The sequence below is a fragment of the Lepidochelys kempii genome, chromosome 3 (genome assembly GCF_965140285.1).
Source record: "Lepidochelys kempii isolate rLepKem1 chromosome 3, rLepKem1.hap1, whole genome shotgun sequence".
NCBI classification, from domain to species: domain Eukaryota; kingdom Metazoa; phylum Chordata; order Testudines; family Cheloniidae; genus Lepidochelys; species Lepidochelys kempii.
Genome location: NC_136382.1, coordinates 114,601,084 through 115,749,790, shown reverse-complemented (window position 1 = coordinate 115,749,790; position 1,148,707 = coordinate 114,601,084). Strand labels below are relative to the sequence as shown.

The 1,148,707-nt window shown below is 41.8% G+C and overlaps 7 protein-coding genes and 2 long non-coding RNA genes across 34 annotated transcripts; 3 read left to right on the top strand and 6 right to left on the bottom strand.

Annotated features, from left to right (window-relative positions):
- Positions 1-4,903: 4,903 nt before the first annotated feature.
- On the bottom strand, positions 4,904-141,704 carry AKAP12 (A-kinase anchoring protein 12). The gene is made up of 4 exons (XM_073337656.2): positions 141,229-141,704; positions 64,441-64,558; positions 14,550-20,925; positions 4,904-8,757 (listed from the first exon to the last, which is right to left on the bottom strand). The coding sequence occupies exons 1-3, from the start codon at positions 141,595-141,597 to the stop codon at positions 14,558-14,560; spliced, it is 6,855 nt and encodes a 2,284-aa protein (XP_073193757.2). The 5' UTR covers positions 141,598-141,704; the 3' UTR covers positions 4,904-8,757; positions 14,550-14,557.
- On the top strand, positions 140,560-142,061 carry LOC140909120 (uncharacterized). Its single transcript, XR_012158089.1, has 2 exons — positions 140,560-140,824; positions 141,922-142,061. It is a non-coding gene; the product is annotated as an uncharacterized LOC140909120 (long non-coding RNA).
- A 94,327-nt stretch (positions 142,062-236,388) lies between these two features.
- MTHFD1L (methylenetetrahydrofolate dehydrogenase (NADP+ dependent) 1 like) lies at positions 236,389-484,284 on the bottom strand. 13 transcript variants are annotated; one of them, XM_073337644.2, is made up of 28 exons: positions 483,974-484,278; positions 482,216-482,300; positions 480,828-480,878; positions 480,690-480,743; positions 474,686-474,810; positions 473,562-473,662; positions 472,076-472,215; positions 459,125-459,236; positions 451,989-452,077; positions 448,727-448,824; positions 439,887-440,060; positions 413,023-413,159; positions 412,236-412,282; positions 409,816-409,923; positions 408,939-409,013; positions 406,077-406,179; positions 397,323-397,399; positions 389,220-389,360; positions 383,685-383,753; positions 366,318-366,429; positions 327,747-327,886; positions 323,662-323,703; positions 318,956-319,056; positions 318,067-318,244; positions 300,962-301,069; positions 298,373-298,525; positions 243,795-243,903; positions 236,389-238,145 (listed from the first exon to the last, which is right to left on the bottom strand). In XM_073337644.2, the coding sequence occupies exons 1-27, from the start codon at positions 484,159-484,161 to the stop codon at positions 243,814-243,816; spliced, it is 2,898 nt and encodes a 965-aa protein (XP_073193745.1). In that variant the 5' UTR covers positions 484,162-484,278; the 3' UTR covers positions 236,389-238,145; positions 243,795-243,813. The 13 variants fall into 13 exon arrangements, 11 of the variants coding, with proteins under 11 accessions (XP_073193745.1, XP_073193746.1, XP_073193747.1 ...); XM_073337645.2 differs by having other exon boundaries at positions 472,076-472,212; XM_073337646.2 differs by lacking the exon at positions 483,974-484,278 and having other exon boundaries at positions 479,381-480,878; positions 482,216-482,263.
- A 5,664-nt stretch (positions 484,285-489,948) lies between these two features.
- Positions 489,949-705,314, bottom strand: PLEKHG1 (pleckstrin homology and RhoGEF domain containing G1). 6 transcript variants are annotated; one of them, XM_078852205.1, is made up of 21 exons: positions 704,621-704,919; positions 664,398-664,502; positions 644,443-644,517; positions 574,273-574,808; positions 547,166-547,266; positions 540,258-540,327; positions 520,049-520,095; positions 519,472-519,622; positions 517,315-517,446; positions 514,122-514,304; positions 513,930-514,025; positions 513,613-513,699; positions 509,438-509,471; positions 508,114-508,209; positions 505,602-505,640; positions 504,389-504,411; positions 503,283-503,501; positions 501,638-501,754; positions 498,695-500,381; positions 496,228-496,339; positions 489,949-495,834 (listed from the first exon to the last, which is right to left on the bottom strand). In XM_078852205.1, exons 2-21 carry the CDS (start codon positions 664,423-664,425, stop codon positions 495,237-495,239), a joined length of 4,431 nt encoding a protein of 1,476 aa, XP_078708331.1. In that variant the 5' UTR covers positions 664,426-664,502; positions 704,621-704,919; the 3' UTR covers positions 489,949-495,236. The 6 variants fall into 6 exon arrangements, with proteins under 6 accessions (XP_078708331.1, XP_073193736.1, XP_073193735.1 ...); XM_073337635.2 differs by lacking the exon at positions 704,621-704,919 and adding an exon at positions 705,066-705,314 and having other exon boundaries at positions 489,949-496,339; XM_073337634.2 differs by having other exon boundaries at positions 489,949-496,339; positions 704,621-704,917.
- A 96,500-nt stretch (positions 705,315-801,814) lies between these two features.
- On the bottom strand, positions 801,815-830,180 carry IYD (iodotyrosine deiodinase). 4 transcript variants are annotated; one of them, XR_012158086.2, is made up of 6 exons: positions 829,910-830,180; positions 816,890-817,084; positions 813,991-814,150; positions 812,360-812,516; positions 810,387-811,182; positions 804,360-804,446 (listed from the first exon to the last, which is right to left on the bottom strand). XR_012158086.2 is itself a non-coding variant. In XM_073337632.2 (5 exons), the coding sequence occupies exons 1-5, from the start codon at positions 830,094-830,096 to the stop codon at positions 804,264-804,266; spliced, it is 882 nt and encodes a 293-aa protein (XP_073193733.1). In that variant the 5' UTR covers positions 830,097-830,179; the 3' UTR covers positions 801,815-804,263. The 4 variants fall into 4 exon arrangements, 1 of the variants encoding a protein (XP_073193733.1); XR_012158084.2 differs by lacking the exon at positions 804,360-804,446 and adding an exon at positions 808,744-809,590; XR_012158085.2 differs by lacking the exon at positions 804,360-804,446 and adding an exon at positions 808,744-809,134.
- Positions 830,181-927,575: 97,395 nt separating this feature from the next.
- PPP1R14C (protein phosphatase 1 regulatory inhibitor subunit 14C) lies at positions 927,576-1,001,482 on the bottom strand. Of its 3 annotated transcripts, none has more exons than XM_073335223.2 (4): positions 1,001,016-1,001,482; positions 942,258-942,341; positions 940,909-940,941; positions 927,576-928,915 (listed from the first exon to the last, which is right to left on the bottom strand). In XM_073335223.2, exons 1-4 carry the CDS (start codon positions 1,001,283-1,001,285, stop codon positions 928,841-928,843), a joined length of 462 nt encoding a protein of 153 aa, XP_073191324.1. In that variant the 5' UTR covers positions 1,001,286-1,001,482; the 3' UTR covers positions 927,576-928,840. The 3 variants fall into 3 exon arrangements, with proteins under 3 accessions (XP_073191324.1, XP_073191325.1, XP_073191323.1); XM_073335222.1 differs by lacking the exon at positions 927,576-928,915 and adding an exon at positions 932,844-932,948; XM_073335224.2 differs by lacking the exon at positions 940,909-940,941.
- Positions 1,001,483-1,049,364: 47,882 nt separating this feature from the next.
- LRP11 (LDL receptor related protein 11) lies at positions 1,049,365-1,084,800 on the top strand. 2 transcript variants are annotated; one of them, XM_073337629.2, is made up of 9 exons: positions 1,049,366-1,050,151; positions 1,055,525-1,055,682; positions 1,068,158-1,068,299; positions 1,070,698-1,070,823; positions 1,073,377-1,073,583; positions 1,074,688-1,074,858; positions 1,076,777-1,076,833; positions 1,082,709-1,082,807; positions 1,083,141-1,084,800. In XM_073337629.2, the coding sequence occupies exons 1-9, from the start codon at positions 1,049,620-1,049,622 to the stop codon at positions 1,083,293-1,083,295; spliced, it is 1,647 nt and encodes a 548-aa protein (XP_073193730.1). In that variant the 5' UTR covers positions 1,049,366-1,049,619; the 3' UTR covers positions 1,083,296-1,084,800. The 2 variants fall into 2 exon arrangements, with proteins under 2 accessions (XP_073193731.1, XP_073193730.1); XM_073337630.2 differs by lacking the exon at positions 1,076,777-1,076,833 and having other exon boundaries at positions 1,049,365-1,050,151.
- A 3,927-nt stretch (positions 1,084,801-1,088,727) lies between these two features.
- On the bottom strand, positions 1,088,728-1,139,061 carry PCMT1 (protein-L-isoaspartate (D-aspartate) O-methyltransferase). Of its 3 annotated transcripts, XR_012158081.1 has the most exons (9): positions 1,138,806-1,138,996; positions 1,120,479-1,120,583; positions 1,119,199-1,119,230; positions 1,109,414-1,109,518; positions 1,100,422-1,100,542; positions 1,097,041-1,097,126; positions 1,094,737-1,094,906; positions 1,089,933-1,090,033; positions 1,088,728-1,089,632 (listed from the first exon to the last, which is right to left on the bottom strand). XR_012158081.1 is itself a non-coding variant. In XM_073337628.1 (8 exons), exons 1-7 carry the CDS (start codon positions 1,139,032-1,139,034, stop codon positions 1,094,727-1,094,729), a joined length of 858 nt encoding a protein of 285 aa, XP_073193729.1. In that variant the 5' UTR covers positions 1,139,035-1,139,061; the 3' UTR covers positions 1,088,728-1,089,632; positions 1,094,684-1,094,726. The 3 variants fall into 3 exon arrangements, 2 of the variants coding, with proteins under 2 accessions (XP_073193729.1, XP_073193728.1); XM_073337628.1 differs by lacking the exon at positions 1,089,933-1,090,033 and having other exon boundaries at positions 1,094,684-1,094,906; positions 1,138,806-1,139,061; XM_073337627.1 differs by lacking the exon at positions 1,089,933-1,090,033 and having other exon boundaries at positions 1,138,806-1,138,995.
- Positions 1,104,611-1,127,618, top strand: LOC140909113 (uncharacterized). Its single transcript, XR_012158082.2, has 4 exons — positions 1,104,611-1,105,128; positions 1,106,756-1,106,811; positions 1,122,366-1,122,471; positions 1,127,338-1,127,618. It is a non-coding gene; the product is annotated as an uncharacterized LOC140909113 (long non-coding RNA).
- Positions 1,139,062-1,148,707: the final 9,646 nt, after the last annotated feature.

The window sequence follows — 1,148,707 nt, the reverse complement described above, 5'->3', positions numbered from 1 at the left end:
GCACGACTTAAACCCTGTGTCGCGGGGCATGCCCTGGCCTGGGCTCACTGAGTAACTAAACAGCTAACTAACTACAGGTACTAACGCTGAACAAATGAACAGTTCTGGGGATAAGCTACAGCAAAGCTGAAGCAGAGCAGTTCTGACGCACCTTCACTGGCGGCAAGAAGGAACTGAAGGTGGGGGGAGCGCACAGCTCCTCTTATACCGCGCCAGACAGGCTCCACTCCAGGGGTTGCGGGGGGTGCTCCCCCCCCCCTACAGGTACTGCTAGGGGAAAAACTTCTGGCACCGGTGCACATGGCGAGTACGCACACCTAGTGTGGAATACACATGAGCAATCACTTGAAGAACAGCTAATCGTCAAGTGATCTATCCCGTCACCCAATTCCCAGCTTCTGCCAAACAGGCTAGGGCCACCATCCCTGCCCATCCTGGCTAATAGCCATAGATGAACCTATCCTCCATGAACTTATCCAGTTCTTTTTTGAACCCTCTTATAGTCTTGGCCTTCACAACATCGGCTGGCAGAGTTCCACAGGTGACTGTGCATTGTGAGAAGAAATACTTCCTTCTGTTTGTTTTAAACCTGCTGTCTATTAATTTCATTTGGTGACCCCTAGTTCATGTGTTATGAGAAGGAATAAATAACACTTCCTTATTTACTTTCTCCACACCCGTCATGATTTTATAGTCCTCTGAGTAGTCTCTTTTCCAAGATGAAAAGCCTTAGTCTTATTAATGTCGCCTCATATGGAAGCCATTCCATACCCCTAATCATTTTTGTTGCCCTTTTCTGAACCTTTTCCAATTCCAATGTCTTTTTTGAGATGGGGTGACCACATCTGAACGCAGTATTCAAGGTGTGGGAGTACCATGGATTTATTTAGAGGCAATATATTTTCTGTCTTATTATATATCCCTTTCTTAATGCTTCCCAACATTTTGTTCGCTTTTTTAACTCCCGCTGCACATTGAGTGGATGTTTTCAGAGAACTATCCACAATGACTCCAAGATCTCTTTCTTGAGTGGTAACAGCTAATTTAGACCCATCATTTTATACGTATAGTTAGGATTATGTTTTCCAATGTGCATTACTTTGCATTTATCAACATTGAATTTCATCTGCCATTTTGTTGCCCAGTCACCCAGTTTTGAGAGATCCTTTCGTAGCTCTTCGCAGCCTGGGACTTAACTATCTTGAGTAGTTTTGTATCATCTGCAAGTTTTGCCACTTCACTGTTTACCCCTTTTTCCAGATCATTTATGAATACGTTGAATAGGACTGGGCCCAGTACAGACCTTTGGGGGACACCACTATTTACCTCTCTCCATTCTGAGAACTGAAAATTTATTCCTACTCTTTGTTTCTTATCTTTTAACCAATTACCAATCCATGAAAGGACCTTCCCTCTTATTCCATGACAGCTTACTTTGCTTAAGAGCCTTTGGTGAGGGACCTTGTCCAAGGCTTTCTGAAAATCTAAGTATACTATATCCCCCCCGCCACGAAATAATTCTAATGGATTGGTGAGGCATGATTTCCCTTTACAAAAACCATGTTAACTCTTCCCCAGCAAATTATGTTAATTGATGTGTCTGACAATTTTGTTCTTTACTATAGTTTCAACCAGTTTGCCTGGCACTGAAGTCTGGCTTCCTGGCCTGTTGTTGCTGGGATCACCTCTGGAGCCCTTTTTAAAAATTGATGTCACATTAGCTATCCTTCAGTCATTTGGTACAGAAGCTGATCCACTTAAAGACTAAATACTATGCTGGTGGAGCGAGGGATTCAAACAACAAATAAATATTATACTCTGTACTCTGTGTCTTTCTGCATAATGGCACCGACTCTAATAAACTGGTTCAGAGCTGTTATTTTGCTAATTTCTACCGTGCCTGTAACCATGGACAGTAATAACTTTAATTCCAGGGATTAAAATACAAACAAAAAATTAATGAAATGCTAAACGTACGTTTATCTTGTCCTGCAGATCACTAGATTCTTGCTCTCCTGGACTGAAAAGTAGTGAAGTCTAAAGCCCAACTCAGCTAAAAGCAACCTTTCAGACTTTGGGAGGAGGTGGGGAGTGGGCTATACTCCACTGCCTTGACTTGGGGAATAGGGGTAAGAAATACTATCATACAGATCTGCTCATGTTTTGTATTCACTTTGCACAGATGGGACTAACTCTGCAAGGTGCAGGTGCAAGTGTGGGATGGCGAATCAGGTCCAGCACACTCCAACAATACCAACAGCAGAAGCCTCCTTGCCAGTATCAGCTGGGGCTTTGCGATCTTCAGCTGAAAGCTGCTATAAATGTTATAGGTCATAAAGGTAGCGAGGCCTATAGTTAAGTTGCTCACCACTTACTATCATAGACTTGGGCCTGTCAATCTGACCTGGAGGGAAATTCCTTCCCATGCCCACATTAAAGAATCAATTAGACCCTGAGCATGTGAGCAAGAACCAGAGAGCTACACACCTCAGAGAGAATGTTTGGTGCCACCTCAAATCCCTGGTCTACTCCAGTATCCCATCTACAGCCATAGCCATCTCTGATGCTTCAGAAGACGGAGACAAAAAATAATTCCAGAATACATGGTTGGGTGGGGGGGGAATTCCTTCCTGACCCCTACAAGCCTGGTTGAAGCTCTGAAGCATGAGCTTTTAGGAATATAAAGCATAAACTGGAAGTGAGCCCCAGTACTGGTGAGCCCTGCACCCCCTCCATTAAAAGCAACCGATCATACACTTTCACTTATAAATTTGTCCTGTTCTTTCTTAAAACGAGGTTGTTCATCCCCACAACGCCTATGTAGAGGCTACTGTAGACCCTCACTCTGATGGTTAGAGACCTTCTTTTCAGGCATGGCCAGTTTATATCCATTTGTTCGTGTGTCAACATTGGCCTTTAGGTTAATACCTCTCCCCCTCCCCCCACCCATTTACTATTCTGATGTATTTATAGCGAGAAATCATATCTCCTCAGCCTTTTTTGCTACCCAAACAAGACAAGCTATTCCATTTTCTTAAGACAGGCCCTCCATTCCCTTGATCATCCCAGCAGCTCTTCTCTGTACCTATTCCTACTGCAATTCATCTTTTCTTAACACAAGTGACCAGAATTGTATATAGTATTCCAAATCAGAATTTGGCACCACCAGTGCCTTGTACAATGGCATTATACTTCTCTAGCTCTGCAGGAAATGCCTCACCTGATAAAGCCGAGAAGCACATTTGCCTTTTTGCAGCTGCATCACACTGGTGGCTTGGCATCCTGTGATTGACCAACAGACCAAGGTCTTTCTCTCCTCCTCCACTGCTTCCAACTGACACACCCCCGGAGCTCAAAGAAACTATTATTGGACTCTAAGTGCATGACCGTGTGCTTTGTACTATTGAATTCCATCCCATTTCTGTCACTCCAAAGTCCTGCTCCCACCCTATGAGGTGTCACCGTGGTGGTTCTGTTCCCAAAGGAGTCTTCAGAGCCACAGGAGCAGGATTTTCCTTATGTTCAGGTTATATTTAAATCCAGCTTTGCCTTTTTGCTTAGTACATCTTTAATCTATATAGTCTATTTTATACATTAGTTCATATGGGCAGTAGGAATTGATGTTTTATAGTATATATATCAGCTAAGGTAAAGACAGCATTAGCTCAAATTCTCAGCTGGTGTGAAGTGATGTAGCTCCACTCACCATCATCAAAGAGCAACATCTTATTAAGGTAACATGGTGTCTGTTCACGGCCTATTATGCTAGAAACTGGCAACATTGGCCTTTGAGAAAAATTGATGCAAGGAGCCAGTCTAATAGCATCCCATTTATTGAGCACTTCCGTTTAATAATTAGGATGCTTGCTATTGATAAGGTAATAACTGTTTCCTGGCCAGGGGCTCAGACACTGTGGTAATGAGGGCCACAAAAGGACATGTACAACCAGCAGAAATAGCAGGGCCAAAGGCAGAGTTTATTAACCAAGTAACCACCACATCCTGGCCAACACTGATTTTTTTAAAATTAAATGATCTCAGTTTAAAAGAAAAACACACAAACCAATCTGTAAAACTCCACAATAGCAATGTTGTTTTACTCTGGGTTTCAAAACTGAATTGAGAGGGAGAGGCTACAAACTAATGTCAACGTAAGACTTACTGGGAGGACGCAAACCTTGCTGTGCTATAAAAAGGGAGGCCCTTGCAATGTAGGGCCCAATTCTGCCTTCCCTACAGATGTAATTATAATTTCCTTTTGAAATCAGTGCTGCTAGGATAGGCTGAAGGAGAGACAGGAGTCAAAGTATTTTTCCCCCAACAAGTTTTCTTCTATAATTTGATAGCCCCAATTTTTAATGTTTGGGTTTAAATCTTTTATGTAATTTTTATTTTATTTATATTTTATTTGTATCCTCTGAAGGAAGAAGTTGAGTTACTCCTTTGCTATTGGAAAGGGTTTGAAAATTCTGAGCAGAGGGCCAGTGCAGAGAGCTTTGCATATTTGCTGTGGCAATTCAATGTCAGTATTATGCTGGAATTTTAGTCACATTGATGCCTTACTTTTGCCTGAATTCAGTAGCTACACAAGGAAAGTGTACAATTCATTCCATAGCCTTTCCTGATCACTGAATACAGTCACCGATCCCGAATTCAATCTGGAAATTGTTCTTGAAAATCCTCTCAAATAACTTAATACATACAATCACACAATTGAAGCTTCAGTGTAATCATGTAATTACTTTTTTTTAATTCAGATCTAAAGCTGAATGAGAAGATGTCAATCAACACTGGCAGTTGTCAAGAAGCAAAACTCATTCTCTTGTCTGGAGATTTATCAATAAACAGGGAAACCATTTGCAAGAAGTAAGTTGAAACTACAAAACATGTACACACACTAGAATGAACTTGTGGTTGTACTTTATTTAGTCAGTGAAAATCTACCTTAAAAACAGAAAATAGAAAATCAACATTTTTTTTAACCCATTACATTGGATTAGAGGAAGCTGCAAGCTTGGAGTTTAAGCACAAGCTACAGGTTGCAGCCTGAGTATTTCAGGGGCCAAAGCAATACGCTGGAACAAAGTAGTATCTGGATGTAGAGATATGTTCCTTGCATCATTAGGAAGGTCTTAATGGTGCCATATTTTATAGATGTCTGTTACAAGAAGAAACATTGGTTATACAGTTAACATTTGTTGCATTGCTTAGCTAGACCCAGGATTAATATAAAAAACAAGCAAGATTTAAGCACTTGCTTCTCAGCTTCTACCAACAGACAATTTACATTTTGATAAAAGCTAGCTTTCTTTAAATGATGTTTAGACAAGAAATAACTTTACATATTATTAACAGCTTTGGAACTACAAATGTTAGACTCAGGATTACACAGGTCATGCTATTGTTATTGTTTTACCTGTTGCAGTTATTGCAATATGGCTTAACATACATAGGTATATAATTTTGTACAAACTTAACCGATTTCACATTTGCATGGTGTTATAAAAAGCACAAATAAAGCAAGCAACATAACCTCTGGGAACTGACAGCTATTGTCAGAATTACTTTTGTAATTCATGCCCAAAGACAAGGGGGAAAGCTGCCACTGAGGAAAGAGACTGGATTGTTTGATATCACATTTCTCAACTTTAAACTTTTATATATTTTTCTGTGAGTTAAGAAAAATCTTTATATTCTGCACTCATGGGAGTACTCTGGCAAGTTGCACTGGTGACAATGCAGATTGGCGTCATTTATAATTGGGGCAAAAATAAGGCCCTTCCTGCCATGTTCTTTGTAGGAGAATATTGACTTTTTTTAGACAGCTAAAAGACACTGCTTTTTTCTGTGCATCCCCAGAGTCACATCTGTTAATTATTCCAGCCTCTCCTTTCACTGTTAAACATACACAGTGTGTGTGCACGCATGTGCATTATGTCAGGTAAAGAGTGAAGATCCTAATTCATTTTAAGTTCAGTATCAAAGTGTCTTGGAGAAACATTTATATGAAGCCTCGAGTCTCACATGTATGACTAACTTCTGTTAAAATATGAGTGAGCTGAAAGAAGGGATTCAAAGGTTCTGAGCATTAGGTTGTTCTTTAGGGTTAAGGTGTCCTAGGTTAAATTTTTTTACTGCAGCATCATCTGCCTGTAGTACAAGTTACTAAAGACCTGCTCTTAACTCAGAATAGTTTCCCAATTTTGGGATTGAAGTGATATTCAACTACAGTTAAAACCTTCAAGGGGAAAAAGAAAAAAAAAAAAAAAAGACAGACTTTCAGAGAAATTTTAGCAGATAATTAAATGTGTGTTGTTTTTTTTTTTGTTTTGAACAGAGTTCTGGGCTAAGCACTTTTGAGTGCTGTTACAGAGAGTAGCAAGGGGGTGAGGGGAAAGATGGTAAAAATGAAGAAAAGTAAAACTAATCTTTTAAACAAAAATCCATTCAACCCTCCATTTTCTCATGTACCCTAAAATGTCCAGAAGATAGCTATAAACATTTCACATAACTAGATATTTCTGCAGAAATTACTTTCTGTGTTACTAACTCCTGATGACCAATAGCTCCCTGCTCCAATACGTTGTCATGAAATCCTTTGAGCATAGTCCCACTGTACTTGGCATAAACCAACCACCTGATATTTGGAATTCTCATTTAGCAATTACAGCACAAGGATCTGGTCACTTTTCAGCTCAAGACTAAGGCCATGTCTACCCTGGCACTTACGTCGGCAAAACTTTTGACGCTCAGGGGTGTGAAAAAAACCCAGACCTCTGAGCAACAGAAGTTTTGCCAGCATAAATGCTCGGGTACACAGCACTATGTCCCGCCAACATAGCTACTGCCACTCGTTGAGCTGGTTTTAGATCAACGGGAGAGCTCTCCCTCATAGGCCCAATGCGGCTACACGAGCAATCTTATAGCAGCACAGCTGTATTGGTACAGCTGTGCCATTGTAAGCTTGCAAGTGTAGACATGGCCATATTTTGTTAGTAGATGCTGTGCAAGATGTGTTGTTTTATACACATTTCAGGAGAAACCCATATCTGCTTGCCAGAGGTGAATTAGTCGACTAACATACTTTTTCTGAGTAACAAGCTGCAAGTTGCAGAAAACCACCACCAGATGGTGCAATCACAACAGTGTAATCCATCACATTTCTTTGCTTGCACACTGTGCAGCCCCAGACAGTGGGAGGCACCTGCTGTATCAAGAACATTTGGTACACTAATAGAAACAGTTCATTTTAAAATAAATTACTATACAGATAGGATAATGAAGTTATTGGTCAACATCTTGCTCAACCAGAATGGTGTGAAGTTCACAAAGTGCAACGTATAACATTTATTTTAGAAACCAGATCTAAAACTACTGACGACCCACCATGCTTGTTCTGTGCCTAGAAGGTCGATTACAGAATACTTTAGACATTTAATAATTGTTCAGTTACCAGTTATTTAATATTTCAAGCCTGCCCAGTTTTACGAATGCACTGATCTATACTTGTAACTTTATACCTGACAAAATTGGGAAATATTTTGTTCCAGGTTTGCCAAGTCTTAATTAAAACCAACAGAGCTAAGTATAAGCAAAGATTTTATTTAAATCATTTTCAGAAATCACAATCTGCCAAATGTACATGAGCATAATGAAACACACTGTTCTGAAAGAAGTGGGCATAAATATGGAGCGGACATAATCCAGTATCTATCAAAATATTTTTTTAAAAAGAACATGTCTCATTTCATGGCACTTGTGTGGTCCAGGAGACAAGGGGTAACATTAGAATGCAAAAATAAGAACAGTTAATCCTTTTCTTCATAAAGCTGAAATACTTTGTCTCAGAGATTTAAGCACAATAATTTCTTGAAATCGCCATTTCAAGGTTGCTCAACAATTTGAAATGGATAAATGTGTAACTCTTAAGGACTTCCAGCTTCCACCAGGTGCTGTCAGAAAAATCAAACTGCAATAAAGTGAACTTTAAATGTTTTCAATAAAATTATAGTGCACTTCCTATAGAGGAAGTGATGCAAAATTAACTTCTGCCTAATAATTTCCATCAGTAGGTTTCCAAATAGTAATTGTACCTTTCGATCATGAATGTTCTTTTATGGAAGCAGTAACAACAACTAGAATAATGCCTTAAATATCAGTTCTTACACCCTTCCACTGCGTGGAAAACCTGCCTAAATTTCATGAAGATCATTTGTGGCCAGCTGTAGCTCACACACAGTGCTTCACCATGGTCACATGCACTTAGTCTCATACACTTAGTCTCATATAGTGATGCAAATGTATATCATTTTGTATTTTTAACGTAAGATAGAGAAAATATACATTAAAATCAGAACTGGGTTTATGATATACATATAAATACACCAAGAATTACACTCCAGTTTTGGAAGCATGTTAGAAGGGGGAAATCTGGAACAATAGAAACTGGGCATTGCCAATAGGTTATGGAAATCATTTAAATCAAAGACATCACTTTTTTTCAATCATTTCATCAAACAAAAATACAGAAGTCTTGAAAAGAGGAAGTGTTAACATCCAAGAGTAGAGGGTGGCTAAAGCTCCTGATATTGCCTCAGGATTGTCAGCTGCTCTCAAGGAATGACATCAGCTATTGATGGTCTAATCTCACAATTCAGAAACATTGGTCTACAGACCAATCAGCAGGTTCCACTTTCTGCTCTTTCCTTCTTCACATTCTGGTCTCTCCAAATGTAACACACACATTTAACAGAATGGCTGAAATAAAAAAACAAATATATTAACAAAGCCTTATCAATCACAAATTTCTCTTTCAAGTAATTTCTACTCTCCCTCAGAATTTCCTTAAGTGGTGAGGCTGTTTTTCAGGAGTGGTATTGAAGAGAGACCTCATCAACCCAGTTAACATCCTCCAGTTTAAAAAGAAAATGCTGAGCTAAACACAACTGACGGTAAGGGTGACCTGTGACCATTACCTCCCCTTAAAGAGAATTCACTCGAAAATCCGAACACCTAGAAAAATTTCACCTCCTCACATGAGGGGTTGTGAGCTGTCAGCCTCCATCCCCAAATCCCGCTTCGCCTCCAGCATTTATAATAGTGTTAAATATTTTTAAAAAGTGTTTTAAATGTATGGGGGGGGAGGGGAATCGCACTGAGAGGCTTGGTGTGTGAAAGGGGTCACCAGTCCAAAAGTTTGAGAACAACTGCCCTAAATCATTATCTTGGAATAATGATAATTGTTATACCAGGCAATTGTTTAAGTGGGATTCCACTGAATCAAAAGTCAGACCTTTCTGCTGGAACAAGGCTGTACTGAGCAACATCTTAGGATGTGCTGGAACGGGGAGCCAGATGGAGAAAGCAAAAGGATTATAGGGCAACACAGCATGGGAGTTTTCCCTTTGCCCTTCCTGTGCATCTCCCAAAGCCCAAAATGAAGGGTGCCCGGACTCCTGGGGGGCCTTAGGAAGTACACAGGAGTTGGGCTCCCTTAACCATTTTAAAGAGACAAGGTGGGTGAGGCAATATCTTTTATTGGACCAACTTCTGTTGATGAGAGAGAGACAAGCTTTCGAACTTACAAAGAGCTCATCTTCAGGTCTGTGAAAGGTACTGAGCAACAGAGCCAAATGCAAGGTGGAACAGATTGTTTAGCATAAGTAGTTAGCACATAGTGTAAGAGACCATTCAAGGTAGAGTGGCCCATTAACCTCTGCAGTCATAGGACAAAAAGAGGAGGTTAGTGGGTTACAGATAGGTAAAAAGCCATAAATCCAGTGTCTCTCTTCAGTACATGATTTTTACCCACTAACAGAGTTAGGAATTTAAGCTCCCAGGCTCACCTTTTAAAAGCCCTGAGAGCCTTTAGATTGAGGGGGAGATATAGGAATACAGTGACAAGCCTCGTAGACCCCCATTCTACCCTTGTTGCATGCCCCCCCATTCTGCTGCCTCCACAAAACCTTCTTCACTATTCTCTCAGTTGCCCCATTTTCTCCAGTGAACACTCCCCACACCCCACTGACCACATTTGTACCATCTTCTTCACAGCCCTCCTTTAGCTCCACACCCTGGTCAGCCCACTCACAACACAACACAACACCCTCATTACATGCACACTCACACACCCCTCCTGCAGAACTCCTAAGATTCATAGAAATGGTGCACCTAAGGAAATCCAGGGGGAGGGTAGCAGGAGACATGAGGGAGCAGCAGAACATGGAGGCACACCCTAAACAGATGTTCTAAATCTAAAATCTGGAAAAAAAAAAGTGTTAGAAGAATTTTCAAGGGTGATGATCACTACATTTTCATTTCATTTTCATTGTTTTCAACAGCGTGTGTCTGATTAACCTCAGTACTGGTAAACATTCTCTTTTCTACATTCAAGTTACCCTAGTGATTGGATTATAAGTGACCTTAGACTCCTGCGGTCATTTGACAGCCTATTGTAACCTCTTCTGGATTGAGGTATCATTCTGACATTACTAATTTAAATCTGAAGACTTAAAATTGGAATGTAGCCACCAAAACTTTGTCTTGTACTCTACATCAGAAATAGGAGACCTGAAAAATCAGTTAAACTATCTCTCTCTCTTCTGTTCCATGGTTTTTTATGAAAATGGCAAAAAGTGATTAACACAATTTAAGATACCATAATTCAGTAACTCTTTGTCCAACTAACTTCATATTTGGGGAAGACAGATAAATGGGCCCTCTTCCAAATTACCCTGGAAACTCAAATGCTTCACCATGAGCTAACCCATTGTAGAATCCATGCAAATTTTCTGGGCATAAACAGCTCAACTTGAACTTTCACCTTCTCCAGTTTGTTTCAGTTCTTAGAATCATAGAATATCAGGGTTGGAAGGGACCTCAGGAGGTCATCTAGTCCAACCCCCTGCTCAAAGCAGCACCAATCCCAATTTTTGCCCCAGATCCCTACATGGCCCCCTCAAGAATTGAGCTCACAACCCTGGGTTTAGCAGGCCAATGCTCAAACCACTGAGCTATCAAAGGCAAGTCAACACACAAGTCTGTATAGCTGGATTATTCTAGTTAAAGATACTGTTTAAATTCTGAAAGCTATTTTGACATGTTAATTATTTTTAACACTCACATCGCAGAAGCTTAAATGACATGGCTGCACTGATTTGTTATTATCAGGTGGCTCATAATTATCCAGCACTGACTGGAGTTTTATATAAGAGGTGGCTGTATTTCCCTACTGTGTTTGTAGAGCTTTTAGAGTTTTTCTACACTGAAGGGATTCTTTTTCAGTACTTCATCCCTTGTTTTCATTTCCTAGAAGAATCCCCACCTCACTCGGAGTTCTTGCTCTGTTCTTGCTCTGAAGAGAATACTTTTCTCACTTCCACAGAACTCTAATACAACAGAAAGGTGGTGGCATCACAGCCTCATTATCCCAGTTTGCTTCACAGTTTGTACTGGCTTTTGCACCGCTGCTTTCCAGCCAAACAGGACGGCTGGGTACCAGTAGCAAGGTAAGCAGGGTCACATTAGGAACATAAGCTGAGAAGGAGGAAACTCCCAGCAAAGGATGAGTAGGTGTGAGTTTTTCCTTTCAAGAGTCCTGAAAGCAGACCCATCTTCCAGTGGCTAGAAACCGGCCCTCCTCCCAGGTGTCCAACACTCAAGTGGCTACCTCTTAAGCTTGGAAATTAGCCAGTTCCCTGGTTACATTTTTCTGGAAATCTCAGTTCACATCCTAACATAAATTAGGACAGCTTAACACTGATTTACACCAGTTGATGATTTGGCCTCTAATTTTCAGAGGCAAAATGACAATGGCAATAGAAACGCTTAGAACTTCTGTTTTCTGTCTCATTCCATATCAACAGTTTAGTCCTGAGCCAGAGGAAAGACAGCCACTACTGAATTATCAGCATTGTCTGCAGCAACTGGGTTTTCCTTGGAAGTCTCCCATCCAAGTACTGACTAGATACGGATCAACTTGCTTAGCTTGTAAGGTGACAGTAATATAGCTGCATGTCCCATATTACCTCCAGGATTATTACTGGAATTCCCCCCTATTCACTGATGAGCGAAGACTGAAACAAGAAGTGGAGCAAACTCTCACTGTACTACCCAAGTAGGAGAGCACGGCTCCCCCAAGGCAGAAAGAGGAGGAATAGCTCTCTCACTGTGTTTAGAAGAGAAACAGTGCTGTGCTGCACCTGAATAAAAGCGTTCTGATTTTCCAAGGTGTTGAGTGTGCACAGCTTCAGTTGGCACTGATGGGGGACAGCAGGTGAAGGATAATACAGTAGGCAAGTGGAGAATAATTACCCAGGAAGTTGACTAGTACAGCTGTTCAAGACCTCTGCTTTACATCTCATCCAAAAAGATTTGTTGCTTCTGCTGAATAAAAGTGGCCTCATTTTCAGAGGTGCAGGTTCTCTTGTTGACAGTGGAACCCATGATTACTCAACAACCTTGAAAAATAAGGCTCCTTATTTACATTTCTAGATAGGAACATAATGGCCATACTGTGTCAGACCGATGCTCCAGCTGGCCCAGTTGCCTGTCTTCTGACCATGGCTAATGCCAGGTTCCCCAGAGGGAATGAAAGAACAGGCAAGCAATGAGTAATCCATCCCCTGTTGTTCACGCCCAGCTTCTGGCAATCCGAGACAAGGGACACCCAGACCATGTGGTTGCCCCGACCATCTTGGCTAATAGCCATTGATGGACCTATCCTCCATGAACTAATCTACTTCTTTTTGGAACCCCATTATAGTTTTGCCCTTCACAACATCACCTGGAAATGAGTTCCACAGGTTGACTGTCCATTGTGTGAAGAAGTACTTCCTTTTGTTTTAAACCTGCTGCCTATTAATTTCATTGGGTGACCCTGGTTGGTTTTTTTAATTATTATTAAGGAGTAAATACTGCTTCCTTATTCACGTCCACATCATTCACGATTGTATAGACCTCTATTATATCCCCCTTAGTCATCTCTTTTCCAAACTGAAAAGACCCAGTCTTTTTAATCTCTCTGTATACAGAAGCTGTTCCATACCTTTCATCATTTTTGTTGCCCTTCTCTATACCTTTTAAAATTCTAATAAACTTTTTTGAGATGTGGTGACCAGAACTATCCACAGTATTCAAGGTGTGGGCGTACCATGGAAATATATAATGACACAATGATATTGTGTGTCTTTATTAGCTATCCCTTTCCTAATGGTTCCTAAGATTCGGTTAGCTTTTTTCACTGCCACTGCCCCACTGAGTGGATGTTTTCAGAGAACTATCCACAATGACTCCAAGATCTCTTTCTTGAGTACTAACAGCTGATTTAGATCCCATCATTTTGTAGGTATAGTTGGGATTGTTTTCCAATATGCATTACTTTGCATTTATCAACATTAAATTTCATCTGCCAATTGGTTGTCCAGTTTTGTGAGATCCCTTTGTAACTCTTTACAGTCTGCTTTGGATTTAACTATCTTGAGTAATTTTGTACCTTCTGCAAATTTTGCCACCTCATTGTTCATCCCTTTTCCCAGATCATTTATATGTTGAACAGCACTGGATCCAGTTTAGATCCCTCCATTCTGAAAACTGACCATTTATTTCTACCCTTTGTTTTCTTTTAACCGGTTACTGATCCATGAGATCCTTCCCTCTTATCCCATGACTGCTTACTCTGCTTAAGAGCCTTTGGTGAGAGACCGTGTATTGCAGGGCAGTGGTATAAAACCTTTGGATGCCCTGCTAAAGAGCCAGCTTCCCCCTGCTTCCCTGTAGGGTGGCCGGGTACGTGGGCCAAGTCCCTTAGCCGGGAGCCCAGCTGCAGGCCCTAATGAGGGCGGGCTCAGTGTAATCTGCTGAGACAAGTGGAACCCGCTGGGCTGCTGACTGGGAAGAAATATAAACCCAGGGAAGAGCTCAAGGGGGTAGGCTAGCCAGGCAGGATAGGAGGGTTGAGGCTCTGTCTCTGCTGGCTGACACAAGCCTCAAAGGCCAAGGGACCCAGTGAGGGGTCGGAGCGGGGACCGGTGTTGGGAGAAATTGGGACTGTACAGCCCCTGTAAATAAAAACACGGGTGAAGCACCTGCAAGAGGTGTCCGAGACCCTTTCTTTTGCCAGCCCAAGCACAGAGCGCAGGGACAAGGGGAAGAAAACTTGTGCCGCCCTGTGACACCGTGTCAAAGGCTTTCTGAGAGTCCAAGTACACTGTATCCACTGGATCACCCTTGTCCAAAGAATTCTAATAAAGATTGATGAGACATGATTTCCCTTTACAAAAGGGGTGTTGACTCTTCCCCAACAGATTGTGGTCATCTGTGTGTCTGGTAATTCTGTTCTTTACTATAGTTTCAACCAATATGGGTCTAGGTGTCTCAAGTTAGGCAAAATAATCTGAAAATCTGGTCCCTGGTTTGCAATCCTGAGGAGGTCTTCGACGTTTGCAAAAGGCACTACACAAGGCACTACACAGTATCAAATCAGTAACTATGAAAAAATGAAAAGATTCTGAATAATTCTACCAAAAATAAGTAATGAAAATGCTACTTACATTGGGCCTCAAGATTTGGTGAGCTCTGACTTTGATTGTGGACTCCCACAAGATGCATATTCTTGATTATTTACATCTTCCTCTGTGTGTCTCTTCATGTCTTCCACTGGTTGGCTATGTTTGTCTTCCTTCCTTTCTATATGTGTTTGCTGAATCATATATTTCTCTTGGGTGGCCACAGTCTGCCCAGCTTCATTTTCCTTTAGCTTTGGTTGGTCTGTTCTTGTCTCTTTGGATAAGTCTTCTGAAACACTCATATCTATCGCTGATTTTTGAGCCCCTAAACTTTCACTTGAAACACCTTCAGGGACAGCTATAATCTTTCCTGAATCCTGAATTTCTCCTTCTTTTGACAAATCAGAAATTAATGGCACATCTTCAGTTTGTTCTAGAGTAGCTTGTTTCTCTGCAGACTGTGTTAAAATAGTATGTTTGACTGTACTTGGTTGCTGGAACTCTTGTTCTTTACCCTCTATTGTCTTTTCACCTTTTACAAGAAGCTGCTGATGAGCCTGTACACTTTCCTGAACTTCAGATATATTTATACCTTTTTGACTTCCATCTGCTGATTCAATCTGCTGCTGTGATTCAGATGCCATGCACACAGCAGCTGGCTCTTCTGTTCTCTCAAGTTTGTCAACAGCAGTCTGAATGATCTTTAATACAATTTTTGTACTCTGAGATTCTACAGTGACAGACTGAACAATATCTTTTTCGAATTCTACGTGGGTTAGAGATGGGCTTTTTTTATCTTGAGAAACTATTTTTTTCTCAGCTTCTTCCCTACACTCTGACTGTGTTGCATCATCCACGTAATCTTTTTTGACCAAATCAGGTTGTGTACAGCTTGTTGCTGCCTCAGTTATTCCATTCACGATTGCAGCGGTCATCTCTGATACTGACATTGTTGCAGTTTCTTCACTCCTACCGCCCGCAGCCTCAAATCCTGAATGAGCAATGGTAACATCTTGGACTAGATCAGAAAACAGTTTTTCAGGCACTGCTGCTAAAGGCTTCAAAGTTTCAGCTGAGCTTTCCATAGATGTTACAGTTTCTGCAATGATTTGTTCTTCAATTGCTGCAGCTGTTACAGGCACAGATGCTTTCTGAGCCTCCGAGCTTTCAACACTAGGAATGGGTGAGCCAGTATCTTCCAGCTGCACAGCTAAAATCTCTTGCTGCACTGGAGTCAAATAAAGTTTATCCCCACTTGCAAGTTCCAATTTTCCAGATTCAAACGAATCTTTTTCAATTTCCATCATTAGCTCAAACTTGGTTTCCTCTCGCTGATTGTCATTTGAACTTGTAGCAGGCAGCAGAAGTATTTGTTTTGCTTCCATGGGCTCCTCTTTATCTCCCATTTCATATACAGGCAGTTCTTTAGGACTCTGTAGAGGGGCCCCATTTACAACTGCCCCCGGGTATTCTGATTCTAATTTAGATGGGGCATCTTCTACATCATTCTGCATGGGAGCCTCAGCTGCAACTGCTTCAGTGTGTTCTGATTCTAAGGTAAGCGCAGCATCTTCTACCTCTCTCTTCACAGGTGCCTCAGTTACCCCACTCTGCACGGCAGCCCCAGTTACAATTGCGTCTGTGCATTTTGATTCTAAGGAAAGCAGGGCATCTTCCATCTCACTCTGCATAGGAATCTCAGTTCCCTCGCTCTTCATGGTGGTCTCTAGAGCAGTGATTTCTGTGCATTTTGATTCTAAGGTAAGCATGGAATCGTGCACCTCGTTCTGCACTGTGGCCGCAGGGGCAATTTCTTCCACCTCATTCTGCACTGTGGCCTCCTCAGTTACCTCACTCTGCACAGTGGCCTCAGCAGCAATTGTTTCTGTGCATTCTGATTCCAAGAGAAGCACGGCATCTTGCACCTCACTTGCCAGTGCTTCTGTGCATTCTTTTTCTACAATATGCGCGGCATCTTCCACCCCACTCTGCACAGCGGCCTCAGTCACATCCCTCTGCATTGGAGCCTCAGATGAAACTGTTTCAGTGCATTCTGATTCTAAGATAAGCACAGCATCTTCCATCTCTTTCTTCACAGGAGCCTCAGTTACCTCACTCTGCATCACCCCCTCAGTAGCAATTCCTTCCACCTCACTCTGCATGGTGGCCTCAGTCACCTCCCTCTGTACAGTGGCCTCAGTGCCCTTTGATTCCAAGCTAAGCATAGCATCTTGCCCCTCACTTTGCACAGAAGCCTCAGTCACATCACTCTGCACTGGAGCTTCAGCTGCAACTGCTTCAGTGCATTCTGATTCTAAGATAAGCACAGCATCTTGCACCTCTTTCTTCACAGGAGCCTCAGTTACCCCACTCTGCACAGGGGCCTCATCTACAAGTGCTTCTGTGCTTCTTGGTTCTAAGGCCTCCCTGGCATGTTCCCTTTCACTCTGCACTGGGATGTCAGTCCCCACACTTGGTATGGGGGACTGAGCTGCAGTTGCTTCTGAATGTTTTGATTCCAAAGTGAGCATGGCATCTTCTGCCTCACTCTGCAAAGGGGCTTCTGTTACAGTTACTTTCATGCATTTTGATTCTAAGTTAGGCACCATGTCCACCACTTGTTTAAATTCCTGGGACAGCTCAAGCTTTGCTTCATGTGTTTCACTTTCAGATCCATCCACTTCCGGAGCATCTTCATCTGTGATTTCACCTGGAATTATTTCTATTAAATTCACTTTGGCCCCTTCAGTTGAAATTTCTTGTTGTTTTACTACTGTAACATACTCAGCTTTCACTTCATGTTCTGCATTGGTAGTTATTGTGACACCACTGTAAAATTCCTCCTCTTTCAATTTACATTTCTCTAGAATCCTTTCTACTTCAGACGTTTCTTCATGTCTTTCTATAAATGCTTGTTCAGTTTCTTGCCACTGACTTTCATCTGCCAATCTATCCAGACTTTTAGCTTCTTCTGTGTGTTCCTTCATCACTGCACACTTTTCACTCATCTCTGACACTTCCTGTAGAACACTTTCGTCAGCTTCATTTCTACCTTGAACACTTCCTGCACTTTCCATATGTTGAATGTCAGCCTCTTTAGGTTCTTCTTTCTTTAAGGACTGTTCAACCAACACAGTTTCTTTGCATATGACTGTAACTTCATTAGCTTCATCTTTCATTTCAGATCCAATTTTCTGCACTGACTGAATGACTGTTACAGTTCTTTCACTAATCATCTGTACTTCATCTGATAGCTTCACTCTTTCTACAACTTCCTCTAGAATGTCCTGTGTTTGTTTATTTAATTCTTCTAAATTTTGCTCAGTCCCTTCTAGCTCTTGCACAGGTGTAACTTCTTCTGTAGTATCTGGGGATTCAGTTAACTGTGACACAGCAGAAACCATTTCAGTCGTCTCCTCTGCAAGGGATACTTCTGTGGCTTCTTCACCACAGGAAACTTCTGTTGCCTCTTCCAGTGCTGTCAATGCTTCTGAGGTTAACTCCAGCTCACTTACTATAGTATCATCACTAATATCCTTTCTCAACTCTGGCAAAGTTTTAGTAACCACCACTGTCTTTTCTACAACAACTTCAGTTTCAAATATCTGCTCAGTTTGTTCTTCATCATCTTTTTCCTGTTCAATGGACTCTGTCACAGTAGCAGATATCCAAGATGGTGACCTTTCTTCAATACTGGTAACTGCTCTCTCTCCCTCTACAACAGTCACAGTAACTGCATGAACCAGTCCTTCATTAGATTGTTCAATAATTAAGGTATCTTCTAATTTTTCAGCTCTCTTTTCATCTAAACTTTCTACCCTTATTGCCTCAGCTTGTGTTGCTTGTTGGGCCTCAATTTTCTCTTGTTCAGCTGCTTCGTACTCAGATAAAGGAACAACAGCTGGAACATCAGAGTCTTCTTCATTGGTTTCTGTCATCTCTTCTCCAGCTTCCTCAACACAAGCTTGTTCTGGCTTCCCATCTGACTTTTTCTTCCGACGACCAGGTATTAATTTTTTTAATGAAACCCATGTTTCTTCTTTTCCAGGTTCACCATCTGAAGTAGAATGTTCTATGCTGGAAACTAACACAGATTCTTCAGTTCTTTCTTCCATTTTGGTTTTGGATTTTCTTCTTGGAGTGACTAGCCTTTTAAATGATTCCCAGGTTGAAACACCCTCTCCTTCAGATGGACTCCCAGCTTGTTCTGGTGAGGAACTTCCTTGTCCTTGATCACTTTCTTGGGAACTAGTTAGGATCATGTCTGGTGCAGTTTCTTTGCTTTGGCCAACTTCATCTATTTTTTGGCCTTCTTGAGCAAGCCTCTGTCCTACTTCCTCATCAGAAGAGGACGATTTCCTAGCTCTTTTCTTAGAGGAGCCTACACAAATTAAGGCTTCCCATGATACAGAAGTATCAACCTTTCGTTTTGGCTCTTCTATGCTTTTTTCTAGCTTCTGCTCCTCACCATTTACTTTAGTTTCTTCCTGATTTTCAGAGACTGCACTTTCAGTAGAAGACAAGGTAGCACTCTTTGCCTTATCAATTTCTTCTTCTTTGTCACTTTCAGAAGGCCTTCTGACACGTTTCTTGGGAGTCACCATCTTTTTAAATGATGCCCAAGGAGTTACACACTCTCTTTTCCTCTCTACATCTGAAATTACTCCTTCAGTTTCAGTGACCCGCGTTGCATCTGTGGCTTTCTCCACAGAAGGAGGCTCTGTTGATTCTTCAGGTGAAGAGGCAGAGCTCTCTGCCTTTTGTTCTTCTGGACTTTCTGGGGAATCAGCTAAATGTTGAATTTGTTCTGCTTGTTCCCCTGGCTTAGTTTCTTCTCTCTTTCCTTTATGTTTCTTTCCAGAAAGCTTCTTTAAGCCAGTTCCTGTAAAAAGTTTCTTTAAGGGGCTGCCTTGCACTTTGGCTCTTTCTTGTGATGACAACAGTTCAACCTCAGTTGTGATGCCGTCTAGAGGCTTACATGCAGCTGCATCTTCAGTGCTTGGTTCTGTTTGCTTGATGTGGTCGTCTACTACTATGCATACTGTTTCTTTGGCTTGTATTTGTTCCTCAGTGGGTTGAATTTTTTGTAGCTCACCATCTCCTTCAACTGATTGTTCAGAAGCTGAGGAGGGCATCTGTTCTATCTTTACCTCTTTCTCTTCTGTAGTGCTAACATGAACGTCTTCCTCTGTCTCTAACTTTTCATCAAAGATTTCAGTTGCCAGTGGAGCTTTTGGTTCAGATTTCTCAATTTTTTCACCAAATACTTCTGCTGTCTTTGGAGCTACAGGTTCATATTCTTCTTTAGATCTGCCTTTAGATTTTTCTAATTTTTCACCAAATATTTCCATGGTCATGGGAGCTGGTAGTTCAGATTTCTCTTCAAAGTGTATTTCAACTTTTTCTTCTAAGGATATTTTACATTCTTTCACTGGTTTTGGTTTTTCTTCAGGAGATAGGTCTACTTTTTCTTCAAAGGACAGTTCAGATTCCTTGTTTACACTTTCAGTGGTCTCTTGTGGAAGTGACTGTTCAGAAGGAATAACAACTTCCTCCTTCAAACTTGCTTCTACTGGGATCTCTGCCACTTCCCTTTCTTGCTCTTCCTTTTCTTTCTCAGTTTTCTCCTTCTCACTTGCTTCTACTGGGATCTCTGCCACTTCCCTTTCTTGCTCTTCCTTTTCTTTCTCAGTTTTCTCCTTCTCACTTGCTTCTGCTGTGATCTCTGCCACTTCCCTTTCTTGCTCTTCCTTTTCTTTCTCAGGAGCCTGCTGCTCATCCTCTTTAGGTTTCCTAAAACTTGTCTTTTTCCTAAACCCAGCCCAACCCTGAGTAAAGAATTTTCTTAGTGGTGATGCGGTTTCATTAACTAATCCATTTGTTGGAGACTCTGATGACTTGCTAGGTTCTTTTTTTCCTTCTGCCTCTTTGTTTCCTTCAGCTTCCTCACTTGGGCTTTCTGCTACCTTTTCAGGAAGAGATTCATCTTTCCTTTCCTCACTTTTTGGTTCTTCAATTTTTTCTGCAGGGTGCGTCACTTCACTTTCTGTTGCTTCCTCCACTGTTTCTATCTTGACTTCTTTATGATCTCCAGCTCCATTTGCTGCCACTTCTTCTTCCTCTTTTTTTACAGTCAGTAGCTGAACAGGTTCAGACTTTTCAGTCTTATCTTTTTTAACAGTAAACTTGAAACCAACAAATTTAAAGACTTTTTTAAATCCGACATCATTAGACTGAGATTCACTGGGCTGTTCTAGCTCTTCTACTTTTTCTTCCTCTGGTGGCAACTGTTCATTAGCTTCTTGAACATCTTTCTGTCCATCTTCCACACCATCCTTATCAGTTGATTCTGGTGGCATGGCTTCCATGTTTTCAGCTAGCTCTTCTTTTACAATCACATTCGCAGGTTCTCTTTGTCCAACTGTATATATATAAAAAAAGGAAAAATCAGATAGAAACAAATTAGATTTACGATAATCTTAATTCACTTAATTATGTATTAAAATCGCTCAAAAGATAATACATACTTCAACTTTTAATACAGAGATGAATTTACATTTTAATGTGATCTTGTAAAATATATATTCCAGTATTATGGTGGCACCTCTTAGGTCTGCTAATTAAGGATTTATCAGTAGTTCTTATTATAAACCTAGTTTCCCCTCTCATTGGTAAGTGAAGAAAATCATGTCTGGATTGGTCTTGTTGCTTGACAGAGGCTCATTCAGAACATTCTAGGCTCACTCTCATTCTTTCTGGGCAAGTGAAGTAAGTTCAGTACTCAGGTTTTGTGTGGATATCAGCTGTTCACTTCAGAAATGCCTCTACTCAGAAGATACACAGGACATTAGTAATTTTTTCTGAAGCAGATGCTCAACCTCTTTCCCAGTATGGAGAAGAACATAGCATCAAGAATGAAAGCACCAATCCTGCAAAGAATGACGCACCAATCCTGCAAACTCACTCTGAGATCTTAAAATCAAATTGGGTTCTTTCCTTTTCCACACATCGCCAGTATTGAAATGTTCTGACGGCTAGATCTTATCTACTCACCAGTGCAACAGCTTATAAAATCAGTGAGGTTGCAGCGGTGTAAAAAGAGTATAGTTTGGCTTGCAGAATCAAAGCTGGTGATGATGCACGAGAAGGCAAAAACCCAGTTTTAATCTCAGATCCTAGCAGCTTTATCTCTGCTTAGCTGCACCCTGGGCGCTGCTCTGGTGGCTTTTTGCCTGCATTAGACAGAGCAGTGCCCCAGTGAAGGCAGAGGACATCTGCTTTAAAAAAATACAGTAGTCTGGGGAGGGAAGGAAAAAGAGAACAAGTACACTCCATCTGGTCTATATTATGCACTTGATGCAATGCATGTCCTCTGGTGCAGCAGTGCTGGTTACAGTATTGGGTGGAGGATAGCCCAGGAACTTCCTGTTCCCTACCACTCTCAGGTCCATGTGCAGAGGGGTGGGCAGAAGAGTACAAGCCCCAAGGAAGCTACTCACTCCATCTCCCTCCTTGTGCAGGTATGGTAGAGTGCACACTGAATGTGGTGCCTTCCACCCTCTTACTCCCCTGCACTGCCACACAAACCAATCACAATTTAGCCCTAAAAAAAAATACAGAATAAAGATATTTATTTTTTTCCCCTTCACAAGAGATTTTCTAGAGCCTTACTTTTTTTATATAAATTATAAGATTTTTATCTATCATTTTAGGTTAGTTTCTGCTTACAATGCACCTTTCTGCACCACATGCTGACACCTGCTTCTGTGCATGTCAGTCTCTGACCCCCCTTCCTGCTTTCCTACGGATCGTCAAAAGGGGCAAATCTCATTAAAGCTTTCCTGCTAAGAGCATTTGGCCTCTAGGTGGAGACAGTTTAGTTTATGCCTTACATAGTGTACAATCAGAATTCTAATAGCCGCTGCAGTCTTTCTGAGTGGAGTGCCAGGGTTCTTGATTTATATAGTACATTATAGTTGTTTAGGCAAAATGTGCCATCGATTGTGTCCTTATTAGTATATTTCCAGTAGGTTAGCAACAACCCAAGAGATACAGCAAATGTGGACTTAAATGCAGTGTATGCACTCTAACGTTTAGACCACAAGATTATAATGCTACCTAATGGGCAAATGCACTTAGCAGGAAAACTAAAATGAAACTTTTGGGGGGTGGGGGGTCGGAGAGAAGAGAGAATGTAAGTAACAGGAAAAGCTCAGTGTCTCCAAAACGCACACAGAAGAAATGAATGCAGGAATGCATTGTCTTCCACTCACAATTACTGATTTATGACAGTTACAGTTATTAAATTCCATATAATCCCATAAGACCTTGTGCTGACCTGGCTGTTGCCTAATGCGGACAATACCAACTTGCAGCTATTTTGCTTTGAAGAAACGCAATCACACAGGACAATCCTGGAGGGTTGGCAACCCTAGACTACAGGGGGAAAAAACATCCAAAACCTGGTATATTATCTCTGCAGTTTAGTGTATTACAGTAATTATAGCACTAGGCTAAAGAGAAAAATAAAAACCACCATATGAACCCATAATCCTAGAAGAACATACTAATTAAGTCAAATATGTAAGTGTTAAATCATGGTTAATCTGGTGGCTCAAATATAATGCTCTACTATTAGGGAGACCCAAACTGAAGCCAGTTTGGCATGGGATTAGGGAAAGTGTCAGGACACGAACAAAATTTTTTACCTTTAGAGAAGATTTACAGGTAAATTATAATAATAAATCCTCACTCCTAGGTCATTGCTTCTAGCATTTGACTACTGGGAATTTTTCCAGCTGGAATTCTAAAACTGTTAACTGCCTAGAAGTGTAGTTATACAGATGACATTCTTTTTCTTCATAAAAAGAAAAGGAGTACTTGTGGCACCTTAGAGACTAACCAATTTATTTGAGCATGAGCTTTCGTGAGCTACAGCTCACTTCATCAGATGTTTACCGTGGAAACTGCAGCAGACTTTATATACACACAGAAATCATGAAACAATACCTCCTCCCACCCCACTGTCCTGCTGGTAATAGCTTATCTAAAGTGATCAACAGGTGGGCCATTTCCAGCACAAATCCAGGTTTTCTCACCCTCCACCCCCCCACACAAATTCACTCTCCTGCTGGTGCTAGCCCATCCAAAGTGACAACTCTTTACATAATCAAGTCGGGCTATTTCCTGCATAGATCAAGGTTTTCTCACATCCCCCCCACCCCCATACACACACAAACTCACTCTCCTGCTGGTAATAGCTCATCTAAACTGACCATTCTCCAGGTTTAAATCCAAGTTAAACCAGAACATCTGGGGGGGGGGGGTAGGAAAAAACAAGAGGAAACAGGCTACCTTGCATAATGACTTAGCCACTCCCAGTCTCTATTTAAGCCTAAATTAATAGTATCCAATTTGCAAATGAATTCCAATTCAGCAGTTTCTCGCTGGAGTCTGGATTTGAAGTTTTTTTGTTTTAAGATAGCGACCTTCATGTCTGTGATTGCGTGACCAGAGAGATTGAAGTGTTCTCCGACTGGTTTATGAATGTTATAATTCTTGACATCTGATTTGTGTCCATTTATTCTTTTACGTAGAGACTGTCCAGTTTGACCAATGTACATGGCAGAGGGGCATTGCTGGCACATGATGGCATAGATCACATTGGTGGATGTGCAGGTGAACGAGCCTCTGATAGTGTGGCTGATGTTATTAGGCCCTGTGATGGTGTCCCCTGAATAGATATGTGGGCACAATTGGCAACGGGCTTTGTTGCAAGGATAAGTTCCTGGGTTAGTGGTTCTGTTGTGTGGTATGTGGTTGTTGGTGAGTATTTGCTTCAGGTTGCGGGGCTGTCTGTAGGCAAGGACTGGCCTGTCTCCCAAGACTTGTGAGAGTGTTGGGTCATCCTTTAGGATAGGTTGTAGATCCTTAATAATGCGTTGGAGGGGTTTTAGTTGGGGGCTGAAGGTGACGGCTAGTGGCGTTCTGTTATTTTCTTTGTTAGGCCTGTCCTGTAGTAGGTAACTTCTGGGAACTCTTCTGGCTCTATCAATCTGTTTCTTTACTTCTGCAGGTGGGTATTGTAGTTGTAAGAAAGCTTGACAGAGATCTTGTAGGTGTTTGTCTCTGTCTGAGGGGTTGGAGCAAATGCGGTTGTATCGCAGAGCTTGGCTGTAGACGATGGATCGTGTGGTGTGGTCAGGGTGAAAGCTGGAGGCATGCAGGTAGGAATAGCGGTCAGTAGGTTTACGGTATAGGGTGGTGTTTATGTGGCCATTGTTTATTAGCACTGTAGTGTCCAGGAAGTGGATCTCTTGTGTGGACTGGACCAGGCTGAGGTTGGTGGTGGGATGGAAATTGTTGAAATCATGGTGGAATTCCTCAAGGGCTTCTTTTCCATGGGTCCAGATGATGAAGATGTCATCAATATAGCGCAAGTAGAGTAGGGGCTTTAGGGGACGAGAGCTGAGGAAGCGTTGTTCTAAATCAGCCATAAAAATGTTGGCATACTGTGGGGCCATGCGGGTACCCATAGCAGTGCCGCTGATCTGAACGTATACATTGTCCCCAAATGTGAAATAGTTATGGGTAAGGACAAAGTCACAAAGTTCAGCCACCAGGTTAGCCGTGACATTATCGGGGATAGTGTTCTTGACGGCTTGTAGTCCATCTTTGTGTGGAATGTTGGTGTAGAGGGCTTCTACATCCATAGTAGCCAGGATGGTGTTATCAGGAAGATCACCGATGGATTGAAGTTTCCTCAGGAAGTCAGTGGTGTCTCGAAGGTAGCTGGGAGTGCTGGTAGCGTAGGGCCTGAGGAGGGAGTCTACATAGCCAGACAATCCTGCTGTCAGGGTGCCAAAGGGCCAAAGGGCACCCTGACAGCAGGATTGTCTGGCTATGTAGACTCCCTCCTCAGGCCCTACGCTACCAGCACTCCCAGCTACCTTCGAGACACCACTGACTTCCTGAGGAAACTTCAATCCATCGGTGATCTTCCTGATAACACCATCCTGGCTACTATGGATGTAGAAGCCCTCTACACCAACATTCCACACAAAGATGGACTACAAGCCGTCAAGAACACTATCCCCGATAATGTCACGGCTAACCTGGTGGCTGAACTTTGTGACTTTGTCCTTACCCATAACTATTTCACATTTGGGGACAATGTATACGTTCAGATCAGCGGCACTGCTATGGGTACCCGCATGGCCCCACAGTATGCCAACATTTTTATGGCTGATTTAGAACAACGCTTCCTCAGCTCTCGTCCCCTAAAGCCCCTACTCTACTTGCGCTATATTGATGACATCTTCATCATCTGGACCCATGGAAAAGAAGCCCTTGAGGAATTCCACCATGATTTCAACAATTTCCATCCCACCACCAACCTCAGCCTGGTCCAGTCCACACAAGAGATCCACTTCCTGGACACTACAGTGCTAATAAACAATGGCCACATAAACACCACCCTATACCGTAAACCTACTGACCGCTATTCCTACCTGCATGCCTCCAGCTTTCACCCTGACCACACCACACGATCCATCGTCTACAGCCAAGCTCTGCGATACAACCGCATTTGCTCCAACCCCTCAGACAGAGACAAACACCTACAAGATCTCTGTCAAGCTTTCTTACAACTACAATACCCACCTGCAGAAGTAAAGAAACAGATTGATAGAGCCAGAAGAGTTCCCAGAAGTTACCTACTACAGGACAGGCCTAACAAAGAAAATAACAGAACGCCACTAGCCGTCACCTTCAGCCCCCAACTAAAACCCCTCCAACGCATTATTAAGGATCTACAACCTATCCTAAAGGATGACCCAACACTCTCACAAGTCTTGGGAGACAGGCCAGTCCTTGCCTACAGACAGCCCCGCAACCTGAAGCAAATACTCACCAACAACCACATACCACACAACAGAACCACTAACCCAGGAACTTATCCTTGCAACAAAGCCCGTTGCCAATTGTGCCCACATATCTATTCAGGGGACACCATCACAGGGCCTAATAACATCAGCCACACTATCAGAGGCTCGTTCACCTGCACATCCACCAATGTGATCTATGCCATCATGTGCCAGCAATGCCCCTCTGCCATGTACATTGGTCAAACTGGACAGTCTCTACGTAAAAGAATAAATGGACACAAATCAGATGTCAAGAATTATAACATTCATAAACCAGTCGGAGAACACTTCAATCTCTCTGGTCACGCAATCACAGACATGAAGGTCGCTATCTTAAAACAAAAAAACTTCAAATCCAGACTCCAGCGAGAAACTGCTGAATTGGAATTCATTTGCAAATTGGATACTATTAATTTAGGCTTAAATAGAGACTGGGAGTGGCTAAGTCATTATGCAAGGTAGCCTGTTTCCTCTTGTTTTTTCCTACCCCCCCCCCCCAGATGTTCTGGTTTAACTTGGATTTAAACCTGGAGAATGGTCAGTTTAGATGAGCTATTACCAGCAGGAGAGTGAGTTTGTGTGTGTATGGGGGTGGGGGGGATGTGAGAAAACCTTGATCTATGCAGGAAATAGCCCGACTTGATTATGTAAAGAGTTGTCACTTTGGATGGGCTAGCACCAGCAGGAGAGTGAATTTGTGTGGGGGGGTGGAGGGTGAGAAAACCTGGATTTGTGCTGGAAATGGCCCACCTGTTGATCACTTTAGATAAGCTATTACCAGCAGGACAGTGGGGTGGGAGGAGGTATTGTTTCATGATTTCTGTGTGTATATAAAGTCTGCTGCAGTTTCCACGGTAAACATCTGATGAAGTGAGCTGTAGCTCACGAAAGCTCATGCTCAAATAAATTGGTTAGTCTCTAAGGTGCCACAAGTACTCCTTTTCTTTTTGCGAATACAGACTAACACGGCTGTTCCTCTGAAACCTTTTTCTTCATAGTATGTTGAGAGGGAGGTTTTATCTGCTTGTAGTCTTCCATTGTTTCCACACCCATATTCATTAATTTCTTAAAATAAATGTGAAAGAAATAAAATGAAAAAAGATATATAAATGCTAAATGACAAAATCTGACCCTGGAGAAGGTGAGCTGAGTTATCACATCACAACTAACAACTGCAACTGAGAAAATTACTTATCTATAATTCTTGTTCTCTGAAGGTAAGTTTATGTGAATAGATTCCTGACCCCTGGAAACTCAAAACTTCCAGAAGTTATTTTGTGGAGATTAACTAGAAAAAATGGGCCTTGTGTAGTCATTTATACTAGTGTAAAGTGGGTATAAAACAGAACCATGGTGTTTGAGTAAGCATTTTGCCCGGGGGTAAATGATTACTCAAGGTGTTGGACACAAGTGTACATTGTACACAAAATGATGCTAGCTTCAAAATTTTGGCATAAATTGCAAAAATTCCACCCCGACCCGCAAAATCCATCAAAATCACCAGACAGAATAAATTAGAGCACTCCCAACTTTACTTAGAAGGGTCAAACTTGGTTTCTTGCTAGGAGAATAAGTTCAAGCAATAATGCTTCAGAAAAGAATGCAGAGAAATCAGCCTAGTGGGGTAAGGCAGATATCCTACGTAGGAAGCAGGCATTTCTCTTACTCAGAGTGACTTAATATGACCTTGAAGCTGTAAGCATGCCAAGGAGCAAAATGAGAGATGCAATTAGACCAGTGCTTCAACCGGAGACAGGGAAGGTAGTAGTGACTCCGCTTTCCTTCCCACCCACTGGGACTGTAAGTAACTCAAAAGTTTCTCTTTTCCTACCCTCAATCTCCCCTTCAGAGCTGTAATCACCCTCCCCCTCATTTTGCTTTTATTTTCCAACTTTTAAAACATTATCTTTTCCAATCACCTCCTCAACTTTAAAAACTAAATTAAACTCAAATTCGGAAGATAGCTTAATTTCTCCACCTTTACAGCAAATTTCAGTTTGTTGGACTTGGTAGGAAGGGTAGTTCTGGCTCTTGTCACTACTGTCAGAGTCAAGAGGAAAACTGGTAAGTCTCATGGTTGTCCCATATATCACTCAAGCTTGGAGATATAGCAGAAGAGCTCGGACTGCCTTGAAACCCTGGATGCATGGTCAGTACCACGTACCTCTTCCAGCTCCTCCCAGATATCATCCCAATGCCTACTCCCTCTCCCCTCTTCTATATCATCAGCTCCAAAATCCTGCTGCAGCAGGGGAAAAAAAAAAAAAAGTTGTTGATAGGCAAGTTATTAGAAGTTTGCCATTGCTGACCAAAAAAAAAAAAAAAAAAAATCAATCCCCAAGTCAAAGTAATTTTTGAGGTTAGCATGATGCTGCACTGGTGTCAAATGGAACAAAAATTGGTTAGATCACTCCTGATCCAGAGGCTGCATGCTGAAGAGCTGTTAGGGTTTGAAAAATTTACCAGACACCTACTATTCTGAGAACTCTCTCCATTAATGAGAGGTAGATGATAAATTCAACTACAATGGAAGGGAGAAGTTTCACCGCATCAGATACGAGGCAGTCAGCACACTGCTATTGGGAAGTGAAAGGGGCTGGTATTTCTATTAGACTATTGTCTCTGATCCCTGCCAGACCGTTATCATATTTCAGATCTGCATTTGGCTAAAAAAGATCTTGTAAAATTTGAAAATCCACTTTTGCCTAGCTCCTGGGAAAATTTTTCTGTCCCTTCCCCTCTCTACTATCCTGGCTTGTATGAAAGTGACCAGAAGGTGCAGGAGGAGGAAGCGCGTCATTACTCTATCGCTCCCTTCCCTGGTATGATGATATGGCTAAGTGAGGGGCATACAGGAGTCACAGTGGAGTTGCCATGCTCATTTCACAACTAAACTTTCATTTAAAAAAACAAAAACACACCCCTCTCCCCACCATGAAGGCCTCCTTACTCACACCCTCAGCTTCCAAGAGGTTAATGGCTTTTTCAAGCCTTTTGTCTAAATGGGAAGGGGAGGAGGTTGTTTGGACTGTTTTATGGTGTTGTTTCTTCTAGTCTAAGTAGTAGTATTCTAAGGGCAGGTCTACACTGACAACGGTGCAGCTGCGCCACTGTAGTGCTTCAGTGAAGATACTCCTATTTTCCCATCTGCAGAGTTAATCCACCTCTGCAAGAGGCGGTAGCTGTCTACAGTGGGGGTTAGGTCTGTATAACTGCATTGCTCAAGGATGTGGATTTTTCACACCCCTGAGCAACGTAGTTATGATGCACATTTATCGTGTAGAACTGGCCTAAGTAGATGAAGATTTTATCTGATGGAAGTTGGACCACAACAGTAATGGATTTTCACTAGACCATTACCACACCTGCTCCTTCTTACTATCTTAAAGAACAGATCTAGTGTCCTCCAACCAGAAACCAGATTATCCTTAAATTACCCATTTTAAATTTCTACTGTACTAAATTCACAGATAAATGTTGTGGTTGTAACATTCAACCAATCAGATATCAATTTACTGTATGCAATCTCATTAATTTCTACAGATCCACCATATATATATATATATATGGATCTGTAAAAATTATATAGATATAGATATAGAGGTCCTAAATATTACTAAAATATTGCCCCTATCTCTGCCAGGTTGCACTATTAAATATATTGTCCTAGTCGGGGAACACTATTGCTAATCTCAGACTAACAAATTTAAATGTCAGCTAGGCTGGAAGTAGAATATCTGCAAATATATTGGTTTTATTGGGGAAGAAAGAAAGTATACTCTAACTTGTTTTTATTTTGAAAAAAATTAAAGCCACAATATAAAAAACCCTCTCTTCATAATCTAGAATCTAACAACTGTATCATCCACAACTGTGTCAGCAGTTTTGTTTTGCATTACATTAAACTCATTTCCTGAGCAGAAAAACCTGTAGTAAAGTGATAATCAATGGCTACCAGTCCCTCAATGCACATGTCTTTAATCTCCAGCCAGCCCCAGAATAAACTATTTGATATATACACAGACTTCAGAAACTACTTAATTTACACTCTCATCTGAAATGCAGCACCTTACCTTGCCAGCTAGCTTGGTGATTTCAAAGTTGTACGGCTTCCAATATATTAACTTTGGGAGTAAAGTGACTTGCAATAGAAATGACTTAATATCCTTTATTAAGATCATGCAATTCTACCAGATTTGTCAGAATGTTGTTCAGTTAATATTAGGTATCTTATGTATTTAGATGAATACTTTTGGATTATATAACAAATCTGACATTGAGAGCAGAGGAGACATTTTCTCCCCAACATCTTGTTTTGGGAATTCAGTGCTGATGTCAGGTGATGACTGGACATCCCTGAAAGTCCTTTATTTATTCACAGGTCAGGCACAATAAGCATGACCAATAACAATGCAAACTAGCCTTGTTACTGTGCTATAACCCACACATGCAGGAACCACTTCTCACAGTGAGAGGTTTGTTTAGCATTTCCATCCATTAAATCCTTTGTCTTTGATGTTGCCAACCAAGGAGCCAAATAGCTCCAAATGTTACAGTGATTGTGATCATACGGAAGTCAATTCTCTAGAAGTAAGACTGAGATTGCCACACCCATTTCACATAGGCTATCAAACAGCAGCAGCATTTGGTCACCACCAAACTGGGCTAGATATGAAAGCCAATAAATTTTATTCTGAGATGATGCTTTCTATGATCAATGGAAGTAATTTTCTTAAAGGTTTATTATGCCATCAGTGGAGGAGGGGATTACACTTGTGTTCTCATTAGCACTTACAAGAATTGCATACCTGCATGAACTCTCATGCACTGACAAAGGAAGAGAGAATCCTATACTTATATGCAAGTTTTGCAATACTCACTAAAACGAAAGGGTCACCCCAGTGCTTAATTTGTAATGAAAGAGGTGCCAGGCTCAAGCAATTACGTACTGGGGCTATGACCTGCCAAGCCTAGAGGTGCCAAGGCTCAGCCCTAGCAATTCCCGGCACAAAAATAAGCACCCAATGAAATTAATAGGCATCAGCTTGAAAACTAACATAAAAAAGTACTTCTTCACATAACATACAGTCAACCTGTGGAACTCATTGCCAGAGGATGCTGTAAAGGCCAAAAGTATAACAGGGTTTAAATAAGAATCAGGTAAGTTCATGGAAGATAGATCCATCAATGGCTATTAGCCAAGATGGTCAGGGATGCAACACCATGCTCTGGGTGTCCCTAAACCTCTGACAGCTAGAAGCTGGGACTGGATGACAAGGGATGGATCACTCAATAAATTGCCCTGTTCTGTTCACTCCCCCTGAAGCATCTGGCACTGGCCATTGTCAGAAGACAGACTACTGGGACAGATGGTCCATTGGTCTGACCCAGTATGGCCATTCTTAGTTCTTATGTTAAATCAATGCAAGTTCTAGTTTTCTTAAAAAACTAGACAAAAAAACAACACCCCCCCCAAACACATACTTAAAAGAGTTTAGACAGTCTGCTTTCTTATGATCACTGCACTACCTATTTGCATCTCTCTCCTTCACCTTGCTCCCCAACACACAAATTTGAGCTAACAGGGATAGACAGGACCATAGGCCAAGAACCTACACTACAAGCAGAGGCCACAACAGATATGCCTCCCTAGAGCTGAGCCTAACCCTCTGTTAGACCAAAACCACCTAAACCCACTTTCCCTCCCAGTAAAGGCAGACTCCCATCTCCATTCCTCCATTTCCCTCCCTCCACCTTGAATGATGACAACTAGGCGGTGCTAGTCCTGGTTTGGATGCAGCTAGAGAATTGCTATGATGTTGTTTTGAGGATGGAGCCAGTTTCCTTTGCTGTTGTCTCTTGAGGGCACAAAAAAGCTGAGTGCCACCTACACAGACTGGTCGATTATTTGCACTTCTTGCCTAGCTTGGCCTAGCAACAAATTAAACTGAGTCATCAAAAATACAGGTGTTTACCAGACATGATAGATGTTTACCTGACAGGTAATACATTCAGCATCCCAAGAACCCTGGACTAAACTCCTCACTGAAAACAATCCCCTCCAGTGGAAGCTGTGGACCAAATCTCTAAGACATTCAATCCATAGTGAAGACATTCACTGGGACTCTGAAAACAGTGTCGTGGAAAGGAAGAGCTGATCGCTGTGCACCTTGGGATTCTCTCCGAGTTCTCCCACAGCACCCTGAGCTGCAGCGAGCAGCATCCTGAGTAGCTCTGTGAACTCTCTGTGCGGAGGAATGTCAAAGCAGCACAGCAGTCTGTCCCCCTCCCCCTGCAGCAGCTGCTGTGTTCCTCTTTTAGGGCAGACAGGAGCATTCCAATGATTTGCTCTTTGTTCCCCAAACGCATGCCTGCAGGGCAGCAGAGATCAAAACACTGAGCAGAGCAATCACGGCAGGCATTGTGGGATACTGTCAGCAGTGTCCACACTTGCTCTTCATCAACAATAAAGGGAGAGGGAAAAGACAAAAGTCTCTTGTAGTGGTGGGGTGGAAGTTTTTTGTCGCCGAAACTGGGAGTTTTTCATGACAAAAGTCCCAGTGTAGTGCGTACGCAGTTTTTGGCGACAAAACTTGCCAGTGTAGACAAGCCCTCAGTATCCGAGTACTGATTGTAGCTCTCAGAGCCTGAGGAGGCCTGCATTGATCAATCTAGGATGAATTTTCATATATGCTTCCCTCTCTCTATGTAGAGAAAGAAAGACAGATGGAACACTGCCCCAGGATATCTCCAAGACAAAGCAAGCACCAGGTATGCCCATCATTAATGGGCATCAAAGCATCACATGAAGGACAGGTATTAAATCCCAGTGAAACCCTGTAAGCGAGGGGTGGGGGAGCAGAATCTAGAACAACAGAAATTACATATAAAAACAGATACAAAGAGAAAGCTACACTCAATATTATATACTAGGTTAAGAAAAACGTAAAGTGTGCAAAGTAAGTGGACATTGCAAGAATTCTGTCTTGTCATTACAGTGGTAAGGAACTGACAGACAGTTGGGTCAACTCTGCCATTTATGCATGTGTGTAATGGGGTACAGGAGGATACCTAGGGCATAGGTGTGTCCAATGGACACTGTTGGCCAAAAGAAATTGACCTCCCAAATCCGTGTGTACAATTACTCCTTCCTCATTATTCTGGGACTTTGTCCAATATTTATAGTCTGGATTGGACTTGGATATTTCTCCTTCATGGTTTTTATTTCTTTCTGAAATTGATACATCACTGAGCCCTGGTCTACAAACTTATGGTGGTAAAACTAAAATCCACAGTCCTCAGTGATGTAGCTATTTATACCCACCTAACCCCTGGTGTAGACAGTGCCATGTGTCGATGGGCGTCGACATAGCTACTGCATCTCTGGAAGGTGGAGTACCTACGCTGATGGGAGAACTCCATGGGTGTGGTAGCTGTGCCACTGTAGCGCTGCAAGTGTAGACAAGCCCTGAGTATCTGAAGCACAAGGTCTTGAAGGAATGGTCAGTGTGACACTGCAGACCAGGCGCCAGCTCATGCCAGAACCCCAAGCCAATTCACTTGTGTATTAGTATACAGTAGAAACTCAAGAGTTACGAACACCAGAGTTACGAACTGACTAGTCAACCACACACCTCATTTGGAACCTGAAGTGCACAATCAGGCAGCAGCAGGGACAAAATAAAATAAATACATAAATACATACATACAAATGTAGTACAGTACTGTTAAACATAAACTACTAAAAAAATAAAGGGAAAGCAGCATTTTTCTTCGTTATAGTAAAGTGTCAAAGCTGTATTAAGTCAATGTTCAGTTGTAAACTTTGGAAAGAACCACCATAACGTTTCGTTCAGAGTTACGAACAACCTCCATTCCCGAGGTGTTCATAACTCTGAGGCTCTACTGTAGATCAAAATGATTGTTAAATGTAATTGTTTTCACTTATCTGTATCCTGTTATAATGTAGTAAACATTTATATTGTGGATACCCCTGTAACTAAATAACCCATCAAATAAGAAAAGCCTTGTGGAATGCAAATGAGGAATTTTAAGGAAAAGAGCTAATTTCAAAGCAAGTGGTCACTGTGCATGTGATGATCAGAGGTCAAAGACTCAAAATGCATTCCTCACTCTCCGTCATCAAAAGAAAAGCCCACGGAAAAGCCCACAGGTGGTGACACTGTCAGCTTGTTTTCTGTAAGAAGCAGAAGTTAGAGTACCACCTGATCTGGGGTAAGGGACTGGTCTCTCGGGACTGTGAGCAACCCAGAATGATCCAGGAGTTCACATTTGTTACTGGCTTGGTGAAGTCTAATTATAGAACATTAGACCAGCTTAGGGTGTCTGCCCTGTTTTCTGACAGTCAGCCCTGAGGTAGACACTCACAGTTGTCAGCCAACTCCAGACAGCGTGACAGTTAGTATCCATCAAACCTGAGATTATATTTGCCCAGTTTGATTATTCATGACATTTTAAAGGAAAATGGCTGGAATTCTCTGCAGCTATGGAAAAGATGCCAAATATTTGGAAGTATCTGCTCTTCCATCTGTGAGTGGAAGGCAACTCTGCAGGAAATCAAGAACATTTATTTAATTTATTTATTTATTTATTGAGAAAAAGTGTCTTCAACAGGAATGACACTGACTGCTGGTAATTTTTCAGCAGCTACTTCCTACCTTAACATTTGAGCTCTTCCCTGCCAAAGCAGGTGCAAAGTAATTATGTGTGCATACAAAAAATGCCACACTGTTTAAAGTAGCTAAGTATCAAAATACATATTTCCACATTAAAAACGTTGCCAGCATGCTTCATGACTGGTAGGTCATTTCCCTCAGACTGCAAAATTGAAACAACAGACAATTACCACATTACTGAAAAGAACAGCAGATGGCAGTACAGCAACATTTTTACAGATATCACTATAGTTTATCAGGCACACAGGTCTGCCTCTCTTGAAGTTCATGGTATATAAAAATTTTGAAGTGTCATTAATGGTTTGTCAAATTACATTAGACTTAAGTTAATATACTTAGGCTTGTTTGTTGCTAATACACTGGTTTGTTTCTTTGGGGTGCGGGGAAGATCCTTGAGCAATGAATCTGAAATGACAGATAATGATATTGTATACAAGCAGACATTAAGGGTGAAATCCTGGCCCCATTTAAATCAATGAGACTTGAAATCAATTATTCTACCAGACCCCTGATATTGTGCAAGAGGTAAAACTGAGAAAGGATGAGAATGTACATTCCTTTGCTCTGTAGATCTGACTGGAATGCTATGAGTACACAAAGAAAAATAGATCAAAGTCAAATGGCAACAACTTCGGGACAAGTATTGCTCTTCACCAGACATTTAGATAAATGCAGTAATTCTCCCACAGGGCACAAAGGGTAAAATTTTCAAAACTGCCTCCTAAGTCACACTTTCTAAAGTGACTTAAGCTTTTAAGTCCCTCTGGAAGAGGCTACATATCTTTGTGCCTAGAAAGTGCACTGTGGATATGATTGGAACACAAACAAACCAACCTAAAAATACATCTACGAGATCCCTAGTATTCACATCCACATTTACTAGCCCAATGACAACTGCTTATTCAACAACTGGCATCTCTAATGGTAATTGTATTTATCTGACAAGTAAAAATCTTCCTTGTTAACACAGGACTGAACAACTAAAATTGTTAACACAGGACTGAACAACCTCATCTAACTCAGAGTCTAACATCCAGTAACACCCTTGCCCCCATGGCATTTTAAGTCATTAAAAGTTCAAACTGTGTAATTTGCAAGGGCAGGAATTGGGATAAAACACTTCTAAAATAATCTGGGATTACTCTCCCTTTGAGAATGTATGCCTTTTGTAGACTTCAGTGCATTCCACAAGCAAAAATATTTATCTGACAATCCCAGGTAGGAAGGGCTTAGCAATGCCTGAGTGCAACTAACTTTACCAGACACAGGTATACCTCTCTCTAACCTCCCATGGAAAATGAATATCATGAATAAGTGATTTATTGATTTTTTTCTGGCTTTTTAAATCTTAAAAATTAAAGCCATACGATTCACATGTGGAGAGGAAACAAGAAAGAAACCCAATCTATGAAACTCCTTTCATTCATTCTTTGCCCTAGAAAGAATACTACAATTAAGTCATTTCCACAAAACTATACAGTTTAATAGGAAGCTTGTTACAAAGTATGAGTGGAATTTCCCAAAGGGAAAAGGGTTGGGTTTTTCAAATATGAGGCATGTACCAGATATTTGAAAAATGATTAGTAAATGAGGGGAAACCAACCTGTGACAACAGAAATCATTATAAGTTCTAACGTGTTTCCATTATAAAACCTCACTTTCAGGAGGCAAGCTGCAAAATTGTGGGGGGCGGAGTCAGAGAGAGCCAGTCTTTCCCCTCCTTTCCACAGGAGCCCCTCCTGCTCTTCCTCCTTCTTCCTAATAAGACCTTTCAGCCTCCATAGCTTAGCTGTCTCCTCCAATCACCTACAAAAGCGCCTCCTTACCCTCCAAGGCCGTGCCTACATTACAAAATGTTACCAGGACAGAACAACATGGTTGTGAAGACTTAAGTTAGCTGACCACTAAGTTATATGCAGCATTGCGTTAGCTCACTTAAGTCTTCACAGCCATGTTCTTCTATCCTGGTAACATTTTGTAGTGTAGACAGGGCCCAAAGTGTGTGTCTACACAGGGATAAAAAACCCACAGCTGGCCCTAGGGGTTCCCAACTTTATAATTGCACAAAACCGAACACCCTTGCCCTGACCCTTCTCTAAGGCCCCCCCTCCTTCCATCGCTTGCTCTCCCGCACCTTACTCACTTTAACTGGGCTGGGGTAGGGGGTTAGGGTGCGGGAGGGGGGTGAGGGTTCTGGCTGGGGGTTCTGGGCTCGGGCCAGGGACAAAGAGTTTGGAGTGTAAGAGGGGACTCCGGGCTGGGACCGAAGGGTTCAGGGTACATGAGAGGGGGCTCGGGGTGGGGCCAAGGTGTTTGGAGTGTGGGAGGAGGTGAGGGCTCTGGCTGGGGGTGCAGGGTTTGGGGTGCAGGAGGGGGCTCCGGGCTGGGGCTAAGGGGTCTGGAGTGGGCTCAGGGGGTTGGGGTGCGGGAAGCGGTGCAGACTCTGGGTGGAAGTTAGGGTGCGGCAGGGGGGTTCAGACCTAGGGCAGAGGGTTGGGGTGCGGGTTCTGGATGAACGGCACTTACCTCAGGTGGCTCCCGGTCACTGGTGAAGTGGGGGTAAGGCAGGCTCCCCAACTGCCCTTGTTCCACCCTGCTCCCGGAGGCGGCCAGCATGTCCAGCACCTAGGCGGAGGCACGGCCAGGCGGCTCTGTGTGGTGTGTACTGCCCACACCTGCAGGCACCGCTCCTGCAGCTCCCATTGGCCGCTGTTTCCAGCCAATGGGAGCTGCAGAGCTGGCGCTTGGGGTGGGGGCAGCACAGGGAGCTTCCCTAATTGCCACTGTGCCTAGGGGCCGCAGGGACATGCCCACCGCTTCCAGGAAGCTGCGCAGAGTCAGGGCAGGCAGGGAGCCTGCCTTAGCCCCGCTGCGCCGCCAACCAGACTTTTAATGGCCCAGCCAGCAGCGCTGACTGGAGCTGCCAGGGTCCCTTTTCGACCAGGTGTTCTGGTCAAAAACCAGACCTCTGGCAAACCTAGCTGGCCCTTAGTCAACTGACTAATAAATTCATGGAGCTCAGGTTGTGGGGTTGGGGGGAGAAGGTGGGGAAATTTGCTCGGTAGATGTATACTGCCTTGGGCTGGCATCTGAGCTCTGGGACCCTCCAAGGCTAGAGCCTGAGCCCAAACATCTATACAGCAGCTTTTAGCCTAGAAGCCTGATTCCTGTACGCCTAACTCAGCTGACCTGGGCCAACCACGGCTGTGCTACGGGTCTTTTATTCCTGTGTAGATGTACCCAAAGAGGTCAGAAAGCCTCATGCTCTCTTCATCAACCTTCTCGATCTGCAATGCTTGAAGCAACATGCTTGTTCTTTCTCAGACTGAAACCCTGCCTCTCCTTCATGATTTGCAGATCGAAGGATGAATCAGTAAAGGACTGAGGGCAGGTTGGGAATGCACATTGGTACTGGAGGTGCTAGAGGCAGGAAGGGCAGCAGGGACAGAGATAATAAGTACAGTGATGACTCATTCTAGGCAAGAATCTTGACTTAGACCAACCTCCTAAGCAGCTAGAAATTGTCCCTCAAGGCACAAGGCCTCCTAATGGCTCTCCTTAACCCTTGCTAACTGTTGAATCCCTAAGAATTAACCATTGTCTCAAAGGGTTAAATTGGTTCTTTAGTTTTCAAAAACTAGAGGTGTAGAAAATATATACAAGTTTACCAGTTTGGGTTCCTTTTTAGTATTCTTAAAACCCAAATAGACCCCCAGGAGGGTGGTGGTGGTGGGGGGAGAATTTGCTCGTGCCCCACCCCCCCCCAGCCCTGCCCCAACTCTACCCCTTCCCCGCCCCCATTCCAACCCCCTTCCCTAAAGTCCCTGCCTCAACTCCATCCCCTCCCTGTCCCATTGACCCCTTCCCCAAATCTCTGCCCTGGCCCCGCCTCCTCCCCCCCCGAGTGCACGCGTTCCTCCTCCTCCCCCCTCCCTCCCTGCCATGTGAAACAGCTGTTTTGCAGCGTAAGTGCTGGGAGCCAGGGAGAAAAAGCAGGCACTTTCTTTCTTGAATGATCAACTCTTCTTTGGGGAAAAATAATAATGGCAAAATCCTGGACGCTTTTAGATATTTAAAAATTCCTCCCGGACTCCGACTTAAGAACCAAAAAGCCGGACATGTCTGGGAAAATACGGACATATGGTAACCCTAGTTTAATTTCAATCAGTTTAACAAGAAACTGGACCAGAATGTGAACTAATCAGTTACTTTTTCTGTTTTAAAGATCAAGAGCTGAGTCTGACAGATGCAGGACTGCTGTTCCGAAAGGCATTGCTTTATATCGGGGGTGGCCAACCTGTGGCTCCGGAGCCACATGCGGCTCTTCAGAAGTTAATATGCGGCTCCTTGTCTAGGCACCAACTCTGGGGCTGGAGCTACAGGTGCCAATTTTCCAATGTGCGGTGGCTGCTCATTGCTCAACCCCTGGCTCTTCCACAGGCCCTGCCCCCACTCCACCCCTTCCCGCCCCTCCCCTAAGTCTGCCATGCCCTCGCTCCTTCCCTCCCTAGCCTCCTGCATGCCTTTGATCCAGAAGTGTGGGGAGGGAGAGGGAGGTGCTGATAGGCGGGGCTGCTGGTGGACAGGAGCGGGGGGGAGGGGCGGCTGCTGCGGGGCTGCTGACATATTACTGTGGCTCTTTGGCAATGTACATTGGTAAATTCTGGCGCCTTCTCAGGCTCAGGTTGGCCACCCCTGCTTTATATGCATGGCAATCACTTACAAAGTGTTTTTACGTCTCATCTTTTAGTATTATCGTTCATACCATGCTAAGACAAAGAATCCATTAATTAGTTAACGTCTGTAAAATGCTTTGAAGATAAAAATAGAGCTGTATACTTATTATGAAAGCTACAGACATTCAGAAATATTAATTCTTACTATATGTAGTTTGTGGGCTGTGTAGTAAGCTTTTTAAAAGTGCTAAAGTAATTTTATAATAGAGCTTTCAAGGCCATTTGGATTACATACCTACCCCTCATTTCAATACTTCATTAAATAAAAGTTAGAAGGAAATGATGAGTACAAAAAGTGTATGTTCAAATAACTTGATTTAAAAAAAAAAAAAATCTTTAGGATGAGGGCTGAAACTGTCTTTACCTCAAACACCCCACAGGCCACACATGTACAATGTGCTGCTGGAGTGACAAGAACATGGGTAATCTCACACAATGGATCAGCTCAGTACTTTCCCAAAATGGTTCCGCTTGTAAGTGTTTTTAATTGAATGGTATAGTCTGTAGTCTAATAAAACTGCAAGTATTTTATATAGTCTGTAGTCTAATAAAACTGTAGTATTTTATGTGGGCTTTAAGGACAAGAATGCTTGATTTTACAAACATTTATGGTAGCTAGGAGTCCGGAGGATAAGAATTTATTTTCAGTTATATTTTGCTGCTAAAGTATTGATACAATATTAAGATTTTCATACATATTTCAGTCATTTCCTATCTCATTAAAATCCAATGAACAACATAGAGAATTAATAACCTTTTTTGCATTTATCTTCTATTAAGTTGGCAGATACTGTTGGCAGCTTTTCTTAACTCCTCCTACCATCTCCCTTCCCTTTAGGAGTGAGAATGTATTCCATTTATAGTATTTGGAAGAGAGAAAAAAAAATCTCAGGCTGCAACAGTTAAATCTGCTGCATTTCATGTTCTCGCAGTCAACCATGTCAACATCTGGAGCTGGTTGAGTTTTCTCCCTCTAGATTTGTAGCACAGCCCTGGATTTTTTCCATAAATTCCCTACATTCTAAATCCATCAGATATATGTCATACACACCCAACACCCCTGTTCCAAACTCCACTAGTCATTGAAAGACTCCAAACAGCGGGTTTTGGTCTTAAGTTTATTAAATGTTTAAATATTAAGGGCCAAATTCTGCTCTTGGTCATATATTGTGATTACTTGAGTATAAATGAAAGTCTCTGGCTTAAACCCAAGGCATAAAATATATTAACAGTATTTTGCCTCCATTGTGTCTAGAGTTGCAACACATTTGACATGTAAAAAGCACCCACTGTTCTGATACTCACACAACAGCCAGACACAACAGGGCAATTTTAAGAATGAATTTGGATGGACAGATTTCCTTGCTTCTGATAGTTTAATGCCTTTTATTATTTACGTGTATTTGTTGGACTTGTTTGGCTTTTATTATTAATAGAAAGCATGAAAAGAAAATTATGAAAGGAGTCCAAAGTTTATAAGAGTTGGTAAAAGCAATAACTCTTGATGGTCTATCGTGTCAAAAATATTCTTTAAAAAGATGTTTACCTTGCAAATATTTATTTATGATAGATAGCTATTTGGAGATATTAGTCAATTTGACTTTTTCTAGCAAGCAAAAGATAAGCTGTGGATTTCAATTTTCATTATGGAAAATTAGAATTAGACATTATTTTATAACATCAGGTGTGAGGGTTGTTGGTTTTTTTGGACCTCAGATTTGAGGGCATAACGCTTTTAATAATAAATCAGATGGTCAGTTAGCCTCACTGATAAAATAACTTAAAGGAAACATTTTAGACATGACTTTTTCAAGAGTTATATTAAATTTTAAACTGAAGAGCTTATATGTACTGCAGTCTGGAGCACTGCCGATTCTTGACAAAAAGAAATGGAGTACCTGTGGCACCTTAAAGACTAACCAATTTATTTGAGCATAAGCTTTTGTGAGCTACAGCTCACTTCATCGGATGCATCCGATGAAGTGAGCTAGAAAGCTTATGCTCAAATAAATTGGTTTTAGTCTCTAAGGTGCCACAAGTACTCCTTTTCTTTTTGCGAATACAGACTAACAGGGCTGTTACTCTGATTCTTGACAAGGTATTTTGCAAGTCTTTTCTCTCCTTCATGACTTTCTAATGGCTATATTTACATCTACACCTCAAATTACAAATACCTCCTTTTAAAGTCTATACTACATCCTTCACCATTTTACTATTCTATACACTCACCTATTTTTCAGCACAGATTTACTGTGCCCAATTGTGGGGAGGGGTTTCTTTGTAGATAGCAGTATTTAGCATTTAAAGGAGATTTACACACTGGATTTCACAATGAATACTTGTAATCCATGACCTTTCCAGTGATTTATTTCAGAGATTTAAATATAAATTCACAGTTGACTCCACCTTGGATGCTCCTAGTAGTGTTTAGCAAATTGGTAGTCAAGCAATTGAAGTTGTAATCCCACACTTTTTTATTTATATAAAGGAAATAAAGGTGGGGAGGGTCATAAGTCAATTACCATTTTTTATGCATTTTGTTTCTCTGTGGAAAAAAACAAGCATGGTCCTGATGAAGGTAATTAAATTTATTTTAACTTATATGTACCTAACTTAAAAGAGAGCACAAGCATTACTAATGTTATGCTATTGCCTTCCATCATAAACACCTTATTTTCAGACATTTATGATATAGCTGTAAAAGTTTTCTCCAGATTGAGGTCTGATTTATGAAATTCCTGCCATGGGGTACAGTACTTTGATTTAAAAATGTTAAATTGTTAAACATATTTGTATTTTTATCTAAATATTTCTAAAACATGTATTTAAGTTGTTCTGATGCTCTTTAAGCACAGTAAGTAACTGAAAAATTGTTAGTGAATTTAGAGATTCTTCGCTAAATGAATTTCTTACAACCATTCTGCTTTCAAGTCAGCCCAGCTACTATGCATGTTAACCAAACCAACATGCTACAAATAATTATGACATCTGGGTTTTAAGCTTGGCTATTCTCGTCATGTTCAGAGGTTTTTTTTGTTTTGTTTTTAAAACATTCTTAGTTTCCCCAATATGACATTTAGTTGTAACACTTCTACTCGGATATTTGAAAAAACAAACAAACCTGATGCATTGAGGACAAACAAGAGTTAAAGTTATATATCATAGTATTTACTTAGAGTGTTGTTATAAATGTAAATCAGGATGTTTCTGAAATGTAACAATGAATAATGACAATTCACAATGAGAACCAGATTGAAAGTTCTCCTTCTCAGGACATCTTAATGAAGGATAAATTTTAGCATTACTTGCAAACTGCACAAGAGATTCACACGGGTCTACATTAATTTACACAAATGTTAGCTCATATTCCTGCTTATAAAAAAAAAAAGTGTAGACCTCTACATTCAGATGGTAACTGGGCCTATGAGCAAGTTCAAATGCTTGCAAAATGTAGTTCAAATACAATCATTCTACAATTTACCCAAGTCAGTTTGGTAGTTCATTATCTTTTTCTTTCTTTCATCATTCTTGTGACCCTATAAAAAGGTTTCCTCAAAAATAAATATATAAATTAGCCTTTAATTACTATCAATAAAAGAAAAGAGCCCTTGAGGATAGACTCAGCATGCAATAAGCTCATTAAGCACCTAGTTTAATGAAAACCCCATTGTAAACAACAACGTCAAGTAAAGGTTGGGCCACAGAACCCCCCTTCTTTCCTCCAACCCCCGCCAGCTGTTACAGACCACATACCATCCTCCCCCAGGCTCAAATTCTCCCACAGCTAGACTTTTGGAGGTTTTATCCTCAGTAGAAATGCTGTACCATTGATAAAAATTCAAACATGAAAAGCCAGGACTCAGGTATTTGTCATGTCCATTTACTAGCTCAAGTAAATGCCATGAGGGTGAATGAATAATTGTTCCAACAGTTAAAATAGGAAAAATGAAGCTGAACAGATTACTAAAGAAATGTTTATCATCAACTGAAGGTAAAATCCATAGAGACAGCAAACAAGTAAGTCTACAGGAAGTAATAAGATTTTGTTTTGTTCATACTCTGGCTAAACTTCTCATCACTTTAATTTTCACAGGAAGATGGGACTATCTGCACAAACAACTCTGTGAAGAGGTGTTTTCAAAATCCCCAGAGTTTTTAAACTGTAGTACCTTTCATTAAAGTCAAAACAATTTGTAGTATTTTCCTGACACACCCACAAAAATGTTGATCTCCTAGTTTAAAATACAAATTGTTTAAGGGATAGGGAGTAACAGTTCCATTCTTCACACTATTTTTAGTCAAACACTTCATTTCACAAAGACAAACAATTGAACAAGGAATGTACTTTGTTAATTAACAAAGTGAAATGCATGGTGATCATTTGATCTCCAGAAGTTAAAAAAAAATGAAATTATGGAGTTTTTAAAAGAGTTTATTTTTTAAAAGTCTTTATACTGCACTTAACTGTATGAATGTGGAACAAATACTAGACTGCATAAAACATATAAAATCTAAACATCCATGTTTTCTGGAAAACAAATGCCTGAGGGAACACATCAAACACAACAGACTTTTTCAAAACTGTGTAATCTACATGATGTATGGAAAAACAGCTGATATAACAAAACTGGTCATTCATAATAAAATTCAATGTAAAACAAAGTTTTAACAAGTTCATTAAATCCTTAAGAGTTCAAGGTTGCAAGAAGTACATTAGAATGCCCTTCTAAGAAACCCTTAATGTTACTATGAAGTACTAAGCTACATACACACGGAAAACCTCTAGTGATTGAACTCAAATTTATAGTTTTCACAGTAACAGCCGTGTTAGTCCGTATTCGCAAAAAGAAAAGGAGGACTTGTGGCACCTTAGAGACTAACCAATTTATTTGAGCATAAACTTTCGTGAGCGACAGCGTCCGATGAAGTACTCATACAGACTAACAGGGCTGCTACTCTGAAACCTGTCATTATGCAAGGCACTGAATTTAGCTGTATGGAGTGGAAATCTATCAACTTCCTGAAAAAACTCGTACAGGAATGCATTCGATGAAGTGAGCTGTAGCTCACGAAAGCTCATGCTCAAATAAATTGGTTAGTCTTTAAGGTGCCACAAGTCCTCCTTTTCTTTTTGCAAATTTATAGTGAAATTAATGTATGTTTCTTTTTTGTAAGCTACTCTCAAACACCAATTTTTATTTTACTTTTTTAAATTAAACACTATCAAGCAACAAAGATGCATTAATGTTTTTGTAGGGTCTACATTACATCCCCTTCCATACATCTGTTTCAATTCCATTTAACTAATTTGAGTCTGAAGGATAATAATTTTGTATTACATTATCTCTTGATTCATAGTTTTTCTTTTGCACTTACTTATCCCTTAATTCAGCAGCTGGTTTATTTTCTGCTACTCCAGCATAATAAAAAGTCATTATTTCTCTGAAACCCAGGAGCTTATTAATTGTTCTTGTATTACAAATTCTGTATCACATGTCCTATTAAAAGTGACAAGAAATTCCAACATACATACTCTAAACTTGGCAACGGTTCTTATTCGGATCAAATGTTTAAGCCAACTTCTTTAAAGTGAGTCCCCCTTCTGCACCCCCTCCCCCAGGAAAGTTTGAAGAAATAAAACAATGTTTGTGAAAGTTAAAGGAGCACTCCTGTGTGCACAGGACACTCTCTGCCACATCCTAGTCTCTGAGTCATCCCTGTAGGCAGTAAAACAAATCTGCAGCATAAAATGACCTGGATGCCACAAACACAAAGAAAGCCAACCACCAATATAGTCAACACGTACAGTTTAGCAACACCACTTCTTCCTACCTGTAATCGTTATGGTCCCCAGCATTTTTAAAACAACTCTGATGACAATAAATTTTCTCCTCAGAGTATGATGCTCCCTTATTTCTGTCCTGTGAAGCGTCAGTATAATAATCAAGAGTGACACAGCAAAACAGTCTCTTGTGGCTAACAAGAGCGCACTGAATCCTTCCTCCCCTGCCTGTGAGGAAAAGCAAACTGAAGTGGCGTTGTGGCAGCAGTCCCTCTTACTTGACAGACAGCCCTTTGTGGTCCTTTTGGTTCTCAGCTGCTCGCTTTAGGACTAGAAGCAACTGACTCGGGTGGGCAGACCATGTGGTTCATTTTAAGGAAAACCCCTCCCCTTGCCCACTCCAGTTCCTGTTGTTGGCAAGCAGCCCGGCCCCTCATGTGGAGACCTGGGAATTGTTTAAATAAAGGCTGCTGAGATACACCTTAACTATTTTGTTCCCATATTTTACTACTTTTAAATCTTTATGTCAGAGAACCCTTTTTTAAAAAAAGTGTGAGGGAGTTCCAGAAGTCTGCTACACATTGTGTTTCCTCTAGTCCTCTCTCTCCAGCCCAAATATCAAGGCAGCAGTTAAAATGTGGACACTATTTTGAATTGGGTTATTTAAGAATAACTTCTCAATTTAAAGAAAAATGGTGCAAAGGGAAAAAATAACCCCAAAACACTCCCTTCACTTTCAGGCTGGTTTCCTCACTACAACCTGCCTTCCTAGGTATCTGGGAAAAAGACTGCTAGACAGGACATATCTACTACAGATTTGCTATAAAGTCTGTTACCCATTTTCTCAGCAGAAGAAATATATTTTAGAAAACCTTTCTCAAGTATCTTGAACACAAAAACAGTCAGACCCCTGATCTTTCCCCCTGTCCACCCAAGTCCTCTTTAAAAGCCAAGTGTATCTTACTGTTAAGTATATTAGAAAAATAGTTTTGTATATCTAGTATCTATGAAGCTGTTTTCTCCCCTCTCATGTGGTTAAAAGGCACAGAGGAGACTTTTTACTTGGAAATCTCTACACAAAATGTAAAATTTACCCCAAATTGTCCTGTCAAGAAGGGTAGATGGGCATTGCCCTTACTCCCCTTCCCACCTGCAGAAATCTTTGCACCCCCAAACCTGATGATTTTCCTGGGATCTATATGGATCCTGGTGATCCATGAGAAGCCAGGGTCATCCATGCAGAGGCCTTCTGTTGCCACGGTAGCTCTAACCTCCAGCACCAAACACCCTCTACCCTTAACTGCACCCTACCCTCTATGTCCTCCCTTCCAGAAACTCTCAGCTGGCCATGGAAAACCCTGAAGATACATGGGGCAATAAGAAAAATTAATACAGCCTGGAGCCCAAACCTCTCAAGATGCCATGACCTAAATGTAAACTCCCTGTGCAAAAAAGGTCCAAAAATAAAGGACAGGAAAAAATAATCCAGCAGGAACCTTGTAACACCCGTGGGATTCATTCATTTACTCGAAAGAACTTTCCTACCTATAACCTCCGTTTCATGGTTCTTTATTTCTCATTTTAAATAATTTGCAACAATAAAAGCAAGGGGACATCAAATTTGTGTGGAATGTAGGGAACTTTAAGAAAATGAGTGATGTTCTTCACATTGAGGGACATTTGAAAGTATTGCTAGGGCCCTGCCTCCACCCCTTCTGTTTACATATGCCTCAGGTCACATAGAGAACCCTCTACATAGTGGAGAGAGGGCAGGCATGCTATGCTGATGATCAACATTTCAGAAATGTAGTTTTTTACTTGCAAAACTGGCTTCCTAATAGTTGGCTATGCAGCTGTTTTTAAGATGCTGCCATTAGTAGCAATAGTTTTCACTTTGTGTAGGGTTTTTTTATTTCCTCTCAGTACCTTTCATAACCCCACTCCTCTTCCTCCCTTCCAAAGAGCAATTCTCTGGACATTTTTGGATTATGTTTGTTTCCCCTGTAATACAAATTTTATTACCAAGTAGGCCCAATCCTATTTCTGTTGACTTCAGTAAGAGCCTAATTAGGTCCAAATAATGGAACACCACTAGCACAAGCAGAAGAGTAGAAATTATACGGGAATTTGCAGGATTTATAAGCCAAACTGCTCAAATACAATTTTCATGCTGCCAGTTTCCAGCAAGGAAAAGGCTGACCAATTTGGTCTCCTATAGCTATTTTGGTTCTGAGAGGAAGTTCCAGTCTGTTGTTCATCATGCATTCTAGTGTCATAAATTTCATATCTTTTAAATGCCTGGTTTTCAGAGTTTCTGTGCATCCACAACTCCAAATGAAATAAATGCAAGTTGCTAGTGCTTAGTATCTACAAAAAAAAACAGGCCTTTAGAAATGTTTTGCTTCTAGAACCATGAGCTCTAGTGCCTGAACAGTTATATGATCTCTGATTTCATTACATCTTACTTCAGTTTTAATTTTTATAAAAAGAAAAAGAGTACTTGTGGCACCTTAGAGACTAACCAATTTATTTGAGCATGAGCTTTCGTGAGCTACAGCTCACTTCATCGGATGCTGCATCCGATGAAGTGAGCTGTAGCTCACGAAAGCTCATGCTCAAATAAATTGGTTAGTCTCTAAGGTGCCACAAGTACTCCTTTTCTTTTTGCGAATACAGACTAACACAGCTGTTACTCTGAAACCTTTAATTTTTATGACATACTTTAAAGTTTAAGGTAATTTTTCCCTCCATCACGTGAGGTGTAGAGATTACCCAACCTCAGGATGAACCTATCCATTTAAAGTAAACTCTAACAAAAAACATACAGTTCTTACCGTCTATGGCAGATAGTTATAAAATGAAAGAGCCAAATACAATATAGATCCATGTGAAATGGACAGTTGCTGTATTTGGGAGCAAAATATTAATCTCCCCAAATACTTAGTGCTTCATCATGGAGCTAGGCAAACTCACACAACTTTGCATTCTTTACAATCCATTTAATAATTAAAGGAATGCAAGGCAGTTGATGGGATTTGCTGATAATTACTCTTTTATAAAGGAGGAAGAGGTAGAGTAAAGAGGATAGAACATGTACTAGTAGTCAGACAATGGAAAAAAACATAGTTGTAAAGTAGCCCTTATGAAAATGGTTAAAAGCTTGTTTAATTTGTTTTTATGTTTGTAAAGCCATGGGAAACAGAACATGGCTGACTGTCAAAGAACTCAATTTAGAGATAGTCTACTTTGATCTATTCTCTCAAAAGTAATCAGGGACAAGCTGTGGAGTTCATCTGATTAGTTACTGTGTCTGGGTTTACAATGAAGAGACTCTATCAATCAAGATAAAAAAACCCCAAAAGATCCAGAATAAAAACAAAGCATCAGCATACAATACAGATGACCCCCTATTACATTAATTGAACAAGATTTGTGGTAAATCATTGCCTTTAGAGGATTTTAAAACCATAAACACAAACAGCATTGAGGCCTTCCTGAGTACAATTTTTAAAATATTTTTAAATCAAGGAATGTTTAAGTAGAACAGTCGTTCTCAACCAGGGGTAGATGTACTCCTGGGGGTATGCAGAGGTCTTCCAGGAGATATATCAAGCCATCTAGATATTTGCTTAGTTTTACAACAGGTTACATAAAAAGCACTAGTGAAGTCAATACAAACTAAAATTTCATACAATGACTTGTTTATAATACTATTTTTCTATAGTAAATAGTAAGTACAATATAGTGAAATGTAAGTGTAATATTTATATTCCAATTGATTTATTTTATAATCATATGGTAAAAATGAAAACATAAGCAATTTTTAGTAATAGTGTACTGTGACACTTTTGTATTTTTATATTTGATTTTATAAGCAAGTAGTTTTTAAGTCAGGTGAAATCTGGGGGCAAATCAGGCTCCTAAAAGGGGTAGAGTAGTCTGGAAAGCCACTGGAATACAATGTGTGAAAAATGTTTCCCAAGGACTTGTCTCTACACGCAAACTGTCACCAAAATTACTAAATCAGTTTTATTTTACAATTTTGTTGTTTTGGTGAAAATCTATTACATTTATTTTGGATTAAGGCCTGATCTATACACAGTTTTTGTATTGATATAATTATATTGGTTAGGTCATGTGATTTTTTTTCCCTGATAGTTATATCTAGACAACCTCTAGTTTGGGAATAAATGATCCTGTGGCCTCGCCTACACTAGGTAATTTACATCGGTACAACTACATCTCTCACGGGTGAGAAAAATCCATACCTCTGGAAATGTAGCTATACCGACCTAACCCCCCAGTGTAGATAGCAGCAGGTCAACAGCAGAATTCTTCCATCAACCTACCACTGCCTCTCAGGGATGTGGATTACTTACATTGACAGGAGAATCCATCTTGTCAGTGTAGGTAATGGCTTCACTGAATCACCGAGTTTTTGCCATCTACGGACGATGACATGACGATGATTATAAAATGAGGGAGCCAAATACAACACAGATCCACGTGAAACAGACAATCGCAGTAAACACATGTGGAAACATAGATATGCCTTTAGGAAAACTTCAGACATTTTAGGACAACTTCAGAAAATTAGTTATGGACATTCAGCCAAGAGTCTTGTCTAGACACAAAATTGTACTGATTTAACTAAAAGTGTGATTTTTAAACCATTTAGTTAAATCTTTTCAGTTGTGTGGCTTGATACTTATATCAGTTTAAACTTGATTTACATTGGTTTAACTTGTACAGGTAAATTTGCAGGAATGATCTAAATGATATAATTAGTTTTAAACCAATTTAAGAATTAAATAAAATTGTTTTTTAAAGTCCTTAATTACTTCAGTAGCAGTTTATTGTAAACAAGTCTTAATGGGTGTATTTTATTTCTCTTTCCTTGGTGAATTTATGGACATTCCTTCTGGCTTTCACGTTTAGTCTCTTTTCTTCAACGTAACATGTTCATACAACTTGTATTGTTGAGGAGACCCCATTGCTGGAAATACAAGAAAGTGAACCCTATATTTTAAGATTAATTTATAGTTTATGTAAACGTATGGTAAGTGTTTTGATCATAAAAGGCTTAATGTACATAGTGCCTTGTTTCCTCTAAAAATATTGTGTTAGGAGTTTACTTTAACAAGTTTTGTTGTTTAAAATCTGATGGATAATTTTACTGATAGATGAAAATTATTGCATGGTATTGTAAAAATATGAGCTGAACCAATACGTCACCTTCCAGAACCATTCAGATACAGGGAACCCATGGAAATATTCCATTCATTGTACAGATTCTTCACACATACTAAAAATATCCATATGTAGCCAAGTTGCCCAATACAAACTCCACTGACTCGAACTATGAAGAATGAGATAAATATACACACAAGAGAAGTTTAGCCAACCGAGAGGCTGAAAAATGGAAGAGATGCTTCATTTTTTTTCCCTTCATAATCCAGAATAGACAAGCACATGGCACACAGATTTGCCTTTAGAACAACTTCAGAAAATAAGTTATGGACATTTAGCCAGTAGTGAATAAAGTTAAAAAAATTAAAAATACATTTTCCCTAAACATAATTTTGATAGAATAGCAAGCAAATATGGTGCTCTCTCTATATATATTCCAACAGAACAACAAGGAAAGACAAGCACCAGACCACACAGAAGCAGAAAATTTGACCCTTAAAAGTAAAGGCACTTAAAATTTAGGGATAATTATTTTACAGGGCTATCAATGATACCGTTTATGATAGAAATGCGTGCACATGTTATGTTGGTGACAGCTGACAAAATGAAAACCAGACTGAAATTTTCATACATTCACTACAAGAAAGGACAGAAACACAGCACTTAAATCTCTCATAATTAGTTTACGGAAGATACGGTAATTTTAAACCCTACCTTTAAGAATTCTAAGTATCTTTTTTTTTGTAACAAGATCTCAAAAAGATATTGTTTTTCTTAATGTACTAGCATTAATCTATAAAGAGAACACTGTCCTTTTAAAACCCCTTTTTTATCCAATATTATCTTTTTTATTAAAATATAAAGAGCAATTTGCTCCATGGATATACGGGATTATAAACATTCTGTCCAACTAAAATTAATGCTTATCTATATATGTAAAAATTTAAATTTAAATTAGTAAGGTATGTAGGCATCATATACAGCAAATAAAATGCATTGGGCGAAATCTCGGACCCAACGGGAGTTTTGCCATTGACTTCAGTGAGGTCAGGATTTCACTCTGTATATCTTTCTTCAGAGCTCTGCTATACAGGATAAATTTAAAACATATGGAAATACGGACAAGTCCTACTTTACATTTGACACTACAATTTTGTCTGAGTTTGTTATTACACTGTTTAATTGAGAAAAGCAAATGGTGTCAAGCAAAACCCTGTGCTTTATATGATCAGTACAATGTATTACATGTGAGCAGTTTAACTGGAGACCATTTTTTCCTCCAGGTATTATTTTTGCATCTCTTCACTATAATTTTCTTATTTAGATGCCTTAAGATTTGTTTGTCCTTCCCTTATTGTTCTATAAATATCTGCTATCCAAGGCCCTGATTTTGCAAGCTGCCCTGCTGCAGGGTCTCTGTGTTAGTGGAGAAATCTGCCTGCATGGACTTGCAGGGATAGAGACCAAATTAGTATTCACGGACCTGGACAGAAGAGTGATAGGCCTGGGGATAGATACCAGCACAGTTTGGCCAAGCAATGTGAGTAGGAGCCAGTTGTGTTAGAACAACTGTGGTGGCCTAGTCTAGGATCTTGGCTAAAGTAAGCTTGTGATGACCCAGTCTGTCCTCCCACCAACACTGGCTAGACAAATCAGGCTTGGAGTGCTGTTTGCCTACAAATATGCTTAGACCATTTTTAAGAACAGTTCTTAAATTCTGTTGAAAGGGCCATATAGAGCAAGCCATAATCTATCTATATTTTACCATTAAAGTTGTGGTTCTACCACACCTCAGCTTTTGACAACTCCCATGAAGTGCTTTTCATAAAGCTTTTAGTGCTTTTTATAAAGCCCCAGCTTTTTAAGTCATGTTGACTATCTGAGAATCTCAGCTTTCATTTAAAAATAAAAAGTATGTTTTTAGCCCTTGTGGCTGTAGAGATAAGCTTGAAAATATGGCTCAAATGTAACCTAAAGGCTCCAAACCCAGAAGGCAAATAAAAAGAACACCCAAACTGATTATTAAAAATCTTGCGATTTTTAAACTAATGTCAAGACTTTTGGGGCCTAGATCCGGGCTCCGGAGCCACATGCGGCTCTTCAGAAGTTAATATGCGGCTCCTTGTCTAGGCACCGACTCCGAGGCTGGAGCTACAGGCGCCAGCTTTCCAATGTGCCGGCAGGTGCTCACTGCTCAACCCCTGGCTCTGCCACAGGCCCTGCCCCCACTCCACCCCTTCCCGCCCCCTCCCCAAGCCTGCTGTGCCCTCACTCCTCCCCCTCCGAGCCTCCTGCATGCCACAAAACAGCGGGAGGTGCGGGGAGGCTGCAGGTGGGCAGGAGGCACTGGGAGCGGGGGGTGGGGGTGGGGGTGTGAGCTGATTGGGGGCTGCCGACGTATTACTGTGGCTCTTTGGCAAGGTACATTGGTAAATTCTGGCTCCTTCTCAGGCTCAGATTGGCCACCCCGGGCCTAGATCATTAATTTTGAATGCTTGGAGTTGGCAATACTGCAACCTCCTTTCAATGGCCTGTAAAGAGACATAGATCCAGAAAGTTTGCTTGCTATAGACACAGATTGCAGTTGTTGTTAGTGGAACATCAATGGGGGTGGGGGTGGGGAGATGGATAAAGAAGTAAACTAGGCTGAACACCCCCACACAAATATCCCTCCTTGGAGGCAGAGCCTGAACACACAGAGACTGACTCCAGTTGCTGCTAAAGATGCCAGTCACTGGGGAACAGGATAGGCTCCACTCCCACCTCTGCTAGTTCTGCATACCAGAGGGAGATATTGCACAGATACTGGGACTGTACTAACGGAGCTACAAAGGTTTTTCATTTTCATTCCTTTGTTTTCCTCTGCATTCCTTTGCACAGGAAGGGAACAGAAAGGCCTTAGCTTTCAAACGAAAACACAGCATGTTTGCTAGCCTTCCTCACCCATCAACTTTGTAAATTATTCTTTGGTTACAAGCTCTTTTAAAAGAACATTAAAAACAAGTCCTGGCTCTGTGCCAAATTATGCTTAAAGGTGGGTATAGTTTTAGCTTCATAGAATAAATTGTGCAGATTATCCTTGTCCAAAATACCATAACCTCTCCCTATACATTCCCACTCCGAAATACATTAAAGTATTGTAGCTTGGGGAAGGAAAACTATTTAAAAAACAAAAGTTTTACAGGTCCAGAGTATTAAATATGTTGTACTTTTTAAAAAAGAAAAAATAATCTCACTATTTCTGGGAAAGTAAAATATATAGCCAAATGAAGCCATCTCTGAAGGGCTCCTAGAGTCCACAGATGTGCCTGCCATAAGGTTGTGTACATTGGATTTCTTGCAGTTTGTGGTTACTACTGTCTTGTACCAAACTCTGAAGTTTAACTTATTCCTATTAAATATTTGGAATAAGCCTTCTTCCACAGCATGATACATATTCCAAAGAAAATCAATTACTGATATTAAATACATGCCATTGTGCTGCATGTTTGTTTGTTTTTTAAAAAACATGGGGTTAACTATGAATTTGTCATGACTGAGCATCCATGAACAAAATCTTGTCAGGTCAATTAAAAGGTTTATCTTAAAACTAAAACTTTTTTTTTTTTTTTTGCAGTGGTGATACAGTTTTTCCCAGACTAAACACCACTTGGAGACTTCTGCATTCAGAGTCAGAACACTGTGCAAGTGTTGCCAAAATATATAACAAAAAAAGGACAGAACCTCAGGTAGCTGTCACAGGCCTCGTCTTTGCTGCTAAAAAATATGTATTTTTTATCTTGGGGCAACTAATGCATGAGAGCTATCCTGAGGTAAAAACATAGCGAAGACAAGGCTGTGAGGTAAACTAGGCAAGTTCAGCACTGTGCCCTCACACCTGGGGTTGACCTCAATCCTTGGAAAAACTAAAGTGTCTGGTCTTCATTGGGATAACTCACATGGGTTAATTACCCCCAAGGTTAAAAAATACACTCTTTTTTATTTGAGCTTATGCTCAAATAAATTGGTTAGTCTCTAAGGTGCCACAAGTACTCCTACTCTTTTTTAACAGTGAAGAGGCCACAGATGCAGACCCACAATAGAAATTCATCCCTGCCCTATAACCCTTTGTGTTTGTGCCAACTTTTCCCTTTCTTTGCTGTACAAAGCCTTGTTTGTTTGTATGTTGGCAGATCTTTTTTCTTGTTTTTCACTTTAAAAATATAAAGAAATTCCAGTTTTGTCTTTCATGATTTTGCTGCAGGGCTACCTAATGGATTCAGAGAACTTTAATTCAAGGGTCAGGGTACAGAATCTTTAACAAAAAAATCTTTTCTTCCAGTTGTGTGGTGTGTGTTAGCAAAAAACAAAAAGAGACACGGTAGTGGAAATTGCAATGCCAGATATTTATTGTACTGAGCAACACCAGCATCAGACCGCAGCTTGTAAATTATGGTGGGGGAGGGGGGAGCGGGAGGAAGAAAGACAGAAATGGCAATTAGATGCCTAACTCCTATCAAGCTTTCCATAGGAGTTAGGCATCAAACTGCTATTTCTGTCTTTTAATTTGTCCACCCACTACTGCTGGACACTCAGACTAAAGCACTTATTTAGCAGGCATAAAAACTGTCATACTGCATTCTATTGCACATATGAAAGTGAGTGATATTTATTGTGATGGCTCACTTGACAGTTAGAGGGGGGAAAGCTTGGATCTGTCCATAGCACCTACTGCAAGTCAACACATTCAGGGCTGGAAATCTGCCATTGATAATAATCTGAGCCCTAATATTCCCCCAGATTTCAAAAGTCAACTCCCACTATCTCTTTATCAGCCAGCCTTAATTTTACAATTAAATTAAAGGTGTAATACTGCTTTTCCCTCACCTCCATTTAAGCTCCCTGCACCTATCCAAACAAGGTTCTCCTGGGTCATCATCCAGGAGAAATCAGCATGTACCACCATTTAAATTGTTGGAGCCTTCCCTTCCCTCACTGAAACCCTTGGTGTACGTCTACACTGCACGCTCCTTTCAGTGGTATGTAGCATACATACATGGCTAGGCTCCCTTAGCACAGGTATAAATAGCAGTTTAGACAGTGAGGCACTGCTTAGGGGAGTAAAGACACTCTTGAACCCTGAGGGTATGCACTCTCTACATGCCCAAGCAGTGCCTCCCTGCCCTATGTTGGTATTTTTATCAGTTTAGTGGTCCACTGCCTCCCAGGTGCTGGAGAATTTCCCTGCCACTTGAAGCTTTCAGAGTCTTTCTCCACTGCAGGGAAAGACTCTTGCAACAGAGACCTGCCAGAACCAGCAACTTCCGACTGCAGGAGTCCTTCCCTATGGCAAGGAAAGGCTCCAGAAGCTCCCTGTTGCAGGAGTCTTTACCTTCTTCCTCCCACCTACCAGAGCCTTTCACTGATGCGTACAGAGGCAGATTTACAATGAAACACACATTGCCCTGGCACAGAGCCCCCCAACTACAGGCGGCCCCAGGGCTGGGCAGCCCAGCACCCCGGGCTCCTGCTGGCTGCCAGGACCCCTGCTGGCCAGACCCTGCACCCCAACCCCCAACCCACTCCTGCACCCTAACGTCCTCCCAGACCCCAACCCTGAGTCTCCTCCCGCATCCTAACTCCTGGCCAGACCCCACACCCCAATGTTTTTTTAACGTTTTTTTTATAAAGCGCTCTTATCCAAAGCACTTTACAATTCTTAGCTAATGGTGCAAACAATGTTTGGAAAGATCATTAAGAGACCCTTAGCAATATTCAAGTGGTCTGTGAAAAAAAAGTTAGACTACAGAAACAATCAAGGTGCTTCACTTTATTTTCATTTACTTCCTATTACTTATAATATAGGAGGAGCATGAAGAGAAAAAAGAATGAAAAGCAGGGATGGGGAAAGAAGAATGTTCTTTTTCTTGACCCCAGGGGGGGCCCCAAAAATGAAGTTGAGCACAGGGCCCCACTAACTCTAAATCCGCCACTGGATGCGTAGCTACACACAACAGTGAGGATGCAGCCTACTTTTCAATAAGGCATGTAGCTACACATACCCTACACAACGCCACAAGAGGTGTGCAGCATAGACACAGCTTTAGAAGAAACATTTTTCAGATGGCCTCTATTGGGTGTTTATGTGGGTCTTGATACCTTCAAGAAGTAAGCTTATCACAGACTATTTGCACTGACCCACAGCCCATTCTAAACTTCTAAAATAAAACAGGAGGACTTGTGGGACCTTAGAGACTAACAAATTTATTTGAGCACAAGCTTTCGTGGGCTACAGCCCACTTCATCGGATGCATTGAATGGAACATATAGTGAGAAGATATATACATACATACAGAGAACATGAAAAAGTGGAGTAAGAGGCTAATTAATTAAGATGAGGGAAAAAAAACTTTTTCTCCTGCTGATAATAGCTCATCTTAATTAATTAGCCTCTTACTCCACTTTTTCATGTTCTCTGTATGTATATATCTATCTTCTTACTATATGTTCCATTCTATGCATCCAATGAAGTGGGCTGTAGCCCACAAAGCTAATGCTCAAATAAATGTGTTAGTCTCCAAGGTGCCACAAGTCCTCCTGTTCTTTTTGCAGATACAGACTAACATGGCTGCTACTCTGCAACCTAAAATAAAACAAAAAACATTGGTTAAGAGACAGCATTTTGATATTGCTGCTTCATTTTTCAAAAAAGGGGCTGTATAGAGTATCCTCAGAGACTGAGAATTGCAACCGTTAAGACTCCTTTGGAAGGAAAAAGAAGTATACTGCTGAAAAAGCAATGCAACACGCATTAATATTTCTTTCAATCTTTTGCTTTCTTTTTCCTTTTCAGACCCCACCAGTACTAGGAGAAGGAACCCAGAAATGTTGGTCCATCACAGGCCAGATAAGTGAGCAGCAGTCCAGTATCTAAAGGGGAAGAGCACTTGGCAAAATAAGGGTGAACCAGCACAGAAACTTGGATGACATCTCAGTGGAATTGCAAAAGGAAATGAGAACACTGATCAGCATATTAAATGGAGCTGAAGAGACAAATTCAAAGAGGATAATGCTGCTTATAAGCCTTCAGGGCTGATACAGAGATAAGATCTCCGAGCCATAAGGGGAACAGATCTCTGAGCCATAAGGGGAATCATGACAGAGAGATGAGGCAATAGATATTTGTAGGGAGACCATGAGATTACAGGAGCTCTGTGAGATAACTCATGCAGACGATGTACCATCCTCAAGTACCTCAGTATGGTGCTCCTCATACACACAGGCAGATTCACTTACAGTGGCACATCACAGAACAGCCTCAACATTGTCTCATTTTTTCCTCCCCATTCTACAGTTAGACTATACCTAGGTCTAGGAGAACAGAAACCAAAATACAGCGCATTTCCTCTCTTCACAGTGCCTGACAGTAGATTGACTGTTTTTTTGTTTACATTTGTTTTGATCCAGTGCTGCCAGACATAGTTATTGCAGCCAGGCTGCCTGTTTGTTGTTAAATAAAGTTGCTTTTCTATCTCTTTGTCATGATGTTATGTGACAAACTGATGTTACATGACATTAAGAACAGTGATAGTCATAATCATACTGGCAATGATACGGAAACAAAATGAATTTATTAACCTTCAAATCAAATTCATTAAGCAGAAAATGAAAGCCTAGCATTCCCTGGCCTACAGGATACTATATCCTAATTATTGTCACCTTCAGAATCTATTGTATTTACACATAAGCATTTGAGAAACATTGCTCATAAATGAATGTATATTATCCGTCAAAATACATTGAGACATACAGTAACTAGCAACTCATGAAACCATCCACAAACACCATGCAAAAGCAAATTTGCAATGCAAACAGTATGTTAAGCATGGTTCAAACCTCACCATTCTCCTGGACAACAACTACTACATGACATACTCCCTTCATTTCCAAAATAAGTATGTAGATTACCTTTAATAAGGGTAACATGCCCGGTACTGAGAATGGCATAACAGACCTTTGGTGCATGTCTGGTTACATATAATCAGCACCAAGGTTTGAGACCTCTTCAATCTACAAACTGTTAAACAATTCATCCTTGCTTTCATAAATTTTATGTAGAACGGAGGAAATGGTTACTTACGAACAATGACTATTTGTCTCCAAATGTATTGCCTTAATACACATCCTTCTTTCTATATGCAGACAGAAGGAGAAAGACAGTACCTCCTATAAACCCAGAACTGAATAAGCCTCCAGGGTTGTGCCTAGACACACAAACTTTCCAATTTTAGCCTCTAACGTAAAGACACCCTGTGAACAACAGCTAAAGGCTAAGTGGTGAGAGAGTTTAGAACTTTTGTCCCAGAACATGTAACAGAACACATATATATGGGCCCAGACTCATGCTCAGAGACTGAAAGCAAGTATTAGCTCTTTGTAAAAGCACAAGGCAGAGACAATGAAGCTATTTATGATTCGAGATTACTAACTTTACTAATCCCACTTCAGAATGAGAGCCATGATAAGACCTTCAGTTGTGGTCCCACTGATTATTACTAGGGCTGTCAAGCGTTTAAAAAAATTAATCACAATTAAAAAAATCAATTATGAATAATCACACTGTTAAACAGTAATAGAATACCATTTATTTAAATATTTTGGGTGTTTTCTCCAATTTCAAATATATTGATTTCAATTACAACACAGAATACAAAGTGTACAGTACTCACTTTATATTTATTTTTGATTACAAATATTTGTGCTGTAAAAAACAAAAGCAATAGTATTTTTGAATTCACCTCATACAAGTACTGCAATCTCTGTATCATGAAAGTTGAATTTACAAATGTAGAATTATGTACAAAAAATAACTGCATTAAATAAACAATGTAAAACTTTAGAACCTACAAGTCCACTCAGTCCTACTTCCTGTTCAGCAGTCACTAGGACAAACAATTTTATTTACATTTGCAGGAGATAATGCTGCCCTCTTCTTGTTTACAATGTCACCTGAAAGTAAGAACAGATATTCTCATGGCACTCTTGTAACCGGTGTTGTAAGATATTTATGTGCCAGATGTGCTAAAGATTCATATGTGGCTTCATCTTCAACCACCATTCTGGAGGACATGCATCCACGCTGATGACAGGTCCTGCTCGATGACTATCCAAAGCTGTGCAGACTGACACATGTTCACTTTCATCATCTGAGTCAGATGCCACCAGCAGCAGAAGGTTGATTTTCTTTTTCAATAGTTCGGGTTCTGTAGTTTCTGCATCGGATGTTGCTCTTTTAAGACTTCTGAAAACATGCTCCATGCCTCGTCTCGCTCAGATTTTGGAAGGCACTTCAGATTCTTAAATCTTGGGTCAACTGCTGTAGCTATCTTTAGAAATCTCAAATTGGTACCTTCTTTGCATTTTGTCAAATCTGCAGTGAAAGTGTTCTTAAAACGAACAACAGGTGCTGGGTCATCATCCGAGATTGCTATAATATGAAATACATGGCAGAATGCTGGTAAAACAGAGCAGGAGACATACCATTCTCCCCCAAGGAGCTCAGTCAAAATTTAACTATGCATTATTTTTTTAACTAGCATCATCCGCATGGAAGCATGTCCTCTGGAATGGCAGCCGAAGCATGAAGGGGTGTACGACTGTTTAGCATATCTGACACGTAAATACCTTGCAATGCCTGCTACAAAAGTTCTGTGTGAATGCCTGTTCTTACTTTCAGGTGACATTGTAAATAAGAAGCTGGCACTATTATCTCCCCTAAATGTAAACAAACTTGTTTGTCTTAGTGATTGGCTGAATAAGAAGTAGGACTGAGTGCACTTGTAGGCTCTAAAGTTTACATCAGTGGTGGGCAAATTATGGCCTGTGGCTGCATGTAGATTGACCAGGAATGGCAAACTGCAGCCACTGGGAGTTGTGGGTGGCCGTGCCTGCAGACGGTTAATGTAAACAAACTGTCTCGTGGCCCACCAGCAGATTACCCTGATGGGCCGCGTGCTGGCCGCTGGTTGCCTACCACTGTTTTACATTCTTTTGTTTTTGAGTGCAGTTATGTAATAAAAAAAATCTACATTTGTAAGTTGCACTTTCACGACAAAAAGATATTGCATTATGGTATTTGTATGAGGTGAATTGAAAAATACTGTTTCTTTTGTTTATTATTTTTACAGTGCAAATATTTGTAATTAAAATTATAATATAAATTGAGCACTGTACACTTTGTATTGTGTTGTAATTTAAATTAATATATTTGAAAATGTAGAAAAACTTCCAAAAATAATTAATAAATTTCAGTTAGTATTCTATTTTTTACCAGTGTAATTAAAACTGCGATTAATCACCATTAATTTTTTTAATCACAATTAATTCTTTAGAGTTAATCACATGAGTTAATTGCGATTAATCAATAGCCTTAATTATAACAGTAAAGAAAGTCATTTGTTATCTCCTTATGATGTTGGTGTATCAGAGGCACGAGTGCCCTGAAAGTTGGTGTCCAGGGACAGCAACAAGGTAGAGTTCCTAAAAGTTTAGTATACTTCAGAGTGTAATCTTCGGGAGCTTCTGTGATTGACATGACAACCTGCTGAAGAGACAGAAATTTGAAAACGGCTAGCCAGATCAAGTGGATGACCCCTTTGGAGAGAATTCAACTGAGTATCAACTCGCTCACTTTGGGTGTCAAAGTCACTACCAGCAGGGTTAGTCTTCATGTGTGCACATGTTAAGCAAACAAAGCAAAATGTTAAGCAAACAAAGGCCTTTTTTTGTTTGGTTGTTTGTTTTAAAGATTACATTGAGACTGGCCCAGGTAAATGTTAGGGTATGCCTTCACTAGGAACATTAAAGCGCTGCTGTGGAGTCAGCACCAGTGCTGGGAGAGAGTTCTCCCACCCCCACGAGGGGAATAGCCACCAGCTACATGGGAGCACGGCTCCCAGCGCTGGTGAACTGTCTCCACTGGCACTTTACAGCGCTGAAACTTGCAGCGCTCAGGGCTGTGTTTTTTCACACGCCTGAGCCAGAAAGTTGCAGAGCTGTATGTAAAGTGCCAGGGGTAGACAAGCCCCTTGTCAAGCAAAAGTGGGAGGAGACAGTGGCGGATTAATGATTTTGCTGCCCCTAGGCCCTGAAATAATTGCTGCCCCCATATGAACTTGTTTTTAGTTTTTTTACAAATTTGCGCTGTCATTGGTGGTTTCATTACATGCTATGATTGGTAGAATCATGGCGTCCATAGACGCCGACTCCATGGGTGCTCCGGAGCTGGAGCATCCACGGAGAAAAATTGGTGGGCGCAGAGCACCCACCGGCAGCTCCCCGCCCCACCCGCCCCAGCTCACCTCTGCTCCAAATCCGCCTCCTCCCCTGAGCGTGCTGCCAGGTCCTGCTTCTCCCTGCTCCCTGCCAGTGCTTGTGCGTAAAACAGCTTCACGTGGCTGGGAGGGAGGGGGGAAGAGGGGAGTCGCCACGTGCTCAGGGGAGGAGGTGGGGCTGGGGTGGGGATTTGAGGAAGGGGACCAATTGGGGCAGGGAGGGGGCAGAGTTGGGGCGGGGGCGGGGTGGCAGGGAGGCGCGCGAGCACCCACCGGTGCCTGGGGAAGTTGGCGCCTCTGGCTGCTATTATAAATTTGTTGGCCTAGGTGATAATACATCGCTGGGAGGAGTGTATTGGGGATGAGAAGAATATTGTAAAAAGTACTCTTCCTCCTCTCTGCAGTCCTGGCAAGTGGTCTCTGCTCTGCTGGTCCAGGACCGCAGCCTTCCCCACACCTTGCACCTTGGTGTCTCAGGCCCCTTGGCTGTGCAAGAAGCTGTCTCCAGCCCTCTTCTCAGTGCTGCCCTAGCCCTAATCCCAACCTTATCCCGCCTTAATTTCCAGCAACGGTAAAAATAAAGTTTAAAAATGAAACAAACATTAAAAATAAAAATTGTTAAACAATGTGAAAAATCTTAACAATGAAAGTTGATATTTATCATCAAAATTAGAAAAAATAAAAATAAAATTCTGCCAAGCCTAGATATGGTTAAAGGAATATACATGGCCTTGAGTATACCATACCATAAAGTCTTTCCCCTTATGGCTGAAATACCCAAAGCAGACTTCCTCCAAGATGCAAGCAGACACAAGTCAGATACTGTATACTGAAATCTTGCCTCTAGAGCTTACACTCCTCAGTAACCAGGTGTTCAGAAGGAAGTGCAACAGGACAGATTGGGATGAGGTGCCCTAACTGAGAGAGAGCTCCTTTGTGGCTACATCATTAATCTGATGAGTGTCCACTATTACCTGCAGCCTGAAGAATATTCCTAGAGTCAAAAGGGGTCTAACAGACTGTCACACTCTTGCCTCTCCTCACTTTGGAAAAGCCTCTTGCTATTAATGGAACTGATGGGTAAGCATGCAGGAGTTTCCCTCCCATGAAAGGAGCATGTATGCCCAGGCAGCAAAAACTTCTAGCTTCAAGAGAAGCAAACTGACAGTGCTTCTTCCAGTTGAGTGGAAAAAATCTGATCTACTATGCCCTGATATGAGGACTTCTTTAGAGCTACTAAGGGCTTGTTTACATGATGCCTGTGTTAACACAAACTGGATACCATTTAGTTTGCCCCAGCGCATCCACACGGGGCAGTTAGCACCCAGCACTTTGGTGCGCCCTGGAATTCACACCGCTGTAGTCCACACTGCAGTGCAGTGTAGACATAGCCCAAGATATTTTGGCACTGCATCCTTCTTTCTAACCAGGTGGCAACTGACAGAAATCCTGTGAGAAAAAGCCCAGTCCTACATGTACAGGCTTTCAGACACAGTTGTATCAGGCCTCAATGTAATGCAGTCATGTGCAAATCAACATTGCAACTTTAATAAAATGCAGTAAATGCAGTAACTCAGGGCACTTGGAAACACAGCCGTGTCCTATGAGCCTCTTTGGGTTATTAAATAATACCATGTTGGAAATTAGAACCTGCACTCTCTCAGGCCTGTCTTGACAGGCAAAAAGTGTGTTTTTTCAATTGTGCTGGCTGAACAAGACTGAAAAGCCCCCTTAAGAATCATAGGAACACATATGATATATATGTTGTAGCTCCCCCCTCGACTACAACTTAGCCAGCTAATGAACATAATAAGCAAACATGCTTTCAGATGTGCTAGCTTGCATTTTACCAGATTGTCCGATCTGTGAGAGTAGGTTGTAGAAATGGCTGTGATTCTTACCAGGTTATGAAAGTTGAACCCCTTAATCTCCCAGAATATTTTGCTCCATTTACCTCAATCCACTGAGTCAAGAACTGTTCCGGGTACTGTGGGACAGGCAGTCAGAGGCAGTGCAACTGCAAGGATTGATTAGAATGCTCTTTGTGGAAGTGGAGAAAAAACACTCTTGAAACATGATGCTTGGAAAATTTGCACGGATTCCATTTGTAATGGGATTTGTTATCAGGTGAAGGCAAAGCTCTCATGACAGTGTGCCCTAAAAATACTGGTGATACAAAACCAGAACGCAGTGCTCCATAGGAAATGGCCAGTAGATTCTTATTTCAACTTCCCAGTCCGTCAAGCTATCCTCAATGCTCTGTAACCTAGTCCATTCACTGTAGACTTTTACTTACCATCTGTTACAACTGCTTCTCTCTGCTGTCCATTTAGCTCCCCTGGCTGGAGGTTCAGCTCCACTTGCTCTTCCACTATACCATTAATGTTGGATATCTGTCCATTCTTCTGTAAAAGCTGTATTGGCAAGGGGTGGGGTGGAGGGGAAAAAAGAGAAGGATAAGGATGAAATGTATTATAATTTTCAAGCTCATAGTATCATTCCTTCTCTTCTTTCACATAATAAAAAAATATTCACCTCTTCTAGAAATAGTTTCACATTCAAATTCCTTTTTATATACATATGGATTTGGGGAAATATAAGTACTAGACACTTACATAGCACTGTTCTTTTTTAAAAGATATTAATATTAACTTTAATAAATCATTCCATCACCAAAGCACCTTTGTGAGAGAAGCAGGTATCTGGGATCATATATTTTGTTAGTCTGCTGCATAGGATTTACTGAAGAACCGACAGTCTTGCCACAAAATTGTGCAGGAGAATCTAACTTTGCATTTAAGAAATAATTTAAGATTCTAGCACTTATGATTGAGAAGAAAAACTTCTGAATGTGAACTGAATCTGACTGATGCAGTGGTATCTTCCTGGGTCTACAGACAGCCTGAAACAGGAGCTCAGAGATTGATTTTTAGCATTAGTTCAGGGAAGGTAGGGGGTTAGCTCTGAAGATCAATGATAATTTAAAATGTCAACAATGTTATTGCCATGTCAGCTGTTGGGGAAGGGACTTTTGGGAGGTGATCTAGGAGTTCAAGCCCTTCCCTCAAGATTTTGTCACATATGACCCTCATTAGCAGAAGGGAGGTGGTGCATTCCTCGCCAGTGCAAAAAGCCCTCTCAAAAAACCCTACACCCCAACCAATCCCTATGTACCCAAAATGAAAACCACTCTCACACCTTCCACGATCAAAAGAGCACCAACTGATCCTTGCCAACATGCCAAAACTAGCTGTTCTCCATCTCCAAGACAACATCAAAAAGGCTGTGAGTCTGTCACAGATTCCATGACTTTCTGGGACTTCTGCAGCGGCTGGTATGGCTGGCCGAAGGGCTGCCTGACCAGCTCGGGTGGCCCCTCCAGCCAGTCGCACTGACCACCTCTCTCGTCCCACTCCCCCCTAGCATCCACAGGAGTTTGGATGTGGGAGGGGGCTCAGGGCATGGGCTCTGGGAAGCGCTTACCTCAGGGGGACTCCCCAGAAGCGGTGACATGGCCCTCCCTCAGCTCCTAGCTCTATGCGCTGCCTCCACCCACAGGCACCGCCTCCTCAGATCCCATTGGCCGCAGTTCCTGGCCAATGGGATCTGCGGAGCTGGCACTTGGGGTACGGCCAGAATGTGTAGCCCCTTGGCCGCGCTTCCACCGAGGAGCCAAGGGATGTGTCATTGCTTCCATGGAGGTGCAGAGCTGGGTAGGAAACCTGCCAGCCCCACCAACCCCCACCCAGCAGCAACGGGGGTCCTGGACTGTGCGCTGCTGCCCGCCCCTCTTCCCCAGCACCAGACCTGTCTCCTTGCATGAGTGCCATGGGTCCTCCCCACAAAGTGCCCATAGCACCCCCGGCCTCCTGCCCCAGAGTACCCGCAGTGCCCCTGGGCCCCCTCCCTGCCCCAGAACACCCATGTTTTAATTAGGGGTACATAGTACAAGTCATGGACAGGTCATGGGCCATGAATTTTTGTTTACTGCCCATGACTTGTCCGTGGCTTTTACTAAAAATACCCATGACTAAAATGTAGCCTTAAACATCAACAATGGAGATTTGACTAGTCAATTCAAATACATGAGGTATATTGACCATTGAAATTTTGGGGCAGAGTAAAATAAAATAAAATAACATACAATATACTTGTATTATTCAGTTTCATATTTAAATCAGTCAGCTAAACCTTCCATCTTTTAAATTTCCTGAAGCTGTTGCAGAAATTTCAACTAGTAGTAGAATTTAGCACTGAAGTACCAGAGAAACAAAAGTGCTTGACTACAGAATTTAGACCCAGCTTGCTGCACAATGCATGGGTACGTGATTATCATCCCCATTTTGCAGTTGAGTAAACGAGGAAAACTAACCCAAGGCAAGATGTCAATGGAGTCTACAATGCGCTTTTTGGGAAATCTCAGCCACTACCCTGCAACTCGGGCAGGCAGCTCCACTGCTGGCAGAGTATTCATTGCACATATGTTCATCTCATCACACTCAGAGAAAGTCTAGATGACGCCGTGGTAGTAAGAATACCCATGCCTACACAACAACTTTCACTGTTGCTACACGTTTAAGGTACTTAACTTTACTACTGTAACCAGTCCACTGAAATCAGTGAGACTACTCATAGTCAAATTAGGCAAGTGCTTACGTATTTGCAAGATTGGGGCACAATTTCCTACTGTACGGAAGTCCCACGAGGGACTTTGTGTCAAATCCAGGATTAGAACAGAAGAGCTTGGTTCCCAGTCATGTATATAGACTATACTGCTCTGAAAAAAATATTTATGTTGCTTCAAGGAATTTATTGATTTAGAGCGTGCATAGTCGTCTAGCCAAGCGATGGCATCTTTGGTGGCATGATGCAGTTCTTCTAGGCCACCGCTGAGCCTAGTCAGCCGGCATTCATCAACAATGTGTGCCATCGACTGTGTTGCGCCGCAGCTGCACAAAGTGCTGTCACGAAGGACCCAGCGATACTGGTTGGCTGCACAGAGACCTTGCCTGGTCCAGAACCTCTTCAACAGGGACCAGGACCGACAGGGCAGGTCAAAACCAGGCGAGCAAATTGTGGGGTCAGCGACGAGGGACTGGTTGGGGATTATAACAGATGTCCTATTCCTCTCGCCAAAGTGTTTCCGCCCTAACGTCCTGGCGTGGCGGCTGAGACCATAATGGGCGATGTGATGGCAAACGTGCAGCTAGTAGTTTAAAAAGGTCATTGTGCAGCGGCAGGCTTAAGTTGGCGCACACTTTCTCCAGCAACTTGCCAGTAACATATCTCGTCTGATATGAGGAGGAGAAAGGTTGGTCAGAACTGGGAGTCATGGGAGTGGAGTTGGACGCAGGGTGCCACAGATGATATGCATAATAGCGGCATGTAACTGCATATCCACCAGTTCAAGGAATAGAGTACTGTATGACCAAAGCTGTATATTCTTTCTAACTACATTTACAGCTTGATTTTTAATTAAGCATAAGACAATTAACATATGTTACCTTTGTCGAGGAACAAATTACAAGTGAATGAATATAAAAGTAAAAGGGTCACTCAGTCATATTTCTACATGAAATGTTTTCCCCAATATTGTTTGTTATAAATAGCACCTAAAATTACTATAATGGCACCAAGAAAAAAAATCTCCATATTTCAGCTTCTTTAATTTTTACAGTATTTTGTATATAGGCATTTTAACCTGTTTTTGTGGGTCTTCCACAGTAAGAGAGGTTTTTTTACAAAATATTAAATGAATGTATTAAAAGCACAAAAATTGGCAGAGGGATTTAGGACAGTACCTGAAACTTTTAACACATTTTTAGAAATTGACTAAATATCCAGCTGATTGTGTCTCTTGAAGAGCTCTGTGTAAGCTCAAAGAGAGCCCCTCTGCCAAGCAAGGAGTGTGTTTTGGTAGCTCCCACAATCGGGGAGGGCACAAAAACAGGATGGGCCAGGTCCTGTGGGATTTCTAGCCTCCATAGGACTTCTGGGGTAGGCTTGATATCTTGCAGGATTCAGCACAGGATTTGGAACCATAAGATCTCAAGGGATTTGGCACAAGATTTGGAGCCATGATCAGAGCCATGTACTCAGAAACACTTCCTGTTTGCTGGTTTCCCTACCCTCCCTCCTGTGCCCATCCAGATGGGGATTCAGTGTGGCAACCTCCCTAGACCCTCTGCCTTCTGCTACTGCAGGTGGGCCAGCAGGTATGCAGGTATCACTTTACCTCAGAGTGATTCACTTTTGTGGTGCCGCATGCGAAGCTGCTATGGGGCCAGGTCTGGGGGCAAGATAAAGGATGCCTCCCCTCCCCTGTGGGCTCCCAGCTCTCGGGGAGGCTGGGGGGTTAGGAATTTCTAGGGACAGCAGGGCTAAGTCCCATGACCTGGGCAGATCCCAGGTGGAGATTCCTGGCTCCCTTGGGCTATAGGCCATGCCCATGAGGGGCTGCGGGACTTGAGTTGGTGGCAGCAGCTGTTGGATGTGTGAGTGAGCCCAGTCTGCCCCCTACCTGTGGGGTGGATTTTACCTGGTAACTCTGTCTTACTGTGCTAATCTAGTTGGTTCTTACCATGGGCTCATAACTGCTCCAGCAGGGAAGTGTGGTGGCTGGTGATCATCCTGATCAGGGACTGGGACTGATCTGGGATTGTCCTGATCTGGGTCTGATGCTCCCTGGCTTGGTTTTTGCTCCTGGTACAGATCCCCTTTCTATTTGTGCATTTCTCTGTGCTTGTGGTCTCTCCCTAATCTCCTGTGAGACACTAGTCATGCTTGTAGCCTATACATAAGTACAACACAGAAACTTTGGATGTGAAAATGGAAACCTTCCATCATGGGCCATAAGTAGTATGTCTGGTGTTGATGCTGCTGGTGATGAGATGTGGGCAACAAGACTTTTAATCAGACACTTATTCAGAAGTGTCCATTTTCACTCCAATTATAGACTCAAGGTCCTTTCCTACAGCAGTTTAATGGATTAAAGCCCTGCTTCAGACTTGCACATTTACATAATTACTGTAGGGCAAACTTCCTTATTGTAGTTAGGACCTTAGACTGTGAAGACTGTATCATGTGTCTCACTCCAAAGATGGGACATTTCCACTCCTAAACATACTCATTATCTCTGCTCCTTCCCGAGAAGTGCAAGAATCTTTGTTCAGGAGAATGCAGTCTTTTAAATTCTAATGTACAAGCCTGAGGAGGACAATCATTTGCAATTGAAAGGCAAATGACTACTCCCTCACCTTTCTGAGCCCCACCCTGTCCAATGGGAACCAAGACAATAGAGGTATGAATAGATTATCTAGTGAAAAATGTTTTAAAAGCCCTGTGATAATCATCCATTGAGCAAACAGTGGCCGGAAGGAGCTTGTATGTGAGACTCTGCAGAACTGATCTGATTGTTAGCTTAGCTGGGTAGTGTCTCAGCAGAGACATCCCCCTCCAATGAACCCTTGCTTATAGAGCCAAAGTGACTCTGCTTGTCAAGTTAGGAGCTGCCTCTACATTAGAATCTCTGCCATTCTGTGAATATGGATAAATGTGGTAGCCCCTGATGTACCTCTGTCCCTCAGTGCTCATGAGACTCAGCGTGTCACCAAAGCATGATGCAGCCTTCAGCTTTGCTGGCCTGCAGTCTGGTCTGTTAAATGGGAGAATTTGAACCCCATGTTCTAACTGTAGCCTCAAGGAAAGGCATTAGTGTAGGTGGAAGCTTAACCCCTCTTCTGTAGCCAATGTCTGGATTATTAGACTATGCCTTAACTGGCTTTCAGTATATCTATCTGTCCTTGCATACGATTCCTGCTCAAGCACATCAGTCAGTGCCAGTGAAGAATTCTTCCAGCCAGATGGGTGTTTCATGGACCTGACTACAGTGTGAGTGCACCAGTCATTTGCTAGATGAACTGAACACTCATTACCAGATACCTAAATGGCAGAAATGGCTCAACTTTGGAATTTTTTCCTACTCTCTCCTTGTGTGCCCTCAAATGAGCATGGGGAGTGCAGACCAGGTGCTGAATGAGCAGAAGCACCTGAGGATGGAGTCCTACTTCCTCCAAATGGTCAATGCTTGTCAAATGTGCACATTGTGGTCTCAACAGAGGCTTGTCTCAGCCTGTCTCCTCTGTACTCCCTGACAGCAGCTGGAATGCATATAACACCACTCTTGCTGGATTTAAGGACAGGACTCCAGGGCTTATTTTCTCCCATGTCTTCCCCACCACCTGTGAAAGTGTGAGATTTGCCTTCCTAGCATGGGGCACAGCAGCTCTTCATAGGGAGGGGTAGTAGTGACTCCACCTGCAAGGAATCCTTAATGTGACTAAGGCTCTCAAAGCACTCTCTCTTTTGTCAGGTTTCAGAGTAGCAGCCTTGTCAGTCTGTATTCCCAAAAAGAAAAGGAGTACTTTAGCTCACGAAAGCTTATGCTCAAATAAATTTGTTAGTCTCTAAGGTGCCACAAGTACTCCTTTCCTTTTCTCTCTTCTGTGTAGAGATGTTTAGCAATTAACACCACCAAACAGAAACATTCATACAATATTCATTTCACTGCCAAGCATGTGCCTGGGCTTAACAATGGCATAGCCTGGGCTTGTCTACATTGGCAAATTTCTGTGCAGTAAAGCAGCTTTTTGCACTCAAACTGCAGACGTGTACACACTGCCAAGCCACTTTGTGCGCAGAAACTCCTCAGCTGCAGCGCTGCAGAAAAACACCTCAACGAGAGTCATGAGGCTATTTGCACAGAGGCTCCAGCGCTGTAATTGGCCTCTGGAGCCGTCCCATAATGCCTCAAGTGACCGCTCTGCTCATTGTTTTGAACTTGGCTGTCTTGGAGACATGTGCCCCTCCCCTTTCAAAGCAACATTTCTGACAGCCTTTGCATGGTGTTCTGATCTGCTCTGGGACACAAAGCAAACCATTAATGTGGAATGCCCCTGCTGTTGAACACAGAGGGGGTGTGTGTGCGCACGCGCGCGTGTGTGTGTGTGTGTGTCTGTGCGAGAGAGAGAGATTGCTGTACACATTGTCTCTTCCCCCCCTCCATACACACACACACACACTCCCTATCACACACTCTCTCCGCTTCCGCCCTCCACTTCAGTTGAAAAGCAGCTGGCAATGTAGCAGGATGCCCATGGAACAATGGGATTAGGAAACCTGCATCACGTGATGCTGTGCCTGCCCCATGAGACACTGCAAACCCTCCCCAAAGCACCCTGCGGCCAGTTGCACAGTGGGATAGCGACCATGATGCACTGCTGTCTTTGCCATTTCAAGAGCTGCTACTGTGGATGCACTGCAGCATCACAAGGAGCACCGTGTGGACATGCAACAGCGGTTTACTTCCAACGTTTTAATAAAAGTGGTATAACTTGTGGCACAGAAACTTGCCAGTGCAGACATACCCTTAGTTGCAGGTCAACAGATTCAGAGCACGAGCACAGGAAGCCAAGGCAGTGCTAGAACAGATGCCTATGGAATCTTGGTTACTGGAATCAATATTCACTGCCAAGAGCCCACTTGCACCGCACACCTTTTTACTGTACATAACGACACAAAGAGTTTTGGGGGGGCTGAGGATCTACCCATGGCCTGGCCTACATCAGAACCCAAAATTTGGCAGTTCATAGTCTTGCTATAGCTAACTGGTTGTCCAGGGTGCTCTTTTATTGCAGATTTGCCGGTTGTCTGGATCCCTATTGTGGATTGATGGTCCCGAGGATATGGAAGGGTTGGGCTGGGCTCCTGGGATGCGGAGCAATGTCAGGAAGCCAGTGTCCTTGCATGTCCCTAGGCAATTAGTTGAGGTTCTTCCTTAGGTCTATCATTTGGAGAGTGAGGCTATTCTCTTCAAGGCAGCCTTCTGTTGGTTTTTTTCAGGGCCTTCCTTGTCTGTGAGTTGTTCCCTTCAGCCAAGGGAGATTCTTTGGGGTGAGGGGAAGGGAAGAGCTTCTTCATAAAAATCTTGTAGCTGTGAAGGGCAGTTTTGAGGAGCCTGGGAATACCACCAGGTGGAATCAATTTATGTTGCTCAGGGGTGTGAAAAAACACAACATATGTTTTGCTGGCATAAGCAGTAGTGTGCACAGTGCTATGTCGCTCTCCGTCCTGTCAGCACAGAGTGGCTTCAAGAGTGATCTTATAGTGGCGCAGCTGCATTGGTACAGCTTTGCCACTGTAAGGTCTCTAGAGTAGACATAATCTAAGTGTCCTTGCCATCTTCCGTATGGTGAGCACACCAAAGAGGTCTCTCTCACCAACAGGAGTTGGCCCAAAATAAATAAAATAAAGCCACCTCAACAAGAGGCATAAACCTTTCTGCTGCAAAATTAAAGTGACAAAGGGTCAGTGTAGACCAGGGATTGGCAACCTTTGGCATGCAGCCCGTCAGGGAAAGCCCCTGGAGGGCTGGGCCAGTTTGTTTACTTGCAGCGTCTGCAGGTTCGGCAGATCGCAGCTCCCATTGGCCATGGCTCGCTGTCCCAGGCAAATGGGGGCTGCGGGAAGATGTGGCCTGACCCACAGCACTTCCTGCAGCCCAGCCCCAATTGGCCTGGCTTGGCAAACTGCGGCAAGAGGGAGCTGCAATCGCCCGAACCTGCAGACCCTGCAGGTAAAGAAACTGGCCCAGCCAGGCCCGCCAGGGGCTTTCCCTGACGGGCCGCTTGTCAAAGGTTGCCGATCCCTGGTGTAGACACTGTGCTTGTTTTCTCGACATAACTGGCCTCTCCCAGTATCCCACAGCTCCTGCCCTGACTGCTCTGCTCACTGTTTTGATCTCTGCTGCCCAGCAGGCATCCGTCCCTCCCCTCTCAAAGATTAAATCATTAACATGGAATGCTCCTGTCGCCCTGCACTAGGAATACAGGGGCAGGCAGACTGGTGCTGCAGGGAGGTGTGTGTGGGGGGGGGCAGAGGAGTACTGCTGTGCTGCTTTGACGTTCCTCAGCATGGGGAGCTCACAGAGCTGCTCAGGATGTGGCTCCCGGCAGCTGAGGAGGCTGTGGGAGAACTCAGAGGGAATCAGAGAACTATAAGCAGGCAGGCAGAGCAGGCTGCTTTGGGAGCATAACTTTTGCCAACAAAACTTTGTAGTGTAGACAAGGCCTTAGAAATGGAGCTTTGAGATGTGGTTAGAGACTGGAAACTGCTCCTGTTTTAAAAGTTGTTTGCAGTGTTGTTGTAGCCGCGTAGATCCCAGGATATTAGAGAGACAAAATGGGTGAGGTAACAGCAGAGTTTTGCTGCCAAAAGTAGCTTTGTAGTGTGTACGCCTCCCCTGTTTTGTCAGTTTGTAGTATAGACAAGACCCAAAGAAGTTTAAAATTCCCCTAGTCACATATTCCCATGTTTCAGAGTAACAGCCGTGTTAGTCTGTATCCGCAGAAAGAACAGGAGGACTTGTGGCACCTTAGAGACTAACACATTTATTTGAGCATGAGCTTTCGTGAGCTACAGCTGTGTGCTGTAGTGCACAGAAGTGAGCTGTAGCTCACGAAAGCTTATGTTCAAATAAATTGGTTAGTCTCTAAGGTGCCACAAGTCCTCCTAGTCACATATAATTTCCTTCAATACCTAGTCACACTCATGAGACATCTACATTGAAGACCTGCTAATTAAATGAAGGGTCCTTTGCTAAATGCCACCTTTCAAACAAAATAAAGAACAAAATAATCTCTGGATGTGTGAAGCACCAAACTGGGTGGAGAAAGGAACAGCACTTTGGATTATAAAAATCCTTCCCAAACCAGTTAAAACAAGCTTTTGAATTGAGAGGTTTATTTCTTTGGATTAACAAATATCCTGTTGCAATGGAATCTCAAATCAGCATACAAAGCACTTGGCAAAGGTGTTAAGTCTGCCTCTTATTTCAATGACCCACTTATTTGCCAAACCTCTGTCTGAGAAAGCTCCACCGTTGTTTGCAGTGTTGTTGTAGCTGTGTTGGTCTGAGGATATGAGAGAGACCAGGTGCGTGAAATTATATCTTTTATTGGATCAACTTCTGCTGGTGAAAGAGACAAGATTCTGAGCTAAGAGCTCTGTGTCGCTCAAAAGCTTGTCTCTTTCACCAACAGAAGTTGGTCCAATAAAAGATATTACTTCACCCACCTTGTCTCTGACAAAACTCCACACTCTCCAGGCTTCCTCACTAAAAAAAAGTGTATTAGGGTTCATGGTAGTCTGTTGAAAAGCCCTTAATTAAATCGAATTGATTCCACCTGGTGGTGTTCCTAGGGTCCTCAAAACTGCCCTTCACAGCTACAAGATTTATGAAATCTGATACCAATGTAGCATAATGGTAATACCACAGATGGAATAATTTGGCTTCACAGTTTTCATTACCTGCTGAGACCAGATATTAAATAGAAGAGGGGAAATGGGCAAGGGTTCAACACTCAGATTATATTCCTACTTCTCACATTTTCTTGTTTGCAAATGTAAAACACAGGGCCCCTTAGAATTAGTAAAAAGAAAAGGAGGACTTGTGGCACCTTAGAGACTAACAAATTTATTTGACCATAAGCTTTCGAAGTGAGCTGTACCTCATGAAAGCTTATGCTCAAATAAATTTGTTAGTCTCTAAGGTGCCACAAGTCCTCCTTTTCTTTCTGCGGATACAGACTAACACGGCTGCTACTCTGAAACCTTAGAATTAGTAAAAAGAAAAGGAGTACTTGTGGCACCTTAGAGGCTAACCAATTTATTTGAGCATAAGCTTTCGTGAGCTACAGCTCACTTCATCGGATGCATACTGTGGAAACTGCAGAAGACATTATATACACAGAGACCATGAAACAATACCTCCTCTGCGATACAACCGCATTTGCTCCAACCCCTCAGACAGAGACAAACACCTACAAGATCTCTATCAAGCATTCTTACAACTACAATATCCACCTGCGGAAGTGAAGAAACAGATTGATAGAGCCAGAAGAGTTCCCAGAAGTCACCTACTACAGGACAGGCCTAACAAAGAAAATAACAGAACGCCACTTTAGCCCTCACCTTCAGCCCCCAACTAAAACCCCTCCAACGCATTATTAAGGATCTACAACCTATCCTGAAGGATGACCCAACACTCTCACAAATCTTGGGAGACAGGCCAGTCCTTGCCTACAGACAGCCCCCCAACCTGAAGCAAATACTCACCAACAACCACATACCACACAACAGAACCACTAACCCAGGAACCTATCCTTGCAACAAAGCCCGTTGCCAACTGTGTCCACATATCTAGTCAGGGGACACCGTCATAGGGCTGAATCACATCAGCCACACTATCAGAGGCTCGTTCACCTGCACATCCACCAACGTGATATATGCCATCATGTGCCACCAATGCCCCTCTGCCATGTACATTGGTCAAACTGGACAGTCTCTACGTAAAAGAATAAATGGACACAAATCAGATGTTAAGAATTATAACATTCATAAACCAGTCAGAGAACACTTCAATCTCTCTGGTCACGCAATTACAGACATGAAGGTCTCTATCTTAAAACAAAAAACTTCAAATCCAGACTCCAGCGAGAAACTGCTGAATTGGAATTCATTTGCAAATTGGATACTATTAATTTAGGCTTAAATAGAGACTGGGAGTGGTTAAGTCATTATGCAAGGTAGCCTATTTCCCCTTGTTTTTTTCCTACCCCCCCCCCCCCCCCGACGTTCTGGTTAAACTTGGATTTATGCTGGAAATGGCCCACCTTGATTATCATACACATTGTAAGGAGAGTGGTCAGTTTGGATGAGCTATTACCAGCAGGAGAGTGAGTTTGTGTGTGGGGGTGGGGGGTGTGAGAAAACCTGGATTTGTGCTGGAAATGGCCCACCTTGATTATCATGCACATTGTAGGGAGAGTGGTCACTTTGGATAAGCTATTACCAGCAGGAGAGTGAGTTTGTGTGTGTGGTTTTTGAAAAAGGGGGGGAGAGGGGGAGAAAACCTGGATTTGTGCTGGAAATGGCCCACCTTGATTATCATACACATTGTAGAGAGCGTGGTCACTTTAGATGGGCTATTACCAGCAGGAGAGTGGGGTGGGAGGAGGTATTGTTTCATGGTCTCTGTGTATATAATGTCTTCTGCAGTTTCCACAGTATGCATCCGATGAAGTGAGCTGTAGCTCACGAAAGCTTATGCTCAAATAAATTGGTTAGTCTCTAAGGTGCCACAAGTACTCCTTTTCTTTTTGCGAATACAGACTAACACGGCTGTTACTCTGAAACTTAGAATTAGTAGTACTCCTGAGTAAGAGGAACTGCAGACTTTGATATGTTCATTTTGCAAATCTACACAGAATTAATTTAAGCTTTTAAATTCCATTGTAACATACTACAGGCAGTAATAAAGATAGAGTATTGACTTAATGTTTGTAAAGTACTTTGAGATTCGCCAGTGAAAATCTACCAAAGGACATTACACACTTTTAAAAGGTGGGTTTTCATAAATTTATCTTTGTACCAAGCTTGCTTGAATAAATTTAAATTTGTTCTGCTAAATATCATTTATACAGATCATTCATTCAGAATTGAAATTAAATAACAAATAAATAAAATTGGTAACCAAGGACCTAATTATCAAACAAATATACATGTTTAACTTTACATAAATGAGTTGACTCATTGGCTACAATAGGACTACTCATGCATAAAGTTACACCCATGCGCACATGCATTTATTTGCAAGCCCTCAGAGTTGAGGTTGCTTAAAGTCAAATTCAATCACCACCATCTCTACATTTCAAGGAAACCACAAGGCAATAATAATTCATGTATTATAACACTTAAATATTGCAGACTCCTCACCTCCACCACAAACTCTGTTTCCTTTTCCACTTATTTTCTCACTCAAACACACAACCTTAACTCCAACCACAGCTAAATTAAGATATATTCTCTATAGACACACATGCACTCAAAATCTACCATTTGTTTATTTGTAGATAAAAATGTATGAGGTTGGAGACATGGCTGTGCATTTGAATGTGATTTAGATGACTTAAAATTATGCATTGTGGTTATACATTGGAAGTGCAAGGGAAAGTATGTTTTTTGTGCTGGAATTAGAAATAACAGGTCCTCACTGACCTCTTTTTCCTGCAGCATTTTGTCTGGAAATGAGATATCGCAGCTAGAGGTTGAAATTTGAGCTGTAGCTGTGTCCTCACATTCCAAGTCCTCCAAAGGCTGGCCAAGGAATGCAAAATTTCAATCCAAGCACTGTTTATAGCAGAATGAACTATAAGCCAGGGTATACGCTGATCAAAAAAATTACAAGAGTTGGCCTTAGTAAGTGTTTATTTTGAACTATTAAATTAAAGAAGAATTTTTTTCAGAAGAGGAGATTTCTTGACACCTACATGAAGGACACCTGTAAAGGTATTATGGAATATTTATTTATTTGCATTCCTACAAATATATACAAAAGCACCTATCATATGTCATAGGTACCTTTGCCACAAATTACATGTAGAACAAAACCAGCAGCTAACCCTTCACCAAAAAACTTGGGCCTCAATACAACTCCTTTCCCTCACAAACTTAAGCCTCATCAAGCACATCTCCACTCAAAAGCTTCCGAGTGTGTGCAGTGTTCTCTGAAGCAAACCTGAGTTACTTCAGACAGAATTCAACCCCATCCACTTCTGCCCTCATTTAAACCAGAAAGTCTGACAGAGTAAGATTTTTAGTTAACTAAATTGAGTTGATCCAGTTCCTGCAGTGGATGTCATTTTACTGTAGCAAACAGCTTACTAATATAAAGACAAAACTCACTGCAAAAGGATTTTCAAAAATCCTGGAAGAGGATAGCGTTATACACTGTTCTACATTCTTCTCAGACAATCACTCATGGCATACTAAAAAAGAAAACATGGCAAAAAAACAAAAGTACAATTTAATTTGCAGTGAAAGTTTAAGGTTCATTTGAATAGTACACTGATTCATCCATTTTTTAAAAAAATAGTGCACTTTCTTAGACTGCTCTTCTGCTGTCCCTACGAAGCTTGCATCATAGCAGGACCAATTCCCAACTAAATCATCCCAGCCAGGGCCTTGTCAACCCTGACCTTAAAAGCCTCTAAGGAAGGAGATTCCACCACCTCCCTAGGTAACCCATTCCAGTGCTTCACCACGCTCCTAGTGAAAAGGTTTTTCCTAATATCCAACCTAAACCTCCCCCACTGCAACTTGAGACCATTACTCCTTGTTCTGTCATCTGCTACTATTGAGAACAGTCTAGATCCATCCTCTTTGGAACCCACTTTCAGGTAGTTGAAAGCAGCTATCAAATCCCCCCTCACTCTTCTCTTCTGCAGACTAAATAATCCCAGTTCCCTCAGCCTCTCCTCATAAATCATGTGCTCCAGCCCCCTAATCATTTTTATTGCCCTCCGCTGGATTCCTTCCAATTTTTCCACATCTTTCTTGTAGTGTGAGGCCCAAAATTGGACACAGTACTCCAGATGAGGCCTCCAATGCCGAATAAAGGAGAATGATCACGTCCCTTGATCTGCTGGCAATGCTCCTACTTACAGAGCCCAAAATACTGTTAGTCTTCTTGGCAACAAGGGCACACTGTTGACTCATATACAGCTTCTCATCCACTGTAACCCCTAGGTCCTTTTCTGCAGAACTGCTGTCTAGCCACTTGGTCCCTTGTCTGTAGCAGTGCGTGGGATTCTTCCGTCCTAAGTGCAAGACTCTGCACTTGTCCTTGTTGCACCTCATCAGATTTCTTTTGGCCCAATCCTCTAATTCGTCTAGGTCCCTTTGTATCCTATCCCTACTCTCAGCGTATCTACCTCTCCTGCCAGTTTAGTGTCATCTGCAAACTACTGTCATCACAAGTAAAGATCTGAGCTGCCAACTTCTAACCCATAGTTTATCAACCCATGCATTGCGACCCAAAATTGGGTTGCCCCAAAGTGTCAAAGTGTTGTGTGGTAGGCCCAGGGAGGGAGGAGGAGATCAGGTCCTACCTGCAGTGGAGTGGGGGGCCTAGTGGTGGAGGGGAGAAAGGGCTGGTGTTGCAGAGCCCGCTCTGCGGCAGCCGCTCCTGCAGGGCTCGCTGGGCTTGGCTCCCTGGGTGTTGCAATCTGATTCCTGGGGTTGCAGCATTGCTCATTGTTTGGCCTAGCTGGTCTCCATGTCATCATGACAGAGGCAGAGTGAAGTGGTGTTGAGACCCCATGCACCAGGTCGCAATGTCACTTACACAGATCAGGTTAGGCTGGCCCCCCCGTTAGGAAAGCCGGGCCACACCGGAGTGATGCTGCAACCCTGTAAGTAACAATGGCTGGATAGGAGCCTCTGCTATAGTACACCCCGTGATAAATGAAGACAGAAGGGGAGTAGCTCCCTTTTATGGACACCCAGCCAGCCAGCTAGCTATAAAATCCCTCTTAGTGGCTGTTCTCTGCTTGCTTTACCTGTAAAGGCTTAACCAAGTCTCCCAGGTAAAGGAAAAGAAGTGGGCATCTGACCAAAAGAGCCAATGGGAGGGCTAGAACTTTTTAAAATTGGGAAAAAACTTCCCTTTGTCTCGGTGTTGTGGTTCTCCGGGAAAGAGCAGAGACACAGAGCAGCAATGCTGTAAGCAGCTTTAAGCCAGATATGATCACAGATCATCAATTCATACCTCAAACCTACTTGTCTGAAGCCTCAGATATGTAAGTAAATTTCTAGAAAGATGCAATTAGGGTTATTTCTTTTGTTTCTTATGGCTTGTGGACGCCTCTGTGCTAACCCGAGATGCTTTTGTTTCGCTTGTAACCTTTAAACTGAACCTCAAGAGAGCTATCTTGATGCTTAATTTTTGTTAATTGTTTCTTTTAAGATCTAGCAAAAAGCCCAAGTTCCAAATGTATTTCCTTTATTTTTTGGGTTTAATAAAATTTAACTTTTTTAAGAATGGGATTGGATTTTTGTGTCCCTAAGAGGTTTGAAGAGGTTTGTGGATATGGTATTTAATTAGCTGGTGGCAACAGCTGATTTCCTTTGTTTTTTTTCCTCAGCTATTTCCAGGAAGGGGGGTGAAAGGGCTTGAGGGTACCCTACAGGAAGGAATTCCCACGTGTTTCTTCCTGGGTTCTCAAAAAGCAGTTGTTGTTTTTTTGCACCTGGGTGGTGGCAGCATCTACCCATCCAAGGTGAGAGAGAAGCTGTGACCTTGGGAGTTTAATACCAGCCTGGAGTGGCCAGTATTAATTTTTTTTAGAATCCTTGCGGGCCCCCATCTTCTGCACTCAAAGTGCCAGAGTAGGGAATCAGCCTTGACATGCCCCGTGTATTTATTATGTTAAAGTCTGTATTATATATTATAGTTAAGAATATTTAGTACGGTAGATGTTTTTTGCATGGAAGCTATTTGCTGGGTTGCAACAGATCAAAGTTAACAAACAGGTCCTGAGCCCAAGAACCACTGCTCTAACCTACGATTACCAATCAGCTGAATGGATCTACTAGCCTGCTCTCTGCGTACAGGCTATCCTCCCATGATTCAGCAAAATAAAATAAAATAAAACATAGCCACGACCACCACAAACCACACACACACCTTTTACAAAGATGTTAATCTAAATCTTGGCATGTCTGTTTTTGTGGAACTAAAGTAATTTTTTTAAAGGTTTTAATTAACACACCAAACAAGGGAAAGCATTTTTCTCTTTACCTGACTCACACAACTAGACTACTATCAGTTAAAGATACACTACATACAACACTCACATTCTGGTTTGTGACTGTTTGGAGAGGGGGCTGGGAAAACAAATTAACACTACTGTCATTTACTAAAGCCAAAATGCTGAAAACTAAGTTATTGGCAGGCACACATTGTTAATACTCCTATAATGTGAAAGGATTACATTACATTCGAATGAGCTATCAACTATGTTCAACTGCCATATATTTAGAAACAGTTCTATTATGAAGAAGATATTTTTCCTTCCATCAACTGAAGTCACACTCAGATATGCTTTTGATAAATATGCTTTTAATTCATCTTGTTTTCCCACTTTAGGAAATACCGAAGAATTTCCCCTTCCCACTTCTCTGATATGTCTGATTACTAGAAGTAATGCAATTATTTCCACAATTCCAAAACCAAAGAGCTTTAATTGAAAACCAAGGTAAGATTGCTAAATGAAAACATTGTTGCCACCTATAGTAATTTACAACACCCAACCCACTTAAGAAAATTATTAGTTAACAGCATAATAAATTTTACACTGCCCATGTAATAAACGAACATACTGTCAGTATGAAGAAATGCATATTTAATTTCAGAGCCTTTGTACCTGAGTTACTCCAGATGAAAAATGTGCATAGCAATAATGCTCTGTACTTACCTAATGACAGGTTTCAGAGTAACAGCCGTGTTACTCTGTATTCGCAAAAAGAAAAGGAGTACTTGTGGCACCTTAGAGACTAACAAATTTATTTGAGCATAAGCTTTCGTGAGCTACAGCTCACTTCATCGGATACAACCGATGAAGTGAGCTGTAGCTTACGAAAGCTTATGCTCAAATAAATTTGTTAGTCTCTAAGGTGCCACAAGTACTCCTTTTCTTTTTGTACTTACCTAGTAATTTTTCATCTGTAGTTCTCAAAACACTTTACAAAGATAGCTAAACATTACTCTCTTCTTTACAGTTGGTCTGGTTCATATCTCTTGCTTAGAGGCAACTTGCCAATGCAATGGATGTACCATTTCAGAGATCTAGGTTCTGCTCCCAGCTCTACCACAAACTTCTTATGTAAATTTTGACAAGTCACTTCTCTGTTACTCATTCTGAAATTTCAGAGGGATACGAAGAAACATTACATCCTTTGTAAACATTTCCAAGAGGAGACACTAAACTTTTAACCTTATTAAGTACTAAAATTATTCAAAGTTGTAAGAAAAGTGTTCCAGCTGTAAAATTCTGTCATATTTAGGCTTTTTTATCATACCTATCACCAGGTTATCTGAATGCCTAGAAAGACTTCATCCTAAAAATTTCAAAGCAGAGACTGGTCATGAAACCACATCAATCCTAATGAAAAACTCATACATGATGCTGCAGCTGGTCTCCTCAGCAACACAAACTAGCAGAGCACATCAAAACTGTCATCCGCTCCCCATACTGGCTTACCACAGAACACCATACCAAATTCAAGGTACCAAGTACTCATCTTCAAGGCACTCAATGGTTTGGGCCCAGGATATCTAAAAGATCACCTCAAACTCCATGACAAGGTCCACAGTCAGCAGCTCTGGCACAATGGAACTCTCCACAGCAAGAGTAAAGCTTGCCTGTGTAGAAAACAGAGCGCTCTTGGGACTCAGTCCAACACCACGGAACAAACTCCCGCAAAAATTAAGAACCACCACAAATCATTTGTAGCAAGTGCAAGGCACACTCCTTTATCTTGCTTTTGCTAATATAAACACATAGCACAGTGTAGATATATTTTCAAAAATAGAAATAAAACCCACATACAATTTCTCCTTGGGGAGAGGAAGAGAGCTGGGCAGGAAATGATTTTCCCATCTCATGAGAATTTTCAAGATTTTAAAAAATACTAATTCTGCCCCAGATGGTGATAAAAAGTCAAAAATGTCAAAAACATTCCAGGGGCTACAGTGTACTTAGATTTTCAGAAAGCCTTTGACAAGGTCCCTCACCAAAGGCTCCTAAGCAAAGTAATCTGTCAGGGGATAAGAGGGAAGGTCCTCTCATGGATTGGTAACTGGTTAAAAGATAGGAAACAAGGGGTAGGAATAAATGGTCAAGTTTTCAGAATGGAGAGACGTAAATGGTGGTGTCCCTCAGGGGTCTGTATTGGGACCACTGTTCCCTCTAAGCTGTGTGCATATGCGCGCGCACACAGACCCTAAACCTCGCACACACGGCAAAACCCCACGCACACAAAAATTTGCACAGAAGCACGACAATTTCCACAAAAGAAATTTTTTGCGCACACGGCCTGTCAAAAATTAGAGGGAACATTGATTGGGAGCAGTTCTATTCAACATATTCATACATGATCTGGGGAAAGGGGTAAACAGTGAGGTGGCAAAAATTGCAGATGATCCAAAACTACTCAAGATAGTTAAGTCCCAAGAAGACTGGGAAAAACTACAAAAGGATCTCCCAAAACTGGGTCACTGGGCAACAAATTGGCAGATGAAATTCAATGTTGATAAATGCAAAGTAATGCATATTGGAAAACATAATCCCAACTATACATATAAAATTATGGGGTCTAAATTAGCTGTTACCACTCAAGAGAGATCTTGGAGTCACTGTGGATAGTTCTCTGAAAACATCCACTCAATGTGCAGCGGCTGTCAAAAAAGCGAACAGAATGTTGGGAATAATTAAGAAAGGGATAGATAATAAGGCAGAAAATACCATATTGTCTCTATATAAATCCATGGTACGCTCACATCTTGAATACTGCGTGCAGATGTGACCGTCCCATCTCAAAAAAGAAAGATTAGAATTGGAAAAGGTTCAGAAAAGGGCAACAAAAATTATTAGGGGTATGGAACAGCTGCCATATTAGGAGAGATTAATAAGACTTGTGGCACCTTAGAGACTAACCAATTTATTTGAGCATAAGCTTTTGTGAGCTACAGCTCACTTCATCGGATCTGATTGCATTCCATCCGATGAAGTGAGCTGTAGCTCACGAAAGCTTATGCTCAAATAAATTGGTTGGTCTCTAAGGTGCCACACGTACTCCTTTTCTTTTTGCGAATACAGACTAACACGACTGTTACTCTGAAACCTGTCATTAAGAAAACTGGGACTTTTCAGCTTGGAAAAGAGATAACTAAGTGGGGGATATGATAGAGATCTATCAAATCAAGACTGGTCCTCGGGAACCCTGGACTGATCAGGGGCAACGGATGTCACAGAAGGAGGGGCACGGTCAACAGAGACCACCAATGCTGCCTTGGAGCCATGCCCTTACCTCTGGTGGTAGGCTGAAGGTGTCCAAAAGGGCGATTGTACCGGTCGAGTGGTCCTCCACCTTATGGTGCCGGTACAGGCTGTGTCAGGACACGTACGACTCCGCCTCTGACTCTGATGAATAATCCGAGCCCGACCAGAGAGGTGCAGATGGCGACGGTGCCGGGGAGTGGTACCGCAGCAATGGGGAATGGTGCCGCATCATGGTGGGCTTGCCCCGGTGCTGGATAGGAGGTGCCGCTATCGGTGCCGCAGACAGTGCCTGAAGTGGTGTAGCAGCCAGTTCTTGTGCCGCCTGCACCTGAGCCAGTGCACGGGAATAGGAGGCCAGGGACTGTGCTGACATCACAATTAAGTCCCGTGCAGCCTCAAAAGTGTCTGGTGTGGAGGGGAGGTCCAAGTTCTCCTCCAACACTTCCCGGATGGAGAGTCCACCGACACTGGACTTGATGGATGCCCCCTTCAAGACTGGAGTCAACGGTGCTGGGACTGACAGACCACGGTGTCCCAACATGGGACGCACCAGCTGGAGTCCTGTTTGCTCTTCTTGGCAGGGGAGCGGCCCCATTCCACCTTCTTCTTCTTATGCGGCACTGGGGATTGTGATCGGTGCTGCACTGACAAGCCGGCCTTCTGCGCAGGGGAACGGCACTGATCCGCCTCATGCGGGCCCTTCCTCAGTGCCAAGATGTCCCGCACCAAGGCCAGTGCGCTGTGCTCTGAGGCTGCCACGTGCCGGCTCTTGAGCCAGTTGGAGCTGGACAGCGGGCTCCATCAAGAGGAACTTGAGGCGATAGTCTCTCTCCCTCTTAGTTCTGGGCTTGAAGCCTCTGCAGATGGTGCACTGGTCTTACAAATGACCCTCTCCCAGACACTTCAGACAAGCAGGGTGCAGATCCCTTCTGGGCATAGGCTTACCACACTATTGCATGGCTTGAACCCCTGGGGCTGCGGCATGCCCCAGGGACAGGGAAAAATATTGGGGGGGACCCCCAACTTAAACGTACTAATGAACTAACTAACTGACTAACTAGGATGAAGGGTAATAGCTATATACAGGAAAAACCACTAGGAAGCACTTGCTAAAGCAAGAGACCAGTTGCTCCAACAACCATCACTGGCGGTAAGAAGGAACTGAGCAGGCAGCAGGGACCTATTTTCACTGCCACAAAGGTGCAATTCCAGGGGACTCCACAGCTGACCCGACAGGTACCACTAGGGTAAAAACTTCCGAGGATCATGCACATGGCGCGCGCAGATACCTATTGGAATGGACATGCACAATCACTCGAAGAAGAACCAATATTACTGTGTGATAACAGGGAAAACTGATGCTGAAAGTGCTGTCTTTTGGATAAAATAAAAAACTGAGGTGACCTCATGTGGTTGTTCATGATCCACAGCAATCTCTGCAAGAGTAATGGTGTTAATTCAATGTTTCAACCAAAATCATATTCTGGTAATTACATTTTACTTCCTGAATTTAAAGTCTGAAGTTTCAAATGGAAATATTTTTCCATTTCCATCCTAAACTGCTGGGTAATGTAACCATACACTAATAAAGAGCTGCAATGGTTCACCCCAAAGATGCTTTTGAATTTTGGCCATTGAATGATCTCGGCATATATCAGTTTAAATCTGTAAAGTACTTTGAGATCCTCCAGTATGAGAAGAACTGAATAAATGAAAGATTATTAGTAACTTTTGCTTGAGGCGAAATTCTCATTCTTAACATCTCCGCTATTCAAAGCCTTTAGAATCAGAGCATCATTCTAGCAACTAGAAATTGACAAGAAATCTCAGTACAGGACGGACTTGGTATTTTTAAAGTTGATTGGATTTTAAATGTACCCCTACTTTTCCTCTCATCTTCAAGTGCAATATTTATCCTCTTACTCTCTCTTTGTCAGATCTCTCTCTCCCCAACCCCTCCTTTTTGACTCAGAGTGTTGTCACATGTATCATTCTTAACTAATTTTCTTGTCTACCAGGAGAGCTGAATTTTAAGATTTTCAAATAAAATGCTTTGCTTAACAAAAGAAAAAAGAAAGAAAAAATTCCTTCTGTAAAAAATAATTAAAACAAAAGCACACACACAAACGGGGGGGGGGGAAGAGTCTTGTGAGAATATAGGTATTTTTCTAATAACTATAGCAAAGACAAAAAGAAGGACATAAAATGACACATGCACTTTGTAAAGCAGATCCTCTTTTCAGGGAAAGTTGCCCAGGGTCTTTTATGAATGTATTCTCTCACAGTCCTTACTTTGTGGGTCAGTGCCATCTGTCCCACTGCATTAGTACTTCAGAGAAACTAATTTCAATTTTCAGTCACATTAACTGCCTCATTTCTCTGAGGGGATCTGAGCTGCAATTTCGTCCAGTTATGTCTAATTTAGTCAGCAGTGTTTCTAATTCCACTGGGAATTGTTATCTAGTTTAGACATAAATGAAGGCAAAGTTTTGGGAGATGAGTGAGAACCTCCCAAACAAAAGTAAGGGTAAGAACAAGGGGACTGGAGGGAATCTCATTAGTTCAGTTCTGCATATATCTGCAGGTACAGAGACAAACACATGCAGTTGTTATTACATCTGTCAGGTTTCTGAGGCACCCATTCATGGCTCTTCTGGGATTACGAAACAGTTCATGAACGTGGTGTCTCACATATATAAGAAACTAAAGAGAACCGGTTATTCAGTTCATTGGTCCTTCAATTTATTCATTCTCAACACAAAGGATTTTCACTGATGTAATGTTTTTGCTTCTACCATGTCACCATAATACACCATGTGCAACAAGGTTTTTTTTAATCCTTTCCTTACACCCCACTACAGAAAGTGAAGTGAAGCACAGATGTCAAGTTAAGAATCTTAAAATGCACACGGGATATCACACAAACCCTTGAAGTTCCTGATGCGGCCAACTACAATCAGCACACTATTTTCTAATATGTGTAATGCAAATCGTTAGACTTTACTACATTTTTTCACAAACCGCACACAGAAATAAAAAATGTATATATGTCACAGTACAGGATTGAATAAAAGGTTCTTTGCCTAGAATTGGGTGACAGAGCAAGCTTAATTATTCTCAGTGGGGAAGCAGGATGCAACCACATCCTTCTCCATTACTAATCACCATCATTCCCAACATTCCTCAGTCCAGACCTAGACCCATTCCAAGGATTCCTCATACCAGACCCAAAAGCACCAGAGTTAATTTTGCCTCATTCTTTTAATCCTTCTACACTGATTCTACATTAGATTGCTAAAATAGCCAGATCCAGCTGTCTGAACAACTGACCAAAGTAACAGGAATGTACTGCGATTTTCACCCCACAATTTGATTTTTAAAGCTCACATGTTGATGAGCTATTCAATTTGCAGTTCTATCATACAATGTCACATTAAAAAAAAACCCTCCTTAAATAGCAACATTTAAAAAAATTAAGTTAGATCATTTCCAAACTTTATGTGCTCTTAGCAGTCGGCCTGGCTTGGCATAAAATAATTCACAAAAGGTGCTCAAGGCAGTAGAGATTCTTGGTGGAGCTAAAATAAGGCAATGATCCTTCAAATAGATATGCAGGTACTTAACTCTATTACCATGAGTAGTCTCATTAATTTCAATGAGCAGTCCTAAGGTGTGTAAGAATTTGCAGTATCAGTGCCTAAAAAAGTAAAAATCCAATCCAGCATCTTGATAGTACTTTTGATGAAGCTTCTGACTCTTTTTAAGTGCACACATAAGGCAGGAGTCTATGTTTCTTCTCCTATCTCCCTCTTCTCCACAATTTATTGCTAGTATTAATATTTCTGCCAACAGAACTCTTGTCTTCCTTTAAAAAAAAATGGTTAAGATTTAGAGTTGGCTGCGTGGGGGAGAAATAAAAAAATTGATAACACTTTTATGTAATTGAAAAAACAAAACTTGAAAATGTGTTTTTATTTAATAAAATAAAAAAATGCTCTGAAAATATTGAAAACTGATTTTTTTCTTGAAATTTTTGAGAAAAGGTCATTTTTTACTAACTTTTTAATAGAAAAAATTCAGCCAGATCTCAAACATTTTTCTGTAATGGTGCGAGCTCTAGTGTTGGCTGGGTGCAGTTACCTTTATAGTACTGCCAACCCCAAATGCTGAAAAATCATGAGTCAGAGGCCCCAAAAATCATGATTGGCTTTAAAATTATGAGATTGTATAAAAATAATAGATTTGCTGTTCTTTTTGTTTCCCTTCTGCTTTTTTGAGCCTGGAGGGATCACTGGGGTCAAATTTTGAAGCTTTGTCCAGAGCCATGAGGGCTAGAAACTTACTTTTTCTTTAAGGATGAAGGCTGAAATCATCACATATCCACTTGACTCCAGGAGCTGAGGCTTTAAGGAAAACAATTATCATAGAACTCATGACCAAATCATGAGAGTTGGCAACACTGCCTTTACCACTATGATTTAGATGTTATGGTGGTAAAAATGCCTCTGTCTGATCTACATTAGATCTTACACTTTAAATGGAAAAAAATATAAATTTCATGATTTCAGCTTTTTAAACCTGAAATTTCACAGTGTTGTAACTGTAGGGGTCCTGACCGAAAAAGGAGTTGCAGAGGGGGTCACAAGGTTATTGAAGGAGGGAGTTGTGGTACTGCTACCATTTACTTTTGTGCAGCTGCTGGTGGCGGTGCTGCCTTCACAGCTGGGCACATAGAAAGCGGCGGCTGCTGGCTGGGAGCCCAGCTCTGAAGGCAGAGCTGCAAGGATGGCATGGTATGCTATCGCTGCCCTTACTTCTGTGCTGCTGCCTGGACTCCCAATTTGAGAAATGCTGGTCTCCTCCGTGAAATCTGTATAGTATAGGTAAAAGCACACACTGGGAGAGACCAGATTTCACGGTCCGTGATGCATTTTTCATGGCCGTGAATTTGGAAGGGCCCTACTAATTAGCCCTCATTTGCCTTTTAAGGGACCACTCATCACTATCTATTCCCAATATCAAAATTTGTAATTTTAAAATACAGCATAAGAATTATAAGATCAAACAAACCCTGGGAGAGATCTTTGTGGCAAAGGAATTTTATCATCTTGAAGCACCCAAAATAGCAGAGTCCCCAAAACATTTTGCCTGGGCAGAGGTGCAGGCCTGTTTCTGCTGTTAGAATGTGGATTACTTAAGAAAAATCACTACACAAGAAGATTCTTAAATTTATCACTTGGCTAAACAGAAGACTCAGTCCTATAAATGAAAGTCAGACAGTCTTGCACTTCTCCCCTTTTAAAGCCTGCTCACACCATTCACACCAAATAGCCTCAAACTTGAGTTGTGTTTAATCTTTTAAGTATTTGGGCCCTTAGAGAGACAGTCTAGGGATTTTCCTCTGGTGCTTGAGTAAGCTTGGTTTTACCATTCAGTAATGGGAGGCATGCTCATTTTTTCAGACTGATTCAGCTTTGTCACCAGAACACAGCTGTTTAAACAGCAGATATAAGTCTGTCACAGCTGTTATTTGTCAAGGCACTCAAATGGTAAGACATTCTGACATCTCAGCTGTAACCTCTTTGGAAAAGACATAGCTCCCAAATATTTACTGTCTAGCAGAGCTGGTCTTAAAGCACAGGTAGGATAATCAAGTTACTACTCAGAAACTGTAATTTTTCAAAGATACAGTTGAAATAGTTCCCCATTCTTTGGTCTGGGCCCCACGAAGCTCAGTGTTTTAAAGCCATTGTTTCCAGTAGTGGGGTATCTTGTGCCTCACCTATATTTCACTACTGCCATTTCCTTCTGGCGGCCACATATAAAAGAGTTTCCCTTTATGTGGCTGTTCCAGCACAGCTCATGGACACCTCTCCAGCACAGCTGCTTGGAATTTTTTTTTTTCCAAAGGAAATTTCAAAACAAAAATTTCTGGCCTGCCCAGGGGCGGGACCTCAGGGGGAAGAGGAGTAGGGGACGGGGCCTCGTGGTGAGGAGAGCTAAGGCCCGCCTCAGCCCCATCCACCGGGAAGAGGCTAGTGCTGCCCCAGAGCCTTGGGCAGGTGCAGAGTGGTGCTGCAGGGAATCCAGGACAAATTATGTCCCAGAGTCATTCAGCCTGGGACTAGGACTTGAAATGTACATTTCAGGGCTGTCACGCCCAATTAGGGACAGGTGGTCACCCTACAATAGACCATTCCTGTGATCTCTGAAGACAGCAGGAAGTATTGGTAGGCCTCACATCTTTCCTCAGATAAGATCATTCCAATGATTCTACTGTTTTTCTGCTAACATCAGGCACTAGAATTACCCTGAGCCTGGAGCACTGAGTGCAACTGAGTTAACTCCTCTGACACTCACTATAGGCATTGTCACAGTGCGTGAGTGCAACTTATTCCATACCCATTGATTATGTGGCATTCATCAAAGTGATTTTTGATAATGCAACCAAGTCAGTCACTCATTCTGAAACTCATTCTATATATTACCACTTAAACAATTTCAATAGTAGCTTAGCAGGCCCAATTGCAAAATAAACCTCCAAAACCAGTTCAGTTTTCTAATGTACACCAGGCTTGTTTGCCAGTTTTATGTTGTTCTTAGTAGTTAGTTTGATGCTCTAAATAAGTTCGAGGCAAGGAAGAAACACCCTGAAGTGTGTTTCTATTATGAAAAATGATCTGGTAAAGTAGCATTGTGGAGTTCCACATTTATTGTGTCTCAGTGACCTGCAGGTCAAATTTACTCAGTTTATAAGGGGAAAATGTGTTTTGTTTTTTTAAACTGTCAACCTTGACAAACTCAGCCTTGGATCTGAAAGTCAAGCTGTGATTTTTCTGGTCACAGTTCATGGTTATCTGCACCTTTGACCCCTCTGAGTGCAACCCCTCCTCTTGGTGACAAGCCCTCTCTGGGGTGGAATCCTGTCATTCTCCCACTCTTTAGACTGGGTCTCCAGGGTGACAGCTCACCTGTGTACCAACTGTGATTCCTCAGCAAACTTGACTGGGTTTGGCTTCCCTGCATGATTTCCCATTTGGGATCTGTGACCAGTGTGAACACAATGACATAGGAAGAAAGAGAAAGGAAGGTCCAGCGGTTAGGGTACTAGCCTAGGGCTTGGGTGTCCTGGTTTCAGGTCCCTGCTTACCACAGACTTCCTGTGTGGCAAGTCACTTAGCCTCTCTGTGCCTCAATTCCCTGTAAATGTAAGGGGGATTCTACTTCACAGGGGATTTGTGAGGATAAATACATTAAGGATGGTGAGGCACTCAGATACTATAGCAATGGGGGCCCTGCCCTATAAGCGCTTAATAGGAACTCCCCACCATGAAATAGCCTTTTCAAAACAAGATATTCAATTGTTTATTCTCAACAGTAGGAATCAAAGCATAACTAAACAAACAGTCTACATGCACATATCTTACCTATGTGGGGTCAGGAAGGAATTTTTCCCCAGGTCAGACAGGCAGTGACCCTGGGGATTTTTCGCCTTCCTCTGCAGTGTGTGGGTGCAGGTAGCTTGCCAGGATTATCTGCTCACTTAATCATTTCCCTGCTATTATGGGGTCATTGGGTATTGGTACACCTCGGTCCCTCTTATTCTCTGCCTGTAGCATATAATAGACTAGTCTCCTGTGGGCTGTAATACTTTTGTCTAATTTTGGTTGTTGGGTTTAGTGTGCAGGTGCTGGTGGAGGCTTGTGATGTACAGGAGATCAGACTAGCTGATCTGATGGTCCCTTCTGGCCTTAAATTCTATGACTAAGAAATCCTCCTCCCATACTGCCAGTTGGCCAGAAGCTGACATCAGCCTTCTGGTAAAGCTGTGGACTGGTATCAGTAAGACCCATCATTTGGGGAAATGTACCAAAATGTTATTTTTATGTGTAGTGGACAAGAAAGAAATAGAGAGACAAGGAAGTCAGTCTGATCACCCCCCTGAGTGCTTTAAAGTGCTAGTGTGGACAGGCTCTGAGTGCTGGGAGCCACACTTCCAGTGCTCGGAACTAAGCCTCTCACGGAGATGGATCACTAAGAGTGTTGGAGAGCTCTCTCCCAGCACTCGCGTGCGATCACACTCACACTTCAAAACACTGCTGTGAGAGTGGTCCCACAGTAGCGCTTTGAAGTTTCTAGTGTAGCCATGTCCTTAGACATCCTGATCTGCTAGCTCACCTGTTCCACTGGTTCCTGCTACTGAATTTCTCAATGTTCGGTCCGGAGACTGGCGCCAGTCCCTGAGATATCCCTGACACAGTTTAGTAAGGCAGCAAGCCGGTCCCTGGTATCAAAGAAGTTGAGAAACATTGTGGTAGGAGACTCTCCAATAAAGGGGGTGATGTGGTATATGAAATATACTTCATAGTGAATCCTTCCTTACAGCAAGGCTTTCTAATGTGGTATGCGGATCTCCACACTATCAATCTCATCACTGTAGTACAGGAGCACCTAAAAGGATCATCACCTCCATGGACCATCCATCTCCCATCTGAACAATTCCAACTTCCCAGTGTTCTTCTTTCCTGGGTACTCTCCTGCCAGGGCTCAAGGACTGTTAATTAGCAATCCTGAGGATAGCTGCAACATCACAGGCATCTGGCTATTCCACTGCCTTTTGGCAGCCCCACTTAGAAGAAAGGGTAATAAAAACTTCTCAGCTGTCAGATCAAAGCAAGTGACCAAATTCCCAAACTTTTTCTAAAGGACAGTGACATTTGTATTAAGGGCAAATTTCATTAGATAATCCTTTGTTTTAAAACACCTTTTAGCATCCTCAGTGATTTCCAATACAGTTTTGTTTGATCTTTCAACTGGGCAAATTATTTCAGCTAGCTGTTTTTGAGGTTACTGAAAACAGATTTCATTTTATGTAGATGAAAACTGACAGTACTCTAAATCAGGTAGGTAGGTCATGACACAAGTTGAATTGAGGCAAAAGGACAACATCAATCTAACAGAGCAGAGAACAAATAGCTGCAAGTGAACCTTACATCCTGAAGATTATTTTAGCACAAACATATAATGTTTATAGAAAGCCATCTACAACTTCTCTCTTACCATTAGTATTTTAACTCTTTTTAAGCACCACGTTTTCAAGTGTCTCATCAAAATAATCTCACTGAACACATTTAAAACAAACCACAAACATCTTCAGTTCCTCCGTGATAAGTGTCAATGCTTGCACAACTTCTTAGTGTTACTAAGGGCTTGTCTACACAGGGACAAAGCCCGGAACAGGTGGCATAGAATAGTTACTGCTGAATAGCTAGATGAGAGAGAGAGATATTAACTGGACCAAGAATCAGTCAGTGGTCATTCTTCAGCTAAGTCTTCTTCCAGACCTTTGGCAGCATTTAGCACTGTTGTCTGATTTTCATGGCAACAGCAGTATACCTTCATTTTCAAAACCTAAAAGTAAGGGAGGAAGGGATGGAAGGAACTTTACCTATTATTGCCTGTTGTCCAATAATAATCACTATGTTTTGTAGAGTATGTGCAGAAAATTGCTTTTCTGATTGATTAAATGCCTCACCGTGGCTTGCACGTTTAACTTCAACTGCTTTGTTGCATATGAAGCAACAGCGAGGATGCCAAGATGATCAGTGAAATAATACTATGCTATTCCAGCCTTGGCACTAAAAAAACAGTCAGTATCAAGAGAAGATGATGTCAGCAAGAGAGATATATAAAGAGATACCAAGCGACTTCAGTATCTCCGACTTATATGAAGAACAAAAATAAAACAGCAGTGTATAATGCTCAAAATGGTGGGATTATTAAAAAAAAATAATTAAAAATTCAACTCCAATAATAGAACCTTGTTAAACTGTTCTTTTATACACCCTATTTACACTTTGTATGCTTGATAGCAGCAATTAATTGATAAAATGATGACTTATATCATAATGCCAAATATCTTATCATTGCTACATGATTGGTAACTCCTCTAATTTTAAAATAGGATGCCCTCATCTGAAAAAAAGATTCACACTTTTGTTTAGACATTTGTTTCCTACTGTTGGTACAATGGGAACTTAAGATTACTATAAATTAAAGTGATTATAACTTATTTCTCTTTTTTCACTGTTTACTTTTTGCATTTGAAAGTATTTTGTGTGCAGTCAGTTTTATTGTTTTATCTTTGCAGTCAGTTCCATCAGTTTGTGTAGGTCTTTAAACAAGCTACAGACACTATTCAATATAAGGCTCATGCATAAAGCTCAAATGTTAATTTTGTCAGTTGTCTCCGGTATTAACAACATCCAAAAGAATGCACAGCAAGGCTATGGTATTTCTAGAATTCAGCAATATTTTATAGCATATTTGGAAACAGATGCAGATTTTTTTTTATTGATGGATTTGTACAAATATTTGTCTTCCAAAAATACAGCCCAATTTGAAGATTTATGAAAATACTTATGTGTAAGTAATGCCTAATGGAATTTGACTGAACATGACACCTAAAGAATAATCCCAGCCTTGGGATGTACATTCAGCTGTATCAGAAAGACCTCCATCTTTATTGACATAGCTCTCATTGTCAAGGAGTGCTTGATAACTGCAGCTATTGTCAAATAAAGCAACTTTCAGAATGGCAATATGAGCTCCGTTATACAAGTGAACAATAACAAAAGCTAATGGTTCCTTCTAGTGATCAGTGGTACGTTCTTAACTTTAATGAAGGAGATGAACAAAATGCTTGAATATGAACACTTATTAGAATCCAGTTAAAGACCAAACACATGTAAGACAAACACCTACAAAATTTGAAATCCTATTTTGATTCTTAAACCCTCTCCTCTTTCCTGTTCTCAATCATCATTGGCAACTCCCTGTCACACAGCTTAGCAACTCTGGCATTATCATTGACTTCTCTTTTCTTTTCTTTACTAACAAATCCAGGCTTTACCATCACACTCTGACATGTCTTCCTTTGTATTTCTAAGCTCTGGTCTACACTAGGAGTTGAGGTCTAATTTAGCAGCGTTAAATCGATTTAACCCTGCACCCATCCACACGATGAAGCCCTTTTTTTTTCGATTTAAAGGGCTCTTAAAATCGATTTCCTTACTCCACCCCTGACAAGGGGATTAGCGCTGAAATCGGCCTTGCTGGGTCAAATTTGGGGTACTGTGGACACAATTAGATGGTATTGGCCTCCGTGAGCTATCCCAGAGTGCTCCATTGTGACTGCTCTGGACAGCACTCTCAACTCAGATGCACTGGCCAGGTAGACAGTAAAAGGCCCATGAACTTTTGAATTTCAATTTCCTGTTTGGCCAGCGTGGCAAGCTGCAGGTGATCATGCAGAGCTCATCAGCACAGGTGACCATGATGGAGTCCCAGAATCGCAAAAGAGCTCCAGCATGGACCGAACGGGAGGTACGGGATCTGATCGCTGTATGGGGAGAGGAATCCGTGCTATCAGAACTACGTTCCGGTTTTTGAAATGCCAAACCATTTGTCAAAATCTCCCAGGGCATGAAGGACAGAGGCCATAACAGGGAGCCAAAGCACTGCCGCGTGAAACTTAAGGAGCTGAGGCAAGCCTACCAGAAAACCAGAGAGGCGAACGGCTGCTCCGGATCAGAGCCCAAAACATGCCGCTTCCATGATGAGCTGCATGCCATTTTAGGGGGTTTAGGCACCACTACCCCAGCCGTGTTGTTTGAATCCTTCAGTGGAGATGGAGGCAACATGGAAGCAGGTTTTGGGGACAAGGAAGATGATGATGATGAGGTTGTAGATAGCTCACAGCAAGCAAGCGGAGAAACCAGTTTTCCCGACAGCCAGGAACTGTTTCTCACCCTGGACCTGGAGCCAGTACCCCCTGAACCCACCCAAGGCTGCTTCCTGGACCCGGCAGGCAGAGAAGGGACCTCCGGTGAGTGTACCTTTTAAAGTACTATACATGGTTTAAAAGCAAGCATGTTTAATGATTAATTTGCCCTGGCATTTGCAGCTATCCTGGATGTACTCCCAAAGCCTTTGCAAAAGGTTTCTGGGGAGGGCAGCCTTATTCCATCCACGATGGTAGGACACTTTACCACTCCAGGCCAGTAGCACGTACTCGGGAATCATTGTAGAAGAAAGCATTGCAGTGTACGTTTGCTGGCGTTCAAACAACATCCGTTCTTTATCTCTCTGTATTATCCTCAGGAGAGTGATATCATTCATGGTCACCTGGTTGAAACAGGGTGCTTTTCTTAAGGGGACATTCAGAGGTGCCCATTCCTGCTGGGCTGTTTGCCTGTGGCTGAACAGAAATGTTCCCTGCTGTTAGCCACCACGGGGAGGGTGGAGGGGCTAGCCACGCGCTGGGGGGAGGCAAAATGCGACCATGGAATGAAAGCATATGTGCTATGTATGTAATGTTAACATCAAGGTTTACCGTGAAAGAGCGTACCATTGTTCTATAAAATGTATCTTTTTAAATACCACTGTCCCTTTTTTTTCTCCACCAGCTGCATGTGTTTCAAGGATCACAGGATCTTCTCCTTCCCAGAGGCGAGCAAAGATTAGAAGGCAAAAAAAACACACTCATGATGAAATTTTCTCTGAGCTCATGCTGTCCTCCCACACTGACAGAGCACAGACGAATGCATGGAGGCAGACAATGTTAGAGTGCAGGAAAGCACAAAATGACCGGGAGGAGAGGTGGCGGGCTGAAGAGAGTAAGTGGCGGGCTGAAGAGAGAGCTGAAGCTGAAAGGTGGCGGCAGCGTGATGAGAGGAGGCAGGATTCAATGCTGAGGCTGCTGGAGGATCAAACTAATATGCTCCAGCGTATGGTTGAGCTACAGGAAAGGCAGCAGGAGCACAGACCACTGCTACAGCCCCTGTGCAACCAACCGCCCTCCTCCGCAAGTTCCATAGCCTCCTCACGCAGATGCCCAAGAATGCGGTGGGGGGGCCTCCGGCCACCCAGCCACTCCACCCCAGAGGCTTGCACAAGCAACAGAACGCTGGCATTCATAGAATCATAGAATATCAGAGTTGGAAGGGACCTCTGGAGGTCATCTAGTCCAACACCCTGCCCAGAGCAGGACCAATCCCAACTAAATCATCCCAGCCAGGGCTTTGTCAAGCCTGACCTTAAAAACTTCTAAGGAAGGGGATTCCACCACCTCCCTAGGTAACGCATTCCAGTGTTTCACCACCCTCCTAGTGAAAAAGTTTTTCCTAATATCCAACCTAAATCTCCCCCACTGCAACTTGAAACCATTACCCCTTGTCCTGTCATCTGCTATCACTGAGAATAGTCTAGATCCATCCTCTTTGGATCTACCTTTCAGGTAGTTAAAAGCAGCTATCAAATCCCCCCTCATTCTTCTCTTCCGTAGACTAAACAATCCCAATTCCCTCAGCCTCTCCTCATAAGTCATGTGTTCCAGACCCCTAATCATTTTTGTTGCCCTTTGCTGGACTCTTTCCAATTTCTCCACATCCTTCTTGTAGTGTGGAGCCCAAAACTGGACACAGTACTCCATAGAATCATATCAGGGTTGGAAGGGACCTCAGGAGATCATCTAGTCCAACCCCCTGCTCAAAGCAGGACCAATCCCCAATTTTTGCCCCAGATCCATAAATGACCCCCTCAAGGATTGAACTCACAACCCTGGGTTTAGCAGGCCAATGCTCAAACCACTGAGCTATCGATGAGGCCTCACCAATGTCGAATAGATGGGAACGATCACGTCCCTCAATCTGCTGGCAATGCCCCTACTTATACACCCCAAAATGCCATTGGCCTTCTTGGCAACAAGGGCACACTGTTGACTCATATCCAGCTTCTCGTCCACTGTCACCCCTAGGTCCTTCTCTGCAGAGCTGCTGCCTAGTCATTCGGTCCCTAGTCTGTAGCGGTGCATTGGATTCTTCTGTCCTAAGTGCAGGACTCTGCACTTGTCCTTGTTGAACCTCATCAGATATCTTTTGCCCAATCCTCCAATTTGTCTAGGTCCCTCTGTATCCTATCCCTACCCTCCAGCATATCTACCACTCCTCCCAGTTTAGTGTCATCCACAAACTTGCTGAGGGTGCAATCCACATCATCCTCCAGATCATTAATGAAGATATTGAACAAAACCGGCCCCAGGACCGACCCTTGGGGCACTCCACTAGATACCGGCTGCCAACTAGACATGGATCCATTGATCACTACCCGTTGAGCCCGACAATTTAGCCAACTTTCTACCCACCTTGTAGTGCATCCATCCAGCCCATACTTCTTTAACTTGCTGACAAGAATACTGTGGGAGACCGTGTCAAAAGCTTTGCTAAAGTCGAGGAATAACACGTCCACTGCTTTCCCTTCATCCACAGAACTAGTTATCTCATCATAGAAGGCAATTAGGTTAGTCAGGCATGACTTTCCCTTGGTGAATCCATGCTGACTCTTCCTGATCACTTCCCTCTCATCTAAGTGCTTCAGAATTGATTCCTTGAGGACCTGCTCCATGATTTTTCCGGGGACTGAGGTGAGGCTGACTGGCCTGTATTTCCCAGGATCCTTCTGCTTCCCTTTTTTAAAGATTGGCACTACATTAGCCTTTTTCCAGTCGTCCGGGACTTCCCCGGATCGCCATGAGTTTTCAAAGATAATGCCAATGGCTCTGCAATCACAGCCGCCAATTCCTTTAGCACTCTCGGATGCAACACATCCGGCCCCATGGACTTGTGCATGTCCAGTTTTTCTAAATAGCCCCGAATCACTTCTTCCTTCACAGAGGGCTGGCCACCTCCTCCCCATGCTGTGTGTCCAGTGCAGTAGTCTGGGAGCTGACCTTGTTCGTGAAGACAGAGGCAAAAAAAGCATTGAGTACATTAGCTTTTTCCACATCCTCTGTCACTAGGTTGCCTCCATCATCCAGTAAGGGGCCCACACTTTCCTTGGCTTTTTTCTTGTTGCCAACATTCCTGAAGAAACCCTTCTTGTTACTCTTAACATCCCTCACTAGCTGCAACTCCAGGTGTGATTTAACCTTCCTGATTTCATTCCTACATGCCCGAGCAATATTTATATACTCATCCCTGGGCATTTGTCCAATCTTCCACTTCTTGGAAGCCTCTTTTTTGTGTTTAGGATCAGCAAGGATTTCACTGTTAAGCCAAGCTGGTCGCCTGCCATATTTGCTATTCTTTCTACACATCGGGATGGTTTGTCCCTGTAACCACAATAAGGATTCTTTAAAATACAACCAGCTCTCCTGGACTCCTTTCCCCCTCATTCAATAAGTTTTAAAGTTTTAAACTTTTAAAGTGCTGTGTGGCCTTGTCCTTCCCTCCTCCACCACCCCTCCTGGGCTACCTTGGTAGTTATCCCCCTATTTGTGTGACGAATTAATAAAGAATGCATGAATGTGAAGCAACAATGACTTTATTGCCTCTGCAAGCAGTGATCAAAGGGAGGAGGAGAGGGTGGTTAGCTTACAGGGAAGTAGAGTGAACCAAGGGGCGGGGGGTTTCATCAAGGAGAAACAAACAGAACTTTCACACCGTAGCCTGGACAGTCATGAAACTGGTTTTCAAAGCTTCTGTGATGCGCACCGTGCCCTCCTGTGCTCTTCTAACCACCCTGGTGTCTGGCTGTGCGTAACCAGCAGCCAGGCGATTTGCCTCAACCTCCCACTCCACCATAAACGTCTCCCCCTTACTCTAACAGATGTTGTGGAGCGCACAGCAAGCAGTTATAATAGTGGGAATATTGGTTTCGCTGAGGTCTAACCGAGTCAGTAAACTGCGCCAGCGCGCTTTTAAACGTCCAAATGCACATTCTACCACCATTCTGCACTTGTTCAGCCTGTAGTTGAACAGCTTCTGACTATTGTCCAGGCTGCCTGTGTATGGCTTCATGAGCCATGGCATTAAGGGATAGGCTGGGTCCCCAAGGATAACTATAGGCATTTCAACATCCCCAACAGTTATTTTCTGGTCTGGGAATAAAGTCCCTTCCTGCAGCTTTTGAAACAGACCAGAGTTCCTGAAGATGCGAGTGTCATGTACCTTTCCTGGCCATCCCACGTTGAAGTTGGTGAAACGTCCCTTGTGATCCACCAGTGCTTGCAGCACTATTGAAAAGTACCCCTTGCGGTTTATATACTTGCCGGCTTGGTACTCCGGTGCCAAGATAGGGATATGGGTTCTGTCTATGGCCCCACCACAGTTAGGGAATCCCATTGCAGCAAAGCCATCCACTATGACCTGCACATTTCCTAGGGTCACTACCCTTGATATCAGCAGATCTTTGATTGCGTTGGCTACTTGCATCACAGCAGCCCCCACAGGAGATTTGCCCACTCCAAATTGATTCCCGACTGGCTGGTAGCTATCTGGCATTGCAAGCTTCCACAGTGCTATTGCCACTTGCTTCTCAACTGTGAGGGCTGCTCTCATCTTGGTATTCTTGTGCCTCAGGGCAGGGGAAAGCAAGTCTTTACAAAGTTCTATGGAAGTGCCCTTACACATGCAAAAGTTTCGCAGCCACTGGGAATCGTCCCAGACCTGCAACACTATGCGGTCCCACCAGTCTGTGCTTGTTTTCCGAGCCCAGAATTGGCGTTCCACCACATGAACCTGCCCCATTAGCACCATGATGCCCACATGGCCAGGGCCCATGCTTTGAGAGAAGTCTGTGTCCATGTCCTCATCACTCTCATCACCGCGCTGACGTCACCTACTCGCCCAGTATCGCTTTGCCAGGTTCTGGTGCTGCATATACTGCTGGATAATGTGTGTGGTGTTTAATGTGCTCCTAATTCCCAAAGTGATCTGAGCGGGCTCCATGCTTACCGTGGTATGGCGTCTGCACAGAAAAAAGGCGCGGAACGATTGTCTGCCATTACCCTGATGGAGGGAGGGGCGACTGACGACATAGCTTACAGGGTTGGCTTACAGGGAATTAAAATCAACAAAGGGGGTGGCTTTGCGAGAAACTGAATGGCCCCCTCAAGGATAGAACTCAAAACTGGGTTTAGCAGGCCGTTGACTTCACGGAGGGAGGGAGGGAGGAGAAAATGAATACAAAACAAATCTGGTCTATTTCCTGTTTTGAGCCACTTCATCTATCTTTATACATCTCGCTGGCAGCAGACTGTGCAGTACGACTGCTAGCCATCGTCATCTCCTGGGTGCTCGGCAGAAGACAGCGCAGTATGACTGCTGGCCATCATCTTCTGCTGGTTGCTGATTAAAAGACAGTGCACTGCTGGTAGGACTCAATCGCTAGGAGACTAAACTTAAAAGGGAAATGACCTGGCTGAGTCACTCCCATGTTTTTCCAGGTGCCCCTGACCTCATTGAGGTCAGTTAAAAGAGCACCCAGGACTACGCTGACGATGGCTACCAGTCATACTGCACTGTCTGCTGCCAAAAGGCAATAAACTGCTGCTGTGTACCTTGTCTGCCAGCACCCAGGAGACATATGGTGACAGTTCATTGAGCGGGCTCCATGCTTGCCGTGGTATGGCGTCTGCACAGGTAACTCAAGAAAAAAGGCACAAAACGATTGTCTGCCCTTGCTTTCACGGAAGGAGGGAGGGAAGGGGGGCCTGATGATATGTACCCAGAACCACCCGCGACAATGTTTTAGCCCGATCACGCACTGGGATTTCTACCCAGAATTCAAATGGGTGGCGGAGACTGCAGGAACTGTGGGATAGCTACCCACTGTATAAAGCTCCGGAAGTCGACGGTTGCCTCGGTACTGTTGACACACTCCACCGACTACATGCACTTAGAGCATTTGTGTGGGGACACACACAATTGACTATATAAAAACACTTTCTACAAAACCGACTTCTATAAATTTGACCTAATTTCGTAGAGTAAACATTCCCTAAGATTGGCTTCCTATCCAGCTTTCACTGCTTGAAGAGAGACAAGGTGGGTGAGGTAATATCTTTTATTGGAACAGCTTCTACTGGTGAGAGAGACAAGCTTTTGAGCTCTTCTGTGCAAGCTCAAAAGCTTGTCTCTTTCACCAACAGAAGTTGTTCCAATAAAAGATAATACCTCACCCACCTTATCTCTATAATATCCTGGAACCAACACGGTTACAATAACACGGCACATTCACTGTCAAAACAGTATTCTGTACTCTCACAGGTATAGCACATGTCAAGAAAATCCATAAAAGTATGTGGATTTTAGCACATTTAGAATGGAAGGACAGAGGGGCGGTGGAGGAAAAGGGCACCTCTGCACATCCATCTGCACCTTAGGTGGCTCTGAAAGGTGTGAAGTGGTCTGTTGAGCTCAATGTGATGTTTCTCAGCTGAATGAGATCACCTCCTGGGAATGAATAAAACCCAGAACAATAGCTCTGAGACATGCGAACAGCTCCATTCACCTCAGTGGGTGTTTCCATCCCCCTCCTATGTGCTTTAGAGCCAGTGCTATGCATGAACTAGGCCTGTTCTCAGCTCTCCACCTAAGGGTGGGACTTCCCCAGATCCTGGTTTGGGGGGAGATAGGGAAGGACCTCAGACCTTCCCAAAAGCGCAAGTCCCTAAACCCAGCTCACATGAAGAAGCCGGGGTAAGGAGGGGGGGGTCTAACCCCTGTAGATTAGGGCCTAACCCCTGTAGGGCACAGGACCCTTAGATCTTGGCACACATACACACACAGAGGACACAGTGAGAGGGGCTCAGATGTCTACAGAGAGGCAAGAGCCTCCCAGATGTGGGCACACACATGGGAAGGCCACTCACTCCTACGTCCCCCTTCCCTTTCTCCAATCCCTCCATTCCTCCAACCCTCACTCCTCTTTTGCCTGCACCCAAACCTTTCTCCCCACCCCTACCATGCATCCCCATTTCCCCGTCTCTCCATAACTCTTGCTGCAGCCCCAGACCCCTCTCCCTATTCCTCTGCCCCTAATACCTTCTGCTCCCAAGAAGCATTCACATGCCTAATCTTATTACCAAAATACTTTGATTACATTCTCCCCAAAATAAAACTGCCACCCATGATTCAAATTATAGCAACCACCAGCCACTAAGGGCTTGTCTACACTTACAGCACTGCAGTGGCGCAGCTGCACCAGTTCAGCTGAGCTGCTGTGGCGGTTAGTGAAAACACTCCACTTCTCCGAGAGGCAGTAGCTAAACCGACAGTAGAAGCCCTCCCATTGACATAGCTCTATCTACACCAGGAGTGTGGTCAGTATAACTGTGTTGCTCAGGTGTGTCATTATACCGACATAAGTTTGTAGTGTAGACCAAGGCTCACTCCAAAACTCCTTTTGTTTTAGGTGGGGTCTTGTGATTAACTTATCCTTAGCTATGTTAATTGAAGAATGAGGTCACAGCCATTAGTCTCAATGATGTGTGGGGTCATCCAATCATTACGGCTACAATTTGGTCACAAAGGTTGCAGAAGTCACGGAATCCGTGACTTACACAGACCTCCATGACTTCAGCTCGCAGCCACTGGGAGCTGCAGGGCACCCCCATCTCCCACGGTGGCTGGGAGCTGTGGGGTATGGCAGGGGAATTCCCTATCAGCTCTCCAGCTGCAGGAGGTGATGGGGAATCCCCCGGCAACTCGACAGCCCCCACTATCAATATCAAAGCAATCCAAGTAACAATGCAGATTTTACAGCATTTACAAGAGTCAGGCTTTAAAACATACAAAGTGGGAGGAGGAAATAGAAACCCTTTAGCCATTTTCCTCTTTTGATGCATGTGACTGTACAAATGTACATTTTAAAAATACCATTCTCAAGCTGGGTCCTCCAAAGATTTAGTGGGTGCCATGCACTACACTGGGTAAAACTCAACAGATTAAGACCATTTTGACCTGCATTACATCAATAGTACGATCCCTAGCTCTGCACAAAAAACAAAGACAAAAAACCCCAAACACTCACCTAGAAACCTTTTGAAAATTAGCTATATTTTTCTGGGCTTTTATCTCTGCACACCTTAGTTCAAATTACCCCAAATTTGGGTCACTAGACCTAAACTGCACCCATCCTGAGGCACACAAAATATCAGAGGAATCCAACTAAGCATGTCAACTTTAGGTGACTTAGATAGCTGGTCTGGGAGGCAGGAGTTGGGGGGGCCCTTTTGGGGTCCCCACAGTCCCAGAGTGGCCCGGAGAATTAGCAGGGGGCTGGGAGCAGCCCGCTCTGCTTCCCTCGCCCCGGCCCCAGCCATGTCGCTCAGGGGAGGGGGCTTGGGGGAAGGGATCCCTCCCTCCCCCTGCACTTACCAGCAGCGGTGGAAGCGGAGCAGCCCGGCCCCAGCCCACTCCACTCCACCAGCTCCCAGCCATGGTGCTCCGCTTCCCACCACAGGTGAGTGCGGGACCTTTCCCCAACCCCACTCCCCCAGCGACATGTCTGGGGCCGGGGCAAGGAAAGCAGAGTGGGCTGGGGCCGTGTCGCTCTGCTTCCTGCCACAGGTGAGTACGGAGGGCGTCCTTTCCCCAACCTTCCCGCACTCACCGGTAGCAGCGGGAAGCAGAGTGCCACGGCTGGGAGGTGGCGGAGTGGAGCAGGCTGGGGCCGCGTTGTTCTACTTCCCGCCGCTACCGCTGAGTGCCTGACAGGGGACGAGGGGTGTGGATAGGGGCCAGAGCAGTCAGGGGACAGGGAGCAGGGGGGTTAAGGCGGGGGGTGGTGTCTTGGGGGTGATTAGGGATGGGGGTCTCTGGAGGGGGCGGTCGGGGAACAAGGAACAGGGGGGGCCAAAGCAAGGTCGATATAACGTGGTCTTACCTATAACGCAGTGAGATTTTTTGACTACCGAGGACCGGGTTATATCTATATCATGGTAGAGGTGTATATATAATTAGGTTAGAGCTGAAAAAGAGAGAGAGAGAGAGAGAGAGAGAGAACGATCTTAAAGTCAGAAACTAGGGGGTTTTCAGCTCTACCTAATTAAGATACTTATTGTCCCTCAGTGACAAACTCCTCAATCCAAACTCTGTCTTTGTCTCTATTCACAGGTTGTAATGTTCCTTTTTTACCTCCAAGTGGTTTTAATTGTTTGCAGTTGTCTTTGATGGTTTTCCCTGGACTGTTCTGTGATTGGGCAATGGTATACAATTGAGCCTTGCATTACATCACAAGTTAAGCAGGGAAGGGTGACAACTCCCTCCAGCATTAATTGGCCATCACTAAGGCTATGTCTACACTGGCAATTGAATGACAAAAATCCACACCCCTCAGCGATGCAGTTATACCGAACCCCGCCACCACCCCCGTGGAGACAGTGCTATTATGTTGACAAGAAGGCTTCTCGTCGACATAGCTACCAGCTACCACCTCTTGCAGAGGTAGATTAACTAGGGCAACGGGAGAAGCTCTCCTGTCAACTTAGTAGTGTCTTCACTTATGCTCAAATAAATTTGTTAGTCTCTAAGGTGCCACAAGTACTCCTTTTCTTTTCACTGAAGTACTAAAGCTACACCGCTTCACCAGTGCAACAGCACTGCAGCTGCAGCGTGATAAGAGCATATTGTACAGGGATTGGTTCCTACAAAATGACCAATCCAATCCCAATATGTGTGATGCAATGTATAGCAAATACCATGTAATATGTAAATGTATATAAGGAAGATGTTTGCTGTATAACTTCGGATGTGTGGTATACCCTGTACCCACCCCCCTATATTTGAGCTTAATCAACTCAAGTGTAGTTAGATTGTATGCCAATAAAGAAACCTCAGCGATGAGTATGGATTTGAACTGATTTCTTGAATTCCAGAGAACTAGCTAAAGTGTTCTCCCAGAACTGGATGAGGTGTTCTGAATAAGCTGAGTGGAAAAGATTTTGGAGAAAACCCCATGACGCTGACCTCCTTGTCGAGAGTAGGATAAGTACACACACACCCCTTTGTGTGAAGAAAACCCCATGATGCTGATCTCCTTGTTGAGAGTAGGGTAAGTACACATCCCTTTGTGGGAGGGTCACTACCTATAAGTAAGAGAAACGGCACTGGAAGGGTTTAAAGATTTATATAAAAGAGAGTTAGTACCATGCTGGAGAAATGGGCATAATCTAAGGGTGGACCCTATGGACTCCCCAGAGAAGTATTAGAGGGAAACTGGGACCAAGTGAAAAATGACCTCCAGAAAGTGGTATTAAATAATAATAATAAAATTTGTGGCTAAGCATGGCAGAGTTCCATTAAATGTCATCAATAAATAAATTATTGGCAGAGCACAGCAAAGGTCTGTTGAGTGCCACTAAAATGCTCAAAATACAGGACCCTCTGGCAGCCCTGGAAAAAAATAGTGTCTAGGTTTTTTTTAATCCTAGGGCAAAGAAAGACCAGATCAAAGCAGTCCTTTTACAAGAATTATTTCTGGTGGCTAAAACTTTACAAACAAAATGTGCCACCTTAAGAAATAAATGCAAAAATCATAAAAAGTAAATCACAAATATAGGAAACAAACACCAAACTAAATTGAAAAAAAATCCTAAAAGGTCAGGAAGAAAACAGGTTGCAGAGTAGCAGCCTGAGCATAAGCTTTTTTTTTTAGCATAAGCTTTCGTGAGCTACAGCTAAATTTATTTGAGCATAAGCTTTTGTGAGCTGCTACTCTGAAATCCATTATAACAGTATAACTCAATGCAGTCATGCCTAGTAAAATCCTTAGTAATCAAATAAATTATGCAAAGAGGAGGTTAGGCTGTAACAACTATCACCACTATGCTTCCCCCCCCCCAAAAAAGCCTTTACAGTCATTCTGAAGGAAATGGGCCATTTCCAATAAATGTGTCTGTAAATAATCAAATGTGCTGGTTGCTGCAGGTACAAAACCAATGTAATTTAAATTAACTATAAACAATTTAGTTAAAATCACTAGAAAAAATAAAAATTTCTATATGGCCTAACTGCTTCCAAATGTACTAGTAAAACTGTAACCTAGACACACACACACACAATTTTGTACTAAATTTAAAAGAGAAATTAAAACAACAGCTAAACCTGTCTGTCAAAAAAAATTTAGTATAACACTAAGCTTACTAAAGTCTCAACCAGCTAAAATACAAATAAATAAAAAAGTAAAAACAGCAGAAAAAGAAAATGTTGATAAAATACAATTATGAGATCCCAGATCAAGAAAATTACCTCACCTATAAAAAATGTTACTCAAAACTTAAATATAAAAATAAAAATTGCAGTTTAATATTGTAAGCAACTTAAATGTGTCATCTGCTCATAACTTACAATTTCCAAAAAAAACCCCAAACAAACCTTCAAAAGTGTCAATTTGGGGGAGGGGGGAGAAGAGTGTAAAGGTTCAGCTGGCAAGGCAAAGCCAAGCAAGTTTAAAATATTTATTAAACTTCTGCAACCAAAAAGACAGGGGTCCCCTAAACAACAGCATCCTGTTCTCAGTTCCTGGTACTCAGCACCACAGTGGTTTATGCAAGGAGTACCAATGACAGAGGCAGTCCTATTCAGCCCCTGCAGCCCCATGGTGGAGCATTCCCAGTATAGATAAAATCATTGGAGTACCAGAGCTTCAGGGGGAGTATACAGAACCAGGCAGTTAAAGAAATCCACCCTGTTTCCCCCTCCCAACTTCTGGCAATCAGAGGTTTAAGGTCACTGCAGGTCTGGAGTTGCATCCCTGTCCATCTTGGATGATAACCATTGATAAACCTATTCTCCTTGAATTTATCTAGTTCTTTTTTGAACCCAGTTACACTTTTGGCTATCACAGCAATGATTTCCATAGGTTAACTGTACAGTGTGTGAAAAAGTACTTCCTTTTGTTTGTATTAGGCCATGTCTACACTACAGAGTTTTATCAACAAAAGTTACACCCACTTTAATTAAACCACTTTAATTAAACCACTGTTGCATGTGTCGGCAGAGCACATCCACACTATTAGCTCTTGCATTGACACACAGCAGTGCACTATGGGTATCTATCCCACTGTGCAACTGGCCGCAGGGTGCTTTGGGGAGGGTTTTCAATGGCTTATGGGGCAGGCACAGCTTCACATGAGGCAGGTTTCTCAATCCCATTGTTCCATGGGCATCCTACTAGACTGCCAGCTGCTTTTCAACTGAAGTGTAAGGGGGAGAGAGGGAGCGTGTGGGGGAGGGGGACAGAGGGAGTGTTGGTGAAGTGTGTGAGTTGTGGGAGAATGTGTTGGCATGCTGTGTAAGTTTGGACAGCAGCCTGAGCAACCAACCCTGGGGGACGGGGACACTCCCCCACTATCAGCCCCTAGCTCTGTACAGCACTCTCTCCCCGTCCCTCGTCCCAACAACAGCCCGCTCTGCCTGCCTGCCAATTTGACATTAGTGTTCTCCCACAGCCTCCTACTGGGAGCGGCATCCTCAGCAGCTCTGTGTAGGGTGACCATACGTCTGTCCTGTTTTGGCCGGGACAGTCCCTTTTTTAAACCCTGTCCCAGCCGTCTTGACTTTTTTGGCAAAAGTGGGCATTTGTTCTGTTTGCTCTTGCTGACTTGATCAGTTGGCAAGAGCAAACAGGACAAATGCCCACTTTTGTCCAAAAAGTGGGGTGCGGTGTGGAGAAATGTTGGGGGGGGGCTGCGGAGATGCCAGCCCTGCACAGGGGGGAGGCAGGGCTGGGGGTGGAGGGAGGGTTCCAGTGAACTACAACAGCCTTCCACGACAGTGCAGGCAGGATTATTCTGACCATCAACAGCCACTCCAGAGGGGCCTGAGCGATTCCTTGCACCAGGACCAGCCCTGGCTGCACTGGCAGCTCAGCCTGGCAGACACAGTCACCTCCCAGAGGGCTGGTGAGTGCGTCTGGGGGGCAGGGCGTGGGGGAGTAGGTCTCTGGGGGTGGGGAGAAGGGTCCTAAGCTGTGAGGGGGCAAGGTAGATCTCTGTATGTTGGGGGACTAAGGAGTGGGGTTCTGTGGGGGGTGCTGGGCAGTTGTGGTGGGGCTGTGGACAGGGGAGTGTTGAACAGGGGTGGTGGTGTGCAGGGCGCTGTGCATTTGTGGCAGGGTGTGGGGGGGACACTGGGCATAGCGGGTCGGGGGGGGCAGTATTCCAGTGTTGGACGGGGGAGAGGGAGATGCGGCATGGCATGGCCTGCCCCCCGAGGGGAAGGGGCATGCTGGAAGCACAGGGCCAGGTAGGCCACTATGTGTCTGGCAACTGCCAGTTGGTAAATAGTGCCCTCTCACTGGGTGGGTGGAGCGGGGCCACCCCTGCCATGCCATGCCCTTGGCCAGCCCCTTGCTCTGGGAACCGACCCTCTCCCCCTCCTCCCCCCGCACCATGCTCCATTGCCCACATGAGGGCCCACAAATATGTTTGGCGCCAGGCCCACAAAAGGTTAATCCGGCCCTGGTCACAGTGGGCATGGTGGGATACTGGGGGAGGCCAATGATGTCAACATAATGACCGGCAGTGTCTACACTGATGCTTTGTCGCTTTAACTTCTCCACAAACTTTATGCCTCTCAGAGTGGTAGTTTTATTTTGTCAGCAAAACAGCAGAGTTTTGCTGCCAAAAGTAACTTTGTAGAGTGTACACTTCACTGTTTTGTTGGCAAAAGCTGTCTTTTGCCAACAAAACTGTATAGTGTAGACAAGGCCTTAAACCTGTTGCCTGTTAATTTCATTGGGTGCCCTCTGGTTTTTGTATTGTGAGAAAGGGTAAATAACACTTCTCTATTCACTTTTTCCATACCAATCATGATTTTATAGATCTCTATCATACCCCGCCCTTAGTAGTTTCTTTTCCAAGTTGAACAGCCATTCCATATCCTCACCAGCTTTGTTGCCCTTCTCTGAATCTTTTTGAGAAGGGACAACCAGGACTGAACACAGTACTAAAGGTGTGAGCGTACCAGGGACTTAAATAGTGGCATTATGCTGTTTTCTGTCTTATTAGCTATCCCTTACCTAATAGTTCCTAATATTCTACCCTGTTAGCTTTTTTGATTGAGCTGAAGTTTTCAGAGAACAATCCACAATGACTCCAAGATCTCTTTCTTGAGTAGTAATGGCTAAGGCTAAGATTTAGTCACGGGTATTTTTAATAAAAGTCATGGACAGGTCAGGGGCAATAAATAAAAGTTCACAGCCTGTGACCTGACCATGATTTTTACTACTACTTCTGGGCCCCTGCTGCTCCAGGAGACCCCTGCTGGGGGTGTGTGATGTTCTGTACCTCGGGGGAACACCCAGCACCCCCATGTTTATCCTTATAATATGGTTGTGTGGTATCTAATGCAAAGTCATGTTGGGAGTCTTTGAAAAGCTCACGATGCACTGAGCATTGTTGTTATAGTGATGTTATAGGTTGTAATTTCATGTATATAGTTATGAGGCTGAAAATGTGTCCTCATGGCTTAAAACAAAACCAGGCAAAAACTCCCCAAGAGTAGAAGGGCAGTTCACGCCTCATCAGGGAATGTATGGGACAAACCCAGCCCAGCCTGACAGAAACAAAGGACACTGACCTAGGCAGCAACAAAAGAATCTGTTGGACTCTCCAGTGAGTCACCCCTCTTCCCTTTGTCAGTTAGTGACTACTATGAGATGGGGGGGCGCAAAGCAAACAGGGAAGAAAGAACATGATAAATGTAGTTAATAAATCTGTTTATTCTACCTAAAGCAGTGTATTTGGTTTGAAGCATGTCAGGGGTTCTTGGGACAAGAAGTCTGGTATATATCAATTTCTTTATTAAATTGACACACTCATATAAGCTTGCAGCGTCTAGCAGGCACAACTGGACACTGCAAGACAGAAGTTCCTAGAGTTGTGTCTGGGACCAGAGATATTGGCTAGTGTCATTTGGTTGCACAATCCAAGGAGCAGTTTACATGCCAGAGGCTGTGCGTGAACAGCCCAGCAGTGGGGGGTTCTCAGAGCACAGCAAGGTAAGGCTGGCTCCCAGAGTCAAGGATTGGAGTGACCTAGCAGATCAACAGTCCGGATAACACCATGGGAACATCACGGGGGGCTTCCTCTAGTGTTGGAGGTTGACTGTCCCTCGGCTACTGTGCCTGGGGACCGCTCTCCAGCTACCCCGGGACCGCTGCTGCTCGGGCGGTCCCCAGGACCACTGCTTGGGCACTCCCCGGAGCCAGCCACACTGGCTGCTATTCCCGTGGTCCCCGGAGCCAGCTATATGGGGCCTCCTGAGCAGCGTCCAGTGCATCTGGCCCCGGGGCAGGCACTGGGACCACTGCTCAGACACTCCCTGGGGCTGCTCCGAGGACCATTGTTTGGGTGGTCCCCAAGATCAGCTGCACCGGTTGCTGCTCACGCGGTCCCTGGAGCCAGCTGCGGAAGTCACGGAAAGTCACAGAATCTGTAACTTCTGCAACCTCCTTGAAAGAACTGCAGTCTTAGTAATAGCTAATTTAGAACCCATCATTACATATGTGTAACTGGGATTATTTTTTCAAATTTGCATTACTTTGCACATATCAGTGTTTCATCTGCTATTTTGTTGTCCAATCACCCACTTTTGTGAGATCCCCCTATAACTCTTAGCAGTCAGCTTTGGACTTAACTATCTTGAATAATTTTGTATAATCTGCAAATTTTGTCACTTCACTGTTCACTCTCTTTTCCAGATCATTAATGAATACATTAATAATTCAGCCCTTTTGTGCATATGCATTATGATACAGAATTTAACTATATGATTAGGTACTATTTTTTCCATAAAACTCCTTCCTCAATCAGTGTATGGGATGGACAGTGCTCACTTAATAAGCAGCTATTCAATATTTTGTTTTATTCTCATTGTTCGTGGTGTGGCCCCAAGCCTTATTTACTGCACTCTATTCAAACCCTCCTTTGATGACAGACGTATTAATTTCCCCATGGCCTTTCCTTTGCTATAGTATCTTATTAAGGTATAATTATAAGCAACTGACAACAGAGTCTTATATGGCAAGTATTGGAAAACTTAATAGCAGGCGGTGCTAGCAGCCCTACCCATAATATATAAAAAACACACATACACATTCTAAAATACACTGCCTACTTATAAACATTTAAACATATAAACATATAAAGCATTTGAAACAGAAAAAGTTAAATCTATTTCCTTTCCAGAAATGTTTTCCCTCTTGTGCGTGTACATTGCTCTGTAACTATAGTTGTCTCATGAAATATGACTGCCAATGTGAGAGAACCCCAGAAGGAGTGGAATAAATTGTGAACTGGCCAGAGGGCCAAGTTATAGGAAGAGAGACTACAGCAACACAGTGACTCTTGCCAGGGGGGTGCCATATGGTGAGAGAGCCAGTATGTCGCACATGGCCATGAGGAGGCATACCCGTGATGGGTGAATTCCTTCACACTCACCCATACTAACTCTGTGGTGGGGAAACACCTATTGAGTTCCTAAATTGGGACGTGCACCCAGGTGAGTAGCTGGGCTAATCCAGGATACCATTCGATCATGGACATGGAGTATATACTCATATTGCTTCACTATTTTGCTTCCCTGTATGTCAGCAGGGGCGAGAGTACTAGAATTTATTAAAATTTACAAGTCTTATGATCACCAGCTAGGATGTACAGACTGTTGTGCCCCTTGTTTTACAATGTGGATAGTTTCCAGGATTTGTTTGTTTTTAGATGGGAATGTGGAGAGAAGAAGTGTAATAAAAAGTTTTGTTGTTGGAGTGGAGGGAAAAAAGGGTGTCAAGTTTTGGTCTCAGTCAGGACCAAATGTCCATTTGACAGTAAGTACCTGCATTTACTATGTGATGAGAATTCAATTTTTACTGCTTCAATTTGTTTTTTCTTATATAGATTTCCATCTAAATGTGAGATTCTGACTTAAATAACACTGTTTGACTGGTCTGCAATTTTGTGGTCCTCACACACACTTCCTTTCTTTCCCACCACAGATCCATTAACTTGGAAATAGCAAGGGGTATGAAAACGAAGTCTATACATCTCCAAAGTAATGTCTATACCATAAAACACAATTTTTTAATATTACAAATAAATATCTACTATGTGGGTTTTCAATTTATAACTTTGAGTCACACATATGAAGATGTGCTTTTACTAAGAGCTGAAGTTTTATATATTTTGGGAATAAGTTTGTTCTTTGAAAATAAAATTGCCATTGCCACTTTAACAATTGCTTACCTGTTATTTAATGGGCCTAAAATCTCAGCCTGCTCCCAAACCGCTTTATTTTGTTCAACCTCTGAACTTCTATAAATGTATTAAACTCATAATACTTTAGGGCAGGAGGGTCCCACAGGCCGGATGTGGCCCTCGGGCCGTAGTTTGCCCACCTCTGATCTAAAGTGTGAAGGTTAGCTCACTAGGGACGTGCATTGCATCAGTGAAAATGGGAGGGGCAAGGAAAGATACAGAAAGTATTGTATAAGCCAGAGAACTTTCTGCCTAAGGACTGCCAAAAAACTATCACAGTACCTAACTGTTTCATCCAAAATGTTTTACTTCCACTTGAAACCTGCAAAGCTGATATCTGTTTAGACCTGAAGAAGAGCCCTGTGTAAATGCAAAAGTTTGTCTCTTTCACCAACAGAAGTTGAGCCAATAAAATATATTACCTCACCCACCTTATAGGTTTAGATAGAAATTCAGAGAGAAATAAGGAGGACTTATTTGTTTTGTTTTAAATAGAGGAATAGGTAAACAATTTTCCAAACAAAAAAATTAATAAAAAAGAGATTTGTGTGGAGTTCTATAGATTTTAACTGAAAACATATCAATGGAGCAATTAAACTAAAGCACAAGCCACAACCACCATAAAAATCAGGGATGCAGCCACATTTCAGATATCACACTGAAAAAAGCACTCACCACAACCACACACCCTTGATTTTTTTATTTGTAACTCACCCATAGCTGCTACTAGACATTTGAAAATGAACGAAGGGGTAAAGATTTCATGCTGGTGTAGCTGACAGCAGATCACATGATAAAATGCAAAATAGGGTGTTGTGAATCATCTGTGCCAGTGTAATTGTAGAAAGCTTTCCACTCAGATTTTGCTGTTTGTAGCAATCTTACCTATCATTTTATACTTCTCCATCAGTGTCATCAGAGATCCCATAAAATATTATTAAACAGGGTACCAGATCTCCTTACTAAAAGTTTTTCCAGATACTTAGCATGAATTTTCCATTTCATCTCATTCGTCCATTTTATATACCCTAAATACCGCTCCACTCTTAATATTTGCTTTTTTTCAGGCATATTTATAGTTACATGCCCCACCTGAAGTTGTTAGAGTAATAATATGCATTTCTATAACGTAGAGCATAAAAGAAAACCCTCTCTCTCTCTCACACACAGAGCATTTATTGCCTTTATGTGAAGAACTGTAGTGTTAATCTTTTTGAACATGGAAAACTGAGGCTAGAGTGTTGCCTGGCTAACTATAGTTTTCTCAAGCAGCAGTAGAGTAAAATTGACAATAAAACAATTTTATTAGTGCTGTTCAGATCCTCCAAGCAGGATCCAGGGAAAGCACCCTACTTGAAAGCCTAGCACATTTCCTTCCTTCCCTCCAGTCCTACAACCTTCCCAATAGCTAGGATGGGGTCAGGAGAGTGGGTTTCCCTCTTCAGACCGTCCCCCTGGACATTACTAGTGATCTTTACCATATTTTTGTATTAGCCTCAGGCAAATTGTTATCTGGTATATTTTTATAGACCTGTTATAGCACCTTTCATCATAGTTCTCACTGTGGTCATTGTGAAGGAATTGGAAGCTGCCTGTAATATTTTATGAGTATTGTCTGTTTGTTATGGTGTTACTTTTTATATGACTTTCAAGGGGAGGATTAATTCAGGTATGAGTTGACCTGCATATAGGACGGAAAGCAGACAAACACCTCTGATGGCTTCCCATTACTAGGGCCCTACCAAATTCAGGGTTCACTTTGGTCAATTCCATGGCCACATGGTCTTAAAATTAGTCAATTTCACGATTTCCATCTGAAATTTCAAGATGTTGTAACCATGGGGGTCCTGATCCCAAAGGGAATGGGTATGTGTGTCCTAAAGCTGTTGTAAAGGGGTGCTGGATTGCCACCCTCACGTCTTCACTTTCTGCAGAGCTGGGTTCTGAAGGCAGGAGCAGTGGAGCTTACTGCAGCTGGGGGAGGTTTCCGGAGTTGGGTCTGACCTCCCGCATGCTGCTGGGAGCACTGGAGGCTCCCAGTGGGTAGGCCAGGCTGGGCTGGGGCGGGATAGGACTTCTTCCCCTGCACAGCCATTCTGGGGGAAGAGATCAGACGCACCTGTGCGTACCTCCCCTGGCTAAGATTCCCAGCCTGCGGAGACATACCTGTGCTAGCTCTGATTAACCTAGAGCACTAAAAATAGAGTATAGCTGCAGCCGTGTGACTGGTGTGAGGGGCTCGCCTTCCAAGTACTGTCCAAGACCATGAGCATGTACTCAGGACACCTGGCCCCTTGCGCCAGTTGCGCTGTCACAGCTACATTCTATTTTTAGTGCTCTAGCTCAATCAGAGCTAGCGCCGCTGTTCCCTCTAAGCTGTGCGCGTGTGCACGTGCCCACAGATCCTAAACCCCGTGTACATGGCAAAACACCATGCGCACAACAATTTGCACAGAAGAAATTTTTTGCGCACACGGCCCGTCAAAAATTAAGAGGGAACATTGGCTAGAACCAGTATGTCTCCTCAAATTGGGAATTACACCGCAGCTCAAAGTGTAGACACACTCTTAATCTCTTCACTTCTATTTAGCATGGATAGCATGAAGCATCAAACTTCAAAATCAATCATTCAAATGGATATATCACCCTGGGGAAGACTGACAGTTGTCAGGGCATTATCTTCAGAGCTGCTGCTGAGCATGAACTTCTCCTTCCCACTCAAAATTTTAATTAAAACAGAACATTCTGATGAATACAAAAATGATAGAATGCTGGCTATCTGGTGAATACTGTACTTGGAATGTACCTGCCATTTTACTAAGTGAAGATAAAAAATTAAGGCCTGATTTGTAAATGTGCATTTTAATATTAAATCAAAATACTATTAACTAAATTTTAATCTGAGCATGTATTGTCCAGGCTCAACTACCACTCCATGTTCTGAATGTAGAGGGTGTTTCTGCAATAAACACGGAATATAAAATGTTGAAGTGCTACCAAAAAGCCTTGCATAGATTTGGTAAAGAAAGGAGGCCCTGTGGAAAATGTAGGGCATTATTTTTAAATTACTGAATGTCACCCACCCACCCACCCGCACACATCTTCATATGTGATTTCAGAAAAAAACTGAATAAACTATGACAGGTTTCAGAGTAGCAGCCGTGTTAGTCTGTATTCGCAAAAAGAAAAGGAGGACTTGTGGCACCTTAGAGACTAACAAATTTATTTGAGCATAAGCTTCTGTGAGCTACAGCTCACTTCATCACATCTGATGAAGTGAGCAGTAGCTCATGAAAGCTTATGCTCAAATAAATTTGTTAGTCTCTAAGGTGCCCGATGAAGTGAGCTGTAGCTCACGAAAGCTTATGCTCAAATAAATTTGTTAGTCTCTAAATTGTCACAAGTACTCCTTTTCTTTTTGTGAATAAAATATGTATTTACAGTCTTGACTGATTTTATTGGGGATACACATTAATTAACAAATCTACTGCATTTCCCTCAAATGGAAATATACAGTCACAGCTCCTGAAGATGTATCGTTGGTAGGGCCCTACCAAATTCACGGTGATGAAAAACATGTCAAACTGTGAAATCTGATCTCGCCCCATGAAAACTGGTCTCTTGTGTGCTTTTACCTTATACTATACAAATTTCACAGGGGAGGCCAGCTTTTCTCAAATTGTGGGTCTTGATCCAAAAGGGAGTTGCAGGGGGGGTCATGAGGTTATTTTAGGGGGCTTGCAGTATTGCTACCCTTACCTGTGAGCTGCCTTCAGAGCTGGGCGGCTGGAGAGCGACGGCTGCTGACTGAGGGCTCAGCTCTGCCGGCAGCAGCACAGAAGTAAGAGGGGCAATACCATACCATGCCATCCTTACTTCTGTGCTGCTGCTGGAAGTGGCTCTGCCTTCAGAGCTGGGCTCCCAGCCAGCAGCTGGGCTCTACAGCTACCCAGCTCTGAAGGCAGTGTCATGGCCAGCTGCAGCGCAGAAATAAGGGCAGCATTACCACAATGCCCCCTACAATAACCATGCAACCCCCCTCACCCCCCCCCACACAAATCCCTTTTGGGTCAGGACCCCTACAATTACACCATGAAATTTCAGATTTAAATAGCTAAAAATCATGAAATTTATTATTTTAAAAATCCTATGACTGAGAAATTGATCAAAATGGACTGTGAATTTGGTAGAGCCCTAATCATTGGCTATTTTAGAAGTGGGGGAAACAGAGGCACAGAGGGGTGAACTGACTCAACCAAGGTCACTTATGCAAACCAGGAAGACTTGAATTCTAATCCTGCCTCTACCAATGGCTGTCAGTTTGGTCTCCTACCCACTGAGTTAAACTTCAGACTTAACTTAAATGGCTTCCCCCACCCACACCTAGAACAATTCTGAAATAAATACCAAGAAAGATATAATTAATACAGAAAACAGAACAAAAACAAACAGGCACCCAAAAGACGTTTCTGCTCCTTTTCCCCACTGCACCCTTTCTCCCATGTGTGTGCTTGTCTGAAAATAAATTTTATTTTACAAGTGCAAGAGGACATTCCATTCTCACTTTTGTATATAAACGTACATGGGAGTTTGATGAATAAGCACTGTCGCCTCTGCATATTGTAATACAGCATGGCAGGAAGGCAGCAGGAGAGTGATATAGGAGAGAGATGTAAGTCCCAGGATGAGGAGAAGCCTTATTCCCTGTAGAGGGAAGAAAGGTTTCTATAGATTAATTAAAAGCACCTGAAGCCAATTAGAGCACCTGAAGCTAGTCACCTGATAAAAAATCCCTGCTTCAATCAGCCAAGAAAATGAGTTGGAGCAGACAGCAGTTTGAAGGAGTTGAAGTAGAGGAGAGTTTGGAGAAGTGCTGTGGCTGGCTAGAAGACCAAGACCCTAGGTAAAGAGACACCCGGCTTGTGTGGAGAGAGAGGGCAGGAAGCCCCACAAGCTGAAGAGCAGGAGAGGGAAGTAGCCCAGGGGAAGGAAGCACTAGTTCAAATGGTTTACCACTATCCCTACAGCCCCTGAGCTGGGACCCAGAGTAGAGGGTGGGCCTGGGTTTCTCCCTCTGCACTACCCTTCTCTGGATTATTAGTGGGACAGTAGATACCCTAGTTCAGGGGCAGGAAACTGCACCCTGAAACCCCCCCCTCCCAAGAAGTGGAAGCGTGGGACCCATCATAATCGTACTGGCAATTTGCCACAATATGCATATAACTGGATACTGACAAATTCCCTGAAGTCACAGATTAATAACCATATTTTACAGCTTAATCTGCAAACAACAGTCCTCGCTGAGTCTCAAATGTTTGGAACCAACTCCCCTTTAAACAGCTGCAGAAGTAGTTGCCACTACAAAAAGGAGGATCCATTTTCTTCTTTATTTTCAGAGTTTGTTACTTTATAGTCTGTGTACAATCAAGGCAAGTTTTTAAAAAAATCTAAGTGGGTGTCACTGAAACTCCCACAGATCCACCCAGTGTCCAGCCCTGTCCTTCCCTCTTTCTAACTTTTCCAAAGGAACAGGCATTAAAAATGACACTATGAATAAAATTTTGTGTTTGGGGGAGGCTGGGAGGAGCAAAGAAAGGATGTCTTCTGCTTTTTAAAAATTCTTAAAATGTTGTTTAAAATAAAAAAAGGAAAATGGTTATGTAATATTTTTACATAAAAATGAGCCTCTGGCACATATATAAAATTTAGGGGGAAAATCTTTATTAGAAAAATTTCTGAGACCCTAACCAAAAAGATAGATAGATATAGATATATTTTTTAAAAAATGGAAAACAAACAACAAATATTCAATTGAAGACTCCTGGACAGTTCATCATATTTTGTAACTGAAAATCAGCCACTCCCAATTTTGTTAAACTATCCTTTTTCTTTGTGTAATGCTGGACAAACTATACACAATAGGGAGTTACACTGAATAACTGCAAGGGTGTGCTGAAGAGGTAGACACAGTGGAACTGCATTGCCTCAGCCTCATCGGAACTGCTTACTAAGACCACTGTAATCATGCACCTTTACTCAGATCAGCTAAAAAATACTACATGATCATCCAAACTATAAAGAGAGAGGCTAGCTAAAGAAATATGCAGCACTGTCACTGCAGGAAAGCTAGGAATGTTTATGTAGAAGTAAATACCATTGCAATTTAAGTTTGATGTAACAATTCAAATTATATGTATTTTTAAAAAGTGGCTGACTCAAGCCCTTAGCCAATGGATTTTAACTTGATTTAGCAAGACAAATATATTCAGGAGTTTCTCCAAAATCCTTGAAGACTCAACTTTGCTAATGCTATCACAATTCTCATCCTGACAAGGGCAACATTACTCATAATGATATTGACAAAATGAAACCTAGACATTTTTACAAAGAAAAACCTTACAGACAAGAGGGTATTATATTTAGTTAGTTTCCATGTGGCCATTCAACAAAAGAGAGAAATTTCAGCTGCTCTTCAAGCCATCGTGCATAAAAATCAGTAACTAAAATACAAAATAAATAAATCCGATTTTTTTTATTTAAATACATTTTCCTTTTTAAAAATAACCCTGTTTAAAATTAAATATGAAATCATGACAACCTATGTTAAAACCTGAGATTATACATAATCTGTTAAAGTAATCTAAATAAATTAAAAATGCTTCTTCCTCAAATTAATGAATTGAAGGGGTGTTGCTTTTTTAATTATATGCAAAATAGGAGGAAGACATTTAACTTCTGAGGTCAACTCAAGGTTTATAAATATGTCACAATGTCATTTACTGTATTAAGTGACTAATTTTCAGTTTCAAATGTAAGTACTTTCAGTTTCCATTGTACAGAAAAGCTTTTGCCTTAATTACTTCAGTTTCAGTTTAGCTAGTAGGTGCAGGAAGAATATTTTCTTTATTTGGACTAGTTCAAAGCTGAGAAATGAACTGGGAGTTGAAAAAGCAGGGAAGCATGTTTTCCTCTTCCTATCTATGACTGAAAATCGACAACCCCCCCCCGTCCTTCAGGTTTTTAGAATTCATGGATCTCATCCTCTCCCATCTTTTTTTTAAAGGTATTTAGGCATCTAAAAATGCAAATAGGCACCTAGTGGGATTTTCAAAAATGGTTAGGCATCTAAATTTGTTTGAAAATCTTGCCCCCATAGTGACCAGAAACCAGGAACCTATTTTTGCTAAGAATCAGTAATCTGAGAGATTTCCTAATTGGACACTATGCATGATTATAGTTTAAAGTCCTGACCTTGCAAACATATATGCTGGCTCTTAACTTTACGCACAGGAGTAGCTCCATAGAGTTCAATGATACTATTTACCTGTGTAAAGTTAAACACGTGTGTATTTTCAGGATTGGTGCCTAAATCATCGACTTTATTGCTAAGAACTCAGGGTGGTGGTTGTTTACCAACCTACGCAGAGCAACAACTGCACACAAAAATACCAAGAAAAAAGTGTCAAATCATACCTCTCTTAAAAACTAATGTATAATATAATATATGTAGTTGACACGATCATATTTAACATCCCATAAGATCAATTTTAATTTAATAAATTTAAATTATTTTTCCAGTCATGACAAGGAAATCCTTCCAACAGTAGCCTTTTCTAGATAAAGGTTAAATCATCTGGAAACATTTATTCAGTCCTCCTATCTTAAATAGTGGTTTCTTCAGGATTGCGTAAATAGTTTTTAATGACAGAAAAATGGGTTAGAAAAAAGAAGAGTAAAACAAAAATATTTTGAAAACTGCCCAATTTGTGTCTGTGTGTGTGTGCGCGTGTGTGTGTGTGTGTGTATGGAGACATCAGTGGAAATTCAGTAGTTAAGATTGCACTGAGCTGTTCACTTAGGGCCTGATCTAACTTACATTTAAGTCAACAGATCTTCCACTGAATTCAGTGGATATTGGATCAGGCTCTTCAAACAGGATCAAAATCCCCTCTGCCACTACATTTAATGATTAAACCAAGGCTTCCTATTTCTCACAATAGGGGCAATTGAGTTTTCTCAGATATTTTCTTGATAAAACATTTCTAGAGCATATGAAACAAATCATCCAGTTTTGAAACTTAGCCTCATTATTGCTATATAAGCAGAGTCCCTACGAGTGCCAAGTACAAATGCTATTACAATAGTCCCACATTTCAAAAGTAAGCCATTTTTGGAATTTAAAAATTATATAGATCAAAAGTTATTCCCCCATTATATCATAATGCCATGTCTTATTGCCATACCAAATTTTACATATGCCAAGAGAAGCTAATGGATGAGACAGAATTTGACATATTTCCATTCTCTGATGCTGTCTCCCTGGCCCTACGGCACAGCATATGCTAACTCTCTCCTTCTAACTCCTCTCTTCACAGTTCCCAGCCAACCCCTGACATTAAGTCAGGCTAGGGCAGCAGGGCTATTCAGGAAGCATGGGAGAAACAGAATTACATGGTGGAGACCTGTTTATTACATATTCCCTGCTCTGTAACTGTTGGGCTGGCTAGATAGTCTACAATCAGGAAGCTCACATAGATCCCAGCCAGCCTGTCCAATGTTCACCAAACCTTTCTCCTCACACTTCCTCCTCTCAATGCAATGCAAAGCTCCCCCATCCAGGCTCCCAGCAGACCCGATCAGTTTTGCACACAGAGAGAACAAGTTCCATGAGTGTGAAATACTCATCCTAATTGAATATCTAATTTGGATGTATGTACTGGTACGGGGAATCACCGTCTCAAAGCCATAAATGAAAGAGGGAGAAATCAGGTGGCTTTGTAATAAAGGCACTTGGATTTCAGGGCTATGACAGTGGTGTGTCAGAGACCTACTGGCTCCCTCTTCATACTCCGTGTCTTGGCCTCTGCGGCCAATATTCCAGAGCTCAGAACCACCAGCTTCGAGTGTCAGGGCTCCAAGAGTGTTGACAGAGCCATCTGTTCCAAAGATGGCACAGTATGGGGAAAAAAGATGGGTTTACGTAGGCAACAGCAGTGTTGCCACAGTCAACTTGCAGTATTGGCTGACTCCAGCTTCAAGAAGTTTACTCTTTGGGCCAGCCTTGCACCAGACTTACGGGAGACTCATTGGAGTATTCTGAGTGGGAAACAGCTGCAAACTTATCTGGGATCTCACAATATTGTGATTTACTCTGAAGCAAATGAGACAACAAACACTGGGCTGTTTATCAACAGGGTTTGAAGTTGGTGAGTGATCTTCCCTGCTTCTGAGGAAGGAATGACAAGGGGAACAGAAAAAAACTAAAAAAAAAAAAAAACCCAGAAGAAAAAACAAAAATAATCAAAACTCCAGACAGTGAGGTGGTGCACTGAACTGAAGTGCTAGAGCACAAAAGACACAGCACCTGAGGCACTTAAAACATAGCACTACCCATGGAGTGCAACATAATATCTAGTATAGTCCTATAACCACAACAAATGCCAAAGTGCTGACATGGATACAAAGCAACAGAACCAAAGCACCAACTCACAGTTGCTATTAAACTGTTGCTGAAGTGCCAAAGTTACTGGCTCTGCAGCAAAGAACAAAATAAGGCACCACAGTACAATGGCAAAACACAAGAGACACAGAATTCACAGTTCTGTAATTCTATAGGGAGAACTACAGCAGCAGCTGGTAAAGACAGGGCTCCGATGCCAACAAGGGACATACTAACAAGTTCCCAGAGCAGCAGTTAAGATAAGCAGGTGGCACATGACCACCAGCAGACCAGACTGCCTGGCTCACAGCTCCACCTTGCTACCATTGCCCTTTGGGGCCAAAATAACTTTAAGGTCCTGATTTAGAGCACACCCAAATAAATGGAAAATCTCCCATTTACTTCAGTGGGCTTTTGGATCAACTTCTAAGTGCTTAATGAGTTCTGTCACTCTCATGCTTGGTAGCAGAGACCCAGGAGTGGTATCTTTAGATAATGAATTTTTCAAAACAGTTTTATAGGGCAAATGAAAGTAACTGTTTAATTAAAATAGAACTCACTCACCAATGGTTTCAAAGCTATTTTGTTTTGGGTTTTTTTTTAAACTGTCAAATTACTTCCCCTTTAGTGAGAAATGAATGTGCTGGGCTTTTTCTATCGTCTTACTGATTTGAATACATTTCTTCTCCTTTTTGGAAATTTTATTTTTCCTTAGCAAACAGAATTGTATGAGGCTATAGCATAATCTGTAACCAATCTTCAAACTTTCCAAAAAGCTGAATACTTGAACACTTCATAATGTATGACTAAGCAAACTTTTCGCAAGCTTGCAGCGTGTGTACTGTTTCATACAGAATATTACATATTCTGTATTTACATGCATTACTTTCAGTTTGTTTTTTACTGCCTGCCTCAACTAAATAGATCACAATACTGACTCATATTATTTTCTGAGGTCATTAGTAGAAAAGGTAAGAGGACAGTTGCATCACAGTTTCAATTTCCATACAGATTGACCAAAAACATTAGGTTGCTTCTCCAATCAGCATTAATAGTTTTCCCATTGGTTATTCAGTACACTATGCATGGTGTTGCATGCATGCCTTTCAGGAGACAATATTTCCCCATGTGTATCAGTTTCTTATTAAGAAAAACCTGAAAGAAAGGGAAGTATTACCATGAACATGATTCAACAACCAAGTGTGTTAGGACAATATGAAACCAAGTGGTGTCATTCCTGAAAGAACTACAATATATTCTTTAACTCTACATTATTTCCACCAGACAATCTAGCAATCATGGAGGATTGGCATTAACTCCATTTTTCACTGACTTCTAAGTGCCATTTAAAATAAAGCAAAACAAAAAAAAAAAAGAGGGTGAGAGCTCAAAGTGCTCTTTAAAAAGAAAAAAAAATCATCTGTATTATAAGGCCCTGTATAAATCACAATTTCATGGACTGTATGGAAATTGTGAAAATAGCCCCAGACCATGATTTTTCCAACAGTGGCATTCCCACTTCTGCCTCCCCACTAAAGGCACAGCTGCTGGTTGGGGGTTAGCAGGCCAGTCTCATCCTACAGTGGGTCAGGGCGGTGGTTGCCAGTCCTTTTCCAGGGAGTACCAGGGGGAAGTGGGTGGCGATGGCAGTATCTCACCACATGGTGCTGGCCAGCGTAGGGCAGGGATCAGGTCACAGCTCACTCTGTGTTCAGCTCCAGCCCAGGCCATTGCTACTCCTTCCTGTCCAGCCAGCAGGGAGAGGGCAGTGCTGACAACATGGTAAATAGAAGCCTTGGCCCAGCTGGCTCAACAGTGGCCCCCTGCAAGCCCAGGGGAGATACCACAGGGGCTGAGACTGGGATCCATCCTTGCACCGCAGCCAGCACAGTAACCGGTGCTGCTGCGTCTTGGATCAGGAGGAGGTGTGTGAGGAGTCGGGAGAGGGGCAGGGGGTGGATCCCATTCTCAGCTCCTCATCAGCTCCCGTTGCAGTGTCTCCCCCTGACCTCCCAGTGGTTGCTGTGGAGTAGGGCAGGCTGGAACAGGGCTCCTAATGGCTGCATTGTCAGTGCTGCCCTTTTCAGGCTCGCAGGAAAAGAAGCTGCAGCAGAGACATGGGCTGGAGCTGAGAGCCGAACAAGCCCCTGTTTTCCTTCCTGGGCTGCACTAGATCAGTGGTCCACCATGTGGTCAGACACACCCCTTCAGAAGTGTTGCCCCTCCCCCTCCGCAAAATAGGACAAGCCACCACCTCCTTGTCCCTTGCCTCTCCAGTATGGGAATGGCCCTCTACCTGCCCCCCACAAGAGCAATTGTGCCCTCAGCAGGGAGATGGAAGCAGGGATGCCTGCTTCTAAAATCTGTGATTTTCTCAGGGCCTTAATTATGAGTCATTTGTGGGTTTAGGAGAAGGATGGGAAGGGAAGAAGAAGATCATTGCAAGACTACAATTCAAGAGTTTTGCCTTTTAATGTAAAAATTCACTGCAGTCTACAGAAAAATTCAAAAACAGTTGATTGTTAGCAGCAGCCTCTGATCAGTAGACTTGATTTTCAGCAGTAGTAATAAATTAATTTCCAAAACCACAGGGTCAGAATAATGTTGCAACTTAATCATCTTTTTCAACAGAAATCTGGTAAGCAGCAAGTATAGTAGTTTGAGCAAGAGATTGGTAGATAGAAACTTGTAAATTCTACTTCCAGATCTGGCAAGGACTTGTTATGGGATTTGCATACTAACAATACTTACTATCTATGCAGCCCTTTTCTTCCATAAATCTCAAAGCACTTTACCAAGATCGGTCAACATTATTATCCTATTTTAGAGATGGGGAAACTGAGGCAGTGATTCATCCACTTGCCTAAGATTACACAGCAAATCAGTGGCAGAACCTAGAACAGAATACTGGTCTTTGATTTCCAATCCACTGTACTGGACAATGCTCTTTTCTGAGTGTCGATTCACCCCACATGTGTAAAATAGGAATAATTTTTATTCACCCATGTTACATGGGTACAGTTAGGATTTAAAGTTATATAATACTCTGATGACCTATAAAAGCACTACATTACACACATTAAAAGAAGGTTAAGGTTGCAAAGCTAAGTAGGGCTAACCACCCATCCCACTGGCGGTAGAGGCCAGCAGCTTGGCCGGGGCGGCGGAGGCTTGGCTCAGCACTGGGGCCAGCCCGGCACTCGGGGGGTTGGCGGCTCGGCTGGGGAGACCATCAGTGGTGGGGGCAGAGGCTTGGCCTGATGCTAGGGCCAGCCCTGTGCTCGGGAGGGGGAGGGGTTAGTGGCTCGGCCTGGGGCCAGCCTGGCACTTGGGGGGCCACTGGTGGGGGGGGGATGGCAACTCACCTGGAGGGGGGGTGGTCAGCAGCTTGGCCTGATGCTAGGGCTAGCCCAGTGCTCGGGGGGCCTGGTGGCTCAGCCTGGCGCTCGGGGGCTGGCGGTTGGTGTGGGGGGGTGGTGCCTTGGCCCATGTGGCTGGAGTGGGCAGGTGGAAGGGCCAGGGCTCCTCTGGTCATGGAGGGAGAGGGGGGCTTCTCCTTTTGGGGGTGGGGTTTCGGGGCTCTGGCATGCAGGGGGCGGGGCCTTGGGTGGAATGGGTGAGGCCAGCGGGCTAGTCTCCACAATGCTGGGGTTCACACACCACTGATAGACTGGGGAAGAGATAAGAAGCTCAACTTGCCCTTGAGCAGTAATACCCTACACGGGGAAAAAACCCAAGCGTGCTTTAGAAACTACTGCAGACTCAGGTTAATTGGAAAAACTAAAAGTTGAGAGGTCATTGCCAATCCCATGAGCCAGAGGCTTTCCTTCTCCCACTCCTCACCGTACCTCTTTTAGTTTAATGCCTGTGTAGACTGAACAATAATTTATCAACTATCCGTTACATTTCCCCTACAAAATAGCTATATTTGTTCATATTGAGAATAAATTAGGACAGTATGTGAAATAGTAGAAGAAAACGCAATTCACTCAGCTCTAAAAATTATCTTTCTATTTCATATATTCAAAAGCAATTAAATACACAGTTGATCATGGGCCTTTATTAAGTGATGATTCACAGAGTTACTATACAGATTAGCTAGAGCACACAAAGTACAACATCAAACTAAAGCATCCGAAAGTACACTTATGTTCTTGGTACCTAGAACCTATTTGCCTGTAACAGATAAAGGATTTCATGACAACAGCTTTATTTCAAAGGGGTTCGGAGAAGTGAAGAGAACATGTTGACCAACTTATGTAACTTTTAGTTCTTAAAAGCAACAAATGTTATTGAGTGCTATATTCAAATTAAACAATTAGTGAACTAGTGTGCAATATCAGTTCCTTGAACTGTAATTAGTCTCAGGAACTATTAACTTGCAAATAGAGATGTGCCTAGTACGGCTTTAATAACCAGATTTGCACAACAGTGTAAAATTCTTTGTCACATATATAATCAGTAGTGGGACAATTTCACTGTTCATGCATATAACAAATTGTATACCAATTAATGTCTTTATTTAGGCAACAAAAAATTAATTAACAGTAGTTGCCAGTAAATTTTTTAAAATGCTTATAAAAGTAAGTCTCGGCTATCAGAACTGTTTTGAAACTAATCCCAACATTAGAACAAATGGGACAGGTGACCTTCATTGGCACTAATCAACAGCACTTTAGTCTGTATTCATTTCCAGCTCTTATGAAAATAGTTCCATCATTTAATCGAAACCTTTATCTGACCGCAGCCATTTAACTGCATACTAAACATAACACCATCTGTGGGAGTCAGACAGTCAGTCTTCAGAAGAGGTGCTGTTAGAAGGATGGTTATTATAAAAGGAATCATAATGGGGAGTAAGAAATACACTAGCCTTGCATCATACTTTTTTAATAGTATGACTGATAATCTGTCGGTGCTAATGTAAGGACAAGGTCACTCAAATTTTTTGTTATGTTTGGCTGGAAAAATCTAAGTCTACTGGCATGATAAATATACCAATTCTTCAGTTTTAATGCAATTAGACAGCTTTTCATAAGTTCTCAAAGTCCAGGCTCTCTTTGGTTTCTAATAACTATGTTTCTAGCTCTTACAATTAAAATATTAGTGATCTAAATATCACCGATTCAATCAGCTTAACAGCCATTGACTTTAAAACTTAGCTGTGAACATTTGAAATGCCAATATACAATTTACCCAGAACTCCCAACTCACAGCTCAGATAATTTAAATTAAATTAGTGGCTTCTGTTGCTTGTGTTAGACTTTGAAACTTTAACATTCTTTTAACATTTTTTTTGCCATAATATGTACATAAATTAGACTAGAATAACATAGACTGTGTATATCTATTAATTTCCTTGAGACACAAAATAACTCATTCCTGGATTCCAAAATATCTTGATTGATCAAGAAACTGACAAGATAAAATATGCATCTGCTAACTAAATTACTTTTTTTTTATAAGTGCACAAGTTTAACCAATAAGAAATTGTCAGCCTGTAAACATGGATGTAATTAATTTATTCTATAAAAGAGCTGCCTGAGAGATTTTCCTGGGACTAGTTGCAAACATTGGGATGAGTGGATTGATTTGCTGCAGACGTGTGTATGAGCCCAAAAGACAATGAGAGAGGCAGCAGAGCATCCCAAAGAGAGAGCAGAGGGACAGAGCTCTTTTGGGGCACATTTGGATTTCTGAGCAAGGAAACTGCCTACTGTTTGTTTCTACTGTAGTTCTGTGATACATGATTTTGTGTACATTCTTTGTAAATAAACAAGATTTGCATCTAATAAATACCTTATTCGTCTCATCCATTTCTCTTCCTAATGGAAACAAAGGATATAAGGCCTTGTTTAGTAATAAGGGTTGTAAGCAGTACAGAATTAACACCTGCCAATGGAAGTAGTAAGTGTAGAATTAATGGTCACCTGGTTCTTACCACAACAGGTTTCCATAGGCCAAAAGTTATTTTGATGAGCAGTAAAAGCATCCATTTTGTCTGTCCTGTCTGGAGTTTGAGCTCTGTGTAAAATGCCGAAACAAGAGACTGGGATGGTATATGTCACTCACTGCAAAGCATATCCACATTTTAGAGTTCTTGTTAGATATTGAATACTCAGGTGGCAGCAGTAGCCAAGAATGATTACATCCTTCCTCAGTCCCCCTCCCCTCCACACACACAAAAAAGAGAGGTTTCAGAGTAACAGCCGTGTTAGTCTGTATTCGCAAAAAGAAAAGGAGTACTTGTGGCACCTTAGAGACTAACCAATTTATTTGAGCATGAGCTTTCGTGAGTTACAGTGAGCTCAAATAAATTGGTTAGTCTCTAAGGTGCCACAAGTACTCCTTTTCTTTTTACAAAAAAGAGAGGAACTCAGGCTCAGCTAAGGGTTTGGCCAGCTGTTATTATTTAGTGGCTCAACTGTTGTTACTCCTTGAGCCAACTCCTGAATATTACTTAAGTAATGAATAACCTCTCTTCTTGTTTGCTCTAGCACTAACTCTTCCAAGAAACAATTGTTTAAGGTGTTGGGAAATTGCTTCTCTAAACTTTGCACCATTATGATATTTGACCAGTTTACATTCAGGTAGTTCAAATCACCTATTATTCTCTAATACCTGATTATGTCTCCTAATTTTCAATATATGTGCATTAAATGCAGAAGTATTGAGAGCAACATTTAATCTCATCTTTTTGCCACCATGGCTTTGGTCATAATGAACATTTGTGTTTAGTCAGAGGCTGACTGGCAAAAAGCAAGGGAACAACTCCTGTAGCTTTACAGGCTGACTCTTCATCAGGGATTGAAAGGAACTGAAACGGACTTGAACAAAGAAAGCAATTGCATTGTAGTTAATCTCTCTATTGGTAATAAAGCTGCTTAAGCCATTCGCCACTGACAAGATGGGAACCTGAATCTCAAGGTGGTTTGATCATTCTGTAGTACCTGTCAAAATTCGAAAACCTTCAAGACCTGATGATCTCTTCCAGCCCCCTTAAAAATGGAAAGAATTTACATACTACAAGCATTAGAAATCCTACAAATGCTTCTGAAAAAGAAAAGCCATTTTCTGGCATTCAAGGAAAGAACTATCTCATTACATACAACATTTACCTTATACCACCAGTTAAATACAGTGCAGAGCAGGTTAATTTAGGCTTAAGATATAGGTTTTCTAAGGGCATGGCTACACTGGAAACTTCAAAGCGCTCCCATGGCAGCACTTTGAAGTGCGAGTGTGGTGAGGGCTGGGAGAGAGCTCTCCCAGCACTCCTGGTAATCCACCTCCACGAGGGGATTAGCACCCAGAGCTGGGAGTATGGCTCCTACTGCTCAGAGCCTGTTTACACTAGCGCTTTAAAGCCCTCAGACTTGCTGCGCTCAGGAGGGTGATTTTCACCCCCCTGAGCTAGCAAGTTAGAGTGCTATAAAATGTAAGTGTAGACAAGCCCTAAGAGTCAAGTTTTATAAAGTTTAACAGTTTACTTTAAAAGAAAACGGGATATCTTCCAAAGTTCTCCATCCTTTCCCCTCCCCAAAGCAACACACACTTTTATTGCCAGATTTTGTTGCACTTTAGTACAACAAAGTGGAATGTTAATTTAAAACCCTACCCCAATGAGCTTGATTACCAGAAAAGATAGTGATTAGAGATTCAGAGACATGGTCGCTTGCATTGATTTAAGGAAGGGAATGTGTCTTCATCACATCCAACCACAAAGCTGCTATGCTTCATGAGCATTACAAAACAAAAACAAAAAGTCCCCAAACAATCCAAACTAATGGATGACATTAATATTTGGTTGAAGAAGAATTTTCAACTCTGATCATGCAAATGCCATTTGACCTGACCCAGCTCTTTATTAGAGTTCAGATACAGTTACAATACAACTAGTATTCACAGCAGAATCTGGAAAGAGTTTGGGGAGTAAAATCAATTTCAGCATTTAACTCCACAGTAGTCCTATTGTCTTTGGCTGCAGTAAATATGGTAAAGATTATAAATAGTGAAAGTCTGAAGGGATATAGTAGGTTTTGCTCAGCAGCTTAGCTCTAAAAATTAAGACTGCAAAGGTGGTGACAAACTGCTTTTATAGATCATTAGATCTTGTTCTTGCATTTCTGATTTCCTGACTTCCTCCATGCCTCCCTTTATCCCCCAGAATAGATAAAAAACACACTGGTTAACTTCCACTGACAAGACATCACTAATTGAAAACATTAAAAGTGAAATATTTTTGGAGTAGCTTTGCTACGCTGTTATAAGCATTACAAACATTTGAGAATGCTTCTGTTGAGTATCTTCTTAAAACTCCTGAAGATCTCCTGAAGAGATCAGACAAAAATAATAAAAAAGTGTTGAAATTAAAAAGTAAATTCGATACTAGTAATTTGTAACCGGGGCCTAATTATTGCTTCTTTCTTCTGGGAAATATAAGATTGTATAGCAATTCCAATGGAGATGACAAACTGATCTTGCATATCCAATGTACTCAGTTTTTTTCAGTCCTGTATTTTCACACACACACACACACACACACACACAGAGTGTGTCTTTTTTCCCCAGTTGAGTACCATTCTATAGAACATGCTAGATTTATTTTTTTGCATAGTAGTAACTTTATTTTTAAAAAGACACCAAAAGAAATTAATCATTTCTATACTGGCTAAGAGTTCTCAATCCTTTTATTTTGTAAATAATAGAAAGAAGTGAATTACCATTCCTCTTAATTTATTATTTAGCAAAAGCAGAATAAAACCAGAGTAACCTATTACAGATTTTCCTGTTTCATGGTAAAAATCCCTAGAGGTTGATAAAGTTTATTCAATCCCCAATTAGATTTATAGTTTAGTCTCATAGATTAGAGATAATAGCAGGCTTCAAGGATCACAAGAACTTTTTGAGGAACTTTTATTCACTAAAGCAAAGCTTTATTAAACCATGACCTACATCCAAGAGCACTTAAGCATTCCTTGCATTCCTCCCCATCATGGAAAGTCTGTTTATCAGGCACAGCTACACAAATGGCTGGGAATCTCTAGCCACACTTTCAGCGCAGATTCAAGAAAATTATCCTGGTCTTTTGTCTAATAACAGTGATTCTCCACATAGAACAGAAGGCTCTTTCGTTCTGATTCAAGAAGTGCATATGTACTAAAGTTTACAATGAGCACCCATCTTCATTTCAGCAAAATACAGCTTACAAGTAACTACACTGTGTCCATTTACTATATGTAAAGACACCACATGGTCCCATATCCTGGCTCCGACGAGAGTTTTTAGATGTAAATTCAGGTGTCATCTTCTCAAAGAAAGATATTCAAAACAAACAGAAAAATCCCTGTCCAAGAAAAATATAGTTTAAACAAGGATCTATTAGGTAAGCCTTGAAAAAACTTCCACTATTGCTAGCATTAGTTCAACCCACCAGTGTTAAGAACATTGGGAGCCCTAGAATAAATCACCAGCATTTTAAGTATCATGTCCATTTGACTTGCTCCAAGTAGTTTTAGATGACACATTGCTGAAAATAATTTTAGCAGCTGCTGGTCCATCCATACTAGGGCTTCCAGTGTTGCTAATAGTAGTGAAGTTGAACCAGTGTTAGGATGGGAAGGAATTTTTTTGCAAAGCTTCCTTAATATAGATATCGCTTTAAAGCCCATCCTTCCAAAGGGGGACACGACATTCTTAGATCCACTGATGGGTGCTGGGCAAGAATTGTAGGTTTGAAGGCCTCAAGAGAGGTAGTGAGAATGAAGGGTAGAAAAAAGATTACTGTATATACTTGTTCATAAGCCGAATATTTTTGGTAAAAAAGTGAAGCATCAAAGAGCGGGGATCAGCTTATAAACGGGTCTACACCAAAATTTGATTATTTTAAACTCTATGGAATTATTGAACAGCAAACCACGTCCACTGGGAGCTGAGGGGCTCCATGCCTGTGAACGCTCCAGGTAAACAAAATGTCCAGACCGCTAGCAGCTTACCCTAATGGGCCAGGAGCCAAAGTTTGCTAACCCCTGAAATATATGAAAGGGTCATACAGGTTTTGCTATTTTAACCTATCCATCTGGGTGGGTCGGCTTACAAACAAGCGGCCTAATGAATGAGTATATATGGTAATTCTCGGTGTATAGGCTTGGTAAAGACAGAGGCCTCTTAACACAGCCTCTGGATTCTTTCACTGGGTGAAGGGGAGTCCTCTGTCAAACACCTTCAGAGGGAGAAGAGCTCTTGTTCAAATTGCTTTGGTTTCACACATCTCTATAAAATACCAGCAGAAACAGTTATTACCTAGCACAGAAGACATAGTGGGGGGAAAAATAGCAATGACACAGTATCATAACTCCACCCACAATTCCAGGTTAGCCAACATAGCCAAGGGGTAGTAAACTAGATTCTGTTTCTTCCCGCACATAAGGAGGACCTATTATTTACATCAATGCAAAGCCAATGAAGGAACTTGGAACTATGAAGGTTATATCTCCCTTTTATGAGTAGACAGAGAGAGAAAGATTATTAGGGACAGGGCAATTTGTGAGGGATTTAGAAAGTGATCTTCAAGCTGAGAACTATCACTCAGAGCAAAGGCTGCTTAGATTATACTTGAGGGTCCCTAAAAGAGGAATTCCTAGAGCAGACACTCTCTTTTCTCTTCCATGTCTTTCCTTGGAGGTGGCTACGGGTGCCCAAATGGGAGGGGGTTTGTGCATGTTATTTTCATAGTTGTAACAGCAATGGCAAATTATTTACTATGTACAAGTCAGTATTCTTTTTGTTCTTTTCTCTATTGGCTGTCACTTTTTCTTGCCTTCATTTTATTTATTTATTTATTTATTTTTGGTAGGGTGGATGAGGAAGTCAACTACTATAATATACCCAGAAAACAAGGGCTCAAAATGAGAAAGCAATATTGTGAAATTAAAAAACACAGCCTTAGGGAGTGACTGCTGGAGATATAAGCCTCCTTACCTATCAAGTGGGTAAGGGCATCTGATGAGGGTACATTACCAATGTGTGCTGATGGAAAGCCCAGCACAAATGCAATGATGCCAAAGGAATGGTGTTGATAGGTAGAGTTTACAGGGCTGGAGGTTACAGAAACAAATCTCTTTCCTTGTTAACTGACTGGTCCTGTTCCAGAATCAGTGATGACTATAAATATGGAACCTATAATACCATTTTTCCTTAATCACTTTTCAGATCAGAACCTTAAAAGACAAACTGAAAAAGAATTTTTTAAAGTTAGATTTGTGCTCCCGCTTGTTTTTGTTTGTTTTGGGGTTGTTTTTTTTTATGATGTAGAGCAAAGACCTAGGGGAGGAGAGGACCTGGCCTTATTTTTGTTACTTAATAATTATTTTCCTTGTTTTTCACCACTAGGAATTTTGCTGGAGGACCTCTCTGGAGCTCAGGAATGTTTACGGGATTTCTTACAACTTAGCTGAAGGGGCAGAGGTCCAGAACCTTGAAGGGTCAGGATGCTGAGCCTTTGACAAGCACATCTTTTCTCCAAAATAGAAAAAATATCACTCCAAAAACCACTCTGTCTACTATGTATAAATATTAAAGAGTCAGTAGCTCAGGCAGTGAGAATGACTCTATAGCCCAGTGATTAAGGCAATGACCTGGGAAATGGGAGACCCAGAATCCAGTTCCCCTGCTCCAATCACTCTTTAATTATTTATCCAAACAGGAAGAGCTTCAACAGGAGAGACTGAAAGAGAAATGCATCAGAATATCACAAAACTCAGTGATTAGAACTCCTGAGAGGTGGGAGACCCCCTTCAAATTCTTTTTCCCCCTTCAGCAGAGGGGGGAATTGAAAGTGGTCCCAGGTGAGTGCTCTAATCACTGAGCTGAAAGTTATAAGGTGGGCACTACCACCAACCCCTGCACCTGCTGTTTTCTGTGGCTAGCGTGCTGGCTTTTGCAAAATTGCATTTTAGGTGCTTCGCTCTCTCCCCTGCATTGGATAGGGAGCCTAAGTGCCTAACTAAGGCTTTGTAGATTCCATTGTTGTTCCAGTGATTTTCTAGAAGACTAAGAGTTATGTGTTGCAATGCTCGGGGAAGAGGCCGAGAAGAAATGTTCACTGTGGAGGAAAATAACTTTCAATTTCTGGCATAAAAATACATCCATTCATAAGTCATAACTCTGTTAGTGACATCACAATAATTTAAATGTCAAACACAGAATCATTATTTCACTGCAAAATCAAGAACAACAAGTTTTGATTAAGGACTTTATCTCACATACAAAACAATTTCACTTCACTTACACCAGTGGCATACAGAGCAATAGTAGACGAGTACAACTTTTTTTCTAAGGCCACTGTAGTGTTAAAATTCCTTTTTTAAAATAATTTAATCTCCGAATCAATGGGGAGTTTTGTGTATCTTCTGGGTAACAGACCCGTATAAGCTATCTCCTCAGATGGTATAAATCAGTGTAGTTCCATTGACTTCAGTGAAACCATAATGATTTACATCTGTTGAGGATCTGGTCCTTTAGGGCTTGCCCTTAGTAGAAAAGTGCACCTGTTTAACTAAATCAATTTTAAAAAAACTAATCTAACACAGACACACTTAAGCTAAATTGATATAAGCAAAGGTTAAAACCATTTAAGTGAGTCTACGTTAGGAGCTTGCATCAGTTTAACTAGATCAGTTTTTAAATCTATTTATAGTTAAACTTGCATACTTTTCCAGTACATACAGCATCTTAAGTTTCCAGTCTTTTCAGTAACTTTATTTTCATACTTTTCAGAAGTGAAGGGAATAGAACACCCCATGAAGTTCACTTAAGTTTTGTCCTTCTTTCTTCTTGAAAGAATCAAAATATACTGTTCATAAAAATAAGATATACTCTGTAGATAGAAAATATACATAGGTATGATTATCTTATCTTCAGATAATATATTCTTAGTTTAAAATTTCCAAAAAGTTCCATTACTACTCAACAGGCTGAAGAATTGTTTACATAATTCTATTCTTACTCTTTTTGGCCTCTCCCACTTGAGTGCCTCACATAAATCAATAGTTTTATAAGTCTATACCACAAAGAATCCTACTTCATCAAAAAAAAATTCTGTAGATGTTTGATAACTAAGAAAATGAAGAGAAACGAAAATACACTTTTCTTTCAAACACAGTTTAATTGCCTTGCAGAGAAATTACTGTGCACTCACATGGAAGATATAAAGAGAGTGTAGCTTGAATTTCAAGAGCAACACAGTGACCCTTTTAGGCCCAAGGAAACTGTTGCAATCCCCATTCTTTACACTCCATATCACCAAGATTAGTTGAGATTACTAGACTAAATTTTAAACAAGACCTATATTTTCACATGCATTCTATCTCTTTACTACATAAATTGTCAGAAAACACAGTTCAAATACAGAAGCCAATATATGTAATAGATTTATAACAGGCTTCACTCAAACCTTCTGATATTATACTGATCTGTTTAATAGGATTCCTAATAACCAAAGATAATCCTATTGGTTTTACTTCATTGGTATTTATACAGCAGTTTGCATGAATGCTACTGTCTGGTTAGCTGATGAAGGTCCTGAAAACCATGTAATTCTCCTAGCCAATGTACATTTGGACTATACAGCCACAGTCAGCCAAATCACTATGACACGTTCATACAGTTGGGTATTTTTAATTAAGCATTTATTTAACAATAGTTACATTTTAAATGGTAAGTTCTAAATTTTAATTTTGAAGTGGTATCAAAACAAATACTATAATGTGTGAAATTTAAAATCTCTTTGAGTGTCTCCCCCTCCCACATCTAACAGATAATTGGATTAAGTAATGCACTCTGCAAGGCACTACATATAAAGACCACTGGTGAAAAGTGAAATGGCTCATTTTGTTAGTGGGATTGACCATACAGAGCACATTACACAAGTACTCTAACAAACATTGCTCTGTACCTCTGCCACAACTGAGGTTTGGTCTAGACTTAAGAGTTAGGTCAACACAGCTACATTGGTCAGGGGTGTAAATAAATCACAGCCCTGAGTGATGCAACTATGCTGACCTAACCTCCAGTATAGATGTAGTATGTCAGTGGAAGAATGCTTCACAGTTTACAGTGTTGGTACCAGAATATGAGAAAGACAAGGTGGGTGAGATACTATCTTTTATTGGACTAACTTCTCTTGGTGCAAGAGACAAGTTTTCACCAACAGAAGGTGGTCCAATAAAAGATATTGTCTCTCCAGCAGCTAACTTCATTTGTGGAGGTGGTGTTCTTACACCAACAACAAAAAAACTTTTGTCAGTGCAGGCTGCATCTACACTAAGCAATTATGCAAGCATAGCTACACCAGTATAGTCTCCATAGTGTAGATGTACCATGAAACTAGCAAAGGTATTCTTGCCAATAGCACCTAGATATGAGTGTTCCAGAGGCTGATCTTTCATGGTGGAAAGTCTTTGACTTTAGAATTCACCTCCCAACTTGGTCCAACAGAGCAAGAGTTTTGTTAAATGTGAGGTGCAAAGGTTCACTTTGACCTTGTCTACACTAGGGGTACATCAATACTTCAACGACAGGTGTGTTCTTAACTCAGTTTAGCTAATCGTTTAAAATAGCAGTGAAGACGTGGCAACTCAGCTTTCAACTCAGATGAGCAGTTTGAGTTCAACCTCAGATTTCCTCTATAGGCTTTTACTTGCACTGCTAACATGAGTTAAAAGCTGAGTTAACAGGTCTTCCCCAATATATTAATGCAAGATGGCTAATGTGAGTTAAGGATACACCTTTAAATATATATATATATCCTTTAGGTGTATCCTTTAAATATACATATTTTAGTGTAGACATATTCTAGGCAATATATGGGTGGGGGAACCAAGGCAATCACAAGATTGTCAGTACCAGTGTGTCATAGGGTAAAATTCTGAACCTATTAAAGTCAATGGCAAAACTAACACAAGACGTTAACTTTGCCTAATTGTGATTTAGTGATCTAAACGAGGCATAAGTCATGGGCACGTGGTTCTGTAAGTGAAATTATAAAACAGAACAATGGATAATAGTTGGACTTCAAAAGAGAACTCACTGTTGATGATCACATTATGCCACTTGGCAGTAGTAGTGGGATTCAAAGAATAAACAGCAAGAAAACATACTACTGCCAAAAAACTAAGATGAGCAATACCACTGGCAGCAGATTCTTTTTAAAAACCCGCTACTGCTAAGGAGGTGGAGGGGAAGGAAAGGAGGAGGGAAAAAGGGAAGGAAGTCTTTGGGAATTTTAAAAACTCTTTCCTCATACACATAGTGTAGCATGTTTATTTGATACATCTACAGGCTAGTATGTAGTCATAGTTGCAAAATTTTGGATGCTACAGACAATAAAAGGTTTTGTTTTTGATTGTCTATGCTGTCAAACATTTTGCAACTATAACTCTATACTATCCTGCAGATGTACTGTATCAAATAAACACAGTAACAATGGAACTATTGACTTTGGCAGATTAATATTTTATAGTTACATTTAAAATACTTCAAAATTGTCCCCATAGATTCCTACATTCATCAACAAATATATGCAAACCATGGATGTGATAAGACACAAAATAAATATCTATTGGCTGATGAATGCATCCACTATCATGTTACTACTTACTTGACGGGACAAAAATCTTACTGAAGACCTGAGTGATTATATTTGCATTAATTATTAATTCTTCAATTATAATTCTAACATTTGAAAACAATATAATGGTTTTGTACTCATGTTCTGGCTGAATTGCACTGCTGAAGATTATTATATTAGCATATTGTGAAAACTGATATCCTGTGGTGCCTGCAACAATACACCCAACCCAGAATATGAATGTGGCACTCTCTAGAAATGAGCAAGATAAATGTTTATCTAGTACAGGACCAGACTAAATTCTGACAAAGTATGACTTAATGTTCTGGGTCATTTTAAGTGTTGGAAGAACTAAAATAAAACCTCTGTCAGATTTTGAAATAATATTGTGCCCTAACCAGGATCTCAGAGTTGACTGTCCAAGTGCTTTGCCCTGTAATTGACCTGCCAAGTCTCACTCAATTTGGATTAGTTTTAAAAGTTTGCAAAACTTCAGTTGATGTGTTTCAATAAAAACACTCAAAAAGATCGTTCCTTTAAAGTTGTCACATTAGCAGCTCTTCAGTAAACAAATTAGCTCTCTAGTAGTTATGAATTTTTAAACAGTAAAAGAGGTTGTAACCAAAAGGAAATACAAGCATAATAGTCTGGTAATTTCCCAGTTTGAAAGGGTTGAATGGAATGAATATGAAAAAAATGCTCTATGCATTTATATACTACTTTGCTGTAGTATTCTGTATATTGTACAAAAGTGTACACTATTATATTGTAACAAGCACAGAACAAGATGTTGTAGGTGAGATTTTTAGTGGAGTGAGGTTACAAAAGGGAACAAAGATAAACCTCATGAAAAAAAATCTTCCATCAGGCTATGGAAAACAAAGCAAGACAAAGCTGTTAAATTATACCCAAATTAAATTTTGAAAAAATAGTATTTTACAGAGATGAAACTATTATCAATAAAACAAAACTATTATTAATAAAAACAGTTAAAAGTATAAAGGAAGATTCCTTTTTCACAGCTTTTTCTAGATGACGACAAGATTAATTCTTTTAATTAGAAAGAATTTTTTCTTAAGGAGAAAAAAGGATAAAAACAATTTTTAAAAATATATGTAAAGTTACTTTTCGGTAGCCCTGGGCCCTCCACAAAAAGGGCATTACCTAGATTACCTAAAATTATTTTATCCCGTCTTTATTCTGATAATTGGATTTATATGATTATGAATTTTATGTCCCTTCTTAGATATTAACATTATCTTGACTGTGAAACATATTTTTCACATAATTTGAAAAGATACTGTCTTGACCTTCTCAGGATTTTTTTCCTCTCCAGAGTAAAGTAATGTTGTCTTCAATCACCTTTGTCAGATATTTCAGAAATATTTAGTGATTTCTGCCATTAATGTCAACCAAAAAGATTCACAACAATCATCTTGCCTGCAAATTTTTGGCTTCTGAATACCAAACTACTGTTGCTAAATACCACAATATCTTACAAACTAACATTGATTTTAAAGCTATTAAAGACTAATGTGCACTAGTGAATCTGTCAAAACATGCAAACAAGATCTCCTGGAGGCCAGGAACTATGGAAAATTGTAGCTGAAAGTTAAAATCAGAATCGCAAGGTCAAGGAAACCAAGCCACAACCAGTTCTCAAGCTTTCACACCCACACATTAGATTAAAAGAATTTTTGAATGCTCATACTTTAAAGACCCCAGTTCTGAAGAACGGGAAAAGTTGGATAACTTCTGCATAAATATGTACTGTTTCCCCTCTGTTATATGGAACAATCTAAAAACTAAGCTAATGTTATGAAAACATCCTTGATGCACATAATTTCCCTCTTGCCCCCAACATCCTTTCAACCAAGAGAGTGTTCCAGCACAGGGAAAATGTAGTCGTTCAAAATTTATTGTAAACAGCAAACACATTAAAATAATTTCTTGCAGTTCTCCAACACATCTATTAAGACACTTAAATTCTCATCTGTGCTGGTTCGCCCTTAGCTAATTACTACATTTTGCCTGTGGGAATACATTAAGGATTATGGAAACTACCCCTAGGGACTAACTACTATGGCCAACTTTGTTTTTCGTTTAAAAATTGTACATGTTGCACACATGTATGACACCATATGAGAATCCCCAACGGGGTGTTTACTCAGCACCGATGCTGTCATAACATAGGGGAGGCAGGGAGGGCTGCTGTCGAGTTTGAGCAACTTGTCAAAGCAGGAGAGCCTGGAAAAGCCATAGATGTACTGGTTTTCTTTCGCCCAGACCAGAGGCGCCTCCCACCTGCATCCTCTGTGGGGAGGAGAGGAGACTGCAGAGAGCAGCAGCACGAGCACGGGGTACCACGTCGAGCTGACTGCAGGAGCGCACCGCCGTCAGGCGGCTCTAGCCCCGGGTACTGGGTGGGGTCTCCCCCCAAGCACACACATACGCAGGGGCTGAAGAAGGGTGGGTCTGTGGTAACCCCTCCCCGCGAGAGGCTGCCCCGCGGGCTGAGCGGAGCCAGCAGATGCAATGGGATGTAGCTAGCGTCCGAAGGTGAGCGAGGCGCTTGCCAGGGGCAGTGCAGGAGAGGGCCCCGCCCGAGTTTACCAGCCGACTCGGGGAGGAGGGGGACTCCCGCCCCTGGCCCCCTTGGCGGCCCGCAGCAGGCGCGGGGCTGTCCGCCGGGGGGCGGGGGAAGTTTAAGGACGGCGGCCGAGGCCACCGCTTGCGCAGTTCCCCGCCCAAGAGCGCTGCGGGCAAAGCGCCGCGCCGCGCACTACACTTGGCCGCCCCGACACGCGGGAGGGGCAGGTGCTGGAGGCAGGTGTTCAGCCGCGGGCGGGAAGTTTGCCCCGGCGGGTGGGTCTAAGGGGGAAATGCCTCCTCCTCCTCTCCCTTCCCCCCCCCCCCCCAGAGGGCTCAGCCCTGCGCCGCCTTGCAGGGGACGAGGCTGGTACCTTGGCGGGGTCCTCGGGCTCTTCAAGCGGCGCCGCCGCCGCCTCCGGACTGGCGGGCTCGGACTCCGCTGCTGCAGTGGGCGCGTCCTGCGGACTCGGCTGCTCCGCCGAGCTGCCCGCGCCCATGTCGGTGCGTGCGGCTGCGGCGCTCCCGGCGCCCCGCTTCTGTCCGCTCGCCCCCGCGGGAGCCCGCTCAGCACCGGTAACAATGGGGATGTCCGCCCGGCCAGTCCCCGGCGGGCTCCGGCCGCTCCTGCTCAGGGTGACTCCAGCCTGCGAATGAAGGAGCCAGCCCAGCTTCCTGCCAACTCCTTTAAAAAAAATCACCTCCTCCCTTGTCCCCCCGCCCGTCTCTCCCGCTGGCTCCATCACATGAGCAGAGCCCCGGACACGCCTTGCAGCATCCACTCTGGCTGATAAGGAGGACAAGACCCAGCCGTGGCCGAGCCCCTGCTCCCCAGCGCCGAGGTTAGCCAGGGCTCCTAGGCCATCTCTTCAGTGAGCGGCGAAGGTGGGGGATGCAAGATCCCCCCCTCCCCCATGGCACTGCGGTACTGGGCCTTAATTCCATCCCCCAGAGCAGAAGGAAAGGGGCTGGGGACTGTGCCTGACCTTCGGCTCTCAGCTAAACAAGCATAGAGCTCCCCCTTCCCGCCCCAGTCTCTGACTAAGCCTTTCTTATCTTCCCTCCAGCAAGGACAAGGCAAAGAAAAGGCGGCTGCTCTCTTGGAGGCATAAGCTAGCGGGGCACTGAATTTATGGTGCAAGAAGATCAGGACCAGCTTGATGCAGTCAAGCCCACTGAGACATTAATAAATTGTGATCCTAGCAGATGATTTGTTTTTTTATGTTTGTGTTGCAATGTACCCATCCAGGAGCAGGGCCCCAGCTGAGCTAGGATGTGTGCAATCACATATGAAGACATGGTTCCTGCCCCAAAGGGCTTACAATCTAAGAGCCCCTTGAACTATGCTGCATCAGGCCTGCTCATTAAATAGCTGAGAGACTACCAAAGAAAATGTAGGTGCTGGAAGATTAATTGCACAGTGGTAGCACTGTTAGCTCAGCAGACACTACTGATATGATGCTGGTAAGGCTGTCTTTCAGATGGGACTTCAAAGGGAGACCTTGTTCACTTGCAGATGTAAAAGATCCCCTGGTACTTTTCATAATGTAGGAACTGACACTTGAGATGTGTTGACTGAATTCCAATTAGAGTAATTATATATATATAGGTTTCAGAGTAACAGCGGTGTTAGTCTGTATTCGCAAAAAGAAAAGGAGTACTTGTGGCACCTTAGAGACTAAACAATTTATTTAAGCATGAGCTTTCGTGAGCTACACACATTTTTCTGAATTTCTGCTGCATTTTCAATTTAAAAAGTACTTCTCCACGTACAATGCTGGAGCATTGTGCTGTTAGCACAGAATGGTTGCTGTGTTCCACCTCATTTCAGCAGTGGGTAAAGTGAAGTGATCTTACTACAATGTTCAGTGACCCATTTTGGTAGCTCTTTGGGGGAAAAAACACCATGTAAGTAAGTGTCAGTTGGAATTTGTAGAGATGACCCTAGCACAATAGGGTCCTGGTCCATGCCTGGGGCTTCTAGGAGTTACAGTAATATAAATTCCAGGTAATTGGAGAGTAAAGTTCAAAGGAGACAAACCTTTCATCGAGGTAGTTTTGGAAAACTTTATTCTCATGGTTTGAAATAAGCTGCAGACATTGAAGGAAGGAAGGAATCCCACATTCATAATGTTTTCAGTAAGACACATAGTCATGATCTTTGCATCTAATTGGCAGTGGATCCCTCTACCATGGGAAAGCTGCTTTTAGTTTGAACCAAGCCCTTCACATTAGAAAAATGAAGGGGTGGGGGAACTGTGGTAGAATAACAGCAATAGAAACCAGTGGCTGCAGTGGGGATTATTCAGTTTCTTATTATCTAAGGAGACAGCGCTATAGCAGTTATTTTTAAAAAGCTACATGCTTGGTCAGGAGTTCCAAACTTCTGCTGATTTTAAAGTGTCAAAGTGAGTTAACAGTTATTGGATAGTAATTAACCTACTCTATACATCCTCATTTGAGAGTTTCAATACATAAACTTAAACATAGGCTATCAAATGGGGGAGTATACAGTAGGTTAACCTCTGATCCTGCATGCTGATCTGCACAGGCCCTTTATAGCCATGTGGAGCCCCACTGAAGCCAGAGGGACTCCCTGTGTTTGCAGAGATCTACCCATGTGGGTCAGCTTGCCGGATCATGCTTTGCGCAGAATAAAGCAGTGTAAATGAAAAGGGACTCCATTTAAAGATAGCCATGATTTGCTTATCTTTTTGAGACCATGGTTTTAAGATTTTTCAGTGAAATAAGACAGTGGTTCTCAAAATGGGGGTCGGGATCTCTCAGGGGGTCGCAAAGTTATTACATGGAGGGTCACAAGCTGTCAGCCTCCACCCCAAACCCTGCTTTGCATCCAGCATTTATAATGGTGTTAAATTTATTAAAAAGTGTTTTTAATTTATAAGAGGGGTCGCACTCAGAGGCTTGCTATGTGAAAGGGGTTGCCAGTACAAAAGTTTGAGAACTACTGAATAAGACAATTTTTTTCTGCTTGCCTCTGCTGAGCTTCTGAAAGGTAAAGCACAGCTTTTTAAAAAAACAGTAAAATTTCTCCTGATATCATGTTGACAAACTGCTGCTTCTTTGAAAGCTAGTAACAAATCCAACAAAGCAAGGTCCCAAACCTTTAGATACAACTTCAGAACAAATATAAACAGATTTTTTTTTTCAGTGCAGAACAGGTTCTCTTGTATTAATTCATGCCAGGTTAAATTGCAGCAGTGAACAAAACAAGGAGCATGGGATTTTCCATCCTGATACTAAACAAACACAACTTTCTTTCCCATGCAACAGCAGCTAGACCAGCATATTAAATACTTAAGCATGCCTTCTTTCAGTATTTTCAAAAAGTATCAATATCAAAGGAGAAAGAATACTTATATTAAAATATACGAGATGGAATCTGCCAAATAGCCTGCTGGATAAACTCACTATTAATGTTATTTATAGAACACAGTAAGTATATGCCCTGTTTTAACATATGAGACAAGGTCCCTCCCCTAAAGAGTTTACAGCCCAACTCACACAAATGATAAACTGAATAAAGTATAAAGTTATTCAGTGTAAAAAGTTAAAAACAATCTTCTTTCAGCTAAATCCTAGCTTAGTCATAAAAACAAGGCATACATTTTTAAAGCTATTTTTATGAGTAAGCTGGTCTCTGAATTAATATGCCCATTAGTCAGTCCTTTTTTTTTAACCACTATGTACAGGATCTCTAATGGCAATTGGAGCAACTGTCACTTTACTGCATCAACACCCATTAGTTAATGATTAAAATCTACATCAGTCTTTTCATTTGAGTTTAATGGAATAAAATAATTGTCTTACATCATCACAAAGGGATCAGCATCTCCTGTTTTCAAACTAAAATCTCTCCACTTCATACCAACATTTATTTCCACATTTGTATATGGTAGCAGGAGTCCATTGTGCTGCTGAGCCGTCAACTGATTCCATTAAGTATTTTTTTTAATTCTCCTTTTTTTTCTGGCCAACAGGAGATTAGTATTGGATCATTTATCATATATAATAGCAACTGTCAAGGGGAAATAACATTGGTGGTGAAATGTGCCATGTAAGAGGACATAAAAATCGGCCACACCTCCTAAAATTTACTTCTAATTTTTTTAACAGCACTTTGTTCCTAATTATTAGCACCACAGTGACTGTGTCACTGTAACAGTGGATTGTCATTTTCCCAAGAATATGAGAGGCTTTTTGGGGAGAGGAGGGCAGGGCACCTATATATTTTTCCTTTTGTTTTAAGTACTTTTCTCAGATTAAATAGCCCATCAGAATGATATGCCCTAGTTTTACAATGCAGGAGGAAGGGGACATTTTATTAAACTAATCTCAACTGTGTTCACAAGTTCTGAAGGGAAAGTAAAAAAAATCTCTTCATCTGATCTGGATTCAACAGAACAGAATTTGGTTTTACAGAGTTGCCTTTCATATTCAAGGTACGTCAAAGTGCTTTACTGCATAATTAAACACTAGCACTGCAGTGACTGTGTAAGGAAACACAGTAGCCACTACATGCCCTTCAATATAACCTTAGACATTAGTACCTGTTTCATCTGAGAGCAATGATTTATTTTACTATTTTCAGGAAGGGTCATGCAAGGAGTCTTTAACTTGTACACAGCAACAAGAAATGGGCAACATGAACCTTGATGTTAAGAGAAACTCAAGTGTAATATATTCTAATTGTTAAATTATTACTTTAAAAATGTCTTAAATATAATGCTAAAGAATAATTAACAAAAAGGAATCTGCTATCTTGACAATTGGATGAGACAAAATGGCTAAAAAGACAGCTTTTTCATTAGAAGTCAGACATACTCAAAATAACTATTAAATATGTAACATTTGATTACTATAATACTGCTCTTAATACTAAATACCATTTTTAAAACATGAGTAACCGGTCTGTTAGTTTTCGTTTATCTATTTACCGTTGATTAAGAATAAAATATGCATGATTAGTAAATAAAAATACTAATTTTTGTTTGCATAAGGATTCAGATGCAATAGCAATAATAATAATACCGTGAAAACTTACAGTGCTTTTACTTTGAAGAGTTCAAAGTACTTTACAAACAGCCTTAACAACTACTCTGTGAGCCAGACAGGTGCTATTTCCATTTCTACTGGTGGTGAAACTGAACTATAAGGAGGCTAATCCCCCTCAAAGTTACACAAGGAGTGAGTGGCAGAGCAGGGACCAGAACTTAGCAATGATCAAGGTCACAACTTTATATTATATAAACACTAATAATTTAGAGAAGAGTGGACAGGATTTGTCTAGCAATAATATCTACATTTTCACTTCACCTGTCTTCCCTGCCTTCCTTTCTCCGTCCGTCTCTTGGTCACTTTTTCTATCGTCTCCTTGGTCTTTCCTCCTCTGAGGATTCTCTTTAACACTTTGCCTTTGTTCTGGTTCCTTTCACTGTAAATTTGCTCCAAGCCTTGCCCCGCCTGCCTGGTTTCCCCTGGGGGAAGGTGGGATCAGGGATCCACAGCCCGCCCCCCGACACACCCTGATCCACCTGCCTCAACTGTACTGGAACCCTCAGCTCTTCAAGAGACGACATTCTGTTGGCCAGTTTTAAAGGGGCCAACATCTGAAAAAGTTTGTCTCCATACAAAACCCTCCAGTGCCAGTCAGAGTGAAAAAGACTGAGAGAGCTACAGTCTGTGATGTGACCATCTTCTAGAGAAGAAACAAGCCCTTACTGTACTATACTATAACTGTGAAGGGTCCACCCTTCTCCCACTAACCCTCCAGAAGTGTCAGCACTGGGGATGATGAGTCCAAGTCTTGGTGTGGGATTTGGATTTAAACTCATATCCCAAAGCATTTCAGAATTAAAATTAATGGGTTTAATGCTCCTATGTGCAAGAAACAAGCCACCTAGCACTCTCGGAGTTTCCTTCAAGGTTTGTTCCCAAGGTAGTTACTGGGAGTCCAGTCCCCAAAACTCACTGAAGTTCCCAAGATGCTGTACTTCCACCTGAACTTTGTGGCAGTCCTTGACAGGATGGCTCCTGTAATCCTGCTCCCAGCACTTCCTTCAGTGTGTGGATGGAGGTGGGGTTCCCCCAGGGTAGAGGGGGAACCTGTGCATGTTAACAGACGGAACAAATGGGAGATGTAACATATACATTCTCAAGCTCTTTATCCTATCCTGTCATCTTTCTGTATTTGAAATACTATACAGAATGGCAGGAGACCAACATTTAGTACAACAAGAATTATTATATATTAAAAAAAACTAGGAGTCCTTGTGGCACCTATTATTTGGGCATAAGCTTTCATGGGATATAAGCCACTTCATCAGATGCATGGAGTGGAAAATACAGTAAGCAGGTATAAATATACAGCACATGAAAACATGGGAGTTACCTTACCAAGTGGGGGGTCAGTGCTAACGAGGCCAATTCAATGTACATGGCAGAGGGGCATTGCTGGCACATGATGGCATATGTCACATTGGTAGATGTGCAGGTGAACGAGCCCTTGATGGTGTGGCTGATGTGGTTGAGTCCTATGAATAGATATGCGGACAGAGTTGGCTACGGGGTTTGTTGCAGTCCTTGCTTACAGACAGCTCCCCAACCTGAAGCAAATATTCACCAGCAACTACACGCCACACAACAGATACACTAACCCAGCAACCAACCTCTGTAACAAACCCCATTGCCAAATCTGTCTGCATATCTATTCAAGGGACACCATTGTGATGGGTTGGATCACAGAAACCTCCTTGGGCTGCCACCTGATGTGTCAAGACTACTTCTGCCCCTGCTTTCCTGCCCTGCCAGCCTGGAACTCCAGCACCTTGTCTTGCTGAGCCAGACACACCAGTCTGCTCCAACACAGACCCAGGGTCTGAACCACTTGCCCCAAAGCTGCAGACTTGACTGAAAGCAGCTTACAGAAGTGTTCCTGTCTTTAACACTCAGATGCCCAACTCCCAATGGGGTCCGAACCCTAAATAAATCAGTTTTACCCTGTATAAAGCATAAACTCATAAATTGTTCACCCTCTATAACACTGATAGAGAGATATGCACAGCTGTTTGCCCCCCTCCCAAGTATTAATACATATTCTAGGTTAATTAATAAGTAAAAAGTGATTTTATTAAATACAGAAAGTATTATTTAAGTTGTTCCAAGTAGTAACAGACAGAACAAAGTGAATTACCAAACAAAATAAAATAAAACCCGCAAGTCTAAGCCTAGTACAGTAATAAAACTGAATACAGATAAAATCCTAACCCAGTAAGCTTCCTTTTACAGACTAGTCTCCTTCTAGTCTGGGTCCAGAAATCACTCACACTCCCTGTAGTTACTGTCCTTTGTTCCGGTTTCTTTCAGGTATCCTTGGGGGTGGAGAGGCTCTCTCTTCAGCCAGCTGAGGACAAAATGGAGGGGTCTCCCAGGGATTTAAATAGACTTTCTCTTGTGGGTGAAGACCCCCTCCTCTCTCCTATGCAAAGTCCAGCTAAAAAATGGAGTTTTGGAGTCACCTGGGCAAGTCACATGTCCATGCATGACTGAGTTCCTTACCAGACAAGCCACATTCCTGGGAAAGCTCAGATGTGGATTGTGTCTCCAAGTTCTTTGTTGGCTTAAGGGCTTCTTGACTGGGCACTTATTGAGAATAGTCTTTTCTCAGGAAGCTGACCAACTGCTTCACTAAAACCTACGTAGAATCAGACAAGTATACAGCCAATATTCATAACTTCGAATACAAAAAATGATACATGCATACAAATAGGATTAATAGATTCAGTAGATCCTAACCTCTACAGAGATATGTTACATGGCCTATGTAGCATAAAACATATTCCAGTTAATTCATATATATACATTCATAAGCATATTTCCATAAAGCCTTATGGGGGGCACAGTCACAATCATCATAGGACTCAACCACATCAGTCACACTGTCATGTGCCAGCAATGCTCCTCTCCCATGTACATTGGCCAAACCAGACAGTCTCTATGCAAAAGAATAAATGGACAAAAATCAGACACTAAGAATTGTAACATTCAAAAACCAGTAGGAGAGTACTTCAATCTCCCTGAAAAAATTAAAGGAGTACTTGTGGCACCTTAGAGACTAACAAATTTATTTGAGCATAAGATGAAGTGAGCTGTAGCTCACGAAAGCTTATGCTCAAATAAATTGGTTAGTCTCTAAGGTGCCACAAGTACTCCTTTTCTTTTTGCGGATACAGACTAACACGGCTGCTACTCTGAAATCAATCTCCCTGGACACTCTATAACAGACTTAAAAGTCATCATTCTTCAACAAAAAGACTTCAAAAACAAACTTCAATGAGAAACTGCAGAACTGGAATTAATTTGCAAACTTGACACCATCAAATTAGGCCTGAATAAAGAATGCAAGTGGCTGGGTCACTACAAAAAATAATTTTCCCTTTGTTGATACTCACACCTTCTTGTCAACTGCTGGGAATGGGCCACATCGACCTTGATTGAATTGGCCTCATTAGCACTACAAAAAGTAATTTTCCCTCTGTTGATGTTCACCCCTTCTTGTCAACCGTTGGGAATGGGCCTCATCCACCCTAACTGAATTGGCCTCATTAGCACTGACCCCCCACTTGGTAAGGCAACTCCCAACTTTTTATGTGCTGTATATTTATACCTGCTTACTGTATTTTCCACTCCATACATCTGATGAAGTGGCTTATATCCCATGAAAGCTTATGCACCAATAAATGTGTTAGTTTCTAAGGTGCCACAAGGACTCCTCGTTGTTTTTACTGATACAGACTAACATGGCTACCTCTCTGAAACCTATTATAATATTGTTATATCTAAGAGAGCCATTTTGTTCTAACTTCCTCTACTCTATCACATATAAACTTTAAAAAAATTACTTTTTCAGCTGTAATTTGTCAGGCGTGTTCTTACTCCAAAGACGAATTTAGAAAATGTGGAGAAAATCCATTCATTTTTTAAAATTATCTGAGCATGAGCAAATGATGGTTTGCATGGTTTAAGAAAATAGCTGTCATATTTTTATGCTTTGATAACTGAAAAAAAGGGCTGCATTTTAAAATTTCAGATTTGACCCCTATGGTTCTGAATGAGAAATGCACACTTTGATGAACGTTTGTTGTGAAATAAAGTGAGCACTGCAGTATCTGCTTTATGAATAAAGGCCCTGATCATGCAATTGGAAGCCCTGCACCCACGGAGAACCTCACTGAAGTTGATAAAGCCCTGCCCGTGTGTCACTGATGGTCTGCCTTTACAGTTCTGATTGCAGAATCCGGGTCTTAAAAGTGTTTTTGAGCCAACATCTCGTTTTCTTCTTTCTCGCCACTTCCCTATTCACAGTCAGCCTTCTTTTATAGCCTTCTTCCAAAATTCATGATTGTATGCCTTGCTGACATACAAATTGCTCTCTCTTTTGATCCTATAACTATTGCCTCAGAAATCATTTGGAGTGAAACCACGGTCTTTTCCCCCCACAACAACAATTATTTGATTCCATGTTTTAATTTACTGTAATCATTTTTCCCCTTCAAACTAACCTCTTCTTCCTGATTTTAGGTGGGTATGCCCTTCAGTCATCCTAACAGTGATGTCAGGGGCCAGAATCACTTCCCATGGTAGATATAGGTGTTGTAATTTAGATGTAGCAGCTTTTGTTGCTGAAACAGTTTGGACTCATACAATCTTTTACCATCAACCTCTCTTCTTCCAAGACTGCAGATCAAGGAAGCTGTTGTGGGAGTTAGAGAGGAGAGGAGAAGAGTGTCAATTCTCTGTCTGATGGGGCAGGCTGATGGCATCAGGTGCACTGCCAATGATAGAGGGAAGTGTGCTGCTGAACTTTAAAGGCCACTTTCCAGTGAAACATGCTGACAGGACAGGAGATGGCTTCCAATGACAAATCAGCAAGGAGAAACAGGAGGGCAGCCCCTTCTAGATGTTTGTCAGCACACATCCAACCCTGGGACTCACAACTCACTCCCCAAATGCACACACAACATGCATCAAAATAAACCACACAGGAACATTAGGCAGGGAGAGGGGTTGGAGAAGGGTGTCTGAACCATTGAATGCTTGAATCCCTGTGACATCATAGGTGCTGACTCCATGGGTGCTCCAGCCCTGGAGCACCCACGGGGAAAAATTGGTGGGCAGCCAAGCTCCCTGCCCCGCCCCAGCTCACCTCACCTCCGCCTCCTCCCCTGAGTGTGCCACATCCCTGCTTCTCCTCCCAGCGCTTGCTGCTGCAAATCAGTTGTTTCATGACATAACAAGCTGTGGGAGGGAGGGGGGAGAAGCAGGAACGGGTGCGCTCAGGGGAGGAGGCAGGGAAGAGGCGGGGCCGGGGCGGAGATTTGGGAAAGGAGTCCAATGGGGCAGGGTGGAGTCGGGGCAGGGCTGGGGGTGAAGGGGGTCAAGAACCGGCGCCAGGAGTTGTTGGTGCCTATGTGTGACATAACTTAGTTCTAATATACTGCAAAGAACCCAGAGCCTTTGATAAGAGAGATGCTGAATCCTTGTTTTAACTGTCAGGCACTAAGATATTCTAAGTAGATACTGCACAACATGATGGATATTAATAGTGTAGACTGGGCCTAATCTGAGTTCTTTAGTGCACAAGTCTGAAACAAAATTCTGAAATAAGTGGCACTGTTCTTGTAGGAAGGTACTAATAAATGTGAGTACGTGGGTGGGGGCAGAATTGGGCCCTTAATTATTATTAACAAAATGCACAGACTACCTTCTTCTGTGATTTAATCACTGTTTTCCAAGGTACTTTTTGCTTCCCCCTCTTACCAGGGAATCTCATTCTCTAAGTTCTCCCTTGCACTATGCCTTGTGCAGCTGTTTACACAAGGTGTAAAGGTGCAAGGTGGGCGTAAAACACCACCATTCTAATCTGGCACTGCCATACATCCAAATTGTGCAGGTGATGACTCCTGTAGGTGCAATGTAATGGAAAATCAGACCTTCCTGTTCAAATTTAGGATCATAGAAGCTAGACGGGGGAGAAAGACCTGTTAGTTCATTAAGTCTAAGAACATATCAATATCCAATTAATACAACACTTACCTACTCCCAAACAGCTGTGACACCAGTGACGGTGGAGCTGGCAGACCTTGTTTCCCTGCCTGCTTCTGTTGGTCACACTCTGTCCTCAAACTCCACTGGGGGTGGAGGAGCTGGAAGACGCTATTCCCCCACCTGCTGCTGCTTTCTCTCCATCCTCTGCTGCTCTTTACAGCTGTCAGAGAGCTCTCCAGCCTGATTGCCACGATGGCCCATCACGATGTCAGCAGGGTCTCCCTCAGTCCATTGGGAGTTCCTGCACCACTGAAGTCAATAACAAAGCTCCCATTCATTTCAGTGATGCAGGATCAGGCCCCAGAGGTCAGCAGCATATTTTAAAGGGAGATGCTTTATATGCATTAACCTGCTACATTCTAATTGGTGGGACATTACACAAGACCTTGTCAGGGAAATTGGAAGTGAAAGAGTTGCTTTCACATTGCATGGGCTATTGTAAATATGGCATTTTCTAACTTTTTAATTCCTGATTTTGCAATCTAAACAACAATTTTTAACATAGATTATTTGTATGCAATTTATTTTGCATTGAAATTAATAACAGTAAATTTTCCCGATTGTTTCTCTTAGTAATGACCTTTTTCCATGGACGATGTTGCGGACGGCTCACATAACAAGCCATGACATAACAGATCCTTCAGTCATCATTCAAGGAAGTAATTCTTACTCATACATGTAAGAGTTTCAGGACTGGGCCATTGTATGGAAGAGGAGTCTCCTTAATGTGGATCAGATTGTGCTCCTTTTCCATAAAACCAGATAACACCACATGATGCTCAAATCCTTATATGTCTCTACCTTTGACCTGCCTTCTCTAAACACTACTGTCTGTCCCCACATTTCAGATGGGACAATTTATCCTAAATGTAATGGACTCTATGTTCTGTCTGCCCTGCCCTAACAAAACAGAAAGTACTATCCCCTTGGCAAGCTCTTCCATGACTCTCTTTACTAAAGGACACTCTGTGAGACAACACTCCAAAGCTTCCATCACCCTGGACAAAAACAATTTTGTGAATAAAAATAAGGCTAAAACCCCAGTCTTTCTGCCTTTCTTATTTCAGCTATAATCCCTTAGTGAGGTCGTTTAAACCAAATAAAATAATTCAAGGTTTACTTACAAATTACCTAATTTATTTCTCACCCCTTGCTACTTGAATATTTAAAATATCTTAAATGGAGCTGAGGATCTTGCCATAAGTAGACATATACGTTTTCCACATTATTTGATTTTCTTAAAGGCCTTGGATCTTTGCATTTTTGTTCCAACATATGGCTTCTCTGTCTTGAATAACGCTAATCTCCTCATATCTGTGTTGATATATATGGCAAAGCAGATTTTAAGTGGAGCAGTCTCACTTTAGGTGCCAACAGAGAGAAATAAACTATACACAACATAATTACTTAATAAAAGTCTTTTAGGTGAGGAAGCAGATGTTCAGTTTTGTGAATAATGAAATTTTTGAGTGATATACAGGAATTGGAGTAGAGGTGTATAATAAATGGTCAAAAAGATAAATAAAGGCAGGGGTATCAAATACTATAATACAGAAGATCAGAGAAATAATAATTAAAGTACAATCCACACTGTAAGCTCTATTATGTTCAAATTACCCATGTGTCAGAAGACTCCCATGGAAGGGTTCACGTAGCTCTGCCACACAACTGAAAACAAATTTTTAGAGCTTATAGTGTAGATATAAACTCTTCTATAGCATGATATTTTTCTTAACCTGGTTTAAAAGTTAGAGTATTGCAGACAGGGACGTATCCACACAAGCTTTTTTTTCCTAAGAGTTTCACCTGTGCAACTCCACCAGTAGTAGCAATGGTGATAGCACTATTGTAAACAAGACAAACCACTGACTGCATTTGAAGCACCAGGTCATCTAGGCTGTTTATGAGCAAGGTTAGGTGACACTGGCCCAGATCCTTAAAGGTATTTAGGCTCTCAACGCCCATTGAAATCAGTGGAAGTGAGAAGCCTAAATACGTTTGAGAATCAGGGTCACTGTGCTTAAAGCTCCTGCAGCTGCCTGAAGCCCTATCTACACTGATGGTATACACAGTGAACCTGCACTGGTGGTATTGACACTGGAATATTTTTGGCAGAAAAGTCTGATGTAGTTATAACATATAAGTGCCCCCTAGAAAGGTGAAGTTGCAATGGAGCAGACCATGGATGTGGATTCAGACTATAGAGATCATCTGCTGTCATAACCAACTATCCGTTAGCTTTGGGTGCATGCAGACATTGCCAGTTGTGGTAAGAAATCACCCAGTGCTGTGAGAAACAAACATGCACCTAGGAAGTTGATAAGGTGTCTGTCAATCGAAGAAAAAATGCTGAGAAGCAGAATTTAAATGCGTAAATGGAAGAAAGTGAAGAAAAATAAAAGATCTGATTGTAGCCAACACTCTCCAAGACCATGTGAAGGATATGATTGGAAAGGAATAAAATTGGAGAACAAGATGTGAGAAAATCATCCATTAGTTCATTGTATCTAACTACCGCAGACAAATTTCAGAGGTTTTAAAAAACAAAATTTAATTCATTTCAGCTTCTGAAGTGTTCAAGAGAAGAGACATATTACTGAATAAATCATTCTGACTATAAGTGTGCAATTTAAAGAGAAGTATTAGCTGAATTTCAGGCCTGAATGGAAGTTTCCTTTGGTAGAGGCTGTACATTTGAATAACTGATGTGCCATCTTGTAAACATCTCTACGCTATGCGAGTTTTCAGATGACATCATTTGGCATCTTGGAACTCCACTTAGAAAGGCTGGATGGTCCTGGACCTAATCTATAAGATAATTTCTTATTGTTCCTGAGGGAAAGACAAATGATCCACTAGTACATTGTTCCAGGGAAACAGTGAATCTAGTTGGGAGGAGTTCTCTATTGTGTTGTTTCCCCCATATAAGCCCTTCACTAGGTGCTCTGTGGGATTCAGGTTCAGCGGTAAACGAGGGCATCCAGCAGGGAAATGCTCTCAACAATGTCATCACCCCACCAGGCCCACAGGACTTTAGCAGGTAAATTAATACTGTCCCTGTCTGAAAATGTGGAATCCCATTGAGGTGGGGTTCTGAGGACTGTGGCTATGGAGAAAGCCTTTGGCAATGCAGACTGTTTGGAACTGTGCTGTCCTGGGGGCTGAGAGCATTGGGGAGCTCTACAGTCCATGCAGAAGCAGTTGGTATCTTCAGGTTTAAGGGTCCAAACTTCCTTTCTGTTCTTGATGTTCTTTTATGATGAGATTACTGGTTCTGTGGATGAAGGGAAAGCAGTGGATGTATTGTTTCTTGACTTTAGCAAAGCTTTTGACACGGTCTCCCACAGTATTCTTGTCAGCAAGTTAAGGAAGTATGGGCTGGATGAATGCACTACAAGGTGGGTAGAAAGCTGGCTAGATTGTCGGGCTCAACGGGTAGTGATCAATGGCTCCATATCTAGTTGGCAGCCGGTATCAAGTGGAGTACCCCAAGGGTCGGTCCTGGGGCCGGTTTTGTTCAATATCTTCATAAATGATCTGGAGGATGGTGTGGATTGCACTCTCAGCAAATTTGCAGATGGTACTAAACTGGGAGGAGTGGTAGATACGCTGGAGGGGAGGGATAGGATACAGAAAGACCTAGACAAATTGGAGGATTGGGCCAAAAGAAGTCTGATGAGGTTCAATAAGGATAAGTGCAGGGTCCTGCACTTAGGACGGAAGAACCCAATGCACAGCTACAGACTAGGGACCGAATGGCTAGGCAGCAGTTCTGCGGAAAAGGACCTAGGGGTGACAGTGGACGAGAAGCTGGATATGAGTCAGCAGTGTGCCCTTGTTGCCAAGAAGGCCAATGGCATTTTGGGATGTATAAGTAGGGGCATAGCGAGCAGATCAAGGGACCTGATCGTTCCCCTCTATTCGACATTGGTGAGGCCTCATCTGGAGTACTGTGTCCAGTTTTGGGCCCCACACTTCAAGAAGGATGTGGATAAATTGGAGAGAGTCCAGCAAAGGGCAACAAAAATGATTAGGGGACTGGAACACATGAGTTATGAGGAGAGGCTGAGGGAGCTGGGATTGTTTAGCCTGCAGAAGAGAAGAATGAGGGGGGATCTGATAGCTGCTTTCAACTACCTGAAAGGGGGTTCCAAAGAGGATGGCTCTAGACTGTTCTCAATGGTAGCAGATGACAGAACGAGGAGTAATGGTCTCAAGTTGCAGTGGGGGAGGTTTAGATTGGATATTAGGAAAAACTTTTTCACTAAGAGGGTGGTGAAACACTGGAATGCGTTACCTAGGGAGGTGGTAGAATCTCCTTCCTTAGAGGTTTTTAAGGTCAGGCTTGACAAAGCCCTGGCTGGGATGATTTAACTGGGAATTGGTCCTGCTTTGAGCAGGGGGTTGGACTAGATGACCTTCTGGGGTCCCTTCCAGCCCTGATATTCTATGATTCTATGATTCTAGTGGAAACTGAGAATCAGACTTGCTGAATTTCCAGTACCTTAAATGGAATAATCTGGGAAGTGGATACAGCGAGCTGTATGTGGGTTAGTGGAGAACAGCAAAACATTTTCTGGAGTGGGGAAAAGACAGAGGGAGTGAGGAAAAAAAATGAAGAGGAAGTAGTTCACATTAGTTTTTGCCAGACTAGCAAAAAGCACAGTCCCACCATTACTGACTGGTAAAGCATTAACAGGCACCCAGTCTTCCCCTGTGCTCTTACAGCCTTTGATCACTTGTCAAAATGTTTATCAGCAGAAGTGAAAAGGGCTGCCTTATTATCATTTTTAAAGAGAAGACGCAACCTCCAGACATTTAAAATTATTATTACTGAAGCAAGTCTGTAATTCAGTGAGTCAAGGTGACAATTAAGTAAATTAAAAATAGATTTCTAGAGCCAATGTAATGTATGTATTAATATGCATGTGCATATGTGTAGATGATACAGGAATTAAACAGAAGAGGGGGCATACGTGGATTATTTCTACAGCCCCAAATTATTTGTCCAAGACATTCCAATAAGAAGGCACCATTTTATTTATTATTATAAAACTACTGGAATGATGAGAATGATCTCCTACTGTCTCATTGTTTCCTAAACTGGTCTTTAACTAGAGAAACAAAAAACCTAGTTCTGTTAACAGAACACAAAGTTGATGGCAAGACTCTAGCACTGGCTCAAACTTCCATGTCCACTTAATAAAAGAAAATGGAACAAACACTGCATACAAGGTTGGAGGAAGTACTAACTGAATACTGTATAAACCTCACTCCCCCTCCCTTGCCTGATGCCATTTCTCTGTCATGTTATGTTTCATCCAGCTAAAGGCTTCAAGCATTACAAACACTAGACATAGTGCTTACTATCGTAAGTAGCCTGATTGACTTCACCATGACAGGCAGTAAATCCCACTGAACTATTCACATTATTAACCACTACAACCAGTCATAAATGTTTGCAGCATCAGGCACTTTGATTATAGACTCCTTAGGGCAGGGGCAATGTCCATTCACTGTTAAAGCATCCTGCACAGCTATGGCTCAGTGTAAATGCTAACTCATCGTAACAATAATAATGTGCAATTCAAGTTCTCAATTTTTAACATGTAAAAAGGTAATTTTTTTACATGTTTGTAAAAATGTACATGGCTTTTAAGAGCAGAAGTACATTCTGGATCAATCCAATAAATGCCCTCCACATTATTTATTCTTGCTTTAAAAAAAAATTAACATAGCTGGTGTTATTTCGACTGCCAGTTGAGCCACCATTGCATTTCAAGCAATCCCTGATAAGAGTTTAAGCAGGAGTGGGTGGGTGGGGGGAGAAAAAAGAAAGATGGGGTAAGATCCTCCTCCCCCTGAAAATTCTTTTGGTTGACCTGTCAGCTTCTATGTTACTACATTTGGACTTGAATTTCTGGGCAAGGTCAAAGCAGATTAGAAGCTGCTTTCATATCTGGCAGAAATATTACTCCCTTGTAAACTGGGGGTGTTCCCTGAACTCCAAGTGGAAAAAAAGTTTCTGTCTCTCTCAACCAGCTATGGAATGGGAGACATCAAGGCCTCTCTGTATTAACTAAGATTCGCCCCGGCAGGTCATCTTCTTTCTATAATCTTTTTTTTTTATCCTCACCACCCTTTCTTGCTTTGATTCAAACTGCAGAGTCTAAAAGCACAACTGAAAACACTATTAATTAAAGGCAGGATTTGGAAAACCATATGATTTTCTCACGATCGTCAGAATTCACTGGTTTTTATGTTAATTAGAAAAAAATGTATTTTTTTTCTTTCTAAATCAGCCTTGAAACTCAGCAGCAACAGCATTACACGAAGCCAGGTGGGTACTTGGCTTTGAGAGTGATCTCAGGATTCTTACCTCTTAATCTAATCCATGTTTGTAGGGAGCCTGCTCACTGGGAAGCATGTTTTCTTTAAATGTCCAATAGCTGCAAAGAAGCGGTGCAGGGAATAGAGCAGAGAAGCAGGGAAAGAATAAAAATAACAACAATTTGCTCTTCTACAGCATCTTAAATCAAGAGGCTCTTGAGGTGGTTTATAAACAAAGCCTGGGAACACTGACTTGATGAAACTGAGACACTGTGGTTAAGAGGCATGCCAAAGGTCACAAAGGAAATCTGTGGTAGAGCCTGGGAATAGAGCCAAATATCCTGACTCTGGCTTTATTTGCATTTTAAAATATTTATAAAAATTTCCCCTTTTTGCTAAGACCAATTCCAACTCCACCAGTGTTGGGAGCCCTAGTGTTGGGAGACCTATGTTTTAAGCACCGATCTTACCAACACAATGCTTAAAACATTGTTGGGCAGTAAGCAGTCCATATATTTTGGGGCTCCCGATGTTACTAACAGCAGTGGAACTGAAGTGCTGGTAGTAGTGGTGGGATATTTTGAACAAAAAACCTCTAATGTAGACAAGGCCGAGAGAGACGAGCATCAGAGGCGGTTGGGGAAAGATGTGCAATAGCACAGAAGGGAAGACAACAATTTTATTTACCAACTGGTGCGAACATCACATGCTACAGCAGATTAACATTAAACAGAGATTCCTATTTGGTTATTGGACTTATGAGTGCAGCTGACCTTTGTTATGAACGTAAAGACACAACCTGGCATCCTTGTAGCAGGTAAACCAACAGGAAGCTTTCCCTGCTTTAACTGGCAGCAGTTGTGTGAAGCCTCACTCAGCTGGAAGTCAATATTTTATATGTCTCCAGTGGAGACGGAGAATTACTGAGGAGAGAGGGAAGAGAAGAGGGGGTGAGGTACAAAGAGAGGCAGAGAAGTATGAGGAAGGGAAGAAATTGGCAGAGAGGGAAATATGAGGAAGGATGGGGGGGTAGGAGGAGAGACATATGGCAGCAGTGGGGGAGGCAGGAAATGGAAGCAGAGAGAAACAGAAAAGTGAGAGAGAGGAAACGGAGGATAAAGAGGAGGGGGGGGTCATTTTCATAGGGTTTTGCAAATACACCATAATTTGCTTTGTAAAATTAATGCAAAGTAAACTGAAGAGGTTTAACCAGTCTTGCTGATTATCTCTTTTGCTGCTGTGCCAGTGTTCACTTTCAGGTTGAATTGCTAATCATTGGTCTGCCTCTGTCCCTGCAATTTGTAATACGATTAGTAGACCGAATTCTCATTGTGTGTGAGTGTGTGTCAAGGCAGGGAGAGGAGAGGAAGCATTGCTGACAGAAATCGATTCTGTTTTATCTGGCTGGCTACAAGCCTAGGTGTATCAATTTTATTAATATTAAAGATGCTAGGGCCACTAAAGGTGCAATTAGCAATTCAAAGCTGCCATTGCAATGATTGGTGAGGCAAATCCAAATACACAGGTTTATCCTGGGCACTGTCACAGTCATTCAAAACATGCACACTTAGATTCAAATGTATGTATATTTCTGGAAGGCTACTTTAGGGGCAATGACTCTAGTTTTCCAGTCTGACCAAAGGACTGCTTGGCAAAAGTCCAGGGTGAGAGGGGCAAAAGTGGCTTTAAGCCATCATCATGATCATGATGGGAGTCTGCTATAGACCACCGGACCAGGGGGATGAGGTGGATGAGGCTTTCTTCCGGCAACTTGCAGAAGCTACTAGATCGCACACCCTGGTTCTCATGGGTGACTTTAATTTTCCTGATATCTGCTGGGAGAGCAATACAGCGGTGCATAGACAATCCAGGAAGTTTTTGGAAAGCGTAGGGGACAATTTCCTGGTGCAAGTGCTAGAGGAGCCAACTAGGGGGGGAGCTTTTCTTGACCTGCTGCTCACAAGCCAGGAAGAATTAGTAGGGGAAGCAAAAGTGGATGGGAATCTGGGAGGCAGTGACCATGAGTTGGTTGAGTTCAGGATCCTGACACAGGGAAGAAAAGTAAGCAGCAGGATACGGACCCTGGACTTCAGGAAAGCAGACTTCGACTCCTCAGGGAACGGATGGGTAGGATCCCCTGGGGGACTAACATGAAGGGGAAAGGAGAGCTGGCTGTAGTTCAAGGAATCCCTGTTGAGGTTACAGGGACAAACCATCCCGATGAGTCGAAAGAATAGTAAATATGGCAGGCGACCAGCTTGGCTTAACGGTGAAATCCTAGCGGATCTTAAACATAAAAAAGAAGCTTAAAAGAAGTGGCAGGTTGGACATATGACCAGGGAAGAGTATAAAAATCCTGCTTGGGCATGTAGGAATGAAATCAGGAGGGCCAAATCGCACCTGGAGCTGCAGCTAGCAAGAGATGTCAAGAGTAACAAGAAGGGTTTCTTCAGGTATGTTGGCAACAAGAAGAAAGCCAAGGAAAGTGTGGGCCCCTTACTGAATGAGGGAGGCAACCTAGTGACAGAGGATGTGGAAAAAGCTAATGTACTCAATGCTTTTTTTGCCTCTGTCTTCACTAACAAGGACAGCTCCCAGACTGCTGCGCTGGGCATCACAGCATGGGGAGTAGATGGCCAGCCCTCTGTGGAGAAAGAGTTGGTTAGGGACTATTTAGAAAAGCTGGACGTGCACAAGTCCATGGGGCCAGACGAGTTGCATCCGAGAGTGCTAAAGGAATTGGCGGCTGTGATTGCAGAGCCATTGGCCATTATCTTTGAAAACTCGTGGCGAACGGGGGAAGTCCCAGATGACTGGAAAAAGGCTAATGTAGTGCCAATCTTTAAAAAAGGGAAGCAGAAGGATCCTGGGAAATACAGGCCAGTCAGCCTCACCTCAGTCCCCGGAAAAATCATGGAGCAGGTCCTCAAGGAATCTATCCTGAAGCACTTAAACGAGAGGAAAGTGATCAGGAACAGTCAGCATGGATTCACCAAGGGAAGGTCATGCCTTCTATGATGAGATTACTGGTTCTGTGGATGAAGGGAAAGCAGTGGATGTATTGTTTCTTGACTTTAGCAAAGCTTTTGACACAGTCTCCCACAGTATTCTTGTCAGCAAGTTAAAGAAGTATGGGCTGGATGAATGTACTATAAGGTGGGTAGAAAGTTGGCTAGATTGTCGGGCTCAACGGGTAGTGATCAATGGCTCCATGTCTAGTTGACAGCCGGTGTCAAGTGGAGTGCCCCAGGGGTCGGTCCTGGGGCCGGTTTTGTTCACTATCTTCATACATGATCTGGAGGATGGTGTGGATTGCACTCTCAGCAAATTTGTGGATGATACTAAAATAGGAGGAGTGGTAGATACACTGGAGGGCAGGGATAGGATACAGAGGGACCTAGACAAATTGGAGGATTGGGCCAAAAGAAATCTGATGAGGTTCAATAAGGATAAGTGCAGGGTCCTGCACTTAGGACGGAAGAACCCAATGCACCGCTACAGACTAGGGACCGAATGGCTAGGCAGCAGTTCTACGGAATAGGACCTAGGGGTGACAGCGGACGAGAAGCTGGATATGAGTCAGCAGTGTGCCCTTGTTGCCAAGAAGGCCAATGGCATTTTGGGATGTATAAGTAGGGGCATAGCGAGCAGATCAAGGGACCTGATCGTTCCCCTCTATTCGACATTGGTGAGGCCTCATCTGGAGTACTCTGTCCAGTTTTGGGCCCCACACTACAACAAGGATGTGGATAAATTGGAGAGAGTCCAGCGAAGGGCAACAAAAATGATTAGGGGTCTGGAACACATGACTTATGAGGAGAGGCTGAGGGAACTGGGACTGTTTAGTCTGCAGAAGAGAAGAATGAGGGGGGATTTGATAGCTGCTTTCAACTACCTGAGAGGTGGTTCCAGAGAGGATGGTTCTAAACTATTCTCAGTGGTAGAAGAGGACAGGACAAGGAGTCATGGTCTCAAGTTGCAGTGGGGGAGGTTTAGGTTGGATATTAGGAAAAACTTTTTCACTAGGAGGGTGGTGAAACACTGGAATGCGTTACCTAGGAAGGTGGTAGAATCTCCTTCCTTAGAAGTTTTTACGGTCAGGCTTGACAAAGCCCTGGCTGGGATGATTTAATTGGGGATTGGTCCTGCTTTGGAGTAGGGAGTTGGACTAGATGACCTCCTGAGGTCCCTTCCAACCCTGATATTCTATAATTCTATGATTCTATGATCCATCCTCCTCCCATGATCCTGTGGCTGTCCATATCAGTGCGCAGCATACAGTAGAGCCCCCATACAGGCTGTTACATAACCAGAAATCAGCTACGTACAGACACATCTCAGCCATGGGGTGGTGGGTAATAGCAGCCTATATAAGAAAAAGCCCCAAATATCGGGACTATCCCTATAAAATCGGGACAACTGGTCACCCTACTGTACTCCCACCTTTGGGAAGTGTGTCCTTATAGCTAACATTCACATTATGCAAAGCTACACTACTAGCAGGATTAGAGGTTATGACAAAGCAATAAACTTCTGCAGAGAAATGTGTGTTCAAAGTACACAAGTAGCCATCTAAGGAAAGATAAACAATTTCTCTCTGGGGTGTGGATGTCACTCTATAATTTTGCAACAGAAAATCTTCAAAAACAGACTCCAAGGAGAAACTGCTGAGCTTGAATTAATATGCAAATTAGATACCATTAACTTGGGTTTGAATAGAGACTGGCAGTGGCTGGGTCATTACACATATTGAATCTATTTCCTTATGTCAAGTATCCTTATACCTTCTTGTCAACTGTCTAAATGGGCCATCTTGATTATCACTACAAAAGTTTTTTTCTCCTGCTGATAATAGCTCATCTTAACTAATTAGCGTTTCACAGTTTGTATGGTAACTTCCAACTTATCTGTATGTGTATATATATATGTTCCATTCTATGCATCTGATGAAGTGGACTGTAGCCCACGAAAGCTTATGCTCTAATAAATTTGTTAGTCTCTAAGGTGCCACAAGTACTCCTGTTCTTTTTACTCTATAATTTACCTCCAGAGAAACAGTGGCTTTGCTTGTCTACAAGTCACTGTTGCATTTGTCAGTGCTTGGAAGAAATTAGAGAGCCATCCTGTCATTGTGAAGTTAAAAAAAAAAAGTCTGTCCAGCACAATGTCACAGCAGTGATAAAGCTATTATCAGTCATTATCCGGAACTGTTCTGCTGAGCATCAGCCAACTCTTCATAAATCAAATACATAATTCAGAAGCACAATAAATCACTTTGGCCAGTTTGATAATTTACAAATGGTTGAGTTGGGAGTAATGGCAATACAAAGTCCACAAGATAGTAAGAAAAATAAAAACTGGGCTTTTGTAAGTGTTTGATTTTCAAACATTTTCACTGGCCTAACTCTATTCACAGTGAAGTCAATGGTAAACCTCCCATTGATTTCAGTGTGGATAGAGGTAGGCCAATGCTGAGTGATTTTGAAAATCACATCCTAAGAGTTTACTTGAGTTGTACAATCGGGAAGTGCCTATGTAAGGCTTTCCAATGCAGGATTTAAAGTGGAAGCCAATGACACATTATTAGAGTCATTACATCAGATGACCAGACTCATTTGCAGCTCACACTCTGAGAGCATGACATGCACTTACCAGTTTCTCAAATTAACCTTTCCATAGGGGTCACTCTCCACCCCACAAATTATTTTGAGGCAGTCCCTGTGCCTGTTTTGTTGGAATCCCTGTTTTTCTTATAATATTCACTTGGGTGGAAGCCATGTTGAAGAGCGGCAAGGATTATGTAAAGACCCTCAAGTTCTCTCTAGTCATTGTTCTTTTCTTCTGAGGCCTTTCTTAGCAGCTTGCTCTGTCTATGACAGACAGCTAGCTGATAGGTGTCTTAAGAATATCTTAGCTAGCTAGCTAAGCTCTAATATATGCCTTCCATGCACTTTCCCTATTGTTTAATCACCTAGTTTTCATTCATAAGAGCTGTCTGTGTCTGCAACCTGCAGTGATTGCCTAATGCCTAGCATGCAGTTCTTAATATGTTAATATTAGTAGATAAGGTCTCATATGATATTGGACAGTCTACTTGAGGTACCATCTATTGCCTTATCTCCTACTTCTACTGAAATTGGGAGGGTTAAAACTGCTGACTCTCTCTCTTGATGTACTCTTGGAAGGACAGCCATCTAACTCTGGAATGCTCTCTCCTTCAGCATGCTCAAGTGTAAATCTTGAGATATCCTTCCATTGGGAGTTCATGACTTTGTGGTTTCCTTTTTAGTTTGCGGTTTCTTGTGAGTGGTAATTTTAGCTTGTGTATGTTGGAGGTTATTTATTTTCTGAGGAAGGCCTTTTTAAAAATCAAGTTATATTTTTCAGTTCTAGCTTGTTAGGCACACCACAAAGAAAAAAATACTATGAATTTGTCTGTTTTGTTGAGATCTTAAAAATACCAATAAAACTAAGGCCCTGAACCCCCAAGTGACTGTGTGGGCTAACGCCTACACTCACACACAGCCCAACTGACTTACATAGGTCACTGTGTGGTACAAAGGCCAGTCTGTGTGGAGGAAATTATAGTTTGGGGCCTAAATTGATAAACTCTCCGTCAATTGATGAATCATAGGTCAGAAATTATGGGAATGGAGGATCTGTCATACTGGATCAGACCCAAAGTCCATTTAGTCTTGTCTCTGACAGCATTCAGTACCCGACATTTCAGAAGAATAAATCAATAGTGGAAGATTATGGAATAACTTTCCCATAGAATAAATTTCTTCCTAAACCTTGTCAGTTAGTGGTTGGTTTATGCCTTGAAGAATAAGGGTTTATATTAGGGCTGAAGATTAATCACAATTAACTCACGCGATTAACTCAAAAAAATTAATCTCACTGTTGAACAATAAAATACCAATTGAAATTTATTAAATATTTTTGGATGTTTTTCTACATTTTCAAATATATTGATATCAATTACAACAACGAATACAAAGTATACAGTGCTCACTTTATATTTATTTTTTATTACAAATATTTGCAGTATCAAAATGATAAAAGAAATAGTATTTTCAATTAACCTCATACAAGTACTGTAGTGCAATCTCCTTGTCGTGAAAGTGCAACTGACAAATGTAGTTTATTTTGTTACATAACTGCTCTCAAAAACAAAACAATGTCAAACTTTAGAGCCTACAAGTCCACTCAGTCCTACTTCTTGTTCAGCCAATTGTCAAGAGAAACAAGTTGGTTTACATTTACGGGAGATAATGCTGCCCACTTCTTAATTACAATGCCATCTGAAAGTGAGAACAGGCGTTCGCATGGCACTGTTGTAGCTGGCATCGCAAGATATTTATGTGCCGGATGCGCTAAAGATTCATATGTCCCTTCATGCTTCAACCACCATTCCAGAGGACATGCTGATAATGCTCGTTAAAAAAATAATGCATTCATTAAATTTGTGACTGAACTCCTTGGGGGAGAATTGTGTCCCCGCTGCTCTGTTTTACCCACATTCTGCCATATATTTCATGTTATAGCAGTCTCAGATGAGGACGCACCACATGTTGTTCATTTTAAGAACACTTTCACTGCAAATTTGACAAAATGCAAAGAAGGTGTACTAATGTGAGATTTGTAAAGATAGATACAGCACTCAACCCAAGATTTAAGAATCTCAAGTGCCTTCCAAATTCTGAGAGGAACACGGTGTGGAGCATGCTTTCAGAAGTCTTAAAAGAGCAACACTCTGATGCGGAAACTACAGAACCCAAACCACCAAAAAAGAAAATCAACTTTCTGCTAGTGGCATCTGATTCAGATGATGAAAATGAACATGTGTTGGTCCGCACTGCTTTGGAATGTTATTGAGCAGAACCTGTCATCAGCACGGATGCATGTCCTCCGGAATTGTGGTTGAAGTATCAAGGGACATATGAATCTTTAGCGCATCTGTAACATAAATATCTTGCGACACTGGCTACAACAGTGCCATGCAAATGACTGTTCTCACTTTCAGGTGACATTGTAAACAAGAAGCAGGCAGCATTATCTTCTGCAAATGTAAACAAACTTGTTTGTCTGAGCAATTGGCTGAACAAGGAGTAGGACTGATTGGACTTGTAGATACTAAAGTTTTATATTGTTTTATTTTTGAGTGCAGGTGGTTGTTGTTTTTAAACATAATTCGACATTTGTATGTTGTGGTTCAAATACAAGACAGCACAAAGCTTTAAGCAAGCAAGCAGGCTGGTCTGCCAACGGGCTGCTCCTGTCAGCTTTCCACCCTCTTCTTTATTCTTTCTCTCCCCCCGCGCATTACATTCTCCAACAGATAAAAGGAATACCCTGGCTTTGTTTAACATTCTTATTTACCAATTTCTATCTACCGCATTCCTTGCTCTCAGGCCTTGAGCCCAGTCCTGGGAGGCTTCCCACGGTTCATGTCATCTGGGCGAGATTCCAAGGTTCATGCCCTTGAGAGGAGCCGTGTGTGCACTGCTCCTACACAACACTCTGGGTGTGCCCTGAATGTTGCCAAGTGCATGAACCTTGTATGAATGCTACATTTGTAAGTTCAACTTTCATGATAAAGAGACTGCACTACAGTACTTGTATTAGGTGAATTGAAAAATACTAATTTTTTTGTTTTTTACAGTGCAAATATTTGTAATAAAAATAAATATAAAGTGAGCACTGTACACTGTATTCTGTGTTGTAATTGAAATCAATATATTTGAAAATGTAGAAAACATCCAAAAATATTTAAATAAATGGTATTCTTTTATTATTTAACAGTGCGATAAATCTCGTGATTAATTTTTTAAATAGCGCAATCAATCACAATTAATTTTTTTAATCGCTTGACAGCCCTAGTTTATATTGCTCATTTATTTATTTTTTATCCTATATAATGTTTATTTTAAACCTCATTTTAGGCCAGTACAAATATATGTGAAGAATAGCCTAACTTTATTTTTGCAATGCCAGAAATAAGTCTGATGGAGAAAAGGTGGTTAAATCTTCCAGGTTTTATTCACCCTGTATTAAAGTTGATGGTTTTATCATTTTAATTTTTATTTCCTTGGCTGCTAAATTGTATTAAGCTTCTTTGCAAATAACTTTTAAGTCCCAGTCTGCCTGCCATTTGCTGTGGACCCTACAGTATTGTGACTACCTGCCGTGCTATAATAATAATAACATGAGCCATGTTGTAACCATATTCCTAAATTATACAATAGCTCTGCAAAAATGCCAAGGCTGGAAGATAGTGAAATAAGTGATTCCTGTCTAGACATCTACACTATAAAAGCAAGCAGACACCCAGCATGCTCCCCTTGCCCCAAGATCCTGTATGAAATGGTGCCCCATACAGCTACAGGGGGGCTACAGGGGTTCAGATTTTCCACATGGCTAACCCTGGCCTCCTGTGGATCCCAGAGGATCAGTCAGGTTTGCGAGTAGCTTTTCCATGGATGGGTGCTGGATGAGAGGCAGAAATTCTGCCACCCTATCAGGATAACGCAGGGGAATCAATTACCACCCCCCAAAAGTCCCCTCCTATGGCCTGAGTTTTAACCACCTCAGGGGTCTACTGAGTTATAATCAGATCCCCCAACACATCATTAATTACAGTGTAGATGGGATCTTAAATAAGGCACCTTCTTATGTTGGCAATTCCTTATGAGGCTTTGAAACTTCTACCCAGCTAGAGGCTTCCAGCTGTGTTATTTGTTTGTAGATTTTCTTTGGGAATCTTTATAGGGGCCTATGACCGTTACAAGAACAACAAGGTATTTTTAGGAGATAAGAGAATTTCAATTATCTGATATCTTCCCTAGATATAGGCTAATGCTGCATGAAAGAGTTAACATGAGACACTGAATGTAGGATGCACGAGGATGAGTGAGTATGAATGTAGTTTACTCGTTTGCTGTTTAGAAGATTTTCTTTGTTTCTGTTTGCATCCTTGAGTTGCACTGGCACACAAACCTGAATGCTATACGAGCAGGCATATTGGAAAAAAATATCATAAAAAGCTCACATTTGTTTAAGAGGAGTACTGGAGCCTGTATGTACCCTGTGAGGTTTGATAATTAAAATGTATAAGATGTTTGTGCTGTTTCAGAAGGTAATTTTATTTTCTGTCTTTTTTGTTTGCTTATGTAACAATATGGGCAACGACTGCTTGAAAGCCTGTTACTTGGGGGCGGGGGGGGTCCTCTTTGCACTTGGAGAGCCCTGCATAGCAGGAAGGTGAAACAGGACCTGTTGCTTTTAATGTGTGAACTTTAACCGTAACTCAAAACTTTCTGGGTAGCGTAGTCCTGTAAGAATCTTTTTTGTATTCTGCTTTTTGCTAGTGAATGGTATTCATATGATGCAGGGTGTTGCATTAATGAGATAATATTGCAATTACCCTGTCTTCACACTTGTAAAGCGTATGTTGCATTTACTTTGGTATAAACAGGGGATGCTTATCCTTCAGTATTATTAGCCCTAATTCAAAAACTATGGGTCAAACTCTAAAAAATCGTGGTGTTGGCCTTAAAAATCATGAGATTTTCAAAAAGAGTAAGATTGGGGTTCTTTGTATTTGCCTTCTGGGTTTACTCTTTCAAGCTTTTCTCTGCAACCTTGAGGACCTTGATAGAGATCAGCCCCAAACAATCTTCATCTGAGCATAAACAATATGGAGACAATACATTCACAAAACATTAAAAGTGAGAGAAGACAGCCTATACAAAGAGCTTGTCTTGTCACTTGCAAAAGTTGCCTTTTAGTACTGGATACAGCTACTGCTTTTGTCAGCACAGTGCATCTCATGTAAAAATTATGGCTCTGTTTCATGGGGGCTGAGAAGTGACAGGAATATAACATTTGCATTTCCATCCCAAAAAAGGAAAGTAACTAGACATTCAGCCTTACCACTATATATGTTATACAAGCCCATTTGTCAGGTAGTCAAAGATCCCAATCACTGTTTCAATCTGGCTAGTCAGTCTTAGACATTACAAAATACTACCTAATTTAGTTTATGCAGACAAGCCCTTACCTTAAGAAAATAGGTAATTGTACTAAAAATAAGAGAACAGTTTACATTTGGTGGTGATTTAATGAACCAGTACTTCAGTGTTTCTTTTAGGATTGACTGAAAAGTGATTTTAAAAGACAAGGATATGTATTATGGGGCAAATGTCATAATTGATTTTCCTCCTTACTACAACAAACAAACATAGGAAACAAATTATGCTGAGCCTCTACTAGTGAAAAAGAATCCCAGTGAATGTGGTCCCAAAATTTAGAGTTAATGGACATCTGGAGCAGCTAGATGGTAAACTCTGAACAAAACATACAAGTGTCATCCATACGTTGTACAGATTATTACTGGTGGAGCTGGTAGCAGTGCCCATCTGGATACACTGATTCTGGAATAAGAGCCCTTTTTTCCATTTCCCCTTGGAGACAAGTCCTTAATGTGATTGTAAAACTATTTGTAACTATATAAATTGTGCATGATGCCAAAGTGAACATGCTATCAAACGTAATGAAAAGCAGTGCTTAAATTAAGGTGAAAAGGTAGGAGGGCCCTGAACATCAGAGGACTCACTTATTTCTCACAACTGAGAAGGCAGAAGTGATATACCCCTAAAAGTAGTAATGGGGCCCTCTCCCCACCCCAAAACCCACTGTAATTAAAGCACTGGTTAAAAATCTTCATTACAGAGACCTGTTAAGTACAAGCAGGCTCCATGGTTACAACTAACATTGCAGTAACATAGTAGGCTTTTTCTTAGCACAGCTACATGTCAGGGCTACATGGGCTAGGCTGAATGCTATCCTACACAACTGTGTTTGTATCAGCTACCATACTGATGGTAAGGGAGAAAAAAGGGCATTTTCTCCATGGACAACAGACTTCAGGATAACCTCACACAGAGAGATCTTTGAGCTCAGAAAGTAGCTATCCTGGATACACAGAGTTGGGCTGTCCTTTCCACACAGCAGAAGTATCATACTATAACTCAGCTACAGTCTGATAATTATGATAAAGCTCTTGTCACAAGCTGGGTTGAAACATTGGCCATCTACAAATTTAGGGACCAAGTGGTAATCATTAGGGCTGTCAAGCAATTAAAAAATTAATTGTGATTAATTGCAATATTAAAAAAATTTATCACGATTAATCTCACTGTTAAAACAATAATAGACTACCATTTATTTAAATATTTTTGGATGTTTCTACATTTTCAAATATATTGATGTCAATTACAACACAGAATACAAAGTATACAGTGCTCACTTTATATTATTTTTATTACAAATATTTGTACTGTAAAAAACAAAAGAAATAGTATTTTTCAATTCACCTAATATAAGTATTGTAGTGCAATCTCTATCATGAAAGCTGAACTTACAAATGTAGAATTATGTACAAAAAATAACTGCATTCAAAAATAAAACAATGTAAAACTTTAGAACCCACAAGTACACTCAGTCCTACTTCAGCCAATCGCTCAGACAAACAAGTCTGGTTACAATTTGCAGGAGATAATGCTGCCCAGTCTTGTTTACAATGTCACCTGAAAGTGAGAACAGGCATTTGCATGGCACTGTTGAAGCTAGCATTGCAAGATACAGGGCCGTCCTTACCCATACGCAAAGCATGCAGCGGCGTAGGGCACCAGCATGCTGTTCCAGACTATGCTCCGGCTCTTCCCCCAGCCCCTTCCCTTCCCCCACCCCCCTGAAGATTGCAGCCAGGCCTGACCCTGCACTTACTGCATAGTAAGTGGAGTGACCTGGCCCCAGCCTGCTCCGGTCCCCTGGCTCCCAGGTGAGCAGGCTGGGGCTGGGTCCCCCTGTCCCGCATGGAGGCCTGGGGCCAACCCCCACCCCCACAGAGGCCCACACAGCCTCCCCGTGGAGGCCTGAGGCCAGCCCCTCCCCCCCCACTCCTCTCTGTGGAGACCTGGGGCCCCACACAGCCCATCTGCGGGGGGCTGCATAGGGCACCAAAATAGCTAGGAATGGCCCTGGCAAGATATTTACGTGCCAGACGTGTTAAAGATTCATGTGTCCCTTCATGCTTCAACCACCATTCTAGAATACATGCATCCATGCTGATGACGGGTTCTATTCGACAACAGTCCAAAGCAGAGTGGATTGATGCATGTCCATTTTCATCATCTGAATCAGATGCCACCAGCAGAAGGTTGATTTTCTTTTTTGGTGGTTTGGGTTCTGTAGGTTCTGCAGGTTCTGCATCAGCGTGTTGCTCTTTTAAAGACATCTGAAAGTATTCTCCACACCTCGTCCCTCTCAGATTTTGGAAGGCACTTCAGATTCTTAAACCTTGAGTCGAATGCTGTATCTATCCTTAGAAATCTCACATTGGTACCTCCTTTGCGTTTTGCCAAATATGCAGTGAAAGTGTTCTTAAAATGAACAACATGTGCTGGGTCATCATCTGAGACTGCTCTAACATGAAATATATGGCAGAATGTGGGTAAAACAGAGCAGCGGACACACAATTCTCCCCCAAGGAGTTCAGTCACAAATTTAATGAATGCATTATTTTTTTAACGAGCATTATCAGCATGTCCTCTGGAATGGTGGTTGAAGCATGAAGGGGCATATGAACGTTTAGCATATCTGACATGTAAATACCTTGCAACGCCGACTACAAAAGTTCCATGCAAATGCCTGTTCACACTGTCAGGTGACATTGTAAACAAACAGTCAACAGTGTCTCCTGTTAATGTAAACAAACTTGTTTGTGTTAGCAATTGGCTGAACAAGAAGTAGGACTGAGTAGACTTGTAGGCTCTAAAGTTTTACATTTTGTTTTGTTTTTGAATGCAGTTATGTAACAAAAAAATCTACATTTTTAAGTTCAACTTTCATGAGAAAGAGATTGCACGACAGTACTTGTATGAGGTGAATTGAAAAAGACTATTTCTTTATTTTTACAGTGCAAATATTTGTAATAAAAATAATATAAAGTGAGCACTGTACACTTTCTATTCTGTGTTGTAATAGAAATCAACATATTTGAAAATGTAGAAAAACATCCAAAGATATTTAATAAATTTCAATTGGTATTCTATTGTTTAACAGTGCGATTAATCATGATTAATTTTTTTATTTGCAGTTAATTTTTTGAGCTAATCACATGAGTTAACTGATTAATCGACAGCCCTAGTAATCATATAAATATTAATAATTATTCCTAAATACTTAATAATTGAAATAATACAACATTTGATGCCTAATAATTAAAAAATCCTAATCATTCCCTCCAATAGATTTTCTACTGCATCTAGGCCACTCTATTTCTGTCCTGTTTGGACTGAAAGCTTATTGGAGCAGGCCCTGTGTGTATCTTGTGTCTGGTACAGAATGGAGTACATTGTCAGCACTTAGGAAGGTGCTAACAATAATACTCAAACTTTGTGCAGAATCAACAATGCTCTGAGCCAGTTAACATTGTGGTAAAAATCTGTAGTGTAAAAGATTCCTTAGAAATCTAGAGATCGTATTTCAGCACTTCAGATTCCTGCGTGAATGGAGGCTTATCCAAACCTTTATTGAAAACAAAACTTGTATAAGCACCTCTACTCATATTGTGAACAGCTAAATATGGAAACAAGAAAGCTCAGGAGGGTGATTTGCAGCTTAAGAGGAGGGGTAAAATTGCCCAAGCAATTCGGGAGACAGTAGGGCAGATTTTCTGCTAGGCCCAGCTTCCATTCCCCTCTAGCATTGACCTCAACTCCTGAACATGTTTTAAAGGTGTTAAACCCTGTCTACCCTAGTGCTTAAAAACATGTTAGTTAAAATACATTAGCTGACATATTTTTAAACAAAACCTGTTTTCCTAATTTGGACATGATCCCGATCCTGCACTCAGATCTGCTTGAGTGGACCCCTGTGGGAGTGCAGATCTCCATTGACTTCAGTGGGACTCTGCATGGTTATAAACAGTCTGCCCACCTAGATCTCACTGCAGGATCAAGGTCGATAAAACTGGCAGAGAATGAAGAATGAACAAGTAAGGTGGCCGAGAGAGAGAAAGAGAGAGAGTGTATATAAAAAACTAAAGTTATTGTCCCTGATTCTTATGTGGGGGATATACAGAGAGGAAAGGCCCCTTATGCCCTCTTCTCCCAAGCACCTGTGCAAAGGAAAGACAATCTAGGACTTACTCTTAACAAAACGGTTACGTCTTAAAATTAAAAAAGGGGAGGGGCCCATGAGTCTACTTCCTGGAGCAGCAGCCTGTATTATTTGCATAACCTAAATCCAAATTGAACTAACTTTGATTTATAAAAACTCTAAGTGTCCAAAACTGCAACTTATTTATTTATTTATTTGAAACACTCTCAGAACTTTAAAAATGGCCAGGCTGATTTAAACCATGTTTGGGGGGCAAGGAGAGGGAAAAAAGTCAAAGTAAAATAAAAGATATCCCCAAACCCTATGATTTTGAATGTGATATTGCATTCCACTCTGCAGCCTGTTTTCAGGGCTGAGCTTTAAATTCTTGGAATTAGTGTTTATACTGGAAATGTTGACAGGCCCATAAATACAGAGTCTCTAGTGAGTGCAACTATGTTCAACGTTTCTTTTTGAATCACACACTAATTTCTTATCCAAACTGAGAGAACATTCTGTTGCTAATGCAGTACATAGGGATATTTTACATTGCAAATATATTTTATTTTCATTTTTGATCATTTTCGTTTCAATGCCACCATGTTCTGGGTCCAGAATTGTTCTACAATGTCTCCATTTCTAGTATTCAGTGTATTCTGAACCAGAGTTATTTGATCATTCATACCCAGAAATAAATTGGTGTAGGGGAGACTTTCAAAGGCATGCAGGTCACTTTGATATCCAGTTCTCACTGAAAGCTAATGGGAATTGGGCACCTAATTTCCATTTTGTGACTTTGAAAATGTCCCTCTTCATCTTTACATACCGCATAACTTGTGTGACCAAAATTAACAAAGAACCTTACCACTAAATATAATCCTATTAAGTTGGTTAATTTTTGTACTGCAAAAAAATTTACTCAGGTGACAGAAGCTAAAGGGTAGGTGTCTGGGAATGCTTGTCTTTTAATATCCTGTCATTGTTACAAGAATAATTCTCAGGGCAGGGTGGATTTGGTAAATATTTACTCAGTTTGTGCCAGCTCTCCTGGTTATGTCTAGACTGAATATGAGAATCGACAGCGCTGCACTTGAAAAAATGAAACCAATAAATAATTCAACAGTGGTTATTGAAATCTGATATAAGGCAGAATCAGACTGAAGAAAGCCTGAATGACCATACATACTGTTTTTTAAGGAGCACCACTGAGTTGTTGCCTAATGTCCCATACAGTGTATCCAAAAATGAATTCACTCAGATAAAAATATGCCTTCAAGCAAAATTCCAGCATATGATCATAGTCTGTGATACAAATGTATAATTTTACACTATGAATAAACTATGATAGCACCTAAAAACTATCTTTCCCCTTAAATTTTCATATACTCATACTTTAATTTCCTGAATTGTAAGTGGTCACATTAATCCACAACATTATTCTCCAAGTCTTTTGGGAGGGGGCGGAGTGGGGGGAGGAGATCTCTCTGTAGATGGCTATGAAACTGATCAAACATGAGATAATATTATTAAAGGTGCAGTTAGTCTTTAATGTGAGCACAGACTTGGCGTTTAGAAGAGCTTTCATTGATTTTATAATAGCACCTGTTCTTCAGGGAAATCCTTTCCTAGGGTCTGATCCTATTGTTGCTGATGTCAGGATTAAAACTCCTGTTAATTCAATGGTGCAGGATGAAGCTTCTAATGCACAAAACACACACTGACCGCATAATTTTCCTTCTGTGAAGGCCAGTTTCTGAGGGTGTTTCATAGTAACAAAGTAATAACCTTCAGCAATCAAGTATGCTTAAAAGGAAGCTGTCCAGTTGATTTAGGGTCATATGTAGGTTTTGTAAAATCCATGGCCAGTGGAAGTGTCTCCATGATTTATTTATTTATTTATTTATAGACCAGTGAAAACAGACATTTTGGTTGGATTTAAACATTTCCTTGCTGTGCTTGCTAAGGCAAAACATTGCAACACTGTGTAAGTGCCTGCCCGCCAGAAGCGTAAGAGACTAGAAACAAACTCAACTACAAACAAAAATAAAACTGGTGTCTATTTATACAGCCCAAGCTAAGTGAAATGCAAAAAATAAACACCAAGCATTAATAAAGAAATAAATTGGACTTTCAAGAGTCATTCACTATTAATAATCTAACAACACAGGTGGTTGTTTTTTTTAAAAAAGACAAGCTGTTTAACCTGACACCATTCCTCTTTCAAAGGAGCCTTCCCTAGCAATTCAGGGGAGCAGAGAAGCATTACATTCTGTCAACTACTTAATCAAAACATGGGAAGTGTTTGAAGATAGCTGAAATATGAATTATGTGTGTTAAGTTTGACCTCCTAGGCAAAGCAAGACCACCTTGTGGAGTTGGGAATGTTAGCTTTTGCATGCTTGACCTGGGAAATTTACTTTTCTGTATGAACTTCAATGTAATCTTATTTAATTGGCTTAAAAAAAAAATCCCTGCACAAGAGATTAACAGAGAATACTTGAAACAGAAATAGAGGCCTGGGAAAGATATTCTTTTAGATTCCCTGCATCATGCCAAGCAGTGTAATGGGGAAGGGATAGAAGTCCCATCTAGAGGAAACTGGCGAGTGGTTCTGTACTAGCTAGGAGTCCGGCGGCACCTTAAAGACTAACAGATTTATTTGGGCATAAGCTTTTGTGGGTAAGAAACCCTTCTTCAGTTTATGCCCAAATAAATCTGTTAGTCTTTAAGGTGCCACCGGATTCCTTGTTGTTTTTGTGGATACAGACTAACACGGCTACCTCCTTATACCTGTACTAGCTAGAACATATATAATTCAAACCATCAGAAGCAAATGACAGTTTTCCAAGGATAGTGTTATTCAAATGTAAAATAGATTCCCAAGGCAATTAAAATGTATATAAATTAAATCCTGATGGATGGTCTTCTTGTGAAGAAATCCTGCAGGGTTCCCTCTCCCAGTATAGCCTCTTTAAGGTGATCAGGCACAGGGTTGCTACCTTAAAAGGAAATTCTGGTACTGTAGGGAGGTAACAGGCCATTGTGCCATACTCTTACAGAAGAAAGATTGCTTGTGGTGGGAGGGGGCGTATACTAGGTGAGGAGACTTTTGTAGCAAGTTTCACAGGGCCTGTTGAGAGGAACAAGGAGAATATTTTGTACATTGTATGTTTTTCCAGATCACAGATATCAAGAAATCCATTAAACTTTACTTACTGAATCAAAGGAATATTAATCACTATAAATGTATGGATGCTGAATAACTTTTAAAAATAAAGTGTCGTTAGAAGTTAGATGCTTTCTTTTTCATCCCCAGAAATAGTTTCATGCCCTTGTCACTTGATGGCTGTAATTGTTTTAGTTTTTTTCTGTTAAATCGGACTAATATTAGGCCTTGTCTACATGAGGATGTTGCACTGATTTAAATAAAGGTGTGATTTTAAACCATTTTATTTAAGATGGTGCAAAATCGGTGCAGGCACTTATTTCTATTTAAACTAGGTTTATTTTGACTTAGCTTCAGTCAGTTAGCAACTGGCTTAAGCTACACTGAAATAAGCCAATCTTAGGCCTAGTCTACACACACTTTTTGTGCTAGTATAATTATTTTTTTATAAATGGTTTTTACCAAAATAATTATACCAGGATAATCCTAGTGCATGGATGCAATTATACCAGTATCAAAGTGGCTTATACTGGTATTGCTTATTCCCCTTCTTGTAAGGAAGTGTAGTTAAGAGTGTACAAACTTGTGTGTGGAGACAAGCCCCTAAACTGAAATAAGGGTATCCACACAGGCATTTGTAGCTGTTTAACTAACTTGATTTAAAAACTGATTTTAGTTAAACTAGTGCAACTATCTCTATAGACAAAGCCTTATAATCAGGCCTGCCTGACAGATCCTCATCTCAAGAATATTGTCAGGAAACTTATCCTTCTCATCAGAGTTAACTGGCTGGTTTTAATTCGTGATTTTAGACCACTTGATCACTGTAATTTTGTTTGTTGGATTCTGCCACATTGATGCGCAGATTTGAGTTTATTCAGAATTCAGCCACTAGATTTTAAACTAGGACTGCATAAACTCAGCATATCGCCCCATTAGAGTAATTACATTGGCTTCGAGCAAGATGTTATGTGGACTTAAACATCTTACTTATGACTTCTAAGAAATGTCCCGGTCTGGTCCTTCATTTATTTTTGATTTGCCTGCTCCCTATTCTCTTTCGAGCTCTCAACCAGTGCTCACAGCAGTCCTCTAAATAAGTGCTCTGAACTGTTCCATCTTTGAATTTGACCCTTTGCAGACTGAATATAGGTATGTTCTTGTAATCTTTTGTCCTTGGCTAACATACTGGAACACCCCACTTCCCAGCTGTTCATTTTGAAGAAGGTATGACTAAAATTAACACACAAACCCAGTCGTTCCAGCTAGGAACAATGTAAACAAGCTAATACAATTAATGCAAAACAATAGTGCATGTTGTTACAATCCCTCCAAGCAAGTTTGTCTGAAATATGGAAAAAGACAGCATTCTAAGGGTTAAATTCTTATGGTGCCAAGAGTTTGGCCTTTGTGAGCCTTATTTATGGCAGTTATCTTCTGATGTCAGGAATTTAGAAACTCACTGGTGTGACAAACTCTGTCCTTGTCTCAGTGGGTCCCACGCTTCCTGGTGGATTTCGCTAGCCTCAGAGGCTCACTGTGACCCTCCATGTAGCCCTTCTCTCTCTAGAGGCAAGGGTCACAGCTTACTAAACCATTTTCATCATAAGCCAGCAAGGGAGGTGAGGAGAAGCAACCTTCCCTCCCACAGTGTCTGTTGTTTCCCAGTCTCAGTGATTCATCGGTGAGGGGAGCCTGGGCCCACCCTCTACTCTGGGCTGTAGCCCAGGGACCCTGATAGTAGCAGCTTTGGTAGCTGACTTTTTGGAAATAGGATGTGTACAATTCTCTGTGCCACTTCCCCACAGCAGCCCTCACTCAATATCTCCCTCACCATTACCTCAGGGCCTCCTTCCTTGCGCTGGATAAGGCTCGGTACTGCTTAGTTCTTCCAACAGCATGGCTTCTTCCTACAGCTTGTGACACACACACCTCACTGACTAACTGGGAGGCTTTTAACCAGTTCCAGCCAGCCCTTGATTGGCTTCAGGTGTCCCAATCAACCGAGCTATCGCTCCTGCTTTCTAGAAGGATCTTAATTGGTCCCAGGTGTCTTGATTAACCTGGAGCAACTGCCATTTGGTTACCATGGTACCAGGGATTTGTTTAGCCTGGGGCTAACATACCTATTTCTCACTACTTTCCTATAAAAAGAAAAGGAGTACTTGTGGCACCTTAGAGACTAACCAATTTATTTGACCATGAGCTTTCGTGAGCTACAGCTCACTTTCCTATAGCCATCTGGCCTTGCCCAGTCACATATCCCGCCCCCCTGCTCAACACCGTAGAGTTGGGCAACTTGGGACGCCAGGCAGTGTGCTCGTGACAGACCATCAGCGTTGCTGTGGTGGCATCCAGCCCTGTGCCGTATGCAGAACTGGAATGGTTGGAGGGATAAGAACCACCTGGTGATCTTTGCATTCTTTTCCTTATTCCACTGCATCCACTGAAGGGGTGCATGGTCTGTCACAAGAGTAAATCACCAGCCTAAGAGGTAATAACGCAGTGTCTCCATGGCCCATTTGACAGCAAGGCATTCTCTCTGGACTACTGCGTACTTCTGTTCTCTTGGGAGCAAGTTTCTGCTTAGGTAGAGGATTGGGTGTTCTTCTTCTCCAACCATTTGCAACAGAACCGCCCCCAACCCCACCTCGTAAGCATCTGTTTGTAAAATAAATTCCTTGTTTAAGTCTAGAGCTAAAAGTATGGAGTCATTACAGAGGGCTGTCCGAAGGTCTGTAAACACCCCCTCTGCTGTGTCGGTCCACTTCACCATGTCTGGACCTGGGACCTTCACCAGGTCCATCGGGGACTTGCCGTAGTGGCAAAGTGGGGAATAAAACGTCGGTAATAGCCTACCACGCCTAGGAACGCATGGACCTGCTTCTTTTGGGTCAGCTGGGGCCAATTTTGAATCGCCTCTAGCTTATTCGTTTGGGGCTTCACTATGCCCCTTCCTACAATATATCCCAGGTACATAGCCTCTGCTAGCCCTATGGCACATTTAGCTGGATTAGCGGTGAGGCCAGCCCACCTTAAGGTGCGTAGTACTGCCTCAACTTTCTACAAGTGGGTTCCCCTGTCTGGCATATGGATGATGACATCATCTAGGTACGCAGCTGCATAACTAGTATTGGGGCACAGCGGTTTATCCATGAGGCGCTGGAATGTGGCTGGGGCCCCATGTAGCCCAAAAGGGAGGACGGTGTATTGGAATAACCTGTCCAGGGTGGAAAACGCAGTCTTTTCTTTAGCTTCTTTGGTCAGGGGAATCTGCCAATACCCTTTTGTCAGATCCAGTATAGTCAAGAATCAGGCACTACCCAGTCGGTCAACCAGTTCGTCGATGCGTGGTATGGGGTATGCATCAAATTGGGATACTTCATTCAGTCGGTGAAAGTCATTACAGAATCTCGTGGAACCGTCAGGTTTAGGCACTAGAACGATTGGACTTGAACACTGACTGTAAGATTCTTCAGCCCCTAATTCTAACATTTTCTTTACCTCAGCCTTGATTTCTTCTCTTTTGGCTACTGGGACTCGATAGGGTCTCAATGTTACCTTGGCAACAGGGATCGTGCGGATATGGTGATAGGTCTCAGTTGTCTGCCTCAGTTTTGTAGAGAACACATCTTGGTTGCAATTAATCATGTTGGCTCTCTTGATTTTTTGGATTGGCATCAATCAAGGGTGATATCCTTAGATGCTTGTGTAAGTTATCCTCCTGGGGAAGGGTCTCCTGGGTGACTAAGCATGCCTCTCGATTGTGCCAAGGTTTTAGAAGATTAATGTGGTAAATCTGCTCCGGTTTCCTGCAGCCTGGCTGACGCACCTTATAGTTCACCTCTCCCATGGCTTTGATCATGTCCCTGCCACTGGGCCAACAGTTTACTTTCTGCTGTGGGCACCAGGACCATCACTCGATCCCCTGGTTGGAACCATCAAAGCTTTGCTTGGTGGTTATAATGGGTTTGTTGGGTCTCCTGTGTTTTCTCCAAGTGTTCCCGTACAATGGGCATAACTTGGGCTATCCGATCCCTCATCTGCAGTACATGCTCGACTATGTTCTTTCCGAGATTTGGCTCCTCTTCCCAGGCTTCTCTGGCTATATCCAATATGCCCCAGAGGTGGCACCCGTATAGTAGTTCGAATGGAGAGAAACCTGTGGAGGCTTGCGGAACCTCCTGGATGGCGAACATGAGGTAAGGCCATAGGGTATCCCAATCTTTCCCATCCCGGTTCACCACTTTCCTGATCATGGCCTTGAGGGTCCTATTGAATCTTTCCACAAGGTCATCTGTTTGTGGGTGGTATACAGAAGTCCGTAGGGCTTGTACATGGAGCAATGAACAAAGATCTTTCATCCATTTGGACAGGAAAGGTGTCCCTTGATCAGTCAATATCTCCTTGGGTAGCCTAACCCGGGCAAAGATCTGTATTAGCTCCTTAGCTATTGTCTTGGAAGCCGTGTTGCATAAGGGAATGGCTTCCGGGTACCAGGTTGCATAGTCCAGTACAACATGCACATGTTGGTGGCCCTGAGCTGTCTTCTCTAGTGGCCCTACCAGATCCATGGCTATGCATTCAAAAGGAACCTCTGTTATTGGAAGAGGTATCAAAGGAGCCCTCAAGTGCGGGCGAGGGCTATGTAACTAACACTCCAGACAAGAGGTGCAGAATTGTTGGACATCTTTGTGTACTCCTGGCCAGAAGAACCTCCGCAGGATCCGTGCCTGAGTTTTCTCTACCCCAGGTGTCCTCCAAACAGGTGACTGTGGACAAGACTCACTATGGCTTTTTGATATTTTCGTGGCACCAGAAGTTGTATCTCTTGCTCCTGCATTTGCACCATGTGGTACAGGAGATCTTTCTTCACTATAAAGTAAGGTCCGGGACCCCGGACCTTCCCATCCACAGGTATCCCATCGATCTCAGCCACCTCTTTCCTGGTGTTATCATATCTGGGGTCCTCCACCTGTTCCCGCCTGAAAGTCTCTCTCCCAGGACTAACCTGTCCGAACTCTCAGGGGCCGGTTTCTGCTTCTTCCAACAGCTCGCTGCCGTCACGGCTGGAGGCGGCCTCTGGCTCACCTTCTGGGGTGGAAGTTTCTCTGTTGGCTGCTCGTGTCCATCTGCCTACTAGAGCAGTCTTGTGGTCCTGGGTCAGGATCCGGGTTCCCAAGACCTTCGCAGCCTTCCTCTCTTTTTTTGTCTTCTGAGTCTTTCAGGGGTCTGAGAACAGATCCTGAGAAATCTCAGCAAACATCAGGGGTTGACATTCCCCCGGTGACGAGTCACTGTCCTCAGGGTCCCCACCTCCCTCCAGCCTCTCCGGGAGGAGTAAGTTATCAAACCCTGGATAGTCCCTCCCAATGACTACAGGATATGGGAGTTTAGGAACTACGCCCACAGTCACTTCAATGGGGTTCCCCTGAACCTCTATCTCCACCTGGATGGTGGGGTAATGGCTCACAGCCCCATGCATGCACATCACTGCTACGCATTTGGCTTGTACCAGCTGACTACTTTTTACCAGCTTACCCGATATAAGGGTGATAGCACTCCCAGAGTCCACAGGTGTTGTAGTCTCTGCTCCATTTATCCTCATTGGCCTGGTGTAATTATGTGGGGCTAATGCGACCCCCGTGAGGTGGATAAGGGAGCACGGCACCTCCCAATCCCTCAAGTTACACTGCATAGGCTCCTCAGTGCTGGGACACTGTGCTGCTATGTTTCCCTTCTCCCCACATGCATAACATATATAATTGCTTCTAATCACTCCCCTATCTCAGAGGTTAGGGGGTTTAGTCCCAGGGTTCCCCCCACTCAGGCCAATCCCTTCCTTCTGGGGTCCCTGCTGGTTTTCATCCCTCTCCTTCTTCCACCTAGGACTCCCTGGGGGTTTGGCTGCCCAGCCTTCCAGGGTTGGGGTCGGATGCTTGCTTCGTAAGGGTCCTTCCTTGGGGAGCTGGATCAATTCCCTGACTGTCATCCGTCTTTCTACCAGTGAGATCATCTCGTTGTAGGTGGGTGGATCATTCTGGCCTACCCATTTATGGAGATCTGGTGGCAGTCCCGTCATGTAATGGTCCATGATCAGGGTCTCCTCCGAGCTGCACACCTCAGGCTGTAACCCCTTTCGTGCGAGGTGTATGAGGTTGAATAGTTGGGACCTAGGGGGGTTGTTCTCCAGATGTTTCCACTCATGGAACCTCTGGGCCCGTACCACTGCCGTCACCCCTAATCGTGCTAGGATCTCTGCCTTCAGCTGGGTATAGTTAATGGTGTCAGTGGCAGGCAAGTCAAAGTAGGTGTCATAAATATAAAGGGAAGGGTAAACCCCTTTAAAATCCCTCCTGGCCAGAGGAAAAATCCTCTTCCCTGTAAAGGGTTAAGAAGCTAAAGGTAACCTCAGTGGCACCTGACCAAAATGACCAATGAAGAGACAAGATACTTTCAAAAGCTGGGAGGAGAGAGAAAAACAAAGGGTCTGTGTCTGTCTCTATGATGCTTTGGCCAGGGACAGAACAGGAATGGAGTCTTAGAACTTAGTAAGAAATCTAGCTAAGTATGTGTTAGATTATGATTTCTTTAAATGGCTGAGAAAATAGCTGTGCTGAATAGAATGAATATTCCTGTCTGTGTGTCTTTTTTATAACTTAAGGTTTTGCCTAGAGGGATTCTCTATGTTTTGAATCTAATTACCCTGTAAAGTATCTACCATCCTGATTTTACAGAGGTGATTCCTTTACTTCTATTAAAAGTCTTCTTGTAAGAAAACTGAATGCTTTTTCATTGTTCTAAAATCCAAGGGTTTGGGTCTGTGGTCACCTATGCAAATTGGTGAGGATTTTTACCAAGCCTTCCCCAGGAAGTGGGGTGCAAGGGTTGGGAGAATTTTGGAGGGAAAGACGTGTCCAAACTACGTTTCCCAGTAAAACCAGATAAAGTTTGGTGGTGGCAGTGGAAATCCAAGGGTAAAATAATTTTGTACCTTGGGGAAGTTTTAACCTAAACTGGTAAAAGTAATCTTAGGAGGTTTTCATGCAGGTCCCCACATCTGTACCCTAGAGTTCAGAGTGGGGAAGGAACCTTGACAGTAGGCCTTCTGGGCCCCTCTGCACAAAAAAGGGGTGAGAATGCTGGTCCACTGCTCCTGGGGCCATGCCTCATGCTGAGCAGTCCTTTCAAATGAGAGGAGATATGCCTCTAAATCATCTCCTGATGTCATCTTTGACAGACAACCAGTGGCCTTCAGGGTTCGTGTCCCATCGGACCCCTGGGCCTGGGTGAGGATCTTCAGCTGGTCCACCACCTCTCTCAAAAGGGCACGATCTTGGGTCGCCTGGCCCATTAATAATGGATTGGTTTCCTACTGTAGCCGCATAGACTCCTGTTGTGCCATTGCCTGAACTCAGGTGGCCTCCTGCTGGGCTGCGGTGGCTTGTACTAGAGCTCTTACCATCTCCTCCATTGTGGTGTCTTGATTAACCTGGAGCAACTGACATTTGGTTACCATGGTACCAGGGATTTGTTTAGCCTGGAGCTAACATACCTGTTCCTCACTACTTTACTATACCCATCTGGCCTTGCCCCGTCACACCGGTTTCTAAATCTCATTTTAATATTTTTCTTTTTAATCTAGTTTTACCCCTAATTTCATTGTAAAACACTGAGACATCTTGGCTGATTGGAAGGATACTCTGCTTACAGATCTCCCCATCCCTCTGTGGAAGAGAGGATCAGCTTCCTCTGCAATACTCTCCCTACCCCTACCAGACCCTATATCTGTGGGTCTAAGGTCAATGCTGGCGGAGGGAGTTGAGAGTCATTGGGAAGAAGTAAACAGGCTGAGTCAAGGACAGGTGGTGGGGAGGGGGAAATGGCCCATTGGAAATTGGGCTGTATGGTCTTTCCATGAAGCCCCTCTTTGGGAGTTTTCCAGGGGGAGTCTCTCTTAGCATGGCTCCGATAGAGTAGTGCTGCCAAGGAGACAGAGACCCACAGGGACCAAAGCAGGTAGAGAGGCCTTTGGTATGGACAGCTCTGGCCTCCTGTAGATCCCTGCTTAGCATAAATACAGTTCAAACTGCAGCAAACAGCAACAAGTGACAGATAGGGTTACCCAAAATAGATTCCCAAGGCAATGAAAATGCATATGACTTTTGAGGACAATCCCTTCACAAATTAAACCCTGGTGGAGGGTCTGCTGGTGAGGAAATCCTGCAAATTACCCTCTCCAGTGCATCCTCGTCAGGGTGATCAGGCAACAGTAGTGAATATTACTGGCTGTTTTCACAGGCAGTGGTGATTTTAGCTAATATCTCACTCCTGAGGGTGACGAAGGAACAGAGAATCCAGTTGCTGGCATCCCGAAGCTGCCCAGGCCTGTACGCCACTAGCAATGGTGCCAGCCGAACTCATGGCAGAGTGGTGTTGGAAAAAGTGTCCTATCATGGTGAAAGAATTACAAGGCTCCCATCCCTATAAATCTTTGGAGAGGATTGCAAAGTATCTCCTTGAATTCATTAAGATCTCTCAGGAGGATAAAAGGGGCAGCCCTATTCAGGGTATGTCTTCACTACCCGCGGGATCAGCACGCAGTGATCGATCCAGTGGGGATCGATTTATTGTGTCTAGTCTAGACACAATAAATCTATCCCCGAGCGCTCTCCCATCGACTCCTGAACTCCACTGCGGTGAGACACGCAGGCGGAGTTGACGGGGGAGTGGCAGCAGTCGACTCACCACAGTGAAGACACCACGGTAAGTTGATCTAAGTATGTCGACTTCAGCTACGTTATTCACGTAGCTGAAGTTGCGTAACTTAGATCGATCTCCCCCCCAGTGTCGACCAGGGCCCAGATAAGCAGAGTACTCTACTGCGTCCCCAACCCCAGCTTCCCCCAACAAGCCAGAGAGTGGATGCTGACTCCACCTCTGTTTGCTCCACAGGACACTGATCTGATGTGGACTGTGTAACTGGCCTGCCCTATAATCCTTTTTAGAACTTGTTCCCTAACTTGTTATTTTCTAACATTATACCAGCAAAGGAATGAAAAGTCAATACTTTTGTCTTAACTTGTGGATGGGCCAGATGCCATTTTTACATGGGTAACCAAGACAGGTGGGAGGGGAAGGTGTGGGGAGGAAGATGAGGTTTGAGGGAAAGGAAAAGCAGAAAAAGGCAAGGAATAACGTATGTACACACTTACTGAGTCCCCTTCTCTTTCATTGGCGGGCTGATCTGCACTTGCCTGGTGGAACTGGCTAAACTCCTGCAGCATTCCTGGCTCACAGCATGGTTTGAGTCCCCTCTTCCATGTTAGCTCCATCCTGAGCTCCTCCAAGATATCCACAGTCATCTGCGGGGTCCTGGTGGGGTCACTGCCCAGTATGGTATACAGTTAGTTATAAAAGCAGCCGGTCCACAGGGCAGTGCAAGATTTCTTCTTGTCCTCCCTTGCTTTGTGGTTCGCCTGGCGTAGTTCCTTCACTTTGATGAGGCACTACTGCTGATCCCTGCTGTGCCCTTTTATCTGCATCCCCCCTGCAATCTGCTCATAGATGTTGATGTTACTATGGCTCATCCAGAGCTATGCTTGCACAGCCTCTTCTCCCCACAGACTGAGGAGATCCAATATTTCTTCCCTGCTCCAGGCAGGAACACATCTATTACCTTTGTGTGCATGGAGCAGGCATGGTTGGTTGGGCAGTTGGATGCAAACAAAGGTGAGAAGCTAGATGTGCTCACCAGGGTAAGCAATCAAGAAAAGGCATTTCAAAAACATGCAGGAGTTCTAAAGGGAGAGAGGGCGGCTTCTGGTCTCTGTGACCCCTGGGTAATGACCAGAGTAGTCACTGTCGCGGGGACAGGGGAATGGTGGGACAGCTGCTGGCAGACTGTTAGGGCTAGCACAACTAATGTGGTGTCTACACTCAGATTCCATTGCCCTAACTTAAGCAGGTTGAGAGTGGATCTGTGTCATTAGGGGAGGTGGTGTTAGGGCATCACTCTACTTTGGCACACTTATGTCCCCAAGAGACAAATTTCTGTGTAGACACATGCTAGGTTGACAAAAGTTGACTTATGTCAAACCTTTTTTAGTATAGACCAACTCTAACAGTATGTGCCAAATGCAGCCCAGTCACCCTACCATTCCGTTGGTTTGGATGGAATCTGGATAGAATGACAGTTACCAGGCCCATCATCGCAAGCTGGGAAAGCTGATGTCCTGACCAGGGCTGAAATCAGGGGCACAAACAAAGGGAAAGAGTGTGCAGAGAAAAGGGGAAAAAGAGGAGAAGACCAAAAACTGGAGAGAGGCAATGAGATTGCAACAAAAACAGGGAGAGAGAAGAAAAGCGGAGGAAGAGAAACAAATGGTGAAAACGATTGGATGAAATAACACCAGGGAGGCCAGGTCAGAGACAAAGTGAGGAGGTAAGTACTGTAAGCAGTTCTTAATTTGTGCCAGCAGGACTTGCCAGGGCTGAGTCCCGGCACCTCTGGGCTTGCTGGATCAGTTATGAAAGTAAAAAAATTGCTTGAGCCTCAGCACCTCTTTCATTACAAATTAAACACTGCCTGTCAGGGAGGCAGTGGGCCTGGGAGATGCTGTGGGGCTGCAAAAATCCTGTCTGCAGCCCTTGCAGCTGCTGCAGAGAACCATGAGTGAATGGATTAGCATCTATCTCCCTTCTTTTTGTTGTGGAGGTGTATGTGTATGTGTTTATGGTGAGGCAGGCATTGGAGTTTCAAGTTCTTCCTTATTTTAGAGATTTAATCTTCATACTCAAATGTTTGACATACGGGTCTGAATTTATTTCCTTCAATGCTCAGTTCCTAGAAAAGCAGCTGACAGGATTGGTAATAATCCTCTGAGGTTGGCAGCTGTTTTACCAGAGCACAGCAGTTGGCTTGTATACAGCGCAATGCCTGAGAGAGATGCAAACAGCAGTGTACAACAACCCTGGCTAAACATTAATATACCTGTATGTTAAATACATTTGGAATGAGGCACACACAGCTAGAGCCCGGCGCGTATCCGTGGATGAGGATGTAAATTGGTGTCTGTAGAAATGCAGGGCTCTCCCGGGAACCACAGCGGCGAAAGGAGCAGAACGTGGGGCTGCCGCTCCCAGGAGCCAGCGCCCCGCACCGGCAGCTCCTCTGGCGCAGCTGTACCGCCTGCAGCCCTGCCCCCATCCCTTCCACGCAGCTGTCTGTGTCTCCTGTCTGGGGGCGTGCGCGCTGAATGAACACAAGAGCTTGACCAAGGACAGCTGCCGGTGAGCCTGGTGCCCGCCCCAGTGGGCAGGACTGGAGGTGGGACAGCTGCGCTGGAGGAGCTGCCGGCATGGGGCGCTGGCTCCTGGGAGCAGCAGCCCCATGTTCTGCTCCTTTCCCAGGAGAGCCAAGCGGTTCCACGGATATCTGCATCCATGGATATAAATATGTATCTGCGCAGGGCTCTACACACAGCCATGGGACACAACTTCTGTTTTAATTCAAAAGCGTGTGGAGGGGATGGTAACTTTACACACACATAGCACTGATGCTATTATACAGTATATTTTTAGGTTTCAGAGTAGCAGCCGTGTTAGTCTGTATTCGCAAAAAGAAAAGGAGGACTTGTGGCACCTTAGAGACTAACCGATTTATTTGAGCATGAGCTTTCGTGAGCTACAGCTCACTTCATCGGATGCATAAAAGTGGAAAATGCAGTGAGGATATTTTTATACACACAGACCATGAAAAAATGGGTGTTTATCACTTCAAAAGGTTTTCTCTCCCCCCACCCCACTCTCCTGCTTGTAATAGCTTATCTAAAGTGATCACTCTCCTTAAAATGTAAGTGATAAACACCCATTTTTTCATGGTCTGTGTGTATAAAAATATCCTCACTGCATTTTCCACTTTTATGCATCCGATGAAGTGAGCTGTAACTCACGAAAGCTCATGCTCAAATAAATCGGTTAGTCTCTAATGTGCCACAAGTACTCCTTTTCTTTTTGAGTATATTTTTAAGGGCCCTTTATTTTATCTAATCTCTGAAACAGCTACAAACAGCTCTAAATCCACATGCCATACATTCTGAACCCATAACATCACCACTATACTTGGAGTACCCTGTTAGTGCCACCTTGATACAAGCCACCCACAAAAGGGGCAGGGAGGGGAAGGCGCTCTTCCTCCCATACCACAGCAGGCAGGCAGGCACGCATGCTGTATGCTTCTAAGGGGTGGCATGAACAGCACACTCTCTTCATGTGCTCAGGGAGGTATTGTGCATCTCTGTCCTTGGTGCATGAGGAACTTCATTCTGCCTCCAGCACAGGGCTGTGAATTAATGGCTCAATCTGGCTCTGTATTTACATATTGGTGTATAGTGAGTAGTTGGAGGAGGGAGCTGTATTTCCCCCTTCATCTTATCCCTCGAAGCATAACATTTTGGCTGCTGGCCTTCTTGGAGAGGAATAGGAGGCATGATTTGTATACTCCCCTTATCTGGTGAGGTTATTACAGATCAGAAGATGAGACAACTCCCTCTCTCAGGGGAGGAGCAGGCCATGTTCACAGGGTCCTGGCCTAGGGGAGGGCAGATTTTTAACAACAAATCTAAGAGGCAGGAGGCTAGGCATGTTTAGGGAGATATCCTCCCAGATCGAGCTGGAATTCTTCAAATGAAGGCCTCGCCCTTTCCCCAGATCTCAGTCATTTGCATCAGTTTCTAATCAGCTACCAGTGAAAGAATGTGTCTGTTTGGCAGCAGAGCATCAGGGTTACTGAAACAGCATTTGAATGACAATATTATCAAAGATCACCATCTGAACAATACCAGACATGAGTCAGAAGGCATTTAAATAGATAAATTATTATATCCTTGGGGAATAGCATTAATAAATCTAATTAGCACTTTGTAAAGAGATTTGCATCTTCAAACAGCTTTACGAATACCAACTAAGCTGGAACTGCTGAAACATATGTAGCTGCTCTAATTTTTCTCAGTTTCTGTTTATTCTGGAGAGGAGATGATTATAAATATGTTGAAGATAAACATTCCTTTTCTCTTCCCCACTTCCTAAGTAATTGTGGTTCTAACAGACTAGATCAGACACGCCTTCTAAAAGCTCTTTTTTTCTGCCTTTAATAAGGAATCTAAATGCACATGAAATGGTTGGGACTGAGCATTTTCAATGGGCACTGACTCATGCTTTCAGATTTGACATTACTTTGTACTTGCTTTTACATGTATTGAAGAAGAATATCAAATGTGTAGAAAGGCATATTTCGTGGAGGTCTGGCTCAGAAGGAATACAGTTTAAATTCAAGGTGTAACCATTCATAGCAATGCTCCAAGTCCTTCTTTGTTTTTGGCAGCAGTTTCTGAGCAATTAAGGTCATTGACACATACCAGCATACTAACTGCTCACTAATGGTTGGTGTAGCCCCAGGAGCTGAGCATCTGGCCCTTGGGTGTGTCTAGGAACTAACACCTTTTTTTCCTAGTGAAGAGAGATCTGTTGTGTAAATCTGTGCAATAGATGTTGGCTTCTGCATTTCTATTGCATTTAAGGATAGCCTGCAGACAGGATTCTGGAGTCAGGGTTAGTGATAGCTTAATGTGAAAGCTACTTAACAGCTTGGAACTAAAAGGTTTACTTTTGTGTCTGTATGTATGAGGATGACTATGTCCTCTGTACGGGAGTCAGCCCTTCAGTTCACCTGTATACAACATTTTTGAATCATGCCTGAATCTTTCTAAGGAAAACAATCATTAGAGAGTGTAAAGATAGGGGTGCACTTAAGCATAATGGTGAAAAATCTGAGGCTGAGGAGAGATGGGGTTAAAGTTTGTTTGCACTCATAGCTTTTAAACCATCTGGATTTGGTTTTTAAAATACATTCCTCAGCATCTGCATTGCAGACCAGAGGATTCCCCCTGTTTTCCTTTCTTTGATTCCCCCATTGTTGAGATCCTGTATCACAGCCAACTCTCTAGATGCAGAGAGGACTGGGTAAGACTGGCCAAGGGGAGCTGCAAATGCTCAGTAATTTTCAGGGGAAGGCCAGTGAGTAACAAGAAACATATGGGCTGATTGTGATCTTATACCAGTGTTACATAATGTAATAAGACTTCAGGGAAGTTATTCCTAGTTTATATGGGTGGAAGATCAGGCCAGAGCCCTATTCTATGGTAACAGGGAATTTCTAGCATATTGGAATTGGTCTCCTCCCTGCCCATCATTTCATACTGAAATAATATCAATGTTTCCATGCAAAAGAAAATGGAAAAATAAATAGTAAGATGAAAGCAGAGCTGTGCAATCGTCTCAAGCTTTTCAAGTGACATTTTGACTTCAGTAGGCCCTGGATCTGGCCCAAAGTGGCTCCTTGTCAATAGGAAACCTAAAGTATGTTTACTTTCAAAGGGCCTGATCCTGTGAGATATTCTGTACAGGTCTTTTGTGTCGAACAGAGAGCCCCCAATGCCTGCATTAAGAGCATTCCTCATCTTGGAGAATCAGGTCCAAAGTTTGCAGTGTGTGGTTTTTAAGATAATAATAATACATAAACCACCGGTTAACAGTCAGCATGTGTGATCCAGATACTGGTCCCCTGTTGTGACCCTGTGGTAATGTTAAAAGATGGATTTTTATCAAAGTCAGACTCTGTGGTCTGTATTGTTTCTAACACACAGTTGAGGTTTGAGATTTCCAAGTTAAATAAAATACAATCCTGAGTCAAGAAAACACTAAACAGCTTTTGTAATTTGTTATATTGCTAGGGCAACATGGAAAATTATCAAAATCTGACAAAGGTATAATAAAATTCTCAGTTATTTGATTTTTTTTAAAGGAATATTCATTTTAAACAATCTACAGATGGAATAACCACATAAAGGGCCATATCTTCAGCTGTAGTCAAGGAGCACTCAGCAAAGCAGATGAGTGGAGGGGTCAAAAGTGACCGCTGCATTCTCCCAACCTTGGGGAGACTCTGTTGTCTTAACCCGTAGATGACTCCCGTGCCTTCTCATGTTGGGGAGGGGCACACAATCTAAAGGGGAGGACATGTGACCGCCCCATGTCTCCCCTGCCCAATGACACCACCCCTCCACCCCGCCCAAAGCTGCCACATTCTCCTTCTCCGCCCACATTACCTGCAGGGGCAGGGCACACTCTGTCCTTCTCTCCCTGAGCCTCCCCCCGGACAGGTTCAGCTGCTCTTCCTGGCAGCCAGGCAGGGAGCAGGATGGAACCACTTCTGCCTGAGAACGCCTGGCTGGGAGGCAGTGGCAGCCTGCCCCTAGCCCTGGCTCAGCTGCTGGGGACAGGAGCCGAGTGTGCCAGGTGGGAGAGGGGCTCCGGCTCACTCAGCCCCTGTTCCCAGCAGCTGAGGCCGGACAGGGAGTGGGCCACCACTACCTCCCAGCAAAGCTCTCTCAGGCAGAAGCGGCTCTGACATGCTCCCCGCCTGACTGCCAGGGAAACCAGTGAACATGCCAGGGGGAGGCACAGGGAGAGAAGGAGACAACCCTTCTCCCTCCCCCGTCAGGCCAATCGGCCAATTGAGGACCCTCCATACCTCTCCACATGCATTGCCTCTGTCTTAACCTGCACTAGGTCAACAGCCCCATAAAGCTATTACAGCACCTAGAGATTACTGGGTAGCAAAGAGCTCCAGCCACATTCTTTTGTCCCCTGCCAGACACCCAATACCAGAGGTTCAATAACCTTCTACTAAGGCAACCGTCACGAGGTGCACTCACCCATCATGGGCGCCTCCTCTTGGCCACTCTGGGAATTAGCAACACTCAAGTCCCATGACCTCTTCTGGCAGACTCTTCACACATTGTTTTCTCTTACTCTGAGGCCCCTCTCACTTCAGGAGCTGCGGCTTCATCTTCATGACTTGGCTCCCCTTCCAGGTCACTCCTTCTGGGGTATCAAAGTCTTTCCTCACTAGCTGTCTTCCCCTTCCCTGCCCCATTGTGGCACTTCCCCAGTTGCTAGTTGGGGAACCCAGGCCTGACCTCTACTCTGGGGTCAGCTCAGAGACCCTCTAGTCAGCAGCCAAGGTCTGTTCCCTGCTGTTCCCCCTGCCTTTCCCTGAGCTTCTTCTATTCCTTATGGCTCTCCCCACTTCTCTGTGTTTGCCAGCCTCACAACTCCCTTCTCCTAGGGAGTAGCTACAGACAGGGCTGGCTCTACAGTTTTTGCCGCCCCAAGCAGTGAAAAAAACTGCCGCCTTGGACGGCAAAAGGTAGGGGAGAAGCTGCCGGCCATTTGCCACAGCAGCGGGCGGAAGAGAGAAGCTGCCACTGGATTGCCACCGCGGCCGGAGTAACTGCTGTCCCTTTCTAACTGCCACCCCAAGCACCTGCTTGGAACGCTGGTGCCTGGAGCTGGAGCTGGCCCTGGCTGTAGACTACTTCCCTATAGCCCCCTGGCTGGTCTCAGCTACTGGGCTTTATACAGGCCTCTCCGGTTCCTGGCCAGTTGAGCCTCATCTAATTAATCCCTGCTCCCTGTCTTCTCCTCTAAGTGCAGGCTGGGCAGTTAATTAGCCTACGTAGCCACCTTAACTCTTTCAAATCTTGTGTGGGGTGGACACAGTGGTGAGCTGGAGCCGGTTCACACTGGTTCGCTAGAATCGGTTGTTAAATTTAGAAGCCCTTTTAGAACCGGTTGTTCTGCGAGGGACAACTGGTTCTAAAAGGGCTTCTAAATTTAACGAGCCCAAAGTGGCACCTTAGGCCCCGACTCCACGGGTGCTCCAGCCCTCGACCACCCAAGGGGAAAATTTGGTGGGTGCAGAGCACCCACCAGCAGCTCCCCGCCCCATCCCTGGCGCCAGCTCACCTCCGCTCCGCCTCCTCCCCTGAATGCACCGCCCCGCTCTGCTTCTCCGCCCCCCCAGGTTTCCCACGAATAAGCTGTTCTGCCGGGAAGCTGGGGAGGGCTGAGAAGCAGGCTGCGGTTTCCCGCTCAGGCCCAGTGAGGTGGAGGTGAGCTGGGGCAGAAGGGTGCGAGGAGGGCTGCCCGCGCCGCAGCAAGTAACCCGGGGGGGGGGGGGCACAGGGGAACCGCTCCTCGCCTCAGCTCACCTCCACCGCCCTCGGCCTGAGTGTGAAGCCACAGCCTGCTTCTCCGCCCCCCAGGCTTCCCGCGAATCAACTGTTCGCGCGGGAAGCTGGGGCAGGCTGAGAAGCGGGCCGCAGCTTCCCGTTCAGGACCAGGGAGGCAGAGGCGAGCTGGGGAGGGGGGGCGCGAGGAGGGCTGCCCTCGCTGCAGCAGGTAACCGGGCGGGGGGGCCGCAGGGGAACCGCTCCCCACCCAAGCTCACCTCCACCACCCTCAGCCTGAGTGTGAAGCCGCCGCCTGCTTCTCCGCCCTCCCAGGCTTCCCGACGAACAGCTGATTCACAGGAAGCCTGGGGGGGCGGAGAAGCAGAACGGGGTGGCGCGTTCAGGGGAGGAGGCGGAGTGGAGGTGGGCTGGGGAGCTGCCAGTGGGAGCTCTGCACCCACCAAATTTTCCCCGTGGATGCTCCAGCCCCGGAGCACCCAGGGAGTTGGCACCTAAGGTGCCACTTTTAATATCATCAGTGGGGGAGCAGCTGCTCCCCCTGCTCCCCACCTAGCTATGCTCCCCCATCCCTAGGAGCCAGAGGGACCTGCCGGATGCTTCCTGGAAGCTGCCCCAGGTAAGCACCTCCGGGACTCCCCACCTCGCCCCCCCAGCAGGTGCCTCTGGATCTTAGGGGACAGGTGAGGGGGATGGATGGGGAAGAGGTCCTGGGGGGGGCGTCAAGGAACGCGGGGCAAGAGTCCTGAAGGGCGGGGGTAGGCAACAACCCTCTCGTGGGGTGAGGAGGGAACCCATTGTTAAGATTTTGGCAGCTCATCATTGGGTGGACACCCCATCGCAGCAACCCACCAACTGCATTTTGTCTTTTTTGGTAACCCATTGTTACATATATGCATCCTCTGCCCCAGCACCACAACCCTAATCCTGACCTTGTGTAGAGGGGAGGCTGCAGTTAGAGAGGGAACCCGTCCTGCACTCACCCTGCAATGATGGCTCCTGTCCCATGGGGCTGGGCCTGGGCTTGGGCGTGGGCTTGGGTCTCTGCTCTGGGTACTGCAACCTGGTGCATAGGGTCACAGCACCACTCAGATTTTCCTAGCTGCCCCTCCTTCATGATGTAGGGATGGTCAGGACTAACCTGAGTGGTGCTGTGAGCCTGTGTGCCAGTTTGCAATGCCATTCACTCAGATTTAAGTGTAGATTTGCTCTGGGCCCTGCGACCCATCTAGAACCTTCCTGGGACCCTTATAAAAGGCTTCTCTTTCCTTTAACTACTCAGACTGGTGCACACAGACATACACTATGATCAGTGTTGGTCAAACCTCTTTAGAAATAAATAAGGTACAGCTTTTTACATGATCAAGAATTCTCTCTTTATCTGTTCCTTGATAGATAAAGATCAAGGAGAAAAGGAGTACTTGTGGCACCTTAGAGACTAACCAATTTATTTGAGCAAATAAATTGGTTAGTCTCTAAGGTGCCACAAGTACTCCTTTTCTTTTTGTGAATACAGACTAACAGGGCTGTTACTCTGAAAAAAGATCAAGGAGAACATGTGATGGTAGCAAATACCCTCTGTCACACCCTATAGTTCAACAAGCATCAAGTACTTAACAGCCCATGAAGCCTAAATTGATCACTAGATAACATAGGGTATATACAAAAAGAAAAGGAGTACTTGTGGCACCTTAGAGACTAACCAATTTATTTGAGCATAAGCTTTCGTGAGCTACAGCTCACTTCATTGGATGCATTCGGGTATATAGTGGCAAAGAGTCCTGTGGCACCTTATAGACTATAGTGTCTTAGTTATAGCTGAGTGTCATTAGGTGGCATTTTATTTAGAGAGTCCTTAATCACTTAAAATGTACAGATAGAGAGCCCAGGAATAAGATTTGACTCAAGTAGGATGGGAGTCTGTTCAGTGTGCAGTTGCACAAGTTGACTGTGTGAAAAAGTTGGTCACCATCCTGGTCACACTGGACAACCCTGGAAACAAAAGCTTTGATCTGAACAAGAACTGTCGGAATTCTGACATGATAAGACATACTCTGAACCTAGTTAGTCCCATGTTTAAAAAAGGCCTTTTTCTGAAGGTTCCATAATTAGAACCTTTCCAATTGTTTTTGCAAAAGGTGTGGATGACACTAAGACTGGTCTCTATTAAATGACATCACATCAAGCCATCAGCATGACAACAGATAATTACTATTAAGAGGTTGCAAGATTGAAAAGTGACATTGTGTCCCACCAAAAACATATTTAGTCGTCTTTTTTCTTGTTTAGTCAATTGTTGGGCCGGGGGAGGGCGGGGGGAGTCAGTACCCCATAGCATTAGGTATTGAATTTCACTTGAGGATGGAACTTGGGATGCAGAATTTCAAAGCCCAGAAGCATTTCCCCTGCCCCCCATACAATCCCAAACTGGCCCCTAAAATATACTGTGGAAACCCCATGCAGTGGTCACTAGAATGCAAATTAATACAGAAGGTTTCAGATGTCTGTCTGGGTTTATGTAGTCTAATAGGTTTTGACATTTTGGTGGAGAGTGGGGAAAGAAAACAATAAGTACACAACACATTTTTAGCCAATTGTGGAACCGGTTCCAAAATGGAGCCCAGCACCCTCTCCCACTACACTCAGGTGTCCTGCTAACAATAATCTGTACAAATGAGGAACAATTTCTAATGCTGAGGTTATGGGCCTATGTACAGAACGATGCAGACCAGGAGGGACATTTTCAAAGGCACAAAGAAAAGATAGGTGATGGGTCCCATTGACTTTCAATGGAAATTGGGCACCTAACTCCCTTTTGTGTCTTCTAAATCTCCCCCTGCATGTCCTGAGCTTTAGGTGCTGCCTTGTAACAGTCCACTGTATCACTGGTCACAAGAAGCCTGAGGATCGGCATCCCCAGTGATGTTTTGTTTGTTTTGATGCGGGAATTAGTGGTGAGCTAGCATTAGGACAGACTGTGTCTTTTCTGCATACAGCTTTTCTGGCATTCTTATAGTTATAATCATCAGCTACAATCTGTCCCCAAAATATTTTACTTTATAAAACAGAATCCTTGCCTATGTGCTGTAATTATTTTCCATATGGACTTTTATTAAGTATTGTTTCTAAAAAATGGTATTTATTTGATTGGGGTTAATGATACCTGAAGTTAGAATGTATTTTAAATATTTGTGTTTAACATTATATATATGCTAATGGGTATCATTGAACCATTGTGGGTATGTCTACACTGCAGTGTAAGTTGAGGGTTCGAACGCAGGCTCAAGCCTAACCCCCACTTCCATGTACTCACAGACTGTGCTAATTCAGGCCTTGGGCCCAGGGTCCCAAGACCCTGTAGGGGTAGAGGGTCTGAGCGTGAGTCAAGCTGGGACACAGGGTTCAAGCTCTATTGCTCTGCAATATAGATGTAGCCCCACTGGGCTTGTGCTCTGGGAATCGGCCAAAAGTATCCCACAATTTTACAGGCCAACTTTCTTTGCCCTCTGGACAGTCAAGTTTGGTAGACAGTTGAGTTTTCCCATGCTGCACCACGAAAAAAGGGCCCCATATTTCGGGAAGGCATTAGGAAGCCTGGGATATGGGTGGTTGGACTCAGGCCCACATAATGCAGTGTAGATGCTGGAGCTCAGGTTGGAACCTAGGAGTCAACAATTCCTAAAATGGGGTTACCAATGAGCATAGCTGCAAGCCCTAAGTTAACAAACCCATGGTCTGCTAACTCAAGTTCTACTAACCCTGAGCTTTGCAGTGGAGACGTACCCTGTGAGTCTATTGGGTAAGGTGACCAGATATCCCGATTTTATAGGGACAGTCCCGATCTTTGGGGCTTTTTCTTACATAGACTCCTATTTCCCCCCACCCCTTGTCCCGATTTTTCACACTTGCTGTCTGGTCACCCTACTATTGGGTAAATAAAATTGGGGGATTTCTTTCCAGTTTAAATAATACTTTAGTACAATACACCAACATATTTGGAGGTCAAGCAGTACAGAAGTATGATGAAAACCTCTCTTAAACAAATCATTTCTCCTTTCATGGTGCAGCTGAGGTAGAATCTGTGGGGAACTTTCTGCTGAGTTAGTGAGTTATTTCAGTTTTATAAAACTGTAATCTTAGAGATTCATTCAAGTATCACATCGGTAACAGTGACAAATAAGGAGTTAGGGGGGTTTATAATACAAATTCCTTTCTGTAGTAGGGAATAGACTAACACCCCTTCATTTTGCTTTGCACTTGTCCTGTCCCGTCCCTTCAGTACTATGAGCAGTGTTTTGTGAGTGGATTTCAAGCAGAAATAAATCAATTCCACTATAATTAGGGAAGCTTTTACCTAATACTCAAACAATTTTTTGTTTTTTGAGACTCAAAACAATACTGGTTCTCTCTCTTACATGTTTGTGTGTCTTCGCCCTTCCAATTTTTGACCTAGACAAGAAGTAGAATTAACAAAATACAATGAGAAAGAGTGTTCATATGATTTTTTCATGTAACCAGAAGCAAAAAGTACTGGAAATCTCATAGGAAGCTCTTTTCTCAGGACAGGTTTGCATAAGTGTCCAAACTTTTGCACGCTTATCTGACTTTTCAAACCATTAGACATTTGTCTACCTCTAGATTTTGGGTCATTATTCTTCCAAAGGGAATTAAATTATGACTCAAAATATCAGTTATTTTCAAAATAAAAATAGTAGATGAGCCTCTCTCACTTTGGGAATATAATTCTGGGAAGCAGTGGCATTAGTAATTTATTTAGTTAGGAATTCATGCATGTCCGCACTCTGTAACGCTGCGGTGCTCTGGTGTTAAATCGTTTTAGGATACATCTGACTCAATGATAGATGTATTGTATTAAAGGTCATTTATTGGAGATGAGGGAAAGGCTAACACTATTGAGTGGAGAGACAGCTGGGCCAATGTAGCCAGTGATTGACAGGAGAGTACTACCTGTACCCACATCTATTATTTGTTCACTTCCCAGAGTTTGGGAGTTCCTGTGCAAACACATGATATCATGTCATTACCTGTACTAATAGTAAGTATCCAAAATGCTTTTTCTCTATCTATAGCATGAGTTCTGTTCCAATATATTATATAAGAAACAGCACAGCACATTCATTTTTGCCAAACAGTTTTGCATGTAATTTGTCAGGTTCTCTTATATCTCTGGCACAGCCTCAGAAGCCTCTAGGTAGTTACAGCTTGCCTGGTTGTCTGTTAAATGAAGTATAATGAAAGATTATCTTTAAATCAAAGCTATTCCTATATGAACCGTAATTTAGGTCCTTGGTAGATTTCATCATATCCTGACTAAACTCTATGCTACACTCTTTCTACACAAAGGGACTCCAGCCTAATGTCTGTACTGTATTATACTGTCTGTATACATACTGTATAATGTCTGTACTGTATTATAAAACACCGACAGTTGAGTGAAGTGAGGCACTACCAGCAATGGGGCTGCCATGTGATCAGGACAGAACAGAAAATTTGAATACAGAGTGGAAGGTCATACGATGAACGAATGAAGAAAATTGACTTCAACTTCTTCTTTATCATCACTAGTGGTTCAACACAATCTTTGTGCTATGTTTCCTGGGATGAAAGAAGTGGGAATTCATCTCTTGCTACCCCTAGTCACAACAGCTATAGTTGAGCATTTTTTCCCCTTATTGAAAAGAATTTTGGTTCTGAAAGAAGTCGCCTTCTATCTGATCATCAGCATATCATGAAGAACTGGAAGTAAAGGACATACAAGAAACCACCAAATACGAATGCACTGCATTCGAGAAGTTCATTAAGAGAGTTGTTCAAAATTACAACAAGAAACCAAGAAGGATGTAGATATAGTGCTTCATAGTAGGCTTGAGTAGCCAACTTTAATTTGTGTGATGATTTTAAAATGTGAGTTAAATCTAGTAAAATGATTGTGAAACATTTTTCAGTTTTTACTATGGTGCCATACAGCCCACCTTCACCCTAACAGTCTCACCTCTCATCAGTCCTCACCCCCCTGTAAATTTGAACACACACCCTCTTGCCCCCAATTTCAATTCCTGGGGAAACACTGGTCTCAGGAGCAACTCTGATGGAGCACTGGAAACACCTCCCATTTCCCCTGCTTTATCCCCTTTTTACCTTTGAAACGGCAGCTGGAAAGGAGTCTGTCTGTCAGAGCTGCTCTCAGGGGTGTTTCTGATGAACCTGGAGATAGGAAGGTGATTTTTTGGAACAGAAATTCTTTTAAAATTATGTAATAGTAATCCATCTATTTTAGGGTTTTATACTGCTGCCCATCACTGCAGTATCTAACTGCCATCCGTGATACATCAATAATGATAATACCTAGCTCTTATATAGCACTTTTTAATCATTGATCTCAAAGCACTTTACAGAGGACATCAATAACCTTATCCCCATTTTACAGATGTGGAAACTAGGTCATGGGAAGGTGACTGACATGTTCAAGATTTCCTAGCAAGACATTAGAAGAGCTGAGAACAGAAAACAGGTCTTCGGAGCCCCAGTATGGTGTCCTGCCCACTGGATCACACAGTCTAACTCCATAGTCCGGTTAGTGGGACATTTACTTTCCATTTCCAAAATACTCATAATTTGTAGGTTTTATATCAAGTCACCCACCTCCATACATCTCACTCCTTGCTACTTATTGCTCAGGCGCTTTTTGTATAGCTCCTGTTACCATCATGGGCCCTGGGTTATATGGGCCTGTGGGGCCTGGGCCCAAGCAATATCCAGAAACTGGATTGGAGTTGGTGCCCCCTAGAGGGGAAATGCCCAACACCAGTGCTTGTGTTGTGCTGGAATGCTCCAGAATGGTGTTCCAGCACTTTTATTGGGAGCTGGAACAGTTTTCTGATACTTCTGAGCTGGCCCCGCACTCCAGAAGGAGTTATGGCAGCTTGGTAACCTGCCCAGGTTCCTGAGCCACCATCTCTACTTCTGGAGAAGGGAGCCAGCTCCCTTAGAGTTCACTCAGGTTATCATGTCACCATCTCTGCTTCCAGAGCTAGGTTTGGAGGGCCCCTGAGGTCTGCCAGGTTACCAAAATGCCATCTCTCCTTCTAGAGCAGGGAGCCCAGTCTGGAAATTATTTTCAAATATTTCTCCTACTTAGGGGGCTTCACACACAACCCCAGCCCCAAATACAGTGGATTCTGTCCCTTACATCCTGCTGGGGGATTTGCCCCCTGACCCCCATTAGAAATTTTACAAACCTGGCACCTATGATTACCATAGTATTTAGAGCAGGTTGAAGGAAAATAGATTTTCTTATTCCTCCATGTTAGTTCTCTTCCTCAAGCCCCTTTTCCTCCCCATTCATTTCCATGTGTCCCCCACCCCCAACATAACCTTTCTAGCCCTCCCTCATTCTCCTGTCCTTTCCTCCACCCTATCCTTTCCCCCACTATTTCACCTCCCTGTTTCCAGTTTGTTTGCTCCATTCTTGCTCAGGCCTCATCAGTCTCTCTGCTACCCACACCCTTCTCTCTACTCCTGGCCACATCTCAGGAACCAGATCTCTGAACTCCTCTCACAGAAACTCCTTCCAGTCTCTGCCACATATCCCATGAACCACCCTTCTGCCTCCACCTTTCTCAATCTCTCCTCCCTCCTGGCCCTCTTCCCGTTGTCCCCCATCTCTGCCTTCCTCTTGCAATCTCCTAAACACTCTCTCCATTTTTAGCTGAATCCCTGTATCACTCCACCTACCTCCCTAACTCCCTCACCCCCAAATCACCCCTTTCCCACCCCCTCCACCTCTGGAAACCACCCCAATTATTTCTGTCCTGCCTCCTTTAGTGTCCTGCTTTTGCCTCCCATTTTCTGTGGGAATGGAGGTGGGAAGACTCAAGGGCAGGCTGAGTTAATCCCAGCACATGTTGCCTCTGCTGGACCCAAGTGTGAATTGTTTGCTGTGCTCCTACTCTGCCTAGCTACCTGGCTCCCTGCTGTCTAGAGGCAGCAATAGCATCACATTTGGAACAGCCAGGTGGTTGAGCTGCAGCCAGCCAGGGAGTAGTTCTGGATGTAGATGCCACCAGAGTTTGTTCCCCTCATTCCCTCCCTCCGCCTTTCAGAGACTACGCATGCTGTCCTGGGGGTCACTTTTCCCTCTATTACCCTGGGAAGTGAGACCCAAGGACGGCAAGTCATATTCAGGTCTCCCACATGACAGTACAGAACTTTATGTATGACAACAAGCCTGGCCTACAGAAACCTTTTATCATTTTCTTTCTCATTTAAAAGCAGGCTTTCAGACTTAAAAAAAATACTTTCAGCTCAGCAGTTAAAGGCAACCGGTTAAAAAAACCCATTCCCAGAACTGGTGGAAAAACAAAATGATGATAGCAATCTTCTCCCTCCTTGTTATTAAAAAAGTAATGATACAAAGTCTGATATATAAAGCTCCATAGATAGTCAAGTATGCATCTGTCAAGAAAAGCTGTCATGTCAAACTTCCTGAGGTGGATGCAAGCAATACTCAAACATGGCTCTTGAGTCCATTTAAACAAGCCTGCAAGTAAAGGCCCTGGATTATAGCTATCTGCTTCTTTAGATTGGTCTGAACAGCTTTTTTGTGGTATGTAACTGAATAAAAACATAAATCCAACTCTTTGTCATGAGGATTAATTTACGATACTTACTGCAAACAAGAATAATCACTAGAATTATTTTCCTTTCTTACTCAATGAATGGAATGCAAACCAGTAGCTTCACTGTACAAACACACTCCCCATTCTATCCATTTGTTTAGAAATCTTTCAAGCTTTTTTCCAAGGTTTTGGACAACTTCATAAGGAAGCTTTAAAAATGTTGGGCCATAAAGGAGCTATGCCAATTTAAATTAGCTGAGAATTTGTCCTGTTGACTTCATATGAAAATTTGTGAGGTTTTAAAATCTGTTAAAATAGTGGCCTTTAATATCAATACCAAGGTTTTCCCTAAGGAATGAACTGTAGCAAATAAAAATGAGAATTCTGCAGACTCAAAGTGCAGAACTTCCACTGATACAAAGTATAATGGCTACAGCTAGAAATTATTAACAGAAGCCAGTGGAAATCCTTACTCTGTCTTCTGCAGGTTTTATTTTAGATTATGAATGAAAATTGAATTGAGTTCATCAAAATTTTTCAGTGGAAATGTTTTCAAATTTCTCAGGCTTATCTGCAAATTGAAATTGTTTTAGTGTTACTAAAAATGTTCATAAGTTACAATTCTAATTTCATTTCTGGGAATTAATTTTTTGCTATTAGAAAACAGGGTGGAATCCTGGCTCCACCATAATCAATGGGAGTTTTATTATTGATTTAAATGGGGACAAGATTTCACCCAATTTTTAGTTTTAAAAAAGGGAGAATGGTTCAGGAGACCTTCTCCATAAAATTTAGCACAAAATACTTCATTTACATCTAAGCAGACTATAAAATGAGCACTGATAAGAAAAGAGAACAGTGTGAGTTCCTACACTGGAGGCTCTGTGGGTTCCTGGAGGCTGTGATACAGACAGATGTTGGATAAGAGCTAAAAGGCATCTAAAGAAAGTGCCAGGTCTGTATCACTGGTTGATGACAGAATCTCATTAGTTCAGAGCAAAATGTTAGCAAACAGAACAGTGTGGCTACCAAGGTAAAATTAATTTAATTTGCCAGCAAGGAAGTGCTATATTATTGTATTGACCCTCATAGGCCCCAATCCTACAACCGCTTGAGCACTTGGCTGCCACTGAAATCCATGGGATTATTCATGCGAATAAAGGTGTAGGTGTGGGTGTAGATGTGGGTGTGCTTGTGTTCCCAGGAAATGGGCGTTGAAGGTAGCCAGGGTTGGATCCAGAGCTGAAGTGCAGCTGAGTCTGAGATGACTTTGGGCATCATTCCTCGCTCTCCTCAAAATAAGGTTGTGACCTGTCTTCTTTTGTCTGAGAAGTTCCCAATCCTTCCATATGTCCTGATCCTCTTTCCAACCAAGGAACATCCATTCCCTTATGCAGCGTCTACTCTAGAGCCACTCATATTTCTTCCTCCTTATTTTTTTCCCAACAAAATTCAAAAGAAAATGAATCAGATTTCAAACCATTTAAATATTTTAACTTTTGACCCCATCTTTGATGGAAAAAAAACAACTAATTTTTTTAACCAAATCCAACATTTACTTTTCATTTGAAAACTTTCATTTTGAGCTCTTGTCCCACCACTCTCTCTTTTACACTTATTTTCTCTCCCTTAAAAAAAAAATTGATTCCTAGGAATGAGTTTGAAAATAAAGAGTTTGAAAAGTGTGAGCAAGTAACGTTTTCTAAACAAGCTTTTTGAGTGAAAAAGTGAGATGAGGAGGTTTTCCCTTAACTTTTTCTCACTTTTGATTTATTTTTTTTTTGAGAAGGGTGGGGAGGGGAGAGTTAAGAAACACAGAAAGTGGGATTTCCCTCACTATTCTGAAACCCAAAAATATTTTAAAAGTGATTATTTTTTCAAAACGTTTCATTTGAAATATTGTATTTTCAAAAAACAAAAAATTAATTGAAAATGACAATTTTCCACAAAAAACATTGGTTTTTGACCAGCCCCCTTTTCTGACACAAAAATTTCAAGTACTCTGCTTGCCTTTGTAAGAGTGAATGAGTCACCCATTCTCCAAGTAGTCAAGACCTTAGTACTAATAATGGCAGAGATAGGTGGAATGAAAGAATAGCCCCTCCCCACCATCTGTCAACAAACATACCTTGTGTTTTATCCTATCCTAAACCCTTAGCTAAATAGGATAACATCCACACATAGCTTTGGTCAGTATATACATTTTTTCAAACCTTAATCACTAACCAAGAAAACAAAAGGGTTTAGAAAGATGAGAGGAGAAGTGTTCCTCACATCATTGCAGCCCTCTCTGACAAAAGTTTACAAAAGGTCTCATTACTACAAAGCTTTCCTTGGAATTTGTTTTAGAACCTCTCCTTTGCAGCCCCACCCTCCCTTTTCTCCTGGTTCCAGTCCTTAATTTGTGCCAGGGCTCATAGACCAGTTGTTCTCAACCTTTCCAGACTACTGTACCCCTTTGAGGAGGTTGATTTGTCTTGCCTATCCCATGTTTCACCTCACTTGAAAAAACTACTTGGTTACAAAATGAGACATAAAAATACAAGTGTCACACCACACTATCACTGAAGCCTGTGCTCCAGGCAGCGGGGCTGAAGTATGTAACTTATCTTTGCGTGGAACCCCCGTGGCATGGAGTCCTGGGCAATTGTTTTGCTTGCACCCCCTCATACCGGCCCTGCATTTGTGGTCCCCCTAAACCTGTCCCATGAACCTTCCTGGGGGCTGCAACCCCTAGGTTAGGAAACACTGATTTAGATGATTTGAGTACCTCCTGGAAGACCTCTGTGTACCCCCAGGGGTACACATAGGGTTGCCAATTTTCCATGTTTTCAAAACTGACCACTACAGGTCCCTGTTGTTTACTTCCCCCTCCCTTGGGACTCAACTGCCGCTTGCAGAGCTGGGATGGGAGGAGCTGATGCAGAGGCTGCCTGCCTGCCCAATCAGGGCACAGGAGGGCAGAGGGAATGTCTGCCCCTGGAAGGAGGTAGAGCTGGAGAGAGCTGGCACCCTGGGAGGCTGAAAAGCAGGATGGGCTGTCATGGGCGGCAAGCCCAGCTGCCGCCCTGCTCCTCAAGCACCTTGCACTGTCAGGATCCCTCCTCCTCCAGTAGCAGCTGCTCTTCATGTCCTCCTGGTGGCAGAGGCTGATGGCAGTTACTGTGGTAACTGGACTTTTGATGTCCAGTCAGCTGTGCTGACATGACACTGCACAGGTCCCCTTTCGATTGGACTTTCCGGTCGAAAACTGGACACTTGGCAACCCTAGGTACACATACCCCTGGTTGAGAACCACTGTCATAGACATCTGGTGCCTCCCCATACAGGGGCCGAAAGGGGAGGACATGTGACTGCCCCACATGTCTCCCCTGCCCAGTGACCCTTCCTGCCCTGTGCCCAGTCCAGGGCTGCAGTGCTCTCCTGGTCCAATATTACCTGCAGGAGAGGGAGAGGCTCTCTTTCCTGCTCTCCCTGCGCCTCCCTTCCCCCGGATATTCTCTCAGGCAGAAATGGGGTGCCAACTTTCCATATTTTCAAAACCAAACACTACAGGACCCTGTTGTTTACTTCTCCTTCCCCCCGCGAGAGCAGCCCGAGCATGCTGGGGAAGAGGCAGAGGGAGAGAAGGACAGAGCCGCTCTCCCTCCCTGCCCCAGCAGGCCAATCTAGGGGGACACTTGACCCCCCCATGCCTCACCTACATGTTGCCTCTGTCAGGGCTTGCCAGGGCTGAGCCCAGGCACCTCTAGCTTGGCATTTCATAAGCACAACACCTCTGGGCTTGTTGCATCAGTTATGAAAGTAAAAAAATTGCTTGAGCCCCAGGACCTAATGGCTTGAGCCCCAGCAACACTTTCATTACAAATTAAGCACTGCCTGGATCCTGTAGGACTTGTCGACCCAAAGTTCATCGGCATCAGTTAAAAGAATCCCATTGATTTCAATGGGCTTTGTACCAGGGCCAATGGCAAAATTCTCATCAACTTCAGTGGGACCATGATTTCATCCTCTGTGATTTGTAACATCACTAGAGCCCTGGATGGATACAAAATTTATAGCCAGATGCGGATATCCATGGATACGAAGTGGACATCCGCGGAGCTGCAGGGCTCTACCAGGAACTGCAGTGGCAAAAGCAGCAGCATGTCGGTCTGCTGCTCGCAGGAACCAACGCCCAGCCCAGGCAGCTCCTCCTACATGGCAACAGCTGAACCTGCTTGTGCTGGTGTGTGCAAACAGTTTGCATGTTCCCAGACAGGAGTCCCTTCCACCCAGCGGGGTGCATCTCCTGTCTGGGGCGGGCCCAGAAAGTCCCATGGATAGAGAGCACTCAGAAGACCAGAGTTCTAGTGATGTGATTCTGTCTCTGACCTTCTGTGTGCCCTTGAAGAAGTCATTTTGCCACTGTTTCCCCTCCCACCCTTTGTTTGATCTTGTTGATTTAGGGCAGGGATACTCAGACCTCAGTGGTTCAGGAGCCAAATTAGTGATCAGTAATACCCAAAAGAGCCACAGTAGTGTGAATTCACTGTTTCATTTGTCTGTGGCAGAGGGAGGATGATTCTTTTCCCCAGCCATCTGGGACGAGAGTGAGCACTGGTCTGCCACTGTGGGCCACCAACAAACCAGCCATCTAAATGGACCTCTGGACCCTCTGAACCCCTTGGAGGGTGACTCTCTAGTAGGGGCAAAGGGCGGTCATAGAGATGGACCAGGGAAGGAGCCACAGGATTTACAAAGGTTATTTGCAGAAAAAGGAGAGACTCTTCTTTTCTCTCATGAAATGTAGCAGTATTAGCTGCACAGTTTGAAAGTAATTCTTCAATTGATTCCATTAACACTGTTTATTGCATTGAAACCCTTATTAGTTAACTTCTATTTTCAGTTGCCTTGATCCTATGAAATGCTGAGTGCCTCAGCATCCCCTGAATTCAATCAGCTCTTCACAGACTTGGGGCTAACTTCTTCCTATTGATTGTACCGTGAGCTGGATTGGACCGTACACAAGGGCAAAACTACACTGAATACTTTTTGTAGGTTAAGTGATGCTTTCAAGTTTTTCTGTTCTCTTCTTAAATTATAACCCATTAAATACATATCGAACCATGAGAAGTAATCCTTGACTTCCTCTAAGTGCCCCATCTTAAACATAAAAAGAAAAGGAGTACTTGTGGCACCTTAGAGACTAACCAATTTATTTGAGCATGAGCTTTCGTGAGCTGCATGCATCTGATGAAGTGAGCTGTAGCTCACGAAAGCTCATGCTCAAATAAATTGGTTAGTCTCTAAGGTGCCACAAGTCCTCCTTTTCTTTTTGTGAATACAGACTAACACGGCTGTTACTCTGAAACCTATCTTAAACATGTGAACTGAAACATTTGTAGAGGTTTTTTACCATTTCTGGACCAAGCACAGCTTCCCCAACCCTCAGCATCTCCTACCATTGGAGACCACTGCAAAATGAAAACCCCTATAGGGATAGAATTGTTCTAGTCTTCAGAGAAATTTTAAAATAGCATTACATTGGGCTTGTCTTCACTACAAAGACAGTTCAAGATATGTCTCAAGTGTTGCCCCTAACTTGAGTTGTGTTCACACAGAAAACCCCTTCACTCAAGTGTGGTGGTGGTGTTTTTAATTCAGTTTAGCTGGGCCTGTCAAGGGGTACAGGATACAGTTTGAGTTAGCACAATTAATCAGCTGCAACACAACCACTCTGTAGTGTGGACACGGGCTAGCTCCACGCAGGTGCCACTGGTCCTATAATGCCTTTCCACAATTTACTGCCATGTGCCCAGAAAGAACAGGCAAGTTCTTCCCCAAGTCACTGGGAAAGAATTGATAGAGCAACTCAACTTACTGCCAGAATGGCCATTCTCATGTTCTGATTGGTCTCAAAATGTAAATGTAAATGGGGAATTGTCATTGAGTGGGTGCAGTTCCAGTGGAGTCCTGCATGGAACAGTTCTTGGCCTGATGCTATTTAACATTTTTTTTTATTAACGACCTGGAAGGAAATATAAAATTATCGTTGATAAAGTTTGCAGATGACACAAAAATTGTGGGAGTGGGCAATAATGAAGAGCTCAGGTCACCGATACAGAACAATCTGGATTGCTTGGTAAACTGGGTGCAAGCAAACAATATGTGTTTTAATATGGCTAAATGTAAATGTATGCATCTAGGAACAAAGAATATAGGCCATACTTGCAGACTGGGGGACTCTAACCTGGGAAGCAGTGACTCTGAAAAAAGATCTGGGGGGGGGGGTTGTGTTGAACATGAACTTCTAATGTGATGTTGTGGCCAAAAGAGCTAATGTGATCATTGGATGAATAAACAGGGGCATCTTGAGTAGGAATAGACAGGCTATTTTTCCTCTGTATTTGGCACTCCTACAAATGCTTGTGGAACACTGTGTCCAGTTCTGGTGCCCACAATTCAAGAAGGATGTTGATAAATTGGAGAGGGTTCAGAGAAGAGCCATGAGACGAATTAAAGGATTAGAAAACATGTTTTACAGTGATAAACTCTAAAAACTCAATCGATATAGCTTAATAAAGAGCAGGCTAAGAAGTCATTTGATGAGTTTATAAGTACCTTATATGAGGAACAAATATTTAATAATGGGCTATTCAATCTGGCAGAGAAAAGTATAACTTGATCCAGGAGCTGGAAGTTGAAGCTAAACAAATTCAGACTGGAAATAAGGCATAAAGTTTTGACAGTTTGGGCAATTAACCATTGGAACAATTTACTAATGGTTTTGGTGGATTCTCCATCACTGATAATTTTTAAATCAAGATTGGATGTTTTTCTAAAGATCTGCTTTAGAAATTATTTTGGGGAAGTTCTATAGCCTGTGTTTTACAGGAGGTCAAACTAGATGATCACAATGGCCCCATCTGGCCTTGGAATCTATGACTCCATCCCCTGAATTTATGGCAGCCTATGCTATTTGTCACACTTTTTTCTTCTGGGGTGCAGTGTTACTAGGGTGACCAGATGTCCTGATTTTATAGGGACAGTCCCCATTTTTGGGTCTTTTTCTTATATAGGCTCCTATTACCCCTTATCCCCTTTCCCAATTTTTCACACTTGCTCTCTGGTCACCCTAAGTATTACCAATCCCAAATGTTTAAAGATCTTGCACCAGGACTCCAAAAAATTGTGAGATTTTAAAGAAAATATTAAATTATGGATTCTTATTTGCCTTCTGAACCCTGAGCCTTTAGGATGTACTCAGGTCATATTTCTAAGCTTTTCCCTGCAAACATTAAGTCTAAAAGCTTCCTTTTTTTAAGAAATGAAAGCCGAGAGACTCCCCAGATCACTTGAATATTTTGCATACAGACATTTAGCCTCCCATTCCAAAATGTCCCTTGGCACTAATTCTGATGTGTTGGCCAAATTCCAGTTGGAATAATTCCCGATTCAACTTGACATGGCATGTCTCTTCACTTCCTCTCCTGAACTGTTGTATAGTATTTATCTGTGGTGTTGTTGCATTGTACCCTAGAAATGGTTACACAGTGGTGGTGGTCAAAGTGACTCCTAGTACTATAAGTTTCAGTGGCTTGGGATCCATCCGGATGAAAGGTACTATAAACAACTCTCTCACACATTGGCAGCCCTTTCCTGTAGTGCCCATCCTATTACTTTCCTCACCCACGCATAATTATTTGCAAGGAGAAGCTGTCCATGCTTCTGACAAAGAATGGTACCTCTCTAAAGAACATTTGGTTACTTGGGGGCGGTATGTATTTGAAACTCGCTGAGGCAACAGAGGTCAGAGAATAAAAATACCTCAGTTACTTTCCCAGACCTCACCTCATCTTGAATAAACAGGGACAAATCCTCTCCCACATAGATTTCATGCCTACTCCAAAGAAAACTCCAGGCAATTATTAATCTTGTTCCCATGGAGAGGACAAAATTTATTTAGCATTTTTGCTCAGATAACATGTTGAGCATATGGTTTACAACCTTGATGTCTCCCCTCCGTATTGTAGCTGTATCGCACTGCTGGGCTGCCCCTAAACCTGTCTTTATCTTCTAAGACAAAAGGTAGTGAATAGCTAGGGTGAAGACTCAACATGCTTCTTCATTTTGAAGTGATTAATAACAAAGCTGTGAATAGCCACATGCTTCTGATAGATTGAGTCAAGACTGTAACAGCTCAAAGTGTTATTCTGAGTTGGTGGCTTCCTGTGGATGCCCTGAGCTGTAGTCTTAGCATGAAGGACATATTTGCAGTCACAGGAGACGGGCCTTTAATTAGCAGTGAAGCTCTGACAAAATGGAGGCTAAGGCTTCAGTCCCTGAACTTGGAGCAGAGAGAAATAATTCTTCTGCTCTACTCTGTGCTGATTAGGCCTCAACTGAAGAATTGTGTCCAGTTCTGGGTGCCAGATTTCAGGAAAGATGTGGACAAACTGGAGAAAGTCTGGAGAAGAGCAACACAAACGAATAAAGGTCTAGAAAACATGACCTATGAGGGGAGATTGAAAAAATTGGGTTTGTTTAGTCTGGAGAAGAGAAGACTGAGAGGGGACGTGATAACAGTTTTCAAATACATAAAAGATTGTTGCAAGAAGGAGGGAGAAAAATTGTTCTCGTTATCCTCTGAGGGTAGGACAAGAAGCAATGGGCTTAAATTGCAGCAAGGGCGGTTTAGGTTGGACATTAGGAAAAACTCCCTAACTGTCAGGGTGACTACGAACTGGAATAAATTGCCTAGGGAGGTTGTGGAATCTCCGCTCTGTCATTGGAGATTTTTAAGAGCAAGTTAGACACCTGTCAGGGATGGTCTAGAAAATACTTAGTCCTGCCATGAGTGCAGGGACTGGACTAGAAGACCTCTTGAGGTCCCTTCCAGTCCTACGATTCTATGAAATAGCAAAATTCCCAGCTTCTGGCTGAGAGACACAGCACTGGCTTCTAACCAATGTATGAAACCTGTGCAGTAATGTTCATGGTACTAACATATCAACTCTGGTTTACAAGCAGAAAGCCATAAAAATATTCCAAATAATTTGAAAGCAAAACAAAATCAACCAACCAAAACCCCCTCTCTGAAACATTCTACAATAGTTTTTCTGTAAAGTGTATGATATGTACAGAAAATATTATAGTGTAGGGTGGTATAAAAGCTTAATTAGTACTTGTTTAGAGATGAGCTGCATAACTTACTGGTGGCTATACCGCTCATGTGTAATGTGGCCATCCCCCAACTCATGTTGTTACACACACACACACAATTTCTTGATATAAATTGTCTATTGAAAATCATCTAATTATAATTACCCAAAAGTCAAAGGTCAAATCAAATTCAAGGTTTATTTTAAATCTAGGAAAAATTACATTTTGAATAATCTATTCCATGACCTTTGACACCTAATTGTCTAGTCAGTAGTAATTATCCATAGCCGATTAAAGTAACAGACTGTTAGGGAGTAATGTTTTGCATCTCTGAAGAAATATAGGGATTAAACAGATTTTCCAAATACCAAGAGACCAGCCAGCACTGTAATGACTCCAGATGCAAAGCATACAATCCCAAGTAAACTGAGCATTCCTTCCATCCCCTTTCCTCCCTTCATGCACTCTCTAGAATTATGAATGCATGTCACATGCCTGTGATTCCTCACAGCTGATTTATCTAATTGGATGCAAATGATGTCTGAATACCAGTACTTGGTCTGTTTGCACACAACACAGTTTTTCAGACATTCTTTATTGTAAACAACCCCGCATTTAGGTCCTCTTATGTGAACATTTTCATACTCTAACCCCACACACCTCCTTACCCCGATGGCAAAAGAGACATTTCATATCAATATGCTATTCCAGTTTATTTTAAATCTTAATGTTGGAAAACCTTGTCTCCTCAAAAATCATGCAGACTTCTTGTTCTAGGAGAAATGCATCTGGTCTAATTCAGACAGTCTATCATGGACAAAGGCGTGAGATGCCACACACATCACCCAGTTCTACAGATTGCCTTCCTCTTCTACATCAATAAGGTAAAGTCACACTGCTCAACTCCTACTTATAATAAGTCATGAAGACATGGCTGAATGTTAAAAATGGAGATGGTCCAGAGTTATGGGGCCAATATGAGTGAGGCAAATGGGATACTGAATTGGTGTAACTGACATTTTTTTAGACTAACCAATTTATTTGAGCATAAGCTTTCGTGAGCTACAGCTCACTGCATCGGATGCATACTGTGGAAAGTGTAGAAGATCTTATTATATACACACAAAACATGAAAAAAATACCTCCTCCCACCCCACTCTCCTGCTGGTAATAGCTTATCTAAAGTGACCTCTCCTTACAATGTGTATGATAATCAAGGTGGGCCATTTCCAACACAAATCCAGGTTTTCTAACCCCCCGCCACACACACACACAAACTCACTCTCCTGCTGGTAACAGCTTATCTGAAGTGACCACTCTTCTTACAATGTGTATGATAATCAAGGTGGGCCATTTCCAGCACAAATCCAGGTTTTCTCACCCCCCCCCCCAACTCACTCTCCTGCTGGTAATAGCTTATCCAAAGTGACCACTCTCCTTACATTGTGTATGATAATCAAGGTGGGCCATTTCCAGCACAAATCCAGGGTTTAACAAGAACGTCAGGGGGGGGGGGGGGGGGAGGAAAAAACAAGGGGAAATAGGCTACCTTGCATAATGACTAAGCCACTCCCAGTCTCTATTCAAGCCTAAGTTAATTGTATCCAATTTGCAAATGAATTCCAATTCAGCAGTTTCTTGCTGGAGTCTGGAGTTGAAATTTTTTTGTTGTAAATTAGCGACTTTCATGTCTGTAATGGCGTAACCAGAGAGATTGAAGTGTTCTCCGACTGGTTTATGAATGTTATAATTCTTGACATCTGATTTGTGTCCATTTACTCTTTTACATAGAGACTGTCCAGTTTGACCAATGTACATGGCAGAGGGGCATTGCTGGCACATGATGGCATATATCACATTGGTGGATGTGCAGGTGAACGAGCCTCTGATAGTGTGGCTGATGTTATTAGGCCCTGTGATGGTGTCCCCTGAATAGATATGTGGGCACAGTTGGCAACGGGCTTTGTTGCAAGGAGAGGTTCCTGGGTTAGTGGTTCTGTTGTGTGGTATGTGGTTGCTGGTGAGTATTTGCTTCAGGTTGGGGGGCTGTCTGTAGGCAAGGACTGGCCTGTCTCTCAAGATTTGTGAGTGTTGGGTCATCCTTCAGGATAGGTTGTAGATCCTTAATAATGCGTTGGAGGGGTTTTAGTTGGGGGCTGAAGGTGACGGCTAGTGGCGTTCTGTTATTTTCTTTGTTAGGCCTGTCCTGTAGTAGGTGACTTCTGAACTCTTCTGGCTCTATCAATCTGTTTCTTCACTTCCGCAGGTGGATATTGTAGTTGTAAGAATGCTTGATAGAGATCTTGTAGGTGTTTGTCTCTGTCTGAGGGGTTGGAGCAAATGCGGTTGTATCACAGAGCTTGGCTGTAGACGATGGATCGTGTGGTGTGGTCAGGGTGAAAGCTGGAGGCATGCAGGTAGGAATAGCGGTCAGTAGGTTTCCGGTATAGGGTGGTGTTTATGTGACCATCGTTTATTAGCACTGTAGTGTCCAGGAAGTGGATCTCTTGTGTGGACTGGACCAGGCTGAGGTTGGTGGTGGGATGGAAATTGTTGAAATCATGGTGGAATTCCTCAAGGGCTTCTTTTCCATGGGTCCAGATGATGAAGATGTCATCAATATAGTGCAAATAGAGTAGGAGCTTTAGGGGACGAGAGCTGAGGAAGCGTTGTTCTAAATCAGCCATAAAAATGTTGGCATACTGTGGGGCCATGCGGGTACCCATAGCAGTGCCGCTGATCTGAAGGTATACATTGTCCCCAAATGTGAAATAGTTATGGGTGAGGACAAAGTCACAAAGTTCAGCCACCCGGTTTGCCGTGACACTATCGGGGATTAGCCGTGACATTATCTTGGCGGCTTGTAGTCCATCGTTGTGTGGAATGTTGGTGTAGGGGGTTTCTCCGTCCACAGTGGCCAGGGTGGTGTTACACCAATAGCTTATCCAAAGTGACAGAGTGGTCACTTCAGATGGGCTATTACCAGCAGGAGAGTGAGTTTGTGTGTGTGTGGGGGGTGTGTGTGAGAAAACCTGGATTTGTGCTGGAAATGGCCCACCTTGATTATCATACACATTGTAAGGAGAGTGGTCACTTCAGATAAGCTATTACCAGCAGGAGAGTGAGTTTGTGTGTGTGTGTGTGTGGGGGGTTAGAAAACCTGGATTTGTGCTGGAAATGGCCCACCTTGATTATCATACACATTGTAAGGAGAGTGATCACTTTAGATAAGCTATTACCAGCAGGAGAGTGGGGTGGAAGGAGGTATTTTTTCATGCTTTGTATGTATATAAAAAGATCTTCTACACTTTCCACAGTATGCATCCGATGAAGTGAGCTGTAGCTGACGAAAGCTTTTGCTCAAATAAATGGGTTAGTCTCTAAGGTGCCACAAGTACTCCTTTTCTTTTTGCGGATACAGACTAACACGGCTGCTCCTCTGAAACCTGACATTTTTTTCTGTGCCCTAAATAATACATATGTCACAACAACTTAACAATGCTTCCATCAGTTGTCCTAGCTACTGCCACCTGTGAGGGGTTACCTACAGCGACAGAAAAACCCATTCTGTAGGACGCATCTACACTCTGGCCGTACAGCGAGCACTTTGCTATCGCGCTATAGTTGTGCTGCTGTAGCACCCATAGTGTAGACGTGGCCCTAGACTTATTTACCCTTGCTTATATTCACACACCCCTTTCCAATGTGTAATGTTCTCTCCCCTTTACACTTTGTCTATGCTGAGGCTTACTCTAAAAAAATAACATCTGTAAAAAACACATCTAGACAAGGGCTATTATAGGCATATGTATGGTTCTTACCAGTAAAATACTCATGTTGCCAGTATAGCTTATTTCATTCAGGGAACTGGCTTAAGTTCTACCAGCTAAAGAACTCTTGGACCAGTATAAGCTACATCTTTACTAAGGGCATGGCTACACTTGCAGATGTAGAGCGCTGGGAGTTAACCCAGCCCTTGGAGAGCACAGTAGGGAAAGTGCTGCAGTGTGTTCACACTGTCAGATTCAAGCTCACTGGTGTGGCCACATTAGCAGCGCTTGCAACACCACAGAGAGCAATGCATTGTGGTAGCTATCCCAGCATGCAAGTGGCTGCAATGTAGATTCATAGATTCATAGATATTTAGGTCAGAAGGGACCATTATGATCATCTAGTCTGACCTCCTGCACAATGCAGGCCACAGAATTTCACCCACCACTCCTAAAAAAGACCTCACACCTATATCTGTGCTATTGAAGTCCTCAAATTGTAGTTTGAAGACCTCAAGGAGCAGAGAATCCTCCAGCAAGTGACCCGTGCCCCATGCTACAGAGGAAGGCGAAAAACCTCCAGGGCCTTCCAATCTGCCCTGGAGGAAAATTCCTTCCCGACCCCAAATATGGCGATCAGCTAAACCCTGAGCATATGGGCAAGATTCATCAGCCAGATACTACAGAAAATTCTTTCCCGGGTAACTTGGATCTTACCCCATCTAAAAACCCATCACAGGCCATTGGGCCTATTTACCATGAATATTTAATTACCAAAACCATGTTATCCCATCATACCATCTCCTCCATAAACTTATCGAGTTTAATCTTAAAGCAAGATAGATCTTTTGCCCCCACTACTTCCCTCGGAAGGCTATTCCAAAACTTCACTCCTCTGATGGTTAGAAACCTTCGTCTAATTTCTAATCTAAATTTCCTAGTGGCCAGTTTATATCCATTTGTTCTTGTGTCCACATTGGTATTGAGTTTAAATAATTCCTCTCCCTCTCTGGTATTTATCCCTCTGATATATTTATAGAGAGCAATCATATCTCCCCTCAACCTTCTTTTAGTTAGGCTAAACAAGCCAAGCTCCCTGAGTCTCCTTTCATAAGACAAGTTTTCCATTCCTCGGATCATCCTAGTAGCCCTTCTCTGTACCTGTTCCAGTTTGAATTCATCCTTCTTAAACATGGGAGACCAGAACTGCACACAGTATTCCAGGTGAGGTCTCACCAGTGCCTTATATAACGGTACTAAAACCTCCTTATCCCTACTGGAAATACCTTTTCAAATGGGGGTGGGGTGGGGTGGATTGTGACAGGGAGTGTGTTGTGTGTATGTGTGGGGAGAGAGAGTGGGTAGGGGGCTGAGAGCATGTCAGCATGCTCTGTTGTAAGTTCAGATAGCAGCAGACCCCCTCCCCCTCCCCCCCGCCTCTCTCTCACACACTCATAGCAGCAACATTCCACACTAATGGTTGCTTTGTCCCAGAGCAGATAAGCAGTCTGCTGTCAGAAACGGAGCTTTCAAAGGGCATTTCCGCATTCCTACAGCCAAGTTCAAAACAATGACAAGAGTGGCCACTTAAGTTAAGGGGATTATAGGATGTTTCTGGAGGCTGATCGCAGTGCAGTAAATGCAGCACCTCATTCACACTGACGCTGGGGTGTTTCAGCCGAGGTGCACCAAGCATTATGCTTCTCGTGGAGGTGGATTACCAGGAGCACTCCAGCTGCAGAGTCCAGGCACTCTACATGCCTTGCCAGTGTGGATTGGTCATGAGTTAGGGTGCCTGGGGCTGCTTTAATGCACTCTAACTTGCAAGTTTAGCCAAGCCCTAAGAGGGTATGCCAGCATAATTGTATCGGCATATGCTTTCTAGTGTAGATGAGGCCTGAGTGTAAAGTGCCAAAAGAGAGGAGGATAGCAAGAAAAATAAGGTATAAGAATGCACTAGTTAAAGCAGTGTGCCACCCGGCACCTGGATTTATAATTTTAGACTCTGTTATTGAACCCTAAATGGTTGTAAGTGTGATTAAAAGGCACTGATTCTCCTTTCACATGAACTGTTTTTACATTTCATTGATTTCCATAGAGCTACTCCTTATTTATAGCGGTGTAAGAGATGGACTCTTTGGACACAATTGTCCAAAATGAATGTAATTATAAGGGAGCCTGAGTTAGTTTTAGGGAGCCTGAGTTACACAACCTTACATAAAAAGAAAAGGAGTACTTGTGGCACCTTAGAGACTAACCAATTTATTTGAGCATAAGCTTTCGTGAGCTACAGCTCACTTCATTCCACAGTATGCATCCGATGAAGTGAGCTGTAGCTCACGAAAGCTTATGCTCAAATAAATTGGTTAGTCTCTAAGGTGCCACAAGTACTCCTTTTCTTTTTGCAAATACAGACTAACACGGCTGTTACTCTACAACCTTACATATCACTTCTAAATTTGGCCCATGGAGTTTAGATGTAGAAGCTGGGAAGTCTTAGGATTTGGTCTGGGCCATCGTTCGTTAAACAAACAAATCTCGGTAAAGAAAAGTTTTCACTGGCAATGTGATACAGCATCATTTGGTATTCGATTCAGCTATAAATCCAGGCAAGCTTAGTTGAATTAATTGACGAGTGATATATGTATAAGAGTGAATTTTGAATAATTTCATACATATTATATGATGATCATGTCACTTAGAGCCATGGCATGCTAATATTAAAATGGTCTGTCTTGTAGAATGTTTGATTATCATGACAGTGTCTGTATTCAAATAAGCCAATCCTTTGTGACTTATTGAGACCCCCTGCATTTATATATTATTATTTGCATTGTGGAAGCACACAGAGGCCACAGTTAGGGATGAAGGCTTGAGTGTGCTTGGCACTCTGCACCCATAAGCTAGATCCTCAGAAGTCAGTGAAGCTATACTGCTTTACACCAGCTGAGGATCCTAGAAGATAGAGACTGTAGTCCCTTGATGAAGTGATGATAAGATATGCAGACTTTATCTGTGGTGGTGGTGGTGAAGATTGTCTGACTGCTAACGATTCTAGACCTCAGTGATCAAATCTCTTCCCACGTTTTTCTTGCAAACAGTGATTCTTCATATTTATGAATAAGTGCTAAAATATTAATGATATTACAGACTGCACAACTTAGTTGCTTTACACTGGTAACTGGACCCAGAACAATATAACATACCTTTTTATTTGGGGGTGGGGGTAGCAGACTGTTCACTGGATCAATGACTAGCTCACTAGACTAACTTTTTGTTTACTAGTAATTAAATACAATTACTAATAGCAGTGTCTGTACTAGATGCCTAGTGAAAAATGTGTGCTATTTTTTTATTCTTTTATTTTTTAAGTAAATATTGTATTAATTCATTAGCATAGCAAATACAAACTCTCTCAACTGCTAACTTTTTTGTTTTAAAATTATTACATATATAGAACTTTTTTTAAAAAATGGAACATTTTAAAACAAACTGCATCCTCAAAGTATTAGAAAATAGATTTTAAACATGGCATAAAGTCTCTGAAAGAGAGGACTGAATGCATAGCTAAGAGTTGCAATGGGCAGCTGTGGTTTTCTTTATCACAAATCCAATGTACTTGAATAGGACTCCTATTTGGCACAAACAGACCAGAAAAATGCTACACTCAATTTTACATAGATTTCAAAGTAGTCTTGGTCTCCTCTGATAGCTTGAATTGGTGTCCAATTTTTTATTAACTGTTATATAATACGTTACATAACTGTGAGAGGACAATGTGTTTTATAGTTGAACACACACTTGCTACTTTCCTTTGTTTAACCCAAAGATATATGAGGAGAGCAACTCCTGTGCGTGTTTCAGAGTAACAGCCGTGTTAGTCTGTATTCGCAAAAAGAAAAGGAGTACCTGTGGCACCTTAGAGACTAACCAATTTATTTGAGCATGAGCTTTCGTGAGCTACAGCTCACTTCATCGGATGCATGCCGCGGAAACTGTAGCAGACTTTATATGTGCGTGTGTGTTTTAAAGGAGTTGCATTTGGCTAGCTAATGATGGTTTTTCATTGTCACCTTTTTAATACACAAGTCTACAGCATATACACAGAACTTGACTTTGTTCGTAATAGCTACCAACCAAGAAGACACTCAACTGCTCCCTGGTGTCTATTTGTGAACAAACAATTTATCATCTTTGTTTATTTCTGATTAATGACAGCTGCAGGTTTCTGGCACCACTTCAAGGTTTGTACATAGACATGTAGAAAAGCCCAAGTGTAAATCTGACAAAATCTAGCGTCTGGTTCAAGAAGAAAAAGAAACGTTTATTTGATACATATCAGCAACCATACTTTTGTAAATCATGGCTCATATACATTTACATAACTGGACTGGAGTTTAAACAAAGTAATGAGAAATTAAATGAGTGTGTTTGAATGTTGGAATTTAGAGTGTAGCTTTATAAACCTCAGAGTCGTTATGAAATCAGATGTACATAAATGCATACATGCAACAAATCCATTCATGTTACCATGCCCATGCCTTGATCCTGCAAGTGACTGGAAAGACCAGAGATTCTTTTGGGGCAGGGACTGTCTTTTTGTTCTGTGTTTGTACAGCACCTAGTACAATGGGGCCCTGAGTCCCCTACATTCCACCACAGTACAAATAAATAAATAAATAAATAAATAGTGAGATAAATTTAGCTGACTCATCTGTAGTACATTTGAGAACACAGCAGAGATAGGCCTATTTTTCCCCCCTTTGACTTATTTTGGTTCATTAACACAGACCATGTTTTTATGAAATCTTTGTCTCTTTTTCAGATGACTGTTCAACGTTGAAAAACTTACCAAATTACTTATGGCTCATACAGGAGCAATATAGTATATGCTGTACTTTGATACTTTTTGGTCACATTTCTTAGGGCTTGACTACATTTGAAATGCTACAGCTGCACTGCAGTAGTGCTTCAGTGTAGACACCACCTATGCCAATGGAAGGGGTTCTCCTGTCGGCATAAGTAATCATAGAATCATAGAATATCAGGGTTGGGAGGGACCTCAGGAGGTCATCTAGTCCAACCCCCTGCTCAAAGCAGGACCAATCCCCAATTAAATCATCCCAGCCAGGGCTTTGTCAAGCCTGACCTTAAAAACTTCTAAGGATGGAGATTCTACTACCTCCCTAGGTAACACATTCCAGTGTTTCACCACCCTCCTAGTGAAAAAGTTTTTCCTAATATTCAACCTAAACCTCCCCCACTGCAACTTGAGACCATTACTCCTTGTCCTGTCCTCTGCTACCACTGAGAATAGTCTAGAACCATCCTCTCTGGAACCACCTCGCAGGTAGTTGAAAGCAGCTATCAAATCCCCCCTCATTCTTCTCTTCTGCAGACTAAACAATCCCAGTTCCCTCAGCCTCTCCTCACAAGTCATGTGTTCCAGACCCCTAATCATTTTTGTTGCCCTTCGCTGGACTCTCTCCAATTTATCCACATCCTTGTTGTAGTGTGGGGCCCAAAACTGGACATAGTACTCCAGATGATCCACCTCCCTGAGAGGTAGTAGCTAGTTCAGTGGCAGAATTCTTCCGTCAACCTACCAGTGTCTATATGGGGACTTAGATTGGCTTATCTCTGTTGCTCAGAGGTGTGGATTTTTCAGAGGAGTGACATAGGGAAGCCGACCAAATTTTCTAGTGTAGACCAGGCCTTAGCAGTAAAAGCAGCTTTTCTTTGAAGCCTTTGAAAAACTCTTGGGAGTTGTTCAGTGATTTGCACCATGGCCTCACTCTTTTTGAACTAAGGCTAAAGAGTTAGACATTGGACTAGAAGATGAGTTTAATTGTTATTAATGGTCATTACTGACGTCAGTAGGAGTACATTTAGGTCAGTGCTGAGCACTTTTGAAAACGACCCACTACGGGTATGTCTATATTGGAATTCAAAACCTGAGGCCAGCCTGTGCCAACTGACTCAGGCTTGCAGGGCTTTGGCTAAGGGGCTGTTTAACTGAAGTGTAGACTTCTGCGCTCTGGCTGCAGCCCGAGCTCTGGGACCCTCCCACCTCGAAGGGTGCTAATGCTTGACCTCCAGCCTGAACCCAGAAGTCTACACTTCAATTAAACAGACCCACAGCACGAGCCCCGTGAGCCTGAGTCAGCTGGCAAGGGCTGCCTGCAGGTCCTTAATGAGAGCGTAGACGTGCCCCAAGAATTTGAATCACGGTTGTTAGATTGTAACATTGTTATAGGTATTGTATGTGTGGCCATCTATGATGCAAATGTCACTATCTTGCATACCAGAGGCACTACAAAATTTATAGGAACTGAACTCCATTTCCTCCAAAAGCACAAGCACTAAGACATGGGAACAGGTATAACAGGCCACGGGAGGCTAAGCCTCCCCAGACAGAATGCAGCGCACCTCCCTTTGGCCGTGCACTGCTGGCCTGCCATCTTTGGAGCACCGCTGCTGAAAGGGCTCCAGGGCTGTGGCCCCACCCATGCTCCGCCCCAAGGCACCGCTCCTGCATCCCGCTCTTCCCCCATGGCTCTGCCCACGCTGCTCTTCTTCCCATCCCCGCTCCGCCCTTTTCCCCCACTGCCGCTCACACTTCTCCACCACTTCCCCTGCCACTTGTGCCTCTTCGCCCCCTCAGAGGCAGAGAGGTGCAGGCGGTGGACGGGGGGCCTCTCAGGAGAGGGGGCAGAGAGAGGCATGGATGGTGGAGCCGCTTGGGGGAGGGGGCAGAGAGAGGTGTGAGCAGAGGGGGGAGGCCCTCAGGGGAGGGAGGTGGGAGCGACCCCTTGGGGGAGAGGACAGAGATGGGGGACCCACAGGGGAGGGGGCAGAGAGGCACAGGTGACATGGGAACCCTCAGGGGAGGGGGGCAGAGAGGCATGGGGGCAGAGAGGCATGGGTCTTCATTCTGCGCTTATTGAGGCTGCTAAACTTCTCCCATGCTAACAGTGCAAGTGTTTTCATAGTGAAGTTTGAGTTAAGAGGAAGACTAAACAAAAAAAGGAAAAAAATTAACAAAATAAGACAAGCATCATAAACAAAATGTGTGATAGTGTGGAGTAGTGCTTCTTTGATGCTTGCTTAGGAAAGGTTTCATCACATGGTATTAACATGGACATCCCATCCTCATTCCAATCCTGACTAGCACTTGGTGGAAAGCAGTTTTCCTACCTCAAATATTTTCAAGTGTTAGAGATTTTTTTCCCCCATCTTGACTTGGGACAAAAATGTGAAATTTCAAAATTTTTCTGAAACCGAAACACCAACATTTTGTTGGTTCAGGTTAATCAAAATGTTTTGTTTCAAAAAAATTTGAACTGTTTTGATTTTGACCTTATTAGCTTTTAATTTTTTTGTGTAATTAGCTTAAATTTCTAAATGAAAGAAGTTGTTTTTAATCAGAACTTTATGTCAAAACAAAGTGTTTGACTATTTCACAAACTTTTTTTTTCCAACTTTTTTGAGTCTGGAGATCCTGCAAACAGTTTCAGTTTTGACAAATTACCATTTTTTCCAGTGGAAAAAAAAATCCGTTCTCTTCACTCCCAGTCTGATGCGCTATTCACTGGACCATACTGCCTCATGCTGGAAGCCATCAGAAGACTATTTAGGCAGTTGAGTGGGTGACAGAAGCCTCCAGATGGTTGCTGAATTCTGTGGCACATCCCATCCCACAGTTTATGATCACTAATATTGATGTTATTGGTATTGATCACTAATATTGATGCTACAATAGCTAATATTTAGGTGAACAAAAAATGACAAAACACGTACCAGTGTTTTGAGTAAGTTACCATAGCTTCAAGATATGAGCAAACTTCATTCAATTTTGCTACAGGGAATGGCTGTAAACATTTTTGTAACTGTTCAAGCTCAAGTCAAGCTGGTTGTAGTAATGAGAAATGCAAGGTCAAAAGGCGAACACACTGCAAAACTTGAGCTTAGTGTTTATGTGTATGAACAAATGCTATTTGGAATGGTTCCATTTTAAGCACACTAAATAAGGTATGGCTGTTACAATGGCAAGTTTTTCTTTCCGTCTGGTACTGTGGTAATTTTCACAGAAATTAAGAGTTGAGAAAGCCCTCATGGGCCATATTTTCAAAGTTGGGCATGTGTAATCACACACATACCTTTTTATGCCCCTAATGTAAATGCTCAGATCTGATCCCACAGGTTCATTTGTCCACCCCCCAGCACAGGAATATTCTCTTACTGTATTTACTTGCCTCTTATTTAAAAGACAAGTAATTGGCTTCCTAATGCTTGTCTTCTGATATTGGTAAAAACTCAAGGATCAGATGGATAATGCAAGGAACATACATGAAATATGCAAGTGCCCTTAATTAGGTATGATCCTGGCATGTTCTTTGCATTAATCCTGGCATTCTTGGAAGGAACCCGTGAGTCTCTTATCTGATTTAAGAAAATCCTTTCTTGAGTAAAGAAAGCAAGGAAAAAAGCAGAAGTGCTACAGGAAACGGTGATGACAATTCAGTAGGAGTGCCAGATCAGTACTGCACTATTACTCCAGACTGGTGATAGGCTGCATGCTGCTGCTGGGAGTACCGTCTTTTGAATGAAATGTAAAACCCAGGTTACCTGTTGTTTTAAGTTTCAGAGTAACAGCCGTGTTAGTCTGTATTTGCAAAAAGAAAAGGAGGACTTGTGGCACCTTAGAGACTAACCAATTTATTAGAGCATAAGCTTTCGTGAGCTACAGCTCACTTCTTCAGATGCATATCGTGGAAACTGCAGCAGGCTTTATATATACACAGAGAATATGAAACAATACCTATTCCCACCCCACTGTCCTGCTGGTAATAGCTTATCAGAGCTCATGGCACTTTCCAAGAGATTAGGGGATGGTGAGCTGGGTATTCTCACCTAATTCCAGTTCAGGTAATTACAGTCTACTTACTGAAATTCCCACTGCAGTTTAAAATCACACACAAGATTCTTTTTCATTTCCTCTTCCATGCTGGTCTGTAGCATTGCTAAGTACGGTTAAACAGTTGCTGTATTTCAGTATGCAGGTGGCTGAATTTCAGTAGAGGAAGTAACCTGAATAATACATTTTGGGAACTGTGGTGATGAGAGAGAATTGCCTGAATATAAGATGTGTCACTCTCTCCTGCCCACTAATAATTTGTTGTACTTTTGTTAATTCCTTTCAGTTTGTCAGTAACTTTCCGGCACTGACCCATTCCAAACTGTCTGCTGTATCCAGGTGTAATCTTGCTAGGACAACACAGAGAAATCTGAGACACTTCTCTATAAATTGTCAAAAATTGTACTGTGGTGAAATCCCATTGCAAGCTCATATCTAATTTGTTGTTCACTGTCAGATAGAACTTTCCAAAGATATTTATCCTGTTGAATTGTGGGATTTAAATCTCATTTTATCAATCCCTGTCCATATTTCTAACCTCTTAATGTATTTTTATACTTCTTTCCTTCTGACAGTCTTCATCACCTCCCAATTTAGCATCATCTGTGAATTTTATTAGCATGATGCTTACTCCTTCTACCTCACCCATTAATAAAAGCAAGCCTAACACCAATCTCTGAAGCTCCCTTCAAGATTTATAATTCCTCAGTTCAACATATGGTCATTGATCAATGCACTTTAATTAAAAGTCATTGATTCAGTAGGTGCTCATATCCACTTGAAGTTTTTCTAATAAGACTTGGTGAGGCACTAAGTCAAATGCTTTTCTGAAATAAAGATGTATCTACTGCATTCTTTTCATCCACTGGAGTTATAATTCAGTCCCCATACGGCTCAGATTTGTCTAGAAAAACTTGTTCTTATAAAGCCATCCTATATTTTTTATTCAGTTTTATTTTTCTCTAAGAACTTTAAATTATGTTAACAAATTTGTTTAGAAAAAAGAAAAGGAGTACTTGTGGCACCTTAGAGACTAACCAATTTATTTGAGCATGAGCTTTCGTGAGCTACAGCTCACTTCATCGGACGATGAAGTGAGCTGTAGTTCACAAAAGCTCATGCTCAAATAAATTGGTTAGTTTCTAAGGTGCCACAAGTACTCCTTTTCTTTTTGCGAATACAGACTAACACGGCTGTTATTCTGAAATTTGTTTAGAGTATCTTCCATTGTTTTACAGGGATTGAATAGTTTCCTGTTTTCAATTTGTTTAGTTTTCATTAACCAGAAATGTAGGTGACAAGCTCCTATTAGACTTAGGAACTGTGGTTGTTTGAACCAAAGTTTAAAGTGGATCAATGTGGGAAGGAGAGTTCACCACTTCTGGTGGCTGCATGTTGTCATGGTTTTTATAAAATTTTAATTACTGTTCCATAAATAATGAGTATCAACTAACTGCATGCCATATACCTGTGGTCCCCAAACTGTGGGGCATGCCCCGTAGGGGGTTTCGGAGGAACATTTGGGGGTGTGTGGTGGGGCCTGGGCCTGCCCCCACAGAAGGCGGTGAGGGAGTGCCACCCAGCCCTGCTCTGCTCCGGCCCCAGTCCCGCTCCCAGCTACAGCCCCAGCCTTGGACCCTAGCTCCTGGCTTGGCCATGGTGCCACTCCCAGCCCCAGCTGCTGGCCCCGACCACAGCCCCACTCTAGCCCCCCTCCCAAGCCTTGGCCCCCAACCACAGCTCCATCCTTGGCCTGGGCTCCAGAGCCTCCTTCAGCTGCAGCCCTGGCCTCAGCCCATGGCTCCCGGCCCAGCCCCAGCTCTTGTCCCAACCTTGGCCCCCTAACCCTGTCTGCACCCTTCTACCGGTGGGAGCCCCGGCACAGTGCCCAGCCCTAGCTCCTGATAGCACCTCAGGGGGAGAGGAGCGGGAGAGACTGGAGTAAGGGGGGAGGTGTGGCATGAAAAATTTGGGAACTATTGCCATATACACATGCCACTGCATACGTAAGAACACTATGGGAATGGACGTTGTTCGTAATTCTGAAATGTTTGTAACTCTGAACAAAACACTATGGTTGTTCTTTCAAAAGTTATCTGAAAATTGACTTAATACAGCTTAGATACTTTACTAGGCATCAGAAAAATGCTGCTTTTAACCATCTTAATTTAAATGAAACAAGCACAGAAAGAGTTTCCTTACCAGGTCAAATCTTGTACTGTAAGCATGGGGCATTGTGGAATGGCTCCTGAAAGCCAGTAACAGTCAATATAAGCAACACTGTCTACACTGACACTGTGTCGACCTAACTACATCAACCAGGACTCTGTGGTGCTCCCACAGGTGGTGTTATTAGAGCAGCATAAAGAGGCACTTAGTCAATGGGAGCCAAATTTAAGTGAAGACACTTCCACAGCTAGGTTGACACAAGGCAGCTTACGTTGATGTAACCGCATAGTGTCAACGAGGTTTAAGTCCCTGCTTGGAAATGGGCTGTTTTGGCATCATACCTTGAGAAATTCCAACATTTTGGTTTAAAGTACATTAAAAAAAATCTATGATATAACTGAACTGTTTCAATAAATCCTATTGGTCTGGAGAAAAACCGTGTATTATGGTAATTTCCAGAGGTCCCACTCTGGAGCCGGGCTCCTTTGTACTAAGTGTCAAGTATCAGGGGGTAGCCGTATTAGTCTGTATCCAAAAAACAACAAGGAGTCCAGTGGCACCTTAAAAAAAGACTGTTAGTCTTTAAGGTGCCACCAGACTCCTTGTTCTTTGTATATTAGGTGTCGTACAAACATGCAATGAACAAATAGTCCCTTCCCTAAAGAGCTTACATTCTGTTGTTGCACTGGCAATCTACCTCCCATGGCAATTACTAATAAATTATCATTTAGTGTTAACAATGTGGTCGGTGCTGCGCTATGGAAAAACAGATGGTGACAATTTGGCATCTTAAATTAATATTTCATTATTATAGACTCATAGGTATGCAGGGATGAAGGGACCTCAAGAGGCCATTTTGTACTTAGACCTGTGCCGAGGCAGGAACAAGTAAGTATACTTAGCCCATCCTTCCCCTCCTATAATTATACACTCACTTCTTGTGAGTGGCGCATAAGGAATGGGTTTTACATGGGCTTTGGATGATTTTTCAAATGTTCTTTCTTCACGAACACTTTGTTTTAGGAACAAAAATATACAATTTCTACATTTCTTTTAAAGTCCATAAGGTTTGCCCCATAAGGTTTTGCACTCTCGTGTTGTTAATTCCTTTTATTTTTCTGGCAGGTCCCGACTGTATTGGTGCTGACCAAAGTGGAACTCTGTCCAAACATTTCTCAAAGCTTGAGAATTAAAAAGTTTACTGGGTGAATAAATATTTGAGTTTTTACATGAAAACCACACACACGCACAAATATGTATCTACTCACACACGGCTGTGTGTGTATAATACATTACACTCAAGTGTATTGGGCAGAGGAACACTATTATGACCACACTTGTAGAAATATTTTAGTTTGACTGATTTGTTACATAAACACTGAGGCCTCAAGCATTGTGTAATCACACTGCTCCATTATAGCAGTCCCAGTCTCAGCCCTAAAGCCAAAGGCGTTTTCAGTGTTTCTAAGATCCCCTCAACTGGGGATTCTAGTTCAGCCCCTAAAATTTAAACCCAGTTGAAATTTCTTTGGTTTAAGGACTGTCTTCCTTTGTGAAAAACTAAAAAGAGAGACAAATTGCCTCCAGACCTAAGAAGTTAAAGGGCCACACAAGGTTGGACTTAAAATCCTTAGAGTTCAGTGAAGTGTTGGTGCTGGGGTAGTGAGGAAAAGAAAGAAATCCAGCCTCCAATTTCAAATCCACTTGCTCTCCTTGATTTTAGGGGTCAATCTTTGAGCCCTCTGCAGAGCTGTGCATGATGCAGGACCTGAGCTGTCCATTACCTGTGCTCTCTGGCAAGTAAGAGGAATTTCCGGGCATCTCTAACTTACGTAATCTGGTAATAGCCCCCAAGGGGACATTATGCCCTCCAAGGAGCGCTGAAGTGCAGCAGTGTTCCAGCTTCACCTCCTCCTCAGCTATGCTCCTGGCATACTCTTGCTGCTGGACAAAATATCGTAGAGCTTTATGCCACTGGTGGAGCTCTCAGCTGCTCTGCATCGGGCACTGACTATGGAAGGCTGTGGGGCATTGGAAGGAGCAGTGGGGTGTGTGTCAAGAGGTTGGTGGTGTTTTAGCAGCTGATGGGTCAGGATCAAATGTGAGGTAGGGTAAGAACTAGAGGATTTGGCAGGTGCGAGAAAGTTTGGATGCATCTGCTCATTGAAGTTTTTGGGAGAGGCAGCAAAAACTGTGGGAAAATTTCACTGTGAGGATGGGGTTGGGGAACTTCGATGTACGGGAAGGGAGGTAAGTTCAGGCGCTTTGCAGAGACCATTACAAAACAGAATCCTACAGCTGACCCCAACAATCCTGATCAGCTACAAGAGACATAAATCAGCCAGACGCAAAGAATTAACTGAGCCGCCTTAGCAAGTAGACAAAGACTTGGCTGTTTTCCCTCCTCCTTCTCCCTTCCAAACTGAAAATGCTGCAGAAGGTGAAGAAACATTTACTATTTGAACAGGCTATTGGAGATCACCCATTACAAAAGACTGTAAAACTCACCTGGCCAGAGATTCCTGAGAGAGAGAGAGCGGGAGCAGGCAGCATGAAATAACATGGACAGTCACACATGTGATGCACTCTCACCATGTACAGCAAAATCTATGTCTGAGAAGGGAATTTTGATGCTAATTCTTTTTTTTCTATGGGATTTCCCCAGTGAGGTCTTGCAAAAATCAGGACAGACTTGTTCCCTCTAAGAGCAGTGCTCAGTTACACATTTAAAACATTTAAAATATTTTTTCCATAAAGTGTCAGATATTGCCCCTGCCAGAGCCATGATATGGATCTGACATGGAAAACCTCTCTTATATAACATTTCATATGCAAGTGGATTTAGGTGGGGAAGTATTTACATACTAATATTCAGAGGCACCAACTTTGTGATTTCCGAGGGGGTGCTTGATCCCTGCTCTGCCCCAGGCCCCGCCCCCATCCCTTGCACCAAACCCCCACTCCACCCCTGCTCCTTCCCAGCCCCTTCTGCCCCACCCTCTGAGCATGCCCCACCCCTGCTCCTCCCTTCCCTCCCCCCTGAGCACCTCCTGCATGTCACCAAACAGCTGATCACTGGTTGGTGGGCAGCGCTGGGGAAGAGCTGTTTGAAGGGCTCTGTCAGCAGGCAGGAGGCACTTGGGGGGAGGTGGAGGAGCTGATTGGCAGTGAAGCTGAGCACCCAATTTTTACCCCCAACATAATGTGGAAAGCAGCCTGTGTTTCTGCCAACTCTGTATCCAGTTACCGTCATTATTTCATTAGGATTTAAATTTAAATCTGAGGTGACCTGAATCAAAGTAAATACTTGTGTGCACCACTCTCTCCAATACAACTTTTCTATTAGAGTGTAGATTGAGAGGGGATTAGTTACTGCTCTGAATATGCAGTATCGAAGGGAGTGTTGTGACAATGGAATGCTTACTGGATTTATGGCCTACGGACTATTATCCCTGAATGTCGAGCAAAGACTAACTATTCACTTAAATTAAGTTATGCTAAGGAAAACCCGGTGCATGCTGGGAACTTTGCTATGAGAACTTTGTATAGATGTTCTGAGATTGTGTTCAAGGCACTTTGTTTATGAATTAATATTGTTTGAATTAAAAAGACTATTAAACTCTGGTAAGGATTGCTCTGGACAGATTGGGTACTTTTCCGGGGACAGAAATGCAGGAAGGAGACTTCATTTTCTCTATTTGTTTTGTCTCTTCCCATTTCTTGGCTTCTCTTTGTTTTTTGCTCCAGTTAAGGGAGTGCAATGCCTACAGTGCCTGGCATTTCTTAGGCTTAAACACCATAGCGTAAATAATCCTGGATTTGAATTTTGTTTACACAACTGATGCTGCCTCATGTGGATGCAACTACCAGAAGGGAGGACGAAACTTATTCCAGGAACTGACTTCTCACCTGTGATATAGCCTTCCAACTTGACTGACGTACTAGTCATAGACACCGACTCCGTGGGTGCTCCAGGGCTGCTTGGGCGGGCACTCACTCACTGCCCTGCTGGGCGCACGCCACACCTCTCCGCCAGCCCTCCTTCTGCCGCTCACCACACCTCTCCGCCAACAACCCTGCTGGCCTCTCACCAAAATGTCTTCAGGGCCCACCATTTAACACAGCTCTCAGTGATTTCAGCTCTTAGTGATGTCAGCTCTTAGTGGGGAGCCTCACTGCTGGGGCACACTGGGCAGTCTCTTGCTTCGGAGACACTATCCCAAAGCAGGTCATACTTAGACCCAGTGGTGAGCTGGAGCTGGTTCGCACCAGTTTGCGCAAACCGGTTGTTAAATTTTGAAGCAGTTTTAGAACCGGTTGTTAACCCGCTTCCCTGCAGGGGGTGCTGAGGCTTTGATGGGCTCCAGCCGGGAAATGATGTAATTCCTCCTCCGGCTGCCAGGGGCACTGCGGGAGCCATGTGGGCTGCTGCCTGGCCCTGGGCACGAGCCCTGTTGCTGCTGCTGCTGCTGCTCCCCTGGCCCTGGGGCTCCCGCTGCTGCCTGGTGGGTCCCCGGCTGCCCTGCTGGGTCTGCTCCGAGCCGCTCTCCCCGTGAACACCCACCACCCTGCCGCAGGCAGCCCCGCACCCCCTGCCTGCAGCCAGCCCCTGCCTCCAGCCCCCCCTCACCCCCTGCCCGTAGCCAGCCCCTGTCTCCAGCCACCCCCTGCCCTGCCTCCAGCCCCTGCTGCACCCCCGCACCCCCTACCTGCAGCCAGCCCCCGTCTCCACCCACCCCCGCGCCCCCTGCCTGCAGCCAGCCCCTGCCGCACCCCCGGCATGCACCAGCCCCTGCCACACACACCCCATGCCCTGCCTGCAGCCAGCCCCTGTCTCCAGCCACCCCCACACCCCTCCACCCGTAGCCAGCCCCTGCCTCCAGCCCCCCCCACGCCCCGTGCCCGCAGCCGGCCCCCATCTCCAGCCACCCCCTGCCCTGCCTCCAGCCACCCCTGCACTCCCTGCCCACAGCCAGACCCTGCTGCTCCCCCTGCCCTGCCCGCACCAGCCCATCTCCAGCCACCCCCGCACCCCCTGCCCGCAGCCAGCCCCTGCCGCACCCCCTGCCCGCAGCCAGCCCCTGCCTCCAGCCCCCCCACGCCCCCTACCCGCAGCCAGCCTCCGTCTCCAGCCACCCCTGCCGCACCCCCTGCCCTGCCTCCAGCCACCCCTGCACCCCCTGCCTGCAGCCAGCCCCTTTCACACCCCCTGCCCTGCCCGCAGCCAGTCCCTGCCTCCAGCCCCCCCCAGCGCCCCCTGCCCTCAGCCAGGCCCTGTCTCCCGCCACCCCCGCACCCGCTGCCTACAGCCAGCCCGTACAGTACCCCCTGCCCTGCCCACAGCCAGCCCTGCTCCCCCTTGCCTCCAGCCAACCCCGCATCCTCCTGTCTCCAGCCAGCTCCGCATCCCCTGCCCTACCCGCAGCCAGCCCCGCACCCCCTTTCCTCCAGCTAGCCCTGCCCCACGCCTGTCTGCAGCTGGCCCCACGTCCACTGGTGCCCTGCAGTTCCCAGGGCAATAACCCTGCACACCTGCTTCAATGAGGGGGTCAGCAAGCAGCTGGGACCCACACATGTGCACACCCTAGGGTGACCAGACAGCAAGTGTGAAAAATCAGGACAGGGGGTGGGGGGTAATAGGAGCCTATATAAGAAAAAGACCCCAAAATTGGGACTGTCCCTATAAAATCGGGACATCTGGTCACCCTAGCACACCCCCAGGGAGTGGCGGGGACCCACACTTGTGAAACGGAGCTCATTTCTAGATCAGGCCCATCTTTTTAAAAAAGAACTTTAGGCAGGGTTAACATACATCTGTATTTTCCCGGACAGGTCAGGCTTTTTGGTTCTTAAATTGCTGTCCGGGAAAATACGGACATATAGTAACCCTGTTGGTACAAAAAATACATACTGGGGCACATCCCTTAAATCAGAACTTTTTATAGGGAACCGGTTAAGATTTTGGCAGCTCATCACTGCTTAGACCTAGGTGTCAGCGATTTCAACTCTGCAGCATGTAACAAGACTTGCAATTGAGTCTAAATTAGCTCTGTTATTACACAGTGGAGAGAGAGAGAAAGGGTCAAACGGTGTTTGGGACCCTTAGGCAGGGCCCACACCACCAGGTACAAGAGAACCTGTCCCCACCCTTTCTCCACTCACTGGGCTTTGGAACCCATGTCACCTGCCTAGTGAGTGCCATTTAGTTGAGGGTGAGTCCCTCATTCGGGAAACGTCAAGTACAGTTATGTTGTCCTTGATTCCCTTTATTACTCCTGCCCCCAAACCAAGGAGACTGGGGATCCCACACCAGCCAAAAGTGACCGTTTAGGCAAGCAATCCCATCATGCTGAGCACCTAGGCAGGGTGGGTGTGCCCATGTAAACGAGATCAGCTAATGAAGTCTTCTTCCACAGCTTGTCACTAGACGTCAGGGAAGAGCTCATTCAGTCTCTGCTTACACCATCATCAAGAAGGGGGGTAAGGAAAGGAAAAGCTGGTTTTGCAACTTGATTGCATCCCTGACCCCTTAGCGAATAGCCACTGAGGAACTTAAGCTCCTGGAGGGTATCTAATTCTTTTTGGAACCCAATTATACTTTTGGTGTTCCCAGCATCCCCTCTGGCAATGAGTTCCACAGGCTGTCAGGGGATAAAAAACACTTCTGCAAATTGTTCATCGGTATCCATAAGAAGGTATATACTTTATTTTTTTTTAATGTACACACCACTGAGTTTTGGATTTTGAAATACAAAAAAAAAAAAAAAACTTTTAAGTAGCTTGAACATATTTCTGTGCAGTCAGGTTTTTACTCCAGTGGTAGCAACTAAGTATTAACTGAGTACAAAAAAAGCAGATCTATGGATATAAATGATAATACAGAAATTGCCATGTGGCTCCTAACATAAAAAATAAGAAGCAAAGAAAAATAGTTCACGTCTTTTCCCATAATTGTGATTATGGAACATGTCCTAAAACTGGTCTGGCGTTACAGCCCAGAGCAGGGAGTCAGGTCACCTGGATTCTATTCCTAGCTCTGCAACTGACTCACTGTGACCAAGCACATAATGTTGCTTCTCTGTGCCGCATATTGCAAACCAGTAACCTAGGAATACTAGGTTTCAGAGTAGCAGCCGTGTTATTCTGTATTCGCAAAAAGAAAAGGAGTACTAGTGGCACCTTAGAGACTAACCAATTTATGTGAGCGTAAGCTTTCGTGAGCTACAGCTCACTGCATCCGATGAAGTGAGCTGTAGCTCACAAAAGCTTATGCTCACATAAATTGGTTAGTCTCTAAGGTGCCACTAGTACTCCCTTTCTTCCTAGGAATACTACTGGCTACCCACTTTTGCAAACTCCTTCGAAATCTTCCAAAAAAGGCTCTATAAAAGTATATCATTGCTTGATTTCCTCTCTTCACCCAGGATATTTTTCAGGATTTATCTCTTGAGACTGCTGCAGTTTTTATGAAGAGCTGCAGCCTTCACAAATATTGCTATATACTACGCAATGTGAAAGGATTCCAAACCTTTTATAGCAATATGTTCATGACCACTCATACCTCAGCATGAAGTGGGTTTTAAAAGCTTCTGACATTCCACAATACTTTGCAATTTGCAGGCATAGTATACAGGTCACTTGTAATATTTCGTAACAATTAGATTCTCTAAAATAAGCAATATTCACTGCCTTCTCTTCTGTAACTTCAATCCTTTCTCTTACATTTCCTCCCCAACCACGATCTGTTAGCATCTGTGCTATCCTCATGTGGTATGAAAAGTCCTCAGGTAAGGGACCTTATCTTCCTATAAGTCCACAAAGCACCAGTAACACCTAACAGCACTATATAAATAATGATACTCACAATACTTTTTTCCACTTTAAAGAATAAATAACCTAGAAGGCATTCTAAATAAAGCAAATGAAAGGAAAAAATAACACACTGAGGGCAGGATTTTCAGAAGAGCTCAGTGATGGCTTAAATCTGCTCCCACTCAATGGTAAAACTGCCATTGATGTCAATGGGACCAGAACGATGGCAGTGCTGAGTGCTTTAGAACATCTCACCCTAAAACTTGAAAGGATAAATAGGTGAAGAAGCTGAAATTGGTTAGTTCAAAAGATTTCTGCAGATATTTGAGTAGGGAAAAGCAAACCTGGGAAATAATGAAAGAGATTGAAATGGCTCAAAGATTTCTTGGTGATGAATACATCAGAACATTGTAGCATTAAAAAAAAAAATCCTCTACCCAGATGACTGTCAAGAAATCACACGCACCTCATTAACTCCTGACTATCTTCACTGACTCTTGTGCGGCAGTAAGAGAAATAAGTACCAGAAATATTGTTCAGGGAGGAAAGACAGTATAGTCTAAATTAAAAATATTTACCTGGAACATATGCTATGGGGACCCATGTGTATATAAAATGGGAGTTTGGAATGGTTTGTTAAATCCTATCACTCTGAGAGCCTCACATTCCTCATGCAGCGTTCACTGGTCAATAGCAGTGGATGCTTCAAAACCAGGAGTGCTTAGAATCCGCACTGCACTGAGGTCAGAACTGAGTTAGTTGTAGTAGAAGCCCTGTGGTAGAACATGGCTGTTGCTAGAAGTTTCTTTAGGCAGTGTGGAACAGACACTTTTTCTGACAACCATTCGAGGAAACCCCCCAAGTGTAGATTTATATTTTTCTCCCAGGTGGTGTTTGAGCCTATCTACATGACAAATACAAATGAGTTGTGGGATTAGACTACAATATAGGTATAAACATAGCGTAGATTGAGCCTAAGGCACAGTTTAATAAAATCTCTTAGACCAAAAATCTCTGCCCACAATTGTCTGGAAAACTGGGCTCAAATCTTGCTAGTAACAGGCTTGTTTATACATCATTGTAGCTGGTATGGTATAATCACAGACGGCCCAGAGTCTAGCCTGGCATAAGCTAAATTTGTGAAGTGAACCTTGTTAACAGAACATGTCAAATGCTTTGGAACCATTAGAGTCCCATCTTTACTGTAACTCCATGCTAGATGTCCGAGTTACAACACAGTAGTCCTCATAGTTAAAATATGTTTCTGGAAGGAGCATTATTTCTACTGTGCCCCCAGTCCGTGCTGCTGTCTCACTAGCGTCCAAGGCTCTGGCACAGTTAAGGTACACAGTTGAAACAAGGTTAAATCCCTGCAAGACTAAACTCTTTAAAAAAACTGGTTAGAGAACCACGTGATGTAATGGAGTCCCCAAACATGGTGGGAGTAGCGATGTAAACAGGACCAAAGAGACATTGTTCAAGCCTATAACATATATAGACATGAGTAAGCTGGGTGGAGCACCACTGGAGGATGTCACTTGGGAAATAAACTATTTCAGGTCATTATTTCACTGTTTTCACTTAAAAGGACAATGATATATTGTCTCTCCAGACCCCATTGTTTTGTTGCTCTTTTATTGAAGGAACCAGTCCATGAGCATTTCCTGAGAAGGAGCACTTCAAAAGCTTGAAAATACAATATTCTGTGTATTTTCAGAAGCCTCTATTTTATTCTGGATTGCTGTCAGAAAAAAGTCCAAAGAAAGAAGAGTCAGTTACTGTGGTGGTCTAAAAGCATACTGCGTGAGATTCTACTCAGCAATCTGCTGAATACTTGTTTAAATGAATATCCAATTCAGCTATGAGGCACACTCAGTTTTATATGTTAAGTATGATGGTTAAAAATGGAAAACATGATCTTGAGAGGCCCAAAATTCTGTGTCATATGAAAGCGCCATGGTTTCAAAAATGCTCTGTTTTTGAGACTACACATATGTATCCTGTTCACCACATACAGGATACACACTATATAGAAAAAACAGCCTAGTAGGAGAAAGCCATAACCAACCGTATGCCTGAAATTACTCAAGGACCCCCAAAAGTGCAACACCCTAGTTTAGCACCCAACCCCATCATTGTAACCACCTCATCACATAGACAGCTTGTTTTTTTCATTGTGTGCCTTTCTTTTCGAAAACCAAGCCGTACCAGCTTGTAGTTCTTGAAAACGAGCTTAGAAAACTGGCGTCATCTCTTTTTTAAATTATAAATTGCATATAATAATCAAAATAGAGAAGTGCTGAGAAAATGAACCAAATCATTAAAAAAAATTGGTTTATTAGGCTTCCTATCAGCCAGATCCTCCATGGCAGAAATGGAGTCCTAGTGCAATGCATTCTTGGGTGACAGAGAGCAGCTGGAGCTTACTAATGTGACTTTCGGAGGTTCAGGACTTTTGTCTGTGCCCAGAAATAACTGGATGGAGTCAACATTTTGCTACTGGAAACCTAAATGAGGCCATATTAAAGTATTAAATATGAGCATTATTTCTGCATAAAATACCAGACATTTTTAGCAGCTGGCCCTTATATCTAGGTTGATAATTATGTGGACTTGGTTGATGGTGTACAATGTATTATCTGAGTAGCATGACATTTTGGGCTGTTCTCCACTTTACTAGGTGGTGTTGTAATAATGTGTTTTCTATGTCCAAAATACTGTGCAAAGGAGTTCACTGAATGAATCAGGTCAAAGGAGCATGTGCACTAGGAGGAAGACCTTTCTTTCAGGCACATATTTGGAAAATAAACAGCAAAAACAAGAAAAGAAATATTCAAAAGTAACCTGTTAAATATGTACTGTGTGAAAGTTTGCCTTACTGTAGCAGTGATTCATTCAATGGGCACTCAAAGAAAGTCAAAAGAACTGCTCAATTTGGATTTTTAACATGCTACAGCACCCAACTGTCCCTACAGAGGGTGGCTGGAGCATGGGAACAGCATACCACAACCCGCAAATAAAGAATGGTTAGTTTTCACTGGCAGTACCACCTGCTGACTGTAAAGCAACACCAGACCCTCAATTTTGCACTGTTAAGAAAAACCCTCCAGAATAATGACAATAACCCACTCCACTGGGAAACAAGGTTAGAGGTTGATATTTTTCAAAAAACTGACAAGACAGACATTCCTTCTGTCTCCTTAGACAGCTGATTTTAAAAAGAAACAAAGCTTGTTGACATTTGGGATTTATGGTCAAGATACTGAACAAAATAGACCAAAAACACTGTAAATCTGGTAACAAGCGCCTTTGACAGATGAAAGTACCTATGACTATTGGACATACTATGTTTTAAGTTTTTCAGAGCCGATTGGCCTCAGAGGAAACAAATTCTGTATTAAAAAACTCTTGCTTGTTATTCTTCAACAGTCCCCTCATTTGAAATTTGGCTCTTCCCCAGCAGTGCCCATAGCAACACTTGCTGATAACTCAGAAATGTGCAGCTAATTTGTGTGTGGTTTCAGCTCCTGAATGCCAGCAGCTGAACTGTACTTTTCAAGAGCAACAGGCTTTATCACGCAGTGTAATCCTGTTTATGTTAATTTTTTAGATGGCCACTGATGAAGGAAATACTTTTGTTAGTAGCTCAAATAAAGAATACAAAATCCTGGAGTGGAAAATTTCACCTTTCTGTTCACACCATATTATCGATAAAACAAACATTCTGAAATGCAAGCAAGAGTAAGCATGGCAAAAGATTTCTCTGCACTAAACCAAGAATAAATTAGTTTGTAACAAACTTTTTTTGTGTGTGTCATAAAAATGGGTAGAAAGAAGTGTAGATTTTCTCTCTTTGGTCTATCTTGATATCTCTCCAGAGACACATAACAGGCATATTTCAAATTCACTCGTCTCCTATTGCAGGAAATAGTGAAGTAGCAGTTTGTATTTTCAGAATTCTGGAAAAGAAGAAAAGTATTGCAGAAATAATTTTCATTGGGTGAAGAAACAGGAATAAAGAAACAAAAGCTAAGGTATGACAAGAGGCTCTGTAATGTTTCAATGGTAGAAGTTTTTGCCCTGAGCATAATTAGATCAAACATTTAACTATACCATGTGCTACAAATAACATATTTCCAGTTAATACAAACCCTTTCTGTATATCCAATGGAAGGAAAACACAAAACACACACACGCTAGCACTATTATGGGCTTCTGAAGAGTTGACATTTTGCAATAGAGAGTTCCATTGACTTAAAACTTGGTGCATAGAATTTAGGAAAGTTTTTGTTAAAGTGATAAAAAAAAAACCCAACAAGATGCATTTTCAACAAGAACTGATCAAGAAACTAAAACAATATAAACACTAATCACCTTTCCAGGAGGAAAACACAAATGATTCACTGGTAGTGAAGGCTAATTAAGAATAACCTCAACCCATTTATATGGAGAGAAAGTTGTCAGCAGACAGATCTGGGGGAAATACTGCATAGAAAAATACAATCCCAACCCCACTATCTAACAACAATTAAGAAAGCAAACAGAAATATGGAGTGTATCAACAGCAGAATAAAGCACAACTCACAGGAGATAATTATGGCAATGTAACAAAGGGGCTGGCAGGATCACAAGTGAAGTATTGTGTTATAATTTTTGATGAGGTAGTGTCTACCACCCCCAATTTGTAACTGGATCCCATTGTGATAGGTACTGTATATGGGGATAAAGACGAAGGGTTTTTGTTAAATCTAACAGGTTGAAGGGGTGTGCACTGCTGTTGACTTGCTTTGTGTCACCTGTTTCTCTATTTAAATATATGTGAGCCCATGGTGAAAGGATAGGTAGGCTTTTTAGAAATTCAAATAAATATATTTGTGGAGTCATATTACAGGGATTCTAGTGAAGAATTAGGAAAGATTCAGAAGGGGCATAATCAAGAGTCACCGTGGTTATCATTATGTGGAAAGGTTATTAAAATGGGCTTAGAGGATGAAGCTCTGGCCCATTGAAGTCAATGGTAGGTCTGCCATGCAGTGGGGCTATGATTTCTTCCAGAGTCATTAAAAATCTGAATAGGACATGACTGAACTTCTGAGGAGTGAAATTTCTAGAGGGTAACAGATACAAAAGAAGGGAACTGGGAATGGAAGTGAGACAATGTGTTGGGAAATTTTGCTACACAGGCTGTAATTAATGCATACAATGCACTAACAAAGGCAGCAGACGACTCTACAATGTATTCTCAAGGAGTTATGTAGGCAATTAAAAGACACAAACATGACAAGTACATGCAGAAGCTGGAAAGGGAGAAAGACCATAATAGACTAAGTACAGTTTAGTTAGTCTCTCTCTCTCTCTCTCTCTCACACATATCCTGCTTTAACAATCTTTCTTCCTCACATGTTCTTGTCCCTAATTCTCCATCTCTCCCCAAGGTAGCAATATAAGAAGAGTGTACAATCAACAAAGGTTAGCAGTACAGTAATATTTGGATGTAAAATCAAGGGACAATTCTAAAAATGTGGATTTGTATACATGGAGATTTTAGATTCTTCTGTTTTCTTAAGGGGGCTTAAAGTATAGGAAAACGCTCTGTCCCCACCCATATACAAAGGCCCATTGTGGGCAAAGGTAAACTGGATAAGTTCCCTCAAGATCCAGGCCTGGTCTACACTGCGGGTGTGGGGGTAGGTGGGCGGGGATCGATCTAAGTTACGCAACTTCAGCTACGTGAATAACATAGCTGAAGTCAACATACTTAGATCTACTTACCATGGTGTCTTCACTGCGGTAAGTAGACGGCTGACACTCTTCTGTCGACTCGGGCTGCGCCTCTTGCCCTGGTGGAGTACTGGAGTCGACAGGAGAGCACTCGGCGGTCGATTTATCACGTCTAGACTAGACGCGATAAATCGACCCCCACTGGATCGAACGCTGCCCGTCGATCCAGTGGGTAATGTAGACAAGCTGCCAGACACATTGTGTATGTATGATGTTGCTAGGTAGTGACATGATGTACTTGCCTCTTCTCTCCCTGTGGCAAAAAGATAGTTTCTTCTACAGACCTCCAAACTCCTGCTGCCTAAAATGCAGGATAGGTATAGACTGGAAGGGGAATAAAGGTAAAGTTGGAAAGAAAGGGGAGGGGGAAGAATGACAAAAGGAGAAAAAAGATTTCAAGAACCTCTTTTCCAGGTGACTAAGTCTGAATGAATACAGGCTAAAACTCCTCTCAAACGGTTTTATATTCTCTGTCATCAGGCAGTTGTAGTCTCCTGTTTTGTACTTCCTTCTGGGTTTGATGCACCTCATAATGCCTTGCATAAGATGACCTACGTTAACAGCTCTTTAGAAAAGCTGCAGGAGTGTCACAGTATCAGTTTTTTATGCTGCAAATCATCCTGCTTCACCTCAGGCCTGGAAGGAAGGGTAAAATGCAAGAACATTTTGCCTGTCACAAGAACTCAAGGACAATGAAAGAATGGAAGTCTGGTAACTGGTAAGAGGAGGGTAGATACAGGAGACACCTACATTATCTAGGTTCAGAAGGCTTGGGTGTTTTTTAATGGTTCATGGTACTTTTTGCAAAGAAAGTGTGAAGTTGTCCTTTGAGCACTGGCTGCATTTGAATGAAAAGTATTTTCAACCTTGACTTTTTTTCAATTAATTTTTTGGTTAGCATATACTCTAAAAATTCATACAAACCCCAAGCTACACTACAGTACACACCATGACTTGTACTATTCTGCAGAATCTTGTGAGAACTATCACCAGCTTTATTAACAGTATTGACAAGTCAGGCAGACTGATGGGAGTCCAAAGCTTAGCTCAGGATTAGCAAGGCATACCAGAGAATTGTTCTAGTAGCACAAACTTTGCCTGTTTGAATATCCTTATAAAGCCTCATGAGGTTAAGCAATGTGCAGAATGGGATACAGAATGCACATTAGCACAACTGTTCTCAGCTAGGCATGTGTGTTTATAATGAAACAGCTGTAGTTCTTGGACTAATCTCTGAATACTTTACAATTGCCACATCTTAGCTGGCAAAATACAATATGCCTGTAATTTACATTATACACTATGACCACAACAAAAGAGTTTCAATCAAGCAGACAGAAAATTACTGTAGCTGTCATCATATGAACACACCCACGCATACCTCCGTGCAGTCCATCTGCCCTTGGGGCAGGCTGCTTCAGTGCCGAGACCTTTCTCATGGGTGAAAAATGAACTCAGAGAATGATTCTCGACTAGGCTAATATAAGTCAGTTTACGATAGCACATATAATTTGTGGTGGGAAAAAAATGAGAAATCAAAATTGGGGGAAGGTTTTTGGTTTTTTTAATTCTGCCATTTCTCTTATTTCCCTGTCTTTAGCTCTACTACTTTTTTTTCCAGGTCCCTAGAAAGCCTAATGAACTTCTTATTCAGACCTCAGCATTTTGGGAGTGAAGGGAAGATGCACAAAAACCACATAGGATCTGACCCCAGGGGTGCTGAATGCTCATTACTGTCATTGGAGTTAATGGGCCCTGCATATCCACAGCACTTCAGAAAATCAGAACACTTATTAGGTGCCTAACTGTAGGTACCTACGTTGGAAAAGCTAGGCCCATATTTTTCAACATATTATCGTCAAAATGTCTTCAGAACTCAAACTCACAGGGTTCTCTCCTCATGTGGTTGATATTATCAGCACATCCCCAATAGATTCATAGCCTTACTGTTATAGGCTGGGATGCACACAACTCTCAAGAACCTGATTAGAGTTTAATTTACTGGCATTTCCTCTTCAACCCCAAAAGATACCCAAGCTGATTAAAAAAACCAAGTTCAACATTTTCACTTTGTATATTACTCCGAAGCAAAGTCCCTTATAGTGGGAGGAGAGTTTCTTATTTGTTTTCCAACTATTGTTCTTGAAGATGTATTTAGCAAAAAGGAAAACTCTTTCTTGCCCTTTGGGTATGATGGCCTTTAACAAGACTAAAAGTAGCAAACATAGTGGTTGAACCACTTCACTGAAGAAAGCACACGTGTCTGTGTATAGGTCTTACCTTAGGATTCTGCTGTCATTTTAGATTGTTCAAAGAGGATCACATACCACTTTCTAAGCAAATATCCATTTAGTTTATAGTGTTGTTAATTCCTCCCAAAACAACAGGGTATGTACCAAGAACTGCTATGCATAGAGTTACACAGCAGTAAATAGCCAACGGCACTTAGTACATAAGATAATTGTCTAAACCTATCATTTAACTTTCAGTCTAACCAGTTTTTGCTGTAATAGAAAGAATACAGGAAAATGTAAGAGTCTGCCCTGACCAGATTGAAGGATACTATCTTACAGCATAGACATATGAACAGTTAATTTTGCTTTTTTGGGGTACTTGGGGCATACTAAAATGAAGTAAACCTATTTATCCTAAATATAGGGCAGACAAAGAATAGCTAGAATGTAGCGTCACTGAGAAGAATCTGAGAGTTACCATCTATGATATACTGAATGAGTAACAGTAACAAAAAAGCCTCATTAGTTGATTTTATACAGGGTTATTATGTGTAAAGAGAGGCAATATTCTACACCACTTGGCATGTTCTAAGCCTCAACTGGAGTTCTGAATTCAGTTTTGGTAACCACTTTGATTTTAAAAGATGGACAAGCTAGAGGAAATTTAGAGTAAAAAGGATGAGGGGCTTGGAAAATGCACCTTCTCAGGAAAGATGAAGAGCCCTGGATTTGAAAAGTGTGCAGAAAAACAAATGGAAGAAAAAAAGTCTTCAAATACATACAATAAACATATTGTTTGCTGTGTTGTAGCCATGCTGGTCCCAGGCTATGAGACAGACAAGGTGGGTGAGGTAATCTCTTTTAGTGGTCCAACATCTGTTGGTGAGAGACAAGCTTTGGAGCTCCTCAGAGCTCTTCTTCAGGTCTGTGAAATGCAATCAGGTAGCTGTGACATGCTAATGATCTTTCCCATACCAGAGGAAGAGCTCTGTGAAGCCTGAAAACTTGTCCCCTCTTTCACCAACAGAAGTTGGTCCAATAAAAGAGATTATGTCACCCACCTTGTCTCTCTCAAACATATTGTCATATGATAGAGAGGATAGGGATCAGTTAGTCTCTGTTTAAGAGGACAGAACAAAGAGTAATAATGGGTTTATGATGTGGCAGAATTTTTTCTGGAAAAACTATTGGGAAAATCTATATAACAACAAAAACAGGCGGTGAAAGGGAATCACCATCAGAGGCAATATGCAAGGTTAGATTAGACATGTCTATTAGGGATGATTTCAGAAAATAAAAGCTCTGTTGATTGGCCCCGTGGAAGGCCAGATGCTCACCTGGTATAGTTTGACATAGCTCCATTAAAGCCAATGGCCAAGCCAATTTATACCAATTGAGGACTTAGTACCAGCTATTACCATATATCCATACAATATGATGCAATAATGAAACAAATATTTCCCAAACCTCAATACTGGTTCCTTGATGCATCAATGACAAAACCTCTACCAATTTCTTACTCTTGGAAATAATTAGTAGTTTTGTAAAGTGAGAAAGAAAACAGCCCATTAAACACTGTTATACATTACCCACCTGAACTTGGACACCTCTCTCAAAACAACCCTTTTACTTGCTCTGTGTCTGGGTCAAGGTCAATGTCATAGAAACAAGGCCTTGTAGGAAGTCCTGGCATGGTGCTCATCTGTGGGGACAATAAAATAAAGTTACATTCCTGCAACTGTAAGCGCATAATCACACTGTGCATATATACCTTTGACGAAGTGAAAGGCTAGATTGTTCTTCATGCACTCAACTACAGCTGCAATTTTTTTTTTAAATGTCAAACCATCTGCTACTTCAATTTATTTTTTAAATCTGAGCCTATGAGAGACAGGAAAGGGGGAAAATAAAAATTGTCACACAGTTTAAGGTTGTAAACTGGGAAGATGCAAGAGTAACCTTCTTCACAAAATGCAGACACACTGGATTTCTTTGTGCCTCTGAGTATTTATCCATTTAAAGTTATGATACCAGGAATTCTGTAGATCAAAGGGCAATACTACGCGAATTCCACTGGTACTACACATGTTAAACTGTGGGTCTTTGGGAATGAAAGCGGCACATGGCAAAGGAATTAGCCTTAACATCTTCATGACTATGAATACTTAATTAACACCAAGCGTGAACTGAGATGATTAAAATAATTATGGGTGATTCCTAATTCATCATTTAGGAGTTCCCAGCTCTTGGGCTCCGTGCATTTTTCCTGAGAGTTCCCAGCACCATGAAGTTATAGAGCTTGTAGTGAGCACTACAATGCACTAAAGCAGTAACAGTTACAGCAGAAGAGCCAATCCCTATATGTTGGCTGAAATATAAAGCCACAAAAGCCTGCTTATTTCTAATTACTGGTAATTAAGGCCCTGCTCCAGGATAGCTCTTCAGCATGCACTTAACTTTAAATAATGTGAGTAGTCTCAAATACTGCCTACTTCTAGCTTCAACTGGATTACTTATGCTACTACTATTTATTATCTGTATTGCAGTAGCACCTTTCAAAAATCACTAAGTGACTTAGGAGCCCCACATGAGAGGTAGGGTTCCTAATTGCCTACGTCTCATTATGCTCCTCAATCGCTTTTGAAAATAGGACTTAAGCTCCTAAATCACTTAAACACTTTTGAGAATTTTAATCCCTGTTATGGACCAAGGCTCTGGACAAACATGCAACAAAGGAATGGCCCTTGCCCCAAGGAGCTTACAATCTAACTAAGGCTACATCTATGCTACAAGCTTGGGGTGTGATTCCCAGCTTGTGCAGACATACTCACTCTAAGCTAGCGCACTAAAAACTGCAGTGTAGCCAAGGTAGCCCAGGCTATCTGCCCTGAGTACAAACCCGCCCACACCCTGAGGGTACATGCTCAGTGTGGCTAGAACATGCTGCTGGCTGTGCTACCCTGTTATTTTTAGTGTGCTAGCTCAGACCAGAGCTAGCACGAGTATATCTGTGGTAGCTGGGAATCACACACTTGGCTTGTAGTGGAGACAGAGCCTATATGTGCTTAAAGTTAAGCATGTGCTCAAGTGTTGAGCCTATTGGCATCAAAATTTTATTAAAAACAAAAAAAGAAGATCTATAGACTTTTGAGGACCAGGATCTCAGCTAGGATAAATCAGCATAGTTCCACTAAAGCCAATGTTCAATCTGGCCCTGAGGGTCTCTCCTTAAAATACTTTTATGTATCTGCTAAGGAACTGACATTTTCTCTGGCCACAGTGAGAGCAGCACCGGGCTGATGGGTCTCAGAAAAGGAAAACATACGCCTGCTATTTTAGCCCCGGAGAGCCAAATTTAATGGCCCCTCTCTGACTAGAGTTGTTTCTATTTCTCTGTAAAAGTCAACCGGTTTTAATGCATGTACAATGATCTAGTTAGTATTACTCAGTGCTTTGCACTGCACCTTTGCTCTGAAATTGAGTTTAGTGTTGCTATTACAATAGTGGAAACGAAATAACAATATCACTTAAGATGTCCTCACAGAAACTTAAATGCCCATGTATATTATATGAAGTAACTCTACTTTCCCTCCTTGCGTTAATCTCCTGGAGAATGGAGTTCAGTTAACATGGATTAGTGATGTGTTCTGTCTTTTTCTAGACCAACTGCTGACGGGAAAAGAAAATTCAGACTCATAACATTTCCTAATAATAAAAAAAAAAAGTAGTTCCAATGTAGTCGTTTGTGGTCTTTTATGACATTACAGGGGTATGAAACTCCGCTAGTTTGCATTAAAGAGAGGTTCTTACTCGAAACGCAGCACTGGGTAATTACATACGTATTGTGTTGCCTTGGCTGCTTGGGGAACGTCGACACTGCAGTCTCAGGTCTGACTGCAGCGCTGGCAGATGTCCTGACGCTAGCTTTACCTGTGCCAGTACAGCTAAAAAGAACAGTGTAGACATAGCAGGACCGGCTTCTGTGCGGGCTAGCAATGCAAGCATGTATCTAGAATCTGTGGGGCGCTGGTACAGCCCTAGCTGCCACATTAACACTGCTATGTTAAGCCATGCTAGAAGGGGTATGTCTACCCAGGCTGCAATCACACCTCAGCCTGCAGTGCAGACATACCCCGGGCTAAAATCTGGGATTAATTTAATATGGTCTTTTCTCTGGGGATCGTATCCTGCAGGGATGCAATTGCAGAGGGTGCACTAATTGGGATAGCAGGTTTCTTCTATTTGTGACTTCTCAAATTTAAGGACTTACCTTGATATGAAACTGCCTTAATAAAATTTACAACATTACATGCATAACACCTCCTCTGAGACTTTGGTTTCTGGCTGTATTGGAGATGGCCTTGCTATAACCCAGCGAAAGTGAGCTCCCAAGTTCCCTATAATTTGTAAAGTAGATCTACAGATATGTACACCCAAACGCATGGACAGTCTTCACTCACTCTATATAAGCACCACATCCTAACAGAAATAACATTCTTAAAATCACCGATTCTAAATTAAAGTCAAACATTTCTTTAATTAGTTAATACAGTGGGCCAGATTCTCTGCTCGTATAAATCACTCAGAGGCCACTAAAGTCAATGGAGTGATGCTGATTTACACCAGTTGAGGATCAGTGTGTGTGCTTCTAATTCCTTGCAGAGTGACACCCAACATAACTTTCATTAATGGATGACAAACATTTGAGTTTTCTGAAGTGTGAATTCCAAACACTTTAATATTAATGGAGGAGCTGTAACTCTTCTGACACTGAGGAATGAAGTCAACACAAGGAAGTGATATCAACTGTATTAAAATCCCTGAGGCATAAAAAAGTATATTTTATCTAAATCACAGTACAGAAAACATCTTTTGCCTCAGTGGATCACAGAGTAAAACTGATATGCCTTGTCAGTTTCACCATTGCCCACAGTTCTGAATAGCAATAGTGAAACAGTAGATTCTCTGCTGTTGTTGCCAGTTGGATGCACAAATACTTTCTGCATGGCTGCATATTCAGAAGCAAAGCTCCCTCCCCTCTCCTGCCTTCTACTTTCTCCCAAAAGAGTACAGCGCGGGATTAATGTTTGAGAGTTTATAGGCTGATCCCAAACCCAGCAGGTAACTCAGGAGCCTGAAACCTCATGTACAGAGGGTCTTGTTAATCTACCACTGGTTGCTACACATGCTGTACCTGCTCAGTGGATAAATAAAAGACTTAAGTCTCCAAGGCGTTTTCATCTTAAATAAGCACTAAATTGACACTAGTATTTTAAAAGTAAAAAATAGAAGCAGATAATGGGCTTTGAAAGAGCAAATTCTCCTGTGAAAACAAGTCACTTTGGTAATTAGCCAATCTTCAGCAGGAAAAATGCACTGAAACAGCAAATAAGAACTTCACACTCCTACAGTGCCTTTCATGCACACCAGATCCCAATGTGTCTCATAGTTTACACATCATATATACTAGACAGGGATCACTTCACCCACCCCTGATATTCAGTCACCTCTAAAATGTAATGTGTCTGCTAAGTAACACTACACAGCAAGGCTACAAAAACAGGTTGGGGTAAGTAGCCATGAATAAGAATGTTATCCAAATGAAATTACAGGTGGAATTTAGGTAGGCAGAATAAAACTACCAAAACTGGAATCTGAGCAAGACTACGCTTATCGTATCTTCTCTTGCCAAAACTGCAGTGGAACTTCAGTAACCACGGGTGGTGTGGACTTCCAGTTTAAACTTTTCATTCAGTATATCTGAATGTTTTCTCCATCCAGGAAATTTCATCTACCAAGAATTCACACAGCTTTTAAACATCTGCTAAGAAATGCAACACGGAAATTGGGGCAAATTTGTAGGAACTCACTTGGACCACTGCATTTCCAATAAGATATTTGCAATTCTCTACAAACCCCTGAAACCTTTCTTGTTACTCTGCACTACAGCAAATAATCCTTTTGAAACATTTTGTGATAGGTGCAACACTTGTGTTGATGGCTACACTATTATGTGCATGTAGTTACAGTACTACATAAACAGTAAGATTCGGAGGAAAAAGCAATATGCTTTAAATATAAGTTATTGTGGGGATTATGTTAATAATTATACTTCTCAGAGACCAACACTGGCAAAAGGAAAGCATGATTTTAGTTGAAAAAGGTCTAATACAACCACTATCTGTCTTACGTATTTATGATGTTGGAGTTTCATACACATACCTAGACAAAAAGGTAGAAGGATATTTATGATTCCTTACAAGAGCAGGGTGTCAATTATTCTGAAGGAAGCTTCATTAAGGCTGTTCTCAGAAATGTTGCTAATATTGAGCTACATGTAATTTTCCTTTTTGGGGAAGGGTGGTGAAAGTTCATTTAGAAAGTTGGGGTAGTAGCACTCTGGTAGTTTCTGCAAATCTCCAGTCTCCTCAATCCCAGTCAACCATATTTTAGGCCTTCGTATTGGACAAAAAATGCTCTGGTTGAGTTTAATGATTAATTCTTAGTGATCACAGAAGATAAAAGGTAGGATTTTCAAAGCCCTCAGCATTAGCCTAACTCTGCTATCACTGAAATCAAGGGGAGTTTTACCATTGAGTCCCAGAGTGTCTTTTGCTGATCATTATGGATGTGACAGCAGCCTTTGATATCATTAACTGCGAGGTATTGCTGAGATGTCTATAATCCCTAGAAGAGTTGGATTAACTCATGCTCCATGGCCTCTGTTCCTTTCTTCATGAGAGGTCTCAGAGAGAAACTTTGGACAATTAATTGTGACACTTCTAGAATTGAATCCCACTGACCGCTAGCAAAAATAACATTTTAAGCTATTTAATTTTTCAGACTAGTTAAGTACGTGTGTTTGTTGGATATGTCCACTACAGATAATTTGTTATTTGTGTAACAGATTTTATTCTTGCAATAATGTCTCATAAAATTTAATCAACACATTAAATTATTGTTTACATACAGATCTCTATAGAGGATACACTAGTTCCTTGCCAAGAACTGGCTGGAGGTTTTTTGTCAGTTTTTAAAAAGGACTTATTCCATAAGAGGAGCTTATTTACCGACTTCCTTCGGTACATATTATTCAATCAACAGAATTGATCTAAATATCTATTGTATATACAGGACTTGGCTGTGAAGCTCAAAGACAGTCAATGACAATATAGAAAAAAAGGATGAGCCATTTCTGATTCTGTTTTCCTCCATATTACTGGTACTTCACTTTTGCCCAGCATTGCTGTCAACATGTGCTATACTATGTGCTAAGTAATACAAATTAAAATCTCAATCTACCTGCATTTTAGGCATTTCTAAAGTGCTTATTGCTACAAGAGGTAGGCACTCTTTGACAAATAAAAGACATAGGTACTCACCTACAGGCAAACTAATCTTCTGAAATCACAGAGAAATGTATTGGAGTTAATGTGACTATGTGGGTGAGTAAATGTTCACCACTTACCCCCTTACCAGCTTGACCCCAGTGCAAAGGGCCAGACAGAAGGCCTGCGCACCATTTAAGTCTCACCTAAAAGCTAATCTGAAGCTTTAGGTGATACATAAGGCCTAGGCACAGCATTGAATTTCACCCCAACGTGAGTAACTGTCGCACAATCAGGCTCTGAGGTTCTGTTAACCAGATTTGTCAAGGTTTCCCAACAGGAACTATTTTGCTTAGCTTCCTTTTTTTATTACACAGCTGCCTATCAGTGCTGGACATAATCTGTCTCTTATTTCCAATATATAAACAAATAATATTAAAAATCCTTAGAGGACACGACAATGCCATACCATATTAGCACAATGGTATGATTTTAAAAACAGATGGTTTGACAACAAGCAATTCATGTTTAGTGTCTTTCAGATACAGTTCAACATCTGTCTGCTTTACAAACCTGCTAAGATCTGTAAATTAGAGGAAAAAACCAGAAGATTATGAATCTCAGACAAAGAGTAGAAACTAAAAGAATACAGGATATGAAAAATCTTTGAAGAACTCAGTCAGGAAATTTCTCCTTGTTGCGGTTTATGGAGTTATGTTGCTCCCACTGTGGAATCTGAGTTATTCACATTATCTAATTGTGTCCTTTTGCTAATTAAACAATGTAAGACAATTCTGAACCCTTTGAAACTTTGAAATTGTACAGAGAGCAGATGATGTTTCTCAAGGGAACACAGTAGACTTATAACTTGGGATAGTTTATCAATAAAATCCTAAAAGGGAGGATTGTATATTCTCTACCCTCTCAACTAAAATCAATACAAGAGAAAAACCCAATTTATGAAGATCACTGCGTGCATGCATTATGTTTAACGTGGTTATATTATTACACATAAAGACACGGGCAGCTCCTAAACCAGTGGTACTCAAACTTTTCCTGTCATGCCCCCCCCACCCTATGGAATCTGTCCATGCCCCCTACCCTCCTCCATTACTGCATAGTTGGCTCATCAGAGGAGCTTGGGCTGCAAGCAGAGCTGGAGGCTAAACTTGGGATGGGGGAGGAGCTGGGCTAGAGGCTAGAGGCAGAGCTGGCCTGGGGGTGGAGAGGAAATGAGGGCAGAGCTGGGCTGCAGGTGGCGCAGAGGGTAGAGCAGAGCTGCGGCTGGGGCCGGAACTGAGCTGGGGTCAGAGTGCGGCTGGGTGGTGCTACCTCCCTGCCTCCCATGGGGGCTAGCCCAAGCCCTGCTGCATGCCCCTGAATGTTCCTCCGTGCCTCCTAGACCACTGGAGACCACTGTCCTAAACTGATGTAAAGGATCTATGGTTATTTACACCTGCTGAGGATCTGGCCAACAATTTTCTTAGCTTGAATTACTCACAATCTTAATGTCTGTGAAGATAAAGAGACCTCATTGACCAGAAGCAATCGTGTAGGTCCTTGATACTGCAAACACTTACACAAATTTTTAACCTTAAGCATGGGAGTAATCTCATTGACATCCATCAGACTTGTACATCAACGCAGGTCAATTTACAGAATTGAGGCCCTAGAAAACTTCAATAATAGCTCACTTTTCCAATAAGAAAGTAAAATAGCATAAAAGTGAAAGCAGAATGCAAGTAATTAAAAGAAGAAAAGCAATATTTAATTAAAAGAAATACAGCTGATATGGCTGGCTTGAAGCAATAGAGGAAATATATACCTGCTAAGGGAATGGTGTAGAGTTATCCCCAAGACAGAATTAGTTCTCTTAAGTGACCTTCAACCTGCCTCTTAAAAAAAAAAAAACAAAAAAACCCCCCTCAGATTGGAAAAACACACGCATAATGCAGGCAAGTTGGATCTTTCTTGGAACAGAACCAAGGGTTTAAAAAAACCCTAATAAATGTAGACTTAGAAATGATATTATTTCTCAAAAAAGCTATTGTACTAACTAAATATTTTAAAAATATAATTTCAGCATATGTTTCAGTGCCTCAAAACAAATACATAGTTTATGAAAGTTGCTCAGCAACAATTTTTGGTCAGTGCTTAAAATAAAAGTTTATTTATAAGGTTTTATGAAGATTTGTCCAAACCTGGTAATATTCAGACAATAAAATGAAGTTCACATTTCTTTTTTGGGGAAAGCTTAATGTAAAAGAGGCTTGTTGCACTCATAAGCCTCAGAACAAGACACTTAAAATGTTAATTCCTCCCCAAAGAACAAAATAATGCTTAGAAAGAAGACCCACAACTTTAATCTCACACTATTGTCTGCAAAGAAGAGCTCTGCTTCACTGGCATGTTGCCTGATTTTAGGTGCTCACTACCGCCTGGTATCAGTTTTTCCATTGATTTTTTTCTCTGACAGCTTCTTAAGCAAGGGGGATGGGCCCCCACGTTTGAGGTGTGCTGGAGTTGCTCTGCCTCGAGGAAGGATTGATAATCGCTGGCAATAAAAGAGACACACATTCTTCATCTGCTTTCGCCATCCATCTGGAGTTTAAGATATTGGTTACATTTCAGAAAGCCCTAAATGGCCTGGGACCAGCCTACTTGAGTGATCACCCGTTTCTCTCAATGTCGTATTGTCACAGTTCCAGTCAGTAGGTTGCTTGAGCTGGATTGCCCTTATAAAAAAGAGGGGATGACTAGCAGGGCTTTAGGACTCTGGAATTTGCTTCCCCTTTGGTCCAAATTAGTCCAGATTTTGGTGACCTTTTGGGAACACCGCAAAAGACATCTTCACCAGGCTTTTGGAGAAGGCTCAGGCTAGAAGATGATGGAAGGGCAGAAAGAAGTTTTTGTAGGTATATGGCTGGCTGAGTTCCTGTTGAATTTTAACACAGTTGAGATTTAAATGTTATTGTCAGTGAGCATATTAGGGAACCTGAAGGCTTGGATGGGCATCTCTTTAGTTATTTCAAGAAAAATAAATAAATAACTAAGCGAAGTGTATGGATAGAACTCAGAGGTGAGTTGGGCGAATCTCCCTCAATAAGTAAAATATATTTATGCATCACATACAAGGCAGCAATTTCTCTAAGTTGAATAACTCTTGCATTTTCATCTTTGAAGATACAAAAGTACATCTGAAGCTGGGGAAAATTCTCCCCCTAATCACAATACAATACCAACCTTTTAGGCTTTACTGGAAAAATAATCACCTACTCCACGATTGCGTGGGTCAAGTGTTCAGATGCAGCTTCCAAATTTGCATGTCTACTTTGGGGACACACAATTCTCAAAGTCACTTGTCCTAATATTATTATTTATCCACAGCAGCCACAATATTCTTGGATGCTTTACAGATAATACAGAAATGTCGCCTGTCCTGAAGAGCTAACAGTTAAGGACAAACATAATGCAACAAGTGAGAGCTACAAACAGTAGGCAGAGAAATACGAGGATGAGAAAACTAGGGTTACACATATGAGGTGACTTGCTCTGAAGTGTTTCACAAAATTTCTCCATCACAACCCACTAAAATCCCCTTTCAGAACAACATACTCCATTACCCAACCTCCACATCCTCCCTCACCATTCAACTACCCTGTCTCCACACAGCAACTCTGGGTAGAGAGCATCTACACCTCCCGTGAATGATCATCCTCTTCCCTCAACTTCACTTCTAAGAGCAGAGCCTCCATGGGCTGTTTCCATTCCTGACAGGTTGATCAGAAAATGCAGATAAATTCTCTCAGGAAGAACTAGTCCATCAGAGGTGGCAGGAAAGAGGGTCCTATCCCACACGGCTTCAGGGAGCATGGGTATCACTGATGCTTGGTGGCCTTGGGGTATTGTCCCTCAATTATCTGAATCATCTGATGACGAGGACCAAACGTCAAGTTACAGGTTCATTGACATCACAGGAATCCAGAGGCTGACAAGAGAGAATTGGATAACAGTTTTCTAGTACATAAAAGGTTGTTACAAGGAGGAAGGAGAAAAAATGTTCTTAACCTCTGAGGATAGGACAAAAAGCAATGGGCTTAAATTGCAGCAAGGGCGATTTAGGTTGGACATTGGGAAAAACTTCCTGTTAGGGTGGTTAAGAACTGGAACAAATTGCCTAGGGAGGTTGTGGAATCTCCATCATTGGGTATTTTTAAGAACAGGCTGGACAAACACTTGTCAGGGATGGTCAGATAATACTTAGTCCTGCCATGAGTGTAGGGGACTGGATTAGATGACCTCTCGAGGTCCCTTCCAGTTCAGTGCAACTCCCCTCTTCCCTGCTGGTATCCAGGTTCCATAGAAGAAGTGTTCTGGGGCGGGACTATACCCTGAGCCCTGCTAGTGTAGCATCTCCAAACTAATTTTCTCTGCATTTATCGAAACCTGTATATTTGACACCCACTATTTTCCCACACCTATCTATAAATCAGGTATCATGGAGGAAAGTCCAAGTCGGCATTCTGCTGCCCTACTATGGCATTTTGGTTAAAAGCCTCTTATTTTCACATGGAATCTCAGCTGATTGCTGCTGACAGATTGACACCTCTGCTGAAAATGTGAAGCCTCTATAAATCTTAGTAGATGAAGGAAAATGGTAGCAGGTACTTGCATAAAGCAGACGCAATGTGTGCTCAGTACTCAGTAAATTTCACTCCTTCCAATTACTGATGCCTTGGGAAAATGGCCAGGTTCACCTGCCCCTAACGGACATCAAATTTCAGCATTGAAAAACCCAAGAATAATGCAAAATTTTACTGAGTAGAAAAATATGTAACTGTTGATAAAGTGACTCCCTCAGGCATAGTTAACTAGATCCACCAGTCTCTGAACTGATGCACAGGTTTCAGAATTCTGAGGGTATACTATAAAAAAATGAACTAGTTCTGTACAATGTCAACTTCTAGGTTACCGAGAGAGGGAATATGGCAGAGGACCAGCTTGCTATTTTTTTTTTTAAACACAGTCGTGTTTCATTTTTAATCCTGACAACGGGTTGATTACATGGTCTCATACTTTAACTTCTAAAAGTACTTAAAAAGAGCTAATGGCCATCTATTAATTACCAAAAGGGTTGTAGTCTTTTGGAAAATATCTGAAGTGAGAGGTCTTCATGAGGAGGGGGAGATAGAGTTGTGTTCATCATGTTAATCTCATTTCAGCAGACATTACTAAGCTTTCAGGACAATGGAATAATAAAATTCAGGATGCAGATTTCACAGAACAGCTCAATTTCTCTGTCTTTGTCATTATTTAGTTCTTATGAATGGTGCCTAATTGAAAGCTCCAGAGACTGAAATGTTTTTTTAAGAACAGGTGCACTGCAGACAGCAACAGCACAAACTTCACCACCACTGCAACATCAGTGTGCCTCAGCCTTGACCAGGGGATCAGCTCTAGACATCAGAGACTAGTTAAGTCTCCACATCCATGTGGTTTAGTGATGTGAACACCTATCCATTAGGAACTGCATTGACACCACCAATTTATTTTACATAAGCCATGAACAGCCACCAGATGGTAACAATTTAAGTCACCAGTTGCCTAGACTAACAGTTTAGAGGTGTTTTTCCTCTTCCTTTCCTCTTAAAATAGTAAAGGAACTGAAATAAGACCCTTGTGACTCTATAAGTGAAATTAATGGAAAATACACACTCATACAAACAGCCACTGATTTTAAATGTGGACAGGGAGATTGCTTATTGAAAAACAACAGTTTTGTTTGCCTCATCTTTGTCGCCCATCCAAACTGTGGGTTATTGCATCACTGATCAGAAACACAGGACTGAAGGGAACTGCTTGGTCTTAGAGTCCGGTTCTCTGCTAGTGCAGACAACCCTGACATATACTACCATTCAGTGTATTTATAGAAGGGAATAATTTTCTCCCTCAGCCTTCATTCTGCTAGACTAAACAAGTCAAACTCTTCCAGTCTCTTCTCATTAGACAGGCCTGTCATTCCCCTGATCATCCTAATAGCTCTTCTTTGCACCTGTTCCAGTCCGAATTCACTTTTCTTGAACATCGGTGACCTGAATTGTACACAGTATTCCATATGAAGTCTCTTACCAGTGTCATGTAAAATGGCATTCATACTTCTTTCTCTCAACTGGAGATGTGTCACCTGATACATCCTAGAATTGCATTTGCCCTTTTTGGTGCCAATGTACCATACCACGCTGCTGGCTCATACTCATCCTGTGATCAACAAACAAATACACCCAGGTCTTTCTTCTCTTCTGTCATCTCCAACTGATGAGCCTTCTACTTTATAGTAGAATTTTTTTTGTTATTAGTCCCTAAGTGCATGACTGTTTGCTTTCTACTATTAAATTTCATCCCACTTCTATTATTCCAGTCCCCATGGTCATCCCATTCTTCCTGGGTAATATTCCTATGATCCTCTGTATTGATGATGCCTTCCAACTTGCGTCACCAGCAAATTTCATTACCACACTCCTACTTTTCATGCCAAGGCTATTGATGAAAATATTAAATAAGATCAGTACCCACAGTGATCACCGAGGAACTCCAACAGTAATCTCCTTCCAGCATAAAGTTCTCCTTTCATCATAAGCCGTTGTCAACTCTTTCTTAGCCACTTCCTTACCCACTTTACAATTCTCGTCCTAATCTGCATCTTCTGCAGCTTAATTTCCTATGTGGTACCATGCCAAATGCTTTATTGAAGTCCCGGACAGACTAAATCTACCACATTTCCTTTGTTGGGAAAAAAATCAGTTTTCTTATCAAATAAACAATGGATCCCATATCTAAAGAAGTGGAAATACTGTCTTCTCACCCCCACTAAAAAACTGAAACTTTTCCATAGCTACAACATATTTCAACTTTATTTTATTTTTAGTCCTGGATCAGTAATAAAGGTATAATACTCTTCGCCATCCAGTGTGGTAGCACATTGCATTCTGTGTCTGTGCTACGTATCATGCCCCAAGCTAAGTGCCTTTTCTAAAGACTAATTTCCTCCATTTTTTCCATGACTTGTAAGCTTTACATCAACTCATTTTTAACTGAGACAATCCAGAAAGGAACCAATTTGTCTGGACATATGAACAGTAAACTGTTGACTTCTCAGACTCAGTGAACTGGATTCCCTAATGGGTATTCTCCTAAGTATATCACAGAACTGATAACTCTGTTGAATGTCAAGTTCTGCCATATCCCTTATACCAGTCCAGATCGTACAGCAATTCCCATTGACAAGTAGGTAGAAATACAGAAACAAACTATAGCTCTGCTGAATGTCAACTTTGCATAGTAACTTTTTCAGTGTTTTGTTTCCATGGGATATCATCCCTGATACCATATGCTCTCGGTGTTTTCTTTCTGCTCTCCCTAAAAATAAAATGAGCGTTTTAAAATCTATATTATTTTTTTCAAAGTAGTCAGACACATTATTTATATTGTAATAGCACTGAAAGGCCCTACTCGGGATGGGGTTCTATTATGCTGAGTGCTGCATGAAGGCATGGTCCCTGTCATGAAGCACTTAGAATCTAATTAAAAACAAGGCACAAGTGACTGTGACAAAATAGGGGAGAAAGAGGACTTAATGGTTCCAAATCAGGTACAATATTTTATTATCATTTTAACAAAAAGATCAGATATTAGTTGGCTGACTTCCTGTAGAACCCATGGCAAAAGTGGGACCAGAAGGAGAGGAGGGGGTAGTTCCATGAGTAAAGGACAACTGGTTGTGGGACAACGAAGGAAGCAATGCTAGAGACTGGCAACTGGTGGAAAGGAGAAAGCAACAAGGACAAATATGTTGAGAGTGTGTGTGGGCAAAGTCATGAAGGGTCCTGAAGTTGAGGACAAGAAGTTTGAAATTGCAGTGGAAAATGGGGGGCCAGTGAAGATATTTGTGGGCTTGCATGTGATATAGTCAGCATGACAAGAAAAGAGGAAGATCTTAGCAGCTGGAGACGGATGACTGGGAGTTAAATCAAGGAGACCGGTGAGGGTGTTACAGAAATAAAGACACAAGATGAGGAGGCCCTAGACAAGAGGTTTAGTTGAGTGAATAGAGGAAAGGTCACTGTTTAGAAAAGTTATAATGGATAAAAGCAGAAGGAATTGGACATGGCCTAGATGAAGGGGGCAAGGGGGGTGGGGGTGGGAGAGAGAAGTCAAAACTGGGCCTGGGTGACAAGGAGAATGGTGGTGTTAACAATAGAGAATATGGAAAGTTTTGGAGAAAGTTGTCCTAGGAGGAGGGGGCCAAGGACAGATGTATAGTGTATTAAAAAAATGGATCCCCTTCTTTTGGAGAGTCTTATGCTTACACCACTGTGGGTACTAAGTGGAGAGACCTGTAACGGAGAAGTTGAAGGAATAGAAGAGAAAGAGAGAGCACGAATATAAGATTCAGAATTAAAGCTTTTTTCTTTTTAAACTCTGGATAAACTCTGACTCATGTTTTTGGCTTTGTTCCTGCATTCTAATTAAGAGTGAGATATCAAGATGTTTAATGACTGCAGTCTGTTGAGTAGGCATATCTATGTGCCTGCTACATTGAATGATGAGTCTTGTCTGATTTCTGATACTTGAGCCTGGAGGTGAAAATGAAACTATGAAAATGAGTAGTGTTTAAGGTAGAAAATTATTCATACTACTATTTTAAAGGTTTTCAAACAAAAAGACCTTTGCAATTTCTATTAGTGGATGACCAGCTTGCTTTTACAGCCATTTTTAAAACAGCTGCGATGAATCTACATCCTGACACTGGCAAAGTATTAATAATGTCCCCACTGCACCTTATAAATGTGGTAAGATTGCAGAAAAACTGCAGGCTGTCTTGTAGCTGGTGCCTATTTATCTACTTAGTACAACACAAATCTGCCCCTTCCTTACCCAATTAAGGAACGACAATCTTCCTTTTCAACATATGGCTGAAATCTAGAGTTTCTACATAGCCTTACTGGGAGTTTGAACTGCCAGATAGGAATCAAGTTAATGGCCCAAAGGGCAGACAGCTAACGCATTAACGGAATCACACTCTCTGAATATTTCCTGAATGGAAAAAATGGATTCAAGAAGAAAAGAAAAAACATTTTAGAAATTCTAAGTGTGATTGAATTCCCTCATCACTACAATATTCATATCAAAACTTACTTTAAAAAGAGAGAGAGACTAAAATAAATACTCTTATTTTCTGAACACATGCACACATGCCATGACTACTGTGGGAAAAACAAAATGCCATTAGATATATTTAATTTTTGGAAAACAGTTTTTTTTTACAGTATTCTTAATACTACAACCATAAATAAATAACACCAGGCATTTATATATAGGCTTGGCAGAATTCGATTAAAAGAAGTTTAAGCTTTATAACCATTAAAAGAAATTGTCAACAGCAGATTTCAAAATATACAAAAGTAAATATCCTTAAATCAAACTGTAATAAGTTCTCAAGTGGATTTTTCTTACTTTGTGTATCTGTCAATTCTGATTATTATTGATGGAAATTTTTTGTGTTGGTTTGTGTGTGTACAGTGATATCAATGTTCATCAACATTTACTGATAAAAATCAAACCCTTCCAAGCCTACAGTTGTTTATTTTTAAAGTACTTTATAAACATGAAATAATTAATCCTCAATACACCTGAAGCACACGTAAATAGAATCCCCATTTTACCAAGGGGGAAAATGAGACAGAAGGATTAACTGACTTGTTAAAGGCGACAAGAGGAGTCAGTTTCATGGCCGAGATTAGAATTTAGAAGGCTTCCTGTCCTGGGTTCATACCATTAAAATTTGCTATCTATTATGTCAGAAAAGTCCCCTTCCCCATGCCTTCTATTATATGATGAAAACAAACAGGATTCAACCTATGAAGTCTTCACATCACAGTTCATCAATAAAGAAACCCTCTCAGAATCCTTGCACCATGAAATGAAGTACAGTGCTTGAACCTCTACTATAAATTACTTTTTAAACCATTGTTCATATTATATAAAATAAGGGGACTATATTTTCCTGTAAATAACCAAGGAATGTTGTTTAAACAGTATTGTAAAATCAACATTTGGAAACCCTAATTTTTGTATTTGTCATGGTGTCAAAAATGAACAGATGCTCTGTAAGGGGTGTCAAGTGTTTTAATCCAAACTACAGAAGAATGATAAGACAACACAGTTACATTCAACACTGGTATGTAAGGGTTTAATGTTAAAAGGAGGAAAACTAGTGTTTTCTTGATATTTATGACCACTTCTGCAAGCTCCAAGTCTCCATCTTGTGAGGACAGGCATTCTTATGTTACATTCATATGTAACAGAACAATAATGCAGTAGGAACTTCTCCATCCTCTCTTTGATGATGACATATTTTGCATACTCTCTTCATGTTTTAAGCCTTGACATGGCTTAAAGTACATCCAGCATAAATCATAAAATGTTATTAGCTTGCAATTAATCTGATAATATGGGAATTAAAATAGGGTTAAAATAAAATATCTACAATGCTAAGCTAAACAAACTAGTAAATAAAACCATAAGCTGTTATTTATTCTTATGTCACAGCCTCTGGCTCCACTTAATCAAAACAAGCAAGTTTCTAATAAACTTTCAGTTTTGGCAAACAAATCGTTTACAACTTCACTGCTTAGCCACAGGCATAACAGAAACACAACAAGCCAGAAACCATCTAAAGTTCAACTTGCCTCTCCTTACTCCCCTTTTTGTGACCTTGGTGAATGAAAGCTTCCCATAATGGCACATTCTCAAATAATACATTACTCAAGGGTTTAAGTAATTTTGCAGCATGTTTAAGCAGAGTGATGCCATCAACTTACTATGTATTTTCCCACAGAAGCCAGCCAAGAAAGTCTACGGCATTTCCAAATACATACTCTCTGTATGTATTAGCGAGTATCCATGTTCATAGCTAGACATCATTCCAAACAATCAGGATTCTTGTGTATTACTCACCTTATATATGTATTTTTAACTGGGGGGGGGGTGGGGTTTTTGTTTTTGTTTTACACTTTATTCTCACTCTATCTACTTCTCTTTCACTGCACATTATTTAAATGTAAAACAAGCACAATTTTTGCAAAAGTTACTGAACTAAGAGTCCTGGAGACTGAGATTTTATATTTACAGAAAAAGTGAATAAAAATATCACTTCACAAATATAGAGAGGTTCTCTACGCTGTTCTACAAATGCATCTCAATCCTTTATCTGAAGAGAATAGCTGTCCAGTGGTAGGGTAGCTAATCTCCACACCTACTCAGGCCTCTGCTTCTTTGTTAAGACTGCTAATAAGGGTGACAATTTTGGTGGTGTTTTTGGTAACAAAGATGGCTATTGACTGGAAACTAGACTGAGATATAATCATCTGAGTTCACACAGGGTCACTAGGCAGACTATGAATTATAACATTCAGTCAATCACTGGCAGCGATCCAATCAATGATATAATTGTAAATGCTTTTTGCTCCCCTTCCTTGCTTTCTAGATGTATGTAACATAAGGGCATTGCATATGGGTAGAAAACTAGAACAATACGGGTTAGCTAAAAAGAACTGTCAATTTTAGATCAGCTAAAACACAAGATAATAGGATTATTGCCAGATAATAGACCAGTATCCAGAGGCTGCAGAGGGAGGGAGCTCTAAGAACCCCAGCAGGAGGGTAGATGTGTGATAATCAGCCCCACATATAGGTTTCATCCTGGTCTTCAATACTTAGCAAATTGGCTGAAGCCTTACAGCATGAGGTTTAATATTTCTTCCACAATTTGTGGTTATTAATTATAACTCTGGATATTCTTGATATCCATATAAATGTCCAATCTCTTTTAAAATCTTGGCCTGAATGACTTCCTGTGCTAACAAGTTCCATAGTTTAATCACACGTTGTGAGAAGTAGTATTTCCTTTATTTAGGGGGGAAGGCAGTGTTTGGTGGAGGAACATGGGCACCTGCTAACCTCCCTTCACAGACTAAAGAAATATTTTAACAAAACAAAACACTAGTTTCCTCAAAGTAAGAAGTAGGAGGCCTAAGGTGGCTCCCAAATGCAATTTCACATATAATAAAGGCCGTGAAGTCCACAGGACAGAAGCTTATCTCCACACAAATACAGTGATGTTTACAAATCCTTGGTCCGCTTAATATTTTCAAATATTACATAAAGACTAATACATCAGGAGCCCTAAGATTGCTGCTGCACTATGGATTGCAATGTGCCAGCCTGTTCTGAGTTATTAGTTCAACTACTTGGCCAATTGATAACTGTGCAGTAGCAGCAGTGATCATGACATTTTTCAGCTAGCAACAGGAGATGCCTCCAGTGTACGTATGGTCCCAGAGAGGGAGATGACCGTGTCTGGAGGAAAGAAAACAAGAAAGGGACATCGGGCTGCTGGGGTAACCTGATAACTCAGCAACAAATATTAATAAATGAATGATTAAAGACAAAATGGTTGAATCACTCAACAATATGAACACATTGCCAAACTGATTTGTTGAGGGTCACAACAGAGTAGAATCTAGCTACCACAAATTAACTCAAAGCGCAGAATTTATCTAACCAGTGAAGCTATGTACAGGAGTATGTACAATACTGTATTTACATTGGTGTTAATAAATAACTGTTACTAAAGTTGATCATAATAGTAAAGAGGGAACCCAAAAGTTAATAAATTATTCCCAACCATTGTCACAGAAACACTTTTACTTTTTAAAAACATAGTATCTGGTCACCTAACTATTGATTCAATTTTCCCAGGAGAGAGCATTTTCTAAAAAACTCAGTTCATTGAGTTATCATTTTATAAACTCCAAGATATAATGTGGCTGTATATGTTTAAAAGGCACATTGTATAAGTCTAAAGAATACTGTACCTTTAACATTTTTTCTTTTGGATAATAGTGCTTTGCTGCTTTAGTTATTAAATAGCTTTTGGATTCCAATAATATAGCTGAAGTGACTCTGATATTATGTATTTAAAGATCTTTGGTTTTGTGTGTGTATCTTCTGGGATTAGTGGAGAAGGGAGATTAGGAGCCTGCCACAGTTTTGAAAAACAGGACAGAGTCAGGAAGTCAGTTTGGAAAGCAGATGGTTTTATAATTGAATCTGCAGATGGACACAGAGCAAAGGGAAGGTGGCATGCGGAAGCTAGCATGTACTTAGATCCATTCATTGTCATTAAAGCTACTATTTTAAAAAGGACTTTTAGACTAGGGAACTCTCACAAATATGGCACTGGGAATCAAGGGATATGGGCTCTGCTGTGTGACATCTCTGTACCTCACTCTTCCTCTCTATAAAAAAAGAATTGTTAATACTTACCCACCTCATACAGATATTGTGAGGCTTAAAGATGCTACTAAGTAGGATTCCCCAGCGAGGGAGAATCCTGCGCTGGCGTGAAGTGGGTGCAGCTATAGCCAACCACCTTTGGAGATCTTCCTACAGAGAAGGGAGTGCATCAGGGCTAGTGGATGATGGGTGGGGTACATTTTTCAAAAGCTCCCAAGTGCCATGGGACTTAAGACTTTTGGATTCTATTTCCACCTCTACCACTAACTCACTGTACAACCATGACCAAGTCACTCAGGGTATGTCTACACTGCAATTAAACACCTGAGGCTGGCCCATGTCAGCTGACTTGGGCTTGTGGGGCTCAGGCTACAGGGCTATTTAATTGCAGTGTAGACATTCAGGCTCAGGCTGGAGCACAGATTCTGGGACCACACTAAGTCCAAGGGCTCAGGCTCCAGTCCGACCCTGAATGTCTTCACTGCAATTAAACAGCCCCATAGCCTGAGTCCCATGAGCCTGAAGCAGCTGAGATGGGCCAGACATAGCTGTCTACTTGCAGTGTAGACATACCCTGTGGGTATATTTTCAAAAGCACTTAAAGTCCCACTGGCTGGAAACCGAAACCCGGAGTCCTGACTTCTTGTCCCTTGTCCTAACTTCTAACCTACAGTTCCTTCAAAGAGTTCATTTGTATTTATATTTAATTCTTGCTGAATTCAGTTAATATAAAAATTGGAGATACAAATGACAAATTATTGTGAAACCTACAATCAAATTATAGTACAAAAAAGAAAACTGAATACCCCACATTCTTGCACGTTAAGATAAAAACAAGCATTAAGTCTCTCACTAAACTCTCATCATGTACGATACTGGAAGTGTACCCAGCTGACAGCTCTTTATTCTTCCTACCCTCCCTTAAAGTTTGGGAATTTAAGAATTCCACTCACTTGAATGTCAAAAAATAGTGGCATAAGACTGCAATTTCTCAAGAGGAAAGACACAAGAAACTATCAACATTATTTCTGCCTACTGTGATGAGTAGGAAGAATATTTAGCCGTAAGACAATCCTATAAAAACTTTCACAGTAAATCTCTTTTCCATCTGGAAGCAGTAATGTTACTGGTCACAACTTATTCAAGGGATAAAATATGAAGCTGAATTTTCTTCTACAGTATTTAGGTCTGGCTCAAGGCCAAGAGAAGACCCATGTTGGCATCAAATCAGGGGCCATTAAATCCTTCAAAAGATCAAAGATTTTATCCACTTTAAGCCTTGAGTCTGTCAATGAATCCCTGGAAACTGGTGTCCTACAGGTAAGCGTGTGGGTACCTAGTATCAGTCTTGTACATACCTTATAAAATACTTTCTGCTTTGTGCCTCTTTTCTACTTTATATGGGAATAATGTTGAAAGCCCTATAGAATAAACACATTTTAGATAGCCATGGCGGTCATATCTGTAGAGAGAATTTGGAATAAGGATGTAATTAAATGGTCTATTTGACACTAACGGTCTGAGGAAAATAGAATCACCACCATTTTCAAAAATGAGGTTGAAGCATATCAAATGTTCTTCAGGGATCCCTAAAGCTGCATGGTACTTAAATTAAAAGGCACTTAAATTATTTGAAACTGTTATTTCCTTTTAAAATGGCTGGCATACCCACCTGCAGGTCAGTACCCAAGAATTTCCTTCAATTTCACAGTTATTTCATTTATAATACTGGCATCTGAGGGCTGGGAATCAAGCTTCTGTAACTTTCTGAGCATGAGGAGGTATACAATTATGGACAAAGTTATGAGACCAAGTATCTCATACAGCTTAGCAGTAGTAATAGACTAGTTGGGTTTTATAAAGTTGTGTCCATTTTGCATCCCTATCAAAACAAAACAGTTTGTGAGCCTGTGTGTACTCTTAGACTTCATTTCTCAATGTTGTGGCATACAGAAAAGGGAAATAAATACTGTACCACAAATGAGTTACCTATTTACTGCTTTTAATAAGAGTTTCTCCTTTTACTCTTGAATGACTTAAGTTTAACTAATAAAACATAGAATTGTGTCCCCTGTGCTTGCCCTTGTTCAGTCTCACCACTGGAATGCTAACCTGTAATTGCCCCATGAGAAACCAGTTGGTATGTTGGAATGGTAAGTTATGTTATGTTGAATCTTTCTCCTGAAATGATGACCAAACAAAGGCATTAGAATTACTTTTTATTTCCTTTTTTGATCACATTTCTGGGAGACTGGAGCTAACCAGCACCCTTTGGATGCACTCGTGTAATCTGATGTCTCTATAGCATATCAGAAAGCTTTTTTCCCCCTGGCTTCAGACCACTTGGGTAAACTTTAATATTGCCCTAAGTATCTTTATCTCTCTTTGACTTATAGACAGATTACATGTCCCATACACTAGCAGGGGAAACTAATAAATCTATTTGGATAGCTGTGCCATGCATTCCTCTTATTCTCTTCCTGTGCTGCATTTGTAATTGTATCTGTCTTGCAAAAATTCAATTAAGGGAAAGTTAATGAAAATTAAGTTAGCTCTTTGACAGCACAGTGCAGTGTCACATGGAAGACATACCATAGGTCTACAACAGGGTAATGAGACAGTAGAAGCAAAATGCTGAGTGAGTCTTCTGGATTTCTCCCCCAGTTCATCAAGACCATTAGAGAAAGCTGCACACAAAGTGCTTCAGAGAAATCTCCCCATTGTTACCACTCAGTCAGCAGAAGGCAAGATGTAACACAAATACTGATTTAAAGAGACCAGAGTGAAACTAACACACAAAAAAGAGAGAGAATAGGTAGGTGCTGATTATGAAGATCCCAGAAACATTTTTCAACCATCTCAAATGTAAAATAGCATCCCAGCACCTAGCCAAGGAACAGAGGGCCAAAGCGAGGAATGGAGGAATGAAATTCTCTCTTTGCAATCCAGGAATGAGTGACACAGGCTCAAAAGAGATTGAGTTTGTCAGGATAAAGACTTATAAGTGGGTTAAAAATATCTGAGTTCACTACATAACAAAGATATTATTTTGAAACTAACCAAACCGGTGATTTTTTTGTTTTTGTCAAGAAAGTGGCAAAAATCTTTAAATACTTTACCCTGAGAAGTAGTGAAACTTTATAAATATGTAACCCTATTCCACCATGTTAAATACATCAAGGACTAAAAATACCACTAGTATCTGTTATGCCCACAAAATATGAAGATGTATTTGTGCATACAAACTGGATTTGTAACTACATTTGCAAATGGCTACTTGTGCATGAAATTATCCCTCTGTGAACACAGTTACTTACTGACACAACATGCGTATCTTCCAGCCACAATTTAGGGGCCAATGTGTGAAAATTTGACCCACAAGACTAGATTAAGCCAGCACAAGCCAGAAAATACATTGTCTTGGCTGGAAATTTCTTTAACTCATCCTGTTGTGAGTAGGTATAATATTCCCCCACTGATCTGAGCACCTGTGGATAGAACACAGCATTCCTCTCTGTTCCGCTTTGACAAAATGCACTGATTTACAAATGCTATGACCATTTTATTTTGAATTGCCTGCCTGTTTATTTCCTGCTGTAAATTTAAAAACTCAGGTTACAATTTAGGTTTATATTGTGCTTTTCCTTATTCCAACTATTCCAAAACACTCCACAAAATAATGAGTTAGAGACTGAGAAGGTAGGGTATTGACTGCATAAGCAAACAGCAGCCACTGGGCTGTTAAAAACACTTCAGGTCCCCTTCCACTTGTGCTCCCAGTTCATCACACACAGTATCTGTCATACTGATCCATGCATTCATGACCTCCAGGCTCATTTATTTCAATTTGTATCTCGGAATGCAGCCAAACAGCCCAAGAAAGCTTCATCTGATACCAAACGCAGCATCCTACCTGGTGAGAAATACAGATTGGTATGAACAAATCATTCAGGTGCTCTGTTCTCTGCACTGGCTCTCCTCTGAATACAAAATCCAGTCCAAGGTTTCTGTGCTCATACCGAAAGTTCTGCATGGGATTGGCCCTAACTAGCTGACCAATCATCTTTCCCTCAGTGATCATGGCCTCCCAAAAAAATTACACTCTGTTGGAACAATGAAACTGTTGCCAACAGAGAGAAGATACGCAGAAGGCAGGACTTTAATGGGAGCTGGGTCTATGCTCTGGAATGCACTCCTGCAAGAAATAAGAATGACCTCACCACTTTTAGAACTAAATGCAAAACTAATTTCTTCAACTTAGTTTTCCTTCAAGCGAGCTCGTCACATAGTCTACATACATGGAGGAAAAAGAAATATGGTAGATAAATAGATATGGAATGTTGGTCAACCCAATTAGATTATCCTCATTTCTTTTCAAAACAAATGCCATTTGATCTTTGTTAGCCACTTGAATAATCAACAGAGATTGGCATGAGGCACATTTGTTTCAGTTTCATCCAAAGGATAGAACCTCTAACAGTGCAGTATCCCCTTAGTACTGTTCTACATAGAATATAAACTCAGGTTGCGGTGTTGAACTTTGACCTCTGACCTACTGTTCTTGAGAGCTATTAACAACAGGAATTACGTGTGCTCACTGATGAAAGAATAGATCTGTTATAATGGAAATGATTAATTATTTAGGGTGCCACCAGCTTTGGATTCATGTCTCCATATCTTTGGCACTGTAATGGAAATAGTAGAATTTTAGCTTTCTTGCAAACCAATGGAAAAAGCATGCTTGTGCAGGATACCGTGACACATTTCAAGGCAATGAGAGTCAGCTGACAAATCTGAATGGGATACATTACAGATATGTTGTAAACATCCAGATAATTCTCTTTCAAGAACCTTATGATCCAAGTACATGTGAAAACAATTTATATTACGAAATATAGCACTTGATATAATAAAAACACTGTCAGCAGTGTGTTCTGTTTTCTCAGAATAGTTCTCCCCTCTCCTATCACTTCTCAACAGGTAAGAGAATGCTGGTTATGGATATTTGGCTATTTTAAACTTAAGAAGATGACAGAAAAAGTATAATTTCTTTTTAGCAGTAATTTACTTGTTTCTCTTTGCATTTGTTTCTCTGACAAGATATGTAGATACGACTAAAAGTTGGAAGAGGAGACTTATGTATTTTCACTTTTTTGTTCACTGTGACTAAACATCAGTGGATGCTCCGCAAGACTTGACCCACCAAGGGGCTGATAAGAACAGCAAGTTAATGATATAGAGCAACATTGCTGATACATTTTTCTGCAGCCTTCAGTAATCCTCTATATTTCACTCAATAGTCATATGAAACTAATAACCCACAACACTGCTGCTTGTTAAGAAAGACCACCGTAAGAGCATTGACATGTCTGGCACACAAGCTGCCTACAGTCTGTCAACTCAGGGCACTGTATAGAAAGCTACTGTAAAGCACTGCCACACACAAAAGGAAAAAAAATGTTAACTACACATCATGGTGTGGAAACAGAAGTATCAAGCAGCCATGGAGCCTGAGCCACATTCTCACTGTCAGAGCTAGTTTCCCCAAGTTCAAAGCTAAGGCACTTTGGAGGGCAGGATGTGAAAACTTGTGCTGCTGCTACCTATGCTGGATGTGTTCTGTGGAGAGTCTTCAAGACTGCAGAAGGGTCAATCTGGCATTTTTGTAAAGCGCTGAAAAAAATCACTTATGAAAGGGGTTAATTTACCAACTAGAAACCTTTAGCTGCATAAGAGTACACGTTTTGGAAGTTGGATATTACTTGTCTCCTCTGAACACTGTCACCCTCTACTACGAATCCCACTACGAACTGCGCTTAACATAGATTGCCTTCATAGTTTCCGAAAGCTGTGACACCGCCTTTCTTCAAGTCAAGCTTTCATTAGTAACAGCCAAACAGTAGTTGTGATTAAACTTTTTATTCCCTAATGGATTGGGACAAATATTATTTCAACTTCAAATCATGAAATCAGTAGTAAATGCGTTATTGAAACTAGTACCATAATGAGGACATAAAAAAAGATTTAACTGTCCAGCAATGTGGATGGCTAATCCAAAATTTAATTCTAACTTCTGAAGTGACAGAAAGCACATCTCTCCTCATCCAGGCCTCCGTGACTATTCCTTTTCCTCATTCCTCCCAATAAAGGTCCATTTGACAACCCACCCGCATTTGCAATCGTTTGGCCTCCTTCCAAGACCAGTATGATATCCCCTTCACCTCTTTAAAGATGTGACACAGAGCCCAGCTCATGAGAGTTGGCTTGCAAATACCAGCTGGAGTATATCAATACCTAGAACTTGCATTTTAATGTGTGATTATTGCTGAAGAAATAAAAGATTAAATGTGGAAATGCTGTCGCCTAGCAAAAACAACCCACTTCCCTCTGATCACCAAAAACTCCAAACAGATCCTGCAATGCAATTTTTAAAAAGGGTTGCTTGGATTTATTTTTTTTTGGAGGACAGGGAAAGGAGAGCAGCTGAGGTTGGACATGACAAACATGATCACCATGAAATAAAGTGGTTTAGAAATTTTTCCTTTAATCAAATTGATCCCCAATTTTTAAAAAAAGTAAATAAAAGCTCTGTTTCAGAGAGAGAGAAATTCAATAAGGATTCAAAGATGCTTATGGGATCTGGATGCCCAGTTACCATTAAAACTAATATGAATTTTGTGCCCAAATCCTCCATGTGGCTTTGAAAAGCTCAGTCTACGTTTCTTATAATATTAGGACCATTTCACCTGTGTCTAATTGAAACAAAACTCAGAAAAACCTGCTTCAAACCATGATAAAATAAGAGATTCTAAAGGATATTTGGTTAACTATTTAAAACGTAAAGGAAATTGCATTAGTATTAAACCCATTATGGAACTCACAAAATCGGTATGTCCCTAGAGATATGCTATAACCGTTCCAGAACTGTTTCTTAACTGTGCCATGTAATTTCTTTGACAATTTCCCCCCACAAAGTGTCCCCTAAAACAACCCCCCCATATCCATCCTGAATAGACTATCTCGTGGCACTTACTAGAGAAAGATCGGTAGAAGTATGCACACAGCTGTATAACATCTGGAATACAGGTGTATGAGATTGCATTTGCTTGCCGTCTGGCCAGTCTCTGCACTTTTTTTGAAGGATAACAAACAGTCCGTCCGCGGAAAGATAGATAGCAGCACTTTGTCCACTGTTCAAAATTACATTTATCTTCAATGCATTAATCTCAGGAGGGTAACGTAGAAAGGTATATGTATATTCATTTTTTAAGAAAGAGTGCTACTATGGAACTGTCTCTGAACTAAGCCTGGTTCTTTGGTTTGATACAAATGGGGTGGCATAGTATTTCATTAAATACACATCACATTAAATAAGTACTCCAATACAGTATAAAATGGAACAGGAGCAAATATTTTCATTTACCAACAAATTTGTAACTTAGTACCAGCAATATTACTGGCCCTAACCCTAAATATAGCACAGAAGACAGACTAAACAAACCATTTCACAAGATGTAGGACATGCACAAATTTGAAGATCTCATTTAAAGGCAGACAGAACATTTACACAAGGCACTGGATGCCGAGTATTCCTTTCAACCAGAGAAAAATCAACAGTACATTAAATCCAGGCCTAAGACCTCGTTCAGCAAATCTCTTAAACATGTGCTTATCTTTAAGCCTGTATTTACATCCATTCCTATTCAGCAAAGCACTTCAGCACTTGTAAGCATTTGCTTAAATGTTTTGCTGCTCAGGAATGGATTTAAACTGATGTGGTTAAAAGGAAATGGTTGGCTGAACTGAGGCCTAAGACAGAGAATGCAGTGCTGTCAGAGGCTACAGGCTTTCCCCAGAAACTCACCATCAGTGCTATCATACTCACTACATAAAAGCATGCTCTTAAACAAAAAAAACCCCAAAAGAATGTATTTCCTGATTTACAATGTGTTAACTGTTATCTGTCCAGCTTGCAAAGCAGCACTGCAGTGAAACTCAATGTGCCTAACAACATAAAAGTACATGTGTTTTTTTCTCTTTCTTCTCTTCTTGCTGCTAAGGAAGAATGCTGCCTTTACAGAATTATAGCACCAATTTGTGAGTGGGGTATGATATAAAGTTGAAATAAAACTGCCCAATACAGTCTAACTACCTCAGCAATACTGAGCACCCCTCCCCCTTTCACTCACTGAAGAAAAGCATAACTGGAAATCTTAACGTTTTCTTTTTACATTTTTTCTTCCATCAAGTGTTTCTCTCCAGACAGCAAGGGAAGTGATTCTTTCTTGTCATGCAACTCCTGGCCCCTCCCCGAAGACTGAGATGAACTGAACATGAGCAAGCATACATGGATAAGCATGAAGAGTCCAAGTAACTAGATGGGTGATTTTTCAAAGGAAGGGGAGTCCTTTGCATAAACACAGAAGCTTGCCAAACTTTCCCAGTGCTGGATTGGATTAGGAGCATGAATTGGCAGGGTGCTTGGCAGTGAGAAAATTGATAATGAGTAATAAAATACGGACAGGATAATAAAACTCTAAGGTTTGATGGCACATGAACTTGTTCAGCCTATTTCTAACCTAAATGGCATGCTCCACCTATTACCAGGAGCTTTAAGGCTGGTCTAACTAGCCCTGAAAACAAAAGAGCACATTTTCCACTACTGATGTGTGAAACGCTTTTTAGTGTACCTAGGTTTCTGCAAATCCGGTTGTTTTGAGTTGGGTTTGGTTTTGCCATTATGTATCCCTCTAGTTTCACTTTAAAAGCAGCGATACCACTGATCTGGCTCAGTTATTTTAAAATAATTCAGCTGTTCCTCATAGTCTTTGCAGTATTCTTCTGTGAGTTGCCTGCTGTGTCATTACCATATGACCAAGATAACCTGCAGACAAGTCACTGGCTGCAGTTTCCTAAAGCAGAGGCAATCCCAGGAAGATTTACGTGGACTGTGGGAAGAGAACTTCTATTCCCCAAAACATTTGGTACCTTGTGTACGAGGGATAAACCATCCCTCCCCCTGATCTCCCTAACTAGAGGAAAGTTGACCAGCAAAGAGAATATTCATATGGGTAGGAGGAATATCCCAAAGGAAAACTCAGTTGGGGCCAACCGCAGGCAGTGAAACTAGCCTTGAGCAGCAGCTGTTGGTAGCTTACCCACGCACACTTAAAGAGTGGGGCCAGTGAGAGGAATGTCTGGCAAAGACCATCTCATATATTTTTTATTTATTTTCAACAATAGGGCAAAGATGAAGTTCAGAAAGAAACTGGTAAGATTCATGAAGCCATTACGCATTTTGTAAGCATTTGCAGGATTTTATAAGGTTAGGGCTGTGTGCATTTTACTCAACCCAGAAGACCAGGATTCATAAGGAAAACAAAGCAAACCACAGAAACTCCATTCCAGAGGCAGCAGAAAGGTTTTCAACAAAACTCAAAACAGAATCTGGCAGCTCTCACCGAAACGTTGCCTGAAACTCGGCTTGTTTCATTTCTAGGTTGCCTGAAACTCGGCTTGTTTCATTTCTAGGTTTGAACCAGTGTCATGTCATTTACATTTCTTTGTGAAAGAACTGCTTGGTTCTATCACCAATTAGTCTCTCTCATCTCATAAAAACAATTCTGAAAAACGCAACATTTATATATTTCCAATTTTGAAATTAGGAAAAAATACTACAGGTACAGTACATACAGGGCCAGAACCTCAATGCAGAAATTAACATGACTGTCATTCCCAATAGGAGGATCAGCCTCTCTCCTGGTCAGTATAGTGTGTGTTGAGGCCAACAAGACAGTGGTAAAGACCAGTAGAACACAACTTTTGAAGTAACAAAGATTGCACTGGCAGCTAACCGGCAACCCAACAGCTACAATTTATTTGCATGTTCACATGAATTGGGTGCCTGAATGCCTAGCACATTTCCACGTGCTTGAAACAGATTCCCACCAACACTGTATTTAGAATAAAAGAAGTGTATAAATGAAAGATATTCTAACCTTAAAGCACTGAGTCTTCTCTTGATTATGTTTTACCCTTTTCCCTATTCTCCACTTCCACCTGCCACTTGTTTCTTTTTTCTTTCCCTTTCAAAATGTTTCCCTCTCTTTCTATTCTATCCTCACCATTTTATTCTTTGCCCTCTCTCCCCATCTTTCGTTCCATTCTTCAACGTTTCTCAGCATTCTCTCACCTCCTCCTAGGGTGACCAGACAGCAAATGTGAAAAATCAGGACAGGGGTGGGATGTAATTGGAGCCTATATAAGAAAAAGACCCAAAAATCGGGACTGTCCCGATAAAACACTACCTCCTCCATCTCTCTCTCTCATTTCTCTACTCCTGAACCATGCTTGGTTTAAGAACAGTGCCTCCTCTCAAAGGCCAAGTTGATCATAGCCTGAAAAGAGAGGCAACAAGGAAGTCAAATTACACTTTGATCCTCTGCTTTGCTTAATCCAGGTTTGAGCTGCACATTGGGGAGATTACCTGGTTTTCACTTTCCACTGTTCAGTGGCTGGCAGGGTTGCGAGGGGAGGGGCACTGCTGCTTGCAAGGGATAGGAGCAGCTGAGGGGAGCCAGCCAGGGGTAGGAGAAATTCTCTTAGAATCTACAAGCTTCAAGTAAAACAACTCTCAAATTGCATGCGTCTTTAAATCAGTAATTTCCATTACCTAAGCATTCAAAATAGCTGCTTTTTAAAGTGCAGATTTGAATGAGACTGTGAAGTACATGGGGTGGTGTTTTAATACTGCACTGTTTTAGGGTATGTCTTTGAATAGTTACACTTCTTCAAATTTGAGTGGAAACCATACTGCAGTTAAAGTCTTAGAACATACTGCTGCTCAAGCCAGGCCAACAGAAGCCTGACTGCTGTTCACAATGGCACCAATGGGCAGTGTTACCTAGTGGATACAGCACTACACTAGAACTCAGGAGGCTCGACTGCTATTCCCAGCTTTACCACTGGCTTGCTGGGTGACTTTGAGCAATTTATTTCACCTCCGCTTTACTTTCCCCATCTGTAAAAAAGGGATAACACCGCACTTCTTACCTCCTTTGTGAAGCTGTGAGATGTATGATGAAAAACACTATATAGAGCTAGGAATTATACTACACCGGCACCTTGGGAAGTAGCAAAACAGACCTCAATGGACAGGTTGTATATCTGTGGCATAATCTGATTTTGAAAAAGGAGACTACAAAAATTGAAATTAATCATCAGATAACTCTGGATAATGCTAAAGATATATGAAAAACATCTAATGCTCAATATTTTGTCATTTTCTGTCCACCTGAGGCAGAAAATTAATGTATTCTTACGGTCCATAAATTAGAAGTATTGGTATTGGAAGTAACTCTTCATATCAGCTATAAAAATAGACTATTTAAAATATAGGGAGTCACAATCCACTCCATTGCTCTAAGCTGTTTATGAGATTTCAAGAATACCTTGAGGCACTAGATAGGCATGCTGAGAATCAACAAGGACTCTGGTAATTAAGTAATCAAATATGTTTGAAAGAACAATTGTAAATTCTCCATAAACAGCCACAGTTTTTAACAATAAGCTAAAGTATTATCCAGAAAAGAATCATATCTAATAAGTGAATGCATGAGGAAGATTGGAATGTGTTTATATATTTCTTCATCATTCAACTAAAAATGGAAAAAAATTTCTGAGCAAAGCATGTGTGTGTGTATATATGTGTATGTATGTTACTATTTGAAGTGCCACAAAATTATCAGTATTTGATTACTGGACACTGAGAAAAGAGTATTTAATAATAGAGTAAGCAAATATAACAAAAAGATGATATAATAATTAAATCGAGTAATTAAAAGTGCACAAAGGTGTCAGGAAGAAGGGTGTTTCAAAAGGCAGAACAGGAAAGATTCTGATTTGTAGTAAATGCAATCCTGGAGTGAGTTAAGCAACAAGAGCTTCTGAGAAACAAGGACTATTCAATTAAAATCCACAGCAACAAAATTAACAAAATAAGAACCAGGTGAGCTTCAGCTCCAAACAAACATTTGAAGATTAAGAGTGTTTGGATACATTACTCTCCTTACCCAGAAGTAAAATAATGTTTGCTTTCTCTCCCTCAAAACCTAGGCAAATTAGCATCTTCAAATCTCAAACACAGTACTGCTTTCACAGGGTAGCAGTTGCACGGTGCATCTGGGACACCTCCGATATAGGAAAACCCCAGTGCATACAAAACCTGTGGAAGCAGCCAGCTAAGACCATACAAATCTGCTAGAGTTCCACCATGGGACTGTATCACTAAATGTAAATTGATTGGCCTATCTGAGGCAGGACTGACACTGGAAAGGAAGGGGTGACAGGAGAAACAGAAAAACGGAGGGAGTAGCAAACAGCACATGTGAGAGTATGAAGCAAGTTAGGAAGATTGACTTGAGATAACTGCACTCTGTGGAAAGGCAGTGACTGGTTCACAGAGAATTAGGAAGAAAGGAAAGGAGGGGACCAGGGGAAGGACTGACTAGGTTAGAAGGTGAGAGGTAGAATGCTGCAGTGCAGAACAAAAGGATTAGGGAGGGACAAGACCTCAAAAGGAGAGTCATCCAAAAGAAGAGCAAAGCATGGAAATAATATGGTGGTAACAATATTACACAAAACTTATCACATCTTAGCTTCCGAAAGCTGAGAAAGTAAATAATTTTAAGTATTATATGTATTTGTAATATGCAAAGGCATAGAGGCCTTCAGACCGGGCATCATTGTGCTGGATTCTCTATGGACAGTACTATCCTGAAGTACTTAAGGAACCATCTCTTACCAATATGCGCGTAGTTAATTCTTAACCAAATTTGAATGGAGCTGGGAATCAAGATATTACCACACCCAAGAACAGACAGTTTCATGGAATGTAAATTCCACTTGCCTGTTTTGGCACAGGATTGCATTAAATTAGTCTTTTAATGCATGGAGATAGCATGTAGCAATGGAAATTGTGGAATGAAAATATCACCTTTCAAGATGGTGTGGAGGCAGAAACATTTAACATTCTATTTTTCTTTTTAAAGGATAATTTTCTTGTACCATTTTTCCAGATTGTTAAAAGACATTTCAACAACTAGTTCCTCTCTCACTCCCAATCTTCCTATTAACTGTTATGGTTTTATCTGGAAGTCTAATTAACAAGCAATATAATTACATGAAGAATATTAGCAATGTCTTAATGCTGCTGAACACAACCGAACTCAAATGGAAACAGATTGCATAAAAAACGGACATTTGCAAAGAGCTAGCTCATAGCTGCTGAAAAATCTTTAGTAAAATTAGTTTCAGATTTAAAAAGACCTAATGTCTGGTTAAAACATAATACAATACATTAATGTAATAAAGACTAGTAGGCCTCATTTTTCAGAAGTGCTAGCCACCCGCAGCTCCCATTTGACTTCAGCTGGAATTGTGGGTGCTCGACATTTCTTAATGGTTAGGCAGCTAGTGTGCTGAGACTACAACCTATCATGCTGATTAATATTATTTCATTATTCCTTTGTGCTTTCCCATCTGTATCCATCTGCTATTTCCTGTTCTATGTTTGTACAGTGCTTAGCACACTGGGCTCTGGGTCCATGAGTGGGGCTGTTAAGGGCTACCACAAACCAAATAAATGAAATAATTTCTGAAAATTAGGCCCAGTGTTTTTTCATTTAAAATTAGGGTTTTGTAATTTTATTACAGAGAGCACCAATTTAGATCTCGGATCCTTTTCTATAAAATTACAACAGCCCCCCTGCATTTCTGTGATTTCTTCTGTATAACTACAATAGCTCCTGTCACAGTGTATCTGTGATTTCTCATATAACATAACCTCTGAGTGCAGCTGCTTTTATTTGCTTAGTGCAAAATTTATGTTCTGAAATTTTTGTCTTGCTGAGCCGCATTAGGACTTTTTTTTACAGGCAAGCAACAAAACTAAAATAAACTATGTGGCAGGGCTTCCTTTGTAGCTTTTGTTGTTGTTGGTTAACACATAACCCCATCTGTTTAGAATGGAAAACCTCCGCACAAAAGTGAAATGAAAACAGCTTTAATTATTTTTCTGTAAATGTTTGATGGTTCATTTTATAATGATGTTATTTTGTGAAGCATTTCAACTTTACTCTGTGGTAATTGTTTCTCCCCGACCTCTGGATCTTTTGTTCTGTGTTTGTACAGTGCCTAGCACAATGGGTTCCTGGTCCATAATTGGGGCTTCTAGATGCTACTGAAACACAAAAACAACAGCAGCTGTCATCACCACCACCCTCCTTTTAGATCACTCAGAGAATGGATGAAACATATTTTACATACTTGTCAGTTTATTTTATCCTTCACAGACTCCTAAGTATTATTACCTAGAGCGACAACAGATGTAAGTGACAAGGTAGCAATACCAAAGCAGGCCTCCTGCAGTCCAGCTCTAAAATGTACACTACCCAAGTTCTTTGAATGACTATTAGCAATCAGTAAGAACCCACCCAGGTTTATGCATGCTCAGAACTCTGTGAAAGCAGTGAGGTCAGTGGACAGAGCACCGGATTCAGCAAACTGGGGTTCTATTCCAGGTTCTACCACTGACCTGCTGCGTGATCTTGGGAAAGGCGTTCACCTCTCTTGGCCTCTGTTTTCCCTCGCAGATTTTCTTGGTCTTGTCTATTTTGGTTGTAAGCTCTTTGGGGGCAGGGAGTCTGTACATTATCTAGAACAATGGGACCCAGATTGCTCTAATATGAATAATAATCATATCATCATGCATGATACATGCAGTTTCAAGAGGGACAGAGCCAAAATGGAGTTACCAGAAGTACTTCTCTAGGTATAGTGTGTAAGAAGCCTTTCTGAGTGGGTGTCCATTCTCTAGAAAACTCCTAAATTGGGAATTCACACAATTGTTATAACCCTATTGTGCTTCTGACAGGTAGGGAAATTAGCTTGAGGGAGACCCCCTGTTCTTCACCGTGTTTGTCCAGAATATCTTCCATCTACTGCATACAGCACCTTTCATCCTGCTTATCAATCATGTTTTAAAAAACCCCCACAACCACCAACTAAACCTCTATAGCCACCTAATAAACTATACATAATATTGTAAACAAAACCCTTAATTTCTGGACTCATCTCACTGTAGCATGGAAAGTCTATAATGTCCTAATTTCCTTCTGGATGTTTTAACACCCAACTATTGCCCCAATCCTGTTCACCCACTATGAAACCACCATGGTTGTGTGTGTGGTTTTTTTGTTTTTTTTTAAAACAAATGCTGCCACTTACGTTAGCCTGTCCTCATGCTCATGAAAGAACAGATTCCTCACTCCTTAGTACAAAACAGGCTTATTGGGAAGGAAAATATTTAGAAACTGAACCATGGGTTCTGACTCATCATATGGGTGAGGGTCAAATAATATTTGCAAATAGTATCCTTAGGCCCAGCCTGTTAGAGCCTAATGCTATAAACTATAAGCTACATATGTATTTCTCTTTGAAGTCAATGGGAGTTGCATACAGAGTAGACAGCAGGATCAGACTCTTCGGTAGTAACTCAAAAATTTTCAATAAGAGGATAGAAGAATTGGGGTTGGAAACTGGGGGAGGAGAGGGAGGGAAAAGGAGTTCAGTGACTTCAGGGAATGGAATCCTGATGTCACAGGTGATTACTGCTCAGGAAAGCAGAGACAGGAGTAATCTTCTGATCAGTACTCCAATGGCTCTGTCCTTCACAGGCATAGCCAGAAGCACTCCAGTCAGCATACTTCTCTTTTGCTCTGTCTGGCAAGTCTTACAATGCTTGGCAGAGCACAGAAAGAATCCTCTTTGAGGCCCTAATGCAAGAGGATATAACATTTAACAGTCATGGACTAAAACATGGTTACAAGGGCTAGAGTGATAAATAAATCTAGAAAGGGGTCACTGGCCCAATCAGAGAAAGAGAGAGAGAGAGACACACTTTTCTTGTGTACATGCTCCACCACCTCTGCATGCAAAAACTGTTAAGTGCATGTATGTGCACTGGAAAGCTGTTAATAGTGGGGGTGCGGAAAGTCAGCCCCCTTATCTCCGTCCACTCCCCTACCAGGGCTGGGGCCGGGAACAGGGCTGTGTCTCCAGAAGGGGGGTACCCGGACAGGGGTAAGGGGGCTGAGGCTGGGACCACAGCTGGAGGCGGGCACAGGGCCAGAAGTGGAATCCCGGGTGCAGGGCTGGCAGCCAGGACCCTGCATACGGGGTCAGGAGCTGAGCCCCAGGTGAAACCTGGGGGTGCTACAGCACCCCCCGCACCACTAGTTCCATCCTATGTGTATGTGTCCATTAAAATGAGCAAGTACTGTAACTGAACTCTGTGCAATCCCTCAGCATACACAGTTTGAATTTTTGACCACAGAGAAGAAACACTTGGTCAGGTTTTGTATGCACATGTCTATAAATCTAAAAGGGTTCCCCATAAGAGCTTGTGTGTGCTTTTTTACACATTTAACTTTCTCCTGGCTAGAAACCTGCAGTTCTAACTTTTACACAACACATTCAGCATACCCCATGATCTCTATTTTTGTTTCCATCTTGTTTCCACCAAATTAATTGCAAAGAAATTTTTGCAATGCCAACAGTATCAGCCAATTCTTTTTTGCTTCACATGAAGCATCTAACACCAAAAAGGTTATTTATATCCTTAAATGAAAATTAAAACTGCTTTGAGGCAACTGAAAGGAGAGCATATTCCCATTTTCATATGAAGGTGATGCATCCCTTTTCCTGCCCTCCTCTATATTTTTCTGTTTCCAAAACTGAACACATTCCATTCCTTATGTCAAACTTATTAAAATTATAATAACTATTTCCAGCTGCCATAACAGCTTCAAGAAAAAAAAATCATTGTTAAAAACTATTGTTTTCATTACACAAAAAAGACCTAAGGTCACTGTGGAATTATTCTCATTCATTGAAACAAAGCACAATAAAATGAAACAAATGGTGCACTGTTTAGTATAGTATACAGTGATTAAATAATAAATATATGCTGTCATCACATTCTATAATCAGAATCAACTGAGGATAGACAATGGAATGACAAAATGGAACTGGGAATACTGCTGACCTGTCACAACTCCAAAACTGACCCGTTATAATTCAATTACGTTGAAATATGGCATGTACACCAGCATGTCACCCAAACTATACACATTCTTTTAGCAACAGATTCATGCTCATGATTTACATCCCTCTGTATTTAAGGTTATTACAAGGGAATTCTTCACACACCAAATGATGACTGATATATTCATTATATCTAATCTCCAATTACAACCATTTTATGTTCATGGTTTGTACTGCTCTGTTGACAAGTGCAGAGGTTAACTCTTTGCCTCTGAGGGTCAGAAGTTTTCAGCAGTAAGTGCTAATGCAAAAATAAATCATTATTGAGTGGCAAGAACTTGGGGCCACTTGTGCCAAGGGGAAACAATAATTTAGTGATATAAACTGTCAAGGTAGTTATTTTTAACCTTTGGTTAAACCTTTTTGCTTTGTAATTTTGTGGGTTAATTTGCTAAATCAAGGGATGAATACCATTGGCTTAAACCAGGCATAATGCAAACAGCATAATGTAAGCTTCCTTACAAAGCTTTGCCAATGCATCTCAATCCTGACCTATGAACTCTGTTGCTATTTCAGGCCTGTACTTCTATTGAACACTTTTAAGGGTATAACTTGACTACAAGGGGGTTGCACAAATGACACCGAGTGCACAATTCATTCCGCAGAATCTTTATGACTGGTAATGATGTGCATGAAGTAAAGAGTCAAGGGTGATCTTCAAACCATGTTTAATTTGGTGTTGACTATGTGGTGTAGACAAATGACAGGTAAGATGTGATCACCACCCAGAAGTGAAGATTCTGCCTCATACTGGGAATGAGGGGCGATCAACAGGTTATCTCAAGTGCTTATATACAAATGCACAAAGCCTTGGAAACAAGCAGGGAGAACTGGAGGTCCTGGTGATGTCAAGGAACTATGACGTGATTGGAATAACAGAGACTTGGTGGGATAACTCACGACTGGAGTACTGTCATGGATGGTTATAAACTGTTCAGGAAGGACAGGCAGGGCAGAAAAGGTGGGGGAGTAGCACTGTATGTAAGGGAGCAGTATGACTGCTCAGAGCACCGGTACGAAACTGTAGAAAAACCTGAGTGTCTCTGGATTAAGTTTAGAAGTGTGTGCAACAAGAGTGATGTAGTGGTGGGAGTCTGCTATAGACCACCGGACCAGGGGGATGAGGTAGATGAGGCTTTCTTCCGGCAGCTCACGGAAGCTACTAGATCGCATGCCCTGATTCTCATGGGTGACTTTAATTTTCCTGATATCTGCTGGGAGAGCAATACAGCGGTGCATAGACAATCCAGGAAGTTTTTGGAAAGCATAGGGGACAATTTCCTGGCGCAAGTGCTAGAGGAGCCAACTGGGGGGGGGGGGGCGCTTTTCTTGACCTGCTGCTCACAAACCGGGTAGAATTAGTGGGGGAAGCAAAAGTGGATGGGAATCTGGGAGGCAGTGACCATGAGTTGGTTGAGTTCAGGATCCTGACGCAGGGAAGAAAGGTAAGCAGCAGGATACGGACCCTGGACTTTAGGAAAGCAGACTTCGACTCCCTCAGGGAACAGATGGCCAGGATCCCCTGGGGGACTAACTTGAAGGGGAAAGGAGTCCAGGAGAGCTGGCTGTATTTCAAGGAATCCCTGTTGAGGTTACAGGGACAAACCATCCCAATGAGTCGAAAGAATAGTAAATATGGCAGGCGACCAGCTTGGCTTAATGGTGAAATCCTAGCGGATCTTAAACATAAAAAAGAAGCTTACAACAAGTGGAAGGTCGGACATATGACCAGGGAAGAGTATAAAAATATTGCTCGGGCATGTAGGAATGATATCAGGAGGGCCAAATCGCACCTGGAGCTGCAGCTAGCAAGAGATGTCAAGAGTAACAAGAAGGGTTTCTTCAGGTATGTTGGCAACAAGAAGAAAGCCAAGGAAAGTGTGGGCCCCTTACTGAATGAGGGAGGCAACCTAGTGACAGAGGATGTGGAAAAAGCTAATGTACTCAATGCTTTTTTTGCCTCTATCTTCTCTAACAAGGTCAGCTCCCAGACTGCTGCGCTGGGCATCACAAAATGGGGAAGAGATGGCCAGCCCTCTGTGGAGATAGAGGTGGTTAGGGACTATTTAGAAAAGCTGGACGTGCACAAGTCCATGGGGCCGGACGAGTTGCATCCGAGAGTGCTGAAGGAATTGGCGGCTGTGATTGCAGAGCCATTGGCCATTATCTTTGAAAACTCGTGGCGAACCGGGGAAGTCCCGTATGACTGGAAAAAGGCTAATGTAGTGCCAATCTTTAAAAAAGGGAAGGAGGAGGATTCTGGGAACTACGGGCCAGTCAGCCTCACCTCAGTCCCTGGAAAAATCATGGAGCAGGTCCTCAAAGAATCAATCCTGATGCACTTGCATGAGAGGAAAGTGATCAGGAACAGCCAGCATGGATTCACCAAGGGAAGGTCATGCCTGACTAATCTAATCGCCTTTTATGATGAGATTACTGGTTCTGTGGATGAAGGGAAAGCAGTGGATGTATTGTTTCTTGACTTTAGCAAAGCTTTTGACACGGTCTCCCACAGTATTCTTGTCAGCAAGTTAAGGAAGTATGGGCTGGATGAATGCACTATAAGGTGGGTAGAAAGCTGGCTAGATTGTCGGGCTCAACGGGTAGTGATCAATGGCTCCATGTCTAGTTGGCAGCTGGTATCAAGTGGAGTGCCCCAAGGGTCGGTCCTGGGGCCGGTTTTGTTCAATATCTTCATAAATGATCTGGAGGATGGTGTGGATTGCACTCTCAGCAAATTTGCGGATGATACTAAACTGGGAGGAGTGGTAGATACGCTGGAGGGGAGGGATAGGATACAGAAGGACCTAGACAAATTGGAGGATTGGGCCAAAAGAAATCTGATGAGGTTCAATAAGGATAAGTGTAGGGTCCTGCACTTAGGATGGAAGAATCCAATGCACCGCTACAGACTAGGGACCGAAGGGCTAGGCAGCAGTTCTGTGGAAAAGGACCTAGGGGTGACAGTGGACGAGAAGCTGGATATGAGTCAGCAGTGTGCCCTTGTTGCCAAGAAGGCCAATAGCATTTTGGGATGTATAAGTAGGGGCATAGCGAGCAGATCGAGGGACGTGATCGTTCCCCTCTATTCAACATTGGTGAGGCCTCATCTGGAGTACTGTGTCCAGTTTTGGGCCCCACACTACAGGAAGGATGTGGATAAATTGGAGAGAGTCCAGCGAAGGGCAACAAAAATGATTAGGGGTCTAGAACACATGACTTATGAGGAGAGGCTGAGGGAGCTGGGATTGTTTAGCCTGCAGAAGAGAAGAATGAGGGGGGATTTGATAGCTGCTTTCAACTACCTGAAAGGGGGTTCCAAAGAGGATGGCTCTAGACTGTTCTCAATGGTAGCAGATGACAGAACGAGGAGTAATGGTCTCAAGTTGCAGTGGGGGAGATTTAGGTTGGATATTAGGAAAAACTTTTTCACTAAGAGGGTGGTGAAACACTGGAATGCGTTACTTAGGGAGGTGGTAGAATCTCCTTCCTTAGAGGTTTTTAAGGTCAGGCTTGACAAAGCCCTGGCTGGGATGATTTAACTGGGAATTGGTCCTGCTTCGAGCGGGGGGTTGGACTAGATGACCTTCAGGGGTCCCTTCCAACCCTGATATTCTATGATTCTATGATTTTAAAAACCCAGGTTTTTAAAGGTGACAGGCTAGTCTAGTCCATTGACCTGTCTCACCTAGACCTTTTTTTAATCTTTTTTAAAATTAAACAAATATCAGCTCAAAATAGAATTACATGGAAATTGTTTGTGACTAATTACACCTTGCAGCAAGTAAAATGACGTTACCTGCATTCTACTGCTATTCCCCAGTATTTTGTCTTTTTTTTATTATGTTCAACACTGAAAGCAAAAGAATCTCAAAGCACATTTAAAATTAACTTTCTTCAGGACCTTTAATTAGTGAATTTATAATTGTGCACTACTACATGATAATAATAATAGGTCTCATTCGTTGCCCTGCTCAACAGACCTGTTCCAAGTGTATTCATACCTGCTGATTTTAAAGAACAAAAATGGGGTCTGAATAGTTTGGTATCTTCACAAAAACGTTGTATTGTTTTTATTCCAGTTAGCAATATAGAGCTGATGCAGCTCTGATAGGTAGATTAAGTTTCTTCTTGTGCATCACTAAAACTTTCCAATAGTCACGGCTCCACGTCATTTTTTCAGAATTACTTTTCAGAGCAGAACCAAACTTTAAAGGTGATCAGAAAAGCATTTTGTGAATGCTTTTCTGCGAGACGACCATAATTTTTTAATTACTATTACATGATCCCCTGCATGTTTGATAGTTACTGTGTTGCTTGCTAAAGGATTACTAAGAGTATGTCTACACTGCAAGTGAAGGTGTGATTGTAGCCCAGGTAGGCATATCTAGGCTAGTTTTAATCTAGCTAGCGTGCATAACATTAATAGTGTAGAGGTGCTGGCATGGGCTTCGGTACCAGCTAGCCACCAGAATACAAGCACACCAGGGACCCTGCATATGTAAACACTGCTAGCCCGTGCCAATATGACAAGACTACTATTGTTACTGATGCTAGCTAGATGAAAGTTAGCACAGGTATACTTACCCAGGCTACAATCACACCTTCACGTAGTGTAGACATACCCCAAGGGTTAAGTCACTCTTAGGTGGCTTTGCACATCTGTAGGTACCAAAGTCAATGGCTTTAGATAGCTGAATCACCAGTGTTAAATTGAGAATATAGATTCAAGGTCTTTGAGATTTTGTCTCTCTGTCCAAGCTGGGCACCATATCTCTTATTCTGTGAGAAGCCTTTCAGGTACTAAATTTAAAACTAAAAACTTTAGAATCGCTAAAGGGGTATCCCTTATAAATAGAGTAGGAAAGACAGGATCTGCAGAGCAGCAGGTTGAAACTCAGTCCCCAGAAGAAGTTGGGTACCTGAGATAAGATGGGCCTTCCTAAATCCTGAGGGAAACGCTAAACTTTTGGTAAGGCAATATGCATGTAAGTCATTTGTTGTTTTAACCCTTTTCTCTCCAACTGTTATGTTCCTATACATAAATAGTCGTATTTTATGTTTTGAAGAAGCAGTCTGGTGTCGCTGCATTTTCCTACTGTTTACAGCTCCCAATGGGAAGTCTTTTGCAGGTACCAAACTTAGTTGGGCCTGCTAAAGAAACACAGCTGGTGAACAAGGATGCTGTGGCCTGGAGACCCAGTCTAAAAGTGGGGTGAATTGCAGAACTCTATTTTGAGAGAAGTGCAAGCTCTCGGTCTGTCACTTGCAGGGGTGCCCACTGAGAGACAGAGAGAGGTAAAAGGTACAGCTAATTCTGAACTGTAACACATTTAAAAAAAAAGACTTAGTGAAGAATGCTAAATTCTTTTAGTAATCTGAAAGGTTTAAGAGGACACTTAAGTGTTTAAGTAATTTCAAGAGAACTGAATTGCTTCTTAAACAGCTCCCAGAGTCCTGACTCTTTGCTGATTGCTAGCGGTTAGTCAATAAAATATCACAGCATGGTTCTTTTATATTGGAATTGGAAAAGATTCAGAAAAGGGCAACAAAAATGATTAGGGGTATAGAATGGCTTCCGTATGAGAAGAGATTAATAAGACTGGGACTTTTCAGCTTGGAAAAGAGGCGACTAATGGGGGAATATGATAGAGGTCTATAAAATCATGAGTGGTATAGAGAAAAAAAATAAGGAAGTCGTCATACAAGAACAAGGGACCACCAAATGAAATTAATAGGTAGCAGGTTTAAAACAAACACAAGGAAGTATTTTTGTTCATGCAATGCACTGTCAACCTCTGGAACTCCTTGCCAGAGGGTATTGTGAAGGCCAATACTATAATGAGGTTCAAAAGGGAGCTAGATAGATTCATGAAAGATTCATCAATGTCTATTAACCAGGATGGGCAGGAATAATGTCCCTCATCTCTGTTTGTCAGAAGTTGGGATTGGATGACAAGGCATGGATCACTTGACGATAACCTGTCTGTTCTTTCCCTTTGGGACACGTGCCATTGGCCACTGTCACAGGACAGGATACTTGGCTTGATGGACCTTTGGTCTGACCCAGTATGGCCATTCTTATGATATACCCTACATGGCACTGGATGCATACAGAGACAATAGTTATTAAGTATTGTAAGGTGCCCATCACATTTGTTAAAGTTACCAAATATCCTTATAGGCTGGGAAGCACATACTCTGCATTAACTAGATCGGTTTCCTTTAAGTGACCTAAGATGGTATCACAGTGCAGTGGATTAAATTTCAATCAAGAAACTGCCATTACTAGAATGCCTAAATAAAGAGATGGACCTTACCACCACTAGCCATGGCAAGGCTAGGGTTCAAACATATTTTTGCTGGGTACTGAATTCCAGAGGTAAGGGGTCAGTACTATTAATACCTTATTTCTCCATCCCCTCAAGATTTTGCCCTAGGGTTTCTAACAAACATTCCCTCTGAGCATAGCTGGCAAAGCGAAGCACAGAAAGGAAGAAGGTATCCAACACAACTTGGACAAAAAGCTTTCATGACAATGCAAATCCTTTATTCGGTGTGTATTTTAATTTTACATCCCAATTCATAAAATATAAAAAACTTATATTTAAATTGTTTAAATTGAATTCAATTTTTAAAAATATCAAGTCTGGGCCCATAGCTTGTGTGTCAAGTTTTATCTGGAAGCAAAATTTAATGATGAAATAATAAAGAAAATAAAACCCAATGTTCCTGAAGGAAAATAATGCATATAGTTCTTTAACTATATGGGTGATAACAAGATGCTATAATACATGCTTCTCCACCACAAATATCACTGTACAAGTTTATTTTCTTTGGCGATACTACTAGCCATGCACCATATGTTAGTGTTGGAGGGCAAAGGTAAGGAGAGATAAAGACAATTTTTTGCCTTATCTACCAATTCCTCTTCTCAGGAACATTCACTGTTTTTTACAGCTGGGTTAGATTCCTCTCTCCTGGGACCACAGAGGCAGCTAGTGCTATTAATTGCAGGGAGGGCCCTGCTTCTTAGGAGCCCAGCACTAGCTTTTATCAGAAAGATTTTTTTTCCAGACTTCTAAGGCTAACCATAACAACATTAAAGAAGCATTTAACCACATTTTAATGTAGTAATGCAGAACAGGCATTTAAACTGGACGAAAGGGTTAATGTTGGCATGTAGATTAACATATCTCTGTCCCAAGAAAAGAAGAGGGTCAGGAGAGGGAATGTGTCAGATTGGCAGATAGGTTTGTCTTGGAGAAGAGTATTTGGGAGCACAAGAATTGCCAATTTGGGTCAGACGACTGGTCCATCTAATCCATTATTCTGCCTCCGTTGGTGGCCCATACCAGAGGCTTCAGTGCAAGATATAAGAAACCCTGTGGTGATAATTTATGGAACAGTCCTCCCATTGGGAAAATTTCTCTCTCATCCTGGGCAGTAAGCAGTTGGCTTATGCCTCAAGAATAAGAATATAATGTTTTATAATTTCTTGAAACTATTTTTAAAGAGGTTTTGCCACTAAGGTTTTTCCTGTTTTGGGGAAGGGATCATCAGCAAGAGTAGACAGGAAAGACAAATTGGAGATAAGACAGAAAAGGACATTCTATACTCTATGACATGTTAAGGAAGTGAGTACCTCAAATGTGTCTGCAGATGCCTTTGGATCAATTTTAGAGTGCTTTGTGAAGTTAATCTGGTGCCATATATTGTTGTTCTTCTGGATTTATATGCCTCTGATGCAGTTTCTGATCTATCTTTATGGAACTTCTCTCCCTTGAAGTAGGTTTGAAATTTAGGTATGAGGCTGATATCCTTAAATGTTTGGTCATTTCAAAGCAATTCTTTTGTACATATCAGATAACTAGGATATAGTGGGCCAGAATTTGTCCTATGATTTTGAGTAAAGATTAAATGAATGGGGGTGGGGGGCAAATTTCTGGGAGGGCAAATTTTTCTAGTGTTCTAAATTCCATTTTATCCTCACGAAATGAAAGACAGGGCACTTCAATGGAGAGGATTCACAAGTTTGGTATTTCAAATTCTTACAACTAAAAGTCTCATACAGGTAGTCTATCAAGTGATTAAAGAATGATTTTGTAGGTCAAGAGACTGGAGTTTTGTTCCTGGCTCTGTCACTGACTTGTAAAAGGCCTTCCTTAAGCTCTGTCTCACTTTCCTAATTTATAAAATGGGGACAACACTTTGCCTCATTTGTGAAATACTAAGATCCTAAACTGAAGTGCACAGGATGTAACTATAAAGGTATTATAGTTATAAAACCAGAGTAGCACGAAAATTACAGGAGATCAGTTTCTGGTGTCTCTATATGCTTTGCACACTTAATAAGACAACATGCTTCATTTTTCAATTAAAAAGATTAAAATAATTTGCCAAATGCACATTCCTTTCCCATAAAACCTCTAATAGAGGCATATGTTTACTATGTACAGCGTAACCTGTTTTTAACCTCACATCTTCTTTCAAAGATTAAGCACAAAATAGTTTTACAACAGGAAATGAGAGTTCATTTCCTGTTTTAACAAGGATAATCCCTTGACCAATAGGCACAAATATTCAGTCCTCTTTATTGTCAATTAGTGCATTATTCATCATATATTACAGAGTTTAATGAAGGAAAGCAAGTTGCTGGGAACATTATTAAGTTCAAAATGCCTTTCACCTTATTTATCTGGACTCAATAAAACAGTTCAGTTACAGACTAGCAGCCTCCACCTAGATTCCTGCTAGAGGCCCTTAAATCACTCAAACTTGAAATGACATATTTCCAAACTCATACATATATACACTACATATTTTCCATATTCATATATAGATAGGATGAATTTGAATAATTTGACACAAACTCCACTCTTAATTTCTGGCTGCCCACAAGGGACATATCAGATATTTCTCTCTCCAAATCATATAACTAACAACCATCTGATAAATGGTTTATAGAAAACAAAGAATGATCAGCAAAATAAAAATCCCAAGAGATGCTCTTCCAATAAACTTGACACACTATTTGTACATTCAATTCTATCTGCCTTCTACAAAGGTAGCACATTCGACATACATAATCACACAGCTTTTAATATTACAATTTCAAGAGAATTTGTAAATTAATTGTTTGAAAATATAGGGCCTAATCTGAAGTGCACTGGAGTCAATGGGAGTCTTTCTAGAGATCTGAATGGGTATCGAATCAGGCCTTTGTTTTCCCCCAAACCATATATGAACTCAAACACACAGAAAGGGTACGCAGTGCCACAGTGGCTGTTGACCAATGGCAGTCTTCTTATAATGTTGAGCAGTATTGGATCAGTCAGCAGATTGCCAGCTATAAAAATGCAGTGGCAGAGCAGCCTCTTCCTGCTCTGCCTTCAGCACCAGTGAACACATGCCATACATACACTGTGGGTAAACTGCTCAAAACCCTAACTTCCCATTGCTGGGTTGCAATTCAGTACATGCAGAGTTTCCCCCTTCATGTTATGTTAGTTGCAAATAAAGCTGAAGCCAAAATCTACTGTTTGTTTCTGTCCCAAATGGCACCCCCCATGTGCAGCTGTGTTATTTTCTTGCAAGTCTTTTAAGATATCTGAAAACAAGCTACTAAGCATGATCTAAAGAGTTCCTACATCCACAGAAGATCCTCATCTCTTTTCTCCTTTTATAACTGCTGAAAAGACAACCTTCTCTCCTGCACCGACGTTATCATCAATACTTCATCAGACAGATAAATTAAATGTTCAGAAAAAGCAGCCAAGATGGTGGACCTCATTACAACATGATTGTCACACATTATGGTTAAAGTATAACTGATTTTGTAGCCAAGATTTTGAAGCACGGACTTTAACTGTCCCCATACTGTACCAAAACCATGGCTGTAATGATAGTATAATGAGTTCCTCTACTACAGCTTTATTTGTAGTACAGTAACTCCTCACTTAAAGTTGTCCCGGTTAACATTGTTTCATTATTAGGTTGGTGATCTATTAGAGAACATACTCCTTTAAAGTTGTGCAATGTTCCATTATAAGGTTACTTGGCTCGCCCTGCTCCGCCCTTCCACCCAGCGATCCTGCTGGGGAGCGGTGTCAGGGGCTTGTCCCACTCCACCTACTCAGCATTCCCGCTGGGGAGTGGGAAAGCCCCCATCCCCGCTCCCTGGCAGGAGCACCGGGCTGGTGGAATGGGGCAAGCCCCCACACCTCGACCCCACTCCTCGGCTGGAAATTTGTGCACAATGGGGCAAGCCCCCACATCCTGATCCCGCTCCCTGACTGGAACGTCCGGCAGGTGGAGTGGGCCAAGCCTCTGTGCCCCAACCCTGCTCAGCCCCTGCCTCAACCAAGCTTCACAATCATCATTGGTGAATACAGTATTAAATTGTTTAAAATTATTTAAAACTTGTACTGTATATGTATATAATGACTTTTGTCTGGAAAAAAAATTTCCTTGGAACCTAATCCCACTATTTACATTAATTCTTATGGAGAAATTGGATTCGCTTAACAGTGTTTTGCTTAAAGTAGCATTTTTCATGAACATAACTACATTACTGTTTAATATAACAGCACTTGACCCGGCCACATTGCCCAGACAAATCACACTAGAATTCAGGTTGTCCGCAATACAATTTTAACCACATTTCAGCACAGTTCACCTCAGCTGAGAACTCTGGATACACAGGAACAAAGTGAAAATGACTATTAATAAAATCAGACTAACTTCATTGTACAACTTGAGCAAAGTGCTAGAAATCCAAAAAAGCCTCCTGCATACATGGTGAAAAATAAACTAGATAGTTAAAATTCTTTCAGTATAAATAATGGTGACTTAGATTAACAACACAATTGCTTATAACTATGTAATTTCATATAATACATGTTTAATCTGGGGTGGAGAAAGGGAGATTTTAAAATTCAGTGTCAGAGGTGGATTAAGTTAAGCGTCCTAGTTATTGACGAAGGTGAAATATAAGACCCTTTCCTATAAACATGTACCTAATTTAAAAAAAATCCATTTAAATGATTTTTTTTAAAGTGACAATTGTAGACACGTTTATTTATTAAAAAGAAAAGGAGTACTAGTGGCACCTTAGAGACTAACCAATTTATTTGAACATAAGCTTTCGTGAGCTGCAGCTCACTTCATTGTATGCAATAAATTGTTTTATTTATTAAAATATTATGTAGATTTAAGAACCTGCATATCATCTTTTAACTTCATGTTAGAGCTGCATATTGAAAATCCTTGAAAAAAAAAGACTTATGAAACCTCACAGAGTACACTTGTGATTTTTCAACGCAAGGTATCCTTTGAAGTGTTTAGAGATATGTATAAATACTGTCATATTACAATAATTCTCTTTAATGGGGGTCGTGCCCATGGAATATATATGGCTAAGGATAGTTCTGCATATACAAAGCAAGAGTAATTCCTTGGTAGAAGCACTTTGAGTGTGACAGCTCTTGGGCACACTGAACTGGGCAAATCCAGGCTCTTTGCTCCAAAGGATTAAATAATCCATCAAGATAAAGGCTTTTTGTTTTTTTGCTATGCTAGGATCTATTGTCTAATTTTACAAATTGAACTATTTCCACCTCCTGCCCAGAAACAGTTCTGCAAAGCAGTGACGCAGGTGACTAATCGATCTGCAGAAGTGATGCCCTGGTCTATGCAAATGTTATTTCTCAACAAGAAATTTCTTAGCCGTTTCAGGTTATAATGCACTCTGCTAAACTCTCAGATGTTGGACCTTGATCAATCTAAAAGCAATTCAGAATGGTGCAGAGGAAATTCAGTATGTTGTAATTTGTTTTATTGGTGTCCTGCAGCTGGGTTTAGGCTTGATTTAGAATAAAGTTCCCAATTTGTCAGCATAAGGTGGTGGGTTAGCAGTACGTCTAGCATTAATATCTTCTAAACATGACTGTCAACAGAAAACTAAATATGTACTATTTATGGAGAATGAAAATACCTTAAGTACGTGTCAAGAAATGGTATGTGCCAGGTGATTTTTCTTCTCCCTGTTTTCCAGGAAGATGTATTTTCTATCGTACTATCTCACTGATTTAAATAAGCATTTGTGCAACGACATAACCAGATATAAATGTGTGTGACAGAGAGACATGATTATCTTGTGCCTTTGCTCTACTCTTCCAATGCTTCAGGCAAACAGCAGTTAATGTTAGACTTCATGAAGAAGTCTGAGTTGGCTGTCCTATTAAATACATGGCCCTCTCTCTTTTATTTAATTGTTAAATGTCTTAGATTCTTGTGAAGTTTCCGAGCAGCTTTCTCTCAAACCAACTTTACCTTTTGTTTTTTCCCATCTATTTCATATGCTCATTCAAAGAATTCCCTAATAATCAGCAGTGCCGTCTCCACTTCACTGAAAGTACTCTAATCAACTGGTCTCATGACCTCTTCATGGCCAAGTCTCAGGGCCTGTACTCCATTCTCATTATTCTTTCTCTCTCTGTTGCCTATGACACTGTTGAACTCGTGTTGGTCCCAGGATATTAGAGAGACAAGGTGGGCGAGGTAATATCTTTTACAAGAGCAACTTCTGTTTTACCTCACCCACATTGTTTCTACGGCATTGTTGGTTATAATTCTTGTCAAACTTAACATGATTTACACTGAGCTTATCTTTCCTTCCAAACCATCCCCGCTCCCATTCTCTGTCGTTGTTGACAATACCCCATCCTCTCTCCAGACTCATAACCTGGTGTTCATTCTTGACTCTTACCTCTCCCTTGCCCCACACATTTAGGCTGAGTCCAAATGCTGCCATTTCTCTCTCTGTAACATATCTAGAGTCTGACCTTTTCTTTCTTTCCAGTCAGCTAAAACTTTCATTCAGATCCTATCATCTCCTGTCTTCTCCTCTCTGTCCTACCCTAAATACACACATCACTCCTTCAATTGATTCAAAATGCAGCTGCTGAGATAGTTATGACCACATAAAAGCCCCTCTTTCAATCCTTATTTTCCTCTGCATCAAACTTTCATTTCAAAGTTGCATTTCAAACTTCTTGTCCTCACCTTTAAGACTCTTCACCACTCGATCTACACTAATCTGCTCATCTTTTATCACATTAACTGCCATAATTTGATCAGCGTTTTCAACCTTCTCCTGTACACATCTATATGCTGTCCCTTATACATGGAATATCCTCCCTGAATTAATCCATATGGCCAGTTCCCTCTCCACCTTCAAATTCCTCCCCAAGACCTATTTCTACTGTGATGTCTACCGGGAAGCAGCCAAACCAATGAGGCTAGCTGGTGTGGTGGTTGGAGACAGCTCATTTCATTAAAACTTTTCAATGTGAAACCATTATGTTATGCAATAGCTAACCTGTGTAACCAGATGATCTTGTCCTCTTCCCCAACTCTCACTTCTATTTATTTATCACATCTCATTTCAAACTAGATTGAAAGCTGTATAAGCAGGGATCATTTCTGCATCCGTGTTTGCGCAGCACAGTGAGGCTTTTTAGTGCTACCACAATACAGACAGCAGCATAATACTTACAGGACAAGATGCACAACTGGCAGATCAAGTGGTGCACTCTTCAGCCCGTTATACTTTAGCCTACAGTCTTCCTGGGCACTGTTTCTTTGTGAGCATGCTAAAGATTGTACTTAAAAGCTCTTAACTTAGATAGTTTGCAAGCTAGCTATAAATCTCACCACCATACACATTTTAAAAGGATAACTCCTCCACACCACAGGATGGCTGGCCGTTTAGGAGGAAATTGGGCCCTGACCCACTTGTGACTAATCAGCTGCCTCCCAGCTGGAGTGGGTGATCGTCAAACTATCACCTGATCCCTGGCCTCACAGCTTCAGCTGGTAGGCAGCTGATTAGTCATAGGTGGGGCTGGGCCCAACTCCCCTTAAAGGGTCAGCCACACTAAACATATTTATGTTATTTGCCACAAAAATAAGATGCCAATAAATTGTAAATGCACTAGTGGTGTGAAAAATTCCTCTTCTCACAGAGCACTCAAACAGTTTAGACCATTAAGAGGCCTACTCTTAATACCATCTAAGGAATTATTTTAGCATGGCAGACATTGTGGGCCACACCTGAAAATTAAAGAGGGCTTTGTAATTCTTATAGCTAGTGTCAAATCAGACAAGGAGATGGGCTGTCCCAAGAATCACTGCTAGCAGAGTGAGAGTGTATCATTTCACAATTCATCACACAGGATCTGGAGGTGTTTTTTGTGTGAGGGGGAGGAATAACATTCTGTGACAGGCTGACCTTTCCTCCAGATAGGTCAGTATGCAGCATCTGTGACACTGTAGGGCTTGTCTGGTGCAGAAGGCTGTGCATATTTTTAGTTGGATCTTGCCTTAAAAATAACATTAACCTGTATTTAAAAATCTTTATTTAAAATGTGACTTGGGGTATAAATATTTCAAGTTCACAGTGATGTTATCAGAGATGAATCACGGCAAAAGTTGGAGTTGTACTATGCCATTAATTGTGAGGTAATTCAAAGTCAAATAAGTTTTCTCTCTCATCCCTTAAAGAAGACACTTTTTTGCATGATTGAAAATACTGTTTCTTAACTGAACCAGACTGCAATAAAAGAAGCTTGCATACTTGTGCAGTATATGGAACAGAGCAACAACAACAAAAGTGGCTTAACTGAAAAGTGAGAAAGTACAAAACTGCAGTGGCTATCTGAGGGTGGGTAGAATCACATTACAAAATCGAGTAATTCTCCACCCAAGCACTACTAGTGAAGGACTTCACTGGTTTCCTAAACATACTCCAACAGCCTTCCTGCCTCCACTTTGTAAAGCCAAGCAATGATGTCAACAGTCCACCTGTGAGAGTGATGCAGCCCCTAGGTCAGGGTCACAGGGAACTGTGATAAAAGCCATGCAATGTTAATTACATACACCTCTTGTTTTACTGCTGATTTCCTCTGATAAGGCTCAGTTCATTTTTCCTGGAAAGACTTCCATGCTGAAAGGGAAACCGAGCCAACCATAACACAAAGCTAACACTGCTTACAGAATGTGAAGACAACATACCATGTTTGTGTTACACAAGAAGCTATATGTCCCATTTCAATGCTAGGTTAAATATGAATTGCATTAATTTACACATTCTAGTAATACAAGATTAAATCACATGTTTGTTATTGCAAATAATTATTGCTGAAAGAGAATTTATTACCTATTTTCTTGAAAATACTCTTTCAGGTTAAGTTTGTTCTTATAAAAGAGAGCTCTGAGCCATGCCAATTAAAGCAGAGTTATAATAAGCTGTTTTCTGTACTAAAGCAATTAACAAAAACAACTGAACAGCTCTTCCATGTTGAAGTGAAGGGAATACCTACAGGTGAAAACCATACTTTAAAACTACAGTGTGATGTCCGACACTTAATTAGTATTCAGAATTATCATTGCAGTTTCAATGAATGTGCTGTGCTATATCATGTACTGTGGAATTAAGAGACTTCTGAACACCTTAAGGGTCTCTGCAAATTAAATATTAGGATTCTTGTCCTTTCCCTAACTGAACCAACAACCAACAAAATAATTTTTAAAACACTGCGTTTCTTCTTCATAATCTAATCCAACCTGATCTTAAAATGGGATGTTTACCCACATGCTATCTATTTTAAGGATAGTACCATAGTATCGGATCACTTGTTACTTTGATGATCAAGGTAAAAACCTCCAGCATTCATCCCCTTCTAATTTTTTTTTGGCTAACCAAATATTTTCAGGTGGCTTCCTTACATATTTAGACTAAGTGGCTATGGAATATTGAGCTGTGCAAGAAAGAGTAATGCCTGCAAATCCTAGGGCTCAATGAAACATGCAAATTTGCTGACAGCATAGCACTTCCAGAGCATGGAACATCTGGACAGGGGTGAAAAAGAAAAATGCACAGAACTATCACTACAGTTTGTTTAATGACAATCATAACCTTTAATTCTGTAATGTGAATGATAACTCTATATGAGTGATCCTTCTAGAAATCTGATTACAGAGCTCCAAAATGCTACTAAAACCAGGAACTTCATAACAGGATCTGTATTTTGAAATATACATTTATTTTCATTTAATTACATTTAGTTTGCATATGACTACAAAAGTTTTAAGGAGCTTATTTAATAGGTTTCCTTTACTTTTTATATAAAGTAGAAATAAATAAATTAAGAGCCACAGAAGAAATCTTATTTGGACTCCTTAGTGGTCAGTGGATTATAATGTCTTGCTTAACAAGTTCACAAGTGTCAACAAATCTTTAAAGAGGGGCTGTTATGATTACCTTATGTAAGCAATATTAGAAAAACTAGTTAAAAGTATAGTCTATCTCAAAACAATCAAACAACAACAAGAAAAGAGAAAATTGAAGAATTAATATGACTCTTGCATATAATCATATGATCATTCTGCTTATATGTTACATCCAGTGTCTGTCTATTTAGATTGTAACTCTTTGGACACTTACTCTATGTGTGTACAATAGGGGTCTTTAGGCCCTGTTAGAATAAAAATACATAATAATTAAAAGTACATACAGACACACTGTAGGTTACACATTAAATTGTCCATTCAGTTCTTGATATGAAAAAGATCTGCATGAGAGCACTACATCTCTCATTAAAGACAGAGTGCCTGGCTCACATGTGCCTTTCAAAGTCTGTCCAGTCGGAAATTACATATGCAAAACCTGCTCCATGACCACCCAAATTTTGGTTCCAGCCTTGAAACTGCCATAACTGCCCCAGATGGGCAAACACTATAAAAGGCACACTTGAGCCCTTATTCTGGCCACCACTGACCCCTGGACAACCCTCCCCATGCACATTACTCCAATTAGGCCTAACAGTAATCTGCACAAAACATAGATTTATGCCAAGTCATGGCTAGTATGCACTAAAACATGCATACCAGGCCTCACTACTAAGCCCAACCCCAGCACTTCCTTCTCTGGCAACCTAAAGAGTAACATTTCCATGAATTTGAAGGAGCACCAGACAGTATCTGACTTTCATTTCCCTGCCTGGCCCTATGTATGTGTGCAATCCAAGCTGAAATTTGGCAGTAAGAAAATAACTTTTAATTATTTCATTCTACTGTCAGTAATTAGAGTTTAGTCTTCTTCATCAAAGTATCAGACATTATGAGTGTCATTTACTAACTGTACATGGAAGGGTCCAACCATACGATTGACAGCACTTTTAGAAAATCCTAGTAGCCACTGTGCCGCACTTGTGGTGAATGCACTTACCCTGGTCATGTACATAGAAAGCATATCCCCACGGCCAATGAGTCCTAATGACCCAGTTCCCTGAACTCCAGGACCTCTCCTTCTCAGGAACGACTTCCTTCCTTGCTTCCAACATTTGAATGTTTCAGAGGGAATTTAAAAAAATAAGTTAGATGCTCTCAGCCATTCCCCAGTGTGCTGCCATGTAAGGAAATCATGCTGCGTTCTGGGAAGATGAGATAACGCCAGGCGAGTGTTCTCCGGAAACGCAGTAGTGCCTGTGTCCCTTCTCTAGCACCATTCCATGATTCAGCTACATGACTAGTAATAGCTCATGCCATGTGATGTCAGAAGCTGTTCACAACAGAATTTATGGGGCTGGCGATAAAGGCAGCAGCTTCTACGAATCACAACAGTACACCAAATGAAGAAGTGGAACATTACATATTATACGCCTTGTACTCTAAGCTGTTACTTTTAAGGGATGGGTAGGAAGAAAATGTTTCTATAATGAACAGAGTTACAAAGTTATTCCTAAAAATGCAATGATGGGTTCTTATTAGTATCTTATACTTTATGCAAACATAGTAGAATAGCTGATACTGGCAGATATATTTAAAAATACACATGCAAAGCCTTCAGTACATCCATCCAAATCCAGCAGGCTGTGGATACAGGCTGAAATTTTCAAGAAACTAAGGAAGTCAGGCTTGTAAATCTCATTTTCTGTGTAATTTGGGTGCCTAATTCCCTTAAACTCACTTAAAATGTCCAAAACACCAACACAAGAGCTACTTTTTCAAATTAAATGTGAAACTCCAGTTGAGGAATTACATTAGCCCATCTTGTCCTACTGGCCTGGAGCCAAAAGACACAGGAGAATAAAATGATTTTTAAAACATGAACTCTCTGGGATCACTTATATAACAAATGAAAACTCACCTAACTACATATAGTCTGTTGCTCTGAATAGCAAAAGAGAATGTGCTTTCATGACAAATTGTGTTATGAAGAGAGAGAAAAGATACATTTCAAGTCTAATATTTGTCACTCACCGTTCCTACTAATGGGTAGATGAACCCAGCTCCGATGCTGGCCCGCACATCACTAATAGGCAGAATGAAGCCAGTTGGAACACCTTTCCTCTCAGGCTGGTGGGAGAGGGACAGGTGAGTTTTTGCCATACAAATTGGAAGATTTCCAAAACCCTGACAGAAGACAAAGAAGGAAGAAATATTATTTGTAAGGTTATTCACAGATTAAAAGAGTCACAGATTGCAAGGCAAGAAGGGACCACTGTGATCATCTAGTCTGCCCTCCTGTCTAACTCAGGCCACAGAACTTCCCCAAAATAATTCCTGTTTGAACCAGATCTATCTTTCCTATCTTTTAGGAAAACATCTAATTCTGATTTTTAAAGTTGCAAATGAAGTCCCTAACCTGCAACATCTTACCTGTTACACATCTTCTTAATCATCTGTTTTAAGATTAAATAAAGGCACACAGTTTTCAAACATGTAGACACACTCACGATATTTAAAAGAGATGCTTGATAGAGAAAAGGCTTCCTTTCACCAGAATGACTAAAAAGCCGTGGTACAAATAGCACCTATGATATGCAATCTAGGAGTAACTGATCCCTTAGCAGGAAAGCGATTGCGATTAACCACACGGAAGAAAGTTTGTACAAATGAAATTTATCTTGAAAAAAACATTATTGATACATGTGCTGTGGCTTATACACCAGCTTGAAAAATCAACAAACAAATGTTGAGTGTATCAGATAAGAAAAAAGTTGAATTTGTTATATTCTGTCAAATATAAAATCAAACCTGTCCAATTTTTGGCCCAATTTTGCACTTTGTGTAGATATTTACACTTGTGCAAAGTGAGTCTTAAGGAAATGTCTACATGGTGACGGCAAAGCATAACAGAGGGCTGTGATTTGTAAAGTATTCTGACATATAGTACCTATCTTTAAAATGGGAAACAAGGAAGACCTGGGGAATTACAGACCAGTACTCTAATTTCAATACGTGAAAAGATACTGGAGCAAATTATTAAAGAATCAATTTGTAAGCATCTGGAGGATAATACGGTTATAAGGAAAAGTTAGCATGGATTTGTCAAGAACAAATCATCCCAAACCAACTTCATCTCCTTCTTTGAAAAGATTACCGACCTAGCGAATAAGGGGAAAGACTAGACCTTGATTTTAGTAAGGATTTTCACACAGTTCCGCAAGACATTCTCATAAGTAAACTAGGGAAATGTGCTCTAGATGAAATTACTATAAGATGGGTGTACAACTGGTTTAAAGACTGTACTAAAAGAGTAGTTAATCAAAGGTTTTCTATCAAACTGGGAGGACATATCTAGTTGGGTCCTATGGGGGTCAGTCCTAGATCCAGTACTATTGAACTATTCAGTACTATTTTCATTAATGACTTGGATAACGGAATAGAGAGTATGCTTATAAAATTTTCAGATGACACCAAGTTGGGAGGGATTGCAAGCACTTTGGAAGACAGGTTTAAAATTCAAAATGACTGTGACAAATTGCAGAATTGGTATGAATTCAAGAGATAAACTTCAATAAAGACAAATGCAAAATACTTCATTTAGGGAAGGGAAAATCTAACGTACAACTACAAAATGGGGAATAACTGTTTAGGCGGTAGTACTGTTGAAAAGGATCTGGGGGAGATAGTGGACCACAAACTGAATGAGAGTCATCAATATGATACAGCTGCAAAAAAGGCTAGTATGATTCCAAGATGTATTAACAGGAATGTTGTATGTAAGATGCAGGAGGTAACTGTCCCACTCTACTCGGCACTGGTGAGGCCCCAGCTGGAGTACTGTGTCCATTCTGGGCATCACAATTTAGGAAGGATGTGGACAAATTGTGAAGAGTCCAGGAGGGCAGCAACAAAAATGGTAAAAGGTTTAAAAAACCTGACCTATTAGGAAAAACAGGAAAATACTTAGTCTTGAGAAAAGAAGACCAAGGGGAAACCTGATAACATTGTTCCAATAATGTAAGGGCTGTTCTAAAGAGGATGGTGATCAATTGTTCTCCATGTCCACTACAGATAGGACAAGAAGTAATGCGCTTAATCTGCAGTATGGGAGATATAGGTTAGATATTAGGGAAAAAAATTCTAACTTTCAGGGTAGTTAAGATCTGGAACATGCTTCCAAGGGAGGTCATGGAGTTCCTATCATAGGAAGCATTTAAAAACGAGTTGACAAACACCTCTTGAGGATGGTCTAGGTTTACTTGATCCTGCCGCAGCGCAGGTCTGGACTTGATGACTTTTGGAGGTCCCTTCCAGCCCCACATTTCTATGATTCTATGTTGTGCTCTATCTTCCCCTTGTAGACCCTGATGGTTCGCAGGTACTTAGTTCATGTTAACACACAGTCCTCTTTGAAACAATTAACGTCAATTACATTAGTGGACTTTACAAATCACAACCCTTTAATGCACTTTGCCATGTAGACAAGCCCTAAAATGGTCCATACTGATGTGATAATATTTTACAATCATTTTGTACTCCATTTGCACAAGTATAAGCTGCAAGGCTGTGGAGAATCAAGTCCAGTGTGTTCCTGATTGTATGCTTTGATGTCACTTTTACCTGTTTGCTGTAACGACTGATTTGAGATTGAGCTTCAGGAGACAATTCTATATCCTCAGCTCCATAAACCTTCTGAGCAATGATTCTTATTTTTTCAATAATAGGAAGCTGTAGAAACAAAGAAGAGCACAAAAATATTAATAGAGGTCATTGAGGGACTAAGATACTCTGTACTGAGGGTTTGTCCAAGTCTCTCAGTCAGATTCAGTCCAGAGGTAGGCAGGTTTCCTCTGGGCCTTTGTTATAGAAAAAGCATTATATTGGAGGAGTACATGGGGTGGAAAATGGTTTTGTGGGGATGGAAGCTATAGATGGTTTGTGCAGCCCCCAAACCAGGCAGTAATAGCCAGGCACAGGGCACAGCCAGAATGGCTGGGGGGATGCACTGATTCCCCTTCCCTCTGGCAGAAATCCAAAAATAGTGGGGATTGCAACATCATCTGCCCTTCCTCAGAAGGCATCTTGGGGTGCAAGGGATTTTCATAAACAAAAAAGTATAAATTTACTTTTCATTTGCAGGCCTACAAGAAAGGAGGACATTCTTGGCTTAGTTTTAAGCAGCAGCAATTGACATAGGACATGAGCCAAAAAGCTGCAGTGGGTAACAGTGATCACTACCAGGGTTGACTCTGTGTGTGTGTGTGTGGGGAAGGAGTGGGAGAGGAAACAATTGCACCAGGGCCCCAAGCTCAGGGGGCCTCCAAAATGTCTGTGTAAAAGTTAAATTGTAGAGGTCAGGGCCCCAGAAAACAATGTACTGAGGCCCTCAAATTTCTCTCAACAGACCTGATCACTACACAGTTGTGTTTGCTATGATGATTAACAAAAACTACAGTTAATGTGACAGGGTATCGAGTGGTAGTGAATGCCTGCTCCTCAGGAGTAAAAGAAACTTTATAGCAGGGTACCATATATGGGTCAATATTGCATTGACCAAAATTCTTCCTCATTCTCTCCTTCCCTGCTCTCCCCCCCGACTCTGTAAGCACCTATATTGTAAAGCACTTTGAGATCTTTGGAGGAAAGATGTTATAGAAGTACAAAGCATTCTAGAGTTATATTTTAAAATCATGTATAACTTGATAAGTTGTCCAATTTTAAAAGTTTTACCATTAGGATTCCAGACCTCTTTTAAAGTAAGTACATTAGGAGATGAAAACAGTACTTCAAAAAACTGTAAAGAAAGACCTGATAATCTCTCATTTCCCCTGAGCTTTTAAAGCAGAAATATTTATTTTGACACTCAGAGTCAAGAAACTGGTTCGTGAATATTACACACAGAGCATGTGTGCACCAACTTTTGTTTATAAGAGTTCCACAGTATCCCTTTAAAGATATCCTTATTACACAGAGCTATATCAACTGAACACAAGTGTTTGTGTCAGCCAGACTCTTTTTGTTGCCCCTATTACTTCTGATTTTATGATTTATTTTTGAAAGAGAAAATTCCAAAGCAGACCGACTGCACATTAATGAGATCTCCAGTACTAGAGGCATAGCAAGAACAAAAAGCTGGCTTGCCACCCATTAGAATAAACTAAATCACAATACAAATAAGGCTTCTAAGTCTTGTCCCAAACCCTTCCTCCACAAAAGTCTGGTAAAATGGGGTCTAATGAAAACTATGCCCCTGGCTATCTTTTGAACATGAGGACTGCATGGCTACTGCCATTTAACTGCATGGGATTATGTAACATTCTTGACTCTAGGCTTTCTAACAGATTCCAACCCATGCAATAAAATCTAATGAAGGTCGGAGATAATGGATCATAAATATCCTGGATGCAATTCCTGGCAACACTAAACTGAGTGGAATACTTCAGCTGGCATAGATAGCCATCATGAGACTAAACCTCTCCCATGACCATTATTATGATACTTTCATGTCAGCTGCAGTTGTAAATACAGAGGAAAAAATGCAAAACATCTCTGTTAACTTGTCTTTTGGGTGCTGCCTGAATGCAGCCAAGTACTCAAAGCCACAGCACAAGAAAACATTCCACTGTCTACTGTCAATAAGCTGACTGGCAGAGAACAGAAAGCCTCCTGTTGCCTCTTTGTCTGGTTTTTAACTTCTTTTTTTTTTTTTAAGAAGCAGAATGTGTTAAAGTCGCAATGAAGTGTTCAAAAGGCAGAGCTGTTCATTTAGAGTCAAACTGTATTTGCTTCACAATACTGCAGACTATTTTTCCAGAAACAGGCCACTCCAAGACAATTCTTGTACTTATTCCTCCGGTGGCCGTATTTATAATTTCCAAACCAAGGGCCCATTCCTGCCAGGTGCTGGCTACCACCAGCTCTGATTACTTGAATCAGGATAGAGGGTGTCCTGCTGCTCCCAGAAGTTGCTCAAAAACTTGCAGGATTGAGTTCAAGCCTATCAATGGAGTTGTATGAGAGTACCAGTATATGGTACTGCTTTACAAGAATTTAGAATACTTCTCAAACTCCTATTTAAACTACATTTGGGTAATGATAATGCCCCAAAATTTTTGAATGTTTGGCCAGGCAGAAACATGACTTTGTAAGAGTATGTGCGAATGCAGTTTTCAAAGGTGGAGGAGGCAGTCACAAGAGTAGGACGCGTACGCACCAATGGGGAGGCTAGTGGCTAAAGCCTTGCATATATGCCTGAGCCTATTTTCAGAATTGCATGGAACTTAGGTCAAACTGGATGTGCACCAGCTAAGTATTGTCTTGGCAGGAGCAAGCCAGGAGCTCTCTAATCCAAGGGTTCTCAACTTCTCTCTTTCTGAGGCCCCCACAACATGCTATAAAAACTCCACAGCCCACCTGTGCCACAATAACTGTCTTTCTGCTTATAAACGCTAGGGCCAGTGTTAAGGGGTAGCAAGCAGGGCAATTGCCTGGGGTCTCAGGCCACCGGGGCTCCCATGAAGCTACATTGCTCAGGGTTTGGCTTCAGTTGCAGGTGGCAGGGCTCTGGGCCTGGGCTTGGGCTTCAACTCTATGCAGCTGGGCTTCGGCTTTCTGCGCTGGGCCTCAGCGAGTCTAATGGTAGCCCTGCTTGGTGGCCCTCCAGACACCTGCTCACGACCCTTCAGGGGGCCTTGGACCCCTGGTTGAGAATCACTGCTCTAATCAGCCCTGAGCTTGCTCTCACACACACTTCGCTTGAGTTTGAGGGGCACTGTACTGTGTGCGGGATTCCCCTGTTTATCTGAAACTAACCTTTTCAAAAGGTATTATATTTTTTAGAGTCCATGGCTATCCCTATTTAATATCAGTTCAGAGTTTGGTACTAAAAGTTTTTCTCCATGACTCAGACTAAGTAAAACATCTAAACAATTCAATGTAATTTCATGAACTATCTTCTAAATAGAAACCACAAGGTACAGTATGTGATGCATACCCTCAATTCAATTAAAAAGAACAAAAAAAGGATTTATCAAGATCGAGGCTCTACTAATTGAAGTCAGTTTTTACCTATTTACCACAGCAGTGAGCAGGATGTCTACATAACATTTATGAACAATTCATGATTCTTCTTGTGTTTGCCTTTTAAGAAAGCTTATTGTCCCTACTTTCTCAATAAAGTTATCAAACGCTTTGCTACCAAAATCCTAATACGGTCATTGAGTAACATCTCCAACTACCAGGTCACTCAAAGAAACAAGAACAGCATAAACATCTTTTTCATAACAAAGGTTTTATGTTATGAATTTTACCAGTTAGAATTAACTAAAACTCCTCAAACAAAAATGTTAAAGTGTCTTGTTTCTATTCCATACTGAAATGATTCCACAAATCCAATGAGATAGAAATTTCTAAGTGGAGAGGACAAGTCAGAAGAATCTGTATTCATACAAATCCCAAGTTGCAAGAACACAAATATTCTAGTAATGTTGAAAAAGTGGCCACCACATCAGAGAAAGGATATTGAATGTGCATTGTTAAGAGAATTCTAAGAGACAAACAGTATCTTAAACAGCAATAATGTGCAATAATAGAGATGCCATGGCAATTCAATAGAAGTTGAGAGCATTAAGCATATTGCAGTATAGGAACCAATAACTTCAATGATGTTAACAACAACAACAACATTCTTAGGGCTAGATCCTGTAACTGATTGGCACAGGGATCCACATTTGCAGATCCAGTTGCAGGATCTGGCCCATACTTTGCACTTCTATGGTTCCCAATTTAGCAAAGCACGCTTAACTTTAAGTCAATGAGACTTAAGCATTTGCTGACTCAGGGCCACAGGGTAAAATTTTGAGAAGTGCCTAAATAACGTAGGCTTCTGAGCCCCATTTGCAAAAGGGATTTAGACCAGATTTTTAAACATATTTAGGTGCTTAAGATAGGTGCCTATTGGGATTCCAAAAGCACCGAGGTGCTTTACCCCATTGAAATTAGTAAGAATCTCACTAGGTGCCTATCTGCATCTTTAGACCTCTAGAAATTTGACAATTAGGAGCCTAAAAGACTTAATCACAATTAGAATTCGACTGCGACTGCTAAGTCACTTACTCTTTTTTTTTTTTTAAATAATGTTATCCGTAGTATCTTACATCGGATGTTGGCAACACATCTCACAAACAGCTTCACAATGCTCCTGCTATCTAGGTAAGTACTGTATTAACTCCATTTTACAAACAATTAAAAATGAAAATTAAAAAACAAAAACATCCCTCCTCCCTCCCCCCGCTTTATATAAGGTTGTGGATGTTTTTACATAAACTGAATAAATTTAAACAGCTGATAAAAAGACATTTCCAGCAACCACCTCATTAATTTTGGTAGTTTTGGTGCGTCTTTAAATGCAGTATAAATTAAAGATATTGGAGAACTAATTTCAGATAAGCTCCTTCTGCAAAATATAGCATGAAACAGTCAATGTATATTTATACTGAACATGACATGAAATGCAGTAGGGTCACATTACATGCATACCTGCTGGTGCCATTCTGGGGAAACAACAGACCCTCACAGCTTTGTTAGAAAGCATATATATTGCCGGAAAGTGACACATTTAGAGACACCTGCGGTACATGCTTCAACCCATAAGAATGCAGAATGTGGAAACAAATTAATTCAAACAGGAAGTCACAAACACCATGAATATGATTAACTCCTTAGCTCCAAGAGCTGGATATTACCTCCATCCTGCAGCACTTAATACAGTACAGCAAAATGCAACAAGTGCGATAGTGACAGTCATAAAAATATTAACTTCATTATTTTAATACAAAATAATTACACCGAGGAATCCACCTGAATAAAACTATATATGCAAGATATACAGTAGAACTGCAGAGTTACGAACACCAGAATTAAAAACTGACCAGTCAACCATTTGGAATCTAAGTATGCAATCAAGCAGCAGCAAAGACAAAAAAAGCAAATACACCATAGTACAGTGTTAAATGTAAACTACTAAAAAAAATACATGGAAAGTTTAAAAAAAGATTTGACAAGGTAAGGAAACTGTTTCTGTACTTGTTTAATTTAAATTAAGACGGTTAAATGCAACATTTTTCTTCTGCACAGTAAAGTTGCAAAGCTGTATTAAATCAATGTTCAGTTGTAAACTTTTGAAAGAACCACCATAACGTTTTGTCCAGAGTTATAAACTTCCATTCCCAAGGTGTTCATAACTCTGAGGTTCTACTGTAGATAATATATAATAATATAGAACATAATGTGTTACATAACAACATCTGAAGACGAGCTCTTTATAAGCTCAAAAGCTTGTCTCTGTCACCAACAGGAGTTGGTCCAATAAAATATATTACCTCACCCACCATGTATATCTAATATCCTGGGACTAACCGGACGATACAATACTGCAAACTATACATGCAAAGACAGTGGCAATAACAACAACAATAATCTAATTAATAAAGATTAGCTCTAAACTAGATTTCTGACTATTCTGACTCCTCAATACTTAGTCCAACTTTAATTATGACTTTGAATCTATCCCAGACATGGAGAGAGTCTATTTGAGATGTACAGTAATGGTAATAAAATATCTAGGGGCAAAATTCACCTATTTCCTGATAAAATCTTTAAGGGAGAGATTTTCAGAAGCTCTCAGAATAGGCCTAACTCTGTTCCCATTGAACTCCGTGGTAAAATTCCTGTGGACTTCAATGTGATCAGAGATAGATCAATGCTGAGCGCTGCTGAAAATCTCATCCATAAAGATCTGAGTTCACACACTGTTCCAATGCTTCCTCCATAGAATTCACTGCTGAACTGTGGGTGATTATTAGTAAGATAAAGTACATTTTGTTTAGGTATGATGATGCTGTTGTCTAAAACCACCTGGAGCTCTGACCTGAAAGATTCATATAAGAATATGTTGTCTGATTCTGAAGTTTTGGAATTTAATTTTTTTTACTTTAATGGATTTGCTTAAACTGTTTTATAAATTGGACATTTATATGCCAATATGCATACTTATGACAGCTAATTCCTGCACTGGTAGATATTTCTAAGACAGATTTCACAGGGAGACCAGTGTTTCTCAAATTGGAGGGCCTGACTCGAAAGGGAGTTGCAGGGGGGTCACAAGGTTATTTTAGGGGGGTAGCAGTACTTCTGCACTGATTTCAGAGCTGGGCAGCTGGAGAGCAGTGGCTGTTGGCTGGGCATCCAGCTCCTAAGACAGTACCCCACCAGCAGCAGCGCAGAAGTAAGGGTGGTAATACCATCCCATGCCCCTGTGCTGTACCCCTGTGCTGCTGCCTTCGGAGCTGGGTGGCCAGACAGTGGCGGCTGCTGACTGAGGACCCAGCTCTGCAGGCAGCAGTGCAGAAGGGTAGCAATACCATACCATGCCACTCTTCTCTCCTGCTGCTGGCGGTGGGTCTGCCTTCAGAGCTGGGTTCAGGCCTGTAGCCACCACTCTCCAGCTGCCCAGCTCTGAAGGCAGACCCACTGCCAGCAGCAGCACAGAAGGGTAGCAGTACCCCAACACCCCCCCACAATAACCTTGTGGCCCCCATCCCCCACAACTCCTTTTTGGGTCAGGCTCCCTACAATTACAATACCATGAAATTTCAGATTTAAATAGCTGAAATAATGAAATTTATGATTTTTAAAATCCTATGACCATAAAGATCACCAAAACTGACCATGAATTTGGTAGGGCCCTACTTATTACTTAATGTACTTAATTCCAACATTGTCAACACACTTTCTATTTAAAAATGTAATTTACAAAGACTCATTTATAATAGACTCTCATATCCCAGCCTTACTCACTGACTTTCCCCTTCCCCATTTGCTTTCTTACAATAGTAGATCACGGGCTATATTTTCCTGAGTTGTCTTCAGTGTGTTTCCTCTTTTCTTTCTCTCTCCATCTACCCCCCTCCCCTTCTGTTCTCTCTTTACATACATTTTTTCTGATTTTCTCTCTTCTTTATTCTTCTCACCAAAATCCCCCTCTCTCACACCTCTCAATAAAGTACTTGTATAATTTATCACATCAGTCTCACTAACCCACCTGCTCACCCAATCACTCCCATCCTCTCACATGTAATGCCTTGTCATTTTACCAGACACCAATAAGCCAGAGATTAAACCTACTATCCAAAGACCAATGTGAAGGAGGTGGGAGCGGGGAATGCGTTCCGGGACAACTCCAAGGTGAGACTCCAATTCCCTACCTTACCAGATGGGAAAGGTAAAGATGGTAAGCTAGGGTGTTGACTCTGCTCAGAATTCCCACTTTTGTATCAGATACTGGCTAATAGATTTGAGGCCCCTTCAACCTTCTCTGGCTGCTAGCAGAAGGAGCATTCTCTCACTTTCCCCATCCAACCCCAGAGAATGCTGCATGAGTGGATGTGGTCTGTTACTTTAGTTTTTAAATCCTCCTTCCCCGTGCCTTTCCCAAATGGCAGCAGAGTCAAATCTAACATTGTTCCGAATGGCTGGAGTGAAAAATTACAAGACTCTATTCTTCACTTTGGTGGAGCCTGGCAAAGCTATGAGCAGCAGCAGAAGCACAGGAGTCACTGGAATGAGATTTAAGAAAACAGCACTGCATGGATTCCTGCTTGCATTACGTTTGAAAGGCTCTCTTCACAATTATAAGGGATAGAGATTTCAGGTTATTTTATCTTTAAGAAAGTTTATATTTTGCAGAAACTGATGGCGTTTACCCATGGAAGCTTTCTAAACACCTGTGTTATGTATGTCCATGCTGCTGTGCCATCATTTCTTCTTTAAAAGTTTTACAATTTACATACTTTAAACATTTGTCTTAGTCCAGTTGTCCATTAGCAATATGTTGGCTGGTTTATTGTTCTTTGATGAGAAGAAACCCCTGGGTTTCTTATTTTATTATATGGCTTGCATTTTAAAAAAATTCTTAAAATAGCATAGAGCTTGGGATTGATGTTTTTTAACTTGTATATACACACTGAAAAGATAATAAATAATAATCTCTCGACTAAATGAAACCGTCTTTATACATCTCTCTCATTTTGCATCAGGAACACTGCCAAGCAAAAACACATGACAACAGTATTGCTGAAGGTGTTGTGGGGTGATAGAGTGCCATGCTAAAATAATAGCTGACTGCATAGCTAAGCTTTCATTTCTTTGAGTTTTCCTCTACACTTTAATAAATATGTTTTTTATTTCATCTGTATATTCTGGTTCCAGAAGTTCTGTGGTTGACCAGATGATTCCCAAGCCCATAGCACACCCTGTCTCTGCAGGCATAGGATAGATTTTTGTTTTTTAATTTGTGGAAAAGCTCATATCTAGTTGAGTTAAACAGTTCATGAAACAACACCTAAGCCTGTGGCCTTAGAGATTTATTTTCATCTCCCCAACATTCAAACCCCAGCTGTGTCTAAAAATTGCTTGACGAAAAGAATGGGAAAAATATTTAATAAAAACAAACATAAAACTGCCATGCTGTCAAGAGCCTACCCCCAAAAAAGCGAGAGAGGGATGGGAACAAAGAATTTCCAACCTCAGAACTTTTGATTCAGTGCAAAACACATCCAGATTCTGCTTGAAGCAAGCTCTCTTGGGGGAGAAAGGGGTTTATACAGCAGTGTGGAAATTGGCTTTTTTTTTATATATATATATATATATATATATATATATATATATATACACACACACACACACTGTGGCTATGCTGATAGATGGTTCTTTGATCAAATGGGTGGAAGAGAAAGCAGGGTGGCCTGAGTTTCAAAGTGAGTGAAAAATGGTCACAAGTCATGGGTTGGGAGGTGTTCCAGCAAAGGGACAAATTGAGTATTATTATTTATTTCTATTGTAGTAGCATCTGAAGACCCCATGCAGGATTTGGTACCTCACTTGATGGTATAAAACACCACCCTAAGGATATTCCCTGCTCCATAGAGCTCATAGTCTAGGATTTAGACAAAAGGCAACAAGAGAACAGACAGACAAATGGGATGACACGGTGACCTTAGAATGTGATGGTTTTGGTAGCGGGGCTGTCACTGAAGATAAGTGCTCATTCCTCTCCCAACTTGCCTCAGCCATCCTCTTCCCTTATCTTTTCGGAATAAAAAAACAGAACTATCTTACACTAAAGGAAAGCATAAGGAGTATTTAATTCTGTGCCCCCTTTACTGTTTATCCCTAGTTCCAGCTCCTTTAATATACTTTCAAACCAGGAGCCCATAAACCTAGCTCCTTTTAATAACAATTGTATTTTCTCCCCTGCTGAAATCTTACTGCTTTTCCTGCCTTCCTCTTTATGCTGTTCTTATTTTTCCAGGTCAGTGGTTTTTAATCTTTTTTCATTTGTGGACCTTTAAAAAATTTCAAATGGCAGTGCAGACTCCTTTGTAAATCTTAGACATACTATGCAGACCCTCAGGAGTTTGTGGACCCCAGGTGGAAAATCACTGTTCTCTGGTAATGATAACCTTTTGTGGAACCCCTTAGACAGTCTGCAGACCCCCAGGGGACCATGGACCACAGTCTGAAAACCACTGTTCTAGGCTTTTGCCCTCCCTTCCATTCCCTCTCCTACCCACTTTCAATTTACAGGCTCTTTTCTCCCCCCTCCTCTGTTGCTCCAACTCATTCTTATTCTCTACCCCTTTTCTGACTATGAGATGTAGACAGAAGATGAGCCAAACAATGCAGAGCTGCTCCTGCCTGCAGTTTTTGCACTGTCTGATGCTTTACTGAGCTCCTGCTTTGTGGCAGCACCAGATCTCTTCCACTTGAAATTGAGATCAGCAGAACTGGTGCCAACGTGTGCGCTGAACGACCACAGGAGCATAAAAGAGCTAGAACATTTTCTATATGGCACTGTCACCCTTAGAGAGAAGAAAGAAAAACACCATTGCTGAAGTTGCTAATGGCTTTGAATACTCACTAAAAATGGTTGCCCCTCTAGTTTGATTTTCCACAAAATGGCCCTGATTGTGATGATGCTGTCCTGTGCCCTGAAAACTGGCTATGCAGGACACTGGAAATGTTCCAAAATATCTTCGAGACTGACTCTACACCATAATGTGGCAACACTGGTGACATCATGATGTCATGCCAACACAGGTTTCAGAGTAACAGCCGTGTTAGTCTGTATTCGCAAAAAGAAAAGGAGGACTTGTGGCACCTTAGAGATTAACCAATTTATTTGAGCATAAGCTTTCGTGAGCTACAGCTCGCGAAGCTTATGCTCAAATAAATTGGTTAGTCGCTAAGGTGCCACAAGTACTCCATGCCAACACAGGAAGTTGACAAATATATTAGAAAAATAGAAGTAATCTGGAAATGCTGAAATGCCAAAGAAACCCTTCCTCTTCCTTCTCCTGTGATTTCTCCCCTCTCCCAATTTAGTTTTCGTTTTTAGCAGAAGTTAGGTGATTTTTGGCTTCCCTATCACAGCTGTCAGTTCACTATGTCCGAATCTATTTAAGAGACACTGGTAAGTCTCTGTGACTGACAGAATGTGCTGATTCTCTGCACCAGTTACCTCTCCCCGAGTCTCATCTCTCTCTTCTCTCTAATTCCAGCTGTGTCAGTCTTGTTTTCCTGCTCATGCACTGGCTCACTGTGCTCAAGCTGCTTTGCTGGACAGAACACCACTTCCAGCAGAGGAGTTAGCGAAGTGCCTTGATTCAAACCAGTGCTTCCTTATCTCTTTGTCTCAGGTATGTTGATGCTAACAGAGAGAGTTCAGTGCACCCGCAGGGAGACTAAACCCTGAATCTTTTCATTTGCCAAAACAATGGGATATGAGAACCCAGATACTTTACTGGGCATGCACTACTGCAGCAAGTTACCTCTACTTCTGTTTTTTTTTGTTTAAGAAAGAGTACTTTAACCATTGAAGCCAGGAAATTTTTCGAATGGGATGCACATGCTTCTATCCCCTGCTCTTCTCCCCCCCTTAACCCTGGTTATCTAAGCTTATGTTAATAGATCAGTCAGTTTATTCTGAGTAATAGCTTTCTGCTGTAATTTAAAGACTCGTACTTCAAGAAAAGTGAACCCAGAAAGGAAGTCTACACTGATAAGAATTGAAATTCTGATATTTTCCATATGTGCCAAATATATTTTCTCCAAAAAAAACACAATGAAGTACAGATTACTTTGTAAAGAGTTCAGAAGGTCTTTGTAGCCAACTTCATTCTCCAACCACCAAAAAAGAAATACTTAACAAGAAAAAACATTCAAATGACAAAATAAGATGGGTTAGTGTATGCACCGGGACCAAACTTTGTCTTTTTTAAACCACATGCTAATAAAATATTTCTTACCATTGCTAATAATATTTTAAACAAAGTTATGGCTCTTCAAAGCCTATCATAAAATCTCCGCCTTACTTCTGACTATTTTTTCCTTTTTTTAAAGTTTCCCATGTGTAATTTCTGATATTACAAGCCCTTTATGTATGCTCCTCCCTACACTTTTAATATGACAGGCCCTTTGGGAAACTTGTTGTAGGCTGTTCCTTGTCCCGGACACCAGACACGCTGATTTTCACATCTCTTTCTTGCATGTTCAGAATCAATATACAGTTATTCTTCACACCACCCTCCAAATATGCTTGAAATTTATTTTGCTCTCATAGTACTTATTTACTTGTTCATACTAGCTCTTGAAAAGTATTTGTTAATATGGTGCTAAATGCCAGCTAAACCTAATGTTTAAAAAAATAACCGTTGAGGGGAAAAATCAAATTTAATGTAGCTTGTTTTATAAGCAAGAATAACTTGGTGGAGTCTGAAAAGAAAGTTATTTTACATGTGCACGTGACTACATTTAGACTGAAATACAACAGAGTAACTGATTCTCAATTCCTACCACTATTTGACTGTATGTGACACTATATCACACCAGTTCATCTTGAAAATATTTCTTTGTTTTTCATATACTATGCAGATTTCAAAACATGTGAAAACAGAATTTTCTTAGAAGACGAAGTTGGAAACATGATGTGAAGCAATACAAAGTTAGACATGCTGCTTAGAAAAAATTCAGAGAAATAAAGTTCAGCTGATTTGAAGTATTCTCCTAATTTGAAACACAAAAACAATATACTACAACCTTTTGTTTTACTACGTAAGTGAGAAAAATAAAAAGGATCCAAGAATCAGATTTAAAGTTTTTTTCACCCGACTCTGGGAAACATTTGGAACACAATGTTAAGATACTGAATGAAAAAGTTCTCCCAAAGTAACTTGACTTGTTGGAAGTGGTTAGGACTTCATGCATATCTGAAATTAATCCACACCAGGGGAAATCAATGAACATCAATGGACTAAATGGATGAAGAGTGAATCTGAAGGAGTAAGAGATGAATAAAGGGCTTTCTGCAATATTCTCACTCCTCCCTTACCACCCTGATCCCTTGGCAACCCCATTGGTGATCTCTTGGAGTTCACGGATGATTGGCTTTCATAAAATGAAAGCCAGTTATCACTGGTGGATCCGCAGATAGCTAATGAGACTGATCTGGGATCCACAGATCTTGTCACAACTCGGGTAGACATTTCCCAATGGAAGGGGCAGATCTGGACTGCTGAGTCAGAGTGCGGCACGTTGTTTCCTCCTTTCCAGTTTCTCTGTTGGATCTCGAAATACTGGGATCCTTGCCACCAGGTCCTTTTCCATTTTGGTCTGTTGAGAGCTTGGGTTTCCCATGAGTTTGTCAATATTCCACTCCTTCATGTTGGCTATAAGGGTGTCTCTGAAGCATTTCCCCACACCACTGCCCCTTGTCTGTTGACCCTCAGCAAAAAATCCCCATAAAAACCAAACCAAACCAAAGAAGACTCATTGAATTTGGCAGTCTCTGGATAGGACTGGAACAGGAATGAAGACTCAACTATCCTCTCATCCGTGTCCCTTTAGGACAAGGTTGAGGCAGAAAGACACTGAAAATACCCCTATATCATCCTGCATACCTACTTCCTGTATATCTAATTCTCTTGATTTTTATACCACATTCATCTCCTTGGGACTGTCACCATGAGGTACCTGGTCTTTTGTTGAGCAGAAGAATTCAGTGCCCAGTATTGTCAGGCTAAAATTACCCACTATGCCCTATGTTCAAATACCCTTTTTTCATTCCACTAAGGTAATTATAAAGCTGCTGATTGGCCCATTTACAGGTGCTTGCCCTCTCTGAGATCTCTGTGGACAAGAGGCGGTGGAGAGAAAAGTAGCGAGATGAGGGTGCCAAAGGAAAGGAGGAGACAGAGGGGGAGTGATAAGGGCCTGGGGGTGAGGAAAACAAACTGAAACAGTAGAGGCAGAGATTCAAGAGAAAGGAGTCACAAAAAAGTCCTCCCCCATCTTCCCCATCAGAAATAGTGCCCACTTGTCAGAAATAGATGAGAAATGAAGCACTAAGGCTTCTTCAAGCAAGATAAATAGAAATGGGGACCTTTTTTTGACATATAGTAAATTTGCTGAAAAATACATCTTTGAGGGCACTGAAACTTGCAAATTTGGATCAATTCACCAAATACTTTCATCCGGATTTTTTTTTTAAATGTCCAAACAAAATATTTTGACACTTTGGAAATGAACCTACTGACCGCTATTCCTACCTACATGCCTCCAGCTTTCACCCTGACCACACCACACGATCCATCGTCTACAGCCAAGCTCTGCGATACAACCGCATTTGCCCCAACCCCTCAGACAAAGACAAACACCTACAAGAGCTCTATCAAGCTTTCTTACAACTACAATACCCACCTGCGGAAGTGAAGAAACAGATTGACAGAGCCAGAAGAGTACCCAGAAGTCACCTACTACAGGACAGGCCTAACAAAGAAAATAACAGAACGCCACTAGCCATCACCTTCAGCCCCCACTAAAACCCCTCCAACGCATTATTAAGGATCTACAACCTATCCTGAAGGATGACTCAACACTCTCACAAACCTTGGGAGACAGGCCAGTCCTTGCCTACAGACAGCCCCCCAGCCTGAAGCAAATACTCACCAGCAACCACATATCACACAACAGAACCACTAACCCAGGAACCTATCCTTGCAACAAAGCCCGTTGCCAACTGTGCCAACATATCTATTTAGGGGACACCATCACAAGGCCTAATAACATCAGCCACACTATCAGAGGCTCGTTCACCTGCACATCCACCAATGTGATATATGCCATCATGTGCCAGCAATGCCCCTCTGCCATGTACATTGGTCAAACTGGACAGTCTCTACGTAAAAGAATAAATGGGCACAAGTCAGATGTCAAGAATTATAACATTCATAAACCAGTCGGAGAACACTTCAATCTCTCTGATCACGCGATTACAGACATGAACGTTGTGATATTACAACAAAAAAACTTCAAATCCAGACTCCAGCAAGAAACTGTTGAATTGGAATTCATTTGCAAATTTGATACAATTAACTTAGGCTTGAATAGAGACTGGGAGTGGCTAAGTCATTATGCAAGGTAACCTATTTCCCCTTGTTTTTTCCTACCCCCCACCCCCAGACGTTCTTGTTAAACTCTGGATTTGTGCTGGAAATGGCCCACGTTGATTATCATACACATTGTAAGGAGAGTGATCACTTTAGATAAGCTATTAGCAGCAGGAGAGTGGGGTGGAAGGAGGTATTTTTTCATGCTTTGTGTGTATATAAAAAGATCTTCTACACTTTCCACAGTATGCATCCGATGAAGTGAGCTGTAGCTCACGAAAGCTTATGCTCAAATAAATTGGTTAGTCTCTAAGGTGCCACAAGTGCTCCTTTTCTCATTTCAAACATGTCGTTTCAAATCAACCTTTTATTTAGAAAATTTCATTCCAGACAGACATTCAAACATTCCCCTAGAGCAGAGGTGGGCAAACTATGGCCTGCAGGACACATCCAGCCTATAGGACCATCCTGCCTGGCCCTTGAACTCCTGGACCACCCCGTGCTGTCCCCCCTCCTCCGCAGTTGCGCCGCTGCGCAGCGAGGCTGCGAGCTCCTGGGGCTCTGAGCGGCCTGGTAAGGGGGCGGGGAGCAGGCGGTTGGATAAGGAGCAAGGGGTACCGGGGGGGGGGGCAGTTAGGGGACAGGATGCAAGGGGTGGTTGGACGGGGGTGCAGTCAGGGGACAGGGGGCGGATGGATAGGCAAGGGAGTCCCGGGGGCCTGTCAGGGGCGGGGATGTGGATGGGGTGGCGGGGGGCAGTCAGGGGACGGGGAGCAGGGGCATTGGATAGGGGGTGGGGTCGGTCAGGGGACAAGGAGCAGGGGGTTTGGATGGGTCAGGAGTTCTGAGGGGGGCAGTCAGGGGGCGGGAAGTGGGATGGGTCGGATAGAGGGCTGGGGCCAGGCTGTTTGGGGAGGCACAGCCTTCCCTACCCTCCATACAGTTTCGTACCCCGATGTGGTCCTCGGCCAAAAACTTTGCCCACCCCTGCCCTAGAGCCAAACAATTTTTTATTTTTTTATTTCAGTGAGGAAAACTGAAAAAAATCAGTTCTGGTTTGAAACAAACCTACTTTCTTCTTTTTCAGATCAGCCACTGAACCGAAGAAATCAATTATTCAGCTCTAAGTATGAACAGACCAAGTCATTACAGACAAGACTGATAGCAACACTTAGAGTTAAGACTGCTTGACACTTTCCATTATGAGACCTTGTTTTTAGTTGCTTATAACTACCAAACTTCAACAATTCCAGATGAAATTTTTCCATGCTGGATGTCTGCCACAGGCTGAAATTTTAAGAAAGTTTCAGCAGAAACAATTCTGTTATTTGCAAGAATTAAATTAGGGAAAATAAACTGGTTTTGCTTATGTTAAAAAAAAAGTCTTACAAGTATTTTTCTTGATAAGCTCTAGCACCTTCATCTATTGAAACAGAGATTGAAACTTGGCAGTGTTGTGGGGGAGGGTGCCACCAAGGAGTTAGACAGTTGCATTTTGCTGTTCCTGTGAAAATCCACCCAGACTTGGCCAAGTTGTAAGCTTCTGAAAACCATTATTTGCACAAGCTCAGTAGAGGCTTGTTAGCAAAATTCTTGGCAATATAATTCTCCAAACATTCTGTCTGCACTGAGTGCGTTCCACCCTGCGGCTGTAGGGGCCAAGAAGGACTTTGTCTGCAATTGCTCCTCCTGGCAACCTGGGGATGCTGTAACACTGGGCACTTTGCAGACAAGTAAACTGAAGAACAGTGAGTGTAAGTGACTTTTTCAATGTCAGAGAGCACATCAATGGTAGAGATGTGCATACAACCTAAGTCTTGAGAAACTATCCTTTGCCTAAAGAAGGAAAGGAACACTTTAGGGAGTCACAGGTGTATGCATTTCAAACAGGATGACATCAAGAAAATGAAATTTCAGCTGAATGCCATGAAAAGCCTCCTAGGACCAGCAGAGGCCTCATCACTGGGGATATTTAAAGCTAAACAAGACAAAGCGCTAGTAAGTATGCTATCATGCAGCGAGCAGTCCTGTACTGCCAGAAGTACTCACTATTTCATCTTCAGTAATAGTTTTATTTTTTAATCTGCAACGCCTGGGATATTATTAAGCCAAGCAAGCACCTTCTTATAGCTGACATCTGAAAGGAACGCTAAATAGATTTGTTGCAACATCCTCTTTGTTCTCCATCTGAAACTATTGCAACATTCTTTTTAATCATCTTACCTCCAAGTTGTACAGATATTTGAAGCTGTTTTCCTGACTGGCAGCTTTTCTCACAGCCTGAGCCAATTCCACAGCTCCTCTACCACCAGCTGACCAGTGATTGCAGGGCACTGCATCAAATGCTCCAGACTGTTTTGCAATCTCACAGACTAAATCAACTTCAGCATGGGAGTCAGTTCTGCCAACCAAACAGTTCTGTCATTATTTTGTTTATTTACTCTTGTACAGCCTTATTTGTGAAGCAATGCTCTGTAGTTGCAGTTGTGAAACAAGTTAGTTATGGAAATCATACAACTATTAAATGTTTATAAAAACCCCAACTGTCTTAGGTACATTGAAGTAGGAATGTTTCATTTAAATAAGTATTACAAATCACATACAATACCATTCTATATTTATGTGATTTGAAAACCTCTAAAAGAGGCAGCTAGAGGTTTTTTTTAAATCTTTATATGCTTCAGGATGTATAAAAAATTTACTCTTTTTTTAAAAGAAATCCTTTCTACAAGTCAAATATAAACTTCTCTCTCTTTCCTTTAAAAGCTTCTCTCTTCATGCCATGATTGGTGGATTGAAAAAACAAACGTAAATAGGAAGGTGCTCTAAATAAAACGCTGAAAATTGCATTACAGTTTTCTGAATTTTAAAATATTTTCAGGACTGAACCAGCATATTTAATTAGGTCACAACACCAGCAGAATCTTTGTAACTCTTTTGAGTGGTATATGAAGTTAATACTAATTTTACTTCCTGGATTTTCACCCAGCTGTGAGTGGTAATATATTTAATATACTATATGAGGTGAGGAAGTAAGTGATTACACCTCATGCAACAACAATGAGCTTGAGCTTTGGGTCCACTAGCATGAGTAAAGGATGGATTGACTTACTTGAAGACATTTAGAGCAACTACAACAGGAACTCCAAAGAGTTGAGCAATCTGAATTTGCTTCTGTAGATTACAACAGCCATCAGCTACCAGCTGGAGATTCTACATTAAACAAACAAAAAAACAAACGGAAAGAAATGGCAAGGTGTCACATCTTTTCTAGCCAAAGAAATTTCCTGAAATTACAACAAACATGGTTAGTTGTAATTATTTTTATATTTATGGGTAACCTTCATAATAGGCTTCAGACAAAATACTTTTATGTATCCTATTAATTCTGACTTCAGTAGCAGGAGCCGCATTTACATAACTGAGCAGGGTCTAGATCTTTTACATTTGAGCATGTTGCCAGATTGCTCCCTTCTGGGACACAAGCAAGACAGAGTTGCTGCCAATTGGCTGCCAATCAATAAACAAGATGTCAGAAAACATCTGTGGGCCAGTTGACATTGGCAGTGGTATGGACTGCTGCCAGTTCCCCCCACTCTAATTCATGGCTCCATCTAAAGGAGTTACACAGTAATACAATTCATTAAGACATTTGCTGCTGAAGCTTTCCATCACAGGACTGACGCTATCTCATCTGGTTCCTCCTAGGATCCTTTTTCACCACATATCCAGGCCCAGGGAAGACAAATGGAAGGAGGAGATGGACTAGCTTTCTCATTCTCCTTCCAAGCTCAAATGCAGGGAGAGTTCACTCAAATCAAAATCCTTTGTGTGATGCCACTTAATTTGTGAGATAACACTAATGCGGGCATTCTATTAAAGGCCCAAATACCAAAAGCTTCCCAGAGAGAATGGTTGACAGGGATGCTACCTGACATGAGGCCCCATCCAACTCCCACTGAAGTGAATGGAAAAACCCACTGACTTCAGTGGGAGGCGGTTCAGATCATAAGCCTCTCAAACTTGGGACATTTAAAATACAAGACAAGACAAGCCCACTCAGACAGCTCTCTCTTTCCCACACACGTGAACATACAAGCATACAGTCCAGGTGATTTACTACTGTTGATTTTCTTAGGTTGTTCCATCCTGTTCCTGACTTAGCCCTGGTCTACACTACGAGTTTAAGTCGAATTTAGCAGCGTTAGATCGATTTAACCCTAAACCCATCCACAGAATGAAGCCATTTGTTTCGACTTAAAGGGCTCTTAAAATCGATTTCTGTACTCCTCCCCGATGAAGGGATTAGCGCTAAAATCTACATCGCCGGCTCGAATTTGGGGTCGCCTCTGGGAGCTGTCCCAGAGTGCATCATTGTGACCACTCTGGACAGCACTTTGAACTCCGATGGACTAGCTAGGTACACAGGAAAAGCCCTGGGAACTTTTGAATTTCATTTCCTGTTTGGTCAGGGTGGCGAACTCAGCAGCACTCAGCAGCACAGGTGACCATGCAGTCCCTCCAGAATCCCCCTATCATCTCCGTCCCTGATGTTATTGCAGATTAGAAGGCGGGAAAAAACGCACTCGCGATGACATGTTTTCCGAGCTCATGCAGTCCTCCCGCACTCACAGGGCACAGCTTAATGCATGGGGGCATTCAGTGGCAGAGGCCAGGAAAGAATTGCTGTGTTTGCTTAACAGCAAAAGTATCATGCCTCACTAGAGATCTTGCCCAAGCCAGGTCGGTGTTTCACATACACTCCACGCTGTGTCAGCCTTGGGAGGGGGCATTACCGCTTTGTGAGCGGGAAGGCCATAGGTATAGACATTGCATTAGGTAGCTTCTGTAGCTAGAGAAAACATTCCTGTGCATTCAACAAAATCTGTGGCAAAAAAAGAGAAGCCCCATTCAAGATGGGTTTCTGTAGTGTAGTGGTTATCACGAAAGGTCCCCGGTTTGAAACCGGGTGGAAACAGGTCACTGTTTCTTTCTCAGACTCCCCTCCTGCATTTTTAGTCTTAGAACAGACCGTGCTGTGAAATTTTACTTTGAATTATATCAATTATGAGTTAAATAATATGGCAGCTCTCTCTAAGTTATAGTCCCAGGTTCCTTACCCTTTCAGCTGCTCTGATAAATTAACATTTTTGTAAGTGGCGGGGGAAAATTTTCATGAAGCCTTTTATAGGGAAGAAATGCTATCTAGGACTCTGAAATAATCTTAATGTGGCCCATGGAGTGCAATCCTTCATTCTGGATTTGTCATTCCACAAATTGAACTGCTCCTTACTATTGTCCAGGCTTCATGAGCCATGGGAACAAGGGGCAGGCTGGGGTAGGTGTGACCACGCTGTGCTGCTGGCTGGGAGAGCAGCCTGAGGCAGAAGCCTCCAGCTCGCATGATATTCCAGGCAGGACTGAATCTCCATGAGACGAAACTTAAAAACGAGAATGACCTGGAGTCACTCCCATTCGGTGCTTTAAAAGGAGGATAGCCATGTCCGTCAAGGCACCCCTGATCAACCTCACCAAGGTCTGCCAGGAGCACCCAGGAGACGTACAACGGCTATCTGTCCTACTGCACCATCTGCTGCAAAGGCAAGGAGCTGCTGCTGTGTAGCAATGCAGAACTGCCAGCAGCACCCAGGAGACGTACGGTGACGGTGAGCTGAGCGGGCTCCGTGCTTGCAGTGGTATGGCAAGCATGGCAGCGAGCTGAGCGGGGCTGGCGGCTGGGACCCTGCCTGGCAGGAGCAAGTGGATGGAGCCCAAGAATGGCAGCGGGCTGAGCTGCTCAGCCCGCTGCCGGTCTGGGGCTCCGTCTGCCAGCCCCGCTCAGCCTCCTGCCTGCCTGGGGTTCCGATCATCCAGGCAGGCAGCGGGCTGAGCGGGGCTGGCAGACGGGACCCCGGAAAAAAGGCGCAAAACGATGGTCTGCCGTTGCTTTCACGGAGGGAGGGGGGGCCCAACGACAGGTACCCAAAACCACTTGTGACAAAGTTTTTGTCCCATCAGGCACTGGGAGCTTAACTCAGAATTCCAATGGGCAGCGGAGACTGCAGGAACTGTGGGATAGCTACCCACAGTGCACCGCTCTGTAAGTCGATGCTAGCCATGATAGTAAGGACACACTCTGCCGACTTAATGCGCTTTGTGTGGACATACGCAATCGACTGTATAAAATCTAATTCTAAAAATCGACTTCTATAAAATCAACCTAATTTTGTAGTGTAGACATACCCTTAGAGGTTTTAGGCTTTGCCAAGACTGTATACTGATTTTCCATGGAAAAGTACATTGGAATAGGAATTTGCCCATCATGTAACGTAAGGACTGATATAAAAAATATTTTATCTTCATTAATCCCTCTATTCCTGAATCCACTGTTTAGAACTACTATAGGAGAACTAGGTATTATTTTTATAAGCCAAACATACCATGGTAATGCCTTACAGATTTATATCTATATAAATATAGATATTTATATCTATGGTATGATATATATGATACCATATTTATATCTATGGTATGGTATCTTATAGATTTATATCTATATCAGAAACACATACTAAACCTAGTAATAACCAGGTTGCAAAACTGTAATTAAAAAAAAGTAGACAGCAGCTAAAGCACAAGTAATAGGCTACACAAAGGCTTTATCCACAAAGATGAAACATAGCCCACATATTTATTCTTTAAACATATATAGCCTATGTTTGAGCTGTGCCATCTTGCTGTCTAACACCAGGCATGAAGAGCAGGATTAATACTAAGCCTTAGAGTCAGCACATTATCCTAACAGCTGAGACTGGATATGACTCTTTATTTTGAATGTGTTAGAGAATCTCTTCCTGTTTCATTTCCTAGGGCCATTTGTTTATGGGGTTTTTTGTATAAGGTGAGGCTTGGAAATAGTGGCTCCCTGTCGTTAGCACGAACAGAGATAATATAACTATTACTTTCTATAGATTTTCATATATACTTTAATTTTACTTACAAATGTCAAGGGAAGGAAGGACAGAAAAAGGGAAAGAAATGCCAACATTTCAGCTCCTAAGTTGTAAAGGGCCTTTACAAAAGGGCCTTTGTAAAGGGTAAATAAAAGACTTGTGAAAAAAAGGTAACTGTACACACGCAATGAATAATCAGGTTCCTTCATATGATAATGACACAAGTAGATTCCTTAATGGGCATTTGGTTAGTCCATGAATTCAGATAATATACCAAGAACAATTTTCATCTCCCGAAACTTGGAACGTTAAAGAAGTTTCCACAACTTTTTTACTACAGTTACCATATTTGTTTGATAATCTGAATTCAAGTGTATTTGTTTTGAGGTAAATAGAAAAACTCAATTTTTAACATGAAACAACATCTTTTGATCAGGGAAAAAAGGAGGCTACACTTTACAGTGGATCTCTCTCATCAGAGTACTGAAGTGAAATAGAGTTCCTTTATAGGAAGTATACTCAGTTGAAGTAACTTCCAAGATCAAAGATATCTAACACTAGGAAATGGCTTCTTAAGTCTGAACACTACCATTGCTATCTTACTATGATATTGCACTCAATCCACACAATGCAGCAAATAGAGAGATTTTCTTCCCTTTGTAGGTATTTTTCATCTTTATTTTTAAATTGTATCATAAAACCTCAATCAAGAAGCGCTTGCTGCATCTACTGCCGGCATCTAAACTCGCCACTCTCCTCTTGTTTTATCGTTTGCAAAGTAACTGGCAACTCTGTTGTTTTAGATCTTTTCAAATCAAAACTTTTTAAAAAGGACAGGATTAAGTTTTACAGTAATTGCTCTTACCTCTTCTGTATATTCTTTCTTAAGAGGGGCACCAGCAGTTACCTGTAATCGTAAGCAAGTAAAATTAACAATCATCTAACAACGTTAGTCAACTACCTGCCTGGTCAGGAGTACAACTTTTTAAAAACGTTTGTACTCCAAAACATCACGCCCATTGCCAATACGAAACAATAAGACCTTCCTTTCCAGCAACAAAAGTTCAGTACAACCACAGACCATGGCCCTAGAGAAAGTTACAGCTGTACAAAGCAAATGGCAAAATGAATCACTTTCCCCCGACCCAAAGATAAGAATTTATGTCTTCTCAGTTTATTACAGCAGTGACTCAGTGTCAGGGTTTTCTTTTCCCCTCCCCAAAAAGCAGTAATGGTCAGAAAATTACTATGAAAAAATGGCAACTGGTTACTCAAGAAATCAGTTCTCGGTGTGCATTTTAAATCCTATCTGCTGATTTTGGTGACACAATGAATTTTTACAACTTTATACAATGTTTGTACTCTAAGGCAAATATAGCTATTGAGACAGATATGGCAATTTCCTTGGTATACCTTCTTGAATTAAGTATCTTTGGGATCCATTATATTGAATGGTTTACGTATATTTGTGGGCTGGGATTGTATGTAACCTTTCAACAGGGGAGACGTGACAGATGTGAGACTGGGGATTCAAAGGACTATGCTGAACAACGTGCCAGACAAGAATGGACTTTTGGATCAAAATGTGTGAAGTTGTTTTCCTGGGGAATATCTAGGAGGAGGTGAATGCAAATTCCTCACCTCCCATTATGCAAAAATCCAGCCTTTTGAAGCTCTGCCCTGAGAAGTGAGCCACTGTCTACTGATCACTATTATATGCAGTCAAGATCAAAGGCCCAAGCCTTATCAGTATAAAGGAAAGACTGATCTGTTCCTGGGGGTTCCAGTTCTGAATCTGAGACAGTTATGAACTTGTAACCATGGGAAAAACCCAGTTGTGGGTTTTGAAGGACTCAAAGGACAGAAGGACAGAGTCTGAGGCTGGAGTTGGGAGGACCTCTGGTAAACATTTTAGCACGTGTGTAGATTCTTTTATTGTTTTGAATAAATTCTCTGGAATGCTTTCACCTTAAGAATAAATGAGCTTGCTTATGTTGTGTGGTAACATATAACTCGGTCAATTATGTTGTTCACAGCCTTTAAAGAGAAAGCAAACCACAGATGTTGGCTTGTTTAGGTAGTCTGGCTTGTTGGGAATATCACATTGTAGGCAGGGAACCGTGAAGCCTGGAAAAACCCTGGTCAGGAGGGAGAGAGACATGGGTTTCAGCCTAAGAGATGTGACACCTGAGAAGCCAGGTGCCTAGAGTGGGTGCCCCTGAGGGACCATGGAGGGGGAATACAGGTGCAATTGCACTGAACTGTGACAACTTTAGGAGAGTGAGCTGGCTTTGCTCCTGGCTTGGGCATCTATAGAACTTTAACTAGGTTCTGACTGTAGAATCCTATTTTTATCAGTGATGATATGAGAGACAGCAAGAATCCTGCTCGGCTTTCAAATTCAAGGCCGAGTTCGTGGGACATGTAAAAGGAGCAAAATGGATATGGAGTCAGTGAGATGCAAACATGAAAAACCGTGGTGCCATTTTAGAATCACTTTTCAGTGTATAATCAGAGTTTAAAAGCTGGTTCCTCACCAAATTTGAGGTGGCTCTACTGCTTAAAAAAAATCACTATTAACATGTATAGAACTCCTACAATTTCATTTAGGATTTCTTCAGAATGGAAATATGAGCACATAAAAAATGGCAATTGAAATCCACATATTAAAATACCCACTTCTTAGAAACTCAGTACATCAGATAACGAGTAGGTATTCTAAGTGATTATTTTTGGTCATAACTCACTTGAGAAGGTAAAACACACCTTTGCAGTATCCTACAGTATAATCCATCTACAACAAAGGTGGTAAATATATCAGGATACAATTAAAATCCTATTTATAGTGAAAGTCTTGCCGTGCGTTTTCAGGTAACAAACCAATGTTAAGAATATACCTATTTCTTGAAATAGAAAACTGGCTTCTGTATACATTTTAGTAAAAGGTTTAGGAAAAGTCACGCTATTGGCTCCAAGTGCACCCCCACATTGGGGAAGAGAGTGAAATTTTTTTAAAAAGATCAAAGAATGAGATGCTCACCCCGACTGCAGTCACTTTACACTGGGCAAAAGTGCTGGAATAGCATAAAGAGGCCCCCCTGCATTGCTGAAGGAGGATTCTCCCATTGCTGAAATTGTGGAAGACTGCCATAATGCTGCCTTCCAAGGACCCCTGGAAAGTTCTGGTGTAAGGAGCACACTGAGAGCAGGGCTGCAGTACACAGGCAGCCCAGGGATGCTGCTATTACTTATACAGCTCTCAGGGGATGTCTAAATTAGATCAGGGACTGTTACCCAACCATAAAAGAAAGAAAATATATACTGTTTACAGGAATTGGAAACACTGCCTTTCCTCCAGCCACATGATTAGTGTACAGATTTAGGTATAAAGTTACTAAATAGTTGATCACAGGTGACACAGACATGGTCATCTTTCATATATATACATATTGCACTCCCCAGCACCATAAAGAAGGTGGAACTCTGTATTAACCAAGTGACTGAGGGGATAGCAATCCAGCACAGAGGGCATAAGCAGTTGACAGCAGGAATGGACACAGCATTCTTGTGGCTGATGGAACCATGCCTTGTGGGCAGCTGCAAATTAGAGCAACACTTAGGCTGCTCTACATGACTCCTTGGGATCAGACTGGCAGCACAAATATCAAGGAGTCACAAAGGTTTGGTTTATAGAGCCACTTTTATAGCTAACCTTCCAGATCTACAATTTGGCCTATATCGTCCTTGTACAGTATATTGTGTGGGGCAACCTACAACATCCATTTGTGAAAGACCAGGGTTAGATAAAATCAATACATAGTTAGAAAGGGCAGGTTTAAATTCCCCTTTTGCTAGACTGAATGAAAATTTTCACCACAACGTACCATCGTGAAATTTATGGAGGAACAACATGTTAAAAGACAAAAGAGCTGTATGTGTTGGGTGAGAATGATACACAGGTACCACTATGACAACAATATTTTGGGTTTTTAATCTTAGAAAATTTGGCACCAAAAGGTATGAATAAGGGAAAATCTCAGCACTGATTCTCTCTGAGATGATTAGATATAAGGAAGGCTCTGTGCATTCCACAATTCTGTGGTTGTAGAAACAGCTCTGGAATTTTCCCCCAATATGAGGCTCCACAGAAAGCTGTTTCCCTGGCAGTATCAGATCCTTTCAGAATGCTGGGGAGAGGAGCTGAAGCATGTTGCTAGGCTTTCAGTCTCTTTGCCTGGTTAGTAGAGTGCCAATCACTCACAGGAATACTCCTGATTCTGCCTGATTGAGTGAAGAGTGCCTCTGTGATTAGCAATCTACAAGACCCTGCTTGGCCCTAGCAGAGGGAGTGATATAATGGGGGTGGGGGAACACCACACATTTGTTGGTATCACGTGGCTTGGAGAAGAAAAGGAGTAACCCCTACAGCGGAGAGAGGGAGGAAGTTCCCTCCACCTCAGTGGCAAAAGCCTTAGGCCTTCCAGTCACAAGACAAGAGACTCAAAACTCCCTGATTCCACTAAGCACACTGCAATCTGAATTCCTCTCTCCCCCTGAGCTGCCAAGCTCTCTGGCTCGTAACAACCATGCACTTAGGTATTAACACCACTGAGATTTACAAATCACTATTTTAAGAGGCAAGGGAGAGAATGTATATAAAGGATTTTAAAAAAAATATAAAGAAACTTCACTCCCTTTTCTAATAATTAGTAATTCTTCATAGCTATCTAATCCTTACTCATTTGGTTTGAGTCCAATAATCTCCTAGGGAAATTCAGGAATGGACATCAGTGTGATGAGGGAGTTTAGGAATGAGAATTTCTAAACAATGGTTTACATTAAGAGCTTTTCCAGCCACTTTTAAAATTCAGAATTTTATACATATTTCAAATGTTAATGACAGTTTTTAAGGTTTATCATTTGTGTTCCAAGAAAGGTGCAGATACTTACATTTGGCCCTCCTCCATGCATTTTCAAAGCCCTCACTGTAGCAACAAGCACAACCACGCTGGGAACTAAGCCAGATGCTCTGCATTTGATGTTGAAGAATTTCTCCATCCCAATGTCAGCACCAAAACCAGCTTCAGTTACTGTTAAGGATAAAGAACTCAGTTAAAGGCAAGGGATGCTTCACTTTATTCTAGTATGCCACATACTTTTGAAAATCCAACTGCATTCGTTTTGCCAGACCTCCAGAGTTCTATTTACATGATTTTGATTATCTTCAACCATTTACTGCTCACAACAAGTTTTCTTTTCCCTGATAACTACAATATGTCACCCAAGCAGACTGCATAAAAAAGTTAACTGAGATCTTTTAGTAGCGTCCAGTCCTGTGTTACAACTATTTTAGCGTAGTTATGTACATTAAAATACTTTAAAAAACCCAAACAAACCTTCCCTCTATTATTCCCTCTCACATACTTTTACTAGATAGGGGTGGACCTGGATCTGAAACCCCTTGAATTTTGGGAATGTTTAATCCAAATCTGAAATGTGTGGCTCATCTCTAGCTTTTACAGAACAGACATGCAGTTTCAAAATTGAAAGACAGGGTTATTCACAATCATCTGTTCTCAGACAATATTTAAACAAATACAATACTAAATACCTATACAATCATATTGATACTGTTCAATTGAACAATGAGAGTAATTAATCATTGGAACAATTTACCAAGGGTCCTGGTGGATTCTCCATCACTGACAATTCTTAAATCAAGATTGGATGTTTCTTCTAAAAGATATGGCCTAAGAATTATTTTGGGGAAGTTCTATGGCCTGTGCTATACAGAAGGTCACATTAGATGATGACAATGGTCCCTTCTGGCCCTGGAATCTATGAAACCATTAATCCATGAGTTAAAAATATCAAAGGGAAAATGTCCATATTAAATGAAATACAACTATTCCTCACTTAAAGTCGTCCGGGTTAACTTTTGTTGTTACGTTGCTGATCAATTAGGGAACATGCTTGTTTAAAGTTGCGCAATGCTCCCTTATAACGTTGTTTGGCAGCTGCCTGCTTTGTCCACTGCTTGCAGGAAGAGCAGTCTGTTGTAGTTAGCTGGTGGGGGCTTGGAGCCAGGGTAGACCGGCAGCCCTGCTATCAGCTCCCTACTCCCCTAAGTTCCCTGTGCGGCAGTTGCCCAGCAGGCTACCAATAGCCCAGCAGTTCAGCTGTCCCTCCCCCTACTGCCATGTGCTGCTTCTGCCCTCTGCCTTGGAGCTGCTCCCGGGAGCCTCCTGCTTGCTGTGTGGTGGGAAGAAGGGTGCTAATGTGAGGGTGCCCCCCTTTCCCTTGTTCCTGCCCCTCCACTTACCCCACCTCCATAGAGCCGGGGGGGGGGGACATGACAGGGATCAGAACGGAGGGAGCTTGCTGGCAGCAGCTGCTGTCTCAACTTGCTGATCTACTTAAAAGGGCAGTGTACTTAGAGTGGAGTCAACGTACTTAAAGGGGCAATGCATGTCTCTCACTCGGTGTATGTCTCTGTCTCTCTCTGCCATGCTGTCTCCCCTCCCTCCATTCCTGCTGCCTTGTAGAGTATGAGGCTATATTAACAACAATGTATTAACCCTTGAGGGCTCAGCCAAGTGCTAGTTCATCATTTAGAAGTAAGGCATTCCCTGGGAAAATCCCACCCTCTTCCACCCTCTGACTTCACCACCTCAACCAAGCTTCAAAATCATCATTGCTGTGTGGAGTATTAAACTGTTTGTTTAAAACTTATACAGTGTATATGTGTGTGTGTGTATTTTATACACACACACACACAGAGCACACGTTTTAAACAAACAGTTATATATATATATATATATATAAAATGTGTGTATACATATATACAGACACACGTATAGTCTTTTGTCTGTCCAAAAAAATTTCCCTGGAACATAACTCCACTCTATTTACATTAATTCTTATGGGGAAATTGGATTAGCTTAACATAATTTTGCTTAAAGGAGCATTTTTCAGGAACAGAACTACAAAGTTAAGTGAGGAGTTACTATAACAATATTGTTGTGTCTCTTGAGCCATTTGTACTAGTTTCTTCCCCACTTGCCATATATTCAATTGCTTCAAAACTGGTGGGGTACTAGGCTCCCTGGGATACCCATATCCCCAGCAGTCCATAGAGACAGCCAAGCTGCCTGGGAGCAAGTTAAGAAGTTCTGTTCCATTCCCTCCTGTTTCGCTACAAATCAGTAATGATTCTGCTCCCTGTCTGCCCTCCCCCTGAACTTCTTCATCATCCAACAGACTCCATTCTTCGGGATTGTCTCTTATCCTTAATAGGGACACAACAGTCCCTATGCAGTCTCCCAGCGAGACATCAAAGCAACATGCATGATTTTCCATGGCTTCCCAGTTAGTTGTGTCCTGTTGCATTAAAAACTGGATGGGAATCCCCAGAATTCAGTAGAGGGGGACACCCTTATTTGTTCAGCTATGCATCTACAACTCTTCATCCTCCTAAGTCCTCTTTCCCTTCAAATGCTTAAATACCTAAACTCAGCATTTTACAAGTGAATTGAACCCTGTACAATGCGAGAAAAGTTAGGTGTGAACAATATAACTACAGACAGAATGGATTTTCTTATTATAAAGGCCAAAGAGGGAGAAACACAAAGTCAGGTACGTCAGAGCTTGACTTCTGTGTGAGGAAGGAAACAGGATGCAGTAGAAAAGCTGCTGGGATGAAGGCTACCAACTGCAAAGGAAATAAAATGCAGAATAATGAGAAGATTAAGTAATGTGCCAAACTCTTGTACTCTGAATCCTGTTTGTGCTCAAATAATCAGTGCAATCACTTTTATATTATTTCCTGCTTTCAAATCAGTGTGCCAATTAAAACATAAACAAATAAAGGCCATAGGGACTTAGGAGGGTTCAAACTGGTTTTAGTTTAATGATTACAAGTTTAAGGAAACAATTTAACCAGCTATTATGAAAAACTATTAACTTAAAAGAACGCAGTTATTGATTTCAGGGTTATAATTTATATTGTGTGTTTTGTCTCAAAAACAAAAGTGCAATCAGCTGTTACACATGAAATGTTAAGGGTTTTCAGCAAGAAATAAATATATAATAAATAACCCCTTGCTAAGCCATGGTCATGAGAAGTAATGGACAAAACTATGATTAACAAACAGAAAAATACCAGAAAGGCAATTATACAGTACGAAGTACAATGTCAAATGGTCAGTCCAAATCTGTTTCTGGAAAGGTGACTTACTTACTGCCTGACTTTTTTACAAGTAGAAATTAAAAAAATCATAAAGAGCTTATTTTTAAAATCTCAGTGAATCTTGCATTAGGATATCCAGTAAAAAAACAGGAAATGGTACTCTTTATGAATGTACTTCTTTTTGAACTAGTTCCAGTCCTCCAAAGGAGGTGAGATGCAGCACAGTAGTATGGTTGTCACTTTTCATTCTCTCAGAGGAAACAGTCTAGGTGGCCGGTTTCACAAGTTTTATTTTTCAAATAAAAATACTCAGGACGGTGGTTTTAAACTAAAAAAAAGCATAGACAATCTCTAAAAATCACCACAATAGATTACTGGGGCCACTAGTACAAAATGGTGCCATGCAGCTCCTCAACAACACAGGCTACCATGCACACATTACACCTGTTTGTTCTCTACACTTGGCTTCCCACAGAATACTGAAACAATTCAAAGTCTCGATCCCTATCTTCAAAGCTCTCCATGGCCTGGGCCCAGGATACCTAAATGACCATCTAAAGCTCCAGGATGAAGAATGTGGTCGACAACTTAGCTCCTCTGGCACAGAGTAAAGCTTGTCTATGTGGGAGACAGAACTTTCTCTGGGGATGGTTCGATGCTGTGGAATGAACTCCGGTAACTAAGGACCATCAGAATCCTCACCACTTTCCACTCCAAGTGCAAGGCACATTTCTTTGACCTTGCCTTGTCTAATATAAGCAAGTAGCAACAGGCATATTTATTTAATAAACCAACCTATCAAAATAAGACATTCCACTCCCCTGCTTCTCCTTCTGGGAAGATGATGAGAGAAAAACAACACATGACTGATTGGTAGTCATGTTGCTTAATGCACTACTGGAAGGTGTTCAGCTACTATGGTGATGAGTGCACTATAAGAACCTATATAGAACAGAACAGAATTATGGTTTTAGTAAAGGAAGCTAAATTAGAATAATCCCAGATTTTTCACTTTTCATTTCTTTCATTTAAAAAAGCCCCTGTTCTTTGTTGTTATTGATTTATTGTAAAGCTCCTACAGTGGGATTTATAACAAATATTTGAAAACAGCTTTTAGGAAAATGCACATTATAAATGTGTGTAACAGAACTGTCTGAAGCAGCTTTGACCTTTGATTAAAAAAAGCTGGTTCGATAAAAAAACATTTAGAATGTCTATTACTCTATTTTTTAATATCTATACCTTTGACCCCATAAACAATGAAGCATCTACATACATTTTTCCTCACACTTCTGACTGCTCATGTGTAAAGATTACTTTTATTTAATAAATAATTAAAAACAAAAACAAACCAACCAAGACGCTCCACTGCACATACTTCTTCCTCTGGGGAGAGAATGAGAGAACCACCACCACATGACAGAAGTTAGTCATGTGGCTTAATGCACTACTGGAAGGCAATCAGATATTACAGTGCATACAGAATACAATAGTATATAGAATTTTGGATTCCTTTTTCAAGAGGACAGAACTTGTCATAAATATAAAGGGAAGGGTAAACCCCTTTGAAATCCCTCCTGGCCAGGGGAAAGCTCCTCTCACCTGTAAAGGGTTAAGAAGCTAAAGGTAACCTCGCTGGCACCTGACCAAAATGACCAATGAGGAGACAAGATACTTTCAAAAGCTGGGAGGAGGGAGAGAAACAAAGGGTCTGTGTGTCTGTCTATATTCTGTCTTCGCCGGGGATAGACCAGGAATGGAGTCTTAGAACTTTTAGTAAGTAATCTAGCTAGGTACATGTTAGATTATGATTTCTTTAAATGGCTGAGAAAGGAACTGTGCTGAATAGAATGACTATTTCTGTCTGTGTATCTTTTTTGTAACTTAAGGTTTTGCCCAGAGGGGTTCTCTATGTTTTGAATCTAATTACCCTGTAAGGTATCTACCATCCTGATTTTACAGGGGGGATTTCTTTATTTCTATTTACTTCTATTTTTATTAAAAGTCTTCTTGTAAGAAAACTGAATGCTTTTTCATTGTTCTCAGATCCAAGGGTTTGGGTCTGTGGTCACCTATGCAAATTGGTGAGGCTTTTTATCCAACATTGCCCAGGAAAGGGGGGGTGCAAGTGTTGGGAGGATTGTTCATTGTTCTTAAGATCCAAGGGTCTGGGTCTGTAGTCACCTAGGCAAATTGGTGAGGCTTTTTACCAAACCTTGTCCAGGAAGTGGGGTGCAAGGTTTTTGGGAAGTATTTTTGGGGGGGAAAGACGTGTCCAAACAGCTCTTCCCCAGTAACCAGTATTAGTTTGGTGGTGGTAGCGGCCAGTCCAAGGACAAAGGGTGGAATATTTTGTACCTTGGGGAAGTTTTGACCTAAGCTGGTAAAGATAAGTTTAGGAGGTTTTTCATGCAGGTCCCCACATCTGTACCCTAGAGTTCAGAGTGGGGGAGGAACCTTGACAGAACTCAACAGATGTTCTAAAAGCTACACTTTTCATTTAGACTTGCTATAATAAGGTTAACTTTAAAAGAACATTAGTTGAAATGGTCTGTAACCATCTTAACTGCAGCTCAACTTCTTTGAGAAGATATAAGGCTGGATTCTTGTTTGCATTAAGATATCTTTAAATTGCTTTGTCAGCGTAAATGGACCTCAACCATAACTTGGGTATAAAAGCAATTTACTCCCATATTAAGGCCTCTTTACACCTGCAGAAATGTGTAAAGGAGCCCTATTGTAAATGAGAATCAATCTATTACTGGAATGCAAACTTTTTCTGTGAATATATTGTTGCTTAAATTCTACTCTAAATTTTGTATTGCACCACCAGTAGTATTTGAGGCCTGTTATTAGAAAAAAAAATATATATACACACAATTTAGTAATATAAAGGGCACTCAGATCCTACAGGGATAATATATACATTCACTCTAAATCAAATAGCAATGCTTTTTCTATTTTGCTTAAGATTCATGTAATAATAATCTAAAAAGCAAGTACATTTTAATATAGTGCAAGTAACTTGGAAGAGGATTCCACTCTAAATTGGGCCAAGCCCAAAATAGTGAATTAGTATGGGACCTTAGACAAGTCACTTAATTTCCTTATACCTTGGTCAATTCAGCTACCAGAACAATTAAAAAGTAAAACATACTTACTTAGGAAAGAGATGCAGTATGTAAACCAAACACCCCAGACGGTTTGGCCAAGGGGAGGGAGAAAATCAGAGAAAGCTCAGAAACATGTGGAGACAGGAAAAAGGATAACAACAAGATAGATATTTGTGGGAGAGGTATAAAAGAAAAAACAAGGGAAAAGATTCTTTTCCAACTTTCTACAAAGTAGGTACTTGTCACTGAAGTCTATAATTCCACTTTAGGGTGAGGATGGGTATGAGCAAACCTCTCTAATGGTTCCCTATCACAGTTATGTCATCACCAGAATATCTTAATGGAATTATTCCCTGGCTGTGCACAGTTGGGGATATTTTATTTCTTGTACAGTATGAAGGATGTCAGAAAAACCAGAACAAACAAACAGAGTTGTGGTTCCTGCACCTGATCAGATTTCATAGTCATGACCACTTTAGAAAAACAGTAAAGTTTCTTCACCTAAAAATATATTTATCATGCTGTATCTAAATATGTAAAACAGTTCCATGTTAAGTGTTTCACACTAGTTTAGATTTATGGACTGCAGGAGACCTTACAAAAAGACCAACATTTTTAATCAGCCAGGCTACAGTGAAATTGTGACATGAAAGCTCATTTATTCCACAAAAGAATTTCTTGTAAACTGAGGCTGATTTTAGATGAAACTAACTTCCCTCCCATCAGCACTTTCTATCAACAAATCAAAACAAAACATTTGTATTGCAAGTACCAAGTCAGAGACATACACATGAGGCTAAGTTTCAGGACACAGAACTGAGAGCCTGAATTCCTGAACAATGCAAAAGGAAATGGAAACTATGAACTGCGAGCTGCCTTTTATTCCTCTGATGTAAACAGATCTGTTCTGGTGCAGCTGTCTGCTGGTAAACTCAGGAACAGAAGAGTTCAAAGTCACAGGAGCACACGAACTTTGAACCTGGAGCTCAAGGCATGTTAGCTGTAATATACTGATAGATTCTTGTTTAAGTCAAAAGTACCAAGGTGCAGAGACGCCAAAATAAACGAGGTTGGATCAGTGATTTATCTAACAGGATACCACATTTTTGTTAGTGCAGCGAGGGATGAATAAACCAGATGTTTGTCCATTTTGACTCTTGCAATTTATCTGACCTGACCCTCTACCCTCATAACTGATTTTGGAATTTAGTAAGCTCAAACTTATTCAAAATTTTAAAAGAATGAGGCTTCTCTGTTCCCTTTACTTCTGATTTGTCCTCAGATTCCAGTCAACTCAGCCAGTACACCCATTGTCTAAAATACTCTGACACACATATTCCTATTTTCATTGTCCATACGTGTCTAATGCACGACGCTGCAACAAAAGTTTGTGAAGCTAGAAGAGCACATATAGCAGATGTTGCAGCTACCAGCAAGTTGAGGGACATACATTGGGGGATACTCTAATGGACATGAGAAACATTTTTCATTCTGTAAAGTAGGTAGTTGAATTTGCTTTAAAAGATTTAAGCTCCAGTTTCACTGCATGGCTGAGAGAGGCAGAGGTGCACACCAAACTGAGTATATAGTATTTTCCCACTCAGTTTGACCGAACACATGGTCATTCAGCTCAGACTCCAAACCATGAGGATGGCTCATCCTTAACTGCAATGATATCAATTGAAAGATGCCCTATGCTATGGCAGGATGGTCCCTACAGAGCTGAAAGCAGGGATTTCCTCAGCATTGACTGCTAATCCAGACTGCTGGTATTACTGAATTAGCAGCAGTATCCGTTATTCATTGTTTTGTCTTGCAAAATGTTTTTGTCTGAAGTTAAATTTCATTCTGGGAAACTAGATTATATGAAAGCTAGATTATATGAAAATGAAATTATTTTACAATATTCTATCAGCAGGGACTGTTTTTTTGTTCTGTGTTTGTACAGTACCTAGCACAATGGGGTGCTAGTCCATGACAGACTCCTACATGCTACGGTAATACAGAACAACAACATGCTACCAAAAACTGAATTTCTTATTCCAAATAGTTCACCTCCAAAGGTAAATCTATAGCATGATATTATAGCATCACATCGATATAGAAACACCTGCTGAAGTGAAGAAACAGATTGACAGAGCCAGAAGAATACCCAGAACTCACCTACTACAGGACAGGCCGAACAAAGAAAGTAACAGAACTCCACTAGCCGTCATCTTCAGCCCCCAACTAAAACCTCTCCAGCGCATCATCGAGGATCTACAACCTATCCTGAAGGACAACCCATCACTCTCACAGATCTTGGGAGACAGGCCAGTCCTCGCTTACCGACAGGCCCCCCAACCTGAAGCAAATACTCACCAGCAACTACACACCACATAACAAAAACACTTACCCAGGTGTTTTTGCAACAAAGCCCATTGCCAACTCTGTCCACTTATCTATTCAAGGGACACCATTATTGGACCTAATCACATCAGCCACACCATCAGAGGCTCATTCACCTGAACATCTACCAATGTGATATATGTCATCATGTGCCAGCCATGCCCCTTTGACATGTGCACTGGCCAAACCAGACAGTCTCTAAGCAAAAGAATAAATGGACACAAATCAGATGTCAAGAATTATAGGATTCAAAAACCAGCCGGAGAACACTTTAACCTCCCTGGTCACTCAATTACAGACCTAAAAGTCACAATTCTTCAACAAAAAAACTTCAAAAACAGTCCCCAACGAGAAACTGCAGAACTGGAATTAATTTGCAAACTGGACACCATCAAATTAGGCTTGAATAAAAACTGGGAGTGGATGGGTCATTACACAAAGTAAAAACTATTTCCCCATGCTAATTTTTCCCCTACTGTTACTCACACCTTCTTGTCAACTGTTTGGAATAAGCCATCCTGATTATCAATACAAAAGTTTTTTTTCTCCTGCTGATAATAGCCCACCTTACTTTATTAGTCTCGTTAGAGTCGGTATGGCAACACCCATTTTTTCATGTTCTCTGTATATATAGATCATCCTACTGTATTTTCCACTGCATGCATCTGATGAAGTGGGCTTTAGCCCACGAAAGCTTATGCCCAAATAAATTTGTTAGTCTCTAAGTACTGCTCATTCTTTTTGTCTTTAAAAAGTTGTCCTTTAATAGGGAAATGACATAAAAGTCTGAAGAAAATATGAAATCTAGAAAGATGCCTTTTAAACCAAACAGCAGATATGTTACTTATACGGCTGGTCAAAAATTTTCTATCAATGCGATTTTTTGATGGAAATGTAGGTTTTTGAACAATTTTTTTTAGCACAAAATGTCTGCTTTTTAAGGAACATTTTGATTTTTTTTTTTTTTTACATAAACCAAAATATTTAAGCTGAAGGCCAAAATATTGTGATTCAGATATTGCGGTGGTATCTCAGGCAGCTGCAGTTTACTCATGTCCCCATTGTCGTCTGTGGGCTGGGTTCCCCAGCCAGACTACATCTCATAGAATCATAGAATATCAGGGTTGGAAGGGACCTCAGGAGGTCATCTAGTCCAACCCCCTGCTCAAAGCAGGACCAATCCCCAATTAAATCATCCCAGCCAGGGCTTTGTCAAGCCAGACCTTAAAAATATCTAAGGAAGGAGATTCCACCACCTCCCTAGGTAACACATTCCAGTGTTTCACCACCCTCCTAGTGAAAAAGTTTTTCCTAATATCCAACCGAAACCCCCCCCACTGCAACTTGAGACCATTACTCCTTGTTCTGTCATCAGCTACCACTGAGAACAGTCTAGATCCATCCTCTTTGGAACTCCCTTTCAGGTAGCTGAAAGCAGCTATCAAATCCCCCCTCATTCTTCTCTTCCGCAGACTAAACAATCCCAGTTCCCTCAGCCTCTCCTCATAATTCAAGTGTTCCAGTCCCCTAATCATTTTTGTTGCTCTCCGCTGTACACTTTCCAATTTTTCCACATCCTTCTTGTAGTGTGGGGCCCAAAACTGGACACAGTACTCCAGGTGAGGCCTCACCAATGTCGAATAGAGGGGAGCGATCACGTCCCTTGATCTGCTGGCAATGCCCCTACTTATACATCCCAAAATGCCATTGGTCTTCTTGGCAACAAGGGCACACTGTTGACTCATATCCAGCTTCTCATCTACTGTAAACCCTAGGTCCTTTTCTGCAGAACTGCTTCCTAGCCATTCGGTCCCTAGTCTGCAGCGGTGCATGGGATTCTTCTGTCCTACGTGCAGGACTCTGCACTTGCCCTTGTTGAACCTCATCAGATTTCTTTTGGCACAATCCTCCAATTTGTCTAGGGCCCTCTGTATTCTATCCCTACCCTCCAGCGTATCTACCTCTCCTCCCGGTTTAGTGTCATCTGCAAACTTGCTGAGGGTGCAATCCACACCATCCTCCAGATCATTTATGAAGATATTGAACAAAACCAGCCTGAGGACCAACCCTTGAGGCACTCCACTTGACACCGGCTGCCAACGAGATATGGAGCCATTGAGCACTACCCGTTGAGCCCGACAATCTAGCCCACCTTATAGTGCATTCATCCAGCCCATACTTCTTTAACTTGCTGGCAAGAATACTGTGGGAGACGGTGTCAAAAGCTTTGCTAAAGTCAAGGAACAACACATCCACCGCTTTCCCCTCATCCACAGAGCCAGTTATCTTGTCATAGTAGGCAATTAGATTCGTCAGGCATGACTTGCCCTTTGTGAATCCATGCTGACTGTTCCTGATCACTTTCCTCTCCTCTAAGTGCTTCAGAATTGATTCCTTGAGGACCTGCTCCATGATTTTTCCAGGGACCGAGGTGAGGCTGACTGGCCTGTAGTTCCCAGGATCCTCCTTCTTCCCTTTTTTAAAGATGGGCACTACATTAGCCTTTTTCCAGTTGTCCGGGACTTCCCCGGATCGCCATGAGTTTTCAAAGATAATGGCCAATGGCTCTGCAATCACATCCACCAACAACTTTATCACTCTCAGATGCAGCGCATCCGGCCCCATGGACTTGTGCTCGTCCAGCTTTTCTAAATAGTCCCGAACCACTTCTTTCTCCACAGAGGGCTGGTCACCTCCTCCCCATGCTGTGCTGCCCAGTGCAGTAGTCTGGGAGCTGACCTTGTTCGTGAAAACAGAGGCAAAAAAAGCATTGAGTACATTAGCTTTTTTCCACATCCTCTGTCACTAGCTTGGCTCCCTCATTCATTAAGGGGCCCCCACTTTCCTTGACTTTCTTCTTGTTGCCAACATACCTGAAGAAACCCTTCTTGTTACTCTTAACATCTCTTCCTAGTTGCAACTCCAGGCGTGATTTGGCCTTCCTGATTTCACTCCTGCATGCCCGAGAAATATTTTTATACTCTTCCCTGGTCATTTGTTCAATCTTCCACTTCTTGTAAGCTTCTTTTCTGTGTTCAAGATCAGCAAGGATTTCACTGTTCAGCCAAACTGGTCTCCCATAATGCCCCATGGCATAGGCACTAATTTTTTCTTTTTCCTGGGGGTGCTCCCCCCTGTTCTGCCCCAAGTCCCCACCCTCGCTCCGCTTCTACTCTACACCCTCCTCGAGGCCCCTGCCCACTCGCTAGTCTCCGCCCTCCCCCAGCCACCAAACAGCTGTTTGGCAGCGCCTCCAGATGAGCACTCACTATCTCTTTCCATGGGTGCTCCAGCCCATGCCCCATGGCCAGAAATCCCAATGGTTCAACTGCTTCTCCTCACTGTGAGATGAGACTGTGGTGCATCACGGGAGATGTAGTCTCAACAGGGAGGCAGGACATCCAGAATAGAATGGGAATGTAATGCACCTACACTACAATTAACACAAGGCACCACAGCAGCATTTCTGAATCAAAGTATTTACATTTTCAGCTGAAATATTTTGTTTTCTGATTTTTACCAGAAAGCAGAACTTTTTCCATTGAAAATTTCACCAGCAACAACGTTTAGAAAAGTTTTTGTTGAAATTTTCAGAGGGTGGGGGGAAGAGTGTCAGTTCATTTTCCAACCACCTCTAGCTAGTTGATTTAAGTGTTTCTCTCTCTTTCCATCTAATGCTTTCATATGCTTCATGTACAATTAATAAATTAATTGTCACAATGACTCTGGTGTAAGTAGGTCAGTATTATTATCCCCATTTTACAAATGGAGAAACTGAGATAAAGAAAACTTGACTTATTTATTCAGGCCAGATAGCAGGATTTAGAACTCTGATCTCCTGATTTCCATACCACTGAGACTATGCTTCCTCTTCATTTGATTTATGAGCCATTTTCCAGAAAGACACATATAATCAAAGTATCAGTTTAATCTAATTCCTTTGTTTTGTAAAATGTGAGGATGTACAAGTAGAAATATTCATGTGTAATATGAATTCTGTATTAGGTACTCCTCATTCGAGAGCATTTCATATTGCTGTATAGATACTGGATTTGAAATTAGTAAAATAAAAAGCAGGACATTACAGATGCTTTGGCCACATTTGTGCAAAAAGCTTCCTTTCTACACCTTGACGGTTCTGATATTTTTTCCCTCTTGAAAATACGTGGAGTCACTGTTGCTGCTCCCACTTCCAGAGGTTGTGCACAGTACCAGCTTACTACGTGCTTAAGTTCCCGTTGGAGCAGGCACGAGATCTCAGATATAGGTCTCTGATGCTTGTGCTGTCCACTACCAATGAGAGGGTCCCCTATTTATATCACTATAAAATTACTAAAGCTTACACAACAGAAATATTAAAAAGATCCATCATCACCACCTTGAAATCTAGTCAAATACACAAATTTCATGTACCACACATGCCCCTGAACCTCTTTTCCAAGTTTTGCGGTTTTACAATCACATTTTCTTATTTTCTCTTCCCTGGTGTGGTGTAACAGACCCACAAAAATAACAAGGGGAATCTTGCTAATAAGGGCAAACAGTAAAAGTGACTATTTACGAAGTGTTGTTGAATTAATGCACTATTGAAAAATAGAAAAAAGTTCTCTCTCTTAGAATTTCAGTTGTAATCATCTTAGGTGTTATTTATAGCAATAGTAGATAGAAGAATTCAGACAGAAGTGTAATTTTTTTCAAGTCAACGGTCCTTTTAATACCTTTGCTAACAGAAAAAACACACACTTACATTTTCCTCTAATCTTCCTTTTGCTAGGACAGATGACCCGGTCTTCAAAAAGAGTGTACTTAATGATGTTACCAAGATAACTACATATTTTCTCATGCATAATAAATCATAACAGTCTTTAGCAAAGAACTATTGTAGTGTTTAAAAAACTAAAATCTCTACTTTGTATGCGTAGTTGCATGGAACAACAATTAACACAATAGCAGCATCAGTAGATCTGACTGAGCAATTTTTGTGGCAAGATCATTGGCCAGTGCTGTTCATAGCCTTTAAAAGAACTCTGCTGGGATGCAGTCTGTAATTTTAGAACGGTATCTTTTTCCCTTTTAACTATTGTGGTAATGTATTGGATGCTTTAAGCTGAAAAGGGTTTTCTTACAACTAAATAGTGTTTAATTCTGGACACCTCGATACCAGAAATATGTAGATATTTACTTCCATTTGTAAACCCACACCTCTCTAAAGCTCTGGACACAAGTACAAATTCATGTGACTAAACTCCTTCTTCCTTCAACCTTCACATCTCGCCCCTGTAAATACCTAAGAAAGAAACCTAGGAAAAGAGAGAGGCTTTGCAACATGCTTTGAAAAGTCAATCAATATTGGTTCTGAAAAATCAAGGAAAAAGGAGGAAGAGAGTTAGGACCGCTGCACTGAAACCCTGTCCTCTCCCAATTCAGCCTGTGGACTGTTAGCTTGAGCACCTCTTCTAGCAATGGCTTTTGCAGTTTTGTCCATCTCATGAAAATGTTGGGGTGGCTGAGTGGGGTGGCATTCTGGGTGAAAGCAGAATAAAACTTGAACGTGCATCTTTGAATAGAATGTATTTTTAGTAGCAGTGGAAATACAAGGAAATGGTAGTGAAGGGAAATGTAGAGTGTGCTGAGTAAGCATGTTTTCTGCAATATCAAGTAGTAACCTTGGAGACTGCCACAAATCACAGAGCAAGAACACTTAATACTTAAAGTATTAAATCAACATACATCAAGAGTTAGGCGGGGTGTGGGGGGGGGGAGGAGAGGGGTTTTCAAATGGGCACAATTATCAGAAGTGGGAGGCAGACAGAATATCTTGCCACTTCCCCTTAACCTGCTTTGGTCCCAAAACAAAAAGTGTTTGCACACAGACAGCGAAGGTTGGTGCCCACAGAGAATATAACAGATGTCACTGCAGAGAGCAGTGTTGAATCAGAATGATCAATGTTTCTATCTTTTGGTCTAATCACTCAGGGCATGCCAAGTACCGAGTCATCAATCACTCCTATGTAAGGCTACATCATAATGTATGTACCATTCTGGATCTGGTTGCTGTTCAGCTAGAATCTCCCTCCCTGTGATGTGGTTTACAGACCCCAAACAAAGGCTAAGGGAGTGAAGGAGCAGTAATAGCCCAAGAGGGTCCCCACACCTCAGCAGCTGCAGAGCATGCTCCAAATGGAGGATCTGCTTAGAAGGGGACTCTGACAGTCAAGCAGGGGAGAGTGAAGGAGAGAGTGTCTGAAGGGAGGAAGCCAGGAAGAAGGGTCTGGATAGTGGATAAGACCCAACTTGGGAAGTCAAGGACCTGACCCTTTTCTGTCCCCTGCTCCCTGCCAAGGGAGAATAACCAGAAACTGAGAAATGGACTGGGGAATACCCATCTGACTGCTGAGAGTGATTGGGAACCCTCTGCTGGGAGTGGGGAGAGTGCAGCTACCAAACTGAAGAGAGAGCCAGGAGGTAGAAAGTGTCTAGGGGAGGCTGGTCTGATGTATCAGGAAGAGGCAACTCTGAGACACTGCTCACTTCCCCCTTGATCCCTGAGCAGTGATCCAGTGGAGAGGAAGGGCTGGGGTCCCCGTACCTTCCTCCTCGCCCCCACCCCCTGCCATCTGGGAGCACCAGGGAACGACAGACTCCAGTGTGGCTACGGGCCCACAAACTGGCGATCCTAGGACTTTGGGGACTGTTCAGTCACAGCCTGCCCACTGTGAAGCCTGCTTCAATCCCCCACATTCTTCACTAAGACAAAAACGTTGAAAGCGATAGTTCCCTCAACCCCACTCTGCCCCATAATGCAGTTAGTGCCAATTCATTATGGGCAGGGACAGTGCTCTTCACCATGATTTAAACAACCTTTTTACTGTACCTGTCTGGTGAAACTACTAAATGGAAAGTAGCTTCTAGTTATTTTCATTCATATTTCATTTTAGCTGGAGGGTATCTTCTCTTTGTGAACTGATTACAGGGAAGTTACCAGGAATGGTATTTTTGACAAAGTTGCTGAGCCGTGTTTTATGAATTTGTGAAAAGGGACATCTCCTAGTTATTACCTGCAGGAGGAACCATATTTCACTGTGTTAGCGACTTGTATCAGTGGGAAAAAAAATGTTGACATGCATGACACTAAGTCTATAAATTACTTTTCAAGATTATGCAGGGAGCCTAGAAAGAGTTTGTTTTGCTGGTGAGAGTCTACAAAGAGGATAATAAATGTTTCAAATTCATGGAGAAGATAATATTAACAAATAGCATGTCCTTCCATAAACTGTTCAAGAAGAAAAAGTACCAGTTCATAGCAGTAGTAGTTAAAGAAAAAAGGAATCTTCTCATGAGGCAGGAATATGCAACATAAGTCAAAGAACAATAATTGGTAACTTACACCCATGACACTGCAAAAATCAGAGTGGGTGGGGTACCTAGAGGCATGAAAAATGCAGAGGAGCCTTGATGGCTGATTCTAGAAGCTTCCAAGACTGCCCATGAACTTTACTAATGGGAATCCCACCTACGTCTTTTATGTCTATGTCTGGCTAGTGGGGTTAGTCCTCTGATTAGAAGTTGTTTGGTAAATTTTTCAAATCCTAGCATTCAGGATTCTGACACAAAACTACTAGGTCTACAGCCTGCATCATAAAATTACTGAAATGACACTAACATACTTTTATTTTTTTGCTTTGTATGCTCGGGAAAGGAAGAAGGATTCAGCTGCTGAAAATCACTGTGAGAAAGTAACTCCAGTGCAATTCTGCAAATGATCATCGAATAGAATCACAACTGATGGGTGAAATGAAACCACTTGGGTCATGCAGTCCCCTATTCCTACAGAGAGCAGGACTGTAACATTTCCCACTAAGATTTTTAGCTAACTCAGCTAGATTACAAGCCAATTTATCTCACTCTCCTCCTGGTTAAGCCATTTGTCTAATAACTAATGTGAATTTCTCCATTTTCCATTTAAGACCATCACACTTCATTTAGCCAACTCAGCAAGAAAAGTCCCTTTGCAACATTCTATTAATAATCACTCAAATATCTATACAGTATTCACATCCTCCCTTATTCACCTTTGCCTAAGGTTACAGTTATATCATATACATTTCTTTCACACACTCTTCATAATTTTATATCCTTTATCATTTTAGGAGCCCTTCTCTGAACTTCAAATTTTTGTGTCCTTTCACTCATACTGTAACGAAGGGTCCCAAATTGCATGCTGGATTCCAAATTGGCTGCAGTAAAAACTGAACCTGCAACCCCTGATTTATGAGACTACTTACTCAACCCTCGGGAGTTCTTCTTGTGATATGGGGTTTGATGCAGGGTCCTCATGCATAAAAAGCATCTGCACTGTTCCTGAGCTACAGTCCCACTCTGAATTTATAATCAGAGCTTAAATTGAAGGTACTTTAGAAGCATCAGCTTATCATGCATCTGCAGGGGAACAAAGGGCATGACTACACTGCCTCACAGTTTGTACTATGGGAGCGTGAATAGCAGTACACACCAACGTGCTGCACTGTAACTCTCCCATGCGGATGCAGCAGTCATGAAGTAAAAGGCTCCTATTTCGCATCAATGTAGACCTGTTTGAAGAGGACTGCATTAATTTAAAGTAGGAACCTTTAAGTTCACACGTGTAGCATCCAAAACAGGCGAGTTACAGCACAGCACTTTGGTTTGCACTGCTATTCACACCCTTGGAGTCTGAAAGCGAGGCAGTGTAGATATTCTAAAAGTTTTGTTTGTCAATTTCAATCAAGTTATCAACATAGCAAATCATGTATTAAATAGAGCCAAAAAGTAAGACATACAATCCAATGAAAGACGACAGATAAGTTCGCCCAACGTTTAAAAGTTGTAGCACACATGTACTCTTAATGTGTTTGAATCTAATCCATCTTTTCGATCACCACCAAGTTAAATCAATGCAAAAGTTATAAAAAAGTATAAAATGAAAAATATATACAAAGAATGAAAAATAAGGCCATTAGAGTAGCAATCTCACCACAATTCACTATTTTAACCATCCTGTAGGATGGACAACTCAGGGCATGTCTACACCTACCTCCGGAGCGATCGATCCAGCGGGGGGAGGGGTGTCGATTTATCGCGTCAAGTGAAGAGGCGATAAATCGACCGCCGAGTGCTCTCCCATCGACTCCAGTACTCTCCCGGAGCGAGAAGTGTAGGTGGAGTCGACGGGGGAGCATCAGCAGTCAACCTACCACAGTGAAGACAATACGGTAAGTAGATCTAAGTATGTCGACTTCAGCTACGCTATTCATGTAGCTGAAGTTGCGTAACTTAGCTCGATCCCTCCCAGTGTAGGCCAGGCCTCAGTTCAATATAATTTTATACACCGGACCCTTGCTAGAACGTGAGGTTTGGGATCCATGTGCAGTACCGCGGGGACAGCGTTATAGCAGGGGCCGCGTTACCATGGATCCCAATTTAAATATTTAAATTTGGGATCCATCACCGCTACCACACTTTATGCAAATCCACGCTATAGCGATGCATGCTCTAGCGAGGGTCCGCTGTATAATGAAAGAACAGTCCTTTGCTAGTCACTTTCAAATGTAAACACCCAGTCTTCAAAACCATATACCAATTTGCTCAATTCTGCTATTCTCCAGGAGTGGTTCAGCCATATTAGCAGAGGTTCCATGGTCTCTTCCATTTTAGGTCTATAAGAGCCACATTCTATCTAGAATTTATCAAGTGTTGATTTGGAATATGCTAGAAATGTTACCCAGTATGGCTTCAGTGAGCCCCCAATGTTTCTACAGAAAAGTACTTTCTATCAGTCTACCTGGACTGAGCAGCAGCATTGCTAGGACAGATGTACTACTGAGCCTAGCTCACTAAATCAACAGAACAGCAACTATGTTTTGTTAGTAGAGTCCAGTTTCGTAGGCATGAGATACATTCTACAGTTATATTCATGTACAGTGTGTGTTTTGCAGTATAACACAGTGCCAATGACCAATTGTTGGCAACTTTCAGCATATGCAACCAAATCTCCAGTTTGAAGTCTGTATATTTATTGGCTGGTCAGTGTTTTGTCTTTTCTCTCAATCACATCCAATCTCAGACCACTGAGATGTGTAGAGCAAAACATAGTAGCTGAAGATACCAATACACAGGGAATTCTTCTAATTCTTGTTTGCTTTTGAGACTCATAAAAGTATCCCCAGAGAATTGCTGTCAAGTCTTGATACTGTTTCACCAAGACACGTATAGCTGGGTGTAGCACAGGACTGATGGGCCTGGAATATTTGAGTTTTAATCCCACAGCAAACACCAATTCCATCTATGAATTTAGACAATTCCCAATCAGTGTGCCTCAAATTGTGCACATCTAATGGAATCCTGAAGTGACATCTATTCAATTGAAAGTCCCATTCTGTTTATGTATGTATGCATGCGTATTCAGTGTCAATAGAAAACTGGGAGATAGTTAGCCTTGTTTGACATAATACAGTGCCCAGGCACAAAGTATGTTTCCCAAACATCTATAGCTCTGCCAATCAATTCCAGTTTCTACCAAGACCAGTGAAAGGCACACCTCTGTCCTTTCCAAATTTCAAGTTTCCACTGACATTTGCTGAGTTGCTGGAACATTTGTTTTTAAAAAGTCAGCATTTTTTCCCTTTGCAAACTGCATTTTTTCACTTCTTCCATGCTTGAAAACCACTCAGTCATTTTTGATGCAACTTTATGGGTGGGGAAGGGGGGAAATCACTCCCTACCTGAGCATATACCTATCACCCATGAATTTCAACTGAAAAGGCAAATGATTGAGAAAGTGCAAAGCAACTAAAACCAGCCCTTTACAATGGAAATATTTAGGCAACCTTAACTGACAAGCAAGTAGCCCATAATTAAGGGCATTCCAGTTCTAACTGTAAAAAATTTGTTATTAAATCAAACAAGTCTACTGAAGGTGTTTAATTCTTGAATGATATTAAAAATAAACTAGCTACTAAAATAAAAAGTCAGCATTAGAGATGGGACTCAACGTAACACATACAATACTCTGTAAATCTGGTGGGTGGACATAGATCAATTTAAAATACTCAGAAGCAGACAGAATGAAGGATTTCCTGCCAAATAATCCTAAACACAAGAAATGCTTTTAGCTCGGGAGCTTGCTCTTTTTTCCATGCCAAGTATTGCATTAAGTGCAGTATTTCCTAGCACACATGATGTTTTATTAGTTGTGTTTGAGTAATATCTTTATTCTGGAATCAACTGTTTTTCTAAAAACAAAAACAATGGAGCTAGAAGGTAATGAAAGGTCTTTATTGGCTTTTCATGGAGGATTGGGGTTTTTCAACTAGGTTGGATTACTAAAATGGGAAGGGAACAGAGAGGACATTGCAATGTCTCAAATTCAACTTACTAGAGTGGCATCTTTTTCAGTAGGATTCAGACAGCAAGTCTGCCTTCTGAATGAGTGACAGGCTTTATTTATTTGGTTTAACTCAAGAGAATGGACCTGTGATCCAGAATAATGGATATTACATGAGCTGTGCTCTGACTTTACATCACTGTTAAAAGAAAGGGTTATGTCCTGAGTGATGAATTCCAGCACTTAAAGGGAGATGTCAAGAGCAAATATACAAAACTATATTAAAATACCATATCAGCTTGTCAGCTTCTTGATGCATTTTCAAATGACAAGAGATGGCTGGCATTAAAAGTAATATGGCCCTATTACTTATATTACAATAATGCTTAGAATGTCCCATGAAATCAGGACCTCATTGTGTTAAGATGCTACACACACACACACACACACACACACACACACACACACACACACACACACAGAGTCCCTACTCCAGAGAGTTTATAACCTAAAGAGACAAGACAGACAGAGTGGGAGGGCAGACAGGCACAAAGAGAACGTAAGAACATAAGAATGGCCATGCTGGGTCAGACCAAAGGTCCATCCAGCCCAGTATCCTGTCTGCCGACAGTGGCCAATGCCAGGTGCCCCAGAGGGAGTGAACCTAACAGGTAATGATCAAGTGATCTCTTTCCTGCCATCCATCTCCACCCTCTGACAAACAGAGGCTAGGGACACCATTCTTTACCCATCCTGGCTAACAGCCATTAATGGACTTAACTTCCATGAATTTACCCAGTTCTCTTTTAAACCTTGTTATAGTCCTAGCCTTCACAACCTCCTCAGGCAAGGAGTTCCACAGGTTGACTGTGTGCTGTGTGAAGAAGAACTTCCTTTTATTTGTTTTAAACCCGTTTCCCATTAATTTCATTTGGTGGCCCCACTTCTTATATTATGGGTACAAGTAAAATAACTTTTCCTTATTCACTTTCTCCACACCACTCATGATTTTATATACCTCTATCATATCCCCCCTTAGTCTCCTCTTTTCCAAGCTGAAAAGTCCTAGCCTCTTTAATCTCTCTTTAATCATATGGGACCCATTCCAAACCCCTAATCATTTTAGTTGCCCTTCTCTGAACCTGCTCTAATGCCAGTATATCTTTTTTGAGATGAGGAGACCACATCTGTATGCAGCATTCAAGATGTGAGCATACCATGGATTTATATAAGGGCAATAAGATATTCTCCATCGTATTATCTATCCCTTTTTCAATGATTCCTAACATCCTGTTCACTTTTTTGACTGCTGCTGTGCACTGCATGGACATCTTCAGAGAACTATCCACGATGACTCCAAGTTCTCTTTCCTGATTAGTTGTAGCTAAATTAGCCCCCATCATATTGTATGTATAGTTGGGGTTATTTTTTTAGTGTGCATTATTTTACATTCATCCACATTAAATTTCATTTGCCATTTTGTTGCCCAATCACTTAGTTTTGTGAGATCTTTTTCAATTTCTTCACAGTCTGCTTTGGTCTTAACTATCTTGAGCAGTTTAATATCATCTGCAAACTTTGCCACCTCACTGTTTACCTCTTTCTCCAGATCATTTATGAATAAGTTGAATAGGATTGGTTCTAGGACTGACCCCCTTGGGGAACACCACTAGTTACCCCTCTCCATTCTGAAAATTTACCATTTATTCCTACCCTTTGTGCCCTGTCTTTTAACCAGTCCTTAATCCATGAAAGGATCTTCTCTCTTATCCCATGACAATTTAATTTACATAAGAGCCTTTGGTTAGGGACCTTGTCAAAGGCTTTCTGGAAAGCTAAATATACGATGTCCACTGCATCCCCCTTGTCCACATGTTTGTTGACCCCTTCAAAGAACTCTAATAGATTAGTAAGACATGATTTCCCTTTACAGAAACCATGTTGACTTTTTCCCCAACAATTTATGTTCTTCTATGTGTCTGACAATTTTATTCTTTACTATTGTTTCAACTAATTTGTCCGGTACTGACGTTAGACTTACTGGTCTGTAATTGCCGGGATCACCTCTAGAACCCTTTTTAAATATCGGTGTTACATTAGCTATCTTCCAGTCATTGGGTACAGAAGCTGATTTAAAGGGCAGGTTACAAACCATAGTTAATAGTTCCGCAATTTCACATTTGAGTTCTTTCAGAACTCTTGGGTGAATGCCATCTGGTCCCAGTGACTTGTTACTGTTAAGTTTCTCAATTAACTCCAAAACCTCCTCTAACAACACTTCAATCTGTGACCATTCCTCAGATATGTCACCTACAAAGGACGGCTCAGGTTTGGGAATCTCCCTAACATCCTCAGCCGTGAAGACTGAAGCGAAGAATTCATTTAGTTTCTCCGCAATGACTTTATCATCTTTAAGTGCTCCTTTGGTATCTCGATCGTCCAGTGACCCCACTGGTGTGTTTAGCAGGCTTTCTGCTTCTGATGTACTTAAAAAACATTTTATTACCTTTTGAGTTTTTGGCTAGCTGTTCTTCAAACTCCTTTTTGGCTTTTCTTATTACATTTTTACACTTAATTTGGCAGTGTTTATGCTCCTTTCTATATACCTGACTAGGATTTGACTTCCAATTTTTAAAAGATGGCTTTTTATCTCTCACTGCTTCTTTTACATGGTTAAGCCAAGCCACAGCAGCTCTTTTTTAGAGATTGATGTAACTGGCTGTGCTAGGAAGGGAACCCAGCTCATCCAATTCCCAGTCCAGTGCCTTAGCCAGTAGGCTATGCTACCTCCTCACCAATTTGCTACATCTTACCCTTAATTTTCAAAAATGCTCCCTCGTCATATCGAAAACTTCCAGATTGCATGAAATATTAGCAGCAGATGAATTCATGCTCCTCCAGATGTGCTGCCTAACTTAAAATATCAGATGAGGTGATTTTCACTACTACAGTCCTGCACTACATCATACTGGCCTAAGAACTGCACATAATGATACCTTCAGATCACGGAGAGGAAAAGTAATTTGAACAGCTATGTTCTAATACCCAGAAGGATGGCAAATTTGGGCATGTAATATTTCACAGTCAGTACTAAGTTCACTAAAAATATAGAATTATTTTAAAGGTTTCCTACCATCTAAATAAACTATAAACTGCAGTTTTGCAACTGGTAATTTTCTGGTTTGAATAATGCAACCTAATGGGACTCCAGGCCTTTCTACCCCACGGATTTAAAAATTTTATTAAAGCGAATGTTAAAAAATGTTATAACATATAGGTTGAGAAAAGAGTGTCTGTACATCTGGGTATAGTGCTTAGATTATCCACAAATACAAAGTTTGTTTTATAAGTCATAAGATACATACAGTGCATAATCAGCAATAATCCAAATTAAGGTGAATAAATTTAACAATACAGTTTAGATATTTTTCAGAGTAGCACCCGTGTTAGTCTGTATCCGCAAAAAGAAAAGGAGTACTTGTGGCACCTTAGAGACTAAGGTGCCACAAGTACTCCCTTTTCTTTTTAGTTTAGATATTAGCATCCAAGTATTTGGGTACATCACTCTTGAAAAGTTATACAGAGAGTTAATTGTGAAAATCAAATATATCAATGAGTGAAGGAGAATTTAGGGTAAGCCCATTTATTACATTGGGATGCTGTCCATTAGCTTCAGTGAGAGTACTCTGATGACAACTGTCATATGACTGGCTTCACAATGGAAGCTACCAAAACCATATGAATATATATTTTTAGATTTAACAAAAAAACCCTCCAATTCTGTAGTGGCTGCATTTTTTCTCCTTTGCTTCTATGCATCATCACAGTGTTAATCCTGGTTACTTACATCCCATCAATCAACAATCCAACTTTGCTGATTATTTGGCTAGAAAACAGATACAGCTGGATAAGAATTCTATTCTAAATACGGTTGGTTTTTATACCAAGTTTGTCACCACAGTATCTGAGCGCAAGAAACAAGTCCACTACGCAAGTCTTCATTTACAGTATCATGTCATTCCAAATGCTATACCTTTATATTTGAAATATTTCTCCCACATGGGACAATTATTCCCAGAGATAAATTTCAATATCTTTTTATTAATTTTTTTGGGGGGAGGTGAGGGGGTGGAAGAAAAGGAATAAAACCAACACTTGTATGGATAAATCCTGTGTTATTTTACTCTCTTATTTACTGGTTGTGGTTCTTTTGACATAATTTATTATTATATTATTTATTCTATAGTCCCTATAGGACCCAACCATAATTGAGACTTGCTTGTGTGAGGCACTGTACGAGCAAATAGTAAGAGACAATCTTTGCCCCAAAGAACTTAAAGGCTAAATAGACATGGCAGAAAAAAGGTAGGAGGGGAAAGAGAGGCACAATGAAATCAAGTGCCTGGTCAGTGAAGTCACAGCAGGTCAGGAACAGAGCTGGGATAGCACATCTATGAGAACCTATTCAAGAGTATTACTAAAAAGCCATTTGGAGTTCTAACACCTATGTGGATTTACCTCCTCTCCACAGGTCAGAATTCAGCAACAAAATCACTGAGGACTTTCAGATAGGAGCAGCTTTGCTTTAAAAAAAAAAGGCCAAATTCCTTCTTTGTGCTGAGCATTTCTTTCATGAATTCTAAATACAGGATATCACTAACCTTGCTCTATTAGCCAGCGGACATAATTCAACTATCCAAAACTAAGTGTCTGAACTCCTCCAACTTTGAAACACATCACAAAATAATGCGTGCTGACTCCATGTCAATACTAAAACACTTCCCAACCCACAAAATTAGTCAAGCCACCACCTCAGAAAATATCTGGTCAGACATAGAAGTTTTGCAAAGTTTTCTGAAGATCAATACATTTCAGGGGGGACGGGAGGGGGAAAGAATGTTCAGAGATAAGGACCTTTGCCAGGACATTAAAAACAGTAGTTTTCAACCAAACATACATAATAATTATTAGCTCAAGTGCGCTTACCAGCAGAATATTCCAGGTGGTCTTCGATTATAGTACCAAGTAGAGTGGATTGTAGTAATCTAATCTGAAGAGGAAAGTTCTAGCCTTCTTGCCAAAAGCAGATGAAAAAAACAACATTTTTTGATTACTGCTGTTGCAGGTACAGGCTCAGTCAGAAATAGATGAAGAGCCCAAAATCTCCCAAATTGCAAACTTGAGTAACAAAAGGCAGACACATTCCCTCAGTGGAAGAGACAGACAGTACTCTCTGCCATTTCCTGCATTTGCTTCTACAATTCTCCATGCTGAGCTTCAGACAGCACTCACTCAAATCCCAGCCACCGTCTTGGGAATACAGTGGGAATGCTAATAGCTTGCACCATTTGGGTCTGATGAAACAGAGATAGAGCTGAGTACCATCAGCAGACCAACACTGCAATCCAAACTGTCTCTCCTCCCTGCCCTCCTTTAATTACACTTTAGATAGTAGGGCTAACAGACTAGGACCCTGAGAAGACTAGATATTGCTAAAAGTGTCTCACTACACCTTCCCCCGACAAAAGAACAAGTGCTCAGACACCAACCGATAACTGAGGATGACGACAGTGTCACAGCACCAGCTTGACCACTCTTAGCTCTAAAAGGTTTATACCATGAACTCTTTCTTCTGGGCTCCAGATGCCTTGAGCTGTTTGGGTCCCTGTCAAGGCTGATTTCCCACTTTGGCACTTTGAATGCAGAAGAATTTGAATGCAGAAGGTGACACAAAGATTTTAAAAATTAATACTGGCCACTCCAGGCTTATATTAAACTCCCAAGGTTACAGTCTTTTTTTTTTTAAAACCTTGGATTGGTAAACGCTGCCACCACCCAAGTGCAAAACCCCTCTGAGAATGGAATGGAACGCTTGGGAATTCCTTCCTGTGGGGTACCCTTTTCACCCCACTCTCTGAGGAAGAGCTGAGAAAGAAAAACAAAGGAAATCAGCTGTTGCCACCAGCTAATTAAACAATATGTGCACAAACCTTTTAGGACACAAACATCTAATCCTGTTCTTAAAAAAGGTAAATTTTATTAAAAACAAAAAAAGAAAATACATCTGGAAACTCAGGCAATTGCTAGCTTTAAGGAAAAAAAACACGTACAAGGATTAAGCATCAAGATTAACATTTTTGAGGTTCAGCTTAAAGGTTACAAACAAAACAAAAACATTTGGGGTTAGGAGAGAGGAGTCCACAAACCATAAAGAAATAAAAGGGATAAACCTAATTGCATCTTTCCTATCTACTTACATATCTGGGGTTTTAAATGAGTAGCTTCTCGGTATGATCCTGATGATTTTTTCATACCTGGCCCCAAGCTTCTTACAGCATAGTTCTGCCCTGTCTCCTCACTCCAGGAGAACAACCACAAACAGCCACAGGGGAAGTCTTGTTTCAATTTTAAAAAGTTCTAGCCTTCCCATTGGTTCTCCTGGCCAGGTGCCCACTCACTTCTTTTAATCCTTTACAGGTAAGGCAAGTAAATAAACAACAGCTACTAAAAGAAATTTTATAGCTAACTGGCTGGCTGGGTCCTTAAAAGGAAGCTACTCCCCCTTTCATTTGTCACAGTCCCCAAGTGTGCTCCTCAGCCCTCTAGCTTGGTGTCAGTTGTGAGAACCAGAAGATCTGGAAAACATACAGGCATACCTGTGCAGATATTGCCTTAGGCTGACCACCATTTTAATGAGCTGAGCACCTGCATCGGGACCTTTACCTGATCCTTCACGTGTTCCAGGAAGTGGGCCCACACCTTTAAGATGAAGTCTTGAAGGCGACTGGGGCGTTACTGTACCCGTGAAGAGATCCCTATGCATGACACTAGATGGACTAGCAGCTGAAGGTCCAATGCTGTGGCAGGCCTCTTGCAGCTACAGAACAACATGAGATGGTCCTGAATCTTCCAGACCTTTTTAGAGATGGGTAGCTCTTTGCTATTGAGGTGTCTATGTCCACTCCTAGGTAAATTATTAAGGTGGACTGAGTCAGGGAACTTTTCTTGACATTGATAACAAAGCTGTGCATTGAGATTCAGCATCAAGGACATGGCTGTGTGTGCTGTTGCTGGAGATGGACCTCTGATGAAGATATTTTCCAAGAAAGCATAATACAGGCGGATACACTGCAATGTGAATCTGGCTATGGTGACCACCATCGTCTTTGTGAAGACCATGGGGGCTGAGAAGAGGCCCAAACAAAGCATCCAGTACCAATAATAATTTCTGCCGTAAGCAAACCTTAGAAATCTGCAGTGGCATATTCAGACAGCAATATGGAGATATGCATCCACTAAAGTCAGAAAAATCCATCTGGGACAGGGACAACACCATAGAGGCCTAGGTCTCCATCCAAAACCTCATTTTCTTCACCCACTCGTTGAGCCTTTTGAGATATACGATACCTTGGAATACCCCTGTGTGCTTCTGTACAATGAAGAAGATGGAGTAGAACCCTGAGAATATTTCTTCTGAGGGAATGCTATTACTCCCACATCTAAAAGATGAGCTATCTCGGTCTGGATCAGATTGTGCCTTATAGGGTTTTTGGAGATAGGGGACTTGATAAAGAATGGATTGGGGTGAAGCCCATAACTGGGCTATCCCTAATTATCTTCCTGAACCACTTGTCCATGGACAATGCAACCCATTCCTCCAGGAAGTGGAAAATTCGGCCCCCTAGCTTCACCTCTGAGTGAGGCCCATGCGGTCTTTGTCATAAAGAGTCTTTGGGAGGGGTGGGGTTCCCTCTAGTTCCCCTTCCTCCCCTCGAACCTCAGTTCCATTGCTTTTCTTTGGAGAATCTGCTGTATCTCTGTGAGGATGAGGCTGAAAAGAGCACCTCTGTCTGAAGTCTGGTCTGTCCTCTCTCCTAAAGGCACTCAGTGGCATCAAGAGAGACTGACTGGATATTGCCTCACTGTCCGCCACTTCTTTGTCTAGCTTCTCCCCGAAAAGGGGAGCACAGAACCTGCTTTGAGTGGGTATCCACCTTGCAGGATTGGAACCATAGGTGGCTCCTGGTTACTGAGCTGGAAGCCCTGGCTCTAGTTGAGAATGTTATTGCATCCATATTGTTACTGAGCTTCAAATGCTGTGGCTAGGAAAACTTTATTTAAAATAGAGTCGAAGTCAGGGTGATCTCTACCCTTAGGGCCCTGAGATCTTCTAGCCAGTAGAGAGATGCCCTTGCAAAGCAGGTAGCTGCTAGAGATGGCCTGAGGGTGGTTGAGTAGGCCTCAAAGTCTTTTTTGAGAGTGGTCACCATCTTTCTATCCATGAGGTCCTTCGGGTAGAACTTCCCTTCTGAATGGATAATCATATCTCTTGCTAGGGGCACTACAGTGGCATCAACCTTCAGTACCTCCTGCAGTAGGGTCCCATGCTCCTGAATCTTACAGAACTTAAGGTCTTTTTGTTTTGTTAATGTGCTTGCCCTTATCGAGCTTGTCCCACTCATCCCCAATCAATTCCTTTTGTGCTTTTTCTTTCTCTTTCCTTTCTTTGATTTCTTAACTTTTTTGCATGCTTTGTAAGCGTATGAGTTGTGTTGTTGCTTTCTTGAGGCCTTTTGCAGCTAATCTTCTTTAAGGCTTGAAGCCTTCTCGAGGGATCTCTCTGAGTCCTCTCCTGCTGGGTCCCATTCCCCCAGGGAGTGGAGAGGGGATATGATGTCACTGCCCTCCTGGTTGAATTGTGAAGGAGGGGACAGTTTATGAGCCCTGCTTCTTTTTCCCTGCTTCATCTTTAGAGGCCCCCTCTGCTCCCCTCAGAGACTCCTGTTGCATTTTCCCCATGTTGGGAGTCAGTGTCACTCTGGTGGGTAGCGGACCGTAAATGTCTGTCCAATTCATAGCCCTGGGACCTAACGGAGTTAGGGACAGAAGGCTTGGCACAACTCACTATCTGCCAAGCCCAGGAAGTCTGTCTCACAGATGGAACACCATTTAAATTTTGTTCTGTGCTTTTAAAATTGTTCTGCCATGCCTGAGGCCTGGTATACACTGGGGGAGGGGCGAGCTAAGTCAGTCTAAGTTACTCAACTTCAGCTACGAAAATAGCGTTGCTGAAGTTGATGCACTTACAGCTACTTACCGCGGTGTCTTCATTGTGGTAGGTCAACTGCTGCCGCTCCCCCGTCAACTTTACCTATGCTTCTCGCTCTGGTGGAGTATCGGAGTCGATGGGAGAGCGCTTGGCGGTTGATTTAGCCTGTCTTCACTAGATGCGATAAATAGACCCCCGGTGGATCCATCGCTATGCTGTAAGTGTAGACATGCCCTGGGAGGTGCAGAGGAGCCAGCATGGAGACAATGGAATGGAGGCTCGAGGTGGGTTAAGTAAACCGACCCAGGGAGGAGGAAAGGATTAGAGAGGGAGAACGATCCTCACCACGGCCCCCAAAATAGCCAAGAACTCATGGAAATGGAGAAATTGGGCAACAGCAACAGAACTACTATACACACACTGCCCTGTAGGCAGAGAATTTGTCAGCAAGCAGGAGCAGAGGGGGCATGGCTAGAGTATGTAGCACTGAGACTTTGATCTGCCTCTGTGAACTGCAGAGAGCGGGGAGCAGCTCAGATGTCCACAACTGTTGGAGACACTGGGCTGCAGAATTAAGGAAAGATGTGCACAGGTGATGTAAACCATGTTTTTAATCACATCTGAAGGACATTCAAGGACCTGTAAAGGGTGTTCTAACTACAGTGATAACTTACTGCACATACGGTATCACTGTGCCACATTATTAGATTAAGAAATCTACCACCCCCCCCCACAAAAGAAGGAATTTTGTTAGCACAGTAGAATGCTGTCAAATACTACATTTTCTCCACTGTGAAAACAAGTAGGATTGAAGAAGTTAGAGATGGAATGCTATAAATCAAGGTAACCAGAAGCTGGGAAAAACCTTAAAAGTTAAAATTCTCCGGAGGGCCACTGCATGGAACCTTTTCAGTGACATCAAGCAACAAAAACAAATAAAAATAAGATCCGTTAACTCAACATGCAAAGTTAATACATCACATGTCCTACCAGAGTCAAAAGAAGTTCAGCCAAAGCATTTAGGCTTTATTTCCTTTTTTAGAAAAATATTACTACTAAAACAATACTTCAAAGTATTTTACAATGTAAAAAAAATCTACTGGAGATTATTAATTTAGTACATTAATCACATACAAACTATTTTTATAAGGTGGTTTGTAAACTTTTGTTACACAGTGTCTGCTTTGAGTGTATATAAAAAGGATACACTTTTGAAATACAACTGCATATGTACTGAATAGATCACTAAGAAGCTAGCATCACTAGTTTGTTTATTCTAACAAGAATTCGAGTGCAATATAAAGAAAGTCAATTATTTAGACAGCTTATAAAACTTTACTGCTGCTACTTAGATTTACACCAGTAAAAATGTCTGCCAAAGTCTTTCCAATTATGCTAAGTGTGTCAGCTAAGAGCAATAACAAAAAAAAAAAAAGAACCTTTTTTGAAGGGGAAAAAACCATAATGGATCACAATAAAGCCTCTCTTCCCCTGCCCAAAGCACCTCTCAAATTACACTGGGAATGACAAAATTGTATTCTATTCATTCTAATGCTGGCGTCATTCTGTATGAAGGAACCAGTTCAGGACAAACTGCTTGGACGAGCAAGTAATTATCGAAACCGTAGCCCAAAGAGTTCAGGATCAATTTATTTTACCTTTTAAAAAACAAACATTCACTTGACTCTCAACTCCCTGATTTACAAAAGACCTCATCCTTAGCTGAAACTCATCCAAGAGTTTCAAGAGATGTGGCAATCTGTTAGGCCACTTACTCTCTAACTTTCTATTCCCCCAGTGGACCACAGGTAATACAACTGATGCAGAAAAGCAGTGGAAAGTCAGGAAAAGAGAAGGATTTGACTGGTTTAGGACAACAGAGGGCAGTAATGGGACGGTAGACCAACAAAACAGAAAAGGGAGACCATGAGAACTTTATCAGTGCAGAATGCAACTGACTGCTTGCTTATGGTTAGGTTGTGTAACATTTGCTCACATTAGTGAGCACTTACATAACTAATCTCACAAGGGACCTGCCAACGTGAGCACCAATCTAGCTGTGAGTGAGTGGCCAGCTGCATTCTACATTGCTGAGGTTCTCAAGGTCTTTTCTTTTTGATGTCTCCTTTCTTGTCCTCAATGGGATTACTGGTGTAAACACTCATAAGTGTATGCAAGGGTTGCAAAATCTAGTCCTTCAGTAGCATTTATTAGGCGGAATCTTTCAATTCATTTCTTGAAATAATTCAATTCAAGAAAAATCTTAACTTGTCTTGTATTCTATTGAGACATTTGAGATCCGTTCATATACTCAAGCTAGCCAAAATGAGATTTCAGCTTATGTGGGTTGAAGGGAGAGTTTTCTCAGTGAGTCTCTGTTGACTTTGAAACCTACTCTCTCCATTGATCTGAGAAGTCCTGAAATTTGAGAATTCAGACTATGTGTACACACACATGATGTATAGACTATGTGTACACACACATTTACATGAAGTGATGGTTTATGGGGCTTCAAGGATTTTTTTAGGGAGGAAATACTTTGAGCCCTATAGTTAACACTGAGGCAATTTAGGATGTTAATTTATTATTTTATTTTTTATTTATATCTATACACATGAAACTACAGATTCTAAAAATATTTTATAAAGCAAGCCATAAAGCTTTAATAACAGACATTTGAGTTCTGCTCAATACCAACCTACTATCATCTGAAGAGAAAAGCTTTGGTATTCAACTTGAGCAAAGAAATATTAAACAAATAATATAACTATGTAGTTTCTAGATTCACTTATCTAAACAATTTTTTAAATTTAAAAACATATAGTTGAACCATCAAGAATTCATTGAATGGGCTTTCTACAACTGCTGTTTGAAGTTCCTCTTCTCCAATTTGGCTTGCCCCACCCCCCAATTAAAATGACTCTCTAATGACTTATTCCTGGCCAAAGTTCAGAACCAGTGCGCGCTCTCCATCTTTCTTGACTACTGGCTGCCTTTGATGCTGTTAGTTCTCTTCCTGATATATTGTTCTGATCTTGTTCTCTCAGGATTCTCCTAGTTCTCCAATTGCTTCTTCAGTGTGTCATTCAGATGATCCTCCCACAGAGCTCTGTCCTCGGTCCCCTTATTTTCTCCCTCTATACCTTTATCTCCGTGTATGCTCATCTGCAAACACTAATTTAACTAAACTATCATACTATACGGATGACTCTCAGACCCGCCTCTTTGCTCCAGACCTATCTGACCATCCAAACTAAAATCTTGGCCTTGGTCTCTGGCATCAAATTGTGGATGTCCACTATCAGCTTAATGTCAGTGTGGCTAAAACTGAGCTCAATTTCTCCGCTCCCTTCCTTCTCAGTCACCAAGACGAAACCAACATCCTCTCCTTCACTCAGTCCCATAACCTGGGGGACACCTTCAAATTAGCCCTCTTTCTAAATCCTCTTATCCAGGCTGTATCTAAATCTTGCAGACTCTTACTGAATAACATCTCTAAGGTATGGCTTTTCAATTCCATCCACACAGTGAAAACTCCAGGCTAGGCGTTCATCTTATGTCTTGGATTATTATAACATCCTATTCTCTGGCCTTCACAAATGCAATCCTGTCCCTCTTCTAGCCAATCAAAACACTGCTGCAAAAGACAGTTTTCTTAGCTTGTCACTTTGACCATGTCAAAGTGCCACTGAGTTGTAAGTTTGTCTACTGCACTGCTCCAGGTCAGATATAGCATCTAAGATTTTATATAAATAATAGTGTTTCTTTACTGTAATGGTTAATGTAACTTTAATGGCTACTGTAGGTAGCAAATGATATAGACAGAAGCCTGTTAAAATACTTATGTTTGCAAATATTCTCCTTTACATATTTGAAAAAAAATACTAAAAGATAATCTTCCAAGTGCCAGTGAGAAATCATGAGGAAGAGAAAGGTATTTTGTACTCTCCGCACAAAAGTTTGACAGCAGATTCAAGATACAGCTTTATTAATTGCCAGTTTTCTAAACTTGCGCGGAAGCACAATTATGAAGAAAAATTATAAATATGGATACAATAAATAAGTACAAAAGATTCTCTAGAACAAGGAAGCTTATCCTCAAGGAGGTCAGAGCCTCAGTTGGTCTATGGATCTATGCCAGTTTACCCCAGCTGAGGACTGGCCCCCATTATAGACTAGCTTTTGTGGATCAGGCCCAAGTATGGAACTACTCCTAGAACACATGCCTGAGAGAACTGGGGAAAAGGGAAATCTGAAAAACACCGTAACCGAATATAAATAAAGACATTATATTTCCTGAACCACAGCATGTGACATACAAACTAGGCTCATAATTTCTTTCCCTGCCACACCAGCTGTCAGCTTTGTTTAACTATAAATTTAAACCACAAGGAAATGATTTAGAATTGAGTTAAGAAACCAATTCAAGCAAGCTTTCATATAAAAGCAAAATGAAGACCAAGGAAGGGACTGCACATTGCTGGCACACAGGATAAAGAGGCATATGACAGGCTGCAAAGGTCTAAAACATAATGTGTAAAGATCAGTACTGAAGACCTGGCAGGAAGCATGAAGTTATGGGAATCGTTAGTTTGGTTAGGTTTCCTTCTACAGTTAAGCTTATTTTGTCTATAAAGTGCAAGATACACACCAGTGCAGTACAGAAATTGGAAACAAACTGACAAGTGGTTGGGTGTGTCTCTCCAGAGTTGTCTTCATTAGAACAACACTAAATTATAAACTCCTGTTGACAGCAACAACAAGAGGAATGTGTAGATAAATGGTGCACAGATCCAGGGATGAAGCAGTGAGAAGCTTTGACAACGCAAACAAATGAAGAACTAGATGCAGATTGTGGTATCAGAGATATAGATGCAAAAGAAAAGCTCTAAAAGAGAGACATTTTAGAAATAGACATTTAGAAAGCACATAAGGTTACACTATACAGAACAATCCTGCCCTGGGGAAGTGACTTAAAACGCCTACTCTATATGTCTCTATGATTGCCCATAAGACTTCAGTTCACTTGAATGACTCACATATTAAACTCCCAAGCAGAGATAGTTCGACAAATACAAGACTTCACAATAAAGAGACCTGACTTCAGCTCTGGTTGTACTTTGATCAAAAAGTCAAAGTTAAAATAATACATATGGACTTAACTTTAAATCAACATTTAAAAAAAAATTCCAAAAGCATAGCACCATGCATTTCCAACTCATCTGTAGAATAAATAACTGGTTATAGAAATGGAAGACAGAATTTACCCTGAACTTCTGAAAAAGCTTCATTTGCAAAACCTTTATCTTTGATTTAAAAAATGGAAGTTCCATCAAAATATATTAATCGATTTTAGAGGTAAAATACAGTAAATATCAACTCCTGCGGATGAAGAGTAATAATAAATGGGGGTGCTGAGGACACTTTTGTTTATCTTTTTACAACAACAGAAATGACAGAATTTTGTGATATTTGGCAAAGGGGATAATAAAACAAAATGGATCCAGACTTCTCTAGACTCAAGTTACAGGACAGCACACACCACCTTTAACACTAAGTACACTGTATTATAATATGTGCCTGTTTTATATAAACTATTACAAACTCAAGATGGAGCCTTTTTCATGCAGATTTTTGCAGTTTTTCAACGTGACAACTCTTTATATAACTTGATCTGACAAAGAAAAGACAACACGAGCTCATGCACAGAAATGAACACTAAGGTAAGGTGGTTTATTGTGCTTGCAGACACAAATACTCTTGGTCGATACAAAAGGATAAAATACTTTCCCCATGAATTGAACAACATTCAGCTCCAAATAAGGGGAATAAACAGTCTGACTGAGTCTCTAGAACAATTAGCTATTCACGATAGCGCTCTCTCTACTTTCATTATTTGTTTATTTATATGATCGTAGCACCTAGAGGATCCAGCTGAGAGCAAGTCTCCATTGTGCCACTAGGTAGGAGACAGCTCCTGCCTTGAAAAGCCAAATTTAATTAGACAAGATAGACAAAGTATTTTTATCCCCATTTTACAGATACTGAGTGGAAGCACCGAGAGAGTAGGTGATTTACCCAAGGTCACACCAAAAGTATGTGGCAGAACCCGAACCTGAATTCAGTTTTCCTCAGTCATAGTCCTATGCACTAAGTCAAGACCATCCTCCTCCTCTCTCTGAGGACAGAAGTATTGATGCCATGGGTCTGCAACTGAACAATCTCCATGTCACAGATCTGAAGACTCAATGACACAAAGCAGGGGTTTTTAGTGAACATTTCACAATGCAGCTTAGTGTAGCTCCTGGTGGTAGCGCTAATAGACAGGGCCCCCGTGGGGGCTGGGGCAGTTTTTACACCATTTGTTTTAGATCTATTCTGCACAGAGTCAGATAACCTGATACTTAAAAAGCTCTCGCTGTTGCTACTGGTATTTACTAGCAACAGTGAGAAATTTCCCCCAAAAATCTCTCCATTATATAAAGCCCCACCTTAGCAAATCACTTAAATACATTATTAATTTAATTTAAAGTATATGCCTAAGTGCTTTGCTGAACAGAGATGGGTATAAATGTGCATAAAGTTAAGCATGTGCTGAAGTGCTTGCTAAATCGAGGCATAAGAGTCTATTAATTCAGAGTTTACAGGAAAGCCTTCTCTTAGTGGACCAAAGACTGCATTAACTTAAAGCTAAAAAGAGCCCAGTTTTATAGAGATTTATTTTCTACATTTCAGGTGCACTCCTGTGGAGTAGCTAAAGAAGAAAATCGAGAATTGACGAAACTATCCTAACTACACTGCCTAACACTCTGGCAGAGGAAGTGGATCCAACAAACAAAAACAAACAAAAGAGAAAAGAATTTTAAACAGACAACTGTATAGCAAATGATATGAAGTACAAATACAGACTGTGAATGCCTGAGAGCAACACTAAGCTGAACTGAACGCAGAAATAATAGTCAGCAACAAAGGTAGTTCTTTCACCTTCTACATCTTGCATACAGATTCAAATGTGTTTGCCACATCCTCCTTCCATTGTGACAATATGAATCAGACCTGCCATGTGGAAAGGTTACTGGATATAGCAATAGAAGTCACTAAAATGAACACATTAAAAATGTTAAACCCTTAAAAAGCTTTTGATTTATTCGAAGAAAGCACATAACAGTGAACAGGGCTTATATCTGCTATACAGCTTAATGCAATATAGATTCCATTATCAGAGAATAACTAATGTATCAAGAGTACAAAGTGTTCCCACCTAGTATGGGCTTTCAAACTATCACGTGGGAACGAACAGATCCTGTCCAGATGTACATCAGTAAAACTAGTGATAAAGAAAATCCATCTCTTACAATATCAGTGCACTTTAAATGGATTACCACCATTGCATTGAACATTTTTAAATGCATACAGTCTACTTGGAAAATCTCATTTTCTATGATGACTACAACTCTACATTTTCATTAATAATTCACCATTTTCTTAATTATTGCTATTCATTTGACAGCCACAATACATCAGGTCAGAGGTCCCACTCAAACATTGAGCAGAACGTTGTTCTTGCAAACAAAATTTAAATTCAAATACCCACAAATCACTGCCTAAGGGTGAGCACAACTCCTCAAAGGGTGCAGACACATACCACTGACATTTATCCGTACACTTGAGATCTGTTAGCCATGGTGTTATGTGGTGACAAAATAGGTTAGATAGTAAGTCATTCAGTTTCCCAACGTAGTCATAGTAAAAATAAACTGCATCTAAGATTGCTAGGGATTCCAAGATGTGAAAAGTTAGAAAAGCAGGGCAGTTTGTTTTCAGTCATCACAAGCATATTTGTAAAAATAACTAAATTGTAAGAAATTCAGTGTTACCTTTGATATCTACAGTGAGGATTAAAAAAAAAAAATCTTCCCTTACACAAGATGTTTATATTTTAGAACTCAGCAGGAACCAGAGAAATAGGCAGCAGTAACTGAAATGTTTTCACAAAATAAAAGCCTCACCTCTCTGTACAATGTACATGTGCATGCTAAAAGGACAAGGCATATGAACTTGTTTTAGGAATGTTTAATCTATTGCTGACCTTGACATCCAGAAATACAAATTCTTACTTACCAAGCTTGCACTGCATAGCCCACCCTTCTTTTGTAGGTTATACATTGTATAACCTACAAAACAGAAAACTTATGGATTGAAAACAGACCAAATGAGCATGTTTATCGTAATGCCATCTTATGAAAACGCTGAATAGAAAAGGACAAAATGGTTCTAAAGAGAAAATGTCTAATATTGATTAGAATATGTTTGGAATGAAGTAAAAATATAGCTGTGTCTGTTTAACAACTTACCATTACATAGCACCTTATTTTACAAAAACATCTTTACATTTGCTTAACCAGAATCATCAATTTATATCCGCATAACTCTGGGAATGATAAAAAGAATCTTTACTTTTAATTTTGAGATTATTAATAAACAAGACTATTGAAAAACTAATTTACGTTTCATTATGTAAGGTCTGCATTTATTTTGCGTTTTACTCAGTTTAAATAGTTAGAAAGAGACTTTCTGGTTCTCCTGCTCTCCAACTGTGCTGTTTTTGTTTGGATTCACAACACAGTGGAGGAGTATTTAAATAGCAATTATACTATTAAAAAGTTACTTGAAACTGTTCCATCAGATTCCATGTTTGACTTTCATATAAAATTTAGTCCGTTTACATGTAAACAATTTTCTATTTCTAAATGTCAGCAGTACAACCTCAACCTGGAATCTAAAACTCAAGCTGAATTCTTTCTGATTCTGATATCTCCACTACTAAAATTTTTTGTAATTTAACTAATCATTCTGCTGAGAGATTTGAGCTATAATAGGATCCAGTCCTCTCCCACATCTGTATTGGTCCTGAACTGCTAATAAGTAGTAAAAATGTATTTTAGGCCCTGGTCCTGCAATAAGAACTGTGCAGGTGGAAATCCACAGAACCTCTTTGGTGTTAATAGGGCTCTGTCCGTTCACGTGACTCTCAGTGCAGGCTAGGGATGTAGTTAGGAATGTGAACAGACCAGAGACAGGGTAAGAAGCTGCCATTTTTACACTATGACTTTTGAAGACGTATTAAACAATATTCTCAACTTCAGTCTGGAACACACTAGCAACATAGTTCGTCACTACAATTTTATCCCTCAATATTAACTTATGGATTGCGGCAGCTATGCAGCTATTGTTTGGCGCCTTGTTGTACAGTCAGAGTTTAAGACCAGAAGGAACCATCCGATCATGTAGTCTATCACAAGCCACCACCACCACCCTCACACTAAACCCAACAACTGACAGGAACTGGTCATGAGAGAGTAATAATAATAATAAAATGGAAAAAAACAAAAAAACAAAAAAACCCCCCAAAAAACCTTACCCACAAATCCTCCTTCTCCAACCAGCTTCAGGGCAATCTTGTCTGCCAAAACTGAAGAGTTCCCATGTGCAATATTAGCAAAGGGTCCAGCATGCACAAATACTGGAGTTCCCTGGAAGATACAAAGAGAGAATTTATATTCCAGGTAATAAAACAGTCGGAGAAGGGAACTGGCTCCACAGGTGTATACTTTTTTGAGGTATATAGTTTTGAGAAAACTGCCTGGGGGCACAGGGACTGGAAGCCATATGATAGTAAGAGATAACACTCACATTGTTAACAGATAATTTTTGGGGGGTTTAGTGAAATCTCAGGGGCATATAGTGCCATTCATGTGAAAGTCTAGATGCTAAGAAGCAACAAACCATCGCCTTTTTTTTTAGGATCTTCATTCATAACAGAACACTAAATGACAGCGGTTAAAACAGCAGAACTACACACACAACATATTATATTAGCATTACCGTAGTGCCTAGGAGCCCACAGTACTGTACAAAACACAGAATAAAAGATGGTCCCAGACCCAGTCTAAGGCCTGGTCTACGCTAAAAAGTTAGGTCGAAGGAAGCTGCCTTAAGTCGACCTGTTAAAGTAGGTGTCTATACTACCGGGTCCGTTATGCCAACCTAAGTCGCCTCTAATGTCGTCTTCTGTACTCCATCTCTCCGAGAGGCATAGTGCTTAATTTGATTTTCATAGGTCGACTGTGAGGTAGTGCAGATGCAGCATTGTGTAATTTGACTTAATTGGCCTCCAGGTGGTGTCTGTGACCACTCTGGTGATCATTCTCAACTCTGCTGCACTGCAGCCAGGTACACAGGAAACAGCCCTTCCCCTGCTAAAGCCCCGGGAATGTTTGATTTCCCATTTCCTAAGCATTGGGAGCATGCCAGCTTGAGCACAGTTGATCACAGAGACTACATGCTCCAAACACGCTCCAGCCTGTTCTGCACAGGAGGTGGTGGATCTCATCGCTGTGTGGGGAGAAGAGTCTGTGCAGGCAGAGCTCCAATCCAGAAGAAGAAACGCTGACATCTATGCAAAGATTACTCGTGGAATGGGGGAGAAGGGTGACAAGCGGGACGCACATCAGTGCTGCGTGAAAATAAAAACTTCGCCAAGCATAACAGAAGGCAACAGATGCAAACAGTCGTTCTCGTGCAGAACCCCACACATGCCAGTTCTACAACGAGCTGCATGTTATTCTCAGGGGTGACCCTACCAGCACCCCCAGAAGCAACGTGGACATCTCACAGGTGTGTGAATCTAGGGACAACAAGGAGGATTCTATGGTGGATGAAGAAGAGGAGGATAATGGGAGACAGGCGAGCGGTGGATCCATTCTCCCCATGAGCCAGGAAATATTTTTAACCCTGGAGCCCTGTGGGTCGCAGGACATCACTGTGGCCGACTGTGATGCCAGGAAAGGCACCTCTGATGAGTATACAGTTACAATCAAAGTTCAGTTAAACTTTAGTGGGCACACACATTCGGTGGTATTGCATGTTTACTGTTAAGAAGCAGCAAGGTGCTCTGGTTCTCTGCTTAAAAGAGGCCGTTCCAGCTACGCAGAGGGTGGCCCCTGGAAAAGACTGTTTATGTGGACTGCGATAGCCCGGGAATCCTCCAGGGATATCTCTAGGAAACTTTCAATGAGGTACTCTGCAATCCTTCGCAGAAGGTTTCTGGGCAGGGCAGTCTTATTTCTTCCACCATGGTAGGATACTTTCCCACGCAACTCCTGAATTAATTCTGCTGGCATCATTGCGGTACACAGCACAGCAGCATAAGGACCGGGTCTACACCCAGACGCTTGCAGCATCTCCTTCCTTTCCGCCTCTGTTACCCTCAGGAGACTGATATAACATAGGGTCGCCGAGGGGAAATGGGGGAAGTTCTCATTAAAAGTGCTCTTACAAGAGAAAAAAAGGGCACGTAGACCTCCCACATTCCAGATGGCCAAACCATGGGGCCACTAATGTGCTTTAGTGTGCTCAACATTGGTTGGCAAGTAGTATAAAGTGGCTGATAGGGGATTGGGGCCCCACATGAGAGATTCTGCAATTTGGGACTGAAAACATTCCCCTCCCTCCCCCGCAGCCCCGTTCGTAAACAACTTCCCATGGTGCTATGGGGAAGGGCCATTGTTCGACTAGCTACCTCCGCTCCCAACATGAGCCTGCCATAAACTTCATGAAAAGTGCGGTCCTACCCCCAGGGGGTCCTACACCATGGCTGGAGCAGCAAAATGGCACAGTGCATGGTTACGGATTCTGATTATGTTATGGCTTGCATCTAGTGTAATAAGAGTTTTGGTTTTTCAAATGAAAATGGCCTTGCTATGGCAACATTTTGTTCATGTACAATAGTTCCTTTATTTTTTCCCCATGACTGACAGCTGGAAATGCGTCCTTTGACATATCAACACCTGAAAACAGACTTTTGCTGATTAGAAGGAGAAAGAGAACATGGGAGGACATGTTCACTGAGACAATGAACGCCTTCGGGGCAGCTGACACAGAGCTGAGAACATGGAGGACTTCACTGTCCGAGAAGTTAGACATGGAGAGCAGGAAAGCTTCCAGTGAGTGAGAGCATGCGTCGCAGGATGAGATGCTTCGGATTATGAGGGACTAAGCAGATATGTTGAGGTGCCTGGTTGAACTGCAGGAACAGAAGCAGGAAGAGTCCCACTGCAGACCCTGGTGGACAGCCAGCCAGCATCACCTGGTGCAGAATCACCCTCCCCCAAGCGTTTCATGAGGCATGAGCAAAAAGTCCATTATCCCTTTCAGTTAACTCGAGGGGGAGGGTACAAGGAACAGAAGGTGCCCATTCACAGACCTTTGATGGTCTGGAATGCAGTGTTATGTTACACAGCTAAAAATGTTTCTCCTGTTCCAACTTTACAAGCCCTTTTCCCCAAGGTTACCTTTTCTTTCTGCTCTCCTTCTTTACTTATATTTGTTAAATAAAGTAAATGGATTCAAGAAATAAATGTTCTTTATTGCGTAGAAGCAGTGGGTTTGGGCAGGGGGTTGGCTTTACAGGAACATGACACAAGCCAGGTGAAGGTTTGGGAAAGCTCAAGGCAGACAAGCAGCTCACATTACTGCAACTCATTACTGAAACAGCTTTTCAAAGCCTTGCGGATATGCAGCGCCCCTTGCTGTGCTCTTCTTATTCCCCTGGTGTCTGGCTGCTCAAAAACAGCTGCCATGCAATCTGTCTCAACTGCCCACCCCGGCAGAAAATTTTTCCCCCTTTTTTCCCCACGGATATTATGGAGCACACAACAGGCAGCTATAATCATGGGGATGTTCTCCTCACTAAGGTCCAACCTTGTTAGTAAACTTCTCCAGTGCCCTTTTAAACGACCAAAGGTACATTCAACCACCATTCTGCACTTGCTGAGCCTATAATTGAACTGTTCCTTACTGCTGTCCGGGCAGCCGGTGCATGGCTTCATGAGCCCTGGGAGCAAGGGGTAGTCTGGGGTAGGATAACTATAGGCAGGATAACTATAGGCATCTCAATGTCGTCATTGTTCATTTTGTGGTCTGGAACGAAAGACCCAGATTGCAGCTTTTTGAACAGACCTGAGTTCCTAAAGATGCGCACGTCATGAATCTTTCCTGACTAGCCTACACTGATGACAGTGAAACACCCTCTGTGATCCATCAGCACTTGCAACACCATTGGAAAGTATCCCTTTTGGTTTATATACTCTTTGGCAAGGTGGTCTGGTGCCAAGATGGGGATATGTGTGCCATCTACTGCCCCACCGCAGTTAGGGAACCCCCTTGCAGCAAAACCATCCACTATCTCCTGCACATTTCTCAGACTCACTACCCTTCGTAGCAGAAGTCATAGAATCATAGAATATCAGGGTTGGAAGGGACCTCAGGAGGTCATCTAGTCCAACCCCCTGCTCAAAGCAGGACCAATCCCCAATTAAATCATCCCAGCCAGGGCTTTGTCAAGCCTGACCTTAAAAACTTCTAAGGAAGGAGATTCTACCACCTCCCTAGGTAATGCATTCCAGTGTTTCACCACCCTCCTAGTGAAGAATTTTTCCTAATATCCAACCTAAACCTCCCCCACTGCAACTTGAGACCATTACTCCTTGTCCTGTCCTCTTCTAGCACTGAGAATAGTCTAGAACCATCCTCTCTGGAACCACCTCTCAGGTAGTTGAAAGCAGCCATCAAATCCCCTCTCATTCTTCTCTTCTGCAGACTAAACAATCCCAGTTCCCTCAGCCTCTCCTCACAAGTCATGTGTTCCAGACCCCTAATCATTTTTGTTGCCCTTCGCTGGACTCTCTCCAATTTATCCACATCCTTCCTGTAGTGTGGGGCCCAAAACTGGACACAGTACTCCAGATGAGGCCTCACCAATGTCGAATAGAGGGGAACGATCAGGTCCCTTGATCTGCTGGCAATGCCCCTACTTATACATCCCAAAATGCAATTGGCCTTTTTGGCAACAAGGGCACACTGCTGACTCATATCCAGCTTCTCGTCCACTGTCACCCCTAGGTCCTTTTCCGCAGAACTGCTGCCTAGCCATTCGGTCCCTAGTCTGTAGCTGTGCATAGGGGTTCTTCCGTCCTAAGTGCAGGACCCTGCATTTATCCTTATTGAATCTCATCAGATTTCTTTTGGCCCAATCCTCCAATTTGTCTAGGTCCCTCTGTATCCTATCCCTGCCCTCCAGCGTATCAACCACTCCTCCCAGTTTAGTATCATCCGCACATTTGCTGAGAGTGCAATCCACACCATCCTCCAGATCATTTATGAAGATATTGAACAAAACCGGCCCCAGGACCGACCCCTGGGGCACTCCACTTGACACCGGCTGCCAACTAGACATGGAGCCATTGATCACTACCCATTGAGCCTGACAATCTAGCCAGCCTTCTATCCACCTTATAGTGCATTCATCCAGCCCATACTTCTTTAACTTGCTGACAAGAATACTGTGGGAGACTATGTCAAAAGCTTTGCTAAAGTCAAGAAACAATACATCCACTGCTTTCCCTTCATCCACAGAACCAGTAATCTCATCATAGAAGGCGATTAGATTAGTCAGGCATGACCTTCCCTTGGTGAATCCATGCTGACTGTTCCTGATCACTTTCCTCTCATGTAAGTGCTTCAGGATTGATTCCTTGAGGACCTACTCCATGATTTTTCCGGGGACTGAGGTGAGGCTGACTGGCCTGTAGTTCCCAGGATCCTCCTTCTTCCCTTTTTAAAAGATTGGCACTACATTAGCCTTTTTCCAGTCATCTAGGACTTCCCCCATTCGCCACGAGTTTTCAAAGATAATGGCCAGTGGCTCTGCAATCACAGCCGCCAATTCCTTTAGTACTCTCGGATGCAACTCGTCCGGCTCCATGGATTTGTGCACGTCCAGCTTTTCTAAATAGTCCCTAACCACCTCTTTCTCCACAGAGGGCTGGCCATCTACTCCCCATGTTGTGATGCCCAGCGCAGCAGTCTGGGAGCTGTCCTTGTTAGTGAAGACAGAGGCAAAAAAAGCATTGAGCACATTAGCTTTTTCCACATCCTCTGTCACTAGGTTGCCTCCCTCATTCAGTAAGGGGCCCACACTTTCCTTGGCTTTCTTCTTGTTGCCAACATACCTGAAGAAACCCTTCTTGTTACTCTTAACATCTCTTGCTAGCTGCAGCTCCAGGTGCGATTTGGCCCTCCTGATTTCATTCCTACATGCCCGAGCAGTATTTTTATACTCTTCCCTGGTCATATGCCCAACCTTCCACTTCTTGTAAGCTTCTTTTTTATGTTTAAGATCCGCTAAGATTTCACCATTAAGCCAAGCTGGTCGCCTGCCATATTTACTATTCTTTCGACTCATCGGGATGGTTTGTCCCTGTAACCTCAACAGGGATTCCTTGAAATACAGCCAGCTCTCCTGGACTCCTTTCCCCTTCATGTTAGTCCCCCAGGGGATCCTACCCATCCGTTCCCTGAGGGAGTCGAAGTCTGCTTTCCTGAAGTCCAGGGTCCGTATCCTGCTGCTTACCTTTCTTCCCTGTGTCAGGATCCTGAACTCAACCAACTCATGGTCACTGCCTCCTAGATTCCCGTCCACTTTTACTTCCCCCACTAATTCTTCCCGGTTTGTGAGCAGCAGGTCAAGAAAAGCTCCCCCCCTAGTTGGCTCCTCTAGCACTTGCACCAGGAAATTGTCCCCTACGCTTTCCAAAAACTTCCTGGATTGTCTATGCACCGCTGTATTGCTCTCCCAGCAGATATCAGGAAGATTAAAGTCACCCATGAGAACCAGGGCGTGCGATCTAGTAGCTTCTGCGAGTTGCCGGAAGAAAGCCTCATCCACCTCATCCCCCTGGTCCGGTGGTCTATAGCAGACTCCCACCACTACATCACTCTTGTTGCTCACACTTCTAAACTTAATCCAGAGACACTCAGGTTTTTCTGCAGTTTCGTACCGTAGCTCTGAGCAGTCATACTGCTCCCTTACATACAGTACTACTCCCCCACCTTTTCTGCTCTGCCTGTCCTTCCTGAACAGTTTAAGTCTGTTAATGGCCCTGCACATATGGAGCATAGCAGCTCCCATCGTTGATTTACCTACTCCAAATTGATTCACCACTGACTGGTAACTGTCTGGTGTTGCAAGTCTCCAAACAGCGATTGCCACTCGCTTCTTCACTGTAGGAACAGCTCTCATTTTTTGTGTTGCTGAACTGCAGGGCAGGGGAAAGCTCTGCACAAAGTTCCTGGAAGGTGGCCTTCCGCATTTGAAAGTTCCGCTGCCACTGCTCGTCATCCCATACCTGCAAAACGATGCGGTCACCCAGTCAGTGCCTGTTTCATGGGACCAGAAACGGTGCTCAATAGAGTGCAGCTGCTCTGTGACTGCCAGCAGCAAATGTGAATTGTTTTTTTTTTTTCAATAGCTTACAGTAGGGCTGCTTGCAGGACATCGCTATGTTCTGTGTGGCGGGCCCTACTTCGGGTCTGGAAATACTGAAGAAGAAGGTGCGAGGTGTTTGAGACGCTCATAGCGAGAGTGCATAACTGAGCAGGCGCCATGCTTCTGGGGTTATGGTGTACGCATGGCAATTTTAAGGCGCGAAAACCACTGGGTTGTTTGCTGTTGATATGAGGGAGAGAGCACAGTGCATCATGGTATGCCGACGCAATGTTCCCATTCTCCCCTATGACAGTGTTTTGGTCCCGTGAGGCATTGCACAAAGTTCCCAAGACATACTACGGCAAGTTGCACTTTGGGACAGCTACTCAAGATGCACTGCTTTGTGTGCCGATGCAGGACTGCTAGTGAGGACGCACCCCACGAGACAACGAGCATGGCGTGGCAACGCACAATCGACTTAATTCGGAGGCTCAAGGTCGAACTAGATCAAGTTGACTAAATTTTGTAGTGTAGACAAGCCCTCAGTATAAGATGAGAGAACAGATGTATACAGATCCCGAGGGAGTACAGTGAACCAATGAGAGAATATTGGTCAGTATAATAGGATGTGGTCTCCATACACCAGCAGTCTAAGCATTGTCAAGATTTTTGTAAGCATCACAGAAAAGGAGCATCCACAAAATAGGATTAGAATTAAACAAAGCATATTATCTAACTGATACTGACAAAAATCTTTTGCATGAATCAGAACATGTGAGACAACTCATTGCCTGGGAATATTTTTAATTTTATGTGTATTGAACTCTTTGAATAGACATGGACTTTAGCACCAATGCTGTAAAGTGAAATACTGTTTTGTATTATGACAGGTTTCAGAGTAGCAGCCATGTTAGTCTGTATTCGCAAAAAACAGTATTTGTGGCACCTGATAATAGCTCATCTTAATTAATTAGCCTCTTACTCCACCTTTTCATGTTCTCTGTATATATATATGTATGTGTGTGTGTGTGTATATATATATATATATATATATATATATATATGTATGTGTGTGTGTGTGTTTGTGTGTGTGTGTATATATATATATATATATATATATATATATATACACACACACACACATATATATCTCATCTTACTATACGTTCCATTCTATGCATCCGATGAAGTGGGCTGTAGCCCACAAAAGCTCATGCTCTGATAAATTTGTTAGTCTCTAAGGTGCCACAAGTAGTCCTATTTTATATTAAATATTTTAATGCTTTACTGGAGACAGGAAGCAAACAGCCTGAGATTATCTAGATAATAAAGCTAGTTGCTTCCTTTTTAAATTTTCACTAAAATATATTTAAAATAATTTATTTGTTATAGGTGAGAATTAACCTCAAATGTCTATATTCTGCAAAGAATATCATCGTAATTGAGTTCAGGTAGTGAAGTAATGAAGTTATTAAAATCTGCTTTACATTATTTAAAATGCTTCAGTCCTGATAAGAGAAAATAGTTCAGAGAATTAACAAACCCAGATTACTCTTAACGAGGGTGGTCAATTAATCGCAGTTAACTCACACAATTAACTCAAAAAAATGAATGGCGATTAATCAGTTTAACAATACTGTAGCGCAATCTCTTTATCATGAAAGTTGAACTTACAAATGTAAAATTATGTATAAAAAATAATTGCATTCAAAAATAAAACAATGTAAAATTTTAGAATTGACAAGTCCACTGAGTCCTACTTCTTGTTCAGCCAATCACTCAAACAAACAAGTTTGTTTACATTTGCAGGAGATAATGCTGACCAGTTCTTGTTTACAGTGTCACTTGGCATTCACATAGTACCGCTGTAGCTGGCCTCCTTCCTATCATCTTAACCAGGGGTCTCAAACTCAAATGACCACGAGGGCCACATGAGGACAAATACATTGGCCCGAGGGCCTCATCACTGACCGCCCCTCAGCTGCCCTGGCCCGACCCCCACTCAACCCCTTCCATGAGGTCCCTCCCCTGCCCCACCTCTTCCCACCCCTTCCCTGCCCCCATTCCAACCCCTTCCCCAAAATCCCCACCCCAACTCTGCCCTCCCCCTGACCCCAGGGGGTGCAGGAGCAGTGTGGAGTGAGGCAGGGGGCTCAGGGCAGGGGGTCAGGGTGCAGGAGGGGTGCGGGATGAGGCAGGGGGCTCAGGGCAGGGGGTCAGGGTGCAGGGTGAAGCAGGGGGCTCATGGCAGGGGGTCGGAGTGCAGGAGGGGTGCAGAGTGCGGCAGGGGGTTCGGCTGTAGGAGGGGTTTGGGGGCTGGGCTCTGGCCCAGAGCGCACCGGGGGGGGGGGGGGCAGGAAGCGACTGGAACCTGGGGGGGGGTCTTTGTGTTGCCCTGGCTGTGCCTCCAGACACCGCCCCCCCGCAACTCCCATTGGCTGGGAACGGCGGCCAATGGGAGCTTCGGGTGAGGTACCTGGAGGCGTGGCCAGGGCAACACATAGATCCCTGTGCACCCCCACCCCCAGGTCCTGGCCGCTTCCTGGAGTGGCACGGGGGCAGGGCAGACAGGCAGGGAGCCTGCCCTGCCCCCGGTGTGCGCTGGGCCAGAGCCGCTCTAGGTAAACGCTGGGAGGGAGGGTGTTGCAGAAAATAACCCGCATGTTTGAGACTCCTGTGCTAAAGATTCGTACATCCCTTCATGCTTCAACAACCATTCCAGAGGACATGTGTCCATGCTGATGATGGGTTCTGCTCAATAACTATCCAAAGCAGTACGGATCAAGGCATGGTCATTTTCATCATCTGAGTCAGATGCCACCAACAGAAGGCTGATTTTCTTTTTTGGTGGTTTGGATTCTATAGTTTCTGCATTGGAGTGTTGCTCTTTTAAGACTTCTGAAAACATGCTCCACAACTCGTCCCTCTCAGATTTTGGAAGGCACTTCAGATTCTTAAACCTTAGGTCAAGTGCTGTAGCTATCTTTAGAAATCTCACATTGGTACCTTCTTTGCATTTTGTCAACTCTGCAGTGAAAGTGTTCTTAAAACAACAACATCCGAGACTGTTATAACATGAAATATATAGCAGAATACAGGTAAAACAGAGCAGGAGACATACAACTCTCCTCCAAGGAGTTCAGCCACAAATTTAATTAACACATTTTTTTTTTAAAATGAGCATTATCAGCATGGTAGTATGTCCTCTGGAATGGTGGCTGAAGCATAAAGGTAGACATGAATCTTTAGCGCATCGGACATGTAAAATCTTGCGATGCCGGCTACAATGGTGCCATGCGAACACCTGTTCTCACTTTCAGGTGACACTGAAAACAAGAAGCAGGCAGCATTATCTTCTGCAAATGTACACAAAATTTGTCTGAGCAATTGGCTGAACAAAAAGTAGGACTCAGTGGACTTGAAGGCTCTAAATTTTTACATTGTTTTATTTTTGAATGCAGTAATTTTTTATACATAATTCTATATTTGTAAGTTCAACTTTCATGATAAAGAGGTTGCACTACAGTACTTGTATTAGGTAAATTGAAAAATACTAAATCTTGTTTTGTACAGTGCAAATGTTTGTAATGAAAAATAAATATAAAGTGAGCACTGCACACTTTGCATTCTGTGTTGTAATTGAAATCAATGTATTTGAAAATGTAGAAAAAATCCAAAAATATTTAATTTCAATTGATATTCTATTAACAGGGAGATTAAAATGGCAATTAATCATGATTAATTTTTTTAATCGCTTGACAAACCTACTTTTAACCCTTAAAATGATTTTTCTGTTTTAATGACACTATTTTTAGTCCTCACCATTACAGAATGCCAACTACAATCATCTAATCTTATATTTTATCTGTGTGTGATTTGCACATACACAAGCACTTTCCTTCAAGCAGACAAAAGAGTACTTTAGACTCCTACGTATAAAATTTCAGGATCCTTCTGTGAGAACACAATTTGTCTTTGTGGGAGAATGCGTGTACACATCTGTGTGAGTGCACATGTGTGTGATGGGGATGTTATTGAAAAGATAGACAATTCCCATGAACCATCTGATGGCTACTCTGCTGTACATGTTTTAAAGATGAAACAGTGGAACAAAACCAGAAAGAAAGAGCAACAAACATCATGTCTTAGAACAAAAAGAATGATATAGCTTATCAACATCACTATACTCCCACTCTTTTGAGTCAGTGTTCCTTTATGTCCTCTAGGGACTATAGAAGTGAAATGCCAGTAGAGTTTTATGCAAAAACTCAGCTTGAACTAGGGAAACCTTCAAATTGCAAGTGAGCTTCTAAACATATGATCCTCCCCTCTATTCAAAGCTTATTATTGTTAGCAGCAGATCCTAGGGGCCCTAATCATGCACTAGGCAAGTTACAAAACACATAGCAAAAAGATGGCCCCCGCTCCAAACAGCTTAAAATCTAAGTAAAACAAACAACAAACCATTTCCTCCTATGCTGTTTTTAATAAGGCTTTTAATAGTTTCTACAAATCTAGCCTGTTTGTTTCTATAATCCACAATTTATCTCACATTAAATGAACTACCTGTATAACTATCACAGCTGTAAAATTAACATATCAAAATCTACTGTGGATTCTAGTCCACTGAATTTATTTTTACCTTGGACTTTATTGTTCAGTAAGTTTTCATACAGCACTGCGAGCGATCTGTTTTAAAACATGACAACTAAAGCTAGCTGAAAAAGAGTTCCACAGTGTCTGCTCTTAAAGCATGTTTTTTAAAGTTATGTGTCCTGAATTGTCTGGTTCAAGTGACCTTCAGCCGCAAAAACCCCAAAGGTACGTTTAATCAGAGACAACTGCATCTGAGGCACCTTAATCTGACACACTTTTAGATACATATAGGGCCTGAGCTTTTAATCTTTTTAAAGAGCTTTTAATCTTCGTTTCACTAGACAAACGAAGACTTCAAAAATAGCTCAATGGAGTTCGAAAATCCAGAAAATAGAAGGGAGTTAGTTAAAAGTTTCATTCTCTCATTAGCTCTTGTAGGCAACAAAACTCCCGGAGCAAAAAAGCACGGGCTGGTTACCCATGAGAATGAACCCCGAACAGACCTTTGGCACCTCAGGCACACTCTTGAACAAATGGATTAAAAATCTTCTCAGAATGACGTTTGTAGCTATAAAAGCAATGCCCCCCCAAAGACCCACATCAGACATCTCCAAAGGCCCCTTAAAAATTTATGGAGAATTTCACAATGCCTCGAAATGTACAGCTGCCACTTATTTTGCGACCCATTCCTAAAAAACTATATATACAAACTATCAACAGCATAGTGTATACATTTAATAAGGGAAATTCTTGGTTATCAAAAAATTGCAGGAAGCAAATCATGCATAAAGCAAAATATGCAAGATTATCAATAGCTGACAAGGTGTTTATGGTATTTATCACCCCTTGCTATGATTTGTACTTTAACTACAACATGAGTTACAGGGCAACCATATTACCACTCCACAGAGTTGTTAGATACTGTTGTTTCTCTGCTACACATTGTATAAATAAATGTCAAATGTTATAGGAGCAGTTCACAAGAGTATCATTCATGACAGACATGGATAAAACACTATGAAAACATTATGTACAGTTAAAACTAGCATAATAGCCACATCAGATGTAAAAGTTCCTGAAGTGCGACATTTATTATATGCAGAGCTGGTACCATTACCTATTGTTAAGGGTGCCCAATACTTCCTATTATTAGCTCCTGTTTTCAGTTGCTTACAGTTTTGCCAAACATTAACAACTCTTCAGGTTGAAATTTCCATGCCAGGTGTCTGCCTTAGGCTGATTTTATTTTATTTTAAAAGTTTCAGCAAAAATGGTTCAGTCATCTCCGAGAATGAAATTAGGAGTAAGGTATTTTGCTCATATTAAAAAAAAATTCTTCCTCTCATTGAAGCTCTAGTGCCTCCATTAAGCTTTGGAGGAGGGTCTTGAAATTTGCTCACAGGAGGTCTTGAATGAAAGCCAGAGTCACACTGGTCATTAATATTGCTGGTGAAACGTACATACAGATACAGGGTAAGGAGTTATATATGTATCCTGAAAATATGTTCTCATATGGAGAAACAGGTTTCCTGTCAGATAAAAACGCTTATTCGCCTGTCTCTCTGTCGGGACGTATATTAAGCACTGCAAACTAACACAGTGGAGACACATTTACATGCAAAGTCAACAAAGGGATATGAAGTCAACAAGGGCGAGAGAGTGGGGAAACCTCGGGTAAAAACTTATCCTTGATTTCACGATAAGCATATCTCAATGTTGTGGCAATAAGCAAGGTGCTGATCCTGAACTGAATCATACCATCTGATGTGTATATTGTCCCTTGAGGACAGCAGACCTGCTATTTCTGTGAGTGTTCAGTGGAGAAGGGGCTGGAGCCCGGACATTAAAGAGGAATGCTTCAAAGGGACTCAAGTGCATTGTTTGTTAACCTGCAAGGCGAAGTCAGGGCTGGCATTGCCCAAAGGAGTGACTGGGTGGCCAACAGGCTAGTGGTATCAGGGAGCTGATACTCTGTTAAGCACAAACAAGTTTCTCTCACTGGATGGCACGCAGTGAGAAGGTGACTCACAGTCCTGGGTACCCTGAAAACCATCACAGGATGTTTCAGCCATAGCATGGAATGAACCAGAACAGACTAGTGCCACATAAAAGGCAGAAATCAGTACTGTGTAGAAGGGTGAATAAACAAATACACAATGAAAAATAACTGAAAAATAAAAGTGTGGCTCTCATGACTAAATGCCCATGAATCAAATAAAACTATTCTAACATTTATAATTTTCTTTTAAAATAACACAGCAAAACAACAGCTCTTTACATGATACCATTTCCGAACAGATACACACAGTGCTAATAGATTTCAGAGTAACAGCCGTGTTAGTCTGTATTCGCAAAAAGAAAAGGAGTACTTGTGGCACCTTAGAGACTAACCAATTTATTAGAGCATAAGCTTTCGTGAGCTATAACAAAGAAAATAACAAAGAAAATATATATATATATATATAATATATATATATATAAAATAAAATATTATATATATATATTATATATATATTATATATATTATATATATTATATATAATATATTATAATATAAAATATTATATATAAAATAACATATAACAAAGAAAATAACAGAACGCCACTAGCCGTCACCTTCAGCCCCAACTAAAACCCCTCCAACGCATTATTATATATATATATTATATAATTATAATATAAAATATTATATATAAAATAACATATAACAAAGAAAATAACAGAACGCCACTAGCCGTCACCTTCAGCCCCCAACTAAAACCCCTCCAACGCATTATTAAGGATCTACAACCTATCCTGAAGGATGACCCAACACTCTCACAAATCTTGGGAGACAGGCCAGTCCTTGCCTACAGACAGCCTCGCAACCTGAAGCAAATACTCACCAACAACCACATACCACACAACAGAACCACTAACCCAGGAACTTATCCTTGCAACAAAGCCCGTTGCCAATTGTGCCCACATATCTATTCAGGGGACACCATCACAGGGCCTAATAACATCAGCCACACTATCAGAGGCTCGTTCACCTGCACATCCACCAATGTGATATATGCCATCATGTGCCAGCAATGCCCCTCTGCCATGTACATTGGTCAAACTGGACAGTCTCTACGTAAAAGAATAAATGGACACAAATCAGATGTCAAGAATTATAACATTCATAAACCAGTCAGAGAACACTTCAATCTCTCTGGTCACGCGATCACAGACATGAAGGTCGCTATCTTAAAACAAAAAAACTTCAAATCCAGACTCCAGCGAGAAACTGCTGAATTGGAATTCATTTGCAAATTGGATACTATTAATTTAGGCTTAAATAGAGACTTGGAGTGGCTAAGTCATTATGCAAGGTAGCCTGTTTCCTCTTGTTTTTTCCTACCCCCCTCCCCCCCCAGATGTTCTGGTTTAACTTGGATTTTAACTTGAAGAGTGGTCAGTTTGGATGAGCTATTACCAGCAGGAGAGTGAGTTTGTGTGTGTATGGGGGTGGGGGGGATGTGAGAAAACCTGGATTTGTGCAGGAAATAGCCCAACTTGATTGTCATGCACATTGTGTAAAGAGTTGTCACTTTGGATGGGCTATCACCAGCAGGAGAGTGAATTTGTGTGGGGGGGTGGAGGGTGAGAAAACCTGGATTTGTGCTGGAAATGGCCCACCTGATGATCACTTTAGATAAGCTATTACCAGCAGGACAGTGGGGTGGGAATAGGTATTGTTTCATATTCTCTGTGTATATATAAAGCCTGCTGCAGTTTCCACGATATGCATCTGAGGAAGTGAGCTGTAGCTCACGAAAGCTTATGCTCTAATAAATTGGTTAGTCTCTAAGGTGCCACAAGTACTCCTTTTCTTTTAGTGCTAATAGAGTGATACAAACCAGACAGCAGAATCAAAGCTACTTCATGACTGATGTACCCCAAAAGGTAGTCTGGATACCAATTTAGTACCCAAATTTATGGAAGCATTTTTCTTGGTTCTGGGTGATCTCTGGTTTCTGTTATTGAATGTCACCAAAACACACATACATTTCTTTCAGAGTAGCAGCCGTGTTAGTCTGTATCCGCAAAAAGAAAAGGAGTACCCGTGGCACCTCAGAGACTAACAAATTTATTAGAGCATAAGCTTTCGTGAGCTACAGCTCACTTCATCGGATGCATACAGTGGAAAATATAGTGGGGAGATCTTATATACACAGAGAACATGAAACAGTGGGTGTTACCATACAGATTGTAACAAGAGTGATCAGGAAAGGTGAGCTATTGCCAACAGGAAGAGGGGGACGACCTTTTGTAGTGATAATCAAGGTGGGCCATTTCCAGCAGTTGACAAGAACAATGGGGGGAGGGGAGGAAAATAAACAAGGGGAAATAGTTTTACTTGGTAATAGCTCACCTTTCCTGATTACTCTTGTTACAGTCTGTATGATAACACCCATTGTTTCATGTTCCTGTGTATATAAGATCTCCCCACTATATCTTCCACTGTAGGCATCTGATGAAGTGAGCTGTAGCTCATGAAAGCTTATGCTCTAATAAATTTGTTAGTCTCTGAGGTGCCTCAAGTACTCCTTTTCTTTTTGCGGATACATTTCTTTATACAGCTGCATGAAAGAAAAACCTTTGCAAGAGAAACCTATTCTGCTCAAAAAAGGAAAACTACAGTGAAATGCACAGCATGACAAACTATTTTAATATAACAACATTCCTTGGATGAAATCAAAAACATGTTGTATCAAATTCCTTCTGTAACCAATAATCCATTAAAAAAACTCAAAACGAAAAAATTGATGATGTTTTGAATTCTTGTGTGCTGAAATTCTTAAAAACTGGGGAATTAATTTCAATATGTTGAGTGGATAGGGAGTTGTATGTATCACGGCATGGACTAAATATTATTACAGTTGAATTTCTCAACAATAAAAATCTATGTACAAAAAGCCAGAGAGCTACTTGCATTTGGCACAAAGTTTTCTAGGATGACACAAACTAAGCTTCTAACACTCCATTATTTATTTTGCTCAATATAAATTCCTGTAATAGAACCAAACGAATAATCCACAACTAATAATTTATTTCAAAGAATTTTGTTGCTATTCCAATTTCCCTAAAATATATGAACTATTCAAAACTATTTTTTAAGAATATTGTTCACTTGTTGTGATTGGTCAGAAGTCACCCTGTATTGTTTCTGGCTGGAGAAGCATAATCCTTGTCAGATTTCTGGTAAAAATACTGACCCGAAGAAAATTTTAAATTCTCTTTCCAAAAGCAACAAAGCTCAATTTCTTCTCTACAAACATTACGTCAATAAAGGGTCAGACTGCAGGCGCAAGCCCAGTCATGCAAGGCAATAAGTGGGTGTAAGGCACCCATGTTTCAGGTCTCCCATGTTCCATAATTCAGAATCAGACAGCAGCGTAGGGGAGAGCAACCTCTGTGAGGCTGTTATTTCCTCTCCACTATTCCCCACCCAAGGAGGAAGGATTTAGTGAGAGCCTTGGTTCCACCCACTCAACGAGCCAACAGCATAACTACCTGATGTATGCATCAGGTAGAAACCTAACCTAGTGCAGGGTACTTCCTTCCTATCACATTAAGGTGGAAATGGAAGGCAGACTGTGATTGGGACAATTCACTACTCCTTGTCTGGAACTCACGTCAAAGCCATAAGTGAGGCCAAAAGGTTCACGGAAAGCAAATACAAGGGAGGAACTAACACAGCTCAAGTTAATTAGTTAAAGCATATAAATTTGCTTTGAGCCCTAAAAAGTTAAGTGAAGGAAGAATGGCTGGAGTAATATGGAATCTTAAAACAAGGACTAACGAGACATCTAAAAAAGGTTCACAAGTTGAACTCACCTCTAAAGTCTGCATTAGTGTTGGCTTAATTGCATCCTTCATCAAAACTGCCAAAGCACCTGTTACTCCCTAAAAAACAAGAGTGCACATTATAAGAATCCCTATTTTATACCCATTCAAACAGTTTAAGTTTAATGAGTTTGAAATATAAAACTTTAGTTCTAAAGGGAAAACTGGTTCACAAAAAAAGGGAAATGTTTTTCACTGTACACATTGTAATACTGTGCAATCATCATTATAAGAGAAATCTATTTAGATTTAGTTACTTTATGGCCTTTATTACAATAGTATCAGAATGCCTCACAAATATCAATGGATTTACCCTCAAAACATCCGCGAGAAATATGGTAGAGAAATATTTTTTCCATTTCACAGAGAGAGAACTGAGACAGAGAGAGAAACAGTGATTAGCCCAAGGTCACTCACAGGAGAGAAAGAACAAAAATGGAGAGGAAAGAGAACCAAAGTGTAGGCCCATCAAGAACATTAAGAAAGGAAAGGACAACAAGCTTGCCAATACTACACAAAGAAATGAAAGACGTACTTCGTTCATGAGAGAATGGACATCAGTAGCATGGGTTTCTAGGTACAAAGGTGGAGAAATGAACTGGTAGTCTCTGCAAGATCTATATAATCATATGGTTGAGAAGAGAATGTAAATAGATACCATGAGATTGCCTCTCATTTTTATTCCCCTGTACTAACTGTACAGAACTCCTCAAACAGCTCTGCCAATTAATCTACATTTGAACCAACAGGCCCAGCAATGTAAACCCTGAAAATAATACATTATGAGGCAATTTTGCAATAATTCCTATTACTACTAATTTGCATCAAATTAATTTTTCACTTGTAACATCAGATTTGAACCCAGGTCTCCAGAAGAGAAAGAAATAATGTATGATACTTTTCCTCTGGTAATAATGAATTAAGGAAACTGAGGCCACACTTTATGATTTCTTTGTTAAATATTGCCATGTTGTAAGTCTCTCTTTTACAAGAGTTTAAATATCCAGTCATCACAAAATGAACTACACTGAAATGGGATGAGACAATGGTAATGAGATAATATATTTGTCCTTTGTCTATGGATTAATACTGAATAGATTTTCAGTTGCACATTACTTTCTTAAAAAAAAATCTTGTTTACATATTGGGGATCAGAAACAAAGAAGCGCAAAATTCCGATGGTTACCAAAATGGATATGGGTCTATCACTTCTTGCATAGAGAGAGAAGGTGCTATTCCATCTCTGACTAACAGTCTAATGATAAACACAGAGACACATGAAATAGACATATTAAAAAAAAATCAGATTGTCACCACGTCTCACTGTTCCTTTTCATACAGCCACAAACCCACCAAAATAACATATTGTAGCTAAGAACAGGTCATTTATTTTAGACAAAAAGAAAAAAATTGAGATGAAATGCCATTGAAAAGTCAGCATCAAGTTAAGTACTCAATCAACTAGTGTACCATATGCTATATTCTGAAAGTTTATAAACCTTCATTTTCACTTCTATACTTTATTTATATATTTTTCCTCTTTATTGCCCCCAAGCTATTCAGTAAAAATGACTGATGATGCCATTGCTTTTGATTCCCTATATTCTGGACATTTAAAAAAAATTGTAAAGCGTAGATTTTAAAGGATATTAGATTTTTCATCTGTTCAACATGACTTTACTTGCTGTACAAGGAAACAACTTGACTCATTTCCAAAACCTGAAGCATTTACCAAACAAAACTTGAAGCACTGAATTCCCCACCCCAAAGCCTAACAATTTAAAATTAAACTAAACATTTCTCATTTTTAGCAATTTCTCCATTAAATCTCAGGTTACTGAATTGTGAGATTAGAAATCAAATACAGAACATGTCAAACATTGCTCTTCCTAGTTAAACAAGCGGACATTTTAAAGTCATGAACATAAAAGCCTGTTGTTTTGCCAATGCTGCACACTATGGCCACTCAGAACACTACAGTAGTAAGTTGGGGTAGAATTCTCATTCTCCTATTCCAAAAGCGCAGTCCCCTACCATTTGAACTAATGTTCGTTGTTAGCCGCATAGGGACTATGACACACAGCGGAGCATTTCAGATTCCACCTCGTGAAAAGCAGTGCAATACATACATGCTAGAAAGTACATTCCAATAGTAAAAACACTGCCAAAAAATGAAGGTAAGGACTTTAATTAACAAAAAGACAAAATTTTGTTCCTATGATGCAATTCTTTATGCTATCACACATTGTTTGCCACTTTCATAGGTAATGGAACCACATTTATTTAACCTGAATCATTACCCCACGCCAAAAGAAACAAGCACACACTGATATTTTCAGAGAACGAATGGAAAAATATTCGTATTGCAATGCTTTGTAGAACTAACCAAGAAGCACCCCTCCCCACATTCCCACTGGCAATATGTTTCAGGGTGGTTCAAAGCCGAGAGTTTGTTTGACTCTTGACTGAGTTTAGATGACTTAACAATGCTACTGAATTAAAAAAAAACCAAAACTAGTTTACACCTCCCAATTTGCTTGTAAATTTCTTCTCTTCCTCCCAGACAAAAACCTGGCCACAGTGATCCATACATTTGTCAACTCTGGACTCTATTTCTGTGTCTGAAGCTCAATGTGATGATAATGTAAAGCCTCTAGCTGGTACATAATGTGTCTGCCCACATTCTCCATGGATTAGACCACCATGAGTACCTCAGATCTGAACGGTTACTTCTCCACCAGCTTCCAGTCCACTTCCAAAGCCAATTCAAAGTCTTGGGCCTAATCTTCAATACCATTCATGGATCAGGTTCCAGCTACATTAGAGGCCATGGAGAAAATTTTACTAAAGCACTTCAGTGACTTAGAATCTTAAGTCCCAGTTTCAAAAATGACTTAGACATCTAGGAGCTTAAGTCTTCAAGTGCCTGTGTCTCTTTTGAAAACAGGAATTAGGTGCTTTTGAAAAATTTACCCCACATTTCCATTTGTGAGACACTGAGGCAGTTGTGCTCCTCCGAGACAATGCCTACTACAAAGTGCATGAGAGCTTTATCCAAAGCACCCTCAGTTGAGAAGATCTGGCTTTAGAGAGGAGGTTGGACTGCATGAAGCGCATTAGGAAATGAGAAAGCTGATTTACAGATTTTAAAGACATTTCAAGAACACTGACCATAGGGCAGAGGAGAACAACAGAGGGTTCCCTAGGAGGAAATTGAGTAACTGTGACTTTTCTTTGTTCCAGTCATAAGAATACCAAGTGTGGGATACATTTTTCTGAAGTTTTAGTACAGTAAACTGTTTATTAAACACAAAAACGTTGACTGTCAATAGCTGTATCTGAGTAGTCCCACTGACTTCAACAAGACCTGTTTGTGCTTAAAGTTAAGCATATGTGTTTTTGACGGACTGGGGCCTAAGTTTGCAGAAAAAAAATATTTGGGCTATAAAGTACTTATAAAATAAAAATGACACTGTAAATCTAATATATTTTAATAATTGTTAAAAAAAACTTGCATAATAACCTGAGAAGCTTCTTTTACTAAACAAATAGCTACATATTTGTTTAATATTATTCACAGCTGCTGAAATACTAAACTAGGGCATACCCATTTAATTTGACATGGAGATATGATACCTGTCCATCAAGCTTCTACTATATTATAGCAGCCAAAAAAGAAATTTAGCCTTCTGAATATTGTACAATGGATCTCACATTTTAGCAAATAATTCTTTACGTTCCATTACAGATGCTAGATATTTAATTCATTACACTTGTGGAAGCCGTCTTCTCAATTCATGAAATATTTAATTTCTCTCTACTTCTTCTCCTGCTCCCCAACCTGCTCTGTATCTGGTTTCCATCTGCCAATGTATATTTTAGGTTTTATTATTGTGTTATCATAAATATGTGGCATAGAAGGATGAAATTAAGAGCAACTGCATTTTTGTACAGAGTATTAAACATTATTCACATCCAGAAACAAATGAAAGAGACAGAGGATTAATGGTTTAGATTAATGTAAATTAAATAATGAACTAGAAACTATTTGTCAAAATATCATTTTAATGTATAAAAATAAATTTTGGGCAACAGAAATTCGTGGAATTTGGTTTATCTATACAAATTCTAGGCGTGGCTGGTAGTGTTGCCTATTATTAAGGTTGCCCATTATAAAAACCCTGCTTTCAGTTGCTTATAGCTTTGGAAAACTTTACCTGTTCAGGCAGAAATTTTCCATCCTGGGTATCTGCCTCAGGCTGAAATGTATTTTATTTTATTTAGTCAAATTTAAGCCAGAACAGTTCAGCCATTTTTGAGAATGAGATTATTGAAAAATATGATGCTTTTTGATGTTAAAAAATTCTGGTGACCGTCTCTTTGAAAAGCTCTAACGTTCCAAGGCTTTGGGGCAGGCACTTGAAATCTGGCAAGGGGATAGACCTGTGTGTCAGGGATGTGCCTTTTGCACTCTGTGAAAAACTGTCCACATCTGGCTAAGTTACAAGCTTTCAAAAAATCAGTTTAAACATGCTCTGCAGAGACTGAGGATTTTAGCAGCTAAATGCTAAACTGAGCAATGGGGAGAAGGGGTGGAGAGGAGCAAGGGGGGAGCGGGGAGGAAGGGAGGGGGAAGGGGGAAGGAGCGGTGCGGGGGCAGTGCCTTGGGAGGAAGGGCCACGGCTTGTGCGCTGATTGCCTGCCCCCTCCCCCCCCCTTTTTAGGAAACTTCCACTGCTCCTGAGGCCAGGATGTACTGTCTACTCATGAAAAACCTGCTAACTGCTATTATCCACTTAGGATCCCACAGGCCAAAGAAGAGAAAAGAAGGAGGATTTGTATAGATGAAGGGATACAAGGCAGACATCATAAATGTACATACAGTGTAGAATGCTGGCTGCTGACAACATTCTGGCTATTTATGGCGTTAGGATTTGGTGCCAAGAAAAATGTTTATATACTTCTTTCACAGCTGAAAGTGGGAAGGGGCAATTTAGCAGACAACCTGGATTGCTGGATGGATGCTTGAATAAGAATAACCAATGTGTGTCCTTAAAAAACAGATCTTGCAGATGTGTAAAGTTAATTCTTCACAAACATTATCACTAACCTCAGTTAAGAACATTTTTTTTAAAAAAGATTACTGCTACAAGTATTCATCAGGCAGCCACCACTGTAATATTTGAGAATACTATAGAAGTACAATAGCAAACATTACCACCTGAAAAGGAGCTCCTTCATTCTCTGTAGCATCTAATTAGCTTGCCTTAGAGATGTGGAAATCTACCCAAGTAGCTTATGTGACAAGTGGTTTCAAAGCAGAGTTACCAGAAGGCTTGGACAAAGGTAAGTTTACATCCTGTTCCAACTGTGGCCAGATTATGGATCAAATGGGCCTAACCCTTAAAGCCCTACAAGCATTGTTAAAAACAAACTAAAAGATAGTGTACATCTGCCATTTTACTGATTCAGCAGCCAAAGCAAAAGAGTCAGGAGTTATTCACAGGGCTTTTCTACCGTACATACCAAATCCTCAGCTGTCACTGGTTGTCCATTTTTGTCATTAGCCACCACCATTTTTCCCAGTCTCTCTTTCATATCTGCCAGGCTGGTGGTCAGTGCTAAGATTGCCATGATTTCACTTGCAACAGCAATGTCAAACTGAGCCTACAAAGATAAAAGTAAGAGCAGTAAACCACACCAGAAGCAGGCAAGAGAATACTTTCAGAGCAAAACTAAAAGAAATACAATATGATTATTACCTTGAGAGTGAAATTTAAAAAGTTCTTAACTGTTATTAACAACACCTAAGATTATTCAAACTGAAATAACTAACAGTGAATAGGAAATTAGATGTTTAAAATGATAAGATTTTGGAGAGTTTTGTGTTTTGGTTTTGGCATTTCACTCATTTGGGGACTCAGCACCTTGCTGGACTGAACCCCTCAACTGCTACTTCCTTTAATGGGAGTTCAAGTTGCTGAACCAGCAGGCCCTTGTGTGGTCAGTGAAACAACACTGGTCAGTTTCACTTTCCACATCACATGCACAAGTGCCTTTATATTTGGGTTTAGAATATTGGTCAGGGATTTGAATATTTAAAAAATCCTCTATTTCATGAAGATATATTCATATTACATTTTGTAATTTTTAATTTACAAAACTCTGAATTTGGGGGGTTAAACTACTGGACAATGTTCCTTTAAAATAGTATTTTCTTGGATTTAGCATATAAAACTTGTGCTTTTTTCTCCTCCTGGATTAACATGTAAGTAACTTTAAAAACACAGGAACTTTGTGCAACACCAGTCCTGTTGCTCTTGTAGAAATAGATCTATAAACTGCAATACTTCTTTAGAAGGATTCAAACTAAACCCCTGACAAGTGAAGTATCTCATTGACGATACTTAGACCAGGGATTCTCACAACAATTTGTTTGGTGGCCTCAGAGTGCGGCCACCAACTCTTGCTGGTGGCCACTCTGACAGTTTTCCTAAAATATTTGATTAACTTTAGGAAAAACAAATACATATGCAAGTCCAAATCGTTGTAATTTATTTATGTAGGATTTTTTTTTCAGACAATAATAAAAATAATGTACAGTTGTCTCTATTCTTTACCGGACCTACACAGAAAGAACGTGCAAAGCACCTTATTTGTGTTCCTGGTCTTTTTTTCTTGTTGTTTCTTTGGTTGCTTTTTTAAAGACTTGCTAGCTACTAAGAAAAGTGATATTAAGAAACATATAAATATCACTTTTCATAGAAGACTAACTCAGCCCCGGCAAGCCTGGGGACAAATTAAGCCTTGGATGGGGAGGTGGGTATGGAGACAGCGGGGGCCAGTGGCAATGGGGCACTGGGAGAGGCAGCAAGGGCCAGGGGTGACGGGGGGCGAGGAGGAAGAGAAGAGATGAGCTCAGGGCCAGAGCCTGCTGCCGGGCAGCCAAGGAATGGATCCTGAAGCCCCTCGGCTGGAGCCTGCCACCCACCACCCCAGGGCTGAAGCTCGACCTCTCCTCCCCCCCCCCCCCCCCCAGCAAGGTGAGGAACTCACCTATTCCTCCAGCTTTTGTCTCCCCAGAGGGGGGCAGGGCTCAATCACTACTGGCAGCCACAGAGAAGGGGCTGTTGCTTTGTGCCCCCCCACCCTCCCCATCACTGCCAAGGAGGCTGTGGCTGCAAGAAAAGCCCAGCCGCATTTGAGAAACGCTGACTTAGACACCAAAGTGACAGGCACTTTGTAAATACATTAGGCCCAAGTTCTGCAAAGACTGCAGGATCAGGACCCACAACAGGCCCTTATTTCATGTACCTCATGCTGGGTACTAACATGAGAGGATTCTAGATTTATTAAAATAAATTGGCTCTTTATTAAAGCATCTGTATACACAGCTGCTCCAGCCGCAACTTAATATTTTATGCATCTGCATAAGCCACAAAGAATGACTGCCTGGTGTTCCTCCCAACTCTTTTCTCTTGTAATCCATGCGCCTCCCTTCAGCTTTCATGCAAGTTGCTACAGTTTTGCTAGAGAAAATCTCTTAGCACTTGATTAAATGTAAGCATGTGAATAATTGTACTGAGGTCAACGTGGCAACTTGTTCATGTAAAGTTGAACAAATGCTTGAATGTTTTTCTGGATCAGAGATATAAATAGGTAAACATACATACACACACAAGTCAATAAAGACTATCTGTACGTGAGTAAAGATTTACAGCATTTGGATCCAAAATGACAACAGTAAAGTTATAAAACAGATATTTTCAAACTTTAATTTGGGCTAGCTCTTTATTAACAGAGAAAAAAGCCGTGTATCCAACAAAACAGCTGGGGGTACATAGTTAGACGTCCCCAGCTATGTTAAAACAGTGTTATGGCCAAGCCTTCCTTGAACTAACGAAAATAAGAAAATCCAGGGTTAAGGATGATGATACTCTAACTTATCCTTGCAGCACTGAGAGACAGTGAATGAATCTGAGATCAAAGAGAGATTTCACACACCACATAAATTGCAACACCATCTAATTTTATCAGGATGGTTTTAAGAACAGAGTTTATGCTTTTATTGTGAATTCCAGAGTTTTCATCACCATCATTAAAATTAAAATGCCTATTTCTCCTTGTGTATATGAGGGTTTTTCCTTTTTTTATATAAATTAAAAAGAAAGGGGAAAGAACCCACCACCGGGAAATGTTTGAGGAATGATATAACATTTTATTAAAAAACCAGCCACAACCCTAACTATTACAATAATACATACTATTTTATACTATCAGTCAATGTTACTTTCTGTGATACAGTCAGGGTCCAGACACCCCAGGGAATCGGAACCCCAAAGAATAAAGCAATTAAATCAACTGACTGTGAGACCAAAAAACAATGGAAGCTCTATTTACATATGAATCAGCAGAAGGATGAGAAGTTCACAGGAAGAGAACAACAGAAAGCCTTCCTAGCTCTTGAAACAAAGACAATGAACTTTGGGGATAATATAAGGAGGGGCAAAAAGACATTTGAGCTATCCATCACTTGAGTGACTGAAGAGGCCAGAGCTCTCGAAATCACAGAACAGTGGGTCCTTCAGCCAAGGAGGTTGAAGTCTATGGAAAATGAATATAGGTGAGAAACCTGCTTAAACCATGAATATAACTTGCTGAAGTTAAATTTAATCAATAGAAAGTGTGTTTTGTTTGTTTTGTCTATAACCCTTCATACCTTTCACTATTACTAGAAATCACTTCACCCTATGTTCTTTGTTAATAAACTTTGTGACACTGCAGCCCATATTCTTCATAGAGCTATTATATATATATATATTGATATATATATGATATGATACGATATGATTATGGCATAACTATGATATTTTATGCAAGATGGGTCATGTGAGATATTGAAAAGGTTATGATTTACTGAATCTAATTATCCTATTTGTATGGATGGATTATTTTTGCACTTGAAGTTAGGAATATTGACTGTGAATCTGTATTACAAGTATGTTTACACCTGGGGAATGCCCACTAGGCAGAATACAATCAGTCTAGATGGCAGTCTGGAAAGGGCCATTAGGGAGAACAATAGGTCTTAGATAATGCTAAGGGAGCCTTCCTGAGGATGCTACAAACAGCCTCCAAGTTACAGCTGCTGTGACCCTACCAAGTCACCTGGTACTGGACTCCATCTTGGAATACCAGTGTTTTTCCACTGACTGGGCATGGGAACCAAGCTTGGAGACAAAGGGTTCCCACCCTATGCAAAAGCTATTTAAGGCAGGAGAGTGACATCATCGTGGTTCTTCACTGACTCCCCGCCCAAGAAGACTGCTGGAAACACCTGAAGAACAAGGACTGGTGTAGGATTCATTCAAGGTTCATGCACTTGGCAACATTCAGGGCACACCCGGAGTGTTGTGTAGGAGCAGTGCACACACAGCTCCTCTCAAGGGCATGAACCTTGGAATCTCGCCCAGATGACATGAACCGTGGGAAGCCTCCCAGGACTGGGCTCAAGGCCCGAGAGCTAGGAATGCGGTAGATAGAAATTGGTAAATAAGAATGTTAAACAAAGCCAGTGTATTCCTTTTATCTGTTGGAGAACGTAATGCGCGGGGGGAGAGAAAGAATAAAGGAGAGGGTGGAAAGCTGACAGGACCAGTCCATTGGCAGACCAGCCTGTTTGCTTGCTTAAAGCTTTGTGCTGTCTTGTATTTGAACCGTAACAGACTGGACTGGGGGAGAAGGACTGAACCCAGGCTAGAGGAATTTCTAGCCTTTGAAAGGAATACCTGGGGTTTTAAGCTGCAAGCAAGTGCAGCCTGCCCTCAAGAATCTCTGCAAACTGCCTAAATCAACAATTATGGTGAGAATTTGCTACTCATATCCTATCTCTTTTGTATATTAAGCTTAGATTTCATTTTCGTTTATTTGTTAGGTAATCTGCTTTGATCTGTTTGCTACCCCTTATAATCACTTAAAAACGATCTTTCGTAGTTAAACTTATTTTTGCTTTGTCTAAAACCAGTGTGTGTGGGAGTCATAACTCGGGGCAGAAAGCTGTGTATATTCCTCTCCACATTGACGGAGGGGACGAATTTCATGAGCTTACACTGTACACTTCCCTGTGTAGTGCAAGATGGTATAATTTTGGATTTACCCTACAAAGGGAGGTGTGCACTTCAGTAACTGGGCAATTCCTTAGCTGAGACTTCCCATGGAGAGCTGATCTCAGCATCTGTGTGTCCCTACCTGCATGTGTGCTGGAGGGGGCTTGACGGCCTGTCAAAGCAATATAGTGTAAAGCAGGGATGGGCAAACTTTTTGGCCTGAGGGCCATATCAGGATGAGAAACTGTATGGAGGGCCGGGTAGAGAAGGCTGTGCCCCCTAAACAGCCTGGCCCCCGCCCCCATTCGCTCCCTCCCACTTCCCATCCCAACTGTCCCCATCAGAACCCCTGCCCCATCCAACCCCCCCTGCTCCTTGTCCCCTGACTGCCCCCTCCCCTCCAAAGGGATCCTACCCTCTATCCAAACCCCCCTGCTCCCTGTCCTGATTGCCCTGACCCCTAACCACACCTCCACCCCCTGACAAACCCCCCCTGCACTCCCACAACCTATCCAACCTCCCCTGTTCCCCGCCCCAGAACTTCCACCCCATCCAACTGCCCTTTGCTCCCTGTCCCCTGACTGTCCCCCGGGACCCCCTACCAAACCTAGTCACCGCCACGCGCACGCCGCTGCCGCCCCCTTACCATGCCACTCAAAGTGGCAGCGAAACTGTGAGGGAGGGGAAACAGCGGAGGAGGGGCCGGGGACTAGCCTCTCGGGCCAGGAGCTCAGGGGCAGGGAAGGATGGTCCTGTGGGCCAGATAGTTTGCTCACCTCTGGTGTAAAGGGAGCCAAGGCTGGTAGGTCAGGCGGGCTCAGTGGTACCCCAGTTTCAGGTGGCATCTCTGGGGGGAACCCATCACAAACTTATTTTTAGTTTGACTATAATCCACCTCAGTGCTACATACTAACAAGATGCCTAAGTCCTCACCTAAAGTAGCAGGTCGGTGCGGTGTCTGTCTCTCTAAAGAAGCAGTGAACTTAATAAGGTTCTGTGAGCACTGCACCAAAAGGACTGGACTATTTTTCTTGCCTGTTGCTTTGACCAGATCACCCCTCTCTCTTTTAATCCCTCCACTAGCTTCCCCTTCTCTATCATATCGGACATAAGCTGTTTATATTCACTTTCAAAGCCCTTCAGAGTCAGTCTCCACCCTACCTATCGTCTTTCATTCACTATCAACCTGTCAATGCTTGGCTGCAATAGCCTCATAGGCTTGAACTCCAGCTGCTAACCAAGTTAAAGCTCAGTCAACAAGTCATCACTGCTATTTTAACCTGAGTTAGCTAACCCAACTTAAAACATACTCCCCTTCCTCCCCTGCAGTATAGACTCTGGCTCTGAACTAATAATTACAATGAATGACTGAACCAAATCTAAGTACACAAAAATGTTCCCTTCCAAGAGCTGAAAGGATCTGTTTCAGTCAGAGCCAATCATCATAGATGAGCATCAGTTAATTTTTAATTTTCTATTTTTGTCATAGAAGGTAGGTGTTGAAAAGAAATTCTCTTCCACATATGTATTAATCCAAAGTGAACATTTATCTGTATCCCTAATCATCTGAATAATTCAATAGGTGAAAAAAAAATCAGTCTGAATATGGGTGCTGAAGTCTTCTTTATAGCACTTCACCTTTTGCATCCTCCTGTCTCATAAACCAGAGCAGCTGTGGAATGGGAAAGAAACTTAAGGATGGGATTTTCAAAAGCACAAAGTGTTGGCAAAACTCAGATCCAACTGAAGTCTTACACTTACACAAACTTTTAAATTTTACGAATTCTATGTTTGTACAGAACCTGGCACAACTGTGCCCTGATTCTAGCTGAGACCTTAATATAAATAATCACAATGAAATGGGCATTTATTTCACACTGCGTATTAGTGCTCACTAATGGATACTTCAGATGCAATGAAGGCACAACTCTCTGCTGCATAAAGCATGCTAAGCATTTCACAGAACAGAAAGTTAGCCAGGTTTCCAGCCCTGAACAGTTTACAATACTAACAGAGAAAACAAATGAGAGATGTTTTGTCGGAAGGAATGCAAATGTGCTAAAAGTAATTAAGATGATGTCATGGTCCAATCAATTTGTAGGTATTCATTTGACTATTCCTGCTTTCCCCTTCCTCCTGTTTTCGTTTGTGCTGGTGCCCTAACCTATAAACATCAAATATAATCTGATGGATTCATTTGGATAAGCCCTCCTGATTGATACTTCCTGGCCCCCAAAAGCCTTGTTCTGAGGTGTACGGATTTTAGTTATTTTTAAAAATTATTTTAATCCTCGATTTGATCCTGTGTTCTCCTCCCACTATTTGCTGATTTATTCACTTCCTTGTTCTAATCCTCATGCCACTCTGTTCAACCAAGGTGTGCATTAAACTGCACTAAGCACAGTATGTCATATCTGACATGCTTTGCTAATGTTAACAATGTCATGCTGTTAATAAATTGTTGGGATCGTACCGAAAAAAATACTTAACACTAACTTTCTTGGAATAATAGTGGGACAAGCTCTACACATGAAGGATGCTTGAAACTAAAGAATTAACTGCTGCCTATGGAATATTTGCAAGGAACATTTTCATCAATTTCCAATTTGATTCATTATTGTGTATACACTTAGTACTCTCAAATGAAGCTAATTTTTAAGTCATTAACTTCCTATTGTGGGTGGGAAGATTATTACCACCACTAAACCCTCTAGAAATGTTTAGTGACTTATGACACATTGGACCAAAAAAATACATTTATATAAATCTGAGCTCAAGAAAACTGGTGCATTTAAAGCCAATGGATGGTAGTTCTAAGTTCATCAGAAAGTTCTGCATTAACTGTTTCCAACTGGATTTCGAGAAATGGTATAGTTATCACTGCAAGGTGCTGAAATTTCAAAGACTCTCACTGTGCTTACATTTTACACACTGAGCAGTTCCATTTACTTCCATTAAAATTAAGCTCATGCTTAAGTCTTAACTGTTTCAGGGCCCAAGTCTGTAATGTATGAGAAAGTAAAAAAAATGATGTTGCGCTGTAAGTTATAACAAGGGCCATCTAAAGTACATGAAGAATCACCCTTTTTCACATTTAAATTAAATCAAAGACATAAATAAATATTAATTAAACAAAACTAAACTGAGGACCTAAGCAGAAGATGATAAAATTTAAGTAGGGCAGAAAATTTTGTAAATTTACAAAATACAAAAAGAAAAGATGTTACATAAATTAGTTAATTGCATTAAATGTATAAAGTTGAGACTCTAAAAGTTACAGATTTCTTAAACTACTTGTGAAACACCATGCCGTACACATTGGTTTCAGTTTCTATGACATGACACTGTCATTAGTGCATCCAATTTCATGGCTAGGGTACTACAAATACATATAACAATTAGACGTTGGCAATTTAGTCCTAAACAATTTATTGAAAGGATTGTAGAACAGCAACTATTTCTCATGCTTGAAAACAAATTCTGCCCAGAAAAACAACAACATCTAGGATATAATAGTACATACCTGTCGGAAAAATCCCTTCTCTGTATTTGCCTGCCCAACTGTTATTTTTCTTAGGAATCGGTCATTTGTATCCAATACTGGAAAGAGGGTGGGAGGAAAGAGAGGAAAGAAGAAAAATGAAACATTTACATTGACAGAGAATCAGCCACCTAGTTACTCTCCACATACGCCTGATATAAGAATACATTATTTTTTGCAGTACTGTATATGCTTTTGCACTCAGTTGAGCATACTTCTACATCTAGATTAACTTTGCAGTAGTGCACATAGGCTCCTCTTTCCTAGCTGAGATGTACTAGCTTTTACACTCTTAAATGTCCAGTCTGAAATGTCTCAACTGTAACTTCTTTGATAGAATAATCTTCTGTTGGGAGCAATAAGATCTTACTGGAATCCCTCTGTTTAGCTACTACAGCAAAATCTTAATCTCCATCTCCTGGTGTAACAGGTGTAACAAAAGCCTGTTTTAGTGGATCAGCACCATTCCAGACCCACCCACTGCACACCTCTTCATGACAAGGTTTTGAAAATACATTTTTAGACTACCAGATGGCCAAATAAGTATTCCCATGTTGTAAATGTACCTTTAGCTTAAGCCCTTCCCCTTCAAAAACAGCATTACATTAGCAAATTAGGTCCCAAGAAATTCCACACCATGTCATTTTTCTGCATCTCAATATGCAGTTACCATCTCCTATTTTACTTCCATGTCTATCTAACGCCATTTGGCAGGAAGTCTTTTCCAATTGACAAGCAAGCAACATCTATCTAACATACTTAACCCTTATTTGAATATCCACTGAGCTCTTAACTGAGAAATATCTTCACAATACTCAAAGTGCAGCCAAATCCATTTCATGGATCCCCTCCCTCATCTTTATTTAAATTTATGCTGAAGCAAACTTAGTTCTTCCAACTACAGAAAAGGGTGCATTTTTGGCAGCATTTAACTTAAAGCGTGCGTTTTTGAGCACCAAAAAGAAGGGCCCACTAATCTGAAAGAGCTCCTGCTGTGAAGAGACCGGCAAGTTAGTGTGAAGGTAGGTGTTCACTGTGGTGGAGTAATGCCTTTGGTATTTAGCCAGGTATGAATGCAGAGTTCCACTAAAAGTGCCTCTGAATTTACTGTTACCATTTGGGTATCCCTGGGAATTAAACTGGGACCTCTACTCAGCATCCTCTTTTTGAGGCATACCACTTTTCTTTTAAATTTATAATATCCTCTGTGCTAGTCTACACTGATTCCAACTTAGCTGCTTCTTTTTAAGCACATGGAATACAACAGATAGGGTTGATTTTTATTCAGTTTGGTTTCTGCCTATCAGAATCCTTACATTCTGAGAACAAAATAATTACATTACATACAACTAATGTAGCAGTATCTGAACTGGCAAATGGCATAAAATACAGCTGGCTCTTGAGTATATCATTATATTTATACTATCCTTTCTGGCTGTCTCGTTAACAAAAAAGAGACATAAAATTAATCTTTCTTGTTTCTGATTTGAAGTCAAAAATGAAGAACCACCCAACTATTTTTCTAATTCCTTACCCACTAAAAAGCCAACCATGCCCAAAACAGATATTATAACTATATGAACCTTGTATCCTTTTTACCTGTTAAGAGATTCAGACTCAGCATCAGTTACATATTCTATAACAAACCACACTCATGATGGCTAATTACCATATACACTGCATCAGGTCTCATAGACTGAATATTCACAAGAACTTTGATATAAAATCTAATATCACTCAAAATCTCAGTTTTATTTTTAGTCTTTGCTAGAAATTCCCAGAAGTCCATCAGTACACTTACGTTAAAGATTCGTTGGGGAAAATATTCTTTGCGTACGATTTGTTATTTATACTCAACTACTGCCTGTGAGTCCTGCTCATAAGCAAAGCCCCCACTGTGCTAGGTGCTGTACAAACAGAACAAAAAGGCAGTGCTTTCCCCAAAGAGTGCACGTGTTATATATAAGACAAGAGGCAGAGGCAGAGACAGACAGATGGGGGAGCACATGGAAACAATGAGGTAATAAAGTTTCTGGCAAAAAAGTTTTAAGGAGAGTTCTGCAGATGCTTATGGGGAGCTTCTCCCAAGCGTGAAGGGCAACATGGGAGAAAGTATGAAAGTGCTTGCTTGAAAATTCAACAAGTGGGGGAAGGAAGCTGACATCACGGACTGATTGGAGGTGAAAGATGACCTTTTGGGATTGGCTTGATCATTTTCTAGGAATCAATCCCACCACAGCATGCATGCTCTGTCCATGTTCAACTTTCCTCTTTACCTCAGGCTTTACGCTCCTGATTTCTCTTGTCCATTATCTTTTTTGTTGTAGTAAATGGTTCCCTGGGTTTTCTCCCTCTCATCTTAGCTAGCTCAGACATTGTCTTTTACCTTACTGACCCATTTACTATCTTAGTAAATAAAACATTCCATTTTCAGTCTGCTGATCTAGTTACCACCCTAATCTTGTCTTCCAAGAAATGAAGCCTTTCCCATTTTAAATTCCTTATGTCAAGTCAGGTAGGGTGGGGATAGGTCATAAAGGGTCTTGAAAATGAAATAGCTTATGTCTGATACAGAAAAGAGGGAGCCAGCAAAAGGGATGCAAAGAGAGGATTGCAATGGTCAAAGCAATGGTAACTCATTTTCGTGAGCTTAAAAGCAAAGCCTTTGCTCTTAGTATCCTGAGAATCAGCACATTGCCAAAATGCTAGAATGCAATGACTTCTCAAGGTCCCTTCCACCCCCACACTTCCATGATTCCACAATGCCTTATTAATATTAAAAGCAATTTTCACATAGATTAAGACAATTCTAATGAAACTAAAGCGATTAGTGGATAAAACTTGCATTTTAAAAGATACTGGATAAAGAGAAAGTCTAGCACAGGGGTCTCAAAGTCCTGGCCCACGGGCCATCTGCAGCCCAACAACCTCCCCACTGCGGCTCACAGAGGAGAGACGCATGCAGCCACCAATGTCTGCTGCAGGCGCTGCACCCGTAGCTCTCATTGGCTGGGGGAGAGGGACAGAGATACCATCACTAGTTGCCGGGCACAGTCAGCCATATAGGCAGCATCATTAGTTGCCGGGCAGCGTCAGCCATGGAGGCATCACTTTTTTCCTCAATGAATATAAACAAGTCAAAATACCAAACACAACTATCTGATGCCCACCTTGCTGCAATCCTAAAGGTTTCAGCTACTCAGTCTCTGAGGCCAAACATCAACAAACTGACAGAACTGAAGCGTTGCCAGGTGTCTGACAAACACTGAAAACTCTCTGGCAGGGGAAGAATTGTATAAAGTTGTATGACAGTTTTATTATTTCTAAGAAATCCAAAATAAAAAATACAATATAAACATTTTATTTTCTGAACACCATCTTCAGTGACATTATTGGCCTGCTGTGAGGATCTGAGGACTGGCAGTGGCCCTCAGGTAAATTGAGTTTGAGACCCCTGGTCTAGCATTTTCTTTGGAAAAAATGGTAAACCACATAAACCAAACCAAGGTTTCTGGTTTGATTACAGTAGCACTACATTTAAGGGTTCATCTGCATTTCTACTGGAGATCCATGTCTACACAGGTGAATGGGCCCACCCACTCACAGCTCACTGCATGAATGGAGCCTTAGTGTTCAAATCGGCATATTTGGTCTCAACCAGGGCCATCTTTTACTAAATCTGTAAACAAAGGTTAATCCTGCTGGTTTGGTGCTAAATAAAAGTAAAAACCCAAATGGGAACCCAGCAGCTCACTGGTGACCTTAAAGAGCCAAAAGCCGCTGAAGAGCACAAGCATTACCAACATGATTCAGAGTGATAGCAAGGGAGATCTCTCTGTGAGGTGAACAGCACCTTTTAAGTATTTTTCTAAATGGATGAGGACAAGGAGAGGAGAGGATATAGAGACAGAATGATTACTACCAGCACCAGAGAGCAAGAGGGAGGAAAGCAAGGATTGGCTGGTGGCAGTGGGAACTTCCTCTAAAAAGAAAGACTGCATATTTAAAAAAAATATCCAATGTATAGCTATTGTCATGACTAAAAGAATTAGGATAGTTGGTTGCCAAACCGCCCTCAACTCCTTGAATGTATTTATTATAGGATGAATCCTGCACGGTGTCAAAAGCCCCCAACTCCCACTGGTCACCTTTTAGCATTAAGTCCAGCAAAAATAACCAGTTTATAAATCTTGATAGCTCACTACAATAAATGAACAAATTTACTTCTCTATCTCTCCATAGTAAATCCATCTTTGTTTTATAAGTTATATTTTATATAAAACATACACTATACATACTTAGGTGCCATGGTGACTGGCATAGTATAAAAATCTAAAAACAGAACATAATAAGTGGAGATAATATCCATGTGCTAAATTGTAGGACCACGTGATAAGTTACAGGGTCATATGCTAAACTTATGTCTTTTGACCAGTTCATCTGCTCTCTGCCCACTAATCCAGCTCCTCCAGGTTTATTTCAATATTTCAATTCCATGAGTTGCCATTTCAAAGAGTTGCCACTTCTAAAAAATCAATCTGCCAAACAAATGTTTCTTCCTTCTTACCCTAAATTTATACTTGCCAGGATGACCAGGTTTAATCCTGAGTCAGTGATGGATTTAAGATCTATTATCTCCTGATCCTCCAAGAGTAAAACTGGGAGCTTTATACCACTATACTACTGGAAAAAAGGAGATTTCCCACTTTCCAATGATGTGCAGCATGTGCTTAGTCTAGCACAGCAATGTAATTGACTTTAAATTTAAACATAAATGTTGTTTTTAAGTCATTTTTAGATAGTTCCCGGTCTCCCTCTTCAGCTCCATCCACAAGAATCTTTGATAACCTAGGCACTTGGCTTACAGGTAGAAGGATTCCAGAAATAATCCCAATAAAACATTTCAAATCTCAAACACTGCCAAAACAGTTTTGCTGTAACATATGTGGCATATGCATTCTATGCAGAGTGGTATAAAGGCTTCACTGGCATTTGTTTTGGACAAACTGAATAACTGACTTCTGAGTAATGCAACTCTGCCAAACAATGCTGATGAAAATGTTATGCCACATCACAGTGCCATATTCTCTCTCTCTCACACACACACACACTTGCATGCATAATAATAAACATAGCATATTGCATAGCCCAATACTATATTAATGAAATAACCTGTATCTTATAAAGTATGCACACAAGGAGACAGAGTAAAAGGGTGGTAAGGAAACTTAATTGCTCAATTTCCTGTCTTTTATAGGTGGTAGTCAGAACCCCATGTTCCATTAATAGGCATTTTTCGTTGAATAATATTTGTTTGAAAAACTTTAAAATTAATGACAGGTTTCAGCCATCTTAGTCTGTATTCGCAAAAAGAAAAGGAGTACTCTAAGGTACTTTAAGGTGCCACAAGTACTCCTTTTTTTTAAAATTAATGCGTACCTGTCATATTCTCTACAACTGATGCAAGGATACATAGTACTTTAACCCACCAATTAAATATGAAGATTGTCATTTGGCACTAAGCCTTCCACAGCCTTTTCTTATACTGACAAGATCCAGAACCTGTGCTCATTGCTGTATTTCTGAATCCTAGCACTAAACTAAGAGCATTGTGACTGAACGTAGAGAGCTGCCAGACTAGAAGGATGACTACTTATACCTGTTTGTTGGTTAACATGCTTGGATTAAACAGTACCGTAACTTTCCCCTCACTTTCATTATGATCAGAGGAAACTACTGTGAAAAGTACAATCGTTCAAACACTCTCTTAAAATCATCATCTCTTATTGCTTCTTTAGTCAGACAAAAGCAATGGAATAGTTCATAGTCTAAACTTCCACGGCAGGCACATGAAATATGAAATAGAGTGTAACAAATAATCTAAACAGCTGTAAGGAACAATAAGGAACAAGGACAGGAGGAAAATTTAGAAAAATTTAAGGGGCTCTCCATTTTACATGGATTTCTAAGAAATATTTCATCTGGGTGACAAGGTATGGTATGGCAACTTACACAGAAAAATCTGTTCTTTAAAAATACACACTAACTTTTAATGAAAATGTAGACTGTTAAGAGAACATTTCCACAGCTTTAAAAGAGCAACACATGATTCTGTTTGTAATTTAAACCTAGTTAATTGTTCAGCATGCTACTTCAAAATTTCTGTTATGTACTCATATTAGTGGTTTGAAAATGGATTGTTCATATAAATCAGTAGACTCAACTCTTTAGGCTAGTTAATTTAGGTCTTAATTCACACAGAATCATAGAAATGTAAGGCTGGAAAGGACTTCGCTTAGAAAGACCATGCTTAGGCAGGATCATGTATATCTAGACCATCCAGGAGCTTTGGCCCCTGACCTGATCTTAGGAGGTCCATACCTGAGAATAAACAGTAATCTATATTTTAGAATAAATTAAGCTTCTTAAGGAAGTGTTGTTAAATAATTAATGCTGTAACACAAGTAGAAGAAAACAAAATGTAAAAGTATTTGAAATAGGCTTTGTAATAAGTTTAAGGATTAATAGGCCTGGATAGTTAGCAAGATTTAGCAATAGTTTTTTGTGATAAATACCGAAACCGCAAAGCAGCAGAAGTGAGCTTAAAATAATAGATTTCTAGGGATTTTTCGATACATATAACCAGGAAGTGAAAGCGCATTTCTGAAATTGAAATCGGGGCAGGTACATTGATGCATACAACTTGAATAAGCAGTCAAAACCCTAATTATGGTCCCTGGAATGACCAACACAGGCAAAAGGGTGAGACCCAAATCAAAGATGGTCCTGGATGTGTGGGGGGATGGAAGGAAGAAAAAGTATAAGACGATGGTCAGACCAATCCTTAATTGGGACATCAGAGATGAAAGAATGGCAGAAGCCTTAGTACCATCAAGCCTTCCTATGGTGCTCTCCACTTAGTTTCCATAAGGTTGTGAGTATGCACAATGTAGGGGATCATTTTGTTGTATTTATTTTGATTTTATTTTTCTATAATTTTAATTATACTTGTCTATATAAAATAAAACTCAAAAAGTCTGGTGCCCACCAATTTTATTTTTAATACAACTTCTTACATAGCCACCTCAGTAAAGAACCTGTTACTAGTGACAAGTGCATTTTGCCCCCCATGTTAATCAAAAGTTTACAGGTGTTTGTCTAGTCTTTTCTTTAAAACCTCCAATGATGGGGATTTCACCACCTCCCTCGGTAACCTATGCCAGGACTTATCTATCCTTACAGTTAGAGACTTTTTCCTAATATGTAAGCCAAATGTCTCTTGCGGACGATGAAGCTGATTACTTCTTGTCCTACCGTCAATGGATATGACGAATAACTGATTACTGTTCTTCTTCATAACAGCCCTGAACATATTTGAAAACCATCATCAGGTCTCCCAGAGTCTTCCTTTTTCAAGACTAAACACACCCAGTTTTTTTTACATTTTTCCACATAGGTCAAGTTTTTATCATTTTTATTATTCTCCTCTTGACTCTCTCCACATCTTTCTTACAATATGGCAGCCAGAACTGGATACAATACACCAGCTGATGCCTCACGAGTGCCGAGTAGAGTGAGAAAATTACCTGTCTCACATTTGACACAATAAGACACCCCAGAATTATATTTTCATTTTTTGCAACTGCATCATATCGTTGACTCAGATTCAATTTGTGATCCACTATAACGCCTCCACATACTTTTCAGCATTATTACTGCCTAGTCAGTTATTCCTCATTTTCCGTTCAGTTTCAGTTATTCCTGTGCATTTGATTTTTCCTTTCTAAATGTAGTACTTTGCACTTGCCTTTATTGAATTTTATCTAGTTGATTTCATACTAGGTCTCCAATTTATCAAGGTCATTTTGAATTCCAATCCTGTCCTCCAAAGTGCTAACAACCTCCCGCTTTCTTTTCCCCGCAGCTTGGTGCCATCCACAATTTGATAAGAACACTCTCCACCCCATTTCCCAAATCGTTAACGAATAAAACAGCACTGGACCCAGAACGGATCCATGCAGATACCCACCCTCCCAGTTCGACAGTGAACCACTGATATCTACTCTGAGTACAGTCTTTCAACCAGTTGTGCACACATTTTATAGTAATTTCATCTAGACTACATATCCCTTTCTTGTTTATTAGAATGTCATATGAGGCACAAAACCTTACTAAAATCAAGATATAGCACATCTACTTCTTCCCCCCATCCACTAGGCCAGCAACCTTGTCAAAGAATGAAATTAGGTTGGTTTAGCATGATTTACTCTTGACCAATCTATGTTGGTTATTATTTATCATCCTATTATCCTTTAGGTACTTACAAATTGATTGTTTAATAACTTATTCCAGTATCTTTCCAGGTATCAAAGTCAGGCTGCTTGGTCTGTAATTCCCTGGGTCCTCTTTGTAAAAAGATATGTATTATGTTTGCCATTCTCCAGTCCTCTGGGACTTCACCCATCCTCCATGACTTCTTGGATATAATTGCAAATGTTTCCAACATTGTTTCAGTTAGTTCCTTAAGTACCCCTGTATAAATTTTGTCAGGCCCCGTTGATTTGAATACATCTATCTAAATAGTCTAATATATTTAAATATGTTAAGCATCTGGCCACAAGTAGCTTTTTTCAGAGAAGACAGAAGAAAAACAGGCATTAAACACCTCAAACTTAAAGACAGGCTTGTGATTAAGTACTGTGCTGAAGTGAGGCCTTATTGACCGTTAATACTTACCTCTTTGCCATGTTATGGTAGATGGGTCAATATCAAGGCGTACAAATTTACTAATCTCATCTGCTGTTAAAGTGCCTGGATCTGTCTTGTTTATCCCCAACCTCTAGACAAAAATGAGAAGAAAAGCAATAAAGCAGACTTCCTGCTTAGAAAGCTATACAAACACATGTACCCACCCTGTTTCTTCCCCCCTCTTATATTTTTACAAACTTTTACATTTTTTTAAAAAGCAGCAGGCTGAAACACTTCAATAAATCACAACGCTCAGGCTCAAATGATAAATTATACAGAAAAGCTCCTATAACAATGGAGAAAAACGTGGAGAGGAAAAAGGAGAAATACTCGAAGGCAGTTACCCAAAAGGTCTCTATATAAACACACCACCACCCCTTTAAGATAAACCAAAGAGAAGAGGCAACAAAGGAGACAGTATGAAAAAGATAATTAATAAATAATTTATGCCTGATAACTCTTTGTCTTGCCAGAGGACACGTCCTTGCAAATATCCATGTGTGGCTTTACATGACTACTCTGTGCAGTGAGTAATAAACTTCTGTCTGCCTAATTGATGTGGTATTTCAACAGCTCCTACACAACATGAAAACCACCCCAAACCCTGTCATTTAGAAAGAGCAGCACAATATATTATTTGCTCCTAATTCAGCAATGTCAAACAAAATTTTAAAAATGAATCTGCACAGAGACGAACCAAGAGAAAATTGTACAATAAAATCCCAATTTTATACAAAATGAATGTGTCCCCCTGGCCCTAGAAAGCATTCTTCAGTAAATTACCAAGCACACTCAGTTTTTAATGTTAACATTTATAAATTTTAGATGTAATGTTTGTTTCAGTCACACAAATACACTCACATATTTGAATGTCAGTTTCACGAAACATTTAAAATTAATATGAAGTACTATACCAAACAAAAACACCTTTGCTCATATGTCCCCAGTTTTACCAGCCCCTATTTCATAAAGGTTGTGGATGTCCCTTTGAGACTGTCATTAAAAATAGAGCCCCACTGTATTTCTTTTTAAATAGCACTCTCTCCCAGCATTTGTGTAGCATTCTTCCAAACAGTAGGTCTAGAACTATTGTGAAAAAGGGGGACTATTGTGAAAAAAGTGTTCACAAACATTTGAATAAAACCACAAATTTGTTCTGACGATATTCACCACTCCTTTATTCACTTTCTGCAAACATATTACCCAATAATATTTGCAGAGAGCAAAAGTGTCATGAATACTCACATGGATGTTTTTGCACTATCAGTAACTTATTCAAACCCTCTGCCTTCTTATAAAATCTTTGTTCATTGAATCAGGAAGCAGAAACACATATTTATATATTACTAAAGTGACCAAACACAAATACTGAATACTCAGATCAATACTGTTCAGCAGCATGCAGGAGGAACTGGAAGGGAGGGGGAGGAATTAATCAGTGGGGCTGTAGGCAGGCAGGAAGCACTGGGGGAAGCTTGGCTGCCGGGGGTGTTAAGCACCTGCTATGTGATCATGTAGTTAAAGATTGTATCATAATGCATATGCAGAGGAGGGCCTAATAAAGGTTGCACAGGTACCCTCACTTCTGGCATTTCCTAACTTGTGAGTGCTTGACTTTGTGGCCTTGATAATATTCTTTTAACATAGTTTTTAGTAACTTTAAAAACAATTTACACCAAAATAATTGAGTTGCAATAGAGATTCTGCTGCACATATTCAGAAGCTTTTAAGTTAATAAGCAGAAATCATTTGCAGCTCTAGTAGAACAGAGAAACCCACCCCACACTGCAGAGCTATTTGATATTTCATGAATAACTGCAATGTCAGCACCTCTTTTTTTCTCCAGGCACCCTAATGTAAACGAAGACAAACCGAAAATATTCTCCACTAGAGTCTCTCAGACAAACTTCTGTGAGAGCCACTTTGCAACAGAGGTAAACAGACACCACACATATCCTGTTTTACTTTCAACAAGACAATTGAGTAGCACAAAAACTAAATACATAATTAAAAGAACCATTTTTAACAATGTGATATTAACCTAAAAAATGTGTAACATGGCTCCATAAGCACTTTGCAAACATTCACTGCCACCCAGTAGCTGTCAAATACACTAGTTAGGACTATGAACTGCTTCCTCAAAAGACTAGAACAGTGATATGGAACTTTCCTGTGCCAAAGCTGGACACAGCAAAATAGCACATATCCTGGGTGTTTGTAGCCAAAATTTCCCCTCTTCCAACATTGGCAGATTGTGCTATAAGCCAGTTGTTTATTTGTCTACCAGTTGCCACCTCATACTGTGTATATAATAGACAGAGAAGCTCAGGGAACATTTAGGATGAAAGTTTATATGCAAACAAAATTTGTGGAGAAATGCATTTTTATCACTCCATGCAGAGAAACGTGAGGACAGCCAGTAGTTCTCAACAAATCTCCAGTAACTTCCTCTTAAAAATGAGAAAATAAAATAAAAATGGAAAAATACTAGAGTAATTCAGCTTTCCCATTTAACTGTGCCGTAATGGAAAGTATCAAAAAACCTAATCTTGACATTTATTCACGGAAGAGTCAGTTTATAAAACATTATGGTCTCACTTTGTGGGAAGAGAGATACTAGTTTATAAAAAAATATTGGAACTAGACTCTGTAACTGCAAAACAGGAAGCTTCTAGAAAGCCTGCTAAATACTTAAGGAAAGCCAAATCCTTGAGGAAAGACTGTACCACATTAAGGCACTTTCAGCTACAAATCTCCTTGTAACTTGTTAAAAATAATTTTAAATAGCATATTTTATAAGATATATTATACTTGCGGGAAAAAAACAGGGAAAATACATTAGCAACTTACTTTTAAGCGGGCAAGCTGAATAGAAGAAAATTCTCTCACACTATTAACTACTGGAACCAGCCTATTATACAAAGCCTAAAAAAACACACACACGAGAGAAAAATGTTACAACTAAAATAGACAAATACAATAAAAGTCTAACTTGATTCAAATCATGTAGATTATAATCTCATAAAATTTTTTGAAACAATGTAAACTGTTAGTGTATACTTACATTTAATCAATTAAAAAGAAATCCTGACTAGTGAGCAAATTTTCAAAAGAACTTAAGTGCCTAAGTTACATTTTCAAAGGTGATTTAGGTCCTTCAGCACCCAAGTCACATTAACTTTCAAAGAGACTTAGGTTCCTAAATGCCAGCATAACTTTTGGAAATGGAACTTAGGTGCTTTTGAAAATTTTAATCAAGGTCTGAAATAACCCATTTTGTAATCAGTATCTGTAAAGAGATTTAAGTGCACTTTTCTGGATTCAGAAGTCTGTCATGTCAACAAAGCAATAACTATCAGCATATTAAGGGGATAAGGCTGTGCTCCCCGGTTACAACAGAAGATCCACAAACGAAGAAGGCTCTCTTTCCCATAACATGGGTTTTCAGAGCAACAGGGTAACAATTAAGCTAAGTTCACAATAAGTTCAGTAGGGGCTAGAGAAAAGGTCTATGGTAGCTTATTTCCCAGTTAAAGCCCTCCAGTGCACACCTTAGGATCAATACCTAACAGTGTCATTTATCTACAATTTCTTGTCTCAAAAACATGATGGGGTGGGTTCCAAAGAGAATTATAAAATGATATAATCAACAAAAAATATTTATGTAGATGTTTACAGGAAACTTCAAAAGAAAGCCACGGATGGAAATCGTACAGGTAAACCTCACCTTATCAGACTGAGTGCTTTCATGCAAGATCCTCGCATCAATAGCGGCAGCCAGCAAATTATTAGCAGCAGTAATAGCATGGATATCTCCAGTCAAATGAAGGTTGAACTACAGATTGAAGATGAAATACAAGAATTTATTTTACACACTTCACTAATTTAGTACAGATTAATGAAAACAATCACTGCTTGTTCCGTTTTGGGACTACAGATCAGATCAGCCATTTAGCAGTGTTGCTAAAATATTATGATTAGACAGACTGAAAATGTAACAAGCCAAATGAATTTACTTGGTCTCAGCTCAGTGTCTGAGAGGCTACAGTCAACAAGACAAAAACAAAACACAGATACAATTTGCCTTCACCCAAATGACGCGAGAATGGAATCTAATGTGCTGACCACAACTCTGACACATGCACTTTTAAGTTCAAAGTCAAATGTAATGGAGTATCAAAACTTGGAATCAGATCATCATCAGCCTTTGACTAGCTGAAAATTTTAAAGTTTCATTTCCTTCCACACTTTGTTTCTCTCAAAATCATTGTTCACTCCAATTATATAGGAAAGTTGAAAGCATGTGGTGGAGGAAAGGGAAGGTATGCTGATTTTATTTATTTACCATGGAGAAAGAAAGATGTTCAAAGGAAATTATAAAAATTATGATTTACTGATATGAAATGAGCTAATGGAACCTTTTCTTTGAATTGTCAGTCTTACACTTCAAAGATGTATCCAAAATCATAGAGTAAAATCTCTGGTGTTTTACAGAATGATTAAGTCATCACCCATCTTCACCCTAAAGGATTCAGAGTTTTTAGTACAATGATGTGCTGCAAATATTTTAACAAGACGCTCCTATAAACTGTTCTCTCTTAATTAATGATAAACTCACATAAAAGGGGTTGCACACATTCAGTAAGAATGGAAGTGACCAAAGAATCTGTTTCACTGCTTTTGTCATTTGAACAATACCTTGTTCATAACAATGAACAAGGAAGATGGAAAAATACTTGGTGAACAAGTGCACTTGTTGGATAAAAGGGAGAGAGATGGACTTTGCTGGAAACATAAATTTAATATTTATATTAAAGTAGTGCCCAGAGGTCCCAATCAGAAACTGGCGTGTACTGTGCTTGATGCGGTACAAACCCATATAAAGACAGATCTTTAGTGCAGAGACCTTAACAGTTTAATAGTGACATGGGATGGGTAGCAATAGAGGGACATGTATATGTATGAGACGATCCTCATCCACCCCCTCAATCTAGCCACTCTGCTTATAAAACATTTATATTTTGCTCCTTAAAAAATACACTAAGTGTATTAATAATACACCACACTGCCCAAGGTGCATTATTTGAGGAAGAGTAAATACCTTAGTGAGACTGGTTGTATCTTCCCCAGTGAAAATATTTTGAAAGTACTCCACACATGGAGCAATCTGGTCTATTTAAAAGGCTAGCATATGTTCTTCAGAAGTATTTGAGGCCCAGGGATAAAGTCATCTTTGGCAAAGATTAATTTGCAGTTGCTAGCTAGATGAACTCAACCAGAGGCAGAAAAAAAAAATCCTTTCATTTTGTGAGGGGGACACTTTAATATGAGACACTCATGCACGATTATTTTGGAATCAAATTAATTTCCCTTTTATTTTCCTGATGTTCATCAAAAGCTCCTAACTTTTGGGATGTTTTCTCAAAACAGTTACAGTAAGGTATCATTAGAGAGTGGCCATCCTAGTTGAACATAATGTAATTTGGCTACCGTTAGTGGAAGGACTTTTGCTCCAAATAAATAAGAAATCTGTATTTAAAATTAAATCATTTCTTGAAACTACTGTGCCTCTCTGTTCCTGCCCTCATCCGCAGAAAAGAAATAGATATTCACACCTTTTGTAACAGAGATATATAGACAAGAAACACTTAGCAACAGCAGGCCAGATACGATTGTTTCTCCTTGTACCTTATTCACAGCTAGACTTTCTTCAGTACACCGGAAATCGGGTAGTGTTTGAATAGCAGCTGGGACTTCATGCAACATGCTTTAACACCCACAGTCTATTGGCATTTTTTCTAGGCTTCATATTTATTGTTCACGTAATTCAGAGTTTATTTTTGACTGGGTCTATAACCACAGCTCTAGAATTGAAGCAGCTGCCAATTGTTACAATTGGAAAATTCTATTCACTCCCTAGTAGAAGACCATGAAAGCCAGCCTTCTCCATAACAGTGATGGAGAGCCTGAACTCTCAGTGATTGGACGAGGAAGGCAATCCCTCTATCCCACTTTACCCTCTGACATGAACATATGCTTTAAGTGCTTTTCTGGATCATGTCCATAGTTGGCTGCCTGCACACATGCCTTACCCTGAGAGCACAGGGGAGCAGCTGGTAATGGTCTTTTTTCCATCTTTTGTCTTACCTCTTCCATTGGAATGACTTGAGCATATCCACCTCCAGCAGCCCCACCTGAGCAATTAAGCACATGGTCATGTCAGATTCATACCAATTCCGAAATAACCCTTAAACACACAAAAAATAAAGTACACAGCTTTGATATTTAAATATAATCAATATTTTAATTTCTATTACAGAAATCACTCAACCACTGGAACAAAAAAAGTGTATTAATAATAAAAGCCATCAGCAGTTAGACAGTGATCTCAGTGATGAATGCTACCTACCTTGTAAAGCAAAATCTGGCAATGAATTTGGGTACGTTTAAGATTCTCCCTCAAGGTTAATTAATTTAATTACTAAACCTGAAGACGACACAGGATGCACCAAAGAAGGAATTAAATCCTGACCTTGAATGCCTATTTTCATCACTTTACTTGACAAACATCTCAGACTACCATCTACGTTTTGCAGCATTGTTGCACTTGTTTACACAGTAATTTAAACAAACTTAGAGCCCTATAAGTTAGAGATGGTAAAAACTCATTAGAACATTCAATCCATCTCCTTGCTAGTTCAATATTGTCTCCTGCATTATGTTTTCTAGCGTTTTGTATGTATCGCTTCTTCCCATTCAAGGCTCTTACAAGAGGCCTGCAAGTATCAGTCATGCTTGTCAGGAAAACCGACACCTTCCAGCCAAACTACACTTCAATAAAACAACTAAGAAGTTGAAAACAAACAAACTAAACCCAAATGCAGTATTTCCTTCTGATATGAAAACGGAAGTAAGTTTTGCAAACACTAAGTACCTTTAACTCCAAAAGTAGGTCCCTGGGAAGGTTGTCTCAGACATGCAAAGGAATTCACATTAAGATGTGCAGTTAGAGCTTGAACAAGACCAATCGTGACAGTGCTTTTCCCCTCTCCAAGAGGTGTAGGTGTTATCCTAACAAAACAAAACAAAGAGAAAAGATTTATCAGGATCTCTACTTATGTCAACTGAAACAAGGATATCAAAACTTATGTCTTTTTATTTGAAGTAAGAGTATTTGTACAATGACTTTCAACAAGATTGCATTATTGCCACAATACCTGTTATCCCTAGCTAAAGTTGGAATGGTGACTTACATGTGTCGTCCATGTGAGTTATTTACTAGGACAGCAGAAAAATAGGGTATTTTGGCAGAAGTTCTGAAGACTATTGAATTTTCTATACATTTCATTTAGACACAGAAGTCTCAGTCTCATGAACAAGTCATGCATCAAACAACTAAGCATGCAATTGAACCTATTGTGTTGTAAATCATGGAATTTTTTTATTTCCTATTGCTCAATGCATAAATAAAATACTATTTAATTTTTCATTAAAACAGCACAGATTTTGTTTGAAAGTCTTTACTTGTTCTTTAACTTCCATGTCCTCTCTCAGCAACAATGTAAGACAGGGAGAATTATTTAAAACAACAACAAAAAACTGGAACCAACTATAGTCACTATGTTCAGTTAAACATGATGTTCTCTCACAGTTTTGCAGATTTAGAGCCCAGAAGGGACCATTATGATCATGTAGTCTGACCTCCTACATAACATAGGTCAAAGATTTCATGCTTAGATTCTTGCATCTAGCCCAAAAACTTGTCCGTGCACTACTACAGCATTTATATTTTAGAAAGAAAAGGAGGACTTGTGGCACCTTAGACACTAACAAATTTATTTGAGCATAAGCTTTTGTGAGCTACAGCTCACTTCATCGGATGCATTCAGTGGAAAATACAGTGGAAAATTATATACACAGAGAACATGAAACAAATGGGTGTTATCATATACACTGTAACGAAAGTGATCAGGTAAGGTGAGCTATTACCAGCAGGAGAGCAAGGTGGAGGGGGAGGGAATAAACATCGGGAAATAGTTTTACTTTGTGTAATGACCCATCCACTCCCAGTCTTTATTCAAGCCTAAGTTAATTGTATCCAGTTTGCAAATTAATTCCAGTTCAGCACTCTCTTGTTGGAGTCTGTTTTTGAAGTTTTTTTGTTGAAGAATTGCCACTTTTAGGTCTGTAATCGAGTGACCAAAGAGATTGAAGTGTTCTCCAACTGGTTTTTGAATGTTCTAATTCTTGACATCTGATTTGTGTCCATGTATTCTTTTACATAGAGACTTTACAAAAACTAGACAAGCCATTTACAACACACACTTTGCTTCTCTACAAAAGGAAAAGGACACTAAACTATCTAAACTACTACATGCCACAAGGGGCCACAACAGTGGTTCCCTTAACCCACCCAGCAATATTGTTAATCTATCCAACTATACTCTTAGCTCAGCAGAAGAATCTGTCCTATCTCGGAGCCTCTCCTTCTGCCCCTCCACCCCCACGAACACACCTCTAAACAACATACTAACCCACAGAGACCTTCCTACCAAGACTACAAAAAGAAGGATTCTGGGTGGACTCCTCCTGAAGGTCGAAACAACAGACTGGACTTCTACATAGAGTGCTTCCGCCGACGTGCACAGGCTGAAATTGTGGAAAAGCAGCATCACTTGCCCCATAACCTCAGCCATGCAGAACACAATGCCATCCACAGCCTCAGAAACAACTCTGACATCATAATCAAAAAGGCTGACAAAGGAGGTGCTGTCATCATCATGAATAGGTCATCATGAACAACAGGCTGCTAGGCAGCTCTCCAACACCATTTTCTACAAGCCATTACCCTCTGATCCCACTGAGGGTTACCAAAAGAAACACCATTTGCTCAAGAAACTCTCTGAAAAAGCACAAGAACAAATCCGCACAGACACACCCCTGGAACCCTGACCAGGGGTATTTTATCTTCTACCCAAGATCCATAACCTAGAAATCCTGGACGCCCCATCATCTCAGGCATTGGCACCCTGACAGCAGGATTGTCTGGCTATGTAGACTCCCCCCTCAGGCCCTACGCTACCAGCACTTCCAGCTATCTTCGAGACACCACTGACTTCCTGAGGAAACTACAATCCATCGGTGATCTTCCTGAAAACACCATCCTGGCCACTATGGATGTAGAAGCCCTCTACACCAACCTTCCACACAAAGATGGACTACAAGCCGTCAGGAACACTAACCCCGATAATGTCATGGCAAACCTGGTGGCTGAACTTTGTGACTTTGTCCTCACCCATAACTATTTCACATTTGGGGACAATGTATACCTTCAAATCAGCAGCACTGCCATGGGTGCCCTCATGGACCCAAGGTATGCCAACATTTTTATGGCTGAATTAGAACAATGCTTCCTCAGCTCTCATCCCCTAATGCCCCTACTCTACTTGCGCTACATTGATGACATCATCATCTGGACCCATGGATCTATCTGGCTTTAAGATTAAACTCGGTAAGTTTATGGAAGAGATGGTATGATGGGATAATATGGTTTTGGTAATTAAATATTCATGGTAAATAGGCCAAATGGCCTGTGATGGGATGTTAGATGGGGTGGGATCTGAGCAACCCAGGAAAGAATTTTCTGTAGTATCTGGCTGGTGAATCTTGCTCATATGCTCAGGGTTTAGCTGATCACCATATTTGGGGTCGGGAAGGAATTTTCCTCCAGTGCAGATTGGAAGAGGCCCTGGAGGTTTTTCGCCTTCCTCTGTAGCAGGGGGCACAGGTCACTTGCTGGAGGATTCTCTGCTCCTTGAAGTCTTTAAACCACGATTTGAGGACTTCAATAGCTCAGACATAGGTGAGAGGTTTTTCGCAGGAGTGGGTGGGTGAAATTCTGTGGCCTGCGTTGTGCAGGAGGTCGGACTAGATGATGATAATGGTCCCTTCTGACCTTAGTATCTATGAATCTATGGAAAAGAAGCCCTTGAGGAATTCCACCATGATTTCAACAATTTCCATCCCACCATCAACCTCAGCCAGTCCACACAAGAGATCCACTTCCTGGACACTATGGTGCTAATAAGCGATGGTCATATAAACACCACCCTATAACGGAAACTTACTGACTGCTATGCCTACCTACATCCCTCCAGCTTTCATCCAGATCACATGATCCATTGTCTACAGCCAAGCTCTACGATACAACAGCATTTGCTCCAACCCCTCAGACAGAGACAAACACCTACAAGATCTCTATCAAGCGTTCTTACAACTACAGTGCCCACCTGCTGAAGTGAAGAAACAGATGGACAGAGCCAGAAGAGTACCCAGAAGTCACCTACTACAGGACAGGCCCAACGAAGAAAACAGCGGAACGCCACTAGCCATCACCTTCAGCCCCCAACTAAAACTTCTCCAACGCATCATCAAGGATCTACAACCTATCTTGAAGGACAACCCATCACTCTCACAGATCTTGGGAGACAGGCCAGTCCTTGCTTACAGACAGCCCCCCAACCTGAAGCAAAGACTCACCAGCAACCACACACCACACAACAGAACCACTAACCCAGGAACCTATCCTTGCAACAAAGCCTGTTGCCAACTGTGTCCACGTATCTATTCAGGAGACACCATCATAGGGCCTAATCGCATCAGCCACACTATCAGAGGCTCGTTCACCTGCACATCTACCAATGTGCTATATGCCATCATGTGCCAGCAATGCCCCTCTGCCATGTACATTGGCCAAACTGGACAGTCTCTACGTAAAAGAATAAATGGACACAAATCAGATGTCAAGAATTACAACATTCAAAAACTAGTTGGAGAACACTTCAATCTCTTTGGTCACTCAATTACAGACCTAAAAGTGGCAATTCTTCAACAAAAAAAACTTCAAAATCAAACTCCAATGAGAGACTGCTGAATTGGAATTAATTTGCAAACTGGATACCGTTAACTTAGGCTTGAATAAAGACTGGGAGTGGATGTGTCATTACACAAAGTAAAACTATTTCCCCCCCTTCCCGCTCCCCCCCCCCACTGTTCCTCAGATGTTCTTGTCAACTACTGGAAACGGCCCACCTTGATTATCACTACAAAAAGTTTCCCCTTCCCCCCGCTCTCCTGCTGGTAATAGCTCACCTCACCTGATCACTCTCATTACAAAAGGAAGGGATCAAAAGGAATACTACAACACTGTGCCTCACATAGTGAAAATCTTTCTTAACCAATCCCTATAGTGTTGTCCCTAAATTTCTGCACAAATCCAAAGACACTCAAAGCTAACTGAAAAGGAGTACTTGTGGCACCTTAGAGACTAACCAATTTATTTGAGCATAAGCAAGTGAGCTGTAGCTCATGAAAGCTTATGCTCAAATAAATTGGTTAGTCTCTAAGGTGCCACAAGTACTCCTTTTCTTTTTGCGAATACAGACTAACATGGCTGTTACTCTGAAACCTGTCAAAGCTAATTGTTTCCGATAAATGTGGCTTTGGGGTGTACTCTTCTCTTGATGCAAGCAGATGGCTTCCATTAGCAACAGTGGAAGTTCTGTGAACATTTTCTGAGAATACTACACTTTTTAGCGATAAAAGATTAAGTGAAATGAAAGATGCCCAGTTTATAGATGTCCCTCCTACCGTCAGTTCAAAACCTTTGGCTATTTCCATCTTACTTTAAAAAAGAAAAGAAAAGGTTACTCATCTTGTGCGGTAACTGTGGTTCTTTGAGATGTCCCCCACTATGGGTCCTCCACTTCAGGTGTGCATGCGCCTTTCGAGTCCTTGACTGGAGATTTTCCACAAGCAGTGCCTGTTCAGGCTGCGCATGTCCTCTATATAACCTCATGCCATGCCCCGAGGGTATTTAGGGGTGCTCTGATGAATCACCCCTCTCAGTTCCTTCTCTATCTGAACGTCCATCAAGATCAGTCTGAAGCAGAAGGGAAGGAGGCTGGGTAGTGGAGTACTCTTTAGGACACTTCTCAAAGAACCCCAGTTACTGCACAGGATGAATAACCTTTTCTTCGAGTAATGTCCCTATGGGTGCTCCACTTCAGGAGACTCCCCAGCATCCTCCTCACAGGGAGGGGGAGCTTTGGAATCAATTACAAGACTGAAGATAGTACAACAAGTGCTGCATCAGATCTGACGGTATGGAGCAAGGCATAGTGTTTAGAAGTGATATGCACTGAATGGCCACGTAGCAGCTCTGCATACCTCAAAAAACAGAACATTTTTGAGCAATGCTGTAGAAGTTGCTTGTGATCTGGTAGAGTGTGCTACAATGCTTTGGAGCAAAGCACCAGCTGCATCATAGCAAACAGTAATACACCCAGGGATCAATCTTGACAGACTCTGTGAAGAGATCTGTGGACCCCTTTGATTTTTCTGCGATGGAGACAAAGAGTCTAGGTGACTTCTGAAATTGCTCGGTCCTATCCAGATAAAAGGCTAATGCTGGTCCTGCATCTAATGTATCAAGGGAAGTCTCCCACTGAGATGTATGTGGTTCAGGACTGGTAAAGGAACAGACTGGTTAAATTGGAAATCTGACTGTACCTTAGATAAGAACTTGAGGTGTGGTTGTAGCAAGACCTTGCCCTGGAAAAATACTGTAAATAGTGGGTCTGCGGGCTGACATGATAGCTACCAGAAAGCTCGTCTACATAAATAAGTGAAGCAGCAAGCCGATTGCCATAGGTTCAAAAGGAAGTCCCATAAGGTATCTAAGTACCAGGATTAGATCCCAAGTGGGATTAGCATTCTTAACCTGGGGGATAAAATTCCCCAGGTCCTTAATAAAACTTCAAGATATAGGGTGCTCAAAAATTAGAAAAAGCAGATATCGTGGCAAGATGAAAAACTTAACAGCTAATTGATGAACCCCATTTTTTAAAGTCTAATAGATAATGCAAGATGGCTGAGAATGGAGAAGATTCAGAAACAAGGTGATGATAGTGGCACCAGTGGTGGAACCTCTTCCATTTCTGAAGGTAAGTAATTTGAGTTGACTCCCTCCTACTGTTTAGTAAAACTTGTACTCCTGTCGAGCAGATGGATTCTAATCCTGCGAATCATCCGAGAGCAATGCTTGGAGATGGAGGACCCCCTATCTTGGAGTAATGCACAGGACCCGCATCTTGGGAGTGGAGATGGAAAATGGTAAGAAGCTTGAGCATCGGGTGGAAAAAGGTGAAGCAGGTAAGGATACCAAGTTTGCCATGGCCAAGTCGGTACTACAAGGATAATCCTGGCCTCATCCTGCCCTATCTTGTTCATCATTCTCAGAATTAGTGGTGGTGAAGGGACTGTATAGAACAGACCCTTTGTTCAAGGAAGGAGAGAGGAGTCTGTGAAGGAGAGATAACCTAGGCCTCCTCTTGAGCAGAAGTAGTAGTATTTCCTGTTACTGGATGTTGCAAATAGGTTCCCCTGTGGAAGTCCCACCTCTGTAATATACCATGAAGGATTTGCGAGTCCAACTCCCATTCATAGTCCTGGGAGAAGCAACTGCTGAGCATATCAGCTGTGATGTTCTAGACTCCAGGAAGGTAAAAGGCTGAGATCTCAATCTGATGGGCTATATAACAGTTCCATAACTTTATAGCTTCGGTGCACAGAGAAGGGAGATCGTGTTCCTCCCTGTTTGTTGACATAGATCACGTGAGCTACTTTATATATCATGATTCTGATTGAGTTGCACATAATGAGGGTTTGGAGCTGAAGGCAGGCATTCCTGACTGCCTTGAGTTCCAACAAGTTGATGTGGAGACCTGAGGAGACCATCTGCCCTGAGCTGTGTGTGCACTGAGGCATGCTCCCCACCCTAACAGTGATGCGTCTATTGTCACAGTTATTGTTGGAGTTGGGCAGATGAAAGGGAAGCCCATCCAGACATTCCACTGATCTTTCCACCAATCCAGGGACATCTTTACAGGAGAGGAACCATAACCTGTTGTCCATACTGTCTCTGGTTGATGAAGAGGACATCCTGAACCAGACCTGAAAGCAGCGGAGGCATAATCTTGCATGCTCAGTCATGAAGGTGCACATTACCCTATGACCCAGAAGATGCAAACAGTTTCTTACTGTAGTACGGGGGCTTCTGTGAATTGTCCCAACCAGACTAGATAAAGTTATGAGACTGTCTGTGTGAAGGAAGGAGCTGGCTGCTAGCAAATCCAAATATGCCCCTATGAACTGTATTCTCTGTACAGGGGGCTAATTTGGACTTTATGCTTAGCTGGAGACCCAACTCCTGGAAAACTAAGAGTGCTGTCTGATTAGTACTGCTTCATAAGATCGGCCCTTCAATAGCCAGTCATCAATATACTGGAAGACTAAAATTGCTTCTTGCCAAAGGTAAACACCTGCTACCACTAAAACCTTCCAGAACACCCCTGGGGCCACTGAAAATGATCCTGACCCATGGTGAAGTGCAGGTATCTCCTGTGTGTGGGATGTATTGCTATATGATGTCCTGTAGGTTGAAGACAGAAAGCCAGTCTTCTGTCTCCAAAGAGGGGTTTATGGCCACCACAGTCACCATACAAAACTTTTTAGACTTTATTCAATCATCTTAGATCTTTTTGGCAAGAGAAAATACTTTGAGTAAAACCCTTTCCCCCTGTCAGGGGATGGGACAGGTTCTAGTGCTCTTAAACAAAGGAAGGAGTGTAGTTCTTGATTCTATATAGTCTCATGAGATGGATCCCTAAAGAGGGAAGGAATGGGGAGGTTGGGAGAGACAGGAAGTGGATGGTGTTGCCCAATGTTATAACCTCCATGACCCACTTGTTGTAATACACTGCCGGGCCTATTGGAAATGGGAAAGACGGTCTCCTCAAGTGGGGTGGTAGGCAAAGGTTTGCAGCTCACAAGAGGTGGGAGAGGAGTTGAGCCCTACACCTATCTATCAAAATTGCTGTTTTGATTATGACTGAGCACTAGCTGAAGGAGGGTGGGAAGCTCTTTTCCTCTGGAATCTCTGTCTTTTTCTAGTGGGTTCAGTGGTTCTGTGAAAACCAAAGAATTGAGCCAGGTACAATCTCTGTGCAGTTTGAGACCTGCTAAATCTTCTCGTTTGTAGGGAGACAAAAATTCTGAGTCCCTGGGGGTAATGTAATATTTCTTATCTGCCCATTTACAAATTGGTGGTATGGTGGCAGGAGTTTGCCACAGTATTTGCTGGATCCAGGAGCACATCATTAATGGGTAGCAGAACCTAGACAGGTATTGCCAAGTGCAAAATATCCTGGAGCTTGTGATGCGAATCTCCTCCTCAAGAGGTATATCCACCGCCTTCTTTGCAAGGTCCTGGAATTGACAAAAACTATCAGCCATTGATGGTGGTGGACGCATGACTACCTCATTCAGAGATAAAGACAAAAAACAGAGGTGAGGGCAGTTGCCCCATTGTCTGTCCTAGTCTCCTATTCCTCAAAGGTCTCCTCATGTTGGGGGTTTGGTGGAGGAGATGGTGAGATCCTAGTTTCCTGGTGCAGTGGAGCAGGAAGTCTAGCAATTTGCTGCCGAGACACCACCCAAGGACCCAGTGTGGCCATTGGGGAGGCTCACATGGGAGTGGGAGTGGTACCCAGGACTGATCTTCCCAGCATCCCTGACATGGACGAGGGTCTTTATCAACATAAGGGTTCCCATAATGTTGTGGAGGGGTACCCTGCACTGATGAGGAGGAAACAACGTTGCCTTCATTCTCCTCAATATCTTCCAATGGGAGGGTGGGGGGAGAGAAGAAATGGATGGAGAATCCTGTGGTGCCTGGAAGCACTGGTAAGCTGGAGACTGGGGTCTTGGTAGCGAGACTCACTCAGGTCACAAGCAGAGGGGACTCCAGCTTGTCTGACACCGACAAGTCCCTGAAGTAACTGAATTCTTGCAGTTCCGAGTGGGTCACTATCAACGCAGGAGTTGACTTAGGCAGTACCGTTGGTTTGGAGCACACAGGTACTGGGCCCAAAGGGGTGAGCTTTTGTCGGTACAGACAGAGCCAAGAGGGAGGACGCCACAGGTAAATCTGAAATAGACGTTGCCAATCTGGAGGTGGATGGTACCAGGGCCCTGCTGGTGCCATATTTCTCTGAAGTGCTCTGGGATCTCCTTTCTCCACCAATACAGTCTTTCATCGGCATGATACTGAGTTGAGAGGTCAAGGCCTCCAACACCATAGACCTAGCAGGAGATCGGCATTTCTTGGGAGCTGGTTCCTTGTGATGGGAGACCATGCTCCTCCTCCTCTTCTTCAGAGCCTTTCCTGAGTCCTCCAAGATCTTCCCCTTCTTCTGTGAGACCTTAGCTGAAGTCGAAGGCGCACTGGACCTGTCCGGACACAGATGTACAGGTATGGGAGGTCTGGTCTGATTCGGCAGGAAGCATCTCAGCAGCAGCTTTAGTTTGGTCTCCCGATTCTTCCAAGCTCTAGATTTCAGAACCAGGCAAAAGTTACACTTTGGGGACACATAGGACTCTCCCAAGCAACAGGTACATTTAAAATGGCTGTCACTGATTGGTATAATCTCCTGACAAAAGACTGGCGGCATTTGAAACTTGACGAGTCAGGCATGCCAAACCAGGCCAAATAAGCTCTCCAGAAAAAAATGGGGGAGGAAAAACAGGGAGAGGAAAAACTGAAACCTCTCACAGCACTAACTAGAACATTGAACTCACTAAACGAGTGCAAAATAGGCAGATACACTAGAGCTCTATCTCAGGCCCAGGCAGTAGAGAAGGAACTGAGGGTGGTTTGTCTGAGCAGCCCTATGTACCCTTGGAGCATGGCATGAGGTTGTACAGAATGCATGTGCAAGCCAAATGGACACTGCTAATGGAAAAATCTCCAATCAAGGGCTCAAGAGGCATATGCACACCTGAAATGGAACACTCACAAGGACACGACTGGAAGAAGAATACTCCCTTATCTAAAATTTAGTATGAACAACATATGGCTCAGAAAATTTTCAGACACACTCAAAATGATTCACTTGAGGTGTTTCTTTCTTTCAGATGCAAGAGAAAAACGAATAAAAACCAAGGGTCCATTTTTGTTCCTGCTGAACTCTCAAGGAAAAGCTTTGCAAAAAAAGTAACACTTCACTGTTTAAATTTGTGGTATCTTTACTGCTTGCAGTGACACGAATAGTTTATTTAACGTATGTGACATTAAGGATTTCATTTTCATTCCCACAGAAATACAAGCATTCATGCATATGCTAGCCAAAAGGGGCAACCTCCTATATTATGACCTCTTCAAGATTCAAGCTAAATATACAATTCTAATTAGAAACATCCCATTTTCCTCCTCTAGAAACTTTGCAAGGTATTGTTGTCCGGTATAAGCTCAATTCATAACCATGAGGCACAAAACAAACTGAAATCCTCTTTTTGCAGACAGTTATGAAATTGTCTGGCTTAGAGAGAAATTCTTAAGCTATTTCTTGACCATAATAAAGATGATGACTCTTAACCCAATAGTTTATAGCTTAATAAAGAAACATAAAACCCACTCAGTTTGTCACATATTTACTTTTTAATCTCTAAATGGAAATAAAAATATCAGGATAATGTGGATTTACATCTCATGACGTATGCAAGGTAAATCAATAGGAACATCTCTTTGGCCCCAATTCAGAAAAACATTTAAAACACATGCAATTCTCCTGTTCAGAGAAATTTAACTTTAAACTTTATTGACTTCATTGGGGCTTAAGGATTTAATAAAGTGCTCCCCTGAATTGAAGCTCAAAAGAAGAACTATCCCATCTATTATTAGTTAACCCTTTGAACTCAGAAGTGACCACTTAAAACTTTTATGATTTAATTTAGGTAGAGATGGTAGACTCATTTTTAGACCTTTATATATCCCCCCTATAAAAGTCTCATGTTTTCCAAGACTGAAAATTCTGAATGACAGACAAGAACTTTCTCCTCCAGACCACAGGATATGACAATTTCTGAAGTAAATGTTCTCTCCTCACTCCACTCCTTATCTCCTAGGGTTCTACTTCCCTGTCTTAAAAATGTAATTTCTTTCTAACTTATCATAAAAAACCCATCCTGTCACATACCAATAGCAAAATACTCAGGTTATAACTCCAGCAAGAACTTCATGTATGCCCACAGGGAGTTCTGCAAAAGTAAAGATTGCAGGTTCAGGCCCTGGGTATGTAAATATTAACAGAAACACACATCCAAAGACAGAAACAATATTTATTATTGAGAAAAGTAGAAAAATCAATTTATCTGCTGCTTTTTAGACTGTTACTTTAAAAAACACTATCTTATTCTATTTTACTATGACGTGCACCAGCCCTTTTCAAGGATGAAATCCTGTGTCACTGAAACCAAAGGGAGTTTTGCCATTAATTTCAGTGGGGCCAAGATATCAGCCCACATCTTTAAATTTACTTGAGTTTAAATATTTTCTTGGGGTGTATGAACATGACCCTAAATCAGTTCAGGATATACTAAAATGATATCATAATTGTGATTGATAAGAAATTGACAGTTTAAGAAAAATTCCTAGAATTCTTACAAAAAAAAGGGTAAAGACAAAATATCCTATAGGTGTCATGTATTTAACTCGGGTTACTGAACATCTTTGATAGGAAAACAAAATTTCAAGTCTGTTTTAAACTCATCCTAAAAGGGAAGATAAAGTGTAGAACTATATGAATATCCAGCCAAATGCAAATTGCTGAATTTAAAAATGTTGTGCAAGTGGGAGTGACAGAAAGTTTCATTAATTTAGACAGTACGCATCTCCAATTTCATTATCTCCACGTTTCTACTGCAAGTGCTGACACTGCATACATTAAAGATCCCTGCAAGATGTGAATGGCTTTTGGTGTTTAATAAGGATTACACACTTCTGCAAAGATTTAACAAGATGACAACATCAAACTGTTTGTTATAAAAACTAAGAAAACTACTTTCTAACTGTTCAATGAGGATTATAGTAAAGAATCTTCAACAAAAGCATCTCAGCTGTACAAACAACAAGATATGGATGTAAATGTATGCATCTAGGAACAAAGAATGTTAGGCAGCTGTCAGGGGCTGCCCATGAAGAACACAGAGGCAGGCCCAGTGGAGGGGTCTGAAGCAGTTGGGTCTTCCAAAGACACCAGGGGATGGTAAATCTTAGGGAGACAGACATGCATATAGACTGTTCTATTGCTTTAAAGTCCTTTTCTTGTATGCTTTCTGGTCACTGTATTAACCACTCGTCACCAGGTCTGAAATGGAAGATTTATAGGTGTCGTGCCCATCTGTCTTGCAGAGAAGTCTCAGTTGACACTGAGGGTACTGTAATCCAGGGCCGACCCTAAGTGTGGGAGAACTGCACGGTTACACCCCAGCACAGATGAAGGCAAGAGGCCTAACTCTTGAGGGGTGCATTCAGAGATGAGAGGGGAGTCAATGGTGTAGCTAGCCCTGTTTCCATAACACCTCCGCATTATGCACCTAGATTATTTGGTTAGTTTTATGTTTAAAATAATCTAAGTTGGCTGCCAATGACTAGCTATAGCTCTGTTGCACATTTTTAGAAAGGTCACATTTGGAATGTAAGCCTGTGCTTTGATCTTAAGCAATACTGGAAGGAATTAATTTTAACCACTCTCATTTTTACTCAGATAGAGCCGACTCATGCTCATGTTTACATTCTTCTTTGAATTTTCCTTTAATAGATTTTGAATGAAAACATAAAAAGCCCATAATCATTATTCTCCTTATAATACTCATTTCCCCTTGTGCCATCGGGTCACCAATTTCCTGGCAAGATATGAAATTTTCCATAACTTTGGAAAGTTTGTTTTTTCAAAATATGATCATAAAGAAGTAGTTTGCACGTATTTATCTTTTGTCTTTATGCACTACATTCAACTTATAGTGGAAATATTTCTGTGGGAAAGCCACATGAGGTCTGACTGAAAAAAACAAAACAAACCCATACAGTGAGATGATATGCTGCACCAGCAGTAACCTCCATATAGTTAAGGGTATTGTTAAGAACCCAGCAAGAAACATACTACACACATTTTAAGATGATACTACAATGCATACTTTTCGCTTAGCTTTCTTGGTATTAACTCCTCAGTACTGGTGGTTCTGGTGATACTGATGTACAGTTGCTGTTGTTCTACAGTGCTCTTGTTCACACAACCCTGAGCTACATGGTCTTGCACTGTTTCCATTCTGAATGGATGGGATGTGGGACTCTCTTAAATGAATGACTTAGCCTCACTTAAATGGTTACAGTGATACTTCTGGCCACCCTTTTAATGTCACTTCAACAGCTGTAGGAGACTTCCTTTTAAGCCCAAACATTGGTTTTATTGCATTACTGGTTTTATAAAATGGCATCACCCTGTCACAATGTCCTGCAGGGGTCATCAGCAAGGACTGAACCGGATGCCAACAGATCTAAAAGCATGAGCCTCTACTGCTTGAGCTTAGAGGACTGTCCACACTAGAGAGACTATATCAGCATACCTATGGCTACACAGCTATGCTGGCATAACCTCATAGTGTAGCCTACATTGACAGAAAGGATTTTTCCATCAGTGTAGGAACACCACCTTCCTGAGTGACAGTAGCTATACTGAAAGCAGCACTCTTCTGTCAACATTGCTTCATCTACACTGGGGGTTAAGTTGGTCAACTACATTAGTGAAAACTATACCCCTGACTGAAGTTGCTATGTGGAGCTAACTTTTAAGTATAGGCCAAGCCTTCAACTCAATGGCAGATTCATAAATCTCTTATTCCAATCCCTAACGGTTGAAGTGCCTCATCATAAGACTGCATTTTTGCTAGTTGTTTCTACTTAATCTTTACTTTCTTCTCTCTCTTTTTTTTCTTTTCTTTTTTTTAAAGTATTCCCTGGGCTGTTCAGCCTGGTTAACACAATCACTTGTCACATATCTGTCCCCACTGTAAGTAAAAATGAATTCTCAATCTGAACTCAGCATCTGTAAACCCTGACCCTCCTGGAGCTAAGACATTAACCAGCAACACATCTTTTACATGGCTGCAGAAGTATTTTATATGTGATGCTTATTGAAACATACTTTTGGCAAATTACATAACATACATCCTAGTTCATCTCAAATAACATCTATGTTAGAAAACTATTAAAACTTCTCATGCTAGTAAACCTAGAAAGCAGTATTTTCAGTGGCACAATATTTTATCACAGCTTTCCATATTCCCACACTTTACTCCTTATATTATTCTGCTTTCTTGTCAGTGAAATCAATTAAATAGTGGACAAATCTAGTGAAAGTGGCGGAAGCCACATAATTTGGGACACTTAAAAACAGACTTATGGTAGCACAAGCAAGCGTAAGAAAATTTATACAGGTTTCATACCATGCCCATTACTGTGGTATCTGTCTTGACAGGAGCTTTCTATACTGGACGGCAAACAAAGTAATAGAAGTTTAAGATGTCTGAATATGCAATCAACTGCAAGAGTAGTAAGGAAACACATCTCATTTTGATAAATACTTTGAAATGATCCTGGTGGCTGCTCAGCTTGTAATTTTCAACATATGGGAAACATATAAGGTACCATTGTTTGGCTGTATTCAGAAAGTGCAAGTAAGAAAGATTTGCCAGCTTGTGGCAACTGATTAAATCCTGCATGCAGCTATCCAAACTAGGTCTGGCACTTAATATTTCTATACATCTGACATTTGGAGAACTTTTCTGTAATTCGGGAGAATGTTCAGTATCTCCAGCACCCAACAACTCCAGAAGACACACCAGTGGACTTTTCTGAGTAGGTCTCTGAAACGTGAGAATTTACATCAGAATCTTTGTCATTTCCACAGGAAGTGAAACAATTATGTTCTGGCATTTTGGGTACAAAGAAGTTCAGAATCATAACCAAGAAATGTATAATGTACAGTAGATTGAAGAAAAGACCTCTCGAAACTGTTCTTCAAGATGTGTTGTTCATGTCCATTCCAATTAGGTATGCGCGTGGCATGCATGGACGTTGGAAACTTTTCCCATTAGCAGCGCCTGTCTGGAAGGCAGGGGAGCCCCTTAGAGTGGCGCCCTTATGGCGCTGTATATAGTACCCTGTCAGCCTGACCCCCCTTCGGTTCCTTCTTGCCATTGACTCCGACAGAGGGGAAGGAGGACAGGTATTGTAATGGACGTGAACAACACATCTCGAAGAACAAGTTATGAGAGGTAAGTAACCGTCTTTTCTTCTTTGAGTGCTTGTTCATGTCCATTCCAATTAAGTGACTTCCAATCTGACCATCAGAGGTGGATAGGAGTCAAGGAATGATTGATTGGAGGACAGCTCTGCCAACCGCCACATCATCTCTGGCCTGTTGGTTGATGGCATAGTGGGCTGTAAATGTATGCACTGAGGACCAGGTAGCTGCTTTGCAGATTTTGTGGATGGGAACCTGCGCCAGAAAGGTAGTCGAAGACGCTTGCACTCTCATCGAATGGACTGTGATTGCTAAGGCTGGGACCTTGGCCAACTCATAGCACGTGCGAATGCAGTCTGTGATCCAGGACAAGATGTGCTGAGAAGATCCTGGAAGGCCCTTCATTCTATCGGCTATGGCCATGAACAGTTGGGTTGATTTGCGAAAAGGCCTCATGCGCTTTATGTAGAAAACTAGGGCTCTTCGAACATCTAGCATGTGCAAGCTTTGGTGCTGCGGGCTCATGTGAGACTTTGGAAAAAACACAGGCAGGCAAATATCCTGTCCGATGCGGAACTGGGAGACCACCTTAGGGAGGAATCTAGGGTGCAGTCTATGTTGCACCTTGTCCTTATGGAACACTGTGTAAAGGGTTCAGAGGTGAGAGCCTTTAACTCAGACACTCTCCTTGCCGATGTAATGGCCACCAAGAATGTTACCTTCCATGTTCAGATTCCAGGTTGGTACTGGTGGTCAAGAGTAAGGGTATACCTTCTCCAATCCCTTGAGGAAATGCACCACCATAGGATTTGTGAACACTGAGCATCCAGAATCCCCTGGATGGAAAGCTGAGATAGCCGCCAGGTGTACTCTGATGGATGAAAGTGATAGGCCTTGTTGCTTCACATCAAGCAGGCAGGCCAGTATGACCAGGATAGATACCTGGAGCGGTAACAAGTGTCTGGGTTCACACCAGCAAGAGAACCTTTTCCACTTGGTCAAGTGAGTTGACCTAGTGGAAGGCTTCCTGCTGCCAACCAGTATCTGTCTCACTGGCTGAGAGCACTGGCGCTCTATCACATTTAGCCATGGAACGTCCAAGCTATGAGATGCAGGGACTGTAGTTTCGGGTGGAGAAGGCGGCTGTGGAACTGAGTGATCAAGTCCGGATACCGGGGTAGGGCTACTGGAGCGTCTACTGATAGTTTGAGGAGCATTGTGTACCAACACTGACGTGGCCAGGACGGGGCAAGCAGGACCACGATTGCTCTGTCTCTGCGTATCTTGAGCAAGACCTGGTGGATTAGCAGGATTGGAGGGAAGGCATACTTCAGGCATTCTCCCCACTGTATTAAGAACACGTTGGAGATGGAGCCCAGGCTGTGATTTTGAAATGAACAGAACTGATGGCATTGCTTGTTATCCTTGGCAAATAGGTCGACTTGGGTATAACCCCACTTTTGGAAAATTGACTGCAGGACAGCTGGTCAGACTGATCACTCATGAGCTTGGTAGGACCTGCTGAGGGGATCTGCTAACTCGTTTCTCAGCCCAGGGAGGTAGGATGCTTCCAGCTGTATGGACTGGGCTACATAGAAGTCCCCGAGGAGAATAGCCTCACGGCAGAGGGGTGAGGAGTGAGCTCTGCCCTGTTTATGTAGAACATGGTAGTGTTGTTGTCTGTCAGGACTGTCATGCTGTGACCTTGTAGAGTGGCATGAAAGGTTTGACAGGCCAGACGAACCACTCTGAGCTCCTTCAGGTTGATATGGAGTGGTATCTTGTCCTGCGTCCACAGACCTTGAGTTCTCAGATCCCCTAGGTGTGCACCCCAACCCAAATCTGACACATCTGTTACTAACGTCAGTGAAGGTTGGGTTATGACGAAGGGGACATCCGCACAGACTACCGGTTGGTCCAGCCACCAGCACAGGGACCCTCAGACTTGCCCAGATACAGTTACTATCATGTCCAGGCTATCTTGTGCTAGCGGTAACATGATGTGAGCCACACTTGTAGGGGTCTGAGCCCCAGTCTGGCATGCTTGACTATGTAAGTGAAGGCTGCCATATGCCCTATTAACTTCAGGCAACCCCTCACAGTCGTGGTTGGGTACTGTAACATCATTCTAGGGCCTGAAACCTGGGTACTGGGAAGCTCGCTTTTGCCCGTACTGAGTCTAGGACTGCCCCTATGAATTCTATCCTTTGGGTTGGTATGAGTGACGACTTGTTTATGTTGAGAAGACACAGTCTGTGAAAGGTGTCCCTGACTAGTGTAACATGGGATGGTACCTGCTCTCTGGAGCGCCCAGTCAGCAGCCAATCATTGAGGTACAGGTACACTCGAACGTGTCTTTTGCGCAAAAAAGCTGCTATCACCGCCATGCACTTGGTGAACATGCGGGGGGGCTGTGGAAAGGCTGAATGGGAGCACAGTGAACTGGTAATGCCCTCAGTTTATCACAAACCATAGGAAGCGTCTGTATGCCAGATGGATGGCAATGTGGAAATAGGTGTCCTTCATGTCGAGGGCAGCGTATGAATCTCCCAGATCCAGTGATGGGATGATAGTGCTTAGGGAGACCATGCGGAACCTGAGCTTGAACATAAATTTGTTGAGTCCACGAAAGTCTAGAATGGGTCTTAGACCCCCCCCTTTTGCCTTGGGGATTAAGAAATAGCAGGATTAGAATCCCTTCCTCCTTAGCTCCTGAGGAACCTCCTCCACTGCCCCTATATCGATGAGCGATTGCACCTCCTACATAAGGAGCTGCTCGCGAGAGGTGTACCTGAAGAGGGAAGGGGAAGGGGGGTGGGAGGAAGGGAAGGAAGAGAACTGGAGAGAGTATCCCACCTGTACCGTGCGTAGGATCCAGCATTCCAATGTTATACAGGACCACACATGGTAGAAGTGGGATAGACTATTCAAAAACTGTGGGGAGGGATCCTGGGGTTGGATTGGTAGGCTGACCTCACACATGCCTTCAAAACTCTTGCTTGGTTCCGGGCTGGGGCTTGTTTGGGCCTTGGTTAGACACGTTGTTCGACGGTCTGCGTCTATTATTCCTGTCTCGTCTGCGGCAGGGGTCTTGGTCTGGGGTGAGGATGGTATGCTCCTGCTGTTGAGGCTGAGGCCTGAAGGGCTTCCTCTGGGTTGCTGGTGTATGCATTCACAGGGATTTCACTGCAGCCCTGGAATCCTTGAGGTTATGCAGCCTTGAGTCTGTTTGCTCTGAAAAGAGGCCAGTACCTTCAAAAGGGAGGTCTTGCAATGTGTTTTGGACCTCGGGAGGGCGGCTTGATGCCTGTAGCTATGCTGAACACCTCAAAACCACTCCTGATGAGATGGTTCTGGCCGCAGAGTCAGTCCAATTGAGAGAGGCTTGCTGGGATGTCCTGGTTTCTGCTTTTCCTTCCTCAATCAGCACAGAAAACTCTGCATGTGAATCCTGCGGCAGGCGTTCCTTGAACTTGGACATAGCATTCCAAGAGTTAAAGTTGTGCCTGTTAAGGATGGCCTGTTGGTTGACTATCCTAAGCTGCAATTGTTTGGCCTCTTTGGACTTTGGTGCCGAGGCCTGCTGATCCTAGCGTTCTTTTTTTGTTAACAGCTGATACGACCAGGAACTAGGGGGGAGGGTGGGAGAAGAAGAATTCATAGTCCTTAGAGGGGACCAAGTATTTTCTCTCTACTCCCCTGGCGGTCAGGATATTAGAAGCTGGGGTTTGCCAGACTATCCAGAGTGATTATAAGACAGTCTTGATCAGTGTCAATGTTACCAGGCATATGCGCCGACTCCATGGGTGCTCCAGGGCTGGAGCACCCATGGGGAAAAATTGGTGGGTGCTCTGCACCCACCTGCAGCTCCCTGCCCTGCCCCAGTTCACCTCCACTGCTGCTCCGCCTCCTCCCCTGAGATTGCTGCCACATCCAGCTTCTCCCCCTGGCTCCCAGCACTTGCGCCATGAAACAGCTGTCTCATGGCGGCAAGTGCTGGGAAGGAGGGGGAAACGCGGTGCGCTCAGGGGGCGGGGATTTGGGGAGGGGTTCAATAGGGGCATGGAGGGGGCAGAGCCCGGGCACCCACCAGCACTGAGATAAGTTGGCGCTTGTGCTTCCAGGGCCAGGATATCAACCATCAGATCCTCTGGCTCAATGGCCTCTTCTGCCTGAAGGTCCATATTAAGGGCAATCTGGTGGAGAAGTTCTTGATGTGCCCTGTGGTCAACAGATGAGGGTTCCAATATTGATGTTCCCGCCGCCACGTCATCTGGTGAGGATGAGGACGTGTGCTGAGACTGAGTGTCATCGTCCTGATCCTCCCGTACCAGGGCCCATTATGGCTGTCACTGCTCGAGAAGCAGACTGTGCCTCCTGAGGTCTTGGGGATGTACCTCTCGGTAGCAGTGTGGGCAATGGATCTGCCTCTGTCGACTGCTCTGGAGGATCTGAGGTCGGTCTAGAAAGTGTGGCCTCTCTTGACCTCAAGGTGTGTTTATTTGGTGACTTGAGTGGCGTCCTGTTGAGTGCACTGACCTGGAGGCTCTAGAAAAAGCACTCTGTTGTTGGTGATAGGCCCAGGGGGTCCAAAAGGGCCACTGCCCTGGAGCCAGCCACTGCGGCTGCCAGGCTGTGTGGAATTCTCTACTGCTCTTGGTCCAGTGCCTGCTATAACTCGAGAGGCCTGAGTCGGCTTCAGAGCCTGAAGGGGAGGACCATGGCGGTACCGATGAACGTTGCACCACCGTGGGGCGCCGAGATGTGCAGGCCAGGGACTGGTGCCAAGAGGATCTTGATGGTGAGCGGTACTGGCTATTCCAAGACCTGGACCATCCTAGCAAATACGGTGCTGGGGAAGTGGTTGGTACCTTGCTTTGGTGCCAAGTAACTGAGGATGTTGTGGAGCAGTGCCGGGTCCTCGGAGGGGGTGTGAGGGCGCTTCATCATCTGGTGTCGTAAGCTTATGTAGGGTTGTCGGTGCTGGGGAGTGACGCTGTGGAGAGCTCGAATGAGAATGGTGCTGTGAGCGGTGCCAGATCTGTGATTTTGAGCGGCGCACCATTGCCCGTTTCCCTCTGGACAGCACCCGTCTAGGCGGTGCCAGAGGTTTCTCCTTGCATGGAAAGGGATTGGGCGCCGACAATTCAATGAGGTCCTTTGCTGCCTCAAATGTGTCAGGCTTGGAGGGGGGTTCCAAGACCTTCTCTAAACACTGGTCCGCGCTGAATTCGCTGGGTGCCAGACTCAATGGTGTCGGGTCCTGATGAGAAACAGAGCCCTGCCTCTGAGTTGTAGGAGCCTCTCTGGGTGTCTTGATCGCTCTTTGAGGGGATCGTCCTTTTCCCCCTTTCTTATGTCACTTGGCCAGTGCCAGGGAGCTTGAGCGGTGCTGGGGCTGGCCGGCTCATCTCGGTGCTGGGGATTTACAGTGCTGGGGATCTCTAGAGCCCTGTGCCAAATTGCGTACCAACACCGGGGCACTTCTCACTGAGGAGCTTGGGCCCGGTACCAAGTGATCTGGGGCCGCTGGTTGTAAAGCAGCCTCCATGAGCAGCTGCTTAAGACGAAAGTCCCTCTCTTTCTTAGTACGGGGCTTAAAGGCCTTGCAAATTTTGCAGCGCTCAGTCTGGTGTGCCTCCCCCAGACACCTAAGGCAGGAGTCGTGGGGGTCACTGGTGGGCATAGATTTGCTGAAGCTTTAAACCCCTAGGCTTGTGGCATGCCCTGCAGCCCAAGGTTGGTGGCGGGAACGAAATCCCAGTCACCTCTAACTAAACTGTACTTAATTAACCTACTAACTATTTAACAACAAACTGTCTAACAGGTAAAAACTAGATTGCTAAGAGATCACTCGCAAGTGAGGGAGCACGTTCCAATACTGCCATGGACGTTAAGAAGGAACTGAAGGGGGGTTGGGCCAGCAGCATACTATATACAGCGCCATAAGGGTGCCACTCTAGGGGACTCCCCTGCCGTCCCGATGGGAGCGGCTAAGAGAAAAAATTTCCAATGTCCGTGCACGCAGCGCGCACACACCTGATTGGAATGGATGTGAACAAGCACTCGAAGAACAGATTATACAGAAAATCTACTTTGGTTATCAAATGCTGAACATTATGCATAATTAACTCCGCCCCATAAACTGGAATAACCCGTAAATGCAGAAACACAAAAATCTCAACAGTTCCCTGTGAAGCCACATGCCTTACTATGCCATTTTAGCACACTTGCTCCAGTGGCCAAAACTACAGCCTTTTAAAGCTGTTTGTATTTTTCTTTGGTTTCGAAGTAAACATAAAAATCCAATATAAAAATTTTATTGTTAATCTTGTTCTGGCAGGGGGACAAACCAGATGGCTGACAAGATCATTTCCATCTCCAGTTTCTCCAATTCTGTACTGTTCTTTCACCACCCTGAAAGGCGTTTTCCCCCAACAGGCATTGTTGCCCATTTTCCTCACATTATTATCAGCCACAGTCAACTGAACAAATAAGAACTGTGGGGAACTTGAACTCTATTCCCACTCTCAATATCGGTAAGACCACACACAAGGAAGTAGTACATTTTAAATATGGAAATAAAATAAATCACATTTCAGAACCTTACTGGCACTGGACAGAAAAAGGAGTCAATATCATACAGCAGCAGTTCTCAAACTGTGGGCTGGGACCCCATTTTAATGGGGTCACCAGGGCTGGAGTTAAACTTGCTGGGATCTGGGACTGAAGCCCGACCCCAATGTTGAGCCTGGGACTGAAGTCCTTGGGCTTTGCCCCCCACCCGCCCCACCCTGGGCAGTGGGGTGTAGGTGGGCTCAGGTTTTGATTCCCCCCGTCCTGGGGTCCTGTAATAATTTTTTGTTGTCAGCAGTGGGTTGCGGTGCAGTGAAGTTTGAGAACTCCTGTTTATTTATATCCCGCACAGATGTCTTTGCCTCCCCACAGAAAAATGACTTGAAGCAAAGGGAAGTCACAAGAGCGGTCATGCAACCCTCCCTAGCAGTGTGTTCTGGTGCACAGACAGCTAGCAAAGAGGTAAATCACTGTGGGGCAGGAGGCGGGACTGACGAAGACCCAGCTGGTGGTTCCTACCCTGCGCCAGGCTCAGCTGCTAGTTCTGGCTGAGCTGGGAGGACGGGACTTCCTCTTCCCCTGCAAGGCACATGGGGCCCGGTCAAACCCACCCCCGGATTTCCTACCTAGCCTCCTCAGCTGCAGGAAGCTCTGCAAACTCCACATTCCTGCTTCCTGTATCCATCGCTCCGCAGCTGTAGGAGAGCCTGTACTCCCCAATGCAATGGTGGAGCCACCACATTTGACAAATAACATTTTCAGAATTTTGCAGAATTTTAAAATATGGTGCACAGAATTTTTTTGGGGGGGGGGGTGGCACAGAATACCCTCAGGAGTAATGTAACAATGGTTGTTACTATAATGTATAGCTATTGGTCGAGTTACAATAGCCTCATACAAATTACTCTAAGTAGGGATCCACTGCATAATTCAATTATGCAGCTATACATAGGGACAATTTATTTATTGCTAAAATATTATATACACCTCTTTGCACCATTTTCCTGAAAGCTCTCAGTTTCATCCCTGGTCTGTTCACTATTTTGCCATCCTTCCTTCACGTCTGGATAGATTAAACTAGCTAGAGATATAAAAGGTAACAAGAAATCATTCTACAAATATGGGGGGTGGGGGAGGGGGTGGGAAGAGACCCACCTACTACTCCAGGTCCCATCCCAGGGACCCTGTAAATAGCAGCATCCTGCTGCACCTCTTTAACCTCTGTCAGTGCTGCTATTTTTCCCTGGACACTTCCCCATGGCCCCAGCACTTCTTTGCCCTCACCTCAGGGCACTCAGTTGCTCATTCTCAGCAATCAGCCACTGCTTTGTCCAAAGTACTTAGTTCTCTCAGCACTCCAGGGATGCAGTCCTTATTCCCTGGGCTCCCAGTAGCAACTGACCCTGCCCTGCCGTTCCTCTTATCTGAGCCTACTGGGCCCAGATAGGCTGCGTGGGGCACAGCCACTCTAGGCCTCTCAGAGGACTCACCTCCACTGCTCCCTGCTGAGGTTACCTGTTTTTACCCTAGTGTGGGGCCAATGCCCCATCACTGGGGGGGTGGGAAGAAGGGGCGGAGAGAGAGAGAGAGAGAGACAAAAACAGAAAATGTGGAAATACCAAAAGTGCTAAATATCTTTTTTGATTCAGTTTTCACCAAAATCTTTAGTAGCTATTGGACAACAAAGAATATAAGTGAAAATGAGGTAGGATCAGAGGCTAAAATAAGGAAAGAACAGGTTAAAAATTACTTAGACAAGTTAGATGTCTTCAAGTCACCAGGGCCTGATGAAATACATCCTAGAGTACTCAAGGAGCTAACTGAGGAGATACCTGAGCCATTAGAGATTATCTTTGAAAAGACATGGAAGATGGGTGAGATTCCAGAGGACTGGAAAAGGGCAAATATAGTACCAATCTATAAAAAGGGAAATAAAGGCAACCCAGAGAATTACAGACCAGTCAGTTTTTAATTTCAGTACCTGGAAAGATAATGGAGCAAGTAATTAAGCAATTAATTTCCAATCACCTAGAAGATAATAAGGTGGTAAGAAACAGCATGGATTTATCAAGAACTAATCTTGCCAAAGCAACCTAATAGCTTTCTTCAACAGGGTAACAAGCCTTGTGCATAGAGGGGAAGTGGCAGATGTGGTATATCTTAATTTTAATAAGGCTTTTGATATTGTCTCGCATGACTGTCTCATAAACAGACTAGGAAAATAAAACCTAGATGGAGCTACTATAAGGTGGTTGCATAACTGACTGGAAAACTGTTCTCAAAGGGTAGTTATCAGTGGTGCACAATCAAGCTGGAAGGGCATACTGAGAGGGGTTCCACAGGGATCATTTCTGGATCCGGTTCTGTTCAGTATCTTCATCACTGATATAGATAATGGCGTAGAGAGTACACTTATAAAGTCTGTGTACAATACCAAGCTGGGAGGAGTTGCAAGTTCTTTAGAGAGGGGGGATTTAGATTTAGTTGGGGATTGGTCCTGCTTTGAGCAGGGGGTTGGACTAGATGACCTCCTGAGATCCCTTCCAACCCTGATATTCTATGATTCTAGAGGATAGGATTAAAATTCAAAATGATCTAGAGAAACTGGAGAAATGGTCTGAAGTAACTAGGATGAAATTCAATAAGAACAAAGCAAAGTACTCCACTTAGGAAGGAACAGTCAGCTGCACATATACAGAACGGGAAATGACTGCCTAGGAAGGAGTACTGCAGAAAGGGATCTGGGGTTCATAGTGGATTACAAACTCAATATAAGTCAAAAATGTAACACTGTTGCAAAAAAAGCAAACATCATTCTGGTAAGTATTAGGAGTGTTGTAAGCAAGTCACGAGAAGTAATTCTTCCGACCTACTCAGGCCTCAACTGGAGTATTGTGTCCAGTTCTGGGTGCCACATTTCAGGAAAGATGTGGACAATTTGGAGAAAGTCCGGAGAAGAGCAACAAAAATGATTAAAGGTCTAGAAAACATGACCTATGAGGGAAGATTAAAAAATTGGGTTTGTTTAGGCTGGAGAACAGAACACTGAGGAGGGACGTGATAACAGTTTTCAAGTACATAAAAGGGTGTTACAAGGACATGGGAGAAAAACTGTTAGGATAGGACAAGAAGAAATGGATTTAAATTGCAGCAAGGGCAGTTTAGGTTGGACATTAGAAAAAATTCTGTCAGGGTAGTTAAGCACTGGAATAAATTGTCTAGGGAAGTTGTGGAATCTCTGTCATTGGAGATTTTTAAGAGCGGATTAGACAAACACTTGTCAGGGGTGATCTAGATAATACTTAGTCCTGCCTTGAGTGCATGGGGCTCGATTAGAAGACCTCTCAAGGTCCCTTCCAGTCCTACAATTCTATAATTTCTCTCTCACTCCCACAAACCAGCATTCAGAGTATGCATTGCACTTTCTCCTAGGTTGCTGCCCTTAAAAGGGCAGATTGGGACGTAAAAAGAGGAAGCGTACAGGAGGCAGTTCCTCACATCCTAAACTCTATCTGAATAGAGTTCGGCATCACATCCATGTTCCCTCCTAAGCTACTTCTAAATCTGTGCTTGTGTGAAGCTCCACTTCTCCGGGGCTTTAGGAACAGCCTTCCCCTGCTGCATAGTGCCTAAATCATGCAGCAACTTAGAACCTGAAAAAGCAGAACAATTTTGCTCATCATCAACCTCATGGCCGAACCGGCTTCTATTTTATTTTTTTCAGTTAAAATTAAAAATGTAGCTCAATAGACATACACAATTGCTTTTGTGTTTCAAAGAAAGGCTCTTGTATTCTTCTCTCAGTGAACCTTCAAAATAAGGACTATTTCTGTAAATTGTAATTCCACAAGATGGCCTTGATGACAACTTCACAAGTTTCTGGGTGACAGATTGATGTGACAGAAATTCACTGAACTGATGCCAGGCATCCAGATTTCCCACTAAGCATATGCAAAAGCTAACTGTGTTTGTGCTAGCATGGAAGATACTAGTTGATCAAGGGATTGGCAAGACAAAGGCAACTAAGAATGGCTCTCTACTCTGGACCATCTGGAAATCTTAACTTCCCAATTTTGTTGCACTACTGCCAAAAACAACAAAAAGAGAATGTCACTAGAGCTGGATTACATTTGGCAATGAAAAAAATTTGCTGTATCTTCCATTCTTCCCCCCATCCTTTATATATACTATGCTCAGTTGCCAGAAAAAAAGGTGCTAAATCGCCTTCAGAGAATTTTATGAAAACAACCTAAAACTTATCAATTCATAAAATAAAAACAACACCAGTGCATTACTACAGGCTTTTGTTGTAAAAAGAAAGCAAAGGACATGCTGCAATCTAATGTTTCATGAAAATGGTTGCACAGAAGTGCAAGTGTGAAGAACTTTCCTTTTCACAAAGCAGGTGAGAGAGAAAATATTTACTTTCTAAGTGGGTGAGAAAAGGAGGCAAAGGAAAGTGGGTGAGAAAAGGAGACAGGCATTTCTAGATGAAGCATAACATTTTAAAATAATCATGGAAACAGAGAGTAGGATAAGCCTGCCTGGAGACGTGTCTACATTTTAGGGGAAAAACATGGATTTTAAATAACTATGCACTTTGCTATTCAATAAAAAAGTATTTACCATTAATACCAATAGATTACCATGTCGTTTCCATTAAAAATTGTTTATACACACCCACAGTGCAGACAAAGAGACTGCACTTCTGAGTCAAATACTTTAAGAGCTGATGAATCAAGAAAAATCAAATAGTTATAGAAGACATTTTAAGAAGCTTAACTCGATCTACCTTCCAAAAAAACATACTTAATTTCTGTAATCACAGCTTGAAGAAGAAAAAAAAAAAAAAGGTTTTTTTTTTTTAAAAAGGGGGAAAAATAAATACTTGCTTTCATAATGCACCAAGTGCTGCAAGTTTATAATGGGTAATTTATTCAGTAAATTAAAAGAAACGAGTCACATGTTTGTGTTCGCAGAGAGAGAGCAGGGAAGGGGGAAGCTTAGTGTATATTCTTACCCAGCAACTAGAACGTATTTTCCATCTGGATGATCCTTTAACCTTTCCAGCAGGGACAAACGTACTTTGGCTTTGGTTTGGCCATAGATTTCAATTTCATCTGCAAGCAATCCTATCTCCTTGGCAAGTACATCAACAGCTTTTGGACTCTGTCCTCGGGAAATCTCAATATCACTTGAAAAGAAAACAAATAGGAGCCAAGAGACTTCTCTCAGCTTAGGTGGTCGATGACAACACAAAATAACAGCAAACGCTGCAACAATGAAGTTATTGTAACCGCTTTATGATCTCTTCTCCCAGATTTTGTTATCTGAACCTAAATACTAGCCAATGCCTAATGTAATATTGGAAAACATGTTTGTGTTATCTCCCCTCTCCTGCCCCCCGCCCCCGGAATGTTTACTAACATTTATTTCATTGTATTATTTTCTTTAATTGGGGTCCAAATATTACACAATGACTTCATATCAGACTAGTCAGTGTCTGCTGGATATTCAAGAATGTCACTTTGGAATGAAATTTTCTGTCAGTTTCTTTTCTTCCTCTATAACAGTACATTTCAGCATTTACATGTACACATTACTGCAACGAATATACATTCCTTATAGTTAGCACTCATATCAACACAGACAAACATACTTACGCGTCAAAGAATGTGAAAACAAACTTTAAGCCTCACTGCTCCCCCATGAGGTAATGTAAGGAGGCAGATAACATACAGGGATCAGTTCACCTACCACTGAAATACAATATATGTGGGATAGCACACAGTGGCTGTTTAACTACACATAACACTACACAACAGGTAAAGATAAGATGGAAAGAAGAACAAGGCAACACACTAAAACTGCAGGGAATTTACTGTGGGTTAGGTGAACATCATAAACCAAATGGGGATTTAACAGCCCTAGCCTTGAAAAAGAAATGCCAGGGGATCTTTAATATCTGCACATTAATAAGGACTAGTGTTAAAACAACTGCAGATGTCACCTCTTAGCACTCATTAACACTAAATTAGGTCATTTATTATTCAATTCTCATTCAGAGACAAATATACCACTTAATCAATCAACAAAATTTCCTGTAGTAGGGAGGTGTCTTTCCAGAGGTCTCCGATCCACATACTGACCCTACCTAAAAGGAAAAGGAGTACTTGTGGCACCTTAGAGACTAACCATTTTATTTGAGCATAGGCTTTCGTGAGCTACAGCTCACTTCATCTGAGGAAGTGAGCTGTAGCTCACGAAAGCCTATGCTCAAATAAAATGATTAGTCTCTAAGGTGCCACAAGTACTCCTTTTCTTTTTGCGAATACAGACTAACATGGCTGCTACTCTGAAACCTGACCCTACCTAGTGAGATATTACAGGATCACAAAACATGACGATTTGGCTGCAGACCATTTCTACTCATTCCCCCCGCATTAAATGCATTCTCCTCCCTTGCATCAATTCTTCTCTCTAAACAAAAGTGCATACCAAAGAGACCTCTTGCATAAAGGATAGTTTCAGTATTTCTATGCTTTTCTGCATCAAACTCTATAAATATATACTTAAAAAAAGCTAAGGAGTACTTGTGGCACCTTAGAGACTAAGAAATTTATTTGAGCATAAGCTTTGAATCTGGTTTATTTAAGGGAGTGAGACATGCAAATTTCAGCAGCTGGGACACCATATGGATGTGCAAGACAACACTGTTGAGCAGCAAAGAGAAACAGAAGCGTGGCTGGCAAAATTTTTTCTTTCAACTCTACTTCATTTTTAAGATATTGAAATTCCTATACAGAATTGTGTATTAAATCATCATTAGTGTCTTTTTGTAACTTGAGAGATAACAGCCTAAAAATGGACTTCCTGAATTGCTTGTAGCGCTCTAAGCTCTCTCTACTTCCTTCACCTCTCCTTACAGAGGTGACTCCCACACAAAATTCTGTAGAATCTCCTTCCTCCATCAGATGATGGGAGAGCAATACAGTGGTGCATAGACAATCCAGGAAGTTTTTGGAAAGCGTAGGGGACAATTTCCTGGCGCAAGTGCTAGAGGAGCCAACTAGGGGGGGCGCTTTTCTTGACCTGCTGCTCACAAACCGGGTAGAATTAGTGGGGGAAGCAAAAGTGGATGGGAATCTGAGAGGCAGTGACCATGAGTTGGTTGAGTTCAGGATCCTGACGCAGGGAAGAAAGGTAAGCAGCAGGATATGGACCCTGGACTTCAGGAAAGCAGACTTCGACTCCCTCAGGGAACGGATGGCCAGGATCCCCTGGGGGACTAACTTGAAGGGGAAAGGAGTCCAGGAGAGCTGGCTGTATTTCAAGGAATCCCTGTTGAGGTTACAGGGACAAACCATCCCGATGAGTCAAAAGAATAGTAAATATGGCAGGCGACCAGCTTGGCTTAATGGTGAAATCCTAGCGGATCTTAAACATAAAAAAGAAGCTTACAAGAAGTGGAAGGTTGGACATATGACCAGGGAAGAGTATAAAAATATTGCTCGGGCATGTAGGAATGTTATCAGGAGGGCCAAATCGCACCTGGAGCTGCAGCTAGCCAGAGATGTCAAGAGTAACAAGAAGGGTTTCTTCAGGTATGTTGGCAACAAGAAGAAAGCCAAGGAAAGTGTGGGCCCCTTACTGAATGAGGGAGGCAACCTAGTGACAGAGGATGTGGAAAAAGCTAATGTACTCAATGCTTTTTTTGCCTCTGTTTTCACTAACAAGGTCAGCTCCCAGACTGCTGCGCTGGGCATCACAAAATGCGGAAGAGATGGCCAGCCCTCTGTGGAGATAGAGGCGGTTAGGGACTATTTAGAAAAGCTGGACGTGCACAAGTCCATGGGGCCGGACGAGTTGCATCCGAGAGTGCTGAAGGAATTGACGGCTGTGATTGCAGAGCCACTGGCCATTATCTTTGAAAACTCGTGGCGAACCGGGGAAGTCCCGGATGACTGGAAAAAGGCTAATGTAGTGCCAATCTTTAAAAAAGGGAAGAAGGAAGATCCTGGGAACTACAGGCCAGTCAGCCTCGCCTCAGTCCCTGGAAAAATCATGGAGCAGGTCCTCAAAGAATCAATCCTGAAGCACTTGCATGAGAGGAAAGTGATCAGGAACAGCCAGCATGGATTCACCAAGGGAAGGTCATGCCTGACTAATCTAATTGCCTTTTATGATGAGATTACTGGTTCTGTGGATGAAGGGAAAGCAGTGGATGTATTGTTTCTTGACTTTAGCAAAGCTTTTGACATGGTCTCCCATAGTATTCTTGTCAGCAAGTTAAGGAAGTATGGGCTGGATGAATGCACTATAAGGTGGGTAGAAAGCTGGCTAGATTGTCGGGCTCAACGGGTAGTGATCAATGGCTCCATGTCTAGTTGGCAGCCGGTATCAAGTGGAGTGCCCCAAGGGTCGGTCCTGGGGCCGGTTTTATTCAATATCTTCATAAATGATCTGGAGGATGGTGTGGATTGCACTCTCAGCAAATTTGCGGATGATACTAAACTGGGAGGAGTGGTAGATACGCTGGAGGGGAGGGATAGGATACAGAAGGACCTAGACCAATTGGAAGATTGGGCCAAAAGGAATCTGATGAGGTTCAATAAGGATAAGTGCAGGGTCCTGCACTTAGGACGGAAGAACCCAATGCACAGCTACAGACTAGGGACCGAATGGCTAGGCAGCAGTTCTGCGGAAAAGGACCTAGGGGTGACAGTGGACGAGAAGCTGGATATGAGTCAGCAGTGTCCCCTTGTTGCCAAGAAGGCCAATGGCATTTTGGGATGTATAAGTAGGGGCACAGCGAGCAGATCGAGGGACGTGATTGTTCCCCTCTATTCGACATTGGTGAGGCCTCATCTGGAGTACTGTGTCCAGTTTTGGGCCCCGCACTTCAAGAAGGATGTGGATAAATTGGAGAGAGTCCAGCGAAGGGCAACAAAAATGATTAGGGGACTGGAACACATGAGTTATGAGGAGAGGCTGAGGGAGCTGGGATTGTTTAGCCTGCAGAAGAGAAGAATGAGGGGGGATTTGATAGCTGCTTTCAACTACCTGAAAGGGGGTTCCAAAGAGGATGGCTCTAGACTGTTCTCAATGGTAGCAGATGACAGAACGAGGAGTAATGGTCTCAAGTTGCAGTGGGGGAGGTTTAGATTGGATATTAGGAAAAACTTTTTCACTAAGAGGGTGGTGAAACACTGGAATGCGTTACCTAGGGAGGTGGTAGAATCTCCTTCCTTAGAGGTTTTTAAGGTCAGGCTTGACAAAGCCCTGGCTGGGATGATTTAACTGGGAATTGGTCCTGCTTTGAGCAGGGGGTTGGACTAGATGACCTTCTGGGGTCCCTTCCAACCCTGATATTCTATGATTCTATGATCTACCTAAGCAAAATAACTGCTATTGTCATTCCTTCGCTGAAAAGCTCTTAAGAACCTTTAGGGGAAACAGCTTTTTAATACAAACAGAAAGCCTTTTACCAAGGAGGTTACATATAAATGGAGACATCCAACAGAATGCAGTTATTTTTTAATACAACAGGATCACTCCTCTATTAACAAGTGTGACAACGCTCTGACCTTGTCTCAGTGGGTCCCGCACTTCCTGGCGAACTACACTAGCCTCAGAGGCTCACTGTGACCCTCCATGTAGCCCTTCTCTCTCTAGAGGCAAGGGTCACAGCCTACTGAGCCATTTTCATCATAACCCAGCAAGGGAGGTGAGGAGAAGCTATCCTCCCTCGCAGTGTCTCTGTTGTCTCTCAACCTCAGTGATTAGTCGGGGAGGACAGGGGAGAGCCCGGGCCTGCCCTCCACTCTGGGACCCAGCCCAGGGACCCTGATAGTAGCAGCTCTTGGTAGCTGACTTTTTGGAAACAGGACGAGTACGATTCCCTGGGCCACTTTCCCACAGCAGCCCCCACTTCCTCAATATCTACATCACCCTTACCTCAGGGCCTCCTTTCTTGTGCCTGATAGGGTTTGTACTGCTCTGTTTCTCCAGCAGCATGGCTTCCTCCTACAGCTCCTGACACCTCCCCGACTAACTGGGAGGCTTTTAACTAGTTTCAGCCAGCCCCTGATTGGCTTCAGGTGTCCCAATCAACCTAGCTGTCTCCACTATTTTCTGGAAGGATCTTAATTGGCCCCAGGTGTCTTGATTAACCTGAAGCAACTGCCATTTGGTTACCATGATAACAGGGATTTCTTTAGGCTGGGGCTCACATATCTGTTTCTCACTACTTTCCTACAGCCATCTGGCCTTGTCCCGTCACACAAGATGGTGCAAGAAAAGACTTTTCAATGATTTGGCATTTATATCTTAACTATAACTGGTGAAAATAAGGCTTTTTAAGTGTTTATGTCTCGCCACTTAATTATTTCTGTCAACAAATATTCTCCAGAATGTTTCTGAAAGCAAATATTACTAGACATCCATCTGTGTCTATGGTGCAGCGAAGACAAGTACTACTACTACAACTTTTTTTTAATGGCTGAGGGAGACTGTTTATAATATTACAGTTTATAATATTTCTAGCACACAGATGATTATAATCAGCATCCAGAAACTAACACATGCTTTCCTAATGGACCTAGGTATATTACGCAATTATAGAAAAAAGTTGCTGCTGAGATCAAAATCAAAGTCTCCTACACCCTCTGTGCTCTGTTGTTCAGTTCTGGAAGCAACTACCTGAGCAGAAATGCATCACCCTTATACCTAAACAGGAAAATGTTTTATTTCTTCATAAGAATGGCCCTACTGGGTCAGACCAAATGTCCATCTAGCCCAGCATCCTGTCTTCCAACAGCGGCCAGTGCCAGAGGGAATGAACAGAACAGGTAATCATCAAGCAATCCACCCCGTCGCTCATTCCCAGCTTCTGGCAAACAGAGGCTATGGACACCATCCCTACCCATCCTGGCTAACAGCCACTGATGGACCTATCCTCCATGAATTTATCTAGTTCTTTTTTGAACCCGGTTATGGTCTTGGCCCTCACAACATTCTCTGGCAAAGAGTTCCACTGGTTGACTATGCGTTCTGTGAAGAAATACTTCCTTTTATTTGTTTTAAACCTGCTGCCTATTAATTTCATTTGGTAACCCCTAGTAACCAACACTTCCTTATCTACTTTCTCTACACCAGTCATGATTTTATAGACCTCAATCATATCTCCCTTTAGCCATCACTTTTCCAAGCTGAAAAGTCCCAGTCTTATTAACCTCTCCTCATACAGAAGCCATATGTTTTAACTGTAGTTTATGAAACAGACAACTTCCTTTTTTATTTTTTATTAATAGAGAGAATCTTTGACTTTTGCGTTCAGGGCTACTTGCAGGTTTTTCCAGACGGCTTAAGCCTCATACTTCAGTTTTCAGTACTAATTGTTCTTGGTTTTTCACATACTTGAAATTCAGCATTAGAAACAGCAATAAGGGACAGGCTGAGTGCCTGAGGCAGGATTCCTCAGTTAAAGGGAATATATACCAAAGGGGCAGAACAACTTCAATCCAATTAGAAACAGTCACACAGAGAGCTGCAGCATTCAGCACAGAGGAAGGGTGAGGAATCGAGACACTGATCCAAAGCACAATGAAGTCATTGGGAACTCTTCCATAGACTTTGATGGGCTTTGGATCTGGCCCTTACAGCCTCACTGAACTCACTGTCTCTGATTCCCTTACAATGTGTCTACCTGGCAAAAGGTTACCCTAATGGCTCCAACGTGTACAATTCCCAATTAAATAGCTCCATCAGCAGTTTGGTCTGACCAGCTACTGTTCTTCTTGGAATTTGTGTATGTGTTTTGTGGTGAAGGAGATAAAAGCAAAAACAATTTCCCCTTCCATGTTTCAATAACTTCCAAGTATATATCATACAACACCATATAAAACATAGCTCTTTAAAGATTTTACTTTATTTTAAAACATTAGAAAGGTCTCCAATTGTACTTTCCTACATGCATTAAAAATTAGTTGCATTCGTGTATGTCTGCACGTTCCTTTGCTAAGTATTACATTTATTAATAAGTTATATATTTTTATTTTCCATTGCATTTATTACATTCAGAATAGTTTAACATATTTATCCTATCTACAGATGTTAGCTTTATTTTAAACAGATTTATTTTGTTACCTAAAAAATGTTTGAGGGTCAATTTTTGTTGTTGTTGCTGAATGTATTGTTTTGATTTCTGGATGAAACAAACATGGGAAATAAAGGATAACTTTTAATCAACATGTTAAGCCTGAAGAAATTTTTGGTAATGTTAGTTGGACTAAAATATATTCATATGTACCAACTTATTCCAACATCTGACATGGATGGCCAGTTTTTAAATAGTTAATTTAAATATTTTCAATATATATAAATTTACATATTTGATACTAAACAAAAAGATTAGAAAATTAGGTTTTCTGTCAGAACAAGACAAGTTAAATATCTGCTGGCAACAGTGTTACACTGTAAATTACACTGGGAATTTACAAAACACAGATTAAAAAAATCTCTACATCTAGTCAGTATGCACACTGAGAATTTATTACGTCTTTGGAAATGAATCTAATTAACGCCCCAGAGCTCCTTGAGAGCAAAAAGCAGACGTTCCCTGTTTTAGTTCCTATGCTTCTTTCTTACTTGTTTTCAATGAAAAATCCATCTGTTCCCATATAAAATTGTGTATTGTTGTAAAAGAATATTTTATACCTTCACCCTAGCAAGCAACTGTATATTTAAAAGGAAAAAAAATACAACCACAAAGTTCCAGTAATTAAACAAATGGAAAACCTATCACTGGTAACATATTTTATATATGGTGGGGGGAGAGGTGGAGGGAAGCTGAGTTTTTTTGTTGAGTAGAAGTTTTATCATCATCAACCCCATGGCATGAAGTATAGTTTGATCTATTGTTTCTTTAGCTATATTTTTAATGGGCAGTTTTCAAGGATGAAAAGGTTGAAATTGTATATATTTGCCCATTAAAAGCCTCAGGATATCAACTTTTTTCTTTCTATCTGCACTCTATAAAATGCTTGTTCTTTTGGCATCTGTTTTAAGTTACAGACTGAATCTGTTTCAATTAAATTGTTAAAACAAGAGACATTTAAAGGTGAAGTGAAATGCATTCTTTAAAAGCATGTACTAATTTTAACCTTAAACGTTAAAAATGCACTACATTCAGCAGCAGACTTATATAAATTATAAATGAATATATTTTCAAAGAGTCTACTGGCCATAACTTGGGTTCAAGCCCTCGAGTTTCTCTCACACGCGAGTGCCCACCCACCCACACCACACACACGCAACTTCATACTAATAGCAAAGCGGAGAGCCACATTCCTCCTGTCAGCAGTTGTTGCAATGTAAACATGGATCCCTGAAGGCCTGAACATAGGCAAGTAAATGAAAGAGGAACTGACCGAAAATAATTTGTTTATACAAAAGAATGTATTTGTAACTCTTCAAGTCTGCAAACCTATTGTTGGGCCCCGATTCAGGAAAACATGGCTAAACAGAAAAGCACTTATGCATGAGCTCAGGTGCCTTTGAAGTCACTGGGAATTACATGCATGCTTAAAGTTAAGCATGTCCTCATGTACTTTCCGGAATTGGGATCCCACTGATTTGGGAACTATTTCAGTTCACCTTTCAGTTTTAGAATTCATAAACTGGTTTCCACTTATAAAAAATAACTAATACTAAATACCAGGATATTTAGTGACACAACAACAGAAGCAGCAAATAAGCAGAATAGCTGCTTTTGTATACTAGACAAACATATTTAAAAAGACATAATTAGATTCAGTTTAATGTTTAAACCACTTGCCCAAAGCTTATTATGCTTATTACCTGGGCACTGGGGAGAGGGGCTGAAGTTTCAAGCAATGGAGGTTCCATTCCCTGTATTGCTGAGACCGGATCCATCTCTCGCTGGTTTTTACCATGTTCTTTCACAGAGAAAAGAAAAACACTGTATGACAGTTGCATTATAAATGTTCAACAGTTTTATTTCAATTAGATAGAGCCTAAACATATGATTTCATAACTGCTAAAATAATCTCAACGCAAAGGATTGTAATAGGCATACCTACAACATAAGGATCTTCCAATTCTGTGTCTTTAGGAATAAAGAAAAACTATTACTGCATTGTTTAACCAAGATTTCAGGGAAGGGCAGTGTCATTCAGCACAAATGGCACTAAAATCTCTGGCTATGCACTTGGAGGTATTCTTCCTCCAGGCCAGCATTTTACTATTCTCTCTCTCCAAAATAAAGGAATTCTCCCAAGTTGTCAACTGTTTAAACAAAAGGAGTACTTGTGGCACCTTAGAGACTAACAAATTTATTTGAGCATAAGCTTTCGTGAGCTACAGCTCACTTCATCGATGCATGCAGTGGAAAATACAGTAGGGAGATTTATATACTTTAGTTTTACTTTGTGTAATGACCCATCCACTTCCAGTCTTTATTCAAGCCTAAGTTAATTGTATTCAGTTTGCAAATTAATTCCAATTCAGCAGTCTCTCGTTGGAGTCTATTTTTGAAGATTTTTTTGTTGAAGGATTGCCACTTTAGGTCTGTAATCGAGTGACCAAAGAGATTGAAGTGTTCTCCGACTGGTTTTTGAATGTTATAATTCTTGACGTCTGATTTGTGTCCATTTATTTTTTTACGTAGAGACAGTGTGTATGATAACACCCATTGTTTCATGCTCTCTGTGTATATAAATCTCCCCACTGTATTTTCCACTGCATGCATCCGATGAAGTGAGCTGTAGCTCACGAAAGCTCATGCTCAAATAAATCGGTTAGTCTCTAAGGTGCCACAAGTACTCCTTTTCTTTTTGCGGATACAGACTAACATGGCTGCTACTCTGAAACCTGTCTGTTCTGCTTTATTTATTCAACTCTTAGCAGCAGCAAAGAGAGGCACTGCATTCAAGCACAGAGAGGCTTTAAATAGCACAACTACATGAAAGGGACTTGGGGCTTGTCTACACTGGCACTTTACAGTGCTGGAAGTTTCTCGCTCAGGGGTGTCAAAAAACACTCCCCTGAGCACTGCAAGTTTCGGCGCTGTAAAATGCCAGTGTAGACAGTGTACATCTCCACTCCCAGCACTGGGAGCTATTCCCCTCATGGAGGTGGGTTTTTTACAGCGCTGGAAGAGCTCTCTCCCAGGGCTGGTGCCGTGAGTACACAGCCACATTAAAGTGCTGCCACGGCAGCGCTTCAACACTGCTAGTGAAGACATGCCCTTGGATTCCATACTCAAAACTGCTTTTATATTGCAGCCTTGTGTGAGAACAAAGCATCTGTGCATTTGAATGTAGTAATGCTCCCTACTCTGTTTTCACCACCACCAACGTGGATGTGGTGGTAATAAAGCAGGGAAAGAACTTTTCCGGACCTCCGCTTTACTTATCATGTTAGGGGATGGCTACACTTGCAGATGTAGGGTGATGGGAGTTAAACCAGCCCTCAGAGACAGCACCAGGGAAAGCACTACCATGCGTTCACACAGTCAGCTGCAAGCACAGTGGCATGGCCACATTAGCAGCGCTTGCAATGCCACGGAGAGCAGGGCATCGGGATAGCTATCCCAGTATGCAAGCGGCTGCAGTGTGCTTTTCAAATCGGGGGGAAGGGGTGTGTGTATGTGGAATGTGACAGGGAGTGTGTTGTGTGTATTTGGGGGGAGAGACTGCGTTATGGGGGGCAGAGATTGTGTCAGCATGCTGTCTTGTAAGTTCAGACAGCAGCAGAGCGAAGGGGGAAACCCTGACATCAGCCCCCACCCCTGCCTCTCTCTCTCTCTCTCGTTCTCACACACACACATGCACAAATGCCTGCCACTGCAGCAGGAGCATTCCACAGTAATGGTTTGCTTTGTCCAGGAGCAGATAAGCATGCGGGCTGTCAGAAATAGAGCTTTGAAAGGGCATATCCGCATGCCTGCAGCCGAGTTCAAAACAATGACAAGAGTTGCCGCTTGTCTTCAAGGGATTATGGGACGTTTCTGGAGGCCAATCATTGCACAGTAACGCAACACATCATCCACACTGACACCCAGGCGTTTCAGCCGGGGCGCAGCAAGATTTATGCTTCTCGTGGAGATGGATTACCAGGAGCGCTCCAGCTGCAGAGTCCAGGCGCTCTACATGCCTTGCCACTGTGGACGGAGTTAGGGTGCCTGGGGCTAATTTAATGCGCTCTAACTTGCAAATGTAACCAAGGCCAAAGTTGTGAGCATGGCAGGGAACCTATATGCAGCAGGCTGGTTAGTAAGCATAGTAGGACCATAAGTACATAAGCATAACTCTGTATTATAACTGCAGGTAACTAGGGTACTCCAATTATTCTGCTACACATAATAAACATTCATTTAATTTCTGAAACAGCTGTGTGCTAACATTATGTAGTGCCAATGTAACCCAACAGCCCTTCTTTCAAGTAAATACAAAACACATACATATTACTACTTCAAGATAAGAAGAAATCCAAAGAAAAGCATTTAAATCATCAACACATTTCAGAGACATTGACAAATTAATCAAAGCAAGCTTTAACCAACACCAAATTATTTTAACATGACTGTGATGACACAAACAAAATCCCAAAATGTCTAAGCTAAAGTGTGTGCTCAGTCTTTAAACTCGCTTGACTGTGAAATAAAACGAGGCAAAAATACTTGATATTCAGATAGATTCGTTTTCCTGGCTTTATATTTACATAGCACTTCACAAACATTAGTAACTCTTCATAAAACTATTGGGTTGCAGGCAGCCATAAGTATAATTCCCTCACCATCACTTTGTGCCTAACTTATTTTTATAGACCAAGCTACAAATCTTTTTATCAAGCTTTGTTACAGTTATCATTGTTATTGTATTTTGATTTTAATTCCTCATTTACCTTAATTTTGATAAATAAAACAGGAATGAATCACACAATGAATTTCCTTGATTATATTATTAAGGGAGTTGCAGGTCATAATTTTCCCTCTTTTAAATTTGCCAGACTTGTCCAATTGCAGCTGTAAGTGCATAGACTGTGAACTCTAGAGCCCAGTAAACACAGTGAGTTTTACACACTTTTGGGTCATACTAACCTGCATCCGCACTGCTATTGCCAGAGGACCTACAGCCTCTACAGCAGACTGGTTACTGTACTTTAAATCTTGACCATAACCATGTTCCCCTGTAAAAGAAAACATTGCACCAATGAGTCATGAGACCTTTGACAGCAGGAATGGGCAGAAACATGTTGGAGAGATATCTTCATCCAAAAAAAAATAAAAATAAAAAAAAATTGTCTGAATGTTTATTCCAAATTTAACAACCTCACTGCTGAACTACCACTGCCTCCTTAATTTTAAGCAGACAGCAGCTGGAAGATTGGTGTGGGAGTGTACACATATTAGATATCCAAAGGAAACCAGTTCCAGTTCACAAAAATGTGCCATTTGTGCAAAAAGCTACAGAATGTGTTAGGATTTGGAAAATTACATATATTTGAAACAATCCATTGGACAAATAGGGAAAAGATTTTTAGTCTGCCTTTCCCTGTGCATATCACTTTGAGAGGGTAATGAAATTAAGAAATATATGCACAAGATCATAAAAAAAAATACTACCATTAGCCAATCAGATTTATAATCTAGACTCAGAATAGACAAAGTTTTCTGGCATTAATGAGTAGCAAGTTTCCTTCACCAATATTACTTTTAATGCAGACTTTCTGCACAGTCAACGCAATGGTTACAACTGGCTTCCAGTAGGACAAGGTCTTTCAGTGGTCATGAATTAGATTAGATGTCAATGTATTATTTTGTCACTGTTCCCATTATCCTTGTTTGTTTGTTTTTTCAACCCACTTGTTGCTTCTTGCCTTATATCTAGCCAGTGATTTCTTCAGGCAAAGATCCATCTTTCAGTCTAAACTTTAGCTAGCACAATGGGACCCTGATCTTGAATGCAGACTCTAGGCATTACAATAATAAAAGTGCATTTGCTGCATTAGTCTTATACCTCAGGGAACCAGAGCTCAAATCCTGACCCAGTCAGGTTGTCTCTTTCTAATTCCCATCTGTGCACATCATAAAAACAACTACACAATTTGGCACAATTCTTACTCTTAAAGAGTCTCAGAACTAGAACATCAGGGACATTGTGGGTCAGAATTAAAGGCATGCTGACATAAGTGTGTAGAGAAATTTGAACACCAACTGCCCACACAATGCTTGACTCTAGCCAGTGCTGTTAGTCATCATGTCCTGCCTACTTAGAACACTGAAGTCACTGAGAGACCAAAAGACCTTGTTTACATACACATTTAGTCTAATTCAATTAATCTTCTAACACTTTCTCAAATGCTACCTCATCAAGCACCTTTACCTCAGTGACAAAGCTAACTAAATAATAGAGATTCTATTCCTAACACTACACACACAATAAAAAATGTTTAAAAGATCGTCCGCTTGTGTTAACACTTCTTGTTTTAAACCAGATCTTATGGTGTTCTACAATTTTAGACTAGAATCCTGTGCAACTTACTGGAAGTTATAACAGTCTGTCAGTCATAAACTGACTACAGTTGCATTGAGACCATTCTGGGATTTTTGCCAGAACAACAAATGAAGTAAGAGGGACAAAGTTAAATTCCCCTCTCTTTCAGGCATCTGTGCTTTACAGAAACATTTCAAGTTTTTATTTGAATTGGCTTAATATGCCTTCTTTATCAATGCAGAGATTAGCATGTGTATAAATACACATTAGACTCAGAGATTTCCCTTCAACAGCGTTCTCTCAGCCTGCATGTACTTACAACACAAAGTCAGACTAATCTGGCTTTTGCAGGGAACTAGATGAAGTTAGAGAGGTAGAATGCATGCACACACTCTAACCAAGGGGGAAACCTGTGGTGTTGCAACGTCTCATTTATGGCAGATATTCCAACTGATGGGCTGGAATAGCTGCCCTAGTCTCTCCACGCCCCCTATGATCAGTATAAGTGTACATCCTGCAGCCCCTCTTCCATCCTGCCCCAAGGTCTCCTCCAGGCCTACCTATTTTTACCCCAGGGTGTAGAGTGATAGAGCTGCTGCCTCATTCAGAGACTCTGCCTGTATCCCCAGGCAGTCCCACTGCAGGGTTTAAGTGGTGCAGAGGGATTTGCTAGTTCCTTTCCATATGGGTGAGTTTCACAACTACATACTTATGTATAGGCTGGGATTTTCAAAGATTAGCAAGATCCCATAGAAGAGGCTATTATTATTATTATTGAAGTAATACCCTAGTTATTAGTACAGATAAGCAGGATGCCATATTAATGGAAATTGCTTTTTAAAAACATTCTAAATGAAGAACATGCCAAACATCAGATTATATAAAATAAAAGCTGCATCCAAGAAAATTCCATCACCGAAAGTGAATGCTTCAGATCCATCTAGTTTATGTCATCAGAACTACACAAGAAAATTATGTCCTCACAATTTCTTGGTACTTATCTTTAATAATATCTTTAAAAATAAAACATGCACGTGTGTGAGGGTGGGTACTCTATTTACATATGTGAGATAAAAATGTAGCCACCACCAGGCAGAAATAATAGTCAATTCATGGCTGTTGTTGCCTTCAGGCCGCATTTCACTGTTGTGACATCTCAAATGTTAAAAATATCCTCTTTTTAAAGTGTGAAAAAAACCAAAACTACTTTTTGAGCACATCTATTAATAAAATTCCAATATGCGTTTAAAGTAAAAAATCAAATATAAGATTGTGACTTCACTGATGTCACAATCACCTAACAACAGGCTTTAAATAATTTGCAGTTCAGCTAAGTGAATTCTTCCTGTCCAACACAAACAAATGTATTTTTTGTATACCTTCTCTATAAATTTCAACAAGCACGGAATAAAAAAATTGGTAAAATGTGTTTCTGCTATTCTTCCAGTGTTTCTCCTGCAAAACATACGCAGGAAGACAGATGGATATTTGTAGATGGTTTAAATAAAACACATTTTCTTCTTAAAATCCTGTGTTGTCTCTCAAAAAATGTCATTGGGATGCATGTATCTAGGGTCCCAGTATTGGAGCCGGATACATGCAGAGACACATATACGCTCATGCAGAGTCTGACTGAAATCAATGCGTTCTACATATCTATTTTAGGTACCTATAAGGACTACATTGCCATATAAGGGCTACATTGCACCTCACAATCTTTTAATGTATTTATCCTCACAATGTTCCTGTGGGATAGGAAAGAACTATTATCCTATTAGGTACCACTGTGGAATTGAAGTATAAAACTAAGGGTAGGGTTGCCAGGCATCCGTTTTTTCTCCGGAACGCCCGGTCAAAAAAGGTCATTGGTGGCTGTAGTCATGGGGGCTCTGCACGCTGCCTCCACTCCAAGCACCAGCTCCGCAGCTCCCATTGGCTGTGCAGAGGCAGTGCCTGCAGGCACAGACAGCGCACAGAGCCCCCTGAGCCCTCCACCTACAAGTCAGACATTCCGGATGCTTCTGGGAGCCACCTGAGGTAAGCACTGCCCAGGCGAAGCACGCACTTCACATTCCCTCCCGCCCCCCAACCCCCTGCCCCAGCCCTAAGCCCCTTCCAACACCCCCTCCTGGAGCCTGCACCCCACACTCCCTCCCGAACCCCAAACCCCTGCCCCAGCCTGAGCCTCCTCCCGCACCCATACTCCCTGCCATAGCCCACACCACAACCCCCTGCCCCAGCCCGGAGCCCCCTACTGCACCCCAAACCTCCAGCTGGAGTCTGCACCCCCTCCCATACCTCCAAACCCCTCGGCCCCAGCCCTGATTCCCCTCCTGTATTCCAAACCCCTCAGCCCCAGCCCAGAGCCTCCTCCTACACCACAAGCCCCTCATCCCCAGTTCCACCCCACCAGACGGAGCCCTCACCCCCTACCCCAATCCGGAGCCTCCTCCCACACTCTGAACCCATTTCTGGACCCATCCTGGAGCCTGTACCCCAACCCCCTGCCCAGTGAAAGTGAGGGTGAGGGAGAGCGAGCAGGCAGGCAGGGCGTCAGGGAAGGGGTAGGAAAGGGGTGTTCAGTTTTGTGCGATTAGAAAGTTGGGAACCCTAACTAAGGGCAAGTCTATATAGCAAGTTAGAGCATGGCAAGTTAAGGTGTAAATCTATAGTGCTCTGGCGTGCCGTACACTAACTGTCCATGTGGACCCTGCAGCTGCACACTAAATGTTCCCTAGTACGCTTTGAACAGGATCTGTTTATTTAAAATTCTGTTTTTTAAAATAGTATTGGGTTATTATATAATATTTTAAAACAGGATTTGCTTACCAAAAATAGCTTACTAGCTTTGCTATGGCTTTCAATAGGATTTAGGGAGGTCTTCCAGCTTTCACTTTCTGTTTAAAAAGCTGAATCAAATATAGATTTCATGCATATAATTTAGCTTTTTTAAATTAAAAAACAAATCAAAGAGTGACCTGGGAGCAATGGTTGGTTTTGTACACATTGGGTAGTGACCACAAATCGTTAGAATTATATGAAATAACACAGAAGGTACGTGGATAAAACTAAAAAGCCAAGTAATTTGTTCTTGGGGAGAGTGCGAGACGACATATTTTATAATAGAAATTATTACATTACTGTGAACTACAGAGATTACTTTAAAAAGTCAATTGCTTTGACATCAGAAAGTGAGATCCATTTATCCCGACATACAAGTTCTAAGTATTATTATGTGACAATTAGAACTTTCTGGGGATGTTATTCAAATAGGTTCAACTATAATCCTGACTCAAAGTCTAAAAATCATGCACTTTTACTCCTATAACAGCTAGCTGTCCAGTAAAATGTCAAATATTTTTGTAGCATACCTTTGCACTAAATTTTTTTATTTTAATGTCTTGAAACTTAGGCTTGTTCAATCCAAGCTCCTATACTAAAAATAAGATGAGCTGCATGGCATAAACAAATTTATTTTCATTGTAATGCTTTGAATTCTGATCTTGGAAACATTTATGCATGTGAATGATTTTACGCATCTGAGTAGTCCCATTGAATTTAATAGGACTACTCACATTTGCACTGTTATTCACATAAGTGTTAGCAGGATAGAGTCTTAGATGACTAATGATACATATTAAAGAGTTTGTATAATCAAACAAATAATCTCTATGGCTTTCTTCCATAAATCATTGAAGAAGAAGAATGGCCAACACTCGCTGGCATCTTTAAAAAAAAAAGCACATCTAGATCATAATCAAATTCTACCACGTCATAGACGATTACATGGTGAAGTTACTACTAAGAAATATGACCTTTTAGAAGAATTAACTAAGTAATTAGATAATTTAGTTTACAGCTGGGTTCAATGAGTTCGATCAGTTTAATGAGCCACTGATTTCAATGGATTACATTGGCAGTAGGTGTAATAGAGTGGCAATACAGGCCAAGTATCTACTCTCGTGTAAACTATCCTAAATAAAAAAAATTACTTGGCATCTACTTTCTCCTTTGTAAATGAAAGTACAATGTGGAACAAATTTCCGTCTGTTCTTGTAGACTTTTTTATGGAGGTGTACTCTTCTGGCTCACACACTAGCTGAGTTTAGAAGTCCCTTCCCACTGAAAAGGCTTTTTCTTCCTTGTACTTCTGTACAAAACTAAACTGGATAAAGCATTAGAAAATAAGTAGGGAACAATCCTGCAGTGGGAGCAGATCTACAGGATGACCGAATTGTTTTTTACCATTCTAATTTGTAGGAATATGTTCTACTCCTGAGGGCATTCTGTGCCAAAAGATTAAAAATTCTAGGCCAAAAAATTGAAAATTCTGCACACAGTATTGTAAAATTCTGCAAATTTTATATGTCAAATAAATGTCGAAGCTCCAGCACGGCATAGGGGAGTACAGGGAACTAGCTTCACAGAGGTGGGAGATCACTGTGCAGCTCCTCCCCGGGACATTGACTCAGCAATGAGGCTGCATCCAACTCTGACACAGTGCAAGGACCGGGCCTGCCCCAGAAACACCTCAGAGCCCTGCTTCTCCATGCCAGGTGTACAAGGTATGGGCAGGCAGGCTCAATAAGGCAGGATCCAAGTGTGGAGGGGCTTAGTGTGGGTAGATCCAGGTGTGGGTTAAGAGGGTTTGGTGTCGGGCAATCTGGGTGCAGGTGGCTCACTGGGGGATCCAGGTGGGAGGGGGTGTTCTGGGTGCAACAGTAATAGGATTCTGCAGGGGGGTCCAGGTGAAGGTGGTTGGGGCTCAGTGGGGAGAGGGTTTGGTTTGGTGGGAATAAAGTTGGCAGGGAGTCTTGGTGTGGGGAGCTCAGTGTGTGGGGGAGTCCAGATGCTGGGGGAGTGGGGCTCAGTGGGGCAGGGATCCAGGTGCAGCTGGTTGGGACGTGGTAGGGTGGGGATCCAGGTGCGGGTGGCTTGTCAGGGCAGTTCAGGTGCAGGGGGCTCATCAGGGGGGTTCTGGGTGCAGAGGGAGGGTGAGGCTTGGCAGGAAGGTCTGGGTATGAGGAGGTCTGGATGCATGGGGGTTGGGTGGATGGAGAAGCAGCTCCCTGTACAGTGATCCCTCCATGTGAAGCTGAAAAGCGATGGGTGCAGGAAGCGTGAGGGAGTTGGGGGAGAGTTTGCAGAACTTCCTATTGCCAGGGGAGAAATCTGACACGACCCCAAATCCCATGCCAGGGAATAGAAAGTCCCGTCCTCCCCAGCCCAGCCAGGACTAGCCGCTGAGCTCGGTGCAGGGTAGGAGCCACCAGCCAGGTCTTCCCCAGTCCCGCCCTCTGCCCCAGAGTGATTTACTTCTCTGCCAACTGCCCTGGGTATCCAAAACATACTGCTGGGAGGGTCTCATGACCACTCTTGTGGCTTCCCTTTGCTTCCCAATCAGAAAGTGATTTTTCTGCGGGGAAGCAAAGAAATCTGCAGGGGACAAATTCTGCACATGCTCAGTGGCACAGAATTCCCCCAGGAATAATGTACATTCTATAATACTGATAATTAAGCTAGTAAGATCATCAACTGTTGCCTGCATAACCCCAAGCTCATAAATATCAGGTACAGGAATGGATGAACTCATATACATGCATACATACACACAATACATATACATTTATTTTTAAATGAGCTATTCTAAACATTGCAGGTCTTTGCTACCATATCTTGTACTTATCCTTGTATCCCTTACACTTCTTTCGAGTGGTATACAATTTTAAACTGATCTTACCTGATAAAAAGTCAGGATAACAACTGACAATGGTTGTTCCAGGCCTTATCCAACTGACTGGAATCTCCTTAGGTTTGGTACTGCCAACCACCACCACATCTGCCTGATGAAGCTAAAAACCAGACAAACAAAAATATTCTAAAATCAGGAATATATCATGCAGTGTAGACTTAACATTCAAGCCCAACTTATACTTAACTTCTCACAGTATCCACAAGTGAATGCAAAAGATCCAGACTACAGGCCTGATTCTTACATTACTGAGGATCAGGAATAACTCCATTGAAATCAATATGTACATTCTAGTGTAAAGTCAGGAAAGTGAGATCACAATCAGGGCCCATAATATTACATGAAAATCATATCTTGAAAAACCCATTGTGCTTGAAAGTGCTGTGCAACTGGACATTTTGGAGGGACTTCTCTTTTGTGGAAGATGTGGGTTGAAAGAATGTGATAACATTTGATTAGAAATGAGGTCAAGAAACTAAACATTCAAAATTACTACAATTTGTTGAACTATCTGAACATCTCAATTGTGGGCAAAACAAGGCACTGCTCAAAGCTGGATTTGTGAAAGTGGTGAAAACAAAAAAAACCCACATACTCAAGTCACATTAGTCGGAAGGCAACATAAGAGCTGATCAGCTGTCCTACATTCATCAGCGCCTTCAAAAAATTCCAATTAAAACCTTTTTCCCTGTTAACTCACGTTTACCAAAAGAAGCCCCTGATTTTATCAGGCTCTGTGGAGTCAAGGACAATACAGAGCATGACATTGCCCTTCTAGTAACAAACAAAGGCATAAACTGTTGTTTCCTCCCTACCTCCAATAGGGCACTGTAAACGATACAAGAATCTACACAAGGTAAGTAATAATATGTATCCTAAATTATAAGCAGACACACAGACATATACAAAGGTACACAAAATGGAAAGACAGGCCTTGCATTGCATCAAGATTGAATGCAGAAATAGTTTCTAGACAGTAGAGGTTTTGGAAATAACTAAAGATGTGTCAATAGATGCTAAGCGTCACAAACTCTGCAAGCCTCACTACAAACTGACTTAAGACTGCCTAGTATCCTTGCCAAATCAGGTGTGATGCAATATTAAAGAAATTCCTGCCAAGAAATAACAATTAAAAATTCCATCAGTTTTGGCACTGTCCAATGGCAAGGAAGGGGGAAGGTGGATCTGGTGGAAATGGGAAGAAATCTAACAGCTCTATCATCTGCACAAAGAACGGGGGCGGGGGGAAAAAAGGATTGAACTTTTTTTTCCTCAGGAACTGGAATAAGGCTGCAAGGCAAGGGAGATGTGAGAGAGTTACTAACAGGACAACTGGAGGATATACCAAGTTGATTCAGACTGAAATCAGATATAGTAACTCCTTGCTTAACATTATAGTTATGTTCATGAAAAACACTACTTTAAGCGAAACGATGTTAAGCGAATCCAATTTCCCTATAAGAATAAATTCGGTGGGGGTGGGGGGTGGGCGGGGGTTGTGTTAGGTTCCAGGGAATTTTTTTTTTGCCAGACAAAAGGCATTATATACAGTATGAGTTTTAAATAATTATAAACAAACAATTTAATATTGTACTCACCAATGATGATTGTGAAGCTTGGTTGAGGCAGGGGCATAGCAAGGTCGGAGGCTTGCCCCACTCCACCTGCCCAGCACTCCCACCGGAGAGAGGGCTTGGGGTGCGGGGGCTTGCCCACTCCTCAGCTGGAATGCCAGGCAGGCAGAATGAGGCAAGCCCCCAGACCCCGTTCCCCAGCAGGAGTGGCAGGCAGGCAGGCAGAGCGAGACAAGCCAAACAACCTTATGACGGAACATTACTCGTTCAATAGGCAGCCTCCTTTCTAGAGTGATCAGTGTCCCCAAGGCTTCCAGCTCAGTTTTGTTCTATCATAGTTAAAATCACATGTACCAGTGTCACTGTAAATTGTATTCCAGCCATAATTTTTTTTTGGTATTACTAATATTACAATTATTTTAAATGGCATTAGGAAATCTCTTACATTTATATATTGTCTCTCACCCTGTAAAATCCTAAAACTCTCAGCAACTTAAATTCATGTGAATCACTTCACCTACCACTAACTACACCCCATTTTCTAAACACAAAACACCGCTAACCAAACGGTAAAGGCAGTAAGTGAAGAATAATACATTTCTCTAATTAAAAGAGCACGGAATTTAAGTATGCAAAATACATTTATTCAAAACAGAATGTGGCCAGGTCAACAGAACCAGTTAACATCCACACTTTTGAGAAATATCTTCTTTGATAAGTACAGGTAGTTTTTATGTCTCATCCTGCATCATGCCTTGGTTAACACACAGCTACTAAATTTAAGACTGGTATACACAGTTAAGGGTTCCATCAAACGGATAAACACTATTTCCTTCACCTCCCTGCATTTTCCCATGGAGGTCTCCCATCTACCTACTGACCTAGCATAATTTCTTTTTGATTGAGACCTGATGAACATTGAGACAGCCATAGGGCATCAGACGTGTGGTTCTTCCAGTCCAGTATCCTGTCTCCGACAGTGGCCAGAAACAGAAGCTCCACAGGAAGATATGAAAAACCTCACAGTAGATGAGGAATAATCTGCCCCAATGATGGTCTCACCCTAGCCCTTGAGAGATAGCTATTGCCTTAAACCCAGAAGTACAATGTTTTACATCCCTTCTAAAATCTTTTAACATTAACTACTGTAACACTGGATAGTCTTGTTATTCATACAAATGCCCAAATCCTTTGAATCCTCCTAAATTAATTGGCTTCGACAACATCCTGTGGCAATTAGTTCCACAGTCTGATCACTGACTGTATGAAAAGTTATTTTGTTTCATTCGGTTTGAATTTGCTGCCTTTCAGTCTCATTGGCTGTCCCCTTGTTCTTGTACTGTGAAACAGGGATAATAGAAACACTCAACCTACTTTCCCTGTATCATTCACTATTTTATATATTTTTATCTTGTCTCTTCTTACTCACCTATTTTCTAGGGTGAACAATTGCTATCTATTCATGTGAGAGTTTTTCTGTCCCTTTAATCATTCTCGTTGCTCTCCTCAGAACCCCCACTAATTCTGCAATATCTTTTTGGAAATGGGTTGATCAGTATTGTAGTCAGTATTCCAGATGATGATGAACCACTGTATTATACAAAGCCATGACGATATTTTCTGTATTATCTTCTATTCTATTCATCCTAACATTTGGTTTGCTTTTTTGACTGCTGCTAAAATCATAGTCCAAAGAGTTATACATGCAGAAAATACCTTATTCTTAACTTTGAACTCTGTATTTAGATTTGGCTTTTATAGTTACCTTAGCTGAATTTAGAATGCACTTCTATTTTTTTTTAAAAAATAGTTTTGATGTATTTTCTTAAGCATGTTAAAAAAAACTTAACTAATGTTTGTTTTGCAGAACTTTTTTGTATAAGCCTATTTATTCAAGACATAAAAGAAAACCAGAAATTAAAAATTATTAAGGGCACCAACACAACGTTATTAGGCTCTCTTGCGTTTTGGTTTTAATTATTCATTCTTGTACGGAACTCTCTTGTGAAGGAAAGGAAATTAATATCTGGTCCCCAATCTTTGTGCGATATTGTTCAACACTGGAAGTCAATCTTGCGAGTTAAATTTCATGCACGCTTTAGAACATGACTGCTTGCTTTGGACGAGAGAGCAAGTTGCTTTCATGAATTTGAATCTTGTGCTCGTCTCAAACACTAATCAACAGCATACCTGACCTTCATTCTAGGATATTAAGATTCATCTAATTAGAGACCCTTGGCTCATACCTGGCTACTGCTAAAATAGATATTGGTCAAATTCAATGTTGATTTAATCTGATCTTATTTCTTGTGCAATGGAGCTGGGTTTTTGCTTTGTTTATATTGTTTGATTTCATTTTCTTAGTATTTCAAACTGCTTCTCAATAATATATGCAGTAAAATTCTGAGAAAAACACCTTCTTCTTCTAAGACTCCTCGTGATCCCTCCCTTATTGGAACAGACAACAGACATATGTGCTCTACGTTGCAAGTGAAAGACAATAAGTATATACTTTTGGGCTATTTAATGTCTTCCTGCTGCTAAAATGTGAGTGTTAGCAATAAGTTAAATATCTACTTCGCTTGGTTTCATAATCTTAGCAACTGTTGAGGTTATTTAGATACATTTTGGTTGATAAGAATTTCAATGAGAAGTTTCAGTTTGCATTGTGTAATATTGTATTCCCATATTAAATCTTGGATCATGCACCTGTAATCATGGATCAGTTAAGGAATGGTACAGGTTTACCAAATTAGGGACTCAATGGTTCAAGAAAACTGAGGTACCATACAGGCCCTTGTATTACTATCTGCTTTTTCCTGGATACTGGTACTTTTTTAATCCCTACAAACTGATCTATACATATCACTATATGCAGATCGGCTCTTTGGACACATACCCATCAAGAGGCTTGTAAAGACTTACAGCTTCACTTACAAAGACTTTTCATTTCACAAGCAGTTTACTAAGTAGAAATATTAGAAGTACTTTAGACTATGATAGTGAGTGCTTACACTCTAAGAAATAATTTATGTTTTGGTGTAGAAAATAGTGTGTCCTGTGAGTTACAGGAACCCAATCTTTTCCACATCAAAATAAAGATTAATACTGTTATAATTCAAGCATAATTCAAATACAGGTATAATTCAGATATGTAGTGTCAACTAGTATATGCCATATAGCAGGGACAAAGACTGTACATTTGTATAGTGCCTAGCACTGTGGCCTGAATTGGTTGAGACCTCTCAACAAATGATAATTCCAAAGAGCCTTTATCCAATACATTTGATCAATTCTGATATATGCAATTATAAGGTTGAAAAACAATTGACCTAACCAACTGTTCTCATCTCCGTGACTACAGATCGTAACACCGCATAACTACCTTAACAAGAGTAACATAATATTTCTATAGCCAATGCAAACAGCAGGTTGGATGGCCAAAATTGTATATATCTGTAAATATATCACAAAAACAGCTGGCCTTTTTTTTTTTTTTTTTTTTTAAAAAGGTTACCTCATATGTAACCAACAACTTTCAAGCAGGTGATTTATAACCTCTGCATAAGCCTCCCCTGCTAATTTCCTTTCCCCCACTTTTAAAAGAAAGAAAATGAAAGAAAAACTACATATTATAAGTTCAATTACACTAAGAGAAAGGACAACAAATACTTTTTTTCCTTGCAAGGGTTTTAAAACAAATTCATAAAAGAAAACCAACAGCTGAAGCGTAAAAAATATTCTATAGCCATAGTCTTTGTCAGCGCTACAACAACAGGGTTTTTTTGTTTGTTTTTTTTAAAAACTCGTTTCCTATAAACTTGGCTGATGGATTGACCAAGGAGAGTTACAGAGGTTTGCACAAACCCCATCAGGCCATTTCAGTTTCATTTCACACAGGATGATTTTTTTTTTTTTGCCTTCACCTATTTTTTTCCACTGCTTATAAATCACTCAAAAAAAGCTCAGAGAGGCATACAGAGGGCTAATCTTCTAAATCAGAAATAAATCAGACTTTCGAGATGGAAAAGATCTATTAAATCATCAAGTCTATCCCCCTGCAAGTGCATTATATAGTCCCCAGACAGAGGATGCATCAGATGCAAAACAGATGCTACACTTCATTTTAGCCAAAAGAACGAGAAGATATGGACAAACGGTAAAATGCAGTCATGGAATAACCAAGTATACATTGTAAAATGGGTAAAATAACATTCTGTTATCAGATCACATTGGAAAGAATGACAAATGTCACATGAAATAATCCATACCACAATAAGCAATATTTTAAGGACGGGCAAAGATTCTCAAGAAGAATCTTGCATTCTCACTGGCAAATCTTTTCAACTGGGAAGACATGTTCAAATAAATAATTTGAAACCCTACCTCATAACAAAACACGACTCTCTCCAATGAGATTTAAGTAGAAGCAGATTAAAGTACCACCACCCATTCCCAAGACAAAAGACTAAAATAACAGTAACAATACAAATAGGGCAAGCCAAACATTTAATGGTAATGATATGGAGTAATTGTATATTCCAGATAATTGAAAACCTATTTTGCCGCAAGGGTTGCATAAATATTTCATTTCCTTGATTTCTACAAAAGCCATTTTTAAACCAGATGATCAAAGACAAAAAATATATATTTTTTTAAACTGAAATGTAAATGGGCATAATGAAGACATGGGTTTTCTAGGCCTGATTTAGGACTATTTCAGTTTTAATAAGTGCAGAGGGGAAGGAGAAGCAGATATGGAATTCCTTGCAGCCACATTCAGTGGAAATAAATATACAAAAACTGATTTAAACAGAAAAAAAAGAGTAATCATTTAAAACCCTGTGGCCATTGCAGGTCTAATGTTTTAAATTGTATCTGGACTTCACTGAGGTAGTAAATTTTCATTTTTTTCACCCAGGCATACTCTCCTTACCTTCTTCCAGTTGCACCTACACAATGAATACAAGTTATTTTTGACAAATGGCATTGTTCTGATGGGGGGGACGGGACAAAAGATATACAAACACATGCTTGCTGGAGGGAGGAAAGGAGTTTTCACTGTTTTCAGAGAACATTAAAAACCAGTGGTCCCCACTTTAACACCACTAGGATTTGTAGCATATGTGTAACAGCTGAACTGACTAATTAAGTGTTCAAACACAACAACAAAATCATTATTTTTCACCAAAAGAAAGGGATAAAAACAAGTCATGATAGGGGACAATGCTGTTATCACGAAGTGTTTAGTTCTTCAAAATACACTTACTGCAGATACAGTGCTTCAGCTCAGTATGTTCTAAGCATTAGTTAGCAGCAGCGATGGCCCCCTCCCCAGCTTTTAAGATATTTTTTGTCAGTGACCCTAAGAAAGTCATCATAATATTCTTCATCTCATCTGAAACAAGCATCAGTTTCTATTATTCTGGTTCCATCCATAATGGCAACATACAGCCTCTAACTGGGGGGGGGGAACAGGATAGTGGCACTGGAAAAGAAAGCAGGCAGAGACCATTTTTCCAGTAATTTCCAACCTCAACTCCCACCACTGACAAGCCCTAGCTCAGATGGCCTGATCTCAGCTCATTCTGGAGCACGTCAGTGTTGCTCAATGGATGGGGGGAGAGGGAGAAAAAAAGGGCAGGGGGAAGACTAATGGGAGGTGCTCCCTATCCCACAGATGCTTACATGTTGTATTTCCAGGTTCTATCAGCGTGTGGAGCAAGGGACTAGAACTCAGATCATTACATTTATCCCTTCTAGCTTCTGCTATCCTTACTCTTTGGCTTTTAGAATGCCTGATTAAATTTAAGATGCAAGAAACAGCAATGACCCTGTAAGAATTGCAATGTCTTGAAAACACATACACAGTAGAACAGTAATCTAACAAAGTATTATCAGTAGAAATTCCCATATAATCTTTTTTTTCTGCTATACTCTAGACAGCTGTTCCATTTATGTCTATGCTCTTTTATGCTTGCCTGGGTCAAACACCATAGAGTCCCACCCAGCCCACAAATCCTGGTTCTTCTGAGATTTGAAAGGACAGTCCACAACAAAGACAGCTAAATAGGCTGAAACTCCAGGATGAGTTTCAGCAAAGATAACAGGCCTGCTTTGAGCCAAAGAGAGGGAAGGAGGCACCCAAATCAAAACTTAAATAAAACCTAGATTTGGTTGAAAATGTGAACTAGAGTTCAGATGGCTTTTATCCATCTTTTATTATGTTGACACATAAGAGTGTTGCAGAGTAACAGCCATGTTAGTCTGTATTCGCAAAAAGAAAAGGAGTACTAGTGGCACCTTAGAGACTAACCAATTTATATGAGCATAAGCTTTCGTGAGCTACAGCTCACTTCATCGGATGCATATTCCACAGTATGCATCCGATGAAGTGAGCTGTAGCTCACGAAAGCTTATGCTCAAATAAATTGGTATGCATCCGATGAAGTGAGCTGTAGCTCACGAAAGCTTATGCTTAAATAAATTGGTTAGTCTCTAAGGTGCCACAAGTACTCCTTTTCTTTTTACATAAGAGTGTGTGTGTGTGTGTGTGTAGGCTTCTTTACAATAAATATGAACACAAGGCAAGGTCTTTTAAAATAGACACAACATGGGTCATATTCAAAAAATAATTGAAGAAATGGTCTTAGTAAATTTTCTCATGAGTGCTAAGTATTATTCATGTTTTGGCAAAATAATTATCTGTGTTTTTCATTAGAAGGTACAATAGTTTTCCACCATCTGGATTACCTAATCTTGGTAGAAAATTAATATATCATACAGCAATTAAGTACATTACATTTTCCCTTTTATCATTTGTGAACAGTGGAACAGATTATTGGCTTTTAAAGTAACAAAATTAGTTGTTTCTTAAAATTATGTCATTAAAACTTCCCCGTGTGCCAAATCCGCTCTGAAGGGTCAGTATCTGCAAGAGCTTTCTATGTAAGTATTAACAGAAGGATAATAGATTATCTTAATTTATCTAAAGGCTTGAATATTTCTTAGTTCATAATAATCCCATTTTACATACAATGTAAATGGAAATAGAATAGTATCTCTTCACAGCAGTTGCACATGATTGTACTAGATTTTTCTGAAACATTGGAATTGTCCATTTATAACTCTTTGAAAATCCAGGGGTATTTAAGAGTCAGGTCATAATGCAGCTGTGACAAGACAATTATTTTTACAATGGCCAAAGTCAAGCTAACAAATTCTGAGGCAGAAATGTAGTTGCCTGTTCACTGCACCAAAATCAAAGGAAATAAAGAGGAGGAAAATAAAAGGCTGAATGGTTTACACAACCTTTAAATTAAAATATAAGAATTGGGAATGTTAAAGCTGTCCTTTTACTTCTGGTATGCTGAGGGGGGCAGGAAAAGATTTAATTTACAAAAAAATTAAAATAAATAAATCTCAAATGCAGCTGGTAAGCCAAGCTTAGGGCCACGCCAGCCTCTAATGTATTCTATTTTAAGAAGCCTATTTAAAAGGCACTGATCATCATGGTATCTAGAACACCAGTTTTCATGTGACACACAATTGTTGGCATGTTTCAAGCACTTTTTGTATCCTGGTTAATTCTTGTAACCAAGCACTTTATTGTCATTTATGAGCATTCTGCTTTCACTGTACAATTAGAAAGTAAACTTTACCAGAGTGCTTATTTTGCAGGGATGCAGGAAACAATTCTAAAGATCAGAAGGACAATATGAAAGTTAGTATGTAGAGGCAGACAATGCAACTGGGAATTAATCAGCTAACTTCCATTTGTTCCTTTAGACATCTCCGGGGTAATGTTTAAGGTAATGAAGGCAACATTTAGGTATTTGTGTAATGTAATTTCTGTAATGTCCCAGTGAATGACAAATGTTCACTCAAATTAATTAACCAGCTTAAAGTACACACCAACTCCCCAATTTCCTTCAAAATGTTCCTGCAAAAGAAACTGTCTGAAATAAAGAGGCAGTACAAAAGCAATGGAGGTACAGGGCCTGATCCAAAGCCCATTAAAATCCAAGGGAATTTTTCAATCCACAATATTGAGCTTTGGATCAGGCCCCAATGACTAAAATATCTATTAGCAAATTAACATGAATGAGGAAAACAGTTATTAGAACCCCTTCCTTTTTAAATAATAAACTAGCAGAGCTCCATCTTGAGTTACATGTCTGATTAATTCCTAGCTAATGCTAAAATTAATGTCAAAAATGGTAAACCTGAGATTCATGCTTCAGTGAAAATGGACATATTAACTTGGTCTGAAAAACTGATGTATAAAATAAACACTTATCACAATTGTCACTAAAATAGTTTAAATTAATTTGCCTTGCCATGATACATACCACAAAGCAAACCTGTTTGGTCTACCCCTGCAAACCTCTGTTAAATGCCCACAATAATATATTCAAATATAGATATATATGTACAGAAGTCAGAAAATTCCAAGTATGATTGCATTATTTAATGTTTTGCTTTTCTCTCTGTTAACTTTAATGAATATTAACTGGAGGGGCAGGGGTAGAACCCTCATCAATAAGCAAAATGCATTTTACCAAATTTTCACAAAACATATGTCAGGCCTTTCAACATGCAAGGGAAAACAGGAACTAACAAGTCCACATCCTCAAATATAACCATAGTTCTTGTAATGTTACACTATAAATATGGGACCATCAATGCTCGATGATGGCAAGCAAGAAACCTTCTGTTTAGCTCCTGATCCCTGGGCTCTCTTGGGACATGACAAAGGTGAAGACCTCTGGATACGCAATAGGTTAGAGTAACAATCTATAAGCCACAAGCTTACACAACAACATGACTAAGTTTATTAGAACTGGGAGGGTTACTGCTCAGGTGCTATGGTAGTCCAGGCTTGCAATTGAGGTAGGCAAAGGCAAGTTTACTCAGAGCTCCACTGATTAGACCTCCAGACAAACTGGAAACTCCTTTGGAGACAAAAGTTAAAATGTACAGGAGAAGACTGGCATGTAAAACCTCAAACCTCATCCTGCCTGGGCCTTGAATTCTGCTTCCTAACAGTGATCTGCTAGGACAGGTAAGTCACAGGAAATGCCAGAAAGCTGAGCATGGTTATGGGCTGACAGCCAGAGCCCCAGACCAAATATTAAATAATAGCAGCTGTGAAATTGACATTCTTGTCAATTTCACAACTAATAGGCTCCCTGTTGTGAAACTGAGCCCCAACCCACTCCAACTGGCAGCCCCAGGGCGGAGGAGCTTCAGCTGTGAGCCCCAAGTGGCTGTCAGTACCCCTTACTCCAGCTGTCAGTGCCTCACAATGCCCCACTTCAACTGGTGCAAGCACTCATTGTAAGGACACACACAACTGGCACAAGGAAGTATTATGGACACCAACAGATGTAATTACTCCGGTGGCTGTAAGTCGAGCTAATTTTGTATGTAGACAAGCCCTTACTATAATTAGCAAGGACCCCTCCACATGAGTAAAACACATCCTTCTCTTCTAGTTACCCTTGCAGTACATGGTCATAAAACACAGAGACAGACAGACATGATTAAAGAATGAAATTAAAAAACTAGATTTAAATTAAAACTATGGAAACGTCTTTTCACAGATGAAAGAAGTGTATGCTTTTTAAAATGTTGTCTATCATTTAAAACCATAAAATTAAGATGGCCCAAATAATGATATAATCAGCTGCAAAAACACTGATTTGCCAAAGAAAAAATTTTTTAAATACCACACCTGTTCAACTTCAATTCAAAGTATATTTCCCTTCTTTCATTCTAGCCTTGAATCCAAAACAAACATTCTACATTAAAATTTTGAATTGGCTGCCACCTTGTGGTATTCTCAATGGAACATCAGATTAGATTTATTCACTGTAAATTGCCCAGTACATGTAAGAACTAGATACAAGGGAGTGGAATAACATACACTTTTCTCTAGCGCTTATTATTATTTGTAATACAGTAGAACCTGGAGACCCTAGGACTGTCCCTTTGCTAACCCTTGTGTAAAAAAATTAAAAACACGTACAAACTTCAAAGGAACGTTTCATAACAAATCCTGCATGCTCAGACTTCAACCAACCTTTTTCCATTGTCCCTTAGTGCTGGAAAGAGTTCTGCTCCTCTCTGTCCTAACAAGGGAAGCACTTGTGAATTTCTTTAGGTCATAAATTATGTAACAGTACCCTCATGCAAGAGGTCCTATTGCTATGGCAGCGAGAAGCAGGTGTCTCTTTCTAGCACTGAGGAAAAGGGTTGATTGAAGAACACAAGTGTATAAAACTTGCTTTAAATTGTGTGAGAGAACATACACTTGTGTGAACACCAGTGTACAGCTTGCAATCTAAAAAAGTTCACAAGTGGTTCTATACATAATATTCTGAAGCAGGGATCTTAATGTCTCACTGAGCTACAGCTTTTGAGCGAGCAGGGGAAGGAAAATTATCTGAGTGCTGAAATGGTCCGGGCAATGGAACAGCGAGCCTTCTCATGAGTTATATAGCTTGAGATTTGTACTGCCACCCAATACTGTAGTACTGAAGCACCTTCCACAAAAAACAGATTGACAGAGAGGTCCCTACTGAACTTCATGGAACATCTGGCTCTTCTCTCTTTTTGGGTTATAAATAGCTCTGCTTGGGACAGTTTTAAGGTATCTCCTCTAGAAGTTTATTGTACAACCAGCTTCCTTCAGCTACTATCTCCTCTGCTTCCACCCCCAATCATCATCATCAGGCCCCTCCTCCAACCCTTCCTTCAATCAGGAAGTAAAGTCAAATTCTGAGAGAAATCTGAGGTCAAAGGATACGCAAACTGATTTTTTCCTCATTATTAATTATCAAAAGGAACTGGAGATTTAAAAATTTGTGGGAGGATGAGAATGAAATGTAAGAGCAACCCTTTAGATACCACATAAAACAGTATACATATGCTTACAACACATTTTTCTTCATCTCATCCAATTACAAGATTGCTTTTTAAAAGAGCTTCACCACTGTCAGTTAAAAAGGGGCAAAAGTCAGTCACACAGTTCTGAAGTTATTCTTGAGTTGTTAGTTCACTAAAGTGTTTTCTGATAGGTTGCTATCACTGTATCAGTGAAATTATGCCATTAAATATCCTCCCTCCCCAAACCTATGCTGAAGCATAAAAATCTCATAAATTGTAACAATTTGCACTAGTTAAAATATTCCCTGCCACTACTAGTGGTAGAGGGTCTCTCAAAGTTTTGAATGAACTCAAGCCTTCTTAAATTATTTACTTCCTTTTGTAAATTGTCAGAATCATCCTACAATGTTAGAAAATGTTAAAAAGACTGGAGAGTTGCTCAGTGGCTTATGATTTGACATAAGTAAATATTTACCTTGCTCTGAAGTTGCTGTGTTTTCCACTGGCAGCTCATAGTCATGGCACCTTTTCTCTGAAGCAGGCACTGCAAAGAGGCTTCCAGAGGCCCACAAGTTCCCACTAGTAACACCTTCTTTCCATCTATGGTTTTAACTGCTTGACAAGAAAAGCCATCAGTCAGTTAAGCTGTCTATTGTAGTAAAAGACATTCACTACTAAACTTAATTGGAGCACAGATGTCCATGTAAGTGGACTTTCTGCCATTTGCCTTACTAAGAGACAAGGTTTTTAATTACAAGAAGCGCTATAAAAGGGCTCCATATGCTAGTAAATTTCTGATCATTGCGATGCTGAAAATGCCATACGCTTGTCTCTGGAAGAACTAACACAAACCCAGATTCCATTTAATTCAGCAATATGTACTGAACATTCACACTAATAAGGGTAAGATTGTCACTTGTCTGGGTTTGTCTGCATATAATCCTTTAATTTATCCAGTTGTAACCAGGTACTTCACCATTTTATTTAAAATTCACCTACTTTTAAAGGACAGTTGCTTCCAAAATTCAGAAGCGCAATGGGATAAGAGACTGCTTTTGAATGATTGATTTAAGCCTTGATAAAAGATGTTAAAAAAAAAAAAATTGGGGGTTTACAGGTAAAGTCATCTGCAATTTCAATGTTACCAAATATACGTCACCCAAAACAAAAGAGCCATTCATTAATAATCTACAGGAAATTTTTGATTTATCCAAATTTTTGTGTTATCCAAAATTCATCTCTGATCTCCTAGGTAAAATCTGTGTTAATTCTGTTTTTATAAAAGTTTCAGGTATTTCTGGAGACCTTATAAAATAGGTTTGCCTATAGAAGCATCCAAGCCAATAAAACGTGAGTCGATAGACAAAGGCCATGGTACTACTCCTAGAAACAGATCTGCAGTTCTGAATTCAGATCTTGCTGAGATTCTCCATCAAAAGAAGGAAGCAATGAGCTGTTATTTCAAATGTAAAATTAAGCAAGAAAAACTGAGGCTGTGTCTGTACATAGTAAAAAAGCAATAAAAAGCAAAACAAAACGAATAAAGTTTTGCTTTACAGTTTATCTCTATGTCTATAAAATGTATGTGTTCCCATAGAGCTGTGAGGGTCACTGGGACCACAGTCTTCATTTTACTTTCATATATTTTATAAAAGAAAACAAAAACCAAATCAAATGGGTGTTTGTAGGCTTTATTTATTTTAACTTGTTACCATGGTTTTTCAGTTGGCAAAACCACTACAGTGGATTTACATTGAGTTTACATGTTTAGTTTGTGCATATCAGAAAAAAGGATGAAGAAATACAGAACAAGACTACTGTATGACAAAAACTGGAAAAAAAAAAAAATTAGGGGAATATTTCACTACCAAGGATCTTATACAGGAATCTCACAAGTCAACCAGAAAACAAAATCTTGTACTTGGCAATATTAGAAATAGAATTGCGCAAGACTGTCTTACCTATTTTTTCAAGAAGCTCCATCACAGCGCTGGCAGTGGGAGAAACTGAACAGTTGTAAGTATCTCCACGCACCAACCGTCCCAGGTTTACATCTGATACTCTATCAAGGAAAAACATGGAAACATATAGAACAGAATGTGTGTGAGAGATGTATTTTAATTAGAGCTTGCCCTATGGGTTACATCCTATGTGTTAAAATTCAGACTGCAAGGCTCATAGAACTAGCAATAGTATATGGTTACTAGATTTTTTTAATCTCTAAACTGCTATATCTAGCACTACTCCCAAGAGTTTAGATTTCAAACAAACATAGAACCATCAAGATAGATAAAAGAAGGGGAACAAGGGCTATCAGAAATAAAATGAGCGCAAGACAATTTGTTACATGTTCAAGTAGAATAAGAGGGAAACAAAGAGGGGAGGAAAAACGGATACAGGAGCATCTGTCAGGGGTGGATGGAAAGTTACATAAAAGCAGTGGAGGGTTTAAAGATGTTTGGAAGTACTCAGGATATCTGATGCATAGGAAGGAATGTTATTCCAGAAGACTGGAGCGTGTGAGAAAAGGCAAGAGTGAGAGGAGGAGACAAAAGGAACAAAATGGTAGGGCCGCCCAGGGTAGTTGCTGTAATTTAGACAGGACCCTAGGACTGTTTAAGTTATGCCAGGGCCTTTCCAGCCCTTGGAGCGGTTCAGGATAGACTGAGAGGGTGAAAACCTGTCTTAAAACTACCTTAGACCCATGCCCCCTTTAGAGGTTCAGCAAAAACTCTCACCTTGGAGCTTTCTTTAAAAATGCTGTCAATTAAATTAATAAAAATGATAACCACGCAGGACTGGACTACCTTAACACTGAATGAAGAGAATAAAACTGAGACATGGTTTTTGTTGCCTTTAAGTACACTACTTCTCAGGCTTACAGTTAGCAAAGATTAAAGCACAATGCCATCAAAATGACTTAAGCAGACACCGTGTGCTTGATTTTATAATCTTTTGTCCACATTTAATGACACAGTTAAACGCAGTGACTGAGTCGTCCATTAGTGAAAAGCAATGGGGAAAACAGATTTTTAGAGCCATAAAACTTGTATCTGCTCTGGCTACCTCTTACTACTTAGCTTACCCATCCACATCCTTCTCTGGTTTTACTGCATTTAATATTTTGGTGCTGTATGCATTTTCAGAGAGGTGAAGGGCAATGCCGTGAACCGTAGGATCTTCATTGAGTCTCAAGATTTCACCAACAATCTAGGAAATTAATAAAATGCTTTAGAAGATAGGATAAAGTCAAAAGTAGAACATTATGAAATAAAAATGGGTTGTAGCTTTAAATAATGCTTATAACACATGGCATTTGTCATCTGGCTATTTCTCTCATGCTTTAGCAGAAAGAGAAGCATGCAGCGAATCTGTGGAGTATACACACAAGGCTTAGTGAGTACTAAGTACATTAACAGTTATCCCCACATATGGAGTTGCAGGGGTATAACTGAGGGAATTTGTCCCCAACATTGCTGAAATGATGGTCAACAGATAAGTGTATGTAAAGAGACCTGTTCCATTATGAAGGAAAAGGGAAGAGAGCTTAATTATGATATTTAAAGGGCAAGGACACAGAATAAGACCCTGCAAAAACAATTTCCATTAGCCATATTAAAACCAAAAACAAAACTAACTACAATTCAGAACCATCAAGATGTTTACATGGCTAAAACTGTTTAACTGTGTGATTTTGTTGTGACCCTTGTCCTACCTTCCGTTTCCCCATAACTCTACCTCCCCATTTGTTTATCACTCTCATTTCCTATAACACATCCAAAATAGAGATTGTAAACTCTGTGACAGGGAACACTCTTATTTGTTCTAAATAGCACCTACTAAACTTTTGGAGGTAGTAAAAATAAAAAATAGCAGTTGTGAAACCATTACCTGATGCAACAAAAATTCACAGGATCATGACCACTTGTCAGGAATTCTAAGAACCTCAAAGGAGACATTCAGCTCAAATCAAGGTACCACTAGCCTCGTAAGTCTGAAAAGCCACAACCCCATGTCCTCTAACTCATTGCTCTCATCCTCTTGCATCCACACAACCATCAAATCCTGTCAGTTCTTGCTCTCTGACACCTCTAAAATCCATTCATTACTCTCTATCACCAAAATCTTTATCCTGCAATCTTCCTAGCTGTCACAACCCACCTGCAATCTCCCATCTTGCTCCCTTCTACACTTAGGTCAAAATGGAGCAGGGAAAATATTCTGTGTACCATTTCATGTTAACTAACTCTTCCCCTACAACAGTCTTCTTCGTAGGCCCACTGATTGTTTTGGGCTTTGCTGCAGATGTCCTAGAATTTATCATTGTGGGATGTTACATTTTTATTCAGATAGCCCCAGTAAATCATGATATTCTTGTCTATGGCATGTTTAAAAAAATATTATAAGTTTTGAAAACTATGTCACGGACAAAAGACCAAGACACACACACCCCTAGGCCCTGTCAATGAAACAAGAGTTTTCATAATAATAACCTAGGCTTTTGCATTCTTGAATGACTATATCAAACCGGTCAGAGAAGTCTGTAGGACCTAGAAATAACAGAGGGTAAGAAATTAGTTTTTATATTGATATCTATCTGCATGATGCAGGCCCATACTATCAGAATTAAGGGGGAATCCAATACACTTCTATGATTGGTTGGTGGCCATCTTTAACCTCCTTCCCCACCTCCCCATGCAATTTATTTTCTATTTTAAATTATAAAAAGGGGAAAGCTTGTTTGCTCTTGCTTAAATCTTCTGTTTTTCCTTTTAACCTAATATATTATGAATTAAACCACTAGGTTTCCTTTGTAGCATTTTATAATGTCAGCATTTTATTTACATTTCACATAACACTCATTGTGGTGCAACGTTCTTCCATGTACTGAAATCCTGAATATTGAGAGGATTTGGTCTCTTACTGTGTAGAATCTTAGCAAAAGCTAGACACTATAACGGTTCCAAAGAACATATTCAGAAGTCAAAGTTTAAACAAACGTGGTTTTGGACAGAAACCATCTAAAGAAGAATATGAAATTTGTTACAATAAAAGAGCACTTAAATGATCACAAGAGGGTTTTGTTTTTAAACTCATGTTTTTCAAAATATCAAGATCCTAATATACTTTAATGAAGTATAGCCTTCAAAACTATTTTTAAAAAACAAATTAGTTTTTGGTAAGACCACCAAAATAAATTTAAACACTTGTTTTTGGAACTCTGTGTTTGTTTTTTAAATATGGGTAGGGTGAAGACATGATAAACTAGGAACAAAAGAAAAAATACGTATTTTAAAAGGGAAACACATTTCCAGAAGAATTAAAATGACTGAATGTAAAGTTTGATTTAACAACCAATTGAACGTTTTTGTGCTCAGCTGGTGCAAATGTTGTTCTTCACCAAACAAAAGATAACCTCTGTATATAGGAATACGTACAATGATATCTAGTGCAGGAGGTGATTTTGATGTAACAAAATGACACTCAGAAAAAAGGTTTTATCTTCCCTTATTACGAAGTGTTTAACTTGATAATCTAAACTGGCCAAATAACAGACAAGTGATACAGCCACATATCCTTAAACAGCACAAGAAGCACAAAGTTGGGCCTCAAACCAAAACTAGAGGCCCAACTACTTCCAGACCTTTTAAGTGTTTATAAAACTTCGATACTGACCTAAATCTGGTTGAAACAATATTTTAGACAAAAACACTCCCAATCCAGATTTGAATTTTGTGTCTGAATCCATCTCTAATAAAAACATCTATATCAAACCTGATCCATTGTGATATATTCCATTTTCCTGTGGCTTCAAAAATTAAAACTTATACTGTAAACAAATTACAGTATTTCAAAATTTCCTTTTGAAAAAAGTTAACTAGCACACACTTCTTCATTACCTGGCTAAGCTGTATGTTTGTGCATCACAGAATCAAAGAAAATTTACTATAAAGTCATGTAATTTTACATTTATTTTAGCTCATATTTATAATGGAAAGTGAGGCTAGCACTAAGTAAGAGCTTGTGAAGACTACCTTGAAAATAAATTTTAAATAGCTTTAAAAAAAACCTGGCTTTTAAAAAATTATGTAAATTGTATGTACATGTAAAAGAAACTCTTGAGTGCACAGAGTCCTCACAGACCTCACCCTCACTCAATCAGGAGATCCACATTTGCTTCCAGACTCTGCAATGAACCTGCTGTGTGATACTAGGCAAGTCATTTAACCTCTCAGAGTCAGTTTCTCCATCTGTGAAATGGAGATAATGATACTGGCTGGTCTTTCTAAAGCAGTTGCAAGTTCTAATGAAGAAAAGCATTATACAAGTGCTAAACTTTTATTAATAATTATTAACACTTGATCATTTTGACATGCTTAATACCATTCCATATGACTATCCTATACTTCTAATCTTTTTACTTGTACTTTGTACTTTTTAAGTATACTTCAAACTCTCAAAGTCCATAATCCGATAAGCCTCTCAGCATTTCTGTGAGTCAAGGCTATATTATCCCCATTTCACAGATGGGAAAATGAGGCAGAGAGACGAAGTGACTTTCTCAAGGTTATCCAGGACATCTACAGCTGACCCAGGAAGAGAAACACACATTTTCCTATTTCTAGTTTGATGGTTCAGTCAGAAGACAATATGAAGTGGAGCATGAAAGTGCTGTGGTACTAGATAAACTTGTGTGAAGGATGTGGGGCTGATCTGTAATAATTTACAAATCCTGTATGTGATGGGGCTAGTGAGACAGTTAGTGGGATAGTATGGCTACACTGGGTTACTGGAATGTTTACTGTTTGCACATGTTGGATTAGTAGAGCTGTTAAGAAACTAGCCAGAAGACAACACAATGGCTCCCAATCAGCAACTTCCCAGTAAATGTGACAGGAATCATTGGGAGACAATGCCTGAGCTTTTAGCTGGGAAGATGCTATTTCCAGGCTCCAGCCATAGTTACAACACCCATGACAGACTGATGCAGAGTCTGCTGGAGGATCTGAAAAAGCAAAACCTGCCTGATCTTCTACCCCAGAGGTAGAGCCCTAGGGTAAGACAGACACGTTGTAGGCCTTCTGTTGTGTAAAATCTTTTTTTCCTTTTATGTTATGCTCTGCTCCTGATATGATTAAACAGTATTTTGGTGTGAGGAAGCTGTTTGGTCACAGTTCTCAAAAGGAAGACTTGTAGGTGCTAAACTTAGTTGGGCCTGCTGAGTAATCATGGTTAGTACATGGGGGGCTGTACTTAGGACTCAGTCCTAGAGTGGGAGAAATGTAGGATTCCACCCCTGGGCAGGTGACGGCAGGAGGCCTATTACCTGAGGGGGCTCTCAGAGAGATCAGAAAAGGGGACAGAGGTACAGTTATCCCTGTAATCATGACAGCCTGTATTATGGTTATGGGGTCCCTATAGTGTTTTAAAAAAACCTTTCACAACGTATAACAGAATTCTCTTCAGTGAGTTGTAATAACAAGCCCACCTGAAAAACAGAACACACACCCTATTTTCTATTAAAATACATAATTCAGAAGATAAATGAAGTTAAGCATTTTTTTTTTCATTTGGGGCTATTGCTAAAATATCAGGCCATATACAAGCAAAACAAAAACATAATAGAGAAGCAAACAGAAAGAGAATACACAAGCGCTAAAGTACCATCTTTAAAAATACACCTGCCCGGAATAAGACAAATCCACATCTAGAGTTTTAAAATAACCTGATTCTGTGCAAATTAACAGCTGAAAGAGAGACAGCGGCTACTGCTATTTACCTCCATGGTTCACAGAATTCCTACTCAAAGCTGTTTACCTCCATGGTTCACAATGGCAGAGGCTATGATTTCATATCCACAAACTTCTACCTGCTTCTGGGTTGTGTTACTCAACAGATGAGGTTCCCATTCATTATGAACACAGCAAACCGTATCTTGATTGTTGTTTGAAAGGTCTGGTTTTCTTAAATGGGTAACAGATTCAATGCATTATTTGTAAAAGCGGCTTACCAGAAATATTAAAGTAAGGATCCATAACAACCACAAGGTCGAGACAGAAAAATCTGTATCAGGAAGGATCCGTGTATGTAAGAGCTAGTTGTTATAGAAAGCACATTTAGAAATTATTTTTGAGACTTTACTAAAGTAAAATATAGTAAAATTCTATTAATAAAATCCATGAAACACAGTATATGAAATCTACGTTTCTGTTGTGCTTTGCAACCCGGTCATTATTTAGAAAGTATGAAGGGTCTGGATGAATGTATTATCGACTGTATACCCTAAACTTCCCAAGCACGATGAGATGAGATGAGGAGAGGAAAGGGTGATAGCCTTAACTCTGAAATCCCTTTTTATTTTTAAATTCATTTGGCCCTTTTACAATGTTAATAAGAGGTTTCTGTATTTAATACATACAGGCCCAAATCCTGACCTCGGTTACATTAGTTCAGTGCCTCTGACATAACTGTGCAACCAAAGTGAGAATTTGGTCACCTCTATGTTACTATTACCAAATGAAGGAATTTATTACTACTATTTTTAACATTACCTCTGGCAGTGATGTAAACAGCCAGTTACAAACATATTTAAAATAATTCTAGAAATAATATATTCAGTTTAGAAGTTTCTCTGGCTAAAACCTGATCTAATACAGTGAAGGAGTATGTGTATTCTGGAGAGCATGGAGGGAAAAGAAACTGCATTAGACAAGATATCAAGTTAGGGTCCCAACTGTGAAAACTCTCTTTATGTAGAATTTCCACTGACTTCAACAGAAGTTCCACACGTGGAGTATTTGCAAGATTATACCCATGATGCACTCTGTTCTTATGGTTAAGGCACTAAACTGAGAACAAGGAGATCCAAGTTCTGTTTTCTGCTCTGACCCTTCCTATATATAGGTAAAAATGGGTATAATATTTGCCTACCTACACAGGAGTGCTAAGAGTATACGTTTATGTAATGTCTGGAAAGTGCTCAGAGGATTCAATGGTGATGAATGCCATAAATATAAATTTTAAACGTTTCCATTTGGTGTTATGATTCAAGTGTAAAGAAAAAGATTCCAACGAAGTGCTACAGTTACCTCATCTTCACTGCTACCCTGAGGGAGGCAAATGTGAATAACGTGCAGACCAATCTGCCAAGAGAAAACAAATATTTTAAGTTACAACAACAGTCAGAGGGCTCACAATTAAAATCAACCACATCTCCTAATCCTCACCTCTTTGGCAAAGTTCTGGTTTATTTCTTGCACCAAATCTTCATCACTTGCCTTAAGGGGACCAAAAAAAAAAAAGGCAGAATGTAAGTAATCTAAGGACAGAATTTGAAACCAAAGAGAATTTTATGATTATATAGGATTATATTTTAAGAAAAATTGTGTGCACTCTGATCCACAGATCTACAGAAAGAAGGTGCAGCGCAAACATTTCTCTCTTTTCAAGATGCTGGAACTAGGTATATTGCTGCACCCCCTGGCTTGAAGCAGTTTCCATCATATACAGGGTTCACAGTTTGGTTCAATGGCTCTCAGCAACCCCACTATAAAAACCCCAGTAGTGAAAGGAGGTTAAAGCTGCCCAGTCTATAGGAATCTGACAGAAGGCCAGCTTGGAATATTTATCTTGGCTTGGTATGTTGAAATACATATCTTAAAGATAAGAGCTGGATGTTTTCCCTACTTTAAGCAAATTTGTTTAGTTTTTAGAAAAGGCACCAGTCCAACAATACTTGAAAGTGAAGTCATTTTTGAATCCCTATAACAGGTAAAGTACAGTCAATGGGCAATAAAAACATTCTCTACACTGCCCCCCAAATATGCCCCAACTCAAGTCTTTTCCACCTCTATTGTATGTGATGTGAGCCACTATCTACTGGGAACTGGACTAAAGTCACCAACTCTTTTCACAGACCCCAACAGAAATTTATCTTATGGCAATTGTTTTTAGCGACTATTGATCTGGGACAGTTTTGAACCAATGACTTAGAAGTAAAAGGACCTGCATCCCATCACTATCCTTCTAGCTGTCTAGTAATTTTTCATTTTAACAACTCAGTAGAATGGATTATTACACATCTTCCCAGTCTGGATGCCTTAGACACCAATTCTGACAATGGAAATTGGTTTCATACAGAACCTAAAGAGAGTTATCCTATGACTTTCTGTGGAAACCAACTATACAGCACTAAGAATGTATATTTCTAAGACAGCAGTTCTTTAAGACTTGGCAATAAAGCCAGCTGTTGATCACTCATTAAATTCTCAAATAGTAGAACTTGTTGCTTCTTTTAAAAGTTGTCAATAATACTTTGTACGTATATAGCATTTATTCGTAGAATCATAGAATATCAGGGTTGGAAGGGACCTCAAGTAGTCATCTAGTCCAACCCCCTGCTCAAAGCAGGACCAATCCCCAACCCAATCTATTATTAGATTTCATTCCACAGCTTATGAGAAGCTAACTAGGAAACACCAATCAGTACAAGTGCCCTTCTATTAAAGTTTTTTCTGCTACTCTACTGATAGTACATAAATAATTTTTTTAAATGTTTCAAAATGAAAATAATAAGAAACAATCCTTTAGTTAAATAAACAAACAAATACTTTACCTGTACAATGGCAAGCGTTGGCATAAATGTAGGGTGTCCTTTCTGCAAAGATGCCAGGACTTTCTTTGAACTCTGAATGATTTCTCTGCAACACAACAGTAACATAGTATCAATGTTTGTTACACATTTCCCTGTTACACCATGACCAGAAAGCTGTTGACATTAATTTTCCATACTATTTTAGTGACAGAATTCAGAACTACTGAATATTTAAACATGTTCAATGGTTTTCATTTTCAAAGCAATATGTATATATTAATAAGTACAGTAACATTTGACAGCTGAGTACAGCAAAACTGAAGTAACAAATCCAGCCACAATAACTTCATTATTTAACTTGCATTTACCATTGCTCTGACATGCCCAGTCCTTTAGATTCTGCACCTATAATTATTCCACAAGGCTTGGAAAATCCACTCATCAGTGAACTGGATACTTTATTAGCTAGAGGGGAGGGGTAACACTGACATATGCATTTTCTGCAGAGTTTGTTTCATTTCTAGTATCCCTAAAATCTAGGGGGTGGGAACGATTTTCAAATGTGATCCAAACAAGTAATCTCTTCCTGAGACTGCAGATAGCTCCAGTAGCTCTAGGGCTATCTAGCTTCCTCAAGGGGCAACAAAGTGAACTTGCTAAGATCAGACTAAGTTTCAGTGCTGCTATTCGCTGCCTGTGAGCAGCACTGAAACAAATGGAGCCTTGTCCAGTTTACTGCTGTATTAATGGGGAAATAAATCAATCACTCACTCAAAAATTAAGGAAATAAAATATATAAGCTTGTAATGAAGAAAATAAAATACATAAACATTACAAACTTTGAAGTCCAGGGGTACAAAAATTACAGTCTTTACAGGTACATTTAAGGAATACAACTTAAAATTGAGCTGGGAAAAACAAGCTCTAAAACCCCCAGAGAGCAGCAGAAATTTCCCACCTCTTTGCAGGGTTTGAAACACAAGCAATGCAACACCAAGAATCTGAAAGTGAAACTGACTATAAACAAAAGCTTCAATGATTCTTATTCTCCAAGCTGAAGGAAATATGAGTAGTAAACAGTAGTAAAGGGCAGAAGTAGAGAAGTACCTTTTAAATTCTTTCACGTTTACTAACCTACAGCATTACTAAAACATAGTAAAGGAATCAATTCACAGCCTCTGGTGTATAATGTTAATGCACGGTGGATTTTTAATACATAATTTTATACATACTGTAATTTAATACACAACTGACTTCACTGAGAGCAACACTTGGTTTTACTCTTTATGTTATTACACAGAACCCATGGAGTACGTGCAACGTGGCAGAGTTAGCTGTACTCGCGGAGCCCTCACTTAGTTTTCCCTTTCCTGATATCAGGGCACGTTGGTTTGTCAGAAGAAAGTTACGCGCCCACGAGTGTTGTGCTTGAGGCGAGGGGAGCAACGGGAGCCCACGGAGCGTGTCATGCCCAGGGGATGCTGCGAAGTGACTCCCCCAGAAGAGGTGGCGCGGGCAGGGAGAGGAAAGCTGAACCTCCCGGAGCCGGGGGATGGCAGCACCCGCCTTGGCCTGGGGGTCCAGAGGGAGCCTCTGTCCCAACTCCGCCAAGCTCTTGCATCAGACGCAGCGGGGCGCAGGCAGGCCCGGAGCCCGGCGACAAGCGGGAAGAGCTGCGCCCTCGCCGCGAGGCTGTCAGCGGGGGGCAGAAAAGACCCCGCGGCACCTCCCCGCCCAGCCGCGGCCCCCGGGGCACGTGGCTGCGCTGGCTCCGCTTACCCGGCCGCCGAGCCCCGCGCGCTGCAGCTCCCGCCGCCGCCAGCCTGTTGCTTCTCCCAGCGGCCCCAAGTGCTGGCCGTGCCCCGGCGGGTCGCGGGCGAGCCGGCTTGCAGCGGCGCGGTCCCCTTCCTGCCCGCTAGCGGGGCGGCGGCTCCCCGGCTTAGTCGGCAGAGCGCGGAGAGCCTCATGCTGCGGCGGCGGCTGGAGCGGGGCGGCGTGAGGGGGCCGAGCCGGCTGAGAGCCAAGGGGGGGGACACAGCGCAGCAGCAGCTCCGGGCTCGGGCGGAGGGTGAAGCCGGAGCCGCTAGGGGCGCTCCGACTCGGCCGTTAGTCCCGCCCCTTCCAGCCTCACAGGAGTCAGCAGTGCGCCGCCGGCAGCCAGGGCCTCGGACCCAGAGGGCGGCTAAGTCTTGGCCCCAAGCCCGGTGTTGTGCAGCACGGCACAGCTCAAGCCCCAGCCCCAGCCGTGAGTCAGAGAGGGGCTGTATAGTGCAGTATGGACAGCAGAGCAATACCCTGGGGCTCAGCAACCCTCAACTCAGGTTTACAATGCAGTGCAGATGTTCCAGGACAGGCTTAGAAACCTGGACTCGTATCAGCCCAGCTTCTTCCCTATAGGTTTACCCCATAGCTTTAAGTGCCATATGCCTCAGTTTTCCCATCTTTACAATGGGTGGCACACTGCAAGCCCTCCCCCCCCCCCAATACACATGACTACAGTTTAAGTTGACATTGTTCCTTTAAGATTAAAAGTTTCATAAAGCAGTTTAGGGCCTGTCTCAATGGAACAACAACCTTACTCAGACTAGTCAAAGTCACATTTACCTCTCTGTAATATAATATTAATAACCTACGTTCACCAAAGGTCACATTTGTAATGAAAACTAAACGTTGCTACCGGCTATAAATAAATGTATAATGTAAACAAACAACCTCCAATGCTCAGGTGCATTCAGACAAAACTAGAAATATTTTATGTTTGTCCACCCACCCACCCCTGCATCATGATGTCTGGCTGTCATGGTATTACCCCACCACTATCTAGTCAAAAGGCCACAGTTTGATAAAGATCAGGCTGACACTTTGTCCTATGGTCTCATTCTTCAGAACAGCCAAGAGGCCATGAACTATCCTGCGGTCTGCTGATCCACTTTAGTTTAAATGGTACACAACCTAGGACTTGTCAGTCAGAGATGTCTTGCAGTATAGCGAATGACACTGATATGAAAACTATGGGGCACAAGAGACCTGAATGCAGAATCAACTTTAGGCTGAGCAGAGATGTGCCAGGCCTTTCATATTGTAATGGGTTGTTCTATTTTCCCATAACCAAGCAGGATAATTAAGAGGAACTTGCTCACTCTGTCAGACAGCAGGAATATTTTAGAGGGAATGAAGTGTCTCTAGGGATCTTAGGTGAGGTTTGGCAATGGTGACCCAACACTCCCTTTAGAGTAGAGCAGCAGGATTTCAGCAGAGATAACAATGTGACCATTGAGCACGGGATGTAATGAAAGAATAGGATTTTAAGGGACGAGCAGGGACTTAAGATAGGCAGGGAGAGCAATGGAAAGTCATTTACTACCTGTAGAACAGGTCTTTGAAAACCTTGCTGAAATACTCTCAGACACCAGACCCTTTTAGTGTTTTCACAGGCTAACAACACTTTCACATTCACGCCTCACTGTTCTCACAGGGTGCTGTATAACATTCATTACTTCTAGATTGCAATAATTTTGTCTCTATAAAGTGGTTTGATACTATGACCATACCTTTTATGAATGTAACAGTATCTTTTAGGCAAGAAAATGGTGAATAATTAATTCTGTCTTTTGTGGGCAGAACTCAGCCTGTAAAACCAAGGTGGCCTAAATGTACAGAGAGTGGGGCATGATAGCACAAACCATCCGCAAACCATGTGCTGCTGGAGAGCCTAAAGCCAGCTGGTGCAGCTGAGACAGCATTCAGGCTTGGGCTGACTGAGAGATGCCCTGAATCAGTGTTTCCGAAGAACCCTAGCTGAAATTTAATGCTGCTTTTCCCTGATGGTTCACCCACATAGTTACTATCATGGTAGCTTTGCCTCCCATACCCTCTGGAAGACTCCAGAGGAGGATCAGCACAGTAATCCTGCACAGCTACTGTAGTCCCATTCTGAAGCCAGCAGGAGTAATTTGAGCCCTTTGTCTGAACATATGAATGCTTTGTATCCTTCTTTCTTCCAAGAACAGGTAATGTGAGTGACTCTAAAACTTCACTATGTAAATCTAGGAATAGAAAGAGGAGGTTACTTACCTGTAACTGGAGGTTCTTCGAGATGTGTGGTCCCTATCTGTGTGCAACTGTGGGTTACGTATGCGCACCATGCGCCCTAAGGTGAAGAATTTGAAAGTAGTGTCTGTTGCTCATGTGCTCTGGCTCATCTTGTGCTTCTGAGGTGATAAAGGGTGGGCGGGCTAACTGCCTCTCTAGTTCATTCTCCACCACGAATCAGAGAATATCTGAAGCAGAGGGGAAGGAGGGTAGGTTGTGGAATAAAGATAGGGACCACTCATCTTGAAGAACCTCCAGTTTCAGGTAATTAACCTCCTCCTCCTCTTCTTCAAGTGATGGTCTCTATTGTATTCCATTGGGGGTGTTTGACAAGTAGTACCTACATAGGTGGAGGGTGTGAGGATGAGAATGGTAGGGTTGAGAAGAGAACTGCCTTCCCAAAGAAGGCATCAGTAGCTGAGTCTTGCACCAGGGTGTAATGTTTTGCAAATGTGTGGACAGAAAAGTGGCCACTTTACAGATGTCTAGAAGGGGTATGTCCTGAAGAGACAGTACAGTTGCAGCTTGGGCTCTCATGGAGTGAGCTCATACCCCTGGAGGGGGAGGAGGAGAGGTTCGAGAGTGGATAGAGTAGAATGCAACCAGATATGTTTGGAAATTCTCTGGGTGGAGATGGTGTATCCTTTTACTCTCTCCGCTATAGAGCAAACAGCCTTGGGAACTTTCTGAATGGTTTTGTTCTCTGCAGGTAAAAGGCCAAGGCTCATCAAACATCTAGGGAGCGAAACCTATGTTCTTCAATAGATGCGTGCAGTTTCAGGAAGAATACAGGTAAGAATGGATTGATACAGGTGAAATTCTGAAACCATATTAGGCATAAATTTGGGGTGTAGGTGTAAAGAAACTATATATTTGTGAAATAGCATATGGAAGGTCTGCCATCATTGCACCAAGTTCACCAACTCTCCTCGACAATGGGATGGCTGCAAGAAAGGCGACCTTCATGGAGAAGAGGCACATGGAGCAAGTCCCCTAAGGGTCCAAAGAGGGGTGGGCATGTCAGAACCGAAAGAATGAGAATGAAGTCTTATTGGAGTGTTATCTTTCAAGGAGGTGGGAAAGTTCTTATCAGGCCTTTCCATAATTGCGTGGTTAGTGGGTGTGCAAAAATAGAGTAGCCCTCCATAGAGGGATGGAATGCACTGATAGCCATCAAATGGACTGACAGGGAACTGAGGGATAGACCCAATGTTTTCAAAGGGGTGGAGGGAGGGAAGAGATGCTGAAGCCAGTTTCATCTGGTGATGATGATGACAGCGTGGTAGTACTCCTACTCCTCTTCTATCGGATTCGAAGGTAAATTGATCGTTCCCTCGAAAGGACCGCAGGTGGTAACTCCCTAGCATATCAGATAGATTCTAAAGTGGGATATTTGTGCCTATGGCCACTACGTGGGGTCTAAAGGTGGTGGTAGTGGTCCCCATGGCATGGGGTACCAATCACTCCAAGCCAGGTGAGGTAGTGGTTGGTCCCAGGGTCGTGTGGGTCTCCTGGGGAATGGTGGTACAGGAGGAGTGGTTCCTCTGATGGTTCCAAATCTCCTGAGGAGGAAAGAGTTAACTCTGGTTCCAATGGCAGTACTGGCAGTACCAATGGAGAGATGTAGATTGTGTATTGGGGGGTTTGGGGGAGAGGTGATAAACTCCATCCCACCAGCAGATCTCTCAGAGGCAATATAAACTCTGGAAATGGAGGGCTCTGATGGGGGTGGAGGGGATTCTGAATTCGAAAGAGCAAAAATGCCCTATGGTGCAGCCATGGTTCTGGACCTCCCTAGTATAAGAGGGTCTCTTTTTGCCCAGGCCATCGGTGCCAGTGATGATGATGCTATCCTGTGGTGGTCAGTCTGGAGAGTCTCAGGTTTTATAAGGAGCGGTGGATGACGGTATCAAAGGTCCCTGGTGTGGAGCTGATGGAACCCTAGGTTTCTGTACCTTCTTGTTTTGCTTATGGGATTTAGGACATAGAACGTCCTCATGGGCCGAGCCAGTGGGTTTGCTCATAGGTATGTTCGATATCTTCAGAACGGATTTAGAGAAAGACTTAATTCCATGCTTATGTGAGTGCTTCCTAATCTCCCAACTAGGGCCCAGCACTGGTGTTGGACTTTCCAGCAGGAGGCACGCACCTTGCTGATTTATGCCAATATATGGGGAGGAACTGGCCAATGGGAGCTGGGGGGTGGTGCCCGCAGGTGAGAGGCCCACAGAGCCACTTGCACGCCTCCATCTAGGAGCTGGACCTGCTGCTGGCCGCTTCAGGGGCGTAGCACAGTCTGCAGTGCCAGGAGAGGCAGGAAGCCTGCCTTAGCACCCTCGCTGCGCCGCTGACCGGGAGCTGCCCAAGGTTAAGCATGCCCCAATCCCCTGCCCCAGCCCTGAACCCCCTCCCCCCCACCCAGAGCCCCTCCCACACCCCAAACTCCTCATCCCCAGCTCCGGTCATGGCCATCAACAATTTTCTTCAACTGTGTCGCCAGAAAAAAGTTTGAAAACCACTGCTCTACACAACATTTACCTGAGTTCTCCAATTGCTGGGATGAGCAAACCTTCACAAATCAGATGGGCCAAGGAGAAGATGTTCAGAACACAATTAGGTTTAAAACAGGGTTTGGGTTCTAGTCTAAAGCCAGACCAGTGTAATACAAGGTTGTCAGCAGCAGAGATAGAGCCCTGGACCTCTGGATCTAAAAGCATGAGACACTACTGCCTGAGGCCTTGCCTACACTGGCGGTGGCATGCATAGCTGCAGTGGCACACTGCAGTGAAAAGCAGGCTGTGTCTATCTTTCCGTGGAAGGCTCCAGAACAGGTGAAGCAGTGGGGAAAGGCTCTAGTAGGGGGGAGCTGCTGGAGTCTTTCCCTGTGGCAGGGAAAGACTCCAACAGCTTCCTGTGTCAAGGAAAAGCTCCAGCAGTGAGGAGCTACTGAAGCCTCTCCTTGCTGCTTTCCCCTGCCAGAACCTCTCTCTGCAGTGGGAAACTACACTGTTAAAAATAGCAGCGTCCACATGAGAGGCACTGCTTGGGCATGTAGAGAAATGTCTACAGTATATACCCGAATATTCTGGCATGTCATTACTCTACTTGCCTAAGCAGTGCCTCACCATCTACAATGCTGTTTATACCCATGGTAGGGCTGTGGGCTGTGTATGTACTCTACACGGTGTTCTAAGTATAGATATACCATGAGGTAAAGGACCCATCTCTCTTTGCCAAAGCTGTAGCAAGTTCATCAACCTCTGTGTGACAGAACACTACATGCAGTACATTTTGGTTTTTTATTCAATTGGTAAAGTCTGATGAACTGTTCTTGCAAGTATTTGGCTGGATTTAAAGTAGAAAAATAGGCCCTTTCTGGTTTTGCATCCAAACTGGAATTAGAACTGAAAGGGAGATTTTAGATCCAGGGATTAAAATTCACCCATACTCCCAACAGCTGATGGTGTTATATTTAAGGTTCTAGTTCTGGCCAATTGCCACAGATTTAGTGATGGAGGTTATATACAGGCAGAGGAGTCAGTGGCTGTACATATACTAAAAAATGGAGTCCTGTTACAAGATAGTATTGTCCTATAAACATTTCATTTAAACACGGCTGTTTTGCAGACACCTTGATTTTTACAAACAAATTTTGCATTTATTGCTTTTTTCTCTCTAAGCAGTACATACTTCCATGTTTTTCTTAGTTTTCGCATGCTTTAAACTCAGCTTTTAAGGAAAAAAATGGTGAAAAGCTTGTTTTAAGAAGTTTCCTACATGTACATATATTTTTACATATTCTTTACAAAACAAGTCATTAAAAAGTGCAATATAAGTTCCATCTCTTATCCACAGAACAAGATATTACATATATATGCAGAAATTAAGAAATATACAGTTAAACTTGGAACAAGTAACTTCATTTTTTAACCCTGTCTGGTAGCATAGTGCAGGAACTACAAACAAATACAGGCTTAAACAATACAGTAACATGAGAGTTTTACCAGCAATATTACAGGATTAAAATAAATTCTCTTTCAAACAAATTTGCTTTAAAAAAAAGATGGGTTTATTGCCAAAGGGAGGAGGAAACCATCTATGGGACAGCAACAACAGAAAGAGACACATGCTACAAAAACATCAGTTTTTACCACCTGTATTACAGAATTGTTGCAATGTTTATTCTATTCACATTTTTGTTGCCCTGAGGCTGCAGATAATTCACATTCTGACAATCTCACATCAACTTTGTTCTGTTTAGAAAATTAACTTTTTAACCTTTCCTGTGGGACAACTTGTTCTTCTTCATTCCTCGCCCCTTTTTCTCCCCCCATCAAAGTAAGCTCGCACCAAGCTAATTGAGTCTGGTGGAGTGAGGTCTAATACAGTCTGAGAAAATATGCAGAAAAATGTTTTTCTGCAGAGATATGTACAGTATCTCCAACTCCATGCAAACAAGTATTATCAAACAAGTATTGAGTTAAATCAATATGGATTTTTACTGGCATTATTTCCATGTCTTCGTAACATGTATTTTGGGTGGGAATCACCATAACAACAATTATACTGCACTTAATCCTAATGGATCAACATTTTTCAGTTGGTATTGACTTTCCTTATTCCTGTTACTGGTCATTTTATTTTATTTATTTGTAAACTGTAACAGGAGCTGCCAACACAACTCAAACTTCCTACCAGTAGAGCCTAGGAAATATTTTTGTATCTTTTCAGATCTCATTTACTCATGGAAGAGCTGAAAGCTGTTAATCTTGTTTTACCGACAAAAATGGTTCCAGTGCTTAGCAACTTTTGTCAGTTTCAGCTGCCTATCTGCCAAGAGCAAGCTAAAATAATTTAAAGTACCCAAAATTAAAAATCATATGAAATTGATCCCTGGAAACAGTTACACATTGTTATAACTCCCTTCCATTTTGTTCCATTGACTACATGAGATTTCATTAACTTCTAAAGTTTAAACAGAATTCCTAGTAGTTTACACAAATCTAGATATGCTCAAGTTAACACACAAATGTTAATTTCTATTCATATTTACATTACTTTACAAGCTATATTAAATAAATATCGGCATTACTAAATTTCAGTATCTTAAATATGTACAACTTTATTCCTCAACTGTGTTTCAGTAGATGCAGGTTCCAAAACTGTTTGAACATCCACTATAACAAAAATGACTTTGTGTACAACAAAACTGGAACTTGTGCTACAATGATCAAATAAACCCCAAAGTACACATTCCTTAGCCAGGCAAAGACTTGTGTAGTAGACAGTTCAACGTAATCAACAAGCACAACTCCTGAAATCTGCATCTCCACAAAACAGAAGCCATTGAATATATACCCTGGCAACTTCACATGTATTTCAGAATAACCTATACAGTAACTGTTGACAGTTCTAAAATAATTAGGTGGGCTACTGTGTTTTGTAATTGAGGGAAGTAATGCATTATTAGTGGAAACAGAACATTAATAAGACCATGCTTACTACAATACATTTAACTTTGTATCAGTTCATCTACTTCTTCTGAAAAATTTAAAGCACCACAAAAACAGATTTAGAAGATATATCCATGGCTGTACAGTACACACATTTAGGCTTTCTTTTAAGTACAATGTTTTCAAGTAGTAGAATCCAAAGCTGTCCAACAAAGAAAATAAAGGGAACTAAACAGAAGCCAGTATAATATGTATCGTTTGCAAAAGAATGGAATGTTTTCTGAATCTAAAAGAAAGCTGTGTTGTTTTTGAACCATTGTTTCTAAACATAATGATCAAGATTCACCTCTTGCTGGTTCAGGAAGTGCGCCAGCAAGGATCACACTTCTTATATAGGAGATTCACCCCATCAGGAAGGGCAGCTTCAGTCAGTCAGAGGCATTAAAGGAGCACCCTACTAGCCAGACCTGCAGTAAGGATGTGTTAGTTAACACATCCCCCAGTTGCTCTAGTCAAACCCCTTTACACTGCCAGCATCACCTATTTTGGGGCTGAGCAAATTTCCTGCAGGCCCCAGCACATGGAGGGTTGTTAGGGTTGCCACCTGGCCAGTTTTTAACAAGCCTTGCCAGTGAAATGATTTAATGGGCTGCTCCCCGACCCTGAGGATAAAGGAGGAGAAAAGACTCAGCAGAGACTTCCCAGGGACCTCTCCCTTTAAGAGCTGGGTCTGCCTTGGAGGACTCAGCTCCCTTCCCCTTCTTCCTGGCATGCTCTGGGTCAATCAGACTCTCTAGCCTCCATCTAGATAGGAGAAAGGGGACAAGTGGGTTTGTTGTTGTGGGGCCACCTTCCCCACCAGCTGCATATGGATTTGACCAGGACCCAGAGCCACCTTCCTTCCCAGTCGGACAGGACGGGGGCAGGCTGCTGGTGCAGTGCAGGGAAGGCACCTGAAAGGTGAAGGGGTGAGAGATCAGGCTGTTGGGGGCAGTGGCCAGTTTTTCTGAATATTGAAGTGGCAACCCTAGAAGTTGTAGATGTTTTGCACACTACCACACCTCCATGGAAGCCTTGTCACTGCTGGGAGCTCTGAGCTAATGGCTATACTAACTTTTCCCTGCGAAGGCCCTGGAGAGAATCTGATGAAGTAACTTAAAAGTAGTTTGTGCTTTCCCATCAGGAGGACCTCAAAACTGTGGGCAGATTTTTAAGTGTTTGAACTTCCACTGGTATTTTTTTCCCCTCTGGGAAGCTCAATTTGATTCCTAATGGCTAAAGCCAGGCTGGTCTCCTTTTCCAGCTAGTGAGGACTAATACTTTTAAAAGTCCCATCTCCAGGGTTTTCAGGTACGCCAACTGAAAAGGAATGGTTCATTAGCATTTTTAGCCTCTTTAAAAATAAAGGCATTGCATGATTTATGTGGTCAGAAAGAGAGGGAAATGGGATAAATCTTGCCAGGAACAGAAGAGAGGAGATTAAGAGAGGGAAAAACCTGTTTTGTGTGAAGGGAGGAGTGATTGTTCTCTGAAATTGTACAAGGTGACATTCATTATCTGTCCTGCTGGCATGGAAGAACAGCTAGGAATGAATAATGAGATTTGGGAAAATCACACACACACACAGCCATTTTGGAATTAGATCAAACATTGAGAATGATGTTTATAAGAGGTAAAGATGCCATCCTCATCCCCTATTTAATCCCAGATATTCCATTTTGGTCTGTATAACAAATGAACATTTTCATCCCCATCACTGTATAAGTCATTTTATTTCTCAAGGTAGTGGAAAACCTGGACCAACAAAAGGTTGTTGGAGAATATTTTTAAGTCAGGTCTCTCTTACTAATTTAAGAGAGAGAGAGAGAGAGAGAGCAAGAGCGCGCTTTCCACATATTCTTCCGTGACAGAGAAACTGATACGTTAGTGAAAAGTTTGAAAAACTCTCTCTTTAGGAAAAAAAATTGACAATGCATCATGCTCTCTCAGTTTCCCTTCCAACTCCTTTTATTTATATGTATGTAACAGGAACTTTGGTCTTACATGACTTATTCTCCTGTTTGTTCACAAATGGCTGCTAACCAAACAGTAACATTGTCTAAAATAGAGGATTATGACTTTAATGAGAGTTGAATTAGCCCTCAAAGTCAATGTCAACCCAACCTTAAGGTATTTCTTGCCTTAAGATGATATGAGCTAACAACTTTTGACAAACACATTTGCTATTGTATTTTGCTTCCTTTTACTTTTCTGATATTCAAGACAGAAATGTTACTACTCTTACAAAGAAAAATACTCTACTTCAGAGGGTCTTTAAATGAAGTCTTCTTAATAGCCAGACACTATTGGTAATAATGAAAGTGTATGAAGATACCACTTCATTTCTAATACAGATAGCACGACCCTTTTTTAAAATCTTTTACATTAAATTAGGTTGACAATGGACATTTTGAGAACTACAGTATGTTCAGAACTAAGAGAGGATCAGATTGCAAGAAGCCCAATCATGAGCATTTGTTATTGAATAACAAGACTGTATTACCTATAAATGTAGCCAAAGGAACCCACCATCTTACAAATACTAGAAAAAACAAGAGCTTTCACCTACAACTTACATTTATCTGCTACTGATGGTCTTATTCTTAAAAGAAAGGTGTCCATGTTACAAACACCACAATCACAATAGGCATTAGCCTATTGGGCATTAGTCTCCACAAGCCCAAACATTGAACTGGCCTAGAAATAGAATTACCCTCTCATTTCCTAAAGCTAATAACCTCCAGAACAGGACTGAGGCACTCTGCCGTTGCCTGTGCTTTAGCTGTTATTATCAAGCTATAGTAAAGGTAATGTCTTCAGACATCAGGGTTATCAATCTGGCACCATTCACAAGCTAGTTTATTTAAAATGTAATAATTCTATTTTCTATAGTAGTAGTACATATCGTGTTTTATGCATCGGTCCCACAGACCTGGAGTCTGATTTTCAAAAGATCATGAAAAAAATATGTACGTGCAACTGTACACCGAGTTTGTTGGTGCATTCCCTCAAGTGTGCTCAGAAATCTGGTATTTGCATACTCAGATGGCTAGATGCTCAACTGAGCACTCATGTGCAATTACAGTAATTGTACATGCATTTTTGGACTCAGCATTGGCTACCTTCCAACAGTCTGAATACTAAGATTTCCACATGGAGAGACAGGAGAAAGAAGGGAGATGTAAAGTATATGCAAAGTTAAATGAGACAGATTAGGAGAAATCAGTCTGCATTATAAAGATACAAGTAGATCTTAATCCCAGACAGTGCACACCTGGCCACTTTAACTTTCTGTACTGTAAAAAAGGTACATTGCACATCTAAGTTTCCTATTATTACTGTGATACAGTGCTCGATGTCTACACATTATTAAAGTACAGGATGCCAGTATTGGTTGTACTAATCTATACTCTGACATGTTAAGGCAGTACAATTAGAAATTATTGAAATGTCAAGTGTCAAGCAAAGCTACTTGAGCTAAGACACTGAAACTTTTCCCTTAAAGACTGGACAATATTCTGCTGATTAGGAGATGGAACTCTCCACAGGTAGTCATTCAGTTTATCTGAATCATTGTATGCAGTCAGGTACGGGGTAAGGGCAAGTTTGCTATTCACTGGTTTTGTAGGAGTACAAGACATGCTTTTGCTACAGAGAGTCTCAGAAGAAGCAGAGTCTACATTGTTTATCTTTGGGTCTGATTTCTTTGTTTGGTTCTGAGAAGTCTCTAAGTCAGACCCCTCATCTTCAGACTTTATTTCAACATAGTCATCATCATCATCCTCTTCTCCTCCTTCAGTATCTTTGAAATTAGAAAAATAGTTCTGCGTAGCTATTTGTGCATTTAGTGGCGAGTTCTTGTTCACTCTCAGAACTTTTTGAGAGTCTTGAAGAATCATCTCTGAACAGTTTTCAGGGAACTGCTTCTTCACATCACATACTGTGAATCCTGAAGCAGCACTTGGCACAGACTCCTGACTGTCAGATATATAGTTTCTATTTGAGTACAGCTGTTTCTTGTCCATTTCATTTAGGTAAGTTATTGGTTCCTCAGACCTGTTGACCACAATTGAGGAAGAAGACTGTGACCTGCTATATGCTTGTGATTTTGTATGATTTGCTTTCCTTCCTAGTGAGTTATAAATGTGATCTTGGTGTAAATTCTCTTTGTTAGGCTGACTAATAATAGCACTCCACCTCTGTGCTGGGACATGCAGATGTGTAGAAATCTGAAGGGAAGGAACTGAGCAAGCTGATGGCAATGGTCTTGGATTGCTTTTTGTACCGCTCTCAACAGGGGAGCTCTTTGACTTCAGATCTTGGACTTCGGGCCAGGGAGAGAAATCAGCTAGTTCTCCATTGCTATACGTAGAATGCAAAAGCCAGTCCTCTGCCCTTAAGCGTTCACTAGCTAACTGAGAATGAGATATTGACACTGGGGATGAATACCTTAAGGCTGATGGTTTCTGAGGAGTGGCCCATGTATCCTTTTGCATTTTGGGTGAAGTCTCTCTAAAAACTATCTGGTCATAAAGCTGGGAATATTCAGCAATTCTGGCACCTGGAGAAGAGAAATATATAAACTAGTCAAAATTAACAACGGTGTAAAACACAAGTTATATGAAAATTAAAGTTTCAAACTAACCCTTTTAAATCTTTGTCCTTGACCATTATAATCAACATTTTTCATCCTTACAGTTGACAAAACAATGCAATTCTAGACTCCAACATTTCAGATCAGTGACATGTACACAGTCATTCATTATACTAAAACATGGAACTGACAAGCATGAAATGTTTTGTGACAAAACCGTGAACAACTATGTACCAGACATTCTGGGAATAAGATGTCAGCATCAATTTGATCTGTAGTTATGAAGAGATAACTTATGTAACTGTTAAAAACATTGCTACTGCTAAATATCAAGTAGTTCGGTTCTCTTTTTTAGTTCACCATTTCAAAGTTGCTGGAGTATTTATTTCTTCTTAAAAGAAAACTATTTCACATATATATTTTCTTCTATCCACTGATTTTGATACTTCAGACATTCTCAGTCTTAAAAAACACACAGTGTGGCAGGGATACCTCTCCTTTCATTTGCAGTCATATAGATCACCTTTCATCCCAGACCTCTGGCAGCAAGTCCATACATGGAAAAGTAACATTAGGCAAGTGATATATTTTTAGCTGTATTTCAACAGTGACTGAGCAGCTGGGGAAAGGAGAGGAAGAGCCAGTACCACGTGCCTAGTCAGCCCTCCGCAGATCACCAGCAAGTGCTCCATGGACCACAGTTTAGAACCTCTAAGAAATAGATTAAATGACTATAACACTAAGGCATACTGGTAACATCCCCATTTGGGGGTGGAACACTCCCAGTTTTTTGCCCTGTCTTAAGTGGCTGATTGGGAAGAATATTTCACTACAGTGCTTTCACCTTTGGTCACTAAAGTCTCCTCCTCCTATTGTATCTGGGCAACAAGAGGCTGAGTCTTCTTCTACAATTGTTCATTGCTCCTGTGCTGGCTGTCATAGGAATGGAGGCAGCCTGCAACCCCTCCAACAAAGAGAGAACAGGTGCCAGGTGTGGAGGGGGATGAGGGGGGAAGACTCCTGCATTTGTGGAAGAGGGAAGAAGAGGAGGAAATGGAATCCATCAAAGGTGGCAGAGAGAGAAAGAGATGGGAGATGCCCCCATGGAAGGGCTGGAAATAGAGGAGAGAGGAACATGCTTCAGAAAGATGCCAGAGGGCGCAGGCCTATAGGTTGCCTTCAGTTCACACCAGCCAGGGTAGCAGGCCACTGGGGCTCCTCCCAGAAGTTACCAAGGGAAGGGATAGCTATGGGGGAATAGGGTCATGCAGTGTGCCGGGAACCTCGGAGATTTGATTAAACATCTGCATCTTGGGATGTTTATCCCAACTCTGAGGCTCTCCCACTGCGAGAGTCATATTGCTATAGTGGCTGCAAGGTCTGCTGTTCTCACGTTTTTCAACATCGTATCGTTCTGATGAATCACCACCACTGACTGATGATGCCATGTCACACAATGCACCATAATGGAGCACAGAATGTACTATATTGTATTTGGTGGATATTTTTTGCTGGTAAAAATCTGATCTTTAAGAGCATCCTGAAAACTGCATCAGATGTGATAAATAAGATATCTGTATTTTTAAAAATTCTATAGATACAATGAGAATGCACACACGCTGGTGACTGGGAGTTTGCTGAATCCAAGTCCCCAACTTATTTTAAAATTGTCCATGGAAAAATTTCTCACAGGAAGCTTCTGTTGTTCCATCCACAGTGCAGGTGCTCTAGAAAGGGGTAAAGACTGAGACTTTTTCTTCCTTGACCCCAACCCCATGCTTGCAAGCAACAAACAGGAAGTTTCTATAAAGGAGCTGAACCTGGCTTCTGTGATGGATGGTATTCTACTGCTCAAGGAAGCACAGAGAAGGAGTGACTATGCCCCCTTCTCAGCTGAAATCTGCAGACCCCCCTAAGCAAGAAAATTTTTATTTAAAAAGAAATAAAAAAAATTGAATGTCCAGGATCACACTTCTACTCCCAGGCTATCCTGAACCGACCTGTCCTGTGAAAGCAAGATGGCGGACATTGGTCCATTCTTTCCTCTTCTCTTCTATGAATGAATGACAAAATTTTGTTCTTAATATAGAATTGCATTTATATCCTTTTTGCACTAAAGTTACATAAAGAACTCAATTTAATCTCAGTGGTAACACATTAAAGGTAATACGGTCATCATCATCCAACTGGTAGATCAAGAGGTGATCAGGGTTATAGCATTTTAAATCAATATGTAAATTTCACCAGAACATTATTAAAGAAATCTATTGGGGGAAGAGGGGGTGGGGAGAGAGATTAAGGAGGACAATATTTTTAACATACCAATGGCAGGACCACCTTGTTTCTTCTCCTCCAAAATGGCTGCAAGATCTTTGTGCCTCAGTTTCTGTTGCTGGCTGGATGGCTGTTCCTGCTCTGGACTTTTTACCTTCAAAAGCTGATTGGCCTTCTTAATTTTTTGACTGTATTGCCTTGCCATCATAAATACTCTGTTTTTTGTTTTATCTACAATATCCATTTCATTGTCAGCGCTCTCTGTATGTGCATTGGATAAAATACTATTGGCAGATTCATAAGGGCTATCTATAAAAGGCAACTCACTGGAGAAGGAAGATCTGTTAAGACTCAGAAATGAATTATCTTTCGATGATGTTGCTTCATCAAATCTGAGACTGGCCTCACTTAATCTGGCTACCCTGTGTTTCAAAGTTTTACGGAAAACAGGCGTTTCTGGCAGTGAGAGTGTGGAAAGTGAATATTCCACATCTTTACTCAGTTCAGGAGTACTTCCAACATGGAGTCTTTCCTGCATGTCATCTTTACAAACAGGAAAGGCTGCCAGGACATGGTCTCTTGTCTTTTCTTCATTCTTCTTGATGTAATTCTCCAGGTCATTCCAGATCTCATCTACTTCTTCAGATAATTTATCAGCTGCAGACTTGTGGGAGAGGGAATCAGAGTTGGAGGAGCTATCTACTAAGCTCAAATAGTCATTATCTAAAGGAACATGATGATATGGACTTTCATCTTCACTGAACTGGAGACTCTCTTCAGAAACAAACTGCCTTAGATTATCACAACATGCAAAGTCTGTTTCCAGGCCCAAAAAACTCCTCCTTTTAGAGCATTTAAGGCGGTTACATTTGAAATTCAACAGTGGTGGTTCTGGAAGCACTATGGTGTCATAGATGTTCTCCTCAACAATCCTGAGCTCATGTGAACTTAAAGTTGGTGCCTCTCTTCTGAGTAGGATTTCATCTTTACTAGCAAGAATGGAGGTCCTATTTTGATTTGCCTGCCTTTTTTCAGAGGCTGCTTCCACCAAGCTGCTTTTGTTTTGGCTTTTGTAGAGAGTGTCTCTAGTAGATCTTTGGGAACTGTGACCAGACTCTTCCCTTCTAGTCAGACCCATCAGTTTTAAATCTTCATAACTTATATTATCATAGACATGCTCTATATCATCAATGGTCAGCTCTTCTGAAGATTCTGGGTAAGGATTGATATTGCCCACATCAGTTCCAGAACTACTTTTCACTTCCCTTTGGGAACCGTGCTGGACAAAGTCATTGACTCTACGTCTTGCATTATTTGGGCAAGAGTTACTTTCACCAGCACTACTTGCCCGTCTAACAATTCTATGACGACTGGAGCCAGAGATCTCATTTTGATTAATTAATCCCACATGCCAACTGCATGGACGACCTGAAGCGCCCCTCTCTTCACACACAATTGAACTTGAATTGGATGTGGATACCGATGGTACAAACATCTGATAATCATCATCATCATCTTCATTCTCCTGAGGCGGCCGTCTACTAGGAAACAAGGCTTGTCTGATCTGATGGTCAGTCCAGATGTTTCTCTCAGTGGTAGTTCCCCCCAGGATATCCATGATTAGTGAGTTGTTCTGCGGTGTGCTAAACTGTCGAGATGGCTGCCTAGCAGAACAGGAAAAGGAAAGGTCTGTATTCAGCTGCGTAGATTCTTCATCTGAAGGATCTTTGGAGCTCTGTGGAGATTTGAAATACGCAGTTTTGTTAGTCTCTCTCTCTGCAGTAATATCCTTGGTACTGAGGACTATAACCTTGACCCTAATGCTGTGCAGTGTGGAGCCTAGCAGAGGAATATAGAACAATCTGGCTCTATTGTTGCAGTCCTATTGTCACCCCTTGCAAACTGAGGTGGATGTGTAAAACTTTGCCACCCCCCACAATCCTTTCCACTATCTAGCAGTGGAATATATAAGTATGATTCTCCCCCCTACATATAGGAGGACTTTAATGGGGCGGCAATAAGCAGGGAAGACTGATCCCCTTAGTCATCTCTTCCCCTAAACAATATGTATCGGGGTTCCTAAGTTCACATCACAGGGCATGGCCTTGGAATTAAAATATAATATAATTAATACAATATAAATTAATCACAGGTCACTACAGAAGGTAAACTTTTTTTCCGTGATAGTTTCATCATTTTATGACTCTTCACTGGATTCTTTCCAAAATATCAATGACTTCATTTTTAAGAGGTGGCTAAAACTTTGCAAAGTATGTCAAGGATGTTCTAAAGCTGCATGGGCTTGATCCTGCATGTTACTTAATACCCTGAGAGATGCTGCACACCCTAAGCTCCCACTGACTTTATGCTTGAAGAATTAAGAATATACTTTAGTGCTTTGCTGAATCAGGCCTTTCATGGGAGTTTGATACTCATTACCTTGCAGGACTGAGTCCTTTAAAAGAAAGTACAGTATTATCTACCAGGTGTTCAGCCTCCCAATATTACATCAAGCTGTTTTGTAATAGCATCAGATTAGTGGGTGTATCTAGTAATCATCATCTTCAGACGGAAGATTCTGCACTAAAATGTTTAGTATTTATTTTTAGACAATAGGATTAAAATTTAAATTAAATAACGTAAAACTGTAGTGCATACAAAATAGCACTTTGGAGTGATAATTTTATTAGTATTCCTTTACATTAAAACTAAGTAAATGTTCATTTTCTTTTAAGATCACATATTGTGAAATACCTGCAGTTTGTTGGAGTCATTATTTTTACAGATTTTACTTCTTACTCTTTTAAAGTGTATTTAAGCTTTAGGGAAAGCATTTCTGAGCAGAAGACATTACTTAGATATGACAATTTTAGTTTTATCTACATCTGTCCATTTAGAAAGATACATATAGATGCCTATGACATAGCTATGATACACAGAGATGTAACAAAATAAGAGAGAATCAGGCCTGACGCATTTAGTTTTAAATACCTGCATTTCACATTTGTTGAGATTAACACTTCTTCGCTTTTCAACATTTTCAGCAGCTTGGCTATTAAGTCTTTTTCTACCTCCTTTTGGTTTTTGCTGTGAATTTTGTTGTGTGCCCTGTGATTAAAAAAATAAAGGGTATATTACGATCTATGGTTCTTTGAAAAGCAGTGTATTTAGTCACAGCCAAATGTGGGAAATGCCAGAGTTCAACATGAAGCAACTAAATCAGAATTTGCAGTGGAAGAGACATTTTCTTGTGCTATCCCTTTTGTGTTGCTAGATATCAGAGACCGCATTCATTACAGAATGTTACTTGCCTCCAGAATTCACAATAAAATTCTCAGAGCAATGCAGTTTACCATGGCCTGGCAGGCAGCAGGCTCAGGGAAGAGTTTTCAGAGTGGGCTCTGTTATAGCACGTTCTTACCAGAGCACCCTCTGCAGCACAACCACCTCTCAGCCTTAGTTTCCCAGCTGCTCTTCCATTGCTCCACCCACCTCCAACACCTTTCTGGGTTGCAGAACTTAGCCCTCCAGCTAGGTCGCTTATAGATCTATACCTGCTGGGCACTCAAAGTCCAAAACAAGTACAAAATAAACTCTTCCCTTTCTTCCGGAAGATCCACAAGTCCTCCCTAGCCCCTGGCCCGAGCCAGCCTTCTCTCTGACAGTGAGAGCCCTACGTCAGCTCTCTCTCTCTGCCTGCTCCTTCCAAGCCTCTCCCTGGAAACCTGCCTCCAGCTCCAGGTGGTTCACTTTAGGCTAACTGGGCCTTCAGCAGCCCATTAACCCCTTCCTTCCATGCCTGGAGGCTTGTGTGCCCCATTGTAAACTTCTTTATGTAATGATGAGTAGCTCAATTTAAAACCATGAGTGCCTAGACATATCTCCAAATAACATATCTGGCCACTCAAATTGGTATTTAAGACTACTGGATGGGTATTTATGTTCCCTAGCATAGATTATAGCAATCAAGTGTGGGATTTGGACACCTTATTAACATGTCCACGTTTAAAAACTGGGGCCTACAGTCATTCAGAACAGCTGCACATGCATGAAGATATCCCGTAGAGTGGAAAGGATACCATCTGTACAATGAACGTAATGGTAGCCAATCACCTTCTTTAACAGTATAAATTAAGTGCATACAGTGACAAGCACCAGAGCAATAAGAAGATAGTTCTGTACAATGAGTAAAAATAGCAGCATTTACATCAAAGGCAATCTGGAGGAGTAGAAAAGACTGAGTAAAAACAAACTTTGTCGGCATAAGTGCCCAGGTCCTCTGCATAGGGGTGAATTTCACCCCCAGAATGTAGTCCAGAAAGAACTCAGTTTCTTTCTCTCTTGGATTGCAACAAAGGATTGATGATGTCTAAATGCAAATGCTCATTTTGGATGTTGCTGTCATTATGGCTACCATGTTCCACATTTGAAACTCCTAAAACTCTACTGCCAAAGCTCAATGAATATTTGGGATACATCCCATGGCTTAAGCAACAATACTTAGAAGCAGCAGCAGTAGTAAGCAATATATCTACACCTTTAAATGGGCATTAGTACAACATTTACTCTGCCACATGATAGTTTTGTGAATAAATTTATGCCCCCCCACCCCACACACACAAAGCAAAGAGATTACCTGTTCACACTCTTCCTCATCATCAGCATCTATCTGTTCTGTAGCACATGGGTGGAGATTTTCATCTTGATCACTGCTGTAGGCTGGTTCAATGGACCCTTGAAATTCATTGACAAGCCCACTGAGATTCAATGAACCTTTTTTCCTAGAACTGAGCAGGGCTTCACTTGATCCCAGTTTGGCAGCCTGAGAAAGTAGGGCTCCTTCAATACTGCTCCGCTAAAAAAAAAAAAAAAAGTAAGTATCCCCTTTATGTTTATATTTTAACATGCCATGATCAACATTTATTTATGCTTCACAATAAAAATCACAAACAAAGCCCCAAAATACAACATAAGTTTTTGCTGCATTCATCTGTACCTAAGGGAAACATAAAAGAAAAGGACTTGAATTGATCACTAAGCTTTCCACCTGTGATATATAGGGATCATATGATATACTCTGTAAAAGGACTGTGAAAAATGGCATAATGGTGTTTGATGCTACTGTGTCTCAATGATGCCAGATAAAATGTGCTCCATTTGCATGTAAAAACATTTTTTCCCCTAAGTGTCAGACCTGCTAACTTAGCCTAAGATCTGAAACTCACGACAAGTCTTTCCTGCTTCAATTAGAATGCCATTAACAATTCTTATTGCAAATGGACAATGGCTTATTGAGCGTACTCCTCCATATTGACTCAGCATGGCTAACAGGAGTAATGTGTATTACAAGCTTATTTTTGGCAGAAATGTAACATGTGACTTGAAATGTATACAAGTAGCAGAACTGCCAAAAAAAGATGCCATCTTTGCATAGCACTTTAGTTATCCTAACTGCATTTTTAAAAGTATATTTACATTATAGATTTATTGCACTGTATCATAAAATCTAGGCACGCAGACATGTATCAATCAAGTTCTATTCATTAGGTATCGCTGAAATAAAATTTGTACTTCTTTATAATGTAATTGGAGAGTCTCTGAAATGTATTTTTCTTGTATCCTATTTAAAACCAATAAAGCACAATACATTCTGAAAGTTTTATAGTTATTAAGTATTCTGGATTCAAACAACCCCATGTACTATTTCAATCTACTGAGATATGGAATACAAAAAGGACTTACCTTGTGCATCTCTGGACTTATTTCTGAAAATATATACAAAAATATGTACAGCATGATAAATAATCACAGAGGTGTCAGTTTGTGCCACTTTATTAATGTTACATTAATATTTCAACTCTGAATCCTGTTTTCTAAGATTTAGAATTAAATTTTTTTAGTGCTAAAGCCTTACTTTCCCCACAAATAGAATTAAATAAATAATAAATACAGTTAAAAATATTAATTTTATTGTTGCCCCTTTTTGACCTGAATGGCTGTCCAAGCCTGGGGTCTTCCAGCTGGAAACAGAAACTGATGGAGTCTGGTATGTCCTTTGATGCTATCTTTATTTGCAAGGAATGTACAAAGTCCTAATTCTCCAAATGCAGGAGGAACCAACAGCAGCTAGACCCCCAAGTATCTTCAGCCAACAGCGAACCCAAAGCGCTCTAGCTTCCCCCCCCCCCGTCATACACCATGCTCAGAGGCTACTGCTTGGCCTTCTTGCTTTTTGCTGTGGCCTCACAGAACAGAGAGAGTATTCTCATTATCTGTGTTCTGCCTCCAACCCCCCCACCTCTAACACAAATCAACACTCAACAAAATTCCTCTGCCCATGCAGTCCAGAAACTCCTGGGCATGTTCACAAACCATTTTGTCTTAGGCTGGGGGTGGGGGTGAGGGGGAGGAGAGGGGGCAGCGCTTGTGATTAATTTATCCTGACAATGATGTTTATTGAAAGGTGTGTTCACACCCTGTCTCCAAGAGGTTTGTGTTACCAGTCTCTCTCGGCATAACATTATGATGAATCCCAATTAAGTTCCTGATCCTGTAAACACATGAATAACTGTATGTATGTGGGACTATTTACTTGCTTCAGTGTTTGCAGGATCAGGCCTAAACATGGAAATTCAAAGATAAGGATAATACACTAACTCATTTTGCTTTCTCTGCATTGCAGTTTTCTCAAGGCTGAGGTTGCATACTATGGACAAGATAGACAGCTGATGTAAATCAGTGCAACTCCATTACCTTTAACTACATCTGTCTACAAAAGCTGAGGGTCCAGCTCTACAAGTGCTGTAAACTAAGCACAATGGGAAGAGTCATGAAGAAGATGATTGTACATCTTTGAATTCCATTATGTTAGTTTACCTAATTTATGGTATATACTGCTTAGTGTGTTGATTTTTTACTGTTAATAGCATATGCTATTGGATACAATATAACTTACCACTTGGCTTCATAACTTTATGGACTCTGGATGAAGGTTCTGAAAGGATACACATAGTTAACCCTACAGTGTTCCAAATAAAGTTACTGGTATCTTGGCCAACATTTTAAAAAATGCATGCCAAAATTTAAGCTCCTGAGTCCATACATAGGGACCTTGGGTTGGATAATGGGACTTGTGCTCCTAAATCACGCAGGTGATTTTGAAAATCCTGTCCCTTAGGAACTAGCATGGTTTGCATCAGTACTGAGCACACAACTGAAGTCAATGTATGAGTTTGAAATCTGTGGGAGTTGCTTAGCATTTCTGAAAATGAAGCCACTTGTTTAGGTGCCTAAATTTGTACTTAGGAGCCTAATTTGAGGCCTCCACTTTTGAAAATCTTGGTCTAAATTGCTGGAGATTTATTGCTCTATTAGAAACATTTGGTGAGATTTGTAGTTTAGTATAGGTTGAAAGTATAAGTATTGAGTGTTCCAAACAGGACCATTCAGTTACTATTTCACATTGTCAATGTAATCTTATACCTTGGAAACATTATATAGAAGATTCTGCTTGAAAAACAACTGAAAATCTTTATTGACTTGATTGTTTCTCAGTGGTAATTGTTGCTTTATGTTAAGTCACTATATCAATATTCCTGCAAACTATACTTAAATGACTTGGTATAAACTGAATATTACATTTCTCAGATCTACTTGATCACTGTCTCTTAATATTTAATTAAGTAGTTGAAGATAGACATAATAAAAAGTTAGGATGCAAAACTGGTCAAACTATGTAAACATTTTAACTGCAGCAAGAAAAACAATAAATAACCAGGAAAGGTTATTAAAGATGAAAAAAGACCAACAGTACCATTTATCAAATCTCTAGCCTTCAGAAGGCTGATAGGATTCTGATTTTAAAACAACAGGCTAAATGTAATTAAGGTAAAAACAGGTTCCAAGGTATTTATTATTCACCTTTTTAAAAAATAAGCATGTCAGCATTACATAAAGTACTTGGCTTTCTGATATATGCATAAATAAATAAATACACACCCACAAACATCCATTGTTTTTTAAAGTGTGCAGTTTGGATTTTATGGTAACGTAATAAAATCAAATGGCACATATACCATAAGACTATCAAAACAACCTGTTAAAAGATACCCATATTTTTTCTCTACCCAATCCATGAGTGTTTTACTATGGCTTTAAAATCTCACTTTGCCATGACACTTGGCAATATACATCCTAGATGTGGAAATATGCAGCTTCATTTGAAACCCACCGTCACCTCACAAAAAAATTTAGCTGTAAGTAATGTATGTGTGTGTGTGTCTCTCTCTCTCTCTCACACACATACACACACCCCCCTCAAGAGAGGCATCTATCACTTTCAAATATACTTGGCACTGAAAAGACTCAAGTTCAGTTGTTTTTTTGAAATTTTAGTTTAGTTTAATTTTTGGCACATTCCTACTTTTCTTCTATGTTCAGTAGATAGAAATAATATTTTGTCTTTCTATAGTACCTTCTAAGAATCTCAAGTTACCCCTCAAACATTAACTAACTTTTACAATACCTGTGTGAAGTGAGCAGTATTAAATCCCACTGTATAAACTGTATGAGATTAAGTGACAAGCTTAAGGTTACTATGGTACAGTCAGGAATGGAACCCAGGTCTTCTGGTTCCCAGTCTTGTGTCTTATAAACCACAGAGCTTTCTCCTCATCATTCTCCAAAAACCTCTTAAACTAGGCTAGTAGCTTGTGAGGAAAGACGAAAAAAACCAAAAATCCACACACACTTTATTATGTGTTTGAGTGTATGTGTTTTGAGTTTGAAGGAGCAAAACTGATAAATAGAACAAACTGGAAATTTTTCAGTGGACCATTTTTCTGCCAGAAAATCCCATTTGTACCAGTGGGAATGTCCAATTACTACAGAAACAAGGCAGGTTTTCCCATGAAAACCTGCCTGCCAACCAGATTTTGAAACCTGCCAGCTTGCCTGCCCAGCTCCACAGGAACCTGGGTTCCCAGCTCCTCAACAGCCAGCCAGCCAGCCTCCTGGTTCCTCCTCAGTAGCCTGCTCTCTGCTGTTGTTAGCCCAGGAACAGCGCTGCTGGACAGGGACCTGGAACAGTATTTTTCCATCACGGAATATTCCCTTTTGCCAGAAATTCTGAGATTTGAGGTTTTGTTCTGATTCAGAATCAAACAAAATCTCCAACACTCAGAATTTCTGATGGGATGGATGGTGCTTTCTGGCCGGCTCTACTGATAATTTTATTTCAATAGGGATAATTATAGATTAGGAGTTACCTACTGATTGCAAACAAACATGACAATCTGTTGGAGGCAATACATTTCAGTTTTAAAACAGCAATCAGTGGAGGGCATTTTCTTTTCACATAATGCCTCTTACAGTAACTCAATCTTTGCCCCCTTCCATGCTATGTATAATTTGAAAACATTTAAATACATTTTCCTTTAGCTTTCTTTGACAGTACACATTTTAATCACCTGACTTCCTTCTCACCCTCCGTGGGGTAAGACCTTCTTTAGAATTATGTGATGCTTTCATTTCTCCCTCTGGAGTATAGTGGAATCCTGGATGATCTATAAAATAATCAGAGGCATCAATAAACGTTAAGTATTATTTGACGTGTCACATCAGCACTTCTGGGAAGGGTTTACCTTCATTTTGTGTCTTACATTGTGGAACATACTTTGTCAGAGCTGCACAAATAACTGATAATGGTAGTTGTAGTGTTACCAATTAGCTACTGAAAAAACATTACATATTTAATACTACTTTACCAATGGATTGCTAACACAACAATATTGTTGCACAATTACCATGTCTAACTTAATCTGGATGTGTGTACTGCAGTCACAGACAGTGCCCTCCTGTCCCATTTCCCACAAAAAAAATATGAGTCTGATCTGCTCCAAGGTTTCCTGGGCATTTAGCTATATTGTGTTTAAATCTATAATTGGAGTGAATTTTACTAACTTACCAGAGATTTCTAATAACATAGGGGACAGGAAGAGCTGGTCAGACCATATCATTAGTAAAAGCAGAAAGCAAGAGAGATAAAAAAAGACAGGGTACAGAGGGGATTGGGTTCATCTTCGAACATTAGCAACATCTTAGGCTAACATTACCTAACTCTGGCATGGGATGGACACACATGCGCACACATCCCTCAAAAATATTCATGGAAGAGAACTCTGGAGGAAAGGGAAACTCTGTCAGGGTCCCATTATGGGGTTTTCTTGAGGTGGTTCTTTGGGTGCAATTGCCTCCTGTTGAATACCCTACAATTCTACCCTCATATCTTTCTAGTCTGCAAGAGAGCAAGGCCATCCATGAGGAAGCCTCATACCTCCCTGGTGGCTCTGTCTGGATTCCAGACTGCTATATTACCAGAGAATCCCTAGTAGCAGCTCCCCCATGATGCCTGCTTTCATAGGTTTGCCAGCGTGCAGAAGAGACAGAAGTATGAAAGCCTCAAATGGCATTTAACTTATTCTCAGCTTTTCCATGGGTCCTGGCCAGGAGGAGATAACATTGCTAAAGCAGCTGACCAACCACACCCTGTCTCTGTTCAGAATAAGAAAGAGCCAGATGGAGTGGTCCATCGGAGGCTGATCTAACCTTCCCGTTTACTATCAGCCACATCCTGTTGGTTGCTGAGTGGCCTCAACTCCCACTAATCTGCACAGAATCAAGCCTTATTTTAAGGAACATACACACAGGTTTCTTGTATTTTAGATGAAATCTAAAGAATATGTAGCTAAAGATGAATGGTTGAAAAAATTATAGTGAAAGAAAAAAACTTACGTATGGCATCCATTTCTAGAATTGCCTGCTTGGCCTGAAAGATATAAATTGTGCAAAACCAGGTCACACAATACAAATATGCTAAGTAATGTCACATGACACATACAGGAGCTCAACAATTAAAATGTATTTCTACTCAATAAACATTATAAGCAATTTTTCTTTGGTCACTTTATATACAGTTTAGATCAGGGATTCTCAAACTAGGGGTCATGACCCCTCAGGGAGTTGCAAGTATTATGTGTGTGTGGGGGGGGGTTGCAAACGGTCAGCCTTCACCCCCCAAACCCCACTTTGCCTCCAGAATTTATAATATAAACATATAACGTTTGTTTATATGTAACATATTTGTTACATATAAACAAATGTGTTTTTAATTTATAAGGGTGGTGGGGGGGTGTCACACTCAGAGGTTTGCTGTGTGAAAGGGGTCACCAATACAAAAGTTTGAGAACCTCTGGTGTGGATGGTTCCACACACTACACATTATACTGGACTAGCATTTTACTCTTCCAAGTTTAGTAAAATAAATTTTCCAGGTAGCAAGTAACAACTGCTGCTGTTCACTGTACAGGTTCCACCACAATTTCCCTTACCACCCACCACTCCAGCACTGCCAAGGGAGCAGTGAATGGCTACACTGTATTAGCTGGGTATCTTTCTAGTGTGAGGAAATACCAGCAGGTGTGAAGCTGGCATACCTGATTACATTAGCCCCTCTAGTGAGTATTTTGAGAACACGTAGCCCTTTGGCTAGATTTGGCTTGGCAGACAGACCCTTATGGGATTGTTGTCAGCTGGTGGAATTTAGAGCAGCCCAAAGGCTGCTCCAACCTCTGCTGGGACCAGCACACAACTGATATCAGAATCAGGGAGCTGTACTAATTCTCTAACAGCTCCTCCCACTACCTACCGCATCTGCTGTGTTCAGAATCTAAAACATAATTTGGGGATTCTAAATATATGTCCATTTGAATGTGAATGCTTTCTGGAATCTTGAGAGTTATAACAAAAAAAAAATCCAAAAAAATTAAATTGGAAAACTACTCATTTGTTAAGAGGAGAAAATTTATTGTGTGCCATGAAAAACAAGTATCAACATTGCTCCCGCTAAGCAATTTCTAACCAGATTTATTTTTTAAATTATTTTTTGGATGTCATCTGCCCTAGAGACAAGTACCACCACCAAAAATTAATATTTTATTACTGTTTAAATAGCAAAGTCAATATCCCAAGACTTTTCCTGTGTTAACATGTTTCTAAAGAAAAAAATATCATTGGACATATAAGCCAAAAAAATAAAAATACATAAATAAATAGCTTAGAGTGTTTGCATTGATAAGGATGCAGTCCAGTTATTTTCCACTAGGTGTCATGAATTGACTACCACTAATATGTGAAAAGATGCGGGGGAGGGAAGGTGGAGGGGAATCAGCAGGTGTGAGTAGACACTAGATATTTATTTTATTTGAAAAAAGAAAAGGAGTACTTGTGGCACCTTAGAGACTAACAAATTTATTTGAGCATAAGCTTTTGTGAGCTACAGCTCACTTCATCAGATGCATTCAGTGGAAAATACAGTGGGGAGATTTATATACACAGAGAACATGAAACAATGGGTGTTACCATACACACTGTAGGGAGAGTAATCAGGTAAGGTGAGCTATTACCAGCAGGAGAGCCGGGGGCGGGGGAACCTTTTGTAGTGATAATCAAGGTGGGCCATTTCCAGCAGTTGACAAGAACATCTGAGGAACAGTGGGGGGAGGGAGGGTAGCGGGAAGGGGGGGGAATAAACATGGGGAAATAGGCTTGAATAGAGACTGGGAGTGGATGGGTCCTTATACAAAGTAAAACTAAGTTAATTGTATCCAGTTTGCAAATTAATTCCAATTCAGCAGTCTCTCATTGGAGTCTGTTTTTGAAGTTTTTTTGTTGAAGAATTGCCACTTTTAGGTCTGTAATCAAGTGACCAAAGAGACTGAAGTGTTCTCCAACTGGTTTTTGAATGTTATAATTCTTGACATCTGATTTGTGTCCATTTATTCTTTTACGTAGAGACTGTCCAGTTTGGCCAATGTACATGGCAGAGGGGCATTGCTGGCACATGATGGCATATAGCACATTGGTAGATGTGCAGGTGAACGAGCCTCTGATAGTGTGGCTGATGCGATTAGGCCCTATGATGGTGTCCCCTGAATAGATATGTGGACACAGTTGGCAACGGGCTTTGTTGCAAGGATAGGTTCCTGGGTTAGTGGTTCTGTTGTGCGGTTGCTGGTGAGTATTTGCTTCAGGTTGGGGGGCTGTCTGTAAGCAAGGACTGGCCTGTCTCCCAAGATCTGTGAGAGTGATGGGTTGTCCTTCAAGATAGGTTTTAGATCCTTGATGATGCGTTGGAGAGGTTTTAGTTGGGGGCTGAAGGTGATGGCTAGTGGCGTTCTGCTATTTTCTTTGTTGGGCCTGTCCTGTAGTAGGTGACTTCTGGGTACTCTTCTGGCTCTGTCCATCTGTTTCTTCACTTCAGCAGGTGGGTACTGTAGTTGTAAGAATGCTTGATAGAGATCTTGTAGGTGTTTGTCTCTGTCTGAGGGGTTGGAGCAAATGCGGTTGTATCGTAGAGCTTGGCTGTAGACAATGGATCGTGTGATCTGGATGAAAGCTGGAGGCATGTAGGTAGGCATAGCAGTCAGTAGGTTTCTGGTATAGAGTGGTGTTTATGTGACCATCGCTTATTAGCACCGTAGTGTCCAGGAAGTGGATCTCTTGTGTGGACTGGTCCAGGCTGAGGTTGATGGTGGAATGGAAATTGTTGAAATCATGGTAGAATTCCTCAAGGCCTTCTTTTCCATGGGTCCAGATGATGAAGATGTCATCAATATAGCGCGAGTAGGGGCATTAGGGGACGAGAGCTGAGGAAGCGTTGTTCTAACTCGGCCATAAAAACGTTGGCATACTGTGGGGCCATGCAGGTACCCATAGCAGTGCCGCTGATTTAAAGGTATACATTGTCCCCAAATGTGAAACAGTTATGGGTGAGGACAAAGTCACAAAGTTCAGCCACCAGGTTTGCCGTGACATTGTCGGGGATACTGTTCCTGATGGCTTGTAGTCTATCTTTGTGTGGAATGTTGGTGTAGAGGGCTTCTACATCCATAGTGGCCAGGATGGTGTTTTCAGGAAGATCACCGATGGATTGTAGTTTCCTCAGGAAGTCAGTGGTGTCCCGAAGATAGCTAGGAGTGCTGGTAGCATAGGGCCTGAGGAGGGAGTCTACATAGCCAGACAATCCATAAGTGTAAATTATTTCTCAGGGCTTCAAAGGGATAACTTTAAGATTACTCTTTGTGATACAAGCAACATGTTGTATTTGGGCAGGAGACTTGGGTAGAAAATGTTTTTAAAAATTCTATTAAGGACTAAATAGAGTCTAAGATTAATAAGTAGCTTGGTATAAATGTATCTTATAGTGTGTGTTCAGTTTTCTATTATAATGTTAATTATATTACAAATATGGGACCATATCCTTCCATCAGTTTTTATGCAAAACTGATATTGACTCCAGTGGGTGTTCTACATACAATGACAAGTTCAAGCCCATAGCTTTTTTCTAAAGCCTTGTCATCAGCTGGGTGTAGGCAATTCCAGAAATACATTGCTTGAGCTATACCAAGGTCACTGCACCAATGCAAACCCCCAGAGCAGAAGTACTACACTAGCATAAAAAGTGACTTACATCAGTCCAGTTTACCCCAGTTTTAAACCAAGCTAAATTACACTGATGCAAGTCACTTTTTACACTGGTGCTATGTATCTACACTACAGGTTTACTCTGGTGCAGCTACCCTGGTATAACTACAGGTGCAAAAGGACAAATCCCAGGGTAGACAAAGAGTATGACAAACCGATGAGATTCTAGGTTTCGTGTGCCAACTCCCGTAGATGTTTTTGCTGGAGCTTTTCCCTTTCAGCTTTATGAATCGTCTGAAGATGTAAAAAAATAAAATAAAAAAAACCAAAAAACATATTAACTGAATTCCATTTCATTCACATAGAGAGGACTTTCGATATCAAAAGCTGCTTCCAAATTGTCTTGTGACTGTCTGCTAATAAAAGTGCCTTAAATAATACAAATATTATTATTAATACAAAGATTAGAGAGTTAGTTTATTTACCTTAGCAGGAATTTTAGCAGGGTGATTTTCTAGAATTAATCTCTTCAAGTGAAGAATCCAAAGGCGTTTATCTTGTTGTGATTTAGCCTGTTGTAAAATCATGAGACAGTCAAATTACTCATTACTGTAGCCACTCAGGGATTGGAGACTATAAATACAGGGGTGTACATGAGTACTTAAGGGCAGAAGTTGGCCCCGTTACCACAAATATTAGGGGAGATGGGCTTTAAATACAGCAAATTGGGTGAATGTTTTATTTGACATCATGTATAACAACATGTAAGGTTATGTTCAGAGCAGGGAGGTTTCTGTCATACCTGCACTGTGTGCTGCATCTTGGGGTTTTTGTAGTGGAAGACACTAAAGCTAAGTGGTTCCTTTGGTATTACTTCAACAAGCATGAGATTGCCACACTGTATAGAGAGAAGAGATAGTGAATCACAGAGGAAAGTATAAAGAAAGCTGGAAATTGGTTCAATCAGCACATTAAAATGTGCTCCATGACATACCAATATATGAGCTTTGTATGTAAACATTTCTTCTCTCTTCTTTGTAATAAGCAGCAGTTTGTCAAAGAGGAACAAAGTGCGCTCATTTTTGGCTCGTTGAATGCGGAATGTTCCTTCTAAAACCAGCTCCCCATAGCTAGTGAGATCTGGCCCTTTCCAGTTAGTGAGTAAACTTTGTATCTCCTGAAACAGAGAAAACAATGCACCTTCTGAACAGTATTTTATTAAATGAGTTTTACATTCAAAGTACGATCTACTGAGGACATTAGGACATGTTCTATTTCAACTATAGCTGAGTGAAATTTTTTGACAAAACACTTTTCTGTGAAAAATGAAAATGTACTGACACTAAAACATTTAGCAAATTCATGTTGACTTTGCTTTATTATTTTGGTAAAAAACCTAAGAAAATTCTGAAACTTTTATTTTCAAAATGAAATAGTTTGAATTTTCAGTTCAAAGCAATTTTTAATTTCAAAATTATCTTTAATTTTAATAAAAAACATTTTAAATTGTCAAAATTGAAATGAAATGGTTCAATTTTAACATAACAATGCATTTTGTTCAATCCAAAACTTACTTTATTTTATTTTTCTGTTCAATGAAAATTCATTTTCAGTTCAATCCAAAACAATTTTTGCCTCAATTTTTCAGAATTACCAGCAAACTGAAAAATCTGTTATTAGTTCAGTTCTATTGACAACCTATGTTTAACAATGTAAAATCCCCACGTGACGGCTGTTTAAGGGCCTATGTGAAAAGAGTTAGGGGTCTTCATGGTGGATGATAGGTGTCCACGTTACAAAAACTACCATCACAATTAGTTGAATGGGCACCCTGGTTGCCATTCACAGCAGAGATGACAAGGACTGAAGTGCACGGAGATTGAATTTTGGCAATGTTGCTACCTTGCAGTACCATTACCTGTCCTGTGAAGAACTATAAAACTTCAGTTGCTAGGACTGTTAATCTAGCACTTCTCACCAGCACTAAAAATCACTAACTCTTTTTAGTTGCCCAATTTTGGTCCAATGTTTCTTAATATTCTTTCTCCATGTGATTCTTGTTATTGGTGATTGGCCTAGCAGGGGTTAGATGTAGGCAACCTGGAGAATAAAAAAATAATTTACAAATATGGACTCCAGCTTGCGCTGCTCCCCAACCCAGTCTGAAATGGTCCAGATTTGGTGATCTTCTGGGAAGGCTGCAAAAGACATCTGTTTGACTGGGTTTGGGGAGAAAGCTGAGGGCATGCTTTCTAGATGATAGAAGGGGAGATGACTGGCTGAGTTTCTATTGAATTGATCATTCAACGTGGCCGAGATGTATTTGTGTTGCTAATGGTACGTTCGGGTGACAACATAGTTATTATTTAAATAAAAATAATTAATACATACAAATAAACATAGGTTAGCACAGTGATAGCCTTAAGAAAATGAAGCTCTACACTATTGCGCTCTTCTTTCCTTGTTTCTTCTAGTTCCTTGTTCTCCAACTCCATTGGCATAACTTCTATAAGCATGACATCTAACATGTCAGGTGCTAGTAACCCAGGATTAGACCCCACCAACACTAAGACATTTTCAAAAAATTTCCAACCAAAGCTAGCACTGCTTTAACTCTGGTGGTGATAGCAATGTGGGGGAAAATGTCCCTATTACAGATATGACCCTATAGAATTATATTTCTAAGATAGCACGATTCTGTGGCCTGCGTTGTGCAGGAGGTCAGACTAGATGATCATAACGGTCCCTTCTGACCTTAATATCTATGTATCTATGAGCTTCTTTCAAATAGCACAGTGATTGCTGTACATCTGACAATACATTGAAGCAACATTTCTGGAATATACACAAGACTGTGATTAAAAAACACAATGAATGGAAAAGTTCCAATTTTATCACTTCTCTTTTGTAACTTGTACATCAGTTAAAGTGTACCCCAGAGATCAATTTATCCACTTTGGAAGAGAATTCATGCAGAAATGCAGCCATAGTAGCTGCAGAATTACAGACACTTCATTACATGATAGTACATAGAAGAGACATCAGTACCCATGTAGAACACAGAAATTACGGTTAGAATGACAAACTGAGACGAAAGGTTTTCTCCACTACACATTTACCAGCTCAGACTGTAAATTATTAAACTAAGTTTTCCACAGCATCTAACCAACTTTATTGCCAAGTATTTCAGATATCAATATCCATATTTATGTCAGTGACTTAGGAAAGGTTACATGGACTCAGGGAAGACATTTTAAAATGAATGATCTTTTCTTCATTTATTTATATTCCCCAATTAACATACAAATATGGGATTTAGTGAGCGCCATCTCTGCTCAGAAATACAAGAAACAAAGAATAACTTATAGATCACTTGAATGGGAGATGTCTCCTTCCCCATACCCCTGCTGGTTTCCTTAATACAATAGAAAGTGTATGCGACCCTTTGTGAGAAGGTCTGGAATTAGTGAAACTTTTAGAGGGAATGATGGTTCTTCAAACAAAGTCTGCACAAGAAAATCTACTATAAACTACGGTGACTACCTAGGGTCACTCCCTTTTCAATAAATGCTTCATTGCAGAGTAGCTGGATTTTTTTTTTTATAAGGCATATTGCTGGCTCTGACCACTTCTCTGTATATTTTACACAGCAACTCATAGGCACATACAGCCACACTTCAATAGCTAAGAGGAAGAGACAAAATAAGCAGTAAGATGAGAAATGTCTCAAACCAAACAAAATTAAAAAGGACAAAAGTCTGAAATAGGGAACTACAGGAGTTCTCAACAAAAATATGCCCTGTGGTTAAATAGTAGTGGTGTACAATGGAAGCGTCAGGACGACAGAAAAGTTATCTGTAATTCTGCAAACAAATATTTCACAGGATGCTGCATGTAAGAGATAGTTCATTCTGAGGTTCTTCTGTAGCACCTATGACCAACATTTCTGAGTTCCAACAGACACACTCACAATATTCAACTGGAGTCTAGATATAGCAAATTAAACAAATTTGGAACAAATTAAAACAGAGTAATAGAAAATGCTGATGGCGTATGTATAGAAATATGTATGTAGAAGTAGGTATGTAATAGAAAATGCTGATGGCGTATGTATCAACAGCAAAAGCAAGTCACATAGACAAGAGAAAAAGTTGCCAATAGCCCATGAAATCTCTTTGTGAACTCACCTGTAGCCTGATAGCATGTTCATGTTTCCTCTTCATGTCATTAATATGCCATGCCACTCTCTGCATTGTATCTATGGCATCTAGCACCACATCATAACCCTCAGTGTCCTTATCCAGGTGGTTTTCTATTTCCTAATGAAGAAGCCAATAAGGAGCCAGTTATTTTCAGCCTGACTTTTCAAATCAGATGTAAGGTTGACAAGGCCTTTATTGTCTTGGCATCAAAATCCCTGAATCCAGTATTGCTTCCTCTGATATTAGTGTGTTATTGTCACCAATTTGGGCTAGGCACAGTTGGCAAGGCAAAGCCTTACAGCCTGTAGTACCACTGCTGATGCAAATGCACACACGAGCAGAATGAGATTTGAGCCACCAACACAGTATGTGTTAATATATACATACGTACACACACACACAAGTGATCATTCACCCCTAATTGGGCAGGACAGTCCCAAAATGTACATTTCAAGTCCCAGTCCTGGGCTGATTGACTCCGGAACAGCATTTGTCCCAGATTCCCTGAGCACTGCTCTGTGCCTGCCCAAGACTCAAGGTGGGAAAGTGTGTGTGTGTGTGTGTGGGGGGGTGGCCACCAGTAGTGTTACCACCTTTGAAATGCAAAAAAAATGCTCCCCACCCACCCACCTGGTAAGCTCACCGCAACTCCAATCCCCAACCATAAGGCAACCCACTTCAACATCCACTTATAGTATCTAGAGAGAGAACACATATAGATAAGACTGATAACATTGTGATGTGCTTCCATAGGGGCGGGCAGACAGCTGCTGTTATTTTCAGCAGTTCTGATCTGCTATCACTTAAACTGTGGAAGTGGGAACTCTGCAGCGTCTTTAGCTGGAATTTAACATTAGATATTCCAGTGTAGTGTGCTAATAACGCAAATCTTTAGACTCACATAAAAAAACCTGGCAGATTAAATTATTTTTCTGGCAACTGGCAAATTCATAAAAAAAAAAACAACCACCCAGGGTGGTCAAATACTGGGCCAGATGGTAACCCTTGGTGCCAACCTCTTCCCGGTGGGGAGGCATGGGGGCAGGGGAAGAAGGGAGCCTCCCCCGTCACCATGGGGCCCTGCCCCCTACTCCTCCTCTTCCTCCCAAGGCCCTGCCCCTAGCTAGGCCAGAAGTCAGAACCAGGCAGTAGTAAGATCTGCCCAGGGAGCCCCAGACCCTCCACCTGCCCCAGGGGAAAGGGGGAAGAAGGAGGACACGGGCTGCTCTTGGACACCCCAGTCCCCCACCCAGGGCAGGTGGAGGGTCTGGGGCTCCCCTACGCGGTTCTTACCATAGCCTGGCTCCATCTCCATCTCCTGGCCTACGCAGGGGCAGGGCCTCAGGGTGAAGAGGAGCAGCAGGAGGCAAAGCCACAAGGAGGGGCAGGACTCCTGCAGGTGTCCCATTTTTGCATTTTGAAAAACCTTACCACCGATCCCCATACTGCCCCTTTCTAGGCCAATGCTCATTTGATTTCTGAAAACAAATGGGTGTATGTACCCTGCCTACAGAAACTTGATTACATACAGCATTAGTCTGGGGTGGGGCAGAAGGGATTCACCAGATACTTTAAAATCTCTCTGTCTTTACTTTTAATTAATTAATATGATCTTGTAACAGAAACATATGTGGAAAATGTTAACCAAGCAGGAATTTCTGAGAATGTTCTGAATTCAGTCCAGTGGCTATAGCAATGATTCCTGCTTCCCCAATCATTACTCCTCACAAAAATACAAATAAATCATGTTTATAAGTATTTATCTTCCCTTCTAACCGCCCCCAGCATTTAGACATGGAGAAAAAGAACTTCTTCATCTGAAAGAAATTTTTGCACAAAATTGCTTACTCCTGACAGCAAGACACTCCCAAGCAAGACTGGAATTACAGACCGGAAAAAATCTAATTATTTGGATGCATTAACCTATTCAGTGTGTCTAAAACAATTACCATACGCTCCTCACTCAAAATGTATTTATGTATTGTCAAGAGATTAGAGACAGAAAATGCTTCCACATGTAAAAAGTTGATCAACAAAAGAATACATATCTTTCAAAAATCTAGAACCTCCCAGTGTAGTAATACTGCAGGGAGGTGGAGGCACAGCAGTGCTAGGTAGAGATGTTTTTGTGTGGGCACTTACATGCAAAAGCAGGTGGTACTTTAAGATTCGTTGGACAGGTTTTAAAAGATATGATCCCAAAGGCAGAGAGTGTTGTAAAGCTTCTTGCCGTTCTCTGAAGAACTTGGCCAGTGTCTTGTTCCTCATGCATTCTGTTAGCACAGCCACCGATCTGAAAACATATAATAAATCTCCTTAAAGATATGCTGTTTCTGTATCTATGTACCCTTCCTTCCCCCTACTAGGAATATAAAACTCCTGCCAATCATGAAATTCCTGTATTAGTTTTGAGCCCAATCCTACTTTCCTTTCATATGCAGAACTCTTTTTGGAATTTACATTGCAGAATAAGGTCCTGATTTTATTAGTAGTAGAGGCTGATGGGGATTTATAAAATAATAATAATAATAATCCCTTAGGATAAGTACTTTTCACTTTTTGTATCATCATGAGTTGAAAGAAAAAAAAGTAAATAACCACCTTTGTGTATATGAAAAAATATTTTTGCTTGTATTTTAAGTGTATTCTTTACTTATACACCTTCCAAAAAGGGACAACACAGGAAGAAAAGGCAAAAAAGGGAACAAAATATTCCTACCTTGGATAATTGGTGCAGTACTGTGTATATATGTGAAAATCTTCACTCTATGTGTAGGGAGGAAAGATTATTGAATAATCAGATTTTATCAAAACTATCTACAAACAGAAGGATCAATGCACATTTTTCATTTGACAATGTAAATTCAACCATATTGTTGCCACTTATTACACTAATATTATCCCCGCCTTACAAAGTGTTTAAGGTTGTTCCTTGGCTACTCCTTTTTGCCCAAATCCTAACTGGATGCCTGTTTTCACATCACTCCACATCCTTGGAACAACCTCCCATGAAACATCTGCCAATCTTCCTTTCCCAGTCTTCCAAAAACTCTAAATTCAGCTATTGTACAAGCCTTGGAGTGAAAAGAAACAAATGACACTCTCTTCTCTGTTTACTGTTCTTTATTTACTGACTTGCATGTTAAGGGTCCTATCCCATGAAGTGCTGAATTCCTTCTGTAGGCATGTGGACTGTCCTCAACTCCCAGTCAAGGCATCTAGCACCTTGCAGGATCAGATTCAAACTCTTTGGGTATAGGGAACCTTATTGGTTTGGCATGTAAATATACCACACACATAACAGTGCTATATAAATAACAGAAGTACTTGTGGCACCTTAGAGACTAACAAATTTATTTGAGCATAAGCTTTTGTGGGCTACAGCCTACTTCATCAGATGCATAGAATGGAACATATAGTAAGAAGATATATATACATACAGAGAACATGATACTGGACTAGATGGACCATTGGTCTGACCCAGAATGGTCATTCTTAGGTTCTTAAGCAATTAACTTCTGAATTTCCTGACTAATGAATCTTTTATCTTGACCTTGACATCTTTGTCACTACCTTAAAATTATTTTGCTGGCTTTATATTTTTTAAATTTATTTATTTTTCTTTACATAAAAATGCATGCATGTGTGCACCTGTAGAGTTAAGGACATGTTGAGTATGCAGTTTTCAGACTGTCGTAAGTAATTTCACATTTGAGCAGAGACTAAGCATGGAAAATATTAGCCACAAAGGTGGGTGTTTCAGAAAATTGTGTGTGTATGAAAACAGGAAGTTACCATTGAAGCTGTTTTCTAACTAACTTTAGTGGGGTTACCTGGCACCCATTGAAAAATGCAATTTCATAATAGCTTTTTGTATCAATTGGGTTCTAGGTGCCAGAACCTGGTTTCCCTTGCATTCCTGCTTGCTCCAAAACTTCCCCCCTACTCATCATCACTTTATTTTGCATGGGACCTTAAAAACAACATTTTTTTTGCATTTTGATGTGATGTATGACTGTCACCCTCTATCCCATGTTATTGGTGTGCAATTTATGCAGTGTTTTGGTATCCTGAGGATGAAAAAAAAAGTGTTGGGTACCTATAAAATATTTTTGAAGCAATCACTCTCCCCATCCTTGTGATTACAGGACTTAACCCTTGAATAGTAAACAAGACACCCAGATTCCACTGCAGATATCTTCATAAGCTGTTCTGACACAATGCAACACAATCACCATGCCCCGGGAGTGGTTCTTTTTGAGCAGTTATAGCTTATTAAAGCAAAAACCAAATATCTGTGCTGAAAGAAAGTCACAATTGTAATATTTGGAGTCCTAAGAACAGCGTCACTTCAGCACAAGGCTCTCAGGGGATAAATGGGTTTTAGAATGGTCATTGGACAGAACGAGCACACTCAGTTGCCTGTCTTCCCAGCCACACTTCCTTCAGTTACTTCTCTCTTCCCCTCTCACCTTTTCCAGTCTCTTCACTAGCGTGTGCCACCTTTACTCCCACTGAGTAGTATGTTACTTCACAAGTAGCCCCAATGAATCCATTGGAGCTATTTGCAAATTTAGGGACTACTCACCACGATAGAAGGGTGGTGCATTTTGGTCCTATATGTGGAGTCAATTTTGGGGACAGCTCAGTAATTATTTCAGCTTTTATCAGTTGATTTTAATGTCTTTTTTAAAAAAATCCTAATTCCAGGCCAAATTTCTCCAGGGGAATATAGTTCTCACAGGACTCATTTGTTCACTAATGTGCTATGATCTGGTATTTCCTTCTAAATACCCCACATCTCCGTTACTGATTTTTGGTTTGGTCTTGACAGAGATATAGTTCAATAATTTATTTTAGTCTTTCATGCTTGGACTAATTTTGCTGTTACTGCTAGTTTTCATGGTGGTTTACATATGCCCTGTATCCACACCCAGAGACAATGAGCTTGTGTCATAACCTATTAACGTACATGCTTGGAATTAACAGCTAAGGGTAAAAACCATCTCAGTTAAAAACTAGGAATCAACCCAACCTCAGCCTGTAGCAGACATTACACTGAATAGTTGCTTAAGAAAATTATAATCAATCTAGCTATCACTCTCATTAAGTCAGGAGTGCTATAAAGATAATAAATATGATGAAATTCAGTATCAATTAAAGACAGACAACTACAATACAAAAAATATCAAATGCAAGTAGGAAAAGGCAAAATATAACAAGAAATCCTACAATATTATAAGTACAGTATATTCCCATGGCCACTTAATCATAACATACAATTTATAAACATCACCACATGACTTATGTACAGCACATAACATTTTCTGGGACCAGTAATTCATAATGCTTCTCTTCTGTTCAACTGAGAAGAAGGGCTTTAAACTAGGACATGAGGGGAAGACGTTTGAGAGAGATTTGTGGAAACTTCATGCCTCCCTTCAATAAACAGGAGCAGGAAAATCAGCTAAATTAAAATATAGTAAGGGATAATGGAACACCACAAGGTAGAAAACTGGGTGAAATCTGAAGGAAATGACTGCAATACTTGTATACGAATGCAAGGAGTCTGGGCAATAAAATGGAGGAACTGGAACTATTGGTGCAGAAGGTCAAACCAGCTATCATAGGGATTACAGGAACATGGTGGAATAGCACACTCATGCGTCCAACACAGATAGTGAAGAGTATGTGCTATTTACTAGACATGAGAATAAAGGTAAAGATGGTGGGATAGTTTTATACATCAATGAAGCAATACATTGTAAAGAAATATGAAGTGATAGAATGGACAAAACAGAATCTGTTTGGGTCAAAAACACTCTGGGGAAGGACTGTAAAAGATGTCCTTTGGGATAGTGTTAGGGGTCTGCTATAGACTCCCAGTGTCAGACTGGTATGGATAGTGATCTCTCTAATATTATTAGAGAGATAAATACTTTTGGGATGTGTGCAATAATGAGAGACTAACTTCCCAGATATAGATTAGAGAATAAATACCACTAACGTTGGTATGGCCCAGTTGTTCCTGGATGTGATAGATGACAGTTTTCTTTTATCAAATCATCACTGAATCAACAAGAGGTGGATGCAATTTTAAACTAGTAAGTAGTGAGAACTTTATGGAAGAGCTGGTTATAAGAAATCTCCTTGGATCGAGTGATCATGAGTTGATTCAGTTTAAATTAAATGGAAGGATAATGAAAACCAGTGTTATGCAGCTGTGAAAAAGGCAAATGCAATCCTAGAATGTATTAGGTGAGGCATTTCCAACAGAGACAGAGGAAGTGTTAATGCTATTATACAAATAATTGGTAGGACCTCATGTGGAAAACTGTGTACAGTTCTGGTTACCCATATTCAAGAAAGATGAATTTAAACTGGAACAGGTGCAGAGAAGGGATACTAGGATGATCAGGGGAATGGAGGGCCTGTCTTATGAGAGGAGGCTGGAAGAGCTTGGCTTGTTTAGTTTAGCAGAAAGAAAAAAAAGCTGAGAGGGGATATGATTGCTTTCTATAAATACATTAGGAAGGTAAATAACAGGGAGATTGAAGGTGGTGGGGGGGGGGGGGGCAGAGCTCAACAGCCCTCAGGCTCGCTTCTAGTTTATAAACTTCCTAAAGCTCATGCTGCAGGGTTTCAGCCAGCCACCAGCAGGGCTCAGGAAGGGATTCCGTTCTCTCTCCCCAGCCAGTGTATTCTGGGAGGGTGGGTTTTTAATCTCCTTCCTTTGAAGCATCAGATATGGCCATAACTGAAAATGGGACACTGGGTGGGGTGGGTCAGGGTTCTGAGGTGGAATTCTCTCTCTCAGAAGCCGAGCTGGCTGGTGCTTGCTCACATGCTGACTGTCTAACTGATCGCCCTGTGTGGGGTTGAGAAGGAATTTTCCCCCAGGTCAGATTGGCAGTGACCTTGGAGTTTTTTCGCCTTCCTCTGCAGTGTGTGGGTCCGGGTCACTTGCCAGGATTATCTGGGTAAATCTGATTTAACCATTTCCCTTCCATTGCCATAGCCTGGAGCAACGGTGCATCTCAACCTCTCCTATTCTCTGCCTGTGGCACATACTAGCTTAGTCTCTTGCGGGGGTCTTATTTAGTTTGATCTCATTTCAGTTGTTGGGTTTATTGTGCAGGTGCTGGGTGGCCTGTGAAATACAGGTGGTCAGACTCTTCTGACCTTAAACTATGTATGACTTCATTTGACTGCCCTGCTTTTCAAACTTCATGAAAAAGGATAGGTTGTAAACTTTTAATAGAAAACATTCATTGTTAAATAAAAAAACTCTATCTAGCTTAGAGTTTTACACTGCTGCCCATCAATGTAATATCTGAGGATCTTTCTTGTAAAATCAGTAGCAACAGAGAAGTCTTCTTCATAGAATCTCTGGCACATCTCCCTTTTCAGGCTAAAATTCTGCTTTGGGCAGATAGGGTTGTCTGTTTTTTAAATAATAATAAATTTTAGTCTCGTTATAAGGAAGGACAAACCTATATATTTAAAATAAAAATAAATTTTAAATAAATTAATGACAAAATAAAAATTATCTGCTTATCTAGCGAGATACCACAGAAAATTCTTACACATTCAACATTTTAAAGTCTTTTTAAAAATAGTGGCATGTACACTGTTGCCCTCTGAATTGGGCCAGACTGTACACTTTATACTCAAGGTACCTTTGGATTCACAAATGCATTTCATCACAACTAGGGCAGTATCATAACTGCATTAGATTTTAATAAGCTAGGTAAGCAGAAAGGCCAGTAGATAGTGAACCATGAACATTTTATCTACAGTATGGTATAATTTAGACTCATTCAAAGCTATAAATCTATCAGTCAACATCATATATTTTCCTAAATCAGTTGCAGAATTCCTTTGATGTTTGCAAGAGCTAAACATATGGATGGAGGTCAGACTATGGGCATAAATCTGCAATTTATAGTATGCAACAATCCCAAATTCTTAGAAACATTAACATCTTGTAGTATTAAAAGCAAAGCAACCATACTATATAAACTTTCCTAGATTTTACTTATCTATTTTTAGACATGAATGTGCCTTTCAACAAGGCTCATAGCACACTACAAAATTTAGTGAAAAATAAAATCTACCTCACTTCAGAGCTAAAGAAAGAGAACATGACCTATGAATAATCAAATCAAATTCCCCTATATTATGACCTGGTACTCATCCTCCCTCTCGCCCCCCATTTCCCCTTGCAAGAAGTCCCTGAGAGATCAGACGGCTTTGCACTGCACTTCTGAAGTCAAAATAATCAAACTCCCTGGACCAGCTTGGGATGAAAATCGCAGAGTTGAATGTTCCTCCACTAAGACTGCTTGGGTACCTGTCTCTCTACATTTACAGTAAAGACCTGTTAGCTCAAATGCCTCAGCTGATATCATCTGCTTTATAACAGATTCTAGGGAGAGGGTTGTACTACCAAGGTATGTCTTCATGACAGAGTTAGTCTGAGTTAGCCTAGCTCAGGTGGAACATTCCCACTGCAAAGTGCTACTCGTACCAGACCCATCTAACTGGGATGTATTTCTAGTGCAGTATCCCATGGTTCTTAGCAGTGCATTAAACTGGGCTGCTCTAGTCATTTGCCAGGTGCTCAGTCTCTCTAACCTAGCAGGGAGCTGCTGTCCATGCCAGTGACACGAGAACAATACTTTATGTAAATAACTTCCAAGGAAAGTTACTCATTACTAAAACAGACTGTTCTGAAGGTGAAAGCAAACAGAATTTGGTAGCAAGAACTTTTAATGAGAATCTCCCTAAGGAATTCAGTCTGCAAACCACAGCGATTCATAGAGCACCTGAGTGACTTTTCTGCCTCTGTTTCTTTTCTGCCCACTAAACAAAAATGTCATTTGGGATACATTTCCCCAAATGATGGGTCTTACTGATAGACAAGGTGAGTGAGGTGATATCTTTTATTATATTAACTTCTGTTGGTGAGAAAGACAAGCTTTTCAACTACCACGGAGCTCTTCTTCAGATCTTACTGGTGTCACGCCACAGCTTTACCAGAAGGGGATGCCAGGTTTTGGCCAAGTGGCAGCATGGCAGAGGGATTTCTTGGACAGTATCTATGTGCAAATGTTGTGAAAGTGAAGCAAAAATGGAGCAGACAAACGTGGGGTTAAAATGCAGTACAAATGAAGGGAGCAGTTAGACAAGAAAATACAGCCCATATAGAACTGTGGGATAGGACTGGAGGACTAACTGCACCCAGGTTTGATTAGCCTGTGTTCTTGCTGCAAAACAAGTAGGTTGCCAGCCCAGGCTGAAGTGAAACCCAAGTTAAATCATGTACCCTGAGCCATGCCTGTTAGCTTGGCTTAAAGCACCCTCAAGGTCGGGTTAGATGTTTTTCTGTGTGGATGGAAGGGAGGCACCCGGGCTACAGCCCAGGCTAACTTTGCAGTGAAGACATAACCACCCCACACACTGCCTCCCCACCACAACCCAGAGCCCAAACCTCAGAAACTAAAGTTAACACTTTGCATTGCACACAGAAATAGTTAGGAAGCCAGCAAAGTGGTGAAATAATGTGTTTCTCTGAATATTTTAAACCAGAGGAATCCCACTACTGGGGAACCTACACAGCGGCTAACTAACTGGACTATATCCCTTACAGAGTTCTGAAACCCAATTGTGTGGAAGCTAAGATGAACACTGGCCTATGCAACAGCAGGAAAAGGTCTGACCAAGCCAAAGTTGTTATATTGACCTCTGCAATCACCAAATTGGATTTAAAGTGTGGCATGACAGGGACAGGCCAGATGGCTACAGAAGAGTGATTTTTTTTCAAGTCAGGTTTGAGGCTTTATTGCCAAACTAAGGCAAGTGACTTTCCAAGACATAAGAACTCATATGCAAGCTTACATAATCTAAGTTTAAAGATACTGTTTAAAGCTACAGCCCATAGAATGTCTTAATTTTAAATACACATTTCCTGCTAAGTATTGTATAGAACACCCGATACATGCGGTATGGGGGGGAGAGGGGGAGAAGCATACAGAAACTTAAACATTGTTTTTTTTCTTTTAAAAACAGAAACCAATTTGCTTACTGAAACATTCCTCTGGATACACAAATATTACATATATATATGCCTCAAAAACAGTCAAAATAATATTTTACTGAAAAGATCTCAATTCCAACAAAACTACATTTTTTTCATTGGCTGCACTCAGGACTGTTAGTAAAGACGCAAGTACGAAATAAAAGTCAGTAGTACCTTGCCACAGTGTCCAGTTCAAACAACAGTTGGCTAACAGACATCTGTTGAGCACCTCCACTGGAGAAGGCAGATATATCAGTCCCAGATTAAGGAGATCCCTTTTCCCTGGATAAGGTGACAGGGACTGTTTTTTTTGTTTTGTTTTTTTAGAAACAGAAAAGAATTTTATTGTGTAACACTTGCAAAGAGTTACCAAGAAAACAAAACAAACTATGCAACAAAACAACGCAAACAGAAGGTATAACACAGCACCTTTCAGGAGGGAGAAGTGTTCAGGCTAGCCTGGGACCAGAGCGGGAGGGCTTCATCGACACTCGTGGTCTTCCACCCCCTCGAGTTACCTAGTGCCGCGCCCAGTGTCACCGATCCTCCCTCTCCTGAGAATGCCCGGTAAGATGGGCACGGCTGCGGGGTGGGTGGTTTGGGGGGGGGTAGACACCCATGTATTAGTGGACCCCTCCTAGATGACAGGAATGATGGTATCCACAGCGGCAACGGCTGGGGCTGGCGTCTCTCGCTCTTCCCCTCAATCAAAGGGTCAGACGGAGGGAACCGGACAGGGTCACCGAGCAGAGAACCCCGGACAGCGCCCACCGCTCCTCGAAAGCGTCAAGGGAGTCGGTGGACGCCGCCCAGAGGAAATCCGCCCGGATACGTGAATGTACTGAGGATCGGAAGAAGGCCCCACAATCGCAGGACGTTTCATGGGCCAACCTCCTCTCTCTGGTTTTATAAATCGCTGTTTTAGCCAAGGCTAGGAGGAGGTTGACCAGAAGATCCCGCGACTTTGTGGGGCCACGGATGGGAAGTGTATAGATAAAAAGGTGAGGGGAGAAATGAAGCCAGAAGCATAATAGAATATTTGTGAGGAGCCGGAAAAGGGGCTGCAATCTGGCACACTCTAAATATACGTGCGCCAGGGTTTCCCTCACATTACAAAAAGGGCAAGTGTCCGGGATGGGGGTAAACCATGTCAGAAACACGCCCGTGCTCACAGCTCCGTGAAGGAGCCGCCAACTGATGTCCCCGACGGGCCTCGGGACCAAGGTGGAATACAGGCTGGCCCACCGAGGTTGCTCACCCTCCAAAGGTGGCAGGAGGTCCCGCCACTTTGTATCGGGGCGGGACACCAGGGTGTGGGCATGAAGGGTGTGAAGCGTGAGTGTATATAAATATTTCCGTGGTGCAATTTGAAAACTAACCGGCTGCAGTTCGTGCAGCCGGCTTGCAGTGAAAGGATGAGGGATTTGTTGAGATCTACGGGGTAGGGGCCCGATGGAAAGGTCTGGTGGGCCTGGAGTGAAGGATGGGCGGGGTGCGCCCTCGCACAAGGCTCGGCTAACATAAGCCTGAGCAGCGGGGGTCAAGGCGGCCTTCACCTCCCGAAGTACGCGCCGGGGGGTACGGGGGCTGGAGAGCCCCATGCGCAGAGCGAGCGTCAGGGGATCCAGCCAGTCTCTCCGGTCGTAGTCCAGGAGGTCTCCGACCCTCGTGACTTCCGCCAGGACCAACCTCTGGCGCTCCGAGCGGGACTCCGCCAACTGCGCACGAAGCTGGGGGTTGTGTAGCAGGGGCTCCGTGAGGAGGTCTGCTCCCACGGTGGCCGCCACGGACCTGGTTGTTAGAAACAGTTTCCAGGTCCAGAGGAGGTCCTGGTAGAAGACCGGCAGCCTGGAGAGGTCTCGCGGAAAACCCCTCGGAGAAAGATAAAAGAGCTGCCGGTCCTATCGAAGCCCTTGGAAGCGGCGCAGGAAGGCGTGCGCCAGTATGCTCCAAGCCAAACTACGTGCACTATAAAAGAGCCTCTGCAGGGCCTGGAGGCGGAAAACGCGGACCTGAGTGTACAGACACTTCAGGCCCTGCCCTCCTTCCTTCAGGGGTAGATGAACTCCAACAGGGGCCCAGTGCATTCCTGACCAGAAGAACTCTAGAATCAATCTCCGGAGGTGGGTCAGGAAACCCGGGGCCGGGGCCAGGGTGTTGAGCCGGTACCAGAGCATGGACAGGACTAGTTGGTTAAGCACCAGTGCTCTCCCTCGGAGGGAGAGACATCGGAGTAGCCTCGTCCATTTCCGTATCCACTCTATCACCCCGCCCTCTAAATTTTGCCAGTTCTCCGGCGGGGAAGGGTGCATGGCGGAAAGGTAAACGCCGAGATAGAGCAGTGGACCCGCACTCCACCGGATGGTCTGAAGTGCGGGTGGGAGGGAGCCCACCTGCCGCCAGCCCCCCACCGCCAAGCCAGAGCTCTTGACCCAGTTGACTCGGGCGGAGGAGGCTGCCGAATAGATGGCCTGGCATGCCTCCACTCGCGCCATGTCGCCCGGGTCCTGGACCACGAGGAGTACGTCATTGGCGTACGCCGACAGGACCAGCCTTAGCTCCGGCTCCCACAGCACCAACCCTGTCATCCTGCGGAGGAGACAGAGGAAAGGCTCGATCGCCAGAGCGTACAACTGGCCCGAGAGGGGGCACCCCTGCCGCACTCCTCGCCCGAAGCTGACCGGTTCAGTCAGGGTCCAGTTGAGCTTAACCAAACACTCTGCGGAGGCATACAATACCTGGAGAAAACTCACAAACTGAGGTCTGAATCCAAACGCCTGCAGAGTGCTCAGGAGGTACCCATGGTCTACTCTATCGAACGCCTTCTCCTGATCAAGAGACAGGAGGGCGAACGACAGACCATCTCTCCGCCCGAGTTCCAAAAGGTCTCGGACTAGAAATAGGTTGTCAAAAATGCTGCGCCCCGGGACAGTATAGGTCTGGTCTGGGTGAATCACGTCCGCCATCACGGACCCTAGCCGCAGGGAGATTGCTTTCGCTACGATTTTGTAATCGGTGCTGAGGAGTGAGACGGGACGCCAGTTTCGTAGATCGCGGAGGTCCCCCTTCTTCAGCAGCAAAGCGAGCACCGCTCGCCTGCACGACAGAGGGAGGACCCCGCTCTGCAAGGACTCAGCCCAGACGGTGACTAGGTCTGGGCCGAGAATGTCCCAGAACGCGCGGTAAAACTCCACGGTCAGCCCGTCCATGCCCGGAGATTTATTGGTGGGCATGCAACGGAGGGCTCCCGAGAACTCGGCCAGGGTGAGAGGCAGTTCTAGTCGGTCTCGGTCGCCCATGCTGACTGTGGGGAGTTCCTCCCAGAGCATCCCGCAAGCACCAGGATCGGTCGGATCTGGGGAGAAAAGGCTTGTGTAGAAGTCACGGGCCCTCCCACACATCCCCTCCGGATCCGTGAGGGGGGTGCCGTCTTCCGCTAGAAGGCAGGTGACATGTTTCTTGGCCCCCTTCGTTTTCTCCAGGGCATAGAAGAAGCGGGAGCCGCAGTGACAGGGACTGTTCCAGAACAAGCAGGAACTTGCTGGAACCAGTTAAGGCAGGCAGGCTAATTAGGACACCTGGAGCCAATTAAGAAGAAGCTACTAGAATCAATTAGTGCAGGCTGGCTAATCAGGGCACCTGTGTTTAAAAAGGACCTCACTTCAGTTAGGGAGAGGTGTGTGAGGAGCTGGGAGTGAGAGGATGTGCTACCGGAGGACTAAGGAGTACAAGTGTTATCAGACACCGGGAGAAAGGTGGTGTTGGGAGGAGGCCATGGGGAAGTAGTCCAGGGAGCTGTAGCAGTTACAGGAGGCACTCTAGACAGCTGCAATCCACAGGGCCCTGGGCTGGAACCTGGAGTAGAGGGTGGGCCCGGGTTCCCCCCAAACCTCCCAACTCCTGATCAGACACAGGAGGAGTTGACCTGGTCTGTGGGTTCCACCAGAGGGGAGGTCTCTGGGCTGTTCCCCGGCCTACATGGTGGATCGGCAGAGACTGTGGGGGTTGTTCTTCTCTTTTTCCCCATGCTGGCCAGTGATGAGGTTATCTATGGCTGTGAATCTCTGAGGCAAGCAAATCTGCAATAAGGGCAGGACCCACCAAGGTAGAGGAGGAACTTTGTCACAACTGGTGTCAGGGGTGGGATTTGGTGTGCACAGCGCAGTGGACGAAGGAGGGTGTTTAAAAAAAAAAAAAAAAGGAGAGGGTTGTTTTGTTTTTTTTTTTAATCCACAATGGAAGACGTAGTGCAGGCACGGATACAAGCCACAGCTGCCCAGGAGGAGGTTACCCGTGTCCAGGCAGCTGCCCAACAGGAGGCAGTACGGCTGTAGCATGAGACCAATCGCTTGTTGATGGACCAGGCCACTCAAGACTGTACTATGTAGCGGGAACTGGTAAACCAAGTGAAGGCCCTTACAGAGATGAACCGTGGCCATGATGGGACGTGGATCAGACGGGCCAGCAATTGCCTGCAGGAAATGACACGGGAGGATGACATAGAGGCATACCTCCTAGCCTTTGAGAGGACAGCCCTACGGGAGGTTTGGCCTCGAGATCAGTGGTCTGGCATCCTCACCCCATTCCTGTGTGGGGAGGCCCAGAAGGCCTACTATGATCTGTTTGAAGAGGCTGCGGCAGACTACCCCCAGCTGAAAGCAGAGATCCTGGCCAGATCTGGGGTAATGACTGCAGTGCAGGCCCACCGGTATCACGAGTGGAGGTATCAGGAAAACAAAACCCCACGGTCCCAATTATATGACCTCATCCATCTTGCACAAAAGTGGTTGTGAACTGAGTCCCGGAGTCTGGAAGAAATGCTAGAGGTTCTGGTCACCAATCGATACATGAGGGGATTACCGCCAGACCTTCGCGCCTGGGTAAGCCAGAACGAACCCTCCACTTACGACAAGGTTGTCGCACTGGTAGAGAGGTGAAGGACGGTGAGGGAGCTGACCCGACCAGTTAAGGAAGAGGCACCCCGGATTAAACTAGCAGCACCAAGCCCTAGAGCTCGAAAGACTGGGCCACCAGGAGGGCCCAGGTGGAAAAAGAGAGGGGCTGAAGGCCCACCAGAGGCCACAAAGAGTCAGAGCACGGAGGGGGAAGAGGATTGTGACGTTAGACTGCCCAAACCAAGAGACTGGGAAATGCCTAGGGCCCCATACAGATATTACGCCTGCGGGGAGTGGGGACACATAGCTGCACAGTGTCCCAATGCCGAGGAGCCTATGCAGTGCAACATGGGGAACTGGGTAGACCCATGCTCCCTGATCCACCTTGTGGAGTCTCACTAACCCCACATATGTACCCCAGACCAGTGAAACTAAATGGGGTAGAGACCACGGCACTGATTGATTCGGGAAGTGCTATCACACTTATCTCTGAGAAGCTCTGTGAATTGTAGTCAGCTGCTGCAGGCTAAACGTACAGGGATAACATGTGTCCATGGGACAGTTAGTTACTACCCCATCATCCCAGTAAAAATCGAGATCCAAGGGAACACTACTGAGGTAGCAGCAGGTGTCGTCCCTAAACTCCCATACCCAGTGCTCATAGGGAGGGACTTCCCAGGATTTGGAGACTTACTCCCAGTAGGGGGATTGGAGAAAGAGGGGAACCCTGAAATTAGTGAGGCATCCACAGTAGATTGTCAACCCCCAGTCTTCTCTGAAATATCCCCGGATTTGTTCTCCACTCCCAGACAGGGTAGAAAGATGAAAAGGGAAAGAAGGGTAGCTAAGGCCTTGAGAATCCGAATACTGACCCAAAGCCAGAGGGTCGTTCTTGTAGGTAGGCAGACCCGAGCAGCTGAAAAGGAGGCCGCCCAGGAGGAAGAAGCACCCAAGTCTGACTCCCACCCTAACACCTCTGAACCAGCAGAGGCAACAGAGACTGGCCCCTTAGATGTTGGGCAGATTAGCCCCAGGAGAGGAAATTTTGGATGGGACCAAGCTGAAGACCCAAGGTACGACAACATTAGGAAGGAGGTGACTAAAATAGATGGGGTCCCCGTGGAATGGAAAACCCAGGGACCAGGACCCTACTTCATAATGAAGAAGGCTCTCTTGTACCGGGTTGCACCAGTACAGGGGCAGAAGGTACAACAGAGTCTAGTACCTCAAAAACACCAGAACACTGTATTAAATCTTGCCCACAGTCATCTTTTTTGGGGGGCATTTGGGGGTAGAGAAGACCCTGGCACGAGTCCTACGATGATTCTTCTGGCCCGGAGTACATGAACAAGTGCAGAGGTACTGTGCGTCCTGCCCACAGTGTCAGCTGCACAGTCTCCGTCCCCACTTGAGGGCACCCTTAGTACCCCTTCCCATCATAGAGCGAATAGCCATGGACCTAGTGGGACCCTTGGAGAAGACGACTCAGGGCCACCAATATATACTGGTTGTTTTGGACTATGCTACTCGCTACCCAGAAGCCGTACTCCTGTGGAACGCAGCCTCTAAAATGATAGCCAAAGAGCTGGTGGGGATCTTTACCCAAGTGGGGCTACCAAAGGAGATATTAACAGACCAAGGAACCCCACTTATGTCAAAGCTAATGAAGGACCTCTGTACGCTGCTCCATATATATACCCTGAGAACTTCAGTCTGTCATCCACAGACCGATGGGCTGGTAGAAAGGTTTAACCGAAACTTCAAGGCTATGATAAGGAAGGTGGTAAGTCGGGACGGGAAGGATTGGGACACCCTACTACCTTACCTTACGTTCGCCATCCGGGAGGTACCTCAGGCCTCAACTGGGTTTTCTCCCTTTGAGTTATTATATGGGCATCATCCCTGTGGCATACTAGATATCACCAAAGAGATCTGGGAAGAAGAACCCAATGAGGGGAGAAATATAATTGAACATGTATTGCAGATGCGAGACTGGATAGCCCAGGTCACCCCTATTGTACGGGAACATTTGGAAAAGGCGCAGGAGGCTCAGCAAACTCATTACAATCGCCAGGCAAAAGTCCGACCGTTCCAACCAGGGGATCGGGTGATGGTGTTGGTACCCATGGCAGAAAGCAAGCTTCTGGCCCAATGGCAGGGACCCATGAGGTGGCTGAACCCGTGGGGGAAGTAACCTACAAGGTGCGGCAGCCAGGGTACTGGAAACAAGAACAGATTTATCACATTAATCTCTTGAAACCTTGGCACTAGCGAGAGGCCAGTGTGGTGGCCCAAGAAGCCCCAATCCAAGGAAATAACCTACATGAGCAGATCAGGATATCCCCTGATCTGACATCGAACAGGAAGAAGCAGGTAACTGAGATGATCAGCCAGTACCAGGATGTGTTTTCAACCAAACCAGGCCGGACCACTGAAGCATATCACCACATTATCACAGACCCTGGGACAAAGGTAACTTTAAGGCCCTACCGGGTCCCAGTGGCAAAAAGGGAGGCGATCAAGGCAGAGGTGAAAAGGGTGTTGGAACTAGGAGTCACTGAAGAATCCCACAGTCAATGGTCGAGCCCGATTGTGTTGGTGCCCAAACCCGATGGCACCACTAGGTTTTGTAATGACTTTCGCCGGCTGAACGAGATATTCAAATTTGATGCATACCCCATATCCTGCATTGATGAGTTAGTTGACTGCCTGGGCAATGCCCAATTTTTGACCACCCTTGATTTAACAAAGGGATACTGGCAGATTCCCCTTGCCCGAGATGCAAAAGAAAAGATGGCAGTCTCTACACCAGAGGGTCTGTTTCAATATACTGTTCTTCCTTTTGGACTGCATGGGGCACCTGCCACCTTCCAGCGTCTTATGGACAAGCTCCTGCGGCCCCATACCAGTTATGCAGCTGCATACATGGATGACATAATTATCCATACCACTGACTGGGAAAGGTGGAAGGAATCCTGGACATCCTAAGACAGGCTGGCCTTACAGCTAATCCAGCCAAGTGTGCTATAGGGCTAGCCAAGGCTAAATGCCTTGGCTACATTGTAGGAAGGGGCATGGTAAGCCCCAACTAAACAAACTGGAGGCTATCCAAAATTGGCCCCGTCCGAATTGGAAAAAGGAAGTCCGGGCATTCCTGGGTGTGGTGGGGTACTACTGATGATTTATTCCCCATTTCGCCACCAGCGCAAGTCCCCTGACAGACCTGATAAAAGCCCATGGTCCAGACATAGTGAAGTGGACAGATGCCGCAGAGAAAGCATGCGTGGATCTACACACAGCCCTCTGCAGTAACCCTGTGCTTATAGCCCCAGATTTCAACAAAATTCATTTTACAGACAGATGCATCTGAAGTAGGATTGGGAGCTGTCCTATCACAGATGGTCGGAGATGAAGAACACCAGATCCTCTACCTCAGCAGGAGACTCCTCCCGAGAGAGCAGAAGTATGCCGTGGTTGAAAGAGTGCCTAGCTGTGAAATGGGCCATGGAAACACTATGTTATTACCATCTGTGACGACAATTTACCCTTGTGACTGACTATGCACCCTCCAGTGGATGCAGCAAAATAAAGAGAAGAACGCAAGGGTGACCAGATGGTTCTTGTCTCTACAACCTTTTCAATTCACCATACAACACCGGGCTGGAAGCCACCATGGCAATGCAGATGGTTTGCCACGGGTACACTGCCTGACGTCCCAAGTTGCCCAACCCCGTGTTGTTGAGCAGAGTGCAGGGCTATGTGACAGGGTCTGGCCAGATGGCTACAGAAGAGTGAAGAAAGGCAGACATATTAGTCCCAGATTAAGGAGATCCCTTTTCCCTGGGTAAGGTGACAGGGGCTGTTCCAGAACAAGCAGGAACTTGCTGGAACCAGATAAGGCAGGCAGGCTAATTAGGACACCTGGAGCCAATTAAGAAGAAGCTGCTAGAATCAATTGGGGCAGGCTGGCTAATCAGGGCACCTGGGTGTAAAAAGGACCTCACTTCAGTTTGGGAGAGGTGCGTGAGGAGCTGGGAGTGAGAGGACGTGCTGCTGGAGGACTGAGGAATACAAGCGTTATCAGACACCAGGAGAAAGATCCTGTGGTAAGGATAAAGGTGGTGTTGGGAGGAGGCCATGGGGAAGTAGCCCAGGAAGTTGTAGCAGTTACAGGAGGCACTAGACAGCTGCAATCCACAGGGCCCTGGGCTGAAACCTGGAGTAGAGGGCGGGCCCGGGTTCCCCAAAACCTCCCAACTCCTGGTCAGACACAGGAGAAGTTGACCTGGTCTGTGGGTTCCACCAGAGGGGGGGTCTCTGGGCTGTTCCCCGACCTACATGGTGGATTGGCAGAGACTGTGGGGGTGGTTCTTCTCTTTTCCCCCATGCTGGCCAGTGATGACGTTATCTGAGTGAACGGCAGATTTGAGCCATGGACGTGGCCATACTGAGGGCTGCCATGAATCTCTGAGGCAAGCTTATCCGCCAATAAGTGCAGGACCCACCAAGGTAGAGGAGGAACTTTGTCACAGTAGTCATCTCTGCTTGGAGTCTGAAATCACCTTGTATGGGCCCACAGTTGCCAGGAAGTGTGTGTGTTCCCTCACCAACCCAAAAAAGCTCCTTACATGGACTATGAAGCCTCCTTAATCAACAAGCCTTGGCTACCTCAGTGCCACCTGTAAGAAAAACCTCAGTCAATTCAGCAAGGATTTCAGATGCAACAGAACAACCTGTACACCTCAACTATACTTTGCTTATACTTAGCTCCACCCAAGAGTAACACACAAGGCGAATACTGTCAAATTTTATTTGGAACAGGATGTCTCCTACACCTGACATCAGGCAAAAGACAACCTCTCCAATCCTCTCTCAACTCTTGCTGCTGTGTGGTTTTATATATATACATAAAAAGCACTTTAATGATCTTGCAAATTAAAAGCAAGTCTCCCCATCCCCATTAAGTTGCTGGTGGTGTTTCAGAAGCGTTCTAAATTTCTGGGTGCTGAGTGAGAAGTGCAGAGTGCCAGAATTAAACACTCCCTGACAACTCCTCACTTAAATGTGTGGAATACTGAAGTCAGTCTTCTAATTACATTGGCATCCTTACAATGAAAATGAGAGAGTGGGAGCTGGCAAGAAAATATATAAACGCACTCCGATGACATGAGCTGTAGCTCACGAAAGCTCATGCTCAAATAAATTGGTTAGTCTCTAAGGTGCCACAAGTACTCCTTTTCTTTTTGCAAATACAGACTAACACGGCTGTTACTCTGAAACCTGTAATTAAGCCATAGTTAAGCTTGCAATGGAAGCCTTTTATCAGCCACTGATTACAGTTATTAGCAAAAGCCAAAATGTTTCAGAAAACTAATGTACTGAAGTTAACATACTTCTCCTTCTAGATATACAAGGAGGAACCACAGTTGGTGTAAGCTGGCATTGTGCCACTAGCTTCAATGGAACTACACCACTTCATACCAGGTGAGGATCTGGCCCACAGTGTAATAAAATATTGTTAGTCTCAATCCTTCAGGATTTTTTAAATTCTATTTATGACCTGTGAACAAATGACCCATTGGCAAACTGTGAGATAGCTAAAAATATATAGAAAATAACCTTTTGTCCCTTGCCAAACCATTGACAGCTTCTAGCAATAAAATACAAGGCGGTATGAACAGGTTTTTATTTAAATATTGTAAGTTATTATTAAATATTTATGTAGTGTCATATCTTTGCACGGTTCTTTTGTCAGTTCGTGATTTTTACATTATCAGCTAGTTTACTATCCAAGGTGTGTTGAGGCCAACAAACCTAAACTGCTGTTTTAGTCTGTATTTATTTACCATGGGCAGCCTGTATTTTGTTTACTAAGATAAAGATTCAAATCCACAATTACTAGTCTTTGCTGAAAATGTGCTAACAAGTTCACAGTTCTCAAAGCAGTTGTATCAAATCATGCATTTGCACTTATTTTTAAAGGCTGAATGTTTTCTAGGTGAAATTCAAATGATCAAGTACTGTGTGACTGTGAGCCTATTTTCCTTTGTATTTATGATTATGCAATGAAAGCAAAATTGTTTTGTGGCAAATTTTATTTGGCACAGGGTCATATGGTGAGTTCAAGTTCAAAGGGACTGAGTATGGTCCAATTTGGACCAAAATTATATTTTGCAAAATGAAGCTTATTAAATGCAGACACACGTCAGCCCTAACACCATACATATTTTCATGAATATAATATTATCAGTCCAATAAACACAGGATTTTTACAACAAATAATCTCCTGCATCCTGTGCCCTCAAATGCTGTAGCATCACATTGCGTTTGAGAGCCTGAAAGTGAAACTGACTTCCTAAAACCAAAACTCAGCTAAACTGAATAGTCTACTTTCATTTCTAAAGCTTAATGAAATACAAAAAGTAAACAAAATATGAAAACAGTGGGAAGTAATTTTTTTAAAAATGTATGGAGCCAGATCCAGAGCTTGTGTAAATCAGCATAGCTCTACTGAAGACAATGACACTTTGCCAATTTATACCACCTAAGGATCCAACCTATGATGTTTAATGCGATAAATGTCCCTTTCCATGTTTATTTCAGATCAAAGTTCTTGCTTTGTAGCACATTTTGATCACCAGAGTCCCAAATGAACCTATCCAGCACATGCAATTCTTTAATGAGGCAGTTTTATCTCCATGATATAGACTTGTAAGATACTAGAGACCCAGAACTGACTACTGGAATCTACTAAGACATAACCAGAGATTACCATACTGAATTCTACCCCTACAAAAACCGAATGGTGGGGTAATTTGGTTTAGAACTATAGAATCGTAGGACTGGAAGGGACCTTGATAGGTCTTCTAGTCCAGTCCTCTGCACTCAAGGCAGGATCAAGCATTATCTGGGCCATCCCTAACAGGTGTCTGTCCAACCTACCCTCACAAATCTCAAATGATGGCGATTCCACAACCTTCCTAGGCAATTTATTCCAGTGCTTAGCTATCCTGACAGTTAAAAGTTTCTCCTAATGTCCAACCTAAACTGCCCTTGCTGTAATTTAAATCCATTGCCTCTTATCCTATCCCCAGAGGTTAACGAGAACAATTTTTCCTCCTGGTAAAAACTTGTGTCCCCCCTCATTCTTTTTTCTCCAAACTGAAAAAATTGGGTTTGTTTAATCTTCCCTCATAGGTCATGTTTTCTAGGCCTTTAATCATTTTTGTTGCTCTTCTCTGGACTTTCTCCAATTTGTCCACATCTTTCCTGAAATGTGGTGCCCAGAACTTGACACAATATCCCAGCTGAGGCCTAATGAGCGTGAAGTAGAGCCAAAGAATTACTTCTTATGTCGTGTCTTACAATGCTCTTGCTAATCCATCCCAGAACGATGTTTGCTTTTTTTTTGGCAACAGTGTTACACTTTTGACTCTCATTTAAGTCTATGTCCCCCAGATCCTTTCCTAGGCAGTCATTTCCCATTTTGTATGTGTGCAACTGATTGTTCCTTCCTAAGTGGAGTACTTTTGCATTTGTCCTTTACTTGTGTTTTTGTTTAGTTCTGTTTTTGCTTGTAATTGTCTGCAATTATCTGGATGAAGTTAGGACTTCCTGGGATTTTGCTTGCTAAGACTTCACATTCCAAAAAGCTTCCAAGCCTGCTTACCCATCTGACCATTACCCAGTTGGTGGCAAATTATACAATCACCCAGCATTTAAAAAAGGGAAAAAAGTATGAACAGTGATCCAAAAATGGTGCCCATGGAACCCAATGGACAGAAAAGTGATTCTTCCCCTCCTATTTTGTTCTGTAAGGATTATCTTGTTGAAATCACCACCAAAAATCAAGTTTAGGTATTCAGAAGTTAATAGGTTCATCTTAATTTTGCATACAGTGGCAAGGTGTTCTGATGAAGATTCTTTTCAGAAGTAAGACTTTCATCACTTACCTTGGAAACAAAACATTCTGCAATAGCCACAGGGTCATTTTCACAGTTTTTCAAATCTTGCAAAAGTTCACTAATAAAACAAATAAATAAAAAGGAAGAAAAATTTAACATATATACAGTATTTTTATACATATACATACATACACACATATATACACACATACACACACACACATATATATGCTGCTTCTTTGTCTTTGTCTTCTTTGTCTCCTCTCACATCATAACAGCCATCACTTTTTAAGCATTAATTATAACCACATCAACATTCATAGCTACACATTTCTTGTTTCCTTCTGCAAAAACACAACTGTAATTTGAGTTTCTTCTGTGCTATTCATGTTATTCCCCTTCATTAGGCAAACAGTCATACACAATCATATGAAAATACTGATTTGTGTGCACACAAATGGGTATCTACTCACATGTCAGCCAATTAGTCATCTGACTGGAGAATTGCATGTGGCCAATTTCAACACATGCATAAAATAGTCACACACAAAGGTATGTCTAGAATTACATGCACCTGATTCAGGGAGTTTCATTTTTGACACTATATTAAATGGTCAAAGAGCAGCACTTCTACTACTACCCAAATGAATTCAGATTTCTCTCCCTCAGGATTTTCTACTAGACCCCATCACCATTGCACTGGAGGGCCTTTCACTTTAAATAGACGGGCAAGACAAAATTGTTAGTGGACTTCATGGGATTCTCTGGTCTTGTCCCTTACCTAATTATGGGAACTCTGGTTACGATAAGTTTGTTTTGGAAATAGGCTCTTGGAAATGACAGTCCAGCATGTATTATTTATAAACCACAAGTCACAACACGATCACGGGATAGTGGTCTTCTAAGAAGAGATGAACAAATTCTGTGACTAGAGCCCCTTCCCACAAACTTGAAATATGCTGGCTGTAGTGCTTCTATTCTATTCACACAAAGGAACTGGTCATCAGTTACATTTGAATACCAATAGTGATGTTCATGTACAGTGAAATGTAAAATGCAGTGAAGCAAATGTCCTATTGTGTAACAATTGTTTCCTGACTTCATATGTTCTAGGAGGCTAGAAATAACTTCTCCTAATCTATCAGGAGAGGTATCTCAGCTACTCGGAGAATCACAGTTGAGAAGCAGGAATGGATTGCATATACAGAAAGAACTGTAATAACTTCAGAGTAAAAAAAACCCTTATCTACCTTTAATAACTGGAGGAAAGAAGCTTTTTCCTTGAAAGAAAGATATAAAGATAAAAATTGGACCACTGGATGTCTGGAAGAAAACGCAGAAGAAAATAAAACCCCTAGAAGTAATACTTCTGACACTTCAAGCATGAATTCTTTTATAGTGTGAGCAAGGCACTGAGGGAGTATGGTCACTGTTGCCCAAGATTCCATTCTTGAGGGCCGAGTCAAGACATGGTTTGATCATTCTGATTTTGTAGTGTAAAACACACAGAAAATGAAGGCAAGAAAATTCAAGCAGAGGAAGAAAACCTCTGAGCTTTCTACAGTCTTCAACTTTGTTGAGCTGCAATGATAGTCACACTTAGACAAAATCAGGAACAATAATCCTAATTGCCTGTCAAACAAATTACTTATAGGACCCAACTGCCCTTAAGGAAATCCTTCCTTAGGTGCCATTTTTGTCCCAGGTGAGAGTTGGCTTCTTCCACTGCAGTTTTGCGTGCTGAGAATTCTAAGCTTGCACCTGGAAGATTTCTTCTTCCAGTGGACATCAATTCCCACTCGATAACAGTAGTAGAAAAGTAGTAACAGAACTAGGAGTTCAGACTTGTATTTTGCCCCTCAAACTTTCAAAAAGATCAGTGTGTCCCGTAGTCGGACTATGAGTCAAAAGAGTTGGGTTTTCTTCCCAGCTTTGTCACCAACTCACTATGTAATTTTGGGCAAGTAATTTAACCTCTGTGCCTCAGCTTCCCCATATTGCATATGGGGATAATGCTACCACTTGCTCATACTACTTGTCTGTAAAGCACTGTGAAATCACAAATGAAAGGTGCTGTAGTAATGCCAAGTTATTATTTTAAAGACTGATTCCTTTTTTGCGATTGAGTTTTGGAAATCATGCCAACTGTCCTGAACAGCCCCAGGAAATTCCTGTTGTCCAATAGCAGAAGCTCTCTTGAGCTATTAGAATATGTAAACACTCATGAGTTGTTACATATTGTTAGCTGATCTGAGGAAGAGCTCTGTGCAGCTCAAAAGCTTTTCCCTTCCACCAACAGAAGCTGATCCAGTAAAAGATATTATCTCACCCACCTCGTTTCTAACACTCATGTTGTCAGTTCTACGGATATTGGCATTCTCTAATGCTATATTATTTCTCTCAGAGGTGCCAGTGTCACTACCTATAAGATTCTACACTGCTTCAGTAGGTTCTAGGAAATGAACATCTAGAACATCAGTATTGGTGAGAAGGGCCTGCTTGTGGGGGAGTAACATAAAATAGAGGAGTACTGCCCAGGGGTTCTAATCTGAATATCTGAGTCCCCTGTAATAATCCTCTTGCCTCCCTTGTTGCCAATCAGCAACTCAAGTTTCCATGTGGCAGTAGAGAGATGCCATCTTGCAAACTGCACCAGAAAGGGAACTAGAAGGTTCACAAACTATAAAAAGGGATACTTCCCAAGTCCTACCTATCACAGTTACAGCTGGGCACTTGATTTGCTGAAGTGACCTGTGGGAGTCCAATGGCATGAGAAGGCAGCAGCTCTTTTAGCCTTGTTTGCCATGTATGTTACGGTTTTCACAGACAACAGAAAAACAACAGTCCTCAGTATTTGTGCCACTCTGATGCTCACTGGCCACAGACTTCATGAGTGTACAGAATGAGTACTTGGAAGCAGCTAATATTGTTCTAGCTAAATTACTGAAAGGAATCAAAATGGTGTGCGCTACTAGTTATAGTCCAGTTTGGTTGACAAACGGGGAAATACAACAAGCGTTGCTATGGGCTGGATGGGCAATCGTAACAACAACAAGTACTAAAATCCAGTGATTGAGAGGGAGGGAGGAACAGAATTCACAGATAGGTTTTCAATACAATATTTTCCTTTTAGCTGGTCAGTTTTTTCACCATAACCCCTTGAGGAGTCTTTGATTAATTGGACTGACTGTTGGTTTCAAGGCAAAATACTGTGAGCGGCCTAGCTTAGGGGAAGATTTTCAAAGACAAAGTGTAGTAAGACACCCAACTCCTACTGGAAAGTCAATGGGATTAAACTCCCATTTGTGTCTTTGAAAATACCTTGCATGCTGCATATCTTTTGATTGTACATGAAGTTAGGCATGCTTTTGTTTTGTTCATCATCTGTAATCAACATACTACAGAAAGAAAGAAGCAAGCTGAAGACAAGGCTTTCCCCCCCTTCCTGATCTGAGACAGAGTGGAACAGAGAGGGGAATGATGAGTGTATGTGGGGGAGCATTTTTAGTCTCCAGCCCAGAACAGTTAAATGGCCATGGAGTACTGCGCATATCTAAAAGAGAGGGGTAATCCAGTTGCAGTGGCATTATTGAAAAATTCTTCATCTTCTCAACAGACAAAGTGCACCATTTGGTGAACAAAAAAGAAAAAACAGCAAGTGCAGGCAAGTAATTAGTACTTTAAAACTGATTTTTCATTTTTTAAGTGTTTTTACAGGTTTATAATGAAAACGTCAGGCTACCGGTAAAAAAGAAAAATCAAGGGAGAAATACAACACCAGCATAACTACATGTAGCCCAATAAAGTTCCTCTGGCCAAAATTACTTAGCGGACACATACTTTTCTTATGTTTCTTCTGTTTTAATATAAAGTTACTTTTCCCCCTAAATGTAGCACCCAGAGTTATTTCTAAAAAATGCTTCTCTTGAAAACAATCCAAATGATGTCAGCATGAAGATAACAGAGCAGGAATCATCTAACATGATATATTTAGAGATACTGCTCCTGCCGCAGTATCTGTATAATTGAATAGGAGGTTAATGGCAAGTCCAGGCCAGCAGAGTGGTAGATACACGATAATGCAGGATCCAGGTCAGCAGTTTTCCCTTATTCCAGCACAGATTCAGCACATGCTGGCCCCCTTCCACTATGCTTAGGAAAGGTTAGCTGCAGTATTCAACAGCACTTCAATGCAGAACTTCATTTCAAGTTTTAAATACAGTACCTGATTGGGTGGGGAGTTTGTCTTAGATTATCTTTTACACTGAAAAGTATTTGTAAGGACTTCTCTGGGAAGGAGGGGCAGAGAAGCAAGACAGCAGAAACTGGTTAGGAGAGAATTTTTCTTCCCTATGTAAGGAGTGAAACAACATAAGCCACATTGGAAAAAGAGAGTGGGGTCTTCCTCCATGATATGAAGCAAGACAGAAGGAATATATTCAGGTGCTCTCTTCTGAGAAATGGCAAGGGGAGCTTTCAAAGTAGAGAGGGCCATGACGCAAGCACTGGAACTAGCATCACAATAGCAACTTTGATAATTGGTGCAGTCTAAAACTCAACAGTGGTTCAGCTACAAGAAGCAACTTGAACTAGATCACAGTCTACCGTGTCTTAGTAAAGACCACAAAATCCCAGTATTACAAACCCTTATGAAATCACCATAGATAAATCCTACCATGTGTGTACAATAACCACGTTTTAAAATTAAGTGACCGATCTTTATTTCTCTGAATACCCATAGGCATCAAAATCCACATTCCAGATGAATGGCCAAAGACAAGTTTGGAAAAACAAACTCACTTTGAAGCTATAAAACCACACGCACGCACTTGAAACTGCTAACTCATAACTGCCAAATGCAACTTTTTTCAAATGTAAAAATAAATAAAGTTAGCAAGCAGACTCTAGAGCGCATTTAAGACCCAGCTGCTACATGCCAAGTTTCAGACACGAGTACATTTTTATAGAGGAGAATTAAATCCCTGAATCTATATTGGGATCTATAATGAAAATGGTCAATCTTCAAAGCTACAGTCCACATAGTCCTTTAAATTGGGGGCCTTGGAAGACATTAAAGATAAACTTCTTCCAAAGTTCTAGTAAAACTAAGTATAAAGCACATGATGATTCTCTAAAATTGTAGCACAACTATTTCTCCTCAAAAGTGATTTGAAAAGTTTGTTTTTTTATTAACTTCTTAAGATCTTTGTTTGCAATTTTGCTATTCCCCTGCTACAGTCGACATACTACTAAGCAGCACATATACTAAACAGTATTTACAGTTTTGCCAGAAAAACTGCATCTACAATAGGGGCTATTGCCAGCACAGTTCTGTTGGTCACAAATCACACCTCATGCTACCCCTGACCTACGTAGCTATGTCAGCAGAAGTTTGTAGTGTACACCTTGCCCCACACAGAGTACAGGGTGATGACTGAATTCTCAACCTGGTGAGAAAGTCAAGCACTAACTGTCTGGAGGTCACGCCAAATAAGTCAAATTTGATGTTAGTAGATTGCAGGACGGAACCTGAACATAGTGTGAGGATTATATTGGTCTCTTAAATTGACAGTATTTGTCTGCTGTTTCTTACTCATATTGGGAAGTTGGGGTTCTTGCTGTTGGAGGATTAGGTGACAGCAATGGTCAAGATTATTTTTCCCTATGTCTAGCCCAGAAGTTATAATCTCAATACCATGAGATTTTATGGCTCCATCATCTTATGTTTAGGCTACTTCCATATGCTTTCCATAAAGTTACACCTTAAATCCATTCAGAAACTGAAGATTGCGCAAGATGCAGCAGCCCACTTAATGTGCAGGGTACCTCACTGTGAGCACACTGCACCAGTTTTCCATGATCTGCATTATCTGCTTCGGGTTTCTGGGAGGAGTTCTAGGCATTGTTTTTTTTCCAATAAAGCCCTAATGGACCTTCGTGAGAATCCACCTCTCTCTCCATCTGATACTGCTCCAGTTATAATCAGCAGAACCATTTTAGTCTGGCAATCCATAGGGATGGGGTCTGTTGACACGGATATTCTTTGTGATGGACTCTCAACTTTAGAATTCATTCCCACATTTTGGTTTGAGAGAGTCTGAATCTGATGACCTGCAGGGCATGAGGAAAAACAACTATTTTGGGCTTTCTGGAGAAATAAGCAATAGGCAAGGGAGTTGAGGGAGTGTAGGACACCAATATGATCAATAAAGTTTGTTCGTTTTGTTTTGGGCGGTTGACCTTGAGTACGTAGGCAAAATTATACTGCTAGATTCAATAGTGTTTTCAAATGTTCGTGAATAATACCCGGAGCATGAGATAGAGGTTTTTAAAACTTTTTTGTTATATACACCATAATTAGCTCGGGGTGGGGGACTTTGCAGATAGTTCTAAGCAATAAAGAAAGAACTAATTCTTAAACATTGATATTTTAAAAATATAAATTTATTTTTATGTATTGTTTTGCCATTTGAAATAAACTTTAGTACGTTGCAAAATGTTATCTTTATAGGGCCAAATTTCTTTCCTTTGTGGGAAGAAACTGCATATGGGACAGGAAATTCAGAAGCAAGTTTCAGTTTGCAGCATTTCCTTCTAAACGGTCTGTCAGAACTGGCAAGATTGTGGTTCTATGCCTGCAGATGTTGCAAGACCTACACAACCTGACAACACCTGTCGAGACTAGAGAAGATTTCCTCCCCTCCAAAGGCAGAAAGGAAAATACACCAAAAAATGAAGGGAAATTTTTACTTATACAATCAGCAGCTAAAATTATCAGGATGGGCATAGATGACCTAATCAGAAACATGAAACAAATCTTGTTGAGATCAAAGAAATATCAATTTCTTATTTTACATTCATTGGCTGTACCAATCCAAGGAAAAGTATTTATTTGTTTTTTTCCCCCGTTAATACAGTATCCTCCCTTGTTTTCACTTTGTCAAATATTAACTTACCTGTTGAAATGGTAGATATCTTGTATGTTTCCAAACAGAGCTGATCGTTCTTCTGTCCCCAGAGAGAGCTTGGATTGGTCAGTGATACAATCAAGGTAGTCCTGTGAAATAAATTAGAAGGAGGCCTTAAACACTCCTGTTCTTTTCTAGATCAGTAAATGGAGCTATCTTTAATTGTGCAAGAGATTAGTCCCTTCCTATCAGTTTCACATTATTATTACAGTAATCCCCTCAGTAGCTCTTCTGTGAGCAGTCATTCTATTACGAAAGATAACAATACTTATCTGTTCACTCAAACCAAGAAAATTACTGAAGACTGAATGCTACACTATATTGCTTACATTGGACAGAGTACAGTTTTTATAGCTACAGACGTACACATTTGACCCATGATAGTTGAATTGTCTCAGTTAGTTACTCAATAAAGTCAATGATGTTCTTCCATATTCATTTTCTTTTTAAATCAGTGGTTTTTAGGATTTTTTTTAAGTGAGTTATATTGGTAAGACACCTGGATTTAATAGTGATTCCATGACTAGAGGCTTGGAAAATGCAATCATTTCAAAGCTATAAAGAGGATTTGTTTTTAATCCTAAAAGGAAGAAAATGCACTCACCACCAGTTTGTACAGGATAGAACTCCTATATTTTTATCCATAAACACACAACTCATCCATGTGGACTGCTAAACTGAATGTTACATTGACATACACTCTAGCAAAGATTTATTTTCATGTCTAGAAATATGGTTTATTTAATGGCATATAAACTAGATTACTTAAAACAGTCAGGACAGTATAATTCTTGCAGGGCAATAGCTGCCAAACTCTTCCTCTGGTTCTGATAAGGGCTCTACTCCCCAACGTGTCACCTTTCATTATTGTGCAGTTACAGTATTAGGGCTCCTCAGATAAGGGCAACCAAATCCACAGAGCTGTTTAGCAGAGCATAAGTCATAAAGCAAGGAACCCAGCACATCACTACAACATTTATAAAGAAACTCTGCAGGAGGAAGGAAAACAATAAAGGAAAAGTGAAAACAGCTGAAAATGTGAAATGAAAATAAATAAAGGTCCCTTACCCTGGGGTTAGACAATGTGGTGTGGCACCGTACCAAAAGCCACACAACATTCCACAGCACTAAAAGGAAGGAACCCTGTGAGATGTCAGCTAGATCATGAAAATCTTTACAGTATAATGGCATTCCAAAGACAAAAGGGGGGAAAAAAAGGAAAAAAAAAGACAACACCACACATACAGGACCAGATTCAGCCTTAGTGTAAATCCCGCCAAGACAAATGATTTACATCAGGCATGAATCTGACCCTTGGCATTTAGATGCCCTCTCAAGAAGGGTTTTGAATTACAGAACCTGAGTCTCCATTCACTGATCCCAGTTTCCCACTAGTGGAGCTGCACTGGCTTCAGCACAATCATAGGTGTAAGAAAAATCAGGACCAGTCATTCCTGTTCCTTTGTGTTCTACCATTGGGTCACCTGCATTCCCTCCTTCACTTACCTCACACGAATTCTAACCCCAATAGTCTCCTCAATTAAAAGGATCGTTCACCAGCACCGTCTAAAAACAGCATCTTATTTCTAACTGGTACCGTTCGAAAACTGTACTACTCAAAGACAGTTTCACAAGTGGTAGGCAGCAAGTAAGCAGCATAGCCTTTATTCTTCAAAAAGGCTCTGCAAGGCACAGCCCTGCCCCACCAGTACCTCTACCAGCCTGTGACCTCATAGTCCCAGTCTGTTCTTGAAGTATGTTTGCATAATAAGTCCTCGGAACAAAGACCCTGGGGTTTTCTAAACCCTATAACTGACCTTTTGTTTTTACTCAGGAGCTGCCTAAGAATAGACAATTTTAGAAGTTTGGTGGGGCAGCTTAGATACAGCACTCTAGGTCAAAGAGCCAGACGCAAATGCAAAATAGAGCTAGAAGGGACACTTCCAGCTATAGTTTTAACTTGTGGTTCTTTTCAACAAAATGTAAAGAATGAATGAATGAATGTAATAAATTAACCTTCCCTGCCCTACCAGTAAAACCAACCATGTAAAAATGAATAATATGGAAATCTCAGGCATAATTCCCATCCTTTAAAAACGTTTAATGTTATTTTTAGCACCGAGGATTGCAACAGAATTCTGATGTTACATGACAGAACATGTTTAAAAAAACACCTACACACACTTTTTACTGAATAAAGGAAAATTTTCTTCTGCACATTAGTGCTATCTTACCTTGGTGTTCCATTTTCCCAAAAGAGGAATATTCCACAAATACTTTCACTTTTTAAATTTTCTTGTAGCCAGTGTACAGAGAATGACCTCAGTTTTGTGACTTTTTTTCACATCTCATCTAGTTATACTCCACATATATCTCACATACCCACACACTCTTGTGTCCATCACTAATTCTTAATAAGGAATAAAAAGACTTTGTACACAAAAAAGAAAAAGAGAAGAAAAAAACCAGCTCCACATGAGTTGGTGCTTTAGCTGCTGACACTGTTTGACTAGCCTATGTTTTGATACAGTGAAACTACAGATTCAAGATTGCTATTCTCTTTTGAGAAATTTCCCTTATAGCTACATTTCATCCTCTCCCTTCCCCCAAATTACTTTAGAGAGAAGTTAGGAACTCATTGTTCTATTTTTGCTTTTTGCAGATTAATGTGAACACAGTGCATCTGTTAAAGCAGATGACGGAGTTAATGAAGGGTATACTACCTCACTTTCAGGGAACTGCTGAGACTTGAGACTGCTTTCAAAATCCTAATGTCTTTTGATGGTAGGCACAAGTCTTTTGACTCACAGGCACAAGTTCTGCAACTATTAAAGTGACGTTCAACAAAGCAGAAGAGGGAAGGGGAGAGAGAAATCCTGTCCAAAATGTGTCTTTATTAGATCATTCAGATTTTTTTTTTAACTAGGGGGATGACATTTATTTTTCCCAATTAAAAAAACAAAAACAAAAAACACTTATTTTCTTTTTTTCCATTTGTCTGAAAGAAACTTGAGAGAAGAAAGGAAAGAAAATTCTCAAACTTTTTTTTTTTTTTAAGCCAGACACGCACATGTTATAGGTCAGAACAGGACATCTGGGGAAAGCTTGTGGGCTATATTAACAGCAGCATTTATATTTCAGTAGTACCCTGGGGCCAACCAAGTCAGTGCTATACAAACATATAGCAGTAGGTAGTCCCTGCCCGAAAGAGCTGTCAGTCTAAACAGGACAAGTTATAACAACAGGTGGATGAAGCAAATAGGCAGGCTGGGGTCAGGGTGGGGGATAAAGGTGAAAGGGCAACAAAAATAGGATGTATGCAGTTCTGAGCCAATCAGGAGCAGTTGTCACAACTCACCACCTGCCTAGCCCTTTTTCTGGCAGCTTTCTTTATGCCTAATGGAAGAGATTAATTTTGAGCAATCTTCACAAAGCGGCTTTGACAAAGGCCGGGCACAAAGTACAGGACAGCACTTGCATTAGTAGACAGAGTGCACCGTAAGGAAATATTATCCCCTTAATTTATATCAGCTTTATAACATCATATGTGCTATCTTTAAGGCTTCATAAACTCATTCAGGAAGTAGACGTGGTATTAGGATGCAAACCTTCAGTGGGTCAATGATGAAAGCAGATCAAAGGTTTACAGTCATGATTTTCCCCCTAATTTTAATGACCTCTTTAGAGTACGATACTTTAACCCCAAGTCAGTTACTGAAATCTACTGCCGCATATTGCGTATTAACAACTGTAATCATGAATGAAAGGTTTGAAGCTCTCAGATGACAGGCCAGGCTGCCAACGTAATGATACAGTGCAGAAACCAACAAACTTTATTAGGACTGAGCACAAGGCTTAATAATTGTATTTGTTTCTTGTCAGCACTCCTGGCCCCCACTGCCTGCGCCGAGGGATTTGTTTATAACCTTTGCCTTTATTGCTGTTTTATTGCCTGCCAGAAGGCCCAGCAAAACACATAACCTCACTTTATGAAAAAAAGAACCCTCCTCAAATTGATGTACGGTGCAAGGATTGCTTTAATGACATCACACAATTTTCTAGTCCTATTTCTTCAAACCTTTCCACACCTGGAAGAGTCATGCCAGATTCCCTCTAAGGATTGCTTGGCCTCCCTTGTTGGGTTTGACATTTTCTCAGTTTATCTTTCATCACCCTTCAAATCTATGGAGGAAAAAAATCTCCTACAAGCTCTTATCTCACCCTTCCATTGGTCTCCTCCATAATCATGTGAGAATGACCCTACAGGGCTATGAAAAGGAGATGGAAACTAACTTCAGGTTATCCAGTAAATGATCCGCAATTAGGAAATGGAATAAACTGTCAATTTGTAAGAAGAGAGTTTTGTGCAGATTCACATGTTGAGTAAACCAAGTTTTTGAAGTCCTAGCCTCAGGGAACTAAGCGCAAATTCACTGGTAGCACTTTTACCAAACTAATCACCTATGAATTTTTTGCATGTGGAGGTATTCCACTTAAAAAGTTAGCCTTAGAATAGATTGCTCAGATTGCAGACTAAAATATGGGAATACCTATGGCAAGGAGTAGTGGTTTTCAATCTGTGGTCTGTGGACACTATGTCAAAGATTTCCATAGGGGTCCGCACCACCATTTGAAATTATTTAGTGTTCCGCAAATGAAAAAAGGTTGAAAACCACTAGCATAGAGGGTAGGAACTACATTACCAAAACACACTGCATAGAAAAGACAAGGTCTTATGCCTTTGTCTTGTAAGATTTATTCAGCTCTGCAAGACATTATATGAATGTTAGAGAAGCTCCCAGTTATCCATTTACAGGATGGGACTGAACATCTTTAAAGAAGAGGATACAAAAGACACAGGTCAATGGGTAAAACTGCTTAAAACAAACTAACAATGTAGACATTCTCCTTTGCGAAAAGGCAAGCACATAAAATATGACACGTGTTGATCAATATCAACATTAAAACGATTCTTACCCACAAAATAAAACCAGATATCAAATTCACAGTCATCCTCTTCAGACAAAGGCCTGAGGTGGGAAAAAGCAGACTGACCCTACATTTTGCCTTCAATGTCTTAGTGTCTTATTCAACAATTGAGGACCCTTCACTGCAAACACTCTCCTCCAGCCCCCAACATGCTCATATCTAGAGATTTAGCAAGAATGCCTCAGCTGACTTCAAGTGTTGTAGCAGCATGTAGGAAGATAGCCAAGACTTAAACCATATGTCAATATCTTGAATTTAGCTGAAAGCAAGTGGAAAGCCAGTGCAGCCTTTGGAGAATTGTTATAACATGCTTCCTGTGACTAATACTGCCAAGCAAGTGGGCAACTGCCATCTGCACCAGCTGCTTCTTTTATGTGTATATTTTATCTACATATTTATCTGGCATCCAATGCCACAGCTTCTGGATACCATACAAAGATTAAAAACAATATTGACAAATATGTTGGTCACATCAAGCAGGCAGAATAAGACAGCTAAATGCTGGATTCATATGAGAGCAGCTCATTACAATTAATATAAAGTACAGTGAAAATGCAGTTGTAAGTAATTCACAGGTTTGCTCCTTGTTAATATATCCTATTTGCTTGACTACAGGAATCAGTCTAAGGGTTAATTTTATAAATTGTTTAAATCAATCCACTCCTTTCAAAAACCAAAACTATTTAGCTAGGACTTCTCGAACAAAGGAAGTCTCTCTGTAATATACTCACTTACACTGGCAGAAGACATGTCACTATTTTAAAACAGCTCTCGCTTATTCTGTAGTTGTTAATGAATACACCTGCTATATAAGAACAGTCATACTGGGTCAGACCAATGGTCCATCTAGCCCAGGGTTCCTGTCTTCCAACAGTGGCCAGTGCAGGTTCTGTTCATTCCCTCTGAAGCACAGGTAACCATCAAGGGATCCATCCCCTGTCACCCATTCCCAGCGTCTGACTAATAGAGGCTGGGATATGTCAGAGCATGGTTTTGCATCCCTGCCCATCCTAAATAATAGTCATTGATGGACCTATTCTCCATGAACTTATCTAGTTCTTTTTTGAACCCTATTATAGTCTTGGCCTTCACAACATCCTCTGGCAAAGAGTTCCATAGGTTGACTGCATTGTGTAACGAAATACTTCCTTTTGTTTGTTTTAAACCCACTGCCTATTAATTTCATTTGGTGACCCCTAGTTCTTGTGTCATGAGAAGGAGTAAATAAAACTTCCTTATTTACTTGCTCCACACTAGTCATGATTTTATAGACCCCTGTCATATCCCATCTTAGAAGTCTGTTTTCCAAGCTGAAAAATCCAAGTCTTATTAGTCTCTCCTTATACGGAAGCTGTTCCATATCCCTAATAATTTTTGTTGCCCTTGTCTATACCTTTTCCAATTCCAGTATATCTTTTTAGATATATCCAGATCTGCATGCAGTATTTGAGATGTGGACGTACCGTGGATTTATATAGAGGCAATATGATATTTTCTGTCCTATTATCTATCCCTTTCCTAATGATTCCCAACATTGATCGCTTTTTTGACTGCTGCTGCATATTGAGTGGATGTTTTCAGAGAACTATCCACAATGATTCCAAGATCTCTCTCTTGAGTGGTAACAGCTAATTTAGACCCCACCATTTTGTATGTATAATTGGGATTATGTTTTCCAATGTGCATTACTTTGCATTTATCAACATGAAACTTCATCTGCCATTTTGTTGCCCCATCATTCAGTTTTGTGAGATCCCCTTTGTAACTCTTCGCAGTCTGCTTTGGGCTTAACGATCTTGAATCGTTTGGCATCATCTGCACATTTTGCCACCTCACTATTCACCGATTTTTCCAGATCATTTATGAATATGTTGAATAGGACTGGGCCCAGTCCAGATCCCTGGGGGACACCACTATTTACTTCTCTCCATTCTGAAAACTGACCATTTATTCCTACCCTTTGTTTCCTATCTTTTAACCAGTTACCAATCCATGAGAGGACCTTCTCTCTTATCCCATGACAGATTATTTTGACAAGGTCCCTCACCAAAGGCTCTTAAGCAAAGGCTTTCTGAAAATCTAAGTACACTTTATCCATTAGATTACCTTTGTCCACATGCTTGTTGAACCCCCTCAAAGAATTCTAGGAGATTGGTGAGGCATGATTTCCCTTTACAAAAACCATGTTGACTTTTCCCCAACAAATCATGTTCATCTAGGTGTCTGATAATTCTGTTCTTTACTATAGTTTCAACCAGTTTGCCTGGTACTGAAGTCAGGCTTATTGGCCTGTAATTGCTGAGATGGCCTCTGGAGTCTTTTTTTTAAAATTGGCGTCACATTAGCTATCCTTCAGTCATTTGGTACAGAAGCAGATTTAAATGATAGGTTACAGACTATAGTTAGTAGTTCTACAATTTTACATTTGTGTTCCTTCAGAACTCTTGGGTGAATATCATCTGGTCCTGGTGGTTTATTACTGTTTAATTTATCAATTTGTTCCAAAACCTCCTGTACCGACACCTCAATCTGGGACAGTTCCTCAGATCTGTCACCTAAAAAGAATGGCTCAGGTTTGGGAAATTCCTGAACAGCCTCAGCTGCGAAGACTGATGCAAAGAATTCATTTAGTTTCTCCACAATGGCCTTATCTTCCTTGAGTGCTCCTTTAGCATCTTGATCGTCTACTGGTTGTTTAGCAGGCTTTCTGCTTCTGATGTACTTAAATTTTTTTTGCTGTTACTTTTTGAGTCCTTTGCTAGCTGTTCTTCAAATTCTTTTTTGGCCTACCTAATTTTATTTTTACACTTCACTTGCCAGAGTTTATGCTCCTTTCTATTTTCCTCAATAAGGTTTAAACTTCCACTTTTTAAATAATGCCTTTTTGCCTCTTAACTGTTGTTTAGCCCCAGTGGCACTTTTCTGGTCCTCTTACTATGTTTTTTATTTGGGATATCCATTTAAATTGCTGGAAAATGTCCTATGACCACACTTAGCAGATTATTCTGATTGCTTCCACCCCTTCCCCAGTGCAAGCATTCACTAGTGACAGCAAAACTATGAATACCATTACAGCCTCACTTTGACTTAGATGATCATTCCTATCACTCCTCCAATGGCACACACTTGCTCAAATTATTTCAAATCTCTCAGCTTTCTGCCACTGCAATTTTAAATCTGCACCAGAAACGCTGACCTGTCCTCACAGGGAAGGCTGCGATCCATAAGTGTCAAGACAATTAGCTACTTTAAACAGCCACATCTAAAAGTCATCTGTGTTAGCAGCCACAGCTGTACTTCAATATATTATTTGAATTGGCTCTTTTGGTATCATATTCACAGGGAAATTTTTTAAATGCTCTGCAGAGAGAGGACATCTTTCAGTCCACGTGAAAATGTTACTATTAGACAGATGGTGAAGGAGTGCTATCTAATAGAAAGTATTTCTAGCTCCACACAATATATATGCTGTAAGTGCAGGTACAACACCCATGACTAAGGCAGCAAGTCAATTTGAAATTAATCAGAAAGTGACTTGAAATGCTGGTTCATTGTATGGTTTTAAGTAGATAAAAAATTAATTGCAATGAATAACAAGATTAAAAAAATTAATTGTGATTAATCAAAAAGATAAAGTTGAAGCATGAAGGGGCATATGAATGCAATGCCAGCTACAACAATGCCATGTGAATGCCTGTTCTCACTTTCAAGTGACATTGTAAATAAGAAGCAGGCAGCATTATCTCCCATAAATGTAAACAAACTCATTTGTCTGAGTGATTGGCTGAACAAAAAGTAGGACTAAGTGGACATGTACACTCTAAAGCAGGGGTGGGCAAACTTTTTGGCCTGAGGGCCACATCTGGATATGGAAATTGTATGGCAAGCCATGAATGCTCATGAAATTGGGGGTAGAGGTGCGGGAGCGGGTGAGGGCTCTGGCTGGGGATGCGGGCTCTGGGGTGGGGCCAGAAACAAGGAGTTCAGGGTGTGGGAGGAGGATCCAGGTTGGGGAGCGGGGGTGTGTGTGTCAGGGCTCTGGGGTGGGGCCAGGGATGAGGGGTTTGGGGTGAAGGAGGGTGCTCCAGGCTGGGACCAATGGGTTCAGAGGGTGGGAGGGGTATCGGGGATGGGCCACGCTGTTGGGGCATGGGGAGGGGAGGAGGCTCTGGGCTTGGATTGAGGGGTTCAGAGGGCAGGAGGGGGATCAGGGCTGTGGCAGGGGATTAGGGTGTGGGGGGTTCTGGGGTGCAAGCTCCGGGCAGCGCTTACCAGAAGCAGCTCCGGAAGCACGTCCCCCGCTCTGGCTCTAAGGTGCGGCCAGGCCATGGGAGCTGAGGGGACGGCACCTGTGGATGGGGCAGCGTGCGGAGCCACCTGGCCACGCCTCTGCGTACTACGTAGGAGCCGGAGGGGGGTCATACCGGCTGCTTCCTGGGAGCTGCACGGAGTGGGACAAGCCCCCGACCCTGCTCTCTGGCTGGAGCACCGGAGCGGGGCAAATCCTCGACCCTGCTCCCTGGTAAATGGTCTGATGGGCTGGATGTGGCCCATGAGCCGTAGTTTGCCCACCCCTGCTCTGAAGGTTTACACTGTTTTGTTTTTGAGTGCAGTTATATACAACAAGTAATTCTACATTGTAACCTGCACTTTCATGATAAAGAGATTGCACTACTTGTATGAGGTGAACTGAAAAATACTATTTATTTTCTTTATCTTTTTTATGGTACAAATATTTGCTTTCAAAAATAATAATATGAAGTGAGCACTGTACACTTTGTATTTTGTGTTGTAACTGAAATCAATATATTTGAAAAGATAGAAAAACATCCAAACATATGTATAATAAATTTAAATTGGTATTCTATTATTGTTTAACAGTGTGATTAAAACTGTGATTGATCGCAATTAATTTTTTTATTCAAGTTAATTTGTTTTTAGTTAATCCCGTGAGTTAACTGCGATTAATTGACAGTCCTACTTTTAAGACCAGCAATTCAATAGACAAGAACATCCAAGTTAATTTCATATATTCTTTATGGACCAAATTTTTCACATCAATAATTATCCCAAAGGAGATATTTCATCCTAATCCTTTACTGCTTCTTTATTGAGACAAAAAGGACTAATGTAATGTAAGTTTCTTCACATAAAATATATGAAATTAAGCTGGAAATTTTTGTTCTACTGAAGGGCTGGAGTCAAAACATACATTTTGTTAAACTTTAAATACATCTTTGTGTTATCTGAATCAAACAATGCACAACTTATAGGCACACACAAAGCACACATGCACAATGTCACATACGCAAGCTATTGAGTTCTTCCAACTCAGTCTCTCATTGTAATGATGACTCCAAGCATTCAGTAAAGATGACAAGGATAAAACCGGCACTACTACACCATCTCAGTTATACACAACCTCTCCAGACACGCAATTTATGGCTGTTTTCTACTAAATTCAGTTACCCAAATAAATACTTATTAGGATAGCTTCTCTGTTATATTAGCATTTTACATTGCTAGTGATGCAGTTGCCGAACTATTGTGATATTGTGATTAACTTTTTTCCTTCAATTTTATAAGAGCTTTACTTCAGATACCCCTCCTCCCACCACCAAAATTTTTTTAAAAAAAATCAGAGCTTTCCATAAAATTTGTTGGCAGTTTTGTTTGCTACGATTTATTTTGATTAAGCAATTTAATCATCTCATATGTTTTTATGAATATTTCACTACCCTACCCAAATGAACTGTGAACTATATATTCTGATAGTATATAGTAAAGTAACAAATATTTAAATGTTTTACCAATATGTAAACGTATGTATATTTACATATGTATAGTCTGATTGCCATAGATGTCTGATCCATAGTTTTCTTCTATTACATACAATGTATGTTAATTTAACATAAGATACTAATAAACCAAATGTCTGAACATTCTTAGTGCTTTTTGCCATCAAAAAAGAAAGATGGTATCTGTATCCACAGGACTGGGGAGAAAAAAGGAATTCAAAGCAAATGATTTTCAGTGACACATGATTTCTCTACAATTAAACAGTGAGTCTAGAAGCATATTTTCCAGGCAATACTAAACAGACTCAGTATAAACCTGTCACTCATTTGCCAGATAATTAAATCCTTAGGTTGCTCATTTCACATAAAACCACAAAAAAAAAAGATTTTATATGACCCCACCCTTTTCTGATGCATTTTTAAAGCAGTAACTCAAAAATCATGTAATTAAATCATTATACTAAAAGAATGGTTAAATGATTTTGATGTGCCCCTGAAACACACAATTTTATAAAAAGGGAAAAGTTCTTGGTCTACAGAACATGCACTTTTTATAAGCCACTTAACTGAAGTGAAATCTTTTCCTCATCCTGTATTTATCCTTGTTCATAAACTCATGTCTTGTTTATCCTGTTTTTCTTCAAGACTATGGACAATTGCAGAACATGTAGGATACCCCAAACAAATAAAACCTGATCGAGAGGGGATGGTGCAACTTTCCCAGTCTTTGCACACAAAGTGACTGTGTAAGGAACCCACTGGGAACCTTCCCTCCAACTCCAGCTAATTTGGAAGGATGGGAATCTAGCCAGGGCATTGTGCTGCTTAGTATGACATGAAGCCAGAAGAGGGTTCCATAATCCCATAGTACATTGGAATAGGAAGCAATATCCTGAGGTCAGAAGGCAGTAGGCTTGAGAGTGCTCCAGAACCAGCATTAGAGCAGGAGCCCCAGCCAGAGGCAACGACATGAGAGCTGGCTGCTGAAAGAAGTCTGGGCAATTTGGGCCCTGGGACAGGAAGGCTGAGAGCCAGGCAGAGTCACATCCTGTTATTGGCAGGGCATCAGCAGTAGCTGCAGCAGGAGGCTAGAGGAGAGCAGCCTGAATGCACATAGGATGGTGAAGAGAAGTTACAATTATGCTGTTAACCGTATACTCCTGTACTGGACTGCCCTTGGGGTCTGCGTTAGGAACTGATCGTCACTGGTACTATAACAAAGCAATTGTGCCCAGGATTTTAGTTTCCAGTGGCCCTCGTACAGGAACAATCCATTACTCAAAACATGAGTGTGTAAGGGAACCTACTGAAGGTGACAGCCAATAGAGCCTCTGTGCTTGGGAACGCCTACAGGCCTTGCCTCCAAGCTCATGGTACACAGATCACACTGTCAGACAGCTAGAAGGACTGCGGTACCACCACACTTTCAGCAATACCCTTCGGTGGGGTCGGCAACAATCTTCCAAATACCTCATATAAACCTTTTCTTTTCACTTCGTTTGTAATCAGCAAGTTTTACCTGTGATTTAGGTGCAGAATACTGCAGTTTTCTGATTCCAAAGGATGTAGCAAAGGATGTGTTCCATAGGTTCCTTTTTTCTTTACTTACTACTGCATCACTTGGGTTTGTGGCAAGAATAAATACCAGTTAACAGGCATTCTCACTTGGTCTATGGCTAATTTCCACAGTTTGTGCTGGACTGATTAGCTTACATATTAAAGATAGATAATTCTTCATAGATAGCTGAGCAATACAAGTGGGCATCATGATACAGTAAAAGGATCCTCTATTTACTTGCTCTATGTAGAAAGGGCAAAGATTGATGGTGAAGGCATTTGATGAGAATATGATAGGAAGAAAGGCTATATATAGAGAAGGATATTTTTTAAGTTCAGCATGTCAGAGTAAGGAGGTCATGACAGATCTCCCCATACGCTGTCCATAATTGCAGAACAAGCTGAATTTTTATCCTTACCTTTCACTTACAACGAAACTGAGAAAGATATCCCCATATCTAACAATGAAAAATTCCTCCATACCCATGGTGACTTCCTCACAACACTCATTTGAGAGAGAACTAATACTGTCCTCATTTTAGAGAGGGAAATAGACAGATGTTAAGGACCAGAAGTGCGGAGATCTGGAAACGGCCATTGACTTCATCTGCACTTATATAAGGCCATAGAGGAATTTGGTATCCTAGCCAAGATTAGCAGTCAGGAATTCCTACCCCCGAGCCCTGTGCTTAGACCACTCAGGGTATGTCTTCACTACACGTCGGATCGGCAGGCAACAATCGATCCAGGGGGGATCGATTTATTGTGTCTAGTCTAGACTAGATAAATCGACCCCCGAGTGCTCTCCCATCGACTCCTGCACTCCAGCGCTGCAAGAGGTGCGGGCAGAGTAGACGGGGGAGCCGCAGCAGTCAACTTACCGCAGTGGAGACACCACGGTAAGTCGATTTAAGTACGTCGACTTCAGCTACGATATTCACTTAGCTGAAGTTGTGTAACGTAGATCAATCCCCCAGTATAGACGGGGCTAAGACATGCCTTTCTTCACATCTTAGATATATGGACAAAATAGTGCCAGTCTTTGAAAGCTGACTTATATGCAGTAAGCAGCTTGTGGTTACTTATTGTTTAGAAATCTTCCATGGCGTACAACGGCAACAGCATGGCTTAATCAGGAGACTTGGTTGTACATTATCAAGTTTTCAGAGTCAAATCTGTCCCAAGAGTTTAAATTTGATCATTTTTTTGGTAAAACCTGTCTATATAGCTCTATGGAAAAAATACTGAGGAACAAAGACTGGACTTTTCAAATATGTTTAAAAGGTGCCAGAAATTAATCAGGATTAACCCTCTCCTTTTATCCATGCCTTTTACTCCAAAATATCTGACTAAAGATATAAGTTCATAGCAACCTTTGAACCTACACATTAAATATATCAATCACTGCAGCCCACTATATTCAAAGGTGGTGCTACTTTTGCCTTTAATGGAACTGCACAACTAAAAACTATTATTTTCAAAAATAATAAAATCTCTTTTTAAAAGATTTTAAGAACATACTAAAAAACAAAGATAGACTTGTCATTGGTCATAAATTGAAGTTTACACTGCCAAGAAAGATAGCTTTAAAATTTGAAGGCCAGACTATTCAGCATAAAGAAGCTCTAGATCACTTCATACAGACAGGTGAATCTGTACTACAAACTTCTATATCGACATTTTTTTCAAATGGCATGAATACCAATGTACTAGTGTCAAACAGGGTCACCAGATAGCAAGTGTGAAAAATCAGGACTTTTTTTTCCAGGGGAAGGGGTATAGTTACATATATAAAACAAAGCCCCTAGGTATCATCGGGACATCTGGTCACCCTAATGTCAAATATCCTAATACTAAATGTGAAAAGTTGCAGTAGTCTCCATTTAAAATCAACTCTTTCAGTGCTTTAAGAAAGTCCCTGTGATATTTAGAGATGCTCATACATGGCTCTATAGATGCAAGCTGTAGTATCTACAGCAATGTTATCAGGACATCAAAATTCTAAAGTATTGCATTAGTAAATGAAAGGTATCTCAGGACTGACAGAATATCATGCAACAGAAACATTTACAAAACTCTGACAATATTGTCCACCCTAGCACAAAATTAAACTACTGAAGTGCTGAACTGGTCATACCATTTGTTCGTCAAAGCTGTGCCAAGCCAATGATGGGCCATCTTAGCAATGACAGGACTAGCCAAATGGACCCTAGACAAAAACCAGTCTAATTCTTGGGACACCTAGTTCATCACTATGATCTTCTCTCTGCCTGTTCCAGGATATTACATGGATCAGCGTTCATGTTGCACTCCTCATCAGTACCGGCACAAGCTGGGGAAGCTAACGATCTAGCCAGCAGACCAAACTCGGTGATTAATTCTGGTCACATGCCGCCTGAAGCATGTTGTACATATGCTAAGAAGATTATCAAGTCATGGCTGCAGCCACAGACTGGTGTTTGGTATCTTTACTCACAGGAGCGTGGGTAGCAGGTAAATTTAGACATTAGGAATGGAAATCTTGGGGAAAAAACCCAGATCTTTAAGCCTTTTACTGACATTCTACTGACGGGCTTTGTGAGGTCACCATCCATCAAACTTTCCAGGGACTCTTAAGAGAAAAGTACACAAGACAAAAGAAGCCATTTGTTCAGTAATTAGGACACTAAATGGAAACATTAAACAGTAAGGCCCAGCAATTAGTGTGTCAAATAGTGTCTGGTCACTGAACAGATATAATAATCTCTCCCGAAGTTCCTAAAGCTAAAGCTGCAACCTACACTGGGTAGTATCAATAGAAACTATCATTATCATCCTATAGCGGGGTGGGCAAACTTTTTGGCCTGAGGGCGACATCGGGTTTCCGAAATTGTACGGAGGACCAGTTCGGGGAGGCTGTGCCTCCCCAAACAGCCAGGCATGGCCTGGCCCCGCCCTGTATCCGACCCCCCCACACTTTTTGCGCCCCCCCCCAGTACCCCTGCCCCATCCAACCACCCCTTCTCCCTGACTGCCCCCGGAACCCCTACCCCTGACTGCCCCCCACTGCCCCATCCAAGCCCCCTCTTGTTCCTCTCCTTTCCTCTCCTTCCTGACTGCTCCCCCAGGACCCGTGTCCCCATTCAACCCCCCATTCCCCGCCCTCTGACTGCCCCAACCCCTATCCACATCCCCACCCTCTGACCACCACCCTGAACTCCCCTGCCCTCTATCCAACCCCTGCCCCCTTACTGCGCTGCCTGGAGCACCGGTGGCTGGTTGCACTACAGCCGTGCTGCTCAAAGCACCAGAGCAGGCAGCCGTGCCGCCCGCCTGGAGCCAGCCATGCCACTGCGCAGCACAGAGTACCGGGTCAGGCCGTGGCTCTGCAGCTGCGCTGCCCGGCAAGAGCTCGCAGCCCCGCCGCCCAGAGCATTGCGCCAGCAGCACAGTGAGCTGAGGCTACGGGGGAGTAGGAACAGCAGGGGAGGGCCAGAGGCTAGCCTCCCAGGCCAGGAGCTGAGGGGCCAGGCAGGAGGGTCCCGCAGGCCGGATGTGGCCCGCGGACCGTAGCTTGCCCACCTCTGTCCCATAGCCTAGAATTTTTTTTAAAAAAACCTATCAGATGCATTTAGAAGTAGAACAACTGGCTTACACATTGCATGATTCTTCAGACAGAACATTGTTTTTAATGATATATTCCATTACACTTTTCTGCATGCAAATAAAGGTATTGCACAGATACTTTGTTTTTATAAAGCACCTTTCATCTAAAAGTCTCAAAGTTGTTGACACATCTTATAGATTAATCATCACAATGGGAATTGGTAGGTAACCTTTTTATAGATGGATAAAGCAAGGCACAGAGAACTTAAGGTATTTGATATAGTCACACAATGAAAAAGTGGCATTGCCAGTCAGAGAACCCCAAAGTCCCAAATCCTAGACCCCTACTCTGTTCAAAGAGCCTTCCTTTTATGACTAATTTATGGCATGACTGAGCACTAAAAATCTTTAAAGGCATTCTAAAACACCTTCTGAATCACTTTACATTAGACATTCTAGAAGAAAAATTACATTTATTTTAAAATACAGATAGGAAGTCTGGTGAGTCTATTTTCCAAGGAAAAACAAAAACGAACTTAAAACCAAGTATAATGAAGACAAACACATATGCTTTCTTCGCTAGCCACATGGCCAAAAATTTAGCAGGGGATTTAATTACTACCATTTCAGGGTGAGTGATAAGTTACAATGCTGAAGCAGGACATGCCAGTGGATGGTTTGTTACTGAAGGAAAAAAAAGTTTCTTTTGTTTGCAAAGGGTTTTCTTGTGAAACCACAAATATGGCAACTCTTCCCACCTCCCCCAAACAAACCCAAAAAATAAACTGCAAGACAGCACTCTCTCGACTCAAAGACATACTTTGCTTTATCACCTATTCAGGTGTAAAGGTCAGAGGTATTCTCTGGCTAACAAAGATAACACAGTTACTGACAGAATTTATATATAATAATAATGCAAGTTTAAAGATCAACAGTCAATTATTTATATATTCCAGAGAACATAGTCATGATAGCTTCCTCATTATAAAAAACAAAAAATTCTGAGAAGCTATGACCTGATTGGGAACTCACTTTGCTTTGCTTTTTAACTGGTTACATAACCAAAATTACCTTTTGCGTGATTTTGTTGGTTTGGGGTTTTTTGTTGTTGGGGTGGAAGAGGGAAAGAACGGAAATTACAATCATTTTACTTGGATCTGTCGTCATGTTCAAAAGCTATTGCAAACCTTAAAATTATCACTGAAAACTTACCTTCCCAGCATTGCTGGGGTTCATAGAAATGTACATAACACCAAAAGTTACCCATCTGCTACCAGGGAGTAAATCAGAGCCAGAGGGCAGGGGTTAGCAGATGTATTATCTATGGCTTTCTAAATGACAAAGAAGTTCTATGCATCTCACTAAATGGTAACACAACCCCACGGTCCAACCTCACTTTAGTTAGAGAGACAACATTTCACCCTCAGAATCTCTTGAGGATGACAAGCACTCCTAAATGGTGCATTCCACATATAACTACACTTTCCCCCCATCCCCTCAAAAGAAAAGAATCAAAGCTTTCCAGAGCAGAGATAGATTAACTCTCACCCTTTTATCTACTTTGATTTGCATTTAGAACAGCATTTACTGGGCTGTAAACAGACAGCATGGTTAAGTGATTTATCCATTGCTGCAAATAAAGTGAACACAATAGCAATAAGTCTTTTCAGCAATTCGATAGTTCATTGGAGCAGCAGTAGCAGCTATCTTGGCCACTTATCTTCCACTGAAAGCTTTACAAAGATTAACAGTGGATTTGTAAAAGCCTTACTTATTACTGTAGCATAGTTTACCATTTCATACTGACCAAAAAACAGTGGGTTTTTAAAGTCAGCTTTAAGTTGTTAATTATTATTATTCATTTGTGTTGTGGTAGTGCATAGGGTCCAAGTCACATTTTGGGTAGACAAAGAGATGGTCCCTGCCCCAACAAATTTACATTCTAAGATGACAGACAATAGGTGGATAAAACAAACAGATAGGGAAAAGCCCAAGGGGATTATTATTTTTTACATCAGAGTTTTCCAGCTACTAGGGACATACCGAGCAAAGGATAGGAACAGCCTTTACTGTGAGAAATGAGATAAGGCAATTATAATATCTATTAGAAATGAAAGTATGAGCCAATCACATTTAGTCAAGGCTTTATCTATTTCGTATGAGGTTAGCCTAGAACCGATCCTAATACGTCCCTTAATTTGCACATAGTATCTCCATTTTAAGCTCCGCTCTGTTGGTTTAGAAAGATATCCTTTGTTTACAATATACTTTATTCATACTGTAATAAACCCCTTCACCGGGCAGAATGACTATATCAAGAAAGGTTTCAGAGTAGCAGCCGTGTTAGTCTGTATCCGCAAAAAGAAAAGGAGTACTCGTGGCACCTTACCATGAGTACTCCTTTTCTTATATCAAGAAAGAACCTTTTGACCATGGTGCAGGCTGTAGGAGTCATAAAAGTATACATACTTATAAGATTTTAATTGTATAGGGTAAATTGGAGTATAGTAAAATCTTAATCTGAAACAATGTAAGACAAACATATAGTAAAGAACAGAATATGCACACCAGCTCACTCACTCTGGCTTTAGGATATTTAATATGGCCTATGTCCAAAAAGCAAAAATACCATGTGCAAAACTGAAAGGGCCCATTAAAGCAATAAGATTTTGCCTCAGGAGGCAAAGGTTTGAGTTACATTAGCTGATTCTTACAGGAAGCAAGAACAACTGTTTACACATGTAACAAGACCAGGTATGTTTCTGAACTAGACATCTCACCCTCCAATAATCTTAAATATGGATTACAATAACATACTTTTAAAACACCAAAAATAGAAATAAACAGAAAACATTGATTATATAAACATTTAAAAGAAACAGCAAGCTCCTTATTGGTTATTTTACAGAAACCATTTTCCATAGCAAGGAACACAAATTAGGTTAATATATCAGAATTCTGTTCTAATTTATATTGGTATAAATCCAAAGAAACTCCATTGACTTCAGGAAGTTACTCTGAATTTACATTGGGGTAACAGAGACAAATTTAACTTCAACTTTCACATATGAATATAATTAGTCAAAATTCTCTCTGCCTTTGCAGCCATTTATCCTCAGGGAAATCAGTGAGACTGCACAGGTATAAATGAAAACAAAATCTGACAATTTTTCCTTCATGTCTGAGTGTGCCAGCAGTGAGAAAGTTCACCAGAATAAAAGACCTGTGTATCTAATACCATCCACAGTTAGAAAAATCTCATCAGTATAAATATTTTTAATAGCCATGAACAAATTGTATTTGAAGGTAATTTAAATTGCTCATCCAAACCTTTTAAAGACCTACAGAGTTATTTCTGGTTAGCAAGAAAGGCGAATGAGCTAATGGAAAACTAATCTGCTTATAACTACTTTTTAAAAAGTCTTACCTTTACTTGGAATTTATCTTACTAAAATGGGAAAGTGTCACTAAGAAGCAAGATATCTCAGTATGAATTTTATTATTCTGCTTTAAATCTAAACTGAATGGCTTCTCTCTCAGTCAGGGGCAGGCAATGTAAAAGTCTTTAACTGGCCTCCCGAAGAGGGAAAAGCCTGTTTCTAAAGTGTCACACTGTTCCAGGAGAAAATTAAAGTGAACTGCTTGAACGCCACACACCTATCACCTGCATTCTCTCTTTTGTGCAGGAGATTTAAAATAAATAAATAAACTCTGTCAGCAATCTTTCTGAGGATTATATTCCCTTGCCAAACAGTAATGCCTATCCCTGAAGCTGTGGTATCGCCCTGCAGCTTTACAGGCATCATTGTGCTCGTGCATACCTAGTCTTTTGGGTTTAATGTGTTCAAGAAAATACAGATTGTGAGATTGGATGTCAGGTTCACAATAGCAGCCCCTCCCATACCAGGTGATCTCAAAACACTAAGAAGAATGTTATCGGTATAATTATTACTATTTGCTGATTACAGCACTGTCACAAAGCGCAATGGATTTATGCCTGTCTTCGGGGGGCCCAGTAAAGACGTTTAGCATCTCAGCTATCTTCTCAGCTATGTTCAAATAACTTTCCACTGAGCAGCCTCTGGAATGTTCTTAGCATTCTTTAGAGAAGGGCATTTGCTATAAGACAACCCATTTCTTTTTTGATGGGTACCAGAGTTTGTATTCTTAAATGGAAAAAACTACCAGTTATTCCCATTTTCAACACAAATTTCCACATATAATTACGCAGGAAACATCAAGCACCAAACTTAGTAGTGAAAATGATAGTTGGAGAGGGAAAGACAATGGGAACAGAAGAAGCCTATGTCTTTAAATTTGCATAAATGTGGCAACACATATTCTATTAAGAGTAATGTAGTTTTCATACTCTAGACGCGCAGAGATTCCATTTATTATAGCCCAGGCTAGTAGCGCAGGTATTGTTAAGGGTACCTCAAACTTCCCATTATGAAACCCCGTTTTCAATTGCTCACAAAATTTTGCCAAAGTTTAATAATTTGGGCTGAAATGTTAAATCCTAGGTATCTGTCTCTGGCTGAATTGTTCTGGAAGTTTTCAGCCAAAGCAGTTTAGCCACCTATGAGAAAAGTTCTAGTGAAAAATACATTGTTTTGGCCACATTAAATTCTGGCAAACTTTTGTTTCAAAAGCTCTAGTTCTCCTGTGCTTTGGAGCAGGGACTTGAAATTTGGCAGGTCCCTATGCGTTGGGGATGCGCATTTTCCCATCCCTGTGAAAATCTGCCCAGATCTGGCCAAGTTAAAAGCCTTTGAAAAATTGCAGTTGCACGTACTCAGTAGAAATGTCTTAGATTTTACCAGCAAAAGGGGAACTGAGTCAGAGAGTCTAGAAGGGTGAGACTAGGACTTGGTAGTACTTGGATGAGAATCCTGAGGAGTGGAGACTGGCTAGGTAAGAAATGTAGGACTGGAAGGGACCTCAATAGGTCATTTAGTCCAGTCCCCTGCACTGAGGCAGGAATAGGTATTATCTAGACAATCCCTGACAGGCGTTTGTCTAACCTGTTCTTCAAAACCTCCAGTGATGGAGATTCCACAACTTCCCTAGGCAATTTGTTCCAGTGCTTATCTTACACTTAGGAAGTTTTTCCTAATGTCTAGCCTAAACCTTCCTTGCTGCAATTTAAAGGCCATTCCTTCTTGTCCTGTCCTCATTGGTTAAAGAGAACAATTTATCATCCTCCTCTTTTGTAATAACCTTTTATATACTTGAAGACTATCATCATGTCCCTCCTCAGTCTTCTCCAGACTAAACAAACCCAGTTTTTTCAATTCTCCATCATAGGTCATGTGTTTTAAACCTTTAATCATTTTTGTTGATCTTCTCTGGACTTTCTCCAGTTGGTCCACATCTTTCCCTGAAATGTGGTACCCAGAACTAAACACAATACTCCAGATGAGGATTTATCAGTGCTGAGTAGAATGGAAGAATTACTTCTTGTGTCTTACAACTCCTGCTAATACATTCCAGAAATACATTTGCTTTTCTTGCAACAATATTACATTATTGACTGATATTTAATTTGTGATCCATAATAACCCAGATACTTTTCTGCAGTACTTCTTCCTAGGTGGTCATTGTACATTTTGTATTTGTGCAATTGATTGTTCCTTCCTAAGTGTAATACTTTGCATTTGTCATTATTCAATTTTATCCTAGTTATTTCAGGCCATTTCTCTGTTTTGTCAAGATAATTTTGAATTCTAATCCTGTCCTCCAAAGCGTTTGCAACCCCGCCCAGCATGGTATCATCCACAAACTTCACAAGTATACTCTCTATGCCATTATCTAAGTCACTGATGAAGACACTGAACAGACCCAGACCCAGAACAAATCCTTGAGGGACCCTACTCGATATACCCTGACAGCTTTATCATGAAACATTGATAACTACTTTGAGTACACTTTTGTAACCAGTTGTGCCCCCACCTCATAGTAGGTTCATGTAGGCTATATTTCTCTAGTTTATTTATAAGAAGGTCATGTGACAATATCAAAAGCCTTACTGAAGTCAAGATGTATCACATCTACCATTTCCTCCCTATCCACAAGGCTTGTTACTAGGGCTGTCAATTAATCGCAGTTAATTCACGCAATTAACTCACAAAAATTTATCAAGATTAAAAGAGTTAATCTGTGAAATTATCACTATCTGTGAAACCCACTGGAAAAGTGTCATGTCCCCCTTTAGAGCTGGTCCACACAGAGGATGGTAACCTACTATTGCTACCAATTACTCTGTTAGCTCCTGGATCTAAAGCTCCAACCCTACTGATGACTCATGCTGATGGCAACATGATGCCACATGATAGAACTTCTGTTTTTTCAGTTTACTAGAAAATTGGCCACAAAAAATGATGTTAAAAGGTTATTAATATTGCAAAATCAGAATCAAATCCTAGGAAATGCCAGAATTAAGGTGGTCTGTGCAACCTTAATTTGACCCTCTTGTGCCTATGCGTTACGATACAGTATTTAATTACATACAGTATATAATACTATTTTTCCCTCCGGACCCTTGTCTTATTCAGGGCACAGAATGGATCTGCTGGGGATTAATTAGGATTGTGTAGTGAAGGAGACAGCTGCATGTAGAATCCTTGCTTCAATTGTTGCAGAAGCTGGAGGAGGTGTAGCAACTACTGTATCATAATGCATATGCATAAGAGTGTCAAATTTAGGCTGCTCAGGCCACTTCAATTCTGCCATCTGCTAACTCTTTAGTGCTTGAGTTTGCAACCTTAATAATGGTCCAAGCATAGTTTTGTGTGCATGTGTGCATAATAATAAAGTCACACTGCACCTAGCACAATGGGGTTCTGTCTTCTAGCTATCATCACAATATAAATGTTTATGAATAAGTCATTAGTAGCAACTTGTAGAACAACAAAACCATCACATTTTTCAGTTTTCCAAATATTTTCAGAGCACTAGTTAATCATGATGAGTGAATTTCTGTTTGTCTTATGTATTTTTTTTTCACTGAACCAAGTTTTGAGAAATTACATTTAAAAATTACATTTTTGCTTTTCTGCTTCCCTGCGTTGTAAGGACTCACTGCAGACCTATGTTGCAGACACTGAAGCCTTGCTGTGGACCAGTGTGCCTGCTCTAAAAGTGAGGCAAGCAGAAAGCCCAGCTAATCTGGTTTGGTATCACTAGTTTCCCAAAGTAGGCTTCAAGCTGTACTACTCAAAATTATAATTACCCCATAAGTGTCACCTGATTAAACATACCCAACAGCAGAAAAAAAGCTTGTTCTAACCCTATTGCTATGTCTGTCCTCTGTATATCCCATGCCTAAGAATCACAAAGTCATTCCTCAAAACAATAATAATTCAACTACATTTCTAGACAACATACAAAACAGTTTCCTTGAGTAGTCTTTGTTTTTAAAAGTGTGCCCTACAGAAAGAGGATCACGTAGTGAAAACCCTGTGCTAACTCCGGTCATTCATTAACTGTCTAAATACTTCTGCATACAAATTTGCAAGAAAGCTGGGGAACCTCAGCAAGCCTCTAATATCAGTTAAAAATCACAACAGCCATTTGCTATGAAAGAACTTTTTGCCTCTGTCCAACAGTTTGGTGCTGTTAGCATCAAGACCACCCTGCTTTTTGAAGACTAAAGTAATGCTACCAAAATTCCATATTTAAATAATTGACACCCCCGCCCCAAAGTGAAATTTTACTTTTCTCACCCACCTATCATCTCTCCAACTTGAGAATGCTAACTGCAACTTTCTTAAATGCTGTAAAAAACAACAGGGGCAGAGAGGGATACTGCCGGAAATATTACACTCGTCAGTCTTATCCCATGTCTAGCCATCCCCGTGTTCTTATGTGGAACTTCAGCCAGCCAGTGTTAACCATTTTCATAGCTCTAAGCTGGTCTTATTTTTCATTTTAGTTTACAGCCCAGAGTCAATCTTTTGAGATGTAACCCACCAATATTTTTATGTATTTCTTTTCAGGAACAGAATCACAGCTACATTAGGGATGGTTACCTATTAGAAAGGTCCTCAGAAACATATTTCACTGGCAAAGCATACATAGTTTCACATGACAGATTCATACAGTGCAGTCACATGCAAGAGAGTCAAACTTTCACAGCTCTGTGTCTGGCACACATATTTCAAAAAGTTTTGGAAACAAAGTTTGGGAAAGAGTTTCCTTTAAGCATATTTCCATCTCATATTAGAGAATACAGAGTTTCAGAATTTGATGAAATCCCCACTATTTCATATATTGACATGAAAGAACAGACTGAATTTGTACTCACACCACTATCTTTGAGCCATCAGTCTCCTATTTTCAAACAGATAAACTGGAAAATGTTTCTGTTTTCTCCCCTCCTCCTCCCACAATTGTATAGCCCTTTAATCTGTCCATATTCTGGTATCTTTTTTTCCTAGGCCACCCAATTCAGTGTACTTTCTACCTGTCCAAATAGGGTCCCCCTCCCACCCTCCTGCTCCTTTTTACTCCCCTTGCTTCCCCATTAACCTGTGCTCCAGTTTCTCCTTTATTTCTTACTCTGCTCCTTCTGTATTTTCTTTCATTTCCTTCTCTGTTTTTTTGTTCTGTGATTTACTCTTATTTCCCTCCAACTTTGCACTGGTTAGTTTGTCCACCTTTCCTAACACCTTCCTCCCTCCAGTTATATCTTCATAACCCAGACTTCACACACTCTGATTGTTGTCCTTTGCCTCTTCCTTAGCTTTTCTTTCCTCCTTCTCTCCCTGTTTCCTGACAAAGGACCAAATCCCGACACGTATTTATGTGGTAGTATGCATTAGCTGTTTCTCCTCAAGTCAACTGGCTCGAAACTTGTATGGGCCACTTATGGAAGGCCACGGCTAAGAGGCTCATTGCTTCACTGTGTGGCTAGGAGCCAATGAACTCAGAGTTTGGAATGCTCATACAAATAAGCAAATCTTCAAGGATTCTGCCCTTTTTTCTCTTTGTGATGCTTGGGCTATTAGGTAAATTCGTATGGCATCACTGAGGTCCTGTGAATGGGGGAAAAAAGGGGATCAGGGACAGGGTCATGTACAGTGGGTTAAAAACCCAAACACTACATACACAGTGAGGGATATGGGGTCCCACTCTTGTCCAATGATCCTTATTACTTGGAAAGAGATTTCTTTGCTACGATGGGACCCTATCCTTTAAAGCTAAACCAAAAATTCCCTTGCCTAGTATTTTGACTTTCAATTAATCTGCCACAAGGCTGTGAAGACTTTTTTTAATAAGATGTTCTAAATGCTTTAACAGTTTCACAAATGCTCTCCTGAAGAGCAAGTTACAGCACTTCCATAATTTCAAGATGATTTGTCTCATTTACTCAGCATTTGATGATACTTAAGCTGTTTCTAGCAGGGATTTATTGGCCATTCTAAATTTAATTGGATAATTTATTTCAAGATTATCTTTATTTTAGATTCCAGTACTTAGTGTTGTATAATTTATTGTATGTGTCTGTATAAACATGTGCAGAGAGGAATAGGGGGGTAAAAGTGAAGAGTAGGCCAGGTTTACTGGATCAATCCTGTATATACTGAATAATGACTGTACACAGAATGACTTGTTTTAACATTGTATTACAATCTTGCTTTAAACCCTTCCAAAAATGAAATCTGAATAACTGATATTAGTGTAATCCCATCAGTCATAGAAAATACTGTAATTCTGCCGGAAAAGACTTGTGTGTGTTTTTTTTTTTAAAGACATGCATTGGTATTATCAAAGCCACAGTAATCATTTTCCCCCTTCACTCTTCTAAATCCTTTTGCTTTTTGTCAGTAACAGACCACCTTTTCTTTTCCAGATTAGTAATGTATTTAACACATATAGCTGCCTAAAGCTACATACTATAAAGTTACCAGACTAGACATTCACCTCCTATGAAATCATCCTGTTGTTGTAGTAAACCTATACACACAGGGCAGGAGGTCAAAGAAACGTAGGAGTCATTTTAATAAGTAGGTAATGTGTGCAGGTACAATAGTGATGGACATGGTATAAGAACCTAGACAGAATTACATACAGAGCCCTAAAAGGCAGGCCACTGTGATCCTTTCCCTATAGCTGAAAAGTGACAGCGGAGCATTTTTTTTTGGCTGGGGACCTGGCGAAATCTTTTTGAAGTTGTTGGGTGTAACAGTCACCTTTAAGCTCCTTTATAGAATAGATAGCTGAAACAATAATTGTTTCTGCCCAAAATATGGGCCACAGGCTGGAGGAGAAGCTGAGCCATACGGGCCAAAGGGTCTGATACAAAAATGCGGGGATGGGAGATTGACTGAACAGTAGCTGCACATTTGTGTGTGCATGCACAAAATAGAAATGCCACAGAAAAGACAGGAAAGGCAGCAAAAAGGCAAGGACAGCCAGAGAAAGATTTGTAATGTGATCCTGAGAAAAAGCTGAGAGCTTTTGTGTAAAGTGTTGTCTGGAAAGAGGCTTGGAACTGTGAACAAAGATACGGCCTCCTGTTGTCTATGATTCTTACTGTGCTCAGGGAAACAGGACTTCATGTACATTCTTTGTAAATCAACAGGATAGCATCAAAGAACTACAGGACTCCACCACCAGTTTTTCTTCCTAATGGAAACAACCCATAAGACCCTGAATATATTGGCTAACCACTTGGGTTACAAGGGGTAAAAATATTAAATACTAAGGGTTTTTTGTTGTTTTTATTACTAATTAATTAAAATGAGCATCAATTTATGTTAACCTACCAAAGAAGCTACGAATGCTAGCAGGAATTATGGTGTTGTATGTGTTCATTTATAAAGAAGAGGAGCTCTGTACAAGCTCAAAAACTTGTCTCTCTCACCAACGGAAGCTGGTCCAATAAAAGATACTACCTTGTCCCCACCCTTCATTCCCTGTTGTCTCTTGAATACCTTGGGACCAACACAGGTACAACAACATTGCATCCATTTATAAAAGCATTGTAGTAAGTTTATATGCAGCTCCTGGCAAGTTGCCAGTGCTGCCTACAGTACTGCAAAGTTTAAGTGCCCCGGTTAGAAGATTACATATTTTATGGGTCCTTTTCTGTGTGCATCTCCCTTGTAGAACTCTCATGTGATACAATTTACCAAATTAGGCAGTTCTAACCAAGCCTCCTACCTTTACAATGCTCTTTAAATCCTGCACGTATGTCCTCTCGGTCTCCAGAATTTCTTGGACAACTCTGTCAACATACAGGAGCTTTGGACTTGTGGGCTCTGTGACCAGGGACATGGCACAGTTTTTGTTTGTTCCCTTAGATTCAGCTTTCCTTGGCATATTTGGCCTTTTTTCAGGGCTTTCCTTGGTGTTCTGTTGCTCTGTGGGGTTATATCTTTGTAACTCGTTGCTGGAAAATCGCCGGGCTGGAATCAGCTCTAGTTTTATGGCCCCTGCTTCCTTATCCTGGTTAAACAAACCCAAATGGCTGTTTGAAACTAAGGTCATTCTGCTGCCAAAGGAACAGTGGCTATCCCTGGAGGAGACAGAGGAGGATGTGGAACTAAAGCTGACAGGGCGGTCGCTGTCTGACAGTTCCATGGTATTTATTCCACAGTAGCGAGGTCTGTTCCCCCTGCACACATCTTCCTTTGTTGATCTGGGGCCAGGACCCTCGGTCACAGCCGGTAAGACATCGAGAGGCAAATGGTAATCATCTGAAAAATAAGGAAGTGTTTCACAGTTACAATATCTCATAATACAAATTAGCCAACAGTCATCTAAAACCACGTACACACAAAACAAACGCAAATCTGTTTTTCCACAGACGGCTGAAACAGAAGGCTTTGGAAGGCTCAGTGGTGGTCACTGTAATACAATCTAATGCCTTTCACCACTAGGTCAATGTGGCTAATCATTATAGTCATCCAACAGTAGTTTGGTGGCCTGCGAGAAAACAATTTGGTGGTCCAATTAGGCAAGAAAATGCAGTTTCCACAAAATCAAAAATTTCCCACAGGAAGAATCTTGATTTTGGTGAAAACTGAATTTTCCATTAGGAAAATTTAAATGAAATATTTCAGTTTGGGTCAGTTCGACTCAAATAGAATATTTAGTTTTGTTGATCTGACCCCAAACTTTTAATTTGTAATCAGTTCAATAAAACATTAAGCTGTTTTTGCCTATCAGTGCATTGGGCCTCCATTCTTTCCTATGGACTGAGTTCTCTGGAGGACATCATCATTGATAATGCAATACAAATTTCCCTCCGGCCTAGCTCTGTGCGGTGCATGATGTGAGAGAGTCAGACTGGCCAGGGAGCCTCGCCCATTGGAGGGAGCCTCGCCCATTGGGTCTCAAACTACGAATTCCCATGAGGAAATGCACTGAGAAGAAAATGCAGTATAACATAAAAGTGGCTCAAAATTAAGTGTTTCATGTCATTTCAACAAATCAAAACAAATTTTTGGAATGTTTAATTTTGGGGGGGAATGTTTAATTGTTTTGATCAAAAATATTGAAACAATTAATTTCTGAATCAATTTTTTTTAGAATTTCCATTTCAGTAAAGTTTTTGAAACTTCACATTTTCATTCCAATTTCGGATGAAAACAAATGCTGAAATGTCCAAATTTCCCATGGGATGGACATGCTGAATTTCACTCTGCCCTAGACTTAATTCAATGGGTAGCTGTCCACAGTTGAGAAACCAAGCTGTCTGTCTCAGTAGAGAAGCCAAGAAATGAATGAGCTTGTGAACTGAAACTTCCTACTCTTGTAACTGGCCCCTCCAGGTCAGAATTGAGGCATATTGGTGGTATGGGAAACTCGCACTGCCATGACTTATGCTACACTTGGTCTGTGGATAGCCAGAACCTCATTCTCCAGAGAATGCAAGACTGACAACTTTTGCAAACAAGCAGCAAACTCTTTTAAAAATACATAAATAAAAGTGGGTTTCTCTGTCTTGTCTATAATATATTCTGCCCTCTGATGCATATGTGTACATCAACATTGATGGGTACTGTCAAGTATGTATCAGAGGACACAATTTGGCCATTAGAGGCTTAAATTGATTGTCCTCATTTACACTGGCTTAACACCATGCCCTGTTTTATGCTTGTAAGGAAGAGAAGGACCAGATCTTAAGACTATGCTACCTTCTACCTTTCCCTTTCTTCTTCTTGCATGTAACATTTTCTTGAATAAGCTCGGATAGCAAGTGCAAACTCCAAAAGGAACAATATAACGGAAATATATTTTTTGCAGCAAAATATTGAAACTGAAGTTTATTTTTCCCCAAGTTGGCAGCAAAAATGTTCACATCCTTATTGATTTTGATAAGAAAAAAAGTATGCATTTTTGTTATCAGTGTGAAATCACCTTACAAGTTAAGTTAGAAATTAGAGGCTAGCAGTGCAGAGTTAGAGGCTCTTGAAAACTGCACAGGATAAATAAGGTAACGGGGATACCCTTACACTAACTTATCATAAAATATATTACTAAAGTACATGACAAAGATCACATAATTAGTTGCATTTGGTTGGAACATAAAAGGTTCCTGTTTCATTCAATTACTTCATACTCCATCTTCCTGTTTCACTGATATGTTGTCTGGTTTTAGATAACATGAAGGTATTACTAAGTAATGTTTGCTCCACAAATATTTGTGTGATCATTAATATAAAAAAAACAATAATTTGGGTCAGTAAAATTGAAGTTCTAAGAAATGTTAATAGAAGTTTTTCAAATAAATATATTTACAGACACAAGGTATAAGTAAAATTTAGCATGGCCTTTTAAACCTTCCATAATGTTCTCCTTGCTTGCTTTACAACAGTTTAATGGCCTATGAAACAACAAGGATTAGTTGCAGTAGTTAAAATGCACTTCCTCTTAAAAGCCTACAGAAGCATGACCTTGGCAAACACAACAGAGTTCAGGGCACCTGTATATAGGACACATTTGACGAAGGATCATCTGTTTTCATAAAAGTCATTAAAGGTAAACATGCAGCACCATGTAAAAGTATGCTACTGAATGGTACACGAAGTACACCAGGCAAACCATTTACCCCCTTAAAGATCTTGTTCTGTTTTATCCTTCTTCCTGCTCCCCTGAAACTAGTTTTTTCCTTAATTAAAATTCTTAGTACTTTTACAGTCATGTGTAACTCTGCAGTTTGGCTTCACAGCAGCTTATGAGAAACTTTTTTTTTTTTTTTAAAGTCAATAGGTAAGTGATCCTACAGATTCACCTCTCAAAACTTCATGCTGAACCCATAAAAAACTCAACGGTTCTGCATGATCTCAATGCAAGAACTACAAGTCACCCCAGGTTGTTTAAAATGGGTTCAGATTCTACAAAAAATTTGTGAATCTCAGCAAAATTGTATGACATGCTTGATTGGAGTTCTGAGCTTAAAACAAAACCAGAAAGCAGATTTGTTTCCAGTGTTTTTGTTTTATATTACAAACATTTTGCACAGCTACAATTGTTTTTAAGTTTTGCTTAATATAAGCCTAGAGACTAGCCCGAATAAAAACTGGATCTGAATGCCACTGAACTTCTGTTCTACCTATAGGTTCTTCTAACAGCCCCCATCACCATCATATCTGACTTTTCCGCAAGTTATCCCCACAAAACCGTTGTGAGGTGGGAAAGTATTATCCCCATTTTACAGATGGGGAAATAAGGAACAGATAGATTAACATATTTGTCCAAGGGCACATGAACAATCTGTTGGAAAAGCCCAAGAACTGAATGCACTCCAGAAGCATAACTACAAGCCCATTCTTCCTCCCTTGGTGAAGTTCAGATTTCTGCTTTCGGTTTTTGAGCCCATCTCCATTGTAAATCTCTCTTCAATAGATTGCCCAAATTGTCTACTGCCTGACTGGCAAAATAATCTCAAAGGTGTTAACAATGGAAAAAATCACCATCCCTAATAAAGATTTGTCTAATATTATGATCCCAATGATTTAACTTCTTTTACTGTGAACGCCTCAAAGAACACTGAAACTTCCCTCAAAATCCTGTTTCCCTCATAAACTTCTCTTCATAATGAGCAAATTCATTTTTCAAACACATTGCGGGGCTGTCTTACAAAGTTGCTGAGCACCCACAGTTGCCAATGACATAATCTGGCCATTGTGTGGGTGTGCCGTACTTCTGGAGCAAAAAAGACTCTAATCTTTTGCTTACATAATGAGAAGTATATACTTACATAAGTGCTGTATTCTTTGATCTACATTTGACCCACAGTATTACCTGTTACGTGTTTTGTTGTTTACTGAAACTTTTGCAACAACAAGTAAAAAACAACAGATCTTTTGGAAGGGTTGAATAATGGTATTTAACTTGTGTTCCGAAAAGCTATCAACCTGAAATTTGCATACTTTAATTAATGAATAACAATAATTACTTGTTAGTTCAGCACAGAGATGAGGATAATTACATGTTTGTCCACACTCACGAGGAAATGTGCTTCCGCACCAAAATCTTTCTTGTTCATGGCTTTCCATTAATCTAGGCCATGTCTACACTGCCACTTTACAGCGCTGCAACTTTCTCGCTCAGGGGTGTGAACCTCTCCCACCCCGAGCGCTGCAAGTTTCAGCGCTGTAAAGGGGCAGTGTAGTAGCCGCGCTCCCAGCACTGGGAGCTATTCCCCTCGTGGGGGTGGTTTTTTCACAGTGCTGGAAGGGCTCTCTCCCAGCGCTGGTGCCACAACTACACAGCCACGTTAAAGTGCCGCCCCAGCAGCACTTTAATGGTGCTAGTGAAGACATACCCTTAGTTAGGCTTCCCAATCAGTCAGTCTGACTCCCAGTGAAACAACATGCAACCCACTTGCACCTCCCCAATAGGAGAATTTTAACTAATAAAAGCAATGACGTGCATATTCTATAGCAGTGCAAGGTGAAAAATACATTCATTCCACACTAACATGCAACTGGGATGCTCATTATAATGCTTAGTAAGACTACAGATAAAGCAAACATCTTAGCATGACTAATGCTTTCAACGTGCATTTATCAAAAATTTCTTGCTCAGATATATCAACTATCACCTGCTGCATTTCTTTAATACATAATCCTCTACATGTTTTAATAGATGTATTCACAATAACCATGATTTTTGTCTATTATTTCAAATACCATAAGCCACATTTTCGTCTGTTCTGAAAACCTCCCACTATATAATATATACAATAGTATGATGCAATTTGAGATAGAAACAAGAAGTAAGCCTTAGAGTATTATTTTTTTCCTCCATGTTTAGTGCATGTAATTTTACAGATATATTACATACACATGACCAGCAACTTAAATTTTACTATTCAGAATTTGCATTACCTTTCTTCACATACGAAAATTAAGTTTAAGTCATAATCTACATGATCACTGTTTGCAGAAATCAGTCTTTACTTCAGATGCTCTGAAAGTTTAGCTGAATAAAAGTAATAACTATAGTATGTCTTTCAATCCTTAGTTATAGTTTTGTTTAAAGCTTTTAATAATAAAAAGGCATTGGTCCATGCTGTATATGCATTTCGTAGAAGTTTTACTAAACCAACCTGCTAAATATATTATATTTGAAATTAAAGGATAGCCTTATCTGAAATTAAATGAGAGAGAGAGAAGTTTCCTGTTTGAAAAAAAATAAAATAAAATAAAAGTTACATTAAAATGCATGCAATGATGCCGCTACGTTACTATTTACATAAATACATTCCTCTGATGAAGGCATTCTCTACTATGAATATTAGTGAAGTGAAGAACAGTCATTTGTGAAAAATAAAATAAAAAGCCACACAACAACTGGCCTTCCTATAAAGTATTCAAGTTTAGAAAACTCAACTTTTAGCTTTTACTTCATTACTGAACCCTTAATATAAATGTACATGAACATAGCATCATCTGCAACTGAACAGTCTCTGTGTACAAAATTGCATTGGAAAGACAGTACTTGCAGCATTAGAGCACATAATTTTGTGGATTCACTCGTAACCCTCATGTACAACAGCTATCCAAGTACTTTAACTGAACTTTGAGCAACAAAAATCCCATTTATTAGAGATCACAAGAAAAGGGGAGGAACAAAATCCATCAACTAGCTTGCCTCCATAAATTAATCTCCCCACTGTTCTATATTTAAAGTAGAATAGCCTTCTGTCATATCAGATCACACTAATGTCCCAGAACAGTGTTGTGAGGGAAAATCCTCTGCGACAGTATCTCACCACTGTGGAATGTATCTTGCTCCTTACACAGTGAATGAACAAGTTCCTCTCTGTATCTCAAATGCTCTGTGAACAACTCACAACCTACCTGTGTAACAGAGAATAAATGCATCTTCTGCCTTCAGCGGCTCCAGAATTACCTCACTGAGCACTTAGGTAAAATGAGAAGCTCTTACTAGTCTGTACAACTCCTTCGGTAGAAACATTGCATGAGTCAGCTTTTTTATATAAAAACCCTATACACAAAGGCTTCACAGAAACCTGATTCACAACTTTCCCACTGCCTTTTTCCCAGTGTACCCACCACAGTCTTCAGCATCGCTAAGAGCCTTAAATGAAACATGACATCATTCAATTCAGGGACAGGACAATAGACACCACTGTGGGTAACTTTAAAATGCACACTTCACTGAGCAACACCCTGGAACTTCTATTCTTTCAGGCACAAGACTGTAAAAATATCAAATACAACCCACACTTCCACAGCATATTTTATGCTTCACCCCTTGATTCACTAGAAGATATTGATGAGCATGCAAAGTAAATAAATCAACTTAATGGTACTGTGAAATCCCTTAATGCTAGAAATTCCATGTGAATTTGTGCTGCTAGTTAAATGGGATCATTTTGGACCTTATGCTGACTCTACAGCAGGTCCGGAAAAACTTTTCAAGTGAGTTTGTAAAATCATTATATTTTTAAAGTTAAAAAATAAGAGATTTTTAGAAAACAATATTAAACCCACACATTGATCAGTCACCACTGGATTGTGATGATGCAGGGCAGGACAGAAAGGAGCCTGGTTAGGGGATCGGGAAACAGACAAGAAAAAAGCATGCGGGGGCGGGGGGAGGGGGGGAGGAAAGAGATGAAAGAAAGTAAGGACCTTTAAAAAAGGTAAAAGAATAGAAAATATAAAAACAAAAGAAAAACACACTTAGGAGGAGGAGAAGCAGAGTTACAAGTGGAGAAGAACAAGGAATAAGATGCGACTCAGAACAAGAAATAAGATGGGAATATTTTTTGGCCATACAAATTAACAGAGGGTACAAAACACAGTGAGCTGGCAGAAGTAGAAAGCATTAGAGGGAGCACTGCTGGATACATCCTATTATCCCTGCTGTTGCCCTTTACTGTGTCATGTCTAGATTTTAATCTGAAATGGGAGCGGGAAGAAGGGGTTGGTGTTGCCTGGCTGAGAAGGAGAAGAGGAAGAATGTGGGCACCACTTTTCTCTTCCTCCAGTGCATAACTTCCTGTGGCTAGAATGGTCTCCTGCCTTAGTTCCACCCTGACATGGGTCCCAGATTTTCCATACTGCAAGTCTGGGTACCCTATTCCTGGCTCTTCACCTTTGCGGGATTTAGTGTTCTCGCTGCAGGGTCATTGGAGGCTTTCACCTGTTCTCAAATTGCCTGTGAGTTCTTCAGTGCCACTCTCTCTAGTTCTGCCTGTACTGGATAACTAGCACTAGAAAGAGCATTTAAACGCTGTAATAATAGATTAGTTTGGTCTTGGCCTAGGAGGGAGAGTGAAGAAAAGCTGCAAAACTGAATAGCCAGGAAGGGGACTTTTTCTCCCATCTCCTATGAGAGGAGATGTTATTTGATGCCACAGTCTTGAGGCTCAGCAGAAATCAGCTGGGTTTTCAGCTGGTGGCACCTAATTCTCAGAACAGGCAACGGAGAATGCATCTACGGTAGCAGGCCCAACTCTGTTCTGCATAGGATGTAGCTTTTACACCATCTTTGAAGCCATTCCTTATGCTCAGAATTCCCTCCCATTCCTTGAGCATCAAATGACCTTGGTCTCCATTTAAATTTGTACTCTAAGGCCATTGATAATTTTCATCTTCACCTACTGCTCTGCCAGGGTGAGGGTCCCTTTTGTCTAATGGGGTAGATCAGCTGCTTCTGAGCCATGAGGATACCAGCCAGGCTCTATCAGTACAAAGATGCGTGAACCCAAATGCTCAAAAATCAGAAGACATATAAAGAGAACCCCACTTTTTAAAAATCTCATTATTTATGTGACAATCTCATGATTTTTTGGATGCTTGGAGCCCACTCCTTTTCCCCATCTTATCTATTTGGGTTGTAAACACTTTGGGGCATGGATTATCTCTTGCTGTGCTTGTATGCTGCTTAGCACAATGAGGCCATCAGTTGGTGCCATTAGGAGCGATGGTCATACAAATTAACGAAATAATATACTCATGAAGTGAAAAGGCTGCTAAGTTCTTTAACTTTTACCTACAAAAACCTTATGGCTTGATTTGTGCACAGTGGGGGTTGACAAGGTGCCAATAGAAGCTCCTTGATTCCCAGTCATTTGGCTCAGGCATAAATTAAATCTGCCTCCTTACAGCTTTAATTTATGCTGCTGGCATAAGGTCCATCAGGTACCCAACACCAGCAAAGAACTGGGTGCAGCAGATCCCAGCAGTGTCATCCCTCTTGTACCTCCTGCACACATCCATTTACCTTGGTGCTCCTGAAACACCCACTGCCTGGCATAAGGGAAAGTAGGGGAGATTCAGCTACATAGGGGATTCTCCAGTAGGAATCTTTGGACACTTTAAATTCACTTTGCACTTCATAAATAAACTTGACCTCCAGAATCTGGCCCAGAGTTCACACCATGTTATTAAAATATTTATGACACTAATAAAGTTCATAAAAGTGGTAGAGAAGAAGGGTAGCTGTGATAATGGGGTAGGAAGTAATTTTTATACTAGTCCATGTTCCATTTCATTTGGTTTTTGGCTGTTGTTTTTCTGAGGGTTACAGGGGTTTTTTCTATGAAGTATTCAGAGGTCTTTGGGTTTGACTGCTATAAAAACTGTTAATAAATCATCAAGTGTAGTAAAAATATTAAATTTTTTCATTTAAAAACAAAGCCTTATCTTTCTAAACTTAATCAGCAAACTGAGTTTAGAGAGGCTGGGGTGATGTCATTCTATCATTCATCGTGATTAGTTAAGAACTTACTGAAAAAAATAGGTTCCCTTCAGCAACATTAAAAAAAACAACCCATAATTCAACAGTAAGAGTGCGCACACAGGCTCCAGTTCTTCTGTAGGACACTCTGACGCCCTCACTGAAAGTGCAGTGTAATGTATTAATAACTCTCTGCAATGCAGTAGCTATTTAATCTGTATACAGCACTGCAGAGATTTCTAACAAAAGACACGTATCATGTGCTGCTGATGCATTGCAACACAAGTAAAATGTACGCAGCTAACCGTCCATTTACAGGACTTTCAAAAATATGGCTCATTCTCATTGTGAATTTATTTTGGAAAAATAAAAACTGTCTCATTATTGTTAGTACCTATGCAGCCTAGTTTAAACTAAACCATTGTCATACAGGTACATACATAGGAGTAAATACACTATTCTCTCTAAATGAGATTACAGTACAGTTAGCAAGCTTTTATATTCCTTTCTTCCCCAAGTGGCATTCAATGCAGAAGGTAAAATGTCTGACAGGATGCTGCTTGAATTCTTAACAAGTATGTACATTTCAAAACTTTTATCCAATTACATTAATGGTAATTCTTCTTTATTCACAGTCTCTTTCCTGTGCCCAGTACTACAGAGGAAAATGCACAGTTGCTATGTTAGAAGACACACCTTCCTAGTCTACATTACATCTTTGTAACCATGACTGGACATAACTTATTTCTTTCATTTGCCCGTCCCTTGTTCAGTCTACTGTTTTAAGCAAATCCCCTACCATGCTGATAAAGCATGGGTTATCTGCATATTCAGCCTCATTTCAACCAGGCTAAAATGTTGCTGAAGTTCACAACCTTTCAAGTTCAACCATAGTAGCATTAGGGCACAGGAATTCTTACTTGTCTCTCCACGCATGAACACAACACACTTGGTTCCTTTATTCTGCCTATTGTTTTCTGAGATTAAATTAATTTTTGGCTATAAACAGGCATTTCAGAACTTTAGATGTCAAATAACAAATGCACTCTAAAAAGGCATCACCTTTTCAATAACTGCACTGTGCAGCTTCAACAAATAATTCTTAAGCAGTATAGTTATATTTAGTAAGATAATCTCAATTATGCCACCAAGAAAATGGCCTCTCTCTAGAACTCATCTCTTACGTTGTAACTTCAAGGAATTCACAACTCAAAACATTTAACATAACAGATATTACTACCATTAAAAAGCATTTTAAAAATGTCAACTTTAAGCTCTTCCGCTAAAAAGACACAACAATCCCTAAACAAATGCATTTTGCAAAAGCCCGTTCTTTGGAATAGCTGCCTTTCTTGAAAGTTAGATTTGGACAGGGGTGAGTTTCAGTGGAATTAAAGTTGGTCTCACCTTCCACTTCCAGCTAAATTATTTAACTAATTTGTTTTGAATTGGAAGCACTTTCTAGAACGGGGTGGGCAAACTTTTTGGCCTGAGGGCCACATCTGGGTATGGAAATTTTATGGCGGGCCATGAATGCTCACGAAATTGGGGGTTGGAGTGTGGGAGGGGGTGAGGGCTCCCGCTGGGGGTGCAGGTTCTGGTGTGGGGCTAGAAATGAGGAGTTCAGGGTGTGGAAGGGGGCTCTGGGCTGGGGAAGGGGGTGGAGCTGGGGATGAGGGGTTGTGGGAGGGGGATCTGGGCTCCCAGTGTTCTGGGCTGGGACTGAGGAGTTTGGAGGGGGATCAGGGCTGGGGCATGGGAGGGAGTCAGGGGTGCAAACTCCAGGCAGTGCTTACCTTAAGCAGCTCCCAGAAGCAGCGGCATGTCCGCCCTCTGGCTCCTATGCGGTTCCCGGCAAACGGGAGCTGCAGGGGCCGTGCTTGGCACAGGGGCAGTGTGTGGAGCGGGGCCCCCTGGCTGCCCCTACGCATAAGAGCCAGAGAGCGGACATGCTGCTGCTTTCGGGAGCCATATGGAGCCACAGCACACACGGAGTGGGGCAAACCCCCGACCCCGCTCCCCAGCCGGAGCAGGAGCTCAAGGGCTGGATTAAATTGTCTGAAGGGGTGGATGTGGCCCCCAGGCTGTAGTTTGCCCCCCCCTGTTCTAGAAGCCTTTGCATCTCAGAACGCTTGGTGATTGAAATAATACTGAAGTAATAAAACTGAGTCACTAGTAACAGTAAAAATTCTTGCCTTTGAACTTCCTGTCTAAGCATTATGACTATGCTACCCGCTGGATCAGCGGGCAGCGATCGATCCAGCAGGGGTTGATTTATCATGTCTAATCTAGACGCGATAAATCGACCCCTGAATGCTCTCTCATCGACTCCTGTACTCCAGCTCCGCAAGAGGCGCAGGCAGAGTCGATGGGGGAGCGACAGCAGTCGACTCACCACAGTGAAGACACTTCAGTGAGTAGATATAAGTACATTGACTTCAGCTAAGTTATTCACGTAGCTGAAGTTGCGCAACTTAGATCGACCCCCCCCCCCCCCGCCACTCCCCCAATGTAGACCAGGCCTTAGTGCAACTTGGACAAGAAAACAAAAACAGCTTGCACTTTTATTTGTTTGGGAGGAAGGATGGCCCTGTTCTTAAGTCACAGGAGTGGGAGTCAGGAAATATGGGCTCCGTTTCCTTCCCTCTCAATCACAGACTGTTACCTTAGGTAAATCACTTATCTTCTCTAGGCCTAATCTACTGAAAGGAGATAATGTATTCTTAGCTTGCCGGGCTTAATTAGGGCCTGTTCCAAAGCCCACTGAAGTCAGATAGAGTTTTTCCAATGACTGATAAATAAGCGAGGCCTTTAGTAAATGTTTCCAAATGAGCATGAGATTTTTAGAATGGAAGGTGATATAAAATTTCAAAGTATTATTATGAATTGTTATAGCAAAGAATAAAAAATTGTCAGGTTTTGCCAATAAGAAATACTGCAAGTAAGATAAAAGTAGAGTTTCCCCAATTAATTGTTATGTGTAATTTTAACTGGAAGAAATGTCTGGGCAAGTATTCTGCAAACCATTTTTAAAAAAGAAAACTTTGCAGGAACAGTTTCTAAGCAACACAGTGGCCCTCTATTCCTCCTCTTCCACAATGTGCATGTGAGTACTTTTACAAACTTTGTCCAAAAGTCTAACAACTGAACTGCAGCAAAGTAGTCGGCCATACCAGAAGGTCAATCTGCTCTCAGTACTAACACACAAGAGAGCTGCAGCTTGTTAATCATCTGTATTTTTCAGTCAGAAGCCAACCCTCACTTCCACTTTGTTGTTGATCCTAGAAAGTCCATCTAACACCCTGACCTTCCCCTTAAAACCTTGGTAGTCTTCCACTGTGTTGTTACTGAGCTTAACACGTCCCCGTTAAATCTGTTTCGTGGAGAAAAAAAATAATAGATCAGCATCACAGAGGTGTGTTCAAAGAGGTAAGAAAGTTTGAGGGAGTTGCTTTGAAAACTTCTATAATGTTTAATACAGCAGGCTTGGTATTATTTTTACCACTATTATTATTTCTTGCAGGCAAATCATTGAAAACAACAATGCTCAGGGCATAAACAATAATTTCGTCACAACTTTGCACTCATCTGTTCTAACTAATAAACAAGAGCAAGAAAGATGATCTTAGAAGATCAGTGCCACAGCATTTATGTGCAGATTACACAAATACTTACAGAAACCCATGCTCCTTTCAATATCTAAGATTAACTACTCCAGAATTCACACTACAAGGTAAAATATTACAGGGCAGCAAGTAAACAGATTCGAATCCTAGATTTCATTAAATTGAGCATTTGATGTAAAACTCAGGAACTACTTAGTTGATTCCTTCTGCCAAGAGTGTTCCTCTGAACTTTCTTCTTACAAAAACAATGAGCTTTCTGGCTAAGATCAAGCAACTCAACTCAATATCAAATACACCTTCTGTGCAGGAACTGCATTTCTCCTTTGCTGACAGCTACATGCAATAATTTTATGGGTCTTAAAAGATTTCATTCTCTAACTTCCATGATCCTATGAAAAAGGGCACACATTTTAATAGAACCTTGTATTAGATGCATACCACACATTTTTTCCTCACTGTGCTATATGGAAACTTAGCAAAGGGGTATCTTAAAGTTCTAGTGGCAATCTGATTTTTTTTAATAATATTTTTCAATCAGAAAAACCAACTGAACAAAAAATCAGAATTTAGAAAGGAACAAGAAAACCCTGAAATTATCTTGTTCATAAAAATGTACTGCCCCAAGTTACGGGACAGTATCAGATATGGGAAAAGCCAGTTAAAATGTTGAGGAAATGTGTCACGTGACAAGTGCATGAAACTGTCTTCTCTCTGCTTCATTTACTCCAATGCTAATTATAGTCTACATCATGCTACTTTTCAGTCACGTTACCCAAACATAATACAAACATGTATTCTAAATTAGAAGGTATACACTGGTCCAGGTAGCCCAAGCATTCAAGTGTATGTGAACAATATTCAAGTTTGTCCATACAGTGTGAATAACTGAATTTATAGCTAAGAGTATTCAGTAAGCAAGCTGTCAAAAAGCATACAAGGATTCAATTTGTTAGCGTGCTGAGCAACTTCAGTTTAAGTTCCTACTGAAATCCCTCTTGTTAACAAGTACCTTAATGTGGATTTATTTTCTGGGATCTCCTCTTTCACATGGGGCATTTTTCTCTGCCTGTTCAAAAAACGAGGTTTAACTCTGGTGTGGGAGGGGGTGGTATGCCGAGGGAGAAAGGGAGGGGTTGTTTGTTTTTCTGTGGTAACGGGGTTTGTAAGTCTCCTAATCTTTAAATATTAGAGATGGGAACCAAACCAAAAGCCCAGATCCAGCAACCCATTCTCCTCCGCCAAGCTCTGGGGAAGTTCAGTTCTGGATGCAAACCTTATAGTACAGGCTAATCTTTGTTAAATATGACAGAGATTTTAAACCTTTACTGTAGTAATTTTAGGAATTGCTAAACTAACTGAAAGTTGGAGGACATCTTTTGTTTCAGGTAAGTTTTTAAATAATTAATTAAAAGTCACCCAACTCTCCATCCTACATAAGTATGAATTCTTAGTAAATTCAATGTCTGGCATGCCATTTAAGAAGCACTCTTGCCACTTACCTGTAGGCATTGTTCCTTAAAAGGAAGGCCAATAAAGCAACATTTTTTTTTCCGAGATCCTGTGATCAAAATAAGAACTTTAAGCTGCAAATCCTCAATGAAGCTTCTCCTGTCTTTTTCATGCCTTTCCTTCATTTCAAATGGAGTTTCCTAACTTATCCTGAGACAAGCTTCCACTTAATATCCCACCATGGAGCTCATGAACTGGAAAGAAAATAAAGAAATCCTTCCACATTCTCTTTCCTTCTGCAATAGGTTAAGGGCTGAGCTGAAAAACTTCCCCAGGGGATACGACCACTGAGAGACTGGTAAGGCAACCTGTCTCAGATGGTATAGCATGAACAGAAAAATCCTCCTCCCTCCCTCCTACTTTCTACCCCACACTTCCTCAAAGCCCAGTTATAATGAGGCTACAAGTTTAAAATCAGTTTCTCTTGCTCTGTCCAGACATACTTATAGCTATCGGACTTTTCATTGCTGAACAATGCTGCACATTCACTATTGAGCTCTGAAGCACAGTGAATCTCTAGGAGGCCACTATATTGGTATTATTTCACAGAGTACAGCCTGTTACCACAGCTATTAGCTGGCATGCTCACTTTTCAAATCCCAATCTCTCTGGAAACCCTGACTACCATTATTTTATTACAAAGAGCCACATGTTAAAAGTAGTGGCTAAGGTTTCCCCTATTCCTCTTCTTTTGCTTTAAAAATATATTCAAGTTCTCCTTAAAAAGGTCCCTTTTTTACAGTAAATGTACAGAATATGCATCCATTTTAAGAAATATATATACTTTAAAAGTCTTAGCAAAAGCTCCAACATTTAAATCAGTAACAAAGGAGAGAGATTATCAACTATGACTATTTTTACCAGATATTTAAATACATTCACTGATTTGGAATTAGCAGTTCTAAATAATCTCTTAATTAAACTCATTACAATTTTTAAAAGTGTTATCCTATTTGATAGAACCTGTTTTTTTAAAATAAAAAAAAATAGTCTAATGGTTTTTTCCCCTAGTTGCCTTTTTTTCTTTCCATTACATTTTACATGAATCAATAGATGTGCCCAATATTTAATAATGGTATTTTTGCAATCAGACTCCATTAATCAGCTAATAAAATAAATTATAGCAATATGGCCATATTTTCTCTTAAATACAAATATTCCTAAGAAAGAATAATTGCTTCATTTTACTTGTGTTTTTGGCCAATATAATCTGATCTTGCATTCATAGTTCCTCTAGTTTCAACTGCGAAGCTCTTTCAGCTGTCTAACTCCCCTCTCCATCCCCCACCCCAAATTTACTAATCCAAAGTACAGGACTCAAGACATTTTAAGTATGAATTGAACATGCCAATTATAAATTAATTGCAGGATATTTTCAAGACTAAAAATGTTTTTGGGTAGCTTTCATTTCCTGTAACTACAGCAGAATTATTTTAAAACATCATCAACAGCAAAGGCTTACAAGCACAAATAGCTTGAACATACAACAAGGAAAGCCAAGTTGACCATGGTCACATTGTTGCTATTACTATGGAAATTGTTGCTCTGCTCTGAAAAAGCCTAAGTGCTGAATGGACAAATTGTAACATTTGTGTTTTACATTAAAGAACAAAATCTGCTACCAGACATAGTAGAGTTATTATTGTAAGACTAACAGCATTATTATAGTGACATTACAAATATTACCAGAGGGGCAAATCCCACCCATAACTCCACAATTGTGGAGGGCTTCTATGGAGCGGGACTGGTGCAACAGGGCAATGGAAAGCTTCGGAAGCTGCACAAGATATCCCTATGCCCTTCACCACCTGGCTCTGATGAAGCTGCCTTACAACAATGCACACGAGCTGTCTCCGAGCAGGACAAGCCACTGATCTATGGATTCTTCTAGGAGAGGGCTGCACTAGGGCCAGGGAGGTCATTTCAACCTCTGCTGAAGGGTTCTGCTGCATTAGTGGGAGGATCCCCATCCCCAAATTTCCTCAACTGAGAAACTGAGATTGGCTGCTGGGACTGGATTTGTCCCTACAAGTATAAAGAATATGTTCTACATTATTGCTCATATTTACCTGAATAACTGCATCAGCCCCACCAGATTAGCGAGATCAGTGGTTCCCAAACTTGTTCCGCTGCTTGTGCAGGGAAAGCCCCTGGTGGGCCAGGCCGGTTTGTTTACCTGCCGCGTCCGCAGGTTCGGCCGATTGCAGCTCCCTTGGCCCGTGCCGCTTCCAGCAGCTCTGATTGGCCTGGAGCAGTGAACCGCGGCCACTGGGAGCCGCGATCAGCCGAACTTGCAGACGTGGCAGGTAAACAAACCTGCCCGGCCCACCAGGGGCTTTCCCTGCACAAGTGGTGGAACAAGTTTGGGAACCATTGAGCTACATAAATACATTTTAGGAGTGAAAGAAGAGTGAGAAAATAAGCTGTGCCCCTGACATATCTGTCTTTCTCACCAAAAACAAGTATATACCCTACTCTAAATTTAATCACTACCATAAATGCATATTGACTTTTTTACTTATCTTGTTTTATTTTAAAACCAGTACTGGTGTCTAGTGAGAACAAAGTATTCAACATTAACAAAACATTAAAGAGAAGTTCTTGACATGAGGGATATTCTGTTGCTAGTGTTTTTCCATTTGCCAACAGTTCAGTTTTGGAAGAACACTGCATGGGTGGAAGTGTGTCAAGTTAAAAGGACTTGAAAGAATTATGGAGGTTAGCAAGTAAACTGGCCTATCAAATCACTACTATGATGTTAGTCTTCAGGATTTTGAGTTCTGATTTTTCTATATGTAGGATTCTTTTAGTAGTCACTTACTAGCATAATAGCCATCCAGGAATTGAAGCAAAATCAGAAACTGATTTGTTAGAACTCTTAATGGAGTGACTATTGGTTATTTATTATCAGGTCTCTGCCTTGAGTAGGGCACTGTGGGACTTTGGATATTCCAGTGCGAACCTTATTTTCCCATGGCAGGATGTATTTTAAAAATAAAGAAGTTCAATATGAAACTTAAACAAACAATCATGATGTATGCCCCAATCCTATTACATTAGAGGCCAGCATTTCCCCCCTCCCCCCAGTCCACTTTAACCACATATATATATAGATATTGATATTTTAAAGAGGTATGAGACTCAGCAACAGTGCATCATGCATCACTAGACCTCATGTCTGAGAGCACTGATAGCCTGATTTGAAACTAATATTCCTCTAAACTACCCATTTAACTAGCCATCCCTTCAGACCCCAGAAGGTGACAGCAGAATCTTCTATTCTCATAATTTTCACTCACTGACAGTATTATGATGATGATCATATCCTATCCCCCCACCTTCCTTTATTATAAAGACAACAATGGGTGAAATAATAATAGTTTTATTCAAAACTAGCAAGTAATAAAAACAATTTACTAGAAAATTTCACACTCCCATATGAGTAGGTTTTGCTTAAAAATGCTTTCAGATTTGCCAAAAATATCCACAGAAATTAGATTAGAAAAATGTCCATAGAACATGACAATGTCTCTAGTATATTTCTACTATGTCTAGTTATCAGACTTTTCCCTGACTAAGCCTAATGAAGTATTTCTAACATATTTAACCATGAACTGGAAATAATTAAAAAAAAGTTTCTCATGGTTACAAATTCAAAAGTATCTTTTGTATTCACTTAGTGGCAAACTCTGCTTTGCTGTTGGGATTCTACAGTATTACTAATGATGTGACCGGGCCTTGGATACCCATCTTTTTAATTATTTAAAACTAGATAAATAAAAATAAAATAAAAACCAAATCCTCTAAGGGAGACTATATTCTACCCTGCCATAAAAATGAACTTGATTTGATTATTTTTTTCCATGTATAACTAGTAAAACTTTGTTCCTTACTATTTCTTTCTTCTCCACTGTAAAACATTTAATTTGATTAAAAATGAGATTTGAGTGATGATTACAACTAATATTTTGGAGTTTATCCCATAAGCAGGATTAGTTGGGAGACTGTAAAAGAAAGACTGAAAGAAAAAATAAACATGATTTTTTTTCCTCCATAAGTTGGCACACAAGATCACAGATGATTCAGGATCAAAATGTAGCTGTGTGTACTGTAGACATGGAAACATATTGACTAGTAGCAGCCACATGGATTTTCTGGTTAAATACCACTTTAAAAGGGAAGCCATTTAATATAAACGATGTTAGGAATAAAACAGGACACTGAAGGTGAAAGTTTAGGTTCAAGATTTCAATTCAGCCTCCTGATTTCTTTTCCCTGCTATAACACGGACTTCCTGTATGACCTTGGTCAAAATATTAGACGCACATTTTCACATTTTGATTTTGGGTGCCAGACTTGGGATACCTGCTAGTCAACAGTGTTGGGCACTCATAACTACAGTTGCAGTCCAGAGGAGCTGAGTTTTCTCAGCACCTCTGAAAAATTAGGCCCTGGGAGCAGATCTTCAGCTAGTACAAATTTTCATAACCTCATAACTATGACAATTTACTCTAAGTATCTCAAGTTGGGCACCTAGAAAGAATCTTTAATCTCTGTGGTGCTACAGCTTCTCTTCCTGCAGCAGTAGGAGTTTATAAATTCTATGGGAGTGTAAGGCTAAAATAATATTGGTAAATACTTTGAAAGAAGTTTCTATATGAGGAGACAGTCGTGTTTTCATGAATACAAGCATGGGGGAAGTAGTAAACTGTTACTATCTTCCAAGATCTTTTTACATGTTTACCCCTGCTGATCCTAAATACTAACACTACAGGTTGTTACAACCTGATGGTATCTTGCTTTGTAGTTAAAGGCTGCTGGATGAAAAATTAATCTGTCATCGTGCCCAGCTGTTACAAAACTGACATTTATAATGGGAGGTGTTGAAAAGGTTAAGTAGTGTTGCTATAATGTTGTACTTTCAAGGTTAAAGGGCTCCAGGTGTGATAAGAGTAGGATGGGTGTTAAATTGCAGACGCCTACAAAAAGATCTAATTGCTTTGATGAATAGAAAACCCTAGGACAGAGAGGACTGATGAAGCTATTTTTTTTATTTTAGCAACAAAGAGAAGTACATGCACCAGTGATCTGGGAATCCGTTTAACAGCTTGGCTTTAAAGGTATAGAGTTTGGGGCAAAAAATACCGTGCCATTAAAATACAAGGGAGTATACAGTTTCAGTAATTGATTCCTTTGTGAATGTCTGAACTTTTGAATTAAACTGCTTATTCAAACGTTCAAGGTGTTTCAGTGTCTCCCTATGGAAGTCAGTTGCTTTGATTTTTCTTGGTGACTATCCCCCTCAAAGCTTCCCACGAAACCAGAAAATAATCTTTAGACAGCTTAGAGTCTTCATTGTAAAATATGGGGGGAAAGTCAATGGTTTAATTGTGATTGATTAATTTATAAGGCATCTCAAGAAATATGTGCAGGATGCCCTTTGTTATTGTGGCAAATCACTGTTCAACTGGATGAGGGAGGGAAGGGTTGTCTCATAAGTAGATTTTTGTAAGTGTACCATATCGTGTTATGCTATGCTAGATTTACACTCCCATCATTCACAGATGATGTTCCTTTCTGTAGTCCTTACCGTGTACTTACATCCGCCATCAGGAACACCAAGGTCAAGAAGAGAAGAGAGAGATTCCCTCCAGTTGTGCAAGAGCAGAAGACATCATCTCAGCTCCCCAGTCCAAAGGGGATAAACACATTGAAAACAAATGGTTTGTGTTGCTTTAAATGAGGGGAGGGGAAGGGAGAATTACAATCAGCCTAAAAATAAACATGGCAATAGTTAAACAAATGGTCTGGGTTTGAGAAAACTGGATGATATCCCTTCAATTTGAAAAGTAAAAGCATCTAAAAATATATACCCACTCAAAGTGTCTCTCTCCTATTATGTATAAAAAGAACATTTTAAATAGTAGTTATTTGACACCAAAATAATAAATACAGTACATTAAAAATAAATCATGGGGCAGAGTTAAGGTTGTTCTGTTATAAAAGTTTTTGTAACATTTATTATGTGGGCAGCCAGATTTATGAGGCCCATAACTGTTCAGTTATTTGTTTCAAGCACTTGTATTTTGGAAATGATGTGACAGTTACATTTGTCAGTTAGCACCTTAACTTTTTCTTCTTTTTAGAGATGAGATGGAGGGTCACCAGGTCATAAAATTAAAAGAACGAGCAGATCTTGCCAAGATAATGACTGGAGAATCAACATCTGTATTCCTCTAGAAGCCTTAAAATTGTTGTTCAAATGCCCTGTCTACAGTGAAATGCATTATCAGAAGCTAATGCATCACGCAAGTATGTTTGTAAGGGTCTTGGACAGCACTTGACTGAATGAGCACACTGTGTACAAGTAACAGATCATCCCTGTATCTTTGCTTTTGTAATTCACAGAATTAATCAACAACAAGGGCGGTCATAGTATACATTCTCCATCGGCTTCTGTTCTTTGTCAGCTTCAAAGGATCCAGCATCACATCTTTAAAAAAAAAAATAGCAAATCCTTAAACATTTTACTATGCCTATCTTTGAAAACTTCCTTTTACATAAGCCAATGGCAACATCTATCTATCTAGAATTATAAAGTGTTCCCCATAGTAGTTGTATATGGATTAAAAAACAGGTATAAGCCTTGTGCTGGATAGTGAGCAAAATATACCTATATATCTTAATTTTGTGGTATAACATAATTTCACTGGACAGGTAGAGGAAATAAAGGTATGACATTTTAGGGAAAAAATTAAAAAGGAGACATTTTAAAGTTGTTTAATCTCAAAACAAGTTTACTCATTTTATTTAAAAAACAAATTACTTTTTACTTAGACTTGCATATAAAAACTTAAAAGAATTAGGGTTTTTTTAAATCTGGAGTTATAAGAAGGATCAATCAACTACACTAACAAACCAGACTTCAGACTAGAGCCCTGGCCTCATAGCTCCAAAATCTCCGGTATCTAACATTATAACTACAGGAACAGCTACCCACCACCAATGGATGCTTATGTTCTTTGTAAACTATTACCAGCTATTAGAAAGATACATGCTCACATATACACATACACACAATCCAGTAAAGCATTTAATTACATGCATAACTAACCAGGAGTACTCCAATTGATTTCACTGGAATAACTGACTTACTTAAAGATATGGATGTGTTTAGTGGTTGCTGACTTAGGGCCAAAGCACATCCGTACATAAGTCAATTGCAAGGAAACTTGTACTGACTTCAGTGGATGTAACTCCCACTGAAATTAATGATAGTAGGACTGTGTCTAAAAGTACCCGCAACAAAAAATCACGAATAACTGTTTAATTACAAGCTATTTTCTCTTAATATATCAAATGCAAAAAAATTTTAGGAGCTATATGGAAGGTTTAAAGTATACAAACAAGCTATTTTTAAGTTAGAGGGAGACAAAGAAATGATAGACAAAAGACATTTTCAGGACACTTGTTTAATGACTTGTAATTCAGAAATGGTTGACTCATTTTCTTAAATCTTTGCAGAAACATTCTCCCTTTACATTGCCAGAAACTTCACCTGCAAAGTAAATTTGGCAACATTCAGGCCAAATGTATTTTCCAAAAGTTATAGGTGGACTAAAATAATACTTTATAACAGATGCTGATTCTGACTAACTATGAAGGGCCTACTACAGTGGTTCTCAAACTTTTGTACTGGTGATCTCTATCACATAGCAAGCCTCTGTGTGCGACACCCCCTCTCCCTCCTTATAAATTAAAAACACTTTTTTACATATTTAATACCATTATAAATGCTGGAAGCAAAGCAGGGCTTGGGGTGGAGACTAACAGCTCACGACCCCCCATGTAATAACTTTGTGACCCCCTGAGGGGTCCTGACACCCAGTTTGAGAACCCCTGGTCTACTACCTATCTGTATCTATCCACTCACGTGCACACACAAAGAACAAAACATTTGTTACACTAATGCAGAAAGATAATAAAAAATGTACTTCACTTCCAGGGCTTCATATGCCATCTGTTTTATTCTGTCAAAATTATAAACACACTTATCTTTTGAGAAAACCTTCAGGTGCAAGTCACTGAACTATTCAGCCTAAAGCAGTACTTGAAGTATTTGAAAATAGTGGTATAACTCTCCCTCTCAGCCATCCCCCTCTCCCTTAATCCCCCTAATTTCTAGAGTAATACCCACCAGTATGCTCATCCCTTCAGTGCAAGCACTGAGGTGCAAAACTGTTTTGTGTAAAGTATGTACACAACTTAGTTAACATAATAATCAACATAACATCACATTTAATATTCTCAACTCAAGTTGTAAATTGAAGAAATCATGACAAATGATTGAGATCTTAGCAGTGTACAGCATAGTCATATAACTGATATCTAAATAAGCATGGTGCAATGAGCTCATTGGAGCATGATAATTCCATATTTTAGAATGCTACAATGCTGATTTTTGGGTAGTAAATACTCCTCTTCAAACTTTTGGCAGCAAAATACAGAATACTGCTTTGGCTGTTTTCTCTTAATATTCAGTTCTGCAATATTTAGAAATTAAAATAAAAGGTATAGTACATTTCCTATTTATTTTTAATGGCTCTGAAGTTTTTTTAATTATTTTTTATATTTATATATTTATGTTTATTAAATGTCATTTCAATTAATGGTGTAAGATATAGAAACCAAAACCACTTAAAATGTAATAAGATTAAGGCTATGTTAATAATAAACTGACATATCAATACATTATACATTTTTAACAAAACGTTTCAAGATGCTCCATTACAGGATTTTATAAAACTGAAACTTAGTAGCATGGTTTATTCTAAGTGTAAGTGGGTAGGAGAGGCAGTCGAAAATAAGACAAGAGAAAGAAAATAAATGCTTACCCTAAAAAGGCTCCTTTCTACTGCAAAAAACACATTCATTTTTCAGTCTGGACTCATAAACCTATAAATTACAATTACTCCAATAAATCAATTATTCATTTTCCAAATGGCAATTGGCTTAAGACTGCTTTCAAGCATTTTACATATAGAAATGCATCACGCTGTTGCCAGAAATACATCTGCAAAGTGAGCTAAATGTGCACAGATCAGAGAGTGCACTCCTGTGATTATTAATTCATTCTCCAAGAAGCAGTATAACTGGTTACTGTCTCAGAGGTGTTTAACACAATATTAACAAGTGACTAAGAGCGATCCTCTGATTCCCATTTTAAAACTGCAGTTTTGATACCATACCTGGCAACTTGCCACCACTGCAGGCTTCAAAGTGGTAAAGAGCTTAAAAAGGGAAGAATTTTCCCAAAAGAATGTCTTTCAAGTCTGCTGCTCCACAGCATCCTCAATATTCTCAAGGTATGCATGTTTATTCCAATGCCTGTTTCACATTCCCCCATGCCAGAAAACTTTAGAAATCTAAAAACACATATTAAATTAAAAAAAAAAAAAAAATTGAAGAATCCTCATGCCTTTCTTTTCATGAGCTTTCTGTCAAGGAACTGCCAATTGTCAAATTATTTGCCTGAGGTATTAACTTGAATTCCCTGTATACACTGCAGAAACGACAGAGGAAGACGACTGCTTAAAATACTGACACAGACATGAACTACAATCTCATTTCTTCAGATATTTTGCATACTGCCATCACTAGTTTATCTTGAAATTAGAAGTGAAGTAAGGCAAAATGGGGGGAGGGAGGAGAGAGAAAAGCTGAAGCAAAATCTTATTTTCTCCCCTCAGGAAATGAAAGAACTAATTAAATATTTTATGACCATATATGTCATATGAGGATTTAAAAACAATAAAGCCAAACTTTCTGAGTGTATTCATGTATCCCCTTTATGTATCCATTTCCTTTTTCCTTTTCTTTTAAGATTAGAAAAATTAAAAATTAAGCAGAATAATGTCAGACTTTGACATTGATTCATATAACATAAGCCACCAAATGCTTATTTTTAGGTCTCTCTCAAGTGCCCGTCATCGCATTCTCTAGGCCACAGCGGGAAAGGATGGCCCCATGGTTAGGAGGTAGCCTGGGACCTGAGACATCAAGATTCAACTCCCTGCTCTACCACAGGCTTCCTGTGGGATCTTGAGCATATAACTTGGGGCTTGTCTACCCGGTCAGTTAGTGCACTGCAAGCCGAGGTGTAAACATAAGCGCATGGCAGGCTACAGCACTGATCTGAGTGTGCAAACCCTGCTATCATGGAGTAAAAGTTCCACAGTGCACTTTTACATGCTGCTGTTCAAGCACTCTACAGAACTTTTAATGGGCAGTAGCAGGGTTTACCAGAGTTGCCAACTCTCATGATTTTTTCCACAAGTGATGGGATTGGAGACGGTGCTGGAGAAGCTCCAGACCTCTCGGAAAGTTTAGTCCTGCTGGAAGCCAGCAGAATCTCTCCCCTGCTGAGAGGAGGAGGAGCAAAGAGCCCAGCAGTTTAGTGCAATCCTGCTCTGTCATCCCCCTCCTGTCAGAAAGAGAGACAGGATAGTACATCTGCTCCTCTCCCTCCCTCCCTCCCATAGCATCTATAGCCTGGGAAGCAGGGGCCGAGGGGAGTTAAGATCCTCTGGAGCTGCCTTCCCAAGCCTAGGAAGAGGGAGAGGGATAGTTTCCCCCACCTGGGAGAGAAGAACCCCCAGAGGAGCAGAGGTGAGCCTGGGAGACAGGATTAATGAAGATCAAGGGACAGGCAGATGCGGGGGGTGAGAGCTTCCACAGCAGGGGCCAAAATCACCTTCTCCAATATATTTGGGAGAGTGGACAACACAAGATGGGTAGGGGAAGTTCAAAAATCAAAGGAGACCAAAAAACACCAATATAATCTTTTTTAAACGTTATGATTATTTGAGCCAATCTTATGATTTGGAGGGCGGAGTCAGACTCATTAGGATGGCAATACTGCACACAGTGACTTGGTGGGCGGCAGGCTAGAATACTGAAGATTTACACGCTGGCTTGCTGCCAAGTCTCCATCTGGACAAGCTGTTAGTCTCTCCATGACTCAGTTCCACAGCGGTGCCCACCAAAATAATAGCACTGCCCTACTTCACAAGGGTGTTGTGAGGATAAATCCATTAAGATTATCAGATGCTTGGATATCCCAGTATTGGGGGCCATATAAAATCACCTAAAATAAAAAAATACCTACAAATAAATAGACTGATAAGTTTTCCCCACCCTAACTAGTTATTACAGCACTTATGGAAATTCCCCCAGGGTCAGATACAGGTATCCTTACTTTTGCTGAGTAGCACCTTACTACATAAGTGCCCCCACTGATTCTGTAGTAGCTCACATCGAAATATACTGAAGAATACCTTGCTATCAGAATCTGTCTAGTTTAGAGTCACTAGGAGTTTAGGGTGCTAGGAACCTCACGCAGGATCAAGCCCTTAATATACACAAAATACACAAGTTTTATAACCAATACACACACACACACACACATATATGTGCATACATTGCAAATGAATTATATATATTTTAATATAACATTTTTGTAAGTGATCCATTTTCAGAATCGAAGAGAAGAAATCCAAAATTTATAAACATAAAAAAGAAAACACACTGCTATAGTACAGCTACACAGACCCAAAGCAACGAGACAGATTGGCTTTTTGTTTTTTAATGAAGAAAGTTTGTACAAAGGTGCTCTTTTGAACTGAAGCTGCCTATGCTGCTGAGCCTCAGGCAGGAACTAAGAGTTATAAACCCCTGAAAAAAAAATGAGGTTTTAAATGGAAATGACCATACTATCTCAGCTAAATTATAGCACAGCCAGCAGATGTTGCTAAAACCTAACTGTTGCTATAATAACATATACTGGTGCCTGGGGGCTAATGTACACATTACAACTAAAGGAAGTGTGAAGATATGGTTAGGGGTTAGCAGCCTAGAAGTGATAGATGTGTATGCAAACATGATTCAGGATTTTGACAAGAAAGATGAGAGGTGAGTGTCTCCATGTGTGGGCACCAAGAGAAGAGCTGGTTTAACGTTTGAGGCAGTCATTTATCTAGCTACAACGTGAGACAACTGTTCATTATACTTTTGGTGGAAGCTGGTAGGGAGGGTTGGGCAGAAAGAAGCTAGACATTCATCAGATTGTTCCACTTAAGAGAGTTTATATTTTCACAGACTTCCAGGGAGCATTGCATCCTGTCCCCGAGAATGACGCACGGTTTAGGATGGAAGACCGGGAGATGGACGGGCTGGTTGAGATGAAACTCGGAGACAACCTTTGGGAGGAACTTAGGGTGAAGGCGCAAGGAGACCTTGTCTTACGGAAAACTGTATATGGCAGGGGTTCTCAACCTTTTTCTTTCTGAAGCCGCCCACATGCTATAAAAACCATTCCCCCCTCCCCCACATGCTATAAAAACTCCACAGCCCACCTTTGCCACAACTGTTTTTCTGCATATAAAAGCCAGGGCCGGCATTAGGTGGCAGCAAGCAGAGGAATTGCTCGGGGCCCTACACCACACAGGGCCCAGTGAAGCTAAGTTGCTCAGATTTTGGCTTCAGCCTCGAGTGGTGCGGCCTCGGGCTCCAGCCTGCATGGCAGGGCTTTGGCTTTCTGCCCCGGGCCCCAGTGAGTCTAATGTTGGCCCTGCTTGGCAGCGCCCCTAAAACCTGCTTGCAGCCCCCCCAGGAGGCCCCGGACCCCTGGTTGAGAACTACTGGCATATGGAGAGGTCAGCCATCATGGCCGCCAATTCTCTGACCCGCTGGGCAGTAGTGATGGCCACCAGAAAGAGGACCTTCATGGATAGGTGGGCAAGGAAGCATGTGGCCAGTGATTTGAATGGAGACCAGGTAAGGGCAGACAGCATGAGGCTGAGGTCCCAGCTGGGGGGGTAGGGTGGAGCGGGAGGAATACCGGTAAGGACCAGTGGGAAGGAGTTAATCAGGCCCCTCAGAAACCAGGTGGTTGTAGGGTAGGTAAACACCGACCATCCATGTGACAGAGGAAGGTGCTGAGTGCCACGAGGTGGACACAGATCAACCTGAGCGTGAGGCCCAAGTTCTTGAGCTCCAGGAGGTAGTCTAGGACAAAGGGCATGGGGACAGCATTGAGGGTTGTGTCCAGGAGGTGAAGGGCTTTCATTTCGTGGTGTAGCATGCCCACTGTGTGTAAGAATACAGTGGACAGGTGATGAATGGGTGTTGTCTATGCATGAGCCCCACCCAAAAACCAGGCCATCACTAGGAGTTAGCCTGTGTTGGGGTACCAAACCCTGCCATTGTTCTCGGTGAGAAGGTCTGGCGGGGTGGGGAGGCTGATCAGTGGGTGGGCTGACAATCTGAACAGATCAGGAAACGAGAACTGTCAGGGCTAGCATGATGACCCTGGCTCAGTCTCAGCGTAACTTGCAGAGGACGTGGGGATGGAAAGAAACAGCACTCTGTTTCTGAAGGTTGTCGCACCATGGAAGAAGGAGGGTGTTATTCTTGGAGTCCTAATCCCTTGCTCCCCGCAGTCATAGAGAGGGAACTTGCAGTTTGCATGGGTGGCAAAAGAGGTCCCAAAGGGAGGTGCCCCAGGCCCAGCAGATAAAATGGAGCATGGGGTTGTGGAGTTGCCACTCGTGGTTGAGGTACCGGGTCCTGCTGAGTGTGTCGATCAGGGAGTTCCGTACCCCCAGGAGGTATGTCACATGGGGCACGATGTTGTGGCAGAGACACCAGTTCCAGAGGCAGATGGTTTTTGTGCAGAGTGACCATAATCTGATGCCACCCTGTCTGTGTATGTACATCATGTTAGTGATATTGTCCAAGAGGATCGGGATATGCTGGTCACAGAGCAGAGGCAGGAACACGTGGCAGGCCCAGCGGACCGCGTGCAACTCCAGTGTGTCCATGTGCATGCACGCCTCCCCGTGACTCCACTTCCCCTGAACAGCACAGCTGACCAAGTGTGCGTCCCACCCCGCCAGGGAGGAGTCTATGGTGAGGGTGGCTGTGGGGACGTCCTCCTTCAGGATGAGAAAATACAGGGAGTAGAAGTTCCTGCTGATGAAGGGGATGGGCACGGGTTCCGTAGCACCCTTCCTGAGTTGTAGGAGGGTGTTGAGAGCAGGGCTCTCCAGATAGAACCGGGGGGTGCCTGGTGAGATGGGAAGGTGAGGAATTCTACTGAGAAGCCGTGTCGTACGATCACCAATACCCAGTGATCCATGGTGATCTCACCCCAGTGGTGTGCGAATAGGGCAAGATGTCCCCCGAAGGTGGCACTGGGGGCCGCAGTCAATGATGCGGGGGGCGGTGGGGCTTCACAGCTCCCAGCCATCACATCAAAATTGGGCATTCTGCGGGTGGCGAGGCGTGGTGGTGGAGGTGTCTGTGGCCGATGGCCATGAGCACTGGGATCGGGGATGCCAAAGGGCAGCTCTCAGTACATGGTGTAGGTGGGTTGGTACAGCAGGTAGGGGCCCAGCCAGAACTCTGGCTTAGGTGGCCAGTGGTGAGGGGCGAGGGTGTAGAACCCAAGGGTTTGGAGGATTGCTCATGAGTCCTTCAGTGAATGCAGGGCTTCATCCATTTTTGTGTAAAACAGCTTGTTCTCATTGAAGAGAAGGTCCTGGATGGTATATTGACTTCCCATTGAAAACCGGACTGGAGCCACATTTCTCATTGCCACCCTCGTGGTCAGGAAGTGGGAGGACGTGCCACCACATCTATCGCAGCCTAGAGGCCGACCTCGGCTGTCAGGCAGCCCACATCCAGCAGGGCCTGGAACTGCTGGCATTTGTCCTGTGGGACATCCTCCAAGAAGTCTGACAACTTGGCATAATTATTAAAATCATACTTCGCCAGCAGAGCTTGATAATTGGAGATGCAGAATTGGAGGGCCAGTGAGGAACAGACTTTGCAGCCCATGAGGTCCGGGCGCTTCACTGCCTTATCAGGGAGGTGAGGGGGGTTGGAGGGTGGAGGTGGAGAGTGCTGGTGTGCCCATCCTCTGGCCGCATGCGACTGGGGTGGGGTGGGGTGGGAGAACAGAAAGTCAGCCCCCCAGCCAGCATGAAGTACCTGCGTTCCGCCCTCTTGAGCGTAGGGGTGCAGGACGCCAGTGTGTGCCACACCACGTGTGTGAGTTGCAGAATGGAGTCGTGAGCAAAAAAGAGTTATACACGTCAGTCCCCGAGGCTGGAGAACGTTCAGCAACTGGACCTCCTCCAGGAGAATGCCCAAGTTGAGGACCACCGTCTGTAGCAGCTCCTGGAATTTGTGATGGATGTCAGGAGGTGAGAAGGTCAGTGGGATGAAGGCCTCATCTGGAGAGGATGCGGCTGCTGTTGGAACCAGCAGTGCAAGTTCAAACTCCAGAACCTCCTCTGGGTCCAAGTCGATCGGTGCTGGCAGAGGGGTTTGGGTGGGCTGGTATGAGGCCACCAACAGTGGGTGCCACAAGGCTGGGTCCTAATGGTACTGTGAGCCCCAAGGATGGGGACCCACCCAGGCAGGCCCGGAGTGTAGTGCATCGGAAAAAGGTGGGCATGCCCGGGAGTCCCCACTGTGCTGGGAGACCAGGGAGAAGCCAAACTCTTCTGCTGAGAAGCCCGCTGAGTCTCAAGAAGCCTCTGGAAGTGGCAGAGCCATCGGTGTGGGTGGTACTGCAACTGTTGGAGGCAGGTCGTGACTGAGGAGGAGCGGCTCATCAGCTGGTGTAGGTACACATGGGGCTGAGAGAAGTCATGAGGATGGGTACAGCAGTTCAAGGTGGGATGTGGGGATCGGTCCGGCATAGTGTCCAGGGCACATCACCATTGTCTGCCAGACCGAGGAGGGGTATGCAGAGCAGAGTCCAAAGAATCCTGCCATGGCTGAGGAGCATGCACCAATGGGCTATTGTGACCCTCGGTCATCATGGGAGCCAGTGGTGCCGGTGGGTCTCGCTTTTGCTTCACCTTGCCCCTGCCTTAGGGGGTGGCCCTGTGGGTCATTGCGCAATGTTTCACCTGACCGAACCTGGCTCAAGCAGGGAATGCAATGCATTGCAGTGGTGCATGATGGAGACCTGCTGCAATGTTTGTGAGAGCGCTTGTGGCTCTCCTCGTGTGCCTTCTCACATCTCAGTGGTGCCAGTGGATCTGGGCATGAAGCCAAGGGCGGAGTGCTCACCACCGGTGAGGGGCGGTGCACCATCAGCACCAATGGTCTGGGATCAGACTCCACACAAGGCTGGAGTGCCTCCACTACGGGCAACTTGCAGAGATGCAGAATTCAAGCGTCACTTGTCCTTGATGGGAAGGACTTGCAGATATCGCAACATGCAACAAGGTACATCTCGCCCAAGCAGTAGAGACAATGCATATGCTTGTCGCTGACGGAGAATGAGCCAGGGCATGAGGCACAATTCATGAACCCCAGGATGCAGGGCAAATCTCCTGAAGGGCTCGGCCCCATACGGGGCTGCTATATACACCAACTAACTTATTTACAGAGGTAAGAAGAAAGAAGCAGATCTACCTACCTACAACTGACTGTTGTTTTCATAGAGGTTATGAGTGTAAAAAGAAAATTCCAACTCTGACCATGTGGTAAGAGAGAACTGAGGGTGCATCGCCCTGCATGGCTGCTTATAACCTTGCATGGAGCATGTGGCGACAAAAGACGACCATGCAGGTCAATAGACACTGTTACTGAAAAACTTACAGTTCCGGCACAAGACACCCATGCGCACCTATGGTTGGAATACATCTAGAGACCCTCACTTGAAGAAGGAATGTTGTAGGAATTATTTTGGGGAAGTTCGCGGGCCTGTGTTATACAGCAGGTCAGACTAGATGATCACAATGGTCCCTTCTGGCCTTGGAATCTTTGAATCTATCATTATAACGAGGCATGATGGTATAGTGGTTAAAACAGGGAACAATATGTCTAGCTTGGGGAATTTTATTCCTGAGCTCTATTCCTGGCTTGTCTATGACTTGCTGTATAACAGTATGAAGGTTACTTAATCTGTATCTCTGTTTCCCCCTGTGTAACATGGATTCAGTAATATTTTCCTACCTCACCGGGATGTTGCGAGGCTTATTTAACAAATATTTGTACAACACTTTTTGATCCTTGTCTCAAAGATGCTATAGAAGTGCCAAGTTCTAACGATAGAGAGGTCTTGGTTCCTGCTCTCAGTTAACAGAAGAAGGGCCATTGTTTCAATGTGAGCAGGAACAAGCTAGCATTCAGAAGTGAAGTCATCATAGCCTTGCAAATGATCAAGCTACAAACACAAATTTTAAATTTCACAGCAATGCAACAATTTTTTTCAGCATAATCTTATTCTGATGAATTTGCTTGATATTTGTCTGAATTTCATTATATGTTAAATGTTGCTATATGACAAGAGCAATGGCAACATTTACTTAATCCTTCATTCAATTTTGCTCAAATCACTTAAAGCACCATTAAACCTGAAAAAAAAATCCATGTAGTTTTTTAAAAATATGTAAATACTCGAACATTTCAAAAACTACAGCATTAGTCTTCAGTTGACTACAAATGGACTCATTTTGGAACTAAATTAATTGCTCCTTTGTCACATACACAGCTTATATTTTTTCAACATTATTTAATATCTACTTTTGCACTGCTTCCCTGCTAACAGATTTCATGCTGAACTTTCTTAAATGGAATCTGTTCCTGCAATTAACCAAGGCTGCTGCATCTTCCTTCCATTTTCTTAAACAAATATGAAACCACTGTCAGATTCCAGAAAAACACCATAGGCTGTAAGGGACACAGATGAAGTCATTTTACTGGCAGCTGCTCTAATAAATTGTAGAGTGTTTTGTTTTGAAATGACATTTTGAAATTAAATGGTTTGTTTCAAAATGAAATGTCAAAACATCTTCAAAATGTCAAAATGAACTATTTCACCTTTTTAAAAAAAATTCCCCTAATTTTTAATACATCTGAAAGTATTTACCAAAATTTTACAAAAATTCATGATAGTTTCAGTCACCCCAAAACTGCATTCCTCGTGAATTTCCTATTCAACTGAAAAATGTTGCCCAGTTCTATCCAAGACAAGAGAGCCTACCTTAGTCAAAACTAAAAATGACCTAACAAAGCTAGGTGAATGGGAGCATGATGGCAGATGATAATCACAGCTGACAAAGAATGATGCATATTGGAATAATTTATCTGAACTACACACACACACACGTACGTTACTGGAGTTCTACATTAACTATACCAAGGAAAGAGATATGGGTGTTATAAGGAACAGCTCAGTGCATAGTGGCAATAAAAAGGAAAAGTTGGGATGTTTAAAGAATGGGATACAAATGATGTCTGAAATGCAATACAAATGTATACATTGATGACACTCCTTCACACTATCTCAAAAAGCTGTAACAAATAGAGGGGGTTCAGGGACAATTAACAAAACTGGATCAAGGCAGGGGAAATATTCTATATGAACAGAGATTGAAAAGATTGCTATTGTTTAATTTAGAGATGAGATGAAAAAAAACAAAGGAATATAACAGAGAATCACACAAAAATGAATGGTGTAAAAAGGAAAATTGGACACTCCTATTTATCTTCTCAATATAAGAGCATGAGGACCTTCAATTAAGCTGAATAATAAATTTATAAACGGATAAAGAGAAATTACATTTTTAGACAATACAATTATCTTTCAGCATGGAGTTCCCCCATTTATCACTGAGACTAAAAGATAGACATTTACTTTCTCCACAGCAGTCATGATTTTATAGACCTCTATCATATCCCCCCTTAATCGTCTCTTTTTCCAAGACGAAAAGTCCCAGTCTTATTAATCTCTCCTCATATAGAAGCCATCCCATACTCCTTATACATTTTGTTGCCCTTTTCTGAACCTTTTCCAATTCCAATACATCTTTTTTGAGATGGGACGACCACATCTGCACACAGTATTCAAGGTGTGGGTGTACCATGGATTTACATAGAGGCAATATGATATTTTCTGTCTTCTTATCTATCCCTTTCTTAATGATTCCCAACATTCTGTTCACTTTTTTGACAGCCGCTGCACATGGAGTGGATTCCAGAGAACTATCCACAATGATTCCAAGATCTCTTTCTTGAGTGGTAACAGCTAATTTAGACCTCATCATTTTATATGTATAACTGGGATTATGTTTTCCAATGTGCATTACTTTGCATTTATCAACATTGAATTTCATCTGCCATTTTGTTGCCCAGTCACCCAGTTTTGAGAGATCCTTTTGTAGCTCTTCTCAGTCTGCCTGGGACATAACTATCTTGAGTAGTTTTGTATCATCTGCACATTTTGCCACCTCACTGTTTAACCATTTTTCCAGATTCCTTATGAATATGTTGAATAGGACTGGGCCCAGTACAGACCCCTGGGGGACATCACTATTTACCTCTCTCCATTCTGAAAACTGATCATTTATTCCTACCCATTGTTTCCTATCTTTTAACCAGTTACCAATCCATGAGAGGACCTTCCCTCTTATCTAATGACAGCTTACCTTGCTTAAGAGCCTTTGGTGAGGGACCTTGTCAAAGGCTTTCTGAAAATCTAAGTACACTATATCCACTGGATCCCTCTTGTCCATGTGCTTGTTGACCCCCTCAAAGAATTCTAGAAGATTGGTGAGGCATGATTTCCCTTTACAAAAGCCATGTTGACTCTTCCCCAACAAATTATGTTCATCTGTGTGTCTATGTGGCACTCTATTGAAAGAAGAGAGAAAGTGGTCAAAGATCCACAAGCTGTTAAAGTTGGGAAAAGAACTGAAAAGGAGCATTGAAAACTAGGAAACAGAACAAGGTTGTAACTTTCTGATCATGGGTCAGAAGTTCCTGGACCACATAGCAAATCAGAGGGAACAGCACAAACTTAACAAGGAAAAAGAGATTAATGAAGAAAAATTCTGCATTTCTAAAGACACCCATAAAAAGGCACTCTGACTCAAGCAATCAAACTCCCCTTAAGACAAAGAAATTAAATGGAGTCACAAATATATACAGCAAAAAGCTGGTTGACGACAAAAGCGGATGAAGAAAAACTCAGTCACCCAGAGAGCAATGGAAAGGCGAATGTGCAAGATATCGCTCTGTGACTATATATCGAAGGAGGAGATCAGAAGCTGTACAGAGGTGACCAATGTAGTGCAGGCAGCGTATGATGCAAAGCGAAGATGGGCAGGTCATGTAGTCCGCAGACAAGACAATGGGTGGGCAACCCACATCAGTGACTGGATCCCCAGAGATCAAAAGCGACCACTGGGCAGATCCCATGACAAAATTCTTTGGCCAGAAATGGAAAGAATGTGCTCACAACAAAATAGAAAGATGTGGTGTCAACTTGCATTCATGGGGGATGGACAAGGACAAGCCGGACAAAGATGACAAAAGTGACAAATGTAACTGTGCTGCGGACAACCAGCTGCATCAGTCTTACCAGCACTTGTATATGTCCTGCAGCTGTTGCCAAAACACACATTCCAGTTTGTAGGACACCATCCAAAAGCACACTGCCAGATTCCCTACAGCGAACTCCATTACAAGAGTGCAAAGAAAATAAGCAAACCAGCAAATCAGCACATCAAACCATCAGTTCAGCTATTTAGACTTCACGGTCCCAAATCTGCTCTCTGCCAGATCATCTGATATTCCTGTGACACAGAAAAAGGAATCTACATTCAACAACTGGATCCTGCTTCTGATTCAGATTTCCAGTTCAGTTCTTTTGGTGGACCGGAGTTCCTGTCTGGCTAGATGTGAACTGTGGCCTAATGTAACAGAGCCTTTGTTTGTACCTTTTCTCTAAAATAGCTGGTGTTAGCTACTACAAGAGATCACTAGTCTAGGTCTTTAGATTACCAGTCTGACGAAGCAGGTTCTAGCCCATGAAAGCTTATGCCCAAATAAATTTGTTAGTCTCTAAGGTGCCACAAGGACTCCTTGTTGTTTTTGGTCTGTTTCAGTATGGCAATTCCTATTTTCCTATCATCTGTTCATGTTTCTTTAATGCTAAGTTCAAGAGAAAGCTACTAGAAAATGCAATGAACTGGCGAGCAATGTCACTTTTAAAATCCAAAATCAACATGTACCACCAAAAATCTCCAAAGGCAGAGAAAGTGCATCATCATGCCCCCCAAACAAAGGAAGTCATCATCAAGCAAAATGAAACATTAAATCTCATGCCTCCATGTACTATCCTAATCATCCTTTAAAAAACAACAACAAACCAACCAACCCTGCAGAAATCCAAAAGAATTCACTATCTGGTGAAAAAACTCAAATTTATCTTTATACATATAATTGATTCTTATTGATTCCTCCTTTAAAAATTATGATCACAGATTGTTTCAAGAAAAATTGGCAATGGCAAAAGACTAATTCGTGTAGCTATTTCGTTTACTGTTCCAAAAATTTAGGAGCTGTAAATTACGAAAGATATAATGAATTTACTCCCCAGAAATACTATTAAAGAAATTAAATAAGCCAGTGCCCCGAGAGAGATAATGGAAGTCACGGCTGTAGATAATCTTTACAAAGCTCCATTTTAAGTTAATAAAAGAGATGACAAATCCTGATGTTTAATTAACATTGGCAGCTTTGGACTGCTGGCAATATTTCCATAAATTCACATACAAAGAAATTATTGAAGGATGTTTTTTAAGTTATTAATTATTATTATTATAGGGAAGGGGTGGGGGAGGAAGGAATAAAGCATGAGGTGAAGAAAAGAAGGCCAGGCTTACTTCCCACTACAAACATGGTAACCATTACCTTCTCATCAATCCTGTATACTACTTGGAACAAAAATGACAAGAAGGCTGACAGTGATACACTTCCAAGCCATAATACAAACAAACAGAAAAATAATTTAGCTATTCTCCTGATGCTGAAAGCAGATGTACTGCACGTAGTACTAAGCAGATGAGCTAACATTTCCCTGAACCTGAATTAGGAAGCAAATACATGGTTTGAATTTTAATATGCCTTTTTGCTATGTAACGATTAGCAGATTCATTCTCATTGCTTTTATTTACATTTAAGGGTGAGGAGTTGTGTTTCAAAGAAAAATGTGAGCACAATTATTTTAGATATGCCACATATTGAAAGATTTTCTAGTGTTTTTGAAAACCTGCATATGAATGTGATGTGTACAAGATATCTATTTAGGTTACCGTGTATTAAAAAGGAAGAGGCAACACTTAATGAATTACATTCTGCCGTGGCACAATTCCACTACGTCAATGGAGTTGTACCCATTTATTGCAGCCCTGAATTGGGCCTAATGCGTTAAAATATCAATGACAATGACCATGGTCCCAATTCTGCAAATGTGTGCGCCTGTGCTTAACTTTATTTGCATGGGGAAAGCATGAGAATGTTTGCAGATCAGGGACTCATGATTTTTTTTTCTTTTTTTTAAACTCAGTTCCTGTGATTTACTGCGACACATACATCACATATATTTGATTAGAAGCTATCTTCCTATTCGTTTAGTACTCTTGGTTTGTTTGTGACACTTTTATTATGCTATTTCTAACAGAAACCACTAGAGCTCAGCAAACTGATATTTTGATTCAGGGGCCAAATTGAAAATCCTCCCAAATATCTGGTTTGGTTTAAACCAAAATATGTTTTCAGGTTTTCTTGCCAAAAATGGGGGGGGGGGAGGAGGAGGAGGGAAGGAAAACAGGAAAAATATTTTGTGATGAAAAAAAGTTTTGTTGGACTCAAATTATTATTTTATTTTTGTTTGATGTTGAACACAATATTTCATTCAACCTGAAACATTTCTCCTCCCCAAGGTAATTTGTGTGTGTGTGTGTGTGTGTGTGTGTGTGTGTGTGGTTTCGCAAAAAGAAAAGGAGTACTTGTGGCACCTTAGGGACTAACCAATTTATTTGAGCATAAGCTTTAAAGCTTATGCTCAAATAAATTGGTTAGTCCCTAAGGTGCCACAAGTACTCCTTTTCTTTTTGCGAATACAGACTAACACGGCTGTTACTCTGAAACCTGTGTGTGGTTTGTTTGGTTTTTGGTTTTTTTTTTAATTATCACAGTGAAACTAAATAAAATGAACCATTTCAACTTTTTCCAAAAATAAATCTCCTGTTTTCCAGATGAAAGTATTTTACTCTGAATACACTAATAAGTTCGGTGACCTCCAAAATGCATTTTTCAGGGATGTCCATTTGCCAAAAATGTCACCCAATTCTAGAAGCTGCCACCATGTTTCTGTAGCCCAAAGACTAGTTACATTTATTTATTTATTGTGGTTGTGTCTAGGGACCCCAGTGAGTGATCAGGGCTCCAATGTGCTTGGTATCATATAAACACAGAATAAAAATATGGTCCCTTTTTACTTTAAATTTAAAATGAGCATGGGATTTTTAGAGATTGAAATTGGAAAGAGAAGCAAAAAAAAGGATCCTCAGAATAAGCTCTGAAAAGAGAGAATGAGTGTTTTCAACACACACATACTCAAATGACGTTCATCTATCATTAAGGTTGCACGGGCATGCACCCAAAAGTAGGAAATACCAAAATTAAGGTCATGTGGCACTCCCTACCATAATTCTACTGCCTTGTGAGATTGCATGATGATACAATTTCATTATATAGTATTTGAGAAACAGTAAGTTATTCAAATACCACACATTTTTTCTTACATCTTTATATACACATCTAGTGTCATGATATTTTTCTTACTTAATTTTATTCTTGTAATAGTCAAGTATATATTTATCAGTTTCAAACTCCATGCATTCATAAATGTTTCCATCTATATTCTTTTTGTGGAACCAATAGCTTTATTTATGTATAATTGTTTTTACCGGAAGTTACATTGAAAGAGTTCTGGGGGGTCTTCATAAAATGGAGGAGGAACTGAGTCCTATTGACATTGAACCAATTGATGATATTGTTTATTATTTCTAAGTATTCTCATGCTCTAACACAATGCTCTTATATGTGTGCTTTATATACCAAAATAAATATATAAGGCAAATAAACTGTTTCAAATGTGAACGTCTCATGTATGGAACATATCCAAATATCAATATTTAGACTGGATGATTTTTTCAAATGCTACAGTGATTTTTATAGCCGCTGCAATCAAAAGCTCTGAGGGCTTTTTTATGTTTTTATTTTACTTATTATACTTAATGGAAACTGCCTCCAACTTACTGTCAAATTATAGGATAAGTTGCCTTTAAAGGCACAAATTTCACACAAAGTTACATGGTACATAGATTTCCTGTCCAGAGTAAGATTATAAATGTAATTTACAAATACATATTAAAATACTTATATCAGATAAACTGTACCATGTGAGGTCATCTAAGTATTTAGTAATTAAGTGATAATAGACAATGATAGAGTGGAAGCCCCAACCCTGCAGATTTACCCACACGCTTATCTTTAAGCAGAGGACTAGACCCAATGGGACTAAAATTAAAATTAAGCATGCACATAAGTCTTTCGAGGTAGACCCCAAAGAGATGTCTTCAGGCTTGATTCTATGTTCCCAAATTTTTAAATTAAGAAATACTTCTGATTACTGAGGTGCAGTGAAATAAAATAATAAAAGGAGCTTATCAATTCTTTCTTCCTCTCCACAGGTTTCCTGTGCCAGAAACGAGGAAAAAAATTGTGGGAGGAGGTTATGACCTGCTTTGTGTTTAAATCCAAAGACTACTGGCTCCACTCTAAAGGGAATTGAAATACCACACTTCCAGGATTTTCCCTGAATACAGTTTCTCTTCCCCCTCCCCTCCACCGCAATTTTTGAGGCCTTAAACAAGAATTGGACCCAAATTCAACACTCTGGCTTCTGCCACCCTAAAAAAGAAAACATTGCGATGTTCAAAATTTGAATGAGTCTTGGATTACACTACAAAGTTACATTAAAGTAATCCACCTTGTGTCAACCTATTTGTGTATGTGATCTGTGGCTCAGGCCCCTCTCTGTTCTAGAGAAATCTTAACATAAATCCTCAGTTATACCACTTCTACTTTTAAGATTAATCACACAATAGAATAATGGTTTCATGAGCTTTTGTTTTAAACAGGCTTAAAAGGGCATTTCTGTTTCACTTAGATACACTATCTGCCAGCTGGGAACTCACATGATCACTTCCAGCCAAACTGCTGCAATTGCAATATCCAATAACGGCCATATATTTTCCACAGATCTGTGAAAATCCTTGAAGACAGTGGGTATTGCACTGGGCTCTAACTTAAGGCCTTTAGAGTGGACTAATATACACGTAAGTCCCTCAATTCCAATATACAGTAGAAGAGAGGTAGGCAACCTGCAGCATGCGAGCTGATTTTCAGTGGCACTCACACTGCCCAGGTCCTGGCCACTGGTCCGGGGGGCTCTGCATTTTAATTTAATTTTAAATGAAGCTTCTTAAACATTTTAAAAACCTTATTTATTTTACATACAACAATAGTTTAGTTATATATTAAAGACTTATAGAAAGAGACCTTCTAAAAATGTTAAAATGTATTACTGGCACGCGAAACCTTAAATTAGAGTGAATAAATGAAGACTCCGCACACCACTTCTGAAAGGTTGCTGACCCCTGCAGTAGAACCTCAGAGTTATGAGCACCTGGGGAATGGAAGTTGAACAAAATGTTATGGTGGTTCTTTCAAAAGTTTACAACTGAACATTGACTTAATACAGCTTTGACACTTCACCATGCAGAGGAAAAATGCTGCTTCCCCCTTTTTTTAGTAGTTTTTGTTTAACACAGTACTGTACTGTACCTACTTTTTTTTTCTTTTTTGGTCTTTGCTGCTGCCTATGTACTTCCAGTTCCAAATGCAGTGTGATTGACTGGTCAGCTCATAACTCTGGTGTTCATAACTCTGAGGTTCTACTGTGTTCTAGAGTACAATGTGGTAATTGCAAGTAAATAAAACATTATTTCATTTGTTAAAGTAACATACTTAAAATATATTACAATATAGATATATTTGACTCCAGCTGCCTCTGCCGCCCCGGTCCTTTAAATAGCTGCTGGACCCCCACCGCTTCCCCAGGGCTCCGGTGGCTAATTAAAGGACCGGGACAGTAGAAGCAGGGGGGCCCGGGCCCTTCAAATAGCTCCCAGAGCCCCGGGCTGCTGCTACCCTGGTGGGGGAGGGGGAAAGAGGGGGAGAAGGGGGCACTTACCTTACAGGGTGGGCTGGGGCTGGCTCCCCGACCCCCTCAGCCCCACCCCTTCCGCCCTAGGCCCTGCCCCTTCCGGGCTGGACCCAGCGTACTGGTAAGTCACTCAACTTACTTTCACCCCTGCCTTTGACTCACACTCGTTTCTGGTTTTTTCTCTTTCTTTGCCTCATGTAAATCACTTGATTTCTGGTCTTGTGGCCCCTCCTTCACCTGAGGGGGCCTTATTTTTGATAGGTCAACCCATTTCACATGCTTTAAGATTCAAAACATTGAAGAAAAGAAATAGTAATATATTTACATCTCTTGACACACAATATTTAATGAGCTTGGCCACTTTTGTGATTCTTTTACTTTGTGAGGCAACACTCTTGTCGACAATGATATAGCAACAGAAAATGGAAATCTAAGAAATCACAGCGAGCACAACAGAATGTGCTATAGTCATGTACTTAGCCACTTAGGAGGGGTGAGTATAAAACAACCTATCTGTTCTGAACCATCTGGATTGAGATGGTTTGCATGACTGTTCAAAATTAGCCTGTTTTCATTGCAAAAAGAAAGATGTTCTCACATTGAGATAGCTTACTGGAGTTCACTATCTCAGTGTAAAATCCTCTTGGAGACAAGCTACTGTAGTTTTCACCTCAATATAACACTAAAGGTAAACCCCAGTTGGAGAGTATAGCGTTGACCTCTACTAGTTGCAAAGATAAAAATCTACTTGTGCCTTATCTCCACTAGGATTTTACATTCAGATGGCTATCTCAGTTTTAAATCCTCTTCTTGCATTGAAGACATAGCCTAGAAATTCTGTTAACTATGGTAATTCAGTCCCCATGTGCATTAACACTAACACCTCAAAAAGATTTTATTTAAATGAAGCAATAAGAGAAGTAATGCCCTTATTTTAGGAATAAAATACTGTACTACTGATCTCTTTCAGGAGAATCAAAACCTCTACCAGTCTACTCCTCATTTACACATACTTATATTTATGTATTTTATTAATTTGTTTATCTGCAAGTCTCCCCACTTATTTGACATTCAGTTTATTTCTCATTTATCTTTCGAAAGGTTACAAACAGGCATTGCAAGGGAAATTCCAAAGTTCAATAAAAATAAAGGATTAGTCAGTAGATACTGCTTTCAAGATAAGGACATACACCGACAGTCATTAAACCCTGCTAACCACAGAATGTTTATTCTGTATAAAAATTGGTTTCACATGCTTTCAGTGTGATTGTTAGCTATAGAATAGCTGTCAAAAGTGCTACCTGTTTGCTCAGAGTGAAATGGTAACAGAATGACAAAGAAAATAAAATTAGCCTAGGTTGGAACTCAGAACCTTGTTGGATTTCAGTAAGATTAAGTAAATTCCTCTGTTATAAAAGTGTGATAAGGCACTGTCAACAAGACAGAACATGCTCAAGAAAGCAAAAACTTTTTAATGGAACTATGGTGACTACTGAGCAAACACAATTAAAATTGCCTCAGTAAAACCTGGAATACATCTTAAATTAGAGTTTCTGTTTGCTATGTTTTAAGTGATTTTTCAGAGAATTAGGATTTGGGAAGTACAGGTTATAACTACAGGTTTTATTTAACTTTTGTTGTAAACAGAATGAGAACTATTCTAGAGAGTGTTTGTTAAACATGATCAAGAGGTTATACAAGAAGATAGATGGTCCTCTGGTTTAAGTACTAGCCTGGGACTTCGGAGAGATGAAATTTATTCTTGGCTATGACATGGATTTGCTGTGCAATTTTAGGCAAGTCATAGAACCACAGAAATGGAGAACTGGAATGGATGTCAGCACATCATCTAGTCCAGTCCCCTTCACCGAGGCAGAACTAAGTATTTATTAGCAATCTCTCATTACCTCAGTTCTCAGTCTATAAAATGGAAATACTACTTACTTTCCATAGGTATATTCAAAATGTGCGTGTTATCTGTGGTAGTACTGACTTCTCCTCTTTTGAACAAATTTGAAGTCAAGGTAGGACTTAAAGGGGATATTAACAAACCTTTTCTCTCTTTCAATTTTCTTTTATTTTTCTTTCAGTCTTGTTATAGCTCATAGGTCTTCCTGTGTTTTGTTCCTGCATCTTATATATATCCTTTGTATTTCTACAGCACCTTTTGCCTGAGATCTCAAACCATTGTGAAAACACTAAATAGTCCTCACAAGACTCCTCTTAGGTAGATAATGGTTATCCATGAACAATGTTTTCTGCATAAAAACACAGACACAGAGCTATTAAGTGACTTGCCACGGTCACAAGAAGTTTGTGGTAGAGCCAGGAATAAAACATTAATCTCCTGAGTCCCAGTCCTGCGCTTTAGAAATAAATTCAGTATTTCTCTTAAATTTGGTGTTGGCAATTAGAATTTGGCCCAGTGTCACTGAAGCCCATTACCACATATAGATGAAAGGCTAATGGGGATAAACTGAAGAAAAGAGAAAGGCAAATGTAAGAACCACATATGATTTTAAAAATACTAAATGACTAGTTATGGCCCTAATCTTGAACCTGATACACGTGAGCAGGCCTCTTCATCTATATAGAGGCCCATTAAAGTCAATTGTCTTCCATGAGTTTAAGGGGCAACCCATACACATTGCAGGATCAGGGCCTACATAAATACATGCACAGAGTGCATTAAGAAGATCAAACTGCAAGCTTTTTGTTGTAATGCATGTTTTCTTAGAAATGTTGGACTCTTGGCGAAGACAGAGGTGTGTGTGTTAGCCACCACTACTTAGACTAAATATACTTGACATATTACTTGGAGACCAAAGAAGTTTGCTAAATATTTAAATACCACAGATATATGAACTGAGTCAATTCTATAGTGAAAGAATCAAAAAGGTTACAAGAGAACTTTTAGTATAATAGCAGGTCTATTTTTTTTTATTTGTTACTTGATATATGAAACATTTTGGATTACGTTATAATAATTAGAGCTGGTCATATAATAGTAATCAAATAATTTATCTGAGGTATCTTGCAGTTCTCTGAAGAACATTTTGATATATTTTTGTTGAGAAAAGCCTGATAAAGTCAAGTATGCAAGTGCTTTGCTGATGAACAGGGAGAGGATTACTCATATGCTTAAAATTATGCAGCTATTCAGCCTTATGGAATTTTTTAAATTTCCTTTATGGGAATTCTTTCACTTTATGCTTCAGAAACCCCATCCTCCTTAACTGAGATCTTTGGAACCTAATTCTCCAAAAAACTCTGGAATGACTTAAGATTTTTGGTTGCTTTAAAACTAGAGTGGGCCACTGTCTGAATATTCTCCAACAAGAAAAAATTATGACATTCCTGCATGGGTCATATGTAGGGACTGAACCTAAAATCTATGGATCTAAAAGCATGACCCTCTACTGCTTGAGCGGCAGGGTCAGATACATTAACTTAAGGAAACTGCAGTCTCAGCCCTCCAACCTCAACAAAGGTACAAAAAGCCACATTCTGTTAGTGTTACAATAGCAAACTACTACTCTGTATGTATAAAATACCCTGATTTAAACACTCCTGACTTTCAAGCTTCTACATTGTTTTTCAAGATTCATTTACTAACCAGATCTCAATGAGATGTATAAAAGAAACTAAGATTGATAACTTGATGGAAGATGGAAACATCAGTGTACAAAATTTCTGACTGGGAATCTTAATGAAACCAACAAAAGCAAAGAAATCCAGATATAATTAGCATAAAGAGACCATTATTTGCTCCTCCCATTGTGCTAAGGTATTGCAGAGATCTCAGAAAAGAAGTTTAACATTTATACCCTCCAACAGGTACAACTGGGTGAGTTAAGGAACAAAATAATATTGTAAGATTGGCATTTTAAAGGTTTTTTTAAACCATTAATTTGGTGGGTTGTTTCTCAGACATTCATAGATTCCAAAGCCAGAAGGGACCATTTTGAACATCCAGTCTGATCTCCTGTATAATAAATAAATAATAATAAATAATAATAATAATATTTGGATGACTTCATGTTCTGACATTCATAGCTGCAGGTGGCAGTTTGGCTAAAATATCCGTTTGCAGATTACTGCGCTACTGCAGCAATGTTTAAAGTTCAAGATAACTGTCTGAGCCCAAGGCTTGGACAACGTATTTTATTAATTTTCCATATTTTTTCCTTTTAAAATCCCTAGGGATGTTATAGGTCTATTTATAATGTAATAAATCAGTTTGCCTAGGAACTGCTACAACAACTTTTCTAACAAAAAACACTCAGTGTTCAAGAGTTGAATACCACCATATGCTGCTGTAAAGCCTATGTTGTTAGTAATTTTACCCTGTAATCTGAACTCTATTCTGAACTTTTAAACTGGCTATTAGACTGGTTTGGAGCTTTAGACCATGGATTGCTCCCAAACTTTTTTTTAAGTATGTGGATACATATATTCTATGTATATAAAATAAATTACTGATTCACCCAGATCAGCCTTTATCCTACATCTACATAAAACATTTCCCATCATTTACATCAATCAGGTAAGGAGACAGAATAGGTCATTCCAACTGAATCTGATGTAAAAACTTATATTACTTGGGAATCTGTATCTGACACTGTGTAATCTGCTAAAGGGACAGTGCCTTTTGTTTAGAAACCTCTCAGGATTATTTTATGAACACAGTAATATTTAACCTCATGGAATTTATTGCCTGCACTGCATAATTCTGATGGTTAAGTGGCTTTTTTCCCCCTTGATCACAAGCAAAATCTAAATGTTATATATATTGGCTCATATATTTACTTTAATCTTTGTCTGGCTTCAAACAAACTACTATCAACACAGTATGGGGTCTTATTGTGTTGTTTAAATTATGTACTCTCTGCCAAGGAAGAATTTAGACAGTAAAAATTATAAGGACTAGTCAGATATAATGTTTTGAAATATAAGACATAACAGCTGGGGTCCAAAAGACATTTTTCACGTGGTTAATATTACAAAATTAGGAGGAAAATCCGGGCTCCATTGAAGTCAATGGGAGTTTTGCCATTAATTTCAGTGAGACCAGGATTTCACCCAAATTATAGCATAGTGGACATTTTTTTAAAGCATCCAACATGGAGAACAATGAACAGGATACTGGATTTACACACACGGTCCATTAGTCTATGCTGGTATGGTATTGTCACCACCCACTGGGATATTTTCTAAATCCAGGGTCACTCAATTGCTGGGCTGGCAGAAAATGCTTTACATTCTTCTGTAATGTAATAAAGAATTTAGGGATAATGATAGATGAAGCTAAAAGAGCTAACACAATCCTTGAATGTAAAAGCAGAGAAATACCAAGCAGGAGTTGAGAAGTGATGTAACATCTGTATACAGCACTAGAGAGACCATTACTGGAATTCTGTGGCCGCTTCTGGTGTCCACAGTTGAAAAAGGATGTTGAAAAATTGGAAAGCATTCAGAAAGGAGCAACAAGAATGATTCAATGTCTGGAAAAGTACCTTAGAGAAAGACACTTATAAGGCTCAATCCATTTATCTTAGCCAAGAGATGGCGAAGTGGGGACTTGATCACAGTCCACAAGTACCTGATTGAGGAAGAAATTTCTGATAGTAAAAGTCTTTTTAATCTAGCAGAATAAAAATGAGATCCAATGGTTGGAAGCTGAAGTTAGACAAGTTCAGGCTAGAATTAGGATACAAATATTTTAGAAAGTGAGAACAATTAACCATTAGAATAAGTTACCTAAGGATCTGGTAGATTACCTATCACATGAAGTCTGGATATCTTTCTAAAAGATACGCTGTAGCTCACACAGAAGTTAGGGGATTGATGCAGAAACTACTGGGTGCAATTCTGTGGCCTGTGTTATGCAAGAGGTCAAACTGGTTGATCATAATAATCTGTTCTGGCACTATTATCTATGAGTGACCCCTCTGGCTGACTGAAGGATTGGCAGTTATTGTCTCTGACAAGAAGTGCATCCAGTCTTCCATAGCTAAAGCTAGATCACAAAAAACTTGAAGGAGGTTCTAAAAAAAGCAGGTGGAAAGGTGTGAATCATCTTTAGACTATCTTTTGGAAGAGGAGGGAAGAGAAAGAAAGAGGAGCTCTTCTAGACTTTCTGGGAGATACAAGATGCTAGGATGAAAGTTTGAAAGCAGAAAAACAAGAATTGACTAAGTACATTATTACTAGAGCCCTACCAAATTCACGGACATGAAAAACACGTAATGAACCATGAAATCTGGTCTCCCACCATGAAATCTAGTCTTTTGTGTGTTTTTACCTTATGCTATACTGATTTCACAGGGGATATCAGTGTTTCTCAAATTGGGGGTCCTGACCCAAAAGGGAGTTGCAAGGGGGTAGCAAGATTATTTTGGGGGGGGCCGCAGTATTTAGGGCCACTGGAGAGTGGGGGCTGCTGACTGAGGGCCCAGCTCTGCAGGCAGCAGCACAGAAGTAAGGGTGGCAATACTATACCATGCCACCCTTGTGGTTCTGCCTTCAGAGCTAGGTTCCCAGCTAGCAGCCACTGCTCTCCAGCCGCCCAGCTCTGAAAACAGTACCGCCGCCAGCAGCAGTGCAGAAGTAAGGGTAGCAGAACCGCAAACCCACCCCCCTGCCCCCCCGCAAATAATCTTGCAACCTCCCCACAACTCCTTTTTTGAGTTAGGACCCCTACAGTTACAACACTGAAATTTCAGATTTAAATTAAAAAGATAGTTAAGATAAACAGTCCAAGTGTTAAACTTTAGAACACTTTAATCTAAGACTCAGAAAAATTGGTTGCTTTTGAATAAGGATAGAAGAGGTTCAGAATGAATTACCTTGTCTCATATTTTGCAGAAGTCAAATCTGTTACAATATGGTCCAACCGAAACCAAGATGTCAGTTTTTGGACACTCTTACATTTTTGGAATGAGGCTCCCAATCATATCTCCACATGCATAATATATCATCAGAAATAGGTTATTCAGCTTATACATTGTGACATCAATGAGCTGTGCTTCTTTGCAGACTGCAAGAAAAACCCATTGGGGTTGAATCTTTGAACTGGGATCCTAAATTATCCAATGTAACAAACAAATTCTGTCAAATACAATAGTTAAATACATTCAGAAATGATGAAACTTGGCAGAATTTGCAAATTCAGTAGCAAAATAAGCACCTTCTAGTATAGTCAATACATAGCAGAGAATGTTGAACTCTTCACTCATGTCATATACAAGCAGATGCTAATGTTTTTGTTTATACTCATCTCTACAAGAATTAAAAGCATCAGAGATGGAAGGCTTAGGAGAGGCACTGTCTGGAAAGTTTACTTACATTTGCCCTTATGGGAGTCATGTGAAAAGCAACCTACATAATATTGTTTCACTCCCAACTCATTAAAAAAGACAAAACACTGAAATAAGACACTTAAAGAGAAGCAACCTAGGACCATGCTGCCTCTTCTATCTCTTTACCTACAAGATGATTGTATTGCAGAATTTCCTTTTTCTTAGTCCACATTAAAAATGCCCTGGTATGACATCATCAGTGTGCCCTTCCCAATTCTTTCCTCCACATAAAGGAGAGGGTGTGATAGCTTTAAAAGTAACTGTAAAACAAGCAACCCTATATAAACTTAGATTACAAAAAGGGTGGTTATTTGTCTGTTGTTAGAACAAACAACAATACAGTGACATTTTCCCACTGTGGTTAAATGCAAACTACTTCATGCAAGCTTGTTATGGATATAATACACTTCAGTCACAGCAATAATTCCATGTTTTTCAAATTCTCCAACTTTAAAGTTTGCACACTCATCTTTTATTCTCCAGCACTGCCCCTGAGTTCCCCATCTCACTAGGAATATGTACGCAATGCGATCTCTCAGGAATGCAGAGGTTCAAATATGGGCTTGTAACAGGGCAGCTGGCCTCTTCAATGAAATTGAGCCCAGCTCTCCTGTTTCAGTCCAAGTGTGACCTAGTTTGGTAGGATGAGGAGGATGGGGAGGTTGCTGGGAGCTCTAAATGGGAGACAGCTCAAGGCAAAAGAGTTCAGAACTCCGAGTCCTGAGAGCACAGAAAGCTCAGAAGAGGAGCAGAGCTGGGTTGAGTGCTTCAGGGGGGGATGCCCCTGCAGGAGAGAAGCAGCAAGAATTCTCTGATTGAGCAGTAGAACCAGATCAGGCACCTGGTGAAAGCAGCAGGTAGGAAGGCAATCAGGAGCTCACCTGCAAACTTCCCCAGGGCAGAGAGCCATGGCCAGAGGCTGAAAGCAGCAGAGGGAGATGCCTGCTGCCTCTCTGAGCCAAAACGCTTAAGTCAGAAAGTGGTGAAGGCTGGGGAATGATGGAGTCGTGAACCTACCGATATCTCAAAGCAAGAGCTAGAGTCAAACCAGAGCATAAAACAGAGCACAGCTAGAAGGGCTGGGGCGAGAAGTGGTGAGAGATGCCATGGCTGAGAGGTGAGCGTGGTGTGACACACCAGATGCCTACCTGAGAGTTTAAGCGGAGTCAGAGATGCTGGAGCAGTACCTGGTGTGTTGATGGACTATTGGGACTTGAAGGATTGAATGTACTATATGGACTGCGCTGGGCAATTCTGGTTCATGATTGTGGGACTTGTGTAATAAATTAACACTGCAACAGCTATTTATATTCAGAAACCTTGTGCAGAGTTATTGGGGACCCCAGAAGAGGGAAACTGAATCAGGAGCCACTTGCCAGGAGGGCAGGACTGCCACTTCCTGACAGAGTTAAAATATCATGAGTCAGAACTCAAAGAGATTTTAAAAAGTTGAAATTATACATTTTTGGTCTGTCTTTAGATTTTTTTTTTTGAATTCCCACTGTGCACCTCCAATCTGTATGTGACAATTATAGTGTTTCCAACTCTTGCAAATTTATAGTGAATAAGGTGATTTTGGCTCAAACTGTAGGAGTTCCTGTTACAAGACACAACGAAGATAACAGCCCAGTTGTACTAAATTCTGTACAACTGCATAATAAGAGAGTCCCTGACCAGAAGACCTTAAAATCTAATGCAAAGCATAGTGAGGACTTTGTGATGTAGGTGGAACTGGAATGCATACTCACCCCATGTTCAGTACTGTGAACCCCAAGTGTTCAAAAGTTACAAGTCAGGCTCCTCTCCCCCAACTAATGAGAATTTAAAAAATAAATGTTGGCTCCTTTTTCTTCTATATTGTGGTTTTTGAGCCTTTAGGGTATGCCCAGGTAATAGCTTTCCTCCACAAGCAAAAAGACGAGAAGCTTTCATTTAAAAAAAAGAGGCAAGCAGAAATTCTCACAATCACATGACACCAGAAGTTGGGGGTCTTTAAACAAAAAGCTCCACAAATATAATGAGATTTGTGATAAAATCACAAGGGGGATACCTAGCAACCAGTAGATGGGAACAACTTAACTCTTTGCTGAGCTGGACAGGATTCAAGCCGGTGACCTATAGGCCCTGATATATGCAGTGCATCATAAGTGTTCATGTTACACATTTGAGAAGGAAGCTTGCTTTCTGAAAAGGTAAATTTTTATTAAATAAAGTGCTGACCTTAGGGATCTTTCACCCTCTGGCACATCATACCCTGGTCTCAAAAAGGGACATTTCCCATGAACCAAAATATCAACCATAAAAATAATAGTTAAACTATTATTAACACAATATCCAAATTCACTTCTCAATACAATTTTCTGCAATGTAAAATCATTCAAATTTCCAAGAATTATTCCAGGGTCCTTTTACACAATATTTATTATTTCCATCCCCACACAGATCATCAGCACAGTTTGAACCCACAGTCTTCAGATCCACAGCACAGATCTCTTTCATTTCAGCTATAAGCATACAATAAAGACACAGTATGTTATTTAATATGTGGATCAGTCCCTACTCGGAGACACAACACACACATTGTCAGCGAGTTACACAAAGTATTTGAGAGAGAGCAGCGGAATAGGGGACATCAGGATTCTTGGTTTCTAATCCCAAATCCAGTGCCTAATTTCTGCCAGGGCTGAGCCCCCGCACCTCTAGGCTTGGCAGTTCATAACCCCTGCACCTCTGGGCTTGCTGCATCAGTTATGAATGTATAAAAACAGCTTGAGCCCTGGCACCTCTTTCATTACAAATTAAGCACTGCACAGGTTGGGAATCAGATTGTGGTCTAGTGGTTACAGACAGCGTAGCCAAAAGTAACAACACCCATTTGTGGGGACTGAGCCTGGGATCTCTAGATGTAAAAGTATGATCCTATATCATATGAGCAAAAGAACCAGATTATCTAGAATGTAAATAATAACAGAGTCCTAAACCTTTATTAATAACCTAGTTGCTAGAATGCCACAGAGTCGCACTGTGTTAGTGTGGGTTACACAAGTATCTAATTTGCCACATTCCTCTAGAGAACAGTGTGGCAAAGTGGATTAGACTTGACTTTGTTTTATTGTACAGTTGGGTTCCATTATCTCATCTGCTTGAAATGATGTACAAAGCTCTCAGTTATCTTATCAGTGAAGCAGATGGATAACATTACCACCCCCACCTCACCAACATTACACTATGAGATTCATGATAATGGTTGAGAAGGGCACAGAAATATTTAGAGTTAATAGTTATCAGAGAGACAACTGGGGCAAGAACTCAGTCTCTGGGCTAGTAGTTTAGTGCACTTTCCCCAAGTCTACAGGGTATCTTGTGCTCAGATTCTTGCTTTTCTAAAAATCAAATTAAGGCTAAAGCTTTTCACATCATTGGGAACTCCTATAGCAAAGGCCAAAGACTCATTACTCTCAATAAACATGCAAAAATTCGCAACGCTATTGAGCACATAAACCTCACCATCAGAGAAATGAGGCAGAAACAGCATTTGAGGAACTGGTCAAAGTTATGAAATCCACATTACCATAGTTATAGCCATGAAAATTAGAAATTATAGCTCTAGATTTTTCTTCACTCACTAGCCAACTTTCACTTTTTTCCTTTAAGACAAAGTGGGTGAAGTTATGTCTTTTACTGAACCAACTTCTGCTGGTGAAGGAGACAAGCTTTCAACCACACAGCACTTCTTCAGATCTACCCGAAGAAGAGCTCATATCTTTTACCAACAGAAGTTGGTCCAATAAAATATATTACCTCACCCACCTTGTCTCTCTAATAATTTAGGACTAACACAGCTACGACAACACTGCAAACAAAAAATGGTGAAACTATTAAGGTTCCACAGTGAAACTTACAAGAGGTTAAGAAACACAAGAGCACATATTCCAAAACAATAGACTTAGACATTTCAACATATGTACTATTTTCTTTCCACGTTTTTCTTATGAAATGTGTCATTTAAAATATTATATTTTGTCAACAAACGCATAACATAAAATGAATGACATGCAGCCTGGCCAAGTTATAACAGTTATATATCCTAACACCTATCTTAACTTGCACCCAGAAGCCTCAATCCTGCAATGAAATTTCTGTGGGTGGATACCTGCACCCTACTGCAGTCCCATGTGGGTGTAACAGTCTACACAAATGGATCCGATTGTAGAACTGGGGCTGTAATTGCAGGATTGTGCAGAGTGGGGGTAAGGTTGGTTGGCTTGCTTGCTTGTTGCTCTTGCATTCAACTATATGCAAAGATTTGGGATCGGGAGTTAAACAAACATTTGTTATCACTATCACATTAATCTCTTTAACAAAGGAGCATCTTCCTCACCTTCATTTTGCCGTCTTCTGTATATATGCACTAGAGATATAATGCTTTTATATATGGATTCTTGCCACCTTGAACAATTTCTTAATCCTTCCAGCATATGAGCTCATGCAGTGGAGGAGGGTGGGAGGGAAGAGAAGAGGGACACAGCCCATTTTATTCTGCATTGTACCAAGAGGTTGTCTCAATGTTTGCATTACATCATGAGATACATTTTGTGGGATTACTGCCAAAATTAACATAATGGGATCCATGTTAAATATTTCCCCACAGAGTTCGCAACGAAGAGAACTGGAGTACTTGTGGCACTGTAACTATGAAAATGATATGTTTATGTTTTAAATTGCTAAATCAGTTCAACAGTATGTTCTGACAAAAGGATTGTAAGTAGCTATCATGAAGTAATGTTGCTTTTAAATTAAGAAAGAGAGCCTAGCTGGAGCTAAATCCAGTGTGCAGCTTTTTGCCAATAACGTTAATGTATCTGAATATAGACTGATCCAACCAAATTGCTACCTTCTTCCCCCTGTGGTTAGAAAGTACTTTGATAGTGCTGTAACCATTCTACCCAGGATTCCGGTTTGCTGACTCCTCCAAAAGTATATTTTAGTAGTTTGACACATCTCTGTACAAAATACAATTGTTTCTATAAATATTTTATTACTCATGAAACATCAAAGATGCTTATCTTCCTGGTCTGTCAGCAAGCAGTAATTTCCCCTTTTTAAAATTAAACTACAGGGAACCAATTAAAAAAAGTGAAGATTAATAACCAAGATTTCCTCTATATTAATCTTTCTAAGTTTAGGACTTATCGCAGTCTCATTCTAATGTAATCGGTAGAGTTTGAGGTAATGGCTAGTTGTATAGCTAGGAGATTGAAGTGAGTTAAATAGAACTATTACCTGAAAATAATATTAGAAAGGAAAAAACCCAAAACAATTGAATCTGCAACCTAATTCTGGTCTTGCTGTGAGATGTTTCAGGGGAAGCTGCTACCTAACAGAGAGCAATTCATGCTACATGGTCCCCTTCCCTTTTGTTAAAGGGCTAAAAGTACAATTTCTGGGCATCTGTAGCTATTTTTCAGTACTTTGAAATCATCAAAAATCTGCTAGTTTAAAAGGATATGTTCACCAAAAGACTAGAGATATTTTTAAACTAGTGACTTTTGGACTCTAATTTACCTTGAAAGAGATAACACACTTTAAAAAGATAGCATTCAATCAATACTTTTCTTTAATCCTTCCATGCCCTTCAAGTTGCTTTGTAAGAAATATGGCTATTTCTCAGAAGAAAAAATAAAAAAAATCAATAAAGCAGGGAATAAATAGTATATTATTTGACTAAGGATGCAAGCTAAAATTCTGAGAAAGTTTTCAAAAAGAAATCCATCAGAGCAAGTTTTGCAGATCAAAAGTTGAACTACATGAAAGGGATCACTGTTGACTTTTTAAAAAAATCAGTTCTATTTTTAGCTATGTTACACATTTTTGGTACAAAGTAAGACCTTATATTAATATAACTCAAAGATCAGAGAAAAAATTTCTCCTACTTTTTAGTTTGTTTTTATAATACAGTTGACAGCACTTTGTAAACAGTCCATTCTTTCTGTTTATGTGAGATTTGCCACCAACCAACACGAGAAATACAAACATAAAAAGGGAAACATGATTACAAAATCACAGGAATTGGCAGGGGGAAGATGTGTACCTATACTTATTTTTTGAGCTGACAAGACTTCAATATGACTGAGTCCCTTAAAATAGTTATGTGATAGTAATTGCCTCCAAGAAAATAACTGGTTTGGAGCAGAAATTTCAAAAGATGCAGCTAACATACTTGAAAATCATTCCTGACCTATAGAAAGAAGAAGCTTGCTATTTATTGTCATTTAGAGTGGTTTAAAGGGACCCTGTCAAGTAGTTTAACCCCCAGATTTGACAGTTTTAAACTGCAGGTTTAGAATATCTGTGTTTTTGAATTCACTCTATCTAGGATCTTGTGTGGCACTCGTTGTACCTAAGCAACTTTGAACCAAATACTGTGAACTGATAAGAGCCTTGGCTTGTCTAGAAGCAGGAGCACACAGATCTAAGCTTATTTTCAAGCTGCTAAGGAGGGTAAACATAGAAAAATAAATTATACTAATTTTAAAAGATACTCAGAACACAAGAACGGCCATACTGGGTCATTCCAAAGGTCCATCCAGACCAGCATCCTGTCTACCGACAGTGGCCAATGCCAGGTGCCCCAGAGGGAGTGAACCTAACTGGTAATGATAAAGTGATCTCTCTCCTGCCATCCATCTCCACCCTCTGACAAACAGAGGCTAGGGACACCATTCTTTACCCATCCTGGCTAACAGCCATTAATGGACTTAACTTCCATGAATTTACCCAGTTCTCTTTTAAACCCTGTTATAGTCCTAGCCTTCACAACCTCCTCAGGCAAGGTTGACTGTGTGCTGTGTGAAGAAGAACTTCCTTTTATTTGTTTTAAACCCGTTTCCCATTAATTTCATTTGGTGGCCCCACTTCTTATATTATGGGTACAAGTAAAATAACTTTTCCTTATTCACTTTCTCCACACCACTCATGATTTTATATACCTCTATCATATCCCCCCTTAGTCTCCTCTTTTCCAAGATGAAAAGTCCTAGCCTCTTTAATCTCTCCTCATATGGGACCTGTTCCAAACCCCCAATCATTTTAGTTGCCCTTTTCTGAACCTTTTCTAATGCCAGTATATCTTTTTTGAGATGAGGGGACCACATCTGCATGCAGTATTTAAGATGTGGGCATACCATGGATTTATATAAGAGCAATAAGATATTCTCCATCTTATTCTCTATCCCTTTTTTAATGATTCCTAACATCCCATTTGTTTTTTTTGACTGCCGCTGCACATTGCGTGGAGATCTTCAGAGAACTATCCACAATGACTCCAAGATCTTTCTCCTGATTATTTGTCGCTAAATTAGCCCTCATCATATTGTATGTATAGTTGGGGTTATTTTTTCCCCATGTGCATTACTTTACATTTATCAACATTACTTTGAAGCAAATATTTTTATAAGCACCTTTTACCAGTAGCTATGCCTATGCTGAAGTCATACATAAAGTATGCTGGTGCATGCAATCCTGAGTGTTCTGTACAAACAAGTGCTCTCTCTATATTTAACATTTACACTTGACATAATACTAGAGCACAAAACCAAAGAATAGTTCTAGTAGGATAGATTGTTTTTACGATTAATGACAAGGAATACTGCTATCATCAATCATTTCAGGTGACATCTGAGAATGTGTAAAAGTCGGGTAAAGCTTCACCTATCCTAACCAGAAACTAGAGTAGAAAAGTATTTACCTAATGATGCAGGGTTTTGGGGTTTTTTTGGCTATCAAAGGAGGATTAAAAACAATCCTTGAGATTCAAGCTCTCAGGTTGGAAGAGGTCCCAACGCATAAGCAGGCAGCGCCTGCCAGCCAGTACAGCACAAAAGACGATAAGGATTCAGGATTGGTTCCTGCCTTTTTTTACCACACAGACCACATCACTTAAGCCCAATTCACTGTTGTGCAGCACCTTGTATAATAATTTATTCCAGTCCATATTAACACTTGCATTCTGATTTGAGAGCAAGTGACTGGGGACTCGATTATGGTATCCTTGCATCTTACATACAGAATTACAAGCTTCTCGTTTTGGACTCTATGTAAGTTTTAGAGGAGAGTTTGGCCCTTTTTCTTTGAAGAATAAATATGATTACAATGAATGTTGTGTGCTTCATATCATAAACCCTTCCTTTTTTCCCCAATTTTTTTTTCAGGCTAGCGAGATAAACCTGGCTTGCAGTGCAGTTTAGCAGCAGAAGGGGAGACTGTTGCTGAATGTCAGCAAATAAAAGTCACTGTTCGCCATTTTTCCAGTGATGTCCAGCTTTAATCATTTGAAGTCAGGTTGAGAAGGGTGCAGTACAAGGAGAAGGGGGTCACATGATTTGCCCAATGACAGACACAATAAATCAGTGTGTCAGTCTTGGCTTCTGGTTCTTTGCTCTAACCAGAATTCTTCACTTCTCTAAAATGTTTGACTTTCATTGGAAGTTTCAAGTTAGCTGGGGGGAAAAGCATTAGTTTGGAAAAAGTTAGGACTGATTTGAAATTTCCATCATTCACAAGTGCTTAAAAAAAAAACACAGTAGACATTAGGTATTTTTCACTATGATTAGCTGCTTCACAATTGATTGTTTTACGCAAGCTGGTCTGGGCTTCCCCATTTTATAATTTGTCTTTTCAGTTATTTAATAATTGTCTACTATTTATTATTATGTGCGTCACTTATGCATACAAGAGGAATTATTTCTTAATGAAAGTACTACACTTGGTTAAGCACACCTAGTTCTCTCTAATTGCTTGAGAGCTAGGAATACTTTAACTTATTTGAGGGGGAAGCAAGCAGCAATAAAAAAAACACTTCTGGTTCAATGCTAAAAGAAAAAAAAAAGTCTTCAGTTTTCCAAGCCTCAATTTTAAACAGTTCAAGCCATGTGAGTTTTCCAGGTCTGATTAAAGGAGTATTAGTTCATAGATGACTGGGATACTGAACTCTGATTAGACACAACCCAGATAGAGCTCTATGGACACTATTGTGCTCTTGAAGAACAAAATATTCTAGCAGCTAATATTCTCCTCAGCTCTTAAAATAACTTACTTAAACTATGATTTAGTACCATGATGTCATAGTACGTGAGATGCATCAGCTCTTGTATGTGCTGTAGTTTTGTGCAGCATTTCACGATAGCCAGATCAACCTGCTGTCTCTCTTCACTCTCCTTTGTCCCGGAAGCAGAACAGCTATCACCTCCTACTCCTCAATCTTTTGCCTTACTTCCTCTGTGAAAGTTCATAAGTCTAGCTGGCCAGCAGCCCCATGCAGCTGCAAGAGATAAAGCAGAACCCCACCGGTATGCCCCAATATAATAAAAACCACTCTTACAAAGTTTCTTTCATCATGAGGATGGTGGGCCTTCCCCTTCCTTCTCTGAGGATTACCCATGACTTCTCTGCTCTGGATGGACAAAGGAGGAAGGAGAAGGGATAATTCTTTTGGAAGCCATCATTCCACACTTTATTAATTATAATTATTGTTAATTATTAATTATTATTATTATTATTGGCAAGTAAGAGGACATGGCCCTTGCCCAACAAGTTTAGGGCCTAAATAGACAAAATAATTTTTAAAAAAGTCTAGACAGACAACATAAAGATGGAGGACATGGGACGAGATGCAACTTACTAAAACACAGGAGTTGCTATACAGCAGTGGTCTCCAACCTTTTTATGCCCAAGATCACTTTTTGAACCTAAGGGCAACAGAGGATCTACCTCTCTGTCGCTTGCTCTCCCCCACCCTCACTCACTTTCACTGGGCTGGGGCAGGGGGGTTGAGCTGTGGGCTCTGGGCTGGAGCAGTGTGGGAGGGGGCTCTAGGCTGAGCCTGGGGCAGTGGGTTGGGGTGCAGAAGGGGTGAGGGGTGCAAGCTCTAGAAGGGAGTTTGGGTGCAGGAGGGGGATCAGGGATGGAGGAGGGGGGTGGAATGCAGGAGGGGGCTCGGGGTGTGCTGGCTGGAGGGGGCTCAGGGTGCTGGGGGTTCAGGGTACTGGGGGGCATGGGGTGCTGGCTCTGTGAGGGGACTCAGGGATGGGGGTTAGGGTGCGGCCTCCCGCTGGGCAGCACTTACCTCCAGCGGCTCCCAGTTGGCGGTGGGCACAGCAAGGCTAAGACAGGCTCCCTGCCTACCCCGGCCCCACACTGCTCCCAGAAAGGGCCAATGCACCCCTGCAGCCCCTGGGTGGGAGGTGGGTGACATGTTGCTCTGCTTGATGCCCCTCTCTACAAGTACCAGCCAATGGGAGCTGCGGGGGCGGTGCTTGCAGGCAGGAGCAGCATGCGGAGGGAAACCCCTGTCCCCCGGTCCCTGGGGCTACGCTCACTGCTTCTGGGAGTGGCGTGGGGCAAGGATAGGCAGCCACACTTAGCGGCAGCCACACTGCACCTCTGGAGATCATGGGATTGACTGGGAGATCCTCTAGGATCAACTAGTCGATCATGGTGGACCGGTTGGTGACCACTGCTATACAGGATGAGACCCATGGTCCATCTGTGACAGTGACCAGCTTCAGAGGTAGATGTAAGAACTCCACAGGTAGGCAGACATGGGATAATCTTCCCCCATGAATGTGTTATGCTAATCCCAAATAGTTTGAGATTGTTTTAAACCCTGAAATATGAGGTTTAATATCCCCTCAAATCTCTTTTTACCATTAACTATTATAACTGGATTTTATTATTATCCATGTCCATTCAATATTTCTCTGAATCACGGTTTTTGTGGGAGTATAGGCTGACGCAGAATGGGGCTACTAGTAGCAGTAGGGAAAAGCTATACAGAGCAGGAGCATAGCGTGGAGGCAGTCTTTGAGCACTAATATATACTCCATGCAAAAAACCTGCCAGTGCATTTCTTTGAAACAGAGCACATGCTGCCTTTGCGGAGACCATCTTACTTCAGTTAATAAGCCGGGGACTGGAAGAAACACATAGAAAGAAACAGAGACTGAATGCAAACTAGCATCAATATCAATATAATATATGCATCATATATGCTATATAGCAAGAAATTGCTATGTATTCTCAAAGTCTGCACGCTGCTGTACAAAAATCAACAGGCCAGCCTACATTGGGACTACAGCTATGGAGAAATTGTCTCTGGTAGAAACTGGGGGAAACAATACACTATGTGTGTGGTGAGAAGAATGACACCATTACTGTCAATCAGGGAAATTTTAATGTATAGCACTTAATTTTTGTGGGTGATTATGCATGTGTGATGCAAACCCTCTATCTGTCAGAAGGTGGTAGTTTGCTACTTGTAGAATTCTAGATTTTAATTTCCGAGTCTTACTATGAATAACAAAATTTATAATGTGATTGTGGAAGTGCGGGCATGCTCTGTACATGGGAAAATATTATTACTATTTTGGATATTTTGTAAGTCTGTAATCCCCCCTGTTCTTGCCTGTGTCCTGTCACTGCCTGTTTGCAGAGCACAGTGAAACTGCAGTTTACTTTGGTACACTAGTGTACAACAAACAACCAGTGGGGAGGGTTCCTAGTATGGGAAACTGATGCTTCCCAAAAGGTCTCTTAATTTTGTTGCCTTTTTATGTTGAACTCCTTCCACCCATCTTTTTAGAAATTCTCCTTCCACGACACTGAGGAAAACTGCAAGGTCTGTCAGCAAATTGATTGGAGAAACATAATGAAGGCTGCAGCTATTAGATTACTGGTAAATGTTTTTTTGCACATAGGTATTTCCAGAGGTCATGTTTGGCAGGGATCTCAAAAACAGTGAGACTCTGGGAACCTTTCAATTAGGAATCGGAGACAAATGCTATGTGATTTTTGTGACCAAACAACTAATTATGAACAAGTCATCTGAAGCAATCATGATAACTAGAACCATCAAAAACTGCAGTTTCAGTCTATCTGAAACTATTAGCAAATTTAAACACAAATTTGCCAAACAGTTCTCATAAAAAAAAATGGGGGGGGGGGAAGCTGGGGGAGGGGAACAGGACTTAGGCACAACTCATAAAACAGCAGCAGTAAGTGCCCTAACTACCACGACAGAGTTACTCTCACTTTCTCTCTCTGGTCCAGTGACTATTTCAGTATTTTATACACAGTGGAACAGTTTCAACAGGAGAGACCAACAGAGATCCACACCAGAATATCCCATAGCCTAGCAGTTAGGTCGCTTTCCCGAGGAATGGGAGACCTAAATTCACATTCCTTCTCCACATCAGGGGGCTCGAAAGCCCCAGTCTCATATGAGCGTTGGGCTTGAAGTTCTAAGGACAGCACTGACACCTCCTCCTCCAGCCACTTGAATCTAGCCTTCATTTCCTGTGCTTATTTGTGAAAACGTGCCCACAAACTAAACAAACCAGTTCATTTCAGATTGACCAAAACATTTCATAGAATCATAGAATATCAGGGTTGGAAGGGACCCCAGAAGGTCATCTAGTCCAACCCCCTGCTCAAAGCAGGGCCAATTCCCAGCTAAATCATCCCAGCCAGGGCTTTGTCAAGCCTGACCTTAAAAACTTCTAAGGAAGGAGATTCTACCACCTCCCTAGGTAACGCATTCCAGTGTTTCACCACCCTCCTAGTGAAAAAGTTTTTCCTAATATCCAACCTAAACCTCCCCCACTGCAACTTGAGACCATTACTCCTTGTCCTGTCCTCTTCTACTACTGAGAATAGTCTAGAACCATCCTCTCTGGAACCACCTCTCAGGTAGTTGAAAGCAGCTATCAAATCCCCCCTCATTCTTCTCTTCTGCAGACTAAACAATCCCAGTTCCCTCAGCCTCTCCTCATAAGTCATGTGTTCCAGACCCCTAATCATTTTTGTTGCCCTTCGCTGGACTCTCTCCAATTTATCCACATCCTTCTTGTAGTGTGGGGCCCAAAACTGGACACAGTACTCCAGATGAGGCCTTACCAATGTCGAATAGAGGGGGACGATCACGTCCCTCGATCTGCTCGCTATACCCCTACTTATACATCCCAAAATGCCATTGGCCTTCTTGGCAACAAGGGCACACTGCTGACTCATATCCAGCTTCTCATCCACTGTCACCCCTAGGTCCTTTTCCGCAGAACTGCTGCCTAGCCATTTGGCCCCTAGTCTGTAGCGGTGCATTGGGTTCTTCCGTCCTAAGTGCAGGACCCTGCACTTATCCTTATTGAACCTCATCAGATTTCTTTTGGCCCAATCCTCCAATTTATCTAGGTCCTTCTGTATCCTATCCCTGCCCTCCAGCGTATCTACCACTCCTCCCAGTTTAGTATCATCCGCAAATTTGCTGAGAGTGCAATCCACACCATCCTCCAGATCATTTATGAAGATATTGAACAAAACCGGCCCCAGGACCGACCCCTGGGGCACTCCACTTGACACCGGCTGCCAACTAGACATGGAGCCATTGATCACTACCCGTTGAGCCCGACAATCTAGCCAGCTTTCTACCCACCTTATAGTGCATTCATCCAGCCCATACTTCCTTAACTTGCTGACAAGAATACTGTGGGAGACCGTGTCAAAAGCTTTGCTAAAGTCAAGAAACAAATGATCTCAAATGAAATTTGTCAACATTTTTTTGGAATTTTCAGATTCAGTTTGACCCAAACTGATTTTTTTGTTTTGTTTTGGGCAAACCAAAAGAGTCAGTTATTCACCCAACAACTCACCAACACCACACTGTATAAAATACCGTATGGCTGCATAAGTCAATCATCCAAAAATTGGGTGCAACCATTTCTTAATCTACATCTGCTAGTGTATAATTCACCAACTGAAAAAGGGCTACAGGATCTGGAAAAAAATGTTGCAAATAATTCCCTAGCTCCAATAAAGCACTGTTCATGAACCAGACCTGCTGCTCTTCATATTTGAGAGAAAATGTACATAGTGGGTGAATTCTGCTGCCATGGTCTATACTAAAAATGAAATGTGTGCCACAGGTTTACAGAGTGACATTTCAGCAAATATAAGATTTGCTTTCATAACACAGAACAAATGCTTATTACCTTTTGCAAGCTAAAACACAGAAATCTTTCCTGTCCACTTCCTTATATTGATACAGCTCATTGTTCGAGATGCATCTATTGTAACTGAAATATAAAAGCTTTCCTGTAGAAAAATGTATATAAATGGATCATGGTAGATTCTTTTTTAATATGGAGTCTATCTACTACTCATTGTTACACACACAGACTTCCTGAGAAATATTTCACATATACGTGGTAAACATACTCATAATATCCAGCTACAGTACCTCTAGCTTTTCTCTGGTTTAAAGCAAACAGTGGCATTTATAGGTTTATTTGTTGATTCTAAAGGGCTTGACAGAGCAGGCAATAGAGAAGCAAACATCAGAGGCCCTCAAGTCAAGGACCAAGTTCCAGTAAACTAATTACAGGAAACTCATTTCTCACTTGTCTGCTTCTGTACATTGTTCAGTTTAACTACTGGGGGGGTCATACTAAAATTCTTAGATAAGCAAAGTTCTAAAAATTCAGTTAGCATCTTACTGATACACTGCTGAAACTCCTACCCTTTACCCTCACACAAAAGGCTTGGTTAAAAGATGTAAACCCTCTATAAAATAAGGACTGTTCTGAGAATATTACTTGGGAAAAAATGCAACATTAAAAAGTCTGTAAGTAATCAGTAAAGAAAATTCTCAAAAACATTCTTTTTCCTTTATAGTTCATACATTCAGTTAATAATATTTTAACATGAAAAAACACACATTCAAACAACCTTAATTCTGATTTATAAGCCTTACTCTTACACCAATAAGACACTGGAGGTATAAATAAGATACATCTTTAACCACATACTTTCTAAATAAATATAATTAGAGATGTAGATGATAAAAGATTATATATGGTGTGGTGAGTCAACATTAAAGCTGTTATTGACATATGTACATTTTTTCATAATTAAATATTGTAAGATGTATATATGTGTAAGCAGTGTCAGGATGAGCTCCACCCTGACATCTGGTGCTGAGGTGTGGCAAGTTGTGGAAAAGAACTTCAGGGGCCGATCTCATTTGCATAGGCACACCCACTCCGCCTAGAATGAGGCCATAGCTGCCCAAATGGTCACTTTGGCTGCTGTGGGATCCCCAGTGTCTCTGTTATTGGGCCAGGAAGAATAAATTGTTATTACCCTGATTATGGGAACTGTGCTTGGAACTGTTCTTGACCTTTTGTTATGATGGAGGGACTCACCATCAACTAAGTAGCACTCGCTAGGCAAGGGTCATGGGTTTTAAAACTCTGAATTGAGAGAGGCTGGGGACAAGTAATAATACTTGGTGGCATGGGCCCCTCGGTGAGGGCCTTATATGCTAATTGCACTTCCTCCTCTCTCCACTGTGGAATATCAGAGCTAATTTTGATTCCATTAGGAGTCTAGTTACAGGCTGCTGAGCTCACTTTGGGCTAATGGTGCACCAGCACTGAGGCTCCCCTACTACAAGCTGAATTCACCAAAGAGCTGAACTGACTAAGAGCTGAAATCACTGAGCGTTGTGTTAAGTAGTGGGGGAGCCTGAAGATACATTGTGGAGCAGTTTGCGGGACGGCTGGAGTGCCTTGTGGACAGGCTGGTGGAGCAGTTCATAGGACGGCGGGAGCTGCTGATGGGACGCGGAGCAGTTTGTGGACCGGCTGGTGGAGGAGTTCGTGGGGTGGCTGGCGGAGCAAAGCGAAGGCCTATGGAGCTGTGGGGCGGTCAGCTTCAGATCATGTAAGGTGCCTCTTACCCCCGTCCCATCTCCACCCAGGTTGGGAGGTAAAGCTCCGCAGATAAACTTTCGAACTCTGGGGCTGCCATGACCAGGGACAGAGACTTTTGGGTCATTGGACTTTTGGGACTTTGGGTGATTTGGGGTTGCTGGACTCAAGAACCAAAGGGAAAGAGGCATGCCCCAATTTGCTTGGGGTGGGTTTTTTGCTCATGGGTTGTGTTATGAATCCTGTTGGTGGTGTTTCCCCAACATAATGCCACATTGTTTCTCTCTGTTATTAAAAGGCTTTTTGCTACACTCAGACTATGTGCTTGCGAGAGGGAAAGTATTGCCTCTTAGAGGCGCCCAGCGGGGGTGGTATATATTTGTCCCAGGTCACTGGGTGGGGGCTCGAGCTGGTTTGCATTGTGTTATTGGAATGGATCCCCTACATATTGAACCCAGCCCTTGTTGCTGCCAACTCTGACGGGCAGAAGGGTTACATAAGTCCTGTAAGGATAGTGGAATATTTGTGAAAATTTAAGTGATCATTTCCACAATTCTAGGGTTTTTGTTTGTTTGTTTTTTACTTGCAGTGTTATTGATGTTTATATTGTGTAGGGGTTTCTTTTATTCATTGTTGCAACCTTTACTTATGCTAACAATGTTTTTGTATGGGAATTCATTTTTTAAACATACATGGAAGAAAATGAAAATTACTAAAATGAATTTTTTTAAAGTTTGAAAAATTAAAACAATTAGACATTCAGTTTAATCTATATCTTGCATAGGTGATATTAAAATATAGACTTAAAACACAGATTGCTTAGCAAAAATTACAGTATTTTAGAGAACTGCACAGGTGTTAATCCTATCAAAATACTCAGGTATGTCGTGCAGTATTTCACAGGTTTAACTAATCACATCTTCCAGTGTTGCCACATAAAAAGTAACTAGCAACTCCATAATCAGATGCAAGCACCTTAGAATCTGCTACTCCAATCCAGATAAAACCCACATTGTTCATAATTATTCCGTTTTCCGGAATTCGCAGGGTTATTTCTAATATATGACGATGTGCCATAACAATTGACAAAAACTGCAGTGACCATCTGCTGCAGTGTTTTGGATGGTGATGCCAGCATTTTAACAGCAGTTCCCCAGGACTGATTGTGTATTTTAGAGACTGTTCTGCAAGCATTTGTACACCTGATATGAGGGGGGAATTGGCCCTTTCGAAATATTATGAAGGAATGGAAGCCAGGAGGAGATAGTTATATGTGTACATTAAGGAGATAGGTACATGGAAAGCCCTATCATGAACCCTGTCCAGGAGATGGCTCAAGTGAAACAGAATCTACTGTGCTGAATCTGGAACTAGCCATGCAGAGAGAGGCATATGCACAGTGGTCATTAGAGAATCCCATGTGAAAAATTAATTTCTAAATGGTTTAGCAGGGGAACTTTTTAACCTGCTGGTGAAGGAAGATAACATAATGGATAAACCTATGGACCAAATTATATGCAAAGTTCAAAATCTGGAAGGAGAAACTGGGGTTTCCTTAAAGGTATCAGCAGTTAATTCTCAGCCTCAGGGAGCCTCCTTTATACCAGAAGCCACACTTCATGAAATGGGTCAGGAGAGAGATACTGTTTCACGAGTGGGTCCCAGGCCATAGGACATTTGCAGGCAATGTCACAATGCCCATTTGAGACTGAATTGCCCAAGCAGAGGGAAGCAACACCAGGGAAGAAGAAGTTGATAATGCACGTTGGACTCAGGAGCTAAAATATGTCTGATCCATGTGAACATCCACTGCTGAAAGGGAAATAAATTTGTATGTAGGAGTTAAATTGGTGACTATTAATTATCAGCCACCACAGAAAACAAGAGAAATCCAGCTCCCTCCTAATTTGGGCTCTCTAAACACTAAATGGACTTTTGTTGTGGTGACTAATATTTCTAGTGCTGTTGTATTGGGAGTGGATTTCATCTGACAGCATCACAACAACTCCTAGGGTTAACAGAACACACTTGCCCCTGGATAATATTCAGATATCCCTGCTGGATGTTGGATATCTGAATTCAACAAAATTACTACTCTTAACTCCCTGATTTGGAGGGGTAACATCCTTGAAAGAAAACAAAACATCCTTCTTAAAACAAAATTGTTTAGACAACCGTTTATAAGAGTACAACAGTATGAACAGCGCTTTGAATGGATCTCTTTATGAAGAGTTCTTTTAGATAATAGAGTGTTATGGGAAAATATAAATATAAAAAGAATCAGCTTCTGAAATTCTTTTTTTTTAAAGATTTAAAGTTTCAGCTCTGATGTACATGGCAGCAAACCTATTTGCACAGAACTTTTGAACAAAACAAAAAAATTAGTTTTTTGCATACTTTAGCTACCATGAGTGAGTAGCACAAAATGCCAACATTATAAGGGAGAATTTTGACTTTTGCCTGCACACTAAAATTAAGATGCATAACCTTGAGAGGAAAGGGAAATCACAGTTCCTCCTCTCTAACTTTCTCCTTTTTAAATCACAACCACTCATGATGCCCTGTAAAATGTTTTCCTTCCCAGTGTCCGTTGGTCACTTTATGAGCCATGGGGACATTGAGAAACCATGCATTCAGAAGAATTTTTCAAATAAACTGGAAGTCCAGAGGCCACTTAAGAATTGTGTTTGCATTCTTCAAATTTCAGGTTATTTTTCCTTCACCTCTCACCATTCTAAGAAGCAATAACCCAAAATTCACTAAAAGAAAAGGAGTACTTGTGGCACCTTAGAGACTAACCAATTTATTTGAGCATGAGCTTTCGTGAGCTACAGCTCACTTCATCGGATGCATGCCGTGGAAACTGCAGCAGACTTTATTTATACACAGAGAATATGAAAAAATACCTCCTCCCACCCCACTGTCCTGCTGGTAATAGCTTATCTAAAGTGATCATCAGGTGGGCCATTTCCAGCACAAATCCAGGCTCTCTCACCCTCCACCCCCCCACACACAAATTCACTCTCCTGCTGGTGATAGCCCATCCAAAGTGACAACTCTTTACACAATGTGCATGATAATACAGTTATAATAAAGGCCCAACTTTATTATCATGCACATTGTGTAAAGAGTTGTCACTTTGGATGGGCTATCACCAGCAGGAGAATGAATTTGTGGGGGGGGGGGGGTGAGAAAGCCTGGATTTGTGCTGGAAATGGCCCACCTGATGATCACTTTAGATAAGCTATTACCAGCAGGACAGTGGGGTGGGAGGAGGTATTTTTTCATATTCTCTGTGTATAAATAAAGTCTGCTGCAGTTTCCACGGCATGCATCCGATGAAGTGAGCTGTAGCTCACGAAAGCTCATGCTCAAATAAATTGGTTAGTCTCTAAGGTGCCACAAGTACTCCTTTTCTTTTTGCGAATACAGACTAACACGGCTGTTACTCTGAAACCAAAATTCACTAGAAACTGATGAGGATCCTCTTGGCAGTCCCTAGATCCTGGCTTAATTGAAGTGTTTCTGGAAAATTTCTTCACGTGTGGGTAGCTATGGAGAAAGGAAACTACATCCTCTTTCACAAAATCAATTGAAACCATATACTAAATGGTATATTCTCATCATTAAAAAACCCTCTTACAAATACACATTTACCTAGTATCAGCATTATAAGTTACAGTTAGGGCTGGTATTATTGGGTAAATGGTTTGGGGCCTCTGTCTGAAGACCCCTCCTACCCTGCCTCTGGACACTGCCTTTTTTAGAGTGTTTATTAGAGTAAACCTTGTCTCTCTTTTCTGTCACTTCCCCCTAATGGGATATACACAGTTTGCACCTCTCCCGTGTCCTCCTATCACTTCCCTGCACTGCTGCTTCTACAGGATCCACCTCTGCTTGTTTTTCTTCCTGTGTTAGCAACCTGTGTTTAAACTTAGTATAAATTCAGTTCCAGCATTGCCAACTGGTGCCACTGGCGTTTATGACAGTACACTGGTCTCTTCCTTCTTAGTCATCTGACCCTCTCCAGCTGAAGCTTAAAAGAGGGCATCTGGGCCTCAGAGGGCAGAAAGACCTGGTGAGTCAGAGCTTCCCTAGAGTACAGAGGAGGGAGAAGGGCATGTGAGAACTCCTGAGCACAGGAGAGCGACAGAAGGAGCAGTACAGAATTGCTTAGAGGAACACTCTAGAGAGCACAGTCCATCCCTGTAAGGAGAAAGGAATTGTTAGGAAACCACCAGAGAGCCCCAGCCAGAGAAGGCTAGAGGGGGCTGAAGGCTGAGATCAATAGAGGGAGATGCTTGTTTGTCTCTCTGAGCCATAAAGCTGAAGCTGGAGAGCCAGAAAGGAGTAAAGTCTGGGGTGATGCATGATGAGAGATGCCCGAGTCATACCTTAGAGCTGCATACAGTGAGACACGCCAGGGCTGTACATTGCTGGATAGCTGGGAACTTGGTTTGTTATAGTTTATACACACAGGGTTTTCTTCTGTAATAAGTTATCCCCTAATTATACTCAAAGACTGTTGAGACTATTTCTGGGGACCACTTGAGTGGAAACTGGGGTAGGCACCATTTGTTGTGCTGCGGCCTGATGCAGGAGGGCGTCCCAAGCAGGAGCCACCTTATGACAAATACTAATGCAAATTTCTAGACAGACAACATTTTGGACAATCCGCATGTTTAGCTGTGTTCTGAATAATCTAAAGCACTGTGTTTAAGGTTAATTGGAGGAAACGCTGGTGGTGGTGGGATGTCTGAGGAGTGTAAAACTTTGATAGAAACCCAAAAGAGCAATAATAGCCAACTGGTTTTGCAGCAAGAACAAAGAAAGAAAACAAGACCTGGTAGAAAGCTGGGAATAAAAGATAGACCTACTGTCCAGCCAGGAGGTGTGGCATCAAAGAGATCTCTATTACCTTTCCAGCTTTAGAGAGGAGGTTTACTGAAATCTCCTCTCTCTCTGTTCTTTCTGAGTCCCTTTAAATCCCTGTCCCTGTTTCCTTCCTGACGAAAAGTAAAAAGAAAAAAACACCTTACAAACAAGACCCATTTACTAGAATATTGGTCCACACTGAAGTGGTGAATTAAAATGTATTATAGTAACAAAAAAAATTATCTTTCACAGAAGTAGTTTTCTTCCAAACTTGCAGTGAAAGTTTTGAATTGTTTCTATATCCAAGTGCTAGTTTATCCCAGTTCTTCTCTGGGAAGCAAAGGATTAGTGAATGACTTATCACCTGCATACACAAATTGTAAATGAATTCACATTTCAGAAATTGTAATCTAATATTTCCACAAGGAATTTATGGTAATTTTACATCATAAAAACTCACTCATGCTTTATTAATGCTACTACAGAGACAACCATAAACATGTTTTTGAAATTTGCTTTAAGAAATACAACCAACAAGGTATGCAACAATCTGCTCCAAATAAAATTTCTAACAGAAGAATACAAACATCAGTTCTAAGTGTACTTTAATCACAACGCTTTTACTGCACAAGATATATCATTCATAGGCAAATAAAAATGTGTGTAGGGTTTGTACTGAGAGCAGTCATTTGAAGGTTCGGTGTAAATTTGCATGTGTCTCAATCTTGCATTTAGATGCCCTTAGCAATGCCTACTGAACCACATAGTAAATTAATCAACAAGAACTTAAGAGGCTCTTTGTAAACAAACACATCAAGTTTTCAAAGGAAAAGGAATTAGTTGTCTGCCATTGTTTATAAAAAGTGTTTCAAAATATCTTTCATATGTCAAAGTGACAAGTAAGGTCTAGATATCACTGGCTACGTGTCAAGAAAGATACTTTATAGATATTTTAAAAATCCCAATTCTAAGCTGTATACTTCTTTTAAAAAAATCAATATGGAGAGTACGGTAAAGCAACCTGAATTGCAAATTACCTTCATAACAAATTATATTTAAAAAGACTAAGGGAATACAGTAATTATGAAAGTGAGGATAAGTGTGCTAAAGATCACAGGGACAGGCACAAGCTCTGCAAGCTTCCCCCACAAAGCTCTGTCAAATTACCTCAGTGCTGATCTGGAAAACCCTTCTATTTCTAGTCCTGGGACTATTCTAAGAGGAGACCATTCAACATACAAGAGCATGTGATATATTTGCAATGACAAATTTTCACTAGTAACCACATTCAAAGGTTTTAAATGCATCTAAAAAAAAAACAGTGGCTTGATTTTCAGAGAAGCTGAGCATTTGAAGTTCAATGGGAACAAGACAAGTTCAGCTCCTGTGAAAATTTAAGCCACTTATTTAAGTGACTAAATACAGATCTGGGTGGCTAACTTAAGCGTCCCACATTTGAAAGTATTAGTCTTAGGCAATAAGAGTATTCTCATTATTCTTACTGAAGAAGACTAGTCACCCTCTCCAAAAGGTGAAAAATTATTAGGTCATTGAACAGCTCAATATTTTCAAATATTATGCATTTAAATACCATCAAGAAATAAAGATTATAGAAAAGAGGCTATTCACAAATAAGTGAAAAATAATCAATATTGAACAAATCTGTCTTGAGGAATAAATGTTTTGAATTAGGCAATATAGGAAAGCTTTCCTATTCTCCTATAAGTCATATCTTTGAAAAAGCCAATTCTCTCTCTCTCTCTTTATTAATTTTAAAGTTTTTCACAGGCTGAAGTCACAAAAAGTTTTAAGGTTTCTTGCCTGCAATATTTAGTCAGAGAAAATGAGAGATTTCTCAAGAAGAAAACAATACTAACCTTCATTCCTGGGGATGGCTTCTGAACCCCCTGGTGTTTTATCTGGCATCTCAGCTGAGACCAGTTTAGTGAAACCTGAGGGAGAAAGAAAGGAAAGTATTCTAAAGCAAAGCCAGTACATTCCAGCTGAAGGACACCTTTCCTTCCCCAGGTTAGGGATACAATTTCAGCCTAGATCACTCTCACACTCCAAAAAAGAATGCCATTCATTTCAGCAAGTGTTGTTCAACACGATAATATGAATCTCAGATTAATAAATGTAGTGCTAAGGCTTTATAAACACAGTTGGATGTAGCAGTGAACCTGACAGATATGTGCAATAACTTTAGAGGATCAAGGCAAAGTAGAAATGGTTTTGTATGTTTTTGTTTTGTTTTTTGTCTCAGTGTTGCAATTTTTTTTAAAGTGAATTCACAATCAAAAACCTCTGCAGCAACCATTCAGTAGAAGGGTTATTCATAGCCACATGTTAACCAATGTAACAAAAAGTAACAAAACAGTAACAAAACAAAACAGTAACAAAATTCTTACTTTGAGAGTAACATCATTGGGAAAGACTACAAAGTAGATATCTTAAGCTTTTTAAAAAAATAATGTTTTTACTTAAGTCTGTTGGGAAAAATAGTGTTTGCTTATTTAAAATATCACTGTATTGTGGTTAGTGATGTCAGTCTTAAAAAAGAATCATAGAATTTAGAGAGAGAAAAGATCTTTTAGGTCACTCCTCTCCCTGCCACTGCAGGGCCTGTTGTGACAATTGTGACATTTACCCTCAACTATGAAAAGTATATAAAAGTTCACAAGATGTCACAGTAACCTAGAGCAACAAGTGAGAAATGGTACAAAAGAGAGACAAACTGAATTAGTCCAAACAAAAAAAGCCTACTGATATAACTTAAGGGCTGTTAAGATCATGCTCAGTAAACACGTAAAATGCAGAACCAGAAATCAGTGAATGAAAATTGGTGTGTTGGAAAGATGGTAGACAAAATGATGAGGGAATAGGCTACTCCACCCACCATTCCTTTTGAATCGCCACCTTTACCAGCTCCATCTGAACCCCAAACCACCACCTGGGATGAAACAGGATCAGACTAACAGCAGCAGCAACAGCTGCAGCCAATCTCAGTTAACTTCTTCTCTCTTCCCCCAAATGACAGTTATTACCATCTAACAGACTGTTAAACAAGGCAGTTTTTCCTTCTAAAAGCTCTCTCTAGCTAATGAAAAGGGAACAAGGCATGATGTTAAAATGAAAGCCTTATTCAATACTTTATATTTCAAATGCTTTAATGGCTTTCCTTCTTTTCCTTATCTTTAATAGAAGGTTAAAAGGATTTTTAATGATGTGTTCACCATGGTATTAAACAGGCCCCAGCCCTTGTTTAATACTGGGCATTTTCTGGATTATGTTAACACCTTTGGGAAACAGGCCCTTCATAACAGTACACAGTATTTATTAGTGTATTGTCCAGCCTATTTTGGGGTGTTTCCCTTCAACGGGGATTTTAATCACTTCCCTTGGGAGAATATTCCACAGCCTAATGGAACCAACTGTCAGGAGGTATTTCCTGAAATTCATCCTGACTTTTCCCTCTCAGTGGCATCCCACTAAGCCTGGCTGGTTTGCACCAGCCTTATACCTTTGACTTTCCTCTAGTTTAAACGCTTCAAACATTTGTAGATCACCACCACCGCTTCCCAGTCACACCCTATGCTTGATATCATCTCTTAGCAATACCACACACATTTAATTCTTTCAACCTTTCTTCAATAGTCATTTCATCCTGTTCAAGAGTGTCTAACATGATGGAATGGTTTTGAATCAAAGTGATTTAAAATATCTATTTGAATCATGATTTAAAAATCAGCAAGCAGGAAACCTTGCTTTAAAAAGAATTGATTTTAATCTTGTTTTGCATTTGTACTTTGTTTGTTTGTTATTTTCCTAAACAAAAAGGTTGATTCTCATTGGTTAGTAACCTTTAAAACATGTTGATTTCACAATTAAGTACAGTCTTTACACTATAGTTTGTACTTCTTTTGCAAATCAGGAGGATACACTATGTCTGTCAATCTACATTTATTTAAACAATTGCATAGCTTAACATACATTTATTCAGATTCTTACATTTTTACAATGTTATAATATGGAAAATGATGCATTTCTTATTCACTATGGTTTTTTTTTAAACTTTGTGGCAAGGTGTGTTTGGATGGATATTGGAATTCAATTAAAATGCACAAAAACAGCATTTTAAAAATGTTTTTTCATTTGTTAAATAAGGCTACCTAAAATATTCTGGATACATAATTTCTTACGTTTATCAAAACATGTTTGTATTTAAAACTAACTGATTTATTAAACAAAGGAAGTATTATCTGTAGTTACAAGACAATCAGTTCAATTCACTATCACCATATCCTTCAAGATTTTAGAACTGGTAGGTGTCATTCTCTCATGTCTAGCTTTTATTTATAGATTGGAAAACAAAAACAAGCCTTGCTGCTTTTTCAACTCCCAATCTGTTTCTCAACTTGAATGAACTTCACAACAAGATTTTGCCACTGGTTTATGCTAATGGATCATCTTTTGTACTGGCTTATAGCTAGTATGTATCAAACATTTTTCAAGTCCTACTTTTAAGCCTCTGCAAATTTTAACATTTTCCCATTACTGGTTAAAAATACATTCCTTACTATTAGTTAAGCTCTTACAGCAAGTTTATGAAACAGAGGAAGACAGTCCTCTGCCCCAAGGAGCTTGCATTCCAACCAGAGAAACAGAGAGCACTCATTGGGGAATGGAACATGTCTGGTGATGATTTATTAAGTGCAATGCAGTTTATGGCACTAGATATTTTTGTATTAAGTAATAGTAGCCCAGTTTATGGCATTAGAAGCTTAAAAGGCATACAAAAAAAAATCAGTCAACTTTTCTGTCCTTAACAGCTTCCTCACACAAGGGAGTTGGTTTACATGTATGGATATGCCCTGGAATTCAGAGGATGGTCTACAAGGTCACCAAATACAGCATTTTGGAAGACTTCTGCATCTTAGCTTTGGTATAAGGTGACTTAGGGAATAGAGCGTCTGTTAATCAAATAAGGGGCTTCAGATTTTTTCAAACCATTATGCCCCTGTGTATCAGATATGGTTTGTTCAAATCCCTACTGCCATCCCTAGAACAAAAATAAACATTTCAGCACTGACCTTTATCAAATAATCTGTATATATAAAATACAACAATACAATTTATTTCTGATTTCTCAGGCATATTTATTTATATTTATACCAGACATAGCTGTCCAGTGTTATGGAGGCATTCACAATTTTAAAAATACATACAAATCTTATAAATGATAGGCATAGTCTTACAAGTTTCAGGGTGGAATTCAACATAAGAATATAGGAAACCTGTTGATGCCTATTTAGAAAGCATCAGAAGCTCTGTTAACGAAGAGATTTTACCGAAGAGTTCTGTTCATCTCACATAAAAACCAAATCCTACACAGTCTTTACACAGGCAAAATTTCCATTGACTTCAGAAAGAGTTTTGCCTGAGTAAGATCTGCAAGATTTGGTACCTAGCAGGTAAATTTCACCCACAAATAATTAGACTACTACTTATTATGAAGTAGTTGATTATAATTTCTGAATTCCCCACCACCATGAATTCACTGGTTATAAGTTTATACAACATTTATCCAATTGAATATTACCATCCATGTAGTTATATAAAGGGCAGTTGTACAACCTCCCACACCATTTAAACAAGCATGGCCTTGACACATGATTTAAGAAAAGTTCTCTAAAAATCCTTTAAAAAAAATCAAATCTATAATAAAATAGAAACACAAGTTGTAGCCGCTCTCCAGCAGAGTTTAATTTTTCATCTCCATCTGCTTTTCAAACAGATTGCTAGAAATTAATTACATATGCTTATCATCATGAAACAGTTGGCTGGAATAAATACACAGACACTAATTCTACAGTCTTGGCAAGCTCACTGCCATCACTTTGGATTCAATGATGCATATTGTTTGTGAATATTTAGCCAATATATAAAGTCAAATGCTGCTTATTCAGTAAGGCCTATAGGTACTAATCAATTACTCTATATGTTTGACTGAAAGAACATAAGTAAATGCAGTATTTAATTCTATCATCCCATTTAGAATTCCAGAGAACTGTTTCTATAACCTGTAGGTTTTTTAAAAAACAGTTTTCATATTACAAATGCAGACTTCTCCATGTTTTTTAACAATAAAGAATAAAACATGGATATCAGTGTCTCTTCATTTTGAGCAACATGGAATTAACAAACATTTAAGTGGTAATAAATCACTAAAATGCCAATGACAATTTAATGAAATTCCTAATCTCCTTCACAAATCTATGGGTTTTTTTAAGGGGAACTTTGTACTGGGGCTAAATAAGAAGCAAGAAAACATTTACACATAAAACTATTTTCTTGGACACTCATTTTCTGTCTTCCCTCTGTTTCTATTAGGTAAACTTTATTTAGGTAAACTTTATTTTTTTAATTCAGACCACTTCCCCTTCACATTATAAATCATTCCCTTCTGCTTGATCTTAAAAAGAAGTCATAACCTTGCCTTTGTGACACCCCAATCTGTTACCAGAGAACATTACATTTAAAATGAGACACCTGCCAATTTTCACATCTTAGGACTCTAATGACATGCATGTGTCCAACTCTTCACTGAGCATGCCCTATTGTTTGCTGCACAAAAAACAAACAAGATTCAAGCTGGCATTTGAATGACCTTGACATTTTTCATAATGGAGTTCTAAATTGAAAGAGTTATTTTCAAATACCCCACACAAGACATGGTGTTTACTGAACCGATTCATACTTTCAACAGCTTTAATGGCTGTCTGTGAGAAGAACTCATTTGGATAATCCAAATGAATTTCAACACCATCATTCCATTGATGGATTTTCACTATTTACCAGTTTACTATATGTAAGTATAATACAGTGCTGCTAAAGTTTGTGATTTACTACAATGTTCAAATTGTTATTCACCTAAATAAATATGCAATAAGTTTAAAAGGCCCATTTGCTCTAGAAAAAGAAATTTTCAAAACATTGCTTAGAAATACTCGTTCACAGTTTCATAAAACCAGTAAACCTAATCATACTGATTATCCTAGATTTTTCTACACTGACAATTTAAAGTTTACCATCATCACTCTAGTACTAGCAGAGCTCCCCCAGCCTTAGGAACAGTGGCAGCATCAGCTTACACCTGAGCTTTCTAAGCCAGTGTTGTCTAGATCTATTCTGAGCAGCACTGACCAGGACTAAGTGAAGGCTACAATTTTAAATTATACTTAAAATGCAGGAGTCCAGTTTGATGATGAAGAAAGGCAGTTCTTTCTTTCCAACTCACATCACCAAATTGTCAAGATAACAGCTTCCACTTTGGATATTTAGGTAAACAGAATTCAGAAAAACGTTTTTTAGTTTTGTGTTTTTGATTAGAGGAACGGCAAGGCTGGGGGAAGAAGGAGAGGCGTGCAACAGCAAGATTTATTTTCAAGTTAGAAACTGAGGCCTTGACCCCGAATTCTGTATTGTTCAGACAGATCGATCTCGATGGGACTTTGAGTATAGTTACTCACATACATAAGCACTTGCAGGATAGGACTTTAATATAAGTACAGTAAAACCATGATCAATACACATTCTGAACTTTGACATAAATTAAACATTTTCCAAGGAAGGTAGACACAGTGCTCCAACTAACACTATTTTTTTTTGTGTCTTATGATATATGATGTCTTACGTAATGCTATCATCATCTCCATTTTCAAAAAAGGAGTCAAGGCCAACTGTGGTAACTATCGAGGCATTGCCCTTATCTCTATCGCTGGGAAGATTCTTGCTAGAATCTGACTGAATCGTCTGCTCCCTCTTGCAGAGGAAGTATTTCCAGAGTCCATTTGGCTTCAGACCATCATGAGGCACCACCAACATGACTTTTGCAGCCAGGTAGATTCAGAAAAAATACCACCACCACCACCAGGAGCTGTATATGGCCTTTATCGATCTGACCAAAGCCTTCAACTCTGGTCAACCATGAGGATCTGTGGAAAATCATGTTAAAGTTTGGCTGCACAAGCAAATATATCACCATTGTAAGACTCCTCCATGACCGGATGACTGCCTCCACCCTGTGCAGCAGCTCTACCTCCGACCCCTGTGTCATCCAAACTGGCATAAAACAAGGTTGTGTACTGGCACCCACCCTTTTCTCCATTTTCTTAGCAGCTATGAAAACACTAATTCAAGATCGTCTACCACAGGGGATTGGCATCCAATATCGGATTGACAGCGACATCTTCAACCTTTCTCATGTTTCTTTGTTGTTTGAAAGGGGATGTTAACGTGAATTCTGATCATTTGGGGTATACCAATAGCAGTTGGTATAAAGCCATCTTTTCAAATTAAGGGAGGGATCCTTTCCTTTTGCAATGGCCATATTCTTGTAGATGATAGATAGATAAGAGATAAAAGAATGCAACCCCGCTTACCTTCTAATCCAAATAACTCAATGTATACAACAATCCTACTGTGAACCTCTGGGTTACAAACAGTTGTGAGTTCAATTATACAAGGGACCTCAAGAAAAATAATCTTACAGGACACTTTTGAATGTTTTTATCTGAGCTGCAATTATTGACAAAGCCAGTATTATTCCTGTCCTTTGTGGCTTCAACTGTTAGGCCACATGACACTTAAAATTCCTGGGTCCATCACTATTTACAAAAGTTACAGTATTTGTGATTCTAATTACTGTATATGTTTGGGCACTATTTTTTGCAGGAACATTGAAAAGTGCTACATAAGAGCTCTGTATTATTATTACCCAGTTAGGAAGCTTGAAATGCAATATGCATTTATCTGTGATATTATGAATACATACAACTATACTGTTTATGTTTCTCAAGTAAAATAAGCAAGGCTCTAACAGTAACCAAAAGCATGCAGATCCGTGGCCATGCATTTTTACATGCCATAATCAGCCAGGGCCACCCAAATGGGCCCAGTGGGAGGTCTCAGAGCAAAAATTTCTTCAACTCTCTAATGGTAGATCAGTTTTCCTCTCAAAACCCAGAACTGCTGCAAATACTTCAGGAGTTACAGAAAAAGCAAAAAAGAAGTCAAATTTAATATTACAAAAATGAAGTGCTCCAAAAAACAGAACAAAAATGACAGATATTTCCATTCATTGCAATGTTCAAAATAATGTATAGTGATTAACATATCAGTAATTAAAAGGTATTTAAAAAGGAACACAACATAAATGCAATTTGTTTGTATTACATAAGGAAATAGCACAGTGAAATAGCATAGCTCTCCTAAATTGAGCCTTAATAGAAGCAGCAATCACTAATTGTATTCCAAAAAGGGTCAGCAGTTTGAAATAAACACCTCCCAGTGTTTGGATTCTTATTTGAACTAAACAAATCAGTGAAAGAAACACCCCCCCCCCGGCCCTCATAAGTTTCACCGACAAAAGCACCTGTGTGGACAGTGCTGTCGGTGGGAGATGGTCTCCCACTGACATAGCTACCACCACTCATTAAACCATCCCCAATTATATATGAGTGAGAGAGAGAGAGAGAGCGAGCGCACGTGCGTGCACCCGAGCGGCTACAGGGGAGACCTTGCAGCTGCAGCAGTACAGCTGTGACACTGTAAGGTCTGTAGTGTAGACACAGCCAAATTCTTGAGAGACAAGCAAAACATCTCCCTGTAGGACACCAGCAGCAACAACTGCATGGATTGGCCTCAGTTCAGGAAAGCATCCCTATTCAAGACAACACATAAATCATTTGCTTAACCCAAATCAGACTTCAGCACTTGCCTAAAGTTAATCACATGCTTAAGTGCTTTTCTGAATCACGGACAATATAGTATATTTATTATGTATATAGATTTATTATGTATAGATCAAATACTTTCTATTGAAAAGCTGAGATTTCCTTTTGCATTGCCAAGGGTTAAATCCTGTCTCCAAAAGTTTTGCCACTCACTTCCAGGGAATGGGGATTTCACCCTAGGACTTTGGAAGGGAACATAGTATCTAATCTTCTGGATCTATATTCCACACTAACATGGAGTGCTGGTCCACTGGCCCTCTACCTTTCCTCTTGGTGTCACGGATTCTACATAAGCCACACTGTCACTGGTTGGGTGAACACCCTCAGACAAAACATCTCCACCATGCTGTCATTATGGTAATAATAAAGGTAATAGACAAGAACATTCTTTAAAATCAAGTCCACTCAAATACATTGAAAACCCAGAAAAATTCTAAATAAAGACAAGAGGGGATAAAAGAATAGAAATCCTGAAAATTCAGAGTTAAGCATGTCCAAAGGCCTTAATTCTTTTAATATGTTTCCAGCAGCTTAAGACCTCTTTCTTGAAAGTTAAGTTCTTGTCTATGATAAATATTAAGTTGGCGATATCTTCACCTTGGAAGTTCCCATATAGAGTACACGGCACAGCACCACAATGGCTCCATTCATTTCTGTCCAGCAGAAACCAGAGTGTTGATGAGTAACTGCTCTTCTTCCCAAGGGCCCCGCAGAGTCTCACAGAGGTCTGTGCTATCTTCCTTGCATATCACAATATACAAAAGACCACTTGAGAGTTAAAGCAAGATGCCATGAATTCCACTGTCAACACCACACTGACAGCACTCAGTTCTATCTCTTTTCCCCATAGTTGCAATCAATATTACTGTTATTAAGATGTCACAACACCTACAAGAGACCAGTTCCTGAGTAAAGAGCAGCTGGCTCCAACTCAGTCCAGGCAAGATCTACATTATTTTGGTGTGAAGGGGAGCATTTTGAGGAGCTAGCAGAGATGCTGTCCTCCCTGTCAAATGAAGGCATGCACCAGCACCATCACCACACCACTCCATTTCCAAAAAAATGATGCAAAGCCTCAAGACCCTATGTGAACAATCACTGAACCGAACAGTCCCAGTAGCATCAGTGACATAACACACACCTCCTGCCTTCTCCAGCTTTCTAGGAAACTTCAGCCCTTCCTCACAAATGAAGACCCGGTCACAGTGTTCCATGCATTTGTCACCTCTGGACTGAATTACTGTCACTGATTTATGTAATCTGAAAACAATGCAAAAATTCCAGTTTGTGCAGAATGTGGCAGTCTGCTTTCTCCATGAGTTAGCCAATGTGCTCATAACAGGCTACCAATCCACTTTCAATGCCAGCTCAAGACCTTGGTAATGATCTCCAAACCCATTACTGGATCAGGTCCCAGCTACATTAGAGATGGCATCTCCATCTGTGAACCAAGACAGCATGTTTTTCTGGGGCAATGCAGATCATGAAATCCAGGATAAAGTGTGCAAGAGCCAGAGATAAGGCATTCTCCACCAAGGGATGCCAAATGAACATCTTGAGGACATCAGACTAATCCAGAATTTGACCAATTTACAGTCATGTTCCAAGACCTTCCATTTTACAACTACTGCCCCCAATCCTCCAAGGGAAAAAAGAAAAAGAAAACCTACCCCAGACAGAGTTTTCCATAACCAGAGAAGATGAGGAGGAGAAAGAAAAATGAAACTTCAAACATATACTAGGAACCATGTTACACCAATCTATTAATCTGGCAGATGTTCAAGTAGTCAGTGATGGGTATCGATATCATAGATGAACAAACACTGGTTTTGAACAGTGAAACAGGTATTTATATATATATTTATGAAGTAGTCGTGTGATGTAAACCAATGCAGGAGTCACTGCGTGATTTATAAACTCAACAGTAGTCCAGGAATAATACTTACCTCTGATCTCCATCACACATAGGTTTGCTCATCCTTTACCCAGTTTAAGTAATATCTGTACTTGTACAGTAATACTTTTCACGAGATTTCCAGGAAAAAAGAAAGGGTCTACAAGTCGACAACTTCCAATGGTTATTTCCTAGTGTAAGCAAGGTGGTGTCCATATCATCCCATACTTCTGTGGTTTAGTTAGTGTTGCTGTTTGGGGATTATTTAACCAAACAATTTATCCTAAACTGTGTATCATCATGATGCTATCTATACAGTAAAAAAATGGAATACAACATCCTCGGATATGATCATATTTGAATGTGTTACTTCTATCTCATATGGGTTTTAAAGTTGCTGTACACTGAACTACAGACACAACATGCAGTAACATAGTTCCTGCAGGTGGCACTGGCTACTTCCTGAGAATGCAACATTGTGTTTCTTTGTAATTTGTGGATGATACCCAGGCTTTAGTAGCTTTAGTCAATTGCTACAGATCAGCCCCAAACTGGCAGGATAATTCTATATGGTTTTTGGCTTTCAGTGTCTAGGCAGTTTCTGAACCAAACCATTTACTACCCTTATTTCATTTACTTTGATTTATAACACCAATATAAAAAAGTGTGGAAGCTCCTATGCAAAGCTCTATGGACTTTAAAGTTATATATATATATATATATCCACCTTACATATACATATATGCACGACTGTACAGGTGCAAATAAAGCCAGTAGCCTCTCTTCAATCCCCCACTCCCCCAAAGTCAGACAATAACTAGAAAAAAGGTAAAACTAACCCAAACGGTACCCCACCTCATCTACACGTACTAGTCCTGAACACACCCTTGATCCCTCAAAGCATAAGGAATATTGAGAGACTTTGTAACTTGTCCTGAAGTTCAACAAATTTGGGCTATTTCAAAGAGCCAGGGCAAGGTGGCTGGCCTAGCCTACGCCCTTCCTGGAATACACTTTATGGCAGTATCATACTAATAAAGAAGCAATCTGGTCCCGAGCTCTTTCATGATTTATAGGTAAAAGTCAACACAAACTCCATCAGGAACGCATACAGCAGCCAGTGCAGATCACAGAACACTACTGACATGTGTTCACAAAGCAATATACTGGTCAGCAAGCAGGTAATGTGTTCTGTGTTAGCTTGATTTCAGTGGATTTAAGGTAGGGATGGGTAAACTGCGGCCTGGGGGCTGCATCCAGCGCTTCAGACATTTTAATCCAGCCCTCAAGCTCCTGCCGGGGAGTGAGGTCTGGGGCTCGAGCCACTCCAGTGCTCCAGCCAGGGAGCAGGGTCGGGGGCTTGCCCTGCTCATGGCTCCAGGAAGCAGTGGCATGTTCCCCCTCCGGCTCCTATGCATAGAGGTAGCCAAGGGCTCCGCACGCTGCCCCTGGCCCAAGAGCCACCCCCGCAGCTCCTATTGGCTGGGAACCATTGCCAATGGGAGCTGAAGGGGCAGCTCCTGCAGACAGGGCAGTACACAAAGCTGCCTGGCCGTGCCTCTGTGTAGGAGCTGGAGGGGAGACATGCCGCTGCTTCCGGGAGCTCCTTAAGGTAAGCGCCACCTGGAGCCTGCACCCCAACCCACTTCCATGCCCCAAACCCCTGCCCCAGCCCTGATCCCCCTCCTGCTCTCTGAATCCCTCAGTCCTAATGCGGAGCACCCTCCTGCACCTCCAATCCCTCATCCCCAGACCCACCCCAGAGCCCTCACCCCCAGCCAGAGCCCCTGCATGCTCCCTGCACCCCAACCCCCAATTCCATGAGCATTCATGGGTCACCATACAATTTCCATACCCAGATGTGGCCCTTGGGCCAAAAAGTTTGCCCACCCTGATTTAAGGCATAGCACCAGGTATAATGCATTGCATCAGATTCACTTTTCCACAATAACATCTAAACAATGTGGTTTTCATTATAAACATTTGCTAGGGCACAGTTTTCAAGATAAACAGTAACCGGATTTCTATAGCATTATGTTCTATAGGATTTGCTTTTTACAAAAAGTAAGTTTTACTGCTCGATGCTATCTAGGCCTACATAAGGAAAATCAGATTTAAAAATCTAATCTACAAACCCATTCAAAGGACAGAGTACTGGCAAGAATTAGCACACAATGGTCTGACATTTTCAAGAGTCATTAGCAGTTTTAGACTGGACGGGCTTTGTAACACACTTCAATCTATTCTCAGCCTAAATAGATTGTATTCAAAACTACTTGGATCTTTTCTGCACTGTAGTTCCTAGCTTTCTTCTCCTTGAACTAACAGTGACATTCTCTTCTTGCTGTGTAAAGAGCTTTGGACACACGGACACACACGACAATTGTCTGGAACCAAACCTGTGACTTTGAACACCAAAAGCACAAGCCTGTTTTTGTTGAGCTCTGCAATATCATAATTAGCTGTATAGCCACTGAACTCAGTCACTAGAGGGAGTCAAGATCAGATATACACACACAATGGCAGAGTAATAGTTCCTCTCTCTCACACACACACACACTCCCCCCCCCTCCTCAAGTTGAAACGCATGGTTTGGGTATTTATTGATCTTCAGCATCTTATCTTCTTGCATGAAAGACAGACAGAACTACAAGGAGAACGATTAGATATATTTAATCTTGACTGCAAAGAGATTTAACACTAATAAGTGTGGTGCATATAAATCCATATTGACTGACAATGTACCACTAATTATAGCACAACACCACCATTTGACCAGTAACGCTAGCTTATAACAAAAGTCTTTCAGTATGTACGAAGCCATTTCCTTCAGCACTAATGAATGCCTTTCTTGTGCACTCACATAAGGAAAGAAACCTTAAAGAAATATGGGTCCCACTGGTGTCAAACACCAGAACTACTTTTCAAAAAACATAAAACTGTTCCTATAACTCTGATGTGGCTAAAAGACACCTAAACATGCTCATTTCCCTTTTAGAATTAATTTTTTTAAATTTGGTTCTCTAATTCCCAGCACCTGCACCACAGATTCCAGATTTTAGTCAGAAGCGGCTGCTGCCGCTACTCTGATGGCACAAGCAGAGTCAGGAGTTGGGATCATCAGCAAGGGCAAATCCTGGGTTAGAGACACTGTCTGTACAAATGGCTAGCAGTTGCCCAGTAATCTAAAGGAAATGGCTCTAAAGAGAGAGAAGTCCCAGACTTCTGTGAGGTTGAATGTGAGGAAGAAAACCCCTGAGATTTACTTCTAAGGCATATTAGGTTTCTGCTGATTATTTTTCTATTATTGGAGCTGTGTGGGAGTGTTTAATACAGAAGCTTCTCCTTTTGTTTCAGCCTGTGCTTAGGATATCACAACTCATTGTTTTGAAAGGGACTGTAGTGTCACAAACTCAGCTAGATGACTTCACCACAGGATTAAGTAGTAGGAAAAAGATAGGATGCAAAGAAACAAAGGCTTTGTTTAAACACAAAGAACTTTGGAAAGTAGCAACAAACACAGGTAACAGAAATATATATGAATGTTAAATGCATTTGAGTCCAATATATAGGCTCTCAAATGCTCCAGTGATATATGGCAGTATAAAACACTGAGATAGAATATATAGGAAGGATTTCCCCATATTGGTGAAAAATGTTTATACATGAATGTAATCACTTGCTAACACTGCATCGGCCACTTGTACTTCAGACTTCTACTCTGTCACTGAAGGTTCCTAGCCTGCAAACTACAGAGTGTTAAGACTGCTACATACTTATTTGATGTAGTGAAGCAGATAGAAGTGTTACCAACTTTTGTGATTTTATTGTGAGTCTTGCAGTGTTTCTCTTCTAGAAAATCATGGGATTACATGAGAAACATTTTGTTTTTTATTCTTTATTAAGGCAAAGTTACAATAAAATGATCAAATACTACATTGTACATTACCTATTCAGGTTAATATTCAAAATCCTAGCTGAAGATTCTGGTTTTCTGCCTGGGCAGCCCTCCTCCTCTGAGTAGATTAAAAAGGCTAACTAAATTTCTAAACACCTATCCACTTTTTTGCACTTCTCTTGTGTAGGTGTTTGTAATGAAAAGTTTGCACAACAAGGACAGTCCATATTTTACTATATTACAGTTCCAAAGGCAGAGTCACATTTTTCTAGTAAAGTGTATATAAAATCTAGCTGCTAACAATAAGGAATACATTTGTCATTCTGTTTAAAAAGGTAGATGCTTTACCCCAACATTAAGTAAGCAGATCTCGAGGATGCTGGCACCCCATAAAATTAATCTCTTTAATAATTTCTTCCCCAAACCATCTATTCCCAGACATAACTGTCACATGTTTCCCTTACCCCTCCAACAGAGCACTTCCCTAGTAGCAAAAATATGATGATCTTAACTGGAGACAAATGCTGTCTATACAGACATTTATTTAAAAAATTCCTTTATGAGCTCCACAAATTGAAGATGTATATCCCTTTTCCCATGTAAAAGGGCCCACTAATCCAGATAAATTTCTTTGTCCAAATACCTCCCCCATCTTTTCATCTGGATTGTTTAAAATAAGTTTCTAGCCCTCATGGTTTCAGCGAAACAACTGTGTTAAGCTTGGAAACATACCATAAGGGCCCTAAAAAAATCTAGAAGACAAATAAAATCTCAATTTTGAAGGAGCGGGAGAAGGGAGGGAACTAAAGCTCATGATTTTAAAACCAATCTCTTGATTTTGGGTATCTGACTCAAGGTTTTAAAATGCCTCAAGCCAGAAATACTGAGATAGGGGAGAAAGCCTTTTACAACCCTATAAGTCTTCCTAGTTCACATACCTGATTCAATAAATCAACATCTTGTATTAAAGCCATTACCACTTCGCGACAGAAAGAGTCAGGACTCCTTTACAGAGCCTCACTTATGCTGAATCAGCCCCATTGCTTTTAATAGAACAACAATCCCTCAGGATTGAGTATGCTACTTTTACAAGATAAAACATTATGAATTAAATTCCAGCCATTTAAAGAAATATCTATAAAATGAATTAACTGCAGAATAAACTCTTCTTGGCACCAAATGCAAATTGTGAATACACAGAGACTTTAAAGGAATGTACCTATGCACTATGTTTAGAATTTTAAAGTAGTTTGGCTAGTAACAAAAATAATGCTGTCCATCAAACCAATATAAAATATACTATATATCAAATACCCAAATGCAATCTATTTTACATTCAGCATTCTAAAGCTATGCACTCAACAGGTTTTGATTATCTCTTCTATCTAAAATGTTTGAGAGTTGTTTGAGGGTTTTTTCTTTTTCTTCTCCTCCTTTAAACTTTACAGCTATTGCATTAGAAAAATTATGGAACCTCCAGCAGACGTTGACTCCTGCCAATAAATGCCAAAAAGTTAGTGTTGTCTAGAAGGCCCATTTACTCCATTAAAAAATTTCCTAAACAAATTAGTTGCAGAGTGAGTAACAGACAGGACAGATTTTCTTTCTACAACTGTAAATTGTTTTGGAAAGCAAGAGAAAAAGGATGCAAAGGAATGTTTGGTTTGGCACTGCTGACGGTTATTCATGACCCAAAAAACTCCTGTTTAAAACCATAATAATGGATAACTATCACTTTACTCTCACGTACTCCACTGACTCACTCTTCCCAACATAATGATCAAGGTAGGAAATGCACAGAGTTTTGACTTAATAAGCAAACTGCAGGGAAACTGCTGATACACCAGCCTGGCTGGTGTGTTTTATATAATTGCAATGGATTTGTATTATTAAGAACAGTTACAAACTACTGCAGTAAAAGGCTTATATAAGAGCTCCTCACTTATACAAACTCATGTAGTACTCAAAACAGGCTTTTTCAGAAATAATGGTTTGAGTTATTCTCCAAAGAACAACAGTGGAGACCAACTAAGTTAAAGGAAAAAAAGAGAGTCAGATATTGATATTTGGGCAGATGCACAAAGACAAATTAGTTTCTATAAAAGATTGAAGGAAAAAATAAAACTATCCATCCTTTTGATCATGTTCAATGATTTATGGGCTTTTGTTGTATCACTGATGATCACAGACCATATGCAATCAGAAACTGTACACAGCAGAGAACATAGAACAGTCATGGGTTAAAACTTCAGACAAGCTCCATATGTCCAAACGCCGATTCTGTTTGCCTCCCAGATTCGATCTGGGCAGTTCACTGGTGCACAAGTTCATGTCTTCTCCCCCACCAAGATATTTTGGATATACATTAAAAGAGGAGGAAATAAAAAACAGACTAATAACACACTGCATACTAACTTCTAATCTGCCTGAATCAATGGCCTCAATTTAAACTGAGACATTTCCTGTAAAAGCAACATGTTATTTATCAAACTACTCCAACAAAAGTGCAACTGTTGAAGTGTGGTTTGTAAATAATATATTTCCTGAAACTGAAGTTTGCAATTATCTACAGACCTCACTGACTGATTTTCTTGGGGAAGCCAAATCTCCCTCCACACGTTAGTTTCACATACAGTGGACATCTACACTCAATTAAAAACCCAGGTCTTGAGTCCCCAATTTAGCAAAGTACTTCAGCACATACTAAAGTATTTTGCTAAATGGGGAGGAATATAAGCACATGTTTAAGTGCTTTGCTAAATCAGAGCTTTTCTCAGCTGCCATTACAATGAATGTGATCCTGGAAGTGTTTCATATTGATCACAAAGATGAGAGACATGGTTCCATCGTTCTAGATTCTATGTTAAGCAGTTTTAAAGACCACTGTATGTAAAACTAAAACCACATACCTTGTGGGAGTTGAATAAAAATAATCTCAACAGAAACTGGATGTCAGAGAATAAATTTGACTAATGAAAAAGCAATTGAGTAAAAACTGAATTAAGTTTAAAATAGTGTTCTCCAGCCAAAGGGGGGGGAGCACAATCTCTGTCATTCCGTAAATGAAGTTTCTTATTTCAATATGCTTACCTAGAAAATCTAGAGTTATTGCTCAACATTGTATGGCTAAAACCCAACTTATTACTTGCCCTGTATGAGAACACTAGTTCTATTCAAAAAAACATATGGGGGGGAGGGGAGAAGAGGGATTACATCATTTAAAAATGTTATATTTGGGAAGGTAATTTCCTTTAGCTGAATGCCCTTTTCTCTTCTCCACATCAGTTTAAAAAAACAAAAAACAAAAACACAACCATGATTGAATATATTAGTTGTTTAAAATTAACTATCAAACACACCATGGAGTTAGATGCACTGTGCATATTGACAAGGTTTCATTTAACTTTTTAGGAGCTTAAAATAAATGAGATCATAAAGGCTGTGCCTTAAACTACAAAAACACGGAAATTCAGAGTTCAAACTAAAAGTGTCTTTTATTTATTCCAATTGATATGGACAGTATACAAGACCAACCACAGTTTGGAAATATTTTAGGAGATCTTTTGGGTTTCATCATTTCCTTCAAGTTCTTGAAACTAATAGTTAATAATTTAACTTTTGTAACAACTGTATTAAAAAGCTAAATAAAATACTTTGGTGGAGCTGTATGCTAGGTGGCTTTTAACAGGGTAGGGAACATCAAAAATCTAGTAATCATGATATTTAAATCCATATTCAGCCAATCCAAAGAAATCTTTCTGCACAATGATTTGATAATTCACTACAGAATTATCTAGGTTTTGTGGATGTATTGCTGGGTGACAGTAACAAAGCATCTTTACTTGTCTCACCTTATAATTTTGGAATGCTTTTAGTTTCTCCAGTCTGTTCTGACTTCTACTTGCTAACAGATATTCTTCACTTCATACACGGATAACAAGACCAATTTTCCTTGTTCTATCTTTAACCCCAAAACAATTTTTTTCTTGTCTGCACCAATCTGTATGCATGTCAGTTTTATTCAAATTCCCTTTTCACCTTCTTGAGAGTTGCACCCAGCCTCCTTTTACCTGACCAGTCCAGAGACAACCCTTGTACTAAATTTTGCTGCTTTGATTGGAATGGCATTGAATGGAATTTTGCTGCTTTGATTGGAATGGCCATTGAATAAGGATGCCTTGCCTTTTCCTTTGCCTACCATTTTCAAAACATGTCACATCTTAAGTTTTCCATATGGCTCATTACAGTCACTTATTCCAGAGTGTATGCAGTTGGGAACTAATCTGAAGAAGTGCCAAGCATGCACAAATCATTGTCATCAACTAAGCTGTGTGTATTCAATTACTCAAAGAATCAATCCTGAAGCACTTGCATGAGAGGAAAGTGATCAGGAACAGCCAGCATGGATTCACCAAGGGAAGGTCATGCCTGACTAATCTAATCGCCTTTTATGATGAGATTACTGGTTCTGTGGATGAAGGGAAAGCAGTGGATGTATTGTTTCTTGACTTTAGCAAAGCTTTTGACACGGTCTCCCATAGTATTCTTGTCACCAAGGAAGTATGGGCTGGATGAATGCACTATAAGGTGGGTAGAAAGCTGGCTAGATTGTCGGGCTCAACGGGTAGTGATCAATGGCTCCATGTCTAGTTGGCAGCCGGTATCAAGTGGAGTGCCCCAAGGGTCGGTCCTGGGGCCGGTTTTATTCAATATCTTCATAAATGATCTGGAGGATGGTGTGGATTGCACTCTCAGCAAATTTGCGGATGATACTAAACTGGGAGGAGTGGTAGATACGCTGGAGGGGAGGGATAGGATACAGAAGGACCTAGACCAATTGGAAGATTGGGCCAAAAGGAATCTGATGAGGTTCAATAAGGATAAGTGCAGGGTCCTGCACTTAGGACGGAAGAACCCAATGCACAGCTACAGACTAGGGACCGAATGGCTAGGCAGCAGTTCTGCAGAAAAGGACCTAGGGGTGACAGTGGACGAGAAGCTGGATATGAGTCAGCAGTGTGCCCTTGTTGCCAAGAAGGCCAATGGCATTTTGGGATGTATAAGTAGGGGCATAGCGAGCAGATCGAGGGACGTGATCGTTCCCCTCTATTCGACATTGGTGAGGCCTCATCTGGAGTACTGTGTCCAGTTTTGGGCCCCACACTTCAAGAAGGATGTGGATAAATTGGAGAGAGAGTCCAGCGAAGGGCAACGAAAATGATTAGGGGACTGGAACACATGACTTATGAGGAGAGGCTGAGGGAGCTGGGATTGTTTAGCCTGCAGAAGAGAAGAATGAGGGGGGATTTGATAGCTGCTTTCAACTACCTGAAAGGGGGTTCCAAAGAGGATGGCTCTAGACTGTTCTCAATGGTAGCAGATGACAGAACGAGGAGTAATGGTCTCAAGTTGCAGTGGGGGAGGTTTAGATTGGATATTAGGAAAAACTTTTTCACTAAGAGGGTGGTGAAACACTGGAATGAGTTACCTAGGGAGGTGGTAGAATCTCCTTCCTTAGAGGTTTTTAAGGTCAGGCTTGACAAAGCCCTGGCTGGGATGATTTAACTGGGAATTGGTCCTGCTTTGAGCAGGGGGTTGGACTAGATGACCTTCTGGGGTCCCTTCCAACCCTGATATTCTATGATTCTACTTTGAAAACAGGCCATTAATTTAGGTCTTGAAAAATACAGGAGAAAGGCTAACGGCAAGCAAAGCATCATGAAAAATAATCTGTTTCCCAATTAGGCAACAACAATTAGGTGAATGAAACCCTCTGGCCAGCAGCGGGCTGAGCGGGTCCAGCGGCTGGGACTCCGGCTGGCAGGAACCGGTGGACAGAACCCCAGACCGGTGACGGGATGAGCTGCTCAGCCCACCGCTGGTCTGGGGTTCTGTCCGCCGAACCTGCTAAGCCTGCTGCCGGTCTGGGGTTCCGTCTACCAGCCCCTTGCCAGCCGGAGCCCCAGCCCCATTCAGCCTGCTGCCAGCCTGGGTGAACAGAACCCCTAGCCGGCAGCAGGCTGAGCGGGGCCGGAGGCCAGGACCCCGGCTGGCAGGAGCTGGTGGAACCCCAGACCAGCAGCGGGTGAGCCGCTGCCAGTCTGGGGTTCTGTCTGCCACCCCGCTCAGCTCGCTGACAGTCTGGGGTCCTGGCTTCTGGCCCCTTGCCATCCGGGGTCCCAGCCGGAGTCCCAGCCCCACTCAGCCTGCTGCCGGCCTGGGATACCAGCCACCAGCCCCACTCACCTCGCTGCTGGTCTGGGTTTCCAGCCATCCGGGTCCATGCCAGCCGGGGTCCTGGCTGCTGGCTCCGCTCAGTCTGTTGCCAGTCTGGGGTTCCGTTGGGGACCCCTATAAATGTAAAATTTATTACTGGCACAGGAAACCTTAAATTAATGAAGACTTGGCATGCCACTTCTCAAAGGTTGTTGAACCCTGCTCTAGAGCCAGACATGTACAAGCAACCATCTGGCATGCGTCTTTCAAAGGCCAAAAAGGTCATTTTTCATAACATATACATTTCCATAGGCCCAGTGCCAAAGACAACTAGAGCAGGGGTTCTCAGCCAAATTATTTGCGGCCACCAACTCTTGCTGGTGGCCGCTCTCACACTTTTTCCTAAAATACTTAATTAGCTTTAGGAAAAACAAAAATATGCACAAATAAATATGCACATATACATGTCCAAATCAGAGTATTTTATTTATTGCTAGCTAGTAAATCTGTTGTGAAAAGAGATATTAACAAAACATACAAGTATCACTTTTCACAGTAGACTTACTCAGCCCTGGCAAGTTTGGGGACAAATTAAGCCCTGGATCGGGTATCGGGGGAGGCAGAAGGGGGCTGGAGCCCAAGGCCCTGTGGCCAGAGGACAGAGCCCAAAGACACACAGCTGGAGCCTGGGGCCGGAGCCTGAAGCCCTGCAGCCAGAGCCTGCCGCCCTACCACCCCAGGGCTGAAGCCCAAAGCCTGAGTCCCACCATCCCTGGGAAGATGGGGAGCCTGGCTGCCTGCTCCTCCAGTGTTGTGCCCCAGGTGTCTCCAGAGGGGGCAGGGCCCAACCCTTGTTGGCACTCCTAGCAACCAACACCCAAGGCAGTGTATGCAGGAGCACCAGAGAAGGCTGTGGCTAGAAGGAAAGCCCCTGGTGACCACATTTGAAAAAAGCTGAACTAGAGTCAGTAAATTAACTCTACATTTTCTACTTGGCAGCACAATGCCATACCACAGGGCTGGATGTAAAACGCATTCTATCAAGTTTTTTTTAAATGTATGTAGATACAGAATTAGACTGCAAGGTTCAGATTGAACAACACTTGAAGCACCTTCCCCGAGGAGAACATGCTTTAGATCTTACTCAGTGATATGATCTAGTGCTGGAAATACAGTAGAAGTGGAAAAAACAGAACTATGAGTCGAGAAAAGTAAATATTTAAGACAATGTTTCCCAACTCATTATGAAGGGATTGATCTTAGTTAGTCACAGAAGCATTAGTATCCCACAGTTAAACCCAGTGAATTCAGATTAAAGTATCTCTTCTTCCATTTTTCAGGGTACAAGCAACTTAAGTGAAACCTTTCCAGAGTAGCCACCCAAAATTAGTAATGAAGAAATGAATAAAAAAACCCAAACAAACCACAACCTAACTATGGTAGTAATTAAATATTAATTTTACATAACTGTATTTATATATTTGTCTGGTTTATTAAGACATTAAAGTTTAATCAAAGTACTGATTTATTAAGTAAAACCATAATGGAATTCCAGTAATGCTTCCAGTTATGTAATCCCATTGTTGGTATATAAGAAAGCCTAATAATTTCTAATTTTTCTGATCTATTCCACAGTTCATACTATAAAAGAATTTTGGCACATACAGTACATAATACTGACACTAACTTTCAATTAAATTAATCAGTGGAAGGCAGAGCTGAATTCAGGGCCGTCCTTAGGCATACGCGGCTGCATAAGCCACCTGAAAATTTGGGGCACCACTGGATCTTAGTGTCTACCCTCCTGGCTCTTCCTAGCCCAGTTCTGACCCTTCCTGCAGGCTTTCACAGCTGGCTGCTGCAGCCTGGCGACTCTTACTCCAGAGGGAATCTAATAACTTAAAGGTGAAAAAGCCTGCCAGACCTATTAGCACAACACTGAAACTGTTAAAGAGCCATTGAGTGGTAATGAAGCCATTTAACAGGCATTTGCCAATCCCCAGTATATACTGTCAGTCTCTGAATTTACTGAGCAAAACAGTTGTGCATTACTGTAATATTTACTCAGAACAGGTTAGTCTACAGGACCTTAGTTTAAAATGTGCTTTAAAAACATTTCATTAGTGAGTTGGTGAAGATTATAAAAAAAAAAAAAAATCACATCTCTAAAAAATCCTTGCATAGATTTTTAGATGCATAATCATCTTTAGCCTTAAATGCTTGGATCTTCAGACATATAGTGTTGTAAATAAATCCTTCAAAAGACCACCCTTATCTAAAATACACATTTTAATTTTAATTACTATAGTACAAAAAAACATGCTTCCAAAGTCTTCCTGTCCTTTCTCCCTTCACCCTCTTCCCCACTACCAACACCTGTTGAAGAGAGCCCATAAAGGAACAACACCCCTGTCCTTCCAGATAGCTGGACAAAGAGTTTCCTTTTCTTTACCTCTAGCTGATGAACTAGTTTTAAGAGAACGCTCCAGCAAAATCAGTACCTAGTAAGATATAAAATCCTTTGTTATGCCTAAAATCTTTGGAAACATTTTTGAAAGTTGGTGAAATTTCACACACATCTATTGTTATGGAGATCACACAAAGTAAATTAGCCCTGGTCTACACTAGGAGTTGAGGTCGAATTTAGCAGCGTTAAATTGATTTAACCCTGCACCCATCCACATGACAAAGCCCTTTTTTTCGACTTAAAGGGCTCTTAAAATCTATTTCCTTACTCCACCCCCAACAAGGGGATTAGCGCTGAAATCGGCCTTCCTGGGTCGAATTTGGGTTACTGTGGATGCAATTAGATAGTATTGGCCTCCAGGAGCTATCCCAGAGTGCTCCATTGTGTCCACTCTGGACAGCACTCTCAACTCAGATGCACTGGCCAGGTAGACAGGAAAAGGCCCGCGAACTTTTGAATTTCATTTCCTGGTTGGCCAGTGTGGCAAGCTGCAGGTGAGTGCAGAGCTCATCAGCAAAGATGACCATAATGGAGTCCCAGAATTGCAAAAGAGCTCCAGCATGGACCAGACGGGAGGTACGGGATCTGATCTCTGTATGGGGAGAGGAATCCATGCTATCCATTCCAGTTTTCGAACTGCCAAAACATTTGTCAAAATCTCCCAGGGCATGAAGGACAGAGGCCATAACAGTGACCCGAAGCAGTGCCGCGTGAAACTTAAGGAGCTGAGGCAAGCCTACCAGAAAACCAGAGAGGCAAACGGCCGCTCTGGGTCAGAGCCCAAAACATGCCGCTTCCATGATGAGCTGCATGCCATTTTAGGAGGTTCAGCCAACACTACCCCAACCGTGTTGTTTGACTCCTTCAGTGGAGATGGAGGCAACACGGAATCAGGTTTTGGGGACAAGGAAGATGATGATGATGAGGTTGTAGATAGCTCACAGGAAGCAAGCGGAGAAACCAGTTTTCCCGACAGCCAGGAACTGTTTCTCACCCTGGACCTGGAGCCAGTACCCCCCAACCCACCCAAGGCTGCCTCCTGGACCTGCCAGGTGGAGAAGGGACCTCTGGTGAGTGTACCTTTTTAAATAGTATACATGGTTTAAAAGCAAGCATGTTTAATGATTAATTTGCCCTGGCATTTGCGGCCAGTACAGCTACTGGAAAAGTCTGTTAACGCGTCTGGGGATGGAGTGGAAATCCTCCAGGGACATCTCCATAAAGCTCTCCTGGATGTACTCCCAAAGCCTTTGCAAAAGGTTTCTGGGGAGGGCAGCCTTATTCCATCCACCATGGTAGAACACTTTACCACGCCAGGCCAGTAGCACGTAGTCAGGAATCATTGCAGAACAAAGCATTGCAGTGTATGTTTGCAGGCATTCAAACAACATCCGTTCTTTATCTCTCTGTGTTATCCTCAGGAGAATGATATCATTCATGGTCACCTGGTTGAAATAGGGTGCTTTTCTTAAGGGGACATTCAGAGGTGCCCATTCCTGCTGGGCTGTTTGCCTTTGGCTGAACAGAAATGTTCCCCGCTGTTAGCCATGAGGAGGGGGGTGGGGTTAGCCACGTGGTGGGGGGAGGCAAACTGCGACCTTAGAACCAAAGCACATGTACTATGTATGTAATGTTAACAGCAAGGTTTACCGTGAAAGAGTGTACCCATTGTTCTACAAAATGTGTCTTTTTAAATACCACAGTCCTTTTTTTTTCCTCCATCAGCTGCATGTGTTTCAAGGATCACAGGATCTTCTCCTTCCCAGAGGCTAGCAAAGATTAGAAGGTGAAAAAAAATGCACTCGTGATGAAGTATTCTCTGAGCTCACGCTGTCCTCCCACGCTGACAGAGCACAGAGGAATGCGTGGAGGCAGACAATGTTAGAGTGCAGGAAAGCACAAAATGACAGGGAGGAGAGGTGGCAGGCTGAAGAGAGGGCTGAAGCTGAAAGGTGGCGTCAGCGTGATGAGAGGGGGCAGGATTCAATGCTGAGGCTGCTGGAGGATCAAACTAATATGCTCCAGCATATGGTTGAGTTGCAGAAAAGGCAGCAGGAGCACAGATCGCCACTACAGCCCGTGTGTAACCAACCGCCCTCCTCCCCAAGTTCCATAGCCTCCTCACCCAGATGCCCAAGAACACAGTAGCCTCAGGCCACCCAGCCACTCCACCCCAGAGGATTGCCCAAGCAACAGAAGGCTGGCATTCAATAAGTTTTAAAGTTTTAAACTTTTAAAGTGCTGTGTGGCCTTGTCCTTCCCTCCTCCACCACCCCTCCCGGGCTACCTTGGCAGTTATCCCCCTGTTTGTGTGATGAATTAATAAAGAATGCATGAATGTGAAGCAACAATGACTTTATTGCCTCTGCAAGCGGTGATTGAAGGGAAGAGGGGAGGGTGGTTATCTTACAGGGAAGTAGAGTGAACCAGGGGGTGGGTGGGGGCAGGGGTTTCATCAAGGAGAAACAAACAGAACTTTCACACTGTAGCCTGGCCAGTCATGAAACTGGTTTTCAAAGCTTCTCTGATGCGTACCGCACCCTCCTGTGCTCTTCTAACCGCCCTGGTGTCTGGCTGCGCATAACCAGCAACCAGGTGATGTGCCTCAACGTCCCACCCCACCGTAAACGTCTCCCCCTTACTCTCACAGATATTGTGGAGCACACAGCAAGCAGTAATAACAGTGGGAATATTGGTTTTGCTGAGGTCTAAGCGAGTCAGTAAACTGCGCCAGCGCGCTTTTAAACGTCCAAATGCACAATCTACCACCATTCTGCACTTGCTCAGCCTGTAGTTGAACAGCTCCTGACTACTGTCCAGGCTGCTTGTGTACGGCTTCATGAGCCATGGCATTAAGGGGTAGGCTGGGTCCCCAAGGATAACTATAAGCATTTCAACATCCCCAACGGCTATTTTCTGGTCTGGGAGTCCCTTCCTGCAGCTTTTGAAACAGACCAGAGTCCCTGAAGATGCGAGCGTCATGTACCTTTCCCGGCCATCCCACGTTGATGTTGGTGAAATGTCCCTTGTGATCCACCAGTGCTTGCAGCACTATTGAAAAGTACCCCTTGCGATTTATGTACTCGCCGGCTTGGTGCTCTGGTGCCAAGATAGGGATATGGGTTCCATCTATGGCCCCACCACAGTTAGGGAATCCCATTGCAGCAAAGCCATCCACTATGACCTGCACATTTCCCAGGGTCACCACCCTTGATATCAGCAGATCTTTGATTACGTTGGCTATTTGCATCACAGCAGCCCCCACAGTAGATTTGCCCACGCCAAATTGATTCCCGGCTGACCGCTAGCTGTCTGGAGTTGCAAATTCCACAAGGCTATTGCCACTTGCTTCTCAACTGTGAGGGCTGCTCTCATCTTGGTATTCTTGTGCCTGAGGGCAGGGAAAAGCTAGTCACAAAGTTCCATGAAAGTGCGAAAGTTTTGCAGCCACTGGGAATCGTCCCAGACCTGCAACACTATGCGGTCCCACCAGTCTGTGCTTGTTTCCTGGGCCCAGAATTGGCGTTCCACCACATGAACCTGCCCCATTAGCACCATGATGCCCACATTGCCAGGGCCCATGCTTTGAGAGAAGTCTTTGTCCACGTCCTCATCACTCTTGCCACCGCGCTGACGTCGCCTACTCGCCCAGTTTCGCTTTGCCAGGTTCTGGCGCTGCATATACTGCTGGATAATATGTGTGGTGTTTAATGTGCTCCTAATTGTCAAAGTGATCTGAGCGGGCTCCATGCTTGCCGTGGTATGGCATCTGCACAGAAAAAAGGGGCAGAACGATTGTCTGCCGTTGCTCTGATGGAGGGAGGGGCGACTGACGACATGGCTTACAGGGTTGGCTTACAGGGAATTAAAATCAACAAAGGGGGTGACTTCACATCAAGGAGAAACAAGAACAACTGACACACAGAATGGCCCCCTCAAGGATTGAACTCAAAACCCTGGGTTTAGCAGACCAATGCTCAACCCAATGAGCTATCCCTCCCCCTGGTATTTCAGGCACAACTGAATCTCCATTAAACTTTTCAAGGTGCCCCTGACAGCCCTCACCGAAACGATTGTCAGCCGTTGATTTCACGGAGGGAGGGGGGAGCAAATTAATACAAAACAAATCTGGTGTATTTCTTGTTTTGATCCACTCCATCTATCTTTTACATCTTTGGCTGGCAGCAGACAGTGCAGTAGGACTGCTAGCCATCCTTATCTCCTGCCCGCTTGCCATAAGACAGTACAATAGGACTGCCAGCAGGACTAAAGAGAATGACCCAGTCGAGTCACCCCTATTTTAGTCCCTGCGCCCATATCTGCTCAGGCGCTCCTGACCGACCTTACTGAGGCGGCGAGGAGCACCTCAGACATGATGACAATGGCTATCAGGCCTATTGCACCGTCTACCACAAGGCAATGGGTTGCTGCTGGGTAGCAATGCAGTACTGTGTCTGCCAGCACCTAGGAGAAGTACAGTGACAGTGAGCTGAGCGGGCTCCATGCTTGCCATGGTACGATGTCTGCACAGGTAACTCAGGAAAAAAGGTGCGAAACGATTGTCTGCCGTTGCTTTCACGGAGGGAGCGAGGGAAGGCCTGACGACATGTACCCAGAACCACCCATGACAATGTTTTTGCCCCATTAGGCATTGGGATCTCAACCCAGAATTCCAATGGGCGGCGGAGACTGCGGGATAGCTACCCACAGTGCAACGCTCCAGAAGTTGATGCTAGCCTCAATACTGTGGAAGCACTCCGCCGAGTTAATGCACTTAGAGCATTTTGTGTGGGGACACACACAATCGACTATATAAAAACTGACTTCTATAAATTCGACCTAACTTCGTAGTGTTGATATATCGTGTTCCCTTTTTCTAAGGGCAATGAACATTGTTATGAACGCACTAAACCTGTGACTGATTAATTTAAAATAAGTCTTTGTTTCATGAGTTAAATATGTAGTAATCTTATAAAATCAGTTCTAAAATACTGATTAAGAAAATGTAAACAGAGAAGAGCTGCATCATGTATTCCACAATATTTAATGTTGTATTCAGCAAGACAGCTAGCTGACTCACCCTTACTGCAAAGTTTTTGCAAATAAATCTGACAAACTTCAGGGCATATCAAAAAACCTGTGACTGGCATTTTTTTTCCCCAAATTTAGTGCTTTTAATTAGGTATCTTCTGCATGTCCAGTCGTCACCATCTGGCCTGCAGCGGGAAACATGCTCCATTTTCTTTAGAAAGAAATTGCAGAAGAGTGTTTTCAAATGTCATTTGCTTCATTTGGGTTCAGGGATTTGGCTGGAAGGGGACGAGTGGGGTAGGGGACGGAACAGAGGAGGGAGACAGCGGGGCGACAGCGGGGCATGGGCGGAGTGGGGTGGGGCCTGGGGCAGAGCAGGAGTGGAGTATGGGCAGGGCCACAGGCAGAAGAGGTGGGCTAGGGAGCTAGCCTCCCCAAGCAGCAGCTTCACCCACCGCCCATGACAGCAGGTAAGAGCAGGTCGGCTCCCACACACCCAGCACGCACTGCAGTCTCCTTAGACAGGGGCTGTATTCACAGAGCCAAAGGCGCCACACATTCTGCATGAGGGAGAGGATAAAGGGGTTCGCTGTGGGAAACAGCGACTCTCTTCTGCCATGAGGTGGGCCGGGCATCTCTGTATCCTTTGCTGCCTTGTCCCTCCCCCCTCCCGCGGCCTGTGAGCCCGTGCTGCCATCAGCCATAGGGGCACCAATTTAATAATACTGCATAGGGCCCCATAAATCCGAAGGACAACCCTGGCTGAACTACACAGGGAGACCACAGAGTCATCTAGCAGTTGTGAGATCACATCAGTATATTCATCTGAACAAAAACAAAAAACAAAGAACCACCACACCCTTAAAATTTCAAACACACAGAGAGCCAGTTATTTAACTGTAGTTTCAGGTGTCTTGTCTCATCAGGCAGAGTCTGAATATGAGGTGTTACAGCTTTCTTAAAATATGGGAGCTTTCTGGGTCCTCAGGAAAGGAAAGGAAAAAGAAAGAAGCATTTGCTTTCATTAGATTCAACTTCATGGCTGTTTCTGCAGGATTACTGCATGTTTCCTTTCACTTTTTCTATATTCCCATCTCAGCCTTCTCTCCATTACTATCTCCACATCCATTGTAGTACTTCCCATGGTATCAGTGGGCTGATGTATCATATGTTGCCTTACTGAAGTTCTCTTTGCCTGTTCAGTGCTGACCCAATAAGGCATGCTAATTTAACAAGTGTCACATCAGTCACAAGCTCCTCATTTTCCTTACTTTTTCTTACCCTGGCCCTTCCCCCCTCCCTCACTGGGGAGGCAAACTGCAGAAAAATGAACTCTTTTTTACCCCTTGGCCTAATCAGTTTCACAAAATTAAACCAGCTCAGGAACCTTCTTTAAAAACAAAAACAGGAAGATATTCATGGTCTCTCAAATGCAGAAGGCTATGTGCACTAGCCTACCTGTATTCCACTAAACGGCTCTCTCTCCCTGTGCGTACAGTTATTGGACTCAAGGTATTTCAAGAACAGCCTTTGAAATGAGTCACGTCTCATGTTAACAGAAACATTTTCTAACTCTCCATTTGGAAAACTTTCTGACCAAGATTTGAACTCTTATGTAAAGCTTTGTTGGTGTTTCCTTTTCTTGTGTTAGATTGTAAAGTGCCACAAGGCACAGTATAAATAATACTGCCCAGCTCCTTTTTAGTGCAATGATGGCAAGACATTTCTCAAATGGTACCTCAACAAGATGTACAATTTTGAAGTTCAACCCCCACCAAAGCCTTTACAAATAATCTAGAGAGCCCTAACGTATCAAATTTAAACAGGGGCCCTTTAGCCTCCCAAAGGCAATGGAATTTATAAAAGAGAATTTTAACTCAAACCAATACATTCCAGTACAGTTTTAAATTTTTTAAAAAAAGCTATTAAACTCATCATGAAGCACTATTAAAAATGTTACAGTATCTATGCTTAAGAATTAAGTATAGGTGAAAGTGAAGGAGGGAGACAAATTAATGGACTCTGAGCCAATTTCAGCAAAGCTACTGCCGAGGAAAGCATAAAGTCTATTCCACGATGCACTGTGCTCCTGCAAAGCCTATCATGGCTGAGGAGGGACTCAGCCCTGTCCACGGCAGGCAGTATTTCAATCTAGAAGCAGAGGTTTTGCTGGGGAGCGTCTATCTGCATGCAGGCAATCACATTTAACTTCTGCCGGGACTTCACAGGGAGGATCCTGCTGGCAGGAGGCTCTGAAGAGAGCCACTGAAGAGGCACATGCTCCAGCTGTCCAAGTCACACCCCTCTTTTCAGTGCATACCACCCATTTTTCACTGCACAGTAATGCACTGAACTCTTTATAGGGTTTTGCCGCTATTTTTGCGGACAAAAGCAAAGGCTGCCAACTTGGGACTGCTGAGACAGCATAAACCCTTCCATTGGTATTTACATCTGTGGTAATCCTGGCCCACATTGCTAAAAGTTATGTTTACTTCATGATATTTCTATCTGAAAGAATAAATTAAACATCAGGTTTGGAAGGGGCCGGAGGGGGAGTCAGCCAGCCTTATGGTTATGTAGTCCAAACTACAACACCACAGAGTCTTTTCTGCACTAGAGAATTTTGGTATTGCAAACAGACTCCTCAAATATACCAGATTTTGGCTGAATCAGTTTGCCTGTTCTACTACACTGCAAAAACACCCCCTGGCCTCAGGGACCCAAGTTCAAATCTAACTGCTGACTCTTTCCATGCATTTCACAGCCCTCATTAATGAGCAAGACCCTATGCACCAACCCTAGAAGGCAGTCAAATACTGATTTATTTGTAAAATTTGGGAAAGGAGGCTGAGAGAGGTTGCACAAGATCATTTCAGGCAGGACTGGGAATAGAACCCACAGACAAATCCAATCTAATTAACCACACTTCTGGAAGGTGTGTGTCAACGAGACAGGCACTGGTTATCCTGTTTCTAATCCCTGAACCTCACTCATCTCCCAGAGCCACGGATCGGAGGTCAGGTTTCCTAATCCCCAGCATTCTACTGCTGTTTGGTAAATAGTTGTGTAACCCCCAGCTAAATACCTGTCTAATTTAACTTCAGTAGCTGGTGCACATGAAGGATAACAATTATTCCAGCAGAGGTCTGGGTTGGGGATAATCCTTCTGATGATCTATGTAAGAGGTCTTTATGTTTACATGTGAATGAATTTGTGCAGTTTTTTTTAAATGTTTTCTTTAATTCACACAGTGACAAAACACTGTTTAAAATTAAAAACCATTCTAATCATTCAGTCGTGGTATGAAATGCAGCAAAATACATGAGTTCCATATTTGAGCCATCTGTCACAAATTTAGAATGCTGGTGTCACACATTGCCAAGTTTAAGATTGAGCATTAAGATTGCAAGCTTTGTTGCGAGCACCTGCCATGCTCTTAACACAACTTGTGTTCTTGCACAAAAGGAGCCTGAATGATGCACAACTGTTGCCAGAACTGTTGTAATTACACTTGCACCAGATTGGGTCACTCTGCACCAATGCAGTGGCTCCTGCAGGGAAAAAGCAATATGCAGTTGGTCCTCCCTATAGAGGTCTTATTTGGGGAAAAAAAACCAAAAGAACCTTGTTACAGCATCTCTTCAACTCTAGATTATCACAGCCACAAGTCCCTGCTTTGAGGACCCAGGTTGGGAACTGTAGGTATCCACAATCCATTGGGAGTGCAAGAATCAGAGAAAATGCTGTTTGTGGATATGTCAGGCAGATTTAATGCTAGCCAAAATGGCTGCTGTAGCCACATGATACCATTAAAGGTTCAGTTAAAGATTATAGCGCCTTCAGGCAGAGACAGTCTTTTTGTTCTGCATTTGTACACCACCTAGCACACAGAGGTCCTCGTCCATAACTAGAGCCCTGAGCCTCTGCAGTAACACAATTTAAAAAACAGTTTTATTTATTCTTGACAGTGCAATTCTCAAGTGTAGGCGAGGCTCTTGAAAGTAGCAAAGGTCAGCACCATAAATAATTCCTTTAAGATGTAGTTCAGAACCCTGTGACACAGCTTTTTAACAATGAAGTTGTTCTGACTGATAAATTCCTAGAGGAAGGTATGAATTAGTTTGCAGTCTCTTCAATGGCCACCCACACTGCCAATGTCACAAAAGTTTTCTTTTCAGCTAAACACCAGCAGCGAATAGGTTCAGATATGTCAATTTCAGAAATGTCAGTTACATCCTATTTTCAAACAGTTGGCAGTTTGTATATGGTGAGCTGGGGAGAGAAATCTTCTCAACATGTGAATATTCAGAACACTGCTCTGGGCTGCAAAAATGGTAGTCATCCTTAGAGATGCTCAGCGTTTCTCAATTCCCATTGACAGAACCATTAAGGATCAGACCCTCCCTCAAGGGTGCATATGTACATACTAAAATGCATCACAATTCTAACAAGGAATCAAGGCCAAGTTTTTTGAAAAAGTTACTAGCAATTTTGAATGCCCGATTTGAGATACCTTGCTGAGGGTGGACGTTCAGCACTTTCTTAAAATCGCCCCTTTCAGATGTCTCACGTTGGACACCCAAAATTACTAGTCACTTTTAAAGTTTTGTAAAAAAAAGTTTAAAAATTGACCTAATGTATAAATCAATACAATACATTGCTTCTGTTAAATTGTTCTTATGACTTAGCTTTATTTGAGAAGAATGCATGGTGTGAAAAAAATTAAGACACAGATTTGATTTACAGATTATATTAATCATATGATAATTAAGTTTTATGTTTGCTTAGCTATAAGATGTGTTTAAGCTATTGTATTTTTAAAAGTAAACTGTGGACAAGCTGGACAGACAGACGTTGTTCTGGATTAATCTAGCTAATAACTGAAACCACTTGTCTAAGTCAGTTGTTTTTAAATTAATAGCACCACTCAGAACATTTTCCCATAATAATCATCGCTTCCCCAGAAACCAAACCAAATTCTCTATAAATCTGTATCCTAGTTTAATGATTCAGTAGACTTTTCTGGAAATACAATACTGTGACTCCACATTTCAGAGACCTGGCTACACAGTCATATGAATAAGAAGCTGTTCGCTGATTTATATTACTTTAAACCACCTGTTTTGTTACATCTCAACAATATTTAAATGTCATCAGAACAAAGTGTTGTTTCCACTTCAGTCTCCTCCCCCCAAAGTGATTCTCTCAAACATCTAGAGCAGGGGTGAGCAAACTTTCTGGCCCGAGGGCCACATCTGGGTATGGAAATTGTATGGTGGGCCACGAATGCTCATGAAATTGGGGGTTCGGGTGGGTAGGGGGGTGAGGGCTCTGAGGTGGGGGCCAGAAATGAGGCATTCAGGGTGTGGGAGGGGTCTCCGGTCTGGGGTAGGGGTGCACGCTCTGGGGTGCAGGAGGATGGGACCAAGGCATTTGGAGGGCAGGAGAGGTATCAGGGCTGGGGCGAGGGGTTGGGGCGCAGGAGGGGATCTGGGGTGCAGGCTCCGGGTGGCGCTTACTTCAAGCAGCTCCTGGAAGCAGCAGCATGTCCCTACTCTGCCTCCTACGCAGAGGCACAGCCTGTCTCTGCACACTGCCCCATCCGCAGGCGCCATCCCCGCAGCTCCCATTGGCCCCATTTGCTGGCCAATGGGAGCTGCAGGGGCGGCACTTGGGGGGGGAGGGGGGGCAGCGTGCAGAGCCCCCTGGCTACCCCTACATGTAGGAGCCGGAGGGGGGAAAGTGCCTCTGCTTCCAGGAGCCGCGTGGAGCAAGCCCCCAACCCTGTTCCCTGGCAGGAGTTTGAGGGCCAGATTAAAAACGTCTGAAGGGCCAGATGCAGCCCCCGGGCCGTAGTTTGCCCACCCCTGATTTAGAGTAACTGATCCATTAGTGCACCCACAAAACTCATTTACATCATATGCTGCTAGGTTACTGGAAACATACCAATTGAAATATTGTTTTTATCGTTTCAACTGAAAAAAGAATGTATGAATTAAAAAATATGGAGGACATGAAAGAGCACTACAAATTTAAACCTGGAATGTTCAAATGGACAATTCATTTAGGGTGACAATTCATTTAGGTTAGGAGGTTTGAAATAACTATATAACCTACAACTAGAAGCTTAAAACCCAGCAGGGATAACTTATCACTTTATCCTTCCAGGCATTATAAGGAACATGAGTTCATGCATGTACAGTTCAGATTTGGATCCAAAGTTTTCCAGAAGTGCAGGTTATGCCTGAGATCTACAAAATTTATTGTACCTTGCCACATACAGTTTGGTTTCTTTTATTAGAACTTGAGAAGATGTCCTGTCTTTTCTTCATGGACACTAATGAATCCATAGCAATTTTCTTAACAGAGATTTGTGTTATCTTCCATCCCCACTATTGTTCAACATACTATGCAGCAATTATCCACATGGTTGCTCCCCTTCACACAGGGGTTAAACATTTTACAGAATCTGTACATATGTACCGCAGTTTGTAAAGCACTTTTCATCTAGTAAAGTCTCAAAAGTGCCATATAAAAGCAGAATGTGCATTCTAAAAGTTCTGTGAACATGCTTTTTCTAACCACACCTTATCTATAGTACAGGACAAATGTGACAATGTCACCTGTAATGCACTACTCTATTCAGAAACCAAGAAGCTCTGTTTGGTTGCCACTCTCATTTCTCTACTTCCTAGGAAAGATTTTGGGACCAATTTCATGATTTTTCAACTTTGGGGATTGGCAATTCTGTTCACAGTATAAACATATTATATATGGTCATACATAGCAGCATACAAGTCCAAAAGAATGAAACTGCGGAAAACCTGACAAAAATATTGGAAAAACTCCACTAAGTTGAGATTTCTCATCAAAAAAACAAAAAAGCAGAGACGGGGGGGGGGGAGTTGGACAATTCTGGTTTCAGCTAAACATCCACAACAATTTAAAGAGCAGAGAAATATAAAACATGTGATGTTCCAGTTAGACAATTCTGCTTCTCCCCACCCCACCAAAGTTCACCACAAAATGTCAGCAGGTTTAAGTAATCACAACACAAGACATTACTACTCTAAAATTCTTTGAAGTTCAGGCAAAGCTGAACAAATAAATCAAAGCCAATTAAAATACTTCTGTATTTTCCTTTCTCCATCCTCAAGATGCAACATTTCTGAAAAGTATCTTCAGTTATCAAAATATCCTAGCTGCATGACTGAGCCTACCATTCTAGAATGTCATTTCTAAGAAAAACAAATACTTCACCAGCAAAAATTAAACACACTGAGTAATATCAACATGTTGTGCAGAGTACAGAATACACTCCTTTGGGAATTTTGTCTATTCTTATTCCTACTATGGAGTCCAGATAAGATGACCATTGACACCTTAAAAATATCTGCTTAAATAGCATTTTAGCAATCCATTTATTGCAACAATGGGGTTGTGCATGAGAACTTGCAAGTGAAATTGGCTCTCTTATTTTAATCATTCAAGCTGAAGGAAGTGCAAAAAGTTAAACAGTACAAATTGTAGAAAGTAAAATCAGATTTTTAAAATTATTTCACTTTTAATGATTGAAGATGTCATTATAGGTAAGCATTCTATTTTTCATATAGAAAGACTAAAACATGTACTTCAGTCTGGAGTGGTTATTTCATTAAGGAAACAACCCACAAAGTCTCAATGCAAGCAATGTGTTTATTGCTCTGTAGAGGATATCTTCTACAGCCCCCATCCCAGCACATGGGAAAGGAAACTCCATACACTTAAAGCTAGAGTACAAAAAATATTCAGTAGAAAGTTAGAGTTACGGACTGACCAGTCAACCACACACCTTATTTGGAACCGGAAATATACAATCAGGCAGCAGCAGAGACAAAAAAAAAAAAAAAAAAAAAGGCAAATACAGCACAGTACTGTGTTAAATGTAAAGTGCTAAAAAAATAAAGGGAACTTTTAAAAAAGATTTTACAAGGTAAAGAAACTGTTTCTGTGCTTGTTTCATTTAAATTAAGATGGTTAAAAGCAGTATTTTTGTTCTGAGTAGTAAAGTTTCAAAGCTGTATTAAGTCAATGTTCAGTTGTAAACTTTTGAAAGAACAACCATAACATTTTGTTCAGAGTTACGAACTACCTCCATATACAAGGTGTTTGTAACTCTGAGGTTCTACTGTAATCATATCTTTCCTACCATTATATAACTACGTACATCACAGTAATCATTTTTATATACAATCTCCTGACATGAGATCACTGAGACACAAAATATGATTTGACAATATACAGTAACAAACTCCATTTTGCATAATGAAGAATATAGACAAAATGACTTTACAGCAATAACTTAGATAGGCCCGTGGGGTTGCATCACAGCCAGATGCTGTGAGGAAGGAGGTGGAGTGATGGAAAGAACGGGCAGGAGAGCCTGATCCTGTGGGATTCTGGACTCCTCTTACAGGGTGCTGAGTGCCCTCAATTTCCATTTACTCCAGTGGGAGCAGAAGGAATTACCCCTTTGCATAAGACAAGATGGGTGAGGTAATTTCTTTTATTAGATCAACTTCTGTTCGTGAAAGTGAAAAGCTTTTGAGCTTGCCTGATTTCGAGCTGACACCGAGCTCGAAATCAGGCAAGCTCAAAAGCTTGGCACTTTCACCAACAGAAGTTGATCCAATAAAAGATATTACCTCACCCACCTTGTCTCTCTCTAATATCCTCGGGCCAACACGGCTACAACAACACTGCAAACAGCAATGGACAATATCTAATGTTGCCCTTTGCAGGAGGCACTCCACACCTCACTAATGTACACTGATATATATGAACAGCTAAATGGTTATTGGTCCAGAAAAATGTGGAAGGGATGAGGAAGATAATGCTTTCATAAAACAATTATTTACATCTTACATTTATCTATTCATCCATCTTTTATTTCCTTGCCCTATGATGATGACAGTGTGTATATTATGTTCAGTACTGACTTGTGATTGAAGTCATCTCTGCTTCTCAAAGTCTGCTGGACATTTCTGGGCACAACAGATGGTCACTACTATAATAAATCCACCCTTATTCATAATTAATTCAGTAGCAAACTAAATTAAATGGACTAATCCTCATTTTATAAAGAAGTCATTGTCTTATCCAAATTGAGGCACATCTGTTAGGCTATTAGAAGACACAATAGAATCAAACATTATATTGCATTGTTTAAAAGCAGGTATAATGTAACTGCTGATAAATATTGTTATACAAGCCAGACATTAAACTGTGAACCTGTTTCTCATGCAAACACGCAGAAAAATCTGACTAAGTTTTTATTCCACATTTTAAATAGAATTGTATCATATTTCAACAATGATCCTGTACACGAAACGTTCAAAAAGTTCTCTGTTCCACAATCATAAATAGTGCAGAGATCCTTTTGAAAGGCATCAGCTTATTTCTCTCCATTATTTGTTGCTGGCAATGGAGAACGATGTACAATACAGTTTAGACACAACATAACTTTTTTAAACAAATCCCCCTTTAAAAGTCCAGTCTAACTTTAATGGAATTTAAACCAGATCCTTAATTTCTTTGATGGATCATCACTGAAAAAAAATGTATGGACGTCAAAGTGCATTTTAAACAAAAAAGTTTAATAAAGGAATATTTTCTTTGTGCAAAAAAAAAAAGGGGGGGGGAGCCTCTTCTAAACTCAAAAAGGAATAGGAAGAATTCACAGTAAAGAAAAACAAAAATTCTTCTGACTAATTATGCATTGATATTTGTTTAAAGAAACTGTTCAATTCATTCTTTAAATGTAACATTTCAAAGACCAACACATTTCCTTAGTTTAAATACACACATACCAAAGTTATAAACCAATCATAATGTTAAAATCTACTCTCCATATGTACAGAAGAGACTTTTCACTGCAGCCCTATACTTCAACATGTTTGAAACCTGAAAATACTTTTGGAGGGTTTCAGAGTAGCAGCCGTGTTAATCTGTATCTGCAGAAAGAACAGGAGTACTTGTGGCACCTTAGAGACTAACAAATTTGTTGAGCATAAGCTTTCGTGAGCAGCCCACAAAAGCTTATGCTCTAACAAATTTGTTAGTCTCTAAGGTGCCACAAGTACTCTTGCTCTTTTTTTTTTTTTTTTTTTTGAGGGTTAAAATTTGTCTATACTGGAAGAAAACTTGAAAATATACCTGGTAATGTGTAGGTTTTTTTTGTTTTTTAAAGTATTTATATGGTCTCAGATCTGCTTTGAAAACAGGGTTAGAGATCAGTTTTCCATAAAGTTCTTGTACATTTAGATTGCAAAGCAACACAGAATATTAGTTTCTCTTACTAAGTGACTTCACATATCTAAATTATATACAATACACACTGGCTTGAATTATAGATTATCACAATAGCTTGGGGAAAGCACCTAAGGCTAAATTCATCATTATAATGTTTAAGGGGATGGAGGGAGAAATTATCCTCTCCTGAGGGATACACTAGTTATTGCTCCCGTCACGTTCCATGCTGGCACAATTCTGAATTACAACAGAGGAACAGGAACAAAACCAAAACCATAACAAACCTCTGATGTACTGCAGCTATGCAGTTACATAGATATGTACAGAGAGGCCTTATTTTTCCACGTATAAAATACTTTCTGAAAAGTCCTCCAAAACAGAATAAAAAAATATTTATTTTTAGTAAAGTTCAAGAGAAGAAAATATGTTTCCCAGAAGGAAATTGTTTAATTTCTTCTGCAAACTGAACTGCTATTGATATAGAAAGAGATTAACCTCTGTTTTTAAGATGTGCTCCTTACAGCTTCTTTACCCTAGAGATACATACCACAAGATTTTGTTAAAAGTGTTCTGTTGAGGTTACTTCAAAAAACAAACGTGTTTTATTATATACACACGTAGTAAATACATACATCCAAGGTCAGTTTAAAATGCTTTATTTTAATCACGCTTGGTATAAGGATACAAATTACTGCTACAAGATGCATTTTTAAATTTATTTATTTTAAAATATATTAGGAAAGTTTACATTTGCTTCCAAAGTCAGGATACCATAACAGTAAGGGCATTTTAGCTAGTGTCTGTACTGGAGTTTGAACATGTAAAATATTATTAGCAGGGCTGTCAATTAATTGCAGTTAACTCACATGATTAACTCAAAAAATTAATTGATATTAAAAAAATCAATCACGATTAATCGCACTGTTAAACAATAGAATACTAACGTAAATTAAATATTTTTGGACTTTTTCTACATTTTCAAATATATTGATTTCTATTACAACAGAGAATACAAAGTGTACAGTGCTCGCTTTTTATTATAAATATTTGTACTGTAAAATGATAAAAGAAATAGTATTTTTCAATTAATCTCATACAAGTACCATAATGCAATCTCTTTATCATGCAAGTGTAATTTACAAATGTAGATTTTTTTGTTACATAACTGCACTCAAAAACAAAACAATGTGAAACTTGAGAGCCTACAAGTCCACTCAGTCCCTACTTCAGCCAATTGCTCAGACAAACAAGTTTGGTTACAATTTACAGGAGATACTGCTGCCTGCTTTTTGTTTACAATGTGACCTGAAAATGAGAACAGGTGTTCGCCTGGCACCTTTGTAGCCGGCATTGCAAGGTATTTACGTGTCAGATATGCTAAACATTTGTATGCCCCTTCATGCTTCAGCCACCATTCCGGAGGACATGCTTCTATGCTGATGATGCTCATTAATAATGTGTTCATTAAATTTGTGACTGAACTCCTTGGGGGAGAATAGTATGTCTCCTGTTCTGTTTTACCCACATTCTGCCATATATTTCATGTTATAGCAGTCTCGGATGATGACTCAGCACAAGTTTATTTTAAGAACACTTTCACAGCAGATTTGACAAAACACAAAGAAGGTACCAATGTGAGATTTCTAAAAATAGCTACAGCACTCGACCCAAGCTTTAAGAAACTGAAGTGCCATCCAAAATCTGAGGGGGGACGAGGTGTGGAACATGCTTTCAGAACTCTTAAAAGAGCAACACTCCAATGCGGAAACTACATCACCCAAAGCACCAAAAAAGAAAATCAACCTTCCGCTGATGGCATCTGAGTCAGATGATGAAAATGAACATGTGTCAGTCCGCTCTGCTTTGAATCATTATCAAGCAGAATGCATCATCAGCATGGACACATGTTCTCTGGAGTGATGGTTGAAGCATGAAGGGACATATGAATCTTTAGTGCATCTGGAACATAAATATCTTGTGATGTCGGCTACAACAGTGCCCATGTGAACACCTGTTCTCACTTTCAGGTGACATTGTAAACAAAAAGCAGGCAGCAGTATCTCCTTTAAATTGTAACCAAACTTGTTTGTCTGAGCAATTGGCTGAAGTAGGACTGCGTGGACTTGTAGGCTCTCAAGTTTTACATTGTTTTATTTTTTAAACGCAGTTATTTTTTGTACATAATTCTACATTTGTAAGTTCAACTTCCATGATAAAGAGATTGCACTACAGTACTTGTATTAGATTAATTGAAAAATACTATTTCTTTTGTTTTTTACAGTGCAAATATTTGTAATAAAAATATAAAGTGAGCACTGTACACTTTATATTCTGTGTTTTAATTGAAATCACTACATATGAAAATGTAGAAAATATCCAAAAATATGTTGTTCTATTATTGTTTAACAGTGTCATTAAACATGCAATTCATCAAGATTAATTTTTTTTTAATTATTAGGGCCATTACTCTATACATATACGTAAAAGTTATACTAGTATAATATTTGAGACACAAATGTCTCTCTCAAGTTTTAAAAACTAACTCCAATATGTTTTAAGATGTGATATAAATATAAAAATGTACGGTGTAACAGTGTCTCTTTAAGGGACTGTTGAAATGGAATTTACAAACACTTGTAAGTTGTACAAATAGATATCAATTAATTCTATGGGTTTATCCTGTATTACTTGACTGGTGCCATGACTAATATTTAGCTACAATGTAAGGCTTGCCAACAGATGCAAGATAAGTCTGAAATCCTGTGGGGATAAGCTAAATGTTTAAAAGGCATGACAGTTGTGAGGCATGAATAGAGAGTCTACAACTCGCATTCAGAAAGCAAGGGGACTACTTAATTGTTTAAACTACTCTTGGACAATTTAGTTTACAGAAAATTGGGCCAGCTTTACTACTAGTAAAATAGAAACGTCCACATTTTTTGCTGCTTCTTTTTTTCCTGGGATATGAGAACTACCCCTTTTATGAAGCTTGATCTTAATATTTCATCCACACTTCATCCAGTTATTTGTATGCATTTGACTGTAAATGACACAGTAATGTTTCTGAAATAATAATAATTCACATATGTAGGAGCAAGAGGTCAAGATAACAGACTTCATTTATGCTAGTAATTATTTTGTATTGGCTGTAATTTTATATTGTGGGGGGGAAAGAGTCAGGCCACTGTTTAGAAGTGAATAGCAAGAGAGAGATGGGTAAACTTCTGGTGTGATGCCACAGTTGTTTGTTTATTTATTTGTTTTGTTTTCTTCCACCACAAAATCAGGAAATTGAAGTTCAAGAGCTACACAAAAGCAAGTGAAGTGTTCAGAAGGGAATAAACTTCATACAAAGATGGACAGAATCACGTTTGCTAGTGACATTTCATTCTTTTGAGCCCTGCCTTTGAAGTAATAGTGGGCAATAACATGAATTCACAGGTGGCCGAAGATTTGTGCATATGTATACACAATTTCTATGCCTTCCCCAAGATACGAGTATGAATTTTTAACAGGAGAAGCCACTACAAAAAGTCAATATTTGCAAATTGATAACACACAGTACCATTAATATTGAATATAAACTTACGGGGGGCAAGGGGGGGAGAGACGGTGAAGGGGAATGCAGTAACGCCAGATGCCACTATTCCATAACTCTTGGCAAATGTTGAAATTTTTTACACAGTGATCCGTGTTTCATAGTTGTAAAAATATATATAATATAAATAAATAAAATCGAAGCATTATGCTGCACTGTACTAGACTTTCCAGAGCACTGTCTGCACAAGTCTCTCCTGCTCTGCTCTGGTTTTCCTACCTGCAGCTACATTTGATCCCTGTTTTGATGGAACAGCAAGGACATACAAAACAATTCTGTGTTAACTGTAGCACAAGTTGTTTATGACGACTTTAAAAAGCTATTTTTCCATGTATGTGGAAAGTACAATATAGCTATTCTTGTTTTGTAACAGTTCTCCCACTTTTCACATTGCCTCCACCACTGCAACTGATTCCACACTATTATTTGCACAGTTTTCAAAAGACAGTGTCATGGGGCTTACTCTAATGATTTTTGCCTAAGCTCTTTTCAGAGAGTTTTGAAATTTGCTAGCGGCACTACATATGCACAAGCCACAGGAGTATTTGGCCACTAACTTTTAAAGAGAGAGACTTTAAAACATTTTATAACTGTCAAACAAAAAAACAAATTTCACAGTAAAATGTAGGGATCAAGGGTCTGGCAAGTTTAAAAATAACTTTCTTGAAATTTTATGTAATAAAAGTTATGTAACACTTCCGTATTAACATACAACATAATATATTTGTCTCTCCTTTCCAAAGTGGAAGCCCTGGTCAGTTTGTGATTTGAAGCATTGTACATACAATGTGAAAAATCGGGACGGGGGGGGGGGGGGGGGGTAATAGGAGCCTATGTAAGAAAAAGATCCCAAAATCAGGACTGTCCCTATAAAAATCAGGACATCTGGTCACCCTAATCACACTGCAAGGACATGACTCACCCCACAATGACACACAAACAACTCAGTATACCCTTGAAGTCTTTGCAAGATTTTTTTTTTTTTAAAACGTATTTGTTTGGAAAAGTATAAGCAAAGTCACCCTCCAGCTTACATTTTGTTTTCCTATGTTCTGGCTACACCTGTGTCTATGAAACAATGTAATCAGATGTAACTAATATCCCTCCTGTTAAAAAGAAAAAAAAATCTTCAGGACAGTTTCACTGCTGTACAGGATGCTTTACACAAAACAACAGATGTGCAATCATCAACTGTAGCCTATTCATTTCCTTTTGAGAAAAAAAAGTAATGTCACCAATTAAGAATTCCTATCTGCTGGACACAAAAGGAAGTGTATACTTTTCCCTGATCATTTGACTGTAACAATAGAAAATGTCAGAGGGAAAGTGCTGTCTACTTGCTTGTATATATGCCGGGAAGTAGAGCATGTGTCTTGCCATTTTGTTTTAATTCATTTTGTTTGACATTTTAATGTGCAAGAATTTCTTGGCAAAATATCTTTTTCACCATAAAACATACAAGGCTTAATCCAACAATGGAGGTAGCATTAGGTCCACACTGTTTTGCTGAATTTACTTGGGGGGGAAAAAAAGGGCAGAAAATGTTTTCATTAAAATTGACAATATATATAATAAATATGGATGCCTCAGAACTACAACAGATTTTGTAATGTAGACAAACAAACATGGTCTTTAAAATGCTACTGTATACATGCCAAACCTTAAAATAAGAAGATGCTGCTAAGACAAGTGTGCATAAATATTTATCTGATCATTACATTTCTCATTGTATTAGTCTCTTTAGAACTCCAGCCATGTAAATGGACACTTTGGTTAAAGGGTCATGTTGAATGGTCACCTTTTTAAAATGAAAGAGTGCCATTCTGGTGTAGGTGGATCTAGTACAGGAGTGGACAAACTACAGCCCAGACAACCTCTTAATCCGGTCCTTGAGCTCCTGCCAGGGAGCAGGCTCAGGGACCTCACTTCAGTCCCCAGAAAAATCATGGAGCAGGTCCTCAAAGAATCAATCCTGAAGCACTTACATGAGAGTAAAGTGATCAGGAACAGTCAGCATGGATTCACCAAGGGAAGGTCATGCCTGACTAATCTAATCGCCTTCTATGATGAGATTACTGGTTCTGTGGATGAAGGGAAAGCAGTGGATGTATTGTTTCTTGACTTTAGCAAAGCTTTTGACACGGTCTCCCATAGTATTCTTGTCAGCAAGTTAAAGAAGTACGGGCTGGATGAATGCACTATAAGGTGGATAGAAAGTTGGCTAGATTGTCGGGCTCAATGGGTAGTGATCAATGGCTCCATGTCTAGTTGGCAGCCGGTGTCAAGTGGAGTGCCCCAGGGGTCGGTCCTGGGGCCAGTTTTGTTCAATATCTTCATAAATGATCTGGAGGATGGTGTGGATTGCACTCTCAGCAAATTTGCGGATGATACTAAACTGGGAGGAGTGGTAGATACGCTGGAGGGCAGGGATAGGATACAGAGGGACCTGGACAAATTGGAGGATTGGGCCAAAAGAAATCTGATGAGGTTCAATAAGGATAAGTGCAGAGTCCTGCACTTAGGATGGAAGAATCCAATGCACCGCTACAGACTAGGGACTGAATGGCTAGGCAGCAGTTCTGCGGAAAAGGACCTAGGGGTGACAGTGGACGAGAAGCTGGATATGAGTCAACAGTGTGCCCTTGTTGCCAAGAAGGCCAATGGCATTTTGGGATGTATAAGTAGGGGCATAGCGAGCAGATCAAGGGACGTGATCGTCCCCCTCTATTCGACATTGGTGAGGCCTCATCTGGAGTACTGTGTCCAGTTTTGGGCCCCACACTACAAGAAGGATGTGGATAAATTGGAAAGAGTCCAGCGAAGGGCAACAAAAATGATTAGGGGTCTGGAACACATGACTTATGAGGAGAGGCTGAGGGAACTGGGATTGTTTAGTCTACAGAAGAGAAGAATGAGGGGGGATTTGATAGCTGCTTTCAACTACCTGAGAGGTGGTTCCAGAGAGGATGGATCTAGACTATTCTCAGTGGTAGAAGAGGACAGGACAAGGAGTAATGGTCTCAAGTTGCAGTGGGGGAGGTTTAGGTTGGATATTAGGAAAAACTTTTTCACTAGGAGGGTGGTGAAACACTGGAATGCGTTGCCTAGGGAGGTGGTGGAATCTCCTTCCTTAGAAGTTTTTAAGGTCAGGCTTGACAAAGCCCTGGCTGGGATGATTTAATTGGGGAGATTGGTCCTGCTTTGAGCACGGGGTTGGACTAGATGACCTCCTGAGGTCCCTTCCAACCCTGATATTCTATGATTCAGGGGATTTCCAGGTCCGGCTCTCCAGACCTGGGGCGTGGTCAGGGCTCCTTGCAGCTCCCAGAAGCAGCAGCACCCCCCCACACACACACCCGGCTCCTATGCGTAGTGACAGCCAGGGTGCTCCACATACCGCCCCAAGAGCCACCCCTGCAGCTCCCATTGGCCGGGAACTGCGGCCAATGGGAGCTGCAGGGGCAGCACCTGCGGACAGGGCAGTGCACAGACCCACCTGGCCGTGCCTCTGTGTAGGAGCCAGAGTGGGGACATGCCGCTTCTTCCAGGAACTGCTTGAGGTAAGCACCACCCGAAGCCTGCACCCCGACCCCCTCCTGTGCCCCAACCCTCTGCCCAGCCCTGATTCCCCTCCCACCCTCTGAAACCCTCGGTCCCAGCCTGGAGCACCCTCCTGTACCCCAAACCTCTCATCCTGAGCCCCACCCCAGAGCCCGCGCTCCCAGCCGGAGCTCTTCCCCCCACCCCAACCTGTGCCCCTACCCCCTACCCCAGCCCTGATCCCTCTCCCACCCTCCTGCACCCCTTGATCCCAGCCCAGAGCACCCTCCTGCATCCCAAACCCCACCCCAGAGCCTGCACCTTCAGCCAGAGCCCTCACCAGAACCCCCTACCCCAGTCTGGAGCCCCTCCCACACCCTGAACTCCTCATTTCTGGCCCCACCCCAAAGCCTGCACGCCCAGCCCTCACCCTCTCCTGCAGCCAAACCCCAATTTCGTGAGTATTTATGGCCCACCATACAATTTCCATACCCAGATGTGGCCCTCAGGCCAAAAAGTTTGCCCACCCCTGGTCTAGTACATTGAGTCTAAATATCACACGGGAACATTAGGTTTTATTTGTGCATGATCTCTCTTGCCCTCCTGCTGGAGAACGTCAGACAGAATCCACTGGAGTGGGTTATAAATTTAGCAGGGTCGTTGTATTAACAACTCACTACTTACTTTACCAGTTTAAAATAAATAAATAAATAAAGTCTCCACATCACAAAATGACATCACCACAGCTGGAACCCTTTTTGCTCATTCTATGCGCCTTCTTCACACACTAATGACAGAAAAGATCTTTAAGGAACCAATTTCCATATAGCTGTACAGTGCCCTTCCCTTCCTATGCATCTTTCTAGCTCTTAGGCATTTGATTTTGGGGCATGAAAAACAAAGCTTAGATCTGGCCTAAACAAAGAATACAATGATGCTCAGATGAGCAGTGAACATTTTTTAAAAAGTGCATTGGCCTTTTAAGAAAACACACTTTGCATATTAAATACAGCCTCTGAATTCCTGGAGCAATCGCATAGATCTGATATTTCCTTCTCCATTACACAGAGGGCATGATTTTCAGAGGTGCTGAGCACCAGCAGCTCCCATTAATTCTGCTCAAAAAAAATCAGGCCGGCTGTGTCTTAATGTTATTTTTAAAGGAATCAAGCTTAGAAACCAATCAGGAAAAAAAAAAAAGGGCGGGGGGGGGGAGAGGGAGAGAAACCACAGTGCTGATGTAATTGTTGAATTAGGATGTATCAGAACAAATATAAACTTCACACAGCCAACCTTTTTTTTTCCTCTTCAAAATCTTTTACAGAGGAAATGTCATCGGAAACATCAGAATTATGGGTGTGGCACATTCGCTAGCCAGTATTTGGTAGCTCTTTATATAATTAAAAGTAAAGCCACAAAGGGCCAATATCAGACCCAACCACTGAACTGAGCTTTTACAGAAAAGCAAGATCAATGCATCATATTTCAGCTCTCTCTTCCCACATTCACAAGACATTAATTCTTTTTTAGATCTTTAAACTTCATGTTTTCCCCCAGTCTCTCTGCTTTACAGCCTGTTCTAAGGCATATTCCTACACTCCAGGTTTTTCAATACAATGCTTGCCGATGTGCTTCATTGACAACCTGCATAATGTCCCTGTCATATTTCCCAAAGAACTCTAGAAATCCTTTTGCTTCTTTGAACACTGCTATTTCAGCGGGCAGTGAAGATGGGAATACCTGAGAGCCCTTGTTAGTATTTTAATCAGTTTTATTCCTTGTTCATCATCGGAACATATTAAACTCATCAAAATTTGAAAAGGTTAGATTTAAGTAGATTTAAGTTAGATTGAATTGGAATGGGTACTTTGAGTTGATGAACAATTTATGAAAATCAATAACTTTCCAGATCCAGAGCAAAAGCTCAATGTGCATTTTTGCATGTGTGTATATCATACTGAACACTAATAAAATGCTTTATTTTGTACAGTTTATAAATGTACATACACAACATTTGTGGTCAAATAAATCTCTTTGTAATTGACTTTTAGCAAATAACATAGCAACAAATGTATTCAATTTAGACCATAACATTTTTTAATTGTGTATTAAAATATGCATACTAAGCATCGCTATTTTAGTAAAATACTGACAAAGAATTTCTGCTAGTTCTTCTTGGGCCTCCATGAAATATTTTGATAATTAAAGTGATAGTTATTCTTCTGATCCAACAGAGCGTAAGGCCTCTCATTCTCATCAGATGCAAGTTATGGAAAGAATTTCATTTTAATTAAATACTATACAATCAAAAACACAGCAGACCCTCGTTTCCTCTTCAATATACTAGCTCTGCCAGGAAATGCTGCTTACCAAGAATTGGTTACGCTCTCAAATGCATTTGGATTGCTAAGGCAAAGCACAGAAATATGTTCTAAACCCTGGCATCAGTTAGTAACGAAAGATATTATTAAAATTAATGTTCTAACCCCACCATCTTAGGTAACTTTTTTTTTTCTTTTTAATTTGCAACTCTGATTTTCAGAACTCTGCATTACAAACAGGGTGTGCTATTAAAGTTATACATACATACACACCGCATTGGTTTCAGCTTTAGAAACTCCATCTGGAAGAAATAAAATCAGGTTATTTGCAAGTAACTGGGTTTCTCCAAGTATTTTGCCTCTTCAGTGCCCTTGGAGTTACCCACAAGGCTGTTCACTGAATACACACTTTCTTCCAAGACAATCTTCCAAAGGCTCCTTTTTTGTTGGAAGTCAGTCAGTCAGATTTGTGAGTTGGAGTGAAATCATTTCTATGCCCAGTTGCCATGTATAATAAACCTACTGTAGAATCTCCATCCTTATTAATCTAAAGGCCTCAGGAACACCAGAACCTTTTGGATAGTTGGGGGGAACAAGTTGTCTGTTCTGGTCATACAGATTCAGACGTTGTTGAGTCAGCTTTTCCTATTATCCAAAGGAGCTGAGGTCTCCCAAGATCTTCAGATAATCAGGATTCTACCACAGGATATAGAACCTCTAGGTCTATGACAACATAAGCCTGGAGGAAAACTACCAGTTTGTTCTTGAAATGGTATGACATTCGCACAGGAAATCTCAGGCAGAGCTAGGAACACAAGACCATTCCTTGGTAAGAAAATGCACTTCCTTTTCATTCTGTTTTTATCCGTTATATTTCTAAGACAGAGGAATATTAGTAAACATACATCTTTGCATTAGGCACATATTCAATATTCAATTCAATTAGGCTCATATTCATATGAGCAGATTCAATCACACTATCTATGCTTGAAATCTTTCTTGGTGTATCTCCCTGAGCTCAACTCTCATCACTCAGAATACATATGATCACCCTGGTCCTATCTGCACAGGAAGACAGCTTAGTTTAACAATGGTGGCTAAACTCTGTTGTGACTCAACCAGGTTACATCACATTTTGGTCACGCCAATACTCATTGATACATCATCATATGGTTTTTAACCCGGCTAAAATGTAGTTTGGTCTCATTCACACTGTCCAACCAAATTTAACACAAAAAAGGTTGCAGTGTTGCCAACTCCTGTGATACTGGTATTTCTTAAAACTTCTGGTGCCATGTCAAAACTTAAGCAAAAAAAGAGCTAAGATCTCATCTGAAGATTCTAGCTCTTTTCTTACACTAAGCTACTAGCTACACTCACGGATCTGGAGAAAAAAAACTTAAAAGACATTACTTCAATGCTCCCTAAAGGCTCAAGACCCAGAAGACATATAAAACAAAACCCCATTTGAGTTCTTTTTGTTTTAGATTTTTAAACCTGCCGCATGATTTGGGGTGGGGTGGTAGGAGGATGGGAGGTCCTACTTGGATATTTGAACGTTTAGGGTTGGCCAACAGTGTGTGTTGTTGCAATTAATTATTGTCCTAGAGTGGGCAGGGCCTAACAAATACTGTCCTAACACATTAGCCCTTTAGATGTTACATTAGCTATGTCTACACTACCATTAATATACCATTTATATAATGTATGTCATGCAGGGGTGTGAATAAGCCACTCACGAATGACGTAAGTTACACCAACCTAGAGTGCCGGTGTGGAAAGTGTCGTGTTAGCAGGAAAGCTTCTCCTGCTGAAATAGCTGCTACCGCTCATTGGGGGTGAATTAATTAAGTCGATGGAAGAGCCCTCCCCCTGTCGGTTCACACTGGCCACACTAGAGAGCTTCCAGCGGCACAGCTGCATAAGTGCAGCTGTGTCACTATACGCTCTCTAGTGTATCCATAGCAATTATCTTTAGGTAGCTACATGCCTGCCATTGCTGTAGTTCCCTACCTCTTCACCATCTTTAAAGTATTTACCCCATGAGGCTGGAAAGTACCTCTATTTCTAGATAGTATCTCTGCCCCATCCAGAGTCAGCTTAAAAAAAAAAAAAAAAAAAAAGATATTTAGGCACCTAAAAATGCAGTTGGCACCTAGTGGGATTTTCAAAAATGCTTAGGTGCCTAACTCCCATTGTAAACAGGAACTAGACACATAGACACTTCTGGAAATCCCAATAGGCACCTAGCTGCATCTTTCAGTACCTAAATACCTTTAAAAAAAACTGACCCTAAATAACTTACCCTAGGTCACATACTATGCCTGTGGTGAAGCAAGAAATTGAAGCTGATCTCCTGAGTTCCAGGCTATCACCTTAGCTTAATGCTTCCTCTCTATGACTCAAGATATTTTTGTCACCTATGGAGACAAGTCTAAAGGGAATCAGGATCTATCCAAAATGGATAGTCCACACATCTGTTCTTGATATAAGCAGCTGTGTGTTAAAAAAGGCCTCAAAGCCACTAGAGCCACATTAGGATTCAAAAACTTGTTTTAACTGGTAACCACATCTAAGCTGGATATTTTAAGGGAGCCACTCAAAGTAAGGTGCACATCAATACCAACACACTCTGGTTTGTTGTCAGAAGCCAGATCAGGTGTCTATTTTGGTAGAATGGTGCTGCAGCCTATTCTAACAAATTTTGCTTAACTGATCTCAAACCCCGAAGAATGTAGAATTGTGGACTTCATGGAGAAAATAGATTCTCCAATAGCAGTTCTTCAAGTATATCCATATTCAGCAACTCCTCCATCTTTGCTCATTTCCAGATTCCATGCAGTTATACAATCAGGAACAGAACGAGTATAAAGAAAAGGAGTACTTGTAGCACCTTAGAGACTAACAAATGTGTTAGTCTCTAAGGTGCCACAAGCACGCCTTTTCTTTTTGCAGATACAGACTAACACGGCTGCTACTCTAGAACCAGTATAGTAAACGTACCTCCTTTTATTAATGAGGTCTCAGTAAGCCACTGGTTGAAGTTTGCCTGCTTTTCAGGATTTCATGATCCAGTGATATCATCACTCCTTAAGTATTTGTGTTTTTTGTTTCATACTTCTATCCCACCATGATCTAATGCCAAGATACCAGAGAGTGGGTAGATGCCTTGGAAACAAAATATCAAGTGTTCTGACTCTGAACTTTCAAGTAACTATTAAAGTTAAGACTCTAGATAAAAAACAGATTTTTAAAAAAAAATCACTGGAAGGTATGTTTATATACTTGGAGTGGAAACTGTGCACATTCAGCTGCAATTGATTTCCTGTATGGCAAAATACTGCAGGCATTTAGCTGGCTGGCAATATTACAGAGGCCTCCTACCATTACCAGTTCTTGAGACCAGAAAGCTCGGCCTGATGCTTATTCCTATGCCAGAATAAATAGAATCCCTGCTGAGTTTCCAAACTACTTTGGTTTAGGGGGAACCAAACCATAAACAGGCAAAGTTCTACATCTTAAAAAAAAAAAAATGACCCTACCCGAATGAATTGTATTATTCAGTATTGCTTTATATGCACTCTTACCAAAGAGATATGATGCCCATCAAAACAGATTCTCTGTTTAAGCAAAAAAAAAAAAAAAAACACAAACACAAAAATAGCCACCAAACTACACCAACTTAGATACATTAGTTAGGAGGAACTAATAAAAAAATATTCACCACGTAATTACTAAACTTACAGGGTAACAATGCTGAAAACTGTAATAGACCTTCAGAACAGAGATAACTGTTCATGTCACTCAAGAAAGCAGTCTTGTTTCCATATTTTTCTCCGTAAAAAATTACCTGAAGAGAAAAAAAATATATTCTTTTAATGTACTCCTGAAGACTTTGAGTCAGCTTTCTACTCTACTTAAATATGTCGAATAACTGCCAGTAAAGTTTCTCAGAATTTGGAAACAATTATGTAAAAGTAACTTCACAAGGTTTACTCTTTGATTATATTCTAATTGCACACGTGTCCAGGTACCTGGTTGCATTATGGCTGTAATTAAAGTAAAATCAAGATGAGAAATGGCCTGTATACTTTCTCTCCTATTTTTCCATTTAGTTCATATGTTTCTCTTGTTCTAAAGACTTCCAGTAAACAAGGGACTCTCTTTAAATTCTAGAGGAATGAGATTATTCAGGCATCCTAGCAATAGCTAGGTTGTCAACAGGTATAAAGTTCTTCTCATACACTAACATAAAAGCCATTCTTTCTTCACTGTTGTGCAGAAAATTTAGGAGGCAGGTTGTCTCCTTAAACCAGTTAGCTATCTAGTACATAAGGATTTGATACTGTGATTTATAAAATAGTTATTCTGGAAATTCACTACAACTAATAAAAACACTGCAAACTAAACTTACTCTTAGAAAACATACCGCATTTAGAAGACATTAACAACAGATATCTCTAGAATGTGTGAGTATCCCATAGATCTAACTAGGAGTATTTCAGACCTAAAGAGAAGCCTTATACAGGACCAAGTTAAACAAAACCCACTAAAGAAAGCAAAATGTAGACACTTTATATATAAAGTTAACTAAACCTTATCCAGTAATGACAACGTTCTTCTATGTAAAACACTTTGGCAGCTTGGAGCACTTCACAGAAAACAACCACACACAAATTTGAAAACTGCATCATTCTCAAAAACATGTCAGGACAAAGTTTTCTTTCCAGAACATATTCTGGATGGAAGTCAGCCAAAATGATTTCCAGTATTAAGACGACAGGTGCTATATACTATTCTCACACTAGTCTTTGAAATCATCCTCATTTCCAAATTTGCCTATGGCAGCATTCTGAAGTTGCACTTAACTCATCATTGGAGCACACAAATGGGCCAGAATTATGGCGCTGAGTGAAATATTGGATGTTCTCAAAAGATTTTCCCAAAGCATAGAAGTTGTCTCAACACAATAAATATATTTTAAAAGCAGAGATTTCTCTCTACTCTGCTGTGGTGAACAAAAGAGGAACCCAAACCGAGACCACCTGTCTCACTTTTGACCCAATACAAATGGTATTCCACAGTCTTACAAATAATTTATTCAGATTTCAAAACACTCCTACAAATGGAATGCCAGTCCATCAAATCAGTCTGTTAACCCATACTCCCATATGATCCCCAACTAAGTCTCATATCCAGACAACACAGAGCACGTTTGGTTCATTTGCGCACTCCACAAAAAACCTTGAGGGTAAGAATCTAATGCAGTGGGTTTTTTAAAATAATTTAATAAAATACTAATAGTTTTCCTAAGACAATATGTGCACCTTGATATTTTAAATACCCCAATGTTACTTACATAAGTGTGAACGGACATTAGCCAGAGAGCAACAATGCAGGCTCATTAATTTGCATTGAGCTCTAAAGTAAAAATTCACATGTAGTGACTGTTAATAGCACATTTTAAAAATGCATTAGAGTTTAGGCTACCTTATACAAATCAATAAGGTAATAAAGAGATGCTGACAAGCCTGACAGAGTCAAATACTGGAGTACCATTAAAAACAGAAGTCATCTTTTTTCTGGACTATCAATCCCAAACATACAGTCACCTCACGCTCTTGAGTGACACAAATAAGTGCCAAAAAGGGTTGTGCTCTGGTTACTTAGCCCTGACGGCCAACACCAAGAAGTCTTCAGCAGCTGCCAGTTGTGATGGGGTCAAGCTGCTGGCAATCTGCATAAGACCTTGTAACTGATTAATGAAATTAGCCACCAGCAGATTTTTCTGAAGATTTCTAGGGTATGTCTACACAGCAACTAGACGCCTATGCCAGCTGACTCAGGCTCACAGGGCTTGGGCTGTGGGGCTGTTTCATTGCTGTGTAGACTTTCAGGTTAAGGCTGGAGCCGGGACTCTAGGACTGTGAGGTGGGATGGCACAGCCCAGAAGTCTACATTGCAATGAAGCCGCCCCAGAGCCTGAGCCTGGGAAGCTCAAATCAGCAGAAGAAACACTGTTTCAATATCTTTGTTACTGTTCAAGTGATATATTTAATTAACTTTTTCAATGGTGTTGTTCCCAGGATATGAGAGAGATAAAGTGAGATAATCTCTCTCATTGAACCAACTTCTGTTGGTGAAAGAGACAAGCTTTCAAGCTACACAGCTCTATGTAACTCAAAACCCAAGTCCTGGCGTCACGTCATTATTACATGGGAATCTAAGGTTTCTTTTTTAAAAAAATCCTATTAATTATAATTGCAGAAAAAAGCTGGAAAACATACCATCCCCAGGGCTCAAAAAACAAAAAAAAAAAAAGGGGGGGGAGAGTAAAAAAATCTCACAATTTTTAAGCTATGCGCCTGACCTGTGATTTTTTTTTGTTTTTAATGTTTTCAGTCGGCAATACTGTTACAGCTACACAAAGGAGCTCGGCTAGTTTCTCTGGCCCCCCCAGAACAAAAGAATCTGTTAAAAAAAAAGTTTTAAGTCTAGTTCTTCTCTGAAGAACATCTTTGTAAGAAAATAAGTTAAATGGTATTATAGGGATCCTTGTTGGTCTTCTCTCAGTGATTTCTATGTCAGATGTTCTCACTCTGCAAGTAAAACAGTATCTTTTCCAACTGGCCTGAAAATTCAGTCCACGTTCATCACCACCATAGGTTCTCCATGCCAAACTAAGAATTCAGTGACACTCCTACAGTCCTATTTTCTTCAAATTTGGTACAGGGCTGGAGTGACTCCCACTCACCGTCTCTTAAAATTGCAGAACATATGGTGGGAATAAAAAGTTGTAAAATGTTATTTTTGTTATTAACATGAGCAGGTATGAAGACTCTGAAGAATCAGTGAGTAGATCTCTTGCATAACAGAGTGCCATATTCTACCATTACTTTTTAGAGTAATACCACACTTCAGATGTGTCTCATGTTTACAGTACACTAATGGTTGCTGCTATTTTACATATTTATAATGTATTTTTATTAATGCATTTCCAAGAAGCCTAGGGCAATTTAATTTCTACTGTATTCAGATAAGATGTATTTCTCTAATACTCACCTAGAAAATTATTCTTTTGTAGGTTCCTGTTTATATTTTGCTTTGTATACAGAGGACAGATTCCTTTAAACTAACTTAGAATTTTAAATGTTGATTTATAGATTAAATCTGAGAAACACTTTCCTAGGAGGAATTCTGCAAATGTTTCCTTTATCTTATCAAATGCTTTGATTTGAGTCTTTAAAAAAAGAAAACATGAATTCCATATTTCAGGCTATTTTTTAAAAGTTGTGTTCATGAGTTGGGGTTTATTACACATTTTATAATACCCATTCTGAATGTTTTGTTTGTTTTTTAAAAACACAAAATCCAGTGTTGCACACTTAAGTCTTAGAGATCAGACGTCTATCAATATACAAACTAATTTCAATTTGTCGTTTTTGGAGTGCTGTGTTTAATCTATTACAGTATTCTTTTAAAACACTAATAAGAGTTTATATTTGTGTCCCGCTCCCCCAGTTTATTATATCTTTAGTTAGACTTCAACAGTTTTCCTAACCATAGGCTGCAGATGAAGCTACTATATAGATAGAGATTTCAGAGTAACAGCCATGTTAGTCTGTATTCGCAAAAAGAAAAGGAGTACTTGTGGCACCTTAGAGACTAACCAATTTATTTGAGCATAAGCTTTCTTGAGCTACAGCTCACTTCATCGGATGCATACTGTGGAAACTGCGGAAGACATTATATACACAGAGACCATGAAACAATACCTCCTCCCACCCCACTCTCCTGCTGGTAATAGCTCATCCAAACTGACCACTCTCCTTACAATGTATATGAAAATCAAGGTGGGCCATTTCCAGCACAAATCCAGGTTCTCTCACCAGCCCCCCCCCCCCCCCACCACACACACACAAACTCACTCTCCTGCTGGTAATAGCTCATCCAAACTGACCACTCTCCTTACAATGTGTATGATAATCAAGGTGGGCCATTTCCAGCATAAATCCAAGTTTAACCAGAACGTCTGTGGGGGTGGGGGGGAAAAAAGGGGAAATAGGCTACCTTGCATAATGACTTAGCCACTCCCAGTCTCTATTTAAGCCTATATATATAAATAGATAGATAGAGGCTGTGTCTACACTGATGCAGACCCACCAGTAATGCTGATGATGGGTGAGTTACTATAGGCAGGGTACCAGCATTGTTACCACTGTCTCATCTGAGTCCATTCAGAACATTAGTCATAGATTATGATAGTATATGAAGACCTCAATCAGGATCAGAGCCCTGTTGTGCTGAGTACTGTACAAATACAGAAAAGACAATATCCTTGCACTGGAGTGTTTACAGTCTAAAGCCCAAAAATCAGGAAAACATGCTTATATTATATCCAGTTTATTTCAATAGGGCTTAAACACCCTTCCTGAATAGGTATCTTCCACCCAGCAGTGCCCTAACACTGGGATACAGAGTCACTCTCTCTCTCTCTCCCTCAATGACTAAGCAAGTATTTATCCACCGTGGAACAGCCAGAGAGAGAGAGAGAGAGAGAGAGACAGAATGGTGGGAGACCCCATGTCCACTCCCCCCTGCTCCAATCACTCTTTGATTATTTATCCACCAAGGAACAGCTGCAGTAGGATAGACTAAGGGATCCTGACATCAGAACATCCCACAGCCTAGTAGTTAGAGCATTCTCCTGAGAGGTGGGAGATCCACGTTCACATCCTTTCTCCCCCTGTGACCAGCAAGTACCCTAACCACTGGACTAAAAGTTATAAGGTGGACGCTAACACCACCTCCCCCTCCTCTTCGGATTTGTGTGGAGCAAAGGAGATGCCTAACTCATTCCTGCAAGAAACATCTTAGAAGCCTGACTCCAGGTGATGGGCTCTTGTTCACAGACTGCTAAACTGAGATAGGCGCCTAAATCAGGGGTTCTCACAACAAAATTTTTGGTGGCTGCACTTGCTGGTGGCCACACTGACAATTTTTCCTAAAATATTTAATTAACTTTAGGAAAAACAAATAAATATGCACATATATGTGTCCAAGTCATTGTAATTTATTCATTGCAGACTCAATAATAAAAATAATGTACAGTTGTCTCCATTATTTACTGGACCTTAACAGAATAGAAATACAAATAAGGTGCTTTTCATGTTTTGCTTTTTTGGTTGATTTTTTTTTTTTTTAGACTTGCTAGTTAGTAAGTTTGCTACTGCGAAAATGATATTTGTTAATATCAGTTTTCACAGCATACTTACTCAGCCCCAGCAAGCTGGGCGACAAATTGGATGGGGAGGCAGGTAAGGAGATGGGGGGGACCAGGGGTGATGTGGGGGCTGGAAGGGTCAGCAGTGACATGTGGGGGGGGTGAGCCTGTGACTGGACATCCAGGGCCAGAGCCCAAAGCCCTATGGCTGGGGGCCAAAGCCTGCCCCCCACCACCCCAGGGCTGACACCCAAGCACCACCGCCCCTGGGAAGGTGGGGAATTCACACCGGTCACCTGCTCTTACAGTGTTTGTGGCTCCAGGAGGCGGCATGGACCAGCATTTGCTGGAAGTCCTGAGGGAGGGGCTGCCACTTTGCCCCACCCCCAGTCACCACCCAGGTTGGCTGTGGCCACAAGAAAAGCCCCCTGGTGGCCGCATTTGAGAAACGCTGGCCTAAGTCTAGGCTCCTGGAAGGCATCTACCTCTGTGAGAGGGGCAGGGCTTAAGACACATGCCTCTCATCAGCATCTCCCATTGGCTAGCTTATCTAGCTCTCTGCCTAGCATGCTGGCTTTTGTGCATCACATTTCTAGATACTTATCTTTCCCCATTCACCATATAGGGATCCTAGGTGCCTAATTCAGCTTTGTGAATTGCAGCATTGTTCCTGTGATTTTCTAGGTGCTGTGATGCGCAGCACTGCAACACATAAGGCCTTGTCTACACTCGAAACACTAAGCTGCAGCTGCGCCACTATACCACTTCAATGTAAAACACTACCTATACCAACGGGAGGGGTCCTCCCATCAATGTAGGTAATCCACCTCCCCAAGAGGCGGTAGCTAGGCTGATGGAAGAATTCTTTCCTCGCCCCCATGGATTTTTCGCATCCCCAAGCAATGTAGATGGGTCCACCTAACGTTTTAGTGTAGACCAGGCCTAAATCCTTTCACAGATCCCACCCTTACATACTGTTCAAGGAAAGTAAAAAGCTGAAGATGACTCACAGCAAGTGAGGTTACTTCTTTGTGATTTCTATAAATAAAGTTTAATGGAAGCAGAGGTCCTCCACTGAAAAGATCTCAAAAGCCATGTATTAAATCATCTTCCACCTGGGCTTCACTTCAAAGGTGCACGTAAATATGCAAGTTAAATAAATCCTCTCCCTCTGTTCCACAAAGCACTAACAATCTGGACAGAGATTAACCCTTTAGAAGCTACATTTCTAAACTTCTCTCTCTAGATGTGATTCTAACAATTAAAAAGCATTCTAGTTAAGAAATCTTGTTGCACCATCTATTAAAATAAGGACAATTTGTGAAAAGCTTTCAAAGAGTTGCACAGGATTTTCAAAAGGAGAAATATTTGACCTCAAACTTAAGCCAGTTTGAAAGGTATACTCTGTGCCATAATTTTAACAGAGCTTTCCCTCTTTAAAAAGACCAAAGAATTATGGTAAATTAAATACCAGTAAGAACAAACACTAGTATCAGTAAGAACAAACACTAGTATATTAATGACAGAGAAATTATAACAACGAGGAGTACTTGTGGCACCTTAGAGACTAACAAATTTAGTTATAGAAGTTCTAAACATTATAACATATATAAATCCACCAACAGCCCACTCTACACTGTTCAAACATTTAGAAATATCCAATAATATGCTAACACCATGGTAATATGACAAACATTTAATATTGAAACTACTGAAACATTCTCAGAGCATTGTGCATAGTTTCCAGGTTGTCAACTTTGTCAGGGAGAGGAGAGCTAAAGTTAAAGAACTGAATATTTGGATGTATAAGGGAACCATTTAATGCCCTCTAGGGGCAAGAACTTCTGCTTCCCCCCTCTACTATTCTAAAAGAAGCATCTGTGAAGTTAATGAGATTTAACTTTATTTATTCATATTTTGTGTATACTGTCAGCCAAAGCATCCATGTGCATCTTTAGAAGTTCTCAGAATTAAGACAACTGCATGCCAAAAAAATCAGAAGCTTAAGACAGTTACATATGTACCTTTCTAACCACAATAAGTTATACATCCAGTGGTTGCTACAGCCAAATTTAGCTTTGTACACGCTAACAGGATTCCTTTATAAATTTAGCTAGAGACCTGAGCAATAAACACTTGTGGAAATCTAAACCACAAGTGTTAGGCAGTTCCTTCCAAGAAGGAAACAGAGAGGCAAAGAAGACTACTACTAATATATAGTATTAATTATTATTTTTAAATCACCCATTCATTGTGATTTATGTAGGCAGTTTCATGTCATTATTTGCTCACACTTTTGATACAAACAGCATTAGGATTGGAAGGGCAAGAAATAAGTTAAATCACAACTGTATCAGTACCCCAATTACCAGTTAAGAGGAAAAAAAGATACCAAGAGCCAGCCCAATGTTTAAATTGTGTTTTGTTCGAGGCCCCTTGTGCCTCATGCTGGGAGTGCTGTGGGCTTGCAAAGAAAAGGGGAAATGAAGTGAATCTTATTCAACAATGACCCTTTGGCTGATTTAAGGATTGGAGTTGATGGGTTCTGGAGGGCTCCCATTCTGTCCATCCAGAAGGACAACAGTTGTGACATAAGGCCTTCACAGTCAGGAAAAGAAACCAAGGACAGGGAACAGGGAAATTGTCAGGGCTCCAAAAGGGAAACAGGAAGACTACCACCTCACCCAAAAGAGAAAATATATATGAATATGATTGGTCACATTTTTAAATGCTTTAGGGAACAGACACCAGAACCAAATTTACACTAGCTACATTTATTTTAAAAGAGTCAGGTTTAATAAAAATACATTATAATTTGTAGAGTTTAATTCCAAATAATTAACACCATCTGTTTTGGCTTTAACAACATGTGGTCCAAAACAGAGGCATTATATACAACCTGTATTAAATTTTCAGAGATTTGATAATGTAGTATGTTAAACATTAATGAAAACTACTTCTGGTGCTGTGTGTACAAAATATCTCCTTTGCTCAGATTTTAAGATCACACTGAATTGTAGCCAAACACAAAAGTACTTTTGTGGACAAAAACAGCTGAATATTGCTTGTACCCTTCATAAATATATTACACACAGGATGCTTTACTACCTGATGTGATATGCCTGCAGTGCATTATTTACACTACCAATTTTTGCAGTGCTGGAGTAGAAAGAGAGGGGCCACATAAAGAAGGAGGGTAGTCCCAACAACTTCTAAATGGATGGATTTTCCTCATTCAAAGCACACATAACTGAAGGAATGGGCTGGAGTCTAAACCCCCCAGTTTCAGAAAGGTTATAGGTACAATGGCTCTTCCACTGGCTTACACTTCTCAGTGACTACCCAGGCAGGAGAGATCTTCCTAGGAAGGTGAGTACTAAAGCAATAGTCCGGTGCCTCAGACGCCAGAGTTTAACGAAGTTGAAACACGCCAGGTGTTTCCCTCCAGCCCCAGCCACGCTTGCTGCCTTCCCCCGTGTTATAACCTAAAGGCTCGTGCTCACCAGCAAAACACGCAGCCGTGCAAGGGAACCGCGTCCCCCTTTCCACACGAGCGACACAGGACTGCGGGCCACACCGACCCCGCATTAGAGGCGTGCCGGGACACAAGAGGATTTGAGACTATCCGTGACGCGAGCCGCCCCCCCCCCCCCCGCCAGGCCAGCCAACGCGTGGCTGCCCCGCCTCTCTCTTCAGGTAGCAAACGCGCGGCGAATCCCCCGGGAACCTGAACCCCGTTTTTCCGCCCGGCTCGCGCAGGGGCGGGGAGCGGCGCGGCCTCACCTTTCTCTCCGCCCCAGCGCTGCGCTTCTGAAGCGGCGCCCGTTTCGGTCCCTGCCCGCAGCGACCAGCAGGGCAAATGGCCCCGCGGGCGGGCGGGCGGGCGGCGGCTTAGCCCTGCCGTACCCCGGCGGGTGCGGAGCAGCTCCCACACACGCCCCTTCCCGCTCCAGCGGACTCAGGCCGCCCTTCTTCCCGGCCGCCTCTCCCCACAGCCTAGCCCCGCCGCTGCCTGCTCCGACAATAGTTCTTCCCCCCCAGCAGCCGCCGCCGCCGCCGCCTCTGGGACGGGGTGGGGGGGACCCAGCCGGCTCCCAGCAGCCCTCTTCTCCCCTGCGCCCCCTGGGGGAGGAGACCTATTCGCACCGCCCCGGAGGGGAGAGCGCGGGGCTCCCCGGGGAGAGCGGGAGAAGCTGCAGCCCCGGGAACGGGCAGGAGAAGGCGCTACCTGAGGGTTTGCATCAGCGGAGGAGGAAACCTGCTCCGCAGGACAAAGCGCTCGCTCTCCCCGGGATGCCGGCGGCGGCTCCTGACAGGCGTCCCCCAGCCAGCCCCGCACACCCCCTGAGTGTTTAAATCCGGAGGGGGGGCGGTGAGCGCTGGTCTCCTGCAGTCGCGTCGAGGCTCGCCGGCGCTAGGTGCCCATTCCGCAGCGCCAAGTCCTCTGGCGGCTCCTGCCGCTCCGCTCAGGCTCTAGGGCAGCAGCTTAAAGTCTCCAAACTTCCTGCTCCTCCCGTGCGGCCGGGGCGGCTTGGAAAACTCCCCCTTCCCCTCCTCCAGTCGCAGCTCTGCCTGCAGGCTCAGCCCCTCCCGAGGGAGGCCCGGCTCGGCTCGGCCTCGGGCTGCAGCTGACTTCCCCCCACGGGTGGGAGAAGCGGGGGGATGGAGAGATTAACCACTTGGACTTGGCTCTGGAGTGAAGCCAAAGAGAACAGTCAAATTACAGCCCGCTGGAAAAAACCTCAGCTACTGTTTTCACACACACAAGAGCAAGCACTCCACTACTTTCCGGGGGCTTCCTTCCTGGCCTGGGCTAAACTTACAGCCTTTCCCTTGTTGTTTTTGTTTGTTTTGGGTTTTTTTGGCTTTTTGTTTTTATTAAACGCCCCCCATGGGGGGAGTGACTACCTTCTTACACTTTAAATCACGCTACTAGTGTCTACATCCCAAGAGGAAACTCACATACTGGAGAGTGGAGACACACCCCTTGATGTTGCAAGGTGATAGACCAGACCGTGTCCCTTTAAAACATTATAAGACGGTGATTAATGAAGTAATTGCCTCTCTTGTGATTTAAAGTTTGGGCCATTAACAAGGGAAAGAGACAATGTCAACTTGAAATCTAATCAATTAAAAAAAAAGTTCAAAGTGGCTTTGCATACTACACCTGCCCCCTGAGTCTCCTTGGCAGTTTTGTGGCTTTACAATCACATCTTCCTGATTTTAAACATGTTTTTTTGTTTTGTGTTGCTTTAGGAAAGATCCAATCAAACAGAGGAAACTGCCAACAAAAGTGTAACCTAAAGCCCCAATCCTGCATCAGGATGAGACTCTGTGGCCAAGCAGCCTCACTGAAGGCCAGGGATCAAGCTCTCAGGCCCCGATCCTACATCGGGATATTCTAACTGACCACACAGAGAAAAATTAAAACTGACTATGCACCATTGCAGTCAAATGCACAAAGTTGTTAAACTGAAATAAATAGATATATTTCTTTTCTTCTAATCGTTTTCCATTTATACCATCTTTGCTATTATAAACATAGCAGGTAAATAATTTTCAGGCTGAAGGGTGATATACTTTCCACCTGTGCTATTTGTTCACTCTTTGTATCTCTCTCAGCTTGGATAATTAGTCAGTTTCACTTCTTATGTGGCCTACTTGAATGCTAGCCTGGTTCACTTTTTGTAACCCTTAGCTAGTCAATTTTGCTATCCGATTTCTCAGCCTTGACACCATCAAGGGGTCAAAAACCCAAGTGACTTAAAATTCATGAGATTTTTAAAAATAATAATAAACTTTGTCTTATTTGTATTTGCTTCTGGTTTTTCAGCTTTTAAGATTCATATTTTCAAACACTGAAGTAAGTTACAGTGACCTAAGTGCTAGTGTGGACAGCGCTATGTTGGTGGGAGAGCTTCTCCTACCAACATAGCTATTACCACTAATGGGGGGCTAGAGTAATTAAATCAACAGGAGTCTCAGCTACTTAGAGCGTGTGCACTAGCCGCGCTACAGCGGTGCAGCTGAAAGCTCTGTAGTGTAGCCATAGCCTTAGGGCATGGCTATACTTGCAGATGTAGAGTGCTTTGCGTTAAACCCGCAATAGGGAAAGTGCTGCAGTCTGTCCACACTGACAGAAACAAGTGCACTGGCGCGGCCACATTTACAGCACTTGCAACAGCACTGGGAGCGGTGCATGATGGGCAGCTATCCCACAGAGCATCCCTTCCCATTCTGGTGATGTGGCTTGTAGGAAGGGGGCAGGAGATGCGGGTCATTCTGGGTCCTGTCCCAATGCCCCGTGATGCATTGGTTTGCATCCCAGCAATTCCTGTGCTTCCGTCCACATTTGGCGCCATCTTTCAATGTTTTTTGTACTGCGCGCTCTGTCTTCCCTTTCGGTCTGCGGGAACGGAGCCCAAAATGCTGAGGAGTATGCTGACGAGTCTCATCAGCACGTCACGTTTGGCAGTCAAGTTATTCTTTATGATCCAAAGTAACAGTGAGGGCTCCGATGATGATATTGACTAGAGTAACGCATATCACACGAGTTTGCTTGTGGCATTCATAGACATGCTCACCACCGTGGAACACCGCTTTTGGGCTTGGGAAACAAGCACTGAGTGGTGGGATCACACCGTCATGCAAGTCTGGGATGACGAGCAGTGGCTGCAGAACTTTCAGATGAGAAAAGCCACTTTCATGGGACTGTGTGAGGAGCTCGCCCCCATCCTGTGGCGCAAAGACAAAAGATTGAGAGCTGCCCTGATGGTGGAGAAGTGGGTGGCTATTGCAATCTGGAAGCTGGTAACTCCAGACAGCTACCGATCGGTTGCTAACCAGTTTGGAGTGGGGAAGTCGACCTTTGGAATCGTGTTGATGCAAGTTTGCAGGGCCATTAATCGCATCCTGCTCAGAAGAACCAAGACTCTGGGTAGGGTGCATGACATTGTGGCTGGCTTTGCACAAATGGGTTTCCCTAACTGCGGAGGGACAATAGATGGCACACATATTCCAATTCTGGCACCAGCCCACCTAGCTTCTGAGTACATTAATCAGAAGGGGTATTTCTCTATGGTTCTCCAGGCGCTTGTGGATCACTGTGGGCGTTTCATTGACACTAAAGCAGGCTGGCCCGGAAAGGTGCATGACTCACACATCTCTCGGAACACTGGCCTGTTCAGGAAACTGCAAGCCAGGACTTTTTTCCCAGACCAGAAGATCACCGTAGGGGAAGTCAAAATGCCCATTGTGATCCTTGGAGACCCCGCTTACCCTTTAATGCCGTGGCTCATGAAACCTTATACAGGGAGCCTTGACAGCAGCAAGGAGCAGTTCAACAACAGGCTGAGCCGGTGCAGAATGACTGTGGAGTGTGCTTTTGGCCGTTTAAAGGGCTGCTGGCACTCTCTGTACGGGAAGCTGGACCTGGCCGATGACAGCATCTCCGCGGTTATATCCGCGTGCTGTACCCTCCATAACATTTGTGAAGGGAAGGGTGAACGATTCACTCAGGCATGGAACTCGGAGGCTCAACAGCTGGAGGCTGAATTTGAACAGCCAGAGAGCAGAGCTATTAGAGGGGTCCAGCGTGGGGCTACAAGGAATAGGGATGCCTTGAGGGAGCAATTTGAGGCTGAAAGCCACCAGGAATGTCTGGTGCCCTGCATGGGAATGAAGTGCCATGGTTCCAATGTTAGTAGGAATCTGTGTTTGCTACACTGACTTGCAGTGCCTGTTCTTTCCTGGGCTAAGGTATCTTTTACTTTATGCAATAATAAAGAATGTTTTCAAAGCCAAAAAATCCATTTATTGAAAAGAAAATTCATTTACTGAAAAGAAACACAGCTGCTTGGTAAACAGAAAGGACAAGGAGTGGGGTGGGGAATGGTACAATCACAGATTTGCGTATGTCCTGTTATCATACTCAGCCTTCCTGTCTGGAGTGCTGTGCAATGAGTGCTGCACTTCAGGATGGCTATACTGCATGGTGATGGGGGTTGAGTGCAGAGGGTAAGGGACACAGTTTTCAGGGCTGGGTGGTGAAGCTACAGGTGTTGGGGGCAGCTGGTGGCGGTAAGAACCCGGATGTTGGGGAAAGTGGGTTGGAGGTGACATGGGGGCACAAAGGAAAGAGTTTTGGGACAAGGGCTGCAGGGGGGTCACGCACAGTAGTGTTCTGCCTGCATGGCTACAAGTACCTGGATCAAGTCTGCTTGACGCTCCATTATGCTTATCAGCCAATCCATGCTTTGCTGCCGGAGCACTGCGTTTTTGTGCTGGCACTCCTCATTCTGCTGGTGGATCCTCCTTTCACTGTCCCACCACTCCTGCACTTTTCAATTTTCACTACTTGCATGCTGCATTACTTCATGCAAAATGTCTTCCTTGCTTCTACGTGGCCTCTTTCTGATTCTTTGGAGTCTTTCAGCCGGTGATAACATGGATGGCTGAGATCTCAAGGTTGCATCTGTGAAGGCAAAATGCAACACTTAACAGAGGCAGCGTTGTTCACTGCAGACAGAGCAATGATTCCCCTGTACTCAAGGGCAAGCACAGTATACACAATAGCATAATTTGTCTGTCCCAAAGTGAGCGCACGTAACCCACCATGAGTAAGCACAGGGTCAAGCGTGACGGATTGTTTCACGGCTGTACTGTCCTCTGGGGTTCTGTGCCCTGGGGACAGCCAACAGCAGCAGGGGGCCCCTATACTGAACACTGTCCCCACATTTTCCACAGGAGTTCTTCCTGGAAGATATCTTGCTGCTGAGGGTGACCTGAGAAGCAAGGGAGTGTCTTCTACTGCAATGTGGATTCCGCCCTGGTCCATATGCAGCTTGCCTGTGTGCAGCAATGGTCCCCCCGCCCTTCACGGCACAGTGGCGTGGACAAGTTAGCCTTACTGGGACAAGGAACGCAGTGGCTCTCCTGAGAAACCTGCGTAAGAGCATTGTCCAAGTTCTGGATGAGACCTCTGAAGACCTTTGAAGAGATCACTGAGGCCGATTACCACGATGTGAGAGAGCACATCAACGCCCTATTCCGCATCTAGGCATGCATGCAGCCCTAACCCGCCTTACCCCAAGAGCCCGCACCAAATAACTTCCTTCCCAAAATAAAAGCCACTCACTGGGAACCTCCTCTGGTGTCTGTCCTTCCCCAAGCACCAGCCACCATGACTGGCTACCTTCCTCCTGGCTTGAGAACAGCTCCTGGCCGCATGCATCTAGGGATTCCGGGGTATCTTCCTCTGCCTCAGCACCCTCGCGTCTGCTTTGTTCCTCCTCCTCCTCTTACCTTGTTGAACTGGCCTCTGAAGTGCCCATGGTGGTACTCGGAGTGGAGGTGGGGTCAGCCCCAAGTATCGCATCCAGCTCTTTGTAGAAACGGTAGGTTGCAGGGGCAGCACCAGAGTGGCTGTTTGTCTTGCGGGCTTTGTGGTAGGCATTCCGCAGCTCCTTCAGTTTAATCTGCACTGCAGTGCATCCCGGTCATGGCCCCTTTCCACCATGTCCCTTGATATCTGCCCGAAGGTATTGTAATTCCTGTGGCTGGAGTGCAGCTGGGACTGGACAGCTTCCTCCCCACAAACACTGATGAGGTCCAGCACCTCACCATTGCTCCATACTGGGGATCGCCTGGCGCATGGAGGAATGGTCACCTGGAAAGATTCGCTGAGAGCATTCCATGCCTGGCTGAGCAAACAGGAAGGGGATTTTCAAAATTCCCAGAGAAATTAAAGGGCGGGTCTGATGGTTGGCTACCTGAGGGCAGGGCAGTAGAGTTCAAAGTGATGACTAGCACAGGCATTGTGGGACACTTCTGGAAGCCGATCAGAGCACACTATAGGACCAGAGTGTCCACACTGGCACCACGGCGCTCCAGCGGGGGCGCAGCAAATGTTATTCCACTCGCCGAGGTGCAGTACCAGCAGTGTAGCCCCGGAGTCAGAGCGCTGTATGTGCCTTGCCAGTGTGGACGGGTAGTGAGCTAGTGCGCCTGGGGCTCCTTTATTGCGCTGTAACTCACAAGTGCAGCCAAGCCCTCAGTGTCTTCTGCAATTTCCATCTCTGTGGTATATAAAACCCCAATTCAAGAGAGCATGTAAGCAAATGCTTAACCTTAAGCATGTGCTTAAGCACCCTTCCTGAATAAGGTGCTTCCCTAATTAAGGCCTAAGGCTCCAATCCTGCAAGTTGATCCCCCATACCATGTCCATGCAAAACAATTTGCTTTCAATGTGTTTCAAGTAAGAAAAGTGAGAAAGCAGAGAACATAAATGCAATAGAAAACACAAATAAAATGTGAATGCGTATTATAATTATTCTTGCTTCTAATTAATTTAAAAAACCCTTTTAGTTTAATATATATATATATATTCAGTAGCATTTCCTCGCTTTCCACCAACATTTCACATTCTCCCCCTGACAAAACCCCTTTGCATATAAAACCTCGCTCCATAATTCTCATAAAAGAAGAGGTCTTTCATTTTTGTGGAATGCTACAGATTCTCCCTGTGCTTATGCTAAATATATGGCATATGGTATGTGAGTGATTTTAGACATTTAGGATGCTCAAATATAGAGACAGAACAGTAATGTGACTAGTTAGTGAGTTTCAATGTTCACCCTAATCTTAACTGTTCTTGCTAGAATCCTGAAAATAACTAATGGTTTGTCCAGGTCTCTTAATGTACCATTTTTAAAGTGTTAAAAACTCATCCAAAACTTACATGTAGCATATATTGTCTCAAACGAGGATTGAATTTGACATGTCGAAAGGCCAATATTTTCTTATAAATCAATATTGGCTCTGTTTGAAAACAAAGTTTTGCATTTAGCCCATAATGGAGATACATCATCTTTTCAACCCAGAAAAAAAAAAAAAGTAAATCTCCCCAGGCAATTTCCTTAATGATAGCCACTGCTATAAACAACATTTCTTTATATAACAGTGTTACACTTGTAGTCCCTGCTCCACCCACACACACACACCTCTTCCTATTGAACTGTCACTATTCTTGCACATGAGAAGGACAGATCATAGAGAGGCTGCGCTCTGCAGTTAGTGCTATGGAACAGTGCTCTGGTCTACAGACGTTCTCACTGCAGCAGCATGGGATTGGTACAGAGAGAGGCCGCCAGGATGTGATGAGGGAGTCTGCACACAATACAGATCCCCGTAGCCAAGACATCCCTGCATTGTGTGGCTGCTCCATGTCCTGAATTCAGGCTTGGAGAAAAGGATTCAATTTCCAGTCCCAAATAATTTGGCCCTTCACATTGCTAAATGAGGAAAAATATGTCTAATGGATGTTCTGGTCTCTTTTTGGAAGGTAGAATTCTTTCCCATAGGGGAAAGAAAAGTCATCCTTTAAAAAATTATATTCCTTGTACCAAAGTACTGTTGGTGCATTTTAATTTGCATACAATTTTTGGTATATTCAGGCCAAATGAAAATGAATGATAATGCTACATACATCTCAGTGCTAGATATATGCAGGCAAAAGAGGCACATTATCCCATGTCTTTTGGAGCAGTAAGAAATTGTACAGTTTCTGGAAATTTATATTGAAGGCATTACTGGGTCTGTTCCATGTGGAGTTCTCTTCAGACTCAGAACTTCGTCTATTAGGGGAAAACTCCAAGAAGAGATGTTTTCCTCCTAAGTGCTGGATATGAATTACTCCAGTGTCTGTTAGCTTGTACCAAAAATATCTAACCTTCTGTTGAAGTAACCAACTCTCTCCAGATGATAAGTGGCTGACAGAATCTGATCATTGCAGCAGACAGAATTACAGAGGTGTAAGAATCAAGCAATACAACATTTTCCAAAAGTGGAATGTATGGGATAAATTGTGAATCCCTCAGCTAATCACACTGTAATAATAGACTCGTAGATTTTAAGGCCAGAAGAGACCATTGTGACCATCTTATCTGACCTCCTGTATATTGCAGGCCACAGAACCTTACCCACCCTTTTCTGTAATAAGCCAATCCATGGTACTATTATCAAAACTTTCAGAGCATTGAGTATTGGTAGTGAAGAATTTCTGGGCAGGAGGCCCTTTGATTCCTCTTCCCCTGATGTGGCATCTCTGAATAACATTTCTCTTGTCAATACTGATCTAGTATTCCTATACTGGTAAAGTGGTTCTAAAGTAGACTTAGTCATAGGTATGCACTTATCTTTAAACCAATTACATAAATAAACCCTGCTTCAGCTTTGCTGTGCCAAAAGATAAACATGTTTCAGTGTTTTGCTGAATCAGGCTCCGTGGAACAAACGCTCTTAGGAGATCCAAATGAATATAAATGTTCACACACAAGTTAGAAATGTGCCATCTTTTGATAGCAGAAAACCACAATACACCAAAAATGCAGAAGAAAAAATGCACCACAATTCTGATGCGGGGGTGGGGGTGGGGAATAGAAACAAAGAACTGCATTTGTTCCATGAGTAAGGGTGCGGCTTAGGAAAACGGATGTTGTGTAAACATGGTCACTCACCAACCACGCTATATTGACAAACCCTGTGATGTATTTTCTTCATAGCATCCAAGTAAACTACTCCACCTCTGAGACAGATTCATTGTCAGGCATGAGGACACTTATCTGCTTTGCAGGACTAATTGTTAAGCAGGTTTTTGGAGCCACACCTACACTTAATATTGCAAAAGTTAATGTAGAGTGAGGTTTGAGCATAGGGAACAAATAAATTAGTTTATTTGTGATAAAGGCAGGTGTCAGTATTTTGACAGTTTGTGGAAAAATATTCCATAGCCCTGGGAAAATATATTAAGATTGTTGCCGTATGAAGAACTCTCAAAATAATTTGATAACAGTATGGGAGCAGTCTTAAAACATGGCCCTGGTTGAAACAAGTTCCATTGTGTTTTGGCTATCTGGCCTTCATGCTTGAGTTCATTAATTTAGTTATAACAAAAATAGATGCTATCCGCACTCAGTGAAAACAAACTAAAGCCATTTTCAGCCACAGTTGAATTTTAAACTATATTTATAAAAACACATTTGTTAAACTGAGTTAAAGACTTGGGAAGACACGGCCAAAGTTGATTGTTGATTGATTAGTTATGTTTTAAACTATTGATTCTTCACATAGAAAGATTACACTATAATGTTTGCAGGTCACACTTTAGATAATTAAGGTCCCAGTCCTGTAACACTTGTGTACATTATTAATTGTTTTGGAGTTCAATGGAACTGTTCAGGTGCATAAAGTTAAGCACTTGCATATGTGGTTGCAGGATAAAAACCTGGATTTGTATTTCAAGAATTGTATTTCAGACATTAAGTTTGAATGGCAAAGCTTAAAAACCAACAAGTCTTCTATAGCTGTAGGCACAGTTATGTATCCATAATTATATCTGCAATTAATTGTGTGTACAAATACTACCATTAATATATGTTGGCATAGACATTTAGATGCCAAAATGTTAGTGTTTGCATTTGCAATTAGTTGTGGGCTCAGTTTTGTACAAAAAGAGGGAGATTTTCAAAATCAATCCTTAAAGGTTTCAGATTTCCAAAATTAAATTAATAGTTGTTTAGATTAATATTGCCCTTATGTTAATTCACCAGTACAAAAGTACTTCATGTTCTCCTAAGTTGAGGCTGTTGTCTTTGCTTTAGGATGGTTGTAGTGTCATATGCTGGTCAGGAGCAATTCGACATCAAAAGGGGCTTTATTTCATTTAAATTTAAGAATTTTGTTTATATTTAGTGGCTATGCCTAGCTCTAGGATACACAAACTTTAAATGTCAGCAGGGAACTATGACTGCACCTTTTGGTCCTTTTAGGTTAATTAAACATTAAACCATTACCTTTTTCCCAAATTGGCAAAGTGAATAACAATATTTTCATAAAATAATTGTTGATAGGTAGATTGGAGTTGCCAAACTTTTGCCTATACAGTCATCAAACTACATTCCAAAACTATATTTATCCCTCATCTAGCACTATAAGTTTTTGGAGTCTCATTGCACTCCATGAATGATTTGTCTGACAATTCTGGTCTGTTGTATCAGTCACTGAGATCTGCAATAAGGCAAGAGATGCAAGTAGCATCAACAGTCATTTCAAAGAAAATCCTGGCCTCTAAGAAGCAGACTATCAACTCTTCATTTGTTCCAGTTGTGATCACTTGATGTAATTGGATTGATTTTATTAATAATTTGAGCATGAAATGTAAAATGTGATCACGGCCAGCTTATGTCAAAATCCTGAAAATGTTTAAACATGCTGAAATTACTGCAAGACTCATATGAGTAAGATTACAAACATGCTTAAGACTTTGCTGAATCAAGGCCTAAGACTGTATTAGCCACGGACCATTTCTCTATACGTGTAAGCTTTCATTAATATTTCATGTCTTCTCAGTATACAGAATTGTTTGAAACCATCACAAAAACATACATGTTCCACAATGAAACACAGTCAGTCCTGTTATACATTTCATAAAATGAACTTCAGGTTCAAATAATCCATGGTAAGATCAAGGTCAGACACTCTACTTTGTTGTCAGCCCAAGTCTATAATTCTACAGGAGCCTTGATTCTTCACTTCCTTGTTGTTTTATGTTCCACTTCTCAGTAGATAATAGACTCCTGTATTTTTCACAGGATACTTCTGTTCTACAGAGAGGAAAAAAAGTTTTTCATCTGGCATTTCAGAAAACATGTCCACCCACATGCTTAAAAAAATCAAACCAAGCATGTTAAAGTTATACAAAACTTACACAAGAGTATACATTTTCCAATGGCATAATCAATTTGAATGGTATGGGGTCTCAACAAATTTTGGTGGCCTCAGAGTGCAGCCACCAAGTCTTGCTGGTGCTCACTCTGACAAATTTTCCTAAAATACTTAACTAACTTTAGGAAAACCAAACAAATATGCACATATACACATCCAAATCATTGTAATTGATTTACGTAGAGTGTAGGGTGTCTCTTACAGACTCAATACTAAAAATCATGTACAGTTTATTTTGGTGCATCTGGCCCCTGCTGCCTCCCCCTATCCTCCTCCCATCACTCTAGTCTCTGCTAACATCCCCAGGCTCCCTATTGCTCTCAGGCCCCACTGCTCCCCCCAACATTGCCCTAAGCTCCCTTCTGCAGCCTGGCAACCCACGCTCATCCTGCTCCTTGCCTCTGGACCACAGCACCCAGTAAGGCCAGCCCTCCTAAAGCCCCGCCACCCTGGAGTCCCACAACTGAAGCTGGGGGCAAAGGGCTGCAGGGAAGGGATGCTGCTTTGCCCCCTCCCCCATCTCTTCCTAGGTGGCTGTCGTGGCCGCAGGAAAACTCCTTGTGGCCATGGTGGCCACATTTGAGAAATGCTGGTCTAGAAGAGACTCAATCCCGCAGATGGGGAAAGCACGTACCTGTGTTGCCTGACAAAGAGTTCCAGGAAAAAATTGTGACTCAGGAAATCACAATTCCTCTTGTGCTACTCTCCATTGCAGGGTATCTGGGGGGTAAATGGTAAATTAGTTCATTCCCTTTCCCTTTCCAGGATGTAGCTTGCTTCCCCCTTCATGGGAACAGGAGGTATTTAAGAACAGATTAGGCAAACACCTTTCAGGGATAGTCTAGACTCTAGGTATGTGTAATCCTGCCTCAGCACATGGGGCTGGACTGGATGACCTCTTGAGGTCCGTTCCAGCCCTACATTTCTTTGGTTCATGCTTGACCAGCTGTGCTACCCAGCACATATGGAGAGGCAGAACCATGGCTCCACACATTCCCTCCCCTCCCTACTTCCCTTCTCCACCCACTTGCTTGCAGTGGGCAGGTATTGGACATACCACCTGTGTTCTCTCCCTCCGCCCCCTCCCCGTATCTGAGTCATGATTCAAGAACCCCTAACTCAGTTATGCATCGGGTGGGGCAGGTGTCATGATCCCTGGGTAGGTTGCCTCTTCTGAGACCCTTTTCCAGTCCCCTGAGTGCACCCCTTTCAAGTGACAGGCCCATGCTTCTACTTCTCTCTGGGCTGGGATCCCACAATCTAATCATTCCTCGACTGGATCTCTGGGTTACCTCTCCCTGGCTGCCAACCATGTTACCGAGCAGGTTCAGCTGGGCTTAGACCCTGCCAGAGTTCTCCTTCAAGGTCCTGTGGTCAGTAATAGTATACAGTTACACAGAAGAAATTTCTGCAAAACCAAATATGATTTGGTACAGAGAGCTGGGAGAAGAGAACTTAAAAATAACAAAGTCACCTATACCTATATTGTCTTACCTCTGCTTGGCATTCTCCTCAAGCCCCTAGGTAGATATGACTTAGCCTTGGTGTCCTCTGTTCTCTCTAGCCAGCTGCAGACCCTGTCTCTCAAGTCTGAGTGTCATTCTCACTGCATGCTGCGTCTATACCCACGTCAGCTTCCTGCTGAGCTGATCGCTTTCCCCCTCCTTTTCTTCTGGGAGCATCTTTTTAACCCCTCAGGGGTTAGCCTTAGGAAGAGAAAAACATTCTAATCTGAATGGTGCCAGCCAGATAGGTTCTTTCCCCAATGATGGCCCAGCCCAGCCACTGTTATCTTAACTCCTTTGAAGCAGATACCTGAGTGGCTATCTTATCTGTGTCCTTGTTTTACCCTTCCTGGGTTCCTTAACAACCTCGTTTGATTGGACTATGCATTCAGGTAGGTAAGAATATGAAATTGAACAGAAGCATATATATAATAATAATACAGACACTTTCCCAAGTTCAAAGGCAGTACTTACTCTTGAATGCACCCCTCTACAGCCACATTAGACCATCTAGGCCAGGGGTGGGCAAACTACGGCCCAGCTGTTTTAAGCCAGCCTGCGAGCTCCCACTGGGGAGTAGGGTCTGGGGCTTGCCCCACTCTGGCGCTCCAGCCGGGGTGCTGGGTCGGGGGCCACACCACGCAGCATGGTCCCGCTCCAGTGCTCCAGCCGGGGTACTGGGTCTGGGGCTGCACCATGCGGCATGGTCCTGCTCCAGCACTCTAGCTGGGGGCTGCTCCACACGGCTCCCAGAAGCCGCAGCATGGCCCCACTCCAGCTCCTATCTGCTTCAATGGCTCCCTCCGGCAGTCTAATGGGAGGTGCAGGGGTGGTGCCTGCGGATGGGGCAGCGTGCAGAGCCACCTGGTCACACCTCTGTGTAGGAGCTGGAAAAGGGACATATCTCAAGTGGCTCCCAGAAGCAGTGGCAAGCACTGCTCGGAGCCTGCACCCCTGAGCCTCTCCCCAAGCCCCAACCCCCTGCCCCATCCCTGATCCCCCTCCCACTCTCCAAACCCCTCGATCCCAGCCCAGAGCACCCTCCCATACCCCAAAATCCTCATCCCCAGCCCCACCCCAGAGACTGCACCCCCAACCAGAGCCCTCACCCCCTCCCACACTCCAACCCCAATTTTATGAGCATTCATGGCCTGCCATATAATTTCTATTCTCTGATATGGCCCTCAGGCCAAAAAGTTTGCCCACCCCTGATCTAGCCCATAACGAATCATCCAACATATGCCTCGATATACACAAAGGAGCTGAGTTACATGCACTCATGGGCCGTATCCTGTAGTCATTATTGAGAGGGGAAAAACCAAAACCTTTAATTGACTTAATTTGGAATTTTGCTTTATTAAGGGCTTCAGAACTGTGCCCTATGATATGGTTCACCCCTATCACCGCATCATTCAGCTACCCACTGAATATTCCCATAGACTTTGTTGAGAGTCCCACACATAAAGAAGACTAGCAGGAGATCAAGCCTGAAATTTTAAGAAAATGCAGTGTTTTTTTAAATGCAATTATGAGTTACCTTTCATCGCTGTTAATACAGATTACTCACATGGTAGTTTAGAACAATTAGCCTGATGATAGGGGTCCATTGTAATGTAAAAGGAACATCTTAAAATATATAACCACAGGTCTGTCTTTGCTCATCTAAGCTATTCAAAGAAATTTTACCATTTAAATGAAAAGTTTGTGGGTTTGTACTTTCAAGCTGTGCCTCATAAACTGTAATCTTCCATTATAATTAGACTAATTGCTTTAAACTACTATGTGAATAAAGAGTAAGAACCATGGTAAAAAGGTAATAGACTAAATTAAATCCTGGCCAAACTCCACTGACTTCACTGAGTCAGAGTCATCGCTGGTGTAATTCCAGTGTATTTACCAAAGTGCTAGTTTCTGTGTACACCAAGGGTATGTCTACACTGCAACTAAACACCCGCGGCTGGCCCATGTCAGCTGACTTGAGCTCACTGGGCTTGGGCTATGGGGCTGTTTAACTGCTGTGTAGATGTTCGGCTTCAGGTACTGGGACTGAGCCCACACCTGACCATCTACACCATAGTTAAACAGCCCCATAGCCTGAGCCCCATGAGCCCATATCAGCTGAAATCGGCCAGCTGTGGATGTTTAATTGCAGTGTAGGCATACCCCAATAGACCTAAATTCTCCCCCTGCATTCAGGCTTCTTTGTGCTGTGCTGCCAGCACAAGATGACCCTCAAGTTGAATAGGTATTCATGGGAGATTAGCCAGCATAGGGTGACTCTCTAGTCCTGGATAGGAGCCAGTAGAGTGACTCCTATGCCGCTCCACCCTCCTGCTAGTATAGGGGGCATGGAGTGGCGAAGACTAATTGCAGGCATTATAGTGATCACTCAGGCCCATTTTTTCATGTTCTGTGTGTATATAAATCTCCTCACTGTATTTTCCACTGAATGCATCCGATGAAGTGAGCTGTAGCTCACGAAAGCTTATGCTCAAATAAATTGGTTAGTCTCTAAGGTGCCACTAGTACTCCTTTTCTTTTTGCGAATACAGACTAACACGGCTGTTACTCTGATACTTGCCAAATGATAACTTCCAGTGATCTCATGGTTTAGCAGCTGGATACCCAGGAAGAAGATATGAGCCCTGCTACTGCTAATGAAGTTTTTTCTCTTGCTAAAGTGACATAGGAGCTCTTTTCATTCTTAGGGTCCTGGTTTCACATTCCAGCAAAGACAAAAACTTTTGATAATTTAAGAATTGTATATAGCATAATAGGTGTGCATAGCATTTTAAATGGAAAAAATATAGGATGCAAAAACTTAGTCTAGGAAGTTGAGTACAAGACAGAACATGGGGGGATAATGACATTAGACTGGGGGAGAGAAAGGAAAATACACCCAAAGATTTGCAGATATGCAGGTTTGGCATAGTATGTCTTGTTAGTTCCTTTTGTGTAGTTTAGAGCTGTATCATGGGAGTATGGGTCATTGTTGGAATGATTCTAAAAAAAAAAGTTTTGGATTTATTTTTTTTTAGAAGGATCATGATACCAACACCATGTAAACCTCTCTTTATGCTTGGTGGTCTGAGTAGAACATTTCCTGTTTGTTCATAAAAACAACTTCAGTATTTTTAAGCGAGTGTGAAGTCTGGAAGAAAGTAGAACAATGATGATATTTTCTGCTATTTCTTAGGGATCGTTTTGTATAATTTTTAATCGTTTTTTTCCAAGCAGAATTCCACTGGTTTGGTGAGTGCTGACAGTGTACTGTACATGCAAGAGGCTCAGAATCAGGTCACTTCCAAGAATGCAGCCTTCTGGAGTCTTTAATCTGCTATTTCCAAAGAGGTATTACATTTTGGCAGCAAGGGTGCCCAATTTATACTGGATACGATTACTAGTTTACTGTGAGAACTGACTATCCCATGAAATTGCAGGTTAAATTCTCTTACACCCTTCTTGCCCTAAACCTACAAGATATGATTGATGCAAGAGAGAGAGTGGGTATGCACCACTTCCTCAGGCTTGAGGTCCAAATCCTCCTTCCCTGCCTTCTGATATCTTACTAATTCTTTTGATATTGTGATACATCAGGCTCAGCAAAGTGTCCCACTTCACCAGTTTGACTTAACAAAGACACCAACAACCCCTTAAATCCATTAGCTGCATTTAAATCTGAGCAGCTGCACTATGAGTCATTTCAGGACCAACTAATTGAATAAATGATTGTAATTGTGCTCAGCTGAACTAGCACATCCTCTGTGAAATCCTTGATCTCTTCACAGATAAAGCCATACAAGTTAAGTCAGCTATGGCAAAGGCATAATGTTTAGCCAGTACCTTTACTTCAAGACCATTTTTGAAATACGTAGTTCAAAGTCTCTGGACTACCACAACTGATGTCCACAATTTCCACATATTTTGTTTTCTAGAGTTCAGACAATGACCTACAGGGTAATATTTTTGAAGGCTCTTAAGTCACTTCTGTACTTTTGCAAATTTTATGCCATCTATATACAGAGTGAGAATTTTATACCCCGAGAGCGGCTGCATAAGCCTCCCTCAATGCCAAGCTAACATTAGGAAATCTATAGAAGCTGTTCTTCAGGGTTTTGGCAAGACTTGGAATGATTTCTATAATGTTCTGCGGTAACAACCATTCATTTGAACCTTTGTGAGGCAAAAAGGGCCTCAAAATGGCACATGATTGGCACTTTGGAGTGCTCCATTTCAAATTGCAATGCCCCAATTATCCCTGGCATTGAAATGTTAGTCAAATTGCACAGCGTGCCTCATGATGTGTCTGTTTTTGGGGGGCGGAGTTTAAGAGTTGCAGTGAGATTAGTGGTGAAAGGTGATAAATTGAATGCCAGCTCTAGTGACCTCTATTTATGCATAGAATAAGTACAATATGGTTGGCAGCAGATGTCCTCCTGCCAATTATTTATACTGCAGTAGTGCTTAAAAGTCTCTGTAGGGCATCAGGACACCAAATCAGTGCTTACATGGGTGCAGGTGGGGGAGGGGTTTCAAAAGTGATCACAGATCCAACAAAAAAAACCAAATAAAACCCAACAACATTATTAAGTGGCGCACTTTAAGCCCTGTTTTACCAAAGCTGCTGCTCCCAGATTATGATGGATCTTCTCCACCTTTTTCAGACCACTTTAAGTACTGTACCCAATGTGCTAGACATTGTACACATATACATAATGAAGAGATGGCCCATGCTCCAAAGAATTAATAGTCTAAATAAATATGACTCAACTTGACCTAAACCCTTAAGGAAAAACCTACATAATTTAACAATAACAATTCTCTGCATTTTTTAAATCATCCTAAAATAATTATATCCCTGCTATATAATCCAGTTGGATGGTAAAAAAAAAAATACTTAAAATTAATCTCTATTAAATTCTACAGCTCTTTAGAGCAATTCCTATTAAAAGTCATTAATTTTCTAAAGAATCTTATTGGTTTCATCCCTATTACATTCTACAGGACTTTTCCAGTCCACCTCAGGGAGGTGAGGATGTAGCTGAATCTCTAGAGCCGATTCAGCCTGGTCTGTCTGTTGAGGCTGTCAGCAAGGGCACCATCTGTGATGTGGACACAAATATCTATTGTGAGTGAACTATTTCACCTATAGGTCACTGTAATGGGTTGCCCCAAACCCTTTCCTATCCTATCCAGGTGTGATGGTAAGAGATAAGCCTTGTAACCCATCAACTGCCAGTTTGCCTTTCCTGGAAGGAAGACTGCCCAGCTGTACCTAACAAACAATAGGAAATGAAAGGAGGAAGCAGTGTCAGTCCAGGCTCCCTCTGGACAGAGCTTCTTTTTATGCAAGGCTGGAGGAAGCCCTGGATGGCTGGGTCTCAGAGTGTAGGGATAGCCAGGGAAGGTTCTTGGTTCTTGATCCAATATAACTAGGTAAAAGATCCAAGCGAGCCTAATAAGCCCCTAAAACAAGTTTTACCTATAGAATAAAGACCTACTTTACGGTTAATCAGTTTGTTTCATGTTCTCCTGACACATAGGAACGATCAAAATTGTTTCCCTGAAGCAAGGGGAAGTCACTTTATAGACTAGTCAGACAAGAAATTGATCTGTTGGACTAGGTAGCATCTGTGAGTGAGGATGCTGTTTGTTATTTCTTTGTGTAAGGACAATGAAGTAGTAGTAAAGTTCCTTGTTCATCCTTTGTGTCCCACTCTTCAAGAGCTGTGGTTGGTCAGATTAAACACCTTCCAACCCGCTTTACCCAGAGTTACCAAACATTAAAATTTTTTTATTTAAATCCATGTTGCTAACAGGACATTCACCTATCATAATCCTGATCACCTTGCTTGTATATTGTATCCCTTCCCCCCAACCATGGTCTCTCTTTTTTTTATATATATATATATAGATAGATAGATAGATCCCTCTCTTCACAGTGGGGACCAGGTCTTCCTATATTTCTACAGGAATGGCACTTTAGACCTATGACCCAAGGACTTCTTGATGCCAACTGGCTGAAGGCACAGGGGTACATAAGTGTTATAGGAATCTCCTAGGTTTGATATCTGCTTGCTAGTCCACCAAAGTGTGTCATGTAAGGTCTCTAATGGAAGCCTGTGTCACACTGGTCACCATAATCATTGCAAGATGAATGTATGGAAAATATATAAAGAGTTATGTATGTGTATAAAAAGTTATGTTCTCTAGGTCTGCAAGTTGAGACAGGTCACCAAAAGGTGATCCACATACTCCTGGTAGGCAGGGGGGAATAGACACTTATCTCACTTTAGCTGGTTAGATGCAAATTGAATATTACATGGTTCACAATGGATGCCTATTTACAGTCTGAGCAGATTGCAGAGGTTACAGGGGAAAAAACAAACAGCAGGAGTTATCCTGTTTAGGGATAATACAATGAATTTTGAAACTATATCTGTGAGAACAAGCCACCAATGGGCTTGATCTCGTGAGAAAGGATCTTAGCCAACCTGACTGAAAACACTGGGAAAAAGACTTGGGATAAGTTCTCTTGTAGGAGATAGGGGAATGCCTCGTTAATTAAGTTGAAGATCTAGAAAGCATGTTATGATTTTGTTTTATATATAACCATTTGTTTCCAATATTCTCACACTGTCACTTGAATCTGTGTTCTTTGATAAGTTTATTCTTGTTTTTACTGTGTGCTGTGTATTAAGTAGAGTGGTGATCCTGAGTTGAATCTTGCAAGGTAGGGTGTACTGTTCCTTTGGGGGTTAGACAAACACCTGTCAGGGATGGTCTAAATCAGTGATTCTCAAACTGTGGGTGTAGACCCCAAAGTAGGTCACGACCCCTTTTTAATTGGGTTGCCAGGGCTGGCATTAGACTTGCTCGGGCCTGGGGCTGAAGCTGAAGCCAAAGCCCAAGGGCTTCATCCCTGGTTGGCATGGCTCAGGTTACAAGCCCCCAGCTGGGGCTGAAGCTCTTGGGCTTGGGCTTCAGCTTTGGCACCCCTGCCGGGGCTCAGACTTAGACTCTGGCCCTCCCGCCTAGGGCTGCAGGACTCGAACGGGCTCAGGCTTTGGTCCTGTGGTCGTGTAATAATTTTTGTTGTCAGAAGGGGATCACAGTGCAATGAACGTTGAGAACCCCTGGTCTAGATAATACTTAGTCTTGCCATGAGTGCAGGGGACTGTACTAGATGATCTCTTAAGGTCATTCATATTCTATGAAATATGAGAATTCTGTGAGTGTTCAGTGGAACAGGGGCTGAGCACTCAAGAGGGACACTTAGAGGCTTGGGAGGCTGATGTGTGCCTTTCTCCAACCTGTACACAGAGAGTAAGGCCCATGGAGGCCTAGAAGGCAGCGCTTGTGTTGAAAAAGGCCCACGGCCTCAGGGAGCTGATACACAGCCGGCACAGACAAGATTTCTTCATGCTAGGGGCAAATGGTGGTAAAGTACCTCACAATCCTGGGTAGCCCTGGGAAGTGTTACAAGGCCCATAGATACATCCACAAAACAAATTAATAGTTACAAGGCCATAGATACTTCCATAAAACAAATAAATAAAATAAAAAAGTGATTTTATTAAATACAGAAAGTAGGATTTAAGTGGTTATTCAAGGAATAGCAGACAGAACAAAGTGAATTACCAAGTAAAATAAAATAAAACCCGCAAGTCTATGCCTAATACAGTAAGAAAACTGGATACAGATAAAACCTCACCCTCAGAGGAGTTCCAGTAAGCTTCCTTTTACAGACTCGTCTCCCTCTAGTCTGGGTCCAGCAATCACTCACACCCCCTGTAGTTACTGTCCTTTGTTCCAGGTTCTTTCAGGTATCCTTGTGGGTGGATTCTGAGTCATGCATGGACATGTGACTCAGAACTGAGCCAGCTGAAGATAAAATGGAGGGGTCTCCCACAGGCTTAAATAGACTTTCTCTTGTAAGTGGAGACCCCTTCCTCTCCCCGTGTAGAATTCCAGCTACAAGATGGAGTTTTGGAGTCACATGGGCAAGTCACATGTCCATGCGTGACTCAGAACTTACAGGAAGTAGCCATGGTTCACATGCTACCTTGAACGTCCTCATGTAGATTTCTCATGTGGATTGGAGCCTGCCAAGATCCATTGTCTGTTTAGTGTTTCTTGATTGGGCACTTAATTTGCACATTCCTTTCTTAAGAAGCTGACCAAATGCTTTACTAAGGCTACTTAAAAATCTAGCAAGTACACAGCCAATATTCATAACTTTGAATACACAAATGATACATGCATACAAATAGGATGAATAGATTCAGTAGATCATAACCTTTACAGAGATATGTTACATGGCATATGTAGCATAAAACATATTCCAGTTATGTCATATATACATCCATAAGCATATTTCCATGAAGCCTTATTGGTGCACCGTCATAGAAGGTGCCAACAGATAGTACATACCTTAGACATTATGCACCTCAGGAAAGGAACTGTGATGGGCATTTGGGGATAGGTGCAATACTGCAAGATGGTGAAATGCTTGGTGTTGTGTATGGACATGGTGCACAATGATGCAGTGAAAACTGGATGCCAAGTCTGGACAGTCTGCACCCCTGAAGTTTGTGCTGATGCAATCAAACTGGTGACAGCTGTAACAATACCATTCTTTAGGTTAGATAGACTAGAGCCTAAGAAGACAAATTTAGGACCCATAGTTCACCATAGTTGCAGGCCAACTAGTGGAGGCTGTAGTGTAGACAGGATTCGGATGTTGTTACCACCTGTAATGCTGGCAAACCAGCTCAGGTTCAGCTCAGGAGGCCAAGTAACCTGTGTATGAACCTTAAAGGCTTGACAAGAGGCATTGCAATTGTAATCACTACAATTCACTTGTCTGTGGGTACTAAAGATATGTTAAAAAGGGTTAATAGACTAGGCCCATTCATTTGAGTTCATAAAAAAAATCAAGAAAGATGCTGTGTGTATGTTTATGTCTGTCTATATCTTGTAACTATAATTACCTTTACACTAAATATGCAGCTATATTCAATTGTCATTAGATCAAAAGCCTGTATTTAGCCTTTGGTTGTGTATTCACAAGATGTGTATACACTGAATGAATCAAATGAATATTACCTATATTGCCTTCATCTTATCTATCCCTGTTATAATGAACGACTGGCAATTGCTTTATGTAAATCAGTATAGCTGGGTTACCTGTGTATGCATAGGAAGTAGAATGTTAACTTTAAAGGATGGGTCATTGTGGGCTCAACAAAAAGGAATCTCCAAACAAATGCTGTGCTCAAAGCACTGGGCAGCCTGTTTCAACTATAAAAGAAAAACCTGTGATCCTGCCAACTCTGATTTGCTGAACAAGAAAAGTTTGAGCAATTGGATTGAGATCCCCAAGTAATTACTTGAGATGCCCTGAAAGATTCACGGAAAGGCTGTAACAGACTATGTCTAAGCTACCATTTGTACTCAAATCTTTTCGATGTCCCAGAGAGACTTATTGCAAATTAGCAGAGCTAATATCACTGCTTTCATTCTAAACTACAGACTCTGAAATCAACTGTAATGTATATGATTCACTTTAACAATACAATAACTTTTTTTTTAATTAATAAAGATTGTTAGTTTGGTGAGATCCTGAAGTATATTTTGACCTGAGGTATGTGGCTGGTTCCTTGGAGTTGGAAGAACCTAATATGTGATTTCTGGTTTTAATAATCATTTATCACAGAAGTCCAGTTTGTTTGGGTGGTTAACCAGAGGCTGGATTGTCTAAGAAGAGACTGTGACTCCATGTTAAGCTGGTGTAGCAATACAGGAGTACTCATTTGTTGCTGGTTTGGTTAAATCTAATTGTAGAATATACCACCAGTGTGGGTGTATCTGCCCTATTTTCTGTCAGTCTGTCCTGAGTTTGGCATTTTTAGCTGTGACCCACTCTAGGCATCGTGATACCATCATGTTTTCTAACTTTACTCCTAGAAGCAGTAGATGTCTGTGGTAAGAATGTTTGAGCCCTATCTACAATTCAGTTCCTGCCCCTATGGAAATACAATGATAGTTAATTATGAGTCCTAAACTTCATATTATAAACAAGTCCATTAATGGTAGTAAAGATGGGACTAGAACAGTGACTCTCAACCTTTCCAGACTGCTATACCCCTTTCAAGAGTCTGATTTGTCTTGCATACCCCCAAGTTACACCTCACTTAAAAACGACTTGCTTACAAAATCAGACATAAAAATAAAAAAGTATCAGAACACACTATTACTGAAAAATTGCTTACTTTCTCATTTTACCATATAATTATAAAATAAATCAATTGGAATATAAATATTATACTTACATTTCAGTGTATAGTATATAGAGCAGTATAAACAAGTCACTGTCTGTACAAAATTTTAGTTTGTACCAACTTTGCTAGTGCTTTTTATGTAGCCTGTTGTAAAACTAGGCAAATATCTAGATGAGTTATGTACCCCCTGGAAGATTTCTGCGTACTGCCAGGGGTACACGTACCCCTAGTTGAGAACCACTGGACTAGAACACAGGCCTCCTAACTGCCAGCCCTCTGTTTTAATCACAAGACTATCCTTCCTCCCCAGGAACTAACTTGCATGACATATATTGCTGATGTCAGGATCTGGGATGAAGGTGGTGAAGAAAGCAATGTACTGAAGATTACAGTGTGGACTACAGAAACCAGATTAACATATGCCACCCGTAGAGAGACCTTGGAGCTACTGCTTGGCTGATCTCTTGTTACAAGCAGGGACTGGAATAGCTGAAAGAGTTAGTCATAAATGATTTGCTAGGACCCATGATTTGTGTCCTTTCCCTACGCTGTTTTTATTTAGCAGTTAGTCCATCTTATATAGACTACAAAGCAGTTTTGCTGTCCTCGTGATGGACTAAACTCAAACAATGCTGGTCCCTGATCTGCTGGAGTCATGGAGTGACATGACTGACTCCTAGAAAGTAAGCTGACTTGTTGCACAGGTCAGGCTGCCTAGTAATGCTGAAGGATTCAACCTCATGACCCACACATCATAGGGTCAATGAACTGGGGTTGCACAGGTTTGAGAGGACACGATCAGTCATTGAAATCAATGAAAGCTGCTGACAATTATGTTCATGCACAAAAGACTTTCTAAATAAATAGTGAGGTTTGACTGCCATCTTGTCTGTTATCTCTGCTTCACCTTACCACAACCCTCAGCTTCCCATTATCTTTGAAAGGAGAGTCTGAAATTAGGAAACAGAAATCAAATGGAAGCTGTCTTTATTAGTATTCCACTAAAATAAGGAGGTAGCTGTCCTCAATTGATAGTTTTTGATAAATGCAGCCAAATCTCAGTTATTGATATAACAAAAACTATTATTGTGGTAGTGCTTAGGAGCTCCAGTCATGGACCAGGACCCCATCATGCTAGGGTAGTGGGCCCCAAAATTTTCAGGGTCACACCCCCTTCATGTGCTCCTCCCTTCTCACCCCCCACCCACACCCACACCCCCGAGCTGGGGCCAGGAGCAGGGCTGTGACTCCCAGGGGAGGAGGGGCCTGGACAAGGGTAAGGGGGCCAAGGCTGGGGCCACAGCTGGGCATGGGGCTGGGGCTGGGAGCAAGGCTGGGCTGGGAACAGAGCTGCAGCCAGGGCCTGAGGCTGGGGCCAGGCTGGGGACCGAGGCTGGTGGGCGGGGCTGACACTGGGTGCAGGGCCAGGAGTAGGGCTGGGGGCAGGGCTGGAGCAGAGTGGGGCTGGGTCGTGCTCCTTCCCTGCCCCCCCCCATCCAGGCTGACCCTGGCCCTGCCATGCCCCCCCAATGTTTCTTTTAGCCCCCCGATGGTGGCGTACCCCACAGTTTGGGGACCTCTGTGCTAAGGGCTGTACAAACACAGAACAAAAAAGACAGTCCTTGCCCCAAAAGAGGTTACAATCAAAATATAAGACAAGAGACAACAAGTGGATACAGACAGATGGGAGAACACAAGGCAACAATGAAATCTGTGAATAACAGACGCTCAGTTAATTAGGGGAACTGGCCTGTATGCTCACTTGTGCTCAGCTCTGCTGTCTTTTTGTCCAGGCCATGCAAGTCTTCAACTGTTTGGAATCAATGAAATCATTTAATAAAATTCTTACAGCTCCTTTCAGCCTTCTTCTAGAGGCCTCAACCCCACATCCAGTTAGTGTTCTCCCTCTTATGAGAGTCTCAAACATTTAATGGAGGCCTGGATTAACATCACAGTAGTGCAAACTCCCTGGTATATTTGACCCTTCACAACAAGGTAAATTTTTAGGCTCTGGGGCTACATTTCAAACATTTACCTGTTTATCCTGGCTAACCAGGATTAACAAATCATCGTGGTATGCAAGTGCTTTTGTAACAGGACTTTAAATGTGCACCCAGAGTGAAATATCTTAAACAGTGCAAAAGACCTACACATATAAGGCAGTAGCTGCCGTCAGTTACACCCATGACAGAGCACTGACTGTTGCAGCTGTCAGATGTAATGGAGATGGCAGCTTTGACTCTCAGAGATATGGTGCAGATGGCCACGGGAGTGATTTTGCCCCTATTTTCAACTGCTGAGAGGCCTCAGGCCACCAGGCTCCTGGGACCTCCCAGAAGTTTTCCTTGTACCCCCGTAGGCCATGCTGAACTGGGTGCATGATGTATGTAACAGCTTCTAAAAAAAGCCTGTACTGTAAATAAGGCTCAGAAAAATTACTTAGTTTAAGAACCAAAACTGCATATGATTTGAAACAATGGTAAGCAGCCCCTGCCAACTGTACACTGAATAGATGGGAACCTCCATTTCCTCCTTCTCCCATTCAGTGTGTCACTGTTCCATGGTGCTTAATAGCAAGCTGACCCTCATTTTTAAACCTGATGTCATCTACAAAACAGACAGGACCCATATGCTTCTCAGTAATCTATGGTTTCAGAGTAGCAGCCGTGTTAGTCTGTATCCGCAAAAAGAACAGGAGTATTTGTGGGACCTTAGAGACTAACAAATTTATTAGAGCATAAGCTTTCGTGGGCTATAGCCCACTTCATCGGATGCAGCCGATGAAGTGGGCTGTAGCCCACGAAAGCTTATAAATTTGTTAGTCTCTAAGGTGCCACAAGTACTCCTGTTCTTTTCACTAATCTATGTCTTTCTCCACCAGAAGACGTAACAGAGAGGGTCTCATCCTGTTGAGTGGAAGCCACTAGTGTTCCTTTGAAGATTTGTAAGGATATAAATACTCCAGACTCTCGGTTTGCTAGATTGTTGAAGGATGGATTTTTTCTTATGTAAAAGCAAGCAGACAAAAAACATCATACTTAAAGAGTAGAAGAGTATTTCAATGCACTGTCTTTTCACAAAGATTAATATTTCATCATAGGAGCAGGAAATACTAGCTTAGTTACAGCAGTACAAACTATTTAGCGCTCAGTGTAGTTGTGTCATATAAGGGCTTGTCTACAGGGACAGTGGCACCGATTTAATGAAAGCTGTATGTCTCCACTGATGCAGATAAGTGGCCAGAGCATTCACGTTCCAACAGCGAGCCTTTGCTATCACGTAGATCGTTATTCACATCAGCGAGAAAGATGTCATCTGTACATACTTATCAACCTTAGTTGTTGGTAGGTCATAAGGATGTACATTGAAAAGGAAGAAAGCTAGAATGAATCCTCGTGGGAGTCAGATACTGAGATACCTAAGCTGGTTGCCTTTGTCTTCAGCTTGCAAGATAAAGCTCTGATCCGTTATCATTTCAATGTTGAACCACAACATGGGCTTACAGGGAATAATCTGCAACAATTTGGCAGGCAGCCCCAGAGTGAGACTAAGATGGCAGCCACAACCATCCATCTGAACAATCACCTGGCCAATCAATCACTTCCAGTCTGTGCTGCGAATCGTCCCCTCCCTTTGCAGTCAGTATTCACTTATTTAGGTGTCAAACTGGATTGCAGTCTAACATACTGATCCCACCTAGCACTTTTAAAAAAAGATCACCTCCCGCACTGCCTTGATCCAGAAACTCAGAGGAATCTATTAGACAGCAGAGGCAAATGTTTTAAAAAACTTCAATCCTGGTACTAGTAGCCACTCCAGTGAATATCGTGCAGCAGTTTGGGGCAGAAATCAGCATACACATCTCCTGATGCAGAGCAGAACACAGCCAACCATATCATTAGTGGTTGCTTTAGCCACACATAAACATCTAATTTATGTGTTGGCTCATATAGCTACCCCAAAACTTTGATGAGATGCCATTACCCTTAAAATTGCATGGAGCGCTATGATGGATAAAAACAATCTCCTTCACACAAGGCTGACAATGAGTCCAATAGATGTAAATAAGTAGTGTGCACTTCCTACATGAAGATCTGCCTGCCTCCAGACAGAAACACTCACACTTGCAGTTCCTACTGACTTGTCACGAATGACTTTGCAACATCCATTTGCAGTGCACGTTCGTGCAATTACATCCAGTGCTACAGCCCCAGCAGGTGAATAATGACACATCAGGGCTGAGGGCTACATCCTCACATTGCGGTAGTGACTTTGGATTAGAGAGACTGGCATGTTGACAAATCAGAATTTACATCCACCTGTTTGCAACCTGGGACACAGATCCTGGACTAGGCTTAACAGGCTGATGACTGGAATGGCCAGAGTGGTTGCCACAATGCAGAGATTTGGCGTAGCTCAGTTGTTACGGTTTGACTGCAGAGCAGCGATGCAGATGGTCAACCATGAGGTGGAGGACTGCACAATGAGAAGACTGGAGGGTGGACCGCAACCCCTTACTACCCTCGATGATGCAGCAGTTAGATGGCTGAACAATCTAGGTATAGATTTATGACACATATGAAAGAAGATCTAAAAATGTGAATTTAAACTGATTTAATTGAACCACTATATATGCTGGTGTGGCACCCTTATTTCAGTTTGAGCAGTTTATTTTGAGTTAGCTTTAATCATTCATGACCAGGTTTAAGTTGCTTAAACCAAACTAAGTGTCCAAACAGAAGTTTGCACCAGTTGAATTAAACTGGTACAAGTTTGTGTGCAGACAAGTCCTTTGTAAATTGCTGATAATGAGAAATAAAGTTATTTTAAAAGAAACCACCATGCAAATCCTTCATAATATTTAACTTCATTTTTATTAAATAGGCTCTGGTGAAATTCTCATACATCAAGGACTTAGGTGGAGTCTTCCTGGATAAGGCCCTGAAATGGTTTCCTCTTAACATATCCTTGCAATTCAATTACCAACACTCACAATTTCCTGTGCTATTTGCTGTATTTTGTAAGCCAAAATGTGCACTATGATCCAACAAGATTCAATCCTCCAGAAAAAGAACACAGACCGGTATAGTGTCCGTGGGGCATGCAGATTCTTGTAACCTGTACTTTCTAGAACTCGTTGGATTATGGAGCAATAACTGCACTTAGAGGCAGCTTGTGAAACACTAACCATTTTCAGGGGGTGGATGGTAATATGATAATTTGTGACTTTTCCTCTCTTAGCTGCAGGGTTGCAATCCTCAAATAATAAAGTTAAATCAAATATTAGTTCAATTTTTTTCATAATTAAATCACTCATAACAAGAACAGCTGTTAAATACATATTTTGGTTGGTAAAGTTAAAATTACTTCCCATAGGGAGATGCTGTGTGTATTACTGAAACACAGTGAGCATGAGGAAAGAACAGGCTGATACTTCAGCGGCATAAATCAGTTTCCTGCAATAATTTATTACAATAATTTACATTTTGCAGTTAGTCTATTATTCACAACAGGATGAAGCCATCCTGAAGTATTGAGCTTTGTAGGTGAATAATTAAATGCTCATGCAGATTTTACTCTGGGATGACGAGAATTTTGCCTCATTAACAACTTATATGAGATCTGAAGAACTGGGCCTTATGTAGAGAGCTAAACTGTGGCCTGGCTAGCACAAGAGGCCCTTGTGTTCCTGATGTTGTTAATTGTTTGTATGTGCAGGAGGGCACAGCAGCTACACTTTCCCTCACGCAGATGCACCATAGGGGGTGGGGATGGGGCAGAGCCCTGTTCGTCAGCAGTGTGCATGAAATGTATGCTGAACACGGTATGGCATGCGTCACAGATTGCTCCCATTGTCTGAGTCACAGTCCCCCTCTCAGGTGGCGCTAGGGGTGTGATTCCCAGCCTGCACAGACAGGCTTGCGTTAGCTCTCCTCGAGCTAACATGCTAAGAATAGTACCGTAGCTGAGGCAGCAGAGCCAGCGGCGAACGGTGGCACGGGCTTGCTGCCCCATGTACGTACCCAGGGGGTTCAGGCACGTTTGTCATCAGCATGGCGAGCCTGTGTCGCCGCTGGCCGCTGCCTGTGCTACCGTGGCTACCCTACTATGTAAGCGCGCTAGCTCAGGAGAGCGAGGGTGAGTATGTCTACGTAAGTCGGGTATCACCCCCCAGCTCCTGGTGTCAATGTAGTCCCAGACAGCCCCTTACTCCGGGGTCACGACATAGCCACAATTGAGCCGATAGGGACGACTCTCTGCCAGCTGAAACACACCCACCCCAGGTGTGAAACACATCTAGTTATCTTCGCCAGCCATGTTACACAGATTCTGGGGGGCGGGGAGGAGGGGAAGAGGAGGAGGCAGCAAGTAAAAAATACTGTCTCCATTTAAGCTTTAGGTGGGCAAAATGCAATAGTTCGAGTTGGAATTTAGCCACTATTTGGGGGTTTTAAAAACCTCCATGTAACAGTGTGGCACATTCAAGAAATCATGCTGTCTCGGAGTCATTTTAACCAGCACCGGTCAAAACATATTTTCCAGTGCCCTAACCACTAGGCTCAGAGTCAGACTGTCTTTCTGGCCCAGTGAATATTTAATTATGTACTTAGAGTGGAACAACTCCAGCAGAAGAGAGCATGAAAGAGATACCGACTTCATAGCCCAGTGCTTAGCAAACTGACTTGGGATGTGGGTGACCTAGGTTCAAGTTCGTGCTTTGAATCAGGCAGACTGAGGACTTGAACCTCTGTCTCCCAATGTCAGGTGAGTGCCCTAACCACCAGGCTTTTAACTATTTTAGCATGGAGTTGGTGGTGGGAAGTCTCTCATTCTCATGGTATTTCGCAAAAAAATTCAAAAGGTTTTGGTTTCATTCTGCACTGGAAGAGAAACAAATTTCAAAAGTTCTCACAAAATGGAATTCTTATTTTCTAGCGGCCTTAACTCTAACCTTAGGTGCTGACTCATGCTGCTAGTTGGATCTTGTTAGCTCTAACCAGGATGGAAGGAGGTTTGACATATTTCTTTGGAACAGAGAAAACTAGAAGGTAGGCAGGTTATTGGTGTTTAAATTTAAAAAAGGCAAACCCCCAGTAATGGGGACAATTGTCATTTGTATTGCAGTAGGTGGAAACTCCAGCCAAGGTGGTGGTCCCACTATTTCAGGCATTGTACAAACACATCATGAGAGACAGCTCCTTCCCCAAATAGCATACAGTCTAAATAGACAGGACAGATCAAAGGATGGGAGATAAAACAAAGGCACAGAGAGATGATGTGACTTGTCCAAGGTTACATTTCAAGTCTGTGGAAAATCTGGAAATAGAATCCAGGCATCTGAGTCCCCTTGGTCTAGCCATTAGACCACACCATTTCTCCTATAGTTTGGACTATATTATGTGGGTGGGTGAGATCTGTCTTCTGAGCAGAATAAGAACTCCACCTGTGTGCACTCTCTGTTTGCAGAAGGTGTCATGAAATCTTTTATGTGAATCACTACTAAAAGAAATATAAACCGAGGCCTGTTGGAAAATCTGTTACATTCAAACCCACGCATGCCAGATATAAAGCTCTGTAAATTACATTAAGACTGTGCAACTATGATAGGAACTATAAACTTCTCAGAAGATTACAGATAAGGCTCTCACTCTTTATTTTTTTCCCTTAATGGTGTAATTTAGACAGATAGCCCAGCCCCGCTAGACATATCTGCAGACCCAAAACAACAAAAATTGTTCCAGAACTGCAAGATGTGGAGCCAATGAAGAGTGGGAGAGTTTGTGAAAAAGAACTCTTCCCTTACTGTGTTCTGTCCTCTTCCATTCTGGATCCTTACTCCATATTTTCCTCCCACAGCCACGTAGCAAACAGAAGTTACTCTAGGTCAGGGGTGGGCAAACTACAGCCCGGGGGCCACATCTGGCACTTCAGATGTTTTAATCCGGCCCTCAAGCTCCTGCCAGGGAGCGGGGTCAGGGGCTTCCTCTGTGCGGCTCCTGGAAGCAGCGGCATGTCCCCACTCTGGCTCCTACGTGTAGGGGCAGCCAGGGGGCTCCGCACACTGCCCCTGTCCCAAGCGCTGCCCCCGCAGCTCCCATTGGCCAGCAAATGGGGCCAATGGGAGCTGCAGGGGCGGCGCCTGCAGATGGGGCAGCGCACAGAGCCAGGCCATGCCTCTGCGTAGAAGCCAGAGAGGGGACATGCCGCTGCTTCTGGGAGCTGCTTGAGGTAAGCACTACCTGGAGCCTGTACCCATGATCCCCTCCTGTGCCCCAACCCCTCGCCCCAGCCCTGATAACCCTCCCGCCCTCCAAACCCCTCAGTCCCATCCTCCTGCACCCCAGAGCGCGCACCCCCACCCAGAGCCTTCATCCGCACCCCAACCTCTTGCCCCAGACCGGAGCCCCCTCCCACACCCTGGACTCCTCATTTCTGGCCCTACCCCAGAGCCCGCACTCCAAGCCGGAGCCCTCACCCACCCCCTGTATCCCAACCCCCAATTTTGTGAGCATTCATTGCCCACCATACAATTTCCATACTCAGATGTGGCCCTTGGGCCAAAAAGTTTGCCCACCCCTGCTCTAGGTTACAGATAGGGGATGGAATTTGGCAGTTCTTCAAGGAGGAACAGAAGAGACAAGTGCTTCCTACTTCTCTACCAGTCCCAAGGCTTTTTGTAAGGGGCAGGAAGATTTCACTCTGGTTTATTTGTGCCCTTTCTTGCTTGTGATTCTTGTGGGGCAGGCCATGTTGCATCATCCCTAACTTATGGCTATGTCTCATAGGCAGTATGGTCTTTTGTAAATAATGCTCTCCCAAGAGTGCCTCTTGTTTTCTGTTATTTCCTTCCTTCCCTGCCTCTCCTTCCCAGCTCCCATGGTCTATTGTCATTTCTCTTTATGCTTGTTACAACCCTGGATGAGCTCCACTTTCAGATCACTCACCAGGCTGCAAGGCAATAGCCTCAAACCTTGAATTCCACTTGCTCTTAGGCTGGCTGGGTCTGGACAGCTGCAGCACTGTCTCAAGCTCTAGGCTTCTAGGAACATTCTCAGAGTGAAGATCATCTAGCTATCTCTCCTTACTGAGATATGGGACTCCATAATCCACTGCCTAGGCCCTAAAACTCATGCTAGTTCTCCTAACCCTCCCCCATAGTTATTGCACACTCCCTTAAGTCCCACTGAAGCTGTGGGCCCTCTGAGTTAATGTTTCATCCTTTGGAGACTATGTGACAGTTAAAAGCAGGGGATGCACAGACTTTGCAGAGGAATTTCTTAACTGATCACACTTTACTCTTAGACAAAGCACAAGAGATATAGGGAGCTATAGGAAAAACAAGAATCTGCATTTTCGCCCATGTCCTCACCATTCAGAGCCTTTTGATTATTGGTCAGTGTTCTTTCACGGTCTCAAGACCCTCCTTTCCTCCTTCAAAGTCTTGCCTCCTTGTTCTGGTTGGTAAAAGAAAGCCTAAGAGCAGACCTTATCCTTTTATAAAGTTCTAGTCCCCGCTGTCAGCTCCTATTCAGTGGCTTCAAATCCCTTCTCAGGTGATTTGTTGCTTGGTTACAGCCCACCTGAAGTCCAGATTGGGAAAACTGTTCCTCTGGGCCGCAGCCAGCTTACTGTTCCAGTGTGCTTCCAAATGAATGGAGGACCATCCAAGTAAGTGTCTCTTAGGCCAAATCTAATTTACAGACTACTGCCAGCATAGCTATGTTGGTCAGAAGCCTCTAGCATAGTTGCAGTAAAACTGAGCTTTTACTGATCTAGCTTGTTTCAGTCATGTAGGGTGGTTTTGCTACACCAGCACAAAGTACAGCTTTGTCAATATAGCTGCCTCCATACTAGTATAGTACACGGGCATTCCTAAACCAGTAAAGTGCTCCTAGTGTAGATGGCCTTCTTTATAGATTACACTCTAAATAGCATTCACAAAATGAAGTGGCGTTTGCAGATTGATATAGACATACATTAATCTGTCACTAAGTTATTTTCTAATTCAGGTTGCAAGTTCCTTGGGGTTGGGCTCTTGTTATCTTGTTTGTAAAGCACCACGCACATCATACTAGATAAACTGGAGACTGGCCTGAACTAAACAGATGGCATAGCTTCAGTTGAACTCCCTCTGAGGAGATCCCTGTGAGAGAATCCAGCTGCTGAATTCCTATTTTAAGCCACTACAGTCTGAATAGAGCCCACGCACTGTCCCTATCTTAAGGTCTTGAGGCACATCTTGGGTTACAACCCCTCTATCTAGAAGCCCTCCTGTGAGCTGCAACCACCTGATCCTACTGCCCCGCTCCTGGTATCAGTGCTGACTCTAGGGTGGCCACTGATGCATGCCCAGACTACTGGACATTCTGGTATTTCTGGGAACAGCACGGGCCCGCCTTTGCCTACATGACTCCACCCCCACTAGTGTGACCTCACATACATAGCAGTCATGCTGGCAGGGGCAGAGTGGCACACTCTTCAAAATGACACTCTCTGTGCATGATACCAAACAAAATCATGCCCAATTTTGTATCAGTGCTGGATAGGAGACAAAACCACTGAAAAACAGGATCGTCCAGCTTAAAACCATACAAATAGCCTGCCTAGATGACCCTTCAGATTCACCCCTTAGCTTAAACATACTCACTCGCAGAACTCTAGTCATATGGGTGTCCTGTGTCTACAGTTTACTTCCGGGGCATATATAACACAAACAACATGGACAGCACAATTTCCTCACCATTTCAGAGCATTTTTAGGGCTGGGGTCAGAGTCCTTTTGCTGCAGTGCTTGGCTGGTGTTATGAAACATGAACCTTCTGTGTCCAGCTCACCGTCCCTGACCTTTCCCTGCCCTTCCCCTCTTCTGCCCAAAACTTTCTGTGTGGCTCTGAGTCTTCCCTCATGAGTTCTTTTAAAACTCCTGCTCCTCTCTTCACCAGAACCCTGCAGAGAATTTTGGTCAAACCTTGCTTAGGCAACCTCCTTAGCATACTTCTTGTCCGGTCACAGCACAGTCATTAAAGTTAAATACTTTTCATTGTCTCTAGCCTGCTCAGTACATGCTAGGTTCTGTCAGCCCATGCACACAGTCAGAGAAGCATTCCATGATACAACAATTTCCTAACAACTTCATAATATCAACCAAAATTCATAAGTTATACAGACTGATTCCCCAAATTGTCACATATACCCAGAACTTGGAGAAATTTTGGACTGGATCTAATCTGTGCTACGCAGTCCCATCTAAGAATCACAGAATCATGAAGTAACTAGAGTTGAGTAGCACTCAAAGGATTCAGATGTTCTGTTCAGATAAACACCTAAAAATCTAAATGCCAACATAAACATTAAAAGGATCTTTTAAACCTGGAACAATTTGGCCAGAGATCTGATAAGAACAGGTTATTCCCTGTTAATATTCATATTAGCATTCAGATTTTTAGGCTTTTATCTGAACTGAATGTATGAATCCTTTAAGGGCTATTTATTTCAAGTTGCTATTATCCATTGGTGATTCCTACTGCTGCTCAAACTACAAATAATGTAAGAACAAACTCTCAAGGCATTTTAACACTTCTGCTTCTGATCTTGGATGGAACCCAGAACTTCAGGGATGCACTAATTAATTATCAGAAATTAAAAATGTGGAACTCTTTCAAATTTTAAAAGAGATTCACTCTGAGTTTAGGACACTCATCTGGATCAGTAAATACTTTATTCCAAACTAGAAGCGACAGCCATTATATGACTTTCATGCAATATATTTTCAAATTGGTTTGTGTAGATTTCAGTGGAGAGACAAACAACAATAGGTATCTGCTTTCATTATGCTTTACTAAAAAGAAACTATCAGAGAAGAGTGCATTCTACTGAGGCCTCAGGAACTCCTATTTTTGTGGTTGGTTTTGAAGACCACCCAAATTGCCCAGAATTCAGAGGACCTCCATTATATTACAATTGTAACGAGCATCTGCAGCCCATATGAGTATCGCAGAGGAAAAATTTACTGTATATACAATATGAGAATAAGGACGATTCAATGTTGATAATAACCTTGAATACTGCATCCAATTCTGGTCACCCCATCTCTAAAAATATATTAGAAACGTTAAAAGGTATAGAGAAGGCCAATAAAAATGATTACAGATATGGAACAGCTTCCTTATGAGAAGAGATAAAAAAAGACAGGGACTGTTCAGCATGGAAAAGAGATGACTAAGAGGGGCAATGATAGAGATCTAAAAAGTCATGAATGGTGTTGAGAAAAAGTGTCATTTACCTTGTCACGTAACAGAAGAACCAGGGGTCAGCCAATGAAATTAATAGGAAGCAGGTTTAAAACAAACAAAAGGAAGTACTTCTTCACACAACATACAGTCAGCTTGGGACTTGTTGCCAGGGAATGTTGTGAAGGCCAAAAGTGTAAGCGGGTTCAAAAAAGAATTAGATGAGTTCATGGAGGATAGGTCCATCAATGGCTATTAGCCAAGATGGTCAGGGATGCAACCCCATGCTCTGGGTAGCAAACCTTGAACTGCCAGATGTTGGGACTGGACAACAGGGGCTAGATCACTTGATAATTGCCCTGTTCTGTTCATTCCCTTTAAAGCATCTGGCCTTGGCCACTGTCAGAAGACAGACTACTGGGCTAGATGGATGATTGGTCTAACCCAGTATGGCCAATCTTATGTTCTAATTAGCACTTAGTACTGTTGAATTTCAAAGCACTGCCCACGCTGATTAATCCACATAATGCCCTTGTGAAATAGAGATGTAGAAACTGAGGCAGAAAGGTTAAGTCCTAAATTTTCTAAAGCATTCAGAAACTTTGGTTCTCTCAGTTCTTGGGTGCTTAGTACCTCTGAACTTTGGGAGCTGTGAGTGCTCAGCATTTCTGAAGCTCAGGTTTTGAGTGTCTGAGCACCTAATATTACTGGACACTTTTGAAAATTCAGTTTGAAACGACTCTCTCTCAAGGCCATAGTGAGTGTCAGTGTCATTAGTACCTGAATTAGCCCTTAGGAGTTCCTGGCAGCCAGTCCTGTGTTCACACCACACTCCTTAAGTAGAATTCAACATTACTTACTTTTTCAAATGTAAATTATAAAGGCAGTGCAGAGCAATGGACAGAGTAAAGAATCTTCCAGGCTCCAGGGGCCAGCAGCAGATACCATGACATTGACATGTATGCATTTTCAAGGTGAAGACATCTGTGGTTTTTCTCCAGTGAAGCAGCGGTACAGCTGTCAGGACAGTTACTAGTTTCAGTCCGAAACGGAAGGTGACTACAAATAACTTCTTTCCCCCTCACCCTTCATTTATTGAAGCATCAAAACCACTGAACAAGATACAATAATCCAAATGAGCAAATGATTTTTTTTATGAGTATCTTGACATTTTGATCGCATCCGATTCATTTAATAATATGATCATTCTGTTTCAAAGCCCAGGTATTGAGAATTGCCTTGTAACTACTTGGCTCTGAAAGTAGGTATAAATGAAAGGGAAGTCTTTATGGCCTGAGCTTACACACTGCCAACTGAACAGTAATAAAAATGACATGACAGATACTCCTCTTGCCTGAAAGTGTTATTTGTTTCCATATGTTTCACTGTGCTTTTTAGACTTAATGTATTTCACAGACTAAAACCTTCTCCAATCTATTTTAGTCCTGATGCTATTAATGTGGATATTAACAAATACACTTTCAGTCGGGTTGGGCAAATTCATTTAGTCTAATTTTGAACCATCAAAGATCATGGGTTCAAAAATTCAGCTTGAACTTTAATGGTATAGGGTTTATGTTCTGCTGAGGAAAAAGAGGAAAAAAATTAAAAAAAAAACTTACAGTGCAAAAAAACTGAAAAGAAACAAGGAGAGGGAAAACTTCTATGGGGTGGGGGAGGGAAGTGTACATACTATAAAATTCATTCTTGCACCAGGCTAGGTTGGAGGTGGACAGGGAATTCTTCTATCCCTATTGTAGGATGCAGGCTTCCATTTAAAAAGGTTTCAGAGTAACAGCCGTGTTAGTCTGTCTTCGCAAAAAGAAAAGGAGTACTTGTGGCACCTTAGAGACTAACCAATTTATTTGAGCATGAGCTTTCGTGAGCTACAGCTCACTTCATCGGATGCATACCGTGGAAACTGCAACAGCTCACTTCATCGGATGCATACCGTGGAAACTGATTCTGCAGTTTCCACGGTATGCATCCGATGAAGTGAGCTGTAGCTCACGAAAGCTCATGCTCAAATAAATTGGTTAGTCTCTAAGGTGCCACAAGTACTCCTTTTCTTTTTCCATTTAGAAAATTTGACTCTCCCCCAGGAGTTTAAATCACAGGAACACGTAGTTCATGAATTCACACTAATTTTGCAAATAAAAAAATAAACCAGGTTGCAAACCCTGAAACTCCACAAGGTTTGTCCTTTCCTATCTCTGCACATTACAAAAGTGGACCATTACTTGCTGCCAAACCTCACAAGATTGTTTTTAGCTTAGATTTATATGAAAAGAATGGACAGTTGACTTCTTATATCTATTATATATGTTTAAAAGATTCACTATTTTAAAAAAGAGCAAGAAGTTGTGAGTGGGTTAGAACGCTGTGTATTCAGGATCCATTCAACTCAAGGCAATTTGCAGGTAGTAAAGAAAAAAATACTCAGTAATAAATTACGTGCTTGAGTCCTCATTCTACAAAACACATCTGCATACAGATCTCCCACTGAAATCAAAAGGAGTTCCACATATGGAAGGCGTAACATGAATGGGTCCCTACTGTACTTTGTAAACTTATTGTGGATCCTTCAGAAATACACCCTGCACTGAACAGGGGTCAACTCTGGAGTGAAATCTGGCCGCTGTTGGTTTAGTGTTTAATATTTGTTTATTCAGCAGTTACACGTAACTAAGAAAACTAGGATTAGCCTTCTGCCATAACCATATAATAGATGTGTTTGTAAACTGTGGTATTTACACATCTTACATGTGTGTTTTAAGCCCATCAGAAAAGGAAATACAAATAACGACTCAGGGAGCCAATTATAGGGTTGAAATGATGAGAGAGCTGAACTTCTTGTAACATTTCAGCTCCTGAATGGTGGAAATACCATTACTAGAAGGGCGCATAAATGGCTCCATCAGGCAAAAATGGCCTCTGAAAAACAAATACAGGGATATTTTCTCCTATTTTGTTTACCTGGACACCATGATATTTAGGTTTAAATGTGTAGCAGTAGCACACAGTAGAGGGGTACTTCATAGATCAGTAATGTTTACAGTGTCTAGAAATCCCAAGAATTGTTTTCCAGTGCTTCATCAGTAAAGAAATACACTAAAGACAGAAAGAAATAGATGCAACAAATTAGTTTATCCCTCTGAATAACTGGGATTTCTAGAAATACTACAAGGGCCCACTGCTGTATGAGGTACCATGTAGAGTTGGGCAAATAATTGATTATTTTGGTTCACCAGCAATTAAAAAAATGATTGTTTGGAGCTGAATTGAAAGTGAATTTTTTGCAAATCAAAAAGTCAGGAAAAAAGTTGGGGATTGAAAGAAACATTTCATTTGATCTGAAATGAAACTTTTTGTTTTGATTATGAGCATTTTTCAATATTTTAAAAAATTGGAGGAAATTTGAAAAAAAATGGTTTCGTTTTGACTAAAAAACCCAGACATTTCATTACAATATTTTTTTAAACAAAAATTTTTTTTTAAAGTCAACTAATTTGTGACATATTTTGGCTTAGCCAAATCTTCATTTTCATGGAAGAATGTTTTGGTGAAAAAAACCTCACCTCTCTAGGACTGTGCCTACTAATACAACTCAGTGAAGCCTCTTGTTTCACTCAGTCAGTAAGACAATTAATCTCTACATGGAAATGGAAACTAATTAATTACACCATAAAGACAACTTTCTGTATCTGACAGGCATTGCAAACCTGAATCTGCACAGGTTAGTTTGAGGAGAATATTGCAAACATCATCTGCATTGTATTACAATAGTTAATAGCATTTCCCGGAACTTTTGTGTACTATTTGATAAACAGGTTGCTGTAACATTTATCTTAACCATCCCCCCACCCCAAAAACCAAGCAAACAAACCCCACAACCACCTATCCATGAAACCATTTGAGCACAAACCTGCATAAGATGCTATAAAGAAAAAATATATCTGTCCGTATGGTTTTCCAGCTGCTCATCAGCTTCTTGGCTCCGCTGTTCAACAGCGAACTAAAGCCCATGTTCTGTTCTTAGCGGGACTATTTTTGTAATGGCACAGTTTTTAACGTACTGCTTTGGTAGTCTTCCTGAGGCAGATTAGTTTTACGGGGCCCGGGCCAGAGCAAGTGGGGGTCCCACCCCACTCTTCCACCTGCAGTCCCCCCACTTCCCTTCCCCAGTGCTCCTGCTGGGGAAATGGGGTTGAGGCTTGGGGGCTTCTCTAGCCTAGCATTCCTGCTGGGGAGCGCGGTTAGGCCATGGGGGCTTCCCCTGCTCCCAGGCAGGAGCTTCGGGCAGACAGAGTCAGTGAATTTGATCAGAAGAAAGGAATAAGCCATTACAGCTACAGTAAAGACAGCTGGACAACATGGCTGGGGGGAAAAAAGGTCCAATTTCTTTCTACGACCCTCTATGCAAAGCAGAAAGACCATACTGGGACTTGGTGTGGTGTTTTGGAACACAGCTTACTTCCAAGCTGAACTGCATTACAAACACATTTGACCTTTGTACAGAATATGGAAAATTTTATCAATACAATATGCAGAAATGATGTCAGCCCTTTGATATGGGAGGGTGAGGGACAGCTCTTTTGGAGTATTTGTTTTAATGATATTACAACTGTGTGTTATGTGGTTTGAATTAAATAGAATCCTTTGAGCCTAAATGACCCCATTGATCTTTCATAATATTCCCTTGTTTTGTCTGGTGCTATTTAACACTAAATCTACTGTACTTCCTGGTACAATTGCCATTTAAATTAATTCCTTTCAACCGATACACTTAAAAGAAAGAAGTGAAGAGATAGCAGCTCAATCTAACCTAGCTGAGACAAGAGATGATTAAAAAAAACCAAGAAGAACAAACAGATTAATTCACTGTAACTGGGGTGGAAAGTCAGCAGGATTATTATGAATCAAACTCTAGTGGAATTAGATCTGTCAATAAGAGCTCCACACTAATTGCAGAATTTCACAAAGCCCTAATTTTAACTCAAACTGACTTTTGAAAAATTGTTTCAAATCAGTATTTTGAAACAAAATATAAATTTTCATTTCCGACTTCAAATGTAATTTTCTTAAAGTTCTCTAGTTAAATACCCTGTCCCCACAAACTAAACCAAACCGCATTTTAAGTTGGTATGTCAATTCAAACCAAACATTTTGGTTCGAAAATTTCCCATGGTAAAAACAAACAAACAAAACAAAAAAACTCCACTTTTTTTGTCATCAGAATCAACATTTTTACAGAAAAAAAAAATCTGATTGATTAAACTGTATTTTTTGGCAGTAAAACTTTCCACATGGAAAACATCCACCAACTCTACTGTAAACTGTTACTCAAATATGCAATGCCCTGTTGGGACAAGCCTGCTTTGGAAGAAGCAATATAATGGACTAGACTAGATGAACTGCTTATAAAATTATACCTTTGAATTAAAAAAAAAAAAAAAAGCAGCGGGCGGAGTGGGGGGAGTTCCACAACTGTGGGGGAGATTTGGTTCTTCCAAGAACTGGCAAAGTGCCCCATAACTAGAGCAAAAAAGTTTAACTTTAAAAGCCGTTTAGCAGCCATTAAAAATGTAAGATTCATTCTTAAATTAAAAAAACAAACAAACACAAAAGTGCATATTTTAGCTTTTAGAGGGGGATTTTCGGAGATCGTTTACATGTTCAATTCCCATTGAATTTCTTAGCCCCCCCCGCACCTCCTTTGAAAATTCCAGATTCAGCTTTCCCCCTCCCCCCCTTTTCTTTCAGCTGTGATTATTGAATAGCACAGGGTCCTGGTGATGCACGCAACCCAACTGGTCAGAACCTCTCAGGGCTGCAGAGCACTGGATGTAGACTCGTATTTTAAAAACACTGTTAATTCAATTAATTAGCTGAGATTCTCCCTTACGTTATAGTTGAAAATCACAGACCTGACTAACAATTCTTGCATTTAAACCCCACTGCTTTCTGTGCAGTGGATTTAAACCATTACAATGGTACCAAAACATCTAGGGTAAAAGCTTGTCCCACTGAATTTAATCGGAGTATTCAGCTGACTGCAGTGGGGCCAAGATTTCACCCCAGCAATATAGGTCTGTAGAGTTGGGCTTTAATTAGATAATTAGGCCCATTTCTATTCCCTTGCAGACTTTCTTTCATGAATTTGCCACCAGATACATAAGGACATAGCCTGATTCTTACAAAAATAAGAGAAGAGAGAAAGCTATATCTCCACACCACATTTCCTTTAAAGGAACAGAATGTGTTCCTTAACCTGCTGAGAATCCATCACTTTAGCCTGTATTCCATGCACTGTAGTATTTGCAAGTTCAATAGATTAGGTTAAAAACTCAGTGTAGTCAAAATATTTTCTTCATTTCACAAAGGGGATTTAACATGTGCTTTATATCAATGTCTTTTCCTACAACCCGAAATAAGGACAAATGAATGTATATCCTTTGGCATCAAAATACACCAGCTCTTTTTTGAAAAACAGTTCAGGCAATTTTCTGAATGGGTTCCATACAAATGAGAATGTGTACTTTTGATGCAAAATCCAGATGCATGAGTCATTCCTCTGTTGAGAGTGCAGTGCTATCCAAAACCAAAATCTCAGAAACACATTAGCAGGAACAAAACTGTGTAAAATCTGGGCTAATATGACAGGATTACAGTGACAATCTTAACAATAGAATCCATCACAACCAGGGATTTAGATCTGGACCCCAGATGGACACAGAGACATGTGCCCATGTTTGGGGGTTCCAGTGCGGAAACTCACAGGCTGTAAATCTAAAACTCAGTTGATTACTAAGACAGAGATAATACTTCTCTTTTGAGACAAGTCATTTCTAATTATGAAACATTAAAGAGCTGGCCTACTCAGCGGAGTGATTCGGTAGAACTGCCACCTTCTTGGTCAACAGTCCTGCTTCCTGTGTGCATTCAGAGCTCACACACAGATTTTAATGACAAAAAAACCCCAAAAGCTTTTACAGATTTTCACTCCTATTAGCTCTGCAGAGTCAACACAAGTGAGTGAGCTCTAGATTCTATTCCTTGCACATTAAAGACTCAATCCTACTCCCATTGGTGTTCATGGCAAAGCTCCCATTGACTCAGTGCAGGATCAGCCCCTAAGGGCACGGTTTACTAAAATTCAGTCAGCCACCAGTGTGCAAACCCATCAAAGGCAATCAGGTTGTACAGATGTCACTGAGGGGATAATTTGAAGGCCATGGGTGTTAGGCAGCTGTAACAGGGTGTGTAATCTGAAGGCAACTGGTTGCACAGGCATCACTCAGTGCCTAAACTGACCTGCAGAACCTGTCTCATTAGTAATGATATATAAAAAGATGAGAACTCTGGCTTGACTCTCAGCTCTCAGGTTATTTGAAGGGCCAGCAATTAAAAAAAAAATTTTTTTTTATTTGTAAAATGAACACATTTGATGAGGAAATCACTGAAACAATTAAAATGGAACCCCACAAGGCCATTTTATTAAGGCACTTTTCAGAGTAAAACCACATTTTGCATTTAGCAAATAAGTGAAAATACTTTGCACTTCTCTGGTGGCTTCCATCTTATAACATTTTACAGACAAATAAGTTAGGATTCAACAATCCTATGAAATATTGCCATTCCCATCATAGATAGTTGAACTGGGATACAGGCCAAAACCTTCCATAGTAACCTCTGATTTTGGTGTCTGACTTGATGACCTCTGAAAAACCAGGCCCCAGGTGTGTCATGTGAGGCACCCAAAATTAGATGGTACTTTGGTCAAAGTGACTTGTCTGTGAAATCTGTGGCAGAGCCAAGACCCCAGATCTACTGGCTCACAGTCCTGTGCCTTAACTGAAATATGCATTATTAACTCATATGTTAAGAAATGATAATTAACATTTGATTTGCAAGTTTGGTAAAATTTGTTGGCCATACATTCAATGCATCAAAGATATAGCATTAAAATATATTTTCTACCATAATGTTCTTGTGTCTGGAAATATTCTTGCAGGTGGGAGGTTTACGCTCTGGGAGGTCAATTTTCATCTCTACCATGATGCCCTGCCAAAGGAAGCTGTGGGGAAGAAACAACACCTGGGTGTCCTGACCATGACATCTTCCACTACATCTTTTTTAGTGACTGTGCTAATTAGCTCTCTCGTTTTTGTTGCAACCACCTTTCTAGGTAGATTTTCCAACAGAGGGGGTCCCTAACTTGCCAGTACAGACCCTGAGTTTAATTTGTCCTATAGATTCAATAATATTAATTTCCTTTTGCTAGACTAGAGTTTAGGTGAACATTCCCCAGTTTGAAAAATATTGATCACAGAACACACAAAATATCCAGCTAAGTCTGAGATGCAGCCAAGAAATAAATTCTAACTTAGTGCAAATAATACAATTTGTTTGCTTAATTCGTAGGGGACAGGAAAAGAGTGCTCCCAAGATGGCAATAATGGAGGAGATATTATCACCTTATTACTCAATGAATTACTCTGATGAAGTGAGCTGTAGCTCACGAAAGCTCATGCTCAAATAAATTGGTTAGTCTCTAAGGTGCCACAAGTACTCCTTTTCTTTTTGCGAATACAGACTAACACGGCTGTTCCTCTGAAACCTGTCAATGAAGACAGTGACAACTGTTAGTGAAGAATATCCTGTCAGGAACTTGCTTTCCTATTGATGATCAGGTCAATGCAGGGGTCCAAACTTGAGGACCTCTCAAGGTCCTTTCTAGCCCTACATTTCTGTGATTGTCAGAGCTACAGATGTCATCATAGAGCAATGAGCTATAACAAGTTCAAGTCACTTGCTGCTGCTCTGGAAAAAAACCCAAAGCTTATGCCACAATGCAGTCTTTATTTGCCATGAGAGAGTCTGAAGTATTTCTTCCTGGAATGCAGAATTCTATTTTTTTATATTAATGAGATTTTAAAAATTTATGTAATTCCTACAGAGCCACGACCTGCCATGTCATAACTATCCAGCCTCCTGAAAGCTCCTGACAGCCTCAGGTTATGACATAATCACATTTTGTGAGGAAAATTTTAGTGTGACATGAGAGCACTGTTCAAAGAGGCCAAAGATTAACTGGGCATGGAGACTAAAGAGGTGACTATTTATCACCAAAAAATACACAGCCTCTAGTCTCCAGGGCACTGGACTCAGACAACTATCTCACCTCATATTGTTATGTGGTAAAAATTTGAAATGGAGGTTTGGGGAACCACCTTTGATCTGTCTGTTCCTCTTGTATGTGCCTGTGGGAAATCAGACAAAGGAGAGCGTAGTCATCTCCTGCCTCAGACAATGGAAGGACTATAATGAGTGTACATTAAGGCCTCAGTTTGGTTTGGAGAACTTTTTTTTAAGCCTGATCCAATGCCATTGAAGTAAATGGAAGGACTCCCATTGACATCAGTGGCCATTGGATTGGATCTTATGTACATGAGGCATTGGTGTATAAAAGTACTAGGAGAAACTATATTGAGAAGATAAAGTATTTTGATTTATTACTATAAGGGAATGAAGTTTTTCTTTTAATTGGTTTTTAGGTGCAGGAGCAGCAGAATTAACCATCACAGCAGAAATGAAAATCCTATGATTTTTTTTAGACACTATTCAAATTTAGATCCATCATTTACAAGAGTTAACTATTGTTTTGTGTTAGTTTAAACTTAGGTGTCTGGGTCATCCACAAACATATGTTCTGTCATACGCAGATAAGGTCAATGAGATGTTTTTGGTGTCAAGAGGGAAATGTCTCAGATTTCTGGAATGACGGTGGGAAGATTTATAAAGTTTTCACTGGCCTGGAAAAGAAAAGAAGAAAAGAAAGCAGAAACATCTGCTGGAGTCATGAGTGGATTGTTGGCTAAGTTCAATCAGCAGGGGAGTCTGAAATAGATCATTCTGCCTTCAGCAGTAGGCGTTAGTGAAGTCATCAAGACTAAGTACTACAGTGGAGGCCAGGACACACCTATAGGGAATGAAACCATTTGAAAAAGTAAAATAATCCCCAGAAATCTGAGCAAAGGAGCCAGCAGCTGATCTTACATTCCTGTGCTCACACAAATAAATGTGTCTCTTATTAAAGAAGAAGAGAAACACTTTTCATTTTGAGTCTGGTATGATTGTTCAAACACCAGAAGAGACGAAGTCAAATGTGAAAGAGGTGGCTACGATATTCTTACCCGTCTTACTGCCTAAAGGTTCTGTGATCCTATATCGTACACCAAACCTAAAGACAGGAGGACAGACTACCAGCTCTGACGCTGGTTGTTACAAAACACAGCATTAGGAATGTATCAGAAAATGTTCCTGCAATAATAGATCACTAGCAGAAGTAAAACATACCATGAGCAATACTGACATAGAAATAGAGCCACAAATCAGAACTACTCCTTTCTTTTAGGTTTTAAGCTAAGATCAAAAGAGGGCTTGGTAATCACCAGGGGAGTTTGTCACTAATGGGTTTGTGCATCTCACTGGCAGTAAAATATAAACAGTATAAAGAGCAACATAGGAACAATGATGTGTCCATTTCCCACAACAGTTATTTTTTTTGCTCCTCATAAATAAACCAACAATTGCACAGGTTCTCTGAAGTCATGGCCTCCTATCAGGAGCTCACATGAAAGCACTGACTGTGTTTTCCATTAGCTAACTTCTAAAGAGAAACCTCCAGATTCCCAAAGCACATACTGTAAAACAGTTCTGGCAGCAGATTGACTAGGATCTTACACAGCCCATAACTAGTGACCTAATTAGAAATTATTTGAAGCATCACACAATAGAACTGGGTCTCAAGAACATTCTTTATCCTGCATGTGGTTGGGAAGAGCTCTTTCTGACCCACGCTGTCTTTACGCAACATACTTGCCTAGAAAGAGCTGGTGCTGTAGGACAGTGAGAGGCTTATCAGTTTGTCTCAAGTGAATATTGAATGACACTTAATTCAAGCAAACTGAGCAGCTGTGGTCAGCTATTTACCTTGATGGCCTGAAAGCTTAACTGGGTAAATGTGTTAAAATTTTGATCCTGTGACTGTACTACCATGTTTCCACAGTTAAATTGATCAGGCTCCAGACATGAATAACTCTTCACAGTTGCTGCAAATTGATTTCTTCCCTTTAAATGATGGCCAGGCTCCCACATGAAATATCACTGGTCTTTTATTACATCTTCATTGCTGCAAGAAAGCTAGTACCTTAGGCCCAGATTTTAAAAGATATTTAGGCTTTGCAGCAGTCAGTTTGTAATGCCTAGTCAGTTAAGCATTCCAATGTTAAGTGGAACAACACCTAAACAGCTTTTAAAAGCTTACTCTGAAGATGTCAGATGTCTGGCTTAAAATAATTTGGGGCTCTAAGCATGTTCAAAGTAACCCTCCTCAGTGTCTGCTTCACCATCTCAAACCAGTGTTTTAGAGCCAGAGATTATTTATTTTACATATAGATAATGAATAGCAGCTCTGTTTTGCCATAGCAATTTTTGCAAGAAAATTCAGTCATGGCAATTTGATACGTTCCAGATTTGTGATTGATCCAGTATTAATTATTATTATTAATTTTTTTTTTTTTTTTTTTGCAAAATTCTCTCTCCTGACTTCAGGATCTGTGGGATTCTTCTGGGGCAGCAGGAAGAAATCATGACTACAACTGAGTGAACAAATGTTTTTCAGCTTAGTGTCTGAACTGAAAGATCCCCCCATCAACATGAACCCTCCCCCCCCAAATTTGTTTGGGCTGAATGAAATTTCACACGTCAATTTGAAATTACATTTCTTTTAGAAAATGGCATTTTGAAATGAAATGTTGAGATGGCTCATTTTGAAAGTGTCAAAACTAACCATTTTGAGGTTTTCAAAATTTTTCTATTTTCTTTTTCTTTTTTTTCCCCCGTGAACACTATTTGTGCCCTAAACATAAATAAATTAAATTTAAAAAAAGGCATTTTTGGTGAATTTACTATTTGCCAACAAAAAAAAAAAAAGCTGTCCTCCCCACCCACCCACCCCCCCCCAAAAAAGAACCCAGGTGGTGGGCTGACATTCCAACTGTTGTGAATAGTCCCATTGGCTCTTTAATCACCACATATAGTCAGAACTTTAGTTTTGCATCACCTTCAGCAGCACAGTGAGCACCCATAAATATTTCAAAGTTAACATAAATATCTCAGGTAAATCAGAAATATGAACACAACAGAGTGGAATACTTCTAGGAAGAAGGACATTGCCCTTCGGTCAGAGCCTTTTGGGACAAAGTAGATACACCGCTAAGCAAAAATCTTAAAAATAATACAGCTCGTCATATTGGGTCTGTGAACACATTTACACAGGCTGACTAGGGTGTTATCTTGTACAAGTTTGTAGTTCTCTGGTGAAAGACTGAGACTGAGCGAGGAATAACTGGTTAGCTGCTGCCACACAGATTTTTCTTCAAGAAATTACCTAGCCTGGGAAGTTCCACTATTATTATCCTGGAGAAAGCTGGGAAGAAAATGGTTAACACTCGCTGTATCTCCCAATCAGATTAAATCTAGACTTGTAACTGTGTCCCTTTACTCACGTAGGGCCCTATCCCATTGGAAAAGTCCCATCCATTTTAATAAGAACAGGATTTGAAGCTCAAAATTTAAGATGGGGTAACAAAATGGTATATGTTTTTAGCACTTTCTATTTCATTTCCAGTTTGGCCAATGATGGAATTTGGAGGTGGGCTGGTGGGGGGGAGGGGAAAGAAATTAAAAAGAGCTCCTGTAAAATGTTCCCTTCACAGAAATGCAGTGCTTAAAACTATGTCTGGCTAATCAAATTTTCTACAAGCTTTCATTGCCCTACAGTGAAGGAAGCTAGGGTTAACAGGAAGCCAGACCCGGCAGGAAAAGTCTTTTGTGGGACAGAAGCAGATCAGGGCCACAGAAATGCCTACTATATAAAGGGCCCAATCCTACTGCCACTATTTACCTGAGTAGTTCTATACAAATCAAGGGGACTACTCATTTGAGTAAGGCAAAATGGATTTGGCTCAAAGGGGAGGGAAAAGGAGTGGGCTCGCCAGCCCCAGCAGAGAGGAGGAGTGGGTTCTGAGTAGATGAATCGGCAGGATACCCCAGAGAGGAGTCCTCACTGCTCGACAGCAGAATGAAGAGGGCTCAGGCAGGCCAACCACAGAGCAGATTAGATAAAAATCAGCCTTGTTTCAGACAGACATGGGTTGTTGGAAAGGAGCTGTCACAGTGGAGGCTTAGTTTACCTGGAGCAACTGGTTGTTTTAACCTCTGTCAATCACAGCTGTGGAGGGATAGGTTTTCTATGCCTCATTGTCAGTCTGCGTCCCTATCTTCTGGCTATCATTCAGACTGCAGACTAGATCCAAATAGAAAGTCATTATCAAATAATTTGTCAAACTAGAGGGGAAGCAAATCTGCCATAGTGTTAATGAAGTAATTGGCAAAGGGGAATGAGAAGTGCTCAGGCTTTTCTAAATATACATGCCTATATGCCTAGTCTAGGGAGGGAAATGCAACCACCTCTAATTCCTTATTATATAAAATCCTAGGATCAGATGCCACATGTATGACCCTGGTTTCCTATTAAGGAGACTTCTACAAGCTAAATATAGAAACTCTATACAACAGCTCATTTGAGAGATCAGTTCAGCATGGAATGATGCACTGTACTTCAAGCCCTGGAGATGTATAACTGCAGGGGCCACCTTCCCTCACTCAAGTCTGGTCTACATTACAGAGTTAGATCAACATAAGGAAGCTAGCTCCCACCAATAAAAAAAAATGAGGAGTACTTATGGCACCTTAGAGACTAACAAATTTATTTGAGCATCAGCTTTCATGGGCTAAAACCCACTTCATCGGATACATGCAGTGGCAAATACAGTAGGAAGGTATATATACAAAAAGAACATTAAAAATGGGCGTTTCCATACCAACTGTAACACCACCAATCAATTAAGGTGAGCTATTATCAGCAGGAGAAAAAAAAACCTTTTGTAGTGATAATCAGGACGGCCCATTTCAAACAGTTGAGAAGAAGGTGTGAGTAACAGTGTGGGGGGGGAATTAACATGGGGAAATAGTTTTTACTTTGTGTAATGACCCATCCACTCCCAGTCTTTATTCAAGCCTAATTTCAAGCACTGCTGTAGTGTTTTAAATATGGACATGCTTCAGGTTACAACATTCTTCCCTTAAACACCCTGGGGGAAAAATTCCAGTTAAATAAATGCAATACATTTGTCTTTTCTTCATTATAAAACCTAACGTCACAGAGTAAAGTACTGTCTATACGATACTTTGCATTTGTTTTGAATTTACCAAAACAAGACTGAGTCTTCTTAGTGCCCAATTTCACTGGATAGTTTGAGATCAGAACAGTAACAATTAATTACATTCTTTGCACTCACAGAAAAACTTGCATCTGAAGATCTCTAAGCCTGGTATAAATATTAATTTAATAAGCTGTATCTCTGCCAGGGCTTGTCTTCATATACAGTGCTGCAGCTGCAGTGGTGCAGTGCTAGCGTTTCAGTGAAGATGCTGCCACACTGATGGGAGAGCTTCTCCTCTCAGTTTAGTTACTCCTCCTCTGTGAGAGGTGTTAGCTAAGGCAATGGGAAAAGTCCTCCTGTTGACATAGCACAGACTACTCTGGTTGGTATAACTATGTTGCTCAGGGGTGTGGATTTTTCACATCTCTGAGCGACATAGTTAGACCAATATAGGTCCATAGTATAGACCTGGCCCAAGACAGAGGCACAGTTTAAGTAACTTGCCAAAGACCATCAGTGATACCCAACATATTGGAGGAGTGCTTTGCTTGGCATATTAGAAATGAATGTGTTCTGTTAAATGAGATCCTTAGCGCTTTATCTGGGTGGGGGAGGATACACCCCTTCATATTACCACAAGTAAAGTGCGTTACCCTGCTCCCCAAAAATTTAACCACTTTTAAAAAAATTTGGCATGATGATGTGTTTTCTTTTACCCTAACAATATGACAGGACCAAGTTACAGGAAAAACAATGTTGTTTAAGAATGTCGTGAAGACTTTCTTTTTCCTGATTTTTGTTGACAACCAATTTTTTTCCTGTTTCACTTTTTACATGAAAACAGGATGAGCAGCACATTAAGTCTGCCAGTTGCACATGTTTTAAAGCTCACAGAAATATAGAGCTTTATATGAATACCTACTATTCCGCCTTAAGGCTTCCACTCCACAGAAGAGGTATCTCGAGGCGTCTTTCCTGCTAAGGCAATATCTTTGACAGCTAAAGAAATGTTTACTAAATAAAAATAGTGCTACCCCTTTGCTAAGTGGTAACATTTTTGAGGCTTTGTGGGTGATTTGCTATTTAGAGCAGAGATCAGTGGAGTCCAGTATTTCCTTAGGGAAATTTGTTCATTTACAAAATGTATAAGCCCTGTTTCCTCAAACAGTGGTCACAAACGGCACACAGACAACTCCCTTCTTGCAGAACCTTTAGGCCTGCACCTGTCTTGTCCACAGAAGCAGCTGTCATATAACTCTCTTCCTCTCCCTCTCCCCAGTGCCTCACTGCAGTCTCATGGTTTCATAGTCTCCCAGTCCCACAGTGCAGTGGTTCTCAACCAGGCATATGTGTACCCCTGGGAGTATGCAGAAGTTTTCCAGGGGGTACATCAACTCATCTAGATATTTACCTAGTTTTACAACAGGCTACATAAAAAGCACTAGCAAAGTCAGTACAAACTAAAATTTCATACAATGACTTGTTTATACTGCTTTATATACTATAAACTGAAATGTTAAGTACAATATTTATATTCCAATTGATTTATTTTATAAGTATATGGGAAAAATGAGAAGTAAACACTTTTTCAGTACTAGTGTGCTGTGATACTTTTGTATTTTTATGTCTGATTCTGTAAGCAAGTAGTTTTTAAGTGAGGTGTAACTTGGGTGTACGCAAGACAAATCAGACCCCTGAAAGGTTTACTGTAGTCTGGAAAGGTTGAGAACCACTGTCCTAGTGTCACAAAGGGGAAACCCCTAATCCAAGCCTATTTATTGAAACCATGTGGCCCAGAAAGGTAAACCTGGATGTCTACTCTCCTTTTGTACAGTTACTCTGCAACATAAAGGAACCTCACACCTTCAACTGCCAAACAAAGGCAAGCGATTTATCCCTTAATGATTCTTGAGTGCTGTTACAGCATGGCTCCTTTAGTATTGTGAGGTGCTTCCTCTTGGGTGCTTCTACCTCAACAGCCCCAGTGTGCAAGCCATTAGCACCTTCCACCATGAAAAGGAATTTTCCAGTCACTTTTTAGACAGATCTGTCACTTTCACTGTCACTAACTGAGACTGGCCCTGAAGGAAACTCCGTTACTAATGCTATTCACTAGTAGGAAGTTCATTCTGATGGATAAATTAATACACAGGAAATTCATTTCAGCTTTTCCTTAAATGCTATTAAATTAACACAATATAAATCTATAGAATAACAAAACTTGCATTATAACAGCTTTGAAAGTCTGTCTTCAAATGCAAAACAATATTTTGTGGGTCTCAAAATCAGTCATTACATTTTCAAAATGGTGGCTTTCTGTTTGAATGTTAATTATCTTTCATTATATGGACTGTTAAAATGAAACTTTGTGATTGAAAGTCTTTCCTATTATTACATTTCAGTTTTCCTTTAAGATTGTAGGATTATAGGACTGCAATCACTACAGATCTAAACTGTTGCTATATTTACACTCAGTCTATTTGCTACAAAGGGAGAAGTTTCCCAAAGTTCTGAACATATCCTTTTAGGTCTTGTCTATATACAAATATTGTACCCCTTTAATATACTGGTATAGTTAAGCAGTACACACCCCTCTCCCCTCTGTAGATGCAGTTATGAGTAAAAATGTGCCTTATACTGGTTTTTATAATTATTTCTGTAGGGAAGGGGAATAAATTAGGCCAGTATAAAGAACCTTTATATGAACAGAACTGTGTCCACATGAGGGCTTATGCAGATTTAACTATTTCGGTAGGAAAAAAGACAAAAACAAATCAGACCTCTAACCAAGATATAAACTGTGTTTAGATTAGGTCTTAATCATAGGCTCCAACACATAGGGTATGTCTACATGGCAGCTGGGAGCAAGACTCCTAGACCAGGTAGACAGACTCACACTAGATCAGCTTGAGCTAGCTTTCTAAAAATAGCAGTGGATGTTGCTGCTCTGGCAGAGACTTGGGCTAGTCACTCTAGCTCAGATCCAAGGAGTTGGGCACTGGGTTGGACTCTCAAACCCACCCGAGCTGCAACATTCACAGTACCAATTTTTAGCATGCTAGCTCAAGCCGAGCTAGTGAGAGTCTATCTACCATGGCTGGGAAGCACAATCCCAGCTGCAGTTGTATACATACCCTTAGGGATTGTCTATATACAGTTTTTATATTGCTCTAAGTATTTCATTTTGAATCCGGTATAATTTAAGCAATACATCTTTCTAATGTGGAGGCAGTTATATACTGACATAAAGTTTCTCATACCAGTAACATTAATTCCTGTCAATTTTGGGGAATCAGCCACACCTTTTTGCCAGAATATCTGTGTCCACATTTGGGGTTGGACCAATTTAACTATTTCAGTAAAATATATCACACACCTAATAGAAACACTTAAATCAGTACAAAAACTGTCTGGCTCTGGCCCAAGTAACACTGATGCAGAAAAGGACAATATTCATGCTCCCAGAAGTAAAGTCTTCTCACTCCATAAAGACAGAAAAAACTAAAGGTTCCATTTGAAGTTTGGAGTGCAAGTTAATGACCTGAGAATACTTTTTCCCCCCTCCTTCCCCTTTCTTCTTTTATAAATAAAGACCATCTGCCTTGGGAAACAAAGCCAGGGTTCTCTAGAATAAACAAACATTTTCCAGATATCATCCAGACCTTTGGTTTGCTGAAACCTAAAGCTATGGCCCTTATCTTAATTAACATGTGTACAAAACACCGACTAGAGTCAGATAAATATTTCCTCCTGCTCACTTCGCTATTGTCTAAAGGAATAAACAGTCAGAAGATACCAGCAGGGCAAAAAAAATAAAATAAAATGAAACCCACCAGATATTTTTCTGAAGGTTGCATTTGTTTCTGTTCAACATGTAAGTCTTTATATAAGTGGCTGAAGGGAAAATGAAATAAAGGAAAAGATCTAGCGGTCTATCTGTCCATTGATTTAAAAGGGTTAGTTTGTTTAGTTATCAAGAATGACTAATATTTTGCCTTCTCTATATTGCATCCCTATTGATTACTGGGTGCATAACTAAGTACTGGCCTGTCTATTTTCCACTTGCTACTGTCCCTTTTCAATACATTTCTTCCATTACCACCTTCCACAACATTACGTCTCAGCCTCCGTTCCACCAAAGTCTAGAATAAACCAGTATAGCACAACATTACAGAAAGGGAGTATTACAAAGAAAAAAATAGATGGAGAAAGGAAAGGCCAAGGTCAATTAATGCCCAGAAAATTGATTGTCTGGGATATATCCATCTAATTCTGAGCAATTATCTCTGCTCATTACTTCAAATGGAAGATTAAACCTCCTCATTCCTTTTTCAGTCCCTGATCTCCCATCATACTGCTGCTGTCCAAGAAAGTTAACCTTTCCCCCCAACAAGTACCTATAAGGTGGATTTTGCAAATATTTCCAGGACAAAGAATGTTGATCACTCTGAATGTTACTCAGACATGTAGACCCAGTTTCCAAACCCACGTTATGACAAAGGTCAACCAGAACGAAAGCTGTTTGACTAGTTCAATCACCTTTTCCGATTTTATAATATCCTTAAGCAGATAGTTGTTTCCCTGTATGTCATTCAAATATTTTTTTTAAATTTACTCTATGGACTGGCTGCAAATATTTTTTTTTTTAAAATTGAGCTGTTGCCTAGCCTAGGTTGAGCTGTTGCCTAGGTCAGAAAAGTCATATGGAATTGTTTCTGTTCCTTGATTGGGTAAGCACTTCCAGAAGGAATTCTCATCTGTGCAAGTTTTAAAATGGGTGTCCATAAATACCAGTGCCATAAACACTTTCGCTAGCAAGACTTGTTCTTGGAAACATTTATAGAAACCAGTCACAAACGGGACATGAACATATTCATGAACATTAGGAATTCTAGGCCCTGGAAGTATTTGCAAAATCTACCCTATACATACTTGTTGTGGGGAAAGGATAAGTTCCTTGGACAACAGCAGCAGTATGATGGGGGATCAGGGACTGAAAAAGGAATAAGAAAAGGAGTACTTGTGGCACCTTAGAGACTAACCAATTTATTTGAGCATGAGCTTTCGTGAGCTGTAGCTCACGAAAGCTCATGCTCAAATAAATTGGTTAGTCTCTAAGGTGCCACAAGTACTCCTTTTCTTTTTGCGAATACAGACTAACACGGCTGTTCCTCTGAAACCTGAAAAAGGAATGAGGTTTAATCATACATCAATGTGGTTAGGGCAACTGACTACCTTGGTATTGCCTATCAGTTCTGACAGCTACTAAATGTTAGTACTGCAGCCCTCATCCTCATGTGTAGCTTTCACTGGTATATGTATTTTGTGAGGCTGGTTCCTAACCCAAAGGTTGGTCCATTCCTCCCCACTTCTCTCCTATCTTATTCTTACCAAACTGCATTTCAATACAGTGCCTTACTTACATAGATTTCTAGTCCCTTTTATGAACAATTAAGCCTTAAGACTATTTCAGTCCTTTTATGACAAAATCAGGGACAGGCTATCCTAGGAGATGAAATATTTTATTTATGCAATTGCCTGGGTGCTTGAGAAAAGCTGAAGTCTTACATCAGTCCTACTTAATTGTTTAAGGATATTCGACTGAGGAGGAGCATTGGAGGAACTGGAAGAGGAATATCCTGCAATTGCCTTTGAGGCCACAAAAACAGCAGCAGGACAGGAAGTGTGTCACAGGACAGCACGTTTCCTCCAGACAAAATCTACACAGATGACCCAAGACACTTAAAATAAGTGTTTATGTCACAGGAAACAACAAGAAAACAGGAACCGTCATTCATAATGTTAGGGAAGCAAATGCACACTTCAGAAGAAGGCTCTGATTCTAGCTTCTTAGTTGTTTGAAGTCTCTTTTTAGATTAGTGGGAGAGGGAGCTTTGGCCATCTGCATTTCTTCTTTGCTATTTGCCAGCAGTTACCCTGAACATCTACAAAGAGTGGTATCTTCTGATACCCCGACTCTGACCATGGCTTTGAATAACCCAGTGTCACCCTAGCAAAAGGTCTTGAATCACAGGCTCACCCCAAGCAGTTTCTATTCCCTTAAAGTTATCATTCAAGGTGATAACACATTCATAACCACTATCCTGCTGTATTAGAATTCTGTAAGCTTGTTATTGAAACCTGTATGTATTTCCACATTTGCTCTTTTATCATTTGTACTTTAATCATTCAAAAAAAAAATCTAGTTGTTTATACCAGAGTTTCTCAACCTGTGTGTTGGGACCCAAAATTGGTTTGCCAGAAAGTTTGAAAAGGGTCGCGTGGCAGCTCCTGTCTCCTGGGGCTGGCTGGGCTCGCCTCCCTGCTCCAGGCACTGCAACCTCTGGAGTCCCAGCACCACCCAGATTTGGCTCAGACGTCATGATGATGAGAGTCTGGGTAGGACAAATTTGAATGAGTGGCCCTGCAACCCCACGAGCCAGGTCACAATGCCACTCACACAAATTTGGTCCAGTCATGGGGGTGGGGGCCAAACCGTTTCTTCCAAAGCCTTGAGACTGACACTATTCTGAAGGGAGCTAGTGAGAGTACTGGAATAAAAGGTCCCCAAGGACTGTGTTGCTAAAAAGGTAGGCTGCTGTATTTTGGACCAGTTGAGTCTTTTCGAGGACAGAGATTTCACTCCTAGGCAAACTATGCTGCAATAATCAAGTCCAGAGGTCATGGAGGCATGGTCCACCTTGGATAGGGCCAAATCCATTCACCAGGCCTAGATGAAAGACAGTCTTTTTCCCAGTCACAGCTATTTGTGTATCCATTGCCTCTAAGGACCTCGAGGCAGCATACCATTTTCACCATCTGAGGCGTGAACACCTGAAGAGAGGATGGCAATCCCTTTGAAAAAACAAGGAGTCCTTGTGGCTCCTTAGAGACTAACAAATTATTTGGGCATAAACAAATACATTTATTAGTCTCTAAGGTGCCACAAGGACTCCTCGTTGTTTTTGCCAATACAGACTAACACGGCTACCCCTCTGAAATCTCTTTGAAGTACTTCCTTCTCCCAGTCTGTCAGTTTCAACCAGCTGCTCTTCATTTACTCACTGAGGTTCCTCAGAGATGTGGGCAAATGGGAGATGGCACTCTTTACCGTTAATGCAAAGTTGAGACAAAAGTTGGCTGTCATGCTCAGACTGCTGGCATCTGAATCCATGGCCCCTTATGATTTCCCCCAGTAGCTTGCAGAGATTTTAAATAGCAAACAAGAGTCTTGCTCTGCAGTCAAGGGTATCATGGCTCTTTTCCACTTGGGCTACGTGTTCCTGTAAAAGTCAGAGTGCATCTGTCCACATGTTCAAAGTCAGAATGGTCAGTGTTATGCACTAAGACAGGAAGTTCTGTCTCAGTAGATCAGCCAATATTTCCTGACATATTCAGTTTTGAGGACTTGCACGTTTTCTAGTTTCAGAGTCTACTGATAATTCACTCCTTTGAAAGAAAAGAAAAAATAATTGCATTGCCAGACTTTTAATAGATTATTGTTGTTGTTTTTTAGAAGTCCAGAATTCCTCCCCCACCCCACACAACTTGGCAGATAGAACACCAAGACTAAACTAGAATTCTAAAATGGGAAACATCTGAGTGTAGGAATGGAGCAATTAGTTGGCATGAAACAACAGTATTTTATATTACTAACAAAAGCATGTCTGCTTCCTAGAATCCTTAAATAGAAGCTTGCTACAAAGCACAAACCCTTGATCCACGGCGATGACTTGTTCCAGTTAACGAAACAGTTAAAACCAATTGATAATAGTTTGGATGAGTCAGGAAGTGGTTTAACATGCTCATTTTCTCCCCACCATTAGCAACCTTATATTCGGTTTTGTATTATGATTATGGCACAAGTGAAAATGAGCATTGGTATTAAACATCTGTCACATCACAAAGGATTGAAAGTGCTAGAAGTGAACAGTTAAGATATTTTACTTAAATATTCTATTAGCTTTATAGCTCATGCATTCATTTAATGCTAATGTTGACTAGTACAAAATACTCGCTTCAAGAGCTTGTAAAGTGAGAAATGAAGAAAGATAGAATTGCTAAAGAGATTCTATTGCTATGAGACTTTTGAAAACAACCTTAACTCTGACCCACAAGGCATAGTTAAAAATTAGTCCAGTATGTGCACCCCTAATTGTGTATTTTGCATAGCTGAAGATATGTTTTAATGATTTAGATGCTGAAAGATTTTTTTTGTAAGCTATGCAGGTCAAAATTAAAGTTGTTTTCAAGAGTCTCATTGCGATATAACCTCTTTAGCAATCTCTTTATTCATTTCTTCTCTCTTCACAAGCCCTTGAACTCAAATTTCCTTGCTAATAGTGCAATAAATTTCAGTCTTGACCATGCTGATTCTCATAAATCCCTGGGTAACAAGTCTTGTGTGATCTTTGACCTAGAAATGATGAAGCTACAAAACTGACACAAAAGGCAAGAATCAAAATCGTGTTTCATTTGGAAATGTTTTTCAACTCTTTGGAATTTGAAAGGGTTAGCACACAATAGTAATAAAATGGTGACAGTTTTTCAGCAAAGTTGCTTTCCTAAGCAAATCAGAGTTTGGTGTTTGAATAAAAATGCTGAGAACAATGCACATGGAAGGATTCCTGAGTGCCAGCTATAATTAGGGTCAGGAATATCTGTTTGCTTGACCTACATTATGTGGTATTTCTACTTGACAGGCAACAGTGCGTCCATCTGCTTGGCTTAGTTCATTACAGGAAATTAGTGGCAACTGGTTTGAAGTCAACTCTTAAAGCATGCTGGAAAGTGGAAGGGGGGAAAGAGCACTTTCTTCTTTGCCTTGGTGACAGCTCCAATGTGAAGAAACAGATCTGTACATTGGATTGTTCTGCCATGTGCCTAGTTTTTAAGTACCTTTTACATCACCATTTATTTTCAATCAATCCTCTCTTCTTAATGGAAAAAAAACACCTAAGTGATTCCTCAAACAATCCTCTGGAGGTGCCTGTGGGATTCCTCTTTCCTCGCTCCCGCCCTCCCACTCCAGATCTCATGAAAATAGAGCTTTTAATTCTGACCCATCATCACATTTTTACTCCAAGGAAGTCCCCTGAGTGAGGCTATTCTCAGAAGCACCTTTGACATCATCTTCCCTCCCCCCATTCCTAACAATTCACTATTCTTATCTGAATTCATGCTTGGTTTGCTTTTCTGAATCTGGACCAGATTGGATGGCCCAGGTGCTTTCTCTCTCTCCCGCCTCTGACCAGCTTTTGTCCCAGGCTCAAGCGCCTTCTGATTTATATCATGCTGAAATAGCTTGAGAGGCAGCAGACAAAGCCAGGGCCTGCGCCAGTTTCTCTCTCCTTTACAGCTATTGTGTCTCCTGGGTATGCAGCAAAGGCACCAGCCATACAAAAGGAGAGGCAGAAGAAAAGACGGGAGGAAAGGAAGAAGACAGACGCTGTTGTGTAATGGATCACAGTGAATGAGCATGCTGGCAGTTGAATCACCACTAAGAAAAGACTCCAAGGCAGAGGGACTAATAGGATTCATGGGGAAAAATTCTGGCCTCAGAGTGTCATCTCTGTACAGAAAGCCTCTGTATAAAGACAACAACCTGCCCTTGCCTCTTTCCCCCCAACCCAGCTGTTTCCACTTCCTTAACATATGGTGAACCAAATAAAGTGTTTCCTAATTTCACATCCAGCTTTTAAAAATAAATAAATAAATAAATAAAGTATGCACTGCCAGCACAGGAAGAAGGTTAAAAAACGAGCAGACAAGAAGAATAGTGGAAAATACGCTAAGGCACTGAAACAGTACATTTCCCTCAGAGTGCTTCTGGCTTAGCCAATTTATTGCCAAACTAGACATTAAGAACAACCTCGGGCTTTACCAGACTCACTGGCTCATATGGAACATCCAGCACAAAAGGTGTTAAAGAAAGATCTGTTCTCCTCACAGCTCCTGATGGCATCTGTGGAGTGAGCAGCATGGCTTTGACTGAAAGCTATAACTAGAACATATTGGTTACAGGGGAACTGGAACGGGGGTGGGGGGGGGCAGGCCGCTATCACTTTTAAAAGTGACAGTCCTCCCACTTTTTACCTGCCTTGAGGGCAAGCATCGGGGAAGGGGGTGGAGAGGAGTGAGCGGGGGTGGGGCAGGGCCTCAGGGGAAGAGGCAGAGTGAGGGGGGGCCTTGGGGGAAGGGGCAGAGCGGGGGGAGGGGGCACGGTTCAGGTGCCAGTGGGCCCCTTCCCCTCCATTTCTAGGGAGCTTCCGGCACTCCTGATCTGTTGTTCAGTCTCTAAAAGTAGTGCATACAACAGAAACACTGTTAAGGTTCAGTGGGTTCTGAGTGTGTGGATGGAAGTGATTTTTGTTAACAAAACAACAACAACTAATATCTAGCTCTTTTATATATAAACACATTTCATCAGCAGAGCTCAAGGACAATTAATAGCTACCTTCCCTGGCAAACGACATTTCTGTAGGAATTTCTGATAAATCAAAGTTAATGACCTAAAACAAAACTCAGATTCAGACTAGTTTGACCTGCAGTTCACTAATAGTTTGATCTCTAGCTGTTGGAAAAAAAGCAAAAAAAAAAAAAAACCAACCCCAAAATCACCTGGAAACTTTTTTTAAAAAATAGAATTGCTACCTTTTCCCCCAGGGCTTACATCTCCAGAACCCCAAGCTAAAAAAACTCCAAATTTGGGTCACTAACCCTGTCCTGTGCCCTCCTGGGGCACACCAAATGTCAAAGAAATCCAACTAAGCCTGTCGATTTTAGAGGACTCAGAAAAGTCAACCTTTAAACAGATGTCATGATGCAACTTTAACTGTAGCGGCACAGCACAAACACTGTGTGTACATCACCAGACTTCACACTCTACCTACTCAAGGAAATGGACCATCACTAGACACTCTGGCTGGTATTTTTTCCCCTGGAGAGCACTGCCTCGATACAGCAACAGCTAGCAGAACACTTCAATTATGCGCTTGTAAAGAACTGCGATTAAAAAAAAAATCTCAGAATTAATCTAGTTAGAGAGAGACGCAAACACCCTCAAACTGCATGGAAGTTAGGCCTGGTCTACACTTCGCAGTTCGATTGAGGTAAGCTGCCTTGTGTCGACCTAGCTGTGGAAGTGCTTTCACATACATTTGGCTTCTGCCAACAAAGTGCCTGCCTATGCTGATTTAGTAACACCACGTCCCCAAGCAGTCAAAGTAAGTATGTCAACACACTGTCAAGGTTGACACTGTGTTGCTTACATTGACTGTTACTGGCTTTCAGGAACCATCCCACAATGCCCCATACAATTGAAGCGTTCCTGGTGAGGATGCGCACTGCCAACACAAGGAGCCAAGTGAGCATGCACACAAGGATTTCATAACCGCGGTGGCTGTACGCCTACATAAATTAGGTCAACATAATTCTGTAGCATAGACATGGCTTTAGGATCTGAGCTTTGCAGCTCAGGCTCATCTCTAGAGACAGCGCTAAGCAAAATTCTTTCAAGCACCAGAAGAAGTTGGGTTTGCTTTGAGTTTTCAGATTGGTCCTTGTTTTATTTGAACTGCTTTACGTTTCTTGCCCCCAAATAATGTGACTCAGTGAATGAGGAGGGAAGGGAGTCTTTTATTGCATCATACCAAGCTGAAACACCTTCCTTATTAAGAGAATATAGAAGCAGAATCATGGGGAACAATTGCTTTATTTTTTAGCTTTATCTTTAACACATTACTGGCGATCTTGTTGCTGTGGTACCTGCTGAGTAAGGAGGGCCTGGCCTTAATCTAGCTGCTTCAGGATTCGTGCCAGATAGTTCTTCCTCCTGAGTCAGCAGTGCTTGTGCTACCTCCACCCATTGGGACACAATGACACATTGTTTCCTTTCTTCACTGCTAAGAGTCCGACCTCCCCATCCCAGGGCAAACTGCGTAGGGTCAGCTTCCTTAGCCTCCAATGAAAACATATAACAACTGAGATAATGAATATGCAGCCACTGGGGAACATTTTATACTTTGCCTATGAGATATAATCTGAGGAGACGATACTAGTCCTATAAGATTAAACAGAACACTTTCACTGCCAATAGATAAGGCTAGTGGCCTCACTAGGTGGCTGGACAACTCAGATAGTCACAAGCTGCATCTTCCTTCCTCATAGAATGAATGTCCCCATTCTCAGTTATCACACTGTTGTGTGGAGTGCACGAATGGAGGGGATGTAGGCAAAGGTCACTTTAAGCACATTCACACTCCCCATATCTTGGGGCCATTCAGAGCAGGATGATCTCTAGTGTCATTTAGAGCAGCCTCATGGCTGCTCTAATTAACATTATGCTTCCCATGGTCCCCTGGTCCATGGGAAACGTAGAACAGCCATAATACAGTGCACTCCAGGCACAACCCTTTCCCACACCTGCCAGGGGCCATAAGGTTGCCATAAGGCTGTTCTTGCAGTTCTATGCTGGCAGTGGAGATTTCTTATGCAAAGGTGTAAGCATGCAAGTCCTGATGGCTGGGCCTAGTACAGCAGGTTTGTTTTCTTTACACACACACACACACACACAAACACTACCTGCCGCTGACAGCCCCTCCGGCTCTGCAGTCGTCTGATTCTTTTTACAACTTAGCCCTCTGCCTGGGTCATAAAGTCCCATCCCTTCCAGGTAAACCAACAGTCTAACAGATAATAGTCCATCAACTTCGGTCAGAGTCTGGACTCACAAGTCCTTACCCCTGGTATCAAAGGGCTTCAATAGTCCTTACTTGTAGTCTCAGGGATTCTGTTCCACCTCCCTTGGTGGACTGGTGGGGAAACCCAAGGCTTCTGGTTCACAGGGATCCCAGTCCAGGGGGAGAGACCCTTGAATAGGCAATCAAGGCCTGATTACAGGAACACTTGCTGCCTCCCTGGACCACTTCCTACCTTGCCCTGTCCTGGGCCTTTGCCTCAGCCTCTTCCCAGGCTCCCACTAGGTCTGTTCTCTGTAAGCCTCCTCCCCTTGCTCACTGCAGAGCTTCTTAGCACCTTCTCCTATCCAGCTGGTTCTACTGGAAGAGAGTTTTCTCTACTCCCTTCCCATGGCAGTCCCTGACTCAGCAGGAGTCTTCCTGCTCCCTACAGGCCTCTCCACCAGCAGGCAGAACCCTGAGTAGACTCACTCCATGCACTTTCCTTCCCAAGTGCCTTGTGCTCTCTATTGAAGGTCTATCTTCTTTCAGAGAGGCTCTATCTGCCAGCAGCCAAGCTCTGCTCCCTGACTCCAGCCTGGCTTCTCTTACTTACTTAGAGTTGCTCTCCTTCCTGGTCAAGGCCTAACTGACCCCGGTTCAGCCCTTTTAACTCCTCCCTCCAGGCTTTACCCCTATTACAGGTGTAGCAGGGTAAGGTTGATTGTGCCCACAGGCTCTCATGAACCCCTTCAGGCCCAGTGTATGATTGGCACACCACATCACATGAAGATATTCCCAATCCCTGGGGCCTAATTCTGCCTCCTTTACACCTCCAGAATGTGTTAAAAGTCCTTTGTAAAACAGATAATCCACCCCATAGAATCTGGTCACAATAATTTGTTACCAAAGACATAAGAACATATAAGAACGGCCATACTGGGTCAGACCAAAGATCCATCTAGCCCAGTATCCTGTCTTCTGACAGTGGCCAATGCCAGGTGCCCCAGAGGGAATGAACAGAACAGGCCCATTCCCACACACAGATTTGTTTACAAGGACTTAAAAATGTAGCCAACACCTACTAGCTCAAGAGCTAAGCCTACTGTGCAGGTCAAAACACACAGATGCCCCAGTTCACAGCCCCTGCCCAGCTACAGCCCTCTCTGCAATTTAAAGGAACAGTAATAATGTAAATATAAAATAGTATATTTTCTGATAGTGAACATATTTCCTGAGAGTGAGGGAAAGGGAGGAGTAAGGGAAATAATGAAAAAAATTACATTTTTTTCAGCATAGTGGTGCAGTTTGGGGGGTGGTTATCACTGTAGTGAGAGCTCCCCTCAGCATAATGCTTTAATTTTAAATTCAAAGGGATAGGAATATTAGTGAAGAACTCTGAACCGGGACAGCAGTTCATACATACAGAGGTAGCAGGCCAGGTTGTGCAGTCAGCCAGTGGAGTTACTCCAGATTTACACCAGTCTAATGAAGCAGAGTTTGGTCTGCTGTCCTACAGTAGGACCATGGGGTTTGTGAAACAAATTTGTTTTTGTTTTTTGAGCAGATCGGTTACATTTCAGCCAGGAAGTGCACATGATGTCAGTGGCCTGATGGACTCCCTCCAGCCTTTATCTCTTTTACAACAGCTGGCATCATCTCTGCGTTCTGAGGTCTGCTCCCCTAGAAAAGCAGTGAGGATGTGTGCTCTACAAAGGATAGACAGAGAACATTGCCGAGAGAGTGGGGGAGAAAAACGCTTTAGTGAAGAAGAATATATGGAGCCCAGGGAAGAAAAATATATACAATGTTTCCTTTGTAATTTATTCTGACTTTTACATTACCTATAGATTATCAATAGTTTGAGATTTTACCTTTCACAGTTTTCAGAGGATATGTCCTATCTGGTTATGTCACATTAACATCCTGAGTTATTATACACTGTGGATAAGTGATTAGTGACCATGTCAGTATTCAAAATTAGTCCTACCAAAGGCCATCTTTGTAAAAAGGGATTCCTTCTATCAACCAACTCAGTCCTCCTTCTTTCTCCATCAGCTCTTTGCCTTCCCATTCCCTCTACATCACCCCTCTTTTCCTAGTAGCACTCCCCTTTCTTTCCTTGCACTCAGCCACTTGTATTATAACCTCAACCAACCTTACTTCCCTGCCTCTTCCCATCACCCTCTTCAATTTCCTTTCCTACATCTATGCACCTGTCATAAATATAAAGGGAAGGGTAAACCCCTTTGAAATCCCTTCTGGCCAGGGGAAAGCTCCTCTCACCTGTAAAGGGTTAAGAAGCTAAAGGTAACCTCGCTGGCACCTGACCAAAATGACCAATGAGGAGACAAGAGACTTTCAAAAGCTGGGAGGGAGGGAGAGAAACAAAGGGTGTGTGTCTGTCTATATGCTGGTCTTTACCGGGGATAGACCAGGAATGGAGTCTTAGAACTTTTAGTAAGTAATCTAGCTAGGTATGTGTTAGATTATGATTTTTTTTAAATGGCTGAGAAAAGAATTGTGCTGAATAGAATAACTATTTCTGTCTGTGTATCTTTTTTGTAACTTAAGGTTTTGCCTAGAGGGGTTCTCTATGTTTTTGAATCTAATTACCCTGCAAGATATCTACCATCCTGATTTTACAGGGGGGATTTCTTTATTTCTATTTACTTCTATTTTTATTAAAAGTCTTCTTGTAAGAAAACTGAATGCTTTTTCATTGTTCTCAGATCCAAGGATTTGGGTCTGTGGTCACCTATGCAAATTAGTGAGGCTTTTTATCCAACATTGCCCAGGAAAGGGGGGGTGCAAGTGTTGGGAGGATTGTTCTTAAGATCCAAGGGTCTGGGTCTGTAGTCACCGAGGCAAATTGGTGAGGCTTTTTACCAAACCTTGTCCAGGAAGTGGGGTGCAAGGTTTTGGGAAGTATTTTGGGGGGAAAGACGCGTCCAAACAGCTCTTCCCCAGTAACCAGTATTAGTTTGGTGGTGGTAGCGGCCAGTCCAAGGACAACGGGTGGAATATTTTGTACTTTGGGGAAGTTTTGACCTAAGCTGGTAAAGATAAGCTTAGGAGGTCTTTCATGTAGGTCCCCACATCTGTACCCTAGAGTTCAGACCACGTGGCTTGGGTCCAAGGCCAGAGCCTGAAGCTCCATGACTGGAGCCTGCCACTTGCTGCCCCAGGGCTAAAGCCCAAACCCCAAGCCTCACTACCCCCAGGAATCTGGGGAACTCACTGGTTGCCTGCTTTTCTAGTGTGTGTGGCTCCAGGGGTGGGTAGGGCCTCCCTGCTGGTGGCCCTGAGGGAGGGTCCACTGCTTTGCTCCTCTCCCGTCCGCACCTATCACTGCCCAGGAGGCTGTGGCTGCATTTGGGAAACACTGAGGTTTCCAAACAAAAGTCTGGCCTAGCGGTCACAGCTGGGTTGGGATCTGCACATCAGGGACGGTAGTCACTGAGCAGGAGTTAGAAAAATGGCAAGAGCCAGGTTCAGTAAGCAAGAGTCAGAGACTGAAGATTAGAGATGGAGACAGTGCGAGGCAAGAGTCAGGATCAGAGTCTGTCTTCTGGTGCCTAATCTCAGCCAAGATGGAGTCTGGAGTCTCAGCAGGCCAAAGTCTGTGTGGTTGCCCAGCCCAGAGAACTTCCTGGGCCAACCCCTTGAGTTAAATAGGGTGCTTGCCCAATCAGAGGGCCACAGGGCACTGTGACTCTGCCTCCCTTGTGTGGTACTCTGTGTGGGACTTACTTTCCACAGTGGCTGCAACGCTGCGTGGTACTGTGGGAAAAGTCAGTAGTTCCAGGCTTGGCTTCTATTTCAGGGACCTTTAGGCTTGCTGCTTTATCTTTTCACTCTCTAACTTCATTTTCTATTCATCATCCACCCCTTTTATTCATTTCTTCCCCACCTTTATTTATCACCTATTTCCTTTTCCCAAGCATTCCCGATTCACTCATCTTCTTATTTATTTCCCTACAACACTTCCCATTTCCCACTACCCAGCATGCCCACTTTGCACTCATCAATCTCCTCCTACCCACCCCCAACACCCTGCCTCCAACACGTGCCTGTTTTCCTTTCATCCAGCTGCTGTCATCAAAGCCTACTTCTCCCTTTCCCTCCGCATTCCACCACTTCCTAACACCTTATTCAATTATTAAATTACAACAATACATAATAAATAATAACTTGCACTTCTACAGCACCTTTCATCCCCAAGCACCACAAAATGCTTTAAATATATTAAACGAAGCCTTACAGCATCTTTGTAAGGTATATAGCTACTGTTTATATTTTATAGATAGGCAAATTTACTTGTCCCAAGGTCATACAGACAATTCTGTAGCAGAGCAAAGAATGGAACCTAGATCTCTGGACACCTCTTCCTGTGCTTTATCCACAAGAACAAGCTCCTCTGCACCTTTATCAACAACCTTCCCCCCTTTCGTCATAGGTTCATTTTTACATAGTTTCTTTATAGAATTTCTTATGTTAGGTGCATTCAAAATTATTTGCCCATAATTTAGAGATGCACGTTATCTACCCAGTCTAAGAACCCAGTAAAATCACAAGATTTGTCTATAATGTACGGGTTTATTTGAAGAATTATCACAAAATACCAACTGTAACAGATCACTATAACACTGTGTTTCTTCTTTCCTAAACTCAGTTTGTTTATTTAAGCAAACCAGCTATCATAATAATGAGGTACAGCCAAAAAAAATAAATAAAAAAAATCACTTTTACTGCACAGCCCATGCATATATAGAAGAGTGAGCTGGACTGTCATTATCTGTGCATTATCAATAAGATATTGTCAGCCAATTTCTGACTGCAAAATTATTATGAATGGTAATTACTAATAATTTTAAGAGTCAGAAAGAATATAGTTGGATTTTCAAATCCCACTGGCAACTAGAAAAATTATCTTTTCACATGTAAAATGAGCACACTTGTTTGTTCTCTTTCAGTGAGTCTCTAATATTACACACCATATTATATTTTTACACTTCAGAGATTTATTACCTCTGACTGCAGCATCTGAAAATATATGCACCTAGTAGGTCACTCACCAAGTCCACACACCTGTATGTAATGTAGGGTAACTTAACAACATCACTGTGCCTCTGACTGCATCATATGGTTAGCATTCCATGTGAAAATTTTGCAAAGATACTAGATTACTGATTTTCAATAGGCCAAGATGGCTTGATGAAGCCAACAAGTGGTACCACAATTTACAAGTGTCCAATAAAACTGATATATAAAAGATCTACAGTACTAAAAAGAAAAATATATGAAAGAACACAGGCTTCTCTAAAGATACTGTGCCCCCTTACTCACACAGGACTCAGTCAACATCTCAAGAAGAGAGTCTATACTGAACTATCACTTCCACTTCCTACAGCACCTGGGTTTTCTCTGGGGATTTTCTGTCCAGGTAATGATCTAACCTGACCCTGTTTAACTTCAGAATTTGCCAAGTGCACAACATGAGGTGGTCAGTGGCAGCAGTGAAGGACTACAGAAGGTTAATAGAAGGCATCATCCACACACACACTATATAAATAAAACAGAAAAATAGCTTTAAAAAAGTTTCTTTTCACGTGGTATGTAAAAACCTTCCTTTAATTGCTCTTGTAAGTATCTGTTTGAGACCCCACCCCATAGTATCGGAGGACGATATTATCCTCTTCCTGGACATATTAACAAACCTGGATGAATAATGCAAAAATGAATTTTAATAGAAAACTTTTTATTTTATTTTTTTATAATCAACTTGCTGGTGCTACAAACATTCCCCTTTTGTGTCTGCCAACCATGAACTGTGAAATGATCAAGTTATACTGACACAAATGTTTGTGGAAACAAATTTCAGAGAGTCACGTGTGAATATTCATAGAATCAAAATGTTAATGTTGCACACCCAAGTATTCATGTTGCAAGTGCCTGTATACTCATCCAGTCATGGAACAGACCCCCTCTCCTCCAAAATATGTAACTTCTCTGAGCAATCACAGCTAACCACAAGGTCTTGATTTTCAAGTGTTTGTAAACAATTCATAAGTTAAAATATTTTAAAAGATGGACAAACAATACACCAAAAGAAATCATGATCTGCTCATATAATCAAGCAGCAAATAAAGCTTTCATTCACATGTATTCACTCAACTCTGCATAAACCAAGTAGAAAATATGTAAATTTCTTTAATTTTCAGATGCAAATATGAAATTGATAGATACAAATAATTTGATACCCAAGGAAGTATAGTGCAGTCACCAGACGGGCCCAATGAACTTATGCTATTGTACAAACAACTCCCTTGATGACAATGGCAGAAACAGCTGGATGCAACATTTTCCAAAGTGCACCATGGAGTTATCAGTATACAAGCACAAAATTGTGGCATCTGGAGAGTGCAAAGCAAGAGTGGCTGTGATTTACAAAGCTTTCTGCATCTATTAAACCTTAGGTTACTGGCACTTCGTCCACTTGCTACCCAAATATATATTTCATAGTGGAGGATTGTTGGGGGAAGGAAAGAGGGGCCGGAGAAGCCATAGGTATTCATAACTGTGTCTGGACAAAATACCTTTAGTGTCAGTTTTCAAAATTTCATTAACTAAAAATAAATAAAAACATTCAGCATTCTAGGAGGAAATATTTCAAACTCCTTAAGGAAAAATGAAAACTACATTGTGGTATAACAGACCTTGTTTTATTCGGAGCAGCAGCACGGGGACCTTGCAGTTATAGCTCATTATCTCCGTGCTGACAGATATATCTGTAGCTTTGTGACAACCACTAGGAAAGCAAGTTTCTGGCATGACACTCTTCATTAACAATTGTCGTTGTCTTCATAAAGTAATAAGGTGATGAAATCTCCCCAGTCACTCCCATGTCACTAGCAATCTCTCTTTCTTCCCCACCCAAAAAAAATGCGGCAGACTTGCTTGTAGACTGAGTGGGTTTTTGTCAGTTTTTAGTTAGAAATTGTGAAAACAGAACATTCAGGGGAAAATAAAGTCTCACAACAAGCTTCTTTATTCTATAAATTTAGTTTAAAGACATTTGATTCCTTTATGTTGGCTTTTCAAAGCATGTTTGCAAAAAGAAAAGGAGGACTTGTGGCACCTTAGAGACTAACCAATTTATTTGAGCATAAGCTTTCGTGAGCTACAGCTCACTTCATCAGATGCATGCTGTGGAAAATACAGAAGATGTTTTTATACACACAGACCATGAAAAAATGGGTGTTTATCACTACAAAAAGTTTTCTCTCCCCCCACCCCACTCTCCTGCTGGTAATAGCTTATCTAAAGTGATCACTCTCCTTACAATGTGTATGATAATCAAGGTGGGCCATTTCCAGCACAAATCCATGTTTGGATCTGAACACAAGCATGTTTGTTTTCACAACTGAAGAGCTAAGAGTTATGGCAAAAAAAATTAAAATTAATTTTGTTCTAAAAGTTTAGCCTGTCTGTTCAAAAGACCCTGGAAAGACAGTGCACCTTTGAAGAGTAAAACATAGACCAGGGCCCTAAAAGTTGTAACCTTTACCCTCCTGCCCCTCTAATGGGTCTCAAACATGACATAAAGGGAAAGACTATTATCATAAGGAATTGGGGCATCGGGGCAGAGGAAAGAAGGTCAAAGAGTGACCCACTTTTAAAGCCCATTCAATCTTTTTGCTCTGCAGAGACTGCCAATTATTGCCAGTTGTGATTGAAAAGTGTTCACATCAGAACACATCATTAGCAACTTCATGGAGAGAAACACTTCAGTTCACTGAGCCAATGGCAAGATGTAAAACAGAAACAACTGACTTCAGTGGGGCTCAATGCAGGCACAGGACTTTGTCTACATGGAGATCATTGCAGAACTGAGGTCATTGATTTCAGTGTCATTATTAAGGAGGCAGCTACACTTGATCTACTGTAACTACATAATGTAACCAGACATTTAACAATGCCACTGAGGTCAGACTCAGGAAAAAAGACTAAACAGCATTAGATGAACTGGAGGTTTAAATGACCCATGTGTGAGGATGCAGCTAGCTGCTTTTCCTTTCCTCCACCCCCTCCTGTTACGAAGCCAATGCAATCTGTTTAGCTGTCTTGCTCACATTTTGGAGGACAGGACCTAGAGTATTATTCTAGGATCACTCTCTGATCCATAAGGAGAGATGGAAATACACACTTTCTTTATGTCCAGTGTCTGACAACAGATAGAACAGAAAGAGAGGATTTTAAATGAGAATAAGAAAGCCAATTATTATGGATGGCTGTGGTAAGCAGTTCCATGGTAAAGGAACTGCTGAGACAATACCTTCTAGTACAATTCATAGCATATTCTGTGTGGAACTGTGCAGTTAGATCAGAAATCATAGCTGAAAGTGAACTTCTGCCTTAAAAATGGCTATACTGAATTTTAAACTGCACTTTTCCTCTTGATCAATGTACATCTGTCTGGTTAGCAGTTCATGATTGAAATCCACCCACACATACCCTCCCATAACAAACATCTCCACCTACCATCACTTCCAGGTTAGTCATAGGTCAGATGAAAGGACCTTCCTTCCCACTGGGCCATGCAACAGATCATGACTCATTGAACACGTAATAGATCACTTGTCTTCATCTCAGAAAGTGACCTGTAGCAATACAAACACATAATTAGGTTTTGTATCAGTGGAACTCCATCAGCAGTAAGTACATAGCTTAGCTCAATATCTTCGGTGCTTCTCTTGCTGTTCCCCCTTGGAACAGCCATTAACAGCTTATGGGAATTTTTGTTTGGTACTACAAATTCATGTTCCACTAACTGTTTTTAAAAAGAGGTTATTTTTAAAAGCTACATTTATATGTTTGTTAGGAATCTATCAAACAAATTAAATATTGGGTGAAATTTTTCATAAAACCTAAGAGTAAGACCAGCAAATGAATTGATTTCACACATTTCTTTTAAAAAAGATTCTAACAAAACAAATGGTTTTCAAATTAATAGACATTTCTCTGCAGTGTCTGAAAGCCAAACATGGCAGCAGTAACACACTGGAAGTGAAATTGACTACAAATGAAAGAGAAATTGACTTCATTGATTTTAAATTGCCTAAGTTGAGGGAAATGCAAAAAACAAAATTGATCATTAATATTGACAAGTAAATGAAACTTTAAATTTTTAACTTTTATTAATCCAAAATTTTTGGTAATATTGGCAAAAATTTATGTATCAACTTTATTTAAAGGAACAATTCACTTAAAAGTTATTAACTAAAGCATAGAACTACATGTTATAGTATGATTTTAAGTCTTTGGCCTTATGCCTGTCATCACAGACTTCTCTCCACACACTAGTTTGCTTTGTACAACATTTAGATCTGGATCCAGCTTCCATAAAGTTAAGTCTAGACCATATTGTTTACATTGTCCCCATTTCCTACTTTAAGCTTTTTAGAGGTGAGACACTTAGTTGTCCCTTCTTAAGTTAATTTAGTTTATGAATAATATTCTTCAAAGGTGGATCTACTGGTCATATAGAACTTCAGTCTTCACAAGCAGCTTCTCAGACTCTCTAGTTTATAAGCGGTTTATTTATAGCAATATACACAATGTGATCTGGTGCTTCCTAAGAAAACTGTGTGGTATCAGTGCAATTTTATGCCCTGTGTCTTTCCGGGTGACAACTCCTACCAGGATTTCAAAAGTAGATACTTTAACAACAACAATATACAGTATATCAGAGTGACTCATTTTAATCAGCTGAAAAAACACTTCCCTTATCCCTTGATGATTCATTTGATTACGTTTCAGTAACAAAGTATGAAAGTCAGAACCTTAGATCTTTCAGCCATTCAAACTCACAGGTTTGTGCTGTAGCTGTACTGCCTGCCAAATAATTAGTTTCTCTCCATTATTCCCACTCTGCAATCTAACAGAACAATACAGACACCCAACTCAGTACATTTACCCTGGACTTATCATTATAACTTCTACATTGCCAGATGCCACACTCAGAATCTCTGGAATCCTGAGCTTTATGGCTCAGCTCCTTCATCACCTAACGCCTGGGTAATAGAAGCTTGAGAAGCATCAGGTACAGTGGCTGCAATAAGAGCAAACCTCCATGGGATCTGGCACCTGAGAACTTGTCAAAAGATTAAATGTCAGTAATTGTGTGTGTGCACAAGTTTGTTTATATGCTTTGATGTGGGAGGGGAAAAAAAGGTTGATGTCATTAGTCATTTGTATAAAACCACCATGCTGGCCATGCTAGAGAGACAAAAATGAAACATGGAACTGGAGCTGTGCACTAGTTCCTTAAAAAAGGTGTCCGCACAGAGCCTGTTCCAACACTGATAGGAAGCTCCCATTGCTGTCAATAGGTATTAGATCAGGCTCATGGTGAGAAGTTGTATTCATTCTTCCATCAGTCTGTTACAACTGAGTTTAGAACGGCACTGGGCAAAGCACTTGGGGAAAAAAAAAAACTATGTAGGAAACAACCATTCACTAGCCAAGTGATAGACTAGGTCAGCAGTTCTCAAACTGTGGGTCGGGACCCCAAAGTGGGTTGCAACTCTGTTTTAATGGGGTTGCCAGGGCTGGTGTTAGACTTGATGGGACCTGGGGCCGAAGCCCAAGCCCCACCACCTGGGGTCAAAGCCAAAGCCTGAGGGCTTCATCCCTGGGTGGCAAGGTTCAGGTTACAGCCCCCCGCCACCTGTGGCTGAAGCCCTTGGGCTTTGACTTTGGGGGGGGGCCCAGCTCGAGGCAGAGAGACTCAGGGTTTGGCCTGCTTAGGGCGGCAGGGCTCAGGTGGTCTTGGGCTTTGGTCCCCCCTCCTGGGCTCATGTGGTAATTTTTGTTGCCAGAAGGGGGTCACGGTGCAATGAAGTTTGAGAACCCCTGGACTAGGTCACCAAATGGGTCTATTCTCTACCTCTGCTTCTGTTATTCACTATGGAAACTGTACGCACGAGTCAGCTGTTCCAAAGCGTGTTGCACTAAGGAAGACTGAAGTGTTTAAAAAAATTCAAAGGGGAAGGGGGGAACTGGAGGTTAGAGGGAAATTACAGTTTTAAAAAACATTCAGGAAAAGTGGAAAAAAAACCCATAGAAAGAGTTCCTTTCGCTGAACAGGACTATTCACTGTTTTATACTCAAGCAATCTGTCTTCCCCCAAAGGACATATTTGCAGTCTAAAACTATACAAGGAGACATAGTCCTATTCATACTGTAGGGCCATTCATGAAGGATATTATAAAATATTGGCAACTGCCTCTCTTATATCCTAAGAAGGTCAAAGACATTTATTAAAATTGGTCCATTTGAAAGTGAAGACCTCCAGACATGTTTGGAGAGGAAATAAGAACTATTTTCTTTTATTGCAGTGTGGCCTCCTCTTGACCATATACCTTTTAGAAAAAAAAACACAGCTTTCAGTTCCTGTGCCACTCTGGGGATATTAAACACTTTGTGCATTGTTTCATGCCTTGCCAAGCAGCTAGCATCTCAAAACCTCTTCTCCCCAGCCCTCACATGGTGCCAAAGAGTATCCAGCACTCAACCACCAACCTGTAGCAGTGTGGAAAACATTGAACCAGTTGAAAACCTTGGTACTGAAAGAGAGGGGAGATTTTAGAGACCTCTTTGCTGAGTGACTGAAAATGCCTGCTGAAGAAACTAAAACACCCATTCTTTTGGGATGGATCCTCAACTTAGTAAAAGATGCTTTTATAAATATTTAAACTTGTTGCATTTCTTCATCAAAGCCCCAGTGCAGCAAAGCACTTAAGCCCAGGCTTAAGTCCCATTGAAATTCAAGAAAGACGAGATGGGTGAGGCAATAGCTTTTATTAGACCAACTTCTGTTGGTGAAAAAGACAAGCTTTTGAGCTCCACAGGACTCTTGTTCAGGGTAAGAAGAGCCTGGAGCTCAAAAGCTTGTCACTTTCACCAACAGAAGTTGGTCCAGTAAAAGCTATTACCTCACTCACCTTGTCTCTTTCATATCCTGGGACCAACATGTCTACAACAACATTGAAATTCAAGGCACTTGCATGTATGCTTAAGTGTCTTGATGACAACGATCCTCAAACACAAACACAACTCCTTCATTACCCAGCTAGCACAAACAACACGTTACAGCCAACAAGTACTCATCTAAGCAGAATACAAGCAGGGTAGGCTATATTCATGTTACAAAGCCTGGCCCAATTTTGAAAAGTTGGGGTTCCAGCCATCCAGAGCACAAAAAGGGGGATAGGAGAGAGAAAAAGGAAATCAGACTAAGATGAAATGGAGCCTGACTCACAGAGAGAACAGTACTATTTCTACCTGGATTGGATGGGGATGGGTGGGGGAGGTTCTTCTAGGTTCCAAAGCTTTACTCTTCTCTTCTCCTCCCACCCAAGTGGCTTGACAATAACTTCCCGCAATCTGCTCTGCATGAATCTGCAGCCAGGGTGGATTAGGAGATGACAGGCTTTCCTACCCACTTTCAGATGTCACCAGCTTCCAATTAACAGATAAGAGTCTGTCACTATGTTATCTCTTCTCATCCCCTGCCACCCTCTCTGGCAGATCTTGTTCCTTTGCTCCCCACCGTAAGATGGGTTTGTGAGATATGAAAGCAGAATAATTTTTTACACAAATTGAAGAAGGAACTGGGGAGCCTGGCCTTGTGCCTAAGACTGGGAGAGCAGAGATCTGGGTTCTCTCCCAACTTTGCAACTGGTTAACTTATGACCCGGTGCAAGTCACTCAGCTGATCTAGACTTCTGTTTGTCTTTCTGGAAGACAAGGAAATCACCTCCTTCCCTCCCAGCGGTTCATTCACTAATGGTAATTTAGCATTGTGAGATCCACAGATGGGAACCTCTATAGAACTGAAAAGTCCCATTACTATTGTTAGAGTGTTCCTACATTCACCATAATGCCCTGAATCACCTTCTCTCATGAGAGGGTGCTCTACTGGGGTGGAGGGTGGAAGGGCAGGAAGACAATGCCTTAGGGTTTTCTTAGGAACTTTCCCAAACCACAAGGATCCTGAGAATGCTAATACCTTCTGCATCTGATCCCAGGGGACTCCATACACCTGCAACTCCCTGACAACATGGCTCCCAGGCTACCAAGTTTCTCCCCACCTGCATCACGGTGAGTTTCCCCAGGTTCGAGGGAGCCATAGAAAAGTTAAGCCAGCCCAAGGCTGCATTAATTCCCTGCTAGCTTTTCCACAATTTCAAAGCAGAGGTAACAGTGCATTGGGGTTGACCGATCCCGCTCCACTCCACACAGGAACTGGGAACGGGGATCCTCTGCAGACCTGATATTGGCCAGAAGATCTGGCCTAGAATCTATGTGAAATAATTATAGGGGTACACCAGACACCTGAATGCAGATACACTTCTCTCCCCTTTGCAGTGACATCAGCAGTTCCCAGACAGGAGTAGAAAGCATGGACGTTTGCCAGTTTCATGTGGCCCGATACTCACTCAGAAACAAGCATTAATGTGACATGGTTGCTGTATCAGCAGATTTTCTTATAACAGTTCTAACTAGAGACTTTTCCTGCAGGATTTACCCACAAGGTCATCTCTGCACAGATTGCTGCTACTTCTGCAAAAGCTTTACACGTTTTAAATGACAGAGTGTCTCCATTGGGTCAATGGCTAGGGAAGGATGGGGATCAGATACATTGGGAGTTGGAATCTAACCTGGACCCTTTGTGTTTGCCTTCCACCAAATGTAATTAGTAGAAACCAGGGGCAGATCTCTGTCAGGATCAACCACTCAGCACCGTGAAAGGTTAAGAGCTACATTTTCAAAAATGATGAAGTGCAGGTGCGTAAGAGAGAGAAAGCAGGGGCTGACCATCCATTTTGAGAAGGAAGAACGTGGGGACAAACTCTCTGATCAAGTGCACCAAAATTTGTATAAGTGCAGTATGTGATGTACCAATGCAACCAGTTGCACCCAGCAAAAGTGATGGTTTCTGGCTTAACACGAATAATGCACCCACAACAGGAGGTGTAATACCGGCAGAATTCCCAAGCTCCTGGTCACACTGTTTGACCAAGAAATATTTCCTCCCAGTGCCATCAGAAAGGACATGCATTTCAGAACCCATCCCCAGCATCAAATACCAGCTATAGGAGAAGCCAAAAAGGAAAGATAAAGGAAAGACAGCTGTCTAGTACCTCTTAGCTGAGCTGATAACTGATGGATCCTGAAAATGAAGAATCATGTGACCAAATATGACGGGGTGTGTCTCACCGGCTGGCTGTCTTGGGGATTAGCTCTGCCTGCCAGTGCGCCCTCTTCTGGTGGTATCTCGCTGCCATCACTTCTGCTCCAGGACCCACATCACACCCAGGACTGTGGTGTCCTCTACAATGACACAGCCCTCCGGCCGTGTCACACTCTGTTCTCTCTCCTTCCAGGGGACCTGCAGTCCGCTGTCCAGTCACTTCCCTCAGTGGCAACTGCAGCCAATTGTCTGGCCACTTCTCAGTGGCAAGTGGGGGAAGGGAGTGGGAAGAGACCCAGGCCTGCCCGCTACTCCGGGTCCCAGGCTAGGGCCCCTCTCAATAGCTGCCACTGACTGCGTCCCCTCCAACTTCCCAGTTCATTTCCTTGGGCCACTTCCCTGCAGCCCCCAGGACTTTCACCTCAGGGCTTAAGTCTGCCGGTCTTGGCAACTAGCCAGGAGTTCTCTCTAGCTTCCTCAGTTCCTGCTGGTGGCACTGCTCTGCCCAGGGTGTTGACACGCCTTCCTTGGGCTAGGAGCCTGATCTTCCCTCCTCAAGCTCCAGGCAACCATTGAAGCTGCTCTGCCCTGCAGCTCTTCTTATACAGGCCTGCCAGGCCCTGACTGTCTGCTCCTCTCAGCCCTTCCTGATTGGCTGGACTTCACGCAGTCACCCTAAGATGCTATTAACCCCTTAGAGCGCAGTGTGGGGTAGGCACCCCATCACACCAAAGTATATTCCTGGAATCATTTGGCAAGTCAAATAACCAGTAAGAGCCCATTTATTCTGCAAATATAACAATATTTTAGCACAACTGGCTGCACGGTTAATGTTGGACAACATTATATTTGCTAATGTGGATGGGAAAGGAGGGTTCTCTAGTTATGTTATAGAATCCTAGGTGTTGATCAGAGTACCACCAAGCACTTACACTGGCATTTGCTTTGGAGAGATGTACCAAAACCCCATGATTCAGATGCAAAAATGAACGTTCCGCAATGGCTAGGGTGAGTCAGTGCCATCTGTCTTTCAAATGGCACCAACATTCCCTTTCTCTAAACTCATGATTTGAGCTGTCAGAGGCCAGGTATATTGGCCCCAACTATTGGTGAAACAATCCATGACCTGTCACAGTTAATGGATTCAGTATCAGAGCAAGACAAATACTGCAAAAATGTTTCTGCAAATACAGAAAGCAAGTTAATTTAATAAAGTTGAGTGGCCACTTGTGCCCCTTCCATATTCACATTCCATGAACATTCCCTCTGTCAAACTTAATAGCACGAATGTTCACAAAAATAAATTTCAATGCTGAATGCATGTTTGATGAAATTAATTTTTAAATTTCTGTTACTCATGGTAGCGTGCTCACCAACCATGGAACCGTCGAAAAAAAATCGGGCGGTTTACCTGCCTAATTACAGCTACGCAAAATAGCTTGAATTTTGAAGATTACGTATTGAATGTTTGCAGTGATCTGTTTGCCTTCAATATACAGAGTGAAAACATTCAAACACAAAAACTGAATAAATTCAAATAATGATTAAATTCAAGGAAATTAGAATTTGTTTGCACAAGCAGCTACCTTCATTAAATAATTCATTTCAAATTGTTTGTTCAGCTCGCATCAGAAGGTGAGAGAATTAAAAACCCAAAGGGAGAAAATGTCAGGGAGATGATACAACCTGTCAATCTCAGAGCTATTTATGTCTACACATACAGTGCTGCAGTGGCTCAGCCAGACCAATGCAGCTGTGCTGCTGTAGCACATCTGGTGAAGACACTCTGTGCAGACAGGAGAGAGCTCTCCCACTGGCATAATAAAACCACCTCCCTGAATGGTAGAAGCTATGTCGGTGAGAGAAGCTCGCCCACCGACATAGCACCATGCAAACAAGCGCTTATGTTGGTGTAGTTTATGTTGCTCATGGGGGTGGTTTATTCACATCCCTGAGTGACATAAATTATGTTGACATAAGCTGTAGTGTAGACATAACCATAGTCTATATGGCAAAGTGACACTAAGGATCCATTGCTACAAGTACATGTATCTTCACAATATTTAGCTCTTCAATAAACATAGTCATGAGCTGTAAGAAAGTGCCAGAATGCAGATTGCATTGAAGTTGTGGATTTTAAATATCATCCAACAGGACTACATACAACTCAGACTCATTATGCTCAAAGCAGGCTGCTGGTTGGAATAATGCCCAGTGACCTTGTAAAATTACGTAATACTGGAGGCCTTCTCAGGACTTTGTCAGGGACCACAATGTTTCCCCCCCACGACTGTCAAGAATTGGAACATAATCCCAGGAAATCCTGTACTATTGACAAAAGATGTTGTCATTGTAACCTGCACTTTACAGCTCCCCCTCAGATACGATTGGACATTTCCAGATGAAGTCATTGGAAGTGCACGCAGCATGTCTCAGCGCTGAATGGTGATCTCTAAATATCTTCTTATTCCTCTAACGTGAAATGCCAAGAGGTAGGAACAACACAGGATATTTATTCTACACATCCCGACACCAGTATGACAGATCATGCAGCCAATCCCAAATAGTCAGCTACTGTGTAAAAATACAATTAATCAGTTGACAATGTGTTCATTAAAACGGCTGCAGACTCGACCCTGACTGAGAGTGAGAAATGCTAGGCTGTACCAGTGCTTGTCTGACCAATCCCAAAATAATGGCCTGGATCACCACCCCTATTATGGTAAAAACCTATAGGAAAGGATTTAGGGGGATGCAATGTCCATAAAGAGCAGTTGTGGAGTTGCTCCCCGGCCATCGCTGGGCCAGAAAGTGAGTGAGAAAATGATTCTGAAGCTCAGCGGTCAGGGCACCCACCTGGAGAGTGGGAGCCTCTGGGTCCAGTCACTCAAATTATTTATCCAAGTGGAACAACTTCAGCATGAAAGATGGAGGAAGCCCCACATCAAAATATCCCATAGCCCAGTGGTTAGACCATCCTATGGTAGGAGATCCTTGTTCAAATCCTCTTTCCTTTCAGGCAGAGAGGGGGGAACTGAACCTGGGTCTCCCACATACCAGGGAAGTGCTCTAGCCTCTGGGCTAAAAATTATATTTTGGGCACCCCCACCTCTTCAGTGGAGGCCAGATTTTGAACAGGGCCCAATCCAGTTGGCAGCCTCTGAGTATGCCTACCAATTGGGCCTCATATGCGACTTAGGGAAGCAAACACCTATCTTTCCTTGTTTCTTAGATTGCTCTGGGCCTTAGGCAGGCAATGGGGAGGTCAGATGCCTAGAGGGTGGCAGCATTGGGCATGCCCAGAAGCAGAGACATAGGTGCCTAAGAAACTTTTACCTTGATAACTTATACTCCTGGGGGAATTCTGTGCCACTGTGCAATGCAGAATTTCACAGAATTCCGTTCCTCCTGCAGAATTTTCGCCTGCCACTATGGGCCGCTGGACTCTACAGGCCTGGCTTTGCATGAGTAATTGGACATGGGTGAGACCTCAGTTCTTGGGAGACCGGATAAGAGAGGTAAATGGATCAGCAGTCCGGAAGCAGAATGTCTGTACAGAATGCTAAGATAAGGGGGAACACCCAGGGAACCATATACAATGGACAAGATAAGTTGGAAATGCAAAGAAGAAGTAAAGAGTAAGTTGTGCCTGGACAGCATGTGGGCAGAGCGTGCTGTACAGAGATTGGTTCCTACAAAGTGACCAAGCCAATTCAAAAATGCGTGATGCAATGTAATGTGTACAAGTAAGTAAAGGAAGACGTTTGCTGTGTAATTTTGGATGTCTGGTATGCCCTATACCCACACCCTACAATTAAGCGTGATCAACTGAAGTGTAGTTTGATTGTATGCCAATAAAGAAACTTCTTTGACGAGTTTGGAGTCAAGCTCCATTCTTAGAAACAACTGAGTGGATAAGGTCTCAGAAGCCACCCCAAAACTCTCTACAGCTTACAACAATGCCACTACAGTGCCTAGGAAGATTACCGCAGTATTATTGGCATAGGATCTTTCAGGTCTGTTAATTAGCTTGGGGAATCAAATCTATCACCTCCCTCCTCCTTCTCCTCCCTTCCACCCAAAGCCATAAATTTGTTCTTTTCTTTATCAAACTTACAGTGCTCAGACTTCCCAGACAGACTTTCCTCTTTAGCAACTATTTCACTGGTAGAATGAAAAATGAGTTCTACTTTCCTTGCAAGCCTGCAAACATTTTTCCCTTGTTTGTCTGCACGGCCCATAGTGGCAACCAAGCAAAGCATGCAAGAATCAGTTAATCAAAGTACAATACAAGTAACTTACAAAGATCATACCTACCTAAGCATCATTCATGCAGTATTGTAAGTGTCCTTTTGCCCTATTCATGGATGATGCCTTTTACTGTACTGTTCCAGCCAATGGCTGTCTCATACTAATAAGTTACTGTCCTCTTCATGAAAGACAGGACAACAACAGACTATAGATGAGGATTATTTACCATTTTGTATTAAGTAGAAATCTGAAATCACCCTTGGAAAGAACCAAAATGCAGAGCAAATAGCAGTCAACAAGGATTTTATGTTCCCACCTACATGTTTTGTTCCCCTCTGTGCACAGAGTTCATTGCTGACAGAGTGTGCATGACGTTAAAATATTTCTGAAGTGTTTATCCACTCCTTGTTGGCCTCCTACATTTCCAGTATTCTTTCAGTATCTATGACTTTTACGGGAAGAACATGTGCGTGATTAATGAGCACACAAAGACAAGGCTTAGGCACATACAACACAGATATGAAATCTGGAAAAACGATGTGTGCAGCAAAAGTGAGATCAGGAGATCATTTGTGTTTCAAGGACTACTTTGTTATTTTTTTCTCCTGAGTTTCCTATGTGGACTACTCTTTGCACTCAAACATGCTTTCCAGTAACCATATACAGAAGGATAAAGAGAGGCACAAAGATGTTAAATGATTTGCTCAAGGTCACAGAGGGGTCAGGAATAAATCTCTTGGCTCCAAGTCTTGGGTCTTAACCACCAGGCTATCTTCCAACCTCAACTACTGTACTTTGTGTATTACATCTACTGTCTACCATTAAAATGTACAGAATGTGTGATGGGAGTTCATGTAGAATTCCTTAGCTCTTAAGGAGGGGCAGAATCTTTTCAAAGGCACAGAAGGCAGGTAGGCAACCAGCTCACATTGACTTTCAGTGAGAGCTGGGTACTAGCTCCCTTAAGCCTCTTTCAAAATTCCAGCCAACATACACTGAGTACTTAATTTCTCAACTTTAACATTATGTTAAAGATAGTTTGCATGTGTCATAAATATAAAGGGAAGGGTAAACACCTTTAAAATCCCTCCTGGCCAGAGGAAATATCCTTTCACCTGTAAAGGGTTAAGAAGCTAGGATAACCTCGCTGGCACCTGACCAAAATGACCAATGAGGAGACAAGATACTTTCAAAAGCTGGGGAGAGGGAGAAACAAAGTCTCTCTGTCTGTGTGATGCTCTTGCAGGGGACAGAACAGGAATGGAGTCTTAGAACTTAGTAAGTAATCTAGCTAGATATGTGTTAGATTAAGATTTCTTGAAATGGCTGAGAAAATATTCTGTGCTGAATAGAATGGATATTCCTGTTTTTGTGTTTCACTGTAACTTAAGGTTTTGCCTAGAGGGATTCTCTATGTTTTGAATCTAATTACCCTGTAAGGTATTTACCATCCTGATTTTACAGAGGTGATTCTTTTTACCTTTTCTTCTATTAAAATTCTTCTTGTAAGAAACTGAATGCTTTTTTCATTGTTCTTAAGATCCAAGGGTTTGGGTCTGTGGTCACCTATGCAAATTGGTGAGGATTTTTATCAAGCCTTCACCAGGAAGGGGGGTGCAAGGTTTTGGTGAGGATTTTTGGGGGAAAGATGTTCCCAAACAACTCTTTCCCAGTAACCAGCTAAACGTTTGGTGGAGGCAGCGAAAGTCCAAGGGCAAACGGTAAAATAGTTTGTACCTTGGGGAAGTTTTAACCTAAGCTGGTAAAAGTAAGCTTAGGAGGTTTTCATGCAGGTCCCCACATCTGTACCCTAGCGTTCAGAGTGGGGAAGGACCCTTGACAGCATGTCTCATTGTATCCATATACCCAAACTGTATTTCACCCCCGGCCTCCTCCCATTTTAGGCCATCTTCAGAAAAAAGGCTGCTCTGTTCTAGCTCTTAAGACCACTGAAGTTTGTAATATAAAGGAAGTTACGTCTTAAACTATTTACTTAAAGCCATAGGCCTGATTCTCATTTACAGCAAGGTTGATTTACACTCTTTCTGGCAGTGGAAAGGAGTCTTAAATGAGTGTAAATGTACCATTTTGCCCACTCTAAAGCCCGTTTACATAGCCAGAGTGGCATAACATTGTTCTTTAGTGTAAATGAGTTTGCATTGATTAATAGTAGTAGAACAGTGGAGAAAATGTTTAACTGCAGATAATGTTTTCCATAATTAATTAACTGACGATAGCAGCATCCAAAGAGAGGTGAATGCCATCACAAGTAGGGAAATCACTCCGAAAGATCTTTCAGTCACGTGGCAGAACTGTAACATGGGTCATCACCAGCCATAGCACATCCAGGCTGAAATGGTTTATGATGTACATTTACAAGTGAAGTCTTTTGAATTAGCTAGCATTGGAAAAGTTTGTGTGAAGAAATTGGCCAGCTGCTATTCTCTAACTCCAAATAGGATAGATCTGAAGAGATTTGAGTAGGAGTTGTCATAAATATAAAGGGAAGGGTAAACCCCTTTAAAATCCCTCCTGGCCAGAGGAAAAATCCTCTCACCTGTAAAGGGTTAAGAAGCTAAAGGTAACCTTGCTGGCACCTGACCAAAATGACCAATGAGGAGACAAGATACTTTCAAAAGCTGGGAGGAGGGAGAGAAAAAAAGGGTCTGTCTATATGCTGCTTTTGCTGGGGATAGAACAGAAATGGAGTCTTAGAACTTTTAGTAAGTAATCTAGCTAGGTATGTGTTAGATTATGATTTCTTTAGATGGCCGAGAAAGGAACTGTGCTGAATAGAATGACTATTTCTGTCTGTGTGTCTTTTTTGTAACTTAAGGTTTTGCCTAGAGGGATTCTCTATGTTTTGAATCTAATTACCCTGTAAGGTATCTACCATCCTGATTTTACAGAGGTGATTCCTTTACTCCTATTTACTTCTATTTCTATTAAAAGTGTTGTAAGAAAACTGAATGCTTTTTCATTGTTCTCAGATCCAAGGGTTTGGGTCTGTGGTCACCTACGTAAATTGGTGAGGATTTTTACCAAACCTTTCCCAGGAAGTGGGGTGCAAGGGTTGGGAGGATTTGGGGGGGAAAGACATGTCCAAACTACGTTTCCCAGTAAACCCAGTTAGAGTTTGGTGGTGGCAGTGGATATTCCAAGGACAAAGGATAAAATTAATTTATACCTTGGGGAAGTTTTAATCTAAGCTGGTAAAAGTAAGCTTAGGAGGTTTTCATGTAGGTCCCCACATCTGTACCCTAGAGTTTAGAGTGGGGGAGGAACCTTGACAGGAGTATAGAGGTATAAGTGGGCACTAGGGAGACGAGTGAAAATAAATGGGAAATATATTATACAAAAGAATAACCGGGCCCTTTCTTGGTTAGGATGTACCGCAGAGGGGAAATAGATGATGATGCTTTAATAAATGTCTATGTGACAGTCTGTTTGGGTGACTAACTCAAAGCCCATCTATATTTAGTTTATCTACCAAGCATGAAGTTGAAATGAAATTATAAGGATTTATAGTCACAGGAAAATGAAATCTCAAGTGATTTAACAATATGCCAATTTTTTAATTACTGTGCAAACCCTTTTTGACCTGGCACCCAAGAGCCCATGTTTCAAGTAGTGTAATTATGCCATCTAGTGGTCTCAAGGTAACAACAATTAATTCAATTCTTGTTAGTGCATTATTTTGCACATTTCCTTGTTGACAATTAGAAGCAGATAGAGATGGAAAATCATTAATGCTACACAAAGGACAATTGAACAGTTAACTGACAAGTGCCAAGGCTTTATTTAGGAAAATAAATTGGAAAATAACTAATTAAAATCTAGCAACTTCTTCTGACGTTTAAATAGTGCTCCAGTTCTTAAAAAGCACAACAAACATTCTTAAACAGCTTTGATGTTCAGAATCTAAGATGCATGGAGAAAAGATCCATTTATATATTTTAATTGCCATTGCTTATGGAAAGGTAGTTTCGGTTAAAAAAAATTACAGTCATGTAGAGTACAATCCTATTATTATAAAGGCTGCTTCACACAAAATAACCCACTGCATAGATATTTTTTCCCCCAACCCAACTACTTGATGCCATGGGATCTTTGCAACTTGAAACCCATAGGTTGGAGTGAAAGAGGTACAGTTTCACTATTGTGGAGTGGGTAGGAAGCGTGATGACCCTTCAGTCAGGAGGTGATCTTGAGTTCTGCAGGGAAAATTCCATAGACTTTGGGCCTTTGTGCAGTAGGGTGTTCCTCCATGCTGCTCCTGGGTCCCTGATCATAGCTGGTCCACTCCACCTCCCACATCCAATAGGGTTTGAAAGCATGAATAGTAGCAGGTCAGCACTAATGTGTCTGAATTCTGAAGTGAATTTTGATTCTATCACATTTGCAACTCTTTCACATTTGTTTTCCACAAACATTCAAGCATTCAACCTTTACTAGTACAAATACACATGAAAAACTAGTGTTTAGCTATTTGATCATAAAATCTGCAAATTCACTCTGGATTAGTTACAGAGGTCATGTAAAAAGAAAAGGAGTACTTGTGGCACCTTAGTTGCGAATACAGACTAACACGGCTGCTACTCTGAAAAAAGGTCATGTAGTATTGCTTTTCTACACTGATTGGATGACTTGTATCTAACCAACACAGCACAAGGTTAGAATATTGCAATCAAATTTACCAAGGACACGGTGTTATCTAATTACAGCATGAATTGCAAATTGTATGTTCAGTTGCAATTCAAATGATCCACAGAACATCAATTATGTGCTAAAGAAATTCATTAATAATTCTGAGTAATGACTAAATTCATGAATTTCACTGTTCATTCCCGGACAATTTACCAACACAAATCGGAAGGTAATACTCACCAAATAAGTTATTCAGTTCTATTCAGAGGAGAGGAGGATGGTTTCATGCTGAAAATTCACTGCAGGCACTTAAAGTTGACAATTGATGGGTAGATGGTTTGCTGTTTCCTTATTACACGGCTCATAACTGTCTTGCTGCTACTTTGTGCTTTTTCTGATTGTTTCTTGTACCAAGGTGCTGTATCTTGTCTTAAGTTTTAATTGTAAGCTCTTTTGGGCAGGGACCATCTAATACCATCTCATACTATGTTAGTAAGAGACAGTCCCTACGGTAGTTTGAAGATCTCACTATTGTGCAATCAGCTATACTTTACATGCACAGGATTTCTTGTGAGTTTTGATTAACAGAATATTTACAATTGTTTTATTCAAAGCGTCTTAGCTATCAGACATGTGCTCTTTAAATGGAAATAGTTTGCACAGGGAAACTCTTGTCTTACTGAGTTTTGAGGGCTGAGCTCCTAACCATAAGTAGGAAACAGTCACCACCATCTACTGTAAACATGAGAGTAATTTAGCTCTTTGGGATATGTCTACAGGCTATTTCCTCCCATTGTTTAAAAAACAATTGTGTACTTCCAAATTGCTTCTACAGGACAGTCTAATTTGGATGATCAATTATAGGTACACTGCTCCTAAACCTAAGCATGGCATTTAAAGATAAGCATCTTTTTATTTATAAGAAATGCAGAAATTTTCACATGTTGGTATGATTTAGCATGTTGAGAGTGACCCATTTATCTGTGACATCAGCCTAAAGCTCCTACAACTTGATAGCCCCACTTGATCTTATTAAGATTGCTCATGGCTTGTTACTCCAGCCGTAAATCCAGAGGAAAACAAATATCAATTCTCCTTAGACCAGCATCTCTACATTCATTTCATGTTCACTAAGCCTGTTACTTAAGAGGATTATTCAATTTTTTTTTACTGTGGAAATGTGGCACCAGAGGGGTTTGACTTTTCAAATCTTCTTACAAAGATCCTTCCAAAATAGCCACCTTTGGTCCTAAGTTTACGTAGAACTTGTTCCATTATAAAGATCAAAAGAAGAATTGTAGTTGTATTGCCAGCAATCAATTTAGCCGAATAGGATTTTACCTTCTAACCCTTGTGAAGTAAGGTTCTTCTCCTAACCCAGTGCTACCTAGCATAGGCATCTTGACATTTAAAAGAGCGGAGAAGCATCCTGCGAAATTTACACTTACCAAGATGTTCATAGTTGTGGTTCTATCTGATGGAACGGGTAAATAGAAATAGATCGAATAGATAAGGCATTGGTGGGAAAACTCAGCTTTGTACGGAAAGTTATCAATGGCAATAAACAAACTTTGGAATGGAAAGGAAGCGGCCAACGGCAGGGGTAGAGAACAAGTTCAATAGTGAGAATAGAATTTAAAAAGTGGGGGGGGGGCGAGAATCTCTCATCTTTTAATACAAGATTTTCTTAGTCTTGGTGATTTATTGTTTATCATTCTACCCTTGGCATTGTGCCAACACAGGTTTAAAATGGGACAGCTCAGCCTGTCCATTAACAGAAGGTGGTGGGATCCAAAGTGACAAGCAGCGTTACATAACAAGGAGCAGCTGGGAGCTATGTCTGCTGTCTGAGCCACAGCAACGGGTCACTCACGTCTCCTCTCGAAGTCTCCACCATGGAGGTGGGAGGGTCCCAGAGCTCAGGCTGCAGCCCTAGCCCAAATGGCTAACACTAGTTAAACAGCCCCTTCGCCCGAGCCAGCTAAAACAGGCCAGCTGTGGGTTTTTAACTGCAGTGTAGACATACCTTAAGAGAACAGTTCAACACAGTTAACAGGCATATAATGGCACCTATATTCTTGAAAGCTATGTTTTGTCTTTTTGTAGAAGGGGGACAAGCAGGGGAGACAACACACTACTTTCTGTTCAGACATTTAGCAAGACCCAATCCCTGCCCTGAGAAGCTTACAACCTAAAAAGACAAGTGAGAAATGCAGAGTTGAAGAGGGACAAAATATTCACAGTTTTATATATATATATTTATATAACCTATCCTTCTCACTTAGCCATTAGTAATTGGCTAATTACTTGTAGGCATCACAGCAGAGGTAGGTCTGAGGGAGAAATTTGAAGAAGGAGGTGATTTTATTAAGCAGTTCAGGGAGGGTCTTCTATGCAATTCACTGCTAATGGAACAATGCATTGGATGGTAGGTAGAGTTTATGAATGGCGCTGAGAAGATATTCATATGATTAGTTGCTGATACCCTGATAGGGCTATTGGGTTCCTTGTGGTGTCTGACTGTTATCTAAGCTATAGTATCCATTTCACCTAATTACTGTTCCACTTTTATAATAACTCCTACTCTATCAAGTTAGTCAACCACCCTCCCTTCAAAGCTCAGTAGTCTCTCTACCTTACTAGCAGTTAATCCAAAAAGTTTCCTGGGGAGGAGGGAGAAGAGTCTTCAAAAAATTTCTTCTTCCCTTGGGGCTTTTTTTCCCTAGAGTGATTCTGTGTCTTCCAAGAATAGTGTCTCCCTAAGAAAATGGGAGCTCTTCCTTTCTAGGAGAGTGCTTGAAACCTCTTGTAGGTGACTGACCATTCAGATACCACTCAGATATAATTCTTCTATGCCTTATGCCATTGCATACTACAGCTGGAGTTAGTAGTGGTGATCAAGTAACCATCCTTTATATTCTAGTCTTCTGATGATCTGTTATTTGCAGTGGAACTCCAGCAAAAGGGGAGCTAGTGTTAAAGACACAAAATTTGGTCCAGATTTAAGCCAGTCCTAAGGTTAGAGGTGTTTTGGATCCCAGGTTTTGTTTCTCTGATGAGTTTTAAAGGTTATACAGTAGGTTTAGTAAAGCTTTTGATACTGTCTCGCATGACCTTCTCATAAACAAACTAGGGAAATGCAACCTAGATGGAGCCACTATAAGGTGTGTGCAAAACTGGTTAGAAAACCATTTTCAGAGAGTAGTTATCAGTGGCTCACATTCATGCTGGAAAGACATAATGAGTTGGGTCCTGCAGGGATCCGTTCTGGGTCCAGTTGTATTCAATATCTTCCTCAATGATTTAGATAATGCCATAGAAAGTACACTTATAAAGTTTGTGGATGGTACCAAGCTGGGAGGGGTTGCAAGTGCTTTGGAGGATAGAATTAAAATTCAAAATGATCTGGACAAACTGGAGAACTGATCTGAAGTAAATAGGATGAAATTCAATAAGGACAAATGCAAAGTACTCCACTTAGCAAGGAACAATCAGTTGCACACATACAAAATGGGAAATGACTGCCTAGGAAGAAGTACCACAGAAAGGGATCTGGGGGTCATAGTGGATCACAAGCTAAATGTGAGTCAACAGTGTAACGCTGTTGCAAAAAAAGCGAACATCATTCTAGGATGTATTAGCAGGAGTGTTGTAAGCAAGACACAAGAAGTAATTCTTCTGCTCTACTCTGTGCTCATTAGGCCTCAGTTGGAGTATTGTGTCCAGTTCTGGGTACCACATTTCAGGAAGGATGGGGACAAATTGGAGAGAATCCAGAGAAGAGCAACAAAAATGATTAAAGGTCTAGAAAACATGACCTATGAGGGAAGATTAAAAAATTGGGTTTCTTTAGTCTGGAAAAGAGAACACTGAGGGGGGACATGATGACAGTTTTCAAGTACATAAAGGGTTGTTACAAGGAGGAGGGAGAAAATTAGTTTTTCTTAACCTCTGAGGATAGGACAAGAAGCAACAGGCTTATATTGCGGCAAGGGAGGTTTAGGTTGGACATAGGAAAAACTTCCTGTCAGGGTGGTTAAGCACTGGAATAAATTGCCTAGGGAGGTTGTGGAATCCCCATCACTGGAGATTTTTAAGAGCAGGTTAGACAAACACCTGTCAGGAATAGTCTAGATAATACTTAGTCCTGCCATGACCTCTGAATGTCTCTTCCAATCCTATAATTCTATAGCAGGCCTATCTACTCACAATGGGCCCTTAAGGTTATAAATTAGAACAGCATTAGAACTGCATTGTGATGCTCAAATCCTGGGCTGACACCCTGGCATAGCAGTACATTTTGGAAATACTACTTCTTGTTTCAGGAAAAGATTGAAATATGCTTTTATTTAAACACATTCTTGGTATAAAATGAATCCTACATAGCTTTACAATTATTCCACTTGCACATTCTTGCTGTGTTATTCAAAAGAGCACAGTCAGTCACCCAACTCCTCAGTTCCTCTGACAATTCCAGCTGGTAGTTAGTACTTCTAGTGACTTTGTTTTCTAAATACATCTTACAATAATAAGTATTTAAATTCTTTGTTTTGAAGTCAGCCAGCCACTACCCAAGTTAACTGACACTTCACCCTGGGTTAAAACATAGTGACTACGGCTATACTTTATACTCTTATGAAACTCTACAAGCTATAGCTATGTATTTCTGACACCTTTCAACGCATAAGGAGGTCTTGTATTGTTTTCCAATAATCTATTTATATTATGCATTTGATCAACATTTATATTTGTCTGCATTGCAATTATGGTGAAGTAGGTTTTCTATATACATCACCTGTACAGTAACATGACACAAAAAACAAAAATTTTGAAATAAAACACATATTCTGAATCTGAATCTGCTACTGAATTAACTCTGCAAAGCATTTGAGGATATAACTTGTATGAAAGATTCTATACCAGCAGTTCTCAAACTTTAGCAACCCAAGGACCCCCATTTTATTTAAAATTTTTCAGGGACCCCCAAGTTCCCCCGTTCAGCACTTGCCCCACCCCCTTCCCAGAGGCCATGCCCCTGCCCTGCTCCTTCTCTGAGGCCCTGCCTCACTCACTCCATCCCCCACCACTCTCCCTTGCTTGCTTTCCCTCACCCTCACTCACTTTCACCAAGCTGGGGCAAGATGCAGGAGGGGGTGCGGGGTGCAGGCTCTGGGAGGGAGTTTGGATGTAGGCTCTGGGCTGGGGCAGGGGTGCTGGAGAGGGTGTGGGCTCTGGGAGGGAGTTTAGGGGCAGAAAGGGGTTCAGGCTCTAGAAGGGAGTTTGGGGGCAGGATCTGGGCTGGGGCAGAGGGTTGTGGTGCGGGAGAGGGTGAGAGGTGACGGCTCCAGCCAGGATATGCTTACCTAAGGCAGCACTTACCTCGGACAGCTCCTGAAAGCAACCAGCACAACCCTCTGGCAGCAGCTCCTAGGCAGGGAGGTTAGGGGGTCTGCCCCTGCTCACAGGCATTGCGCCTGCAGCTCCCATTGGCTGCAGTTTCTGGCCAATGGGAGCTGTGGAGTCAGCGTTCAGGGTGGGGGCAGTGCACTGACACCCTCTGCCCTGACCCAGGGGCTGCAGGGACATGCCGGCCACTTCTGGGAGCGGCACGGAGTCAGGGCAGGTAGAGAACCTGCCTTAGCCCCACTGGACTTTTAGCACCTAAAATCTCCTGATTTGGCTTCAATAGCCTCTGGGAGATTGCACCTGATTCCAGGAGACGCTGGGAGGGAGGGGGAGAAGTTGATCAGCAGCGCTCTGGGACCCCCAGAGTACCCTCGGGGACCCCCAGGGGTCCACGAACCCCAGTTTGAGAGATGATGCTCTATACAAGATAAGAGTTGCATCATAATAGTTCAGATTGGTAGTAGCTAAATAAGGCTTAGGATAAGAATGGCCATACTGGGTCAGACCAATGGTCCATCTAGCCCAGTATCCTGTCTTCAGACTGTGGTCAGAGGCAGGTGCTTCAGAGGGAATGAACAGAACAGACAAACATTGAGTGATCCATCCCCTATCATCCACTCCCAATCACTGTCAGTATGGTTCTACTACTTAATCATTTTGAATTGCATACATTTTCAATAGTTTCATAGTACCCTCCTGCTGAAATGTTAGAGTCAATTCTCATATTTTAGGGTGTCCAGGCATATAACTGGATAGAGGGAGGAAGAAAGATGGGTCAGATGGGGCCTATTTATCTGAGAAAGTCATATGAAGTAAAGTGGACTCTTTAGAACCCACCCCATTTCCCCGTGTTTATAAAATGCACCTCCTTCCACTCTGGTGAAGGTGCAGGAAAGCTCCTTTCATCTTCAACCCCTTCCTCCCCTTGCAAGGCTGCTCACGGACTAGCTACTCTCTGACTCTTCATCTCTCTGTGCCTCAGTTTACTCATTGATAAAGCATGGATAACCATTTGCTTAACTCACCAGGACACTGAGGTTCCATTCTTATGTAAAGCATATTGAGATCCTCTGGGGGAGAGAGTACATATACATACAAAATACTGTTAATTTATCTTATGGGCCAGAAAACTGACCAATTAAAACCTTGCAACACCACTGAATTGACCTCTCTCCAGAGCACATTTTCACACTTAAGCTACCAGACCCTCATTAACCTGAGTCAGCAGGTGCTGTATATTATTAACCTTATTTAGTCCTTGAGTAGGACATGTGAGCTTGTGGTAGAGAGCAGCCGTAGCTTTACATACTGGAAGAGATTGTTTTTAGTGTTTCTTTTCCCTGCTGCTAGTTTATAGTATTCTTGACTTCATGTACATGCTCAAGGCTAGACAAGAGGAGGCTCAGGCTGCAACCAATAAAGCCAGTGAAGATTTCTACAGAGAGAAAGAATTGGGCTGTGCTTGGAACCAGAGCCTGGTAAATAGTGCAGGTAGGAAAGGGGTAAGCCCTGGAAGCAGTCTCTAGGACTCACCTTGCATCACTGGGAGAAGTAGCTACTAGCCCAAGATTTCTTTGTATCTTTTTTTTCTTTACACCATTCCAACTGCCAAAGCTGCTGTTCACCTGCAGGGTGTCCTTAGGAGTGAGCTGGTGGGGAACATGCCTTTTTTATAAAACAAAGTAGAGGGGGCAGGGTGAGTGAGCTAGCCCTAGTCCCAACGACAACTGATTATACAAATGTCTATTGCAAGCTGCAAATTGTTATATTTATGGCTTTGAGCTAGTTGGATAGTTTGAAACATACTAAGCCTGGAGAGGTTTGGGCAATTCACAGCACAGGGCATGAGACTGTCACAAAAGTAGCACTGGAATTCGACAAGTAGCTGGGGATCACCGCTATGGAGTTGCACCTGGACCATGTGTAATCAATCAGCTGATTAATGCAGACCCTACATTTAATGTGTACTTTTATGACTATCAATTTCTTTTAGCATCTGCATTCACTCTTCTATAAATAAAAATACTGTGTAGCAAGTGTTTTTAAATTGGGTTGCTGCTTGGGACAACTCTAGTGGCAACAGTCACTTTGGACGATAAAATGAACGAACATACAAACCACCCAGCCTGTGAACTCTTGTCTCTGCCTTCCAACCACAGCAACAGCCTTACTCATTCACTCGCAATCCTTTTCTGAGGTGGCTGGTGTGGGAGGAGCTTTCCAAACCAGTCCTTGTTTTTAAAGGCTTTTAAAAGGGTGCTATAATGAGTTTCTTCCATAAACTCTACCCAAGTCACAATACTTGCCTTAACTCTGGTCATCCTTCCTACATTCCCTATGTGCATCTGGAGTTCCCCCTTACATCAGAAAATGAAGCCAAGACTTGTACCAATGTCCCTTTGACTATAGTAGAATGGTTGGATGGATTCCCTCTGCTCAACTGGTATCGTGATTGCCTGAAATGCAAACTGACCCCCCACTATTAATCCCACTCTCTATTCTGTATGCAGTTCAGACAGTTACATACAGTGCCACTTAATAAATATGTAAGCAAAAGTTCAGCTGGAGCAGGCTTTTACTCAGTTCACAAATAAAAAGGCTGCTAGATGGACCTACGGGTGACAGTGGACGAGAAGCTGGATATGAGTCAGCAGTGTGCCCTTGTTGCCAAGAAGGCCAATGGCATTTTGGGATGTGTAAGTAGGGGCATTGCCAGCAGATCGAGAGACGTGATCGTTCCCCTCTATTCGACATTGGTGAGGCCTCATCTGGAGTACTGTGTCCAGTTTTGGGCCCCACACTACAAGAAAGATGTGGAAAAATTGGAAAGAGTCCAGTGGAGGGCAACAAAAATTATTAGGGGACTGGAACACATGACTTATGAGGAGAGGCTGAGGGAGCTGGGATTGTTTAGTCTGCAGAAGAGAAGAATGAGGGGGGATTTGATAGCTGCTTTCAACTACTGAAAGGGGGGTTCCAAAGAGGATGGATCTAGACTGTTCTCAGTGGTAGCAGAAGACATAACAAGGAATAATGGTCTCAAGTTGCAGTGGGGGAGATTTAGGTTGGATATTAGGAAAAACTTTTTCCACTAGGAGGGTGGTGAAACACTGGAATGAGTTACCTAGGGAGGTGGTGGAATCTCCTTCCTGAGAAGTTTTTAAGGTCAGGCTTGACAAAGCCCTGGCTGGGATGATTTAGTTGGGGATTGGTCCTGCTTTGAGCAGGGGGGTTGGACTGATGACCTCCTGAGGTCCCTTCCAACCCTGATATTCTATGATCCTATGGAGGAGGAGGAAGGGTAGTGCTCTGAGAGTGAGGGGCCTGTCTCTGATCCCTCAAAGTCATGCCTCTGAGCAGAGTTCCTCTGGGCATGGCCACTGACTCCTTAGGTGCCTTTAAAGAGCAGACTGGGCGCTGTCAGAAACTCTCTGCTGGGTGTCCCCTTCTGCTTCCCAGATTTTTAACCTTTGGTCTTCACTCCTGTTCCTGTATTTTTATTTGTTGTCCCCAGTATTTACTTGTGGCCTGGGTTCAACAGCTCCTCCCGCTATGTTGAGGGACTAGACCTTTAGGTTTGGATGGGCCAGGCCCATCATCTTCCAGTAACCACAACAGGACAATAAGGCTGCTGCCCTGGCCCTTAAGACCCTTCCTGGTTTGTGTTTTACTTGTAAACACAGCAAATCTAGCCAAAGGGAGAGGTCCTCTATCTGTCTTTTTGCTCAAAAGATGTGATCTTCAGCTAGCAGACAGCACATGCTGCATTGCAAATTCAAGATTCAAGCGTGCCCCTCCTTCCCAACCTTGGAAGCACCAAGTGATCGTCACACTTCACACCTTTAAGGCTTCTCCTTATTCTTTCAGCAAGCGCATGTGCGCCCCATCCATCCCAGTCACATTTTCGACTGAGAAGCAAGAATGTTACAGATCTCTCCAGAATGTGGAACATGGTAATATGTAAGAGAGGCAGAGGGACAATGAAAAGACCTTGTGAAGTATGAGTCATGACTGAGTATAGGATAATCCCCACCATAGTGAGGTGGCGAAGTCCTACAAGGTGGGTGGGATTTTTGAAAGTACAGTGATGGCCTACGTCTTCCCTCACTGAAATTTTTCCATGGACTTCAGTGAAAGCAGCACTCAGCTTTGGCCTACCTCTTTCTTTATATGCTGTTCTGCTTCTTTATTTAATTTTTGCTCCTTCATTTTTGAGCTGAAGTGGCTTATGCAGAGTAGCTCCACAATCAGGCATTAAGGATTCAATCCCCTCTTACGCGGCCCAGCCCTTCCATGCGGGGTCTCCTCTGTCTGTACAGCAGCCCCACCAGAGGACAGGGTTGGGGGCAGTACGGCCAAGCCGGAGGAGCTGCCGGTGTGGGGCCACCTGGTAGCCCCACGTTCTGCTCCTTTTCCTGCTGCAGTTCCCGGGAGAGCCCTGCGGGTCAGGTTTCTCCTGGGAACCGCAGTGGGGAAAGGAGCAGAACACTGGCAGCGCCACTGGCATGGGTGTACCACCCCCAGCCCTGTTCTCTGGCAGGGCTGCTGTACAGATGGAGGAGACCCTGCGTAGAAGGGCTGGAGGCAGTACAGCTGTGCTGGAGGAGCTGCTGGGGTGGGGCCACTGGGCGGCCCCATCTTCTGCTCCTCCTGTGTCTTTCTGGTACGCCACACCAACTTTAAATGTCTTGCTGGTACGGCGTACCAGACTGGACCGCCCTACTTGCATTGCTGACTGGCAGTTATTCCCACACAAGTCCTGCCTGACCCACCTGATTGCCTTCTATGATGAGATAACTGGCTCTGGGATATCAGGAAAGCAGTGGATGTGATATATCTTGACTTTAGCAAAGCTTTTGATATGATCTCCCACAGTATTCTTGCCAGCAAGTTAAAGTATGGATTGGATGAACGGACTATAAAGTGGCTAGAAAGCTGGCTAGATTGTCGTGATCAATGGCTTGATGGCTAGTTGGCAGCCGGTATCAAGCAGAGTGCCCCAGGGGTCAGTCCTGGGGCCAGTTTTGGTCAACATCTGTATTAATGATCTGGATGGTGGGTGAATTGCACCCTCAGCAAGTTCGGAGATGACACTAAGCTCCAGGGAGAGGTAGATATGCTGAAGGGTAGGGATAGGGTCCAGAGTGACCTAGACAAATTAGAGGATTGGGCCAAAAGAAATCTGATGAGGTTCAACAAGGACAAGTGCAGAGTCCTGCACTTAGGACGGAAGAATCCCATGCACCGCTACAGACTAGGGACCGACTAGCTAAGCAGCAGTTCTGCAGAAAAGGACCTGGGGATTACAGTGGACAAGAAGCTGGATATGAGTCAGCAGTGAGCCCTTATTCCCAAGAAGGCCAACGGCATATTGGGCTGTATTAGCAGGAGCATTGCCAGCAGATCGAAGGAAGTGATTATTCCCCTCTATTTGGCACTGGTGAGGCTATACCTGGAGTATTGTGTTCAGTTTTGGTCCTCCCACTACAGAAGGGATGTGGACAAATTGGAGAGAGTCCAGCGGAGGGCAACAAAAATGATTAGAGGGCTGGGGTACATGACTTACGAGGAGAGGCTGAGGAAACTGGGGTTATTAAGTCTGCAGAAGAGAAGAGTGAGGGGGGATTTGATAGCAGCCTTCAACTATCTGAAAGGGGGTTCCAAAGAGGATGGAGCTAGGCTATTCTCAGTGGTGGCAGATGACAGAACAAGAAGCAATGCTCTCAAGTTGCAGTGTGGGAGGTCTAGGTTGGATATTAGGACACACTATTTCACTAGGAGGGTGGTGAAGCACTGGAAAGGGTTACCTAGGGAGGTGGTGGAATCTCCATCCCTAGAGGTTTTTAAGGCCTGGCTTGTCAAAGCCCTGGCTGGGATGATTTAGTTGGTGTTGGTCCTGCTTTGAGCAGGCGATTGGACTAGATGACCTCCTGAGGTCTCTTCCAACCCTAATATTCTATTATTCTATGAAAGGGAATAAGCTATCATGGTATAAGACACCTTTATACTAGTATAACTATTTCAGTGGAAAAAAAATCATACCCAATTGAAATAGTTACACCAGTGCAAGCACAGGCCGGGCGTTAGAGAGATCCCAGAAACTCTATCAGAAAGTTGAGTTTACCATCCTTACTCCATGCTAACAGCTTCTCAAAGGCCAAACTTTCTACTGGGTGAGATTCAGAAGGGGGTTAAGAATCAAAAAGTTCTGAGCTTCAACCAAGCACAGTAAGAAACTGAAAAATGAAAACATTTGAAAGTGTCTTGTAGGGAACAACCTTGAATTGGCAGGGAGCTGGACTGGATGATTTAACAGCTTTGTGTTTTCCAGCTACACTTTGGATTTCCCAGACTTTCATGTATTGCTCACTCAGTACCAGATTTTCACAAGCTCCGTAGTCTAGGTTCTGAGCTGTTTTGAAAACCTGGCCATAAGTGTGACAAGGTGAGCTGCTGGGTGCTGAGCTCTTCAGAAAATACAGACCCTCTTTTTTACCTTGGTTCAAATTTTTAATGGATGACTGAATATAAAATGAAGGCCCCGCCCCACAAAATGCCTGGGAGACCTTTCCACCAAGCTAATCTCTGCCCATATTAGTTATTAGAACCAAACAAGTTGAAAGCCTTTAATAAGAGTAAAACCACTGTAGATGGAATGTTTCATTTTATTTAAGAAAGTCCTGCAGGAAAACACAAGAGCAAAATTTCTTATCTTCCAATTTCACTTCTGTCTTAAAAATGATAGCATAGTTGTAGAATATTGGCAGATCTAAGCAGGCTTGGCATAACAGCAGCATTAAACACGATTGAAAAGGTTCTCTCATACAGTGTCATCAACAGTTGTAATACTATCAAGATGTTTGTATTTGGATTGATATTTTTCTGTTTTTTCACATGTGCTTTGCAGTGTCAGAGGCTCTTTGCTGGATGGAATTTTCAACAGAGTCATTTCCATATAATCGATGAACAATTTACAGGCTCATTTTCTTTTTGATGTGTTAATATATTAATTTCCAGAGTCAAAGAATGGAAAAAAGAGAACAGTTTTTGTTTTTTGACAGTTCATTTTGTGTTCTCTCTTTTAACCACCACCATATAATATAAGATCTTGCTCACACACTGGTTTAATTAAACTGGTTCAGTTAAACAAGTCGAAACCTGTCCGTGGTTCCACTTATTTCAGTTTAAAAAGAACTTTGGTTTAGCTTAAGTCAACTGGGAACAGGTTTAAGCTAAGCCGAAATGTGTGTCCATACACAGCTTTGTGCCAACGTAACTATACTCCTTTAAAAAGTAATTGAAGTCACACCAGTACAACTTTTCCCTGTAGACAAGGCCTTAGTTTTGTGTAGATTAAACCTCTTCCTAATAAATTTAAACTAAACCAAAGTAAATCTGGTTTAGACCAAAATAAGAGAATAGCTCAAATAAATTGTTTATGAATGACCACATATATGGCATTTGACATCAGTTAAAAGCCATCATATTTTTACTGCTAGGGAGGTGCTCTGTTGCAGTGGTTGTGGGGAAAGGGGAACATGCTTGCATATGTGTGCAGGAATTAGATGGCTTTGTAAGGAAATTATTAAAGAGCTTTATCTTAAGACAACATGCTGGCTTCCTAAAGGTCCCCTGACCTTCTTATTTAACTCTCCAGTAAAGCATCTGCATTGTAAACAGAATGACAAGTAAATTGTTAGCTGCTAGACTTTGTATTGTATTTTATTGGAAAAATGTGACTCCTCCTCCTATGGAATTGTGATATAGTAAAATATGGACTGTCCTTGTAATGAAAAGCTTTCAGATCAATACATGAACAAGAGAAATGCCCAGAAGAGGTTGGATGTTTAGAAATATGCTCACCCTTTTTAGTGTAAGAGGAGGTGGGCTCCCTAGCCAAGAAGCCAGAATTTTTAGCCAGGTTCTTTGAATATTAAACAGATCCTGAAGAAGTGCTGTACGATGTAGTATGTTAACATTTCATTGTAACTTTGTCTTAGTAAAAGATTTCAAAATGAGACTGTCCACACACATAGTCTTGCATGCGTTTAACAAAATCAGTTTAAAATGAGAACTTCAGTTAAGCTGGAGCACCTGTCTGTGAAGACAAACCCAAAGTCAGTATTGTGGTTTACTCTATGGGACCCTCCCACCTTGCAGCGTCCTGGAGCCTGGGCTTCAGCCCAAGCCTGAATATCTAAATTGCAATTAAACAGCCTCCTGGCCCGAATCCAGGTGAGCTGGCATGGGTCAGCCATGGGTTATTAATTGTAGTGTAGACATACCCTCTATTTGCTTCACTAGGGGCAGCAATGATGGGAGCACTAGCATAGACAGGGAACCTGCATTTTCATTGTCACGCCACCTAACTGTCCAGAGCACATGTAGATGACACCAGTTAGACCATTGTGGGTGCCATGTCTGCCCTAGATTTCCCCTAATGGGGGCTTGCACCAGTTGCAGCAAAGGAAGGAAGTTTAGAGACAATGTCTAGGTTAGACAAGGCCTCCAAGTATCTTGGTTAAGCAGAAGTAATACTAACATATGTGAAGATATCCTCTTCCACTGCAAAAGATAATGCAGCTCTTGGACAGGGGATTTTTGACTGGGGTACATCAAGCAATGTACAAACTGCTTAGTCTTCCACCCACTCTCTGCTAACCTCTCTGCTGCCTTGCTCTGCTGAAACCCCCAAAGGGAAGATAAGTGTGCAAGTGCCAATCAAAAGATATCAGGATGAGGAGGTTCTTTCCAATTCAGGGAAAGAGTCACTCCCTAATGGGGAGAGGAAACTGAAGCGATAAAAGCAACTGAAGGGCTATTGTGCATATCCCCTGGAACAATCAACCAGGCTCATCAATAATAGCAGTTGTCAGATTCACAGCGCTTGATTGCTTGCTGCTATTACTGGCTGCAGCCGCTGCAATTACGAGTGCTAAGAAGGCATATGGGTATAAACAGCCAGATCCACAGGTACGCTTAAGAGGACAAAGATAAGCTGTGTATAATAGACAGAGAGAAGCAGCATATTGTGGGCTTTACAGTGTTGCTTTACAGTCAGCATTTTAGTAATTTCTTTCCTTAGTTGTCCCATGCTCATATAACCATCATAAAGTCGTCCAGTGGCTTTCGTGTCAAATCAGGCACGGTGGCGTCTTTGCTGGGGTACCCAACAGGGAGCAGCAAGAGTAACTTCTCGTTTGTTGGGCGTTGGAGCAGCACCCTGAGGCGAGGGCCACAGTTCAGAGGCGTAGAGGTCACTGTGACCAGACCGACGTTCTAGAATGAGACAGACAAACAGAGGCAAGGTGCAGTTTAAACTGAATGAAATAAAATTCAGTCCTCTGAGTTTGTAGCTGACCTTCCATGCCCATCTTCCTACTGTACAGTCCAAACATGTTCACACGCTTCAAACCTTTAAAGCTCATCTCTAACGTATTTGTAGCCTTACCAGGAGCAAAAGAGATTTCCTACCCTACTTAAAATAAAACACACCAGGCTGCTGGGCAAATGGCACATTCTGCTCCTCCGCACCTCGCCACCACTGATTTTCAGAGGCCAATTCTCACTCCAGCCCCTGCACATGGTTCCAGCAGCCTAGAGGGCAGTGAAGGAGTCAAAAGGAACTCCTCCACTGTGGGAGTAGCATAGGCTAGCATAAGCAGTCCTATGCAGCCTATTGCCTCGCAGGCCTCAAGGTAGATGAGTCTGGGAAGGGACCTAACCTTAGTACTCAGTGTTACGGGGATTCTGAGCTAAGGCAGCTATGAGGAGGCTGCTGGAAGTTAGATCAATCCTGTGGGCTGCTCAAACTTACATCCGGGGCTTTTCCAGTTCCTGCAGCAGCCCAGAATCCAGAGGGCACAAAGGTGACTTAAAGCTTTTCCCCTTTCCCCAGGGGTTGCATCTTTAGTGCCATGCCTCTCAGGAGGTGCCAAACAGGATTAGCCTGTCATCTTCTATGAAAATGTTGGGGGTGTGGGTGGAATGGGAGGTGGTTGTTTTTAAAAACCCAGAGCCATTCATTAAACCCATTCACTTATTCCCCAGTCCTCCCATATAAAATCCCACAAGGAAATGAAGCATTACACCAAACACTCAGATCAGATACTAGACATGACATGAGCATACAGCTCTCATTGATTCAATGGTAGTTGTGCATGTGGATTTCAGCGGAACATGGCCCAGTCCTTAATTGGTTAAGCATTCTGGGAGTGCTTTAGAATGACAGGGCATATACTAAGTTTAAAGGAGAGCCAGTTTTATGGCATTTTCACAGGTTGCACCTCCTGTTGAAATAGCCTGTCTAGTGCTCTGAAGAGGCAGAGTGCTAGCTGAAGTAGTGCTAAGTATTGTGGAGTCACAGGGCTGGCTCTCTTCTGAAAGAGTATAAAATAATTTCTAGAAGCTGGGCCAGTGTCAGATTTGCCACTGGGCCAACGGGGTTCATGCCAGGGGTACCATCCAACGGGGAGGCCCCGGAGAAAATCCACTGCTGGGTGGTGGAAGCCCAGAGCCCAGTCACAAAGCCAAAGTTCCCAGAGCCCAGAGCCCCAGGAAACCCCCGCAACCTGACCCTGCTCCATGGCCACGGTGCCAGGCAGGGGAATCTTGTGCCCCAACCCCGCTCCCCGCCAGCAGCACCAGGCGGGGTGGGGAAGCCCCTCCCAGTGGCCCCTGACCCCGTCCCCAGCAGAAGCCCCCAGGCAAGGGAAGCCCCAGCACCCCCCACCTGAAAGAAGCCATGGGGCAGCAAGGGAAGCCCCGCACTCAGCCCCCCTGCTGTGGCCCTGGGACTGGAGGAGCTCTCACTCCCCGCTGAGCCCTGGGCTGTGGTGCCAGAATGGAGAGTCTCCAGTCTTGGGGCTGCAGTGGGGCGGGGGTGGGGGTGGGGGGGAGGCAAAAAGGAGCAAAATGGGTTTCGGGGCTGCAATAAGGGAGGGGAATGGAGGGGACCCTGGGTGGAATAGGAGTGGGCCCCGGGGAAGAGGCAGAAAGGGTTGGGGCTGTGGTCAGGGCTACAGGCAAAAGGGGTGCGAAGGGGCCCCTACTTGCTCTGGCCCAGGGCCCCAGGAAACTTTAATCTGCCTCTGAGCTTGACAAGTGACCCTGAGGAGCAGGGCCACTCTCGAGCTGGCAGGGAGCATCGAGAGTCAGGCTGGATGAGGCATTGGCTAAGGTGGTACTGGAGATAATCTGGAGCCTGATTACACCCACTAATTCTGACTGGGAAAGGGAGCAAGGTGTGCAATACAAGTCTCTGTGGCTGGGGACGATGGCTGACAAACTAACTCTAGAGACACCTAGAGTAACTTAAGAGCAGGATGTCTGTGAGTAGAGGAGAGCACCATGCCATTGGGGGACATAAAATGCAGGTTCTGCCCTTTTTCCTTTAGCCACATCCTCATTGCACCCCCTTTGTATGCAGTTACATGGAGGGGGAGTGGAGAATCACATAGGGTATGTCTACACTGCAATGTAAGACCAGGGTTAGCAAGATTCAGATCAGTTGACCTGTGTTCGAGAACCCAGGGCCTGAGCATCTACACTGATTCTTAATCCTACTTTAAGAATTTTCTAACCTGGGGCTCCGGCTTCCACAGTGCAGCATGCAGCCCCGAGTCAAACCGACCAGATCCCAGACTCCTAGCACTCTCCCGAAAAGTGATAGCTCTGGCCCTTTGACTGGTGCACTGTGGGAAAACTGTACTGCCCACCCTGCCTGTTACAGGAAGTTATAGGCAGCCAACGCAGCCTGCCAACCAACATGGAGGAGACTTCAGAAGTTTTCTTGATTGTACTTTCACTCCTGTGTCAGGAAACAGGCAGAACTTCCATGAGGCACTAGTGGACATTTTGGCAATGTTTTCTGATCCACCAAAGGTGTGCGACAGAGCTTTGGATGGAGCAGGAAGAGGAGGAGGAAGAGTAACCTGGCATGGCAGGCTCACACTAGCTGATGCTGCCTGTTACACTCCGTATAGCCACTGATGCCCCCTACAAAGATTGGTGTATCTGGTGCTGGGCCACAAGCACAGAGTGGTAGGATCACATTGTCATGGAGACCTGGGATGACAGCAGTGGGTTTCTTTGCATGAAGAAGCTACATTTCTGGAGCTTTGTGAGCAGCTTGCCCCAACTCTTCAACCTAAAAGCATGAGAGCACCTTTGCCAGTTCAGAAGCAGGTTGCTGTCAGCAGTCTGGGGTAGCTAGCTTCCAACCAGAACGTGGTCAAGCAGTTTGGTGTTGGAAAGTTGACAGTGGGTACAGTAGTGGCAGAGGTTTCTGAGGCAGTCAGGCATTGGGTTAACTCCAAGATGGCGGGCATACAAAGCTATTCCTGGGGTAATTGCTGGCTTTGAGAGAATGGGGTTTCCAAACTGTGCCAGGGCCATTGATGGGAGTCGTGTGTCCATAGTTTACCCTCCTCAAGGACCTTGTGAGTACATAAAGTGCAAAGGGAACTACTCCATTGTTATGCAGGCCCTCGTGGACCACAGAGATCACTTTATGAATGTCAATGTAGGCTGCATTGGGAAAGTTCACAATGTCAGGGTTTCTTACAGATCAGGAGTCTACATTCATGGACAGGCTGGGACACTATTCCCACCAAATGACATGGTCAGAAATGTAATTACTGTCCCTACCATTATTTTGGGGAACCCTATGTGCCCACTTTTGCCTTGGCCTATGAAACATGCTCTGATTTCAGAGGTCCTGACAAAAGATGTTTTAATTATACGATGAGCAGATGTAGAATGGTTGTCTGAATGTGCTTTTGGCAGATTGAGATCCCACTGGAGATGTCTACAGAAATGTTTAGATGCCAGTGTCATCAGTGCTGTCTGCATTACTGTACCGTACTGTGCTCTTCACAATCTTTGTGGAGCCAGAGGTGAGCCATTTCCCCCTGAATGGACCTATGACAGTGAGGGGCTGCTGAATCAGTGCCCTCAGCCAGAAAATGCACCTACCACAGCTGGCGCGGGTGAATCCAGGCATTAGAAGTCAGGGATGCTTTGTGCTCCCACTTTATGGACTTGCCTGGCCCCATGGAAGAGGGGGAATAGTACTCTATGAATGTGCTTTTGCGGTGGGAGGTATGGGGCTAATTGCTTTGGGGTGGGTTCAGTGCTTGGGGGGTGGGGGCTTGATTGCCATGCAATGTACTTATTAATGACATGACCACTTATGAAATGGGGGTGGAGGATAAGTCACAATATGTATTCATATAAGGAAGTGCTGGGGGGAGGGATAGCTCAGTGGTTTGAGCGTTGGCCTGCTAAACCCAGGATTGTGAGTTCAATCCTTGAGGGGGCCATTTAGGGATCTGGGGCAAAAATTGGGGATTGGTCCTGCTTTGAGCAGGGGGTTGGACTAGATGACCTCCTGAGCTTTCAACCCTGATATTCTATGATTCTAAGTGATTGAAGAGTGCATTGCTGTACCTAACTGTATAGAGGAATAGTGTTTGTTTATTAATTCCTAATTGTTCCCAGTCATGTGTTTAGCTTTATTATTTCAATTCATGATTGTATGATGAGATGCAGTGATAGCAATAAACTTTGATGAGATAAAAGGCTTTATTTATAAATGTGTCAGAACAGTACAACAGTCACCCATTGCCATGCAGGTGACTTCCCATACAACATCTAAACAGTTACAAAAGAACATTTCCAAAAAACCAGGAACTGTGTAGCAAGTGCCTGGTCCCACACTGAAACACTGTCCTCTAGCTGCGCAGAAAGCCTCAGCCTTCCTCCTGCCTCTTGGCATGCTTTTTCCCCAGTCTTAAGTCCCTCTGTTTCTGGTACTGGCCTTGCTTGTTGAACCATAAATTCATCATGGAAATGCTTTCTCTTGGAACAAAGTCCAGAAGGTACGCTGGGGCCAGGCCTGAACTACACCGTCAGGGGTCGAGCTGTGGAGGTACAGCAGCCGGTAGAGGGGGCCTGAAACAGGGGGCCTGAAACGGGACAAGACAGTGTCACTGTCTCAAAAAGCTCAGGGGAGGAGCACAGAATTAATTCTTGTAACATTTTAGGTCCTTGAAATTCCACATATCAAAATTGAACTGCAATATATTGTGAAAGGGATGTTTCATTTCCCTGGACACGGCCTGGTGAAAGTAATGCAGAGACAATGGTAAGTTAAAAATTCTAATCTGTTTACTGTTTTGCCACAGTAAGGCAGTCTGTGACCTTACTACAAAAATCTTTTTCTGTCCTTTCAAGCCTTTCACATTTTGGAGGCCGTAACTGTTCTTGCGGCAGCATATTGGAAAAGCTGATGGTAGGAAACCTGCAGTGTATGAAGCTGGAGTATTCCAATATAACTGAGCAGCACATCTATGAGTGGACACGGCTGGATTTCCAATTAAGCACAGTAGACACATGCCTGGGGAGCCAGCATTCATGGGGGCCTAAAAGTTAAGTGCATTAAAAGTTTCATTTTTTATGGAAAACACGAAGGTCAGCTGTAGGCAGGGGGTGGGGGTGCTGAAGATGCTGTGCCTAGGGGCACGTAAGGTGTAAATCGCCCTGTGAGTAGAGTGGTCTAATTATCTACCAAAGTGGCCTTGGAAAATACGCCCTTCCCCACAACCGGACTACCTATCTGGGGTTCCTGCTCACAGCTATCAGCACCTGGGATTGGGTCAGAATTCATGAGGAAATCAACAGGCTGCATTAGCTTCCACAGGGCTTACCCTGTTATGGCTGCATAAGAACACAAAGAACTCCACAGCCTTTCTCCTCCCCACGCTCACATTTCTTGGCAAAAAGTCAAACCCCAGTCAGACTTGGGATAGATGATTTGTCACTTATGGACTTCCTCTAACTGAAATGGACTAGTTTTGAAAATGGATCACGTTTTCCCAAACACACACATACACAGTTTCCGGGAAGGTCCATAGGCCATTGATTGATTACAGAGCAGTAAACAAAGGCATGGCAATATAATGTTATTTTTAAGAAACAGGAGTGGCCATAGCAAAAATCGGTGTCTTTCCAATAAAAATACTTTTTAGAGCTGTTCTTTACTATTTGCATTTCCTGGTTGCCATTTTGAACTCCACATGAGGGGGAGGGGTGCGCCAAGGCACTGTGATACAATCTGCCATTGGCGGCTACAATGAGCTTCTCAGAACTTTTGCATTGATCTATATAGTGGAAACCCCTCCTGTAGCAATAAATATTAAATTGGAGCCAGACACTTACCAGGCTCAGGGGCGGCTTCTGTCCCTTCCATATCTGCTGCTGTTCCTTGAGGGGGCATCAAACAGCTCCTCAGAGTATGGACCCAGAAGTTGCCACTGATCCTGTTCCAAAGTGTGCTCTGGGACCCGCCTCAGCAACAGAGTGACTTCATGGTCCTCACTCAGTGTCTGCTGGCTCCCATCACTCCCCACGCTAGATTCTGCAGCTGGCAGGTCACATCCAAGCTGACCAGGCCATTATGCACCACAGTTTACTCTGTCCTGGGTGCAGTGCCAGGCTAACACCTCATAAAACAGGCAGGGTGCCAGTGAGTTGCGGTGTGGATCTGATCCCTGGTCTTCCGGCATTTGCTCTTGAGCTGCTTAATCCGCTCCTTGCACAGTCCAGTAAATTGGCAAAGCTGCCAGTTTCTTTGCAGTTTGCTGGTATGCATGGTCACTCTTGGTACTTTTACTAAAGTTTTACCACAGTTTTGTTGGCCTCACACCAGAGATTCACCAAAGCTGGCTGTGCTCCCATCACCATGAAGCAGTGCACTTTGGAAGAGGCTTGTTCTGTTCAGTCTCCATTGCAAACACAGAAGGCTCCCAGATGGTGTTTGCAGCTCAGTGAAGACAATGGAAAGGTTAACACTGACTCACTGAGCTGCTGCTGTGCACCAAGAGGAATGGCTTCCATTTTCAATTGAGTTAATTGGAGATTCTTAGGATAGAGGATAAAGGCAGTTGTCCCATGAGATTGTTGGATACTTTTGGCAGTCTCCTCAAGACCTGAGTCAAGTGGGGCTGCATCTACCCTGCAAAACAATAGGGCTTGAACCATGGGTCACGGCCTGTCATAGGCTCAGACCCTCCACCCTTGTTGGGTCCTAGGTTCGAGCCAGAGACTGAGAGATTTGTGTGTAGACAGAAGGGGTTTTTGGCTCAAGCCTGAGTCTGAGCCTGGCTTACATTGCAGTATAGACATACAGTACCCATACACAGTTGCAGAGGAGCAACAAACCAGGGTTACAATTAAATCTCGTGCACTGCTCCCTCCTCAGATTTCCTGCTGTGACGATTTTCCTTCAGAACGAAGGGGTTGGAAAAATTTAGACTAAAAGAGAAGAGTCTGGTAATGCATTGGCTTGCTGTTATTGTGCTCCATTAATGATTTAACAGTTTAAAAAAATCACTATTTAAACATTTTTGTATACATTAGACATAAGAACTAGAGTTAAATGTTGAGAGACTAGTCAAACAATCTGATTGTCCAGTGTATACAGTTCAGAGCTTTAAACTTGTTAGAAATAAATTCATCTTTAGAAATGCCTTGAACAAAACAACAAACTGCATGGGCTGTTAAACAAAACATATGCCTGCTTTCCCCCGCCCCCCAAATAACGGGCATAGCAACACTAAAACTGATCTCAAAGTAAGACTGTCCTGGGGATTCATGAAAGGAAGTTGTGTTATGGTAATGGCATATCATTTTAAGACTGACATACTGGTAACCTGAGAACCCTAGCATCATTATTAGTGTAGTACGAGAGTTATGAGTGCTTAAGTTGGTATCTACTGCAGCTCTATTAATAAGACAGTATTAAACCTGTATGCACCTGAATTTATTGTCTAAAAGGAGGTGCAAATAAAACGAAGCACATTGCTTAAATTAAGTTCTTCTTACTGTTAGCCAGTATGGATGGAGAAAGATTTACCTTCTCAAAGTTGGGCCTATATCTAACTAGTCCACAATGTCATTTTTTCCATAACAATGCATGCTATCAATAGATGAACATTTCAGCTTCAAACTTTCACTTGAGTGATTTTTTTATTTTTATTGTTTTTAAAATAGCAAGTTAAGCTTTTTCAAACCTCAAAAATAAGATTTGGGTTTAATCCAAGTTTGGGGCAAAGGTTCAGTTCTATTCTTACCCAGCCCAACCCAACCCTAGTTTATACCAACTCTGACTGTACGGCATGCTGTCAGCGTACCTGCAGTGCAGCGAGGAGAAGACCACAGGCAATAGAAACACTGATCTCATTGTAGTAATGGGTCTTCTTTTGGCCATTTGGAAGCATCCCGTACACCTGCTTAAAAATGAGGATCAGGTAGGGAGCTGTATCCAGGTATACTTTTATCCAGTTTGTTCTGCAAAAAGGTGATTTTTGAAGACATTTATTCTGCTGTCTCATTGTTTTCACTATCATATATATGTGTTGGCTATAAAAGGTTGGTACAGATGTACAACAGCTATAACAGGTGTTTTTTAAGCTACTTCTTAGTTATTGATCTTAAACAACATTTAAATGAAGTTTGTTGGATGTTTTCCTAGAAAAAGGTCTGAATTAGAACCCTGGGTCCCAGCACTCTCAGTCTATGGATGGATGAGAGAAAGATTTTACTTGCCTGCTCTCTAGTGTGCAGTTGCATGAGAATATAGTGCAGATATATCCCCTCCTACCTGAGGACTGACCTCATGAGCACTCACCCACAGGCACTGGGAACTAAGACAGTGGCATGATTTTCAGAATTTCTGGGTTCCTATAACTCCCACTGTAGTCAGTGGTGCTTACTGGTGGGCCACGGACTTGGGAACTTTGGATAAGTTTTAAAGCTATTTTGTGTAGTACATGTCCATCTAACCTAGATCATTGACCTGTCCTTGTGTAGGTCATCTCTTTTGTGCTTCAGTCACTTTGGTTCCATATATGTTGTTATAGGAATTTATGAGATGGCCTAAAAGGATATATAAAAGAGAGCTATTTCCTCCTATTTTCATGTATATCTCATCTCATTATGCAAAGAGAGAGATATTTTAATTACATACATAGTACACATCTAGTTTGATCTTGCACCAGCATAATTATTACCACTGTAATAAATAAATAAGTGTACATGAAGAACAATTGATCCCCACCCACTTTATAACAGCCCCTAACATATCTGAAGACTTATCAGGTGCCCCCTCAGTCTTCTTTTCCTCAAAACTAAACATGCTTTTTGAAAAGCCTTTCCTCATTTTATCATTTTTGTTGCTGTCTTCTGGACTCTCTCCAAAGTGTCCACATCTTTCTTAAAGTATGGTGCTCACAACTGGACACAGTACTCCAGCTGAGGCCTCCTTCCCAGTGCCAAGAAGAGTGGGACAATTATCTCCTGTGTATGACATACAACACTCCAATTAGCCTTTTTTGCAACTGTATCACGTTGTTAGCTCATATTCAATTTGTGATCCATTATAACCCCCAGAATGCTCAAAAAGGCTAAAAAAAAATAGGATTTTAAACTGAGCTGAATAATTCTGTTTTTCCTTGAAGTAAGAGGAAAAACAAGCAGTGCTAGTGTGAATAAAATTCCCTAACAGGCCTTTTCTTTTGTCTTTCTTGCTTGCAGTTAAATTTATTTATTTACCTTGCCCAAGATTTGTAAAACTGACTAACAATTTTGGGTGGCTCAGTATTCAGGTGTTCAGCTTGAGACACTTAATGGGCCAGTTTTGACAAGGTGGGTGCTCATCCTTCTATAAAAATCAGGTTCTTTCAAGATGTCTCAAGTCAGGCACTCAAAACTCTCAAGTCACTTTTGAAAAATCTTGGCCCGTTATTTGCCTTGATTTTTGTACCTCAGTCTCTTCAGGTCATTAACCCATCGGTCTCCCATTCTTTTCTTGTAGTTTATTTCCTCCTCCTCTTCGATGATCTCCCGAATCCTATGTTTTACTTCAGGATCCTGCACTACCACAAAGGTCCAAGGCTCAGTGTGTGCTCCACTTGGAGAAGTTCCTTTATGCAAATAAATGCAATAGTTAAAAATCAACCAACAAAATGCTAAGGGAAAATAAATGAAGAGTCAGATCATCTTTCTGGGGGATACAGGACTGAATTACAGAGCAATAAGAAAGCAAGCTGACCAAATGGGAAAGAAGGTATTCATATCCATTGATGTTGATAGTCTCAGTTCATTCTCTTCATGGAGGAAAGCCTAAAGTTCCTGTTGTAGGGCATGCCTGTGCTGTACTGCCTCCTGCAGCATCAATGTGGTACTGCACGTACTCGCTGCCTCACTCTCCTTCTATAACACTGATAGAGGGGTATGCACAGCTGTTTGCTCCCGCCAAGTATTAATACATACTCTGGGTTAATTAATAAGTAAAAAGTGATTTTATTAAATACAGAAAATAGGATTTAAGTGGTTCCAAGTAGTAACAGACAAAACAAACTGAATTACCAAGCAAAATAAAATAAAACACGCAAGTCTATGTCTAGTACGGTAATAAAACTGAATACAGATAAAAACCTCAGCAGTTCCAGTAAGCTTTCTTTTACAGACTAATCTCCTTCTAGTCTGTGTCCAGCAATCACTCACACCCCCTGTAGTTACTGTCCGTCCACTTCAGGCACTCCTGATGCTTGTCTGAATTATATCTGCCTTGGGCTTGTTTATTACAAAACCTCCTACAATATGATCCATAACAAAAAGTTCCAAATAGTCTCAAAAGGTTCTTCTGGCTTTCAAGATTCCTCTGAAGCCTGCCCCTGAAATCCTGTTACCAGACCCCTCAGGGTTACTCTCAATCTTTATTTTTCTCCTTAGGAGCTGGGTAATTCAAGCAGTTGTTATACCTCAGCTGACCCCACTTAATCCTCAGACTCAGAGGGTTTGGCAGTCTTCTGCTGCTGATGTCTGTTCCCTACTAATTGAGGAGCCTTCTTAATTCCCTTCAGTATCTGCAGGCACCTGTACTGCTATGAGGAAGGAGGCAGCATTTATACTGGTCACCTTTTCCCAGCTAATCCTCCATTGGCTGGGAGAGAGGGAAGCCTTGCCCCACCCTCTCTGCAAGGCTCCTGGCCCCAGGTCCCTAAAGAACAAGGTTTCGTCCTAAACCATTCTTACTCCCAGGACCAATTCTCTCTCAGTATCTCCGAGTTCCTTGTATCTATAATTGGACCTTTTAACTCTTGAAGAGCTACACCAGGTGGTGGGATAGACTATCACTAGGCAATACTGCCTTTAAGAGGAGACTACGCCATCACAGTTCTGATCAATGTCAGACATGTTAAATCCACTGGTTAGTTCCTATCTAATGTCTGTTCCAATTACTGTCTTTAAATGAGAAGAAAGAATTTAGATATTTTTTAAATTTCATACATGTAAGGTGCCTGTCAGCAGGCATCTAAGTGCCAAATAGTAATGTATTAAATGTACTAATGCAATGTATTAAAATCAAAGTAAAGCATCAACCAGCCTGAATATATAGCCAATTAAAACCAAAGGCTTTGTTTGGCTTCAGGGAAAAAATGCTGATGGCCTTCGGGCAAACCATCCTAGCAGCCAAAAGGAATGAGTTTCCAATTTACACAAAGAATAGGAATATTAGGATGCAAACATCTGCCAAAGAGCATACAGGTTTGATCTGACAGACCCAAAGGCAGCTGGCACATGTAAGTGTTTACGAAATCTGAATTTGTTCACTCAGTCCTGATTGCCATGCACAAATACAGTGGAAAGAGTATTTAACTGGCTGAAAACGAATAAAATCAAAGCTATAGAATATACACATTTTGCAAGACTTAAATGCCTTAAAGAAGTAAAGTGGGTATAAAAGAGCTTGATCAGATCTTCATATTGACTGAATGGACTGTGCTCCCCTGCCCCTCTTTTAAACAGTTTTAACTGTTTGTAGGTCTTAGAAACAAATGACCATTTGCTAATCAAAGCCCTGCTTAAGTTTGAGATACACCATGAACAAACTATTTAAAGATACCACTCTTGCTCCCAAATTAAATGTGGTTTATCAATTACTTTGTTTCTCCTGAGAGTCAGACAAGAACTGATGTTTGTTTTTTCCCCTTTCTCCACTCCTCAAAGCTTTCAGAGAACTTCATCTATGCTGCAAGCTTGTTCATTTTGTTGCATGTGCCAGAACATGTTCAGTTTTTTAATGATTGCCAGCTAATTGAAATACATCACCATCTTCTTAAATGCAGGTACAGTAACAAAACAGCTCACAGATTTTTAAACACGGAAACAATCCACTGCAAATAGTGGCTGGGATCTCTGTATTAATAATCCTGCTTGAGGCTGCTGAAACCTACTCTAATCCTCCTCACAATTTTAGGCTTTACTAAAAGCAGCCAAATTCTAGGACAAGATAAATAATGGGGGTCAAATTCATCCCTGACTGAAGTCAATGGGATTACAGCGGAGTTGAGTCTGGCCCTGCAGTAAGAGACTGACACACAGGAGTTCTGGCAAAGAACTAAAATGTATTTCCCAATCCCAGCCATGTGACCTTGGTTAGGATTCCAAAGGTTACCCTGGTAGTCACATTGGTGCTATTCAAGTGTTTCTGAATACTTATTCAGTGCCGATTCAATAGGCCTGCATTTAAAACTAGGAGCATGGTTCTAAGATTTAATTCCCTATGTCTTTCCATATCACTCTTATCTTATGCATTTGAGGAGCAGGAGACCAGTGCTTCTGTCACTCTCAAGAGATTCATTCATTCAGTACCATACCTGCTGCTTTGATGACATTATTAATGACCTCTCTGGGGACTGGCTCATTGCTTATAAATCTGACAGACCGTCTCTTATTGAGAAGCTCATAAAATTCCTTTGACCTTTTAATCATTTCATCCTCGGAGTAACGCTCAGCAGAGAAAGAGACATGTGCAATGTTTTCATCTAATCCCTGCCAGTCGCCATCAGCATCTGTAAAGAAGGAGCAGAATGCATACACTGTGGTAAGGATTTTCTTCTTGCTGGACGAAGCCATAAATATATTTGACATTAATCACCGTAATATGTTTTAACCTAAATTTGTACCTGTACCTCACTGGAGAACCAGAATTCCTAGCTGCCAGATGACCGAGAGCATTAATCTCCAGCTCTAGTTGTAAAATGCACTGAATAAAGAGGCTGTTTAAAACAAATGACCAGGAGCATTCCAGGTTCTAATCATGCTATAGCCACTGACTCCTTGTGTGACCCATCATCAAGTCATGACCTGTTGTGCTTCAATCAATGCATCCAGAAAACTGGGTTAAAGAATAAGACCTTGCTGTGAAAGAGAGAATACATTATAGCGAAGATTCAGCTAAATTAACAAAAATAAAATGTGAGTGCTACACTTTTTCCCCCCGAAGCATACCCCTAAAAGGTCAAATGAACAAAGTCAAGAAAGGGCTATTTACAAACATGTGAAATTTCCTTTTGGGGCTGATTGCCAGCCTCTGTCCATGGTCATGTCTCATACTAAAGGTGCTATAATGCAGAGCTCAGTTCAAATGTGACTTTGTGGTTAAGGTCTGTGGTTTCACAGTGCTTTTTCTGTGTGACAGCATTGGGAGAGGGAAAGAGGGGCATCTACACTTGTGACAAACCCATACTAAACTGGAGATAAAACATTGATTTAAAATGCTTCCTGCTAGCATACATTAACACACAGCTGGCCTGATTCTCTACTCACATCTGTTTACACAGACATAACTTTATTGACTTCTTCAGTGAATTTATTCCTAATTTGCACTTGTGTAGGTGAGAGGAGGCTCAGGGCCAGTTTGTTTGGCTGATGGGAACTAGACATAACAATTTTAGCCTGGGCCTGGCCCAAATCAGCCAAGCAAACTGTGCTTAAAGATGTTAATAATAATTCCACCAACTTAGTCTCATCCCTAATGGATCCAGAAAGTAGAAAGTGTGACTTAAAAAAACAAAACAAAAACAAAGGATTTTTAACTAACAAGGTTTTTTCTAAGTTGAACAAAACACAGAAAAGAAGACAGAGTGGTAATTTTCTTATAATGTTTTTGTGTCTGCATTATTGACTACATCAGCTCATGTACTACCGGTCTCTACCTCTTTCCCTTTCATAAATTCATAGATATTACGGTCAGAAGGGACCATTATGATCATCTAGTCCGACCTCCTGCACAACGCAGGGCACAGAATCTCACCCACCCACTCCTACGAAAAACCTCTCACCTATGTCTGAGCTATTGAAGTCCTCAAATCGTGGTTTAAAGACTTCAAGGAGCAGAGATCCTCCAGCAAGTGACCCATGCCCCAGGCTACAGAGGAAGGCGAAAAACCTCCAGGGCCTCTTCCAATCTGCCCTGGAGGAAAATTCCACTCTCCAACCCCAAATATGGCCATCGGCTAAACCCTGAGCATATGGGCAAGATTCACCAGCCAGATACCCAGGAAAGAATTTTCTGTAGTAACTCAGATCCCACCCCATCTAACATCCCACCACAGGCCATTGGGCCTATTTACCATGAATAGTTAAAGATCAATTAATTACCAAAATCATGTTATCCCATCATACCATCTCCTCCATAAACTTATCGAGTTTAATCTTAAAGCCAGATAGGTCTTTTGCTCCCACTGCTTCCCTTGGAAGGCTATTCACTCCTCTGATGGTTAGAAACCTTCGTCTAATTTCAAGTCTAAACTTCCCAATGACCAGTTTATATCCATTTGTTCTTGTGTCCACATTGGTACTGAGCTTAAATAATTCCTCTCCCTCTCCGGTATTTATCCCTCTGATATATTTATAGAGAGCAATCATTTCTCCCCTCAACCTTCTTTTAGTTAGGCTAAACAAGCCAAGCTCCTTGAGTCTCCTTTCATAAGATAAGTTTTCCATTCCTCAGATCATCCTAGTAGCCCTTCTCTGTACCTGTTCCAGTTTGAATTCATCCTTCTTAAACATGGGAGACCAGAACTGCACACAATATTCCAGGTGAGGTCTCACCAGTGCCTTGTATAACGGTACTAAAACCTCCTTATCTCTACTGGAAATACCTCACCTGATGCATCCCAAGACCACGTTAGCTTTCTTCATGGCCATATCACATTGGTGGCTCATACTCATCCTATGATCAACCAATACTCCAAGGTCCTTATCCTCCTCCGTTACTTCTAATTGATACGTCCCTGGCTTATAACTAAAATTCTTGTTATTAATCCCTAAATGCATAACCTTACACTTCTCACTATTAAATTTCATCCTATTACTATAACTCCAGTTTACAAGGTCATCCAAATCTTCCTGTATGATATCCTAGTCTCTCTCTAAATTGGCAATACCTCCCAGCTTTGTATCATCCGCAAACTTTATTAGCACACTCCCACTTTTTGTGCCGAGGTCAGTAATAAAAAGGTTAAATAAGATTGGTCCCAAAACTGATTCCTGAGGAACTCCACTGGTAACCTCCCTCCAGCCTGACAGTTCACCTTTCAGTAGGACCCGCTGTAATCTCCCCTTTAACCAATTCCTTATCCACCTTTCAATTTTCATATTGATCCCCATCTTTTCCAATTTAACTAATAATTCCCCATGTGGCACGGTATCAGACGCCTTACTGAAATCTAGGTAAATTAGATCTACTGCATTTCCTTTGTCTAAAAAATCTGTTACTTTCTTAAAGAAGGAGATCAGTTTGGTTTGGCATGATCTACCTTTTGTAAAACCATGTTGTATTTTGTCCCATTTACCATTGACCTCAATGTCCTTAACTACTTTCTCCTTCAAATTTTTTTCCAAGACCTTGCATACTACAGATGTCAAACTACCAGGCCTGTAGTTACCCGGATCACTTTTTTTTTTTTCTTAAAAATAGGAACTATGTTAGCAATTCTCCAATCATACGGTACAACCCCTGAGTTTACAGATTCATTCAAAATTCTTGCTAAAGGGTTTGCAATTTCATGTGCCAATTCCTTTAATATTCTTGGATGAAGATTATCTGGGCCCCCAGATTTAGTCCCATTAAGCTGTTCGAGTTTCGCTTCTACCTCAGATATGGTAATATCTACCTCCATATCCTCATTCCCATTTGTCATGCTACCATTACCCCTAAGATCCTCATTAGCCTCACTAAAGACTGAGGCAAAGTATTTGTTTAGATATTGGGCCAGGCCTAGATTATCCTTGACCTCCACTCCATCCTCAGTGTTTAGCAGTCCCACTTCTTCTTTCTTTGTTTTCTTCTTATTTATATGGCTAAAGAACCTTTTACTATTGGTTTTAATTCCCTTTGCAAGGTCCAACTCTACTTTACTTTTAGCCTGTCTTACTTTATCCCTACATGTTCTGACCTCAATAAGGTAGCTTTCCATGCTGATCCCTCCCATCTTCCACTCCCTGTATGCTTTCTGCTTTTTCTTAATCACCTCTTTGAGATGCTTGCTCATCCAGCTTGATCTACAACTCCTGCCTATAAATTTTTTCCCCTTTCTTGGGATGCAGGCTTCCAATAGCTTCTACAGCTTTGACTTGAAGTAATCCCAGGCCTCCTCTGCATTTAGATCCATAAATTCTTCAGTCCAATCCACTTCCGTAACTAATTTCCTTAATTTTTGAAAGTCAGCCGTTTTGAAATCAAAAATCCTAGTTGCAGATTTATTTTTATTAATCCTTCTGTTCAGTTTGAACTGAATTAGCTCATGATCACTTGAACCAAGATTGTCCCCTACAACCATTTCTTCTATGAGGTCCTCACGACTCACAAAAACCAAATCTAAAATGGCATCCCCTCTAGTCGGTTCAGCAACTACTTGATGAAGGAATCCATCAGCTATCACATCTAGGAAAATCTGAGCCCTATTATTATTAGAATCATAGAATCATAGAATATCAGGGTTGGAAGGGACCCCAGAAGGTCATCTAGTCCAACCCCCTGCTCAAAGCAGGACCAATTCCCAGTTAAATCATCCCAGCCAGGGCTTTGTCAAGCCTGACCTTAAAAACCTCTAAGGAAGGAGATTCTACCACCTCCCTAGGTAACGCATTCCAGTGTTTCACCACCCTCTTAGTGAAAAAGTTTTTCCTAATATCCAATCTAAACCTCCCCCACTGCAACTTGAGACCATTACTCCTCGTTCTGTCATCTGCTACCATTGAGAACAGTCTAGAGCCATCCTCTTTGGAACCCCCTTTCAGGTAGTTGAAAGCAGCTATCAAATCCCCCCTCATTCTTCTCTTCTGCAGGCTAAAGATTCCTCTTTAGGTCTTATAAATTACACTGTATACATGCATCACACTTTTAGAAGAAATGGTGAGTGCATTTAATGAGAGTATATTGCCAGAATCAGGCTTCACTAACATAGGACCTCTTCTATATAACTGTAGCACACTCTTGCCAGTGCTAATGATCTCAGTGGATGATTAGGGCAACAAGGGTAAGAACAGCTCACTTTGTTTTGAATGATCCTTGTCTGTTACTGTAAATTGGCTTTATATGCATCTTTACAGAGCAATTTCACTTGCTTACTTTCCATTATCACAAATCTCCACTGATCTTAACATCTGCTCCAGAAAAAGACTTGCATTTCTTCCCGACTTGTGTCTTAATGGAATATGGCAATAGTTAACTGGGAAAGATTATGAAGAGACAAGGTGGGCAAGGTAATATCTTTTATTAGACCAACTTTTGTTGGTCAGAGAGACAAACTTTCGAGTGTACACAGAGCTCTTCTTCAGGCCTGAAGAAGATATTACCTCCATCCACCTTGTCTCTCTAATATCCTGGGACCAACACAGCTACAACAACACCGCATACAAAGATTACGAAGACATTTCAGAGGTGATCTGTATATTAAGATCCTGAACTTTTAATAGTTAATGGTGGACTCACTAGTCTGAACTTGTCTCAGCAACAGTCTAGATGTAGGTGGAATAACTGCAAAAATTTCAATGAGTTGGAGGGGTAACCCTTCTGCTCGTCAGAGCTGGCAGCAACAAGGGCCGGGTTCAGTATCTAGGGGTTCCATTCCAAAAACACGATGCAAAACCGGCTCGAGCCCCCACCCAGTGACCTGGGACAAATATATACCACCCCTGCTGGGCGCCTCCAAGAGGCAATACTTCCCCTCTCGCAAGCACAGACTCTGAGTGTAGCAAAAAGTCTTTTAATAACAGAGAGAAACAATGTGGCATTATGTTGGGGAAACACCACCAACAGGATTCATAACACAACCTATGAGCAAAAAAGCCAACCCAAGCAAATTGGGGCGTGTCCTTTCCCTTTGGCTCTTGAGTCCAGCAACCCAAAAGCACCCAAAGTCCCAAAAGTCCAACGATACAAAAGTCTCTGTCCCTGGTCAGGGCAGCCCCAAAGTTTGAAAGTTTATCTGCAGAGTTTTACCTCCCAACCTGGGTGGAAATGGGGGGTGTTAAGGGGCACCTTACATGGTCCAAGGCTCACCTCTCCATAGGACTCCGCTCTGCCAGCTGCCCCCATGAGCTGCTCCCGGCATCTGACAAATTGCTCTGCTCTGCCATATATCTTCAGGCTCCCCCAATACTTAACACAACACTCAGTGATTTCAGCTCTTAGTAAGTTTAGCTCTTTTGTGATTTCGGTTTGTACTAGGGGAGCCTCAGTAATGGTGCACCATTAGCCCAAAGTTAATTCAGCTCAGCAGCCTATAACTAAACTCCTAATAGAATCAAAATTAACTCTGATATTCCACAATGGAGAGAGGAGGAAGTGCAATTAGCATGTAAGGCCCTCAGCAGGGGCCCCATACCACCAAGTATTAATACCTGTCCCCAGCCTCTCTCCATTCACTGGGTTTTTGGAACGCATGACCCTTGCCTAGCGAGTGCTGCTTAGTTGATGGTGAGTCCCTCCATCATAACAAAAGGCCAAGTACAGTTCCACTGTCCTTGATTCACATAATCAGGATAACAACAGTTTATTCCTGCCCCAATAACAGGGAAACTGGGGCTCCTACAACGGCCAAAGTGACCATCTAGGCAGGGTGAGTGTGCCTGTGCAAATGAGATCAGCCGCTGAGGTTCTTTTCCACAACCCACCATGACTCGCCACCAGATGTCAGGGTAGAGCTCATCCTGACTCTGCTTACAGAGGCAAAGCATTTTGGCCCAGATTTTTAAAGGCATTTAGGTGTCGTAACGCCTAACTGATTTAGGAGGCTAAATCTCATTTTCAAAAAGGATTTAGACACTTAGGAGCCTAAATCTCATTGATTGGCAATTGGATTTAGGCTCATAAGTGTCTAAATCCCTTTTGAAAATGAGATTTAGTCTCCGAAATCAGTTAGGAGTTGAAACACTCTGTGCAGCAATGTCTAAATACCTTCAAAAATCTGGGTTTCTGTTACTATGTACTGCAGCTATGAAATTCACAGTTTCTTGCTATAAGAGGTGCTCAGTCTCTTTCATTGTTCATGGCAAGGTTAAAGACATATGTTTACCATAGCTTTCAACAATACTGAAGTGCTCATAGTGCTACTTTGGTAACAGAACAGTGCCTTGGAACATGGCTGTGACGGATGCAAATAGCTATTGTAGATGTAGAGAAGAAGAAAATCTCACATGCCTACAAAATCTACACAAATGAGGAAATTTCTAGGGGGATAGAAATAGAAGAGCAATCAGATCTGCTGTGCTGATACCCGTGACACTAAATGAATGTACTGTGTGCCTTCCACTTAGCAAATGATTGGTATTCGGATGGCTCCAAGCAATATTCTTCTCTTAAACTGGAGAAAGAACAACAACAAAAAGCTCCGTGGCATCTAACCTTTTCACACTCTGCAATTTAATTCCATTAAGCAGCTCTGGTGAGTCCAGCCAAGCAGTAAAACTAACTGTACCTAGTCTGTTACTGCTCAAAAGGTATGTCATTTTCAAAGCACTGCACCATTTTTAGGCTCACTGGATGGATGGATGGATGGATGGATGGATGGATAAGCAAGTGCTAGTGCTAATGGATACAAAGAATATCACTTGAGTCTTATGGGTGCTGATTCAGTAAAAACACTACCTATGTGTGGTTTGCTTTATGTCCAGGCAACTTACCCCCAGTTTATTAAAAAATTGAGAGTCATGGTCCAGTATAGACCAAGTTTGTACTGTATTGAACTGTAGGGCCCCACATCTCTTTTACTTCTTGGTTCACAGAAGATGACCCTGTCTCCTTCTTCTGCCTTGCTGTGTGCTAAATAGCAGCTGTCACTTGTCCATCAAACTAGCATCATATTATTTTCCCTTCTTTCTTTTGCAACATGTGTGTTCTCTTGCTCATGACACAGTAAAGCAGCTTCAGTGGGGTTGAGTGGCTTCTTCCAAGAACCAGGAAGAAAAATGAAACTTAGGGCTTGTCTACATAAGGATGCTCAGGAAAGTTTATCGGAATTAACTAACGTATGGTTTTAAAGTGGATTAGTTAAACTGCATTAAACCTCTGTGAGCATTCTCTTGTTCAGAATTAAAATGGCCTCAATTTGGTTTAGTTTAATCTCTTAGACAATAAACAAGCAATAATTTTAACTAGGAAAACAGAGTTATCATAACCATATTTTTTCACACAAAGTGGGGACAGCGATTCCAGATGCCCTCTGACTGCAAAATTGTAACATCTTATTGATATTTTCTACACCTATGTTGGTATTTTCACCAAAATTCATTCCCATCTGATGGCTTTTGTTTGATGGGTGTGAACTGGATAGGCGGTCTCAAGCCAGTTGCTAATGTCCACATCACAGAAAACAGCAGAAATAGCTCTTGCAGAGTTGAGGGTTTGTAGCAAATAAATTAAAAATATTCCATCTGGGTTAAAAGAAATAATAAAATAAAAGACACTGCGTTCTACCTCTCCTTGGCCTTGTCTTCACTAGGAAAATTAAGACCCTTAATTCACAACCAGTACAATGACAGACAGGGCCCACCCTGGGCAGTGGGGAAGGTAGCACTTGAGCCCTGTTTGGACTACAGCCTCCTTCATTGCTACCACTGGTGGAGAATTGCTGGTCAGTTTTTCTGGTGCAGTTTTACACCAAGCTGCTTCTCAAATATGGTTGAACAAGAAGCATAATAAATTTTTTTTTCCAAAACTGTAAGACTTTATTTTCCAAGTCCCTTATCTTAGACCTGGTCTCTGCTTGGAAGTTTTACCAGCATAACTATTTTGGTTAGAGGTGTGATTTATTTATTTTTACAAAAATAGCTGTAGGCCAGGTCTACATTATGATTTTGTTGGCATAGCTATGTCGGTCAGAAGTTTGAAACAACCCACACCCTATAGCCAACACAGCTAACCAGCACAACCCCCACTGTTGTTGCAGCTATGTGGATGAAAGAGAGCTTCTGTCAGCGTAGCTAGTGTCATTTGGGGAAATGGTGTTATTATGCTGACAGAACTCCTCTCAGCATAAGTTGCATCTACATGAGGGGACTCTGCCAGTATTGCTCTATCAGCATAGCTATACCAGCAAAGCATTTGCAGTGTAGGCAGGGCACTAGTGTGAAAGCAGCTATACAGATATAAAGCACTTTTATACTGATACAACGGCATCCACACTAGGGAGGTTGTACTGCTTTAACTATACCAGTATAGTTATAGCAGAACAATTTCTAGTGTTGACAACATCTTAACACTACCTGGTTCCATTCAACTGAAACTTTCCACAGAACAACTTTTCCTTTAACTACAGGTCAAACAGGAGACATTTCAGGTAGAAATGAGCCTAAGAAAGTGAGTGAAGCTATTTAAATAAAATATAGTTTATAATGGAAACTCTGTTAATAACCAGGGACTCTGTTCCTGCACCTACTGAAGTCAATGGAAGTTTTACTACAGATTTCAAAGGGAGTATGATCGGACCTTTAATTAAGGCATTACTAGCTCAATAAATCACTACAGGGAGGGCCATGTTCTGATCTCAGTTCTATGTAAATCTCTGGGATATCCCTGAAGCAGAGCAGAATTTGCTCAGAGCACATTGTGGCTTTGCTCTTTTAACTTCTCTAGAGATAAAAAGAGGTGCTTGCCTGGCAGAGACGTTGGACTTTAAGCCTCTGTCAAGGTTCCTTCCCCACTCTGAACGCTAGGGTACAGATGTGGGGACCTGCATGAAAACCTCCTGAGCTTAGGTTAAAACTTCCCCAAGGTACAAACTATTTTACCGTTTGCCCTTGGATTTTCGCTGCCACCACCAAACGTCTAACACCGGTATTATTATTATTAGGAAAGAGCCCATTTGGAAACGTCTTTCCCCCCAAAATCCTCCCTTACCTTTACACCCCCCTTCCTGGGGAAGGCTTGATAAAAATCCTCACCGATTTGCATAGGTGACCACAGACCCAAACCCTTGGATCTTAAGAACAATGAAAAAAGCATTCAGTTTCTTAAAAGAAGAATTTTAATAGAAGAAAAGAATCACCTCTGTAAAATCAGGATGGTAAATACCGTTCAGGGTAATTAGATTCAAAACATAGAGAATCCCTCTAGGCAAAACCTTAAGTTACAAAAAGACACAAAAACAGGAATATCCATTCCATTCAGCACAGCTTATTTTCTCAGCCATTTAAAGAAATCATAATCTAATGCATATCTAGCTAGATTACTTACTAAATTCTAAGACTCCATTCCTGTTCTGTCCCAGACCCTTTTTTTCCCCCCCTCCAGCTTTGAAAGTATCTTGTCTCCTGACTGGTCATTGTGGTCAGGTGCCAGTGAGGTTATCCTAGCTTCTTAACCCTCTACAGGTGAAAGGGTTTTTCCTCTGGCCAGGAGGGATTTTAAAGGTGTTTACCCTTCCCTTTATATTTATGACAGCCTCACAGCACATAGAATCATAGAATCATAGAATATCAGGGTTGGAAGGGACCCCTGAAGGTCATCTAGTCCAACCCCCTGCTCGAAGCAGGACCAATTCCCAGTTAAATCATCCCAGCCAGGGCTTTGTCAAGCCTGACCTTAAAAACCTCTAAGGAAGGAGATTCTACCACCTCCCTAGGTAACGCATTCCAGTGTTTCACCACCCTCTTAGTGAAAAAGCTTTTCCTAATATCCAATCTAAACCTCCCCCACTGCACTTGAGACCATTACTCCTCGTTCTGTCATCTGCTACCATTGAGAATAGTCTAGAGACATCCTCTTTGGAACCCCCTTTCAGGTAGTTGAAAGCAGCTATCAAATCCCCCCTCATTCTTCTCTTCTGCAGGCTAAACAATCCCAGCTCCCTCAGCCTCTCCTCATAAGTCATGTGTTCTAGACCCCTAATCATTTTTGTTGCCCTTCGCTGGACTCTCTCCAATTTATCCACATCCTTCTTGTAGTGTGGGGCCCAAAACTGGACACAGTACTCCAGATGAGGCCTCACCAATGTCGAATAGAGGGGAATGATCACGTCCCTCGATCTGCTCACTATGCCCCTACTTATACATCCCAAAATGCCATTGGCCTTCTTGGCAACAAGGGCACACTGCTGACTCGTATCCAGCTTCTCGTCCACTGTCACCCCTAGGTCCTTTTCCGCAGAACTGCTGCCTAGCCATTCGGTCCCTAGTCTGTAGCGGTGCATTGGATTCTTCCATCCTAAGTGCAGGACCCTGCACTTATCCTTATTGAACCTCATCAGATTTCTTTTGGCCCAATCCTCCAATTTGTCTAGGTCCTTCTGTATCCTATCCCTCCCCTCCAGCGTATCTACCACTCCTCCCAGTTTAGTATCATCCGCAAATTTGCTGAGAGTGTAATCCACACCATCCTCCAGATCATTTATGAAGATATTGAACAAAACCGGCCCCAGGACTGACCCTTGGGGCACTCCACTTGATACCGGCTGCCAACTAGACATGGAGCCATTGATCACTACCCGTTGAGCCCGACAATCTAGCCAGCTTTCTACCCACCTTATAGTGCATTCATCCAGCCCATACTTCCTTAACTTGCTGACAAGAATTAGAGGAGGGATTATTGCTTATTGTTCAAAAGTGAAAAAATCCTACTGTATTAGGGGGATGTTTGTTGTGTTATAGATACAGTAAATGGAGGAAGGTTGTCTAAAAATCTCCCTTTTTCTAACAGGACAAAAATATCTGTTTGCATATGAAAGTTAAATTTAATTTGACTCTGAATATTTTGAACAAAATTTTAAGTTGGCCCATTTTAAATTACTGGCATTTAAAAAAAAAAAAGAAGCAAGTAAAAGAAAAAATGTAAAACATTTTAAATATGACCCGTTGGCACTAAGGTCCCTCTTGAAGGACTTATATCTTTTTTGCTTATTTAGAAAATGTACGTTTTAAATTGATGGAGACATTCATAGTCAAAGTGCCACACTGAGAATTCACAGATCATCACTTTAATTGGCCACGGGGATTTTAATTTGCCACAGTTTAACTAGAATATTCAAGCATAAAGTGATAAAAGGAAAGGACTTTGTTAATTTTGTAGGGGATTAGTTTTTACATTGTGTAAGGAGGTTAAGGTAGATGAAGTGATTATTGTAAAAAGTTATAGATAATTTAGGAAACAGTGACTACAACTTAATGAGGTTCCATTATTGAGATTTTGGATATACATACTAGTAAATAACAAATTTATTTGGGCATAAGCTTTTGTGGGTTATAACCCACTTCATCAGACACATGGAGTGAAAATACAAGGAGCAGGTATAAATACATGAAAGGATGGGGGTTGCTTTACCAAGTGTGAGGTCAATCTAATGAGATACATCAATTAACAGCAGGATAAGGAACCCCCATCCTTTCATGTATTTATACCTGCTCTTGTATTTTGACTCCATGCATCTGTGAAGTGGGTTCTAACCCATGAAAGCTTATGCCCAAATAAATTTGTTAGTCTCTAAGGTGCCACAAGGACTCCTCGTTATTTTTGCTGATATAGACTAACACGGCTACCACTCTGAAACCTGATACTAGTAAATGAAACTTGAAAAGGCTTGTGAAATAGATAGATAATGTTCATTAGCAACAGACAGAGGAGCAGAAAACTGGTTGAAGTTTGAAGAATTGGAGACATGGGCTCTGGGAGAGCATGTATCATTATGAGATAAAAACCTAAATATAAAACTTTAAAACCACAATGGCTGAAACAGTAGTTTACATCAAATGAGAGTTTTTAAAAGAGCTCTAAAAATTACAGGGGGCAAAAATCTGCAGCATTAGTTTAAGAAAAAACAGAGAGAACTTAGAAAGTATATTCAAAGAGCAAAAAGGAGGAACTGTATATTTTGTGCACATACACACTTACATACCAATACTGCATCAGGATCTGCTAGCATAGGCCAGAGACCCCACATAAGTACAGAGGCCTTGGCTAGCGGTTCCAGTGCAAAAATCAATGCCACATTTTGTAAGTTCAAATTCTCTGCCTACCTATTTCTTGAAAAATCTGACCCCCAGCATACTTCCAAGCAGATCCCAGTCCTACATTCCTAACATAATGAGAGGCAATTTCCTCTTCTTTAGCCCCCTCTCACAATTATATCTCAGAGAAAATCTGACCCACAATTAATTACTTTATTTAAGCTAATCGTGTTGCCCAGTACTTGCTACTTTGGGATGGTCTGACTTATTCTGCCAGAGGTAGAATTTGTGATCTCTGTACTACTCGAAGTACTACAGTGCATTGTAGCAGCAAAGCTATGTCGCAGACTAACTCTGTCTAATTAGTCCAGAGGATCGTGTCTCCCCTATTCATACCAATAGATGAAAATTAAACACAAAAATGCAAAGTAGAGTTCTGTTTTCCTTACCTTCTTCCTCTACATGAAGGTCAGTGCTGTCTCTGAGGTCGTCATCCACCCATGGGCGAGATTCAGATTTATTTTTAGTTTCACTCTTCCCTTTCTTCCTGCTTTTCCTGTTGCTTTTCAGTATTATCCCAATCAAAACACATATAATTGCTATAAAGACTGGGGTCAGGGAAGAAAAGCGGTCCATGACCTGGAGTTTAATTTAGAAGGATGCACCTTCCCTTACACTGACAGTTTCTTTCCCAAAAAGAAAGAAAATGGGGACTGGTTGGAGGGTGATAAGCAAAAAGGGGTGGAACAAAACGTACAGTGAGAAAGGGGAAAGTTCAATACTCTGGTTCTGTTGTTTTCCAGACTCAGGCAAACATTTCTTTTGGCTGCAACTCTGTAGCATACCTCATTTGCTGGCATCCTCTTTAAAATCTGACACAACTGAGCAGTTTTCAAAATGCTGGCTCTCTCTCCCCGTGATCTTAGCAATGTCTTTTCAGTGTCTGCATCATAGTTAGGGAATGGTGGGAGTCCTGGGGCTCCCACAATCACACTTTCTTATTTTGTTTTCTATTGCCTTTCTTCTGTTTTTGTGCAGGAGCAAAGCCAACTTTATTATTTATTTACCCATTTATTTAATATGGGAGGGGTAAAGTTAAATTGGAGTTAAACTGCTGAATATAATTTTAACGAGTACTTGTATACCATGACTAAATTTGTCCACTTCTAATGAAGTGAGGTAAACGAGCTTCTCTTCCAAATACTGTTTTTCCTTTATTTATAAATGCAATCTCTACATTGCTGGGGAGGCAGCTATATCCCCCCATCTCCGTCCCCTGCCCCTCTGCCAGTCCTAGTTGTCTACACCCACGTTATGGTCTTGTCTTCCGTTTGTTTTGTTTCTTTATTTCAGCATTGCCAACCCGAAGCATTCAAAAATTACGATTCAGCCTCCCATCCCCCAAAATTAAGAGATTTAAAAAAAAACTGTAGGTTTTTTATTTGTTTTCTGAGGGTTTAGTTTTCAGCGTTTCAAGCTTTTTTTCTGCAACCCTGAGGGCTAGAAGCTAATTAGAAAATAGATTTTTAAGGTGTCTATTTTTAATTCCTTTAAAAAAAATGCTAAGTGTTGTTCTTCTCCCTTTGAGGTATAAAAGGATCTTTTGAGCGGGCCAGAGAACACCACTCAAACACGCTTCAGTGTCTCTACCCCTCAAGCTCCTATGCCACAGTCTCTTTCTGCCTAATGCTTCCAAGTCCTGGGAAAAGCCGTGTACCATTAACAAAACAGCGATACTGACCACACAAAATGTGCTGTTGACTGCAAAAAACCACAAACCGACTGGAAAAAAGAGACACATATTCTCTATCGCTTTTGTTAATTTCTTTCAGTTACATTAATCTTAGGGCTACTTGTTATAAGATTAGCTCCAAAGCTGTCAGATGGAATGTGATTTTGAAAGTTGATGATGTCTATTTAAGATGGCTAATGATTAAAAATTAATAATTAAAAAGATTAAGTATGGCAGTCTATATCTGGGAAAGCAGTGACTCTGAAAACGACTTAGGGTCATGGGGGATAATCAACTGAACATGAGATCCCAGTGTGATTATTGGATGAGAGGGGTAGCATTACCTCTGCATATGCTGTGCCGGGTTTACAATGGCTCCAGTGGCTCCGTGGAGCCAGGCCCATGCTCAGAAGGGGCCCCGGCCTGCTCCACTTGCACTGCGCCCCGAGGCCCCGCTGGCTCCCCCGCCCACAACTTGATCCTCTTGGCCTCCCGCCAGCTGGCGAGGGCTCCTCTCCGCTCCCTGGCCCCACCCCCTGCTCCTCTCAGCCCCCTAGCTGGACCCCAGTCTCTGCTTCTCACCACCTGTGGGGCCCTACCTCTCTCCCTGGAGCTGAGCCACCTGGGACTGGTGCAGAAGCATCGCCAGTCTCAGCCAGGTATGTGTTGGGGAGAACAGTGTAGAGGGTTTGACTGGGCCCCTCCAGGCAAGTGCGTCTTGAGGGACCCCAGCTGGGGCAGGTCCTGGCCTGGCTGATTGCGCCACTCTCGAGGGGTTGGAGCGATTCGCAGCCCTGGGACCATACCTGGCTGCACTTCCAGCTCAGCCCAGCAGACACAGTCACCTCCCAGCAAGGCTGGTGAATATGGCTGGGAGGCAGGGCTTGGGGAGTGGGTCTGTGGGGAATCTGAGGGGGTGCTGGGCAGTGAAGGGTCAGGGATGCTCTGTGTGTGTTGGAACACTAGAGAGTGGGGGTTTTTAGGGGGTGCTGGGCAGTTGTGGTGGGTCTGTGGGCAGGGGAGCGCTGAACAGTGGTGTTGTTGTGCAGGGCACTGTGCATTTGTGGGTGGGTCTGGGGGGGCGCTGGGCATAGTGGATCTGGGGGCCCTCTGGCCATAGGGAGTCAGGGGCTGTTGGGTAAGGGGAGGCTGTGTGGTGTGGCATAGGCCCACCCCTGAGGGAAAGGGGCATGCTGGCAGCACAGGGCCAGACAGGCCACTGTGCATCTGGCAACTGCTGGTTTGTAAATAGTCCCCTCCCATTGGGCGGAGCAGAGATGGGCTGCCCCTGCCATGCCATGCCCCATTGCCTTTGGCTAGCCCCTTGCTCTGGGGACTGACCTCCCTGTGCTATGCACCATTGCCTCTATGGGGGCCCACAAATATGTCTGGTGCCAGGCCCACAAAAGGTTAATCCAGCCCTGTGCATATGGCATTAATGAGACCATCATTGTCATACTGTGTCCGCTCCTGGTGTCTACACTTCAAATAAGGATACTGGAAAACTGGAAAGAGTTCAGAAAAGTACAAGAATGACTTGAGGTCTGGAAAAATCTACCTTACAATGAAAAACTTTTCAAACTCAATTTCTTTCACTTACAAAGGAGAAAGTTAAGAGAAGTTTGACCATAATCTGTAAGTACCTATATGAGGAGATTTCTGATAGAATGTTTTTTAATCAGGTACAAAAAGGCATAATAAGATCCAATGGCTGGAATTTGAAAGTAGACAAATTCAGACTGAAAAAAGGTGCACATTTTTAACAGGGAGGGTAACTAACCATTGAAGCAATTTACCAAAGGATGTGTTGGATCCTCTGTCACTTGAAGTCTTTAAACTAAGACTGGCTATCTTTCTAAGAGTATGGCTGCACTGTGGGTAGAAAAACAAACACTAGCTCTGCTTAAGCTAGCATGCTAAATATAGCAGTGTAGCCAGGGGTAGCACTGGTTATGGCTTGAATGAATCACCTCACCACAAACCTGCCCAACCAACCATGGGTATATTCTTGGGCAGGTAGCCCGAGCTGCTTCCAGTGCTACCCGCCAACTACGTTGCTATTTTTAGCTCACTTATTTGACCAGAGCTAGTGCAAGTCTGTCTATCCAAGTTGGGAAGCATGCTTCCATTGCAGTGTAGACGTACCCTAAAAGATAAGCTCTAGTTCAACCAGCAATGATGGGCTTGACACAGGAGTTACTGGGTGAAATTCTATGGTTCCATAATAGTTCTCTCTGATTGTAATATCTGCAAATCTGTGAAAATTTCCTGTGGAGGTTGCAGCTACCTGGCTACTTCAGAAGTACATGCTGAGGTAGGGAAATGGCTCATTGTTCATCACTATTTTCAAAATGTGGTGTTTTTGTCTTTGTGAGGGTTATAAAATGATCTTGAGGCCAGAACATGGGTCTGGGACCCAGGACTCTCAAGTTAACTTCCTACTTCTGCCTTGCCCTCACTGTGTGAACCACTGGTGGTCTGGCTATAACTCAGTTTCCCCATCTTTAAAAAGGAAGATGGTACTTGCCTAGCTCACAGGGATGCTGTGAATCTAAAATTAATCAGTTTTTGTGACGTATATTGAGATCCTTAAATGGAAGATGCTAGAGAAGTGCAAACTATTGCCCTGAGAGCAAACAGTCCTTCTCCCTGCCCCCTGGGTAGCCTTGTGAAATATGAAGGAAACTGAAGCACACACAACCTTCATGAAAATATTACAGAAATTCCCACTTTGTCCCATTCTTATAACAGAGGGCAACAGGAACTAAAGTGGGGACTGCAACACCTTCCAGAAAGCTGAGGGACCAGGGGCCATGTTCCCAATGGACTCCTATTGGAGCTACCACAGAGAGGAATTGCCCCAGAAACCAAACAGACAGAAGGGAGACTATGAGAAGTCCTTTACTGCTGAAGCTCTGAGTTAAGAGCCAGGGGGTTTTGGGTTACTAAAGTTACTGGTATGAAGAACAGACTCGGGGAAGGGACTATTCAGCCTGCATAGACTTTGAGGGAAGCGTCTGGAAGGTTTTGATTTGTTTTATTAAGAAGGCTTAAAATAAAAGAGCTAACCCTGCTGGAAACTGCTTCACTGGATTCCTTAAGAGAGCTCAGACAGAATTACCCCAGGGAATGAGCTGCCTAAGCAGAGGCAATACCTGGTCCAGCAGGAGGTCCAGTGCTATGAGATTGGTCCCCAATCTTGTACAGTGCATAACTTTCCTCATTTGAGTAATCCCTGGAATAGTCATGTAAGCAAAGATGCAAACAGTCATACATGTGTGTACGATTAACATCAGGACAAGTATTTCAGTGTTGTCCTTAGGGGAGGCAATTTGGCCTAGTGCAGTGGTTCTCAAAGCTGGTCCGCCGCTTATTCAGGGAAAGCCCCTGGCGCACCGGATTGGATTGTTTACCTGCCGCGTCCGCAGGTTCAGCCGATCGCGTCTCCCACTGGCCGCGGTTTGCCGCTCCAGGCCAATGGGGCCGCTTCCCGCAGCCCCCATTGGCCTGGAGCAGTGAACCGCGGCCAGTGGGAGACACGATCGGCCTAACCTGCGGACGCGGCAGGTAAACAAACCAGTCCGGCACACCAGGGGCTTTCCCTGAACAAGCGGCAGACCGGCTTTGAGAACCACTGGCCTAGTGGACAGACCACTGGATGGGGACTCAGGAGATCTGAGCTTTACTCACAGCTCTAGCACTGGGCTGCTGGGAGACCTTAGGCAAGTCACGTCACTTCTTGGTGCCTCAGTTTCCCCATCTGAAAAAATGGAGATAGTGATACTGGACCTCCTTTGCGGTCAATAAAACATTTTGAGATCTACCGATGAAAAGAGCATTACATTATTATTGGTGGTGTAAGGAGAAAGGATTTATGAGATTTCTCCCCAATGGAACCTATTCTTGATAGCTTTGAATATTCATACGCATGCAGACTCACAAGTAGAACAATTTTTTGTGTGTTCTGCAGCTGAGAAAGCATTCTAAGGAAAGAGTTAATGGTAAATAAAAGAGGCAGTATAACCTGTTGAATGGTAGTGTTTTTATGAATTACTTTTTTGATACTGAGAAATCTTGTCATCATCTCTCTCTTTTGGAACAATTTTGACATTCTCACAGGTGATGGATTATTTATTATTCCTTTGTAAACCAGAGAAATACAGCACATATTGCATTAAATCCCCTTCAGTGTTAATTTAGGCAGAATCCATAGTCACAGTCTCACAGAATTCCCACAGTCCCCTGGTTTATTAAAATCTGATTTAGTTTCATTAACTCGACACACAAACATTCAAACTATAAATGCAGAAGTACACTCAGGGACTGGGTGGGGGATGACAACAGTCAATTTAAAACATAATTTGGATTTTCATAGCATCTTTCATAGCATGCTGTAGGGATTTTCTTCAATCTAAACTTCATCTAAAACTTAACAGTTACGATCATGACAGGCAGTACCAACATTGTCCTGGTTTATGGTTACCATTTATGTTCTAAACCCTGAATTTCTACTGCTGATTTTTTTTAAACCAGTCATAAACTAAAAAAAAAAAAAAAAGAATCACTCTGGAAAAACAACTTTCCACACACACACACAAATAAAAACTAATCAAGCTCTTTTTCCCACACGCTGGTAAGGATGAAAGACTTATTATAATTTTCTATTTTGAAACACCCAAGAAGTGCTGAGATACTTGTCTTATGGAGACCATGTAAGAACCTGGTTGGATACCTACTGACCTTCATATTGCAAGCACTTGCCAGGAGTGATTTCTTTTCCGTTTCTTATTGAATTCTTTGCTCATTTTTCTGTTATGAAAAGAAAACAAAAGTTTAGTTAACCAGATATGGCTTTGATTTCAAAGCAGATGGATTTCAAAAATGTTTTAAATATGCGTAATGAGCAATGGTCATTTACAGGCTTCTAGTGAAAGCAGAGCAGTCTTTCAGCACCCATCCAAGGGTTCTAAAATTATGCAGATCTCTCCCAGCCTGTTACTCTTCAGCATGCCCTCCCACCTCTACCTTCTTCATAAGCTTAGCATGCCCCTCTCATCTTTCTCCTCATTCACCCATTAATTATTCCACTTCCTTCAAGAAAGCTTCATAATAAAATCAAAGTCTCCATCTCACAGCTAAGCCCAGTCAAATCTGTTGAACATAAGAATGACCATACTAAGTCAGACCAACAGTCCATCTTGCCCAGTAGCCTGTCTTCCAACAGTGGCCAGTGTCACATGCTTCAGAGGGAATGAACAGACAGGGCAATTATTGACTGATCCATCCCCTGTCATCCAGTCCCAGCTTCTGGCAGTCACACGTTTAGGAACACCCAGAGTATGCATCCCTGACTATCTTGGCAAATAGCCATTGATGGACCTATCCTCCATAAATTTACCTAATTCTTTTTTGAACCCAGTTATACTTTTGGCCTTCACAATATCCCATGGCAAGGAGTTCCACAGGTTGATTGTGCATTGTATGAAGAAGTACTTACTTATGTTTGTTTTAAACCTGCTGCCTATTAATTTCATTGGGTAACTCCTGGTTCTTGTGTTATATGAAGGGGTAAATAACACTTCCTTATTCACTTTCTCCACACCATTCATGATTATATAGACCTCTATCATATCTCTCCTGAGTCACCTCTTTTCCAAGCTGAACAGCCCCAGTCATTTTAATCTCATACGGTAGCTGTTCCATACCCCTCATAATTTTTGTTGCTTTTCTCTGTACTTTTTCCAAATCTAATACATCTTTTTTTCAGATGGGCTGACCAGAACTGCATGCAGCATTCAAGGTGTGGGTGTACGATGGATTTATATAGAGGCATTATGAAATTTTCTGTTTTATTATCTATCCCTTTCCTAATGGTTCTAAACATTTTATTAGCTTTTGGACTGCTGCTGTACATTGAGCAGATGTTTTCAGAGAAATAGTCATGATGACTTCAAGATCTGTTTCTTAAGCAGTAACAGCTCATTTAAACCCCATCATTTTGTATGCATAGTTGGGATTATGTTTCCAATGTGCATACTTTGCATTTATCAATGTTGAATTTCATCTACAATTTTCTTGCTCAGTCACCCACTTTCGTGAGATCCTTTGTAATTCTTCACAATGTGCATTGGATTTAACACTCTTGAGTAATTTTGTATCATCTGCAAACTGCCACCTCACTGTTTACCCTTTTTTCCAGATCATTTATGAATATGTTGAACAGCACTGGTTCCAGTATAGATCCTTGGGGGCGTTGCTGGTAACCTCTCACCACTGTGAAAACTGTCTGTTTATTTCTACCCTTTGTTTCCTATATTTCGACCTGTTAATGAACCATGAGATGACCTTCCCTCTTATCCTATGACAGCTTAGTTTAAGAGCCTTTGGTGAGGGACTTTGTCAAAGGCCTTCTGAAAGTCCAAGTACATTATAACAATTGTATCACCCTTGTCCACATGTTTGTTGACCCCCTCTAAAAATTCTAATAGATTGGTGAGGCATGATTTCCCTTTACTAAAACCTTGTTGACTCTTCCCCAACATATCGTATTCATCTATGTGTCTGATAATTCTGTTCTTTCCTATAGTTTCAACCAATTTGTCTAGTTCTGAAGTTAGGTGTACCTGCTTGTAATTGCCAGGATCGCCTCTGAAGACTTTTTAAAACATCAACATCACATTAGCTATCCTACAGTCATCTAATACAGAGGCTGATTTAAGTGATAGATTACATACCACAGTTAGTAGTTCTGCAACTTCTTATCTGAGTTCCTCCAGAACTGGTCCTGGTGACTTATTGTGTTTAATGTATCAATTTGTTATGAAACCTCTTCTACTGACACCTCAATCTGGGACAGTTCCTCAGATTTGTCACCTCAAAAAGAATGGGTCAGGTATGGGAATCTTCCTCAGATCCTCTGCAGACAGCTGCAAAGACTTAACCTCTCCACAATGGCATGGTCTACCTTGATTGCTCCTTGAGCACCTCAGTCATCTAATGGCCCCACTGATTGTTTGGTAGGCTTCCTGCCTCTGCTGTACATAAAAAAAAATTGCTGTTAGTTTGTGTCTTTTGCTAGTTGCTCTTCAAATTCTTTTTTGGCCAGCCTAATTATACTTTTACACTTGACTTGCCAGAGTTTATGTTTCTTCCTATTTGCCTCAGTAGGACTCAACTTCCAATTTTCAAAAATCATACATACCTCTGGGGCTCTCTCACCTGACAGACAATGCACACTGGGATACGTCTGACAGGAAAGCCCCCAAAATGTGAAAGATGTCACTGAACTGGTTATCCAGGTAGAGAAAGATTGGCTGTGTGAAGAAGAGTTAACAAACAGGGGTAGAAGGCTAGGAGATTGTGAGTGTCCAGGAAGAACCTAAACCCATCTGTGTCATGCATATTCCTAGCCAAAAGCTTTAGCTGAAAAAGAAGAGCTGGTAAACAACAGTAGGAGAATTTAGAGATGACGAGGTACAGGGGGCAGGGGTGTGGAAGAGAGGACAGCTTACAATGAAAGGGACAGCTTGATTGTAAGTACATGCTATTAAAGGTAATTGAAGTATGTGAGGAAAAACATTAAGAGCCAACTTCCATTTGCTCATGTAGTTGTGTCCACATTTTTTGAGCATTAGCTAAGCACAAAATGGAATTTGTACACATTACTTCGGTCACCCGCCTGTACAAGTGCTAGCGTTGCCATAACAAGCAGGTGATATGCTCAGAAATGTGCACGTAAATGCTTGCAGGCACAGTTTGTCACCTACACAATTTGAAACTGAGATAAGATCCTTTGACAGTTTGACCCTGTCAATGGGTTAAATATATATAAATATTTTATTTTAGAAAGAGAGAGTGGGAGTGTAAGGGTTAATGCACAGTGAAAAGTAAAGAAAGGGCATTCAAAAGGTGTAGAAGGCAAAATCCATCTATGTACATCATCAACTAAGCACTTATCCACTGAGGAGCAGATAGGGATTCATGTAATCTGTTAATAATCTAGTTCCCAGGCCAGTCAATGTAGAAAGACAACTGATTGAGAAGAATTGAAACCTGCCCTTCATCAGGTATTAGGATTCCTAAAAATATTATTTTAATAAGCTTGCCCAGTCCATTCTCCTGCCTCCAGCAGGATGCCAAAGCATGCTGTTTCTGAGCAAAGGTAACCCTACCCTCCTGCCATACCCATCCACCCACACACATGCCAACCAATTATCCAATCCCACACATGGGAGAAATCTCCCCATGACCCCTGGAGATATCTGCTTATGCCCTAAAGCATGAGATTTGATTATCTTTTTCATTATCTGAGTTCACATAGCCACAAATGTTATTAGTGGTTATAAACTAACTCTTTTAAAATGCAACAATGCAGCATGTAACCCAATTACGTCCTATGGAACTGAATTCCACAAGACAGCTATATACCACGTACGATAACATTTCCTTTCATTTGTTCTAAATATGTATCCCTTCAATTTCATGTTGCTCTTTATGTCCATATTACAGGAAAGAAGAGCTGAACCTGTAATAAACAAAATTATCAACAAACATCATTGCAAATAAAAACATCATTTAGGTTTTGTGGGGACATACTATTTATTATGAATACTAGGACAACAGGGAGGTATTTGTCCATAATGTTTGAGATTCCAGAAAGTTACACAAGTTTTAGCACAAGAGGTAATTTGCCCAATAATTCATACCAGGAATGTGTTATTTGCTAATTAGGTACCAGCGTTGCCAACATACATGCATGTGAATAACTTTTTGCATGTGAATAGTCCTATTGAAGACAGCGGGATTGCTTGGGTAAGAGACGTTGCTTACATGAGTAAATGTGTTCAGGATCAGGACTGTAAAAGATTTCAGTTAGCCAATCAAGAAGCAGAAAAATATCACATGACATTGATAAACAGTCACACAACACAAATTGCAAGTGGTCAAAGTGAACAGGTCACGAATAGTCAATAATAGCCTGAAAGTTATTTGGCCAAACTACTTGGTGAATATGAATAGAATAAACATGGAGTGATGTGATGCTGTTTTTACATAGTAACTTTTAGGGACTGAAGAACCACACTAAGCTATTAAAGTAAATCCATTTTCTTGTCTGAATACTGTTCGGTTACTCTTGTTAAGGGCCAGATTGCAATCTCCTTGACATGCCCACACAGGGCAGAAAGGGGATAAGGCACCCCCTTACAACCACGTGCAGGACACCTTTATTGCAGGTGACTGTATGAGGGAGACAGTAGCCTGTTTGGGGTTCTACGACCTCTCCAATGCAGATGGGTGGAGCCTTGGTCCTACCCCTGACCCCCAACATGCTGAGCCAGCATGGATGGGGAGTATAACCTGTGCCAGCTATAAAGCCATTACTGATTATCCTTTCCCCCAGAAATAGAGGGGAATAAAGGACCAGCCTGTGACTCCCTTGTCCCTGGTCTGCTCCTTGGGCAGGACACGTACATGCTGCCCCTTACTCAAAGCTGGTGGCAAAGCCACAATCAAGCACTAAATGAGTGGACTTTGAAAACAGTTTTCAGATGTCACATTAGTAGGGATAAATAAAGTAGTAACCGAATATCCTCTGTAGTGTGTACTACCACTGGCTTTTTTTATTTCATTTTTTAAGCAAAAGACTATTATATAATGCTTCAGAGAGGGGTTTCTATTTCTGTAGTCCTTAGATATTTTTTTCTGTGCTTAAACCCAGGGAAACAGCATTTCATCCAATACTGTTGTGACAAGGCTGTGGAACAACATATTATACAATATTTTAATCAGCATTTCAAAGTCAGAATTATTCTTGGGTACTTCACAGCCTGCAATAAATCAGGCACCCCCTTTTCTTTGATCATCTCAGAGTCACAGAAATGTAGGACTGGAAGGAACATTGAGAGGTCATCTAGTCCAGTCCCCTGCACTGAGGCAGGACCATGTAAACCTAGACCATCCCTGACAGGGGTTTGTCCAACCTGTTCTTAAAAACCTCCAGCGATGAGAATTCCACAACCTCCCTTGGAAGCCTGTTCCAGAGCTTAACTATCCTGATTGTTAGAAAGTTTTTCCTAGTATCTAACCTAAATCTCCTTTGCTGCAGATTAAGTCCATTACTTCTTGTCCTTCCTTCAGTGGACATTGAGAACACTTGGTGACCATCCTCTTCATAACAGCCCTTCGCATAGCTGAAGAGTGTTATCAGGTTCTCCCCCCCTTGCCTCCTCCATAGTCATCTTGTCTCAAGATTAAACATGTCCAGTTTTTTAAACTTTTCCTCATAGGCAGGTTTTCCAAACTTTTTATCATTTGTGTTGCTTTCCTCTGGACGCTCTCCAATTTGCTCACATTTTCTTTAAAGTGTAGAGTCCAGAATTAGACACAATACTTCAGCTGAAGCTTCACCAATGAGTAGAGCAGGACGATTACCTTACATTCAACACTCCTGTGTCCTGTTAATACATTGCAGAATGATATTAGCCTTTTTTGCAACTGCATCACATTGTTGACTCATACTTAATTATACCCCCCAGATCCTTTTCAACAGTACTACTGCTTAGCCAATTATTCCCCATTTTGCAGTTGTGCATTTGATTTTCCATTCATAAATGCAGTACTTTTTACTTGCCTTTACTGAATTTCATCTTACTAATTTCAGACGAATTCTCCAATTTGTCAAGGTCATTTTGAACTCTAATCCTGTCCTCCAAAGTGCTTGCAACCTCTCTCAGGTTGGAGTCATCCACACATTCTATAGGTACACTCTCCACTCCATTATCCAAGTTATTAATGAAAATGTCGAACAGTACTGGACTCGGGACAGACCCCTCCAGGACCCCATTAGTTACGCCCTCTAAATCTGACAGCAAACAATTCTTAAATACTCTTTGAAGTAAGGTCTTCAACCAGTTGTGCACCAACCTTATAGTAATTTCATGTGCACCACATTTCACTAGTGTGCTTATGAGAATGTCATGTGAGACTGTATCAAAGTCCTACTAAAATCAAGATATGTCTACAGCTTCTCCCCAACCATTAACCTATTAACCCTGTCAAAGAAGGAAATTAGGTTGGTCTGGCATGATTTGTTCTTGACAAATCCATTGGTTATTACTTCTCACGCTATTATCAGTTGGTATTTGGAAATTAGGCTGACCGGTTTATAATTCCCCACATCCTCTTTGTTCACCTTTCTAAAAATAAGTAATGTGTTTGCCCAGCTCCAGTCCTCTGTGACCTCATGCATACTCAAACGTAATTGTTAATGGCTTTGAGTTTGCTTCAGCCAGTTCTTAAAATACCCTAGAGTGAATTTCATCAGATCCTGCTAACTTGAATATATCTAACTTATCTAAATATTCTTTAACCTGTTCTTTCTCTATTTTGGCTCGCATTCCTTCCTTCTTATTTTTAATAATAATTGTACTATTCATTTAGTCACAATTAACCTTTTTAATGCCGGTGGAAGCCTGACCCGCTAGCCCGACCAAACCCCCCCACCCCGGCCTCAGCTGTGGCCTGGCCTGACTGCCCGCCCCAGGCTGCCCCTGGTGGGCCCAAACTCCAGCCTGCTGGCAGGAACCGCGCACCCCTGCCAGCTTAAGGGTAGAGTGGAAGGAAGAACAGGGCCTTGGGATGGAGAGTGAGCAGGGCCATGGCCTAGGTCAGGGGACGCTTAGCCTGCCCTGGCCTTCAATACCCACCGCCCATGTTCTCCGCTAAGTAGAGTTCCTTAGGTGCATCATCCTGGATCTGGTAAAACCTCATCTGGGAAGATTAGTTCCTAGACACTAAGGCTAAGCTAATGGATGCCTTATTACATATGAATTTCTAAACAGCAGTTCAGTTCAGTTTTTTTGTAATGCTTAGTATGATAGTTTCTCCTCTCTCTAGACTCCTTTTAGTTTCAGGGACAGGCCCAGGACTCCCTTTTTGGCCTAAGTTGAGATACAGCTTCCATCACTACGGTATCCAAGCACCTTCTAAAATGATGAACTGAACAGAGTTATCACTCTTGCCTTCCTCTAACCCACAAGATGGGTCTGCCTTTCCTTGTGTCACTTCCCTCTGAGATTCCTCTCTGTTCGGGTCTGAATCTGCCTCTGTACAGTTTCACGCACCCCAGTACTGATCACCCAAAGCTAGTGATGAGCAGTTGCCCTTCCTTGTTTGTCCTAAAGGGTCCCTCTGTAGCATCTCAGTAAGGCCTTCCCCAAACAGAATCCTTCCAGACTGTCAGGTAAATGATGTCTAAAACATTAATAGCCAAAATTACTTGAGTACAGTCACACCAGGGACTAATTTGTCCCAACTATTTCTTACTTGGGAGATGAAAACTGAAGTAGACTGACTACTACTTCATACACCCCTGCCCCCAATAACCAACAGAGCAAATAGCCTGCACAGCAAGTTTGCCTCAAAGTCAGGCACACAAGGGAGATGGTCAGCCACCACAGCCAAGATTTTCAAAAGCGACCAGTAATGTTAAGCGTCTCAGTACTGGGGAGCCAGGTGCTCAGCACATTCTGACTACAGGCCCCTTCAGAGGCTTGAGAGTTGTGCAGCAAAAAACAGCGGCAGCCAAAATCACCAGTCACTCTTGAAATCTTGGCCTATTCTTTTCAACCATGATTCCCAACACACTGGCAATCTAGAGCAGCAGCATGACAGAATCCGAGTGAAGACTTTTCCCTTTTCTCATCAGCCCAACAAGGGAAGCTTTCTTTCTCTGAATTAATGACCCGGTCCAGAGGCTTTCAACCACCTCTTTAGATTGGGCTACTCCCCGCCCCACCCCCGCCCCGGATAATCTCTTCTTTCACAGCCCTCAGCAGCAGCCACCCTGCATTCACTGGAGTAGTGCCAGCAACTGCAGTGCCTAACTAGTTCATGACTAGTCACTAGGGGGCATTAGAACGTTTTGCAGGCTGCACCTTCCCTCCAGGACAGAGAGATTGTAACCTCCACTATGCTTGTCTGAAGGAGAGCTGTATGGCTGGAGTTCTCCCAGGGTAGTACATAGCACTAACCTCAAAAGCAAAATGCTGGCTCCCCATCCCAGGCTGTTGGAACACCTTTGCCACAGATAACTGCTCTCTGTAATTGGACTGTAGCAGCCTGATTGAAAAAAACACATAATTATGAAGTGCCAAGCGGATTGTTCAGAACTTGCTACTCTGCCAGATATTGATTTAGGCCCAAGTCTGCAGATGGGCTCAGTTCCAATTTGGCTATCTCAATGAGTGACCAGCCAGATTATAGAAAGAGCTCAGTACAGTGGGAGCAGAGCTCTTTTGAAAACCCGGCCCTAAGTGTCACAAATGGTGTGGCTGGGTGCTGAGCACTTTGGGAAATCTGCTTTTTATTTAGGTGCTTATCTGGGAGTTGAGCTATTTTGAAAACTGTGAGCTGAGCACCTGAAACCTTGGCTCTGAGCTCTCTTGAAAATCGGACCCTAACTCGATAAGAATATAAATGCCCTGACCATGAGAACCTGAAACAAAATGTTCTCAGGCATTTTAGTTCTGGAATGAGAAGAATATTCTTCCTTTTCTTCAGTAATAAAAATGGAACAAGGATCTTGGAGGGTGGCGAGAGAAAGGATGGTTCAATCATTAGGCTGCTAGCCTAAGATTTAGAGGCTTGTGTTCAATTCCCTGCTCCACCACAGGCTTCTGGTGTGACCTTGGACAAGTCACTTTGCTCTCTGTTCTCATCTGTAAAATAGCGATAATAATACTTCCCTATTTCTTGCGGGTGTTGTGAGAATAGATATACTTAGGCTTACCATATTTCTCTATGATGAATACAGGACACCTGGTAAAATTATTCAAGCGAGTTCAACAGCAATCAATCAGAACTATGCAGTACAAACGTTCAAATTAATATCGAGTTGACTGAGCCCCTGTTAAAAAGGAATATTGCGTAGTTGGATTATTTTTATTTGTTTTCTTATCTTTAAGGCTTTAGGGTTCACACGAGGAGGGGGTAACACAAACATACTCTTGTACACCTCTCTCACACAGGGAGGGTGACTGACCAACCTGACCCTCCCTGCCCATTGCTCTCTGCCCTCCAGGCCTGGCTGGGGCCCCGGGACAGATCCATACCTGGAGCTACATCTTCCTGAAGCAATATGTGGCGCGGGAGGGGGAGCGCACAGGGTCACATGCCACCCCTCCCCAGATTTTTGCCAGGGTTCACACCAGAATGTGGCCAGTGGCAGCCTTTCAGCAGGAGGGAAGGGACGGGAGCTGCTTCCAGATGCTGGGGAGCAGGAGGGGGAAAGGATGACCTGGCCCATGTCTTTGCAGAACTCATCTCTTCCCTCACCCCCTCCATGGCTGGAAGCAGCTTGTCCCTTCCTGCTGGCACAGTGTTGAAAGGCAGCTAACACCTCCAGGCTGCTGCTGGCCACCAACATAACCCAGCTGCCAGACCACCGAGGGGGGGGGGCAGAATATGGACGAGCAGTGGGGTTGGGTGGGGAGGGGTGAAGGGGCAAAGCAGGGAGAGGACAGCAAGAAGGGGAGCAGGTAAAGGGCCAATGGGTGGGCAGCAGAAGCAACATGTAACTGGCCACCGCCTCGCACCTGCCCACACTCACTGGCCACTGCAGCTTGCATTGCACAGCCAGTACCAGCTGGAAATGTGGGGGCAGAGTCCTGCTGGTTGAGAGACAGCACAAAGCAGGGACTGTGCCAACAGACTAGCAGGAGGAGCGGCCAGCCCTGCACCCTGCATCTTTTCCCTGCCATTAGCCTTGCACACCCACCCGCATTGTAGGCCACTGAACGCTGGTTGGCAGGCAGCTGGCAAGGAGGGATCTGGCCAGCAGCAGGACCCGCCAGTACAGATGAGGGGGAGACAGAAAATATGCAACAATTTGCCCATTTTTAAGAAAAAGTCGGGACACCTGTCAGAGGGCTGAAATACGGAACTGTCCCTTTAAAAACAGGATGTTTGGTCACCCTAGATATGCTAAAAGATTTTCAAAAAGAACAGGAGTACTTGTGGCACCTTAGAGACTAACAAATTTATTAGAGCATAAGCTTTTGTGGGCTACAGCCCACTTCATCAGATGCATAGAATGGAACATATAGTAAGAAGATAGTTATATATATATACACAGATAAGTTGGAAGTTGCTATACAAACTGTGAGAGGCTAATTAGTTAAGATGAGCTATTATCAGCAGGAGAAAAAAACTTTTGTAGTGATAATCAGGATGGTCCATTTAGACAGTTGACAAGAAGGTGTGAGGATACTTAACTTAGGGACATAGATTCAATATGTGTAATGACCCAGCCACTCCCAGTCTCTATTCAAACCCAAGTTAATGGTATCTAGTTTGCATATTAATTCAAGCTCAGCAGTTACTCTTTGGAGTCTGTTTTTGAAGCTTTTCGGTTGCAAAATTGCCACTCTTAAATCTTTTACTGAGTGACCAGAGAGGTTGAAGTGTTCTCCTACCAGTCTTTCAATGTTATGATTCCTGATGTCAGATTTGTGTCCATTTATTCTTTTGCATAGAGACTGTCCGGTTTGGCCAATGTACATGGCAGAGGGGCATTGCTGGCACAGGATGGCATATATCACATTGGTAGATGTGCAGGTGAACGAGCCTCTGATGGTGTGGCTAATGTGATTAGGGCCTATGATGATGTCACTTGAATAAATACGTGGACAGAGTTGGCATCGGGCTTTTTTGCAAGGATAGGTTCCTGGGTTAGTGTTTTTGTTGTGTGGCGTGTGGTTGCTGGAGAGTATTTGCTTCAGGTTGCGGGCTGTCTGTAAGCGAGGACTGGTCTGTCTCCCAAGATCTGTGAGAGTGAGGGATCATTTTTCAGGATAGGTTGTAAATCTTTGATAATGCGTTGGAGAGGTTTTAGTTGGGGGCTGAAGGTAACAGCTAGTGGCTTTCTGTTATTTTCTTTGGGTTGGGCCAGTCCTGTAGTAGGTGACTTCTGGGTACTCTTCTGGCTCTGTCAATCTGTTTTTTCACTTCAGCAGGTGGGTACTGTAGTTTTAAGAATGCTTGATAGAGATCTTGTAGGTGTTTGTCTCTGTCTGAGGGATTGGAGCAAATGCGATTGTATCTTAGAGCTTGGCTGTAGACAATGGATCGTGTGGTGTGTCCTGGATGGAAGCTGGAGGCATGTAGGTAAGTATAGCGGTCAGTAGGTTTCCGGTATAGGGTGGTGTTTATGTGACCATTGCTTATTAGCACAGTAGTGTCCAGGAAATGGACTGCTTGTGTGGATTGGTCTAGGCTGAGGTTGATGGTGGGAATCATAACATTCAAAAACCAGTAGGAGACTACTTCAACCTCTCTGGCCACTCAGTAAAAGATTTAAGGGTGGCAATTTTGCAACAGAAAAGCTTCAAAAACAGACTCCAACAAGAAACTGCTGAGCTTGAATTAATATGCAACTAGACACCATTAACTTGGGTTTGAATAGAGACTGGGAGTGGCTGGGTCATTATACATATTGAATCTATTTTCCTAAGTTAAGTACCCTCACACCTTCTTGTCAACTGTCTAAATGGACCATCTTGATTATCACTACAAAAGTTTTTTTCTCCTGCTGATAATAGCTCATCTTAACTAATTAGCCTCTTATAGTTTGTATGGCAACTTCCAACTTCTCTGTATATATCTTCTTACTATATGTTCCATTCTATGCATCTGATGAAGTGGGCTGTAGCCCACGAAAGCTTATGCTCTAATAAATTTCTTAGTCTTTAAAGTGCCACATGTATTCCTGTTCTTTTTGCGGATACAGACTAACATGGCTGCTACTCTGAAACCTAAAAGATTTTCAGGCGCTTGGATACTGGGTTAATGGGGGGCATAGGTTTGTGTGATTAACATAATTCTTTTACAGAGCTCGCATCACACTCATTCCAAACAATTTTGAAATAGAAAGGATGAGTCTTTGAGGGCTGTGCTTTCTTCCCCCTGTTTTTTATTTAAAAAATAAATCCCACTGCAAAGAGAAGTTGTATGAAGTACTTAGGAGAGAATGTATCAGTGAACAGCAAAGAAATCATTTTGCCATTTGCCACACTGTTGTGTTGGAAAGTGATTTCGAGAAGACAGCATACCTAGCATCACTGAGCAATGGAGCTGCACAATCTGCCAGGGAATCAGAAAATATTTACAGTCTTCACAGCACCATTGCTTAGCATCTGCCTTTTTTCTATTTATAGCAGCCATCCTTTAATCAGTGTATAGACCAGACAAATATGAAATACAACTGCATTCCTACACTTTAGGGACCTGATTCTCTTCTCCTTATACCCAATGTAAACCGGCTGGTAACTCCTCTCAAGTCAGCAGAGTTCCACCGGTATAACAGCAGGAAGAGATTCAGGCCCCATAGAATTTGATATTTTAAAATGTGTGAAGAAGTAGTGACAGCACTGGCTAAAGTCAGAGACTGTGTGGGCAGATGCTGTGCAACCCCTCCCCCCCAGTTCTGCCAGTGCATATTAATCCTGACTTTACTATTCCAGTCTTGGGCCTCTCTCATGCTGACTGATTTGTGCCACACTGTGGTGTAGTTTTGTGATGTTCTGACAATTTTGCAGTAGCAATAGGATTTTTATTTGTATTGTGTTAAGTTACATTTGGGACAGCTCTCTGCTGCTGCTGCTGCTTCTACAGATTACCAAAGCACCACTTCGAGACCCATGTCTTCCCTTCAGTGATCAATCTTACCTTGCCTTGCAAGCAGACCACTGAAGTGATTTATTGGTAATCAGTGCTGGAGTGTCTTCTGCATCTGAAAATATACTTTAGTTCATTTTTCAGTATTGACCAGTTCTATGTGCTGCTCAGCATGAATTACAATCCAAAATTAATAAAACGGATTAATTATGCACTGGATCTTCTCTCTGATGGACTCCTCTCCCTACTTACCTGAAGAAAATCAGTTATTGTGTAGCATGTTCTGCAGATTGACCAGAAATTCTGACACATGCACACTGAAATGATTCCCTTTGATATTTTTCCTGTGGACCACTGAAGATTAAGGGCCTGATTCTCCATTCTAGTCAAGCTTTGCTCAGTGCAGGAAAGAGGTGTTGAGGGGAGGGAAAGGCAGCTTTAATGCTGAGGACCCTGTCCAATCCCTGGTTTAAATTAGAGTAGCCTCTGGGCTGCTCTAACTAACAGCCAACTGCCAATTGCTCTTGGGGCCTGTCTGGCAGCCAAGAATAGGCAGCACATAAGCAGTATGCTCACCACTTCCCTTTCCCCTGGCTGTGCCCTTCTTTATGTAGGGGCTACAATGGATGTGGGCATATAGTTAATCATCTGGGGGAAGCCACTAGCTAATGGTATTCTTCAGTGGCTCCACCAGAGCAGCATGAAGGGGTCAAACTGTAATAGAATCAGGCCTTATTATTATTAAATATTAACAAGATGCCCAATAAGGGATCCATCACCAAACAGTTTATATTATAAGCTTTTACTTAGATTGTAAGTAGATCTTCCAAAGCTGCCCTTGTTGATTCCTCTCCTGTGTCCCTGGAGGTAGGGAAGACTCAGGCAGGAGCAAAGCAAGTTGCATACAGATTGTATCAACATCAGGATTATTGCATATAAAGTGAAAATCTATGCACTCAGGTCTTGGATCCACAAAAGAACAGACATTGCAATGCCTAATTTTTAGTTGCCTAGAATAGACGATGAAATTCAGAGTGAGGCTGGAGAGACTAAGGGCCAAATTCTCCTTTATCAGTGTTACTTTGGAGCCACTCCATTGATTTCAATGGGATTATTCTGCTGTCATGCCAGTCTAACTGAGAACAGAATTTGTCCCTCTGTTCTTAATTCAACTCCTTGTGTCAATGTTCTATAGGGGTCTCAAAACAGTGCTGCTTCATACCTAAATGTGTTGTAATCTCTTCAGTCACAGCAGGGTTTGCCTTATTTTTCATTGCTTTTGTCAGTTTAAATTAGGTTTCAGAGTAACAGCCGTGTTAGTTTGTATTCGCAAAAAGAAAAGGAGTACTTGTGGCATCTTAGAGACTAACCAATTTATCTGAGCTTTTTACTTCAAGTGAGCTGTAGCTCACGAAAGCTCATGCTCAAATAAATTGGTTAGTCTCTAAGGTGCCACAAGTACTCCTTTTCTTTTTAGTTTAAATTAGCTACACAGTGTTACTATGTTTTTATAATACAGAAAATCAAGCTGTACTTTTGTTAAACTAGAATCCACTTGCCTTCTGGACATCAGACAGTAAAACTAAATAGTCATTCTCATAATACTTTATGATCTTAAGCATCAAATATTCCCCGGTCAGTGAATCAATCAAGATTCATTGACTCCTATTAATGTCTTACTGGGCACTGTGCTCTTAGAGCAACTGTTCACGTAAAGGTTTTGACTATGCGAAATCATGCTGGAGAGCCAGAAAATAATTTACATTGTATGCTCTGGTTTGCGAGAACAAGGTAACACGAAATCATTTATTGTAATGCATAGGTCAGAATTCCACAGACAATAGAACACCAGTCCCAACCGCATATATGCGGTCTGAAAATGTGATGCCCTCACGCCATCTCTCATTTATATATTACTTTTATTATTTCATTTTGCTTATATCAAATAAATTTTCTGATGATATCCTACAATAAAAGCTAAACACACCCTTGGCATATTATAAATAATACAAAATATGGTGCTACATAATGTAGATATAGTACTTCAAAGAGGTAATTATCTCTTTGGGTGCAGATGGCTGATATAGTAAAAACAGATATCTAAATAGGGGAAGGAACAATTTGTAGAATTTTGTTTTTACCACTCCAGGGAATTGCTCTAAGAGTTAGAAGGTCAGAGTTCTACTTTCACCCCTGCCAATGACCTGCTGGACAAGTCATTTCACTTTTCTGTGTCTCCGTTTCACCTTCACTAAAATGGGGATAAAGTGATTTCCAGGGATGTCTGGAAAACAACAATTCTATTTCATGAAACAATGAGGTTTTGAAACTAGTTTTGTTCCAAAGCAGAATGAATATGAAACCTTTTAAAATATTTTTTGCAAAATAATAAGAGACCAACCCACTCCAGAAGAGCCAATGGCTGTCAGCTGGCCGGAAGAAGGGTGGTCTAGCCTAGTGGCCAAAGTGGGCGTCAGGCCTAGTAGTCAGGATCAGAGCCATAGTCAGTAGTCAGGAGCTAAAGCCAAGGGTCAAACCACAGATCAGGAACTGGAGTGAGCAGGATATCAGGCAAGGAGGGTGCTCCTGCCTTGCACCCAGGCAGGACAGAGGCAAGGCTGGGTGCAAGGCAGGAGCAGCAGGAACAAGGTAACACAGGAGCAGGCACAGTGGTGGGTTTGAGCATTGAGAAGCCAGTGAGCTGGTGCTGCTTCAGGCCCTGATTCTTGACAGTATCCCCCTCTTTGAGGGAACCATCTAGGGGCTTTGGGACCTGGTTTCTTTGGGTATGACCACACAGCAAAGAAAAACCCATGGTTGGCTCATTCCAGCCAACGTGGGCTTGTGGCGCTCAGGTTGTAGGGCTGTTTCATTGCTATGTAGACTTCCGGGCTCAGGCTGGAGCTTTAGGTCTGGGAACTTCCCACCCAACATGGTCCTAGAATCCAAGCTCCAGCCTGAGCCCAGAAGTCTACGCAGCAATGAAACAGCCCCACAACCCCAGCCCCATGAGTCCAAGTTGGGTGGCATGGGCCAGCCACATGTTTTGCTTTGCTTTTGTACCCTCAGGGTACACGTAGTGGGATGTGCAGGAGATATGGGGCATGGATGTGTTCTGCAGGTCCCCATGAACATTTATCTGGGCCATACCCATCCCAGTCAATTAAATATTGTAGTTCTCATTGGACTCAAAGAGAGTCTAGAATCTGCCAAACCAAATATTCTTCTTGGCCCTGAATGGTTATAGAAGGAGGAGAGAGAGTAGTACGGAGTGGGAAAGGGTTCTTGACTAATAATTTTAGAAGGGAGACATGGAAGGGGGTGAATCTTGAGGGAAACTGATAACCATAACTTGAAAGTTATTGGGTTAATCTGTTTCGTGATCTGGAAAGGCCCCAGGTTCTTATGGTCCAGCTTCAAAGAGGAGTGAGTCACTCGCAGATTCTGGGCAGACAACCACACCTTGTTCCCTACCCCAAAGCCAGGTGTTGGCTGGTGGGATCGGTCAGCATACCATTTGTAGGTAGTCTTGGCAACTTCTAACTGCCTCTGGGATTCTTGGTGTGCATATTCGATGTGGATTGTGAGTGTGACAGCAGTAGGCATCGATGATTTGGAGGGGATCCATGGGTGAGCATGAAGATGGAAAACAGTGACCAAAGAAGGGAGTCTGCTTGATGGAGGTGTGTTCGACATTGTTGTACAAAAACTCAGCATGAGGGATCAGGGACAGCTAATTATCTTGATGATAGTTTAGGAAGCAACATAAGTACTGTTCAGGAACCTGACTGACCCACTCCACCTGCCTGCCAGTACTGGGGTTGTTGAGGTTAGGGTCTCGATACTTGGGAAGTTTAGAAATTCTCTCCAGAAGCAGGAAATAAACTAGGATCCTTGGTCAGACACCATGCCCATAGGCAAGCTGTGGAGATGAAAGATGTTGCTCACAAAGAGATGGGCTGTCTCCTGAACAGAGGGAAGCATTCAATATGGAATAAAAATATGTGCCATCTTGGTCAAGTGGTCAACCACCACTAGAATGGTAGTATGGCCTTGGGGAGGTGGTAATTCCACAATAAAGTCCATGGAAACAATGGCCCAAGGCTGTGACAGAGTGGATAAGGGCTGAAGGAGACCCAGTTGTTTTGAACAGAGGGTCTTGGTCCAGGCAGAAAAGGTCACAGGGCTCTACATAGGATGCAACAGAGGTGCATATGGCAGGTCTTGGAATGGCTGAAGTTCCAACAGTTCCAGGTCTTGGAATGGCTGAAGTAGCCTGCTAGGGGAGAGTCATGGCAGAACTGTAGGACTCAAAACCAAGTGGCCCCTTTGAGCACAGAAATGCGTCCTTCAGAATATATTATTCTGTCCTGGAACATGAAGCCTGTGGAGGTCTGATCCTGGTGGTGGTCTAATGCTTGATGGGTTGGGTGGCAAAGGGATTATCAAGTAACTGAGAGCAGATGAAGGGATAAAAAGTCAGAGGCTAGTTTAAGAGCTTGAGAATCATGGATGTAATCTCACCAGGTTTGCAGTACTAATCTTTTCATGACAACACATCTGCCTTCCTTGTTCCTGGCTGATAGGTGACCACAAACTCAAAATCACATGAAGAAGAGGGAGCAACATGCCTGCTGCTGGTTCAGGTGCCTGGCCATTTTTAGGTTTTGCAAAGTTTTACGATTTGTCAGGACTAGGACAAGGAACCTAGCACTCTCCAGAAGATGGTGCCATTCTTCAAAGGCCACGTTGATGGCCAGAAGTTCCTTGTTCAGGATGTCATAGTTTATTTCAGCAGAAGTGAGTTTTCATGAGTAAAAAGCACATGGGCGAAGCCAATCATCGGGAGAGCAATTTGGGAAAGGACAGTGTGACACTGCACCCCATATTCTTCTTAGAGATATTATTATGATATGATTATGGCATAATTATGGTGTATTTTATGCAAGATAAGTCATGTCAGAGGTCATTGAAAGGGTTATGATTTGCTGAATATGATTATCCTATTTGTAAACGCATATCATTTTTGTATCTGAAGTTACAAATATTGTCTACGTATCTGTATCTCACATGTACTTACACCTGGGTAACACCTACTAGGTAAAAGGCCCTCAGTCTAGATGGCTGGCTAGGAAGGGCCCATGCAAGTTAATGAACCATTAGGGAAAACAATAATCCTTAGAAGAAGCTCACTTCTCACCTGGGGAACCTTCCTGAGGACACTGCAGACAACCTCCAAATAATGGCTGCTATGACACTACAGGAACATGTGACCAGGTCACCTGGTGCTGGACTGCATCTTGGGATATCAGTATTTTTCCACTAGCTGGTGTGGGAACCAAGCTTTGAAACAAAGGGTTCCCACTATATGCAAAAGCTATGCAACGCAGGGGAGTGACATCCTCGTGGTTTTTCCACTGACTCCCCACCCAAACAGACTCCTAGAACAAAGACTGAACTTGGGGAAGTGCTGAACCTAGGCTAAAGGGATTTTTAGCCTATGAATGGAACACCTGGGGTTTCCAAGCTGTAAGCCAGTGCAGTTTGCCCCTTAAGAATCTGCAGCCTGCTTGTATCATCACTTAGGGTGAGGATTTGCTAGTTATATCCGATCTATGTTATTATATTAAGCTTAGTTTGCGTTTTTGTTTATTTGCTAGGTAATCTGCTTTGATCTGTTTGCTATCCCTTATAATCACTTAAAATCTATCTTTTGTAGTTAATAAACTTGTTTTTGCTTTGTTTAAACAAGTGTGTGGGAGTCATAAAACGGGGCAGAAAGCTGTTGTATATTCCTCTCCACATTGAGGGAGGGGGAGAATTTCATGAGTTTACGCTGTACAGTTCCCTGTGCAGTGCAAGACAATATAATTTTGGGCTTACACTCCAGAGGTGGATGCATGCCTGAGTAGCTGGAAGTTCCCTAGCTGGAGCCTTCCCATGCAGAGCTGATCACAGCTTCTGCATGTAACTGTAGCTGGGTATGTCCCTACCTGTATGTGTACTGGTGAAAGAGCAGGCTGGTCACAGCAGTGTAAAGGGAGCCCAGTTTGGTGGGTCTGGGGGCTCATTGGTACCCCAGTACCAGGTGGCACCTGGGGGGAATCCGTCACAGATGGTCCCTAGTGCAAAGTTTGAACCATCTATCTCTATCATAAACAATCTGTCAGGGTCTGGCTGGATCAAGTTCGAAGCTGCTATGAATTTCTGTTTCAGATTATCAAGGGCAGCCTGTACTTCTGAGGACCATGAAAACTGGGCTCCCTTTCACAGAAAGGTTGTAAGAGGGCTGGCAAAAGCAGAGAATCCTGGGATAAAAACTGTCTATAAAAACTAGCAAAACCCAAGAAATGTTGGTTTTGTAGACATGCTTCAGTGTCACTCAGTCTGTGACAGCTGCCAACTTGCAAGGGTCCATTTCTAGACCTGGGGTGAGATGATATATCCAAGAAATTCAAGGGTATCCCAGTTAAACTTGCATTTCTTCAGCTTGGCATATAAATTATTCTGGTGTAGTCTTTCAAAAACGCTATATCATAGAATCATAAAATCATAGAATATCAGGGTTGGAAGGGACCTCAGGAGGTCATCTAATCCAACCCCCTGCTCAAAGCAGGGCCAATCCCCAATTAAATCATCCCAGCCAGGGCTTTGTCAAGCCTGACCTTAAAAACTTCAAAGGAAGGAGATTCTACCACCTCCCTAGGTAACGCATTCCAGTGTTTCACCACCCTCCTAGTGAAAAAGTTTTTCCTAATATCCAACCTAAACCTCCCCCACTGCAACTTGAGACCATTACTCCTTGTCCTGTCCTCTTCTAGCACTGAGAATAGTCTAGAACCATCCTCTCTGGAACCACCTCTCAGGTAGTTGAAAGCAGCTATCAAATCCCCCCTCATTCTTCTCCTCTGTAGACTAAACAATCCCAGTTCCCTCAGCCTCTCCTCACAAGTCATGTGTTCCAGACCCTTAATCATTTTTGTTGCCCTTCACTGGACTCTCTCCAATTTATCCACATCCTTCTTGTAGTGTGGGGCCCAAAACTGGACACAGTACTCCAGATGAGGCCTCACCAATGTCAAATAGAGGGGGACGATCACGTCCCTCGATCTGACCGCAATGCCCCTACTTATACATCCCAAAATGCCATTGGCCTTCTTGGCAACAAGGGCACACTGCTGACTCATATCCAGCTTCTCGTCCACTGTCACCCCTAGGTCCTTTTCCGCAGAACTGCTGCCTAGCCATTCGGTCCCTAGTCTCTAGCTGTGCATTGGGGTTCTTCCGTCCTAAGTGCAGGACCCTGCACTTATCCTTATTGAACCTCATCAGATTTCTTTTGGCCCAATCCTCCAATTTGTCTAGGTCCCTCTGTATCCTATCCCTGCCCTCCAGCATATCTACCACTCCTCCTATTTTAGTATCATCCACAAATTTGCTGAGAGTGCAATCCACACCATCCTCCAGATCATTTATGAAGATATTGAACAAAACCGGCCCCAGGACCGACCCCTGGGGCACTCCACTTGACACCGGCTGCCAACTAGACATGGAGCCATTGATCACTACCCGTTGAGCCCAACAATCTATCAACTTTCAACCCACCTTATAGTGCATTCAATCAGCCCATACTTCTTTAACTTGTTGACAAGAATACTGTGGGAGACCGTGTCAAAAGCTTTGCTAAAGTCAAGAAACAATACATCCACTGCTTTCCCTTCATCCACAGAACCAGTAATCTCATCATAGAAGGTGATTAGATTAGTCAGGCATGACTTGCCCTTGGTGATCACTTTCCTCTCATGTAAGTGCTTCAGGATTGATTCCTTGAGGACCTGCTCCATGATTTTTCCAGGGACTGAGGTGAGGCTGACTGTCCTGTAGTTCCCAGGATCTTCCTTCTTCCCTTTTTTAAAGATTGGCACTACATTAGCCTTTTTCCAGTCATCTGGGACTTCCCCCATTCGCCACGAGTTTTCAGAGATAATGGCCAATGGCTCTGCAATCACAGCTGCCAATTCCTTTAGCACTCTCGGATGCAACGCGTCCGGCCCCATGGACTTGTGCACGTCCAGCTTTTCTAAATAGTCCCTAACCACCTCTTTCTCCACAGAGGGCTGGCCATCTACTCCCCATGCTGTGATGCCCAGTGCAGCAGTCTGGGAGCTGACCTTGTTAGTGAAGACAGAGGCAAAAAAAGCATTGAGTACATTAGCTTTTTCCACATCCTCTGTCACTAGGTTGCCTCCGTCATTCAGTAAGGGGCCCACACTTTCCTTGGCTTTCTTCTTGTTGCCAACATACCTGAAGAAACCCTTCTTGTTACTCTTGACATCTCTTGCTAGCTGCAGCTCCAGGTGCGATTTGGCCCTCCTGATTTCATTCCTACATGCCCGAGCAATATTTTTATACTCTTCCCTGGTCATATGTCCAACCTTCCACTTCTTGTAAGCTATATACATGCTAGTCATGAAGAGCTGGGTCTTTGGAGAAAATCAGAATGTCATCAAGATTAATAATAAAAGTGGTCCAGCATATGTCAGAATATATCACTCATAAAGTGTTGAAAGGTTGCTGGGGTGTTGCAAAGGCCAAATGGGATGACTAGATAGTGAATGTATTGAGTACGAAAGACAGTCTTCCACTCGTCTCCCTCTCACCCACGCATCAGATTATAGGCCCCATACAGATTTAACTTTGTGAAAATACAGGCTGTGCATAGCCAGTCTAAGAGCTCATTGATAAGGGGAGCGGTTTCATATGGTCACCTTGTTTAGGGCCCAGTAAGCAATACACAGTCTCAAAGAGCCACCTTTCTTCTTGACAAAAAAGATTGGAGTGCCTGCCAGTGGAGTAGATGGGTGGAATAGGGGGAACCAGCAGAGCAACCTGTGCCTGCAGGAACACATTCTGTGATTGGAGGGCAGATTACTTGCACCTGCTGGTTCTGGACATTGTCCACCAGTTCCGCGGGGTCTTTGTAGAGTCCATGCTATCACCAAGAGCTCCTGGCACCAATTTTAAGGGCTTCTCAATCTGTCAGCCAACTAGGAAGAGGGTGGCCTAGCCTTGTGCTCAGAGCTGCTTGTCAGGCATAGTGGCCAGGGTCAGGGTCAGAGCCATAGTCAGTAGTCAGGAGCCAAAGGTCAAACTGGAAGGCAGGAACTGGACACCTGAGCCAAGGGTAGAGCCAGAGTCTGTAGTCAGGAGCCAGAGCCAAGGGGCAAACAGGGGTCAGAAACTGAAGTGAGCAGGGCAACATGCAAGGAGGGGTTCAAGGCAAGTGCAGGACAGAGGCAAGGCTGGGTGCAAAGCAGAAGATTTGAGAACAAGATAATGTAGGAGCAGGCACAGTGATGGGTATGAGAACTGAGAAGCCAGCAAGCTGCTCCTGCTGCGGGCTTAAGAGCCAGCTTGCTGGCCTTTGTAGTCAATCAGATTGTGTAGCTAATCAGGCAACTGCTGCAGGCCCTGCTCTGCTGCAGACTCTGATTCCTGATAATAGCCCAGTGTTTAGGGTACTCTCTCAGGATATGGTTTTGAGAAAGGACTTGAACCTGGAACACCCACATCCCAGACAAGTGTCCTAGTCCCCCTCTCTCTCAAACCTTCCTGACAAATTTTTCATCAAAACCAGTATGTTTGAGAAATATTTCAGTTTCCACAAAACCACATTTTTCAGTGGAAAAGGTTTCAACCAGCTCTCGCTATTTCCAATCTTTTGTAAAACACTCTGAGATGCACAGGTGAGATTGTCAGCTCTTTGGGGCAGGGACTATCTTTCCATGATGTCGGTGTATAACACGTCTTCTTATTCAATAGTTCTGCTTCCCATGAGTGTTCAGAATCTTATCCGTTGATCTTACAAACTAAATAGATTAAAGAACATAGCATTTTGTCTATGTAGTGTCTGATTAAGTTCTGAGTTGGTTGTTCTGGTAGCTAGAATCTGAGCAAACCTGACTTGGAATTAAGGAGACACAAAAAATCATGACTCCATGATGCAATTTTATTTTTTTATAAAGGTCATGTCTGAGACTTTGAAACTAAAGGAAGAAAAGTCTCAATAAATGAATTAATTGATTAATTAATTGATTAATTAATTAGCTTGAGCAAATAATTGTCACTGTTTTTTGTGGGGAAGTTTTTCACCCAATGTTTGTACATAAATATTGGCCTTGACAAAGATACCAGAACATAGCAATGGAGTCCCAAGCAAATGAACACTTGGATAGGTTTTAAGTCATACAGGAACTAGTATTTCAAGTTCTGTTAACTGTTTATGGCAATCTCAGCAGATATCTCACATTCTTATTTTGGGTGTGGTAATTTGGAAAGAATCTGAAGACCGCGGGCAACCTGTAGCATATTCACCTAAGTCACTGACACATGTAGCAGGAAGGTAGACAGACACAAAGAGGAGAAGACCGGTTATTATTTCAGAGGATCTAAAATTGTGGTGTTGCAGAGTCTTCAAAAAAATGTCACAGAAGATGTAAAAAATGAACTTGTGACATTATGTACAGGTCAAGAATAAACTAGGACAGTTATGTGGTAGCAAGCTGTTCACCCTGCTTGAAATGCAACTATGACAACAGTCAGAGATGTAGATTCTCCAGTCAGTGCCAGAGAGACCATACAAAAGTTATTATTAATTATTATTATGCATATGGCGCTGTCAGTGTACACAGTGCTGTCCAATTGGATAAGTTTGTCAACTAAATAGCAGATCCTTCCTCCAAATAGCTTTCAGCGTAAAGGCAGAGCAGCTACTCCATTCTGCATTGGTTCTATAGCATGTGGTCATTCTAGGTAGAATGTTACTCAGGAGAGGTGGGTTTTCAGGGGTTCTTTGAAAGAGAAGAAGGATGACACAAGGAATATATTAACTGGAAACAAGTATGTGGATCAGCATGAAGGAAGATATAAATCCTTGAGTGAGCAGCTGGAGTTAGAGAAGGGAAAAGTATATGAGGTGTAGGAGGAAATAAGGATGAAAATATAGGTGGGAGTAGATTTATGGAGAATATAGAAAATGAAGAAAGCAGTCTCAGGAACTATTTTAACATGGGCTCTATTTTACTGCTATTGCCCTTGGGGCCTGTCAATATTTTCATAGATCTTCCACTGAACAGAATTTTTAAATGATCACTTGAGCTTCACTTCTCTGCCACATTTGCTCTGTTATATAAATTGTCACAGCAGCATGCTTAAGATATGCCGATATACCTTATTCCATGAAAAATCAGTTTATATATGTGGGATTCTTCTTTTTGTTGTATTGCCCCTTGCTTGGAAAAGAAAAGAACTGTCATCTTCTCAAAGCAGGCCAATTAGAGGTGTTTGATTGAAACCAAACTTTGCTTGCGGGCCATTACGTGGCTGTATAGACAGCAATGCAGAATGACTAAGGACTCTACTCTTCAGCTTTTGTACAAGACCTATTGCAGAATTACATTTGGTCCATCAAAAGAGATGTCTGAAAAACGGATTACAAACAGCTTTCTGGACACTTAATCAGAATATCATGGGGACATTTGTTTAGTTAGAATAAGCAAGCTAACTGTTTGCTAAGAAACCGGACACACAGAAGGATCATCGTGAGCTGTAGCTCACGAAAGCTTATGCTCAGATAAATTTGTTAGTCTCTAAGGTGCCACAAGTACTCCTTTTCTTTTTGCGAAGACAGACTAACACGGCTGCTACTCTGAAACCTGAACAAACACAAGCTGTAGAAGAATTGCACTATTGGAATAGCAGTTTGGGGCAAAGGGTGAAGATTCTTGTTTTATATGAACTGATTCTCATTGCAGGATAGAAGCTTTTGTGAAATATCATGACAAAATTTGCTTGCTTAACTTAGATTGGACTATTGTAAAATATGCTGGGTTTATTTTTGGCCCTACTCTGGATTCAGAGCTGGATTTTGCATATGTATGAAAATAGGAATTGTAACTAGCATAGGCAAACAATAATAATGTAAGAGCTAAACATTATTGTATTTGTATCATGGTAGTGCCTAGAGGCCTCGTCAGAGTTCAGGAGCCAGTGACATTTTTGAAATGGTCAGTTTTCCGGACATAACTGCACCTAAATGCCACTAGCTGAAGTAACATCACTGTAAATCTCAGTTCAGTCACCTGCTGTTTTGCCTGAGTTAGGACTGCAGGATTTGGCCAATAGGCAAAACTGAGCCCCCTTCTGATGTGGTTTTGCATTCACATAAAATTCGTCAAATATGCTTTCCTCAAAAGGATACACCTTCGTTCCCTGGCTAAATGTGTGACCTATTTTGCAAGACAGTTATTTCCCCACCCACCTTTATTGCAATTAGCTGGAGGGAGGAATATTGCCATTCTAGGTTTTCTTCACCTCCTAGACTTTTATCTGCTACTTTGTACTTCAGTCTAAGACCAAATTTTGCCTTCGGCAGTGCACTCTGTCCCTTTTCTGCTTCTTTATTATGTCTTTTGGGTCAGGTTTTGATGCATGGTCATGTCACATTTAAGGGTGCAGTAGCTCCATTTTGCCACACGAATGAACACCACACTGAACCGCCCAGTCCTGATGATGGTCAGACCTGGAACGTAAGGTGGGTAGAGTGAATCTACAGCCACTTTGCCATCTGTTGGCATGCAGCATCTGTTGGAAAGGCAAAGAAAAGGAGAGCCCTTGCTAATGAATCTCCCAATCTGCACCAACACACTGATCCTCAACCTCTCTTTCACCATCAAGCCTGACTGAAACCAGAGAAGTTACTGCAGCTCTAAAGGATTCCTCTTCCCTTCTCTGGTCTTACTTTTCTGGCTACAGGGAGGAGGCCAACCAGAATGATGAAATTGATTAATATGGAGATATGGAGCCTAACTGTCAAAAAGATTATTTTTATATGCCAAAGATGTCAGACTTACACCTCAGCCAGCACTGGTATCACCGCAATGTGTTTAGTGACAAGACTCCCATTAATGTCAGTGGGAGCAGGAGCAGACCTTAGTAATATTTTGTATGAAGGATAACAAAGATTTTGGTGTTGAATGTCAGTTATTTGTGCAAATTTTTTTCCTTCCTTTACAAGGCTGTAAAAAACAGAAGCTGTTTTTCTAAAAATATTGTATCACACATTAGCTGTCTTTGCAAAAGCTATTTTGACAATTAAAATAAATTCCACAGCCTAAGAGAATATGCAGCATTGTACATTGCTGTGTGATCTCCTAGATCATTCTAGGTGTGGCTATCTATCCTCTTAGGCAAAAGAGCCCTTCGTTTGCAGCTCTGATTGTCTGAAGTTATGTCATATGATTAGAGTTTGGCTGTCAAGCCTCTAAATGGCACTACAACTTAATTGAATACTCAACACTTGGTGTTAGCTGAGCAGTGATGCCAAAGTGAAATACTTTTTTTAGTACAGTGATTTCTGTTACATAGATCAATTTACCAGCCCCCATTTTTTATTGTTATAATTGAACGATCACAATATCTAGATCCACAACCATGTTCTAAAACAGACACATCTAAAGACATAAAATTGTCATCATGCCAGGATAACCACAGAGTTCTGCCAGGCTTTTACACTAGCAAAATGTTCAACCATAATTCAATAGCGCTGCTCAAAACTGAATCAGACAACATGGTGGTAAAAATACCCAAGTCCCTATTACACTTCCATCTCCATCAGTGCCACCATCAAAGGAGCTGCACAATCGTGAATTACAAATAATCTTCCTGGTGCAGGCAAGGCCATTGTGCTATGGCAGGAAGCCAGATTATATATGTATCAGGCACTCTTGAAAATGTCAAGATTGTTAATTTACAGCCCAGTAACATTCAGAAGTCTGAAATTCTTACTTACCTTTGAAAACACAGAAATTCAAAAAAATAACTTCTAATTTAAGGGGCAAACACACGGGCACAATCCGAAATAGCATCTGGAAAGTAAGATTTGATCCATATGGCTAAATGATGTCATTAAAAGTAAATTTCACCACAATTCTAAGAGTGAGACACCTGAATTTCAGAGACGTGGAGCCCTCACAAATCCAAGGAAAGCCAGTAGGAGTGCCAGTGACTCTGCACCTGTGAAAACCATGCCCTAAATTTTCAGAGAATACTCTTAAGTGCACCCCAAATCTATGACTGAAGACATAAATAAATGGAAACAGGTTCCTATGGGCAATTTAAATGAGTCCTGCCATTGGAAATATGAAATTTTTGCAGGCACAATGATGTGCCTAATTGCACACCTGATGATGCAATGTCTTTAAGAAAAGGTTAAAACAACTTGACTGCACATGTAAAAATAGAAAAACAGCAGCACAAAATCATTTTTACTGTTGCTGAAATATTAATGACCTTAAATAAGGACCCTTATGTTCCCTCCCACTCTTTGCAAATATAAAGCTAGAGTCAAATCCAGCTTGCTTTACTCATGCAAGAGCGGTTGCATCGGTTCACAGGGCGCTGCTCGTAAGGGGAAAGGCAAGTAGGATTTGGACCTCTGCAGAGTATGTTTTTCAGACTTAGTATTTCAGAAACATTCTCTGGAGAGAGTTAACCACCATTTTGCTTATATACCCATTCGCCGGGGGGGAGGAGGAGGAGAAATACCTTCTCATGTCTCTCCCTCTCTGATAGATACGTTTCAGTCATTTTGAAACAATTTCAAAATCTAATCTAAACCAGGGCAATTTGATTTGTAGGAAATCATCGTTCGTTATTGAGCAAATGCACTAATTAGGCTTGGCTGCCCATAGAACGGTGATGAAAGCATGTTGTTAGAGGCTCCTGTAAACAGATCAGTCCTCAGCAGGCCTGCCAAGATTTGCCCCTGGTCATTAGCCCTGCAATTGTTGTTTTGCTATCAAGCGCCCACCTGCTGAAAAATATTTGCATGAGCAAGTGTAATTAGATGTCTATTTAGTTATTAATAATTCTTTATAATCCAGCAGCCCCCAATTATATTTTATATATTTGAAAAATATGTGTCAGTAACTGTTTAGCCCTGTCTGTCTGGTTTGTACTAGGCCTTGAAGAACATAAGAACAGCCATACTGGGACAGACAAAAATGGTCCACCTAGTTCAGTATCCTGTCTTCCAGCAGTGGCTGGTCCCAGATGCTTCAGAGGGAATGAACAGAACAGAGCAGTTATTGAGTGACCCATCTCCTGTTGTCCACTCCTAGCTTCTGGCAGTCAGAAGTTTAGGGACACCCAAAGCACGGGAGCTGTATCCCATACCATCTAGGGTAATAAACCTTGCTGGACCTATCCTCCATGAATTTATCTAATTCTTTTTTGAACCCAGTTATGCTTTTGGCTTTCACACCACCCCATGGCAATGAGTTCCATGGACTTACTCCATGGTGTGAAAATGTACTGCCTTATGTTTGTTTTAAACCTGTTGCCTATTAATTTCATTGGGTGATCCCTGGTTTTTGTGTTATGTGAAGAAGCAAATGGCACTTTCCTATTCAATTTCTCCGCACCATTCTTTTAGAGACCTCTATCATATCCCCCCTTAGTCAACTCTTTTCTAAGATGAACAGTCTTAGTGTTGTTAATCTCTCCTCATACAGAAGCTGTTCCATACCCCTGATAGTTTGTGTTGCCTTTCTTTGTACCATTTTCAATTCTAATATATCTTTAGAGATGAGGCAACCAGAACTGCATGCAGTATTTGAGGTGTGAGTGTACCATGGATTTACGCAGTGACTTTATGGTATTTTCTGTCTTATCTCTCGCTTTCCTAATGGTTCCTAACATTGTTAACTTTTTTGACTGCCACTGCACATTGAGCAGATGTTTTCAGAGAACTAACCATGATGACACCATGATCTCTTTCTTGAGTGGTAACAGCTAACTTAGCTGATTATTTAACCGCCTCTTTTACTCTGTTGTTTAGCCATGGGGGCATTTATTTTGATCCTCTTACTGGTTTGTTTTATTTGGGGCATACCTGTAGTTTGAGCCTCTACTATGGTGGGTTTTTTAATAGTTTCCATGCAGCTTGCAGACATTTTACTCGTGACTGTTCCTTTTAAATTCCATTCAACTAGCTTTCTCATTTTTGTGTAGTTCTCCTTTTTGAAACTAAATGCCACTGTGATGAGTTTCTTTGGATATTAAATTTAATCACATTATGGTGGCTATTCCTGAGTGGTTCAGCTATATTCACGTTTTGGACTAGATCCTGTCCTCCACTTAGGACTAAATCAAGAATTGCCTCTCCCCTTATGGTTCCAGGATTAGCTGCTTCAAGAAGCACTCACTAATGGTGTCTTGAAATTTTATCTCTTCACCCCATCCTGATGTACTCAGTGAATATGGAAATAGTTGAAATCCCCCATTATTATTGTAGCATTTTTGGTGTTGTGTTTTATTAGGCTTTTTTGTCTGTGTGTGTAGCCTTTCTAATGTCTCTGAATATTTCACAATCACCATCATCATCCTGGTCAGGTAGTTGGTAGTATATCCCTACTGCTATACTCTAATTATTGAAGCATGGAATTTCTACCCATGGAGAGTCTATGGTACATTGCAATTCATTTAAGATTTTTGCTACATTTGTCTCTGTTTTCTTTCACATATAGTGCCACTCCCCCACCAGCATAAGCTACTTTGTCATTCCTATATATTCAAGATCTTCATGATCCTGGATGGATAAGGGGTCTAAGCAGTAGGTTGGAAATACTTAGACTCCTGGGACCAAAGGATCACACACCATCAGGCCTCAGCCCTCTAAGCTTCAGAGATATGTTGAGCTCTATGAAGTTTACTGCATGGGGCATCCTTTGCATGCCACTTCAAAACCAGAAGTCTGTCCTCCCCTGCCCAGGTATTAAAGAGTCACTGGTGCTTTTAATACCAGATGGGGATTATCCTACTGTCTTCAGCTAACAGATCCCTTTCCTCCTATCCCACTATGCATTATTTGCTTGTGTGGCTCCTGCCATCTACCTCAATGGTTGCTAGAGTCTAGTGGTGCTATCTTTCTTAGGTACTTACAATAGTATGTGAGTGCCTCACAATCTTTACTGTATTATCCGACCTCACAACATCCCTGTGAGGCAGGGAAATGCTGTGATGCCCATCAGATGGGGGAACTGAAGCACGAAAGACTAAGGCCCTGATCCTCAAACCAATGGGAGCCAGATGCCTTTGTACCTTTTGAGGATCTGGGGGTAAGTGACATGCCTAAGGCCACATAGGAAATCTGTGGCCTTGGAGGGACTTGAGCTTGGGGCTCCTGAGTCCCATGCTAGCACCCCAAACCACTGGGCCATCTGTCCTCTCTCTATAGTGTGAGGTGTTTGGGGATCTTTCCAGCTGAAACATGTTATATAAAATATTAACATTTATTACAGACAGTTGTAGAGCAGCCACCACCACAGTATTTGGACACCCAATGTGATACTTCAGAATGTTGTAATACATCATGTAACGTGAAGTAAATTTAGGACCCTTTGAATGACCTTAAAAGGATAAATGTGCAAGACAGCACAAACTTCCAGAAAATGGGGAACCTCCTCTTGAATTTCAAGTGGTGTAACAATCCCCTAGACTGGCATCTCTGTATGAACCAAACAGCTGCACCTTTTGTACAACAGGTCTCTATCAGTGTTGCTGACTCTCACAGTTTGAGCTTTGGTGGAACTTGGGTTTTTCTGAAAGCCCCAGCTCTTTCAGCCCTGGGATTATCTCAGCTTTCATAAAACACACACACACACAAGTTCTTAGCCCTCATAGTTGCAGAGAAATTCTTGAAAGTCTCACTCTCTCTCTCTCTCTCTCTCTCACACACACACACTCAAAAGCCAGAAGACAAATTAATAAGAACCTCAATTTTATTAATTTAACTCATGATTTTTAGGCCAATCTCATGATTTTGGGAAGTTTGGCATAATTCAATAAACAAAACAAAAACACAGAACACATCGGGTTGGCAATACTGCTCTATGCATGATCTGATCTAAAACACTGGAACCTCGAACAGTGAGAAATCCTATCCCAGTAATATTCCACCTCAGTCATGTGACTACACACACACGCACACACAGAGAGAGAGAGAGAGAGTCGCTAACTCACCACCACATCCAGAAAGTTGGTATTTTCTATTTCAATCGTTTCCAAAGGTTCCCCCCTACCCACCCACTAAAGGTTAATAGAATATCAGGGTTGGAAGGGACCTCAGGAGGTCATCTAGTCCAATCCCCTGCTCAAAGCAGGACCAATCCCCAACTAAATCATCCCAGCCAGGGCTTTGTCAAGCCTGACCTTAAAAATATCTAAGGAAGGAGATTCCACCACCTCCCTAGGTAACCCATTCCAGTGCTTCACCACCCTCCTAGTGAAAAAGTTTTTCCTAATATCCAACCTAAACCTCCCCCACTGCAACTTGAGACCATTACTCCTCATTCTGTCATCCGCTACCACTGAGAACAGTCTAGATCCATTCTCACTGGAACCCCCTTTCAGGTAGTTGAAAGCAGCTATCAAATCCCCCCTCATTCTTCTCTTCTGCAGACTAAACAATCCCAGTTCCCTCAGCCTCTCCTCATCAGTCATGCATTCCAGTCCCCTAATCATTTTTGTTGCCCTCCGCTGGACTCTTTCCAATTTTTCCACATCCTTCTTGTAGTGTGGGGCCCAAAACTGGACACAGTACTCCAGATGAGGCCTCACCAATGTCGAATAGAGGGGAACGATCACGTCCCTCGATCTGCTGGCAATGCCCCTATGTATACATCCCAAAATGCCATTGGCCTTCTTGGCAACAAGGGCACACTGTTGACTCATATCCAGCTTCTCGTGCACTGTAACCCCTAGGTCCTTTTCTGCAGAACTGCTGCCGAGCCATTCAGTCCCTAGTCTGTAGCAGTGCATGGGATTCTTCTGTCCTAAGTGCAGGACTCTGCACTTGTCTTTGTTGAACCTCATCAGATTTCTTTTGGCCCAATCCTCTAATTTGTCTAGGTCCCTCTTTATCCTATCCCTACCCTCCAGCGTATCTACCTCTCCACCCAGTTTAGCGTCATCTGCAAACTTGCTGAGGATGCAATCCACACCATCCTCCAGATCATTTATGAAGATATTGAACAAAACCAGCCCCAGGACCAACCCTTGGGGCACTCCACTTGATACCGGCTGCCAACTAGACATGGAGCCATTGATCACTACCCGTTGAGCCCGACAATCTAGCCAACTTTCTATCCACCTTATAGTCCATTCATCCAGCCCATACTTCTTTAACTTGCTGACAAGAATACTGTGGGAGACCATGTCAAAAGCTTTGCTAAAGTCAAGGAACAACACGTCCACCGCTTTCCCCTCATCCACAGAGCCAGTTATCTCATCATAGAAGGCAATTAGATTAGTCAGGCATGACTTGCCCTTGGTGAATCCATGCTGACTGTTCCTGATCACTTTCCTCTCCTCTAAGTGCTTCAGAATTGATTCCTTGAGGACCTGCTCCATGATTTTTCCAGGGACTGAGGTAAGGCTGACTGTCCTGTAGTTCCCAGGATCCTCCTTCTTCCCTTTTTTAAAGATGGGCACTACATTAGCCTTTTTCCAGTCGTCTGGGACTTCCCCGGATTTCAAAGATAATGGCCAATGGCTCTGCAATCACATCCGCCAACTCCTTTAGCACTCTCGGATGCAGCGCATCCGGCCCCATGGACTTGTGCTCGTCCAGCTTTTCTAAATAGTCCGGAACCACTTCTTTCTCCACAGAGGGCTGTTCACCTCCTCCCCATGCTGTGCTGCCCAGTGCAGTAGTCTAGGAGCTGACCTTGTTAGTGAAGACAGAGGCAAAAAAAGCATTGAGTGCATTAACTTTTTCCACATCCTCTGTCACTGGGTTGCCTCCCTCATTCAGTAAGGGGCCCACACTTTCCTTGACTTTCTTCTTGTTGCTAACATACCTGAAGAAACCCTTCTTGTTACTCTTAACATCCCTTGCTAGCTGCAACTCCAGGTGTGATTTGGCCTTCCTGATTTCACTCCTGCATCCCGTTGAAGTGTTGGGGAGCAAGGAACGAGGGTTTCTCCACTGAAATATGAAGCTATTTTTCACAAATTATTTTGACATTTGGAAAGAAAGGGGGCAAAAAGTCCAGCCATGATATAGTGCTGAGCTAGGGTTGCTTCCACTTAATGATTTTCCACTGAATAGCTCGTCTGAGCTCTCTGCTCAATCAGCATGCTAGTCAGAGAATAAATTGCACTGTAAGGGAGAGGGGGAGAAGGAGGTTACGGTTTTCTATCTCTGTGCACATTTCTGATGAAAAGAGAGATCATTCAGAATAAGGTTATCGCTTCAAATAGAGCTTGTGTGAAACACCTGGCTCCTTTTATTACCTTCAAAGAAAAGATAATAAACAAAACACTAGACAGCGCTCCCACAAGAACTGCTGTAATTGGAGGACACCCTGTTTGTGCTGAGCAGCAGCACTCCTCAAAAAATGCTGAGGCAAAGTTATGGGAGATGAACATTAGACAGGAAGCCCGCTGTAATCAGATCATATTCTGTCCGCAGCCATGGTGGGGAAAAAGGGGCAGAGGGGTGGGGAGAAGATAGGAAGACGACCAGAATGGAGGCTGCAATAAGCATCCTGCATGGATGCTGCAGAATGTAGGCAAACACTGACCTGCCTTGAAAATACTTTTGAAAACATAGTCAGTGTCTCTCTCTCCTCGAAACTGTCAAGCCTGTCTCATTATTTTTACAAATGTGTCTCCCTGTCTTGTGTGCATTTATTAGCTTTATATTAATGATGGCAGAACCTTGAAAGCTTCAGTTCAGATAATTATCCAATATTTATTAACATTGCCTGAATTTAAGCCCATTTCTCCATAACTTTGAGAACTTTCTCTTTCCCCACACTTCTCTGATGCTTTCATGTATTTTGGCCTCGAAAAGCAAATACGATGAGGCTTTGTTTTTAAATGCAAGAGAAAAAGCAAAAATTACAGACAAAAAAAGAATTCTCTCAGGGCAATTTATAGAAAGTTATGGGGTTTCTCCCAGGTGAATTTACGGTGGCTTAACAAAACTAGAGAGGGCTTCTAATGTAAGTGGGTGGAACAAAGCAAACCATCAGATGTAGACCTTAAGGGTGTTATTACAATGTACTCCATAAAGTGAAGATGTCTAATGTATTCTAATGACTACTGTTTAACTGGAATACTTTTAGTAAAAGTTCCACCTAACAGTCCTTTTTTGGTCAGAGCCAATGGACTGCATAACATTGAACCAAGTATAAAACAGGTGGGGAAGTTTAATCTCTTTTTGATTAATAGATATGGAAATCATCAAATACAGCTCCAAGAAGAAATAAAGATGAAATGCAATAGAATGTAATGTTTACTCTTGTATTTTTTATTCAGTAGGGTTTTATTTTATTTCAAGCCTTTTCAGGATTGTGGGGACTTATTACTTTCTTCAAATTCTAAATTACTTCAGTGTGACTTTATGACCTATGTTATGTAGGAGGACACAGTAGATGATCACAGTGCTCCCTTCTGGCTTTAAAAACCTATGAGTCACGTAATCTGGAAGATAGAAACATTGGGACAGGCAGAAGAAGCAGGAAAGGTTTCAAGAATGTTCAGACCTAGGACTTTCACGATGAAAGCATAAGCCTCTACCCCTTGAAGACATGGGGGAAATTGTCAAAGTTATAAAGGGCAGATTGGCACCTAAATCCCACTGAAACTCAATGAGAAGTAAACATTTCACTGCCATTTGTGCCTTTGAAAATCTCTCCCTAAGTGTCTTATGTTGGAGGAGTAACAGATTCATTTGTGCTGCTGAAGAGGGACAACATCCTACACATTCCTAATGGGGGGTACACCTGGCTAGAATTTAAATACATTGGTGGATTGGTTTAGTATAAAATCGAAAAGTGAAGTATCCTACCCCTATAATAGCCAAAAAACCACAACAAGGCTTACTTGAGTTCCAGCTAAAATCAGTGGTAAAGGGCAAAGTACAGCTCCCTTTATCCAGGTTCTTCACAGGAAAACTCACTGCATTCCCCTGTCAGCTCCAGCCTCCTTGTAGAAATCCTGCCTGCCTGATTTAGCCCCAATTACACACACAGCACCTCAGCCTCCTACAAGGCCTAATTTCTTTTTTTAAATTTCACTTGCTTGTAAACATCTGGCCTTATAACTATTGCCCCTCATCCATCCCCCCTGTTCGTTACACCCACTTGTTACATCTTGTCTTCCTTTGATTGTAAGCTCTTTGGCAGAGATCATCCTGTGTTTAGCTCGCTGTGTCCCCAATCCTGACTGAAGCCTGTGGGCCTTACTACAATACATATATAATCTGTGCAAAATAAAGATGTACTGCAGGGTGATGAGTGGATCCCAATGTGCAACGTGAAGGCAGAGCAATATTCTTCCTAGGCCACCAAAAGCCCTCTCCTGCTTTCTCTAACCATTCAAGTGCAGGCCTGTTCATTGATGTCATGCAATACAGGATCAGGGGTATATATGGCCACGTTATGAGCCTGACTTTTCACTGCCTTACATTTAGTGTACTCATTCACACCTGCAATAAATGTGTGTAAATCAGTACCACATCAGAATTCACTACTTGCTTTCCCCAGCAGTAGCATTTGGCACTCCCTTTGCACAGGTGGCAGGGCCTACACAAGGTGAAGGCAGGGAAGAGCCAGGCCCAAAGCCTTATTTTAAAGAAACATTTATTTTTGTTAGTTTTGGACATTTGGGGGCCCCTGACTGAACGTCACCCACCTTTTCCCCTGGTCAGGTAGGTTCATACACAACTAGAACAGGGGCTAGAGACAGCCGCATCGAAGGCTGGCCAAAGAGACAAGGCTGCTGTTGCTTCAAGCAGCAAAAACCCAAAGAGGAATGTGGGAGAAAGGAGAAGGATCACCTGACCAAACCTCCTCTAAACATAATCTGTAGAAGCCTGATGAGTCCGACACACCTGGAAGAGAGGCAATTGCCTTTTGCCTCCTCCCAGCAGTCTGCAGTAGCCCATGATGCCCTAGTCATTCAGTTAGTATTACTACCATGTTTCTACCTCTGTAGAATACTGCAGTGTTGTTTAAGACGGGAACCTGGCCAAGATGCCTTAGAATGGGATCCTTGTGGACAGGCTGATGACTAACTAGTGAACTGTAAGTTCTTTGTACATCTAAAACCAAAATCTTCCGTCAGTAAAGCTTCATGTATGTAGGTGTCATATTCATTTGGCTCTAACTGCTTTTCCTGCCAGTAGAAAGCAGAGTGTATACACCAAAATGCAATATGTTGCCTCTTTCAGCACTTCCTGTGGGTTACTGTGTCTGCTAGCCAAAGGCACTAGAAGCTGAAGAGCATCAGGAGTTTATTAGTCGTGGTTAGATATGTGCAGGCATTGAAAAGCCCAAACATGTATCCCACACACAGCTGGTCACAGTTATCAGTATGATTAATTTTGGTTGGGAAGGTAGCATTTCTTTAGCTTCCTGAATCTTTCCCAAACCAATCCTGATTTTGAGCAAATGTATCCATTATATGCATTTGCCAAGTAGTTTGGACAAAACAATTGTCATGGTAGGGGCTGGACACAAACTGTCACTTTGACCACTCTTAATGGCCCCTTAAGTCACATGTATTGTTTCTGCCCTCTGATTGGACGGCTGAAACTTTAAAGCTACCTCCCTAGCACACATGTTTGGACAAAATGATTCATGCTAAACCTGATGTTTTTGCATAGACTTTATGTCAGTGACCCATATGCCCATTTCACCTGTTTTTCTTGGTATCCTTTATCTCTGTAAGATTTGTATTTGACTATTTGTGACCACAATAAAGCTATTTTGGTGAGGGAGGAAACTGAAACTTTTGAATTCACACACATGTTAAACCAAGAACTTATCACTCCTGCAGCTACTCATGAACAGATAATACAGTATAACCGCATTTTTAGTAGAGGAGTAAAGCTGGCGCATGAATTTGCAAATCTGTTTTTGCATTATTCATCCAGTTCTATTTCCAGGAGTTCGTCAAGAGGGACATTTTTGACTGTTAGAAATGGTTCTTAATTAGAAACAAATATCCTTCACTTTGGAATAAGTGAAAAGCTGAAAGCTAGTTAGTGTCCAGTCCAGTATATATGGGGTCAGTGCGGAGCACAGCTTGTATTTTTTAACCCACACAGCTGCATTATGGGACATAGTGCAGCACACACTCTGGTGTATAGCAGCAATCTGACATATGTACACACATGGACCAAACAGTGGTTCCTAGCTACACTATATCCATAATCTCTTGCAGCAGATGATTGCACACATAGCTGGCATTGATAGAGCTACCCTGATGAACAATAAGGTGGCCTAAAGAACCTAGCCTGACAAACATTCAAAGAAGTTGCCCCAAGAAAATCAGATTTGTCCCTTGTCAGGCATGCTTACCCCCATGCATCTATAAAGATGTTACTGAGGAGCAGCAATGCCTTAAAATTAAGTGTACATGTCTATCAGAAGATATGTGGGCCATCATACTATTCTGGTGCAGAGCCTTTCTGTCTGGGATTCTAACTGTATCTGACGAGATTACTCTGGGCACAAGTCTGACTACTTCTCATCTATTTAATTCTTCCATTGAAGGACACGTGGTTGTGTGACAAAAACTAGAGTAATCTCACACAAGATATGGCAAATACAACACTGCTCCCGAATGACTTTTGTTACAGCACTTGGTGAGCTCACCAAGTTCCTGTATTTAGATCCACCCATTGGATCCCATGTGCTCTTAGCTGACTGGATCTGAGGCAAATCTAAGCTAGGTCTCAGGCTCTGGTTCTCTAGGCACACTCTTGGAGTACAGATCTTTTATCTAGGACCACTCCCTGAGAAAGGAGACTTTGCAGTCCAACTGTCTTTACTGGCATGTTGTATACTTTTTGTAAGGTCCCATCCCCCCCAACCCCATCAGAGCACTTTGCTTAGTGGACTCAAGTCCCTCATTAAGGATGTTGCTTGGTTATGGCAGTCCAGACTTGTAAAACTAGTTTTCCTAGGCTTCAGCCAACTCATTGTCCAAGGGTGCTTCCATTTGAATGGACAACAATCCAGGTTAACAGCTCCTGATTGCTTTCCAGTGTTGGCCTTGTGCCAACACTTCCCCGAATCCCAGTTCAATATGGAGATTAAAAGACAACAGTGAAGCTAAAATGCACTTTTACAATCAAAATGGCATTCACAAAACAAAATGGAGCTTGATATAGAATAGATACATACACTAATCCATCACAACTTTGCCTCAACATTATACTGTGGGAGAATTCCCTTGCCTTCCCTTCCCCCCTCCCCAATAAACAATTCACTAAAATTGAAAGCAGAAAACTTAAAAGCAGACTTCTGTAGAATTCTCAGTGTCCTTTTATGGCATTTATGAAGCCATATTGACCGTCTTCTCCAGTTGCTGTTAGGATATTTAACACCACCTTTGAGGTGGTGAGTGATATATGAAAATTTAAAAGGGCTGTGGCTTTAAAGAATTTAGCAGCCAGCCAGAGTTCCCACGCTGGCCCAGTACAGGTGTGGCAATTAATTACACACACACACACACACACACACACACACACACACTACTCCTGTTCAAATATTTTAAACAAGGATTTCTTTTTCCCACATGTCAACTTGAGGAATCAGTTGAAGGATTTTATTTAAAATTAATTGTTGTTCCCAAAAGGTATTGGATTGGACAGGCCCAGAGTCTAAAGCACTCAGGTGATCGACACACTTGGACTGAAATCCTGGCTCGGTTAAAGTCAATGGCAAAGCTCCCATGGACTTCAGTGGGGTTAGGATTTCACCTCAGACCCATTATGGTCAGTACCAGTATAAGTTTTCCCACAGTGACCCACTGATGACATTTTGATTAAAAAACTAGTACAATATAAAATTAAGATGGCACACTTAAATGCTGGCTAACAGATAGCTCTCAATATAATTGTAAATGGAATCATCATCATCATGCGGGTGTGGGGTCCCACAAGGATTGGTTTTTGACCCTACACTATTTAACATTTTTATCAATGACCTGGAAGAAAACAAAAATCACAGAAAGTTGGCAGATAACACAAAAATTGTGGGAGTGGTAAATAATGAAGAGGACAGGTCTCTGATACTGAGTGATCTGGATCACTTGATAAGCTGGGCACAAGCAAACAATATGCATTTTAATATGGCTAAGTGTAAAATGTATACTTTTAGGAACAAAGGCTATATTTACATGATGGTGGTCTATCCTGGGAAGCAGTGACTCTGAAACAGATTTGGGGATCACAGTGGATAATCAGCTGAACATGAGCTCCCAATATAATGCTGTGGCCAAAAGGGCTAATGCGATCCTTGGATGCATGAACAGGGGAATCTCAAGTAGGAGCCGAGAGGTTATCTTACCTGTGTTTCAGACTGCTGCTGACATGCTGTGTCCAGTTCCGGTGTCCACAATTCAAGAAGGAAGTTGCTTATTTGGTGAGGGTTCAGAGCCAAGCCACGAGAACGATTAAAGGATTAGAAAACTTGTTTTATAGTGAAACTCAAGGAGCTCAATCTATTTAGCTTAACAAAGAGAAGGTTAAGTGGTGACAGTCACAGTTTATAAGTACCTACATGGGGAACGAATATTTGATAATGGGCTCTTCAATCTAGCGGAGAAAGATATAACACAATCCAATGGCCAGAAGTTGCAGTTAAATTCAGACTGGAAATAAGGCATGCATTTTTAACAGTGAAGCTAATTAATCATTGGGACAGGTTGCTCAGGGGTGGGTGGATTCTCCATCACTGGCCATTTTTAAACCAACATTGGATGTTTTTCTAAAAGATCTGCTGTAGGAATTACTTTGGGGAAGTTTTGTGGCCTGTGTTATACAGGAGGTCAGATGTCACTAGATGACCATAATGGTCCCTTCTGGCCTTGGAATCCATGAAACAATGTGCCTGAAGCCCTGAGTCTTTGTGACTCAATTCTGGAGCATGAAGCCAGTCTTCTGCTAGGAGCTAAATATGTTATTCCCATACAATTTGCACAGCTGGCAAGGCAAGCCTCTCATCCCTTTAGAAACTAACGTTTTACTATTCCTTTTTCCTAGATCCATGAAGAATTTAAGTTCAAAATACAATCGAGTCCCCCAGAGTAGAAGTGATGCATGTGTGTCAGGAGTTGGTAGGAGGAAATGATGTAATAGATGAGAATCTGACCCTGCCTGTCTCATATTTCAGGGAGATTAGACTAGGCCCTGGTCTACACTAGGACTTTAGGTCGAATTTAGCAACGTTAAATCGATTTAAACCTGCACCCGTCCACACAGTGAAGCCCTTTATTTCGACTTAAAGGGCTCTTAAAATCGATTTCCTTACTCCACCCCTGACAAGTGGATTAGCGCTTAAATCGACGTTCCCAGCTCGAATTTGGGGTACTGTGGACACAATTCGATGGTATTGGCCTCCGGGAGCTATCCCAGAGTGCTCCATTCTGACCGCTCTGGACAGCACTCTCAACTCAGATGCACTGGCCAGGTAGACAGGAAAAGAACCGCGAACTTTTGAATCTCATTTCCTGTTTGGCCAGCGTGGCAAGCTGCAGGTGACCATGCAGAGCTCATCAGCACAGGTGACCATGATGGAGTCCCAGAATCGCAAAAGAGCTCCAGCATGGACCGAACGGGAGGTACGGGATCTGATCGCTGTTTGGGGAGAGGAATCCGTGCTATCAGAACTCCGTTCCAGTTTTCGAAATGCCAAAACCTTTGTGAAAATCTCCCAGGGCATGAAGGACAGAGGCCATAACAGGGACCCGAAGCAGTGCCGCGTGAAACTGAAGGAGCTGAGGCAAGCCTACCAGAAAACCAGAGAGGCGAACAGGCGCTCTGGGTCAGAGCCCCAAACATGCCGCTTCTATGATGAGCTGCATGCCATTTTAGGGGGTTCAGCCACCACTACCCCAGCCGTGTTGTTTGACTCCTTCAATGGAGATGGAGGCAATACGGAAGCAGGTTTTGGGGACGAAGAAGATGAGGAGGAGGTTGTAGATAGCTCACAGCAAGCAAGCGGAGAAACCGGTTTTCCCGACAGCCAGGAACTGTTTCTCACCCTAGACCTGGAGCCAGTACCCCCCGAACCCACCCAAGGCTGCCTCCTGGACCCAGCAGGCGGAGAAGGGACCTCTGGTGAGTGTACCTTTTAAAATGCTATACATGGTTTAAAAGCAAGCATGTGAAAGGATTACTTTGCCCTGGCATTTGCGGTTCTCCTAGATGTAGTCCTAAAGCCTTTGCAAAAGGTTTCTGGGGAGGGCAGCCTTATTTCGTCCTTCATGGTAGGACACTTTATCACTCCAGGCCAGTAACACATACTCGGGAATCACTGTAGAACAAAGCATTGCAGTGTATGTTTGCTGGCATTCAACCAAAATCCGTTCTTTCTCTCTCTGTGTTATCCTCAGGAGAGTGAGATATAATTCATGGTCACCTGGTTGAAATAGGGTGCTTTTCTTCAGGGACACTCAGTATAGCCCATTCCTGCTGGGCTGTTTGCCTGTGGCTGAACAGAAATGTTCCCCGCTGTTAGCCACAGGAAGGGGGGAAGGTTGAGGGGGTAGTCACGCGGTGGGAGTAGGCAAAATGCGACCTTGTAACGAAAGCACATGTGCTATGTATGTAATGTTAACAGCAAGGTTTACCCTGAAAGAGTGTAGCGACTGTTTTATAAAATGTGTCTTTTTAAATACCGCTGTCCCTTTTTTTTTCTCCACCAGCTGCATGTGTTTCAATGATCACAGGATCTTCTCCTTCCCAGAGGCTAGTGAAGCTTAGAAAGAAAAAAAAACGCACTCGCGATGAAATGTTCTCCGAGCTCATGCTGTCCTCCCACACTGACAGAGCACAGACGAATGCGTGGAGGCAAATAATGTCAGAGTGCAGGAAAGCACAAAATGACCGGGAGGAGAGGTGGAGGGCTGAAGAGAGTAAGTGGCGGGCTGAAGAGAGTAAGTGGCGGGCTGAAGACAGGGCTGAAGCTCAAATGTGGCGGCAGTGTGATGAGAGGAGGCAGGATTCAATGCTGAGGCTGCTGCAGGACCAAACCAGAATGCTCCAGTGTATGGTTGAGCTGCAGCAAAGGCAGCTGGAGCACAGACTGCCACTGCTGCCCCTCTGTAACCAACCGCCCTCCTCCCCAAGTTCCATAGCCTCCACACCCAGACGCCCAAGAACGCGGTGGGGGGGCCTCCGGCCAACCAGCCACTCCACAACAGAGGATTGCCCAAAAAAAAGAAGGCTGTCATTCAATAAATTTTAAAGTTGTAAACTTTTAAAGTGCTGTGCTTAAAGTGCTGTGTGGCATTTTCCTTCCCTCCTCCACCACCCCTCCTGGGATATCTTGGTAGTCATCTCCCTATTTGTGTGATGAATGAATAACGAATGCATGACTGTGAAGCAGCAATGACTTTATTGCCTCTGCAAGCGGTGATTAAAGGGAGGAGGGGAGGGTGGTTAGCTTACAGGGAAGTAGAGTGAACCAAGGGGCGGAGGGTTTCATCAAGGAGAAACAAACAGAACTTTCACACTGTAGCCTGGCCAGTCATGAAACTGGTTTTCAAAGCTTCTCTGATGCGTACCGCGCCCTCCTGAGCTCTTCTAACCGCCCTGGTGTCTGGCTGCGCGTAACCAGCAGCCAGGCGATTTGCCTCAATCTCCCACCCCGCCATAAACGTCTCCCCCTTACTCTCACAGATATTGTGGAGCACACAGCAAGCAGTAATAACAGTGGGAATATTGGTTTCGCTGAGGTCTAAGCGAGTCAGTAAACTGCGCCAGCGCGCCTTTAAACGTCCAAATGCACATTCTACCACCATTCTGCACTTGCTCAGCCTGTAGTTGAACAGCTCCTGACCACTGTCCAGGCTGCCTGTGTACGGCTTCATGAGCCATGGCATTAAGGGGTAGGCTGGGTCCCCAAGGATACATATAGGCATTTCAACATCCCCAACAGTTATTTTCTGGTCTGGGAAGAAAGTCCCTTCCTGCAGCTTTTGAAACAGACCAGAGTTCCTGAAGATGCGAGCATCATGCACCTTTCCCGGCCATCCCACGTTGATGTTGGTGAAACGTCCCTTGTGATCCACCAGAGCTTGCAGCACTATCGAAAAGTACCCCTTGCGGTTTATGTACTCGCCGGCTTGGTGCTCTGGTGCCAAGATAGGGATATGGGTTCCGTCTATAGCCCCACCACAGTTAGGGAATCCCATTGCAGCAAAGCCATCCACTATGACCTGCACATTTCCCAGGGTCACTACCCTTGATATCAGCAGATCTTTGATTGCGTGAGCTACTTGCATCACAGCAGCCCCCACAGTAGATTTGCCCACTCCAAATTGATTCCCAACTGACCGGTAGCTGTCTGGCGTTGCAAGCTTCCACAGGGCTATCGCCACTCGCTTCTCAACTGTGAGGGCTGCTCTCATCCTGGTATTCATGCGCTTCAGGGCAGGGGAAAGCAAGTCACAAAGTTCCATGAAAGTGCCCTTACGCATGCGAAAGTTTCGCAGCCACTGGGAATCGTCCCAGACCTGCAACACTATGCGGTCCCACCAGTCTGTGCTTGTTTCCCGAGCCCAGAATCGGCGTTCCACAGCATGAACCTGCCCCATTAGCACCATGATGCATGCATTGGCATGGCCCATGCTTTCAGAGAAATCTGTGTCCATGTCCTGATCACTCACGGGACCGTGCTGATGTCGCCTCCTCGCCCGGTATCGCGTTGCCATGTTCTGGTGCTGCATATACTGCTGGATAATGCGTGTGGTGGTTGATGTGCTCCTAATTGCCAAAATGAGCTCAGCGGCCTCCATGCTTGCCTTGGTATGGCGTCCGCACAGAAAAAAGGCGCGGAACGATTGTCTGCCGTTGCTCTGACGGAGGGAGGGGCGACTGACGACACGGCTTACAGGGTTGGCTTCAGGGAGCTAAAATCAACAAAGGGTGTGCCTGTACATCAAGGAGTATTTCAGGCAGGACTGCACGGAGGGTTCCAATAAGAAATGGTGCACCAAAGTTATCGTTGTTATTGGAACAAGGAGGTTAGCCTGGCCTCTGATTGATACATGGCTAGATTAACCTCGCTGCGCCTTCTCTGTGACTGACTGCAGTGTGATCTAGACAGGGGAGGAGGAAAATGAGTACAAAACAAATCTGGTCTATTTCTTGTTCTGACCCACTCCATCTATCCTTTACATCTTTGGCTGGCAGCAGACAAAAAAGGCGCGAAATGATTGTCTGCCCTTGCTTTCACGGGGGGAGGGAGGGTGGGAACGGGGTCCTGACGATATGTACCCAGAACCACCCGCGACAATGTTTTAGCCCCATCAGGCATTGGGATATCAACCCAGAATTCCAATGGGCAGCGGAGACTGCGGGAACTGTGGGATAGCTACCCACAGTGCAACGCTCCGGAAGTCGATGCTTGCCTCGGTACTGTGGAAGCGCTCCGCCGAGTTAATGCACTTAATGCACTTAGAGCATTTTCTGTGGGGACACACACACTTGAATATATAAAACCGATTTCAAAAAAACTGACTTCTATAAATTCAACCTAATTTCGTAGTGTAGACATACCCTAAGACAGCTCCAGGAGTCAGCAGGAGCAGTCGGTGGAGTTGTGTCATCTTATTCCAAGGCTAAATTTGGCCCCTTGTCTCTAACCTGGAACCAATACAGGCTGAAATGCCCACAGGGCCTGCTTTGCAAGGAGAGTTGCTGCTCTCACTGTTCTACTCTCCTATTCTAGTACTCTCAGCTGTGTTATTTTGTTTCTCCCCTGATACTCTGTGGGAGCTCTGGGTGTGGAAGGACAACATTCTCACCTAGATTTCAACATTTTCAAATAATTGTGGCAAGGGAGCCTCCTTCCTTTGGAACTGGGCTTTTCCTGCTTTGGTCCTCCCCGTAGTTTATATGCAGCAAGCCAGGCCTGACCTGCATAGTCAAGCATCTGCTATGTGTGAACTTAGCAGACAATTAACCTACCGCAGTGTCCAAGGCTTTTGTCCTTGCATTGCCTGGGGAGTCCGCTTCTCTTCAGAAAGGTCACAACACTGTTCAAAGATGGTGAAACCTTTCTTCGTGGAATATTAAGTGGGCAGTTTTCTATGCTCACTGTAACGACATTGTCCTGCTCTGGATCTCTTCTATAGCAGTGCTCAGCATAATGGACCATTCCTCTTTGTAATGTTTGTGGCACACACACACAAGTTGGATAGAAACAAAGTACTCTTGCCAAAAGTTTGCAACATAACACTATTTCTTAGAATTCAGAATGATAACATACAAGACCCCAAAAAAATCAGAGAAAAGGCAGGCTGCTCCCTGAAACAGAGAGGCACAACTCACCAAACCTTATTCTTGGCTGGCTTTCTGCAGATAAGGGACACAGATCGCATGCTTCCCTACGGAGCCCCCTAGCCAGCAAGCACAACCAGGGAAATGCTTAGGATTTAAAGGGACAGCTTGTAATTTTTACAGTTTTCAATACACCACACACTTCAAAACACAGACACACCTGTGTGGGGTGCTTCTCTAGACCCAACCTAAACATATTACAATGTCTCCTAGAGGCAGGAGGAGACTGGGACTATGTAATGGAATGGTGAGAGGATTGCTATTTATGGAGAAGTCTTAAGAGAGTTCAGACAGGATATTGTGTCAATGGTGTAATTTAGCTTACTTCATTTACTTATGCATTTATGCGCCGTGCTCATTTCTGGGGCATCTGAGCACTGTTTCAAAAGTTAAAACAAATGTGAAAATAAGCTCGGTCAGAAACAACCAGCTTTTAAATGAAAACATAGTTGCCGATGTGCCATGATGTTTAAAGGTCTGAATATGTAAATATGCTTGGATTAGGTTAGTATGACTCAGAGCTAGATTGTCTCTTGTCCTGTGCAGCTATACAGGGATGTAAACCCCTTTTACATCCCTGCACAGGCTACCCAGAATTGGAGTCTGTGCACATGGGGGTAAACAGGTATTGTGCACTTGCCACTTGCATCCCCCTGCCACCAAGCTACATGACCGGGGAGGCAGCAGAGACAGATGAGTCATTTTCTGCCAGTGAGCCACACCTTTCTTGGTATGCTCTTGAAACAGAGTAGCAATGCACTGCCCCTTATTATATGCCCATTACATTACAGCATCCCCTAAAATGTACAGTCTCATGTGCTGTAATGGCACGTTCAAAGCAATATTGAAACACTGTCTTGTTATAATCAATAAAGCAGTAGGTTAATCCCACCCAACTTCCCCCTGCCTGCGAAGCACACACATGCATCCCTGGAGAAATGCCCCTTTACTGCAGCTAGCTCTACACCAGTTAAATATATCTCTAGTTTTTCTTCAAGCAAGTATTCTAGTTCATTTTGTAGATAACCATCTGGCGGTAATGAAATGCAGTGCCAGCATTTGGCTTTTTGGGGGGGCACCCACAAGTTATTCGGAGATGGTTACCCCTCAACCTCTTCTCTCCTTTCCTCAAATAAACCCTGTTACCTCTACTTGCTGTCTTTCTGAAGCAGGCCCAGGGGAGGCCCAGCAATCAGTGCTCCACTAGTTCTGCCTCAGACACAACCTAGGAGAGATCCAGTTGAAGCACTTTAGACCCCACATTAAATCTGAATCTGTCCCTCAAACTGGGGAGGACCGCTGCTGAGGTGTGATTGCTCTCAAAAGAGATTCTGATGCTGTTCCAAGAGTGGAACAAACAAAATTGGGGATATATTCTTCCTGTCACTAACATCTTCATCTCCATTGCCACTGACTGCAATGCAGTATCAGCAGCACAGATAAATACATCTGTAACAAAATAAAATCCAAATGCTTTCCTGAGGCATGAGCATTCTTCACTCTCCCACCTGTACCTCAGGGGGTAAGCACTTACTTTGTCCTCATGAGACACCATATGTCTGGCAAGCCCGGAAATCACTCTATGCTTAAAGAATGCTGCTTTCAAAAAATGACTTTGAGGATATCCAGGGCATACCATGTATGTGCACAAGAGAAAAACTGGGTCACCACTAGTCATCTTCTCCGCCTCCTCCTGATGCAGGTGCTCTGCAATGTGAGGTAACTAGAACAGCAGGGGCTAACAGCATTACAAAACCCATTAATAGATCAAATGCCCAGGGACACAGAGGTTTAAAACACATTGTGTGAGCCATTCCTTAGCCAATAATTCCCCATTCATCTTATTTGCAGCTCACTGAAGCAAAGTATTCGATCAGAATTAATTCTCACTTTATAAGAATGAGAGATGGCAAGTTAGAAAATCTTAGTAGAGCTTTATATCAATTACCAAAGCAAGCAGCCAAATGTTTCACTACAGTAGGTATAACTAAAAAACACAAGAGAAAGTTCTTCCTTTGAATCCATTCCTTCAAATGGTTGTATTTTGGCAAGGCAGACATCATAGAATAAACAGTGGCCCAAAACCACATTATGGTTGTCATTGCATTGGGAAAGTTCCAATGCGTAAAATCCCTTCTTCCCACATGTAAGCACTAGGTAAAATGTTTCATCAAAATTTTAGTGCTTTTAAATGACTGCCTCTGGAAGAGAAGGGAGAAATTGCTGTGTTAAACTAGGACTGAAAATATTCCAAGGTAGAATACAATGCAAGTTTCATGCGTAACATAAGAAGAATTTACGTTGGTCACCTGCTCTCTAACAAAACCCAGAAATTTTTGTATTGGTAGAAGCCTTAATACAGAGTTTGATCTAGATTCACCCCATGTTGAATTGGCTTCCATGCCCAAAGGGAACATCTAAAGCCCACTGGAATCAATAGAAAGACTTTAATTAGGTTTGAACCAAGCCTAAAGTGAGTGAGGCTGGCTGGGGAGGGTGCTTGACTCTGCTCTGGGGAAAAGGAGACAATTGAGTTATTATGCATCCCCCTTAGCAGCCTCTTCCATCAGGGAACTTATGGAAGAAAGACAGTCTTTTGTTTAACTGCACTGGGCCAGGGACACGGCAGAGCTGGGAATAGAACCCACATCTTCTATGACATCCTGTGTAACCTTGGGCAAGTCACTTAGCCTCTCAGTGTGTAAATTCTCCATCTGAAACTAGAGATAATATAATTGTACTACCTCACAAGGATGCAGTGAGGTCAAATACTTTAATGATGTCTGAGGGGCATCCATGTACTACTGTGTGAAGCCTATAAATAATATTAAATAAGTAAATAAATTTGAAGCCCCAGCTGCAGTTTAAAGTTACTCACCCGGGTACAAGTCCTGGGACAAGAGGTTCTGAAAACACTGCATCCTCTTCAACCAAAATGGCCCCCACTAGTCCCTGAGGATGCAGTTTACACACACACCATGTACTAATGGGGACGAATCTTATTTTGTTCTCTTATTTTGAGAAAGTCTGTCCCTACTGTATCACTTTGATTGAACTGAATAGCTGATCATGTTATCCATAGGATCACCAGATACATACTGCAGCCTGCAAGGCCCACAACACTTATAACACCCATAACAATGTCTAAACACAGCAGCATTCTCATTCTCTTTTGTTACCATAGGTCCTCGCTGTACTCTAGTTCTGTCTCACTTTGGAGTTTGGCCTTTGTTATTGAGGGGGAAAACTTTCAGTAACATTGATAAACATGAGCCAACAACCTCAGCTGAAAGCAATCAAAATTATCAAAAGAAAGGGGGGGGGAGCTTAATAAAAATGTTTAATTTCATTCAGGCTTCTGGAACCCAATCAGTGACAGGATTATGTTGAAGGTGTTGAATTCAATATATAACTATGGAGCAGAAAAAGATGCAATAGGTCTAATCTTAATATTTTGTGACTGACACCACTGCAGGGTGGGGATGTGCTACGCCAGATTCTTCCAGGTGTCTAGTAGCGTGCTCTGTTCATCATGGGCTGAAGGGCGAGCTACGTGTGCTCCAAGCACTAAACTTTTCTGGGTCCCCATTAGCACTCTCAGATTCCAAAGAAGTAACACAGGGCTATTTTACCAGAAATAATGAGTGCTAACACCCTAGGCACAATGACTTAATGGTTACAATAATGAGCAACCCAACAGTTCCTAATGCAAGGGCAGTGCAGTAGAAGGGCTTAAAGGCAACAACCCTCAGTGTGACTCCCAGACCTAGCGGCCCTTCAATCCACCCCTCTCCCAGAGGTAATCAAGTGTTGTTCTTGAGCCCTGTGGTGGGGCAATAACCCGCCCCCAGGCAAGATTGGGTTACAGCAGGCCAGAGCGGCTGCACACCGCAACAGCCAATCAGGGAGGGCCTGTTAGAGAGCCAATCAGAGGCAAGCAAGAGGCAGCCAATCAGTGCCAGGCCCAGGTCCTATATAAAGGCTGCCTAGACGAGAGGCAGGCAGTCTCTTCCAGGCCTTTAAAGGGTGAAGGTCTGTCTCCTGCATGAGGAGACTAGCACCAGGGACAGTGCAGTACTGGGCAGGCCTAGGGAGCAGAAGGGAACTCCAGCCTGGTACCTGCCAGGCTGCAGGCCCTGAGGAAAGGGCCTAGTTGGTGCAAAGGGGAAATGGCCCAGGGAGAAAGACAGACAAAGGGAGAGAAGGAGGGCAGGAAGGCTGCTGCCAAAGGGTCCCTGGGTCAGGACCCAGAGTAGAGGGTGGGCCTGGGTCCCCCCCTTGCACTAACACCTGGCCATTAGGAGTGGCCATCACGGACTGTACTAGGCCCCTGCCAAAAGGGGTCAGACTTTGGGGTGTGGTTGGCCATTGTGGCTGGGGTGAAGAGAAGAACTGCTGATAACACCCCCTCCCCTGGAAGGGGGTGAGTGTGGACCAGAGGGCAGTGTCCTGAAAAGGATGCCACTGAGCGAGGAGCAACATGGGTCCAGACACCAACAGAGGGTGAGAGATGGTTGAGACTCCATCAGTGGAGGATGCTCCACATGGACTGAGCTCATTCCCAGACTGAACAATGGAAGGCGCTGCAGTGGTGAGTCCCAACCCCATCACAAGTCCCCACTGGCCAGAGCTTGGTTCCTTAGTCTATGGTCTCACTGAGGCCTATTTACACTGAGCTTCTGCTGATGCTTGTGCAGCTGTAACACATCTCCTGCTAGCAAGAGATGTGGCTACTGCCACTACTGTAGACCCCCTACCAGCAACAGGGTGCTTCCTAGCTTTAGTCCCTGATCTCAGGCTGCCTGTGATCCAGCCTTCCCCTCTGCAGCTGGATCCCAGAACACTGGTAATAGACAACAGACGTGGAGGCAAACAGGCTCTAGCTCTCAGTTGAGCTTCATTTCTCCCTCCAACCTTTGGAAATTAGTTCCCTTTTCAGTACTCTCAGGATTAGGGAAGCCCTCTTCTACCCAGATGCTTAACTGGGTAACACAGTATTCAATTACCTAGATATATTCCCTCTAGCTTAGGCTAGGAAGGTGCCCAGTAATGGGGAAGGTGCCCAGTAATGAGCCAGCATGTTCGTTACAATATAGTATAGACAATAGAGCCAGCAAAAATTAGGGTGCAAGAGACAAGCTGTGATAAAACCCCCATCCATTTCCATATTGTGAAGGTCCTCATTTACCTTATAAACTCTGTTCAAAGGTAGCAAAGAGAAAGCTGAGACAGAATTTAAACTATGTTGTGATGTGATTAAGTCTCTACATTTTGCCTGTCCAGGAGACCATGAACAAAGCTCCAAACAAAACATTCATTTTTAATGAGCACTATGGGGAATCTCCTTTCTTCTACTAGGTCTCCTTAACCCCACACAACTGCTTTCTCTGCAGGTTTGCCCCTCTGCCCTACTACTCCCAAGTAGGGCCTATCGCACTTAAACTTTGAATCGGCATCCAGGACTTACGTAAGAGGGATCCAAAATCTGAACCAGGCTGCTTCGAGACATGCCCACGTTTCCCACACTTTAGTTCCCATGCACAAATTCGAAAACCACCTCTCTGTAAATAGCTCCTGCTTCCCAGACCAGAGCTGCCCTTTAGCAAGCCTATCTCCAGCCCTTCTTGGGGTAAGCCTGAATCACAGCAGGCTCCTTCAGCTGAGGACAACAGGCCCTTTTCCAATTGCTGCCCTCCCTCCTAATCTACCAGGAGGGATTGCATTGATTAGGGCACAAAACATTAGCCATTTCTCTCTACTAGAGCCAAACTAGTCACCAAACCCTGCTGGCCTGGGGAAGTGCAGGATTAAGGCTGGAATGTGGATTGAGCCCTGCCTCACTGCAGTAAAATGCAATGCTGCAGCAGGCAGGTTCTGGCCTGTAAAATGTCTTTATTCTTTTTCAGGATGTGAATGTCACTTGTGGTGACCCAGTGGAGGCTGCCTGCAAACCATGACAGTTCATGTCCCTTTTATAACAGCCATCTCAGACTACATGCTAGCACCCTGTACGGAGCTGTTTTGGCTCCTACCTGCCTTTTCCTGTCTCTCTCTACAGACTCTGCCTGTGCTACATGCTTGCAGTGAAAGATATCAGAGTTGGGTTTTTAAAAACTTCTTTAAAAATGTCATGCTGAAAACAATTAAAGGAAGTCATTGCCTTGCCAGTTGGCCCAGTGTTATCATAGCTCTGCTCCTTCTATGGAGGTTGATAACATAGGTGGTCTTTGAGTTGCTGGAGGGTGGTCAACCTCTGCCACGCCCCTTCCCCCAAGCCCCAGTGCTTCCTGAATGCTGCTGAACAGCTGATCGCAGCAGGCAGGAGGTGCTGGGAGGGAGGGGGAAGAGCTGATGGAGCAGGGGCTGCTGATAACCAACTATTTTTTTTCCAATGGGAGTTGGTGCCTATAGCATTGCTTACTCTGCCCCAAAGTGCAGCTGTCTCTCGCTTCTGCCAAGGTCCTTGCTGCCAGACTAATGGGTCCAAGATCGGAATGTTTATTAGATGAATCACTTGAGCTTTAAGCCAGCAGGGACTAGGTTCACCAGCAAAGTGCTGGGGGCTGGACAAAGGCTGTTCACTGAGTTGCATTTTTCTCTAAGGCAGCTGCTAATTCTTCCTCTTTGCCTCCCCTTCCTTTGCTCCTCCCCTGTTCTGTGTCTCTTCTGTTTCTCATCCCTCTCCCTCCTCATGGGTACCTTTCACCCCTTGCCATAAGGGTGCAGTCACCATTAAAGTGCCCCTCCCTTAGATCCTGGCATAATGCAGTTTTTTAGTTCCTGCAGGCTGTCTACCTCTGTCTGGGTCTTCCATGGCCTGGCTCTTTGGCCAAGTCACATAAGTTTGGCACCCCTTCCAGAATAACAAGAAGGGCCAAGTCAAATAATTATTCTGCCCCTATTGGGCTATACTGCAGTTCTTAGCTGCTTGACCCTTCCCCCTAGGCCCTGCAGAATTCCTCCTATGCTACTTTCCTATCAGGATTCCCCTACTGCTTCCCATTTCTTCCCCTCTGTGGAGACTTCGGCAGCTTCACTTAGTGATCTCCTTGCTGCTTGGAAGCCCTAACTCAGGGCTTCCTCCACTGTAGCCAACCCTGCTCTCTGGACCTTCCCAGGCCTTTTCCTCACTTGCCTCTCCTCAGTCTTCCTTCTTTGTTTTTGTTTGGGTTTTTAGCACAGTAACCTCATCCCATGAGGCTCTGACTGCCACTTTCATTTTTTGGGGTTTTTCCTTAAATTCTTAAACACAGCAGGGCTCCTCCCCCTGCCCCCATTCTGTTTCCCTTTTACATTCCCAATAATCCCTTTACAGAATCCATGCTATTGTTACACAGGTATCTGATTGCGTTATTCCTGTAGTTAAGAACATTTTCACTTGTCCCTTTCACTTCTGCTTTCTGAAATCCCTATTCTGAGTCATAATACCTGACAAATTATCAGATAAAATTACAGCTGCAGCTGGTCACACATCTCTTACCCAGGTTAGTGCCAACGTTATCCCGATTAGTTAGCCATCAAAGTCAACAGCCTTTTAGATTTCTGGATTCAAGACTAGGAACACAGAAGGCTGTTCCCATTCTACCCAGTGTTAACTTTTGATCTGTCTGTATAGACTTTGCAAAGCTGGCTCCATTTTCCATAAATTCTGAAATTTTATTGGTCAGAATGTGTTTAAACATAACTGTAATGGGGTCAAGACTCACCACCGCTGGCACCTCCTTCTGGTTGCTCCAGGAATTGGCTCTTGTCAGCTGTGGAGCACCTGCTGTGTGTGGTGTCTCGCCCATTGTCTGCTCTGCTGGTTTGGGACCCACATTGCTCTCTGCTTGGTGGCGTCCTCTTCAGGACACTGCCCTCCAGCAGTGCCCACAACTCCATTCTCACTCCCTTCTGGGGTGAGGGGGCATGACAGTCCTTCAGCTAGCACCTGCCTCAGTGGCCAACAACAACCCCAAAGTCTTGCCCCTGAAGTGAGGGGCTAGTTGCAGTCTGTCTCTGCCACGTTACACTGCACCTGGTCACAGAGGAAGTAAGGGGGGAAAGCAGGCCCACCTGCTACTCTGGGTCCCAACCCAGGGACCATCTAACAGCAACCTCTCTGCCCTCCTTTGTTCCCCTCTTGTCCACCTATCTTCCCTGGGCCACTTCCCCTTTGGCCCCATACACCTTCTCAACCCTTTTCAGCAGGGGCTGCAGCCTGGCAGGTAACAGGGCTACAGCTTTCCTCTGCTAGGCTGGAGCCTGCCCAGCACTGCTCTGTCCAAGGTGCTATCTCCTTACCTCAGGAGCCAGTCCTCCTCCCTTGCTTTTCAGGAAGAGACTACCCTCTCCTCTGCTAGGCAGCCTTAATATAGGACCCAGCCTGGCCCTGATTGGCTGCTGGTCTGCACAACCTCTCTGGCCTGTTCTAGCCCTGTTTCTCATGGAGTGGGGCAGCCACCCCACTACAATAACAATGTCTTAAGGGTTTCCCTTACAGTTCCAAATCCACCAATGCAGGAATGACAGTCTAGCTGCAGTCTGATTGCCCAAGACTAAAAATTTTGTTTTTCTTATATCCCCTTTACCCATTTTTGACCTAATAGTATGAAGATGTCTGAAATATAATGTGTCTACTAAGCTCTCAACAGCCCTCAGACATCTGATTTGTACATCCATTTTCAGGATTCCCTTTTACCTTTGCCCAAATAGTTAGATCGAATAGTTTCATCCTTAGATTTACAGGTGCTTCTCCAGTGGTTATTTGCAGCACACACTGGTGCTGTTATCATTGTGCCACATGCCAATTGCAGAGGGTGGGCCTGGAGAAGTTCCAAATCTCTTTTTTGAGGCTGAACCAAAAGCTTGGTATCTGTAGTCTAACACTGGTCTTATAAATGCACTATTCATAATCATCAGTACCTCCTTATCTGCATGCCATTTGTTTCCAGCTATGCTTTTAAGTAAGTTCTTCCTACCTTTACACTTGTGTTCTATGTGACCTTTTCAAATTTAATATCAAACACTACACCTAGGAACAACAAACTTTTGAACAATCTGAATTTTTTCACCTTAAAGAAATAAGCCCAGTCTTCCCTCATTATCTTCTGGGTTAAAAGCATTCCCTTAATTTTTGAAAGTGAAAATTTAAATCCCCAATCACTTCCCCACTTGAAAATTCTCTGGAGTGCCTCATCTGTCTTTTCCACAGCTACTTTTCATCTTTATACTTAGTCCATATGGCCCAGTCATCTGGGAAAAAGGAAATACCTGTTCCCATCTGCACAATTTCTGGAAGGCCATTTATCATAATGGAAAACAAAGTAGGGCTGATAATACTCCCCTTGTGGAGTTCTATTTGTAAGAGTGTAGGGTTTTGAGAAAGCTGTTCCCACTTTGACTTGTATAGTTCTGTCACTTGAAAGCCACCAAAAAATTCTTTTATTCCAATTTTCTCTAGTTTAAATAAGAGGATTCCCCCATAGCATGTTATATGCCTTTTCAGACTGATAAAGTTCTTCATGCTTTTTTAAAAAAAACCCTCCATTTCTAGTCTCACTGTGTATCTTCCTTTTCTGAAACCACTTTGTGCCCCAGTTATAATGTTTCTTCAAGTATTCCACTAGCATTACATTCATTTTTCACATGATTTTCCCTACATATGCTGTGAGGGCAATAGGCCTAGAAGCATCAGGTCTTGTATGTACTTTGCCTGGTTTTCTAATTAGTATCACCTAAGCTTTATTTCCATTCTATTGGCTGCAGTCCTTTTCCCCCTGTATCATTATATAACCACAAGAATCTTTAGACTCTTTTGACAGTTGAATCATTTCATTATTTATATTTACCTGGAGCTGTATTTTCCTTTTTCTAATTGCAGCAATAAGTTCTTGTATACTAATTTTTTTTATTTAATGCATCATCAATATATGCTCTCCCAGCAATTTAATAGTTGACAGCTTTCCACAATAAACTGTTTTTCTCATGAAACTCACTGCTTTGATTCATACTACTGACCTTCTGGCATTCTTTTGCTAAAACGTCTAGCTTTCCTGAACTGGCAACCTCAGTTGTCTTCTTTACAATAAGACCTTTACTTTTACTTCAGATTCCATTCACTCTTGGAATTTGCTTATATATTTCTGAACCTTTGTTCACTTCCCACACATTTCTCCAGCTTCTTTTGCTGTCTTTTTGATGATCCTTTGTGCACTACCTTACATCTCTTAAGTCTTTACTATTCATTGTATGTGTTGCTTGCTTGTATGCCTTGATTGCTAATTTGCAATCCTCCTTCCACCAGGGAACCAGATTTCTAATGTGATGTTTTGTAGATGGCTAGATCAGGTGCTGCTGTAATTCCTTCTATTACATTTTTATAGAAGTCTCCTAGATAAATATTAATCACATTTAACCCTGATCACATAGGACCCATCAACTTTTCAAAAATTCCAGCTAGGAACTTCTGAGATGTGTTCTGCAGCCCTTCTACACTTTTTTTCTTAAGTACTTTTTTCTTTTTCTGTAGTAGGAACCTTTTGGTAGCCTCTGCATATGATACTTTTGGAATAATTTAAAATTATTCCATTTCTCTAGCTTGTTCTGCTACTACATACTCTTTATATGCTGCACTGTGGTTTCTCCTACCCCCACATGCTCCATTTAGGGTCTGCTCCTTCCACACAGTTCCCATGTGAGTGATTTTTCCTCCACATTTACTGCACTTCATTGTTCCCTTACAAATGGCAGCAGTATGTCCAAACTTTGACAATTATAGCACCTCAGGGGGCAGGGAAGGGGGGAATATATGGTTTAACCCAGAAATTAGGGCTGTCAAAGAATTATATTAATCATGATTGATCTCAGTTTTAATCACTCTTCTAAACAATAAATTTTAATTCTATTTTGGATGGCTTTTCTACATTTTCAAATATATTGATTTCAATTACACCACAGATTAAAGTGGTCAGTTCTAAATTTATATTAAATATTTGCACTGTAAAAGTATTTTTCAATTAATCTCAATTAAGTACTATAGTGTAATCTCTTTATCATAAAAGTGCAACTTACAAAAGTAGATTTTTGTTTGAGTTATGTAAAACTCTAGAGCCTGCAAGTCCACTTAGTCCTAGTTCCAGGCAGCTGAGGCAGAACAGTCAGTTGCTGCCTGGAGCCTGAAGAGGGAGAACCAGGTGCCTAGCTGGCTGAAAGAGCAGCAGGCCTATGGACAGCTCACTGCAAGCAGGACTGAGCCCAGGGAAGGCTGCTGAGGACCCAGTACCTGGCTGGCTGGAAGAGCAGCAGGACCGTGGACAGGTCAGTGTGGGTAGGCTATACTTGGGGGACTGAGCCCAGAACCTAGCCAGACATAGACTTAAGCTATGTCTACACTGGCAACTGAAAGACAAATTTTGTCTTTCAGAGGTGTTAAACACCCCTCCAAAAGACAAAAGTTTTGCCCAAGACAAGTGCTGGTCTGAAGGGCTGAATTGCTGAAGGACCCCCCCCAACAGTCAGTGACTGGGGGAGCTACTTGTGAGAGGTGGGTGCCACCCCATTGTAAGAACAGAAAGAAAAGCAGGCTCACAACTGACCAGAAAGGGGGCACCCATGAGAGGTGGGTGCTGCCCTGTTCAAAACTGACTGATTGCAGACACATCAGCCAGAAGGGGGCTCTTATAAGAGGTCAGTGCTGAAACCATAAGCTACAAGAATGATTAAATGTTAGTAGGTAGCTAAATCCCTGAGGTGCTAGGCAGCTGTCCCCCGAATCACTTCCTACCAGTCCTCCGTCTTCCACAGGGTAAAGTAAATAACTAAAACACATTCAGTCTACACCTCCAGAGAGTCACAGGTTCCTTCATTGTAGGTGGGGTCACTACTGCCAGGCCTCAAGAAGCAAGAGCTCCCCTGTGCTCTTTCCCAGCTCACCTCTACCTTCTACTTGCCACTGAGCTACTCTGCTCCCTTTTTTAAGCTTCTCCTCCAGCCTGTGCAGGCGTTGTACCCATTTCACAGTAGGGTTGAATTTGTCCCATTTGTTTCATATTTATACTTCTGAAGGGGAAGTTCTTCAGTCACTAAAGTCATATTGAATTGTTGATCAACAACATCAATGCACTGAAGGCCAGAAAATCACTGTGTATCTGCACACTATTTTATATCCAATGTGATCTCTGACTTCACATGTTAACTATGGTCCCCACAAAGTATTGGTTTCAAACCATTTTTTGTAAAGTGACTTTATATTGCACTTGCGGAGGTCACCAAACTCTTTCCCATTTACTTGATACTGTTCCCATAGTTACTAATGTAGTTCAAAGGGGGGGAAGCAAGATGGAGACTCATAAAGTAACAGTGTGAAGTAACATAAAATAAATGGCAAACAAAAGGGATGATGGATAGGAGATGCTATACAGTTTTTATAATCACTTATTTGGGAAGCCCTGCATAACTCACTCAGCACCATTCATGAGTAATGTAATTTATAATCAGAAAAATTAGTGATGGAAAAGCTTCATTGCTTTATCCATCCCCCAGTCAGCTCAAGGTTACTTCATACAGTATTTTCTAGAGATTTGCTGAGAATACTTTCTAATACCTTTCCCCCCGCAATGTATGGTATCCTATTCTATTGAGGGTCTTATGCCCTACCTATCTCCCTGTTTTCTGAGTGCCTTACTGGCTTATTTGATCCCACACTAAGTTTTTTTTAAAAAAAAACCCCAGCTGCAGGGACAATACAGTCTACATTCTCCAAATGTAACATCTAATCTCACAAAACTTCATGGCTCCCCACCCCACCACGTATTTTAAGCTTACATTTTTCTGTCCTAGAACTTTAAAGGGTTGTTTTGTGCCGCTGCATAGAAAAGGACTGGCATACTAGAAAACATGCCAAAAATATTCTCTAGACAGAAGGCATATATTCCAGACTCCATCTTTCTCTCTTAGGATAATATCTGCTAGACAAAGCTGGAGCTAGATGGAGCTTCCCTGGAAGCAACTACTCTAAATGCTGCTTTGTATGTATACGTTTCAGAGGTGATTCCATACATTTTTCTTCTTCTAATGGTCATTAACTCTCTAAGCCTGGAGATGTACACAAACATGTCCATGGGCATCAGATAAACCTTGTAAAATAACTTCTTTATGCTCTTATCTGTTATATTTCCACTAGCCCTTATGAGAAATTGTGGTGTTGATGAGCTTCCTTGAGCTTCCTGACCAACTCTCCTCTACCAGAAAGATGTCTGTAACAGGGCTATGAGAGTAGTAGTGAAAGAGGAAGTATAGAGGGAATCAAAGGACCTGACAGAGATACAGCAGCACATTGGCAACTATTAACTGCAAAGGTGTGGCAATGCATCTACACAAACAGTCTGTCTATCACACGCTCATTTATGAATGGATGTATTCATAGAAATAATCATAGTCGGGTACATGTCATTTTTCAGGCACTCATCAAGTCTTATATACTTTGTTTGAAATTTAGACTTAAACATCATATGATGTGAAAATGTATAGGGTAACAAAACAGTTAACAAAACTGAAACTGACTACTTTAGAGCACCTCGGATCAATTAATCAGGCAGCTTTGCATAATGCTCTACAGTAACTGCAGAGATCATCTGTGGCTTTAATCCACCTGCCAGAGTGAAAAAGGAGTCTGACCATATAAATATTCCATCTGAGCAGGGCTCTGTTACAGACTGAATCAGGTCTTGTAGCACATATTTAAAGATCATTTGAAATGCAAGACTCAGAAAGGGTTATCACACTTAAACATTTCAGTCCAAAATAGCCAGCAATCTTAATTAGCCTGCCTGTTCTACTAATCTATTGCTGCCATTTAAACTCTTTAATAATGCAATAGGCTGTCAGGCAACTACTGTACAGCCATCAGCCTGATGAACGGGATGATTTTGCTCTTAGCAGGATCCATTCCATTTCTGATATAGATGGAAAATGGAATAACTCCCCTTTATTTGAAGGGCACCAAAGTGTCCATTACTCCCTATGTGTAGCTCACGTTTCTTTGATCCCAAATAGCTCAGTACAAATCAATCTTTACAGGAGCCTAGAAAAAATGGCACTTCACCAGCAGATGCCTCCATTGCAATGTACAGCACAGGATGTAGCTTAATACAGTGATGAGCGAGATACAAGAACTTAAATAGGATCATTCACCAATTCCTCCTGTACTCTCATATAAAGGCCACAAATAGGGAGAAGCTCTTTTGCAGCCGTTCTCAAAGTATTAATAGGTCTAGAGCTGGTCCGAGGGAACCAAGACAGCTTCAGAGAGGACGGGAGGCATGCACGCTGTCTACAGCACAACGTCAGTGCATGGGACAGAAGAGCCATGCAATAGGCTTAGCGGATGATTCCTAATTAGTAACCTTAAGTTTTTGTCAGGAGTAATTTTAGTAAAAGTCATGGGCAATAAACAGAAACTCACGGAAGCTGCTGGGCTCCATCAGCCCCCTGCTGCAGCTGGGCAGCTGCAGGGTCCCCCCACCAGGGTGGGGGCTTGGAGCTGCAGGGGCAGGGCTGGCTGGGAACTTCAGCCCTGAGGCAGAAAATGTCACAGAGGCCAATAAAGTCATGGATTCCATGACATAATGGTAGCCTTACTAATAAGGTATGTGGGGTGAGGGACAGAATCAAGCATTTGTAGCACAATTTCTATATCTTTCCCTCTCCCCCACAGGTGTGAGCCTGCTGCAAAGCTTTGCGTGCACAAAAGGCACTCTCTGAATGCACTTCTGAATGCACAGATACACCAGGCAATTCAAAGAAAAACATCCCCATTCTTTCATGGCACCTTGCCCCCAGTAAAAACCTCAGGACTCTCTCCTCACCACAGTTAGAAGAGCTCTGAAATATGCACTACTCCTCCTCCTGTGCCATAAATATTTGCTTTTATCTTTTAACACCACCAAACTATAAACTAACCTAACCCAAAATTCTCCACCTTGGATCCAAACTTCACAGCTGGTTCCCATCTCTATAAAGGGACGAAACAAAAAGCCAGCATCTGCCCAGCACCTGACCCTATAAGATTCAGATTTGAACTTTGCAATTTGGGCTGTAATATAAATAAAAACAAGCCCTGCAGCTGACTAGATTTAGTTAAAGCAAAGTTCCTGTAATCAGGACAATCTGCAGTGTGAGAGATTCTGCCTGGAATTCCAATGGGTTGTTCACAAGAAAGTGTCACAAAGTGCCAGCCCTGTGGTTTTATGAATGCAATCCACACAGTCCTTTGACTTGTTGCTTCCTTTAATATATGCTGTAAAGCACTGCCTTCTAGTTCAATGCACACACTGAAAGAAAAGGTCTATTTCTCTGCTACAGCACCACCTGAATAACATTATAATCTTGGGGACTGGGGGAGAATATAATGAATTCATGCACAGAAATATTGTAATGGGTGATCAAAGAACAGGAACATTTGCTTGGTAGAAATCAGTGAATGAGCACTTTCTAATTGTTATGCATGAATGACCCAGGTTTTTTTCTTCCCTTCTTAAAAAACTAGAACAGGAGGTTTCAAATGCCAAAGATGTTCACAGATAGGTTTCTGAAGTCAATTTAAGTTGCATTAAATAATGAATGTTAGAGGGAAAAATCCTGGATTTGCCTCTTGTATGGGTAATTTAAAATGCCATAATTAAAAGAAAAGTTCATTGAGAAATAGAGCTGTGTGGAAGGAGATTGCCATACATTTAAATGATGCTATTTAGAGAGCAATTTCTATTTTTAAGTAAGGAAGTAAACCACCAATCACAAAGAAGCTGAGTAGCATAGGAAAATTGTTTTTGTTTTCCTGAGCACTGGCTTTTCAACCCCAGCTGTGACCTATTCAGGAGGAGGGATAGCTCAATGGTTTGAGCATTGGCCTGCTAAACCCAGGGTTGTAAGGTCAATCCTTGAGGGGGCCATTTAGGGATCTGGGGTAAATAAAATAAATTTTTTTTAAAAAGGGGGGATAGGTCCTGCTTTGAGCAGGGGGTTGGACTAGATGACTTCCTGAGGTCCCTTCCAACCCTGATATTCTATGAATTTCAGCCTCAGGATGATCAGGAATAGCTGCCCTTTAAGCTCTCTTGAAGAGCTTGTCTACACTGGCAAGTTTCTGTGCAGTAAAGCAGCTTTTTGCGCTCAAACTGCAGACGTGTACACACTGCCAAGCCCCTTTGTGCACAGAAACTCCTCAGTTGCAGCGCTGCAAAAAAAAAAAAAACAAACACAAACACAAACAAACAAAAAAAAAAAACCACACCACACCCACCTCAACGACAGTCGTAAGGCTATTTGCGCAAAGGCTCCTCCCGTGCTCTGTTGCCAGTGTAGATACTAGATTGCTTTCTGCCCTGTAATTGGCCTCTGGAGCTGTCCCATAATGCCTCAAGTTTTGAACTCGGCTGCCCTGGAAACATGCACCCCTCCCCTTTAGGCAGGTTTTGTGAGTGAGTGTGTGAGATTGCTGTGCAGAGAGCCCAGGGAAGGAGGCAGGGGCTGATGTCAGGGTTTCCCCCTCTGCCAGGATTGATTGCTTCCTGCCGCTGTCTGAACTTACAAGCCAGCATGGTGGCACACTGTCCCCCAAAACTCACTCACTCTCTCTCCCCCCTCCACACACACAAGTTGAAAAGCAGCTGGCAATGTAGCAGGATGCCCATGGAACAATGGGACTGGGAAACCTGCATCATGTGACGCTGTGTCTGCCCCATGAGGCACTGCAAACCCTCTCCAAAGCACCCTGCAGCCAGTTGCACAGTGGGATAGCGACCACAATGCACTGCTGTCTTTGCCGTTGCAAAAGCTGCTACTATGGATGCACTGCAGCATCGCAAGGAGCACCGTGTGGACACGCAACAGCAGTTTAATTCCAGCGTTTTAATAAAAGTAGTATAACGGGTGGCAGAGAAACTTGCCAGTGTAGACATACCCTAAGAAAGCATGTCAAATGCTTACACTCAAAAGCTTGTCTCTCTCACCAACAGAAGCTGGTCCAGTAAAAGATATTACCTCACCCACCTTGTCTCTAATATCGGATCACCATGGCTACAATATTGCATACAATTCTGGCTGTTGACAGCATCTCTAGAACTGCACATTGTAGAGTCAGACACTAGAGATGAGAGAACTTCATTTGATCAGCTTCTTCATGATTGTTTTTTTCATTTTCCTTTATAATACAAATCTAATGTATTTCTAAGGAAGGCTACAGACCATCCTCCCCCACCCTTCATGCCATCTTCCCACCAAGCATAGTCATCTTTGTCTTTTATATTTCTAGAGTGTAACCATAGTTTAAGTAGGGAGTCCTTCCTTGTTCTTGAAAACTTTCCTCAGAGTTGGCCAGAAGGATGGCATCAATGCTATCTTCTCTGCCTTAGAGTACAGCATCGGGCAGTGCCAGTTTGAACTCTCTGATGCAGAGCAGCACACAGTACATACTATCACCGCAGCATGAAGACTGAACAGATGCAACAATACATCCTCATCAGAGTCCTTTCTTGATGTAAAGCCCCTTCTGGATTCTGTTGAGCCTTTTGGTCTACTGACTGCTGCTACATTGTGGTGCCGTGAACTGATCAAATAGAGAGTAAAACCCTTTTCTAGCATACATTTGCCCAAATGCACCTTTTTTTAAAAGCACTCCTGGCAGGGAAGATCGTGGACAAAGACAAAAGTTTGATTAAACATTCCATATAAAATATAAACTAAGGAAGCCAAATCATGAACCTAGTCTGCAATGTCCATACCAATAAGGGTTTACTGGGTGATCGAATGATTCATGGGATTACTCCTTAGATATGGAGCCTTTCACCTCTAAATCACAGATTCAAACCCAATCCAGGTTGGGATGGCTGGAAAATTACCAGGTTATGGCTGTCAGGAGCCAAGGTAAAAGTTAGTTGGTGATCTCAAAGCAGTTCCTTGTGAATGGATGTCTGGATCACAACTGGTATCCTCTTTGGCAGTCACAGTAGATCAAATGGGGTTGGAGATCAAACTTCCCTTGCACTCCAAGAGGTGCCCCTTCCACTTCAGACTGACAATGGGACAGAGCATCTGTAATGTGCGCTATCTCATGATGGGAAAATCCTCCTGGGAAGCACCACCACAATATTTGCAGAAGGGTGAGGAGTATTGCATTGGCTGTTCTGTTTGCCGCTGATGGAAGGGCCAGGGACAGAGTGACTGATCGGAAAGGGAGGAGAACAATAACTGGGGCACTCCAGAGATCAGACAGTGGTCTCTCTCTCACCCCACTCTGCCTCAGACAAGAAGGGATTCCCTATGACAAAGGCTCAATCCTAAACATGATGAATTGTCAGTAGTTTGGTGTATACTTTAACTTACAGTAAGATCTCTTCAGATAATTGCTTAGCTCTTTTCAGCTTAGTTACAAAATACCAGTGAAAACAGTATTCTTTCTGCTTTTTGGAGAGGGAGAGACAGTGTGAGTGCAGGAAGTGGAGGTGTTTTTTGGATAATGGAGTGTCAGCAAGAAAATTCTAAAAATTCCCAGGGCTGCCCAGAAAACAAACTGAACTGGAATTGTCAGAAGCCCAGCTCAGAGTTCACATTTTGAACTCTTCAATGCCGGGGAGTTCCCTTTCCTCAGTGTTTGTTTCATCCCGTATTACAGTGAGTCTCTGATCCTGACTGGGTTCTGTTGTGCTACTGTAAAGCAAATAAAATGATTCCTCACATTTTTTTAATCAGGAAAAGTAAAAAAAAAAATCAATGATACTATTCAAAGAAAAGATCAAGCAGAATAGAGAACATAACTAACAGAGGCAAAGAGGCAGTTTCAGACATCAGGAGACAATTCAGAAAGCATTGTCATTTGAAATTTTCAATGTGATTAACTTGTGTTGTAACATTTGTTCCTGCTTTTTAATATCAAGCACTAGTATTTGCCCTGATACAGTGAAGGGCTCAGAAATTTGATGCAGTCTCTCAAGGGAAAGAGTGGCAGGGTGATTGCTTATTGCACAGCGGCTATTAAACATGAGAATAAATATTAGTCTGTATTAATGAGAAAATGGAGACTAGAAGAAATGTTATGGTATTGTGTATTACCAATCCACAGCACATCCTCACCTTGCATACCGCATTCAACATTTTAATAATATGGTAAGAATCTGACTATTACACTAAGAAGGGCTTTCAGGCCCTGAATCAGAAAAGAACTTAAGAACATATTCCAATCTTTAAACATATGAATAGTCCTATTGATCTTAACAAGACTAATCATGTGCTTCAAGTTAAGCACAGGCTTAAATGCTTGCCTGATGGGGCCTCAGTCTTTCAATGGCCAAATATGGAGCACCGGCTAGGTACATGATATTTCACATATGGACACAGCACAATTACACACACATGGATGTATTATGCATGTGTAGTCTTCCTCTGGAATAAGCCACGGTTAGAGAATAGACTTGAGATTAGGTTTTCTATTGACCTGTTTTAGTAGGGCAGTTCCTACATTCTTAAGTTATGCTTAGCAATAGCATCCGATAGCTCTTATTTTCCACAGAAAATATTAAATCTAATGACACAAAGTGATCAGAGACTCACTCATCAGCATGTTTATATTTGCCTTAATGATCTACATTGTTTTTAATTCAAGTTTTCTTCCATTGTATTACTACTACTAACGAAAACAGGAAGGAAAAAGCAGCCTCAGACTCGGGATTTGAGGGTCTCCTCTTGTTCACTGGCTGGTTACTCAAGCTAACTAACAGCTCCAGGGACGGGCTCCAGATGAAGCAGCAACCAGCCCTTCGGAGCAGGGCAGTAACACTGAAAAACTGAGAGCTGATGCATCCTGTGGGCTCTGCAAGTGAGGTTATCCGCCTAACCTTATAATGAAGTGTCTTGCAAAATCTTAATTCACAACGTACACTGACCAAGGGCATTCCACAATAACGTTTGGGCTTCAGAGATGTGATGTTTCCCAGAGACACCCAGGGTTGTGAGGCACCTTTTTACCACCTGCCCTTAGCATGAAGGAGGTTGTCCCTGCTGCCAGGCAGGGGTCAGCTCCCTGGCTCTCCCAGTCACAGGCAACACAAGCACTCCCTCTTAGCCCACGCGGGCTGTGCTATCCCTCATTCAAGCTAGTCATAAGCACTCAAGTCTTCCCAGCATCCCCTGTGGCATCCAGCCTCTTTTCCATTGCGCCCTCACAGAATGATCAGACCCGCTGTTCCCAAAGGAACAGTCCACCACAGCTTACCAGTTACACCTCAGAACACAGTACCACTTAAAACACAGCACTTAGATTTGGTTATAGAGAAAGCAAGTGGATTGAACAAAGACCAGAGATTCATATGACAGCAAATAGAAAACACAGTCATAAAAGCACCTGCTAGAGCCTGAACTCAAGGAACAAGATGCCCTCTTGTCTAATAAGGTCTTGGTTACCCCAAAGTCCTTCACACAATGTTTTCAACCAGGATGGCTCAGACCTTCCTTTTGGGAGATCAAGCCCACTGGTAACTTGTCTACCCTTGATCCCTGAGGAAGGATGGCAGGGCATCTTTCTACTCCGACAGATATACTGATGGTATTTTGTCCATCACCTCTAAAACAGGGTTATCCTCCCCTCCCCCGACCCTGACCCCTGCTGTTTACCTCTTCCTGTTAATTTTCCTTCTGAAGTCCCCGCAGTCTCATTAGAATTTGACTAAGTATGCAAATAGACATCCATTGTAAGACATCATACATAGTGGTGAGCTGTGGAGATAAGTCTCTCTTACTTCCTGTCTGGAGGGGTCTGTCTCAAGGCACACTACTTCTGGATGAGCTGCCTTTTACTACAAGGCCTTAAGAACATAATGTCCAATATATACACACATTTCCTTACATATTATCTGCACATACATTTTGCAAAGATTATGACCACCAGTGTGACACAGGCTTTCAGTAGAAACCTTACATAACACTCTTTGATGAACTAAAATGTACACACCAGACCCAAGGGATCCCTGCAACCCTGATGCACCCCTCCGCTCACTGCCAGTTGGCATTAAGCGGTCCCTGGTCAAAAGAGCCATTTAGCTTTTATTCAGATACTAAGAGGTTTGTTAAATCTTGCTGCAGAATATGTAATCTAATCCTCCTTGCTTTGTCATGCACCTGCAATGTCTGCCTGTTCCTTCCAATTGCAACTGGAATTTGAAAACACCTTATTGTTTTTCTATACAAAACCTCTCTCCTGAATTACCAAGGACATCATATGTTGCCACAGCACATTGTGGCAGAATCTCTTATAATGTGTAAGTGATTTCCCTTTCAACTATTGTATGCACTTTTCTTTGACCTTACTGCCTGACTGTAGGAAAAGCAGAGAGCTGTTGAAAAGACATTCTGCTGAAATTTCACTTTTTTTTTTTTTTTTTTTAAAGAATTTCATAGAATATTCCTTTTACATGACAATATTTTATGATATGGGCCACTTGTTGATCTCCTATGTGTGAGTCTTTGCAAAGGAGGACATACTCTATTTGAAACAGCAGCATTACTGGATATATTGCTCGACACATAAAGCAGTGGGCACTCAATATGAAAGCTTTCATTCAAATGATGGATCATCATGTAGTACATTTAGATCTGCAATTCAGCAATTCTAACTTGCAGGTAACTGAGTGCTACAAAGGTTCAGATTTCATGACTCCATAACAGCCTCCAGCAAGGTGATCTGGGCACCAGTCAGTCTGTGGGGCAAAGGTTGGCCAGACATTTTACCAATACAAGAGTCATATATTCTTATTGCCTACAAGTCATATTCTAATAATGAGTTGGGTAGTCTATATTCCTATTCAGAGGGCCTGAATCTAATCTCAGGCCATTTTTACACCAGTGTAATTCTACTCGCTTCAGTGCAATTAAATCAGAATCTGGCATAATGTGGGTCCTGGATTGCACAGAAACAATTTTGTCGAGTTGAGCATTAACAAATAGTCTATTGTCTTGATTGGAGGCAATAGCATGAATCAGTCAATTAATTTATACATTGTATAGTCAAAGCCACTTGAGAAAGCAGAACAGGGCTGTATTAAGTAAGACCCAGAGGATATAACTTAAGGTCTGCTTTAAAGCACAGGAAGTCATTCAAAGCATACAGAAGTCAATGGAAGCCTTTCCTTTGCAAAAGTGCTTCACAATAGCAGGGACAAAGAAAGCCTAGATACTGCAGAAAATGGCAGTGGCTGGTGATTCAAAATGTGCCTCTTTTCTCTCTGCATCAGTACTGAAGTGATGCCCCAAAGAGATATTTGGGTGAGAGGCAGAAGATCCTGCCTCTCCTAGTTTTCCTAAGTGCAGAAGACCGTTAACCTTAATGTCTTGGGAAAATTCCAGTTTGAGCCATTAACATTCCACCCATATAAATCCAGCCTGTTGTTTCACTTGGGCATTGCATTGTTCATTACTTCCTTCCATAAACTGTTGTGTAGCGTTATTGCATGCCGTTAAACAGTTGTCGCGTTTCTCCCAAGAAGCGGTTGTACTTCAACTTCAGGTGAAGCAATTACTGCATGTAAAAGTTTGTAGAAAGAACAAAAAAAAAAAATCACTTTTTGATCCTTTCAGCATAATGGTGAATGATGCAGGTATAAAGAAATGCAAGGCAGACTGGCTGAAATTCAAGAGTCTTCCATTACACATTTGAAAATGGGCCCATTTTAAGCACACCATATCATGATGGTACATTAAATTTTTCTACGCAGGAAGGGGCCTTTTTTAAGCAGGAGGGGGGAAAACAGCCTCATTTCCAATTAAAAATATAAAGGAACCCTATTTTCAAGCCAAATGGGATTTTCTGTACAAAATGCAAAAATGTTTTTTTGCAAGGGTTTTTATTATGCAAATTTATCTATCTTGTGGAAACTATGAAAACGGTAAGAATAAGGTGTTGTAAAATCCTGCAGAATGGTGAAAGTTTGTATACAGAAATCTGTGAAATAGAACTTCAGACAGCTGTAATAAGGATGAAAGTACTGTGTAAATGGAAGATGATATTAGAATTTGTAATGATCTCACCATGGAAATAGCTGTCACATCACCCACCAAGATTATGGTTGTGTGGACAAATAAGAGGAGCAGACAATGTATGAAAGCAGTTTATATGGAAGCATTTTCAGAATTAGACTTCAATAGCAAGAGAAATGAAAATGACATGTGAGGTCTAATTGGAATTCCTTTAGTCATTTGCAATGAGTATTTAAAAGCCTTTTTCAAAAGGACTCTTATCAACATTTTCTTCAGGAATTAGAGTACTGTATAATTTAGTCCAAGTGTAGCATATTAATTTTTCAGTCTGATAGCAAATGGCAGAGAGCTGGCAAATATTGATGTCAGTGAGTGAATTTTTGTTTGAGTCATATCAAAGAATGAAGACAGGCTTTAGACATCATCCCTTGACTGAGCAAGTAGTGGAATGCGTTTCCCCATATGCTGCTTCGTTGGAGGAATTCTCTACATGGGCCTGATGGACATGGGGGTTACAGTGTGATCATTCCCCAGAAGGAGGCAAAATTGCTAGCTCTCTCAACCTCAGCATCTTGGCTTTCATATTAAAAAAAATTCTTGCCCTCCTGGGTGTGGAGAAACACTTCAGAACATGACCACTAAGTATTCTAATACTGGAAGACATAACAAGAACCCCAAACATAGTATTTTAAAAACTACTCATTTTTTGGAGCGTAACTCATGTTTTTTTGAATGCTGGGTGTTAGCCATAGTGAGGGTAGACCAGACAGCAAGTTCACCCTACTCAATGTTCAGGTTAAATCTCAGCCAAAAAAAAAGAACTTTAAATCAAATATTATTTCTACTGATTTAGTTTCTACACATATTATTGACTGTGGCTTCCTGCCTGTCATGCCTACTGCATCCCTTAAGGCAGTCCTGTCCTTGTACACTCTGATCATTAACCTGCCACTACTAAATGTTAATAAAACACCTGATGAGAAGCAAAAAAACTTGCTTTGGGATGTTCATTCACTTTTAGAACATAGATGGCCATAGGATAGATGTAATAAGATAGAGAGATTTTACCTTAAGATAATCAGTTTGAATCCAGTCTAACTCAATAATGACTTAGAGACTAACCAATTTATTTGAGCATGAGCTTTCGTGAGCTACAGCTCACTTCTCATGCTCAAATAAATTGGTTAGTCTCTAAGGTGCCACAAATACTCCTTTTCTTTTTGCAAAGACAGACTAACACGGCTGTTACTCTGAAACCTGTCAATAATGACTGGAAGTCAGTTCTGCCTAATGGCTATTCAGGGGCCAGGTCTTGCATGCCCAAGAGAGGCAACTGCTCAGCCTCACCAAGGTCCTTACACTGCAGAGTCCTTCCCCACTCCCATCCAACTATAAGGTTAAAACGGTAGGGGGTACCATATCATACTTAAGGCTCAAGTGTCAACAATATGCTGCCGACAATATGGAGCTGCCCTTACCTCTCTCATCCCAAGCAGATAATGCCAACACCTTGTTACCCCAGTATCTGGAGGACCTGAGTGAATAATACCTGGTGAAAGCATAACCCAGGTAGGAGATGATGCTGTGGTAAGAGAAAGCACTTTGAAGACCTTGCACAATTCAGAACTGTCCACTTCTTCATAAATGAGAACCTAGCCATTAGTAAGCTATATCTTCTTTACTTTGAAGCTGAATTACTGCCATGCGCTGTACCTGGAGCTGACTGCAGAAGCTAAAGTGGTCCAAATAGCAGCAGCTATTCTCCTAAGCAGGACACGAACACGTCCTTCCATTACTCTGCACATTGTACTGGCTACTCATTCAGTACAGGATGTAATTCAAGGTCCCAGTCCTCTTTAAAGCTGACAATGGGCTACAACGTAACCAGCTGAAGGTCAGCTCTTCCTCTGCATTGACCTTCCTGCAAACAGTGAAGCTAATGGTTTCTAGGATGAAACAGATTAGAGCTGGAGACAAGGAATTCTTGAAGAACTATTGAACTTTCTACTGCAGTGTATCAGGATGGACTCTTGCCTTGCCTTTCTTAGGGCTTAATCCAAAGCCTATTGACTCCAAGAGCACAGTGTAAGACTTAACTGTTTGAACTAGCCTTTCCTTGATAGATGTATGCAGTGTTATAGCTGGATCAATCCCAGGATATCAGAAAGACATGTGGGTGAGACAATATCTTTTATTAGACCAACTTCTGTTGGTGAGAGAGGCAAGCTTTAGAACTTACACAGAGCTCTTCTTCAGGTTTGGGAAACTTACTCAGGTCTGGTCTACCTACAGGGTTAGGTCAACATATATCTGCTATATTGACCTAACTCTTTAAGCGTCTACACTAAAACGTAGCCCCCACCACTGTAACTCACCCACTACACCGACTCAATAACTCCACCTCCATGAGAGGCATAGGGGTCAGGTTGATGTAGCTAAGTCAACACAATGTCAGTGTAGACACTGCATTACTTATATTGACTGTTGATGCCTTTCAGAAGCAGTCCCATAATGCCCCATACTGACAGTTAAATCAGTGCAAGTGGTCCTGGTGAGGATGTGCACCATCAACACAAGGAGCATAGTGCGGACATGCAAAAGCAATTAAATTACTGTGGTGGTTGTATGTCACCATAACTTACATTGACTTAATTTTATAGTGTAGACTTGCCCTCAGGAGGGTCACAGCTAAATACAATACAGAACAGATTATTTAGCATAAGTAGTTAACACCTATTTCACACTTCCTCATCCAGCCAATCCCAGTCTCTGTCTATTCTCCAATGCCATACTCCATTCCTAGACTCCCGATCCTAGTGTACGCCCCATGCCCCCACCTCCAAGGTCTGACTCTTGTACCTGCTGCATCTGAATCAGGTATATTCCTCATCCACCCATCCTTGGCCAGCAAGAGAGTCACTGAGAGAACAGGAGAGACAGATCCCCTGCTCTCATTTCCAGTGCCTGGCCTTACCCACTACGATCCAGAGCTGCAACTGCAAGGAAAGACCTGATAATCCCTGGGCTGGAGCATGCTCAGGGCATGTCTTCACTACCCGCTGGATCGGCAGGCAGTGATCAAACCAGCGGCGATCAATTTATTGTGTCTAGTCTAGATGCAGTCGATTCACCATGGTGGAGACACCACGCTAAGTCGATCTAAGTACATCAACTTCAGCTACGTTATTCACGTAGCTGAAGTTGCATAACTTAGATCGATGCCCCCAAGTGTAGACCAGGGCTCAGTGTGGATAGAATCTTCAGGGAATTTAGCTGAAAAGTTCTAGTAAGTCTCTATTGAACTTATCCTGTGATTTTTCAAAGGCTTATAACTTGGCCATATTTGGCTGAATTTGCATGGGGGTAGCAAAAGGCACATCCCCTCCAAAAAGGTCAGACACACTCCTACTAAATTTCAAGACCCTGCATAGGGGTGCAAGAGCTTCTCAAAGAAAAGGCAGTCCAAATTTTGTAACAGGGACAAAAAAATATTTTTTCCTAACCTTGTTCTTGAAATTGGATAAAAAAATTTTGCTGAAAATTTCCACAACACTTCAGGCTGAGGTAGACATGCAGCATGGAAAATTTCAGCCCAATTAAAGTTTGACAAAAAGGTATAAGCAACTGAAAACAGGGTCTAATAATAGGAAGCATCAGGGAATCTTAAGTGATGCTACCAGCCTCATCTGTAATTATTCATGGTCATACATGATGGCCAGTGCCCAGAATGCTCTGTCAGGGCCACACTGGGCAATACTTTTGAGTCTCCCTCAAGAGAAAATGGTGTATTTTGTATTTGCATTACTTATAAACTGCACAAATTATACATACACATGCTTACAAATAAATCTACATACACCTGCATGTGTGTGCGCACTGATCCTTGTCTCTTTTCTGTGCTGCTCTCCCCTGTTTCTGCAGGCCTAGAGGCTTTCAATTAATTTTCATTTATTGTTTAATCTCCCCAGCTGGCAGCCATTCCTTATTAGCTATTCTTCCCCTGGATTTTTTTTAAAGTGTACTTGTGCATTCTCCCTTTGATCTCTAACTGTTCCTTGTCTATCCCTCATTCACAACTCCTGCCCACTTTGCTTCCCTATGTCTCACTCATTCATCCGTTCTCTCCCTCACACAACATTCAAGGCCTGACTCTGTGCTCATTTACGTGCATTTTACATTAGCTCAACGCAGTTTGAATTCTATGGACTTACACCTTATTTCCCAGAAATCACATCCAGCATTTCTCTTTTTCCCCATTCCACTCCTTAATTCTGTTGATACATTTTTATAACGAACCGAAGTGTAGTAAAGCAATTGACTATATAAATGTATTTAAGAGACCAAATAACCAATGTCAGTCAGTATTATTAAGCCAATAAGAATACAGAACAGGGAAAAGGTTCAATATGGTACCAGTCCCTAGGAAGTCATCTTGTGCAACATTGTTACATTCATCTTACACAGAAGGTGTGCTCCCCGCAGTAAACTCCAAAGCCATCTTTTTACCAGTAAAAGGTACTGTGTACAGCACCTGAAACTAGATTTAAACCATTCAACTTTCTACCTTGTTTGTAATGGTACCATGGTGTACCCCTTATTCCTTTGTTCTGAACACATGGGTTCCAGGTACCAAAAAGTGCATGAAGGCACCTCCTGGGTATGTATTATGGTAGGACAATCATAGGTCTTATCCTCTTCCTATAGGACATTCCCGTGCAGGCCTGTGACAATAATGCCTTTCCTGTTACAATGGTCGAATACTCATATGTCCTGATCCTCACAGCTTTCCCATTTAGTTAAGCAAAAGCTTACTTCAACTAATGTAAAGTATTATGGGATACTTACTATACGCAAACAGGATTATAGTAAAGGTATAGGCCAATTTAAGCTACATAACTGCTATAATAGTTGTGTGTGCAGTGTTGTTGTAGCCATGTTGGTCCCAGGATATTACAGAGACAAGCTAATATTTTTCACTGGAGCAACTTCTGTTTGTGAGAGAGAAGCTTTTGAGCTACACAGAGTCTTCCGGATACATGCTAATATTTATATGGTATGGATAATTATAAATATATATGCTAGCCAGCATATATTGGTCAACAATTCACTTATCCCTCAGCCAAAGCCATCAGCCTGTCTTAGGCAGGCATTTAGCTGCCCCTTCCCATACATATAATCAATCACGTGCATCCACCACAAGCACAGACAGCAAGCCACTCCCACCTTCTCCGAGGGTCCTCCACAAGGATTCACTGCTGCTTCTGTTTCAGTGGCAGGACAGGAGACACTCTAAACAGGTTTCAGAGTAGCAGCCGTGTTAGTCTGTATTCGCAAAAAGAAAAGGAGGACTTGTGGCACCTTAGAGGCTAACAAATTTATTTGAGCATCAGCTTTTGTGAGCTATATCGTATGCATCCGATGAAGTGAGCTGTAGCTCACGAAAGCTGATGCTCAAATAAATTTGTTAGTCTCTAAGGTGCCACAAGTACTCTAAACAGAGCTGCTCCTACAACCAGGCTTGAGATGTCACTTGATTTCCATCTGGGTCTGGGGATCCAAATATTAGTGTGTTGCCTGCTGCAAAACTCAGGCGGCTTTGCTGCAGAATTTAGGGTCAACATGTCATTTCATTTTCTCCTGGCTGCTGAAAAGCAGAGTGGGAACTCTGCCTCTCTCATTCTGGCTGCTGTGAGCAAATAGTGGGTATAGGGAGAGGAGTGAGAGGAAAGGGATGAGACATTCAGGATGAGTTTATGGGAAGAGGTCGGGCAGGCAAAGATGGTGTGATGGTTAGAGCAGTAGCCACGGCTATGGAAGACTCAGGTTCAATTCCCTGATCTACTACAAAAAACCTTAATGACCTTAGGCAAATCACAATTGCTCTGTGCCTTGGTTGCTCATCTATAAAATGTGGACAATACTTCCCTACCTCACAGTCATGTTGTGAGGATAAATGTATGAAGGGATCTGAGTTGGTCAGATACAATGGTAGCAGAGGCTTGTGAGTACCTAAGATAGACAGGTGTATTTTGGGGTAAGGGTCCAGAAAGGCTGCCAGGGGTATGTTCTAGTTTTGTGCCTTGAGGGTCACGTAGGTGCCACCAGTCTGCAGCATCCCTCTCAGACAACTCTCGGCCTACTCAACGGAAGGCAGAGACAAACAAACAGAAAGGGAGAATTCTATTCAGGTGCACAAGCAGGGACCAACACAGAAGACAAGATGAGAACCACATTTCCAGAGAGAATAAAAAGGCAGATTATGTGGCAGCTAACTAAAAACATCCATTCTAAACCCCTAGAACAGCCGCATGCACAGAACCTTCATTATAATAGCACCTTTTATTAAACGGATTAGTCAAACCAGTCCTACCATCCAGATCAACCGCATGATCTGCTATTAGTCTACGCACACTGGTCTATCCCAATGTGAATTTGCTTTTGTACTTTAGTGTCTTATTTTAAACTACTAAAGATTGGGGATAACATTTAGTTTTTCACTTCATTGTGTTATTAAATGGTCAATATTTAGAATTGCTTTATGAGACATGGTTTAACAGTATGATCAGTCCTTCATTATGAAGCACTTTAAATATTTACAGTACCATCGAATAAAAGCAAAATTTACAGTAGCATATTGGGATATACTTTATATTGTATATTTGTAACAAAAACAGCTATATGTACTTATTAGTGTACCAGTACACTATTACTGCTGAGACTAATGAAAAAACAATACGTGACTAGGGTCCACCCACTTTACATAACACACATACCTTCCCGACTCATTCTGCCCTTGGATATGTGCATACTGATTCTACTGAGGTCAGTTAGGAGCTGCACATGTGGAACTGAAGGCCAAGTAGATACACACCTTCCTTTTACCATTTTTGTTTTTAACTTGGAAGTTTACAGGTCTACTTATCACCCCCAGTGACGTGACAATGAACTGGTAGTGTTACTACCCCACAATAAATGATTTCTCACAATCCTGTTGCCTGAATGATATCTGAAATACTGCATGCCTCCAGAAGATGCACTGTATACTGGATTAGTGGGAGGTGGTGAGGAGCCAAGTCATTGTTCACTAGAGTTAGACCTGGTCTACGTAGCTGAAGTCAACGTACTTAGATCTACTTACCACAGTGTCTTCACTGTGGTAAATTGACTGCTGACGCTCCTCCATCGACTCCGCCTGCGCCTCTCACTCTGATGGAGTACCGGCATCAGCAGGAGAGAGCTCGGTTGTCGATTTATCACGTCTAGACTAGATACGATAAATCGACCCCAGCTGGATTGATCGCTACCCATCGATCCAGCGAGTAATGTAGACAAGCCCTTAGTCAACATTTTTCATTGACCTGTTTCCCCACCACCACCCAAAAATGAACAACGCTTTCTGAATTAAATGGAAGTTTCCATGAAAAAGTTAGTTTTCACTGAAAATTGTCAAAAGTTTTTTCTCCACCTCAGGAAACTTTGAAGATGAAACATTTCTTATTTTTGTTGAAAATTTTCACAGAAGGAGGGTGGGGGAGTAATCATTTCCCAAACAGCTTTACTTTTAATTAGTGATGCAGCAGCTTTATTATATATCAAAAGAGTAACAAGGTATCTTTTCAGTGCAAGCATCTAAAGAAAACTAGAGCCAAAACTTGCAAAAAAAAAACAAAACCCCACCTCAGCCTTTGTGTCTACAACTAATTGACCCATCATTTCCATGTATAAATTGGCTAGGAAGATATCTAACTATCAGGCTGAAACTCAGTTTTTTGGTATACTCAATATTGTGTCTATGAATGGAGAGGCAGGGTTGTGGATCCTGTGAAAATACAACCCTAAATATTTGTGAGACCAGGACACAACTAAAAAGATCTAAAAGAAAATAGAGTTTTCCTACTAATGGATAAGATTTTTAGAAAAAGAGCATGAGACATTCTAGGAGTAGAATTATGTAACTCCCACTGAAAGAAAAGCAAGCAATATAGGAAAGCCTGAAACGATTCACTCAGAGTAAGCCAACCCATCAAACCATGAAAAACCAGAGAGTCAACACCAATGCAGGAGATATTTCATGTTTTTATTGACCACATTATAACTCACCTGGAGAGAGAAAAAAAAGGTTGCTGAACGGAAACATTAACATTGCCTGAAATACGTTGCCATTGGCAGTCACTACTGGAACACCACCACCACACCAAATCCATGCCATCCCTTGCAATAGTAACATGGGGATTAGCACTGTGACTTGTCATTCTGTTTCAGCTCAGTAACCTGATAGGGTTCTGTTGCTGGGGTGTAAAATGTAAAGCGTCTACTGTAGTTAGCACTATCCTTACAAGTACAGCACTTCCTACACTGCTAAAAAATAACCTGCATTGGTAGTTTATACATGCTGGAAATTTGGTTTCTGTTCTGCACTTAATATCATTAAGACAGTCTTTCTATAAATACTTCTGAGGAAATACCTTCCACTGAATGAAACTATTAAATGGAATATTGTAGAGTTTTTAAAAAAAAAACTGGTACAAAGCTTGCAGCTATGTATTCAGTTCAGTTTTTTTTTTAAACTGAGTATTGTACTTTGTTTCAGGCTGCCAAATATCATCTAAAACTAAACGTGATAAAAATAAGAAATTGAGAAGCCAGTGCAGTAGATGAAAAATATATGGAAGACTCAAAACAAACTAGGCAAAGCCACCCACACCTCCAAGTAAACTCCACTGTTGGTATTCCAAGCTTATTCAAATCATCTGAAGCTTTTAGGGCTGCAAACCAGGCTGTCTACCTCCCAAAATCAGGTGCTCAAGAGATCTCACCTCCCTCCATAGCTGTACCAGTAACAACCTCTCTTACACTATTTTGTCACTTCACATCCAGGCTAGCTGCAAATGGGGTAGAAAAGTGAAAACTAATGAGCAAATAAATTAAATGAACTTTTGCCAACCCTAAAATAAGTTCATTTTGAAACTCTGGATGAAAGGTCAGGGTGTGAGGTTTTTATTGCATCCAAGCCATCTCTTCAAATAACTACTTCTCCCAGCAGAGATAATACACAATACCTAATCCATTCCATTTGTCAGTGAATATTGTTTCAAACTGACCTTCCTTCAGCCAACATAACTGCAAGATCGGATCAGTATTGTGGGAAAGTCAGTATCTTTTTGAAAGTGTATGTGGCATTTGGCTTGAGGAATTTAAAGCCACCTTCACTGGCAGAGAAAGCATTCTATACCCAAACCCTTTTCTTTTATTCTCAGGTAGTTACCAGTAGATGTCTTTGCTCATTTCATTGATTAATTCCCTTCCCCAGTCTGCACCATGTGATCTTGTTCTTTCCACAGGCTATTTACTAAGACCACACTCTGTAGCAGAGGATGAGTCCTTGAATTGAGGGAGAATTCACTGAAATGCCTCTTCTCATGTTAAAATAGCAGAATTAGTAGTTTCTGCATAAAAAGACAGAGGAAAGGAGTAGTCTTAGTTAAATAAGCCCTAATAGGAACACTTCATACTTAGCTTCTGTATTGTATACAGACTTATTTAACATGGAGGTGTTTGTTTAGGGGTTTCTTTTTATTCCATTTATTATTTAAATAAGGGAGGAAAGGATTGTCCTCTATACAATTCAGCAAAGGGCACCATTGTGCTTTCAGAAAATGGCAGTTTATCTAGCCATATGTAAGTGAGTTGCATATTTACCTATGTATTCTGCTATGTCTATGGTATTAAGCAGCCATATTAGTGCCTAATGAGAGAACAGCCTTCAGTTCTACAAATAAGATTTTCTGAAAAAGGGACCAGCAAGTTTGGGGAAACGTCAGTTTCTTAGGACCCAACTTGAGACACCTTAAAGGGACCTGTTTTTCAGAAAGTGCTGAGCAGTCACCCTTTGAAAATCAGGCCCCTTTAGAGGTGTGCTAGAAATTGAGGCACCCAAAATCATGGCCTTAACAAGTTTACAGCACAATTTGGGAGTATGCTTTGTGGCCTGGGGAAAGAGGGATATGCTGTCAGTGGGAATCATAACTTTGGCTCAAAGATCTCTAAACCACACCAGCTAAACTACAGAAACGAATATTTACCGACAGAAAAATTCTTCTTAACATATTTTTTAAAAGAATGTAACCCCCTTATTTTTGTGTTAAACCACCTTAGAAAACGGGGCCTTTTACTGTGGAGAGGGTTGGGTTTTTTTTATTAATGATAAATACTTTACAGCCTATTTAAGCAATTAATATTGGAAACATAATAAAACAACATCAATTGCTCACCAGCAGGATTTCCAGTTGTTACATCTGGCATACATCTTCACAGATGACCTGTAAAGTTTGCATCAATTACTTTTTGGCACACACCGATAAATATATTTTAATGGATGTTTCCAATAGTTAATTGAGGTCTTCTGCTAGTGACCAATTCAGGTGTGGGGGAAGGGTGTAGCTACTGGGATTTCTTTACTTCTGTTTAGGGACATGCCTTTAAAACAGCAAAAAGGATTAATCCCCAGCATTTAAGCACATATATAATCATGCTGCTGCTACTACTGAGTTTACCTTGGAAAAAGTGCTTTGTTCCCAGGAGGAATGTTCCAGCTCAGCAGCTGAAGACAATTTGGTAGGGGAAGATGTTAGAAAGCAGCTAATCAGCCAAGAGACTCCCTGAGGTTTTGCTTCATTTTTCCAAGTCACTGCCAACTTTTGCCTGTCTCTTCCTGGCCACTTTTGATATGTCAGCTGCTAAAATGAACTATTCCATGCCTTTTGCTAAACTAGAAATATGGGAGGGGAGGACAAGGAATGAATGGTGCTGATGTACCATTTAGATACCGGAAGTGCTGCATTTAGGAAATTGATGGGACTGACTATTTTTGGTCCAAAGGGAGAATACTGGGAATCAAGATGGAGATTGACTGACAGAGAGACAGACACTGCACACAAGAAATTACCTTCTACTGTAGCTGCCATACCTAGTATTAGACACAGGATAGTTTGTTCATTTGTTTTCCTAAAGGCAGGAGACTACACATAAAATAGGCCACTTGTCTGTGTTGAAGTCACATATATAATAGGAAACGGGGTTTCTTCTTAGTTTTGCAATTCCAGTGTTGACTGTCACCTGGGCATGCTGGTGGGAGAAGCCTAAGAACAAAAAGCATTACATGTTTTAACTTTAGAAGAATTTTGGATTTGCTTACAACTCTTGTATTAATCAAAAAAGTGTTTGCTAATCTCTAGTATTTAACAAATGTATTGTGTGCTTTAAGAGATTATTCCTATTTAAATCCTATGGGACTTTAGACGGGAACAATTTAATTATTGTCTGGATCAGTTTCATTTTCTTTTTTTCCCCACTAAAGTCTATATAGGACATAAAATAAAAACACAATATGGGTCAAAAGTTGGATTCTAATACAATATATAATCAATTATGCATTCAGCATGTATTACGTTGCAATATAATCTATTTCAGCAGGTTTGACAATTTAACAGTAATGAACAGGGTGCAAAATTCTGCTTCCTACTATACAAGTGTAAATCTGGTTTCAGTTAAGTTACTCTAGATTTACATTAGTGTAACAGAACTTAGCTTGACTTTACATGATGCAATGCCATGTAGATATAAAGAAAGGTCTTTGAGAAATGCCATTCAAATGCATTTTCTATCTGAAGTAATAGGTGGTGGCATTTACTAGAAGGAGACTCTCCTGGGTATGATTGAAGCAGAAATACTGTCCTTTTCCGGAACGATGGTAACAGCAGAGTCTAAGGTAGCAGCTCTCTCCTGGGTAGCCTCTGTTTTCCTTCTAGGGAGGATAAGGGGAAAGCACACATTGATTTCTTGTACACCATGAATCTTATAATGATAACTGGGGGACAAAGAGTGTAAGGACTGTGACCTTTACCACACGGCCATATGCAGGTCCTCTGATCCTTCTGCATGGGAATAATCACTGAATCCTTTCGGGTTAGAAAAATATTACTCCACGGCTACATATCTGCTGACCATGCAAATTGTAGCATGCAGACCGTTGGCACCAATGGGTTGCCCTGTCACCAGTATGCCAATGACACACCATTCTATCACGTTCTCCAAAAATATTTCTGTGATTTCTCAGTGCCTAAATGAGCTTTGGACCTGAATGGGAGATGTCTGGCCACAACTGAATTGGGACAAGAAGCAGGAGCAGGCAACAACTGGTATTCCTGTGTTCTTCCAAGTTTTTCTCCTCTGAAGCTCTAGCCCCCCAAAGGAGCTGGGAAGAAGTCTACAAACAGAGCTGCTCAGCTGCCCAGCTGAGTATATGCTCAGCACTCCTTTAAGGGGCATAATCATGTACATCTGCCTCCTAGCAACCTGCAAGCTTTAAGAGAAGGCGAAATGCTTCTATACGCTGCTATTGAAGAGGCGCCGTTCAATACAGCCTCCGATACAGGGCCATGGCAAAAAGTTACAGACTCCAATCTTATTGTAGGTTACTGATTGACTCTAGCAAGGAAAGTTTGTAGCTTCCCATTTTGGCTTCCCTTTCCTGCTTTTGAAATAGACTTTAGACTTTCAAAAGGCCCTGGAGAAAGTCCCTCACAAGAGGCAACTGAAGCTAAGTAGTTATGGATGAGAGGCAAAGTATTGTCAATGGATCAAAAACTGGCAAAGACAGAGAGCAAAGAGTAGTATTAAATGGTCAAATTTCATCATGGCAAAAGTTATACAGCAAGGCCCCACAAGGTTCCATAGTAGGTCCTGTGTTGTTTCATATATACTTTAATGATCTGGAAAAAAAGAGGGGTGGGATAGGGAGTGAGTACTGAGGTAGCAAAATTTGCAGATGACACAAAAGTATCTAGGTTAGTCAGGACTAGTGAGGTACTTCAGAGAGATTTAAACAAGTGAGGTGAATGGGCAACACAATGGCAAATAAAATTGTATTGATAAATGCAAAGAGAGCAATACTTTAGAGACAAATGGTGCCATTTAATTTGGATATTAGAGTCCTCAGATTTATTAATTTGCCCGTCTCAGTGTGACTCGCTTCTTTTAGGTAACTCAGTAAAATATTCTCTCTGGTTTCATAGGACTTAGTTAAGATCACTTACGTCTGTCCATTTATAAACTGTATGTTATCTACAATAAACCAAACACAATTCCTTTGTCCATCTATGCAGTGTTCTGGTAATATATGATACACTAAGACAGGATTCACTGTGGATTTGGGGATGATACACTTTGGTTTTAGTTTACCTGGGAAAGAATCTCTCCAACAGAGGCAGAACCGCTCTTAAGGTGTACTGTCTCCTGAAAGCTCTCCACTAAAGAGATGTACAAAACAGATTCTAGCTGAAGTAACATTGTTTATTGTTTGTGTTCTGTTTTATTTAGTTTTCTATCTCTCTCTTTAATAAGTCTCAGTTAATAGTTGTGTTTATTTTGTCTTTAATCATTGGGTCTTCTTAGGGAAGGTGAGAAGAACCCTAAGTGACTGAAATAGTGGAGGTCACATCTCTGAATTGGCATTGAATGACAATCATTAAGATTTGGCCCCTACCATTTCTTGTTTTTCTAGACAAGAAGTTTTTAGCAATTTTGAGGGAAAATTAAATGGTGCTCATCACCTTAAATCACCCGTTACTCCCTGCATAACGGGTAACCTCATCACCCTTGGAGTACAAGGAGAAGACCCTTACGCTGGGTTGAATTTAAGCCTAGCTCAGGAAAGAAGAGAAGACCAAATTCTTAGTAGTCTCAGTTTGAGAGAATGAGGTCTTTGGATCTCAGCCGAAGAACTCCTGTGAATGGCATGCACAAGACTGGGCAGGAGCTCCTCCCTTCTTTCTACTGCCTGGGAAGAATTTAGAGCACGGTCCAATGGTTAGAGTGCTAACCTGGGACTCAGGAGACGTGGGGTCAAGACACTGTTCTGCACAGACTTCCTGCATGAACATAGTTAAGTCACTTGGGGAACGGAGACATGGAGAGTATCTGTACAATAGGGATAATAGTACTTTCCCCTACTTCAAAGGGGTTCTGAGGATAAATAGGTTAATGATTGTGAAGACCTCAGATGCTATGGTAATTGGTGCTACATAAGGACCTTAAATTAAAACCGTAAGTAATTTGACATAACTCCATTGCCAAGAGAGAGATAGGTGCATGGGAAGGAGAACATTCCAGAAGGCTGGCTGCAGTTGGATATAAAATCATGTGAGGTGGTCACTTCAGAACTCAGACTCTGGAGTAGGGGACTCCTCTCCTGAATGCCATGGCATGTTTGTGGAACCCTGTGTGTCTTTAACTTCAAATTCCATACAGGCTAAGGCCATGCCTACACTCCAGCAGCTTAGCTGCACAACGCAGTAGCTATGCCACTGTAATCCTGTAATGTAGACTTATAGACTCAGACTTTTAGGCCAGAAGGGACCATCCTGATCATCTAGTCTGACCTCCTGCACATCACAGGCCACAAAGCCTCACACACTCCTGTAATTTGCCCATAACATCTGGCTGAGCTACTGAAGTCCTCAAATCTTGATTTAAAAGACTAAGTTACAAAGACTCCACCATTTACTCTAGTTCATATGAGCAAGTTACTCATATCCCAAGGTGCAGAGGAAAGCAACCCTACTCCCCCCTCAAGTATCTCTGCCCATGTGACCTTCCCAAACTCAAATATGACACTCAGATAGACCCTGAGCATGCCAGAGACACCCATCAGCCAAACACCCAGGAAAGAATTCTCTGTAGTAACTCAGAGCCCTCCCCTTCTAGTGTTCCATCTCTGGCCATCAGAGATACGTGCTAATAGCAGTAGTGAATGGGCCATGTGTCATTTTAGGCACTCATCATACCATCCCCTCCATAAACTTATCAAGTTCAGTATGGAGACAAGTTAGGATGGTTCCCCCCCACCCCACCCCACCCCCCATTTCCTTTAGAAGCCTGTTCCAGAACTTCACTCCTCTGATGGTTAGAGCCTTCATCTAATTTTAAGCCTAAATTTATTGATTACTAGTTTATATCCATTTGTTCTTGTGCCAGCATTGGCCCTTAACATAAATAACTCCTCTCCCCCTGATGTTTATTTGTCTGTTGCCAGGTTTAGGGGCAGGCGACCACCTGGGGTGCCAGCTTGGGGGGCTCTGAGCTTGGGGTGCAGTTTTTTGTTGTTTGTGACAAAAGGGAAAATAGAATGTTTGAAGTAAAATGGTTCAGGTATTCCTGATGTGGATTCATTTTTCACTAGCCTCCAAGGCTACAACAGCACGAACATGAAGGGAAGAAACAGTGGCACCCAGGCAAGGGTCCTTGCACTGAATCCAAGAGCTTTCTTCATGCCTTGTGGCTGCCATTCCCTCAACCTGGTTGTGCCAGATGCAGCGTCATCTTCTTTAGATTCAGTATCTCTCTTCGGAGTACTGCAAAGGATATACATCCTGTTTTCAGCATCAACTATCAGGTGGAAGATCCTCACAGACAATGTTACAAATCTGACTGTGAAGCCACTAAGTGATGCTCGCTGGGAGAGCTGCATTGACAGCGTAGGGCCAGTGAGGTTCCAAGTGACTAAGGTTTATGATGCCTTGATGGAACTAGTGCAGTCAAGTACAGCCAAGGCTGGAATCCAACACAAGGTACAAAGCCTGGCAAACCAGATCACTGACTTCAAATTTCTGGTCTCAATTGTGGTTTGGCATGATATCCTGTTCCAAGTAAACCTTGTAAGCAAGGCATTACAAACTCAGTCGATGGACATCATGACCACTACTACTTTGATAAGAAGCTGCCTTGATTTTGTTGTGGCCTAAAGAGAAAACGGATTTGAAGATGCCATCGCTGCTGCCAAAGAAAGGTGGAAAGTTGAGTTGAGCCTGTCTTCAAGGAAACGTTCATTCATCGGAAGAAGAGACAGTTTGGTTACATGGGCAGAGATTAGGTGATGGGTAGCCCAAAAGAAAAATTCAAGAAGAAGGTTTTTTGCTCGCTTGTTGACACTGCCCGAGTGTCCATTGAAGAAAGACTTGGGAAAATGAAGCACCACAAAAAGCCTGAAGGGTTTTGTATGACCTTAGGAAGCTGCCACAGACAGGAAAACACTCTTGAACAATTGTACATATGGACCTTCACCAGATGCTGACACCTGGGGAATGTTTGGATGTGAATAATAAAGACCTCTACGTCGATTTGGACATCAGTCACATTTTGCCACATAGGAAGCACTCTTCACTTGCCAGTCTTTGGATCTCTCTGACGCTGTGCTTCACTTCACAAGGTGAGAAAAGCTAAAGGACTGGGGGTTAAGCTTTTGAACTAAAAGACAAGGGTTAACATTCTAAGGCTGTCATCTACAGTAACACTATTTAATACTGGTCCACCTAATGTTGGTGCACAGTTCAATTTCTTGATGTTCATACATTTCAGTTATTCTTAAAATTAAAAAAAGTTTTTATAAGCTTAGAGGAAATTAATTTTTTATTTGCTTATATTGGCATGAATAAATACAGATCCTAACTTGCAAATTTATCTTATATAACAGGAATAAATCATGCATGCAAATTGTGCAAAGTCATGAAATGGGCTACAAATGCATTCAAAAGTTTAACAAATGGAAGTGGGGGGGCACTGAAGATGCTCCTCGCTTGGGGTGCCATTTGGTCTATGGCCGGTCCTGCTTCCAGAGAGCAATCATATCTGCCCTCAGCCTTTGTTGTGTTAAACAAGCCAAGTTCCTTAATTCTCCTCTCACAAAATATGTTCTCCATGATGTTCCTCTGTTCATTCAAGTAGCCCTTCTCTGCATCTGTTCCAATTTGAATTTATCTTTCTTAAATAGGGGAGACCAGAACTGTACACAGTATTCCAGATGAGATGTCAGCAGTGCCTTGTACAATAGTAATAACACTTCCCTATCTCTACTGGAAACACCTCACCTGGTGAACCCTAGGACTGCATTAGCCTTTCTCCATAGCTGCATCATATTATTGACTCATTACTAATCACATCAGCCACCTATCAGAGGCTCGTTCACCTGCACATCTACCAATGTGATATATGCCATCGTGTGCCAGCAATGCCCCTCTGCCATGTACATTGGCCAAACCAGACAGTCTCAATGTAAAAGAATAAATGGACGCAAATCAGATGTCAAGAATTGTAACATTCAAAAACCAGTTGGAGAACACTTCAATCTCTCTGGTCACACGATTACAGACCTAAAAGAGGCAATATTACAACAAAAAAACTTCAAAAACAGACTCCGAGACACTGCTGAATTGGAATTAATTTGTAAACTGGACACCATTACATTAGGCTTGAATAAAGACTGGGAGTGGATGGGAGTGGATGTGTCATTACACAAAGTAAAACTATTTCCCCATGTTTATTTTTCCCCCCTACTGTTCCTCACACGTTCTTGTTAACTGCTGGAAATGGCCCACCTTGATTATCACTACAAAAAGTTTTTTTTTCCCTCTCCTGCTGGTAATAGCTCACCTTGCCTGATAACTCTCGTTACAGTGCGTATGGTAACACCCATTGTTTCATGCTCTCTGTGTATAGAAAATCCCCCTACTGTATTTTCCACTGCATGCATCCAATGAAGTGAGCTGTAGCTCACGAAAGCTTATGCTCAAATAAAATTTGTTAGTCTCTAAGGTGCCACAAGTACTCCTTTTATTATTGACTCAGTCATCCTGTGATCAACCAATACTCCCAGCTCTTTCTCCTCTTCTGTCACTTCAACCTCAAATCCCCAGCTTATGGCAAAAGCTCCTGTTAGATCCTAAGTGCATGACCTTGCACTTTGAACTATTTCATACCATTTCTATTACTCCAGTTTCCAAGGTCATCCAAATCTTCTTATATGTTATTCCAAACCTCCTCCATATTGGCAGTACCTCCCAACTTTGTCTCTTCTGCAAATTTGATTAGCAAAAAGAAAAGGAGGACTTGTGGCACCTTAGAGACTAACAAATTTATTAGAGCATAAGCTTTCATGCTTATGCTCTGAAACCTGTCAAATTTTATTAGCACATTCCCACTTTTTGTGCCAAGATTATTAATGAAGAAGTTAAATAAGATTGGTCCCAAGGATGAGGACAAAGATTGCAATGACAAAAAGAGCTGTTCCACTGCCATAGGAACTCCACCTCCAAAAGTGACAGTAGCTAGGTCGATGGAAGTATTCTTCTGTCAACCTACCTGTATCGACTCTGGGGGTTAGGTTGACATAGCTACAGCATTGAGGGGTGTGGATTTTTCACACCCTGAGCACCATAGCTATGTTGGCCTATGCTTTAAAGGGCAGACCAAGCCTAACGTTTGTTGTGTTTCCCACAAAGGCACAATTTGGGAAGTGAAATTTAATTGGTTTTGGGTGTTAGCTAGATGCCACTGAAACACATTTTCAGCCTGAAGTCATTTTCTAACCAGCTTGTTTCTTCTTGAAGAGGATAATTAGTAAATGTATTGAGAACAACTGCCCACACCATGCAACCAAGTACAATATTATTCCAGTGAGCAGAAGCCATTATCCCCATATAATCAAGCAAAACACAAAAGTTATCAGTTAGAATTTTATTCTCTAGTCCCAATTTAGTGAAAGTACATCTATCATTTAACAAAATGGCCAGTCTCTGGATTATTTTATTTTATTTTTTAAAGTGGATGAATATAAACATAGAAACTGACTTAAATTGAAAAATTCAGATTAACATCCTGAGTTTTGGCACATCTAAAAACAAAGTGGGATGTCCCTTCCTGACAGCTACATACAGACAGGTACCTCCACAGAGAATCGTTAGGCTCACTGGGCTACATGCCAACCCAAGAGTCTGCTTGTGCAGATCCAGTTGCATGAGCAGGGCTTCAGTTTGGACTTTAAAAAAAAAAAAGGCCAGTTGCACTGTGGCCGACTCATGATTTTATCATAGATCATTTGGGGTTTTTCTTAAAACCCCAGTAACTGAAGGCACATGATTACATGAAATGTACTTTTAAATGAAAGCTGAGAGTCTCAAGCCCTTATCTTTGCAGGGAAAAACTGGAAAATGTAACCCACTCACAACCCAGATTAAAAAACCCACGCTGTATTTTAAGTCTCATTTTTTTGGAAGGGTCAGTGGGAATGGTGGGGAGGGAGGTGCAGCACTTATCTCATGGTTTTATGAGCATTTAGGGTGGCAATGCTTGGAACACCCTGAGCGTACAGTTGTTCCAATCCTGGCTTTTGGTTTGGGCCCATCTCTAGTCCTACTGTACATCACTGACAACAGCTGCTAGATTTCCAGTTAATGACACTTCAGATTATAAGTATAGGTAAAGTATCCAAAAACTCAGGTTCTTATCCAAGTTGATCGAGAAATTAATATGTTCTAGAAATTGGGCTAGTAATCTCATGAAATCAAGCTCATTTGTAGTCAGTTCATGTTTTGGACTGGGTCCTATTCATCTCACCTCCTGTGGCCTTCCCTGGGTCTTATGCTATCACCGCAAAGGACTTGTGATTTAACATGCAATACATTTCTTTCTCCTGTTTGAATTCCTGTTACACAAAAGTGGTAAAAGCAATAAACTTTTTTTAAAGCCAAGAAGGGTCTCCAAATCTGCATTTAAAAAACAGGTTTATTGCCTTCCACACCTTTAGAAATGGAATTCCAACAGGAGAACGAAGCACTCTTTTGGGTTAGGTCATGTGCCAATTACAGCCACAACAAACAAACTAGAGACCAGCTCACAAGGTCAGCTAAAAACCCATCTTAAAACTTGCAATCCCTTGGAGTTGGAAGAGCAACAAGGAGGTGAAAAGTTAAGCAGTTATTTGTCAGTCTTTTCACTTAACCCAGCTTATTTCCTGCAGAAGCAAAATGGTTGGGGTCCCCAAGGGATTGTTTTTGAAGAGGCTAGCCAGATATTTTTTTAAAATCAGTTTGTCCTTGTGTCAAGGGTAGAGCACCCAGCCCTGGAGTGATTAAGTACTAAGCCCAGTGCCCAGATTAATACAAGAAGACATAATACAATACAATAACTGGCAGTTCATGTTCAAGGTACATCTAAGAACAAAAGGGAAAAAAAGATGACTCTTGAGATAGAATGGACACTCTAGGGTTTTATCTATCATTGCAAAAAGTTCACTGCGCCCGTTGGAATGGAAATGGGAAGGCAGCACTTTTGTAAGTGTAAAGACATGAATCTTATAAACTAGCTACACTTTAAACTGCATTCCTGCCCCTCTCCCCCCCCTCCCCCAGTATAGTATCATGTACAATCAGCAAATATTAACCAGCACTGGACTCCTTCCCCCAGGGGGATGTTTGAGAAGGCCAGGAAGACCAGGAAAATTAAGGAAAATCTGGATAAAGGAGGTGCCAAGTTCAATGGGACCAGGTCAAGGAACTTTCCAACAATTGTTTTTTCTCCCAGAAAAGGAATAATTCAGGAAGTTTTTAATTTATGATATTGCATATAGTTATACGTATTAAGAAAGAGACTCAAGTTTAAGGGATATGCACAGGGGAGAGAGAATTACACATTTTTCAAGTTTGAGTTGGCAAGAAAACTCACAGCATTATAAGCAGGTTCTTCAAAAAAAAAATCAGGAAAGGCCTCTGGGAGTGGGGAAAACATATTATTAATTCAAGCTATGGAAGAATGCAGCATGACAAAGCTTGAGGCAATAGATTCTAAAACTGATTTGGTTACCTAATGCGTTGATAGGCTTGAAATTAAAATTAGAACAGAAGGATGCAACTCATTGAAGATCATTTATTACTTGCACAAGGTGTGAAAGTCCTTGAGGGACAACTTTAATTAAGGGTTAAGGGCCAAATTAATCTCTGGTGTAACTACTGTAGTCAACCAAGACATTAAATCCTTCAGACTAATGCAGAGGACTTAAATCTCCATTACAATGTACAGGCTGTACCTCCGGAGGCCGCATTTTCAAGTCATATCCAGAAGTGGCAACCAGATGTTAATTAATAATTGTGTTTATTAGGACAGTACCCTTGTGGTACCTATCACACACTCATGATCCAAAGTTTGCCACCACTAAACTTTCCAAATAAGGTAGGCCCCCATTCTTCAACTGGCAGTATGCAGACATAGGGACCTACCCACTGAGCTAGTTGCAAGATCAGAGCCATAGTTGGCAATAGGGTTGTCAGTACTTGCCAGTGTTTTGAGTTGTTACTCACCTGTGGAAGGAGCATGTGCCTCTCCCACCCGCTTATTACTTCGTGCCACCCTCTACCTTCAAGGTCTCAACATTAAGCGCATAAGCAGACTCTTAGCTAGATCTTCCTCCCACCCTGGCTGTCATTTTTAATCCCCTTGGAAGGGGACTTTCCACCCCCACCCTGCAAATGCCCTCTTTTCAGGATTGCCAACTTTACAATTTACTTCTGCGGGCAAAAGGAAGCTTACCCCACGACTAGAAGAGTTTTTAATAGATGAGTATTTGGGACAACCAAGTTATCTGCTTTTCTTCTCTAGCACAGGAATTTACTGACCTGCTCTTGTTGCCTCCAGAGTCACATAGCTGGTGTGATTAAAAGTCAGGTGGGCTGGAAACAAAATCCTTGTATGCGCCAGCTAAGTTTAGGCCATTGGGAAAAGTGGATAATGAAGATTCCACACTGCTTTGGTGCCAGCTACTTCTTTAAAATATGCGAACGCTAATGTGGAATTATGCAAAAAGTGTACCCTGAAAACCTATGTTCTTGTTGGCAACTCTGCTTGTACACTAAAAAGGCAAAACAAAACTCTGCCTCAAAGTGCATTCATTCTGGAGCCAATTCAGTATAATTCACTAGCAGTTTTTAAAGCCAAAGGAAATTTGTATTGCAGCCAAACTTGGCCCTTTTTATTCAAGTTGCCCAGTTAGGCACTGAAGATGGCTTGCAAGATCTTTTTAATTTCACTAACATTGGGTGCTATTGAAACCACACTCAAGTACTGTAGAGTACTAGGAAACACCCACACAGTATAAAGAAATAAGCACCATGAGATCTTAAATCAACAAGTTGATTTCTCTTCTCACACCAGTGAGCCAAGAGTAGCTCCATTAAAAGTCAAAGAGGAGAATCAGACCTCGCAGGTCCCCAGGCACATTATACCAGCTGGAAAGAAAGGCTATTTAGAGTTCATTTCTGCCTACCAAAACACTTTTTAAGAGTGAAGCATTTACTGCATTACAGCTGGGGGAGTGGAAGCCCTTCCCAGCACTGGCCCTTCAATAGTTACACACTGGGCAAAAACAAAATTGCAGATGTTATCCTTGATTTTAGAAATCGGCTCTAAGGGCATGATCTATCTGTTCCAAACAGTTCCTGAAAGGATGGTACCATTATTTCCAGCAATATCTGCTGTGTGCAAATCAGAAGATCACAAAGGAAGCAATTAATGACAAAGACAGCATATTATACCTTTCTGGCTAATTAACATTTAGCAACATTATGCATAATTTTTAGGCAAAATTTAATATAGTGACAATTGTTTGTGAAGAAGCAGTGTAATTATCAATATATTTGTGATTTGGTGGTGTTTTAGTTGTACTATACTTCATTACCCCAGGACTAGAAAGTTTGCCATACTTAAAAAAAAAAAAATCTTTATGGGCCCAAGTCACAAAATTCAGACACAGATTCCAAATACCACAACTCTGAGTGTTCAGATCTAGGATGTTGCTACCCATAAACCAGCTGCATTATTCAGAGAAAGCAAAGTTCTGTGGTGTTTAGAACTAGGGAGTTTTTCTAGGCCCATCTCCATTATACGCATGAGGAGAAACAGGTATCCAAAGTTGGGAGATAGTAGGGGAATAATATTCATGTAAGCAGATATTGTTCCAGTAACAAAATAAATATAACCACAAGTCTCCATGCCAGTGATAAGTCTCTCGAACTGGAATGTCTCTCATTGTCAATACTTCACTGAATTATTACTTTGGAGATTATGAAAAGGTCTAAGTGTGTACATGGCAGTATGTTTTCTAGAGGAAGGCATGTGAAAGCTCCATAATCATCTCACATAATGCATTCTCTAATGACTAGAAAGGACAACTTTAACTTTGTACCAAACCCAGAATTTGATTTCAGTCCGCAGAGACTACTGAAATCTAATACTCAAACATTTGAGGCTAGGTGGTATTACCCCCAAGCCCAGGGTATTAGGCCAGCCTAAGGTGGACTGACATGTATTGACCAACTCACTCCTTCTGTGTATACATCCCTATAACTATCATTGAATATATGCACTAGTAGCTTTGGGAAGTGTAGATGTAACAAGAGTCACAAGTTCCATTTATTTGAGTAAATATCTGGTAAATAAAATCATTGATAAACATTACAAAATTAAATACATTTAAAAAAGCTTGCCAGCATACATAAAATTCACAAACATGTATTTCTTATTTTTAAAAATAAAATATGTTAAGAGCACCTTTGATATAAAATGCCTGACTAAATTCATCTACTGGCATATGGTAGCTTATGGAACATCTGGAAAATGTCCCTAATTAAGAAGTGTCAGGGATCCACTGAAAGTATTCCATTCTTGCTTTCACAAGAAAGGAGGACCCATAACTAACAAGCCCCCCCTAGTTCTGGGGACAGAGCTCTAAACAAATGCTACACTATTCTTTATTGAAAGGGGGATCTGCATTAAAACCTGCAATGCAAAACAGTGCTTTTGGTTTGTTTTGGTAGCACTTCTTTCCCCCACACTGTGAAACATTTTTTAGATGGCGATTGACATTTCTCTAGGTATCACATCAGGCTCTTATACAGTAGGTTAATACAACTCTAACACACCATGAGGTGAAGAGAAAATGATCTGGCAAAGCATCAAAGTCAATAAAACAATTAGAAGTCTACAAATTAAGCCCTTAAGAAACTCCCCCATTTCTCATATGTTGCTTTCTGTATGAGAAGATATACTGAAGTTCTTCACCTCGGTGTTTTAAAATGGATTTAGAAAATGGCAGTACTCATTTTGGTAACCTAAATTGTTGCCCTCTAGTAACATGTTTGCTTCAGCAACCATTTAAATAGTTTACTGTAACAACTTCCCTTCCAGCCAAGTGAAACAGTATTCACACCCCCACTTTACAACTTATGTACATACAAGCACAAGAAACTTGACATCCATGAGTTAAATGTACAGCCAACTTAAAACGTTATCTAACTAGTTGCTAGGGGAAAATAAAAAGGCAATTCTTCTAGCTCTGCAAGTTTACATACTCTTCTGATTCACCATGTGGGATTGCTGCCCTTCATTGCTATGACATGGTCACTAATGCCTGGGTTCTTCACTGGTTCAAAAATCCTTTAGTAGGATAGTTGAGCAGCTCCAAAAATGTTGATATCCTTGATAAAAAAACTGACAATTAAAAAAAACCCTTGAAAGCACATGAAATAGGACTCCCTTGAGTAAATGTCAAAACTGAACCAAATAAAAAAAAAGTTGCTCAGAAAGACAACTCTATTTTAATAAACATCTTGTAGTCAAAGTCCCATTTCCCTTGCTAGGTTTCTTATAAGAGTGCTACTATTTGAGTAGTTATATACTCTTCTTTTGAGGGGGGCTTAGCTTTCTCATCCCTCTTATCCGAGTTAGCAGTTCTCTGATAAATTCCTAGGGGAAAAAAAAAAAAAAAGATTAGAAAAACAATATTTTGCATCATCAAGACATCATAGTTTTGGTTTGTATTTTTTTTTAAAAGGAGGAACACTAAAGCAAACTATGCAAGCTTATCCTGGAGATAAGCTTTTACTGGTAAGGTGGAATTTATATGAGCTCTTGGAATCTTAAAGGTTTCAGAGTAACAGCTGTGTTAGTCTGTCTTCGCAAAAAGAAAAGGAGGACTTGTGGCACCTTAGAGACTAACCCATTTATTTGAGCATGAGCTTTCGTGAGCTACAGCTCACTTCATCGGATGCAAACTGTCAGTTTCCACGGTATGCATCCGATGAAGTGAGCTGTAGCTCACGAAAGCTCATGCTCAAATAAATGGGTTAGTCTCTAAGGTGCCACAAGTCCTCCTTTTCTTTTTGGAATCTTAAAGTAAAGGCTACATGCACACTTCCCTCATGAAGTGGAAAGGAAAGAAACTCATTATTCCCTCCATGTGCAAATATAACTCAGTTGCTATCCATCTTCCACCCTTTTATCACACAAGTCTATTTGACAGTTGTCCACTGGGCAACTTTCTTCAAAAGCTAGAAGAAGCAGCTCACGTCAAATGTTATGTTTCAAACTTACGGCTGGTCTGTTTCAAACTTACGGTGGTAAATCAATCTAACTTACGCGACTTCAGTTACATGAATAACGTAACTGAAGTCGGCGTAGTTAGATCCACTTACCGCGGTGGCTACACCTTATGCTTCTTGGGGAGGTGGAGTACACAAATCGATGAGAGAGTGCTCTCCCATTGATTTAGCATGTCTTCACCAGACCCGCTAAAATCAACACTCGCTGCCAATCTACTGGTAAGTGTAGACATGCCCTTAGTCTTTCTTTTTTTTAAATGTAGCTCTCTATGAGATCAGAGTTAAAATCTAAGTGCAACGAGGTGTTTTCACCTGCACTTTCCTCAAACACAACAGGCAATTTTGGTAACCTGCCCTCAAAACATGTCACCTTCAGGCAGAGATCAAGCTCAGGAAATCTCAGCCCCAGAAGGAGAGTTTCAGAAAGCTACAATCTTGAAAAATATGAAGTTATTATGAAAACTCTGACTACAGTGGTTACTACTGAGAAATTACTGACATTTACGCCACATCTACAATGGAAAAGCTTGCCAAAAATGTTCCCTTTCCCCATCACTGTTAGCCCCACTTTTGCCAAACAAGTAGTCACACTAGGGTTCCCCCTAGTGCTACAGCGGTCCCAGAGCCAAACCCCATTTTACCACCTTTTTAAATTAAAGGAAATTTAATTAATTGACACAATAATAGTGGGTCTGGCTGAGAGATTCTTGCCCACATGAGGTCTCCCAATGGTGCTTTCACAATTTCTGCGGAAGCTGGGTCACCACACGTGATAATATATGTAAGTTTACCTAGTGTAGGCAAGGCTTACATCAGGCAAAACCAGCCACTAACATCTAGATACAATATGAGTGGTTAAGGATGGTTTTTAAACTTTAAAAGGGACAGTGCTGTTTAAAATTATAATAAACTTATGCACATAGTTGGTCCTTAATCAAGCTAGTAGTCTGATGGACTTCGAAGGGGTTTTCTTTCACGTTTAAACACTAGTTATGAGTCAGGGTTTGCAGAAACAGACCACAATTTAAAATTGTTTTGTTATTATTTATCTACTGTTATTTGTATATGATCATAGCTTTTAGTTTACAGTTAATGAATTCTGGTACAATATTACCTCTTAATACAGGTAGGATAAGGATTGTCCAAACAATTTATACAAAATTAGTTTATCCCCTGAATCAAAATTTTGATTAGATCCCAAAATTTGTTTAGTTGGAATTCCAACTAATCTGAAGATTTTTGATGTCATTTGAGACTTTTGGATAATTGAATTTACCAGTAGTGCCATACGTAGAACTGTAAAAACATATGGTGATTTGTAGACGTAAGTACTAGCACATGTGAGTGTCAGCTTGGCGTTAAGTTCTTAAATACCGAAATATAATATAGTTATGGGTAGCAAGCCAGGAAATAGCTGACAAGATAATTCCAAACTGGAAATGAAAGTAATCAATAGACCTAGATTTAAAAGATATCTTCATTAATGTCGCTATAGTGATATTAAATAAAAATGAAGCCCTTTGCTTAGCCTGTAACAAAAGTTGCACTTCCAAGTTTCATTCCCTGGGGGGAGGGTTAGAAATGCCAGTGAACAAAGTCAGCACCTACACGCCACACTGATAGGCTCAAATGAACATGTTGAAACCCTGATAAAACAAATGCTTAAGTTTGTTTGCTACCAGGGCTACAGTATTTATGGGAGATGTCACTATGAGTAACATTTATGGTTAGATATATATTTAACTCAAGAGAGGGGTCGGTGTGTTTCTGGATGGACTGCGTGAGTCTCAACACACTACTGCAATACAGTAGAAGGAAAGCAAGCTTCTTCTCTGCCCATTTAGAAGAGATTTGATTGGGGAAACAGATTTTTTAAAACCTGAAATAGATTTCTCCCTCAGCTGTCCCAAATGAAAAAAGTATGCATCAATATCTCAAACACTCGATTAAGATATTTCTTCTCCTCCTAAAAGTTTTATCCTTCCTTTCTGCCCTATTTGATCAGCCTCCCATTCCCTTTCTAAATGCCTGGAACCTCCCTATCTGCTCCCATAAAAGGTTGCAGTACTTCACCTCCTTTCCCCCCCGTAATAGGCAGCTGCAAAGCATCCAGTTCAGAACTTGGCTGACTCTTTAATGTCAACAGGACACAAAAGAGTTGATCAGCAACCTGTGTACCTAAAATGTGAATATAGGGACCCGTATAGCTGCACTTCTGATATTGGATTGCTCAAGTTTTCCTATTTGAAATGTGGCCATGGAATTCCACTGAGCTCCTCTCTCACCCCTCCTTCTAGAGGAGCTGTTCAATAGTTTTCCCCCTGTGATATCAAATTTAACTATGACTGTTAGGATATAGATATTCAGGCCTGTCTGTAAAGGCCTATACTCTAAGAATTTAGGTGTATTCTTATCACTTGTATAAAAGAGAGAATCAAAATCACTGTCTGCTGGTGTAAGGGCCTTCTCTTACTGTCACAGTCTGAGGCCCTGTTCTTAGGCTAAGGCCTTTGGCTAAGCAGCAGAGGCAGCCATAAGCTGGGAAGCGAACGGTCACATCCTCACATTCCAAACTAGTCACAATGAAAGAAGGTGCTGTTGGGCACTATCAGGACAGGATTGTATTCCTGTCACCTCCAGAGAGGGGGAGGTGCCTAGAAAATGTGGAGGGAAGCTTGGTTTGATGGCATCCTGTCTGGCAGGAACTCACTTATCAATAGCTGGGATGTGAAATCCTCACTTCTGTATTGTCTTGTCATTATAGTTCCCACTTTGCTGTTGTTTGTCTGTATAATCTCTGTCTGGTTCTGTGATTGTTCCTGTCTGCTGTATAATTAATTTTGCTGGGTGTAAATTAATTAAGGTGGTGGGATATAATTGGTTACATAATCATGTTACAATATGTTAGGATTGGTTAGTTAAATTTCAGGAAAATGATTGGTTAAGGTATAGCTAAGCAGAACTCAAGTTTTACTATATAATCTGTAGTCAATGAGGAAGTTGGTGTGGGTGGGAGGGGGTGGGCGTGGGCGTGGGCATGTGGGTGAGGGAGATGGGAACAGGGAATGGGGGTAAGAAAATTGGAATAATGTTTTGCTAAAGAGGGAAATGGGAACAGGGAATGGGAGTAAGGAAGTTGGAATCATGTTTGGCTAAGGGTAGGAATGGGAACAGGGACACAGGTGTAAGGCTCTGTGGTGTCAGAGCTGGGAAGGAGGATACTAAGGAAGGAAACTGGAATCATGCTTGCTGGAAGTTCACCCCAATAAACATCGAATTGTTTGCACCTTTGGACTTCGGGTATTGTTGCTCTCTGTTCATGCGAGAAGGACCAGGGAAGTAAATGGGTGAAGGAATAAGCCCCCTAACAATGACCAGCTTACTTTCAGATGAAATCTCTGTGTAAAATGAAAGCAAACAGACCCATAGGAGATTATGAGCAATCAGTAGAAGAAACACGGTTTTAGAAATTCAAAGAGGGTTTCCCCCTCCTCCTTTGAAGTAGAACCACAACCCTCCTACACCTTATATAGAGTGAAGGGTGTTGATCAGGAAAGGAGACAAACCACACAAATTACCATTCATTTAAGGAAATAAATGAAATTATTAGAAAGGATTTCCCCCTCAGGAGCAATTTTACTTGTGATAAGGAATTCTAAACTATAAACTATCAACACATTTGTAGGTTGCAGATACTTCACACCATGCGGTAGTTAATATATGCCACAGGTATGCAGTGAAGCAAGTTCGTAATCAGAGTGTTTCTAGAACATTTTTGCTTTGCACTGGGCATCATTCTGCCCCTGATGCCTGCATAAAACTCAGATGCTAATACACAACTATGCCTTTCTGCTCACATTCAAAGCAAAGAACAGCTGAGTAAGCATGCAAAGAGAAAGCAAGAAGGATCTCACAAGGCTGCAGATTTGTTTTCCTTGGCTGACTGGGAGATGGGAAGATGCTTCATAATGGTTTATTGTGCATTCATTTTATAATCATCAAATTAGCTAACTCAATACTTCTGGCACAGCAACGGCCCTTTGCTTTCTTTAAATGCTACACAGAAAGGATTGAAATTGGTTTTTGCACCTTTTATTCTTTACGGGTGTATTAGGAGGCAGCTTAATGGCGGGGGGGGGAGGGGGCTATTTGTTCCCCACACACACCCTCAGAAACAGTTTACTTTTACATTAGAAATTCTGGTTTTCTCTACCTTGTTTTTCTTGGAATGTTTGATTGATGATGATTGAGAATTGACAGGATTGACAGTCACCATGCAAATGAAAGCTGATTATGTTAAAAAAAACCTGAATTTTTTAAAAATCAAAAACACTTCCCTTTCCAGGTTTTGTTAACATCTATTTAACTCATATGCTTGAGAAACACTTAGGAACAACAGTTCTGTTAAAGATTCAAAGGGCTAAGATAGTTTGCTCCTTGCTATCTCCAAGAAGTCCCTGCAGCAAAATTTGGCACCCTCTTATTTTTAAAGAAGAAAAAACAAAGAACCACACTAAGTAAGGCCTTTAATTTCAAAGCAGGGGGGGAAAAAAGGCACAAACCCAGTTTAATTTCTTTTGCAGGTCACCTCTAAACACAATTTGTTACAAATGTGGAGATCCCTGTTAATGAACCATGGGAAGCCATTGTTTCTGGAAGACATGCCTTTCTAATTCAAAAGAGCAAATTTTCATGAGAGAGAGAGAGAGAGAGAGACTAAATCTATATTTCATTTGAATTCATTTATATTCAGACCTTCAGGCATTTTCCCAGTCTCCCCCCTCTAACATTTTTCCTAATCAAAGGCATGCAGTTCAGATAGAGCTGGGTGGGTGGGGGGACAGATGAAATGCTAATTCAGCAAGAGGGGAAATCATTTCACCGCTCCTCTTTGGAGGTGTGATTCACTGTTTTAATGACCAGCAATGAATTCCAGGTTTCCTGTTTAAGTTATTCCAATTAGTTCCAGAGTCTAATTGGACACCATCCCAACAGATGTTTCTCCACATGTACAGGATACTTGTGATAAGAGCTCCTCTTAGCCTAGAAATACTTGGAATCCTATACAGAAGCATTTCAAGTCTGGTTTACAAGACAAGCCAAAGAAGGGACAGTATTCATTTGCACAAAGTAACCTTTCCCTCCACAGCCTTCGCTCTCCACAGCCAAATAAAACTCCTGATAGGGTTACTGAGCAACACTGGCCATAGGCAGAGGACATCTCTTCAGAGGGACACTGATCAGCTGGAGCAATACAGGAACAGTGAGCTATCACTGTGTTGGTCCCAGAACATTCAAGAAATCAGTCCAATAAAAGATATTACCTCACCCACCTGGTCTCAATAAAGGAACAGACGGACAGGTCTTTACACAGGTGTGTGTGGGGGAGAAAAATATACAAAGCCTGAGTTGCCTGCAGTGTGCTAAAAAGAATGCAGGGTTTGTTCCCTCTATGGGCCCTTGGTTGGGCAGGGTGGTGACAGGTGCCTCAAAAGGGGAAGGAAGGAGGTGGAGCCATGGGTCTACTTTCTCTCTCCAATCTATATTGGTGTGAGCAGATAGCAGTCCTCTTGCGCACTAAGCTGCTCACTGAAACATAATCCCTTCCCCCAAGTTGTCCTGGGGATAGTGCCACTTCATTGGGACTGACCTTTCCCATCTCTATTGTGGCATTTAGCCAGTGGCTTATGGAAGGTATCTGGTGAAGAGATCATATATCCTGAGTATTCCCACACCTGCTGGACTATTCACAGGCACTGCTGTTTTTGCTGTTTCTTCTCCCCCACACAGTGCACCAGCATCACTAGAATGGAAACACAGTTCTGGTCCTTTGTTTATATTTGTGGTATTAAAAGAAATAGAACTTGCCAGCCACATCTGCAGAGTAAACTGCACAATATGTGCATTGTGTGAGGCATGCCCAAACATTTGGCCCAAACCATAGTCCAAAAGCTTTGTCAAGAAACTATCATTTCCTCTAGTTAGAAATTAAACTTGGAAAAATAGATCTGTAGGGAAATGCCAGTTCAAACGCATTCTTCCCAATGCAGGACTGAAAACCTCTCAAACGCTCCAACTGTTCAAGTAGCTAGGGGGCACTGATTAAGTCACTTAACTAATAGAGTCCCGTACTTTCTTTTGCTGACTCCATTCATGGATACATGATGTTGTTAAGCACATAATTTCCTGCCCAAGAGCTGCAGTGAAGGGCCAATCGCACCTTTGCCATGAGACACTGTTTGACTGGTTGAAAAATGCCAATAATTCTCAAAATTTCCAGTGAAAAGCTTTTTTTTTTGACATTTCCACTCAGTGCTTTTGGTTTCCCCTACTTCTCTTCCTTTTCTCCCTTTTCTCAGTGGAAAATAAAGGGTAAAAGGAAGAGTAAAATAAACAAAACAAGTTTTCTAGCATTTTGTCAAAAACAACTTTCAAGAGAAACTGAAGTTTTCTATCTCTGGTATGCGTACGTATACACACACACACACACACACAGAGTCAGAGACAGCCTAGACATGAATTATCAGAATTACCAACCTCATTGGCCTTGTTTACAACAGGAAATCTCCTAACATTGTGCTGGTCACTGTGGCAGCCACACCAGCGCGAGCACTAATGTAGACTAGCCAGAGGTTTCTTAGACTTGCTCTGAACCTATCTTACACTAGCATTCTCACTATTGCTACCAGTGGTGGAGCTGCACCAGTGAGAGATTCTCAAAAGTTAATACAGATAGAGTCCTCAACTTCTTCAAAATGGATGCCTTGATAAAAGCTCATTCTTTTCAGGACCACAACAGTTCTTTAATATTAAATTTTCAATAGATCAGCAAAAGAGTAAGTTCTAGTGTCCTCCCTGACAGATGACAATACCCAGAGGCTTTTCTGTGGTGCTCATCACTGCAACATGAGTGCTACAAACATAAATTTATGACCACAAACACCGCCTGTGATTCAGGGTAAGCATCCTCGCATTTGACGGACAGGGAATTGAGGAACAGAAATATTGACTTGCCCCAGGTCTGTCTTGATCTTCTCACTCCCAGGACAGTGCAGAAAGGCCATGCTTCTTCCACAGGCTAGAGTATAGGGATGGTATTCTATTCTGAGAATGGCTAGCTGTTTTGAGTAGGGAAGCTCAAGTTCTTGCAGAATATATGAATATTAAAATCAACTGGAACATGAAAATTTATTATTAAGTGACCCTCATGGATAAAGAAAAATATGGACCCAACATACATTCCTCACCTCTTCGTGACAGTTATTTTGCAGATGAGACTTAAAATGCTCTTTAAGTTTCTCCACCCATCTAAAAAAGGAGCTACAGTACTCTTCCAAAATATTCATTCACCCCAAGACTGGGTCTTCTGTCACAGAAGGAACTCCCATTTTTGAATAGTGTATAATGGAAAGGAAAAAATGGAAGAGGAATATCCACTCTTAAGTGGTGTACAGAATTCAGCAATACAATTCAAAGTCTTGCAGACTGAATTTTTCAAACTTGGGCATGCCAGACTTGGAGGCTTTTCTTTAAACTTATTTCCCTAGCCTGGGTTTTCTAGAGGTATCTCAGTTTCTCTTCAGCAGGTGTGACCTAATCACATTAAGAAAGCAGGCCTTTATTATTTATACTTTAAGATCTAACAATATCTTGCGAAGTGTGCCTCTTAGCCATTGATTTTAGAAATACAGTGAAGTTGGCATCATGTGTCCAGAAGACATTTTTAGTTCCTGGCACACATGACCAAACTTGCTTCTGAGATTAGGGGACATATCAGTCACATTACATGTTGTTCTTGATTAAGATGTTACACTGAATATATTTAAATGGCTTTTAGTCAGTGGGTCTTATTTTATATACAAGCCAAACTATAATCCATAATACCTTCATCAAAATAATTTGAGGATATTGAATGACTGATATTTCTTTATTTGAAATATTAAGTTTATAAAGTTATGAAAATGATAATTTACTGCAAAAAATGCCAGCTTTAAACATGTTTAGTTCAGGTGAAAGTAGCAGCAATTGCTGTCTTACACAACCTGAGCTTTTAGAATAACTGATCATGCTCAGGTTTCAGAGTAGCAGCCGTGTTAGTCTGTATTTGCAAAAAGAAAAGGAGGACTTGTGGCACCTTAGAGACTAACGAATTTATTTGAGCATAAGCTTTCGTGAGCTACAGCATCCAATGAAGTGAGCTGTAGCTCACGAAAGCTTATGCTCAAATAAATTCGTTAGTCTCTAAGGTGCCACAAGTCCTCCTTTTCTTTTTGATCATGCTCAAGAGTCTAGTTGTATTTTACTTTGAAGGAAGATAAACACTTATAAATTAGTGCCTATTATTACTTTAGATAATCTAAGAGAGAGAAAACCTTAAAACCTGCCACCTGCTGAGTGACCTAAATAATTCTGTTTCTTCGGATTGGAAAAGCCATTGAGTATTAATGCACAGATATAACTCCTGAAACTTTCCTTAACATTCCACCTCCGAAGAGAGTTGTGGAAACTAAACAGAACTGACTTGAGGTGAGCTGTAGCTCACGAAAGCTTATGCTCAAATAAATTGGTTAGTCTCTAAGGTGCCACAAGTACTCCTTTTCTTTTTGCGAATACAGACTAACACGGCTGTTACTCTGAAACCTGTCAATCTGCAAAAGTGACACCTTGTCAAACATATAAATGTAGGGGGGAGGAATAGCTCAGTGGTTTGAGCATTGGCCTGCTAAACCCAGGGTGGTGAGTTCAATCCTTGGGGGGGCCATTTAGGGATCTGGGGCAAAAATTGGGGATTGGTCCTGCTTTGAGCAGGGGGTTGAACTAGATCTCCTAAGATCCCTTCCAACCCTGATATTCTGTGATTGTGTGAACTTCAAATTAGTGAACTTTGACTTTATTAGCTTTCCTTTCATGTGCTGTAAAATTGCAGATTTCATACTACGTTAATTTTTTCTGGTTAGAACTCAGGATCACAAGCATTTTTCAGGTGGTAGATGTTTAAATGTTAAGTCCTTGCCAGAAATAGAACTTACCATATTTGAATTACAGCTCCTTAGAAGGAGAAATGCCAGACACTACACTTCTCTCTACACACACACACTCTTGCTCTTATAGAAATAGTTCACATGCTAATGTGATAAACAGCCAGATTTTTTTATATAGATAGAGTGTGTGTGTTGTGTATTTGTTTATACATGTGTAAATAGTTTTTTTTTCTTCCATGTCCCAGGATTTTCTCTTTTCCCCTTTCAACCCCAAACTGGACAAATTACCCCACTGGCAGAGGAAGAAGAGACCCTGCTCACTGCAGTCTGTCAATTCTGCTCCCATGCCAGCTCAAAGGGTCACCAAGGGAGTGAGGGGAGACTCTTCAAGGTAAGAGCATTGCCTCCATTTCACTGGCACAGGAGTCAAGGACCAAGAAATTAGAATACTAAAATCTAATCCCCTATGGTGGTGCCTTCAAACTTTGGCTCTTTACTTTCAGTTTAAGATTAGGGCACACACAGATCTTCGTACTATTCCATTTAAGCTGCCATACCAATTAACCCTGTCTTTATTACTGTAAGTGCATTCCCTCACGCATACAGATATCTTCTAAAATTATGTTAAACACTGAACACCGCCTCATTCTCAAGTGTCAGGTGTATATTCAGAATATAGAAATAACATTTTTCTTGAGACGAATACAAACTAGACAGAATTTTGGTATAATAAACAGATTTTTAAGCAAAATAATTTTAGCTTAAACTAATTTTGTAATTATTAGTTTGCTCTCTTGCCCTACCTTTCCCTCCCAAAAAAAGCCATCCTCATACATTTATCTAGTTGGGAGAATGGGGTAATCTTGCAAGATTAAAACAAGAGATATTCAGAGCCACTCTCGATAAGCCCATTTGAGCTATTAGCATCCTGTTCTGCATCTCTTCACCTCAAAGTCCGAGAGACATCAGCAATGTCAGGTTCCTGACCAATAGCATGAAAAACAATTGAAGTTCAATGGCCTTTGCTGGAATACGTTGACTGGGTCATCTCAAACATAGCACAACTACTGTAAGACACATCAGAAAGACTTGGCCTTTTAGCCTGGTATCTCTGTAGGAATCCCAGCAGCGTACCACATCTACCATTTCCATCGCACTGAAGGATAAGCTATACAAGCATTAGTATCCAAGTCTTTCTGAGCTACATTTCCATCATCCCAAACAAGAGACTTCATTGGCCATGGCTGCAGCAATGGGTCATCAACAGACTTCTCCAGTATACGGTTCAGTAAGAATTTAAGGCAGAAATAGACAAAGAATTGTCCTGTCAGCCATAACAGAGGTTTTGCCTGACAGATTGCTTCAGTATTCTGTAAAGAAAGCAGCTCAGATTATAGCCATTTCAGCCTGATCTCCCTTGAAGCAGAACTATGTTACCCAAAGCCTTGTTTAATAATGGCACACACCCCTGTCAAGCACAGCTTGACTACAGCAGTTACCAAATAATGGAAACCAAGCTACCGTGCACTCCCCACCCACAACTGCAGTATCTTAGATGCCACTATTTGGCATTTGTTCAGAAAGTATTGATTTAACTTAAAAGCTTCGATCATGCATTTTAGTAGTTCAACTATTCAAAATATCTGTTAGATCACCAGGCTCACTCTTCCTAGTAAACATGTGCAATTGTAATATATTAAAAGTGGTATAGGTGCTTACAAGTATTTTCTATAGAAATACTAAACTTCCATCCGAATATCCACTTAACAGAAGTCTGTTGGCTTAATCATTCCACTGTATTGTATTTGTATCCATTTATAAAGGTGGCTGGACACATGCCGCTCAAACAAATGTCTATAAAGTAAGATTATAAGTCTCTCCCCAAAGATAAGCTAAAAAGACAAGAGTATAATGGTCTTGCTTAGGAGACCATACAATACATTTAATAGGTTGAAACAATGTTATGCAAATATAGTCATTTGGTCAGTTTGATTTTTATCATTTCAGATGAAGTGATTCCATTTGTTCACGTCTTCACATCTGAGCTTCACATCTTGATTTAGGTGTTATTGAAGGCAACCAAAACATGAGAGAAGGACAAGTAACACTATGTTTATAGTTTGCACATTTTACCTGCATCACAAATCAAAACCCTAACACTTATCTAGGAATAATCAACTTTCTTCCAAAGAGCCCAATCCTGCTCCAGTCAAATAGCAGAACTCCAGCATTCCAGGGGAGACTGTCAGGCCTGAAATGTTCATAACCCCTCAACTCCTAATCAGCATTCCCATATTTTTACCTAAAGATATAGATATAGTACGACTACACTGTTTTTAACAGGGAAAAATGGTATTCAAGAAAAGGGGTATTTTACCTCTGTTGGTTTGTAGCAATCTACAAGAACTTCCTAGAAGTAAAACATGAAAGAAGTCTGTATTAAGTTTTGAATACAGTTTCTGTATTAAGTTTTGAAAAGTAAAAACACATCTATAATCTGAGACTATCGTACTTTCATAGTGTTTTTCCCATATATAATCAAGCTAGATCAATGAGCTTTCATGTAGCTTACAGAGGAGAGATGTGCAATCTTTACATTCAATAACTCCTCCCAGAGCGTAGCAGCATAGGTGCAGCAAAGTATCTATAGCAGAAAGGGACTACGCCACTGGGCTCAGAGGGGAAGTAGTAGCAGCTTCCTTAAAAAGGAATTCTACATTAAAAATCCCGATTTGTAAATCTCCAAGGAGATAGAGAGGAGGAAAAGCTAAGATTTCATACATACAAATACTACCCCCAACACACCCCAAGATTCAAGTAACTTTTTACTGGGAGCTTTTCACTAGGGCATCACTAATTGGGTTCTTTACAGACCTTCATCCCAGTTCACATGTTTACTAGATCTTGTTTCATTTCCCCTCATATATCTTACCTATTACCCATTTTATGGCAAGTCCCGCACTGGCTTCAAGTGTCTTTCCAGACACACAATTATTCTTCCTTTCTCCCCACTCTTTCCTCTCCCACTCCATTTCATTAACATTTACCTCAAACAAGATTATGGAATTAGACCAAGAAGTCTACTGTAATTGCCTAATTCAGATGACATACTTTGGATTTCCCTGTTTTGTTAATTCTTGTTGTTGACTATCTTGATTTTCACCCCACATTTTTAGATAGAGCCCTGAATGGCTACCAATGGGTTATGCTTTTACACTCAAAAAATTGCATGTGTTTCAACAGAAGCTGTAGTTATTTTTTCCATTGCTAGGAAAAGATTAGTAATGAAGACCACAGGGATCCGTACACATGCATTAATAGGGAATAATGCCAACACTATCATGACCAGAAGACCCACTGGTTTCTGAGGTTCTTAAAGTTAACGTGGGTTTTTCCTCTTCATATTTTACAATACTAATGACACTTGGAGAAAAGTTAAGGTGATCTACTACTTCTCAGAATAATTATCCCTCTCACTAGTGTACTGGACATTGTATTTTTACTATTGTCATCCTCATTCAAGGAGTTTCCTCATAATGCTAGGGAATCTGTTTACATTCAGACAGTAGTCCTAGACAGGTTACATTAAATTCCCTTTTCTCAAATTTAGGAAATACTCATTCTAAGGCTACCACCAGAAGCAGAGTCATTCAGAATTAACATATCAGGGTGACTATATCTTAAGTCAGCTATATGCTCAAGTTTACTTAAGGAAAAATATTTCACCTGTAATTTGATAGCTCTCTCCTCTTCATTAGTTGCATCAAGAAGGTCATCAATGTCAATTTCTACATCTGGCATCTCTTCTTCCTGCAAAAGGAAAAAAAAATTATCAGGTTGAGTGCATTAAGTTGTCCAACTCAAAAGCTGAGCTGGCAGTCTAGCAATAGCACGTACATTACCATCTGCTGGGGGTCAGAGGAGAAAGAAATCAATTAGACACACCAGGTTGGTTCTTCATTCCTAGGCCAAGAGAGGTCACAAACAGCATGCTTAGGCCTTGGTAGTACAGGGAGGGAGATTTCTCGTAAGTCTTCTGACAATTTCAGGAACAGTGTTAACTAGTTCAAGAATAGCTGCATATAGCCCTCCTTGGATTGGAGCAGATGAAGTGTTCGGTGCAGGGAAAGGGATAGAGAAGCAAAAGAATTGCTTTGAAAATTATACTCTGGATTGGCCTTTCGGCTGTTCCTACCTTGTTTCAGTTATGGAAAGGCATGCTCATTCACTGTTAGCACAAAGTGACACCCTAGTTCCCAGCAGGAAAGTTCAGATTTCCAGTGCCCACAATGAAGAAATGAGAAATTTCATACACAAAGTCTTTCCCCATAAGATTATTATATTCAATTGATATCCCACAGCTTTTGCGTCACCACTGAAATCAGACAGATGTTACATGCGAGACAAAGCCATTCAGAAATTGGATCTTTCTGCCCACTAGGTTTAGGAAACATGATCAGCAATATATAGATTCTGAAGTACTACATGCTTCTTCAGTCTCTCCCATAGAAAGCATTTTTGCTAAAATTTAGATATCCCTGCTTACTGCATTTAAATTATGTAAAAATAATAATAATAAAAAAAAAATCTGTTGAGCGTTTTAACTGTCTGACCAAATACAATGTCAGAGTTGTTCCTCTGTACTTACAAGTATCTCAATGTTAGCAGTCAAGATTCATTTTATTCATACCATCAAAATAACTAGCCAGATCACAGATTCCACCTGCAAACAAAACACCAACTAAGACAGACTTAAGCTTCTCCTTTAAGCTAAGTTTGCATTTTGTTATTTCTTGAGGGATGTGGATGGATTGTTTTTTCTTTTGAAAAAAGTAGAAATGGCACAGAAACATGCTAGTGTAGAACTGCAGACGGTTAGATAATATCAATATTGATATGGAATGCAAGTCACTTGCATGGTTAGCAAATGCAGCAGTAGACACGTCAAGCAACAGTTAGGCGTGGACATTCATTGAGTAAATAAAAAATATTTTCAACTGGAAGTTACTTTTTTCCCCTAAAATACTGCATGCACGCACACACACAAAACCACCAACCTCTTCCCCAAAACTGGGTACAAATTAAGTATAAGAAGGGTGAAAAAAATAATACTTTAAAAGAATTGTGTGGACTAAAAAACCATCATTCAGTATGAAGTCAGAATTCTAAAGTTAGACATAAGAAAGAAAAGCGGCCATACTGGGTCAGACCAAAGGTCCATTTAGCCCAATATCCTTTCTTCCAACAGTGGCCAATGCCAGATGCCCCAGAGGGAATGAACAGAACAGGTAATCATCAAGTGATCCATTCCCTGTCGCTCATTCCCAGCTTCTGGCCAACAGAGGCTAAGGACACCATCCGTGTCTATCATGGCTAATAGCCATTGATGGACCTATCTTCCATTAATTTATCTAGGTTTTTTTTTTAAAATCCTGTTATAGTCTTGGCCTTCACAACATCCTCTGACAAAGAGTTCCACAGGTTGACTGTGCATTGTGTGAAGAAATATTTTTTTGTTTTAAACCTGCTGGCTATTAATTTCATTTAGTGACCTCTAGTTTTTGTGTTATGAGAAGGAGTAAATAACACTTCCTTATTTACTTTCATCACACCAATCATGATTTTATAGACCTCAATCATATTCCTTCTTAGTAGTCTCTTTTCCAAGCTGGAGAGTCCCAGTCTTATTAATCTCTCCGCATACAGAAGCTGTTCCATACCCCTAATCATTTTTGTTGCCCTTTTCTGAATTCCAATATATCTTTTTTAAGATGGGGCAACCACATCTGCACGCAGTATTCAAGATGTGGGTGTACCATGGATTTATACAGAGGCAATATGATATTTTCTGTCTTATTATCTATCCATTTCTTGATGATTCCCAACATTCTGTTTGCATTTTTGACTGCCGCTGCACATTGAGTGGATGTTTTCAGAGAACTATCCACTATGACACCAAGATCTCTTTCTCGAGTGGTAACAGCTAATTTATGTTGAGATTATGTTTTGCAATGTGCAGCATTACTTTGCATTTATCAACATTGAATTTTATCTGCCATTTTGTTGCCCAGTCACCCGGTTTTGAGAGATCCTTTTGTAGCTCTTTGCAGTTTGCCTGGGACTTAACTATGCTGAGCAGTTTTGTATCAACTGCAAATGTTGCCACCTCACTGTTTACCCCTTTTTCCAGATCATTTATGAATATGTTGAATAGGACTGGTCTCAGTACATACCCCTCGGGGACATCACTATTTACCTCCCTCCATTCTGAAAACTGACCATTAATTCCTACCTTTTGTTTCCTATTTCTTAACCAGTTACCAATCCATGAGAGGACTTTCCCTTTTATCCCATGACAGTTTATCCACTGGATCCCCTTGTCCACGTGCTTGTTGACTCCTCAGATAATTCTAGTAGATTGGTGAGGCATGATTTCCCTTTACAAAACCATGTTGACTCTTCCCCAACAAATTATGTTCATCTGTGCGTCTGCCAATTTTGTTCTTTACTATAGTTTCAACCAGTTTGCCTGGTATTGAAGTCAGGCTTACCAACCTGTAATTGCTGGGATCACCTCGGGGGCCCTTTTTAAAAATTGGCATCACATTAGCTATTCTCCAGTCATTTGATACAGAAGCTGATTTAAATGATAGGTTACAGACTACAGTTAGTAGTTCTGCAATTTCACATTTGAGTTCCTTCAGAACTCTTGGGTGAATACCATCTGGTCCTGGTGACTTATTACTGTTTAGTTTGTCAACTTGTTCCAAAACCTCTTCTAAAGACACCTCAATCTGGGACAGTTCCTCAGATTTGTCACCTAAAAAGAATGGCTCAGGTTTAGGAATCTCCCTCATCTTCAGCCGTGAACACCGATGCAAAGAATTAATTTAGTTTCTCTGCAATGACCCTATCGTCCTTGAGTGCTCCTTTAGCATCTCGACTGTCCAGTGGCCCCACTGGTTGTTTAGCAGACTTCCTGCTTCTGATTTACTTTAAAAAAATAATTTTGCTATTACTTTGAGTCTTTGGCTAGCTGTTCTTCAAATTCTTTTTTGGTCTTTCTAATTATATTTTTACATGTCATTTGCCAGAGTTTATGCTCCTTTCTATTTTCTTCACTAGGATTTAACTTCCACTTTTTAAAAGGATGCCTTTTTGCTTCTCACTGCTTATTTCACTTCGTTGTTTAGCGACGGTGGCTCTTTTTTGGTTCTCTTACTATGTTTTTTAATTTGGAGTATACATTTAAGTTGAGCCTCTATTATGGTGTCTTTGAAAACTTTTCATGCAGCTTGCAGGGATTTCACTTTTGGTGCTGTATCTTTTAAGTTCTGTTTAACTCACCTCCTCATTTTTGTGTAGTTCCCCTTTCTGAAATAAAATGCTACAGTGTTGAGCTGCTGTGGTGTTTTCCCTGCCACAGGGATGTTAAATTAAATTATACTGTGGTCACTACTACCAAGGGGTCCAGCTATATTCACCTCTTGGAGCAGGTCCTGTGCTCCACTTAGAACTAAATCAAGAACTGCTTCTCCTCTTGTGGATTCCAGGACTAGCTGCTCCAAGAAGCAGTCATTTAAGGTGTCAAAAAAATTTATCTCTGCATCCAGTCCTGAGGTGACGTGTACTCAGTCAACATGGGGATAGTTGAAATTCCCCATTATTATGGAGTTTATTTTAATAGCCTCTCTAGTCTCCTTGAGCATTTCACAGTCACTATCACCATCCTGGTCAGGTGGTCGGTAATATACCCTACTGCTATATTCTTATTATTAAAGCATGGAATTACTATCCATAGAGAGTCTATGGTACAATTTGGTTCATTTAAGATTTTTATTTCATTTGATTCTACACTCTCTTTTACATATAGTTCCACTCCCCTACCAGCACGACCTGTTCTGTCCTTCCGATATATTTTGTACCCTGGTATTACTGTATCCCATTGGTTATCCTCATTCCACCACGTTTCTGTGATGCCTATTATATCAATATCCTCATTTAATACAAGGCACTCTAGTTCACCCATCTTATTATTTAGACTTCTAGCATTGGTATATAAGCACTTCAAAAACTTGTCACTTTTGAGCTGTCTGCCATTACATGATGTAATTGAATGGGATTTTTTTTTCATTTGACTGTTTCTCATCAGATCCTACCTGTATTTTATATTCTTCCATCCTCTCCTCCTTACTAGGAGAGAATCACCATTAATAGATCCTCCCCTAAGGGTTGTCTCTATCCGAACAATGTGCTCTTCTGCACCTGTCAGCTTTTCCCCAGCCCTTAGTTTAAAAACTGCTCTACGACCTTTTTAATTTTAAGTGCCAGCAATTTGGTTCCATTTTGGTTAAGGTGGAGCCCATCCTTCCTGTATAGGCTCCCCCTTTCCCAAAAGTTTTCCCATTTCCTAATAGATCTAAACCCTTCCTCCCTACACCATCGTCTCATCCACGCATTGAGACCCTGCAATTCTGCCTGTCTAACTGGCCCTGCACATGGAACTGGAAGCATTTCAGAGAATGCTAACATGTAGGTCCTGGACTTCAATCTCTTACCTAGCAGCCTAAATTTGGCCTCCAGGACCTCTCGTCTATCCTCTCTCCCCTATCCTTATCTATGTCATTGGTACCTACATGTACCACGACCACCGGCTCCTCCCCAGCACTACATATAAGTCTATCTAGCTGTCTCGAGAGAGCCGCAAGCTTTGCACCATGCAGGCAAGTCACCATGTGGTTCTCCAGACATCACAAACCCAGCTATCTAGGTTTCTAATGATTGAATCTACCATAACAATTACCTGTCTCTTACTAATAACTGGAGTTCTCTCCCCTGGAGGAGCATCCTCAGTGCGAGAGGATATCACATCATCATCTGGAAGGAGGGTCCCAACTATGGGATCATTTCCCTCTGCTCCAGTTGGATGTTCTCCTTCCCTGAGACTTTCATCCTCCTCAACAGCACAGAGGCTGTCAGACCGGGGGTGGGGCCTTTCTACAGTATCCTGGAAAGTCTCATCTATGTACCTCTCTGTCTTCCTTAGCTCCTTCAGCTCAGCCACTCTGGTCTCCAAAGCCTGTACACCATCTCTGAGGGCCAGGAGCTCCTTGCACCGAATGCACACAGATGCCACCTGCCCATACGGCAGGTAATCATACATGCTGCATTGGGTGCAATAAATTGGATAGCCCCCACTCTGTTGCTGGAATTCTGCCTGCATTATATTTTTATTCCTGAAGCTCGTTCCTTCGTTGCTGTTTTGTTTTTATCAGGGGTGTTTTTGGTTTAAGTTTAAAGAACGTTAAGTGTATCTAGCCCCCCCCCCCACACACACACCCTCTAAACTCCCTCGCAAAACTCCCGTTAGCCACTCCTCTGGTAGCTTAGGAGTGGGCTTTTTAAAGCCCTGGTCTTCCTGAGTATGACCCATTGTAGTCTCCCCTGGTTAAGGGTGATAGGTGCTAGAGGGCATAGGGATCAAAGCCTCGTTAAGAAGCTCTCAGCCTTGCCTAGCAAGCCGTTAGGCTCAGCACACACACGGTCAGTATACGGGCCCCCAAACAAATACACCACACAGTATATTTCAGTCAAGCAGCAAGCACACCACAAACACACACACACACCAAGAGTCATGTAATCACTCCTCCTTCACCTGGAGAAGTCCCTCGCAAAACTCCTGTTAACCGCTCCTGTTCGCTAGCTCCCTAGACCATTCATTAGTAGTTACTTAAGGTGCCTAACTAGCCTGGCCTACATTAATTTCCAAATCACCCATGTTAAAATCCAGAAATCTGATCAACAGGTCCTGCACCTTTACAATATTTTATGTATTCAGTGTATTTTGACTACTGTTAATACCCAAAGAATCCTTGTTTTGGAATTAAGATGAAATTCAGAATTTGTTCAATATTCTTAATACTTGTGTATACTGTGGTAAGCCCCAGGACAAACACCTACAAAAGGGGGGTAGTAATTAGTCCCAGGGGATTAAAAGGCCCCTCCCTATCCACTGAGGAGAGAGAATACAGGACAATAAGGTTCAGCTGGAAAAGGGGTTGCTATGGAACCAATTAGGTTCAGCTGACTCCAACTACTTGGGGCCTTTTTAAACCCTCCTCTGGGTGGTAGGAGAGGGAGGGCGAGGAGCAGGGAAATTGCCAGTAGGCTGTTTGCAGCAAGACACCAGACCTTCCCAGTAGGGAGGCTGCACTCCCTCCCCAGAAGGGAAGGAAAACAAGCACAAGGGAGTGACTGAGAAGAGGAGTAGCAGGACCCTGTGCCACCTTTCAGGATTCGCCTTGCCCCAAACCTGAGTCTCCAAGGCTAAAAAGGACTGAGCCTACTGAGATGAACAAGGTATTTTGCCACAATACGGACTGCAAACTGTTATTTCATTAACACGTAGACATTCATCTAAATTGCCACTACAGACCTGTGTATAAACACTGATTTATATAGCTACACAGGCCACAACTATTTTGAGTGCACATGCAAAGCAGGGTCAAAGTTAGTTTTGTTTTTAAACCACACACATTTTGTACCTGCCATTATAGATTAGCAGCAGTGGTCAGCACATCACACATTGTCAGGTACAATTTTTCAAGTAATCCAGGATCTGGGAGATGTACCAAAAAGCCATATATGCATTCTGATAAGTTTTAAGTTAGCTTTTTTGATTTAAAAGCAACAACGGATTTTAAAATTGAAAACAAGATTTCCCTGAAGAAATCTGCCCTATCCTCAATGCTCTCTTCTCCCATACTGAGCAACCTGTTTCCTGCTTCTGCCTCAGATTTAATGCAAGTTCCAAGTCTGGGCTAAGCATAGGCTTGTACAAGTTTGTAGGCCAGGTTACCATAGAATCATGGAGTTTAAGTCTAGATGGGACTACCAGATCATTTAGTCTGGCCTTCTGTATGTCACAGGCGGCCACCACCACCACCACCCAGCACCTGCATACTAAACCCAACAACAGAAAAGAAACCAAAAAGTTTTACAGCCCACAGGAGACTAAACTATAGTGTGCTCCTGACAGAGCGTAGGAGGGACTGAGGTAATGGGTTAGGATCCAACCTTCTCATATAGGAGCCATATAGCCACTAGAGGAGGGGGGAAAAAAACATCAGTCCTTACTAGGCTGAGCTAGAGTCAGACTGATGACCAACAAGTAAAAGGTTTAGTAGCCCACTGGCAGTGTTCTGAGAAATCCTATCTTCCAATAAATGCTAACTTAGATAGTAAGCTCTTTGGGGCAAGGACTGACTTTTTGTTCTGTTTGTACAGCGCCTAGTACAGTGGCAGAGAATAAGTATGATAACACCACACAACTTGAGAGGGTCTCTCTCACACTCACTATGTTAAGGTTTTTGAGTGTATGGCTTTGTAAGTTAAGAAATGTAAGAAATAAGGTAGCCATGCAAACTTTATTCAGTCTGTATGGGCATATGCATATGATGCAATCTTTACTAAATCTTATTTTCTTCCTACATGGTTTGTTAGCAGGGTTTAAACCCAGGACCTCATTATCAGACCTCTCTTGATCAAGCTAAAGGAGTAACAGGTAGCAAAAGAAGGCTATCATCCTTCATGTAAGCCAGTGACTGGGGGTAGCAGGGAGGGTTGTGTGTGACACTTTTCCAGTGGTTACACAACTGTTTGCTAGAAAGCAGTTCAGTGGCCCATACTGCAGAGGAAGGCAAAACACAAACACACACCACCAACAAAAAAACAGGGTCTCTGCCAATCTGACCTGGGGCATAATTCTTTCCCAACCCCAAATATGACAAATCAGTTAGACCCTGAGCACATGGGCACACACCCAGGGGAAAATTATCTGTAGTAACACCAAGCCCTCCCCTTCTAGTGTTCCATCTGCAGCTGTTGGAGATATTTGCTAACAGCAGTCATGAAGGGGTAATATACCGTTGTAGGCAATTTCATCATATCATCCCCTCTGTAAACGTATCAAGCTCAGTTTTAAAACAAGGTTGGCTTGTTGCTCCCACTATTCCCTGTGGAAGGCTGTTCCAGAACTTTACTCCCTTGATGGTTAGAAATTTTCATCTAATTTCAAGACACAACTTATTGAGGGCCAGTTTATATCCATTTGTTCTTGTGCCAACATTGACCCGTAACTTAAATAACTCCTCTTCCTCCCTGGTGTTTATCCCACTGATGTATTTAGAGAGAACAATTGTATCTCCCCTCAGCCTTCATTTTTAGGCTAAAATCTTGCCTCATAAGGTAGGTTCTCTATTCCTCTGATCATCTTAGTAACCCTTCTCTGCACCTGATCTAGTTTGAATTTATCTTTTTTAAACATGGGAGATCAGAAATGCATACAGTATTCCAGATGAGGTCTCACCAGTAGCTTATATAATGGTGGTAACACTTCCTTATCTGTACAATACCTTGCCTGATGCATCTTAGGATAGCTTTAGCCTTTTTTCAGAGACACATCCCATTGGCAGCTCAGTCATCCTTTGACCAACCAATACACCCAGGTCTTTCTCCTCTCTTGCTTCCAACGGATATGTCCTCAGCTGATAGTAAAAAGTCTTGTTGTTACTCCCTACATGCTTGGCTTGCACTTCGCTCGATTAAATTTCATCTCATTTCTTCTACTCCAGGTTTCAAGGTTGTCTACCTCTTCTTTAGGATATTCTGGTCCTCTTCTGTCTCACTTTTGTATAATCTGCACATTTTATTAATGCACTCCCACTTTTTGTGCCATGTCATTAGTGAAAATGTTAATAAAGATTGGTCAAGACTGATTCTTTAGGAAAACCTCTTGCACCCCTTCCTCAAGCCTGACAGTTCATCTTTGAGTATGACCCATTGTAGTTTCCCCCCCTTTAACTAGCTCCTTGTGCTTTCAATTCTCATATTAATCCCCATCTTCTCCAATTTAGCGAATAATTTCCCATATGGAATTGTATCAAATGCTTTACTGAAATCCAGGTAGATTAGATCTTCTGCATTTTCTTTGTCTAGAAAATCAGTTATCTTCTCCAAGAAAGAAATCAAGATGGTCTGGCACAATTTACCTTTTATAAAACCATGTTGTATATTATTCCAATTGCGGTTTACCTCTCTGTCCTTAACTATTCTCTTTCAGAATTTGTTCTAAAATCTTGCACACAACTGAGGTCAAACTAACAGGCTGTAGTTTCCCACATCACTTATTTTCCCCCCTTTCTTAAATATAGATACTATATTTGCAATTCTCTGGTCATGCAGTACAACCCCCAAGTTTACAGAGTCATTAAAAATTCTTGCTATTGGGCTGCCAATTTCATGTGCCAGTTTCTTTAATATTGTTGGATTGAGATTAACCAGGCCCCCTAATTTGCTCCCATTAAGCTACTTGAGTTTGGCTTCCACCTCAGATGCGGTAATTTCTACTTCCATATCCTTGTTCCCATTAGTTACCATGCCACCGTCCCCAAGCTCCTCCTTACCCTTATTAAAAATTTAGGCAAAGTATTTATTCAGGAATTAGATAATCTAAGTATAGCCTTCAATCTCCACTCCATCCTCTTCTTTCCTTGTTTTCTTTTTATTTATATGGCTAAAGAACCTTTCGTTATTGGTTTTAATTTCCTTTGTGAGGTCCAACTCTGCTTGGCTTTTAGCTGTTCTCCATTTTTCCTTCAATATTCTAACCTTCAAGAGGTAGCTTTCCTTGCTGATCCATCCCACCCTTCTATTCCCTGTATGTTTTGTGCTTTCCCTTAATAACCTGTTTGAGATGCTTGTTCATCCAGTTCAGTCTGCAACCCCTTCCTACACATTTTCTCTTCTTCTTACTTTGGATGCAGGTTTCAGATAGTTTCTGCAATTTATCCTTAAAGTAATTCCAAACCCCATCCACATTCAGATCTTTGAGTTCTTCAGTCCAGTCCCCTTCCCTAACTAATTCCCTTAATTTTTAAAAAAAAGTTTTCCCTTTTGAAATCAAGGACCCTAGTTGAAGACCTTCCTCACCATCCCTCCCCCCAAACATCAAGATTTGGCAGAGACTTTGAACTGCCATATTACACATCTAGATTCTATTCCCATGTCAAGCTTTACATATTAAGTCACATGAATTCTTTGTAGACAACAGCCAAGGAAATTTAGTTTAACATACTTCAGAAGTTTGATTACAAAGAGTAATAGTTATTCCATGGTTAAGGCAATTTCCCATTATAACCCCAATTCTTAAAGAAGAAAAAATGGTGGTGTTATGGGGACTTCACTTTGGGAGACATGTTGGAGGGTATCATGCAGCCAGTAGTAAGACTTAAGAGTTTCTAAAAATAAGAATTGTCTAATGAGATATTTCGCCGAATATGAGATAACTATTATAGATCTCATTAAGGCAGATAAAAAGATGAATTGATCACGGATTTGGAAGTTGGTGGTTGCCTAGGGACCAGTGATCATGACTTGATTACATTCAATGTGGGCAAAAAGAAAAAACTGTTCCTACCAATAATGTATATAATTAGTGTTTCAAGAGGGCTTATTTTCCAAAGATAAGGAAAATAATGAGCAAAACTGACTGGAAGGAAAAGTTTAAAACAGAAAAATGAATGAGACCTGGGAGTTCTTTCAGAAGACTTGATTAGATGCTCAAAAAGCCATAACTCCACAGTAAAGAGAGGATAATTTTGGCTAAAAGCCATCCTAGTTTGGCAGCAAATTGAAGATACTAATCAGAAGTAGAAAAAAAGTAATATTAAACAAAAAAAAGAGGAAATAGATAGCATTTGATATAAATTAGAAGTTATGAAGTGTAGAAAATTGATAAGGGAGACTAAAGAAATCATGTAACAACCCATGGCTGGTAGGTCTAAGGACAATAAAGCAGCTTGTAAATTACTTAGAAACAAAAAATATCCTAACAATGGTATAAGCACATTATTAGATGGAGTTAGCAAAACCGTTAATGATGCAGAAAAAGCAGAAGTGTTCACTGAACACTTCTATTCTGTATTTGGAAAGACATAGGATGATGTTTCTTTCATATAAGGATAAATTACTTTCCAGTCCATTAGTAACTGGGGAAGAATATTAAACAAATAATACTAGGCATAAACATTTTAAAATCAGCAGAACCAGATAACTTGCATCCAAAAGTTCTTAACAAGCTGGCTAGGGAGATCCTAATGTGCCAATATTCAGAAAGGGCAAATGGTCTTACCCAGGTAACTATATGCCCCATTAGAATGACATCAATCCCAGGAATGAATAAAAACTGGGAGTTTTAAAAACAAAAGGAAGTATTTCTTCAAACAACACACAGTCCACCCGTGGAACTCTTTGCCAGAGGATGTTGTGAAGGCCAAGCCTATAACAGGGTTCAAAAAAGAACAGAATCATAGAATATCAGTGTTCGAAGGGACCCCAGAAGGTCATCTAGTCCAACCCCCTGCTCAAAGCAGGACCAATTCCCAGTTAAATCATCCCAGCCAGGGCTTTGTCAAGCCTGATCTTAAAAACCTCTAAGGAAGGAGATTCTACCACCTCCCTAGGTAACGCATTCCAGTGTTTCACCACCCTCTTAGTGAAAAAGTTTTTCCTAATATCCAATCTAAACCTCCCCCACTGCAACTTGAGACCATTACTCCTCGTTCTGTCATCTGCTACCATTGAGAACAGTCTAGAGCCATCCTCTTTGGAACCCCCTTTCAGGTAGTTGAAAGCAGCTATCAAATCCCCCCTCATTCTTCTCTTCTGCAGGCTAAACAATCCCAGCTCCCTCAGCCTATCCTCATAACTTATGTGTTCCAGTCCCCTAATCATTTTTGTTGCCCTTCGCTGGACTCTCTCCAATTTATCCACATCCTTCTTGAAGTGTGGGGCCCAAAACTGGACACAGTACTCCAGATGAGGCCTCACCAATGGAGTTCATGGAGGATAGGTCCATCAATGGTTATTAGCCAGGTTGGGCAGGGATGGTGGCCCTTAGCCTCTGTTTGCCAGAAGCTGGGAATGGACATCGGGGAATGGATCACTTGATGATTACTTGTTCTGTTCATTCCTTCTGGGGCACCTGGCATTAGCCACTATGGGAAGACAGGATACTGAGCTAGATGGACCTTTAGTCTGACCCAGTATGGCCATTCTTACGTTGGAAAGGTAATGGAAAAGCTAATACAGAAGTCAACTGAATTAAGGGTAGCAATATAACGGTTGGTTTTAGAGTAGCAGCCGTGTTAGTCTGTATTCGCAAAAAAAAGGAGTACTTGTGACACCAAAGAGACTAACAAATTTATTTGAGCATAAGCTTTCATGAGCTACAGCTCACTTCATCGGATGCATTCAGTTGCCTATCAGCATGATTTTATGGAAAATAGGTCTTATCAAGCCAAATGTCATTCTTTGAAGAAATTTGGTTGATACAGGTAACTCTGTAGATATAACTTGGACTTTTGTAAATTGTTTGACTTAATGCATTTAACATATGCCCTATTGATTTAAGAGATGACAGCACAGGTCTGGTGGGACAATATTGCGTGATGAAAGATTATATGAAAAAGAAGTGGTTAGATCCCTTAACTCTACACCTACAAAAATGTTTTCTTGTAAAGAAATTAAGTTTTAAAATGGCTGTCACAGGACCTGGATTCCATTGACACAATTTCAACTGAAGTTGTTAAACAGATGTGATTGGGAATAGGCAATTTCACTCTTCCAGTTCTGAAAAAGATCTTTTTCAGAACTTTGTAAGTACTATCACAAAGTAGTATAAGCAAATTAAGACATGCAGCTTTTTTTTTAAAAAAAAGAGGAATTTCAGTTATAGAAATTTCTTGTAACACTAGGCAGAGGGACAATAGGGTTGAGGTCTCTTATTTCTTACCTCTCTCTCTCTCTCATATATATATATATATATATATATAAACATTTTTTTGCTGCTGACAAGCATGTTACCTCTGGAGAGACAAATACAGTTTGAGAACTGCAAAACTAAGCATCTCTGATAGTATCTTCTAGACTGAGCACTCCATCCCATTGGGTAGATGGAAAGATTAACCTAAATCTATACAGAAACCCCTGGAACCCCATAAAATTGGGTCCCTAATCCATGAACTATTGGAACTCATTTACAAAACTTTTCTTAAACATTAAATGAATATATTGTCTCATACTATAAAATTTATCCCCATTCCATGATGAGATCTTTGAACTATAATGTATCTAAAAATAGTTTTAATTAAGATAGGTGTGTTTTCCTCAAAGCATGTTACAAAAAAATCCAATTGAAATTAACTTTTTTTTAAATTTTTTTTTTAAAAAAATCATTGATTTTTATTCCTCCTGGTCTCAAGTTCCTGGAGACTCCAGGATAATCCTGGAGGGTTGGCAACCGTAGCTCAGATTATATGAAGTGGAGGAATTAGATTTAAGGGAAATTAATGATGTATTTCCATACTCTACCCACACTTACTGAAAGGATTACCAATGGGATGGAATGCTCAGTCTAGAAGATACCATCAGAGATGCTTAGTTTTGCAGTTCTCAAACTGTGGATTTGTCTCTCCAGAGGTAACATGCTTGTCAACAGCAAAAATGTTTTCAATATATAGAGGTAAGAAATAAGAGACCTCAACCCTATTGTCCCTCTGCAAATTTCTGTACACAGAGTCAATCCCTTACCTCTCTCTAAAAGTGCAAAGTTTCAAAAAGTTGAATGTTTAACTAAATTCAAACATTCATATGCTTGTTTTGTTAAAATATTATTATGTTTGCTGTTGAAGAAAAAAATCCAGAATACATAACGTTGTTTTAGTTAAATAAAACAATTTAAATGTCTGTCTAGATGTTCTCCTCCTAATACAGCATGGCAAGAAAATCCTCCAAATATTAATGATTAACCTATCGAACTGGAGATAGTTTACCTCCCAATGACTTCATAAATATCTGCTTCAATTACCTTTGGTTAATGAAATAACCAACCAAACAAGCATTCATTTTCTGATATAGCTATAAAACTAATCTGAAAAGTTTTCAAAATAAATCACTTTCAAAACGTATAGTGTGTACCATCTAAAAATGAAACCGACATCTGAGTTAAGAACATGTACTAAGCTTATAACCACCAACAAGAATGCACTTTCATGTTAAGAAATCCCTGACTAAATCAAATCCACCCTGTTAGAGACTAATCTTTAATTAAAAATTATGTAATGTGATGAAACCTCCAGGAATACATCCAACCAAAATTGGCAACCCTAATGAGCAAACCCACGTTCTTATTCAGATATTTGTAGACCATTTTTCCTTGTTATGAATTAGCACTGACACCATGTCATATCCTTGTAGGGTTTCTGTGATAAAAAAGGAGGTAAGTTAGGAGCAGCAATGATGCTGTTACAAGTTCAGTTCTGGAAGTCAGATTCCATTTGGCAACGAACACTGTACACGACGGCTTTACAGAAAAATGTTGCAAGTACCCTCTAATAGCCCTCCTCAAAGATCTGGTGCTCCACTGATGTGTCAGAAAGCAATACTTTTCTTTTGAAGGGCTTTGGTCTTTTAGTTGAGTGGGGGAGGTGTATGGGTAGTGATGGGAATAATATGCCTTAAGGCAATTATTTTGAAAGCCCCTTTGTGGCAATTCTTTATGAAGGAGAATGAGGAACAGATTTCAATATGTAAGGGCTACGGAACAAAGATTTCCATCCCCCCCCCCCCCGCTTCACTGAACACATCCCCACAGGGAAAATAAGGTTAATCTACATAGACATGGCACAGAGGAACAGCTGCTGTCTTTTTAGATGCCATTGCATCTTTGCCTTTTTTATTCAGTTACAAGACTATAGACCAGAAACCTTATAGAAAGTACACTCCCAATTTCCCCTGGACAAAATTATCTAGGTTATAGGTTATCCAAATGCTAAATATAAGTCAGATACTTAATTCTTACACCAGTCAGTTGTATTCTTACAAGTACAGCACTTTGCAATGGGAGCTGAGTGGTGGGGGGAGGGCAACAGAAGTGAGTGCAGTTGTCTTAAACTGTCAAAAGCCAGTTGGAAGGGAGAGGGGAAATGCAAGTTAGAACTATACGAATGCTTGTGTAAGTATAAAGAAATTGACAAGGTGAAGAGAAGTTATTTATGGAAAGAAAGATGGGGCAGATTTCAGAGGATGCCTTGTAACAGATGCAGAAGCAAATCTTCAGTGCAACTAAAGTTTCTCAATTTGGGCAATACAAAATATGGACTGTTCCCTCTTCTTGGTCTGACATTCAGTTCATACATAGTATATTTTACTATGTGTATGGAATATGGAACTATACTAATAAGGCACACAGATTGCTGTGTTTTCATTTGAAGCACCGTGCCACTTCATGTTCCACAGAATAAAAACAAAACACACCCTAAGTGGTCACAGTCCATGGAGCCTAAACATCAGTTTCCTGATCTGGCCCATTTTCATAACACAGCTCAAGCTTCTTCATAAGGATGTTGAAATACTGCTAGCCTTAAGTGCTCAAAAGTCTTGATTCAGATCCCACTAATATCATAAGGTAGAGCTGGGGTGGTTGTTTTCTTTTAAAAAGCCTAACTCAAGATTGTAAAAACTGGAAGACATCAACCCTGAAAATTAACTAGATTCTAAGACTATTTAAACATAAAATTTGGTTTTCTATTTAAAAAAACTTAGATTCTCCAAAGGGAGATTTTTGTTAGATACCAGGAAAAGTTTTTTTGACTGTCAGGTAGTTAAGCACTGGAACAAATTACCTAGGGAGGTTGTGGAATCTCCATCATTGCAGGTTTTAAGAACAGGTTAGGCAAACACCGGTCAGCAACAGTCTGGATTATTACTTAGTCCTGCCTCGGTGCAGGGGAATGGACTAGATCAGTGGCTCTCAGCCTTTCCCGATTCCTGTACCCTTTTCAGGAGTCTGATTTGCCTTGTGTACCCCAAGTTTCACATCACTGATTAAAAACTACTTCCTTACAAAATCAGAAAAAAAAATACAAAGAAGTGTCACAGCACACTATTACTGAAAAATCGCTTACTTTCTCATGGTTACCATAGAATTATAAAGTAAAATCAACTGGAATATAAATATTGTACTTATATTTCAGTGTATAGTATATAAAGCACTATAAACAAGTCATTGTATGACATTTTAGTTTGGACTTCACTAGTGTTTTTCTGGAGCCAGTTGTAAAACTAAGCAAAATATCTAGATGAGTTGATGTACCCCCTGAAAAACCTCTGTGTACCCCCAGGGGTACATGTGCCCCCGGTTGAGAACCACCAGACTAGAGGACCTATCAAGGTCCCCTTTCAGCCCTACATTTCTATGATTCTATGACCCCAGGAGCTGGGACTTTAAAACACTAAAATATGAGATTTAGAAGAAGAATAATTATTGCCCACTCTCTCAAAATTGGTGGAAAACTGTGCCCTCTTCAGTTAATCAGCCACAAGAACTAACTTTACACAGTTCTGCACAATAAGCTGACCACCAGAGGCACATCATAAGAATACTGAAGAGCCAATTCAGATCCTAGCAAGGGATCTGTGTTCACTCCAGCATTCTGAAATCCTGCCGGCAAAGTGGAAATCACGACTGTGTGCTTTCAACCATCATCGTTCTCATTGGCAGGACCAAGAAGCTCCTTCCACTTAGTTTTTGATATTAACATCCCTGCAGCTGTGGCCTTGGCTACAGCGCAATAAAGCCACCAAGAGCGCTCTACCTTACTACCCGACCACCCTGGCAAGGCACAGAGCGCTCTGACTCCGCAGCTGGAGTGCTCCTGGTACTCCACCTCCCTGAGAGGAATAACGTTTGTTGCGCTCTCGCTGGAGCACAGCGGCGCCAGTGTGGACACCTAATGCGCTCTGATTGGCCTCTGGAAGTGTCCCACAATGCCTGTTCTAGCCACTCCGGTCATCACTTTTGAACTCTGCTGCCCTGTTCTCAGGTTACTAACCATCAGATCCGCCCTTTAAATTCCCTGGGAATTTTTAAAATCCCCTTCCTGTTTGTTCAGCCAGGCGTGGAGTGCTATAAGCGAATCTTTCCAGGTGATCATGCCTCCACGTGCCAGGCGAGCCCCAGTATGGAGAAATGGTGAGGTGCTGAGCCTCATCAGTGTTTGCGGGGAGGAAGCTGTGCAGTCCCAGCTGCATTCCAGCTGCAGGAATTACAATACCTTCAGGCAGATATCAAGGGACATGATGGACAGGGGCCAAGACCGGGACGGCGTGCAGTGCAGGGTTAAGGTGAAGGAGCTGCAGAATGCCTACCGCAAAGCCTGCGAGGCAAACGGCCGCTCTGACCTGCCATTTCTACAAAGAGCTGGACGCGATACTTGGGGGCAACCCCACCTTCACTCCAATGACCACCATGGACACTTCTCCCGCCTTGCTGTGCTGGGTTCGGAGGAGGAGGAAAACGCATGAGAGGGTGCTCCAGCGGAGGAAGACACCCCGGATGCCCTAGATGCATGCAGCCAGGAGGAAGGCAGCTAGTCACAGCGTCCGGTGCTTGGGGTTCCCGGTAAGCGGCTTTTTTTTCGGGAAGAAAGTTCTTCGTTGAGGGCTCTTTGGGTGAGGAGGGTTTCGGATGCATGCATGCCTAGATGCGAAATAGCGCATTGATGTAGTCTATCACGGTAATCGGCATCGGTGATCTCTTCAAAAGTCTGACAGAACATGGGCAATGCACCTGCACAGGTTTATTGGGAGAGCCAGTGTGGTTCTTGTCCCAGTCAGGCTAACGTGTTTGCACCACTGTGCCACGAGGGGACCATTGCTGCACACAGGCAAGCTGCGTATGGGCCAGGGTGGAAGCCGCATTGTAGTAGAAGACCCTCCCTTGATTCCCCGGTCACCCTCAGCATATCTTCCAGGACGATCTCCTGTGGAGAATGTTGTGACAGTGTTCAGTGTAGGTTTTCCCTGCAGCTGTGGCTCTCCCCAAGGCACAGAAACCCAGAGGACAGTACATCCATGAAACAATCAGTCCTCCTGGACCTTGTGCTTACTCACCACTTCTGGGGCTCCCATGGGTTGTACGCGCTTGCTTTGGGACAGGCAAAGTATGGTTTTTGTATGGACTGTGATTGCCCTCCTTAAGTCTAGGGGAATCATTGCTCTGTCTGGTGTGTACAATGCTTCCTCTGTTAAGTGTTGCATTTTGCCTGTATAGGTGCAACCTTGAGATCTCAGCTGCCAGTGTTATCACCGGCCAACAGACAGAGCACTCAGGAAGAGGCCCCATAAAAGCAAAGACGACATGCTGCAGGAAGTGACGGGTCAGTCTGTGGAAGAGAATCGAAAGGCACAGAAGTGGAGGGAGCATGAAAGGAGGATCTGCCAGAAAAAGGAGGTTTGCCCGCAGCAAAACGTGGTGCTCTGGCAGCAAAGCACAGATCGGCTGATTAGCATAATGAAGTGCCAAGCGGACTCTATCCAGGTGCTCATTACCATGCAGGCAGAGCACTAGCGCCCTTGTCCCAAAACTCTTTCCCTTGTACCCCCATGTCCCCTCCAACCCACTTTCCCCAACAGCTGGCTTCTTAGCACCCCCAGCTGCTGCCTACACCCCTAGCTTCACCATCCACCCACGAAAACTATGACCCTTATCCACTGCACTCAACCCCCCTCAACATGCCTTATAGCCATCCTGAAGTGCAGCATTCATTGCACAACACTCCAGACAGGATTCCAGAATATGAAATCAGGACATACTCAAGTCTGAGTGAACCGGTCCTCACCCCCTTGCCATTGTGGTATTGCGTTTTTATTTCAATAAATGAATTTTCTTTTCAATAAACAGAGTTTTTCCACTTTGAAAACAACATACTTTATTCATGCATAAAGCAAAATATACCTTAGCCTGGGAAAGCAACAAGCACTACAATTCAGTGTACCAAAAACAGCCACTGCACTTAACTCCTGTACAGAGCAACAAACATTACTGGTGGCTTTCAGCCTCAAATTGCTCCCTCACGGCATCCCTAATCCTTATAGCCCTGCACTGGGCCCCTCTAATAGCCCTGCTCTCTGGCTGTGCAATTTCAGCCTCCAGGTGTTGAACCTCCAAGGCCCATGTCTGAGTGAAGCTTTCACCCTTCCCTTCACAAATATTATGGAGGGAACAGTACACAGATATAACCGCAGGGATGCTGGCTTTGGCCAAGTCCAGCTTCCCATAAAGAGACCGCCAGCGGCCCTTCAAATAGCCAAAAGCACACTCCACAGCCATTTGGCACTGGCTCAGCCTGTAGTTGAACCATTCCTGGCTGCTGTCCAGGCTCCCTGTGCAGGGTTTCAGGAGCCATGGCATTAAAGAGTAAGCAGGGTCTCCAAGGATCACAATGGGCATTTTGACCTCCCCTATGGTGATCCTCTGGTCTGGGAAAAAAGTCCCGGCTTGCAGCTTCCTGAACAGGCCAGCATTCCGAAAGATGCATGCGTCATGCACCTTTCCAGGCCAGCCTGCGTTAATGTCAATGAAACGCCCACGGTGATCCACAAGCACCTGGAAAAACCATAGAGAAATACCCCTTTCGGTTAACATACTCAGAGGCTAGGTGGTCTGGTGCCAGAATAGGAATATGCGTCCCTTCTATCGCCCCTCCGCAGTTAGGGAAACTTGTGCAAAACCAGCCACAATGTCATGCACGTTACCCGGAGTCACCGTACTTCTGAGCAGAATGAGATTAATGGTCCTGCAAACTTGCATCAACACAATTCCAGCGGTCGACTTCCCCACTCCAAACTGGTTAGCAACCGATCTGTAGCTGGCTGGAGTTGCCAGCTTCCAGATTGCAACAGCCACTCACTTCTCCACCGGCAGGGCAGCTCTCAATCTTGTGTCCTTGCACTACGGGGTGGGGGCAAGTTCAGCACACAATCCCATGAAAGGTTTCAGAGTAGCAGCCGTGTTAAGTCTGTATTCGCAAAAAGAAAAGGAGTACTAGTGGCACCTTAGAGACTAACCAATTTATTTGAGCATAAGCTTTTGTGAGCTACAGCTCACTTCATCGGATGCATTCAGTGGAAAATACAGTGAGGAGATTTATATACACACAGAACATGAAAAAATGGATGTTACCTTACACACTGTAAGGAGAGTGATCACTTAAGATGAGCTATTATCAGCAGGAGAGCGGGGGAGGGGGAGGGGTGGAAACCTTTTGTAGTGATAATCAAGGTGGGCTATTTCCAGCAGTTAACAGGAACATCTGAGGAGTGAGGGGGGGGAATAAACATGGGGAAATAGTTTACATCCACTCCCAGTCTCTATTCAAGCCTAAGTTAATTGTATCCAGTTTGCAAATTAATTCCAATTCAGCAGTCTCTCGTTGGAGTCTGTTTTTGAAGTCTCTTTGTTGTAATATTGCGACCTTTAAGTCTGTAATCGAGTGACCAGAGAGATGGAAGTGTTCTCTGACTGGTTTATGAATGTTATAATTCTTGACATCTGATTTGTGTCCATTTATTCTTTTACATAGAGACTGTCCAGTTTGACCAATGTACATGGCAGAGGGGCATTGCTGGCACATGATGGCATATATCACGTTGTGTCCACATATCTATTCAGGGGACACCATCATAGGGCCTAATCACATCAGCCACACTATCAGAGGCTCGTTCACCTGCACATCTACCAACGTGATATATGCCATCATGTGCCAGCAATGCCCCTCTGCCATGTACACTGGTTAAACTGGACAGTCTCTACGTAAAAGAATAAATGGACACAAATCAGATCCAACCCAACCTGACTCTTGTAATCAGGCCCAGGCCAGGTTGCAAGTCTAATTCTGTGGCTGAGGAACTTGCTCATTGCCACAGAATTATGCTTCAGATTCTCAGCTTTCCTGCTCTAAAAGAATCAGAATGATGTTTCTAGCTTGATGGTTCGGAAGATAACCTTGAAAATGTGAGCCAAACAGATGTCACCTGCCCGAGTCTGCAGAGAGCCTGGAACAGTTAATTTTAAGATATGATTAGCCCTGCTCATCTCAATCAAGTCCTTGTGGACTCCACAGCTTCAAAACTGGACATTTTCCCTTCCCCACACAGATAGTCATGGACTTCAGTGTTCTATGGCTGAATTTATCGTTTTGCTGCAGTCATGTGCCTGATTATTATTTTCCTTCTCCTACAGTTGCCTCTGGCTCTCCAACTTTCCCCACAAGGGGCAGGGGAAGAGAAACCACCACCCCCATAAGGAATAAGATGTGAGGACTGATTAAATACTCAGCTCCCAACTTGATCAAGACAGAACCTTAGGAGAGAAAGTAAAGACAATCCAACTTTGTTTCCAGCCAACCCACAGGAGAGAGAGGTATATTAATCAAGGGAACCTGGGGCAAAATGTCAAATATTGCTCAGATGTGCAGTCCCTTCTCTTACATCTGTTTTCATAAGTTCCTTCACATGACCAAATATGTCTGGAACCTCCTTCCTGAGTCCACACACCGTGACTCAACCAACCCTCCTCTCAAAATACTTCAGGGGCTTATGAACCCAAGTCAAATTTTATATCCCTTAAGAATGAAGCAGCCACATGAATCTTATTGCTGTCACCTTTTTCCTCCCAACCCCCTTCGGGCTGACCATGACAAGCTACCAGGTCTTTAAACATCCTGAAAACGGTCTATAAGAAGTGCTAACATTTTTAAAAGGGCACTGAATTAAAAATATGTAAAAGACCACCACATGTTTTTCCCCTAGTTTTGACTTGTCAAGGGACTGATAGAAGAGTCGAGGGTTGCAACTAAAAATCCTTAGTTATACTGCTGGAAACTTATCATTGGCCAAAGGAAAGTGTATGTTGACGTTTCCAGTGACAATTCTGGACAGTTCAGGGGGAATTAACAGTTATGGATGATATAGGGACTTTTTTCTTTTTTTAAATAAAAATATGGGGGGTTCGGGGGGGGGGGGGGAGAGACAGACAGACACTGACTTACGGTTCCACAATCAGAGACTGAAAGAAAATTCATTTAGAACACATGGAAATAAAGAATGTTTGAGAAGGGCAGAGCCAGCTATTTGGAGCTTTGGCCCAGTATGAGTGTACAAAATAAAGAGGGACTGAAGTGTCTAATCTGCATACAGCATTGCATTTCAAACTCTTGCAGTAGCAGCAGGGGATGTCAAGAGAAGCAACTGTAATTGGCTCTGCTGCCCATCTGTTGAGAAAACAACTAACAGAAGTACAAGGAAAAAGAACAGGGACTCCAGTTAGCATTCAGACAACCCTTTTCTATCCACCTATACTGCACTCATCACCGTAGTTTGAGCACCTGAGTTGGAGGGACTGGATGGAACTCAGACCAGTTAAACATTTTATGAGTATCAACAAACTTAATACACTATAATGTACAGGAGCAAGTTGTTTTGCTAACACACTGTTCAGTCAGTATTCTGGCTTAATTATACTCTGCCATGTGGCAAACTAGACAGAGCAGATGGACAATAAGCTCTATTAAATCGTCAAATAACTCCACGAGTTCTGATATTTGTTAGCTTAGAAATCTTACCAAGCTCAATACCAACTACCATTCCAGAAATGATAGCATAAAAAATATTAAAGGGGCTGCTTTTTTGAAGCTCTAATCCTGAATTTCACTGAGCAACTTCAGTATCTATCCCAGCATAGGCTCAAACTCATTTGAAGTCACAAGCATGTGAGAATGGAGCACAGTAATCTGCAGCAAGCCAAGAAATAGCTGACTTCTGAAGTCAACCATTTTGTATCAGAAACACAATGAACCATAGTATTTGGATGAAAGTCATTTGGAACTAGGATTAAAGTCAGACAGTTTTGTTATTACAAAGAGGAGGGCTGGACAGGGCAAAAATCTTAGCTACAAAAAAGTTTAAGAACAAGTTTGAAAATATTTTGTTTTCCATCAGACACAAAAAAAGTAACGGTTAAACCCAGAAACCCTACACTGTACCTCACTCCATATAGTACTTTGATCCTCACGTCACAATGTGAGTTAAGGCAGGAATCGACTGTTTTAAAACAGTGAAATTTGAGCCTGGTTGAAAGTGCACAAGTCTCTTCATGTGAATGCAAAATTCCAACTCAAAACACTGCTACACCTAGTTTTGTTGTGCCAAGATCCATCTGCTCCAGCCAATACATCCTCTTCTAAGCAACCCACTAACTTAGAAGCATTCTACATAAGGTTAGGGCTCCATTTCGAGATGCTTTCTGAGCTGTGGTACATCTTCTGTACTCCTCACTCCCCTGATCTGTTTCAGCATTTTGACAAACACCTTCCTCTCCCTTGCCAATCTCAATGACAGCAGGTTTCTCTTTACAGGCCTACAGGTGACACAAGTTTCTACTTCAGTGTTTTCACGGAGAAAAAAGTATGCTACCATTACACTCAACTTCCCTTTCCTATGCCATTTTGGAACACAGCACTGTTATGACAACCCTAGTACCAATTGTGATTGTAAAAAACATGACCTATGTGCAACCTTACAGCTCCACAGAGCCATTTTAAAACCACACATCAAGAGACAGAGGAGACTGGTATTTTTACAATGCTAGGACAAGAGACTTGGCAATTTCTATAATGATAGCTAGGCCGTTCCCCTCCCCCAGCAAATAAAAGCATCTGTATCCATGGAAAATGCTTCATACCTCCCTTAGGGGAAGTCAGTATTATTCACCATTTTGTAGGAAAAACAACTGAGAGCTTACAGAAGGTCATGTGAGCAAGAGTTAGGACTCAGGTCTCTAATATATCAAAATCTCAGCCATTTTGCCACCCTGCTTTCAGATGGAGCAAGCCTAATGATGTGCGAAAGCAGCTATATTATGCAGTGTTTGCCCTGGGGGTCTGTGTCACTTTCAGTGGTGAGACCACATATTGAGGTTTCTGAGTCTGCAACTTCCCCAGAATTAGAGGCTCATAATTTTATATCCACAAGCCCCAGACTCAGTGCCAACAAGTGACCTAAACAGGGTGTCCTTACATTTGGCTATGCTGCCTCTAGGCACTACATCATATAAATGTGCTCACAGAGCCGGGAAGAGAATCCAGGGATTCTGACAGAAGTGGAAGAGGTCTGTGCTGGGGATCTCAAATTTGTGGGTTCAATCCCTGCTGATGATCCATAGCGGAGAGGGAATAGTAAAGAAAACATGCGTCAGTGCGCGCATACACACACACACAGTTGGAGAGGGACAAGGGCTAAGCTGGGACCCCCGAGAGATAAAGGAGAGGAGAAAGCTGAGTCTTTCCTGTCTTATTCCTGTTGCTTAGATTTTAACACATTTTAACAGCAATATAATTAAAGCAATTTAACACATTTAATCACATTAATGTCTCTAACAACCTGGAACCATGACCAACAGGGGGCATCAAACACTCACTCTATATAAAACAAAACCTTAGAACCAGAGAATTACAAATCTAGTCTGAAAAGCAATTTTATATTGAGGTTTCTGATTTATTACTAACCTTTGTGTTTTGTTGGGGTTTTTTTTTGTTGTTGTTGTTGTTGTTAAGTATTTTAAAAGTGGACATTGTACTGCTAAGCCAAGAAGGAAATACTAGTAGGATTTCAGTTCAGTTCAGTGAGATTTTATTGACATGGCAAGCTATGCAAGAGTAGCCAAAATGTAAAAAAGGCAGCCCCATCTGAGATCTCTAACAGAAATGGGGGTATGATCCACCCAGGAAAGTGTTACATACTGTGCTTGGGTTTGGATCCCTTGTGTCCATTTACAGGACAAAGTTGCAATTTAGGCCCTTATATTACAATAGAAAGAAAACTAACTAGTTCCTCTCTTTGTAGGTCTGAGTTCAAGATATCCAACATGAGTTCTGCATTTGGGAGGTGTCGAGAGAGGCTTATGAAACTGAAATCTGATGCAAAGTAGAAGTTTTTAAAAGTTTCCTACTTTTAGGAAAATGTAGCCGTTAATTCTGATAAAGTTCTCTGACATTCATGCTAAGATATTCTTTCCTCCTGTGTTTTAGCTCTTTATCCTGGATTGAGGCAACCAAGGTTATTTAGTTCCCCAAAACATGTCTGTCCTGTTTTGATGGCAATCCAAACTGGCACCAGATAAAGCAAAAGCCTCCAGGCCTTCCATTTGAAATGGTTTGGCAAACTCATCTGCTGGCCTGAGTCTGGAAAAGGTTTCCTGCCAACAAACATTAAATCCTTTCTTGCTCAGGCTTTAAGCACTGCCTAATACCAGCCTAGGAGGTCTTCACAATTATGGAGCTTCCTTCTATCATCATGACCCAGTGCTAGAGAAGATCCAACAACTGCTTTTTCCCCCTAAAAATGATTCAGTTGTGACACCATGAAAATGTTACACTAAATTGTGTACAGTTGCTCCTTTCCCACTGGTCCCTCCCAGATTTCTCTAATGCCCTTACCATACTTCATTTTCTAGTCATTTTAATTATGCTGGAGTGCCATTACTTAATATCTGTGAGGGATCACATTTTTAGAATACCTTCTTTTTACCAATGGAAAACTTCTATGGGAAGAAGAGAGTCAGCATAATCAAAGTGGCAGATGGGTTTTAAAATCCCTTCAGACCCAGAGTAATATTAATAGACTACCCAGTTTCAAATGAAAAGTTACAGTGAATAGTTTTGACATGTTCAAACACTAAAGAAACATTAGTATTTTATCAACAATAAATCAGAGAGAGATGCCAAACTATAAGAGCAAAGTGAGAAGTGGCAGTTTAAGAATGGGCTAAACAAACACCTGTCAGACATAGTCAGTGGTGGGGGCTGGGGTCCCCAGAAAAATGTCACCCTGCCATGGCCCTGGTGCTGAAGGAGTTCCCACAGCGGGATCACAGAGATTCTCCAGTCTTGGGGCTGCAGCAGGAATGAGGGGGTGGAAAGGAGCAAGTGGGGCCATGGATGGAATGGGGCTGAGTGGGGCGGGACTGTGGGCAGACGGGGTCAGGACTGCTGGCGGAAGGACTGAGGTGGGGCCACGATTACAGCGCTGCCCCCTCCTCCCTTGTTCCAGCCCAGGGCCCCAGGAGACTTTAATCAACCTCTGGACATGGTCTAGGTAAGCTTGGTCCAGCCCAGCCTCAGCACAGGGGGATGGAGTAGACCTCTCAAGCCCTCTTCCAGCCCTATTTTTCTATGATCCTAAGTTTCTCTTTCACTGTTTATCCTGTATCCACCATGCTAGACAAACTCCTTCCATGCCCTTAACATACAGGGGAGGGCTCTGCATGTAGCAGCCTCCAAAAGTGAGCCAGATTCCACAGTACAAAAGCATTCTTTCTAGCTCACTCAGTAGAGCTTCTATGCTTTGTTTGCCGACAGCACTTGAAGTGTCATGCAGGTCATCACAAGGTGGCATAATCTGTTCCTTTCGCTGGTTTACTACTCAATTGTCTGTCATCAGTTTCATTTGATGATAACCATCTTAGTCACTGAACTCACTAGAGAAAATGAAGTTTAAACTTCACCAGACAAGTGACATGAAGTCTCAAGGATTAGATGAAACTGCATTCGTTACAGATGCTGCATGACCATACCATTGGATAAACTATTGACGTGAAACGCTGAGGAATTATTCTAGCAGTTTAATGACAATGCACTTACAAAATATACAGTCTCAACCTCCCGCTCCACGTTCAAATCCCACACTATCTTCTACCTGGATTTAAAATATATATATTCAGCGTACACGAGCCTGGGGACTAGGCTTCCAATACCTGTACCGACACAATCTCAGAGCCTCACCTTCTGCAGTTTAAAAGTACAAATGTTTATTGCATACAATCACCATTCTATATGCTTTTTAAAAAATGTAACCTAGTTCATCTCTCTCGGTCTTAAGTCTTCTTACACCTCCTCCAATTTTTATTCTTCTTTCCTATAAGGCCACAGGGCCTTTTTTCTGCATTGTTATCAGTTTCTTCCTTTTCTCTGTCCATACATCTATTCTTTTAGTCCTCTGCTTCATCCTCTACATTGTGTCTCTCCTCTCAGTTCCCTCCATAATCACTATATATTTATACTGCACTACACTTTCCAATAGGATAAGAAAAAAGCCTCCTCCCTCCACATCTATACTGCCCTTGGGCTTGAACATTTTACCAGGTACAGTACTCAAGAGTTCGAGAACGAAACCTACTAGCCCAAGGACAATAATACAGAAGGCAGTGCTACTATCCAGGGGCAATACCCTCATGAGAAGGCAAACCTCTCAGCCTTTACTCACATCTGCTAGGAAAATGGAAGGTGTTGAGGTTGCTGTCAAGCTGCTACTTCTGGATACTGCTTGGGAGCGCCACATTTCACATCAGCCTCTAGCTAGCAGGAATCTAAACTTGAAACCTCCCCCAGAGCCTTTCCCAAGTGTGCTAGTGAGACAGGTAGAGGAAAATCTATTAATCTGCACCTCCTGGCTGCACCAAGGGAGCATACACATGGATTTAAGCTGCTCCACCCTCCCTCAGCCTTCTGTCTGACCTGCAGAGGCATCTCCATTACATCATCCAACCCCGGCCTCCATTTTGGGGTCCTTCTCTCCAGTGCCAAATCCTGCAACTCACTTTCCCCTATGCAGCACCAGGATGAGAAGTGACCAGATGATCAACCTTCATTCTTCTGAAGCTTGCAAGAGTTCTGGGCAGCACCACCCAGGCCCTGGAGCCATTTGCAGACTTGGAGACAGCACGATATTGGTTTAGAATGTTTATTGTTTAAATTGTCATTTTTGTCAGACACTTCACTTCTCTTCTATTAGAAAGAGAAAGCTATTCTGGGGAGGTTGGTGCACGCACCAGGAAAAGCGGCCTGCTCACCATAGGCAAATAGATTTTTCAAGTCTCTCCAGCAGTAACCTGCGCCAACATGTTCCATTAAAAGATGAACATGACCCTGTGTGACAAGCCATCCATTAGCTTTATCTGTGTAAACCTCTTGTCTGGCGGCATCTCCATGTGAACTATGTAAAACTGCACTTAGACCCTCATTGCTTCACAAGTGTGTGCAGATGGTGTTTACTTACCTTAATTAGCCCTACTGGATTCAATGAGACCACTCACCCAAGGAAACACTGCACTTAGTAATAAGTTTTTTGCAGGCTTGAACCCTTAGACTGTAAGCAGCTTTTGATAGTAACCCTATTTTTGGTCATCTCTGTGCAGCACAACATACGCCTGCGGAGATTTATCTCAACTGGAAATAAACAATAATTTGAATCTATATCTTGGTGAATGGTCTAATGCAAAGAGGCTCTGTAACTGATCTGTGGAGTAATATGTGGCAAGAGGATACCATCTCCTCGCTCCCACCAGCTAAAGTCACATTAAAGGAGAGCTAAAAATGCATTATAACACCCATCTCTAAAGGAATATTAGGTAGCTGCCAGAAGGATCTGACGCAATTGCAAATGGGAAGTGAGATGGTCCACAGGACACGCTCTGTTAGAGGGTGCTCTGCCCTTTAAAGGAGTTTGAGGATCCTGGCCTAATGCTTTTGGTGCCATTGTTTGACAAAAGATAAGTTAGGACATGAAAGACTTTCTAGATGAGTGACATTGAAGACAAAAATAAGCATTCTACCCAAACTTGTGAAGTTAGCTTCAAAACACTAAGATTAATGATCATTGATTTCATTAGAAAAACCCAGGCATTAGATTCACTTGAGATTTCAACAAAGATAAATAACTTGTTTTATTCTGGAAGTTACAGAAACTTATTTTGATAGCCTTATATTCAAGAACCACCATGGAGGCAATTAAACTGCCTTACCATGTCCTTACATGCTGTTCCTCATACATTTATCATGTCAACCACCTGTTCAGTTTTGGAAAGGTCACAGGCTACATTTAATAGCAAATACAGATTTGGAGGTGTGCATCCTGAAATGCTTTTTAGTTATAGTCAGAAGAGTGCCCAGATCATGGAGGTACGGTGATACAACCAAATACTTCGGAGGGTTGAATTACACAAGAAAATGCTTAAGGAAGGCAAATTAAAGCTAGAGTTACAAGATATTGCACAGAAAAAGAGCTGCATACCTACAGCTTGATAGCTGGTAAGTGTTAGACATGTAGTCAGTCTGGGAACCTGACTCAGGTGCGATGAGTATGTACAGTCTCACTTATTGAGCCGAAGTTTCACATCAGATCAATGTCATGAAATTTTGCTCTACTTTACACGCTATAATCAGTTTTCTTGCATGACTGTTCTTTAATAATGGGCACCAAAGGAAAATTTGAAGAGGAAATGCCAACACCTTCAGGCTTCTTTTCACTAAAAGAGTAACTCTGGCTCTTTCTCAGGTGTTGCCCCAACCCAGCTCTCATCCACTCACAAAATGCTCTCAGCTGAGGGTGGTGATGCTTTATACCTGGGCTAGCTGGCCCATCCTGGGGTACAGGCTAAAGCCGGAGTGCTCTTTACAGCCCAGCTGGTAACACACCTACATTGCAGTGAGGACACAGGTTAAACTATTCAAGTGGTTATAGCTCTCCACTGCCTTCCCACAAGTGCCCAGAAAGAAGAACAAGTTCTCCCACAAGAATCAGAGCAGCTCAGCTTACTGCAGCATGAAGCACCATGAGCTATGCCCCCAGAAGTCCAGAACTTCACAGGTAACAGCAGCACCATTGTGCGGTCACAATAATTCAGGGATGGCTTTGCAGCATGGCTGCTCACACATGATCAAGTCAAACAGGGGGTGCTTACATCTAAATGCACATCACTGGAGTTCACTCTGCAGTGAAAACATAACCCCCTAGCTTGTACAGAGAGCAATATGCACCTCGAACATTCTTACAAAGCAAGACTGATACAGGAGGCTTGCGGGAGCACTTCCTCTGAACAGCTAATTATAGAGTTTAAATGATTTTCCAGAATACACTCGTCTGGGGAAGCTTCTTCGAGCCTAACATACTGATATCGATCTCAGATATTAGAATATCGGTCCCAACAACTAAATTACTACATATTTAAAAATTCAAACGCCCATTAGAATATTAAAATCAGGATTTGCTAGATTTAAGATTCCAACAACAGGAACTCTTCTCTACAAAATTACAAGATGTGTACTGCCGAAGTTCAAACACTGTGGGCTGTGGACTGCTAGTGACCTATGAAGAGCTAGCTGGTTACATAATGCTGACCGTCTTCCTTGTTTCTCGCTACGAAATTGCATTAAGAGAAGGTAAGAGACACTCTATACCCAAGGTTTCTTTTTCATATACGTACTTGCTGTAGTTCCCGTAGGATTATTATATAGTTTTAAAGGGAGGGGAAGGATAACTACAGGACACTCTTGATATGTAATCCACCCTATAAAAGAGTGGAGACACGAGACACCTTGTTTCAGGAAGTATGCTTTACAAATAATAGCAAGGAAGGGTGGAGTGGCAATTAAATCAGAACAATGTGAGTAGGAATCTGGTAACCAGGACCTACCATGAAATACCTGAATGATTTTGGGCAAGTCACTTGACTAAGACGAGCTCTACACTACAAACTTAGCCCTGGTCTACACTAGGACTTTAGGTCAAATTTAGCAGCATTAAATCGATGTAAACCTGCACCCGTCCACATGATGAAGCCCTTTATTTCGACTTAAAGGGCTCTTAAAATCGATTTCCTTACTCCACCCCTGACAAGTGGATTAGCGCTTAAATCGGCCTTGCCGGGTCGAATTTGGGGTACTGTGGACACAATTCGACGGTATTGGCTGCCGGGAGCTATCCCAGAGTGCTCCATTGAGACCGCTCTGGATAGCACTCTCAACTCAGATGCACTGGCCAGGTAGACAGGAAAAGAACCACGAACTTTTTAATCTCATTTCCTGTTTGGCCAGCGTGGCAAGCTGCAGGTGACCATGCAGAGCTCATCAGCAGGTGACCATGATGGAGTCCCAGAAATCACAAAAGAGCTCCAGAATGGACTGAACGGGAGGTACAGGATCTGATCGCTGTATGCGGAGAGGAATCCGTGCTATCAGAACTCCGTTCCAGTTTTCGAAATGCCAAAACCTTTGTGAAAATCTCCCAGGGCATGAAGGACAGAGGCCATAACAGGGACCCGAAGCAGTGCCGCGTGAAACTTAAGGAGCTGAGGCAAGCCTACCAGAAAACCAGAGAGGCGAACAGCCGCTCCGGGTCAGAGCCCCAAACATGCTGCTTCTATGATGAGCTGCATGCCATTTTAGGGGGTTCAGCCACCACTACCCCAGCTGTGTTGTTTGACTCCTTCAATGGAGATGGAGGCAACACAGAAGCAGCTTTTGGGGATGGAGGATGAGGATGAGGGGGATGATGAGTTTAGTGGGGGAGGTTTAGATTGGATATTAGGAAAAACTTTTTCACTAAGAGGGTGGTGAAACACTGGAATGCGTTACCTAGGGAGGTGGTAGAATCTCCTTCCTTAGAGGTTTTTAAGGTCAGGCTTGACAAAGCCCTGGCTGGGATGATTTAACTGGGAATTGGTCCTGCTTTGAGCAGGGGGTTGGACTAGATGACCTTCTGGGGTCCCTTCCAACCCTGATATTCTATGATTCTATGATGATGAGGTTGTAGATAGCTCACAGCAAGCAAGTGGAGAAACCGGTTTTCCCGACAGCCAGGAACAGTTTCTCACCCTGGACCTGGAGCCAGTACCCCCCGAACCCACCCAAGGCTGCTTCCTGGACCCGGCAGGTGGAGAAGGGACCTCCGGTGAGTGTACCTTTTAAAATACCATACATGGTTTAAAAGCAAGCATGTGAAAGGATTACTTTGCCCTGGTATTCGCGGCTCTCCTGGATGTACTCCCAAAGCCTTTGCAAAAGGTTTCTGGGGAGGGCAGCCTTATTGCGTCCTCCATGGTAGGACACTTTACCACTCCAGGCCAGTAACACATACTCGGGAATCATTGTACAACAAAGCATTGCAGTGTATGTTTGCTGGCGTTCAAACAACATCCGTTCTTTATCTCTCTGTGTTATCCTCAGGAGAGTGAGATATCATCCATGGTCACCTGGTTGAAATAGGGTGCTTTTCTTCAGGGGACACTCAGAGGAGCCCGTTCCTGCTGGGCTGCTTACCTGTGGCTGAACAGAAATGTTCCCCGCTGTTAGCCATGGGGAGGGGGGAGGGTTGAGGGGGTAGCCACGCGGTAGGGGGAGGCAAAATGCGACCTTGTAACGAAAGCACATGTGCTATGTATGTAATGTTAACAGCAAGGTTTACCCTGAAAGAGTGTGGCCACTGTTTTATAAAATGTGTCTTTTTAAATACCGCTGTCCCTTTTTTTTTCCTCCACCAGCTGCATGTGTTTCAATGATCACAGGATCTTCTCCTTCCCAGAGGCTAGTGAAGATTAGAAAGAAAAAAAACGCACTCGTGATGAAATGTTCTCTGAGCTCATGCTGTCCTCCCACACTGAGAGCACAGACGCATGCGTGGAGGCAAATAACGTCAGAGTGCAGGAAAGCACAAAATGACCGGGAGGGGAGGTGGCGGACTGAAGACAGGGCTGAAGCTCAAATGTGGCGGCAGTGTGATGAGAGGAGGCAGGATTCAATGCTGAGGCTGCTGGAGGACCAAACCAGTATGCTCTAGCGTATGGCTGAGCTGCAGCAAAGGCAGCTGGAGCACAGACTGCCACTACAGCCCCTGTGTAACCAACCGCCCTCCTCCCCAAGTTCCATAGCCTCCACACCCAGAAGCCCAAGAACGCGGTGGGGGGGCCACCGGCCAACCAGGCACTCCGCCACAGAGGATTGCCCAAAAAAAAGAAGGCTGGCATTCAATAAATTTTAAAGTTGTAAACTTTTAAAGTGCTGTGGGGCATTTTCCTTCCCTCCTCGGTTACCTCGGTAGTCATCCACCTATTTGTGTAATAAATGAATAAAGAATGCATGAATGTGAAGCAACAATGTCTTTATTGCCTCTGCAAGCAATGATTAAAGGGAGGAGGGGACGGTGGTTAGTTTGCAGGGAAGTAGAGTGAACCAAGGGGCGGGGGGTTTCATCAAGGAGAAACAAAGAACTTTCACACCGTAGCCTGGCCAGTCATGAAACTGGTTTTCAAAGCTTCTCTGATGCGCACTGCGCCCTCCTGTGCTCTTCTAACTGCCCTGGTGTCTGGCTGCGCGTAACCAGCAGCCAGGCGATTTGCCTCAACCTCCCATCCTGCCATAAACATCTCCCCCTTACTCTCACAGATATTGTGGAGCACACAGCAAGCAGTAATAACAGTGGGAATATTGGTTTCGCTGAGGTCTAAGCGAGTCAGTGAACTGCGCCAGCACGCTTTTAAACGTCCAAGTGCACATTCTACCACCATTCTGCACTTGCTCAGCCTGTAGTTGAACAGCTCCTGACTACTGTCTATGGCTTCATGAGCCATGACATTAAGGGGTAGGCTGGGTCCCCAAGGATACATATAGGCATTTCAACGTCCCCAACAGTTATTTTCTGGTCTGGGAATAAAGTCCCTTCCTGCAGCTTTTGAAACAGACCAGAGTTCCTGAAGATGCGAGCGTCATGTACCTTTCCCGGCCATCCCACGTTGATGTTGGTGAAACATCCCTTGTGATCCACCAGAGCTTGCAGCACTATTGAAAAGTACCCCTTGCGGTTTATATACTCGCCGGCTTGGTGCTCCGGTGCCAAGATAGGGATATGGGTTCCATCTATGGCCCCACCACAGTTAGGGAATCCCATTGCAGCAAAGCCACCCACTATGACCTGCACATTTCCCAGGGTCACTACCCTTGATATCATCAGATCTTTGATTGCGTGGGCTACTTGCATCACAGCAGCTCCAACAGTAGATTTGACCACTCCAAATTGATTCCCAACTGACTGGTAGCTGTCTGGCATTGCAAGCTTCCACAGGGCTATCGCCACTCGCTTCTCAACTGTGAGGGTTGCTCTCATCTTGGTATTCATGTGCTTCAGGGCAGGGGAAAGCAAGTCACAAAGTTCCATGGAAGTGCCCTTACACATGTGAAAGTTTCGCAGCCACTGGGAATTGTCCCAGCCCTGCAACACTATGCGGTCCCACCAGTCTGTGCTTGTTTCCTGAGCCCAGAATCGGCGTTCCACAGCATGAACCTGCCCCATTAGCACCATGATGCATGCATTGGCAGGGCCCATGCTTTCAGAGAAATCTGTGTCCATGTCCTGATCACACACGTGACCACGCTGACGTCGCCTCCTCGCCCGGTATCGCTTTGCCAGGTTCTGGTGCTGCATATACTGCTGGATAGTGGTGTTTAATGTGCTCCTAATTGCCAAAGTGAGCTGAGCGGCCTCCATGCTTGCCTTGGTATGGCGTCCGCACAGAAAAAAGGCGCGGAACGATTGTCTGCCGTTGCTCTGACGGAGGGAGGGGCGACTGATGACATGGCTTACAGGGTTGGCTTCACGGAGCTAAAATCAACAAAGGGGGTGGCTTTACATCAAGGAGTATTTCAGGCAGGACTTCACGGAGAGTTCCAATAAGAAATGGTGCACCTAAGTTATTGTTCTTTTTGGAACAATGAGGTTAGCCTGGCCTCTGATTGATACATGGCTAGATTTACCTTTCTGCACCTTCTCTGTGAGTGACTGCAGTGTGACCTAGAGGAATGAGTCCCCTAGATGAGCGGGGGGGGGGAAGCAAATGATTCCACAACAAATCTGGTCTGTTTCTTGTTTTGATCTACTCCGTCTATCTTTTACATCTTTGGCTGGCAGCAGACGGTGCAGAAGGACTGCATGCCATCCACATCTCATGGCTGCCGGGCAGAAGATGATGCAATAGGACTGCTAGCAACCCGTATCGCCTGCCTGCTCACCATAAGATGGTTCAATAGGACTGACTGCAGGACTAAAGAGAATGACCTGGTCGAGTCACTCCAAATTTAGTCCCTGCGCCCACGTCTGTCCAGGCGCTCCTGGCCGATGTGGCCAGGAACACCTCGGACATGACGAGGACGGCTACCAGTCGTACTGTACCATCTGCTGCCAGAAGGCAATGGGTTGCTGCTACTGTGTAGCAATGCAGTACCACGTCTGCCAGCACCCAGGAGACATAGGGTGACGGTTACCTGAGCGGGCTCCATGCTTGCCGTGGTATGGCGTCTGCACAGGTAACTCAGGAAAAAAGGCGCAAAACGATTGTCTGCCCTTGCTTTCACGGAGGGAGGGAGGGAAGGGGGGCCTGACGATATGTACCCAGAACCACCGCGACAATGTTTTAGCCCCATCAAGCATTGGGATCTCAACCCAGAATTCCAATGGGCAGCGGAGACTGCGGGAACTGTGGGATAGCTACCCACTGTGCAACGCTCCGGAAGTCGACGCTTGCCTCGGTACTGTGGAAGCACTCCGCCGAGTTAATGCACTTAATGCACTTAGAGAATTTTCTGTGGGGACACACACACTCAAATATATAAAACAGATTTCTAAAACACCGACTTCTATAAATTCGACCTGATTTTGTAGTGTAGACATACCCTTACATGGGTATAACTATATCGCTCAGGGGTGTGAAAAATCCACCCCCCTGAACAACACAGCTGTACTGACCTAGCCCCTGGTGCAGACAGTGCTATGTTGACAGCAGAGCTTCCCCTGACAACTTAACTTCCACCTGATTAACTAGACTGAACCGAGAAGCTCTCCAGTTGGCATGGTCACGTCTTCACTAAGGGCTAGTCTACACTGGCAATGCTAAAGCGCTGCTGAGCAGCACGTTAACATGGCATGTGTGGTTGTGGCAGGGCGCTGGGAGAGAGCTCTCCCAGTGCTCTTAGGAAAAAAAAGCGAAAAACCACACCACACCACCTCCACGACGGGCACGGCTTCCAGCACTGGTGCACTGTCTACACTGGTGCTTTACAGCTCCAAAGCTTGCTGCACTCAGGGGGGTGTTTTTTCCACACTCCTGAGCGAGAAGGTTGCAGCACTGTAAATTGCCAGCGTAGACAAGCCCTAAAGGGCTGCACCAATGCAGCTTTTTTAGGTATAGACCTGCCCTTAGTCTCTCCATCTCTAAAACTGAGGTAATACATTGGTAGCTCACAAGAACGTTCAGGTTTAGTTAATTAACATTCGCAACCATTTTGAAAACTTTGCACTGACTGTGCTTTAGAACAAAACAAAACACACATTTAGCCAGGAAACAGGAACAAAAACTACTCTGTGTACAAAAGAGCAGAGTTAACACTGTTTTTAGAACCTTGTCTTTACACAGTTTGATTGTTCTTAACTGTAGAAGAACAAAAAATAGTCTGTTAGTGTATTTTTTGTTTATATATTTGTATTAATGTATTTTTGTTTAATCACACAGGGGACTTTTGGTTTTTAAAAGACAGAAAAGATGTGTGTGTAATATTGGCATTTAAATGGACCAGTAGAATTGGAAATTCTCACCTCATTGAGATGACCGAGATGGAGAGGGTAAATTTCTACTTTTACTGTTGCTATTTGATTGCACAAAGTTTTCTCCAAGGCAATGTTAACACAATAGCAGCAGGTTGCAACAGAGTGCAAACCCAAGACAAAAGCTTGTCTATCAGGCAAAAGCTTATCTTTTCTGCCAAATGAAACCTTAGTATTTCTATAATATTCAGCACAGAGCCAAATTTAGGACACCCCAAAGTTATAGAATTGAATTGTTTTTGTACCCACAATTCTCCTCCCTCTGATGTTAAGTTATCACTGTTGGATGCAGTGATAAATACTGGCATGTGAGGGCAATGGTGTGGCTTACTGCAAGGGGAAGGAGGGAAGAGATGAACAAAAAACAGAACTAGTACTTTCCGCTCCTCATTTGCCCTCCAGGTAACTTCTGATCCCACTCATGAGGAAGAGATGCTGCATTCCCTCTCTGCCACCAACAGCCTCAACCACTTCCTGTATGCCAGAAGATCAAGTCATCTCTCAGACTTTCCCAGCTACCAAGCACGCCTCATCACACCCACAGCAGGCAAGCCTCCAACTCTTCTCCCAGAAACATCTATAATTCGGTTATTCATCAATGCAATGAATCTGCAACATGCTGAAAGCGGAGAACTTGGGTGCACCATAAATTAGATTAAGTATTTCTTGGATTTGTTCAGAATTAAAAACCTCATTTTTGTTTTTGAAGCTTGTGCAGGATTTCCTTGTATGTCTTTTGTGGGTTTATTAAATATGAAGTCAATAAAGAAATAAGATTTCACAGAGTTCCACTTAAAAGCCTCTGTGGTTCAAGATTTTTTAGCATAACTGTTGAAGTATAACAAGGGAAAGGAAGAAATGAGATTCAGGATGTCGATCAGGGCTCACATGAGCCAGAACATGGTTTGGCTCCAGAAACCCTCAGAATAAATTAGGTTCTGAAAATCAGAATGTACAGTTAGATGCCAGCTGTTTATTAAGTATTCTGCCTGCGAAGTAACTGGCAGATGCTTCTGTAGCTAACGTCAAGACGCAAGCATATTCCACATTTAACATGAGAATACTAACCACAAGATTATCACATACATTTTCCTTAGTAGCCCTAAGATGTTCAGTCAGCATGGGAAATCACAGCAGCCATTAGGTGCTACTGATATAATGCACTCAGCACAGCAGAGCTAGGAGCCTTGAGCCCCAGACACTGAACTTCAGAGGAATTACTCCTCACTATGGAGTGCTTCCAGGAACTGGTCCTAAATATTGTTTCTCTTTTGAAGGAAGACACAATAACCCCCTATTAATCCCCTCTCCACTCTATGCCTCCACCCATATACCTGCAATATTACTAATATCTAGTGTCAGTGGGCATGCCTTTTCAAATCCTGATTCCACTGGTTGATGGTTGGGTCAGATTTTTAAGAGGTATTTAGGTGCTTAACTCCCATTGATTTCCAAATCTGACCTTCAGTAATCTTGATTCAGGCCCTTGATCCTTTAGTCCCTCAGATTCTTTAATGAGCAGGCAAGAGGGGGAAAAAATTGAATTCCAGCACATCTAGAGATCTGATATTAAAACAATTATAAGCAAAGTGCTCTTCCAGCGGGAAGCAAGCAGGCAAACAAGCATCTATTGGTGTATCAGGTTGCTTTTATTTCTTATGTATATTATATTTCCTATTATAAGATATTCCAAAACTAGGATTTAGCTTGACAAGGGGAAAAAGGAAGTCAGAAAGGATTTGATTGAGGTAGTTGAAAATAAGGGCATAGTAAAAACTGATCCATCCTCCCTTTACACCCTGTCCCTTCACAGGTGAAACCAAGACAACATTAAGTTTAGAACCAATAAAATGAAGCTCTCAATTGCACAGTATGTAGTCAACCTGAAGGCAGTTGTGGATGCAAATACTGTGGTTGGATTCATTTATGTTTAACAACATTGTAGCTCTGCAAAACAAGTGATAAATTGACCAAGTCTCAAGCTTCAAGATGTAAACCAATTTTCTACAGTGTTTCAGGAACACATTCTTCCTACTCTCATGCAATACTGTATACTTAAGGTAAGTCCGTTTTTGCCTTCCTCAAAACATGAAATATTAGCTAAACAGTGACAAAATGGTGGCCTAGCCCAAACAGTAGGCTAATCTGAGTTAGCAGCATTTGCAATATTACGTGGATATCTGAATACACCAATTTCCTGTCTTTAAATTAACTGTCTAATGGAGAAAGATCACATCTGCAGAACAAATATTAAGAGTATTTGCACTACAACATTACAGAGCAAGTCAACCTTCTCAAAATAAGCAAACTTTAACTTGGGCGTGGTGACTAAAATATTAGTCCTGCAAGAGTCTTTCCTGCAAAAGAGCAATGGTGGCAAAGGCTTATAACGGTTCTATCTCCTCAAGAAGCTCAGAGTTCAAACATCCAAATCAATAGTTCCAGGGCCAGCTCCAGGCACCAGCTTTCGAAGCAGGTGCCTGGGGCGGCATTCTGTGTCCCACGGTGGCAATTCGGCGGCAGCTCCGCCGCTCTTCTGGGGGCAGCGGCAATTCGGCGGTGCCTGCTTGGGGCGGCAAAATTGGTAGAGCCGCCCCTGAATAGTTCCTACTGGGAGGTGCTGAGCACATTCAGCTCTGCAGGATTGAGCAAAGAGGGTTCTCCACAACTTGAATGATCAGGCCCAGAATTTGCCATCTGATTATGAGCCATCATCACGGTTACCAGAGAAATAAATCCAGCATGTCTCATACTGTCATCTCTGGCATATATTAAAAAGATTAGCAAAAATTCCACAATCATCTTATCAAAGAGTCTTTAAAAATAATCTGTTTCAGATAAAAAAAAGATAAATGCAGGGTTTGGTGCACCTAACAATTTGCTTAACTTTCAAAACCTATTAACTATCTAGAGAAAATTGTAGTATTTTCACAGTAATAGAACTCTAGATCATTGGGTAAGTATGAGGAGCGAGCTGCCATCCAGTTACAGCAAGGTTTCAGCTTCAGTCTACTGTATTACAACATTAGCAGTGCTTGATATTCTATAGTTTTAATTACTCAAATGTCCAAACAACTTCACTGTTTTTAAAGAGGTCAGTAACAAACACAAGTGAAGGAATTGTAGTCTACTTGGTGTATTTCTATTGTTGCCTGAAAGGATCAGAGCATGAAATTGCTAAATGAGCAGTAGAGGCATTGAGCTACAGCAGATCGAGGAAAATGAGGAGGAAAAATGCAGAATTTCTTAACCAGCCCCACAACACTGGTAGTCTCAGGAACCATTTGTCAAATTCAAGTAGTATCTTCTAAGCCAGCGGTGGCCAACCTGTGGCTCCGCAACCACATGCGGCTCTTTAGAGGTTAATATGCGGCTCCTTGTCTAGGCACCGACTCCGGGGCTGGAGCTACAGGCATCAACTTTCCAATGTGCCGGGGGGTGCTCACTGCTCAACCCCTGGCTCTGCCCCCACTCCACCCCTTCCCGTCCCCCCATCCTGAGTCTGCAATACCCTCGCTCCTCCCCTCCACCCCCCCCAAGCCTCCTGCACACCATGCAACAGCTGATCGGGAGGCGTGGGGAAGGAGGGGGAGGCACGAGGCACTGGGAGCGGGGGAGCTGATGTGGGCTGCTGACGTATTACTGTGGCTCTTTGGCAATGTACACTGGTAAATTCTGCTCCTTCTCAGGCTCAGGTTGGCCACCCCTGATCTAAGCAAATATCTCATCTTCTGGTAAAATAATACAACATGCTAACCCTATTCTCAATTGTTACTTCTGTTAGATAAAGCCACTTCAGTGCAGATACGTGGTTTTCCCGTTCTCATCCTTCACACAAAGCAGAAACATTTCAATATTAATGTTTATGCATGTTGTACTCTTTAATTCACACTTACACACTAATACTTGGAAAGCATAATAAAGTTCTGAACCATCACAAGCCTTCTATGACAGGATGAAGTAATCCGCATCATTATACTAGTAGAATGATCCCAAGAATTGTTACAAGGGCATCCTACAACCCATACCGTGCTCTCCTGGCAGTATCTGGGGAAACCAGGATCATCCATGCTATGTAAAACAATTCCCAACTCTGGTCACATGCTGTAGAATCTGTAGAGACTGCACCTCCAGAGGAACACAGAGATTTAAATGAAATAATGATTTTAGATAACAGGATTAAATGACCATTTGTGCTGTGGAAGTGAGACCAAGCAGACATCCAGAGCCTGGAGGACTGGATTTCAGAACAATCAACCAGATGTAGTGTTGGGGCTGAGAACTTCAGCCTACAGTCAGTAGGCTCTAATTCACAGAGATGCTGGAAAGAATGTGAAGGAGCACAGTGCTAAATCTGAGTCTTTAAATGGTCTGCCTTCCCCTGTTAATTTCTCAGCCAAGTCTTTAAATATTAAGTTAGGACCTTGATTTGCCATCATTCTTTCTATTTTCAAGTGTTGCGAAGTGGTTCACAGCTATATTGGTGGGTAAGTTTCCCATGGAGTCCAATCAAGACCAGAGTCTATAGTTACTTAAGAGAACTCAACCCAGTTCTATGAAAAGAGAGTAATCTACTACCGTACCTCACTTATCACTAAGTTTTTTTAAGATACTTGTGCATCATTTTCAAGATCATCATGTAATCCCAGCCACAGAACAAACCTATGATGTTCATAGTGAGGCCATCAAGGCCCCAACCACAGAAAGAGGTGCGTGTGCAAGGTAGACCTTTATGATGGAACGAATTCTTTTTTACTGCAGTGGGACTCCACTCCCATATAAAAGGTGTAGACAGCTACATCCCTTGATGACCTCAGGTCTCATATTTGTGCCATTGTAAAGTGTGTGAGGAAAGTGCATTAGGGAAGACCCCCAATACCAAAAAACAATTTAGTCGGGCATTTAGAGTCTACATAGAAACTTACAGTGCAACAGGAAAGGAACATGAGGCTGAACATGAGGCTGAATATTATATGCTATTACAATTACCCTATTAACATTTAAATCAAATGCAAAAAGCTTACAGTTACTAGAACGTAATACTGTTGAGACAGTCAGATAAGAGGATTTTCACGATGCAGCACTGACTGTGCTGTAATTCTGTATTTATGGAGTCCGCCACATACAAAATTTAAATTTACAATCCTCACATTAGCAATGTACTCAGAAATGCAAGATGCCTTTTATTTTCAGAACAAAAACTGCACTATAATAGACTAATAAAATCACCTATAAATTAGAGCCTTCTGAATAAGAGTAAGAGATAAGAAAACATTAGAGGGACATCATAGCAAACATTTAGTGTGCCAGTTTTGTACTGGAGCCAGAAGGGTGTTTCACTGGATTAACAAAGCTATCAATTATGTAATAACTGAAGTCCACACACAAAACACTGACTTCCATCAAGGTTTAAGTACACTATCTCCACTACTGGTAACTACCATACAGACAAAACAGACACAGGTCATAGACACAGAAGGCATTTTGTCTATTCCCTGGAAATAGTTTGGATACTGTATTGAACAGCTTTCTAGAATAGCATGATGGATTTTTAAACAAAGGATTTTATCAGTTACCAGAATTTAAGTCAATTTATGATCTACAATCACCTTAATGAAGATTTGTACCCCAATATGTCCTCAGACTCATGCTCCTTTGTTCCAAGAACACTATTATCTTTAATAGTTACGTTTATTTAACCTTTGAATTAATTGCTTATAAAGTGACAGCCAGTACATGCAGCAGATACAGGATTTTAAATTTCACTCCCTTTCTCTAGTGCTGATAACCTGTAGAAAAATCACTTGTGTAATTCCACTCTGTGTCACACTGGGGTTGTGAGACTGCCAACATTTTAGGCCATGCAACTAGCAGTTGAACTGACAGATGGATAGTAATGGTTTAATCTACTCAATTTGTAGCGTCAAGCTGAAGTTTCTCGAGCTCAGTGGGTGGGTGGCAAGTGAGATAGAAGAAGGGGAAGATGAGAGAGAAGTACTCTCTCATGGTAGGTAAGTAAGATGGAAGTCTGCAAGAAGAATAGATTGATACTTCTGCTGCTTTGTCATCTTTGGAGACTCAAGAGAAGTCTGCTATTCAGTTATGCAAAGCAATTCTTTGAGAGCGTAGGAAATGAAGAGATTATCCCTAGTGTACAGTGAGATTGTTTGGAGATTTGTTTCCTGGTCAGGGTCCAGGGACAGCATCTTTTCAAGAAGCACCAAATACACAGTGAGCACTACTAGACTACAAACAGGAAATTCACCTGTATCTGCAAACAATAAATGAGTACAGAATCAGATTATTCACAGGGCAAACCTGAAACAATTCACTATTTGGAAAGTGAGATTTTACTTCTATTAGAATGTCTTCTTACCCAGATACCGAGTCTATTTAAAGACACTTCACTTGTGCCTCAAAACTGGAGTCTGTCATGCAATAAACATTTTCTTCATTTAAAGAGGGTTATTTTTGTTTCAAATATTTGTTTCAGTTGCAGAATTTACATCTGCTTATATGGCAAGATGAGAGGACTGGAGCAGATTCTGCCCTGACTTGCACCCTGTTAAATGCAATGCAAGTCAGCACAAAATTTGGTTGACTGTCTTATAACAGAAATAGCTTTACATTTCAAGCTATCTACCTAAAGGCAGACCAAAAAAAAAAAAAAAGCTTATAACTATGACTACTTACAGATGTTGTTTTATAAGTACAATTATATACTTAAATAAGTGACTCATCTTTTCCTTGCTTTGTCAAAAGGCAGCCACACCCCACCACAAAGAGCAAGACCTGTATACTCTAGAGTGAGAGAGAAAAAAGGGGAAAAAAAGATGAAGTAAATTAGCTCTCTAGTTTAACTAGTTCTTCTGTGGACCATCAGTAAATAGGGATTTCATCTGCATGGGAAGATGATTAAATAAAGACAACGAAAGTCCACTTTAAAGTCTCAGAAGCAGAAGTCAAGGGCACTTCTTACATTTTAAAGTCATGGTAATGATCAGGATGCTGAAAGGGCAGCAGAATTATACAATATTTACATGATTTAAAATACAACCTTTTCCTGTGTTCCTTGAGGGGGCAACATCTCTAAAGTTACACACACAAAGAAAAGAGGAGATAGCTGAATGTTGTGTTCAAAGCCAGAATTAAAAAACCTTGTTTCCAGATTTTCAGAAGTTTAGTTAGCACATTTACATAAACGAAAAGAGACTGAGAAACCATTCCTGTACGTTTCTAAGACCCCCCCAAAAGGTAGGTGAGTGAGCTCAGCACCTCTCTAAGGAAAGTGTTTGTTCCTTTTAGATACTTAGGCCCTTTTAGGCCAAGCATGGTACGTGCCTTTAACTTCATGGGAATTTAGTAATTGCTTCACATATCTTAGAGTGTTATTAACCTGAGTATTTAACCTTTGTAAAGTGCCCTAATCGCAGCACTCAATTCACTAACACAGATCTGTTCAGTAGTAAGTGGGGGCAGTATACTATGAACTCTAGGCCATTCCTGATCGGTTTTCTAAAGGAGGTCATCTTAGATGACTTCATTTCTAGTGCTGAGTTAAGTTTTTCTGAGAGATGTTAAAAAAAAAAAGTTGAATGGATAGTTGTTCAAGCACTGGGTTACTATACTAAATTCCTTGAGGAAAAAAATTCAGAGCACCTAGCTACTTACTCATATCTGAGTAAATAATTTATTCTCCCTCACTCCACAAATTATTGCTAATGCGTCTCATTTTCTGGCCACATCCATTCTATTCAAGAATGAATACAGACACCAATTAGCCTGGGGAGAGTGGGGTGCCACCCAAATTAAAGGGAATCTCTTCAAAAAGACACACAACTGGCACTAAAATTTTTATATCCTAGCAATGTTTTACCCAACAGGGGTCCAATCCTCTTTGAAATAAGAAACTCTGCAAGAAAAATAAAGAATATTTCAACCATTGCTCTAAAAACAGGATAAAGAGTACACCATACCACATCAGCCCATCAAATCCATATAGCTAATTTGCAATGTCAACAAAAAGAGCACAAGTGACTTCAACGAGGATGGGATGTGCCAAATACAATAAACAAACAAACGTTTTACCTAGATGTTGCAAACACTTCCATTTACTGTTCCTGCAGATGCAGAACAAGCAGATTGCTGGTAACCATAGCAACCACCTCAGACGGTTAAGGTATGCATAGCACAGACATAGTGGCAGGTGATGATAGGGGCTGAAGCAGACAGAAGACCAGAGGTGGACAGAAACGCAGCCTCAAAATCCCAGGCAGGCACCTTGTAATAGCGGAGGTAATCGGAGATGTACAAGAAGCTTTGGCTCACGAGCCGGTGAAAGCATATAGAAATTGATGCAGTGTGCCATGTTCAATGGTGCAGCACATACCATATTATCTCTGGGTACCTGTTAATACACATTAGCCTTGACTAGTGTTTTGTTAATGAGATAGGGACTAGAAATGCCGTGAATGATGACATTAAAGAAATATTTAGCAGTACAATAGATCAACAGGGCTCATCTCTAAAACCTGCCCTATTCAGAGGAGATTGTAAATTAGTAACTGTATCTTTAGTAGTAGTATTGTGGTAGTTTTAACTTGCTCCATTTCGGTACTGTTCTTGGAAAGGGTTGATGATGATTAGTATGGTTAAGACCAAATTCTTTATTCTGCTCAGATTTCCTTACCGCCCTATCACCATAGTTTGAGCGCCTTCCAGAAACCCATTAGGCAACTCAATTAGCATCTGTCACATGTGGTTCCCCCACCTTCCCTCATTATGTCTAGAGGGAGTGTTACAAGAGGTTTTGTTGGAGGTTCCCATAACTGTTTTACGTCTGATGTGCTTTGTGTTTACTATAGAAGGCAATATGGAAAAGGGCACATTACACTTGGAATGGAAAGTGGTAAGACTTAAAGCAGTTCTTTGACCATTTGGTAGTCTGTTCCCCACCTCTGCATGGGCCTCCCAAGAAATCTACATCTACAATGACAAGCTTCACCCTTGTGGCAGACAGCACAGCTCCTTTATCCCCAGGAAGCCAAGCTGGACACATGGAAACTCCTTCATCCTGGAGTTTTAGATTATTTTAGGTATCCGAGGCCCAAGCCATTAAGCACTTTGAAGATAAAGATTAAGATCTTCACTTTGGCTATGTTCTGTAGGGACAGACGTAGTGTATTTATGTTAGTGCATAGTGCTGAAGAGACATGTTACTGCATTTTGTGCTAGCGAGAGTTTCCTCAAGGGCTGATTGCTGTAGTCCAGCCAGGAAGAGACACTTATTACTGAGATTGGTCATAGTCTGCTGGGATAGGACACAGTCTCCTGGACAACCAAACCACCCTTTCTTCCAGTTCCCACAATATAAGCAAGTCACCTGCATCATATTATACCTACTCTTGCTCCTCTGAGATCATAAGGTTGTTTTAATTAATAAATAAATAAAAAACAATGCAACTTAGATATGATAAATCCGAATAATACAACTTCCATTTTTTGGTCAAATGCATGCCAGGCAAGACAAGGTATCTTATCTATATCCTATCTATATCTTACTACCTGTTGAACCTTGCCCCCCAAATCAAGGTTTAGAACAAAACATGAACAGGCATAAAATAAATTCTGTGTTGTTCTAAACTCTACCAAAATTCACAGTCCATTTCATGGTCGTAAGATTTCAAAAATTGTAAGTGTCATGATTTCAGCTATTTAAATCTGAAATCTCACGGTGTTGTAATTGAAGGGATCCTGACCCAAAAAGGGGTTGTGGCATGGTCACAAGGTTATTGTAAGGGGGGTTACGGTACTGCTACCCTTACTTCTCTGCTGCTGTTGGCGGCAGCACTGCCTTCAGAGCTGGGCAGCTGAAGAGCAGTGGCTGCTGACTGGGAGCCCAGATCTGCAGGCAGAGCTGCCACCAGTAGCAACACAGAAGGATGGCATGGTATAGTATTGCCACCCTTACTTCTGCCCTGCTGCCTGCCACTCTCCAGCCACCAAGCACTGAAGGCAGCAGCACAAAAGTAATGGTGGCATGGTATAGTATTGCACCCTTACGTCTATGCTGATGCCAGCAGAGCACTGCCTTCAGAGCTGGGCACCTGGCCAACAGCCTCCATTGTCTGGCCGCCTAGCTCTGAAGGCAGTGCAGAAGGAAGGATGGCAATAGTGCGACCCCCCTAAAATAACCTTGTGACCACCCTGCAACTCCCTTTTGGATCAGGATCCCCAGTGTGAGAAACCCTGGTCTCCCCTGTGAAATCTGTATAGCACAGATAAAAGCACACAAAAAGGTAAAAGCACACAAAAGACCTGATTTAACAGTCTGTGATTTCATGGCCATGAATTTGGTAGGGCCCTACTTATTACAGATATACCTGCTGGGAGAAAATACCACAGCACAGAAAATTACTTATAGAACTGACCTGATCATCTCTGAAATTGTCCCAGAGACTATGTGTAAAATTTTAAATCTGGTGGTGAACATAAGGCAAAGGCAAACTATGCATATGGAAATCCTCACTGGTGTAACTTACATGGCCACCTGCCAGATGGTATAAGTTACACCAATTTTGATTCTTTTATTCATTTGCAGGTGATTCTAAGGCAGCGTCAGTTACAAAACCTTATTCATCACCTACAAATTTGGTCAGGGGTTTTAAAGGTGCCAGACTTGTGGAGAAAGATACTCCTACAAAAAGATTTAAAGCTTTTTTAAAAAAAAAAAAGAAAGACAGACATTGCAGAGGTTGAAGAAACTGACCAGAATGAATTTATACAGTATTAGTTCAGTGAGGGCCACTAAATCTTGTGCTACTAAAAGCTAATATGACTTAAGCACTACATTTTCACTTTACTGATTCATTAGTAAATATGTATGTAGTTCTGGATAATTTAGAGCAGAGGCATTCAAACAATGGGGTGCCCTTCTCCCTAAGGAGGAAGGAGTGTGCGCCAGGATGGGCACTAGTTTCCTGTCTTTTGGCCAGGGATTTAGTGCTCCTAGAGCATCACTCCAACCCCAAAGTAAGTTCTGTAAAGGCTCTTGGTGTCACTTTCCTCCCTGTTTCTGGAGCTTGGCCACTCATGCCGGGGAAGAGTCACTGCAGATGTGGGGTCTCTGTAGCTGGTTGGGTTGGGTCCCAGGGGGAGGCAGGGCCCCATGCAGTCCCTGCCCATGGTGACACGCTGCCTCCTACATAGTGTCCATACAGCCAACAAGTAACCAGCTGGTCTCAGCCAGTGACAGCTCTACTTCACCCCCAGCTCCACCAGCCCCAAGGACAATGATGGCACTCATGGCAGAGGCCACTCCAGCTACTAGATCAGCACCCCCACAGACTTCTTGCTATGCCAGACCTATGTAGAGCGCAAAGTGATGGCAACCTTGAGTACTAAACTCTTGACTCCCTGCCCACAGATTCTGTCACCCCCATGCAGCTGCAGGTTAGCAACAGGAACACTCCAGCACCTGAGCCCTCCATGCATCCCCGTTGTGTCCAGCCCCCCCGATTCACTGGACACTCGCAGCATTCACTGCTTCCAAAGAGGCAGTACAGCCAACTTGCCAGTTCCACCTCAGAGCACCATTCCATTTAACATACGGCACTTGGGTATGTTTATAGTAAAAAAAAAAAAAAAAAAAGTAAAAGTTTGTTTAAAACAGTATAACGATTCAGGCAATAGCAAATAGAAATATTGGAAACAAATGGTTACATATGGTTTAATTTTATAACATGCATTCCAGAGTCTAGATTTAATAAGATTATCATATCTAATGTAAATATTGTTCACCAGCATTTTCTCGCCTGGAAGGCTGCGATCCCTTTTTCATGAGACAAGCCATACTGTCAGCTTGTCTCCGCAATGTAGAATGCTCTCACTCTCTTTGCAACCCCAGATGTATCAAAACAGTCTTGATTTTTATTCATAAACTGGACACTCTCCTGCTGTGTGTTCTTTCCTGTAGATTTTGTGATAACTTGTCGATTTGACAATCTTGATGAGCTGGCAGCCCCCAATGCAGGTAGACTTACATTGGGAGACACACAATACACAAAAACCAATCAGAGAGATAAGCGTCTACTACCTCCTGCCTGACCAGAACCTGTCCGAGGCATGTCACCTCCAGGTGACCTGCTTTAATTTCAAGGAACCTAATTGCTAGTACAGATTTTTACCTTCTTAAATATATTCCATAGATACATTTTGCAATGATTATGACCACCAGTGGGCTACTGGCTCTCAGTAGAGACCTTACATGCCCCTTTTTAGTGCATTATGCTGCATATGCTCGACCCAGGAGATACCTGTAAAACTGTGTGCCCTCAGCCACTTGGCACAAAGAGGTTTGACATTATGATTTCCTAAAATGTTTGTGCAGTTTTATTTTAGCTGCTGTGATTTGTACTCTTTTTGAGCAGATCTGTGAGAGAACATGAAAGGTGCTTTATGAACTAAAATTAGTACCTTTGACACTTATACGCTTATTATAACTACATTGATCAAAGCCCTTCTACTCTTGCAAAGCATAGGATTATATTTTAGGAATACTCTTATTCTTGCAAAGCATAGGACTACAACAGGGTTCAAAAAAGAACTAGATAAATTCATGGAGGATAGGTTCATCAATGGCTATTAGCCAGGATGCACAGGGATGGTGTCCCTAGCCCCTGTTTGCCAGAAGCTGGGAATGGGTGACGGGATGGATCACTTGATTACCTGTTCTGTTCATTCCCTCTGGGGAACCTGGCATTGGCCACTGTCCGAAGACAGGATACTAGGCTAGATGGACCTTTGGTCTGACCAAGTATGGCCGTTCTTATGTTTTCATTCTTTGCGTTGTCTTAGTAAACTATGATGAGGTGCAATTGTTTTGAGAGGTTTTTTAAGCTTAGGGAGGCTCATTATGACAAATAATAAGAACCCCTGATCTAGAGTAATTCACGTAAGTGCCAGAGGTCACGTGAACAGGAGTTTGAGCTGGGTTCATATTTGAGTTTTTAAGGCCAGTCATCCTGAGAACCCGGCACAACTAAATTGGTGAGTGGGTTGGATCACCTTGGATTCCACTGGACCTTGTTTCAGAGCACCTTTACTTGAAATTCTTCAACCTCAATCCTACTCTAAATTCTTTGGCCCTGCAAAGTTTGCTTTCAAAATAGCCAGCCCTTTACAAGCCATCCCTCATCCCCAACATAAACAACTCTAAATGATTGTTTACATATGATTCGTCTTCCTAAAGGCAACTCAAGTTTTGTATGTTGTAATCGTGGCAAGACGTCTCTGAAGAAAAATTGATGTTCTAAAGAAAGCTTTTCATTATCCAGTTTAACTTAAGGTTTCAGTTTAATAAAAAAATTGAGAGGTTTTCAAAGTCACAAACTTCTTTTAAAAATCCTGTTCTCAACTCCTCCTATACCCTGTGTTCTCTCAAGCACTGACAGCAAGACACAGGACCACATTTCAGGCTTCAAATAAAGGGACACTTCTGGTTTTTGAAGTATTTGTTTACCAATGAGTCTTACTGTAATTCATTAGAAAGAAGCTATTTAAATGGAGATCAGTGGGCGGACAGCAAATTTACCCAGTCACAATATTAGAGTCCAAGATTTATTTTGCACACATTCTCTGCACTAAGCTACAAAGTACCCCTCACCTCCCTACTTCTGCTTTTCCCAAGAATGGATGGTAATTACTCATTTCCACCATCAGTGAAAAATGGAAATGCTGAGTCCCTCAACAGACTAGAGAGGAAACATAACCATGGACTTGCTATTCCAGAATTATCCATTCCACAGCTAGTGAGACATTCTGGAGGATTAAAATTATTTCAGAATCCGAGCATCACCATATTATGAAATTGTGCTAGATCTTTCATAGAAGCTAAGCTGACCAATTCCTCCCAACCAGCTTTCACTCACAGTTAGCAATAGTGTGATTAAGTTTCAATACAGGAGCTACAGCCAAACCTAAAAATAATTTAAGCAAAAAATCTTACATTATTCATCACACTTGCCACCAGACTATAGATATTGAATATTATTTTGAATGGTGACAGCCTAGTAATTGTTTAGCCCTTTGACTACTGCCATCAACTCTGAAGGTATGTCTTCACATCTGCAGCTGGCCCGTGCCAGCCAGCTCAGACTTGCAGGGCTGTTTCATTGCTGGAGCCCAGGCTCTAGGACCCTGCAAGGTGGGAGGGTCTTAGAGCACGGGCTCCAGCCAGAGCCCAGAAGTCTACACAGCAATCAAACAGCCCTGCAGCCCAACCCCCGCAAGCCTGAGTCAGCTGGCATGGGCCAGCCATTAGTGTCTACTTGCTGTGTAGACATACCATGACACTACACAGTACCATAAGTAGAGCCCTACCAAATTCACAGCTATGAAAAACAAGTCACGGACCGTGAAATCTGGTCCCCCACTGCGACACTCCCCCTCCCAAACTCCTTTTTGGGTCAGGATCCCTACAAGTACAGCACCATGAAATTTCATATTTAAATAGCTGAAATCATGAAATTTACATTTTTAAAAATCCTATGATCGTGAAATTGACCAAAATGGACCTTGAATTTTGGTAGGGCCCTAACCATAAGGTAACATGTCTAGCAAGAGCTGGGGGAAACAAGACATTAACCTAAATTAGTATTTCTAATCTAAGTTTAACACCGTTTTCTTCAAAAACTTAACTAAATTCAACAGATCTGAAATGAGCCAGTCATGAGAGTTTGCTAAAGAACAAGAAACTTCAAGAGCAAAGTAGTTATACATTTATCTTTCCATTTAACTGTTAAAGTTTTCTATAAGAGATCCCCTGCTCCTCTCAGACCAAAGGTGAACGCTTTTTTCCACCATCTGGGGCTGGGAAGATAATCTGTCTGAGGAAAAAGAAAAGGAGTACTTGTGGCATCTTAGAGACGAACAAATTTATTTGAGCATAAGCTTTTGTGAGCTACAGCTCACTTCATTGGATGCATGCAGTGGAACATACAGTGGGGAGATTTTATATACACAGAGAACATGAAACAGTGGGTGTTACCATATACACTGTAACAAAAATGATCAGGTAAGGTGATCAGGAACAGTCAGCATGGATTCACCAAGGGAAGGTCATGCCTGACTAATCTAATCGCCTTCTATGATGAGATTACTGGTTCTGTGGATGAAGGGAAAGCAGTGGATGTATTGTTTCTTGACTTTAGCAAAGCTTTTGACACCATCTCCCACAGTATACTTGTCAGAAAGTTAAAGAAGTATGGGCTGGATGAATGCACTATAAGGTGGGTTGAACGTTGGCTAGATTGTCGGGCTCAACAAGTAGCGATCAATGGTTCCATGTCTAGTTGGCAGCCGGTGTCAAGTGGAGTGCCCCAGGGGTCGGTCCTGGGGCCGGTTTTGTTCAATATCTTCATAAATGATCTGGAGGATGGTGTGGATTGCACTCTCAGCAAATTTGCTGATGATACTAAACTAGGAGGACTGGTAGATACGCTGGAGGGCAGGGATAGGATACAGAGGGACATAGACAAATTGGAGGATTGGGCCAAAAGAAGTCTGATGAGGTTCAATAAGGATAAGTGCAGGGTCCTGCACTTAGGACGGAAGAACCCAATGCACTGCTACAGACTAGGGACCGAATGGCTAGGCAGCAGTTCTGCGGAAAAGGACCTAGGGGTGACAGTGGACGAGAAGCTGGATATGAGTCAGCAGTGTGCCCTTGTTGCCAAGAGGGCCAATGGCATTTTGGGATGTATAAGTAGGGGCATAGCGAGCAGATCGAGGGACGTGATCGTTCCCCTCTATTCGACATTGGTGAGGCCTCATCTGGAGTACTGTGTCCAGTTTTGGGCCCCACACTACAAGAAGGATGTGAATAAACTGGAGAGAGTCCAGCGAAGGGCAACAGAAATGATTAGGGGTCTGGAACACATGACTTATGAGGAGAGGCTGAGGAAACTGGGATTGTTTAGTCTGCAGAAGAGAAGAATGAGGGGGGATTTGATAGCTGCTTTCAACTACCTGAGAGGTGGTTCCAGAGAGGATGGTTCTAGACTATTCTCAGTGGTAGAAGAGGACAGGACAAGGAGTAATGGTCTCAAGTTGCAGTGGGGGAGGTTTAGGTTGGATATTAGGAAAAACTTTTTCACTAGGAGGATGGTGAAACACTGGAATGCGTTACCTAGGGAGGTGGTAGAATCTCCTTCCTTAGAAGTTTTTAAGGTCAGGCTTGACAAAGCCCTGGCTGGGATGATTTAATTGGGGATTGGTCCTGCTTTGAGCAGGGGGTTGGACTAGATGACCTCCTGAGATCCCTTCCAACCCTGATATTCTATAATTCTATGATAAGGTGAGCTATTACCAGCAGGAGAGGGGGGAAAAAAAAGCCTTTTGTAGTGATAATCAAGGTGAGCCATTTCCAGCAGTTAACAAGAACGTTTAAAGGAACAGTTCGGGGTGGGGGGGGATAAACATGGGGAAATAGTTTTACTTTGTGTAATGAAACATCTACTCCCAGTCTTTATTCAAGCCTAATGTAATGGTGTCCAGTTTGCAAATTAATTCCAATTCAGCAGTGTCTCATTAGAGTCTGTTTTTGAAGTTTTTTTGTTGAAGAATTGCCACTTTTAGGTCTGTAATCGAGTGACCAGAGGGAATGAAGTGTTCTCCGACTGGTTTTTGAATGTTATAATTCTTGACGTCTGATTTGTGTCCATTTATTCTTTTACGTCAAGACTGTCCGGTTTGGCCAATGTACATGGCAGAGGGGCATTGCTGGCACATGATGGCATATATCCTATTGGCAGATGTGCAGGTGAACAAGCCTCTGATAGCGTGGCTGATGTGATTAGGCCCTATGATGGTGTCCCCTGAATAGATATGTGGACACAGTTGGCAAGGAGCTTTGTTGCAAGGATAGGTTCCTGGATTAGTGGTTCTGTTGTGTGGTTGCTGGTGAGTATTTGCTTCAGGTTGGGGGGCTGTCTGTAAGCAAGGACTGGCCTGTCTCCCAAGATCTGTGAGAACGATGGGTCATCCTTCAGGATAGGTTGTAGATCCTTGATGATGCATTGGAGAGGTTTTAGTTGGGGGCTGAAGGTGACGGCTATTGGTGTTCTGTTATTTTCTTTGTTGGGCCTGTCCTGTAGTAGGTGACTTCTGGGTACTCTTCTGGCTCTGTCAATCTGTTTCTTCACTTCAGCAGGTGGGTACTGTAGTTGTAAGAACGCTTGAAAGAGATCTTGTAGATGTTTGTCTCTGTCTGAGCGATTGGAGCAAATGCGGTTGTATCGTAGAGCTTGGCTGTAGAGAATGGATCATGTGGTGTGGTCTGGATGAAAGCTGGAGGCATGTAGGTAAGTATAGCGGTCAGTAGGTTTCTGGTATAGGGTGGTGTTTATGTGACCATAGCTTATTAGCATCGTAGTGTCCAGGAAGTGGATCTCGTGTGGACTGGTCCAGGCGGAGGTTGATGGTGCGATGGTAGAATTCCTCAAGGGAATCTTTTCCATGGGTCCAGATGATGAAGATGTCATCAATATAGCGCAAGAAGAGTAGGGGCATTAGAGGATGAGAGCTGAGGAAGCGTTGTTCTAAGTCAGCCATAAAAATGTTGGCATACTGTGGGGCCATGCGGGTACCCATAGCAGTGCCGCTGATTTGAAGGTATACATTGTCCCCAAATGTGAAATAGTTATGGGTGAGGACAAAGTCACAAAGTTCAGCCACCAGGTTTGCCGTGACATTATCAGGGACACTGTTCCTGATGACTTGTAGTCCATCTTTGTGTGGAATGTTGGTGTAGAGGTCTTCTACATCCATAATGGCTAGGATGGTGTTTTCAGGAAGATCACAGATGGATTGTAGTTTCCTCAGGAAGTCAGTGGTGTCTCGAAGATAGCTGGGAGTGCTGGTAGCGTAGGGCCTGAGGGGGAAGTCTACATAGCCAGACAATCCTGCTGTTAGGGTGTCAATGCCTAAGATGATGGGGTGTCCAGGATTTCCAGGTGTATCGATCTTGTGTAGCAGATAGAATACCCCTGCTCAAGGTTCTAGGGGTGTATCTGTGCGGATTTGTTCTTGTGCTTTTTCAGGGAGTTTGTTGAGCAGATGGTGTAGTTTCTTTTGGTAACCATCAGTGGGATCAGAGGGTAATGGCTTGTAGAATGTAGTGTTGGAGAGCTGCCTAGCAGCCTCTTGTTCATATTCTGACTTATTCATGAGGACGACAGCACCTCCTTTGTCAGCCTTTTTGACTATGTCAGAGTTGTTTCTGAGGCTGTGGATGTCATTGTGTTCTGCACGGCTGAGGTTATGGGGCAAGTGATGCTGCTTTTCCACAATTAATTTGCAAACTGGACATCATTACATTAGGCTTGAATAAAGACTGGGAGTGGATGTGTCATTACACAAAGTAAATCTATTTCCCCATGTTTATTCCCCTCCCCCCGCCACTGTTCCTCACACGTTCTTGTCAACTGCTGGAAATGGCCCACCTTGATCATCACTACAAAAGGTGTGTGTCATGTCATCCCCCCGCCCCTGCTCTCCTGCTGATAATAGCTCACCTTACCTGATCACTCATTACCGTCTGTATGGTAACACCCATTGTTTCATGTTCTCTGTGTATATAAAATCTCCCCACTGTATTTTCCACTGCATGCACCCGATGAAGTGAGCTGTAGCTCACAAAAGCTTATGCTCAAATAAATTGGTTAGTTGCAAAAAAACAGGAGTACTTGTGGCACCTTAGAGGATACAGACTAACAGGGATGCTACTCTGAAATCTGTCTGAGAAGTTAAAGTTACAATGGTTTGTTTGGTTTTCACTAAATTCCCACCTATCCCCTTCCCTCAGTTGATGATGCAAGTCCATGTGTCAGATTAGTTAACACCTTTGAACTTGTTACACACATTTCTTAATGAGGGGAGCAATCTAAGACAGCTATAGTAAGAAACTAGTTTTAAAATATAGCTGTGCTGATTTTGAAGATACATGTGTGTCAGATGCCCACATCCTGGTTATTCAAACCTCACATCTAATTTAGACATCAGCACTTCAGGCTTTTCCTTCTTTCTTGACAGGCACTCCTGACCCTGGGGTGAAACCCTGTCTCCACTGAAGCCATTGGCAAAATTAATATTGGCTTCAGTCGACCCAGGATTTCACCTCTTCTTCAGCTTTTGTTCTGACGTGATCCCTAGGCAGAAGTTGACATGGTATACAGGAAAGGAAGGGCAACGATGGAACTTCAGCTGAGAAGTGTCTAACTTTGAGACCTTGTAAATGCTGAACTATAACCCGGAGGATGTGGGGGGTTGCTTTTTGAGGCGGGGTTTGGTTTTGGTTTTTTGGAGGATTTTTATTTTACCTATGCTTTACCAAAAGACATTTTAACTAAGGAATCACTCACAGTATATGTTGTCCTGCATAGTCTTCAACAGAAACCCTCCCATTGCAAAAGGAAGTGTTTTGTTCCTAACACAGGACCTATTACCAGTTTTGCTGTGCCACAAGCTTTTGTTATCAACTGCTTCAAGGTAATAATGCAAGATCAGTATGCTGAACTCTCTCATCCTACTGCCTTTATCATCACACATATTTACTAGTTTTATTTAGTGGCAAGTTCTCTGGGGCAAGGGCTTATTTTTAAAATATTGTCCAGAACTGAGCATAACATCAGCACATAAATGCAATCTTCAGAATTGCTGCTATAATGTTCTGACAAGACTGTTGTATCCTACAGTATATGTACACTATATATTTTACCATATTAGCACAGCCTCTATATATTCCCCAATTTAATATATTCACTTTATTTCTGTGAATACAGAAAAGTGAGGAAATATGTAAGGTAAAGAACGTTATTAAATAAGCACTTAATCTATGTTTAATGTAGTAGGAATCAAGCACTTGTTTCTCCATTTATTCTGAAGAATGCGTGTAATATGTTATTCACTAACATGATGAGCCTCTGGAATGCTTCCCTTTTGTTCCCAAGCTACAACCAATTAGTCTCCAGTAAAGTGAACAATGCTAAAGGCAGCAGTCAATATCCAACCATTGCTATTCTTTCTACTAGAAGGCTGCCGAATACAAAACAGACTAGACCAGAGTCTCATTTAATAGGCCCATACATACAAGAGACCTAACATATTCATACTGTAGCCTAAAGAGAAAATATCCTCTTTAAAGAACACTGCCCCCACAAAAAGTCACTCAAGTTATGCTTGTCAGAGAGAAGCTTTCTTATGTTTCTGCTAGCTTTCCCTCATGCAATTACTTGGTTAAAAGAAGGAATGGGTTTGGATACCATCCTAAATTTTAAAAACATGTTTTAACATACAGCTAAGCATCCGTTATATTATAGTCATTCAGCAGCATACTATGTAAACTGTAAACATAACAAACTTGCTGCTCTATATAATGTTACTTCATAGGATGACAGTATTCCATTCAGACACACATGTAAGACAAGACAAGGTGGGTGAGGTAATACCTTTATTGAATCCACCAAGACAAAAACTTTTCTTCAAGAGCTCTATAAAAGCTCTAAAGCAGGGGTGGGCAAACTTTTTGGCCCAATGGCCACATCTGGGTATGGAAATTGTATGGCAGGCCATGAATGCTCACAAAATTGGGGTGAGGGCTCTGGCTGGGAGTGCAGGATCTGGGGTAGGCCCAGAAAAGAGGAGTTCAGGGTGTAGGAGGGGGTTCCGGGCTGGGGAGCAGCTCTGGGCTAGGACTGAAGAGTTCAGAGGGTGGGAGGGGGATCAAGGCTGGGGCAGGGGGTTGGAGAATGGAAGGGAGGCAGTCTCCAGGTGGTGCTTACCTTAAGCGGCTCCTGGAAGCAGTGGCATGTTCCCTCTCTGGCTCCTATGCAGAGGCACAGCCAGATGGCTCTGTGCGCTGCCCCGTCCACAGGTGCTGCCCTTGCAGCTCGAGCAGTGCACAGAGCCGTCTGGCTGCCTCTAAACATAGGCTGGGGGGGAAGTACATGCCGCTGCTTCTGGGAGCTGCAGAACGCATGCTTGGAGTGGCCTTCAAGCCTGCTCCCCACCTGGAGCGAGGCAAGCCCCAGACCCCGCTCCCCAGTGGGAGCCCAGGGCCCGATAATGTGGCCTGTGGGCCATAGTTTGCCTATCCCTGGTCTAAAGCATGCCTCTCTCACCAACCTCACCCACCTTGTCTCTCTAATACCCTAGGAACCAACATGTCTCCAGCAACACTGCACACAACCCTAAGACAGGAGGTAGCCTAAGTAACTGAAGCCAGCCCACAATTACGTCGTTTTTAAACCCCTTAAGTCAATTTGTACTTATAACCCCTTTATGCAGCAAGAGACAGGTTTAGCGGCAGGAGGATCAAGGCCAGCTTACTGCATGCCAGGTATATGATTATCAATAGCAGTTGAACAGAAGGCTTGTTTTTCCCCACCCCTCTCTGGGGGATGGCCGGCGAAAGGGAACAGAAAAAAAGAAATGATCACCTTCACAGAAATCAGGGCTGCTCAAAATCAATACTAACCAGACTTCAGCCCCTTTGCTCTACACATGTCCACTAAACATGTGTTTTAAACACTCACACAGGCATCCTACAACCCCCGCAGTTGCAAAAAAGCCCTGGGCGCCTCTGCAGGGACTATTCCCTTGCAGCCTTGCGACGAAATTAATTAAACGGCTTAACAGAGAGACATGCATCTTGCTTCAGCTTTACGAACATAAAAAATGAGAGGGAGGAAAGGGGGGCGGGGACAGCAGAGTTGGGAATGTCATTTAGAGGTGGGTTTAAAAAACAAACAAACAACGTTTCCAATTAATCAAACCATAGCCAGGCGCAAAAAGTTTAACCCCCCCGTGTCTCCAGGTAGAGTTCTGGGGGGCGGAGGCACGGGCAGCACAGGCAGATCTCACACACACACAGCCCAGAGAGGGGGAGCCCCGCTCCGTTCACACCCCTCGGCGAGTGCCGGCCTCCCGCGGCCAGCGGGGTGCGGCGGGCGATGGCCCACACGCCGGGGGCTCTCCCCGGGCACTGCACGCGGGCAGCCTCGCGCCTTCCCCAGCCGCGCCCCCGTGGCCCCCGGGCAGGTGCGGTACCTCGCAGCCGTACAGCTGCCCCAGCTGCTCCACGATCCACTCCTCCAGCACCAGCCGTTTCCGAAGCTCCTTCCGATCGTACTTCACCGTCACTTTGCCTTGCTGGTGGCGCCGCTGCTGCTGCTGCTGAACCTGCACCGCCGCGGCGGAGACCGAGTCCTCCCGGGAGGAGCCGCCGCCGCCGCCGCGGGGGCTCTGGAAGAAAACCCGGCTCCCGCCGCCTGCCCCAGCGGCGGCAGCCGGCTCGCTGCCCCCTGTCGCCACAGACATGCTCCGCGCTGCCGCCCCTAGGGAGATCGCTGGCCCGGCTCGGGCTCTGGCCGCGGCAAGGGGCTGGCTGGCTGGCTGGCTCCCTCCCGGCCGGTGCAGCCGCCGCCGCCTCTGCTCCTGCAGCTCCGCTCCGCACCTGCGGCGTGACGGCTGCCCGGGCGCGCACACCCCGGCGGGGGGAGGGGCGGAGGGCTGTGCTTAGGGCCCCCGACCCGGGGGGAGAAGGCGGGGACAGCGCCTTAAAGGTACAGCCAAGGAGCGCGGCGCCGAGCCCGCCCCACGCCTCGGGAGCTCCCCCGCCCTGCTCGCCTGGCGCTGGGCCAGGCCGCTCTCCCAAACCTCGCCGCGCCCCTCCTGCTCTGCCCAACAACGGCTCCCTGCGGGCCCCTGGCTTTGCCTTGGCCCCCAAGGGCCGCACGCTGTGCGCCCCTGGGCCAGTCGCTGCCCCTGGAGCAGCCCCGCGGGAAAGAAGGGGAAGGCTCCCGGGGAGTGCGTGGGGCTCGCCAGCTGGCCCCAGGGCAGTTTTCTCCTCCAGGATGTTGCCAGCTCTCGCCCCTCGTGCGCTCTTTGGGTCCTACTTGGCTAAACCAAGGAGAGTATAGCCTCAGGGGGGACTGCCGGGCTTGGGCTTGTGGCTATTTTTTCTTTAATGGGGGTGATTTTCTTCTTCAAACTATGCCCCTGGACGAGCTGACAGCCCTAGCTCAGAGAAAGCCAGGTTGGGCGATTTCCAGCCCGAGGAGGTGGCCAGTATGGTTACTGCTGGGATGTATGGTTACCAGTGTCCATCTGTGCTGGCGGTTATAACGGCACACTCACCATGCAGCTCTGAAGGTTTCTACATCCTCTGTAAAATAAAATTACCTGCGATAATAAAACAGGCCTGGCAAGTGCTCTCTCCCTTGTTCTCTCTCACACACAGGCACCTTTTCAGAGACAAAAGCATAAATATCACACATATACAGGCCTTTTCCAGCAGTTGCCTGGTATCTCTCTCACACAAACACACAGTCCTTTTCAAGTAATTATGCTGTATAGCAAAAGCATAGATATTTCTCTCTCTCTCTCCTCCTTCCTCACACACACACACACATTTTCAAGACAATTATCTTGGGTGGTCAGTATACCTGGATTGCTCACAAATGTTTGCAGACTTGGCAGTAAAACAAATATTTTTTACTCTGGTTCATGCATACATGCATCATATCACAAATCTGCAACATAAATTTACAAGTGACTGCATGCAGCACTTTTGCAATCTAGATAATCATACCATTGAAATCCAAATCTTTTCCAGACAGATTGTGCTCCTCTGAATTTTTCATTTAGCTTTTCATTTTCATCTAGTAAAGTATGAAGTCAGCAATCAACCATCTTTACACAAGACAGTATTTTTCCCTCTATACTTTTTTTAAAGGTATTTCTGCTGTGAAACACAAACTGCATTTATTAATGTGACATGTCCAGATACTGGAGCATGAAAATGTTATTCATAATCATCTTCTTTGTAGGGAGGCTGAATATTTCCATTGTAGTGAAATCAAATACACAGCAAATATTTCAAACTTACACCAATGTTTCTGATAATTAGCAAATTAAAACATTTTATCTGAAAGATGCTGTTTAGGACAACAACACTGCAAACCTTTTGGGATGCATCTGATGAAGTGAGCTGTAGCTCACGAAAGCTTATGCTCAAATAAATTTGTTAGTCTCTAAGGTGCCACCAGTACTCCTTTTCTTTTTGCGAATACAGACTAACATGGCTGCTACTCTGAAACCTCTTGGGATTAGTGTTTTGATTTATTATATTAGTTTATAACTAGGAAGGTCCCCTTGCAACATCCACTGCAGGAGGTTCTTTTGCTGTATTATAAAAACCAGGTTTGACAGCCACAGATTTCATTTCCCATACACAGAAACCTGGTTATGACCACCAGTAACCAGCTAGCATAATTCAAAAACTTCAATGGGGACCTCCAAGTCACAGTTAGCAAAGATGTAGTAAAAAAAGAGTTTGTTTATCCATAGTCCAGCATCTAGATAAAGCCAGTAATGTACATGGTGGTACACTGTACTAGCAATGGTCTGGTGGCTCCGTCAGTTTATTATCAACCCTAGATTTTCAGCCACAAGTGTAACTGTACCAGGCTTGTTGCTCTAGTGTAGACATGATTTATATCAGTCATATGCATAATCCCAGTGTAGACAAGGCTTAAACTTTCATTTTAAAAAAGAAATCAAAATTTCCAAATCTAGTTGCATAAAAGCAAAGCAACTAAATCCATATTTTAGGCACCTTAAGATTTTTAGAGGTGCTGAGCATCTGCAACTCATATTGACATTAATGAAATCACAGTTGGAACTTGGCTTGTGGGCAGAGTAGGAAGGGGTATCACCATCAGTAGGACTGTCAAGGTTCCTTCCCCACTCTGAACTCTAGGGTACAGATGTGGGGACCTGCATGAAAGACCCCCTAAGCGTATTCTGACCAGCTTTGGTTAAAAACTTCCTCAAGGTACAAACTTTGCTTTGTCCTTGAACCCTATGCTACCACCACCAAGCATGTTAAACAAAGAACAGGGAAAGAGCCCACTTGGAGACGTCTTCCCACCCAAACCCTATACCCCCTTTCCTAGGGACGGCTTGATAAAAATCCTCACCAATTTGTACAGGTGAACACAGACCCAACCCTTGGATCTTAAGAACAATGAAAAAACAATCAGGTTCTTAAAAGAAGAGTTTTAATTAAAGAAAAGGTAAAAGAATCACCTCTGTAAAATCAGGATGGTAAATACCTTACAGGGTAATCAGATTCAAAACATAGAGAATCCCTCTAGGCAAAACCTTAAGTTACAAAAAGACAAAAAAACAGGAATATACATTCCATTCAGCACAGTTATTTTACCATCCATTAAACAAAAGACATCTAACGCATTTCTAGCTAGATTACTTACTAACTTTTTACAGGAGTTCTAAGCTGCATTCCTGATCTGTTCCCAGCAAAAGCATCATACATACAGACAGACAGACAGACCCTTTGTTTCCCCCCCGCAGCTTTGAAAGTATCTTGTCTCCTCATTGGTCATTTTGGTCAGGTGCCAGTGAGGTTATCTTAGCTTCTTAACCCTTTACAGGTGAAAGGGTTTTGCCTCTGGCCAGGAGGGATTTAAAAGTGGTTACCCTTCCCTTTATATTTATGACAATGACACATTTTCAATATTAACCTGATTAACTATTTTGCTACTGATCATTTTAGCAAAAACATCCAGGTTCTGTGTTTATGAGAGGAGTTTGAAAGACTGCCACCATTCCCTCCCTCCCATTTGGTGTGCTTCACTACTTCTATCCCGACAAATGTAGACACCAATCTATCAGGCTCCAGCTCTAGAATGATTTTTAGCTTTTGGAAATATAGGCCTGGAGAGTAAGAAAGGGTCACTGTCAGCAACTGCTTCTTACAGTTATGAAAACCAGAAAAGAAAACGATGAGGGTTTAAGGAGGGGAGTGGCTGCCTTTTGAATGTTTGTGTTTTGAGATGCTTGTAATTTGGGTTTTAAGCTTTGTATGTCATCTGAAAAGTCTGGTCCAGAGTTTCTCAACTGTATGCTTTCAAATTTCTCTCCTGAGAGCAGAGAGATTTTCAAGTCTTTATCAAATCCTTCTAGACAGATTCTGACCTCAATTACTAGAATTTGATACAGTTCAGTAGTTTTCTGAGAAAAATCTAGGCTACTCAGGGAGAGGGGAAAGTATTCTGGGCCAGAGCCTCTACTGTGAGCTACGCTGAGGATCTGACCCTCTGTCTTTTAGTCCCCCTCTCCCTTAGGGGCATTGAGCACAAAGACCCATGTCAAATTCCATAGTAGGAAACTTTCCAAAGCCAATAGAGCACTAAGACATTCCACATATGTCCCCACACATGGGGCCTAAGGCTCAAAACAATCAGCCTTAGATTTTTGTTCCCCACTGTAGCAAATATCAGGTGTGCAAGAGGTTTGTGTTCTTATCTAGTCTAAGTGTGATACTCCAAAAAAATGTAATTTAAATACCTTTTAGAAATTGTACTAACAGACATCATAATCAGCACAGGCACCAAAGAAGAGACTACCTGCTGTTCAAAATAAACACTTCAAAAACACTCTAAAAGTGGAAGATGAGAACTCATTTCCTCAGGGCCATCCTTCAAAGACAATAAAAAATATTTCATTTTTAAGATAATGTACAGTGATTGGTGGAAGGGGAACTGGTAGAGCTGAGAGCAGCATGCTCAGAAGGCAGTTTGATTATCACACACATTGTGAAGAGAGTGGTCACTTTGGATGGGCTATTACCAGCAGGAGAGTGAGTTTGTGGGGGGGGGGGCAGAGGGTGAGAAAACCTGGATTTGTGCTGGAAATGGCCCAACTTGATGATCACTTTAGATAAGCTATTACCAGCAGGACAGTGGGGTGGGAGGAGGTATTGTTTCATGGTCTCTGTGTGTATATAATGTCTTCTGCAGTTTCCACGGTATGCATCCGATGAAGTGAGCTGTAGCTCACGAAAGCTCATGCTCAAATAAATTGGTTAGTCTCTAAGGTGCCACAAGTACTCCTTTTATTTTTGCGAAGACAGACTAACACGGCTGTTACTCTGAAACATGCACAGTTGGTTTTTCATTCTGTATTTAAAGAAAATGTATTCTCAGGAAACCAAGACAAAAACTACTGCCAAGAATTTTGATTACAATTTTGCTTCAGTTGAGAAAAAGATCAAGTTGCTTGAAAGTCAAACTTGAGGAAAAACTTTTAGAACAACTGTTAATATCCTGGAAATGATCAATGCTACTGCATACACAGAGTTTATGGAGTCAGATATGAATAACAACCACTTTTTAGAGAAAGAAGCTACACAGATTTCCTTAAAGAGGCTTTCCAAAACCACTGATAAATTTAATTGATAAAGACAGAAACCTGTATGTGGGAAGGAAGAAATCTTCCACATCTCCCCACTACCAGTCCAGATTTCAAACCTGGCTAGAAGAATAAATTCAGGCACTATAAAGCAAGGCTTCATAGACAATATATTCCAGCGGTTATGTTACACCCACAAAAATATGTTTAATCTAAAAATGGTTATTGATCCAATAGCACCAAAGGATAGCCAGTATGTGATACCCTCAGAATACTATGCTCTTTCTGGCAGCAGGTGGTCAGGCTCTGAACCCTGTCTAGAATCAATGATGCATGTAAATTGACCTTCTAGGAGGAAACGTCAATAAAAAAAGGCAGCCTGAAGAGTTAGAGCCAATTTCCCCCCCCAATAAGATCTGCCAGTTTCATACCAGGTGATTCAGATTAAGCTGAAAAATGAGAAATTGAATGGAGACATACTGATGGAAATGGCTGAATTTTCTGCAGGTTGTAAATCCGAAAAGTAAGTGGGAGTGAGTAGAGATGAAGTAAAGTTTGCTGGAGCTTGCCCCAGAAATATGTTGAAAAAAAGATGCAGCCTTCTAGTTGCTTTAAGTTGGGCCAGAGGCCAATCCAGCCCCATGGATCAAAGGAGGAAACCAGTGCTTCTGCAATGCTTCTCCTCAAGTGTGCTGAGCAAAGTCCCTAACCATGCACCTGAGGATCCAGACCAGTGTCTCTACCTTTACTATAGTCTTCCCCCTAGTTCATGTTGTCTGGTTCCTCTATTTACCTCCTACTTTTCATGCCTCAATACTCCTATCATTTCCCCTTTTTTATCCTGTCTCCTCTGTTCAGTCCTCTGCCCTTTTCCTCTCTTACCCAGCTCTCTCTACAATATCCCATTCTGCATCACTGCTGCACCCTCATGGAGTACTACAGTAATTCAGCTAGACAGGAACCTTTGTACAGATTTAACACAGGGCTTTCTCCACCTTCCCTTCAAGCAATGTTGCATACCACTATCTGGACCACGCCAAAGTCAGGAGAGAGAGCCGATGTGAGATTAGCAGGATGTGGCACCCTGAATTTTCAGTATCTTTTATCTCTAATGTCAGCTTAATGGAGTTGTATGGTAGTCGTACCACTACTAATAAACTAACAGTGCTATATTAATAGTATTAGCCTATCAGTTTTATGTAGTACATTTATTTTAAGAGACTCCTTATTGAAATGTGAGAGGCTATTGCACCTCAGTAGAAGAATGCTAGACATTTACAAACAATACAAGCCAGGCTGTGCCCAGATGCTTTATCAGTGTGAAAGGGGAAGGGGGTGCAAATAAATACACACAGAGAGACTTCCACAGAGCCTGGGTATGCTTACGCTAGCAATTCCAGTGCTCCCCAAAGTACAGGAACTGATGCTTATTTGGACACTAAGGGGTGCAAGCCACCCCAAACATGGCAAGGAACAGGTGGGGTCATGGTTCTGTTTCTCACTGTGCACCAGCCAAAGAGCTGACCCCACATGATGGAGGGGAGAGAGTTTGCTGCCAGCTGAAAAGTTGTAGCAGCAGGAATTCTGTGGCCAAAATTCCTCCCAGATCTCCTCTGGCACAGGGCAGGGCCATATTGCCTCTGCAGTGGGCACAAGTGAACCTTATAGCTGACGGTTCTGGGTATGTATATGATTATTTGTACACGTTACCATACAGCCTGTTGCTTTTCACTAATAAAGATGTGGATGTGCTTCCTTTTTATGAAGGGGCTTGGTGGAAAGCTAGGGGATCAATAATGTAAAAGGTTTGAAAAAAGAAAACCTGCAGTGATAGACTGAAAAAATCACATTGATTGATTTCTGTTGTGACCCTGAGCCCAGTTATGTTTAAATAGAAGTGTGAACCTTTTGATGCAGTGTGGAAGGTGAAGCATTAATTTTGACATATGGAAAATGTTTTTATTATTCCATCCCAAAGAACAAACTAACAAAAAAAAGTTAAAATATGCCAAAATCAAAGTTGTCCTAATGAGTCATCAGTAGGGTTTGACCCTAGAACCTACAGCTCTAACTTGTACCACTTGAGTTAAAGCAATAATTGGTAACACTAGTAAGCTGTTATCCAGACTGCAGGGAGGGATGCAACACACTTACACTTGGTCAGTGGGTTAAACAAGTGGTTGCTAAAGAGCAGTGGCATTCTGAGACTCAAGAGACCTGGAGTCTGTTCTTTTCTCTAGGACTAGGTCGAATTTAGCAGCGTTAAATCAATGTAAACCTGCACCCGTCCACATGATGAAGCCCTTTATTTCGACTTAAAGGGCTCTTAAAATCGATTTCCTTACTCCACCCCTGACAAGTGGATTAGCGCTTAAATCGGCCTTGCCGGGTCGAATTTGGGGTACTGTGAACACAATTCAACGGTATTGGCCACTGGGAGCTATCCCAGAGTGCTCCATTGTGACCGCTCTGGACAGCACTCTCAACTCAGTTGCACTGGCCAGGTAGACAGGAAAAGAACCACGAACTTTTTAATCTAATTTCCTGTTTGGCCAGCGTGGCATGCTGCAGGTGACCATGCAGAGCTCATCAGCAGAGGTGACCATGATGGAGTCCCAGAATCGCAAAAGAGCTCCAGCATGGACTGAACGGGAGGTACGGGATCTGATCGCTGTATGGGGAGAGGAATCCGTGCTATCAGAACTCCGTTCCAGTTTTCGAAATGCCAAAACCTTTGTCAAAATCTCCCAGGGCATGAAGGCCAGAGGCCATAACAGGGACCCGAAGCAGTGCTGCATGAAACTTAAGGAGCTGAGGCAAGCCTACCAGAAAACCAGAGAGGCGAACGGCCACTCCGGGTCAGAGCCCCAAACATGCCGCTTCTATGATGAGCTGCATGCCATTTTAGGGGGTTCAGCCACAACTACCCCAGCCGTGTTGTTTGACTCCTTCAATGGAGATGGAGGCAACACGGAAGCAGGTTTTGGGGACGAAGATGATGATGATGATGAGGTTGTAGGTAGCTCACAGCAAGCAAGCGGAGAAACCGGTTTTCCCGACAGCCAGGAACAGTTTCTCACCCTGGACCTGGAGCCAGTACCCCCCGAACCCACCCAAGGCTGCTTCCTGGACCCGGCAGGCGGAGAAGGGACCTCCGGTGAGTGTACCTTTTAAAATACTATACATGGTTTAAAAGCAAGCATGTGAAAGGATTACTTTGCCCTGGCATTCGCGGCTCTCCTGGATGTACTCCCAAAGCCTTTGCAAAAGGTTTCTGGGGAGGGCAGCCTTATTGCGTCCTCCATGGTAGGACACTTTACCACTCCAGGCCAGTAACACATACTCGGGAATCATTGTACAACAAAGCATTGCAGTGTATGTTTGCTGGCGTTCAAACAACATCCGTTCTTTATCTCTCTGTGTTATCCTCAGGAGAGTGAGATATCATTCATGGTCACCTGGTTAAAATAGGGTGCTTTTCTTCAGGGGACACTCAGAGGAGCCCGTTCCTGCTGGGCTGCTTACCTGTGGCTGAACAGAAATGTTCCCCGCTGTTAGCCACGGGGAGGGGGAAGGGTTGAGGGGGTAGCCACGCGGTAGGGGGAGGCAAAATGCAACCTTGTAACGAAAGCACATGTGCTATGTATGTAATGTTAACAGCAAGGTTTACCCTGAAATAGTGTAGCCACTGTTTTATAAAATGTGTCTTTTTAAATACCGCTGTCCCTTTTTTTTTCCTCCACCAGCTGCATGTGTTTCAATGATCACAGGATCTTCTCCTTCCCAGAGGCTAGTGAAGATTAAAAAGAAAAAAAACGCACTCGTGATGAAATGTTCTCTGAGTTCATGCTGTCCTCCCACACTGACAGAGCACAGATGAATGTGTGGAGGCAAATAATGTCAGAGTGCAGGAAAGCACAAAATGATCGGGAGGAGAGGTGGAGGGCTGAAGAGAGTAAGTGGCGGGCTGAAGACAGGGCTGAAGCTCAAATGTGGCGGCAGCGTGATGAGAGGAGGCAAGATTCAATGCTGAGGCTGCTGGAGGACCAAACCAGTATGCTCCAGTGTATGGTTGAGCTGCAGCAAAGGCAGCTGGAGCACAGACTGCCACTACAGCCCCTATGTAACCAACCGCCCTCCTCCCCAAGTTCCATAGCCTCCACACCCAGACGCCCAAGAACGCGGTGGGGGGGCCACCGGCCAACCAGCCACTCCGCCACAGAGGATTGCCCAAAAAAAAGAAGGCTGGCATTCAATAAATTTTAAAGTTGTCAACTTTTAAAGTGTCGTGTGGCATTTTCCTTCCCTCCTCCACCACCCCTCCTGGGCTACCTTGGTAGTCATCCCCCTATTTGTGTAATAAATGAATAAAGAATGCATGAATGTGAAGCAACAATGTCTTTATTGCCTCTGCAAGCAATGATTAAAGGGAAGAGGGGAGGGTGGTTAGCTTGCAGGGAAGTAGAGTGAACCAAGGGGCAGGGGGTTTCATGAAGGAGAAAAAAAAGAGAACTTTCACACCGTAGCCTGGCCAGTCATGAAACTGGTTTTCAAAGCTTCTCTGATGCGCATCGCGCCCTCCTGTGCTCTTCTAACCGCCCTGGTGTCTGGCTGCATGTAACCAGCAGCCAGGCGATTTGCCTCAACCTCCCACCCTGCCATAAACATCTCCCCCTTACTCTCACAGATATTGTGGAGCACACAGCGAGCAGTAATAACAGTGGGAATATTGATTTCGCTGAGGTCTAAGCGAGTCAGTAAACTGCGCCAGCGCGCCTTTAAACGTCCAAATGCACATTCTGCACTTGCTCAGCCTGTAGTTGAACAGCTCCTGACTACTGTCCAGGCTGCCTGTGTACGGCTTCATGAGCCATGGCATTAAGGGGTAGGCTGGGTCCCCAAGGATACATATAGGCATTTCAACGTCCCCAACAGTTATTTTCTGGTCTGGGAATAAAGTCCCTTCCTGCAGCTTTTGAAACAGACCAGAGTTCCTGAAGATGCGAGTGTCATGTACCTTTCCCGGCCATCCCACGTTGATGTTGGTGAAACGTCCCTTGTGATCCACCAGAGCTTGCAGCACTATTGAAAAGTACCCCTTGCAGTTTATGTACTCGCCAGCTTGGTGCTCCGGTGCCAAGATAGGGATATGGGTTCCATCTATGGCCCCACCACAGTTAGGGAATCCCATTGCAGCAAAGCCATCCACTATGACCTGCACATTTCCCAGGGTCACTACCCTTGATATCAGCAGATCTTTGATTGCGTGGGCTACTTGCATCACAGCAGCTCCAACAGTAGATTTGCCCACTCCAAATTGATTCCCAACTGACCGGTAGCTGTCTGCCGTTGCAAGCTTCCACAGGGCTATCGCCACTCGCTTCTCAACTGTGAGGGTTGCTCTCATCTTGATATTCATGCGCTTCAGGGCAGGGGAAAGCAAGTCACAAAGTTCCATGAAAGTGCCCCTACGCATGCGAAAGTTTCGCAGCCACTGGGAATCATCCCAGACCTGCAACACTATGCGGTCCCACCGGTCTGTGCTTGTTTCCCGAGCCCGGAATCGGCGTTCCACAGCATGAACCTGCCCCATTAGCACCATGATGCATGCATTGGCAGGGCCCATGCTTTCAGAGAAATCTGTGTCCATGTCCTGATCACACACGTGACTGCGCTGACGTCGCCTCCTCGCCCGGTATCGCTTTGCCAGGTTCTGGTGCTGCATATACTGCTGGATAGTGGTGTTTAATGTGCTCCTAATTGCCAAAGTGAGCTGAGCGGCCTCCATGCTTGCCTTGGTATGGCGTCCGCACAGAAAAAAGGCGCGGAACGATTGTCTGCCGTTGCTCTGACGGAGGGAGGGGCGACTGATGACATGGCTTATAGGGTTGGCTTCAGGGAGCTAAAATCAACAAAGGGGGTGGCTTTACATCAAGGAGTATTTCAGGCAGGACTTCACGGAGGGTTCCAATAAGAAATGGTGCACCTAAGTTATTGTTCTTATTGGAACAATGAGGTTAGTCTGGCCTCTGATTGATACATGGCTAGATTTACCTCGCTGCACCTTCTCTGTGAGTGACTGCAGTGTGACCTAGAGGAATGAGTCCCCTAGGCAAGGGAGTGGGGGAAGCAAATGAGTACAAAACAAATCTGGTCTATTTCTTGTTTTGATCCACTCCATCTATCTTTTACATCTTTGGCTGGCAGCAGACGGTGCAGAAGGACTGCAAGCCATCCACATCTCGTGGCTGCTCAGCAGAAGACAGTGCAATACGACTGCTAGCCATCCCCATCTCTTGCCTGCCTGACAGAAGATGGTACAGTACGACTGCTAGCAATCCGTATTGCCTGCCTGCTCACCATAAGACAGTTCAATAGGACTGACTGCAGGACTAAAGAGAATGACCTGGTCAAATCACTCCAAACTTAGTCCCTGCGCCCATGTCTGTCCAGGCGCTCCCGGCCAACGCGGCCAGGAGCACCTCAGACATGACGATGACGGCTACCAGTCATTTTGCACCGTCTGCTGCCAGAAGGCAATGGGTTGCTGCTACTGTGTAGCAATGCAGTACCGTGTCTGCCAGCACCCAGGAAACATACTGTGACGGTTACCTGAGCAGGCTCCATGCTTGCCGTGGTATGGCATCTGCACAGGTAACTCAGGAAAAAAGGCACGAAACGATTGTCTGCCCTTGCTTTCACGGAGGGAGGGAGGGAAGGGGGGCCTGACGACATGTACCCAGAACCACCCGCGACAATGTTTTAGCCCCATCAGGCATTGGGATCTCAACCCAGAATTCCAATGGGCAGCGGAGACTGCGGGAACTGTGGGATAGCCACCCACAGTGCAACACTCTGGAAGTCGACACTAGCCTCGGTACTGTGGAAGCACTCCGCCGAGTTGCTGCACTTAATGCACTTAGAGCATTTTCTGTGGGGGGACACACACTGGAATATATAAAACCGATTTCTAAAAAACCGACTTCTATAAATTCGACCTGATTTCGTAGTGTAGACATACCCTAAGTAAGAAGTGTTGTCAAGTGGGGCAGATAGCTGAGAATTAGGATTCTTGGGTGTTCTATTTGTTAATTATCCTTTGCATTTACAGAATGGTCATTCCTCTGAATGCATCAAAGTACTTTGTGAAGATAGGCATGCAGAATTATCCCCAGTTTACAGAGCATAGTCAAGCATGTAACTTGGTGAAATCATTTTGAAAGGTAGTATGGCTGAGTAGATGGGACCTGGGTTCTATTCCTAGATATGAAAAGTAATCTTATTCTATCTCACAGATCCTCATTTACCTTACCTTTAAAATGTGGGAGTGATACTTGTCTACCTACTATGGGGGTCTTGTCTAGATAACTAGGGTTGTGAAGAGCACAGAATGATTAATGTCAAAGCAGTGAAAGCTATTACACTAGAACTCATGATCGCCTGGGTCCCAACATAGTGCCGGGTCCTTCCTGCTGAAAGTTATTTTGATGGGGAGAACTGCAAGCAAGCAAACTAGATGAATGGCTGGTACAAACAATTCAACAAAGATTGGGAGCATTTGCAGTGCAGATGGAGCATTCAGAAAATTAAGGAGCAAGAGTAGAACAAGTTCTACAGCTCATATGCAAAGGGTGATTGTTCAGAGGATCATAATTTAGACAAATCTGGGTGGATTTTTACAGGAATTCTGAAAGGCACTGTTCTAATCTTAGACAAATCCCTCTGCCACATTTCAAGTTGCTGTTCCAAACCAGTTCCAGTCAATGGAGAACATACAGTATTCAAGAATTAAAGAAAGGAATTCAACAAAATGAAACAAGCAAACAATCTACTTTTATCAATTGTACTATTTAGCAGCATATCCTTAAATAAGGAGATTACATAAACCCTATTTATGTATATATGACTTAACTGAATAATCTATTTATATGCATAACAATCAGCCAGCTCTGGTGTGACCTCATAAGGTTGCATGCGTGGCCAAACTACTTCTCCTCACAGTATACTTGCTCCACATAAATGAAAACTCATAAAAATAGATGTATGTTCAGGTATAAAATGATATTATGTGTTTATTTGTACTGCAATAGCATAAAGATGCCAGGAATGGGGCTTACTATTCTCTCTCTACAAACCTATAATAAGAGACACTTCCTGTCCCAAAAAGTGTATAGTATGCGTTAAGACGACAAGTAGAATACACAGTTGTATAGACCGTGTTGTTACATAAAAGATCATTCTGGAATGCATAAAAATTCAATTGTCTTGTAATAATCTTCGGTGAAAAGTCTGGCTTAGAGTTTTATCCCTTGCCATTGAAATATTAAGTCAGTTTTCCAAAATAATGCAGTGTACAGAATGATATGTTCACATTTAAACTGAGTTTTCTTAAATACATGAATTAGTTATTCTGTGAGATCACTGTACATGGGAATTTGCTTCCATTTATCAAGCTTTATATTACATAGTTTGAGCACGATGTGAGATCCTTTACCTACAAATGTTATCTTATGTTTACATTTTAAAATGTAAGGAGAGGAGAAAAAAATGTCATCCAGTTCAAAAACTGCATAGAAGCTAGTCCCATTTTTTTTATAACTCTTGGAGACTTTAAAGGTATTCTCTCTTTTGGGGCCTAGATGGTTCTAAGCACCCTTGGGAGTTTGGATGATCAGCACTTCATAGAATTGTGTCCTCAAGTGGGATTCAGAAAATCATAGTAATAGAAGCCCTTATATGTTGCCTGTAGTGGTAAAAACAACATCATGGTTATGATCTCTCTTTCAAGCAACTATTGGAGCCATATCACAGGAATCAGTTAGAGCAGTTTCCTATTCACGAGGCCTAATCAATATATTAGTTTTAGATAGAGCAACATCAGCAATCTATGCATGAATTTTGTAACGTAGCTCAGTTTCCTTCTGTCCTGTAGATTGCACCTGTATATTCATTCATGCACCACTACATAATAAGGTGAGTTATGGGGGAAAAAATTAATTCCTTCAATATGCAGGTGCTATGCAATATGAAATGGCATGGCCTCAGAGCATGTTTACAACATTTTAGAATTAAATGTGAATACACTAGTTTGTAAATTCAGGAACTGTCTAATATTAATCTAATCATCTGTCTGTCCATCTAGGCATTTGTAGTGACAGCTATTCCACCAGCCCAGACTCCTCCAGAATGATGCTCAAAAATTCATTAGATTGGACATAAATGCCAAAGGTCCAGTCTAAATAGAAAAAAAAAACAGATTTAGATGTCTAATAAATTGTGGTATAGAACATTATCAATGCACCTTTAAAATATTGCATGTAAAATATTCCTGGTATGCTGTAAATGGAAAAAGATTGCAATCTGCCATAGGTTATGTTTAGAACAGGAGGAATAAATTAATGAATCTAAGAAAAATGAGAGGAAATTGCATTTGAGGAGGCACACCTGTTAAATGACTTGCTTTTTGATGAGTAGGCTAGTTCTAATGCAGTTTTCTAAAAAACTTAAGGTGACGATGAAATAAAATACAGAGATAGAATCTGTGGAAAAGAATGAACCAGATTCTGGGACTATGTGAAATGGCTTTTCCAATCAGGCACATGTTACATTTCTGCAACAAAAGTAGCAGAATTATGTACTCTTACACTGTCACCAGCATCACATAAAAACCTCCATACTGTCTCCGACCAAAGGTCCATCTAGCCTAATATCCTGTCTTCCGACAGTGGCCAAAGCCAGGTGCACCAGAGGGAATGAACAGAGCAGGTAATCATCAAATGATTCATCCCCTGTTGCCTCTGTTTGCCAGAAGCTGGGAATGGGCTAGGGACACCATTCCTGCAAATAGCCATTGATGGACCTATCCTTCATGAAGTGATCTAATTCTTTTTTGAACCCTGTTATAAGGTATATGCTTTCACAACATCCTCTGAGTTCCACAGGTTGATTGCGTGTTGTGTGAACAAGTACTTCCTTTTGTTTCTTTTAAACCTGCTGCCTATTCATTTCATTAGGTGACTCCTTTTTCGTGTGTTATTAGGAGGAGTAAATAACACTTCCTTATTTACTTTCTCCTCACCAGTCATGATTTTAAAGACCTCAATCATATTCCCCCTTAGTCATCTCTTTTCCAAGCTGAAAAGTCCCAATTTTATTAATCTTTTCTCATATGGAAGCTGTTTCATACCCCTAATCATTTGTGTTGCCCTTTTCTGAACCTTTACCAATTCCAATATATCTTTTTTGTGTAGGGTGATCACATCTGCACACAATACTCAAGATGTGGGCATATCATGGATTTAAATAGAGGCAATACGATATTTTCTGCCTTATTATCTATCCCTTTCTTAATGATTCCCAACATTCTGTCCGCTTTTTTGACTGCCACTGCACATTGAGTGAATGTTTTCAGAGAACTATCCACAATGACTCCAAGATCTCTCTCTTGAGTGGTAACAGCTAATTTAGACCCCATCATTTTATATGTATAGCTGGGATTATGTTTTCCAATACAATTTGTATTTATCAACATTGAATTTTATCTGCCATTTTGTTGCCCAGTCACCCAGTTTTGTGAAATCCCTTTGTAGACTGCTTTGAATTTGACTATCAGTAGGCTATGTATAGTTTCGCTCATGTAGATTATACCTGGAATAATCTGCCTTGCAAAGCTATGCACTGAAGCATACACACATAAATACAAAGACCATGTCCCCTCAACAGCTAGTCCATCTTGTCACACTCTAGGAAAAATTCAGTGTAGCTTCATTCTTGGAAAAACTACAATGCAGCCTCTCTCCAGATTTTAAGAGCAGTCAGAATAGGTGCATTCAACTCCTCTTCCCGACTCTCACGGCTGGGTGCAATTTTTCTAAGGAGCGGGAGGTGGGGGGGGGTGTCCATTAGGCTTGCTGGAATTGGGCCCACAGTGTTTTAGAAGTGAAAATAATGCTTTAAAAATCAATAAGACATGCCTGGCTGATGGCTTCACCTCTAGCCTGACATGTCTGCTAAGAGAAGCACATTCCTGGATCACTGCAGAGGAAATCAGCAAAAACATCTAGGTGGATTACATTTGGAAGCTTCATTTTAAAATAAAATAAGCAAAGCATCCTCAGCAGTGACTCATCAGAAATGGAGATATTAGTTCTGAATTAGTATTGTGCCACATTTTGCTCCATCTGTTTCAGTGCATCAGACTGTTTGTAAAATACCTATTATATCAGACAGGATATTAACGGCATCATCAATTACACCACTAAGTAGTCATTTAGCAGTAATCAGCTGATTATTTAGCAGTGTATTTATTCAACAGATCCTTTTCTAACCCTTGTAAATCTGTCATGGACTTTGAGTTTTCTAGGTTCATAGATTAACGTGACATGACTTCACTTTTTTTTATGTTGAAGAAAATAAAAAATAACAGGAGGTCTTAAATAAGCCTGTCTCCTAATACTCCCTCTAAGCTGTTTGTTTCCAGTTTTCTTACCAGTACCTTCATTATTAAACATCATTCCTGATAGCAGAGTCCTCTGCATTATCTGCAATGTCAGTCTAAATGTTTTTCCATTAGTGTCTCTATTAACAATGACACATCTCTTTCTCCCTGCTGTCGCATGCTCTGAATGCCTAGCAATTTCACCACCACAGCGTGATTGACTAGAAGTAGGGGCTCTGTCTTTGCTGTGTTTTTTCTCCTTCCACCTCTCTATGGGAATTTCCATTGCCTTTGACAGTGATGCATCTGCTCTGGCATCTTAACACCTCCCAGTTTAGGTCTATGATGCACTGTTGTGATGATGACCTGCTCTGAGGTGATCCATCTTGTCTTGACTTAATTTAGAAACAAAAAAATACATCACATTGAAGTGGGGGGTGGGAAAGGGTGTTTTATTATTGGATTAATGTGCTTTTAAAAATACACAAATGTTTATTAAATGATTGCTCAGTCACACTTTTAACTAAGCTTGGAAGGATTAGAATTTTATTGGTAAACATCTTTCACTGTATACACAAAGTGATGAAAAAATATTTCCATTGATAACTGAAATGTACAGGTAGGAAAACTAAAAAATGCTGCTTAAGACTTGAGTTTGATTTAAGGCTATTTACTCTGTATATTTTGGCATCTGCTGTTGGCAATTTGTGTTTTGATGGTTATAAAGCTTTAACTTTTTGAATCTCAATGTCTATTGTCATTAAATAATCATCTGACCCCCTGTAACACCATCAGCACCCACCTCTCACAAGTACCCCGTCTCTGGCTGATACATGCCTGCAATCACTCAGTTTTGAACAGGGCGGCACCCACCTCTTACAAGCACCCCCTTTCTGGTTGGGTGGGAGCCTGCTTTTCTCTCTGTTTTTACAATGGGGTGACACCCACCTCTCAAAAGCGCCCCCCTAGCTGATAGTTCTTTTGGCAGGTCTTCCATGACTCAGCCTTCCAGATGAGTCATATACACTGTCCCCCCCCCTTCGGCGTATACAGTCTCTAGTTCTTGCTCATGGCTCTCCTATGGGGCTGTAACATCAAGGCTTTCTCCCCAGAGGCACTGCCTTCTTTAACAGCCCAACTGGGGCCCTTCTCAGTACACTCAGTTGGTGTCCTTTCAGCAGCCCTCACCAGGGCTCAGTCTTCAACCAGATCAGCAGGGCCCCATCTTGGTACCCTCACCTGATCTGGCTAGGTTCTGGGCTCAGTCCTGCCTGCAGTGAGTTGTCTGCAGTTCTGCTGCTCTTCCAGGCACCCAGGTCTCCCTCTTTGAACTCCAGGCAGCAACTGACTGCTCTGGCTCTGCTGCTTCCTTTTATATGGCCCTTCTGGCCCCTGATTGGTCACTCCAGCAGCCCTTCTGATTGGCTGCTCCCCTGCAGCCACTCTAGGCTACCTGGAGATCTTCTTCTCTGCTCTTTTCTGGGGTGGGGTGAGGCAGGGCCACAAGGCCTCCAGCAGGAGGCCTCCAGACCTAGTCCACCCCATCACTCCCTCCAATAATTTCTTGCCACTATGAAAATTTACAAATGGGAAAAAATGTTTAACCCATAATTTTGCACAACTGTGAAAATGTAAATAGATAAAAATAAAAAATTCTTTAAAATGAATATTGATATTATCCATCAAAATTATTTAAAAAATTAAATTCTGCCATACCTACTTTTAACCTTGTTCATAATGGTTATACTGCATCAAGGTTAGAACCTCTGTTATGTGATGTTGTTGAAGCCATTTCTTGACTGCTGCATGGTCAGTGGTTTTGAGATGATTTCTGAAAGTATCCTTCTTATTCCTGATTGTTTTGTTGTAGTTCTCTGGCCTTCCTATTTAACTATTACTTCCTTTTATTTCACAAATGCTAAAAAAATGGCCCCTACTCTTACGCTCTAGCTGCCCTTGACATCACTTTGAAAATATTTTTAAAATATTTTAAAAAATCATTTAAAAATACCCTACCGTAACTAAGGAGCAGCAGTACAATACAATATGGCCCACGAGATTTGTGCTTTCTTTTATGCTTGCTTTCCTTGGTCCCAATCCTACAAACTGCTTTTCATGGAAGACTTCAATGGGCCTGTGTCCATGAGGGACAGCTTGCAGTATCTGGGTCTTAAATTGCAAATGCTACATTACTTTCTTATTATTACGCTTTGACGTTTTAATCTGAACAATGATAAACACAGGCTATAAAGATCTAATGTTATAACTGATCAATCTTTTTTTTCCCTTAGTACTTAAGGAGCTGCTTAAAATATAGAGAGAAATGTACATTGTATTAAATAGGGAATTAGTTAAGTGGCATGTTATGCAACTTACACCCCAAATTTAGAGCAATTTAAGAAGAATCCTGAAGGATTGCTAACAAAAGAAGGTACAAATTAAAGATATATATATTGAAATAATTTTGAACTAAATTTTGAACTAAATTGTTAAAGGTACTGGGCTAGATTCTGTGCTGCATTTCCCAGAAGACACAGTCTCGGGGGAAGCAAAGATGGACATATGCTGTCTCTATGTCACACCGATTCTGCCCATGCCAGGAGATTTAGCCTACCTTCCCACACCTTCTCTGAATCTCTTGAGCTACTCAGTGCTCAAGGCCCATATCTTTCTGTGTGTTTGTACAGGGTTTAGCAAACTGGGGTGTGAGCTCTGCCTGAAAATTTGGTGCTACTGCAATAAATAAATAAATAAATAAACAGCATTGTTCCTCTTTCATTTTATCTTCTGAATGGGAAAAGCAATGATTCCAAAGTTTTTCCCCATTATTCCCAGGAGATTTTCTTGTAGTGGTGAGCTACAGGGCTGGATTAAGGCAGGAGCTTTAGGGCCTGCAGCCCAGGGCTCCAGCTCAAGGGGACCCCAGCAAAAATAAATCACAGGCAGTGAGCGATCTCTGGGCCACCTAAAAGGTGCACTCAGGCAGACTGCCTGCATGCTGTGACTCCACGCCGCTCCCGGAAGCAGCTGGCTGCTGGCACGTCTCTGCAGCCCCTGGAGGGGGGGAAGGCGGCTCCGTGTGCTGCCCCCACCCCCAGCACCATTCTCACAGCTCCCATTGGCTGGAAATTGGCCAATGGGAGCTATGGGGGCGGCACTTGCAGGCATGGGCAGCACACGGAGACACGCTGTTCCCCTTTCCCCCAGGGACCACAGAGATGTGCTAGCAGTCAGCCGCTTCCGGGAGCAGCATGGGACTATGACAGGCAGGCAGGCAGCCTGCCTGAGCCCTATGGGGCCACCGGTCTGGAGCCACCTGTGGTAAGCACCTCCCGACCCAGCCTACACCTCGCACCCCCTACTCCACCCCAACCCCCTACCACAAGTCAGAATCCCCCTCCTGCACCAAACTCCCTCCCAGGAAAAAGACTTGTATACAGGGGCCCCACAAAATTTAATAGCCTCGCGCCCACAGGAGAGTTAATCCGGCCCTGGTGAGCTGCTCTGGAGAAGGATACATGTCATTGTTTTATTCAGCAGCAGGGTTTTAATTAGGTAACTATACTAGGCTGTATGACTTTTACGCTGAATGTTTTCTATGACTATAGGTCTGGCAATTTCGGTGTTGACAATTTCTGTAGCTAAAATGATAGATTGTTGATTCAAGTGTGAGTTTGTCACCCCTCCTTTGCTTCAAGCCCTGGGAAGTTATTTTCTGGTCATAAAGTAAGGGAATGTGTCACAACAAAAGAAGATGCTGCCGCAAGCATTGTCCTTGGGATTGCTAACACGTTCTGATCTTGTGTTATAGAATGTTAAAATCTCATGAAGGAATTTATGCTCGTAGTGAGTATAACCAGAGGTGGGGAGGAATGGGGGAAGCTGAGCTAACCAGGGTGAAAAAATCCATGAATACTTATCCAAATTTGAAAAATAATTCAAAAGTGGCTGTGTTCACACCCCGTCGTGATTTCTTTCTGCAGATATTTGAGTGGTCAGGCTTTACGAGCACAAACACTCTCAAAACACACATTTCAGCCCCTAGTCTCTGCTGTGCCATGTTTGTGTTCAGCACAGTAGAATGGAGAACACATCAGGGAGCCATTCCTCAGCTCATATCTACACCATTGCATAGGTTGGAGCAGATCTATGCCAGCTGTCAGTGGTCTCCAAGGAGCCATGTGCCATCTGGGATAAACACTGCACAGCTCCTTCTGACTGTTCGCCCACCATGCCCCACTTCCACCTGCCTGCCTGCTCCACCAACCCTGCATAGGAGATGGTGCAGGGGGCCAGCACACAAAAGAGGCTGTCCCTTTAAGCTTAGATGCTCAAATATTCACTGACAGTGAATTTCACATTGTATATTTGATTGCAATAATCTATTCTAGATGCATACTGTGTTGGTTTGTTATATAAGTCAACCCATCAGGGAAATTAAACAAAACCATGCATCTTATATAACAAACCAACACAATGTGAATTTCAAAGCTTGACTATCAAATATTCACAAGAAATTCTTCCAAAGATATTCATCTAAGCAAAAAAAAAAATAGTTTGAAGAAACTACAAAATAATTTTAAAGAACTAATACATTTGAAAAAGGTGTGATCTGTTTGCAAACAGAAAAAAAGTGTAAAAGATCTTCTACACTTTCCACGGTATGCATCCGATGAAGTGAGCTGTCGCTCCCGAAAGCTCATGCTCAAATAAATGGGTTAGTCTCTAAGGGGCCACACGTCCTCCTGTTCTTTTTGCGGATACAGACTCACGCGGCTGCTCCTCTGAAACTCTAAAACTTGTTATAAATGATTCCCCTTGTTCTAGTGGTGAGATATTTGGAAGTAGTCATGTGCACAGAGGTGCTCAAGCATCCAGCAGGTGGAGCAATGAGCAAGCCGTGCGGAGAGTCCCCAATAATTACAAGGATTGAGCCGCAGACTTCACGCCCCAGTTCAGAAAAGCCCTTAAGCGAGTGGTTAAGTGTTTTGCTGAAATGGGGCTTTTCCTTTTTTATAATGAATTATGTGTAATATCTTCTCTTATAGTTGCTGGGTGCTGAAATCAGCTGGATTTCAGGAAGCTGAAATCTTGAACGTGCATCAATATTTCAACTCCACTGACTATGAATCCAATCGTACTTAAGGAGGGGGGGGGGGCAGGGAGCAGAAGGAAATCAGTGAATATTCAGAAATACAGGTTTGAGTTGACTATCTAGTGAAGCCTTGAATAGCCATTACATTTTTCTCCACTATCCCAAATACTCTGTTAGCTCCCACCATGTAGCTGCCACACAGCCTTTATCCACTAATGTGATTGAGTATGTGGCAAAAAAGGGTCATAGCCTGACTACCGAGGAAAGCCCCTGGCTTTGCACAGGCTATTCTCATCTCCAGCTCCTTATGCTGCAAGCAGAGTATGTTACTAAAGCTCCAGGCAGCTCAAGCTGAAATTCAGCTTTTACACACTGCACCGGGGCACAAGCACCCAGCTGGTGGGCAGCTAGCCAATGGCAACTCAGTAGGTTTCAAGGTTCCTCCCCCACGCTGAACTCTAGGGTACAGATGTGGGGACCTGCATGAAAACCTCCTAAGCTTACTTTTACCAGCTTAGGTTAAAACTTCCCCAAGGTACAAATTAATTTTATTCTTTGTCCTTGGAATAACCACGGCCACCAACAAACTCTAACTGGGTTTACTGGGAAACCTAGTTTGGACGTGTCTTTCCCCCCAAAATCCTCCCAACCCTTGCACCCCACTTCCTGGGAAAGGTTTGGTAAAAATCCTCACCAATTTACGTAGGTGACCACAGACCCAAACCCTTGGATCTGAGAACAATGAAAAAGGATTCAGTTTTCTTACAAGAAGACTTTTAATAGAAATAGAAGTAAATAGGAGTAAAGGAATCACCCCTGTAAAATCAGGATGGTAGGTACCTTACAGGGTAATTAGATTCAAAACATAGAGAATCCCTCTAGGCAAAACCTTAAGTTACAAAAAAGATACACAGACAGAAATAGTCATTCTATTCAGCACAATTCTTTTCTCAGCCATTTAAAGAAATCATAATCTAACACATACCTAGCTAGATTACTTACTAAAAGTTCTAAGACTCCATTCCTGTTCTATCCCCGGCAAAGCAGCACACAGACAGACACAGACCCTTTGTTTCTCTCCCTCCTCCCAGCTTTTGAAAGTATCTTGTCTCCTCGTTGGTCATTTTGGTCAGGTGCCAGCGAGGTTACCTTTAGCTTCTTAACCCTTTACAGGTGAGAGGATTTTTCCTCTGGCCAGGAGGGATTTTAAAGGGGTTTACCCTTCCCTTTACATTTATGACAGTAGGGACAGTAACTATGCTGCTGCTGCTGCTGCATGTGCCTGGAAGGAGTACAGATGGCCCAAGAGCAAAAAGAAAAATGGACTAAGATCTGCCTGCCCGTCTCAAGGACTGCCTGCCAGGCCTCCTACTTCCAGTATGGCACGATTTGGTGGGACATCAAGAGAGCAGAAGTGACAGCTCTTTATAGCTCCTTTCTTCATCTTTTTGATCGAGAAAGAAGAGAGAAGCATTGTCAGCAATCTAGACTTCCTGCTGGGAAATCTAGGACAATGGCAGCTGTGAATGAAGCACACCAGAACCTCTGACAATTAGCAAGATATTAAAACAATGGCAGGTATTTCTTTTTAAAGGGTACTACACTGTTTTCTGTATATTTATTTAATAGTAGTCATCTGTATAGCACACACGCCACAGTATCTATGGTCCCAATCCAGTATTATGCTCCACAAGGGCAGGTCTTTGCATCCAGTGCAGTATCAAGGCCTATCCTTGTCTATTCTTATTTAGTTAGGTTTAACCATCTAAAATATTAGAGTTAAGCACAGTGGTGTCTCTTCAGTGTTTTTTGTGTGGCTGCTTCATTTTTAATTAATCAATTCTCTATCAGTTTGAAATGCAGTGAGTTGACTGACATATTGACATCAAGACTCAGGAATAATATTTTAGTTTGTACATTCTTGTTTGGCTCACAATGTTTCTGTCAGTGGGAGGGTTACTGTGCTCAGATAAATACATTATAAACCAGTTAAGTATATAGTTTGGTCATTACACATAGTTTTATTAAAGGAACACAGGGCTTTTTTGTATTATTTTAAAAGGCTTTTTTTATACTTTGGCAGTGTGTTTGTTTTTTAAAAGTGTTTGCTTGTTTCTTTTGCAAGATTTGTAGAAGCTCAGAAAGAAATGGCTTTCCCTACTGATTTTGCTCTTTCTCATTTAACAATCATGCTTTTTGCCTCTTTATTTCTAAATTTCTTTCAAAATGTGACTAATGTTCATCATTTAAAAACACATCATGCAGTTACTCAAAACGTAATCCAGAACTACAAACTCAGTGAGATCAAAAGATAGAAACCACAATGAAAACAAAGTTACTTTACTTAAGGCCTATTTAAGGGCACCATGTACAATGAAATGTAAAATATTTAGGAGTAAACTGCAGCTTAGAGCCACAGCCTTGAGAAGGAGACAGTGTGGATGTGTACTGCCCTAGCAAGAACTCCTGGAGGAATAGTTCCTGAGGTAGCTACAATGCCTTCAGGAGAGAGCAGGAAAGATGGAAAGAACACCATTTGAAAGAAAGCAGCATGTGCTCCCCTCTGAGTAGCTAGGGTGACTGTAGCTTTTTCAGAGGGGTAGGCCTCACCCATACACCTTCCATGTCTACTTTGTGAAGGCTACTGCTCCTGAAGGGTCTAGCTTAAAGCAGTGCTTCCATATCCTAAGTGCAAGGATTTAGATTGTGGTTGGCCCTGCATGGTCACAACAGAGGTGGTTTATGCCCTTTCCCCTGCAAACCCTCACAGGCATAATTTGGCCCTTAACTCTTAAGAAACTTGGTAGTCAAAGTGTTTTCTCCTTTAAGGATTGGATGGTTTCCTTAATTGCACCTGGGCTGTCTGAAGGTGCTATGTGTTGGAAGTGGAGAGTGAGTGAGGGTCTGAGAAGAGAATTGAAGTTGGGGCCTAACTATTTGATATACTGGTCCAAGCAGGTCTAGGCCCACCTCTAAATAAAGGCCCACCTCCCTCATTTAAGGAGCAGGAACCTCAAAGCCCAGGCAACAATTGATTTCTGGGGACAACAAATGAAAAAACAGGAGTGGGAGTGAGGTCAAAGACAAAAAATTGGGGATCCAGAGGGGGACACCAAGCAGAGAACCCCGGTAGTACCCACTGCTCCTCAAAGGTGTCCAGAAAGTCATTGGACACTACCCAGTGGAACTCTGCCCAGAGACATGACTGCACAAGGGACTGGAAATAGGCCCTACATTACAGTCACAGAGCACAACCCATCCAGCTTCCTCCACAGGAGTGATGGATGGCTATCTTGACTAGCACCAGGAGGAAGTTAACAAGGAGATCTTGCAAACTTCATGGGGCCACAGATGGCGTGTGCCTAAGTGAGGAGGTGGGGGAAGAAGTGCAGCCAGAACCTCAGTAAAAGGTCCTGAAGGAACTGGAAAAGGAGCTGCCACCTGACACGCCCTACATAGATGTGCGCCGGGATTGGAGATAGGTCGGTCTAGCCAGTTTTCAACATCCCTTCTCAAGTTACTCTTCTCCCCCAGAAGGTCTGAATGCTAGAAAGTTCCTCCTCCCTGCTTCCAAGACGCCTCTCCCTGTCATGAATCATCAAGGAATAGGTAGCACACAAGTGCTGCTAAAGTCAGGAATCAGGAAGGAACAAGCATACAGCCAGCAACATCACTGATGTCGGAGCCACAGAGAGGCCGCTGAAGGAGGGCCTAAGGCTCTCCATCTGTTCTGGGGAGCAGGCAGAGGAGGAGGAAAGGGTGTTCTAGCACTTCTCAGGAACCAGGGAAAGGCTAGGGAAGTCGGGGTGACGAATTGGAAAAGGGATGAATAGGACTGAGCAGCAGAGGAGCAAGACAGACAGGAAAGGGGGGAGCTGCATTTTCACAGCACATGAGGCATTCTGCAAGGAATTTCACAGAATGAGGCACAATTCTCCTAGGGGTTCCAGGGTTCCTTTCCGAGCTACAAGTGAGCCCAAACCAGAACTGTGCCTCTAAAAAAAACCACACTTTTCTTTTAAACTGACTGCAGTGAAGCCTGCTCATGTGAGAGGGTTGCAAGATGAGTCCTTCAGCTTGTAATTAACAATTCACAGCACAATTTAGTGTTCATAAATACAGGCCAAACAGAACATTGTGCGCCTTATGTGAAGGACACTTTCCTTCTAACATGCAAAACAGGGCAAACCCTATTCCCCTGACCTCACAGTGGGTACGGTCACTAGATTCATCATATGTAAATAAGAGAACTGTTGTGTCAGATCATTCCCTCCATCTCCCTGGGCAGAGGGGACAAAATCTGGCAGATCATGGATTTGGGAAATCAGACCCCTTTCTATCTCCCCAAAGCACCACTGTCTCCCAAAATCCAGTATGCCAAGTTTGCCTTTCTAATGAACTAAATTTGATGTAATGTTACCAGGATAACAAGAAAATTAAATCATAGGAAAAATAATTGAGTTAGTATAGCGAGTATGTCCTTGCTGATGAGTGACATCCAGCCCCACATCATTCTAGGGTACAATCTCCAGCTATGTCCAGCTGCTACTGAAAAATCATTTTAAATTCAGCCAGCCCAATATGTTCCAGACTTAAAAGTGCAATGACCACCTTAACCACTGTTCCTAAAGCTTCATGTGCCATGCCCTCATCCCCTCCACTTGAAGGGAACGATTTGGGAAGCTGTGCACAGTGTGAAACTCAGATGAGGTTCCATTGCCACACTCATGCAGAGCTACAGTTGTCAGTGGTCTCCTAGGAAGTTATCCCACCATGGTAAAGAGGTTTTCTTAATCATTTTATCCTCAGCCCCCTGCAAGGCCAATCTTGCTCAGCTCCACTACTTTACAAATTTGTTGGAGCCAATCAAATGGAGTAGGTGGAAGGAAGTTTTTCGATTGTTGAGAGATAGTCAATCTACTCACAGACAATAGAGTTCCAGTCGGTTTAACATATTTCCTGCAAGCATATAAGAGCATATATCTGCAAGCATATAAGAGGGGAAACCTGTGGCCACTTTGGCAACATCAACAGGCATCTGAACATCACGTACATCATTCACCATATTGGAAAATGGTATATGTGTATATAGTATACATTATATTACATATTCACCAACCCAATTTCCCAATATTTAGCAAGAACAGAGTATCTGAAACATAGTTTCATCATAATTATAATTAGTTCCTATGACTGAGTTATGGGGCCAAATCCTCAGCTTCGATAAATCATTATAACTCCACTGACTTCAGTGAAATTATGCTAATTTTCTCCAGCTGAAGATTTGGCCCATGGTTTGTAGCTTGACTAGTGCTGGATTATTTTGGGTTAATCTTCCATTGAGGTTAAAATTGCTTGACAGAGTGAGCTTCTCCAAACGGCTTCCAAGGTGTCTGACCATTCATTTAAGCAAAGCTCTTCTCCAATGTCTTCTTTCAGTTTGATCATAAAAAAGGAGTTCCTGTGCTACCTCTTGCTGAATCAGAGCTCATTATGTACTACCAGTCACTTATTTTTATCCCAGGAGACTAAAATAGCACTCTTCTAGCTCAGTGGGAAGCTCAGTCATCAATCAGTGTTTCTATTATTAAGGGGCCAATGATAGAAAAAGCATTTATAGTAATGATACAACTCCATTTTTTAAATCAAATATCAGAGCTAGGTAAATACTGGAAAAGTTTCACAATTATGTACTGATATTTTGCAGTGAATTTGCTTCAGCACGTTCACACCATTTTGCATTAGCTTTCAATGAACTTTTGTGCAATAATTTTTTTTTACTGGCAATATTGTTCACAAAAAATAAGATGCAAAGCTGCATGTGGAAGTATTCGTGATAACTGAATTTAAGATTTGCATTTGCCAGAAATGCTTGTGCAGTTACCTAGGCCCTGCTTCAGGAAAGCCATTAAGCGTTTGCTTAAATCCCAGTGACTTCCTTAAATTATGCAAATACTTAAGTGCTGTCTTGAACAAGGATGGTTTCACGAACTGGGACCCTCATCAGGGAAGAGAAGTAGTACCACATGACTTACCTGCACAATCACAGCTATCCAACATAGCTCAGACTGCTGACAAATGGCTTGCTATCAATCCACACAGACTTTTAGAAAGTCATAAAAATGTGTTGAGTACTTTCAAAAAAACATGTGAGAAAAACTGCTAACTGCTTGTAAATACCCCATAAGCAGAAGAGAGACAACAGAATTTTTTAAAATATCTCATTTAAATTAGACAAGTCTAGAAATATGGCATCTGTTGTGTGATGAGGCCCCTTTAAATTAGATTCAGGCCTGAAGTCACAGCAAAAAAATAAAGACACTTTTACATGTACCTACAAAAGTCAAGTAGGCAAAATTTGTAAGCTTATGTAACATAACATTTCTGCAGTTCCTAGGTGTGACACTCTCTCTGGGCATCCAGAATCATGGGTCACTCTGTTCTCCCTGCCTTGATGCCTCAGTGGCAGAGACTTGCTATTGCTAACTGAGTGACAACTCCCTGCCTCCAGTCTGTTAGCCATGCCAGACAACTTCTCAGGATTCTGCCAGCCCTGACTTTGTTTTACTGGTTAATACTTGGTGTACCCCAGTTCCTGAACCTCCCAGAAGCATCCTCCTATAGTGTCCAGCCCTGTCACTGGGCACTCGCAGTAATTACCAAGTCTGCTGCCTCCAAAGAGACAGTGTACAGACCAGCTTGCTTGATTCAGCTGAGGAGGCACACTCTACTTAACATCACAGCACTGAGATGACTTTATCATAAAAGGAGAATAAGTTTATTAACAAAGAACACAGATTCACAGGTTCAGGTATTAAGAAGAATGGAAACAGTGATGGCTACAAATAAAACAAAAGTATAACATGCTTCGAAGAGACTAATCATAACTTTTAACAGGCTTCAACCTTTATCTAAGATAAGTTTCTCGCATAAAGCAACTCAAGGGTGCCAGAGCCTTCCCAAAAGTAGGGGGAGCAGGGACCAAGCCTCTGAGGCCACGCCCCTTCCCTGAGGCCCCACCCTTCCCCTGAGGCCCCTCCCCTATGTCACCCCTTTCCCCGAGGCCCCTCCACTTCCCCCCAAGGCCCCGCCTCCGCCCCTCCTCTTTCCCCCAGGGACTCCACCCCCAGCCAAGCCGAAGCAACCCCCACCTGTGTCCCCACTCCCCAGAGTCCTGCCCAGGGCAGTGGAGGGACCCAAGCTCCCCAAAGCTGCTTGCACAGCACGGCTCTTACCCCGACCTGACTCCAGCTGAGGGGCAGGGCCTTGGAGCCGCAACCCAACTGTGGTCAGAGCCCCACTGGTAGCTGTGGGGAGCAGCAGCGCAGACCCTCCACCTGCCCTGGGCAGGGAAGTCCAGGGGGTGGGGACATGGGCCGGGGGTTGCTCAGGCCCCCCACACCGTGGACAGGTGGGGAGGGTCCACTGCGGCTCCCCACAGTTGCCTGCGCGGTTCTCACTATGGCTGGGCTGCAACTCCGAGGTCCTGTCCTCCAGCTGGAGCTGGGTTGGGGTAAGAACCATGCAGGTAGCTGTGGGGAGCTGGCGTGGACCCTCCACCTCCTTCTGCCCTGGGCCGGGAGCCCGGGGAGCAGGGACAAGGGGGGAAGAGGAGGGGAAGGAGGTGGGCTTTCAAAAAGTGGGAGGGCCGTGGCCCCCTCACCCCACCTGTTCTGGCACCACTGAAGCAACCTATCAGTGTCACCAGCCCCCAAGGCCAGGAACCAACTTTCATGGATGCAGAAAGCACTGTCCTTTTTACTCCCACAGTGAGGGATAACAAAACGGTTCTTTTCCCTTCTTCTTGTAGTCCAGCAAACCTCAGAAATGTATCCTTTTGAACTGTACTCCCAGATAAGAGCCTTCTTCCCTGCTGCTTTGTGCTCAGGTGTGCTGACAGTGTGTTGCTTTCTCAGCCTCCTGTTAACTTGTTCTTCCTGTTTACCTCAGATGCAAATGAACTCCATTGAACTTGTATTTGGCTTATCCTACTTAATTTACATCAAAGATCTAGGCAGACAGGTCAATTAACATTCCTTTATCTGGGAAAAACTTGTTTATCAACCCTGGCTGGCTACATATTTAAACACATTTTTAGTACATACATACAATTTTTTGAATGATGCCCGTACGTACAGCTCACAATACTTATCATGAACAGTATGATATAAGCTTTCATTTGATATCTCACACAACTTTTTTTATAAATAAATTCTATGACAGCAGTGTGTTAGGTGTAGTGAGTTTGCCAGGCCTGATAACAGTTGCTGTTACATGACAATGAACTGTTTTCCAGTTTGCCCCAATTCAGCAGAGTATTTAAGCACATGCTCAAGTCCATCCCAATGCAACAAATCACTTAAATATGTGCTTAACCACTTTGCTGAAAAGAGATAAGTAGCTGGAAACCATCAGGTGTGTGAGGAAATTAAAATGGTCTAGGCACGCAGCCAGTTTCAGTTTGGAACTGAATTTGAAATGGAATTACATCCTAGATCCTTCTAGTAACTAGTAATGTAAGTGACCCTCTTGAAGACCAACTATGCATGTTTTGGGTCATTGTTGAAAGTGCCATTTATGAAATACAACTTTGCAGCTCCACACACATGTCCATATAGTGCAGTAGATGTTAACGTACTTTGTTCCTACACTTGCAGTAGCATGTACACACAAATGTAGCTACTCACTGCAGTGCAAAGCAGTCTGCATCCACAGTGTGGTGTGTAGCTACATGAAGCAGTGAAAGCCTCTTGTAGGAGGGAGGCAGCAGGGAAAGGACGGAGCTGCCAGAGCTTTTCCCTGAGGCCTCCCCCATCAGAGCCTTTCTCCATTGCCAGAACCTTTCTGAGGAAGGCAGTAGGAAGGCAGCAGGGCACTACAGTGCTAAAAATAGCAGTGTAGATATGGGAGACTCTGCCTGGGCATGCAGAAAGCCCTGTAGGGTGCATACCATAAGGTGGTGCTACTCTGTTCGCCAAAAAATCCAGCTGGGAACATCCTTCCACACAGACTCTTTGTCTCCTGGTTCTCAGCTGGAAATGATTTTTCAAGAAGGGAACTGAAACTATAAAAAGGAGGGACAAAAACCCCAAGGGACACCCCTCTCTCTCTCCCTGTCCATCGTATTCACTGCACTTGAAGCGACAAAAGAAGCAGGTGTTGGACTCAGGGAGAGGGGTCCTGACCTGAGATTTTGGTCAATAATCTGCTGGAGCATGTGGTGAGAAATTTTGCTTGAATATAATATAGTTTGTTATAATAGGCATTCATAAATGCCTTATCTTTATTTGTCTTGTAACCATGTCTGATTTTTATGCCTCATTACCTGTTTTTCCTTAAAATCTTGCTCTTTGTAGGTAATAAACTTGTTTTTACTGTTTTTTCTAATCCAGTGCGTTTAAATTGAAGTTTCTGAATAACTATTTGAGATAATCAGCTTGCATATTAGTCCCTTAAACGAATAAAGGATTTTAAATATCTGTACTGTCCAGGAGGGGGCTGGGCAGTACAGGACATACTTTGCTGGGGGAAAATCCGGGACTGGGGGTGCGTTGGGGTCACCCTGAAGTATAACTTAGGCTGGTAGGAGCCAGGGTATAGCTGGCAGGCTGCAGTTACCCACAAACACTCAGGGTATGGCTTGCATGCTGGAAGGCTGTTTGTGAGTAGCCTAGGTGTGAGCGACTTCATCATGGCATTGTAAGGCACCCAAGGTTGCAGGTCAAGGGTGACACAGCTCCCACTGGTCTGGGCTGGACCCTGATATGTTACAGCGATTAAAGAGGAAAAGGGCTAAGAACTGTGTTGGTGATAAGGCAGTCCTTTTGTGTTGTGTTGTGTGTTACGCCTTATGGGATAGGCACCCAGGACATAGGATCTATATTTTATAGATCTGATGAAGTGTAACATATATAAATTACTCAAAAAATTCAACAACTATGAGGAACCATAAGTCTGCAGTCTCAAGAAAACTAGCCGCCTGGCTTAATTCATAACCAAGTATTTCCTTTAGCCTTACGCTTGTTCAAAGGAAATGGAATTTATAGTCCCTAGATACTGCTTTGAAACATTAGCATCAATAAAGGAGTAAGACCTCGAGATGGCAAGAATTCAGAAAAAATTACAGCCTGAAGATTATTGCTAAAATCTGAAAGTAGTTATTACTAATAATGCAACAGAACACATTAACTAGTGCTGCTGACTTGTGCTGGTTCTTGCTTTATCTACAACCTTATTATTATTTTGCCTGAAGCATCATGGTGGTGCTCTGCTGTGCTAATAATCATACAACCTACAGTCTGTCAGTTTTTATATCTGGGGGAAACAAAATGGCATTTGTACTCACACCGTTAGCCATACTGTAGACACTTTTAGCAATTATATTATTGCATATTACATTTCATGACCACTGTACAGTCTGACAGGTTTCAGAATAGCAGCCGTGTTAGTCTGTATTCACAAAAAGAAAAGGAGTACTTGTGGCACCTTAGAGACTAACAAATTTATTTGTTATGTGTGCATTATTTTACACAATAAGTACAGATTTCACAGAGCAGTAGGATAATTCCTGTGCACACTCTTTTAGAGTAATCTTGAGCCACAAAGTACCTCAGATCATTGTTTAGCTATTGGGGCAATTGAAAGGGTTGTTTTGAGGACAGGCTGAAAATTTAGATAGTCTGACAGCCAATAACCAAACCAATTTATCATATAACTTACTCTTGCCTGAAGTCATCCAGCTAGTAACCAGAACAAGATGTAGCATGAAGGCAGTCAAAATCTCTACACTGGGTAGGAAAAAAAATCTAACCATTTGAACGTAGATGAAAGGATACATCCAGCCAGGATGAAAGAAGGGAGGATTCTTGATCTTTGAGAGAGTGAAATACAGAGAGGGTGTAATCTGCTTTAGCAAGATCCATGATAAACTCCCTTGTCACCAAAGAGTTAGATATCTAGCTGTGTCAGATGAAAAATTGGCTGTAGTTTGGCAACAGCAGTGAATTCAAAAGAACACTTACAAGTCCAAGGGTTGAGATCACTCTGCTTTCATGCATATACTGCAGTGCTCCTGCGGTGACTCAGTCTTTCTGACTGTCATTGAACTCCCCTGTGAAATGGCAGTGAAGTGAACTAAGGGAACTGAAAAACAAGCATTGGAGTCCTCTCAGAATTAAACCCTTCAAGCTTTGAGTTAGATCCCTCCAGAGAAGAATTCCCTGCATCAAGTAGTTTTACATTGGTCAAGTAAGGGAAAATAGAATTGGCAGGTCATTTTTCCCACCGCATATTTTAACCCTCTAAGCCCAGATTTGCAGTAAGAATACTAAATTTTAAAATTTTGCCAACATCTAATAGGCAGAATCTTCTTCCACTCCTTTTGGCCAGTGTGAAGCCCAGGTTTCAAACTCAAGATTTAATTGCATCTTCCTATGGTATTGAGCGCCAAAGACAAGATGCAGCCTTCCAGCTAGGGCTATGTAACCCTTCTGCCGGGTGGAGCTGGCAGCAACAAAGGCCAAGTTCAATATCTAGGGCAGGGGTCTCAAACTCAATTTGCCTTAGGGCCAGTACCAGTCCTCAAATCCTCCCAGTGGGCCAATAATGTCACTGAAGATGGTGTTCAGAAAAGAAAACGTTTATATTGTATTTTTTATTTCTAATTTCTTAGAAATAATATGATTGTCATACAACTTTATACAATTCTTCGCCTGCCAGAGAGTTTTTAGTGTTTGCCAGACACCTGGCAGTGCTTCAGTTCTGTCAGTTTGTTGATGTTTGGCCTCAGAGACTGAGTAGCTGAAACCTTTAGGATTGCAGCAAGGTGGGCATCAGATAGTTGTGTTCGGTATTTTGACTTGTTTATATTCATTGTGGAAAAAAGAGACACTGCCTCCATGGCTGACGCTGCCCGGAAACTAATGATGCTGCCTATATGGCTGACTCTGCCCGGCGACTAGCGATGGTATCTCTGTCCCTCTCCCCCAGCCAATGAGAGCTGTGGGTGCAGCGCCTGCAGCAGACTTTGCTGGCAGCGTGTCTACATGCATCTCTTCTCTGCAGGCCGCAGTGGGGAGGTTCTTGGGCTGCAGATAGCCTGCGGACCAGGACTTTGAGCCCATAGGTTTATCCTCCTTGTATTCAAGAGTTCACAGCCCTCCTTCTGGGGCTGTGCTAATAAATCAGGCCCACAAAGGTATTTAAGTATCTAAATCCTAGTTTTAGGAACCACTGCAATCCGCAAAACTCCCACTCAGCTGCCACCTACCCCTGTGGGCACCTACATTTTCACTGTGAAAGTTCCATAGGTGTCTATGCTTCTGAGCATGCACACTGCTGCCTCCCTCTAGGTGTCCAGATGCCTATACCCCAGTGTGATCCATGAAGTGAGGGAAGATAGGTGGAGAACACACATCACTAGGGTTGTCAGGTGTACAGTTTTTGACCAGAACACTTACTCAAAAAGGGATTTGAAAAGCATTGCTGACTGGGCCATTAAAAGTCCGGCGGGCGCAGGGCTGGCAGGCTCCCTACCCTGCTCTGCATGGCTCTGGGGAAGTGGTCGGTATGTCCCTCCAGCAGGGACAGCCCTGAGGGCTCCCTGAGTGCTGGCTCCACTTCTCCCATTGGCTGGAACTGTGGGGGCAGTGCCTGTGGGCAGGGACAGTGCACAGAGCCCCCTGGCCATGCCTCTGCTGGGGAGCTGGACATGCTTGCCACTTCTTGGGAGCCACCTGAGGAAAGCGCCACCTGGCCGGAGCCTGCACCCCTCACCCCCTCCTGGACCCCAACCCTCTGCACCACCCCTGAACCCCTCCCACACTCCAAACCCCTTGGCCCCACCCCCAGCCCAGAGCCCCCTCCTGCACCTCATCCCTGGCCCCACCCCAGAGCCCTCACCAACAGCTGGAGCCCTCACTGCCCCCCTGCACCCAACCCCCCTGCCCCAGCCTGGAGCCCCCTCACACACCCTGAACCCTTCATTTCTGGCTCCACCCCAGAGTCTGCACCCCCAGCCAGAGCGCTCACCTCCTCCTGCACCCCAACCTGGTGAAAATGAGTAACTGAGTGAGGGTGGGGAAGAGCAAGCGATGGAGGAAGAGGGTATGGATTGAGCAGGACCTTGGGGAAGGGGCAGGGGTGTTTGTGTTATTCTTATAAGAAGCACACAGGATCTTTATAGGGAAGAAGGCAGCACACTGCATTTATTGAGAATACAACAGTTAGCATATGCTTTTCAATCTCTCTCTCGCTCTCTCTCTGTGTGTGTGAAAGGGAGAGAGAAAGAGAGTCCTGCCAGTTGATGTTTATAGTTACCAGTCCAAAGTTTGGATCAATCTAGTGGCCAGGCAGATTGGTCGCAGCGGGGAGCAGGGCTCTGTTGGTCACGATCCGATGCTCCTGGAGTGTGACAAGATGAACCCAAAGTCCCATGGCCAAGCACTCTGTTCTTATAGTCTTTTTTCTCCTTTGAAGTCTGTGGATTTTGCTGTGTCAGTTTGTGACTGGTTACTTCTTCATTGGTGTATCTTTTGATGTAAACATTCCAATACACCTCTGAGAGGGTCATCCTGTCCTGGTTCCGATTTAATCAATTGTCCTGTCTTTAGGGGTGCCAGCCTTCACTTCAGGGTCATCAATTTGCCCTTCCTTCATTATGGATGCACGTTGATGATTCTCTGGTGTCGTTAAGTCTCTTTACTCCTTCTTCCTTGACCATCCGGCTAGAACAATGGCCTTCACACCTTATCTTTTCCTGATGCATACATTCCGCATTCACACAAACCGTATTTTTACAGAGACCTTAGAGAATACAAACAATGTCAGTTTATTTTGAATCTCCTTAACATAGACGCAATACAAGATCCTGTCTTTTACTTACTAAACCTTAAAACAAAGAAATGTATATTTAACTAGAGTGCCTAATTTGTAATACATATAGGAAACCATAGTAGACATTATAACTTATTCTAAAACAAAAGGGTGACCATAATCAGTCATAAGGATTGTTCTGGTCTGTCCCTGCTTTAACATCAGTACAGATGCTGGCAGTTTGTCAGATGCATTTCTACCAGTGTCCCAGAGGGTCATTCCTTTCTGCTATTCAAATGGGGTGGCTGGTAAAATGAAATCAAGACATACATTAGTACCTCTATTCTTATAGTACAATTATAAAATCCTGCTCCTACATTTGATTTTGTGTGATTAGAAAGTTGGCAGTCTGATCCCCACCTGTGGGGCCCAATCCGGTAGGCATATTCAGAGGCTGTCTGCCAGATCCAGTCCCATTCACAATCTACCTGGAGGAGGCATTGAGGGGTGGTGCCCACCTTATAACTTTTAGCCCACTGGCTAGAGCACTGAGCCAGGATGTTGGCCACCCAGTTCAATTACCCTCTCTGCCAGAAGAGGGATTTGAACAGGAGTCTCTCACCTCTCAGGAGAAAGCACTCTGACACTGAGCTATGGGACATTCTGATCTGGGGCTCCTTCACTTTATACAAAACCAGAACAGTTTCAACAGGAGAAAGAGAGTCACTGGATCCAATGGAGGTTTAACCACTGGACTATAGAGTCATTCTCACCCTCTCTCTCTTCCTCTGCCACAGTGAGAAGGCAGCTTGGCTGGAGCACACTGCTTGCTTGTGATTCCCCAGACAGAATAATGACACTGAGACCAAGCACTCTGAGGGCATGTCTTCAGAGGAATTAAAAAAACCCTGTGGCTGGCCCAGATCCGCTGACTCGGGCTGGTGGAGCTCAGGCTCCAGGACTGAAAAATCACTGTGAAGACATTTGGGCTTAGGCTAGAGCCTGAGATCCAGGACCCTGTGAGGTTGGAGGATCCCATAGCTTGGGTCCAGCCTGAGCCTGAACGTTTACACAGTGATTTTTAGCCCCACAGTCCGAACCCCCCAAGCATGAGTCAGCTGAGCCAGGCCAGCCGCAGCCATCCCATGGCTCTTTTATCCCTGTGTAGATGTAGCTTGAGGCTTCTCCTACTTCTGCTGGGAACAAAACTAGCTCCCAGCAACTACAAGGATTTGGGAGTGGAAAAGTAACATATAGTCACCCTGACCCCATCAGGTCATGCACTAAGGACAGTTTGGCCAGATTCAGGAACCGGGGCCTAATTTAAGACCCTTGGCCAGGAATGTTATCACCTTTCAGACAACCAAGAAAATGTTTCCAAATTTCATATTTGTTTGCATCTACATGCTCTGGTTGAAGGATGGAAGTCATTTACTCTTGATGAAGACTATCAGGTATTTGGTCCATGATAACTGCATAGGGAAAAGGAAACACACGGTGTTGAGCCTCTGAAATTCTTGACCTTTCCACAGAAAATAGCCTGATGCTAGTACGGGACTTCATGGACCAGATTCTGATCTCACTTATACCATTATGAATCCAGAGTAATTCAGCTAACTTCAGTGAAGGTGCATCATAGTCACTCCAGTGTAAATGAGATCAGAATACAGCCCCAAGTGTTCCTGTGGGGCATTTCTGTGTGGGAGAAGATTCTGATGTGAGGGAAGGGGGACCCACGCAGGTGGTGCTGAATTCATCTTTCCTTCATCATATTTTTATAATTCCTCTCAAACTGAAACTCACCTATTCTTCTGGAGCCTACTTCTTTAATACCTTGTATCTGGGGGTCATTATATATCAATGGCTCAGCTGTTTCCTGCTCTCCTCACTCCTCCACCTCTCAAAAAACACAATTTCACATTTTTTCACACTCCTTTCCAAATGCAGGTGTTTCCAGAACTCATGCACCGATAATAAGAAAGTTGTTGAAGGAATCACTGGATCCTGTGTTGGACATAAAACCTGCATTTTTCCAGCATGTGTCCCAGATGGCTGATTCCTGGATCTAGTCTAGTATTTGGGTGACAGATTGTACCATTAAATCAGCAATTATGTGGATTCAGTTATTGTGTTTTCCCCCACCCCAATTCCGCTCCATGCTAGTCTCCATTTTGTGGGGTCAACCTCTTTGCTCTGTCCACAAATGCCCATGCCACAGGCAGAAGAACTCCAGTAGTTTGGGAGGAAGGGGGGCTTATGGGACCACTACTGTCATGTGGGAATTTCACCCTAAATCAACTAATAAATAAGAAAAAATAAATGAACCTCTGAAAAAAAAATGTTTCCTCTTCCTCCACTGTCCCTTTTTTGTTTGTTTTTGTTTCTTAAAAGGAGATTTGAAAATATTTCTCTACACCAAAGTCTCAGTGTCTTTCTCAATGTCTGGTATTGTACCACATGGTGCCTGCCTAATGCCGTTCAGTCAGTTATGCAGTATCTCGGCAGAGAAACAATCATAGCACATATAAATGTATGTTAAAATAATCACATGATATGATTTTCTTTGCCTGGTCCTTACCACTGCTGCTGCTGAGGGAGATCTTTAAAAAACAAAACCTCAAACCTCACTCTCTTCCTCACTTCAGACTTGTCCCTGGTTTAGTAGCATATATAACATATAAAAAAGGACATACTAATGTTGTGTGTGAGGACATAATTTGTACAGACAAAGGCAGAGAAAGAATATTTTCTATAAATAACCTACAGTGATCATTAGTAACGCTCACATTTTTATTTAAATTGATATTTACCAATAAAAAAGCCCAATGGAATTTAAAAATACACTTGTCTAGGGTTGCTTTGTTTTTCAGGGTGTGGGAAGATGTTTACAAAACCCGAAGGGCTACAGCTGGCTCTAATTTCATTCCTTTATGTGGATTTGCACAAGGGATGAATTTAGTCCAAATGATACAATTATTTTAAATTTTCAATTAAGATGTTTTAAAACAAAACAAAACAAAAAAAACCCCCAAACTAAACATCCCCCTGCTGTTTCTAAAGCACAAACCTTACAGCATTATGCTAGTGAGAGTCAGAAAGTAAAAATTTAGTAGAAAATGACAAAACACAGAAACAAAGGTATCTAACTCTCACTCCTCTGTTAACACTGCTCTAACCCCTTAATTCCAGTCTAAACTCACTCACTGTTGCTGCATATCTTGAGTCTGGATCTCATTACCATCAGACTAAGGCCATGTCCACATTACAAAGTTTTGCCACCTCAAGTTACATCAGATACAGCTGCTGCAGTTAGCATATCTCTTGTGCACATGCACACTTGGCTCTTTGCATTGGCACGGTGTGTACTCACCAAGAGTGCTTGTGTCAATGCACAGAGTGGTGCACCATGGGTAGGTATCCCAGTGTGCAACCTTGCACCATTCAGGACATTGTCTTTTGGGTCATTTTTGCAATGCATGTTAGGTCAGAAACAGCTCATGCAGGGGTGACGGGGAGCAAGGGGTCAACTTCCCATAATGCAATGTCTTCCATTTAATAATATCATCTCTGTCTCATAATTTTTGAGCCTATTTCTGATTGCTCATGAATCCACACAGGACTTGTCACTTCCTGCCATCTCCAACAGAAGCATGGTGTCTGCACAGCTCTACACTGTTGTCGTGAGAGTTTCAAGTATAGGACGCACGATCCTCCAGTATTTGCAGACCCACAAGAAGAACATGATGATTTCCTGGTGGTCAGTTTACTGTGGGACATAGCAAGAACCAGTTCAAGATTTTTGTTGGCGTTCACAGAGCACTGCTTCTGGATCTGAGAAATGAGCACTGACTGGTGGGATTACATCGTGATACAGGATTGGGATGAAGAGCAGTGGCTGCAGAACTTTCGGATGTACAAGGCCACAGTCCTGGATCTGTGTGCCAACCTCAGCCCAGCCATCCAATGCAGAGACACCAAACTGAGAGCTGCCCTGACAGCGAAGAAGCAAGTGGCAATCACACTGTGGATTACAACACCAGGTTGCTACCAGTCAGTGGGAAACTGTTTTGGAGTCAGGAAAATCCGCTGTGGGAGCCATTGTCATGCAAGTGTCCAGGGCCATTAATTGTCTCCTGCTATGGAGGACTGTGACTCTTAACAATGTGCAGGATGTACATTGGATGGCTTTGCAGCTATGGGGTTTCGAAACTGCAGTGGACCAATAGATGGCACACACATGCCTGTTTTGGCCCCAGAGCACCTTGCCACAGAATACATCAACAGAAAGGGCTAGTTTTCTATGGTATTGCAAGCACTGGTGGATCACTGGGGATGCTTCACTGACATCCGTGTTGGCAGGTCAGGGAAGGTGCATGATGCTCACATCTTTAAGAACACAGGCCTGTTCAAAAAGCTACAAACAGGGACCTCCTTTCCAGATCCATGGATCACCACTGGCAATGTTGAAATGACAATTATGATCCTGAGGGATCCAGCCTGCCCCTTATTCCCCTGGCTCATGAAGCCATACACCAGCCACCTTGACAGCTCCAAGGAAAAATATTTGCCCTCTGTTAAAAGTCTGCTGTCGGACTGGGTTACAGAATCTCACAGAACAGGTCCTCCTGCATCCTCTTTTTTCTCCTCTGTATCTGGGACAATCGTTTCACTGGTGTGGACGGGGTACCCTGAAGGCCGCAGCGGCCACAGCTACAAATAAAACTAACAAAGGTACTGCTGTATAGTATAGTAGGAATGGAAAACGAAACTTAACACTCAGACACCCTCCATTCCCTTGCTCCCGTAAAGGGTTAAACAAGATGAGCTAATTGACCCTCCTGCTTTGGAGGTCCTGCTTTCCAGTGCCACACTCAGCTCAACCCATGGTGGGTATGATCCACCGGGTTAGAGAAACAAGGAGGGAAATGCTTAGTTGCAGGAAACTATGAGTATAGGGCAACGGCACTGGATACTGGCACAGTTTTCCACAGGCTGTGGTTTTAGGGGATATCTCACTCCTGAAGGTAACAAGGGCACAGAAAGCAGAGATGCTGGCATCCTGAAGCTGCCCAGGCCTGTACACTACTAGCCTGTTTACTGCAATGGTGCCTGACAAAGTTATTGCTGACTTGCGTGGGAAAGCGTTCTACCGCAGAGGAGGAAATAAGGCTGCCATCCCGAGAAACCTTTAGCAGAGGATTGTAGAGTACCTCCATGGAAGTTTTGTTGGGATCTCTCGGGAGGATTCAAGGGACATTCCTGGGCACATAAATAAACTGCTCCACATGCCCCCCCCCCCGTCTAACTCTGGAGGGGAATGAAAAGCAGATAGTATCTTTACGTCTCTTTGTTGTACCATTACCTCTTCTACTATGAGTAAATTAATGAAACGTCAATAGCTGTGGCCTGTTAATTTGGAGGCACCAACACTGTAATGGAAAATTTATTCCACATTTACCTCAAGTTCCTTTCCCTGCATCAGGCTCACCCATGTTCAGCCGCAGCGACTGACTGGACTGCAGTAGAGTCAAAAACAGGTCCTGGCTCGTGGCATAGCCAGATACCCCCAGTCACCTGTCCCCCATCCTCCTCCTCCTCTTCCTCATCCACCTCCTCCTCGCTGTTCACAGCAGGGGCCTGTGACTCAGGATCCTCAGAAGTATCCACGGTGGTGTGCGGGGTTGAGGGTGGGTGGAGTCTGCACCAAGTATTTCAAGTAGCTCATTATAAAAGCGGCACGTCTGCAGCTCAGCACCAGATTGACTGTTGGTCCCCCTGGCCTTCTGGCATGCCTGCTGCAGCTCCTGGGCTTTCACATGGCACTGCTGCTGATCCGGTTGTACCCCTCTCCTGCATCCCCCAAGCAATCTTCTCATAAATGTCAATGTTTCTATGGCTGGTTCAGGCACAGCCTCTTCTCTCCATAGGCCCAGGAAATCCACTATCTCCTGTCTACTCCAGGCTGGAGCGCAACTGGAGCCTGGAGCCAGCATGGTCAGCTGGGCAGTTGCACACAACAATGGAGAGCAGATAGAGGTGTGCTTGCCAGGTGGGGCAACCAGGAAAAGGCATTTCAAAAATATTCAGGGGTTTTAAAGGAGTGAGGGCTTCTGATCTATGTGGCCCCCTGGGCAGTGCAGTTTGCAATTCTGAACAGAGTGGTCAGTGTGGGACATTAGGGGACAGCTGCTGGAAGACTGCTAGGGGTGATATAGGTAAAGCAGCGTCTACACTCACACTGTGTCAACCTACATACATCGACCATGGCTCAATGCCGCTCAGGAGGTGGTGTTCATATGTTGGCGTAACAGGGCACTTACATCAGTGGGAGACAAATTTTAGTGCAGACACATGCACAACTAGGAGGATGCAAGGTGGTTTATGTCAACCTAACTTTGTAGTGTAGACCAGGAGTGAAGCTCCACATTACAAAGAGAATGTTATCACTGCAATTTATACTTGGGCAAATTGTTCAAACCCAGCCATCAACCACCAATCCTCTTCCAGCAAGTAGGAAGATTCACATTTTTCATGTGGGCGGTTAGCTGACAGATACTCACAAACAAGTTAGAGAAGAGAAAAATTGTTTTAAGCACAGAATCATGCAGATGACAGATTTTATGTACATAAGATTTATGCAGTATATTTACTGTTCACAGAGCATTTTGAAGACACAGCATGAAAAGGAAAGCGTATTTATTTTTAGAATACATTTTCAAACAAAAATAGAAGCGCTAGTCTTAAAGAGAGGTGTTCATATCCTACTCAGGGCTCCTATATTTATGTTGTCCTGTGAAGTTGGAACATGACCAGAGGGGAATAAATTGACAAATTTCCTAAAATATGAACATTCATGAGTTCCCAAATAGACTATTAAGCAGTCACACCAGTGGCGGATTTAGAGTTAGTGGGGCCCTGTACGCAGCTTCATTTTTGGGGGGGCCCCCCTGGGGACCCAGCCAAGAAAACATTCTCTCTTATCTCCTCCCCCCATTTTTCATTATTTTTTTCTTCATCCTCCTCCTATATTATAAGTAATAGGAAGTAAATGAAAATAAAGTGAGGTACCTTGATTGGGGCAGAGGGTTGGGGTGCAGCAGGGGGTGCAGGGGTTAGGCTCTGAGATGGAGTTTGGGTGTGGGAGCGGGGAGGGGTGCGGGCTCTGGGAGAAGGTTTGGGTGTGGGGTGCAGGCTCTGGGCTGGGACAGGGGGTTGGGGTGCTGGAGGAGTCAGGAGGCAGTGTGGCTCCCAAAGCAATCGGCACACCCCTCTGGCAGCGGCTCCTAGGCAGGGGACACCGGGGGGGGGGGTCTCTGCATGCCACTGCACACAGGCACCACCACCACAGCTCCCATTGGCCGCAGCTCGGAGTCGGTATGGGGCCAACGCGCAGAGACATACGCCCCCAGGGGCCGCAGGGACGTGCCGGCTGCTTCCGGGAGCGGCGCAGAGGGACAGAGGCAGCATGGGCAGGGAGCTGCCTTAGCCCTGCTGTGCCGCTGCGGGCACGTCTGTGCGCACCCCTTGGGGAGAGGGGGCAGCGGGTCTCTGGGCACTGCCTGGATCCGAGTAGCCTCATAGCACAAAGGCAGAGCTGCTCTAGCTAACACTCCACTGCAGTGGGCCCTTAGGGGCTAGCCACAAAATTCAGATGCAGTTCTGGGTTTGGATTCCAAATGCTCCTATTTCCTCCCCTAAATAATGTGGGGCTGTTAGTTTGGTGACTCTTTATAAAGAAAACGTGCTTGGTTTATTATTGATGAAAGCCCTGGAGACTGAGATAACCTATTCACAGAACTAATACAGCGTGGGCAGAGGCAATTAGAAGCTTCCCTACGTTGCCTTGCTGACAAGCCATCAACCCTGACCTGGAGGGACCCACTTATGGGGATTAGTGGCCTATTCACTCCATGCCTTCTTTCTGAGTTTGACATTACCCATAAGGAAACTCATGATTGTTAATTATGGAGGCTCTACCAACACAATACGATTATGCTTATGATTTATTTATATTACCGTAGCATCTACGAGCACTAGTCATGGACCAGGACCCCATTGTGCTAGGCGCTGTACACACATGGAATAAAAAGATGGTCCCTGCCCAAGGAGCTTACAATCTAAGTTTAAGACTGGAGACAACAGAGGGTTACAGATAGGCCCACAGGTGAGTATGAGGAAACAACGAGACAATTTTGCTGAGCATGATAAGCTGTAATCTGAGCACATCATCAATCTAATCATTGTAAAGTTTTTTTGTAGGCAGCACAGCAAAGAAGTGTTTTCAGGAATGGAGTCAGCTTTGCAGATGTTTACTGGGAGCATCTCCCAAGGAAGAGGGGCAGCCAGGAGAAAAGCATGAAGGTTTGTTTGAAAATTTAACAACTAGGTGATGGGCATCATAGGTTGATTGGAAACGGGAGTCGACATCTCAGCAATGAATGAGAAATGACAAATAGGGTGGGGATAGGCTGTGAAGGGCCTTGAAAGTGAAGACAAGCAGCTTACATTTGCTGTGATGTGGAAGGAGGAGCCAGCGGACGGATGCAAAGAGTGGGTGACATGGTCAAAAGATGGGCTAGGAAAATGTTAGCAGCAGCATTTTGTTGCTGGGACAAAACCGCATTTATCTAGGCCAGAGAGAAGAATGTTGCAGTAATCAAGATGTGAGATGGTGATGAGAGCTTGGATGAGAGTCCTATCTGTGTGGCGGATAGGAAAGGCCGTATCTTAGAAATATTATGCAAAAAGAATCTGCCAGATTTAGACGTAACCTGGATGTGAGGACCTAAAGAGAGGTCTGAGTTGAAAAAAACTTCCAAGTTACAGGTCTGAGTGACAGGCAGGATGGTGGGGCTGTTCACAGTGATTGAGAAAGGATGTGGAAGGAAGTCTTAAGGGGAAAGATTAAGAGCTCTGTTTTAGCCATGTTGAGCGGGAGCCATGTTCATATCCATGAAGACTTATAAGAGATACAGGCTGAGATTTTAATTTGGACAGAAGGAAACAGGTCTGGAATAACAAGATAGATGTGTGAGTCATCAGCACAGAAATGAGAGTTGAATTTGTGCTCATGGATTAAATTACCCAGTGAGAGGATGTAGAAGAAGAAGAGAAGAGGACCAAGGACAAAGCCCCATAGAAGCCAGTGGAATCACAGAAGCCATGGGAGCACAAGATTTCAGGAAGAAGAGTATGATCAACTTTGTTGAAGGCAGCTGACAAGTCAAAGAGGAGTACTGGTTCTTTACTTTGGCTAGGAAGAAGTCTTTAGAGACTTTGGTGATAGCAGTTTCAGTGGAGTGCAATAGATGGCCTGGAGACAGTCTAAAATGAAACTGGAGGGGAGGAACTCCAGACAGCCATTGCAGACAGTGAATTCAGTGAGCTTAGAGATGAAAGTGAGAAAGGAGATGGGGCAGTAAGTGGAGAGGCAAGTAGGGTCAAGGGCAGTGATGTAATCAAGCTGGAATGCTGTTGCGGTACTATGTTGTAGTTGAGCCAAAATGTGCATAATAAGCAAGCTAAAATCACAGAGATGGAGTGGCGTGGGAGGAAGCTGAGGGGGTTCTTGGGGAGAGAGGAGATGGTGATGTGTCTATTTCTGGGATGGGGCAGGGAGTTGGGAGCTCCCAGTGATGCTGAGGGATGGGCGGTTACAAGGAGAGACTGGCCGAATTCACCCAGTCACAGCCCGGCTCAGCAAGCAAGAAGGACCAAGACATTCTACAGGCAGAGTCCTGTTCCTGGCTCTCAGCGTAAATGGAAAGTGATGAACCCAGTCTTGTTCTCACACATCAATCACCATGCACAAAGTGGCCCCAAAGTGGGGTAACAGTGTGGACACTGATCACGTGACTTAAGCATTCCCAAGGAGCCAATCACCATCTCCCAATATTAGATAAGGTTACATAGCCAACAATCACTCTTCAAATAGAACAGCCAATAAATCCCTAGAGCAAAATCCAATAGCCAATTAGTGTTAGCCATCCCCAACTGCAGCCAATCACGGTATTCACATCTGACAGCCAATTATTGCCCATACCCCAAACGTGAATCACATCCTGACTAGCCTGACCGAGCAGACCAATCACAGCAGCAGAGTACCATACTGGGATAAACGCCTCCCCCTAGATGGTCGGGGAGCCCTGTGATGGGCCTAGGCCAGCGGTTCTCAAACTATAGGGCGGGCCTCCCAAGGGAGGCGCAGGAATGTGTCAAGGGAGGAGCAAGCTGTGTGCCTTTTTAAAAAAAAAAAAAAAGAGCTCCATCATCCCTGGGAGTCTGGGGCTCATGCAGAAGGGCTGTGACACCTGGGAGACAGTGATAAAGGGGACAGCTGGAAACCCCGCTGCTTGGGCTCTCCCTCCCCGCCATCCCTCACTGGGAGGCAGCCCAGGCTTGGGCTCTCCTTCTCCCACACTCCCCCAGTCCCACACCAGGAGGCAACCTGGGCTCAGACTTTCCTTTCCCCACCCCATCTTCACCTGGAGGTGGTAGGGCTCCGGCTGTCTGCCCCAGCGTGGCAGCAGCAGCAGTGTAGAAGTAAGGGTGGCAATGGGGTGCTAAGTCTGCTGTGAAAAGTGATATGGACAAATATCACTTTTCATATTGCCTCCCTTATTTCTGTGTTGCTGCTGGCATGGCACTGCCTTCAGAGCCGGGCACCCAGCCAGCAGCCGCTGCTCTCCGCTCTGCCTTCAGAGTTGGATGGCAGTAAATGTATTTGTGGGGGGTGGGGGAGGGACATAAACAACTACAGACACAAAGAAGGGGGACAGATCAAATAAGTTTGAGAACCACCAGCCTAGGCAGATAGCAGCAACACCCCACCTCCTGGTGAGGCATGTTAAGCAGCAGGCAGGGAGCAGGCATTCCTGTACCTTCAGATTTAAGACTACACTTCTGGTCAAGGTTGGGTATTTTTAGGATGGGAGAAACTGAAGCATGCTTGTATTGTAAGGGGAAAGAGCCAAAGGGAAATGAGAGGTTAAAGAGAAGTCTAAGGGATGGGGATGAGAGTGAGCATGAGGGAGCTCAAGAGATGGATTGGAATGGGATCCCTGGGACAAATAGAGTTAGAGGAGGAGAGCAGATGAGAAACTTGTGTGTCTGTGATGGGAGAACGATGAGAGAGTTTGGAGGGGGGAAGAGAAGGGAAGGCATGATGGGATGGGGAAAGTCATATCCTATTTTGTCAATTTTCTCATGGAAGAAATCAAAAAGATCTTATGCAGAGAGCAAAGTGGAGGCAGGAGTAGGGGAGGGTTTGAGTTGTGAGTCAAAGGTGGCAAAATAGTGGCTGGAATTATGCATGTGGGTTTCAATTAAACTGGAGAGGTAGAACTGTTTAGTAAGGAAGATGGCAGAACTGGAGGAGAAGAGTATGAATTTGTAGTGGAGGAAGCCAGCCTGGTGACAGAATTTTTGTCAAAGACACTCCATAGCATGAGATGGAGGTGAGTAAGGGTTTGGTTTCTCCAGGCAGATCTTGCAATGGGAGATTGAGGCAAAAGAATCAAAAGAGTCAGTGGTGCTTTATCTACCATGGGAGTGCACCCACCTGAGATTAAATGTGACAAATTTAAGAGCACATGACATTAGAGGGAAGTTTAGAACAGGAAGTGAAGTAGAATCCCACGTCCAATAAAAAGGACTCCACTTTTTTTAGTCACTTAGATGAGGAAGGTACAGTTGGGGCTACATTTCCTCCATTTCTATAGCAAATTTCGGCAAAGGCTCTCAAAGCTCTTTTCTGATCTTCAGGCTCATATTACACAGAGAAAATACCATATTGTCTCTATATAAATCTCTGGTGCACCCACATCTTGAATACTGCGTGCAGATGTGGTCGCCCCATCTCAAAAAAGATATATTGGAATTGGAAAAGGTTCAGAAAAAGGCAACAAAAAAGTATTAGGGGTATGGAACGGCTGTCATATGAGGAAAGATTAATAAATCTGGGACTTTTCAGCTTGGAAAAGAGATGAATAAGGGGGGATATGATAGAAGTCTATAAAATCATGACTGGTGTGGAGAAAGTAAATAAGGAATTGTTATTTACTCCTTTTCATATCACAAGAACTAGGGGTCAACAAATGATATTAATAGGCAGCAGGTTTAAAACAAAAAAAGGAAGTATTTTTTCACAAAACACACAGTCAACCTGTAGACTCCTTGCCAGAGGATGTTGTGAAGGCCAAGACTATAACAGGATTCCAAAAAGGACTAGATAAGTTCATGGAGGATAGGTCCATCAATGGCTATTAGCCAGGATGGGCAGGGATGGTGTCTCTAGCCTCTGGTTGCCAGAAGCTGGGAATGGTCGATGGGATGGATCACTTGATGATTATCTGTTCTGTTCATTCCCTCTGGGGCACCCGGCATTGGCCACTGTCAGAAGACAGGATACTGGGCTAGATGGACCTTTGGTCTGACCCAGTATGGCCGTTCTTATGTATTGTGCTTTTCCTGCCTAGCTCTCTAAGCGCATCGCAAAGCAAGTACCTTTATCCCTGTTTGACAGATGGAGAAAACAAGGCACAGAGGGATGAAGTGACTGGTCTGTGGCCACAGAGGACCAGAGCCCAGGCGGCTGGGACCCCAGGGTGGTGCTCTGCCTGCCTATACCACGCCTTGCTGTGACACAGAGGGAAAGGATCACACGCAGCCGCCCCTGTGCCACTGGGAAAACCCCTGAGGCTCTCATAGGGGCCGGCTAAGGGCAATGCTGGAAACAAGCGGGGCAGGAAGACTAGAGGCGGGGCAGAGGAGCCGTAGTAGACAGGACGAGGAAAGGGGCGGGAGGGGCCCAGCTCGTGGGCGGGGCCAGAGGAGCGGCGGGTGGGCGGGGCCCCCGGAGCTGTCCAGGGACTCTGGTGCTGAGCCGGTTCCGGCGCTGCCCGCCGCTTGATTCTGCTGCGTCCGGCTCCTCCCCGCGCGGGCCCGGCCGGGCCATGCCGCCGCCTCCTGCCGCCGGGGAGCGCGCCCCAGCCCGCTAGGCCGCCGGCTGCCGCTCGGGCCCGGCCCCGCGCCTGCCCGCCGGACTGCAGCGGCGGGTGACTGCGGCAGGCGGGCCCGCTTCGCTTCGCCCCGCCATGGCCTGCTTGCTGCTGCGGCTGCCGCTGCTGCTGGCGGCGCTGTGCGGCCGGGCCCCGGGCGGGGAGGTGGCGGCGCCGCTGGCCGAGCTGCGCTCGCAGATCTCGGGCGTGGAGTCGCTGCTGGAGGAGTTCCGCCGCCAGCTGCAGCCGGACGAGGCAGGCGGGGGCCGCTGCCGGGGCGCCGCCTTCTCCGCCCGGCCCGACGCCATCATCCGCACCAAGGACTCGCTGGCGGCGGGCGCCACCTTCCTGCGGGCGCCGGCCGCCGTGGCGGGCTGGAAGCAGTGCCTGCAGGCCTGCTGCGCCGAGCCGCGCTGCTCGCTGGCCGTGGTGCAGCGGGCCGGGCCCCAGGGCGAGCCGGGGGCGCTGAGCTGCTACCTCTTCAACTGCACCTACCGCGGCCGCGCCGTCTGCCGCTTCGCGCCGCACCGCGGCTACAGCAGCTACAGCCTGGAGCCCGCCAACCGCACGCACCTGCCCGCCCTCGGCCCGCGCGGGAGCCCGCTCCCCGCCCTCAGCCCGGCAGCAGGTAAGGGAGGAGGCTGCGCTGGCGCCAGAGCCCCGGGGGTATCGCTGCTTTACATTGGGCCCGCCCCCCAGCAAGGGGGCCTGGTGTGTGGGACACTGCGCTGGGGCCCCTCAGCGAGCGGGAGGGCTTGGGGAATTGGCTGGACAAGCACCTGGCAGGGTTGGCTCGGTCCTGGGGACGAGATGGGCTCTTGAGCTCCCTGCATTTCCTCCATTACAGCAAAAAGAAAAGGAGGACTTGTGGCACCTTAGAGACTAACCAATTTATTAGAGCATAAGCTTTCGTGAGCTACAATTCTTGCCTGCTTAAGAATTTCAGTATCAGATCTTATAAGAGGAAAAAAAGAGAAAGAGGCTCCACAGACAGCCTAGAGATATATAAGCAGAATTGATGGTACTGTTAATCTTGAATCAACCAGATAAAGAGAAGCAGCTTCCAAAGCAACTCAGTGCAAGTAATCCAAAGAAATGAGATCTAGAAGAAAACATGTCTGAGGATCCAGCATTCAAGACTGTTCTCTTCAGGATTCCTGACATCTGAAGCAAAGCTCTTGGACTCACTGCTTCACCTCCTACAAATGTGACCTGTTATTAGAAAATAATATCTTAAAGGACAATCTATTAAGCTTAGTTATGGTTTCAGTACCTTTTCATGGAGTACAAATATTTCCTATACATCCTTTCAAGGAATTCAGTATGTCTACCCAAGTAAACACTTAGTGTATGTGCATTATTGAGTAGCATGACATTTCAGTAACATGAAAACACTTAGTAATAGGTGTGAATGAAGAACACTCAGAAACACTCATCTAAGGCTATGTCTACAGTATGGACTTTACAGTGGCACAGCTGTATCGCTGCAGCTGCGCCACTGTAAGGTCTCCTGTGTAGCCTCTCTATGCCGGTGGGAGAGAGCTCTCATGCTGGTATAATTAAGCCACCCCCGAAGAGTGGAGGTAGCTATGTCAGCGGGAGACTCTCTCCCACCAACATAGCTTTGTCCACACCGGCTCTTTTGTTGGTGAAACTTGTGTTGGTCGGGGTGTGGTTTTTTTCCACACCCCTGACCAACAAAAGTTTTGCCGACAAACATGCTAGTGTAGACAAAGCCTAATACTATTTGCCCAATAGGACAGCCACTTGGGTTGGAGACTTTGGACCTGATTTTCCCCTGTTGCACCAGTGTTATGCCACTACAACTTGATTGAAGCCAATGAATATTGAATAGTGAATATTAGTTCAAAACTATAATGTAGTTTCATCATGTAACTAATTTGTTTAAAATTGTTTTTCTATTAAAAATCTGTCTAAAATCTTTCTTAAAAGGTAACTTTCATGCTTAATGCAATTTTAATAGCAATATGAAAACTTAGGTAAGTTGACCTCCAATTTATGCTCTTCCCCAGTTATGTTTTTATATGTTCTTCACCTCAGGATGTCTAATTAAGAAGGGCATGATCTTTAACTCATTGAAGTAAAAATTTGTACCAGTAGTGTCAGGCCTGCCCTTGCTCTCATAGACATAATTTGCAAAACTTCTGTTGGAATCAGTGGGAACAAAATTAGGCCTATAATACCTGATCTAGACTACACTTCCTCACAACCTATTTTTTTGCTCATTACTTTAGAATTAGGATAGAAATTTGCCTTCTGGCCCAAACTTGTGAGGTGCTCAGTGTCTTGGTATTACCTATCCTCCATCTGATTCTATGTGGGTTGGCTGTGATATCACAAATGGGATTATAACTGCTTAATACAATTAGGTAGGAGCTGAAGCAGAGCTGTGAGGCAGAAAGGCCATTTATTTAGATTTCTGTCAGCCATGACAGGAAAGAAAAACTGAAGATTGTTAAATTGAGGTCTAATATGGTGCTGTCCTTTCATTTTTGAATTAAACTGAAAAGTTCATCTAAAAGTTAATATGAAAATGAAGACATGTCTCCTCACATGTCATGCTGTCACTTTACATGCTTTACAATAAGCTTTACATTTCAAGATTTTTCCTCATACTAGAATCACACTTTACCTATTCCTGTTCTTTGATGAATCCTGGGTTCAGAGCACATTGAATCTTCTTTTACCTATCTTTTCATTTTCTTGAGATATATTTAAAAGATGTCTTTTAAAAAACAGCATCTTTATAATCCTAAAATATGGGGTCTCTAATGTTTCACTGTTAAATTCTTTGAGTAATTTTCAGTAATCTCAACCTAAATTGTATTTGTAATTCTGAAAGCACCTATTGGCAGATTTAAACTTTTCAGTACAATTGCATCCCTTGTGTAATTTCACTGAAGTCACAGATGTTACAGTAGGTCCTCTGTTTTTGCCTGGTACAATATCCCAGGGTTCTTGTTACTGATAAAAAGTAGGGGAATTAATATTCAGGTAAACTGATGTCAGCAGGAATGTAAGAGCTTTTAATAAAGCGATCTTTTTACAACAAAGCCTCCATTCAGATGCCATACCAGTACCACCTAACATTTATTGGTGACACTCCAAGTCTGTGAAAGAAATAGGGGAAAGGAGATCTGATTAAATCTGCTGTTGTCTGCATAAAAAGGGGGGAAGGGTTCCAAAGCTATAGCTCCTTTTCCTGCAGACAGACAGCTATACAATCTGAGAATGTTAAGTTGTAAAATCAGCATATTAGTATCCATATTAAAGCTTAATAAAGCTAAAAAATAGAAGTTGAAATGCACACTATGAACTTGATCTCCCTTCCTTGTGCTTTGTCATCATTTACACCTGTGCTGTGTGAGTGTAAACTGGTACCAAATGAGAATCATGGCATTTTGTATTCACTTTCTATAGGTCTAAGTTATTAAGGTTGCCTGACCCTTCCCTGTTTTCAGTTGCTTATTAAATTGCCAAGCTTAAGGCCCTTGGGCTGAAGTTTTTCATGTTGCCTGTCTGACTCAGGCTGAGTTTATTTTGAAAGATTCAGCAAAAGTGGTTCAACTGTTGTTGAGAATGAGATTAAGGAAAAATATGGTTCAACTATTTTGTTAATGTTAAATTCCTACAACTGTTTCTTTTGCATTTGTTCTTTAGAGCATGGATTTGAAATTTGGCAGGAGGTTGCTCTGGTGTCAGGGATGTGCTTTTCCTTGGACTAATTTGGGTGGATTTTCAAAGTTATAAGCCTGTGAAAATTGTTTCCACATGCTCAGTACAGGTTGGTTAGAGGTTGGTAGCAAAATTCTCCAAATATTCTATGTCCACAGAGCATGTTCCATCCTGGGTGAACAGGACTTCTGCAACTGCTATGGGGCCGAGCACTGGAACTGAGGGCAGAGAGATTGTTTCTCCTCTTTTTTCAATGCTACCCCTCCGTGCTCCTCCCACGCATTGTGGAGAAGGAGGAAGCAGTATGATTCAAGTGTGGGTGAGGAGCAGGAGAGGAGGCAGGGACAGGCACAGTGGGAGACAGGGACAGAAACAGAAGGAGAATGGAACTTTGTCTCAGTCGAGCATAGACTGGACTGTGCTGAGGGAATGAATCAGGAAAGGAATGCAGAGTGAATGAAGCTGGTTTCTGTAAGACCTGCATCAGTTGTTGCGGAAGTTGGAAGATTTGTAGTGGAGCTGGTTGGGAGTTTCCCGTTGGAATGACTTCCCACAAAAAAAAAAAAAAAACAAACACACACACACACCTCAAATTTTCTTTTGGAAAATTGAGTTTTGCTGGAAAGTTTTGATTTTTCCATCAGAAAATCATTCCCACCTCCACAGCTCCCCTGCTTCTAAATAGCCCACCAGGTGGGCTGCTGGGAAGCCTGACTCTGCAACAGCCTGCCTGGTAGGCTGCCTCAGACCTGGGGATTCAGGCTCCTCAACTCCAAGGCAGCCCTCCAGGCAAAATGTTCCAGAGCTGTGGCTCCCAGGGCTTCTCAACTCCTTGGCAGACCACCAGGTGGACTGCTCTGAAGCCAGGGCTTCCAGGGTCTCGGCTTCCAGGGTCTCAGGAACCCAGACGACCCCCAAATTGCCTGGCTCCATAGTGGGTGGGCTGAGAGGGTTCCACACCGCTCAGGGAGCCTTGGAAACATTTTGAAAATGTCAAGACAAAGTGTCATTTCATCTCTCTTTTGGAACAGAATAAATATATTTGGGCTTTCCCACAGAATGGGAATTCCCCAGTTTCTGGCCAGCTAGAGTAGGCAGTGATTGAGGCAAGGAACTGCAAGAAGTGAAAGTACAGTCCCATGGTTGGGGCACTTGAATGTTGCCCTGGGGATTAGAATCAGGGCGTGCCTCTGCCACAGAATTCCTGTGTGTTTCTGGGCAAGTTGCCAAAACCAGTGTTTTCCAAGATGCCCGCTGTTTACCTGATTTTCTGGATGCCCGTCTTGAGAGACTGGTGGCCTGATTTGTAGAAGTGCTGTGTTCTCACAACTGAAGTCAGGGGGAACTGTGCTTTGAACACAGAGTGCTATAAAATTCTAAATATTTCTAGATATCTCAAGTTAGTCCTTCAAAATTAGTGTTATTTTTCTGGCCTTACTTCCTCTGTGCTTTAGTTCCCCCATCTGTAAATTAGTGATAATACCACTTCACTGTATTGTTTGAAAATAAGTGAATTAATGTTTGTAGAGTCCTCAGTTCCTAGAGTGATGAGTACCATAAAGAGGCCACAAGGAAATTAATAATCCTGTGTTCATTGTTGGATCTGGAAGATGTAAAGCCCTGGGACCACACATTGAATGTTGTGCTTGTATATTTTATATACGATTTATGTTGGCTTTGGTCCTCCTAAATTAAATAAAAAACACTTCCAGCCATCCTACTTGCTGTATAATTGTTGCAACTGAAGCATCCCTGTTTGTAGATGAGGTTTCATAGCATGAAGATATACCAGTTTTCTCCCTGGATGAAGCTGGCACATCATGCAGCAGTTTACCAGTATTGCCACTTAGACATAATTAAACCTTGCATTTAAAAGTTAAGGACATGCTTCTGTCTCTCAAGATTCAAAAGGGCATGGAATTAGTTTACATTGTAATACTGTTTTAAAAGCCTCTGTGTGTGTTTTAATTAATTAAATCTTAGCTTTTGGAGAACTTCCATGGATTTTTTTTCCCTTCAGCCTGTGTTGTGAATTTAGGTTGCTTATAGTCAAACTTCTGACAGAGCATGTTCAACTAACAGACACAAACACACTGAACTTATTTAATGCTGAACAGGCAAAAACATAGGAACTCAGATTTTGAGGGACAGGAAACTAACTGAGCGCTGAAAGCTGTTTTCTCTACCTTTCAAATCAGAGAAAGGCAGAATAATAAATCAGTGTCTTACGTAGAATGTTTATTCTTTAGTTAAATATGAACAATTCTGTTTCCTCTGATGAATAACTATTCTATTTTTTTTAAAGAAAACGACAAACCTCCACGCAGCAAGGCAGGACAAGATATTGTGCTGCAGTCACCAGTGGACTGGGTGATTTTGGATGGCCGAGAAAGCTTAGATGACCATGGAATCATACAATATGAGTGGACTTTGCTGCAAGGTGACTCATCAATTGATATAAAGGTACATATAGTATTGCATGCAAAAATCAGTTATTTGGCTGATAATTGTATTCAGTTCAGTTGTAAATGTAGATGTTTAATGTTAGTCTATTCACAGAGATGTGGTTCGTGATCAAGTTAGTATAAAAAGATTAGAGCCTCATTTTTCTGACTTGCCAGTAGTGATGAAATTGTATAATTAATGGTATGAGAAATTATGGTCAAATAAGTAGATTCAAAAATTCTCTTAATATATTTACTCTCTCTTCTCCAGACAGCTTCTTTTTCATGGCAGTTGTTCAGCTTCTAGGATCCAGGGTAGGGGTACCTCAGTAACTTAGTTATTAAAACAAGGTATTTTCACCAACAACTTGTTGGAAGAGCTTATAGAGAAGCTCGAAGGAAAAGTCACACTAAGGACTATCTCCAGTAGGCCACACCAATCCTAAGAGACTGTTTTAATTTATTACTAAGGTTTCCAGTACAATTTTGTTTAGTCTTGAAATTTAACACCAAGGTAGGGATACCACATCCTGGCCCAGCACCTGAATGCTGCCATGGCTGCACAAAGAGACCAGAAGAGACCCTTAGCTGGCTGGGGAGACTTCCTATGGGACAGACATTGCATAAGGTTGTGATAGTGGCTTACCCAGGACTCTTCACAAGTATGAGCATTGAGGGCATGTCTGGGACTCAGCCAAGGGGAAGAGGGGGATGTCAGGGATAGGAGGGAATGGGCCACAGCACATAATGCTACCAAGATTCTGGGTAATGCTGCTGCCCATATACAGGCCACAGTGGTCCCTGGAACAGCCCAGAATCAGGAGAGCACAAATGCCATTTAAAACCCCCTCAGCCAACCCTTTCCTGGGTTGCACCTGTGTGTGCTGCGCCTCCAAGAGGTGCCGCACAGAGTCAAATTCTCCTCATTTACACTTGAGCAAATCTGATCTAACTCTGTTGACTTCAGTGAAGTCACTCTGTATTTGAAATGGTGTGACAGAGAGCAGTATTTAGCCCAACAGCTGTCAGACAATGAGGCCGTGTCTACACTACAAAGTTTCATCAGCAAAAGCTGCCTGTTTGGCAACAAAACAGTGGAGGTGTACACACTACAAAGCTACTTTTGGCAGCAAAACTCTGCTGTTTTGCCAACAAAATAAAACCACCTCAGTGAGAGGCGTAAAGTCTTTTGCTGCACAGTTAAAGTGACAAAGCATCACTGTAAATACTGCTGTTTGTTTTGTTGACAGAATTGGCTTCCGCCAGTATCCCACAATGCCTGCCGTGACATTCTGCTTACTTTTTTGATCTCTACAGGCATGCACCCCTCCCCTTTCAAAGCTCTGGGCAGGGGTTCTGGAACACTTTTTATAGAGGGGGTGCTGAGAGCCATTGAACCAAATTGTAAACCCTGTATATAATGGAAACTACTTCAAGCCATTCCTCAGCATGGAGAGCTCACAGAGCTGCTCAGGATGCCTCTCCTGGCCGCTGAGGAGGCTGTGGGAGAACTTGGAAGGAATCACAGACAGAACCATAGGCAGGCAGAGCAGGCTGCGGAGAGACTGCTGTGCGGAACAGAGCCAGGCCTGACCTGTGTGAGGTGGGGGTTGTCCCCCTCCCCCAGGATAGATCAGTCAGCCTACTGTCTCCCCTGCTCGGACACACCACTCTTCTCTCCCTGCCCCCACATGCTTCAGTTGAAAAAGTAGCTGACAATCTACTAGTATGCCCCTGGAACAATGGGATTGAGAAACCTGCATCATGTGACACTGTACGTGCCCCATGAGGCATTGCAAACACTCCCCACAGCACCCTGCCCCAGTTGCACAGTGGGATAGCTGCCACACTGCACTGCTCTCTGTGTCGATGCAAGAGCTGTTAGTGTGGATGCATTCTGCCGACACAAGGAGCTAGTGTGGACATGCAACAGCGGTTTTAATTAAAGCGCTTTAATTAAAGTGGCATAACTTTTGCCAACAAAACTTTGTAGTGTAGACAAGGCCTCAGATTTTTAGTCCCTTGGGGGATAATTTAAGGTTTTACTGTATTTGCATATGGATTCTTATTAAAGGTCCCCATATCACAGCTAAAAAAAGTGCTTTATAAACTGATAAGAAAGCATGTGGATTTCTCTGATGGTTAGTCATTGAATTTATGTATTGGAATATATCTATTGCCACACTACTTGCAGAACATACAGAATGGCATTTTCAAAAACGCTCAGCGTTAGTTAAACCAGTCCTGAAAATCTCACCTGCTATCACCAGACCCACATCACAAAAACTGCAAACATAACTGAGCCAATTTCCAATCATCCCAGTGCTAAATGACTAGAGGTGATTTCAAAACTTGAGTCTGTCACATGTCAATGTATCATTGCTAGTCTGTTTATCTTAATTTAATGTTTTGTTGATGTGGAATTTAGAAGGTCTGGAAGGCATTAATTAGGTATGCATTCTCCATAGGGGAGTTGAATGAAATTCAAAGAACACCTTTTACCTATTTTGTGGATAAACTGAATCGCTCATTATTCAGGCCCCTTTCAGGATCACTACATTTAAATAATTTTTATAGAATAGTATTGAAAAGAATTAGTTGTTATACAAAAACCAAAAATGTGTTTTTAAAAAGTTCCTTTTAATTAATATGCACTATGGGAGTATGCTTCCAGAACACCAAAAAAATCTAAATCTAAAGTATGTATGTTAAAACAATATGCATTAATATTTTTATCTTTGATTCAAACTTAAGTATAGTCAATAAAATGGAGAGGTCAATCTTGGAATTATATAAGCTTGCAAAAGTCACATTAAAGTCAACGGTAGTTTGGTGTGTGAAAGGACCACAGTACTGGCGCCAAAGTAAATACCTGTGAAAGAGTAGATCTGCTCAACAAAAATAAACACTTTTCACAAATTTATGCTTAATAGGTGAAATCCTGGCTGCACTGAAGTCAGTGGGAGTTTTTCCATTGTCGTTGATGAATTCAGGATTAATGGATAATTAGCAGAGATCACATTAATTTATTAGAGTTTAGGTAATATTCATAATTATTCATACAAATATTCCCTGGTTTTTTACCTTGACTTTTATTTTGGTATTTGACTTTTTTTTATTGTCCATTTTTAAAATGGTACATAAATCCAAAAGCACCAAGGAGACTGGGGTTGTGTGTTTAAACAAGATAAAAGACAGCTGTTACATTGCACTTACGTACAAAAGAGCAAGTAGATGGCACAGAGGGAGATAGGGGTGATTATAAACAGATCCTGTCATATTGCAGCAGGCAATCAGTAGAAAGAAACTTTTCTTTCATGATAATTTAGCTAAAGAATAATTTGCTTGTCAAATTGCTGCCTACAGAATGTAGTCATTGAAGTATGTGACAGGTGGCTTATTATAATTTTCTGGGAATTTGCTGCTTAGTTTCAGTCAAGGATTAGAACAAGATAGATCCAGGACCCTATCCCAGTGGAAGGTGGAAAAAAAGGGTCATTAGGCTTGTAACAGGGCTGGTCACCTTCTATGCACCCCCTTATCACCACAAGTGCTTCTGCAGCATCCTGCTAATAATGTCTCCCTCAAAGGCCTTCTTATACAGACTCCACATGCTTTTTTCTGAGGTCAAGAAACCTCTCCTTGATATCTTGGTTTATTCACAGAAAATAACTCAAAATAAGACTCTAAGTGCTAAATTAAAGTCCCACAAACAAACATTTCTCTTCCAACTCCCAGACTTCCCTGCCTGGGGAGCTTTTGCAATTTCCATTACCTGCTCAGGGTCCATCTTGTATTAGCAGGCTACTCCCACTCCTTCTGCTAGAATCTTAACTCCCAGGACTCTTTTTAGCTAGAGTCTCAACTCCCAGGACTCTTGCCCACTCCTAGCCGTCTCTGATCTCTTCCCCCCTGTGCCCCCCTGCTGCCCTTTATAGGGAATTACTTGATCCTACTCGGGTGAGGCTCATCCTGTAATCAGGATTTGGTTAGCCCTGGGCTATCCAGCCCATGGAGCAAACTACCCTGCTCCAAAATAAGAATAAGTAACATCAGGGAGATTAATTGCATGAGAAGAGAAAAGTGAATTTATCAATAAACCATGTTATAAAGCAAGCATTAATTCTAGAGTGCTATTGTCGTATGTGCTGAAAAACTCCTGAGGTCTTTCAGGTTTTAAAAAATAATTGTAAATGGATAAAATGAAAGAATTCCACAGAATTTCTCTTCATTTTTATTAGTGTTCAGCATTCCTTACATTGGGCTCAGTACTGTAAAGTGCTCAGCATTCCTTACATTGGGCTCAGTACTGTAAAGTGCTCAGTGCCCCCCATTATATACCATGTATACCCTCAACTCCCATGTTGAGTATGTCACACTTTGCAGAAGGTGCTCAGCACCACAAGTCTGTTGAGAATAAAAGTTCTAGAACGTTCATGGCGGTAACAATTAAGCATCATCATACAGTAGCAAATACTAAGTAACACTTTGAAATAGGCACATGCATGAAAGGTTAAGTCATGACCCATACATGGTTTTGGAAGATTTATATGTAAAAGTTCTACTTTGACAATGAACAGATCTGTGTAGTGTCCCACTGATTTCAGTGTAGACTGTAGAAGATCCACATGGGTGAAAGGGTGTACCCGTGCAGAGCTACTTGCTCACTGAGGCCTAAGTTTTCAACTAGTCCAATTATGGAAGAACCTTTTCATGTCCCGAAATTACTTAACCTTACTATTTTTTCGATTACACCATTTTTAAAATGGAATATCACACTCTAGGAGGATAGGGAATATGGTTACAATACGATAACTGCATTTCTCTGGTATGATAGATGCTTGTCTTCAGTTTGTGCTTCGGGATGCACCTGGGACTTGTGGTTATCTTTAAATAGCCATGCGTTCTTCATTTGTATAAATTCACCATTGGTTTTTAGCTTACTGTTTTCTAAATACTGGAGAACATGTTACTGTGTCCATGGCTGGTATGTGGAATTGGTGACTAGATAGTTGGTGTCAAATTAAAAAAGCCACTCAACATTTTATGGAAACTGTCATTTTATACTGGTTTTTTTAAATTATTGTTACATTAGTTTATAGGGTAACAGTCATTTCTGTATGCAGTTTAAATTAATATTAACTATAAGACATCCTTTTAAAAACATTTATGTTCCAATGCCATTTATAAATATTTATTAATATTTATTTATTTCATATTATCAGAAGTGCCTTGATGAAACGTTGGGCACCTTATACAATTTATAAAAGCATAAAAAAAGTTCAGTTTAAAAATTTAACACACTCACATTAAGGAAAGCCCATTTTTTCAGTGACTATTAGTGAATTATCTTATACATAACATGCTAAAAAAAATTATTATTTAAATTACTAAAGAGGCATTGAGCCAAAAAATTTAGGTGAGTAAATATACTGTAGACAAGAGGCCTGATTCTTAGTTACACCAGTGTCACTTTACACCTCTCTGGTGCGTTACGTAGACCTACATTCCTGTTCTGTAGTGAAGTGATTTTTAAAATTTGCCATTTTTCTTTATTTACTGTTTTTACAATTGAAAGTCCTTTACATTTTAATGGTTTTTGAGTCCTTTTAAACATGGCAGGCATGAATAATTGAATTTCAGTGACCGTATGTGGGGAGTTAGGCACACTACACTAATTGTTAACTTGATTTGTGTGCATAAGCACTTGCCAAGATTACAATTCAGCCACAGCTATTCCAAAAACGTTTTAATTCATTCCTCAAATATTTGTCTTGCTCATCTAAATATGTTTTTCCCCAGAACTATGTAATATTAGTTGGTTTTGGTTAGTTTTTTAACAGTTAATGCTATATAAAGAACAATTTAAGGTGTTTTGAACTAACATCTCTTTCCTTCTTGACATTATTCTAATAATTTTCAGTACAGCATTGCTGTACATATTGTTGAGCATTTTCAGTCCAGGTTCTTTTAGGGTATGTCTACTCTCCAGCTGAGAGTGTGCCTCGCAGCCCAGGAAGAGAGACTTGTGCGAGCTCACAAAAAATAGCAGTGTGGATGTTATGGCATGGACAGCAGCCGGCATGGGCCAGTTGCTTGAGTCCAAGACCACCTGGCCCTCTGAGTCTGAGCTAGGGAGGCTAACCCAAGCTGCCACCCGCTATTTTCAGCACACTAGCTTGAGCAGAGCTTTTGTGAGTCTGTCTACCTGGGCTAGGAAGCTCACTCCTAGCTGCTGTGTAGACATACCCTTAAGGGCTGGCCTACTTGGGGAAATTGACTGGAATTGCTATTGTGGAATAGGCTGTTCTGCAATAGCTATTCCAGAATAGCTTTCCATGTGCACACTCTGTTCTAGAATAGAAGGAATTTTATTCCAGAATAATGACTCTGTTTCGGAAGCCCAGTAGTTATTAGGGAGTACAAGTGACTTTTGATCAAGAATAGTTTTCTATCCCCATTGGTTTTCTCCTGTTGACAATACCTAATGAAAATGCAACAAATTGGTTATCATATGGATTTTGGATGATGCCCTGTATTACAGCGTTTAAACAAAATAAGTAGCTTCAGCTATAAGTGCAAGAGCAAAACAAGCAGTGACTGGAGACAGCAAATCTACATGTACTATTTTGTCTAGACACTATACCCGGCAGCCCATTCTGCATGCTTGCTGAGCCTCTCTGATCTTTACCTTGTTCCCAGATACCCTATTGCGCCATCAAAGTTTCCGTGGACCACTCCATTTATGTCTTGCCCTGGTCCCTTTGCTGGTCTGTCTCAGTTCCCATCCCACCACAAGTACTTTCTGGCACATTTTTTTGCCCTGTCTTTTAGTGTTGTGTGCCATAATCCCTCTGCCCTAATGGCCCTTTCTGGCACTCTGTCATCTGTGTCTTGGCCACTCTAAAACTCAGGCTCTCCTTCCTTTTTCCCACCTGATAACTCCAGTGCTTTGCCTCTGGCTACATCTACACTCAGAGGTGGAGGTGTAATTTCCAGCTCAGGTAGACATACCCACGCTAGCTCTGATTGAGCTAGCATGCTAAACATAGAAGTGTAGCTGCAGCAAGACCGTTCCGAAGGATGTGCTAGCCACTCTGAGTGCAACCCTGCCTGGGACCGTAGGAACTTGGGGAGGCTACCTTGTGCCACCACAACTATACTTCTATGTTTAGCGCACTAGCTAGATCAGAGCTGGCATGGGAATGTCTAACTGATCTGGAAATCACACCTCCAGCTCAAAGTGTAGACATACCCTTAGTTTCCTGAAGCAGCTCCAGAGTGCTCTCTCAGCTTCCACTGGCTCTCCAATATCCTCTGTCTCAATTTTCTTTGGATCCATCCATGTTTCAAATACTGCCAAGTCAGAAGTCTTAAGTATCACACAGTTGCAATATGTAGTGTGGACAGGATTTTAAACATGTTCCCTAACTCCGTTAAAGCCTTGGGGTTAAGATTAAGGTTCCGTTTCCACTACAAATTGTACTTGTTTTATAAATATATTAGGAGACATGTTCAAGGCTTAGTCTGGTTACAGAACATAGGTAAACATCCCTTCTCCCTACAAATTGCAATGAGATTCCACTGCTGGATCCTCATTTGGATTGAAGCTTTAGAGATTATTTTTTAAAATACATTATTTATCATATTTTACATTAATGTACACTTTGGAGCATTAATAATAATTGAAGTGCAAAGGATCAGACTCAGGGGTAATGGATCTGCAGAGATTTCAGGTCAGGGGATGTACGTACAAAGGTGGCGTAAAGCTCACGTTTGCAGTCCGCTAGTGCTGGCTATGTTCAGGGCAAGACCCTCTGTGCAGAGATACACCAGCTGCAAATGGCCCCAGGAGGCTAATGCATAGCCAGTGATCAATATGATGCAGAGATGTCCCAGCAACCCCTCTTTATCTCTGATCACACCCTCTTTTCCTCTCTAGGGAAGGGGAGCATCTATATCATATTTGTACCACTGGAGGATGCCCCTTGTATTGAGTAACTTTACTGTCATTTATAACTAGATGTGAATATAATCTTCTGTATAATAACTGTGGTGTTTTCCTGAGGCAGACTGACAGACTGTGGGCTTTGGAGAAGGCTTGGCAAGTGTTTAATCATTCTGAGATTATGGTTCCTAGGCTGCAGACACTTACTGGTCAAACAAATGAATCAAATAAGGGGAAACTATTTGTTAAATACAGTGGAATCTGGATTTTATGAAACCCAGTCTAACTAATGACCAGTAGTACAAACCATTTTTTCCCCATGGGGAAAAAATAAATCACATTACAAAAGTGATGTTGGTGAAGAACAAGTTGACACCCTTTCACATTCTGATGCCTTCAGTGTATTGGAAATCACTTTGCAGTGATTGGAAGCATGAGAAGAAAGTGATGCAATGAACCATACTGCAACTTATGCACCATACCTGCTGTCATTTTGAGGTGTTCGATTTTTTTGAGCTTTTTGATTTTATAAACTCTTCAATCCCAAATTAGTTTGTAAAGTAGGATGGAAAGGGCTATAATTTAATCTCTTCCTCTCCACAAAAATGAATTCTCTTTGTTAATGTGCTCTTGAGAAAAAAGAGAGCACTTCCAAAATGACAGTTTCAATATTTCGAAAATCTCAACCCAGCAGGAGACGCACCAACAAACAATGCAGGGTACTAGTATGTCCTTATTGCATCATTTTGCTGTTCTCTTCTTGTGAGTGAAACAAGCAGGCTCCTGAAATTTAAAGATTCTTTAGGGAGTTGCTGGCTCAAAGAATTTGTAATAGCAGCCTAGAGCCTTTCACCTGTTGGTCACCAGTGTGAATTTAGCCCAGGACAGTAATGAACAAAAGTCACTCATCTGATGAGTCTCTTTGTGAATGTAAGCTTTCGTGAGCTACAGCTCACTTCATTGGATGCATACTGTGGAAAGTATAGAAGTTCTTTTTATACACACAAAGCATGAAAAAATGGGTGTTTACCACTACGAAAGGTTTTCTCTCCCCCCACCCCACTCTCCTGCTGGTAATAGCTTATCTAAAGTGATCACTCTCCTTACAATGTGTATGATAATCAAGTTGGGCCATTTCCAGCACAAATCCAGGTTTCCCCCCACACACACACACACAAACCCACTCTCCTGTTGGTAATAGCTTATCTAAAGTGACCGCTCTCCTTACAGTGTGTATGATAATCAAGGTGGGCCATTTCCAGCACAAATCCAGGGTTTAACAAGAACGTCTGGGGGTGGGAGGTAGGAAAAAACAAGGGGAAATAGGTTACCTTGCATAATGACTTAGCCACTCCCAGTCTCTATTCAAGCCTGAGTTAATTGTATCCAATTTGCAAATGAATTCCAATTCAACAGTCTCTCGCTGGAGTCTGGATTTGAAGTTTTTTTGTTGTAATATCGCAACTTTCATGTCTGTAATTGCGTGACCAGAGAGATTGAAGTGTTCTCTGACTGGTTTATGAATGTTATAATTCTTGACATCTGATTTGTGTCCATTTATTCTTTTACGTAGAGACTGTCCAGTTTGACCAATGTACATGGCAGAGGGGCATTGCTGGCACATGATGGCATATATCACATTGGTGGATGTGCAGGTGAACGAGCCTCTGATAGTGTGGCTGATGTTATTAGGCCCTCTGATGGTGTCCCCTGAATAGATATGTGGGCACAGTTGGCAACGGGCTTTGTTGCAAGGATAGGTTCCTGGGTTAGTGGTTCTGTTGTGTGGTATGTGGTTGCTGGTGAGTATTTGCTTCAGGTTGGGGGGCTGTCTGTAGGCAAGGACTGGCCTGTCTCCCAAGATTTGTGAGAGTGTTGGGTCATCCTTCAGGATAGGTTGTAGATCCTTAATAATGCGTTGGAGGGGTTTTAGTTGGGGCTGAAGGTGACGGCTAGTGGCGTTCTGTTATTTTCTTTGTTAGGCCTGTCCTGTAGTAGGTGACTTCTGGGAACTCTTCTGGCTCAAGCTGGGCCATATCCAGCACAAATCCAGGTCCACCCCTCCCCCCCCAACACACAGACCCACTCTCCTGTTGGTAATAGCTTATCTCAAGTGATCACCCTCCTTACAATGTAAGCTATTACCAACAGGAGAGTGGGTTTGGGGGCGGGGGGGGGGAGGGGAGAGAAAACCTGGATTTGTGCTAGAAATGGCCCAACTTGATTATCATACACATTGTAAGGAGAGTGATCACTTTAGATAAGCTATTACCAGCAGGAGAGTGGGGTGGGGGGAGAGAAAACCTTTTGTAATTGTAAACACCCATTTTTTCGTGCTTTGTGTGTATAAAAAGATCTTCTATACTTTCCACAGTATGCATCCGATGAAGTGAGCTGTAGCTCACGAAAGCTTATGCTCAAATAAATTGGTTAGTCTCTAAGGTGCCACAAGTGCTCCTTTTCTTTTTGCGAATACAGACTAACACGGCTGTTACTCTGAAACCTGTCTTTGTGAATGAGTTGCTAGCTTCAGTGTAGCTCCCCGGGGTGGTAGGTATCCACATCACAAAGTGCACTGTCTGAGTTGGCAGTAACGGGTGTCTTTGTTGGTAGTCTTAAGAGAATGTAAGGGCTGAACCAGCACGAAAATAAAACTATCCTCAGAGTTTCCTCCTCTATTCATGAGGTTTGTGAAGAGGGGAGGGAAACTTGTCCTGCTTCTGATCTAGCTGAACATGTTCAGAAAGAAATAAAAAGATCTCCAAGGTTATAAGTGAGACTGGTCATGCATGTAAGTCCGGCAGAATTGGGCCTGTGCTTTTAGTACTACTTTTGCCTTCCTTCTTCAAAACAAGCCCACTAGTTCATTACTTAGCATTGTTAGAAAAAATGCGCCTAAAGAGAAAATCTAGTAGAATTCTAGAATCACACAAATATAGGCTAATTTTACAAAGGCAGAAAACTGAGTTTGAATGGGATAAAACATTTATGAGTAGCACGAGTGCATTACCTGAAGGAAATTGCAAGGGAGTTATGAAAGTAATTTCATAGCCTAGTGAAAACCGCTGTTCATTCTTTAATCTGCTGCCTCTTGCCAAATTGCAGTTTACTAACAGCTACTCTTTGAAGCCAAAATGAACAGTTTAAATTGCTGTGTTCCTGCACATATTGTTCCTCAGAGAATAGTCAGATTATCACACTCACACTGCATTTGTACACAAGAAGAAATAATAGGTTTTTTACTTTGGTGAATGGTGCTAAATACATTTGAAGAAAATGTAGTGGTTCTGAATTTTTTTTTTAAATTGTCTGTAAAACAAAATGTAAGAATATTTAGAAACCCAGGAAAGTCTCTTATAAATTTTTAAATAATATGTTCTCTCAATACAACACAAATTTGTGAATCAAATGGTATTTCATTCCAACATAATTCAATGTTTCAATTATTAGAAAAGTAGTTTCACAGTGTGAGGAGGAAAGCTATTTGAATATTTTGTCTTTTTACCATCAAAATTATTGGGCTTGTAGAAATATAGAGAGAGAGAGAGATTACTTTAATATTTAATATATTGACTTACTATAGGTGGGGTAGGTAGCACTCCCTACTCTTCAAGTTGCCTCACACTTTCCATTATTAAATGCTGTTTCCAGTTGCTCATACCTTCGCCACACTTTAACAGTTTGGGCTGACAGTTTTCATGCCAGATGCTGCCTCAGACTGAATCTTTATGGAATAAAGATGAAAAGAATAAAGCAAATTTTGATTCATAAAATCAGTCTTCAGGCTTACCAGGTGTTCACCTGCCTATATCACCTGCTGGATATACAGTCCAGCATCACCTGCCATCATGTGTAACACCTGCTCGATATACATTGAGATATGAGCTTACTTCCCTTGGAAGTTTGGATAGCCTCTCTAGACTCAGAAAAACTTTCTTTTAGGTGTAGTTGGCCTGATGTGACTGCATATTGTGAGACATACCTAGGCTACAGATGAAATGTGGAGAACCTCTTTCTAAAGCACACACTAGCAGCATTGTGGAATATTACCAAGCTCTTTAAATACTTTGTCCATCACTTACATGAAAACCCAGTTTTCTAGCCAAATTGTTGCTACATATTTTTTTGCAGTTGAAGAATGAGGTAAAATAAGCTTCCAAATTGTATTTCACCCATCATCTCAGTAGATACTGTAGACGTTCACATATCCTATTTGTTCTCTTAATAACTACAGCTGCAACACGGGATAACTGAGAACAGAGAATTATTACTGAGACCAGTGCATGAAAGCTAAACATTTGATATTTGCAAGTAGAAGGCATCAAAAGATCTAAATGTTATGAAATTATATCTACGTTTGATTGATCTGGTCTGACTTGAAAGAGAAATATTTTATCTCCTTGAGAAGCAGCGTACAGAAGTGTTTCAACTATTTGTAGAAATGTATGACTGGTCCAATTTTGTTAAGGTGTCTATGTCAGTTAATGTACAGTAGCCAGGACTAGAATTTCAAAAATGAACTTTCTGGCTCTTCTCTTTTGATCAGGTACCACAGCCAGGAACATTGAAGCTCTCTCACTTGCAAGAAGGTGTATACATTTTCCAGCTGACGGTGACAGACACTGCTGGTCAAAAGAGCTCAGATAATATCTCTGTGACCGTTCTTCCAATGCTTCACTCTGCATTAGGTGAGAAAATGGTTGAAATCACAGTTTGTGTGACTGCTGCAGTGTGGCATACCTAAAAAGTCTCTTGGGGTAGATGGGAATGCAGATCCCTATCATAATGTCATTTTTTATTTAATAATAGCTTCCTTCCTTCTGTATTCCTATTTCAAATGGGGAAGGGGTTAAAAACACTTTTGGACGAGGGAAGGAAAACCGTCTTTTTATGTGTTTGTATGATTAATCACTTCATTGCAGATGAACATGCAGGGTAGGGCAAGCAAAACATAGCTTTGGTATTGCCATATGTATCAGGCATGTTATGATGGTATATTGTACATTCAATGCAGGATCAATAGAACATGGCAGGGCATATGCTGTTGTGAAAGACCACGGAAGAAGCAATTAATAAGTGTAAGATCCACAGACTAACGATGATTAAAATTTCTTCGTGAATTTGTATTTAAACTAAAGCAGGTTTGGATTGTTTCTTTTTTTTTTATGCTTTTAAACTTTCTTCTGAAATGTTTACAACCCAGGTATTGCAACATTGTGCTAGTGCATGAATGGAAACTGAAATTGGCTAGAAAGTGACTATGTATTTTCAAGTTCTGAAACTGAGACTGCAAGGGGGTGGGGGCGAAGGCAAACAGCATGAATGATGAGAGGAACTTCGATTCTTGAGGTTCTCAGTTTTAGTAATAGGGTCTTTCTACATTAAGGAAATTCGCATCTGTGTAACTATGATTAACTTACACTGGTAGAGCATACTTTGGAATATTACCAGATTAAACTGCACCAGTTCAGCACTTCTCCTTTAGGCATTTGCACTAGTGTAACTAAATGGATGAGCAGAAGAGTGGAAAAGAACCAATTAATAACTTGTACCCTCCACAAATTAATAATATAAATGTACAGTATTCAGGAATTTTCTTTAGACGGTGTTTTTTCAGAAGGGATGAGGTTTCCTTTTAAATGTTCCCCAGAAATGTTTGCAACCCAAATGATATTGATGTGGTTACACTGGTACAGATTTCCTTAATGCAGACAGGGCCTGTGGTGTTTTTAGCACTAAAGATTATAAAATGTGTTTTTCCAAGTATGGTTTTTAGCTGACAGTGTACATTCATACCATGCTTTAAGTGTAGTTGTTGTTATGGAGTACAGCAGTGTAATAATTGATCATTTGAGTTGTTCCCGCAGACTGGTTTGCTGTTACAGTGTCGAAATGCTGGAGTTGATAGCATTTTACAAACCAAAGAAACATGCTGGCATTGGGAGGACTGCTGCAAAAGTGATTTGTAAACATCTGATAATTACAAGGTCAAAATGTGTTGCAGGAAAGCCTTTAATATTTAACAGCAATGCGGAAGTGTCCAGAGATAGACATTCTCATTACCAGAGAAACCTAAATATTAGGGCACGCAGCAATCCATTTCTTTCCAGTTAAGATCATTTGCAAGAATGTTGGCTCAATGCTACTCATGTACATGCTACATTTTGAAATTACGGGGGCTACTCATATGAATAAAGGATGCAGGATCATGTCCTTCATTTGTCCTTTGATGAATTTTGACAAAATACAACACAAAGAAGGAATGCACACAGCTCTAAAAACAAAATTAATATGCATGTGTGTGCATATGTAAAATAACATACACTCACAGACAGGAAATAAATATCCAACTATGAAATGGTGTGTGCAGCAAATGGAATTAAAGCCCCATCATTCAAAATGTTCCTGTGTATTTGACTTAGGAACTGTCCTGGGTTTTTTAACCCAAGCCAGACTCCCTACTGATAGTCTGGGCAAGTGCTCCAGGAAGCGTGGTATTTGCTGCTCTGGATTTTTGTAGAAAACAAACTGCTTCCCACCATTAAGAGCTGCTGTGAAGAGCCCACAGGAAGGAAGCCAACTGCTGGCTTCTCCCTGCTGTTCGAGTGCAGGGTAAAACTTTTCCTTGAATAGCAGCAGTACTATCTAGCCCCCAACCCGGCTCTCTATTTCTTAATTAGAGAGCTTCCCAAACTCACTCACTGAAAGGAGCAGAAGTGCAGAGCTGGGTAAAGAAAGTCGGGAAAGGGGGGCTATTTTGATCTCCCTCAGTGCAGGGGCTATGTTTACACAGAGTTTGAGGTGTTGCAGACCTCTTGGCAGCTAAAACCCCCAGCTCACAAACTCCTGCTGTAGAAAAGCTACCAAAATAGTGAAGAGGGTGCAGGGTCCAGCTCTTCTTTATAGTTCCTGTGTCACCATACATAGTGTGAAACAGCAGCTTCGTTCTAGTCTTTCTGCAGCATTTTATTTTACATGTTGTCTTTCTTGGGTTTTGCTATAACATTGAAATATTAATACCTCTTTAGATTTAGTATCCTGTATTTGGGCTTCCCTTCTTGTAATCTGAGAATTATTCTACAACAGGCTGTGCTGGAGTTTGTTCTCGCTACCAGTTTATCTGTGATGATGGCTGCTGCATTGACATCACCTTTGCTTGCGATGGAGTGGAGCAATGCCCGGATGGATCTGATGAAGCGTTCTGTCAGAACTGTGAGTGCATAGTACACTGTTTTTTGTCCTAGAAGCAATGGCTGGGGGTTCTGATAAGAAACGTGGTAATGTGTTCCCTCAGTGCACAGTTAGATCTCTCTAATCAAAATAGTTATTTAGAGCCTTTCATTGAAAACAGCAGGTGTATAGGGTAGCCGTCTTCTTATTAGGTGTTCAAAAATGAATTGAATTGTTTTTTTAAATCACTTTAGAACTGTTGGAGATCCCAGAGTAACAGATATTAAATAGTTCTCAACAAAACATCTGAAAGATCAGTTCTTTCTTCACTTTCATTCTAAGGCCAGGGTTCTTATTTTCATCTGAAGGAATAGCTGAGAGGTTGAAACATCTAATGCAGAGTACACATCACAAAAAAGTTGTACACCTTTCAAAAATTCAAAATGTTGGGATGTTTAAAAAGGATCTGTTATGGGATCCAGCCAATCCCACTGCCTTGTTATCTTGCATCCCCCAACCCAGTTTACACCACTCTTACAACTTTGACTTTATGCCCTTCTTTTCTTCTGCAGTGGGAATATGCTGTAAGATGCTCTCCCTTCTTGATCTGGTACATTGTTTATTAGGAGCTTAATTAAGATTTAGAAAGGAATATAGTTCCAGGGTACATTAAATTGTCAGTTTTATCCACTCTCAGTTTTATGTAGTGGTGCTGGAGAGTGTTTTTATGAATTGAATTGGAATGATTGCACCTCCCCAACATATGGTATCTGAAGGAAGGATGGTCCAGTAGTTAGATGCTAGCCTGGGATCCTGGAGACATGATTCAAGTCACTGCTCTGCCACAGGCCAAGTCACTTAATTTCCCAGTGCCTCAGTTCCCCATCTGTAAAATGGGGATAGTACTAGTGTGGTGCTCAGATACTGTGTTGTACCAATAAAATAAAAACCAGCAGGATCTTATTAAAGGGAAAAGGGCAAAATACCACATTTATTGTGAATACAGAAAGAATCATAGTAAGCAGTTAGTTATAGTTATAACATTCCATTCAATCTCAAATTTATTCTCACATTCATTCATTCATTCATTCATACACACACACAGGTTCTGCAAGGTTGTTATCATAGTTACCAGCCTTAGAGTTGCTCATGCCAAGCCACTGGCCAGGTGGCCTGGACATGAGGAGGGAGCAGGGCCTTGTCAGATGCTCATCTGATGCTCCTGGAAGTTGGTTTGCAGAATCAAACCCCAAAGTTCTCACTTTTTAGAGTCTATTTTTACAGGAATTTCTTCCTATGCCAGTCTATGGGAATTGCTTCATCATGCTGTTGCTGAATCAATCAGCAGATAGCACATTCCTGACGGCTCCAAGATGTTATCTTGTTCTTTGGTTCTCCCATTCTTGAGGCTGTTGGGTGGATTCCAGTCTGCCCTCCGGGGGGGGTCCTCTGGTTATTTCCACTTGACGCCTTCTTCAGCCGATGGACACTGGATTCTGAGGCTGACACCTCCCTGATCATTCAGTTATTATCCACACCAAGCATCCATCCACATACATCCTCTATCTCTATTTTAATCACAATGGTTAATACAACAAAAGGGCGGGGAGTCTCTGGGTGCTGTTTCTGTTGTTAGAGTATTGTTTTGAGTCTCTCTCTCTGTGAATTGCTTTGAGAACAGACTCTGTCTTAGAATGTACTAACACAATTAGCAGCTTGCAAGTTTCACACATAGAGGGAGAGAAACAGTACCAAAACCCAAGAGACCTCTTAATTAGTAATACCCTGGAATTTAAACTCTGGGGAATCAAACTCATTTGTGATTTTAATACAGAACTTCTTTAATATGATCCAACAACTGCGGTAATTGGGATCATATAAGTACCTAAGATTGATTGATTGATTGTGGTTTTTGTGGCTGAAATGCGTAGACACTTCTTCAGAGATGTGCTACCCATTTTGTGAAATAATTAGAGGTTGACTGTGGGATGCTCGTAGCTTTAAACTGCTATAGTCTTAATCTACACTTTACAATAAAGTGAAAAGCATGATCATTACATAGCTCATTGTATTTTAGTTTTATATACTAGCTCTGCAAAAACAGAGATTAAAAGTTAATTTTGTAATTATATCACATCACAGGGCAACCCGTGGGATGTTTTTTCAGTTTAAGGAGAGTTTAGCAAAAAACATAGGAGAGCAGAGAATCCTAAATCCAAAGAATTGGTTATTGTTGGTAGCAGATTTGCTGCAGTAATGACAATGCTGAGATTAAGGAAAGCCTCATTTGATTCATTGCTGTAGCCATACATTGTTCACTCTGAGTTGTCACTTTTAAGAACATAACCCTTTTCAAGGGATTACCTAGTGGGAGCTATGCATCTAAATCCTCTGTAACTCTCTGAAAATTTAGAGTCAGCATCTCAGAAGGCAAAGAAAAACTGTCATATAATAGGGGTCTGAATGCTGAGTGGTATCAGAGTCTGATAAACATGTTAAAACTCCCTCATGCCAAATTCTATCATCTTTACTATCACAAAACTCCCATTTACTTCCATACAAAAATAATAATTGTTTTTATTTCCATTAATTCAGTCAGTCCTGGCCGAAAGACAGCAACTCATGCAGCTGTCAGCACTGCCCAACAAAGGATCATAGGCCTGACTAAAGATGCAGACAACTCTGTGGAAAACACCCAGAAAAACACTATAAGAAATCAGCCACTACTTTCACTTGATGCAGACAAGTCTAATCAATCACTCTCTCAGGGACCAAAGAAACAAATCAGTGGGTTTATCCCAGGTAAGAATAAAAAAAGAAATAGTTTCAGTTAGTCAGTCTTTATTAACCAAAAAAAGTACCTTTTATTATAGATGGCACCTAGTCAAAAGCAAAATCTTGCAAATATAGGTAATGTGGGGGAAATTGTAGGAGGTTAATAATTATACCTAAAAATTTACCTTTAAAGTTTGCCAGGCATCATTTCTAGCAGTTGGTAAAAAGAAAAGAAAAATTCCAAAATGCTAGAAATACAGTCTAACCAGTTTAGAGGCAAACAGTACAAAACACTCAAAGAGAGCAAATATGGAAAACTGCTGTGCGCTCTGCTGTTATTAATTATTTACCTAGTAGCATACTAGGCAGTTACAGATATGTAGGAAAATAGCTTCAATGGGACTTCATACATAGGAAGGTACTACTTAGTGTGAGTAAGGGTGACAGTATCTGACCCAATGTGAACTGAGAGAAGGAAATTCTTTATGTTATGGTCTCTTCCCTTTTTAGAACTGCACTTTTCCGAGTACAACTAGCTGATGTAAATGTAGAGAAGTCCACGATTTGAGGACTTCAATAGCTCAGACATAGGTGAGAGGTTTTTCGCAGGAGTGGGTGGGTGAGATTCTGTGGCCTGTGTTGTGCAGGAGGTCAGACTAGATGATCATAATGGTCCCTTCTGACCTTAATATCTATGAATCTATGTGTCTGATGTAGCACAGTCTTTTGTGATACCTTTGTATTTCTACCAGTGGAGACCAAAAAAAAAATAATAATAATAACCCCAAAACCCCACATACTGTTGCATTAGTAGGCAAAGAGGTTTTTGTGAAGAACAATATCACTGTTGGAAGTTATAAAACACTATCTTAGCAAAAGCTTCAGAAGCTGCAGTGAAATCAGACCTTTTAGTGCAGTCAAAGCATAGGTAGTTCCCTTGCCAGGAAGCTGAAACAATCCAATATGTTTAACAAATGAAATTAACTAGAGCCTTTTATTAAAGAATAAGTTACAAGTACACAGAGAGTACAAGCCTCTTACATTTTAATGGATTTTTAATGTTTAGATGTGAGCTTAGCTTCTAGAGATACAGCTGATTAGAAATATGGTTTTCTTTTCTTGTTGCAACAGAACAGTGCTTAGTGCTCCCCGCTGTTGGCCCTTGTAAAGGGCACTTCCCTCGCTGGCACTTTGATGTTTCTTCAGGCACTTGCCTACATTTCATCTATGGTGGCTGCAAAGGGAATGAAAACAACTTCCTTCAAGAATCTGACTGCCTCAGTGAATGTGTAGAAATTCATGGTAAAAATTCCCTCTGTTGGGAAGAAGGGAATATATCTTTATAAAGCATTTTATGTATTTATATTTGCTCCAGCAGTGTAATATGAACTCTGCAACAGAGGCTCTTTAAAATTCTCTATTCTGCCTGAAGTCCTTTTACCTCTTACATTTATTACTAACACCGAAGATTATAACTGAAAGTTAGAGGAAAATGGAATGGTAGCTTTTATTCAGTTTGTTTCCTTTGTGCTATTGTCCACACTTCTGTATTGACAATGTCTGTTTACCTCTGCCCAGTCAGTTTCTTGGTCAGCTTCCCGTGTTGGCATGTGCCTTTCACACCCACAAAGAGGAAACGGAAAAACATTTCTAAAAACGGGAAACTGATTATAAAACCACATAAATTGGTATGGGGAGTCAGGGGCAGGAATAGCACCCAAAACTACTTTTAACTCACTTTTTTCAAGGGGGCAAGATTTCCAGCTGACTATGTCTTTCTCTAATTCTTGTGCTTTTACTGTTACTTTTTTATAAGTTTCAGTTAGAATTTAAACTCATTTCAGTTAAAATTAAAAATTTCCTTGTAGAATAGAATCTCACTGATCCACTAACTCAGTACTTTTAACTAAAACGCATGGTAATCTCTGCCCATATCTCAGCAATGTTATTATAGTTTACCTTTCTAAGACTTCATGATTCTTACAGCATATGATACAGCACATTCACTAGTATGCTAATATAAGAGTAACATAACTAAACGATACTTTTCAAAATAATTGAAAACAAGTGTGTTTTGTGATAAAGTAGTCTTGAATGATCAGGGGTTAAGCAAATAAACGTACTATTGAAGGATTAGTAATAGCAATGGGTCTGCATGGCATTCATGTACAGTTAGCAAGGTTCTGCGGTATCTCTTCATGTCCCATGTTGGGAAGTCGGTGCTGATAAAAATCTAAATCTCAGCACATTGGGGTTTTGGGCTTAAAAACGTCAACTATAAAAATGATCAATTACTGCACTTGTAAGAAATACAGACTTGGCAGACAAGTACACATTTTTGGGATGAGATGTTTCTTTAAGACACGGTGTTGCTTTTTTCTGAAGAATTCTGAATAAATCCAGTAATACTCTGACACAAAATATTTACATGAAGCTGTGTGGTGTGAGCACCTCAGCCTCAAATAATTTGGGCCTAAAGTCCTAGGTAGCAAACTCAAAGCACTGAAGCTTATAGTCTGATGTACCTTTTGTTTGCTAGTACTGATATGTTTCTACTGGTTTAGGGAGAAGAATCAACTACATGATAGTCTCCCAATAGTGACCAGCCTGGTGGCGATATCATATAGGGGAATGATGGTAAATTTTGTTTCTGGGCTTGCTGTCCTTTCTGGCTGCAGAGAGGGCTTTGATTGCACAATAGGGTCCCTCCAGTTAGTTGATGAGTGGCACTGTTAAGCTTTCAAGAAAACGTCTTCAGTCCTCCGCTTGAAAGATTGTAGCTTCAGTGTTGACATAGGCAGGGTCAAAGGAATAAATCCCATCAAGGATTTCAGTCAGGATAAAAAAGTGGTAATAGCTAAGGATAGCATGAGTAGAAGCCATTCAGGCTTCCTCACACAGTTCTACAAATGCACTGCTGTGTAATAAACAACACTCCCATTTTAGTATAGGTCCTCTCCTGAGTTGGCATGCCAAATTCTCTAGTGGTTCTCTGAGCCGGACCACATGTACGTCATGTTTACACCTGTGAATAACCAGATGAGACCCACCAAGCTAATTTTACTTGTGAGCTCAATCAAATTGGCAGTATGTCTCCCAGGTGTTGCAAAGGTAGTGTTGTAAACCACTGTGCCTCAAAAATATATTAAAATGAAGTCTTAATCTCAACCAATGGGACTTCCTTTGCAAAATATGATTTTTTAAATGTATTAATTAACAGGTGCAATTTCACAACAGACTGCAACGGATCCGTCATCTCCGTCCAATTCAGAGCCAGGTTTGACTTGTGTTTAAATAATTATTTTGTATATTTTCACAAAATTATAGGTGAGAGAAGGTAAATGAACTGGTTTAATAGATGCAATGGTTGGAAGTTGACAGGCAAAAATCAAACTAGAAATAAGTGCAAATTTTAATAGCAAGGGTAATTAACTATTGGAACAGCTTATGTGTGGATGTGGTACATTCTCCATCACTTTCAATCTTTACATCAAGACTAGCAGTCCTTCAGTGGTATGCTCTAGTTCAACCATAAGTTATGGACTTCATACAGAAATTATTGGGGTAAATTCTGTGGACTGTGTTATGCAGAAGATCAGCAGTGGAAATCATAATGGCCCCTGGTGATCTTAATCTGTGAAGAGAAGAGATTTTCTTTGTGATAAGAGGTTGTAGGAAGCAGTTCCTTACTCTTCCTTTAAGTTACAATGATCATTAATAACACTAGTGGGGACATGTCACACTTCCCTTCTCCCCTCCACTAGTGAGCTCCCCATCAGTGAACTTGCCTCTGGGTTCTAAGATATTCATTGGATAAATGAATGTCTTTGCTACAGGTGCTCAGATACTATAGTGATGGATAACAATATAAAACTCTATCATTAAACTGATCATTAATGTGTCTGACTGGACTAACCATGGTGTGGATTCTTTAGGACCCTGTCTACACTAGATGAATTACCTGTTGATAACCATGGGCTAACCCATTGTCCCTACATTCCCTCCCCAGTTGGTGTTGGAAATAGTTAGACCACAAAGTAGACAAAGCTTGTGGTAGAAAAGATTTTAGACACCTTGTGCAAAGAGCACACTTTCTGTAAGAGGGTCATGGCTTGGCTCTGTCTACACGAGTGCCCAAAACATTTTCAACTGTCATTGAGATCAGATTCTGGGGGACTGGTCAAAAGGAGATAACTTTCCCTCTGTAGACACACCCTCTACGTTGTGTAATTCACACACCTCCTCTCCAAGAGCCCAAACACATCACTTCTGCATTGCAGCTAAGTTGCTGTCCTAAAGCTGCTTTCCAGTGTGGTGCTCACAATTGGCTGCCTATTATGGTGCTATTACATTTGTGAGGTAGTGTCATGAAAGTTTGCTTGCAGCTAAGCAAACTGGAATGGCAGGCTGGCTGTGAGCACCAGCAATAGCAGCTCGAGCAATCACAGACTATGTAGGAGGCCTGAATGCCCCCAGGACTTTCACTTTCCAGGATTCTGGATGTACACTTCTCTGTAACAACTTTGCATTCCTTGGGTTTAATGTCTCTCACTGTGTCCTGACTGGCCTATGCCAACTGCCTTGCGGCGCTGTTTGGTTAGGGAATTACAACCCTTGATTGAATCCCCAAGCCATTACTTTACTTATGCTTCTGAGGCACACAACAGCAGGAGCCACAACTTAAATCTATAACCAATTTGTTATCTTATATAAAAGCACAATGTATTGGGCACAAGCTGAATTATACATTATGTCACATCAGGAAAAAAAATCATTGCTCTGACTCAGTGCTCCTAAGTTATCTCAGCAAAACTGTCACCCAGGTTGTTAGCTCAGGGTCGTATGTCCATGCAGGACTCGGGAATGGATTTCAAGACCCAGGAAGAGACTGTGCTCGGGTGAATGATTTGTTTCAAAGGAAAACCAGATTCCTTTGTTCTTCAAAAATCTATGCACACACTTTGTATGAAAGCACTACAGTTGCCCATTGTATCTTGTTCAAAAACCTGTTTGGAGTTGCCTCATCTTTTTTTTCCAGCCCACAACAGATATGGACACTAGCAGTGTTAGCTTTGATTGGCCTTGCCCGTCCTATATTAATAGGCCTTTTCTTAATGATCCTACTGCATGTCTTGTGATGGGTCTGTGTTGTTCCCCCAAATTCTCCCACTAAATTTTTGTCCATACACATTCAGCCATGTTTGCTAGATGAACCTCGATAAGCTGTTGGTCCTAAAAGTTGCATTGTCTTGGCATGGTAGAGATTTGAAAATATTCATCCTTTAGGTAGAAAGTTGCAAACTAATCTAGGGTGGGTATGATGAATGCTAGAGTCAACATGCAGCAGCAGAATTTTCTGAGAAAGGCATTAAATCTTCTTAGATTTAGAATGGAACAAAGCTGTCAGTCTTTCTCTGGTATCAGGAAATATCTGGAGTAGAAGCCCTGTGCCTTGCCACAACCTGACTTTCAGTTCTTAAGGTGTTATCCAACTTACACTGATCTTCAGGAAGCACTTTTGCAAACGTGGAAATCTTCTTTCCATAAGTGATAGTGATACCATGACATCACTCCCTAGTAATTCACCACTCTTATTCCAAGCAAAGCAAAAGAAAACATTTTTCTGCCACCTGTGTTCATCTTTTTATCCTCCCTATCAGAGGGTGTGGAATGATATTGTTCTCCTCTAGATCTATGGCCTATTGCCGCCACTACCAGAGAGTTAGGTGTAGGATGCACATGAAAGAACAAAACCCCTTTGTATGGCAAATGATACAATTTGTCGGTCTTTTTTGATATAGCTTGAGGAGATGAAAGGGTACACCGAATTGCTTTTGCTGGTTGCATTAGTCCATCTAAAATTGGGAGAATGAGTTTATTTTTGGATAAGGCACCCAGATGTCAAAAAGATTGCAGTTTCTTCCAGTGTGATTGATGGAAGCTAATCAAAGTTGTCATCAGCCTGTTCACAAGCTCAGGTAACTGTAAACCATTCTCAGAAGGAGAAGAAGCTGAAGCAATCTAAACATTCTCACCAGGGGAAGATTCAGCTTCCATTTCTGGCTCTAACTGGCATTCCATCTGAGTTACAGGCTCCTCTTCTTCCTCCAGTAGCATCAGTTACTATGGTCGGAGAATGCTCTCTGAAAGCAGGAGTGGCCAGATCCAAGAATGCTAGATCTGATGTGAAAGCCTTTTCTTGATCTTTTAAGGGGAGATACGTTCCTACTACAAAAAGAAAAGGAGTACTTGTGGCACCTTAGAGACTAACCAATTTATTTGAGCATGAGCTTTCGTGAGCTACAGCTCACTTCATCAAATGTGAGGCTGTTGGACATCTCTGTCGTTCTTCCAGCGCATGGTGGAACATGCTAGTTGTAACAATAAGCAAACTCCAGTACTTGAAGGATAAGATTATCTATAGGCACTGTATCTAGAGTTATTTTCTTTCCTCTGAGAATGAAGCCTCAGAGGAATAGCTGGCAGCTGTTCACAATCAGATTCCTCCTTGGACTGTGGATCTGACCTCAAATCCGACCCAGACACTATCAGAGCTAGCATGTGTAAAATGGCAAAAGGCAAAATAACTTTATGTTGGGAGCCCAAAGCTGTTTTTTAGGATGGTAGAGAAGTGTCTGGGGAAAACTGACAACTCATCCAACCTCATTTCCTAGGTGTGGAGATCTGAGACTGGTAACTCACAAGAGCTTTTCTTTTCTCACTCTCAGACAGTGTCTCTTGCAGATCTCGTAAATGATCTGACTGCAGATCTGTGCAATATACTTGCAATACCATAGTAACAGTTGGAGCTTTGTGAATTGGCAACAAAGAAACTACCACTGGCTCTGGAACTCTTTTTGGATCTGTGATCTTTAGATGAGCTTTAGGCAGTGTTTTACCCTGATCTGAACTTCGTCTTTGGTTTAGGATGCAGTGTTCTCAGCCCAGGATCTGACAGATCTGTGGACTCTCCTGACTGTAACATGATTCTGCTAATAGGAGCCTTGTTGTCTCACACCATGTTTTCTGGAACTGAAGAAGACTGATCTGATGTTTTTACTTGTGGTTTGGCTCTTATCTCAGAGGCCAGCACCGATGGTGTCTACTAATGCTTCAAGGTCAGATCAGATTACTTACTAACCAGCTATACAGCAATGTTGGAACCTGATCCTGGAGCTGAGACCAGAGCCTTCTGCACAGCACCCTTTTTCTTAGACCTAGAAGTGTCTGGACCCAACACTGGTCTTTTAATCCTGTGTTCAGATCCCTTTGAGATATCAGATCACAGTAGCTTTGCAACCAAAGAGCATGGAACAAGAGGGCTTGAGTCTGTTTTGGTGCTTCTTGTATGCTCTCAAAGTAAATGTGCTGCAGATAGAGGTCCTCAAAGGAGAGTGACCCTCGCCAAAGCATGCTAAGCATCTGGCATGGGCGTCCTATGCCAGGGAGATCTCTGGACAAGAGGCACACCTTTTAGTCCGGTCTCTTCACCTTCAAATCCACCGTGAAACCAGAAGTTGCAACTGAGACTTAATAACTATTAATTGTACAAAGAACAGAACTTTCCTTAAACTAAGCTTATCCTAACTAACACTAAACTACTAACAATAAATAACACTGTCAATGGCATTACTAGTTTCTTGAGAGAAGGATTTGGATCTGGGGGGTCCAGAGAGGTTCACATCTGTCTGCTGCTGCAGTTGGAAGGAACTGAAGGTAGCACTGATTCTATGCCCCCTTTAATAGTCTCATCCTCAGGAGGATTAGAAATGTGGAAGGGTACGAGGGGCACGTAAGCACTGTAACAGGCACTGTTATGAGAAGGTTCCACCATTTCAACTTCACTTACAGCACATCCCATGAGTGGGAATATAGAGTACATTCAAAGAAGAATCTAGTCAGGACAATCGTTAACACTGACATCATGCTAATTCTGATACAACAAGTCTGACCTCAGCTGACAGGACTCATATACTTGCCATTTCCATTACACAACTGACTTTTTATGGTGCTTTGACAGCTATTATCAGTGGGATAGCTGCATATAATGTAGTTTCCAAATTAATTATATTATTTACATACTTCATTTTGTCACCCCTCATTATTATTTCAATGACAGTGTTTTGACATTGACATTGTAATAAAAATTCCCAGAGTCATTAGGGAGTATGTCATTTTGCAGCCAAAGTGCTCCATACAATTTATATGACCATAAAAAACTAACATAGAAAAAAAACCTACTTAGAAACTTCAGTCGTTGAACGCAGTTCTGATTTTTGTGAGGATGCTGATGGATCTAGGCTACGTCTACACTATGGAGCCTATATCAGCCTAGCTATGGCAACATAGCCCTCTAGTGTAGACACAGCCTACACTGGCAAAAGGAGTTTTTCTGCTGCTGTAGGAACACTACCTCCCCAAATGACATTCTCTATGCCAACTGAAGCACTTTTTTGTTGACATAGCTGCATCTACACTGACGGTTTCGTCAGCATAGCTTGTGGGTTTTTTCATACCCGACTGACATAGTTACGCCAGTATAAGTTGTAAGTGTAGGCCAAACCGCAGCCTGTCACTTTCATTAAGTCACCGTTATTGCATCACAGATGACGTAAGATTTTAAGAATACCTTTCTCACATATTTATAATCTCCTGAAAGTATTTAGATACAGTACTATAAGATTTGGATGTTGGATAGGGAGATGGGTCAGAGTTAAGGTTGTTTGTGGGACCTAACTGAATTTCCTGACTTACAAAACTTTAACCAGAATTAGAAATGTCCTGCTTTTCAAGTATTTATAGCTCTCATCTAGTAGTGTTTTAACTGATATTTGGTTACATCCCTAACCACATCTTAGTGAAATTTTTTGTTTGGCACTTATAATCTATCTCCTAGCCAGTACATTGTGAAATCACCTGTTCATGACTGAAGTGTGTTGTGGTTGGTGCATGATGTAGGGGGATTTTTCTTTGTAACTTAAAGTTTAAAAAAAATTATTTCAGAATGTATACAGATCAGCAGCTCTTAACCTGGAGTATGGTAAATTTATCCACCTGCACCTTGAGTAGATTGTCACATGACTCAGAGGCAAATCCATTTCCTCAATCACTGAATTGTAATATTGCTCTCTCTTTTGCCTGATTTTATGCAGCCAATAGTTCGTCAGGGAAAAGGACAGATAAGAACGAAAATGGCATTGTTGTGTCAAGAAGTGATCAGGCTGCAGGGGGGCATCCAGTCCCAGAAGCAGGTAAGACCAATATATATTTTAATCTACAGATTTTCTCTTTTTATTTCTATGATCTTTAAAATCAGATCATCATCAGCTCAGCTAGTATTTTTCAGATAGGTGTGACAGACCCAGATAAAAATAATAAGGAAAGGAGTAATACGCTACCCTAGCGACATTACCGCTAATATATGTAATTTGTATGTCAGTTTCCCAATGTAAGGTGCACAAGATAGTTCAGCATTACTTCAACCAAGCTGGGGTGCTATTGCTTAAAAAATGCAAGAGAACTATAATTTTTCCCTGTCCCATTTTTGGTATGTTAAAGTGTAAACTTTCTTAACCTCTCTTTAGGTGCTGTGCTACCCCTGGCTTTAGGCTTGGCCATCACTGCTTTGCTGCTGCTTATGGTTGCTTGTCGGCTGCGTTTGGTGAGACAGAAACTTAAAAAAGCTCGGCCCATTACATCTGAGGAGTCTGACTACCTCATAAATGGGATGTATCTATAAAGATGGGATTTAGGTTGCCTGTTTTCTCCACTTTGCAGTTTTCCGTAAGCCTCTGCCTCCAGCAAATGAGTATCTCTTTGGTAAGACTTCAAGCTTTAAAAAAAAATCCTTCTAGAAATCTCACTTTAAAGTCTGCAAGGTGAGAAACATGTTTGCCCCTTTAGTTATATAGTAGGATTTTTCTATTAATTACCAAATCCAATTAGTAATTTGGATAAATCCTGGTTAAAAAAAATAAAAATTAATGCAGGCTGTGCCTGAAAATAACCATGTTTTTAGCATATGCAGAAAATGCTGCAGGTTTGAAGGCCCACCACTGGATGGCAGAGTATCTTAGTCTTACACCTCATTTACTCCCATCCAGGAACACAGCTGGATATAGTTGTGTTTCATATCGGATAGTAGCCCAGGATTAGAGTAACTGGGATACAGCAAATCAGAACCGTGTAGGAAAGCAGGTACAAGGTCAGTCAACTCCTTGCCTTGTTCCTCTCAGAGGTGTCAGAAGAGTTGCATTCTAAAATATACACACTGTTGTTCAGCATGTTCATTTACGATCTGAGGAGGATTTGCGCATCTGTTACAAATGCAGCTTATGCACTGGAAATATTCTTGTCAGGGGTTTTTGTCTTTGTTAATTAATAGCAATCTGTATCTAAGCAAAGTGCCACCATTTGAATTGCAGTTTTGATTTTTAAAAAGTATTCCCCAGCCTGCATAGCTTAACTCCCTTTACAGCTAGGATTCAAAATTGCAAACACGTAACATTCCAATGAAAAATATCAGCACATGTTTGGACCTACTCAGTGCCAACAGCACATGTGAGATCATGGGACTGTCCCCTTCCACAAAGCTCCTAGCTTGTTCAGCCTTTTCCATCCCTAGCCCAACACTCAGAATTTTTAAAGAGATACATGCGGTGACTGTGGTTTGTGCTTGAGCCTGGCCCTGCCTTTGTTAGAAAGGACAGGATTTGTTCTAGTCAGCGTTGTCAGTAGTTCGTTCCAGCCAGACTTAAGCCATCAGTGCTATTGCTGCTTCTACTTCAGTGGGCTTGATACTCAGGACTAAACTTCCCATATAACTACAGATGAGACGTTCCTGCTTCTGGAGAAATTTAAGAATCTTGTCAATTGAACGCTTAGCTCCAGCAAAGCTTTAAAGCTTCAGTGGCTATCCCAATACAAATCTCCTAGAATTAGAGCAAGTAATTGATGTGTGAATGAATTTAAAATGTGCTAACCCTAAAATGTGTTAAATATATACTGTGCTGCTTATACCGTTTGTCTGAATGTGCAAGGATGTCACATCCATCAAGAGTCCCAGTAAAAAAATCAAGACAGAAGAATATGCATCTTTTTGTATGTCGGTCCTTTGTACTTCAAGGAATTAGTCAATTTGAATATTGCTGTGGTATACAAATCACTAATCAAAAAGCCCATGATGTTCAAGTCTTGATTACCTTTATGAAAAATAGCGATAATAAACCTCCTTTATTCTTAAAATTTTTGCATTGTGTTTATTAGCATTAAAGTTTAAATTCTCGTGTTAGCATTGTCCTCACCAGACACCTTGCATCCTCTGGAGGGAAGGAGAGATCAAAGCATCATGGCAGTAGTCTCTTTCCCCCTCCCCAAACACCATTAACAGGGGCTGAAGTCTATATTTCCCAGAGTGGATTAATTTCAATCAAAGCAATTTAAATGACTGATTTTAATCATATTTTGCATTTATACTTTAGTTATTTTCCTGAAGAAAGGTTGATTTATCAGTAAGCAAGCATTAATCCATGCTGATTTGCAACCTAATATAGTATTTCCATTAAATTTAGTACTTCTTTTTCCTAACCAGAAGAATGCACTATATCAATACACATTTAAACAAATGTTATAGCTTTATTTATGCTAATTAATTTTTACATTTGTGTTATGAATTGTGCATTTCTTATTTACTAGATGATTGATTTTTTGTGTGTGATTTGTGTCAAACTCTATTCGGATAGAATGGAGACCTTTCGAAGTTTTCCAACACACACAAATACAGAGCATTAGCCACCACAGAACAACAAATAATTAGAGAACTTATGTGGGAGACGCAACTTCAAATCACTACTCTGAATTAGGCAGAGCAGAAGGCTTGAACCTGGGGCTTTTACATTCCAGCTGAGTGACTGCACTAGCAGGCTCCAGTAACACTCTGTTGTCTTAATCTCTCCTCGTGAAGCTTCCACTTTGTATAACTAATTTCTCATTGGAAAAGAGACTTTCTATAGACCAATTGTTGGGGCATGCACCTGAGATGTGGTAGCCTCAAGTTAAAGTTCCTACTCGTTAAAAATATTTAATTTATAAGAAGTGGAACAGCTCCAATAATAAAGACCTCAGAATAATAATAATGCTTCCTACTTCATAAGGGTGTTGTGAGCTACACTCCATTAAAGATTGTGAAGTGTTTTGAGATCTACCAATGAAAAGCACTTTATAAGAAATAGGTATTATGCCTTTTTTGGAACTTAACCACAAAAGTTAAGGTTTTTGTTTTGTGTTTTTATATATAGTTTTCTGACAATGAAGACAGGTTGTGTAGAGCTGGGGAGTGGGGGAGGAAAAATGCTCTGTTAACCTGCATAGTGTTTTTAAAAACTTATGTCAAGGGCACATAGTACTTTGGACGGGTCCCTTATGGGTTGGATATTTTTCAGATCAAAATAAATTGAAAGGAACTATAAAAGGTGCATACATACAAGAAGCTAAGCAAGAGATCTTAGTACCATAACTTTGGTCCTCTCTCTCACCCCAGGCTCCCCCACTTTGCAGTTTTTTTCTCTCACTCCTGTTGTCCTGTCTGAATTAAGTTGGGATTGTCACCTTTATTTGTTCTGTAAAGGTCACATTTTTCAACACTCTAAGAAACAATATGGAAGACAGGTTTCAGAGTAGCAGCCCTGTTAGTCTATATTCGCAAAAAGAAAAAGGAGTACGTGTGGCACCTTAGAGAGACTAACCAATTTATTTGAGCATAAGCTTTCGTGAGCTACAGCTCACTTCATCGGACGCATCCAATAAAGTGAGCTGTAGCTCACGAAAGCTTATGCTCAAATAAATTAGTTAGTCTCTAAGGTGCCACAAGTCCTCCTTTTCAATATGGAAGACCACTCCAGAACACACTAAATATATAAAAGGGAGCCAAAATATCCTTTCAACCACAGATCCAAACAGTGTTTTAAGAAGCACGTGCACATCCTATTTCTTTAATTACTCTCTCCTACCTATTGTGTAAGCAACACCAGCCTTTTGAGCATGCCAGCAAGTATAATCAGAGCACTTCAGTTGAGAAGTGATGGTAGGTACTCTGTTATAATACCAAGGTTTTTTCTTCTCTTGGCAGAAATAATATTGCTAGCTGTTTTTTCCTGTTTAATCTTCAAGATAACTCTCCTAATGGCACTAATGTTCAACTGAATCCCACAACAAAATTGGGCCCAGTCTACAAGCCCCAATTCTGAATTGATTGACATGTGTGAATCACAAACACCACCAATCAGTACAAGGAATTAACACAATTAATGATCAGACTTAATATCTCAAGTATCTGGGTAACCAAATCAGGTCAGGAATTAACTGAAGCCAGAGGCAAATTCACACATTTCTGGTCATGTCCTAAATGAAGACTTATACAATATGTACGTGGTCTTTACATTTCTTTTGGAAACAAGAATGATCAGAAAGTGACAGTGAGACTTGATGCAAAATTCTTTGAAGAGAAAATTTAAAAAAATACTCATATGGGTTCCTCTCACTTTTAATTTTATTTGGCAAAGTAGCAATTCAGATAGTTTATACTGCATTTATTCAAGCTCTTTAAATCCTCTGCATTTCAACTTCTCTTCTCCAAGCCTTTAAACCAGAACCATTGCTTCCTTCACCATGGAGGAATCTCAACTTCCAGACTCTCTCAATGCTACCCCTAGATTCAGATGAAAGTAATGTGGCAAGCATTACTCCTTCCAGTGGAACAGGCATATTAACCCCCAACTGCCTTAGTCCCAGAAGTCTTATAGCTCCTGCAATGTGGGTCTTTTACACAGAAAATTTTGGATTATGTCTACCACCTCACCCAACGTAGGCTAGCTTGTTACACTTTGTCTAGAGAGAAGAATTTGGATACATTTGACTTCTTATTCTGAACATTAAATTAGTGAGAAGAGGGAAAGTTGAGAATTCAGTAAATTAGAATGACAGTGACCAAAAGGCTAAAAATTAGGATTAAGATGGTGTTATCTGCTGAGAGATTTTATGCTGCTGCATGCATCATTTCAGATATTTCACTTCAATACTAAAAATATATTCACAGTTGATTGTCAATTAGCACAACTTTGACATCAGATGCAAACCCATTTTTCTTCACTGTATTTTCTAGAACAAGCACTAAGTGATCAAGTAACTTCCTTAATTTGAAATTAGTCTCCCTTGTAGGATTAATATTGTGTATGTGCTCCCAAGCTTCAATTAAAAGATATGGGGGAGGTCGTATGTTAGACTTCTAAATATCTATATTAAATTATATGACATATTTTACATGGGAATAGGAGGGACTGACATTCACATGAAGGTAATTTACTTGTTCTTTCACATTTCAGAGCGCTTTCAATAATACCCTTCATACTTTCAATGATTAATTCTATCACAGAAAATATGTCTGTTCGAACAAAAGCAGGCTGAATATTTTTCAAAAAGAAACAGTGGCCTCTTTGAACCAAATTATGCAGGTTCTTATTAATTTAGCTCTGCTTCTTTGTAATATAAAACACAAAGAGCTTAAAATGTATTTTACCACTCAAACGCTAATGATCAGGAGTTGCAGGAAGAACATAGGTTTCAGAGTAACAGCCGTGTTAGTCTGTATTCGCAAAAAGAAAAGGAGTACTTGTGGCACCTTAGAGACTAACCAATTTATTTGAGCATAAGCTTTCGTGAGCTACAGCTCACTTCATCGGATGCTTATGCTCACGAAAGCTTACGCTCAAATAAACTGGTTAGTCTCTAAGGTGCCACAAGTACTCCTTTTCTTTTTAGGAAGAACATATGCATCCCTAAAGCAATCCAAGAGCTATACAGTTTTTAATGTGCTTTGGGTTTTCCTGATGTCATTAACTGCAGCAAACACAGAACATAAAACCTGGGTCTTGAGAATGTTAAAAAAAGCCTTTCAATTACTCTTTAAAATGGATATTTGTAGAGTTTGTAGTGTAGTATATATTTATTTGGTCAGGGTTTGGCGATCCATCAGTTCTTCACTATTTATCAGCTTTTTTTCTCTTCTATAAAAATGTAAGTTCCCCTAAAACATTAATCCAATTTTTTCCATCACTACCTGTAGCTGGAAGAAGAATGTAGATTATACTGCAGAAATTTGGTGTCAAAAGCAACTAATTTTTAAATATGGATGTTAATTTTATTGGAGTAGTGTTCTGCATTTCAAGCAGTTACATTTAACATACTGATCCTGATCTCCCATACAAGAAGCACACAATACCCTTTTTGCTTTTAACTTTATTTGGCAAAGCAGCACTGCATAAACTGTTCAGTGATTAGGACATAGCTTACACAGCATTTGTTATGCTAAATTCATATACATATCAGCAGTGAGCTACAAAACAATACTGAGCTACAAGTTTCCTCTAATTTCTTGACAAGGAAGGAAAAAACTATGTCAGTTATGTCCAACCTGAACCATAGAGTTTATAACAAGAGCTGTCACCTCTGATGTCTTGAAGTTTAATATATACAAATGCCCACTTTTAAGATAATAACGCAGCTGACTGTATCTACTACATGCTAGTCTATGACACCGTGTCACAAGCTTTGAAAAGGAAGTTCATCTCATTTTCTTAGTAACATTTAGCAGACATCTGAACATAGAGAACCTGCCATTGTGTATGTAGTGTTATAAGGTGCACAGAAGCAATTTTACCAAGGAACAATGGAGCTGAAATAAAGTGTTCAAAAAGTATCAGCCATCAAAATTAAAGAGTTCACAAACTGTAGGTCTTTGCATTTTTGCAGAAATTCATTTCTTTAACAAGATGAAATTTAAAAAGGCATGTTAAAAGAAACAGCCCAAATTTAAACTTTCCATCAATTCTTTGCCAGATTTGCCTTAAGCCTCTAAAAAAATGAAATAAAAACACCACACTTTTCCATGCTGATAACAGTATAACAAAATCCAAAACAAGCTGCAATGCTGTTGGTTTTCAAAAAGCTTTTAGAACTGGAGATGGGAAGTCCACTGTAACACTATGTTTGGGTCAAGATGATGTAGCTTTTACAATTCATCCCTGCAGAAAGAAAATAAATGCAGTTATATTCTTTTCCCCAAGGAGTTCACTTTGCAGTTTTGATATTAAATCAATGAATGTGCAGCAGTACTCAAATACAGCAGCAAAACTTCAGAAATCTCTTCAAGCATTTAAGCCACAAGGAAAATCAACAGCAATCCATAGCACCTTATACTACTCAGTAAAATACAGCTCTACTGTGCAACATGGGTCCCTGTTCCTTCTCTGTAAAATATATCATTTGCTTTCACAAACAAGTCAATTACAATATCAACAGCTTAAAAAAAAATACATGACTACCTGTTGTCTGAAGAAGTGACTGTCTTACACATTGGGCCATTTACTGGAGAGAGACTTGTTTGAAATTATGGTCCAATTATTCTCGGTACCTGCACAAAAGGCTGCAAAATGTGAAACCTGAGTTCAAAGTTAAATTTTAGTTGCAATGTCTGGTCAGTACTGGGCACATCTCACTCTGAAGAAGTGGAGAGAACTTGGCACTATCCATACGCTATGTCTCTTTATGTCACAGAGCAACTTTATCAGCTCCTGAAGAAACTACTCAGGCCAGGGCTACCTAATGAATGCCTTCAGCAAATGAACAATTCCATTATCATGAGGAAGTTTGATTACTGTAACAGAGCAGTAAGTTTGCCTTTGCCTTCGCCTTCAGAGAATAAATGCTTCATATAATGGCAAAACATTTGCTCCAGTTATGAGTAGTCTACCTCATTAATACTAGAAAAGGCACACATTGTTTTATTAAGAGCAACTTCACTAATGTGATTCTTGGAAGAATACAATAGTATTTCAATCAATCTACTAATGCAAGCCAGCCCACAAAATATATAGCTACATGCATACAAGCAAGAGTGTTCAGATCCCAAAGAGGATGCATTTGGAGTCATAGCATGGAATGACAGCATACACAACTTCTTAAAGTCAACTGAAAGGCTTTTACCTAGCAAGACTAGAGTTTAAAGTTCGAGTTTTCTCCTGAAGTTGTTACTAATTCCTAAAGCAGTCAGGCAGCTTCAATCCTTACAGTAATTGGCTGGTTAGTTTTGGGTCTCAGAGAAACATTTTAAGTGCAATGCAGATGGATTTAGTGGTACAATTATAGACAATGTTGATCAAATGGCTAAACTCTGCTACTTGGTTTAATATTTACAACGGAAAAAAAGTAGATAATTCTACTATTCTGGCAAAGCCTCATGTGCCTAGTAGTTGATGGGATTTCAACACTGAAAGATCTGCAATATCAAAGCACAAAGGCAGTATTACAACATATTAAGATTTGACATTAACTGTGGCAAGATGATTTTTTTTTTTAATTTAAAAAAAAAAAAGTTCTGTCTTGAAACACTGACAGTGGCAGACAATTTCCCCCGGCCCACATCAATGTAATTTGGCACGATTTTGTGTACTATTATTAATGCATTGAGCATATTTAATTTGAAGTTATTTTGCTTCACAATACTAATGTGTTCTTAGTACTCAAATTCATGACAAATGGAATACTGCAGTATAAATAATTTGCCATTTTATTTTTGTTTTGTCCTATGTTAAGCAAATCCTGAAAAAAGGTAAATGTAACTACCTGTAAATACAAGTAAATTTTAGCATGAAAACACCCTTTAAAATTAGTACTATTATTCATATCTCTGCATATTAAAATCTACATTAACTGAATAAAGTGAAGCAGCTGGTGTCTACAGAGTTTTACTTGATCTTCAATGTCGAAATCAAAGAATGTCCATGCTAGTTCATAGTAAGACATGATATATTTTATGCATTTGACTTGTGTTAGTTATTTTCCAATATTACAAGAAGGTAATGAGTAGGCTATATAATGTGCTGTTGAATTAAGTATTTCAAAAATTATAAAACTAAGGTCTGTTTAACCAGGTAAAAATTCACTAGTTTTTAACTTTCCATTTAAAGTAAACTTAAAGCTGTGCACTTAACTGCACATAATCAAAACAGCATTAGTTGGTCTAAACTTCAAGTGTAAAAAGGACTTTGCAGAGTATCAAGTTTCAACTGAAGTTCTGAAATTGAAGAACTAATTCTTTAGTATACCCCCCTGAACAGTGCCCAGATTGGTACTGTAACAGAGCTTTTTTGAATCTTTTTAGGTCTAGTTTTTATCCCTGCAAGGAAGGAGACTTTTCCCAACTTTCCTTGATAAACTATTCTAGAGTCTTCTAGATCTGTTAGAAAGGGAAATTTAAGTGAATTAGAGAAACCTCTCTCTTCCTTACACATTACTACTGACTATGAAAGCCTTGTACAGTGCTGATAAATCCTCTCCATCTTTGGCATTTACACTTCTCCCAATCTCCCCCACTAGTTACTGCTTAGCAAAGGTATACATATTTAGTTTTTAGACTTTAAAACAGTCTCCTCCTTCAACCCCTGGGTACTGGCAGTGTTGGCATTTTTGAGGAGACTGGAGAATCAGCACATACTGAAACCAGTACTGCCAATCCCCAAGCATTCAAAAGACCTGATCAGGGCCTCAAAAAGTAGCAATGATGTTGGCTAAAAATCCTGAAATTTTAAAATAAATAAATGTTGGTTTCTTCTTGCTTGCCAACACTAAAAAGGCGTATTTATGGTTCATGTTTTCAAGTTTTTGTCTGCATCCATAAGGGCCAAAAACATTTTTTTTTAAATGAAAACTGAGATGATCAGGAAATAACCCGATTCTCCCAGCTGGGGATTTAAGAAAAGCATAAATTATCATGACAGTTGGCAACAATGACCTGAAACAACTGAAATCTGAGATGCAGCTAGCCTTGATGTCTACGGGAAGAGAAATCAGAGGATTTAATGATCTGTCTTCATGTGCTAGGAGGAATTTTAACTAAATTAAGCTTCAAAGGTATACATTTTCTCTTTCAAATCTGCAGTTCAGACCTTTTGATGATTTAATACTAGTGCTTTCCCGTTCTTCGTACCACCGAACGTTTAACTATTTTCCCCTAGATATCTTGCATTTTTCTTAGTTGAATATTACTCTTTTCTGCCCTATTTCTAACCTTTCAAACCCCTTTGCATTTCTGTCCTCATTGATGTTTACAACACCTTCCAATTTAGTATCCTGAGCAAATTTCATTAAATTGTCATTACTTCCCCCTTCTTGATTATTTATGATAAATAATACTGGACCCAACACACATACTTGCAGCATCCTAGAAGCATCGCACAGGCCGAAACATTACCTTTTATCACTGCCCTTTGTCTGTAGCTCTTCAACCAGTGTTCAATCCATGTGACAGTGCTCATATCCAAGCCAATTTGAATTGGCCCAAAAATGCAGTATTTTATAAAATCAGTTTTCATCTACTAGACCTGTCAAGATATAGTATGTGTATGCTTGCTTAAGACACTGATTTTTTTATTAAACTGAAAAAATCTGTATTTTGACCGTGGAGATTCCCCTTCCTCTCGATTGAAAATCCTAACCTCACTCACAAGTGTATAGAGCCTATGGGAATCAAACACACACATCTCACTGAATTTCAATGGAAATTGGGCACCTAATTCCCTTAGGCTTACTGAGGCATTGACAATCATCAACATCTTTCCCTAACCAGAGACAGATGTAAAATTATTAACCTTTTCAGAAAAGGTAATTAAACACATTGCACAATTGGGGTGAAATCCTGACTCCACTGAAGTCACTTTTGCTGTCACTCAGTTAGCAGGAAATTAAACTGTCTCATGGTTTTATTTCTCATTTATGAAGTTACTCAGTTTTGAATGTGAATTCTTTAAAAGTCTAGAATGCTTATTTCCATCAAAATACATTAACTACAAAACAAAGCCAAGCCTGCTATACAGACTCGAACCATTTAGTGCTTATGGCCTTATTATCCCCTAAATCCTTCTAAATTATCTCTTCATATAAACATACTACTAGTAACTGAAGTCCTCTGAAGATAAAACAAAAGGGAGATCCTAATTTAGACATTTCTAAAACTTAAATGCTAGATGTCAAAGCACTTACTCTCAAGTATCTACAGCATGTACTGTAACGAAAAAAATTGTTTATCGAACACAATTAAAAAGTCAAACAGCTTGAAAGTTATTTGCAGAGCTCAGTGTGCATGTGTGCACTTCAGTTAATGAAGCTAACACAGTCACAAGTGTTTCTACTCAGGAGGCAAAGGGGGACTGCTGGTTTATTCATTTGCATACTAATGCCTGGTATGTTTTTCAAGATGACAGCTGTGTTGTGTCTTTGCTGGATCAGGGAGCCAACAAACATTCGTTTGTCTTCTCCTAAAAAAGACTTATTTAGAACTGATGCGAAATTGGCAGCTTGCTGAATTAGAGAATATAATATGCCCAAGTGACATGACAAACTTTAGTCGGGTATGTTTAAAACAGGATCTTTTGAACACCGTTAAAACAACCATTTGGTTGTTTGATTGTTTGAGAAAGAAGGGGGTTATAGTCTCTTCCCTCTCTATTATTTTTAGGCCCAGGAAATTAGGTATTCATTTAGAAGATTAGCTATACTGCTTCCTAATAAGGATCCTGAAGGACTTTCCTTACTTATGGAGTCTTGAATAAATTTGCAGTAAAAGTGTAAGTTTCTCAGTTATTTCCTGACCTATTACAAGTAGATCTACTCGATAAAAACATAGTAGCTCTATGAAGCATAGTGCAAACAAACTCACAGTTCATCTCAAGTATCCTTTTATATTTTATCTTAGCTACCTCTGTAAATCTAGCAAAAAAAAAGTTATAACTGATGAGATGTTTAAATTTTAGGAAGTGTTGTGTTCAAAACAATGTCAATAACACTCTTCAGCACCGACAAAAAATCTCAAGAAGCCATGAGTTCAAATGAAACAAAGCACAACCCATGCAGCATTTTTTTTCTGCTTTTAACTTTACTCAGAAACTTAGCAGAACCTCCTCATAGTGATGTAACAATACAGAGAAGGTCACTTTCCATGGTATGGAAGAGCAGAAAGCAGTGACAGCAGCAAAGGCAGCCCTTGCAGTCTATCTGCTTAAAATCCACACCCTTTCACCTTGTATGCGTGTATCTGTGGAAGAAGAAAGTGGAACAGAAAATCACTTCCACCTGGACCATTGCTTCTCTTTATCTGTTAAAGGCACATATATCACTCCCATCAGAGGCTTCATTTTGACACTGCCATCTTCTAGTTTATCATATTGTTCCAGCATCTGGTTTCCACCTGCAGGGCCGACTGGTAATATCAATCTTCCACCAGGTTTTAATTGGTCTATGAGCTACAACACAACATACAAAGATTATTAGAGTATATATGTACAGCAATCCATCTTTGTGCAGTGAATAAAGTCTGGCTTCTCCAAGTAAACAGTTCTACAATATTTTATCATGGCTAATCAAACTGCATACATAAAAAACTATTTCAACTGTTATGCAATAGATAATGGCCTGAGTTACACAGCCAAAATCTATTTTTTAATCAAACTGTATTTGAATGGGATGATACAACTACTGATATTTTAGACCATTTATAATAATTGCCTGAAATGTAATTAACTGATTATCAGTTATCCAGGCTGCAAATAAAATAATCACTTGTAGTTTGTTGTGTTTTTGTAATTTTGGTTTCTTCATAAGAGCAGAAAATTTATTTGAACAACTAAGTTTAATGGTAATCTGTAGCAGACTCATTACTAAGGCCATGTCTACACTAGAGAGCTTACAACATCACAGATGTACCGATGCAGCTGCACCGCTGTAAGATCTCCCATGTAGCCACTCTGTGCCAACAGGACAGAGCTTTCCCATCAACATAATTAAACCACTCCCAATGAGCAGCAGTAGCTATGTCGGCGGGACAGCATCTCCCACTGACATAGCGTTGGTCCACACTGGTGCTTCTGTCACTTTTTTTCCCACATCCCTGAGTGACTTAAGTATACCGACAAAAGTTCCAGTGTAGACATAGCCTAATTTTCTAAACTTAACAGCTCATTATTTGCGGTTGAGTCAGAACAAGGTACAGTCTAAGACTATGTACATACTATAGCGTAAGTCAGTATAAGTTATGTCACTCAGGGGCGTAAGTAAGCCTCCCCCTTGAGATACGCAAGTTACACTGACCTAATCGCCAGTGTGGACAGCACTATGTCGGCAGGAGAGATTTTCCCGCCAACATAGTCACTGCCGCTTGCAGGGGCTGCATCAATGTAGCTGCACCACTGTAAGCTCTGTAATGTAGCAATAGCCTAACTCTGTAGGGCTGCTGACCTTGCTGAGCCGTCATGACCATTTGATCTCGACTTACAAAGTTATCCCAGAAAGCAAAATATTTAAATAAAACGGTAAATTACAGGAGGATAGTCTCACTATTTAACTACTTGGCAATTCTTGCACAACAGCCTTTCTTCTATAAAATATCACCTCTTTCAATGTTGAGGGAATGTGCTATTTTTCTGAGCACAACAGGTTTCTAGCAGAAATGGCAACAGGGATGAAGTGTCTAATTTCCACTGTAACATTATGGAACGAAGAAGTTTCTTACAAAGTTTGAATGGAAGCATTTTACTAAAATAGTAAACTACACATTTTTGGACAATTCCATTGTTGCATAAACGTTAAAAAATTTAAGATTTCCAACTGCCAACACATAGCATTCCATTGCAAAAGTATCAATCAACATCTCGTGATGGCTAACTTCCCCACAACACCCTAAAACTCAAAGTTCCACAGCATCATTCACTGCAGTTTACAGGGATTTTCAATAATAATTTAAAATTGAAAGTCTTAACTAGCACTTAATATACCACTACCTTTACGAAGCTCATATTAGATCAGTGTTTAACTTTGCCACTTCTCACCACTCTCTTGGAGAAAAGGGAGAAAAAAGTTTCCCTTTTAGAACCCTAATTCCCACCATTTATACTCACTCAAGTCTGTGTATTGTCTCATTCAGTTCTTGCCAGAAATGATGGTGGACTTCTTTTTAAGGCCATAAACGTCACTCCTTAGTCACTCCCCTTTCCCAACAAGGGCAGAGCACGTTACCCTCCACAACACTCTCAATCCTTTCCAACCCAGGAAGCAAGGAACCAGACAAGTATTTAAACTTTACACTCTAATAGCTGATAAAAACCAAGGGGCTCTATTAGTTTATCAAGCCAAAAAAATTCAAAACAAAAACAACAAAAATCCAATACATGGAAAACCCATTTTTAAAATATTCTTGTTTAGGGAAAAAGTATTACAACATGCAACATCTTCATGTTGATTGGAAGTTTAATGAAAGGGATTTTTTTTTTTTAAGAGTCACTATGCCTGTGGATATCCCAACTATATAAATCTACCAGCATTTTAATTAAGAAGCTAATATAGAGAGATTAATGAATCACACACAAAACATAAAAGGCTTACTGCTTGGGGCACAACCGGGGCTGCAGCTCCAACATGAATAGCATCATAGGGAGCTTCTTCTGGATATCCCATTCTTCCATCCCCCACTGCAAGAAAGCAAAACCTTTTAACCCTTTCACAGGGATGCGCAACAGCTGAGCTGAAAATTTTCAAGTTATATTCAGCTGCAAATAAGGGGCTAAACTCCATTTTAAACTGAAGTTCTGGACAAAACTGAGTTGTCATACGAATGTGTGACAAGTCACTTTTTAATGTCGTATTTAACTGCATTATGTACGTAGTATCTTCAATCAATGAAGAATACACACACACACACACCACAGTATCTGAAGAACTGTTGGAGCACTAGAAACCACAGGATGTTTAATATAAATTAAGAAAGTAATCCATTTGCTAAAAGAAGTTAACTGGTTGTGATATAATACAAAAATAGAAATAAGGCGCATCCAGACTACAGAGAATATGGATGCCACCACATCAGATACAGGTTTTATATTTTCTACTATTTAAGAGTGGAGTACCATCATCTTATGAATCATTTTTGCACGTTCTAATCAAAGGTTATAACATTTTCCTTGAGAATAACTAATATTTCAAATATTGGTATTTGGAACTGCAACTGGTATTTTTAATACAGTTTTTTTTTTATTTAAGCAACACAATAGAGCATCTGTAAATTTTATTTCCAAAGAAATTTAGAAACATTTGGATTTCTGCAGTCAGCATCTCACTGTGTATTTAATATGAGTACAGAAGTTAACCAGGGCTGGCCTGACTCCCTAATTCAATGCCCAGTGGGAAACAAGAGTTCACATTTGAGTTTGGGCTCAGTCTCTGGGCTGGAGCACCTGAAAGCTCTGTAGACGCAGTGTGCTCAGTTCGCTATCAGTCAATCTGGAGCTCTGGCAATGTGAAGCCTACTAAAGGGAGAATATTAAAAGTTACTGAGGGATGAAACATGCCTTTCACCACACACATTTTACAAAACAAAAAACAAAACAAAAAAGTTAACTCATACCAACCTCTACCTTGCCCAGGCTCCTACTCGAATATCCAATTTAGGTTAGCTATTTGGGGCCCTGTCTACATTAGAGACTTGAACTGTTACAAATAACTACACCATGTCCACAGTAGCCATTCTGTTTTGGGTACATGAAAGTAGTAATTCTGCCCTGTTTCCACACTAAAACTATATGCTTTTTGCACTGTAGTTGCAATGCCCTCTGACTACCTATCCCATAATTATCAGCACAGACCTTTGAGATTTCGAAAAGGCCTTCTGGAAGTCCTGTGGAAATCGTGGTGGGTCAAAGTCAAATTCAAATAATGTGAGACAATCCTACAAGTCCACTGGCAATGCTGACACCATTTATAAGTCATTCTGAGGCCAACGTAAACACTTAGCTCTTGTTCCTTGCTTGGCAAGAAACATTTATTTTGGCACTTTTGATAAGCAGTCATGAAATACTTAAGGCAGCTATGATGTAGCAGTGGAGTATATTCCAGAAGACTGACTCTCCACTAGCACTAACTGTCCAGTTTTCTGAATTCATTACAATGTAACCACCACCAACTACCATCTTCTCTACTGTATCCATGGTCTTGGAGTCCTGGGTCTCTCCCAAAGAGATCCCAAAATCCCAGCATTGTATCAAACATCTGCTGACTTGGTTTTTTATTTAATTTATTTAAAGTACACCCATTTCATAGAGTCTTTGTTTCCCCATGTCCCTCATAATTTGACTGCCAAGACTTGCTATACTATCTATAGCACACAAAAAAAAAATGGACTAGGTAGTTGGTAGAAGCCAAAATAGCAGGTCCAGATTATCATACAATGGGCACATTTTCTACCCTGAGTGATTGATTGTTGTCCTGGGGATCATTATAAGCCAACAGTCCTTTAACTATCTCATAGCACCATTCATCACTACCAGTCATTTGACCACTAGTCATGCAGTTACGTATGACAGTTAGATGGCCTTAGATCTCCAGTAATGGACCCCAGAGCCTGCAAACTGGCTTTGGCATAGCTGGCAGCACATTAGTAGGATAGTCTTCTTAGGAGATATTTTGGTGACAGAACCAGTGAGGTGCAGAAACAAAAGATGTTGGATGCCGTGAAAACATATAGCTGAGCTGCATCGGGTGGTACATCACTATATTCACATAGTTAAGTGAATTCCAAGGAACTCGACACCTGTGCAGTGGAGTGCAAAAAACAGACCAGACAGGCCACCTAAGCAGCAACTGATGCACTGTATGACAATAATGGGAAAACTATTTGCACTCTTAAGGCTATTACAAACGTGATATCTGTGCACTCTGGCACTGTATCAATGGAGATTACCATGGTGAAAGTTAATACCACAACTAACCTTGGTTGAAGAACATCTAAATGAATTGGTGATGCACCACAGGGAGCATTTGTATATGGAAGCAAGGTGAATCTATAGGCATGCTGTCATAGGGCAACCACATGGTGGTTAGCACATAATTTCTCTAGTTTGGAAAAAATCTGGAATGCCTCCACTTTTTGGAGAAGAGAAACAAAAGTCAGAATTTTTGGAGAGTACTTCAGCTACAGGGGCTGAGTAGAAATAGTAAGTGTAAGGTGTATAGTTTACTAGCAATTTTCTTACAGAAGCACCTAGTGACCCAGCACCAAACCATTTAACACACATATAATACTATATTTTTTTTATAATCGAGACTGCTTTTTCCTTGCTATATTTCCATCGCAATAGTTAAATTCAGATTTGTAGTCTAGTAAACATTATGATTGGGCATTCGGCCCTCATTTACACTGATTTAATTATACTGCCTTGGTATCAATTTATATTACCAATCCCTACAAAATACAGACACTGACAGTACATTTTAGAACTAGTTGAGCTGATTACTATTCTAGTACTTTTTTATTTTTGGCCAGTAAGTCTTTCAACTATGACTGCACAAGCACAGAGTGCTGCACTATAATGCTCTAATTTTGTAAGCAAGCTCATTCACACATACAAAGAAGTGGTAAATACAGGCCTGGTTTTAAAAAGCGTTACACTTAAGTGAATTCTTGTTCAGTTTTTGTTTTACTATAGGAATACACTTATGTCAGAAAAGTGCATTTAGTGCACTGACTGTTTTTTGTTTTTTAAAATGCTAGAAAAATCAAAATCATACAAAGGGAAGGATTTTCAAAGGCCTAAAAAGCGAGTTAAATCTTCAAATTTTCAACTGGAGTCGGACACCTAACGCCCTTTGTGTCTGAAAATCTTCCTCAAAGAAATTAAACCAATCAGGTTTCCAAATGCAGGTAATTTGCAGTCAGCTTTTAGTCAGAATATTAATTTAATTAATAAGTATACCATAGTCTTTGATGCTCACCAATCAGTTTCACTCTTCCTGAAGACAGTAATGTAGGATCATCCTTTTTGACATTATTTATTGAGTCATCTACTAACTCTTTGATATGATCAATTCCTACAACTCGTCCTTGGAGACCAACCTGGAAGAAAATCATACAGTTGAATAGTTTGCTAGTTTTGTTTTATTTTAAATGTCATGATTTCCATTTTCTGAGTTCACTTCTTTAAGTAAGTCTGCTCAGTTAGTAAAGCATTACCCCAATCCTAATAAAGCTACTGCTCAGAACCACTAAGTTCTGTTTTCTAGAACCAGTGTACAATATAAGAAGTGTGCCAATAGTTTTATCAGTTAATTTCTTTGTTGTAGCTACTTTTTTTTTTTTTTTTTTTAAAAGATTTTTTTAAAGGTGGTTTTGTTTAAGTTTGGTATCTTAGAGCATTAATACAGATTTTTCCCTTCACTATTAAACAGCTAAAGTCCTACCATACACAACTATATCATCTACTACTGGCAGCAAGAATTTCAAGAACAAGGTTTAATTTCTAACCTCATTTTGCTATGTCCAGTATCTTTCCTGGAAGATTAAGACTTTCTAGAGAACAATTTTAATTCAAAACCAAAAGCTACAAGAGTTGGTTAAATCTGATTTTGTGGTTCTACTATTATCTAAAATTTACCAACCGAGACAGTAACCATGGTATCTGATCATCCCACAAATTTATTAAGTCTAACATATACTAGTTTCTCTACTCCCCCAGTTGAAAGAATGTTTCTCTTTTTTGTAGGGTTATTGCAGAAAAGCCATGTTGAAGCAATAGGTTTTGCATTTTTCTCTAAAGTCCCAAGATTCTTTATTGAGCTTGCTTCTGAAAGAGACCAGGATGACAGTCATGGGCCTAAAGCTTTGTCACCTGCACTCGTTAAGTCTCACTCTTGAGATTTGGAGTTCCATTGATCCAGTGACATGTAGCTGTTGAGGAATTAGGACTTGTCAACATGGGGAAACTGAGCGGCATAGCTACAGTGGAATAATTATTCTGCTATAGCCATGGCAGTATAATTTCCCTGTGTGGACACTATTCCTGAATAAAGGTGTCTTCCTAAAGTAGAGTAATTATTCTGGAATCATTTTATTTTTATTTTATTTTATTCCAGAGTAGAGGGTGGAAGTTATACCAGCATAGCTCTATAGATATGCCCATTTCCCCATGTAGACAAGTCCTTAAAAAGGTATAATATTAGCACACGGACTTAAAACATTAACATATGTTAGTGTAAAAGGATACAGACTTTAATATGTGCTAAACTGATCAAGGCTTACACTAGACCTTTAAACATGTTTGTTTACATGTGCTAATGTAATGTCTTAAAATAATAGTTTAGGCATAGGCAAGGTCATAATGAGGTTGTGATCCCATGGAGAGACTGGTTCCTTGATAGGTGGAAACACTCTTGCTAAGTCCTTCAGAAATTTTATGACAGTCAGGTACCACACGGAAGACTGACCCTCTAAAGGTGCATGATGCACTGAGATCACTGCCAAGTGTACTTTCATTGAACTTAGAGATAGGTTTAGACAGTCTAGAATTATCTGTTAAAATTGAAACAATCAGTACCAAGGCTTCAGAGATTTCCACTTCATCCAGTAAATCTGTCCTCTAGAGACCTTGCTACTATTAAACTAAGATGCCTCCAGTAGGAGAGAAGTAACAATGTTCTATGCTTAATATCCATCCAGTAGCCAGGCCATGGGATAGAGGACTGGGTGTAGGATCTTTCCCTAGGCCTGCGACAACAGTTACCAGCAGTAGTGCCTCTGAACAGCCAGGAACCAGAACTGTCTGGGCCAGGTTGGGAAATTAAAATCAGTCTCACTGAGATCTGTTTGATCTTGCAGAGCAAACTGGAAATAGAGCGACACAGGCAAAGTCTACAATAAGCCTCCCTATCTACAGGATCAGAAAGGCACCCGGCAGGGAGCCCAGGCTCAGTTCTCCTTGTAAATAGAAGCTGTGGCACTTTGTCATCTTGTCTCACAAACAGGTCTATTTGAGAATGGCGCTCCTCTGAGAAGATGTCATGGAGAATGAGGTGTTCAACTTTTCAATTTGATAAGCGTCCACTACTGTGTTCTGCAGACCAAGCAAGTGGACAAGCGAGAAATTTGATTTCTGATTCACCAGTTCCAAAACTGGACAGCTTCCTGACACAATGGGGAAGACTTGGCCCTTCCCTCACTTGTTGATCTGGCACATGGTGTAGGTATTGTCCATCAATATTTGAATGTCTTGACCTCTAATGAGAATCAGGGAAGATTCACAAGCCTTTCAGACTGCCCTAAGCTCTATGAGGTTGATGTGCATTTGTCTCTCTTAGGATGTCCACTGACGTTGTGCAAGCAGGTCCTTCAACATGTGCTCTCCAGCCCAAGTGGAATACCTCTGTCACTACTGTTCAGGATGAAAGGGGAGGTGTGAAGGGAATTGCCCTGTAGACAGACATTAGGTCTTTCTATCATGATAGAGATTACTGGGCCAGGAGGGGGACATGGACAGGATCATAGCCAGGTGATATTTGCCTGGGAAGTATACCAACCTCAGCCATCCCTGCAAGCAGCAAGGTGTAGTTGGAGAGATGCAAACAAGTCTCCTAGATCCAGAGTGAGAATAATCAAGGCAAGGGTTACCATCCTGGACTTTAGCTTGCAAATAAATTTGTTCAGCTGTCTCACATCAAGATGGGTCACAATCAGTCTTCTTTGGATGAGGATGTATAGGCTGGAGAAACCCTTTCCCCAATACTAAGGCAGGAAATGCTTTAGTGCTCCAGGAGAAAGGAGGGGATCTCTTATTGCAGAAGATCCTCATGAGAGTGGTCCCTGAAGAGCAATGGGGAAGAGGTGTTTAGCGGATAGGCACCAGAAGAAGTTGTGTACAGTAACCCAACATTACGGCAATGGTATCCAGTCACTGGTCCAAGGTAGCAAAAAAAAAAAAGAGAAAGGTGATTCCCAAAGGGGAGAGTTGGCTGTGGTTCTGGAGAAATGGGTCCATATCTCCCAAACAACTGATCAAAATTGGTGTTTTGAGAAAGCGTGAAACAGTTGGGTCACTGAGGAAGACACTCTCCTCCTGTGGAAGAGTTGTGTCTTCCTGAGTGGCTCTGAGGACCTCTAGTAGAAGAACAGTGAGACTGTTCTTTGGGGAGCTGCTGTCTGAAGTGCTTCCTACTAAGAGACAGGCCTGGTCTACACTACCACTTAAGTCAAGTCGCTTTAGGGGTGTGTGAAAAAAATCACACACCCCAAGCAACATAGCTTACATTGACCTAGTGCCGTGTCTATACTGTGCTATGTCGGCGAGAGACGCTTTCCCGCTGTCTTACCTTCTGCCTCTCGGGAAGATGGAGTACTGAAGTCAATGGGAGAGCGCTCTGCCATCGACTTATTGTGTCTTTACCAGACCCGTTAAATCAACACCACTGCATCAACCGCAGCAGCGCTGATTTAGCATGCCGGTGTAGACAAGCCCACAGAGTACAGATCCCAAGGAATTGCACCCTCAAATCACCCTCCAATCCTTTAAAGCATGAAGGGCTTCATCTGTCTTCACATTGATGCTGGCAGACCTGGTGCCAGCTCAAGTCAAGGCCCCAGGCTTCACTGAACACTGACGAATGTATAGCTGGATATCAATCTGGATCACCTGTGTTAGTATTATTAAAATTAGAGTTAGATATTAGAGTTAAGAATGTGCTTAGTATTTTGACTTTATGGAATGCTTGTATGATGCTGCATCTATTAATCCTACTTATGATATCTATATCCCATGTTATAAAGTAATGTTTAAATATTTGCTCTAACTATAAAAATGTTCACTAAAACTGTAAATCCACCAAGTCAGGGGAAAAGCATTACCAAGTATGAAATACTAGTTCACCACAAGAGGTTATCTCCTCCCCAACGAAAGGTCTACAGACATCAAACAAGCCACTGTGTACAAAAGACTTCAGTCATTGCTTCCCCTACGCCCCTGAAGAGGATACAAACATAAGCCCTCATCCCATCCCATCACAGCTTGAATGCTGGGGAAAGGGAATAAAAATGCCTGTTAAGAAGGAACTGTTATCCCTATGCTGCTTGAACTCTGAAGAGCAAAGATTTCTAAGCATAAAGAAGGGGTCCCCAGCTGTCTGGCTTGGGTTAGCGCAAAGGACATATAAAGCTTGCATATTATAGCTTCCTAAAGATGATAGCTGCTAAGACTGGATCTCATTTGTGTGTAAATAACTTATTTCTTTTCACAGTTATAAACCTTTAGATAGTTTATTGTAGGACAGGCTACAAGCACTGTCTATGATAAGAGAGCTAGAGTGCACTTGACTTGAGCTATGTAACTGGTCCTTTGGGACTGAGAGTAACGTGATATTGTTGTGATTTTTGGTGTAAGGGACCACCAATCATAAAGGCAAGCTTGCCTGTGTGGCAAGACAGACCAGAGTACCCAAGGGGACTGTCTGTGACTCCATGTTAAGGCTTATATAGTGCTTTAGAAGTTCACAATTGTTATTTGGTTGGTGAAATCTAATTACAGAACATACAACCCGTTCGGAGTTTGTGCTCTGTTGCTGGACAGTTTGCCCTGAGGCTGGCACTCACACTTGTGAGCTGCTCCAGACAGCCTGACAGAGAGAACTTCTGCTTCATCCAGAAAGGAGAATGACAAGGTGACTGGTCCTATGGGTGTTAATGGGGGAAGAAGAGTTTCCTCCTGTTTTTATTGATGCAGACCTGAGCTGTTGGGGGTTCAGGTACCACCTGAGTAGCACTCATCTTGAATGAATGAGCCTCAGGCACATGTGGCCTATTCTAGGAAGTATTGCCTCCCATGAGGCAACCAAACCCAGTAGGGCCATATGGGCATGGAGGGGTATGGACTGGGAACCAGCGTACCTGCGAAGGATGAGGTGCTCAGTGCCACATCGAAGAGTCCTGGTACTGCCAGGGAGAATGAATTTGAAAGGAGCAGCAACTCCAGTTCCCATAGAACCAGGAAGTCTCTCAGTGCCACTACATGTCAGGCCCCCCCCCACAGTACCAACTCTTGTCAGACTCCTGATTCTACCATCAGCGCTAGTGGCACAGTATGGGATGCAGGGTGTACTAGTGCTGCATGTGACTTCATTGGTACTGGTCGGGAAGCAGTCAGTGCTGTATCCTGCACTGGTGAGGATTTTGATGGTGCAAGCCTCAGTGTCTCCTCAGGGGTCTGAGACAGCACCGGGTCCTCAGTGCTGCAGGCCATTCAAAGCTTATGTGGTAGCCACATGGGGCACAAAGTCTCAGAAGAATGGTGGAGGGGAGGAGATTGCTTCACCAGAGAGTTAGAAAGTGATCTTCAACTAGAACTCCATGCACTGCCTATGCAGTGCCTCTTCTCCATTTTCATCAACTTTGACTGGAAAACAATGTTCCATGCAGTAAGTCCACATTTGCACTTTTTGGAGAGGAGTGTACAGGGGGATTCAGAAAGCCAGGATCCAATGCCAGCTCCATAGATTTATTTAACAGAAAGACTGACAACTTTGTTTCTCTGTCCTTGTGGGTCCAGGATGTAAATTTGCAAATCATATTTTCTAGGGGTGAGAGACTCCCTGAGTCAGTAGACACATTTGATATGCCTATCATTAGCAGATACAGTTCCCTCACAAGAAGGCCATCTCAGGAAGTCTTTTTTGTTGTTGTTGCCGCCAACACTTGAAGGAGAAGTTAGGGCCACAGCTATGGAATGGATACTATTTTTACACACTCTTCAGGATTTAACACCAACAAAAAAAAAAAACATTAATCTGTTAACATTGTACAGAACAAAAAAATCTTAACAGCACATCAGTGTAACAGGAGAGGAAAAAGCAATGTTAGGCATAAAGATTCCACACATCTTCAAGACAAGCCATAATTTGACTTCTTTTTCATGTCATCTCTTTTGAAGATTTGGTTCACAAGTCTTGTTCCTTCCGAACACAAAAAATGATCACTTGGGCATTGTAGTTTTAAATTATTAACTACTGAGTTGTACAGACCAACAAAGTCTGGTTTTGGTTGACTGGGAGTAAACAACTTAATTAGCCATTAGTGGACGACAGGAAATAGAAATTGTTAATAGAAGCTAAGGGTTTTTTTTAATTTAACTTAAAGATAAAAACCTAGTACAACTTATTACCCAATCACAGCATAACACTTGCACCCAGTTTAACTATGAAGTAGAAGAATAGCAGATTAACCAAAGATGACTTGGTGATGGGAAACAAAGACTATGTGCATTAATGCAAATTATTCCTTGTACTCTTACAGACTGCTGGATTCCAAACTAACTTACTTCGCAAAGACAAAAGTGTCATCACAGAGAGGTGAGTGAAGAACTTAAACACAGCAGCAATCAAAAAAGCAAACAAAAATGTTAGGATACAGAGGGAGTGGAACTGATAATATACTATTACATGAGTCACAGACATGCCCCCACCAGGTAATAGTGTGTTTAGTTCTAGTCACTTTATCTCAAAAAAGGATATAGATGAAATAGAGGGGTTTGAAACAGGTTATTAGAAGCACAGAAAGACTTCCATATGAAGACACTACCTCGTTTAGAGAGGAGATTAATAAGAGGAGACACAAGAGTAGTATGTACATTAATGAACAGTATAAAGAAGGTAAACTGGATGTTACATAGGTGAGCTGATGAGAAGCGCAGAAGAAAAATTCAAGAGGAAGTTTTTTTGCTCGATGCTTGACATTACTCAAATGTCTACTGAAGAAAGATTTGGACAAATGAAGTACCACAAAAAGACCTGGGATTTTTTGTATAACCTTAGTAAGCTACCAACAGGAGCTTACCAACAGCAGACAGGAACATACTCGAACAATTATATAGACCTTCACTGGACACTAACACATGGGGAATGTTTGGACGTCAATGACAAAGACCTCGGTCAAACTGGACAACATCCATCACATTTTGCCACATAGGAAGCACTCTCCACTCCAAGTTTTCCAATTCACTCATGATGCAGAGCTGAAGGACACTTTTCCAAATGCATAGATAGCTTTGATATTCTGCTCATGCTGCCAGCCACAGCCGTGAGTGATGAGCGCAGCTTTACAAAGCTCAGTCTCTTTAAAACAAATCTTCGATCAACAATGGCTGACGAGAGACTGACATAGCTTGCTATTTTATCGCTTAAAAATTCCACTGGCCAGTCTTTGGATCTCTCTGATGCTGTGCTTCACTTCACGAGGGCAAAGGTGAGAAAAGCGACCTTTTGAACTAAAGAACTAGGGATAACATTCTAAGGCTGTCACCTACTGTAACACTAATACTGGTACACCCAATGTTGATACACAGTTCAATTTCTTCATGTTAGTACATTTCAGTTATTCTGAAATTTAAAAGTTTGTATAAGCTTAGAGAAAACAAAGTTTTTATTTGCTTATATATGACATAAATAAATACAGAATTACATATCCTAATGCACAAATTTATCATCTTATATAACAGATAAATCATGCATGCAAATCGTGCAAAGACATGAAATGGGCTACAAATGCAATAAAAAATAAGGTATTTTAAAGTTTAATAAATGGAGGCGGGGGCTGAAGATGCTCCTCGCCTGGGGCACCATTTGGTCTAGGGCCAGCCCTGTCCGGCACGATCCAAGTGTGGAGGGGCTTAGTGTGGAGGATCCAGGTGTGTGGCGATAGGGTTCTGTGTGGGGCAAAATAGATGCGGGCAGCTCAGTGAAGGAGTCCAGGTGCAGGGTCTATGGGACTCTGCAAGGGGGGTCCAGGTGAGGGTGGTTGAGCCTCAGCGGGAGGAAGCAGGAGGGTGTGGGGGTCTGGGGCATGGCGGGGGGGGGTCTTGGTGGCTCAGCAGGAGGATCCTGATGCAGCTGATTGGGGCTCATGGGGTGACAGTCTGCATGTGGGGGGCTCGTGGGGTGATCCAGGTGCATAAGGGGTGGGACTCATCAGGGTGGGGGGGTGTCCAAATGCAGGAGGGCGGGTCTGAGCTTGGGGTCAGGCATGGGGAAAGTCTGGACGCATGGGGGTTGGTCGGAACGGGGAACAGCTCCCCTTACGTAACCCTTCCCCCAGTGACTGAGGAGCAGTGGCAGCAGGAAGCGGGGTCAGGGGGGGCAGTACAGAGCCAGGGGAGGTTTCTGGGGGTGAGTCTGAGCTGGCCCAGGCCGCTTCATGCAGGGGAAGTGTGCTCCTCCCTCAGCCCCAGCCCAGCCAGGACTAGCAGCTGAGACTGGCGCAGGGTAGGAGCCATCAGCCAGGGTGGGGCTGGGGAGGGCCAGGTGCAGGGGTGTTAAGGACAGAGGGTCCAGGTATGGGGGGGCCTGGATGCATGGGGGTTGGGTGGATGGGGCATCCTCTGGTCCCCCCTCCTTCCTGCAGTGATTTACCTCTCCAGCAGGTGCTCCAGGCACCCAAAATGACGCGCCCACGCTGCTGAGAAGGGATATGTGACCGCTCTTGTGGCTTCCCTTTGCATCCCCATCAGAAAGTCATTTTTCTGCAGGGAAGCAAAGAAATCTGTGCGGGACACAAATTCTGTGCATGCACAGTGGCACAGAATTCCCCCAAGAGTAAACCCTCATACTTCAGACAATAAGACAACTGCTAACTGACTGGGGTTAGGAAGAAACTTCCCTTCAGGTTATTCCTTGGTTGTCCACTATGAGATTTACTGTGCCTTATTCTGAAATATTTGGTATTAACCATCATCAGAATGGGATACTAAACTACATGTTCAGTTGTCTGATATGGTAGGGAAATTTCAACGGTTCCTAAATGGTTCCAGTTTCCTAAAGAAAGATTCAGCTGCTAGAAATCAAGAGAATGTACATTTATACTGTTGTTTTTTCTTTTAAATTTAACCAGAATAACATGAAATATTTATCCAGACTGAAAAATTTCTGTTGGTTCAAGTGGTTAAAACAGTTTGCTCACCATCCGCGAAAAACATGCTGTAAGAATTCCACTTCCAGATCCTACATCAAGGGCTTTGGCTCCTTCATGTAACTGTTCAGATAGCAGTTCTAGAGCATACGCATGCTGACAAAGAAAAACAAAAGGGCATGTATTTTAAAAACTTCATTTTACCCACTGCATATTCACTTTTTCAGAGATTTCAGGTTATACAGGACAACCTAGTGTTGTTATAGGAAACTAATATCAGTGTTCTTCTGCACGACAGCAAGAAAATTATTTTGATGCTTTTCCATCTAACTTTAACACATATTGTTCCCAACTGTTTCCTCTAACAACAAAACAGACTATGCCATCTCACTATTTTTAGGTCTGTAGCATATGGTCTTTTAAATAAAATCATTGGTACAGATTCTGCACTGCATTCCAGACCCTTTGTAACACTCTGATGATAAAGGCCAGAAAGATGTAGTCAGTTGAGAATTCTGCAACACACAAAGGAAGTGTGCTGGCACAGGTGGTGGTTGAAGTCAGCTATGCTCCAGCTATCCTAAGCTTGCAGAGTCTCTTGGAAATTATTTGACAGTTGGAATACGAGAGAAGCAGCCCATAGGTTGCTCTAGCCTATACATCACCCACACAGAGTCAGAATAAAGAAGCCATAAAGAGCCCCCTGACGGCTGCCACACACCTAACATGCCACCTTGTATCAACGAAAAACTTATAAAGCAAAGCATATGGGACCAAAAAATCATTCATTTTTGGATTATTACAGGATGATCAATGTTATCCTATCATTGGTTTTTAAATCCATAATTAAGAGGTCCATATAATGCCATATTTTATGAGCTGAGTTCTCTGCTGCATTGGTACACAGCTCAGGTACAGCAGAGAAGGGGCTGGCAGGAAGCCAACCGCTGCTCCCTGATTTTCTTCGGACCAGCCCTAATTAAAGCAAAAGGGGCAGCTTTTATTCATACTTCTGGCATAATGTTCCTAATGTTAACTGCAGCAAATTAGGAAAAGTGGAGCCTTGTTCTGCCACCCCCTCTACTACCCCTTTTTCCCCCTCATACTAAGCAGCTCAGCCCTGTGGAAGACGACAGAGCAGGCACAGAAGACAGCATAGTTTTACAGTAACCAGAGATTCCCGCTACAGAAGGGAATTCTCCAGAGGGTTTCTCCAATCAATTAGTTTCAGTTCACTTTGCACTGAACTAAGCAGATGCAAGAATCTGGGGCCACATGCAATTCCACAAAGCCATATTTAAAGTTGGCCACATGCAATTTGATCAAATACAAGGAAGAATTTGAAGGCTACCCATTCTTTTATTTTAAGCCCACAAGTAAAGGTGACCTGAAAAGCCTCTGAAAGTAGAAGAGATTAAGGCTCTACTTCAGCAATCATTAACATGACCAACATATATACTCTTGTTATAAAAATCTGCATCTAGGTATTTATACTATAACTGGTATGGAATAAGATTTCAATACTGTATAAATTTAATTTGAGATTACCCATCAACATGGAAAGTGAACAATCTTTTTGCTGAAGATATTGTCACAATAACAACATGTCAAATATTTAGAACTTCAGATTTCTCCAGATGACTATAATTTTTATATTTACACTAGCATGTTCTCCGTTTAAGTTATGGTTCTAATGCATCAGCAATCTAATTGAACAGCCCTCGTGTATAAGATTCTTTCAAGACTAATCAATCTTTTCACAAGTCAAATGTCTGTTTTGTGCAATAAGGGGCAAACTCTCCCACTTCCTCCGTGTGTGTAAAAAGCCTTCTTGAAGCAGAACTAGGGTGGTTCTTCTGCATGAGGGGCAGGATTTTCAGGAGACCACAGTTTTATCCCCACCCTCACCCCATAGTAGGGATTCCATGTGCAGCACAGGAGCTTAGGAGCAGGGTGGGAGGATCCATTGCTGTCTAGTCCTTTCACTTCTCTACCCCATCACAGGAATACTGATAGTGAAGGAATACTCCTTCCCATTCCCCAAGTAAATTTCTGAACAATGTAATATATAAAGACCTATATATTTTTCAGGCCACAAAACCCAACTCTGAATTTAGTCTTGGCAATTGCTATGTCTCACCTAGACTGTCAGACTCCTAGGAAAATTATGAAACTAGTTTTAGAGCTCAGTCACAATAGCAGTGTTGATCTTTTCATTGAAGAAAACTAATTAATTAGTCTTAATAGTAAACTGATTACCTAAAACAGAAGTAGCATTTATTTAGAAAGGAGGAGAACAAAAAATGGGAAGATATGGAACATAGGAAAAAATTTTAACTACTGTTATTTTGTAGCTCTAAGTAGCTTCATGATTCTGTTGATTTGTAGCAGGTACCAACAGCAATGTAGCTTAGAGTATCGGCTGTTAAAAACCTACCCTGCTTTCCTATATATACATGTTCCTTTTTCCAATCACCTTTGAAAGGAGACTTCATTTTTTAGAACAAAAATCTCATCAGCCTATTGAGTTAGGCAAGAACAAAAGTACACCTCTACCCTGATATAACGCGACCCGATATAATATGAATTCGGATATAACACAGTAAAGCAGCACTCCGGTGGATCAAAGCAAGTTCGATATAACGCAGTTTCACCTATAACGCAGTAAGATTTTCTGGCTCCCAAGGACAGCGTTATATAGGGGTAGAGGTGTATTCTAATCACAACTCAATACTGCAATGCTGAAAACAGCTGAAGTTTATAATCAGAACCCAAGTATGTGAGTAGCGCCGTTAGTAAGTTTGGAAAAAAGTCAGTTTAATAAACTGTAAGTTGTCAATGAATGTGTAACTTCTTAAAAATATGGATAGTGTGTGTGTGTGTGTGTTTTAATCCATCAGAGGTCTTCAGGTGTACGACTGCTAAAAAAGGAACAGTTTGCACATAAACACTTCATGCATATTTTTACTTTCTACCTTGCTTACGTGACAGACTAGAGTGGCAATATGGACTCAGTGAATTTAGGCTGAACACTAAGGACAATTATTGATATTGATTTACTGTTACGCAGACTAGCTGTTGTCAAACTTTTAAAAGCTTTATGTTCCACTAAGAATTCAGAAATACTTGGTGCACTACTTACATAATTCTAATCAGCGTAGTTATAATAAATTCTTATTCTGATATTATATTTACCTTTCTGTTTAAAGAAACTTGCATATCCTCTGTTTGTGGGACATGTGCCACCAGTGGTAAGTTTAGTACAGTGTGAGAAACACAAATCTACATTAAGATTCTGGAAAAAACAGTTACTCACCTTCTCATAACTGTTGTTTTTCAAGATGTGTTGTTCACATATACTCCAATCAGGTGTGCGCGTGCCACACGCACAGTCGTCGGAAAGTTTTCCCTTAGCAGCTCCCATCTGGTTAGCTGTGGAGCCCCCTGGAGTGGCGCCTTCATGGCACTCAATATATGACCCTGCCAACCCGACCCCCCCTTTAGTTCCTTCTTGCCAGCTATTCCGACAGAGGGGAAAGAGGGTGGGTATTGAAATGGACGTGAATAACACATCTCGAAGAAGGTGTTATGGTGAACAACCATATTTTCTTCGAGTGCTTGTTCACGTTGATTCCAATCAGGTGACTCCCAAGCTCAACTCCGACCTCACCTCCGGGATAAAGGAAACCGCTGACTGGAGCACCGCCCTGCCGAATGCTGCATCGTCTCTGGTGTGTTGGGTGATGGCATAGTGAGAGGTAAACGTATGCACCGATGACCAAGTTGCTGCCCTGCAGATCTCTTGTGTCAGGACCTGGCCCAGGAACACAGCTGACGAGGCTTGGGCCCTTGTGGAATGTGCTGTAAGAGAGTTAGGACTGGGATCTTGGCTAACTCATAACATATGCGGATGTGGGATGTGATCCAGGAAGACATTCTTTGAGATGAGACCGGGAGTCCTTTCATCCAGTCTGCTACTGCCACGAACGGTTGGTTTGACTTCCTGAACAGTTTTGTGTGCTCGATGTAGAATGCTAGCGCTCTCCGAACATCCAGTGAGTGCAGCCTCTGTTCTTGGGTACTGATGTGACACTTAGGATAGAAGATGGGTAGAAAAATGTTTTGACCTGCGTGGAATTGTGACACTACTTTGGAGAAGAAGGCTGGGTAAGGCCTGAGCTGCACCTTGTCCTTGTGAAAGACCGTGTAGGGTAGGCCGGAGGTCAGAGCCTTTAATTCAGACACCTGCCTGGCTGATGTGATGGCTACCAGGAAGGACACCTTCCACAACAAATAGAGCAGGGAGCAAGTAGCCAGTGGTTCAAAAGGTGAGGACCAGGTTAAGGTCCCCATGCAGGAACCGGTTGCCTAATCTGTGGCTATAGACGTTCCAAGCCCTTGAGGAAACGTCCTACCATGGGGTTAGTGAACACGGAGCGTCCAGACGTTCCTGGGTGGAAGGCTGACCTTGACGGATGCCGCAGCTAAGCCCTGCTGTTTGAGATGCAGAAGGTACTCTAGGATGAATGGTATAGATGCCTGGAGTTGAGGTGTGTATTGCTGAGCACACCAGCAAGTGAATCTCTTCAACTTGGCTAGATAAGTAGCCCCAATGGAAGGTTTCCTGCTGCCAAGTAGAACCTCCCTTACCGACTCCGAACATAGGAGTTCCATGGGGTTTAACCAGGAAGCTTCCAGACCATAGGGAGGAGGGACTGGAGGTCTGGGTAGTGGAGGCGACCATGATCCTGAGTGATCAGATCAGGGCACGATCAGTGTCCACTGACAGCTCCAGAAGCATGGTGTACCAATGTTGACAGGGCCACGCTGGGGCCAAAAGAGTCACCTCTGCTTTGTCCCTGCAGATCTTGAGCAGCACCTTGTGTATGAGTGGGACCGGGCGGGGGGTGGAGGGGGTGGACATACATGAGGTGGAAATCCCCATCTTTGGAAGATGGGATGAAGAACATCTGTACAGATGGACCATTCGTGGTTGCAGAACGATCTGCTGAGGTGATCTGCTAGCTCATTCTGTGCTCCTGGGAGACAGGATGCCTCCAGGTGAATGGAGTGGGATATGCAGAACTCCCATAGTTGGGAAGGCTTCTCGACATTGGGGGAAGAACGGGTTCCACCCTGTTTGTTGATGTAGAACATAGTAGCGGTGTTGTCCATCATCATGGCCACGCTTTGGCCTTGTAGCTGGGACTGGAAAGTTTGGCATGCCAGTTGCACTGCTCTGTGCTCCCCGATATTGATATGAAGGAAGAGCTCATCCCGCGACCAAAGGCCCTGTGTTCGGAGATCTCCCAGGTGTGCCCCCCAACCCAGATCTGACACGTCCGTTAGTAAGGACAAGGAGGGCAGTGCACTGTTGAAGGGGACACCTTCACATACCATCTGAGGGTTAAGCCACCACTGTAGGGACTCAAGTATGTGTCCTGGCACCATCACTACAGAGTCCAGCCTGTAGCTCCCCGGTCGGTATATCTGGGCGAGCCTCATTCTGGAATGCCTGACTACATACATGCAAGCCGCTATGTGTTCCAGGAGACTCAGGCATTCCCTTGTGGTAGTGGTTGGGTACCGCCTGAGGCTTTGAATAATGTCTGTCATGGCCTGGAAACGAGTCTCTGGCAGGAACACCCTTACCTGTACAAGTCCAGCACCGCTCCGATGAATTCTATTCTTTGGATCGGTGATAAGGTTGACTTGTTCACGTTGAAGAGGAATCCCAAACTCTGGAAAATGGACCTGACCAATCATACATGAGACTCTACCTGCTCCCTGGTACGGCCCCTGAGCAGCTAGTCATTCAGGTATGGCTATACCTGCACCTGCCTCCTCCAGAGGAAGACTGCTACAACTGACATGCACTTGGTGAATACTTGGGGGGCTGTTGACAGACCGAATGGGAGGACCGTGAACTGATAGTGTTTGTGGTTGAGCGCAAACCAGAGAAAATGTCTGTGCACAGGTCGAATGGCTATGTGAAAGTACACGTCTTTCATATTGAGGGCAGTGTTCCAACCTCAAAGATCCAGGGAAGGTCTGATCATGCTCAGGGAGACCATGCAGAACTTCAACTTCAGCATAAACTGGTGGAGTACTTGCAGGTCTAAAATGGGTCCAAGACCCCCACCTTTGCCTCGTGGATCAGGAAATAATGGGAGTAGAAAACCCTTGCCCTTTTGCTCCTGAGGAACCTCCTCCACTCCCCCTATGGTGAGGAGCGATTGCACCTCCTGAATAAGCAATTGCTTGTGAGAGGGGTCCCTGAAGAGGGACAGGGAAGGAGGGGTGGGACGTAGGGGAAGAGCAGAATTGGAGAGAATATCCCACTTCTACCAGAAGAACCCAGCGGTCCGATGTTATTTGGGACCAAACACAGTAGAAGTGGGATAGATGATTCAGAAAACATGGGTAAGGATCAGGTGTTGTGGCAAATGTGCCATCCTCGGGTCCATCTTCAAAAGGCCTGTTTAGAGCCTGATGAAGGCTTAGACTAGCTAATATCTTGCTCTGAAGGGGATCAGGAAGGTTTCTGCCTGCTGTTCCTGCCCCCTCGTCTATAAAAATCCTGCCTTGGCCGAGGAGGATATGAGCGTTGTTGTTGCTGGGTTGCCAGCATATGCATTCCCAAAGACTTCATGGTCACCCTAGAGTCTTTCAAGCTGTGCAGTTTGGAGTCTGTCTGCTCTGAAAAGAGCCCCGTGCCCTCAAAAGGAAGGTCCTCCAGGGTTTGCTGCACTTCTGGGATGCTTAAAGCCATGATGTTCTCCTCATGGCTATGCCTGAAGAGAAGGTACGGCAGCAGAATCTGCCAAGACTAGGGACGCCTGCAGAGCGGTCCGAGCTACTGCCTTCCCTTCCTCTATGATGGCGGATAATTCAGCCCTAGAGTCCACAGGGATCAGCTCTTTGAACTTAAACATGGAGGACCATGAATTGAAGTTATACCTACTCAGGATAGCTTGCTGGTCAGCTATCTTCAGCTGGAGGTTCCCAGTGTCATAGACCTTTCTACCAAATAGGTCCATCCTTTTTGCCTCCTTAGATTTGGGGGCTGGTCCTTGCTGTTCCTGACACTCTTTCTCGTTAGCCACAGACACGACCAGAGAGCATGGCTGCGGGTGTGAGAATAAGTATTAATAGTTCTTAGAAGGGACAAAGTATTTGTGCTCCACACCCCTGGCAGTCGGCGGACTTGAGGCTAGGGTCGGCCACAGGTCTTTATATTGTTTTGAACGGTTTTGATCAAAGGCAGAGCTACCAGTGATGGACTTTGGGAGTGAGAATGTCCACCATGGGGTCCTCGGCCTCGACCACCTCCACCGCTTGCAACCCCATGTTGCGGGCAATCCACCTAAGGAGGTCCTGATGTGCCCTATGGTCAATCAGAGGAGGGCCCAAAGCGGACGCCCTTGCCACAGATTCATCAGGGGAAGAGGACGAGGTGGCCAGAGGGGGTACTGGGTCCTCCTGCCCCTCTGGCTCCTTGACCTCCTCTTCATCAGTGCACGCCCTTGTGGAATGCTGTAGCTTGACTCTGCAGCTGGTCCTGTACTGGGGGTCACCTCTTCCACGACTGGTGCCTGAAGGGTGGTTAGGACAGAGTAGCCTCAGATCCCTGAGATGTAGGTCTGTCCCTAGAAGAGTGGGGTGGCCGGTGTTCTGATGCTACCAATCTCGACCCCCTTGAAAAGGTACCTTGGGCCTGATGGTAAGCCCAGGGGGTCCAAAAGGGGCTGCGCTGGGGCTGCAGCTGCCAGGCCGGTGGCACCCTCTTTCGTTGCCTCTGGGACTACGTCTCAAATAGTACGAATCGGCATCAGACTCCGAGGAAGCGGATCCCGATTGTGAGGGCCACGGCAATGCTGAGGGCCCATGCACCGATGACCAGTGCCGTGATAAGGTGGGGAACTGGTGCCTGGGATCTGGTGATGGGAATCGATAGCAGGTATCCAGTGCCAGCAATTGAGGATGAAGGCCTGGTGCCACAGATCGGTGCCGGTCCTCTGCCATCACTGCAGGTCTGTGCCGGTCCTCTGCTGGTGCTGGGGATCTGTGCCGGTCTGGCCTCAGTGCCGAGGAGGGGGAGCGCCGCATCACCAGAGACTCTCTCGTGGGGCTCAGTGCCAGGAAGCAGTGCCACAGTGAAGGCAACTGAGAGCGGTGCCAGGTACGCTGCCGAGCTGGGGACTGTGAGCGCTGCATCGTATCAGGCTTGCCTGTAGACAGTACCAGTCTTATCAGCACCGGAGCCTTGTCCCTCAGAGCTGGGGCCTGTGCAGCCATCATCACAATAAGGTCTCTGGTGGCTTCAAAAGCGTCCGGAGTGGAGGGTGGCTCTAACACCTCCACCTGGCACTGCCCTGCCAGAGAGTCACTAAGTGCCTGACTCAATGGTCCCTTGTGGGGCTCTGAAGTCAATGGCACTGACTCGTGCTGACTTGGTGCCAGGTCCTTTCTGGGGTGCACCATGCATCCCGACAATCCCGCAGACATCGAGGCTGGCAAGCGCCCTCTTTTGGCCTTCTTGTGTCTCTTGTGCGGCACCAGGGAAGTCGAGCAGTGCCAGGCTGCTATCCCTGGGTGCGGTGCTAGGGAGCGCCGGTGCTGAGTGTCTCTTGTGGTGAGTCCTTCCTCAGTACCATGTCGCATACGGATGCTGGAACATACCATTAACAGTTATTTTAATCAGAAATCATGCTCCTTTTTGGTTCTTGGCTGAAAAGCCCTGCAAATTTTGCACCTTTCCGTTTGGTTCACTCCCTCCAGACACTTTAGACAAGAGTCAGGGGAGTCACTGATGGGCATAGGTTTATTACAAGCACTGCAGCGTTTAATGCCTTGGGCTCATGGGATGCCCCAGAGCCCGAGGGGGGTTAGGGACTGGGGAGAGATCCTGCTCCCAACCTACTATTAACTAACTCTAACTATAAATTGTAATGACTAACAGAAGAACGCTAAGGGAGCACTTGCTGAGCAAGTGAGCACTGTTCCAACAGCCGTCATGGACGGTAAGAAGGAACTGAAGGGGGGCCGGGTAGGGAGAGTCGTATACTGAGTGCCATGAAGGCGCCACTTCAGGGGGATCCACAGCTGACCTGACAGGAGCTGCTAAGGGAAAACTTTCTGATGACCATGCATGCTGCGCGCGCACACCTGATTGGAATTGACATGAACAAGCACTCGAAGAACAACAACATAGCTACTATTGTTGTGATTTCTTCACTTCTTGGTGTATACCTCTGAAAAAAATGTTAACTTTTTCAGATATAAAAAAAGCCAAAGTTTCAAAATAGATAGTTTGAATTAGTCCCTACCCTTTGAATTCTAATAGGTAACTTTAGGGAAAGACAAATGGAGCATAAGCTATGAAAATGTTTACTGTTCTTTCCCACAAACTTTATTTCTCAAATAAAATACTATAAGGGCTAAATATACCCACATTAATTCTTAATTTCAAATAATGAAATAAATTATCTGAGAATACTTTAGTATCTGTGATACAACATCACTGCACTGAAGTATCTCCTAGTGTTTACTTGTTAAGACTCAGCCATGAACTGTCTGGGTCTCAAATCACTAGGCAAAATTCTCACATCTCAGTACAACTTCTCTTGACAAAAGAAAAGATAAATTACAACAATTCTGTCTATCATTATATGTAAATTCAACCAGGCAGAAGTACAGGCAATATTACAGTAGTTTACAACATTATTACCAATAGATAGTGTAAGTTGTTAGAATAAGTATACTTTTATTCTGGAGAGTGACTAGATTGCTAATCATCTTCACTAACCATTCTGTGTTATAAATCTAATGCTTACCATGTGTGGGGCACTGATAGTTGCTTGGAAACCTGTAAAACAAGAAAGGGGTAAACCTTCTGATGTAAGAGTTGAGCTAACAGTGTTAGAACATTCCTATCCGACTTATGTATGAACCATCGCATATGCAAGCCTTCAAATGAGACACTACAGCTGCTCTAGCTATGTAGTTGTATTGTGATTTTGAATACAGTACTAATATATAAGAAGGTCTGACATGCCCAATTCTAAACTGAAGAAAAAAGTTCTGCTACTTTCCTCAACTGGTCAATACATACAGCAATGAGGGGTACTGAGAAAGATGAAAGTTTCTATCTTTCCAAACTCTATTTCATTTAGCATCTTATTTTTAGTTTAGTACAAACCTTTACTTTTGTAAAGCTATATTGCATGAAAGCTGCCTATGCAACATTTACATCCGAAGAGCAGCGTTTTCCCTTTCCACTGTTACTCCCCATGTGCCAATCCTGGTTCATAATTTTTTGTATGTGTTTTTGCACCAGATTACAAACTCCCTGACGTAGTGACCGTATCTGTTTGCCTGTAAATCAGCATGCGTATATATAAGGGGAATGAATGAGGGAGAATTGTATTGCATGTATTAACACTTAGGGAACATCAAGTCAATTTTTAATTTGATTTTTAAGATGCACACAAAATGAAGTTGGTTTATGTACAAATATAAAGAAAGCTCAATATGGACTAATCAATAATAAGTACAACTAAGAACTCCCACCATCAACCAATATAAAAGCTGAAAAAGAGAGGAAAAAATAGATACACTTTGATTCATTTACCAAAAGGAAAAAAAATTAAAGGGTCTGAGTGGGAACAAGCAAGTTCCAGAATTCACGATCCTGCACTGAAAAATGCCCTGCCAGCAGTCCCTTCTTTTTTTTTTTTTAAATTCCCTTTTAAGTCAAGTTTAGGTCAGAGTCACATCCGCCGATCTCAACTGCAGTGTCATACAAAGAGAAAGAACATCTCTAATGTAACCAGATCCAAATTATTTAGAGTTTTATACAGTAATGTCAACACTTTAAACTGCAAACTTTCTGAGAGGCGTCACTAAGTAAATGAGCTACTGAAGTCTGCACTAGCCAAATCTTCAAACTAAAAGAGGCTGGATCAGCTAATTGTGAGGAACTAAAAATGCTCCCATATAAACTTTTCAGGCAGTTCTTTAAAATAAAATACTTTCATATTCTTATCACACATGCTGAACTCATACTCTCTGTTATAAAAGTGAGGATAGACATTTTAGATAGATGCTCTCTTACCTATTGATTGAGGAGAGTCCATATAAGGGTTGCATTTTGCATAGTGGCAACGGTCTGTAGCCAACATTACTTCATATACTTTATCTGATTTGATTATTCCATTTTCTAAAAAAAAGGAGAGTTTTATTTACAAAAAACTGAAAGCATGATTTCTTTTTTATAATGATATGTCTGTGCAAGGACACAAAATGTAAAATAAATGAATTCATAAATTGCAAGAAATCATAAGTTATGCATACTGGTCAAAGCTTAAAATGAAGCATAGTACAGGTTAAAGTATGTAACACTTTGAATTTTGAGCTACACCACAAGTTTTTCTAATTATAATAAAATGCTTTCAATTTTGTAATATGTTAAATATTATATATTCATTTTTCAAAGATCTGCCTCCCTCTCCTTCCCCCCACCATCCCCCTGGAAAAATGGAACTTGTTGCATATTTTTACCATTCCCGAAAGAATACTGTAAATCTCTCTAATACTGAACATAAAGTACAATGTTCTGCTAACAAACAATTTATGGTTCCTCTACATACACAGGAAGGAATAAGACCACTTACAAGTGGTAAACTACAATATATTTGCCTATTTGACAAACTGTAATTTATTTTCAAGTGCTGTTTCACTATTTGTCTTCAGAAAAATGTTCCCCTTAAAAGAAACTCCTACATCATTAGGATTCTGACATTTGGTCTTAGCCAGCCCACACGAGTATTCACATCAGAACAGTTATATCTTTGTTGCTCTCCCAACTGAACTGTAAATGCTTTTGCCATTTTACATTCATGTACATTACCAGTTCACTCAAAAAAATTTTTGTTTAACTTGTGATCAAGTTCTTTATTGCTAAATGATTATTTAGCCTTGTTTTGTTTAGTGTTCTGAAAAAGTATTCATGTAATCATAAAAGTAACTTACAAACAACTGGAATAAACAGCATACTTCACAGTCAGTCACTTACATAACAAAAAGATATACAGTTTAAACCAAAAACAAATGTTTTTTAAAATGAAATGCTCTATGAAGCTATTCACATTAAACACGGGGTAAAAATTTAAAAAGCACCTAAGCCATTTTTGAAAATGGGACTTAGGTTCATATAATAGGCGCTTTTGAAAATTATACCCAAGATCTAGTAATCTAAACCCAAATTCTTAAGCTTATAATGGGACTGTTCTTATTAAAGTTACTTCAGTTTTTCAAATCAAGCGCAAAACGTCCTTATAAGGAACCACCTAAACAGCAAAACAAAACTTGCCCAACAAAAAAAGTTTTTCTGTAGATGTGAAAGCACAAGTAAGGCAGCAAACGGAAAATCTCTGCTGTGGCAAAGATCCCAAAAGCAATGTCTTATACAATTTTATTCTTTATTTAGAATACTTCTATGTTTCAGATGGCTTCCTAGCTAAAATTCTTTCCTCCATCACATTACACATATAATGCACTTGGACTTCATTATGAACTGTATACTTCATTGATTCTGTATTAAAGTAAGACTCAAAGTGCTACCAAACCTGCACACAACTTTCTATTCTGGGAATATTACTGCCAAATATCCATATTGACAGGGAGGTTCATATATTTGCTGAGCTGCCATTATCCTGCTATCACAACAAACTGTTAGTTCCACAGATCAGTTATAACTAAACCTAAAACACAAAACACTAGTGTATGACTGACAGGTAAGGGGTGAGAAATATCCATATTCCCATTGAATTAGACAACTGAAATCCAGTAAATATTTAGGAGTGGCCAACTAGGAAAAATATTCCTAAATTTGTACTTTGACCTTTCCATTAGAGACCACAAAAAGGTTGCCACCACTCAAGTCCCTTCTGAGATCCTGTCTTGAAAGCTCATTAACACCTTTGTTATTGACTGCCACCAGCTCAGGTATTGTTTAAACGGCAAGACAGAAGAAAAATAACCAAGAGGGCTCCATGGCAAGACTACAGCATCACTGCATGGGTATTGAGGAGCTTCTGAGATATAAGGTACATGAGTGCACAGGAAAAATCCCAAATATTGATTTCTTGTTTCAGATTGTAATGTTGAGCATGAAGCCTCCAATTTAGAGAAAGTAGGGCTAAGATCACCAGTTAAATAAAACTATTTTAATTAAAAAATGATGGAATGTTAGCAAGTTTGCTACAGCCACCTACACGGATATGCACATGCACTCAAAGGGTTAACTGCTACAAACTAGAAATATATTCTACATTTCTTCAGCACCTTCCATTCAGGGGAATCTCAAAAATGCTTTATGAATGTTAGTTATGTGAAGCCTGATTATTTTATTCTCAATTTATAAATGGAAAATCTGACCTTTCGTAAGTGACATGCCCAAATTCAGACAGTATGCAGGAGAACCAGGAATAGCAATTTGATCTCCTTAACACAAACTGCTTGATTTAACTACTAGATAATGCTCCCTCTTGATAAATATTTTGATCTGAATTATAAAAAGGAACACTGATTTATATAATGGCCTGCAATTCCTCAACAGAATGCTACTCCATTTTTCAAATGGTATCCACTGTACAGTATTAATTAGCCCAGGCTAACATGTCAAAAGATTTTATTAATCACCAGGTAATAGTAGCAGGAGATTTGGGGAGAAATATGCCACAGTATTAATAATTAAGAAAGAACAAGTTTTGGTTTTATAACAATCTTGAGTTTTTGAAGGTATCACAGATTTCCCTTTCTTGAGGCTCTAGGCTCACAGTAAGAGAAAGGCAGAAGCTCTAACGTTTTTGGCCCTTTCAAGGTGTGCCGACACTGCTGTATAGAGCATGCCTCCCAGCCCCGGCAGACAGACTTGTGCTGACTTTGATCAACGTAGTGAGCTAAAAACAACAGTGTAGACATGGCCATCCTGGCCACAACTTGGACTAGCCATCAGACTTCAAGCCTGCCCATCCGTCTGAGTCAGAGCACAGGTGCCTAGCCTGAGCTGCAACATCCACCTGCTATTTTTAGCTCAGAAATTTGAGCAAAGAGACCTCAAGTCTGTCTACTCGGGCTAGGAGGCATGCTCCCAGTTGCAGTATCTCTGAAATACTGAAACGTCAACTCAAGCACCCATCGTTCACCCACAAGGTGACCAACTCCCGGTACCTTAGTTCTGTCTAGAACAATCCCTGCCAGTTCCTGAATCACTCAGGAAGCAAAGAACTCCCATAAAATCTATTAGTAAAAGCATATACAATAAGAACACTTTTTCCAAGACAAGTTATTCCCAAGTACAAACAAGCAAGGCCACTAAGGCCAAAAATATCAACCCAAAACAAAACATCCAAATCTTGAGGGCAAACTGGTAGATAGATGACAGGGAAATAAATGCTGCATGAAAATATATTCAAAGTAACTCTCCTATTTAAAGATACCACACACAGGATTTCAGCTCCTGAAGAGTTAAGAGATGAGAATTAAAAAAGAGTTAAGAACACTAGTAGTGAAAACACTAGAGACAGAAAAAGATACTCTGATGTAAAATAGATTTGGATCTTTGGTGAACTAGTGAGATGCCAGGAGAGTCAAACAGGCACAAAGCAATTCAGATTTCAGAGTAGCAGCCGTGTTAGTCTGTATTTGCAAAAAGAAAAGGAGTACTTGTGGCACCTTAGAGACTAACCAATTTATCTGAGCATAAGCTTTCGTGAGCTACAGCTCACTTCATTGGATGCATTCAGTGGAAAATACAGTGGGGAGATTTATATACACAGAGAACACGAAACAATGGGTGTTACCATACACACTGTAAGGAGAGATCACTTAAGATGAGCTAATACCAGCAGGAGAGCGGGGGGAGAGAAAACCTTTTGTAGTGATAATCAAGGTGGGCCATTTCCAGCACTTGACAAGAACATGTGGGGGGGGGGGAACAAACATGGGGGAAAAGTTTTACTTTGTGTAATGACCCATCCACTCCCAGTCTCTATTCAAGCCTAAGTTAATTGTATCCAGTTTGCAAATTAATTCCAATTCAGCAGTCTCTCGTTGGAGTCTGGTTTTTGAAGTTTTTTTGTTGAAGAATTGCCACTTTTAGGTCTCTAATTGAGTGACCAGAGAGACTGAAGTGTTCTCCGACTGGTTTTTGAATGTTATAATTCTTGACGTCTGATTTGTGTCTATTTATTCTTTTACGTAGAGACTGTCCAGTTTGACCAATGTACATGACAGAGGGGCATTGCTGGCACATGATGGCATATATCACATTGGTGGATGTGCAGGTGAACGAGCCTCTGATAGTGTGGCTGATGTGATTAGGCCCTATGATGGTGTCCCCTGAATAGATATGTGGACACAATTGGCAACGGGCTTTGTTGCAAGGATAGGTTCCTGGATTAGTGGTTCTGTTGTGTGGTGTGTGGTTGCTGGTGAGTATTTGCTTCAGGTTGGGGGGCTGTCTGTAAGCAAGGACTGGCCTGTCTCCTGAGATCTGAGAGAGTGATGGGCTGTCCTTCAGGATAGGTTGTAAAACCTTGATGATGCGTTGGAGAGGTCTTAGTTGGGCCTGAAGGTGATGGCTAGTGGTGTTCTGTTATTTTCTTTGTTGGGCCTGTCCTGTAGTAGGTGACTTCTGGGAACTCTTCTGGCTCTGTCAATCTGTTTCTTCACTTCCGCAAGTGGGTACTGTAATTCTAAGAATGCTTGATAGAGATCTTGTAAGTGTTTGCTCCAATCCCTCAGACAGAGACAAATGTGGTTGTATTGTAGAGCTTGGCTGTAGAGAATGGATCGTGTGGTGTGATCTGGATGAAAGCTGGAGGCATGTAGGTAGGAATAGGGGTCAGTAGGTTTCCAGTATAGGGTGGTGTTTATGTGACCACCGCTTATTAGCACCGTAGTTCCAGGAAGTGGATCTCTTGTGTGGACTGGTCCAGGCTGAGGTTGATGGTGGGATGGAAATTGTTGAAATCATGGTGGAATTCCTCAAGGGCTTCTTTGCCATGAGTCCAGATGATGAAGATGTCATCAATGTAGCGCAAGAAGAGTAGGGGCGTTAGGGGACGAGAGCTGAGGAAGCGTTGTTCTAAGTCAGCCATAAAAATGTTGGCATACTGTGGAGCCATGCGGGTACCCATAGCAGTGCCGCTGATTTGAAGGTATACATTGTCCCCAAATGTGAAATAGTTATGGGTGAGGACAAAGTCACAAAGTTCAACCACCCGGTTTGCCGTGACATTATCGGGGATACTGTTCCTGACGGCTTGTAGTCCATTTTTGTGTGGAATGTTGGTGTAGAGGGCTTCTACATCCATATAGTGGCCAGGGTGGTGTTTTCAGGAAGATCACCGATGGACTGTAGTTTCCTCAGGAAGTCAGTGGTGTCTCGAAGATAGCTGGGAGTGCTGATAGCGTAGGGCCTGAGGCGGGAGTCTACATAGCCAGACAATCCTGCTGTCAGGGTGTCAATACCTAAGACGATGGGGCAGGATTTACAGGTTTATGGATCTTGGGTAGCAGATAGAATACCCCAGGTCGGGGTTCCAGGGGTGTGTCTGTGCGGATTTGTTCTTGTGCTTTTTCAGGGAGTTTGTTGAGCAACTGCTGTAGTTTCTTTTGGTAACCCTCAGTGGGATCAGAGGGTAATGGCTTGCAGAAAGTGGTGCTGGAGAGCTGCTGAGCAGCCTCTTGTTCATATTCCAACCTATTCATGATGACGACAGCACCTCCTTTGTCAGCCTTTTTGATTATGATGTCAGAGTTGTTTCTGAGGCTGTGGATGGCATTGTGTTCTGCATGGCTGAGGTTATGGGGCAAGTGATGCTGCTTTTCCACAATTTCAGCCCATGCGTGTTGGCGGAAGCATTCTATGTAGAAGTCCAGTCTGTTGTTTCGACCTTCAGGAGGAGTCCACCTAGAATCCTTCTTTTTATAGTGTTGGTAGGAAGGTCTCTGTGGATTAGTATGTTGTTCAGAGGTGTGTTGGAAATATTCCTTGAGTCAGAGACTATGAAAATAGGATTCTAGGTCACCACAGAACTGTATCGTGTTCGTGGGGGTGGAGGGGCAGAAGGAGAGGTAGCCCAGCAGAAGAATCTGTCTTAAGAGTATGGTTGGATAGATTAACTATATTGCTGAGTGGGTTAAGGGAACCACTGCTGTGGCCCCTTGTGGCATGTAGTAGTTTAGATAGTTTAGTGTCCTTTTTCTTTTGTAGAGAAGCAAAGTGTGTGTTGTAAATGGCTTGTCTAGTTTTTGTAAAGTACAGCCACGAGGAAGTTTGTGTGGAAGGGTTTTTTTTTTTTTATGAGAGTATCCAGTTTTGAGAACTCATTCTTAATCGTTCCCTATTTGCTGTAGAGGATGTTGATCAGGTGGTTCCGCAGTTTCTTTGAGAGCGTGTGGCACAAGCTGTCAGCATAGTCTGTGTGGTACGTAGATTGTAGTGGATTTTTTACCTTCAGTCCCTTTGGTATGATGTCCATCTGTTTGCATTTGGAGAGGAAGATGTCTGTCTGTATTTGTACGAGTTACACAGCCGCTATTCTGAAACCTGTCATTATGCAAGGCACTGAATTTAGCCGTATGGAGTGGAAAACTATCAACTTCATGAAAAAACTCGTACAGATACAGACTTTTTTTTTTAAATCAATTTTCCCCAAGGAGAGCAATAAAGTTTTCCAGACAAGTCTCTTCAATTTGTACTGAATCTAAGCTTTATTTCAAAAAAGTATCCTAGCTCTTACAGTTATGAAAAAAAGACTTCTAACCAGAAGTATTCGCTAATGCAGTGCTGTCTTCCTCTGTCTGTGCAGACAGCTCCCATGTGTCTGTTGTTGTTCATAACTTTTTCAAACTGCAAGATGCAGAAAATTGATCAGAATATTGTCATTTTTAATTATGTACAGAATCCTGTGAGCAGCCACAAAACTGACAAGAATCAAGTCAGTTTCACTCTACTCCTACTTAGGAAAGCTGGAAGCAGAAGCAGAAGACATTGTAATTGCTCACTGAGGAGGAACAACCAAAAGAAAGACTAGCTAGAGGGGTTTAGAAAGGTAGTAAAAATATCCTCAGAGCACCCAGAAAACCAAAGGAGAGTAATGTAGATATCCCCCAAATATGACAGCCAGGAGGCTGGCAGAGGGGCAAAGTAACAAAGACACACAGCATCCTCATAAAAGCCAAAAAAGACAGGAAGTGGAGAAAAATGCTGCTTTGTAGCTGTAAGTGGGGTGCTGGGGAGCTTCAGTTTCAGACACCTCCTAAGCAAAGCCTGATACAACAGGGAAGGAAAAGGTTTGGCATCTCTTCCAGATCCCTAAACAGTTTCTACCTACTACCCTCTCTAGCTTTCATATAGATCTGTGATTAGTAATTTTTTCCCTCCAGCAATGGGTATCAAAACTGTTGCAACCCATGCCTCAATAAAAGCAAGTGAGATACTGATGGAATTAATTAGAAAATGTAAGTACAATAGAGAGAAATGAGGAGGCGGAAGAAAGAAATGGGAGATGAAAATATGTAGTGGAGCAGGGGAAGAGAGTATGCCAAACTGATCCCCAGACTTCCTCATATGGAGTATCCCAAGAATGAAGCCTGCTAGTCTGGGTGAAAAACTGCCTGTGCTGCCACACACCCTCAAATCCATAATTCTGAAATGTATAGTATTTAGAGTGTTATGTATTGCATTTATTATTTTTTCTTTGAAAAGTGCAATTACTAAGGCTGGTTGAATAGCAGAAAAATTTTGACTATATTCATGAATTAATCAAATATTTTATATATTATTAATTTAACTGGTATTTAGCAAATATTCACTAAATTATATTGAACCAACAAAAGAACTGGACAAATAAAACAGATTACTCAGATAAAGAAAAAAAAGTGAAGTGAAGCCAAGAAGAGGAAAGAAGATATAACAAGAGCACAAGATGCATTAGGAGCTTATTTGATTAATGTATTTAATGAATTTCACAGGTGATAAACAAGATATTAACCTTTTTTTTCTTCCTATTAGGCCATTCCAAGTAGTAAGTGAACACATTTTAAAAACGTGTAAGTAAGACGATGACACGAAATGCAGAGCACAACTTTTTCATTCCATTAAATTGGAGGAGTGTAATCTGTTTGTGGCAGCACAAACATTTTTCACTCATGTTAGCAGGCTTAGTCCCTGGGCTAAATGTCAGGTAAAGAATTGGTCTTCATTTTAAGAAAAACCAATATGTGAAAACTGTACTAGAGAAGCAATTTAACGAGCAAACAAAGCATCTGAACTGATGATCAACAGTGAGAGCAGGGAACTGAACATCTATTTAAGGTGTTTTGCCGCAATATTATCCTGTATAGACCACTTGAAAGTATTAGAATATTTGACAATAATTCAAACAGGACTTTGATAAATTTAAGACCTGTATTATGGTTTACATAACATTGTTTATTTTTTCCCCACACAAAAAGACAGTGAATTTACCCATTTGCCATCACTGGATGTATATTTTGGAGGATGTAGCTGTTTGGAGAAAAATTTTACTTTGGATTTCAATGAAAATTATGAAGAACTCCTTACTAAGGGGAAAAACATGTTCATTTTAAATTGGCCTGATGTTACTTTAACTTGTCTTTCATCAATGGCCAGCGTGGATAAAAATCAAGGATTTAAAAAAAAAAAATCGGATTTTTTTTATTTAAATAGGATTTTTTTGATAAAATGCTTTTTGAGGAAAAAAACCTAAAGATAGTTTTAATTAGGATACATTATAGCTCAAAAAAAATCTCATCGTGGAATAGGGATTATAAATTCTAATTCTATAGTATGAGACAATACACTCATGTAATGTTTAAGAAAAGTTTTGTAAATGAGTTCCAATAGTTCATGGATTAGGGACCCAATCTTATGAGGTTCTAGGGGCTTCTGTGTAGATTATTTAGGTTAATCTGTCTATCTACCCAATGGGACTCAGTGCTCAGTCAAGAAGATACCATCAGAGATGCTTAGTTTTGCAGTTCTGGACAAGGAGAAGTCTGGAGATAAATGTGAGAAGGGAGGGACAGGCAGTAGAAACAAAAGTGAAACTGTTTGAGCAGCATATTCCAGAAGTCTTGACGTCTTTCTGAGTGTAGCCTTCATTGATTTGAGATCTACCATACACTTCTCTCACTAGAAGGGAAAACCTATAATGGCAGCAGGCCATAAAATAGACTCAGTTTGGGAATATTTTAATGAAGTTCCTCTGCCTGTGGGTAAGACAGGCATACGTGCAAAATGCAAACAGTGCAACAAAATTCAAGGCTTGGCTGCCTGAATGAAACATCATGAAAAGTGTTCCTTCTCAGGAAGAAACTGCATTGAAGATGATGAAAGGAACATGTCTGAACATGCAGGAGCTTCAGGTTGGTAAACTTTTTTATTTCATACTTCTTTCTGCCTGTCTTCCTTCTGGACTATTCCTGAATTCTCATGTTTGAGCAAAAAATATAGTTGTAACTCTATGGTACTATCATTTTAGATGCAGTTGTGATAAAAAATAAATAGCTGAAATAGGTAGATCTTCCTTTTACAATTTTACCTTTAAAGTAGTATTGAGTGTCAGTGAATGCAATGAGTAATACTACATGAGCAGTATGGTAATAATAATTAAATAACTGCATTGACTTGTTTTGTTTAGGAGAATCTATCCTTAAGACTATCCACCTTCAAGATCACCATCATTTTCTATAGTTTGAGTTATCTGCCAATGACAGTATTTCAGTCACATCACGTATGTCACATAGCCACAGTATATCACCTGTAGCAAAAATAAATAAATAAATACAAGATCTCCATCATCCAGAAACAACCATAGATACATTTGTGATAAGAATCGATGAAAAAATTGCCCAGTTTGTTTATGCAACAAACTCTCCTTTCCCTTTCAGAACCCACACGTCATTAACATGGTTCAGTCATTAAGACCAGGATACAGTCCACCCAACAGAGCAGATGTCGCAGGAAAATTGTTGGATAAAGTGTATGAAACAGAAATTGAGCAGTGTGCAAAGGGTCTAGAGGATGACATTGTTAACCTGAGTCTTGATGGGTGGAGCAATGTCCACAATGATCCTGTTGTAAGTGCTTGTGTGACAACAAGAAGGGAATGTCTTCCCTAGAGAAACAATTGATACATCAGGAAATGCACACACAGCCAAAGATCTCAACATTGGGCTTAAGAGAAATGTTGAACACATGCTGAGTACCCTGAAGCCTATTGCTGTAACCCTGAACAAAATGCAGGGAAATAGCTGTTTTATTACTCAGGCTGTTGAAATTTGGAAGGAACTGAGTGAGATCTTAAAAAGAGAAACATGCAATGACAGAGTTAAATTACAAACATTAAAAAAACAAATAGGACAAGCACTATCTCCAGCTTATTTTCTTGCAAATATTCTCAATACTTGGTACCAAGGTCAAACCTTAACTGCTGAAGAAAAGCAGTTGGCTATGACATAGACATCTAGCAATCATCCCTCCATATGCCAACTATAATAAACTTCAGAGCTAAGGGTGAACCATTCAAGAATTATATCTTTGCTGATGATGTTTTAAAGAAAGCCACACCAGTGAACTGGTGGAAGTCACTTAAGCACTTGGATTCAGAGACTGCTGAAGTGATACACTCACTTTTAACAGCAGCAGCTTCTTCTGCCGGTGTAGAAAGAATATTCTCTTCCTTTGGACTAATTCATTCCAAATTGAGAAATCGTTTGGGACCTGAAAAAAAACAGGAAAGCTTGCTTTCCTTTTCCAGATTATGAACAAACAGGAAAATGAAGGTGAAGACTGAGTTAGCTGCAGAAGCCAGTATTTTAAGTTTCTCATGTTGACCTGGCTGACAGTCTATTTAATTTTTTTTTTTTTACTTTCATTTAACTATTTTAGTTAAAAACAATTTTAACAAAAACAAACCTGATTTTAAAAAACTTGAATGTTTAACTAAATTCAAAAATTCATATGCTTCATTTGTTAAAATATTATACATTTGCTGTTGAAGAAAAAAATCCAGAATACATAACGTTGTTGTTTTAGTTAAATAAAACAATTTAAATGTCTGTCTGGTGATCTTCTCCTCTTAATAGAGCATGGCAAGAAAATCCTCCAAATATTAATTATTAACCTGTTGAATTGGAGATAGTTCACCTCTCAGTGACTTCATAAATATCTGCTTCAATTACCTTTGGTAAATGAAATAACCAATCATTCATTTTCTGATATAGCTGTAAAACTAATCTGAAAAGTTTTCAAAATAAATCGCTTAAAAATGCATAGTGTGTACCTTCTAAATATGAAACCTACATCTATCTCTGAGTTGTGAAGAATATGTATTAAGGTTATAAGAACCAACAAGAATGCACTTTTAATGTAGAAATCCATTATTAAATCGAGTCTTCCTGACTAGTGATTTAAATCAAATCCACCCTGTCAATGGCTGATAGAACCATTAATTTGGTGTTTGGAATTTTCACCAAGTTTTAAGATTAACACACCAGGTTCACACTGTTTTTATATACCCATTATCACGGGTAAGTCACCTGCCATGGAGGCATTTGCAAAATTATTTCCATTTATCAGATTATATTATGGATTAAAGTGGATCTACAGACTAACACAAAAAATAAGCATTATTTCATTGACTTGATCTGACTACAAAGACAGACATTCATTTCATTCTAGTTTACTGATAGTCTGAGCTAATAATTTTTACGTGAGGGAACCAACAAAGGGAAAAAACTGGGTTTATGTTAATTTAATTTATCTACAAATATAGTCAAAGATTTTTCACAAAAAAGAAGGGAGAATTCTCTTTGGTTTTACACACTATCTCTGTCCATCCTGGCTAATAGTCATTGATGGAACTATCCTCCATGAACGTATCTAATTCTTTTTTGAACCCTGTTATAGTCTTGGCCTTCAAAACATCCTCTGGCAAAAGAATTCTACAGGTTGACCATGCATTGTGTGAAGAAATCCTTCCTTTTGTTTGTTTTAAACCTGCTGCCTATTATTTTCATTTGGTGACTCTTTGTTCTTGTGTTATGAGGAGCAAACAATACTTAATTATTTACTTTCTCCACAGCAGTCATGATTTTATAGACCTCTACCATATCCCCCCTTAGTCATCTCTTTTCCCAGCTGAAGAGTCCCAGTCTTATTAATCTTTCCTCATATGGAAGCTGTTTTATACCCCTCACCATTTTTGTGGCCCTTTTCTGTACCTTTTTCAATTCTAATATATCTTTTTTGAGATGGGGCAACCAGATCTACATGCTGTATTCAAGATGTGGGCGTACCATGGATTTATATAGAGGCAATAAGATATTTTCTGTCTTATCTATCCCAGGGGTGGGCAAACTACAGTCTGCGGCCGCATCCAGCCCTGCAGACGTTTTAATCCAGTCCTCAAGCTCCCACCAGGGACCAGGGTTGGGGGTTTGCCCTGCTCCCCGTGTGCTGTGGCTCCACGCAGCTCACGGAAGCAGTGGCATATCCCCCCTCCAGCTCCTACACATAGGGTGTGACATTGCACCCCATAATGCTTTACATAAATATGCTTATGAGTGTAAATATGACAAAAGAGATTACCATAGAAGTCAGGAAATATGTTCAGAAATCTGCCAGCAACTAAGAAGATGGAAGGTTCTTTGCTGAAGAATCCCTACAATGATGAAATTGCTGCTCTCAAAAGACACTGAAATGATTTTAAGTGAGAAACAAAATCTTCAGATAAGTTATCTTTAGCTTACCTGAGAGCAGAATGACAATTATTTGTGAACAGCCTGCCTATGTTACTGGTAAAAGCATGGGCTGAAAAATCCACTCATTCAGGGAAAGCAGAAATCTCTCAAGTGTCATCAGCTACTCCAGAATCTGAGCTTTCATTTCAATTGTATATTTATTAAATTATGTTGATATCTCATAGGGTTATGAAGAAAACCTTCCAAATGTGAACCAGGAGGGAAAGTAACAAGAAGCAAGCAAGCAAAGTTATAGAGTTCAGTATTGGGCAGAACCCTGAACGCAGGGATGATGCAGCTTGATGAGAGATCAGATGGGAAGCTAGTGGTGGGGATCTGAGAATGTGTGGGGTGGGTTATGGCCTGAACAGCAAGCACGGCAGGGGCATAATGTGGCAAAGAGAAGCAAACAAGGAATATTATTTTTGCAGCAACATATTGTATTGCTTGGAGAGGACAGAAGAGGAAGAAAGTTGAAAAGGAAACTGCAATAACCTAGGTGAGACATGACTAGGGCAGGGACCAATTTTTAGCTGTGGAAATGGTGAAGAGGTGGCGAATTTTGGAAGTGTTGTATATTGTGAAGCAATATGATTTGGCAAGATCCTGGGTAGGAAAGACAGGAAGGAAATTAGGATGACCCCAACATTGTAAGCTTGAGCGATTGAGAGGATAGCGGACTTCTTAACAGACTGAGAAAAGTGGAAGAGAACTAGTTCAGAATCCTACAAGGAGCACTTCACCCAAGCAGCGATCAGTGAACTATGAACTAATATGCAACTCCTCTCCCTTTTTCTAGGATCACTACACGCTTAATACACCAGCAAATGAAATGCTAGTCAGTCAATCTTAAATAACTTTAACTAACTGTCTATTTCAAAAATATTTTCCGTTTACTATAACTTTTCAGTAAATTACACTTACTGGCCTTAAGTTGTCCAGGACTGATCTCTGATCAAAGACGAAATTGCTTTCTGAAAATTTGGGGAAATAATTTTCAGCTACTTTCAAGTGAGAAAAAACAAATTATTAAAAAAAATTCTAAATGGTTAAAAAATGCATTTCTTAAGTTGGTTCTAGTATTGGAGCTGGGATTCAAACAATGGGGAAAAAACAGCTTTCAATGATAAATGCCTTTGAATGTTCCAGCAAAAATTATTCTCATTTAGTAGAGCTGAAATCAGTTTGTTCACAACCAGTATTTCTGTTGTTTGCTTTTAAAGAAAATATGAATAACATTTTAAGCAAAAGGTACAGCAAGCTGTCCATGTATCCATGGCACCGTAATAAGTTAGCTGGATAAAAATTTACAGAAGGTTTACAGTGCATAAGGCACTGGTCTCTACGAAGTCTCGTGTTCAATTGGTGAGCATCTTTAGATGTACTGTTGAGCACTGAATATGAAAGAGGGTTCTGGGGCCCTCCCCATTTAGTCTGCACCTTCTAAAAGGTATGAAACCAGTGGTTATGTCTACAAACCAGCTGGGAAGCAGGATTTCCAGTGTGGGTAAACACATACACTAGCTCTGCTCTTGTGCCCTAAAAACAGTGCGGCTGAAGTGGCTCAGGCTAGCCACTCATGTATCATCCTGCCTGATCCCTTGTCTATATACTTGGGCAACTAGCTCAAGCCACCATGGCCACACTGCGTTTTTAGCAAAAACAACGAGGAGTCCTTGTGGCACCTTAGAGACCAACATTTATTTGGGCATAAGCTTTCGTGGGCTAGAACCCACTTCATCAGATGCATGGATTGGAAAATACAGTAGCAGGTATATATATACACGCACATAGTACATGAAAAGATGGGAGTTGCCTTACCAATTGGGGGTCAGTCTAACAAGACAATTCAATTAACAGTAGAATACCAAGGGAGGAAAAATCATTTTTGTAGTGGTACTGAGGGTGGCCCATTTCAAACAGTTAACAAGAAGGTGTGAGTAACAGCAGGGGGAAATTAGTATGGTTAAATTAGGTTTTGTAATGACTCATCCACTCCCAGTCTTTATTCAGGCCTAATTTGATAGTGTCCAGTTTGCAAATTATTTCCCGTTCAGAATCAGACTCCAATGTGAAACTGCAGAACTTTTTTTGTTGAAGAACTGCCACTTGTAAGTCTGTTATTGAGTGACCACAGAGGTTGAAGTGTTCTCCTACTGGTTTTTGAACGTTGTAATTCCTGATGTCACATTTGTGTGCACTTATTCTTTTGCCTGGAGAGTATCCGGTTTGGCCAATGTACGTGGCAGAGTGGCACTGCTGGCACATGATGGCATATATCGCATTGGTGCGCTAGCTCAAGCGGAGCTTGCACATGAATGTCTACCTTCACTAGAAATCCCACCTCCAAGCTACTCTGAAGACATACCCAGTAAGACAGGCCTCAGAAAAAATTCTAGCCACATTCAGTGTGCAAGCACATAAAGCAAAAACCCAAGGACTGATCTCCTACTATAAATGATTAATATCATTATGGGACAATGACAGTTCTATAGTTAAGGTCACAACTGAGCGAGCAAGCGCATAATTGAATAAAGTTATACTAACATGTCACGTTTTCTCATGCTAACAGCATGTTCTAACATTTAACTCTTTAAAAAATGATTTAAGAACCAGCTCAGCTACTACACACTAGCCTGATAGAAAAATATTTTTCTTTTTATTTATCCTAGCATTATATACATGCATAAACCCACAAATTAACTCAACATCAAGTTTATTGGATCATTTGTGTTTTAAAAGGTACATCATTGTATTGATTACAAAGCTATAAAAATAGAAGAATAAAGTTTAAATAAATACAATACACAGCTGAATTCCTTCACAAATATTAATTTTGAAGCAATGTCTAGAACCCTTTCTTGTGTAGCCTGCTTGCATTTTCCTTCACTGCAAATCAGAAAATACACCAAAGTTATTTCTATTAATAAAATGTGTATAATGGAATTAAACTGTATGCGACTCTGCAGATTTTTTTTAAAGTCTGTTTTATCTATGCTAGGTCAATACAATATTAAGACTTATTTTAATTGCTGTTTCCTATTTAGAATGTCTGGCCGCAATCCTGAAGTTGGCTCCACTTAGATCTCTGCACAAGCACAGAGAACAATAAAGTCAATGGCACAGGTCTCATTGCACATAATAGCTTTGAATAAATCATCAACTCTATAATTCAGATTCTCTACAAAAATACTATTTATGTGGTGTTAAATAGATATCTTAATAAAAGCACTGAAAATAGAAGTACAGCTTAAATCTCTTTACAGCATATGTACTTTTATATTACTATTATTTCAACTTCTTCAAAGTCTAAGTTTCAAAATCCAATTTATTTTTTACACTGGTTGACATTTTTGCATTTCTCTCACCTTAGACAAAGCAAGGCAATGAAGTCCATTTCACCTTTAGGTTCTCAAAGCAGTAAACCCTGCAGGAGGATATGTTTTTGAACTGTTTTTAAGGCTTGAAAAATCCATGTCTACCTTTGAAACGCTTCCCAGACAAGCGAGGAGACTATCAGCGCTTGGAGAGCCAAAACTCATTTAAAAACATTTTTAGCATTTAGAATTGCAAAGATAACCTTCCAAATGATAACCAAACCTAGTGTTAGCTTACTGCATCAGCAGAAGAGACAGCGCCAGTGCCTCTGTAACTCCTCATAGCCTTCCTAATGTAGCCAGTTTCACAGGCTTTATCCAGAGCTCAGTACTCAGTATGAAACTGAAAATAATCTCAGCACTACACTGCGCTGAATGCAGTACCGGTAAGGTATGAGTAGGTTTGGAAGGATTAGATTTTTATCAGTAAATGTCAGTGTGTGTATGGTGAAACTGACGTTTACTAATGGACAAAAAAAATATTTCCAGCAATAATCATTGAAGTTTGCAAAGAAGGAAAGGAAGAGAAATGCTGCTTAACAACTTATTAGAGTTTGATTTAAGGATATTTACTTTAGATATTTTGACACATGACATTGCAAATTTGTGTTTTAATGTTATGAAGCTTTAACTTTTGAATCTCAACTTCTATCACCATTAAATAATTATTGCCTGACAACCCCCATCATTTCCCACAACTGTGAACGTTTACCTTGATGAAATTGAAACAGTGTTTAAAAATAAATGTATCCATCAAAATTATAAATAAAAATCAAATTCTGCCAAGCCTAACTATGAGCAATGACAAAGGTAAACACTAGAGAAAGGAAAGGGGCTCTGAAATAAAGGAGCTAGGAGATATTACCAAAAACTACATTCTTCCCTCCCCATGAAACAGAGTGATTGAAAAACAACCACCCCTGCAGAAACCAGAATTGCAGAAGTAAAACAATGGAGGCAAACTACTAATGCAGTTTACAGAAAAACTGTCTTTCTTGGGGCCACCCCTCACCTCCCAATGTTTAGGGGACTCTGGGAGGGAAAAAATCCTTTCCCCTTCCAGGTGCTAGGAGAGGGCCACTACAAATGTATCAATCAAAGGCTAACATGAAAGACGATCGAACTTAAGCCTATCAGGAACTTAACTCCCTGCCTCCTCTCAATTTGGATCACACACACAAACCAGCCCGCCCTCGGGCTGCAGGTCATTAAAACAGAACCCAGCTGTGGGCATCAGTCCCAACCTTGCCGCACCCAACACAGGAGCAGTGCGAGTCCTGGGAAAAGTGGGAGGGAAACTGCACCTCAGATGGGCACGGGGAGGTGGGGTGACATCAACAGCCACATAGCACTTTCCAGAGGAGCCTATAACCTGGACGGCCCAGCGGCACCAGCTGAGCCCCGCGCTCCCCGAGGAGATGGGGACTGGAATCCTACCAACGCGCTGCCCTAGATTTCACTTGTGCATCGCGGCCACAACCACTCCCCGCCCCCCCCCCGCCGCCTCCGCTTCTCTCCAACCCGGCCCGTGCCCCCGGGATTTAACCAAGGGCCACTAAGAGCCACGCGCCAGAGAGCGTCCAGCGACACCGATACAAAGGGACCGTGACACGGTGAAGTAACCGCCCCCCGCAATGGCCTCAGGCCGTTCAACGCTCCCAGCCAGCCTCTCCCCCGCTGTCACTCGGACCCAACGGCTCCCCGCGCTGGCAGCGCCTCCCGCCCCCCGCCGGGGCTGGGTCCGGAGCCACAGCCCACCCCGGCTGCCAGCACGGGGCAGAGCGGAGGAGACACGAGGCGGGCAGCACCGGCAGGCAGGGTGACAGCCGCCGCCGCCGCACCGCACGCCCCCACCCCTGGCGGCTGCAGCCTAGGCCGAGCCTGGAGTGGGAGAGGAGCCGCCGCTGCATCCCCAGGAGCCGCCGCCGCCGCCCTCAGGCTGGCTGCGCGGGAACCCACCCGCAAGGGCGGGGCGGTGCTGGTGCCCCGCAACACCCATACCCAGAGGCGGCGACGGCCCCGCGCCCTCCGCGGACAACCCACCCCCGGAGCCGGGTTCCTCCCCGGCGCTCCCCGCCCCCGGCCCGCTCAGTGACAGTTGGTCTCTCCCCAGCCGAGGACGGAATGTGACGCGCGTCTTGCCGATGGGCCGGTAACGGCCGGGGAATGGGGTTGGGGCTGTGCGCGCCGGGGCCCCTCCCTCGCCTGGCCGGCCCCGGACTCACTGCGCAGGTTGTGGATGAGCTCGGAGTGGCTGGAGCCTCCTGACTTCCAGGCCATCGCTAGACACACTCTGCGGAGGAGGTAGAGAGCCGCCTTCAGCGCCGCGACTGCGCAGAAAAGCTTGCCAAGGAACGACACAACCTCTAGCGCCGACTCAGGCACCGCCTCCTCCCCAGCCGCGCGCCCGCCGGGGGGAGGGGCCGCGCGCCCGCCGCCCCGCGCGCCCGACATTCTCAACGGCCGCCAGCTAGATCTGCGCACGCGCGTCCATAGAAAGGCAGGGAAGAGCTGGGAGGGGTCGAATATCTTCGTTTGGGTGCTGGGGGGGACTGGGGGCAGTAGAAGTCGCAACGTTCTAGCTGCGTCACTGTAGCTGTTGCCCACATATAAAATTATATCTATAGGAGGGGATATGTGGGATCTGTGTGGGGAGAGGCTACATGCAGTCGGTTGGAGCTGTCAGAGGCAGTGAGAGCCACAAGCAGCATGCCGCTGCACAGCCACACCTCGGCAAAGGCTGGAGTGTTTGGGATTTGGGGGGCGTGTGGGAGGGTTGGTTCAGGTCCGTTTTAAAGAAAAGGGCAGATGTGAAGTTTGAACCTAAAGCCAGGCTTCCCCAGAGTGCTGTGGTCCCAGTTCTCGCCTATCTCTCGTTATTAAACGTGGGGCACTTTAACAGCAAGGATGGAGTTCACAGGAGCTTTTTCTATGGCTTCCATCGTGGCAGTAGCTGAGTGACTAATATGGCGATTTCCTGCAATGTCCTTGAAAAACCTGGTTAAATTAAGTTTTAGTATCTTTGGAGTCCATTGTACTAAATACAAAAGTTATGTATGTTTGTAGGTCAGTATTGTATATACCATGCCTGGGGGGCAGATGTGAACTCTGGGAAGTGTTATGAACTTCAAAGGACTGCTGACAATGTGCCAAACAAGAATGGATTTAAGGGACATACAATGTTAAGTGTCAGGTTTCAGAGTAACAGCCGTGTTAGTCTGTATTCGCAAAAAGAAAAGGAGGACTTGTGGCACCTTAGAGACTAACCAATTTATTAGAGCATAAGCTTTCGTGAGCTACAGCTCACTTCTTCAGATGCATATCGTGGAAACTGCAGCAGGCTTTATATATACACAGAGAATATGAAACAATACCTATTCCCACCCCACTGTCCTGCTGGTAATAGCTTATCTAAAGTGATTTCCAGCACAAATCCAGGTTTTCTCACCCTCCACCCCCACACACAAATTCACTCTCCTGCTGGTGATAGCCCATCCAAAGTGATAACTCTTTACACAATGTGCATGACAATTAAGCTGGGCTATTTCCTGCATAAATTCAGGTTCTCACATCCCCCCCACCCCCATACACACACAAACTCACTCTCCTGCTGGTAATAGCTCATCCAAACTGACCACTCTTCAAGTTAAAATCCAAGTTAAACCAGAACATCTGGGGGGGGGGGGTAGGAAAAAACAAGAGGAAACAGGCTACCTTGCATAATGACTTAGCCACTCCAAGTCTCTATTTAAGCCTAAATTAATAGTATCCAATTTGCAAATGAATTCCAATTCAGCAGTTTCTCGCTGGAGTCTGGATTTGAAGTTTTTTTGTTTTAAGATAGCGACCTTCATGTCTGTGATCGCGTGACCAGAGAGATTGAAGTGTTCTCCGACTGGTTTATGAATGTTATAATTCTTGACATCTGATTTGTGTCCATTTATTCTTTTACGTAGAGACTGTCCAGTTTGACCAATGTACATGGCAGAGGGGCATTGCTGGCACATGATGGCATATATCACATTGGTGGATGTGCAGGTGAACGAGCCTCTGATAGTGTGGCTGATGTTATTAGGCCCTGTGATGGTGTCCCCTGAATAGATATGTGGGCACAGTTGGCAACGGGCTTTGTTGCAAGGATAAGTTCCTGGGTTAGTGGTTCTGTTGTGTGGTATGTGGTTGTTGGTGAGTATTTGCTTCAGGTTGCGGGGCTGTCTGTAGGCAAGGACTGGCCTGTCTCCCAAGATTTGTGAGAGTGTTGGGTCATCCTTTAGGATAGGTTGTAGATCCTTAATAATGCGTTGGAGGGGTTTTAGTTGGGGGCTGAAGGTGACGGCTAGTGGCGTTCTGTTATTTTCTTTGTTAGGCCTGTCCTGTAGTAGGTAACTTCTGGGAACTCTTCTGGCTCTATCAATCTGTTTCTTTACTTCTGCAGGTGGGTATTGTAGTTGTAAGAAAGCTTGACAGAGATCTTGTAGGTGTTTGTCTCTGTCTGAGGGGTTGGAGCAAATGCGGTTGTATCGCAGAGCTTGGCTGTAGACGATGGATCGTGTGGTGTGGTCAGGGTGAAAGCTGGAGGCATGCAGGTAGGAATAGCGGTCAGTAGGTTTCCGGTATAGGGTGGTGTTTATGTGACCATTGTTTATTAGCACTGTAGTGTCCAGGAAGTGGATCTCTTGTGTGGACTGGACCAGGCTGAGGTTGGTGGTGGGATGGATTTGTGAAAACCTGGATTTGTGCTGGAAATCACTTTAGATAAGCTATTACCAGCAGGACAGTGGGGTGGGAATAGGTATTGTTTCATATTCTCTGTGTATATATAAAGCCTGCTGCAGTTTCCACGATATGCATCTGAAGAAGTGAGCTGTAGCTCACGAAAGCTTATGCTCTAATAAATTGGTTAGTCTCTAAGGTGCCACAAGTCCTCCTTTTCTTTTTACAATGTTAAGTGGTTTTCCCGGGAATCTCTAGCAGGAGGTGAATGCAAATTCTTCACTTCCAGCCTTTTGAAGCTGCACCCTAAGGAGAGAACTATTATCTGCTGATTACCTGTTCCCTGACTGTGAGGGAAGGCCTACGCTATGGCAGGGATCCACGCTCTGAGGTAGATCCATCGGCAGTCGATTTACCGGGTCTACTAAAGACCTGCCAGATCGACAGTGGATCACTCTCCGGTCAACCACTGTACTCTACCCCGACAAGAAGAGTAAGGTGAGTCAACGGGAGATTTTCTCCCATCGACCCACCGCGGTGTAGACCCCATGGTAACTCGACCTAAGGTACGTCGACTCCAGCTACATTATTCACGTAGCTAGAGTTGCATAGTGTAGGTCAACTTATCGCAGTAGTGTAGACATAGTGTAGACATAGCATTAATGTCAGAGAACTAAGCTGTATGAAGGTGTGACCAAAGTCCTAGTAGGGAACCAGCTATGGTCACTCAATTAGGGTGAACTGCAAAGAAGGAGGCAGACAATCCCCATAAAGATGGTGGATATTCCAATACTTAGATATACCAAGCTAGAATAAAACAGCTTCTTTATTACCTTACTGGTTCCTCAGAAGTCCAAACAACACAGTTCCCTTAAAGTGATCCAGCCTCAGGCCTCCATCCGGGTACCCATGTCAAATACGAAGAAATTTTCTGTAAATCTTATTTCATTATATAACAAAAGATTCTGTCCCACAGGATTGGACACATTACCTCCCAGGTTAATGAATGTTTCAGATCTTACCCAAATACACGCTTCAGCCAATTCTTATTACCTAAACTAAACTTTATTTAAAAACAAAAGAGAGAATAGTTAAAAGATCAATATACATACAGACATGAGTTGAATTCATTTAGATGCAGATTCATAGTAGAGATGGTGAGCTTTGTAGTTGCAAAGAGTTCTTTTAGAAATAGTTCATTGGTTATAGTCCAATGTCCAAATATCATATTCAGGGCATACTAGCATAACTTGGACCTCAGTCTTGTGACTCAAACTTCCCCTGATGAAGCCTAAGCAGATCTGAGATGACAGAATCAGGACCAAGCATCTTGTGTACAATTTCATGCCCTCTTTGACAAGTTGGGACTTCCTCCGGGAACAAAAGGCAATTAGGATGACTTTGAAGGAGGTTCATCACCCGTACTTAGCTATAGAATTAACATAAGGCAGTTTGCTTGTTCCTCCACCATTCACAGATTATTTGCTATACATTTCAAAGAGGGATGTATACAGAGAGATCCCATGTTTACAATTAATTTCAATGTGAGGATGTTCTTTTGATCTCTGAATTATCGGAATACAGCATAGACAGGGACTGTTGATTATATTGTGGACCCTACTCATACATATATAAATACTCAAAAACACAACCATTACCTTCCCACATATCTTTTGAGGGTTATGTATTTTGCAGGATGTTTAATCCTTTCTGGCCATGCATCACAGAAGGAGAGCCCAACCCATCCATGGGAGCACAGGCACCGGCTTCCTCCTTGCCCCAGGGGGTACTCAACCCCCATTCTGCCCCAGGTCCTGCCCCACTACACACCCTCCCCCAAGCCCTCACCCCCGCCTCTTCCTGCCCAGTTCTTCCCCCTCCCCCATGTGCGCCCCATCCCCGCTTCTCCTCCTCCCACCCAGCACCTCCTGCCTGCCACAATCAGCTGTTCGGAGGCAGGCAGGAGTTGCTGGGTGGGAGGAGGAAGAGTTGATCAGCATGGCAGCTGGAGGGGGAGGGGGAAGAGCTGACTGCAGGTGGGTGCTAAGCACCAACTAATTTTTTTTTTCCATGGCCTGGAGCACCCACGGAGTCAGTGCCTATGCATGGGAATGCTAGTTCTGAGCTGAGCCTGTTACGAACATGTAACCACAGAAATATCCCTTGGTGGGGTTTGAAGGACTGACACCAGAGCCCATGTTGGAGCTAGGGGTGATATCTGGTAAGTTTATTAGCATGCATGTAGGTTATTTTATTTTTATTAATATTGTCTCTGTAATGCTTGCTTAGAAAGACCTAGGTGGGAGCTTGTAACTGCTAGCAATTACAGCTCTTTGTAGCCTTGAGAGAGAAACAAATTGCAGACACGGGCCTGTTTAGGCATTCTGGCTTGCTTAAGCTATCACAGCATAGGCAGAGAACTGGCAGCCTGGAAAAAACATCAGTCAAAAGGGAGAGAGATGCAGGTCTCTACCCAAAACAGGTTACAGCTGAGGAGCCAGAAGCCTAGAGTGGGTGCCCTTGAGGGACCATGGAGGGGGAAATACAGGTGCCACTAAATTGTGACACTGAGCACCTCCTGTTCATGTATTTCTTCACAACACCCCTAAAAAGTTGTCCCTCACAAGAACTGCGGCACAGAGATTACATGACTTGCCTAAGGTCACAGAGTGTGTCACTAGCAGAAATGCAGAAGAAACCCGGTTTCCTGAGCCTGACTTGTTTTATATACCTACTGGGTCTGATTCTTTTCCTCTGTCCAGTTTTATGCCCAAATAACTCAACTGACTTCAGTAGAGTTATTACTGACATGATTATGGAAATGCTCTTTGCAACTCCATAGTCAAGGTTAAGTTCCATTTTGCATTTAAAGCAGGATTCAACTTATTTGTGTTGTCTGAAAAATATATCCTCCCTAAATGTACAGTGCTTACTTTTAGAGTATAGAAAGAATTTAAGTAATTTTATTAATTAACCCATAAGTTTAAATGGTTATTTGAAAAACTTAACATCTTTGTACATCTGCTCTTTGTCCCAAATGATCTTTACAATGAAATAACAGACACTTTAAATGTTCCATATTGTTAAAATTAACTGAAATATTTTGCATATGCTATTTTTGAAGAAATTCAGTCAGTATGACATCAGAGGTAATTCAATCAGTCACCATCTATCCTCTATAGCTAATGTGCGTGCCACAATTCTACTGGTTGTAATGAGTGAGTGGTATGAGGAAGGTTAAATACGTGACAGATTCTCTCATTGACAGATCATTTGGTCTGCCTGTCACTGCCCTTTAAAGGTTCTGTGGCTGCATGCTAGTTTGGACATCAGTACTTAAAAGGCTCCCTATGGTATTGCCGTCGCCCCCATTACACACTGAGGCAGGTGCATGGGGGATATCTTAAAGCATGTGTGCCCACCCCACTCACACACAAAATGGGCTTTAGGGAATAGGCTCTCCCTGCTCCTCCTTCACATAACACAGTCCTCTAAAAAAATAATTCAATTGCAAATTGTGTCAGAATAACCAGTATCCCTTATCAGTGGAAAGTTTAGTGTTTATTTATGAAAATTTTAATATTTTTAAAACTAAGGAAATTCTCAGAATATAGCATTAAGGCTGCCTTGTGGCGATACTACAAGGGGAAAAATATGTAAAAGAAAACAAACTCATATGTCAACAGAACTCAGTTGCATCTAATCTGGGACCTCAAATACCTTCATAACCATATGATTATTGCATGATGTCAGTACAGGGCAAAGTTAAGGTTGGTTGGGTGCCTAACAGCAGTTTTTTACTTTAACATGTTTGGATTTCTTCTTATAAACTTAACTCTGAATTTCCAGAGTTTATAATGCTTGTTTCACAGGAATATTGTAATAATCCAAGATTTTTTTTTTCATTCTTATATTACTGATACATACTCCGAGCCTTAACTAGAATCATAGAATATCAGGGTTGGAAGGGACCTCAGGAGGTCATCTAGTCCAACCCCCTGCTCAAAAGTAGGACCCATACCCAATTAAATCATCCCAGCCAGGGCTTTGTCAAGCCTGACCTTAAAAACTTCTAAGGAAGGAGATTCCACCACCTCCCTAGGCAACGCATTCCAGTGTTTCACCACCTTCCTAGTGGAAAAGTTTTTCCTAATATCCAACCTAAACCTCCCCCACTGCAACTTGAGACCATTACTCCTTGTCCTGTCCTCTTCCACCACTGAGAATAGTCTAGAACCATCCTCTCTGGAACTACCTCTCAGGTAGTTGAAAGCAGCTATCAAATCCCCCCTCATTCTTCTCTTCTGCAGACTAAACAATCCCAGTTCCCTCAGCCTCTCCTCACAAGTCATGTGTTCCAGACCCCTAATCATTTTTGTTGCCCTTCGCTGGACTCTCTCCAATTTATCCACATCCTTCTTGTAGTGTGGGGCCCAAAACTGGACACAGTACTCCAGATGAGGCCTCACCAATGTCGAATAGAGGGGGACGATCACGTCCCTCGATCTGCTCGCTATGCCCCTACTTATACATCCCAAAATGCCATTGGCCTTCTTGGCAACAAGGGCACACTGCTGGCTCATATCCAGCTTCTCGTCCGCTGTCACCCCTAGGTCCTTTTCCGCAGAACTGCTGCCTAGCCATTCGGTCCCTAGTCTGTAGCTGTGCATTGGGTTCTTCCGTCCTAAGTGCAGAACCCTGTACTTATCCTTATTGAACCTCATCAGACTTCTTTTGGCCTAATCCTCCAATTTGTCTAGGTCCCTCTGTATCCTATCCCTGCCCTCCAGCGTATCTACCACTCCTCCCAGTTTAGTATCATCCGCAAATTTGCTGAGAGTGCAATCCACACCATCCTCCAGATCATTTATGAAGATATTGAACAAAACCGGCCCCAGGACCGACCCCTGGGGCACTCCACTTGACACCAGCTGCCAACTAGACATGGAGCCATTGATCACTACCCGTTGAGCCCGACAATCTAGCCAACTTTCTATCCACCTTATAGTGCATTCATCCAGCCCATACTTCCTTAACTTGCTGACAAGAATACTGTGGGAGACTGTGTCAAAAGCTTTGCTAAAGTCAAGGTACAATACATCCACTGCTTTCCCTTCATCCACAGAACCAGTAATCTCATCATAGAAGGCGATTAGATTAGTCAGGCATGACCTTCCCTTGGTGAATCCATGCTGACTGTTCCTGATCACTTTCCTCTCATGTAAGTGCTTCAGGATTGATTCTTTGAGGACCTGCTCCATGATTTTCTGGGGACTGAAGTGAGGCTTACTGGCCTGTAGTTCCCAAGATCCTCCTTCTTCCCTTTTTTAAAGATTGGCACTACATTAGCCTTTTTCCAGTCATCCAGGACTTCCCCCGTTCGCCACGAGTTTTCAAAGATAATGGCCAATGGCTCTGCAATCACAGCCGCCAGTTCCTTTAGCACTCTCGGATGCAACTCGTCCGGCCCCATGGACTTGTGCACGTCCAGTTTTTCTAAATAGTCCCTAACCACCTCTTTCTCCACAGAGGGCTGGCCATCTATTCCCCATGTTGTGATGCCCAGCACAGCAGTCTGGGAGCTGACCTTGTTCGAGAAGACAGAGGCAAAAAAAGCATTGAGTACATTAGCTTTTTCCACATCCTCCATCACTAGGTTGCCTCCCTCATTCATTAAGGGGCCCACACTTTCCTTGGCTTTCTTCTTGTTGCCAACATACCTGAAGAAACCCTTCTTGTTACTCTTAACATCTCTCGCTAGCTGCAGCTCCAGGTGCGATTTGGCCCTCCTAATTTCATTCCTACATGCCCGAGCAATATTTTTATACTCTTCCCTGGTCATATGTCCAACCTTCCACTTCTTGTAAGCTTCTTTTTTATGCTTAAGATCTGCTAGGATTTCACCGTTAAGCCACGCTGGTCACCTGCCATACTTACTATTCTTTCGACACATCGGGATGGTTTGTCCCTGTAACCTCAACAGGGATTCCTTGAAATACAGCCAGCTCTCCTGGACTCCTTTCCCCTTCATGTTAGTCCCCCAGGGGATCCTACCCATCCGTTCCCTGAGGAAGTCGAAGTCTGCTTTCCTGAAGTCCAGGGTCCGTATTCTGCTGCTTACCTTTCTTCCGTGTGTCAGGATCCTGAACTCAACCAACTCATGGTCACTGCGTCCCAGATTCCTATCCACTTTTGCTTCCCCTACTTATTCTTCCCGGTTTGTGAGCAGCAGGTCAAGAAAAGCTCCCCCCCTAGTTGGCTCCTCTAGCACTTGCACCAGGAAATTGTCCCCTACGCTTTCCAAAAACTTCCTGGATTGTCTATGCACCGCTGTAGTGCTCACCCAGCAGATATCAGGAAAATTAAAGTCACCCATGAGAACCAGGGCATGCGATCTAGTAGCTTCCGCACCTTAATGTACTTTTTGTCTGAGAATTTATACCGGTATGCACTGGATTAAGGTCTACACCCCTTGTTCCAAGGAGTTTACAATCATAGGCCCCGTCTACACTGGCAAGTTTCTGTACAGTAAAGCAGCTTTCTGCGCTGTTACTCCCGAGGTGTACACATTGCCAAGCCACTTAGTGCACAAAAACTGCACAGTTGTAGCGCTCTTAACAAAAAAAAAAACACCCCAATGAGAGGTGTAGAGCTTTCTGCACCGGGGCTACAGCGTTGCCATGCCAGTGTAGACACCATGGTGATTACAGCGCTGTGATTGGCCTCCGGGAGGTGTCACACAATGCCTGTTCTTGCCTCTCTGGTCATCGGTTTCAACTCTACTGCCCTGCCCTCAGGTGACCAACTGTCATCCCCACCCCGTAAATTCCTTTGCGAATTTGAAAGTCCCCTTCCTGCTTGCTAGGTGATGCACGCATCTTTCCAGGTAGCCATACCTGCTCCACGCACCAGGCAATCCCCCGCTTGGAGCAATGCCGAGCTGCTGGACCTCATCGGCATTTGGGGAGAGGAAGCTGTGCAGTCCCAGCTGCGCTCCAGCCATAGAAATTATGATACCTATGGACAGATTTCATGATGCATGATAGAAAGGGGCCATGACCAAGACACACTGCAGTGTAGGGTAAAAGTGAAGGAGCTGTGGAATGCCTACCACAAGGTGCAGGAGGCAAACTGCCGCTCCAGTGCCTCACCCACGAGCTGCTGCCTCTACAAAGAGCTGGACGCGATACTTGGTGGCGACCCCACCTCCCTGCGAACGCCCCTGTGGATACTTCATTGGCTCACACACAGGGCCGTCCCTAGCTATTCTGGGGCCCTATGGCAGGGCTCGGGGGAGCTGGCCCCAGGCCTCCGGCAGGGCCGGGGAAACCACCCTCCAGCACTCAACAACAGCACGGCTGGGGCCAGGTCCCTGCACTTCCTGCTGCCGGTGAATGCAGGCCTGGCCTTGCTG

Coding starts and splice junctions, on each gene's coding strand:
- PLEKHG1 (XM_073337635.2), bottom strand. CDS start 664,425: ATGGCTGGAAACCCAGACCAGCAGCGAG. Junction 520,096..540,257: donor CAGAATGTTTTGTTTCCAAG/GTAAGTGATGAA, acceptor CCCTACACATAG/AGTGAAGATTTTCACATATA. Junction 501,755..503,282: donor ATGAGGAAGAGTGTGAACAG/GTAATCTCTTTG, acceptor TTTTAATCACAG/GGCACACAACAAAATTCACA.
- LRP11 (XM_073337629.2), top strand. CDS start 1,049,620: ATGGCCTGCTTGCTGCTGCGGCTGCCGCTGCTGCTGGCGGCGCTGTGC. Junction 1,068,300..1,070,697: donor AATGCTTCACTCTGCATTAG/GTGAGAAAATGG, acceptor ATTCTACAACAG/GCTGTGCTGGAGTTTGTTCT. Junction 1,073,584..1,074,687: donor AATCAGTGGGTTTATCCCAG/GTAAGAATAAAA, acceptor TTGTTGCAACAG/AACAGTGCTTAGTGCTCCCC.
- MTHFD1L (XM_073337644.2), bottom strand. CDS start 484,161: ATGAGGCTCTCCGCGCTCTGCCGACTAAGCCGGGGAGCCGCCGCCCCG. Junction 383,754..389,219: donor CAGTGACAGCTGAGGATTTG/GTATGTACGGTA, acceptor CTTGTTTTTTAG/GGAGTAACAGGTGCTTTGGC. Junction 319,057..323,661: donor AGAAAGAATATACAGAAGAG/GTAAGAGCAATT, acceptor TGTTTAATGTAG/AATCTCCAGCTGGTAGCTGA.
- AKAP12 (XM_073337656.2), bottom strand. CDS start 141,597: ATGGAGCCAGCGGGAGAGACGGGCGGGGGGACAAGGGAGGAGGTGATT. Junction 64,559..141,228: donor AGCCCGAGGACCCCGCCAAG/GTACCAGCCTCG, acceptor TTGCCAATACAG/CTTTTACAGAAGAATGGACA. Junction 20,926..64,440: donor AGAAGCAGTTGTAACAGATG/GTAAGTAAAAGT, acceptor ATATATATACAG/TTGGACAAAGAGAACCTGCG.
- IYD (XM_073337632.2), bottom strand. CDS start 830,096: ATGGACCGCTTTTCTTCCCTGACCCCAGTCTTTATAGCAATTATATGT. Junction 814,151..816,889: donor TAATGTCATCAAAGCAGCAG/GTATGGTACTGA, acceptor ATTTGCATAAAG/GAACTTCTCCAAGTGGAGCA. Junction 804,447..812,359: donor TTCTCCTCGCTGCACTGCAG/GTACGCTGACAG, acceptor GTCTCATTCTAG/AACGTCGGTCTGGTCACAGT.
- PCMT1 (XM_073337628.1), bottom strand. CDS start 1,139,034: ATGTCGGGCGCGCGGGGCGGCGGGCGCGCGGCCCCTCCCCCCGGCGGG. Junction 1,109,519..1,119,198: donor CTATCAGTGCCCCACACATG/GTAAGCATTAGA, acceptor TTTCTTTGTCAG/CATGCGTATGCTCTAGAACT. Junction 1,094,907..1,097,040: donor CCCCGGTTGTGCCCCAAGCA/GTAAGCCTTTTA, acceptor GTTGTGTTGTAG/CTCATAGACCAATTAAAACC.
- PPP1R14C (XM_073335222.1), bottom strand. CDS start 1,001,285: ATGTCTGTGGCGACAGGGGGCAGCGAGCCGGCTGCCGCCGCTGGGGCA. Junction 942,342..1,001,015: donor GGCAGCTGTACGGCTGCGAG/GTACCGCACCTG, acceptor TTCCTTTTGCAG/GAAGAAGAGATGCCAGATGT. Junction 940,942..942,257: donor AGAGAGCTATCAAATTACAG/GTGAAATATTTT, acceptor TTTTACTTCTAG/GAAGTTCTTGTAGATTGCTA.